This window comes from Petromyzon marinus, chromosome 71, assembly GCF_048934315.1.
Source record: "Petromyzon marinus isolate PM22_M1 ecotype Great Lakes invasive population chromosome 71, UKy_Petmar_22M1.pri1.0, whole genome shotgun sequence".
Lineage (NCBI taxonomy): Eukaryota > Metazoa > Chordata > Hyperoartia > Petromyzontiformes > Petromyzontidae > Petromyzon > Petromyzon marinus.
The window spans coordinates 3,343,707-4,491,490 of NC_133737.1; the positions used below are offsets into that span (position 1 = coordinate 3,343,707).

The following is a 1,147,784-nucleotide window of genomic DNA, read 5'->3' on the forward strand; positions in this document are numbered from 1 at the left end:
TAAGATCTGAATTCTGAGACCTGACAGAATTACACTAAAACAGAATCAGTAAAAGTTAAAGCTAGAATCATTGAATTATCACAACTGGTAATACAACCCTAGAAAACGAAGCTGAGCCTAAATTGCATAATTGCATACATTTACCGAATTCCATATATTTGCATAATTTTATTAAATTACACTTTCTATTGTATTTTCACGATTGGTAATACACCCTAGACAACGAAGCTGAGTAATTTGCATAGTTGTGTAGTGAGTCCAACTGGGTCACAGACGTCTTAGGAGCAACACTTTATTACATCAACTCAACACAACATAACGTAACCTACACTCGGGTGTTGAATGCCCATCTAACCACGCTACGGCAGAACTAGACACGGTTTGCTATCCCGGTCCGGAACACGAGCTGGTTCCCGGACCGCGTGGCTAGAGGCTTCTTCAACCCGACGTGGATCTTCTTCAACAACAACCCGAAGAACCCCGAGCCCCACACGGGGCCACCGTTATATCGTCTGGGGCTGGGGCTGGCTCTGCCCCTCGCCCCACCCACCTTCTAGATCTCTCGAGCTCCTTCTTGAAGGCTCCCGAGAGCTCTTTTAGACCAAGTGACTGCGCAGCGGCCCCCGTCCACCGGTGGCCCCCCTCCAATATCCAGTCACGTGACAGCAGGTCAACCAGCGTGTCATGCCCAACGTAACCCTGGCTAGCTGACACACTCTCGCTCCCTCACCGGGAGCCCGGTGAGGGAGCGTGGTGTTTCCGCGCTAACCAGCGCTCACCCAAGCCCCACTAGGGCTGGTGTTACGACCCGTAACTGGGCTGTACATAATGACACATCCGCTGTGACCTCGCAAGCCTGGCACCACAGTGGCATTCACAGTCACTACAATTGCATACATTTACAGATTTTCATAAATTTGCAAAATAGTTTTTTTTTAACTAGACATTTTTCGATTTAAAGCTTTCGTGACTGCAGTAATTCATATTCTTAGTTTTTTCGGTAAAGTCACGTTGAAGAGAAACAACAAAATAACAAAATATATATAAAACAATAAAAAATAAAAAATTCTCACGACGTTTCGACCATAACTCAAACGGTCATCATCAGGTGTGTCGGTTTGCATAAATTTATTTTGAAAACGGCATATTTATTTATATATAAAAAAAATAACGTTTGCGTCACGCACAACGATTGGCAGTTTGCCCAGGACTAGTCCATCTATTTTTTGAAAAGAGGAGGGGGGAGACGAAATTTGTTTTTATGTATGCTGTCTGAAAGCCACTGTAAGCGTGAACAATCAATCAAGAACTGAAATGATTTATCAAATCTTTCCAATGATTGCTAAGATAGAATCCATCTTCTCGGTTGAAATTGTCTCTGTGCTTGTATATGTGGATAGCCTCATGAACGAATCTCTCATGGAAGCCAGATGGCTTACAAAGAACCTCCGTCTTGGAAAAGTCAATGGCATGTGAGCCTACTGAATTAGAACAATGATCTGCTACGGCCGAGGTGTTGGTCCTACCGTGTTTAAGGTCTGCTTTATGTTCACGAATGCGGTCCGAGATATGGCGTTTGGTTTCTCCAATGTAACTACTACCACAGAGGCAACTTAGTTTGTAGACACCAGGGTATTGTATGTCCGGAATCACATCTTTTACAGACGGAACCAGATCACGGATTTTATGTAATGTGTTGAAATGGACCTGGATCTTGTGTTTATTCAAGATTTTGGAAATCTTTTTTGTGATCCCAGCAATGTAGGGTAAAGTGATGGTTTTGAAAGGCTCCTCAAGAGGGTTCTTCTTCATGGTTTGAGTGATAGCTTTGCAGATTGTATAGTCGGAGTAACCATTAGCCCTAAGAGCTTGGTGTACGTGCTTGAGTTCACTGCTTATGTGTTCCTGGTCGGATATGCATTGGGCTCTATGATACAGAGCTTTCCTGTAGACAGGAAAGCTACCCATACGGATGCTTATCTGAAACCGGATTCCCACCACCATCCATCACAGAAGAATTCTCTCATCAAGACTCTGTATCATAGAGCCCAATGCATATCCGACCAGGAACACATAAGCAGTGAACTCAAGCACGTACACCAAGCTCTTAGGGCTAATGGTTACTCCGACTATACAATCCGCAAAGCTATCACTCAAACCATGAAGAAGAACCCTCTTGAGGAGCCTTTCAAAACCATCACTTTACCCTACATTGCTGGGATCACAAAAAAGATCTCCAAAATCTTGAATAAGCACAAGATCCAGGTCCGTTTCAACACATTACATAAAATCCGTGATCTGGTTCCGTCTGTAAAAGATGTGATTCCGGACATACAATACCCTGGTGTCTACAAACTAAGTTGCCTCTGTCGTAGTAGTTACATTGGAGAAACCAAACGCCATATCTTGGACCGCATTCGTGAACATAAAGCAGACCTTAAACACGGTAGGACCAACACCTCGGCCGTAGCAGATCATTGTTCTAATTCAGTAGGCTCACATGCCATTGACTTTTCCAAGACGGAGGTTCTTTGTAAGCCATCTGGCTTCCATGAGAGATTCGTTCATGAGGCTATCCACATATACAAGCACAGAGACAATTTCAACCGAGAAGATGGATTCTATCTTAGCAATCATTGGAAAGATTTGATAAATCATTTCAGTTCTTGATTGATTGTTCACGCTTACAGTGGCTTTCAGACAGCATACATAAAAACAAATTTCGTCTCCCCCCTCCTCTTTTCAAAAAATAGATGGACTAGTCCTGGGCAAACTGCCAATCGTTGCGCGTGACGCAAACGTAATTTTTTTATATATATAAATAAATATGCCTTTTCAAAATAAATTTATGCAAACCGACACACCTGATGATGACCGTTTGAGTTATGGTCGAAACGTCGTGAGAATTTTTTATTGTTTTATATATATTTTGTTATTTTGTTGTTTCTCTTCAACGTGACTTTACCGAAAAAACTAAGAATATATATAGACATTTTTCATGATATTATCAGGAGGCAATACAACCCTAGACAACGAAGCTGAGGCTAATTTGCATAATTGCATACTTTTACAGATTTTCATAAAATTACACATTTTTCATTGTATTACGATTGGTAATACACCCCTACATAACAAAGCCGAGCCTAATTTGCATCATCGCATGTGAATATCTTTTTTCAGTTACCATAATTGAATACAAAAACATTTTTTAAAAATGTAAGACTGTTAAAGAAGCACCCCAAGTGGCAGCTGCCTCTGTGTGGCATAAGGTGGCCCTGCACCAGCCTGCATGTGGGCATGAGTCTGTCAGTGGGGGACGATAATTGATGTGTAATTTCAGTTGTGTAGTTTGGGTAATGTTTCGAATTTGCCAAATTTTAACAACGCCAGCATGCAATTGCCAACTCGATTTGAATGTTTTACAATCAACTGTTAAGCAGACTGAGCATATTTGTAGTTAATATTCCTGGACGAACCAGGGATGTCTGTCGGATTTGAACCTTGAACCTCTGCAAGAAAAAGAGAATGCACTCCCCCTTGGCTTCCCTCAATCTGAATGCTGCAGGTGTAGGCCTCATCCGACAAAGATCAACTTCTTGTAAATACGCTATTACATGATGAAGTACATTTCAGTGCAGTAATTACATTTTGGCTAGATGCCTATCGGTAATTTTGAATTATAATTTAATTAATAATTGTCTGATTTTGCGTGTACATGTAACATTTTGTCTATCAGGGTCAAACATGGAATACATCCATAATAAAGATGTTGACTCTAAATGTGGAGGGAAAAACCGGAGGATCCGGAGGAAATTCCACGCGACCATGGGGAGAGATTTCGATTTAAAGCTTTCGTGACTGCAAGGATTCATCTTCTTTGGTTCTTTCGGTAAAGTCACATAGAATGAGAATAAATTGATAAATTGATCAAATAAAATAACACAATAAAATTCTCACGACGTTTCTGCCACAACACAAGCGGCCTTCATCAGGTGAAGGGACGAGACTGTCTGGAGGACAGCGCTGTCCTCCAGATGCTTGTGTTGTGGCCGGAACGTCGTGATAATTTTATTGTTTTTTTATTTTATCAATTTATTATTTTATTCTCATTCTACGTGACTTTACCGAAAGAACCAAAGAACACGGGGAGAGAGACGCGAAAACTCCAAATATACATCCATAATGCAGGTTTGTTAGGGTTAGATAGTGTAAATATATAAAGGTGTCGTTAAACCCGCCACCACCTGACACAGCCAACTAGTAATGGTTGTCATAAACAACATGCGAATTCGTCACTAGTACAGCACACCGGAACACTTGATTGTTAGGAGAAAGTGTGTGTTTTGGAAGTAACCTGTACAGATAACTCACGTGAGAGCTGTTCTTGTGATACGGGTCAACTGGTATTTTTCGTCATTCAGGAAGCATCTGCTTCTGGAACAAGTCATTGTCTTTGAAATAAAGAACATTCGCATCATTCATCAGTTACAAGGCATGCCACTTACAAGTTACGTGTAGGAGATACATTCTCCACAACACAAATTATTTTGTATTACGTGTTTAAATAGATTCTGTCGAACTAGGACTAGAAATGCCCCTTGATGATTAACATCTGGATGTTCAGACATTGTACACCAATACCGGTCCACAGGGGGCTTGCAATGAATCAATGATGCACTCCCAGACGGCTGTACTATTTATAGTTTGTTTAAATGTATTTGTTTCGTGAAGAGACCGACAAATGAAAGAGACGTCGTGTCTGCTGATCCGTTTCATAGCAAGTAGGTAATTTTAAGAGCACATTTGAGATGCGTCATGGATTTTTGTTACCGATTTGTATTCTTGCCTAGGTTTTATTGCATTTTAATAACTGTTTAAATACAACTTAAATAACCGTGTCCATCAATATGCCACTGCTTACCACATGTTTACTTAAATATGTAAAAGCCTCCTGGAATTCATTTGCATGGTCATCAAATTTTGACCGACACCAGAGAACACGCACAGAAGAGGAGTCCATCAGGTGCACTTTGTGTGGTAAGACGTTTGCACGGTCATCAAATCTTCACAACCGCCAGGGAACACACATTAAAAACCCCATCAAGTACACTGTGTTTGAAGGCCTTTGAAATGTTTTTAAACTGAAACACGCATAAGGAGATCTATAATGAGCAGAGGTTGCATTAGAGGTGTGACATTCCAAGTGCCACAATAAACCCATAGCTTGTAACGCAAGAACCATTAGAAAATTATAGCTCGTGCAAAGACTGTCAGCAAGTCGACGTGAAGACAGCGTGTCGGCGAGGCTGGATGCAAAGACAAAGCGCCAGCAAGTCTGGAGGATCTTGGTTGGGAAATTCCCCAGAGGTCATATTCTTTGGTTCTTTCAGTAAAGTCACGTAGATACAAAATAATGATAAAAATAAAATAACAAAAACCACTCGCGTAAACTGTAGCCTGGTTCTTAATAGAAGTGAGTGTACTGGCAGTCTATAATGTAGACTGGAGCAATGGTTATTAAGCTGGGTGAGTACTGGCAGTCTATAACGTAGACTGTAGCCTGGTTCTTAATCGGAGTGATTGTACTGGCAGTCTATAATGTAGACTGTAGCCTGGTTATTAAGTTTGGTGAGTGTACTGGCAGTCTATAATGTAGACTGTAGCCTAGTTCTTAACCTGAGTGAACGTACTGGCAGTAAAAAATATAGGATAAAAACCACGACGTTTCGATCACAACACAAAGCGATCGTCTTCAGGAGGAAAGAGGGCGAAGGTCAGCGAAGGCAACTGTTTATAAGGTTTCAAAAATGGGCGTGGCGCAAGAGCTCTGCCGGCGCAGTGAAGTGGGCGGGGCCTATGTGCCCTGGGGTAAGAAAACGACACAAATCACGTTTACTTCATACTCTGGTTCTATTGGGTAAAGTCACGTAGGTGAAAATAAAATAACAAAAAATCACGACGTTTCGGCCACAACACAGCGCTGTCCTCCAGACAGTCTCGTCCCTTCGCCTGACGAAGGCCGCTTGTGTTGTGGCCGAAACGTCGTGATTTTTTGTTATTTTATTTTCACCTACGTGACTTTACCCAATAGAACCAAAGAGTATGGATCCTAGCAGTCACGAAAGCTTTAAATCTAGAACGTTTACTTCAGTTGATTTGAATGTCGGTTTAACTTTCGCCATTAATGTTATTATTTTTGTGTAAGCACAGTATCCTTTATTTTTTAGTATTTCCTCCGAACAATAAATAACCAGCGCTGTAATGACACTTTTCCCACCAACCAGCACTGACCAAAGCGGTGAAGTATGGTCGAACACCCCCCCCCCCCGTCACGCCCCCCTGTCCCCCATAACCAGCATGGACTTGGGGGAGACCCGACGGTCATCCAGCAATTGTTATTCTGTCTCTCACTGTTCAAATAAACCTACCATTAAAATTATAGACTGATCATTTCTTTGTCAAGTGGGCAAACGTATAAAATCAGCAGGGCATCAAATACTTTTTTTTCCCTCACTGTATGAACGGCCCTTTTCTGTCAATCCACTGCTAGATGAAGGCCTCCCCACGCCGTCGCAACTTCTCACGTGGGAGTCGTTTGGCCATTCCTCACCTCAGCCGGTCACTGTGGGTTGGTGAAGGTGGGGAGCATAGACTTTGCAGCATAGTACAGCACAACGATGATTTGTGTTTGTTCATATACATTACATTCAGCGATCGTTCCAATTACATTGCCGAGGCAGTGGTTTACATTCCACATTCCGATGACGGGGTCAAGTAGTTCAACATTGCAATCTATGCTCGTATAAAGTACTTTTGGCTCATAGATGGTGTTATGTGTTTTCAATATTTCTTATTACAGGTTAAGATAGATATATAAACAACAACCCTCTGTTCGCCACTAAGTGGCGGTGACGGAGCTTGTGCCAGGCTGGGCTTGTGCCAGGACTGGTGCACCTTGAAACGATGCATATATCAACTCATAAACGTACAGATACACATTTATACGACACACACAAAGTATATTCAACACAAACACGATTAACACGCATTCACACGGATTAACATTAAGACAACAATGAATCGATGCTTGCACTTAAAGCTGACCTATCTTTGTGTGTCTGTGTGTTTTTGTTTTGGTGTGTGTATGTACGTGTATGTGTGTCCCTGTTTATGTATGCGTATTTGTGTCTTTGTGTGTCTATTTATTTTTGTGTGTATGTGAATGTGGGTCTCTGTGTGTGTCTGTATTAACAGGAAGTGTATCTGTGTGTGTGTGTTCGTTCTGTGTGTGTCTGTCTTTGTATGGATGCATGTATGTATGCGTGTCTGTATGTCCGTTTGTCTTGTGTTGCTGTATGTATCTGAATGTATTGGTGTCTGTGCGTGTTGATGTATCTGTGGGCGTGTGTATGTATGTTGCTACATGTATGACTGTTTGTATGTGTATCTGTATGTAGTGGGGAGCGGTAGTGTAGCAGTTAGCGCGCTGCGCTATGAACCTGGCGACCCGGGTTCGATTCCCGCTCACGGCCAACACCAGTGACGATTATCTGAACCGGTCCCGGGCCTCCCCTAGGTCGACTCAGCCTCAAATGAGTACCTGGTGCGGTGTGTGTGTAAACATTGCCACTAGGGAGACAAAGGCGGTCGGGCGTGGTGCTGGCCACCCACCCCCTCGTGTACCGTTCTGGCCTTCATAGGTGCTCGCTAACAGCACTTGCCCCCTACAGTTTGTTAAGGCATATGGGGGATCTTTATCTTTATGTGTGTCCCCTAGTGGTACCCCTCTTTGCGAAGGGGGACCGCACAGACTGTAACAACTACATGGGCATCTCACTCCTCAGTGTGCCGGGAAAGGTCCTGGCAAGGATTATTCAACATCGCCTTGCCAGGCACGCTTAGGAGAGGCTTGCGGAGCCCCAATGCGGTTTCAGGAAAGGACGGTCCGTCTGCTACAGCAGAGGTGTAGGGAATTCCAGCAAGACCTACATCTCTGCTTTATTGACCTGGTCAAGGCCTATAATACCATCAATAGGCCTGGCCTCTGGGTTGTTCTTCGTGCTTTTGGAGTCCCTGACCCACTGCTCTCGATCATTAAGGACCTTCATGATGGTGAGCGGGCCTGGGTAAAACTACGTGGCCGGGAGTCAGAGCCATTCCCTGTACACCTCCAGGGATGTCCTCTGGCTCCCACATTATTTAACATCTATTTTGACCACGTCGTTCGTGCAGCCTTCAATAGCTGTACCAGGGGAATCTCCATATGGTACAGATATAATGGGAGGCTGATCGATGCCCGGGTGCGGTCAAGGGATGGCTCCCTATTGCTCAACCACGTTATGTATGCCGATGATTTGGTAGTAGCTGCTCATTCAGAGGAGGAGTTGGAGACACTGCTGCTGAGACTGGAGCGTGCCACTAAGAGGTGGGGCCTTACCATCAGCCCCATCAAAACTAAGCACCTGCCTGGGTATTTTGTACCATCGGACACTCCACACCCACAACTCCCAATCGGTGATGGGGCAGTTGTGGAGAGAGTGGAGAGTTTCCCATACCTGGGCAGTGTGCTTTTGACCGGTTCCAGTTTAACAGCAGAGGTCTCACTCCGAATCAGTCGAGCGGCAATATCTTTTCATCGGTTGCGTAACGCTGTGTGGAAGCTACCTGGTCTGTCGCTCCGCACTAAGCTTCAGGTCTTCTCGGGGACGGTCATTCCCTCCCTTCTCTACGCTTGCGAAACGTGGACCCCCCTAATGGAACATCTTCGCCGGTTAGAAACATTTAGACTAGTCGGCCTACGATCCATCTTGGGTTTAACCAGGCTGGATTGTGTGAGCTCACAAATCCTTGAAAGATCTGGGCAAGGTCCCATCAGTGAGCTCTTCCGGCAGGCAAGGCTGCGTTGGCTGGGTCATGTAGCCCGCATGCCCAGCCACCGCATGCCGAAACAGCTTTTGTTCGGCCGGTTTGAGGGGGTTAAACGGGCGCGGCAAGGGCTAGAGAAGAGAAGGAGTGATGTAGTACAGGAGGACGTGGAGCTAAGTGGACTTGCCGATGACTGGTACCAGCGGTGGAGGAGGCTCGTGAAGGATGCTACTGGGCAGTTGGAGGCAGTCACCCTCCAACAACAATGGAGGGTGGAGGAGCGATGCTCACAACAACGAGCGGAGCGCCAGGTGGCTAAAGCACAGCAGGTTGGCACAGTAGGGGGCACAGGTGGTGCATCAGCCAGTCATCTCAGTCGACCCGTGGCACCTGGGTCTGCCCCGTGACCTCCTGCCAGCGGGCGTTCGACACTTCACGTGGTCTCAAGGTGCACATGGCCTGGCACAAGCGTCGTGGTGACGTCACCGCCACTTAGTGGCGAATGGCGGTTGTGTGTGGTGGGTTGTGTGTGGTGTGTGTGGGTGCGTGCGTGGTGTGTGTTGTGTGTGGTGTGAGTGGTATGTGTGTGTGTGGTGTGTGTGTGGCCGTGAGGACAATGGATTGTGTAAACAAACACTTGGTAGATATATGACAAAGGCGTATTGTCTGCAACATCTATGCGGATTAGACGTCACTTGAAGGGGATCTCAAAGGTAGTTCTGTAGTATCTGCTTCCGCAATAACAATGCTCCGCCTAATTTGGAATAATCCCAGAACGTGTGCAGCGTGCGTAGCTATTGTGGATTAAGAGGGCCGATTTGAGGTGACCTCAGAAGTAGTTCTGCTATGTCAACTTTCTGTGGTGGGCGGGGGGGGGCGGTGTGGGGGAGGTCGGGGGTGACGGTAGGGGTTGAGGGGCAGGCGGGAAGGGTGGGTGGATGAGGAGGTTGGGGGGGTGGCTGGTTAAGGGAAGGGAGGGGGGTCACATATTCGTTAAGCTACAATTACCACTGGGTCTCAACTTTCCCCCCCCGTAAAATAAACCAAAGAGGGAGGAAAAAAACTTAGCAGCACCACCCCACCCCCCTAAAAATAACGGGACAGGAGCATATGTAGGAGTGATTTATCGCAGCGAGGAAAAAGGGAATTTTAATGAACAGAGGGCAAGGCGCCGGGTGTCAAGATCTCTCAGAGAAGAGGAGGAAAAGCACGGGGCTTGAATGACTTAGTGAGCCCCCGGGGAGATAAACAGAAAAAAAATCTCCTCCTTCAAATATGCCGGGGCAGGGCCAACACGGGCCACTTTTTATACATCTTATTCTGACATGACACGCTGCACATCGGCCCTAATCAGCCCAACGGACGCTGTAGGCTATAGGGGCATCTTTATCTTTCATGGTGGTGTGTGCTTGCTAATAGCACTTGCCCCAACAGACTGTGTAGGCTATGTGGGGGATCTTTTATCTTTGCTGCGGTGGTTAGGAATGTGTGCAGTGTGTGTGTGTACATATGTGTGTACGTCATGAGTTGAGACATTGGCGGCTCGGCCTTACATACACACACATATGAAACAGAAAACAGAGACATAGATCCCCTTATCGCCTTAACAGACTTTTGGGACAAGTGCGGTTAGCGAGTAGCACCTATGAAGGCCAGAACTGTGCAGTGGAGATGTTTAGGCAACGCACTGGTACTCAGTTGCGGCGGAGTCGACCTAGGGGAGGCCTAGAACCGGTTCAGATAATCGTCACTGGTGTTGGTGGCCGTGAACGAGAATCGAACTCGGGTCGCCGGGTTCGTAGCGCAGCGCGCTGACCGCTGCACTACCGTTCTCGGCACTAAAAAGACAACACACACACGCGAAAATAAATAAGCTTACCTAGCTGTTTACACGAGAAATGTTAAAAACAACAAATGTTTGCACTTTTGTGGACAGAAAATAAAGAGTATTCCAGAGTCGGAACACAAAGACACAGGAAGGTCTACATTTACGTAAACTCTCAACTCACTTGGAGGAATATGGATATACTAAAATCAAAACTAAACAATTTTTTTATTTACCAGGTAAGGTCCACCGAGCTATAGAGATATTTTTTTCAGAAGTGAACCAGCGACCAACGATAGCTCAACGAAGTGGCTTATCTCTCAAAGCATGTTTCTAAATTTGGAGGGGAAAACCGGAGGACCCGGAGAAAAATCGACGTGCCGACGGGGAAGAGAGAGAGAGACACGCAAACTCCAAATATATAACAGGGGTCAGGGTCGAGATAGAATCCACGACCTCCTCCATACCAGGCGAGGGAGTTCACATATCCTAGCCACAGTGGTGCATGTGTGCCGCTGCTGCTGCTGGATTGAAGGTGTGAGATGATGTGAAGATATGACATGTTTCCGAGCATTAACGATGGAAGAACACACTTTCGCAGAGAGTGGAAGCTTCCTTTTGGAGAGCGGAAAGAGAGCGGAGTGGAGCCGAGCGGAGCTGCACGCTGTGGTAATTAGAAATGATTGTAAATAACGGTAAAAAAGTGAATACATTAAAATTGTAATACCCCGTAGACGCAGTTTGATTAAAATATATAAATATATAATTGTGCGTACAAAAAGTCAGACAAGCGGAGAGTGTGTGTGTGTTTGTGTTTTAAGAAATCTGGCTTGTTTAAAATTAAATGGACATTCAGATTATTTTTGGAGGGGGGGAGGGGGGTGTGTGGAAATTAAGACGTCTTTTCATTAAATATATATTTTGTTGTTTCTCTTCAACGTGACTTTACCGAAAAAACTAAGAATATAATAATAAATTAACAGTTTATAATATCCAAGTATTAACGCATCGTAATACACGGATGCATCGGTGATTGTGTCAAGAATATGCGTATAAAAAAACGCGGTTTGATGGGGAATTTTATTAATTTATTAAATATATATACATTTGAAATGTATTCAGGTAGTGAAATATGCAGATTTTATTTAATTAACTACAGAGACCATTTCATCTGTACCCCTGTATTGCGAGATGATAGCATTATACTAATTCAATTGATTATAGTACAGATGTACTCTCTGATTAAATATATCAGGTTTCTTGCATGTGGTGCTAGGTTCATATTATTAGGATAGATATAGGTAACTGCTAGCCCTTTGTTTGTGATATTTCGTCTTCATCATAATCGTCATAATCATAATCATAGCCACAACCAACAACACCATCACCATTATGATCATCACCTCCACAATTATAATAAGCAATTCCAGGAATAACATCATCGGCCGCAACCACCAGACATCATCTTAATAATCGCCACTACCACCACCACCATCATCATTCAAATAGTTGCACCTGCAAGGCCACCACCATCATCATTGCCGCCAACATCACCACCTCCACATTAGCACCAAACAAAGACAAAGATCCCCCCCTCCTATAGCCTTAACAGACCGTTGTGGCAAACGCCGTGAGCGAGCACCTACGAAGGCCGGCACGGCACACAAAGGGGGGTGATGCCTGTGCCAGCGATGTTTGAGGCTGAGTCGACCTAAGGGAGGCCAAGGACTGAGAGTGGGAACCGAACGCGCTGACGCCCGTGCCCTCTGGCGAGCGCCGGTTATTTTTTTTTTGGAGAGTCACCGATCAATGTTGCATCGCCTCCCAAACAAAATGTCAAACATCTGCTTTTCGCCTCTCAACATTTGCTCGAGTGCGATATTCACATCAGGTGAATATACTGCCACTAAATATATAAAATATGCCCACGGGACATGTTATCAGCGGTCATATTTATTTCTCTCGAAGACAACTGAAAAAAGTGCCCGTGTCCTGCCGTTCTTATTTACCCCGAGGCTAAAAATCCAAGCGGCAAGTGGCGGCCGAGTCGAAATGTTGCTCGACGCACCCCGTGCCGCGCGTCAATGTTTGGCGAGCGGTGGCAAATTCCAGAGGGTAGAGGCGCAGGCCCTACAATTTCTCGCTCACGCCGTTGCAGGCGAAAGGTGGCCTTCAACTCGAGTGAGCTCTGTCTATCGACAGCCCCTCTCGAGACCCACAGACTAAAGCACACTTACAGAGACCCATAGAATAACGCACACTTACAGACTCATAGACTAACACACACTGACAGTGACCCATAGAATAACGCACACTTACAACGACTCATAGACTAACACACACAAAGACCAATAGACTAAGATAGACTTACAAAGGACACACTTACAGAGACACATGGACTATCACATACTTACATTGAGAACCATGGACTATCAGAGACTTAAATAGAGACCCATGGACTATCACAGACTTATATAGTAACCTATTGGGGATGGTCAACAAGCACAAATAATAATAATAAAACGTTAACACATTCATCAATAACGCACCTTAAAAAATAAATAAATCTTTATAATAGCAACTGTTTTGTTCCCGGCCCTTCTACCCAGGGTAACGAGATTCCAAAGATGCACACACAATGACAAAGATCCCCCCGTATAGCCTTTAACAGACTATTGGGCAAGTGCTGTTAGTGAAATCCTGCACGGCACACGAGCGGGCGCGTGGTCAACACCTCGCACGGCCGCCTTTGTCTCCCGAGCGGCGATGCTTACACGCTGCACCAGGTACTCATTTAAGGCTGAGTCAATATAGGGGTGACACAGGACCGGTTCAGACATTTGTCCCCAGTGTTGGCCGTGAGCGGGAATCGAACCCCGGTTTCTGGGTTCGCAGAATAGTGCACTAACCGCCGCTACACTATATGCTCTCACGCAAAGATCTCCCGTGTAGCCTTGACAGACTGTTGGGGCAAGTGCTGTTAGCGAGCACCTACGAAGGCCGGCAACGGCACACGAGGGGGTGCGTGGCCAGAACCACGCAATTGTACACCGCAATGAAGTCCCAGTGAGACACGGAGAGCCTCGGTCACCTTGAAGATCGCACGTGAGCGGCGCACGCACGGCTTTGCACAAAACGAAGTGCTGCTTGATCCAACATAATCGGTAGGTTCTGTCGGTGGGCACTTGGGCTCAGGCGAAGCGAACTGTAGGAGGATCGGGGTGTGGCTGTCGCAGACTCCAGGATTCAGTTTTCTACTCGTATCTAAAGAGCCTCGGCACCACACTCGACCAGGATATGTCGTTCGATCGCCAGGTGCAAAATGTAGTTAGGTCCTGCAGGTTTCATATCAGGGCTCTTTGACGCACTCGACCACGATTGAGTAGTGACGCAGCCGACACGGTGGCGTGTCGATTAGCATGGACAAATCTCGATTATTGCAACTCACTACTCTATGGGACGTCTGCCAAAAAATATTACCAAGCTGCAGCGTGTACAACATTCTTTAGCACGTGCCAGGACGGGTATTGCAAGATCTGACCATGTCCGTCCGGTGCTCGTCGAGCTGCATTGGCTTCCGGTTGCTGAACGAATACGCTGTAAGTTCGCGCTCATCACACACAAAGTGCTTGCCACTGTAGAGGTGTTAACTACGCGCTGTTGCGTAACCTGCATTGCCACCAGCAGGGCAGTGCAGCATTACCCCTGGGTACAACGGTTGGGGTCAGTCGAGGTGAAACGGACCTCGGGGAGTTCTCTCCCTGCACGAAGATAGAAGACTGGGCTGAAGCCTAGCTAGGACCCTGGACCAGCATTCCAGCCATTCTAAGGGCTAAGGCTCGGCATACCCAGTGGTCAGGACCCACCGGGCCAGCGGTGGGTCAGATAGCCTCCCCTAGGTCCTAGCCGGAGGACTAGGATAGCGGTAGACGTGTGAGTCCCGCCAGGTCTGAAGGCTGTGTACCTCCTTAGGTATCAAGGAGGTTAGCGGTAGACGTGTGAGTCCCGCCAGGTCCGGAGGCTGTACCTCCCTAGGGTATCGGGTGAGGGGACCGAATATCCCTCTGTCTGTGTTAAGCGTTGTATAAGGAAATAATACGATAAACAGAGTGTGCCTCCTAAAGAAGTCTGCTCGTCCTTACAACACTACACCACAAATGAACCACAATACCTTGGTGATCACGTGCAGGGACATAAATCATCACGCAAACTCCGGTCATCCTCGCGGCGGCTTTTGGCTAACCATCGAACAAAGACGGTCACTGCATCGCGCACTTTCAGATGTCACCTCCGCATCAAGGTACTCATTTGAGGCTGAATGGACCTAGGGGAGACCCAGGACTGGTTCAGATAATCGTCACTTGCGTTGGCAGCGAGCGGGAATTGAACTCGGGTCACCGGATTCGTAGCGCAGTGCGCTCATCGCTACACTACACACTCTCACACAAAAACAAAGACATAGATGCCCTGTGAAGCCTCAACAGACTGTTGGGGCAAGTGCTGTTAGCGAGTACTTACGAAGGCCGGCGCGACATACGAGAGGTCGGGCGGCCAACACCACGCCCGACCGCCTTTGTCTCCCCAGTGATGATGATCGTATACACTCGCATACTCTCAATCTCACACGCGCACTTCCTGTCTCCAAAGTGAGTGACTTCACAAACCATTTCCGACGATTGATTTTTTTTGCACCCCCCCCCCCCAGGCCTGTCTCTTTGTTTGAAACGTTGCCCCCCCCTCGCCTTCCACCGCCCCCCTCCACCCCCCCCCCCCCACCATCGACCCCCTTCCCCTCCCAAAAGACTTCCCCTTCCCAGCAACTACCTCCACCCCCACAGTCTCCCCCAAAAGCCACAGTAATCCTCCTTGCCCATTCACCCACCTCCACCTCCAAAACCTTTTTCTCTCTCTCCATCTCTCTCTCATCCCTCTCCATCTCTCCATCTCTCTCTCCCTCACCCTCCATCTTTCTCCATCTCTCTCTCTACCTCTCCATCTCTCTCATCCCTCTCCATCTCTCTCGCCATCTCTCTCTTTTTTACGATCAGAGGAAACAAGAAGATGCTCAGTGTATTCAGCACTTTGCTTCGTTCATCATTTCGGTTTTTATTTTTAATGCTTTGCTTTATGTAACCCCCCCCCCTTTTAAATAAAATATTTAACAAAAGATTTATCGCTCTGCTCTCCTTACCCCTTCCCTCTCTCTCTACCCCCCTCTCTGCCCCTCCTCTCTCTCTACCCCCTCTCTTCCTACTCCATGTCGCTATCTCGCTCTCACTCTCTCGCTCACTCTCTCGCTCGCTTTTTTGTTACTACAAGTGCTGCATCTGCACGCAGCCCTTCTCGCAGTCCAACGGCCTCCGACGGGTAGCTCATATCTGCATGCAGAGCTCTCCGTCATCTGCCACCGAGCACACGGCCTCCTCCAGCACCCACTGCTCCTTGAAGGCCGGCACGGCGTGGGTCAGCCGCGCGTGGCGGAACTCCAGCCACACCCTGGCTCCGACCAGAGCGCGGAAGATGCCCAGGCTGCTGGTCGGACGTTTCCCCTTCAGGGACAACTTCCTCGCCCTGTGTATGGCGAGCTTGGCGTGGCCGACGAGCACGTTGACCAGCCCCTGAAGATGTTGGGATTCGTCGCCCTTCGGGTAACCAAAGATGAGGACCGTCGGGGTGAAGTAGAGGCTGAAACTTTAGGAGGATGTTTCTCAGGACCTTGAACAGCGACCATCTCTCTCTCTCTCCATCTCTCATCCCTCTCCATCTCTTTCTCTCCATCTCTCTCCATCTCTCTCTCCATCTCTTTCTCCATCTCTCTCTCTCCATCTCTCTCTCACCCTCCATCTCTCTCTCTCCCCCTCCATCTCTATCACTCTGTCTTTGCAGGAGGCACGGATGGACAATGGCAACTCTGGCTGTCTCACTCCTGGGCTCACTCACAGACACGCACAACGCACACACTCTCAACCGGTTGCACACCCGCGGATTCACTCCAGGCGTCGTGTTTTAGAGGCACATTAGCCACTATCCCCACAGCGAGGTGAGGCGATGAGGCATGGCAGAGAGAAGGGGAGGGTGGGTGGTGGAGGAGGAGGTGAAAGAGGAGAGGTGGATTGCTTGGAGGTACATTTGTAGATAGGTGCTCGGTGTGTAGGTAGCCAGATGAGCTGCAGACGTAAACGTTTTGGGCAAATTTCGTATAATCTGCCGAACGTCCATTTTTTTGGGAAATCGGGCGGACGATCCACACTCATGAAGGTTTATACAACGCCGCCATGGATCCATTTTTCTATGCAGAAACTTTGGTTTACGGCGCATCTTCTGTCACGCCTGCTCCGACGTGACTTTTGGTGTGCAGCCTTTTGTTCCTCTCAAGTGGTTAATATGCGAATGATTGTTTTTTTTACCTCTTAAACGTGAGGTTAAATACAAAGGCGGCCGGGCGTGGTGAATCCAAGTCCCGGGCCAAGCCGGGTAGTGATAATAAATATTGTTCATTCTGAACGTGGGCCGGCCCTTCCCTCTCTCTGGCTCTTCTCTCCGTCGCCCATTAACGACATCCTTCACTCCACTCCCCTTGCCATGAGTAAACATCACTCCAGGATTAATAAATATTCAGATTCTGACTTGTCTTGAGAGTCACAATCGACGTCTGATGTGCCTTTGTTCTCGAATCAAAGTCTCCCTATTCCCGTCTTCTCGCTCCGATGCCCAACACGAGACCCACGCTACTTTGCGCACTTTATCTGAATATACAGAGAGAGAGATACGTGATAGTCGGAGTTGAGAGGGGTAGTGAAAGCACAGTCCAGAGGTAGTGTGAGAGTTGGACAGCGACACACGCGGAAAGACACTCGTGGAGACAGAAATCAGAGACAAAATGCACATTGATCGGGGTTTCAACGTGGATTTTGATGACGATCGCTTGTGTTGTGATCGAAACGTCGTAGTTTTTTGTTTGTTATTTTTCTTGTTTTCTTTGAACATATTTCTGTGACTTTACCGAAAGACCCAAATAATATAATTGATTAAGTTACACCGCCGCTCATTGGGGGAGGGGATTGTGTTTTGAAACCCCTCAAGTGACGTCATGTCACCTCCTGCTGCCTCGTGACGTCACGAGATACCAGGAAGCTGCCGATCCTCACGCGCGCTCACTGAGATCCGAGGTGAGAAGTTCACATTGTGGTGGTGGTTGTGGTGGTGGTGGTTGTTGTTGTTGTTTACCCAGGTAGAGCCTCGCTCCTTCTCTCTCTCTCTCGTAGGGATATCAATTGAGTAGCAGCGAGTATGGAATCGACGTCCAGGTTGGAACATTACAACGCGGGGCCTAGCCTTGCGGGGCCTTACCTCCTGCCCATCGCCTGATTGCATTTGCTTTAATTCTCTGCTTAACTACTCCTTTGTTTCTTTCGGTAAAGTCACGTAGAAAGGGATTTTTTAAATTAAATAATAGCATACGACGTTTCTATTGCAACACAAGCAATCATCATCAGGTACGAATGAATGAGGAAACAAACCTAGTAATCTTAGAAATATAAGGCAATACAACAGAGAGAGTCGGCTAACATAAGTCAACACCCTACCTGGTTGATTACGTTCTTTCAAAGATTGATACATTTGAGAGAGACAGACACATAAGCAGAGAGAGACACACAACATAGACACACAAGACAGACACAAGCAGAGAGAGAGACAACACAGAGGCACAGAGAGACACACACCATAGACACACAAGACAGACACAAGCAGAGAGAGACAACACAGAGGCACAGAGAGACACACAACATAGACACACAAGACAGACACAAGCAGAGAGAGACAACACAGAGACACACACATAAGGCACACGGAAAAATAACGCCTCTGTGTCGAGGCCTTAAATAGAGAGAGAAGGGGGGTAGTAGAGAAATTAACAAGTCAATGAGAGATTTGGAGCTTTCGTGACTGCAGGAAATACTAGAGCGACAACAGGACACACAGAGAGAAAACACACTTCATTAAACAAACTTAGTAAAAATTGGAAATGTCATGCAATGCAACACAGAGAGTCGGTCAACACATAATTAACGCATAGCCTGGTTGATTACGTTCTTCCAAAAATTGCTAAATTAGAAGTTAAGTGTGAAATTTTGAGAGAGAGCGACAAGACACAGACACGGAGACACAGACAGACACACAAGCAGAGAGAGACAACACAGAGACAGAGAGAGAAAACAAACTGCAATGATTAATCTTCTTTGGTTCTTTCGGTAAAGTCACCACGTAGAATGAGAATAAAATAATAAATTGATCAAATAAAATAACACAATCAAATTCTCACGACGTTTCGGCCACAACACAAGCGGCCTTCATCAGGTGAAGGGACGAGACTGTCTGGAGGACAGCCGCTTGTGTTGTGGCCGAAACGTCGTGAGAATTTTATTGTGTTATTTTATTTTATCAATTTATTTTATTCTCATTCTTCGTGACTTTACCGAAAGAACCAAAGAAGATGAGTCCTTGCAGTCACGAAAGCTTTAAATCGAAAATTAAACTGCAGGAAATACTAGAGACAACACAGACAGAGAGAGAGAGAAAACACACTTAATAAAAAATATACTTAGTAAAATTTGGAAATGCAATGCAACACAGTCAACACACAACTCATAGCCTGGTTGATTACGTTCTTCCAAAGATTGCTAAATTAGAAGTTAAGTTTCGATTTAAAGCTTTCGTGACTGCAAGGATTAATCTTCTTTGGTTCTTTCGGCAAAGTCTCGTAGAATGAGAATAAAATAATAAATTAATAAAATAAAATAACACAATAAAATTCTCACGACGTTTCGGCCACCACACAAGTGGCCTTCAGGTGAAAGGAACAGACCTGTCGGGACGACAGAGCTTCAATGAACGTTGTTAAGATTCGTAGCGTCTTTTAAGCTGGTTTAGAGAGGTGAGGCACCTTGACAAGTTAAGTGTGAAATTTGAGAGGGAGACAAGACACGGAGACACAAAGATAGACACACAAGCAGAGAGATACAACACGAAGACACAAAGAGAGAAAACAAACTTAAATCCTCCCCGTAGAGGTGGTTTAAACTTGATTTGGAGCTTTCGTGACTGCAGGAATTACTCTTTGGTTCTTTCAGTAAAGTCACGTAGAATTTGTATTTATTGATGAAATACAAATTTTCTCTGCTTAAGTTTATTTTGTCTTCACCTGGCTCACTACTTTGAAACTTTTTTATTTTAAATATTTCTACAGGTTTTTTTTATTTCACAAGGCATAGCCCATTTGAGATATACTGCTCTTTTTCAGAAGCGACTGCTCACACCAAAGTGGGCTTATCAACTTGTGGAAATGTATATCGGTCAAATACTCTAAACGCGTGAGATGTTGACTCTAAATCGGAATGGAAAAACCGGAGGATCCAGAGGAAATTCCACGCGACCACGGGGACAGAAACACGCAAACTCCAAATGATCATCCGTAATACAGGTTTGTTTGGGTTAGATTGCGTAAATATATAAAGATGTCGTTAAACCCGCCACCACCTGACACAGCCAACTAGTAAGGGTTGTCACATAAAGAGAACGTGGCCAATTCGTCACTGGTACAGCACACCGGTTGTGTGTTGGAGAACCAAGCCACAACATTTACAATCTGAGTATGACCTTCGCCAGTAATTACAACCAGCTTCATGAGGCGACAGCCAAATGTTGTGGCTTGGCTCTGTGGGAATATAAATCAGGTCGCTGGGTTTATAGCGCAGCACGCTAACCTTTGCACTACCGCTCCCCACTCATGCACAAACATTATTATCGGAAGTATAGTATTTATTCAGTAATAACTAAGTTACCCGGCTTCGCACAGGTCTCAGTATTCAAACATCAAGAGTAATGTCTTGCAATGCTGGCTTTATTAGAATTATTGAATCATGCCAATGAAGTCTGTGAATGTGTGTATATTGTCACGGTTTTTTGGTTGTGTTATACAATCGCACGGCTTGTTTGTTTCATAATGAGGACAGCTTTTAAATTTGTTGCCCTTGGAGAGCTTCAGGATAGACAATGTTGGATGTTTTGCCATCTGGTGGGTTTAATCGAATGAAGCTTCAATTTTGGCGTACATGTCGGCAGCAAATTGTGGAAGAGCTCTTTGGATCTCAAGAAGAGATTGAAGCTGCCGTTTCGCACCATGATCCTGAAGGCAAAGAAGTCCATGGCGGAAATCTTATTTTGTGTTAACAAGCCTGTTACTGGGTCAGTTTGGCAAAGTAGGAAATTGTCGCCATCATCACCTTGCCAGAAAATCTGTAGACATTGAAAAGCATCATAGGATCGGTGTTTCATTTCTGTGTAGGGTATTGTTCCTCAGTTGCAAGACGACGCCTTGAGTGACATGTTGTTCAGCAGTCGGAATGACAGCGACTTCAGATGTTGTGAGTGCATTTAAGCGGCACTCATGTTGACCATGTTGAGTTTAGTCAGCATGAATGACAACATTGTACTCTGAAGTCGTCTTCTTCATGGCACACTTGAAACTGTGAACATAGAGTTTTGCTTATGGAGCACGTCTTGCCACAGCAATATGACTTGCATCTTGGTGTTGATGACATTTTTTTCCAATGCTGTCTAGTATTGTTCAGACATGCAAGCAGTTCTATGGTAATGTAGGTAGGTCATTAGGTAGTGGCAGCAGACTGCCAATGCGATTATGTATCTGGCCCTGCACTTTAAATGTGGGCATGTAGCCAGATGTTGGGATGAATTGGTTGGTGCCAAAACGTGTAATTTTGAAGCATGAGTTCTATCTTCTATTTCATTGGACCTCCTTTGCCAGTACCAAAATATGAGAATAGGATTTTTCCCCTTTTTTCTGGCAACAAAAAAACCTTTTTTCAAGGAATGGTGTCTGCATTAACCACAATACTTGTCAGAATGCAAACAAAAACATACTCTTATAATATAATTATTGTCTTTGAAACTGATTGGTCTGTCTCTGGTGTGGACCAATCAGTTTCAAAGACAATGCATATATTATCAGAGTATATATTTTTTGGCATTTTGACCACAAGTATTGTGGTGAATGCAGACATGATTTCTTGTAAAAGTTGTTTTTGTTGCCAGAAAAAAGGGAAAAAAACTATTCTCTATGGTCTATTGTTGTTTTGGAATTGGCTTGCATAGGTAGTGTTGGCATGTATCAATACATGAATAGGCTTGGGATGGTCATTAATTGTAGGCAGCTGAACCATGCTATAGTTAAATCTTGTCTTAAAGCTTTCGTGACTGCAGGAATTCATATTCTTTGGGATGTGACCCCTGACATGCACTACCCCGGCGTCTACAAACTAAGCTGTGTCTGCGGCAGCAGTTACATTGGGGGAAAATAAGCGACATGTCTTTGACCGTGTTCATGATCATAAGGCAGATCTGGAACACGGTAGGACCAATACCTTTGCCATAGCTGATCATTGTTTTAATGCGGTGGGCTCACACGAAATTGATTTCTCCAAGACGAAGGTACTTTGCAAACCCACTGGCTATCAACAAAGATTAGTTCATGAAGCCATCCATTTTTTTCAGACACAGACCCAATTTCAACCGAGAAGAGGGGTACAAACTTAGCAATCCTTGGAAGGACGTTATCAACCAGTTTCAGTGATGTTCCCATCCTTCCACCATCCGATGTTAGCTGTTATTTTGGGCTCTCCGATTTTACATTAACAGGTAAAATATCTTAAACTAACACAGCCACCTTCGCCCGCCAATCTAGAGGTGGCAGCGGCTCTGTGATCTTTCATTAACATGCTAATCTCTCACGTTAACATAGCCACCTCAGCGCGCTTGACGTGGAGGCCGCTCACCGATCTTACATTAACATGCTGCATTGGCATTGCTGCTGCATTGACATTGCTGCCCCACCCATGCTGCTGATGCTGCTGACACACTTGGGCTATGCCCATCTCCAAACCTTTATAAACAGTTTGCCTTTAGAGGCTTACCTCTTTTCGTGATGACGACCGCTTGTGTTGCGATCTAAACGTCGGTAGTTTTGTTATTTTCTTTGAACCTATCTACGTGACTTTACCGAAAGACCCAAATAACATGGTACAGTTGCAGCATAGCCCTGGAGGGTCTCCTTTCCATGTCATTGCATGCCAGTATCTGCAAGAAGTAGACATGGAACCAATGGCAACTAATGAATCAGAAGAGTAAATGAAGTGAGGAATGTGTGGAAAAGACTTCTTTATGGCTGCAGGGTAGGCACCTGGTTGCAGCTATTGTTGTGCTGTTTGCAATCTGCCTTGCTTGTTGGTGGACTGGAGTTTTATTCGCTGTGGCAGCAGCCATTTGTGCTGTTGGTTTTCTGTGTAGCTCATTGCTGTTGAGGAGTTGCATTTTCTGTAGGTGCAGGCAAAGCAACACTGGCAGCATGCTGTCCTACTTCTTGCTCTACTGGAGTTTCATAAGCTGTAGGTGCAGCCATCGCAGCATTTGTACGAATGGCATAAATGATTGTTATCGCGTTTGGTGAAGAGAAACACACGTTTTCTGCAAGCCACATTATAGGTTGAGGTAAAAGTAAGCAGAAAAAAATAGTAAACAGTGAGTGTGTGAGTGAATGCTATATAGAGATTAAGGAAATTATATTTAAATTGGTAATCGTTGTAGGAATGTGAAGCCATAGCCACAAAGGAACACAGTATTTGTAGTGCTTGATGTGGGTTTTAATAGTATGTGTGTTGGTGTGTGTACATATATGATTATTTTAATGCTAGTGCGTGTATTTGCATGCTTTTTATTCCTTACCAGGCGATGTAGACTTGATGTATTTAGTCGTAGCTGTTATAGCATCTCTGTTGGTTTAGAAGGAGGTCGGTAGTGTTGGTACGTTGATGTAAATATTTTTGTATCGTACATTTTTTAAATATAAATATTGCAGTGTGTGTTAGAGGTGAGCCGTGCACGTGCAGAGAGGACAGTAGGAGCCGGAAGTGGATGAATTTGGCCGCAAAAACGCAGGGCTGATAATAGGGAAAGATAATGTGGTAAATATGAGAACAAATATAGCAGTGCAGTGGAGACACTTATGTTATGGTGAGTGCGTGGAATTGTAGGATATGAAATGTCATAATGTGTTTGCATGTGTGGCAAACCGGAAGTAGTGAGAATGCCCTGGGCTTTAACACATGGCAAGAGAAAGAGAGGGGGGGAGGTAAGGAGCAGGGGGGTGTGCAGGTGGTACAGGTGTTGAAGGTTAGCAGGTAAGCTAAAAATAGTGCGAAAAACACACTAACTCACCCGTGAGTGTGCGTGGAAAGTTTGGGGTGTATTGGCGCAATTTGGTTCACGAAAAAATTTACACAAGTGCAAAGTCTGCTTTATCTTTATAGATTTAGACTTTTCCATCTTGGAATATTGTTTTTGTATACGATTTGTCCATGTTCATTTCAATTGTTGAGTTTATTTGGAATATAATACAGTACTTATTTCAATTGTGATGTTGTAAATTTTAGTTAATGTTTACCTAACTCCATTACTCAGGTAAGGCTAAAGCTGCATGACCAGGAGTCAGAGCCATATCCTGTTAAACTTGGCTTGTGACAGAAATTAAATCTGGCCCCATGCATTACATTACATAGCATCTTCAATAACTATGTAGTTTGGGAAGTTCCCAATCGTCATGTAAAAACCATTGCATTTGTTACGGTGATAATGATACGCTAATCGATGCCTGGTTATAGTTAAAGGATCGTTCCCTGCTGGTCAACCATGTTACATCTGCTGATGATTTGGTAATGGCTACTCAATGAAATGGAATTAGGGAATCTTGTTCTGTGGCTTGACAATTCCATCATGAAATGGGGCCTTGCAAATGTTTCAAAAAAAATCACCTGCCTGGGAATTTCATGTCGTACAACACTGTACCTGCTCAACTCTCCATGAATAATACCTGGTTAATGTGTTCACGACCAGCTCTGGTTTGGCAGCCAGTCTCACTTAAAATTTGTCAAGCAGCATTTTTTCATTAGACTGTGTAACACTGTGTGGAAGGTGCCTGGACTTTTGCTCCATACAAAGCTGTGAGTGTCCATCGCCAAGGTCTAGTCCGCCTGAGACCATCCCTCTTCCTGCTATACTGGCATCGCACCCGCCTCTCACCCTTCATCCTGTGGATGTTTGGTGCACAGGATGGCACCATGTAGCCATTTTTAGCTGGCCCGACTGGGTTACATTGGTCACGTGGCCACGAGTCGCTTGTTGGCAAACACAACCCCTGGACCTGGCTCTAGGGTTGATATCAATATAGAATATATACAAGGATGCCCCCCAATAGACTCCCCCTGGAACTCTACCAGACACGTCCAACTGGGCGAAGACACCAGGGCTGGCTGCATGACACGCTGGTGGGCTATGTTGCTCGGCTGGCCTGGGAACACTTTGGAATTCCCCAGATTGAGCTAGAGTCTGTCGCCAGGGAAAGGGAGGCCTGGACCGCCCTACTCAGTGTGCTGCCACCGCGACTCTTGCCAGGACAAGCGTTTTTAGAATCGAATGAAACACAGCTGTGATTCTTCTTGGCCACAGATATTACTCTGTGGATGCAAAATATGATCCTTATTTAAATGACCATCTGTGCTGGCTTATACACTGAAGGCTGGCCTGCCTATGATTCATCCTTAATTCAACCTGACTCTTTTGTATAAAGCTTACAGATCCTTAAAATATCATCAATCTATATATATAAAAAAGTCAAAAATTGTCTGTCTGTGGGTTTGTTTGTGGGTTTGCGTGTGTTCGCGGTTTACGTAAAAAAAAGGCAGTTACCACACCGTAAGCCCCCGGTGAGCAAGCGCTATTCCTTTTCACATCCATCAACTTTAAATTTGTTTAATAAGCGATTTAGTGTGATTTTTGTGCGCTTACCTTTTATTTAATTAATTATGTCGCATGCACGACCATACCAACTCACGCGCCTTTGGTGGACGGGACGGCCCAGGCTAAGCCTTTGGTGGGAGTGAGGGGGACATTTTCTTTTGCGTTAAAAATGCTATAAAAATACACTAAACACTCACATTAATTCTTAATTGTGTGATGTCCCCCCCACCCCGATGCATGCAGTTATTACTATTATACAGTCGCTATATGCTACCACTATAGGCCGTAGATATTACTGCAGAGCGGCCATGGAGATCGTGGCTGGGGCGGGGGTCAGGGATAGCAGCCCAGCCCCAGCCTGCCAAGGTGCCACCTCGGCCGGCTGGACAATCTAGGCGAGGCCGGAGGCTCTGCACGGTGCTAGGCCTCACCACGCCACTCTGTCAGGTGAGTACTATGTGCTATACAGTCGATAAATACTGCTAAAGATTCGGCATTTAATACTTTAGTGATAGCAGGTACCACCACAGTTGGTATGCACTGCTGTAATAATAGGTACCACCACAGTTACTATGCACTGCTCTTAGATTTTTTAAAGTAGGTTTGACATTTTTTTGACCCGGGCAACGCCGGGTACTTCCCGCTAGTATAGAATATAATCATTAGTCTCTTTGACAGGCAAGGCTGCATTGGATTGGTCATGAATCCCGCATTCCCAGTTACCGCATGCTCAAGCAGCTTCTGTTAGTCCAGATATTAGGGGCTAAACAGGCATGGCATTGGCTAGAGAAGAGATTGGAGGATGTGGAGGTGATGGGAACTGCCGATGACTGGAATCAGTAGTATCAATATAGGCCTCTGGAGGAGGCCCGTGAGGTATGCTGCAGGGCAGTTAAGATATATTTGCTCTGCAACAATGATGAGGTCGGAGGAGTGACACATGAATGGGTGGAACACTGTGTTTCTAAAACCCAGCAAGACAGTGGGGAGCACAGCTGGTTCATCTGTAAGTCATCCCTTGACACCTGGATCATTCCCATTATCTGCTGACAAAGAATCCACACTTACATGACCTTAAATTGCACCTATCATGGCATTAGCATTGTGATAAGGTTACTTTCAATTCGTCATGAATGGTAGATGTTTTGTTTATATAATATGTTAATGATCCATGTGAAATGTACATGTATTTAACAGTTTATCTTTGTGGGAGCTTTAGTGCAGTTATTTCACTGCATTATGAACTCAACAAATAGTTTATGGCCAACAGCAAACATGATTGATAACACTAACAAAACAATTGTCCCTGGGTAGTGTTATTTTCTAATTTTTTATGCCTCAAAAGTACAGAAAATTGCTATTATTCAACAAAAAACTTTGCTTTTGTGACCAGGACAGTGATATATTTTTTTCAATGAGAAAACGTGTGCGTTTGTGTCATTCCTTCACTTAAAGTCCTGGTCACAAAAGCAAAGTTTGTGGGGAATACTTTTTAGGCATAACCAATTAAAAAATAACACTTGCTACCCAGGGACAAAAATTGTGTTTCATAGTGTAAGTGAAAGCTGAACTTATTGTGGGCCTCTGCTATGTTGATTGATCTTAAATTTATTACATGGTGAAGTGAAGAAGCATTAATACTGAGCAGATGAAGGTGCAAGGAATGGTTCTGGACACACCACCTTTTTACCATGCCAGTGTGTGACTGTCAAGTTTGTATTTCCAGTAATGTATATTAACTATTGAACATGGAGGTTAAATAAAAAAATGTGTTTATTTTAGTTTTCCTCTGGAACTTTTTTATGAGAATGGGAACAGTCAGAAAAACATCTAAAAACATATGCAGCTGGAGTTAGATCTATTCATCTGAGCATTCAAGCAAATCTGAGCCTGGCTTCACACCTTGAAGTTTCGATTGAACATTAATTTATGCATTTCTGCATAATACAAATAGTATTATTTTCAACACCCTTTGCTATGTTAGCTGAATTTTTCTTAAATAAATATCCCTTTTGTCGCTAGACAGCTGAAATTGTGTGCTTGGATTTTAGATAAACATTTTGAAGATACTAGGGCATCCATGAATATTTATGACCATTTGCCTTCTAATTGTGTGCCTTAACAGCCCATGTGATGAATTGGGGAATCTTTTTAACTTTCTCATGAATATATGAATAAGTATAGACGTGCATATCATGTGTGACTGTGTATATATTCATTCCTCTGTGCCTCGATACTGACGTAGATGGTGTGGATACGTTTTTCTGTCCGCAGCTGACGCTTCCTCTGACGCTTCCTCTGCAGAATTGGTCTCATGGAGCAAAGACACTCAGCGCAGCTCAGTACAAAAATGAAACAATGCGACCAGGATGCAAACAGCACGGATTGTACTGGAAATTTGACACAGCACCAGAGAACTCACACAGGAGAGAAACCATTCAGATGCCCTCTATGTGGGAAGGCATTTGCACAGTCATCAGATCTTCAGAGCCACCAGAGAACACACACGGGAGAGAAACCCTTCAAGTGCACTGTGTGTGAGAAGGCATTTGCATGGTCATCAAATCTTAAAAGACACCAGAGAACACACACAGGAGAGAAATCTTTCAAGTGCAATGTGTGTGAGAAGGCATTTGCACGGTCATCATATCTTACAATACACCAGAGAACACACACGGGAGATAATCCCTTCAGGTGCACTTTGTGCTCGAAAGCATTTGCAGATTCATCACATCTTAAACTACACCAGAGAACACACACAGGAGAGAAACCCTTCAAGTGCAGTGTGTGCGGCAAAGCGTTTGCACAGTCATCAGATCTTCATAGCCACCAGAGAACACACACAGGAGAAAAACCCTTCAGGTGCCCTCTGTGCGGGAAGGCATTTGCACAGTCATCAGATCTTCATATCCACCAGAGAACACACACGGGAGAGAAACCCTTCAAGTGCAGTGTGTGTGACAAGGCATTTGCAAAGTCATCAAATCTTAAAAAACACCAGAGAACACACACAGGAGAGAAACCGTTCAAGTGCACTGTGTGTGAGAAGGCATTTGCACAGTCATCAGTTCTTCAGGGCCACCAGAGAACACACACAGGAGAGAAACCCTTCAAGTGCACTGTGTGTGAGAAGGCATTTACAGAGTCATCACATCTTAAAAAACACCAGAGAACACACACAGGAGAGAAGCCCTTCAAGTGCAGTGTATGTGGGAAGGCATTTTCAAGTTCATATCATCTTAAAATACACCAGACAACACACACAGGAGAGAAACCCTTCCTGTGCACTGTGTGCGGGAAGGCCTTTACAGGGTCATCAAGTCTTCAAAAGCATCAGAGAAAACATACAGGAGAGAAACCCTTCAAGTGTACTGTGTGTGAGAAGGCATTTGCACGGTCATCAGTTCTTCAGAGCCACCAGAAAACACACACAGGAGAGAAACCCTTCAAGTGCACTGTGTGTGAGAAGGCATTTTCAGAGTCATCAAATCTTAAAATACACCAGAGAATACACACAGGAGATAAACCATTCAAGTGCACTCTGTGCGGGAAGGCGTTTTCACATTCACCACATCTTCATAGACACCAGAGAACACACAGGTATCAGAAGAGCCCTAAGGAGTGTAGTCTGAAATCGACTTGTGAAAGTCAAAGTGCTGCAATGAGCCCATCCCTCCTGATAAAAGAACCAGAAGTAAATTCCAGCTTGGACACTATGAAATGTATCAAGGTAAAATTTGAAGAGCCGAAGGTGAAATGTGAAGAAGTGATGGTGAGGAGCGATGAAGTTAAGATAAAATGTGAAGTGATGAAGAGCGATGAAGTGATGGTCAAATGTGAAGAAGTGATGGTGAAGAGCGATGAAGTGACGATAAAATGTGAAGATGAAGATGCAACTCCAAAATTGGACCTTCACATCGATGGAGGCAATGTGAAGCAGGAGGAGAATTCTGACTGTGAGGCAGAGCAAGGCAACTCCCAGCAGTTTGTGGAAGTGGAGGTGTGGGTGGACTTCTTAGACAATACAAAGTCAAATGGAGACCCTGTAGATGTGTAATCTTGACAATGAAGCTCCAATATATTCACGTTTGTCACAGGCCTTTCATGAAAATAACGTGAAGTTGAACTCTCAATTCCTAGGTTCAACCTGCAGAGTAAGAGCGGACAGTATTTGCGGACCTGTGGGTTGGGTAGATCTCTTACCAGGGGCCAGAGCTCCCAAGTATTCAACACGTAATACTAATAGCATTTATATGGTGCTTGGTTATTCGCCTCAGCAACTCGGAATTTTGTATATCTCATCACAAACACTCGAAGAGCATGTTGTCTATATACCTTTTCCAAAAATGTATATTAAGAGTGATTCTGCCTTTTTTTGTTAATTTTGATCGGGATGTAGTGCTGGTGCACGGAAAGGGTGAGTCACCCTCACCCCTCCCCCACTGCCTCCTGCCTTGCCACACAAAAGACAGCTGGAGGATAATTACTCACAAGCCTGTTTGGGAAGTCATAAATGGTAATAATAAACAGCAAACCCAATGGGGGGCTCATGAGATTCTGCGGGAATCCCCAGTTAACTTCAAGAGGAGGCCTCCGTGAAAGAAACTACCCACAATAAAACAAATGTAAGACTAAAACAGCAGGAGTCACGAACCTCCCGCGACAGCGAAATCCACCCAAGGGCAGTTAATCATTACGAGCTGACTAAGGTTTTAAAAATACAACAGTAAAGTTCGAAGCTTAGCTATAGCTTCAACCTCAGGATATCAAAATATAACTTGAGAATAAGAAGCACGGATCCTTGGCGATACAGATTGGGAACAAAGGTTAATAAACCCTCAGAATATCTTTGGTAACAACTATGGTATACCACAAATGTTGGTTAAGAATTAACCAAATAATAATTATGAAAGTATTAGACCTAGGGTCAGTCAGAAGAGATACAATGCGTAATGTCAATCACACACGACCAATTTAATGTATTCCACGGGATCAGAGCCTCACCAACCGCCTTCGTCTTCCAGGGGGGCATCTCCCCTGTATATCAAATATCACGCAAGAATTCCAAACCGTGACGTGAGTGCTTTGAACGCTGCTCAAAACGTACTTTGAGTCACTTGCTGAGTCAGTACTGGAAAGTGGTATGGTACCAAGCTATAAGAGGTGTAAAATATTTTTTTGTTTAACTTCAAACCTGTGATGAGAGGACGGAAAACATGGCGACAGCAAGAACGCAAGAACAAATAACATGACTACGAGTGGCAGGCTCCGGGGATTTTCTCGTGACTGGCAAATTGATAGGGAGCTCTGTATCGGCAGAAGCCACGCATCACGGAGAGTTTAAAAAAACAAGTGCGTCATTCAAAGAGGCTGCCAGCCAAGGCTGGTACTCGCAGTATGACAATACAAATGTGGGGAAGAGTGCTGTGGCATTACTATTCCCGGTGGCAAGGTCGCTGTGTACAACCAACACATACGATCAGGGTGACAATCGTTAAAATTGTGCTCCGATCAAAGTCAACCCTGCAAGCGAAAACTGGTGAAACCACTTCGTGAGAGTACCCCTTTAAATCGCAATCCGCAGGTGAAGTTTAGTTGAGGGTCAGATCAGAGACTAACATGGAACGATATAACTTGATTTGTAGCGTGTCCTCTGTGCAGCACGAGTCGTAGACAACTGGAAGAGGACTCTTGATGAGGGGGTGGGGGGGGAGACGACAGGCACTGTCTCACCATGTCACTCCACAGTCTACAAGGATTAAGAGTGTCTGGTGCCAAGGGGGGTGACGCTTGGCAACCAGCAGACGATCTGCGAGTGGTGTCTGGCGACGGGATCATCGACGCAGACGGAGCCGTACCCATCATCCCTGCCAGCACGGGCACCGCGACAGCGTGACCAGCGTGCCGACTCGGCAACCACCCCAGCAGTGGAGAGAGACTGGCCAAGCAGCCGAGAGCGCCGTCTGTTCGACACACGCCAACCCAGCGCCCCTGCTGGAGACCTGTGGCGTTTTCTGTACAAGGAACGCTGCACCTCGGAAGCCGCTAACTCAACAGTTGGCAAGAAGACAACACACACCCACACACAACGCGCATATTGGTACTGAGATTGTTCCAAAAAGTTATCTTGGTTTCGAAAAGGTTTGCCATCCCAAGATGGTGGGTTAACTATTAGCTGATCGTGAAAAGCATTGTTCTGTCCATTGACTTTCATGAATATGGTCGTTTCGAAGTATTTGTCATTATTTTTCATTGCATAACCTTACCAATAATTTAATTGATGACAATGAACATTTATAAGCATCTATGTTACGAATCTACACACAGGAACACTATTGTGTTGAGATGTTTCTTTTGATCACAGAATCTCGCCTGCAAACTCATTAGCCAATTGATAAGCATTTGTTAGCCAAACAGGCACACGAGCATGCACACTATTGTTTCAGGACATTTAGTTAATTGCATAATCTTACCAATTAATTCATTGATGTCTACTTTTGCCATTGGGCACATTTCTTTAGCATGTTGCATATGAATATATATTTTAAGGACTTTTCCTATCACAGTGTATGGTCGCGCTGCTCTGAAGAGTTAGCCGATTGTTCTGTTACTCAATTTTAACAAACGTAACCATTGAGGGTTAACTGTACGGATCAATGAGTAGGACATCTTCAGGAGTACGGTGTCTGATCATAAGTGTATTCGCATATTTGAGTGTTTTTAGATATTAAAGTTGCTTAACATAGAAGAATCTGAGTGGTTACTTCCTAGGTTCATGCATCCTGCAGTGAGATCTGAATTTTGAGACCTGACAGAATTCCAATTAAACAGAATCAGTAAAAGTTAAAGCTAGAATCATTGGATTATCACAATTGGCAATACAACCCTAGACAACGAAGCTGAGCCTAATTTGCATAATCGCATATATTTACATTCCATAAGTTTGCATCATTTTAACAGTTTACACTTTTCATTGTATTATCACGATTGGTAATACACTCCGAGATAATGAAGCTGAGCCTAATTTGCATACTTGCATTAATGTAAATATTTTATAAATTAGCATAATTTAATACAATTACATTTTTGGGCTTTTTTTCAAGACACTATTTTTAAGTAGCACCCCAAGTGGCAGCTGCCTCTGTGTGGCATGTTGCCCTGCACCAGCCTGAATGTGGGCATGAGTCTGTCAGTAGGGGGCGATGATTGTTGTGTAATCTCAGTTGTGTAATTTGTGGGTAATAGTAATAGGTTTTTACCCTTTTAGCTGGCACAAAAACTGACACCTTTATACAAGGGATCATGTTTGCAATATCCACAACACAAGCAGTCAAAAATGCAAACAAAAAGAGACAACTCTGATAATGATATGCACTGTCCTTGAATTTGATTGGTGCACACCCGAGACAGCTTTTCTTAGAGCCGTCTTTTTTTGTTTGCATTTTTGACTGCTTATGTTGTGGTTATTGCAAACATGATCCCTTGTATAAAGGTGTCACTTTTTGTGCCAGCTAGAAGGGTTAAAACCTATTACTATATCTTGTTACTGGCAAAGGAGGTCTCAATGTTTGTGGGTAATGTTTCGAATTTGCCAAATTTTAACCACAATGCCAGCATGCAATCGCCTCCTCGTATTGAATGACAATAGTATTTTTTACAATCATTTGCATATTGGTAATTAATGTTCCTGAACGAACCAGGGATGCCTGTCGGATTTGAACCTTGAACCTATGCAACAAAAATAGAATGCACTATCACTTGGCTTCCCTCAATCTGAGTGCTGCAGGTGTAGGCCTCATCTGACAGATCAACTTCTTGTAAATACGATATAAGATGATGAAGTACATTTCAGTGCAGTAATTATATATTGGCAATATGCCTATCGATAATTTAGAATTATCATTTAATTAATAATTGTCTGATTTTGTGCGTACATATAACATTTTGTCTATCAGGGTCAAACAAGGAATCCGTCCATAATATAGGTTTTGGGTTAGATCCCGTAAATATATGAATGTGTCGTTTAAACCCGCCACCACCCGACACAGCCAACTAGTAAGGGTTGTCACGTAAACAGAACGTAACCAATTCGTCACTAGTACAGCACACCTGAATACATGGTTAGGAGAAAGTGTGTTTTTTGGAAGTAACCTGTACAGATAACTCACGTGAGAGCTGTTGTTCTTGTGATATGGGTCGAGGGGTATATTTCGTGATTCAGGCAGCATCTGCCTCTGGAACAAGTCATTGTCTTTGAACATTCGCATCATTCATCAGTTACAAGACATACCACTTACAAGTTACGCATAGGAGTACATTCTCTACAACACGAATTCTAATTTTGTGTTACGTGTATTTTAGATTTTGTCGAACTAGGACTAGAAATGCTCCTTGCTGATTAACATCTGGATGTTCGTAACCATCGGTTGAAGCAAGCCCGACTGCTGTTGAGACACTGTACACCAATACCGGTCCACAGGTGGCTTGCACTGAATCAATGATGCAATCCCAGACGGCTGTGCTATTTATAGTTTGTTTAAATGTATTTGTTTCGTGGAGAGACCGATAAATGAAAGAGACGTCGTGTCTGCGGATCCGTTTCATAGCAAGGAGGTAATTTTAAGAACACATTTGAAATGCATCATGGATTTTTGTTACTGATTTGTATTCTAGCCTAGGTTTTATTGAATTTTAATAACTGTTTAAATACAACTTATGTAAGTGTCCATCGATATCCCACTGCTTACCACATGTTTACTTAAATATGTAAAAGCGCCCCCTCTGGAGACATCACCTCAAAGTGATGTCAGTGCCTCCCTATCTCTGGTTTGTGACCTCACCAAGAGCAGACCTCGCCTCGTCCACGGGACGTGACGACTGTGCACCGAGTCTTGGAATTAATTTTCACGGTCATCAAATCTTGACCGACACCAGAGAACACGCACAGATTAGGAGCCCCGTCAGGTGCAGTGTATGTGGTAAGACGTTTGTACAGTCATCACATCTTCACAACCGCCAAGGAACACATTAAAAAACTCCGTCAAGTACACTGTGTTTGAAGGCCTTTGAAGTGTTTTGAAACTGAAACACGCATAAGGAAATCCATAAAGAGCAGAGTCTGCATTAAAGGTGTGAAATTCCAAGTGCCACAATAAGCCCATAGCTTGTAACGCAAGAACCATTAGAAAATTCTAGCTTGTGCAAAGACTGTCAGCAAGTGTCGACGTGAAGACGGTGTCGGCGAGGCTGGATGCAAAGACAAAGCGCCAGCAAGTCTAGAGGATCTTGGTGGGGAAATTCCCCAGAATAAAAAAGTGAATAAAAATCTATTTTAAAAACACTAACGTAGACTGTAGCCTGGTTCTTAATCGGAGTGATTGTACTGGCAGTCTATAATGTAGACTGTAGCCTGGTTATGAAGTTTGGTGAGTGTACTGGCAGTCTATAATGTAGACTAGCCTGGTTCTTAACCTGAGTGAACGTTCTGGCAGTAAAAAATATAAAATAAAAACCAAGACGTTTCGATCACAACACAAGCGATCGTCTTCAGGAGGAAAGAGGGGGAAGGTCACCGAAGACAACCGTTTATAAGGTTTCAAAAATGGGCGTGGCACAAGAGCTCCGCCGGCGCAGTGAAGTGGGCGGGGACTATGTTCCCTGGGGTAAGAAAACAAGAAAACGACGCAAATCAAGTCATAACTTAACCTGTGCTCCTTTGACAAGAAAACAAATCAAATCATGACCCAAAGTGGTTGATGACATCTTTCCAATGTTGCTGAGTTTATAACCATTATTTCGGTTGAAATTGTGTCTGTATATATGGATGGCTTTATGAACAAATCTTTGTTGATAGCCAGTGCACTTGCAAAGTACCATCATCTTCGAGAAATGACTTTCGTGTGAACCAGCCACATTAAAATAATGATTAGCCACAGCAGAAGTATTGGTCCTACCGTGTTTCAAATCTGCCTTATGGTCATAAACACGGTCCTAGACATGTCGCTTAGTTTCCCCAATGTAACCGCTGCCGCAGATACAGCTTACTCTTTGGTTCTTTCGGTAAAGTCATGTAGAAAGAGAAAATAATAAATTTAAGAATGACTTTACCGAAAGAACCAAAAGCGCCAAATCAAGATACAGCTTAGTTTGTAGATGCTGGGATATTGGATGTCAGACATCTTGTCCTTCACAGATGGGATCAGATCACGAATATTTTTTACTGTATTAAATCGGACCTGGATCGTGTGTTCATTATTTTGGAAATCTTTTTGGTTACCCCTGCTATGTATGGCAAGGTGATCGTTTTGATTGGATCCTCAGATGGCTCCTTCCTCACGGTTGGGGTGATGGTTTTGCAGATTGCGTAGTCAGAATATCCATTCGCCTTGAGAGCTTGGTGCACGTGTTTGAGTCCACTGGTTGGGTGTTCATGGTCAGAGCGTAGTGGCGACGATGGAGCTGGTCTTGCAGAAGAAGAGCCACGTGGTCAAAGACGAAGAGATGACGAATAGCAACGACGCAGCCAGGACCCAGGCCCCACACTCCAGCCCCGAACCGCTGGTTCGGTGCTCCTTATATTTGCCTGGCGCGGCCAAGCTCCACCTCTGGCCACACCCCCTTTCTAGATCCCTCCGGATGGTTCCCAGAGCTTCGACCGACTCCGCCCTTCACCTTTACCCCAGATACACCCCTTCAGAATAAGGTATTATGTAATGCAGCTATAACCGTAATTACCCATTCAGGCCGGCAGGTGTCATCCTGTAATTACAGATGTAAAACATACTATTGTATCATTCACAACGCATGACCAGGTCATTGCATGTTGGTGCCATGGTCAATATTTGGGTAATTCCAAAGATCCAGAAATTACATAATGGAGATTCCACATCAATCATCGCCCCCTACTGACAGACTCATCTCCACATGCAGGCTGGTGCAGGGCCACCTGATGCCACACAGGGGGAGCTGCCACTTGGAGGTGCTCTTAGAGTGTGATTTTTGAGATATGATACAAAACTCCGAGCTGCTGAGGCGATTGAGCAAGCACCGTACAGTGAGGGAAAAAGTATTTGATCCCCTGCTGATTTTGTACGTTTGCCCACTGACGAAGAAATGATCAGTCTATAATTTTAATGGTAGGTTTATTTGAACAGTGAGAGACAGAATAACAAAAAAATCGAGAAAAACGCATGTCAAAAAAATGTAACATTAATTTGCATTTTAATGAGGGAAAAAAGTATTTGACCCCTCTGCAAAACCTGACTTAATACTTGGTGGCAAAACCCTTGTTGGCAATCACAGAGGTCAGACGTTTCTTGTAGTTGGCCACCAGGTTTGCACACATCTCAGGAGGGATTTTGTCCCACTCCTCTTTACAGATCTTCTCCAAGTCATTAAGGTTTCGAGGCTGACGTTTGGCAACTCGAACCTTCAGCTCCCTCCACAGATTTTCTATGGGATTAAGGTCTGGAGACTGGCTAGGCCACTCCAGGACCTTAATGTGCTTCTTCTTGAGCCACTCCTTTGTTGCCTTAGCCGCGTGTTTTGGGTCATTGTCATGCTGGAATACCCATCCACGACCCATTTTCAATGCCCTGGCTGAGGGAAGGAGGTTCTCACCCAAGATTTGATGGTACATGGCCCCGTCCATCGTCCCTTTGATGCGGTGAAGTTGTCCTGTCCCCTTAGCAGAAAAACACCCCCAAAGCATCATGTTTCCACCTCCATGTTTGACGGTGGGGATGGTGTTCTTGGGGTCATAGGCAGCATTCCTCCTCCAAACATGGCGAGTTGAGTTGATGCCAAAGAGCTCCATTTTGGTCTCATCTGACCACAACACTTTCACCCAGTTGTCCTCTGAATCATTCAGATGTTCATTGGCAAACTTCAGACGGGCATGTATATGTGCTTTCTTTAGCAGGGGGACCTTGCGGGCGCTGCAGGATTTCAGTCCTTCACGGCGTAGTGTGTTACCAATTGTTTTCTTGGTGACTATGGTCCCAGCTGCCTTGAGATCATTAACAATATCCTCCCGTGTAGTTCTGGGCTGATTGCTCACCGTGCTCATGATCATTGCAACTCCACGAGGTGAGATCTTGCATGGAGCCCCAGGCCGAGGGAGATTTATAATTATTTTGTGTTTCTTTCATTTACGAATAATCGCACCAACTGTTGTCACCTTCTCACCAAGCTGCTTGGCAATGGTCTTGTAGCCCATTCCAGCCTTGTGTAGGTCTACAATCGTGTCCCTGACATCCTTGGAGAGCTCTTTGGTCTTGGCCATGGTGGAGAGTTTGGAATCTTATTGATTGATTGCTTCTGTGGACAGGTGTCTTTTATACAGGTGTAGGGGTGCTATGGGGAATAAACACATGGCACGGGAAGGTGTGGTTCACCCACACCTTGGTGGCTACAACAACATCCGCTAAGGCTCCAGTGGGTATAAAGTGCGGGGAGCCAAGGAGCTCGGGGCAGAGTGTGGGGCCCGAGGCTGAAGCAACCAGTGAAGAAAGAAGGCCAGCTAGGTGAGACCCTGGAACTCCTGTGACCGCTGCCCTTTTCAGGGCCGGCACAGCAAGCCAGTGGTGCGGCCCCAGAGCCCCAGAGTCAGAGTCCTTCTAAGGGCCGGTCTGGTCGGCGGGGTGCCGAGATCTGTGCCTAACCAGGGCCGGATCTGATTGCCTCCCTTAGAGCCCTACCAGGAGGAACTGGGAGCCTAGAGCTTAGGCTAGAGAGCCTGGAGTGTGTTCCTGAGTTATACGGGTGGAGGGGCCGCTACCCCTTCTAGTGTAACCCTTGTTAAGGTTTAAATAAATAGTGCTGCTTCTATTCTGCCGTCTCCGTGTCCTGGAACCCACTACACAGGTAACAAGCTGAGATTAGGAGCACTCCCTTTAAGAGTGTGCTCCTAATCGCAGCTCGTTACCTGTATAAAAGACACTTGGGAGCCAGAAATATTTCTGATTGAGAGGGGGTCAAATACTTATTTCCCTCATTAAAATGAAAATCAATTTATAACATTTTCACATGCGTTTTTCTGGATTTGTTGTTGTTATTCTGTCTCTCACTGAACCTACCTACTCTCACTAAACCTACCATTAAAATTATAGACTGATCATTTCTTTGTCAGTGGGCAAACGTAAAAAATCAGCAGGGGATCAAATACTTTTTTCCCTCACTGTATAAATGCTAATATAACGTAGTGAATGATCGGGACCTTATTGGCTCTTGCTGCTGGGTAGACATCTACCCAACCCACAGGTCCACAAATACTGGCCCCTCTTACTCTGCAGGTTGAACCTAGCAATTGAGTGCTCAACTTTACATTATTTCATTAAGGGCCTGTGACAAAGGTGAATCTATTGGGGCTTCATAGTCTCAAGCTTACACATCTACCAGGTCTCCATTTGACTTTGTATTGTCTAAGAAGTCCACCCACAGCTCTACTTCCACATTGCTGGGAATTGTCTCGCTCTGCATCAGTCAGAATTCTCCCCCTGCTTCACGTTGCCTCCATCGATGTGAAGGTCTGATTTTGGAGTTGATTCTTCATCTTCACATTTTACCTTCACTTCTTCTCTTTTCACCATCACTTCTTCACTTTCACCTTTGTCTCTTCATATTTCACCTTGATACTTTTAAAGTGTCCAAGCTGGGATTTCTTTTGGTTCTTGTTTCATGAGGGATGATTGCAGCACTTTGATTTTCACTAGTCGATTTCAGACTCCAATCCTTGGGGATCTTCTGATGCCTGTGTTATCTGGTGTCTTTGAAGATGTGATCCTGAATGTGCAAACGCCTTCCTGTACAGAGTGCACTTGAAGGGTTTATCTCCTGTGTGTGTTTTCTGGTGTTTTTTAAGAGCAGATTCATATGAAAATGCCTTCCCACACACACTGTACTTGAAGGGCTTTTCTCCTGTGTGTGTTCTCTGGTGGCTCTGAAGAACTGATGACAATGCAAATGCCCTCTCACACACAGTGCACTTGAAGGGAGACAGAGAGAAAGACAGAGAGAGAGACAGAGAGATACACACAGAGACACAAAGAGACAATACAGAAAGACAGAGAGAGAGACACACATAGACAACCCCCACACAGAGAGAGACATAAAGAGAGACACAGAGAGAGACACACAGAGACACAAAGAGAGAGAGACACAAAGAGACATGTACAGAGAGAGATACACAGAGAGATGAACAGAGAGACACCAACACAGAGAGAGACACATACACAAAAACATCACAGCCAGTTATAGTCTGTTAAAAAACGAGAGCTCCCGCCACATCGAGGGAAACGGGCAATGGTAGCTGTGTTAGTGATGTACTCAGAAAGTCGGAAATAACAGCTGACATAGGCAGGTAGGATGGAAACATCACAGTCAGTTAAGACTTTACTTGGTTAATAACGTCCTTCCAATGATTGTTCAGTTTGTACCCATCTTCTCGTTTGAAGTTGTGTCTGTGTTTATATATTTGGATGGCTTCATGAACAAATCTCTGATGATAGCCGGTGGGTTTGCAGAGTACCTTCGTCTTGGAAAAATCAATTTCGTGTGAGCCCACAGCGTTAAAACAATGATTAGCAATGGCAGAGGTATTTCAGTTTCAGTTTTCAGTTTCATTTATTTGTTATAGCCCTGTGAGACATTCGGCTCTTGAATCGGGTGCAACCGCAACAAACAATAACATGAACAAGAAACCTCTTAAAGTGACTATGCGCAAACAGAAAAATCCAGGAAAAAACAGCAAAGTCTTCCAGAAAAAGCACCGTATATCAATGCTGTGTGCAAAAATCCCAGTGGGATGCAAGTCCGACAATAACAACCATAAGACAATTTAGATTAAAGTTATCAGTCTAACTCTGTACAACAACAAATATGGCTAAATCAAAACGTTTTCGAAATCACCAAAATAAAGCTATAAAAGCAATGTAACAGCAATCATAGGAACTGTGATTGAAATTTTACAATAAACGATATACATAACATGTACTACCAAACTTTGCAGCCATAGCCGGCTGCATGAGTCACTCCATAAAAGCAGGAGTATCAGTAGGAGTATAAATTTTTTTCAATGCACCTTTAAGATCAGCACACTAAATCAAAACACAAGATCATACTTTGCAGCGGTCATCCGGAGCGAAACATTTGATTTCAGGCCACTGAATAGCAGTGGCAGCTATAGGTGTGCAACTCCTCTAGAGCAGTTTTGAGTGAAGATCTCACAGGTCGTGATCCAAGTTGCAGTTTATTGGCGATAGCATTCCAGACCCTGGGGGCATCAATAGCAAAGGCCCTTCAGTATTTGTACGGCAATAAGGAATGTGAAGCTAGTAAATGAGCGAAGACCTTAGGTCACATTTGTTCTTCCAGCAGGTAGTCTGCGGATTTTTTTGTAAGTACATCGTGAATAAATGAGATCTGATGCACAAGCCATCGAACATTATGATATGTTAAGTTTTACCCACAGTGGTGGGTCCTATATGGGCAGTTATATGGGCAGTTCAATGCAAATCTTAAGGCCGAGTGATAAATTGAGTCAAGCTTCTTAAGTACAGTACTGGGGGCTGATTTATATATGATGTCACAGTAATCAAGTAGAGGCAGTATATGGTGATCTTCAAAATTCAGTTTTAAATCAAGGATGACCCCAAGATACTTATAGATCTTGACTTGCTGTATTTGAAAATTATTTAAGGAATGTAATTGGGGAAAAATAACTTCCTGCTTTAGTCCTTTAGTCCTGGTGAGAAGCATATCACCTTGGTTTTGGAGGTATTCAGGACTAGTTTAAGAGCAACTAGCTGATGTTGTAGTTTGTTGAAATGAACCTGAAACTTAGCAATCACTCTGGAGCTTATTGGTCCTATCGTGTTTCAGATCTGCCTTGCCTTGTGTTCACGAACACGGTCCGAGACATGTCGTTTCGTTTCATCAATGTAACTGCTGCCACAGCCACAACTTAGTTTGTAGACACCAGGATATTGCATGTCAGGAATCACATCCTTTACAGATGGGATAAAATCATGGATTGTGTGTACTGTGTGTGTCTCTGTGTGTGTGTGTATCACTCTGTGTGTGTGCCTCTCTCTGTGTCTTTCTGTGTTTATGTGTCTTTCTCTGTGTGGGGGTTGTCTCTCTGTGTGTCTCTCTCTCTCTCTTTGTGTCTCTCTATGTGTGTCTCTCTCTACAGTGAGGGAAAAAATATTTGATCCCCTGCTGATTTTGTACGTTTGCCCACTGACAAAAAAATGATCAGTCTATAATTTTAATGGTAGGTTTATTTGAACAGTGAGAGATAGAATAACTACAAAAAATCCAGAAAAACTCATGTCAAAAATGTTATAAATTAATTTGCATTTTAATGAGGGAAATAAGTATTTGATCCCCTCTCAATCAGAAAGATTTCTGGCTCCCAGGTGTCTTTTATACAAGTAACGAGCTGAGATTAGGAGCACACGCTCCTAATCTCAGCTTGTTACCTGTATAAAAGGCACCTGTCCACAGAAGCAATCAATCAGATTCCAAACTCTCCACCATGGCCAAGACCAAAGAGCTCTGCAAGGATATCAGGGACAAGATTGTAGACCTACACAAGGCTGGAATGGGCTACAAGACCATTGCCAAGCAGCTTGGTGAGAAGGTGACAAGTTGGTGTGATTATTCTCAAATGGAAGAAACACAAAAGAACTGTCAATCTCCCTCGGCCTGGGGCTCCATGCAAGATCTCACCTCGTGGAGATACAATGATCATGAGAACGGTAAGGTTACTTAGGTATAAAATAAATTAAATCACGACGTTTCGATTACAACACAAGTGACCATCATGTGGAACAGATACAGCAGGAGAACTGCTGACATAGGATAAAGAGCTGCTGCAACGAGTTTATATCGGATTTTGGTGGGCACAACCCAAGGGTAAGTGGGCGGAGCTATTGAAGGAATTTGTACGTAAATGGCAATGTAAGAGATTGGCATGTCAATGTGAGAAGGTCCTCAGCCACCAGAGGTGGAGGGGATTCTGTGCCTGGACTGCCTCACAGATATTTAGCATGGTGATGTACTCGGAGAGTCGAAAATAACAGCTGAAACAGGCAGGTAGGATGGAAATATCACAGTCAGTTAAGACTTTATTTGGTTAATAACGTTCTTCCAATGATTGTTCAGTTTGTACCCATCTTCTCGGTTGAAGTTATGTCTATGTTTATATATCTGGATGGCTTCGTGAACAAACCTTTGATAGTAGCCCAAAGGTTTGCAGAGCACCTTGGTCTCGGAAAAAACAATATCGTGAGAGCCCACAGCGTTATAGCAATGGTCAGCCACGGCGGAGGTATTAGTTCTGCCGTGTTTCAGATCTGCCTTGTGCTCGCGAACACGGTCCGAGACATGACGTTTCGTTTCCCCAATGTAACAATCACCACAGGTGCAACTTAATTTGTAGACTTCAAGATATTGCATGTCAGGAATGACATCCTTCACAGATATAAATTCTTGTTGCAGCAGCTCTTTCTCCTATGTCAGCAGTTCTCCTGCTGTATCTGTTCGACCTGATGACGGTCGCTTGTATTGCGATCGAAACGTCGTGATTTAATTTATTTTATTTTATACCTACGTGAATTTACCGAAAGAACCAAAGAGGATGTAAGTAATGGGCAAGTAATAAACCAAAAATATTTGTTGAGCGTTTTGTATGGTGTGTATGGCATAGTGACAAAAGCTAAATGTTTGTAGCTACGTGACGTAACCGAAACAGGCAAAGAATCAGAATTCCTGCAGTCAGGAAAGTTGTAAGTGAAGATAAGTAATGTAATAATAGTAAGGTGATATTTCCATAAAGAGGTTATTTGAACGTGAGTTGACAGAATAAAAAAGATTAAAGTAAAGGGCAAGTTATGAACATAATATGTTGTGAGCACAGAAACAAAAATAATATCATATTTCCAAGGTGATGAATATAACAACAGTTTTGTACATACGTGATTGTAGCGTGAGAAGCAAGGAAATGTGTACTTACCATAGGCGTGGTGAGGCCTAGTCCCGTGCAGAGCCCCCGTCCTGGCCTACATTGCCGAGGCAGGGGAGGTAGTACGTTGGCAGGCTGGGGGCTGGGCCGCTACTCCCACACCCATCCCCCCGCTTTTGAAGGAAAAATGCTGTCTAAGCACTATAATATTATTATCTGCGGACTCTGTAGTATTAACTGGATGCATCGTGTTGGGGGGAGGGGGCGAAGAGGACATCACACTGTGAAGAAATATCGGCAGCATTATGTGTATATTTATTGCATGTTAAATGTGTAAAAGAAAATGTCCGCCGTGAGCTTGAGCGAACGCGCATCACTTGGCATGGTCCGCCCCCCCACCCCCCCCCCCCCCCCTCAGGCAATTGTCGTCAGTTGGTACGGTCGATGTCGCGCAAAGAGTAAATAATAATAAAATAAATGGCACAAATTTGTTAATTAAACTACTTTAAAGTTTACGGATGAGAAAACAGAATAGCCTATTCCCAACGCGGGGCTTAGGGCGTGCTGGCTGGCAATTTTTTTTCGACGTAGAGCCCACCGTTCGAGAGCCAAATCCCTCGCAAGCGCACGCGGAGACATTTATAGGTAAGACTAGCGGTAAGTACCCGGCGTTGCCCGGGTAAAAAATATATTTCAAAACTTCTCCTAAAAACCTTACATATAGATACACAGATACTAAGGTATTGTGAAAGCCCGGTGGGCCGTTTGTCCATTTCTCCACCAACAAAATTATAAGAGGCTTGCACAAGTCCAAAAAAATAGAAAGTGGGGGTAAACAGTTGATCTAAAAGGTTTCCAAAAATCGTCGACCCCCCCCCCCTCAAAAAATATATTGACCCTCACGTAGGTATATATACCTACACACCATACATACAACAGAGTAAGTAGTATCTATTGACTCTGTAGTTGCATATACTGACTGTACAGTAGTATATACTGAGTCAGTAGTAGCTACTGACTGTTTAGTAGTATTTACTGACTGAAGTAACTACTGGCCGTAGTAGTATCTACTGGCCCTACAGTAGTATCTACCGACTCTATAGTAGTAACAACTAACTGTATCAAAGTATATGCTGACTCTATAGTAGTATCCACTGACTATAGTAGTATCTACTAACTCTATAGCAGTATCTACTCTTTAGTAGTATCTATTGACTCTAGTAGCTAATGACCGTAGTAGTATCTACTGACTGTATAGTAGTATCTACTTACTGTAGCAGTATTTACTGAATGTAGTGGTATATACTGACTGTTTTAGTATCTACTAACTCTATATAGCAGTATCTACTATCGCTACAGCAGTGCATACTGACTGGTGGTACCTGCTATCACTACAGCAGTGCATACCGACTGTGGTGGTACCTGCTATGATTACAGCAGTGGATACTGACTGTGGTGGTTCCTGATAGGATAACAGCAGTGCATACTGACTGCGGTGGTGCCTGCTTTCACTACAGCAGTGCATACTGACCGTGGTGGTACCTGCTATGATGACAGCAGTGCATAATGACTGGGTGGTACCTGCTATGATTACAGCAGTTCATACTAACTGTGGTGGTACCTGCTATGATTACAGCAGTGCATACTGACTGTGGTGGTACCTGCTATGATTACAGCAGTGCATACTGCTGTGGTGGTACCTGCTGTAATTACAGCAGTGCATACTGACTGTGGTGGTACCTGCTATGTTTACAGCAGTGCATACTGACTGTGGTGGTACCTGCTTTCACTACAGCAGTGGAAACTGCTGTGGTGGTACGTGCCATCATTACAGCAGTGCATACTGACTGGTGATACCTGCTATGATTACAGCAGTGGATACTGACTGTGGTGGTATCCTATGACTACAGCTGTGCATACTGAATGTGGTGGTACCTGCTATCACAGCAGTGCATACTGACTGTGGTGGTACCTGCTATGATTACAGCAGTGCATACTGCAGTGGTGGTACCTGCTTTCACTACAGCATTGCATACTGCTATGGTGGTACCTGCTATGACTACAGCATTGCATGCTGACTGTGGTGGTATCCTGCTATGACTACAGCATTGCATGCTGACTGTGGTGGTATCCTGCTATGACTACAGCATTGCATGCTGACTGTGGTCATATCCTGATATGACTGCAGCATTGCATGTTGACTGTGGTGGTATCCTGTTATCACTACAGCAGTGCATACCTACTTTTGGTGGGACATGCTTTCCCTAGACCAGTGCATACTCACTGCGGTGGTACCTGCTATGATTACAGCAGTGCATACTGACTGTGGTGGTACCTGCTATCGCTAAAGCAGTGCATACTGATTGTAGTGGTACCTGCTATGATTACAGCAGTGCATACTGACTGTGGTGGTATCCTGCTATGACTGCAGCATTGTATGACTGTGGTGGTATCCTTTCACTACAGCATTGCATGCTGACTGTGGTGGTATCCTTTCACTACAGCAGTGCATGCTGACTGTGGTGGTATCCTGCAATGACTACAGCAGTACATACCGACTATGGTTGTTCCTGCTATGATTACAGCTTTCACTACAGTAGTACATGCTGACTCTATCTATTTTATATATGAAAGGGAAATTTGTGAATGTGTGTCTGTTCGAAATGTTTAGCATACTTTCCGACATGCAACCAACTTATATTATCATACACTCACTCACACAACCACCGACCCATTCACTCATCATACGCTGACTCGCTCATCATACACTGACTCACTCACACATCATACACTCACACTACCACTGACTCACTCACACATCATACACTCACTCATCATACACTGACTCATCATACGCTGACTCACTCACACATCATACACTGGGAGTGTCATGCTGCCAGCTATGGCTGCTAGTTTGGTCGTACATATTATTGATATCGTTTGTTAAATGACAATCACAGTTCCTATGATAACCGTTGTTACATTGTTTTTTAAGCTTTTTTTTGGTGATTTAGAAAGCATGGTTATTCTATATTATGGTTGGTATTGTTTGACTTGCATCACACTGGGATTTGAGCACACAGCGTTGGAATACGTTTTTTTTTTAAGATTTGCTGGTTTATCCAGGATGTTTCTGTTGCGCGTCGCAAAGTAATCTACAACCTTCGATTCCTTTGCGCAATTTAAAGAATCGATTCTTGGCGCGCTCGAGTTTAAAATAGCTAGTAGCAGTATATATCGACTCTATAGCACAAAGTACTCACTTGACAGAGTGCCGTGACGAGGCCTAGTCCCTGGCAGAGCCTCCGGCCTTGTCTAGATTGCCCGGCCGGCCGAGGCTGTTGGCTGGGCCGCTACCCCCACCCCCCCCCCCCCCCCCCCGCGCTACAATAATCCTATTTAATCGCTATAATTTTAGTATCAATCGCTCTGGCCCCTCCCCCCCTCCAACCGTATTTCCTATTTAAGCTTCTGTTCATCCCCCTCCCTCTCTCTGCCTCCCTGTCCCTCTTTCCTCCCTCCTTACCTCTTGGTGGACTTGTATATGTATTTCTACTGACCGTGTACCTCGTATTTTTCATTCTATCTATGCTGGTATGTGCAATCCAAAGGTTGAACACGAAATTTAACACTCTTCTGAAATTCGTGGTCCGCCAGGAAGTGTCTAACTGTGTTGTTGGCCTGACTGGATGTGCTTCACATAATGTTTTTTCAAGTTTGTTGAATTCTCGTCTCTCATCTTTTTGTTGTATTTACCTCCGTGATTTGTTCTTGACACCTGATGAAGATCGCTTGCATTGTGATCGAAACGTCGTGATTGTTTTTTGTTTAAATATAATTTTATTGTATTTCTACATACGTGACTTTACCGAAAAAACCAATGAGTAATTTTATGCAGTCACGAAAGCTTTAATACTTTATTATCACACTTCTACAGGGAAGTTACCGTTGTAATTATGTGTAAGATGTGCCTTTTTTTGAGCTGCCGTTTTGTATTTACAAGAGGTGGTCATTTTTTGAGCTGCCGTTTTGTATTTATAAGAGGTGGTAATTTTTTGAGCTGCCGTTTTGTATTTACAAGAGGTGGTCCTTTTTTGAGCTGCCGTTTTGTATGTGTAAGATGTGCGTGTTTGAGCTGCCACTCTCGCTCTGGCCCCTCCCCCCCTCCAACCGTATTTCCTATTTAAGCTTTTGTTCATCCCTCCGCCCCCCCCCCCCTCTCTCTCTGCCTCCCTGTCCGTCTTTCCTCCCTCCTTACCTCTTGGTGGACTTGTATATGTATTTCTACTGACTGTGTACCTCATATTTTTCATTCTATGCTGGTATGTGCAATCCAAAGGTTGAACACCAAATTTAACACTCTTCTGAAATTCGAGGTCCGCCAGGAAGTGTCTAACTGTGTTGTTGGCCTGACTGGATGTGCTTCACATAATGTTTTTTCAGGTTTGTTGAATTCTCGTCTCTCATCTTTTTGTTGTATTTACCTCCGTGATTTGTTCTTGACACCTGATGAAGATCGCCTGCGTTGTGATCGAAACGTGGTGATTGTTTTTTGTTTTAATATAATTTTATTGTATTTCTACATACGTGACTTTACCGAAAAAAACAATGAGTAATTTTATGCAGTCACGAAAGCTTTAATACTTTATTATCACACTACTACGGGGAAGTTACCGTTGTAATTATATGTAAGATGGGCCCTTTTTTGAGCTGCCGTTTTGTATTTACAAGAGGTGGTCATTTTTTGAGCTGCCGTTTTGTATTTATAAGAGGTGGTCATTTTTTGAGCTGCCGTTTTGTATTTACAAGAGGCGGTCCTTTTTTGAGCTGCCGTTTTGTATGTGTAAGATGTGCGTATTTGAGCTGCTGCTCTCGCTCTGGCCCCTCCCCCCCTCCAACCGTATTTCCTATTTAAGCTTCTGTTCATCCCCCCCCCCCCCCCTCTCTCTGCCTCCCTGTCCGTCTTTCCTCCCTCCTTACCTCTTGGTGGACTTGTATATGCATTTCTACTGACCGTGTACCTTGTATTTTTCATTCTATCTATGCTGGTATGTGCAATCCAAAGGTTGAACACCAAATTTAACACTCTTCTGAAATTCGTAGTCCGCCAGGAAGTGTCTAGCTGTGTTGTTGGCCTGACTGGATGTGCTTCACATAATGTTTTTTCAGGTTTGTTGAATTCTCGTCTCTCATCTTTTTGTTGTATTTACCTCCGTGATTTGTTCTTGACACCTGATGAAGATCGCTTGCGTTGTGATCGAAACGTCGTGATTGTTTTTTGTTTAAATATAATTTGATTGTATTTCTACATACGTGACTTTACCGAAAAAAACAATGAGTAATTTTATGCAGTCACGAAAGCTTTAATAATTTATTATCACACTTCTACGGGGAAGTTACCATTGTAATTATGTGTAAGATGTGCCCTTTTTTGAGCTGCCGTTTTGTATTTACAAGAGGTGGTCATTTTTTGAGCTGCCGTTTTGTATTTATAAGAGGTGGTAATTTTTTGAGCTGCCGTTTTGTATTTACAAGAGGTGGTCCTTTTTTGAGCTGCCGTTTTGTATGTGTAAGATGTGCGTGTTTGAGCTGCCACTCTCGCTCTGGCCCCTCCCCCCCTCCAACCGTATTTCCTATTTAAGCTTCTGTTCATCCCTCCGCCCCCCCCCCCCCCCTCTCTCTCTGCCTCCCTGTCCGTCTTTCCTGCCTCCTTACCTCTTGGTGGACTTGTATATGTATTTCTACTGACCGTGTACCTCGTATTTTTCATTCTATCTATGCTGGTATGTGCAATCCAAAGGTTGAACACCAAATTTAACACTCTTCTGAAATTCGTGGTCCGCCAGGAAGTGTCTAACTGTGTTGTTGGCCTGACTGGATGTGCTTCACATAATGTTTTTTCAGGTTTGTTGAATTCTCGTCTCTCATCTTTTTGTTGTATTTACCTCTGTGATTTGTTCTTGACACCTGATGAAGATCGCCTGCGTTGTGATCGAAACGTCGTGATTGTTTTTTGTTTTAATATAATTTTATTGTATTTCTACATACGTGACTTTACCGAAAAAACCAATGAGTAATTTTATGCAGTCACGAAAGCTTTAATACTTTATTATCACACTTCTACGGGGAAGTTACCGTTGTAATTATGTGTAAGATGTGCCCTTTTTTGAGCTGCCGTTTGTATTTACAAGAGGTGGTCATTTTTTGAGCTGCCGTTTTGTATTTATAAGAGGTGGTCATTTTTTGAGCTGCCGTTTTGTATTTACAAGAGGCGGTCCTTTTTTGAGCTGCCGTTTAATATGTGTAAGATGTGCGTGTTTGAGCTGCTGCTCTCGCTCTGGCCCCTCCCCCCCTCCAACCGTATTTCCTCTTTAAGCTTCTGTTCATACCCCCCCCTCCCCTCTCTCTGCCTCCCTGTCCATCTTTCCTCCCTCCTTACCTCTTGGTGGACTTGTATATGTATTTCTACTGACCGTGTACCTCGTATTTTTCATTCTATCTATGCTGGTATGTGCAATCCAAAGGTTGAACACGAAATTTAACACTTCTGAAATTTGTGGTCCGCCAGGAAGTGTCTAACTGTGTTGATGGCCTGACTGGATGTGCTTCACATAAATGTTTTTTCAGGTTTGTCGAATTCTCGTCTCTCATCTTTTTGTTGTGTTTACCTCCGTGATTTGTTCTTGACACCTGATGAAGATCGCTTGTGTTGTGATCGAAACGTCGTGATTGTCTTTTGTTTTAATATAATTTTATTGTATTTCTACATACGTGACTTTACCGAAAAAACCAATGAGTAATTTTATGCAGTCACGAAAGCTTTATTACTTTATTATCACACTTCTACGGGGAAGTTACCGTTGTAATTACGTGTAAGATGTGCCCTTTTTTGAGCTGCCGTTTTGTATTTACAATAGGTGGTCATTTTTTGAGCTGCCGTTTTGTATTTACAAGAAGTGGTAATTTTTTGAGCTGCCGTTTTGTATGTGTAAGATGTGCGTGTTTGAGCTGCCGCTCTCGCTCTGGCCGCTCCCCACCTCCAACCGTATTTCCTATTTAAGCATCTGTTCATCCCTTCGCCCCCCCTCCCTCTCTCTCTGCCTCCCTGTCCGTCTTTCCTCCCTCCTTACCTCTTGGTGGACTTGTATATGTATTTCTACTGACTGTGTACCTCATATTTTTCATTCTATGCTGGTATGTGCAATCCAAAGGTTGAACACCAAATTTAACACTCTTCTGAAATTCGAGGTCCGCCAGGAAGTGTCTAACTGTGTTGTTGGCCTGACTGGATGTGCTTCACATAATGTTTTTTCAGGTTTGTTGAATTCTCGTCTCTCATCTTTTTGTTGTATTTACCTCCGTGATTTGTTCTTGACACCTGATGAAGATCGCCTGCGTTGTGATCGAAACGTCGTGATTGTTTTTTGTTTTAATATAATTTTATTGTATTTCTACATACGTGACTTTACCGAAAAAACCAATGAGTAATTTTATGCAGTCACGAAAGCTTTAATACTTTATTATCACACTACTACGGGGAAGTTACCGTTGTAATTATATGTAAGATGGGCCCTTTTTTGAGCTGCCGTTTTGTATTTACAAGAGGTGGTCATTTTTTGAGCTGCCGTTTTGTATTTATAAGAGGTGGTCATTTTTTGAGCTGCCGTTTTGTATTTACAAGAGGCGGTCCTTTTTTGAGCTGCCGTTTTGTATGTGTAAGATGTGCGTGTTTGAGCTGCTGCTCTCGCTCTGGCCCCTCCCCCCCTCCAACCGTATTTCCTATTTAAGCTTCTGTTCATCCCCCCCCCCTCTCTCTGCCTCCCTGTCCGTCTTTCCTCCCTCCTTACCTCTTGGTGGACTTGTATATGCATTTCTACTGACCGTGTACCTTGTATTTTTCATTCTATCTATGCTGGTATGTGCAATCCAAAGGTTGAACACCAAATTTAACACTCTTCTGAAATTCGTAGTCCGCCAGGAAGTGTCTAGCTGTGTTGTTGGCCTGACTGGATGTGCTTCACATAATGTTTTTTCAGGTTTGTTGAATTCTCGTCTCTCATCTTTTTGTTGTATTTACCTCCGTGATTTGTTCTTGACACCTGATGAAGATCGCTTGCGTTGTGATCGAAACGTCGTGATTGTTTTTTGTTTAAATATAATTTGATTGTATTTCTACATACGTGACTTTACCGAAAAAAACAATGAGTAATTTTATGCAGTCACGAAAGCTTTAATAATTTATTATCACACTTCTACGGGGAAGTTACCGTTGTAATTATGTGTAAGATGTGCCCTTTTTTGAGCTGCCGTTTTGTATTTACAAGAGGTGGTAATTTTTTGAGCTGCCGTTTTGTATTTATAAGAGGTGTTAATTTTTTGAGCTGCCGTTTTGTATTTACAAGAGGTGGTCCTTTTTTGAGCTGCCGTTTTGTATGTGTAAGATGTGCGTGTTTGAGCTGCCACTCTCGCTCTGGCCCCTCCCCCCCTCCAACCGTATTTCCTATTTAAGCTTCTGTTCATCCCTCCGCCCCCCCCCCCTCTCTCTGCCTCCCTGTCCGTCTTTCCTCCCTCCTTACCTCTTGGTGGACTTGTATATGTATTTCTACTGACCGTGTACCTCGTATTTTTCATTCTATCTATGCTGGTATGTGCAATCCAAAGGTTGAACACCAAATTTAACACTCTTCTGAAATTCGTGGTCCGCCAGGAAGTGTCTAACTGTGTTGTTGGCCTGACTGGATGTGCTTCACATAATGTTTTTTCAGGTTTGTTGAATTCTCGTCTCTCATCTTTTTGTTGTATTTACCTCTGTGATTTGTTCTTGACACCTGATGAAGATCGCCTGCGTTGTGATCGAAACGTCGTGATTGTTTTTTGTTTTAATATAATTTTATTGTATTTCTACATACGTGACTTTACCGAAAAAACCAATGAGTAATTTTATGCAGTCACGAAAGCTTTAATACTTTATTATCACACTTCTACGGGGAAGTTACCATTGTAATTATGTGTAAGATGTGCCCTTTTTTGAGCTGCCGTTTTGTATTTACAAGAGGTGGTCATTTTTTGAGCTGCCGTTTTGTATTTATAAGAGGTGGTAATTTTTTGAGCTGCCGTTTTGTATTTACAAGAGGTGGTCCTTTTTTGAGCTGCCGTTTTGTATGTGTAAGATGTGCGTGTTTGAGCTGCCACTCTCGCTCTGGCCCCTCCCCCCCTCCAACCGTATTTCCTATTTAAGCTTCTGTTCATCCCTCCGCCCCCCCCCCCCCCCTCTCTCTCTGCCTCCCTGTCCGTCTTTCCTGCCTCCTTACCTCTTGGTGGACTTGTATATGTATTTCTACTGACCGTGTACCTCGTATTTTTCATTCTATCTATGCTGGTATGTGCAATCCAAAGGTTGAACACCAAATTTAACACTCTTCTGAAATTCGTGGTCCGCCAGGAAGTGTCTAACTGTGTTGTTGGCCTGACTGGATGTGCTTCACATAATGTTTTTTCAGGTTTGTTGAATTCTCGTCTCTCATCTTTTTGTTGTATTTACCTCTGTGATTTGTTCTTGACACCTGATGAAGATCGCCTGCGTTGTGATCGAAACGTCGTGATTGTTTTTTGTTTTAATATAATGTTATTGTATTTCTACATACGTGACTTTACCGAAAAAACCAATGAGTAATTTTATGCAGTCACGAAAGCTTTAATACTTTATTATCACACTTCTACGGGGAAGTTACCGTTGTAATTATGTGTAAGATGTGCCCTTTTTTGAGCTGCCGTTTTGTATTTACAAGAGGTGGTCATTTTTTGAGCTGCCGTTTTGTATTTATAAGAGGTGGTCATTTTTTGAGCTGCCGTTTTGTATTTACAAGAGGCGGTCCTTTTTTGAGCTGCCGTTTAATATGTGTAAGATGTGCGTGTTTGAGCTGCTGCTCTCGCTCTGGCCCCTCCCCCCCTCCAACCGTATTTCCTCTTTAAGCTTCTGTTCATACCCCCCCCTCCCCTCTCTCTGCCTCCCTGTCCATCTTTCCTCCCTCCTTACCTCTTGGTGGACTTGTATATGTATTTCTACTGACCGTGTACCTCGTATTTTTCATTCTATCTATGCTGGTATGTGCAATCCAAAGGTTGAACACGAAATTTAACACTTCTGAAATTTGTGGTCCGCCAGGAAGTGTCTAACTGTGTTGATGGCCTGACTGGATGTGCTTCACATAAATGTTTTTTCAGGTTTGTCGAATTCTCGTCTCTCATCTTTTTGTTGTGTTTACCTCCGTGATTTGTTCTTGACACCTGATGAAGATCGCTTGTGTTGTGATCGAAACGTCGTGATTGTCTTTTGTTTTAATATAATTTTATTGTATTTCTACATACGTGACTTTACCGAAAAAACCAATGAGTAATTTTATGCAGTCACGAAAGCTTTATTACTTTATTATCACACTTCTACGGGGAAGTTACCGTTGTAATTACGTGTAAGATGTGCCCTTTTTTGAGCTGCCGTTTTGTATTTACAATAGGTGGTCATTTTTTGAGCTGCCGTTTTGTATTTACAAGAAGTGGTAATTTTTTGAGCTGCCGTTTTGTATGTGTAAGATGTGCGTGTTTGAGCTGCCGCTCTCGCTCTGGCCGCTCCCCACCTCCAACCGTATTTCCTATTTAAGCATCTGTTCATCCCTCCGCCCCCCCTCCCTCTCTCTCTGCCTCCCTGTCCGTCTTTCCTCCCTCCTTACCTCTTGGTGGACTTGTATATGTATTTCTACTGACTGTGTACCTCATATTTTTCATTCTATGCTGATATGTGCAATCCAAAGGTTGAACACCAAATTTAACACTCTTCTGAAATTCGAGGTCCGCCAGGAAGTGTCTAACTGTGTTGTTGGCCTGACTGGATGTGCTTCACATAATGTTTTTTCAGGTTTGTTGAATTCTCGTCTCTCATCTTTTTGTTGTATTTACCTCCGTGATTTGTTCTTGACACCTGATGAAGATCGCCTGCGTTGTGATCGAAACGTCGTGATTGTTTTTTGTTTTAATATAATTTTATTGTATTTCTACATACGTGACTTTACCGAAAAAACCAATGAGTAATTTTATGCAGTCACGAAAGCTTTAATACTTTATTATCACACTACTACGGGGAAGTTACCGTTGTAATTATATGTAAGATGGGCCCTTTTTTGAGCTGCCGTTTTGTATTTCCAAGAGGTGGTCATTTTTTGAGCTGCCGTTTTGTATTTATAAGAGGTGGTCATTTTTTGAGCTGCCGTTTTGTATTTACAAGAGGCGGTCCTTTTTTGAGCTGCCGTTTTGTATGTGTAAGATGTGCGTGTTTGAGCTGCTGCTCTCGCTCTGGCCCCTCCCCCCCTCCAACCGTATTTCCTATTTAAGCTTCTGTTCATCCCCCCCCCCTCTCTCTGCCTCCCTGTCCGTCTTTCCTCCCTCCTTACCTCTTGGTGGACTTGTATATGCATTTCTACTGACCGTGTACCTTGTATTTTTCATTCTATCTATGCTGGTATGTGCAATCCAAAGGTTGAACACCAAATTTAACACTCTTCTGAAATTCGTAGTCCGCCAGGAAGTGTCTAGCTGTGTTGTTGGCCTGACTGGATGTGCTTCACATAATGTTTTTTCAGGTTTGTTGAATTCTCGTCTCTCATCTTTTTGTTGTATTTACCTCCGTGATTTGTTCTTGACACCTGATGAAGATCGCTTGCGTTGTGATCGAAACGTCGTGATTGTTTTTTGTTTAAATATAATTTGATTGTATTTCTACATACGTGACTTTACCGAAAAAAACAATGAGTAATTTTATGCAGTCACGAAAGCTTTAATAATTTATTATCACACTTCTACGGGGAAGTTACCGTTGTAATTATGTGTAAGATGTGCCCTTTTTTGAGCTGCCGTTTTGTATTTACAAGAGGTGGTAATTTTTTGAGCTGCCGTTTTGTATTTATAAGAGGTGGTAATTTTTTGAGCTGCCGTTTTGTATTTACAAGAGGTGGTCCTTTTTTGAGCTGCCGTTTTGTATGTGTAAGATGTGCGTGTTTGAGCTGCCACTCTCGCTCTGGCCCCTCCCCCCCTCCAACCGTATTTCCTATTTAAGCTTCTGTTCATCCCTCCGCCCCCCCCCCCCCTCTCTCTGCCTCCCTGTCCGTCTTTCCTCCCTCCTTACCTCTTGGTGGACTTGTATATGTATTTCTACTGACCGTGTACCTCGTATTTTTCATTCTATCTATGCTGGTATGTGCAATCCAAAGGTTGAACACCAAATTTAACACTCTTCTGAAATTCGTGGTCCGCCAGGAAGTGTCTAACTGTGTTGTTGGCCTGACTGGATGTGCTTCACATAATGTTTTTTCAGGTTTGTTGAATTCTCGTCTCTCATCTTTTTGTTGTATTTACCTCTGTGATTTGTTCTTGACACCTGATGAAGATCGCCTGCGTTGTGATCGAAACGTCGTGATTGTTTTTTGTTTTAATATAATTTTATTGTATTTCTACATACGTGACTTTACCGAAAAAACCAATGAGTAATTTTATGCAGTCACGAAAGCTTTAATACTTTATTATCACACTTCTACGGGGAAGTTACCATTGTAATTATGTGTAAGATGTGCCCTTTTTTGAGCTGCCGTTTTGTATTTACAAGAGGTGGTCATTTTTTGAGCTGCCGTTTTGTATTTACAAGAGGTGGTCCTTTTTTGAGCTGCCGTTTTGTATGTGTAAGATGTGCGTGTTTGAGCTGCCACTCTCGCTCTGGCCCCTCCCCCCCTCCAACCGTATTTCCTATTTAAGCTTCTGTTCATCCCTCCGCCCCCCCCCCCCCCCCCCCTCTCTCTCTGCCTCCCTGTCCGTCTTTCCTGCCTCCTTACCTCTTGGTGGACTTGTATATGTATTTCTACTGACCGTGTACCTCGTATTTTTCATTCTATCTATGCTGGTATGTGCAATCCAAAGGTTGAACACCAAATTTAACACTCTTCTGAAATTCGTGGTCCGCCAGGAAGTGTCTAACTGTGTTGTTGGCCTGACTGGATGTGCTTCACATAATGTTTTTTCAGGTTTGTTGAATTCTCGTCTCTCATCTTTTTGTTGTATTTACCTCTGTGATTTGTTCTTGACACCTGATGAAGATCGCCTGCGTTGTGATCGAAACGTCGTGATTGTTTTTTGTTTTAATATAATTTTATTGTATTTCTACATACGTGACTTTACCGAAACAACCAATGAGTAATTTTATGCAGTCACGAAAGCTTTAATACTTTATTATCACACTTCTACGGGGAAGTTACCGTTGTAATTATGTGTAAGATGTGCCCTTTTTTGAGCTGCCGTTTTGTATTTACAAGAGGTGGTCATTTTTTGAGCTGCCGTTTTGTATTTATAAGAGGTGGTCATTTTTTGAGCTGCCGTTTTGTATTTACAAGAGGCGGTCCTTTTTTGAGCTGCCGTTTAATATGTGTAAGATGTGCGTGTTTGAGCTGCTGCTCTCGCTCTGGCCCCTCCCCCCCTCCAACCGTATTTCCTCTTTAAGCTTCTGTTCATACCCCCCCCTCCCCTCTCTCTGCCTCCCTGTCCATCTTTCCTCCCTCCTTACCTCTTGGTGGACTTGTATATGTATTTCTACTGACCGTGTACCTCGTATTTTTCATTCTATCTATGCTGGTATGTGCAATCCAAAGGTTGAACACGAAATTTAACACTTCTGAAATTTGTGGTCCGCCAGGAAGTGTCTAACTGTGTTGATGGCCTGACTGGATGTGCTTCACATAAATGTTTTTTCAGGTTTGTCGAATTCTCGTCTCTCATCTTTTTGTTGTGTTTACCTCCGTGATTTGTTCTTGACACCTGATGAAGATCGCTTGTGTTGTGATCGAAACGTCGTGATTGTCTTTTGTTTTAATATAATTTTATTGTATTTCTACATACGTGACTTTACCGAAAAAACCAATGAGTAATTTTATGCAGTCACGAAAGCTTTATTACTTTATTATCACACTTCTACGGGGAAGTTACCGTTGTAATTACGTGTAAGATGTGCCCTTTTTTGAGCTGCCGTTTGGTATTTACAAGAGGTGGTCATTTTTTGAGCTGCCGTTTTGTATTTACAAGAAGTGGTAATTTTTTGAGCTGCCGTTTTGTATGTGTAAGATGTGCGTGTTTGAGCTGCCGCTCTCGCTCTGGCCGCTCCCCACCTCCAACCGTATTTCCTATTTAAGCATCTGTTCATCCCTCCGCCCCCCCTCCCTCTCTCTCTGCCTCCCTGTCCGTCTTTCCTCCCTCCTTACCTCTTGGTGGACTTGTATATGTATTTCTACTGACTGTGTACCTCATATTTTTCATTCTATGCTGGTATGTGCAATCCAAAGGTTGAACACCAAATTTAACACTCTTCTGAAATTCGAGGTCCGCCAGGAAGTGTCTAACTGTGTTGTTGGCCTGACTGGATGTGCTTCACATAATGTTTTTTCAGGTTTGTTGAATTCTCGTCTCTCATCTTTTTGTTGTATTTACCTCCGTGATTTGTTCTTGACACCTGATGAAGATCGCCTGCGTTGTGATCGAAACGTCGTGATTGTTTTTTGTTTTAATATAATTTTATTGTATTTCTACATACGTGACTTTACCGAAAAAACCAATGAGTAATTTTATGCAGTCACGAAAGCTTTAATACTTTATTATCACACTACTACGGGGAAGTTACCGTTGTAATTATATGTAAGATGGGCCCTTTTTTGAGCTGCCGTTTTGTATTTACAAGAGGTGGTCATTTTTTGAGCTGCCGTTTTGTATTTATAAGAGGTGGTCATTTTTTGAGCTGCCGTTTTGTATTTACAAGAGGCGGTCCTTTTTTGAGCTGCCGTTTTGTATGTGTAAGATGTGCGTGTTTGAGCTGCTGCTCTCGCTCTGGCCCCTCCCCCCCTCCAACCGTATTTCCTATTTAAGCTTCTGTTCATCCCCCCCCCCCTCTCTCTGCCTCCCTGTCCGTCTTTCCTCCCTCCTTACCTCTTGGTGGACTTGTATATGCATTTCTACTGACCGTGTACCTTGTATTTTTCATTCTATCTATGCTGGTATGTGCAATCCAAAGGTTGAACACCAAATTTAACACTCTTCTGAAATTCGTAGTCCGCCAGGAAGTGTCTAGCTGTGTTGTTGGCCTGACTGGATGTGCTTCACATAATGTTTTTTCAGGTTTGTTGAATTCTCGTCTCTCATCTTTTTGTTGTATTTACCTCCGTGATTTGTTCTTGACACCTGATGAAGATCGCTTGCGTTGTGATCGAAACGTCGTGATTGTTTTTTGTTTAAATATAATTTGATTGTATTTCTACATACGTGACTTTACCGAAAAAAACAATGAGTAATTTTATGCAGTCACGAAAGCTTTAATAATTTATTATCACACTTCTACGGGGAAGTTACCGTTGTAATTATGTGTAAGATGTGCCCTTTTTTGAGCTGCCGTTTTGTATTTACAAGAGGTGGTCATTTTTTGAGCTGCCGTTTTGTATTTATAAGAGGTGGTAATTTTTTGAGCTGCCGTTTTGTATTTACAAGAGGTGGTCCTTTTTTGAGCTGCCGTTTTGTATGTGTAAGATGTGCGTGTTTGAGCTGCCACTCTCGCTCTGGCCCCTCCCCCCCTCCAACCGTATTTCCTATTTAAGCTTCTGTTCATCCCTCCGCCCCCCCCCCCCCTCTCTCTGCCTCCCTGTCCGTCTTTCCTCCCTCCTTACCTCTTGGTGGACTTGTATATGTATTTCTACTGACCGTGTACCTCGTATTTTTCATTCTATCTATGCTGGTATGTGCAATCCAAAGGTTGAACACCAAATTTAACACTCTTCTGAAATTCGTGGTCCGCCAGGAAGTGTCTAACTGTGTTGTTGGCCTGACTGGATGTGCTTCACATAATGTTTTTTCAGGTTTGTTGAATTCTCGTCTCTCATCTTTTTGTTGTATTTACCTCTGTGATTTGTTCTTGACACCTGATGAAGATCGCCTGCGTTGTGATCGAAACGTCGTGATTGTTTTTTGTTTTAATATAATTTTATTGTATTTCTACATACGTGACTTTACCGAAAAAACCAATGAGTAATTTTATGCAGTCACGAAAGCTTTAATACTTTATTATCACACTTCTACGGGGAAGTTACCATTGTAATTATGTGTAAGATGTGCCCTTTTTTGAGCTGCCGTTTTGTATTTACAAGAGGTGGTCATTTTTTGAGCTGCCGTTTTGTATTTATAAGAGGTGGTCATTTTTTGAGCTGCCGTTTTGTATTTACAAGAGGCGGTCCTTTTTTGAGCTGCCGTTTAATATGTGTAAGATGTGCGTGTTTGAGCTGCTGCTCTCGCTCTGGCCCCTCCCCCCCTCCAACCGTATTTCCTCTTTAAGCTTCTGTTCATACCCCCCCCCTCCCCTCTCTCTGCCTCCCTGTCCATCTTTCCTCCCTCTTTACCTCTTGGTGGACTTGTATATGTATTTCTACTGACCGTGTACCTCGTATTTTTCATTCTATCTATGCTGGTATGTGCAATCCAAAGGTTGAACACGAAATTTAACACTCTTCTGAAATTTGTGGTCCGCCAGGAAGTGTCTAACTGTGTTGATGGCCTGACTGGATGTGCTTCACATAAATGTTTTTTCAGGTTTGTCGAATTCTCGTCTCTCATCTTTTTGTTGTGTTTACCTCCGTGATTTGTTCTTGACACCTGATGAAGATCGCTTGTGTTGTGATCGAAACGTCGTGATTGTCTTTTGTTTTAATATAATTTTATTGTATTTCTACATACGTGACTTTACCGAAAAAACCAATGAGTAATTTTATGCAGTCACGAAAGCTTTATTACTTTATTATCACACTTCTACGGGGAAGTTACCGTTGTAATTACGTGTAAGATGTGCCCTTTTTTGAGCTGCCGTTTTGTATTTATAAGAGGTGGTCATTTTTTGAGCTGCCGTTTTGTATTTACAAGAGGCGGTCCTTTTTTGAGCTGCCGTTTTGTATGTGTAAGATGTGCGTGTTTGAGCTGCTGCTCTCGCTCTGGCCCCTCCCCCCCTCCAACCGTATTTCCTATTTAAGCTTCTGTTCATCCCCCCCCCCCTCTCTCTGCCTCCCTGTCCGTCTTTCCTCCCTCCTTACCTCTTGGTGGACTTGTATATGCATTTCTACTGACCGTGTACCTTGTATTTTTCATTCTATCTATGCTGGTATGTGCAATCCAAAGGTTGAACACCAAATTTAACACTCTTCTGAAATTCGTAGTCCGCCAGGAAGTGTCTAGCTGTGTTGTTGGCCTGACTGGATGTGCTTCACATAATGTTTTTTCAGGTTTGTTGAATTCTCGTCTCTCATCTTTTTGTTGTATTTACCTCCGTGATTTGTTCTTGACACCTGATGAAGATCGCTTGCGTTGTGATCGAAACGTCGTGATTGTTTTTTGTTTAAATATAATTTGATTGTATTTCTACATACGTGACTTTACCGAAAAAAACAATGAGTAATTTTATGCAGTCACGAAAGCTTTAATAATTTATTATCACACTTCTACGGGGAAGTTACCGTTGTAATTATGTGTAAGATGTGCCCTTTTTTGAGCTGCCGTTTTGTATTTACAAGAGGTGGTCATTTTTTGAGCTGCCGTTTTGTATTTATAAGAGGTGGTAATTTTTTGAGCTGCCGTTTTGTATTTACAAGAGGTGGTCCTTTTTTGAGCTGCCGTTTTGTATGTGTAAGATGTGCGTGTTTGAGCTGCCACTCTCGCTCTGGCCCCTCCCCCCCTCCAACCGTATTTCCTATTTAAGCTTCTGTTCATCCCTCCGCCCCCCCCCCTCTCTCTGCCTCCCTGTCCGTCTTTCCTCCCTCCTTACCTCTTGGTGGACTTGTATATGTATTTCTACTGACCGTGTACCTCGTATTTTTCATTCTATCTATGCTGGTATGTGCAATCCAAAGGTTGAACACCAAATTTAACACTCTTCTGAAATTCGTGGTCCGCCAGGAAGTGTCTAACTGTGTTGTTGGCCTGACTGGATGTGCTTCACATAATGTTTTTTCAGGTTTGTTGAATTCTTGTCTCTCATCTTTTTGTTGTATTTACCTCTGTGATTTGTTCTTGACACCTGATGAAGATCGCCTGCGTTGTGATCGAAACGTCGTGATTGTTTTTTGTTTTAATATAATTTTATTGTATTTCTACATACGTGACTTTACCGAAAAAACCAATGAGTAATTTTATGCAGTCACGAAAGCTTTAATACTTTATTATCACACTTCTACGGGGAAGTTACCATTGTAATTACGTGTAAGATGTGCCCTTTTTTGAGCTGCCGTTTTGTATTTACAAGAGGTGGTCATTTTTTGAGCTGCCGTTTTGTATTTATAAGAGGTGGTCATTTTTTGAGCTGCCGTTTTGTATTTACAAGAGGCGGTCCTTTTTTGAGCTGCCGTTTAATATGTGTAAGATGTGCGTGTTTGAGCTGCTGCTCTCGCTCTGGCCCCTCCCCCCCTCCAACCGTATTTCCTCTTTAAGCTTCTGTTCATACCCCCCCCCCCCTCCCCTCTCTCTGCCTCCCTGTCCATCTTTCCTCCCTCCTTACCTCTTGGTGGACTTGTATATGTATTTCTACTGACCGTGTACCTCGTATTTTTCATTCTATCTATGCTGGTATGTGCAATCCAAAGGTTGAACACGAAATTTAACACTCTTCTGAAATTTGTGGTCCGCCAGGAAGTGTCTAACTGTGTTGATGGCCTGACTGGATGTGCTTCACATAAATGTTTTTTCAGGTTTGTCGAATTCTCGTCTCTCATCTTTTTGTTGTGTTTACCTCCGTGATTTGTTCTTGACACCTGATGAAGATCGCTTGTGTTGTGATCGAAACGTCGTGATTGTCTTTTGTTTTAATATAATTTTATTGTATTTCTACATACGTGACTTTACCGAAAAAACCAATGAGTAATTTTATGCAGTCACGAAAGCTTTATTACTTTATTATCACACTTCTACGGGGAAGTTACCGTTGTAATTACGTGTAAGATGTGCCCTTTTTTGAGCTGCCGTTTTGTATTTACAAGAGGTGGTCATTTTTTGAGCTGCCGTTTTGTATTTACAAGAAGTGGTAATTTTTTGAGCTGCCGTTTTGTATGTGTAAGATGTGCGTGTTTGAGCTGCCGCTCTCGCTCTGGCCCCTCCCCACCTCCAACCGTATTTCCTATTTAAGCATCTGTTCATCCCTCCGCCCCCCCTCCCTCTCTCTCTGCCTCCCTGTCCGTCTTTCCTCCCTCCTTACCTCTTGGTGGACTTGTATATGTATTTCTACTGACCGTGTACCTCGTATTTTTCATTCTGTCTATGCTGGTATGTGCAATCCAAAGGTTGAACACGAAATTTTACACTCTTCTGAAATTTGTGGTCCGCCAGGAAGTGTCTAACTGTGTTGTTGGCCTGACTGGATGTGCTTCACATAATGTTTTTTCAGGTTTGTTGAATTCTCGTCTCTCATCTTTTTGTTGTATTTACCTCCGTGATGTGTTATTGACATCTGATGAAGATCGCTTGCATTGTGATCGAAACGTCGTGATTGTTTTTTGTTTTAATATAATTTTATTGTATTTCTACATACGTGACTTTACCGAAAAAAAAACAATGAGTAATTTTATGCAGTCACGAAAGCTTTAATACTTTATTGTCTATAAACTGTTTCATTTGCAGGTGTAGTGGAAAATCGAGCAACAAGTATGGACGCAAAGTAACGAGGGTAGTCATTTGTAGAGTTGAGTGTGGCACTAGATATGGTCGCATTTATAATTATGTGATCTAACCCAAAAAAACCCTATTATGGATGATTTTGGTTGCGACAGCCTACGTGTTAAACTTGCTTAATTGCCTAAGCAATTAGGAGTTTTGTATCATATCTCATCACAAACACTCGAAGAGCACCCCTAAGTGGCAGCTGCCTCTGTGTGGCATGAGGTGGCCCAGCACCAGCCGCAATATGGGCATGAGTCTTGTCAGTCAAGGGCGATAATTGATGTGTAATCTCAGTTGTGTAATTTCTGGATGTTTGGAATTACAATGACACCAAAATGCAAAGACCTTTTCGCTAAATCTGAGTGCAGCAAGGCCGTAGCCACGGAGTCAACATTGGGGGGGACCAAATCTTCCAGGGAGCATGGCGGTCCCCCTAGAACAAAAAAAATCGAAATTTTAAAACGAATTTCCTGCCTAAAATATTAAAAATTCACTAACACATAGGATGGACTTTCTATTTATTTCTTACAATCATGTCTAATAGTGTATTGTATTACATTGCTCTGTTTTTTTCTTTTTGACATTTTCTTGTTTCATTGTATGTAAAGAGATTAGGGGCCGTCCATAAATGACATCACGCACCTGGGGGGGGAGGGGGGTCAGACATTTGTGACAATGTGTGACGAGGCGGGGGGGGTTGAGAAATGTGACGTCACATCAAAATGCGCAACTTTAAATTAATATAGACACATTCTACTTAATTAAATAGACTTTTAATAAATGTTTTTCCTACATCAGAGTGCAGCGGCACATTAAATACGCACTACAATGACAATAGTTTAAAGAGATTTGAACCATGTTTGTATATTTTTGAGGGGGGCGCGGCAGAGCTTTGTGACGTCAAATTTGAGGGGGGGGTCTAACTTTTTGTGACGCCGTGTGACGATGGGGGGGGGGGGGGGGTTAAAAATCGTCCAAAATCGCGTGACGTCATTTAGGGATTAATAGTACAACCATAAGGGGCTGTAGCATACATGTATGCTGTCTGTGGCTTTCAGACAGCATACATTAATTTTTCGTCTCTCCGCTCCTCTTTTCCAAACATAGATGGACTCGTCCATATAAACAAACTGTCAAATCGCTATCCGTGGTGCTAACGTTTAAAAATAAATAAATACAAACCGCCACTTCTTTCAAATGTTCTTGCCGTTGGTTTTCACACCTGACGATGACTGCTTGTGTTGCAGTCGAAACGTCGTGAGAATTTTATTGTTTATATATTTTATTATTTTATTGTTTTCCCTTCAACGTGACTTTACCGAAAGAACCAAGAATATGAATCACTGCAGTCACGAAAGCTTTAAATAAAAAAATGCTTAAAATCGCTTTAAACTATTGTCATTGTAGTGCGTATTTAATGTGCCGCTGCACTCTGATGTTGTAGGAGAAAACATTGATTAAAAAGTATATTTAATTAAGTAGAACGTGTTGTCTACATTTATTTAAAGTTGCGCATTTTTATGTGATGTCACATTTCTCAAACCCCCCCCCCCCATCGTCACAAATGTCTGACCCCCCCCCCCCCCAGGTGCGTGACGTAATTTATGGACGGCCCCTAACCACAACCATATAAACAGAAATCTATTTAATAGCAATATATTGGGGGGGGGCATTTTGAGCATATTAGAATATTATTATTACGGCCTTGGAGTGTAGGCATGCCAGCCTGTGTTTCTAACCAGCGCAGATGTTCCATTTAGAGGGATCCACGTTTCACATGCCTAGAGAATGGAGGGCATTACTGTTGCCGAGAAGACCCGAAGCTTCATGCGGAGGGACAGACCAGGTAGCTTCCTGATGAAAAGATAATGCCGCCAGACTGATTCATACACACTTTTTAATATAATTTTATTGTATTTCTACATACGTGACTTTACCGAAAAAAACAATGAGTAATTTTATGCAGTCACGAAAGCTTTAATACTTTATTATCACACTTCTACGGGGAAGTTACCGCTGTAATTATGTGTAAGATGTGCCCTTTTTTGAGCTGCCGTTTTGTATTTACAAGAAGTGGTCATTTTTTGAGCTGCTGTTTTGTATTTACAAGAGGTGGTCCTTTTTTGAGCTGCCCCCTCTCTCTGCTTCCCTGTCCGTCTTTCCTCCCTCCTTACCTCTTGGTGGACTTGTATATGTATTTCTACTGACCGTGTACCTCGTATTTTTCATTCTATCTATGCTGGTATGTGCAATCCAAAGGTTGAACACGAAATTTAACACTCTTCTGAAATTCGTGGTCCACCAGGAAGTGTCTGTGTTGTTGGCCTGACTGGATGTGCGTCACATAATGTTTTTTCAGGTTTGTTGAATTCTCGTCTCTCATCTTTTTGTTGTATTTACCTCCGTGATTTGTTCTTGACACCTGATGAAGATTGCTTCCGTTGTGATCGAAACGTCGTGATTTTTTTTGTTTTAATATAATTTTATTGTATTTCTACATACGTGACTTAACCGAAAAAACCAATGAGTAATTTTATGCAGTCACGAAAGCTTTAATACTTTTTTTATGATTCATACACACTTACGCAGTGTAGATGTATTGTGTACACACAATGTACACACAGCGTGTACACACACAGTCTGCACATACACTGTATACACAAACACACTTTAACAAGAACAACGGCCGCCATAATCCACTAAGTGGCGGTGACGTCACCACGGCGCTTGTGCCAGGCTACGTGCACGTTAAGGCCACGTGAAGTGTCGAACGCCCGCCGGCAGGAGGTCACGGAGCAGACCCAGCAGGTGCCATGGGTCGACTGAGATGACTGGCCGATGCACCACCTATGCCCCCTACTGTGCCAACAGTGTACGCACACAGTGTACACACAGTTTGTACACACACACAATGTACACAGTTTGTACACACAGTTTGTACATACAGTACACACTGTGTACACACACACACAATAATGTTCACTTTTGATTTAAAGCTTTCGTGACTGCAGGGATTCATATTCTTGGTTCTTTCGGTAAAGTCACGTAGAAGGGAAACAATAAAATAAAAAAATATATTTTTAATTTTATTTGCTTAGCTCTTTCGGTAAAGTCACGTTAAAGGGAAACAATACAATAATAAAATATATATAACAATAAAAAAATTCTCACGACGTTTCGACCATACTTTTCACACCTGATGATGACCGTTTGTGTTATGGTCGAAACGTCGTGAGAATTTTTATTGTTTTATATATTTTTTATTATTTTATTGTTTCTCTTTAACGTGAGCTAAGAATATGAATTACTGCAGTAACGAAAGCTTTAAATCAAAATTTAATTTTATTGTTTCCCTTCTACGTGATTTTCCCGAAAGAACCAAGAATATGTTCACGTTGTTGTTGAGCTCACGCACACAAAGGGTCAATGTTCAAGAGAGGGATCAATGGAATAGGAATCTTAATAAACTTAAACTCTAACCTCGTTCGATGACGTCACCACTGCATTACCTCATCAGAGTGAGACGCGAGGGGGAGGTGTACACCGCAAAGGACGTCATGCCACCTCGTGCTGCCGCGTGACGTCACGAGATACCAGGAAGCTGCCGTTTTGCGCGCGCACTCACTGAGATCCGAGGTGAGAAGTTCACATCGTGGTTGTTGTGGTGGTGGTTGTTGTTGTTTACCCAGGTAGAGCCTCGCTCCTTCTCTCTCTCGTAGGGATATCAATTGAGTAGCAGCGAGTATGAAATCGATGTCCAGGTTGGAACATTACAACGCGGGGCCTTGCCTCCTGCGCTCGCCTGATTGCATTTGCTTTCATTCTCTGCTTAAGTTTAATTTGTCTTCACCTGGCTCACTAAGTTTGAAACTTTGTTTATTTTAAATATTTCTACAGTTTTATTTTACCATGCCGAGCCCACTTGAGCTGCTATACCGCTCTTTTTCAGAAGCGACCTGCCCACAACAAAGTGTCTTATCAACGTGTGGAAATGTTTGTCGGTCAAATACTCTAAACGCGTGGTGATGTTGACTCTAAATGTGGAGGGGAAAACCGGAAGATCCGGAGGAAATTCCACGCGACCACAGGGAAAGAGACACGCAAACTCCAAATATACATCCGTAATACAGGTTTGTTTGGGTTAGATCGCGTAAATATATAAAGGTATTAAACCCCCAACCCCCCGACACAGCCAACTTAAGGGTTGTCACATAAACAGAACGTGTCTAATTCGTCACTAGTACAGCACACCGGTTGTGTGTTGGAGAGCCAAGCCACAACATTTACAATCAGAATACAGCGTTCGCCAGTAATTACAACCAGCTTCATCAGGCGACAGCCAAATGTTGTGGCTTGGCTCTGTGGGAATATAAATTAGATCGCTGGGTTTATAGCGCAGCACGCTAACCATTGCACTACCGCTCTCCACTCATGCACAAGCATTATCATTGGAAGTATCGTATTCAGTAATAACTAAGTTACCTGGCTTCGCACAGGTCTGAATAGATAGATCATTTATTATTGTCACCAGTACATCGAAATTTTAAGTGCTCACCAGTCAGTGCATCATTCATAAATTTAAATAAATAAAACAAGAAATACAAATAAAATAAAAGATCATCAATACATTTTATATATTAAAACTGGCCAAGTATACCCACATAAAGGTGCATTTTGTCATTGGACATCCCTCTTTTAGAGTCAATTGTAAACAGTATTACTTAATAATTAATTATCAGTATTGAGTTTGATAATTGCTGTAGGATAAAAGCTGTGTTTGAATCTGTTTGTCCTTGTTTTGACTGATCTGAATCGTCTGCCTGATGGCAACAGCTCAAACAGAGAGTGTCCAGGGTGAGAAGAGTCTTTTATAATGTTCTGCGCTTTATTGATGCAACGGGAGCTGTGTAGTTCTTCCAGTGTGGGGAGAGGGCAGCCCGCGATTTTTTGTGCCGTGTTAATGACCCTCTGCAGCGCTTTCCTCTGAGTCACTGTGCAGCTGGTGTACCATACACAGATGCAGTATGTAAGAATGCTCTCGATGGAGGCTCGGTAGAAGGACACCAGCAGTTTCTGTGTAATGTTATTCTTCCTGAGTATTCTCAGGAAGTAAAGTCTCTGCTGGGCCTTTTTCAGTAGCTCAGAGGTGTTGGCGCTCCAGGTCAGGCCCTCCCCAATGTGGACTCCCAGGAAGCGGAAGTCTGCCACCCTCTCCACACAGTCCCCGTTGATGGTTAGTGGTGGAGTGTCCGTTTTCTTTCTCCTGTAGTCTATTATGAGCTCCTTGGTCTTTGCGGTGTTAAGGAGCAGGTTGTTGCCCCTGCACCATGCTGTCAGCCGCTCCACCTCGTCCCTGTAGGCAGACTCATCCCCCCCCCCACCCCCAGAGATGAGCCCCACCACTGTGGTGTCATCAGCAAACTTCACAATGGTGTTGCTATGGTGGACGGGGGTACAGTCATGTGTGTAGAGGGAGTAGAGCAGGGGGCTCAGTACACAGCCCTGGGGGGAGCCAGTACTGAGGCTCAGGGCTTTGGATGTATGACGGCCCACTCTGACCCTCTGTCTGCGGCCCGAGAGGAAGCTATGTATCCACATGCAGGTGGAATGTGGAAGCCCCTGGCGTCCCAGTTTTACCACCAGTTTGTGTGGGAGGATGGTGTTGAACGCAGAACTGTAATCCACGAAGAGCATCCGCACATAGCTCCCCTGCTGCTCCAGGTGTGACAGTGCAGCATGTAGTGCTGTGGCCACGGCGTCCTCCGTGGATCGGTTCGCTCTGTAGGGAAACTGGTGGGGGTCAAGGCTTCGGGGCATGTTGCAATGATGTGACTCCGGACCAGTTTTTCAAAGCACTTCATCAACACTGGCGTCAGTGCTACTGGCCGGTAGTCGTTGAGGTTGGAAATGTGGGGTTTTTTCGGCAGGGGGACTATGGTGGAGGACTTTAGGCAGGGTGGTACCGTAGACTGTTCCAGAGACAGGTTGAAAATCCTTGTGAAGACTCCAGACAGCTCGTCAGCACAGTCCCTCAGCACATGTCCCGGGACGCCATCAGGTCCCGCAGCCTTCCTCGGGTTGAAGGCCCACAGCGTGCGCCTCACCTCATGCTCCTCTACTGTGAGGTTCAAGCTGCTGTGGACTATGGGGTTTGGTGATGCTGTCCCTGGTGGTGTCACCTCAAAGCGGGCAAATAAGAGGTTCAACTCCTCTGTCAGAGCGGTGTCACCATCAGCAGCTCCGAGGTTGGCCCTGTAGTTGGTGAGGTGCTGGACTCCCTGCCACACCTGCCTGCTGTCGTTACTGTCCAGGCATTCCTCAATCCTCCTCCTGTAGTCTGCTTTGGCCTCACGGATGCCTCTCTTCAGGTTAGCTCGGGCTGTACTGTAGAGAGCTTTATCTCGGGATTTGAAGGCGATGTTCCTCTCCTTCAGCAGCTGCTGGACCTCCCGGGTCATCCAGGGCTTCTGGTTGGGGTAGACCCTAATGTGTTTGTCCACAGTGACAGTGCCTATGCAGTTGTTAATGTAGTACAATACACTATCTGTGAACACCTCCAGGTCCTGATGTTCGAAGACCCCCCAGTTGGTCCTATCAAAGCAGTCCTGCAGCTGCTGGGTGGCACCCTCAGGCCAGGTGGCGACAGTTTTTGTGATGGTAGGAGCCGTTTTCTTGATGGGGGCGTATGCAGGGATCAAAAGCAGGGACAAATGGTCAGACTGGCCCAGGTGTGGTAGTGGTCTAGCCCTGTAACCTAGTTTGATGTTGGTGTAGACCTTGTCCAGAGTCTTAGTTCCCCTAGTAGCACACTTAACATGCTGGTGGAATTTAGGGAGTGCTGCCTTTAAGTCTGTATGGTTGAAATCCCCTGCTATAATCTGCACAGCGTCAGGATACTTAATCTGCTGAATGCTAATGCTGCCATGTAAAAGTCCAATAGCTGAGTTAGGGATGTAAACAGCAGTTATCATGACCACAGTAAACTCTCTTGGGAGGTAAATGGGCCTGCATTTAACAGTCACATACTCCAGATCTGGTGAGCAGTGGCTGTCTACTGTCACTGTGTTAGTACACCAGCTGTTATTCACGTACACACAGAGCCCCCCTCCTCTGCTCTTACCGGAGTGTACTGTTCTGTCATGGCGCTGTGCTGTATAGCCTGCTAGCTCAATAGCAGAGTCCGGGATGGATGAATGAAGCCAGGTGTCTGTGAAAAGCAGAATGCAGCTGTCCTTCACTACATTGTTTTCTGTAGTCTGTAGCCTCAGTTCATCCATTTTGTTCGCGAGGGATCTGGCATTCGTGAGAAATAGGCTGGGTAGCGGTGGTTTGAGTGGCTGCCTCCGTAGCCTGGCTAGCGCACCGGCCCTGCAGCCTTGCTTCTGCCTTCTCTCTCTACGCCGCCTTCGCCTCCTCCCCGCCAGGATGATAATCCACGGAGAACCGGGGCTCCTCGTTAACTCCACCGGAATCTTGTGAAGACGGAGAAACTCGCTTGTAACACTCCGTTCATAACATAGTCCGATCTTAAGGAGATCGTGCCGGCTAAAGGTGTTACTCGTCTGACAATATGTACACAAAACAAGACATAATGCGTACATAAACAACCATACAAGGCACCGACCGGGTAGACACTGAGCTGCTGCAACTGTGTGCGCCGCCATCTTGCAGGAGTAGTCAAACATTAAGAGTAATGTCTTGCAATGCTGGCTTTATTAGAATCATTTAATTCTGCCAACGAAGTCTGTAAATTTGTGTATATTGTCACAGGTTCTTGGTTGTGTTATGCAATCGCAGGGCTTGTGTGTTTCATCATGAGTGCAGCTTTTTAATTCGTTGCACTTGGAGAGCTGAAGGATAGACAATGTTGGATCTTTTGCCATCTGGTGAGTTTAATCGAATGAACCTTAAATTTTGGCATACATGTCGACAGCAGGTTTGGCGAGGTAGGCAATTGTAGCCATCATCACCTTGTCAGAAAATCATTAGACATTGAAGAGCATCATACGATCGGTGTGTTTTATTTCTGTGTAGGGTATTGTTCCTCAGTTGCAAGGCGATGCCTCGAGTGCTATGTTGTTCAGCAGTCAGAAAGACAGCGACTTCAGATGTTGTGAATGCATTTAAGCGGTACTCATGTTGACCATGTGGAGTTTAGTCGGCATGAATGACAACATTGTACTCTGAAGTCATCTTCTCCATGGCACACTTGAAACTGTGAACATAAAGAGTTTTCCTTATGGAGCATGTCTTGCTACAGCAATAGGACTTGCATCTTGGTGTTGATGACATTTTTTCAGTGCTGGTGAGCCTGTCTAGTATTGTCAGACATGCAGTTAGATCTGTGGTAATGTAGGTAGGTCATTAGCTCGTGGCAGCAGACTGCCAATGCGATTATGTACCTGGCCCTGCACTTTAAATGTGGGCATGTAGCCAGATGTCGTGATGAGTTGGTTGGTGCCAAAACACAGAACGCATGCTTCGGAATTGGCTTGCATAGGTAGTGTTGGCAGGTATCAATACATGAATAGGCTCGGGATGGTCATTAATTGTAGGCAGCTGAACCATGGTACAGTTGCAGCATAGCCCTCTGGAGGGATTCCTTTCCATGTCATTGCATGGAAGTAGCTGCAAGAAGTAGATATGGAACCAATGACAGGAAATTATTTGGCTGTAGGTGCAGCCATCGTAGCACTAGCAACATGCTCTTCTTAGTGTTCAGGAGATTCATTATCTGTAGATGCAGCACAGGCAGCATGCTGTCTAACTTTGTGGTAAGGAGTTTCATTAGCTCTTGGTGCAGCCATTGCAGAACTTGCACGAATGGCATCATTTATTGTAATCGGCTTTGAAGAGAAGCACACGTTTTCCGCGAGGAACATTATAGGTGGAGGTTAAAGTTAGTAAGCATGAAGAGTAAATAGTGAGTGTGTGAGTGAATGCTATATAGAGATCGTTAAGGAAATTATAGTTGTAGGAATGTGAACACAGCCGCAAATGAACGAAGTAATTGTTTGTAGTGCTTGATGTGGGTATTAATAGTGTGTGTGTACATGTATTAATATTTTAACGTGGGTGCATGTATTTTCATGCTTTTTATTCCTTACCAGGCGATGTAGGCTTGATGTATTTAGTCGTAGCTGTTGTATAGCATCTTTGTTGTGCAGAAGGTCGGTAGTGTTGGTACGTAGATGTAAATATTTTAGAATAGTACATGTTTTTAAAATAAATATTGCAGTGTGTGTTAGAGGTGCACGTGCATAGAGAACAGTCAAGAGCCGGAAGTGGATGCATTTGGCGGCAAAAACGCAGGGCTGATAATAGGGAAGGATAATGTAGTAAATGAGAACAAATATAGCAGTGCAGTGGAGACACTTATGTTATGGTGAGTGTGTGGAATTGTAGTTCTGAAATGTCATAATGTGTTTGCATGTGTGGCAAACCGGAAGTAGTGAGAATGCCCCGGGCTTTAACACAGGGCAAGAGAAAGAGAGGGGGGGAGGTGAGGAACTGGGGGGGGGGGGTACAGGTGGTACAGGTGTTGAAGGTGAGCAGGTAAGATAAAAAATAGTGTGAAAACACACTAACTCACCCGTGAGTACGCATGGAAAGTTTGGGGTGTGTTGGCGCAATTTAGTTCATGAAAAAATCTACACAAGCGCAAAGTCTGCTTTATATTTATAGCTTTATACTATTTTTTGTCTTGGAATATTTTTTGGATATAGTTTCTCCGTGTGTATTTCAATTTAGTTTATTTGGAATACAGTACAGTACTTATTTCAATTGTGATGTGAATTTGAGTTGACGTTTACCTAACGCCATTACTCCGGTAAGGCTTAATTATAGAATATCGCGCTTTTAGCTTTCGCGCGGCAGTTTCCAAGAACGTGTAGTGTACTAATTCACAGACACTTGTAGGAGGTTCTCTCTCTTTTATTCCGGCCTTCACAGCCATAGGGGATAATTACATACCAGCTCGGGACAGTCAACATGCTTCCCGACCTACAGCTTGAAGAGGGTGAAGATCACGACGACGGTAGCACGACGATTTCACTCCAGATCGCAGCAGCCCCGACTGAGTTGGAGCTCGCCTTTTATCCTCCCCAGCGTGGCCGGGCGCCTCCCTCAGACCCGCACCGCTCTGGATCCCCCAGAAGGCTCCGTGCCTTACCCACAGGTCCAACTGGTAGTACGGGCTGCTACCCCAATCCCATTGTCTACCAATCTCCCAGCGGCACGCGCTACAGTGACTCATTCAATGTCACTACAAACGTAACTGCCGTGATATTCAAGGGGCTGCTGTATTTTCTGTCTATTGACTACAGCAGAGGCGTACGGATCTCTGCATTCTTAATTAAGACCTAGACTACCATAAAGAGGCTAGGGGCTTTGCATTGTTATTTGATTAAATAATCAATGCCTCTGCTCACATTATTTGAGGATTTGTATGATTTAGGGCAGCCCCGTCTAAAGCTGCGTGACCAGGAGTCGGAGCCATTTCCTGTTCAACTTGGCTTGTGACAGAAATTCACCCTGGCCCCATGCATTACATTACATAGCATCTTCAATAACTATGTAGTTTGAGAAGCTCCCAATGGTCATTTCAAAACCATTGCATCCGTTAGGGTTACAATGCTACGCGAATCGATGCCTGGTTATAGTTTAAGGATCGTTCCCTGCTGGTCAACCATGTTACATCTGCTGATGATTTGGTAATGGCTACTTAATGAGATGGAATTAGGGAATCTTGTTCTGTGGCTTGATAATTCCATCATGAAATGGGGCCTTGCAAATGTTCCACAAAAAAAAATCACCTGCCTTGGAATTGAATGTCATCAACACTGCACCTGCTCAACTCTCCATAATAATCATGCAGTTCTACAAGTGTTGGAGGAGCTCCCATACTTGGTTAATGTGTTCACGACCAGCTCTGGTTTGGCAGCCAAAGTCTCACTTAAAATTAGTTGAGCAACATTCTTTCATTAGACTGCATACCACTGTGTTTGGTACTGGCAAAGGAGGTCCCATGATGTAGATGCTCACCCCGAGCTCTCATTACTCTGATGGTGCGTTGTCTTTGTGCTGTACGCCTTTTGGCGTCCTCTGGTCTAACACCGTTTGAGACGAGGCTCAAAAGAAAGCTGTCTCTGGTGTGGACCAATCAGTTTAAAAGACAATGCATATATTATCAGTGTTTTTTTTGCATTCTGACCACAAGCATTGTGGTTAATGCAGACATGATTCCGTGTAAAAGGTTTCAGTTTGATTTTTTAACATCTTAACACCTATTCTTAGTTTTTTCGGTAAAGTCACGTTGAAGAGAAACAACAAAATAACAAAATATATATAAAACAATAAAAAATTCTCACGACGTTTCGACCATAACTCAAACGGTCATCAGTTATGGTCGAAACGTCGTGAGAATTTTTTATTGTTTTATATATATTTTGTTATTTTGTTGTTTCTCTTCAACGTGACTTTACCGAAAAAACTAAGAATATGAATTACTGCAGTCACGAAAGCTTTAAATCAAAATCTTAACACCTGTTTTGTTTCCAGAAAAAAGGGGACAAACCTATCATGTGTGGAAGGTGCCTAGACTTTTTCTCCATACAAAGCTGTGAGTCTCCATCTCCAAGGTCTAGTCCATATGAGACAAAATTGAAAGCCACTTACATGGCGTTAAATTGCACCTATGATGGTATTAGCACTGTGATAAGGTTACTTCCAATTCGTTATGAATACTGGATGTTTTTTCCTAATATGTTTATGATCCATGTGAAATGTACGTGTATTTAAGAATTTATATTTGTGGGGAGCGGTGGTGCAGTTATTTCACTGCATTATGAAGTCAACAAATAGATTGATTATCGCCAACAGCAAACACGATTGATAAGTGAAAGCTGAATTTTTGTGGGCCTCTGCTATATTGATTGATCTTAAATTATTATGAGACCTCCTTTTCCAGTAGCAAGATATAATAATAGGTTTTTACCCTTTTATCTGGCAACAAAACAACTCACCATCAGAGTATTGAGAGCTCAGGGTAAGCTTTTACATTATGAGACCTCCTTTGCCAGTAGCAAGATATAATAATAGGTTATACTCTGATGGTTCGTTGTCTTTGAATTGTGCACCTTTTGGCGTCATCCGGTCCAACACCATGTGAGACTGGGCTCTAAGAAAAGCTGTCTCGGGTGTGGACCAATCAATTTCAAGGACAGTGCATACATTCTAGATTTAAAGCTTTCGTAACTGCTAGGATCCATACTCTTTGGTTCTATTGGGTAAAGTCACGTAGGTGAAAATAAAATAATAAAAAATCACGACGTTTCGGCCACAACACAAGCGGGCTTCATCAGGTGAAGGGACGAGACTGTCTGGAGGACAGCGCTGGAGTGGGAGAAGCCACGCTTAGATCACGACCTTTTGGCTGTGTGAGAAGAATTAAAAAAAACAGAAGTGATATAGTCATCCTCTCAGCCGATAAAGGCAACGCAACTGTTATTATGGATAAATATTCATACAACAACAAAATCCAGAATCTGCTCAACGATGGAAGTTACTCAAAAAAATGACCCTACTAATAGCCTAGCGATAAAAACCAACAAGATCATCACAAGTTCGACCTCCCTAATCGACCCAACTAAACGTCCCTCCCTAAAACCTTCTGCTGCAAGACCCCCTAGATTCTATGGTGTTCCCAAGATTCATAAAGAAGGCACCCCACTTCGACCCATCGTATCCACGATCAACTCCCCTACCTATAGCTAGCCCGTTTTCTGTCAGATACCTTGCTGCCTTTCACTGGCAAGACCGCCTCAGCAGTACTTAACTCAGCCCAATTGGTCTCTATGGTCAAAGACGTACTGTCCCCTGACGATATCCTTGTCAGCTTCGATGTGGTCTCTTTGTTCACCAAGGTCCCAGTACCTGATACCATTGAAATAATTGAAAATTTGGTCCAACATGGACTAGACCCCGACACACCTTCACTGGTTAGGCACTGCCTCAACAATACCTACTTTACTTGGAATGGCTCCTTCTACAAACAAAATTAGGGTACCCCCATGGGATCCCCCTTATCACCAGTGATAGCCAATATTTTCATGGAGAAATTTGAATCAGACGCCATCCAGACTTCCACCCTCAGACCTTCCCTGTGGAAGAGATATGTGGATGACACTTTCGTCATTTGGCCACATGGCCTCCCAGCTCTGAATCTTTTCCTACACCACATCAATTCTAGACATCCCGCCATCAAATTCACCATGGAAGTGGAGAAAGATGGCAAGCTACCATTCTTAGATGTTCTGTTTGAGAGGAGACCTGATGGCTCATTGGGGCATTCTGTCTACAGGAAACCCACCCACACAGATTCCTACTTGAAACCTGATTCCCACCACCACCCAGCCCAAAAGAATTATCTCATCAAAACTTTATACCATAGGGCTCATTGCATTTCGGACCAACACCACCTGACCAGTGAATTAAAACATGTACACCTGGCCCTCAAAAGGAATGGTTACTCTGACCGTACCATCCGCCAAGCTGTCTCTCCCTCCATACAGAAACAACCACTTGATACTCCGGTCAAAACCATCACACTTCCATATATAGCAGGAGTTACTAAAAAATTTCCAAAATTCTAAACAAACACAAGATCCAGGTCTGGTTCAATACAGTACACAAAATTCGTGATCTGATCCCATCCGTGAAGGATGTCATTCCTGATTTACAGTACCCCCCGGGGTTTACAAATTGAGTTGTACCTGCGGTAATTGCTATGGTGGGACAAAGCGACATGTCTCTGACCGAATTCGCAAGCACAAATCAGATTTGAAACACGGCAAAACGAATTCTTCTGCCGTGGCTGATCACTGTTACAACGCTGTGGGGGATCACGATATAATTTTCTCCGATACCAAGGTTCTTTGCAAACCCACGGGCTTTTACCAGAGATTTGTTCACGAGGCAATTCAGATCTACAAACACAGACACAATTTCAACTGAAAGGATGGTTTCAAATTAAGCAACCTTTGGAAAGATGTTCTAAATCGAACTAAACATTAAACTAATTTCAATGGTACAGTATATTTTTTCAAGTAGTGGTACCCCAAACTTTTGCAGCTCTTATAAATTCCCCTTTTCACACCATCAATAGGTAAACTCCCCCTTCCCCCCCCCCCCCCCCCCCCGCGCCAAACGGCACGTACACCACCTCTTTCCTAAAATCCGCCAATCAAATGCTAATTTTTATGCTAATTTCTTTGTCAGAACACCTTGTTTGCTCGCACACAGTTTAAAGGTCCGCTGTCTGAGCGTGGTTGTGTTTCGCTAAATTCTTCTGTTTGATGAGTACTAGGTGCCTCGGTGAATGTATATGCTCTAACTTTAACATAGCTATTTCTGTGAACAGTTACAAGCTAATCGCTCAGCTATTTCAATGCTAAATTCTATGCTAATTCCTTTGTCAAGGGGTACCTCTGCGGATGTGTATACTTTAACTTAGCTATTTCAATGAGCCATTTCAATGCTAAATTATATGCTAATTCCTTTGTCAAGGCGCTTGGTGTTTTTCTTCTCACACAGCTTAAAGGTCATGATCTAAGCGTGGCTTCTCCCACTCCAGCGCTGTCCTCCAGATAGTCTCGTCCCTTCACCTGATGAATGCCGCTTGTGTTGTGGCCGAAACGTCGTGATTTTTTGTTATGTTATTTTCACCTACGTGACTTTACCCAATAGAACCAAAGAGTATAGTGCATACATTATTAGTGTTGTCTTTTTGTTTGCACTTTGACCGCAAGTGTTGTGGTTAATGCAAGCATGATCCCTTGTAAAACGGTATCAGTTTTGTTGCCAGATAAAAGGGTAAAAACGTATTATTATTAGATCTTAAATTAATTACATGGTGAAATGAGGAAGCATTAATACTGAGCAGATGAAGGTGGCCAGGCATGGTTCTAGACACACAACCACCTTTTTACCATGCCATTGTGTGACAGTGTCAAGTTTGTATTTGCAGTAAAGTATATTAACCATTGAACAAGGAGGTTAAATCAAAATAATAGTTTATTTTAGTTTTCCTCTGGAACTTTTTATGAGAATGGAAATGGTCAGGAAAATATCTCCGCACATGCAGCTGAAGTTAGATATGTTCATCCGAGCATTCAAGCAAATCTGAGCCTTACTTTACACCTGGAAGTTTCAATTGAACATTAATTTATGCACCTCCATGTGGCGATGTCCGAGCTCTCCCTAGCTTACATTTAAAAGCAAATTTCTTACATTGACATGCTAATCTCTCAGAATACAATGGCCACCCCCACAACTTCATTTATCAAGATTTCTCCTATCTTACATTTACATGCAAATTTCATCTCTAGCCCCGCCCACTGACCCTTGGGCTACACCAATCTCAAACCTTTATAAATCCCTGCCTTAGCAGTGCTTCCACCATATATTTTTTCATACCTCATTAGCTCTCACCTGATGACGATTGCTTGTGTTGCGATCGATACGTCCTGATATTGTTATGTTTATTTTATTATACTTTTTCTATCTACGTGGCTTTACCAAAAGACCCAAATAATTTTAATTTATGCATTTCTGCATAATACAAATAGTATTGTTTTCAACACCCTTCGCTATGTTACCTGAATTTTTCTTAAATAAATATTTATTTCATAGCTAGACAGCCTATATTGTGTGCTTGGAGTTTTGGGTAAACATTCATTTTGAAGATACTCGGCCTTCTGGGCAGGTTTCTGACAACTTGCCGTCTCATTGTGTGCCTTAACAGCCCGTGTGATGAATTGGGGAATATTGTGAATATATTAATAAGTCTAAGACGTGTTATTCATGTGTGACTGTGTATGTATTTATTCCTCTGTGCCTCGATACTGATGTAAATGGTGTGGATATGTTTTTCTGTCTGCAGCTGACGCTTCCTCTGATGCTTCCTCTGCAGAATTGGTCTGATGGAGCAAAGGCACTCAGCGCAGCTCGGTACAAAAAGGAAACAATGCGACCAGGATGCAAACAGCACGGATCGTCCTGGAAATTTGACACAGCACCAGAGAACTCACACAGGAGAGAAGCTCTTCAGGTGTAGTGTGTGTGGGAAGGCATTTTCAGATTCATCTACTCTTAAAAAACACCAGAGAACACACACAGGAGAGAAACCCTTCCGGTGCACTCTGTGCGGGAAGCTGTTTGCAGTGTCATCACATCTTCGAAGACACCAGAGAACGCACACAGGAGAGAAACCCTTCAAGTGCACTGTGTGCGGGAAGGCGTTTACACGGTCATCACATATTAAAAAACACCAGAGATCACACACAGGAGAGAAACCTTTCAAGTGCACTTTGTGTGAGAAGGCATTTTCAAGTTCATTTAATCTTAAAATACACCAGAGAACACACACAGGAGAGAAACCCTTCAAGTGCAATGTGTGTGGGAGGGAATTTTCAATTTCATTTTATCTTAAAATGCACCAGAGAACACACACAGGAGAGAAACCCTTCAGGTGCACTCTGTGCGGGAAGGCGTTTGCGCAGTCATCAGGTCTTCAGAGACACCAGAGAACACACACAGGAGAGAAACCTTTCAAGTGCACTGCGTGTGAGAAGGCATTTGCATGGCCATCAGGTCTTCATAGACACCAGAGGACACACAGGCATCAGAAGATCCCCAAGGAGTGTAGTCTGAAATCGACTTGTGAAAGTCAAAGTGCTGCAATAAGCCCATCCCTTCTGATAAAAGAACCAGAAGTAAATTCCAGCTTGGACACTATGAAATGTATCAAGGTGAAATTTGAAGAGACGAAGGTAAAATGTGGAGAAATGATGGTGACAAGCGAAGAAGTGAAGGTAAAATGTGAAGCAGTGATGGTGAAGAGCGATGAAGTGAAGGTGAAATGTGAAGAAGTGATGGTAAAGAGCGAAGAAGTGATGGTAAAATGTGAAAATGAAGATTCAACTCCAAAATCGGACCATCACATCGATGGAGGCAACGTGAAGCAGGAGGATAATTCTGACTTTGAGGCAGAGTATGGCAACTCCGAGCAGTTTGTGGAAGTGGAGGTGTGGGTAGACTTCTTAGACAATACAAAGTCAAATAGAGACCGGGTAGATGTGTAAGCTTGAGACAATGAAGCTCCAATAGATTCACCTTTGTCACAGGCCTTTAATGAAAAGAATGTGAAGTTGAACACTCTTTCTAGGTTCAAACTTGCAAAGGAAGAGCGGCCAGTATTTGAGGACCTGCGGGTTGGGTAGATCTCTATCCAGGAGCCAGAGCCAATAAGCTCCCAAGCATTCACAATGTTTTCATAATAATATTAGCATTGATGAGGTGCTTGCTTAATCGCCTCAGCAACTCGGAGTTTTGTATCGTGTCTCATCACAAACACTTGAACAGCATGTTGTATATATGGCTTTTCCAAAAATTTATGTTAAGAGTGATTTTGCCTATTTTTTGTAATAATTTTGATCCGGATGTAGCGCTGGGGCACGGAGAGTCCTCCCCCCCCTCCCTGCTGCCTCCTTCCTTGCCACACAAAAGACAGCGAGAGGATACTTACTCACACGCCTGCTGGGGAAGTCCTAAAATGTAATTAAAAAATGGCAAACCCAAGGGGGGCTATGAGATTCTGCGGGTAACCCCGGTTGACTTCAAAAGAAGGCCGCCATAAAGGAAACAACCCACAATAAAACAAACATAAAACGGAAATAGCAGGGGTCAAGAACCTTCCTTGGACAGCACAATCCACCCAAGGGCAGTTAATCATTATGAGCTGACTGGGGTTTTTAAAATACAACAGAAGGGTTGGAAGCTTAGCTATATCTTCAACCTCAGGATATCAAAATATAACTTGAGAATAAGTAGCACGGATCCCTGGTGATACAGACGGGGAAGAAAGGTTAACAAAACCCTCGGAATATCCTTGGTAACAACTATGGTATACCACAAATCTTGGTTAAGCATGAACCAAATCATAATTATGAAAGTATTAGACCTAGGGTCATTCAGAAGAGATACAATGCGAAATATGGCAATCACACATGACCAAGATAATATGTATTCCTATGGATCAGAGCCTCACCAACCACCTGGGTCTTCCAGTAGCTCACAGCACATGGTAGCAGTAAATTATGTATGCAGGGGGCACCTCCCCCTAATATATCAAATACCACGCAAGAATTCCAAACCGCGACGTGAGTGCTGTGAACTCTGCTCAAAACATACTCTGAGTCGCTTGCAGAGTAAAAACTGCAGAAAGTGGTACAGTTCTAAGCTATAAGGGGTGTACATTTTATTTTACTTCCAACCCGTGATGAGAGGACGGAAAACATGGCGACAGCAAGCACACCCGTGCACAATAGGTCACGACTTCAAAGTCACAGTGCCCCTTTTTGAGAGAGACCGCAAGTCTGTTGTGAAAAAATTGTAACACTTCCAACCTGTGATGGGAGTGTGGGGAATGCTGCCCAAAATGTGAATGGAAATAAAGACATCCGGATAACAAACAGCCCAAGCGACTTCAAAAGGAAAACAGCTGCCCATTTGTGAGAAGGAAAAGCCTGAGTTGGAAAAATTCAGATAAGCAAGAACGCAAGAACATAAATCAGTACTGCTCAACGAATCGCCCAACTGCGACTGGAGTAATCCAAACCATCAAGCACATCACCGATGAATGCTCCATCCATGCACATCCTGGCGGTATCGCTGAAATCCACACTGCGTCAACTACATCATTGGACTGGATGAGGAACATTTGCATTAATTTATGACGATCATTAAAAATGAAAACTGTTGCTTTTGACAATGCCATACGAAAGAAGAAGTACTGCGAGTGGCAAGCTCCGGTGATTTCCCTCGTGACTGGCAAATCCATAGGGAGCTCTGCATCGGCAGAAGCCACGCATCACGGAGAGGTTTTTTTGCATCATTGAGAGAGGCTGCCAGCCAAGGCTGGTGCTCGCAGTGTTACAACACAAACGTGGGGAAGAGTGCCGTAGCATTACTATTCCCGGTGGCGAGGTTGCTGTATACAGCCAACACGATCATAGAGTGACAATCGTTCCGATTGTGCTCCGATCAAAGTCAACCCTTCGAGGGAAAACTGGTGCAACCCACAGGCGAAGTTTAGTTGAGGGTAGAATCAGAGACTGACACGGAACGATATAACTTGATCTGAGCATGTCCTCTGTGCAGCACGAGTCATACAGACAACTGGAAGAGGACTCTCTTGAAGAGGGGGGGGGGGGGAGATGACAGGCGCTGTCTATCCAAGTCGCTCTACAGTCTTCAAGGATCAACAGTGTCTGGTGCCAAGGGGGGTGACGCACAGCAACCAGCGGACGAGCTGCGAGCGGTGTCTGGCGACAGGATGATCGCGCACATCGACGCAGACTGAGCCGGGCCCATCATCCCTGCCAGCATCGGCACCGCCGACATTGTGACCAGCGTGCCGACTCGACAACCACCCCAGCGATGGAGAGAGACTGACGAAGCAGCCGATAGTGCCTTGTGTTCGACACACACGCAGACCCAGCGCCCCTTCTGGGGACCTGAGGTCTTTTAAGAAACGCAGCACCTCGGAAGCTGCTAAGTCAACAGTTAGCAAGAAGACAACACACACCCACACACATAACGTGCATATTGGGACTAATAAGATTGCTCCAAAAAGTTATCTTTGTGTTTCTAAAAGGGTTGCGTTCTGAAGGTGGTGCGTTAACTATTAGCTGATCATGAAAAGCATTGTTCTGTCCCTTGAGTTATATGAATACGGTCGTTTAGAAGTATTTGTCATTCGTTCTCGTTAATTGCATAACCTTACCAATGAATGCATTGATGACACACTAAACACGTATAAGCATCTATATTACGAATCTACACACTCACAGGAATACTATTGTGTTTTGATCACAGAATCTTGCCCGCGAATTCATTGATGTCCCATTTGCCAATAGATAAGCATCTGTTAGCCAAACAGGCACACTAGCACTCACACTATTGTTTCAAGACATTTCGTTAATTGCATAATCCTACCAATGAATTAATTGATGTCTACTTTTGCCATTGGGCACATGTTTCTTTAGCACGTTTCGTATTAATATTGTTTTTTTTGTCAAGGACTTTTCCTATCGCCGTGTATGGTCGCGCTACTCTGAGGAATTAGCCGATTGTTCTGTTACTCAGTTTTAACAAATCTAAACATTGAGGGTTAATTGTATGGATCAATGAGTAGGACATCTTCAAAAGTACGGTGTTGACAATTACGATCATAAGTGTGTTCGCATAGAGTGTTTTTAGATATTAAAGTTGCTTAACATAGAAAAGTCTGAGTGGTTCCTTCCTAAGTTTATGCATAATAATCTTAATTATGGGAACTGTATCCTGCTGTGAGATCTGAATTCTGAGACCTGATAGAATTACACTAAAACATAATCGGTAAAAGTTAAAGCGAGAATCATTGTATTATCACGATTGGTAATACACCCTAGACAAATTACCCGTTTTATTCCATTATCACGATTGGTAATACACCCTAGGCAACGAAGCCGAGCCTTATTTGCATACATTTACATAATTCCATAAATTTGCATAATTTCATAAAATACACATTTTTTATTGTGTAGTGGGGTCAACTGTGTCGCAGACGTACTCTTTGGAGGCAACACATTTATCAATGATGTTAGTGTGAGGGATTAGCATGTAACTGGTCACGGAAGTATCTATGTTAAAGTCAAGAGTTTACATATCAACAGAGGCATTTAGTATATTGACGCTAAAGAACTGCAACTACCCAACTATCATACAATAAACCGATGTGAAAGAACTAAATATAAACTACATCAATATAATCAATGTACTCAATATATTCTCCACTAAGCTGAGCTACTAACAATAAGTCATGATACATTACATGTCGCAAAAATTATTATAATATGCTTCCAACTAATCTTTTTATTATAAACTGCCATAGACAGACCCCAACATTGAATTATACACTTCGTTACTATACACTACCCTATACCTTAGATTATAATACATATTACACTGTATTATTTTACCAACCCTACTGTATACCACACTGCTGTATATTCACTGTACAATTCCGATACTATATATTACCAAATAAATTATATTAAACATTACACTGTTATACTATTCATTATTATACAATATACTATAAACCATACCATTGACCGTCGCGTGAAAGGTACTGAGAGGCAATGCCAGTGAATGGACTGCGGTCTGAAAGTCACCGTAAAACACATTGGAGAAACCAAACGACATGTCTCGGACCGCATCCGTGAACATAAAGCAGACTTGAAACACGGTAGGATGAACACCTCAGCCGTGGCAGATCACTGTTATAATTCAGTGGGCTCACATGACATTGACTTCTCCAAGACAGAGGTTTTCTGCTAGCCATCCGGCTACTATGAGAGATTCGTTCATGAGGCCATCCACATATACAAACAGAGACAATTTCAACCGAGAAGATGGATTCTGGCCCAGTAATCATTGGAAAGACGTGATAAACCATTTCGGTTCTTGATTGATTGTGTTTTACGGTGACTTTCAGACCGCAGTCCATTCGCTGGCATTGCCTCTTAGTACCTTTCACGCGACGGTCAATGGTATGGTTTATAGTATATTGTATAATAATAAATAGTATAACAGTGTAATGTTTAATATAATTTATAAGGTAATATAGTTTCGTAATTGTATAGTGAATATACAGCAGTGTGGTATACAGTAGGGTTGGTAGAATAATATAGTTTAATATTACAAGTCTAATATTATTATAGCATAAAGTATAGGGTAGTGTATAGTAACGCAGTGTATAATTCAATGTTGGGGTCTGTCTATGGCAGTTTATAATACGGGGTATAGTCGTGAGATGTAAGAAAAAAGATTAGTTGGAGGCATATAATAATTTTTGCGACATAGAAGTGTAATGTATAATTACTTATTGTTCGTAGCTCAGATTATTGGAGAGTATATTGAGTATATTGATGTAGTTTATATTTTAATTTTGTATCGGTTCACTATATGGTAGTCATATAGTGTAGTGTATATCCAGTTACTTAATGTTAATAGCTCAACTTATTGGAGAATATATTGAGTACATTGATTATATTGATGTAGTTTATATTTAGTTATTTCACATCGGTTTATTGTATGATAGTTGGGTAGTTGCAGTTCTTTAGCGTTAATATAATAATTGCCTCTGTTGACATGTAAACTTTGACTTTAACATAGCCACTTCCGTGACCAATTACATGCTAATTCCTCACATTAACATCATGCTAATCTCCCAGTTACATGCTAATTTCTCACCTTAACATCCTGCTAATCTCTTAGTACCTTTCAGTGTAATGTTTGATAGAATGTATTTGGTAATATATAGTATCATAATTGTATAGTGAATATACAGCAGTGTGGTATACAGTAGGGTTGGTAAAATAATACATAGTGTAATATTACAAGTCTCATATTATAATCTAAGGTAGTGTATAGTAACGCAGTGTATAATTAAATGTTGGGGTCTGTCTATGGCAGTTTATAATAATAAAAAGATTAGTTGTGAGGCATATAATAATGTTTGCGACATAGAAGTGTAATGTATAATGACTTATTGTTAGTAGCTCAGCTTAGTGGAGAATATATTGAGTACATTGATTATATTGATGTAGTTTATATTTAGTTCTTTCACATCGGTTTATTGTATGATAGTTGGGTAGTTGCAGTTCTTTAGCATCAATATACTAAATGCCTCTGTTGATATGTAAACTCTGACTTTAACATAGCTACTTCCGTGACCGGTTACATGCTAATTCCTCCCACTAACATCATGCTAATCTTCCAGTTACATGCTCATTTCTGACTTTAACATCCTGCTAATCTCTCGCATAAACACAGCTACTTCAATGCTAAATTCTTCTGTTGATATGTAAACTCCTTTGTCAAGGCGCTCTGCTCCTCCCACCCAGCTTAAAATACGCTGCCAAGCTTAGCAGTGTTCATTGGAGCGCTGTCTTTCCGACAGTTCTGTTTCTTCACCTGAGGACGGCTACTTGTGTTGTGGCCAACACATCGTGAGAATATTTTTTCATGATTTATTTTTATTATTTTATTATTTCCCTTCTACGTGACTTTACCGACAAACAGATTATCAATGTATCTCTTCCACAAGGAAGGACATAGGGTGGATGCCTGAATAGTATCTGTCTCAAATTTCTCCATGAAAACGTTGGCTACAACTGGATAAGGGAAAACCCATAGGTTACCTTCCACTTGTTTGTAGAATGTTCCATTCCAGGGGAAGTAAGTGTTGGTGAAGCAGTGTCTAACCAGGGCTGGTGCATCAGCATTCAATCCTTGGACCAAATCTTCAATGATTGCAATGGTGTCAGGCACAGGAACTTTGGTAAACAAACTGACAAGCAAATCACTTGGAGATAGTGAGATGTCCTAAATTAATTATACCAAGTGAGCTGAGTTAAGTACATCTAAGGTGGTCTTACCAGTGAATGGTTGTAAGGTCTCAGGCATAAATCGGGCCAGTTTGTAGGTGGGTGAGCCAATGGTGGAGACGATAGGGCGGAGTGGTATGCCTTAATGGATTTTTGGTAAGCCATACAATTTGCGTGGCCTAGCAGCAGAGGGTTTTAAGGCAAGCCGCTTGGTTGGATCGACTAAAGATGTCGAATCAGTGATGATGTTGTTTTTTGTAGTATTTCTATTGATTTTGGTATAGCTGCCATCATTAAGTAGGTCCTGAATTTTGTTATTGTATGTGGATTTGTCCAAGATGACAGTGGCATTGCCCTCGTCGGCTGAGATGATGACTATAATCTCTCTTTTTTAGTTGAGAGAGTTCAAGGCACTCGTCGTTGCTGATGTTGCTAATAGGTGTCAGCGTTTGAGGATTGCAGCGATTTCCGATCTTGCTACGTCTGCAGGAATGTTTCCCAAACCCTTGAGGGCCTAGGTCGACCTGGGCAATGATATCAACTGGGATGTGTTTAGTGGTGACTGCGAAATTCAACCCTTTAGCTAGAACCGATTTTAGGCCATCGGAAATTGGGCTGTTGCTCTGATTGATAACAATCTTGTCACCATCTAACTTTTTAGTGTCTGGATCTGGCTTCTTCTTGGAGAGGAGGTTGAACTCGGGAATCAAGTTATCTTTGTATTTAGCTGACATTGAGGCGGCTGAAGAGGCTGCCATGTTATCTACATGGTCCCAATCAGATGTAGACATTTTTTCTGTCAATGTTATGTGTGATTGCAAGAGGGTCTTGTCTAAATTATCTCGTTCAAATCGGTGCAGTCTTATTCTCTCTGAGATCAGGGCGAGTCTGGCCCTGAACAAGATCCGTTTTGCATTAGAAGTGACAGCAACAGATGTGAGTGTAAAGGTGATCGGTATTACCGTAGTGTCACGGCATCTCTTCAGAAAAGTGAGTGACTATCAGAAGAGCCTTCTTGTCTCCAAGTTGAAAGATCTAATAGTTGTGTGGAAACCCTCCCCGTAGAAGTGGTTAAATCTTGACTTAAACATTTCGAGACTGCAGGAATTAATATTCTTTGAATCTTTCGGTAAAGCCATGTAGATAGAAAAAAATAATACAATATCACGACGTTTCGATCGCAACACAAGCAATCGTCTTCAGGTGAAAAAAGAGGGGGAAATCTGCTGAGGCAGGCTGTTTATTAAGGTTTAGAGATGGGCGGGGCAGCAAATGTTAATGTCTTGGAATTCATTTGCACGGTCATAAAATCTTCACCGACAACAGAACACAGAAGAGGAGCCCGTCAGGTGCACTGTGTATGGTAAGACGTTTGCACTGTCATAAAATCTTCACAACCGCCAGGAAACACACGAAGAAACCCTGTCAAGTACACTGTGTTTGAAGGCCTTTGAAGTGTTTTGAAACCGAAACATGCGTAAGGACATCTATAAGGAGCATAGTCTGCATTCGAGGTGTGAAATTCCAAGTGCCACAATAAGCCCATCGCTTGTAATGCAAGAACCATAAGACATTTCTAGCTTGGATAAATGGCCAGGAGGAAAGGTGACAGGGTTTGATCTCCAGGTCGTCGATAAAGGCACCTGAAAGTGCGACGAGAGGTTAGACTGAGGGAACCCGGGACATATCCCAGCCGATTGTGGATGTGTAAGTTTGGATGGAATTTTTGAATAATGTATAGTAGGAGCAGCCAGTATGTGACCATACGTGTTGGGTAGATCCTGTAACCAGGAGGCTGAGACATGCACCTTAGGATACTAATAATATTTGTATTCATATGGTGCTTGCTTAATTGCCTGAGCAACTCAACGTGGCTTGTATAATATCTCATCTTAAAGAGTCGACGGCCACTCCCATGGTGTAACTGTCCCCATGCCGCATGAGGTTACTCGGCAGCGGCCTGTAAGTGGACGCTCGTCTGCCAGTAGGGTGTGATTGATCTCAGGTGGGTAGCTTTTGGATAATTGTTCGAATTTGGTAATTTTTAACAATTACATTCGCGTGGAATGGCTTATTTATTTTGAATGCAATCGGAGGAATTTTAACATCCACTGTGAAGCAGATGGTGCATATTTTTTCAGGTTACTGCAGCCGCAGTAATAACCAGAGCTGCCGGCCGCATTTGAATCTTGAACCCCTTCAAAGGGAGATAACTTTAAGAATTAATTACCTGAAAAAAAACACTTCCCGAACAGATCCTCTGTCATCCTCATGTATTGTACCTTGCTCAACTACACTGGTTCCATGGACCTAATCATAATACATTTCTTCTCAACCTGTCCCAAACAAACTAAAGATGGCCACTCACTAAGAATCTCAATAAACCTTCACTTTCTCTTGATCATCCAGCTAAGCAGTAGAGTCCATGCCCAGGTTGTAAGATTAACATATTACAAAGCGGCGTCCAGCCATGCAGGACTTGCCTGCAACACTTACTGCTGTTATTGTATTTTGATTCTCGTGTAGTTTGTCTTGGTCTGATTACGTCACATCAAATGTGGGGCTTAATCTATGCAGGCGAAATATTCTGCACTGTTGTATATATAGGCCTTTTTCCAAAATTGAAATTAAGAATAATTCTGCCAATATATATTTTTTGTAATAATCAATTAAAAACATGAAACAAACACCCTCAACCCCGCTACCTCCCACAAGCCACACCAAGCATCTGAAGGTCATAAAGAGCCATTAAATAATAAACTCCGGGCAAAAGGAGGTTAACGACGATCTGGGAAATCTCCAGATTGTCAAAGGACTGCATGACATGACCTCCACGGACGTTTTGGACAGTTCACAAACAAATACCAAGACTCACTGGCACGGATGCAGAACACAGGGCAAACGGACATTACAATTGGCGTTTTTTTTTTAATACGGCAAAAGTTAGAAGCTTGGCTATAAGAATAAGTCGACGTTATAGACTGCAGTACTACTTATTTTATTTCTTATTGTATCTTTCTATCTACGTGACTTTACCAAGAGAACTAAGGAATATGAATTCCGGCAGTCAAGAAAGCTTAAGTGAAAACTTAGTTATATCTCCAACCTCAGGATATAAAAATATAACTCGAGAGAATAAAAAGCACGGATCCCTGGATACAGACAGGGAGCAAAGGTTAATAAAACTCTTGAAATAGCGGAGGTATCAACTAATGGTACATTACAAATCTTGGTTAAACATAAACCAAATATTCTACATTTGAAGCTTTCGTGACTGCAAGGATTCATACTCTTTGGTTTTTTCGGTAGTCACGTAGGTAAAAATAAAATAAACGAAAACAACTAAATTAAATCACGACGTTTCAGAGGCAACACAAGCTTCCGTCTTCAGGTGGAACAGACACAGCTCTGGGACACAGGATTATATACAGGTTAAGGGGGGGGGGAGAGGAGCCAGGAAGGGACATGGGTGGGGAGGGGGGGGGCTAAGTTAAGCCGCCTTTTGTTATTCTGCAGGGGGTTCTGGGGGAGGCGGTGGTGTACTTGCACGTAAAACCACCTTTTGTTATGCTGCATAGCACTCTGATAGTACATAGTACTCTGATAACAAAGTACTATGCAAACCTCCCGGTTATTACCAAAGATTTGTCCATGAAGCCATCCAGATATACAAACATAGACACAACTTCAACTGAGGATGGTTTTAAATTGAGCAACTTTTGGAAAGATGTCATCAACCAAGTCAAACTTTAGCTGGCTTATAATTATACAGCTATTTCCGTTTCTACCAGGATTGTACTCACTCTCGTGCAGCACGCCATCACCCTCCCCTCGAACCCCCTGCAGCATAACAAAAGGTGGTTTTACGTGCAAGTACACCACCGCCTCCCCCAGAACCCCCTGCAGGATAACAAAAGGCGGCTTAACTTAGCCCCCCCCTCCCCACCCACGTCCCTTCCTGGCTCCTCCCCCCCCCCCCCCTTAACCTGTATATAATCCCGTGTGTCCCAGAGCTGTTCAATTGATATAGCTAATTTTGCTGTGTCTGTTCCACCTGAAGACGGACGCTTGTGTTCTCACGACGTTTTGGCCACAACATAAGTAGCCTTCCTCAGGTGAAGAGACAGAACTGTTGGGAAGACCGCGCTTCAGTGAACACAGCCAGGCCTTGGCCGCATCTTTTAAGCTGGGTGGGAGGAGCAGAGCGCCTTGAACAAAGGAGTTTACATATCAACAGAACAATTTAGACAATTTCAACCGAGAAGATGGATTCTGGCTTAGCAATCATTGGAAGGATTTGATAAACCATTTCAGGTCTTAATTGATTGTTCACGCTTACGGTGGCTTTCAGACAGCATACATTAATTTTTCGTCTCCCCCCTCCTCTTTTCAAACATAGATGGACTCGTCCTTCTAAACAAACTGTCAAATCGCTGCCCGTGGTGCTAACGTTTTTTTTGTATTTATTTTTAAATAAATAAAACACCGTTTGAAAATAAATGCAAACCGCCACTTCTTTCAAATGTTTCTTGCCGTTGCTTTTCACACCTGATGATGACCGTTTGTGTTATGGTCGAAACGTCATGAGAATTTTTATTGTTTTATATATATTTTATTGTTTCCCTTCAACGTGACTTTACCGAAAGAGCTAAGAATATGAAGTAGCTATGTTAATGTGTTGGATTAGCATGATGTTAAAGTCAGAAATTAGCATGTAACTGGGGGATTAGCATGATGTTAGCGTGAGGGATTAGCATGTAACTATGTCGGAACTATGTCGGAAAAAGTAGCGGTTTCTTTTTTCTTTTCAACATTAGTACCACTACAGTAAGCACCACGAAAATCAAACAATAATCATGAGGTATTAGACCTAGGGTAACTCAAAAGAGATACAAGGAAAATAGGTCAAACACAAGACTAGATAATATGTATTCCATGGAATCAGAGCCTCCCGGCCGCCTTTGTCTTCTAACAATTTGACAACACATGGTAGCAATAAAATACGTATGAAGAGTGCCTCCCCTTTGAGATAGCAAACACCACGAAGGGGGGGGGGGGGTGCATACAAAAACATAAACATGCAGCCAGTCAAAAGGGGGGGGGGGAGGGGGGGCAACCAGGCGGCTGTGGCCATGGGAGGAGAACGAGACAGAGGGCATCTGTTTCTCTCGCAAGAGATGCAAAGGGGGGGAGAGAATTTCACGTATAAACAAGGACACAGATCATGCAACTTAGTACTGCGAGGGGCAGGCTCCGGGGCATGGCCTCGAGATCAACAATGGGTGTCGTGTCTCGCAGAGAAGAGGGGCGAGGTGATGCTAGGTGCTGAGTTCGGCATAGACCGACAGAGTATCGCTGAAAGTTTTATTCTACATTTATCTTGATGTTTTGAGTCGCTTGCAGAGTCAAGGATTGCGATAAGTTGTATTGTACATAGCTTTCAGAGTTGTGTAAGAGGTGTGCAAATACAATTTACAAGTTTTGAGAGTGAGTGAACCAGCCAGCGACGAGCAATTCACAGCAGGAGCCCTCTTGGAGGAAGGGCGGAGAGCACGAAAGTTGAGCAACGACAAGGCGAAGCCCTGAAGGAAGGTTGGGAAAGGCATTGCTGAATGCCAGCGCGAAGCTGGCAGCTGCACGCCAAAGAAAAGAGAATGGAGCAGTGGAAAGAGCCTGAGCCAGCACAGCCCTGAAGTAAGGGCGGGTGTCCGTGTGAAGCTGCCTGCTGCACGCCAAAGGAGAAAGACTGGAGCAGTGGAAAGAGCCTGAGCCAGCGCAGCCCTAAAGTGGGCGGGTGTCCGTGTGAAGCTGGCAGCTGCCCACCAAAGGAGAGAGAACGGAGCAGTGGAAAGAACCTGAGCCAGCGCAGCCCTGAAGTAAGGGCGGGTGTCCGTGTGAAGCTGGCAGCTCCACGATCAAGGAGAGAGCAAGAGAGAAAGAGTGACGAGCAACAACAAGCAATCAACCTGGAGAAAGGGCGGAAAGCGCCAAGCATCGACCAAGCGAGCATCAGAGGACGAGCTGCGAGCACAATTGTGTACCGCCAGAGAGCACGGAGCAGGAGAGAGCGCGCAACCATCGCAATCAGCTCCACCGAGCAAGGGTGTCTGCCACCAGCGAACGAGCTGCGAGCGCATTGTGCATCGCCAGAGAGCACGGGGCAGGAGAGAGCACGCAACCAGCGCCACCGTGCGGGGGTGTCAGCGGCCAGCGGCAAAGCTGCGAGCTCGGTCGAGCACCTTCAAAGACAAGCGTCGTGCTGACTCAGTTCATCCCGCAGTGAAAGGAGCCTGCAGCTGCCGCCGAGCGAGAAAGAGCGAGAGCGCCGTGTGTATGACACGCCCACACACACACACGACTCACCGCACAGCAGAGAACAAACAAATTTTGGGACAAGAAACGCCCAACATCGACGTCTGCAAGGAGATAATCCACCCACACGCACATAACGCACATTGGGACTAATAAGAGTACTCCAAAAGTTATCCTTGTGTTTCACCGATTGAGTTACGTGGATATAATTTCCTAACTGTACCATTGAATTCATTGATGAAACTAAAACTTTTATAAACATCTACGTTACGAATCTACACACTCACAGGGATACTATTGTGTTAAACTTTTTCTTTTGATTACAGAATCTGGCCCGCCAATTTATTGAAGCCTTAGCCAATTGAATTCATTGATGAAACTAAAACTTTTATAAACATCTACGTTACGAATCTACACACTCACAGGGATACTATTGTGTTAAACTCTTTCTTTTGATTACAGAATCTGGCCCGCCAATTTATTGAAGCCTTAGCCAATTGATAAGCATTTGCTAGACAGACAGGCACACTTCCACGCAACATTGTTCCAAGACATTTCGTTTATTGCATAATTTTACCAAATAATTCATTGAGGTCTACTTTTGCTTTCGGGACATGTTTCTTTATTGCTGTTTGCATGTAAATTGTCATTAATTTTTAAGGACTTTTTCCCATCGCCGTGAATGCTCGCTTTACTCTGAGGAATTAACCGATTGTTCTGTTACCCAGTTTAACAAACATAATCATTGAGGGTTAAAGGTACAGATCAATGAGGAGGACATCTCCAGGAGTACTGTGTTGACATTCCAATTATAATAGTTTGCATATTAGAGTGTTATGTTTTTGTTTAGAGATTAAAGTTGCTTAACGCAGAAGAGTCTGAGTGGTGCCTTCCTAAGTTCATGCATAATAATCTTAATTATAAGAACTGTATCCTGCGGTGAGATCTGAATCTTGAGACCTGACATAAAACACACGAAGACATAATCAGTAAAAGTTAAAGCGAGAATCATTGTATTATCCCGATTGATAATACAACCCTAGACTACAAAGCCAAGCTTAATCAGCATACTTGCAGAACTTCATTCAATTCATTGTATTATCCCGATAATACAACCCTCGACAACGAGGCATAGCCTAATTATCATAATTGTATACATTAGCATAATCACATACACCCACATAAGACAATTACACATCCATAATTAGCATAAACTATGTGCATAATTGCATACGTTACAATAATTTCGGATAATTACACATTTCTCCATTTCCTTTTTATTATTTTTATTAATTTTCAAAGACCCGACATATACAACTATGAATCGAAAACACTACATGTAATGTGTTAGTACAGCCAGCAGCTGGGATGTACAGTCGGCTTGCAGAGAAACCTGCCATTATCATGATGTAAAATTAATAAAGTAATGTCAGGCTAAGACCAATTACATCACCCTCAAATGGACTAAAAACAAACAAGTGCAACAGTCATTCCCGACATTTAACATGTTTTAAAATAATTTAAATTTAAAAGTATATAAAACATACTATTTGGTTCTTTTGGTAAAGCCACGTAGGTAGAAAAAATTATAGATCACGACGTTTTGACCGCTAAACAAGCAATCGTCTTCAGGTGAGAGAGAGAAACAGCCTGTTGAAACAAGTCCTTATATATAGAGAGCCGAGAGGGGGGAGGGGGTGTTGCCGCATCGGGAAAGTGGATGGGGGCTAGAGATTGTGCCTAAGTGAGCGGAAAATACAAAGCTGGGAACCGAGATGGGGGGAGGGGGAGAAAGGGGGGAGGGGAGTTTGTGGTTGATGCGCCTCCACGACGACAAAGAGCTGAGGAGGTGGCCATTGTATTGTGAGAGATTAGCATGTCAATGTAAATGAACCAACGCAACAGTGGCTGTGCTAGTGTAGTGGGCTTCCTTGATGACAGAGACGGTTGACTTGAGGCAACTCGTATTTATAATAAATAACGTCAATACAGTACGTAGCGAACCTGACACTTGAAGAGGTAACGGCCTCTCCACCCGTTCTACCCCGGGGGAAGTATTCCTCAAGTTAACACCCCAAACTCCTCTACTCCCCTTTATCCGACGATCCTCCTCTCAAGAAGACTAACTGACCTGGCCCAGCTTCGGCACAGGTCTCGACCACCAGCCATACGAATCCGGCCCTTAGAAGGACATCGGCCTTCGCGGCTCTGGGGTCGTACCACTGGCTTGCTCTGCCCGGCCCTTAGAAGGGCAGCGGGTCAGGGGAGTTCCAGGGTCTAGCTAGCTGGTCTTCGAACTTCAACTGGTTCTTCTTCTTGACCCGTTCACAACTGCCTCTCGCTCTCAAGATCCCGCCTTTTATACGATTTCCACCGAGGGGCGGGGGTTCTGTGGGATTCCAGCACCACATCCCCCTCCCCTCGAGAGAGGCCCCGGCTAGGGGTGTGTCACAACAGGTAAGCAATGGGAGTTAACCGGCATTGGTGTTTGCGTGTTCCAATACCACCACCACACTAGCGAGACATCCAGCTCGTTAGACGAGGAAAAACAAACGGATAACACCACATCGAGGGAAGGAGAAAGATACACCGAGAGGCACACCCACGCATAGAGAGAGACATACAGAGAGACAGAGGATCAATCAACAGCAGAGGCCCACAATAAGTTCAGTTTTCACCTATCAATCATGTTTGCTGTCGGCAATAATCAAACTCTAATTGTTGAGTTCATAATGTAGTGAAATAACTACGCCACCGCTCCCCATATAGATAAACTCTTACATACAAATATATTTCACATGGATCAGTAACATTTTATAAACAAAAGTCACCATTCATCACGAATTGAAAGACACCTTATTACAGTGCTCATGCATCAATAGGTGTTCATGCTATGATAGGTGCAATTTGAGGCCAGTAGGTCATGGGAATGGTCCAGGTGTCAAGAGATGACTGACAGATGCACCAGCTGTGCTCCCCACTGTCTTGCTGGGTTTTTAGGAACCCAGCGTTCCACCCAATCACGTGAGTGTCGCTCTTCTGACCTCGACGTTGCAGAGCAAATACTTCAAACTGCCCTGAAGCAAACCTCAAGGGCCTCCTCCACAGAGTCCGATCTTGATACTCCTGGTACCAGTCATCGGCAGGTCCAGTCACCTCCACATCCTCCAATCTCTTCTCTAGCAAATGCCATGCCTGTTTAATCCTAATATCTGGACTAACAGAACCTGCTTGAGCATGCGGTGTCTAGGAATATGGGATTCATGACCCAACCAATGCAGCCTTGCCTGCCAAAAAGACTCACTGATTATATTCTATATTGATGTTTTAAGGATCTGTAAGCTTTTAAAACAATATAGTCTGGTTCAAAAGAGGATGGACCACAGGCAGGCCATCCTTCATTGTATAAACCAGCACAGACTCTCATTGAAATAACTTCATATTTTGCATCCGCAGAGAAAGGAGTAATATCTGTAGCCAAGAAGACTCCCAGCAGCTTTGTTCATTCGTTTCTAAATCTGCTTGTCCTGGTGAAGGTTGTGGCAGCAGATTGAGTAGGGCGGCCCAGACCTTCCTTTCCCTGGCAACAGACTCTAGTTTTTCCTGGAGAATTTCCAGGCATTTCCAGACCAGCCGAGCGACATCGTCTCACCTGTGTGTCCTGGGCAGGCCCTGGCTTTTTCGTCCAGTGGGATGTGCCCAGTAGACTTCCAGGAGGAGTCTATTGGAGGGCATCCTTACAGATATTCTATATTGATATCAACCCTTTAGCCAGGCCTGGGGTTGGTGTTCGCCACGTAACCCGTTCGTGTCAAGCCCGAAATGGCGACGTGATGCCGTCTTGTGCGCCCACCATCCGCATGACGTAGGGTGAGAGGCGGCTGTGATGCCAGTGTGGCAGGGAGAGGGATGGTCACAGATGGACCAGACCTTGTTGATGGACACTCATCTTTGTATGGAGCGAAAGTCCAGGCAGCTTCCACATAGTGTTACAGAGTCTAATGAAAGAATGCTGCTTGACCAATTTGAAGTGAGACTTTGGATGCCAAACCAGAGCTGGTTGTGAACACATTAACCAGGTACCTGGAGAATTCCATCACGAAATGGGGTCTTGCATGTTATACAACACTGCACTTGCTCAGCTCTGCATGAATAATCAGCTAGTTCAGCTAGTTAGTTCAGCTAGTTAGTTCAGCTAGTTCTACAAGTGGTGAGTTCCCTCACCACTTGTAGAACTAGCTGATTATTCATGCAGAGCTGAGCAAGTGCAGTGTTGTATAACATGCAAGTCCCCATTTCGTGATGGAATTCTCCAGGTACAGAACAAGATTCCCAAACTCTATCTCATTGAGTAGCCATTACCAGAACATCAGCATACATGTAGAGTAGAGATGCACACCGTGCGTGCAGTTGAGCGGGTGCAATTGAGGACGAGCAGGTGTGCGCGTTGGGGTACAAGGTTGGCACCGTAGAGGCGGCAGTAATTAAGAGGAGAAGTGTAGATCGAGTGGGTGCAATCGAGAACGAGCAGGTGTGCATGCTGGGGCAGGAGGTTGATGGGAGATGGGGGCGATGATAAGTGTGACAGGTGCCGTGGAGGCGACAGCTCAAGTTTGGAGCACATGAGGACTTGGAATGAAGAGGGATATATAAGCTGGAGTGTGCGTGAGCGAAAGAGTTGTTGTTCGGGGACCAAGAGTGAAAGCATCTCAGTGCGAGTAATTTCATACACTACATTTGGTGTTGGAATTGCTGAAGATCCTTCACCGTCATGTCCAAGGCAGCGGTAAAGCACAGAAAACCATCTGTTGCGTCGCCCGATGATGACGCCGAGCAAGACGTCGTTCCTCCGACAGCTCCGGGTGCCGGGGCCCAGATCACCTGTTCCGACGACGCGCTGCCATCTGCCAAAGAGTGCGTGGCGACCCCAACCCAGCCGCTTCCTCCGCAAAACTGGCTGGATATCTCCGGCCACCTTAGAAAATTGCTTTCAGCTGCCGCTCATCTCTTCACGCGAATGACAGCTGCAATGTTCGTGGGATGCCAAGATACAATTCCCGCTTGCTGTCGCGCTCTGCTCGTCCGCCGTTTTCGAGTGATCTGCCTGTGCCTTAGCAGCCAACCGCCATCTAAGGTTGAAGCCACCTCATCGCTCTTGCTGGGTGCTTCCAAGTCTCGGCGGCTGCCACCGGAGATTGGACGGCTTCTCGTCATCGATTCGAGGCCGCCTACACCTCTGTGGAATGGACATCTCATGAGGCGCTCCAAGCTCTTCCCAGGGCCCTCGACTCGTTGGCCGCTGTTTTGCCATCCCCGAGTCAGATAGAGCGACCCTCGAGCGTGCCTGCGCCGAGATGGCTGCTGTTTTTGATCCAACGTCTAATGTTCAAAGAAGATTAATGCCGAGGCGACGGGGAGAGAACGAGACGCCACTGGCTTATCGCAGTTCACTCCTTGCCTTGGGGCACGCAGCCTACCCTCACATGGACAGGGTCCCCCTGGATTCCCTCGCCTTGGAGCGGCTTCTCTTCTTGGCTCATGAGTTGGGGGTTGCCCTCAGTGGTGGAGGAAGATGACCTGACCTCTGAGGGTGGCCCGCGACATCCAAGCACACCTCAACCTCAAGGACTGACCGGCGGTGATGGCCAGCGCAACGGAGCCGGCCGCGGATGAGCGAGCGTATGCCTCCCTTGCCTGGGGGCCAGAGAGAAGGAGCACTGGGCTACGTCCACCATCACTGGAGTGGTGCTCCAAGCTGGGCCGGCCGCTGGGGCGTTCTTCCCGGACCTGCTATAGGTGTGGCCGCCTGGGCCACATCGCCGGTGACTGCCGCTATGGGACCGTCAGTTTCTCGTTATCTCCATTATCCTCCGGCTTCAACACCTCTTCCCGCAGTATACAGGCGAGTCTGGACGCATCAGACACACAGTCGTTTTTGTCCCATCACCCATCTAGCTTAGGTCCGGTGCGGATTCAGCCTGTAAAAACTCATCCCGTCGCATCTCATACATTGAGTGCGGGGTTGGTAGCGTGTTGGTCACGTGGCGCCGAGCAGTGGAACACACTGGCTCATCGCGAAGTGGGCGCCATGGTGGGTTCCTCAACAATCATGGGGTTCATTCAGGGGATCCAAGTTCATCTGCTGGTAGACACAGGAGCATCGGCGACCATGGTTTCCGAGGCTGTGTTTCGCACGTTACCTTCATCGTTCGGTCGTCTTGCCCCCGTAGAGAGTGTTTGTGTGGCGGCTAATGGGGGGAGTCTGGGCATAATGGGTCAGATGTTGGCCTCCATGCAAATTGGGGAAGTCACTTTGGAAGGACCGGTGTTGGTTTTACGGACATTGGCCGTGCCCTGTTTGCTGAGCACCGATTTTTTTTTATGCAGGATGCCTTTGAAAATTCTCATCGACCAGGGATGCATTGAAATGCCATTCGGACAGCGATTGCTGTTTATGAACTTCCCCAGCCGGGAGCCATCGCAGAACGCTGTCATTCAAGCGATGGCTCGCCAAACTGTTACATTTCGTCCGGGGGCCCAGATGCTCGTTCCGCTGCAATTGCGCAAGGAATTGCCATTGATGGGCCCTGAGGAGGGTGTCCTGCTAGCCCCTTCAAACGCCGTGGCGCGATCTCCTTCCCTGGCAGGGGATGTGACTATTGTATCTGCCGAGCGTATGCTGTTCCTCCAAGTGCTTAATGCGGAGCATGCACCGGTTATAATTCAGGCGGGCACTGTCCTGGCACACGCCACGGCCGACCAGTGTTTTGACAAAACTGAGTCAGCTCCTGGTTTCGCGGGAAAAGTTGAAAAGAGTAATGAGCTGGACTCCGCATGGTTGGAAACTCTGTGCTCCGAGAACCTTGGATTGACGGAGGTTCAGCGAGCTCAGCTGCGCCGGCTCTTATGCGATTTTTCCGATGTCTTTAGCGCCAGCAAATTTGTTATCGGTCGCACTCCTCTCCTGCAGCATCATATCGACACGGGCGATTCGCCCCCCATTCGGTTGAATTTGCACAGACTAAGCCCCGCGGAGAAGGAACAGGTACGCCTGGCTGTGGATGAGTTGCAGGCAGCTGATATTATTTCCCCGTCCAACAACCCATGGGGGGTGCCCATAGTCCTAGTGAAAAAACGCGATGGTAACTTGCAATTTGCGTTGATTTCCACAAATTAAATAAGATATCGGTGGCAGATCCATATCCCTTGCTAGATGCGTTATCGGGCGCACAATTTTTTTCGACCCTCGATTTGCTGTCCGGGTTTTGGCAATTGCCCCTTGATGATTAATCTAAACCAAAAAACGCTTTTCGCACGCCCCAGGGCTCTACCAATTCAATTGCATTCCAATGGGACTTCATTTGGTGCCAGCCACCTTTCAGCAGTTAATGGAATTGGACCTAGATTGCAATGGGATTCTTGTCTAATTTATTTGGATGATGTCATCGTTTTTAGCCGTACCTTTGGCGAACATCTGCGGCGAAAATGAAATATTTGGGCCATATAGTCAGCACAGCCAGAGTTGCCATGGATCCCGAAAAACTGCGTGTGTGCACACACGGCAGGTGCCCAAGTCAGTGGCGAACGTCCACAGTTTCGTCGGATTTGCGTCATTACCGGTGTTTTGTCAGGGATTTTGCCACCATTGCTAAACCGCTCCACGCCCTCACGGCCAAGGGCCAGAAATTCTGCTGGGAAAAGGCTGAGGCGAATTCCTTCCTCATTCTCCAGGCTGCCCTTGCTGATGCCCCTCCGCTCATATATCCAGATTTTACCAGGCCCTTCATATTGGATATGAACGCCAGCGATACGGGCATTCGCCCGGTCCTTTCCCAGCTTGTCAAGGGAACAGAGAGGGTCGTGGCTTACGGCAGTCTTGTCTCCTGCTGAACAGCGCTATTGCGTCATGCACAGGGAGTTACTGGCCATGGTCCATTTCATTCAGCTCTATCATCCTTATTTGTACGGGCGGGACTGTCATCTGCATGGATCATGCGGCCCTCCAGTACTCCCTGTGCATCGACCAGCCGTCCAGGCAGCTGTCCCAATGGCTTGAAATCCTCCAGGGATTCTTATTTACTGTTGTGTACAGAAAAGGCACCCGGCACGTCAATGCTGATGCACTGTCCCGAATGCCGCCCAATATCGCATGCATGTGTGCCTCGGGTGCATTGCGATATAAACCCTCACAAGGGGGTACGCCCATGGTGCTTGCGGCGGCCAGGACAACGCGGATTGAGGGCACTCAAATACCACGATGCATGGGCCAACCTACAGGTTGATGGTTACACTGCCCTCAGGTACCCCTAGGCCTGTCCCCTAAATTGTACCGTCCCTGGCAGGGGCTGGTCGAGGTTGACGTTCGGCGGCCGCAGTGTGTACGTATTCGTTTAGGCCAGTGGTGCTGGTTCGTGCATTCATCGCAGCTAAAAAGATATGTCTCGCCTAGTCCTGTCGATTCATCCCCATATCCTATGTCACCAATGTCTGATGTGTCCGGCGAGCTGACCACCAAGCCTTGGGAAACGGGACGCGAGGAGGATTGTTCTGTTTCGCCTACAGGACTGAAGTGCTTAATATCCATGGACGGGCAGCAGGGACTCCCGAGGTGGACCACCCCGAGGGCAGTTGTACTGTTTCCCCTGTGGTGGGGCAGAGGCCTCGCTCTACTGACCCGTCGGACCATTCCTCAAACCTGAGCGCTCGCTCATGATGCTAATAGGAAGGACTGTTCCCGCCTTCACATTACTGTCATTACTGTTTCTTGTTGTTATTCCGATTGCCCCTTCCACGGTCACCGCTTATTATTACTTTATTAATTCACGGTTCGGTCACATACTTGTGCGCATGCTCACATAGAATTGACAGCCGGGACGGCTGGGTTTTTATTCACGGGGGGGGGGGGGGGGGGGATGATGTAGAGTAGAAATGTACGTAATGCATGCAGTTGAGCAGGTGCCATTGAGGATGAGCAAGTGTGCGTGTTGGGGCACGAGGTTTGCGCCGGAGGGGCGGCAGTAATTAAGGGGAGAAGACTAGATCGAGCGGGTGCAATCGAGAATGGTCCGGTTCAATACAGTACACAAAATCCATGACCTGATCCCATCCGTGAAGGATGTCGTTCCTAACTTACAGTACCCCGGGGTTTTCAAACGGAGCTGCACCTGTGGTGACTGCTATATCGGGGAGACGAAACGGCATGTCTCTGACCGAATTCGCGAGCACAAATCAGATTTGAAACACGGCAGAACAAATTCTTCTGCTATAGCTGATCACTGTTACAACGCTGTGGGTGATCACGATGTAGTTTTCTCCGATACCAAGGTTCTCTGCAAACCCACGGGTTTTTATCAGAGATTTGTCCACGAGGCAATTCAGATTTACAAACACAGACACAATTTCAACCGAGAGGATGGTTTCAAATTAAGCAACCATTGGAAAGATGTTCTGAATCAAACCAAACATTAAACTAATTTTCAATGGTACAGTATATTTTTTCAAGTAGTGGTATCCCAAACTTTCGCAGCTGCCTAAATTCCCTTTTCACACCATCAATATGTAAACTCCCCCTCCCCCCCTCGCCGGTCTGCACTTGTTCCCCCCCCCCATACATCGTTCATCATGCTAAGTCCGCCAATTAAATGCTAATTTTTATGCTAATTCCTTTGTCAAGGCACTCTGCTTCCTCTCACACAGCTTAAAGGTCGCGGTCTGAGCTTGGCTGTGTTCACTCCAGCGCTATCCTCTAGACAGTCTGCTCCCTTCACCTGATGAAGGCCACTTGTGTTGTGGCCGAAACGTCGTGAATTTTTTTACGTGACTTTACCGAATAGAACCAAAGAGTATACATTTATATAGTACGATACAATTTACATTCATAATAAAAACATGTAAATGTGACCATTTCTCAAGATGTTGCACAATAAGGCGAAACGCGGCCGTTCTGAGAGTTTTAAGAGGGGGTAGGGGTTAGAGAAGGAATTGAGTAGAATTCCATAGGAATTTTTACATAACAGAAGTGTGAATGAAGACACTTCATAGAGATTGACATATTTAGCAGAGAAATATTGAATTTAGACAAGTGGAAGACTCTCAGCAGTGTCGAATGGCCAGATGAAGGGAATTTCAAAAAGTGGGAGCAGCAGCAACAACAGAGAAAGCATTGCATCTCATTGAGCAAAAGTTGAATGAGACTTTTGATACGAGCCTTGGTGGCTCAAGTGGAGAGCACATCATGGGAGAGTTAGGCAAGGGCAAGTCAATGAGGGATCTTGAAGATGATAATGGCGATCTTGTAGTTGGGGCTAAATTATATTTGGAGCCAGAATAAGGATCTGCTTATTTGGGGCAAGGCCTTAATTATGGGTGCGGGTGAGAACACGTGTGGCCTTTTGGATCATTTGGAGTTTGTGGTGAGGAGTTTTGATATGGCCATAAAGGAGAGAGTTGCGGTCGAAGAGTTGACATGTGATGAAGGCATGGATAAGGGTTTGAGCAACGGATGGGATAAGGATGTGGAAGATGCAGGCACTGTTCTGCATAAATAGATAACGGTGGGGGGCGGTTCTGCAGAGCTGAGAGATGTTAGAGGCAAAACTCCTAGTTTTTGGACACATTGAACACAACTCCTTACATAGTTTGGTTCATCAAGTTAACTACCCCACCGTGCCGGTCCAGTACATCATTTTATGCTAATTCCTTTGTCAAGGCGTTTTTTGTTTCCTCCCACACAGCTTAAAGGACGCGACCTGGGCTTGCTGTCTTCACTCCAACGCTGTCCTCTGGACAGTCCGGTCCCTTCGCCTGATGAAGGCCACTTGTGTTGTGGCCGAAACGTCGTGATTTTTTGTTATTTTATTTTAATTTTTACCTACGTGACTTTACCGAATAGAACCAAAGAGTAATGATCAGGTGTCCGCGCTGGGGCAGGAGGTTGGCGCTGGAGAGATGGGAGATGGGGCGATGATAAGGGATTAATGGGTGCGACAGGTGCCGTGGAGGTGACAGCTTAAGTGGGGAGCATGCGAGTACTCAGAATGAGGAGGGGTATATAAGTGGGAGTGTGCATGAGAAAACGAGTTATTTTGATTTAAAGCTTTCGTGACTGCAGGGATTCATATTCTTGGTTCTTTCTTTCAGCAAGTGCATCCGACCGGCCGGAACGCGAACCGTATGAGACGCCAACGCTTGAACTGTGGTGAACGCAGTGCGCAAGTGAGTGGTTGAGGGCAAGAAAGCCATGCATTGGCCAGAGGGGAGCTCAATACCCTTGGTTGATGAGAATGTTGATGGCCATTCTTGCCAAAAAGTCCGTGCCCAAGAGGCATGGAACTGCGAGGGTTGACGAAATCAAAACAGGCCCTTCCAATTTAACATCGCCAATGCGGATCTGGGCATCGATCCTGCCAGTTATCTCCAATGAACCACCATTAGCAGCAAAGCACGGCACATCAACAGTCCGCAGGGGACGACACTTGTCGGGTAAGATGTTGTAAATGAGGTCCGAGATGATGGTTGCCGACACTCCCGTGTCGACCAACATCTGGACATCAACCCCCTCAATGGAAACAAAAACAACAGCAAATGATCCCGTGGCCGCAGCGACGACACTATGCGCCAACTCGGACCACTGACCCGGTCCGAACGCCCTGTCGCTTACCCACCCCTTCGGATCCCCCCCGACGACGCATGGCTACCCTGTGCAGTGTGAAGGTGAGTGCATGACGAGAGTGGGGGCCGAGAGCGTGAGGTGCCGCGACTTGCCTGGATCCGGCGTGGAGCCGAAGGTGAGCGAGGCGCCGGAGGAGGCGGCCCGGGGGTGTGGCGTCGGGCGGCACGATAGCCAGATGCCACGTGTCCCCGTAGGCCACAGTTGTAGTATGTGGTGGCCGCGCCGTCCTGGCGCGGGGCCGGTTGGTCGCACTGTTGGCAGTCCCTCCCCGCCGATGCAGAGAAGGCCTGGTCGTGGACCGCGTCATCCTCTGGGCCTCCGATGAAGCAACGCAGGTGGTGACGGTCGCCCCCCTCTGCAGCCGCAGGTGCGCCTAGACGCACCTTGCAGCCCGCAGGGGATTGAAGTCGTCTCCAGTGGCCACCAGCGTGACGATCCTGAGCTCCCGAGCCAGGCTCAGGAGCTTCTGGAGGACCAGCGAGTCGATCGCCTCCTGGTCCATGTGGGGGTAGGCGGCCCTGGCCAGGGCCAGCAAAGCGCTGCAGAATGCTAGCGCAGACTCGGCCTCCGCTCTCTTCCTGGTATCAAAGTAGTGGCAGGAGTCGGAAGGTGGCCCATAAATTGCCTGCATCTGATGAAGGGCGTCTAGCAGCGTGGACCGATCGGCCGTGGCATCCGATGGATGCTGCGCCATCTCTCCCAACGCCAAAGCAGCCTCTGCCTGGTGAATGCTGCCCAGGATGGCGGCTGCGGCTTGGAGGAAATCCGCGAGGCGAAAATACGCCTCCTGCAGCAGGCTCCGTGGTGGCAGGGAAGCGGCGGGCAGCAAAGCGGGCAGAGTTGCTGCCCCTGCCCCCGCACGGTTGCCACCATCGCTGTCCGGGCTGCTGGTACGTGTCTTCCGACGTGTCTCCATGTTCACTTCCGACACCAAATGTAGTGGGTTTTATGGAAGTCGGAGACGGACCTTGGAGGCATCACTTTATTCGATACAAATACTTGGCAGGACAGCCCAGACTCACTCAGGGCAACGGCCCTTCTAACCACTACCTGGGGAGGTACTGCCTCCAGGCTAACGTGCCCTGACACGGGACTACAACTCTGGGTCCTCCGGCTATGGGTGCCCTAAGGGAGGCTACTCTAACGCGACCTAGCCAAGGTGCGGGTTCCGACCACTGGCCCACTCGGACCCGGCCCTCACAAGAGCGTCGGGCCGGAGGTTCCCAGGGTCTCACCACTGGGCCACACAGAGTCCCGGCCCTTACAAGGGCAATGGGGCTAGGGGTCCCAGGGCCCTATCTAGCTGGTCTTCTGGTCTCTGTCTTGGACTGGCCCTGGACCCTTCCCGGGGTCCGACTTTTATACCCAGCATCCGTGCATCAGCCCTGGCTCTGCCCACCTTCCAGAGAGTTCCAGAGGGGGCTCCGGAGGATCCCAGGACACCCCGCAGCCCCCTCCTATCGGGAGGGGTCCCGGGGGATCCTGGAACACCCCGCAGCCCCCTCCTGCTTTTGGGCTAGGGATATAAACGACTGCCCCTGCTGGACCCTGACTGCCCCTGCAGGTAAGCGTACACAGCCCATCGACATCGCTACACATACAGGGAAGCTTGCAATCTTCGTGCAATTCTTGCGCATGATCACCATCTTCATATAGCTATGACACAAGCTACTGTTGGTCAGTCCCCTTTCCAACTGACATTGCTCTTCTGCATGAATCTTCAAGTTTGCAGCCCATCTAACCCCATAGGACTCTGCCAAAAATACAAAGAGCGCATGAGTGAGGACATCTTCCATGGAGCTCAATGACAAAATATAAACCTCGACGTCAACTTTTCTGATGTCATCTTCGAACAGGGCCTCATCCTCCTTCAGGACAAACTGCACTCCATTAGTGGAAAATACCTCACGTCTATGGGACTACCAACACCCTACAGGGACAACCTGCATGCCCTTGCTCAAGAGATCCTACGTGAAATATGCTATTATGCTTTACAGGTTCGCAAATTTAATTAGGAAAATTAACCAAAGCTGATGGATGCACAAATAGAAGCCTACACCAAAATCTTGGAAGACATTGAGACTACAAATCGAGTTTTTTTTCCTTCATGCACATGCCAGTACTGTGAAGACCTTTGTTTTCAAACTGCTCCTCGCTAAGGCTCGCCAGAGAAAATTGCATCATCGGGGATTGATGTGTTAGTCGATGTGTGTGAGTCGATGTGCCTGGCACAAGCGTCGTGGTGACGTCACCGCCACTTATTGGCGGTTGTTGTTGTGTGTTTGAGTCCATATGTGTGTGCCTTTAGGTCCCTGTGTGTGTGTAAGTCGATGTGTGTGTGTGTACGTCGATGTGTGAGTGTACGTCGATGTGTGTAAGTCCAAGTGTGCGTGTCAGTCCATGTGTGTGTCAGTCGCTGTGTGTGTTAGTCGTTGTGTGTGCATGGCTCCATGTGAGTGCGTCACTGTGTGTCTATGTGTGTCAGTCGATGTGTGTGTGTACGTTGATGTGGATGTGAGTCCATATGTGTGTTAGTCCATATGTGTAAGTCCATGTGTGTGTGTGTAAGTCAATGTGTTTCTGAGTCGATATGTGTGTGTAACTCCATGTGTGTGTATCTAAAGTCCATGTCTGTGTGTGTGAGTCCATATGTGTATGTGTGTGTAGGCCAATGTGTGTGTGAGTCTATGTATGTGTGTGTGCGAGTCCATGTGTGTGTCTGTGTGTAAGTCGATGTGTTTGTGTGTGTGGGTCGATGTCTGTGTGTGTGTCTAAGTCGATGTGTGTGTGTGTCTTTTTTGCCCGGGCAACGCCGGGTACTTCCCGCTCGTACCTAATAAATGAAACTGAAATGAAACTGAAACATGCTATGTAATCTTGACTTAATGCTTTTGTGACTGCAGGAATTTCGTTCGCAACACAAGCGATCGTCATCAGGTGGAGAAAAAAGGAGGTGAGCTTCCAAAGGCAAACTGTTTATAAGGGTTCAAAATGGGCGTTACCCAAGTGTCAGAACGGAGTGGGCACGGCACAAGAGCCCTGGGACAGGATGAGCGGAGAAGGTTATGTTAATGTGAGGGATTAAAAAACGGTGAGTCATGGAGAGTGCTAAAATGAAAACATCAGAGCCAGTTATGACCAAAAATGGTTGATGACGTCCTTCCAGTGATTGCTGAGTTTGTACCTATCCTATCGGTTGAAATTGCATCTTGAAGATTTGGTCCAACAAGGATTGGATGCTGATGTACTGGCCCAGGTGACACACTGGCTCACCAACACATATTTCACCTGAAAAGGAACATTCTTCAAACAAACTTAAGGCACCCCAATGGGTTCTCCCTTATCTCCGGTTGTGGCCAACGTTTTCATGGAAAATTTTGAGATAGACGCCATCCAGGCATCCAATCTACGCCCGTCCTTGTGGAACAGGTACATGGATGGACACGTTGTCATCTGGCCACATGGCCTACCGGCTCTGAACCAATTCCTCAACCACATCAATTCCATACAGCCAGCCATCAAATTCACAATGGAGGTAGAAAAGTATGGCAAGCTACCTTTCGTGGTTGTTCTCATCAAAAAGAGCCCAGATGGCTCAATGAGCCACTCTGTCTACAGGAAAGCAACCCATACTGACGCCTACATAAAACCTGACTCCCACCACCATCCATCCCAGAATAATTCCCTCATCAAAACTCTACATAATACAGCTCAATGTATCTCCAAACCATGATTACCTAGCCAATGAACTCAAACACGTGCACCAAGCTCTCAAGGCGAATGGAAATTCTGACCACACAATCCACAAAGCCATCACCCCAACCATGAGGAAAGAGCCATCTGCGGACCCAATCAAAACCATTACCTTGCCATACATAGCAGGGGTCACCAAAAAGATTTCCAAAATCATGAACAAACACAAGATCCATGTTCGATTTAACACAGTGCATAAAATGTATGATCTGATCCCATCTATGAAGGGCAAGATCCCCGACATGCAATATCCCGGCATCTACAAACTAAGCTGCGTCTGCGGCAGCAGTTAAATTGGGGAAACGAAGCGACATGTCTCAGACCGTATTCGTGAGCATAAGGCAGATTTGAAACACGGTAGGACCAACACTTCTGCCGTGGCTGATCATTATTTTTATGCGGTTGGCTCATGCGAAATTTATTTCTCTAAGACGATGATACTTTGCAAGCCCACTGGCTATCAACAAAGATTCGTTCACGAAGCCATACATATATAGACACAGACACAATTTCAACCGAGATGATGGGTACAAACTCAGCAATCACTGGAAGGACGTCATCCACCACTTTAAGTCATGACTGGTTGTGATGATTTCTCCTTGTAGGCTTTCGTCCCTTTCCTGTCACCTGTGGTTCACCTTGGTGGTTTCTGACCCCAGGGCACATATGCCCCGCCCACTTCGTTCTGTTACCAGGACGCTTGTGCCACGCCCTTTTTTAACCTTTAAAAGCAGCTTTCCTTCGGCGGCCTTCCCCCCTTTTTCCTCCTGATGACGATGGCTTTGTGTTGCGATTTAAACGTCTTAGTTTTTATTTTTTTACTTTTATTTTTTCTATCTACGTGACTTTACCGAAAGAACCAAGAATATGAATTCTTGCAGTCACGAAAGTCAGAATTTAATCTATATTGGAAACGCATATCTTTAGAACTGCTTTTGTGTTTAGTTTATTGTTTTTCCCCCGTACCTCCGATTTACACGGTTGGCTACGTACAGTGTGAAAGAAGTTTAACATACATATAACACGCTATATATACACACACCACACATACACTGTGCACTCACACAAAATACATATGGAGATTACACACACTCTTAAACATTTACGAGTTCACTTGCACACAAAGTACACTCACACAGTATACGTACGGATTACACTCAAATATCAAGTACACGACAAAATATGATGTCCGTGCAAGTGCTGTTAGCCTTTGCATATTAATAATACCATGGCACACAAAGATGTGGTGTGGGCAGCACCACACCTGGCTGTATTTGTCTCTGCAATGCTGATGTTTACAAACTTATCGAAATACTCATCTAAGGCAGATTAGACTTAGGGGAGGCCCAGGACCGGTTCAGATGTTGGCCGTGAGTGGGAATAAAACTCCATCCACAGAGTTGGTTGTAGAGTGCATTAATCACTGCTCCCTACATTCCACTCTCACATGCACAGGCACGTAAAGATACACTCACGGTCTATAGACGGCTAGAGACAAAGGTGGTCGAGCATGGTTCTGGCCACCCACCCTCTGTTGTAGAGTCCTGGCCTTCATTAGGTAGTTGCGCACAGCAGTTGCCCCAACAGTCTGTTAAGGGGGCATCTTTGTCTTCATTTCGAGTGTATGGGAGTGGCGTTTGTATGATAATAGGTTGTTCCCCTTTATTTCTGGCAACAAAACAGGTGTTAAGATTTCGATTTAAAGCTTTCGTGACTGCAAGGATTCATCTTCTTTGGTTCTTTCGGTAAAGTCACGTAGAATGAGAATAAAATAATAAATTGATAAAATAAAATAACACAATATTCTCACGACGTTTCGGCCACAACACAAGCGGCCTTCATCAGGTGAAGGGACGAGACTGTCTGGTAGGACAGCGCTGTCCTACCAGACAGTCTCGTCCTACCAGACAGTCTTGTCCCTTCACCTGATGAAGGCCGCTTGTGTTGTGGCCGAAACGTCGTGAGAATATTATTGTGTTATTTTATTTTATCAATTTATTATTTTATTCTCATTCTACGTGACTTTACCGAAAGGACCAAAGAAGGTGTTAAGATGTTAAAACACCAAACTGACACCTTTTACAAGAAATCATGTCTGCATTAACCATAATGCTTGTGGGTCAGAATGCAAAAAAAGGTTTAATTCCGGTGTTTTAACATCTTAACCCCTGTTTTGTTTCCAGAAAACAGGGGAAAACCCTATAAACATATTTTGGTACTGACAAAGGTGGTCCCATGATGTAGATGGCTTTTGTATGTTATTCCCCTTTGTTGAATGTGAATTGCCAGGTTTTCTAGGGTATTCTTATAGCTAAACCCACACATAACATAACTTGTTTTGCCAAAAATATCCCAATACTGAAAAAGTACAGTGAGGGAAAAAAGTATTTAATCCCCTGCTGATTTTGTACGTTTGCCCACTGACAAAGAAATGATCAGTCTATAATTTTAATGGTAGGTTTATTTGAACAGTGAGAGACAGAATAACAACAACAAAATCCGGAAAAACGCATGTCAAAATTTTTATAAATTGATTTGCATTTTAAAGAGTTAAATACGTATTTGACCCCTCTCAATCAGAAAGATTTCTGGCTCCCAGGTGTCTTTTATACAGGTAACGAGCTGAGATTAGGAGCTAACTCTTAAAGGGAGTGCTCCTAATCTCAGCTTGTTACCTGTATAAAAGACACCTGTCCACAGAAGCAATCAATCAGATTCCAAACTCTCCACCATGGCAAAGACCAAAGAGCTCTCCAAGGATGTCAGGGACAAGATTTTAGACCTACACAAGGCTGGAATGGGCTACAAGACCATTGCCAAGCAGCTTAGTGAGAAGGTGACAACAGTTGGTGCGATTATTCGCAAATGGAAGAAACACAAAGGAACTGTCAATCTCCCTCGGCCTGGGGCTCCACGCAAGTTCTCACCTCGTAGAGTTGCAATGATCATGAGAACGGTAAGGAATCCGCCCAGAACTACACGGGAGGATCTTGTCAATGATCTCAAGGCAGCTGGGACCATAGTCACCAAGAAAACAATTGGTAACACACTACGCCGTGAAGGACTGAAATCCTGCAGCGCCCGCAAGGCCCCCCTGCTCAAGAAAGCACATATACATGCCCATCTGAAGTTTGCCAATGAACATCTGATTCAGAGGACAACTGGATGAAAGTGTTGTGGTCAGATGAGACCAAAATGCAGCTCTTTGGCATCAACTCAACTCGCCGTGTTTGGAGGAGGACGAATGCTGCCTATGACCCCAAGAACACCATCCGCACCATCAAACATGGAGGTGGAAACATTATGCTTTGGGGGTGTTTTTCTGCTAAGGGGACAGGACAACTTCACCGCATCAAAGAGACGATGGACGGGGCCATGTACCGTCAAATCTTGGGTGAGAACCTCCTTCCCTCAGCCAGGGCATTGAAAATGGGTTGTGGATGGGTATTCCAGCATGACAATGACCCAAAACACACGGCCAAGGCAAAAAAGCAGTGGCTCAAGAAGAAGCACATTAAGGTCATGGAGTGGTCTAGCCAGTCTCCAGACCTTAATCCCATAGAAAATCTGTGGAGGGAGCTGAAGGTTCGAGTTGCCAAACGTCAGCCTCGAAACCTTAATGACTTGGAGAAGATCTGCAAAGAGGAGTGGGACAAAATCCCTCCTGAGATGTGTGCAAACCTGGTGGCCAACTACAAGAAACGTCTGACCTCTGTGATTGCCAACAAGGGTTTTGCCACGAAGTACTAAGTCATGTTTTGCAGAGGGGTCAAATACTTATTTCCCTCATTAAAATGCAAATACATTTATAACATTTTTGACATGCGTTTTTTGGGATTTTGTTGTTGTTATTCTGTCTCTCACTGTTTAAATAAACCTACCATTAAAATTATAGACTGATCATTTCTTTGTCAGTGGGCAAACGTACAAAATCAGCAGGGGATCAAATACTTTTTTCCCTCACTGTACCTGGATAATACTCAATTAGAAATGCATTCGGTAAAATCGCCTCTTACTTTGACAGATTTGACAAGACGCTCCTGAAAGTGTGCTAAAGCAATAAGCCAGGCAGACAAATTACATGGGAAACCAGACCAAAGCATGCAATGTTAGCAGGCTCACGCTACGTGGCTGGCCCCCCACGTTGGGATGTTTTAATATTACAACCTGGATATCGAGTCAGTTATTACTTAACTAGTTGTTCGGGAGCGCCTGTGGCGCCCCCTCACAAAAGCATCTCGCTGTACGGATACAGAATCGCTTACGTCATGGGATCCATGTTGGGACTCAAGATATCGAGGTTGATGAACTGCTGATTGGGATTCTGTAGATTCCTCGGGTAGATGCGAATGTCACGCTCGAACGGACTACAGTAGTATCATCTACCGACTCGATAGTAGTAACTGCACACATTGGGGTGGGGACATCACAGTGTGAAAATTTTACCTCTGTCCTGTGTATTGTTTTTCATTTTAAACGCAAATGAAAAATTCCCCCCTCCACCGATAGCGTGTACGCGTTGCTTGGGGCAACCGTCTCACGCATGCGCAGATGTGTGCTTTGGCGCACGCTCAGCATAGTTATATAATTAATAGTATTCAATTGTTAATTTAACTACTTAAAAGTTGACGAACGTGAAATAAGAATAGCGCTGACTCACCACGGGGCTTATCGCATGGTACCCGGGTACTTTTTTTTAAAACATAAAACCCACGGTTCTTGAGTCAAATCCATCACAAGTTTAATCCACACAGACAAAAAAAAATTGCTTATATAGGTAAGATGCAAATTCATGGAATTCTGTAAATGTATGCAATTATGCAAATTAGGGTCAGCTCCGTTGCCTAGGGTGTATTACCAATCGTGATAATACAATGATTCTCTCTTTAACTTTTACTGATTATGTATTAGTGTAATTCTATCAGGTCTCAAAATTCAGATCTCACCGCAGGATACAGTTCTCATAATTAAGATTATTATGCATGAACTTAGGAAGGAACCACCCAGAATCTTCTATGTTAAGCAACTTCAATATCTAAAAAGACTCTTATATGCGAACACATTTACGATCGGAATTGTCAACACCGTACCACTGAAGATGTCCTACTCATTGATCCGTACAATTAACCCTCAATAATTACGTTTGTGAAAACTGAGTAACAGAACAATCGGCTAACTCCTCAAGTAGCGCGACCATACACGGCAATAGGAAAAGTCCTTTAAAAAATGACAATATTCATACGAACCGTGCTAAAGAAACGTGCCCAATGGGAAAAGTAGACATCAATGAATTCATTGGTAAAATTATGCAATGAACGAAATGTCCTGAAACAAATGTGCGTGCTAGTGTGCCTTTTTGGCTAACAGATGCTTATCAATTGGCTAATGGGACATCAATGAATTTGCGGGCAAGATTATGTGATCAAAAGAAAAATCCCAACACAATAGTATTCCTGCAAGTGCGTAAAATCGTAACATAGATTAGTTCATATATGTTTAGTGTGTCATCAATTAATTCATTGGTAAGGTTATGCAATTAACGAAAACAATTACTAAAATACTTCTAAATGACTGTATTCATGGAACTCAAGGGACAACAATGCTTTTCACGATCAACTAATAGTTAACGCACCACCTTGGGATGGAAACCCTTTTAGAAACACAAAGATAACTTTTTGGAACAATGTTATTAGTACCAATATGCGCGTTGTGTGTGTGGGTGTGTGTTGTCTTCTTGCGGCAAAAACAACCCCCTCCGGACAGCAACGCTGTGGTGGGCAGTACCATGGGGGGGGGGGGGGCAATTTAGATTGGCCCTTTCCCCTCATGCCGTTTGAAACCACCACAGTGGCTGAATGGGGGGTCTGGATGGGTGCGAGGGGCTGGTAACCCCTCCACCCTCAATTAATTACCACAAAACCACGTATAAAATATCGAATTAATAAGCTTGTGCCGGAGGCCCTGGGGGACAGGCCTCTATGAAATCTCCTGCCAAACCCCATTTTTGCAGAGCCAGGAAACTGAATCGTTGCACTCGGGAATCCTCCAGAAAAAAACAAAAAGCCAATACGGATGGCCACCTGGAATGTTCGAAAGCTCACTGCAGAGGAGAGGCTGCCACTCTGTCAGGAGCTGGACCGGTACCACCTGGATCTGTGGTATTCAGGAGGTCTGGTGGACCGGCTCTGGCTCCTGCCACCATGAAGGGTGGACAGTCCTCTACTCCGGGCAGGAGACTACCAAACAACAGGGAGTGGCTCTTCTTCTGAACAAAAGAATGAAGGGGGCATGGGAGCGTGGCAGTGAAGTGTGGGAAGCGGTAAGCCCCAGACAACTTTGGGCTCGCCTTCCAATCAACCGGAGGCGAGGAGTGGTGGTCGTGGTTACTTATGCCCCCACCGAAGACGAACATCTGTGGAGGAATGTCACAGTGGCCCCTCCGGATAAAGTCATCCTGTTGGGCGACTTCAATGCCGGAGTTGGTCATGATGCTGGCACCAGGTCTGGAGTTATTGGAAGGCATGGGCCAGATCAGCTCAATAACAACGGTAGGAGGCTGTTAGATTTTTGTGCAGCCCATGGGCTTGTAATTACCAAAACGCTGTTCCAGCATCGGCGCATCCACACATCATGGATGCATGTCAGGTCCAAGCAAGAACACCTGCTGGACTACGTAGTGATGGAACAGTGGATGCGGGCTCATGTCCTTGACACCAGGACCTACCTTGGAGCTGATCTGCCCACTGACCATCGACTTGTCATCTGTAAGATGCGCCTGCCATTCTTCCACTCTGGTGGTGGGTGTACACCTAGGACCCCATTCAAACCTAAGGTGGCCTGGTCTTAGCTAGCTGATGAAAGTTGGGGGACGATGCAAACCCCAGCCGCAAGCGATGATTAAATTCTCGCTTGTGGCTGGGGTTGGCATCGTCCCCCACTCCTCCAGATGTCGAGGGTAAATGGGCGCGGTTTAGGACTGTGACTCATGCAGCTGCAATGGCTGATGTGGGTACACAGTCCAGATCTTCCCAGGGACCCTGGCTGACAGAGGAGGTGTCCAGGCTGGCTGAGAAAAAGCAACAGGCCCACTCTCATCATCTACAACATCCCACGTCAGAGATTGAGGCTTACCGCAGCCTTCGCTCGGAGGTTCGGAGAGCCGTGAGGCGCTGCATGGATGGGTGGTGGTCATGGGTTGCTGAGGAGATGGAGTCTGCCTCAATGGCCTGCGATCACAAATCACTATTTAACTCCATTAAAAAAGTTACCTGCAGCACCACACCTATTACCAACATTAGGGGAAAAAACGGTGATCCAATCTCCAACCCCCAGGAACAGGTTTGCAGATTTTCTGAGCATTTCTGTGAAGTCCTGGGGGAGGGGAAATCCCACCGTATGGAAACCATTGTGGGACGAAGTGGGGATGACCCTGTTGAGGCTGCGGTGTCTCAAATATTGGAAGAAGTCACCCCCTGTGAGTGGCTGGCTGAGGTGCCATTTTTTGAGGAAGTACTAAAAGCGATCCAGGGTCTGAGACCAGGAAAAGCACCGGGCAGAGATGATCTCCCAAGTGAAATGCTGACGGAGGATAGCGTTTGTGCACAGACTGCCCTACATGACATCATAACAGTCTGGACCACTGGACGGGTTTCGCAGGATTGGAAGGATGCCCTGGTGGTTCCAGGGTGGTCCCCCTTCTTAAAGAGGTGACCCCACAGACTGTAACTACAGGGGCATCTCATTCCTCAGTGCGCCGTGAAAGGTCCTTGCAAGGATTACTCAAGACAAAGCTTTCGTGACTGCAGGAATTCATATTCTTGGGTCTTTCGGTAAAGTCACGTAGATAGGTTCCAAGAAAATAACAAAAACATTACAAAAAACTATTAAGTTTCGATCATAACACCAGCGGATGTCTTGAGGAAATGGGGGTTAGCTTCCAAGGCAAACTGTTGAAAAGGGGTTTGAAATGGGCGTAGCCCAAATGTCAGCAGCCAATGATGATGTAAGTGGTGGGCAGCCCAACCCGACGGTGGTTGGTTTTCCACCAATCAAAGGGCTGCCAGGTGAAAATTTACATGTTACTGAGAGATTAGCATGTTATTGGCAGATCGCAGAGCCGCAACACACGGGTCGGTTCGCAAAGTGGCTGTGCTAGTGTGAACCCTGTGAAAGCGCAAGTTTAAAATGAGCGTAAAGCACAACTAACATCGGAAGGCGGTACGATGGGAACATCATAGCCAATTATGACTTAAACTGGTTGATAACGTCCTTCCAGCGATTGCTCAGTTTGTACCCATCTTCTTGGTTGAAAATTGTGTCCGTGTCTATATATATGGATGGCTTCATGAACAAATCTTTGTTCATAGCCAGTGGGCTTGCAAGTACCTTCGTCTTAGATAAATCAATTTTGTGCGAGCCCACCGCATTAAAACAATGATCAGCTACAGCAAAGGTATTGGTCCTACCGTGTTCCAGATCTGCCTTTATGTTCAAGAACACGGTCCGAGACTTATCGCTTAATTTCCCCGATGTAACTACTGCCACAGACACAGCTTAGTTTGTAGACGCCGGGGTACTGCATGTCAGGGATCACATCCTTCACAGATGGGATCAGATCACAAATTTAATGTATTGTGTTCAATCGAATCTGGATCTCGTGTTTGCTAATGATTTTTGAAATCTTTTTTTTGCGCTTTCACAGGGTTCACACTAGCACTGCCACTTCGCGTACCGACCCATGCGTTGCGGCTCTGCAATCTGCCATTAAGATGCTAATTTTCACCTGGCAGGCCTTTGATTGGTGGAAAACCAACCATCGGGTTGGGCTGCTAACCACTTACCTTATCATTGGCTGATGACATTTGGGCGACACCCATTTCAAACCCCTTATAAACAGTTTGTGTCGGAAGCAAACCCCCCTTTTCCTGAAAACGATCGCTTGTGTTGCGATCGAAATGTCGTAGTTTTTTGTTATTTTCTTTGAACCTATCTACGTGACTCTGAAAAACCCAAGAATAGAAGGATTATTCAACATCACCTTGCCAGCCACGCTGAGAGGCTTGCGGAGCCCCAATGCGGTTTCAGGAAAGGGCGGTCCTATACAGATGCCATATTTTCTATCTGTTTGCTGCAGCATAGGTGTAGGGAATTCCAACAAAACCTACATCTCTGCTTTATTGACCTATGATACCATCAGTAGGCCTAGGCTCTGACCCTCTCTCACAATCATTAAGGACCTTCATGATGGTGAGCGGGTCCGGGTAAAACTATGCTGCTGGGAGTCAGAGCCATTCCCTGTCACCTTGGGGTGCGACAGGGATGTCCTCTGGCTCCCACATTATTTAACATATTTTTCGACCACGTAGTTCATGAAGCCTTTGATGGCTGTACCAGAGGAATTTTCATCTGGTGCAGATACAATGGGAGGCTGATCGATGCCTGGGTGCGGTCAAGGGTTGGCTCCCTATTGATCAACCACATTATGTATGCCGATGATCTGGTAATTGCCGCTCACTCAGAGGAGTTGGAGGCGCTCCTGCTGAACCTGGAGCATGCCACGAAGAGGTGGGGCCTTACCATCAGCCTCACCAAAACTAAGCACCTGCCTGGGTATTTTGTACTATCGGGCACTCAACCCACACAACTCCCAATCGGTGATGGGGCAGTTGTGGAGAGAGTGGAGAGTTTCCCCATACCTGGGCAGCGTGCTCATGACCAGTTCCGGTTTGACAACGGAGGTCTCACTCCGAATCAGTTGAGCGGCATTATCTTTTCATCGGTTGCATAACGCTGTGTGGAGGGTTTTATGAACCTTTGTTCCCCATCTGTATCGCCAGGGATCTGTGCTTATTCTCAAGTTATATTTTGATATCCTGAGGTTGAAGACATAGCTAAGCTTCAAACTTTACTATTGCATTTTTAAAACCCTAGTCAGCTCATAATTATTAACCCTTGGGTGGATTTTGCTATCCAAGGGATGTTCGTGACCCCTGTTGTTTCCATCTTATGTTTGTTTTATTGTGGGTTGATTCCTTTATAGTGGCCTTCTCTCGAAGTCAACTGGGGATTTCCCGCAGAATCTCATTAGCCCCCACCCCCCCCCCCCCGGGTTTGGCATTTTATTTATTAAATTTTATGACTTCCCAAGCAGGCTTGTGAGTAATTATCTTTCAGCTGTCTTTTGTGTGGCAAGGCAGCGCTCCATCCCGATCAAAATTATAAAAAAGGCAGAATCACTCTTAAGTTACATTTTTGGAAAAGACAACATTCTCTTCGAGTGTTTGTGATGAGATATGATACAAAACTCGGAGTTGCTGAGGCAATTAAGCAAGCACCATATGAATGCTAATATTATTATAACAGTGAATGCTTGGGAGCTTATTGGCTCTCGCTGCGAGTTAGAAGTCTACCCAACCCACAGGTCCGCAAATACTGGCCGCTCTTACTCAATAAAGGCCTGTGACAAAGGTGAATCTATTGGAGCTTCATTGTCTCAAGCTTACACATCTACAGGGTCTCCATTTGACTTTGTATTGTCGAAGAAGTCCAGCCACACCTCCACTTCCACAAACTCCTGGGAGTTGCCTCGCTCTGCCTCACAGTCAGAATTCTCCTCCTGCTTCACGTTGCCTCCATCGATGTGAAGGTCCGATTTTGGAGTTGAATCTTCATCTTCACATTTTACCATCACATCTTCGCTCTTCACTGTCGCCTCTTCAAATTTCACCTTGATACATTTTATAGTGTCCAAGCTGGAATTCACTTCTGGTTCTTTTTTCAGGAGGGATAGGCTCATTGCAGCACTTTGATTTTCACAAGTCGATTTCAGACTACACTCCTTGGGAATCTTCTGATGCGAGTGTGTTCTCTGGTGTCTATAAAGCGGTGATGACTGTGCAAACGCCTTCCCGCACTCAGTGCACTTGAAGGGTTTATCTCCTGTGTGTATTCTCTGGTGTATTTTAAGACTTGATGACTCTGAAAATGCCTTCTCACACACAGTGCACTTGAAGGGTTTCTCTCCTGTGTGTGTTTTCTGGTGGCACTGAAGAACTGATGACCGTGTAAATGCCTTCCCGCACAGAGTGCACTTGAAGGGTTTATCTCCCGTGTGTGTTCTCTGGTGTGTTACAAGAGTAGATAAGTGTGCAAATGCCTTCTCACACACAGTGCACTTGAAGGGGGTCTCTCCTGTGTGCGTTCTCTGGTGCCTTTGAAGATCTGATGAATTTGAAAATGCTTTATTGCACAAAGTGCACCTGAAGGGTTTCTCTCCTGTGTGTGTTCTCTGGTGTATCTGAAGAACTGATGACTTTGCAAATTCCTTCTCACACACAGTGCACTTGAAGGGTTTCTCTCCTGTGTGTGTTCTCTGGTGTATCTGAAGAAATGATGACTTTGCAAATGCCTTCTCACACACAGTGCACTTGAAGGGTTTCTCTTCTGTGTGTGTTCTCTGGTGTTTTTTAAGATTTGATGAATGTGCAAATGCCTTCTCACACACAGTGCACTTGAAGGGTTTCTCTCCTGTGTGTGTTCTCTGGTGCTGTGTCAAACTTCCAGTATAATCCGTGCTGTATGCACACTGGTCGCATTGTTTCTTTTTTGTACCGAGCTGCGCTGAGTGCCTTTGCTCCATCAGACCAATTCTGCAGAGGAAGAGTCAGAAGCGTCAGCTGCAGACAGAAAAAAATATCCACACAATCTACGTCAGTATCGAGGTACAGAGGAATGAATATATATATACACAGTCACACATTAATTACACATCTATACTTATTCATATATTCAAGACTAGCGGGAAGTACCCGGCATTGCCCGGGGGAAAACTATATTTAAAAACTTCTCAAAACTTATAAACATAACATATACAAATGAAAATAAAACTTTGATCATTACCTCATTAATGAAAATAAAACCCAACGCACGGTGGAAAAAAAAAACTTACGCTCGCACGCCAATATTCAATTCTTTAAATCGCGCAAAGAAATCAAAGGTTTTAGATTTATTGAGAATCGGCCTATTCCCGTTTAATCGATACCACAAACGCTCACCAGATATCAATTCTCACCAGTTCTGTATGCGGGTTGACGCCAAACACTTCATGGTCATTCCCCCCCCCACCCCCCCCCAAAATACAAAAGTAAATTTTTATAATTTTTGCATTGTGTACAGTCTGGAAGCTATCCACATGCCAAATTTCAAGTTTGTTGCATGTTGGGAAGTATGCTAAACATTTACAACAGACACACATTCACAAATGTCCCTTTTATATATATAGATATCCATTATTGTGCCCCCCCCCAAAAAATATAAAAGTCAAAGTTTATACTTTGTGCATTGTGTACAGTCTGGAAACTACCGACATGCCAAATTACAAGTTTGTTACATGTTGGGAAGTAAGCTAAACATTTCGAACAGACACACATATTCACAAATTTCCCTTTTATATATATATTCCCCAATCCATGACAAAGATAAACTCTTAAATACACCTACATTTCACATGCATCATTGACATTATATAAACAAAACATCCACCATTCCTGACATGGCTCACTAACATCTTACTGTCTGTCTGTCTGTGGACGAAACTTGCGACAGATTTGACTCATGAACCGTGGGGTTTACGTTTTAAAAGTATGTGGGTAACACGCGATAAGCCCCGTGGTGAGCAGGCACTATTCGTATTTCGCATCCGTCAACTTTGAAGTAGTTAAATTCACATTTTTTATAAGAATAGGTTTTCCCCTTTTTTCTGGCAACAAAACAGGTGTTACGATGTTAAAACACCAAATTGAAACCTTTTGCAAGGAATGTCTGCATTTACCACATATACTTGATAGTCAAAATGCAAAGAGAAAATCATACTCTGATAGTATATGCAATGTCTTTGAAACTGATTGGTCCACACCAGAGACAGCTTTCTTTGGAGCCTAGTCTCAAACAAGTGTTAGTACTATTAATTATTATATTACTACGCTGAGCGCGCACCAAACCACGCATCTGCCATGCGCGAGACAGCTAACCTGTAGTTGCCCCTAGCAACGCACACACGCTATCGGTGGAGAAAATGTTTCATTCGCGTTCAAAATGAAAAAAAAAAACAGGACTGAGGTTAAATTTTCACACTGTGATGTCCCCACCCCAATGTGTGCAGTTACTACTATAGAGTCGGTTATACTACTATAGTCCATAGATAACTACTGTAGAGCGAGCGGGGGGATGGTGGGGGAGGAGGGGGCTGGGTTGCAGCCCAGCCCCAGCCTGCCAAGATGCCACCTCGGCCGGCTGGGAAATCTAAGCGAGGCCGGGGGCTCCGCACGGGACTAGGCCTCACCACGGAACTTTTAAGTACAGTAAAACCTTGGATTGCTAGCATAATTCGTTCCGGAAACGTGTTTGTAATCCAAAGCACTCGTATATCTAAGCATTCGTATATCAGTTGTGATCATGTGACGCTCGGCAGACAGAGCGTATACGTACTACTCATATTGCAATACCTTGCTCGTTTATGAAATTAATATTTAGTTAAAAATTTTGCTCGTCTTGTAAAACACTCGCAGACCAAGTTACTCGCAATCCAAGGTTTTACTGTAGTATATTTTTGTGATTTATTTATTTTAATATAATTTTATGGTATTTCTATATACGTGACTTTACCGAAAAAACCAATGAGTAATCTATGCAGTCACGAAAGCTTTAATTCTTTATTAACACACTTCTACGGGGAAGTTACCTTTACAATTCTGTCCTAAACGTATTGCACCCCTTGCTTTCTCCTACCCCTCCCACCACCTCTGCTGCCGTGCCCCCTTGTTCTACTTCTTATTTAAGGCCTATGTCTGTTCATCCCTCCGGCCCTTTTTCTTTTTCATTTCTCCTCTGTCCGTCTTTCCTTTCCTTGCCTCTTGGTGACCCTGTATATGTATTTCTGCTGACTTGTACCTCATATTTGTTAACTCTGTCTATGCTGGTATGTTTAATCCAGAGGATGAACACGAAATTTAGCACTCTTCTGAAATTTGTGGTCCGCCAGGCAAGTGTCTGTGTTGATGGCCTGACTGCTTTTGCATCACATAATTTTTTCTTAGGTTTGTTGAATTCTCGTCTCTCATCTTTTGTTGTATTTACCTCCGTGCAGTTTGGCGCTCTCTATGTGTTGCGTTGGTGTCGCCCTAAATGCTCCCTCGCTATATTTTTTTTACACCTGATGAAGATCGCTTGTGTTGCGGTCGAAAGGTCGCGATTGATTTATTTTAATATAATTTTATGGTATTTCTACATACGCGACTTTACCGAAAAAACCAATGAGTAATTTATGCAGTCACGAAAGCTTTAATTCTTTATTACCGAAAAAAACAATGAGTAATTTATGCAGTCACGAAAGCTTTAATTCTTTATTAACACACTTCTACGGGGAAGTTACCTTTACAATTCTGTCCTAAACGTATTGCACCCCTTGCTTTCTCCTACCCCTCCCCCCGCCTCTGCTGCCGTGCCCCCTTGCTCTCTTCGGCCCCTCCCCCCACCTCTACTTCTTATTTAAGGCCTCTGTCTGTTCATCCCTCCAGCCCTTTTTCTTTTTCCTTGCTTCTCTGTCCGTCTTTCCTCTCCTTGCCTCTTGGTGTCCCTGTATATGTGTTTCTGCTGACTTGTACCTCGTATTTGTTTACTCTGTCTATGCTGGTATGTTCAATCCAGAGGATGAACACGAAATTTAGCACTCTTCTGAAATTTGTGGTCTGCCAGGCAAGTGTCTAACTGTGTTGTTGGCCTGACTGGTTTTGCATCACGTAATTTTTTCTTAGGTTTGTTGAATTCTCGTCTCTCATCTTCTTGTTGTATTTACCTCTGTGCAGTTTGGCGCTCTCTATGTGTTGCGTTGGTGTCGCCCTATATGCTCCCTATTTTTTTTTTACACCTGATGAAGATCGCTTGTGTTGCGGTCGAAACGTCGTGATTGATTTATTTTAATATTTTATGGTATTTCTACATACGTGACTTTACCGAAAAAAACAATGAGTAATTTACGCAGTCACGAAAGCTTTAATTCTTTGTAGCATGGTTCTTAACCTCGGTGAGTGTACTGGCAGTGTATATTCTTGGTTCTTAATAACCATTTCTACAGTCTACATGAGAGACTGCCAGTACACTCACCTAATTTAAGAACCAGGCTAGAGTTTACATTAATGGTCATTTTTTATTCACGTTATTATTCACTTTATTTTTATTATATTTCCATCTACATGACTTTACCGAAAGAACAAAAGATTACTATTATATTTAGTATAGCTACTACTACATACAGTACACACTGCTATAGAGTTTGCATAGCTACTACTACATACAGTACACACTGCTATAGAGTTAGTATATCTACGACTACAGACGGTACACACTGCTATAGAGTGTGTATAGCTACTACTACAGCCAGTACACACTGCTATAGAGATAGAATAGCTACTACTACAGCCAGTACACACTGCTATCGAGTTTGTATAGCGACTACTTCAATCTTGATTTGAAGCTTTCGTGACTGCAGGAATGTATACTCCTTGGTTCTTTCGGTAAAGTCACGTAGCTACTACTCCAGCCAGTACGTACTGCTATAGTTAGTATAGCAACTACTACAGCCAGTACATAGACTTTAGTGATAGTAGCTACTACTGCAGCCAGTACATACTACTGTAGTGATAGCTACTACTACAGCCAGTACATACTACTGTAGTGATAGCTACTACTACAGCCAGTACATGCTAACAAAGTGATAGTAGATACTACAGCCAGTAAATACGAATTTAGTGATAGTAGCTACTGCTGCAGCCAGTAGATACTACTGTAGTGATAGTAGCTACTACTGCAGCCAGTAGATACTACTGTAGTGATAGTAGCTACTACTACAGCCAGTACATACTAATTTAGTGATAGTAGCTACTACTACAGCCAGTACATACTACTGTAGTAATAGTAGCTACTACTACAGCCAGTACATACTACTGTAGTAATAGTAGATACTGCTATCGAGTCAGTATAAACTACGATAGAGTTAGTAGATATTACTATAGTCAGTATATACTACTGAAGAGTTAGTAGCTTTTGAAAAAGAGTCGATATATACGATTAAAGAGTCAGTAGATACTACTGTAGTCAGTATAAACTACTGTAGAGTCACTAAATACCACTATAGAGTCAGTAGGTACGACTATAGAGTTGGAAGATACTACTGTAAAGTCGGGAGATACTACTGCAGTCGGTAGAGGCTACTGAAGAGTAAGTAGATACTGCTATAGAGTAAGCAGATACTACTATAGAGTTAATAGTTACTATTAGTCAGTGGATACTACTATAGATCATAGATACTCCTGTATAGTAAGTATATACTACTGTCACCAGATACTACTACAGTCAGTAAATACTACTAGTCAGTAGATACTTCTATAGTCAGTAGATACTACTGTAGAGTTAGTAGTTACTACTATAGTCAGTGTATACTACTATAGTCGGTCGATATTACTACAGAGTCGGAAGATAGTACCGTAGAGTCAGTATATACTACTATAGAGTCAGTGGATAATAGTACGGTCAGTAGACACCACTTTCGTCTACAGATGCCACCATAGAGTCAGTCTTTACTGCTATAGGGTTAGTAGTTACTACTATAGTAAGTGGATACTACTATAGTCAATAGATAAGACTATAGATTCAGTCGATACTATCGTCATTAGATACTACTGGACAGTCAGCATTTACAACTATAGAGTTGGTTGATATGACTATTAAGTCGGCAGATACTACTATAGCCGGAAGATACTACTGTAATAAAGGATTTCCACGACGATGGTTGTTGGGTGCTTCTTTAGTTCATGATGGTACAGCACGGCTTCACTTCCCTCTTCAGTGGTTTCCCTCTTCCAACCCTTGGACGAGGCGCCCCTCTCTCTCTCTCTCCGCGCCCCCACGAGGCTCACTCCGCTCTCCCGGCCTCGCCGCTGGCTGACGGCGCGCTGGAAGCAGTAGTGAGCTCCGAGGGAGGATCCGCCACATGGCCCGTGGAAAGGAGATGAGCAGCGACGCAGTCAGGAACCCAGGCTTCCCACACCGACCTCGAGCCTTGCCCCGATCTCCCTTGTATCCTCCTCAGCGGAGCGAAGCCCCGCCTCTGGCCACACCGCCTCGGGGAACCTTCTCGAGGGTTCCCGAACTTCTCTCAGCAACCCCGCCTGTCCTCTCTGGCTCGATCATATCCCTCCTTAGGATTGGATGCTGATGACATATGTTTGGAGTCAGATGTTAACCCTGGCTCTGAAGGTTTATTGAATGTGAGGTTAAGTACTCGGATAGTGGTGCAACAGCGCACAGCGAGGCCGAGACAGTTAAGAGACATTCTTCTTGGAGCTCTCAACCAGCCAGCTCCTTAGGCTTGGAGCTCTCAAGCAGCCAGCTCTGCAGCAAGTCTACATTCAACTTGTGTTGCAAGCATTGCAGCATGGAAAGCCACAGTTCAGCAGGGAGAGATGCTGAAGCAAGCGATTTAAGCAATCCAGGACCCCCATCCTGCCTCAAAGAGGACCAAGGGAGTTCAAGGCCCCAAAGAGAGATAAGGCTGACACAACGGGCCTTGGAAAGCTATGACGCTGAGAAGCAAGACCTTGATGCCAGGATACAAAAAGCATGGGAACGGGTTGAAGCAGATAGATCTGAAGCTCAAAACGTCTCAGACACAGTGGCCTCAATTCAGCAGGCCATACATCGAGTGAAGGTGACCAGTTCAAGATACAAGCTGCTGGAAAATAAATACATCTCCCTCCTGAAGGTGAAAACAGACGAGGGCATTGAGGGAGTGCGCATGCAAGAGCACTTGCTTAAACTGCTCAATGATAATGTGAAGGCAGTGATACAAGATGCAATGGACCGCGTGGAGGGCTTAGTAGAGACACGATCTTCTGATGGAGCTTGAATCAGCCCAGGCTGACCGTTACTTACCAGATCTCATTTTCTTGAATACCTACCATGGAGTGAACCCCATAATAGAGAAATTACCATTCGAAGTGCAGGAAAAATGGAGAACAGAGGGTTCAAGATACAAGTCAGAGCATCATTGTGGACTTCAGGAAGAATACAGCACCACTCACCCCCATCACCCTGTTAGACTCCCCAGTCAAAATTGTAGAGTCCTTCCGCTTCCTGGGCACTATTCTCTCCCGGGACCTCAAGTGGGAATTGAACATCAGCTCCCTCACCAAGAAAGCTCAACAGAGGATGTACTTTCTACGGCAGCTGAAGAAATTCAACCTGCCAAAGACAATGATGGTGCAATTCTATACAGCGATCATTGAATCCATCCTCACCTCCTCCATAACCGTCTGGTACGCTGCTGCCACTGCCAAGGACAAGCGCAGACTGCAGCGTATCATCCACACTGCTGAGAAGGTAATTGCCTGCAATCTACCAACCCTCGAGGACCTGCACACGACAAGGTCCATGAGGCGAGCGAGGAAGATTATGGCCGATTTCTCCCACCCTGGACACTCTGTTTCAGCTACTCCCCTCCGGCAGAAGGCTTCGGTCCATCAGGACCAAAACCTCACGCCATAAAAACAGTTTCTTCCCATCTGCTGCTGGCCTGTTAAACAAGGCCAAGGGCTAACACCGTTTTTAACATTTGATCTACATAACGGCACCTTGCCGATATTAACTATGTTACCCTATTTGTATTTTTTATTTTTAAATTATATCTTAAAGCTATTTTATATTCGATATTTATTTAATTTATATACTTCAGCCCCTTGGTGTTAGACTTTTAACCCTTATTATAGTAAGACTTGTTTAAAACTTATTTAAGATTTTAGATTCCTATATGTTGAATGTATGCACCATCCTGCCAAAGTAAATTCCGTGTCGGTGTGAACTTACATGGCGAATAAAACCCTTTCTGATTCTGATTTCTGATTCTTTCTGATCAGGTTGCATTGCCTCCATTCTCATTTTTCTTCAAGTTTATCCGCAACCTGGCTGGGACCAGAAATGACCCGAGTTTCATGTTTGGCACCACGGGGATCTCCAGTCCAAATCTCCCAAAAATAGATATAGCAACGGCGACACAAGGAACAGCGAGAGTGCCAATCTCTGTACATAAGACTGAGGTCTCTCCTACAACATTCGCAAACTCCGTCCATGTAACCATCAGAAAGAAGATGGAAGATCCAGAAAGGCAATGCCCATTGCATGATGAACCTCACTCCCTCCAGAAATGCCGCGAGTTCAGGAGGAAGCCATTGGACGAGCGGAAGAATATGCTGAAAGAGTTTGGAGTGTGCTTCAAATGCTGTGCTTCTACAAACCACCTCGCAAGGAATTGCAAGGCAGATATCAAGTGCGAGCAAAGTGGAAGCGACAAACACGCAACTGCTCTGCACACATTTTACTCCAAACCTAGTGGCACTAAAGCTTCTGATCCCGAAGCAGAGCACGGTGGGGAGCAAGGTGAGACCGCCGCATCCACTTTGTCAGTCAACAACAACAACCGCCATTCGCCACTAAGTGGCGGTGACATCACCACGATGCTTGTGCCAGGCTATGTGCACCTTGAGGCCACGTGAAGTGTCGAACGCCCGCTGGCAGGAGGTCACAGGGCAGGCCCAGGTGCAATGGGTCGACTAACTGAGATGACTGGCTGATGCACCACCTGTGCCCCCCACTGTGCAAACTTGCTGTGCTTTAGCTACCTGGCGCTCCGCTCGCTGTTGTGAGCGTCGCTCCTCTGCCCTCCGTTGTTGTTGGAGAGTGACTGCCTCCAACTGCCCAGTAGCGTCCTTCACGAGCCTCCTCCACAGAGGCCGATCTTGACACCACTGGTACTAGTTATCTGCAAGTCCAGTCAGCTCCACATCCTCCTGTACCACATCAATCCATCTTTTCTCTAGCCCGTGCCGCGCCTGTTTAGCCCCCTCAATCCTACCACACAAAAGCTGTTTAGGCATGCAGTGGCTGGGCATGCGGGTTACATGGCCCAGCCAACGCAGCCTTGCTTGCCGTAGGAGCTCACCGATGGGACTTTGTCCCCATCTTTCAAGGATTAGTGAGCTCCTCACACAATCCAGCCAAGTTAAACCCAGAATGGATCATAGGCAGGCCAGCCTAAATGTTTCTAAAAGGCAAAGTTGATACCCAGGCAGGTGCTTCGTTTTGGTGGGGCTGATGGTAAGACCCCACCTCTTAGTGGCACACTACAGTTTTAGCAGCAGCACCTCCAACTCCTCTTCTGAGTGAGCCGCAATTACCAGGGCCTCGGCATACATAACGTGGTTGACCAATAGGGAGCCATCCCTTGACCGCACCCGGGCATCGATTAGCCTCCCATTGTATCTGTACCAGATGGAAATTCCTCCGGTACAGCTACTGAAGGCTTCATGAACTACATGGTCAAAATAGATGTAAAATAATGTTGGAGCCAGAGGACATCCCTGTCGCACCCCAAGGTGTACAGGGAATGGCTCTGACTCTCGGCTACGTAGTTTTACCCGGGCCTGCTCACCATCATGAAGGTCCTTAATAAGGGTAAGCAGAGGGTCAGGGACTCCGAAAGCACGAAGAACAACCCAGAGCCCAGGCCTACTGATGGTATCATCGGCCTTGACCAGGTCAATGAAGCACAGATGTAGGTCTTGTTGGAATTCCTTATACCTCTGTTCTAGCAGACGGACATAAAAAAAATGGCATCTGTGCAGGACCACCCTTTCCTGAAACCGCATTGGGGCTCCGCAAGCCTCTACCTTGCCTAGCAAGGTGATGTTGAGTAATCCTTGCCAGGACCTTTCCCGGCACACTGAGGAGTGAGATGCCCCTGTAGTTGTTACAGTCTGTGCGTTCCCCCTTCTTAAAGAGTGGGACCACCAAGGCATCCATCCAATCCTGCGGAACCCATCCAGTGGTCCAGATTGTTGTTATGATGTCATGTAGGGCAGACTGTGCACATACACCACCGTCCCTCAGCATTTCGCTTGGGAGATCTTCTCTGTCCAGTGCCTTTCCTGGTCTCAGACTCCGGATCGCCTTCAGTACTTCCTCAACAGATGGCACCTCAGCCAGCCACTCACAGGGGTTGACTTCTTCCTCCAATATTTGAGGCACCGTAGCCTCGGCAGGGTCATCCCCACTTTGTCCCATGTTGTTTTCCTGGGTGAGGGATTTCCCCTCCCCCAAGACCTCACAGAAATGCTCAACAAATCTGCAAACCTGTTCCTGGGGGTCGGAGAGTGGATCACCGTTTTTTCCCCAAATGATGGTAATAGGTGTGGCGCTGGAGGTTACTTTTTTGATGGAGTTAAGTAGTGATTTGTGATCGCGAGCTATTGAGGCAGACTCCATCTCGTCAGCAACCCGCGACCACCACCCATCCTTGCAGCGCCTTACGGCTCTCCGGACCTCCGAGTGAAGGCTGCGGTAAGCCTCCTCATTCTCAGACGTGGGATGCTGTAGCCGATGAGAGTGAGCCTGTCGCTTTTTCTCAGCCAGCTTGGACACCTCCTGTCAGCCGGGGTCTCTGGGGAGGTCTGGACCGTGTACCCAAAGCAGCCATTGCAGCTGCATGAGCCACAGTCCTAAACATTGCCCATTTCCCCTCGACATCAGGAGGAGTGGGGGACAATGCGAACCCCAGCCGCAAGTGATGATGAAATTCTCACTTACAACTTTCATCAGCTAGCTGAGACCAGGCCACTATAGCTTTGAATGGGGTCCTGGGTGTACACCCACCACCGGAGTGGAAGAATTACAGGCGCATCTTACAGATGACAAGTCGATGGTCAGTGGGAAGATCAGCTCCACGGTAGGTCCTGGCGTCAAGGACATGGGCCCGCATCCTCTGTTCCATCACTATGTAATCCAGCAGATGTTCTTGCTTGGACCCGGCATGCATCCATGATGTAGTGTGGATGCGCTGATGCCAGAACAGCGTGTTGGTAATTACAAGCCCATGGGCTGCACAAAAATCTAGCAGCCTCCTGCTGTTGTTATTGAGCTGATCTGGCCCATACCTTCCAATTATTCCAGACAAGGTGCCAGCATCATGACCAACTCGGGCATTGAAGTCACCCAACAAGATGACTCTATCCCGAGGGGCCACTTTAGCTAGCACCTGTGATAGGAGGTCTTAGAAGGAATGTGACTCATCAGCCTTGCCTGCATCCCTCCACGCATGTTCGTCTTCGGTGGGGGCATAAGTAACCACTACCACCACTCCTCACCTCTGGTTGATTGGAAGGCGAGCCCAGAGTAGCCTGGGGCTTACAGCTTCCCACACCTCACCACCACGCTCCCACGCCCTATTCATCCTTTTATTCAGAAGAGCCACACCCTGTTGTTTGACAGTCTCCTGCCCCGAGTAGAGGACTGTCCATCCCTCATGGTGAGGTGGACAGTCCTCAGGAGCCAGAGCCGGTCCAGTTACAACCAAATGCACAGACATCTGTGAAGACTTCAAAGGAAAATCTTGCTCAAAGATATGCCTCGTCCGAGTGTATCCCAAAGGACATCCTGAAAGGGCAGTAAGGATGTACGCCATAATGGACGATCAGAGCAACAAGTCTTTGGCAAGGTCAGAGTTCTTTGATCAGCTAAGCGTAGGTGGGAATTCTTTTCTATACACGCTCAGAACATGCTCAGGACTGATGGAGACAGCGGGGAGAAGAGCGAGCGGCCTCAGTGGAAACCATGGATAGCACCATGAAGCTAGCCCTTCCCACGGTGACAGAGTGCAATGAGATACCGGATGACAGGAGCGAGATTCCCACGCCCGAAGTTGCACGTCACCACCCACATCTGAAGCCCATAGCAGAGTTCATCCAGCCATTAAATCACGGGGCACAGATTTTACTTCTGCTTGGCAGGGACATGCTGAGGGTCCACAAGGTTTGCGATCAACGCAATGAACCTCACTACGCTCCCTATGCCCAGAGACTTGACCTAGGATGGGTCATCGTAGGTGATGTCTGTCTCAATAGAACACACAAACCAGACGGCATTAGCACATTCAGAACAAGTCTGCTCACTAATGAATGCACGTCGCTCTTCAAGCCGTGCCCCAACCACTTCACGATGAAAGAGAAATAGGAAGAGATAAGTCAAGGTTGTACCATGCAGACTTACAAAGACACCTCCATGCTGGAAACAAGAAGATGATGCTGGACATACGGTGTTCATGACAATGAAGGACAACGACAAACCTGCTCCATCCCTAGAGGATAAATAATTCTTGAAAATAATGGACAGAGAATTCTTCCAAGATGAGTCAAACAGCTGGGTTGCCCCTCTGACATTTCACAATCCCAGATGCTGGTTACCCAAAAATAGAGAGCAAGCCCTCTCACGGCTCAACTCATTGCGCCGTACCTTGGAGAAGAAACCAGAGATGAAAACTAATTTTGTATCCTTCATGAAAAAGATATTTGACAGTGGTCACACTGAAGCAGCCTCTCCTCTAGAAGGAGAGGAATGCTGGTACTTACCAATGTTTGGTATTTATCACCCGAAGAAGCCAGATCAGATCAGAATAGTGGTGTTCGATTCCAGCGCTAAATTTAAGGGCATTTCCTTGAACAACGTAATGCTCACCGGACCGGACTTGACCAACAGTCTCCTAGGATTACTCATCCATTTCAGAAAGGAGTCAATCGCTGTAACAGCCAACATTCAACAAATGTTCCACTGCTTTATTGTCTATGACAACAAAAATTATCAGATTTGTGTGGTACCGCAATAACGTTGATGATCGAATTGTTGAATACAGAATGAAGGTGCATGTCTTCGGCAACAGCACATCACCAGCGGTAGCCACCTATAGACTTAGGAGGACCGCGCAAGCAGGAGAACAAGAATTTGGGGAAGATGCCAAGCGATTTGTAGAGTGAGATTTCTACGTTGACAATGCACTCAAATCAATGCCCACGGCCTCAGAAGCCATCAATCTGTTCCATAGGACGCAAGGAATGTTAGCTACTGCTAACCTGAGACTTCACAAGATAGCGTCCAGCAACGCAGAAGTCATTAAAGTGTTTCCTTCAGACGATCGTTCAAAGGAATTGAAAGACTTGGACCTTACCGTCGACACACCACCAATCCAACGCAACCTTGGACTGAGCTGTGACCTGAAAGCGGACACATTTACATTCCGAGCATCAATTGGAGAGAAGCCTTACACTCGAAGTGGCATCTTGTCGATGGCAAACAGCCTGTACGATCTACTAGGATTTTTAGCGTAGGTCACCATTCAAGGCCGTTGGATACTCAGGGATCTTTGTGCTGAAATACAAGACTGGGATAGCCCGTTGCCTAAGGAAAGGCAACAAGAATTGGAAGCTTGGAGAAATTCCTTACAGATTCCGCGTTCCTACATGCCCACATCCCTTTCCATAATCCAACATAAGGAGTTACATGTGTTTGCAGATGCTTCTATGGTGATCATAGCAGCCGTAGCTTACCTAAAAACCACAAGCACAGAAGGGACCCAGCACGTTGGGTTCATCTTAGGCAAGGCCAAATTGGCCCGACAACTAGAAGATACCATCCCAAGGCTTGGGCTGTGTGGAGCCGTTCTAGCTACAAAAGTGGCAGAACTGATCTCAGACGAATTGGACATTAAACTGGATGCAGTCAAGTTCTACACGGACAGCAAGGTCGTACTAGGCTACATAAACAACCAAACCAGAAGGTTCTACACCTACATCAGCAACAGGGTGGAACACATCAGGAGATCGACGCAGCTGGAGGAATGGAATTAAGTACCAACTGAACAGAATCCAGATCTCGCAACTAGGTCCGTCCCTGCATCTCTGCTGAAACAAACCATCTGGCTGACAGGTCCAGTGTTCCTCTTATGACGCGACGGTGGCCCATGTACTACCAAAGAGACTTTTGGACTCGTCGAGCCCGAGTAAGACAAGGAGATTCCTCCTCAAGTGAGAACTTTGGTCACAAATGTGCCACCAAGAAGACCACACCATTTTGAACATTTCTCAAAATGGACGACGCTCGTGCGAGCGATATGTTGTATATATAGGCTTTTTTCCAAAACTGAGATTAAGAATAATTCTCCCAATATTTTTTTTAAAATAATCAATCAGCAGCTGTCCTTCTCACTCGGAAACAGGCAGCCGGAAATAAGCCACAAAAGATAATAAAAACCCAAAACAAAAGAGAAGGGGGGGAATTGCTAATGAGATTCTGGGAAAATCCCTACACGGCTTCAAAGCCCGTATAAAACAGCAGGCTCATCAGCTTCCCGGGCGACGAAAACCGGACAGACAAGTTTTTTTTGGGTTATTTTAGTTTAACGGAAAAGTCCAAAAACTTAGCGACACAAATAAGTGGACATTATAGACTGCCAACACACTCACTCCGATTAAAAACCAGGCTACAATCTATATTAGTGGGTTATTACTTCTCATATATTATTTTAACACCAATGTTATTCAGCTTAAATTATATTATATCTTGCTATCTACGTGACTTTACCAAAAAAACAAGGAATATGAATTCCAGCAGTCAAGAAGCTTAACTGAAATTTAGTTATACCTCTAACCTCAGGACATCAAAATATAACGATTATAACAGCACGGATCCCTGGATACGGACGGGGGATCGAAAGTTAATAAAACCCTAGGAACATACATGGTAATAACAATGCTAAATCACGAATCTTGGGAAACATAAACCAAATAATAATTATGAAGTATTAAACCGAGGGTCATCCAGAAGAGATGAGGCGGAATAAGTCAATCACATGACCGGGCGGCGCGTTGCTGTCGGGATCACGAGTGGGCGGACTGAAAAATAATAATTCACCTGATTTTTGCGGGACCCCGGGGTCCCGCCAAATGATTCATATGTAAATTCTGACTTTAACATAGCCACTTCCGTGACCAGTTACATGCTAAATCCTCGCATTAACATCATGCTAATCTCCCAGTTACATGCTAATTTCTGACTTTAACATCCTGCTAATCTCTTAGTACCTTTCGGTGTAATGTTTAATATAATTTCCCAGTTACATGCTAATTTCTGACTTTAACATCCTGCTAATCTATCACATTAACTTAGCTACTTCAATGCTAAATTCTTCTGTTGATATGTAAACTCCTTTGTCAAGGCGCTCTGCTCCTCCCACCCAGCTTAAAAGACGCTGCCAAGCTTAGCAGTGTTCATTGGAACACTGTCTTCCCGACAGTTCTGTTTCTTCACCTGAAGACGGCTGATGTGTTGTGGCCGAAACGTCGTGATAATTTTATTTTATGTTTTATTTTTATTATTTTATTATTTCCCTTCTACATGGCTTTACCGAAAGAACCAAGAAGATGAATCCATGCAATCACGAAAGCTTTAAATCAAAATTGAATGGCGTTAGGTAAACGCAAACTAAAATTGAAATAAGTACTCTACTGTATGCCAAATAAACTAAACAATTTAAATAAACAAGGAGAAACCGTACACAAAAAAGTATTCCAAGACAAAAAAATAGTATAAATCTATAAGGATAAAGCAGACTTTGCCCTTGTGTAGATGTTTTTGTGAACCAAATTGCGCCAACACACCCCAAACTTCCATGTGTACTCACGGGTGAGTTGGCGTTTTTCGCACTATTTTTAGCTGACCTGCTCACCTTCAACACCTGTACCACCTGCACACCCCCCCCGCTCCTCACCCCTCTCTTTCTCTTGCCATGTGTTAAAGCTTGGGGCATTCTCACAACTTCCGGTTTACCACGCATGCAAACACATTATGACATTTCAGAAACTACAATTCCACACACTCACCATAACATAAGTGTCTCCACTGCACTGCTATATTTGTTCTCATATTTACCACGTTATCCTTCCCTATTATCAGCCCTGCGTTTTTGCCGCCAAATTCATCCACTTCTGGCTCCTTACTATTCTCTCTGCACGTGCACGGCTCACCTCTAACACAAACTGCAATATTTATTTAAAATACACGTACTATTCTAAAATATTTACATCTACGTACCAACACCACCAACCTCCTTCTACACAACATAGATACTATACAACAGCTACGATTAAATACATCAAGTCTACATCGCCTGGTAAGGAATAAAAAGCATGCAAATACACGCACTAGCATTAAAATAATTATATATGTACACACACCACCACACACATACTATTAATACCCACATCAAGCACTACAAACAATTACTTTGTTCATAATAAAGGTTTTTGGGTTAGATCGCGTTTATTTATAAATGTGTCGTAACCCTCCACCACCCGACACGGCCAATCAGCAAAAAAAGTGTCACGTTGACAAAAGACAAATAATTCACTACTTCAGCCCACCGGTGTGTTGAAGAGTTAATCCACATTTACAGTTTGAGTACTCTTCAACACACCGGTGGGCTGAAGTAGTGAATTATTTGTCTTTTGTCAACGTGACACTTTTTTTGCTGATTGGCCGTGTCGGGTGGTGGAGGGTTACGACACATTTATAAATAAACGCGATCTAACCCAAAAACCTTTATTATGAATAATATTGGTCGCGAAAGCCTACGTGTTAAACTAATTACTTTGTTCCTTTCCGGCTATGTCTTCACATTCCGACAACGATTACATATTCAATTATCATTTCCTTAATCTATAAATAGCATTCACTCACACACTCACTATTTACTCTTTTTAATGCTTATTAACTTTGACCTCCAACTATAATGTTCCTCGCGGAAAACGTGCGCTTCTCTTCACCAAAGCTGATTACAATAATTTATGCCATTCGCACAAGTGCTGCAATGAAACTCCTCAACACAAAGTTAGACAGCATGCTGCCTGTGCTGCACCTACAGCTAATGAATCTCCTGAACACTAAGAAGCAAGAGCATGTTGCCATGGCTGCGATGGCTGCACCTATTGATAATATGACACTCCTGAACACCAAGAAGCAAAACAGCATGCTGCCAGTGCTGCTATGCCTGCACCGACAGCGAATGCAACTCAACAGTATTGAGTTACACAGAAAACCAACAAAGCACAAATGGCTGCTGCCACAGCTAATACAATTCCAGTCCACCAACAAGCAAGGCATCTTGTAAACAGCACTACATTGGCTGCAACCAGGTGCCTACCCTGCTGCCAAAAGGAAAAGTGTTTTCCAAACATTCCTCATTTCATTTACACTTCTGATTCAGTAGTTGCCATTGGTTCCATGTCTACTTCTTGCCGCTAGTGCCATGCAATGACATGGAAAGGAGACCCTCCAGGGCTCTGCTGTAACTGTACCATGGTTCAACTCCCTACAATTAATGACCATCGAGCCTATTCATGTATTGATACCTGCCAATAGTACCTATGCAAGCCAATTCCAAAGCAACAATACAAGATATAACTCATGCTTCCAAATTACATGTTTTGGCACCAACCAACTCATCCCAACATCTGGCTACATGCCCACATTTAAAATGCAGGGCCAGGTACATAATCGCATCCGCAGTCTGCTGCCACTACCTAATGACCTCCCTACATTACCACAGATCTACTTGCATGTCTGACTGTTCTCGACAGGCTCACCAGCATCGCTAAAATGTCATCAACACCAAGATGCAAGTCCTATTGCTGTGGCAAAACATGCTCGAAAAGGAAAACTCTTATGTTCAGTTTCAAGTTTGCCATGGAGAAGATGACTTCAGAGTACAATGTTGTCATTCATGCCGACTAAACTCCACATGGTCAACATGAGTGCCACTTAAATGCACTCACAACATCTGAAGTCGCTGTCATTCTGACTGCTGAACGTCACTCGAGGCATTGTCTTGCAACTGAGGAACAATATCCTACACAGAAATGAAACACCGATCCTTTGATGCTCTTCAATGTCTACTGATTTTCTGGCAAGATGATGCTGGCTACAATTTCCAACTTTGCCAAACTGACCAAGCAACAGGCTTGTCAACACAAAAGAAGATTTCCGCCATGGACTTCTTTGCCTTTAGGATCATAGTGCGAAACGGCAGCTTCAATCTCTTCTTGAGATCCAAAGAGCTCTTCCCCCAATTTGCTGTCGACATGTATGCCAAAATTGAAGCTTCATTCGATTAAACCCACCAGATGGCAAAACATCCAACATTGTCTATCCTGAAGCTCTCCAAGGGCAACGAATTTAAAAGCTGTCCTCATTGAAACAAACAAGCCCTGCGATTGATAACACAACCAAAAAACCGTGACAATATACACACATTTACAGACTTCATTGGCAGGATTCAATAATTCTAATAAAGTCAGGATTGCTTAGACATTACTCTTGACGTTTGATTACTGAGAAATATGCAAAGCCAGGTAACTTAGCTAGTATTGAATAAATACTATCATTTCGATGTTTGCGCATGAGTGGAGAGCGGTAGTGCAACGGTTAGCATGCTGAGCTATAATCCCAGCGAGCCGATTTATATTCCCAGAGTCAGGGCACAACATTTGGCTGTCGCCTGATGAAGCTGGTTTGTAATTACTGGCGAAACGTCGTACTCCAGATTGTAAATGTTGTGGCTTGGCTCTCCAACACAAAACCGGTGTGCTGTACTCGTATACACTACACTATATACTACACTATACACTACACTATACACTAGTGCTGTACTAGTGACGAATTGACCACGTTCTGTTCATGTGACAACCCCTATTAGTTGGCTGTGTCGGGTTTAACGACACATTTATATATTTACGCGATCTAAACCAAACAAACCTGTATTACGGATGTATATTTGGAATTTGCGTGTCTCTCTCCCCGTGGTCGCGTGGATTTTCTTCTGGGTCCTCCGGTTTTCCCTCCACATTTAGAGTCAACATCACCACGCGTTTAGAGTATTTGACCGACAGACATTTCCACACGTTGTTAAGCCACTTTGTTGTGGGCAGGTCGCTTCTGGTAAAATTAAATAAAGCTGTAGAAATATTTAAAGGAAAGAAAGTTTCAAAGTAGTGAGCCAGGTGAAGACAAATTAAACTTACGCAGAGAATTTCGATTGAAAGCTTTCGTGACTGCAAGGATTCATCTTCTTTGGTTCTTTCGGTAAAGTCACGTAGAATGAGAATAAAATAATAAATTGATAAAATAAAATAACACAATAATATTCTCACGACGTTTCGGCTACAACACAAGCGGCCTTCATCAGGTGAAGGGGACGAGACTGTCTGGAGGACAGCGCTGGAGACTGTCAATTTATTATTTTGTCAATTTATTATTTTATTCTCATTCTACGTGACTTTACCGAAAGAACCAAAGAAGATTACGCAGAGAATTAAAGCAAATGCAATCAGGCGAGGGCAGGAGGCAAGGCCCCGCGTTGTAATGTTCCAACCTGGACATCGATTCCGTACTCGCTGCTACAAGAGAAAGGGCGAGGCTCTACCTGGGTAAACAACAACAACAACCACCACCACGACAACAACAACAACCACGACAACAACAACCACGATGTGAACTTCTCACCTCGGATCTGAGAGAGCGCGCTCGGTGCAGCTTCCTGGTATCTCGTGACGTCACGCGGCAGCAGACGGTGACATGACGTCACTTGCGGGGTTCACACACAATCCCCTCCCCCAACGAGCCGCGAACTGAATAAATTATGTTAATGACACGTGCCCATGTACAATGATGGGGCGTGGATGCTGAACCCGTCGCAATGAACTCGCGACGGTATTTATGAATAAATTATGTTAATGAACGGCCAGTGACTAGGCGTAGCCTTGCCCAAATAAGGATTTTTACTGGAACAGAAATCGGCCGTGACCAACCAGACGTGACGTTACGCTCAAACGCGCGGTGGAGGGGGCGTTGGGGGATGAATACCTTGGTGACATGACGTCACTAGCGAGGACACCTCCCTCAGGCGCCGCACACCGATGAGATATTGCGGAGTTGTGACGTAAAGATCGGGGGTTTGAGTTTATTTAGATTCCTTTTCCATTGCTCCCTCTCTTGAACATTGGCCCCTTGGATGCGTGAGCTCAACGTTAACAATGCGCGTATACACATGGTGCGTGCGTGTACACATGGTGCGTGCGTGTAATGTTTGCACAGTAGGGGGCACAGGTGGTGCATTGGGCAGTCATCTCAGTCAGTCGACCCATGGCACCTGCTGGGTCTGCCCCGTGGCCTCATGCCGGCGGGCGTTCAACACTTCACGTGGCCTTAACGTGCACGTAGCCTGGCACAAGCGCCGTGGTGACATCACCACCACTTAGTGGCGAATGGCGTTTGTTGTTCTTGTTACTGTGTGTATACACTGTGTATGTGCAGACTGTGGGTACACTGTGTGTGTGTACACAGTGTGTAGATTGTGTGTACACAGTGTGTACACAATACATGTCTACACTGAGTATGTGTGGACACTCTGGGTGGTCCGAATCAGTCAGGTGGCATTATCTTTTCATCAGCTGCGCACAGCTGTGTGGAAGCTACCTGGTCTGTCGCTCCGCATGAAGCTTCGGTTCTTCTCGGCCACAGTCATGCCCTCCTTTCAAAAGGAATGCGAGACGTGGACCCCTCTAAATGGAACATCTGCGTGAGTTAGAAACATTCAGGCTGGCATGCCTACACTCAGATTGAGGGAAGCCAAGTGGTAGCGCATTCTCTATTTATTGCAGAGGTTGAAGGTTCCAATCCGACAGGCATGCCTGACAACTCCAGTAATATTAACCAAAATATGCACCATCTGCTCAACAGTGGATGTAAAACATACTATTGTGTCATTCAAACCGCATAGGTCATTGCATGTTGGTGTCATTGTCAAAATGTGGGTAATTCCAAATATTATCCAGAAATTACATATAGATTACACAAATTATCGCCCCCTAGTGACAGACTCATGCCCACATGCAGGCTGGTGCAGGACCACCTTATGCCACACATGGCCAGCTGCCACTTGGGGGTGCTCTTCGAGTGTTTGTGATTATATATTATATAAAACTCCAAGTTGCTGAGGCGATAAAATAAGCACCATATAAATGCTAATATTATTATAACATAGTGAAGGATTGGGAGCTTATTGGCTCTTGCTGCTAGGTAGACATCTACCCAACCCACAGGTTAACAAATACTGGATGCTCTTACTATGCAGGTTAAACCCAGGAATTGAGGGTTCAACTTCACAGTCTTTCATTAAAGGCCTGTGACAAAGGTAAATCTATTGGAGCTTCATTATCTCAAGCTTACACATCTACAGGGTCTCCATTTGACTTTGTATTGTCTAAGAAGTCCAGCCACACCTCCACTTCCACAAACTCCTGGGAGTTGCCTCGCTTTGCCTCATAGTCAGAATTATCCTCCTGCTTTACGTTGCCTCCATCGATGTGAAGGTCCGACCTTGGAGTTGAATCTTCATCTTCACATTTTACCGTCACATCTTCGTTCTTCACTGTCACCTCTTCAAATTTCACCTTGATACATTTCATAGTGTCCAAGCTGGAATTTACTTCTGGTTCTTTTATCAGGAGGGATAGGCTCATTGCAGCACTTTGACTTTCACAAGTCGATTTCAGACTACACTCCTTGGGGATCTTCTGATGCCTGTGTGTCCTCTGGTGTCTATGAAGCTGTGGTGACTGTGCAAACACCTTCCCGCACAGAGTGCACTTGAAGGGTTTATCTCCTGTGTGTGGTGTCTGGTGTCTTTTAAGATCAGATGAACTTGAAAATGCCTTCCCACACACACTGCACTTGAAGGGTTTCTCTCCTGTGTGCATTCTCTGGTGTTTTTTAAGATGTGATGACTCTGTAAATGCCTTCTCACACATAGTGCACTTGAAGGGTTTCACTCCTGTGTGTGTCCTCTGGTGTCTTTGAAGAACCGATGACTTTGCAAATGCCTTCTCACACAAACTGCACTTGAAGGGTTTCTCTCCCGTGTGTGTTCTCTGGTGCATTTTGAGATAAAATGAACTTGAAAATGCCTTCCCACACAAACTGCACTTGAATAGTTTCTCTCCTGTGTGTGTTCTCTGGTGTCTTTGAAGACGTGATGACAGTGCAAACGCCTTCCCGCACAGAGTGCACTTGAAGGGTTTAGCTCCCGTGTGTATTTTCAGGTGGCTCTGAAGATTTGATGACTGTGTAAATGTCTTCTCACACACACTGCACTTGAAGGGTTTCTCTCCTGTGTGTGTTCTCTGGTGGCTCTGAAGAACTGATGACTGTGCAAATGCCTTCTCACACACACTGCACTTGAAGGGTTTCTCTCCTGTGTGTGTTCTTTGATGTTTTTGAAGATCTGATGACTTTATAAATGCTTTATCGCACAAAAGGCACCTGAAGGGTTTCTCTCCCCTGTGTGTTCTCTCGTGTCGTTTAAGAGGAGATGAACCTGAAAATACCTTCCCACACAAATTGCACTTGAAAGGTTTCTCTTCTGTGTGTGTTCTCTCGTGGTCGTGAAGACTTGTTGACCGTGTAAATGCGCTCCCACATACAGTGCACTTGAAAGGTTTTTCTCCTGTGTGTGTTCTCTGGTGGCTCTGAAGATTTGATAACTTTGCAAATGCCTTCTCACACAGAGTGCACTTGAAGGGTTTTTCTCCTGTGTGAGTTCTCTGGTGTTGTTTAAGATGTGATGACCGTGTAAACGCCTTCCCGCACACAGTGCACTTGAAGGATTTCTCTCCTGTGTGTGGTGTCTGGTGTCTTTTAAGATCAGATGAACTTGAAAATGCCTTCCCACACACACTGCACTTGAAGGGTTTCTCTCCTGTGTGTATTGTCTGGTGTTTTTTAAGATGTGATGACTCTGTAAATGCCTTCTCACACAAAGTGCACTTGAAGGGTTTCTCGCCTGTGTGTGTTCTCTGGTGTCTCTGAAGAACTGATGACTTTGCAAATGCCTTATCACACACACTGCACTTGAAGGGTTTCTCTCCTGTGTGTGTTCTCTGGTGGCTCTGAAGAACTGATGACCATGCAAATGCCTTCGCACACACAGTGCACTTGAAGGGGTTCTCTCCTGTGTGAGTTCTCTGGTGCTGTGTCAAACTTCCAGCACGATCCGTGCTGTTTGCATCCTGGTCACATCGTTTCCTTCTTGTACCGAGCTGCGCTGAGTGCATTTGCTCCATCAGACCAATTCTGCAGAGGAAGTGTCAGCTGCAATCAGAAAAACATATCCACATCATCTACGTCAGTATCAAGGCAAAGAGGAATGCATATATACACAGTCACACATGATTTACACGTCAAAACGTATTCATATATTCATGATATAGTGAAAGAGATTCCCCAATTCATCACACGGGCTGTTAAGGCACACAATGAGTGGGCCAATGGTCATAAATATGCCTGGATGCCCTAGTATCGTCAAAATGAATGTTTACCCAAAACTCCAAGCACAGAATTTCAGCTGTCTAGCTACGAAAGGAATATTTATATTTATTTAAGAAAAATTCAGCTAACATAGCAAAGGGTGTTGAAAATAATACTATTTGTATTATGCAGATATGCATAAATTAATGTTCAATCGAAACTTCGAGGTGTGACACCAGACTCAGATTTGCTTGAATGCTCGGATGAATAGATCTAACTTCAGTTGTATATGTGCTGAGATATTTACCTGTTTCCATTCTTACATAAAGTCCCAGAGGAAAACTAAAATAAACTATTGTTTTGATTTAACCTCCCTGTTCAATAGTTAATGTACAAGGTCTTTCAAAAAGATTGACCGAATTAAAATCACTATATCTCTGTAACCACAAACCGCCCATGAATGAAACTCTTACCACTTGAAAGGGCGGGGCATAGAGAGTTACGGGGCATAGAGTTTCAAATGCTTACCGCTAGATGCCTCTCCCAGTGCACAAACAGCCCCTAGCCTCAGTCATTCGCAAGATGGCGACCCCGCAACACAAGGCGTTTTGCGTTCTGCAGTTCAGCAGACTGAATCTGTAATTGCGGTGCAGTGTGCGTTTCAACGGCGTTTTAGCATTGATCCGCCATTGTCAAAGAGGATTCATTGTTGGTACCGACAATTTGAGGAAACAGGCTGTTAATGTAAGGGGGAGAACACAGGGCGACCACGCACCTCAGGGGAAACCATGAGAAGAATTCAAGAGAGTTTTCTGCGTAGCCCGCACAAGTCCACTCGTCGTGCCAGCCGAGAACTTGCGACTTGTCATACGACTGTCTGGCGTGTGTTAAGGCAACGCTTAATCATGAGGCCATACCGGTTGCAAATGGTACAGGCTCTTTGTGCAGGTGACAAAGGAAAGTGTGTAGAATTTTGTGATGCGATGTTACAGAACATGGAGGACGACAGCTTCTTACCGCGTTTGATTTTTAGTGAAGCAACGTTTCATCTCAGCGGTAAAGTTAACCGTCACAATGTGTATATATGGTGATTAGAAAATCCACACGAAACTGTAGAGCATGAGCGTAATTCCACGAAAATGAACGTGTTTTGTGCTGTTTCTCAAAGAAAGGTGTATGGCCATTTCTTTTTTGAGGGAAACACAATTACGGGGCAAGCGTATCTCGAAATGCTGCAGAAATAGCTCTTTCCACAATTTGATGAATATTCGGATGACTTCATGCATCAGCAAGACGGAGCACCGCCACATTGGCACCTGCAGGTTCGACGTTTTATGAATAACACACTGCCTCAACGTTGGATAGGTCACACGGGACCCCAAGACTTGGCGTGACACTCTTGGCCCCCAAGATCCCCAGACATCACACCCTGCGACTTTTTCTTGTGAGAATACGTCAAAGACCGTGTTTTTGTGCCACCATGAGCGACTAATCTGGATAACCTCAAAAGCAGAATCACATCAGCGGTGACTTCAGTGGAAGAAGACACTTTGAGAGGCGTTTGGGACGAATTCAACTATCGTTAGTAAAACTTGATAACTCATTAAACCGTTTGTAACTTTTTGTGTAATTGTAACATGTTGCCATCATGAAATATATTCATTTGAAATTGGGTCCCTCTTTTTGAAAAACCCTGTACATTACTGCAAATACAAACTTCACATTGTCACACACTGGCATGGTAAAAAGGTGGTTGTGTCCAGAACCATGCCTGGCTACCTTCATCTGCTCAGTATTAATGCTTTCTCACTTCACCATGTAATGAATTTAAGATCAATCAACAAAGCAGAGGCCCACAATAAGTTCAGCTTTCACTTACACTATGAAACACATGCTAATGCAACTCTGCCCACACAGCCTTAATAACTCGGTCCTGGCGTGACAGGGTCCACTCGGGCTCTGTCTCCTGGATAGACCTGTTTCTTCACCCGAGGAAGGCCGCTTGTGTTGTGGCCGAAACGTCGTGAGAATTGTATTGTCTTATTTTATTTCATTATTTTATTCTTATTCTACGTGACTTTACCGAAAGAACCAAAGAATATGTAACACGATTTTTGTCCCTGGGTAGTAAGTGTTATTTTGTAATTGCTTATGCCTAAAAAGTATTGCAAATGGCTATTATTCCCCACAAGCTTTCCTTTTGTGACCAGGACTTTACGTGAAGGAATGACACAAATGCACAAATTTTGTCATTGAAAATAGGTAAATTTCAAAATATCACTGTCCTGGTCACAAAAGCAGTTTGTTGGGAATAATAGCCATTTTCTGTACTTTTGAGGCATAAGCAATTAGAAAATAACACTTACTACGCAGGGACAATTTTTTTGTTTGTTACAGTGTTATAAATCATGTTTGCTGTCGGAGATAATCAAACTAATTGTTGAGTTAATAATGCAGTGAAATAACTGCACTACAGCTCCCCACAAAGATAAACTCTTAAATACACATGCATTTCACATGGATCATTAACATCTGACCTATAAACGTCATTATTTCTGTCTGTGTGTCTGTCTGTGTTCAAAACTTGCGAAGGATTTGGCTCGCAAACCTGTGGGGTTTACGTTTAAAAAAAGAACCCAGGTACCACGCCATAAGCCCTGTATTTGAGCCAGTGCTATTCCATTTTCGCACCCGTCAACTTTCAAGTAGTTAAATTAACAATTTAGTGCTAAATTTTGATTTAAAGCTTTCGTGACTGCAGTAATTCATATTCTTAGCTCTTTCGGTAAAGTCACGTTGAAGGGAAACAATAAAATAATAAAATATATATAAAACAAAAAAATTCTCACGACGTTTCGACCATAACACAAACGGTGTGATGACCGTTTGTGTTATGGTCGAAACGTCGTGATAATTTTTATTGTTTTATATATATTTTTTATTTTATTGTTTCCCTTCAACGTGACTTTACCGAAAGAGCTAAGAATATGAATTTAGTGCTAGTTATTATTTATTTCCTTACACCGCTCAGCGCACGCCACAGCACGCATTTGTGCATGCGCGACAAAGCTGACCGGGGGTTGCCCCGAACAATGCACATGCATTCGTTGGGAGGGGGGGGGGAATTATCTTTCACGTAAAAAATGCAAAAAAATACACACAACGCTGAGGTAAATTCTTCAAAATGTCACATCCTCTTTCCCCCCACCCCAATGTGTGCACTTACTAATACAGTGGTACCTCGGTATACAACTACTTTGGAATACGTCGAATTTGGAATACGACGTGTTTTGACGAGAAAAAAATGTCTTGGGATACGACGTCTTGCTTGAGATAGGACGCGCTTGCTAGAACTTGTATGGGTCGGGATGAGTCACCGCGTACCCGCGTACAGTATACCTTGTTCACGACTGAAACAAAGCGCCGCTCCACAGTCTGCCTGTAGATCTCGTTCAGTGCACAACCCTTGCTATAACTCTGAATTTTCACGTGTTTTTTTGTAATTTGTATCTGATTGTTTTGCGAATTAATTCAACTTCTCTCAGCAAGCTAAAGTGACGTTAAATTTTATTTAAATTTATTTTAATTTATTTATGCATTTATTTCAATTTATGTTTGCATTTTAGTAATAAGTAGTGTCTAAATAATTTTATACAACCTCATTAATGTATAATATGCAATATAAAATATAATTTCTTATACTCTAGAACGAATTAGTTCCCTTCCCTTGATTTATTATGGGAAAAATTCGTTTGGTGTTTAAATTGAGATTGGCGGGTGCAGGGGGGTTTAATCGAGACGCCATGCCCTGTGCGTTGTGCTGTGAGGAAGGCCCGTTTGCGGACACGTCGCCTCTATATATACAGTAAAACCTTGGAATGCGAGTAACTTGGTCTGCGAGTGTCTTGCAAGATGAGCAATTTTTTAAAATAAATATTAATTTGATAAACGAGCGAGGTCTTGCAATACGAGTAGTACGTATACGCTTTGTCTGGCGAGCATCACGTGATCACAACTGATATACGAGTGCTTTGATATACGAGTGCTTTGGATTACAAACACGCTTCCGGAACGAATTATGCTCGCAATCCAAGGTTTTACTGTATTGCCAAACGAGTTTGTGTTTTTGTTACTTGTGCACCACTGCCTAAGCAGCAGCATCATGCAACAGGTTGTTATGCGGCGTGTGTGGCTTACGGTTAAGCGGTGTGTGTGGCTTAACGAAAAGTGAGGGAGCGAGGCCTTGCCTAGATTGTGCCGAGGCCTCCCCCTTCAACCCCCCCCCCGCCCCGCCGATTGGAAGCAGTGGCGCAGCGTGGGGAAGGATAAACTCAACTTAAAGGGATACAGCTGAAGGATAAAGCCTACGTGTTCGACAAACGAAACTTGTTCTTTGTTCTAATGTTCACTGAGGCTGCTTGGTTGAAAATTCGAAACAACCGCCTCATTCCTCACCACGATCACTGTGGGGTATCGTGAGTACAGCAGCAACAACTACTGCAGCGTGGTGGAGGCAGCGGCGGCGGCTGCAATCCGTCAGGGCTGACACGTGGCGGTGTTCACTGCGTGGAGAGAGACGCCACCACCCACACGGAGATTGCGGCCCAGCTCGCGGCCTAGCTCGCGCCCTCACGCTCCTCCAAAAACTCTAGCACACGGGCGAGAAGCCGTGTATGTGTGACGAGTGCGGCAAGACATTTCTCGCGCTCGGCCTACAAGTAGATAGATTTTTTTTTATTTTCGCTTGTGTGTTAAACTATGTGTAACCATGATATTTTAAAGATGGAAATTCTCCTGCTGTGTATCCTACTGCTGTCCCCCCCGGCCATATCTAGTGCCACACTCAACTCTACAAACGGCTACCCGTGTAACTTCGCATCCATACTTGTTGCTCAATTTTCCACTACACCTGCAAATGAAACAGCTCATAGACACTTCTACACTCCATCATTGTATCATTTTAAACCCTATCTTTGTCCCATTACTTCACTAGCACTCCTTCCAAACTTCATTCTGCTCTTAAAAACATCACCATCTGCAAGCTGCTGCTATTCGTCCAAGGTTCGCCGCTCTTCATCCTTTCGCAGAAAATACCTGTGCAAACTATTCATTCTACTTTTCTTATTTCTGGGTGGTATTGAGCTTCATCCTGGCCCAAATGTAAAGAACTCGTATAATTCTGTAGATTTATCTGGCAAAAAAGGTGTCGGTGTTCTACATGTCAACATCAGAGGGCTTGTGATTAAATTAAGTCAAATAAAACTTAAAGTGGCAAATCTGGACCCGGACATTTTTTGCCTAAGAGAAACATTTCTCACTCCTGCCGTCAATGACTTGCATATTACGATTGGCAACTGCAACCTTTTTCGGCTTGACTGAGGATCTAAAGGAGGTGGAATTGCCATATTTGTTCGTAATACTATTGCATGTTCACCAGGTCACTCCTTGTTTAAAAAATGTTGGTTTGAAGGTCTGGCTCTCAGAATAACTCTCCCAAATAATCAACAGATATTGGTAGTGTGCTGCTATAGACCGACTAGTGGGAAGGATGTTGAAGCTGCGTCTGCACCGAGAGAGCTTCTTGGGGGCCTCCCTAAAGGTGAAATAGTTTTAGTGAGTGATCTAAATTGGAATTGGCTAAACCCGCCGGCCGTGGCCACAAATTTTGCAGATGAATTTAACCTGTTTCAATTAATAAATGTCCCCACAAGACCCAACCTAAAAAAATCCGGGACAGTCATCTCTGCTTGACGTCCTATTGACAAATGCCCCTCACAATTTCGCACTGACTGGTGTTCTGGCTAATAACCTTAGTGATCACTCCTTCATATTTGGGGTGAGATCATCAGCCAGACCCAAAGCCCCCCCTAAATTGGTTAAGCACTCCATGAGACACTTCAGCATTCAGGCATTTACTAATGATGTGCTTCACTCGGATATTGACAAGGTCTGTTATATCCCCAACCCGACTACCGCTTAGGAGACCTTCAGGTACACGTTTCTCCAAATTATTAACAAACATGCTGCGTTTGTATAGATTTAAAACCAAAGGCAACTGCCCACCATGGTTTGATCCTTTGATAACTAAGCACATGAAAACTAGGGACAAGGCTTGGGCATGTGCTCAGAAAAGTAATTTGGTCAATGACTGGCTAGAATGCAGGATTTTAAGGAATAGATGCATCAAAAAAATACGACATGCAAAAAAAAACTATTTTCCTCCACTCTCCTGGAATCACGTGGAAATGCCAGGATCTACAGGAAAACAATCAAATCTATCAAAAAGGCATCCAAAACAGGTAATCTGCCCATTGAGCTTAACCGAAATGGGGAATATTTTTCAGAGCCCAGAACCTTTTTGATAATGTATTGGGAGTCACCCCTGCTCATGCAAATTCCTACACCCCTGTCCAAACATTAAACGAATTTACTTTCCAGCTAATCCACAAAAGTAATGTTCTGAAACAATTGTCCTACCTCAAAGGGTCCTCCTCTACCGGAGCAGATAGTATTCCCGTATTTGCTCTGCTAACTGTTAGTCACCTAATATACAAACCTACAGCCCATATTTTCAACCTGTCCATCAAAGAAGCATCAGTACCACAAGAATGGAAACATTCCTACGTTCTAGATTTGAAGCTTTCGTGACTGCAAGGATTCATACTTTTTGGTTTTATTCGGTAAAGTCACGTAGATAAAATAAAACAAAATAAAAGAAAACAATTAAATCACGACGTTTCGGAGGCAACACAAGCTTCCGTCTTCAGGTGGAATAGTCAACGCAGAATATCTGTGTCAGGAGCACAGTTCAGAGATGATCGGGATTATATACAGGTTAAGGGGGGGGGGGGGAGTCGGTAAGGGGGGGTGGGTGGGAGGGCTGGGTTAAGCAGCCTTTTGATAGGCTGCGGGCAACAACCACTTCGCACTGCACGAGAGTGAGTAAAACCCACCTTGTGTTATGCTGCGTGGGGGGTCGGGAGGAGGAAGAGACCTGCTTCATGTGTATAGCTCCATTTTTTTTAAAGCGGCGGCAAACGGTTGTTCAATTATAAGGTAGTTAAAGTTTGATATACAACCACTGAGAAAAGGAAATGGCTGTACAAATTTTTTTTTGAAAGGCAGCTAACGTTTGACTTGATTTATAACATCTTTCCAGTGATTGCTCAATTTGAAACCATCCTCTCGGTTGAAGTTGTGTCTGTGTTTGTAAATCTGGATGGCCTCGTGGACAAATCTCTGGAAAGATGTTATATATCAAGTCAAACGTTAGCTGCCTTTCAAAAAATGTTTTTTCGTACAGCCATTTCCTTTTCTCAGTGGTTGTATATCAAACTTGAACTACCTTATAATTGAACAACCGTTTGCCGCCGCTTTAAAAAAATGGAGCTGTACACATGACGCAGGTCTCTTCCTCTCCCCGACCCCCCACGCAGCATAACACAAGGTGAGTTTTACTCACTCTCGTGCAGTGCGAAGTGGTTGTTGCCCGCAGTCTATCAAAAGGCTGCTTAACCCAGCCCTCCCACCCACCCACCCACCCCCCCTTACTGACTCCTCCCCCCCCCCCTTAACCTGTATATAATCCCGGTCATCTCTGAACTGTGCTCCTGAAACAGATATTCTGCGTTGACTATTCCACCTGAAGACGGAAGCTTGTGTTGCCTCCGAAACGTCGTGATTTAATTGTTTTCTTTTATTTTGTTTTATTTTATCTACGTGACTTTACCGAATACAACCAAGGAGTATGATTTTTACGTTCGTCCACTTCACAAAGGGGGCCCCCTAAAGATGATCCAAATAACTACCGACCTATCTCAATTTTATCCCCGTTGACGAAAATTTTAGAAAAATTATTGAACTACCAAATTAGCAGTTTCCTGTCCGACAACAATCTATTACATCTAAAAGAATTTGGGTTCCGAAAAAAATACAGCACCACATCTGCTGCATTAGACTCTCTAAATCACATTTACAGTAGCCTTGATAATATGCAGTACTGCGCCAGTCTTTTTCTTGACTTGTCCAAAGCCTTTGATACAGTCGACCACAACACCCTGCTTAGGAAACTAAGTTGCCTCGGTTTCTCCAAACACGCAGTAGAATGGTTAAAAATTTACCTCTTTTCTCACACCCAAACTGTATTGACAGATGGCTGGAGGTCAAACAGTGTTAAGATAACAAAAGGGATTCCACAGGGTTCCATCCTCGGCCCCCTCTTGTTCTCTCTTTATGTCAATGACTTGGGCACTGACCTGGATCATTCCAGGGTAAATCTTTTGCAGATGACACGATACTGATTACTGCTGGCTGCTCTCTGGATGACGTGACTGCTAAGCTCCAGGGTGATTTCAACAAACTACAACATCAGTGAGTTGCTCTTAAACTAGTCCTGAATACCTCCAAAACCAATGTCCTATGCATCTGACCAGGACTAAAGCAGGAAGTAATTTTTCCAAATGACATTCCTTAAATAATTATCAAATAGAGCAAGTCAAAATCTATAAGTATCTTGGGGTCATTCTGGATTCAAAACTGAATTTTGAAGATCACATTGATTATATTGGTAAAAAGACAAAAATAAAAATTGGTTTTCTGTATCGACACAAGCACTGCTTCCCCCCTATGTTCTGTTTGGAATTGATCAAAGCTAACATACTGCCTCTACTTGATTACTGACATCGTATATAAATCAGCCCCAAGTACTGTACTGAAGAAGCTTGACTCAATTTATCACTCGGCCTTAAGATTTGAATTGAACTGCCCATATAGGACTCACCACTGTGATCTCTACATTCGGTCAAACTTAACATCTCTTAATGTTCGACGACTTGTGCATCAGATCTCATTTATTCACGATGTACTTATAACAAAAATACCCAGACTACCTGCTGGATCTCCTCTATGTTTCTAAGAACAAATGTGACCTAAGGTCTTCGCTCATTTACCAGCTTAACATTCCTTATTGCCGTACAAATACTGGAGGAAGGGCCTTTGCTATTGATGCCCCGAGGGTCTGGAATGCTATTTCCAATAAACTGCCACTTGAATCACTACCTATGAGATCTTCACTCAAAACTGCTCTAGAGGAGTTGTATATCCCTAGCTGCCACTGATATTCAGTGGCCTAAAATCAAATGTTTCGCTCCAGATGACCGCTGCAAAGTATGATCTTGTGTTTTGATTTAGTGTGCTGATCTTTAAAGGTGCATTGAAAATTTTTGATACTCCTACTGATGCTCCTGCTGTTGTGAAATGACCCATGCAGCCAGCTATGGCAACAGGGTTTGGTGGTACATATTGTTTGCTGTTTATTGTGAAATTTTGGTCACAGTTCAGTATGATCACTGTTACATTGCTTTTATGGCTTTATTTTGTGATTTCGAAAACATTTTTTGGTTTGGCCATGTTTGTTTGTTGTAGTACGGAGTTAGACTGATGGCTTTAATCTAAGTTGTCTTGTGGTTGTTGTTTGACTTGCATCCCAATGGGATTTTTGCACACAGCGTTGGTGTACGGTGCATTTTCTGGAAGATTTTGCTGTTTTTTCCTGGATTTTTCTGTTTGCGCATAGTCACTTTAAGATGTTTTCTTGTTAATGTTTCTTGTTTGTTTGTTGCGGTTGCACTCGATTCAAGAGCTGAATGGCTCACAGGGTTATACCAAATAAATGAAACTGAAACTGACTTGTCATCTGTAAGATGCGGCTGCCATTCTTCCACTCCAGTGGTGGGTGTACACCCAGGACCCCATTCAAACCGTTAGTGGCATGGTCTCAGCTAGCTGATGAAAGTTGCAAGTGAGAATTTAATCTTCGCTTGCGGCTGGGATTGGCATCGTCCCCCACTTCTCCTGATGTCGAGGGGAAATGGGCGAGGTTTAGGACTGTGGCTCATGCAGCTGCAATGGCTGCTTTGGGCACACGGTCCAGACCTCCCCAGAGACCCTGGCTGACAGAGGAGGTGTTCAGGATGGTTGAGAAAAAGCGACAGGCCCACTGTCATAGGCTACAGAATCCCACGTCAGAGAATGAGGAGGCTTACTGCAGCCTTCGCTCGGAGGTTCGGAGAGCCGTGAGGCGCTGCAAGAATGGGTGGTGTTCGCAGGTTGCTGAGGAGATGGAGTCTGCCTCAGTGGCCCGCGATCACAAATCTCTATTTAACTCCATCAAAAAAGTGACCTGCAGCGCCACACCTATTATCATCATTAGGGGAAAAAATGGTGATCCAATCTCCGACCCCCAGGAACAGGTTTGCAGATTCGCTGAGCATTTCTGTGAGGTCCTGGGGGAGGGAAAATTCCTCAGCCAGGAAAATATCGTGGCACAAAGTGAGGATGACCCTGCTAAGGCTGCGGTGCCTCAAATATTGGAAGAAGTCACCCCCTGTGAGTGGCTGGCTGAAGTACCATCTGTTGAGGAAGTACTGAAGGCGATCCGGAGTCTGAGACCAGGAAAGGCAGCGGGCAGAGATGATCTCCCATTCGAAATGCTGAGGGAGGGTGGCATTTGTGCACAGATTGCCCTATATGACATCATAACAACAGTCTGGACCACTGGACGGGTTCCGCAGGATTGGAAGGATGCCCTGGTGGTCCCCCTCTTTAAGAAGGGGGACCGCACAGACTGTAACAACAACAGGGGCATCTCACTCCTCAGTGTGCCAGGAAAGGTCCTGGCAAGGATATTCAACATCACCTCGCCAGGCACGCTGAGGAGAGGCTTGTGGAGCCCCAATGCGGTTTCAGGAAAGGGCGGTCCTGCACAGATGCCATATTTTCTGTCCATCTGCTACAGCAGAGGTGTAGGGAATTCCAACAAGACCTACATCTCTGCTTTATTGACCTGGTCAAGGCCTATGATACCATCAGTAGGCCTGGGCTCTGGGTTGTTCTTTGTGCTTTTGGAGTCCCTGACCCTCTGCTCATGATCATTAAGGACCTTTATGATGGTGAGCGGGCCCGGGTAAAACTACGTGGCCAGGAGTCAGAGCCATTCCCTGTACACCTTGGGGTGCGACAGGGATGTCCTCTGGCTTCCACATTATTTAACATCTATTTTGACCACGTAGTTCGTGAAGCCTTCAATAGCTGTACCGGGGGAATCTCCATTTGGTACAGATATAATGGGAGGCTGATCGATGCCCGGGTGCGGTCAAGGGATGGCTCCCTATTGCTCAACCACGTTATGTATGCTGATGATTTGGTAATAGCTGCTCATTCAGAGGAGGAGTTGGAGACGCTGCTGCTGAGATTGGAGCGTGCCACGAAGAGATGGGGCCTTACCATCAGCCCCACCAAAACTAAGCACCTGCCTGGGTATTTTGTACCATCGGACACTCCACCCCCACAACTCCCAATCGGATATGAGGCAGTTGTGGAGTGGAGAGTTTCCCATACCTGGGCAGTGTGCTTATGACCGGCTCCAGTTTAACAGCAGAGGTCTCACTTCAAATCAGTCAAGCGGCAATATATTTTCATCGGTAGCGCAACGCTGTGTGGAAGCTACCTGGTGTGTCGCTCCGCACTAAGCTTCAGGTCTTCTCGGCCATGGTCATTCCCTCCATTCTCTACGCTTGCGAAACGTGGACCCCCTTAATGGAGCATCTTCGCCGGTTGGAAACATTTAGGCTGACCTGCCTACGATCCATCCTGGGTTTAACCAGGCTGGATTGTGTGAGGAGCTCAAAAATCCTTGAAACATCTGGGCAAGGTCCCATCGGTGAGCTCCTCCGGCAGGCAAGGCTGCATTGGCTGGGTCATGTAGCCCGCATGCCCAGCCACCGCATGCCGAAACAGCTTTTGTTCGGCCGGATCGAGGGGGCTAAATGGGCGCGGCACGGGCTAGAGAAGAGATGGAGTGATGTGGTACAGGAGGACGTGGAGCTGAGTGGACTTGCCGATGACTGGTACCAGCGGTGTCAAGATCGGCCTCTGTGGAGGAGGCTCGTGAAGGACGCTATTGGGCAGTTGGAGGCAGTCGCCCTCCAACAACAACGGAGGGCGGAGGAGCGACGCTCACAACAACTAGCAGAGCGCCGGGTGGCTAAAGCACAGCAGGTTGGCACAGTAGGGGGCACAGGTGCATCAGCCAGTCATATCAGTCAGTCGACCTGTGGCACCTGGGTCTGCCCCGTGACCTCCTGCCCGCGGGCGTTCGACACTTCACGTGGCCTCAAGGTGCACATGGCCTGGCACAAGCGTCGTGGTGACGTCACCGCCACTTAGTGGCGAATGGCGGTTGTTGTTGTGTCAGTCTATGTGTGTGTTTAAATCGATGTGTATGTCGATGTGTGTGTGTGGATCCATGTGTGTCAGTCGATGTTTGTGTGCGTGTACGCCGATGTGTGTGTGTGTGAGTCCATGTGTGTGTTAGTCAATGTGTGTTTGTGTAAACCCATCTGTGTGTGTAGGTCCATTTGTGTGTGACTCTATGTATATGATTTTAAGTCCATGTGTCCGTGTGTGAGTTGATGTATATGTGTGTGCGAGTCGATATGTGTGTGGGTCAGTCCATGTGTGTGTGTAGGTCGATGTGTGTGCGAGTCTGTATGTGTGCAAGTCGATGTGTGTGTATGTCCGTGTGTGTATAAATCAATGTGTGTGTGCAAGTCGCTGTGTGCATGATTCGATGTGTGTATCAGTCGATGTGCGTGTGTTAGTCAATGTGTGTGCGTCGTGTGTGTGTAGACAACCAATATTTAACTATTAATTTCGGAATTTTTACAATCATAATGTGTGTATCTAAGTCCATGTGTGTGTGTCAGTCTATGTGTGTATTTCGATATGTCCGCGTGTAAGTGGATGTGTGTGTGGCTCTATGTGCGTGTGTGAGTCAATGTGTGAGTGCAAGTCAGTGCATGTCTTTTTTGCCCGGGCAACGCCGGCTACTTCCCCCAAATACTATTTTAACAAAACATCGACTATTCATGATGAATTGGAAGTAATCTTATCAAAATGCTAATGCCATGATAGGTGCAATTTAATGCCATGTAAGTATGGATTCCTTGTCAGCAGGTAATGGGAATGATACAGGTGTCAAGGGATGACTGAGAGATGAACCAGCTGTGCTCGCCAGTCTTGCTGGGTTCCACCCATTAATGTGGGCGTCGCTCTTCCAACCTCATCATTGTTGCAGAGCAAATACCTCCAACTGCCCTGCAGCATACCTCACTGGCTTCCTCCAAAGGCCGATCTTCACTCCTGGCACCAGTCATCGGCAGGTCCGATCACCTCCACATCCTGCAATCTCTTCTGGAGCCAATGCCATGCCTGTTCAGCCCCTAATATCTGGACAAACAAAAGCTGCTTCAGCATGCAGTGTCTGAGAATGTGGGATTCATAACCGAACAAATGCAGCCTCGCCTGCTAAAGAGACTCAAGATTATATTCTATATTGATATCTTAAGGATCATTAAGCTTATAATACAATATAGTCTGGTTGAATAGAAGACGAATCATAGGCAAAGCCAGCCTTCATTGTATAAGCCAGCACAGATGGTCATTTAAATACGTTTATATTTTGCATCCACAGAGTAATAGCTGTGGCCAAGAAGAATCACAGCTGTGTTTCATTAGTTTCTGAAAACGCTTGTCCTGGTGAAGGTCGTGATGGCAGCATGCTGAGTAGGGTAGGGTGGTCCAGGTCTCCCTTTCCCTGGCAACAGACTCTAGCTCAAGTCCAGGCACCGCCCACACAGTGTTGCACAGTCTAATGAAAGAATTAGACTTTGGCTGCAAAACCAGAGCTGGTCGTGAACACATTAACCAGGTATGGGAGCTCTTGTAGAGTTGAGAAGGTGCAGTATTGTATGACATGAAATTTCCAGGCAGGTCATTTATTTTTGTGGAACATTTGCAAGGCCCCATTTCATGATGGAATTATCAAGGCACAGAACAAGATTCCCTAATTCCATCTCACTGAGTACCCATTACCAAATCATCAGCAGATGTAACATGATTGACCATCAGAGAATGATCATTTAACTATAACCAGGCATTGATTGGCTTATCATTGTAACCGTAACGAATGCAATGGTTTTTATATGACCATTGGGAGCTTCTCAAACTACAGTTATTGAAGATGCTATGTAATGTAATGAATGGGGCCAGAGTGAATTTCTGTCACAAGCCATGTTGAACAAGAAATGGCTCGGACTCATGGTCACACAACATTAGACCATCCTGCCCAAAATCATACAAATCCTCAAATAATGTGAGCAGAGGCATAAATATGAATACAAATAACAACCCAAAGCCCCGAGCCTCTTTATGGTTCTATAGGCCTTAATTAAATTAAGAATGCAGAGATCTAGTTTCTGTTGAAAATCCGTACGCCTCTGCTGTAGTCAAGACGAACTGGCCACGTTCTGTTTACGTGACAACCCCTACGAGTTGGCGGTGTCGGGTGGTGGGGGCTTTAACTACACATTTATATATTTACGAGATCAAACCCAAACTAACCTGTATTACGGATGTATATTTGGAATTTGCGTGCCGTTCTCCCCGTGGTCGCGTGGATTTTCCTCCTAATTCTCCGGTTTTTCCCTGCACATTTAGAGTCAACATCACCACGCGTTTAGAGTATTTGACAGATATACATTTCCACACGTTGATAAGCCACTTTGTTGTGGACAGGTCGCTTCTGAAAAAGAGCAGAAAAGCTCAAGTGGGCTTGGCATTGGAAAATAAAAAAAAACTGTAGAAATATTTAAAAGAAAAAAAGTGTCCAAGTAGCGAGCCAGGTGAAGACAAATTAAACTTTAGCAGAGAATTAAAGCAAATGCAATCAGGCGATGGGCAGGAGGCAAGGCCCCGCATGGCTAGGCCCCGCATGGCTAGGCCCCGCGTTGTAATGTTCCAACCTGGACATCGATTCCATACTCGCTGCTACTCAATTGATATCCCTACGAGAGAGAGCGAGAGAGAGGAGCGAGGCTCTACCTGGGTAAACAACAACAACCACCACAACAACCACCACCACGATGTGAACTTCTCACCTCGGATCTCAGAGAGCGCGCGCGCGGATCGGAAGCTTCCTGGTATATCGTGACGTCACGCGGCAGCAGGAGGTGACATGACGTCACTTGCGGGGTTCAACAATCAATCCCCTCCCCCCAATGGTCAGTGGTGACATGACGTCACTAGAGGGGTACACCTCCCGTTCGCGTCTCACGCCGTTGAGGTAATGCGGAGTAATGACGTCAGAGAGCGGGGTTAGAGTTTAAGTTTTTTTAGATTCCTTTTCCATTGCTCCCTCTCTTGAACAGGAGCAAGGCGTCAAGACCGGGTGCCTGACTTCAACAACAACGTCAACATTATTGTGTATAAAAACTTGATTTGACGCTTTCGTGACTGCAGGAATTACTCCTTAGTTCTCTCGGTAAAGTCACGTAGAAAGAAAATAAATTAAATAATAGAGTACGACGTTTCGATTGCAACACAAGCAACCGTCATCAGGGAGAACTAAATTTGAGAGAGCGACAAACCACAGACACGAAGACACACAGCCACACAAGCAGAGAGAGACAACACAGAGACACCCAGAGAGACACACAACATAGACACACAGACAGACACACAAGCAGAAATAGACAACACAGACACACAGACAGACACACAAGCAGAGAGAGACAACACAGAGACACAGACAGACACACAACATAGACACACAGAGACCCAATGCCTCTGTGTCGAGGCCTTAAATAGAGAGAGGTGAGTCTGCTGGAGCAGAAAACTTAGCATGACAATGAATCCACCCCGAAGCGACCGAGGGAAAGAAGATCGAATGGCCCTATGAGAGCCTGGTAAATTTGAGAGAGGTAAATTGTTGAAGAAACAAAATTTAGCAAATCTTTTGGAAATGTAATATAATGCAACACGGAGAGTCGGCTAACACACAGTTAACGCATAACCTGGTTGATTACGATCTCCAAATATTGCTAAAATTAGAAGTTAAGTATGAAATTTGACAAACAGAGACACAGAGAGGTGTGTGGAAATCCACCCCAAAGCGGCCGGGGGAAAGAAAGAGCTAATGGACCTATGAGAGCCTGGTACATTTTTGAGAGAGAAATAGGCCGTTTGAGAAAACAAACTTAGAAAAAATAGGAAATGTAATCCAATGCAACACAGAGAGACGGCTAACACACAGTTAACGCATAGGCCTGGTTGATTACGAGCTCCAAAGATTGCTAAATTTGAAGTGAAGTGTGAAATTTGACAGAGACACAGAGAGAGAGAAAACTTACATCCTCCCCATAAAGGTGGTTCAAACTTGATTTGAAGCTTTCGTGACTGCAAGAATTACTATTTGGTTATTTCGGTAAAGTCACATAGAAAGAAAATAAATTAAATTATAGAGTACGACGTTTCAATTGCAACAAGCAACCGTCATCAGGTAGAACTAAATATGAGAGAGAGACAAAACAGACAGGGAGACAAACACAGTGTACACAGATTAGACAAACACACTGTATACAGAGTAGACATACACAGTGCACATGTGATGCCGCAACAGCGAAGCTGTTCTGCCGATGCCGTGGCTGCGCCGCTGCCACCTCCAAGCGACGGGGCCGACGCTGCTCTTCCCTCACCACCCCCCACATGAACACACACACACCCCCGCATAGGGCCCCGAGGGGAGGTCACCTGGCCGACAGGTTTTCACCCAGAAGCCCTCTCATGGGACCAAACTTCACGGTTTCCTGCGGCCAGGGAATTGGGCGATCTCCCCTGAGGCTAACTCGCACTGCGGCGCCGTGACTTGGGTTGTAATTACATGGTCATGACGGGGCTGCTCAGCCACCGCGGGTAGAAAACACGGGTCAGCAGGCAGTTAGGGAGGCGGAGCCACACACGGCGGCAAAACAGGGCCGGCTATCTGATTGGTAGGACAAATGTGCTTGTGCACCAATGCGGCAGCCCCGCGGTCGTCCCTTTTGATGTAGAAGGTAACGTGCGGACATCTGAGAAAGCACAGGTCTGGGGAGAGTGGCGGGAAATCCAAGCCACCTGATTGGCCGGGAAGGCCAGCGGATCAGTGCCGAATTCTCTTTGATGTAGAGAACAATAAAAGGTGAGAGAAGGTAGGGATAAGGGGGTGGTGTTCTTCTCAACTCAGGGATCAGAGTAGTCACCTTGCCGGCCACTGGATCGTCCGTGAGACGAGTCTCTGCGCAGCCAGACCCCACTCCCAGCGACAACTTCGCGCAGCTTCGCCTCTCCACAGCTTCCCGCACATCCGAGCCGAACCGTGAATACGCAAGAGAGAGTTGGGATTTAGCGTAAGATCCTAGGAAATGTAATTCCAAGTAGACGAGGTAGATCGGGTTTAGACCATCGGGAGATAGGTTAGACCTGCCCTGCTGACTCAGACTGATTCGGGTAATAGTAGTTCGCAGACATGCCGGGAATAAATCGTTAGTGATCGATAACAGCCTCGTGTGGTTTCTACGAGTGTGAGGAAAGTGCATGGTGGTGTGTGTGCGCTCGCCATAATGCATGTGGTCGGTGCGCGGTGTCACGGTAGAAGAAACGCCGCACCTGAAGGATTCCGCGAGTGTGTGCTTCGTGCTGTGATCCCGGTCTCCCGCTCTGCATGTGGGCTAGCACCAATCCCGAATATCCGCCCCCACAGTCCTTTAAATCATCTCCAATACGACCCCCCAAACGGCTATGCGTGTGCGAAGGACGTCATTGCCCTATGACCCCTGACCCCCCGTTCAGCGCGTGTGAGTAGTGCGCGGGGTTGTGTGAGTGGAGACGTCGTGTTTGAGTGGCTGAGAAGCGACGGATTGATTCCAGGCAGCCGTGTGCCAGCCCCGAGCTATGCCCCACAAACAGGACTCGCGGACCCGAGGGGCTGTGGCGCGAGGAGAGGAGCCGGAGAGCGGCAGCCCTCTCCCCACGAGCGAGGAGTTGAGTAGAGGCGGCTCTCACATGAGCGGGGAGTCCGGAGCCCGCAGCTCTCCAAAAATAAGCCCTCCCCCGGGGGTGGGGGAGCTGGGGGCCCGCGTCCCCCACACACATATAGTAGCCATACACAGTGCGCACACAGTAGCACACACAGTAGTCATACACACAGTGTACACATAGTAGACATACACAGAGTAGACATACACACAGTAGTCATACACACAGTGTACACACAGTAGACAAACACAGTGTACACACAGTAGACATACACAAAGTAGACATACACACAGTGTACACAGTTAAACCTGTACTGCACATTTGGTTAATGTTATGTTGGTCAAACAGGACGAATGAGACTAAAAGAACATCAGAAAAATATTAAATTCTCCCAAATACAACTGTCAACAGTAGCAAAACACGCGTGGCAACAAGGACACTCAATTGATTTTCATAATGTGCAAAACTAGCTACTACTGGCCAAGACTAATTAGAGAATCTATTGAAATTGAAAGAAATCTAAATAACTTTAACCGTTCAGATAGTGACCGTCTTAGTGCTGCGTGGAAGAGAATAATAGAATAATACATTCTTTAAATGAATGCATACAAAGGGCAGCATACTTTAATAGGGATTACCATTGGTAGGGCTATTTTCATAAACACAATAGACAGGAAAGACAAGTTAAAAGGGCTCTCATAATGTACATGTGTTGTGGGCATAAACTTCGAGGAGACGTCTTCTTAGAGGAAACACGTTTATTTCAGATAAACAATAGCTGTAACACTAAGGGGTATGGCCCCTGTAATACGAAGGGGTACGGCCCCTTCACCCAATAACCTAAGGGAGGTACAGCCTCCCTTCTAGCCGGCCCTACAAACTCCGGGCTACGCTCTCACGGTTCCTCCGCTACGGGAGCTAGGGGAGGCTAGACTGACCCGACCTAGCCAAGGCACGGGTCTCACCGCTGATCTGCTGCAACCCAGCTCTTATAAGAGCCTCAGTTGAGGGTCCCAGGGTGCTGGTTTAGTCTTTCGATGTATTCGGGTCTTGAGTGGACGAACACTGCCGGTCCCGTTGAGAGGACCAGATTTTATACACACGTTGGGGCTTACCCCACCCCTAACCACGCCTCTTCTCTTTTTTATTTCCGATGTCCTGAGTTTAAGAGGTAAGTTTTTTGACTGTTGGAATTCATATCCCTTGGTTTATGTAAGGTCATGTAATGCCGAGATGTGATGTAATTTAAGGTGAATCACGTTAGTGTTAATATTATGTATGTGAAGTAATAACCCGCTATGTAGATTGTAGTTTGGCTTTCTGAGTGTGTGGATTCTTTATGATGTCGACTCATTGTTGCTAAGTTCTGAACTTTAACCGTTGTATTAATAGCAAAGAAGGGGAAATTGTTTAGACCTCGCCGTTGGCGTCTCATTGTCTAGGATTTCCAAGATGGAGCCCTTGGGCGCCTGGAATTCCCCTCGAGTAATTCCCCCCCCCCCCCCATCTCTTTTCTTCTTTGATTTGGTTTATTACTCTTTATGGTTTATCTCTGGGCGGCCTGTTGTGTGTGAGGGGAGGGGGGGTCCGTATCCCCCCTTTTGCCCCGGAATTTATTGTTTAATGGCCTTTTACAACCTCCAGCTGCCTGGTTCCTGGGTGTTGTTTTTTGTCGGTTTGCGCGTGTTTATTTATTTATTTAAAATGTATCAGCAAATATTATTATTGATATTAATTTTGGAAAAAGGCCTATATATCCAACATTGGCCATGTCCTGACACATTTCGTTTTTTCGGGATCCGTTGCAATGCCAGATTCGCGAACGATATGCCCGAGATAACGTACAGATTTTTGCAGGAGGTGCCATTTTTGTGGCTTAAATTTCAGATTGGCAGCCCGCATTTTCCCAAAAACAGCACGCAACCGTTCGAGGTGTTCGTCGAAGGTGCGGCTGAAGACGATGACGTCATCCAAGTAGATCAAACAGGAGTCCCACTGCAAACTGGCCAGAACGAGTTCCATTAACCTTTGGAATGTTGCTGGCACGGAATGGAGGCCCATTGGGAGCCGATTGAACTCAAACAGACCCTACGGCGTGCGGAAAGCCGTTTTAGGTCAAGACGCCTCGTCTAATGGCAATTGCCAGAATCCCGACAGGAGGTCAAGTGTGGAGAAGTACCGAGCGCCGGCCAAGGCGTCAAGTGAGTAGTCCATCCTTGGCAATGGGTATGCATCACCGACAGAAACTTTATTGAGCTTACGAAAATCGATGCAGAAGCGCAAGCTTCCATCGTGTTTTTTTAACGAGTACTATGGGCACACCCCATGGGCTAGTAGATGGTGAAATAATGTCGGCTGCCAGCATGTCATCAACGGCCAGCCGAACGTGTTCCTTCTTCGCAGGACTGAGCCTTTAGAGGTTCTGGCGTATGGGGGCAGCATTCCCCGTGTCAATGTGGTGACTGAGCAGGTTTGTGCGGCTAAGGTCGAATTTGCCGTTGCTAAAAATGTCCGAAAATTCCAAGATGAGTGACCGCAATTTTTGGCATTGTGACTCGGAAAGCTTAGTCGATTCCAAGCACAGCGAGTCGACCCATTGGACATTCTGTCTGGAATTCGGCGTCGGACCAGACCTAGCCTCAACACTACCGACGACATACGCATCGAGAAGCGCTGGTGAAGCATGGGCAAGAACCGTGCCCTGGGGCACTACGGATGTCATTAACCCGGCGTTAAGAACCTATAAAAACGGTTCTCTGTCAGCGGACACCAGGGTCTGTGCCCCCAGGAATTCCAATCCCCATACTGCCGTATTAGAAGGGCCCAACAGTATCCCTGCCGAATTTGCAGCTGCGTCGAGAGGCTTTCGGCAGGATCCAGACAGTTACGGCTGCAAGCACTTGCACCGTAGTGTTAGCTGAGCATAGACAGGTAGCGGGGGGCAGGAATGCCAATTGGCGACCCGAAGGTAACTCAATGCAAGCATGGTCAATGAATATTTTGATAGGCATGTTGGCCAGGAAATCGGTCCCCATCAAACACGGACCGGCCAGGGACGACGAGACCAGGATCGGCCCTGACAATTTAATATCCCGAATGGCAATTTGCACGTGAATTTGGCCTATTATACCCAGCGATCCCCCGTTTGCCACAATACACGGTTCCTCGAAAGGGCGCAGAGAATGACAGCTATCTGGCAGAATGTTAAAAATAAGCTCGGAAATAATGGTGGCGGACGCACCTGTGTCGATAAGCGTTCTGAACTCAATCCCTTCTATGGAGCCCATGACTACGGACGAACTGGTGGTCGCGGCAATCACCCCATGGGCCAGCTCTAACACTGACCCGGTCAGTGCGGCCAACTTTCACGAACGCGATCCGATGCCGCACAACTAGAAGCACAATCTGAACGGTCGTGGCAGGATGCATGAGGTGAAACTACGAGCCGTGTGTGTGAGGTGCCGCGACTCGCCTCTGGTTGATGCGACGAGGAGGGTGGCTTGTCAGACGACTCTGGGGGCCCGGAGTAGCGCCGTCGTGGAGCCCAGCAGCCCGAAGCAACATGGCCCTGCAGCCCGCAGTTGAAGCAAGTCCTCCTGCCCTGCTCCTGCCGCGGCGATGTCCTCTTCCGACTACAGTCCATCTCCCGACGGGCCCGATCACTCGACCTCCACCCCTTGTCAAGAACGGAGGTGACAATTTGCAGTGGGCTCGATTCCTCTGAAACGCCCCGTACTTCACTGGTAGAAGTCGCGCATATCGGCGCGCCCGCGTCGCGCCGGAGGAGCACATGTGCTTGAATGTTCCTAGCGACTTGCAGAGAGCAGAGGTCGGAGTCGTCGATGGTGCATGACGATGCGGAGTTCCCATACCAGCAGCTTGTGAATAACCAGGGCATTGATGCCCTCGTCATCCATCTTAGGATATGCCGCCCTCGCCAATGCTAGCAGTGAGCAGCGGTAAGCGAGGGGAGTATTCGAGTCCCCGCGCTTCCTGTCATCAAAGAGTTGGCGTGTATGTGATGGCGGTCCGTATATAGCGGCCATCTGCCTCAGCACTTGCTGGAGCGTAGCCCGGTCCGCTGGTGGTATGGAGATGAGCGCCACCAGCGAGTCGTCGTCGAGAGCCGCGAAGCATCCGGAGCGCCTCCTCATCCGACCAGCCCGCCATAGCTGCGTTGGAGATGAATCGGCGCTCGAAAGCAGCCCAATCGCCCCCCGCCGCTGAGAATTATTTCAGAGCGGGCAGGCGTTGTTGTGGGGTGGATTTCTTCCCCGACAGGTGCAGCGTTAATTCGGCTGCATCGCCGCATACAGTGGTAATGGTGGCTCCACTGTCCGGTCACAGTGCTAATGACACACCCCCCTTTGATTGGTCGGAGCTTTGGCGGGAATATTTGAATATTCTGCGGGAGCCGCGGCAGCGATGGTAGACGCCGCAACTCCGAGCGGCTCCGCCTGTCCATTCTCTGCCGCTGCCAACTCCCCCTGGTGTATTTCATCCAGCAGGCAGCATGCTGCACGGCCAGTGGCATCTGTCCCGCTCCTCCCTCCGGGCCACTCAGACCCGGGACTCTGACCTCCATGTTGAGCCATCAGGTCAGCGAGTCCCAACTTGACTGGGACTTGCATGTTCCTGGAGTCCTGGCTGCATATAGAATGGCCCCTCACACATCCACCGGCTACTCACCGTTTTTTTAATGTATGGGAGACAACACGACTCCCCGATTGATGTCCAGTTATGAGCCGTGCCAAACAAGGCTAAATCAAACATTTCTGATTCCGTGCACTTTACCCTTCAGAAACTTTCCGAAGTGCAGGAGGATTTCAGAGAAAATTCCAATTCACGCCAATTGGCAAATGAGAGGCTGAGGGGTTCCCATACTTCCGCACATGAGTGGGTGCCAGGGATCAGAGGCTGGTTGCACTGTCCACAGATACCGGTGGGTACATCACCCAAATTGTTTTAACCATGGAGGGGGCCGGTTGATGTGATCTGGGTTGTTCGACTACAGTGTGTTCAGATTCACTTGGGTCGGCGGAGTTGGCTCATCCATCCATCGCGCCTCAAGCCTTTGATCGCACCGCGTGAATTCATTACATCTCAACAATGCAGGGGCCAAGTGTCAGATGTGTCCGGCGAGCTTAGGCGTGTACCTGCTGAGGTTGGTCTTTGGCGGAGTCATGTGATCCCATCCTCAGGTGCCGTGCGTCTAACATCCCACAAGCAGCCGCCTGTGCCATCTCCACTGGATTCGGGAGAGGAAAGCCCGTCCGTCCGGTCGACTGCTCTTCGTGAGGAGCCGAGTTCGACAGGACATTTGCAAATTCCCCCCGGAACCTCCAGGGAGAGTGAGCCCACCACCCCTGGGGGCCCGGCCACTAAGACTCGATCACATACTCTCCAGTTTTCGTGATCCCCACACACACACGCTCCCACATCGTCAGTTGGTTGTCGCACACTCGGCAGGCCGTATCGGTTATTGGCTGAACCTAGCCTTTATTGTGCTTGTGGGTGTTGTTGCACGGTGAGGGTGGGAGATGTTGGTGATGGAGGGGGTCCCGAGCATTTGCGTTTTACTGTATCTTTTCTCTTTCTCTCCCCGTGCTTTGTTGTTCTGTACTTCCACCCACTTTTTCCCCATCCGTTACAATACATTTGTAATAAGCGTCTCCGACACGGGTTAACTTCAGTTGTATTTATTCTTAAGTTGCAGTACAGCACGCGTCTCCCTGTCTCTCCTTCACGGCCTGCTTCTCTCTTCTCTCGGGACGCGGCTCACACTTGCTGCACGCCGCTGTGGCACTCCCTCTCTCTCCGCCCCGCCACTGGCTGACCGCGTGTCGAAGAGAGGAGAGGCTCTGCTGGTGGAGCCCGCCACGTGGCTGATGGTGAGAGCGCAGGCAGTGACGATGTTCAGACCCAAGCTCTTCACACCGACGGCCTCGAGTCCTCTGCTGCTTCTCCTTATATCCCTCTCGGCGGGGCTAAGCCCCGCCTCTAGCCACACCCCTCTCGGAACCTTCCAGAGGGCTCTCGAGGCTTCCCGCTAGCTCTGCCCATTTTCCTTACACCCAGATGGGAACCCCCTTACTGATTGGATGTGAGACAACATAGCACGTATCTGCAACAACCCCCCTGGTCGTCCTGTAGGTGGCACACTCTCATTACACATTTGTAGATAGTATACATATTGTATATGTGGAATAGGGTATTTATTTGTTGAGGCACGCATAGGGGTTTAGCTCACTTTGTTAAATTTGTTCACCTTGTTCTTTGGTTAACGTGGAGTTGACAGCTGGGACAGCTGAGTGCTATGAAGGGGGTGGGGGGGGGGGGGGTTAGGGGTGATGTAGTGACATCGCGGGATGTCACTGTGTAATGCTGGCCCTAGAGAGCCACGGCGTGCGATGTATTGACATCGCGGACATCTCTTGGATGTGGGTGCAGTACCGGCCCTAGAGGGGCTTGGTGAACGCTGATCTGCAGCATTGCAGTGCCGGCCCCTACAGGATAGGGTGTGGGAGTGCCGGCCATGAAAATGGGGTTATTAAAGGCCGTGGCACTCTGGTTGTCACGTGTCAGGGTCGAGATACTGCTCGAGGATTCTCGAAGGTGGTCGTGGCTAAGGGTGGAGTCAGCCACGCCACAGATTATATAAGCCGGGTCCCCCAGAGTGACCGGCTGCTGTTGTTCATCCTGAAGAAATCTACGTTCTACGTTCTACGTCCTACAGAGTCTCCAACACGTGGACCGGAACCCGTGCTGTGGTCCGGTCTGTTGTAGCTTGTTATGCTGTAATGAATGCAGTTAGCCTGGTGGTCCACCACCTTAGGTGGTTATTATACTATGGGCCAGTTACCCCATGTGTTGGTATTAATAAATGTGTTGCCTCTAAAGAGTACGTCTGAGAATCAGTTGAACTAACTACACTTATTAGAGAGCGGGTGGGGGGATGGTGGGGGAGGGTAGCGGCCCAGCCCCAGCCTGCAAAGGTGCCACCTCGGCTGGCTGGGCAATCTAGGCGAGGCCTGGAGCTCTGCATAGGACTAGGACTCAAGATGGCACTCCATCAAGTTAGTATTTTGTGCTATAGAGTTGATTATATACTGCTATAGAGTCACCATGTACGATTGTAGTGAAATAAGGTACCACCACAGTTGGTATGTACTACTGTAGTTAAAGCAGGTACCACCAAAGTCGGTGTGCACTGCTGTAGTGATAGGAGGTCACCGTCACAGTCGGTATGCACTACTGTAGTGATAGCAGGTACCACCAAAGTCGGTATGCACTGCTGTAGTCATAGCAGGTAACCACCACAGTCAGTATGCACTGCTGTAGTGATAGGAGGTCACCGCCACAGTCGATATGCACTGCTGTAGTCATATAGGGTAACCGCCACAGTCGGTATGCACTGCTGTAGTCATGGGACACCACCACAGTCGGTATGCACTGCTGTAGTCATAGGACACCACCACAGTCGGTATGCACTGCTGTAGTGATAGCAGGTCACCACCACAGTCGGTATGCACTACTGTAGTGATAGCAGGTACCACCAAAGTCGGTATGCACTGCTGTAGTCATAGCAGGTAACCACCACAGTCGGTATGCACTGCTGTAGTGATAGGAGGTCACCGCCACAGTCGATATGCACTGCTGTAGTCATAGCAGGTAACCGCCACAGTCGGTATGCACTGCTGTAGTCATGGGACACCACCACAGTCGGTATGCACTGCTGTAGTAATAGGAGGTCACCGCCACAGTCGGTATACACTGCTGTAGTGATAGCAGGTCACCACCACAGTCGGTATGCACTACTGTAGTGATAGCAGGTACCACCAAAGTCGGTATGCACTGCTGTAGTCATAGCAGGTAACCACAACAGTCGGTATGCACTGCTGTAGTGATAGGAGGTCACCACCACAGTCGATATGCACTACTGTAGTCATAGCAGGTAACCGCCACAGTCGGTATGCACTGCTGTAGTCATGGGACACCACCACAGTCGGTATGCACTGCTGTAGTGATAGGAGGTCACCACCACAATCGGTATGCACTGATGTAGTGATAGGAGGTCACCACCACAGTCGGTATGCACTGCTGTAAGTAATAGCAAGTCATACCACAGTCAGTATCCACTGCTGTAGTGATAGCAGTAACCACCACAGTCAGTAGGCACTGCTCTCATGATAGCAGGAACCACCACAGTCGGTATGCACTGCTGTCGCTAAAGAAGGTACCACCACAGTCAGTATGCACTGCTATAGTCATAGCAGGATACCACCACAGTCAGTATGCACTGCTGTAGTGAAAGCAGGTACCACCAAAGTTGGTATGCACTGCTGTAGTCATAGCAGGTTCCACCACAGTCAGTATGCACTGCTATAGTAATAGCAGGATACCACCACAGTCAGTATGCACTGTCGTAGTGAAAGCAGGTACCACAAAAGTCGGTATGCACTGCTGCAGTCAAAGCAGGTTCTGCCACAGTTGGTATGCACTGCTTTAGTGATAGCAGGTACCACCACAGTCGGTATGCGCTGCACGTTGATGGCAGGATCATATTCCCGTCCATACATCAAAAAGAAGGGAGAGTAGCCGGTGGACATGTGAGGGGTCATCCTATATGTGGCGAGAACGGCAGGAATATGCAAGTCCCAATCGACCTGTGACTCGCTGACCAGGTGACTCAACATGGAGGTCAGAGTCCTGTGTAGGCGTTCGACCATGCCATCCGTTTGCGGGTGGCACGGTGACACGCGCACTTTCTTTGTCCCCAGCAAATCGCAAACCTCACGCAGCAGTTTGGAGTAAAATATTTTACCTTGATCTGTCAAGAGGCGCTCGGAGGCACCCTTATCCAGGACATAACCATTGAGGAACGCCTCGGTAATAGTAACAGCCAATTGATTCGGGAGCAGCCAGGCCATAGGCCAGCGTGAGAAATACTCAACGCCCATGAGCAAGTATCTGTTCCCTCGTGCGGAAGTTGGAAACGGCCCGAGAATGTCCAGAGCAACTATCTCGTTAATTTGCTACACCTGAATGGATTGCAGCAGGGGGCAACAAGATCTTGCTGGCGGCTTCCGTCATTTACATTGTACGCAGCCTTTAAGCAAATTTTCGACATCAGAAGCAATGGCCAGCCAGTAAAAATTTAATTTAAGCACGGCCAGCGTTTTTTGCACACCGAGATGTTACAGACGTTTGTGCACAGTCCACGCAACCTCGCCACACAGGGCAGTAGGGACAACAGTGGCGTAGCGGCGCAACCCTCCATCCCAGTGCATGAGCAGCCCGCCCCACAGGACAAATGAGGTGACTCGCCGTCGCAGCTTAAGTAGAGACACATCTTTTGCCTGCAGGCGTCCCCACACCTCATTGTCCAACGCAACTACCGCATCTCATGCGGCAGGGACGTCGCCTGACCCGCCCATCGTGTTCACGGCAGATGCAATGAGAGGGGAGGGGGAGGTCGGCTCGGCCGGTTTACAATGACCGGAACCCAAAAAGCATGCACACCCCCTGCCCACGAGCAATTGCGATAGGGCATTGGCGTTCGTATGGCGAGAACCCTTGCGATATGTTACTCGGAACGAAAAATCCTGCAGGATTTCAAGCCAGCGTGACAATTGACCTGAGGGCTGATCCACACGCAGCGTGTATTGGACCGCTGCATGATCGGAGCACACTTCGAAGTGTCTACCGTACAAATAGGGCCGATATTGCTGCACAAAGAACACTTTGGCCAATAACTCCCAGCACGTAACGCAGTACCGCTGCTCGGCCGTAGACAGCACCCTGCTACAATACGCGGCCATGTACTCCACGCCATTGACGACCTGCGATAATACTGCTCCAATGCCGGTATTACTGGCGTCTGTATCCAAAACGAACGGTAGTGAAAAATCGGGATAGCGTAGGGGAGGGGCATTAACCAGACCATCACGAATGGAGTGGAACACAGCTTCCTCCTCCTCCCCCCAATGAAGTTATTGGCCCTTGGCAGTCAAGGCGTGGAGAGGTTTAGCAATTGACGTGAATCCAGCGACAAATCTGTGATAATACAAAGCAAAGCCAATAAAACTGTGCACCTCGCTTGCCGAGGTGGGGGTCGGCCACGTCCGCATGCAAGCAGTTTTCTCCGGGTCCGTCGCAATACCCGATTCGCTAACTATATGGCCCAAGTATCAATCCGATGTTAGGAGTAGGTGGCATTTCTGTGGTTTAAATTTAAGGTCAGCCGAACACACCTTAAAAAAAACAGCCCACAGGCGATCCAAATTTTCGTAAAACGTACGACCGAAATTAACAAGGCACGAATCCCAATGGAGGCCCTCTAAAATCAGCTCCATCAGTCGCTGAAATGTGGCTGGCGTGGAGTGGAGCCCCATCGGGAGCCAGGTAAACTCAAACAACCCTTGCGGCATACGAAAGGCCGTCTTGGGTTTTGAAACCTCGTCAAGGGTGGAAAAGAACCGCGCTCCCGCCCAGGCGTCCAGTGAATCGTCCATACGAGGCAAGGGGTATGCATCTGCAATGGAAACCTTAGTAAGCTTGCGGAAATCAACACAAAACAGCAAGCTGCCATCGTGCTTCTTGACAAGCACGATCGAAGCACCCCATGGACTAGTGGATGGTGAGATGATGTCTGCGGCCATCATCTCATCAACCACCACACGAACATGTTCCTTTTCGGCCGGACTCAGGCGGCAGGGATTCTGCCAAATTGGGGCGGCATCGCCCGTATCAATGTGGTGGCTCATACGGGACGTGCGGCCAATGTCGGAGAATTCGCACGAGTGCTCTCGCCGCACTCAGAGCAAAGCTTGTCAATCCAGCCTTCATCCACATCCCGGGGTCCATGAGTACAAACGCCGACCCCTATACTCCCCACGACGTCCTTCCCCGGATACGCTGGTGATGCATGCGCAAGCACGGTACGCTCCTGAATGACCATTGTGTCCTGGGACACCCATGTCTGAGCCGGAAGGAGCGACATCCCTCGATAAAGCTTATTGGAGGGCCCCAACGTGATACCGTCTCCCGCAGCGCACACATCGAGCGGTTTTCACAATCGGAGAGGTACCAACATTTGCGTGCCGGGCGGAATCCGCACTGTTCAGCACGCAAGTGCTTGCACCATAGCATTAGCAGAACACATGTAGGTCGGAGACAGGAGAAATGCATACGCCGTCCTGACGGCAATTCCAAACAGCCCTGATCTACACAACAATCAGTAATTCTCTTTGGCAGATGAGGCTGCATTGGATGGGTCATGAATTTCGCATACCCAGGCACTGCATGCTCAAGCAGCTTTAGTTAGTCCCGATAATAGGGGCTAAATGGGCATGGCATGGGCTAGAGAAGAGATTGCAGGATGTAGAGGCGATCGAACCTGCCAATGACTGGTACCAGGAGTATACAAAATTGGCCTCTGTGGAGGAGGTCCATGACGGATGCTGCAGGACAGTTGGAGGCATTTGCTCTGCAACAACAATGAGGTCGGAGGAGCGACGTTCACATCAATGAGTGGAGCGCTGGATGGCTAAAACGCAGAAAGTTGGCACAATGGGGGGGCACAGCTGGTGCACCTGCCAGTCATCTGTCATCCCTTAACACCTGGATAATTCCCATGACCTGCTGACAAGTGATCCACACTCACATGGCATTAAATTACACCTATCATGGTATGAGCACCATGACAAGGTTACTTCAATTCGTGATGATTCGTGGCTGTTGTTTAAAATGTAATCTGTTAATGACCCATGTGAAATGTATGTGCATGTAAGAGTTTATCTATGTGGGGAGCGGTGGTGCAGTTATTTCACTGCATTATGAAGTCAACAATTACATTTTAATTATTGCTGACAGCAAACATGATTGATAAGTGAACTGAACTTATTGTGGCCCTCCGCTATGTTGATTGATCCTCAATTAATTACTTGGTGAAGTGAGGAAACATTAATATTGAGCAGATGAAGGTGGCCAGGTATGTTTCTGGATACACCACCACCTTTTTACCATGCCAGTGTGTGACAGTATATGCTTAGGTCTTTCGGTAGAGTCACGTAGATAGGTTCAAAGAAAATAACAAAAAATCACGACGTTTTGATCGCAACACAAGCAATCGTCATCAGGAGAAAAAAGAGTGGGAAAGCTGCTGAGGCAGGCTGTTTATAAAGGTTTGAAATGGGTGTAGCCCAAGGGTCATAAACGAAGTGGGCGGGGCTAGTGATGTTAAAGTGAGAAATTTTCATATAAATGTAAGGTCGGAGAGCTGCCTCCACGACGACGGCTCGGAGGTGGCCATTGTATTGTGAAAGATTAGCATGTCAATGTAAGATCGCAGAGCCACTGCCACAGCGAGCACACGAGCGAAGGTGGCTGTGTTAGTGTGAGACATTTAACCTGTTAATGTAAAACCAGAGAGTCGAAAATCACTACTAACATTGGAAGATAGGATGGAAACAACACAGCCAGTTATGACTTAAACTGGCTAATAACGTCTTTCCAATTATTTCTCAGTTTGTACCCATTTTCTCGGTTGAAATTGCATCTGTGTCTATATATATGGATGGCTTCATGAACGAATCGTTGTTGATAGCCAGTGGGCTTGCAAAGTACCTTCGCCTTAGAGAAATCAATTTCGTGTGAGCCCACCGCATTAAAGCAATGATCAGCCACGGCCGAGGTATTGGTCCTGCAGTGTTTCAGAACCGCTTTATATTCACGAACATGGTCTGGGACATGTCGCTTAGTTTCCCGAATGTAACTACAGCCGCAGGCACAGCTTAGTTTGTAGAGGCTGGGGTATTGCATGTCAGGGATCACATCCTTCACAGATGGGATCAGATCACGAATTTTATGTACTGTGTTAAATCGAACCTGGATCTTGTGTTTGCTCATGATTTTGGAAATATTTTTAGTGACCCCTGCTATGTATGGCAAGGTGATGGTTTTTCTCTGATGGTTCTTCCTAACAGTTGGGGGCATAGCCTTACGGATTGTGTAGTCTGAATATTCATTCCTCTTGAGAGCTTGGTGTACGTGTTCCAGTTCACTGGCGAGGTATTGACGGTCGGAAATACATCGAGCTTTATGGTGTAGAGTTTTGATGTGGAATTCTTCTGGGATGGATGGTGGTGAGAGCCAGGTTTTAGGTAGGCATACGTATGGGTGACTTTCCTGTCGACAGTGTCCCATTGAGCCATCTGGTCTCTTTTCAATGAAAAGATCCAAGAATGGTAACTTGCCATCCTTTTCCACCTCCATGGTGAATTTGATCGCTGGGTGTATGGAATTGATGTGGTTGAGGAATTGGTTCAGAGCTGGTTGGCCATGGGGCCAGATGACGAATGTGTCATCTACGTACCTCTTCCACAAGGACGGACATAGAATGGATTCCTGGATGGCATCTGTCTCAAAATTTTCCATGAAAACATTGGCTACAACTGGAGATAAGGGAGAACACATTGGGGTACCTTCAACTTGTTTGTTTCAGCGCAGCTCTGTACAAAAAGTAAACAATGTGACCATGATGCAAACAGCACGGATCGTACTGGAAACTTGACACAGCACCGGAGAACACACACTGGTGAAAAGCCCTTCAAGTGCACTGTGTGTTGGAAGGCGTTTACATAGTCGTCACATCTCCAGATCCACCAGAGAACACACACAGGAGATAAACCCCTCAGGTGCACTGTGTGATAAGGCGTTTGCACAGTCATCAGGTCTTAAGAAAAGCCAGAGAACACACACGGGAGAGAAACCCTTCAGGTGCCCTCTGTGTGGGAATGCATTTGTACGGTCATCAAATCTTCAAAGATACCAGAGAACACACAGTCATCAGAAGATCCCCAAGGAGTGTAGTCTGACATCGACTTGAGAAAGTCAAAGTGCTGCAATGAGCCCATCCCTCATGAAACAAGATTCAGAAGTAAATTCCAGCTTGGACACTTTAAAAGGTATCTAGTTGAAATATGAAGAGGCGAAGGTGAAATGTAAAGGAGTAACAGTGAAGATCGAAAACTCCCAGCAGTTTGTGGAAGTGGAGGTGTGGGTGGACTTCTTAGACAATACAAAGTTGAATGGAGACCTGGTAGATGTGTAAGCTTGAGACAATGAAGCCCCAATAGAGTTACCTTTGTCACAGGCCTTTAATTAAATAACATGAAGTTGAACACTCAATTCCTAGGTTCAACCTACAGATTAAGAGTGGTCAGTATTTGTGGACCTGTGGGTTTGGTAGATCTCTAACCAGGAGCAAGAGCCATTAGGATTCCAATCAATCACTCTGTTATAATAATTGCATTTATATAGCGCTTGCTTAATCGCCGCAACAACTCGGAGTTTTGTATCATATGTCATCACAAACACTCGAAGAGCACCCCCAAGTGCAAGGCTATGTGCACGTTAAGGCCACGTGAAGTGTCGAACGCTCGCCGGCAGGAGTTCACGTGGCAGACCCAGCAGGTGCCATGGGTCGACTGACAAGAAATGACTGGCCGATGAACCACCTATGCCCCCTACTGTGGCAACAAACAGTGTGTACACACACACAATGATCTACACGTTGTTGTTGTTGATCTCACGCAGCCAAGAGGTCCTCTGTTCAAGAGAGGGAGCAAAAGAAATGGAATCTAAGTAGACTTCAACTCTAACCCTGACCTCTCTCTCGCTCTCTGACGTCACCACTCATTAACTCGTCGGCGTGAGACGCGAGCGGGAGGTGTACCCCGCTAGTGACGTCATGTCACCAAGGTATTGACTTCCCTCAACCCCCAACCCCCCCCCTCTTCCGCTCTTTTGAGCGTGACGTCACGTCAGGTTGGTCAAAGCCAATTTTCATTCCAGTAGAATCTTTATTTGGGCAAAGCTACGCCCAGTCACTGGCGGTTCATTAACATAAAATATTCGTAAAATAATTGCGACGGGTTCACAGCAGCCAAGCCCAATCATCCGACATGGACCTGGCTCATTAACATAATTGATTCAGTGACACCTCCGCAAGTTTGAGGGGGATTTGGTGTTGAACCTTCCAAGTGACGTCATGTCACCTGCTGCCGCGTGACGTCACGAGACACCAGGAAGCTGCCGATCTACGCGCGCGCTCACTGGGATACGAGGTGAGAAGTTCACATCGTGGTTGTTGTTGTTGTGGTGGTTGTTGTTGTTGTTGTTGTTTACCCAGGTAGAGCCTCGCTCCTCTCTCTCTCTCAATTGAGTAGCAGCGAGTATGGAATCGATGTCCAGGTTGGAACATTACAACGCGGGGCCTTGCCTTGCGGGGCCTTGCCTCCTGCCCTCGCCTGATCGCGTTTGCTTTAATTCTCTGCTAAAGTTTAATTTGTCTTCACCTGGCTCACTACTTTGAAACTTTGTTTTCTTTAAAATATTTATACATTTTTTTTTATCTCACCAGGCCAAGCCCACTTCAGCTGCTATACCGCTCTTTTTCAGAAGCGACCTGCCCACAACAAAGTGGCTTATCAACGTGTGGAAATGTCTGTCGGTCAAATACTCTAAACGCGTGGTGATGTTGACTCTAAATGTGGAGGGGAAAACCGGAGGATCCGGAGGAAAATACACGCGACCACGGGGAGAGAGACACGCAAACTCTAAATATACAGCAGTAATACAGGTTTGTGTTAGATCGCGTAAATATATAAATGTATCATTAAACCCGCCACCACCCCACACTGTCAATTAGGAAGGGTTTGTCATGTAAACAGAACGTAGCCAAATTTCGATTTAAAGCTTTCCTGACTGCAAGGATTCATCTTCATTGGTTCTTTCGGTAAAGTCACGTAGAATGAGAATAAAATAATACATTGATAAAATAAAATAACACAATATTCTCACGACGTTTCGGCCACAACACAAGCGGCCTTCATCAGGTGAAGGGACGAGACTATTATTGTGTTATTTTATTTTATCAATTTATTATTTTATTCTCATTCTACGTGACTTTACCGAAAGAACCAAAGAAGAACGTAGCCAATTCGTCACTAGTACAGCACACCGGTTGTGCGTTGGAAAACCAAGCCACAACATTTACAATCTGAGTACGACGTTAAGCCAGTAATTACAACCAGCTTCAGGCGACAGCCAAATGTTGTGGCTTGGTTCTGTGGGAATATAAATCGGCTCGCTGGGATTATAGCTCACCATGATAACCGTTGCACTACCGCTCCCCACTCACGCACAAACATCATTGAAAGTATAGTATTTATTCAGTACTAGCTGAGTTACCTGGCTTCGCACAGGTCTCAGTAATCAAACATTAAGAGTAATGTCTTGCAATGTTGGCTTTATTAGAACATTTAATTCTGCCAATGAAGTCTGTAAATGTGTGTAATTGTCACGGTTTTTTGGTTGTGTTATACAATCGCACGGCTTGTTTCATAATGACAGCTTTAAAATTCGTTACCCTCGGAGAGCTTCAGGATAAACAATTTTGGACGTTTTGCCATCTCGTGGGTTTAATAATGAAGCCTCAATTTTGGCATACATACTCTTTGGTTCTATTGGGTAAAGTCACGTAGGTGAAAATAAAATAACAAAAAATCACGACGTTTCGGCCACAACACAAGCGGCCTTGTGTTGTGATGAAGGCCGCTTGTGTTGTGGCCGAAACGTCGTGATTTTTTGTTATTTTATTTTCACCTACGTGACTTTACCCAATAGAACCAAAGAGTATGGATCCTAGCAGTCACGAAAGCTTTAAATCTAGAATTTGGCATACATGTCGACAGCAAATTGGTGGAAGAGCTCTTTGCATCTCAAGAAGAGATTGAAGCTGCTGTTTCGCACCATGATCTGGAAAGCAAAGAAGTCCATGGCGGAAATCTTATTTTGTGCCGACAAGCCTGTTGCTGGGTCAGTTTGGCAAAGTGCGAAATTGTAGCCATCATCACCTTGCTAGAAAATCCGTGGACATTGAAGAGCATCATAGGGTCGGTGTGTTTCAATTCTGTGTAGGGTATTGTTTCTCAGTTCCAAGACGATGCCTCGAGTGCCATGTTACTCAGCAGTCAGAATGACAGCGACTTCAGATGTTGTGAATGCATTTAAGCGGCACGCATGTTGACCATGATGGAGTTTAGTCTGCATTAATGACAACATTGTACTATGAAGCACTCTTCTCTTATGCATGCTTGAAACTGTGAACATGAGAGTTTTGCTTTTTGAGCGTGTCTTACAACAGCAATAGGACTTGCATCTTGGTTTTGATGACATTTTTGCAATGCTGGTGAGCCTGTCTAGTATTGTCAAACATGCAAGTAGATCTGTGGTAATGTAGGTAGGGCATTAGGTTGTGGCAGCAGACTGCCAATGCGATTATGTACCTGGCCCTGCACATTAAATGTAGGCATGTATCCAGATGTTGGAATGAGTTGGTTGGTGCCAAAGCATGTAATTTCGAAGCATGATTTATACTATTGTTGGTTCGGAAATGGCTTGCACAGGCAGTTTTGGCAGGTATCAATACATGAATAGGCTCATGATGGTCATTAATTGTAGGGAACTGTTGCAGCATAGCCCTGGAGGGTCTCCTTTTCATGTCATTGCATGGCAGTAACTGCAAGAAGTTGACATGGAACCAATGGCAACTCATGGATCAGAAGTGTAAATGATGTGTGAAATGTATGGAAAAGAAGACTTTTCCTTTTTGATGCAGGGTAGACACCTGGTTGTAGCCATTTTAGTGGTGTTTTCAGGTTGCCTTGCTTGTGGACTGGAGTTTGATTAGCTGCGGCAGCACCCATTTATGCTGTGTTAGTTTTCTGTGTAGCTCATTGCTGTTGATGAGTTGCATTCGATGTAGGTGCAGGCATAGCAGCACTGGTCGCATACTGTCTTGCTTCTTGCTGTACTGGAGTTTCATAAGCTGTAGGTGCAGCCATCGCAGCACTGGCAGAATGCCGTCTTACTCCTTGTTGTTCAAGAGTATCATTAGCTCTAGGTGCAGCCATTGCAGCACTTGTACGAATCACGTAAATTATTGTAATCGCTTTTGGTGAAGAGAAGCGCACGTTTTCCGCAAGGAAAATTATACGTGGATGTAAAAGTTAATAAGCAAAAAAATAGTAAATAGTGAGTGTGTGACTGAATACTATATCGAGATAGTTAATTAAATGATATTCGAATTTGTAATCGTTGTATGAATGTGAAGACATAGCCACAAAGAATTGAGGTATAAGCCTATAAGTTGTTGGAAGAAGTAATTGTTTGTAGTGCTTGAAGTGGGTATGAATAGCATGTGTGTGGTGGTGTGTGCCCACATAATTTGTTTAAATTAGTATGTGTGTTTTGGCATACTTGTTATTCCTTAGCAGGCAATGTAGATTTGATGCATTTAGTCATAGCTGTTGTATAGCATCTATGTTGTGTAGAAGGAGGTCGGTAGTACTGACACGTAGATGTAGATATTTTAGAATAGTAAATGATTCATTAAATATTGCAGTGTGTTAGGTGAGCCATGTGTGGCAAACCGGAAGTAGTGAGAATGCCCTGAGCTTTATACCATGTGAATAGAAAGAAAGGGGGGAGGGTGAGGAGTGCGGGGGGAGTTGGAGTGTGCAGGTGTTACAGGTGTTGAAGTTGAGCAGGTAATCTAAATAAGTAATATTTTAAAAAATCACACTTTAATTGAATGTACTGTCCTAGCAATGGAAGAACTCCACGACTCCAGGAAGTGGCTCCGAAGCTTGCCATAACGTAAGGGACCGTGGTGATTTGCAGCGAACGTCAGTTGAGCGTGGACAATTAGACCCAAGCCGAAACATAACATTTAAAAAATAGTGTTTTAAAATATGTTTTTATGATAGAATATAGTATTGTCATCAGTATGACATAAGCATACCAAGTTTGCAGTCGATACCACATTGGGAAGTGGGTAAAAATTGAGTTAGAAGATTTGAGGATACAACAACAGAGTTAGTAAATAAAAAGCATGTAAAATAGTGCGAAAAATACACTGACTCACCAGTGAGTATGCATGGAAAGATTGGGGTGGGTTGGTGCAATTTTGTTAACAAAAACATCTACACAAATGCAAAGTCTGCTTTATATATACTTAGTTCTTTCGGTAAAGTCACGACACACCTGATGACGACCGTTTGTGTTATGGTCGAAACGTCGTGAGAATTTTTATTGTTTTATATATATTTTATTGTTTTCCCTTCAACGTGACTTTACCGAAAGAACTAAGAATATGAATTACTGCAGTCACGATAGCTTTAAATAAAAATGTGTCTGCTTTATATAGATTTATACTATTTTTCGTCTCGGGACATTTTTTTTGTATATGGTTTCTCCGTGTTTATTTCAATTGTTTAGTTTATTTGCAATATAGTACAGGACTTATTTCAATTGTGATGTTGTAAATTTTAGTTGACGTTTACCTAACGCCATTAATTAGGTAAGGCTTAAGTATTGAATATCGCACTTTTGAATATCGCGCTTTTAGCTTTCGCGCGGCACTTTTGAAGAACGTAACCTCCGCGATATGCAAGGGGCTGCTGTATTTTCTGTCCATCGACTACAGCAGAGTACTGGATTTTCAGTAGAAACTAGATCTCTGCATTCTTGATTTAATTAAGGCCTATTTTTTTTTCTTATATATAAAAGTCTCCGCGCGCGCTCGCGAGCTCTTGAACGGTGGGCTTTACGTAGAATTTTTTTTTGCCAGCCGGCACGCCCTAAGCCCCGCGGTGGGAATAGGCTATGCCTTTTTCACGTCTGTCACCTTTAAATTAGTTAAATTTGCGATTTAGTGGGATTTTGCTATATTTCTTTATTGCACGACATCCGCCGTACCAACTCACGCCAATTGCGTGGGGGGGGGGACGGACCCTGCCAAGTGATGCGCGTTCGGGCGAGCTCACGGGGGACATTTTTTTACGCGTTTTACATGCAATAAATATACACAATGCTGCGGCTATTTCTTCACAGTGTGATGTCCGCTTCGCCCCCCCCCCAACACGATGCGTGCAGTTACTGCTATGAAGTCTGTAGATATTAATATTATTACAGCGCTTAGATAGCATTATTGTAGTATTATTGTTTACTATTATTAAACAAGTACGTTGGCAGATATTACAATAATAATGTTTCTGTGCAGAAAACTTATTTCTCATTATTAGGTTGCTAATATTACCTTTTTTTGCTGTCTTTTTTTTCACTGCGACAGTGTACTGCCAGTTTAACACGTAGGCTTTCGCGACCAATATTATTCATAATAAAGGTTTTTGGGTTAGATCGCGTTTATTTATAAATGTGTCGTAACCCTCCACCACCCGACACGGCCAATCAGCAAAAAAAGCGTCACGTTGACAAAAGACAAATAATTCACTACTTTAGCCCACCGGTATGTTGAAGAGTGAATCCACATTTACAGTTTGAGTACGACGTTTCGCTGGTAAATACATCCAGCATCATCGGGCAATTCGCCACATTTATAAATAAACGCGATCTAACCCAAAAACCTTTATTATGAAGTGTACTGCCAGTCTGTGATGTGGCCTGCTGCCTGCTCATTAATTAACGTCAGTGCACTCGTATTCTATTATATACACTGCTAATTTGCCTTTTGACCATTATGAGTGTATGCCAGTCTATAATCTGGTGCCTGCTTCTTTACCTCGCTCAGTGTACTGCCAGCCTTTCATGTCGACTGTATCCTACTTTATCAGCTGCTGCCCGTATTGCCAGCTTTTAATCTCGACTGTAGCAATGCTTATGTCATTGAGTCGGCGTACTGGCAGTCTATAATGTAGACTGTAGCCTGCTTGATTTAAAGCTTTCGTGACTGCAGGGATTCATATTCTTGGTCCTTTCGGTAAAGTCACGTAGAAGGGATACAAAATAATAAAAATATAAAACAATAAAATTCTCACGGCGTTTCGACTGCAACACAAGCAATCATCATCAAGGGTGTGAAAACCACAGCAAGAAAAATTTGGAAAAAGTGACGTTTTTTTATATTTTTTTACGTTAATACGTAACTTTACCGAAAGAACCACGAATGTGTAGCCTGCTTCTCAACTTACCTGTGCGTACTGCTGCTCTTTAATTTACACTTATTTCAGCTTATTTCTTCTATGCATTTCCATTGTTTCCATTGCTCACGTCATGCTATTTATCGTATGTTCCCGCATATAGCCCGCATACGCATATACCCCGCAAAAATAGCGTTTTGTGTAAAAAAATAAATTCAGATAGCCCGCACCTCCATATACCCCGCAGGCATTCATATATTTAACGTCATTACCGCGGCTTCATTCCATCATATTCATACGAAGTTTACATTTGTAGTACATTCCACTATCAATTGTTAACATTAAAATCATAATGTGTACAAAGAAAACAAACTAACCGGAAACGAGTGAACTTAAAACAGTAAATAAGTAACAAAAGTAAATATCCAATAAATAAGTAACAACTGGTAGATAAGTAAGTACAGTTTTAGCACTGGTAGATTGCGCACTGACAGATAATAGCCGAACTAGGTGTCTCGCCCCCACCGCTCTCTCCCCCCAGCTGCCCCACCCCCCACCTCTCTCTCCCCCCAGCTCTCCCGTCGCAGGTAAACAGTGCATGCACTTCAAACATTTTCGTTTAATTATACAAACAATTAATTTAAAACTTGATAACATGTGCAATTTTAGTGTGTTTATTCAGCAGCGCTTTAGTCAAAGGTAAGTGTTGCATAGTGGATAGTGCTACCATGAACAAATTTAACGAGTTATGACATGTCACACGTGTAAAATATTTTTGGGATAGCCCGCACCTCCATATACCCCGCAGGGTCTTGTTTTGTTTGTAAAAAGTGGTATACCCCGTGGGTTATATGCGGGAAAATACGGTACTGATACGTTCTACTGCGATGCTGATAGCTGTGCCATCATCGGGGATTGCTGTGCACGTCTGTGTGTGTGTTCGAGTCCATATGTGTGTGCATGTTGGTCCATGCGTGTATTTAAGTCCATGTGTGTGTCTGTCTTTTTCGAACGGGCAACGCCCGATGTGTGTGTGTACGTCAAAGTGTTTGTGTGTCAGTCCAAGTGTGCGTGTCAGTCCATTTGTGTGCATATCAGTCACTGTGTGTGTGTTAGTCCATGTGTGTGTGTTAGTCCATGTGTGTGTGTTAGTCCATGTGTATGTGTGTGTCAGTCCATATGTGTGTAAGTCTATACATGTGTAGTGGCCTTATTGACGTCGGAGACTGTTGACTTGAGGCAACACGTATTTATTACAGATACTTCAATTACAGTAGCGACCCTGACACTCGAAGAGGTAAAGGCCTACTATACTCTTTGGTTTTTTCGGTAAAGTCACGTAGGTAAAATAAAATTTAAAAGAAAAGAAAACAACTAAATTAAAACCAAAGAGTGAATCCTTGCAGTCACGAAAGCTTCAAATCTAGGTAACGGCCTCTTCACCCGTGCTCTATAGAGGGAAGGTTCCCCGAGCTTAAGCCCACGCTAGCTCCCTACTTCCCTCTATCCTAGTCCTCTCTCGGGAGGCTATCTGACCTGGCCCAGCTTCGGCGCAGGTCTCGATCACCAGCCACACGAGTCCGGCCCTCAGAGGGACATTGGCCCTCACGGCTCTGGTGTCGCACCCTGGCTTGCTTTGCCCGGCCCTGAAAAGGGCAGCAAGTCAAAGGAGTTCCAGGGTCTGGCTAGTCGGTCTTCTTTCTTCACTGGCTCTTCATCTTGACTGGGTCGAACTGAACTCTCAGCTCTACAGGTCCCACCTTTTATACTGTTTCTCACTGAGGGGCGTGGCTGGGAGGGATCACAGCATCCCCCACATCCCCCCAGGGTGGTGGCCTTAACGGATGTGTTTGTGGCCACCGTTATATAACCGCGTGTCACCCTCCCGTAACACCCCTACACGTGTGTCTGTCACTCGATATGTGTGTGCAAGTCAATGCGTGTGTGTGTGTGTTAATCCGTGTGTGTATCTAAAGTAGATGTCTGTGTGTCACAGTCCATATGTGTATGTGTGTGTGTAGGGCAATGTGTGTGTCAGTCTATGTATGTGTGTATGTAAGTCCATGTGTTTGTGTGTGCGAGTCGATATGTTTGTGTGTCAGTCCATGGGCGTGTGTGTTAGTCGCTTTGTGTGCGTGGCCCCATGTGAGTCAGTGTAAGTCCATTTCTATCAGTAGGCCTGGCCTCTGGGTTGTTCTTCATGTTTTCGGAGTCCCTCACCCTTTGCTCACGATCCTTGAGGACCTTCATGATGGTGAGCGGCCGTCAGTCAGAGCCATTCCCTCTACACCTTGGGGTGTGACAGGGATGTCCTCTGGCTCCCACATTATTTAACATATCTTTTGGCCACGTAGTTCGTGAAGCCTTCAATGGCTGAGGAATTACCATAAGGTACAGATACAATGGGAGGCTGATCGATGCCCGGGTGCAGTCAAGGGATGGCTCCCTATTGCTCAACCAAGTTATGTATGCCGATGCTCTGCTGATTGCTGCTCACTCAGAGGAGGAGTTGGAGGCACTGCTGTTGAACCTGGAGACTGCCACTAAGATGTGGACCCTTACCATCAGCCCCACCAAAACTAAGCACCTGCCTGGGTATTTTGTACGATCGGACAATCTGCCCCCACAACTCACAATTGGTGATGCGGCAGTTGTATAGAGATTGGAGAGATTCCCATACCTGGCCAGTGTGCTCATGACCGGCTCCGGTTTAACAGCAGACGTCTCACTCCAAATCAGTCAAGCGCCATTATCTTTTCATCCGCTGCGTTACGCTGTGTGGAAGCTACCTGGTCTCTCGCTCCGCATGAAGCTCCAGGTCTTCTCGGCCACGGTAATTCCCTCCCTTCTCTACGCTTGCGAAACGTGCACCCCCCTAATGTAACATCTTCGCCGGTTCGAAACATTTAGGCTGGCCTGTGAACGATCCATCATGGGTTTAACCATATGTGTGTGTGTGTGCGCATCTAAGTCGATGTGTTTCTATGTGTGTGGGTCGATGTCTGTGTGTAAGTGCATGTGTGTGTCTGCCTTTTCCGCCCGGGCAATGCCGGGTACTTACCGCTAGTAGTACCATAAAGAGCCTTGGGGCTTTGGGTTATTTGTTTTTTAATTATCTGCCTCTGCTCACATTATTTGAAGATTTGTATGATTTTGGGCAGGATGGTTTGAAGCTGCATGACCAGGAGTCGGAGCCATTTCCGGTTCAACTTGGCTTGTGACAGAAATTCACTCTGGCCCCATGCATTACATTACATACCATCTTCAATAACTATGTAGTTTGAGAAACTCATAATGGTCATATGAAAAGGATTGCATTCGTTTACGTTTACAATGATACGCTAATCAATGCCTAGTTATAGTTAAAGGATTGTTTCCTACTGGCCAACCATGTTACATCTGCTGATGATTTGGTAATGGCTACTCAATGAGATGGAATTAGGTAATCCTGTTCTGTGCCTGGATAATTACATTATGAAATGGGGCATTGCATATGTTCCACAAAAATAAATCACCTGCTTTGGAATTTCATTTCATACAACACTGCACTTGCTAAACTCTCTATGAATAATCAGGCAGTTCTACAAGTGGTGGAGTAGATCCCATACCTGTTTAATGTGTTCACGACCAGCTCTGGTTTGGCAGCCAAAGTATCACTTCAAATTAGTCGAGCAGCATTCTTTCATTACACTGTGTAACACTGTGGAAGCTTCCTGGACTTTTGCTCCATACAAAACTGAGTGTGCATCACCAAGGTCTAGTCCATCTGAGACCATTCCTCTCTCTGCCATACTGACGTCCTGCGGATGGTCGGCGCACAGGACGGCGCTACGTAGCCATTCCAGACTGGGCCCGAATGGGTTATGTGGGTCACCAAGCTACCAGGCACTTTTTGGCGAACACCACCCCCAGGCCTCGTTCCAGGGGTGATATAAATATAGAATATCTGTAAGGATGCCCCCCAATAGACTCCCCCTTGAACTCTACCAGGCACGTCCCACTGGGGGCCGACCCACGACACGCTGGCGGGATTATGTCGCTCGGCTGGCCTGGAAATGCCTGGTAATTCCCCAGGAAGAGCTAGAGTCTATCGCCAGGAAAAGGGTGGTCTGGGCTGCCCTACTCAATGTGCTGCCACCACAACCATCACCAGGACAAGCGGATTTAGAAACGAACGAACAAAGCTGCGAGCCACAGATATTTCTCCTTTCTCTGTGGATGCAAAATATAAACTTAGTTTAAGGACCATGTGTGCTGGCTTATACAATTAAGGCTGGCCTGCCTATGACCCCTCTATTGAACTAGACAAGATTGTATTATAACCTTAGGGGCTAAACAGGCATGGCATTGGCTAGAGAATGGATTGGATGATGTGGAGGTGATCAGACCTGCTGATGACTGGTACCAGGAATGTCAAGTTCGGCCTCTGTGGAGGAGGCCGGTGACTTATGCTGCAGGGCAGTTGGAGGTATTTGCTCTGCAACAACAATTAGGTCAGAGGAGCAATGCTCACATGAATGGGTGGAATGCTGTGTGCCGAAAATGCAGCAAGACAGCGGGGAGCACAGCTGGTGCATCTGTAATGAGTGGCTTCGACACGATAAAAAGTTGAAAAGTTTCTTTAATAAATCTCAGGTTTGTTGTCTCCTGTTTCTTCACACACTCGCACTACGGATACACGCCGCCCAAGCGGCTTCGCTGCCCCACGCCATGTGGGGCTCACCCACTCCCTAGCACGTCGCTGGCTGACGGCGCGCTAGGAAGCGGCCGAAGATCGAGCCGCCAAGTGGCCGATGGAGATGGCGGGGCAGCAGTGACGGGGAGCTCCTCTTAATCTTCTGGCACCGACCTCACACCTTTCTCTGGCTCCTGCTTAAATATGCTCCCCGGCGACTAAACCCCGCCTTTGGCCAATCCTCTCATAGAATCTTCGGGAGCATTCCAGAGTGCTTTCCGGGTGGCACCGCCCTTTTACCTTTAGCCTAGATGTACTCCTTCCCCTAGACAACCCATAACTGTATATCACCCCACACCCTACATAATACAGGAGATGGCGCTCTCATTACATCACCCCCCCCCCCACCCATGATAAAAAAAAAACTAGCCATCCCGGCTAAGAAAGGGCAAGGCATAATGTAGAGTGCAATCAATTATGAGTGCAACACAATAAGAGTGGAGGGAACTGAACATGAAAAGAGTAATGGAATAAGTAGCGGAATACAATAAGGACACAAATGCTTCACGAAAAGCGAGATGTCATTGAACGTGAGTATCGCCGGCCCATCCACCAAAGGCAGAAGAAGAACAGGAACAGCGGCCGGTGGAAGCAGAGGTCCAACAGGGAGTGACACTGCCGGATTCAGCACAGGTGACCCAGATGGGATAGAGGTGTCCTCCCCTCCTGCATGTCCATCAGAGGCGCTGTGGGCGAAAAAGAAACAGACTTCGGAAGATCGCCCCGCACAGGAGCAACAGGCCTGTTGGCCACGTCAGGCACCGGGATTCCGGGATTTGGAGATGACGATGGCCTCCCAGGAGCAACAAATTGTTTCAATCGTGACGGGTGAATGTACCACTGCCGACGAGCATGACGAATCCGGACACACTGAGGGCGTAACACCTCAACGATTGTGACAGGCCCCTGCCACGGTTTGCGGAGCTTAGGAGAGGTGCCAACAGACACCTGTGGACAATGGAGCCACGCCCGATCTCCCACAGACCATGGCATGTCCACCTTAGACCTTCGTACACAACGCTCGTTCTGCACCTGGTTCTTAGAAGTGTTAACCCTGGCAGCCTCCCGAGCCTCAGAGACACGTCGAAGCGACTCTCGGATGTGATCTGGAAGAGTCGACTTAGGAGGCAGCACAGGGGAACCCAATTGGACATCAACAGGCGGCATGTTTTCCCTCCCATACATGAGGGAAAACGGCGAATAACCTGTGGAAGCATGAGGCGCCATCCAATAGGCAGAGAGGACGCTGGGTATCTGCAGATCCCAGTCGTCCTGTCGCTCATTGACGGTCGGGCACAACGTAGCGGACAAAGTCCGATTCAGACGCTCCACCATACCATCAGTTTGAGGATGGTAGGGAGACATCGACATTTTCTTGGTACCCAAAATAGTGCAGATGTCAAGCAACAATTTGGAAGTAAAATTTCTACCCTGATTGGTAAGCAACTTCGCTGGAGCTCCTTTATCCATCACATAGCCATTCACGAACGCATCCACGATGGATAAAGCAGATTGATCAGGCAGGGGCCAGGCCACTGGCCAACGAGAAAAGTATTCGACACCAACGAGAATAAATGTATTACCACGAGGCGTCACGGGGAACGGTCCCAACACATCCAAAGCAACCAACTCATTGATGCGAGTGACAGATGGACTGCAAAGGCGGAATGTAACGCTGTCGGGGCGACTTCCGCCGGGCACACTTCGTGCATGCGCGGAGCGCTGCAACAACGTTAGACGTCATACCCGGCCAATTGTAATCCCTCTTCTGAATACCAAGATGAAAAAGGCGTTCAGAGTGCAACGTGTGAATCAACCCTGCGCGTAAAGAATTTGGTACCACCAATCTCGGCCGGAACGCTATATCATCGTGCCACATTAACAATTCATCCAGAACAAAAAGACGGGCCCCCTTAACAACTTTTGAATCGCCTCCAATCGATAATGCCCGATCGCGCAAAAGAGTCAGGGATGCATCAGCAAATTGTTCGCGCATCCACACTGATCGCGAAAGGCGCAACACGTCATCAGCGGGGGGAACTGCTACATCGGCAGGAAGCGTATCAACTGAGGCCACGGCCAACGGCCGAGACGTGCTCAAGGGAGAACAGCGATTCGTGCCTGAACGATACACACACAGAGACACGTGAAGTAAGCGGCACAGCGCGTCAGCATGACGAGTCTCCTTCCGGTAAATGACCTCGAATTAAAACTCCTGCAAGCACTCCAACCAACGTGCTAACTGACCTCCCGGCTGCCCAATCAACGAATACTGGAGGGCAGCATGGTCAGTACGTATAACAAATTTCCTACCATATAAATAGGGCCGGAACAATTTAACAAAATGAACGGTCACGAGCAACTCCCGATGAGTGACGCAATAACGAGTCTCAGGCGGCGAAAGAACCCGACTACCGTACGCAACCACACGCTCAACACCCCCCTTCACCTGGGACACAACAGCCCCGATGCCCGTGTCACTGGCGTCAGTGTCCAGTATGAAGGGGGATGCAAAATCAGGGTAATCAAGCATAGGCACGTCGGACAAGCAATTCCGCAAGGCATTGAATGCAGCCTCCTCTTCCGGACCCCAACAGAACCTCTGATTTTTGCCCGTAAGCGCATGCAACGGCCTTGCAATAGGCGCAAATCACAGAATGAATCTACGATAATAGGCGAAGCCAATGAAGCTCCGAACATCCCATACACTCGCCGGGACGGGCCAATCGCGAATACACGCCGTTTTGTCAGGGTCGGTCGAGATCCCGTCGGCACTCACAACATGACCCAAAAATCGGACTGAAGTCTGCAAAAGATGATATTAGCAGAACGCATGTGCTCAAAAACAGTACGAAGTCGGAGGAGATGGTCCTCAAACATCCGACTGAACACGATGACATAGTCAAGATAAATGAGACAAGTTTCTCATTGGAGGCCGGCTAAGACAAGTTCCATAAGTCTCTGAAACGTGGCAGGAGCAGCATTCAATCCCATGGGCAAACAGTTAAACTCAAGAAGACCCTGCGGGGTACGGAATGCGGTCTTCTGCCTGGAGGGTTCATCAAAGGGCAGCTGCCAAAACCCCGAGATCCAAGGTAGAGAAAAATCGCATCCAACGAATCATCCATTCGCGGCAAGGGACACGCGTCAGCCATGAAGACCTTATTTAGGCGACGAAAATCAATTCAAAACCGGAGGTTACCATTCTTCTTCTTAACCAAGACAACCGGGGTGCCCCATGGGCTAGTGGATGGCGAAATGATTTCAGTGGCTAGCATGTCATCAACGGCGTGCCACACGCTCTTTTTTTCTGACGGTCCCATGCGATGTGGATTCAACCGAATGGGGCTAGCATCACCCGTATCAATGTGATGGGCCTGCAAGGATGTCCGACCCAAGTCGAAGTCGTTCTTGCTGAACACATCAGAAAATTCGGACAACAACATACGCAATCCCTCACGCTGAGCCGGAGACAAAGAAGCATTTTGCCGCACAAATCCGCGATCCATCGATCATCCACCGGACGTTTATTTCCGACTGAGCAAACAGCCTGCGCCACCGCGTGTTTAGCTCGGTCCAAAAATGTGGTGGTAGCGTGAGCAAGAACAGTACCGGCAGGCACAATCATATCCCCCGGACCCCCATTCAAAACTTGTAAAAACGGGGCAGGACCCACTCTGAGAATGGTTTGAGCACAAACCAATGTCAACCCTCGCGTGGCAGTATTCGACGGCATCAACAGAATGCCATTAACCCCGACATCTTCAGCGATTTTCTTACGATATCGGAGTGGAATCAACATTTGGGAGTCCGACGGAACCGTAACGGTGGCATCAAACAAAGCCTGAACCATAGCTGAAGAAATCGGTCGTGGAAGCGACTGACAAGAAGCGCAACGTATGACCTGACGGCAATTCCAGACATCCCTGATCCACAATAATTTGAATAGGCATTCTGGCCAAAAAGTGCCAAGCGAACATGGCACAGCCAACGTACGCGAAATCAGTATGGGCCCCGTCGCACGAACATCCCCAATGGCGATGCATGCTTCAACCTGGCCAATGATGGCCATACTACCCCCATTAGCGGCAATACACGTGACGCAAGAATCGATAACAGCTGGAAAACTGACGTCTGAAATGATAGTGGCAGAAGCCCCCATATCTACCAAAACACGAACATCACCCCCTGAACTGTGGCTGCCATCGTCGAAGATCCGACCGCCGCGGCAACAACACGTTGGGCCAATTTCTTCCACTGTTTGCGAAACTGGCCAACCTTAAGCAATAGAATACGAACAAGAACAATTTAACAACTCGTCCCGATGTGATGTACCCATCCCAGCGGCATGAGATGAATGAGATGACGAACATGCCCGGGTGCCCGACGTGTGCCAACTCGCCTGTGTGGAGGGACGTGATGGCAGACGGTCGAAAGGAGGAGACGTGGTCGGCGATCCGGACAGCAATGGAACACGAGCGCGGCACTCTCGTGAATAATGGCCTACCCGGCCACATCTGTAGCACGTGACCGGAGGCCGCTGATGGAGCAGATCGTCGTACGGTCGCGGCCGGTAGATGTTCTGGCAGCGACGACCATCGCGAGGGTGCCAATTCCAACAAGGGACAGCCGTTTCGACGTCGCCCATCGATGCCTCTTCATTGGGGATGACAACCACCTCCTTAGGAGAACAGCCGATGGGCTGACCATCATATTCTTGGTTCTTTCGGTAAAGTCACGTAGAAGGCTGTTTCCCTTCTTCGTGACTTTACCGAAAGAACCAAGAATATGAATCCCTGCAGTCGCGAAAGCTTTAAATCAAAGGGCTGACCATCCTTAGCTGGGTCCCCCGTCCACGCCGCCATCTGCGCCCAGCGCTTCAAATTCTCCGGTGCGTTAAGGCAACGCGCGTTCCAAAAGGACGTCTTCCCTTTGTGGCCGCACGTAGGAAGAACAACGTTAATTTCCCTAGCCAACGCCAACATATGTTCCATCACTACGGGATCCAACAGTTCCTGTTTAACATTCGGATATGCATCCAAAGCGCTTCTGTAGGCGAGAGGCGATTACGAGCTCCCCCGGCCTATGGTGCTGAAATTTCGTCGTTTTGTTGTCTGGCGGCTCGTAGACCTCCGCCATCTCTTGAAAAGCTTGTGCAAGCGACGCCTTGTTTGATGGAATGGAACGGAACACCGCCAACGTGTCGTCATCCAACATGGTGGGCAAGGTGATGAGCGCCTCCGACCATCGGACGGACTTGTAGGCGGCCTCGAAACGCCAGCGAAAATCACTCCAGTCGCATCCCGCTGCCACGAACTCGCGAACGTGAGGCAGGCGTCGACCCCGATCGGCGCTCTCCTTTGAAAGTAGGCATCGTTATGGACGGCGACACCTCGCGTGGCAGCGACGAACCAGCGGCCGATGCGCCGCTCTCCGCAGCGGTGGACAAAATGGCGTCAACTGGAAAATGGCGGCCGTGTTCACCAAGGGGGGACCATCACCAGCCCTCTGCACATCCACCCCCGGACGATCCACCATCGGACTTCCTCCAGCAGTGACGAGAGTGACAAAACGGAGAAGCGCCGTTGTCAGCGCGCCCAACTGGGTCTCGACTCTTTGCCACGGCTCGTCAAGGCGTAAATGTTGACTTGTCTCTGCCCTGCCATCCACCGCAGGTGCGAGCTCGGCACCTGTCGTGGGCTCCCATCACCGGGGCCACAGTCCCCAGGGTCGGCAGGAGCTGAGTCGCCGACTCGTCATCGTCAGAAGACACTGCAGGTGGGATCTTCTTTTTCTGATGTTTAGACATTGTGTCTCGCGTAGAATTCTATCAGAAAAGTCCACTTCCTGACACCACAGTAATGAGTGTCTCCGACAATAAAAAGTTGAAACGTTTCGTTAATAAATCTTCAGTACAGTTAGTTGTCGCCTGTCTCTTCACACACTCACACTACGGATAGACGCCGCCCAAGTGGGCTTCGCTGCCTCGCGGCACTCACCCACTCTCTTGCACGCTGCTGGCTGACAGTGCGCTAGGGAGCGGGTGAGCGGCTGAAGGTCGAGCCGCCACGTGGCTGATGGAGGTAGCGGGGCAGCAGCGACGGGGAGCTCCTCTTGATCTTCTGGCACCGACCTTATATACGCTCCCCAGCGACTAAACCCCGCCTCTGGCCGTGCCCCTCATAAAACCTTCGGGAGCGTTCCAGAGACTTCCCGGGTGACTCCGCCCTTTTACCTTTGGCCTAGATGCACTCCTTCCCCGAGACAACCCATGATTGTATATCACCCCACATAATACAGGAGATGGCGCTCTCATTACACACCTGTAAATCATCTCAGTCAGTCATCCCTTGACACCTGGATCATTCCCATGACCTGCTGACAAGTGATCCACACTTACATGGCATTAAATTACACCTATCATGGCATGAGCACTATGACAAGGTTACTTCAAATAGTGATGAATGGTGGCTGTTTTTTTTATATCTGTTACTGATTCATGTGCAATGTATGTGTATGTAAGAGTTATCTATGTTGGGAGTGGTGACGCAGTTATTTCACAGCATTATGAACTCAAGAATTAGATTTTGATTATCGCTGACAGCAAACATGATTAATAAGTTAAATCTGAACTTATTGTGGCCCTCCCCTATGTTGATTGATCCTCAATTAATTGGTGAAGTGAGAAAGCATTAATACTGAGCAGATGAAGGCGGCCAGGTATGTTTCTGGACACACCACCGTTTTACCATGCCAGTGTGTGACAAGTGTCAGTTTTGTATTTGCTGTAAAGTATATTAACTCTGTTGAACACAGAGGTAAAATCAAAACAATAGATTATTTTAGTTTTCCTCTGGAACTGTTTTATGAGCATGGCAACTGTCAAAATTAACACAGCACATGCAGCTGAAGTTATGTTCATCCGAGCATTCAAGCAAATCTAGCCTGGCTTCACCTAATTTGCATTTGAACATTAATTCATACATAAATGCATAATACAAGTAGTATTTTGAACATCCATTGCTATGTAAACTGAAATTTCCTTAAATAAATATTTATTTCATAGCCAGATAGCCTAAATTGTGTGCTTGGAGTTTTGGGTAAACGTTCATTTTGAAGATACTAGGGCTTCCAGCCATATTTCTGACCACTTGCCCTGCCATTTTGTGCCTTAACAGCCCGTGTGATGTTTTGGGGAATCTCTTTCACTATATCATGAATTTCGATTTAAAGCTTTCGTGACTGCAATGATTCATCTTCTTTGGTTCTTTCGGTAAAGTCACGTAGAATGAGAATAAAATAATGAATTGATAAAATAAAATAACAATATTCTCACGACGTTTCGGCCACAACACAAGCGGCCTTCATCAGGTGAAGGGACGAGACTGTCTGGTAGGACACCGAAAGAACCAAAGAAGATATATCATGAATATATGAATAAGTATAGACGTGTAAGTCATGTGTGACTGTATATATGCATTCGTCTGTGGCTTGACAATGACGTAGATGTTATCTGTCCGCAGCTGATGCTTCCTCTGCAGAATTGGTCTGATGAAGCAAAGGCATTCAGCCCAGCTTGGTGCAAAAAGTCAACAATGCGACCAGTATGCAAACAGCATGGATCATTCTGGAAATTTGACACAGCACCAGAGAACTCACACACGAGAGAAACCATTCAAGTGCACTGTGTGTGAGAAGACATTTGCATGGTCATCAGTTCTTCAGAGCCACCAGAGAACACACACGGGAGAGAAACCCTTCAAGTGCACTCTGTGCAGGAAGGCGTTTGCAGAGTCATCACATCTTAAAATACACCAGAGAACACACACGGGAGAGAAACCCTTCAAGTGTAGTGTGTGTGGGTATGCATTTTCAGATTCATCACATCTTAAAAGACACCAGAGAACACACACAGGAGAGAAACCCTTCAGGTGCACTCTGTGCGGGAAGCTGTTTGCAGTGTCATCATATCTTAAAGAACACCAGAGAACACACACAGGAGAGAAACCTTTCAAGTGCACTGTCTGTGAGAAGGCATTTGCATGGTCATCAGGTCTTCAAATCCACCAGAGATCACATGCGGGAGAGAAACCTTTCAAGTGCAGTGTTTGTGGGAAGTCATTTTCAAAGGCATTTACTCTTAAACGACACCAGAGAACACACACAGGAGATAAATCCTTCAGGTGCACTGTGTGTGATAAAGCGTTTGCAAAGTCATCACATCTTAAAAGACACCAGCGAACACATACAGGAGAGAAACCTTTTAAGTGCACTGTTTGTGAGAAGGCATTTTCACAGTCATCAAGCCTTCAGAACCACCAGAGAACACACACGGGAGAGAAACCTTTCAAGTGCAGTGTCTGTGGGAAGGCATTTTCAAAGGCGTTTACTCTAAAAATACACCTGAGAACACACACAGGAGAGAAACCCTTCAAGTGCACACTGTGTGAGAAGGCGTTTATACAGTCATCAGTTCTTCAGAGCCACGAGAGAACACACACAGGAGTGAAACCCTTCAAGTGCAGTGTGTGTGGGAAGGCATTTTCAGGTTCTACTGCTCTTCAAAATCACCAGAGAACACACACGGGAGTTAAACCCTTCAAGTGCACTCTGTGTGGGAAGGCATTTGTACGGTCATCAAATCTTCAAAGACACCAGAGAACACACAGTCATCAGAAGATCCCCAAGGAGAGGAGTCTGAAATCGGCTTGTCAAAGTACTGCAATGCTCCCATCCATGATAAAGGAACCACAAGAAAATCCCAGCTTGGACACTTTAAAAGGTATCAAGGTGAAATATGAAAATGCGAAGGTGAAATGTGAAGTGACAGTGAAGAGTGAAGAAGTGAAGGTGAAATGTGAAGATGAAGATTCAACTCCAAAATCAGACCTTCACATCGATGGATGCAACGTGAAGCAGGAGGAGAATTCTGACTGTGAGGCAGAGCGAGGCAACTCCCAGCAGTTTGTGGAAGTGGAGGTGTGGGTGGACTTCTTAGACAATACAAAGTTGAATGGAGACCTGGTAGATGTGTAAGCTTGAGACAATGAAGCCCCAATAGAGTTACCTTTGTCACAGGCCTTTAATTAAATAACATGAAGTTGAACACTCAATTCCTAGGTTCAACCTACAGATTAAGAGTGGCCAGTATTTGTAGACCTGTCGGTTGGGTAGATGTCTAACCAGGAGCGAGAGCCAATAAGCTCCCAAGCATTTGCTATGTTATGATAATATTTGGTGCTTAATTGCCCATGAGAGGTTTTTTTTGGGTTGGATCGTGTAAATATAAATATTTTGTGAAACCCGCCACCACACTATTTGTTCTCCAACACACCGGTGTGCTGTACTAGTGTTGTGTAATAACGCCGAATTTTGTCCAGCAACGGCAATTGCGGTGGAAAAATAGTACACACGCCAGTGCGCATATACATGGATGTGTCGGCAGGGCAGAGGAACTGGGGCAAGGGTTACGAAAGACACCATCTGGAAGCCCTTGGAACCTGCAAGTGGGTTCGAGAAGGAAGGCAAATGAGAGTGGGAGCTCAGGGCTGCCGGTTCTCGGAGTGGGCTCTTCTCGTCGTCACTGTCATCTTTGCCGCCTTCGTCGCTGCCGTCTTCGCTAGATATTGCACGGCCGGATAGTTGTTGGCTGTCTCGGTCAGCGCCATCAGTGTTACGTGGTCAGGGTTGTGGTTAGGCTAGGCTAGACGACTAGGGAGAATGCGATGACGAACCTGTGAAGGTGTTCACAAAGAAGGTGCCCTCTTAGAAACCTTGTCTCCCGTTACGATGACACTGAAATTGGTGTCAGGAGTGGGGTGAATAAAGAACCCACCTATAGTGTCATTGGAGGATGGGAACGGTGAAACATTCATCCCTCCGGCAGCTGCGGGACCCTGGTTACGAAGCCCATTGGTGGAGAGAGAGATTGGGGGGAGAGCGGCTGCGGATTGGAGGGAGAGCGGCTGAGGATCAGCAGCAGAGCGGCTGCGGATCGGCGGGAGAGCGGCTGTGCATCAGCGGGAGAGCAGCGGCGAATCAGCGGTCATGCGCTGAGCACGTGGCATGGCCGAGGACCGCCGTGTTGAGGGGAGGCGCACCACGGCCAGCGGCGCTGAAACGAGTCACGAGGGGACCCTGGCGGCGGTCCCCGTCAGTGCGGGAGAGTGGAGGAGACCGGGCCGGAGACCGTGCATGTGGTTGGCGCCATTTTGCCCGTGGAGAGCTTGGCATGGCCGGCGGGCGGGCGCTATTTTCCAGAGAGCACTGGACAGCGCTGGAGGGGTGCCGGAGTCGATGGCGCTACAAGGGGTCATATTTGGCCTACCGCGTGACGCCTGCACAAGATTCTCCAGCACAAGTGAGGGGAGGCCGAGACGCCCTTCGCTTTCCGGGAGGCGCTGCTGGGGCAGACCGCGTACCCACAGATGGGTGAGACGGCGCTCGACTCCTTGGTGGCGGAAAGGCTGTTGGCGCGGGAGTCGGGGATCGTCCTGCCCTTCGCCGAAGGCATGGGGATTACGTCTTTGAAGGTGGCCCACGAAATTCAGGGTCACGAGGCCCACCAGCATTGGGCCAAAGTGGCGGTTTGGCCGTGGCGTGAGGAGGACATGGTGGCTGTGGTGTGTGGCCTGGGGACATACGGGAGAAAGTCCCTGCGGGTGGGTTGGCAACCGGGGCAGCCCCCTCCGCCCTGGGGTCCCACGGCCGAGTGTTTCAGGTGTGGTCAGCCGGGCCACATCGCTATAGAATGCCGGGGTGTCAGCAGGGTGCTGGCAGCGCCACGGACGCACTCCGACCTGCCGGCAATGTCTTCCCAAGCTCTACCAGATCCGAGTCTCTGATGCTTTCCGAGACCGCCATGTGCGAAGTGTCAGGGGCTGGATCCGATTAGATGCTGCTGTGGATTTCAGGGAGGGGCCGTGCCCTTTAGTCTATTGTTATTTTGTTCCCGTACCTCGGAATCCCAAGGAATGCAAGACCCTGCCAAGGCAGGGGTGACCAGTGTCAAGGACCGGCTCTCGTGAGCTATGTTCTGGTTAAGGCGGACTCTCTCTTGTAAGGTGGGATTCGGGGGGGTTGTGTATGTTGTTTGGGTTGCGTTATCGGTTCTCGGGGGGGGGGGGGGGGGGTGTGTGTCGCAGTTGTGCGGTCCATGACAGGGTTCTTGCACATGCCGCGGTTGCGCTGCGTGTTGTCGGTTTGCGGGGGGGCACAGGGGATTGTCCTTTTTGTTGTTGGTCTGTTGGGGGGCGCCGTGGTTGCGCTATGTGGGTACGGTTCACGGGAGACACTGCGGTTGTACTGTATGGTCTCGGGAAGGGTTGCTCTGCCTGTCCATTGGTTGCAGTTGCTGGATGTCATCCACCTGTTGTCCAGCAACGGCAACTGCGGTGGACAAACGGTACACTAGCTGGTGACCATTTACACGGGTGTGTCGACAGGGCAGAGGAACTGGTGCAAGGGTCACGGAATACCCTATCTGGAAGCCCCTGGAGCCTGCTAGTGGTTTCGAGAAGGTACGCGTGACCAGGGCGGAGCCAGGCCATGCTGGGTAGCATAAAAGCAGCTGAGAGCACGAGCTCAGGGCTGCCGGTTCTGGGAGTGGGCTCATCTCGTCGTCGCTGTCATTTCGCCGCCTTCATCGCTGCCGTCTTCGCTAGATAATGCACGGCCAGATAGTTGTTGGCTGTTTCGGTCAGTGCCATCGGTGTTGCACGGTCAGGGTTGTGTTTAGGCTACGCTAGACGACTAGAGAGAGCGCATTTATATTTACACAACCTAACCCAAAAAACTTCATGGATATTGGTCGCGAAAGCCTACGTGTTCAACTTGCTTAATTGCCTCAGCAATTCGGAGTTTTGTATAATATCTCATCACAAATACTGGAAGAGCACCTCCAAGTGGCAGCTGCCTCTGTGTGGCATAAGGTGGCCCAGTATCAGCCTGCATGTGGGCATGAGTCTGTCAGTAGGGGGGCAATAATTGATGTGTAATCTGGATAATATTTGGATTGCCCAAATTTTGGCAATGACACCAAGATGCAATGACCTATGTGTTTTGAATGACACGATAGTATGTTTTACATCCACTGTTAAGCAGACGGTGCATATTTTGTTTAATGTTACTGTATTAGCCATGGGTGTGTACCTCTGCAATAAATAGAGAATGCCCTACCACTTCCATCATGGCATGCAAGTGTGAATGTTTCTAACTGGCACAGATGTTCCATTTAGAGGGGTCCACGTTTCACATCCCTAGAGAAGGGAGGGGATGACTGGCCGAGAAAACTCGAATCTTCATGCGGAGCTACAGACCAGGTAGCTTCCACACAGCATTGCGCAGCTGATGAAACAATAATGCCGCCCGACTGATTCGGACCACCCACACACTGTACACACATACGCAGTTTTGACGTATTGTGTACACACAGTGTATACACACAATAATGTTAACGTTGTTGAGCTCACGCACCCAAGGGTTCAATGTTCAAGAGAGGGAGCAATGGAATAGAAATATAAATAAACTTATACTCTAACCCCGCTCTGACGTCACGAGATACCAGGAAGCTTCCGCTCCGCGCGCTCACTGAGATCCGAGGTGAGGAGTTCACATCATGGTTGTGGTTGTGGTAGTTATTGTTTACCCAGGTAGAGCCTCGCTCTTTCTCGTAGGGATATAAATTGAGTAGCAGCAAGGATGGAATCGATGTCCAGGTTGGAACATTACAACGTGGGGCCTAGCCATATGGGCCCTTGCCTCCTGCCCTCGCCTGATTGCATTTGCTTTCATTCTCTGCTTAAGTTGAATTTGTCTTCACCTGGCTCACTACTTTTAAACTTTATTTCTTTTAAATATACAGTTTTTCTTATTTTACCAGGCATAGCCCACTTGAGCTATACCGCTATTTTTCAGGAGCGACTTGCCCACAACAACGTGGCTTATCAACGTGTGGAAATGTATATCGGTCAAATACTCTAACACGTGGTGATGTTGACTCTAAATGTGGAGTGAACAACCGGAGGATCCAGAGGAAAATCCACATGACCACGGGGAGAAAGATGCGCAAACTCCAAATATACATCCATAATACAGGTTTGTTTGGGTTAGATCGCGTAAATATAAAAAGTTGTCCTTTTACCCGCCACCACCCGACAGCCAATTAGTATGGTTTGTCACGTAAAAAGAACGTGGCCAATTCGTCACTAGTACAGCACACCGGTTGTGTGTTGGAGAGCCAAGCCACAACATTTTACAATCTGCGTACGACGCCAGTAATTACAACCAGCTTTGTCAGGCGACAGCCAAATGTGGCTTGGCTTTGTGCGAATATAAATCAGGTCGCTGGGTTTATAGCGCAGCATGCAAACCGTTGCACTACCGCTACCCACTCATGCACAAACATTTTCATTGGAAGTATAGCATTCAGTACTAGCTGAGTTACCTGGCTTTGCACAGGTCTCAGTAATCAAACATTAAGAGTAATGTCTTGCAATGCTGGCTTTATTATAATTATTGAATCCTGCCAATGAAGTGTTTAAATATGTGTATATTGTCACGGTTTATTGGTTGTTATACAATCGCAGGGCTTGTTTCATAATGAGGACGGCGTTTAAATGCGTTGCCCTTGGAGAGCTTCAGGATAGACAATGTTGAATGTTTTGCCATCTGGTGGGTTTAATCGAACGAAGCTTCAATTTTGGCATGCATGTCGACAGCAGTTTGGCAAAGTAGTAAATTGTAGACATCACCTTGCCAGAAAATCAGTAGACATTGAAGAGCATCATTGGATCGGTGTTTCATTTCTGTGTAGGGTATTATTCCTCAGTTGCAAGACGATGCCTAGAGTGACGTTCAGCAGTCAGAATGACAGCGACTTCACATGTGAGTGCATTTAAGCGGCACTCGTGTTGACCATGTGGAGTTTAGTCGGCATAAATGACAACATTGCATAGTGTCTTAAAAAATTACTCACCGACACGTGCTAACAAGTCACCTGCTTACACTTTATTCACCTATTGCACCAGTTGTAGGCACTCCTGTAACTATATGCATGGTTATTTATATTTATCTTCTCCCCACTCTTATCTATTTGCACCTCACTTATCCTACACTCGTCAGCTCTGCTCTCTGTGCCTCCGCACACAGCGTCTTCGCACAGCCACTCTGCACACAGCGTCTTTGCACTTAGCGTCTCCGTAGAGTGTCTTCGCACACAGCGACTCCGCACTCGGCAGCTTCGCACACAGCAACTCTACATCTCCCCTGCTGCCCTCACCTTCGCTCCCACAGACCCACTCACCCGTCTGTCCCGGGCAGGGTGATCAGCCAGCCTCCCACCCGGCGACGGCATGAGGGTTGAGGTCCCGTTGACGGCTGGAGCGACAGCGGCGAGATGCTTTCACTCTTCGTCCCCGGCAACAACAACCCCTCTTCGCTCACACACACACTCCCGCTTATATCTCCCAGCTGATCCCTGAGGCCTCACGTGCTTCCACTTGAGCTCCTGTCAGGCCGGTGCCAGTTGTCACAATCCCTTATCATCGCTCCCCATCTCCCGTTTCCCCGGTAACACCTCCAGTCTCAACGTGCACACCCGGTTGACCCCGTTTGCACCTTCTTCTCCCCTTAATTAGTGGCAGTCTGTCAGTGCAAACATCATGCTGCAACACCTGTTGCCCTCAGTTGCACCCGGTTAACTGTGCGCACCGCGTATTCTCTACAGCATCCCCCCCCCCCCCGAATAAAAACGCAGTCAAATCTTATGCAAGCATGCGCGTATGTGTGTGACCGACCCCTAACAATCGTTAGCAGTGACCGTGGAAGGCAACAATAGCAATGTGAAGGCGTGTATATCTACTTTGTGTGGACTGTGTATGACTCATGTGTGTGCACTGTGTGTATGTCTATTGTGTGTACACTGTATGACTACTGTGAATACACTGACTACTGTGTGTACACTGTGTCTACCGTGTGTGCACTGTCTATGTCTACTGTGTGTACGCTGTCTGTATGTCTACTGTGTGTACACTGTGTATGTTGACTATGCGTACGCTGTTTGTATGTCTACTGTGTGTGCACTGTGTGTATGTCTATTGTGTACGTTGTGTCTACCGTGTGTACTCTGTATGTCTACCGTGTGTACGCTGTGTGTGTCTACTGTGTGTGCACTGTGTGTGTCTACTGTGTGTGTCTACTGTGTGTGCACTGTGTGTGTCTACTGTGTGTGCACTGTGTGTGTCTACAGTGTGTGCACTGTATGACGACTGTGTGCACTGTGTGTGTCTACCGTATGTACACTTTGTGTGTCTACCGTGTGTACGCTGTGTGTATGTCCACTGTGTGTACGCTGTATGTCCACTGTGTGTACACTGTGTATGTCTACCGTGTGTACATTGTGTGTATGTCTACCGTGTGTACATTGTGTGTATGTCTACCGTGTGTACATTGTGTGTATGTCTACCGTGTGTACATTGTGTGTATGTCTACCGTGTGTACATTGTGTGTATGTCTACCGTGTGTACATTGTGTGTATGTCTACCGTGTGTACATTGTGTGTATGTCTACCGTGTGTACATTGTGTGTATGTCTACCGTGTGTGCGCTGTGTGTATGACTATTGTGTGTACACGGTATGTATATCTACTGTGTGTATGTGTAGTGTGTGTGTACACTGTGTATCAATAATGCGCTGGCTAACAGCACTTGCACGGACATAAATATTTCTGTCAGTGTACTTTGTGTTTAAGTGAACTCCGTTTGTCGATGGTTAGCCAAAAGCCGGTGCGAAGATGACCAGAGAATTGTGGTGGTTTGTGCTCCTTGACGAGATCAGCAAGGTATTGTGGTTAATTTGTGGCAAGCACTTCTGTGTAATGAGTGCGTCCTTAAAATGTACACGTTTAGCAACTGGAAGCCAATGCAACTCAGCGAATACTCCACGGACGTGGTCAGATCCTGCAGTACCCGACACGACATTTGCCTACGAAATTTGTTCACACCGCAGCTTGTAATGTTATATTTTTTTACCAGACGGTCCGTAGAGTAGTGAGTTTCAATAATCGAGCCGTGTTGAGTGAGTTTGTATTGTGTGTGTCCTGTATTTGTAATGCGATGGCCACCCCTTTGTGCACCATGTCCACCTTCAAAGGTACACTCAGCAGTCTCTGCTTCCCACTTCTCGCCATCGCTCTCTCACACAGTTATATTTTTCCGAAGAAGAGCCACTCACTGTTTGGTCTTATCCTGAGACTAGAGGACCGTACCCCCTCGTGGTGACTAAAGCCAGATCCAACCCATTAGACCCCCAGATATGACACAGATCTAGACGTGATCAGTCCAACTCCCAATATAGGAATGGCAGCCTCTCATCCAATATGACTGCTCAGAATTCCACGTGGCCAGCAACAATGGCTCTAATTTTTGGAAATCAAAAGACATCAAAACATGTCTCCTTGGAGCTGACGGTGCATGCTGGCTTGCCCCAGTGGCAAGATGTTAACTCGCTTGCCTGATATGCAGGATGTCGTGGGTTCGATTCTGACCTCCGTGGTCCCTGAGATTTTTTTCTGGATCATCGGTGTTTTCCCTCCACATTTAAAACATGCATTCATAGTATTTGGCTGCTTGAAATTTCCAAGTGATAAGCCACTTGATTGAGCTGTAATTGTTGGCCAGGTCTAGTTCTGGAAAAGCGCTACATAGCTCAGTGGGCCTTACCTGGTAAAACAACATAGTAGATAGAAGCTTACTTTGAAATATTTGGATTGACTTTTTTAATGAGGTTTCATGTGGAAATTATGGACGAGATTTATCAGCTTGCTGAGGAGGTGTTTCACCGTGTCCAACAATCTATGTCGTAGAGTGAGGAGGCTTAGGACAGCCGGGAGCCGTCCGACACTGCAAGGATGTGGAGTGGTCATGGTATGTTGTGGTGATGGAAGCTGCTACAGCAGCTCGCAATCGCCAATAACTTTTTAGTTTAATCAAAGTAACTTGCAATGCCAAAATTATTAGTAACATTAAGGGAAAGAACGGTGATTAATTATGTAGGCCGACAAAACAGGTTTGCAGATTTACAGAGTATTTGTGGGGTCTTCCATTTGGGAAAACCCTGTAGCCCAAGCAGCATCATGGGGCAAGATGAGGCTGCGCAGTCACGAATATTAGAATTCGTCACTCTTTACTTTCTGTTTTAAGTGTCACCTGTTGAGGTGTGAAGAGCCTTCCAGAGCTTGCGAGCAGTTATAGCGCCGTGCATAAATTACTTACAAATTAAACTGCTCAAGGAGGGTGGCAGTTTTTGCGCAGGCTGCAGTACAAAATATTATTGCAACTGGGTGGATTAAATGATGGGCTTTCTGGGATAGGAAGAATACCTTTAAAGACCACTGATTACCAGATGATAATTATTCATAATTGGCTTGCCAGACCTGCTGGAACGAGGCTTGCAGATCCTCATTGTGGCCAAGGCATTGGGTTCTTTATTTTTTCAAGGACCCTTCCCCTCTGCTCACTTGAATTCTTATTGTCATGGTGGTGGATAGGGCTGGCCACACCTTCGTGACCAGGAGTCTGGGCCATTTCCTGTTCAACTTGGGGTGTGATGGGTATGCTCATCATCATTCAATGGCACTATAAGAAGAATTCGCATTTTTGTATTCAAGGGACCGTTCCCTGCTGGTCCACTATGATATGTATGCTCATGATCTGGTAATGGCTACTCACTGGAGTGTGCTTCTAAGAGGTGGGACCTTTTATATATTCGACTAAAACAGAGCATCTGACTTGGTATTTCATGTCATTCAACACTCCACCACCTCAACTTTTCATGAGTAATCGAGCAGTTCTGCAGGTAGTGGAGAAGCTCCCATTCTTGGCTACTGTGCTCATTACCAGCTCTGACTTGGCCGCCAAAGACTCACTTCAAATTAGTTGTGGAATGTTATCGTTGAGTTGACTGCATCACACCATTTGGAAGATGCCTGGACTGTTGGTCCATACCAAGCTCTGAGTCGTCTTGGCCAGAGTTATTCAGCCGTGGTTTGTGAATGCGAAACATTGACTGCTTTACACGAGCGTTTGGTTTCACTTAGAAAATTAAGAGTGGCTTGCCTACAAATCACCATTGGTTGTACCAGACTGGTTTCTTTCAGGTGCTTACATATCACTAAGAGATCAAGACAGAGAACCATCAGCCTCTCTGACAAGTTTTGACTGAGTTCACTGGGTCATGAAACTTGCATGCCAAGATACCGCATGCTCAAGCAGAATATATTCATCTAGATAAGCAGGGGCTAAATGAGTGCAGCATTATCAAGATAATATCTGGGCTAATGCCATACAGGAGACTTTGTAGCAGAGTCTACATGCCGATGACTGGTAGCAAAAGTGTCAAGATTGGCCTCTGGTGGTGCCTAATGAAAGATATTCACCCTGCCGCAAACATCAGGTGGAGGAGCGATGTTCACATGAATTTGTCGAGCAACTGAGCTAAAGTGCAGTGAGGTGACAGTGGGGAGCACAAGTGGTGCATCAGTCTGTCAACCCATAACAACCAGGTCTGACAAATGACTGGCTGACAAGTGTTAAACACTTACATGGCCTCAATTTGCACCTAGCCTGACACAAGCGTTGTGATGTCACCACCAATTCTAGATTTGAAGCTTTCGTGACTGCAAGGATCCATACTCTTTGGTTCTATTCGGTAAAGTCACGTAGGTAAAAAAATAAAACAAAAATCACGTTTCGGCCACAACACAAGCGGCCTTCATCAGGTGAAGGGACCAGCTTGTCTCGAAGACTGCGCTGGAGTGAAACAGAGCCAAGCTCAGACTACGACCTTAAGGTCAGACTACGACCTTTTACTGACCCGTGTGAAATGTTTACATAAAAGTAGGTCTGTATGGGGAGCAGTGATGCAGTTAGTGGACTACATCATGAACCGAACAATGAGATAGAAAATTGACGTGATAGCTAAAATTGTGGGCCTTCGCTAGGTTAATTAATCCTCAACGAATTGGTGAAGCGCGGAAGCATCAGAAGTGAGCAGATGAAGGTGCCAGTGTGAGAATGTAAAGGTTTTTTTTTATTCCAACACAGAGGTTTAATCTAAACCATAGGGCTGTTTGTCTCCCTGGAACTTTTTTTTATCATCATTGAAACAGCATAGTTGCATGGCACATAACCAACTGAAGTTACATCTGTTCCTCCGAGCATTCAAGCAATTCTAAGCCTGTATTTTGCAAAATGTGTGCACAGTACAAATCGTTTAATTTCCAATACCCTTTGCTATGTTAGCTGAATTTGGTTTAAAGGAATATTCCTTTTGTAGCCAGACAGCTGAAATTATGTGTGTGGAGTTCTGGGTTGACATACATCTTGAAGATACCAAGGCTTCCAGGCATATTTCTTGCCACTTGCCCTCACATGGTGTGCCTGAACAGTCAGTGTAGTGAATTAGGGAAGCCTTTTCAATATATCATGAATTTATGAATACATATAGATGTAGAGGCCGACCGAAACTGAATTTCTGGTTTCGGACGAAACCGAAACCAGACCGAAAGTTAAAAATTAACTTTCGGCCAAAACTTAAAGTTTAACTTCACTTTCGGCCGAAAACGAAGCCAAAACCGAAAGTTTAACTCCACTTTCGACCGAGACCGAAACAGAAAGGTATATAACCGAAGTTACCGAACACAAGATTCATGAAATATGTCATGATGCAATGCTACTTTAATTAAAAATAAATCTAGAACTAATCATTCAGAGCCTGCAGTAAGAGTTGCTAAATATCAAATCTTTAGGTGTTACTTACTTAGTAATTATTTCCAAACAAACGAATGTTGTAGTTAAGAAACAACAGTTTTTCCGCCTTCAGCCAGACAGGCTGCCGTCTGTTGACCGGTCATATATACATTAGCAGACTATGGTTGTGGCTGTAACCTCGCTTCCAAGCTGCTGCTGACGTGTGTGTGTTTGCAGCCTATCGCATAGGATTGCCTAGCACCAACTGACCAGCCGATAGCAGAGTGATAGACGTAGCACTAGCGTTATATTCTAAAAATAGATCTTCGGTTGACGAATGACGACCGAAAGTCAATATCAATTTCGCCCGAAACCGAAACCAGACTCAAAGTAAAAAAATGACTTTCGGCCGAAACCGAAAGTATGCCGAAAGAGGCCATTTGCCAACTTTCGGCGCCGAAACCGAATTTCGGTCGGCATCTATATAGATGTGTAAGTCATGTGTGACTGTGTATAAATGCATGCCTGTGTGCCGCTATGCTGACTTAGATGGTGTGGATATTGAAATTATCTATGCAGTTGAATCTTCCTCTGCCACATTTCACCGCAGAATTGGTCTGATGGAGGAAAGACACTCAGCACAGCTCAGTACAAAAAAACACCAGTTGCCACCACTGTGTCCTTATTGCACGGATCACACGGGACACTTGAAGCAGCACCAGAGAAGATACACAGGAGAGAAACCCTTCAAGTGCACTCTGTATGGGAAAGCGTTTGCAAGTCCTCAAATTTGAGGTGAAGCTTTTGTGACTGCAGGAATTACTCGACGGTTCTTTCGGTAAAGTTACGTAGAAAGGAAATAAATGAAATAGAAAACAAACTTAAATCCTCCACGTAGAGGTGGTTTAAACTTTATTTGAAGCTTTCGTGACTGCAGGAATTAATAGTCTTGGTTCTTTCAGTAAAGTCACGTAGATCGAAAATAAAAAATGATGAAGACCGCTTGCGTTGCGATCGAAACGTCGTGGGTTTTTTGCTTTCATTATATTCAAAGTATTTTTAATTTTGTTAAATTTTATTATCTTTTATTTTATTTTCGATCTACGTGACTTTACCGAAAGAACCAAGAATATGAACTCCGTTGTGTCATTTCTGGATGTTTGAAATTACCCAAATTTTGACCGTGACACCAACATGCAATGACCTATGCGTTTTGAATGACACAATAGTACGTTTAACATCCGCTGTTAAGCAGACGGTGCATATGTTTGTTAATGTTACTCGAGTAGCCAGGGGTGCCTGTCGGATTTGTACTTTGAATCTCTGCAATAAATAGAGAATGCGCTACCACTTGGCTTCCCTCAATCTGAGTGTTGGCATGCCAGCCTGAATGTTTCTAACTCACGCAGATGTTCCATTTAGAGGGGTCCACGTCTCGCATTCCTATAAAGTGGAGGGCATGACTGTGGCTGAGAAGACCCGAAGCTCCGTGCGGAGCGACAGACCAGGTAGCTTCCACACAGCAATGCGCAGCTGATGAAAATATAATGCCGCCCGACTGATTCGGATCGCCCACATACAGTGTAGACATACGCAGTGTGGACATGTATTGTGTACACACAATGTACAGAGCGTACACACACCATGTACATACACACAGAGCGTACACAGACGCAGTGTACACAGTCTGTACATACGCAGACACTTTAACAAGAACAACGACCGCCATTCGCCACGACGTGCCGGTGACGTCACAACTGCGATTGTGCCAGGCTATGTGCATGTTTAGGCCACGTGAAGTGTCGAATGCCCGCAGGCAGGTCACAGGGCAGACTCAGGTGCCATGGGTCGACTGATATGACTGGCCGATGCACCACCTGTGCCTCCGACTCTGCCAACAGTGGACACACACATAGTGTACACACACACACAGTGTATATACACTGTGTGTGTGTGTACACACGTTCACGTTGTTGTCGTTGAGCTCACGCACCCAAGGAGTCAATGTTCAAGAGAAGGAGGAATGGAATAGGAATCTAAATCGACAAACTCTAACCCGCTCTATGACGTCACCACTCTGCATTAACACGTCAGCACTCTGCATTATCTCGTCGGCGTGAGACGCGAGGGGAAGGCGTAACCCTCAAGTGACGTCATGTCACTTTCCTGCTGCCGCGTGACGTCACAGGATACCAGGAAGCTTCCGCTCCGCGCGCGCTCTCGCTGAGGTCCGAGGTGAGAAGTTCAAATCGTTATTATTGTTGTTGTTCACCCAGGTAGAGCCTCGCTCCTTCTCTCTCGTAGGGACATCAATTGAGTAGCAGCGAGTATGGAATCGATGTCCAGGTTGGAACATTACAACGCGGGGCCTAGCCTTGCGGGGCCTAGCCACGTGGGGCCTTGCCTCCTGCCCTCGCCTTGTTGCATTTGCTTTAATTCTCTGCTTAAGTTTCAATTTGTCTTCACCTGGCTCGCTACTTTGAAACGTTTTTTTATTTCAAATATTTCTACAGTTTTTATTTTATTTTACCATGCCAAGCTCACTTGAGCTTATCAACGTGTGGGAATGTATATCGGTCAAATACTCTAAACGCGTTGTGAAGTTGACTCTAAATGTGGAGGGAAAAACCGGAGGATCCGGAGGAAAAATACTTCAAGTGAGTGAGTGTACACTGTGTGTTTATTACTCTGTGTGTTAGAGTACTCTATGTGTGAGTACTCTGTGGGTATACTCTCTGTGTGTGAGTGTGTACGCTGTGTGTTAGAGTACTCTGTGTGAGTACCGTGTGTGTGGTGTGCTGTGGTGGCGAGACGTTAACTCCCTCACATGGTATGAAGGATGTTGTGGATTCGATTCCAACCCTGACGCATTTATAATTGGACTTTACATTTTTTATTTTCTCTCTCTCCCCGTAGTGGCATTTATTTTCCTTCCACATTTAGAAACATGCAATTTGAGAATTTGTCTGCAATACATTTCCATATTATAAGCCACTAAGTTGAGCTATCATTTGTGTCCAGGCAGATTCTGAAAAGCTATGCAGCTCAAGTGGGCCTCACCTGGTAAATAAGTGTACTGTGTTTGAGGATTTTCCAATTAAATTTCTTATTTAGCAGTTAAAGATTATTTTCCGGAGGGTCCTGCATTGGACTGTTTGACCACCACCAAATATATTTTGAGTTTAGGTTTGGGAGAAAAACGGAAAACTCAGTGGAACACGAATGCCAACGGTGACGGCCGACGCCAGGATAGCGGCCACAGGCTCGAAGCGAGGGCAACCCGGCTCTTGTCCCAAGAAAGGAATCCGCTCCCCGCTGCCCTCCACGGTGGCGTATCGCTGGCGGGGCTGCACGTTGAACTCCAACTTTTCCAGGAGGTCGGTACCTGCATTACACTCGTGACACAATACGCTCGACACAAATAACTCCTGGTTACACACCTGGTGTCCGAGGCGACCCATAAGGGTGACCCTCCCCAGCAGTCCCATCCCAGTTCCACTTGCAGTGTGCAGCGCACGATTCTGGGCCTGTAGGCGGCCCACGTCAAGCCCGACCACGCTGCAGTGCGTTGCACTCACGAGTGATTTTACCGCCCCTATGTCCAGCAGAATGTGGGTACGCCGCCTGTTCACCTGCCCTTCCACGAGCGACGTGGCCCCCATTATTCCTGCCACTAGCTCCCGGAGCCAGTCACCCGTAGTCGCCGCATTCTGGGGTGGTGTTGTCGGCATCTGCGTGGGGGTCACTCGCTCACCATTATCATGACAGTTGATTTGTGTTGGGACCACGTCGATTGCACCCCCCGGCGGTCCCCTCTTTAGGGAGGCCTAGATGTTTAACCCCGGTGCTTCTCTCGCGCGGGTAATCTGGGGACAGTCTCTCACGAGATGCCACCATTGGTCGCATAGATAGCACGCATGGGGAAGGGCGGTGGCTCCATAAGAGGCCCTTTGCCCACTCCCCCTTCCCCTCCCAGTGCGCATTTCTTCAAGTTTTGCCTCTTATTGAGACACTCGCCCGGTTAGCCCCCCGACCATGGAGCGTAGCCGTCCCACTTGGGACTGGACTATCTCCGCTGTGGACTGCAGCTTGGTCACATTCCCGTGTACTTGGGTCACCTCCCCGCGTACTTTGGTTACCTCCTCGCGTACTTGGGTCACATGGCCTGCGATATCTCCTTTGCCAGTCTGTATCCCTTCCACCCACCCTGGGGTTGTCTCACGGGGTCCCGGAGGCTCCCTCGTCCCCCCCTTCACCGTCTTGGCGAGCTTCTCCTCTTCCCCTGGAAGAAGACTTGCGATGGTGCGCTCCCGTCCCAGCCGTCGGAACTGCGCACGCTCGCGAGCAAATCTCTCACACACACAAACACACACACGCGCGCGCTCGACAAGGGTATTATGTGGGGGATCCCGGCAGTTCGCATCTGGCTGCCACCACGCCGTGCTATTCAAGAAACTGCTGAACTTTCTCGGCGGCGAGGTCATCGATGATTTCGTCAGCATATCCCGGGCGTGCGCTCTGCGTTCAGCAAGCGCACGTCCTCGGCGTAGCTGCAGAGGTCCTAGCGGGGCTGGTGGCGGCGCGTATTTAATGCTGTCTTTGCCTCCTCCCGCTCGCACTCACCAAAGCGTTGGCCGCGGCGGTGCATTAACTCTCCCCAATGCGCTTGTTGCGCTTGCGAGTAGTGCTTCCACAAAGTCGGCTGCCCGCCCATCCAAATTAATGTTAAGCTGCTGCAGCTCTTGCGCGTCTGTCCAGCCATTAATGTTTCTTGCAGACGTGAGGTTCCGGGCAAACGATTTCCATGATGGTATTCCTTGCCCGGTGAACACGTACCTTACTGTCGCTTGGGGTGGGGCGCCTCTCTCCCTTGGAGGCGTGGGGAGTCGTCCCACTTCTGACACTATTCTGTGGGGACCGACATCCACCCCACTGCCCTCGCTGGGCAGGTGGGACGCAAAATTTCGCCCCTTCCGCTCCCTCCACCGCGTCGATTGGCTCCCGCCGGGCCCCCGCCGACCGGGTGATCGGCCCCCCTACGCGAGCGCCCTCTCTGAGGGACATGGCTAAACTGCTGGCTCACCGCCGTATGGGGTTAACCCACACTTGGCCGTGTACACGACCACTCGCGTCAATGCGGCGCACAGCTGTGCGACTGCCACCATACCTGTGAGCGATTCCTCTTAACACGCGCGCACACACTGCGGCTCCCGTGTTCACTCTTGCGCACACCACCACTCGCGCTAACGCGGCGCACAGCTGCACGACCGCACCCACACCTGCGAGCAATTATATCCTAACACGCGCACACACTACAGCTTACGCTAACGCGGCGGCGCTAACGTGCGCGCGCACCTGTGGACGATTATGTCCTAACACACGCTGCGGCTCCGTGTTCACTCCTCTCGCAATGTGTCGCTCCACACGCAGTCGCTCCACACACAAATCACCGACACCACACCGATGCTCTGTGCTAACTTTTATTCGTGGCGCAAATACCCACCACCTGGGGGAATATTTCGCGAGAAGACCCCTAACTCTGCCTACGTACCCAGGCACTCAAACGTCCTACCATGTACCTCGAAGCTCTACTCACTGCCATCCATTGTCCCTCGAGTGCCGTGGTGGCGGTGCCGGCCACCCATTGTCTCTCGCTGCGGGGTATCTGGAAGGGTGCCCAACTGGCGAACACACAGCCGACAAGTGTGCATTCATTATAAGAGCCGAGATGGGAGGCGGCAGTGGCGCTGCGATTCTCCTGACCTCATGCTCTTCTTGCTTAATATTCCACCCTCAGTTCCCCCCCTCCCCCCCCCCCCCCCAATGTCGTGAATAACTAAAGCGGTTGGCCAGGTGAACCTTTTCTTTCTGTGCCCATACAATGTTAGGTCAATTTAGGGGCACCGCAATGTGACTTGTCCTGCGAGGGTTGGCAAATCTCCTGGCACCAGGAAACCTAGGGACTTTCCCTCTAGGGGCCCTTCGGATTAAAACCCGATGTGCCAGGCAATCCAACGCCAGGACACTACGTGTGTGCGCTGTGTGTGTATACTCAGTGTAGGGGCCAGGGGGGAGTCGAGGCCCTTAGGCAGTTTCTCTGCGGCCATGGCACCACACACCACCTGTGCCCCCTACTGTGCCCACACAGTGTACAGACACAATAATGTTCACGTTGTAGAGCTCATGCACCCAAGGGGTCTCTGCTCAAGAGAGGGAGCAATGGAAAAGGAATCTAAATTAACTTAAACTCAAACCCCGCTCTCTCTCTCGCTCTCTGACGTCACAACTCCGCATTACCTCATCGGTGTGAGACACCTGAGGGAGGTGTACCCCGCTAGAAATGTCACGTTACCAAGGTATTCGCCCAACCCCCACTCCACCGTGCTTTTGAGCGTGAGGTCACGTCTGGTTGATCACTGCTGATTTCTGTTCCAGTAAAAATCCTTTTTTTGGCAAAGCTACGTCCAGTCATTGGCGGTTCATTAACATAATGTATTCATAAATACCGTCGCGAGTTCATTGCGACGGGTTCAGCATCCACTGCCAGGGGCGGAGCCAGGGGGGTGACAGGGTAGACAAATTGTCACCCCCGAAAAAAAATAAAAAATCGAAAATCTGAAACTTTCTGCGTGTAAGTGGACTACACTCGGTTTGGCGGACTCCGTGCAACTGCATTGTCAGAGTGTGTCGCCAACCGCAATCGTTTCGTCTGAACTCTAGTTCAACAGCCTGACTCTCTAATCATTCTTGAAATAAAAATTTGTTGAATGTCACTCCGGGCTGAAAATCCTGGCTCCGCCCCTGTCCATGCCCATCACCCAACATATGGGCCTGCTCATTAACATAATTTATTCATAATATGTTTTTTCCCCTTTTTTCTGGCAACAAAACTGAAACTTTTTGCAAGTGTAGTGCGAGCGTATGCTGGCGGTCTCTGAACGGTGGGGTGGGCTTGGCCGCCTCAGCCTCTAAGCCAATCGGATAACAGGAACTATCGGGGTTAAAGTTCAAGGGTGGAGCCCGAGGGTGCTAGTGGGGTACTATCTAGAGTTCGTGAAGGGGTGTGGCGAGAGGCGGGGTCTGGGTGACGCGGGAAGGGGTTATAAGGGAAAGCCGGAAGGGACTCAGGGTCAGTGAATAAGGTCTGGAAGCGGGTCCACGTCTCGGGTCTCCGCGAGCCATCGGCCACATGGCGGTGCATAGACAGGCTCCTAGCGCGCCGTCTGCCAGCGGCGCACACGCGCGGGACACTAGCTCACGCGGCGCCACGTGGGACGAAGGAACAGGGTGGAAGAACGCGGAGCTGTCGAGCACGAGAACAAATAAATAAAGAAGACAGTCAATTGTCGTCGAGCTGATTTATTACACAAGGAATCGTGTTTACATTAACCACAATACTTGCAGTCAGAATGCAAACAAAAAACAACACGGATCATTTATGCATTGTCCTTGAAACTGATTGGTCCACACCAGTTTCAAGGACAATGCCTCCTGCCCTCGCCTGATTGAATTTGGTTGAATTCTCTGCTTAAGTTTAATTTGTCTTCACCTGGCTCACTACTTTGAATCTTTTTTTTCTTTTAAAAATTTCTACAGTTTTTTTTTATTTTACCAGGCCAAGCACACATGATTCCTTGTGAAAGGTTTCAGTTTTGTGTTTTAACATCTTCTACGTGACTTTACCGAAAGAACCAAGAATATGAATATTTTAACACCTGTTTTGTTGCCAGAAAAAAGGGAAAACCTATTCTCATATTTTGGTACTGGCAAAAGGTCCCATGATGAAATATTGCAGTATATTAGAGGTGAGCCGTGTGTATGCAGAGAGGACAGTAAGGAGCCGGAAGTGAATTAGTTTTGTGGCAAAATTGCAGGCCTGATAATATGTAAGGATAATGTGGTAAATGAGAAAAAATATAGCAGCGGCGGGGTGTTGGAGTGTGCAGGTGTTACAGGTGTTGAAGGTGAACAGGTGTGTAGGTTTAATAGTGTTGGTGCAATTTGGTTCTCAAAAAAACACGAAGTTTTCTTTATTTATATAAATTTATACTCGTCTTGGAATGTTTTGTATACGGTTTCTGCACGTTTATTTCAGTGATTTAGTTTATTTGGAATACAGTACAGTAATTATTTCGATTGTGAGGTATATTTTAGTTGCCGTTTACCTAACCCCATTGTTTAGGTAAGGGTTAAGTATTGAATATCGCCATTTTAGCTTTCGCACAGCACTTTCCAAGAATGTAACCTGCGCTATTCAAGTGGCTGTTGTACTTTTTTGTCAATCAGCTATAGCACAGGAGTACGGATTTTCAGCAGAACCTAGATCTCTGCTTTCTTGGTGTAATTACGGCCTATAGTGCCATAAAGAGGCTTGGGTTTTTGGATTGTTTTTTGTTCGTTTTTGATGTCTCTGCCTCTGCTCACATTCGTTGAGGATTTTTATGATTTTAGGCAGGCCCATCTAAAGCTGCGTGACCAGGAGTCTGATCCCTTTCCTGTTCAGTTTGGCTTATGGCCGAAATTCCCTCTGGCCCCATGCATTACATTACGTAGCATTTTCAAATAATGATGTGTTTTGAGAAGCTCACAATGGCCCTATAATAAATTGTATTCCATACAGTAACAATGATATGCAAATCGATGCCTGGCTATAGTCAAGGGATCGTCCCCTGCTGTTCAACCATGTTACGCATGTTGATGATCTTGTCATGACTACTCAATGATATTGAGTTGGAGAATCTTATTCTGTACCTGGAGAATTCCATGATGAAATGGGGCCTTGCATATGTTCTACAAAAAGATCACCTCCCTGGAAAAATCTTGACTTAAAGCTTTCGTGACTGCAGGAATTCATATTCTTTGGGTCTTTCGGTAAAGTGACGTGACTTTACCGAAAGACCCAATAATCAGGTAGTTCTACACGTGTTGGAGGAGTTCCCATACCTGGTTAATATGTTCACGACCAGCTCTGGTTTGGCATCCAAAGTCTCACTTCAAATTAGTCGAGCAGCATTCTTTCATTAGGCTCTGTAACACTGTGGAAGCTGCCTGGACTTTTTCTCCATACAAAGCTGTGAGTGTCCATCGCCAAGGTCTAGTCCATTGCCAAGGTCTCGTCAAAAAACAGGCTATTGTCTACATTATAGACTGCCAGTACACTCACCGTGGTTAAGAACCAGGCTACAGTCTACATTATAGACTGCCAGTACGCTCACCGAGGTTAAGAACCAGGCAACAGTCTACATTAGTCGTTTTTATTTTATTTGTTATTTTTATTTGTATTATTATTTCCTATCTACGTGACTTTACTGAAATAACCAAAGAATATGAATTCCTGCAGTCACGGAAGTTTTAAGTCAAAATTTAACCACCTTTTTACAATGCAAGTGTATGAACGTGTGAAGTTTGTATTTGCTGTCAAGTATATTGACTCGATTGAACGTGGAGGTTAAATCATAATAATAGTTTATTTTAGTTTTGCTCTGAAAAATTTGTATAAGAATGGAAACAGTCAGGAAATTAACATTGCACATATGCAGCTGAAGTTAGATTTGTTCATCCTAGCATTCAAGTTAATATGAGCCTGGCTTCACACCTCTAAGTTCAAATGAACATTAATTTATACATTTCTGCATAATACAAATAGTATTCTTTTCAACAGCCTTTGCTATGTTAGCTAATTTTTCTTAAATAAATATTCCTGTCGTAGCTAGACAACCGAAATTGTGTTCTTGGAGTTTTGTTAAACATTCATTTTGAAGACACTAGGGTGTCCAGGCATATTCATGGCCATTTGCCCTCTCGTTGTGTGCCTTAACAGCCCATGTGATGAATTGGGGAATCTCTTTCACTATATCATGAAAATATGAAAATGTATAGACGTGTAAGTCATGTGTGACTGTGTATATATGCATTCCTCTGTGCCTCAATACTCAGGTAGATTTTGTGGATATGTTTTTCTGTCTGCAGCTGACTCTTCTTCTGACGCTTCCTCTGCAGAATTGATCTGATGGAGCAAAGGCACTCGGCGCAGCTCGGTACAAGAAGGAAACAATGTGACCAGTATGCAAAAAGCACGGATCGTACTGGAAATTTGACACAGCACCAGAGAACACACACAGGAGAGAACCCCTTCAAGTTCAGTGTGTGTGAGAAAGCATTTTCAGATTCATCTACTCTTAGACAACACCAGAGAACACACACAGGAGAGAGACCTTTCAAGTGCACTGTGTGTGAGAAGGCATTTGCACAGTCATCAGTTCTTCAGACCCACCAGAGAACACACACAGGATATAAACCCTTCAGTTGCAGTGTGTGTGGGAAGGCATTTTCAGATGCATCTACTCTTAAAAATCACCAGAGAACACACACAGGAGAGAAACCTTTTAAGTGCACTCTGTGTGGGAAGGCGTTTGCACAGTCATCAAATCTTCAGACCCACCAGAGAACACACACAGGAGAGAAACCTTTCAAGTGCACTGTGTGCAAGAAGGCATTTGCACAGTCACCACATCTTCAAAGACACCAGAGAACACACACGGGAGAGAAACCCTTCAAGTGCAGTTTGTGTGGTAAGGCATTTTCAGGTTCATCTACTCTTAAAAATCACCAGAGAACACACACAGGAGAGAAACCCTTCAAGTGCAGTGTGTGTGGGAAGGCATTTTCAGGTTCATCTACTCTTAAACAACACCAGAGAACACACACAGGAGAGAAACCCTTCAAGTGCACTCGGTGCGGGAAGGCGTTTGCACAGTCATCAATTCTTCAGACCCATCAGAGAACACACACAGGAGAGAAACCCTTCAAGTGCAGTGTGTGTGGGAAGGCATTTTCAGGTTCATCTACTTTTAAACAACACCAGAGAACACACACAGGAGAGAAACCCTTCAAGCGCACCGAGTGCGGGAAGGTGTTTGCACAGTCATCAAATCTTAATACACACCAGAGAACACACAAGCATCAGAAAATCCACAAGAAGTGTAATCTGAAATCAGCTTGTGAAAGTCAGAGTGCTGCAATGACCCCATTGTTCATGAAACAAGAACCAGAAGAAAATTCCAGCTTGGACACTTTGAAAGATATCAAGGTGAAATATGAAGAGGTGAAGGTGAAATGTGAAGAAGTAACGGTGAAGAGCGTAGATGTGAAGGTTAAATTTGAAGATGATTCAACTCCAAAATTGGACCTTCACATAGATGGAGGCAGCGTGAAGCAGGAGGAGAATTCTGACTGTGATGCAGAGCGAGGCAACTCCCAGCAGTTTGTGGATGTGGAGGTGTGGGTGGACTTCTTAGACAATACAAAGTCAAATAGAGACCCTGTAGATGTGTAATCTTGAGACAATTAAGCTCCAACGGATGCACCTTTGTCACAGGCCTTTCTAATGAAAATAATGTGACGTTGAACACTCAATTTCTAGGTTCAAACTGCAGTGTAAGAGTGGCCAGTATTTGTGGACCTGTGAGTTGGGTCGATTTCTAACCAGGAGCGACTCAAGTGTTTTGTATCATATATCATCTTGAACACTCGAAGGGTGCCCATAATGGGCATCTGCCCCTGTGTGCCGCAAGGTGATCGTTCACTGGCCTGCCTGTGGATATGAGTTTGTAAGTCGGGGGCGATGACTGATAAGCCAGTCGGATTTGAACCTTGAACCTCTGCAACAAATATAGAATGTACTACTACTTGGCTTCCCTCTATAAGAGGTCATAGTCTGAGCTTTGCTCTGTTTCACTCCAGCGCAGTCTTCGAGACAGGCTGGTCCCTTCACCTGATGAAGGCTGCTTGTGTTGTGGCCGAAACGTGATTTTTTTTTTTTACCTACGTGACTTTACCGAATAGAACCAAAGAGTATGGATCCTTGCAGTCACGAAAGCTTCAAATCTAGAAAAGATCAACTTTTAAATACGTTGCAACGTTATGCAGTACATTTCAGTATACAGGTAGTCCCCGACTTACGATGGAGATGCGTTACGACGACCCCATCGTAAGTTGAATATATCGTAAGTCGAAAATGGCCTAGCCTACCCAGGAGTCTTAAAGAATGGTAATAATTTAGCAAAACAGCAATTTACAGTTGTATATATAGGTGTTATGAAAATTGATGAAAATAATGAAAATTAAATGAAATTTGAGATTTGCATAATTTATCCGAAATTATGTTAATCAGTGTAATTATGCGCATAAATTATGCTGAATCGAGAGATAATTGTATTAATTTATGCGAGTGGGCGTGGTTATGATAATGCAGGTCGTTATGGATTATCAGGTCGAGCCTCGGTGACGAGGATTGTGTTATGAATTGGAATGACGCAATTAATCGTATGCAGTGACGCAGGCGTTGTGATCGTGAATGAGAGAGAGTCGATTCGACTCTGCTCTTTAATTCCGTATTATCGATAAGGATACGATTACTCTCGATTGAACATTACGAATTATGCGTGTTATGGATTATGTGTGGTGATAGTGTGCTTATGATAGGTCCCCAGGATTCAGATCTCATACGCAGAACAATATTATGCAGAATTTCAGGAAGAATCACACACAAACCTTCTGCTTTAATCAATTTTATTTCTAGCTAACTTTAATTTTTGGATAATATAAAAACACAATCTCGGGATTTTGGAATTTCAACACAGCGTTAACATGATACCATCACGATTGCGTTGTTTCACCTCGATAGCGGCACCTGTGGTTAATTCCCGACGCGTAACGCAATCGATCGGTTGTTGAGAGAGAGATTAAAAACATGCGAACTATTCTATCAAACCTTAACTTTATAATATGCAAACTCGTATGCTTGAATTGTTACACAACACGGCACTTGGTCTTTGATTCGTATCCAATCCTTAATACATCCTGATATGCGAAGTTATTATGCTTGAAATCGTCAGCACAGTACCACGTTGATGTTCGTTCATTGATTCATAACGATTATGAATTTAAAGCGTTCGACTGAAATACTTCGAATTGCCTTATCAACACCACTCGATGGCCACAATGCTTGGTTACTTGAATTGTCACACAACACAGCATTCGGTCATTGATCATGCGCGGCCCTTAATGCAATTATTGTCACGTTGTTCACAATAGGATGACTGATTATTATGCAACGCTACTCGTTGACAGGGCACTACAACCAGTATTATTCTTGGAGGCACAACTATGCGTTTCAATTCGTTATTTCATTCGTGGATACCAGCAAGATTATGCAGAAAGACAAATATTAACGAACGACTCAAGTATTTCTAATCAACTTCTCAACGCGACTCAATGGGTGGCGATGTTTCCTTTTGATATCCTTATCTCGGGCCAATCTTTTAATTAATTGTGGCCAGACCCCTGACAGGGAACCGGTTGAACACGCTCTCTATCCCCGCGAGCGGCGCTCCGTGGTGAGGTGTCAAGAATTAATCCTTGTTAATGGGTCAGTTGGTAATTTATGCGGTTAGAAGTACAGCCCCAGCACAATATTACAGAGAAAAATTATGAACACTCTTAAAAACGATGGATTATTCACTCGGTCGTTGCGATGTTTCCACAATCACGGATGGTTCAATGGCTTGAGGTTTTTTAGGCTTTGTTAATGACCCGTGTGTGTGTGTGTTGAATGGTATGAGTGGTGAAAGAGTAGGCCAATGTTCGGAATCGATTCTTTGCGTCAAGCAGACGTCTGGTTTGTCGTGTAGTGGGGGGCAGTGTATCATACGTATCAGTTGATTCTTCTTTCAGTAGTTGGTTCGGGCTCGACGGACGTTGGTGAACGAGTAGATGCGTTGTTGTAGCTGACATGACCGTCGGGTAGACGTCGTTAGAAGCACGCCCGCAGCGGTGAGGTTGTACGCGGACTCGGTAGGTAATGCGCGCAGTACGTCTGCGAGCAGCTGGCACGCTGGTGCTCCGTCGTCGGCGGTTGTAGATTGCAGGCTCACGATTCGCTCGTGGTGGCGCTGGCCGCTAACAGCGGCAGCGGGTCGCCAATCGGCGACACTCGCCAATTCGGCGAGTTGTAGAGACGTCTCCGGCGTCGGTGATGGCTGTTCTTCTGCTGAGATGAGTTGAGCGGGTCTTCTGCTGAGATGAGTAGAGATGAGTCTTCTTCTGTTGAGCTGAGTTGAGATGAGTCTTCTTCTGTTGAGCTGCCCCCGAGGGCTGATGAGTTGGCCCCGAGGGCTGATGAGCTGAGTTGGTGCTGAAACGGCTCCTTTTTATGCCAAAAATCTCTCTCCTTCTCGGCTCCCCCTCACGAGGTGGAGCTATCTTTGATCTGATCGTATGTCGGTGGGGGGGGTTCGTGTGTCGGTGGTGGGGGGGTTCGTGTGTCAGTGTGTATGTTTGTGTGTGTGTCATTTATGACATGGTCCTGTTCGGGTCTTTCCTCAAGCCATAAACATCAAGACAACAGACACCTCGATTCATCTTGGTGGCGTCTGGTTGTCTAATCCCTCCACCCAGAGAGAGGGGCGGGTTCCCCCCCCCCCCCTTTTCCGTACGCGTTCCGACGCACAAAGAAATGGTTAAGATTTTTTTTTAAGTTTAACATTTCTCATCACAGTTGGTATCTTATCATACACAGTTATGATCCTGCTTGTCATTCATAGTATTTGATTTATTTCCAAGTGAAGATGCTCTTCCGAGCGTATGCATTTTATCACGTGCTGCAGGGAAAGACAAAGGTGGCCGGGATCTTCCCATCTCTCTATACTTTGCAAATATCATTTCGACTCCACATTCTACCAGCCTAATCCACCCCGTTACCTTGGCTCTTACTTAGTTTATTAATTTTCGTCACTTTGTGCGTTTATAAATGTGTGACAGTTTAACTTAAAGCTCGCTCGCTCTTTTGCTGCCCGTGTGCAGGGTGGGGTGGGGGCTAATACTAAGTTCCGTGTGTGGCAGATGGTCCCCGCGATAACGATCTGGTTGCCCTGGCGTGAAATTCCTCTCTCGCGCTCTTCGGGAGAGACAAAGGTGGTCGGGAGAGACAAAGGTGGTCGGGAGCACCTCTTTATACTTTCGACTTATATTTCTCAAATACCATTTGGTCCCATGTTCGCCAAGACTCGTGTTTGTAACTACGTCCTCCCGACACCTCTCGGTTTTACCGAGGTTCGAATTGTTATGATGGAATTATTAAAAAGAAAAATAATTATCATCCTGAGTTTAAGAGGTCCATTTCTTGATTGTTGGAATCCATATCCCTTGGTTCTGTAAGGTTCTATAATGGAATGTCGTGTAAGGTTAACACGTTGTTATTAATATTATTTTGCAATTTTCTTTAAAACTTTCTTTGCCTGGTTGCCGTGTGTGGGGTGGGTGTGTCTCCTCATCAAACCCGGCTGGCTTTTCCAGATGGCCCCTTGTGATAAGGTGTAATTCCTGCTTCTCCGCGCTGTGAGAGAGACAAAGGTGGTCGGGGTTGCTTGGAATATTGTTTAAACTCTTTCGCAAGTTTGCTCGTTGTCTCATTCCTTCTCGATAACCTTTGATGTGACTCGGTATTCTTGCTCCAAGCTTTGTTTTAACAGTAAAAGTATTAAAGGTGAAAATCATTTGATAGTGAATTAATCATTGGATAATAATTCACTGATGTGTCTGGTGGCCTGTTCTTAATTGGAGTGAGCGTTAGGCTCGCTACTTTTATCTTATTCTTGTTGTTGCCTTTTAATTTTTTTTGTTGTTTTACTGGAAAATAAGGAAAAGAATATGTATACGATTTACCCTGTTGGCGTCTGGTGTCTGCTCTCTTGGTGTTCTGACCTCGGAGGGACCTTTCCTAAGGGGCCCATCAAACTCTTGTTCATCTGGAGATTTTCGCAGATAGCTGCTAACATCCTCGCCTCGAGAGTTTTATTATTTCTTTATTTATTAATGGCCTGTTTATGACCGACACCTGGTTTTGCGTGTGCCTGGCTTACGGGGTTTATTAATTATAAAAAAAATTCGTTTGTAAAAAAAAATATGATATATATAACGGCAAATATTATTGTTAATATCAATTTTGGAAAAGGCTCATATACAACACAGTACCGTACTGTATAAACTATATACTGTATTTATGCATTACAATACTGTATTGCACAGTAAAATTTAAAGTAAAAAACAAGGTAAATTCTTAGCCTACCTATATGAACTGCAATTTCATGTAAAGTTTTTTTCAGGAAACTATCCTATCTGCTATAAAAACGTTTAACATGCATTGAGAACCTCCTTCCCTCAGCCAGGGCATTGAAAATGGGTCATGGATGGGTGTTCCAGCATGACAATGACCCAAAACACACGGCCAAGGCAACAAAGGAGTGGCTCAAGAAGAAGCACATTAAGGTCCTAGAGTGGCCTAGCCAGTCTCCAGACCTTAATCCCATAGAAAATCTGTGGAGGGTGCTGAAGGTTTGAGTTGCCAAATGTCAGCCTCGAAACCTTAATGACTTGGAGAAGATCTGCAAAGAGAAGTGGAACAAAATCCCTCCTGAGATGTATGCAAACCTGGTGGCCAACTACAAGAAACGTCTGACCTCTGTGATTTCCAACAAGGGTTTTGCCACCAAGTACTAAGTCATGTTTTGCAGAGAGCTCAAATACTTATTTCCTTCATTAAAATGCAAATCAATTTATAACATTTTGACATGCGTTTTTTCTGGATTTTGTTGTTATTCTGTCTCTCACTGTTCAAATAAACCTACCATTAAAATTATAGACTGATCATTTCTTTGTCAGTGGGCAAACGTACAAAATCAGCAGGGGATCAAATACTTTTCCCTCACTGTATCGTATCGTGGTAATCGTAAAATGAAATCGCTAAAGCTATGTATCATACATGCATTTAACATATCGTAACGTATATTCTACTGTACTCACCAAGATTCTGTCCATCGTCTACATACTTGAACGATGTTAGGTTGTTGATGGCTACATTAACTTAGTTGTCGGAAGAGGATGATGGCGATGATGAAGTACAGTATCGTACCTCGTATGCTGCTGAATTTGCCTGCTGCGCGAAATTAAAAATATTTTACAATTTTTTCATATCGCCATTGTAAGATCGAAATATCGTAAGTCGGACCATCGTAAGTCGTGGGACTACCTGTAGTAATAAAATGTTGTTTATGTGCCTTTTGATTATTTTGAATCAATAGAAGAATACTTGTCTGATTATGAACGTACATGCAACATTTTGTGTATTAATGTTAAACATGGAATATGTGATGTCAGGACAAAGTATCTGTTTTGGTGGTAACCTGTACATATAACTCAAATGAGAGCTGTTTTGTGATACGGGTTAAAGGGTATTTTTGTGAATCAGGACGCATCTGACTCTGGGGCAACTCATTGTCTTTGAAATCGGGAGCATAGTCGGATTATTCATCAGTTATAAGGCATGCCACTTAAAAGTTATGTATAGGAGATACATTCTCCACAAGAACACTAATTATAATTTTGTATTACTTATGTACATTTTGTCGAACAGAGACTTGAAATGGACCTTGCTGATGAACATCAGTTGAAGCAAGCCCGACTGTTGAGACATTGTACTCCTGTAGTGAGTTCTTGGAGACACTCGTAGAGGCCACGTGTTTATTATATGCTAGCGGTAAGTACCCGGCGTTGCCCGGGCGAAAAAGGCAGACGCACACTTGGACTTACACACAGACATTGACCCACACGTAGAAACACATCGACTTAGATGCACCCACACACATATGGTTAAACCCAGGATGGATCGTTAGCAGGCCAGCCTAAATGTTTCTAACCGGCGAAGATTGTTCCATTAGGGGGGTGCACGTTTTGCAAGCGTAGAGAAGGGAGGGAATTACCATGGCCGAGAAGACCTGGAGCTTCATGCGGAGCAAGATGAAAAGAATGGCGCTCGACTGATTTGGAGTGAGACCTCTGCTGTTAAACCGGAGCCGGTCATGAGCATACTGGCCAGGTATGGGAATCTCTCCAATGTCTGCACAACTGCCGCATCACCAATTGTGAGTAGTGGGGGTGGATTGTCCGATGGTACAAAATACCCAAGCAGGTGCTTAGTTTTGGTGGGGCTGATGGTAAGGCCCCACCTCTTAGTGGAAAGCTCCAGGTTCAGCAGCAGTGCCTCCAACTCCTCCTCTCAGTGAGCAGCAATCACCAGAGCATCGGCATACATAACATGATTGAGCAATAAGGAGCCATCCCTTGACCGCACCCGGGCATCGATCAGCCTCCCATTGTATCTGTACCATATGGTAATTCCTCCGGTACAGCCATTGAAGGCTTCAAGAACTACGTGGTCAAAAGATATGTTAAATGTGGGAGCCAGAGGACATCCCTGTCACACCCCAAATTGTAGAGGGAATGGCTCTGATGGCCGCTCACCATCATGAAGTTCCTTAAGGATCGTGAGCAAAGGGTGAGGGACTCTGAAAGCATGAAGAACAACCCAGAGGCCAGGCCTACTGATGGTATCATAGGCGTTGACCAGGTCAATAAAGCACACACATTCACTCACACGCACACATGGACCTACAGACACGCAAAGAAATGGACTTACACTGACTCACATGGAGCCACGCACACAAAGCGACTAACATACGCCCATGGACTGACACACAGACATCGACTCACACACAAACACATGGACTTACACACATGGACTCACGCATAGACACACTTTAGATACACATGGGGTTACACACATATCGACGTACACACATACAGCGACTCGCACACAGACATACATGGACTCACACACACATTGACGTAAACACACGTACTTACACATCGACTAAGACACACACACATGGACTTACACACACATACATAGATTAACACACATTGCCCTACACACACATACACATATGGACTGTGACACAGACATCTACTTTAGATACACATGGATTAACACACATGGACTCGCATCGAGTGATAACCACACATGTATGGACTTACACACATATGTGGACTAACACACATACATGGACTGATACACATCGACGTACACACACATCGACTGACAGACACACAAACGCACATTGACTTACCTGCTGAGATGGAACCATGTACACATATCGACTAACACACAGCGACTGATACGCACACAAATGGACTGAGATGCACACTTGGACTCACACACGAACACTTCGACGTACACACACATCGGGCGTTGTTCGTTCGAAAAAGACAGAGAAACATGGACCTTAAACACACGCATGGACCTACACGCACACACATATGGACTCAAGCACACACACATCGACTCACGCACACACATGGACGTGCACAGCAATCCCCGATGATGGCACAGTTTTCAGTATCGCAGTACTACGTATGAGTAAATAGCGTGACGTGAGCAATCAAAACAATTGAAATGCATTGAAAAAATAAGCAGAAATAAGTGTAAATTAAAGAGCAGTACGCACAGGTAAGTTGAGAAGCAGGCTACAGTCTAGATGATAGACTGCCAGTACGCCGACTCAATGACATTAGCATTGCTACAGTCGACATAAAAAACTGGCAATACGGGCAGCAGCTGCAAAAGCAGAATACAGTCGACATGAAAGGCTGGCAGTACACTGAGTGAGGTAAAGAAGCAGGCAACAGATTATAGACTGGCATACACTCATAATGGTCAAAAGGAAAATTAGCAGTGTAGATAATAGAGTGGCAGTGCACTGACGTTAATTAATCAGCAGGCAGCAGGCCACATCAAAGACTGGCAGTAGAGCATCACAGCGTCATAAAATCAACACAGCAAAAAAAAGGGAATATTTATCAACCTAATAATGAAAAATTAGTTTTGTGCGCACAAACATTGTAATATCTGCCAACGTATTTGTTTAATAATAGTAAACAATACAACAATAATGCTATCAAAGCGCTGTAATAATATTAATATATAGGAACTTTATAGCAGTAACTGCACGCATCGTGTTGGGGGGAGGGGGGGGCAAAGAGGATATGACACTGTGAATAAATAGCCACAGCGTTATGTGTATTTATTGCATGTTAAGCACGTAAAACTCGCATCACTTGGCAGGGTCCGCCCCGCCCCCCCCACGCAATTGGCGTGAGTTGGTACGGTCGATGTCGCGCAATAAATACATAAATATAACAAAATCCCACAAAATCGCTAATTTAATTAATTTAAAGGTGACGGACATGAAAAAGGAATAGCCTATTCCCACCGCGGGGCTTAGGGTGTGCTGGCTGGCAAAAACATTTTGACGTAAAGCCCACCGTTCGAGAGCCAAATCTGTTGCAAGCACGCGCGGAGACGTTTATATATAAGACTAGCGGTAAGTACCCGGCGTTGCCCGGGTCAAAAAAATATTTTAGAACTACTCTTAAAAACCTTACATACACAGATACTAAGATATTGTGAAAGCCCGGTGGGCCATTTGTCCATTTCACCACAAACAATTATAAGAGGCTTGCAAAAGTCTAAAAAGTAATAGAAAGTGTGGGGTAAATAGTTGATCTAAAAGGTTTCCGAAAATTGTGGACACCCCCCACCCTCAAAAATATATTTACCCCCACGTAGGTATATATACCTACACACCCTACATAAAACAGAGTAAGTAGTATCTCTTGACTATGTAGTTGTATATACTGACTATACAGTAGTATCTACTGAGCCAGTAGTAGCTACTGACTGTGTAGTAGTATTTGCTGATTGTAGCAGTAACTACTGACCATAGTAGTATTTACTGGGCCTACAGTAGTATCTACCGAATCTATAGTAGTAACGACTAACTGTATAGTAGTATCTGCTGACTCTATAGTAGTATCCACTGACTATAGTAGTATCTACCAACTCTATAGCAGTATCTACTCACTCTATAGTAGTATATACTGACTGCAGTAGCTACTCACCGTAGAAGCATGTACTGACTGTATAGTAGTATATACTGACTGTAGCAGTATTGTCTGACTGTAGTGGTATATACTGACTGTTTTAGAATCTTCTAACTCTATATAACAGTATCCACCAACTCGATAGCAGTATCTACTATTACTACAGCAGTGCATACCGACAGAGGTGGTACTTGCTATCACTACAGCAGTACATATTGTGGTGGTACCTGCTTTCACTACAGCATTGCATACGGCTGTGGTGGAACCTGCTATTACAGCAGTGCATACTGCTGTGGTGGTACCTGTTAAGACTACAGCAGTACATATTGTGGTGGTACCTGCTTTCACTACAGCAGTGCATACTGACTGTGATGGTACCTGCTATGATTACAGCAGTGCATACTGACTGTGGTGGAACCTGCTATCATAACAGCAGTGCATACTGACTATGGTGGTACCTGCTTTCACGACAGCAGTGCATACTGACAGTGGTGGTACCTGCTATGATTACAGCAGTGCATATTGTGGTGGTACCTGCTATTACAGCAGTGCATGCTGCTGTGGTGGTACCTGCTATGATTAAAGCAGTGCATACTGTGGTGGTAGGTGCTATGATTACAGCAGTGCATACTGACTGGTGGTAACTGCTATGATTACAGCAGTGCATACCGACTGTGGTGGTACCTGCTATGATTACAGCAGTGCATACTGCTGTGGTGGTACCTGCTATGATTACAGCAGTGCATATTGTGGTGGAACCTGCTATGATTACAGCAGTGCATAATGACTGTGGTGGTACCTGCTATGATGACAGCAGTACATACTGTGGTGGTGGCACCTGCTATTATGAGAGCAGTACATACTGTGGTGGTACCTGCTATGATGACAGCAGTACATACCGTGGTGGTGGTACCTGCTATGATCACAGCAGTACATACTGTGGTGGAGGCACCTGCTATGATGACAGCAGTACATACTGTGGAGGTGGTACCTGCTATGATGACAGCAGTGCATACTGTGGTGGCACCTGCTATGATGACAACAGTACATACTGTGGTGGTGGTACCTGTTATGATGACATCAGTACATACTGTGGTGGTACCTGCTATGATGACAGCAGTACAAACTGTGGTGGAGGTACCTGCTATGACAGCAGTACATACTGTGGTGGCACCTGCTATGATGACAGCAGTACATACTGTGTGGCACCTGCTATGATGACAGCAGTACATACTGTGGTGTTACCTGCTATGACAGCAGTACATACTGTGGTTCCTGCTATGATGACAGCAGTACATACCGAGTGTGGTGGTACCTGCTATGATGACAGTACATACTGTGGTGGTGGAACCTGCTATGATGACAGCAGTACATACTGTGGTAGTGGTACCTGCTATGACAGCAGTACATACTGTAGTGGTGGTACCTGCTATGATGACAGCAGTACATAATGTGGTGGTACCTGCTTTGATGACAGCAGTACATACTGTGGTGTAACCTGCTATGATGAGAGCAGTACATACTGTGGTGGTGGTACCTGCTATGATGACAGCAGTGCATACTGACTGTGGTGGTACCTGCTATGATTATAGCAGTGCATATATTATGGTGGAACCTGCTATGATGAACAGTAGTGCATACTGACTGTGGTGGTACCTGCTATGATTACATCAGTGCATACTGCCGTGGTGGTACCTGCTATGATTACAGCAGTGCCTATAGTGGTGGTACATGCTATGATTACAGCAGTGCATACCGACTGCGGTGGTACATGCTATGATTACAGCAGTGCATACTGCTGTGGTTGGACCTGCTATGATTGCAGCAGTGCCTATAGTGGTGGTACATGCTATGATTACAGCAGTGCATACTGACTCTGGTAGTACCTGCTATGATTACAGCAGTACATACTGTGGTGGTACGTGCTATGATTACAGCAGTGCATACTGTGGTGGTGGTACCTGCTATGACAGCAGTACATACTGTGGTGGCACCTGCTATGATGACAGCAGTACATACTGTGGTACCTGCTATGATGACAGCAGTACATACCGAGTGTGTTGGTACCTGCTATGATGACAGTAGTACATACTGTGGTGGTGGTACCTGCTATGATGACAGCATTACATACTGTGGTGGTTGTACCTGCTATGACAGCAGTACATACTGTGGTACCTGCTATGAATACAGCAGTACATACCGAGTGTGGTGGTACCTGCTATGATGACAGCAGTACATTCTGTGGTGGTGGAACCTGCTATGATGATAGAAGTACATACTGTGGTAGTGGTACCTGCTATGACAGCAGTACATACTGTGGTGGTGGTGCCTGCTATGATGATAGCAGTACATACTATGGTGGTACCTGCTTTGATGACAGCAGTACATACTGTGGTGTAACCTGCTTTGATGACAGCAGTACACACTGTGGTGGAACCTGCTATTATTCCAGCAGTGCATACTGACTCTGGTGGTACCTGCTACGATTACAGTGGTGCATACTGTGGTGGTGGTACCTGCTATGATAAGAGCAGTACATACTGTGGTGGTACCTGCTATGATGACAGCAGTACATACTGTGGTGGTGGTACCTGCTATGATGAGTGCAGTACATACTGTGGTGGTGGTACCTGCTATGATGACACCAGTACATACTGTGGTGGTGGTACCTGCTATGATGACAGCAGTACATACTGGGGTGGTGGTACCTGCTATGATGACAGCAGTACATACTGTGGTGGTGGTACCTGCTATGACAGCAGTGCATACTGTGGTGGTGGTACCTGCTATGATGACAGCAGTACATACTGTGGAGGTGGTACCTGCTATGATGACAGCAGTGCATACTGTGGTGGCACCTACTATGATGACACACAGTACATACTGTTGTGGTGGTACCTGCTATGATGACATCAGTACATACTCTGGTGGTACCTGCTATGACAGCAGTACACACTGTGGTGGTGGTTCCTGCTATGATGACAGCAGTACATACTGTGGTGGCACTTGCTATGATGACAGCAGTACATACTGTGTGGCACCTGCTATGATGACAGCAGTACATACTGTGGTGTTACCTGCTGTGATGAGAGCAGTACATACTGTGGTGGTACCTGCTATGATGAGATCAGTACATACTGTGGTGGTGGTACCTGCTATGATGACAGCAGTACATACTGTGGTGGCACTTGCTATGATAACAGCAGTACATACTGTGGTACCTGCTATGATGACAGCAGTACATACTGTGGTGGTACCTGCTATGCTGAGAGCAGTACATACTGTGGTGGTACCTGCTATGACAGCAGTACATACTGTTGTGGTGGTACCTGCTATGATGACAGTAGTACATACTGTGGTGGTGGTTCCTGCTATGATGACAGCATTACATACTGTGGTGGTACCTGCTATGATGACAGCAGTACATACTGTGGTGGTGTTACCTGCTATGACAGCAGTACATACTGTGGTGGTACCTGCTATGATGACAGCAGTACATACCGAGTGGGGTGGTACCTGCTATGATGACAGCAGTACATACTGTGGAGGTGGTACCTGCTATGATGACAACAGTACATACTGTTGTGGTGGTACCTGCTATGATGACATCAGTACATACTCTGGTGGTACCTGCTATGACAGCAGTACATACTGTGGTGATGGTTCCTGCTATGATGACAGCAGTACATACTGTGGTGGCACTTGCTATGATGACAACAGTACATACTGTGTGGCACCTGCTATGATGACAGCAGTACATACTGTGGTGGTACCTGCTATGCTGAGAGCAGTACATACTGTGGTGGTGGTTCCTGCTATGACAGCAGTACATACTGTTGTGGTGGTACCTGCTATGATGACAGCAGTACATACTGTGGTGGTGTTACCTGCTATGACAGCAGTACATACTGTGGTGGTGGCACCTGCTATGATGACAGCAGTACATACTGTGGTACCTGCTATGAAAGCAGTACATACTGTGGTGGTTCCTGCTATGATGACAGCAGTACATACTGTGGTGGCACTTGCTATGATGACAGCAGTACATACTGTGTGGCACCTGCTATGATGACAGCAGTACATACTGTGGTGTAACCTGCTGTGATGAGAGCAGTACATACTGTGGTGGTACCTGCTATGATGAGATCAGTACATACTGTGGTGGTGGTACCTGCTATGATGACAGCAGTACATACTGTGGTGGCACTTGCTATGATGACAGCAGTACATACTGTGTGGTACCTGCTATGATGACAGCAGTACATACTGTGGTGGTACCTGCTATGCTGAGAGCAGTACATACTGTGGTGGTACCTGCTATGACAGCAGTACATACTGTTGTGGTGGTACCTACTATGATGGCAGCAGTACATACTGTGGTGGTGGTTCCTGCTATGATGACAGCAGTACATACTGTGGTGGTACCTGCTATGATGACAGCAGTACATACTGTGGTGGTGTTACCTGCTATGACAGCAGTACATATTGTGGTGGTACCTGCTATGATTGCAGCAGTACATACCGAGTGGGGTGGTACCTGCTATGATGACAGCAGTACATACTGTTGTGGTGGTACCTGCTATGATGACATCAGTACATACTCTGGTGGTTCCTGCTATGACAGCAGTACATACTGTGATGATGGTTCGTGCTATGATGACAGCAGTACATACTGTGGTGGCACTTGCTATGATGACAACAGTACATACTGTGTGGCACCTGCTATGATGACAGCAGTACATACTGTGGTGGTACCTGCTATGCTGAGAGCAGTACATACTATGGTGGTGGTTCCTGCTATGACAGCAGTACATACTGTTGTGGTGGTACCTGCTATGATGACAGCAGTACATACTGTGGTGGCACTTGCTATGATGACAGCAGTACATACTGTGTGGTACCTGCTATGATGACAGCAGTACATACTGTGGTGGTACCTGCTATGCTGAGAGCAGTACATACTGTGGTGGTACCTGCTATGACAGCAGTACATACTGTTGTGGTGGTACCTACTATGATGGCAGCAGTACATACTGTGGTGGTGGTTCCTGCTATGATGACAGCAGTACATACTGTGGTGGTACCTGCTATGATGACAGCAGTACATACTGTGGTGGTGTTACCTGCTATGACAGCAGTACATATTGTGGTGGTACCTGCTATGATTGCAGCAGTACATACCGAGTGGGGTGGTACCTGCTATGATGACAGCAGTACATACTGTTGTGGTGGTACCTGCTATGATGACATCAGTACATACTCTGGTGGTTCCTGCTATGACAGCAGTACATACTGTGATGATGGTTCGTGCTATGATGACAGCAGTACATACTGTGGTGGCACTTGCTATGATGACAACAGTACATACTGTGTGGCACCTGCTATGATGACAGCAGTACATACTGTGGTGGTACCTGCTATGCTGAGAGCAGTACATACTATGGTGGTGGTTCCTGCTATGACAGCAGTACATACTGTTGTGGTGGTACCTGCTATGATGACAGCAGTACATACTGTGGTGGTGTTACCTGCTATCACAGCAGTACATACTGTGGTGGTGGCACCTGCTATGATGATAGCAGTACATACTGTGGCACCTGCTATGACAGCAGTACATACTGTGGTGGTACCTGCTATGATGACAGCAGTACATACCGAGTGGGGTGGTACCTGCTATGATGACAGCAGTACATACCGTGTGTGGTGGTACCTGCTATGATGACAGCAGTGCATACTGACTGTGGTGGTACCTGCTATGACAGCAGTACATAATGTGGTGGTACCTGCTATCATCACAGCAGTACATACTGTGGAGGTTGTACCTGCTATGATGACAGCAGTTTATACTGTGGTGGTACCTGCTATGCTGAGAGCAGTACATACTGTGGTGGTGGTACCTGTTATGACAGCAGTACATACTGTTGTGGTGGTACCTGCTATGATGACAGCAGTACATACTGTGGTGGTGGTACCTGCTATGATGACAGCAGTACATACTGCGGTGGTACCTGCTATGATGACAGCAGTACATACTGTGGTGGTGATACCTGCTATGACAGCAGTACAAACTGTGGTGGTGGTACCTGCTATGATAACAGCAGTGTATACTGTGGTGTAACCTGCTATGATGAGATCAGTACACACTGTGGTGGAACCTGCTATTATTCCAGCAGTGCATACTGACTCTGGTGGTACCTGCTACGATTACAGTGGTGCATACTGTGGTGGTACCTGCTATGATGAGTGCAGTACATACTGTGGTGGTACCTGCTATGATGACACCAGTACATACTGTGGTGGTGGTACCTGCTATGATGACAGCAGTACATACTGGGGTGGTGGTACCTGCTATGATGACAGCAGTGCATACTGTGGTGGTGGTACCTGCTATGATGACAGCAGTGCATACTGTGGTGGTGGTACCTGCTATGATGACAGCAGTACATACTGTCGAGGTGGTACCTGCTATGATGACAGCAGTGCATACTGTGGTGGCACCTGCTATGATGACAACAGTACATACTGTTGTGGTGGTACCTGCTATGATGACATCAGTACATACTCTGGTGGTACCTGCTATGACAGCAGTACATACTGTGGTGGTGGTTCCTGCTATGATGACAGCAGTACATACTGTGGTGGCACTTGCTATGATGACAGCAGTACATACTGTGTGGCACCTGCTATGATGACAGCAGTACATACTGTGGTGTAACCTGCTGTGATGAGAGCAGTACATACTGTGGTGGTACCTGCTATGATGAGATCAGTACATACTGTGGTGGTGGTACCTGCTATGATGACAGCAGTACATACTGTGGTGGCACTTGCTATGATGACAGCAGTACATACTGTGTGGTACCTGCTATGATGACAGCAGTACATACTGTGGTGGTACCTGCTATGCTGAGAGCAGTACATACTGTGGTGGTACCTGCTATGACAGCAGTACATACTGTTGTGGTGGTTCCTGCTATGATGACAGCAGTACATACTGCGGTGGTACCTGCTATGATGACAGCAGTACATACTGTGGTGGTGATACCTATGACAGCAGTACAAACTGTGGTGGTGGTACCTTCTATGATAACAGCAGTGTATACTGTGGTGTAACCTGCTATGATGAGAGCAGTACACACTGTGGTGGAACCTGCTATTATTCCAGCAGTGCATACTGACTCTGGTGGTACCTGCTACGATTACAGTGGTGCATACTGTGGTGGTGGTACCTGCTATGATGAGAGCAGTACATACTGTGGTGGTACCTGCTATGATGAAAGCAGTACATACTGTGGTGGTGGTACCTGCAATGATGACAGCAGTACATACTGTGGTGGTACCTGCTATGATGAGTGCATTACATACTGTGGTGGTACCTGCTATGATGACACCAGTACATGCTGTGGTGGTAGTACCTGCTATGATGACAGCAGTACATACTATGGTGGTGGTACCTGCTATGATGACAGCAGTACATACTGTGGTACCTGCTTTGATGTAAGCAAGTTTTGAAAACGGGAATAGGGCAATTCTAAAGAAATCCACAACCTTCCATTCCTTTGCGCAATTCAAATAATCGATTCTTGGCGCGATCTGGTTTTATTTTATCCTAAATTAATGAGTTATCTTTTTATTTGTATGTTGTTTTTAAGTTTTCAGAATTTTTAAATATATTTCCTCGCTAGTAGCAGTATAGATATCGACTATATAGCACAAAGTACTCACTTGACAGAGTGCCGTGACGAGGCTAGTCCCGTGCAAAGCCTCCTGCCTCTGTCGTCCCGACAGATCTGTTCCTTTCACCTGAAGACGGCCGCTTGCGTTGTGGCTGAAACGTCGTGAGAATTTTATCGTGTTATTTTATTACTTTATTCTCATTCTACGTGACTTTACCGAAAGAACCAAAGAAGATGAATCCTTGCAGTGACGAAAGCTTTAAATCGAAATTTAACCGCCTCTACGGATAGGGATTTCACACAACCTTAAGATCATTCAACAGACTCCGGGACAAGAAAACTCAACTCATCGAGCCTCTCACCTTTCTGAAGAGATGCCGCGACTCTAAGGTAATACCAACCGCATTTACACTAACCTCTGTCCAACCAGCTTAAAAGTCGCTACGAATCTCAATATCGTTCATTGAAGCTCTGTCGTCCCGACAGGCCTGTTCCTTTCACCTGAAGACGGCCGATTGTGTTGTGGCCGAAACGTCGTGATAATTTTATCGTGTTATTTTATTGTTTTATTCTCATTCTACGTGACTTTACCGAAAGAACCAAAGAAGATGAATCCTTGCAGTCACGCTGGAGACGTCCCCACTCGTCCAACCCGAGGCCCAGCAACGCGTCCTGTGCGACCGGCGTGGAGGGTGCCTCATGCCCCTCGACCCCATCCCCGGCCGAGGCAGCAAGGGATGGGGGCGGTACCACGTCAGGCTGTCTACAATGCCCCGCACCAAGAAAGCAAGCACACCGGCCGTCGGTCGGCAGTCGCGACAACCCGTCGGCGTTCCCGTGTTGAATCCCCTACCGGTAAACGACGGTGAACGCAAAGTCCTGGAGGATCTCGAGCAAACGCAAGAGCTGTCCAGACGGTTGGTCCACTCGCAAAGCATACTGTAGTGCCGCGTGGTTGGAGCGTACCATGAAATGCCTGCCATGCAGGTGAGGGTCTAAATTGCTGCACAAAAAACGATAGCGAGTAACTCGCGGCACATCACGCAGTAACGCTGCTCTGCGGGTGACAGCACCCTGCTACCATAGGCAACGACGCGCTCCACTCCATTTACAATTTGTGACAGCACCCCCCCCCCCCCAAATTCCGGTTTTGCCAGTGACCGTATCCAGAATGCATGGAGCGATAAAGTCTGGATAGGACAAGGGAGGAGCATCAACCAGTGCTTGTCGGATAGCATCGAACGAGGCCTGTTCCAACTCCCCCGAATGGAATTTTACGCCTTTTGCCATTAATGAGTGGAGGGGCTTCGCAATGAATGTGAATCCCGTGACAAACCGCCGATAATACGAGGCGAAGCCGATAAAACTCCGCACCTCCCCAACAGAGGTGGGAGTCGGCCATGAGCGTATGCAATCGGTCTTCTCCGGGTCAGTGGCAATGCCCGAGCGGCTAACAACATGCCCCAAGTAACGAACAGAATCCCGAATCAGGTGGCACTTCTGCCGTTTGAATTTCAGGTTAGCCGCACACATTTGAAGGAAAACTGCCTTCAACCACTCGAGGTGTTCATCGAAAGTTCTGCTGAACACGATGAGATCGTCGAGGTAGATTAGGTAAGAATCCCACTGGAGCCCAGCGAGGACCAGCTCCATCAGGCGCTGGGACGTCGCCGGGGCCAAGTGGATACCCATAGGAAGCCTGTTGAATTCGAAAAGTCCCTGCGGTGTGCGAAAGGTTGGGACGCGTCATCAAGGGGCAGCTGCCAAAACCCCAAGAAGAGATCCAAGGTCAAGCAGTAGCATGCACCCGCTAAGACATCGAGCGACTCGCCCATTTTGGGAAGCGGGTACGCGTCGGCCACCAAAATTGTATAAAGTTTCCTGAAGTCCACACAAAACCGGAGGCTACTGTCGTGTTTCTTCACAAGAACGATCGGCGCACCCCATGGGCTATTCGATGTCGCAATGATATCGGCCACCAACATATTGTTGACGGCCACCCGCACATACTCCTTCTCGACCGGGCTCAACCGGAATGGGTTTTGACGAATTGGGGCGGCATCACCCGTGTCAATGTGGTGGCTAAGTAATTTTGTACAGCCAATGTCGAATTTCCTTTGACTGAAAACATCGGTGAAATTGCTCAGCAACGTACGCAACTTAGCACGCTGTAACTGTGATAATTCAGCACAACCGGAGCAAAGCGCGTTGAGCCACCCCTCGTCAGGACCTGGCTTGGTAGCGGGACGGGACACGTCCACCACGTGACCCACCATCAAATCCCCCGAAGGGGCCGGCGTCGCGTGAGCGAGCACTATCCCCTAAGGGATGACGGCTGTTTTCAACCCAGGGTTAAGGATCTGAATAAAGGGCTCGCGGTCGCCTCGCACGAGCGTTTGTGCACAAATGAGATCTGATGCCCGTGCCGCCGAACACGAAGGCCCGATCAAAACGCCCCCCACGAACGTGTCGAAGTCAAGAAGTTTCCGAAGCCGGAGGGGAACCAGCATCTGAGACCCAGGAGGAATGCGAACTGTATACGACACCAACGCCTCAATTCGCCCGTGGAACTGTAATGAAGGCGGTGAGGGCGTTGTCGTCCAGCATGGCCGGGAGGGCGCGGAGCGCCTCAGCCACCGACCAGCCGGACATCTCTTTGTGGGAGATGAACCGACGTTCGAATGCCGCCCAGTCGCCACCGGCCGCAGAGAACGCCTTCAGCTCCGGCAGACGTTGCTGGACATGAGGCGCGCGTTCGTTGGCCAGCGACGCGGATGTAGCTGGTCCCGCATCACCAGTGCTGGGCAAGATGTCGCTCGGCGGTGAGGGTCGCGGCGCCGATGACGTGGCGTCGCTTGGTTGGACCCCGCTTGGGCCGGAAATGACGTGGCTTCCAGCGGCTACTGCATGCCTGGCAGAAGTACCCCCCTGATATGGCGGGAAATTCAAAATGTATGGCGGGAGCGGTGGTCGCAGTGTCGGTTGGGCGCTGCGCCGCCTACCCCCGTCCCACAGCAGCCTCTGAGCACCGTATGTCGCCCAGGATGGAGGCAGTAGCGTGGAGCAGCTCCATGAGATGGAGAAGCACCTCTTGCAGCGGAGCTCCTGACGACGGAGGAGCGGCGGGCGGTGAAACGAATGACCGCTCATCCGGCAGTGCAGCGCCATTGTCGGCCGGAGTCGCCGGCCCCGCAGCTGCACGCTCGCCGAGGTCGCCGTCCGGGCTCTGGGTACGTGTTTTACCCCGCGTCTCCATAGCCACTTCTGACACCAAATATAGTGAGTTCTTAGAGACACTCGCAGAGGCCACGTGTTTATTATATATAACGCACAACAGTAACAGTCTCCTGTACAGCCTAGGAACACAGGCTCCGGCCAATGTGCCTAACACTGGCTATGCTCTCAGGTCCTCCGGCTACAAGTTACCAAGGAGAGGCTACTTGACCCGACCCAGCCAAGGTACGGGTCCTGACCACTAGCTTTCTCGGACCCGGCCCTTACAAGGACATCAGGCCGGGAGTCTCACCACTGGCCCACAGAGCCCCGGCCCTTACAAAGACAGAGGGGCTAGGGGTCCCAGGGTCCTAGGCTGGCTGGTCTTCTGGCTTCTCTCTTGGACTGGCCCTGAACCTCTGGAGAGGTCCGGCTTTTATACACCTTCCCAACGGAGAGGCAGGGTCCCGGGGCATCCTAGGACACCCCGCAGCCCCTTCCTGTTTTTGGGCTGGGGAATGCAGCGACCCCCTTGCCGATACGAGATACCGCCCCTGATGGGCCCTGTCTACCACTGCAGGTAAGTGCAGCCCATCTAAAGCGCTACACACCAAAACCAGTCCACAGGTGGCTTGCACTGAACACATGCATTCCTAGAAGGCCGTGGTATTTATAGTTTGTGTAAAACATTCCTTTGTTTCGTGTAGAGAACGATGAATGAAAGATGTCTGCTGATCTGTTTTATAGCAAGGAGGTAATTTTAAGACCACATTTGAAGGCATCACGGATTTTTGTTACAGATTTGTATTCTAGCCTAGGTTTTATTGAATTTTAACTTCCATTTAAATAAAACTTTACTTATATATGTGTCCATTGAAATCCCACCTCGTTTACCACATGTTTACTTAAATATGTAGAAGCTCCCTCTGAAGACGTCACCTCAAATTAACGAGTGGGTTACGTCAGGGCCTCCCGCTCTCTCTGGCTTGTGACGTCACCAAGAGCAGAACTCGCCTCCAAGGAATCTAACGACTGCACTGTCTTGGAATGCATTTACACGGTAATCAAATCTTCACAACTGCCAGGGAACACACATTAAAAACCACTTCAAGTATACTTGGAAGGCCTTATGAATTGTTTTGAAACTGAAACACGCGTAAGAAGGTCAACAGGAAGCAGAGTCTGAGATTGACGTGTGAAATTCGAAGTTCCATAAGCCCATATTTTGTGATGCAAGGACCAGAAGAAGATGGCCACTGGGAAACGTTACCATTCGTGAAGGTGACCTGTGAAGGCTCTCGGGTTTGACTTCCAGGTCGTTACTAGAGCCCGAGACAAATCCCAGCCATTTGTGGAGGTTTGGGAAGACTGTTAGGACAATGTAGAGTAGAAGCATACAGCATGTGTGACCATACGTTTTGGGGAGACCTGTAACCAGGAGCATGAGACACAGAAACGCCATAGCATGCACATTGGGATATAAAAAATATTTGTATTTATATGCTGCTTAATTACCAAATCAACTCAAAGTGGCTTGTATCATATCTCATCTCAAATATTCGATGGCCACCACCATGGTTTAACTGTCCCTGTGCTGCGCAAGTTGACTCAGCAACAGTCTGTCAGTGGACATTCGTCTATCAGTAGGGGTCGATGATTGGTGCGTAATCTCAGGTGGGTAGCTTTTGCATACTTTTTTCTAAATGTTAACAATTACACCAGCATGCAATGGCCTATTTTAAATGACATCGGAGGAATTTTAACATCCACTGTGAAGCAGATGGTGCATATTCTTATTAGGCTAATGTAGCCGCAGTCATAACCAGAGCTGCCTGCCGGATTGAACCTTGAACCTCATCAAAGGGAGATAACCTTTACAATTCATGACCTGAAAAAACACTTCCTGAACAAATCCTCTTTCAATCTTGTTTTGTACCTTGCTCAACTACACCGTTCCATAGCCCCCATCATAATAAAGACTGCCGCTTACTAAGATTCTTAATGAACCCTCACTTCCTCATGATAATCCAGCTAAGCTGTGAAATCCATGTCCAGATTTTTACATTACCATATTTCAACGTGGCAACTAGCCATGCAGGACTGACCTGCAACACCGCTGTTATTGTATGTCTTTCTTGTGTAGTTTGCCTTCGTCTGTCTGATGACTTCACCTCAATCTGGGGCTTAATCTATGCAGGCACAATACACTGCACTATGAATCAAAAACACTACACTACATATAATGTTTCTGTGTGTACAGCCAGCAGGTGGGATGTACAGTTAGCTTGCACAGAAACCTGCCATTATTTAAAATTAATAAAGTAATATATCAGACTCAAAAGGGATTGAAAACGAAAGTGCAGCAGGCACGCCCGACATTAAACATGTTTTTTATATTATGAAAATGCAATTGTAACAAGTATTAAACCTAATGGAAATATTAAATTCATTTAAAAAAGAAAGTGCGTGAAAAAAACTATTCTAAACACATCTTGGGAGCATCCAGAAAGGCGCCGTCACACCTGACAGCCACTGTCAAAGCAATGTCCAACAATATTTATACTATACTAGCGGTAAGTACCCGGCGTTGCCTGGGCGAAAAAGACAAACACACATCGACTTACACACACTTTCTATGTTCATGAGTTTAGTGGAAGAAGCAAGGATCAGAAATATTATTTGTCCGCGCACAAACATTATGATTGTAATATTTGCAAGGTGATTATTTATTAAATAGGTTTCTATCATAGTGACCCAAAAATATTTGTTGTGAGCACACACTATGGTGTGTATAGCATTGTGATAAATGAAACATTACTTGAAATGTTTGTAGCTATGTGGCGTAACAGAAAGAGGCAATGAATATGAAATCCTGCAGTCACAAAGGCTGTAAGTGAAGATAAGTAATGTAATAAAAGGAAGGTGATATTTGCATAAAGAGGTGTATTTGAATGTGAGTTGACACAATAATAAAGATGAAAGTAATGGCCAAGTTACGAACAAAAAATTTGTTGTGAGCACACAAAAAAATTCAAAATTTCCAAGGTGATGAACAAAACGACAGTTTTGGATGTACGTGATTGTAGCATAATAAGCAAGAAAATTGTACTCACCATAGCCGTGGTGAGGCCTAGTCCCGTGCGGAGCCCCCATCGTAGCCTAGATTGCCGAGCCGGCGGAGGTGGCATGTTGCCAGGCTGTGGGCTGGGCCGCTACCCCCGCACCCCCTCCGACCATCCCCCCGCCCGTGCAACAATAGCGCTATCTAGGCACTATAATATTATTATGAACCAAAATTATTTGTTGTGAGCACACAATCAAAAACAATAGAATATTCCCTTTGCATAAACGTTTGAACGTGAGTTGACACAATAATAAAGATGAAAGTAATGGGCAAGTTATGAACAAAATCAAATTGTTGTGAGCACACAAAAAAATTCAATATTTTCAAGGTGATGAATAAAAATAAACAGTTTTGTACGTACGTGAATGTAGCCCCCGTCCTGGCCTAGATTGCCGAGCCGGCGGAGGTGGCACATTGCCACGCTGGGAGCTGTATGTTGGTTATGAAAATTTTGATGAAAATAATACAAATTAAATGAAATTTGGAAAGATGCGTAAATATCCGAAATCATGTTAATTGTTGTAGTTATGCGCACAAATAATGCTAATTCGAGAGATAATCGTATTAATTTATGCGAGTGGGTGAGATTATGCTAATGATAGCCTTTATGATAATTAGGCCCCGCCTCGTTGACGAGGGGCGTATCATCAATTGGGATAAAACAATTAATCGTATGAAGTTATGCCAGTGTGATGCAAGTATACCAGCGTAAGCTCCGCTTCGTTGTTTAACTTCGTATTATCGATCGGTATAGAACAATTATTCTCACTTTAACATTTACTGACTGTATTAGTGTGTTTATGCCAGGTCTCCAAATTCAGATCTCAACGCAGAATACAGTTCTTATAAATAATATTATTATGCATGAAATTCAGGAAAGAAACACGCAACCACTTCTGCGTTAATCAATTTTATTTTCTAACGAAATCTTAACTCTAAAAGATGCAACTCTCAGCTTGGGATTATAAATACAGTACCATCGGGAAATCCCTCAGGTTGTAGTAAATTTAACCATCAATTGATTGCGTTGTTTCACTTTGGCAATGGCACATATGATTAATTCCACCGCGTAACGCGAGCTTAATTGGTGTTAGGAAGAGTCGTTAAAACATGCATGCACGCTATTCTAAACAAAAAACTTTAACACTATAATATGCAAATTCATATACTTGAAATTGGCCACACAGTACTGCACTCATTCATTGATCCATATGCAACCCTCAATACAATTCTTGTCACATTGTTAACAGGGTAGCAGAACCATTGATTATTATGCAGAGTAACCTGAGCTGGTACGGCAATTAGGAGCGAAAGGTCCTTAATATTATGCAACGATATTCATACGAAAAGGCATTCAAAACAATTACTATTCCCCAAAGGCACAAGTATACGTCAATAGATTCATCATGCTCATTCATTGATCCATCTGCAACCCTCAATGCGATTCTTGTCACATTGTTAACAGGGCAGCAGAACAATTGATTACTTCTCCTGGGTACCACGAGCATATGGAAAATACGAATAAGAGTCCTTAAAAGTTCATCCGACGATATTCATGCGAAAAGGCAGTCAAAACAATTATTATCTCAAAGGCATAAATATACGTCAATAGATTCATCGGCACAATTGTATAATTAAAGAAATGGCTTGGAGTAAGGGCGTGCGATGGTGTACGTTTCTCTCACAGGAGATTAATTAATTCGTGGACAAGATTGTATGATAAGGAAACCAGGTTAACACGATATTCTCCCCGTGAGCGTAGCTCCATGGCGAAGGTGTCAAGGATAAATTCGTATTGATGAATCTATTGGTAATTTATGCGATTAGAAGTACAATCCAAAACAAAGAATTAAGAAGGAAAAAAAATATTATCAATGTACTTATAAACGACGGATTGTTATCACTCGGTCTGCTGCGATGCCTTCATGGCCACTGATTGTTCACGTATTTGATGATCAGGCTTCTTGCTAATGATTCGTGTATGTATTGAGTGATATGGATTGGGTTGAGTTGGTCAGTGTTCAGAATCAATTCTTTGCATCAAGCAGATGCCAGGTGATGTGGTGGTAGTGTGGGGCAGTGTGGATATCATACGAACAGCGGTCGGCTGGAGTTCGGCTGATGCAGGTTGACAAGTTGACATGGTGCTGTAGTCACGATGATCCGTCGGTAGATGGCGTTAGTAGCTCGTCCGCTCGCAATGGGCGCGGTTGTACGCCGTCGGCGTGATGATCCGTCGGCAGGTGGCGTTCACCGCTCGTTTGCAAATAGCTGGCACGGTTGTTTGGTGGATCTCGGTTGCGCGCTCTCTGGCGATGAACGATGCACGTTCGTTGCGATACTTCTTCTGATGATGCTGCATTCGCACGGCGTAGCCTGTCGCTAAACAGGGAGTCTCGCCATTCTGGGCGAGTTGTAGGGTCTTCTTCTGCGTCGGTAGTGGTTGATCTTCAGGTTGGTCGCCGTTTTCTTCCGCTGGCCAATGCTGAACTGCTGGTCGCTGAGCTGGTCCGCTGGAGGCTCGCGGGCCTCCTTTTTATGTTAAAATTTCTCCTTCTGGTTCCGCCTTCTTACAAGGGGTGGAGCTCCCTTTGATCCTGCTTTGTGTCGTGGGACTGGGGCATACGTGTCTGTATGTGTGTGCATGTGTGTGTCATTTATGGGTTTTGTCACCTCCCTCAAAACATTCCGCCATCAAGAGAGTCCAGATGCTTCAAATCGTCCCGAAGGCGTCCCTCTGTCTGCATTATACAATCTGGAGGGAGGGGCGGGCCTCCTTCAGTCGAGCCCTCTCCCCCCGGCATGACCTTTTCCGACGCACAAAGGGTGGGTTAAGGCTTTTAAAGTTAACATTTATTCTATCATATTGGTACCGTATCACTCGCAGTTACGATTCTGTATGTGACTCAAGGTCTGTTGTGGTAGTTTTTCCATCGTGGTGTTTGATTTATTCTCAAGGGAAGATGCTCTTTTGAGCGTATGCATATTCTTATCACGTGCTGCGGGAAGACAAAGGCGGCCGGGAGGTTCTCTTTCTCTCTCTGGCTAGCCCTCGGTTTAACGTCGCTCAAATATCATTTGGTTTTATGTTTAACAAGGTTTGTGATTTACCCAGTCATCCTGACCCTTCCTCAGGATTTATTAATTTTCGTCATTCCGTGTGTATGCTTTATCATTGATATAATTTTATTTCCGATATCCTGAGCCAAGAGGTAAGCCTCTCGATGGTTGGAATTCGTACTCCTTGGTGTTTGCAAGGTCGGGTAGCGGGCAAGGTATATCTCAATTTAAGGTGAATAGCGTTAGCATTAATGTTATGTGTGACATTATGTATTGTAATTTTTTCTTTAACTAAATCTTATTGCTTGGTTTCACTGGCAGCTGCGGAGCTTTAAGGAGTTCCTTCCCGCCCCCTTCCCCTTTGATCCCTCTCTGCTTGTGCAGGGGTGTTGCCGTCTGTCTGGTGTGTGTGTGTGTTGTTTATTAAGTCATCGCTCTTCCGTGGGCGCAGATGGCCCCTGCAATAATTCCTTGGCTCTGGTGTTAACTCCTGCTCTCCTGCGCTGCAGGAAGACAAAGGCGGCCGGGGTCTCTCTGGAACACAGTTTATCCTGGTTTCGTAAGCTTGACCCGTTTGTCTCATCCCTTCTGGGTAACCCTGGATTTAACACTACATCATTATTGTTGTTAATGTTCCCCAAGATTTGTGATTTGACATTGTATTAACTTTTGCTCCGCCTGTATCCGGGGGGTCCTCGCTATCATGCCTGAGTCATCATTTACTTTATTTTATACCTGATGTCCTGAGGTTAGAGAATTCGCTTTGACTTAGGCATAACTCGGACTGCTAGGATTATTCTTGGCGCTTTGGTCAGGTCGTGTAGAAAATTATTAAAGGTGAAAATGACATTTAGTATCGAATTAATAAATGGGTAATGATTCACTGATGTAGATTGTGGCCTGGTTTTTAATTGGAGTGAGTGTGGGGGTCGATAATGTTAGCTTATTCTTGTTGTTGAATTTTGAACTTTAACCGTTGTTTTAATAGCAAATAAGAGGAAAACGGTTTAACTTGCTTGTATGCTGGCGTCACTATGTCTGCGGGTTGACGGAGGGGGGGGGGGGGTCCTTGAAGTCTCGAATTCCCCCTTCCCTCTTGGTGACCCCGGCGGCTGTGTTACATCAAGTAGGTTTGTTTGTGAAATCGTACTTTGGCAATCTGGAGATTCTGCAGATAGTCGCTAACCTTCCTTTGCCCCGGAGTTTATTATTTACTTAGTTTTAACGGCCTTGTTACGATCTCCAGCTGCTGTTTGCTGGTCCTTGTCGTAGCGGGTGTTATTTATTTATTTCGGTTACTATTAAAAAAACATATATCGGTAAATATTATTATTGATATTAATTATGGAAAAAGGGCCGTATACAACATCCCCCCCCCACCAGCCCCTGGCCGTGCAACAATAATGCTATATAAGCACTATATTTTAATTATCTACAGACTCTGTAGTATAAACTGCATGCATCGTGTTGCGGGGGGGGGGGGGCAAAAGAGGACATCACACTGTGAAGAAATACCCGCAGTGTTATGTGTATATTTATTGCATGAAAATGTCCCGCCCGCCCCAAGGAACGCATATCACTTGGCAGGGTCCGCCCCCCCCACCGAATGCACGTGACTGACTTATGGTGTGGTACCTGACAAAAAAATGTTTACGTAAACCCCACCGTTTGAGAGCCAAATCCCTCGCAAGCGCGTGAACACACACAGAGACAGGCAGACGAAAAATGACATTTATAAATAATAATAATAATAATTTCATATGTAACCATTAAAACACGATCCTAAATATACATTTGTAAAGGCAGCAAAATACTTTGCATTCCAACTATTACACTTCTGCACTCAAAATACTTAACATGTACAGCAAGCTCTTCTCTGATTGGATGATGCCAAGCCCGTATACATTCATGTAATGAGTGAAGCCTGTGAATAACCTGAATGCTATTCAACCGCATTGTCTCACACTCCTGAATACAAATCTGTCTAGACTCAATTTCACAAGTGCTGGTCCCTCGTATAGCCTTTTACAGTCCCTCCATGGGATCAACTGGCCAATGGGCACACACCACAAGTATCATCAAAGCCACCTGCTCAGCCTTTTAGACAATTTCACTCAGTAGAGTAATTGTGCTATTTTACTGAACGTATTTTGGAAGTTATATTTCCATGAATTAGACATGTGCCCGGGACTCGTGAAGAGAAGGCTCCGTACGAGTGTAGTGACACAAATACTGTCACGATAGTGTTAGCACCAGCCACTATTTTAGGAGTGTTTCTGAGTGCTAGGAACCTCCCTAGGAGGCTTGAGGGACACGTGACAGGGAGCCAAGAGCTCCTGACTTGATACAGCAGGGGGGTTGGCTGAGGGCGGAGCGAGACCACAGCCAGGGAAATAAGGGGGAGCCCCGACAGGAAATCGTGGTTCATTTTTCAGTTTCAGTTTTATTTATTTGGTATAGCCCTGTGCGCCATTCGGCTCTTGAATCAGGTGCAACCGCAACAAACAAAAACATGAACATTGTGGGGATCATCACAGTTTGTATACACACACACAGTACACACAGTGTATACACAGTTTGTACACAGTACACGCAGTGTATACACAGTGGACACACAATGTTCACGTTGTTGTTGAGCTCGCACCCAAGGGGTCCATGTCCAAGAGAGGGAGCAATGGAATAGGAACCCCGCTCTCTGACGTCACAACTCCGCATTACCTCATCGGCGTGAGACGCGAGGGGGAGGTGTAACCCGCTAGTTACGTCATGTCACCAAGGTTTTCACTCCCCCCCCCAACCCCCCTCCACCGCGAGTTCACTCACATGTGGGCCTAATTCATTAACATAATTTATTAAGCTACACCGCCGCACATTGGATAGGGGAGTGTGTTGCACCCTGCACGTGACGTCATGTCACCTCCTGCTGACGCGTGACGTCACGATATACCAGGAAGCTGCCGATCTGCGCGCCTGCGCTCACTGAGATCCGAGGTGAGAAGTTCACATCGTGGTGGTTGTGGTGGTTGTTGTTGTTTACCCAGGTAGAGCCTCGCGCCTTCTCTCTCTCGTAGGGACATCAATTGAGTAGCAGCGAGTATGGAATCGATGTCCAGGTTGGAACATTACAACGCGGGGCCTTGCCTTGCGGGGCCTTGCCTCCTGCCCTCGCCTGACTGCATTTGTCTTCTGTGGTTCTTTCGGTAAAGTCACGTAGAATGAGAATAAAATAAAATAAGGCGATAAAATTCTCACGACGTTTCGGCCACAACACAAGCGGCCTTCCTCAGGTGAAGAAACAGAGTCTATCCAGGAGACAAGAGCCCGAGTGGACCCCGTCACGCCACAGGACTGAGTCTTATTAAGGCTGTGTGGGTGGAGTTGGATTAGCATGTTACCAGCGGAGGAGGAAGGGAGAGAGCTGGTGGAAACAAACACTAATTAATACAAAATCAAGTTCCGCAGCCAAGGTGCGCCGCCGTGTACCGAGCTGCACCATGACATGCATAGGGACCTCTATGCAATAAAATACCATACCTTCAAATCCAAACTGCATGTTATAACGTAGACAAATTCACCTTTGAATTATACAATGCGTTACTTTATACTACCCTCTACTACCCTATACTTACTCATTGGTTCTATTCGAATAGAACCAAAGATTATGGATCCTTGCAGTCACGAAAGCTTTAAATCTAGAATACCCTATACATTAGACAATAAAAAAAATATTAGACATTGTAACATTTATTATGTCTTATCTATGAATCCAACTAAATGCCACACTAATGTATATTCACTATGCAATTACGATGCTACATCTTGCCTTATGAGTAAAGTTACACATTACAATGTTATACTACCAAGAGTCGTAGTGTAGGAATATGTTTTACCCTTTTAACTGGCACAAAAACTGACACCTTTATTCAAGGCATCATGTTTGCAATAACCACAACACAAGCAGTCAAAATGCAAACAAAAAAGACAACTCTGATAATAATATGCACTGTCCTTGAATTTGATTGGTCCACACCCGAGACGGCTTTTCTTAGAGCCTAGTCTCCATTGGTGTTGGACCAGAAGACGCCAAAAGGCGTACAACTCAAAAACAGCGCACTATCAGAGTATTGAGCCGGTTGGCTTGCAAAGAACCTCCGTCTTGGAGAAGTCAACCGGCGACCATGAGATATTCGTTCATGAGGCCATCCACATATACAAGCACAGAGACAATTTCAACCGAGAAGATGGATTCTGGCTTAGTAACCATTGGAAAGATGTTCTTAATTAATTGTATTTTACGGTGACCTTCAGACTGTATGATAGTTGGGTAGTGCAGCCCCTTTGGCGTCCATGTACTAGGTGCCTCTGTGGATGTGTAAACTTTGACTTTAACATAGCTATTTCTGTAACCAGTCACAAGCTAATCCCTCCGCTGTTTCAATGTTAAATTCTCCTGTTTGATTTGTGAACTCCTTTTTCAAGGTGCCTCACTTCTCTTACCCAGATTAAAAGACGCTACGAATCTTAGTAGTATAACATTGTAATGTGTAACTTAACTCATAAGGCAAGCTATAGCATCGTAATTGCATAGTGAATATACATTAGTGTGGTATATAGTTGGATTCATAGATAAGACATAGTATAATGTTACAATGTCTAATATTTTTTTATTGTCTAAAGTATAGGGTAGTATAAAGTAACGCATTCATAATAAAGGTTTTTGGGTTAGATCGCGTTTATTTATAAATGTGTCGTAACCCTCCACCACCCGACACGGCCAATCAGCATCATCGGGCAATTCGCCAGAATGGTAAAGCCCTCGCTTGCTCCCGGTTTTATATAGAGCAGAAGAGTGACGTCATCACTTAACTCATCAGGTGCAGTGATTAGAGGCGGAGGGGGGGGTAATGTAATTATATAATCGATTAGTAATCAAGACGCTCGTACATCGGGCAAAAACAGTGTCAGATGGTGAGAGTCTAGTGAGAGAGATTAAACACGTTAAAGACGCACTACGACAGAATGGCTACAATAATGCTCAAATTAACAGAGCACTGAATGCCAAATCACGATCGCAAAGCAATACTACTGAAAGCGACCAGATTGTTAAAACAATAAAAAATTCCATATATCTCAGGAGTAACTGACAAATTAGCCCGCGTTTTGCAAAAGCAAAACATTACAGTAAGATTTGGTACAGTACACAAAATTCAAAAACTAGTATCTTGCACTAAAGACGCATTACCTAAACTATCAACAGAAGGTGTATATCGGATTAATTGTTCATGTGGCAGCTGCTACATTGGGCAGACGGGACGTAACATCAGCGTAAGACTAAAAGAACATCAGAGAAATATTAAATTATCTCAAACACAACTGTCGGCAGTGGCAGAACATGCTTGTCAACAAGGACACTCAATTGATTTTGACAATGTTGCAGTGGTGTGTAAAACTAATTATTACTGGCAAAGACTAATTAGAGAATCCATTGAAATTGAGAGGAACAAGAATAACTTTAATCGCTCTGACAGCTACCGGCTTAGTGCGGCCTGGAAGCGTATTATTAAATAATACACATTACATTTTGATTTAAAGAATTACTAATCTACAACTCATTACTAATCATAACCAATGACTGATTACTAATCGATTATATAATTACATTACCCCCCCCTCCGCCTCTAATCACTGCACCTGATGAGTTAAGTGATGACGTCACTCTTCTGCTCTATATAAAACCGGGAGCAAGCGAGGGCTTTACCATTCTGGCGAATTGCCCGATGATGCTGGAAGTATTTACCAGCGAAACGTCGTACTCAAACTGTAAATGTGGATTAACTCTTCAACACACCGGTGGGCTGAAGTAGTGAATTATTTGTCTTTTGTCAACGTGACACTTTTCTTTGCTGATTGGCCGTGTCGGGTGGTGGAGGGTTACGACACATTTATAAATAAATGCGATCTAACCCAAAAACCTTTATTATGAATAATATTGGTCGCGAAAGCCTACGTGTTAAACTGACTAACCTCTATGGGGAGGATACTTTTCTTAAAACCAGAAAATTGGAGAAGCTTCGCATTAAGCGGATGAAATTGATATCTTCACTGGCGTTCCTCAAAAGGTGCAGAGATTCAAAGGTAATACCAAACGCAGTTAAAATAACACATCACATAAAGTCTTCTAAAGCTAACCAAATACTACACAAAGCTAGCGAATTATTATTAATAGAGAGAATACAGCACAATAGGAGTGAATTATCTTACATTTCGGAATCGCTAAAGCAGTTACACTTAGATATAAGCAATAGTGTATCTATGCATTATTGGAATATAATCGATAACATAACACAACAATCGGCTGATAATGTGTTTAAACTAACAAAAACTAACCAAATTAATAAATTTTCTAGACTACATAATAAACAAATCCCTACTGAAAACCAAAAATGTAAAAACAAAACTGTACTGAACTTGACCAACACTGTATTAACCGGTGACATGGTCTCTATCCTTTCTAAAGGCCTTAACTTTGCCGTTACCCCACGCACAATTCCAGTGGATGAGATAATTGCTGAGGTAGAATCAGCAGTTAGACTCCTTCCACATAATGAGGCAGAGATGACTAGACATGAGGTTGCTAAAATAATTGAGAATAGCAAAGTTCCAAAAGTAAATATTAGCTCTAACGAGGCAAAAGCCTTAAGAGAGCTGCGTGTAAATAAGGATATCCAAATCCTAGCAGCTGATAAAGGCCGCACTACTGTAGTGATGTCACGAGCCGATTATGATAATAAAATTAGAAATTTACTAGAGGAAAGTACCTACATTAAAATTAAACGAGATCCAACTAATACTTTAGAACGTAAGACCACTGCAATAATTGCAAATTAATTAATCCCTAAAAATGAGCAATACCTAATTAAGCCAAGGGCCTCAAAACCACCTAGACTCTATGGGCTACCAAAGATTCATAAAATCGGCATCCCATTACGACCCATAGTCAGTACAATTGGCTCTGCCACATATCAATTAGCAAAATATATAACCAAACAAATACAGCCCTACATCGGTAAGACATCTTCATTCATAAAAAATTCAGAACATCTTGTGAATGTGATTAAAGATATTAAACTTACTCCTGATGATATTCTGGTAAGCTTTGATGTGATTTCTCTATTCACTAAGGTTCCAGTGGACGAATCGCTTAAATTACTTGATACACTAGTAAAGAATACCGGTTTACAAAAAGATATTCCGAAACTTGCTGGCCATTGTTTAAATAACACTTACTTCTTATGGAGAGGGGATTTCTTTAAACAAAAGGAAGGAGCAGCAATGGGTTCTCCTTTATCCCCTGCTATAGCAAATTTGTACATGGAAAACTTTGAAATAAGAGCACTTGCCTCGAGCACATTAAAACCATCCTTTTAGTTTAGGTATGTGGATGACACTTTGGTTGTCTGGCCACATGGTAAAGATACACTTAATGATTTTCTAAATCATCTCAATGCACAAAACCCGGCCATCCAGTTCACCATGGAAATGGAGGTGAATAACACACTCCCATTCCTAGATATTTTGCTTGGACATGGCCTAAACGGTAAAATAACACACAGCGTTTACAGAAAGCAAACGCACACTGATGCCTATCTGAATGCAGAATCACATCATCATCCAGCTCAAAAATCCTCTCTTATCAAGACGCTCGTACATCGGGCGAAAACAGTGTCAGATGGTGAGAGTCTAGTGAGAGAGATTAAACACGTTAAAGATGCACTACGACAGAATGGCTACAATAATGCTCAAATTAACAGAGCACTGAATGCCAAATCACGATCGCAAAGCAATACTACTGAAAGCGACCAGATTGTTAAAACAATAAAAATTCCATATATCTCAGGAGTAACTGACAAATTAGCCCGCGTTTTGCAAAAGCAAAACATTACAGTAAGATTTGGTACAGTACACAAAATTCAAAAACTAGTATCTTGCACTAAAGACGCATTACCTAAACTATCAACAGAAGGTGTATATCGGATTAATTGATCATGTGGCAGCTGCTACATTGGGCAGACGGGACGTAACATCAGCGTAAGACTAAAAGAACATCAGAGAAATATTAAATTATCTCAAACACAACTGTCGGCAGTGGCAGAACATGCTTGTCAACAAGGACACTCAATTGATTTTGACAATGTTGCAGTGGTGTGTAAAACTAATTATTACTGGCAAAGACTAATTAGAGAATCCATTGAAATTGAGAGGAATAAGAATAACTTTAATCGCTCTGACAGCTACCGGCTTAGTGCGGCCTGGAAGCGTATTATTAAATAATACACATTACATTTTGATTTAAAGAATTACTAATCTACAACTCATTACTAATCATAACCAATGACTGATTACTAATCGATTATATAATTACATTACCCCCCCCTCCGCCTCTAATCACTGCACCTGATGAGTTAAGTGATGACGTCACTCTTCTGCTCTATATAAAACCGGGAGCAAGCGAGGGCTTTACCATTCTGGCGAATTGCCTGATGATGCTGGAAGTATTTACCAGCGAAACGTCGTACTCAAACTGTAAATGTGGATTAACTCTTCAACACACCGGTGGGCTGAAGTAGTGAATTATTTGTCTTTTGTCAACGTGACACTTTTCTTTGCTGATTGGCCGTGTCGGGTGGTGGAGGGTTACGACACATTTATAAATAAACGCGATCTAACCCAAAAACCTTTATTATGAATAATATTGGTCGCGAAAGCCTACGTGTTAAACCAAAGTAACGCATTGTATAATTCAAAGGTGAATTTGTCTGTGTTATAACATGTAGTTTGGATTTGAAGGTATGATATTGTATTGCATAGTGGTCCTTATGCATGTCATGGTGCAGCTCGGTACACGGCGGCGCGCCTTGGCTGCGGCACTTATTTTGGATTAATTAGTGTTTGTTTCCACCAGCCCCCCTTCCTCCTCCGCCCCGGGTGGGGGCTGGTAACATGCTAATCCAACTCCGCCCACACAGCCTTAATAAGACTCAGTTCTGGCGTGACGGGGTCCACTCGGACTCTGTCTCCTGGATAGACCTGTTTCTTCACCTGAGGAAGGCCGCTTGTGTTGTGGCCGAAACGTCGTGAGAATTTTATTGTCTTATTTTATTTTATTGTTTTATTCTCATTCTACGTGACTTTACCGAAAGAACCAAAGAAGATGAATCCTTGCAGTCACGAAAGCTTTAAATCGAAATGATTGCATTTGCTTTAATTATCTGCTTAAGTTTAATATGTCATCACCTATCTCACTACTTTGAAACTTTGTTTCTTTTAAATATTTCTAGAGTTTTTAATCTTACGAAGGCCAAGCCCACTTGAGCTATACCGCTCTTTTTCAGACGCGACCTGCCCACAACAAAGTGGCTTATCAACGTGTGGAAATGTATATTGGTCAAATACTCTAAACACGTGGTCATTTTGACACTGAATGTGGAGGGAAAAACAGGAGGATCCGGAGGCAAACCCTTGCTGCTGTAAAGCTCCTACCAACGACACACGAACTGGACAATATTCGAGCCTTGAAGGAACTTGGCAACGCCATCAACTCACTAGCCAGCGGCAAGTCCCCGGGAAAGGACGGCATCACACCTGAGGTACTGAAATGTGCGAAACCCGCCATCCTCACAAAACTCTATGAACTTATCTGCCAGTGCTGGGAAGAAGGCGCAATGCCTCAAGACATGAGAGACTCCAACATCACCCTATATAAAAACAAGGGTGACCGCGGGGACTGCAATAACTACCGCGGCATCTCCCTGCTGAGCATCGTGGGGAAAACCTTTGCCCGTGTGGTCAGCAAATTACAGATACTAGCTGAGAGGACGTATCCTGAGGCTCAGTGTCGTGTCAGAGCAGGAAGGTCCACAATTGACTTGCGCTTCTCCTTGCGTCAGCTACTTTAGAAATGTCAAGAACAGAGAATGCCCCTGTGCTTGGCATTCATTGATCTTACAAAAGCCTTTGATCTTGTCAGTAGGGGAGGCCTCTTCAAACTCCTCGAAGTGATCGGTTGCCAACTGAAGCTGCTGGCAGTCATCTTCTCTTTCCATGACAACATTAAAGGAACAATACAGCACAGCGGCACCACCTCAGAGGAATTTACCATACTCAGCGATGTAAAGCAGGGATGCGTGCTTGTCCCAACACTGGCATATTTTTCTCACTTATGCTCTCCCATGCCTTTGATGGCAAACTCTTCAACTTTGGCCGTCTCAGATCCAAAACCAAAGTCCGCAAAGTCCTCATCAGAGAACTCCTATTTGCTGATGATGGCGTGCTGACAACTCACACAGAACAAGGTCTGCAGACACTCATCGACCACCTTGCCAATGCCTGCAATAACTGTGGCCTGACAATCAGTCTGAAAAAGACCAATGTCATGGGCCAGGATGTCAGAGACACCCCTTCCATAAACATTGGCAGCTACACCCTGGAAGTCGTTCAGGATTTCACTTACTTGGGTTCCACCATCACCTGCAATTTGTCCCTTGTCACAGATTTTGACAAGCGTATTGGGAAGGCGTTTACAGCTATGTTCAAGTTAAATTTCGATTTAAAGCTTTCGTGACTGCAATGATTCATCTTCTTTGGTTCTTTCGGTAAAGTCACGTAGAATGAGAATAAAATAATAAATTGATAAAATAAAATAACACAATAATATTCTCACGACGTTTCGGCCACAACACAAGCGGCCTTCATCAGGTGAAGGGAGCGAGACTGTCTGGTAGGACAGCGCTGGACAGTCTCGCTCCCTTCACCTGATGAAGGCCGCTTGTGTTGTGGCCGAAACGTCGTGAGAATATTATTGTGTTATTTTATTTTATCAATTTATTATTTTATTCTCATTCTACGTATGTTCAAGTTGACCAAAAGAGTGTGGGAGAACAAATCCCTAATGCTCAACACCAAAGTACAGGTGTACCGGGCCTGTGTCCTAAGCACCCTCCTCTATGGGTCTGAGTCCTGGACAACATATGCCCATCAAGAACATCGACTAAACACATTCCACCTCCGATGTCTCGGGTGCATCCTCAGTATCAGATGGCAAGATCGCATTCCCAACACCTCAGTCCTCAACTTGGCCAACATTCCCAGCTTGTACTCTCTACTCAGTCATAGCTGCCTGAGATGGCTTGGACACGTGCGCCGCATACAGGAGGGAAGAATACCAAAGGATGTCTTGTACGGCGAGCTGGCGTCAGGCACACGGGCCACTGGTCGCCCAGTCCTGCGCTTCAAAGATGTCTGTAAACGGGACATGAAGAACCGCGACATCAACCCAAATGACTGGGAGAAAACTGCCGGCGACCGACACAGCTGGCAGCAGGCTGTGAAAACAGGCCTCAGCAGAGGCGAGGAGAAAATACACACTGCTTGGCAGACCAAGAGTGAGCGACGTAAAGAAAAAGCAGTAAATACCTCTGGAGCTGCCACCGCAGTCACTTGCAATTGCTGTGTCATGGACTGTAACTCAAGGATTTGCCTACTAAGTCATTCTAGGCGCTGCAAAGCCTACAGCTGACCTCGTAAGGCGCTAGAGAATTGTCTCTCAAGACAAACAGGCCTATATTTTGCTGTGTAGCTCATTGCTGTTGAGGATTTTCATTCGCTGTAGGTGCAGGCATAGCAGCACTGGCAGCATGCCATCCAACGTCTTGCTGTACTGGAGTTTCATAAGCTGTAGTTGCAAATATCACATTACTGGCAGCATGCTCCATTGCTTCTTAGTGTTCAGGAAATTAATTCGCTGTAGGTGCATCCCAGGCAGCATGCTGTCTCATTTTGTGTTAAGCAGTTTCATTCGCTCTAGGTGCAGCCATTGCAGCACTTGTACGAATGGCATAAATTATTGTAATCGGCTTTGGTGAAGAGAAGCACACTTTTTCTGTGAGGGACATTATCGATGGAGGTCAAAGTTAATAAGCATAATAAGAGTAAATATTGTGTGAGTGCTATATAGAGATTAAGGAAATGATAGTTGAATGTGTAATTGTAGGAATGTGAAGACATAGCCACAAAGGAACAAAGTAATTGTAGTGCTTGTTGTGGGTATTAATAGTATGTCTGTGGTGGTGTGTGTAAATATATAATTATTTTAACGCGAGTGCATGTATTTGCATACTTTTTATTTCTTACCAGGCGATGTAGACTTGACGTATTTAGTCGTAGCTGTTCTATAGCATCTATGTTGTGTAGAAGGAGAACGGTAGTCCTGGTACATAGATGTAAATATTTTAGAATAGTACATGTTTTTTTAAAATAAATATTGCAGTGTGTATTATAGGTGAGCCGTGCACATGCAGAGGATAGTAAGCCCGAAGTGGATGAATTTGGCGGCAAAAACGCAGGGCTGATAATAGGGAAGGATGTGGTAAATATGAGAACAAATATAGCAGTGCAGTGGAGACACTTATGTTATGGTGAGTGCGTGGAATTGTAGAAAATGAAATGTCATTATGTGCTTGCATGTGTGGCAAACCAGAAGTTGTGAGAATGCCCCAAGCTTTAACACATGGCAAGAGAGAGAGGGGGGTAGGTGATGCAGGTGGTACTACAGGTGTTGAAGGTGAGCAGGTAAGCTAAAAATAGTGTGAAAAAGACACGAACTCACCCGTGAGTATGCATGGAAAGTTTGAGGTGTGTTGGCGCAAAGTCTGCTTTATCATTTTAAGATTTATACTATTTTGTTTCTCCGTGTTTATTTAAATTGTTTAGTTTATTGGGAATACAGTACAGTACTTATTTCAATTGTGATGTGAATTTTAGTTGACGTTTGCCAAACGCCATTACTTAGGTAAGGCTTAAGTATTGAATATCGTGCTTTTAGCTTTTGCAATTTCCAAGAACGTATCTTCCGCGATATGCAAGGAACTGCTGTATTTTCTGTCCATCGATTACAGCAGAATATGGATTTTCAGCAGAAAATAGTTCTCTGCTTTCTTGATTTAATTAAGGCTTATGGTTCCACAAAGAGGCTTGGGGCATTGGGTTGTTATTTGTTTTCAAATATATGCCTCTGCTCTCATTTACTGAGGATTTGTACGATTTTGGGCAGCCCCGTCTAAAGCTGCGTGACCAGGAGTCAGAGCCATTGCCTGTTTAACTTGGCTTGTGACAGAAATTCATGCTGGCCCCATGCATTACATAGCATCTTCAATAACTATGTAGTTTGAGAAGCTCCCAATGGTCATATAAAAACAATTACATTCGTTACGGTTACAATTATACGCTAATCGATGCCTGGTTTTAGTTAAAGGATCGTTTCCTGCTGGTCAACCATGTTACATCTGATTATTTGCTAATGGCTACTCAATGAGATGGAATTAGGGAATCTTGTTCTGTGCCTTGATAATTCCATCATGGAATGGGACCTTGCAAATGTTCCACATAAATAAATCACCTGCCTGGGAATGTCATGTCATACAACACTGCACCTCCTCAACTCTTCATGAATAATCAGGCAGTTCTACAAGTGTTGGAGGAGCTCCCATACCTAGTTAATGTGTTCACGACCAGCCCTGGTTTGGCAGCCAAAGTCTCACTTCAAATTTGTCGAGCAGCATTCTTTCATTAGACTGTAACACTGTGTGGAAGATGCCTGTACTTTTGCTCCATACAAAGCTGTGAGTGTCCACCTCCAAGGTCTAGTCTGTCTTGAGACCATCCATCTCCCTGCCATACTGGCATGGCACCCGCCCCTCACCCTTCATCCTGCGGATGTTCGACGCACAGGATGGCACCACGTAGCCACTGAGTTACGTGGGCCACACAGCCACGAGGCGCTTGTTGGCGAACACAACCCCTGGGTCTGGCTCTAGGGGTGATATCAATATAGAATATATGTAAGGATGCCCCCCAATAGACTCCCCCTGGAACTCTACCAGACACGTCCCACTGGGTGATGACCCCGGGGCTGGCCCAGGACATGCTGGCATTACTATGTAGCTCAGCTGGCCTGGGAACACTTGGGAATTCCCGAGATTGAGCTAGAGTCTGTTGCCAGGGAAAGGGAGGCCTGGACCGCCCTACTCAGCATGCTGCCACCGCGACCCTCACCAGGACAAGCATTTTTTAGATACTAACGAACAAAGCTGTGATTCTTCTTGGCCACAGATATTACTCTGTGGATTCAGAATATGAACTTATTTAAATTACCATCTCTGCTGGCTTATACATTGAAGGCTAGCCTGCCTATGATTCATTCTCTATTTAACCAGACTATATTGTATTATAAGCTTACAGATCCTTAAGATATCAATTTAGAATATAATCTTGAGTCTCTTTGGCAGGCGAGGCTGCATTGGTTCGGTCATGAATCCCACATTCCCAGACACTGCATGCTCAAGCATCTTTTGTTTGTCCAGATAGTAGGGGCTGAACAGGCATGGCATTGGCTAAAGAAGAGATTAAAGGATGTGGAGGTGGTCAGACCTGCTGATGACTGGTGCCGGGAGTGTCAAGATTGGCCTCAGTGGAGGAGACCCGTGAGGTATGCTGCAGGGCAATTATTAGATATTTGCTCTGCAACAACGATGGGGTCGAAAGAGTGATGCCAAAATGAATAGGTAGACCGCTGGGTTCCTAAAACCCAGCAAGACAGTGGGGAGCACAGCTGGTTCATCTGTCAGTCTTCCCTTTACACTTGGATCATTACCTGCCGACAAGGAATCCACACTTACATGGACTTAAATTGCATCTATCATGGCATTAGCACTGGGATAAGTTTACTTGCAATTCGTCATGAATGGTGGATGTTTTGTTTATATATGTTAATGATGCATGTGAAATGTACGTGTATTTAAGAGTTTATCTTTGTTGGGAGCTGTGGTGCACTTATTTCACTGACTTATGAACTCAGCAATTAGTTTGATTATCGCTGACAGCAAACATGATGGATAAGTGAAAGCTGAACTTATTGTGGGCCTCTGCTATGTTGATTGATCTTAAATTAATTACATGGTGAAGTGAGGAAGCATTAATACTGAGCAGATGAAGCTGGCCAGGCATGGTTCTGGACACACCACCACCTTTGTGCAATGCCAGTGTGTCAATGTGTCAACTTTGTATTTGCAGTAAATGATATTAACTATTGAACATGGAGGTTAAATCAAAACAATAGTTTATTTTAGTTTTCCTCTGCAACTTTTTGTAAGAATGGAAACAGTCAGGAAATTAACACAGCATATATGCAGCTGAAGTTAGATCTGTTCATCCGAGCATTCAAGCAAATTGGAGCCTGGCTTCACACATCTAAGTTGTGATTGAACATTAATTTATGCATTTCTGCATAATACAAATAGTATTATTTTCAACAGCCTTTGCTATGTTAGCTGAATTTTGCTTTTATAAATACTACTTTTTCAGCCAGGCAGCCGAAATTGTGTGCTTGGTGTTTTGGGTTAACATTTATTTTGAAGATACTAGGGCTTCCAGGCATATTTCTAACCATTTGGCCTCTCATTGTGTGCCTTAACAGCCCGTGTGATGAATTGGGGAATATCTTGAATATATGAATAAATATAAACGTGTAAGTCATGTGTGACTGTGTATATATTCATTCCTCTGTGCCTCGATACTGACTTAGATGGTGTGTATATTTTTTTCTGTGTGCAGCTGACGCTTCTTCTGACGCTTCCTCTGCAGAATTGGTCTGATGGAGCAAAGGCACTCAGCGCAGCTCGGTAAAAAGCGACAAAAATGGGACCAGAATGCAAACAGCATGGATTGTACTGGAAGTGTGATACGGCACCAGAGAACTCAAAGAGGAGAGAAAACCTTCAAGTGCACTGTGTGTGAAAAGGCATTTGCATGGTCATCAGTTCTTCAAAAACACCAGAGAATACACACAGGAGAGAAACCCTTCAGGTGTAGTGCGTGTGGGAAGGCATTTTCAGATTCATCTGTTCTTAAAAGACACCAGAAAACACACACAGGAGAGAAACCTTTCAGGTGTAGTGTGTGTGAGAAGGCATATTCAGATTCATCTGCCCTTAAAAAACACAAGAGAACACACACAAGAGAGAAACCTTTCAAGTGCACTGTGTGTGAGAAGGCATTTACAGAGTCATCATGTCTTCAGAGGCACCAGAGAACACACACAGGAGAGAAACCCTTCAAGTGCACTGTGTGTGCGAAGGCATTTTCAGAGTCATCACATCTTAAAATACATCAGAGAACGCACACAGGAGAGAAAGCCTTCAAGTGCACTGTGTGTGAGAAGGCATTTTCAGAATCATCTGCCCTTAAAAGACACCAGAGAATCCACACAGGAGAGAAACCTTTCAGGTGTAATGTGTGTGGGAAGGCATATTCAGATTCATCTGCCCTTAAAAAACACGAGAGAACACACACTGGTGAGAAACCTTTCAAGTGCAGTGTGTGTGAGAAGATATTTTTGGGTTCATTGCTTCTTAAACGACACCAGAGAACACACATGGGAGAGAAACCCTTCAGGTGCCTTTTGTGCGATAAAGCGTTTGCAAAGTCATCAGTTCTTAAAGAACACCAGACAATACACACAGGAAAGAAAGCCTTCAAGTGCAGTGTGTGTGAGAAGGCATTTTCACTGTCGTCAAATCTTAAAAAACACCAGAGAACACACACAGGAGACAAACCCTTCAAGTGCAGTGTGTGTGAGAAGGCATTTGCACAGTCATCACATCTTCAAAAACACCAGAGAACACACACAGGAGAGAAACCTTTCAGGTGCACGCTGTGCGGGAAGGCGTGTTCACAGTTAGCACATCTTCATAGACACCAGAGAACACACAGGCATCAGAAGATCCCCAAGGAGTGTAGTCTGAAATTGACTTGTGAAAGTCAAAGTGCTGCAATGAGCCCATCCCTCCTGAAAAAAGAACCAGAAGTAAATTCCAGCTTGGACACTATGAAATGTATCAAGGTGAAATCTGAAGACGTGAAGGTGAAATGTGAAGAAGTGATGGTGAAGAGCGAAGAAGTGAAGGTAAAATGTGAAGATGAAGATTCAACTCCAAAATCAGACCTTCACATTCATGGAGTCAACGTGAAGCAGGAGGAGAATTCGGACTGTGAGGCAGAGCGAGGCAACGCCCAGCAGTTTGTGGAAGTGGAGGTATGGGTGGACTTCCTAGACAATATAAATTCAAATGGAGACGCTGTAGATGTGTAATCTTGAGACAATGAAGCTCCAATAGATTCACGTTTGTCACAGGCCTTTAATAAAAATAACGTGAAGTTGAATTGCATAACCTTACCAATGAATTAATTGATGAAACACTAAACATTTATAAGCATCTATGTTACGAATCTACACACTCACGGGAATACTATTGTGTTGAGATTATTCTTTTGATCACAGAATCTTGCCCGCAAATTCATTGATGTCTCAATCGCCAATTGATAAGCATCTCTTAGCCAAATAGGCACACTAGCACTCACACTATTGTTTCAGAACATTTCGTTACTTGCATAATCTTACCAATGAATTCATTGATGTCTACTTTTGCCATTGGGCACATGTTTCTTTAGCATGTTTCGTATGAGTATTATACATTTTTCCGGACTTTTCCGATCGCCGTGTATGGTCGCTGTACTCGGAGGAGTTAGCTGATTGTTGTGTTACTCAGTTTTAACAAACGTAACCATTGACGGTTAATTGTACGGATCAATGAGTAGGACATCTTCAGGAGTACGGTATTGGCGATTCAGATCATAAGTGTTAGAGTGTTTTTAGATATTAAAGTTGCTTAACATATAAGAGTCTGAGTGGTTCCTTCCTAAGTTCATGCATAATCTTAATTATAAGAACTGTATCCTGCGGTGAGATCTGAATTCTGAGACCTGATAGAATTACACTAAAACATAATCAGTAAAAATGAAAGTGAGAATCATTGTATTTTCACGATTGGTAATACACCCTAGACAACAAAGCTAAGCCTAGTTTGCAAAATGGCATACATTAACAGAATTTCATAAAATTACACATTTTCCATTGTATTATCGCGATTGGTAATACACCCCTAAATAACGAAGCCGAGCCTAATTTAAATTAGCATCATTTAATCAAATGTCTTTTTTTTCAAGACTATATACAACAAGCACCCCCAAGTGGCAGCAGCCCCTGTGTGGCATAAGGTGGTCCTGCACCAGCCTGCATGTGGGCATGAGTCTGTTAGTAGAGGGCAATGATTGATGTGTAATCTCAGTTGTGTAATTTGTGGGTAATGTTTAAAATTTCCCAAATTTTAACCACAACGCCAGCATGCAATCGCATACACGTTTTGAATGACAGTGTTTTAGAATCAGCTGTTAAGACGGTGCATATTTGTAATTCATCTTCCTGGACTAACCAGGCATGCCTGTTGGATTTGAACCTTGAACCTCTGCAACAAAAAGAGAATGCGCTATCACTTGGCTTCCCTCAATCTGAGTGCTGCATGTGTAGGCCTCATCCGACAGAGATCAACTTCTTGTGAATACGATATGATATGATGAAGTACATTTCATTGCAGTAATTACATGTCAATATGCCTATCGATAAGTTGGAATTATAATTTGTGCATACATGTGTAGAGGTGATAGCCACTCACCATTCAGTAACCTGCAGTACCACTGAGTGTCAACGGTGTGCAGCAGTGTTACCTCCCTGGGGAAATGCCCGGTGTCAAGCAGAGGTGAAAGCGGATCAGAACGACCGATTGGGAAGGACCAATCAGAAGGTTCCAAAAGGGGTGTGGCTTGGACGGAGCCAGCCGTGAACCTATATAAAAGCCAGAGTGCTGAGAGCTCTAGTTCAGTTCTCTCTCCACACGAAGTCCGGGCTGTAGATAGATAGGACTCTGTAACCAAGCCTTACAGCCCTTCTAAAGGTAGAGGCTCAGTGTAAGCAGTGGTCAGGGGAGAATAGGTCCTGGATAGACAGGACCCTGGAACCAAGCCTTGCAGCCCTTCTCAGGGCTGAGGCTCAGTGTAACCAGTGGTCGGGACCCACAGACCCAGTGGTCGGGTCAGTTAGCCTCCCCTAGGTCCCAGCCGGAGGACGTTAGGTTAGTGGGTAACCCGTGAGTTGGTCCCGCCAAGTCCGGAGGCCATACCTCCCTAGATATCGGGTAAAGGGGACCGTATACCCCTTGTATGTTAGGGACCGTGTCGAAAGAAAGACAAACAGTGTGCCTCATAAAAAGTCTTCGTCTGGAATTACAACACTACACATGTAACATTTTGTCTATAAGGGTCAAACATGGAATACGTGATTGTTAGGAGAAAGTGTGTGATTTGGAAGTAACCTGTACAGATAACTCACGTGAGAGCTGTTGTTCTTGTGATATGAGTCAACTGGTATTTTTCGTGATTCAGGAAACATCTGCCTCTGGAATAAGTCATTGTCTTTGAAATAAGGAACATTCACGTCCTCTTTGCTTCTTTCGGTAAAGTCACGTAGGTAAAGCATAACCTTCAAATCTAGATTAAAACTTCAAATCTAGATTGAACATTCACATCATTCATCAGTTACAAGGCATACCACTTAAATGTTATACGTGTGTGGCAGTCAGAGTGATAGCTTTGGGGAGCAGGGTGTTGTTTTGATTGGGGAGAAGCAGGGAGGGGGGGACTTTGTGTGAAAGTGGTTGCAGGTGTGTGGGATTGGATTGGCTCGTGGGCACGGGGGTTTGGACTCGTCGGCACGCCGTGGCGATCAAATGGGGGAAGGGCCCAATGGTGTGGTTCAATAAAACGCCCCGCCGTGGGGAACCGAGAGGAAGGGGCGGGGGATTTCATTCCGCTACTGATCATGCTCAAGGGTGCCTGCTGATCTGGCTCAAGGTGGTTGGGATTGGTCCACTGAGGTGGTGTTTGGAGGATTTTTGTTCGGTCTGTTCCAGAGCTGGGTGGTGCGTCATTGGTGCCTTCGGAGTTTTGCTCAACGGTTTTCTTCCACCAGCGTTCGTGGTGGAGGAAGTCGGTGAGGCCGTGGTTGTCAGGTTGCGTGACTGTGTTGGTTGTTGTGTTGTTGCGAGGGTCATTTGTGTTGGTATGGTGGCTTGTGATGCGTGCTCTCCCCTGGAGAAGTAGTAGGCCTGTTCCCCTATAACATTGTATGTTTTCTGTAGAGATTAAAATCTAAGTTGGCACCATACATTTGAAATATACCGGCAGTGGTGTTGGTTGTGTTTCGCGCACGGTAATTTGGGGCGTCGCGTGACATAGAGGCCCCACCGGAATTTAAACAACAGTGATGCTAGCTAGGGTTTCGGGTATACACCGAAACCCGCTAAAGCATGTCCCAAAAGGATGCACCATTGCAACGTGTTTTTTTATGTTGTCGAACTAGGACTAGAAATGCTCCTTGCTGATTAACATCTGGATGTTCGTAACCATCAGTTGAAGCAAGCCCGACTGCTGTTGAGACATTTTACAGCAATACTGGTCCACAGGTGGCTTGCACTGAATCAATGATGCACTCCCAGAAGACTGATATTTATAGTATGTGTAAAACACTTATTTGTGTCGTGGAGAGACCAATAAATGAAAGAGACGTGTTTGCTGATCTGTTTAATCGCAAGGACGTAATTTAAAGAGCACATTTGAAATGCATCATGGATTTTTGTTACATATTTGTCTTCTAGTCTAGGATTTATTTAATTGTAATTTGTTTAAATTAAGCTTAAATAACCGTGTTCATCAATATCCCACTGCTTACCAAATGTTTACTTAAATATGTAAAAGTCTCCTCTGGAGACATCACCTCAAAGTCACGAGTGGGTGATGTCAGCGCCTCCCTATCTCTGGTTTGTGACCTCACCAAGAGCAAAACTCCCCTCGTCCAAGGGACGTGACGACCGCACTTAGTCTTAGAATTCATTTGCACGGTCATCAAATCTTGACCGACAAGAGAACACGCACAGAAGAGGAGCCCATTAGGTGCACTTTGTGTGGTAAGACATTTGCACGGCCATCAAATCTTCACAACCGCCAGGGAACACATTAAAAACCCCGTCAAGTACACTGTGTTTGAAGGCCTTTGAAGTGTTTTGAAACTGAAACACGCGTAAGGAGCTCAAGGAGCAGAGTCGGCATTCGAGGTGTGAAATTCCCAGTTCCACAATAAGCCCATACCTTGCAACGCAAGAACCATTAGAAAATTCATGCTTGGATACATGGCAGGAGGAAAGGTGACATGAAGACTCCAGAGTTTGATCTCCAGGCCTTCAATGAAGACAGCTGAAAGCGGGAAGAGAGCTTGGACTGTGAGGGAACCTGGGAAAATTCCAGCCGACTTTCGATGTGGAGGTTTGGGTGGCATTTTTTTTTATAATGTCGAGTAAGAGCAGCCAGTATACGTGACCATACGTGTTGGGTAGATCCTGTAACCAGGAGGCTGAGACACGGAAGCTCAATAGCATGCACCTTGGGATACTAATACGAATATTTGTATTTATATGGCGCTTGCTTAATTGCCTCAGCAACTCAAAGTGGCTTGTATCAAATCTCATTTTAAAGAGTCGACGGCCACTCCCATGGTGTAACTGTCCCTGTGCCGCACGAGTTGACTGAGCAGCGGTCTAAGTGGATGTTCGTCTGCTAGTAGGGGGTGATGATTGATCTCAGGAGGGTAGCTTTTGGATACTTGTTCAAATTTGGTAAATGTTAACAATTACATTCGCATGGAATGGCTTATTTATTTTGAATGACAGGCATTTTAACATCCACTGTGAAGCAGATGGTGCATATTTTTTCATGTTACTGCAGCCGCAGTAATAACCAGAGCTGCCGGCCGCATTTGAATCTTGAACCCCTTCAAAGGGAGAGAACTGACAATTACCTGAAAAAAACACTTCCCGAACAGATCCTCTGTCATCCTCATGTATTTTACCTTGCTAAACTGCACTGGTTCCATGGACCTAATCATACATTTCTTCTCAATCTGTCCCAAATAAACTAAAGATGGCCGCTCACTTAGAATCTCAATAAACCTTCACTTGCTCCTGATAATCCAGCTAAGCAGTGGAATCCATGTCCAGGTTGTAACAATAAAATATTACAAAGTGGCGTCCAGCCATGCAGGACTGGCCTGCAACACTTACCGTTGTTATTGTATTTGATTATTGTGTAGTTTGTCTTCGTCTGATTACTTCACATCAAGTGTGGGGCTTAATCTATGCAGGCGAAATACACTGCACGATAAATAAAAACACCACGACATGTAATGTGTGTTAGTACAGCCAGCAGCTGGGATGTGCAGTCGGGTTGCAGAGAAACCTGCGCTGAGGATGACGCGGCTGCCGTGGAGGTTGTTGGCATGGTGGAACAGGGAGGCGAGTCGGACGACGCGTGAATTGAAAATTTATACACTGGAAATCCCGACTTGTCTCAGGAACAGCAAAAGGAACTGCGCTCCCTGTTACGGGATTTTGCGGACATCTTCAGTCAGGGTAAATTTTATATTGGCCGCACTTCGTTGCTGCAGCACCGCATCGACACGGGAAATTCGGCTCCTGTAATACAGAGCCCTAGGGAGAAGGACCATGTTCGCCAGGCAGTTGACCAGATGTTGGCCGCAGACATCATCTCTCCCTCCACCAGCCCATCGTTTTGCTTAAAAAGCAGGACAGCAGTCTACATTTCTGCCTAGATTACCGGAAACTAAATAAGGTTTCAGTGGCCGATGCGTATCCCCTTCCGTGGATGGACGACTCATTCAACGTGTTGTTGAGCACACGGTTCTTCTCGACCCTTGACTTGCTGTCAGGATTCTGGCAGCTGCCCCTAGATGAGAAATCCAGGCGTAAGACCGCGTTCCGAATGCCCCAGGGGTTATTCCAAATTAATTGTCTTCCCATGGGGCTGCACTCGTGCCTGGCAACGTTTCAGCTGCTAATGGAGTTGGTCTTGGCAGATCACCAATGGGACTCTTGCCTCATTTACTTGGACGACGTTATTGTGTTCGGATGTACATTTGAGGAACATCTGCGTCAATTGCAGTCGGTGTTAGAGTGCGGGTGGCCAATCTCATTCAAACCGCAAAAATGTCACCTTTTACAAACATCGGTACAGTATCTGGGCTATATTGTAAGCGTGTCCAGGCTACCCACGGATCCCGACAAAAATGCGTGTGTGCAGGTCGGTGGGTGAAGTTTGCAGTTTCGTCGGGTTTGTGTCCTACAATCGCCGGTTCATTCCGGGGTTCGCAACGATCGCCAAACTGCTCCACGCATTGACCGCTAAAGGGCAGAGATTTTGGTGGGGGAAGGAGGTCGCGTTTGTCGTGCTACGTCAAGGCCTCGCCAACGTACCCCTTGTCAGCTACCCCGATTTCTCTCTGCCCTTTATTTTGAACACGGACGCCAGCGATACTAGGATAGGCGCTGTACTGTCACAGGTCGTAAACGGTGCAGAGAGGGTCATAGCCTATGGTAGTCGGGTGTTATCTCCCGCAGAACAGCGCTACTGCGTAATGCACAGGGAGCTGTTGGCCATTTTTTATTTTGTCCAACAGTTTCGGCCCTACCTTTATGCACATTGACCAGCCTTCCGGGCAGCTGTCCCGCTGGCTCAAAGTGCTGCAGGAATACACATTCACTGTCGTTTACAGGAAAGGTGTAGGGCACTGCAACGCAGATGCACTGTCTCTCGCCTGCCACCAAATAACCAGTGCGCATGTTCTATGGGTGCGGGCCGGTGTAGACCTTCACTGGCTGGCCTGCCTCGGGTGGTGGCGGCGTGTGGGGATGCAGTGCCACTTGTGGTGGCTGAGCCCAGTGATGGTGCGCTAGGCTTCACGCTTGCAGAGTGGGGACGACTGCAGATGGAGGACGTTTCCTTGATTAAATTGCGGTGCCGTGTAGAAAATATGGGCAGTAGAGCCGTTCCGTCAGGGGCCTCCCTTGTAGTCCTTCGCAACAGCTCTTGATGCGATGGGATGAGGAGCTGCAGCGCTATTGTATGGTGTTCTTTGGTTCTTACAGTAAAGTCACAATGATAGAAAAAAAAGAAAAACTATGAAAAGAAAAACTAAGACGTTTCGATCACAACAGGCGATCGTCATCAGGAGGAAAAATGGTAAAAAGAAAAAAGCCCCTTTTTCATCCTGATGATGATCGCTTGTGTTGTGATCGAAACGTACGGTGGTTCCCACTGCCCTGCGGGGTAAACTCATCCGAGTTGGTACATGAGAAGCTAATGCACCTTGGAGTCCGTAAAATGCTGTTGATGCTGAAGCGGGACATCTATTCGCCTGGGTATGATGGGTGACTTATACCACCTGGTTAAAGGATGCGCCAACTGCGCACGCCGCAAACCACCGTCGAGGCAGTCCCAGCCTCCATGACAATTCAATCACGGTGTCTTGAATTAACGAGCTAGTCGCACTGGATATTTTTGGGCCATTCCCCGCTACTCAGAGGGAAAATACATTTCTCCTGGTCGGGGTGGAATATCTTTGCCGGTGGCCGATGGCATGGCCTTTGCCTGACCAGTCGGCCGCATCCATTTCGGACGCATTTTTGCATGGCTACATCATGGATAAGGGAGCCACTGAACAACTTCTCGCAGATCAGGGGCAGAATTTTTCTTCAAAATTGTTACGGGAGGTGTGCGACTTCCTAGGTACTAAAAAAAGAGGACTTCACCTTACCAACCTCAGACGGGATGGTGGAACGCCTGCACAGGACTGTAACATTGATGCTGTGCCAGGGGAGTCAATGAGGTGCAGTAGGACTGGGATTTGCACACCCGCCGTGTCTAATTTCATCTTCTGTATGGGAGGGAGAGCATCCAAGGGGAAATTCGGGCCAAGGCGCAGGCCGCGAATGAGAAGTTCCATTGGGGCACCGTGCGTCCGGGCTCCCGTGGAAAACTGGGGACAGGGCATGGCTGAAATGTCCACAGGTACCCCCTGGGTATGTCCCCCTAATTACACCGGCCTTGGGGCGGGGACCCTGTTGAGGTCGAGGTTGAGTTGGCCGCAGTGCGTGCGCTTTCAGGTCGGTCGCCGTCACTGGTTTGTGCACCCGTCAAGGTCGGAACTATATGTTAATTCCCAAATGGACAGCTCATTTCCATCTCCAGAGCAGCCGGTGTCTGATGTGTCCGAAAAGCCGGGGCAAAACGAGCCCCGAAAGCGGTACTTCAAAGGGATTGCGTTGTGCCGCCCTACAGAATCCCAGCATCTGCCGCCCGGTGATCCTCCTACATCTGCTCCGGAATGAAGGGCCGCGTGCGGAAGCCCGGTCGCCATCTATTTCTCCCACGGAGGGGCCGCGACCCTTCAGGCCATTTGTGTGAAGTTCCTGCGCTTCCCCACTGCGCAAGTCCCACTCGTGGTGGGGGGACCGGCGTCGATAACTTCCACAAACTGCCCAATTATCATGGAGAGTTCAGGATTTGGAAAGTTTCATATAAAATACCAAGGCAGTTGTTTTGTTTGAGTAGAAGAAATGCAAGGCCACACCTCTTCCTGACACACTCCAGTGAGTAGCCATTACCAGATCATTCACATGGTTGTCCAGCAGGCAATGATATCTTGACAACAATGCATCGATTAACCTCCCCATGTAACTGCACCTCATATGAATTCTTCTTTTCGCGGCATTGGAAGAGTCGAACAACATAAGCAATGATGATGCTACGTAAAATAATGTACGGGCTAGAGAGCATACCTGTCATACCCCAACTTGAACAGTAAATGGGCCTGATCAGGAAGCTGTAGCCGGTCCTGGCGAGCGGTGGACTGATGACGCCTGGATGTCTGTGGAATTTAGGATCCAGGATGTCTGCTGGGCTGGATCTGGCTCCAGTCATCACGAGGGGTAGACAGCCCTCTACTGAGCATAGCATAATGCCAAACAGGAAGAGGCCCTTGTTCTGAAAAATAAAACTACAGGTGTGTGGGAACGTGATGGTGAGAAGTGGAATGCAGAGACTGCTGCGAGTACCTTTTAAGTTGGGCACGGTGCACAAGGTGTATCAATCGCATTCCAAGTACTGTCCACGCATACACAACACAAACTCACTCGCGCCCATAATATATATACACACACACTGCACTCACAAAATACACGTGTACATTACACAAACTCTTCAACATTTAGGTGGTAAAGTAGAGCAGTAATAGCTCTCGCGCTTCACAGCAAGAAGGGTCCTGGGTTCGATGCCTAACTCGGTCTTTCTGTTTGGGTTTGTAATTTCCCCCCTGTTCTACATTGGTGTTCCACTGGATTTTCCGTGTTTCTCCCAAACCTATACTCATGAAATGTAGTTTGTGTTCACCAAATAGTCCAATACAGGACCCTCCTGAAAAATAAATGTTGGACTCTTGCAGCTAAATGAAACATTAAACTGGAAAATCCTCTCACACAGCACACAATTTTTATTTTACCAGTTAAGGTCCACCGAGCTATAGAGCTATTTTTCAAAAGCAACCTGATCACAATTATAGTTCAACCAAGTAACTAATTACGTGGACATTTATAGCTGCTAAATATTTCTAAATGTGGATGGGGAAAACTTGAGGACCCGGAGAAAAATCAGTGTGACCACATGGAGAACATGCAAACTCGATCTTGATTTGAAGCTTTCGTGACTGCAGGAATCCATACTCTTTGGTTCTTTCGGTAAAGTCACGTAGGTTTAAAATAAATCACGACGTTTCAGGTGCAACACAAGCGTCCATCATCAGGTGGAAAAGCATGGTCTGCTGCTGAGGCAGACTGTTTTAAAAGGTTTGAAATGGGTGTAGCTCAAGGGTTATAAAGAAGTGGCCGGGACTAGTGATGTTAATGTGAGAAATTAGCATGTAACTGTAAGATAGAAGAGCAGCCTCCTAAACGAGGGCACGGAAGTGGCTATGTTAATGTGAGAGATTAGCATGATGTTAATGTGAGAAATTAGCATGTAACTGTAGAAAAGAAGGAGAATAAGAGCAGCCTCCTCGACGAGGGAGTGCCTTTACCGAAAGAACCAAAGAGTATGAAACTAAATAAACTTAAACTCTAACCCCGCTCTCTGACGTCACAACTCAGCATTACCTCATCGGCGTGAGACGCGAGGGGGAGGTGTAATCCACCAGTGACGTCATGTCACCAAGGAACTCACCCCCCCCAGCCCCCCCTCCACCTCGAGTGCACTCACATATGGGCCTAGTTCATTAACATAATTTATTAAGTTACACCGCCGCACATTGGGTAGGGGAGTGTTTTGTTCCCCTCAGTGGCGTCATGTCTCCGCCTGCAGCCGCGTGACGTTGCGAGATTCCAGGAAGCTGCCGATCCACTCGCCTGCGCTCACTGGGATCCGAGGTGAGAAGTTGACATCGTGGTGGTGGTTGTTGTTGTGGTGGTGGTTGTTGTTGTTTACCCAGGTAGAGCCTCGCTCCTTCTCTCTCTCGTAGGGATATCAATTGAGTAGCAGCGAGTATGGAATCGATGTCCAGGTTGGAACATTACAACGCGGAGCCTAGCCATGCGGGGCTTTGCCTCCTGCCCTCGCCTGATCGCATTTACTTTAATTCTCTGCTTAAGTTTCATTTGTCTTCACCTGGCTCACTACTTTGAAACTTTGTTTCTTTTAAATATTTCTAGAGTTTTTTTTATCTTACCAAGGCAAAGCCCACTTGAGCTATACCGCTCTTTTTCAGAAGCGACCTGCCCACAACAAAGTGGCTTATCAACGTGTGGAAATGTATATCGGTCAAATACTCTAAACACGTGGTGATGTTGGCTCTTAATGTGGAGGGAAAAACAGGCGGATCCGGAGGAAAACCCTTGCTGCTGTAAAGCCCCTACCAACGATACACGAACTGGACAATGTTCGAGCCTTGAAGGAACTTGACACCGCCATCAACTCACTAGCCAGCGGCAAGTCCCCGGGAAAGGACGGCATCACACCTGAGGTACTGAAATGTGCGAAACCCGCCATCCTCACAAAACTCTATGAACGTATCTGCCAGTGCTGGGAGGAAGGAGCAATGCCACAAGACATGAGAGACTCCAACATCATCACCCTATATAAAAACAAGGGTGACCGCGGGGACTGCAATAACTACCGTGGCATCTCCCTGCTGAGCATCGTGGGGAAAACCTTTGCCCGTGTGGTCAGCAAATTACAGATACTAGCTGAGAGGACGTATCCTGAGGCTCAGTGTCGTGTCAGAGCAGGAAGGTCCACAATTGACTTGCGTTTCTCCTTGCGTCAGCTACTTTAGAAATGTCAAGAACAGAGAATGCCCCTGTGCTTGGCATTCATTGATCTTACAAAAGCCTTTGATCTTGTCAGTAGGGGAGGCCTCTTCAAACTCCTCGAAGTGATCGGTTGCCCACCGAAGCTGCTGGCAGTCATCTTCTCTTTCCATGACAACATTAAAGGAACAATACAGCACAGCGGCACCACCTCAGAGGAATTTACCATACTCAGCGATGTAAAGCAGGGATGCGTGCTTGTCCCAACACTGGCATATTTTTCTCACTTATGCTCACACATGCCTTTGATGGCAAACTCTTCAACCTTGGCCGTCTCAGATCCAAAACCAAAGTCCGCAAAGTCCTCATCAGAGAACTCCTATTTGCTGATGATGGCGTGCTGACAACTCACACAGAACAAGGTCTGCAGACACTCATCGACCACCTTGCCAATGCCTGCAATAACTGTGGCCTGACAATCAGTCTGAAAAAGACCAATGTCATGGGCCAGGATGTCAGAGACACCCCTTCCATAAACATTGGCAGCTACACCCTGGAAGTCGTTCAGGATTTCACTTACTTGGGTTCCACCATCACCTGCAATTTGTCCCTTGTCACAGATTTTGACAAGCGTATTGGGTAGGCGTTTACAGCTATGTTCAAGTTAAATTTCGATTTAAAGCTTTCGTGACTGCAATGATTCATCTTCTTTGGTTCTTTCGGTAAAGTCACGTAGAATGAGAATAAAATAATAAATTGATAAAATAAAATAACACAATAATATTCTCACGACGTTTCGGCCACAACACAAGCGGCCTTCATCAGGTGAAGGGAGCGAGACTGTCTGGTAGGACAGCGCTGGACAGTCTCGCTCCCTTCACCTGATGAAGGCCGCTTGTGTTGTGGCCGAAACGTCGTGAGAATATTATTGTGTTATTTTATTTTATCAATTTATTATTTTATTCTCATTCTACGTATGTTCAAGTTGACCAAAAGAGTGTGGGAGAACAAATCCCTAATGCTCAACACCAAAGTACAGGTGTACCGGGCCTGTGTCCTAAGCACCCTCCTCTATGGGTCTGAGTCCTGGACAACATATGCCCATCAAGAACATCGACTAAACACATTCCACCTCCGATGTCTCGGGTGCATCCTCAGTATCAGATGGCAAGATCGCATTCCCAACACCTCAGTCCTCAACTTGGCCAACATTCCCAGCTTGTACTCTCTACTCAGTCATAGCTGCCTGAGATGGCTTGGACACGTGCGCCGCATACAGGAGGGAAGAATACCAAAGGATGTCTTGTACGGCGAGCTGGCGTCAGGCACACGGGCCACTGGTCGCCCAGTCCTGCGCTTCAAAGATGTCTGTAAACGGGACGTGAAGAACCGCGACATCAACCCAAATGACTGGGAGAAAACTGCCGGCGACCGACACAGCTGGCAGCAGGCTGTGAAAACAGGCCTCAGCAGAGGCGAGGAGAAAATACACACTGCTTGGCAGACCAAGAGTGAGCGACGTAAAGAAAAAGCAGTAAATACCTCTGGAGCTGCCACCGCAGTCACTTGCAATTGCTGTGTCATGGACTGTAACTCAAGGATTTGCCTACTAAGTCATTCTAGGCGCTGCAAAGCCTACAGCTGACCTCGTAAGGCGCTAGAGAATTGTCTCTCAAGACAAACAGGCCTATATTTTGCTGTGTAGCTCATTGCTGTTGAGGATTTTCATTCGCTGTAGGTGCAGGCATAGCAGCACTGGCAGCATGCCATCCAACGTCTTGCTGTACTGGAGTTTCATAAGCTGTAGTTGCAAATATCACATTACTGGCAGCATGCTCCATTGCTTCTTAGTGTTCAGGAAATTAATTCGCTGTAGGTGCATCCCAGGCAGCATGCTGTCTCATTTTGTGTTAAGCAGTTTCATTCGCTCTAGGTGCAGCCATTGCAGCACTTGTACGAATGGCATAAATTATTGTAATCGGCTTTGGTGAAGAGAAGCACACTTTTTCTGTGAGGGACATTATCGATGGAGGTCAAAGTTAATAAGCATAATAAGAGTAAATATTGTGTGAGTGCTATATAGAGATTAAGGAAATGATAGTTGAATGTGTAATTGTAGGAATGTGAAGACATAGCCACAAAGGAACAAAGTAATTGTAGTGCTTGTTGTGGGTATTAATAGTATGTCTGTGGTGGTGTGTGTAAATATATAATTATTTTAACGCGAGTGCATGTATTTGCATACTTTTTATTTCTTACCAGGCGATGTAGACTTGACGTATTTAGTCGTAGCTGTTCTATAGCATCTATGTTGTGTAGAAGGAGAACGGTAGTCCTGGTACATAGATGTAAATATTTTAGAATAGTACATGTTTTTTTTAAATAAATATTGCAGTGTGTATTATAGGTGAGCCGTGCACATGCAGAGGATAGTAAGCCCGAAGTGGATGAATTTGGCGGCAAAAACGCAGGGCTGATAATAGGGAAGGATGTGGTAAATATGAGAACAAATATAGCAGTGCAGTGGAGACACTTATGTTATGGTGAGTGCGTGGAATTGTAGAAAATGAAATGTCATTATGTGCTTGCATGTGTGGCAAACCAGAAGTTGTGAGAATGCCCCAAGCTTTAACACATGGCAAGAGAGAGAGGGGGGTAGGTGATGCAGGTGGTACTACAGGTGTTGAAGGTGAGCAGGTAAGCTAAAAATAGTGTGAAAAAGACACGAACTCACCCGTGAGTATGCATGGAAAGTTTGAGGTGTATTGGCGCAAAGTCTGCTTTATCATTTTAAGATTTATACTATTTTGTTTCTCCGTGTTTATTTAAATTGTTTAGTTTATTGGGAATACAGTACAGTACTTATTTCAATTGTGATGTGAATTTTAGTTGACGTTTGCCAAACGCCATTACTTAGGTAAGGCTTAAGTATTGAATATCGTGCTTTTAGCTTTTGCAATTTCCAAGAACGTATCTTCCGCGATATGCAAGGAACTGCTGTATTTTCTGTCCATCGATTACAGCAGAATATGGATTTTCAGCAGAAAATAGTTCTCTGCTTTCTTGATTTAATTAAGGCTTATGGTTCCACAAAGAGGCTTGGGGCATTGGGTTGTTATTTGTTTTCAAATATATGCCTCTGCTCTCATTTACTGAGGATTTGTACGATTTTGGGCAGCCCCGTCTAAAGCTGCGTGACCAGGAGTCAGAGCCATTGCCTGTTTAACTTGGCTTGTGACAGAAATTCATGCTGGCCCCATGCATTACATAGCATCTTCAATAACTATGTAGTTTGAGAAGCTCCCAATGGTCATATAAAAACAATTACATTCGTTACGGTTACAATTATACGCTAATCGATGCCTGGTTTTAGTTAAAGGATCGTTTCCTGCTGGTCAACCATGTTACATCTGATTATTTGCTAATGGCTACTCAATGAGATGGAATTAGGGAATCTTGTTCTGTGCCTTGATAATTCCATCATGGAATGGGACCTTGCAAATGTTCCACATAAATAAATCACCTGCCTGGGAATGTCATGTCATACAACACTGCACCTCCTCAACTCTTCATGAATAATCAGGCAGTTCTACAAGTGTTGGAGGAGCTCCCATACCTAGTTAATGTGTTCACGACCAGCCCTGGTTTGGCAGCCAAAGTCTCACTTCAAATTTGTCGAGCAGCATTCTTTCATTAGACTGTAACACTGTGTGGAAGATGCCTGTACTTTTGCTCCATACAAAGCTGTGAGTGTCCACCTCCAAGGTCTAGTCTGTCTTGAGACCATCCATCTCCCTGCCATACTGGCATGGCACCCGCCCCTCACCCTTCATCCTGCGGATGTTCGACGCACAGGATGGCACCACGTAGCCACTGAGTTACGTGGGCCACACAGCCACGAGGCGCTTGTTGGCGAACACAACCCCTGGGTCTGGCTCTAGGGGTGATATCAATATAGAATATATGTAAGGATGCCCCCCAATAGACTCCCCCTGGAACTCTACCAGACACGTCCCACTGGGTGATGACCCCGGGGCTGGCCCAGGACATGCTGGCATTACTATGTAGCTCAGCTGGCCTGGGAACACTTGGGAATTCCCGAGATTGAGCTAGAGTCTGTTGCCAGGGAAAGGGAGGCCTGGACCGCCCTACTCAGCATGCTGCCACCGCGACCCTCACCAGGACAAGCATTTTTTAGATACTAACGAACAAAGCTGTGATTCTTCTTGGCCACAGATATTACTCTGTGGATTCAGAATATGAACTTATTTAAATTACCATCTCTGCTGGCTTATACATTGAAGGCTAGCCTGCCTATGATTCATTCTCTATTTAACCAGACTATATTGTATTATAAGCTTACAGATCCTTAAGATATCAATTTAGAATATAATCTTGAGTCTCTTTGGCAGGCGAGGCTGCATTGGTTCGGTCATGAATCCCACATTCCCAGACACTGCATGCTCAAGCATCTTTTGTTTGTCCAGATAGTAGGGGCTGAACAGGCATGGCATTGGCTAAAGAAGAGATTAAAGGATGTGGAGGTGGTCAGACCTGCTGATGACTGGTGCCGGGAGTGTCAAGATTGGCCTCAGTGGAGGAGACCCGTGAGGTATGCTGCAGGGCAATTATTAGATATTTGCTCTGCAACAACGATGGGGTCGAAAGAGTGATGCCAAAATGAATAGGTAGACCGCTGGGTTCCTAAAACCCAGCAAGACAGTGGGGAGCACAGCTGGTTCATCTGTCAGTCTTCCCTTTACACTTGGATCATTACCTGCCGACAAGGAATCCACACTTACATGGACTTAAATTGCATCTATCATGGCATTAGCACTGGGATAAGTTTACTTGCAATTCGTCATGAATGGTGGATGTTTTGTTTATATATGTTAATGATGCATGTGAAATGTACGTGTATTTAAGAGTGTATCTTTGTTGGGAGCTGTGGTGCACTTATTTCACTGACTTATGAACTCAGCAATTAGTTTGATTATCGCTGACAGCAAACATGATTGATAAGTGAAAGCTGAACTTATTGTGGGCCTCTGCTATGTTGATTGATCTTAAATTAATTACATGGTGAAGTGAGGAAGCATTAATACTGAGTAGATGAAGCTGGCCAGGCATGGTTCTGGACACACCACCACCTTTGTACAATGCCAGTGTGTCACTGTGTCACCTTTGTATTTGCAGTAAATTATATTAACTATTGAACATTGAGGTTAAATCAAAACAATAGTTTATTTTACTTTTCCTCTGCAACTTTTTGTAAGAATGGAAACAGTCAGGAAATTAACACAGCATATATGCAGCTGAAGTTAGATCTGTTCATCCAAGCATTCATGCAAATTGGAGCCTGGCTTCACACATCTAAGTTGCGATTGAACATTAATTTATGCATTTCTGCATAATACAAATAGTATTATTTTCAACAGCCTTTGCTATGTTAGCTGAATTTTGCTTTTATAAATACTACTTTTTCAGCCAGGCAGCCGAAATTGTGTGCTTGGTGTTTTGGGTTAACATTTATTTTGAAGATACTAGGGCTTCCAGGCATATTTCTAACCATTTGGCCTCTCATTGTGTGCCTTAACAGCCCGTGTGATGAATTGGGGAATATCTTGAATATATGAATAAATATAAACGTGTAAGTCATGTGTGACTGTTTATATATTCATTCCTCTGTGCCTCGATACTGACGTAGATGGTGTGTATATTTTTTTCTGTGTGCAGCTGACGCTTCCTCTGCAGAATTGGTCTGATGGAGCAAAGGCACTCAGCGCAGCTCCGTAAAAAGCGACAACAATGGGACCAGAATGCAAACAGCATGGATTGTACTGGAAGTGTGATACGGCACCAGAGAACTCAAAGAGGAGAGAAAACCTTCAAGTGCACTGTGTGTGAAAAGGCATTTGCATGGTCATCAGTTCTTCAAAAACACCAGAGAATACACACAGGAGAGAAACCCTTCAGGTGTAGTGCGTGTGGGAAGGCATTTTCAGATTCATCTGTTCTTAAAAGACACCAGAAAACACACACAGGAGAGAAACCTTTCAGGTGTAGTGTGTGTGAGAAGGCATATTCAGATTCATCTGCCCTTAAAAAACACAAGAGAACACACACAAGAGAGAAACCTTTCAAGTGCACTGTGTGTGAGAAGGCATTCACAGAGTCATCATGTCTTCAGAGGCACCAGAGAACACACACAGGAGAGAAACCCTTCAAGTGCACTGTGTGTGCGAAGGCATTTTCAGAGTCATCACATCTTAAAATACATCAGAGAACGCACACAGGAGAGAAAGCCTTCAAGTGCACTGTGTGTGAGAAGGCATTTTCAGAATCGTCTGCCCTTAAAAGACACCAGAGAATCCACACAGGAGAGAAACCTTTCAGGTGTAGTGTGTGTGGGAAGGCATATTCAGATTCATCTGCCCTTAAAAAACACGAGAGAACACACACTGGAGAGAAACCCTTCAAGTGCAGTGTGTGTGAGAAAATATTTTTGGGTTCATTGCTTCTTAAACGACACCAGAGAACACACATGGGAGAGAAACCCTTCAGGTGCCTTTTGTGCGATAAAGCGTTTGCAAAGTCATCAGTTCTTAAAGAACACCAGACAATACACACAGGAAAGAAAGCCTTCAAGTGCAGTGTGTGTGAGAAGGCATTTTCACTGTCGTCAAATCTTAAAAAACACCAGAGAACACACACAGGAGACAAACCCTTCAAGTGCAGTGTGTGTGAGAAGGCATTTGCACAGTCATCACATCTTCAAAAACACCAGAGAACACACACAGGAGAGAAACCTTTCAGGTGCACGCTGTGCGGGAAGGCGTGTTCACAGTTAGCACATCTTCATAGACACCAGAGAACACACAGGCATCAGAAGATCCCCAAGGAGTGTAGTCTGAAATCGACTTGTGAAAGTCAAAGTGCTGCAATGAGCCCATCCCTACTGAAAAAAGAACCAGAAGTAAATTCCAGCTTGGACACTATGAAATGTATCAAGGTGAAATTTGAAGACGTGAAGGTGAAATGTGAAGAAGTGATGGTGAAGAGCGAAGAAGTGAAGGTAAAATGTGAAGATGAAGATTCAACTCCAAAATCAGACCTTCACATTCATGGAGTCAACGTGAAGCAGGAGGAGAATTCGGACTGTGAGGCAGAGCAAGGCAACGCCCAGCAGTTTGTGGAAGTGGAGGTATGGGTGGACTTCCTAGACAATATAAATTCAAATGGAGACCCTGTAGATGTGTAATCTTGAAACAATGAAGCTTCAATAGATTCATGTTTGTCACAGGCCTTTAATAAAAATAACGTGAAGTTGAATTGCATAACCTTACCAATGAATTAATTGATGAAACACTAAACATTTATAAGCATCTATGTTACGAATCTACACACTCACAGGAATACTATTGTGTTGAGATTTTTCTTTTGATCACAGAATCTTGCCCGCAAATTCATTGATGTCTCAATCGCCAATTGATAAGCATCTGTTAGCCAAATAGGCACACTAGCACTCACACTATTGTTTCAGGACATTTCGATATTTGCATAATCTTACCAATGAATTAATTGGTGTCTACTTTTGCCATTGGGCACATGTTTCTTTAGCATGTTTCGTATGAGTATTATAAATTTTTACGGACTTTTCCTATCGCCGTGTATGGTCGCTCTACTCGGAGGAGTTAGCTGATTGTTGTGTTACTCAGTTTTAACAAACGTAACCATTGATGGTTAATTGTACGGATCAATGAGTAGGACATCTTCAGGAGTACGGTATTGGCGATTCTGATCATAAGTGTTAGAGTGTTTTTAGATATTAAAGTTGCTTAACATATAAGAGTCTGAGTGGTTCCTTCCTAAGTTCATGCATAATAATCTTAATTATAAGAACTGTATCCTGCGGTGAGATCTGAATTCTGAGAGCTGATAGAATTACACTAAAACATGATCAGTAAAAATGAAAGCGAGAATCATTGTATTTTCACGATTGGTAATACACCCTAGACAACAAAGCTGAGCCTAGTTTGCAAAATTGCATACATTAACAGAATTTCATAAAATTACTCATTTTCCATTGTATTATCGTGATTGGTAATACACCCCTAAATAACGAAGCCGAGCCTAATTTAAATTAGCATCATTTAAGCAAATGTCTTTTTTTTTCAAGACTATATACAACAAGCACCCCCAAGTGGCAGCAGCCCCTGTGTGGCATAAGGTGTTCCTGCACCAGCCTGCATGTGGTCATGAGTCTGTTAGTAGAGGGCGATGATTGATGTGTAATCTCAGTTGTGTAATTTGTGGGTAATGTTTCAAATTTCCCAAATTTTAACCACAATGCCAGCATGCAATCGCATACACGTTTTGAATGACAGTGTTTTAGAATCAGCTGTTAAGACGGTGCATATTTGTAATTCATCTTCCTGGACGAACCAGGCATACCTGTCGGATTTGAACCTTGAACCTCTGCAACAAAAAGAGAATGCACTATCACTTGGCTTCCCTCAATCTGAGTACTGCATGTGTAGGCCTCATCCGACAGAGATCAACTTCTTGTAAATACGATATAATGTGATGAAGTACATTTCAGTGCTGTAATTACATTTTTTCAATATGCCTATCGATAATTTGGAATTATAATTTGTGCATACATGTGTAGAGGTGATAGCCACTCACCATTCAGTAACATGCAGTACCACTGAGTGTCAACGGTGTGCAGCAGTGTTACCTCCCTGGGGAAATGCCCGGGGTCAAGCAGAGGTGAAAGCGGATCAGAACGACCGATTGGGAAGGACCAATCAGAAGGTTCCAAAAAGGGGTGTGGCTTGGACGGAGCCAGCCGTGAACCTATATAAAAGCCAGAGTGCTGAGAGCTCTAGTTCAGTTCTCTCTCCACACGAAGCCCGGGCTGAAGATAGATAGGACTCTGTAACCAAGCCTTACAGCCCTTCTAAAGGTAGAAGCTCAGTGTAAGCAGTGGTCAGGGGAGAATAGGTCCTGGATAGACAGGACCCTGGAACCAAGCCTTGCAGCCCTTCTCAGGGCTGAGGCTCAGTGTAACCAGTGGTCCGGACCCACAGACCCAGTGGCCGGGTCAGTTAGCCTCCCCTAGGTCCCAGCCGGAGGACGTTAGGTTAGCGGGTAACCCGTGAGTTGGTCCTGCCAAGTCCGGAGGCCATACCTCCCTAGATATCGGGTAAAGGGGACCGTATACCCCTTGTATGTTAGGGACCGTGTCGAAAGAAAGACAAACAGTGTGCCTCATAAAAAGTCTATTCGTCTGGAATTACAACACTACACATGTAACATTTTGTCTATAAGGGTCAAACATGGAATACGTGATTGTTAGGAGAAAGTGTGTGATTTGGAAGTAACCTGTACAGATAACTCACGTGAGAGCTGTTGTTCTTGTGATATGAGTCAACTGGTATTTTTCGTGATTCAGGAAACATCTGCCTCTGGAACAAGTCATTGTCTTTGAAATAAGGAACATTCACATCCTCTTTGCTTCTTTCGGTAAAGTCACGTAGGTATAAAATAACCTTCAAATCTAGATTAAAACTTCAAATCTAGATTTAACATTCACATCATTCATCAGTTACAAGGCATACCACTTAAATGTTATACGTGTGTGGCAGTCAGAGTGATAGCTTTGGGGAGCAGGGTGTTTTTTTGATTGGGGAGAAGCAGGGAGGGTGGGACTTTGTGTGAAAGTGGTTGCAGGTGTGTGGGATTGGATTGGCTCGTGGGCACGGGGGTTTGGACTCGTCGGCACGCCGTGGCGATCAAATGGAGGAATAAAACGCCCCGCCGTGGGGAACCGAGAGGAAGGGGCGGGGGATTTCATTCCGCTACTGATCCTGCTCAAGGTTGCCTACTGATCTGGCTCAAGGTGGTTGGGATTGGTCCACTGAGGTGGTGTTTGGAGGATTTTTGTTCGGTCTGTTCCAGAGCTGGGTGGTGCGTCATTGGTGCCTTCGGAGTTTTGCTCAGCGGTTTTCTTCCACCAGCGTTCGTGGTGGAGGAAGTCGGTGAGGCCGTGGTTGTCAGGTTGTGTGACTGTGTTGGTTGTTGTGTTGTTGCGAGGGTCATTTGTGTTGGTATGGTGGCTTGTGATGCGTGCTCTCCCCTGGAGAAGTAGTAGGCCTGTTCCCCTATAACATTGTATGTTTTCTGTAGAGATTAAATTCTAAGTTGGCACCATACATTTGAAATATACCGGCAGTGGTGTTGGTTGTGTTTCGCGCACGGTAATTTGGGGCGTCGCGTGACATAGAGGCCCCACCGGAATTTAAACAACAGTGATGCTAGCTAGGGTTTCGGGTATACACCGAAACCCGCTAAAGCATGTCCCAAAAGGATGCACCATTGCAACGTGTTTTTTTATGTTGTCGAACTAGGACTAGAAATGCTCCTTGCTGATTAACATCTGGATGTTCGTAACCATCAGTTGAAGCAAGCCCGACTGCTGTTGAGACATTTTACACCAATACTGGTCCACAGGTGGCTTGCACTGAATCATTGATGCACTCCCAGAAGACTGATATTTATAGTATGTGTAAAACACTTCTTTGTGTCGTGGAGAGACCAATAAATGAAAGAGACGTGTTTGCTGATCTGTTTTATCGCAAGGACGTAATTTAAAGAGCACATTTGAAATGCATCATGGATTTTTGTTACAGATTTGTCTTCTAGTCTAGGATTTATTTAATTGTAATATGTTTAAATTAAACTTAAATAACCGTGTTCATCAATATCCCACTGCTTACCAAATGTTTACTTAAATATGTAAAAGTCTCCTGGAGACATTACCTCAAAGTCACGAGTGGGTGATGTCAGCGCCTCCCTATCTCTGGTTTGTGACCTCACCAAGAGCAAAACTCCCCTCGTCCAAGGGACGTGACGACCGCACTGAGTCTTAGAATTCATTTGCACGGTCATCAAATCTTGACCGACAAGAGAACACGCACAGAAGAGGAGCCCATTAGGTGCACTTTGTGTGGTAAGACATTTGCACGGCCATCAAATCTTCACAACCGCCAGGGAACACATTAAAAACCCCGTCAAGCACACTGTGTTTGAAGGCCTTTGAAGTGTTTTGAAACTGAAACACGCGTAAGGAGCTCAAGGAGCAGTCGGCATTCGAGGTGTGAAATTCCCAGTTCCACAATAAGCCCATACCTTGCAATGCAAGAACCATTAGAAAATTCATGCTTGGATACATGGCAGGAGGAAAGATGACATGAAGACTCCAGGGTTTGATCTCCAGGTCTTCAATGAAGACAGCTGAAAGCGGGAAGAGAGCTTGGACTGTGAGGGAACCTGGGACAAATTCCAGCCGACTTTCGATGTGGAGGTTTGGGTGGCATTTTTTTTATAATGTAGAGTAGGAGCAGCCATTATACGTGACCATACGTGTTGGGTAGATCCTGTAACCAGGAGGCTGAGACACGGAAGCTCAATAGCATGCACCTTGGGATACTAATACGAATATTTGTATTTATATGGCGCTTGCTTAATTGCCTCAGCAACTCAAAGTGGCTTGTATCAAATCTCATTTTAAAGAGTCGACGGCCACTCCCATGGTGTAACTGTCCCTGTGCCGTACGAGTTGACTGAGCAGCGGTCTAAGTGGATGTTCGTCTGCTAGTAGGGGGTGATGATTGATCTCAGGTGGGTAGCTTTGGATACTTGTTCAAATTTGGTAAATGTTAACAATTACATTCGCATGGAATGGCTTATTTATTTTGAATGACAGGCATTTTAACATCCACTGTGAAGCAGATGGTGCATATTTTTTCATGTTACTGCAGCCGCAGTAATAACCAGAGCTGCCGGCCGCAGTTGAATCTTGAACCCCTTCAAAGGGAGAGAACTGACAATTACCTGAAAAAACACTTCCCGAACAGATCCTCTGTCATCCTCATGTATTTTACCTTGCTAAACTGCACTGGTTCCATGGACCTAATCATACATTTCTTCTCAATCTGTCCCAAATAAACTAAAGATGGCCGCTCACTTAGAATCTCAATAAACCTTCACTTGCTCCTGATAATCCAGCTAAGCAGTGGAATCCATGTCCAGGTTGTAACAATAAAATATTACAAAGCGGCGTCCAGCCATGCAGGACTGGCCTGCAACACTTACCGTTGTTATTGTATTTTATTATTGTGTAGTTTGTCTTCGTCTGATTACTTCACATCAAATGTGGGGCTTAATCTATGCAGGCGAAATACACTGCACGATAAATAAAAACACCACGACATGTAATGTGTGTTAGTACAGCCAGCAGCTGGGATGTGCAGTCGGCTTGCAGAGAAGCCTGCCATTATCATCATCATGTAAAATTAATAAAGTGATGTCAGGGTAAGACCAATTATATCACTCGCAAAGGAACTAAAAACAAGAGGAACAGTCACGCCCGACATTTTACATGTTTTTAAATTCTGAAAATGTAAACGTTTTTAAACCTAATTTAAGTATTACATTTCTCTAAAAAAATAACGTGCGGTAAAAAAACAATGATTAAAACACCTTGGGAGCATACAGAAAGGCACGGCACAACTGAAGGCCACTAATAGCAATGTTCAACAGTTAACATTTGTACTCTACCATTGCATTTTTAGTGACATCGTTGGATGTCACTGTGAAGCCGGCCTGGGAGAGGCACTGCCGCGATGTATTGACATCGCAGATGCCACTGAAGGTGGATGCAGTACCGGCCCTAGCGGGACTCGGGGAGCACGGACTGACAGCAATACATGGCACCACGCGCTGCGTGCAATGCCAGCACCTACAGGATAGGGTGCCAGGGCACTCTGTGACCCCGGAGGACACGTGACCGGAGGTGTCTACCCAGGGACCCCCAAAAGGGGTCTGGGGTGATCACGTGTCCAGTTGGAGATCCTCAAGGATTCTAGAATGTGGTTGTGGCTAGGGGCGGAGCAAGCCCCACCACATAGGATATAAGCCGGGCCCCCAGTGGGACCGGGGGCTGTTGTCCTGAAGAAACCGGTGTGCTACGTTCTACGTCCTGCGAGAGTCTCCAACACGTGGACCAGGACCCGAGCTGGGGTCCGGTCCGTTGTCGCTAGTTACGTGCAATTAGTGGAGATAGCCTGGTGGTCCACCACCATAGCCTATTTTCTGGTGAAGGGGCAGTTACTCCTTTTGTGTTAACGTGTTGGTGAAAATAAATGTGTTGCCTCCAAAGAGAACGACTGAGCCTCCGTTGAGCCCACTATACATGTAACCATTAAAACACGATCCTAAATATTTTCAGAAGGCACCAGAATACTTTGAATTTCAACTATTTAACGTCTGCACTCAATTACGTCTCATATATATAGCAAGCTCATCTCTGATTGGATGAGTGAAGCCTGTGACTAAGGCGAATGCTATGCAACCTCATTGTCTCACTCCTTATTACAAATCTGTTTAGACACCTTTTCACATGTGCTGGCCATGGGATCAACTGACCAATGGGCACACGCCACAAGTATAACTAAAGCCACCTGCTCAGTCTTATAGACAATTCCACTCAGGCATTAGGGTAATTGTGCTATTCTGCTGAACATATTTTGGAAGTGATATTTCAGTGCATTAGGCGTGCACCGGGCTCCTCAAGAGATTGCTCCATAAAAGTGCATATGTGTAGTGTAATAACTCTGGCTGCTGATGGGGAAGTCGTACTGGCAGCAGGGGGCAGTATACATTTCAGCAGAGCGAGATACAGGGGGAGGAGGTCTAAGGAGAAGCCCAGGAAGGGGTCGATCTGGAAGCCCGAGAACCTACTAGTAGGCTCTAGAAAGAGGGCGTGGCGAGAGCGGAGCGAGGCCAAGTCGGGATGATTAAAGGGGGCCTGGGGCAGGAGCTCGGGGCTGTTGCTGGAAGTGGATCCCCTCGCTGTGTCGCTGTTCATCACCTCCGTCGCCACCGTCTCAACTGTCTTAGACGCTGCTAGCTAGACAGCCTGCCAACTGTTCTAGCTAGGTAGTGCCGTTAAAAGATACGGATGTGTGATTAGTGTGTAAGCACGTGGGACACTTGTAGTTCCTTGATGTGTAGAATAAAAGGTGCCTTAAAAGCCCTGTCTCTGGAGTGACGTTTGGTTGTCAGATGTGTCGAGGAAGAAGTCTTCATGTCGAAGGCAGCGAAAAGAAAGAACCCCACCCCGTAGTGCTGTCGGAGGATGAGGACAGCGAGGATGTGATTCCCCTGACAGCCGCGTAGTTGGAGAGAACCCTGACGACGCTGCACAATGGCTCCCTGGTGGCATTCAAGGCCATTCCGGAGGCGGATTGAGTGACTCTACCTCTGGCGTACGCACAGATGACCGCGATCTTCAACCCGCTGTCCAACACCCCCAGGAGGTTTGTTTTGCAGCGGAGGCGGAGAGGAGGTCGAGACGCCTCTTCGCCTTCTGCAGTGCACTGCTGGCCCTGGGTCAAGCAGCGTACCCTCACATAGATCGGGCAGTGCTCGACTCCCTGGCGCTGGAAAGGTTGCTGTTGCTGGCGCAGGAATTGAGTGTCTCCCTCTGCATCATGGAGGAGGATGACCTCACGTCCTTGAGGGTGGCCCGCTGTATACAGCAGCAGTGGGCCACGGTGGCTGCTTACACGGAGAGCCTGCGGATCCAGATGGGCCCACACCGAAGGAGTTCGAGAAAGCCTGCACTTCCGTTCACCTGGAGCTTACGCGGGAGAGGAGTCGAGGAATGGCAGCCGGAGCAGGAGTGGCACGGGAGGGGCTCTCTGCCAGCCTGGGGATCCGCGACCACCTGCTTAAAATGCGGCCAACAGGGCCACATTGCTTAGGGATACCAAAACAGCGCTGGATCATACGCCTCACCATCTATGGCTTCTGCCCCGCCAGCATCAGCTCCCCCAGCCTCACAGGCAAGTCGCGACACAATCAGACACTCTTGCCGTGCCCTGTCTTCTGGGCACGAACTTTTTGGGGAGAATGGCTCACAAGATCCTAGCGGATCGGGGCTGTATAGAAATGCTGTCGGAGCAGCGGTTGACCTTCCTGAAGTCCCCTACTCGGCTGAAGGTGGCTAACGCTACGTTTCAGGTCCTGGCGAGGGATCTGGTCACAATCCCGCCAGGTGCGCATATGCTGGTGCCCTTAAGCTTTAGGGAGCACCAGGAATTGCCGAGTCCCGAGAAGGGGATCCTTGTAACCCCCTCTAATACAGCCACTCGGCATCTCACATTGGTGGGCACTCAGACCACACTAGAGGGTGGACCAGGAGCCCTTCTTACAGGTGGTTAATGTGGGGCAGGGACCCGCCATAGTGTAAGCCGGCATGGTTTTGGCCCAGGCAATGGCGGCACGCTGCGCTGAGGATGACGTGGCTGCCGCGGAGGTTGTTGGCATGGTGGAACAGGAAGGCGAGTCGGACGAAGCGTGGATTGAAAATTTATACTCTGGAAATCCCGACTTGTCTCAGGAACAGCAAAAGGAACTGCGCTCCCTGTTACGGGATTTTTCGGACATCTTCAGTCAGGGTAAATTTTATATTGGCCGCACTTCATTGCTGCAGCACTGCATCCACACGGGAAATTTGACTCCTGTAAGACAGAGCCCTAGGGAGAAGGACCATGTTCGCCAGGCAGTTGACCAGATGTTGGCCGCAGACATCATCTCTCCCTCCACCAGCCCATCGTTTTGCTTAAAAAGCGGGACGGCAGTCTACATTTCTGCCTAGATTACCAGAAACTGAATAAGGTTTCGGTGGCCGATGCTTATCCCCTTCCGTGGATGGACGACTCATTCAACGTGTTGTTGAGCACACGGTTCTTCTCGACCCTTGACTTGCTGTCAGGATTCTGGCAGCTGCCCCTAGATGAGAAATCCAGGCGTAAGACCGCGTTCCGAATGCCCCAGGGGTTATTCCAAATTAATTGTCTTCCCATGGGGCTGCACTCGTGCCTGGCAACGTTTCAGCTGCTAATGGAGTTGGTCTTGGCAGATCTCCAATGAGACTCTTGCCTCATTTACTTGGACGACGTTATTGTGTTCGGACGTACGTTTGAGGAACATCTGCATCGATTGCAGTCGGTGTTAGAGTGCGGGCGGCCAATCTCATTCAAACCGCAAAAAAGTCACCTTTTGCAAACCTCGGTACAGTATCTGGGCCATATTGTTAGCGCGTCCTGGCTACCCACGGATCTCGACAAAAATGCGTGTGTGCAGGTCGGTGGGTGAAGTTTGCAGTTTCGTCGGGTTTGTGTCCTACAATCGCCGGTTCATTCCAGGGTTCGCAACGATCGCCAAACTGCTCCACGCATTGACCGCTAAAGGGCAGAGATTTTGGTGGGGGAAGGAGGTCGCGTTTGTCGTGCTACGTCAAGGCCTCGCCAACGTACCCCCTGTCAGCTACCCCGATTTCTCTCTGCCCTTTATTTTGGACACGGACGCCAGCGATACTGGGATAGGCACTGTATTGTCACAGGTCGTAAACGGTGCAGAGAGGGTCATAGCCTATGGTAGTCGGGTGTTATCTCCCACAAAACAGCGCTCCTGCATAATGCACAGGGAGCTGTTGGCCATTTTTTATTTTGTCCAACAGTTTCGGCCCTACCTTTATGGACGGGACTTTGTGGTGCGCACGGTCCACGCGGCCCTTCAATACTCCCTCCACATTGACCAGCCTTCCGGGCAGCTGTCCCGCTGGCTCAAAGCACTGCAGGAATACATATTCACTGTCGTTTACAGGAAAGGCGTACGGCACTGCAACGCAGATGCACTGTCTCTCGCCTGCCACCAAATAACCAGTGCGCATGTTCTATTGGTGCGGGCCGGTGTAGACCTTCACTGGCTGGCCTGCCTCGGGTGGTGGCGGCTTGCGGGGATGCAGCGCCACTTGAGGTAGCTGAGCCCAGTGATGGTGCGCTCGGCTTCATGCTTGCAGAGTGGGGACGACTGCAGATGGAGGACGTTTCCTTGATTAAATTGCGGTGCCGTGTAGAAAATACGGGCAGTAGAGCCGTTCCGTCAGGGGTCTCCCTTGTAGTCCTTCGCAACAGCTCTTGATGCGATGGGATGAGGAGCTGCAGTGCTATTGTATGGTGTTCTTTGGTTCTTACAGTAAATTCACACTGATAGAAAAAAAGAAAAGAAAAAATGAAAAGAAAAACTAAGATGTTTCGATCACAACAGGCGATCGTCAATAGGAGGAAAAATGGTAAAAAGAAAAATGGAAAAATCCCCTTTTTCATCATTATGACGACCGCTTGTGTTGTGATCGAAACGTATTTTTTTCCTATCTATGTGACTTTACCGAAAAGAACCAAAGAATGTGAATTCCTGCAGTCACGAAAGTTGTAAGTCAAAATTAATTGTACGGTATTTCCCACTGCTCTGCGAGGTCAACTCACCTGAGTTGGTACATGAGAAGCTAATGCCCCTTGGAGTCCGTATATGCTGTTGATGCTGAAGCAGGACTTCTATTCGCCTGGCTATGATGGGTGACTTATACCACCTGGTTAAAGGGTGCGCCGACTGTGCATGCCGCAAACCACCGCCGAGGCAGTCCCAGCCTCCATTACAATTCAATCACGGTGTCTCGAATTAACGAGCTAGTCGCACTGGATATTTTTGGGCCATTCCCCGCTACTCAGCGGGGAAATACATTTCTCCTGGTCGGGGTGGAATATCTTTGCCGGTGGCCGATGGCATGGCCTCTGCCTGATCAGTCGGCTGCATCCATTTTGGACGCATTTTTGCATGGCTACATGGATAAGGGAGTCCCTGAACAACTTCTCGCAGATCAGGGGCAGAATTTTTCTTCTCAATTGTTACGGGAGGTGTGCGACTTCCTAGGTACTAAAAAAAGAGGACTTCACCCTACCAACCTCAGACGGGATGGTGGAACGCCTGCACAGGACTCTAACATTGATGCCGTGCCAGGGGGGTCAATGAGGTGCAGTAGGACTGGGATTTGCACACCCGCGGTGTCTAATTTCATCGTGTGTATGAAAGGGAGAGCGACCCCCCCCCCCCCCCCCCGTGCAAAGTTACGTTCAGGCGATTGACAAAGGCGCAGGAAGCGTCCAAGGGGAAATTCGGGCCAAGGGGCAGGCCGCGAATGAGAAGTTCCATCCATTGGGACACCGTGCGTCCGGGCTCCCGTGGAAAACTGGGGACAGGGCATGGCTGAAATGTCCACAGGTACCCCCTGGGTACGTCCCCCTAATTACACCGGCCTTGGGGCGGGGACCCTGTTGAGGTCGAGGTTGAGTTGGCCGCAGTGCGTGCGTTTTCAGGTCGGTCGCCGTCACTGGTTTGTGCACCCGTCAAGGTCAGAACCATATGTTAATTCCCAAATGGAAAACTCATTTCCATCTCCAGAGCAGCCGGTGTCTGATGTGTCCGAAAAGCCGGGGCAAAACGAGCCCCGAAAGCAGTACTTCAAAGGGATTGCGTTGTGCCGCCCTACAGAATCCCAGCATCTGCCGCCCGGTGATCCTCCTACATCTGCTCCGGAATGAAGGGCCGCGTGCGGAAGCCCGGTCGCCATCTATTTCTCCCACGGAGGGGCCGCGACCCTTCAGGCCATTTGTGTGAAGTTCCTGCGCTTCCCCACTGCGCAAGTCCCACTCGTGGTGGGGGGACCGGCGTCGATAACTTCCACAAACTGCCCAATTATCATGGAGAGTTCAGGATTTGGAAAGTTTCATATAAAATACCAAGGCAGTTGTTTTGTTTGAGTAGAAGAAATGCAAGGCCACACCTCTTCATGACACACTCCAGTGAGTAGCCATTACCAGATCATTCACATGGTTGTCCAGTAGGCAATGATATCTTGACAACAATGCATCGATTAACCTCCCCATGTAACTGCACCTCATATGAATTCTTCTTTTCGCGGCATTGGAAGAGTCGAACAACATAAGCAATGATGATGCTACGTAAAATAATGTACGGGCTAGAGAGCATACCTGTCATACCCCAACTTGAACAGTAAATGGGCCTGATCAGGAAGCTGTAGCCGGTCCTGGCGAGCGGTGGACTGATGACGCCTGGATGTCTGTGGAATTTAGGATCCAGGATGTCTGCTGGGCTGGATCTGGCTCCAGTCATCACGAGGGGTAGACAGCCCTCTACTGAGCACAGCATAATGCCAAACAGGAAGAGGCCCTTGTTCTGAAAAATAAAACTACAGGTGTGTGGGAACGTGATGGTGAGAAGTGGAATGCAGAGACTGCTGCGAGTACCTTTTAAGTTGGGCACGGTGCACAAGGTGTATCAATCGCATTCCAAGTACTATCCACGCATACACAACACAAACTCACTCGCGCCCATAATATATATACACACACACTGCACTCACAAAATACACGTGTACATTACACAAACTCTTCAACATTTAGGTGGTAAAGTAGACCAGTAATAGCTCTCGCGCTTCACAGCAAGAAGGGTCCTGGGTTCGATGCCTAACTCGGTCTTTCTGTTTGGGTTTGTAATTTCCCCCCTGTTCTACATTGGTGTTCCACTGGATTTTCCGTGTTTCTCCCAAACCTAAACTCATGAAATGTAGTTTGTGTTCACCAAATAGTCCAATACAGGACCCTCCTGAAAAATAAATGTTGGACTCTTGCAGCTAAATGAAACATTAAACTGGAAAATCCTCTCACACAGCACACAATTTTTATTTTACCAGTTAAGGTCCACCGAGCTATAGAGCTATTTTTCAAAAGCAACCTGATCACAATTATAGTTCAACCAAGTAACTAATTACGTGGACATTTATAGCTGCTAAATATTTCTAAATGTGGATGGGGAAAACTTGAGGACCCGGAGAAAAATCAGTGTGACCACATGGAGAACATGCAAACTCGATCTTGATTTGAAGCTTTCGTGACTGCAGGAATCCATACTCTTTGGTTCTTTCGGTAAAGTCACGTAGGTTTGAAATAAATCACGACGTTTCAGGTGCAACACAAGCGTCCATCATCAGGTGGAAAAGCATGGTCTGCTGCTGAGGCAGACTGTTTTAAAAGGTTTGAAATGGGTGTAGCTCAAGGGTTATAAAGAAGTGGCCGGGACTAGTGATGTTAATGTGAGAAATTAGCATGTAACTGTAAGATAGAAGAGCAGCCTCCTAAACGAGGGCACGGAAGTGGCTATGTTAATGTGAGAGATTAGCATGATGTTAATGTGAGAAATTAGCATGTAACTGTAGAAAAGAAGGAGAATAAGAGCAGCCTCCTCGACGAGGGAGTGCCTTTACCGAAAGAACCAAAGAGTATGAAACTAAATAAACTTAAACTCTAACCCCGCTCTCTGACGTCACAACTCAGCATTACCTCATCGGCGTGAGACACGAGGGGGAGGTGTAACCCACCAGTGACGTCATGTCACCAAGGAACTCACCCCCCCCAGCCCCCCCCTCCACCTCGAGTGCACTCACATATGGGCCTAGTTCATTAACATAATTTATTAAGTTACACCGCCGCACATTGGTTAGGGGAGTGTTTTGTTCCCCTCAGTGACGTCATGTCTCCGCCTGCAGCCGCGTGACGTTACGAGATTCCAGGAAGCTGCCGATCCACTCGCCTGCGCTCACTGGGATCCGAGGTGAGAAGTTCACATCGTGGTGGTGGTTGTTGTGGTGGTGGTTGTTGTTGTTTACCCAGGTAGAGCCTCGCTCCTTCTCTCTCTCGTAGGGATATCAATTGAGTAGCAGCGAGTATGGAATCGATGTCCAGGTTGGAACATTACAACGCGGAGCCTAGCCATGCGGGGCTTTGCCTCCTGCCCTCGCCTGATCGCATTTACTTTAATTCTCTGCTTAAGTTTCATTTGTCTTCACCTGGCTCACTACTTTGAAACTTTGTTTCTTTTAAATATTTCTAGAGTTTTTTTTATCTTACCAAGGCAAAGCCCACTTGAGCTATACCGCTCTTTTTCAGAAGCGACCTGCCCACAACAAAGTGGCTTATCAACGTGTGGAAATGTATATCGGTCAAATACTCTAAACACGTGGTGATGTTGGCTCTTAATGTGGAGGGAAAAACAGGCGGATCCGGAGGAAAACCCTTGCTGCTGTAAAGCCCCTACCAACGATACACGAACTGGACAATGTTCGAGCCTTGAAGGAACTTGACACCGCCATCAACTCACTAGCCAGCGGCAAGTCCCCGGGAAAGGACGGCATCACACCTGAGGTACTGAAATGTGCGAAACCCGCCATCCTCACAAAACTCTATGAACGTATCTGCCAGTGCTGGGAGGAAGGAGCAATGCCACAAGACATGAGAGACTCCAACATCATCACCCTATATAAAAACAAGGGTGACCGCGGGGACTGCAATAACTACCGTGGCATCTCCCTGCTGAGCATCGTGGGGAAAACCTTTGCCCGTGTGGTCAGCAAATTACAGATACTAGCTGAGAGGACGTATGCCTGCAATAACTGTGGCCTGACAATCAGTCTGAAAAAGACCAAAAAAAAGACCATTTTGTTTGTAGAAGGAGCCATTCCAAGTAAAGTAGGTATTGTTGAGGCAGTGCCTAACCAGTGCAGGTGTGTCGGGGTCTAGTCCATGTTGGACCAAATTTTCAATTATTTCAATGGTATCAGGTACTGGGACCTTGGTGAACAAAGAGATCACATTGAAGCTGACAAGGATATCGTCAGGGGACAGTACAACGTCTTTGACCATAGAGACCAATTGGGCTGAGTTAAGTACTGCTGAGGCGGTCTTGCCAGTGAAAGGCAGCAAGGTATCTGACAGAAAACAGGCTAGTCTATAGGTAGGGGAGTTGATAGTGGATACGATGGGTCGTAGTGGGGTGCCTTCTTTTTGAATCTTGGGAAGACCATAGCATCTAGGGGGTCTTGCAGCAGAAGGTTTTAGGGAGGAACGTTTAGTTGGGTCGATTAGGGAGGTCGAACTTGTGATGATCTTGTTGGTTTTTATCGCTAGGCTATTGGTAGGGTCATTTTTTATTTTTGAGTAACTTCCATCGTTGAGCAGATTCTGGATTTTGTTGTTGTATGAATCTTTATCCATAATAACAGTAGCGTTGCCTTTATCGGCTGAGAGGATGACTATATCAATTCTGTTTTTTAATTTCGCGAGTTCAGAGCGTTCATTTTTGCTGATGTTACTAATGGGTTTCTTGCTATATCGGGGAGACAAAGCGACATGTCTCTGACCGAATTCGCGAGCACAAATCAGATTTGAAACACGGCAAAACAAATTCTTCTGCCGTGGCTGATCACTGTTACAACGCTGTGGGTGATCACGATATAATTTTCTCCGATACCAAGGTTCTTTGCAAACCCACGGGTTTTTATCAGAGATTTGTTCACGAGGCAATTCAGATCTACAAACACAGACACAATTTCAACCGAGAAGATGGTTTCAAATTAAGCAACCATTGGAAAGATGTTCTAAATCGAACTAAACATTAAACTAATTTCAATGGTACAGTATATTTTTCAAGTAGTGGTACCCCAAACTTCCGCAGCTCTTATAAATTCCCTTTTCACACCATCAATAGGTAAACTGCCCCCCCCCCCCGCGCCAAACGGCAAGTCCACCGGCACGTACACCACCTCTTTTCTAAAATCGGCCAATCAAAAGCTAATTTTTATGCTAATTTCTTTGTCAGGACACCTTGTTTGCTCGCACACAGCTTAAAGGTCCGCGGTCTGAGCATGGTTGTGTTTCGCTAAATTCTCCTGTTTGATTTGTACTAGGTGCCTCGGTGAATGTATATGCTCTGACTTTAACATAGCTATTTCTGTGACCAGTTACAAGCTAATCACTCAGCTATTTCAATGCTAAATTCTATGCTAATTCCTTTGTCAAGGGGTGCCTCTGCGGATGTGTATACTTTAACTTAGCTATTTCAATGCTAAATTCTATGCTAATTCCTTTGTCAAGGGGTGCCTTTGCGGATGTGTATGCTTTAACTTTAACAGCCATTTCTGTGACCAGTCGCAAGCTAATCACTCAGCCATTTCAATGCTAAATTATATGCTAATTCCTTTGTCAAGGCGCTTTGTTTCTTCTCACACAGCTTAAAGGTCGTGATCTGAGCGTGGCTCTTTTTTTCACTCCAGCGCTGTCCTCCAGACAGTCTCGTCCCTTCACCTGATGAAGGCCGCTTGTGTTGTGGCCGAAACGTCGTGATTTTTGTTATTTTATTTTTTACCTACGTGACTTTACCCAATAGAACCAAAGAGTATGGATCCTTGCAGTCACGAAAGCTTTAAATCTAGAATAGACTTGACGTATTTAGTCGTAGCTGTTCTATCGCATCTATGTTGTGTAGAAGGAGGTCGGTAGTCTTGGTACATAGATGTAAATATTTTAGAATAGTACATGTTTTTTTAATAAATATTGCAGTGTGTATTATAGGTGAGCCGTGCACATGCAGAGAGGATAGTAAGGAGCTGGAAGTGGATGAATTTGGCGGCAAAAACGCAGGGCTGATAATAGGGAAGGATAATGTAAATATGAGAACAAATATAGCAGTGCAGTGGAGACACTTATGTCATGGTGAGTGCGTGGAATTGTAGAAAATGAAATGTCATAATGTGTTTGCATGTGTGGCAAACCGGAAGTAGTGAGAATGCGCTGGGCTTTAACACAGGGCAAGAGAAAGAGAGGGGGGGGGAGGTAAGGAGCAGGGGGGTGTGCAGGTGGTACAGGTGTTGAAGGTGAGCAGGTAAGCTAAAAATAGTGCGAGAAACACACGAATGGAAAGTTTGAGGTGTGTTGGCGCAGTTTGGTTCACAAAAAAATCTACACAAGCCAAAAGTCTGCTTTATCATTTAAAGATTTATACCATTTTGTTTGTTTCTCCGTGTTTATTTAAATTGTTTAGTTTATTTGGAATACAGTATAGTACTTATTTCAATTGTGATGTGAATTTTAGTTGACGTTTACCTAACACCATTACTTAGGTAAGGCGTTTGTATTGAATATCGCGCTTTTAGCTTTTGCAATTTCCAAAAACGTATCTTCCGCGATATGCAAGGAGCTGCTGTATTTTCTGTCCATCGACTACAGCAGAATATGGATTTTCAGCAGAAAATAGTTATCTGCTTTCTTGATTTAATTAAGGCTTATGGTTCCACAAAGAGGCTTGGGGCTTTGGGTTGTTATTTGTTTCCAAATATATGCCTCTGCTCTCATTTATTGAGGATTTGTACGATTTTTGGGAAGCCCCGTCTAAAGCTGCGTGACCAGGAGTCAGAGCCATTGCCTGTTTAACTTGGCTTGTGACAGAAATTCATGCTGGCCCCATGCATTACATTACATAGCATGTTCAATAACTATGTAGTTTGAGAAGCTCCCAATGGTCATATAAAAACCATTACATTCGTTACGGTTACAATTATACGCTAATCGATGCCTGGTTTTAGTTAAAGGATCGTTTCCTGCTGGTCAACCATGTTACATTTGATGATTTGGTAATGGCTACTCAATGAGATGGAATTAGGGAATCTTGTTCTGTGCCTAGATAATTCCATCATGGAATGGGGCCTTGAAAATGTTCCACGTAAATAAATCACCTGCCTGGGAATGTCATGTCATACAGCACTGCACCTCAACTCTCCATGAATAATCAGGCAGTTCTACAAGTGTTGGAGGAGCTCCCAAACCTGGTTAATGTGTTCACGACCAGCGCTGTTTTGGCAGCCAAAGTCTCACTTAAAATTTGTCGAGCAGCATTCTTTCATTAGACTGTAACACTGTGTGGAAGGTGCCTGGACTTTTTCCATACAAAGCTACGTATGAGTTTCCATCTCCAAGGTCTAGTCTGTCTTGAGACCATCCCTCTCCCTGCCATACTGGCATCGCACCCGCCCCTCACCCTTCATCCTGCGGATGTTCGACGCACAGGATGGCACCACGTAGCCACTGAGTTACGTGGGTCACACAGCCACGAGGCACTTGTTGGCGAACACAACCCCTGGGTCTGGCTCTAGGGGTGATATCAATATAGAATATATGTAAGGATGCCCCCCAATAGACTCCCCCTAGAACTCTACCAGACACGTCCCACTGGGTGATGACCCCGGGGCTGGCCCAGGACACGCTGGCATTACTATGTTGCTCAGCTAGCCAGGGAACGCTTGGGAATTCCCCAGATTGAGCTAGAGTCTGTTGCCAGGGAAAGCGAGGCCTGGACCGCCCTACTCAGCATGCTGTCACCGCGACCCTCACCAGGACAAGTGTTTTTAGATACTAACGAACAAAGCTGTCATTCTTCTTGGCCACAGATATTACTCTGTGGATTCAGAATATTAACTTATTTAAATTACCATCTCTGCTGGCTTATACATTGAAGGCTTGCCTGCCTATGATTCATTCTCTATTTAACCAGACTATATTGTATTATAAGCTTACAGATCCTTAAGATATCAATATAGAATATAATCTTGAGTCTCTTTGGCAGGGAAGGCTGCATTGGTTCGGTCATGAATCCCACATTCCCAGACACTGCATGCTCAAGCATCTTTTGTTTGTCCAGATATTAGGGGCTGAACAGGCATGGCATTGACTAAAGAAGAGATTGAAGGATGTGGAGGTGGTCGGACCTGCCGATGACTGGTGCCGAGAGTGTCAAGATTGGCCTCTGTGGAGGAGGTCCTTGAGGTATGCTGCAGGGCAGTTAATAGATATTTGCGCGTGAAAAGGTGGACTGCTGGGTTCCTAAAACCCAGCAAGACAGTGGGGAGCACAGCTGGTTCATCTGTCAGTCATCCCTTTACACCTGGATCATTCCCATTTACTGCCGACAAGGAATCCACACTTACATGGCCTTAAATTGCATCTATCATGGCATTAGCACTGGGATAAGGTTACTTGCAATTCGTCATGAATGGTGGATGTTTTGTTTATATATGTTAATGATGCATGTGAAATGTACGTGTATTTAAGAGTTTATCTTTGTGGGGAGCTGTGGTGCAGTTATTTCGCTGCATTATGAACTCAACAATTTGATTATCGCTGACAGCAAACATAATTGATAAGTGAAAGCTGAACTTATTGTGGGCCTCTGCTATGTTGATTGATCTTAAATTAATTACATGGTGAAGTGAGGAAGCATTAATACTGAGCAGATGAAGCTGCCCAGGCATGGTTCTGGACACACCAGCACCTTTGTACCATGCCAGTGTGTCACATTGTACACTTTGTATTTGCAGTAAATTCTATTAACTATTGAACATGAAGGTTAAATCAAAACAATAGTTTATTTTAGTTTTCCTCTGGAACTTTTTTGTAAGAATGGAAACAGTCAGAAAATTAACGCAGCATATATGCAGCTGAAGTTAGATCTGTTCATCCGAGCATTCAAGCAAATCGGAGCCTGGCTTCACACATCTAAGTTGCCATTTAACATTAATTTATGCATTTCTGCATAATACAAATAGTATTATTTTCAACAGCCTTTGCTATGTTAGCTGAATTTTGCTTTTACTTTTGCAGCCAGGCAGCCGAAATTGTGTGCTTGGTGTTTTGGGTTAACATTTATTTTGAAGATACTAGGGCTTCCAGGCATATTTCTAACCATTTGGCCTCTCATTGTGTGCCTTAACAGCCCGTGTGATGAATTGGGGAATATCTTGAATATATGAATAAACATAGACGTTGAAGTCGTGCGTGACTGTGTATATATTCATTCCTCTGTGCCTCGATACTGACGTAGATGGTGTGGATATTTTTTTCTGTTTGCAACTGTCACTTCTTCTGACGCTTCGTCTGCAGAATTGGTCTGATGGAGCAAAGGCACTCAGCGCAGCTCGGTAAAAAACGACAACAATCGGACCAGTATGCAAACAGCATGGATTGTACTGGAAGTGTGATACGGCACCAGAGAACTCAAAGAGGAGAGAAAACCTTCAAGTGCACTGTGTGTGAAAAGGCATTTGCATGGTCATCATTTCTTCAAAAACACCGGAGAACACACACAGGAGAGAAACCCTTCAGGTGTAGTGTGTGTGGGAAGGCATATTCAGATTCATCTGTTCTTAACAGACACCAGAGAACACACACAGGAGAGAAACCTTTCAGGTGTAGTGTGTGTGGGAAGGCATATTCAGATTCATCTGCTTTTAAAAAACACGAGAGAACACACACAAGAGAGAAACCTTTCAAGTGCACTGTGTGTGAGAAGGCATTTACAGAGTCATCAGATCTTCAGAGGCACCAGAGAACACACACAGGAGAGAAACCCTTCAAGTGCACTGTGTGTGCGAAGGCATTTTCAGAGTCATCACATCTTAAAATACATCATAGAACGCACACAGGAGAGAAAGCCTTCAAGTGCACTGTGTGTGAGAAGGCATTTTCAGAATCATCTGCCCTGAAAATACACCAGAGAAAACACACAGGAGAGAAACCTTTCAGATGCCTTTTGTGCAATAAAGCGTTTGCAAAGTCATCAGTTCTTAAAGAACACCAGACAATACACACAGGAGAGAAAGCCTTCAAGTGCAGTTTGTGTGAGAAGGCATTTTCACTGTCGTCAAATCTTAAGAAACACCAGAGAACACACACAGGAGACAAACCCTTCAAGTGCAGTGTGTGTGAGAAGGCATTTGCACAGTCACCATATCTTCAAAAACACCAGAGAACACACACAGGAGAGAAACCTTTCAGGTGTAACCTTTGCGGGAAGCCCTTTGCAGAGTCATCACATCTTAAAGAACACCAGAGAACACACACTGGAGAGAAACCCTTCAAGTGCACTCTGTGCGGGAAGGCGTGCTCACAGTTAGCACATCTTCATAGACACCAGAGAACACACAGGCATCAGAAGATCCCCAAGGAGTGTAGTCTTAAATCGACTTGTGAAAGTCAAAGTGCTGCAATGAGCCCATCCCTTCTGAAAAAAGAACCAGAAGTAAATTCAAGCTTGGACACTATGAAATGTATCAAGGTGAAATTTGAAGAGGCGAAGGTGAAATGTGAAGAGGTGATAGTGAAGAGCGAAGACGTGAAGGTAAAATGTAAAGATGAAGATTCAACTCCAAAATCGGACCTTCACAATCATGGAGGCAACGTGAAGCAGGAGGAGAATTTGGACTGTGAGGCAGAGCGAGGCAACGCCCAGCAGTTTGTGGAAGTGGAGGTATGGGTGGACTTCCTAGACAATACAAATTCAAATGAAGACACTGTAGATGTGTAATCTTGAGACAATGAAGCTCCAATAGATTCACCTTTGTCACAGGCCTTTAATAAAAATAACGTCAAGTTAAACACTCCATTCCTAGGTTTAACCTGCAGAGTAAGAGCGGTCAGTATTTGCGGACCTGTGGGTTGGGTAGATCTCTTACTCGGAGCGAGAGCCAATAAACTCCCAAGCATTCACTATGTTATAATAATACTAGCATTTATATGGTGCTTGCTTAATTGCCTCAACAACTCGGAGTTTTGTATCATATCTCATGACAAACACTCGAAGAGCACGCCTTTTTGGCGTCCTCTGGTCTAACACCTTTTGAGACTCAGTGTGGACCAATCAGTTTCACAGACAATATATTATCAGAGTAGATTTTTTGTTTGCATTCTGACCATGAGTATTGTGGTTAATGCAGACATGATTCCTTGTAAAAGGTTTCAGTTTGGTGTTTTAACATCTCAACACCTGTTTTGTTGGCAGAAAAAGGGGAAAACCATTTTCTCACTCGAAGAGCATGTTGTGATTCTGACTTTTTTTGTAATTTTGATAGGGATGTAGCGCTGGGGCATGGCAATGGTGAGTCCCCCCCCCCCGCCTCCTGCCTTGCCACACAAAAGACAGCTGGAGGATAATTACTCACAAGCCTGAGTGAACACTGCCAAGCATGGACAGCGTCTTTTAAGCTATGTGGGAGGGAACAGAGCACCTTGACAAAGGAGTTAACATATAAATTAGCATGTAACTGGGGGATCAGCATGATGTTGGTGTGAGGGATTAGCACCATGGAGAGCGACAAGCTATGTTCAGACGGACGAGGGGAGGGGGGAGAGGAGTTTACATATAAATTAGCATGTAACTGGGGGACTAGCATAATGTTGGTGTGAGGGATTAGCAGCAGTTTACATATCAACAGTAAATTAGCATGTAACTGGGGGATTAGCATGATGTTAGTATGAGGGATTAACACCACGGAGAACGACGAGCTTGTGTTCAGACGGACGAGTCCATCTATGTTCGGAACGGAGGAGGGGGGGGGGGGGAGGAGGAAACAGCCACGGTGCGCTGCTCTGTCCTGTGTTGCATTATAACTATGCTATAAACTGGACTACTATACAATACAATATACCTTCTAATATAAACTACATTGTATAATATCGTATCCATAGACAAATCCCACCCTTGAATTATACACTGCGTTACTATACACTACCCTTTTCTTTAGACTATAAAATATTAGACTTGTAGTATTACACTATGTATTATTCTATTAACCCTAATGTATACCACACTGCTGTATATTCACTATACAATTACGGTACTATATATTGCCTTATGAATTATCATAAACATTACACTGTTATACTATTTATTATTATACAAATGCTATAAACTATGCTATTGACCGTCGTGTGATAGGTACTAATAGGCAGTGCCAGCGAATGGACTGCCATCTGAAAGTCACCGTAAAATACAATCAATCAAGAACCGAAATGGTTTATAACGTCTTTCCAAATGGTTACTAAGCCAGAATCCATCTTCCCGGTTGAAATTGTCTCTGTGTTTGTATATGTGAATAGCCTCATGAACGAATCTCTCATGGTAGCCGGATGGCTTACAGAGAACCTCCGTCTTGGAGAAGTCTATGTCATGTTGGCCCACTGAATTATAACAGTGATCTGCCACGGCTGAGGTGTTCGTCCTACCGTGTTTCAAGCCTGCTTTATGTTCACGGATGCGGTCCGAGATATGTCGTTTGGTTTCTCCAATGTAGCTGCTACCACAGAGGCATTGTATGAAGTTATACAAGTGTGATGTAAGTATGCTACATTAAGCTCGGCTTCATTGTCTATGGTTGTATTATCAATCGGGATCATACCATTATTCTTGCTTTAACATTTACTGATTATATCTTAGTGTGGTTATGTCAGGTCTCCAAATTCAAATCTCACCGCAGGATACAGTTCTTATAATTAAGATTATTATGCATGAACTTAGGAATGCACCACTCAGACACTTCTGTGTTAAGCAACTTTAATTTCTAAACAAAAACATAACACTTATATGCAAACTCTTATGCTTGGAATTGTCAACACAGTACTCCTGGAGATGTTCTCATTGATCCGTACATTTAACCCTCAATGATTACGTTGTTAAACTGGGTAACAGAACAATCAATTAATTCCTCAGAGTAACGGGAGCATAGACGGCGATAGGAAAAAGTTCTTAAAAATGCATGCAACGATATTCATACGAATGGCAATAAAGAAACATGTCCTGAAGGCAAAAGTATACGTCAATGAATGCATTGGTAATATTACGCAATTAACGAAATGTCTTGGAACAATGGTGTGCGGCAGTGTGCGTATTTCAGCAAATGCTTATCAATTGGCTAAGGCTTCAATAAATTCGCGGGCAAGATTCTGTGATCAAAGAAAGATTTTAACACGATAGTCTCCCTGTGAGTGTGTAGATTCGTAACGTAGGTTTCTAAATGTTTAGTTTCATCAATTCATTGGTAATATCACAAAAAATAGCGACTATAATACTTCTAAACGACCGTATCCACATAACTCAATGGGCAGCAATGTTCTTTATAATCAGCTAATAGTTGACGCAGTCTTATCAATGGTCTTATTATTAGTTCCGATATGTGTGTTTTGGTGCTTTGTCTTCTAGTTCAATTCTTTGTTTTAGGCGGACGCCAAGGTTGGGCATCCCTTGTACCAAAAATATGTTTGTTCCCTGCCGAGCGGTGAGGGTGTGAGGGTGGACATGTCATACAAACGGCTTCGTTTGTATGAAAAGCATTGTTCTTCTTTCAAATCTTCTTGCCGTTGGGTTTCACACCTGATGATGACTGCTTGTGTTGCAGTCGAAACGTCGTGAGAATTTTATTGTTTTATATATATTTTTTCTTTTATTATTTCCCTTCAACGTGACTTTACTGAAAGAACCAAGAATATATTTGTCATTTGTTTTCATTAATTGCATAACCTTACCAATGAATTCATTGATGAAACACTAAAGATTTATAAGCATCTATGTTACGAATCTACACACACAGGAATACTATTGTGTTGAGATTTTTATTTTGATCACAGAATCTTGCCCGCAAATTCATTGATGTCTCAATCGCAAATTGATAAGCATTAAATTAAAATTTGATAAGCATCTGTTAGCCAAATATGCACACTAGCACTCACACTATTGTTTCAGGACATTTCGTTACTTGCATAATTTTACCAATGAATTCATTGATGTCTACTTTTGCCATTGGGTACATGTTTCTTTAGCATGTTTCGTATGAGTATTATAAATTTTTACAGACTTTTCTCATCGCCGTGTATGGTAGCTCTACTCGGAGCAGTTAGCCGATTGTTGTTACTCAGTTTTAACAAACGTAACCATTGACGGTTAATTATAGGGATCAATGAGTAGGACATCTTCAGGAGTACGGTATTGACGATTCCGATCATAAGTGTGTTCACATATTAGAGTGTTTTTAGATATTGAAGTTGCTTAACATAGAAGAGTCTGAGTGGTTCCATTCCTAAGTTCATGCATAATCTTAATTATAAGAACTGTATCCTGCGGTGAGATCTGAATTCTGAGACCTGATAGAATTATACTAAAACATAATCAGCAAAAATGAAAGTGAGAATCATTGTATTTTCACGATTGGTAATACACCCTAGACAACGAAGCTAAGCCTAGTTTGCATAATTGCATACATTTACAGAATTTCATAAAATTACACATTTGCCATTGTATTATCGCGATTGGTAATACACCCCTAGATAACGAAGCCGAGCCTAATTTAAATTGGCATAATTTTATCAAATGTCCTTTTTTTTTCAAGACTATATATAGAACAAGCACCCCCAAGTGGCAGCTGCCCCTGTGTGGCATAAGGTGATCCTGCACCAGCCTGCATGTGGGCATTAGTCTGTTAGTAGAGGGCGATGATTGATGTGTAATCTCAGTTGTGTAATTTGTGGGTAATGTTTAAAATTTCCCAAATTTTAACCACAACGCCAGCATGCAATCGCATACACGTTTTGAATGACAGTGTTTTAGAATCAGCTGTTAAGACGGTGCATATTTGTAATTCATGTTCCTGGACGAACCAGGCATACCTGTCGGATTTGAACCTTGAACCTCTGCAACAAATTGAGAATGCCCTATCACTTGGCTTCCCTCAATCTGAGTACTGCATGTGTAGGCCTCATCCGACAGAGATCAACTTCTTATAAATACGATATGATATGATGAAGTACATTTCGATGCTGTAATTACATTTTGTCAATATGCCTATCGATAATTTGGAATTATAATTTGTGCATACATGTGTAGAGGTGATAGCCACTCACCATTCAGTAACCTGCAGTACCACTGAGTGTCAACGGTGTGCAGCAGTGTTACTGATTGGCCGTGTCGGGTGGTGGAGGGTTACGACACATTTATAAATAACGCGATGTAACCCAAAAACCTTTATTATGAAGAATAAGAGCAGCCTCCTCGACGAGGGAGTGACTTTACCGAAAGAACCAAAGAGTATGAATCTAAATAAATTTAAACTCTAACCCCGCTCTCTGACGTCACAACTCAGCATTACTTCATCGGCGTGAGACGTGGGGGAGGTGTAACCCACTAGTGACGTCATGTCACCAAGGTATTCACCCCCCCAACCCCCCCTCCACCTCGAGTTCACTCACATATGGGCCTAGTTCATTAACATCATTTATTAAGTTACACCGCCGCGCATTAGGTAGGGGAGTGTTTTGTACCCCTCTAGTGACGTCATGTTACCTCCTGCTGCCGCGTGACGTCACGAGATTCCAGGAAGCTCCCGATCCACTCGCCTGCACTCACTGAGATCCGAGGTGAGAAGTTCACATCGTGGTTGTTGTGGTGGTGGTGATTATTGTTGTTAACCGAGGTAGAGCCTCGCTCCTCTCTCTTAGGAATATCAATTGAGTAGCAGCGAGTATGGAATCGATGTCCAGGTTGGAACATTACAATGCGGGGCCTTGCCTCCTGCCCTCGCCTGACTGCATTTGCTTTAATTCTCTGCTGAAGTTTAATTTGTCTTCACCTGGCTCACTACCTGGAAATTTTGTTTTCTTTTTAATAGTTCTACAGTTTTTAATCTTACCAAGGCCAAGCCCACTTGAGCTATACCGCTTTTTTCAGAAGCGACCTGCACACAACAAAGTGGCTTATCAACGTGTGGAAATGTCTGTCGGTCAAATACTCTAAACGCGTGGTGATGTTGACTCTAAATGTGGAGGGAAAAACCCTGAGGATCCGGAGGAAAATCCAAGCAAATACGGGGAGAGAGACGCGCAAACTCCAAATATACATCCATGATACAGGTTTGTTTGGGTTAAACTCGACACAGGCAACTAGTAGGGGTTGTCACGTAAACAGAACGTGGCCAATTCGTCACTCGTACAGCACTAGTGTATAGTATTGTATCGTGTAGTGTATAGTGTAGTGTATAGTGTAGTGTGTAGTGAGTAGTGTAGTGTATAGTGTAGTGTATAGTGTAGTGAGTAGTGTAGTGTATAGTGTAGTATATAGTGTAGTGAATAGTGTAGTGTATAGTGTAGTGAATAGTGTAGTGTGTAGTGAATAGTGTAGTGTGTAGTGTATAGTGTTGTGTAGTGTATAGTGTAGTGAATAGTGTAGTGAATAGTGTAGTGTATAGTGTAGTGTATAGTGTAGTGTATACTAGTACAGCACACCGGTTGTGTGTTGGAGAGCCAAGCCACAACATTTTACAATCTGAGTACGACATTTGCCAGTAATTACAACCAGCTTCATCAGGTGACAGCCAAATGTTATGGCTTGGCTCTGGGAATATCGGGTCGCTTGGTTCAAAGCGCAGCATGCTAACTGTTGCACTTCCACTCCCCACTCACGCACAAACATTTTCATCAGAAGTGTAGTACTTATTCAGTATTAGCTAAGTTTCTCGGCTTTGCACAGGTCTCAGTAATCAAACATTAAGGGTAATGTTTTGCCATGCTGCCTTTATTATAATTATTGAATTCTGCCAATGAAGTCTGTATATGTGTGTATATTGTCACGGTTTTTTGGTTGTGTTATACAATCACAGGGCTTGTTTGTTTCATAATGAGGACAGCTTTTAAATTCGTTACCCTTGGAGAGCTTCAGGATAAACAATTTTGGATGTTTTGCCATCTGGTGGGTTTAATCTAATGAAGCTTCAATTTTGGCATACATGTCGACAACAAATTGGTGGAAGAGCTCTTTGCAACTCAAGAAGAGATTGAAGCTACTGTTTCGCACCATGATCCTAAAGGCAAAGAAGTCGATGGCGAAAATCTTTTGTGTTGGCAAGCCTGTTGCTGGGTCAGTTTGGCGAAGTAGGACATGGTAGACATCATCACCTTGCCAGAAAATCAGCGGACATTGAAGAGCATCATAGGATCGTTTCAATTCTATGTAGGGTATTGTTCCTCGGTTGCAAGATGATGCCTCAAGTGCCATGTTGTTCAACAGTCAGAACGACAGCGACTTCAGATGTTACGAGTGCATTTAAGCGGCACTCATGTTGACCATGTGGAGTTTTAATACTGGTAGGAAACGTAGTGGACTGGAAGCCCAACCGGAATTAATTCACAGGAGGCAGGGGATTAATTCTGTATGTCTGTGGATGTCTGTCCACGTGGGAGGGGTGGGGCTGGGTGGAGAGGGGAGGGTAGGGAGGGGAGGGAGGGGAGGGTGGGGTAGGGCTGGGTGGGAGGGGTGGGGCTAGGTGGGGTGGGGCTAGGTGGGGAGGGGCTGGTCACCCCGTGGTGCCCTTATATGGACTGGAAGCTCAACCGGGATTTATTCACAGGAGGCAGGGGATTAATTGTGTATGTCTGTGGATGTCTGTCCACGTGTATCCGGACACCCTATATAACAAATGCGCTCCTAGTGGGCATTACTGGTAGGAAACGTAGTGGACTGGAAGCCCAACCGGGATTCATTCTCACAGGAGGCAGGGGATTGTGTATGTCTGTGGATGTCTGTCCACGTGTATCCGGACATTCGGATATAAAAAAAAATGGGAGGGGTGGGGCTGGGTGGAGAGGGGTGGAGAGGGGAGGGTAGGGAGGGGCTGGATGGGGAGGGGCTGGCCACCCCGTGGTGCCCTTATAAAACTCAACGTTTAACCTACTCACAACGGCTTGTGACCGCCCTCACAGTCGGGCATATTTGCGGAATACACCACGCCGCCGTTGACCCTGGCCACTGACCGAGCAACCAACGTTCCTACCAGCCCCCTCCGCAGGAATGTTCTGACAACATTGTACTCTAAAGTCATCTTCTCCATGGCACACTTGAAACTGTGAACGTGAGTTTTATTTATAGCGCATGTCTTGCCACAGCAATAGGACTTGCATCTTGGTGTTGATGACATTGTTGCAATGCTGGCGAGCCTGTCTAGTATTGTCAGACATGCAAGTAGATCTGTGGTAGTGTAGGTAGGTCATTGGGTAGTGGCAGCAGACTGCCAATGCGATTATGTATCTGGCCCTACACTTGAAATGTGGGCAGGTAACAAGATGTTGGAAAGAGTTGGTTGGTGCTAAAATATGTAATTTGGAAGAATGCGTTCTATCTTCTATTGTTTCGGAAATGGCTTGCATAGGTAGTGTTGGCAAGTATCAATACATTAATAGGCTCGGGATGGTCATTAATTGTAGGCAGCTGAACCATGGTACAGTTGCAGCATAGTCCTGGAGGGTCTTCTTTCCATGTCATTGCATGGCAGTACCTGCAAGAAGTAGACATGGCACCAATGGCATCTAATGAATCAGAAGTGTAAATGAAGTGAGAATGTGTGGAAAATACTTTTCCTTTTGGCTGCAGGGTAGGCACCTGGTTGCAGCCATTTTTGTGCTGTTTGCAAGCTGCCTTGCTTGTTGGTGGACTGGAGTTTGATTAGCTGTGGCTGTAGTAGTAGCTATACTCTCACTACAGTAGTATGTATGGACTGTAGTAGCAGCTATACTAACTCTATAGCAGTGTGTTCTGGCCGTAGTAGTAGCTATACTAACTCTATAGCAGTGTGTACTGTCTGGAGTAGTAGCTATACTAACTCGATAGCAGTGTGTACTGGCCATAGTAGTAGCTATACTAACTCTATAGCAGTGTGTACTGGTCATAGTAGTAGCTATACTAATGCTATAGCAGTGTGTATTGGCTGTAGTGGTAGCTATACTAACTATATTGCAGCGTGTACTGGCTGTATTAGTGGCTATACTAACTCTATAGCATTGTGTACTGGCCATAGTAGTAGCTATACTAACTCTATAGCAGTGTGTACTGGCCATAGTAGCTATACTAACTCTATAGCAGTGTGTACTGGCCATAGTAGCTATACTAACTCTATAGCAGTGTGTACTGGCCATAGTAGTAGCTATACTAACGCTATAGCAGTGTGTACTGGCTGTAGTGGTAGCTATACTAACTCTATAATAGTAATCTTTGGTTCTTTCGGTTAAGTCATTTAGATAGAAAAATAAAAATGAAGTGAATAATAACGTGAATAAAAAATCTAAAAATAACCATTAACGTTAACTGTAGCCTGGTTATTAAGTTTTGTGAGTGTACTAGCAGTCTATAATGTAGACTGTATAAATGGTAAAGAACAAATAATAAGTCTACATTATAGACTGCCAGTACACTCACCCAGCTTAATAACCATTGTTAAAAGAGCTCTCGGGAGCCTTTGAGAAAGAGCTCGAGAGACCTGGAAGGTGGACGGGGCGAAGGGTGGAGCCAGCCCCAGCCCAGGGGGATATAGCGGGCGCCCCGTGAGGGGCTCGGGGTTCTTCGCGTGCTGGTGTGAAGAAGATCCACGTCGTGGAGAAGAAGCTTCTAGCCACGCATTCCGGGACCCAGCTTGTGGTCCGGGCTGGGATAGCGATCCGTGTCTAGTTCTGTCATAGCGTGGCTAGATGAGCATTCAATACCCGAGTGTAGATTGTGTGATGTTATGTTGAAGTTGCTGGAACAAATAGTGTTGCTCCCCAAGACAACGTCTGCGACTCATTTGGACTCGCTACAAATATTCCTTTTGTAGCCAGGCTACCGAAATTGTGTTTGGGTTAACATTTATTTTGAAGATACTAGGGCCTCCAGGCATATTTATAACCATTTGCCCTCATTGTGTCCCTTAAGAGCCCGTGTGATGAATTGGGGAATATCTTGAATATATGAATACAGATGTGTAAGTCATGTGTGACTGTGTATATATTCATTCCTCTTTGCCTCGATACTGACGTAGATGGTGTGGATATTTTTTGTCTTCAGCTGACGCTTCTTCTGACGCTTCCTCAGCAGAATTGGCCTGATGGAGCAAAGGCACTCAGCGCAGCTCGGTACGAAAAGACAACAATGGGACCAGTATGCAAACAGCATGGATTGTACCGGAAGTGTGATACAGAACCAGATAACTCAAAGAGGAGAGAAAACCTTCAAGTGCACTGTGTGTGAGAAGGCATTTGCATGGTCATCAGTTCTTCAAAAACACCGGAGAACACACACAGGAGAGAAACCCTTCAGGTGTAGTGTGTGTGGGAAGGCATTTTCAGATTCATCTGTTCTTAAAAGACACCAGAGAACACACACAGGAGATAAACCCTTCAGGTGTAGTGCGTGTGGGAAGGCATTTTCATATTCATCTGCCCTTAAAAGACACCAGAGAACACACACGGGAGAGAAACCCTTCAGGTGCACTCTGTGCGGGAAGCCCTTTGCAGAGTCATCACATCTTAAAGAACACCAGAGAACACACACAGGAGAGAAACCTTTCAAGTGCACTGTCTGTGAGAAGGAATTTGCACAGTCATCACATCTTAAAATACATCAGAGAACACACACAGAAAATAAACATTTCAAGTGCACTGTGTGTGAGAAGGCATTTGCTCAGTCATCAGGTCTTCAGATCCACCAGAGAACACACACGGGAGAGAAACCTTTCAAGTGCAGTTTCTGTGAGAAGACATTTTCAAGTTCATTTTATCTTAAAATACACCAGAGAACACACACAGGAGAGAAACCCTTCAAGTGCACTGTCTGTGAGAAGGTATTTGCATGGTCATCAGGTCTTCAAATCCACCAGAGAACACACATGGGAGAGAAACCTTTCAAGTGCAGTTTGTGTTGGAAGGTATTTTCAGGTTCATCTCCTCTTAAACGGCACCAGAGAACACACACGGGAGAGAACCCCTTCAGGTGCCTTTTGTGCGATAAAGCGTTTGCAAAGTCATCAGATCTTCAAAAGCACCAAAGAACACACACAGGAGAGAAACCCTTCAAGTGCAGTGTGTGTGGGAAGGCATTTGCACAGTCACAACATCTTCATAGACACCAGAAGACACACAGGCATCAGAAGATCCCCAAGGAGTGTAGTCTGAAATCGACTTGTGAAAGTCAAAGTGCTGCAATGAGCCCATCCCTCCTGAAAAAAGAACCAGAAGTGAATTCCAGCTTGGAGACTATGAAATGTATCAAGGTGAAATTTGAAGAGGTGACAGTGAAGAGCGAAGAAGTGAAGGTGAAATGTGAAGATGAAGATTCAACTCCAAAATCGGACCTTCACATCGATGGAGGCAGCGTGAAGCAGGAACAGAATTCTGACTGTGAGGCAGAGCGAGGCAACTCCCAGCAGTTTGTGGAAGTGGAGGTGTGGGTGGACTTCTTAGACAATACAAAGTCAAATGGAGACCCTGTAGATGTGCAAGCTTGAGACATTGAAGCTCCATTAGATTCACCTTTGTCACAGGCCTTCAATGAAAGAATGTGAAGTTGAACAACTAATTCCTAGGTTCAACCTGCAGAGTAAGAGCAGCCAGTATTTGCGGACCTGTGGATTGGGTAGATCTCTAACTAGGAGCGAGAGCCAAAAACCTCCCAAGCATTCACTGTTATAATAATATTAGCATTCATATGATGCTTGCTTAATTGCCTCAGCAAAACGGAGTTTTGTATCATATCTCATCACAAATACTCGAAGAGCATGCCTTTTGGCGTCCTCTTGGCTAACACTGTTTGAGACTAGGCTCGAAAGAAAGCTGTCTCTGGTGTGGACCAATCAGTTTCAAAGACAACGCATATATTATCAGTGTTTTTGTTTCCATTCTGACCACAAGTATTGTGGTTAATGCAGACACGATTCTTTGTAAAAGATTTCAGTTTCCAGAAACAAGGAGAAAACCTATTCTCACTCGAAGAGCATGTTGTATATATGCCTTTTCCAAATATGTATATTAAGAGTGATTCGGCCTATTTTTTTGTAGTGCCCCCCCCCCCCCCCCGTTGGCTCCTGCCTTGCCACACAAAAGACAGCTGGAGGATAATTACTCGCACGCCTGCTTGAGAAGTCATAAAATTTAATATAAAAAACCGCAAACCCAAGGGGGGGCTAATGAGATTCAGCGGGAAATCCCTTGTTGACTTCAAGAGAAGGCTGCCATAAAAGAAACAACCGACAAAACAACATAAGACGGAAACAGCAGGGGTCACGAACCTTCCTTGGACAGAAAAATCCACCCAAGGGCAGTTAATCATTATGAGCTGACTGGGGTTTTAAAAATACAACAGTAAGGTTTGAAGCTTAGCTATATCTTCAACTTCAGGATATCAAAATATAACTTGAGAATAAGAAGAACGGATCTCTGGTGATACAGACAGGGAAAAAGTTTAATAGAACCCTCATAATATCCTTGGTAACTATTGTATACCACAAATCTTGGTTAAGCATGAACCAAATAATAATTATGAAAGTATTAGACCTAGAGTCATTCAGAAGAGATGCAATGCGAAATATATCACAGACAACCAAGATAATATGTATTCCAATGGATCAGAGCCTCACAAACCGCCTTTGTCTTCCAGTAGCTTACAGCACATGGTAGCAGTAAATTATATATGCAGGGGGACGCCTCCCCCTAATATATCAAATACCACGCAAGAATTCCCAACCACGACGTGAGTGCTGTGAACGCTGCTCAATACGTACTTCGAGTCACTTGCAGAGTCAAAACTGCAGAAAGTGGTACGGTACCAAGCTATAAGTGGTGTAAAATATATTTTGTTTACTTCCAACCCGTGATGAGAGGACAATACATGGCAACAGCAAGCACACCCAGGCACAATAGGTCACGACTTCAAACACCACAGCGCCCCTTTTTGAGAGAGACTGCAAGTCTGATGCGAAAAAAAGTAACACTTCCAGCCCGTGGTTGGACTGTGGGAATGCTGTCCAAAACTTGAACAGAAACATGGTGGTAATAAAGACATCCGGACAACAAACAGCCCAAGCGACTTCAAAAGGAAAACAGCTGAGGTGAAAAAATTCAGATTTAAGCAAGAACGCAAGAACAGAAATAAGTACTGCTCAAAGAATCGGCCAACTGCAACTGTGGAGAAGTCCAAACCATCAAGCACATCACCGATGAATGCTCCATGCACATTCTGGCGGTATCGCTGAAATCCACACTACGTCAAGCACATAATTTGACTGGATGAGGAATCTTTGTGTAGTGACATCGGGGATGTCACTGTGCGATGTCCCTACATCACGGACAGCACCGGGTGGGTTTGCTGTGACGCCAGGTCTAGCACAACACAGCGTGCGATGCACCGTTATCGCGTACACCCCGTAGGCGGGTGTAGTACCAGCCCTAACGGGGCTTCGTGAGCGCTGGGATAGCGTGGGCACCACACAGTGTGTAGTGCGGGTCCCCACAAGGGGGAGTGGGAGAGTGTCAGCCCAGGGGCAGGATTGCCCTGGGCTTTGGCACTCTGGTTGACCCCGTAGGCACGTGATCCGGTGTGTCCATAGAGAGGCCCCCAGGTGGGGAGGCTAGGGGGTGATCACGTGTCTGGGGAGAGCTCTCAAGGGGGATCGATAGGGAGCGAGAATGCTCGAGAAGGCAGGCAAGGCCGAGGGCGGAGCTGGCCCCGACCCAGGAAGATATAAGGCGGGTCCCTGAGAGGGACCTTGGTCGCTGCATTCTATAAGCTGCAACCTCCACGTCCTACAAGCTGAAAGCTCTACAGGCATCAACACGCGGTCAGAACCCGAGTGAGGGTAAGACCCTTCGTAGCTGTAACTCCTCCGTATAGGGTAGTTAGCTGGGTGGTCACCGCCCTAGGTGTATCTGGTAAAGGGGCAGTTACGCCTTAGTTACGTGTTGATGTTACAATAAATGTGTTGCCTATAAAGAACAACATCTGCGACTCAGTTGAACTCACTACATTTGCATTCCTTTATGACGATAATTAAAAATAAAAACTTGCTTTTCACAATGCCATACAAAAGAAGTAGTACTGCGAGTCAGGCTCCAGGGATTGCCCTCGGGACTTGCAAATTTATAGGGAGCTCTGCATCGGCAGAAGCCACGCATCACGGAGAGTTTTTTTGCGTCATTGAGAGGCTGCCAGCCAAGGCTGGTGCTCACAGTATTACAATAGAAACGTGGGGAGAGAGCCGGAGCATTACTATTCCCAGTGGTGAGGTCGCTGTGTACAGCCAATACGATCATAGTTACAATCGTTATGATTGTGCTCCAATCAAAGTCAAACCTTCGAGGGAAAACTGATGCAACCACTATTCGTGAGAGTGCCCCTTTAAATCGCAACCCACAGGCGAAGTTTAGTTGAGGGTCGGATCAGAGGTTGACACTGAACGATATAACTTGATCTGTAGCGTGCCCTCTGCAGACAACTGGAAGAGGACTCTCTTGAAGAGGGGGGGGGGGGGGGGGAGACGACAGGCACTGTCTCTCCAAGTCGCTCCTCAGTCTACAAGGATCAACAGTGTCTGGTGCCAAGGGGGGTGATGCGCGGCAACCAGCGGACGAGCTGCGAGCGGTGTCTGGCGACAGGATGATCGCGCACATCGACACAGACGGAGCCGGACCCATCATCCCTGCCAGCACGGGCACCGCCGACAGCGTGACCACCGTGCCAACTCGGCAACCAGCCCAGCTGTGGAGACTGACGAAGCAGCGGAGAGCACCTGAGGAATTTTCGGTACAAGGAACGCAGCACCTCAGAAACCGCTAACTCAACAGTTAGCAAGAAGACACAACAACTGGCATTCGCCACTAAGTGGCAGTGACGTCACCACGACGCTTGTGCCAGGCTATGTGCACCTTGAGGCCAAGTGAAGTGTCGAACGCCCGCTGGCAGGTCACGGGGCAGACCCAGGTGCTACGGGTCAACTGACTGAGATGACTGGCTGATGCACCACCTGTGCCCCCTACTGTGCCAATTTGCTGTGCTTTAGGCACCTGGCGCTTTTCTCGTTGTTATGAGCATCGCTCCTCCGCGACTGCCTCCAACTGCCCAGCAGCGTCTTTCACGAGCCTCCTCCACAGAGGCCGATCCTGACACCACTGGTACCAGTCATCAGCAAGACCACTCAGCTCCACATCCTCCTGTACAACATCACTCCATCTCTTCTCTAGCCTGTGCCACGCCCGTTTAGCCCCCTCGATCCGGCCGAATAAAAGTTGTTTAGGCATGCGGTGACTGGGCATGCGGGCTACACGACCCAGCCAACGCAGTCTTGCCTGCCAGAGGAGCTCACCGATGGGACTTTGTCCATATCTTTCAAGGATTTGTGAGCTCCTTGCACAAACCAACCTGGTTAAACCCAGGATGGATTGTAGGTAGGCCAGCCTAAATGTTTCCAACCGGCGAAGATGCTCCACGTTTCGCAAGCATAGAGAAGGGAGGGAATGACCGTGGCCGAGAAGACCTAAAGCTACGTGCCAAGCGACAGACCAGGCAGCTTCCACACAGCGTTACGCAACCGATGAAAATATAATGCCGCTCGACTGATTTTGAGTGAGGCCTCCACTGTCAAACCGGAGCCGGTCATGAGCACACTGCTCAGGTATGGGAAACTCCACTCTCTCCACAACTGCCCCATTACCGATTGGGAGTTGTGTGGGTTGAGTACCCAATGGTACAAAATACCCAGGCAAGTGCTTCGTTTTGGAGGGGCTGATGGTAAGTCCCCACCTCTTAGTGGCACGCTCCAATTTCAGCAGCAGCGCCTCCAACTCTTCCTCCTGAGTGAGCGGCAATTACCAGATCATCGGCATACATAGCGTGGTTGACCAATAGGGAGCCATCCCTTTACCGCACCCGGGCATTGATCAGCCGCCCATTGTATCTGTTCCAGAGGCTTCATGAACTATGTGGTCGAAAAAGATATTAAATAATGTGGGAGCCAGAGGACATCCCTGTCGCACGCCAAGGTGAACAGGGAATGGCTCCGACTCCCGGCCACGTAGTTTTACCCGGGCCCGCTCACCATCATGAAAGTCCTTAATGATCGTGAGTAGAGGGTCAGGGACTCCGAAGGCATGAAGAACAATCCTGAGCCCAGACCTGCTGATGGTATCATAGGCCTTGACCAAGTCAATAAAGCAGAAATGTTCGTTGGAATTTCCTACACCTCTGCTGTAGCAAACGGACAGAAAATATGGCATCTGTGCAGGACTGCCCTTTCCTGAAACCGCATTGGGGCTCCGCAAGCCTCTCCTCAGCGTGCCAGGCAAGGCGATGTTGAATAATCCTTGCCAGGACCTTTCCCGGCAAACTGAGGAGTGAGATGCCCCTATAGTTGTTACAGTCTGTGCGGTCCCCCTTCTTAACGAGGGGGGCCACCAGGGCATCCATCCAATCCTGCGGAACCCGTCCAGTGGTCCAGACTGTTATGATGTCATGTAGGGCAGTCTGTGCACAAACGCTACCCTCCCTCAGCATTTCGCTTGGGAGATCATCTCTGCCCGGTGCCTTTTCTTGGTCTCAAGACTCTGGATCGCCTTTAGGACTTCCTCAAAAGATGGCACTTCAGGCAGCCACTCACAGGGGGTTACTTCTTCCAATATTTGAGACACCGCAGCCTCAGCAGGGTCATCCCCACTTTGTCCCATGATGTTTTCCATGCCGAGAGATTTCCCCTCCCCCAGGACTTCACAGAAATTCTCAGCAAATCTGCAAGCCTGTTCCTGGAGGTCGGAGATTGGATCACCGTTTTTTTCCCCGAATGATGATAATAGGTGTGGCGCTGCAGGTTACTTTTTCGATGGAGTTAAATAGTGATTTGTGATCGCGGGCCATTGAGGCAGACTCCATCTCCTCAGCAAACCGCGACCACCACCCAATCCTTACAGCACCTCACGGCTCTCCGAACCTCTGAGCAAAGGCTGCGGTAAGCCTCCTCATTCTCTGACGTGGGATGCTGTAGACGCTGAGAGTGGGCCTGTCGCTTTTTCTCAGCCAGCCTGAACACCTCCTCTGTCAGCCAGGATCTCTGGGGAGGCCTGAACCGTGTACCCAAAGCAGCCATTGCAGCTGCATGAGACAGTCCTAAACTTCGCCCATTTACCCTCGACATCTGGAGGAGTGGGGGACGATGCCAACCCCAGCCGCAAGCGATTAAATTCTCGCTTGCAACTTTCATCAGCTAGCTGAGACCAGGCCACCTTAGGTTTGAATGGGGTCCTGGGTATCCACCTACCACCAGAGTGGAAGAATGGCAGGCACATCTTAAAGATGACAAGTCGATGGTCAGTGGGCAGATCTACTCCACGGTAGGTCCTGGTGTCAAGGACATGGGCCCGAATTCGCTGTTCCATCACTTCTCTTTGGTTCTTTCGGTAAAGTCACGTAGTTCGAAATAAAATAAAATGAAACAAATGACGACGTTCCGATCGCAACACAAGCGGTCGTCATCAGGCAAAGGAGTCAGCCTCTAAAGGCAAACTGTTTATAAGGGTTTGGGGATGGGCATAGCCCAAGTGTATCAACAACACCAGAAGCACAGGCGGTGCACGGGTGCCAATGCAGCAACAATGCCAATGCAGCAACAATGCCAATGCAGCCATTACCTGACTTTGTCGCCGAGTTCGCTTCCATCGCTAAACCTCTCCACATCTTGACGGAAAAGGGTCATAAATTCCATTGGGGTGAGGAGGCCGCATTTGTTGCCCTCCGGGATGGCTTAGGTGAACGTTCTTCCCCTCCGCTACCCAGATTTTTCCTTGCCGTTCGTCCTTGATACAGACGCTAGTTGTCAATGGCATCAAGAGTGTTGTCGCATATGGAAGCAGAGTGCTGTCTCCGGCCGAACGGTGCTGTGTCGCACGCAAGGAACTGCTAGCTGTTTTGTTTTTCGTGCAACAGTATCGCCCCTATTTGCATGGTAGACGCTTTGAGGTGCGCTCTGACCATGCAGCGCTACAGTACGCACTGCATATTGAACAGCCATCTGGCCAACTTTCACGTTGGTTGGAGGTCCTCCAGGACTATTCCTTTCATGTTACTTATCGCAAAGGCTCCCGACACACGAACGCGGACTACCCTGTCGCGATTGCCAACGAGCGATGGATGCGTGTGTTGTTCGGGCTCTGGGCGCTGTGAGCCACCCAACGGGCACTCGCCCCCCCCTCCCCTTGCGGCGTCGGCCAAGGTTGGAACCTCTGAGGTGGTCGAGGGTCAGGTGGCGCGTGACGCCGTCATTTGGTTGGACCACGAAGAATGGGGGCGGGTCGAGGCTGAGGACGCTTCCCTGCTTAAAATACGACGCCGTGTCAGGGAGACTGATGGGGGCGTGGGTCGACGGGGTGTTGCCTCTGTCATTCTCAGGGGTGGCTTGCTCATTCATTGGGACGGAGGGTTGTGCCGTTATAACATTGTTATGCCCACTGCCCTGCGGGGTAAGGTCATTTGGGCGGTACATGAATGATTGTTGCACCGGGGTGCGCATAAGACGTTGGCCACACTTAAGCTGGACTTCTTCTGGCCTGGCATGGCGGAAGGTGTCGCTAATTTGTTGAAAGGGTGTGTACAGTGCGCGTGGCTGAAACCGCCGTCGAAACCCTGTTGTCTACCGTTGCAGTCAATTCAGGTCTCCCGCGTAAATGAACTGGTTGCTCTGGACATCCTTGGGCCGTATCCCACTACTCGTCGTGGGAATAAGTATTTGCTAGTGGGAGTCATGATGGCCGGGGGCCTGGCCGCTCCCCAACCAGTCGGCGGCGACAATCACCGAGGTATTCCTCAATGGCTACATAATAGACAAAAGTGCTCCCGAACGTCTTTTGACCGATCAGGGCAACATTTTTTTTCGAAATTGCTGTGCGACGTGTGTGATTTGTTGGGAACAAATAAAGTACGCACATCACCATACCTACCCACAGACGGATGGCATGGTTGAGCGGCTGCACAGGAATCTGACCTTCACGTTGAGCCATCAGATCAGCGAGTCCCAACTAGACTGGGATTAGCATATTCCTGGAGTCCTGGATGCATGCAGGATGGCTCCTCACGCATCCACTGGTTACTCACCGTTTTTTTTAATGTACAGGAGAGATTGATGTCAAATTACAAGCCACTCCAAACAAGGCTAAATACAAAAAATTCTGACTCCGCTTTACCCTTCAGAAGCTTTCCGAAGCACGGGAGGCTTCCAGAGTAAATTCCAATTCGCGCCAATTGGCAATTGAGCGGCTGAGGGGTTCCCGTACTTCCGCACATGAGTGGGTGCCAGGGGACAGAGCCTGGTTGCACTGTCCACAGGTACCAGTGGGTATGTCGCCCAAATTGTTAAACCCTGGAGGGGGCTGGTTGATGTGATTCGGGTCGTTCGACCACTGTGTTCAGATTTGCTTGGGTCGCGGAGTTGGTTTGTACATCCCTCACGCCTCAAGCCTTTCATCGCTCTGCATGAGTTTGTTCCATCTCCACACCACAGGGGCCGCGTGTTAGATGTGTCGGCGAGCTGAGGCGTGTACCAACTGAGGTTGGTCCTCTGTGGAGTCATGTGACTCCGGCCTCAGGTGCCGCGCGTTTAACTTCCCCCGAGCCGCCACCTGCGCCGTCTTCACTGGATTCGGGAGAAGACAGCCCGTCCGCCCGGTCGACTGCTCTTCGTGAGGAGCCGGGTTCGATGGGACATTTCCATGTTGCCCCCGGGACCTCCAGGGAGAGCGAGTCCACCTCCCCTGGGGGCCCGGCCACAAGGACTCGATCAAAAACTCTTCGGTTTTCATGATCCCCATGCACGCACACTCCCACACCGTCGGTTGGTTGTCACACTTGGCAGGCCGTATCAGTTATTGGGTGAACCTGACCTTTGTTGTGCTTGCGGGTGTTGTTACACAGTGAGTGTGGGAGATGTTGGTGATGGGGAGGGGGTTCCGAGCGTTTGCGTGTTACTGCGTTGTTTGATTTCTCTCTCTCTTACCTTGTTGCCTATTCTGTACTTTCGTCCCCTTTCCCTGTTAGTTACTATATAATTGTATATACAGTACATATTGTATAGATTGGCTTGGGTATTTGGCGAGGCACGCTAAGGGTTTGTTCAATTGTTCATTGTTTAAGGGGGAGTTGACAGCCGGGACGGCCGAGTGCTACGAAGCGGGGGAAGGGGGGTGATGTAGTGACATCACAGATGTCACTGTGTAGTACCGGCCCTAGAGGGGCTCGGCGAGCGCTGGATGGCACCATGCGTAGCGTACAGTGCCGACACCTATAGGATGGGGTGTGAGAGTGCCGGCCACGAGAATGGGGTTACTTTGGGCCGTGGCACTGTGGTTGACCCCAGAGGACACGTGACCGGTTGAGTCTGCACAGGGGCCCCAAGTGGGGGCTAGGAGTGGTCAAGATCTTGCTCGAGGAGTCTGGAGGGTGGGCATGGCCAAGGGCGGAGCCGGCCATGCCGCAGAGCATATAAGCCGGGTCATCCTGAAATCTACGTTCTACGTCCCATGTCCTACAAAGTCTCCAACACGTGGTCCGGGACCCAAGCTGGGATCCGGTCCAGTGTAGCCAGTTACCGTGTAATGAGTGCAGTTAGCCTGGTGGTCCAACAACCATAGGTTGTTATCCTGTTAAGGGGCAGTTACCACGTGTTGGTATTATGCAAATTTACGGAATTATGTAAATGTATGCACTTATGCAAATTAGGCTCAGCTTCGTTGCCTAGGGTGCATTACCAATCGTGATAATACAATGATTCTCACTAACTTTTACTGATTATGTTTTAGTGTAATTCTATCAGGTCTCAGAATTCAGATCTCACCGCAGGATACAGTTCTTATTAAGATTATTATGCATGAACTTAGGAAGGAACGACTTTTCTAAGTTAAAAAAACTTTAATATCTAAAAACACTCTAATATGCGAACACACTTATGATCGGAATTGTCAACACCGTACTCTTGAAGATGTCCTACTCAGTGATCCGTACAATTAACCCTCAATGGTTACGTTTGTTAAAACTGAGTAACAGAACAATCGGCTAACTCCTCCGAGTAGAGCGACCATACACGGCGATAGGAAAAGTCCTTTAAAAAAATTACTATTCAGATGAAGCGTGCCAAAGAAACATGTGCCCAATGGCAAAGTAGACAAATTAATTCATTGGGAAGATTATGCAATTAACGAAATGTCTTGAAACAGTGTGAGTGCTCGTGTGCCTGTTTGGCTAACAGATGCTTATCAATTGGCTAATGAGACATCAATGAATTCGCGGGCAAGATTATGTGATCAAAAGAAAAATCTCAACACAAAATAATTCCTGAGTGTGTAGATTGATAAGACGCTTAATACGACCGTATTAATGTAACTCAATAGACAGCAATGCTTTCCACGATCAGCTAATAGTTGACGCACCACCTTAGGATGGCCACCCCTTTTGAAACACAAAATAACTTTGGAGTAATCTTATTAGTCCCGATATGTGCGTTATGTGTGTGTTGGTGTATTGTCTCCTTGCTCAAATCTTTGCTTTAAGCAGACGCCGAGGTGGGGCGTTTCTTGTACCAAAAATGTGTTGGTTCCCTGCTGAGCGATGAGTCGTGTGTGTGTGGGGGTGTCATACAGACGGCATCCTCGCTCTCTCTTGGCGGCAGCTGCAGGCCTCTCTGCTGCTGGATGAGCTGAGTCGGCACGACGCTTGTCTTTGAAGGTGCCCGATTGCGCTCGCAGCTCGTCCGCTGGTCGCTGGTGCCGACACTCTTGCTCGGTTGCGCTGGTCACGCTCTCTCACTTGCACCAGGCAAGGTTGGTCCTTGTAGACTTGACCTTTGCAGGAGTGTGATCGGCTTCAAAGTCCGCACACTCGTGGGTAGTCGTTAGCCGCTGCTGCTGGTCCTGTGCGATGCTCGCTTAATGGATGCTTGGCGCTTTTCCGCCCTTTCTCCAGGTTGATTGCTTGTCGTTGCTCGTCACTCTTTCTCTCTCTCTCTTGCTGCAGCTGCTGGGTGGGAGCTGGCACTCAATGTAGAATAAAACTTTTAGCTATACTTCATCTGCCAGCGCTGAACTCGTACTCAGTGACACATCGCTACTCTGCAAGCCTCACCATCCTTGGTCGATTGCGGGGCCTGCCCCCGGAGCTTTCCGCAGCAAGACTTATTTGCATGATCTATGTCCTTGCTTATATGTGAAATTCGCCCACCTCAGCTCGCCTTCTCACAACGGAACGGAATTCCTTTGATTTCACTCTCAGCCTGTGGGAACAGCTGTTTGTCTGTTGTGTGTGTGTTCTAATTTCATTGAAGTAATCTGTTGAGTCTCATCAAGGCCTGATTCTTGTCCCCTTCCTTAAGCCACCCTGCCATCAATGGAAATAGATGCTCCAAATTGCCCCCAAGTGCGTCCTTCCAGTCCTCCAACCCTCTGCAATAATTAATCTGGAAGGGGGGGGGGGTGGAGTTTCCCCTGTCCGGTTGCGTTCTCCCCCCTCTTCCTTCACGGTCGGGGTGTTACATTTTTGTCTCTCTCAAAGAGGGGCGCTGTGGTCTTTGAAGTCGTGTTCTCTCGTGCACCTGTTGGAAGTTAAAATATTATTTTACCTCTTATAGCTCGATACCGTACCCTTTTTGCGGTTTTTATTCTGTGACTCAAGGTATGTTTTGAGCAATGTTTACAGTACTTCTGTCGTGGTTTGGAAATCCTTCATGGTGTTTGATATCTCAAGGGGAGGCGCCCTCCCTGTGTATGCAATGTCGTGCTACCATGTGCTGCTGGGAGACAAAGGCAGTTTGGAGACTCTGGTCCTATAGAATACATATTATCTTGGTCGTGTGTGAATGACCTATTTTGCCTTGTTTTCTTTTGAATTACCCTAGATCTGATACTTAATAGTTATTATTTGGTTTATGTTTAACCAAGATTTGTGATGTACCATAGTTGTTACCTCAGGTATTCTGAGGGTTTTATTAAGCTTTGTTCTCCTTCCGTGTTGCTAGGGATCTGTGCTTCTTATTTTCGAGTTAAATTTTGGTATCATGAGGTTGGAGATAAAACTAGGTTTTGACTTAAGCTTTCGTGATTGCCGGAACTCATATTTGGTTCTTTCGGTAAAGTCACATAGATAGAAATATACAATAACAAAAAATGTGGTAAGTAATAAAAGCCACTAATGTAGACTGCAGTCTGGTTCTTAATCTTGAGTGTAGTGGCAGTCTATAATGTCAATTTATACTTGTCGCCCTGTGCTCTGCGTCCGTGGAGATCTGAATGGGGTGGTGCACGATCAACTAATAGTTAACGCACCACCTTGGGATGGCAACCCTTTTCGAAAAAACACAAAGATAACTTTTTGGAACAATCTTATTCGTTCTAATATGTGCGTTATGTGTGTGGGTGTGTGTCGTCTTCTTGCTAACTTGAATTAGCAGCTTCCGAGGTGCAGCGTTCCTTGTACCGAAAACACCTCAGGTCCCCAGGAGGGGTGCTGGGTCTGCGTGTGTCAAACACACGGTGCTCTCGGCTGCTTCCTCAGTCTCTTTCCACCGCTGGGGTGGTTGCAGAGTCGGCACGTTGGTCACGCTGTGGGTGGTGCCCGTGCTGGCAGGGATGATGGGCCCGGCTCCGTCTGCGTCGATGTGCGCGATCCTGTCGCCAGACAGCGCTCGCAGCTCGTCCGCTGGTTGCCACGCGTTACCCCCCTTGGCACCAGACACTGTTGATCCTTGTAGACTTTGGAGCGACTTGGAGAGACAGGGCCTGTCGTCTCCCCCCCCTTCCCCCCCTCTTCAAGAGTCCTCTTCCAGTTGCCTGTACGACTCATGCTGAACAGAGTACATGCTACTGATCAAGTTATATTGTTTGGTGTCAGTCTAAACTTCGCCTGTGGGTTGCGATGTAAAGGGGCACTCTCACGAATAGTGGTTGCACCAGCTTTCCCTCGAAGGGTTGACTTTGATCGGAGCACAATCGGAACGACTGCCACTCTATGATCGTGTTCGCTGTACACAGTGACCTCGTAACTGGGAATAGTAATGTTACGGCACCCTTCCCCACGTTTGTATTGTAATACTGAAAGTACCAGCCTTGGCTGGCAGCCTCTCTCAATGACGCAAAAAAATAAAAACCTCTACGTGATGTGTGGCTTCTGCCGATGCAGAGCTCCCTATTAATTTGCCAGTCACGAGGGCAATCCCCGGAGCCTACCACTCGCAGTTCTTCTTTGGTATGGCATTGTTAAAAGCAACAGTTTTCATTTTTAATGATCGCTCGCATTACTTTAGCATGGCATTGTGAAGAGCAACAGTTTTTATTTTTAATGATTGCCATAAATGAATGCAAAGGTTCCTCATCCAGTCCAATGATGTGGTTGACGTGTGGATTTCGGCGATACCACCAGGATGTGTATGGATGGAGCATTCATCGGTGATGTGCTTGATGGTTTGCATTTCTCCAGTCAGTTGGGCGATTCTTTGAGCAGTACTGATTTGTTCTTGCATTCTTGCTTATATCTGAATTTTTCCACCTCAGGCACTTTCTTCTCATAAAGGGGCAGCTGTTTTCCTTTTCAAGTCGCTTGGGCTGTTTGTTGTCCAGCTGTTTTTATTACCACCATGTTTCTGTTCACATTTTGGGCAGCGTTCCCCACGCTCCCATCACGGGTTGGAAGTGTTACATTTTTTTCGCATCAGACTTGTGGTCTCTCTCAAAAAGGGGCACTGTGACTTTGAAGTCGTGACCTATTGTGCATGGGTGTGCTTGCTGTCGACATGTTTTCCGTTATCTCATCACGGGTTGGAAGTAAAAAAAAATATTATTCACCTCATAGCTTGGTACCGTTACCACTTTCCGCAGTTTTGACTCCAATTGACTCAAAAGTACGTTTTGAGCAGCGTTCACAGCACTCACGTCGCAGTTTGGAATTACTGCGTGGTATTTGATATATTAGGGGGAGACGCCCCCCTGCATACATAATTTACTGCTACCATGTGCTGTTAGCTACTGGAAGACAAAAGCGGTTGGTGAGGCTCTGATCCCGTGGAATACATTATCTTGGTCATGTGTGATTGACATTTCGCATTGTATCTCTTCTGAATGACCCTAGATCTAATACTTTCATAATTATTATTTGGTTCATGTTTAACCAAGACATGGTATACCGTAGTTGTTACCGAGGATATTCCGAGGGTTTTATTAACCTTTGTTCCCCATCTGTATCGCCAGGGATCTGTGCTTATTCTCAAGTAATATTTTGATATCCTGAGGTTGAAGATATAGCTTCGAACTTTACTGTTGTATTATAAAAACTCCAGTCAGCTCATTATTAACTGCCCTTGGGTGGATTTCAAAGTCCAAGGGAGGTTCGTGACCCCTGCTGTTTCCGTCTTGTTTGCTTTATTGTGGGTTGTTTCCTTCATGGCAAACTTGTCTTGAAGTCAACTGGGGATTACCCGCATTATCTCGTTAGCCCCCCCCCACCCCGGGTTTGCCAATTTTAAATTACATTTTATGACTTCCCAAGCAGGCTTGTGAGTAATTATTCTCCAGCTGTCTGCGTGGCAAGGTAGGAGGCGGGGGGGGGGCAACTCACCCTTTCCGTGCCCCAGCGCCACATCCCGATCAAAATTACCAAAAAAGGCAGAATCACTTAATGAATTTTTTTGGAAAAGGCAAATGCACAACATGCTCTTTGAGTGTTTGTGATGAGATATGATACAAAACTCCGAGCTGCTGAGGCGATTAAGCAAGCATCATTATAATGCTAATATTATTATAACAGTGAATGCTTGGGAGTTTGTTTATATTAGATTTGAAGTTTTCATTACTGCAGGGATCCATACTCTTTGGTTCAATATCATGCGAGCCCACAGCGTTATAACAATGGTCAGCCATGGCGGAGGTATTAGTTCTGCCGTGTTTTAGATCTGCCTTGTGCTCGCGAACACGGTCCGACACGTGCCGTTTCGTTTCCCCAATGTAACAATCACCACAGGAGCAACCGAAAGAACCAAAGAGTATGAATGCCAATATTATAACATGAATGCTTGGGAGCGTAATGGCTCTGGCTCCTGGTTAGAGATGTACCCAACCCACAGGTCCACAAATACTGGCCACTCTTACTCTGCAGGTTGAACCTAAGAATTGAGTGTTCAACTTCACATTCTTTCATTAAAGGCCTGTGACAAAGGTGAATCTACTGGGGCTTCATTGTCTCAAGCTTTGTATTGTTTAAGAAGTCCACCCACACCTCCACTTCCACAAACTGCTGGGAGTTGCCTCGCTCTGCCTCGCAGTGAGAATTCTCCTGCTTCACGTTGCCTCCATCGAAGTGAAGGTCCGACTTTGGAGTTGAATCTTCACATTTCACCTTCACTTCTTCGCGCTTCATTGTCGCCTCTTCAAATTTCACCTTAATACATTTCATAGTGTCCAAGTTGGAATTCACTTCTGGTTCTTTTTTCAGGAGGGATGGGCTCATTGCAGCACTTTGACTTTCACAAGTCGATTTCAGACTACACTCCTTGGGGATCTTCTGATGCCTGTGTGTCCTCTGGTGTCTATGAAGATCTGATGACTGTGCAAATGCCTTCCTGCACAGAGTGCACTTGAAGGGTTTCTCTCCTGTGTGTGTTCTCTGGTGTCTATGAAGATCTGATGACTGCGCAAATGCCTTCTCACACACAGTGCACTTGAAATGTTTCTCTCCTGTGTGTGTTCTTTGGTGTTTTTTAAGAAAAGATGGCTGTGAAAATTCCTTCTCACACACACTGCACTTGAAGGGGTTATCTCCTGTGTGTATTCTCTGGTGTCTTTTAAAAGAAAATGAACTTGAAAATGACTTCCCACACACACTGCACTTGTTTGGTTTCTCCCCTGTGTGTGTTCTCTGGTGGATCTGAAGACCTGATGCCCATGCAAATGCCTTCTCACAGACAGTGCATTTGAAAGGGTTATCTCCTGTGTGTATTCTCTGGTGTATTTTAAAATAAAATGAACTTGAAAATGCCTTCCCACATACACTGCAATTGTTCAGTTTCTCTCCTTTGTGCGTTCTATGGTGTCTTTTAAGAGTTGATGACTGTGAAAATGCCTTCCCACACACACCGCACTTGAAGGGTTTCTCTCCTGTGTGTGTTCTCTGGTGGATCTGAAGACCTGCTGCCCATGCAAATGCCTTCTCACAGACAGTGCATTTGAAAGGTTTCTCTTTTGTGTGTATTCTTTGGTGTTTTTTAAGAGTCGATGAATCTGAAAATTCCTTCCCACACACACTACACCTGAAGGGTATCTCTCCTGTGTGTGTCCTCTGGTGGATCTGAAGACCTGCTGTCCATGCAAATGCCTTCTCACACACAGTGCATTTGAAAGGTTTCTCTCTTGTGTGTATTCTCTGGTGTTTTTTAAGAGTCGATGAATCTGAAAATTCCTTCCCACACACACTACACCTGAAGGGTTTCTCTCCTGTGTGAGTTCTCTGGTGTTGTGTCAAATTTCCAGTACGATCTGTGCTGTATGCACACTGGTCGCAATGTTTCCTTTTTGTACCGAGCTGCGCTGAGTGCCTTTGCTCCATCAGACCAATTCTGCAGAGGAAGCGTGAGAGGAAGCATCAGCTGCAGACAGAAAAATATATTCCATACCATGTACGTCAGTATCGAGATAGAGAGGAATTAATACAATATTTGATTTCAAGATTTCGTGACTACAGGAATTACTCTTTGGTTATTTCGGTAAAAGTCACGTAGAAATAAAATGAAAAATAAAATAAATAATAGAACGTTTCGACTGCAACACAAGCAACCGTCATCCGGTAAGGACTGTATCTAAATGCAAGCTCGGAGAGACACATAGATAAAACTCTTACATGCACATACATTTCACATGGATCATTAACATATCTAACCTATAAACGTCATTTTTTTGTCTGTCCGTCTGTCTGCGTACGCGCGCTTACGAGGGATTTGGCTCTCGAACCATGGGGTTTATGTCGAACAAAAATTTGCCAGGCAGCATGCCCTAAGGCCCGCGGTGGGAATAGGCTATTCTGTTTTCCCATCCGTAAACTTTAAAGTAGTTTAATCAACGATTTAGCGCGACACAGCAGGCATTTGCGCATGCGCGAACCGCTGACAGGAATTGCCCCTGGCAACGCACACACGACATAGCTGGAGGGTGGGGGCTGATTTTCCATTCGCGTTCAAAAGGCAAAAAAATGTACACGCAACGGCGGAGGTAAATTCATCAAAGTGTAATGTCCTCTTTCTCCCCCCCCACCCTAATGTCGGTAGATACTAAAATTACAGCACCTAGACAGTATTATTGTAGCGCGGGGTCGGGGGGGGGGGGGGTAGCGGCCCAGCCCCCAGCCTCGCCCGGCTGGGCAATCTAGGCGAGGCCGGGGGATCTGCACGGGACTAGGCCTCACCACGGCACTCTGTCAGGTGAGTACTTTGTGCTATGGAGTCGATATATGCTGCTATTAGCGGGAAGTACCTGGCGTAGCCCGGGGGAAAAATGTTTAAAAACGTCTCAAAACGTAAAAACATAACTTATACAAGTGAAAAGAAAAATGTGATCATTACCTCACTGATTAAAAATAAAATAAAACCCAACGCGCGGTGGGGGAAAAAACTAACGCTCGCGCGTCAAGATTCGATTCTTTAAATCGCGCAAAGGAATCGAAGGTTGTAGATTTCTTTAGAATTGGCCTATTCCCATAATAGGGTTTTCCCCTTTTTTTCTGGCAACAAAACTGAAACCTTTTTACGAGGATTCATGTCTGCATTAACCACAATACCTGCAGTCAAAATGCAAACAAAAAACATACTATGATAATATATGCATTGTCCTTGAAACTGATTGGTCCACACCAAGGGACGGCTTTCTTTTGAGCCTGGACCCAATTGGTGCTCGACCAGATGACGCCAAAAGGCGTACAGCTCAAAGACAATGCACTATCAAAGTAATGAGGGCTCGGGGTGAGCATCTACATCATTAGACCTCCTTTTGCCAGTACCAAAATATAATAGGGTTTTTCCCCTTTTTTCTGGCAACAAAACTGAAACCTTTTTACAAGGATTCATGTCTGCATTAACCAGCATGTACTACTGTAATCATACAGGTCCCACCACAGTCAGTATGCACTGCTGTAATAATAGCAGTGACCACCACAGTATGCACTGCTGTAGTGAAAGTAGGTGCCACCAAAGTTGGTATGCACTGCTGTCGTGATAGCAGGAACCACCACAGTCGGGATTGCACTGCTGTGGTGAAAGCATGTACGACCAGTCGGTATGCACTGCTGTAGTGAAAGCAGGTACCACTACAGTCGGTATGCACTGCTGTAGTGATAGCAGGTACCACCAGTCAGTATGCACTGCTATAGTGAAAGCAGGTACCACCACAGTATGCACTGCTGTAATCATAGCAGGTACCACCACAGTATTCACTGCTGTCATAGCAGGTACAGTGAGGGAAAAAAGTATTTGATCCCCTGCTGATTTTGTACGTTTGCCCACTGACAAAGAAATGATCAGTCTATAATTTTAATGGTAGGTTTATTTGAACAGTGAGAGACAGAATAACAACAACAAAAATCCAGAAAAACGCATGTCAAAAATGTTATAAATTGATTTTCATTTTAATGAGGGAAATAAGTATTTGATCCCTCTGCAAAACATGACTTAGTACTTGGTGGCAATACCCTTGTTGGCAATCACAGAGGTCAGACGTTCTTGTAGTTGGCCACCAGGTTTGCACACATCTCAGGAGGGATTTTGTCCCACTCCTCTTTGCATATCTTCTCCAAGTCATTAAGGTTTCGAGGCTGACGTCTGGCAACTCAAACCTTCAGCTCCCTCCACAGATCTTCTATGGGATTAAGGTCTGGAGACTGGCTAGGCCACTCCAGGACCTTAATGTGCTTCTTCTTGAGCCACTCCTTTGTTGTCTTGGCCGTGTGTTTTGGGTCATTGTCATGCTGGAATACCCATCCACAACCCATTTTCAATGCCGTGGCTGAGGGAAGGAGGTTTTCACTCAAGATTTGACGGTACATGGCCCCGTCCATCGTCCCTTTGATGCGATGAAGTTGTCCTGTCCCCTTAGCATAAAACACCCCCAAAGCATAATGTTTCCACCTCCATGTTTGACGGTGGGGATGGTGTTCTTGGGGTCATAGGCAGCATTCCTCCTCCAAACACGGCGAGTTGAGTTGATGCCAAAGAGCTCCATTTTGGTCTCATCTGACCACAACACTTTCACCCAGTTGTTCTCTGAATCATTCAGATGTTCATTGGCAAACTTCAGACGGGCATGTATATGTGCTTTCTTGAGCAGGGGAACCTTGCGGGTGCTGCAGGATTTCAGTCCTTCACGGCGTAGTGTGTTACCAATTGTTTTCTTGGTGACTATGGTCCAAGCTGCCTTGAGATCATTGACAAGATCCCCCCGTGTAGTTCTGGGCTGATTCCTCACCGTTCTCATGATCATTGCAACTCCGCGAGGTGAGATCTTGATTGGAGCCTCAGGCTGAGGGAGATTGACAGTTCTTTTGTGTTTCTTACATTTGCGAATAATCGCACCAACTGTTGTCACCTTCTCACCAAGCTGCTTGGCAATGGTTTTGTAGCCCATTCCAGCCTTGTGTAGGTCTACAATCTTGTCCCTGACATCCTTGGAGAGCTCTTTGGTCTTGGCCATGGTGGAGAGTTTGGAATCTGATTGATTGCTTCTGTGGACAGGTGTCTTTTATACAGGTAACGAGCTGAGATTAGGAGCACACTCTTAAAGGGAGTACTCCTAATCTCAGCTTGTTACCTGTATAAAAGACACCTGGGAGCCAGAAATCTTTCTGATTGAGAGGGGGTCAAATACTTATTTCCCTCATTAAAATGCAAATCAATTTATAACATTTTTGACATGCGTTTTTCTGGATTTTGTTGTTGTTCTGTCTCTCACTGTTCAAGTAAACCTATCATTAAAATTATAGACTGATCATTTCTTTGTCAGTGGGAAAATGTACAAAATTAGCAGGGGATCAAATACTTTTTTCCCTCACTGTACCACCACAGTCAGTATCCACTGCTGCAATCATAGCAGGTACCACCACAGTCAGTATGCACTGCTGTAGTGATAGCAGATGCCACCAGTCAGTAGGCACTGCTGTAGTGATAGCAGGTGCCACCACAGTAGGCACTGCTGTAGTCATAGCAGGAACCATCACAGTCGGTATGCACTGCTGTTATCATAGCAGGTACCACCACAGTATCCACTGCTGTAATCATAGCAGGTGCCACCACAGTCGGTATGTACTGCTGTCATTAAAGCAGGTACCACCTGACTAGCAAACTTCCCCCCTCCCCTCGCCAACCTGCACATGTTCATCCCCTCTACACCGTTCATCATGCTAAGTCCGCCAATTAAATGCTAATTTTTATGCTAATTCCTTTGTCAAGGCGCTGTTTCCTCTCACACAGCTTAAAGGTTGCGGTCTGAGCTTGGCTGTGTTCACTCCAGCGCTGTCCTCTAGACAGTCTGGTCCCTTCACCTGATGAAGGCCACTTGTGTTGTGGCCGAAACGTCGTGATTTTTGTTGTTTTATTTTTTACCTACGTGACTTTACCGAATTGAACCAAAGAGTATGGGCCATGGCACTTTGGTTGACCGTGGAGGACACGTGACCGGATATGATGATTGCTTGTGTTGCAATCGAAACGTCGTGATATTTTTTTATTCACTTTATTTTCATTTATTATTATTTTTCTATCCACGTGACTTTACCGAAAGACCCAAAGAGTATGAATTCCTGCAGCCTCGAAAGCTTAAAGTCAAGCTTTAACTGCTGTCGACATTTATGCCAAAATTGAAGCGTCATTCGATTAAACCCACCAGATGGCAAAACATCCAACATTGTCTATTCTGAAGCTCTCCAAGGGCAACGAATTTAAAAGCTGTCATGAAACAAACAAGCCCTGCGATTGTATAACACAACCAAGAAACCGTGACAATATACACATTCACAGACTTTATTGGCAGAATTCAATAATTCCAATAAAGCCAGCATTGCAAGACATTACTCTTAATATTTGATTACTGAGACCTGTGCGAAGCCGGGTAACTTAGTTATTACCGAATAAAAACTATACTTACGATGATCATGTTTGTGCCTGAGTGTGGAGCGGTAGTGCAATGGTTAGCGTGCTGCGCTATAAATAAAGCGACCTAATTTATATTCCCACAGAGCCAAGCCACAACATTTGGCTTTCGCCTGATGAAGCTGGTTGTAATTACTGGCAAAACGTCGTACTCAGATTGTAAATGTTGTGGCTTGGCTCTCCAACACACAACCGGTGTGCTGTACTCGTGACGAATTGGCCACGTTCTGTTTATGCGACAACCCTTAAAAGTTGGCTGTGTCGGGTGGTGGCGGGTTTAAGACAGATTTATATATTTACGCGATCTAACCCAAACAAACCTGTATTATGGATGTATATTTGGAGTTTGCCTGTCTCTCTCCCCGTGGTCGCGTGGAATTTCCCCCGGATCCTCCGGTTTTTCCCTGCACATTTAGAGTCAACATCACCACGCGTTTAGAGTATTTGACAGACAGACATTTCCACACGTTGATAAGCCACTTTGTTGTGGGCAGGTCGCTTCTGAAAAAGAGCGGTACAGCTCAAGTGGGCTTGGCCGTGGTAAGATTAAAAACTCTAGAAATATTGAAAAGAAACAAAGTTTCAAAGTAGTGAGCCAGGTGAAGACAAATTAAACTTAAGCAGAGAAGCTTTAAATCTAGAATTAAGCAGAGAATTCAAGCAAACGCAATCAGGCGATGGCAGGAGGCAAGGCCCCGCGTTGTAATGTTCCAACCTGGACATCGATTCCATACTCGCTGCTACTCAATTGATATGCCTACGAGAGAGAAAGAGCGAGGCTCTACCTGAGTAAACAACAACCACCACAACCACCACGATGTGAACTTCTCACCTCGGATCTCAGTGAACGCGCGCGCAGATCGCCAGCTTCCTGGTGTCTCGTGACGTCATGCGACAGCAGGAGGTGACATGACGTCGCTAGTGGGCCACACCTCCCCCTCGCGTCTCACGCCGATGACGCAATGCAGTGGTGACGTCAGAGAGCGGGTTTCGAGTTTAAGTTTATTTAAATCTTGACTCAAAGCTGTTGTGACTGCAGGAATATATTCTATGGGTCTTTCGGTAAAGCCACGGCCTCAGGGCGCCCTCCAATTTTACATTTGCATGCAAACACCATCTCTAGCCCCGCCCACTTACCCTTGAGGGCCGTCAATAAATGACGTCACGCGATTTTGGACGATTTTTGACCCCCCCCCTTCGTCACATAGCGTCACAAAAAGTCGAACCCACCCTCAAATATGACGTCACAAAGCTCTGCCCCCCCAAAAAACATGAAACATGCTTCAAATCGGTTTAAACTATTGTCATTGTAGTGCGTTTTTCGTGTGGCGCTGCACTCTGATGTTGTAGGAAAAACATTCATTAAAAAGTATATTTAATTAAGTAGAACGTGTTGTCTATATTTAAAATTGCGCATTTTGATGTGACGTCACATTTCTCACCCCCCCCTCGTCACACATCGTCACAAATGTCTGACCCCCCTCCCCCCACTAGGTGTGTGACGTCATTTATGGACGGCCCCTTGGGCTGCACCCATCCCAGGCCTATTTCACGTCCTGCTTCAGCAGCTCTCTCGCTGTATTTTTTTACACCTGAAGACGATCGCTTGTGTTGCCATCGAAACGTGATTTTTTTATTATTATTTTTCTATCTTCTTCGTGGCTTTACGGAGAGACCCATAGAGTATCATGCTCATACACACACACAATAGTGTTCACGTTGTTGTTGAGCTCACGCACCCAAGGGGTCAATGATCAAGAGAGAGGGAGCAATGGAAAAGGAATCTAAACTCAAACCTCCGCTCTTTGACGTCACAACTTCGCATTACCTCATCGGTGTGAGACGCCTGGGGAGGTGTGACTCGCTAGTGACGTCATGTCACCAAGGTATTCACTCCCCCCCCCTCCACCGCGCTTTTGAGTGTTACGTCACGTCTGGTTGGTGTCACTACCGATTTCCGTTCCAGTAAAAATCCTTATTTGGGCACAGCTACGCCCGGTCACCGGCGGTTCATTAACATAATCTATTCATAAATACCGTCGCGAGTTCATTGCGACGGGTTCAGCATCCACGCCTCATCACTGAACATGAGCCGTCTCATTAACATAATTTATTCAGTGACGCCGCCGCTCGTTGGGGGAGGGGATTGTGTGTTGAACCACGCAAGTGACGTCATGTCAGCGCTTTCCGCGTAACGTCACGATATATCCAGAATCTGCTGCATCGCGCGCGCTCTCACTGAGATCCGAGGTGAGAAGTTCACATCGTGGTTGTTGTTGTTGTGGTGGTTGTTGTTGTTTACCCAGGTAGAGCCTCGCTCCTTTTCTCTCTCGTAGGGATATCAATTGAGTAGCAGCGAGTATGGAATCGATGTCCAGGTTGGGACATTACAACGCGGGGCCTAGCTATGCGGGGCCTTGCCTCCTGCCCTCGCCTGATCGCATTTGCTTTAATTCTCTGTTTAAGTTTAATTTGTCTTCACCTGGCTCACTACTTTGACACTTTGTTTCTTTTAAATATTTCTACAGTTTTTTTTAATCTTACCAAGGCCAAGCCCACTTGAGCTGCTATACCGCTCTTTTTCAGAAGCGACCTGCCCACAACAAAGTGTCTTATCAACGTGTGGAAATGTTTGTCTGTCAAATACTCTAAACGCGTGGTGATGTTGACTCTAAATGTGCAGGGAAAAACCCGGAGGATCCGGAGGAAAATCCACGCAACCACGGGGAGAGAGACACGCAAACTCCAAATATACAGCAGGGGTCGGGATCGAACCCACCACCTCCTGTAAACCTGGAAAGGTAGTTAACATCTCCCAGCCACCATGGTGCTCACTGGAGTACATTACCACAATGAGTCTCAGCACTCGAATTCAGGAGCGTTCTGCCGAGTTGGTTTTGCTGATGCAGCCTTTAGACCGATGAACAACTTTTTATATTACCAACTAAGGCTCACTGAGCTATTATACATTTTCAGAAGCGACCTGTCCATAGATTATAGCTCAACGAAATGGCTTATCACGTGGAAGATTATAGCAGCCAAATAATCTAAATGCGTGTTTCTAAATGTGGAGGGGAAAATCGAAGGACCCGGAGAAAAAATACTCCGAGTGAGTGAGTGTACTCCTTTGTGCGAGTGTACTCCGTGTGTTAGAGAGTACTCTGTGTGAGTGTACTCTACTCTGTGTTTGTGTGAGTACCCCGTGTGTGAGTTTACTCTGTGTGTGTGTACTCTGTGTGTGTGTACTCCGTGTGAGTGTACTACTTTGTGTTAGAGTACTCTGTGTGTGAGTTTACTCTGTGTGCGAGTGTACTCTGTGTGTTAGAGTACTCTGTGTGTGAGGTTACCCCGTGTGTGTAATGTGGGGAGCGGTCGTGTCTCGCGGTGATGTCACCCTCAAAGTCGGCGCCTCCCCCTCTGTCTGGCGGGTTACGTCACCAAGAGCAGACCGGAGGAGTTGGGGACAGCAGCGAGAGGTGCGCGAGTGCTTGAGAGTGAGTCATGCGTGTAGAGTGTGTACAGAGAGAGGGAGTGAGTGTGATCATTGTAATTTGTGTGATATATTGTGCTGTGGTGGCGAGATGTTAACTCCCTCACATGGTATGAAGGATGTTGTGGGTTCGATTCCAACCCTGACGCATTTATAATTGGAGTTTACATTTTTTATTTTCTCTCTCTTCCCGTAGTGGCATTTATTTTTCTCCACATTTAGAAACATGCATTTTGAGAATTTGGTTGCAATACATTTCCATTTATAAATCACTAAGTTGAGCTCTCATTTGTGTCCAGGTCGATTCTGAAAAAGAGCTATGCAGCTCAGTGGGCTTCACCTGGTAAAATAATAATAGTTTGTGTTCTGTGTTTTAGGGTTTTCCAATTTAATTTCTTATTTAGCAGTTAAAGATTATGTTTCAGGAGGGTCCTGCATTAGACTGTTTGACTAACACCAAATATATTTTGAGTTTAGGTTTTGTAGAAAACGGAAAACCCAGTGGAACACCAATGCAGAAGAAGGGGAGAAATTAAAAACCTCATACAGCAAATAACCCCAGTCAAGAATCGAACCCAAGCACTATTTATCACTTCCATTTTACCACACGTTTAAAAACGTGTCATGTACACGTCTATTTTGTCCAAACTTCGTGGTGACTGGAGCCAGATTCAGGCCATCAGACCTCCTGTATTGCACAGAGATTCAGGCGTTATTAGTCCAACTCCAAACATAGGTTTGGCAGCCTCTTCTCCCCTATGACTTTATGCAATTCTATGTGGCGAGCAACATTGTCTCATATTCTTGGTTCTTTCGGTAAAGTCACGTATAAGGGAAACAATAAAATAATAAAAATATAAAACGATAAAATTCTCACGACGTTTCGACTGCAACACAAGCAATCATCATTTACGTTAAAAAACCGCCACTTTTTTCAAAATTTTTTGCTGTGGTTTTCACACCTGATGATGATTGCTTGTGTTGCAGTCGAAACGTCGTGATAATTTTATTGTTTTATATTTTTATTTTATTGTTCCCTTCTACGTGACTTTACCGAAAGAACCAAGAATATGAATCCCTGCAGTCACGAAAGCTTTAAATCAAAATTCAACATTGCCTCATTTCTCGAAACCAAGAGATCACAGACATGTCCCCTTGGGGCCGATGGCACATGCTTACTTTGAAATTCCTTTGATTGTTTTGGTAATTAGGTTCATGATGGACGAGGTTTATTGGCGATCTGAGGTGGTTCACGTCGTCAAACAATCCATGTCAGAATGAGGAGGCTTACAGCAGCCAAGAGCCATGCGGCACTGCAAGGATGAGGGGTGGTTGTGGGTTGTTACGGAGATGGACGCTGCTTCAGCAGCTCGCAATCACAAATTATCACTTAATTTAATCAAAAACTTAACTTGCAGGCCCAAATCGATTAGCATCATTAAGGAAATGAATGGTCATCAGATTTTCTGGCCCAAAAAACATTTGTAGATTTACAGAGTAATTGTGAGCTATAGTTGGGAAAACCCCTCAGCCCAGGCAGCATCATGGGGCAGGATGAGGCTGTGCAGTCCCAGATATCTGGATGGAGGAGCCATCCAGAGCCTGTGAGCAATTATAGCGCCTGGCATAAATGACTTAAAATATAAACTCCTCTAGGAGGGCAGCAGTTTTCGCAGGCTGCAATACAGAATATTATTAACACTGGGTAGATCAAATAATGGGATATCTGTAATATTTACGAAAAAATTGAGCAGAGTATAATTGTATCATGTGTAAATTTAATGACAGACTCTTGCACGAAAGTATGTCATCAAACACTTCACTGCATTTCAGTGTAGCACTATCAATGGCAGCGATTCTTGCACAAAACTACGTCATAAAACACCGCACTTCATGTCACTGTAGCACTGTATATAACTGACCTTGAATTTGTACAAATTCATTGCTCTGTTACTTTTTTTCTCTTCTGCTTTCAGTCGCTGGGGTTGAAATAATTTGGAATTCGATACAATATCTGGAAAATCACCCAGAAATGTCTATTTTACCATAATTTAGAAGTATAAATTACTTACCGTTTGTCTCCAGTGGTGAAGAAATAAAGACACCAAATCCACTGTTGATGCGTATAATTATTTATTAGATTCACTTTCAATAAAGAAACGTCAAACTTAAAGCGAATTTGCGAAAACAAATTTTATTTCCGCTCGACCTCCGTGTGTAAAAATCCACCCGCTCATGAATATTAATGACGGGGCAGGGGGCGTTGCGGGGTGTGGAGTGACTTCATGCACGTTACACACAAACAGACATTCTTGGCTCATAGTAGGAATTCGCTTGCCATACCTGCTGACAAGAAGCTTGCAGAGCCACATTGTGGTTTCAGGCCAGAGCAGTCCTACACAAATGCCATACTTTCTGTCCATGTGCGAGAGCACAGATATACGAATTTTCAGTAGACACTAGATTCCTGTTTTCTAGACCTAATCAAGGCATACAGGACCATCACAAGGCCGGGGCTTTGGGTTGTTTATGTTTTCAGGGGCCATTCCGCTGTACTCACTTTAATTAATGATTGTCATGATGGTGGGCAGGACTGGGTACTGCTTCATGATCAGGAGTCTGGATAATTTCCTGTTCAACTTCGGGTGTGACAGGTATGCTCTCTAACCCCTACATTACATTATTTGTGTATGTTGTCTGAGATGCGTTCAATGGCACTATGAGAAGAATTTGCATTAGGTGCAGTTACATTGAGAGGCTGATGGATGCCTGGTTGTAGTCAAGGGATTGTTCCCTACTGGTTTACCATGTTATGTATGCTCATGACCTGGTAATGGCCACTCACTGGCGTGTGCTATTAAGAGGTGGGGCCTTGCATATGTTCCACAAAAAAAAGCATCTGTCTTGGTATTTAACGTTATCCAACACTCCACCTCAACTCTCCATGAGTAATCCAGCAGTTCTGCAGCTATTGCAGGAGCTCCCATTCTAAGCTACTGTACTCATGACCAGATCTCACGTCGTTGCGAAAGACTCACTTCAAATTAGTCGAGCAACATTATCTTTAAGTCGACTGCATAATACCGTTTGGAAAATGCCTGGACTGTTCACTGGGTCATGTAGCCTGCATGTCAAGATACCGCATGCTCAAGTAGAATCTTTTCATCAAGATAAGCAGGAGCTAAATTAGTGCAGCATTTTCTAGAGAATATCTGGGCTAATGCAGTACAGGAGACTTTGTAGCAGTCTACTTGCTGATGACTGGTATCAGAAGTGTCAAGATTGGCCTCTGGTGGAGCCTAATGAAGGATACTACAGGAGAGTTGTAGATATTCACCCTGCCCCAACAATGAGGGTGGAGGAGCGACGTACACATCAATTAGTGGCGCAACTGAAACCCGCTCGGTCTGTCCAATGACCTGATGACTAGTGTTCCACAATTACATGGCCTCAATTTGCACCTAGCCTTGCATAAGCATTGTGACCATGTCACCACCAATTAGTGGAATGACTTGTATTTATATTATCTGTTACTGATCCATTTGAAATGTATATGTAAGAGTGTGTATAGGGAGCGGTGATTGCATTATGAAAAGACCAATTAGAGTTTCATTGCCAACAGCAAACATGACAACTAAACGTATTGTGAGCCTCCCCTGAGTTAATTAATCCTCAACTAATTGGTGAAGTGAGGAAGCATCAGTAGTGATCAGATGAAGGTGGCCTGGCACGGTTCTGCCCACACCACCACATTGTTCACCATGCCAGTGTGTGAGATTGTTACGTTTGTTTTAATTGCTGTGAAGTATTTTGATTCTAACATGGTGCTTTAATCAAAACCATAGGGATTTTTGTCTCCCTGGAACTTTTTTTTTATCAGCATGGAAATAGTCAGGATAAGAACATGGCACATTGAGCTGAAGTTACATCTGTTCCTCTGAGCATTCAAGCAATTAGAAGCCTGGCTTCACACCTATGTTACTATGCCGTCCAGGCATATTTCTTGAAACTTGCCACTCCCACTGTGTGCCTGAACAGCCAGCGTGGTGAAAATGTGTAGATGTGCAAATAATGTGTGACTGTGTATATATGCATGCCTGTGTGCCATGATGCTGACTTAGATGGTGTGTATATTGAAATTATCTATGGAGTTAACTCTTCCTCTGCCACTTTACTCTGCAGAATTGGTCTGATGGAGGAAAGACACTCAGCACAGCTCGGTACAAAAAAACACCAGTGCGACCAGTGTCCTTACAGCACGGATCACACTGGAAACTTGAAGCAGCACCAGAGAACACACACAGGAGAGAAACCCTTCCAGTGCACTGTGTGTGAGAAGGCATTTGTACGATCATCACTTCTTCAGACCCACCAGAGAACACACACAGGAGAGAAACCCTTCAAGTGCACTCTGTGCGGGAAGGCGTTTGCACAGTCATCAATTCTTCAGACCCACCAGAGAACACACACAGGAGAGAAACCCTTCAAGTGCACTCTGTGCGGGAGCGCGTTTTCACAGTCATCTGCTTTTGTAATACACCAGAGAACACACACAGGAGAGAAACCCTTCAAGTGCAATCTGTGCCGGAAGACATTTGCACAGTCATCAATTCTTCAGACCCACCAGAGAACACACACAGGAGAGAAACCCTTCAAGTGCACTCTGTGCGGGAAGGCGTTTTCACAGTCATCTGCACTTGTAATACACCAGAGAACACACACAGGAGAGAAACCCTTCAAGTGCACTCTGTGCCAGAAGGCATTTGGACAGTCATCAAATCTTAAAACACACCAGAGAACACACACGCAACAGAAAATCTACAAGAAGTGGAGTCTGAAATCAGCTTGTAAAAGTGCTGCAATGAGCCCATCCCTCATGAAACAAGAACCAGAAGAAAATCACCACTTTAACACTTTGAAAGGTATCAAGGTGAACTATGAAGAGGCAAAGGTGAAATGTGAAGAAGTGACAGTGAAGGTTAAATTTGAAGATGATTCAACTCCAAAATCGGGCCTTCACATCGATGGAGGCAGCGTGAAGCAGGAACAGAATTCTGACTGTGAGGCAGAGCGAGGCAACTCCCAGCAGTTTGTGGAAGTGGAGGTGTGGGTGGACTTCTTAGACAATACAAAGTCAAATGTAGACCAGGTAGATATGCAAGCTTGAGACAATGAAGCTCCAATATATTCACCTTTGTCACAGGCCTTTAATGAAAAATAATGTGAGGCTGAACACTCAATTCTTAGGTTCAACTTACAGAGTAAGAGCAGCCAGTATTTGTGGACTTGTGGGTTGGGTATATCTCTAACCAGGAGCGACTCAGTGTTTTGTATCATATCTCATCTTACACACTCGAAGGGCACCCCCAAGTGGCAGCTGCCACTGTGTGCCACAAGGTGACCCTGCACTGGCCTGCATGTGGACATGTAGTTTGTAAGTAGGGGGTAATGATTGATATACCAGTCGAATTTGGACCTTGAACCTCTGCAACAAAAATAGAGAATGTACAACCCCTTGGCTTCCCTCAATATAGGAATGCTGCAGATAGGACTCATCTAGCCAGAGATCAACTTGTAAATAAGATGCAAGGTGATGCAGTACATTTCAGTGTCGTAATGAAATGTTGTCAATGTACCTATCAGTAATGTAGAATCATAATCTAATTAATACTTGTCTGATTTAGTACGTACATGCAACATTGTATTAATGTCAAACATGGAATACATTATGTCAGGACAAAGTATCTGTTTTGGTAGTAACCTGTGCAGATAATTCGCATGAGAGCTGTTTTTTTGTGATTCAGGAAGAATTTGCCCCTGAGCCACTCAGTCTTTAAAATAGGGAACATAGTCGGATCATTCATCAGTTACAAGGCATACAAATTTAAAGTTACGTATAGGAGATACATTCTCCACAACAACACTAATTCTAATTTTGTATTACGTTTTTATAGATTTTGTCGAACTGAGACTTGAAATGCACCTTGCTGATTAATATTGGTTGAAGCAAGCCCGAATACTGTTGAGACTACACCAAAACCAGTCCACAGATGGCTTGCACTGAATCAGTGCAGCAGACATTATACACTCCCAGAAGGCCGTGGTATTTATATTGTGTAAAATATTCCTTTGTTTCGTTAGAGACCGATGAATGAAAGATGTCTGCTGATCTGTTTCTTAGCAAGGAGGTAATATTAAGAGCACATTTGAATGCACCACGGATTTTTGTTACAGATTTGTATTCTAGCCTCGGTTTTATTGAATTATAATCTGTTAAAATAAAAGTTGTATTAATATATCCATTGGAATCCCACCTTGTTTACCACATGTTTACTTAAATATGTAGAAGCTCCCTCTGAAGACATCACCTCAAATTAACGAGTGGGTTACGTCAGGGCCTCCCCCTCTCTCTGGCTTGTGACGTCACCAAGAGCAGAACTCACTTCCACGGAATCTAATGACTGAATTGTCTTGGAATGCATTTACAAGGTAATCAAATCTTAACTGCCTGGGAACACATTAAACAACACTTCAAGTACACTTGGAAGGCCTTTTGAATTGTTTTGAAACTGAAACACGTGTAAGGAGGTCTACAGGGAGCAGAATCTGAGATTGACGTGTGAAATTCGAAGTTCCATAAGCCCATCTTTTGTGATGCAAGGACCATAAGAAGATGGCAGCTGGGAATCGTTACCATTCGTGAAGGTGACCTGTGAAGGCTCTAGGGTTTGAGTTCCAGGTCGTTACTGGAGCCCGAGACAAATCCCAGCTATTTGTGGATGTGGAGGTTTAGGAGGACTTTTTGGACAATGTAGAGTAGAAGCAGATAGCATGTGTGACCATAAGTGTTGGGTAGATCTGTAACCAAGAGCATGAGACACGGACACTCCAGAGCAGGATATTAATATTAGTATTTATATGGCGCTTGCTTATTTGCCTAAGCAACAAAGTGGCTTGTATCATATCTCATGTCAAACAGTCGATGGCCACCTCCATGGTTTAACTGTCCTTGTGCTGCGCAAGTTGACTCCGCAACAGACTATAAGTGGACATTCGTCGACCAGGTAGGGGTCGATGATTGGTGCGTAATCTCAGGTGGGTAGCTTTTGGATACTTTTTTGAAATTTGGTAAATGTTAACAATTGCACCAGCACGCAATGTTTTAATGACATCGGATGAATTTTAACATCCACTGTGAAGCAGATGGTGCATATTCTATTTAGGCTAATGTAGCCGCAGTAATAACCAGAGCTGCCTGCCGGATTGAACCTTGAACTTCTTCAAAGGGAGATAAGTTTTACAATTCATGACCTGAAAAAATACTTCCTGAACAAATCCTATTTCATCCTCATGTTTTGTACCTTGCTCAACTACACCGCTTCCATATCCCCCATCATAAATTTCTTCTCAACCTGACCCAAATGAACTAAAGTCGGCCGCTTACTAAGATTCTGGCCTGCAACACTTACCGCTGTTATTGCATTTGTTTCTCGTATAGTTTGCCTTCGTCTGTCTGATGACTTCACCTCAATCTGGAGCTTAATCTATGCAGGCACAATACACTGCACTATTAATCAAAAACACTACACTACGTGTACTGTTTATGTGTGTACAGTCAGCAGGTGGGATGTACAGTAGGCTTGCACAGAAACCTGCCACGTAAAATTCAAAAAGTAATGTCAGGCTAAGACCAATTAAATCAGACTCAAAAGGGATTAAAAACAAAAGGGCAGTAGGTACGCCCAACATTAAACATGTTTTTGCATCATGAAAATTCAATTGTAACAAGTATTAAACCTAGTATAAATCTTAACTTAAAGCTTTCGTGACTGCAGGAATGATATTCTTTCGGTAAAGCCACGTAGATAGAACATAATAAAATCATCACGACGTTTCGATCGCAACACAAGCAATCTTCATCAAGTGAAAAAATATAGCGAGAGAGCTGCTGGTAAAACTTCCTCAGCTGTACTTAGCTCACCTGGTATCACTAATTAAGGACTTCTCAGTCTCCAGGTCATTTGCTTGTCAGTTTCGATGTAGTTTATTTGCTTACCAAAGTTCCTGTACCTGACACAATTGCAATCATTGAAGATTTGGTTCAACAAGGACTGAATGCTGTTGTACTGGCCCTGGATAGACACTGCCTCACCAACACTTCATCCAGAATGGAACATTCTACAAACAAGCTGAAGGTACCCCAATGGGTTCTCCCTTATCTCTAGTTGTAGCCAATGTTTTCATGGAAACATTTGAGACAGATGCCATCCAGGCATCCACCCTACGTCCTTCCTTGTGGAAGAGATACGTAGATGACATGCTCGTCATCTGGCCACATGGCCTACCAGCGCTGGGCCAATTTTTCCACCACATCAATTCCATACACCCAGCCATCAAATTCACCATGGAGGGGGAACAGGATGGCAAGTTACCATTCTTGGATCTGTTAATCGAAAAGAGACCAGATGGCTCAATGGGACATTCAGTCTACAGGAAAGCCACCCATACAGATGCCTACCTAAAACCTGACTCCCACCACCATCCATCCCAGAAGAATTCCCTCATCAAACTCTACACCATATAGCTCATTGTATTTCTGACCATCACCACCTAGCCAGTGAACTGGAGCACGTACATATGGTGAATTTTTTTCACAACGTACGCAGCCAATCCTTCTAATCGGTGTAGTGTATAATAGAGTATAGTATATAAGGGTAGTATATGTGTGGAACTTCTTTCGCACCGTTCGCAGCCAAATTTTATATTCGGAGTATTGTATCGTGTTGTGTATATTGATGGAGTGTGTTGTATCGTGTAGTATATATGTAACTGTTATTTGGCAAAGATGCGCCATTCCCATGCAGTTGCCGGCAGTAACGGCTACACGCCGATGCGGGGCAATCGAAGGGCTGAGCCCCAGTATGAGATACTATGGGCCATAGGACCCAACGGTTACCCTATGGATCGTTATGTTAAGGGACAGACCCCAGACCCCAGGAGGGGGGCTGGGGGATGACATCACGCCTCAGATCCTTTTCGAAGGTTCGGAAGGAAGGCGTGGCTAGGGCAAAGCGAGCCACTGGCCGAGGATAAAAGCCGGACACTGAACGGTCCGAGTCAGTCGTCGTCCAGCTGAAGACAAGAAGCTCCTGAAGATTGAAGAGCCCAAAGGCAGTGCCGTACCCCTGGCAAGGGACAGCTCAGCTTATATACCTGTGAAGATCCAAGCTTCACTCAAGGAGAACGTATAGATTAGCCAGAGGCGTATTAGTCTGGAGGGTACACTCTCCATAGTGTATCGGGGATGAGGGGCTGTACCCCTCTGTGTTAACTGTTAATTGTTAAAATAAACCTGTTGCCGCAGATAAGTTTCCTCTCGTTTTGAACCCACTACATATATGTAAAAATGTTTTCGCACCGTACATAGCCAATCGTGCAAATCGGAGGTGCACGGTAAGGCATTGGCACTCGTATGGAGCCTTCTCTTCACGAGTCCCGGGCACAGAAATATAACTTCCAAAATACTTTCAGTAGAATAGCACGATTACCCTCCTGAGTGAAATCGTCTAAAAGGCTGAGCATGTGGCTTTGGTGATACTTGTGGTGTGCGCCCATTGGCCAGTTGATCCCATGGAGGGACTGGAAAAGGCTATACGAGGGACCAGCACTTGTGAAATTTAGTCTAGACAGATTTGTATTCAGGAGTGTGAGACAATGCGGTTGAATAGCATTCAGGTTATTCACAGGCTTCACTCATGACATGAATGCATACGGTGTTGCCATCGTCCAATCAGGGACGAGCTTGCTATACATATGTAGTATTTGAGTGCAGAAGTGTAATAGTTGCAATGCAAAGTATTTTGCTGCCTTTACAAATATATATTTAGGATCGTGTTTTAATGGGGACATGAAATTACATCGTATAAATGTCAATTGTTGGACATTGCTATGACAGTGGTTGTCAGGTGTGACGGCGCCTTTCTGTATGCTCCCAATATGTTTTTAGAATGTTTTTTTGTAACGCACTTTTTAAAATCAATTGAACATTGATATTAGTCGGGGCTAGAGGTGGAATTTGCATGTAAATGTAAGATCGGTGATGTACCTCCACGACGACGACGCAGCTGTGGAGGTGGCCATTGTATTGTGAGAGATTAGCATGTCAATGTAAACGAACCAATGCAACGGTGGCTGTGCTAGTGAGACATCCAGCTCGTTAAGAAACGAGGGACAACACCTCATCGAGGAAAAGGAGCAACGGTGGCTGTGTTAGTGAGACATTTAGCGTGTATGTAACTCAGAGAGACGGAAATAATTGCTAGCATCGGCAGGTAGGATGGAAACATCACAGCCAGTTACGACTTAAACTGTTTAATAACATCCTTCCAATGATTTCTCAGTTTGTATCCATCTTCTCGATTGAAATTGTGTCCGTGTTTATATATCTGGATGGCTTCATGAACACATCTTATGTTGATAGCCAGTGGGCTTGCAGACTAACTTCGTCTTGGAAAGATCAATTTCGTGTGTGCCCACAGCGTTGAAACAATGATCAGTCACGGCTGAGGTATTGGTCCTACCATGTTTCAGATCTGCCTTATGTTCACGAACACGGTCTGAGACATGTCGCTTAGTTTCCCCAATGTAACTACTGCCACAGCCGAGTTTGTAGACACTGATGTATTGCATGTCAGAGATCACATCCTTCACACATTGGATCAGATTACGAATTTTATGTACTTTGTTGAATCGAGCCAGGATCTTGTTTGCTCATGATTTTTGAAATATTTTTGGTAACACCTGCTATGTATGGCAAGGTGATGGTTTTGATTGGGTCCTCAGATGTTTCTTTCCCAACGGTTGGGGTGATGGCTTTACGGATTGCGTAGTCCGAATATCCATTCATCTTGAGGACTTGGTGTGCATGCTCCAAACTAGATTTGAAGCTTTCGTGACTGCAGGAATTACTGTAAAGTCACGTAGAAATAAATAAAATAATAGAATATGACGTTTCGATTGCAACACAAGCAACCATCATCAGGTACAAATGAATGAGAAAACATAGTAAACTTGGAAATATGATAAAATACAACACAGAGAGTCGGTCAACAAAACAGTCAACACCCCACCTGGTTGATTACGTTCTTCCAAAGATAGATAAATTTGAGAGACAAAACATAGACACAAAAACACAGACAGACAAGCAGAGAGAGACACACACACACATAGGCACACAGAAAGACGTCTCTGTGTCGAGGCCTGAAATTACTGCCTATAGCGGCCAAAGGAGAGAATGGAACCATAAACAAGCACGGTAGAAAGCAAATTTAGTAAAATTAGGAAATGTAATGGAATGCAACACAGAGAGTCGGTTAGCACACAGTTAACACATAGTCTGGTTGATCTTAAAGTTTACTATGTTTTATCATTCATTTGTACCTGATGATGGTTACTTGTGTTGCAATCGAAACGTATTTTATTATTTTATTTTATTTATTTCTACGTGACTTTACAGTAATTCCTGCAGTCACGAAAGCTTCAAATCTAGTTTGGAGCATGACACCAAGTCCTCAAGATGAATGGATATTCGGACTACGCAATCCGTAAAGCCATCACCCCAACCGTTGGGAAAGAAACATCTGAGGACCCAATCAAAACCATCACCTTGCCATACATAGCAGGTGTTACCAAAAATATTTCCAAAATCATGAGCAAACACAAGATCCTGGCTCGATTCAACACAGTACGTAAAATTCGTAATCTGATCCAATGTGTGAAGGATGTGATCCCTGACATGCAATACCCCAGTGTCTACAAACTCGGCTGTGGCAGTAGTTACATTGGGGAAACTAAGCGACATGTCTCAGACCGTGTTCGTGAACATAAGGCAGATCTGAAACACGGTAGGACCAATACCTCAGCCGTGACTGATCAATGTTTCAATGCTGTGAGCACACACGAAATTGATCTTTCCAAGACGAAGTTACTCTGCAAGCCCACTGGCTATCAACATAAGATTTGTTCATGAAGCCATCCAGACATATATAAACACAGACACAATTTCAATCGAGAAGATGGATACAAACTGAGCAATCATTGGAAGGATGTTATTAACCAGTTTAAGTCGTAACTGGCTGTGATGTTTCCATCCTACCTGCCGATGCTAGCAATTATTTCCGTCTCTCTGAGTTACATACACGCTAAATGTCTCACTAACACAGCCACCGTTGCTCCTTTTCCTCGATGTGGTGTTGTCCCTCGTTTTTTTAACGAGCTGGATGTCTCACTAGCACAGCCACCGTTGCGTTGGTTCGTTTACATTGGCATGCTAATCTCTCACAATACAATGGCCACCTCCACAGCTGCGTCGTCGTCGTGGAGGTACATCACCGATCTTACATTTACATGCAAATTCCACCTCTAGCCCCGCCTAATATCAATGTTCAATTGATTTTAAAAAGAAAGTGCGTTACAAAAAACTATTCTAAAAACATATTGGGAGCATACAGAAAGGCACTGTCACACCTGACAGCCACTGTCATAGCAATGTCCAACAATTGACATTTATACTATGTAATTTCATGTCCCCATTAACACACGATCCTAAATATACATTTGTAAAGGCAGCAAAATGCTTTGCATTGCAACTATTACACTTCTGCACTCAAATACTACATATGTACAGCAAGCTCGTCTCTGATTGGATGATGGCAACCCCGTATGCATTCATGTCATGAGTGAAGCCTGTGAATAACCTGAATGATATTCAACCGCATTGTCTCACACTCCTGAATAGAAATCTGTCTAGACTAAATTTCACAAGTGCTGGTCCCTCGTATAGCCTTTTCCAGTCCCTCCATGGGATCAACTGGCCAATGAGCGCACACCACAAGTATTCACCAAAGCCACATGCTCAGCCTTTTAGACGATTTCACTCAGGAGGGTAATCGTGCTATTCTACTGAAAGTATTTTGGAAGTTATATTTCTGTGCCCGGGACTCGTGAAGAGAAGGCTCCATACGAGTGCCAATGCATTACCGTGCACCTCCGATTTGCACGATTGGCTATGTACGGTGCGAAAACATTTTTATATATATGTAGTGGGTTCAAAACGAGAGGAAACTTATCTGCGGCAACAGGTTTATTTTAATAATTAACAGTTAACACAGAGGGGTACAGCCCCTCACCCCCGATACACTATAGAGAGTATGCCCTCCAGACTAATACGCCTCTGGCTAATCTATACGTTCTCCTTGAGTGAAGCTTGGATCTTCACAGGTATATAAGCTGAGCTGTCCCTTGCCAGGGGTACGGCACTGCCTTTGGGCTCTTCAATCTTCAGGAGCTTCTTGTCTTCAGCTGGACGACGACTGACTCGGACCGTTCAGTGTCCGGCTTTTATCCTCGGCCCGTGGCTCGCTTTGCCCTAGCCACGCCTTCCTTCCGAACCTTCGAAAAGGATCTGAGGCGTGATGTCATCCCCCAGCCCCCCTCCTGGGGTCTGGGGTCTGTCCCTTAACATAACGATCCATAGGGTAACCGTTGGGTCCTATGGCCCATAGTATCTCATACTGGGGCTCAGCCCTTCGATTGCCCCGCATCGGCGTGTAGCCGTTACTGCCGGCAACTGCATGGGAATGGCGCATCTTTGCCAAATAACACTGTTACATATATACTACACGATACAACACACTCCATCAATATACACAACACGATACAATACTCCGAATATAAGATTTGGCTGCGAACGGTGCGAAAGAAGTTCCACATATATACTACCCTTATATACTATACTATATTATACACTACACAATACACTACACCGATTAGAAGGGTTGGCTGTGTACGTTGTGAAAAAAGTTCATATGTAGCGGATGTCTCATCCATCCTCATACAATCGCACGATACAAACAAAACGAATACCTTCCGCACTCGACATCACACTCGCCCCACACATCAATCACGACCACGGGGGATGCACCAGGGAATGGTCAAAGGACAGGTTACTAATGGCACACTCACATAGTATGCTCAGGCAGGGAATGAAGAGCATAGGTGTGAGCACTGATGTGCATAACACGCAATCCGATTGGTGAGTGGATGACACACTGATCGGATTGGTGCAGAGAAACGGATCGTAGAAAAGCCGGAAATTGGATGAGGGTGATTGGTGGAAAAGGGCGGAGAGGAGGTGTCAAAGGGACTGTGAAACGAGGAAACGGAGTTGGTGTGGTGACATCATTGCCCAGGTCGATGTAGCTCTTAAGGGTTTGGGACACATCGATGCAGACGTGACAAGATCTGAAATCGCTGCAACCCTCGAAAACGCTAAGATACCAGTCAGCAACATCAGTAAGGGTGAGCGTTTTGAGTTATCTCAATTGAAAAAGAAGGATGATATCGTCATCCTCCCAGCCGACAAGGACAATGCTATGGTCTTCATGGACAAAACCGTGTACAATAACAAAATTCAGGACCTACTTAATGATTGTAGCTGCACAAAAATTTAAAGAAATCCCACCAACAGCCTCATTACAAAAACGAACAGTATCATCACTGATTAAGTTTCATTAATTGAACAGACCAAACGGTTTTCGTTAAAACCTTCTGCTGCTAGAACACCCAGATTACCAAAAATCCATAAAGAAGGTACACCCCTTCGTCCCATCGTCTCCACCATTGGCTCACCCACCTACAAACTGGACCGATATCTGTCTGAGACCTTGCAGCCATTCACTGGTAAGACCACCTCTTCTGTACTTAACTGAGCTCACTTGGTATCGTCAATGAAAGACATCTCACTATCCCCAGGTGATTTACTCATCAGTTTTGATGTAGTTTCTTTGTTCACCAAAGTTAATGTGCCTGATACCATTGCGATCATTGAAGATTTGGTCCAACAAGGATTGAATACTGATGTACCTGCCCTGGTGAGACAATGCCTCACCAATACATGCTTCACCTGGAATGGAACATTCTACAAACAAACTGAAGGCACCATCCAAGCATCCAGTCTACGCCCGTCCTTGTGGAAGAGGTACGTGGAAGACACGTTTGTCATCTGACCACATAGCCGACCAGCTCTAAACCAATTCCTCAACCACATCAATTCCATACACCCAGCCATCAAATTCACCATGGAGGTTGAAAAGGATGGCATGCTACCTTTCTTGGATGTCCTAATCAAAGAGAGACCAGATGGCTCAATGAGCCATTCTGTCTTCATGAAAGTAAACCATACTGACACCTACCTAAAACCTGATTCCCACCACCATCAATCCCCTCATCAAAACGCTATACCATAGAGCTCAATGTATCTCCGACCATGAACACCTAACCAGTGAACTCAAACACGTACACCAAGCTCTCAAGGTGAATGGATATTCTCACTATATAATCCGTAAAGCCATCACCCCAACTATGAGGAAAGAGCCATCGGAGGATCCAATCAAAACCATCACCCTGCCATACATATTAGGGGTAACCTAAAACATTTCCAAAATCATGAACAAACACAAGATCCAGGTTTGATTTAACACAGGACATAAAATTCGTGATCTGATCCCATCTGTGAAGAACAAGATTTCTGACATGCAATACCCCGCGTCTACAAACTAAGCTGTATCCGCAGCAACAGTTACATTAGGAAAACTAAGCGACATGTCTCTGACCGTGTTCGTGAGCATAACGCCGTGGCTGATCATTATTTTAATGCGGCTGGCTCAACGAAATTTATTTCTCTAAGACGATGGTTACTTTGCAAGCCTACTGGCAATCAACAAAGATCCGTTCATGAAGCCATCCATATATACAGACACAATTTCAACCAAGAGAATGGTTATAGACTCAGCATTTATTGGAAAGATGTCATCAACCACTTTGGGTCATGACTTGACTTGTGTTTTCTTGTCAATCAACCTCCACCGTCAGCAGTGTGGTGTGTGCAGCGGGGTGCCGTGATTTCCTGGCGGCCCTTTGCTGCATTGGCATTGCTGCTGCGTTGGCGTTGCTGCTGCATTGGCATTACTGCCCCGCACATGCTGCTGGTGCTGCTGATACACTTGGGCTACACCCATCTCCAAACCTTTATAAACAGTTTGCCTTTAGAGGCTAACCCCTTTTCCTGATGACGACTGCTTGTGTTGCGATCGAAACGTCGTGGTATTTTTGATTAAATTTATTTTTATTAAATTTATTTTCATTATTCTTTTTTTATATCTACGTGATTTTACCGAAAGAACCAAAGAATATCTCTTCACATTCTTAAAGTCCTTCCCGGAAGATCAGCTCGTGTGGACTCTCTTTCATAATGATGGGTGCGGACATTCTGCTTGTGAATGTATATTAGATATGAGCACGTGTTGCACCTCATGTGTGGAGGATATGTGGGTGTGCTTGAGAGTGTGCAATTGTTTTATATGGGTGAGTGAGGTGTGCTGTTACTATGCTACTACTAGGCACTGTAATCCAAACATTATAACTCTCGAACACCCGAACCCCCTTAACTGAATCCCTTTGCACCATTGACTCAACACAACGACTCAGAATTCTAACCATGTCAGCCACAATTGTTTACAAGTCACAAGGACTGATTGACAACGATCAGAGCTGAAGTACTGTACAACTGCGTGTGTGGAAATAGACTTTTAATCTCAGATCCAGTTGGCAGTGTCTTTACAGGTACATTTGTTACCCAAAAGAGAGATCTTTTTGGGTTAGATCGCGTAAATATAAATGTGTCGTTAAACCCGCTACCACCCGACACAGCCAATTAGTAAGGTTTGTCACGTAAATAAAACATGCCAATTAGTTGCTAGTTGAACACTATTCGGTGTGTTTGAGAGTAAACAACAACAACATTTAAATTCGAGTACGATGTTTTGCCAGTAATTACAACCAGCCTCATCAGGCGACAGCCAGAATTGTGTAGAAATCCTCCTGATTAGGTCTTAATTAGAGGCAGTCAATGTGACTACGTCACTGTGAGCCAATTACTGCGAGAACCAGAGGTGGGCGGGTTAAAGTAGTTATATCAATCACTAGCAGGAAGTACCCGGCGTTGCCCGGGCGAAAACGATATTTCAAAACTCCTATTAAAAACATAACATACACAAATACAGAAAAGTGTAATGTATGTAAAAAGTATTAGTGTTTCAATTTCACGTGTTTAGGATAATACAGTATAGTGTAACAAAAATGTTTTTTTAGTCCCTGCTTGCGATGTTTACGACACATCGCAGCAGGTTCTCATTTAAAGCTGAGGGTCAGGGACTCCGAAAGCACGAAGAACAACTGATGGTATCATAGGCCTTGACCAGGACAATAAAGCAGAGATGTAGGTCTTGTTGTAATTCCCTACGCCTCTGCTGTAGCAGACAGACAGAAAATATGGCATCAATGCAGGACCACCCTTTCCTGAAACCGCATTGGGGCTCCGCAAGCCTCTCCTCAGCGTACCTAGCAAGGTGATGTTGAATAATCCTTGCCATGACTTTTCCCGGCGCACTGAGGAGTGAGATGCCCCTGTAGTTGTTACAGTCTGTGCGGTCCCATTCTTAAAGAAGGTGACCGCCAGAGCATCCTTCCAATCCTGTGGAACCCGTCCAGTGGTCCAGATGTTATGTAGGGCAGTCTGTGCACAAACGCCACCCTCCCTCAACATTTCGCTTGGGAGATCATCTCTGCCCGGTGCCTTTCCTGGTCTCAGACTCTGGATCGCCTTCAGTACTTCCTCAATAGATGGCACCTCAGCCAGCCACTCACAGGGGGTGATTTCTTTTTCCAAAATTTGAGGCACCGCAGCCTCGGCAGGGTCATCCCCTCAGCAAATCTGCAAACCTATTCCTGGGGTTCAGAGATTGGATCACTGTTCTTTCCCCTAATGATGGTAATAGGTGTAGCGGTGAAGGTAAATTTTTTGATGGAATTAAAGAGCAATTTGTGATTATGGGCCATTGAGGCAGACTCCATCTCCTCAGCAACCCGTGACCACCACCCATCCTTGCAGCGCCTCATGGCTCTCCGAACCTCCAAGCAAAGGCTGCGGTAAGCCTCCTCATTCTCCAACGTGGTATGCTGTAGCCGATGGGAGTGGGCCTGTCGCTTTTTCTCAGCCAGCTTGAAAACCTCCTCTGTCAGCCAAGTTCTCTGGGGATGTCAGGACCATGTGTAGAGGTTCACACGGCAGGAGGCAGAAACTTCTTTGGAGGCACCACGTTTATTGAAACATTACACCTTAACCACGAAGGGTTATGCCTGCCCCTTCACCAACTACCCTAGGGAGGTATCTCCTCCGGGCTCGCTAACCCTAGCTAACACGGGATTCTATCTCGTGCTGGACCCTGGCTGGGGTCTGGGTCCCGTAGTCGGGAAGGTCTTCTCCGGGTGACAGCTTCTGGCTTCGGTCTTGTAACAGCTGTCGGACCCGTTCAGGGGTCCGGCTTTTATTGCCAGTCCGGGGCATCCTCCGCCCCTGGCCACGCCTCCCTTCTCGAGCCTTCGAGAGGGACCTGGTCCTGGTCCCGTGGTCCCCCCAGCCACCTCCTTGGGGCCCCTTGACCGGTACCTCCAGTCACCAGGCCTCTGGGTTCACCTGGAGTTCCATGGCCCCCGTTGAACCCCTGTGCCATTCCTAGCGCTCTCGCCCTCTAACTGCCAGAGGCTGGCACTGCATGTGGCTGGTGTGAGCGGCACGCATCGTGCCTCACACAGGCCGGCTTATGCCCCATAACAACCCCCCTAAAATGAGCTGACCCCTAAGAGCAACTGAACGACGTGTGCCTCAACGAGAACAATAACAAGAACAATAACAACCCCAGCAATAAATACCCCAGCCCACCTATACAAATGTACACTACATACAATAATACATTGCGACCGGAAAGGGGCGGGAGCATGGGGCAATAATACGTGACAGAGGATAACAAGCGCACAAGCTCACTCCCCGCATCCCGACAACCACCGCCACCCACGCTGTGTATCACTCCACAAAAATGTAATGAAGGCAACAACAACGTCCCGACGAGTGAGACCTCAATAATGGTGTGGGGGTGTGAATCGTGACGTTTTGGAGCCAGTCTGCGTTGCCAATCCCCCGGGGGAGGGACTGAGAGGAACCTGCAAGAGTTCCAGAGCGGCTGATTCAGCACCGGGAGCCACCGGCTAGGCGGCGGGGCTTCCAGCGTCCGGAGCCGGAGGAGCAGCAGCTGAAGGGGCATCAATCGCGTGGCATCTGGGGACGAATCAACAGGCCCCTGCTGAGGATACCCTCGGCGGGCACGCCCCTCAACTCGCCGGACACATCACACACCCGGCCCCTGTATTCTGGAGGCGAGATGGAATCGTGCGAGGTGACGAAGGGCTTGAGGCGTGACGGATGGACAAACAAGCACTGGCGGCCCCACCGAATTTGTACACGTTGTGGGCAAACAACACGAACAATGTCGACTGGCCCTCTCCAAGGTTTACCGGCGGCCCCACCGAATTTGTACACGTTGTGGGCAAACAACACGAACAATGTTGACTGGCCCTCTCCAAGGTTTGAATAATTTTGGAGAAGTTCCCACCAGGACCTGAGGGCAATGAAGCCATGCCCTGTCGCCCACAACCCACTCATGGCGCGAAACTTGCCGATTCCGCAGGCGCTCGTGAGCCAACTGGCGTGCATTAGAATGCACCCTGGAAGCCTCGCGTGCTTCAGACAGCCGCTGAATGTTGAAGCGTGCCGCCTCGGAAATTTAGGATTTAGCGAGCAGGGGCGCTATGTGCAGTTGAACGTCGATCAGGGGGTCATGATCCCTGCTGCACATCAGATAGAACGGCGAATAGCTGGTAGAAGCATGAGGAGCCATGCGGTATGCGGCCAGCACACCCGGGACCCGCAAGTCCCAATCAAGCTGGACTCTCTGACCTGATGATTCAGCATTAAGTTGGGGATGGTATGGTGATGTACAAAAATTTTCTTCAAGCCCAATAGTTTGCACACCTCCCGCAGTAATTTGGAGGATAAGTTTTTACCCTGGTCAGTTAATAGACGCTCAGGTGCACCCTTATCCATAACATAGCCCTCCAAAAAGGTGTAAGTGATGGCAGCCGCCGACTGGTTAGGAAGCGGCCAAGCCATAGGCCAGCGTGATAAGTATTCCACCCCCACCAGTAGATATTTTTTACCCCGGGGGGCAGCAAAGCTGCATCCCCAACCATGGGTAGAGAACCATCTGAGGACCCAATCAAAACCATCACCTTATATATCAGGGGTTACCAAAAGGATTTCCAAAATCTTGAACAAACACAAGATTCAAGTTCGGTTCAATACAGTACACAAAATCCGTGATTTGATCCCATCGGTGAAGGATGCGATTCCGGACATGCAATGTCCTGGTGTCTATAAGCTGAGTTGTGTCTGCGGCAGCAGTTACGTTGGTGAAACAAAGCGACGTGTATCAGACCGGGTTCGCGAACACAAAGCGGATTTGAAACATGGCAGAACCAACACCTCGGCGGTGGCGGATCATTGTTTCAACGCTGTGGGCACACGTGACATTGTTTTCTCCAAGACCAAGTTGCTCTGCAAACCCTCGGGCTACCATCAGAGATTTGTTCATGAAGCCATCCAGATATACGGACAAAACTTTAATGGAGAAGATGGATTCAGATTGAGCAATCATTGGAAGGACGTGATACACCACGTCCAGTTTTAACTTCTATGATTATCACTCACCCATGTCGTCTTGGTTTCCGGTTACTAATTCAAGATCATTGCCATGCTAATTTGTCCAACCCCACTCGTCCCTGCACACTACAAACCCTCCCCCCTCTCCCCCTGTGCCAGCCCCCACCCGTCCCTGTGTGGTGCCACGACAGCGAAGCCGCTCCGTGGGAGCCATGCCAGCAGAGAAGCCACCCGGCCTCCCTCCGTCACAGCGCTTCCCCCACCACCCCCCACATGAACGCACACATGCACTCACGTAGGGCCTTGTGGGGGGGGGGGGGTCACCTGCCCCTGAGTTTTTACCCGAGGGCCCCCCTAGTGGGGGTGCTCCACGGTTACTCAGGGCTAGGGAATTGGCAGACCCCCCCCCCCCCCCAGGCCGAATGACATTGCGGCGCCGTGGATTAACTTAAAATTGTATGGCCATGGCGAACTCACTGAGAACCGCAATGAGAAAACACCCAAGGCACACACGGATCGGCAGGCAGGTGGGGAGTGGGGCAGAGTAGCGAGCGATAGGAAGGCAAGGGGGAGGGGGGAGGGCCCTCGTCTCCGGCACCACGTGTGCAGAGACCTCGCCGTGGCACAACGTGTGTTGGGGCGGTACAGCAGGACATCCAGTGTGCCGTGCACTTGGTTAAACAATAGGGGGCGGGCGTCGGAGAGGGGACTGACCCGATTGGCCAAGAGCGTTAGCTTTGATGTAAGAGGGTAAAAAGGGACAAAAATCAGGAGCAAAGCCTCTTTTGCCCGGGGTCTGTTGGAGTGAGGGACCGAGGAGTGATCGTCCCCTGCTACTCGAACGTCTGTGAGATGGGTCGAAGAGCAGCCAGATCCAGTTCCCAGCAAAAGCCACCTGCAGCCTCGTCTTTCCGCGACTTCCAACACCACGAGGTCGGATCATAAGTACGAAGAGAGGTAAGGCAAAGAGGAATATCTAATAGAGAGAGTGAGTAGAGAGAGGTCAGGCTAATTGAGTCTTAGACCGAAGAGAGTTAGGTTAGATCTGCCCTGCTGGTCCACACTGACACAGATAGGTCGGCTTCATTAATCGAGGAATAAATTGCCAGTAGACATTAAACTTTGTCGTGCTGTCTCTGTGAGTACAGAGGGGGGGTGCCTGGTGCGTTGTGGTGTCCTGTGTATTCTGCCCGCGTGGGTACTCTCACCGCTGCGCAGCTCGTGGTTGGCGGGAACCAGAAGGCCACCGCGGTGTATTTGCGAGGCGGTTAGTACAGCTATTTAAATCATGCCACGAGGAGCAGTAGCGAGGGGGAAGAGAAGAGGAGAGCGGGGGGCACAGGAGAACGGGGAGACGGGGGGCAGCCGCCCCAACACCTGCACGCCACAAACCTTCCCCCCCTGAGTAGACTTGCCGATGACTGGTACCAGCGGTATCAAGATCGGCCTCTGTGGAGGAGGCTCGTGAAGGACGCTACTGTGCAGTTGGAGGCAGTCGCCCTCCAACAACAACGGAAGGCTGAGGAGCGACGCTCACGAGCGGAGCACCGGGTGGCTAAAGCACAGAAAGTTGGCACAGTAGGGGGCACAGTTGGTGCATCAGCCAGCATCTCGGTCATCTCAGTCAGTCGACCCGTGGCACTTGCGTCTGCCCCGTGACCCCCTGCCAGCGGGCGTTCGACACTTCACGTGGCCTCAAGGTGCACATAGCCTGGCACAAGCGTCGTGGTGACGTCACCGCCACTTAGTGGCGAATGGCGGTTGTTGTTGTTGTCTGTGTGTCTGTGAGTGACTGTGTATATGAATGTGTCTATGAGTGACTGTGTATATCAGTCACTAACACACAAACTCACACTCACTAATACACACACTAATACATGCTCACTAATACATATGCACACACTCACATAAAGCTCACTTATACACACTCACTAATACACAACTAGAGTGGCGTAACTACCCTGGTTGCTGCTAATACTGTGGATGTATGTCATGTGGTGGTTTCACGTGGTTGCCTGGTAGTTTAGGGGGGCCCAGTGGTGTCTAGTTACACCTCTGGTCACGTCACGTGACCTCCCGGCGCTCAGGTCCCGTGACATGCGCGGAGACGCGGGGAGCATGGCTGCACGAAATAGAGAGTCTCAGAGGAACCCTGTCCTGTCCTGACTAGGAGAAGACATCAGGAGATGGTGGATGAAGTACAAATAAAGCATAGAAAAAGTGCAGCTGCATTTTTAAAGAAAAGTTATTAAAAAATGTGCTGGGAGCCTTGGCAGTCCTGGGATGCATTGGTAAGTCTGAGGGTCAGATTGGCAAGTCTGAGGGTCAGATTGGCAAGTCTGGGAATGCATTGACAAGTCTGAGGGTCATATTGATAAGTGGGAATGCATTGGTAAGTCTGGGGGTGATGGTTACATACCACGGCAGGTGGAGCGGTACACTTTGGATATACTGACCAATTCTACGTCACTTTACAGAGGTATAGGGACCATAAACTACGATCAAACAGTCCCAAAATGTCCAAGAATAGAAAAGTCGATGCAGAGGGAAGACAATTTAATGAGAGATGGGAAAGCAAATACATGTTTGTGCTTAATGAAGACAAGCCAGTATGTCTTCTTTGCTACGAGGCAGTGGCAGTGATGAAGGAATACAATTTACGTCGGCACTTTGAGACCAAACACGGAGCCAAGTATGCTAACCTTAACCACCAAGAAAAGCAACAAAAAGTCCAAGAATTAAAAGGCAGCCTGCATTCTCAACAGAATATTTTTGCAAAAATTACAGCAAAAAATGATGCAGCAGTGAAAGCCAGCTTTGTTGTGGCTGAAGAAATCGCCCGAGCTTCAAAGTACTTTCCAGGTGCATTTGTAAAACAGTGCATGCTGAAGGTATGCGAACTGGTGTGGCCTGAGCAGAGACAGGCTTTTAACAATATCAGCTTGTCAAGAAACACTATCGCAGACTGAGTCAGGGAACTAGCGGGTAATCTGACAACACAGCTGGCTGAAGAAGCCCGCAGTTATCTGGCGTTTACATTAGCTGTTGACGAAAGCACTGACAATACTGATACAGCTCATCTAGCCATTTTTGTAAGAGGTGTGAAGGCAGACTTGTCTGTCAGTGAGGAGCTCTTGGATGTGGTCGCCATGCACGGGACAACAACTGGGAGGGACATCTTCAATGCGGTGGAGGAGTCCGTAAGTAAAATAAAATTACCCTGGGAAAAGTTGGTGGGGCTTACTACTGATGGCGCACCTGCAATGTGTGAAGAGAGAACTGGCTGGGTTGGACTGTTGAAAAATAAAATGCAAAAACCGCTAAAAACTTACCGTTGCATTATCCACCAAGAAGCTCTGGGTGGCAAAATTCTGGAACTGGATAACATAATGGCCACAGTCACGAAAGCTGTGAACTTCCTTCGTGCACGGGGCCTGAATTATCGTCAGTTCCAACTATTTTTGAAGGAGGTGGACACAGAACATACGGTTGTGCCATACCATACAGTGGTTGAGTAGGAGCACTGTTCAGCGATTTTTTGAGCTTTTGGAAGAAATTGCTCTTTTCATGCAAAGGGAAGCCCTTGCCCGAACTGTCAGATCCAAACTGGCTGTGTGATTTTGCCATCTTGTGTGATATAACAGAGCATCTCGCCCAACTCAATCAGAGGTTGCAGGGCCGCCAACAAGTCATAACGGCAATGAACGACACAATCACAGCTTTTCAGGAGAAACTGCGCTTATGGAAGTCCCAGCTTGAACAAGACAGTCTTGCCCACTTTCCTCTGTCAGAGCATCTCAGCCTCATTCCCGGGTGCTTTTTCATGTGCTCGATTGGCTACCAAAGTGAATCGGCTGATTAATGAATTCGATCGGCGCTTCTCAGACTTTTAAGAACAGCATTTAACCTTTACCAACTTTGCCAATCCTTTCACTATTGATGTTGACAGTGGACCACATCACCTTCAGATGGAATTAATATAACTTTAGTGCAACAGTAGCCTGAGAGCAAAGTTCCAGGATACTGTAGTCGAGGACTTGTACCGTCTCATCCCCCCCTGCTTTGATGCCACAGCTCAGACTTCAAGCCGCCCGTGTTCTGTCCATGTTTGGAAGCAGCTACCTATGCGAACAGATGTTTTCAGTTATGAATCTGAACAAGACCAAGCGCAGATCACACACCACCGATGACAACCTCCACGCTGTTTTACGGATTGCTACTGCACAAGACCTAAAGTCAGACATTGACGGACTGACCTCAGGAAAACGGTATCCGCTATCCAACCAGAAAACAAACAAGCATTTTTTTTTTTAAACACAGGTATATTCAATATCACGAAATATATTTCAATCAAGAATATGTACACTGTAACAATATTTGCATTCTAATGATCACTTTCATTGTGTTTGTTTTGTGTTTGTCATATGCAGAAATTGATTAATGGATGAGGAAGGTGTTTGATATGGTGTCTCAAAGTGAGGTGGGATCTACTTGATATGTACAGGGCCAGACATCACCTTATCAACTTCATATGCTACAGATTGCACATTAGATCAGAGCACAATTATTTGTTTTGTCATAGTTCTGCCTGTCTCAACTGGGACCAAAAAGTTAAACAAAGTTAATGTAATAAACAGTGCTTGTTAATGTCTGTTGTTTAAAAGAAATAACTTTCTGTTACCAAAACTCATTTTTCAATAAATTGTACAATAGTTGTACACTTGAACATCTTTAAAGGTGTATTGAACATTTTTGATACTGCGACTGATACTCCTGCTGTTATGGAGTGACTCATGCAGCCAGCTATGGCTGCAAAGTTTGGTTGTACATGTTATGCATATCGTTTATTGTTAAATTTGAATCAGTTCCCATGACCACTGTTAAATAGTTTTTTTAGCTTTATTTTGGTGATTTTGAAAACGTTTTGGTTTCGCCATGTTTGTTTGTTGGAGTACAGAGTTAGCTCGATAACTTTAATCTAAATTGCATTATGGTTGTTATTGTTTGACTTGCATCCCACCGGGATTTTTTCACAGTGTTGATAAACGGTGTTTTTTCTGGAAGACTTTGCTGTTTTTTCCTGTATTTTTCTGTTGCGTGTAGTCACTTTAAGATGTTCCTTGTTCATGTTTTTGTTTGTTGCGGTTGCACCCGAGTCAAGAGCCGCATGGCTCACAGGGTTATACCTAATAAATGAAACTGAAAACTGAAATGAAAAAAATGAATATCTGCTTGCATTATTTTTCCTAGACTTCTACTTTCAGAGTTAGTTATTACTTAAGTTATTACTAAAACCAGTAATAATCAAATGCAGAGGCAATTATTTAATGATAAAGAGTAGACACATTTATATAGTCTTACAGATACAACCAGCCCTTTGAGGGCACCCATAATCATGATGCGGCCCAAGATTAAATTGAGTTCGACACCCCTGGCGAAGCGGGAGACAAGGTTTCTAAGGGGGGCACCTTCTTTCTTAACACCTTCACAGGTTCACAGGTTCGCCATTGCACTCTCCCAAGTCGTCTAGCCTAGCTTATACACAACCCTGACCATGTAACACCGATGACGCTGACCGAGACAGCCAACAACTATCTGGGCGCGCAATATCCAGCGAAGACTGCAGCGACGAAGGCGGCGAAGATGACAGCGATGACGAGACGAGCCCACTCCCAGAACCGGCAGCCCTGAGCTCCCACTCTGCTACTTTGATGCAATCCAGCACGGCCTGGCTCCGCCCTGGCCGCACCTCCCTTGTTGAACCCACTAGCAGGTTCCAGGAGCTTCCATATGGGGTCTTCAGTCAACCTTGCCCCAGTTCCTAAGCCCTGCCGACACACCCGTGTATATGCTCACTGGCGTGTGTCCTATTTGTCCACCGCAGTTGCCATTGCTGGACAACAGTCGCATTATTACACTACACGAGTACAGCACACCCATGTGTTGGAGAACAAATCGCGCAGTGGCGGATTTCACTAAACATTTATATTTAGAGCGATCGAACCCAAAAAAAACCTCTATTATGGGCAATTAAGCAAAATATGAATGCAAACATTATTATCATAACATAGTGAATGCTTGGGAGCTTATTGGGTCTCACTCCTGGTTAGACATCTACCCAACCCACAGGTCCACAAATACTGGCCGCTCTTACTCTGCAGGTTGAACCTAGGAATTGAGTGTTCAACTTTACATTATTTCATTAAAGGAATGTGACAAAGGTGAATCTATTGGAGCTTAATTGTCTCAAGCTTACACATCTACCAGGTCTCTATTTGACTTTGTATTGTCTAAAAAGTCCACCCACACCTCCACTTCCACGAACTGCTGGGAGTTGCCTCGCTCTGCCTCACAGTCAGAAATCTCCTCCTGCTTCACGTTGCATCCATCGATGTGAAGGTCTGATTTTGGAGTTGAAATTTCATCTTCACATTTTACCTTCACTTCTTCACTCTCCACTATCACTTCTTCAAATTTCACCTTCACCTCTTCATATTTCACCTTGATGCCTTTTAAAGTGTCCAAGCTGGGATTTTCTCGTGGTTCTTTTATCATTAAGGATGGGCACATTGCAGCACTTTGACTTTCACAAGCCGATTTCAGACTCCGCTCCTTGGGGATCTTCTGATGACTGTGTGTTCTCTGGTGTCTTTGAAGATTTGATGAATCTGAAAATGCATTCCCACACACACTGCACTTGAAGGGTCTCTCTCCTGTGTGTGTTCTCTGGTGGCTCTGAAGAACTGATGACTGTACAAACGCCTTCTCACACAGAGTGCACTTGAAGGGTTTCTCTCCTGTGTGTGTTCTCTGGTGTATTTTAAGAGTAAATGCCTTTGAAAATGACTTCCCACAAACACTGCACTTGAAAGGTTTCTCTCCCGTGTGTGTTCTCTGGTGGGTCTGAAGACTTGATGACTGTGCAAATGCCTTCTCACACACAGTGCATTTAAATGGTTTCTCTCCTGTATGTGTTCTCTGGTGTCTTTTAAGATGTGAGGACTTTGTAAACACTTTATCGCACACAGTGCACCTTAAGGATTTCTCTCCTGTGTGTGTTTTCTGGTGTCGTTTAAGAGTACATGCCTTTGAAAATGCCTTCCCACAGACAATGCACTTGAAAGGTTTCTCTCCTGTGTGTGTTCTCTGGTGTTCTTTAAGAGATGATGACACTGTAAACGGCTTCCCGCACAGAGTGCACCTGAAGGGTTTCTCTCCTGTGTGTGTTCTCTGGTGTCTTTTAAGATGTGATGAATCTGAAAATGCATTCCCACACACACTGCACTTGAAGGGTTTTTCTCCCGTGTGTGTTCTCTGGTGTAATTTAAGATGTGATGAATCTGAAAATGCGTTCCCACATACACTGTACTTGAAGGGTTTCTCTCCCGTGTGTGTTCTCTGGTGGGTCTGAAGACCTGATGACTGTACAAATGCCTTCTCACACACAGTGCACTTGAAAGGTTTCTCTTCTGTGTGTGTTCTCTGATGTCTTTTAAGTTGTGAGGACTTTGGAAACGCTTTATCGCACACACTGCACTTGAAGGGAATCTCCCCTGTGTGAGTTCTCTGGTGCTTTGTCAAATTTCCAGTACAATCCGTGCTGTTTGCATACTGGTCGAATTGTTTCCTTTCTGTACCGAGCTGCGCTGAGTGCCTTTGCTCCATCAGACCAATTCTGCAGAGGAAGCGTCAGAGGAAGCGTCAGAGGAAGCGTCAGCTGCAGACAGAAAAACATATCCACACCATCTACGTCAGTATCGAGGCACAAAGGAATGAATATATACACAGTCACACATGACTTACACGTCTATACTAATTCATATACTAGCGGGAAGTACCCGGCGTTGCCCGGGCAAAAAAGACACACACATCGACCCACATACATACATACATAGACTCACACACACATCGACATACACGCACACACATATGGACTTACACATACACACACATATTGACTAACAAACACATGGACTTACACACACAGACATCAACTTACACACACACACATTGTAACTTTTAGAGCAGGTTGGCAGCAAATGGGTAACTCTGGCACAAAACAAATAACGCCATCAGAGTGATATATTGTGGAGCCAGGGCGTGTTGTTGGTCATTTCCTTCGGTGACGTAGATGCGTTGACCTTTTGGAGTTGAATTGGCAAATGGACGACTGTGGGGGAACACTCATGGGGGAGGCAAGAATTATCAAAATGGCCTAATTGCTGCTGATGTATCTTCCTGGGACAAAAAGTGTAACCTCATCGACACTTCGCCGCTCTTTTTGAAAGGCAAAGACAGCCATGTCAGAGCCTTTGTTGACGTATTCGCAAACATTTGATGGCTTGCACAGAATTGCAGAATTCCACATGAATGTGGGGCTCGAAAATCTTGCACAGAAGAGGACAGTAGGGAATGACGCACTGGTTGTCAACCTTTATGTCAGAGTTAGTGGCAGGTCTGAGCGGTGTTTAAAATCCACCATGCTCAGTATTTCTGCGACGATATGGAGGATAGGCATCATGGCCTGACTGAGTGTCTTTCAATAAGATGCGTGGATACTTCTTGGTACATCTGCGGTCTTGCATACATGGCGAAATAGGACTGAACTGCCCACATGGGCCATGGACCATTTGCTTGCAGACCACATCAAATAGGGCAGGATCTTGATGGAGGTCAGGTATCTCAGCACTGACAATTGTGTCAATGTCACTTGCATGAATTATTTCCGTCATCAATAGCAAAATGTGAGAATGAGGAAGAGCACGTTTTTGCCACTCAATGGTGTGCAAGTTACATCTTGTCTTTCCAAAGACACCGCCTTCCTTAGTCGGAATAAGCCTCATGAGTTAATCAACTTTGAGTTTGAAGACCCTTGCAATGATGTTAGGTGTGTCTGTTGCCTTATGGTTTGGAGAAAGCATAACCTGGATCTCCTTCCATTTAGGATTGCAAGTGAAGGTGATAAAAAGATGGGGCCTGCAATATTGCCTGATGTGCTTCATGGCATCCTGAGTCTTCTCATGCATGTATCTTGGTCCACCTGTGAAGGATAAAGGCAAAATAACTAATCTGCCCACATTCTGAGCGTTTGCAAGTATGTCAGCATTGATAGTGTCCCTGGGATGAGTATATTAAGTTGCATGTAAAGAAGTCGCTCACTCTCGATTTTGGCATCTCATGGACAACATACAGTGAGGGAAAAAAGTATTTGATCCCCTGCTGATTTTGTACGTTTGCCCACTGATAAAGAAATTATCAGTCTATAATTTAATGGCAGGTTTATTTGAACAGTGAGAGACAGAATAACAACAAAATCCAGAAAAACGCATTTCAAAAATGTTATAAATTGATCTGCATTTTAATGAGGGAGATAAGTATTTAACCCCCTCTCAATCAGAAAGATTTCCGGCTCCCAGGTGTCTTTTATACAGGTAACGAGCTGAGATTAGGAGCACACTCTTAAAGGGAGTGCTCCTAATCTCAGCTTGTTACCTGTATAAAAGACACCTGTCCACAGAAGCAATCAATCAATCAGATTCCAAACTCTCCACCATGGCCAAGACCAAAGAGCTCTCCAAGGATGTCAGGGACAAGATTGTAGACCTACACAAGGCTGGAGTGGGCTACAAGACCATTGCCAAGAAGCTTGGTGAGAAGGTGACAACAGTTGGTGCGATTATTCGCAAATGGAAGAAACACAAAAGAACTGTCAATCTCCCTCGGCCTGGGGCTCCATGCAAGATCTCACCTCGTGGAGTTGCAATGATCATGAGAACGGTGAGGAATCAGCCCAGAACTACACGGGAGGATCCTGTTAATGATCTCAAGGCAGCTGGGACCATAGTCACCAAGAAAACAATTGGTAACATACTACGCCGTGAAGGACTGAAATCCTGCAGCGCCCGCAAGGTCCCCCTGCTCAAGAAAGCACATATACATGTCCGTCTGAAGTTTGCCAATGAACATCTGAATGATTCAGAGGACAACTGGGTGAAAGTGTTGTGGTCAGATGAGACCAAAATGGAGCTCTTTGGCATCAACTCAACTCGCCGTGTTTGGAGGAGGAGGAATGCTGCCTATGACCTCAAGAACACCATCCCCACCGTCAAACATGGAGGTGGAAACATTATGCTTTGGGGGTGTTTTTCTGCTAAGGGGATACGACAACTTCACCGCATCAAAGGGACGATGGACGGGGCCATGTACCGTCAAATCTTGGGTGAGAACCTCCTTCCCTCAGCCAGGGCATTGAAAATGGGTCGTGGATGGGTATTCCAGCATGACAATGACCCAAAACACACGGCCAAGGCAACAAAGGAGTAGCTCAAGAAGAAGCACATTAAGGTCCTGGAGTGGCCTAGCCAGTCTCCAGACCTTAATCCCATAGAAGATCTGTGGAGGGAGCTGAAGGTTCGAGTTGCCAAACGTCAGCCTCGAAACCTTTATGACTTGGAGAAGATCTGCAAAGAGGAGTGGGACAAAATCCCGCCTGAGATGTGTGCAAACCTGGTGGCCAACTACAAGAAACGTCTGACCTCTGTGATTGCCAACAAGGGTTTTGCCACCAAGTACTAAGTCATGTTTTGCAGAGGGGTCAAATACTTATTTCCCTTATTAAAATGAAAATCAATTTATAACATTTTGACATGCGTTTTTCTGGATTTTTGTTGTTGTTATTCTGTCTCTCACTGTTCAAATAAACCTACCATTAAAATTATAGACTGGTCATTTCTTTGTCAGTGGGCAAACGTACAAAATCAGCAGGGGATCAAATACTTTTTTCCCTCACTGTACTTAGTTGAAGTGGTTGACGCACCGTAATGTGGTTTCCTCCTTCTGTGTCCATGATCATGAAGGAATATAAGACTTCAGAGGAGACAGTTTTGTGAGGATGTCTTTGTCATGTAGCTGTGATAATTTGAGGAATCTGGACGTGGTACTCATCTTGGACTTGTCACAGTATAATGGGGTATTGTAGGGCATCATATGCTCTGCTTGTGTCAGGAAATCGTTTGATGGTGTTGTCTTGGTATCGAAGCACAACGTCTCATACCGATTGTGATGGTACCTGCTATGATTCAAGCAGTGCATACTGTGGTGGTACCTGGTTTCACTACAGCAGTGCATACTGAGTGTGGTGTTACCTGCTATTTACAGCAGTGCATACTGTGTTGGTACCTGCTATGATTACAGCACAGCATACTGAATATGCTGGTACCTGCTATGATAACAGCAGTGCATACTGACAATGGTGGTACCTGCTATGATTACAGCAGTGCAGGCTGTGGTGGGACCTGCTTTCAGTACAGCAGTGCATGCTGTGGTGGGACCTGCGTTCAGTACAGCAGTGCATACCGACTGTAGTGGTACCTGCTATCACTACAGTAGTACATGGTGACTCCATAGCAGTATTTATCGACTGTATAGCATAAAGTACTCACCTGACAGTGGCGTGGTGAGGCCTAGTCCCGTGCAGAGCCTCAGGCCTCGCCTAGATTGCCCAGCCGGCCGAGGTGGCACCATGGCAGGCTGGGACTGGGCTGCTACCCCTGAACCCCCCCCCCCCCCTCCCAGCCACGATCTTCCCCGCCCGCTCTGCTGTCATATCTACGGCTTATAGTGGTAGCATCTACCGACTGTATAGTAGTAACTGCACGCATCGGGGTGGGGGGGAACATCACACTGTGGACATTTTACCTCGGCGTTGTGGATTTTTATAGCACTTTTAACGCAAAAGAAAATGCCCCCCCTCACTCACACCGAAGGCGTGCGACTTGGTATGGGCCGTGCCCCCCACCAAAGGCGCGTGAGTCGGTATGGTCGAGCACTCGTCATAAATAAAGAAATAAAGAGAAAGCACACAAAAAAGCACGCTAAATCCCTAATTCAAAGTTGACAGATGGGAAAAACGAATAGTGCTTGCTCACCGCGGGGCTGACGGCGTGGTACCTGGCAATTATTTTTTACATGAACCCCACCGTTTGCAAGCCAAATCCCTCGCAAGTGCGCGTCCACATACACAGACAGACAAACAAAATGCCTTTTTATATATAAGATTCATGTTAGTGAAAAAGATTCCCCAATTCATCACATGGGCTGTTAAGGCACATAATGAGAAGGCAAATTTTTCAAAAATATATGCCTGGATTCCCGAGTATCCTAATAATGAATGTTTACCCGAAACTCCGAGCACACAATTTCGGCTGTCTAGTTACGAAGATAATATTTAGTTAAGAAAAATTAAGCTAACATAAGAAAGGGGTGTTGAAAATTATGCAGAAATGAATAAATTAATGTTCAATCGAAACTTGGGTGTGAAGCCAGGCTCAGATTTGCTTGAATGCTCGAATAAATAGATCTAACTTAAGCTGGATATGTGCCGAGATATTTTCCTGTTTCCATTCTTCTAGTTTATTTTAGTGTTCCAGAGAAAAACTAAAATAAACTATTGTTTTCATTTAACCTCCACATTCAATCTAACCTATAAAAGGCATTTTTTGTCTGTCTGTCCGTCTGTCTGTCTGCGTACGCTCGCGTGCGAAGGATTTGGCGCTCGGACCGTGGGGTTCACCTGGAAAAAATTTTGCCGGGCGGCACGCCCGAGGCCCCGCGGTAGGAATAGGCTATTTCGTTTTCCCATCCCTAAACTTTAAAGTGGTTTAATGAACGATTTAGTGCGATTCCTCTTTATTTATTTATGCCGACCGGCTCGCTGCTGCGCATGCGCGAAACGCCGACACGAGTTGCCCCTGGCAACGCACAGACGCCGTCGCCGGAGGGTGGGGACCATTTCTCATTCGCGTTTAAAATGCTGTAGTTGTAGCAGGATACCACCACAGTCAGCATGCAATGCTGTAGTCATAGCAGGATACCACCACAGTCAGTAAGCAATACTGCAGTCATAGCAGGATACCACCACGGTCAGCATGCAATGCTGTAGTCATAGCAGGATACCACCACAGTCAGCATGCAATGCTGTAGTCATAGCAGGATACCACCAGTCAGCATGCAATGCTGTAGTGAGATTAGGATACCACCACAGTCAGCATGCAATGCTGTAGTCATAGCAGGATATCACCAGTCAGCATGCAATGCGTAGTCATAGCAGGATACCACCACAGTCAGCATGCACTGCTGTAGTCAAAGCAGAATACCACCACAGTTATTATGCAATGCTGTAGTCATAGCAGGTACCACCACAGTCACTATGCACTGCTGTAATCATAGCAGGTACCACCACAGCCAGTATGCACTGCTGTAATCATAGTCGGTACCACCACAGTCATAATGCACTGCTGTCATCATAGCAGGTACCACCACGGTCAGTATGCACTGCTGTAGTGAAAGCAGGTACCACCGCAGTCAGTATGCACTGCTGTAATCATAGCAGGTATGACCACAGTCAGTATCCACTGTTGTAATCATAGCAGGTACCACCACAGTCAGTATGCACTGTAGTAATAGCAGGTACCACCACAGTCAGTATGCACTGTTGTAGTGAAAGCAGGAACCACCACAGTATGCACTGCTGTAATCATAGCAGGTCCCATCACAGTCAGTATGCACTGCTGTAGTGAAAGCAGGAACCACCACAGTATGCACTGCTGTAATCATAGCAGGTCCCACCACAGTCAGTATGCACTGCTGTAGTGATAGTAAATACTGCTATCCAGTTGGTAGATACTGCTATATAGATTTAGTAGATACTAAAACAGTCAGTATATACCACTACGGTCAGTAAATACTGCTACAGTCAGTACATACTACTACACAGTCAGTCGATACTTCTACGGTCAGTAGCTACTACTATAGAGTCAGTAGATACTACTATACAGTCAGTATATACTGTTATAGAGTTAGTAGTTACTACAATAGTCAGTGGATACTACTATAGAGTCAGCAGATACTACTATAGAGTTAGTTGTTACTACTATAGAGTTGGTAGATACTACTGTAGGGCCAGTAGATACTATTTCAGTCAGTAGTTACTACAGTCAGTAAATACTACTGAACAGTCAGTAGATATAACTACAGAGGCAATAGATACTACTTACTCTGTTGTATGTAGGGTGTGTAAGAATATATACCTACGTGAGGGTAAAGATTTTTTTCGAGGGGGGGGTTGACAATTTTCAGAAACATTTTATATCAACTATTTACCCCCCACTTTCTATAACTTTTTGGACTTGTGCAAGCCTCTTATAATTTTGTTGGTGGAGAAATGGGCAAACGGCCCACCGGGCTTTCACAATACTTTAGTATCTGTGTATGTATATGTTAGGTTTTTAATATAAGTTTTGAAATATATTGCTTACCCGGGCAACGCCGGGTATTTACCGCTAGTCTTATATATAAAAGTCTCCGCACGCGCGTGATTGCGGGGAATTTGGCTCACGGACAGTGGGGTTTTGGTACAAAAAAAATTGCCGAGTGGCACGCCCCAAGCCCCGCGGTGGGAATAAGCTATTCCGTTTTCCCATCCGTCAACTTAAAACTAGTTTATTTAGCGATTTAGTGCTATTCTTTTAATTATTTACTTATTGCGCGAGCTCGACCGTACCAACTGACAATTGCGGGGGGGGGGGGGGGGTGGACCATGCCAAGTCATGCGCGTTCGGTCCAGCTCACGGCCACACCACGGCACTCTGTCACCTGAGTACTTTGTGCTATAAAGTCACTACATATACTGCTATAGAGTCAAGATATACTACTGTAGAGTCGATATATATTGCTATAGAGTCAGTATGTACTACTGTAGAGTCGATTTATACTTCTATAGATTCAGCATGTACTAATGTAGAGTCAATATATACTGCTATAGAGTCAGCATGTACTACTGTACAGTCGAGAAATACTGCTATAGAGTCAGCATGTACTACTGTATAGTCGATATATACTGCTATAGTCAGCATGTACTACTGTACAGTCGATAAATACTGCTATAGAGTCAGCATGTACTACTGTAGAGTCGATAAATATTATAGAGTCAGCATGTACTACTGTAGAGTCGATATACTGCTATAGAGTCAGCATGTACTACTGTACAGTCGATAAATACTGCTATAGAGTCAGCATGTACTACTGTAGAGTCGATAAATACTATAGAGTCAGCATGTACTACTGTAGAGTCGATATACTGCTATAGAGTCAGCATGTACTACTGTACAGTCGATAAATACTGCTATAGAGTCAGCATGTACTACTGTAGAGTCGATATATACTGCTATAGAGTCAGCATGTACTACTGTAAAGTCGATATATACTGCTATAGAGTCAGCATGTACTACTGTAGAGTCCATAAATACTGCTATAGAGTCAGCATGTACTACTGTAAAGTCGGTAAATACTGCCATACAGTCAGCATGTACTGTAGAGTCGATATCTACTGCTATAGAGTCAGCATGTACTACTGTAGAGTCGATATACTGCTATAGAGTCAGCATGTACTACTGTACAGTCGATAAATACTGATAAGAGTCGGCATGTACTACTGTAGAGTCGATAAATACTGCTATACAGTCAGCATGTACTACTGTAGAGTCGATATCTACTGCTATAGAGCCAGCATGCACTACTGTACAGTCCATATATGCTGCTGTAGAGTCAGCATGTACTACTGTAGAGTCGATAAATAATGCTAAAGAGTCACCATGTACTACTGTATAGTCCATATATACTGCTATAGAGTCAGCATGTACTACTCTACTCATAGCAGGTACCACCACTGTTGCTTGCCCTGCTGTAATCATAGCAGCTTACACCACAGTATGCATGCACTGCTGCAGGGAAAGTAGGTACCACCACACTATGCACTGCTGCAATAATAGCACAGACCACCAGTCACTATGCACTGCTGTAGTGAAAGCAGGTACCAAAGTCCGTATGCACTGCAGTAGCTAAAGCAGGTACCATCACTGTATGCACTGCTGTAATCATACCAGGTCCCAGCACATTCAGTATGCTCTGCTGTTGTTGAACCATGTACCACCACAGCATGCACTGCTGTTATCATAGCAGCTACCACCACTGTCACTATGCACTGCCTTTGTGATACTAGGTTACAACATAGTCACTAGTCACTACTGTAGTGATACCACAAACCACCACAGTCGGTTTGTACTGCTGTAGTTCAACCAGGTACCACCACAGTCCGTGTGCACTCCTGCAGTGAAAGCAGGTACCACCACAGTCGGTATGCACTGCTGTAGTGAAAGTGCATACCGTCGATGTGTGTGTGCGTAAGTCCATGTGTGTGTGTAAGTCCATGTGTGTGCGTGGTTCGATGTGCATGTCTCTGGCCATGTGTGTAAGTCCATGTGTCTGTGTGTGAGTCAAAGTGTGTCTGTGTGTGAGTCTGTGTGTCAGAGTCGATGTGTTTGTGTGTGTCAGTCGATATGTCTGTGTGTTTGTGTCAGTCGGTGTGCGTGTGTGTTAGTCGCTGTGTGTGCGTCGCTCCATGTCAGTCAGTTTAAGTACATTTTTTTCTGTGTTTTGGTCCATGTGTGCGTGTGAGTCCGTGTGTGTGTCTGTACGTACATGTGTGTGTGTACGTCGATGTGTGTGTGTCAGTCCATGTGTGTGTGTCAGTCCATGTGTGTGTGCCTCTATGTGCATGTGTGAGTCCATATATGTTTGTGTGGGAGTCTATGTGTGTCAGTCGATGTGTGTCAGTCGATGTGTCTATGTGTGACAGTCCATGTGTGTGTGTGTCGATATGTGTGTGTAAGTTCATATGTTTGTGTTTGTGAGTCTATGTGTCTGTAAGTCGATGTGTGTGTGTGAGTTGATATGTGTGTGTGTCAGTCCATGTGCGTGTGTTAGTCGCTGTGTGTGCGTGGCTCCATGTTAGTCAGTGTAAGTCCATTTCTTTGCGTGCCTGTAGGTCCATGTGTGCGTGTTAGTCCATGTGTGTGCTTTATTGACCTGCTCAAGGCCTATGATACCATCAGTAGGCCTGGGCTCAGGTGTTGCTCTTCGTGCTTTCCGAGTCCCTGACCCTCTGCTCACGATCCTTAAGGACCTTCATGATGGTGAGCGGCCCCACGTCAAACTACGTTCCTGTGAGTCAGAGCCATTCCCACTACACCTTGGGGTGCGACAGGGATGTCCTCTGCCTCCCACATTATTTTATATATATTTGGACCACGTACTTCATTAAGCCTTTAATGCCTCTACCGGAAGAATTCACATCTGCTATAGATATAATGGGAGGCTGATCGATACCCGGGTGCGGTCAAGGGATGGCTCCCTATTGGTCAACCACGTTATGTATGCCGATGATCTGGTAATTAATGCTCACTCAGAAGAGGAGTTGGATGCGCTGCTGCTCAACATGGAGCTTGCCACTAAGAGGTGGGGCCTTACCATCAGCCCCACCAAAACTAAGCACCTGCCTGGGTATTTTGTACCATCGGACAATCCACCCCCACAACTCACAATTGGTGATGGGCCAGTTGTGGGGAGAGTGGATAGTTTCCCATACCTGCCCAGTGTGCTCATGACCGGCTCCGGTTTAACACCACAAGTCTCACTCCGAATCAGTCGAGCGGCATTATCTTTTCATCAACTGCGTAACACTGTGTGGAAGCTACCTGGTCTCTCGCTCCGCACGTAGTTCCACGTCTTCTCGCCCACGGTCATTCCCTCCCTTCTCTACGCTTGCAAAATTGGATCCTCCTAATGCAACATCTTCGCCGGTTAGAAACATTTAGGCTGGCCTGCCTACGATCCATCCTGGGCTTAACCAGGCTGGATTGTGTGATGACCTCACAAATCCTTGACAGGTCGGGAATAAGTCCCATTGGTGACCTCCAACACCAGGCAAGGCTGCGTTGGCTGGGCCATGTAGCCCGCATGGCCAGCCACCGCATGCCTAAACACCTTTTGTTCTGCCGGATTGAGGGGGCTAAACGGGGGCGGCACAGGCTAGAGAAGACATGGAGTGATGTGGTACAGGACGATGTGCAGCTGAGTGGACTTGTCGATGACTGGTACCAGCGGTGTCAAGATCGGCCTCTGTGGAGGAGCCTCATGAAGAACGCTACTGGCCAGTTGGAGGCAGTCGCCCTCCAACAACAACGGAGGGCGGAGGAGCGATGTTCATAACAACAAGCGGAGCGCCGGGTGGCTAAAGCACAGCAAGTTAGGACGGTACAAGGCACAGGTGGTGAATCAGCCAGTCATCTCAGTCGACCCATGGCACCTGGGTCTCCCCCGTGACCTCCTGCCAGCGGGCGTTCGACACTTCACGTGGCCTCAAGGTGCACATAGCCTGCCACAAGCGTCATGCTGATGTCAACGCCACTTAGTGGCGAATGGCGGTTGTTGTTGTTGTTGTTGAGTCTATGTATGTATTTGTGAGACGATATGTGTGTGTAAGTCTATGTGTGTGCGTGCGAGTCGATTTGTGTGTCTAACTACATGTGTGTCCCTATAGTCGATGTCTGTGTGGGTGAGTCCATATGTGTTTGCGTGCATGTAAGTCGATGGGTTTCTATGTGTTGTAGTATATATAGGCCTTTTTCCATTTTTGTTTTTGATATTAATAAGGATTTTGCCAATATATATTTTTTCAATCGTGGTGTTGCTTGGAGGCCGGGGGGGGGGGTGAGGTGAACAACCCCCTCCCCTCACAGCAGTCGCCATTCTCACACACAACAGGCCGCCGGAGATAGACTCCAAAAGCAGGAAGAACAACCCAGAGCCCAGGCCGACTGATGGTATCATAGGCCTTGACCAGGTCAATAAAGCAGAGATGTAGGTCTTGCTGGAATTCCCTATACCTCTGCAGTAGCAGACGGACAGAAAATATGGCATCTCTGCAGGACCGCCCTTTCCAGAAACCGCATTGGGGCTCCGCAAGCCTCTCCTCAGCATGCCTGGCAAGGCGATGTTGAATAATCCTTGCCAGGACCTTTCCCAGCACACTGAGGAGTGAGATGCCCCTGTAGTTGTTACAGTCTGTGCGGTCGCCCTTCTTAAAGAGGGGGACCACCAGGGCATCCTTCCAATCCTGTGGAACCCGTCCAGTGGTCCAGACTGTTGTTATGATGTCATATAGGGCAGTCTGTGCACAAACGCCACCCTCCCTCAGCATTTCGCTTGGGAGATCATCTCTACCCGGTGCCTTTCCTGGTCTCAGACTCCGGATCGCCCTCAGTACCTTCCTCAACAGATGGCACCTCAGCCAGCCACTCACAGGGGGTGACTTCTTCCAATATTTGAGGCACTGCAGCCTCAGCAGGGTCATCACCACTTTTGTGCCACGATGTTTTCCTGGCTGAGGGATTTCCCCTCCCCCAGGACCTCACAGAAATGCTCAGCAAATCTGCAAACCTGTTCCTGGGGGTCAGAGATGGGATCACCGTTATTTCTCCTAATGATGGTAATAGGTGTGGTGCTGCACACACATGGACACACGTACAGCCCCCCCCCCCCCCCCCACAACACAGAGCGAGATCAAAGTAAGTTCCGGTCCTTTGTGAGAGGGCGAGCGGAGTAAGGATTTTTTTTGGCATAAAAAGAGAGACATGGGCCATACACAGTATCACAGCTACCAGCGGCAGAAGACGGCGACCATCAGCTCGACAAGAAGACACACAGCAGCTCAGAAGAAGACGGCAAGTCAGCTCCGGGGTATGGCCTCGAGATCAACAATGCGTGTGGTGCATCGCAGAGAAGAGGGGCGAGGTGATGCCCTGTGCTGAGTTCGGCATGGACCGACAGAGTATCGCTGAAGTTATTCTCAGCGTCAAGCAATCAACCTCGAGAAAGGGCGGAGAGACGGAGCAAGAGTGAGCGCGCAGCAGCACCACCAGCGCCACCAAGCAAGGGTGCTAGCTGCCAGCGGACAAGCGTTGTGCCGACTCGGCTCATTCAGCAGGGGAAAGAGCCTGACCAGCCGCCCGTGAGCAAGAGTGTCAGCGCCAGCGAGCGCGCCGTGGGTTCGACCCACACGCACACCGACCAGCACCAGCTGGGAACCAAGACAAGAGTGAGGAACTGCAGCCAGCGGACGAGCTGTGGGCGCTATCTGACGACGGATCATCGCGCACCGACGGCGAGCGTCGTGCCGACTCTTCCACCCAGCTGTGGACAGAAACTGTGGCCGCCCCGAGCAAGAGAGAGAACGAAGTCGTTTGTATGCCCCTCCCCCACACTCACACCCTCACGACGCATCACCTGGCGTCTGCTTTACGTAAAGAATTGAACAAGTGGCAAAGAAGACACACAACACGCATATTGGGACAAATAAGATTGTTCCAAAAAGTTATCTTTGTGTTTCAAGAAGGGTTGCCATTCCAAGGTGGTGCATTAAATATCAACTGATCATGAAGAACATTGCTGCCCATTGAGTTACGGGGAAACGGTCGTTTAGAAGTATTTTAGTAGTTATGTTTCTTTTTGATTTGCATATTATCAATGAATTCATCGATGAAAACTAAACATTTAAAAACCTGAGTTACGAATCCACACTCACAGGGAGAATATTGTGTTGAAATCCTTCTTTTGATCACAGAATCTGCCCGTGAATTTATTGAAACCTCAGCCAATTAATGAGTATTTGCGGAAGCAGGCATACTGCTACACACCATGGTTTCAACATTTCGTTAAATTACGTAATCTTGCCTGTGGATTCATTGCCGTATACGTCTTGCCTTCGGGACAGGTTTCTTTATTGCCTTCGTATGAATGTCGTGGCATGAATTTTTAAGGACTTATGGTTCCTATCGCCGTGTATGCTCGCGTACTCTGAGGAAGTAATCAATTGTTCTGTTACCCAGTTAACAAACGTGATCATTGAGGGTTAAATGTATGGATCAATGAGGGGAACATCTCCTGGAGTACTGTGTTGACAATTTCAAGCATAAGAATTTGCATATTAGAGTGTTAAGGTTTTGTTTAGAAATTTAAATTGCTTAACACAGAAGTGTTTTAGTGTTTCTTTCCTAAGTTCATGCATAATAATCTTAATTATGAGAACTGTATCCTGCGGTGAGATTTGAATTTGGAGACCTGACATAACACACTAATACATAATCAGTAAATGTTAAAGCGAGAATAATTGTATTATACCGATCGATAATACGAACCTAGACAATGAAGCCGAGCTTAATCTGGCATACTTACAGCACACCTGCATAACTTCATACGATTAATTGTCTTATCCCGATTGGTGACACTACCCTCTACAACGAGGCAGGGCCTAATGATCATAACGTAGCGGTTCAGCGTAATCGCATACATTTGCATAATTTATTACAATAATCTCTCAAATTAGCATAATGTATGTGCATACTTACCCTAATTAACATAATTCCGGATACTTACGCGTTTCCTCCAAATTTCATTTAATTTTTATTATTTTCATTAAATTTTCAAGACCCGGCATATACAAGTGTGTGGGTCAATGTCTGTGTGTAAGTCCATGTGTGTGTCTGTGCGCGCTCTCGAACGGTGGGGTTTATGTAGAAAATGTTTTGGCAAGTAGCACACCTTAGGCCCTGCGGTGGGAATAGGCTATTTCTTTTTCACGTCTGTCACCTTTAAATAGTTAAATTAGCGATTTAGTGCTATTTTGATATGTATTTTTATTTATTGCGCGACATCGACCGTACCAACTCACGCCAATTGCGTGGGGAGGGTGGAGCCTACCAAGTGATGCGCGTTCGATCGACCTCACGGGGGACATTTTCTTTCACGCATTTAACATGCAATAAATATACACATAACGCTGCGGCTATTTCTTCAGTGTCATGTCCTCTTCGCCCCCTCCCATCACACACGATGCGTGCAGTTACTGCTATAAAGTCCGTAAGATATTAAAATGTTTACAGCATGTTTGTGTGCCAGTCTGTGCTGTGGACTGCTGCCTGCTGATTAATTAACGTCAGTGCACTGCCACTATTATGTACACTGTTCATTTTGCTTTTGCCCATTATGAGTGTATGGCAGTCTATAATCTGTTGCCTGGTTCTTTACCTCACTCAGTGTACTGCCAGCCTTTCATGTCGACTGTATTCTGCTTTTCCAGCTGCTGCCTGTATTTCCAGCTTTTTTCATCCACTGTAGCAATGCTTATGTCATTGAGTCAGCATACTGCCAGTCTATAATCTACACTGTAGCCTGCTTCTCAACTTACCTGTGCATGCTACTGCTATTTAATGTACACTTTTTTCAGCTTATTTCTTCTATACATTTCTATAGTTTCGATTGCTCACATCCTATTTACCGATACGTAGTAATGCGATGCTGATAGCTGTGCCATCATAGGGGATTGCTGTGCACGTCCATGTGTGTGTTTGAGTCCATATGTGTGTGCGCGTAGGTCCATGCGTCTGTAAGTCCATGTGTTTGTCTTTTTTAGAATGGACAACGCCCGATGTGTGTGTGTGTACGTCCATGGGTTTGTGTGTCAGTCGCTGTGTGTGTGTATCAGTCGCTGTGTGTATCAGTCGCTGTGTGTGTGTGTTAGTCGATGTGTGTGCATAGCTCCATGTCAGTGTGTAAGTCTATGTGCGTTTGTGTCTATCTGTGTCAGTCAATGTGTGTGTGTGTACGTCCATGTGTTTGTGTGTGTGAGTCGATATGTGTGTGTGTTAAGATAACAAAAGGGGTTCCACAGGGTTCCATCCTCGGCCCCCTCTTGTTCTCTCTTTATGTCAATGACTTGGCCACTGACCTGGATCATTCCAGGGTAAATCTTTTTGCAGATGACACGATACTGATTACTGCTGGCCGCTCTCCGGATGACGTGATTGCTAAGCTCCAGGGTGATTTCAACAAACTACAACATCAGCTAGTTGCTCTTAAACTAGTCCTAAATACCTCCAAAACCAAGGTGCTATGCTTCTCACCAGGACTAAAGCAGGAAGTTATTTTCCCAAATTACATTCCTTAAATAATTATCAAATAGAGCAAGTCAAGATCTATAAGTATCTTGGGGTCATCCTGGATTCAAAACTGAATTTTGAAGATCACATTGATATTGGTAAAAAGACAAAAATAAAAATTGCTTTTCTGTATCGACACAAGCACTGCTTCCCCCCTATGTTCCGTTTGGAATTGATAAAAGCTACCATACTGCCTCTACTTGATTACTGTGATATCGTGTATAAATCAGCCCCAAGTACTGTACTGAAGAAGCTTGATTCCATCTATCACTCGGCCTTAAGATTTGCATTGAACTGCCCATATAGGACTCACCACTGTGATCTCGACATTGGGTCAAACTTAACATCTCAATGTTCGATGGCTTGTACACCAGATCTTATTTATTCACGATGTACTTACAAAAAAATCCGCAGACTACCTGCTGGATCTCCTGTTTCAAAGAACAAATTTGACCTCAGGTCTTCGCTCATCTACCAGCTTCACATTCCCTATTGCCGTACAAAAACCGAAGGAAGGGCCTTTGCTATTGATGCCCCCAGGGTCTGGAATGCTATTGCCAATAAACTGCAACTTGAATCACTACCTATGAGATGTTCACTCAAAACTGCTCGAGGAGTTCTACACCCCTAGCTGCCACTGCTATTCAGTGACCTAAAATTAAATAAAATGTTTCGCTCTGGATGACCGCTGCAAAGTATTCTGTATTTTGATTTAGTGTGCTGATCTTAAAGGTGCATTGAAAAATGTAATACTCCGACTGATGCTCCTGTTGTTTGTGGAGTGACTCATGCAGCCAGCTGTGGCTCTAGGGTTTGGTGTTTATGTTATTTATGTAGTTTATTGTAAAAAATTCGGTCACAGTTCCTATGATCACTGTTACCTTGCATTTATGGATTTATTTTGGTGATTTCTAAAAGTTTTTTGGTTTGGCCATGTTGTTGTTTATTGTAGTACGGAGTTAGACTGATGGCCTTAATCTATTTTTTCTTGTTGTTGTTTGACTTGCATCCCACTGGGATTTTTGCACACAGCGTTGGTGTGCGGTGCTATTTCAGGAATATTTTGATGTTTTTTCCTGGATTTTCTGTTTGCACATGCACAAAGTCACTTTAAGATGTTTTCTTGTTCATGTTTTTGTTTTTTTGTTTGTTGCGGTTGCACCCGATTCAAGAGCCGAATGGCTTACAGGGCTAAACCAAATAAATGAAACTATGAAACTACGTGTGTGTGTGTCAGTCCATGTGCGTGTGTTAGTCGCTGTGTGTGCGTGGCTCCATGTTAGTCAGTGTAAGTCCATTTATTTGCGTGTCTGTAGGTCTATGTGTGCGTCTTAGTATGTGCTTTATTAACCTGGTCAAGGCCTATGATACCATCAGTAGGCCTGGCCTCGGGGTTGTTCTTCGTGCTTTCCGAGTCCCTGACCCACTGCTCACGATCCTTAAGGACCTTCATGATGGTGAGCGGCCCCGCGTCACACTACATGGCCGTGAGTCAGAGCCATTCCTTCTGCACCTTGGGGTGCGACAGCGATATCCTCTGGCTCCCACATTATTTTACATTTATTTGGACCACGTAGTTCGTTAAGCCTTCAATGGCTGTACCGCAAGAATTCCTATCTGGTACAGATACAATGGGAGGCTGATCGATGTCCGGGTGCAGTCAAGGGATGGCTCCCTATTGGTCAAGCATGTTACGTATGCCGATGATCTGCTAATTGATGCTCACTCAGAGGAGGAGTTGGACGCGCTGCTGCTGAACCTGGAGCTTGCCACTAAGAGGTGGAGCCTTACTATCAGCCCCACCAAACCGAAGCACCTGCCTGGCTATTTTGTACCATCGGCCAATCCACCCCCACAACTCACAATTGGTGATGGGGGCAGTTGTGGAGAGAGTGGAGAGTTTCCCATTCCTGGCCAGTGTGCTCATGACCGGCTCCGGTTTCACAGCAGAGGTCTCACTCCGAATCAGTCGAGCGGCATTATCTTTTCATTGGCTGCGTTACACTGTGTGGAAGCTACCTGCTCTCTCGCTCCGCACGAACCTCCAGGTCTTCTTGCGCACGGTCATTCCCTCCCTTCTCTATGCTTGCGAAACTTGGACCCCCCTAATGGAACATCTTTGCCGGTTACAAACATTTAGTCTGGCCTGCCTATGATCAATCCTAGGTTTAACCAGGCTGGATTGTGTCATGAGCTCACAAATCCTTGACAGGTCGGGAATAAGTCCCATTGGTGACCTCCCACGACAGGCAAGGCTGCGCTGGCTGCACCATGCAGACCGCATGCCCAGCCACCGCTGGATCGAGGGGGCTAATTGGGCGCGGCACAGGCTAGACAAGAGATGGAGTGATGTGGTACAGGAGGATGTGGAGCTCAGTGCATTTGTCGATGACTGGTGCCAGCGGTGTCAAGATCGGCCTCTGTGGAGGATGCTCATGAAGGACGCTACTGGGCAGTTGGAGGCAGTCGCCCTCCCACAACAACGGAGAGCGGAGGAGCGATGCTCAGAACAACGAGCAGAGCGCCGGGTGGCTAAAGCATAGCAAGTTGCCATAGTAGGGGCCACAGGTGGTGCATCAGCCAGTCATCTCAGTCAGTCGACCCCTGCCACCTGGGTCTACCCCGTGACCTCCTGCCAGCGGGCGCTCGACACTTCACGTGGCCTCAAGGTGCACATAGCCGGGCACAAGCGTCGTGGTGACGTCAACGCCACTTAGTGGTGAATGGCAGTTGTTGTTGTGTGTGTGTACGTACATATGTGTGTGTGTGTGCGTAGGGGAGCGATAGTGTAGTGGTTAGCGCGCTGCGCTATGAACCTGGAGACACGGCTTCGATTCCCGCTCACGGCCAACACCAGTGACAATTCTCTGAACTGGTCCGGGCCCTCCCCTAGGTCGACTCAGCCTCAAATGAGTACCTGGTGCGGTGTGTAAACATCGCCACTAAGGAGACAAACGCGGTCGGGCGTGCTGTTGGGCACCCACCCCCTCATGTACCGTTCCGGCCTTCATAGGTGCTCGCTAACAGCACTTGCCCCTACAGTCTGTTAAGGCTATATGGGGGACCTTTGGAAGTCCATGTGTGTGTGTCAGTCCATGTGTGTGTGCCTCTATGTGCGTGTGTGAATCGATGTGTGTTTGTGTGTGAGTCTGTGTGTGTCAGTCGATGTGTGTGTCAGTTGATGTGTGTACGGCAATGTGTGTGTGACAGTCCATGTTTGTGTGCATTGATATGTGCGTGTGTACGTCTATATGTGTGTGTGAGTCGATATGTGTGTGTAAGTCTATGTGTGCGAGTCGATGTGTGCGTGTCTAAAGTCGATGTCTGTGTGACTCCATATGTGTGTGTGTGCGTCGAAGTAGATGTGTTTCTATGTGTGTGGGTCGATGTCTGTGTGTAAGTCCATGTGTGTGTCTGCCTTTTTCGCCCGGGCAACGCCGGGTACTTACTGCTAGTAGTTAATATACTTCACTGCAAATACAAACTTGACACTGCCATCCACTGGCGTGGTAAAAAGGTGGTGGCGCGTTCAGAACCATGCCTGGCTGCCTTCATCTGCTCAGTATTAATGCTTCCTCACTTCACCGTGTAATTAATTTAAGATCAATCAACATAGCGGAGGCCCACAATAAGTTCAGCTTTCACTTATCAATCATGTTTTCTGTCGGCAATAATCAAACTAATTGTTGAGTTCATAATGCAGTGAAATAACTGCGCCACAGCTCCCCATAAAGAAAAACTCGTAAATACACGTACATTTCACATGGGTCATTAAGATATGATATAAATAAAACATCCACCATTCATGACGAAATGGAAGTAACCTTATCACAGTGCTAATGCCATGATAGGTGCAATTTAAGGCCATGTAAGTGTGGATTCCTTGTCAGCAGGTAATGGTAATGATCCAGGTGTCAAGGGATGACTGACAAGTGAACCAGCTGCGCTCCCAACTGTCTTGCTGGGTTTTAGGAACTCAGCATTCTACCCATTCATGTGGTTGTCGCTCCTCCGACCTCATCGTTGTTCCAGAGCAAATATCTCTTAACTGCCCTGCAGCATACTTGGGCCTCCTCCACAGAGGCCAATATTGACACTACTGATGCCAGTCATCGGCGGTTCCGATCACTGCCACATCCTCCAATCTCTTCTCTAGCCAATGCCATGCCTGTTTAACCCTAATATCTGGACTAACAGAAGCTGCTTGAGCTGGAACTGGGAATTCGGGATTCATGAATGAACCAATGCAGCCTTGCCTATCAAACAGACTCATGATTATATTATATATTGATATATTAAGAATCTGTAAGCTTTTAATACGTAAGTCTGGTTTAATTAAGGATGAATCATAGGCAGGCCAGTCTTCATTGTTTCAGCCAGCACAGATGGTAATTTAAATAAGTTCATATTTTACATCCACAGACTAATATCTGTGGCCAAGAAGATTCACAGCTTCGTTCGTTTCTAAAAACGCTTGTTCTGGTGAGGGTAGTGGTGGCAGCACACTGAGTAGGGCGGTCCAGGCCTCTCTTTCCCTGGCGACAGACTCTAGCTCAACTTGGGGAATTCCAAAGTGTTCCCAGGCCAGCCGAGCGACATAGTCCCACAAGCGTGTCCAGGCCAGCCCCAGGGTCTTCGCCCAGTGGGACGGGCCTGGTAGAGTTCCAGGGGGAGTCTATTCGGGGGCATCCGTATATATATTCTATATTGATATCACCGCTAGAGCCAGGTCCAGGGGTTGTGTTCGCCAACAAGCGACTTGTCGTGACCCAATTAACCCAGTCAGGCCAGCTCTAAATGGCTACATGGTGCCATCCTGTGCACCGAACATCCGTAGGATGAAGGGTGAGGGGCGGGTGCGATTCCAGTATGGCTGGGAGAGGGATGGTCTCATATGGACTAGACCTTGGCGATGGACACTCACAGCTTGTATGGAGCAGAAGTCCAGGCACCTTCTACACAGAGTTACACAGTACAATGAAAGAATGCTGCTCGACTAATTTTAAGTGAGACTTTGGCTGCCAAACCAGAACTGGTCGTGAACACATTAAGCAGATATGGGAGCTCCTCCACCACTTGTAGAACTGCCTGATTATTCATGGAGCGTTGAGCAGGTGCAGTGTTGTATGACATGAAATTCCCAGGCAGGTGATTTATTTTTGTGGAACATTTGCAAGGCCCCATTTCATGATGGAATTATCAAGGCACAGAACAATATTCCCTAATTCCATCTCATCAAGTAGCCATTACCAGGTCATGAGCAGATGTAATATAGTTGACCAGCAGGGAACGATCCTTAAACTATAACCAGGCATCGATAAGCGTATCATTGTAACCGTAACGAATACAATGATTTTTCTATGATCATTGGAGGCTTCTCAAACTATATAGCATGTCTGACGATACTAGACAGGCTCACCAGCATTGCAAAAATGTCATCAACACCAAGATGCAAGTCCTATTGCTGTGGCAAGCCATGCTCCATAAGAAACACTCTTTATGTTCACAGTTTCACGTTTCCCATGGACAAGATGACTTCAGAGTACAATGTTGTCATTCATGCCAACTAAACTCCACATGCCTCTTAAATGCAATAAACATCCGAAGTCACTGTCATTCTGACTGCTGAACAACATGGCACTCGAGGCATCGTCTTGCAACTGAGGAATAATACCCTATACAGAAATGAAACACACCGATCCTATGATGCTCTTCAATGACTACTGATTTTCTGGCAAACTGATGATAGCTACAATTTCCTACTTTGCCAAACTGATCCAGCAACAGGCTTGCCAACACAAAATATTTCTGCCATGGACTTCCTTGCCTTTAGGATCATGGTGCGAAACGGCAGCTTCAATCTTTTCTTGAGATGCAAAGAGCTCTTCCACCAATTTGCTGTCAACATGTATGCCAAAATTGAAGCTTCATTCGATTAAACCCACAAGATGGCAAAACATCCAACATTGTCTATCCTGAAGCTCTCCAAGGCCAACGAATTTAAAAGCTGTCCTCATTATGAAACAAACAAGCCCTGCGATTGTATACCTTCAACCAAAAAACCGTGACAATATATACACATATTCTTAGTTCTTTCGGTAAAGTCACGTTGAAGGGAAACAACAAAATAATAAAATATATATAAAACAATAAAAATTCTCACGACGTTTCGACCACAACACAAACGGTCGAAACGTCGTGAGATTTTTATTGTTTTATATATATTTTATTATTTTGTTGTTTCCCTTCAACGTGACTTTACCGAAAGAACTAAGAATATGAATTACTGCAGTCACGAAAGCTTTAAATCAAAATATATACACATTTACAGACTTCATTGGTATAAGTAAATCATTCTAATAAAGCCAACATTGCAAGACATTACTCATAATGTTTGATTACTGAGACCTGTGTGAAGCCGGGTAACTTAGTAATAACTGAATAAATACTGTACTTTCGATGACAATGTTTGTGCAAGAGTGGGGAGCGATAGTGCAAATGGTTAGCATGCTGCGCTATAAACCAAGCGACCCTATTTTTCTTCCCAAAGAGCAACATTTGGTTGTCGCATGATGAGGCTGATTGTAATTAGTGGCGAACATCCTACTCAGATTGTAAATGTTGTGGCTTGGCTCTCCAACAAACCGGTGTGCTGTACTGGTGACGAATTGGCCACGTTCTGTTTACGTGACAACCTTTAATAATTGGCTGTGTCGGGTGGTGGCGGGTTTTAACGACACATTTTATATTTACGCGATCTAAACCAAACAAAACTGTATTACGGACGTATATTTGTAGTTTGCGTGTCTCTCTCCCCGTGGTCGCGTGGATTTTCCTCCGGATCCTCCGGTTTTCCCCTCCACATTTAGAGTCAACATCACCACGCGTTTAGAGTATTTGACCGACAGACATTTCCACACGTTGATAAGCCACTTTGTTGTGGGCAGGTCGCTTCTGGAATAGAACGGTATAGCCCAAGTGGGATATGCCTGGTGAAATAAAAAAAACTGTATTTATATTTTAAAGAAACAAAGTTTCAAAGTAGTGAGCCAGGTGAAGACAAATTAAACTTAAGCAGATAATTAAATTTCGATTTAAAGCTTTCGTGACTGCAATGATTCATCTTCTTTGGTTCTTTCGGTAAAGTCACGTAGAATGATAATAAAATAATAAATTGATAAAATAAAATAACACAATAATATTCTCACGACGTTTCGGCCACAACACAAGCGGCCTTCATCAGGTGAAGGGGGCGAGACTGTCTGGTAGGACAGCGCTGTCCTAGTCTGGTAGGACAGCGCTGGTAGGACAGCGCTGTCCTACCAGACAGTCTCGCCCCCTTCACCTGATGAAGGCCGCTTGTGTTGTGGCCGAAACGTCGTGAGAATATTATTGTTATTTTATTTTATCAATTTATTATTTTATTATCATTCTACGTGACTTTACCGAAAGAACCAAAGAAGACAGATAATTAAAGCAAATGCAATCAGGCGAGGGCAGGAGGCAAGGTCCCTCATGGCTAGGCCCCGCGTTGTAATGTTCCAACCTGGACGTCGATTCCATACTCGCTGCTACTCAATTGATGTCCCTACGAGAGAGAGAAGGAGCGAGGCTCTACCTGGGTAAACAACAACAACAATCACCACCACGACAACAACCACGATGTGAACTTCTCACCTCGGATCTCAGTGAGCGCGCGCGAGGATCGGCAGCTTCCTGGTATCTCGTGACGTCACGAGGCAGCAGCAGGTGACATGACGTCACTTACAGGGGACAACACACTGCCCAACCCAATGAGGTGGTGTAACTGAATAAATTCTTCTTCTTCTTTGGTTCTTTCGGTAAAGTCACGTAGAATGGAAATAAAATAATGAAAATAAAACATAATAAAATAAAATTCTCACGACGTTTCGGCCACAACACAAGCGCTTCAATGAACGCTGCTAAGATTCGCGCATTATTATTTTACTTCCATTCTACGTGACTTTACCGAAAGAACCAAGAAGATGAATCCCTTCTAGATTTGAGGCTTTCGTGACTGCAAGGATCCATACTCTTTGGTTCTATTCGGCAAAGTCACGTAGGTAAAAATAAAATCACAACGTTTCGGCCACAACGCAAGTGGCCTTCATCCGGTGAAGGGACTGGACTGTGCAGAGGACAGCATTGGAGTGAAGACAGCAAGCCCAGGTCGCGTCCTTTAAGCTGTGTGGGAGGAAACAAAAAAAACGCCTTGACAAAGGAATTAGCATAAAATGATGTACTGGACCGGCACGGTGAAGGGGGGGGGAGTTTACATAATGCTGGTGTGAAGGGAAATAAGCTGCTGTGAAAGTTTGGGATACCACTACTTGAATAAATATACTGTACCATTGAAATTAGTTTAATGTTTGGTTTGATTTAGAACATCTTTCCAATGATTGCTTAATTTGAAACCATCCTCTCGGTTGAAATTGTGTCTGTGTTTGTAAATCTGAATTGCTTCGTGGACAAATCTCTGATAAAAACCCGTGGGTTTGCAGAGAACCTTGGTATCGGAGAACACTATATCGTGATCACCCACAGCGTTGTAACAGTGATCAGCAACGGCAGAAGAATTCGTTCTGCCGTGTTTCAAATCTGATTTGTGCTCGCGAATTCGGTCAGAGACATGTCGTTTCGTCTCCCCGATATAGCAGTCACCACAGGTGCAGCTCAATTTGTAAACCCCGGGGTACTGTAAGTCAGGAACGACATCCTTCACGGATGGGATCAGGTCACTGATTTTGTGTACTGTATTGAACCGGACCAGGATCTTGTGTTTGTTTAGAATTTTGGAGATATTTTTAGTAACGCCTGCTATATATGGTAGTGTGATGGTTTTGACCGGAGTATCAAGTGGTTGTTTCTGTATGGAGGGAGAAACAGCTTGGCGGATGGTACGGTCAGAGTATTCTCACCGGGTTGGCGGTGGCGTGCCTCTAAGGCGGCCCTTGCCTCCTCCTCATTACTCACGCCAAACCGCAGGTCAAGTTGGCGCATTAGCTCTGCTAGCTGGGTTTGTGTGCTCACAGGTAGGGCTTCCGTGAAGTTAGCCGCCCGTCCATCTGAGTGCATGGTCAGTTGCTCTAACGCCTGCGCGTCTGTCCAACCATTAATTTTTTTAGCCCCTAAAACGTTGCGGGTAAACGCTTTCCATGATAGAGTCCCCTGGCCGGTGAATATATGTCTTATGCGCTGTGGGTTCATGCCGCTTCCGACACTAAATTGTGGGGACCGCTGCTCCCCGATTCCCCACTCCCTTGTGATCCGAGGCTCTCCTCTTCTACACTCGGGGGAGGGTTGCTACCCTCCGCCTCTCCTACCTTCGCCGCTGCTGTGCGAGGCATGGTCCGCGGCTGGCGCTTAGCCCCCCCCCCCCCCCCCCCCGTTCGCACACACGCCCTACGTGCCCAGGCACTAACAAACCCGACGTCGCTACCTGCCCGGCTCCGTACACCAATCGCACACGAGGGACTCGGGGTCAGGGGTTAGAGGGCAGGGGCGTCCACCGCGCGCTCGCCGCCGATTGGAGGGGACACCTCTGAGCCGATTTAAAGGCCGTGTGAACAACCACGCGTGGTGCACGCGCACACAAGACACTCCACCCTCCTCTTCGCTGTAAACAGCCACGCATGCACGCGAACACAAGGCACTCCACCCTCTTCACACTCACAAAGACCACACGACACAGTTTATCCTCTACTGACGATTTATTCCCCGCGAATAACCCGCTAAACTACGCGTGTTTGTGTGGGTGAGCAGACACTAACCTACCCCTCGGTGATCTGGGGCTCAATTTATCCTGCCTGTCGCTCCACTTTCTACCCTCTGGTTAATTAGCCCAAACTCACCTCTCCCTTACTTATGCTTACTACTACTCTGATGCGCCGGAAGCTGTGGAAGGGCGATGCTGTACGTCGTCTCCGTGGAGAATTGGGCCTGGCTGCGTTGAACCTCGTCACACGGATGACTCGAATGGCTGGCTCCAACACCCCGCTGATCTCGATGCCTTGAAGAACACCACCTACTGCCTGAATCCTCCTCCTTTTATCCTACCCATAACAAATGCGTTCCGCTGTTTCGCCCCCTTGGCCTCCCGTCCAATCAGGGGTGTTTCCATCTGCGGTGGCTCAACAGCCCCTGCCGTGACCATGCGATTACAATCCCAGGTCACGGCGCCGCGGTGTACGTCAGCCTCGGGGGTAGGTCGTCCAATTCCCTGGCCGTAGGAAACCATGAAGCTTGATCCCATTAGGGGCTTCTGGACGAAAACCTGCCGGCCAGGTGACTTCCCCTCGGGCTCTATGTGGGGTATGCGTGCATTCATGTGGGGGGTGGTGAGGGGCGAGCAGCGTCGGTGCCGTCGCTTCTTGGTGGCGGCGTCACGGCGGTGGGTACGGCCCCGACGGAGCGGCTCCGTTGCGGCGGCACCACACAAGCACAGACAACTCACTCTTAAATGTGCTAGAGTTTAAAGCTCTAAATAAAGTACCAAAAATGTTACTTGAATTTCTTTATACAAATTTCATACCCAAGATTTGAACTTTTAAGTTTTAGATCGAAAGGTCAACACTCAAGCGATTTGTCCACTACAAACAGCTTAATTTTAAAATGTAAATGGATAAAACATCAATGCAAATGTTAAAAGTTAACTTGCAATGGTGTAAGTGCAAAAATGACATCACTGGACCCTATTCATGCATTGTCCCATTGGATGCACTACATCATATTAAACAACTTTTGAAAACACACCAAAGCATTTGATGTGACTATTTACCTTAAAGCAGGAAAAAAATCTAAAAATAGCACAAAAAGAATGTTCCAGGAAAGTTTACAAGTGTCGACTCCTACGTTGGTATTAATACATATTTTTAACAAAACCTGTTTGCAAAGCACTCGTGGAATAAGGCTTCCATACCAAATATTAATTGATTTAAACGAGCCAAGTAATTGATTAATTGATGGCGATTTTGGTTCAGGCATGCATTGTGCCCGGATGTCAGTATGTGTGCAAAATTTGGGATCGATTGGACAACGGTAACTGGACGACATTTTGATTATGAGATTTGACCACGACAAATGAAACTTTTTTTCACAACTTCGTTTAACTCACCGTCGAGAAGTACGTCAATGATGCGGTGCCTGCTCCCACATCAACGCTTACTTGAATAGGTTGTTTGATAAATTAATCTTCATTGTAAATTGTTTGTTTGTGTGGAGGGTGCTTGTAACTCGTTGACACGGAGCAGGCCCGCATGAGACACGTGGCGCCTGCTTTTCGGGCAAGCCGATTCCAAAGTTTAGGGACCGCGGCGTTTTTTACTGCGACAAATATACAATTAATAAGTCGTCCATACAAAAAGTGAATTGCTTTCAAGAAGCCAATTAATTGATTATTTTGATACAGGCATGCATTGTCACCGGATCCGAGTACGTGTGCAAAATTAGGGTTCGATTGGACAACGGGAAGTGGACGAATATTACATTACAAGATTTGACGATTTGACCACGACACAGGAGTCAAATTTTCTTGCTGTGGTTTTCAACCCTGATGACGATTGCTTGTGTTGCAGTCGAAACATCGTGATAATTTTATCGTTTTATATTATTTTATTGTTTCCCTTCTACGTGACTTTACCGAAAGAACCAAGAATATGAATCCCTGCAGTCACGAAAGCTTTAAATCAAAATCTAAGTAAAACCGTTTAAAAAAATCAGGCTTTGTGCATGTGTACTTTTTGTGAACCCAATTGTGCCATCACCATAAAACCAACACACCCCAAACTTTCCATGTGCACTCACTGGTGAGTTAGTTTTTTTTCGCTCTATTTTTAACTTACCTGCTCACTTTCAACACCTGTAACACCTGCACACACCCCCCCCCCCCCCTCTCTTTCTCTCATCATGCGTTAAGGCCCAGGGCATTCTGACTACTTCCGGTTTTCCACACACGCTAACACATTGTGACATTTCATATACAGTGGTACCTCGGTATACGTCGTTAATTCGTTCCAGAAGGTAGGACTGATACCGAAAATGACGTACGGGGATACAGACGGGCATAAGAGCTATAGCCGGCCAGGTGACCCAAGTAGGTGACAGGGTGACCCAAATACGTGAGGAAGCGAGCCGGAACATGAACAAACTACAGTCCACAGTGGAGACCATTCAGTCCGAAATGGGAGAACTGCGCTCCACGGTAGGGGGGCTAACTGGACGAGTGTCCCGATGAGAGGCCGAGCTTGGACAGACACATATCAGGGGAAGGAGAAGGGATGGGCAGGGGGCCTCCTATGGGGCTGCCCCCCGGGCACGTTACCTGTGTGACCGCCGAGGGCACCTCATGAGGGACTGCCCTCAGGTCGCCCGTGCTAGACATGCGTCGGGATTAAACTCCAATGCCCCCTAGAGAGTGGACCAACTAGGGGTGCAATCAACGTGGTCCCAATACAGAAAGATGATAATAATGGTGAGCGAGTGGCCTTCACACAGATTCCAGCAACAGCGCCTAAGAACGCGGTGACTCCGGGCGACTGGCTACACGAGTTAGTGGCGGGGATCACGGGAGCAACGTCGCTGGAAGAGGGACAGGTAAATGGACGGCGTAGCCGGATTCTACTGGACACGGGGGCGGTGGCCTCGCTCGTGAGCGCCACAGCGCTCGGGGTTGACGTGAGCCACCTGCAGGCCCCGGATTGCGCGCTGCACACGGCGAGTGGAGCCAGGATGGGGTTGCTGGGAAGAGTCTCCCTCGAGGTCCGTCTCGGACACCAGGTGTGCACCCAGGACTTCTATGTCTCGAGTGTGTTATGCCATGAGTGTATCGCAGGTACAGACCTCCTGGAGAAACTGGGGCTCAATGTGCAGCCCTGCCAGCGATGCGCCACGGTGGAAGGCAGCGGGGAGCGGATTCCGTTCCTGCGGCAAGAGCCGAATCGCCCCCGCTTCACACCCGTGGCCGCTACCCTGGTGTCGGCCGTCAACCTTCGGGCCGCTCCCCACACACCGACCATCGGGCGTGGTAATGCTAACTCCTCACCTGGAGTTGGCAGCACTGTTGTATACGACCCTTTTTCCACAATTAATATCAATAATGTTTGCCGATATATATTTTTTAATAGTAACCGGAATAATGAATGAAAAACACAAACCAGACTCTCAGCAAACAACAGATGTAGGTCGTGAAAAGGCCATTACAAAAGGCCATCCTCCCCACACACACAACGGGGCGCCAGGAGATGGATCATAAAAGGTAATAAACCAAATCAAAGGAGACAGGGGGGGGGGACACTCCAAGAAATTCCAGGGCTCCATCTTGGGAACCCGAGACATAGGGGCGCCAAGCGAGTATTTGCTATTAAACGACAGTTAAAGTTCAAAATTCCACAACAAGAATAAGCTAACATCATCGATCCTCACGCCCACTCCAATTAAAAACCGGACCATAATCTACATCAGTGAATCATTAACCATTTATTAATTCGATATAAAATGATTTTCACCTTTTAATACTTTTACCGTTAAATCACAAATCTTGGGGACAGAAAATACAGTCACATCAAGGGTTATCGAGAAGGAATGAGGCGAACGGGCAAACGTACGAAACGAGTTTAAACAATATTCCAAGAAACCCCGACCGCCTTTGTCTTCCCGCAGAGCGGGGGAGCAGGAATTACACCTTATCGCGAGGGCCATCTGTGCAGCGAACCGCGGGACTTAATGAGAAAACACACAAACACCACAACCCATAACACCCTTCGAGAACAAAGGGGGCGGGAAGGAATCTCTCGCCGAGCGGCGTCCAGGACGGTGGAAAACCAGACAGACAGCATTCGATTATTTTAATTAACGGAAAGTCCAAAGAAACTTGGCAACAAGAATAAGCTGACCTTATAGGAATAAGCTCGGGAAACATAAACCAAAAATGATAATGAGGGTTAAACCGAAAGCAGCCAGAGAGAGAGAGACTCCCGACCGTCTTTGTCTTCCCACAGCGCGAGAGAGAAAGGAATTTCACACCAGAGCAAGGAGATTATTATCGCGAGGGCCATCTGCATACCCGATGCGCGGGACTTAATAATGGCCCCCACCCCGCTACCGCGGGCGAACAAGTAATTAACAGCGAAGCCTGGCCACAATACATAATTTCATACATAACATTAATGTTAACGCTATTCACCGTAAACTATATTCCGTTTATATAACCTGCAAACACCAAGGAATACAAATTCCCAGGATCAAGAAACAAACCTCTTAACCCAGAATATCAGAAATTAAATGATATAATGATAAGCATACACACGGAATGACGAAATTAATAAAAAAAACTGAGGAAGGGCCAGGATAACGGGGTGAATCACAGCCTTGTTGAACAAAAACCACGTGTTAAACCGGGGGCCAGAGAAAAAGAGTCTCCCGGCTGCCTTTGTCTTCCTGCAGCACGTGATAAGAATATGCATACACTCAAGAGAGCATCATCTCCTCGTGGAAATAAAATCAAATACCTTGAGTAACAGACAGAATCATAGCTGCAAGTGGTACGATACCAAACCGTGATGGGATAAATGTTAACTTTAAAAACCTTTAACTCCTTTGTGCGCCGGAAAATGTCCTACAGGGGGGAGAATCTGGCCCCTCCCTCCAGATTGTATAACGCAGAGGGGCGCCTTCGGGACGATTTTGAATCATCTGTGTCCTTTGATGGCTTATGGCTCGAGGAAGCCAACAACGGAACTATATCATAAATGACACACACATGCACACACATACAGACACACACACACCAACCCCACGACACACAGCTAGATCAAAGGGGGCTCCGACCACGTAAGGAGGAGGAGCCAAGGGGAGAGATTTTCGCATAAAGATAGAGCGCTACAGCATTGAAATCAGCATCAGCCTGCGGACCAGCTCAACTCAGAAGAAGATCCACCATCAGAAGATCAACCACCACCGACGCAGAAGAAGTCTCTACAGCTCGCCAGAATGGCGAGACCCGCTGTTTAGCGACAGGCTACGCGGTGCGAGTCAGAAGGGAGCCTCGCAACGAACGTACATCGCCAGCGCCCGTGACTATCACGTCAACGACAACCGTGCCAGCGACCAGCAGACGAGCGCCATCTACCGATCATACAACTCGGCCCACTACGAGAGAGCTGTCAGCCAGCCGTCACGCCGACGGCGCACGACCGCGCCCGCTACGAGCGAGCTGTGATCGCCATCTACAAACCGAACGCCGCGACTACAGCACCGTGCCACTCCGTCAACCAGCGTGGGTCGAATCAACTACTGTGAAAGGAGGATCAACCATACGTATGATGCACTGCCCCCCCACCACACGACAAACCAGGCGTCTGCTACTCCACACATTCCATATCACTCAAAACACACACAAGGCATTAACTAAAGCCTATTCCTCAAGACGTGAACCAGCAGTGGCCATAAAAGCATCGCGACAGACCAAGTGATAATCATCCGTCGTTTATAAGTACAGTAATAATTTCAATACAAATTAATCCTTGACACCTCCGCCACGGAGCTCCGCTCAAAGGGGGGGGGGGGGGGAATAGCGTGTCCAACCGGTTTCCTTATCAGGCGATCTGGTCCACAATTAATTAAAAGTTGGCCCAAGATAAGGATCTCAGGGGAAAGCACGCACACCATCGCACGCCCTCACTCCAAGCCATTTCTGTAATCATATAATCTTGCCGATGGATCTATTGATATTTGTGCCTTTGAGAATAATAACTGTTTTTGATTGTCTTTTCGTATGAATATCGCCGTATGATCTTTAAGTACCTTTCATTCATAATTGCCACACGTGTTTGTGTTACGCTGCATAAGAATTAATTGCTCTGATATCCAAAGTGAAACAACGTGATAAGAATTGCATTGAAGGTTGCTTATGGATCTATAAATGAATGCAGGACGGTGTGGGCAATTTTCAAATATACGAATTTGCATATTATAAGGTTTTTGTATAGAATAGCATATGCATGTTTTTAATTCTCTCACCGACTGAGCTCGCGTTACGCGGGGGGAATGAATCAAAGTGAAACAACGCAGTCGCAATGATACTGTGATGATACTGTGTTGCAAATTCCAAGATTGAGAGTTCACATACTATATTAGAGTTAAGGTTTAATTAGAAAATAAATTGATTAATGCAGAAGTTGTTGCGTGTTTCTTTCCTGAAATTTATGCATAAGAACTGTATTCTGCGTGAGATCTGAGCTTGGAGACCTGGCATAAACACACTAATCTATACTCAATGAATGTTAAAGCGAGAATAATTGTATCATACTGATCGATAATACGAAGTTAACAGCGAAGCCGAGTTTAATCTGACATGCTCACAGCACCTGTATAACGTCATACGATCAATTGTCGCATTCCGATTGGATAACCGACCCTCGTCAACGAGGCAGGGCCTAATTGTCATAACGGCTCAAATTAGCATAAGCGCACACACTCGCATAAATTAATACAAGTATTTCTCGAATTAGCATAATTTATGCGCGTAATTACCTCCTTTAACATAATTCCGGAACATTATGCAAATTTTGAATTTCATTTATTTTTTATTATTTTCATCAAATATTTATAACCCACATATACAACAGCGCGGTACGGGGTTGTGGGATCAGCCACGCTGATCAACCCAGACGGGGGCCGACTGTTTATGCGGGTATTTAACCCAAACAGTACCCCGGCAATGCTACGATGACGCATCCCGGTAGCCACCATACACCCCCTGCACGCGCGCCACTCTAACGACTCGGTGTTTGCACTCTGGGCTGAGAACCCCGGTCGCCCCGAGGATAACCAGGACCTAGCCTGGCGAGTCGGCCCGACTCCCCGAGCCGAGGCCATCCCCCTGCTTGACGCGTTACACGTACCCTGGGCAGAGTTACCTAAGAGGGAGGCCGATCAGCTGCGCGGGTTACTGCGGGAGTACGCTGACGTGTTCAGTGAACACGACTCGGATGTGGGGCGGACAGACCTTGTGAAGCACCAAATTGACACCGGTGCCGCCCGAACCATTAAAATCCTCGCATATCGAGTGGTCGCACCTGAAAGGGGCCAGATTAAAGAGGCAGTCGTGGATATGCTCCGCGATAACATAATCCAGCCCTCAGCGAGCCCCTGGTCTGCCCCGGTGGTACTAGTGACGAAAAAGGATGGGTCGACCCGATTCTGTGTTGATTACCGAAAGTTGAACGCAGTCACCCTCGGCGACGCCTTTCCCATCCCACGCATCAATGACACCTTTTGACAGTCTCGCAGGAGTGCGGTATTTTTCCACCCTCGATCTGGCGTCCGGGTACTGGCAGGTGGAGATGGAGGAGGATCGGCCAAAAACCGCATTTACCACCCCGATGGGACTGTTTGAGTTTCGGGTGCTGCCATTCGGACTAACGCACCCGCGACATTCCAGTGGTTGATGGAGTTGGTGATGCGGGGCTTGCAGTGGGAACAGTGCCTAATTTACCTGGACGACGTGATAGTGTTTAGTAGATCTTTGTCTGAGCACTGGTCCAGGCTGTGGGAGGTATTCCAGTGACTGCGAGCAGCCCATCTCAAGCTCAAACCACGTAAGTGTTACATTGCACAGCACGAGGTGGGGTACCTTGAACACCGAGTCAGCGAGGCAGGGATGCGCACCGATCCGGAGAAGGTACGCACCGTAGTGGATTGGCCACGGCCAAGAAACCTGACGGAGATCAGGTCATTCCTGGGGCTTGCCACCTATTATCGTCGATTTGTAAAGGGATTCAGCGAGATTGCACGCTCCCTCACTCAACGCACATCCCCTAAGAACCCCTATCAGTGGACGGAGGCCTGCCAGACGGCCTTCACCACCCTCAAAGACCACCTCACCCACACCCCCACCCTGGCTTTCCCCGATTTCACCACCGATTTTATTTTGGACACCGACGCCTGCAGTGGGCTGGGCGTGGTGCTGTCACAGGTGCAGGGCGAGACGGAGCGGGTCATCGCATACGCCAGTCGGACCCTGAGCGGGGCTGAGCTGAACTATTGCATGACCCGTCAAGAACAGTATGCCATGATCTTCATGTGTAAACAGTTCCGGCCGTATTTGTACGGCAGGAAATGTCGGGTACGCACCGACCATTATGCCCTGCAGTTCCTCCTTACTTTCAAGGAACCGCGGGGGCAGATGGCCCGATGGTTGGCGCAGTTGCAGGAGTACAACCTGCAGATCGGGTACGCACGCAAACGCGGACGCCTTGTCGAGGCGGCCCGCGGTGTGCGCCGAGACGAGGGCGGAGGAAGCCTGCCTGTGCTTCACGGGGGGACATTGCCGACAGGCGACGGGCCCCTGGGAGCACGCTGAAACTAAACCCCCTCCCCCGAGAGAGAGTATGGTATGCGCCGCAGAGACCCCTGCAGAAGGAGCAGGGGACTCGACAGACCACCCCACCCTGACCGGGCGTATCCAAGGGGACATCGGCTACGCCTGGACGATGAGCAGCTGAGACAGACCCAGCAGTGGGACCCAGACCTGGCGGCGGTGGCAGCGGCCCTAAGAGAGAAGAAGAGTGGCCCACCGGCACCCTGGAGTGGTTTGTATACTCGGTTGTGCGTAAAAAACGGAGTGGTATGAGAGCTAACCAAAGCCGGCCAGCCAGGGTGCATCTGTGTTCCCGCCCAGGTGCGACTCCAGCTGCTGAGGCTGGTGCACGACCACCCGCTCGGGGGCCATGACGGGGAACGGCGCACTCGGGAGACCATGCGTCGCCAGTATCTCTGGCCCAAATTGGCACAAGACATGACCACCTGGGTACAGGGCTGCTGAGCGTGTCAGCAATATGGGCCGAAACCGGCGCGATATCAGGAACCCCTGAGACCGTTCCGCGTCAGTCGAATGAACCAGCTGGTTGGGATTGACCTGCAAGGGCCATTCCCACAATCCTACTGAGGCAACTGATATATTCTCGTAGCGGTAGAGTACTTCACACGCTATCCCGTAGCGGTGGCCATCCCCGATAAGACTGCCCTCGTGGTCGCCCGAGCGTTCATGGAGCACAACGTACTGAAGCAAATCAGCAGGACTGGGACAAACACCTCCCCTACGCCCTGTTCGCCTACACCACCACAGTACACACGTCAACGGGCCAGACCCTGTTCCTAATGATGTTTGGCCGTGAGTCTCGTCTACCCGCAGATCTGCTCTTCGGCGTCCCCCCGCCACAACGGGAGGAGGCGAGCCGCCCCGTGGAACACCTGATGGAGACTCTGCGAGGGGCCCGGGGCCGAGCCTACCCGCAAGGAGAGGCCGCGCGCCAGCGGCAAGAACAGAGCGCCCGACCCCATATGGAGCCCCCCTTCTACTCGGCGGGCTCTAAAGTGTGGCTGCACACTACTCGTGTCGGGGCCGGACAGGTGGGGAAACTGATCACCTACTGGCGGGGATCCTGACGGGACGGCAGATCTCCCCCTGGACGGTGCTGATTCAGGGAGGAGAGAAGGGCCGGGAGATGGTGGTCAATGTCCGCCGACTAAAACCATGGAGAGCAGCTCCAGCGGGAGGGAACCCTGCCGTTCGAGTACTCGAAATCCCGGGGTCCCCACACCCCCCATACTCGGGGGCCTCGCACGGTATATGGGCCCCACGGGGCCCCGTGCCCCGAGGGGTCCCGGCCCGGGCCGGGGGGGACGGGGACGACGACCCTTAAACCCTGCCGCCTCTGAGTTCGTCCCCCAGCCCGCAGGTGCCGAGGGCCAAGGAGGACCATTGGAGTGGAGGAGGAGACCGCCGCCGGAACCCCGGGAGACTGAGCCACCACCCCCGAGGCCGGCCACGAGGGCTGGGCGAGTCCCGCGGACCCCGCGACGCTTCCTCGTGGGGGCAACCCAGGAGAGGTGCTCCAGTCAACCCGGGACGGGGACTGGCACCTCGGGGGGCTATGTGGAGCCACGACAGCGAAGCCGCTCCGTGGGAGCCGTGCCTGCGGCGGGGGTGCTGCAGCAGAGAAGCCACCCGGCTTCCGACACAGCACTTCCCCCACCACCCCCCACATGAACACACACACATGCACTCACGTAGGGCCTCGTGGGGGGGTCACCTGCCCCTGAGTTTTTACTCGAGGGCCCCCCTCGTTGGGGTGCTCCACGGTTTCTCAGGGCCAGGGAATTGGCAGACCCCCCCCAGGCCGAATGACACTGCGGCGCCGTGGATTAACTTAAAATTGTATGGTCACGGCGAACTCACTGAGAACCGCAATGAGGAAACACCCAAGGCACACGCGGATCAGCAGGCAGGTGGGGATGCCCTTTAACATGCCCTGCACTTGGTTAAATGGAGGGGAGGGGCCCTCGCCTTCGCACGATGTGTGCAGTGACCTCGAACTTGCACACGTTGGGTAAACAATGAGGGGCGGGCGTCGGAGAGGGGGATAATCCGATTGGCCAAGAGCGGGAAATCCGAGGCTCTGGATTGGATGAGAGGCCAGTAGGATCGCAGCGCATTAGCTTTGAAGTAGGGAGATAAAAAGGGACGAAAATCAGAAGCAAGCTCTCTTTGTGCTCGGGGTCTACTGGAGTGAGGGACCAAGGAGTCATCGTCCCCTGCTACTCGAACGTCCGTGAGACGGGTCACAGAGCAGCCAGGTCCAGTTCCCAGCCAAAGCCACGTGCAGGCTCACCTCTCCGCGACTACCTATACCTCGAGAGCAGATCGTAAGTACGGAGGAGAGAGGTAAGGCCAAGAGGGAATATCCGTTAAGGAGAGGGAATAGGGAGAGACGGGACAAATTGGGTACTAGTCCGTAGAGAGATAGGTTAGATCTGCCCTGCTGGTCCACACTGACACAGGTAGGTTGACTTCATTGATCGAGGAATAAATCGCCAGTAGACATTAAACCTTGTCGTGTTGTCTCTGAGTTGGAGTGGGGTGCCTGCTGTTGTGAGCCTGTTTCGTTGTGGTTTTCTGCGTTTTCGCACGAGCGTATATTTTGCCCGCGCGTGCGTGCTCGCCGCGCACGTTAACTTGTGAGCCTGCGCGTTGTGGTGTCCTGTGTATTCTGCCCATGTGGGTGCTCTCGCCACTGCGCAGCTCGTGGTTAGCGTGTACGAGAAGGGCACAGCGGTGTATTTGCAAGGCGGTTAGTACAGCCATTTAAATCATGCCACGAGGGGCAGCCGCGAGGGGGGGAGAGTCGGAGAACGGTGGGTCACAGGAGAACGGGGATATGGGGGGCAGTCTCCCCAACAATTGGCACGGCGTGCCGACGAGTCCAAAGCCCCGTGCCCACGAGCCAATCCAATCCCACACACCTGCAACCACTTTCACACAAAGTCCCCCCCTCCCTGCCTCTCCCCAATCAAAGAAACACCATGCTCCCCAAAGCTATCACTCTGACTGCCACACACGTATAACATTTAAGTGGTATGCCTTGTAACTGATGAATGTGAATGTTCAATCTAGATTTGAAGTTTTAATCTAGATTTGAAGGTTATTTTATACCTACGTGACTTTACCGAAAGAACCAAAGAGGATGTGAATGTTCCTTATTTCAAAAACAATTACTTGTTCCAGAGACAGATGCTTCCTGAATCACGAAAAATACCAGTTGACCCATATCACAAGAACAGCTCTCACGTGAGTTATCTTTACAAGTTACTTCCAAATTACACACTTTCTCCTAACAATCACGTATTCCATGTTTGACCCTTATAGACAAAATGTTACATGTGTAGTGTTGTAATTACGGACGAAGACTTTTTTATGAGGCACACTGTTTGTCTTTCTTTCGACATGGTCCATGACGGACAAGGGGTATACGGTCCCCTTTACCCGATATCTAGGGAGGTATGGCCTCCGGACGTGGCGGGACCTACTCACGGGTTACCCGCTAACCTAACGTCCTCCGGCTGGGACCTAGGTGAGGCTAACTGACCCGACCACTGGGTCTGTGGGTCCCGACCACTGCTTACACTGAGCCTCACCCCTTATAAGGGCTGCAAGGCTTGGTTCCAGGGTCCTATCTATCTTCAGCCCGGGCTTCGTGTGGCGAGAGAACTGAACTAGAGCTCTCAGCACTCTGGCTTTTATACAGGTTCGTGGCTGGCTCTGCCCAAGCCACGCCCCCCTTTTGGAACCTTCTGATTGGTCCTTCCCAATTGGTCGTTCTGATCCGCTTTCACCTCTGCATGACCCCGGGCATTTCCCCAGAGAGGTAACACTGCTGCACACCGTTGATACTCAGTGGTACTGCAGGTTACTGAATGGTGAGTGGCTATCACCTCTACACATGTATGCACAAATTATAATTCAAAATTATCTATAAGCATATTGACAAAATGTAATTACTGCACTGAAATGTACTTCATCATATCATATCGTATTCACAAGAAGTTGATCTCTGTCGGATGAGGCCTAAAACTGCAGCACTCAGATTGAGGGAAGCCAAGTGATAGTGCATTCTCTTTTTGTTGCAGAGGTTCAAGGTTCAAATCCGACAGGCATGCCTGGTTAGTCCAGGAATATGAATTACAAATATGCACCGTCTTAACAGCTGATTCTAAAACACTGTCATTCAAAACGTGTATGCTATTGCATGCTGGCATTGTGGTTAAAATTTGGCAAATTTGAAACATTACCCACAAATTACACAACTGAGATTACACATCAATCATCGCCTTCTACTAACAGACTCATGCCCACATGCAGGCTGGTGCAGGACCACCTTATGCCACACAGGGGCAGCTGCCACTTGGGGGTGCTTGCTGTATATAGGCTTGAAAAAAAAAAGACATTTGATTAAATTATGCTAATTTAAATTAGGCTTGGCTTCATTATCTAGGGGTGTATTACCAATCGCGATAATACAATGGAAAATGTCTAATTTTATGACATTTTGTAAATGTATGCAATTATGCAAACTAGGCTTAGCTTCGTTGTCTAGGGTGTATTACCAATCGTGAAAATACAATGATTCTCGCTTTCATTTTTACTGATTATGTTTTAGTATAATTCTATCAGGTCTCAGAATTCAGATCTCACCGCAGGATACAGTTCTTATAATTAAGATTATTATGCATGCACTTATGAAGGAACCACTCAGACTCTTCTATGTTAAGCAAGTTTAATATCTAAAAACACTCTAATATGCGAACACACTTATGATCGGAATCGTCAATACCGTACTCCTGAAGATGTCCTACTCATTGATCCGTACAATTAACCGTCAATGGTTACGTTTGTTAAAACTGAGTAACAACAATCGGCTAACTGCTCCGAGTAGAGCTACCATACATGGCAATAGGAAAAGTCCATACAAATTTATAATACTCATACGAAACATGCTAAAGAAACATGTGCCCAATGGCAAAAGTAGACATCAATGAATTCATTGGTAAGATTATGCAAGTAACGAAATGTCCTGAAACAATAGTGTGAGTGCTAGTGTGCCTATTTGGCTAACAGATGCTTAACAATTGGCGATTGAGACATCAATGAATTTGCGGGCAAGATTCTGTGATCAAAAGAAAAATCTCAACACAATAGTATTCCTGTGAGTGTGTAGATTCGTAACATAGATGCTTATAAATGTTTAGTGTTTCATCAATTTATTCATTGGTAAGGTTATGCAATTCAACTTTACGTTCTTTTTATTAAAGGTCTGTGACAAAGGTGAATCTATTGAAGCTTCATTGTCTCAAGATTACACATCTACAGAGTCTCCATTTGAATTTGTATTGTCTAGGAAGTCCACCCATACCTCCACTTCCACAAACTGCTGGGAGTTGCCTCGCTCTGCCTCACAGTCCGAATTCTCCTCCTGCTTCACGTTGCCTCTATGAATGTGAAGGTCCGATTTTGGAGTTGAATCTTCATCTTCACATTTTACCTTCACTTCTTCATTCTTCACTATCGCCTCTTCACATTTCACCTTCGCCTCTTCAAATTTCACCTTGATACATTTCATAGTGTCCAAGCTGGAATTTACTTCTGGTTCTTTTTTCAGTAGGGATGGGCTCATTGCAGCACTTTGACTTTCACAAGTCGATTTCAGACAACACTCCTTGGGGATCTTCTGATGCCTGTGTGTTCTCTGGTGTCTATGAAGATGTGCTAACTGTGAACATACCTTCCCGCACAGAGTGCACTTGAAGGGTTTCTCTTCAGTGTGTGTTCTCTGGTGTTCCTTAAGATGTGATGACTCTGCAAAGGGCTTCCCGCAAAGGGTGCACCTGAAAGGTTTTTCTCCTGTGTGTGTTCTCTGGTGTTTTTGAAGATATTGTGACTGTGCAAATGCCTTCTCACACACACTGCATTTGAAGGGTTTGTCTCCTGTGTGTGTTCTCTGGTGTTTTTTAAGATTTGACGACAGTGAAAATGCCTTCTCACACACACTGCACTTGAAGGCTTTCTCTCCTGTGTGTATTGTCTGGTGTTGTTTAAGAACTGATGACTTTGCAAACGCTTTATCGCACAAAAGGCACCTGAAAGGTTTCTCTCCAGTGTGTGTTCTCTCGTGTTTTTTAAGGGCAGATGAATCTGAAAATGCCTTCCCACACACACTACATCTGAAAGGTTTCTCTCCTGTGTGTATTCTCTGGTGTCTTTTCAGGGCAGATGATTCTGAAAATGCCTTCTCACACACAGTGCACTTGAAGGCTCTCTCCCCTGTATGCGTTCTCTGATGCATTTTAAGATGTGATGACTCTGAAAATGCCTTCTCACACACAGTGCACTTGAAGGGTTTCTCTCCTGTGTGTGTTCTCTGGTGCCTCTGAAGATCTGATGACTCTGTAAATGCCTTCTCACACACAGTGCACTTGAAAGGTTTCTCTCTTGTGTGTGTTTTCTCATGTTTTTTAAAGGCAGATGAATCTGAATATGCCTTCCCACACACACTACACCTGAAAGGTTTCTCTCCTGTGTGTGTTCTCTGGTGTCGTTTAAGAGGCAATGAACCCGAAAATCTCTTCTCACACACACTGCACTTGAAAGGTTTTTCTCGTGTGTGTGTTCTCTCGTGTTTTTTAAAGGCAGATGAATCTGAATATGCCTTCCCACACACACTACACCTGAAAGGTTTCTCTCCTGTGTGTGTTCTCTGGTGTCTTTTAAGAACTGATGACTGTGCAAATGCCTTCTCACACACAATGCATTTGAATGGTTTCTCTCCTGTGTGTGTTCTCTGGTGTCTTTTCAGGGCAAATGAATTTGAAAATGCCTTCTCACACACAGTGCACTTGAAGAGTTTCTCCCCTGTTTGAGTTATCTGGTGCTGTGTCAATTTTCCAGTATAATCCATGCTGTTTGCATACTGGTCCAATTCTGCAGAGGAAGCGTCAGAAGAAGCGTCAGCTGCAAACAGAAAAAAACATCCACACCATCTACGTCAGTATCGAGGCACAGATAAATGAATATATACACAGTCACACATGACTTACACGTCTATATTTATTCATATATTCAAGATATTCCCCAATTCATCACACGGGCTGTTAAGGCACACAATGAGAGGCCAAATGGTTATAAATATGCCTGGAAGCCCTAGTATCTTCAAAATAAATGTTAACCCAAAACACCAAGCACACAATTTCGGCTGCCTGGCTGCAAAAGTAAAAGCAAAATTCAGCTAACATAGCAAAGGCTGTTGAAAATAATACTATTTGTATTATGCAGAAATGCATAAATTAATGTTCAATCGCAACTTAGATGTGTGAAGCCAGGCTCCGATTTGATTGAATGCTCGGATGAACAGATCTAACTTCAGCTGCATATATGCTGTGTTAATTTCCTGACTGTTTCCATTCTTACAAAAAGTTCCAGAGGAAAACTAAAATAAACGATTGTTTTGATTTAACCTCCATGTTCAATAGTTAAAATAATTTACTGCAAATACAAAGTTGACACTGTGACACACTGGCATGGTACAAAGGTGGTGGTGTGTCCAGAACCATGCCTGGCCAGCTTCATCTGCTCAGTATTAATGCTTCCTCACTTCACCATGTAATTAATTTAAGATCAATCAACATAGCAGAGGCCCACAATAAGTTCAGCTTTCACTTATCACTCATGTTTGCTGTTGGCGATAATCAAACTAATTCTTGAGTTCATAATGCAGTGAAATCACTGCACCACAGCTCCCCACAAAGATAAACTCTTAAATTCACATACATTTCACATGCATCATTAACATATATAAACAAAACATCCACCATTTATGACGAATTGGAAGTAACCTTATCCCAGTGCTAATGCCATGATAGATGCAATTTAAGGCCATGTAAGTGTGGATTGCTTGTCGGCAGGTAATGGGAATGATCCAGGTGTCAAGGGATGACGGACAGATGAACCAGCTGTGCTCCCCACTGTCTTGCTGGGTTTTAGGAACTCAGCGGTCCACCTATTCATGTGAGTGTCACTCTTCCGACCTCATAGTTGTTGAGGAGCAAATATCTATTAATTGCCCTGCAGCATACCTCACGGGCCTCCTCCACAGAGGCCAATCTTGACACTCCCGGCACCAGTCATCGGCAGGTCCGACCACCTCCACATCCTTCAAACTCTTCTTTAGCCAATGCCATGCCTGTTCAGCCCCTAATATCTGGACAAACAAAAGATGCTTGAGCATGCAGTGTCTGGGAATGCGGGATTCATGACCGAACCAATGCAGCCTCGCCTGCCAAAGAGACTCAAGATTATATTCTATATTGATATCTTAAGGATCTGTAAGCTTATAATACAATATAGTCTGGTTAAATAGAGAATGAATCATAGGCAGGCTAGCCTTCAATGTATAAGCCAGCAGAGATGGTAATTTAAATAAGTTCATATTCTGAATCCACAGAGTAATATCTGTGGCCAAGAAGAATCACAGCTTTGTTCGTTAGTATCTAAAAACGCTTGTCCTGGTGAGGGTCGTGGTGGCAGCATGCTGAGTAGGGCGGTCCAGGCCTCCCTTTCCCTGGCAACAGACTCTAGCTCAATCTGGGGAATTCCCAAGTGTTCCCAGGCCAGCTGAGCTACATAGTAATGCCAGCATGTCCTGGGCCAGCCCCGGGGTCATCACCCAGTGGGACGTGTCTGGTAGAGTTCCAGGGGGAGTCTATTGGGGGGCATCCTTACATATATTCTATATTGATATCACCCCTAGAGCCAGACCCATGGGTTGTGTTCGCCAACAAGCGCCTTGTGGCTGTGTGACCCACGTAACTCAGTGGCTACGTGGTGCCATCCTGTGTGTCGAACATCCGCAGAATTAAGGGTGAGGGGCGGGTGCGATGCCAGTATGGCAGGGAGAGGGATGGTCTCAAGACAGACTAGACCTTGGAGATGGACGCTCATACATAGCTTTGTATGGAAAAAGTGCAGGCACTTTCCAAACAGTGTTACAGTCTAATGAAAGAATGCTGCTCGACAAATTTGAAATGAGACTTTGGCTGCCAAACCAGGGCTGGTCGTGAACACATTAACCAGGTATGGGAGCTCCTCCAACACTTGTATAACTGCCTGATTATTTATGGAGAGTTTAGGAGGTGCAGTGTTGTATGACATGACATTCCCAGGCAGGTGATTTATTTGTGTAACATTTGCAAGGCCCCATTCCATGATGGAATTATCAAGGCACAGAACAAGATTCCCTAATTCCATCTCATTGAGTAGCCATTACCAAATCATCAGATGTAACATGGTTGACCAGCAGGAAACGATCCTTTAACTAAAACCAGGCATCGATTAGCATACAATTGTAACCGTAACGAATGTAATGGTTTTTATATGACCATTGGGAGCTTCTCAAACTACATAGTTATTGAAGATGCTATGTAATGTAATGCATGAGGCCAGCATGGATTTCTGTCACAAGCCAAGTTGAACAGGCAATGGTTCTGACTCCTGGTCACACAGCTTTAGACGGGGCTGCCCAAAATCGTACAAATCCTCAATAAATGAGAGCAGAGGCATATATTTGAAAACAAATAACAACCCAAAGCCCCAAGCCTCTTTGTGGTACCATAAGCCTTAATTAAATCAAGAAAGCCGAGAACTATTTTCTGCTGAAAATTAATATTCTGCTGTAGTCGATGACAAAAATACAGCAGCTCCTCGCATATCGCGGAAGATACGTTTTTGGAAATTGCAAAAGCTAAAAGCGCGATATTCAATACTTAAGCCTTACCTAAGCAATGGCATTAGGTAAACGTCAACTAAAGTTCACATCACAATTGAAATAAGTACTATACTGTATTCCAAATCAACTAAACAATTTAAATAAACACGGACAAACGAGTATAAATCTTTAAATGATAAAGCAGACGTTGCGTTTGTGTAGATTTTTTTGTGAACCAAATTGCGCCAACACACCTCAAACTTTCCATGCGTACTCACGGGTGAGTTCGTGTGTTTTTTGCACTATTTTTAGCTTACCTGCTCACCTTCAACACCTGTAGTACCACCTGCACACCCTCCCCCCGTTTCTCACCTCCCCCCCTCTCTCTCTTGCCATGTGTTAAAGCTCGGGGCATTCTCACAACTTCTGGTTTGCCACACATGCAAACACATTATGACATTTCATTTTCTACAATTCCACGCACTCACCATAACATAAGTGTCTCATATTTACCACATTATCCTTCCCTATTATCAGCCCTGCGTTTTTGCCGCCAAATTCATCCACTTCGGGCTTACTATCCTCTCTGCATGTGCACGGCTCACCTATAATACACACTGCAATATTTATTTAAAAAAACATGTACTATTCTAAAATATTTACATCTATGTACCAGGACTACCGTTCTCCTTCTACACAACAACATAGATGCTATAGAACAGCTAAGACTAAATACGTCAAGTCTACATCGCCTGGTAAGAAATAAAAAGCATGCAAATACATGCACTCGCGTTAAAATAATTATATATTTACACACCACCACAGACATACTATTAATATCCACATCAAGCACTACAATTACTTTGTTCCTTTGTGGCTATGTCTTCACATTCCTACGATTACACATTCAACTATCATTTCCGTAATCTCTATATAGCATTCACTCACGCAATATTTACTCTTATTATGCTTAATAACTTTGACCTCCACCGATAATGTCCCTCGCAGAAAACGTGTGCTTCTCTTCACCAAAGCCGATTACAATAATTTATGCCATCCGTACAAGTGCTGCAATGGCTGCACCTAGAGCGAATGAAACTGCTTAACACAAAGTGAGACAGCATGCTGCCTGGGCCGCACCTACAGCTAATTAATCTCCTGAACACTAAGAAGCAATGGAGCATGCTGCCAGTAATGTGATATTTGCAACTACAGCTTATGAAACTCCAGTACAGCAAGACGTTGGACGGCATGCTGCCAGTGCTGCTATTCCTGCACCTACAGCGAATGCAACTCCTCAACAGCAATGAGCTACACAGCAAAATATAGGCCTGTTTGTCTTGAGAGACAATGCTTTAGCGCCTTGCGAGGCCAGCTGTAGGTTTTGCAGCGCCTAGAATGACTTAGTAGGCCAATCCTTGAGTTACAGTCCATGACACAGCAATTGCAAGTGACTGCGGTGGCAGCTCCAGAGGTATTTATTGCTTTTTCTTTACGTCGCTCCTTCTTGGTCTGCCAAGCAGTGTGTAGTTTCTCCTCGCCTCTGCTGAAGCCTGTTTTCACAGCCTGCTGCCAGCTGAGTCAGTCGCCGGCAGTTTTCTCCCAATCATTTGGGTTGATGTCGCAGCTCTTCGTGTCCCGTTTACAGACATCTTTGAAGCGCAGGACTGGGCGACCAGTGGCCCGTGTGCCCGACGCCAGCTCGCCGTACAAGACATCCTTTGGTATTCTTCCCTCCTGTATGCGGCGCACGTGTCCAGGCCATCTCAGGCACCTATGACTGAGTAGGGAGTACAAGCTGGGAATGTTGGCAAAGTTGACGACTGAGGTGTTGGGAATGCGATCTTGCCATCTGATACCGAGGATGCACCCGAGACATCGGAGGTGGAATGTGTTTAGTCGATGTTCTTGATGGGCGTATATGTTGTCCAGGACTCAGACCCATAGAGGAGGGTGCTCAGGACACAGGCCCGGTACACCTGTACTTTGGTGTTGAGCATTTGGGATTTGATCTCCCGCACTCTTTTGGTCAACCTGGACATAGCTGTAGACGCCTTCCCAATGCGCTTGTCAATATTTGTGACAAGGGACAAATTGCAGGTGATGGTGGAACCCAAGTAGGTGAAGTCCTGAGCGACTTCCAGGGTGTAGCTGCCAATGTTTATGGAAGGGGTGTCTCTGACACCCTGGCCAATGACATTGGTGTTTTTCAGACTGATTGTCAGGCCAAAGTTGTTGCAAGGTGGTCGATGAGTGTCTGCAGACCTTGTTCTGTGTAAGCTGTCAGCACGGCATCATCAGCAAATAGGAGTTCTCTGATGAGGACTTTGCGGACTTTGGTTTTGGATCCGAGACGGCCAAGGTTGAAGAGTTTGCCATCAAAGGCATGTGTGAGCATAAGTGAGAAAAATATGCCAAACAGTGTTGGGACAAGCACGCACCCCTGCTTTACACCGCTGAGTATGGTAAATTCCTCTGAGGTGGTGCCGCTGTGCTGTATTGTTCCTTTTATGTTGTCATGGAAAGAGAAGACTGCCAGCAGCTTCAGTTGGCAGCCAATCGCTTTGAGGAGTTTGAAGAGGCTTCCCCTACTGATGAGATCAAAGGCTTTTGTAAGATCAAAGAATGCCAAGTACAGGGGCATTCTCTGTTCTCGACATTTCTCAAGTAGCTGATGCAAGGAGAAGAGCATGTCAATTGTGGACCTTCCTGCTCTGAAACCACACTGAGCCTCAGGATACATCCTCTCAGCTAGTATCTGTAATCTGCTGACCACACGGGCAAAGGTTTTCCCCATGATGCTCAGCAGGGAGATGCCGCGGTAGTTATTGCAGTCCCTGCGGTCACCCTTGTTTTTATATAGGGTGATGATGTTGGAGTCTCTCATGTCTTGAGGCATTGCTCCTTCCTCCCAGCACTGGCAGATAAATTCATAGAGTTTTGTGAGGATGGTGGGTATCGCACATTTCAGTACCTCAGGTGTGATGCCGTCCTTTCCCGGGGACTTGCCGCTGGCTAGTGAGTTGATGGCGATGCCAAGTTCCTTCAAGGCTCGAACATTGTCCAGTTCGTGTATCGTCGGTAGGGGCTTTACAGCAGCAAGGGTTTTCCTCCGGATCCTCCTGTTTTTCCCTCCACATTAAGAGCCAACATCACCACGTGTTTAGAGTATTTGACCGATATACATTTCCACACGTTGATAAGCCACTTTGTTGTGGGCAGGTCGCTTCTGAAAAAGAGCGGTATAGCAGCTCAAGTGGGCTTGGCCTTGGTAAGATTAAAAACTGTAGAAATATTTAAAAGAAACAAAGTTTCAAAGTAGTGAGCCAGGTGAAGACAAATTAAACTTTAGCAGAGAATTAAAGCAAATGCATTCAGGCGAGGGGAGGAGGCAAGGCCCCGCATGGCTAGGCCCCGCGTTGTAATGTTCCAACCTGGACATCGATTCCATCCTCGCTGCTACTCAATTGATATCCCTACGAGAGAGAGAAGGAGCGAGGCTCTACCTGGGTAAACAACAACAACCACCACAACAACAACAACCACGATGTGAACTTCTCACCTCGGATCCCAGTGAGTGCAGGCGAGTGGATCGGCAGCTTCCTGGAATCTCGTGACGTCACGCGGCTGCAGGCGGAGACATGACGTCACTAGAGGGGAACAAAACACTACCATACCCAATGTGCGGCGGTGTAACTTAATAAATTATGTTAATGAACTAGGCCCATATGTGAGTGAACTCGAGGTGGAGGGGGGGCTGGGGGGGGTGAGCTCCTTGGTGACATGACGTCACTAGTGGGTTACACCTCCCCCTCGCGTCCCACGGCCGATGAGGTAATGCTGAGTTGTGACGTCAGAGAGCGGGGTTAGATTTTAAGTTTATTTAGATTCATACTCTTTGGTTCTTTCGGTAAATGCACTCCCTCGTCGAGGAGGCTGCTCTTATTCTCCTTCTTTTCTACAGTTACATGCTAATTTCTCACATTAACATCATGCTAATCTCTCACATTAACATAGCCACTTCCGTGCCCTCGTTTAGGAGGCTGCTCTTCTATCTTACCGTTACATGCTAATTTCTCACATTAACATCACTAGTCCCGGCCACTTCTTTATAACCCTTGAGCTACACCCATTTCAAACTTTTTAAAACAGTCTGCCTCAGCAGCAGACCATGCTTTCCCACCTGATGATGGACGCTTGTGTTGCACCCGAAACGTCGTGATTTATTTCATTTTAAACCTACGTGACTTTACCGAAAGAACCAAAGAGTATGGATTCCTGCTGTCACGAAAGCTTCAAATCAAGATCGAGTTTGCTTGTTCTCCATGTGGTCACACTGATTTTTCTCCGGGTCCTCAAGTTATCCCCCTCCACATTTAGAAATATTTAGCAGCTATAAATGTCCACGTAATGAGTTACTTGGTTGCACTATAATTGTGATCAGGTTGCTTTTGAAAAATAGCTCTATAGCTCGGTGTACCTTAACTGGTAAAATAAAAATTGTGTGCTGTGTGAGAGGATTTTCCAGTTTAATGTCTCATTTAGCTGCAAGAGTCCAACATTTATTTTTCAGGAGGGTCCTGTATTGGACTATTTGGTGAACACAAACTACATTTCATGAGTTTAGGTTTGGGAGAAAAACGGACAATCCAGTGGAACACCAATGTAGAACAGGGGAAGAAATTACAAACCCAAACAGAAAAGACCGAGTTAGGCATCGAACCCAGGACCCTTATTGCTGTGAAGCGCGAGAGTTATTACTGCTCTACTTTACCACCTAAATGTTGAAGAGTTTGTGTAATATACACGTGTATTTTGTGAGTGCATTGTGTGTGTATATATTGTGGGCGCGAGTGAGTTTGTGTTGTGTATGCATGGACAGTACTTGGAATGCGATTGACACACCTTGTGCACCGTGCCCAACTTAAAAGGTACTCGCAGCAGTCTCTGCATTCCACTTCTCATCATCACGTTCCCACGCACCTGTAGTTTTATTTTTCAGAACAAGAGCATCTTCCTGCTTGGCATTATGCTGTGCTCAGTAGAGGGCTGTCTACCCCTCGTGAGACATCCTGGATCCTGAATTCCACAGACATCCAGGCGTCATCAGTCCACCGTTCGCCAGGACCGGCTACAGCTTCCTGATCAGGCCCATTTACTATTCAAGTTGGGGTATGACAGGTATGCTCTCTAGCCCGTACATTTTTTTACGTAGCATCATCATTGCTTATGTTGTTCGACTCTTCCAATGCCGCGAAAAGAAGAATTCATATGAGGTGCAGTTACATGGGGAGGTTAATCGATGCATTGTTGTCAAGATATCATTGCCTACTGGACAACCATGTGAATGATCTGGTAATGGCTACTCACTGGAGTGTGTCATGAAGAGGTGTGGCCTTGCATTTCTTCTACTCAAACAAAACAACTGCCTTGGTATTTTATATGAAACTTTCCAAATCCTGAACTCTCCATGATAATTGGGCAGTTTGTGGAAGTTATCGACGCCGGTCCCCCCACCACGAGTGGGACTTGCGCAGTGGGGAAGTGCAGGAACTTCACACAAATGGCCTGAAGGGTCGCGGCCCCTCCGTGGGAGAAATAGATGGCAACCGGGCTTCCGCACGCGGCCCTTCATTCCGGAGCAGATGTAGGAGGATCACCGGGCGGCAGATGCTGGGATTCTGTAGGGCGGCACAACGCAATCCCTTTGAAGTACCGCTTTTGGGGCTCGTTTTGCCCCGGCTTTTCGGACACATCAGACACCGGCTGCTCTGGAGATGGAAATGAGCTTTCCATTTGGGAATTAACATATGGTTCCGACCTTGACGGGTGCACAAACCAGTGACGGCGACCGACCTGAAAGCGCACGCACTGCGGCCAACTCAACCTCGACCTCAACAGGGTCCCCGCCCCAAGGCCGGTGTAATTAGGGGGACGTACCCAGGGGGTACCTGTGGACATTTCAGCCATGCCCTGTCCCCAGTTTTCCACGGGAGCCCGGACGCACGGTGTCCCAATGGATGGAACTTCTCATTCGCGGCCTGCCCCTTGGCCCGAATTTCCCCTTGGACGCTTCCTGTGTCTCTGTCAATCGCCTGAACGTAACTTTGCACGGGGGGGGGGGGGGGGGGGGTCGCTCTCCCTCCCATACACAAGATGAAATTAGACACCGCGGGTGTGCAAATCCCAGTCCTACTGCACTTCATTGACCCCCCTGGCACAGCATCAATGTTACAGTCCTGTGCAGGCGTTCCACCATCCCGTCTGAGGTTGGTAGGGTGAAGTCCTCTTTTTTTAGTACCTAGGAAGTCGCACACCTCCCGTAACAATTTAGAAGAAAAATTCTGCCCCTGATCTGCGAGAAGTTGTTCAGGGGCTCCCTTATCCATGATGTAGCCATGCAAAAATGCGTCCGAAATGGATGCGGCCGACTGGTCAGGCAGATGCCATGCCATCGGCCACCGGCAAAGATATTCCACTCCGACCAGGAGAAATGTATTTTCCCTCTGAGTAGCGGGGAATGGTCCAAAAATATCCAGTGCGACTAGCTCGTTAATTCGAGACACCGTGATTGAATTGTCATGGAGGCTGGGACTGCCTCGACGGTGGTTTGCGGCGTGCGCAGTTGGCGCACCCTTTAACCAGGTGATATAAGTCACCCATCATACCCAGGCGAATAGATGTCCCGCTTCAGCATCAACAGCATTTTACAGACTCCAAGGTGCATTAGCTTCTCATATACCAACTCGGATGAGTTTACCCCGCAGGGCGGTGGGAACCACTGTACGTTTCGATCACAACACAAGCGATCGTCATCAGGATGAAAAAGGGGCTTTTTCCATTTTTCTTTTTACCATTTTTCCTCCTGATGACGATCGCCTGTTGTGATCGAAACGTCTTAGTTTTTCTTTCATAGTTTTTCTTTTTTTTCTATCATTGTGACTTTACTGTAAGAACCAAATAACACCATACAATAGCGCTGCAGCTCCTCATCCCATCGCATCAAGAGCTGTTGCGAAGGACTACAAGGGAGGCCCCTGACGGAACGGCTCTACTCCCCATATTTTCTACACGGTACCGCAATTTAATCAAGGAAACGTCCTCCATCTGCAGTCGTCCCCACTCTGCAAGCGTGAAGCCTAGCGCACCATCACTGGGCTCAGCCACCACAAGTGGCACTGCATCCCCACACGCCGCCACCACCCGAGGCAGGCCAGCCAGTGAAGGTCTACACCGGCCCGCACCCATAGACCATGCGCACTGGTTATTTGGTGGCAGGCGAGAGACAGTGCATCTGCGTTGCAGTGCCCTACGCCTTTCCTGTAAACAACAGTGAATGTGTATTCCTGCAGTACTTTGAGCCAGCGGGACAGCTGCCCGGAAGGCTGGTCAATGTGCAGGGAGTATTGAAGGGCCGCGTGGGCCGTGCGCACCACAAAGTCCCATCCATAAAGGTAGGGCCGAAACTGTTGGACAAAATAAAAAATGGCCAACAACTCCCTGTGCATATTCTTAGTTTTTTCGGTAAAGTCACGTTGAAGAGAAACAACAAAATAACAAAATATATATAAAACAATAAAAAATTCTCACGACGTTTCGACCATAACTCAAACGGTCATCATCAGGTGTGTCGGTTTGCATAAATTTATTTTGAAAACGGCATATTTATTTATATATAAAAATAACGTTTGCGTCACGCGCAACGATGGCAGTTTGCCAGGACTAGTCCATCTATTTTTTGAAAAGAGGAGGGGGGAGACGAAATTTGTTTTTATGTAAGCTGTCTGAAAGGCACTGTAAGCGTGAACAATCAATCAAGAACTGAAATGATTTATCAAATCTTTCCAATGATTGCTAAGATAGAATCCATCTTCTCGGTTGAAATTGTCTCTGTGTTTGTATATGTGGATAGCCTCATGAACGAATCTCTCATGGAAGCCAGATGGCTTACAAAGAACCTCCGTCTTGGAAAAGTCAATGGCATGTGAGCCTACTGAATTAGAACAATGATCTGCTACGGCCGAGGTGTTGGTCCTACCGTGTTTAAGGTCTGCTTTATGTTCACGAATGCGGTCCGAGATATGGCGTTTGGTTTCTCCAATGTAACTACTACCACAGAGGCAACTTAGTTTGTAGACACCAGGGTATTGTATGTCCGGAATCACATCTTTTACAGACGGAACCAGATCACGGATTTTATGTAATGTGTTGAAACGGACCTGGATCTTGTGTTTATTCAAGATTTTGGAGATCTTTTTTGTGATCCCAGCAATGTAGGGTAAAGTGATGGTTTTGAAAGGCTCCTCAAGAGGGTTCTTCTTCATGGTTTGAGTGATAGCTTTGCGGATTGTATAGTCGGAGTAACCATTAGCCCTAAGAGCTTGGTGTACGTGCTTGAGTTCACTGCTTATGTGTTCCTGGTCGGATATGCATTGGGCTCTATGATACAGAGTCTTGATGAGAGAATTCTTCTGTGATGGATGGTGGTGGGAATCCGGTTTCAGATAAGCATCCGTATGGGTAGCTTTCCTGTAGACAGAGTGGCTCATTGAACCATCAGGTCTCTTTTTAATTAGGACATCCAAAAAAGGTATCTTGCCATCTATTTCGACTTCCATGGTAAATCTGATGGCTGGGTGTATGGAATTGATGTGGTCGAAGAATTTGTCTAGAGCAGGCCGGCCATGTGGCCAGATGACAAAAGTGTCATCCACGTACCTCTTCCATAAGGTTGGGCGCAGAGTGGCAGTCTGGATGGCGTCAGTCTCAAATTTCTCCATGAAAATGTTAGCTATAACTGGAGAAAGGGGGGAGCCCATTGGGGTGCCCTCAGTTTGTTTGTAGAAAGTTCCATTCCAAGTGAAGTATGTATTGGTTAAACAGTGTCTCACCAGGGGGGGTACCTCAGTGTTTAGTCCTTGATGAACCAAGTCTTCAATGATTGCAATGGTGTCAGGTACAGGAACCTTGGTGAATAAGGAAACTACATCAAAACTGACAAGCAGGTCGTCTGGGGACAGGGAAATACCCTTGATTGTTGATACCAGGTGAGTAGAATTTTGTACCGCAGAGGTGGTCTTTCCAGTGAAAGGACGCAGGATTTCAGACAAAAAACGAGCTAGTTTGTAGGTGGGGGAGCTGATAGTAGAGACTATGGGACGAAGAGGTGTATCAACTTTATGTATTTTTGGTAAGCCGTATAATCTTGGTGGCCTGGCAGCAGAAGGTTTCAACGAAAACTGTTTAGATTGATCAATTAATGTGGTTGAATCAGAAATTATTTTGTTGGTTTGTGTGACGAGGCTGTTGGTGGGATCTCTTTTTATTTTTGTATAACTACCATCGTCGAGTAATTCTTTAATTTTGTTGTTGTATTCTATTTTATCCATGATAACAGTAGCATTGCCTTTGTCAGCTGAGAGAACTACAATATCATTCCTCTTTTTTAATTTATATAATTCAAAACGCTCATCTTTGCTGAGGTTGCTAGCTGGCATCTTAGCGTTTTTGAGGGTTGCAGCGATTTCAGATCTTGCTACGTCTGCAGCGATGTGACCCAGGCCCCTGAGAGCAACGTCTACTTGGGCAATTATATCATTAACTGGTATGTGTTTAGGTGTGACTGCAAAGTTTAGACCTTTAGCTAAAACGGATTTCAGACCATCGGAAATAGAACTGTTACTGCGATTAATTACGACTTTATTAACGTCTAACTTTTTGGTGTGTGGGTCCGGTCTTTTGTTTAAGAGGAGGTTAAATTTGGAAATCAGGTTTTCCTTACATTTGGTCGACATCGTAGCAGCTGAAGAGGCAGTCATATTGTCTACATGTTCCCAATCCGATGTGGACATTATTGCCGTCAATGATAAGTGTGATTTGTAGAGTGTCTTGTCTAACTGATCTAGTTCTGTGCGTATAAGTCTGATTTTTTCTGAGATAAGAGCTAAACTAGTTTTGAAAAGAATTCGTTTCGCATTAGAAGAAGTTACAGTAGCAGAGGTGAGTGTAAATGCGATTGGTATTACCCCAGAGTCGCGGCATCTCTTCAGGAAGGTGAGAGACTCGATCAGCTGAGCTTTCTTATCCCGGAGTTTGTTGAAAGATCTTAAAGTTATGTGAAAACCCTCCCCGTAGAGGCGATTAAATTTTGATTTAAAGCTTTCGTGACTGCAGTAATTCATATTCTTAGTTTTTTCGGTAAAGTCACGTTGAAGAGAAACAACAAAATAACAAAATATATATAAAACAATAAAAAATTCTCACGACGTTTCGACCATAACTCAAACGGTCATCATCAGGTGTGTCGGTTTGCATAAATTTATTTTGAAAACGGCATATTTATTTATATATATAAAAATAACGTTTGCGTCACGCGCAACGATGGCAGTTTGCCAGGACTAGTCCATCTATTTTTTGAAAAGAGGAGGGGGGAGACGAAATTTGTTTTTATGTAAGCTGTCTGAAAGGCACTGTAAGCGTGAACAATCAATCAAGAACTGAAATGATTTATCAAATCTTTCCAATGATTGCTAAGATAGAATCCATCTTCTCGGTTGAAATTGTCTCTGTGTTTGTATATGTGGATAGCCTCATGAACGAATCTCTCATGGAAGCCAGATGGCTTACAAAGAACCTCCGTCTTGGAAAAGTCAATGGCATGTGAGCCTACTGAATTAGAACAATGATCTGCTACGGCCGAGGTGTTGGTCCTACCGTGTTTAAGGTCTGCTTTATGTTCACGAATGCGGTCCGAGATATGGCGTTTGGTTTCTCCAATGTAACTACTACCACAGAGGCAACTTAGTTTGTAGACACCAGGGTATTGTATGTCCGGAATCACATCTTTTACAGACGGAACCAGATCACGGATTTTATGTAATGTGTTGAAACGGACCTGGATCTTGTGTTTATTCAAGATTTTGGAGATCTTTTTTGTGATCCCAGCAATGTAGGGTAAAGTGATGGTTTTGAAAGGCTCCTCAAGAGGGTTCTTCTTCATGGTTTGAGTGATAGCTTTGCGGATTGTATAGTCGGAGTAACCATTAGCCCTAAGAGCTTGGTGTACGTGCTTGAGTTCACTGCTTATGTGTTCCTGGTCGGATATGCATTGGGCTCTATGATACAGAGTCTTGATGAGAGAATTCTTCTGTGATGGATGGTGGTGGGAATCCGGTTTCAGATAAGCATCCGTATGGGTAGCTTTCCTGTAGACAGAGTGGCTCATTGAACCATCAGGTCTCTTTTTAATTAGGACATCCAAAAAAGGTATCTTGCCATCTATTTCGACTTCCATGGTAAATCTGATGGCTGGGTGTATGGAATTGATGTGGTCGAAGAATTTGTCTAGAGCAGGCCGGCCATGTGGCCAGATGACAAAAGTGTCATCCACGTACCTCTTCCATAAGGTTGGGCGCAGAGTGGCAGTCTGGATGGCGTCAGTCTCAAATTTCTCCATGAAAATGTTAGCTATAACTGGAGAAAGGGGGGAGCCCATTGGGGTGCCCTCAGTTTGTTTGTAGAAAGTTCCATTCCAAGTGAAGTATGTATTGGTTAAACAGTGTCTCACCAGGGGGGGTACCTCAGTGTTTAGTCCTTGATGAACCAAGTCTTCAATGATTGCAATGGTGTCAGGTACAGGAACCTTGGTGAATAAGGAAACTACATCAAAACTGACAAGCAGGTCGTCTGGGGACAGGGAAATACCCTTGATTGTTGATACCAGGTGAGTAGAATTTTGTACCGCAGAGGTGGTCTTTCCAGTGAAAGGACGCAGGATTTCAGACAAAAAACGAGCTAGTTTGTAGGTGGGGGAGCTGATAGTAGAGACTATGGGACGAAGAGGTGTATCAACTTTATGTATTTTTGGTAAGCCGTATAATCTTGGTGGCCTGGCAGCAGAAGGTTTCAACGAAAACTGTTTAGATTGATCAATTAATGTGGTTGAATCAGAAATTATTTTGTTGGTTTGTGTGACGAGGCTGTTGGTGGGATCTCTTTTTATTTTTGTATAACTACCATCGTCGAGTAATTCTTTAATTTTGTTGTTGTATTCTATTTTATCCATGATAACAGTAGCATTGCCTTTGTCAGCTGAGAGAACTACAATATCATTCCTCTTTTTTAATTTATATAATTCAAAACGCTCATCTTTGCTGAGGTTGCTAGCTGGCATCTTAGCGTTTTTGAGGGTTGCAGCGATTTCAGATCTTGCTACGTCTGCAGCGATGTGACCCAGGCCCCTGAGAGCAACGTCTACTTGGGCAATTATATCATTAACTGGTATGTGTTTAGGTGTGACTGCAAAGTTTAGACCTTTAGCTAAAACGGATTTCAGACCATCGGAAATAGAACTGTTACTGCGATTAATTACGACTTTATTAACGTCTAACTTTTTGGTGTGTGGGTCCGGTCTTTTGTTTAAGAGGAGGTTAAATTTGGAAATCAGGTTTTCCTTACATTTGGTCGACATCGTAGCAACTGAAGAGGCAGTCATATTGTCTACATGTTCCCAATCCGATGTGGACATTATTGCCGTCAATGATAAGTGTGATTTGTAGAGTGTCTTGTCTAACTGATCTAGTTCTGTGCGTATAAGTCTGATTTTTTCTGAGATAAGAGCTAAACTAGTTTTGAAAAGAATTCGTTTCGCATTAGAAGAAGTTACAGTAGCAGAGGTGAGTGTAAATGCGATTGGTATTACCCCAGAGTCGCGGCATCTCTTCAGGAAGGTGAGAGACTCGATCAGCTGAGCTTTCTTATCCCGGAGTTTGTTGAAAGATCTTAAAGTTATGTGAAAACCCTCCCCGTAGAGGCGATTAAATTTTGATTTAAAGCTTTCGTGAACTCAAGCACGTACACCAAGCTCTTAGGGCTAATGGTTACTCCGACTATACAATCCGCAAAGCTATCACTCAAACCATGAAGAAGAACCCTCTTGAGGAGCCTTTCAAAACCATCACTTTACCCTACATTGCTGGGATCACAAAAAAGATCTCCAAAATCTTGAATAAACACAAGATCCAGGTCCGTTTCAACACATTACATAAAATCCGTGATCTGGTTCCGTCTGTAAAAGATGTGATTCCGGACATACAATACCCTGGTGTCTACAAACTAAGTTGCCTCTGTGGTAGTAGTTACATTGGAGAAACCAAACGCCATATCTCGGACCGCATTCGTGAACATAAAGCAGACCTTAAACACGGTAGGACCAACACCTCGGCCGTAGCAGATCATTGTTCTAATTCAGTAGGCTCACATGCCATTGACTTTTCCAAGACGGAGGTTCTTTGTAAGCCATCTGGCTTCCATGAGAGATTCGTTCATGAGGCTATCCACATATACAAACACAGAGACAATTTCAACCGAGAAGATGGATTCTATCTTAGCAATCATTGGAAAGATTTGATAAATCATTTCAGTTCTTGATTGATTGTTCACGCTTACAGTGCCTTTCAGACAGCTTACATAAAAACAAATTTCGTCTCCCCCCTCCTCTTTTCAAAAAATAGATGGACTAGTCCTGGCAAACTGCCATCGTTGCGCGTGACGCAAACGTTATTTTTATATATATAAATAAATATGCCGTTTTCAAAATAAATTTATGCAAACCGACACACCTGATGATGACCGTTTGAGTTATGGTCGAAACGTCGTGAGAATTTTTTATTGTTTTATATATATTTTGTTATTTTGTTGTTTCTCTTCAACGTGACTTTACCGAAAAAACTAAGAATATGAATTACTGCAGTCACGAAAGCTTTAAATCAAAATTTAATCGCCTCTACGGGGAGGGTTTTCACATAACTTTAAGATCTTTCAACAAACTCCGGGATAAGAAAGCTCAGCTGATCGAGTCTCTCACCTTCCTGAAGAGATGCCGCGACTCTGGGGTAATACCAATCGCATTTACACTCACCTCTGCTACTGTAACTTCTTCTAATGCGAAACGAATTCTTTTCAAAACTAGTTTAGCTCTTATCTCAGAAAAAATCAGACTTATACGCACAGAACTAGATCAGTTAGACAAGACACTCTACAAATCACACTTATCATTGACGGCAATAATGTCCACATCGGATTGGGAACATGTAGACAATATGACTGCCTCTTCAGCTGCTACGATGTCGACCAAATGTAAGGAAAACCTGATTTCCAAATTTAACCTCCTCTTAAACAAAAGACCGGACCCACACACCAAAAAGTTAGACGTTAATAAAGTCGTAATTAATCGCAGTAACAGTTCTATTTCCGATGGTCTGAAATCCGTTTTAGCTAAAGGTCTAAACTTTGCAGTCACACCTAAACACATACCAGTTAATGATATAATTGCCCAAGTAGACGTTGCTCTCAGGGGCCTGGGTCACATCGCTGCAGACGTAGCAAGATCTGAAATCGCTGCAACCCTCAAAAACGCTAAGATGCCAGCTAGCAACCTCAGCAAAGATGAGCGTTTTGAATTATATAAATTAAAAAAGAGGAATGATATTGTAGTTCTCTCAGCTGACAAAGGCAATGCTACTGTTATCATGGATAAAATAGAATACAACAACAAAATTAAAGAATTACTCGACGATGGTAGTTATACAAAAATAAAAAGAGATCCCACCAACAGCCTCGTCACACAAACCAACAAAATAATTTCTGATTCAACCACATTAATTGATCAATCTAAACAGTTTTCGTTGAAACCTTCTGCTGCCAGGCCACCAAGATTATACGGCTTACCAAAAATACATAAAGTTGATACACCTCTTCGTCCCATAGTCTCTACTATCAGCTCCCCCACCTACAAACTAGCTCGTTTTTTGTCTGAAATCCTGCGTCCTTTCACTGGAAAGACCACCTCTGCGGTACAAAATTCTACTCACCTGGTATCAACAATCAAGGGTATTTCCCTGTCCCCAGACGACCTGCTTGTCAGTTTTGATGTAGTTTCCTTATTCACCAAGGTTCCTGTACCTGACACCATTGCAATCATTGAAGACTTGGTTCATCAAGGACTAAACACTGAGGTACCCCCCCTGGTGAGACACTGTTTAACCAATACATACTTCACTTGGAATGGAACTTTCTACAAACAAACTGAGGGCACCCCAATGGGCTCCCCCCTTTCTCCAGTTATAGCTAACATTTTCATGGAGAAATTTGAGACTGACGCCATCCAGACTGCCACTCTGCGCCCAACCTTATGGAAGAGGTACGTGGATGACACTTTTGTCATCTGGCCACATGGCCGGCCTGCTCTAGACAAATTCTTCGACCACATCAATTCCATACACCCAGCCATCAGATTTACCATGGAAGTCGAAATAGATGGCAAGATACCTTTTTTGGATGTCCTAATTAAAAAGAGACCTGATGGTTCAATGAGCCACTCTGTCTACAGGAAAGCTACCCATACGGATGCTTATCTGAAACCGGATTCCCACCACCATCCATCACAGAAGAATTCTCTCATCAAGACTCTGTATCATAGAGCCCAATGCATATCCGACCAGGAACACATAAGCAGTGAACTCAAGCACGTACACCAAGCTCTTAGGGCTAATGGTTACTCCGACTATACAATCCGCAAAGCTATCACTCAAACCATGAAGAAGAACCCTCTTGAGGAGCCTTTCAAAACCATCACTTTACCCTACATTGCTGGGATCACAAAAAAGATCTCCAAAATCTTGAATAAACACAAGATCCAGGTCCGTTTCAACACATTACATAAAATCCGTGATCTGGTTCCGTCTGTAAAAGATGTGATTCCGGACATACAATACCCTGGTGTCTACAAACTAAGTTGCCTCTGTGGTAGTAGTTACATTGGAGAAACCAAACGCCATATCTCGGACCGCATTCGTGAACATAAAGCAGACCTTAAACACGGTAGGACCAACACCTCGGCCGTAGCAGATCATTGTTCTAATTCAGTAGGCTCACATGCCATTGACTTTTCCAAGACGGAGGTTCTTTGTAAGCCATCTGGCTTCCATGAGAGATTCGTTCATGAGGCTATCCACATATACAAACACAGAGACAATTTCAACCGAGAAGATGGATTCTATCTTAGCAATCATTGGAAAGATTTGATAAATCATTTCAGTTCTTGATTGATTGTTCACGCTTACAGTGCCTTTCAGACAGCTTACATAAAAACAAATTTCGTCTCCCCCCTCCTCTTTTCAAAAAATAGATGGACTAGTCCTGGCAAACTGCCATCGTTGCGCGTGACGCAAACGTTATTTTTATATATATAAATAAATATGCCGTTTTCAAAATAAATTTATGCAAACCGACACACCTGATGATGACCGTTTGAGTTATGGTCGAAACGTCGTGAGAATTTTTTATTGTTTTATATATATTTTGTTATTTTGTTGTTTCTCTTCAACGTGACTTTACCGAAAAAACTAAGAATATGAATTACTGCAGTCACGAAAGCTTTAAATCAAAATTTAAAACTCCCTGTGCATTACGCAGTAGCGCTGTTCTGCGGGAGATAACACCCGACTACCATAGGCTATGACCCTCTCCGCACCGTTTACGACCTGTGACAGTACAGCGCCTATCCCAGTATCGCTGGCGTCCGTGTCCAAAATAAAGGGCAGAGAGAAATCGGGGTAGCTGACAGGGGGTACGTTGGCGAGGCCTTGACGTAGCGCGACAGACGCGACCTGCTTCCCCCACCAAAATCTCTGCCCTTTAGTGGTCAATGCGTGGAGCAGTTTGGCGATCGTTGCGAACCCCAGAATGAACCGGCGATTGTAGGACACAAACCCGACGAAACTGCAAACTTCACCCACCGACCTGCACACACGCATTTTTGGCGGGATCCGTGGGTAGCCTGGACACGCTTACAATATGGCTCAGATACTGTACCGATGTTTGTAAAAGGTGACGTTTTTGCGGTTTGAATGAGATTGGCCACCCGCACTCTAACACCGACTGCAATTGATGCAGATGTTCCTCAAACGTACATCCGAACACAATAACGTCGTCCAAGTAAATGAGGCAAGAGTCCCATTGGTGATCTGCCAAGACCAACTCCATTAGCAGCTGAAACGTTGCCAGGCACGAGTGCAGCCCCATGGGAAGACAATTAATTTGGAATAACCCCTGGGGCATTCGAAACGCGGTCTTACACCTGGATTTCTCATCTAGGTGCAGCTGCCAGAATCCTGACAGCAAGTCAAGGGTCGAGAAGAACGGTGTGCTCAACAACACGTTGAATGAGTCGTCCATCCACGGAAGGGCATAAGCATCGGCCACCGAAACCTTATTTAGTTTCCGGTAATCTAGGCAGAAATGTAGACTGCTGTCCTGCTTTTTAAGCAAAACGATGGGCTGGTGGAGGGAGAGATGATGTCTGCGGCCAACATCTGGTCAACTGCCTGGCGAACATGGTCCTTCTCCCTAGGGCTCTGTATTACAGGAGCAGAATTTCCCGTGTCGATGCGGTGCTGCAGCAACGAAGTGCGGCCAATATCAAATTTACCGTGACTGAAGATGTCTGCAAAATCCCGTAACAGGGAGCGCAGTTCCTTTTGCTGTTCCTGAGACAAGTCGGGATTTCCAGAGTATAAATTTTCAATTCACGCGTCGTCCGACTCGCCTCCCTGTTCCACCATGCCAACAACCTCCGCGGCAGCCGCGTCATCCTCAGCGCAGGTTTCTCTGCAAGCCGACTGCACATCCCAGCTGCTGGTTGTACTAACACACATTACATGTCGTGGTGTTTTTATTTATGTATCGTGCAGTGTATTTCGCCTGCATAGATTAAGCCCCACATTTGATGTGAAGTAATCAGACGAAGACAAACTACACAATAATCAAATACAATAACAACGGTAGATGTTGCAGGCCAGTCCTGCATGGCTGGACGCCGCTTTGTAATATTTTATTGTTACAACCTGGACATGGATTCCACTGCTTAGCTGGATTATCAGGAGCAAGTGAAGGTTTATTGAGATTCTAAGTGAGCGGCCATCTTTAGTTTATTTGGGACAGGTTGAGAAGAAATGTATGATTAGGTCCATGGAACCAGTGCAGTTTAGCAAGGTAAAATACATGAGGATGACAGAGGATCTGTTCGGGAAGTGTTTTTTCAGGTAATTGTCAGTTCTCTCCCTTTGAAGGGGTTCAAGATTCAAATGCGGCCGGCAGCTCTGGTTATTACTGTGGCTGCAGTAACATGAAAAAATATGCACCATCTGCTTCACAGTGGATGTTAAAATGCCTTTCATTCAAAATAAATAAGCCATTCCATGCGAATATAATTGTTAACATTTACCAAATTTGAACAAGTATCCAAAAGCTACCCACCTGACATCAATCATCACCTCCTACTAGCAGACCAACATCCACTTAGACCGCTGCTCAGTCAACTCGTGCGGCACAGGGACAGTTACGCCTTATAAATACAAATATTGGTATTAGTATCCCAAGGTGCATGCTATTGAGCTTCCGTGTCTCAGCCTCCTGGTTACAGGATCTACCCAACACGTATGGTCACGTATATTGGCTGCTCCTACTCTACATTATAAAAAAAAATGCCACCCAAACCTCCACATCGAAAGTCGGCTGGAATTTGTCCCAGGTTCCCTCACAGTCCAAGCTCTCTTCCCGCTTTCAGCTGTCTTCATTGAAGACCTGGAGATCAAACCCTGGAGTCTTCATGTCACCTTTCCTCCTGCCATGTATCCAAGCAAGAATGTTCTAATGGTTCTTGCGTTGCAAGGTATGGGCTTATTGTGAAACTGGGAATTTCACACCTTGAATGCCGACTCTGCTCCTTGAGCTCCTTACGCATGTTTCAGTTTCAAAACACTTCAAAGGCCTTCAAACACAGTGTACTTGACGGGGTTTTTACTGTGTTCCCTGGCGGTTGTGAAGATTTGATGGCCGTGCAAATGTCTTACCACACAAAGTGCACCTAATGGGCTCCTCTTCTGTGCGTGTTCTCTTGTCGGTCAAGATTTGATGACCGTGCAAATGAATTCCAAGACTCAGTGCGGTCGTCACGTCCCTTGGACGAGGGGAGTTTTGCTCTTGGTGAGGTCACAAACCAGAGATAGGGAGGCGCTGACATCACCCACTCGTGACTTTGAGGTGATGTCTCCAGAGGAGACTTTTACATATTTAAGTTAACATTTGGTAAGCAGTGGGATATTGATGAACATTCGTGAACACAAAGCAGACCTTAAACACGGTAGGACCAACACCTCGGCCGTAGCAGATCATTGTTCTAATTCAGTAGGCTCACATGCCATTGACTTTTCCAAGACAGAGGTTCTTTGTAAGCCATCTGGTTTCCATGAGAGATTCGTTCATGAGGCTATCCACATATATAAGCACAGAGACAATTTCAACCGAGAAGATGGATTCTATCTTAGCAATCATTGGAAAGATTTGATAAACCATTTCAGTTCTTAATTGATTGTTCACGCTTACAGTGGCTTTCAGACAGCATACATTATAAAAAATGTCGTCTCCCCCCTCCTCTTTTCAAAATATAGATGGACTAGTCCTGGGCAAACTGCCAAATCGCTGCGCGTGACGCTAACGTTTTTTTTATAAATAAATAAATGCGCCGTTTAAAAATTAATTTATGCAAACCAACACACCTGAAGATGACCGTTTGAGTTATGGTCGAAACGTCGTGAGAATTTTTATTTTTTTATATATATTATATTATTTTGTTGTTTCTCTTCAACGTGACTTTACCGAAAAAACTAAGAATATGAATTACTGCAGTCACGAAAGCTTTAAATCAAAACGGTTATTTAAGTTAAATTTAAACAGATTACAATTAAATAAATCCTAGACTAGAAGACAAATCTGTAACAAAAATCCATGATGCATTTCAAATGTGCTCTTTAAATTACGTCCTTGCGATGAAAGAGATCAGCAAACACGTCTCTTTCATTTATTGGTCTCTCCACGACACAAAGAAGTGTTTTACACAAACTATAAATATCAGTCTTCTGGGAGTGCATCATTGATTCAGTGCAAGCCACCTGTGGACCAGTATTGGTGTAAAATGTCTCAACAGCAGTCGGGCTTGCTTCAACTGATGGTTACGAACATCCAGATGTTAATCAGCAAGGAGCATTTCTAGTCCTAGTTCGACAACATAAAAACCACATTTCAATGGTGCATCCTTTTGGGACATGCTTTAGCGGGTTTCGGTGTATACCCGAAACCCTAGCTAGCATCGCTGTTGTTTAAATTCCGGTGGGGCCTCTATGTCACGCGACGCACCAAATTACCGTGCGCGAAACACAGCCAACACCACTGCCGGTATATTTCAAATGTATGGTGCCAACTTAGAATTTAATCTCTACAGAAAACATACAATGTTATAGAAAAACAGGCCTACTACTTCTCTAGGGGAGAGCACGCATCACAAGCCACCATACCAACACAAATGACCCTCGCAACAACACAACAACCAACACAGTCACACAACCTGACAACCACGGCATCACCGACTTCCTCCACCACGGACGCTGGTGGAAGAAAACCGCTGAGCAAAACTCCGAAGGCACCAATGACGCACCACCCAGCTCTGGAACAGACCGAACAAAAATCCTCCAAACACCACCTCAGTGGACCAATCCCAACCACCTTGAGCCAGATCAGCAGGCAACCTTGAGCAGGATCAGTAACTGAATGAAATCCCCCGCCCCTTCCTCTCGGTTCCCCACGGCGGGGCGTTTTATTGAACCACACCATTGGGCCCTTCCCCCATTTGATCGCCACGGCGTGCCGACGAGTCCAAACCCCCGTGCCCACGAGCCAATGCAATCCCACACACCTGCAACCACTTTCACACAAAGTCCCCTCCTCCCTGCTTCTCACCAATCAAAGAAACACCCTGCTCCCCAAAGCTATCACTCTGACTGCCACACACATATAACATTTAAGTGGTATGCCTTGTAACTGATGAATGATGTGAATGTTCAATCTAGATTTGAAGTTTTAATCTAGATTCGAAGGTTATTTTATACCTACGTGACTTTACCGAAAGAAGCAAAGAGGATGTGAATGTTCCTTATTTCAAAGACAATGACTTGTTCCAGAGGCAGATGTTTCCTGAATCACGAAAAATACCAGTTGACCCATATCACAAGAACAACAGCTCTCACGTGAGTTATCTGTACAGGTTACTTCCAAATCACACACTTTCTCCTAACAATCACGTATTCCATGTTTGACCCTTATAGACAAAATGTTACATGTGTAGTGTTGTAATTCCAGACGAATAGACTTTTTATGAGGCACACTGTTTGTCTTTCTTTCGACACGGTCCCTAACATACAAGGGGTATACGGTCCCCTTTACCCGATATCTAGGGAGGTATGGCCTCCGGACTTGGCGGGACCAACTCACGGGTTACCCGCTAACCTAACGTCCTCCGGCTGGGACCTAGGGGAGGCTAACTGACCCGACCACTGGGTCTGTGGGTCCCGACCACTGGTTACACTGAGCCTCAGCCCTGAGAAGGGCTGCAAGGCTTGGTTCCAGGGTCCTGTCTATCCAGGACCTATTCTCCCCTGACCACTGCTTACACTGAGCCTCTACCTTTAGAAGGGCTGTAAGGCTTGGTTACAGAGTCCTATCTATCTTCAGCCCGGGCTTCGTGTGGAGAGAGAACTGAACTAGAGCTCTCAGCACTCTGGCTTTTATACAGGTTCACGGCTGGCTCCGCCCAAGCCACGCCTCCCCTTTTGGAACCTTCTGATTGGTCCTTCCCAATCGGTCGTTCTGATCCGCTTTCACCTCTGCTTGACCCCGGGCATTTCCCCAGGGAGGTAACACTGCTGCACACCGTTGACACTCAGTGGTACTGCAGGTTACTGAATGGTGAGTGGCTATCACCTCTACACATGTATGCACAAATTATAATTCCAACTTATCGATAGGCATATTGACATGTAATTACTGCACTGAAATGTACTTCATTATATCATATCGTATTCACAAGCAGTTGATCTCTGTCGGATGAGGCCTACACATGCAGCACTCAGATTGAGGGAAGCCAAGTGATAGTGCATTCTCTTTTTGTTGCAGAGGTTCAAGGTTCAAATCCGACAGGCATGCCTGGTTAGTCCAGGAAGATGAATTACAAATATGCACCGTCTTAACAGCTGATTCTAAAACACTGTCATTCAAAACGTGTATGCGATTGCATGCTGGCGTTGTGGTTAAAATTTGGGAAATTTGAAACATTACCCACAAATTACAGAACAGAGATTACACATCAATCATCGCCCTCTACTAACAGACTCATGCCCACATGCAGGCTGGTGCAGGACCACCTTATGCCACACAGGGGCTGCTGCCACTTGGGGGTGCTTGTTGTATATAGTCTTGAAAAAAAAAAGACATTTGATTAAATGATGCTAATTTAAATTAGGCTCGGCTTCGTTATTTAGGGGTGTATTACCAATCATGATAATACAATGGAAAATGTGTAATTTTATGAAATTCTGTTAATGTATGCAATTTTGCAAACTAGGCTTAGCTTTGTTGTCTAGGGTGTATTACCAATCGTGAAAATACAATGATTCTCGCTTTCATTTTTACTGATCATGTTTTAGTGTAATTCTATCAGGTCTCAGAATTCAGATCTCACCGCAGGATACAGTTCTTCTTCTTTGGTTCTTTCGGTAAAGTCACGTAGAATGAGAATAAAATAATAAATTGATAAAATAAAATAACACAATAATATTCTCACGACGTTTCGGCCACAACACAAGCGGCCTTCATCAGGTGAAGGGACGAGACTGTCTGGTAGGACAGCGCTGGAGTGAAAGAGCCACGTTCAGATCACGGCCTTTAAGCTGTGTGAGAGGAACAAAGCGCCTTGACAAAGGAATTAGCATATAATTTAGCATTGAAATGGCTGAATGATTAGCTTGTGACTGGTCACAGAAATAGTTATGTTAAAAGTTAAAGCATACACATCCGCAGAGGCACCCCTTGACAATGGAATTAGCATAGAATTTAGCATTGAAATAGCTAAGTTAAAGCATACACATCCGCAGAGGCACCCCTTGACAATGGAATTAGCATAGAATTTAGCATTGAAATAGCTGAGTGATTAGCTTGTAACTGCTCACAGAAATAGCTACGTTAAAGTCAGACCATACACATTCACCGAGGCACTTAGTACAAATCAAACAGGAGAATTTAGCATTGAAATAACTAGGCGAATTTAGCATTGAAATAACTGAGTGATTAGCTAGTGACTGGTCACAGAAATGACTATGTTGAAGTCAAGGCCTACACATCTGAGCTATTCACAGTACTATATAGTGAACCAATAAAAACTAAAATATAAATTACCTTCATGTTATCAATAAACTCTATATTCTCCAATCAGCTAAGCTACCAACAATAAGTCGTTATATATCACAATGCTATATGGCGAAAAAATGGGTGGATTCTTACCCTCAACTTCAGCACCACGGATAGCTACGGGCCCCGTTCAGACGGACGAGTTCGTCCATGGTCGGAACAGAGGAGGGGGAGAGAGACAGCTGCGAGGCCCTAGTATACTCCATGTTGTAAAACCATACCATTAACCGTGGTGTGAGAGGTATTAAGAGGCAATGCTGGCGAAAGAGCTGCGGTCTGAAGGTCATCGTAAAAATACAATTAATTAAGAACAGAAATGATTTAAAACATCTTTCCAGTGGTTACTAAGCCAGAATCCATCTTCTCGGTTGAAATTGTCTCTGTGCTTGTATATGTGAATGGCCTCATGAACGAATCTCTCATGGTAGCCGGTTGGTTTGCAAAGAACCTCCGTCTTGGAGAAGTCAATGTCATGTGAGCCCACTGAATTATAACAGTGATCTGCCACGGCAGAGGAGTTTGTCCTACCGTGTTTCAAGTCTGCTTTATGTTCGCGGATGCGGTCCGAGATATGTCTTTTGGTTTCTCCAATGTAGCTACTACCACAGAGGCACTTTAGTTTGTAAACGCCCGGGTACTGTATGTCTGGAACAGCATCTTTTACAGATGGAACTAAATCACGGATTTTATGTACTGTGTTGAATCGGACCTGGATCTTGTGTTTATTCAGGATTTTGGAGATCTTTTTAGTGACCCCTGCAATGTAGGGTAAGGTGATGGTTTTGAGTGGCTCCACAAGAGGATCCTTCTTCATGACTGGAGTGATGGCTTTGCGGATTGTGTAGTCGGAGTAGCCATTAGCCCTGAGAGCCTGGTGTACGTGCTTGAGTTCACTGGTAATGTGTTCCTGGTCGGAAATGCATTGGGCTCTATGGTATAGAGTCTTGATGAGGGAGTTCTTCTGGGATGGATGGTGGTGGGAATCCGGTTTCAAGTAAGCATCTGTATAGGTAGCTTTCCTGTAGACAGAGTGGCTCATTGAACCATCATGTCTCCTTTTAATTAAGACATCCAAAAAGGGTAGTTTGCCATCTTTTTCGACCTCCATGGTAAATCTGATGGCTGGGTGTATGGAATTGATGTGGTCGCGGAATTGGTCTAGAGCAGGCTGGCCATGTGGCCAGATGACAAAGGTGTCATCCACGTAACTCTTCCATAAGTTCGGGTGTAGAGTGGCAGTCTGGATGGCGTCAGTTTCAAATGTTTCCATGAATACGTTGGCTACAACCGGAGATAGGGGGGAGCCCATTGGGGTGCCCTCAGTTAGTTTGTAGAAAGTTCCATTCCAGGTGAAGTATGTGTTGGTTAAGCAATGTCTCACCAGGGGCGGTACATCAGTATGCAGTCCTTGATGAACCAGGTCATCAATGATAGCGATGGTGTCAGGTACCGGGACTTTGGTGAACAAGGACACCACATCAAAACTGACAAGCAGGTCGTTTGGGGACAGGGAAATGCCTTTGATTGTCGATACCAGGTGAGTAGAATTTAGTACCGCAGAGGTGTTTTTTCCCAGTGAAAGGTCGCAGTATATCAGCAAGAAAACGTGCCAGTTTGTAGGTGGGGGAGCTGATAGTAGAGACGATGGGACGAAGGGGTGTATCTTCTTTGTGTATCTTTGGAAGGCCATATAATCTTGGTGGTCTGGCAGCAGAGGGTTTCAACGAGAACTGTTTGATCTCATCAATTAATGCTGTTGAATCAGAGATGATTTTGTTCGTTTTGGTGACCAGGCTGTTGGTGGGATCTCTTTTTATTTTTGTATAGCTGCCTGGTCACCAAAACGAACAAAATCATCTCTGATTCAACAGCATTAATTGATGAGATCAAACAGTTCTCGTTGAAACCCTCTGCTGCCAGACCACCAAGATTATATGGCCTTCCAAAGATACACAAAGAAGATACACCCCTTCGTCCCATCGTCTCTACTATCAGCTCCCCCACCTACAAACTGGCACGTTTTCTTGCTGATATACTGCGACCTTTCACTGGAAAAACCACCTCTGCAGTACTAAATTCTACTCACCTGGTATCGACAATCAAAGGCATTTCCCTGTCCCCAAACGACCTGCTTGTCAGTTTTGATGTGGTGTCCTTGTTCATCAAAGTCCCGGTACCTGACACCATCACTATCATTGAAGACCTGGTTCATCAAGGACTGCATACTGATGTACCCCCCCTGGTGAGACATTGCTTAACCAACACATACTTGACCTGGAATGGAACTTTCTACAAACAAACTGAGGGCACCCCAATGGGCTCCCCCCTATCTCCGGTTGTAGCCAACGTATTCATGGAAAAATTTGAAACTGACGCCATCCAGACTGCCACTCTACGCCCGACCTTATGGAAAAAGTACGTGGATGACACCTTTGTCATCTGGCCACATGGCCAGCCTGCTCTAGACCAATTCCGCGACCACATCAATTCCATACACCCAGCCATCAGATTTACCATGGAGGTCGAAAAAGATGGCAAACTACCCTTTTTGGATGTCTTAATTAAAAGGAGACATGATGGTTCAATGAGCCACTCTGTCTACAGGAAAGCTACCCATACAGAAGCTTACTTGAAACCGGATTCCCACCACCATCCATCCCAGAAGAACTCCCTCATCAAGACTCTATACCATAGAGCCCAATGCATTTCCGACCAGGAACACATTACCAGTGAACTCAAGCACGTACACCAGGCTCTCAGGGCTAATGGCTACTCCGACTACACAATCCGCAAAGCCATCACTCCAGTCATGAAGAAGGATCCTCTTGTGGAGCCACTCAAAACCATCACCTTACCCTACATTGCAGGGGTCACTAAAAAGATCTCCAAAATCCTGAATAAACACAAGATCCAGGTCCGATTCAACACAGTACATAAAATCCGTGATTTAGTTCCATCTGTAAAAGATGCTGTTCCAGACATACAGTACCCGGGCGTTTACAAACTAAAGTGCCTCTGTGGTAGTAGCTACATTGGAGAAACCAAAAGACATATCTCGGACCGCATCCGCGAACATAAAGCAGACTTGAAACACGGTAGGACGAACTCCTCTGCCGTGGCAGATCACTGTTATAATTCAGTGGGCTCACATGACATTGACTTCTCCAAGACGGAGGTTCTTTGCAAACCAACCGGCTACCATGAGAGATTCGTTCATGAGGCCATTCACATATACAAGCACAGAGACAATTTCAACCGAGAAGATGGATTCTGGCTTAGTAACCACTGGAAAGATGTTTTAAATCATTTCTGTTCTTAATTAATTGTATTTTTACGATGACCTTCAGACCGCAGCTCTTTCGCCAGCATTGCCTCTTAATACCTCTCACACCACGGTTAATGGTATGGTTTTACAACATGGAGTATACTAGGGCCTCGCAGCTGTCTCTCTCCCCCTCCTCTGTTCCGACCATGGACGAACTCGTCCGTCTGAACGGGCCCGTAGCTATCCGTGGTGCTGAAGTTGAGGGTAAGAATCCACCCATTTTTTCGCCATATAGCATTGTGATATATAACGACTTATTGTTGGTAGCTTAGCTGATTGGAGAATATAGAGTTTATTGATAACATGAAGGTAATTTATATTTTAGTTTTTATTGGTTCACTATATAGTACTGTGAATAGCTCAGATGTGTAGGCCTTGACTTCAACATAGTCATTTCTGTGACCAGTCACTAGCTAATCACTCAGTTATTTCAATGCTAAATTCGCCTAGTTATTTCAATGCTAAATTCTCCTGTTTGATTTGTACTAAGTGCCTCGGTGAATGTGTATGGTCTGACTTTAACGTAGCTATTTCTGTGAGCAGTTACAAGCTAATCACTCAGCTATTTCAATGCTAAATTCTATGTTAATTCCATTGTCAAGGGGTGCCTCTGCAGATGTGTATGCTTTAACTTAGCTATTTCAATGCTAAATTCTATGCTAATTCCATTGTCAAGGGGTGCCTCTGCGGATGTGTATGCTTTAACTTTTAACATAACTATTTCTGTGAACAGTCACAAGCTAATCATTCAGCCATTTCAATGCTAAATTATATGCTAATTCCTTTGTCAAGGCGCTTGTTCCTCTCACACAGCTTAAAGGCCGTGATCCGAACGTGGCTCTTTCACTCCAGTGCTGTCCTACCAGACAGTCTCGTCCCTTCACCTGATGAAGGCCGCTTGTGTTGTGGCCGAAACGTCGTGAGAATATTATTGTGTTATTTTATTTGATCAATTTATTATTTTATTCTCATTCTACGTGACTTTACCGAAAGAACCAAAAAAGATGAATCATTGCAGTCACGAAAGCTTTAAATCGAAAGATACAGTTCTTATAATTAAGATTATTATGCATGAACTTAGGAAGGAACCACTCAGACTCTTATATGTTAAGCAACTTTAATATCTAAAAACACTAACACTTATGATCAGAATCGCCAATACCATACTCCTGAAGCTGTCCTACTCATTGATCCGTACAATTAACTGTCAATGGTTACGTTTGTTAAAACTGAGTAACACAACAATCAGCTAACTCCTCCGAGTAGAGCGACCATACACGGCGATAGGAAAAGTCCGTAAAAATGTATACTACTCATACGAAACATGCTAAAGAAACATGTGCCCAATGGCAAAAGTAGACACCAATGAATTAATTTGTAAGATTATGCAAATAACGAAATGTCCTGAAACAATAGTGTGAGTGCTAGTGTGCCTATTTGGCTAACAGATGCTTATCAATTGGCGATTGAGACATCAATGAATTTGCGGGCAAGATTCTGTGATCAAAAGAAAAATCTCAACACAATAGTATTCCTGTGAGTGTGTAGATTCGTAACATAGATGCTTATAAATGATTAGTGTTTCATCAATTAATTCATTGGTAAGTTTATGCAATTCAACGTCACGTTATTTTTATTAAAGGCCTGTGACAAACGTGAATCTATTGGAGCTTCATTGTCTCAAGAGTCCACATCTACAGGGTCTCCATTTGAATTTATATTGTCGAGGAAGTCCACCCATACCTCCACTTCCACAAACTGCTGGGCGTTGCCTCGCTCTGCCTCACAGTCCGAATTCTCCTCCTGCTTCACGTTGCCTCCATGAATGTGAAGGTCTGATTTTGGAGTTGAATCTTCATCTTCACATTTTACCTTCACTTCTTCGCTCTTCACCATCACTTCTTCACATTTCACCTTCATGTCTTCAAATTTCACCTCGATACATTTCATAGTGTCCAAGCTGGAATTTACTTCTGGTTCTTTTTTCAGTAGGGATGGGCTCATTGCAGCACTTTGACTTTCACAAGTCGATTTCAGACTACACTCCTTGGGGATGTTCTGATGCCTGTGTGTTCTCTGGTGTCTATGAAGATTTGATAACTGTGAACACGCCTTGCCGCACAGCGTGCACCTAAAAGGTTTCTCTCCTGTGTGTGTTCTATGGTGTTTTTGAAGATGTGATGACTGTGCAAATGCCTTCTCACACACACTGCACTTGAAGGCTTTCTTTCCTGTGTGTATTGTCTGGTGTTCTTTAAGAACTGATGACTTTGCAAACGCTTTATCGCACAAAAGGCACCTGAAGGGTTTCTCTCCCATGTGTGTTCTCTGGTGTCGTTTAAGAAGCAATAAACCCAAAAATATCTTCTCACACACACTGCACTTGAAGGGTTTATCTCCAGTGTGTGTTCTCTCGTGTTTTTTAAGGGCAGATGATTCTGAATATGCCTTCCCACACACACTACACCTGAAAGGTTTCTCTCCTGTGTGGATTCTCTGGTGTCTTTTAAGGGCAGATGATTCTGAAAATGCCTTCTCACACACAGTGCACTTGAAGGCTTTCTCTCCTGTGTGCGTTCTCTGATGTATTTTAAGATGTGTTGACTGTGAAAATGCTTTCGCACACACAGTGCACTTGAAGGGTTTCTCTCCAGTGTGTGTTCTCTTGTGTTTTTTAAGGCCAGATGAATCTGAATATGCCTTCTCACACACACTACACCTGAAAGGTTTCTCTCCTGTGTGTGTTTTCTGGTGTCTTTTAAGAACAGATGAATCTGAAAATGCCTTCCCACACGCACTACACCTGAAGGGTTTCTCTCCTGTGTGTATTCTCTGGTGTTTTTGAAGAACTGATGACCATGCAAATGCCTTTTCACACACAGTGCACTTGAAGGTTTTCTCTCCTCTTTGAGTTCTCTGGTGCCGTATCACACTTCCAGTACAATCCATGCTGTTTGCATTCTGGTCCCATTGTTTTTGCTTTTTACCGAGCTGCGCTGAGTGCCTTTGCTCCATCAGACCAATTCTGCAGAGGAAGCGTCAGAAGAAGCGTCAGCTGCAAACAGAAAAAAATATACACACCATCTACGTCAGTATCGAGGCACAGAGGAATGAATATATACACAGTCACACATGACTTACACGTTTATATTTATTCATATATTCAAGATATTCCCCAATTCATCACACGGGCTGTTAAGGCACACAATGAGAGGCCAAATGGTTAGAAATATGCCTGGAAGCCCTAGTATCTTCAAAATAAATGTTAACCCAAAACACCAAGCACACAATTTCGGCTGCCTGGCTGAAAAAGTAGTATTTATAAAAGCAAAATTCAGCTAACATAGCAAAGGCTGTTGAAAATAATACTATTTGTATTATGCAGAAATGCATAAATTAATGTTCAATCGCAACTTAGATGTGTGAAGCCAGGCTCCAATTTGCTTGAATGCTCGGATGAACAGATCTAACTTCAGCTGCATATATGCTGTGTTAATTTCCTGACTGTTTCCATTCTTACAAAAAGTTGCAGAGGAAAACTAAAATAAACTATTGTTTTGATTTAACCTCCATGTTCAATAGTTAATATCATTTACTGCAAATACAAAGTTGACACTGTGACACACTGGCATTGTACAAAGGTGGTGGTGTGTCCAGAACCATGCCTGGCCAGCTTCATCTGCTCAGTATTAATGCTTCCTCACTTCACCATGTAATTAATTTAAGATCAATCAACATAGCAGAGGCCCACAATAAGTTCAGCTTTCACTTATCAATCATGTTTGCTGTCAGCGATAATCAAACTAATTGCTGAGTTCATAATTCAGTGAAATAAGTGCACCACAGCTCCCAACAAAGATAAACTCTTAAATACACGTACATTTCACATGCATAATAAACATATATAAACACAACATCCACCATTCATGACGAATTGCAAGTAAACTTATCCCAGTGCTAATGCCATGATAGATGCAATTTAAGTCCATGTAAGTGTGGATTCCTTGTCGGCAGGTAATGATCCAGGTGTAAAGGGAAGACTGACAGATGAACCAGCTGTGCTCCCCACTGTCTTGCTGGGTTTTAGGAATCCAGCGGTCTACCTATTCATGTGGGCATCACTCTTTCGACCCCATCGTTGTTGCAGAGCAAATATCTATTAATTGCCCTGCAGCATACCTCACGGGCCTCCTCCACTGAGGCCAATCTTGACACTCCCGGTACCAGTCATCAGCAGGTCCGACCACCTCCACATCCTTCAATCTCTTCTTTAGCCAATGCCATGCCTGTTCAGCCCCTAATATCTGGACAAACAAAAGATGCTTGAGCATGCAGTGTCTGGGAATGTGGGATTCATGACCGAACCAATGTAGCCTCACCTGCCAAAGAGACTCAAGATTATATTCTAAATTGATATCTTAAGGATCTGTAAGCTTATAATACAATATAGTCTGGTTAAATAGAGAATGAATCATAGGCAGGCTAGCCTTCAATGTATAAGCCAGCAGAGATGGTAATTTAAATAAGTTAATATTCTGAATGCACACAGTAATATCTGTGGCCAAGAAGAATCACAGCTTTGTTCGTTAGTATCTAAAAAACGCTTGTCCTGGTGAGGGTCGCGGTGGCAGCATGCTGAGTAGGGTGGTCCAGGCCTCCCTTTCCCTGGCAACAGACTCTAGCTCAATCTCGGGAATTCCCAAGTGTTCCCAGGCCAGCTGAGCTACATAGTAATGCCAGCATGTCCTGGGCCAGCCCCGGGGTCATCACCCAGTGGGACGTGTCTGGTAGAGTTCCAGGGGGAGTCTATTGGGGGGCATCCTTACATATATTCTATATTGATATCACCCCTAGAGCCAGACCCATGGGTTGTGTTTGCCAACAAGCGCCTTGTGGCTGTGTGACCCACGTAACTCAGTGGCTACGTGGTGCCATCCTGTGCGTCGAACATCCGCAGGATGAAGGGTGAGGGGCGGGTGCCATGCCAGTATGGCAGGGAGATGGATGGTCTCAAGACAGACTAGACCTTGGAGATGGACACTCACAGCTTTGTATGGAGCAAAAGTCCAGGCACCTTCCACACAGTGTTACAGTCTAATGAAAGAATGCTGCTCGACAAATTTGAAATGAGACTTTGGCTGCCAAACCAGGGCTGGTCGTGAACACATTAACCAGGTATGGGAGCTCCTCCAACACTTGTATAACTGCCTGATTATTCATGGAGAGTTGAGGAGGTGCAGTGTTGTATGACATGATATTCCCAGGCAGGTGATTTATTTATGTGGAACATTTGCAAGGTCCCATTCCATGATGGAATTATCAAGGCACAGAACAAGATTCCCGAATTCCATCTCATTGAGTAGCCATTAGCAAATAATCAGATGTAACATGGTTGACCAGCAGGAAACGATCCTTTAACTAAAACCAGGCATCAATTAGCGTATAATTGTAACCATAACGAATGTAATTGTTTTTATATGACCATTGGGAGCTTCTCAAACTACATAGTTATTGAAGATGCTATGTAATGCATGGGGCCAGCATGAATTTCTGTCACAAGCCAATTTTAACAGGCAATGGCTCTGACTCCTGGTCACGCAGCTTTAGACGGGGCTGCCCAAAATCGTACAAATCCTCAGTAAATGAGAGCAGAGGCATATATTTGGAAACAAATAACAACCCAAAGCCCCAAGCCTCTTTGTGGTACCATAAGCCTTAATTAAATCAAGAAAGCCGAGAACTATTTTCTGCTGAAAATTGATAATTCTGCTGTAGTCGATGACAAAAATACAGCAGCTCCTCGCATATCGCGGAAGATACGTTTTTGGAAATTGCAAAAGCTAAAAGCGCGATATTCAATACTTAAGCCTTACCTAAGCAATGGCATTAGGTAAACGTCAACTAAAGTTCACATCACAATTGAAATAAGTACTATACTGTATTCCCCATAAACTAAACAATTTAAATAAACACGGAGAAACAAACAAAATAGTATAAATCTTTAAATGATAAAGCAGACTTTGCGCCAACACACCTCAAACTTTCCATGCGTACGCACGGGTGAGTTCGTGTGTTTTTCGCACTATTTTTAGCTTACCTGCTCACCTTCAACACCTGTAGTACCACCTGCACACCCTCCCCCCACGCTGCTCACCTCCCCCCCCCGCTCTCTCTCTTGCCATGTGTTAAAGCTTGGGGCATTCTCACAACTTCTGGTTTGCCACACATGCAAGCACATTATGACATTTCATTTTCTACAATTCCACGCACTCACCATAACATACGTGTCTCATATTTACCACATTATCCTTCCCTATTATCAGCCCTGCGTTTTTGCTGCCAAATTCATCCACTTCGGGCTTACTATCCTCTCTGCATGTGCACGGCTCACCTATAATACACACTGCAATATTTATTAAAAAAAACATGTACTATTCTAAAATATTTACATCTATGTACCAGGACTACCGTTCTCCTTCTACACAACATAGATGCTATAGAACAGCTACGACTAAATACGTCAAGTCTACATCGCCTGGTAAGAAATAAAAAGCATGCAAATACATGCACTCGCGTTAAAATAATTATATATTTACACACCACCACAGACATACTATTAATACCCACATCAAGCACTACAATTACTTTGTTCCTTTGTGGCTATGTCTTCACATTCCTACGATTACACATTCAACTATCATTTCCGTAATCTCTATATAGCATTCACTCACGCAATATTTACTCTTATTATGCTTAATAACTTTGACCTCCACCGATAATGTCCCTCGCAGAAAACGTGTGCGCTTGTCAATATCTGTGACAAGGGACAAATTGCAGGTGATGGTGGAACCCAAGTAGGTGAAGTCCTGAGCGACTTCCAGGGTGTAGCTGCCAATGTTTATGGAAGGGGTGTCTCTGACACCCTGGCCAATGACATTGGTGTTTTTCAGACTGATTGTCAGGCCAAAGTTGTTGCAAGGTGGTCGATGAGTGTCTGCAGACCTTGTTCTGTGTAAGCTGTCAGCACGGCATCATCAGCAAATAGGAGTTCTCTGATGAGGACTTTGCGGACTTTGGTTTTGGATCCGAGACGGCCAAGGTTGAAGAGTTTGCCATCAAAGGCATGTGTGAGCATAAGTGAGAAAAATATGCCAGTGTTGGGACAAGCACGCATCCCTGCTTTACACCGCTGAGTATGGTACATTCCTCTGAGGTGGTGCCGCTGTGCTGTAGTTCCTTTTATGTTGTCATGGAAAGAGAAGACTGCCAGCAGCTTCAGTTGGCAGCCAATCACTTTGAGGAGTTTGAAGAGGCTTCCCCTACTGATGAGATCAAAGGCTTTTGTAAGATCAAAGAATGCCAAGTACAGGGGCATTCTCTGTTCTCGACATTTCTCAAGTAGCTGATGCAAGGAGAAGAGCATGTCAATTGTGGACCTTCCTGCTCTGAAACCACACTGAGCCTCAGGATACATCCTCTCAGCTAGTATCTGTAATCTGCTGACCACACGGGCAAAGGTTTTCCCCATGATGCTCAGCAGGGAGATGCCGCGGTAGTTATTGCAGTCCCTGCGGTCACCCTTGTTTTTATATAGGGTGATGATGTTGGAGTCTCTCATGTCTTGAGGCATTGCTCCTTCCTCCCAGCACTGGCAGATAAGTTCATAGAGTTTCGTGAGGATGGCGGGTTTCGCACATTTCAGTATCTCAGGTGTGATGCCGTCCTTTCCCGGGGACTTGCCGCTGGCTAGTGAGTTGATGGCGGTGTCAAGTTCCTTCAAGGCTCGAACATTGTCCAGTTCGTGTATCGTCGGTAGGGGCTTTACAGCAGCAAGGGTTTTCCTCGGGATCCTCCTGTTTTTCCCTCCACATTAAGAGCCAACATCACCACGTGTTTAGAGTATTTGACCGATATACATTTCCACACGTTGATAAGCCACTTTGTTGTGGGCAGGTCGCTTCTGAAAAAGAGCGGTATAGCTCAAGTGGGCTTGGCCTTGGTAAGATTAAAAACTGTAGAAATATTTAAAAGAAACAAAGTTTCAAAGTAGTGAGCCAGGTGAAGACAAATTAAACTTAAGCAGAGAATTAAAGCAAATGCAACCAGGCGAGGGCAGGAGGCAAGGCCCCGCATGGCTAGGCCCCGCGTTGTAATGTTCCAACCTGGACATCGATTCCATCCTCGCTGCTACTCAATTGATATCCCTACGAGAGAGAGAGAAGGAGCGAGGCTCTACCTGGGTAAACAACAACAACAACCACGACAACAACCACCACGATGTGAACTTCTCACCTCGGATCTCAGTGAGCGCTGGCGCGCAGATCGGCAGCTTCCTGGTATATCGTGACGTCACGCGGCAGCAGGAGGTGACATGCCGTCACGTGCAGGGTGCAACACACTCCCCTCCCCAATGTTCGGCGGTGTAGCTTAATAAATTATGTTAATGAATTAGGCCCACATGTGAGTGAACTCGTGGTGGAGGGGGGTTGGGGGGGGGGAGTGAAAACCTTGGTGACATGACGTCACTAGCGGGTTCCACCTCCCCCTCGCGTCTCACGCCGATGAGGTAATGCGGAGTTGTGACGTCAGAGAGCGGGGTTATAGTTTAAGTGTATTTAGGTTCTTATTCCATTGCTCCCTCTTCTCTTGAACATGGACCCCTTGGGTGCGTGAGCTCAACAACAACGTGAACATTATTGTGTGTGTCCACTGTGTATACACTGCGTGTACTGTGTACAAACTGTGTATACACTGTGTGTACTGTGTGTGTATACAAACTGTGATGATCCCCACAATGTTCATGTTTTTGTTTGTTGCGGTTGCACCTGATTCAAGAGCCGAATGGCTCACAGGGCTATACCAAATAAATGAAACTGAAAAATGAACCACGATCCCTGTCGGGTCTCCCCCTTATTTCCCTGGCTGCGGTTTCGCTCCGCCCTCGGCCAACCCCCCTGCTGTATCAAGTCAGGAGCTCTTGGCTCCCTGTCACGTGTCCCTCAAGCCTCCTAGGGAGGTTCCTAGCGCTCAGAAACACTCCTAAAATAGTGGCTGGTTCTAACACTATCTTGACAGTATTTGTGTCACTACACTCATACGGAGCCTTCTCTTCACGAGTCCCGGGCACATGTCTAATTTACGGAAATATAACTTCCAAAATACATTCAGTAAAATAGCACAATTACCCTACTGAGTGAAATTGTCTAAAAGGCTGAGCAGGTGGCTTTGGTGATACTTGTGGTGTGCGCCCATTGACCAGTTGATCCCATGGAGGGACTGGAAAAGGCTATACGAGGGACCAGCACTTGTGAAATTGAGTCTAGACAGATTTGTATTCAGGAGTGTGAGACAATGTGGTTGTATAGCATTCAGGTTATTCACAGGCTTCACTCATTACATGAATGCATACGGGCTTGGCATCATCCAATCAGAGAAGAGCTTGCTGTACATCTGAAGTATTTTGAGTGCAGAAGTGTAATAGTTGGAATGCAAAGTATTTTGCTGCCTTTACAAATGTATATTTGAGATCGTGTTTTAACGGTTACATATGAAATTATTCTTATTTATAAATGTCATTTTTCGTCTGCCTGTCTGTGTTCACGCACTTGCGAGAGATTTGGCTCTCAAACGGTGGGGTTTACGTAAAAAAAAATTTTTTGCCAGGTACCACGCCGAAAGTCAGTCACGTGCATTCGGTGGGGGGGGGGCGGACCCTGCCAAGTGAAATGCGTTCCGTGGGGCTGGGGGGGACATTTTCTTTTATGCGTTTTACATGCAATAAATATACACAACGCTGCGGGTATTTCTTCACAGTGTAATATCCTCTTTGCCCCCCCGCCCCCAGCAACACGATGCATGCAGTTTATACTACAGACTCTTTAGATAATTAAATTATAGTGCTTAGATAGCCTTATTGTTGCACGGCCGGGGAGATGGTGGAGGGGGGTGTTGTATACGGCCCTTTTTCCACTATTAATATAAATATTTGCCGAAATATTTTTTAATAGTAACCGAAATAAATAAATAACACCCGCTACGACAAGGACCAGCAAACAGCAGCTGGAGATCGTAAAAAGCCCGTTAAAACTAAGTAAATAATAAACTCCGGGGCAAAGGAAGGTTCGCGACTATCTGCAGAACCTCCAGATTGTCAAAGGACGATTTCACAAACAAACCTACTTGATGTAACACGGCCGCCGGGGTCACCAAGAGGGAAGGGGCAATTCGAGACTTCAAGGACCCCCCCCCTCCGTCAGCCCGCAGACATAGTGACGCCAGCATACAAGCAAGTTAAATAGGTTTCCTCTTATTTGCTATTAAAACAACGGTTAAAGTTCAAAATTCAACAACAAGAATAAGCTAACATTATCGATCCTCACACTCACTCCAATTAAAAACCAGGCCACAATCTACATCAGTGAATCATTACCCATTTATTAATTCGATACTAAATGTCATTTGCACCTTTAATAATTTTCTACACAACCTGACCGAAGCGTCAAGAATAATCCTGGCAGTCCGAGTTATGCCTAAGTCAAAGCGAATTCTCTAACCTCAGGACATCAGGTATAAAATAAAGTAAATGACTCAGGCATGGTAGCGCGGACCCCCTGGATACAGGCGGAGCAAAAGTTAATACAATGTCAAATCACAAATCTTGGGGAACATTAACAACAATAATGATGCAGTGTTAAATCCAGGGTTATCCAGAAGGGATGAGATAAACGGGTCAAGCTCACGAAACCAGGATAAACTGTGTTCCAGAGACCCCGGCCGCATTTGCCTTCCCGCAGCGCGGGAGAGCAGGAGTTAACACCAGAGCCAAGGAATTATCGCAGGGGCCATCTGCGCCCAAGGAAGAGCGATGACTTAATAAACAACACACACACCCACACACACCAGAGAGACGGCAACACCCCCGCACAAGCAGAGAGGGATCAAAGGGGAAGGGGGCGAGAAGGAACTCCCTAAAGCTCCGCAGCTGCCAGCGAAACCAAGCAACAAGTTTTAGTTAAAGAAAAAATTACAATACATGTCACATAACATTAATGCTAACGCTATTCACCTTAAATTGCTATATACCTTGCCCGCTACCCGACCTTGCAAACACCAAGGAGTACGAATTCCAACCATCGAGAGGCTTACCTCTTGGCTCAGGATATCGGAAATAAAATATCAATGATAAAGCATAAACACGGAATGACGAAAATTAATCAATCCTGAGGGTCAGGATGACAGGGTAAATCACAAACCTTGTTAAACATAAAACCAAATATTTGAGCGACGTTAAACCTAGGGCTAGCCAGAGAAAGAGAACATCCCGGCCGCCTTTGTCTTCCCACAGCACGTGATAAGAATATGCATATGCTCAAAAGAGCATCTTCCCTTGAAAATAAATCAAACACCACGATGGAAAAACTACCACAACAGACCTTGAGTCACATACAGAATCGTAACTGCGAGTGATACGGTACCAATATGATAGAATAATTGTTAACTTTAAAAGCCTTAACCAACCCTTTGTGCGTCGGAAAAGGTCATGCCGGGGGGAGAGGGCTCGACCGAAGGAGGCCCGCCCCTCCCTCCAGATTGTATAATGCAGACAGAGGTACGCCTTCGGGACGATTTGAAGCATATGGACTCTCTTGATGGCGGGATGTCTTGAGGGAGGGGACGAAACCATGCTTTGACGACTCATTACACCCATAAATGACACACACATGCACACACATACAGACACGCACACCCCATACCAAACTAAATTTTCCCATAAGAAATAAAGGGAAAGGAAATAATCCGTTCCAGAGTATAAGAAATTATATTTTATATGGCATATTAAACATCAATGGGGTTGTATAACATAATTTAGACACTACTTATTACTAAAATGCAAACATACATTAAAATAAATATGCAAATAAATTTAAATAAATTGAAATAAAAATAACATGAAACGTCACTTTACCTTGCTGAGAGGAGTTGATAGCCTACGAGGATGGTGGTGAAGAAAGGGAGATGTTATTTTTTGGAAGGAGAGTCCCCTTCCAATTAAACTTCAGGAAGCTGAAATTCTGGGATTCTTTCTCTCTCTCTTTTCTGTCTTTTTATCTTGACTTAGACCTGGTTGAGGCTCACCAGGTTTGAGTTTCACTAAAAACCTGTCCATTGAAGTTTGTTTTGCCTTCTTCTAAGAATGTTCCTGAAGTGCGACATTGTCTGGTCATTCCACGCAATACTGTTACGGCTTGTTAAGAGCTTTATTGGGGGTGGGGTATACGCGGGTACTGTACGCGGTGACCCATACAAGTTCTAGCAAGCGCGTCGCATCCCAAGCAAGACGTCGCATCCCAAGGCATTTTTTTCTCGTCAAAACACGACGTATTCCAAAGCGGGTGTATACCGAGGTACCACTGTACTACAATTCCACGCACTCACCATAAGTGTCTGCACTGCACTGCCATATTTTTTCTCATTTACCACGTTATCCTTCCATATTATCAGGCCTGCATTTTTGCCACAAAATTCATCCACTTTCGGCTCCTGACTGTCCTCTCTGCACACCTCTAATATACTGCAATATTTATAAAAACCACGTACTATTCGGAAATATCTACATCTAAGTACCAGAACTACCAACGTCCTTCCACACAACAGACGCTATAAACAGCTACGACGAAATACATCAAGTCTGCATTGCCTGGTATGGAATAAAAACCATGAACATACACACACCCGCGTTTACATAATTATACATGTACAGTAAAACCTTGGATTGTGAGTAACTTGGTCTGCGAGTGTTTTGCAAGACGAGCATTTTTAAAAAATATTAGTTTGATAAACGAGCGAGGTCTTGCAATATGAGTAGTACGTATACGCTTTGTCTGCCGAGCGTCACGTGATCACAACTGATATACGAGTGCTTTGATATACAAGTGCTTTGGATTACAAACACGTTTCCGGAACGAATTATGCTCGCAATCCAAGGTTTTACTGTACACACACCACCACCACCACAGACATACTATGCATACCCACTTCAAGCACTACAAAAATTACTCCCTGCAACAACTTACATCCTTTATACTTCGTTCCTTTGTGGCTATGTCTTCACATTCCTACAATCCGACTATCATTTAATTAACAACCTCACCACATCATTCACTCGCACACTATTTACACATTTTTTCTGCTTACTAACTTTTACCTCCACCGAAAATGTGCCTTGCGGAAAACGCGCGTTTCTCTTCACCAAACGCGATAATAATTGATGCCATTCGTACAAGTGTTGCAATGGCTGCACCTACAGCTTATGAAACTCCAGTACAGCAAGAAGCAAGCGACCAGTGCTGCTTTGCCTGCATCTACATAGAATGCAATTCAACAGCAATGAGATACACAGAATACTAACACAGAACAAATGGATGCTGCCACAACTAATCAACTCCAGTCCACCATGAAGCTAGGCAGCTTGAAAACAGCACAATGGCTGCAAACAGGTGCCTACTCTGCAGCCAAAGGGGCCGTCCATAAATGACGTCACGCGATTTTGGACGATTGTTGACCCCCCCCCCTTTGTAACACGGCGTCACAAAAAGTCAGACCCCCCCTCAAATATGACGTCACAAAACTCTGCCCCCCCCCTCCCTCCCCAAAATATATAAAAACACACACATTCACAGACTTCTTTGGCAGAATTCAATAATTCTAATAAAACCGGCATGGCAGGACATTACTCTTAGTGTTTGATTAAAGAGACCCGTGTGAAGCCGGGTAACTTAGCTAGTATTGAATACATACTATACTTCCGATGATAATGTATGTGCATGAGTGGGGAGCGGTAGTGCAAAGGTTAATGTGCTGCGCTATGAACCAAGCGACCCAATTTATATTCCCACAGAGCCAAGCCACAACATTTGGTTGTCGCCTGATGAAGCTGGTTGTAATTACTGGTGAAACATCGTACTCAAGATTGTAAATGTTATGGCTTGACTCTCCAATACTCAACCGATGTGCTGTACTTGTGACGAATTGGCCACGTTCTGTTTACGTAACAAACCTAATTGGCTGTCGGTGGTAGCGGGTTTAACGAAACCTTCATATATTTACACCAAGGGTGTCGAACTCAATTTCATCTTGGGCCGCATCATGATTATGGGTGCCCTCAGAGGGCCGGTTGTATCTGTAAGACTAAATAAATGTATCTACTCTTTCATCATATTAAATAATTGCCTCTGCATTCGATTATTACTGGTTTTAGTAATAACTTAAGTAATAACTAACTCTGAATGTAGAAGTCTAGGAAAAATAATGGCAAGCAGATCTTCATTTTTTTCATGTCAGTTTTCAATTTCATTTATTAGGCATAACCCTGTGAGCCATGCGGCTCTTGACTCGGGTGCAACCGCAACAAAAACATGAACAAGGAACATCTTAAGGTGACTACATGCAACAGAAAAATACAGGAAAAAACAGTAAAGTCTTTCTGAAAAAACACCGTTTATCGACACTGTGCAAAAATCCCGGTGGGATGCAAGACAAAAAAAAGCAACCATAATTCATATTCTTAGTTTTTTTCGGTAAAGTCACGTTGAAGGGAAACAACAAAATAATAAAATATATATAAAACAATAAAAACATTCTCACGACGTTTCGACCATAACTCAAACGGTCGTCTTCAGGTGTGTTGGTTTGCATAAATTTATTTTTAAACGGCAAACCAACACACCTGAAGATGACCGTTTGAGTTATGGTCGAAACGTCGTGAGATTTTTTATTGTTTTATATATATTTTATTATTTTGTTGTTTCCCTTCAACGTGACTTTACCGAAAAAAACTAAGAATATGAATTACTGCAGTCACGAAAGCTTTAAATCAAAACCATAATACAATTTAGATTAAAGTTATCAGGCTAACTCTGTACTCCAACAAACATGGCTAAACCAAAACGTTTTCAAAATCACCAAAATAAATCTATAAAAACAATATAACAGTGGTCGTGGGAACTGTGATTAAAATTCAACAATAAACGATATATGTAACATGTACGACCAAACTTGCAGCCATAGCTGGCTGCATGAGTCACTCCATACCAGCAGGAGTATCAGTCGCAGTATATATAAAAATACACCTTTAAAGATATTCAAGTGTGCAACTATTGTACAATTTATTGAAAGATGAGTTTTGGTAACAGAAGGTTATTTATTTTAAATAACAGACAAATATGAACAAGCACTGTTTATTACATTAACTTTGTTTAACTTTTTGGTCCCAGTTGAGACAGGCAGAACTATGACAAAACAAATAATTGTGCTCTGATCTAATGTGCAATCTGTGGCATATGAAGTTGATAAGGTGATGTTGTCTGGCCCTGTACATATCAAGTAGATCACACCTCACCTTGAGACACCATATCAAAACACCTTCCCCATCCATTGATCAATTTCTGCATTTAACAAACACAAAACAAATGAAATGAAAGTGACCATTAGAATGAAAACATTGTTACATTGCACATATTCTTGATTGAAATATATTTCGTGATATTGAATATACCTGAATGTTTTTTTTTAAATACTTACTTATTTGATTTCTTGTAAGATAGCTGACACCGTTTTCCTGAGGTCAGTTCGTCGATATCTGGCTTTAGGTCTTGTGCAGTAGCAATCCGTAAAACAGCGTGGAGGTTGTCATCGGTGATGCGTGATCTGTGCTTGGTCTTGTTCAGATTCATAACTGAAAACACTTGTTCGCATAGGTAGGTGCTTCCAAACATGGACAGAACACGGGCAGCTTGAAGTCGGAGCTGTGGCATCAAAGCAGGGGGGATGAGACGGTAAAAGTCCTCGACTGCAGTATCCTGGAACTTTGCTCTCAGGCTACTGTTGCACTGAAGTTCTATTAATTCCATCTGAAGGTGATGTGGTGCACTGTCAACATCGATAGTGAAAGGATTGGCAAAGTTGGTAAAGGTTAAATGCTGTTCTTTAAAGTCAGAGAAGCGCCGATCGAATTCATTAATCAGCCGATTCACTTTGGTAGCCAATCGAGCACATGAAAAAGCACCCGGGAATGAGGCTGAGATGCTCTGACAGATAGGAAAGTGGGCAAGACTGTCTTGTTCAAGCTGGGACTTCCATAAGCGCAGTTTCTCCTGAAAAGCTGTGATTGCGTCGTACATTGCCGTTATGACTTGTTGGCGGCCCTGCAGCGTCTGATTCAGTTGGGCGAGATGCTCTGTTATATCACACAACATGGCAAAATCACACAGCCAGTTTGGATCTGACAGTTCGGGAAAGGGCTTCCCTTTACTTTGCATGAAAAGAGCAATTTCTTCCAAAAGCTCAAAAAATCGCTTGAGAACGGTGCTCCTACTCAGCCACCTTACTTCTGTATGGTATGGCACAACCGTATGTTCCGTGCCCACCTCCTTCAAAAATAGTTGGAACTGACGATAATTCAGACCCCGTGCACGAAGGAAGTTCACAGCTTTTGTGACTGTGGCCATTATGTTATCCAGTTCCAGAATCTTGCCACACAGAGCTTCTTGGTGGATAATGCAATGGTAAGTTATTAGCGGTTTTTGCATTTTATTTTTCAACAGTCCAACCAAGCCAGTTCTCTCTTCACACATTGCAGGTGCGCCATCAGTAGCAAGCCCCACCAACTTTTCCCAGGGTAATTTTATTTTACTTACGGACTCCTCCACCGCATTGAAGATGTCCCTCCCAGTTGTTGTCCCGTGCATGGCGACCACATCCAAGAGCTCCTCACTGACAGACAAGTCTGCCTTCACGCCTCTTACAAAAATGGCTAGATGAGCTGTATCAGTATTGTCAGTGCTTTCGTCAACAGCTAATGAAAACGCCAGATAACTGTGGGCTTCTTCAGCCAGCTGTGTTGTCAGATTACCCGCTAGTTCCCTGACTCGGTCTGCGATAGTGTTTCTTGACAAGCTGATATTGTTAAAAGCCTGTCTCTGCTCAGGGCACACCAGTTCGCATACCTTCAGCATGCACTGTTTTACAAATGCACCTTCTGAAAAGCACTTTGAAGCTCGGGCGATTTCTTCAGCCACAACAAAGCTGGCTTTCACTGCTGCATCATTTTTTGCTGTAATTTTTGCAGAAATATTCTGTTGAGAATGCAGGCTGCCTTTTAATTCTTGGACTTTTTGTTGCTTTTCTTGGTGGTTAAGGTTAGCATACTTGGCTCCGTGTTTGGTCTCAAAGTGCCGACGTAAATTGTATTCCTTCATCACTGCCACTGCCTCGTAGCAAAGAAGACATACTGGCTTGTCTTCATTAAGCACAAACATGTATTTGCTTTCCCATCTCTCATTAAATTGTCTTCCCTCTGCATCAACTTTTCTTTTCTTGGACATTTTGGTGCTGTTTGATCGTAGTTTATGGTCCCTATACCTCTGTAAAGTGACATAGAATTGGTCAGTATATCCAAAGTGTACCGCTCCACCTGCCATGGTATGTATCCATCACCCCCAGACTTGCCAATGCATTCCCACTTATCAATCTGACCCTCAGACTTGTCAATGCATTCCTAGACTTGCCAATCTGACCCTCAGACTTGCCAATCTGACCCGCAGACTTACCAATGCATCCCAGGACTGCCAAGGCTCCCAGCACATTTTTTTAATGAGTTTTTTTTAAATATGCAGCAGCACTTACTTTTTCTATGCTTTATTTGTACTTCATCCACCGTCTCCCGATGTCTTCTCCTAGTCAGGACAGGACAGGGTTCCTCTCAGACTCTCTATTTCGAGCAGCCATGCTCCCCGCGTCACCACGCATGTCACGGGACCTGAGCGTCGGGAGGTCACGTGACATGACGTGACCAGAAGTGTAACTAGACACCCCTGGGCCCCCCTAAACTACCAGTCAACCACATGAAACCACCACATGAAACCATACATCCACAGCACCAATAGCAACCATGGTAGTTACGCCACTGTATGTGTCTATTAGTGTGTGCATTAGTGTGTATTAGTGAGCATTATGTGAGTGTGTTTGTGCGTATGTATCAGTGAGCATTAGTGCATGTTATGTGAGTGTTCACGAGTATTATGTGAGTGTGTATTAGTGAGTATTATGTGAGCATGTATTAGTGTGTGTGTATTATGTGAGCGTGTATTAGTGTGTGTTTGTGTGTATTAGTGAGTGTGTATTAGTGTGAGTTTGTGTGTTAGTGACTGATATAACGTCACTCACAGACACACTCATACACAGTCACTCGCAGACACACTCATATACAAACTCAGAGATATACACAGTCACTCATAGACACACTCATATACACACTCACTCAAGAGATATACACTCACTCACAGACACACACTCATATACACACTCACTCAGAGATATACACAATATTGACAAAATATTGACAGGCAATGCAGCTCTTTAAACATACCACTATTTTGGTAGCAGATGAATCCAAACATTTTTCTGTTTGAATATGGTGAAGGCACGGCCCACACAAATCAGCAAAATTTTCATCTGTGTCCCGCGACGGTTTCACTTTGAGTGCCGGGACTCAGCGCAGTTTAAACAAAAAAAAAACATTCTAGGAGCCGGCTCTGGAGAGGCTCTGGAGAGGAGAGCCGGCAAGGGGGAGGGCAGGAGGAGTAGGCTGAGACACTTCACTGTTTATTTTTGAAACGGTGACAGTGATAGACGGGCCCCCTGTAGACGTGACCCCCGATGCTCCTAACTGCATGCAGCGCGAGAGGCGCGCCTGCTTGCTTGTAGGTATATAGAGCTGGTGCGGGGAGATCGAAAGATCTCCCCAGCCATCACCTCTGCGAGGGCCACATAAACTGGCCTGGCGGGCTGCATGCGGCCCGCGGGCCAAGTGTTTGACACATGTGATTTACGCGATCTAACCCAAACAAACCTGTATAACGGACGTATATTTGGAGTTTGCGTGTCTCTCTCTCTCTCCCCGTGGTCGCGTGGATTTTCCTCCGGATCCTCAGGAGTTTTTCCCTGCACATTTAGAGTCAACATCACCACGCGTTTAGAGTATTTGACAGATATACATTTCCACACGTTGATAAGACACTTTGTTGTGGGCAGGTCGCCTCTGAAAAAAGAGCGGTATAGCTCAAGTGGGCTTGGCCTTGGTAAGATAAAAAAAAACTGTAGAAATATTTCAAAGAAACAAAGTTTCAAAGTAGTGAGCCACGTGAAGACAAATTAAACTTTAGCAGAGAATTAAAGCAAATGCGATCAGGCGATGGGCAGGAGGCAAGGCCCCGCAAGGCTAGGCCCCTGCGTTGTAATGTTCCAACCTGGACATCGATTCCATACTCGCTGCTACTCAATTGATATCCCTACGAGAGAGAGAAGGAGCGAGGCTCTACCTGGGTAAACAACAACAACCACCACGACAACAACAATCACGATGTGAACTTCTCACCTCGGATCTGTGAGAGCGCGCGCGCGCGGAGTGGAAGCTTCCTGGTATCTCGTGACGTCACGCAGCAGCAGGAGGTTGCATGACGTCACTTGCGGGGTTCGACACAAACCCCTCCCCTAACGAGCGGCTTTGTAACTGATAAATTATATTTCGATTAAAAGCTTTCGTGACTGCAATGATTCATCTTCTTTGGTTCTTTCGGTAAAGTCACGTATAATGAGAATAAAATAATAAATTGATAAAATAAAATAACACAATAATATTCTCACGACGTTTCGGCCACAACACAAGCGGCCTTCATCAGGTGAAGGGACGAGACTGTCTGGTCGTGATCTGAACGTGGCTCTATCACTCCAGCGCTGTCCTACCAGACAGTCTCGTCCCTTCACCTGATGAAGGCCGCTTGTGTTGTGGCCGAAACGTCGTGAGAATATTATTGTGTTATTTTATTTTATCAATTTATTATTTTATTCTCATTCTACGTGACTTTACCGAAAGAACCAAAGAAGATGAATCATTGCAGTCACGAAAGCTTTAAATCGAAATTTAACCGCCTCTACGGGGAGGGATTCCACACATCCTTAAGATCATTCAACAGACTCCGGGATAAGAAGGCTCAACTAATCGAGTCTCTCACCTTTCTGAAGAGATGCCGCGACTCTAAGGTAATACCAACCGCATTTACACTAACCTTTGCTGTTGCAACTTCTCTCAATGCAAAACGAATTCTAGCTAGAACTAGCTTCGCTCTTATCTCGGAAAAAATCAGACTTACACGCACCGAACTCGATCAATTAGACAAGACACTCTACAAATCACACTTAAAATTGACAGCAACAATGTCTACATCGGATTGGGAACATGTAGACAATATGACTACCTCTTCGGCTGCCACTATGTCGACCAAATGTAGGGACAATTTGATTGCCAAATTCAATCACCTCTCCAGCAAAAAATCGGATCCACACACCGAAAAGATAGACGTCAACAAAGTCGTAATTAATCGCAGTAACAGTTCCATTTCTGATGGTCTGAAATCCGTTTTAGCTAAAGGTCTAAACTTTGCTGTCACACCGAGACACTTACCGGTTAATGATATCATTGCCCATGTCGACGTTGCACTCAAGGGCTTGAGTCACATCTCTGCAGACGTAGCAAGATCTGAAATCGCTGCAACCCTCAAAAACGCTAAGTTGCCACCCAGCAACATCAGCAAAGACGAACGTTTGGAGTTATCTCAATTAAAAAAGAGGGATGATATTGTCGTTCTCTCAGCCGACAAGGGCAATGCCACTGTCATCATGGAAAAAACAATATAACAACAAAATTCAAGAACTACTCAACGATGGCAGGTATACAAAAATAAAAAGAGATCCCACCAACAGCCTGGTCACCAAAACGAACAAAATCATCTCTGATTCAACAGCATTAATTGATGAGATCAAACAGTTCTCGTTGAAACCCTCTGCTGCCAGACCACCAAAATTATATGGCCTTCCAAAGATACACAAAGAAGATACACCCCTTCGTCCCATCGTCTCTACTATCAACTCCCCCACCTACAAACTGGCACGTTTTCTTGCTGATATACTGCGACTTTTCACTGGAAAAACCACCTCTGCGGTACTAAATTCTACTCACCTGGTATCGACAATCAAAGGCATTTCCCTGTCCCCAAACGACCTGCTTGTCAGTTTTGATGTGGTGTCCTTGTTCACCAAAGTCCCGGTACCTGACACCATCGCTATCATTGAAGACCTGGTTCATCAAGGACTACATACTGATGTACCCACCCTGGTGAGACATTGCTTAACCAACACATACTTCACCTGGAATGGAACTTTCTACAAACAAACTGAGGGCACCCCAATGGGCTCCCCCCTATCTCCGGTTGTAGCCAACGTATTCATGGAAAAATTTGAAACTGACGCCATCCAGACTGCCACTCTACGCCCGACCTTATGGAAGAGGTACGTTGATGACACCTTTGTCATCTGGCCACATGGCCAGCCTGCTCTAGACCAATTCCACGACCACATCAATTCCATACACCCAGCCATCAGATTTACCATGGAGGTCGAAAAAGATGGCAAACTACCCTTTTTGGATGTCTTAATTAAAAGGAGACATGATGGTTCAATGAGCCACTCTGTCTACAGGAAAGCTACCCATACAGATGCTTACTTGAAACCGGATTCCCACCACCATCCATCCCAGAAGAACTCCCTCATCAAGACTCTATACCATAGAGCCCAATGCATTTCCGACCAGGAACACATTACCAGTGAACTCAAGCACGTACACCAGGCTCTCAGGGCTAATGGTTACTCCGATTACACAATGCGCAAAGCCATCACTCCAGTCATGAAGAAGGATCCTCTTGTGGAGCCACTCAAAACCATCACCTTACCCTACATTGCAGGGCTCACTAAAAAGATCTCCAAAATCCTGAATAAACACAAGATCCAGGTCCGATTCAACACAGTACATAAAATCCGTGATTTAGTTCCATCTGTAAAAGATGCTGTTCCAGACATACAGTACCCGGGCGTTTACAAACTAAAGTGCCTCTGTGGTAGTAGCTACATTGGAGAAACCAAACGACATATCTTGGACCGCATCCGTGAACATAAAGCAGACTTGAAACACGGTAGGACGAACTCCTCTGCCGTGGCAGATTACTGTTATAATTCAGTGGGCTCACATGACATTGACTTCTCCAAGACGGAGGTTCTTTGCAAACCAACCGGCTACCATGAGAGATTCGTTCATGAGGCCATTCACATATACAAGCACAGAGACAATTTCAACCGAGAAGATGGATTCTGGCTTAGTAACCATTGGAAAGATGTTTTAAATCATTTCTGTTCTTAATTGTATTTTACGATGACCTTCAGACCGCAGCTCTTTCGCCAGCATTGACTCTTAATACCTCTCACACCACGGTTAATGGTATGGTTTACAACATGGAGTATAATAGCGCCTCGCAGCTGTCTCTCTCCCCCTCCTCTGTTCCGACCATGGATGAACTCGTCCGTCTGAACGGGGCCCGTAGCTATCCGTGGTGCTAAAGTTGAGGGCACTTTGTTTCCTCTCACACAGCTTAAAGGTCGTGATCTGAACGTGGCTCTTTCACTCCAGCGCTGTCCTACCAGACAGTCTCGTCCCTTCACCTGATGAAGGCCGCTTGTGTTGTGGCCGAAACGTCGTGAGAATTTTATTGTGTTATTTTATTTTATCAATTTATTATTTTATTCTCATTCTACGTGACTTTACCGAAAGAACCAAAGAAGATGAATAAATTATGTTCATGAGCCAGGCCTATGTCGGGGTGATGGGGCGTGGATGCTGAACCCGTCCCAATGAACTTGAGACGGTATTTATGCAATAATTATGTTAATAGTAGCTAGTGACTGGGCGTAGCTTTGCCCAAATAAGGATTTTTATTGGAACGGAAATCGGCAGACCTATCGGATGTGACGTCACACTCAAAGCGCAGTGGAGCAGCGGTTGGGCGAATACCTTGGTGACATGACGTCACTATAGGGGTACACCTCCCCCTGACGTCTCACACCGATGAGGCAATGCGGCGTGGTGACGCCAGAGAGCGAGAGAGCGGGATTTGAGTTTAAGTTTTATTTATATTCCATTTCCATTGCTCCCTCTCTTGAACAGACCCCTTGGGTGCGTGAGCTCAACAACAATGTGAACATTAGTGTGTGTGTACAACACTGTGTGTCTATGTACACTGTCTTGGCACAGTAGGGGGCACTGGTGGTGCATCGGCCAGTCATCTCAGTCAGTCAACCCATGGGCACCTGCTGGGTCTGGCCCCGTGACCTCCTGCCGGCGGGCGTTCGACACTTCACGTGGCCTTAACGTGCACGTAGCCTGGCACAAGCGCCGTGGTTGACGTCACCACCACTTAGTGGCGAATTGGCGGTTGTTGTTCTTGATTTAAAGCTTTCGTGACTGCAGTAATTCATATTCTTAGTTCTTTCGGTAAAGTAACGTTGAAGGGAAACAACAAAATAATAAAATATATATAATATATGTGTCATATAATATATGTGTTATGGTCGAAACGTCGTGAGAATTTTTATTGTTTTATATATATTTTATTATTTTGTTGTTTCCCTTCAACGTGACTTTACCAAAATAACTAAGCATATGGTTGTTGTTCTTGTTACTGTGTTTGTATACACTCTGTATGTGCACACTGCGGGTACACTATGTATGTACGCTGTGTGTACATTGTGTGTACACAATGCATGTGTAACGACTCTGGACTCGAGGTTTATCTTATTGCCCGTAATGTAGCTTAGGACCACGTCGTAACGAGATAACGTCGACGTGGAGATCGTATGACCGAGCAGACGGCGACAACGTGAAGACATCTTCTTTGGTTCTTTCGGTAAAGTCACCACCACGTAGAATGAGAATAAAATAATAAATTGATAAAATAAAATAACACAATAATATTCTCACGACGTTTCGGCCACAACACAAGCGGCCTTCATCAGGTGAAGGGACGAGACTGTCTGGTAGGACAGCGCTGGAGTGAAAAAAGCCACGTTCAGATCACGACCTTTAAGCTGTGTCAGAAGAAACAAAGCGCCTTGACAAAGGAATTAGCATATAATTTAGCATTGAAATGGCCGAGTGATTAGCTTGTGACTGGTCACAGCTATTTCAATGCTAAATTCTATGCTAATTCCTTTGTCAAGGGGTGCCTCTGCGGATGTGTATGCTTTAACTTAGCTATTTCAATGCTAAATTCTATGCTAATTCCTTTGTCAAGGCGCTTTGTTTCTTCTGACACAGCTTAAAGGTCGTGATCTGAGCGTGGCTTTTTTCACTCCAGCGCTGTCCTACCAGACAGTCTCGTCCCTTCGCCTGATGAAGGCCGCTTGTGTTGTGGCCGAAACGTCGTGAGAATATTGTGTTATTTTACTTTATCAATTTATTATTTTATTCTCATTCTACGTGGTGACTTTACAGAAAGAACCAAAGAAGATGAATCCTTGCAGTCACGAAAGCTTTCAATCGAAACTTAACGTGAAGACAGCGACGACGGCCCCGAGTCCCTCTCCGCGGGCCACGAACATCCCTTCTTGTCCTGCTTTTATCCTCGTGGATTCTCTGGGGGAATTTCCCCAGCTGTCTCTTTTGGACACTGGGGAATTTCCCAACGAAGATCCTCCAGACTTGCTGGCGCCTTCTCTTTGCGTCCAGCCTCGCTGGCATCGTGCCTTCACCTCCAGACTTGGTGACACAGTCTTTACACACGTCTACACTGCGTATGTGTACTCTGCATCCCACCGGGATTTTTTTTTGCACACAGCGTTAGTGTATGGTGCTTTTTTCAGGAATATTTTTGCTGTTTTTTTCCATGGATTTTTAAGATGTTTTTCTTGTTCGTGTTTTTGTTTGTTGTGGTTGCACCCGATTCAAGAGCCGAATGGCTCACAGGGCTATACCAAAATAAACTGAACTGAACTGTGTGGGTGGTCCGAATCAGTCGGGCAGCATTATCTTAACAGATGCGCAATGCTGTGTGGAAGCTACCTGATCTATCGGTCACACACGAAGCTTTGGTTCTTCTCGGCTCAAGTCATACCCTCCGTCTATAGGCATGTGAAACGTGGACATCTCTAAATGAAACATCCGCGCTGGTTAAAACATTCAGGCTGGCATGCCTACACTCAGATTTAGGGAAGCCAAGTGGTCGAGCATTCTTTATTTATTGCAGAGGTATCAAGGTTCAAATCTGACAGGCACCCCTGGCTACTCCAGTAACATTAAACAAAATAAGCACCGTCTGCTTAACAGTGGATGCAAAACATAGTATTGTTATTCAAAACACATAGGTCATTGCATGTTGGTATCATTGTCAACGTTTGGGTAATTCTAAATATTATCCAGAAATTACATAACGGATATTACACATCAATTATCGCCCCCTGCTGACAGACTCATGCCCACATGCAGGATGGTGCAGGGCCACCTTATGCCACACAGGGGCACCTCCCATTTGGGGGTGCTCTTCTAGTGTTTCTGATGAGATATGATACGAAACTAAGCGTTGCTGAGGCGATTAAGCAAGCACCATATGAATGCAATTATTATAACATGGTGAATGCTTTGGAGCTTATTGGCTCTCGCTCCTGGTTAGACATCTACCTAAGCAACAGGTTAACATACTTGCCACTCTTACTCTGCAGGTTGAACCTAGGAATTGAGTGTTCAACTTCACATTATTTTCATTAAAGGCCTGTGACAAAAGTGAATTTATTGGAGCTTCATTGTCTCAAGCTTACACATTTACCCGGGTCTCTATTTGACTTTGTATTGTCAAAGAAGTCCACCCACACCTCCACTTCCACAAACTGCCGGGAGTTGCCTCGCTCTCCCACACAGTCATAATTATCCTCCTGTTTCACGTTGCCTCCACCGATGTGAAGGTGCGATTTTGTAGTTGAATCCTCATCTCCACATTTTACCTTCACTTCTTCGCTCTCCACTGTTGCCTCTTCACATTTCACCTTGATACATTTCATAGTGTCCAAGCTGGAATTTACTTCTGGTTCTTTTTTCAGGAGGGATGGGCTCATTGCAGCACTTTGACTTCCACAAGTCGATTTCAGACAACACTCCTTGGGGATCTTCTGATGCCTGTGTGTTCTCTGGTGTCTATGAAGATGTGGTCACTGTGCAAACGCCTTCCCACACACAGTGTACTTGAAGGGTTTCTCTCCTGTGTGCGTTCTCTGGTGTATTTTAAGATGTGGTGACTGTGCAAATGCCTTCTCACACACATTGCACTTGAAGGGTTTCTCTCTCGTGTGTGTTCTCTGGTGGCTCTGAAGATCTGATGACTGTGCAAATGCCTTCCCGTACAGAGGGCACCTGAAGGGTTTCTCTCCCGTGTGTGTTCTCTGGTGGCTCTGAAGATCTGATGACTGTGCAAATGCATTCCCATACACACTGCACTTGAAGGGTTTCTCTCCCGTGTGTGTTCTCTGGTGTTTTTTAAGATGTGATGACTGTGCAAATGTCTTCTCACACACAGTGCACTTGAAAGGTTTCTCTCCTGTGTGCGTTCTCTGGTGCTGTGTCAAATTTCCAGGACGATCTGTGCTGTTTGCATACTGGTCGCATTGTTTCCTTTTTGTACCGAGGTGCGCTGAGTGCCTTTGCTCCATCAGACCAATTCTGCAGAGGAAGCGTCAGAGGGAGCATCAGCTGCAGACAGAAAAAACATATCCACACCATCTATGTCAGTATCGAGGCACCAAATAATAAATATATACAGTCACACATGACTTACACGTCGATACTTATTCATATATTCAAGATATAGTGAAAAAGATTCCCCAATTCAGCACATGGGCTGTTAAGGCACACAATGAGAGGGTAAATGTTCAAAAATATGCCTGGATTCCCTAGTATCTTCAAAATGAATGTTTAACCAAAACTCCAAGCACACAATTTCGGCTGTTGAGGTATGAAAGGAATATTTATTTCAGAAAAATTCAGCTAACATAGCAAAGGGTGTTGAATATAATATCTGTATTATGCAGAAATGCATAAATTAATGTTCAATCAAAAATTAGATACTCTTTGGTTCTTTCGGTAAAGTCTCGAAACGTGATTTATTGTATTTTATACCTTTGTGACTTTACCGAAGGAACCAAAGAGTATGGATTCCTGCAGTCACGAAAGCTTCAAATCAGTATCAAAACTTAGATGTGAAGCCAGGCTCAGATTTGCTTGAATGCTCGGATGAACAGATCTAACTTCAGCTGCATATGTGCTGATGTTTCCTTACTGTTTCTATTCTCATAAAAAGTTCCAGCAGACAATTAAAATAAACGATTGTTTTGATTTAACCTCCATGTTCAATAGTTAATATACTTTACTGCAAATACAAACATGACACTGTCACACACTGGCATGGTAAAAATGTGGTGGTGTGTCCAGAACCATGCCTGGCCGCCTTCATCTGCTCAGTATTAAGGCTTCCTCACTTCACCATATAATTAATTTAAGATCAATCAACATAGCAGAGGCCAACAATAAGTTCAGCTTTCACTTATCAATCATGTTTGCTGTCGGCAATAATCAAACTAATTGTTGAGTTCATAAGGCAGTGAAATAACTGCGCCACAGCTCCCTGCAAAGATAAACTCTTAAATACACATACATTTCACAAGGATCATTAATATTGTATAAACAAAACATCCACCATTCATGACGAATTGGAAGTAACCTTATCACAGTGGTAATGCCATTATAGCTGCAATTTCAGGCCATGTAAGTGTGGATTCCTTGTCAGCAGGTAATGGGAATGATCCAGGTGTCAAGGGATGACTCACAAATGAACCAGCTGTGCTCCCCACTGTCTTGTTGGGTTTTAGGAACCCACCGTTCCACCCATTCATGTGTCGCTCCTCCGACCTAATCGTTGTTCCAGAGCAAATATCTCTAAAATGTCCTGCAACAAACATCACGGGCCTCCTCCACAGAGGCCAATATTGACACGACTGATACCAGTTATCGGCGGTTCCGATCACCGCCACATCATACAATCTCTTCTCTCGCCAATGCCACGCCTGTTTAGCCCCCAATATCTGGACTAACAGAAGCTGCTTGAGCATGCGGTAACTGGGAATGCGGGATTCATGGACGAACCAATGCAGCCTCGCCTGTCAAAGAGACTCATTATTACATTCTATATTGATATCTTAAGGATCTATAAGCTTCGAATACAAAATAGTCTGCTTGAATTAAGGATGAATCATAGGCAGGCCAGCCTTCATTGTAGAAGCCAGCACAAATGGTCATTTAAATAAGTTAATATTTTGCATCCACAGAGTAATATCTGTGGCCCAGAAGAATCACAGCTTTGTTCGGTAGTTTCTAAAAACGCTTGTCCTGGTGAGGGTCGCAGTGGCAGGGAGGTCCAGGCTTCCCTCACCCTGGCGACAGACTAGCTTAACCTGGGGAATTCCAAAGCGTCCCCAGGCCAGCCGAGCGACATCGTGCCACCAGCGTGTCCTGGGCCAGCCCCGAGGTCTTCGCCCAGTGGGACGTGCATGGTAGAGTTCCATGGGGAGTCTATTGGGGGGCATCCTTGTATATATTCTATATTGATATCACCCCTAGAGCCAGGTTCAGGGGTTGTGTTTGCCAACAAGCGACTCGTGGCCGCGTGACCCATCTTCCACAGTGTAACGCAGTCTAATGAAAGAATGCTGCTCGACTAATTTTAAGTGAGATTTTGGCTGCCAAACCAGAGCTGGTCATGAACACATTAACCAGGTATGGGAGCGCCTCCACCACTTGTAGAACTGCCTGATTATTCATGGAGAGTTGAGCAGGTGCAGTGTTGTATGACATGAAATTCCCAGACAGGTGATTTATTTTTATGGTACATTTAAGGCCCAATTTCATGATGGAATTATCAAGACACAGAACAAGATTCCCTAATTCCATCTCATTAAGTAGCCATTACCAGATTATCAGCAGATGTAACATGGTTGACCAGCAGGGAACGATCCTTTAACTATAACCAGGCATCGATTAGTGTATCATTGTAACCGTAACGTATGCAATGGTTTTTACATGACCATTGGGAGCTTCTCAAACTACATAGTTATTGAAGATGCTATGTAATGTAATGCATGGGGCCAGAGTGAATTTCTGTCACAAGCCAAGTTGAACAGGAAATGACTCCGACTCCTGGTCACACAGCTTGAGATCATTCTGCCCAAAATCATACAAATCCTCAAATAATGTGAGCAGAGGCATAGATTTGAAAACAAATAACAACCGAAAGCCCCAAAGCCTCTTTATGGTACTATAGGCCTTAATTAAATCAAGAATGCCTCTGCTGTAGTCAATAGACAGAAAATACAGCAGCCCCTTGCTTATCGCGGAGGTTACGTTCTTGGAAATTGCCGCGCGAAAGCTAAAAGCGCGATATTCAATACTTAAGTCTTTCCTAAGTAATGGCATTAGGTAAACATCAACTAACATTTACAACATCACAATTGAAATAGCTACTGTACTGTATTCCAAATAAACTAAATTGAAATAAACATGGAGAAACCGGATACAAAAAATATTCTGAGACAAAAAATAGTATAAATCTATAAATATAAAGCAGACTTGGCGCTTGTGTATATTTTTTTGCGAACCAAATTGTGCCAACACACTCCAAACTTTCCATGCGTACTCACGGGTGAGTTAGTGTGTTGTTCACACTAATTTTTTGTATGTTAACTAAACACCTACAACATCTGTACCACCTGCACACCCCCCCACTCCTCACCTCCTTCCTTCTCTTTCTCTTGCCATGTGTTAAAGCCCAGGGCATTCTCACTACTTCCGGTTTGCCACATGCAAACACATTATGACATTTCATATCCTACAATTCCACGCATTCAGCATCACATAAGTGTCTCCACTGAACTGCTATGTTTGATCTCATATTTACCACGTTATCCTTCCCTATTATCAGCCCTGCGTTTATGCCGCCAAATTCATCCACTTCTGGCTCCGTATTGTCCTCTCTGCACGTGCAAGGCTCACCTCTAACACACTGCAATATTTATATAAAAAAACGTACTATTCTAAAATATTTATATCTATGTACCAACACTACCGACCTCCTTCGACACAACATAGATGCTATACAACAGCTACGACTAAATAATCAAATCTACATCGCCTGGTAAGGAATAAAAAGCATGAAAATACACGCACTCGCGTTAAAATGATTATATATGTACACACAGCACAACTCAAATACTATGAACACCTACATTAAGCGCTACAAACAATTACTTCGGTCATAATAGAGGTTTTTGGGTTAGATCGCGTAAAAATGCGTCGTTAAAACCCACCACCACCACCCGCACAGCCAACTAGTAAAGGTTTGTCACGTAAACAGAACGTGGCCAATTCGTCACGAGTACAGCACACCGGTTGTGTGTTGGAGAGCCAAGCCACAACATTTACAATCTGAGTACGACGTTTCGCCAGTAATTACAAACAGCTTCATCAGGCGACAGCCAAATGTTGTGGCTTGGCTCTGTGGGGTCGCTGGGTTTATAGGGCAGCACGCTAACCATCGCACGACCGCTCCTCACTCGCGCACTAAGTTACCCCGGCTTCGCACAGGTCTCAGTAATGAAACCTTACGAGTAATGTCTTGCAATGTTTTGTTAGAATTATTGTAATTCTAACAAAACATGCAAATGCATTCGTGAGCGGGAATTGAAGCCGGGTCGCCGGGTTCATAGCGCAGCGCGCTAACCCCTACACTTCCCCCACGCACACACACACACGCGTCCATAGGTACACATACTGCAGACACAACTTTTAGGGTGCGTACGACAGTAAACGACTGAAATAATAAAGCAATGCTGCGCGAAGAAAGCCTTAGACCTGCAACACATTTGCATTTCACTTTAGCCACTGAGGGTGTGGGGGGTGACGTCAGCAGGCACACTGCGGTATGCTTCCGCATGCGCGGGAGACATGACATTGATGTGACGTCACAGCTCACTTGCCGTGCAAAATATATACATTATTGCGCCCCCCCCCCGCCCCCCCCCAAAAAAAATAAACAAAAGTGTATTTTTATAATTTTTGCATGGTGTACAGTCTGGAAAGTACCCACATGCCAAATTTCAAGTTTGTTGCATGTCGGGAAGTACGCTAAACATTTTGAACAGACACACATTCACAATTTTGCCTTTTATATATACAGATAGCCCTGTGAGCCATGCGGCTCTTGAGTATTCACCAGCCGGACGCCCTTCCAGATTGAACAGGCTGGGTCAGGAATTAATGAGTACGGATGTAGAGACAATGGGTCGAAATCTTCTTGGTTCTTTCGGTAAAGTCACGTAGAATGGAAATAAAATAATAAAAATAAAACATAATCAAATAAAATTATCACGACGTTTCGGCCACAACACAAGTAGCCTTCTTCAGGTGAAGGAACAGAACTGTCGGGACGACAGCGCTTCAGTGAACGCTGCTAAGATTCGCAGCGTCTTTTAAGCTGGGTGGGAGAAGTAAAGCGCCTTGACAAAGGAGTTTACATATCAAACAGGAGAATTTAGCATTGAAATAGCTGTGTTAAAGTGTTGGATCAGCAGGGTGTTAAAGTCAGAAATTAGCATGTAACTGGGAGATTAGCATGATGTTAATGTGAGGGATTAGCATGTGACTGGTCACAGAAATAGCTATGTTAAAGTCAACGTTTACATATCAACAGAGGCATTTAGTATATGGACGCTGAAGGACTGCAACTACCCAACTATCATACAATAAACCGATGTGAAAAAACTAAGTATAAACTACATCAATATAATAAATGTACTCAATATATTCTTCAATAAGTTGAGCTATTAACATAAAGTAACTAGGTATACACTACACTATATAATGAATACCATATAATTAACTAATAAAAAAACTAAAATATAAACTACATCAATGTTATCAATAAACTCTATATACTCTCCAATCAGCTGAGCTACTAACAATAAGTCGTTATACATTACAATGCCATATGCCAAATTCAACCGCCTTTCCAACAAGAAATCGAACCCACACACCGAAAAGCTAGACGTTAACAAAGTCGTAATTAATCGTAGTAACAGTTCTATTTCTGATGATCTGAAAGCCGTTTTAGCTAAAGGGCTAAACTTTGCAGTCACACTTAGACACATACCAGTTAATGATACGATATTATACAATGTAGTTTAGATTGGAAGGTATAATATTGTAATGAATAGTAGTCTAGTTTATAGCATAGTTATAACGCAACACAGGACAGAGCAGCGCACCGTGGCCGTTTCCTCCTCTTGCCCCCCCCCCCCCCTCCTCCGTTCCGACACATAGATGGACTCTCCGTGGTGTTAATCCCTCATACTAACATCATGCTAATCCCCCAGTTACATGCTAATTTACTGTTGATATGTAAACGCCTCTCCCCCTCCTCCGGTCCGAGCTTGTCACTCTCCTTGGTGCTCATCCCTCACACCAACATCATGCTAATCCCCCAGTTACATGCTAATTTATATGTAAACTCCTTTGTCAATGCGCTCTGTTCCTCCCACATAGCTTAAAAGACGCTGTCAAGCTTGACAGGGTTCACTCAAGCGCTGTCTTCCGGACAGTCCTGTTTCTTCACCTGAGGAAGGCTACTTGTGTTGTGGCCGAAACGTCGTGAGAATTTTATTGTTATTATTTTTATTATTTTATCTCCATTCTACGTGACTTTACCGAAAGAACCCAGAAGATATATGAAAAATGTTGCGAGAATCTGTTACACATGGGTCATGGGTGAAATTTATTTTTGTAGGATGGTACAGAGGGGAAAAGAGTCATGAAGTTCGCTATCCAAATATTTTTGGCAGTAACCCACTGACCACTCAAGCAACTGATATGTCTGCATGTTGGACCCTTCCAAACGTCAGACTGGCAAGAATGCACTTGCTATCACATATCCAGACCTTCCTTCATCCATCGCCCTGGTGCCACACTGCCATGAGCTCCCTGAGGAAGACGTAGATCCAGATTAAAATTTCAGAGGTGGAGGTGAGGAGAGAAACCCATACTACCCCAACCAAAAATACCTCAACGACTTGATTAGAGATCTTGGTCTCACCAAGTCCAATGCCGAGTTTTACACGTCTAGGCTCAAGCAACCTTTTTGCAGCTTCTTCACCCGTCAAGATGGCCTCTGCTTCTGCCAGAATGTGACCAGTCTGTTCGAGGCAATCATAGCCTCAAAGCCGTGCTGCTCCATAATGGTAACAAGTACCCATCTCTTCCCATGGCTTACTCGGTGCACCTCAAAGATTACAACAGCATCATGACCTTGCTGGACGCCTTGAAGTATGATGAGTATGGCTGGTAGCTCATCGGAGACTTCAAAATGGTGGCATTCCGGATGGGTCTCCAAGGCGGTTTTACCAAGTTTCATGATCTTTTCCTTTGGGACAGCAGGGACACCAAGGTGCACTACCACAGGATGGACTGGCAACAGCAGATGGAGTTCTCTGTGGAGAGGAACAAAGTCAAGTGGGAGCCACTAGTGGACCCCCGGAAGGTGCTGATGCCACCACTGCACATCAAATTAGGCCTCATGAAACAATTTGTCACAGCTATAGATAAGGAGTTGGCAGCCTTCAAGTACCTTCAAGACTTTTTCCCTAAGCTGTCTGAGGCAAAGGTCAAACACGGTGTCTTCATCGGACCACAGATAAAGAAGACCCTGGAGTGCAATGAATTCCCCAAGAAGCTCACTAGTAAGGAGAAAGCGGCTTGGAACAGCTTTGTTGCAGTAGTTCGTGGCTTCCTGGGCAATCACAAGGTCGAAAACTACGTGGAGCTGGTTGAGACTCTGGTGAAGAACTACGGCACAATGGGCTGTAGGATGTCCCTCAAAGTCCATATCCTTGATGCTCATCTTGATAAATTCAAGGAGAACATGGGAGCGTACTCGGAGGAGGAAGAAGAGCGCTTCAACCAGGATATACTGGACTTTGAGCGCTGCTACCAAGGATAGTATAATGAGAACATGATGGGAGACTACATTTGGGGGCTGAGTCATAAAAGTGATTTACAGTATAATCGTAAGTCTCGAAAAACCAATCACTTATAAATCTTTCGTAGTAATTTTTGTAGTACTTTAGTATAAATACATGTTAATTTTCATTCATATGTTTTTTTCTGACTTTATGTGAACGAAAAGACACAAATTCGCTCGTTTTCTCATTGAAAATAGGTACATGAATAAATATCACTGTCCTGGTCACAAAAGCAAAGTTTGTGGGGAATAATAGCCATTTTCTATACTTTTTAGGCACAAGTATTTACGAAATAACACTTACTACCCAGGAACAAAAATTGTGTTACATCGTGTTATCTTTGCATTGTCTGCATCACACCATTTGGAATATTCCTAAACTGTTGGTCCATACCAAGCTCTGAGTCGTCTTGGCTAGTTATCCTACCTTGCTTTATGAATGCGAAAGTAGACTGCTTTACATTAACATTTGGGTTTACCTGGAAAATTAAGACTGGCTTGCCTACAATTTACCCTGGCTTTAACCAGGCTGGTTTGTATCGGGTGCTTACAGATCCCTAAAGAGATGAAGACAAAGACCCATCAGCCTCTCTGACAGGCGATACTGCGTTGACTGGGTCATGTAGCCTGCATACCAAGATACAGCATGCTCAAGCAGAATCTTTTCATTTAGATAAGCAGTGGCTAAATGAGCGCAGCATTATCAAGAGAATATCTGTGTAATAACTGGCAGCGTCACGACTGAATGTATACACACACGCACACGTGACGTCACTATGTGGGGGAGCGTCACTATCTCACGGGTCTACACACACACGAATGACGTCATCCCGTCTGAAGGTGGGGATCACGTCAGGGCTGGTTGAGGACTCGGGAGGTCGGGGGTGAGGCCATAGAGGGTGGTGTGAGGCCGTGGCACACTGTGTGATCCCGGCCGCACACGTGACCGAAACCCGGACCGAAACCCGGTGGGGGCCGGGGCCCGGGGGGCACCTGAGGGGGCACGTGATCAGCCAAGGGGCTTCGAGAGGGTTCTCGAAGGGAGGCGTGACCAGGGTGGAGCCTGGGCACGCCGAGGCCCATATAAGCAGCCTCATCTCTATGTTCAGGGCTGTTCGTGTCAAGAATGGAAGAGGCATCGTAAAGACATCTCAAAAGAAGTGTCAATCCCCCAGTCAGTGGACCAGCCAGTAGCCCTTCTGGCTGAGTTGCCCTAGTGTATCCGAGAGGCTGTGTGTAGAGAGTGATGGTGTGTGTTAGACAGAATAGGTCGGTGGTCTGACCAGCTAGTTGTGCCTCAGGCTTGTTCCATCTGAGCCGGCCCTCTAGCTGCTGCCGTAGGCGCACAACAGGCTCAACTTCCCTGGTGGGTCGGTACAGTCAGCAGCTGCCAACGCCGAACCCCGGGAGACGGTTAACTAACCCGGAAAACTCAGCTTATCTGAGCCGGGGCATGTGGAACCCCTGTTGGAGGAAATTCCACCAAAAGAGTATTTTGACCTTCCACTGTAACCAGGACCATCTCCAGTCGTCTTGACTACGTCTTGCCACTGGGTACAGATGTGGCTGGTTGAGAGAGTGAGGTTGATGCTGCGCAAATCACCCTCACTTAAATCCAAGTTCTCTGCGCAAGTCATGGCACTTTTTACCATCGTCATTATCCAAGTCCTGTGGCGATGGGTGAGCGATGAAGCAGCAGGCACGGATCTGCTAGAAGCCGTAGCCGCAACCCTGCATGCAAGCGGCTCAGGATATTGGTCGTTCCCTCACTGGACCGAAGCAGCAGTGAAGTCCGGCAGCACCCTGAGCGACTGAGCAGCCATATTCAGGATCACACTGCTCACCTCCATAGTGCGGAAAGGGTTAGAAAAGGTACCCTAAACATTGTCTGCTTCAAAACATCCCGGCCAGCCTACAGCAGCTGGCGGGATCCCATACCTGTGGTCGAAATACAAATAAAGTGAAAAAGGCCAAAGTGATACCACTCTCTGTTGGCACCTGGAATGTGCGCACTTTGATGGACACATCCAGATGAAAAAGACCTGAGAGACGCACCGCCCTCGTGGGCAGAGAGCTAGCCAGATACATGTTGCTGCCCTTAGTGGGACCCGACTGGCCAATACTGGACAGGTGACTGAAGTGAGTGCAGGTTACACATCCTTCTGGAGTGGACGAGGCCAGGAGGAGAGACGTCATACTGGTGTTGGTTTTGCAGTAAAAAAACACCTGGTCAACCAACTGGCAAGCCTACCCAAGGATATAAACGACCGTTTAATGACCCTAAAGCTCCACCTATTGGGTAAAAAGGAGGCCACCATCATTAGTGCCTATACCCCTACCATAACCAACTCTGACGAGATCAAAGCCAAGATTTGTAATGACCTGGAAGTCATTATTGTTGCCACAGCCAGCTCTGACAAACTCCTGATACTTGGTGACTTCAATGCCAGAGTTGGAAGTGACCATCAATCATGGAATGGAGTCATAGGCATTGGAAAATGTAACAGCAACGGCCTTCTGCTGCTGAAAACATGCTCTGAATTTGACCTGCTCATCACCAACACGATATTCCAATTACCAAAGTGCAAGAAAACTTCATGGATGCATCCACGTTCACACCACTGGCACTTGATTGACTACATCATCGTGAGGAGGAGCGACCGGCACGATGTCAGGGTGACCAAGGCAATGTGTGGTGCTGAATGTTGAACTGACCATCATCTCATCATTTTCAAACTTAACATCCGGATTAAGCCTCCGAGACGCCCACAAGGAAAAAGACGTATCAAGCGTCTTAACATCACTCGCCTACAACAGGAACATACCAGATTGGCCTTTGTTGAGGCCCTAGACCATCACCTGGAGTCTCTAAGCTTCGAGCATACAGACGCTGAGGCAGACTGGACTGCCCTCAAGACCGTGCTGCATTCTACAGCCCTTGAATCACGTGGTGTTCCCATACGTACACATCAAGATTGGTTTGATGAGAACGATGCAAAAATCCAAGCACTCCTTGACGAAAAACATCGCCTGCATAAAGCATACCTGAATGACAGCAGCTCAAGCTTAAAGAAAACTGCCTTCCTCAACATTCGCAGGGTTGTCCAGCGGAGACTCAGTCATGCAAGACACCTGCTGTGCGCAAAAGCTGAGGAGATTCAGTCCTACGCTGACAGTAACAACACCAAGTGCCTCTATAATGCACTCAAGCAGGTCTATGGTCCGCAACACTCAGGAACTTCACCTCACCTGAATGCAGATGGAACAACACTCCTCACAGAGAAGGACAAAATACTTGCAAGGTGGGCTAAACAATTCAGCGCAATCCTCAACCAGCCATCATGTATAAATGAGGAGGCATTTGCGAGACTGCCTCAAGTTGAAATAAACCAGTCCCTTGCTGTTCTACCATCCATTGAGGAAACCAGCAAAGCCATAAGCCTCCTCTCATCAGGCAAAGCTCCAGGGTACGATGCCATTCCAGCGGAAATCTACAAGGCTGGAGGGCCTCGCTTAGTCGAGAAACTGACTGACCTCTTCCCGTCTCTGTGGAAATTAGGAGTTTAAGGATGCCTCTATAACCCATCTCTATAAGATAGAAGGCAATCGGCAGGCCTGCGACAACCATAGAGGCATCTCCATACTATCAATCGCTGGCAAAATATTGGCAGTAATCATTCTGAACTGCCTAATTGTCCACCTAGACCAGGGTCTGCTACCTGAGAGTCAGTCTGGTTTCAGAAAAGACCGCGGAACCACTGACATGGTATTTACTGCCCGGCAGTTACAGGAGAAATGCCAAGAACAAAATGCTGATCTATATATGGCTTTCGTTGATCTAACAAAAGCATTTGACACAGTCAGCCGGGAGGGCCTATGGAAGATCATGGCCAAGTATGGGTGTCCAGACAAGTTCATTGGTATCGAGCGCAAACTCCATGATGGCATGATGACCAGCGTCAGAAACCAGCAAGAACTCTCTGATCCGTTCCCAATCACAAACGGGGTGAAGCAAGGCTGCGTTCTAGCACCAACGCTCTACAGCATGGTGTTTTCTGCCATTCTGCAGGACTCATTCCAGAACCACAACACTGGGATTAGCATCATCTACCGTTTTGACGGTGGTCTATTCAATCTGTGGAGGATGCAAGCCAAAACTAGAGTGGAGGAAGTCACTGTTGGAGAACTTTTGTTTGGTGATGACTGTGCTCTGGCTGCTGGCTCAAATAAAGATCAACAGGACAGTATGGACCACTTCTCCTCAGCTTGTAACTTCGGCCTAACAATCAGCACAAAGAAGACTGAAGTCCTGTACCAAGCTGCTCCTGGGAAAACCTACACCGAGCCCACCATCTATGTGAATGGGCAAAAGCTTTCAGCCGTTGACAAGTTTACTTACCTTGGTAGTACTCTGTCTCATGCTGTACACATAGATGATGAAGTTAACATCAGAATTGTCAAGGCCAGTGCAGCCTTTGGACGTCTACGTAACTCGGTATGGGAAAGGACTGGCATCAAGCAGGATACAAAACTGAAGGTCTCCCAGGCTGTTGTCTTACCAACTCTTCTGTATGGGTGCGAAGCCTGGACAGTCTACCAGCGCCGTGCCAAGAAATTGAACCATCTTCACTTGAGGAAACTACTGAGGATCAAGTGGCAAGACAGAATCCCTGACACGGAAGTCCTCACCAAGGCAAATATCCCCAGCATCCACACCTTACTTGCGAAGGAACAACTTAGATGGACTGGCCACGTGACCAGAATGCTTTGCGCGAAACTGCCAAAACAAGTCTTCTTTGGTGAGCTGAAGAATGGCAAACGAGGCAAGGTGGCCCCAAAAAGCGCTACAAGGACACTCTGAAAGCTTCCTTGAAGAGCTTTGGATTCGACCTGAAAAGCTGGGAACCCCTAGCTCAGGACCGACCTGCCTGGAGAAGAAAAGTACAGGACGGTGCAGTCATCTGTGAGAGTAGGAGAAGCTCCTGTGCTATCATGAAGAGGCAGCAGCGGAAATCGACCAAGGAAGGACTTGTGGCTGCACCTCAGAGCTCTACATCCTCCCTGACCTGTCCAGTGTGCCACAGAGAATTCCGGGCTCGGATTGGCCTGTTCAGCCATCTGCGCACTCATCAAAACCCAACAAAATGACAAACGTGCCATGGTCATCATCAACTATGATGGACGAACAAGAGAGAGAGAGAGGTCGGTGGTTACCACCATATGTTATACACTGTTGTGTCAATGAACAAATAGTGTTGCCTCCCCAGAAGTTGTGTGCGCCGAACTGAGCCCATTTCATGTGCTAATGCCGTACATGAAACTTTGTAGCAAAGTCTGCTTGCCGATGACTGGTATCAGAAGTGTCAAGATTTGCCTCTGATGGAGCCTAATGAAAGATGCTACAGGACAGTTGTAGATATTCACTCTGCGGCAACAATGAGGATGAAGGAGCGATGTTCACATCAATTAGTCGAGCGACTGAGCTAAAGTGCAGTGAGGTGGCACAGTAGGGAGCACAAGTGGTGCATCAGCCAGACATCTGGCTGATCCGTAACACCCAGGCCTGTCCAATGACTAGCTGACAAGTGTTAAACACTTACATGGCCTCAATTTGCACCTAGCCTGACACAAGCATTGTGATGTCACCACCAATTAGTAGAATGATGACTGTTATATTTGTTATGTTACTGACCCATGTGAAATGTCTATGTAACAATAAGTCTGTATGATGCACAAGCTGTCGATCATTAAGAGAAGTTAAGTTTGACCCAATGTAGAGATCGCAGTGGTGGGTCCTATATGGGCAGTACAATGCAAATCTTAAGGCCGAGCGATAAATTGAGTCAAGCTTCTTCAGTAAAGTACTGGGGGCTGATTTATATACGATGTCACAGTAATCAAGTAGAGGCAGTATGGTGAGCTTCAAAATTCAGTTTTAAATCGAGGATGACCCCAATATACTTATAGATCTTAACTTGCTCTATTTGATGATTATTTAAGGAATATAATTGGGGAAAATAACTTCCTGCTTTAGTCCTGATGAGAAGCATAGCACCTTGGTTTTGGAGGTATTCAGGACTAGTTTAAGAGCAACTAGCTGATGTTGTAATTTGTTGAAATCGATGGAGGCAACGTGAAGCAGGAGGAGAATTCTGACTGTGAGGCAGAGCAAGTAAACTCCCAGCACTCTGTGGATGTGGAGGTGTGGCTGAACAAAGTCAAGTGAAGACCAGGTAAATGTGTAAGCTTTATACAAGGAAGCTCCAATAGATTCATCTTTGTCACATGCCTTTAATGAAAGAATGTGAAGTTGAACACTCAATTCCTCGGTTCAACCTGCAGAGTAAGAGCGGCCAGTATTTGTGGACCTGTGGGATGGGTAGATCTCTAACCAGGAGCGAGAGCCATTAAGCTCCCAAGCATTCACTGTTATAATTGCATTTATATGGTGCTTGCTTAATTGCCTCAGCAACTCGGAGTTTTGTATCATATTGTGGTGCCACGACAATGAAGCCGCTCCGTGGGAGCCGTGCCTGCAACGGGGGTGCTGCAGCAGAGAAGCCACCCGGCTCCCGTCACAGCGCTTCCCCCACCACCCCCCACATGAACACACACATGCACTCACGTATGGCCTCGTGGGGGGTCACCTGCCCCTGAGTTTTCACCCGAGGGCCCCCCTCGTGGGGGTGCTCCACGGTTTCTCAGGGCCAGGGAATTGGCAGCCCCCCCCCCCCCAGGCCGAATGGTACTGCGGCACCGTGGATTGACTTAAAATTGCACGGCCATGGCGAACTACTGAGAAACGCAGTGAGGAAACAGCCAAAGGCACACGTGGACCTGCAGGCAGGTGAGGGGCGAGGCGGCACAGGTTGATCCCTATGATGCGGTGCACTCGGCCAAACAATAGGGGGCGGGGCGTCGGAGAGCGGGAAATCCAAGGCTCCTGATTGGATGAGAAGTCAGCGGATCGGCGGCGCGTGGGCTTTGAAGTAGGAGCATAAAAAGTGATGAAATTGGGAAGCAAGTTCTCTTTTGCCTGGGGTCTTGTGGAGTGAGAGACTGAGGTGTGATCGTCCCCTGCTACTCGAACGTCCGTGAGACGGGTCGCAGAGCAGCCAGCTCCCAGCAAAAGCCACGTGCAGCATCGTCTTTCCGCGACTTCCAATACCACGAGGTCGGATCGTAAGTACGAAGAGGAGAGGTAAGGCAAAGGGGGAAATTCTAATAGAGAGAGTGAGTAGAGAGAGGACAGGCTACTTGAGTATTAGACCGTAGAGAGATAGGTTAGACATTTAAATCATGCCACGAGGGGCAGCCGCGAGGGGAGGAGAGTCGGAGAATGGGGGTCACAGGAGAACGGGGAGGCGGGGGGCAGTCTCCCTAACAATATCTCATCACAAACACTCGAAGAGCACCCCCAAGTGGCAGCTGCCCCTGTGTGGCACAAGGTGGCCCTGCACCAGCCTGCATGTGGGCATGAGTCTGTCACTAGGGGGCGATAATTTGTGAAATCTCCATCATGTAATTTCTGGATATTTGGAATTGCCCAAATTTTTACAATGACACCAACATGCAATGACCTATGTGTTTTGAATGACACAATAGTACGTTTTGCATCCACTGTTAAGCATATGGTGCATATTTTGTTTAATGTTATTGGAATAGCCAGGGGTGCCTGTCGAATTTGAACCTTGAACCTCTGCAATATATAGAGAACTAGCCTGACTACCCAGCTTCGCCCGGGGCTTGGATTCTTGTCTTGGATTAATACACGGCCTACGCGGAGGGTTTGGGGGTGGGGGGGATGCGTGACGTCAGCAGGCACACTGCGTAGCGCTGCCGCATGCGGGTGACATCACAGATGTGACGTCACCGCTCACTCGCCTTGCAAAATCTATCCATTATTGCGCCCCCCCCCCCCCCCCAAAAATACAAAAGTCTATTTTTAATATTTTTTGCATGGTGTAGTCTGGAAAGAACCCACATGGCAAATTTCAAGTTTGTTGCATGTCGGGAAGTACGCTAAACTATTTGAACAGACACACATACTTCTAGATTTAAAGCTTTCGTGACTGCTAGGATCCATACTCTTTGGTTCTATTGGGTAAAGTCACGTAGGTGAAAATAAAATAACAAAAAATCACGACGTTTCGGCCACAACACAAGCGGCCTTCATCAGGTGTCCTCCAGACAGGCTCGTCCCTTCACCTGATGAAGGCCGCTTGTGTTGTGGCCGAAACGTCGTGATTTTTTGTTATTTTATTTTCACCTACGTGACTTTACCCAATAGAACCAAATAGTATAGACACACATAATCACAAATTTCCCTTTTATATATAGATAATAAAATAATACATGTGCTACCGCTTGGCTTCCTTCAATCCGAGTGTAGGCATGCCAGTCCGAATGCTTCTAACTGGCGCAAGATGTTCCATTTAGAAGGGTCCACGTTTCACATGCCTAGAGAAGGGAGGGCATGCCTGTGGCCGAGAGGAACCGAAGCTTCGTTCGGAGCATAGAGATCACGTAGCTTCCACACAGCATTGCGCAGCTGATGAAAAGATAATGCCGCCCGACTGATTCCGATCGCCTCCACGTTGTGGACACACAATGTACACACATATGCGGTGTCGACATTTACTATGTGCATACAAGGTCACACAGTGTACCACAAAGTGTACACACACAATAATGTGCACATTGTTGTTGACCCAAGGGGTCTCTGTTCAAGAGAGGGAGCAATGGAAAAGGAATAAAAATAAACTTCAACTCTAACCCCATCTCTCTCTCGCTCTTTGACGTCACCACTCAGCATTACCTCAACGGCGTGAGACGTCAGGGGGAGGTGTACCCCGCTAGTGACGTCATATCACCAAGGTATTCGCCACCCAACCCCCCCTCCACCGCGATTTTGAGCGTGACGTCACGTATGTTTGGTCACTGCCGATTTCCGTTACAGTAAAATCCTTTTGATTTAAAGCTTTCGTGACTGCAGTAATTCATATTCTTAGTTCTTTCGGTAAAGTCACGTTGAAGGGAAACAACAAAATAATAATATATATAAAACAATAAAAAATTCTCACGACGTTTCGACCATAACACACCTGAAGACGACCGTTTGTGTTATGGTCGAAACGTCGTGAGAATTTTTTAATTGTTTTATATATATTTTATTATTTTGTTGTTTCCCTTCAACGTGACTTTACCGAAAGAACTAAGATTATATATAGTAAAATCCTTATTTGGGCATAGCTACGCCCAGTCATTAGCGGTTCATTAACATAATTTTAACCATAAATACCGTCGCGATGGGTTCAGCAGCCAAGCCCAATTATTCGACATGGGCCTGGTTCATTAACATAATTAATTCGGTTACAACGCCGCTCTTTGGGGGAGGGGATTGTGCGTTTAACCCGGACGGTGACGTCATGTCACCACCTGCTGCCTCGTGACGTCACGTAAATACCAGGAAGCTGCCGCTCCGCGCGCGCGCTCACTGAGATCCGAGGTGAGAAGTTCACATGGTGGTGGTGGTTGTTGTTGTTGTTTACCCAGGTAGAGCCTCGCTCCTTCTCTCTCTCTCTCGTAGGGATATCAATTGAGTAGCAGCGAGCATGGAATCGACGTCCAGGTTGGAACATTACAACGCGGGGCCTAGCCATGCGGGGCCTTGCCTCCTGCCCATCGCCTGAATGCGTTTGCTTTCATTCTCTGCTTAAGTTTAATTTGTCTTCAACTGGCTCGCTACTTAGAAACTTTTTTATTTATTTACACAGTGTGTTTATTTATGTTTGCGGTCCAAGCCCGCTGAGCTATACCGCTCTTTTTCAGAAGCGACCTTGCCACGTTGGCATATCAACGTGTGGGAATTTTGTGAATGTCTGTTCAAGATGTTTAGCGTACTTCCCGACATGCAACAAATTTGAAATTTGCCACATGGGTACTTTCCAGACTGTACACCATGCAAAAATTAAAAAATAGACATTTGTGTTTTTTGGGGGGGTGGGGGTGGGGCGCAATAATGCATTTATTTTGCACGGCAAGTGAGCTGTGACGTCACATTTGTCATGTGACCCGTGTGCGGAAGCGTCACGGAGTGTGCCTGCTGACCGCGGGTAAAGTGAAATGCAAATGTGTTGCAGGTCTACGGCGTTCTTCGCGCAGCATTGCTTTATTATTTCAGTCGTTTACTGCCGTACGCACCCTGAAAGTTGTGTGCGTCTGCAGAAGGCGCGTGTACGTGTACCTCTGGACGCACGCGCGTTTGTGTGTGGGGAGCGGTAGTGTAGTGGATAGCGCGCTGCGCTACGAACCCGGCGACCCGAGTTCGATTCCCGCTCACGGCCACCACCGGTGACGATTATTTGAACCGATCCTAGGCTTCCCCTAGGTCGACTCAGCCTCAAACGAGTAACTGGTGTGGTGTGTGAACATCGCCACTGGGGAGACAAAGGCGGCCGGGCGTCGTGAATCCAAGTCCCGGGTGAAGCCGGGTAGTAAAGCTAGTTGGTCAAATACTCTAAACTCGTGGTGATGTTGAGGGAAAAACTGGAGGATCTGGAGGAAAATCTACGCAACCACGGGGAGAGAGAGAAACTCAAACTTCAAATATACATCCATAATACAGGTTATGGATGTATACAGGTTTATACTTTTTGATTGATGACAATCGCTGTGTTGCGATCGAAACATCGCGATTTGTTTTATTTTATTTCTAACTACGTGACTTTACCGAAAGAACCAAAGAGTATGGATTCCTCCAGTCACGAAAGCTTCAAATCAAGATTACTATTCATTTTTCATCACTGAGACCTGTGGGAGCCGGGTAATATGCTGGTATTGTTAGAATAATTTATTTCTGACAATGAAGTCAGTAAATGTGTTTTTTTGTGACAGTTTTTTCGTTGTGTTATTCAATCACAGGGCTTGTTTGTTTCATAATGAGGACAGCTTTTAAATACGTTGCCCTTGGAGAGCTTCAGGATAGACAATGTTGGATGTTTTGTCATCTGATGGGTTTAATCGAATGAAGCTTCAATTTTGGCATACATGTCGACAGAATTGGTGGAAGATCTCTGCATCTCAAGAAGAGATTGAAGCTACCGTTTCACACCATGATCCTGAAGGCAAAAAAGTCCATGGCAGAAATAGTATTTTGTGTTGGCAAGCCTGTTGCGGCGTCAGTTTGGCGAAGTAGGAAATGGTAGCCATCATCACCTTGCCAGAAAATCAGTAGACATTGAAGAGCATCGTAGGATCGGTGTGTTTAATTTCTGTGTAGGTTATTGTTCCCCAGTTGCAAGACGATGCTTCGTGTGACATGTTGTTCAGCAGTCAGAATAGCAGCGACTTCAGATGTGAGTGCATTAAAGCAGCACTCATGTTGACCATGTGAAGTTTAGTTGGCATGAATGACAACATTGTACTTTGAAGTTATCTTCTCCATGGCACACTTGAAACTGTGACTATAAGAGTTTTCCTTATGGAGCATATCTTGCCACAGCAATAGGACTTGCATCTTGGAGTTGATGACATTTTTGGAATGCTGGTGAGCCTTTCTAGTATTATCAGACATGTAAGTAGATATGTGTTAATGTTGGTAGGTCATTAGGTAGTGGCAGCAGACTGACAATGCGATTATGTACCTGACCCTGCACTTTAAATGTGGGCATGTAGCCAGATGTCGGGACGAGTTGGTTGGTGTCAAAACATGTTATTTGGAAACACGAGTTTTATCTTTTATTGTTCTTTCGAAATTGGCTTCCATAGGTAGTGTTGGCAGGTATCAATACATTAATATCCTCGGGATGGTCATTAATTGTAGGCAGCTTAACCATGGTACAGTTGCAGCATAGCCCTGGAGGGTCTCCTTTCAATGTCATTGCATGGCAGTAGCTGTAAGAAGTAGACGTGGAACGAATGGCAACCAATTGATAAGAAGTATAAATGAAGTGAGGAATGTATGGAAAAGAAGACTTTTCCTTTTGGCTGCAGGGTAGGCACCTGGTTGCTGCCATTGTAGTACTGTTTGCAATCTGCCTTGCTTGTTGGTGGACTGGAGTTTGATTAGCTGTGGCAGCAGCCATTTGTAGCTCATTGCTGTTGAGTTGCATTCGCTGTAGGTGCAGCCATCGCAGCACTGACAGCATGCTCTCTTAAGGCTTAGTGTTCAGGAGAATTATTAGCTGTAGGTGCAGCACATGCAGCATGCTGTCTCACTTTGTGTTAAGGAGTTTCATTAGCTCGAGGTGCAGCCATTGCAGAACTTATTTTATTCTTGGGTCTTTCGGTAAAGTCACGTAGATAGGTTCAAAGAAAATAAAAATAACAAAAAACTACGACGTTGCAACACAACCAGCCGTCTTCAGGAAAAGGGGGGTTAGCTTCCAAGGCAAACTCTTTATAAGGGTCTGAAATGGGCGTAGCCCAAATATCAGCAGCCAATGATAACCCATATGGATGCATATCTAAAACCTGACTCCCACCACCATCCAGCCCAAAAGAATTCCCTCATCAAAACTCTACACCATAGAGCTCGTTGTATTTCCGACCATCACCACCTAGCCAGTAAACTGGAACACGTACACCAAGCCCTCTAAATGAATGGATATTCAGACTACACAATCCATAAAGGTATCACCCCAACCATTGGGAAAGAACCATTTGAGGACCCAATCAAAACCATCACTTTGCCATACATAGGGATCACCAAAAATATTTCCAAAATCATGAGCAAACACAAGATCCAAGTTCGATTTAACACTACATAACATTTGTGATCTGATCCCATCTGCAAAGGATGTGTTTCCTGACATTCAATACCCCGGCGTCTACAAACTTAGCTGTGTCTGCGGCAGTAATTACATTGTGAAAACTAAGCGACATGTCTCGGACCGTGTTCGTGAACATAAGGCAGATCTGGTACATGGTGGGACCGATACCTCGGCCGTGGCTGATCACTGTTTTAATGCAGTGGGTTCACACAAAATTGATTTATCTAAGATGAAGGTACTTTGCAAACTCACTGGCTATCAACAAAGATTTGTTCATGAAGCCATCCATATATATAGACACAGACACAATTTAAACCGAGAAGATGGATACAAACTGATAAATCATTGGACGGACGTTATCAATCAGTTTAAGTCATAACTAGCTGTGATGTTCCCATCCTACCACCTTCTGATGTTAGTTGGGCTTTACGCCCATTTCAAACTTGTGCTTTCACAGTCACTTCGCGCGCCGACCCCTTGGTTACGGCTCTGCGATCTCCCATTCACATGCTAATCTCTCTTTAACATGCTAATTTTCACCTGTCAGCCCTTTGATTGGTGGAAAACCAACCACCGTCGGGTTGGCTGCCCACCACTTGCATTATCATTGGCTGCTGACATTTGGGCTACGCCCATTTCAAACCCTTATAAATAGTTTGCATTGGAAGCTAATCCCCCTTTTCTTGAAGATGACCGCTTGTGTTGCGATCGAAACGTCATAGTTTTTTGTTATTTTTTGTTATTTTCTTTGAACCTATCTACGTGTCACGAAAGCTTTAAGTCAAGACTCATTGCGGAACTTGTACGAATGGCATCAATGATTGTAATCAGCTTTGGTGAAGAGCAATGCACAATTTCCGCGAGAAACATTATAGGTGAAGGTCAAAGTTAATAAAAAAAGAGTAGTGAGGGTGTGAGTGAATGCTATATAGACATTATTAAGGAAATGATAGTTGAATGTGTAATCGTTGTAGGAATGTGAAGACATAGCCACAAAGGATTTAAGTACAGTGAGGGAAAAAAGCATTTGATCCCCTGCTGATTTTGTACGTTTGCCCACTGACAAAGAAATGATCAGTCTATCATTTTAATGGTAGGTTTATTTGAACAGTGAGAGACAGAATAACAACAAAAAAATCCGGAAAAACGCATGTCAAAAATGTTATAAATTGATTTGCATTTTAATGAGGGAAATAAGTATTTGACCCCCTCTCAATCAGAATTTTTTTTGGCTCCCAGGTGTCTTTTATATAGGTAACGAGCTGAAATTAGGAGCACCCTCTTAATGGGAGTGCTCCTAATCTCAGCTTGTTACCTGTATAAAAGACACCTGTCCACAGAAGCAATCAATCAATCAATCAGATTCCAAACTCTCCACCATGGCCAAGACCAAAGAGCTCTCCAAGGATGTCAGGGACAAGATTGTAGACCTACACAAGGCTGGAATGGGCTACAAGACCATTGCCAAGCAGCTTGGTGAGAAGGTGACAACAGTTGGTACGATTATTCGCAAATGGAAGAAACGCAAAATAACTGTCAATCTCCCATGGCCTGGGGCTCCATGCAAGATCTCACCTCGTGGAGTTGCAATGATCATGAGAACAGTGAGGAATCAGCCCAGAACTACACGGGAGGATCTTGTCAATGATCTCAAGGCAGCTGGGACCATAGTCACCAAGAAAAAATTGGTAACACACTACGCCGTGAAGGACTGAAATCCTGCAGCGCCCGCAAGGTGCCCCTGCTCAAGAAAGCACATATACATGCCCGTCTGAAGTTTGCCAATTAACATCTGAATGATTCAGAGGACAACTGGGTGAAAGTGTTGTGGTCAGATGAGACCAAAATGGAGCTCTTTGGCATCAACTCAACTCAACTCGCCGTGTTTGGAGGAGGAGGAATGCTGCCTATGACCCCAAGAACACCATCCCCACCGTCAAACATGGAGGTGGAAACATTATGCTTTGGGGGTGTTTTTTTGCTAAGGGGACAGGACAACTTCACCGCATCAAAGGGACGATGGACGGAGCCATGTACTGTCAAATCTTGGGTGAGAACCTCCTTCCCTCAGCCAGGGCATTGAAAATGGGTCGTGGATGGGTATTCCAGCATGACAATGACCCAAAACACACGGCCAAGGCAACACAGGAGTGGCTCAAGAAGAAGCACATTAAGGTCCTGGAGTGGCCTAGCCAGTCTCCAGACCTTAATCCCATAGAACATCTGTGGAGGGAGCTGAAGGTTCGAGTTGCCAAACGTCAGCCTCAAAACCTTAATGACTTGGAGAAGATCTGCAAAGAGGAGTGGGACAAAATCCCTCCTGATATGTGTGCAAAACTGGTGGCCAACTACAAGAAACGCCTGACCTCTGTGATTGCCAACAAGGGTTTTGCCACCAAGTACTAAGTCATGTTTTGCAGAGGGATCAAATACTTATTTCCCTCATTAAAATGCAAATCAATTTATAACATTTTTGACATGCGTTTTTCTGGATTTTTTGTTGTTATTCTGTCTGTTTAAATAAACCTACCATTAAAATTATAGACTGATCATTTCTTTGACAGTGAGCAAACGTACAAAATCAGCAGGGGATCAAATACTTTTTTCCCTCGCTGAATAAGGCTGTAAGTTGTTAGAGGAAGTAATTGTTTGTAGTGCTTGATCTGGGTATGAATAGTATGTGTGTTGTGTGTACAAAAAATATTTTAATGCTAGTGCGTGTATTTGCATGCTTTTTATACCTTACCAGGTGATGTAGACTTGACGTATTTAGTCGTAGCTGCTGTATAGCATCTATGTTGCATAGGAGGTCAGTAGTGTTGATGCATAGATGTAAATATTTTACAATAGTACATATAGTGAGTTGTTTTTCAACGGTTTTACTTAACTTGACTCCTATGTTTGTCGTGGTCAAATCTTATAATCAAAATTTTGTCTACTTCCTGTTGTCCAATCAATTCCAAATTTTGCACACCTACTCAGATCCGGTGACAATGCATGCCTGTATCAAATTCGGCAGCAATTAATCAACTAATTGGCTATATTAAAGCAATTAACATTTTGTATGGACGGCTTATATATTTATTTGAGTAGGTAAAAAAACACCGCGGTCCCTAAACTCTGGAATCGCCTCGCCCAAGAAGCAGGCACCACGTATCTCTTGTAATCTTGATGTCGTACACTTCCCCTTGTCCAATCGAATTATATACTTTTTAGTGCACTTGAACATAAAACCGTTGTTTTTAAAACTTTTTTTAAGGAGTTTATTTTTATAAATATTGCAGTGTGTTAGAGGTGAGCCGTGCACATGCAGAGAGGGCAGTAAGGAGGCGGAAGTTAATTAATTTGATGGCAAAAACGCAGGGCTGATAATAGGGAAGGATAACGTGGTAAATATGAGAACAAATTTTGCAGTGCAGTGGAGACAGTTATGTTATGGTGAGTGCGTGGAATTGTAGTATATGAAATGTCATAATGTGTTTGCATGTATGACAAACCGGAAGTACTGAGACTTCCCTGGGCTTTAACACATGGCAAGAGAAAGAAAGAGGGGGAGTGTTGAGGAGCGGGGGGGGGGGGGAGTTGGACGCTTTGGCGGGAGGGTTTGAGTGTGCAGGTGTTACAGGTGTTGAAGGTGAGCAGGTGAGATAAAAATAGAGCGAAAAACACACTAACTCACCCCGTAAGTATGCATGGAAAGCGTGTAATGTGTAGGTTTCATGGTGTTGGCACAATTTGGTTCCCAAAAAAACGTACGCGTGCAAAGTCTGCTTTAATTATATCGATGTTTCCTATTTTTTGTCTTGGAATATTTTTTTGTTTACGGTTTCCCAATGTTTACTTAAATTGTTTAATTTTTAGTTTATTTGGAATACAGTACGGTATTTATTTCAATTGTGATGTAAATTTTAGTTGACGTTTACCTAACGCCGTTACGTGGGGACAACAGCTGGTGCATCTGTCGGTCATCCCTTGACACCTGGACCATTCCCATGACCTACTGTGATCCATACTGACATGGCCTTAAATTGCACCTGTCATGGCATGAGCACTGATGAGGTTACTTCCAATTCGTCATGAATGGTGGTTGATTTTTTTTTATAGAAAACTAGCAGGAAGTACCCGGCGTTGCCCGGGTGAAAAAGACAGACACACACATTGACTTACACACACTTACAGACATTGACCCACACACACAAACACATCGACTTACACACAAATGGACTCGCACACACAGACATCGACTTTAGATACACACACACATGGAGTTACACATCGATGTACACACATAGCAACACACACATTGACTGACACACACATCAACCTACACGCACATATGGACTTACACACAAACATATCGACTAGGACACACACACGGACTTACACACACACATGGACCCACGCACACACATCGACTTATACACACAAACATCGACTCACACACATACATAGACTCACACACAACAACAACAACCGCCATTCGCCACTAAGTGGCGGTGACGTCACCACGACGCTTGTGCCAGGCTATGTTCACCCCGAGGCCACGTGAAGTGTCGAACGCCCGCTGGCAGGAGGTCACGGGGCAGACCCAGGTGCCACGGGTCGACTGACTGAGATGACTGGATGATGCACCACCTGTGCCCCCTACTGTGCCAACCCGCTGTGCTTCAGCCACCCGGCGCTCCGCTCGTTGTTGTGAGCGTCGCTCCTCTGCCCTCCGTTGTTGTTGGAGGGCGACTACCTCCAACTGCCCAGTAGCGTCCTTCACGAGCCTCCTCCACAGAGGCCGATCTTGACACCGCTCGTTCCAGTCATCAGCAAGTCCACTCAGCTCCACGTCCTGCTGTACCACATCACTCCATCTCTTCTCTAGCCCTTGCCACGCCTGTTTAGCCCCCTCGATCCCGCCGAACAAAAGCTGTTTAGGCATGCGGTGGCTGGGCATGCGGACTACATGACCCAACGCAGCCTTGCCTGCCGGAGGAGCTCACCGATGGGACTTTGTCCACATCTTTCAAGGATTTGTGAGCTCCTCACACAATCCAGCCTGGTTAAACCCAGGATGGATCATCGACAGGCCAGCCTAAATGTTTCTAACCGGCGAAGATGTTCCATTATGGGGGTCCACATTTCGCAAGCGTAGAGAAGGGAGGGAATGACCGTGGCCGAGAAGACTTGAAGCTTCGTGCGGAGTGATAGACCAGGTAGCTTCCACACAGCATTACGCAACCGATGAAAAGATAATGCCGCTCAACTGATTCGGAGTGAGACCTCTGCTACTAAACTGGGCACACTGCCCAGGTATGGGAAACTCTCCACTCTCCCAACAACTGCCCTATCACCAATTGGGAGTTGTGGGGGTGGAGTGTCCGATGGTACAAAATACCCAGGCAGGTGCTTAGTTTTGGTTGGGCTGATGGTAAGGTCCCACCTCTTGGTGGCAAGCTCCAGGTTCAGAGGCAGCGCTTCCAACTTCTCCTCTGAGTGAGCAATTACCAGATCATCGGCATACATAACATGGTTGAGCAATAGGGAGCCATCCCTTGACCGCACCTGGGCATAGATTAGCCTCCCATTGTATCTGTACCAAATGGAAATTCCTCCCGTAGAGTTATCGTAGACTTCACGAACTACGTGGTCAAAATAAATTATGTGGGAGCCAGAGGACATCCCTGTCGCACCCCAAGGTGTACAGGGAATGGCTCTGACTCCCGGCCACGTAATTTTACCCGGGCCTGCTCACCATCATGAAGGTCCTTAATGAGCGTGAGCAGAGGGTCGGGGATTCCGAAAGCACGAAGAACAACCCAGAGCCCAGGCCTACTGATGGTCTCATAGGCCTTGACCAGGTCAATAAAGCAGAGATGTAGGTCTTGTTGGAATTCCCTATATCTCTGCTGTAGCAGACGGACAGAAAATATGGCATCTGTGCAGGACTGCCCTTTCCTGAAACACACACATCGACTCACAAACACATGGACCTACACACACACGAAAAAATTGACTTATTCACATGGAGCCATGCACACGCATCGACTAACACACATCGACTGACACATATCGACTCACACGCAGACACATTGACTCGCACACATCGACGCAGACACGCACATCAAATCACACGGACACATGGACTCAGACGCACATAAATATAAAAGATGTACTAACTTAATTTTAAAATCTTCGTTGTCTACACGCACACACATATATCACGTACACATATTGACTAACACACACATTGACGAACTCGCACATATCGACTCGCATGCACTAATGGACTCACACACATGGACTTACACACACGCACATATCGACTTACAAAGACACAGCGACTCACACATACACATGGACTTACACACACATACATCGACTCGCACACACTTCGACGCAGACAGGCACATTGACTCACGTGCACACATGGACTTTGACACATAAATAATAGAAAATGTGCTAACTAAATAAATAAAAAAATAGTCTACACACACAGACCACGCGCACACATTAACTAACACACACATTGACTGGCACACACATATTGACTCACGCACACACTAATGGACTCGCACGCACACATGGACTTAGACGCACATTATTTTTAGAAAAAATAGTAACCGAAGTTACATATTAGTTGTGTACACACACCATGCACACTCATTGACTAACACACACACATCGATTGACACAGACATATCAACTCACGCACACACACATCGACTCGCGCGCACACACACACACGAACGTAGACACACACATGGTGGCAGACATGCACATGGGCTCTCACGCACACAAGGACTTAGATACAATATTAAATATATTAATATTGACCAAGTAAATTTCGAAATATTAGCACAAACAAAAAGATTTTAATATTTCCAAGGTGATTATTAAAATAATAGGTTTCTATGTACGTGAGTTTAGCGAAAGAAGCAAGAAAATTGTACTTAACATTGTCGTGGTGAGGCCAAGTCCCATGCAGAGCCCCCGGTCTCACCTAGATTGGCCAGCTGGCCGAGGTGGCACCTTGGCAGGCTGGGGGCTGGGCCGCTACCCCCCCCCCCCACCATCCCCCCGCCCGCGCTACAATAATACTAGATTTAAAGTTTTCGTGACTGCAAGGATCCATACTCTTTAGTTATTTCGGTAAAGTCAAGTGACTTTACCGAAAGTCAAGTGACTTTACCGAAAGAACCAAAGAGTACAATAATACTATCTAAGCGCTATAATATGAATATCTACAGGCTCTATAGTAGTAACTGCACGCATCGGGGTGGGGGGGGGGGGACATCATACTGTGAAGAATTAACCTTAAGCATTGTGTTTTTGATTGAATTTTTAACACGTAAAATATAATGTCCCCCTCACCCCCACCAAACGCGTGTCACTTGGTAGGGGCCGTCCTCCCCAGCGAAGGCATGTGAGTTGGTATGGTCGATCGCGCGCTATTTAATAAATATATAAACAGAAACTGCTTATTAAAGTGCTTTAAAGTTGACGGATGGGAAATAGGATAGCGCTTGCCCACGTGGGGGCTTACGGCATGGTACCTGCCTTTTTTTACATCAACTCCACCGTTTTAGACCCAAATCCCTCACAAGCGTGTGCACACACACAGACAAAAAATGACATAGGTAAGATGTTAATGATCCATGTGCAATGTATATGTATCTATGTGGGGAGTGTTGGCACAGTTATTTAATTGCATTATGAGCTCATCAATTAGAGTTTGATTATCACTGACAGCAAACACGATTGATAAGTGAAAGCTGAACTTATTGTGGGCCTCTGCTATGTTGATTGATCCTCAATTAATTACATGGTGAAGTGAGGAAGCATTAATACTGAGCAGATGAAGGCGGCCAGGATTGGTTCCAGACACACCGCCACATTTTTACCATGCCAGTGTGTGACTGTTAAGTTTGTAAACTGCTGTAAAATATAACTTTTGAACACGGAGGATAAATCATAACAATAGTTAATTTTGTTTTCCTCTGGAACTTTTTTCTAAGAATACATAGCAAATTATCACAGCATATATGCTGCTGAAGTTAGATCTGTTAATCCAAGCATTCAAGCAAATCTGAGCCTGGCTTCACACCTCTAAGTTGTGATTGAACATTAATTTATGCATTTCTGCATAATACAAGTAGTATTATTTTCAACACCCTTTGCTATGTTAGCTGAATTTTGCTTTTATAAATATTCATTTTATAGCCAGACAGCCGAAATTGTGTGCTTGGAATTTGGGTTAACATTCATTTTGAAGATACAAGGGCTTGCTGGCATATTTATGACCATTTGACCTCTCATTTGTGTGCCTTAACAGCCCGTTTGATGAATTGGGGTATCTCTTTCACTCTCATGAATATATGAATAAGTATAGATGTGTAAGTCATGTGTGACTGTGTATATATGCAATCTTCTGTGCCTCGATTCTGACGTAGATGTTGTGGATACTTTTTTTTCTGTCTGCAGCTGACGCTTGCTCTGCAGAATTGGTCTGATGGAGCAGAGGCACTCAGCGCAGCTCGGTACAAAAAGGCAACAATGCGACCAGTGTGCATACAGCACGGATCGTACTGGAAATTTGATGCAGCACCAGAGAACTCACACAGGAGAGAAACCCTTCAAGTGCACTGTGTGTGACAAGGCATTTTCACATTTATCGGTTCTTAAAAATCACCATAGAACACACACAGGAGAGAAACCCTTCAAGTGCACTGTGTGTGAGAAGTCATTTGCGCAGGCAACATATCTTCAAACACACCAGAGAACACACACGGGAGAGAAACCCTTCAAGTGCAGTGTGTGTGGGAAGGCGTTTTCACAGTCATCTCCTCTTGTATTACACCAGAGAACACACACGGGAGAGAAACCCTTCAAGTGCACTCTCTGTGAGAAGGTGTTTGCACGGTCAACATATCTTCAAATACACCAGAGAACACATACGGGAGAGAAACCCTTCAAGTGTACACTGTGCGGGAAGGCGTTTGCACAGTCACCACATCTTCAGACACACCTAAGAACACACAGGCATCAGAAGAGACCCAAGGAGTGGAGTCTGAAATCGGCTTGTGAAAGTCAAAGTGCTGCAATGAGCCCATCCCTTATAAAACAAGAACCACATGAAAATCCCAGCTTGGACACTTTGAAAGGTATCAAGGTGAAATATGAAGAGGTGAAGGTGAAATGTGAAGGAGTGAAAGTGAAGAATGAAGAAGTGAAGGTAAACTGTGAATATGAAGATTCAACAAAAAAATCGGACCTTCACATCTATGGAGGCAACGTGAAGCAGGAGGAGAATTCTGACTGTGAGGCAGAGCAAGGCAACTCCGAGCAGTTTGTGGAAGTGGAGGTGTGGGTGGACTTCTTAGACAATACAAAGTCAAATAGAGACCTGGTAGATATGTAAGCTTGAGACACTGAAACTCCAATAGATTTACCTTTGTCACAGGCGTTTAATGAAACAATGTGAAGTTGAACACTCAATTCCTAGGTTCAACCTGCAGAGTAAGAGCAGCAAGTATTTGTGGACCTGTGGGTTGGGTAGATCTCGAACAAGGAGCCAGAGCAAAATAAGCTCCCAAGCATTCACTATGTTTAATAATGGCATATATTTGGTGCTTGCTTAATTGCCTCAGCAACTCGGAGTTTTGTATAATATCTCATAAAAAACACTCGATGAGCACCCCCAAGTGGGAGCTGCCCCTGTGTGGCATAAGGTGGTCCTGCATCAGCCTGCATGTGGGCATGAGTCTGTCAGTCGGGGGCAATAACTGATGTGTAATCTCAGTTGTGCAATTTGTAGGTCATGTTTCGAATTTGACAAACTTTAGCCAAGACGTCAGCATGCAATGGCCTCGTTTTCAATGACACAATAGTACATTTTACATCCACTGTTAAGCAGGCGGTGCATAGTTGTAATGAAGGTTCCTGGACTAACCAGAGATGCCTGTCGGACTTGAACCTTGAACCTCTGCAACAAAAAGAGAATGCACTACCACTTGGTTGCCCTCAATCTGAGTGCTACAGGTGTTGGCCTCATCCAGACAGAGATCAACTTCTTGTACATACGATATAACATGAAGTACATTTCAGTGCAGTAATTACATTTTTTCAATATGCCTATCGATGATTTAGAATTATAATTTAATGAATACTTGTCTAATTTTGTGCATACAGGTAACATTTTGTCTAATGGTCAAACATGGAATATGTGATGACAAAAGTGTGTGCTTGGTAGAAATATGCACATATGACTCACATGAGAGCTGTTCTTGTGTACGGGTCCAAGGATATTTTTCGTGATTCAGGAAGCATCTGCCTCTGGAGCAGTCATTGTCTTTGAAATAAGGATCATTCGCATCATTCATCAGTTACGAGGAATACCACTTAAAAGTTATGGATAGGAGATATATTCCTACAACACAAATTATAATTTTGTTTTTATAGATTTTGTCGAACTAGGACTAAAAATGTTCCTTGCTGATTAACATTGCATATTTGTAACCATCTGTTGAAGCAAGCCCGAATGCTGTTGAGACACTACACCAAAACCGGTCCACAGTTGGCTTTCGCTGAATCATTGATGCACGTCCAGAAGGCGGTGCTATTTATAGTTTGCGTGAAATATTCCTTTGTTTCGTGGAGAGACCAATAAATGAAATAGATGTCGTGTCTGCTGATCTGTTTCATAGCAACGAGGTAATTTTAAGAGCACATTTGAAATGCATCATGGATTTTTGTTACAGATTTGTATACTAGCCTAGGTTTTGTTGAATTTTAATCTGCTTAAATACAACTTTTTTAAATCACTCTACATCGATATCACACATTGCTTACCCGTTTACTTAAATATGTAAAAACCCTCTCTGGAGACGTCACCTCAAAGTCATGAGTAAGTGATGTCAGCGCCTCCCTATCTCTGGTTTGTGACCTCACCAAGAGCAGAACTCACCCCATCGACGGGAGGTGACGACTGTGCACTGAGTTTTAGAATTAATTTGCACGATTATCAAATCTTGACCGAAACCTGAGAACACGCACAGAAGAGAAGCCCCTCACTTGCACTGCGTGTAGTAAGACGTTTACACGGTCATCAAATCTTGACAACCGCCAGAAAACACATTAAGAAAACCTGTACACTGTGTTTGAAGGCCTTTGAAGTGTTTTGAAACCGAAACGCGGATAAGTAGATCCATAAGGAGCAGAGTCTGCATTCGAGGTGTGAAATTCAAAGTGCCAAAATAAGCAAGAACCAAAATACATTTCTAGCTTGGATAAATGGCCAGAAGGAAAGGTGGCATGAAGACTCCAGGGTTTGACCTCCAGGTCGTCGATGAAGGCAGCTGAAAGCGGGAGGAGAGGTTTGACTGAGGGAGCCCAGGACAAATCAGACTGTTTTGGGATTTGGAGGTTTGGGTGAATTTTTTTATATAATGTAGAGTAGGAGCGGCCAGTATATGTGACCATACGTGTTGCGTAGAACCTGTATCCAGGAGCGTGAGGCACGCAAGCTCCATAGCATGCATCTTGGGATACTAATGTAGTGTCTTCAAAAATTACGACACGTAACAAGTCACCTGCTTACACTTTATTCGCCTATTCTTGCACCAGTTGTAGGCACTCCTATAACTATCTGTCCGGTCACTTATATCTAACTTATTCCACTCGTCTCTATGATATACCTCGCTTATCCTGCACTCGGCAGCTCTGCTCTCAGTGACTCCGCACACAGCGTCTCCGCACACAGCGTCTCCGCACACAGCGTCTCCGCACACAGCACCTCCGCACACAGCAGCTTCACCCACAGCAGCTCTACATCTCCACCACTGTCCTCACCTACGTTCCCTCAGACCCGCTCACCCGTCTGTCCCGGGCGCAGGGATTAGCCAACACCCACCCGGCGACGCGTGAAGGTTGAGGTCCGTTGACAGGTTGAGCAGCAGTGGCGAGATGTCTTCACTCTTGTTTCCAGTAACAACTCTCCGGTCCGCTCACGCCATCATATCCTGCCAATTATCTGAGACCTCTCATGTGTCTCTTTAAGCTCAGCCAGGCTGGCGCCTGTTTGCCCATCAATCATCCCTCATCTCCCGTCTCCCTGGCAACACCTCCGGTCTTGATATGCATCACCGGTCAAGCCCGTTTGCACCTGCTTTGCACCTTAACAACTGGCAGTTTTGATTTAAAGCTTTCGTGACTGCAGTAATTCATATTCTTAGTTTTTTTCGGTAAAGTCACGTTGAAGAGAAACAACAAAATAACAAAATATATATAAAAAATAAAAAATTCTCACGACGTTTCGACCATAACTCAAACGGTCATCATCAGGTGTGTCGGTTTGCATAAATGTATTTTGAAAACGGCATATTTATTTATATATATATATAAAATAACGTTTGCGTCACGCGCAACGATTGGCAGTTTGCCCAGGACTAGTCCATCTATTTTTTGAAAAGAGGAGGGGGGAGACGAAATTTGTTTTTATGTATGCTGTCTGAAAGCCACTGTAAGCGTGAACAATCAATCAAGAACTGAAATGATTTATCAAATCTTTCCAATGATTGCTAAGATAGAATCCATCTTCTCGGTTGAAATTGTCTCTGTGCTTGTATATGTGGATAGCCTCATGAACGAATCTCTCATGGAAGCCAGATGGCTTACAAAGAACCTCCGTCTTGGAAAAGTCAATGGCATGTGAGCCTACTGAATTAGAACAATGATCTGCTACGGCCGAGGTGTTGGTCCTACCGTGTTTAAGGTCTGCTTTATGTTCACGAATGCGGTCCGAGATATGGCGTTTGGTTTCTCCAATGTAACTACTACCACAGAGGCAACTTAGTTTGTAGACACCAGGGTATTGTATGTCCGGAATCACATCTTTTACAGACGGAACCAGATCACGGATTTTATGTAATGTGTTGAAACGGACCTGGATCTTGTGTTTATTCAAGATTTTGGAGATCTTTTTTTTGTGATCCCAGCAATGTAGGGTAAAGTGATGGTTTTGAAAGGCTCCTCAAGAGGGTTCTTCTTCATGGTTTGAGTGATAGCTTTGCGGATTGTATAGTCGGAGTAACCATTCGCCCTAAGAGCTTGGTGTACGTGCTTGAGTTCACTGCTTATGTGTTCCTGGTCGGATATGCATTGGGCTCTATGATACAGAGTCTTGATGAGAGAATTCTTCTGTGATGGATGGTGGTGGGAATCCGGTTTCAGATAAGCATCCGTATGGGTAGCTTTCCTGTAGACAGAGTGGCTCATTGAACCATCAGGTCTCTTTTTAATTAGGACATCCAAAAAAGGTATCTTGCCATCTATTTCGACTTCCATGGTAAATCTGATGGCTGGGTGTATGGAATTGATGTGGTCGAAGAATTGGTCTAGAGCAGGCCGGCCATGTGGCCAGATGACAAAAGTGTCATCCACGTACCTCTTCCATAAGGTTGGGCGCAGAGTGGCAGTCTGGATGGCGTCAGTCTCAAATTTCTCCATGAAAATGTTAGCTATAACTGGAGAAAGGGGGGAGCCCATTGGGGTGCCCTCAGTTTGTTTGTAGAAAGTTCCATTCCAAGTGAAGTATGTATTGGTTAAACAGTGTCTCACCAGGGGGGGTACCTCAGTGTTTAGTCCTTGATGAACCAAGTCTTCAATGATTGCAATGGTGTCAGGTACAGGAACCTTGGTGAATAAGGAAACTACATCAAAACTGACAAGCAGGTCGTCTGGGGACAGGGAAATACCCTTGATGATACTCACCTGGTATCAACAATCAAGGGTATTTCCCTGTCCCCAGACGACCTGCTTGTCAGTTTTGATGTAGTTTCCTTATTCACCAAGGTTCCTGTACCTGACACCATTGCAATCATTGAAGACTTGGTTCATCAAGGACTAAACACTGAGGTACCCCCCCTGGTGAGACACTGTTTAACCAATACATACTTCACTTGGAATGGAACTTTCTACAAACAAACTGAGGGCACCCCAATGGGCTCCCCCCTTTCTCCAGTTATAGCTAACATTTTCATGGAGAAATTTGAGACTGACGCCATCCAGACTGCCACTCTGCGCCCAACCTTATGGAAGAGGTACGTGGATGACACTTTTGTCATCTGGCCACATGGCCGGCCTGCTCTAGACCAATTCTTCGACCACATCAATTCCATACACCCAGCCATCAGATTTACCATGGAAGTCGAAATAGATGGCAAGATACCTTTTTTGGATGTCCTAATTAAAAAGAGACCTGATGGTTCAATGAGCCACTCTGTCTACAGGAAAGCTACCCATACGGATGCTTATCTGAAACCGGATTCCCACCACCATCCATCACAGAAGATTTCTCTCATCAAGACTCTGTATCATAGAGCCCAATGCATATCCGACCAGGAACACATAAGCAGTGAACTCAAGCACGTACACCAAGCTCTTAGGGCTAATGGTTACTCCGACTATACAATCCGCAAAGCTATCACTCAAACCATGAAGAAGAACCTTCTTGAGGAGCCTTTCAAAACCATCACTTTACCCTACATTGCTGGGATCACAAAAAAAAGATCTCCAAAATCTTGAATAAACACAAGATCCAGGTCCGTTTCAACACATTACATAAAATCCGTGATCTGGTTCCGTCTGTAAAAGATGTGATTCCGGACATACAATACCCTGGTGTCTACAAACTAAGTTGCCTCTGTGGTAGTAGTTACATTGGAGAAACCAAACGCCATATCTCGGACCGCATTCGTGAACATAAAGCAGACCTTAAACACGGTAGGACCAACACCTCGGCCGTAGCAGATCATTGTTCTAATTCAGTAGGCTCACATGCCATTGACTTTTCCAAGACGGAGGTTCTTTGTAAGCCATCTGGCTTCCATGAGAGATTCGTTCATGAGGCTATCCACATATACAAGCACAGAGACAATTTCAACCGAGAAGATGGATTCTATCTTAGCAATCATTGGAAAGATTTGATAAATCATTTCAGTTCTTGATTGATTGTTCACGCTTACAGTGGCTTTCAGACAGCATACATAAAAACAAATTTCGTCTCCCCCCTCCTCTTTTCAAAAAATAGATGGACTAGTCCTGGGCAAACTGCCAATCGTTGCGCGTGACGCAAACGTTATTGTTTTATATATATATAAATAAATAAATAAATATGCCGTTTTCAAAATAAATTTATGCAAACCGACACACCTGATGATGACCGTTTGAGTTATGGTCGAAACGTCGTGAGAATTTTTTATTGTTTTATATATATTTTGTTATTTTGTTGTTTCTCTTCAACGTGACTTTACCGAAAAAACTAAGAATATGAACTGGCAGTTTGTCCGTGCAAACCTAACGTTGGCACCCGCGCACCCGTTTGCTCTTTCTTGCCTTCGGCGAACTGTGCGCACCACGTATTTCATTCCTCTACACTAATAATATTTGTATTTATATGGCGCTTAATTGCCTAAGCAACTCAAGTGCGCTTGCATCATATCTCAAACAGTCGACGGCCACTTCCATGGTGTAACTGTCCCTGTGGCGCATGAGTTGACTCGGCAGCGGTCTGTAAGTGGACGTTTGTCTGCCAGTACTGGGCGATGATTGACCTCAGCTTTTGGATACTTGTTCACATTTCGTAAATGTTAATAATTAGATTTGCATGGAATCGCTTATATTTTTTTAATGACATCAGAGGCATTTTAACATCCACTGTGAAGCAGATGGTGCATATTTTACAGGTTACTGCAGCCACAGTAATAACCAGAGCTACCTTCCACATTTGAATCTTGAACCCCTTCATAGGGAGATACATTTTACAATTAATGACCTGAAAAAACACTTCCCGAACAAATCCTCTGTCCTCGTGTATTGTACCTTAGTAAACTACACTTGTTACATGGACCTAATCACACATTTCTTCTCAGCCTGTCCCAAATAAACTAAAGATGGCCGCTCACTAAGAATCTCAGTAAACCTTCACTTGCTCCTGATAATCCAGCTAAGCAATGGAATCCATGTCCAGATTGTGATATTACCAGCGTCCAGCCATGCAGGACTGGCCTGCAACACTTACCACTGTTATTGTATTTGATTCTTGTGTAGTTTGTCTTTGTCTGATTACTTCACATCAAATGTGGGGCATTATCTATGCAGGCAAAATACACTGCACTATAAATAAAAAATCACCTTCATGTAACGTGTGTTAGTACAGCCAGCAGCTGGGATGTGCAGTCGGCTTGCAGAGAAACCTTCCATTATCATCATGTAAGATTTATAAAGTAATGTCAGGCTAAGACCAATTATATCACACTCAAAGGGACAAAACAAGCAAGTGTCTGTGGTCGCGGAAGTATAAATGTGTCCAAACCCTCTACCACTCGACAAGGCCAATCAGAAAGGGATTTGTCACGTAAACAAAATGACAAATAGTTCACTACTTCAGCCTACCGGTGTGTTGAGTGAATCCACAACATTTACAATTTTTGAGTACGACCTTTCCCTAGTAATTATATCCAGCATCATTTGGCAATTTGCCAGAATAGTGAAGCCCTCCACCTGCTTCCGGCCTTAAATAGAGCAGTAGGGTGCCGTCATCATTTAACCCAATTAGGTGCAGAGATCAGAGGCGGAGGGGGGTATTGTCATTGTATAATAGATTAGTAATCAGTTAATTAGGATTCCTCTATAAGGAGTTGTAATGTATATTATTTAATAATTGAACCCAATCACTATACCCAATCTGGTGCAGAAATCAGAGGTGGAGGAGGGGGGGGTTATTGTAATTATATACTTGGTTAGTCAGTTAATTAGTATGTGTTTCCCCCTATAAGGAATTGTAATATGTATTATTTAATAATACACTTCCAGGCCGCACTTAGCCTGTAGCTGTCAGAGCGATTAAAATTATTTGTATTTCTCTCAATTTCAATTGATTCTCTTATTAGTCTTAGCCAGTAATAAATAGTTTTACATAACACTTAAACGTTATCAAAATCAATTGAGTGGCCTTGTTGGCAAGCATGTCCTGTCACTGTCGACAGTTGTGTTTGAGATTTCATATTTCTTTGGTGTTCTTTTATTCTTACGTTGATGTTAAATCCCGTCTGTCCAATATAGCATCTTCCGCGTAAGCAATTAATCCAATATACACCTGTTGATAATTGAGGTAATTCGTATTTAATACAAGATACTAGTTTTTATTTTTTTTATTTTGTGTACTCTACCGAATCTTACTTAATGTTTTGTTTTTGCAAAACACGGGCTAATTTGTCAGTTACGCCTGGGATATATGGTATTTTAATTGTTTAAATAATCTGATCACTTTCAGAAGTGTTGATGTGCAATCATGATTTGGCATTTAGTGCTCTGTTAATTGGAGCATTATTGTAGCCATTCTGTTGTAGTGCTTTAACATGTTTAATATCTCTCCCTTGACTTTCACCATCTGACACTGTTTTAGCCCGATGTATGAGCGTCTTGATAAGAGATGATTTCTGAGCTGGGTGATAATGCGAATCTGCATTCAGATAGGCATCAGTGTGCATTTTCTTTCGGTAAATGCTATGTTATTTTGCCTTTTAGGCCATGTCAAAACAAAATATCTAGGAAAGGGAGTGTGTTACTCACCTCCATTTCCATGGTGAACTGGATGGCCGGGTTTTGTGCATTGAGATTATTTAAAAATTAATTAAGTGTATCTTTACCATGTGGCCAGACAACCAAAGTGTCGTCCACATATCTAAACCAAAAATATGTTTTAACTTTGCCGTTACACCACGCACAATTCCAGTAGATGAGATAATTGCTGAGGTAGAATCAGCGGTAAGACATCTTCGACATAATGAGACAGATGACTAGACACGAGGTTGCCAAAATAATTGAGAATAGCAAAGTACCAAAAATTAATATTAGCTTTAAAGAAGCAAAAGCCTTAAGAGAACTTCAATTAAATACAGATATTCAAATTCCGACAGCTGATAAAGGCTGCACTATTGTAGTGATGTCACGAGCAGATTATGATAATAAAATTAAAGATTCACTAATCCCCAAGACTGAGCAATACCAAATTAAGCCAAGGGATTGGAAACCACCAAGACTGTATGGGCTACCAAAGATTCATAAAATCGGCATCCCATAACGACCCATAGTAAGGCTCTGCCATATATACATTAGCAAAATATATCTAAACAAATAGAGTCCTACATCGGTAGGAGATCTTCATTCATAAGAAATGTAGAACATCTTGTGAATGTGATTAAATATATTAAACTTAACCCTAATGATATTCTGGTGCGTTTTTATGTAATTTCTCTATTCACTAAGGTTCCAGTTAACGAGTCGCTTAAATTACTTGATATACTAGTAAAGAATACAGGTTTACCAAAACATTCCAAAACTAGCTGACCATTGTCTAAATAACACTTCTTATGAACAGGTGATTTCTTCAAACAAAAGAAAGATCAGCAATGGGCTCTTCTTTATTGCCTGCTATAGCAAATCTGTACATGGAAAACTTTGAAACAAGAGCACTTGCCTCAAGTACATTAGAACAATATTTTTGGTTTAGATATGTTCGTGACATATTCTTTGGTTCTTTCGGTAAAGTCACGTAGGTATAAAATAAATTAAATCACGACGTTTCGGGCGCAACACAAACGTCCGTCATCAGGTGGGACAACCACAGCAAGAAACAATTGCTGAAGTGGGCAAAAGGGCTGCCGTGATAAGAGGCTATATAGGTAAGAGAGGGGGGAGCAGCCAGGGAGGAGAGATAGAGAGTGGTGTGTGGGGTAGGGGAAAAAGTGGAGCGCTGCTAGAGGGATTAGGAGCAAGGCAAAATGCCGGGGGATCGGGGGGGGGGGGGGGAGTGGGCGGGGCTGGGAGTGGGAGGCTGAAGAACAAACTGGAGATGCAGATATGAAGTCAGTGAAGGTTTTACCTGGTTAATAGCATCCTTCCAATGATTGCTAAATTTGTATTCATCTTCTCGGTTTAAGTTATGTCTATGTTTATATATCTGGATGGCTTCATGAACAAACCTTTAATAGTCAGAGCACCTTGGTCTCGGAAAACACAATATCATGAGGGCCCACAGCGTTATAGCAATGGTCAGCCCCGGCGGAGGTATTAGTCCTGCCGTGTTTCAGATCTGCCTTGTGCTCGCGAACACGGTCCAAGACATGTCGTTTCGTTTCCCCAATGTAACAATCAACACAGGTGCAACTTAGTTTGTAGACTCCAGGATATTTCATGTCAGGAATGACATCCTTCACAAATGGGATTAGATCACGGATTTTGTGTATAGTATTGAATCGGACCTGGATCTTGTGTTTGTTTAAGATTTTAGAAACATTTTTGGTAACGCCTGCTATGTATGGTAACGTGATGGTTTTGATCGGCGTCTCAGGGGGTTGTTTCTCCATGGTTGGAGAAACAGCTTTGCGAATAATGCGGTCCAAGTACCCATTCATCTTGAGGGCCTGGTGTATGTGTTCCAGTTCACTGGCTAGGTGGTGTTGGTCAGAAATGCAGTGGGCCCTATGGTATAGTATTTTGATGAGGGAATTCTTCTGTGCCGGATGGTGGTGGGAATCAGGTTTCAGATAGGGATCTGTGTGGGTGGCTTTCCTGTAGACAGTGTCCCAACGAGCCATCAGGTCTCTTCTCAAACAAACATCCAGGAATGGTAGCTTACCATCCTCCACTTCCATGGTGAATTTGATGGATGGGTGTATGGAAGTAATGTGGTTGAGAAATTGGTTCAATGCTGGCAGGCCATGTGGCCAAAATGACAAAAGTGTCATCTACATATATCTTCCACAAGGAAGGACGTAGGGTGGATGTCTGGATGGCATCTGTTTCAAATTTCTCCATGATAACATTCGCTATCACTGGTGATAAGGGGGAACCCATAGGGGTACCTTCATGTTCATGACACTTTGGTTGTCTGGCCACATGGTAATATATGCAATATATGCATTGTCCTTGCATATATTATCAGATTGTTTTTTGTTTGCATTCTGACCACAAGTGTTGTGGTTAATGCAGACATGATTCCTTGTAAAAGGAATCATGTCTGCATGCCATAAAAATGGGAAAACCCTATGATCATATTTTGGTACTGGCAAAAGAGGTCCCATGAAGTTATCAGATTATTAAAAAAATAAAATACTATATATCTCATGAGTAACTGACGAATTAGCCCGTACAGTACACACAATTCAAAAACGAGTATCTTGTACGTTCTTTCGGTAAAGTCACGTAGAATGAGAATAAAATAATAAATTGATAAAATAAAATAACACAATAATATTCTCACGACGTTTCGGCCACAACACAAGCGGCCTTCGTCAGGTGAAGGGACGAGACTGTCTGGAGAACAGCGCTGGAGTGAAAAAGGCACGCTCAGATCGCGACCTTTAAGCTGTGTGAGAAGAAACAAAGCGCCTTGACAAAGGAATTAGCATAGATTTTAGCATTGAAATGGCTGAGTGATTTGCTTGTGACTGGTCACAGAAATGGCTATGTTAAAGTTAAAGCATACACATCCGCAGAGGCACCCCTTGACAAAGGAATTAGCATAGAATTTAGCATTGAATTAGCTAAGTTAAAGCATACACATCTGCAGAGGTACCCCTTGACAAAGGTATTAGCATAGAATTTAGCATTGAAATAGCTGAGTTATTAGCTTGTAACTGGTAACAGAAATAGCTATGTTAAAGTCAGAGCATATACATTCACAGAGGCCCCTAGTACAAATAAAACAGGAGAATTTAGCATTGAAATAACTAGGCAAATTTAGCATTGAAATAACTGAGTGATTAGCTTGTGACTGGTCACAGAAATGGCTATGTTGAAGTCAAGGCCTACACATCTGAGCTTTTCACAGTAACTGGGTATACACTACAATATATAATGAATACTATATAGTGAACCAATAAAAACTAAAATGTAAATTACCTCAATGTTATCAATAAACTCTATATATTCTCCAATCAGCTAAGCTACAAACAATAAGTCGTTATATATCACAATACTATATGGCGAAAAAAATGGGTGGATTCTTACCCTCAACTTTAGCAACACGGATAGCTACGGGCCCCGTTCAGACGGACGAGTTCACCCATGGTCGGAACAGAGGAGGGGGAGAGAGACAGCTGCAAGGCGCTGTTATACTCCATGTTGTAAACCATACCATTAACCGTGGTGTGAGAGGTATTAAGAGTCAACGCCAGCGAAAGAGCTGCCGTCTGAAGGTCATCGTAAAATACAATTAATTAAGAACGGAAATGGTTTAAAACATCTTTCCAATGGTTACTAAGCCAGAATCCATATTCTCGGTTGAAATTGTCTCTGTGCTTGTATATGTTAATGGACTCATGAACGAATCTCTCATGGTAGCCGGTTGGTTTGCAAAGAACCTCCGTCTTGGAGAAGTCAATGTCATGTGAGCCCACTGAATTATAACAGTGATCTGCCACGGCAGAGGAGTTCGTTCTACCGTGTTTCAAGTCTGCCTGATGTTCGCGGATGCGGTTCGAGATATGGCCATGTGGCCAGATGACAAAGGTGTCATCCACGTACCTCTTCCATAAGGTCGGGCATAGAGTGGCAGTCTGGATGGCGTCAGTTTCAAATTTTTCCATGAATACGTTGGCTACAACCGGAGATAGGGGGAGCCCATTGGGGTGCCCTCAGTTTGTTTGTAGAATGTTCCATTCCAGGTGAAGTATGTGTTGGTTAAGCAATGTCTCACCAGGGGGGGTTCATCAGTATGGAGTCCTTGATGAACCAGGTCTTCAATGATAGCGATGGTGTCAGGTACCAGGACTTTGGTGAACAAGGACACCACATCAAAACTGACAAGCATGTCGTCTGGGGACAGGGAAATGCCTTTGATTGTCGATACCAGGTGAGTAGAATTTAGTACCGCAGATGTGTTTTTTCCAGTGAAAGGTCGCAGTATATCAGCAAGAAATCCTGCCAGTTTATAGGTGGGGGAGTTGATAGAGACGATGGGACGAAGGGGTGTATCTTCTTTGTGTATCTTTGGAAGGCCATATAATCTTGGTGGTCTGGCAGCAGAGGGTTTCAACGAGAACTGTTTGGTCTCATCAATTAATGCTGTTGAATCAGAGATGATTTTGTTCGTTTTGGTAACCAGGCTGTTGGTGGGATCTCTTTTTATTTTTGTATAGCTGCCATCGTTGAGTAGTTCTTGAATTTTGTTGCTATATTCTGTTTTGTCCATGATGACAGTGGCATTGCCCTTGTCGGCTGAGAGGACGACAATATCATCTCTCTTTTTTAATTGAGATAATTCAAAAGTTCGTCTTTGCTGATGTTGCTGGGTGGCAACTTAGCGTTTTTGAGGGTTGCAGCGATTTCAGATCTTGCTACGTCTGCAGAGATGTGACTCAAGCCCTTGAGTGCAACGTCAACATGGGCAATGATATAATTAACCGGTAAGTGTCTCGGTGTGACAGCAAAGTTTAGACCTTTAGCTAAAACGGATTTCAGACCATCAGAAATGGAACTGTTACTGCGATTAATTACGACTTTGTTGACGTCTATCTTTTCGGTGTGTGGATCCGATTTTTTGTTGGAGAGGTGATTGAATTTGGAAATTAAATTGTCCTTACATTTGGTCGACAGTGGCAGCCGAAGAGGTAGTCATATTGTCTACATGTTCCCAATCCGATGTAGACATTGTTGCTGTCAATGTTAAGTGTGATTTGTAGAGTGTCTTGTCTAACTGATCGAGTTCGGTGCGTGTAAGTCTGATTTTTTCCGAGATAAGAGCGAAGCTAGTTCTAGCTAGAATTCGTTTTGCATTGAAAGTTGCAGCAGCAGAGGTTAGTGTAAATGCGGTTGGTATTACCTTAGAGTCGCGGCATCTCTTCAGAAAGGTGAGAGACTCGATTAGTTGAGCCTTCTTATCCCGGAGTCTGTTGAATGATCTTAAGGTTGTGTGGAATCCCTCCCCGTAGAGGCGGTTAAATTTCGATTTAAAGCTTTCGTGACTGCAAGGATTCATCTTCTTTGGTTCTTTCGGTAAAGTCACGTAGAATGAGAATAAAATAATAAATTTATAAAATAAAATAACACACTAATATTCTCACGACGTTTCGGCCACAACACAAGCTGCCTTCATCAGGTGAAGGGACGAGACTCTCTGGAGAACAGCGCGTGAAAAAGGCACGCTCAGATCGCGACCTTTAAGCTGTGTGAGAAGAAACAAAGCGCCTTGACAAAGGAATTAGCATAGAATTTAGCATTGAAATGGCTGAGTGATTAGCTTGTGACTGGTCACAGAAATGGCTATGTTAAAGTTAAAGCATACACATCCACAGAGGCACCCCTTGACAAAGGAATTAGCATAGAATTTGGCATTAAAATAGCTGAGTGATTAGCTTGTAACTGGTCACAGAAATAGCTATGTTAAAGTCAGAGCATATACATTCCGCGACCACATCAATTCCATACACCCAGCCATCAGATTTACCATGGAGGTCGAAAACGATGGGAAACTACCCTTTTTGGATGTCTTAATTAAAAGGAGACATGATGGTTCAATGAGCCACTCTGTATACAGGAAAGCTACCCATACAGGTGCTTACTTGAAACCGGATTCCCACCACCATCCATCCCAGAAGAACTCCCTCATCAAGACTCTATACCATAGAGCCCAATGCATTTCCGACCAGCAACACATTACCAGTGAACTCACGCACGTACACCAGGCTCTCAGGGCTAATGGTTACTCCGACTACACAATCCGCAAAGCCATCACTCCAGTCATGAAGAAGGATCCTCTTGTGGAGCCACTCAAAACCATCACCTTACCCTACATTGCAGGGGTCACTAAAAAGATCTCCAAAATCCTGAATAAACACAAGATCCAGGTCTGATTCAACACAGTACATAAAATCAGTGATCTAGTTCCATCTGTAAAATATGCTGTTCCAGACATACAGTACCCGGGCGTTTACAAACTAAAGTGCCTCTGTGGTAGTAGCTACATTGGAGAAACCAAACGACATATCTCGGACCGCATCCGCGAACATAAGGCAGACTTGAAACACGGTAGAACGAACTCCTCTGCCGTGGCAGATCACTGTTATAATTCAGTGGGCTCACATGACATTGACTTCTCCAAGACGGAGGTTCTTTGCAAACCAACCGGCTACCATGAGAGATTCGTTCATGAGTCCATTAACATATACAAGCACAGAGACAATTTCAACTGAGAATATGGATTCTGGCTTAGTAACCATTGGAAAGATGTTTTAAACCATTTCGTTCTTAATTAATTGTATTTTACGATGACCTTCAGACCGCAGCTCTTTCGCTGGCATTGACTCTTAATACCTCTCACACCACGGTTAATGGTATGGTTTACAACATGGAGTATAACAGCGCCTTGCAGCTGTCTCTCTCCCCCTCCTCTGTTCCGACCATGGGTGAACTCGTCCGTCTGAACGGGGCCCGTAGCTATCCGTGTTGCTAAAGTTGAGGGTAAGAATCCACCCATTTTTTTCGCCATATAGTATTGTGATATATAACGACTTATTGTTTGTAGCTTAGCTGATTGGAGAATATATAGAGTTTATTGATAACATTGAGGTAATTTACATTTTAGTTTTTATTGGTTCACTATATAGTATTCATTATATATTGTAGTGTATACCCAGTTACTGTGAAAAGCTCAGATGTGTAGGCCTTGACTTCAACATAGCCATTTCTGTGACCAGTCACAAGCTAATCACTCAGTTATTTCAATGCTAAATTCGCCTAGTTATTTCAATGATAAATTCTCCTGTTTGATTTGTACTAGGGGCCTCTGTGAATGTATATGCTCTGACTTTAACATAGCTATTTCTGTGACCAGTTACAAGTTAATTACTCAGCTATTTCAATGCTAAATTCTATGCTAATTCCTTTGTCAAGGGGTACCTCTGCAGATGTGTATGCTTTAACTTAGCTATTTCAATGCTAAATTCTATGCTAATTCTTTTGTCAAGGGGTGCCTCTGCGGATGTGTATGCTTTAACTTTAACATAGCCATTTCTGTGACCAGTCACAAGCTAATCACTCAGCCATTTCAATGCTAAATTTAATGCTAATTCCTTTGTCAAGGCGCTTTGTTTTTTCTCACACAGCTTAAAGGTCGCGAGCTGAGCGTGTCTTTTTCACTCCAGCGCTGTTCTCCAGACAGTCTAGTCCCTTCACCTGATGAAGGCCGCTTGTGTTGTGGCTGAAACGTCGTGAGAATATTATTGTGTTATTTTATTTTATCAATTTATTATTTTATTCGCATTCTACGTGACTTTACCGAAAGAACCAAAGAAGATGAATCCATGCAGTCACAAAAGCTTTAAATCGAAATTTAGTATCTTGTACAAAAGACGAATTTCCTAAATTGTCAACAGAAGGTGTATATTGGATTAATTGCTTACGCGACAGATGCTATCTTGGACAGACGGGACTTAACATCAGTGTAAGAATAAAAGAACACCAAGGAAATATGAGATCTCAAACACAACTGTCGACTGTGACAGGACATGCTTGCCAACAAGGCCACTCAATTGATTTTGATAACGTTGAAGTGTCATGTAAACTAGCCAAGGCTAACGCGGCGTGCAGCAGTCTGACCGCGCCTATACCTGTGAGCGATTATATCAACGAGCGCTCGTGCTGCGGCTCTGTCCTCACTCTCACCGCCCGTCTGCCCACACAGCCGCTTCGCACACAAATCACAGACACTGCACCGATGCTCTGTGCTAACGTTTATTCACGGTGCAAAAACCCTGCACCGCCCGGAGGGAATATTCTGCGAGCAGAGCCTATCCTACTACTATCCAATTCTCCAGATACTCTCACGCCCTATTATGTACCTCGCACCTGTACTCATGGCGTCGCACGGACGCTGTGAGAGTCGGAGGGAGAATGATGAAAAACCCTTGCCTATCACTGCCTCATAGCAGCACTCGCTGGCATCACACAGATGCTCCGAGCGGCTCAAGGAGGCAGGACGGCAGGGGGGGTCTTGGCGACCAGGTTGTTTAAGATGAGATCTCTCTAACCGTTTTTCACTCCCCTTTTTGCCCCCTTGACTTTTGAAATTCAGAGCTACGTCATCCTGGTGCAGCCAATCGTGCACCTACCTGTGATTTTCAACCGTTTCTCCGCCCTTACATGGAGCGTTACATTATGTTATTTTTCGGCCCATTGTCTCTGCACCCGTACTTATTTATGCCTGGAAGGGCGTCCGGCTGGCAAATGCATACCCGGCTAGTGTATACTTTGTCTGTGGCGCTGGGATCCCCTTATCGTTTGCACTGCTCGCTTAATATTTCACCCCAGCCCCCTTCCCCGATGTCGTGCGTGACTCATTGCGGCTGGCCCAGTAAACCTTTGTGCGCCCATACAATTTTAAGCCAATTTAGGGGCGCCGCAATGTGATTTGTCCTGGGAGGGTCGGCCAATCTCCTGGCACCGGGAAACCGCGGGACTTCCCACCTAGGGGCCCTTCGGATGAAAACCCGTTGTAGTAGTCAATCCCCCGCTGGGACACTACGTGTGTGTGCTGTGTGTGTCCGTGTGCTCAGGGTAGGGGGCAGGAGGGAGTAGCAGCATTTGCGGAGTTGCTCCATGGCCATGGCACCACAAGTGCAACAGTCACGTCCGACATTTAACATGTTTTTGAAATTGTGAAAATGTAAAAGTATATAAAACCTTACGTAACTATTAAATTGCATTAAAAAAAATAAAGTATGTAAAAAAACTGATAAAAACACCTTGGGAGCATACAGAAAGGCAAGGCCACACCTGACGGCCACTAACAGCAATGTTCGGCAGTTAACATTGACACTTTCATTGCATATGTAGCCATTAAAACACGATCCTAAATATGTTTTTAAAAGGCTCTAGAATACTTTGCATTTAAACTATTTCACTTCTGCACTCAATTACTTCATATGTACCTACCCCCAGATGCATACATGTAATGAGTGAAGCCTGTGAATAAGCTGAATTCTATGCAACCTCATCGTCTCACACTCCTGATTACAAATCTGTCTGGACTCCTTTTCACAAGTGCTGGCCCCTACAGTCTTTTATATTCCCACCATGGGATCAACTGGCCAATGGGCACACGCCACAAGTAAAACCAAATCCGCCTTATAGACAATTACACTCAATCATTAGGGTAATTGTGCTATTCTGCTGAACATATTTTGGAAGTGATGTTTCAGTGCATTAGGCATGTGCCCGGGGCTCCTGAAGAGAAGGCTCCCTAAAAGTGCGTATGCATTACAATGCACTTCCGGTTCGCACAATTGACTAAGTACGGTGATAAAGAACGTTTAAATACATATTACACTATACACTACACTATACTACACACTCTACCAATATACACAACACGAAACAATACTCCGATTAGAAAATTTGGCTATGTACAGTTCTAAAGAAGTTCAACATATACATCGTACACTATATACTATATTTATACACTATACTCTATTATACACTACACCACTATACACTATGATTAGAATGGTTGGCTGCGTACATTGTGAATAAAGTTAACCATACATATTTAGATGAGTATTGTGAGTGACCATGAGGGGTCGAACAGAAGAAGGTGTGAGCAGGTTTACAGTCAATGATGACGTCATATGGGTGGTGTAATAGGTACCTTCGGGAACAAAGGCGGGTCTGAGCTAGGGGGACCCCATCACATTGTGGGTAGCCAGGGTAAAGATCGGCTGCAGGGAGTCTCCCTCTTCTCATCGCGGATCGGTGTTGGATGAACCCCCGCTCCGGGCAGACGAGTGGGGGAGCCAAGGGGATAGCCAAGTGTAGGGTCCTGAGTATTAAGTAAGGGTCAGCTAGGAGAGGGTTCTTCTCTCCTCGTTGCGGAGCGGTGTTGGATGAACCCCCGCTCTGGTCAGATGAGTGAGAGAGCCCCGTCAGGATAGCCGAGGCAGGACCCAGATAGCATTCAGTGTCTGGGGTGAAGGACCGAGATAGAGAGCACCTACTTCTGGTGTGAGCATAGACTGTGAAGTGTAACAGTGGTTAATAAGTGGCAACAGCCCTTATAGTATTCCTTGTCTCCGCGTGGTTCTACTGCACAATAACTGGTGTCAGAGTGGCCATAAAACTTCGCTGCCATGTCTAAGTCAGCTGCAAAGTGAAAGAACCCAACCGTTGCGCAGTCGGAGGATGAAGACAGCACAGAGGAGTGATAGTCCGGGGCCCTGGAGATGTGCCCAACGGAGCTGCGGAAGCCAGTGCAGGAAGAGGAGGCTGCTGCTCCCGGCCGCGCACCATCGCCGGAGAGCTGGCACTGCATCACCAGCCAGCTCGGCCGGTTGCTGGAATCCGCCGTGCGCCTGGTCGCCTGGATGGTAGGGACAGGAGCCCAGCCGCGCACGCCCATCACAGAGTCGGAGCGGGCACTTCCCACCACTTTTTCTGGTGGCAGGTTCGAAGTTGGTGCCAATTTCTCAACAAGTGCGATGCAGCAACCGGGCGCCATTAACTCTGCTGCATCGCTGCCGCCAGGTCCATCTTGTACAGTGCCCGGATCGGACTTCAACTCCAGTCCTATCAAACTTTGGCGTCTGCCCCCCCGTTCGCCCTTTTACTGCAGCTGAGGGCAACTGGACGTCTTTCGAACGCCGCTTTGAAGCGGCTTACACCTTGGTGGGATGGCCAAGTGGCGAAGTTCTTAAAACACTTCCGACAGCATTGGACGATGATTCCCTGGCCGCCTTCAACTCCATTCCAGCTGCGGATCGGGTGACACTCCCTCTGGCGTGTGCTCGTATGGCCGCAATTTTTGAGCCGCCCTCCTGCGCTCGCCGGAAGTTCTTTCTGCGGAGGCGAGGGAAGGCTGAAACACCTCTCGCCTTCCGCAGCGCCTTGCTGGCACCTGGTCGGGCAGCCTACCCCTGGCATTGGAGCGGCTACTCTCACTGGCGCAGGAGCTAAGTGTCATCTTGGCCATTGCGGAAGAAGCTGACATATCTTCTCTGAAGGTGGCTCAAGGAATCCAGGCCCAACTCGGGCTGCGGCCGTGGCCCAGTGTGGCGGCGTGGGCCAGGGACCTGGGTCCAGCGGAGGTCGTCATGCCACACGATGGTGAACGTCTCGCCGCCTTCAATGCACGCGACCAGCGCGGGAGGGGCGCTAGTGGACATCGGCCGGAGCAGCGGTGGCATGTGAGAGCTCTTCTCTGGCATGGGCTGACACCCACCGCGTTTTTTCGCTTGGCCAGCCAAGCCACATTGCCTAGGGCTGCCGCAATGTCCATGCAGTCTTCAGCGGGACCCCATCGCCCTCCACATTGGCATCATCAGGAAAGCCATAGGCAAGTCGCGACGCATCAGCCACTCGGCCGCTCCCCTCACCACACACATCTAGCGGGGATAGGGTTCACGGTCACTGGGGCACCGCTAACATTCTTCAATCTCATTATGTGAGTTTGCATTCGGTCGCCAGGTGGTCAAAGGGGGTACATCAATGGGATGTGCTCGCACATCAAGTCGTGGCAGCCACGACAGGTTCCTCTGCGGTCGTTGGTTATATTCAAGGGGTAGAAGTCCGTGTTTTTGGTTGATACGGGTTCTTCAGCCACCATTATATCATAGATGATCTTCGGCATATTACCACACAGTGTTGGTCGGTTGAGCCATGTTAAGGGGGCTTGCGTTGCCACAAACAGAGGTAGTTTAGGTATTTTGGCACACATCGAAGTAGAGGGTCCTGTCTTTGCTTCAAAGACATTGGCCATGCCATGTCTCTTGGACACAGATTTTTTTAGCCAAAATGCCCCTTAAAATCTAGATCGACCAAGGTTGTATGGAGATGCTTTCGTGCCTTCGATTGAGCTATTCAAACTCTCCTACTTTGCTGACTCCTGATGCAGCCAGTGTGTGTGCTTTAGTTAAAAATTCGGCGAAGGTTCCACCGGCTTCCCAAATGCTGGTACCCCTGAGGTTGCGCAAACCCTGCATTTACAAATGCCTGAGGCGGGAGTCCTCTTAACTCCCTCTAACTACTCTCACGGACTTCTGGCTTGGTGGGTGCCCTGACGGTTGTGTTGAAGGACCAGAAACCCTTTTTTTCTGATTTTGAACATGGGTACTTCGCATGTAGTTATCCAGGCTGGTCCCGTGTGTACTGGCTAAAGCAGTCGCTATACTAACTCTATAGCAGCATGTACTGGCTGTAGTAGTAGCTATACGAACTCTATAGCAGTGTGTACTGGCCATAGTAGTAGCTATATTAACTCTATAGCAGAATGTATTGGCCATAGTAGTAGCTATACTAACTCTATAGCAGTGTGTATTGGCCTTAGTAGTAGCTATACTAACTCCATAGCAGTATGTACTGTCCGTAGTAGTAGCTATACTAACTCTATAGCAGTGTACTGGCTGCAGTAGTAGCTATACTAACTATAGCAGTGTGTACTAGCCATGGTAGTAGCTATACTAACTCTATAGTAGTGTGTACTGGCTGTAGTAGTAGCTATACTATCTCTATAGCAGTGTTTACTGGCTGTAGTAGTAGCTATACTTACTCTATATCAGTGTGCACTAGCCGTAGTAGTAGCTATATTAACTGGATAGCAGTGTGTACCGGCCATACTAGTAGCTATACTAACTCTATAGCAGTGTGTACTTGCTGCAGTAGTAGCTATACTAACTCTATAGCAGTGTACTGGCTGGAGTAGTAGCTATACTAACTCTATAGCAGTGTGTACTAGCCATAGTAGTAGCTATACTAACTCTATAGCAGTGTGTACTGGCTGTGGTAGGAGCTATACTAACTCTATAGCAGTGTGTACTTGATGTAGTAGTAGCTATACTAACTCTATAGCAGTGTGTACTGGATGTAGTAGTAGCTATACTATCTCTATAGCAGTGTGTACTGGCTGTAGTAGTAGCTACTCTAACTACAGTAGTGTGTACTGGATGTAGCAATAGCTATACTAACTCTATAGCAGTGTACTTGGCTGTAGTAGTAGCTATTCTAACTATATAGCAGTGTACTGGCTGTAGTAGTAGCTATACTAACTGTAGAGCAGTGTGTACCGGCTGTAGTAGTAGTGTGATGCCACAGCAGCGAAGCCGCTCTGTTGGCGCCGCGCCTGCGAGGCTACCACAACAAAGCAGCCTGGCTGACGCTGCTTTTCCCTCACCACCCCCCGCATGAGCACACACAAACAGACCCACGTAGGACCTCGTGGGGAAGTCACCTGGCCTCCAGGTTTTCACCCAGGAGCCCAACCCTAGTGGGAACATCCTCCACGGTTTCCTGGGGCCAGGGAATTGGCCGACTTCCCCCAGGTTGAATTGCACTGCGGCGCCGTGAATTGACGTGCAATTGCATGGTCACGAGTCTACTCAGCCACCGTGGTTAGGACACACACAGCGCGGCGGGTAGAGGGGGACGGGGCCACGCACGATGGGCGCGGGTACCCAGGAGGCAGATTCAGCCAGGTAAGCGTCTGATTGGCAGGATAAGTGTGCTCGTACGCCCCGGCCAATGCAACAGCCCAGCGGCGGCCCCTTTGATGTATAAAAAGGGATGCGGACGGCGCTGAGAGCACCAATGAGGGGCATCGATCCGATTGGCCGTGAGGGCCGCCGCATCAGCCGAGGGGTTCCTTTGATCTAGAGGATGATATAATGGTAGAGGAAAGCGCGAAGTTCAGTTCGTGTTCTCCTCAAGCCAGCGATTGGAGCCGTCGGCTTCCTAGCCACTCGTCCGTGTGACGAGTGGAAGTGCAGCGAGGATTCGCCCCAGAAGCTCCATACTCGTCGAACCGTGAGTACCAGAGAGTGAGATATTGAGACCAGTGGGAGAGTTCCTAGAGAGAGTAATTAGAAATAAGCGGGACAGATTGGGTCTTAAACCGTCGGGAACACATTCCTGCGGAGGGACCTGGTAGGAACGTTGGGTTGCTCGGTCAATGGCCAGGGTCAACAGCGACGTGGTGTATTCCGCAAATATGCCCGACTGTGAGGGTAGGCACAAGCCGGCGTGAGTAGGCTAAATGTTGAGTTTTATAAGGGCACCACGGGGTGACCAGCCCCTCCCCACCCAGCCCCACCCCTCCCACCCCCCACCCCTCCCACCCCCACCCAGCCCCACCCTCCCCACTCAGCCCCACCCTCCCCACCCAGCCCCTCCCCACCCTCCCTAGCCCCTCCCCACCCTCCCGTCCCGACCCAGCCCCTCCCCACCCTCCCCTCTCCATCCAGCCCCACCCCTCCCATTTTATCCGGGTGTCCGGATACACGTGGGCAGACATCCACAGACATACACAATTAATCCCCTGCCTCCTGTGAATTAATCCCAGTTGGGCTACCAGTCCACTACGTTTCCTACCAGTAATGCCCACTAGGAGCGCATTTGTTATATATCCGGGTGTCCGGATACACGTGGACAGACATCCACAGACATACACAATTAATCCCCTGCCTCCTGTGAATTAATCCCGGTTGGGCTTCCAGTCCACTACATTTTCTATCAGTAATAGGTTAGTTATTCTCCTAATATTGACTCCGGGCTGCGTAATATGTAGCCTCGGGCTCGCCGAGAATAAACTGCTTGTGAGCAATAACCTTGTCGTGTGGTTACTGAGAGTGTGGAAAGAGCATATGGTGGTGTGAGTCCGCTTGTCGTAAGATGGAGATTTGTGCGCGAATAACTCTATTGAGGTGGTCATTGTGTGGGAACCCGACCGAAGTTCCTGCGTCGTTGTGCCAAGTTTACGCGTGAATCCGGTCGCCAGTATCTATCATTGTGCAGAGGAGCCGGGGAACGATTAGAGCATTTCTTCAACCCCCTCAGTGTACCATAATACTCGTCCTAAAACCCATCCCGATTAACCACCCCGCAGCCCTTTAAATCCTCTCCATTGCGCACCTGCAACTGCAACATGCACGCGAGTGACATCACTGCCCTTTAACCCCTGACCCCACGTTCTGCGCGTACGATTGGTGCGCGACGCCGTGAGAGCAGCGGCGTCGGATTTTGGTGGCTGCGTGTCCGTGAGTGTGCGCAACGGCGTGCAGGGACCCTCCCACTAACGTTTGTAGGAGTGAACGCGGGGAGACGAGGAAATTAATTCTAGGTGGCCGAGCGCCTGCCCCAGGTGGGGTCGCGGACTCGAGGAGCCACGGCGCGGGGAGAGGAGTTGGGGAGCAGCAGCCCTCAACCGCACGATAAAGATGGGAGCAGCGGCTCCCACACGAGTGAGGAGTCAGGAGGCAGCCGCACCCCCGAGATCAACCTTCCTATGAGGGCGGAGACGGGGGTCACAGAGGCCAGCAGCCTTCACAGTAGCTATACTAACTCTATAGCAGTGTGTACTGGCTGTAGCAGTGTGCACTGGCTGTACTAGTAGCTATACTTACTCTATAGCATTGTGTACTGGCTGTAGTAGTAGCTATACTAACTCTATAATAGTAATCTTTGGTTCTTTCTGTAAAGTCAGGTAGATAGAAATATAAAAATAAAGTGAATAAAATAATAATAAACAAATAACCATTAATGTAGACTGTAGCCTGGTTTTTAATCGGAGTGATTGTACTGTAAGTCTATAATGTAGATTGTAGCCTGGTTATTAAGTTTGGTGAGTGTACTGGAGTCTATAATGTAGACTGTATCAATGGTTATTGAGAACCAAGCATAAGTCTACATAATACAGTCAGTACTCTCACTCAGGTTAAGAACCAGGCTACAGTATACATTATAGACTGCCAGTATGCTCGCTCAGTTTAATAACCATTTCTACAGTCTACATTAGAGACTGCCAATATGCTCACCAAGCTGATAAAGCAGGCTACAGTCTAGATTAAAGACTGCCAGTATCACTCACCCAGGTTAAGAACCAGGCAATAGTCTACGTTATAGACTGCCAGTATGTTCACCGAGGTGAAGAACCAGGCTACAGTCTACATTATAGACTGCCAGTACACTCACTCCGATTCAGAACCAGGCAACAGTCTTCATTCGTTTTTGTTTTATTTGTATCATTTGTAATCACTTTATTTTTTAAATTATATTACCATCTACGTGACTTTACCGAACGAACCAAAGAATATGAATTCCTGCAGTCACGAAAGTTTGAAGTCAAAATCTATAATAGTACCAACTTTACAAAGCGTTGTGGTGAGGCCTAGTCCCATGTAGAGCTCCCGACCTTGCATAGATTGCCCAGCCAGCCGAGGTGGCATCTTGGCAGGCTGGGGCTGGGCTGCTACCCCCCCCCCCCCATAATCCCCCCGCCCACTCTACAGTAGTATCTACAGCCTATAGTAGTAGCATCTAGCGACTCTATAGTAGTAACTGCACATATTGGGGTGGGGGGGGAGAAGAGGCCATGACACTGTGAATAAGTTACCTAAGTCTTGCATGTATTTATTTTTCATTTCTAACGCGAATGAAACATTCCCCATTCCATCGAACGGTTGCTAGGGGCAACCACGGCTTTGTCGCGCATGCGCAGATGCGTGCTGTGGCGCGCGGTGACCAGCGTAATATAATAAATAGCACTAAATTGTTTATTGAACTACTTGAAAGTTGACGGATGCGAAAATCGAATAATGCTGGCTCACCACGGGGCTTATCATGTGGTACCCAGGTACTTTTTTTTAAACGTAAACCCCATGGTTCGCGAGCCAAATCCTTAGCTATATTCGTCCACAGACAGACAGTGAGACAGACACACAGACAAAAAATGACTTTTATAGGTAAGATATTAGGTTTTATTAACTTTTTCATTTTCGTAATTTAAAAACATGTTAAATGTCGGGCGTGACTGTAGCACTTGTTTGTTTTTAGTTCCTTGCGTGTGGGATATAATTGGTCTTATCCTCCCATTACTTTATTAATCTTACATGATGATAATGGCAGGTTTCTCTGAAAGCCGACTGTATAATACAGCTGCTGGCTGTACTAACACAAGTTACATGTAGTGGTGTTTTTATTTATAGTCCAGTGTATTTTGCCTGCATAGGTTAGGCCCCACATTTGATGTGAAGTAATCAGACAAACTACACGAGAATCAAATACAATAACAGTGGTAAGTGTTGCAGGCCAGTCCTGCATGGCTGGACGCCGCTTTGTAATATTTTAATGTTACAAACTGAACATGGATTCCACTGCTTAGCTGGATTATCAGGAGCAAATGAAGGTTTATTGAGATTCTTAGTGAGCGGCCAACTTTAGTTTATTTGGGACAGGTTGAGAAGTAATTATGATTAGGTCCATGGAACCAATGTAGTTGAGCAAGGTACAATACATGAGGAATACTGAGGATCTGTTCAGGAAGTCTTTTTTTCTGGTCATGAATTGAACCTTAAGGTGGGACTCCGGGGTCTCGAATAAACTGAAGTCAAAATCGCAATTAATGAATTTATTTTTGGCAACTCCGTCCCACCGCGCATATAAACGCTGCGGCCCACCAGAAATCAATCCTCTCGTTCTTCACCAAGCACCCGTCGTTGCCAAAATTTCCGTAGTCATAAACAAAACTTTGATTAGCGCATCGTGTAGAGTTAATCGAGAGGAATAGATTGCCATGTTGTTCGCCTTCGACAGACATGAAATGACGTTGCAAAACAGTTGATGCGAGAGCCGGAGGCTTATGGGACCCCGGCGTCCCACCATAAGGTTCAATTGTCAAAGTTATCTCCCTTTGAAGGAGTTCAAGATTCAAATGCGGCAGGCAGCTCTGGTTATGGCGGCAGTAACCTGAAAAATTATGCACCATCTGCGTCACAGTGGATGTTACAATGCCTCCGATGTCATTCAAAATAAATAAGCCATTCCATGCGAATGTAATTGTTAACATTTACCAAATTTGAACAAGTATCCAAAAGCTTCCCACCCGAGATCATTCATCGTCCCGTACTGGCAGAAGAATGTCCACTTACAGACCGCTGCCGAGTCAACTCGTGTGGCACAGGAACAGTTACACCATGGGAGTGGCCCTCAACTGTTTGAGATTAGATATGATACAAGCCACTTTGAGTTGCTGAGGCCATTAAGCAAGAGTCATATGAATACAAATATTATTAGTATCCCAAGGTGCATGCTATTGAGCTTCCATGTCTCACGCTCCTGGTTACAGGATCTATCCCAGCACGTATGGTCACATATACTGGCTGCTCCTGCTCTACAAATGGCTGTGATTTGTACCGGACTCCCTCACAGTCCAACGTCTCCACCCGCTTTCAGATACTGTCGACGACCTGGAGGTAAAACCCTGGAGTCTTCATGTCACCTTTCCTCCTAGCCATGTATCCAAGCTAAAATTGTCTTATGGTTCTTGCATTACAAGCAATGGGCTTATTGTGGCACTTTGAATTTCACACCTCGAATGCAGACTCTGCTCCTTATGGATCTTGTATATATTCGGGCTTTAAAAATCAAAATAATATTTTTTTACAATTTATGCAATTATGCTAATTGTGTAGTATGCTAATTAGGAAGGTGTAATTGTATTAAGTTATACAAATGTAGTTATGCTAATTTATTACATTTTAATAATTAAGCTGGGATTCGTTGTCTAGGGTTGTATTTATCAATCGGGATAATACAATGATTCTCGCTTTAACTTTTACTGATTATGTTTTTAGTGTGTTTGTCAGGTCTCAAAATTCAGATTTTACCGCAGGAAACAGTTCTTATAATTAAGATTATTATGCATGAACTTAGGAAGGCACCACTCAGACTCTTCTGTGTTAAGCAACTTTAATATCTAAAAAAAACATAACACTAATATGCAAACTCTTATGCTCAGAATTTGCAACACAGTACTCCTTGAGATGTCCTACTCATTGATCCGTACATTTAACCCTCAATGGTTATGTTTGTTAAACTGGGTAACAGAACAATTGGCTAATTCCTCAGAGTAAAGCGAGCATACACGGTGATGGGAATAAGTCCTTCAAAAATTAATGTAACAATATTCATACGAACAGTAATAAAGAAACATGTGCCTAAAGCAAGAGTAGTTATCAATTAATTCATTGGTAAGATTACGCAATTAACAAAAGCAAATGACTAAAATACCTCTAAACAATCGTATTCATGTAACTCGACGGGCAGCAATGCTTTTCACGATCAGCTGATGTTTAAGGCACCACCTTGGAATGGCAACCCTTCTTGAAACACAAAAATAACTTTTTGGAACAATTTTATTAGTCCCGATATGCGCGTTATGTATGTGTCTTGTCACTTGTTGATTTAGCGGCTTAGGCAGTACAGCAATAAACGACTTCCATGACGATTCTGGACTGGTGTCTTTTATTTAACAGAATGTCTGCACAGCTCCGCGCTCTCTCTCTCTCTGGGTAGTTCTCTCGCTTTCTTGTCCGCTGCTGCTGTACGTCTCCCTCTCTCTCTCCGTTCACGCCGCTGCCTGGCGGCGTGCCCGGAGGAGAGGCGGCTTTGCTGGAGGTTTTCCACGTGGTCGTTGGCGAGGAGAGGTAGAGCAGCGATGCAGTCCGGACCCAAGGCTTCCCACACCGACCACCAGTTGTATTGTACTAAGCTATCAGAGTTGTGTAAGAAGTGTGCTAATACAATGTACGAGTTTTGAGAGTGAGTGATCCAGCCAGCGAAGCAGTGGAAAGAGCCGGAGCTGGCGCAGCCTGAAGTAAGGGCGGGAGAGGCACCACCGGGTGCATGTGCGAAGCTGGCAGCTGCACAATAAAGGTGAGAGCACGGAGAGGGTAAGGAGAGAGCATGGAGCAGGGAAAAGAGCCTGACCAGCCGCCCGTGAGGAAGTGTAAGCGCTGACGAAAGCGTCATGGGTTCGACCCACACACACACCGACAAGCACCAGCTGGGAACCAAGACAAGAGTGAGGAACAGCGACCAGCGGACGAGCTGCGGGCGCTATCCGACGACGGCATCATCGTGCCAACTCAACCAACCAGAAGTGGAGAGAGCTGGCAACGGCAAGAGGAAGAGTTTTGGCGCAGGCAAGTGCGGCATGTGTTCAATACACATACACCGTCCCAGTGGCTCTGCTGGAAACCCGAGGTATTTTCAGTACAAGTGTAATGAGAGAGCGTCACCTGGGGGGTTACAGGGGACATCTGCACGGCCACCGATGGGTAACCAGTATCCAATCTGGAGTAGGGATTCAATCTAGGCCAAAGGTAACGGGCGGAGCTACGAGGAATATTTGGGAACCATCTAGAGGGTTCCACGAGGGGGCGTGGCTGGAGGCGGAGCTTAGCTCCGCCGCCAGGCATGCAGCTACCAGCTTCACTCGGGCACCCGGTGGTGCCTCTCCCACCCTCCTTCAGGGCTGTGCTGGCTCAGGCTCTTTCTACTGCTCCGTTCTCTCTACTTTGGCGGGCAGCTGCCAGCTTCGCGTGGGCACCCGGTGGTGCCTCTTCAGGCTGCGCCAGCTCTGGCTCTTTCCACTGCTCTGTGCTCTCTCTCTTCACATGCAGCTGCCAGCTTCGCGCAGACACCTGGTGGTGCCTCTCCCGCCCTTACTTCAGGCTGCGCCAGCTGTCTCCATGCTCTTTCCACTCTTTCTCTCTTGCTGCAGCTGCTGGTGGGAGTTGGCACTCAGTGGTGCTTCTCCCACCCTTCCTGGTTCAGGCTCTTTCCACTGCTTTGCTGGCTGGATCACTCACTCTCAAAACTCGTAAATTGTATTAGCACACCTCTTACACAACTCTGATAGCTTAGTACAATACAACTTATCACAATCATTTATTCTGCGACTCAAAACATCACGATATATGTAGAATAAAACGTTTAGCAATACTCTGTCAGTCTATGCCGAACTCAGCTCTTAACAATACATCGTCCCTTTTCTCTGCGAGAAACGACACCCATGGTTGATCTAAAAGCCATGCCCCGGAGCCTGCCCCTCGCAGTACTAAGTTGCATGATCCGTTTCCCTGCTTATATGTGAAATGCTCTCCCCTCTGCGCGTCTCTTGCAACAAACAGATGCCCTGTCTCGTTCTCCTCCCGTGGGTGCAGTTGCTTGTTTTTTTGACCTTTCACTGGCTGCTTTCCATCACGTTTGTTTTTTGTTTGCGTCCCCCCCCCCCGCCTTCGTGGTGTCTGCTATCTCAAGGAGAGGCCCTCCCTTCATATGTATTTTATTGCTACCATGTGTTGTCAAATTGTTGGGAGACAAAGGCGGTTTGGAGGCTCTGGTCCTATCGAATACATATTATCTTGGTCGTGTCTATTTGACCTATTTCGCCTTGTACCTCTTTTGAATTACCCGAGGTCTTAATACTTCATAATTATTCGTTTTATGTTTAACCAAAATTTGTGATGTACCATACTTGTTACCACAGGTATTCCGAGGGTTTAATTAACTTGTTCTCCGTCTGTCACCAGGGATCCGTGCTTCTTATTCTCGAGTTATATTTTGATATCCTGAAGTTGGAGATAACTATGATGATTTAAGCTTTCGTGACTGCCAGAATTCATATTTTTTGGTTATTTCGGTAAAGTCACATAGATAGAAATATACAATAAGAAATATATAAGGTGAATAAGAGTAATATAAGTAACTAGCTCCTTTGCCTGCCCTAGTACAGAAGCTGTAATATTCGAGCAGAGTATAATTGTATCTTGTGTAAATTTAATGGCAGTGAATCTTGCACAAAAGTAGTCATCAAACACTTCACTGCAGTTCACTGTAGCACTGTATATAAACTGACCTTCAATTTGTTCATATTCACTGCTCTGATACTTTAATCTCTTCTGCTTTCGGTCGCTGGGGTTGAAATAAATTGGAAATCGATGCATTGTGGAAAATCACTGAGAAATGTCTATTTTACCATAATGTAGAAGCATAAATTAGACTTACCTTTTGTCTCAAGTGCTGAAGAAATAAAGACACCAAATCCACTTTGTTGCTGTGTAGAATTATTTATTACATTCACTAGCAATGAAGAAATGTCAAAACTTAAAGCGAATTTGCAAAAATAATTTCTGCTCGACCTGCGCGAGTGTAAAATCCACCCGCCCATGGTTATTGAGGTGGGGCATCTTTTGCAGCGACGTCACGTACAGACGTAGCACTGTGCTGCGTAGATTTATTTTTGACTTTCTGTAAAGAAACATCTCATTTGAAGCGACTTTCTTACGCGCGAGTGTAAAAATCCACCCGCGCGAGTGTAAAAATCCACCCGCGCATGTTTAATGTATTATTAAAGACGGGGGTGGGGGGGGCATGTGGAGTGACGTCACGCATGTTACACACATTTCTGGGCTATTATAGTAGTAATAATAAAAGCCACTAATGTAGACTGCAGTCCGGCTCTTAACCCGAGAGTGTACAGGCAGTCTATGTTGATTTATTCTTGTCGCTAAGTTTCGAGCTTTTAACGTTGTTAACAAAACGCCAGTTGCAATGTCCGATTGCCCCTGCTCTGCGTCCGTGGAGATCTGAATGGGGTGGTGCAACGACTGTTTCAGCAAGTTTCGATTTGAAACCAGGCTGTTCCTCCCGCGCCAGCGAGTCTGGAGATTTGTGAAACTGTCCAAAATGTCCGAGGTGTGTCCTATGGTCCCCCACATCGTGGAGATTTCCCAGATTGTCATTAACCTCCCTTTGTCCCAGGGTTTTATTATTTAATGGCCTCCAGCTGCTTGGTGTGGCTTGTGGGAGGGAGCGGGGTGAGAGGTGGGGGTGTGCCTCGCCGTTTTTCGTGCCCCATGCTACACCGATTATTATTTTAAAAAATATTGGCAGAATTATTCTTGATATTAATTTTTCGAAAAAGGCATATATACAACACTCCCCTTTAAATGTTTTTCAGTTTCAAAACACTTCAAAGGCTTTCAAACAGTGTACTTGATGGGCTTTTGAATGTGTGTTCCCTGGTGGTTGTGAAGATTTGATGACCGTGCAAAAATCTTACCACACAGTGCACCTGATGGGCTCCTCCTGTGCATGTTCTCTGGTGTCGGTCAAGATTTGACGAGGCGAGTTCTGCTCTTGTTGAGGTCACAAACCAGAGATAGGGAGGCGCTGATATCAACCATTCGTGACGTTGAGATGATGTCTCCAGAGGGGGCTTTTACATATTTAAGTGAAGATGTGGTAAGCAGTCGGATATTGATGGATACCGTTTTTTTCAAAAGTTGTATTTAAACAGATATTAAAATTCAATGAAACCTAGGTTAGAATACAAATCTGTAACAAAAATCCATGATGCATTTTAAATGTGCTCTTAAAATGACCTCCTTGCTATGAAACAGATCATTCATTGGTCTCTCCATGACACAAATATTTAACACAAACTATAAATATCAGTCTTCTGGGAATGCATAATTGATTCAGTACAAACCATTTGTGGACCGGTATTGGTGTACAATGTCTCAACAGCAGTTAGGCTTGCTTCAACCGATGGTTACGAACATCGCTTGATCTAAGGGGCGAGACTGTCTGGAGGACAGCGCTGGAGTGGAAGAAGCCACGCTTGATCTAAGCGTGGCTTCTTCCACTCCAGCGCTGTCCTCCAGACAGTCTCGTCCCTTCAACTGATGAAGGCCGCTTGTGTTGTGGCCGAAACGTCGTGAATATTTGTTATTTTATTTTCACCTACGTGACTTTACCCAATAGAACCAAAGAGTATCCAGATGTTAATCAGCAAGGAGCATTTCTAGGTCTTGTGTGACAAAATCTAAAATACACGTAACATCATACAAAATTATAAGTCGTGTTGTGGAGAATGTATCTCTTATACGTAACTTTTAAGTGGTATGCTTTGTAACTGATGAATGATGCGACTGTTCTTTATTTCAAAGACAATGACTTTCTCCAGAGGCATATGCTTCCTGAATCACGAAAAATACTCTGACCTGTATCAAAAGAACAACAGCTCGCACGTGAGTTATATATGTAGGTTACTACCATGCACACACTTTTGTCATCACGTATTCCATGTTTGAGCCTTATGGACAAAATGTTACCTGTATGCACAAAATCAGACAAGTGTACATTAAATTATAATTCTAAATGATCGATACATATTGAAAAAATTTAATTACTGCACTGAAATGTACTTCATCATGTTATATCGTATTTACAAGAAGTTGATCTGTCGGATGAGGCCGACACCTGCAGCACTAAGATTGAGGGAAGCCAAGTGGTAGTGTATTCTCTTTTTGTTGCAGTGGTTCAGGGTTCAAGTCCGACAGGCACCCATAGTTAGTCCAGGAACATTAATTAAAAATATGCACCGTCTGCATAACAGTGGATTTAAAACATTCTTGTGTCATTCAAAACGAGTAGGCCATTGCATGTTGGTGTCAGTCCAAATTTGGGTAATTCCAAATATTATCCAGAAATTACATGATGGCGATTACATATCAATTATCGCCCCCTGCTGATGCAGGCTGGTGCAGGGTCACCTTATGCCACACAGGGGCAGCTGCCACTTGGAGGTGCTCTTCGAGTGTTTGTGATGAGATATGATACAAAACTCCGTGTTGCTGAGGCCATTAAGCAACCACCCTATAAATGCAAATATTATCACATAGTGAATGCTTGGGAGCTTATTGGCTCTTGCTCCTGGTTAGAGATCTACCAAACACACAGGTCCACAAATACTGGCCGCTCTTTACTCTCCAGGTTGAACTGAGGAATTGAGTGTTCAACTTCTTTTCGTTAAAGGCCTGTGACCCAGGTGAATCTATTGGAGCTGCATTGGCTCAAGCTTACACATCTACCAGGTCTCCATTTCACTTTGCATTGACTTAGAAGTCCACTCACACCTCCACTTCCACAAACTGCTGGGAGTTGCCTTGCTCTGCCTCACAGTCAGAATTATCCTCCTGCTTCACATTGCCTCCATCGATGTGAAGGTTCGATTTTGGAGTTGAATCTTCATCCTCACATTTTACCTTCACTTCTTCGCTTGTCACTGTCAGTTCTTCACATTTCACCTTAGCGTCTTCATATTTCACCTTGATACCTTTCAAAGTGTCCAAACTGGGATTTCCTGCTGGTTCTGGTTTCATGAGGGATGGGCTCATTGCAGCACTTTGACTTTCAAAAGCTGATTTCAGACTCCCCTCCATGGGGATCTTCTGATGCCTGTGTGTTCTCTGGTGTCTTTGAAGATGTGATGAATGTGCAAATGCCTTTCCGCACAGAGTGCACTTAAAGGGTTTATCTCCCGTGTGTGTTCTCTGGTGCCTCCGAAGGTCTGATGACTGTGCAAACGCCTTATCACACACAGTGCACTTGAAAGATTTCTCTCCTGTGTGTGTTCTCTGGTGGCTCTGAAGAACTGATGACCATGCAAATACCTTCTCACAGACAGTGCACTTGAAAGGTTTCTCTCCTGTGTGTGTTCTCTGGTGGCTCTGAAGATCTGATGACTGTGTAAATGCATTCCCGCACAGAGTGCACCTGAAGGGTTTCTCTCCCGTGTGTGTTCTCTGGTGCCTCTGAAGGTCTGATGACTGTGCAAAAGCCTTATCACACACAGTGCACTTGAAGGATTTCTCTCCTGTGTGTGTTCTCTGGTGTCTTTGAAGATGTGTTGACTGTACAAACGCCTTCCCACACAGAGTGCATCTGAAGGGTTTCTCTCCCGTGTGTGTTCTCTGGTGGGTCTGAAGAACTGATGACTTGGCAAACGCCTTCTGGCACAGAGTGCACTTGAAGGGTTTCTCTCCTGTGTGTGTTCTCTGGTGGCTCTGAAGAACTGATGACCATGCAAATGCCTTCTCACAGACAGTGCACTTGAAGGGTTTCTCTCCTGTATGTGTTCTGTGGTGCCTCTGAAGGTCTGATGACTGTGCAAACACCTTATCACACACAGTGCACTTGAAGGGTTTCTCACCTGTGTGTGTTCTATGGGGCTGTATCAAATTTCCAGTATGTTCCTTACTGGTTGCATACTGGTCGCATTGTTTCATTTTTGTTCCGAGCTGCGCTGAGTGCGTTTGCTCCATCACACCAATTCTGCAGAGGAAGCGTCAAAGGAAGCGTCAGCTACAGACAGAAAAAAATATCCACACCATCTCCGCGAGTATCGAGGCACAGAGGAATGTATATATACAAATGGTCATAAATAAGGCTGGACGCCCTAGTATCTTCAAGATGAATGTTTACCAAAAACGCCAAGCACACAATTTCGGCTGTCTAGCTACAAAAGTAATATTTATTTAAGAAAAAGTCATCTAACATAGCAACAGGTGTTGAAAATAAAACTACTTGTGTTATGCAGATATACAGAACACCTCCATATCCTCTAATCACTTCTCTAGCAAATGCCATGCCTGTTTAACCCCTAATATTTGGACTAACAGAAACTGCTTACGCATGCGGGGTCTGGGAATGTGGCATTCATGACCGAACCAATGTAGTCTCGCCTGCCAAAGAGACTCACTGATTATATTCTATAATATCTTCAGGATCTGTAAGTTTCTAAAACAATATATGCTGGTTCAATAGAGGATGGATGATAGGCAGGCCAGCCTTCATTGTGTAAGCCAGCACAGACGTCATTGAAATAACTTCATATTTTGCATCCACAGAGAGGAGTAATATATGTGGCCAAGAAGAATCACAGCTTTGTTCGTTCATTCATTTCTAAATCAGCTTATCCTGGTGAGGGTTGTGGCAGCTGCACATTGAGTAGCGCCGTCCAAACCTCCCTTTCCCTAGCGACATCGACTCTAGCTTTTCCTGGGGAATTCCCAGGCGTTCCCAGGCCAGCCGAGCGACATAATCCCACCTGTGTGTCCTGGGCAGGCCCTGGCATTTTTGCCCAATGGGATGTGCCCAGTAGACTTCCAGGGGAAGTCTATTGGAGGGAATCCTTACAGATATTCTATATTGATACCACCCCTGGAGCCAGGCCTGCGGTTGGTTTTCGCCAACAAGCACCTGGTGGCCGGATGACCCACATATCCCGTTCGAGCCCAGCCCGAAATGGCTACGTAGCGCCGTCTTGTGCACCCACCATCCGCAGGACGAAGGATGAGAGGCAGCTGTGATGCCAGTATGGCAGGGAGAGGGATGGTCTCAGATGGACTAGACCTTGGCGATGGACACTCACAGCTTTGTATGGAGCAAAAGTCTAGGCAGCTTCCACAGTGTTACACAGTCTAATGAAAGAATGCTGCTCAACTAATTTTAACTGAGACTTTGGATGCCAAACCAGAGCTGGTTGTGAACACATTAACCAGGTAAAGGAGCTCCTCCACCACTTGTAGAACTGCCTCATTATTCATAAAGAGCTGAGCAGGTGCAGTATTTTATGACATGAAATTCCCAGGGAGGTGATTTATTTTTGTTTAACATATGCAAGAACCATTTCATAATGGAATTCTCCAGGTACAGAACAAGATTCCCCAACTCAATCTCATTGAGTAGCCATTACCAGATCATCAGCATACGTAACATGGTTGACCAGCAGGGGAGGATCCCTTAGCTATAGCCAGGTATTGATTAGCGTATCATTGTTACTGTATCGATTGCAATTTATTTATATGGCCATTGTGAGCTTCTCAAACTACATAATTATTGAAAATGCAAAGTAATGTAATGCAATGCATGGGGCCGGAGAGAAATTCTGCCACAAGCCAAGTTGAACATGAAAGGGCCCTGACTCCTGGTCACACAGCTTTAGATGGGCCTACCCAAAATCATAAAAATACTCAACAAATGTGAGCAGAGGCAGAGACATAGAAAACTAAGAACCCAAAGCCCCAAGCCTCTTTATGGTATTATAGGCCTTAATTACATCAAGCAGAGATCTAGTTTCTGCTGAAAATGCGTACACCTGTGCTATAGCCGATGGACAGAAAATACAGCAGCCCCTTGAATAGCATGGAGATTACATTCTTGGAAAGTGCCGTGTGAAAGCTAAAACAGTGATATTCAATACTTAAGCCTTACCTAAATAATTGAGTTAGGTAAATGGTAATTAAAATATTGATAACAGGTTTTTCCCCTTTTTTTCTGGCAACAAAACAGGTGTTAAGATGTTAAACAGCAAACTGAAACCTTTTACAAGGAATCATGCCTGCATCAACCACAATGCTTGTGGTCAGAATGCAAACAAAAAACACTGATAATATATGCATTGTCCTTGGAACTGATTGGTCCACACCAGAGACAGTGTTGGACCAGAGGACGCCAAAAGGGAATGCCAAAAGGAGTACGCCTTTCCACCAATTTTCTGTCGACATGTATGCCAAAAGTTGAAGCTTCATTCAATTAAACCCACCAGATGGCAAAACATCCAACATTGTTTATCTTGAAGCTCCCCAAGGGTAACGAATTTAAAAGCTGTCCTCATTATGAAACAAACAAGCCCTGCGATTGTATAACACAACCAAAAAACCGTGACAATATACACACATTTACAGACTTCATTGGCAGAATTCAATAATTATAATAAAGGCAGCATGGCAAAACATTACCCTTAATGTTCGATTACTGAGACCTGTGCAAAGCCAGGTAACTTAGTTATTACGGAATAAATACTATACTTCCGATGATGTTTGTGCATGAGTGGGGAGCGGTAGTGGACTGGTTAGCGTGCTGCGCTATAAACCCAGCGACCTGATTTATATTCCCAGAGCCAAGCCACAACATTTGGCTGTCGCCTGAAGCTGGTTGTAATTACTGGCAAACATCCTACTCAGATTGTAAATGTTGTGGCTTGGTTCTCCAACACACAACCGGTGTGCTGTACTGGTGAAGAATTGGCCACGTTCTGTTTACGTGACAAACCTTACTAATTGGCTGTGTCCGGGTGTGGCGGGTTTAACGACACATTTATATATTTACGCGATCTAACCCAAACAAAACTGTATTATGGATGTATATTTGGAGTTTGCGTGTGTTTCTCCCCGTGGTCGCGTGGATTTTCCTCCGGATCCTCCGGTTTTTTCCTCCACATTTAGAGTCAACATCACCACGCGTTTAGAGTATTTGACAGACAGACATTTCCACACGTTGATAAGCCACTTTGTTGTGGGCAGGTCGCTTCTGAAAAAAAGCGGTACAGCTCAAGTGGGCTTGGCCTGGTGAGATAAAAAAAAACTCTAGAAAAATTTAAAATAAAAAAGTTTCAAAGTAGTGAGCCAGTTGAAGACAAATTAAACTTAAGCAGAGATTTAAAGCAAATGCAGTCAGGCGAGGGCAGGAGGCAAGGCCCCGCACGGCTAGGCCCCGCGTTGTAATGTTCCAACCTGGACATCGATTCCATACTCGCTGCTACTCAATTGATATCCCTACGAGAGAGAGAAGGAGCGAGGCTCTACCTGGGTAAACAACAACAACCACAACCACCACAACAACCACCACGATGTGAACTTCTCACCTCGGACCTCAGCGAGCGCGAGCGCAGAGCTGCAGCTTCCTGGTATTGTCGTGACGTCACGCGGCAGCAGCAGGTGACATGACGTCACTTGCGGGGTTCAACACAATCCCCTCCCCCAACGAGCGGGGGTGTAACTGAATAGATTATGTTAATGAGCGAGGCCCATGCCGGGTGATTAGGCAATGCTGTTGAACCCGTCGCAATTATTTCGCGGCGGTATTTATGAGCACATTATGTTAATGAGTCTCCGGTGGCTGGGCGTAGCTTTGCTCAAATAAGGATTGTACTGGAACGGAAATGGACAGTGACCAACAAGACATGACGTCACGCTCAAAAGCGCTTTGGCGGGGGGTTGGGGGGGGCGAATACCTTGGTGACATGACGTCACTATCGGGGAACACCTCCCTCAGGCGTCTCACGCCGTCGAGGTTAATGAGGAATTGTGACGTCAGAGAGCGGGGTTAGAGTTTAAGTTGATTTAGATTCATTTTCCTTTGCTTCCTCTCTTGAACAGTCCCCTTGGGTGCGTCAGCTCAAAAACGTCAACATTTCGCTTTAAAGCTTTCGTGACTGCAAGGATTCATCTTCTTTGGTTCTTTCGGTAAAGTCACGTAGAATGAGAATAAAATAATAAATTGATAAAATAAAATAACACAATAATATTCTCACGACGTTTCGGCCACAACACAAGCGGCCTTCACCTGATGGTAAAGTCACGTAGAATGAGAATACAATAATAAATTGATAAAATAAAATAACACTAATATTCTCACGACGTTTCGGCCACAACACACGTGGCCTTCATCAGGCCGCTTGTTGCTTAACAGCTACCTGGTCTGTCGCTCCTTCATCAGGCCGCTTGTGTTGTGGCCGAAACGTCGTGAGAATATTATTGTGTTATTTTATTTTATCAATTTATTATTTCATGCTCATTCTACGTGACTTCACCGAAAGAACCAAAGAAAACGTCAACATTATTGTGTGTGTAGCAGTCACGAAAGCTTTAAATCTAGAATTGATAACCTCTATGGGGAGGGTTTTCACCTATCTGTTAGAGCTTTTAACAGACAACGGGACAAGAAGTCGCAACTCATCGAGACGCTGACCTTCCTCAAAAGATGCCGCGATCACAAGGCGCGTGGTCTTTTTCTCCTTACACAGCTTAAAGGTCAAGGTCGCGATCTAAGCGTGGCTTCTTCCACTCCAGCGCTGTCCTCCAGACAGTCTCGTCCCTTCACCTGATGAAGGCCGCTTGTGTTGTGGCCGAAACGTCGTGATTTTTTGTTATTTTATTTTCACCTACGTGACTTTACCCAATAGAACCAAAGAGTATGGATCCTAGCAGTCACGAAAGCTTTAAATCTAGAATTGTAGACTGTGTGTTGGCAGAGTAGGGTGCACAGGTGGTGCATCGGCCAGCCATCTAAGTCGACCCATGGCACCTGGGTCTGCCCGTGACCTCCTGCCGACAGGCGTTCGACACTTCACGTGGCCTTAACGTGCACATAGCCTGGCACAAGCGCCGTGGTGACATCAGCGCCACTTAGTCGCGAATGGCGATCATTGTTCTTGTTACTGTGTTTGTGTATATGTACACTGTTTATGTGTAGACTGTGCACGTACACTCTGCGGATACACCTTGTGGATACACTGTGTGTACATTGTGTGTACACAGTGTGTGGGTGGTCCGAATCAGTTGTGCGGCATTATCTTTTCATCAGCTGCGCAATGCTGAGTGGAAGCTACCTGGTCTGTCGCTCCAACACGGGCCTTCGGGTCTTCTCGGCCACAGTCATGCCCTCCCTTCGATAGGAATGTGCAACGTGGACCCCTCTAAATGGAACGAGTGGTCGCGCATTCTATTTTTATTGCAGAGGTTCTAGGTTCAAATCCGACAGGCACCTCTGCCTACTCCCGTAACATTAAACAAAACATGCACCGTCTGCTTAACAGTGAATGCAAAACAGGCTATTGTGTCATTCAAAACTGATAGGTCATTGCATGTTGGTGTCAGTCCAAATTTGGGTAATTCCAAATATCCAGAAATTACGTGATGGAGATTACACATAAATAATCGCCCCCTGCTGACAGACTCATGCCCAGATGCAGGCTGGTGCAGGGCCACCTGTTGCAACGCAGAGGCAGCTGCCACTTGGGGGTGCTCTTCAAGCGTTTGTGATGGGATATGCCGAGGCAATGAGGCGAGCACCATATGAATGCTAATATTATTATAACAGTGAATGCTTGGGAGCTTATTGGCTCTCGTTCTTGGTCAGAGATCTACCCAACCCACAGTTCCATAAATGCTGGCCGCTCTTACTCTGCAGGTTGAACCTACGAATTGAGTGTTCAACTTCACATTCTTTAACTAAAGGCCTGTGACAAAGGTAAATTTATTGGGGCGTCATTGTCTCAAGCTTACACATCTACCGGGTCTCCATTGAAATTTGTATAATCGAAGTCCACCCACACCTCCACTTCCACAAACTGCTGGGAGTTGCCTCGCTCTGCATCAGTCAGAATTCTCCTGCTTCACGTTGCCTTCATCGGCGTGAATATCTGATTTTGGAGCTGAATCTTCATCTTGACATTTTACCTTCATATTCCTTCCCCCCCTTTCCCCCTCCCCCTCCCGTGCCTATATAAAGCCACAAAAGCAGATCATTTTTCTCACCTGAAGACAGACGCTTGTGTTGCAACTGAAACGTCGTGTTTTCTTTTATAATTTTTTCTATCTACGTGACTTTACCGAAAGAACCAGAGAGTATGGATTCCTGCAGTCACAAAAGCTTCAAATACAGATTTTTCCCTTCACTTATTCACGCTTCACTGTCACTTCACATTTCACCTTCGCCTCTTCACATTTCAACTTCGCCTCTTCACATTTCACCTTCGCCTCTTCATATTTCACCGTGATACCTTTCAAAGTGTCCAAGCTGGGATTTTCTTCTGGTTCTTGATTCATAAGGGAAGGGGCTCATTGCAGCACTTTTACTTTCACAAGTCGAATTCAGACTCCACTCCTTGGGGATCTTCTGATGCTTTTGTGTTCTCTGGTGTCTTTGCAGATTTAATCAATGTGCAAACGCCATCCCGCACAGAGTACACTTGAAAGGTTTCTCTCCTGTGTGAGTTCTCTGGTGTATTTTAAGATGTGATGACTCTGCAAATGCCTTCCAGCACAGAGTGCACCTGAAGGGTTTCTCTCCTGTATGAGTTATCTGGTGCCGTGTCAAACTTCCCTTACGATCAGTGCTGTTTGCATACTGGTCGCATTATTGACTTCTTGTACCGAGCTGCGCTGAGTGCCTTTGCTCCATCAGACCAATTCTGCAGAGGAAGCATCAGAGGAAGCGTCAGCTGCAGAGCGAAAAATATCCACACCGTCTACGTCAGTATTAAGGCACAGAATAATGCATACATACACAGTCACACATGACTTACACATCTATACTTATTAATATATTCATGATAGTGAACGAGATACCCCAATTCATCACACGGGCTGTTAAGGCACACAATGAGAGGGCCAATGGTCATAAATATGCCTGGAAGCCCTAGTATCTTCAAAATGAATGTTAACCCAAAACTCCAAGCACACAATTTTGGCTGTCTAGCTACAAAAGGAATATTTATAAAAGCTAAATTCAGCTAACATAGCAAAGCCTGTTGAAAAGAATACTATTTGTATTATGCAGAAATGCATAAATTAACGTTCAATTGCAACTTAGAGGTGAGAGGCCTGGCTTAGATTTGCTTTAATGCTCAGATGAACAGATCTAACTTCAGCTGCATATGTGCTGTGTTTATGTTCTGACCGTTTCCACTCTTATAAAAAATTCCAAAGGAAACCAAAAAGAAACTATGATTATGATTTAACATCCATGTTCAATCGAGTCAATATACTTGACAGCAAATACACACTTTACACGGTCACACACTGGCATGGTAAAAAGGTGGTGTGTTCACCACCATGCCTTGCCACCTTCATCTGCTCAGTATAAATTCTTTCTCACTTCACTGTGTAATTGAGGATCAATCAACAAAGCAGAGGCCCACAATAATTTCAGTTTCACTTATCAATCATGTTTGCTGTCGGCTATAATCAAACTACATTTTTTTCATCTTGATTTAAATCTTTCGTGACTGCAGGAATTCATGTTCTTTGGGTCTTTTGGTAAAGCCACGTAGATAGGTTCAAATAAAATAACAAAAAATCTACGACGTTTTCAATTGCAACACAAGCGGTCGTCATCAAGAAAAGGGGGATTAGCTTCTAAAGGCAACTGTTTAAAAAGATTTGAAATAGGCGTAGCCCAAATGTCCGCAGCCAATTTTAATGTAAGTGGTGGGCAGTGACTGTGGAGGTGGTGGGTTTTCCACCAATCAAAGGGCTGTCAGGTAAAAATTAGCATGTTAATGTAAGATCGCCGAGTGGCCTCCATGGCGAGCGCGCCAAGGTGGCTATATTAATGTGAGAGATTAGCATGTTAATGGAAGATCGCCAAGCAGCAACCTCGAGGTTGGCGCGCGAGGTGGCTGTGTTAGTGTGAGAAATGTAACCTGTTAATGTAAAATCAGAGAGCCCAAAATAACAACGAACATCGGAAGGTGGTAAGATGGGAACATCACAGCCAGTTATGACTTAAACTGGTTAATAATGTCCTTCCAATAATTGTTCAGTTTGTACCCATCTTCTCAGTTGAAATTGTGCCTATGTCTGTAAATATGGATGGCTTCATGAACAAATCTTTGTTCATAGCCGGTGGGTTTGCAAAGTACGTTTGTCTTAGAGAAATACATTTCGTGTGAGCCCACCGCATTAAAACAATTATCAGCCACGGCAGAGGTATTGGTCCTACTATGTTTCAGATCTGCCTTATGTTCACAAACACGGTCCGAGACATGTTGCTTAGTTTCCCCAATGTAACTAATGCCGCAAGTTATCATTCTTGGATGTTTTAATCGAAAAGAGACCAGATGGCTCATTGGGACACTGTCTACAGGAAAGCCACTCACACGGATGCTTATCTAAAACCTGACTCCCACCACCATCCAGCCCAGAAGAATTCCCTCATCAAAACTCTACACCAAAGGGCTCGTTGCATTTCCGACCATCACCACCTAGCCAGTGAACTAGAGCACGCACAACAAGCCCTCAAGATGAATGGATATTCGGATTGCACAATCCGTAAAGCTGTCACCCCAACCGTGCGAGAGAACCACCTGACGACAGAATCAAAATCATCACTTTGCCATACATATGTAATGGATTATGGAGACACTTGTAGAGGCCACTCTTTATTATAATAAACCACGTTAACAGTCCTTACACAGCCTAGGGACACAGCCTACTTCTAGCCTGCCTGACACTGGCTACGCTCTCGGGTCCTCTGGCTATAATTACCCTAGGGGAGGCTACCTGAACCGACCCAGCCAAGGTGCGGGTCTAGACTCTGGCTTCCTCGGACCTCGCCCTTACAAGGGCGTGTAGCCGGGAGTCCCAGAGTCCCACCACTGACCCGCACAGCATCCCGGCCCTTACAAGGACAGCGGGGCGAGGGGGTCCAGGGTCCTAAGCTGGCTGGTCTTCATTCTACGGCTGCAACTGGCCCAAATCGGCTGGGGAGGTCCTCTTTTATACCCCTTGCCCATCGAGGGGTGGGGCTGCGTGAGATCAGAGAACCCCCACAGCTTCCCCCCCCCCCCTCGTTGGAGGCGCTGAGGGGCTTAGCTGTCTGGGGTCCTGAGCCCCCAGCAGCCCCTTCCATCTTGGGCTGGTACTGCAGCTCCTCCCCTGGCGGTACGAGGTACCCCTGCAGATGGGCCCCGTCTACCACTGGCGGTAAGTGCGGCCCATCTACGGCACTACAAATAGCATGGGTCACCAAAAAGATTTCCAAAATCATGAGCAAACACAAGATCCAGGTTCGATTCAACACAGTAAATACAATTCGTGATCTTATCCCATCTGTGAAGGATGTGATCCCTGAAATGTTATACCCCGGTGTCTACAAAATAAGTTGAGCCTGCAGCAGTAGTTACATTGGAGAAACCAAGCGACATGTTTCAGACCGTGTTCGTGAGCACAAGGCAGAGCTGAAACACGGAAGGACTAATACCTCTGCCGTGGCTGATCATTGTTTTAATGCTGTGGGCACACGTGAAATTGATTTCTCCAATACGAAGGTACAATATAAACCCACTGGCTATCAACAAAGATTTGTTCATGAAGCCATCCAGATATATAAACCCAGATACAATTTCAACCAAGATGATGGGTACAAACTGAACAATCATTGGAAGGATGTTATTAACCAGGTAAAGTAATAATTGGCTGTGATGCTTTCATTCTACCTGCCGATGTTAACAGTTATTTCCGTCTCTCTGAGTTACATTACCTTGTTAAATGTCTTTACATTAACAGGCTAAATGTCTCACTAACAAAGCCGCTGCTGCCCTTTTCCTCAATGTGGCTCTCGTTGTCTAATAGGCTGAATGTGTCTCATTAACACAGCCGCTGCTACGGCAGCCATCTCACATTGACATAATAATCTTTAGCAATGCAATGGCTTCTTCAGGACCATAGTTGTGGGGTTACATTAATAGATTGGCATGCTAATCTCTAGCAATACAATGGCTTTTTTACCACCGTAGTCGTGGGGTTACATTAACAGATTGACATGCTAATCTCTAGCAAATACAATGGCTTCTTCAGCACCGTAGTCGTGCGGTTACATTAACAGGTTGACATGCTAATCTCTAGCAATACAATTGTTTTCTTCAGCATCGTAGCCGTGGGGGTTACATTAACAGGTTGACATGCTAATCTCTAGCAATACAATGGCTGATGTATATTACTTGTAAATTCCATCTCTAGCCCCGTCCACTTACCCTTGGGTTGTACCCATCTCAAACCTATATAACCTCTTGCTGCAGTAGTTCTCTAGCTATACTTATCCTGCCTCAGCAGTTCGCCTGCTGTATTTTTTCACCTGAAGATGATTGCTTGTGTTGCGATCGAAACGTCTCTTTTTATTTTTGTAAAGCTGCCATCGTTGACTAATTCTTGAATTTTGTTGTTATATTCTATTTTATCCATGATGACAGTGGCATTGCCCTTGTCGGCTGAGAGGATGACAATATCATCCCTCTTTTTTAATTAATATAATTCAAAACGCTCATCTTTGCAGAGGTTGTTAGCTGGCATCTTAGCGTTTTTGATGGTTGCAGCGATTTCAGATCTTGCTATGTCTGCAGCTATGTGACCCAGGCCCTTGAGAGCCACGTCTACTTGGGGAATGATATCATTAAAGTCACATGACTTTACCGAATAGAACCAAATAGTATGGATCCTTGCAGTCATGAAAGCTTCAAATCTATAAATGATATAATTAACTGGTATGTGTTTAGGTGTGACTGCAAAGTTTAGACCTTTAGCTAAAACGGATTTCAGACCATCGGAAATAGAACTGTTACTGCGATTAATTACGACTTTGGTAACGTCTAACTTTTTGGTGTGTGGGTCCGGTCTTTTGTTAGAGAGGAGGTTAAATTTGGAAATCAGGTTGTCCTTAAATTTGGTCGACATAGTGACAGCTGAAGACGCAGTCATATTGTCTACATGTTTCCAATCTGATGTGGACATTGTTGCCGTCAATGATAAGTGTGATTTGTAGAGTATCTTGTCTAACTGGTCTAGTTCGGTGCGTATAAGTCTGATTTTCTCTGAGATAAGAGCTAAGCTAGTTCTGGAAAGAATTCGTTTCGCATTAGAAGAAGTTGCAGCAGCAGAGGCCAGTGTAAATGCGATTGGTATTACCCCAGAGTCACGGCATCTCTTCAGAAAGGTGAGAGACTCGATCAGCTGAGCCATCTTATCCCGGAGTCTGTTGAAGGATCTCAAAGTTACATGGAAACCCTACCCGTAGAGGCGGTTAATTTAAAAACATGTAAAATGTCAGGCTTGACTGTTGCACTTGTTTGTTTTTAGTCCCTTTGAGTGTGATTATTGGTCTTAGCCTAACATTACTTTATTATTTTTACATGATGGTAATGGCAGGTTTAACTGCAAGCCGACTGTACATCCCAGCTGCTGGCTGTACTAACACACATTACAAGTCGTGTAGTGTTTTTTTTTATTCATAGTGGTGTATTTCACCTGAAGTAACCAGATAAAGACAAACTACACAATAATCAAATACAATAACAGAGGTAAGTGTGGCAGGCCAGTCCTGCATGGCTGAACGCCACTTTGTAAAATGTTAATGTTACAACCTGGACATGGATTCCACTGCTTAGCTGGATTATCAGGAGCAAGTAAAGGCGTATTGAGATTCTTAGTGAGCGCCATCTTTAGTTTATTTGGGACAGGTTGAGAAGAAATGTATTATGATTAGGTCCATGGAACCAGTGCTGTTGAGCAAGGTACAATGCATGAGGATGACAGAGGATCTGTTTGGGAAGTGTTTTTTCAGGTAATTAGTTCTCTCCCTTTGAAGGGGTTCAAGATCCAAATGCAGCAGGCAGCTCTGGTTATTACTGCAACTGCAGAAACCTGAAAAAATATGCACCATCTGCTTCCCAGTGGATGTTAAAATTTCTCCGATGGCATTAAAAATAAATAAGCCATTCCATGCGAATGTAATTGTTAACATTTAGCAAATTTGACAAGTATCAAAAAGCTACCCACCTGAGATCAATCGCCCCCTACTGGCAGACGAACGTCCACTTACAGACTGCTGCCGATTCAACTCGTGAGGCACATGGACAGTTACACCATGGGAGTGGTCGTCGACTGTTTGAGATGCGATTTGATACAAGCCACTGAGTTGCTGAGGCAATTAAGCAAGTGCCATATAAATATAATTATTGATTTTTTAATTTAAAGCTTTCGTAACTGCAGGGATTCATATACTTGGTTCTTTCGGTAAAGTCATGTAGAAGGGAAACAATAAAATAATAAAAGTATAAAACAATAAAATTCTCACGACGTTTCAACTGCAACACAAGCAATCATCAGGTGTGAAAATCACAAATTTTCTTGCTGTGGTTTCCGAAAGAACCAAGAACACAATTATTGATTTGAAGCTTTCGTGACTGCAGGAATCCATACGCTTTGGTTCTTTCAGTAAAGTAACGTAGGTAGAAAAATATAAATAATATATCACGACGTTTCGATCGCAACACAAGCGGTCGTCCTCAGGCAGAAAAAATAATCCAGCAGTAGAACTGCTGAACCAGAAATAACACAGCGAGAGAGCCGTTTCAACAAGAGGTTATATATGTGGCGAAGGGCAAGCAAGCGGGGTCTGAGCAGGAAAGGAATTCCATCCCCGTACACAAGCGCGGCAGTTGTGTTAATGGGGGAGATTAGGGAGAGAGGGATTAGGAAGGGGGATTAGCATGAAATGAGCTTCCATTGCCGCATAAGAGTATCATCCCCGCAAATGCGCACAACAGCAGTATTAATGGGAGATTAGCACTATGTTGATGGGAGAGATTAGGCAGAGAGCTTAGGGAGATAAGGGAGATTAGCAAGTTAATGGCATGTCTATGTATAACACAAACTGCTGCGGCGCTGCCAGCTGCGCTGTGAGAGGCAAGCGCGTCCACGCAAGAGAACCACCACAACGGTGGTCGCGCCAGTGAGACGCACAGCCCATCACACAGCCAGAACCATCGATACATCGAGGCTAACGGAGCAGAGGTGGCCATGTTGGACCCCAGCCCGTTAATGCAGAGGCACCCAACGGGGCAATGCAACTTACAGAGTCGGAGATAACAGCCAAACGGCAGGGAAGAATGGAAGCACCACAGCAAGTTACGACTTTGCTTGGTTAATAACGTCCTTCCAATTATTATACCCATCTTCTCGGTTGAAATTGTGTTTGTGTTTATATATCTGGATGGTTTCATTGGAGGTTTGCAGAGTACCTTGGTCTCGAAAAAAAACAATATCGTTTTCCACACAATATGTTGTTTTTTTATTTAAAGCTTTCGTGACTGCAGTGATTCATATTCTTGGTTCTTTCGGAAAGTCACGTTGAAGGGAAACAATAAAATAATAAAATATATATAAAACAATAAAATTCTCACGACGTTTCGACTGCAACACAAGCAGTCATCATCAGGTATGAAAACCAATGGCAAGAACATTTGAAAGAAGTGGCGGTCTGTATTTATTTATTTATAAACGTTAGCACCACGGATAGCGATTTGACAGTTTGCTTAGATGGACGAGTCCATCTATGTTCGGAAAAGAGGAGGGGGGAGATGAAAAATGTATTCATGCTGTCTGAAAGCCACCGTAAGCGTGGACAATCAATTAAGACCCGAAATGGTTGATCAAATCCTTCCAATGATTGCTAAGCCAGAATCCATCTTCTCGGTTGACATTGAAAAAGATGGCAAGCTTCCTTTTTTGGATGTCTTAATAAAAAAGAGACCTGGTGGTTCAATGAGCCACTCTGTCTACAGGAAAGCTACCCATACGGATGCTTATCTGAAACCGGATTCCCACCACCATCCATCATAGAAGAATTCTCTCATCAAGACTCTGCACCATAGAGCCCAATGCATATCCGACCAGGAAAAACATAGGCAGTGAAATCAAGCACGTACACCACGCTCTTAAGGCTAATGGTTACTCCGACTATACAATCCGCAAAGCTATCACTCAAACCATGAAGAAGGACCCTCTTGAGGAGCCTTTCAAAACCATCACTTTACCCTACATTGCGGGGATGCTATAGTCTTCCACGTGATAAGCCATTTCGTTGAGCTATCATCTCTGGCCAGGTCGCTTCTCGACTGTAGCCTAGTTTTTAAGCTGGTGAGTGTATTGGCAGTCTATAATGTAGACTGTAGCAATGGTTATTAAACTAAGTGAGCATACTCGCAGTCTATAATTCAGACTGTAGCCTGGTTCTTAAGCTGGTGAGCGTATTGGCAGTCTATAATGTAGACTTATTCTGGTTCTTTCGGGAATAAAAAAATCTAATTAAAAATAAAAAAAGAATAAAAATTTAACTATCTCCGACCTCCGTGATTACAGGGATTTTTCTCCAGGTCGTCCTGGTTTTCTCTCCACATTTAGAAACATGCATTCATAGTATTTGGCTGCTCGAAATTTCTAAGTGAAAAGCCACTTGATTGAGCTATAATTGTTGGCCAGGTCGCTTCTGAAAAAAGCGCTACATAGCTCAGTGGGCCTTACCTGGTAAAACAGCATAGTAGTAGTAAATAGCTCACTTTTAAATATTTTCATTGTTTTTTTTTAATGACGTTTCATGTGGAAATGATGTACGATGTTTATCAGCTTGCTGAGGAGGTGTTTCACCGTGTCCAACAATCTATGCTGTAGAGTGAGGAGGATTAGGACATCCGGGAGCCATCCGACACTGCAAGGATGCAGAGTGGTCATGAGTTGTTGTGATGGAACCTGCTTCAGCAGCTCGCAATCACAAATAACTAATTTAATAAAAGTAACTCGCAATGCCAAATTTTATATTTCAGTTGACTGCAACACCATTTGGAAGATGCCTGGACTGTTGGTCCATGCCAAGCTCTGAGTCGTCTTGGCCAAAGTTATCCTGCCGTGTTTTGTGAATGCGAGACGTAGACTGCTTTACATGAGCATTTCAGTTTACTGGGAAAATTAAGGCTGGGTTGCCTACAATTAACCCTGGGTTGAACCAGACTGGTTTGTATCAGGTGCTTACAGATCCCTAAGAGATGACGACAGAGAACCATCAGCCTCTCTGACAGGCGATACTGTGTTGACTAGGTAATGTAGCCTGCATGCCAAGATACCGCATGCTCAAGCAGAATCTTTTCATCTAGATAAGCAGGGGCTAAATGAGCGCAGCGTTATTAAGAGAATATCTTTGCTAATGCCGTAAATGAGACTTTGTAGCAGAGTCTACTTGCCGATGACTGGTATCAGAAGTGTCAAGATTCGCCACTGGTAGAGCCTAATAAAAGATGCTACAGGACAGTTGGAGATATTAACCCTGCCGCAACAATGAGGATGGAGAAGCAATGCTCACGTAATTTAGTCGAACGACTGAGCTAAAGTGCAGTGAGGTGGTACAGTAGGGAGCACAAGTGGTGCATCAGCCAGACGTCTCAGTCATGGCCTCAATTTGCACCTATCCTGACACAAGTGTTATGATGATGTCTCCGATCTTACATTAACATGCAAATTTTTACCTGGCAGCCCTCCAATTGGTGGAAACCCACCACAAGCGCCTTGGTGGGCCATCACTTACATTAACATTCGCTGCCTCGTCCATACTTCTGACACTTATGCTACGCCCATTTTTAACCTTTATAAACAGTTTGCCGTTAGATGCTAGCTCGCTTTTCCTGATGATGACCGCTTGTGTTGCAATCGAAATGTCGTAGTTTTTTGTTATTTTCGTTGAACCTATCTACGTGACTTTACCGAAACACCCAAAGAATAAGCAGTGAAGCAGTTGTTAGTGGACTGCATCATGAACCGAACAATTCGTTTTATTATTGCCGACTGCAAACAAGAGGTTATTGCTAAAAATGTTGTGGGCCGTCACTGCGTTAATTAGTCAACGAATTGGTGAAGTGCAGAAGCATTAGTAGTAAGCAGATGAAGGTGCTAGTGTGTGAGAATCTAACATTTTTTCTATTCTAACATGGAGATGTTATCAAAACCGGAGCGCTTTTTGTCTCCCTGGAACTTTTTATCAGCATGGAAAGAGTCAGGATAGGAACATGGCACAGTTAAGTCACGTAGATAGAAAAATAACGAATAAATCACGACATTTCAATAGCAACACAAGCCATCGTCTTCAGGTGAAACAACACAGCAGGCGGACTGCTGAGGCAGGAGGAAATGTAGCAAGAGAGCCACCGCAACCAGAGGCCACATACGCCTGTGGTGGGCAAAACCCAAGGGCAAGTGGGCGGGGCTAGGGATGGAATTTGCAAGTAAATGCAAGATCGCAGAGTATGAATTCCAACAGTCACGAAAGCTTCAAATCAAGAGTGAACCACCTCTACGGGAAGGATTTCCACACAACTCAGACATGACTTCAACCGAAAAGATGGATGTAAAATGTAGCAATCATTTGAAGGACGTTGATCAACCAGGTATAGTGTTAACTGTTGTGTTGGCCGACTGAGTTGCATTACATTTTTTAGTTTGCTAAGTTTGATATATTTTTTCTTTTTTCTCTCTATCACCTTGTTCCCTCTGTAAATTTCACCCCCACCCTCTCGGATTGGCCGAGGTGTGCTAGCTCTGCGATTTGCATTTACTTGTAAATTCCATCCCTAGCCCCGCCCACTTGCCCTTGGGTTGTGCCCACCACAGGCGTATGTGGATTCTGGTTGCGGTGGCTCTCTCGCTACATTTCCTCCTGCCTCAGCAGTCCGCCTGCTGTATTGTTTCACCTGAAGACGATGGCTTGTGTTGCTATTGAAACGTCGTGATTTATTTGTTATTTTTCTATCTACGTGACTTTACCGAAAGAACCAAAGAGTATTAATTTGTACATTTCACAAAATGTATCCACAGTACATTTTTTTCAACACCCTTTGCAATGTTTGCTCAATTTGGCTTAAATTCATATTCATAATAAAGGTTTTTGGGTTAGATCGCGTTATTTATAAATGTGTGGTAACCCTCCACCACCCGACACGGCCAATCAGCAAAAAAAAGTGTCACGTTGACAAAAGACAAATAATTCACTACTTTAGCCCACCGGTGTGTTGAAGAGTGAATCCACAACATTTACAGTTTGAGTACGACGTTTCGCTGGTAATTACATCCAGCATCATCGGGCAATTCGCCAGAATAACGCGATCTAACCCAAAAAACCTTTATTATGAATAATATTGGTCGCGAAAGCCTACGTGTTAAACTTAAATTCATATTATTTTCGTAGCCAGACAGCCGAAATTATGTGCGTGGAGTTTTGGATTGACATAAATATTGAAGATATTAGGGCTTTCAGGCATATTTCTCGCCACTTGCCCTTCCATTGTGTGGCTGAACGGCAAGTGTGGTGAATTAGGGAAGCGTTTTCAATATACCATGAATGTATGAATACTTATATATATGTAAGTCATGTGTGACTGTGCATATAATCACTAGCTTTTTTTGCCCGTCCTAGAATGGAAGCTGGAATATTTGCGAAAAAATTGAGCAACGTATAATTGTATCTTACGTAAATTTAATGACAGTGATTCTTGCACAAAAGTACGTCATTAAACACTTCAATGCATTTCACTGTAGCACTATTAATGGCAGTGATTCTTGCACAAACTACATCATAAAACACCTGACTATATGTCACTGTAGCACTGTATATAACTGACTTTCAAATTGTTCAAATTCACTGCTGTGATACTTTATTCTCTTCTGCTTTCGGTCGTTGGGGTTGAAATAAATTGGAATTCGATACAATATCCAGAAAATCACCGAGAAATGTTTATTTTACCATAATGTAGAAGCATAAATTAGACTTACCGTTTGTCTCAAGTGCTGAAGAAATAGATAAAGACACCAAATCCACTTTGTTACTGTGTACAATTATTTACTGGATTCGCTTTCAATAAAGAAACGTGAAACTTAAAGCGAATTTGCGAAAAAAATATTTCCGCTCTTCCTTCTGCGTGAGTGTAAAAATTCACTGCTCATGAACATTAATGATGGGGGGGGGGGGTGTAATTGTATTAAGTTATGCAAATGCATGTGATTATGCTAATGCATGCCGTTATGATAATTTGGCTCTACCTCGTCTAGGGTCGTATTATCAATCAGGATAATGCAGTGAATTATATGAAGTTATGCAAGTGTGATGTAAGTATGCTAATTTAAGCTTGGCTTCGTTGTCTAGGGTTGTATTATCATTCGGGATAATACAATTATTTTCGCCTAACATTTACTGATTATGTCTTGGTGTGTTTATGTCAGGTCTCCAAATTCAAATCTCACCACAGGATACAGTTCTTATAATTAAAATTATTACGCATGAACTTAGGAAGGCACCACTCAGACACTTCTGTGTTAAGCAACTTTAATTTCTAAACAAAAACATAACACTCTAATATGCGAATTCTTATGCTTGGAATTGTCAACAGTAGTCCTGGAGATGTTCTCCTCATTGATCCGTACATTTAACCCTCAATGATTACGTTGTTCAACTGGGTAACAGAACAATCGATTAATTCCTCAGAGTACGTGAGCATATACGGCGATAGGAAAAAGTCCTTAATATTCATTCGACGATATTCATACGAATGGCAATAAAAAAACATGTCCCGAAGGTAAAAGTATACGGCAATGAATTCATTGGCAAGATTATGTAATTAACGAAATGTCTTGGAACAATGGTGTGCAGCAGTGTGCTGGCTTCAAAAAATGCTTATCAATTAGTTAAGGCTTCAATTAATTCCCGGGCAAGATTCTGTGATTAAAAGAAGGATTTCAACACAATATTCTCCCTGTGAGTGTGTATATTTGTAACGTCGGTTTCTAAACGTTTAGTTTCATCAATGAATTAATTGGTAATATTTATGCAGTTAAAAAGAAAAATAACGACTTAAATACTTCTAAACGACCGTATCCATGTAACTCAATGGGCAGCAATGTTCTTCGTTATCAGCTAATAGTTGACTACTTTATCAAAACTCTTCTTCTTATTATTTATCCGGGTATGTGTTTATGTGTGGGCGTGGTTTGTCTTTTTGATCAATTCTTTGCGTTAAGCAGACGCCGAGGTTGGGCATCCCTTGTATCAAAGCTTTGTTTGTTCCCTGCGGAGCGGTGAGGGTGTGATGTTGGGCGTGTCTTACAACTGTGGGCGTGTCTTACAACAGTGGGCGTGTCATACAAACGGCTTCGTTGCTCTCTCTTGCTCGGGGCGTCGGCTTAGCTGCTTGCCCGCTAATGAGCTGCGCCGGCACGATGCTTGTCCTTGAAGATGCTTGATCGCGCTAGCTGCTCGTCCGCTTGCAGCTGCAGGCTCTTTCCACTGCTGGAGGAGCTGCGTTGCATGCGCTCTCTCCTGCCCCGTGCTTCTGGTTCGCTGGTGGCAGACACCCTTGCTCGGTGGAGCTGGTTCTCTGCGATGCTGGCTTGGTCGATGCTTGGGCTTTCCACCCTGTCTCCCGGATGTTTGCTCATCGTTGCTCGTTATTCTATCACTCAGCTGTAGTTGCTTGTGGGAGCTGGCACTCAGTGTATAATGACTTTGAGCGATACTTCTTCTGTCAGCACTGAACTCGTACTCGGTGACCCGTCGCTACCCGGCGAGTCTCCTCATCCTTGGTTGATTGCAGAGTCTCACCCCGGAGCTTGCCGCTCGCCACCCTCTTCTGTCGCTCGCAGCACCGTCCCTTGCAGAGCTGTCCCTTGCAGAGCTCAACTCTTTGCGTTGACTTCGTAGACTCGTGGCTTCTGCTGGTGCAGCTCGTTGACGATGTGCCAGTCACGGGGGCAGGTTCCCGGAGCCTGCCGATCGCAGCTGCTCGTGGGAGCTGGCACTCGCTTTCAAAACTTGTAAATTGTATTCGCACACCTCTTACACAACTTGGATAGCTTAGTACAACACAACTTATCGCAATCCTTGACTCTGAAAGGGACTCAAAACATCAGGATAAATGTATAATAAGACTTTCAGCGATACTCTGTTGGTGCATACCAAACTCAGCGCCGAGCATCACCTCGCCCCTATTCTCTGCGAGACACAGGACCCATTGCTAATGTCGAGGCCATGCCCCAGAGCCTGCCCGTCGTAGTACTCTCAGTCATTCGCAGCACTCCACTTGCATGATCTGTGTCTGTTGGTTATATCTGAATTTAATTCTCTCCCCTCTCTCCGCGTCTCTTGCAAGAGAGAAAATAAACAGATGCCCTCTGTCACCGTCCTCCTCCCGTGGCAGCCAACTGGTTGCCCCCCCATTTTTGACCTTTGACTGGCTGTTTTCGATCACCATGTTTATCTTCCTTGGTTCTTTCGGTAAAGTCACGTAGAATGAGAATAAAATAATAAATTGATAAAATAAAATAACACAATAATATTCTCACGACGTTTCGGCCACAACACAAGCGGCCTTCATCAGGTGAAGGGAAGGGACGAGACTGTCTGGTAGGACAGTCTCGTCCCTTCACCTGATGAAGGCCGCTTGTGTTGTGGCCGAAACGTTGTGAGAATATTATTGTGTTATTTTATTTTATCAATTTATTATTTTATTCTCATTCTACGTGACTTTACCGAAAGAACCAAAGAAGATGAATCATTGCAGTCACGAAAGCTTTAAATCACCATGTTTATGTTTTTGTTTGCATTCCCCCCTTCGTGGTGTCTGCTAAATTGAGGGGAGGCAATCCCCCTTCATACGTATTTATTACTATCATGTGTTGTGTCACATTATTGGGAGACAAAGGCGGCCGGGGAGACTCTGATTCCATGAAATACATATTTTATCTGGTCTTGTGTGTTTGACCTATTTTCCTTGTATCTCTTTTGAGTTACCCTAGGTTTAATCTCTCGTGATTATTATTTGGTTTATGTTTAACCAAGATTTGTAATCTCATTCGATGTTACCTCCGGTATTTCAAGGGTTTTATTAACTTTTGCTCCCTGTCTGTATCCAGGGATCCGTGCTTTTTATTCTCGAGGTCAGAGATATAGCTAAATTGGACGTAAGCTTTCGTGATTGCAGGAACTCATGTACTTTGGTTCTCTTGGAAAATTCACGTAGATATAAAGATCCAATAAGGAATACTGCAGTCTATTATGTCGACTTATTCTTATAGCCTAGCTTCAAACTTTTCCCATATAAAAAATTATATATATATCAGTTATAATGTCTGTTTGCCCTGTGCTCTGTGTCCGTGCCAGTGATTCTGGATATTTGTTTGTGAACTATTCAAAACGTCATGGCATGCGTCCTTTGACAATCTGTGGATTTTGCAGATCGTGGTTAACCTCCCTTTGCCCCGGAGTTTATTATTTAATGGCTTTTTATGGTCTCCTCCCTCGAGTTGCTTTTAATGCAGTAAAGCAGCTGGGTGTGAGGGGTGGGGTGTGCCTCACCCTTTCATGCCCCATGCATGCCCCGATCAATTATTAAAAGAAAATTGGCAGAAATATTCTTAATATTAATTTTTGGAAAAAGGCCTTTATATACAACATTCCGCCCTTTTAAAAATGATCAGTGGTCGATTGGCCACGGGTTATTTTTAAACAAAAATACCTTTTTCCATCATGAACCATCAACTGTTCTCAAGTTTCGGCTGCAATTTTCCTTACAATGCGCGCGTACGTATCACAAACTTAGCATGGTTACATTTGAATAAGAAGAAAATTATCAAGGCAACATGTTACATAGGTTCTTATCAATTATTGTTACTGTGATTTTTGGTTTGTTTTGTTTTAGTCCCTGGGAAATGCCAGGCAGCGGTTTCGAACACGGTTGTGCATTGTCGTCCTCATGTTACCTCCTTGCCACATGTTTACCAAGTTATGAGTGTCTGCTGCTTTCCCACTTTTGGCTAAGAGTGTTGCCTGTTTGGAATCCTTATTTCCTTCCTCTGTGGTTTTAATTTGACATGCTTATTTCCACGCAATGTCTTTCAGACTTAGTTCGTTTATGGCATTTTCATGATCATTATCAATATTCTTCTGGCCAGGTATTTTAGAGTAACCTATTACCTTTTCATGCAACATCACAACATCATCCTCCTGGTTCATAGTTTTATGGCTTTGGTTAATTGAGCACGGTTTACTGGTTCGTTTTTGTATATTTTTTATGTCACTTTCTTTCCATTTGGGACTATGTGGCGTGAAGTTGTGTTGCACATAACCAGAATCAGCACACACCACGAGTTTCCGTGCTCGACTGTCGGTGGCAATTGCCTTCCCCGCAGCAATATGCACATTTGTTGACTCGGTGAGTCGATTCGATTCCGTACCGTGTTGGGTCTCCCTTTTTGTGCTTTTGAGTGTGCTGGATTTCAACACAATTCCCGATCCGTCATGGATCTTCATCTCCTCCATTTCAGCACTTCGATCTCCATCCATCCTCAGTGTGTCAAAACACAATTTTTTATCCAAAGGCTGATGCCTGCATTCCTCAGGGCGTGTCCCTGTAGCACATTTCTCTGCCCCATCCACAGTACAATCACGCAAATCCGCGACACAATGGGCGGCTTTTCCATTTACCTAGCGATCAGGTTTTACTCCCCCTCCCTGCGGTTTGTTATCATCTCCTGTCGGATCACACCTCAATGCAGTTATGTTTTTTTATGTTCGATAGGTGTGTCAATTACGGGAGCGATACTTGCGTTCTCTACCACATTATCAAAATTGGTACTCGACGTATTTAGAGTTTCCCAATCATTGCTACCCTTCTGGTTTTCCTTGCCCAGAGCAGCCTGCATGTATTTTGCAATGGGGCTGTGATTTTGCTGTAATTCAGCGGGTAGTGCTCTCACTGACAGCTCATTATCAATTAATGTGGGTGGTTCATCACGTGTTTGTGCCACATTTTGTATCTCAGTTGAGCCCATTTTTGTTTCCTTATTTCCTGTTTCTATACTCCCTCCTGGTAGAGCTGGTGGTGGTAAATAAACGTGTTGCCTCCAGTAAGTCTCGCTCTCCTTGATTACCCACTACATATTCACTGGCAAGACCACCTCAGCTGTACTGAATTCAGCTCACTTGGCATCTCTAATTAAAGACATCTCACTATCTCCAGGTGATTTGCTTGTCAGTTTCGATGTAGTTTATTTGTTTACCAAAATTCCTCTGCCTGACACCATTGCAATCATTTAAGATTTGGTGAGACACTGCCTCACCAACACTTACTTCACCTGGAATGGTACATTCTACAAAGTAGTTGAAGGTATCCCAATGGGTTCTCCATTATCTCCAGTGGTAGCCAATGTTTTCATGGAAACATTTGAGACAAATGCCATCCAGGCATCCATCCTACGTCCTTCCTTGTGGAAGAGATACATAGATGACACGTTTGTCATCTGGACACATGGCCTGCCAACTCTGAACCAATTCTTCAATCACATACATTCCATACACCCAGCCATCAAATTCACCATGGAGGTGTAAAAGGATGGCAAGTTACCATTCTTGGATGTTTTAATCGAAAAGAGACCAGATGGCTCATTGGGACACTGTCTACAGGAAAGCCACCCACACGGATGCCTATCTAATACCTGACTCCCACCACCATCCAGCCCAGAAGAATTCCTTCAAATACAACAGGGCTCGTTGTATTTCTGACGATCACCACCTAGCCAGTGAACTGGAGCACGTACACCAAGCCCTCAAGATGAATGGATATTCGGATTGCACAATTCGTAAAGCTGTCACCCCGCCCGTTGGGAGAGAATCACCTGAGGACCCAATCCAAACCATCACCTTTGCCATACATAGAAGGGCTCATCAAAAATATTTCCAAAATCAAGAACAAACACAAGATCCCTGTTCGATTAAACACAGTATATAAACTTCATGATCTGATCCTATCTGTGAAGGATGTGATCCCTGGCATGCAATACCTCGGTGTCTACAAACTGAGTTGCGCCTGCGGCAATAGTTACATTGCAGAAACCAAGCGACATTTCTCAGACTGTGTTCGTGAACACAAGGCAGATCTGAAACACGGTAGGACCAACACCTCTGCCGTGGCTGATTATTGTTTTAACGCTGTGGGCACACGTGAAATTAATTTCTCCAAGACGAAGGTACTATGCAAACCCACTGGCAATCAACAAAGATTTGCTCATGAAGCCATCCAGATATATAAACACAGACAATTTCAACCGAGAAGATGGGTACAAACTGAGCATCATTGGAAGGATGTTATTAACCAGGTAAAGTCATAACTGGCTGTGATGCTTCCATCCTACCTGCCGATGTTCACAGTTATTTCCGACTCTCTCAGTTACATTACCTTGTTAAATGTCTTTACATTAACAAGCTAAATGTCTCACTAACATAGCCACTGCTCCCCTTTTCCTCGATGTGGCGGAGGCTCTCGTTGTTTAATAGGCTGAATGTGTCTCATTAACATAGCCGCTGCTACGGGAGCCATCTCACATTGATATGCTAATCTCTGTCTGGCGATACAATGGCTTCTTCAGCACCTTAGTTGTGGGGTTACATTAACAGATTGACATGCTAATCTCTAGCAATACAATGGCCGAGGTATAGTAGTGTAAATTCCATCTATAGCCCCGCCCACTTACCCTTGGGTTGTACCCATCTCAAACCTATAAAACCTCTTGCTGGTGTAATTCTCTCGCTACATTTTTCCTGCCTCAGCAGTTCGCCTGCTGTATTATTTCACCTGAAGACGATTGCTTGTGTTGCGATCGAAACGTCGTGATTTATTTTTATTTTTCTATCTACGTGACTTTACGGAAAGACCCAAAGAGTATGTATTCTGTACCAAGGCCGTAGCCATGGAGTCAACATTGGGGGAGACCAAATCTTCCAGGGGGTATGGGGGACCCCCTCCAGAAAAAATAAATCTACATTTGAAAACGAATTACCTGCCTAAAATATTTAAAAATTCACTAACACATAGGATGGACTCTTTATATTTTTTTTACAATAATGTCTAATAGTGTATTGTATTACATTGCTCTGTTTTTTTCTTTTTTTACCTTTTCTTGTTTCATTGTATGTAATGGCAGATTATGGATTAATAAAGTACAACCATAACCACAATCATATAAACAGAAATCTATTTTATAGCAATATATTGGGGAGAACATTTTGAGCATATTTGAATATTGGGGGGGATGTGTCCCCAATATATATATTATTACGGCCTTGTTCTGTACACAGACAGTCTGCACATACAGAGTGCATACACACACACAATAACAAAAACAACAATCGCCCTTCGCCACAAAGCGACGGTGACGTCAGGCTGTGTGCACGGGGCAGACCCAGCAGATGCCATGGGTCGACTGACTGAGATGACTGGCCGATGCACCACCTGTGCCCCCTACTATGGCAACAGTGTACATCGACACACACAGTGTGTACACACACGCAATGTACACAGAGTGTGTATACACACAATAGTGTTCACGTTGTTGAGTTGACACATCCAAGGGGTCAATGTTCAAGAGAGGGAGTAATGGAATATTAATCTAAATAACCCCTAAACTCTAACCCCGCTCTCTGACGTCACCACTCTACATTACCTCATCGGCGTGAGACGGGAGGTGTCCCCCGCTAGTGACGTCATGTCACCAAGTTATTCTGTTTGGTCACTGCCGATTTCCGTACCAGTAAAATCCTTATTTGGGCAAAGCTACGCCCAGTCACTGGTTATACATTAACATAATTTATTCGTAAATACTGTCGCGACAGGTTCAGCAGCCAAGTCACATTACCCGACATGGGCATATCTCAATAACAATGTATTCAGATACACTGCCGTTCTTTGGGGGAGGGGATTGTGTGTGGAACCCCGCAAGTGACGTCATGTCACCTGCTGCTACCGCGTGACGTCACGAGATACCAGGAAGCTGCTTCTCCGCGCGTGCGCTCGCTAAGATCCGAGGTGAGAAGTTCACATCGTGGTTGTTGTTGTGATTGTTGTTGTTTACCCAGGTAGAGCCTCGCGCCTTCTCTCTCGTAGGCATATCAATTGAGTAGCAGCGAGTATGGAATCGATGTCCAGGTTGGGACATTACAACGCGGGGCCTAGCCATGCGGGGCCTTGCCTCCTGCCCTCGCCTGATTGCATTTGCTTTAATTCTCTGCTAAAGTTTAATTTGTCTTCACCTGGCTCATTACTTCGAAACTGTTTTTATTTCAAATATTTCTACAGATTGTTTATCTTACCAGGCCAAGCCCACTTGAGCTCTACCGGTCTTTTTCAGAAGCGACCTTCCCACAACAAAGTGGCTTATCAACGTGTGGAAATGTTTGTCGGTCAAATACTCTAAACGCGTGGTGATGTTGACTCTAAATGTTCAGGGAAAACCCGGAGGATGCGGAGGAAAATCCACGCGACCACGGAAAGAGAGACGCGCAAACTCCAAATATACATCCATAATACAGGTTTGTTTGGGTTAAACTCGACACAGGCAATTAGTAAGGGTTGTCACGTAAACAGAACGTGGCCAATTCGTCACTAGTACAGCACACCGATTGTGTGTTGGAGATCCAAAGCCACAACATTTACAATCTTGAGTACGACGTATCGCCAGTAATTACAACCAGCTTCATCAGGCGACAGCCAAATGTTGTGGCTTGGCTCTGTGGGAATATAAATCGGGTCGCTGGGTTCATTGCGCAACACGTTAAACATTGTACTACCGCTCTCCATTAATGCACAAACATCGGAAGTATAGTATTCAGTACTAGCTAAGTTACCCGGCTTTGCACAGGTCTCAGTAATCAAATATTAAGAGTAATGTCCTGCCATGCTGGCTTTATTATATTATTGAATTCTGCCAATGGAGTCTGTGAATGTGTGTATATTGTCACGGTTTTTTGGTTGTGTTATCAATCGCTGGGCGTTTTCATAATGAGAGCTTTTAAATTCGTTGCCCTTGGAGAGCTTCAGGATAGACAATGTTGGATGTTTTGCCATCAAGTGGGTTTAATCGAATGAAGCTATGTTGACAGCAAATTGGTGGAAGAGCTCTTTGCATCTCAAGAAGAGGTTGATGCTGCCGTTTCGCACCATTATCCTAAAGGCAAAGAAATCCATTGCTGAAATCTTCTTTTGTGTTGGCAAGCCTGTTGCTGGGTCAGTTTGGCGAAGTAGGAAATTGTCGCCATCATCACCGTGCCAGAAAATCAGTAGATGTTGAAGAACATCACAGGATCGGTGTTTCATTTCTGTGTAGGGTATTCCTCAGTTGCAAGACAATGCCTCAAGTGACATGTTCAGCAGTCAGAATGAGAGCGACTTAAGATGTTGTGAGTGCATTTAAGTGGCACTCATGTTGACCATGTGGAGTTTAGTCGGCATGAATGACAACATTGTACTCTGAAGTCATCTTCTCCATGGCACACTTGAAACTGTGAACATAAAGAGTTTTCCTTACGGAGCATGTCTTGCCACAGCAATAGAACTTGCATCTTGGTGTTGATGACATTTTTGTAATGCTGGTGAGCCTGTCTAGTATTGTCAGACATGCAATTAGATATGTGGTAATGTAGGTTGGTTATTAGGTAGTGGCAACAGACTGACAATGCGATTATGTACCTGGTCCTGCACCTTCAATGTGGGTATGTAGCCATATGTTGGGATGAGTTGGTTGGTGCCAAAACATGTAATTTGGAAGCATGAGTTCTATCATCTATTGTTCTTTCGGAATTGGCTTGCATAGGTAGTGTTGGCAGGTATCAATACATGAATAGTCTAGAGACGGTCATTAATTGTAGGCAGCTGAATGATGGTACAGTTGCAGCATCGTCCTCTGGAGGGTCTCCTTTCCATGTCATTGCATGGCAGCAGCTGCAAGAAGTAGACATGGATCCAATGGCAACTAATGAATCAGAAGTGTAAATGAAGTGAGGAATGTGTGGAAAAGAAATAATTTTCCTTTTGTCTGCAGGCAAGGCACATGGTTGCAGCCATTGTAGTGTTGTTTGCAAGTGGCCTTGCTTGTTGGTGGGTTGGAGTTTGATTCGATGTGGCAGCAGCCATTTGTGCTGTGTTGGTTTTCTGTGTAGCTCATTGCTGTTGAGTTGCATTCGCTCTAGGTGCAGGCATCGCAGCCCTGTTCGCATGCTGTCTTGCTTCTTGGTGTTCACGAGTTTCATTATCAATAGGCGCATCATTGGCTGCATTTAGGAGTATCATTAACTCTAGGTGCACCCATTGCAGCACTTGTACGAATGGCATAAATTATTGTAATCGGCTTTGGTGAGGAGAAGCACACGTTTTCCGCAAGGAACATAGGTGGAGGTAAAAGTTAATAAGCATAAAAAATAATAAATAGTGAGTGTGAGTGAATGCTGTGTAGAGATTGTTAATGAAATTATAAGAAGCATTCGTGACTGCAGGATGATGATGACCGCTTGTGTTTCGATTGAAACATCGTGATTTGTTTTATTTTATTTCTAACTACGTGACTTTACCAAAAGAACCAAAGAGTATGAATGAAATGATAGTTGAATGTGTAATCGTTGTAGGAATATTCTTGGTTCTTTCGGTAAAGTCACGTAGTTCTTGGTTATTTAATCCTTGCAGTCACGAAAGCTTTCAATTGTTGTAGGAATATGAAGACACAGCCACAAAGGAACGAAGTATAAGGCTGTAAGTTGTTCGAGGGAGTAATTGTTTGAAGTGTTTGAAGTGGGTATGAATAGTATGTGTGTGTGTACATATATAATTATTTTTACGTGTGTGTGTGTGCATGCTTTGTATTCCTTACCAGGCGATGTAGTCTTGATGTATTTAGTCGTAGCTGTTTTATAGTGTCTATTTTGTGTAGCAGGAGGTCGGTAATACTGGTACTTAAATGTAGATATTTTAGAACAGTACATGTGTTTAAAAAATAATAATATTGCAGTGTGTGTATGAGGTGAGCTGTGCACATGCAGAGAACAGTAAGGAGCCGGAAGTGGATGAATTTGTGGCAAAAACGCAGGCCTGATAATGGGGAAGGATAACGTGGTAAACATGTACAAATATAGCAGTGCAGTGGAGACACTTATGTTATGGTGCGTACGTGGAATTGTAGTATATCAAATTTCATAATGTCTTTGTGTGTATGGCAAACCGGAAGTAGTGAATGCCCCGGGCTTTAACACATGGCAAGAGAAAGAGAGGGTGAGACGTACCAGCGGGTGGTTGAAGTGTGCAGGTGTTGCAGGTGTTGAAGGTGAGTAGGTAAGCTAAAAATAGTACGAAAAACACACCCGTGATTATGTAGGTTTCATGGTGTTTGTGCAATTTTGTTCACAAAAATGTCACATGCGCAAAGTCTGCTTTATTTATATAGATTTGTACAATTTTTTGTCTTGGGATATTTTTTGTATGTGGCTTCTCCGTGTTTACTTCAATTGTTTAGTTTTAAGTCTATTTGGATTACAGTCCAGTACTTATTTCAATTGTGATGTCAATTTTTGCTGCCATTTACCTAACGCCATTACTCGGGTAAGGCTTAAGTGTTTAATAACGCTTTTAGCTTTCGCGCACCACTTTCCAAGAACGTAACCTTTGTGATATGCAAGGGGCTGCTGCATTTTTCTATGCAGCGACTACAGCAGAGGAGTATGGATTTTCAGCAGAAAATAGATCTCTGCTTTCTTGATTTAATAAAGACCATAAAGAGGCTTGAGGCTTTGGGTTGTTACTTGTTTTCTATTTCTCTGCCTCTGCTCACATTATTTGAGGATTTTTATGATTTTGGGCAGGGATGGTCTAAAGCTGCGTGACCAGGAGTTGGAACCATTTCCTGTTCAACTTGGCTTGTGACAGAAATTCACTCTGGCCCCATGCATTAGATTACATAGCATCTTAAATTACTATGTAGTTTTAGAAGCTCACAATGGACATATCAACCTTATGACAGTACCCCGGGGTACCATAGTACCCCGGGGTACCATAGTACCCCAGCTCTCGCATAATGTCCGTGATGCAGTCATTTTTAGTCTGTTGATGGTCGGCGATGCTGCAATCGACTCATCTCCACAAGCTGTACACGATACAGTATGGTACATACGAGCGTTCAGGGTTTCAGTGCAATCGTCCTCGCGTTTCGACATCGCGGAGTAGCACTGATTTCGGTTTGATTGGTACCCCTTCGCGGAGTTAAGTACACCCCTGGAAAAAATAGTATACAAGAAATAAAATATTTAATTTCCTTGGCCATTTTGTATTATTTGTTACCCTGGGGTACCACCATAAGGATCATATAAAAACCATTGCATTCGTTACGGTTACAATGATACGCTTATCGATGCCTGGTTATAGTTAAAGGATCCTTCCCTGCTGGTCAACCCTTTGCATCTGCTGATGATTTGGTAATGGCTACTCAGTGAGATGGAGTTAGGGAAACTTGTTCTGTGCCTTGATAATTCAATCTTGAAATGGGGCCTTGGATATGTTCCTCAAAAATAAATCACCTACCTGGGAATTTAATGGCATACAACACTGCACCTGCTCAACTCTCCATGAATAATCAATCTGGTTTGGCAGCCAAAGTCTTCAAATTAGTCAATCAGCATTCTTTCATTAGACTGTGTCACACCATGTGGAATCTGCCTGGACTTTTGCTTCATACAAACCTGTGAATGTCCATCGCCAAGGTCTAGTCCGTCTGAAACCATCCCTCACCCTGCGATACTGGCATCGCACCCGCCCGTCACCCTTCATCCTGCGGATGGTGGGCAGACAAGACGGCACCACATAGCCATTCCAGGCTGGGCCTGAATGGGTTACGTGGGTCACCTATCCATCAGGCGCTTGCTGGCGAACATCACTTTCAGGTCTCGTTCCAGGGGTGATATCAATATAGAATATCTGTAAGGATGCCTCCCAATAGACTCCCCCTCGAACTCTACCAGGCACGTCCCACTGGGGGAAGACCCCGGGGCCGACCCAGGACACGCTGGCGGGACTATGTTGCTCAGCTGGCCTGGAAATGCCTGGGAATTCCCCAGGAAGAGCTAGTCTGTCGCCAGGGAAAGGGAGGTCTGGACTGCCCCCTACTCAAATGTGCTGCCACCGCAACCCTCACCAGGACAACCGGATTTAGAAACGAACAAAAGAACAAAGCTGTGAGTCTTCTTGGCCACAGATATTACTCCTTTCTCTGTGGATGCAAAATATATTTATAGTGTAATGACATGATATTGGTCACTACGTAGCATAGTGCTGGTTGCTGGCAGAGAAGGGGATCTGCAGTTGCAGAAGCCCTGTCTAACAGCAGGTCACGTGATAAACCAGAGAGGGATGTCGGGGAAATGTTACAGAGAGGGGCACGTGAGGGAAGCCCGGGAACCCGCAAGTAGGTTCTAGAAGGGGGGCGTGGCCTGGGCAGAGCAAGGCCATGCTGGGAGGATAAAAGGGGACCTGGAGCGAGGGCTCGGGGCTGTTGCCTGCAGTGGGATCCCGTCGTGCTGCTGGAGTCTTCACTGCCGTCTTCACCTGCTAGGTGCTGTCAGGCAGTCTGCCAGCTGTCGTGACTGGGGTCTGTAGTTACTCTGTGTGGACCGTGAAGGCTGTTAATAGAGTGCCTCCTACTCTTAGTGTCTGAGTCAGTCACTACACAATTAAGACTGGCCTGCCTATGATCCCTCATCTATTGAACTAGACAAGATTGTATTAGATCCTTACAGCCCTAAAATATCAGTACAGAATATAATCAGTGAGCCTCTGCATTGGTTGGGTCATGAATCCTGTAATCCCAGACACAGCATGCTCAAGCAGTTTCTGTTAGTCCAGATATTAGGGGCTAAACAAGCATTGCATTACTCTTTGGTTCTTTCGGTGAAGTCACGTAGAAAGAAAATAAATTAAATAATAGAATACGACGTTTCGATTGCAACACAAGCAGTTGTCATCAGGTGGAACTAAATTTGAGAGAGAGACAAAACACAGATACGGAGACACAGAGAGAGACACAATATAGACACAGAGACACAATGCCTCTGTCGAGAGGGGGGTGGGGCAGAGAGAGAGAGAGGTGGGTTTGCTAGAGCAGAGAAATTAGCATGTCAATGAGAGAGCTGTGTAGAAATCAACCCTCCCCCCTCTCTCTCGATTTAAGACTGACACAGAGGCATTGGGTCTCTGTGTGTCTATGTTGTGTGGCTCTCTCTGTGTGTCTCTGTGTCTCTCTCTGCTTGTGTGTCTGTGTGTCTCCGTGTTTGTCTCTCAAATTGAGTTCTACCTGATTACGACTGCTTGTGTTGTAATCGAAACGTCGTATTCTATTATTTAATTTATTTTCTTTCTACGTGACTTTACCGAAAGCTTCAAATCAGGCATTGCATTGGCTAGAGAGGAGATTGGAGAATGTGGAGGTGATCGGACCTGCCGATGATTGGTACCAGGAGTGTCAAGATCGGCCTCTGTGGAGGAGGCCCGTGAGGTATGCTGCAGGGCAGTTGGAGGTATTTGCTCTGTAACAATGAGGTTGGAGGAGCGATGCTCACATGAATGGGTGGAATGCTAGATTCCTAAAACCCATAAATACAGTGGGGAGCACAGCTGGTACATCTGTCAATCATCCCTTGACACCTGGATCCTACCGATAACCTGCTGACAAGTAATCCACACTTACATGGCATTAAATTGCACCTATCATGGCATGCACACTGTAATAAGGTTACAATTCGTGAGGAATGGTGGCTGTTTTGTTTCTATTTGGTAATGATTCATGTGAAATGAACGTGTATGTAAGTGTATCTCTGTGGGGAGTGTGTACACAGTTATTTCACTGCATTTTGAACTCAACAATTAGAGTTTGAATATCGCCGACAGCAAACATGATTGACTAGCCTTTTGCCCGTCCAAGGGCGGGTGTATTGCAGTGAATCTGAAACTCGCAATCGAAAAGCAGATTGTGACGTGATATTTATTGCATTAATGCGTGTGCAATTTGTAAGGGCGCGGTGACACAGACCTATTAAATGTTATGGTTATAATCCCTCGTTCATCATGACGTTATTTTTACTTTGATGTCTCAATAGCGTTACAGAGATGGCGTGACGTGAGGGCTCTGCCTTTGTCGTGAGGGTTGTAAGTTGACGCCGAGGAGGGGGGAGGAGGTGCCTCGGCCCCCCATGTGGGGTGACGTCAGCCGCCAGTTATTATGAATGGTTATTAATGAGGGGGGGCTTGTCAACGTGGAGTGACGTCACGAGCGTTGCACACAGACATTCTTGTCTCATAGTAGGTAATAAGTGAAAAAATAACTTATTGTGGGCTATGTTGATTGATCCTCAATTAATTACATAGTGAAGTGACGAAGCATTAATGCTGAGCAGATGAAGGTGGCCAGGCATGGTTCTGGAGACACCACTACCTTTTTATCATGCCAGTGTGTGACAGTGTAATGTTTGCATTTTCTGTCAAGTAACTCTTTTGAACATGGAGGTTAAAGCAAAACAATAGATTATTTTAGTTTTCCTCTGAAACTTTTTATGGAAATGGAAAGAGTCAGGAAATTAACACAGCACATATGCAGCTGAAGTTAGATCTGTTCATTCGAGCATTCAAGCAAAGCTGAACCTGGCTTCACACCTCTAAGTTGCGATTGAACATTAATTTATGCATTTCTGCATAATATCAATAGTATTATTTTCAACATCCTTTGCTATGTTAACTGAATTTTTATTGTATAAATATTTTTTTTGTGCTTGGAGTTTTGGTTTAATATTCATTTTGGAGATACCCGGACTTCTAGGCATTTATCACCATTTGCCCTCATTGCGTGCCTTAACAGCACATGTGATGAATTGGGGAATATTTTTCATTATATCATGAATATATGAATAAGTATAGACATGTAAGTCACGTGTAATCGTGTGTATATGCACTCCTCTGTGCCTCTACTAACGTAGATTGTGTGGATTTTTTTTTCTGTCTGCAGCTGACGCTTCCTCTGCAGAATTGGACTGATGGAGCAAAGCCACTCAGCGCTGCTCGGTACAAAATGGAAACAATGCGACCAGTATGCAAACAGCACGGATCGTACTGGAAACTTGATACAGCACCAGAGAACACACACAGGAGAAAAACCATTCAAGTGCAATGTGTGTGGGAAGACGTTTCCACTTTCATCTACTCTTCAAAGACACCAGAAAACACACACAGGAGAGAAACCCTTCAAGTGCACTGTGTGTGAGAAGGCATTTGCACGGTCATCAGTTTTAATGAGCCACCAGAGAACACACACTGGAGAGAAACCATTCAAGTGCACTTCGTGTGGGAAGTCGTTTGCAGAGTCATCTAATCTTAGAACACATCAGAGAACACACACAGGAGAGAAACCGTTCAAGTGCACTGTGTGTGAAAAGGCATTTGCACAGTCATCAGGTTTTCAGGCCCACCAAAGAACGCATATGGGAGAGAAACACTTTAAATGCACTCTGTGCGTGAAGGCTTTTGCAGATTCATCAAATCTTAAAAGACACCAGAGAACACACACAGGAGAGAAACCTTTCAAGTGCACTTCGTGTGGGAAGGCATTTGCACAGTCATCAGTTCTTCAGAACCACCAGAGAACACACACAGGAGAGAAACCTTTCAAGTGCACTGTGTGTGGGAAGACATTTGCGCAGTCACCACATCTTCAAAGATGCCAGAGAACACACAGGCATCAGAAGATCCCCAAAGAGTGGAGTCTGACATCGACTTGTAAAAGTGCTGCAATGAGCCCATCCCTCATGAAACAAGAACCAGAAGAAAATCCCAGCTTGGACACTTTGAAAGGTATCAAGGTGAAAAATGAAGAGGTGAAATGTGAAGAAGTGACAGTGAAGAGCGAAAAAGTAAAGGTAAAATGTGAAAATGAAGATTCAACTCTAAAATCTGACCACATCGATGGAGGCAACGTGAAGCAAGAGGAGAATTCTGACTGTAAGGCAGAGCGAGGCAACTCCCAGCAGTTTGTGGAAGTGGAGGTGTGGCTGGACTTCTTAGACAGTACAAAGTCAAATAGAGACCCGGTAGATGTGGAAGCTTGAGACAATAAAGCTCTAATAGCTTCACCTTTGTCACAGGCCTTTAATTAAAATAACGTGAAGTTCAACACTCAATTCCTCGGTGTTCAACCTGCAGAGTAAGAGTGGCCAGTATTTGTGAACCTGTGGGTTTGGAAGATGTCTTACCAGGAGCGAGAGCCAAAAAGTTCCCAAGTATTCACTGTTATAATATTAGCGTTTATATGGTGCGTGCTTAATTGCATCAGCAACTTAGAGAATTGCATCATATCTCATCACAAACACTCGAAGAGCACCCCCAAGTGGCAGCTTCCGCTGTGTGGCATAAGGTGGCCCTGCACCAGCCTGCATGTAGGCATGAGTCTGTCAGTAGGGGGAGATGAGTGATGTGTAATATCATTTATGTAATTTCTGGATAATGTTTGGAATTACCCAAATTTTGACCATGAGGTCAACATGCAATGCAGACGGTGCATATTTTGGTTAATGTTATTGGACTAACCAAGGGTGCCTGTCAGATTTGAACCATGAATCTCTGCAATAAATATATATTGTGCTACCACTTGGCTTCCCTCAATCTGAGTGTAGGCATGCCAGCCTGAATGTTTGTAACCGGTGCAGATCTTCCATTTGGAGGGATCCACGTTTCACATGCGTAGAGAACAGAAGGCATGACTGTAGCAGAGACAACCCGAAGCTTCATGCGGAGAGACAGACCAGGAAGCTTCCACACAGCATTGGGCAGCTGATGAAAAGTTAATGCCGCCCGACTGATTCGGACCAATCGCACAGTGTACACACATACGAAGTGTAGACAGTATTGTACACACACTGTACCCACAAGGTGTACACACATGTGCATACACAGTGTACCTGCACAGTGTGTGTACACAGTAACAAGAACAACAACTATCATTCGCCACTAAGTGGCGTGTGAAGTGTCGAACACCCACCGGCAGGAGTTCATGGGTCGACTGACTGAGATGACTGGCCGAAGCACCACCTGTGCCCCCTACTGTGCCAACTGTGTACGCACACACAGTGTATATACACAATAATGTTCACGTTGTTGAGCTCGCGCACCTAAGTTATTTGTTCAAGAGAGGGAGCAATGGAAAAGGAATCTAAATAAACTTAAACTCAAACCCCGCTCTCTCTCGCTCTCTAATGGCACCACTCCGCATGACCTCAACGTCGTGAGACGTCAGGGGGAGGTGTACCCCGCTAGTGACGTCATGTCACCAAGGTATTAATCCCCTCCCCCAACACCCCCCTCTCCCGCGCTTTTGAGCGTAACGTCACGTCTGGTTGGTCACTGCCGATTTCTGTTCCATTAAAATCCTTACTCTTTGGTTCTTTCGGTAAAGTCATGTAGGTATAAATTAAATCACGATGTTTCGGGCACAACGCAAGCGTCCGTCATAAGATGGGACAACCACAGCAAGAAACAATTGCTGAAGTGGGCAAAAGGGCTGCTTGTAACAAGAGGCTATATAGGTAAGAGTGGGGGGAGGAGCCAGGGAGGAGAGAGAAAGAGGGTGGGGTGTGGGGTAAGGAGAGTGGAGTTCTTCAAGCGCCGACACGAGCACGACAATGCCGGGGCTGGGAATTGAGCGGGGCTGGGGGGTAGGAGGCTGAAGAAACTGGAGATGCAGATATGAAGGCAAACGATGAAGCAGGTTTTACCAGGTTAATAACATCCTTCCAATTATTGCTCAATTTGTATCCATCTTCTCGGTTGAAGTTATGCCTATGTTTATATATCTCGATGGCTTCTTGAATAAACCTTTGATAGTAGCCTGAAGGTTTGCAGAACACCTTGGTCTCGGAAAAAAACAATATCATGAGAGCCCACAGCATTATAGCAATGGTCATCCACGGTGGAGGTATTAGTCCTGCCGTGTTTCAGATCTAACTTGTGCTTGCAAACACGGTCTGAGACATGACGTTTCGTTTCCCCAATGTAACAATCACCACAGGAGCAACTTAGTTTGTAGGCTCCCGGATATTGCATGTCAGGAATTACGTCCTTCACAGATGGGTTTAGATCACGAATTTTGGGTACTGTACTGAATTGGACCTGGATCTTGTGTTTTTTTAAAGATTTTGGATTTTGTTTTGGTAACGCCTGCTATGTATGGTAACGTGATGGTTTTGATCGGCGTCTCAAGGGGTTGTTTCTCCATGGCTGGAGAAACAGCTTTGTGGATAATGCAGTCCGAATATCCATTCATCTTAAGGGCCTGGTGTACGTGTTCCAGTTCACTGGCTAGGTGGTGTTAGAAATACAGTGGGCCCTATGGTGTAGTGTTTTGATAAGGGAATTATGTGGCGGATGGTGGTGGGAATCAGGTTTCAGATAGGAATCTGTGTGGCTGGCTTTCCTGTAGACAGTGTCCCAAAGAGCCATCAGGTCTCTTCTAAAACAAAACATCCAGGAATGGTAGCTTTCCATCCTCCACTTCCATGGTGAATTTGATGTATTGGTGTGTGTAATTAATGTGGCTGAGAAATTGGTTCAGTGCTGGCAGGCCATGTGGCCAAATTTCTAAAGTGTCATCTACATATCTCTTCCACAAGGAAGGACGTAGGGTGGATGTCTGGATGGTATCTGTTTAAAATTTCTCCACGAAAACATTCGCTAATACTAGTGATAAGGGGGAACCCATGGGGGTGCCTTCATTTTGTTTGTAGAAAGTACCATTCCAGGTGAGGTAAGTTTTGGTAAGGCAGTGCCTAACCAGAGTAGGAACATCAGGGTTCAGTCCATGTTGGACTAAATCTTCAATGATTGCTAAGGTGTCAGGCACAGGAACCTTGGTGAACAGAGAAACCACATCAAAGCTGATGAGAAAATCTTCTGGGGACTGAAATGCCCTTGATTAGAGAGACCAAGTGAGCTGAGTTATGTACTGCTGAGGTAGTCTTGCCAGTGAATGGAAGCAAGGTATCAGAAAACGGGCAAGCTTGTAGGTAGGTGAGTTGGTAGTGGAAACGATGGGCCGAAGTGGAGTGCCTTCTTTATGGATCTTAGGAAGACCATATAATCTGAGTGGTCTAGCAGCAGTAGGTTTTAGGGAGAGCTGTTTGACTGGTTCGATTAGAGAAGTCGAACTGGTAATGATATTGTTGGTTTTTGTAGTCAGGCTATTAGTAGGATCTTTGTTGATTTTGGTGTAGCTGCCATCATTAATAAGGTCCTGAATTTTGTTGTATGTGGGTTTGTCCATGATGACAGTAGCATTTTCCTTGTCGGCCGAGAGGATGACTATGTCATTCTTCTTTTCCAATTTTGGAAGTTCAAAGCGCTCTTCTTTGCTGATGTTACTAATGGGTTTCTTAGCATTTTTAAGGATGGTGGCAATTTCAGCTCTAGCAACGTCTTTCGGGATGTGTCCCAAGCCTTTGAGGGCTACGTCGACCTGGGAGATTATATCATCCACTGGGATATGTTTAATGGTGACTGCGAAATTCAACCCTTTAGCAAGTACCGATTTTAGGCTGAGAAATTGGGATGTTACTCTGATGACAATCTTGTTAACATCTAACTTTTTAACATGTGGATCTGGCTTCTTTTTTGACAGGAGGTTAAATTTAGCGATCAAGTTAACTTTACATTTGGTTGACATTAAATTAGCAGAGGTAATTCATGGTATCTACATGGTCCCAATCAGAAGTGGACATTTTTTCTGTTAATCAAATGTGAGCAATCTTATTCTCTCTGAGATTAGTGATAGGCTGGCTTTAAACAAGATCCGTTTAGCGTTATGAGAAGTGACAGCAGCAGATGTGAGTGTATATGCGATAGATATTACCTTAAATTTTGATTTAAAGCTTTCGTGACTGCAGTAATTCATATTCTTAGTTTTTTCGGTAAAGTCACGTTGTTGTTTGTTGTTTCTCTTCAACGTGACTTTACCGAAAAAACTAAGAATATAGATATTACCTTGTTATCGCGGCATCTCTTGAGGAAGGTTAGCAACTCGATTAGTTGTGCTTTCTTGTCCCCTCTGTTAAAAGCTCTAACAAATGTAACCTGAAGACGACCGTTTGTGTTATGGTCGAAACGTCGTGAGAATTTTTATTGTTTTATATATATTTTATTATTTTGTTGTTTCCCTTTAACGTGACTTTACCGAAATAACTAAGAATACGAATTACTGCAGTCACGAAAGCTTTAAATCAAAAATGTAACTTGATCGCTAAATTCAAACTTCTGTCAAAAAAGAAGCCAGATCCACACGGTAAAACGTTAGATGTTAACAAGATTGTCATCAATCAGAGCAACATCCCAATTTCTGACAGCCTAAAATCGGTACTAGCTGTTGAAGGCAATGAAATCCATGGAGGAAAACTTTTCTGTTGACAAGCCTGTTGCTGGGTCAGCTTGACGGAGGAAATTGTAGCCATCATCAATTTGCTAGAAAATCAGTGGACATTGAAGAGCATCATGGGATCGTTGTTTCAATTCTGTGCAAGGTATTGTTCCTTAGTTGCAAGACGATGCCTCAAGTGCCATGTTGTTCAGCAGTCAGAATGAAAGCGACTTCAGATGTTGTGAGTGCATTTCAGTGGCACTCATGTTGACCATGTGAAGATTAGTCTGCAGGATTGACAACATTGTACTCCGAAGTCATCTTCTCCATGGCACACTTGAAACTGTGAATATGAGAGTTTTCCTTATGGAACGTCTTGCCACAGAAATGGGACTTGCATTTTTGGAATGCTGCTGAGCCTGTCTAGTATTGCCAGACATGCAATTAGATATGTGGTAATGTAGGTTGGTCATTAGGTAGTGGCAATATACTGACAATGCGATTATGTACCTGGTCCTGCACTTTCAATGTGGGCATGTAGGCAGATGTTGGGATGAGTTGGTTGGTGCCAAAACATTTGGAAGCATGAGTTCTATCTTCGATTGTTGTTTAGGAAATGGCTTGCATAGGTAGTGTTGGCAGGCATCAATACATGAATAGGCTCGGGATGGTCATTAATTGTAGGCAGCTGAACCATGGTATTGTTGCAGCATAGCCCTGGAGGGTCTCCTTTCCATATTGCATAACAGCAGCTGTAAGAAGTAGACATGGAACCAATAGCAACTAATGAATCACAAGTGTAAATGAAGTGAGGAATGTATGGAAAAGAAGACTTTTCCTTTTGGCTGCATGGTAGACACCTGGTTGCAGCCATTGTAGTGCTGTTTGCAAGCTGCCTTGCTTGTTGGTGGACTGGAGTTTGATTATCTGTAGCAGCAGCCATTTGTGCTGTTGGTTTTCTGTGTAGCGTATTGCTGTTGAGGAAATTCATTAGCTAGCCATCGCAGCACTATAAGCATGCTGTCTTGCTTCTTTATGTTCAGGAGTTTCATTAGCTGTCAGGTGCCGCCATTGCAGCACTTGCACGAATGGAATAAATTATTGTAATCGGCTTTGGTGAAGAAAAGCGCACGTTTTCCACGAGGAACATTATAGGTGGAGGTAAAAGTTGATAAGCAGAAAAAATAGTAAAGAGTGAGTGTGTGTGTGAATGCTATATAGAGATTGTTAAGGAAATGATAGTCGAATGTGTAATCGTTGTAGGAATATGAATACATAACCGCAAAGGAACTAAGTATTAGGCTGTAAGTTGTTGGAGGGAGTAATTGGGTAATAATAGTACGTGTGGTGGTGTGTACATATGTAGTGACATCGCGGATGTCACTGTATGGTGCCGGCCCTAAAGGGGCACGGCGTGTGATGTGCTCACATCGCGGACATGTATGTAGCAGCATTGTGAATGTCACCGAGCAATGCCGGCTCTAGCAAGGCACGGCGTGCGATGCGCCGTCATCATGGACACCCCGTAGGTGGGTGTAGTACCAGCCCTAGTGAGGGCTTGGTGAGCGCAGGGATAGCGCAGTGGCACCACGCGTGGCGTGAAGTGCTGTCTCCTGCCGTAGGGAGTGGGAGATCTACAGCCCAAGGGACAAGGTTACCCTGGGCCATGGCACTCTGGTTGACCCTGAAGGCACCTGACCGGTAAAGTCTACATGGGGCCCCCGGGTAGTGGTTCGGGGGTAGTCACGTGTCTGGGGAAAGTTGTCTCAAGAAGAGTCGAGAGAGAGCCAGAGCTCTCTCGAAGGTGGGCGCGGCCAAGGGCGAAGCCGACCCCGACTCGGGAGCATATAAGCAGGTCCCGAGAAGGGACCGGGGTTCAGCGTTGCTACCGTCATCTGAAGATCTACGTTCTACGTCGAAGAAGAGTCTCGAACACGAGGACCTGGACCCGAGTTGGGGTCTGGTCTGTTATAGCTAACTCCCCGTGTATTAGTGTAGTTAGCCGGGTGGTCTACCACCCTAGGCTGTTATCTGGTAAAGGGACAGCTACCCCTTTGTGTATTCGTGTTGGTGTAATAAATGTGTTGCCTCTAAGAAGTACGTCTGCGACTCAGTTGCATCCACGTTGGATCCACTACAACTGGCTTCAGAAGTGGCCAATACGCTATTTTATCTAGCTAGCCATAGAATATGTCTACGCGTCGCAGAATATGTACCAGTACATCGGATGACGAGGAGGAAGATCTCATCCCGCAAATTGCCCCGGAGGATGGAGGAGAGGCGCTGCTGGGGGAGCAGGGCACCGTCCGGGCTCGTGACACTTCACCGCTGGTGGGAACGGAGCTGCGGCGTCCATCCTTGCAGAGCTCCAACCAGCAGACTCGGCGGTGGTGGAGGGAGCAGTGGAGCCGCTCAAGGTCGACGGCTCCGCTGCCATTTCGCGCCAGGCGGAAACTTCCGTGGCGCAGCCCACGCTCGCTGCCGCCATTTTCTCGCTGGTGCGGAGCGTATAGCCCGCCAAATCTGAACCTGCATCAACATCACCGGTGGATATTCCGTCTGTTCGGCGTTGGCTTCCCTTCGTTAAAAATTTGCAGCCGCCAGAGGCGACTGAGTGGCCTTCAAGCGGCGGTTCCCAACAAACGCTGACTTGGCTGGGTGGACGGAGGCGGAGGCACTGAGAGCCCTGCCCGCCGCCCTTGACGGCGACGCCCTAGCGGCATTTCTTATCATTTCGCTGTCGGAGAGGTCCACTCTAACTCAGGCCTTCGAACAGATGGCGGCAATTTACAAGTTCTAGATTTGAAGCTTTCGTGACTGCAAGGATCCATACTCTTTGGTTCTATTAGGTAAAGTCACGTAGGTAAAAAATAAAAGAACAAAAAATCACGACGTTTCGGCCACAACACAAGTGGCCTTCATCAGGTGAAGGGACCAAATTGTCCAGAGGACAGCGTTGGAGTGAAGAAATCCAAGCCCAGGTCGCCTGTTTTAAGCTGTGAGGGGGTAAACAGAAAACGCCTTGACAAAAGAATTAGCATAAAATGTGCCACTGTGAAAGCTTGGAATTAGCATAAAATGCTGTACTACCGTGAGAGTTTGGGATGCCACTACTTGAATAAATATACTGTACCATTGAAAATTTGTTTAATGTTTGGTTCGATTTAGAACATCTTTCCAATTATTGCTTAATTTGAAACCATCCTCTCGGTTGAAATTGTGTCTGTGTTTGTAAATCTGAATTGCCTCGAGGACAAATCTCTGATAAAAAAAAAACTTGTGGGTGTGCAGAGAACCTTGGTATCCGATACCAAGGTTCTATAGTACCATAAACAGGCATCGGGCTTTGGAGTGTTCTTTGTTTTAGAGGTCTCTGCCTCTGCTCACATTTGTTGAGGATTTTTATGATTTTGGGCAGGCCCATATAAAGCTGCGTGACCAGAAATCGGATCCCTTTCCTGTTCATCTTGGCTTGTGGCGGAAATTACCTCTGGCCCCATGCATTACATTACATAGCATCTTCAATGACTATGTAGTTTGAGAAGCTCACAATGGACATAAAAAAAAAACATTGCATTAGTTACGGTTACAATGATATGCTATCTTCTTGGTTCTTTCGGTAAAGTCACGTAGAATGGGAATAAAATAATAAAATAAAATAAGACAATAAAATTCTCACGACGTTTCGGCCCCAAAACAAGTGGCCTTCTTCAGGTGAAGAGACAGGTCTGTCCGGAAGACAGAGCTTGAATGAACGCTGTAATGCAAGGACCGCGTCTATTAAGCTGTGTGGGCGGAGTTAAAATATGAATTTGCATGTTACCAGCATCACCTCCGGAGAGGAGGAGGGAGGGGGCTGGGAACACAGGCAGAGAGGAAAAAAGAAAAGGGGCAAGTGCAACAGTCAAGGTGCGCTGTTGTGTTCTGAGTTGCCTTATGACTATGCTGTAAACTGGACTACTATATAATACAATATTATACCTTCCAATATAAACTACATGGTATAACATCATATCATAGACAGATTCCACCTTTGAATTATACAATTCGTTACTTTACACTACCCTATACTTTAGATTATAAACTATTAGACTTGTGATATTACACTGTCTTATTCTATGAACCCAACTATATACCACACTGATGTATATTCATTATGCAATTACGATGCTATATATTGCCTTATGAGTTATGTTAAACATTACAATGTTATACTTTTAATTATTATACTACATGTTATAAACCATACCATTGACCGTGGTGTGAGAAGTATTAAGATGCAGTGCCAGCGAAAGGGCTGCGGTCTGAAAGTCACCGTAAAATACAATCAATTAAGAACCGAAATGGTTTAAAACATCTTTACAATGGTTACTAAGCCAGAATCCATCTTCTGGGTTGAAATTGTCTCTGTGCTTGTATATGTGGATGGCCTCATGAACGAATCTCTCATGGTAGCCGTTTGGCTTGCAAAGAACCTCCGTTTTGGAGAAGTCAATGTCATGTGAGCCCACTGAATTATAACAGTGATCTGCCACGGCAGAGGAGTTCGTCCTACCGTGTTTCAAGTCTGCTTTATATTCGCGGATGCGGTCCGAGATATGTCGTTTGGTTTCTCCAATGTAGCTGCTACCACAGAGGCACTTTAGTTTGTAAATGCCCGGGTACTGTATGTCTGGAACCGCATCCTTTACAGATGTAACCAGATCACGGATTTTATGTACTGTGTTGAATCGGACCTGGATGTTGTGTTTATTCAGGATTTTGGAGAACTTTTTTGTGACCCCCGCAATGTAGGGTAAGGTGATGGTAGTGAATGGCTCCTCAAGAGGATCCTTCTTCATGACTGGAGTGATGGCTTTGCGGATTGTGTAGTCGGAGTAACCATTAGCCTTGAGAGCTTGGTGTACATGTTTGAGTTCATTGGCAATGTGATCCTGGTCGGAAATGCATTGGGCTCTATGGTATAGAGTCTGGATGAGGGAGTTCTTCTGGGATGGATGGTGGTGGGAATCCGGTTTCAAGTAAGCATCTGTATGGGTAGCTTTCCTGTAGACAGAGTAGCTCATTGAACCATCAGGTCTCCTTTTAATTAAGACATCCAAAAAGGGTAGCTTGCCCTCTTTTTCGACCTCCACGGTAAATCTGATGGCTGGGTGTATGGAATTGATGTGGTCGAGGAATTGGTCTAGAGCAGGTCGGCCATGTGGCCAGATGACAAAGGTGTCATACACGTACCTCTCCCACAGGGTCGGGCGTAGAGTGGTAGTCTGGATGGCGTCAGTTTCAAATGTTTCCATGAACACGTTGGCTACAACTGGAGATGGGGGGGGGGCCCATTGGGGTGCCATCAGTCTGTTTGTAGAAAGTTCCATTCCAGGTGAAGTATGTGTTGGTTAAGCAATGTCTCACAAGGGTGGGTACATCCGTATGCAGTCCTTGATGAACCAAGTCTTCAATGATTGCGATGGTGTCAGGTACCGGAACTTTGGTGAACAAGGACACCACATCAAAACTGACAAGCAGGTCGTCTGGGGACAGGGAAATGCCTTTGATTGTCGATACCAGGTAAGTAGAGTTTAGTACCGCAGAGGTGTTTTTTTCCAGTCAAAGGTCGCAGGATATCAGACAGAAAACGCGCCAGTTTGTAGGTGGGGGAGTTGATAGTGGAGACGATAGGACGAACGGGCGTATCTTCTTTGTGTATCTTTGGAAGGCCATATAATTTTGGTGGTCTGGCCGCAGAAGGTTTCAACGAGAACTGTTTGGTCTGATCAATTAATGCTGTTGAATCAGATATGATTTTGTTTGTTTTGGTAACCAGGCTGTTGGTGGGATCTCTTCTTATTTTTGCATAGCTGCCATCGTTGAGTAGTTCCTGAATTTTGTTGTTATATTCTATTTTGTCCATGATGACAGTGGCATTGCCCTTGTCGGCTGAGAGGATGACAATGTCATCTCTCTTTTTAATTGAGATAATTCAAAGCGCTCATCTTTGCTGATGTTGCTAGGTGGCATCTTAGCTTTTTTGAGGGTTGCAGCGATTTCAGATATTGCTACGTCTGCAGCGATGTGACCCAGACCTTTGAATGCAACGTCGACATGGGCAATGATATCATTAACTGGTATGTTTCTCGGTGTGACAGCAAAGTTTAGCCCTTTAGCTAAAACAGATTTCAGACCATCAGAAATAGAACTTTTACTGCGATGAATTACGACTTTGTTAACGTCTATCTTTTCGGTGTGTGGATCCGATATTTTGTTTGAGCCTTCTTATCCCGGAGTTTGTTGAAGGATCTTAAGGTTGTATGGAATCCCTCCCCGTAGAGGTGGTTAAATTTCGATTTAAAGCTTTCGTGACTGCAAGGATTCATCTCATTGGTTCTTTCGGTAAAGTCACGTAGAATGGGAATAAAATAATAAAATAAAATAAGACAATAAAATTCTCACGACGTTTCCTCTCTGCCTGTGTTCCCACCCCCCTCCCTCCTCTCCGGAGGTAATGCTGGTAACATGCAAATTCATATTTTAACTCCGCCCACACAGCTTAATAGACACGGTCCTTGCATGGCAGCATTCATTCAAGCTCTGTCTTCCGGACAGACCTGTCTCTTCACCTGAAGAAGGCCACTTGTGTTGTGGCCGAAACGTCGTGAGAATTTTATTGTCTTATTTTATTTTATTATTTTATTCCCATTCTACGTGACTTTACCGAAAGAACCAAGAAGATGAATCCTTGCAGTCACAAAAGCTTTAAATCGAAATTTAATGATACGCTAATCGATGCCTGGTTATAGTTAAGGGATTGTCCCCTGCTAGTCAACCATGTTACATATCCTGATGACCTAATAATGGAGACTCAATGAGATTGAGCTGGGGATCATGTTCTGTACCTGGAGAATGCCATCACGTAAAGGGGCCTTGCACATGTTACACAGAAATGAATCACCTCCCTGGGAATTTAATGTCATACAATACTGCACCTGCTCAGCTCATCATGATTAATTAGGCAGTTCTACAAGTGGTGGAGGAGCTCCCATACCTGGTTAATGTGTTCACTGTGTAACTCTGTGTGGACGTTGCCTGGACTTTTTCTCCATACAAAGCTGTGAGTGTCCATCGCCAAGGTCTAGTCCATCTGAGACCATCCCTCTCCCTGCCATACTGGCATCACAGCTGCCTCTCACCCTTTGTCCTGTGGATGGTGGGTGCACAAGACGGCGCCACGTAGCCATTTCGGCCTGGGCCCGAACGGTTGATGTGGGTCACGCGGCCACCAGGCGCTTGTTGGCGAACTCCAACCCCAGGCCTAGCTCCAGGGGTGATATCAATATAGAATATCTGTAAGGATGCCTTCAATAGACGACCCCTGGAAGTCTGCTGGTCACGGCCCATTGGGCGAAAATGCCAGGGCCTGTGCAGGACACACTGGTGGGACTATGTCGCTCGGCTGGCCTGGGAACGCCTGGGAAAGGGAGGTCTGGACCGCCCTTGTCAATGTGCTGCTTCCACAACCCTCACCAGGACAAGCGCGTTTAGAAACGAATGAACGAACAAAGCTGTGATTCTTCTTGGCCACAGATATTACTCTTTGTGGATGCAAAATATAAAGTTATTTCAATGACCGTCTGTGTTAGATTATACAATGAAGGCTGGTCATCTTTATTGAACCAGAATATATTGTATTACTACTCTACATTATTCCAAAATTCCACCCAAACCTCCAAATCCACATACGGCTGGGATTTGTCCCGGGCTCCCTCATTTGACCCTCTCCTCCCGCTTTCAGCTGCCTTCATCGATGCCCTGGAGGTCAAACCCTGGAGTCTTCATGTCACCTTTCCTCCTGGCCATGTATCCCAGCAAGACATTTCTTATGGTTCTTGCATTACAAGCGATGAGCTTATTGTGGCACTTTGAATTTCACACCTCGAATGCAGACTCTGCTCTTTATGGATGTCCTTTCATGTGTTTCGGTTTCAAGACACTTGACAGAGTTTTTTTGCAGCCCTGTTTCCCACTTCAGCAATTGTTTCTTGCTGTGGTTGTCCCACCTGATGACGGATGCTTGCGTTGCACCCGAAACGTCGTGATTTAATTTATTAAATTTTATACCTACGTGACATTACCTAAAGAACCAAAGAGTATGGATCCCTGCAGTCACGAAAACTTCAAATCTAGATTGAGGGTTTTTTAACGTGTTCCCTGGCAGTTAAGATTGTAACCGTGCAAACGTCTTACAACACACAGTGCACCTGATGGGCTCCTCTTCTGTGCGTGTTCTATGGTGTCGGTCAAGATTTGATGACGGTGAAAATTAATTTCAAGACTCAGTGCACAGTTGTCAACTCCCATCGACGAGGCGAGTTCTGCTCTTAGTGAGGTCACAAACCAGAGATAGGTAGGCGTTTCACACTTAACTTCTAATTCCACACAACTTCTAATTTAGCAATCTTTGGAAGGACGTAATCAACCAGGCTATGCACTAAATGTGTGCTAACAGACTCTCTGTGTTGCATTGCATTACACTTCCTAATTTGACTAAATTTGCTTTCTACCATGCTTGTTTATAAGTCCATTCTCTCCTCCGGCCACCATGGGCAGCAATTCCACACAACGCCTCGTGCTTGTTTGTTCCGCAGTCCAGTGTCCAGCTCGTCCGTCCCCTATGGGCAGGAATTTGTGGTGCCACAAGCAATGGAACAACTCCGCCGGCGCTGCTATCCCCTCGCACCACTCCACACGAACGCACGCACACCCCCACTAAACACACACACTCACACACTCACGTAGGGTCTCGTGGGGGGGGTCACCTGGTAACATGGGTTTTTACCCGAGGGGCCCCTAGTGGGGATATCCCACGGTTTCCCAGTTCCAGGAGATGGGCCGACCCCCCCCCCCCAGGCCTGATTACATGACGGCCCCCCTAAAATCAACTTTAAAAGGTTGTAGGGGCGCTTAGAGCTTTACTGGCTGGCCGCGATGAAGCATACACGACACGGGAGATGAGGCCTCAAAGAAAACACTCTACAGGTAGTGCAAACAGTGGGGTGTTGGGGAAAACCCCTGGTCACATAGGAGGAGGATTTACGAGAGAGAGACCTAGGGAATTATCGGTGAATCAGAGATGAGGAACGCAGATATGGGGACAATGGAAAGGGGGGGGGGGGAAGAGGGGGGGAAGAGAGGGGGGGGATGACGTGATGCCCCCGTAACGGCCAGAGCATTCAAAACGGCCGGTAAAAAGCACTCGATTGGCCACGCAGGATGATATCATGTCACCCGGGGATTAACGGGCTCTGAGAGGAAAAGAGGGGAGGGAGAGAGAGAATTTAGATCAGAGTTCTCTTGCAACCCGTGGTGAATCCCAGCCGCCCTCAGCGTCCGCGTGACGCCTGCTGGGTGTAGCTGCGAACCATCGCCCAGGCAGAGTCTTCGCTGTCCAGCGTCCTCCCCAACTCCCACCGTGTCCGTGCAATGCCGTGAGTGTGTCTGCGAGTTGAGTGATCGTTCAGTTGGTCGATTCAGCCCAGTTCGCCTGTTAGACCTAGCCCGAGACAGTCGAACATCGCGAAGGGTGGGAAATAAGAGGCTAGGCGCTTCCCGTGGGGTGTTCGCTGGGGGCCATGAACAGGGGTTCACTATTTGCGCCGGGAATAAAACCTTGGTGCAGATGTATGTTTGACAAGTTGTGCGTGTGTGGGTGAAGAGTGATATAAATCAGTGGGTGGGTATTGCACGAGCACAGATTAATTAATATCCGGTTAGCTGCCGAGCTTCTGTGGCTGCCAGCGTGTTAATCAGTAACCACCGGTGGCCGTTCGCCATGTTAACACGACGGCTTAACTTCCCGCCCGCAGGGAGAGTGCGGACACACACATATTGCGCAATCAGCGCGGACAGGTGGAACGCCGTGAGTGCGTGCGTGTTGTGGGGTGAAGGGTGCCCATAGGGGCGCACGCGTAATAATCCCTAGACGGTGGTGAGCCAGCCAGTGAGCGATGTCGTCAGAGAGGGCACTGGCGCGGGGGCCGATCACTCAATTGGCGGGGGCCCGGGAGGCCTGGCAAGAAGCGGCCAGGGTGGAGGGGGTGGACGTCGCGCCCCGCCCGCTCACGGGGAGCGGGGAGGTGGGCGTCAGCCCCCACATAATGGTGTCAGAGGTGGTACGACCCCCCACACCTCCAAGGAAGAGAGGCGCCCCACCCCAAGCTAAGGTAAGATGAGTATTCACCGGCCAAGGGATTCCGTCATGGAAGTCGTTTGCCCACAACATCACATATGCTAAAGATATTAATGGCTGGACGGACGCGCAAGCGTTACAACAGCTAAACATGCATTTGGATAGGAGGGCAGCCGACTTTGTAGAAGCGTTACCTGCAAGCACGCAAACACAGTGGGAGGAACTAATGCGCCGACTCGACCAACCCTTCACCAGCCCGGCGAGGACCTCCGCAACTATGCCAAGGACGTGCGCTCGCTAACGCAGAGCGCACGCCCGGGGTACGCTGTGGAAATCTCTGAGGACCTCGCTGCCGAGAAGGTCCAGTGATACCTGGCCGGCTCCTCATGGTGGCAGCCCGATGTAAGCTGCGTGCGCCTCCCATTTAATGCCCTTGTTGAGCCCGCACGTGCATGTGATAGACTCGCTAATGAGCGCGCACAGTTCCGAGGGCTGGGACGGGAGCGCGCCATCGCGAGCCTTCTTGCAGAGGAGGAGCTCGCCAGGATGATAAGGGGGAGGGGGGGCGAGGGAGCCTCCAGGAACCCGTGAGACAGCCCCAGGATGGGTGGCAGGGCTACAGACCGGCATAGGGGATATAGCAGGCCGGGTGACCCACATAGGCGAAGAGGTGACCCAAGTATGCAGGCATATGACCAAGCTGCAGACTACAGTGGAGACAGTCTAGGCCGAGGTAGGGGGGCTAAACGGGCGCGTGTCCCAATTAGAGGCAGAGTTCGGGAAGATGCGTAGGGAGAGGGGGAGTGGGCAGGGGGCCTCCCACGGAGCCGCTACCTTCCCCCGGGCGTGTTATCTATGCGGGGGCATCTCATGAGAGACTGTCCCCAGATCGTCCGCGCCAGACACATGCCAGGGTTAAACGCCAATGCCCCCTAGAGAGTGGACCAATTAGGGGTGCAAACGACACTATCCCAATACAAATAGACGATCATAATAATGGTGAGCGAGTGACCTCCTCGCAGATGCCAACAACAACACCCAAGGACGCAGTGACTGTGGGCGACTAGCTGCGGGAGCTAGTGGCGGGAATCACGGGAGCCACGTTGCTGGTGGAAGGGCAGGCATACCCGGATTCTGTTGGACACGGGGGCGGGTACCCTCGCTCGTGAGTGCGGCACACCTCAACGTGGTCGGGGTTGACGTGGGCCGACTAGAGGCCCCGGACCGTGTGCTGCACACTGCGAGTGGAGCTGGGATGGCCTGCTGGGGAGGGTCACCCTGGAGGTCCGTCTCAGACACCAGATGTGTGACCAAGAATTATACGTGTCGAGTGTGTTGTGCCTCGAGTGTATTGCAGGTACTGACCTCCTGAACAGCCCCACCAGCGAAGCGCCACCGTGGAAGGCAGCGGGGAGCGGATTCTGTTCCTGGGACAGGGGCCGGATTGACACCACTTCAAGCCCGTGGCTGCTGTCGGCTGTCACCATTGGGCCCATCGTGGAGATGCTGGTACCGGTAGCGACTCCTGCCACCGACTCCTTCCACCAGCCATCGGGTGAGGTAATGTTGACCCCTCACTTAGAGTTGGTGGCACGGTACGCGGTGGTGGGGTCAACCACACTGGTAAACGCTGACGGGGGCCGACTGTTTATATGAGTGTTTAACCCCCACAGCACCCCGGCAACACTGCGGCGGCGCACCACTGTAGCCACAGTATACCCCCTGCATGCATGCCACTCTAGCAAGTCTGTGTTTGCCCTCTGGGCCGAGGACCCCAGCCACCCTGAGGACAACCAGGACCTGGCCTGGCGAGTTGGCCCGGCTCCCAGAGCCGAGGTTGTCCCCCTGCTTGACGCGCTACATGTACCCTGGGCAGATTTGCCCAAGGGGGAGGCCGATCAGCTACGAGGGTTACTGCGGGAGTACGCCGACGTGTTTAGTGAGCACGATTTGGATGTGGGCCGGATGGACCGCGTTAAGCACCGAATTGACACAGGTGCAGCCTGACCCATTAAACTCCCCGCATACTGAGTGGGCGCACCTGAACGGGCGCAGATTAAAGAGGTGGTCGTAGATATGTTCCACAATAGCATAATCCAGCCCCCAGCGACCCCTGGTCTACCCCGGTTGTACTGGTGACGAAAAAGGATGGGTCAACCCGGTTTTGCGTTGATTATTGAAAGTTGAACGTAGTTACCCTCGGTGACGCCTTTCTCATCCCCCACATCGATGACACTTTTGCCAGCCTCGCAGGGACGCGGTATTTTTCCACCCTCGATCTAGCGTCCGGGTACTGGCAGGTGGAGATGGCGGAGGAAGATCACCCAAAGACCGCATTTACCAACCCGATAGGACTGTTCGAGTTCCGAGTACTCCCATTCGGGCACACTAACGCACCTGCGACATTCCAGTGGTTGATGGAGTTGGTGATGCGGAGCTTGCAATGGGAACAGTGCTTAATTTACCTGGATGACGTGATAGTGTTCAGTAGGTCCCTGTCTGAGCACTGGTCCAGGTTACGGGAGGTGTTCCAATGACTGCCAGAAGCCCATCTCAAGCTCAAGCCACGTAAGCGTCATATTGCGCAGCGCGAGGTTGGGTACCTCAGACACCGCGTCAGTGAAGCAGGGGTGCGCACTGACCTGGAAAAGGTACGCGCCCAAGTGGAATGGCCACGGCCGAAGAACCTGACGGAGATCAGGTCATTTTTGTGGCTGGCCACTTACTATCGGCGATTTGTGAAGGGGTTCAGCGAGATTGCATGCCCCCTCACCCAACTCACTTCCCCGAAGAACCCCTATCAGTGGACGGAGGCCTGCCAGACGGCCTTTGCCACCCTCAAGGACCACCTCACCCATACCGCTACCCTGTCTTTCCCTGACTTTTCCACCGATTTTATTTTGGACACCGACGCCTGCAGCAGTGGGCTGGGCACGGTGTTGTAACAGGTGCAGGATGGGATGGAGCGGGCCATTGCATACGCCAGCCGGACCCTGAGCGGGGCCAAACTGAATTATTGTGTGACCCATCAGGAACTGTATGCCGTGATTTTCGCGTGTAAGCAGTTTCGACCGTATTTGTATGGCAGGAAATGTCGCGTGCGCACTGACCATTATGCTCTGCTGTTCCTCCTCACATTCAAGGAACTGCGGGGGCAGATGGCCCAGTGGCTGACGCAGCTGCAGAAGTATAACCTGCAGATCGAGTACAGGGCCGGACTGACACACGCAAACGCGGACGCATTGTCAAGGCGACCCACGGTGTGCCCCGAGACACGGGTTGAGGAGGCCTGCCCGTGCTTTACGGGGGGATGCTGCTGACAGGCAACGGCCCCCCTGGAACGCCCTGAGACTAACCATCCTTCGTTGAGAGAGAGTGCCGTGTTTGCCACAGAGATCCCTGTGGAAGGAGCCGGGGGCCCGGGGGGCCATCCGGCGGGAACGGAGCCTGTATCCAGGGTCCCGACAGGACGCTCTGCCCCACCCAATCGGATCCAAGAGGACGTCGGCTGTGCATTCCCTGGCCTGGACGACGAACAGCTCTGACAGGCCCAGCAGCGGGACCCGGATCTGGTGGCGGTGTAAGCGGCCCTGCAGGAGGAAATGGTCGCCATACAGGGATCCTGGAGTGGTTTGTACACCCGGTTGTTTGTAAAGAATGGGGTGTTTGCAGGAACTAACCGAAGCCGGGCAGCTGGGGTGCATCTGTGTTCCCACCCAGGTGCGGCCCTAGCTGCTACAGCTGGTGCATGACCACCTGCTCGGGTGCCATGATGGGGAACAGCACACTTGGGAGATCTGCGTCGCCAGTATCTCTGGCCCAAACCGCCGCAAGACGTTACCGCCTGGGTACAGGGCTGCTGCACTTGTCATGAGTGTGGGCAGAAACCGGCGTGGTATCAGGTGCCCCTGAGGCCGTTCCGCATCAGCCGGGCAAACTAATTAGTTTGGGTCGACCTACGGGGGCCATTTTCGCGATCCCACTGAGGCAACCAGTACATTCTCGTAGTGGTAGAGTATTTCACGCGCTATCCAGTGGCAGTGGCCATTCCTGATAAGACAGCTGTTGTGGTCACCCGGGAATTTGTGGAGCATTACGTGCTTAAACAATGAATGCCCGAACGAATCATTACTGACTAGGGTAGTGAGTTCGAAGCACAGCTATTTCAGGCGCTGTGCCGGGAGTTCGGAATTCAGAAGGACCGAACCACGGGATAACACCTGCAGGCAAATGGTATAGTGGAGCGCATGAACCAGACCTTAGCCAGGAAGCTCAAACGTATGGCGGGTCGCCAAGGATTGGGACGAACACCTCCCCTACGCTCTGTTCGCCTACACCACCACGGCGCACACCTCCACTGGGCAGACCCTCTTCTTAATGATGTTGGTCAGGAGTCTCGCCTACCGGCAGATCTATTGTTCAGCATTCCCCCACCACAACTGGAGGAAGGGAGCCAGCCCATGGAGCATCTGATGGGAACGCTGCAAGAGGCCCATGGCCAGGCCTACTAACAGGGGAGGCCGCACATAAGTGGCAAGAGCAGGGCGCCCGCCCCTGTGTGGAGCTCCCCTTCTACTCGGCGGGCTCTAAGCTATGGCAGCATACCCCGCGCCTAGGGGCTGGACAGATGGGGAAGCTGACTACTTACTGGCGTAGACCCTGGACCGTGGTGCGGCAGATCTCCCCCTGGACGGTACTGATCCAGGGCGGGGAGAGGGGGTGAGAGACAGTGGTTAATGTCCGCTGATTAAAACCATGGAGGGCGGCCCCGGCAGGGGAGGCACCCCCCCCTTGGGTGCCCCAAAACCCTGGAATCATCACACCCCCCATGCCCCCCATACCCGATGGCTTCACGCCATACATGGGCCCACTGGGCCCAAACTTCCAGCCGACCCCAGCCCGGCCAGCATGCGACGGGAGCGGTGGCCCCGAAACCCCTCTGCCCGTGAGTTTGTTCCCCAGCCAGTGGATGCCAGAGGACAGGAGGAGCCTCTGGAGAGGAGACGGACACCGCCACAGGAGCCTCGGAAAAAAGAGCCAACACCCACGAAACTGGCAAAAAGGGCCGGGCGAGTCTCACGGACTCCGCGTTGCTACCTGGTTCGAGCGGTCCATGCGAAGTGCTTTAGACAGCCCGGGATGGGGACGGGCACCTTGGGGGGCTATGTGGTTCCACGACCACGGAGAAACTCCACAAGCACCACAATTGTCCACTACCCCCCACCCTGAGCACATGCACACATGTAGCACATGCACCCAAATAGTGTCCTGGTAGGGGATTGCCTGGCATATCGGGTTTTAATCCGAAGGGCCCCTAGAGGGAAAGTCTCATGGTTTCCCAGCGCCAGGAGATTGGCCGACCTTCGCAGGACAGGTTACATTGCGATGCCACCAAAATTGGTTTTAAATTGTATGGGCACAGAAAGAAAAGGTTCCCTGGGCCAACCGCAATGAGTTACTCACTGCTGATGTACCATACACCCCACTACCCTACCACGCACACACACTCACCACTGCTATAACACACGCCCACCATTTCTGAACACACTGACCACTGGCATACCACAGATACACAGCACGCACACAGACGCCTGCTATGAAACGCACTGCATGGCTCCTTGCAGTGTTCTGGCTGAAACGCATCGCCTCTGAAGGAAGATAAAAGCAGCTGAACCATTTGAAGCGAATCTCTCGGCTGAGGGCAACATTTTGCTCACAATGGGGTTTCAGTGCACCACGTAGATCCGGTAACAGAGACAACATCGGAGACAACATCAGAGGCAACATCAGGGAACAATAGGTTTCACCCTTTCTGGCAAGAAAACAGGAGGTGTTAAGATCTTCAAACACCAAATAGATCCCTATTTCAAGGCATCAAGTTTACATTAACCACAAATATTTGTGGCAAAACATGAGAAGAAACAAGCTTTGAAACTGGTAAAAAGGTCCTATACAACCGGAAGAACAAAACCACTTCAGGGTCCCTGTACGGTGGCCTTCTCCTCCTGCAGAGGCCACTTTCACCGCTGCTAGATCCATGTCCCGCTGCTGGGCCTGTCGCAGCTATTCGTTGTCCAGGCCAGGGAATGCACAGCCGACATCCTCTTGCATCCGATCGGACAGGGTAGAGCATCCCGTCGGGCCCCTGGGTGCGGGCTCCGTGCCCGCAGGGTGGCCCCCCGGGCCCCCAGCCCTCTCCACAGGGATCTCTGTGGCACACACGGCACTCTCTCTCAACAGGGGGGTTTAGTCTCGGGGTGTTCCAGGGGGGCTGTTGCCTGTCAACAGCGCCCCCCGTGAAATACGGGCAGGCCTCCTCAGCCCGTGTCTCGGAGCACACCGTGGGTCACCTTGATAATGCGTCCGCATTTGTGTGCATCCATCTGGCCCTGTACTCGATCTGTAAGTTATACTTCTGCAGCTGCGTCAGCCACCGGACCATCTGACACTGCGGTTCCTTGAATGTGAGGAGGAACTGTAGAGCATAATGGTCAGTGCGCACACAACATTTCCTGCCTTACAAATACGGCCGGAACTGCTTTCACGCGAAAATCACGGCATACAGTTCCTGACGGGTCACACAATAATTCAGTTCGGCCCCGCTCAGGGTCCAGCTAGCGTATGTGTAGAGACGTAAATAGCATCTTTTCGGCAGGAAAGCAGGCCCTACAGAGCAGGGTCCCATCGCAGAGAGAGAGAGAGAGGGGACGTGCTGACATGGAGTAGTGAAGGGGGCCCGTAAACAAGGGCCCGGAGGACATGTGACACTGCCTCAGGTTCCGTCGGGAGAGACCGAGGATGGGGGGTGGCCGGAGGCAGAGCGAGGCCACGCTCAAGAGGATAAGAGGGATGCAGGCGGAGCGATCGTAGTGGTCTGGCGGGAAGAGGATACCGTTTGGCGTTGCTTTGGGGGTCTTGGAGCGTCGGTCTTCGGGGACTCAGTTTATTTTGAGACCCCTTTGGTGGTCTAGAATAACCCCGAGTATTTTTAACCCACAGCCCTGTTAAGTTGTTAATTAATTGTGGTGCCTCCAGACTTCTGCGTGTGCCTCGTGAGACACACACTCCATATGCGATGACCCACTCTGTTCCATCCTCCACCTGTGACAACACAGCGCCCAGCCCACTGCTGTAGGCGTCGGTGTCCAGGATAAAATATGTGGAAAAGTCAGAGAAAGATAGGCTGGGGGTATGGGTGAGGTGGTCCTTGAGGGTGGTGAAGGCCGTCTGGCAGGCCTACATATATTGGTAGAGGTTCTTATGGGAAGTGAGTTGGGTGAGGGGGCGTGCAATCTCGCTGAATCCCTTTACAAATCGACGATAATAAGTGGCTAGCCCCAAAAATGACCTGATCTCCGTCAGGTTCCTCGGCCGTGGCCATTCCACTATGGCGCGTGCCTTTTCCGGGTCAGTGTGCACCCCTGCCTCGCTGACGTGGTGTCCGAGGTATCCAACCTCGCACTGCGCAATATAGCACTTACACAGCTTGAGCTTGAGATGGGCTGCTAGCAGTCGTTGGAACACCTCCCATAACCTGGACCAGTGCTTAGACAGGGACCTCCTGAACACTATCACGTCATCCAGGTGAATTTGTGCACTGTTCCCATTGCAAGCCCCGCATCACCAACTCAATCAACCGCGAGAATGTCGCAGGCGTATTAATGAGTCTAACCAGAAGCACTCGAGCAGTCCCATCGGGATAGCAAATGCGGTCTTTGGCCGATCCTCCTCCACCATCTCCACCTGCCAGTACCCGGACGCTAGATCGAGAGTTGAAAAATAACGTGCCCCCGCGAGGCTGTCAAAGGTGTCATCGATGCGGGGGATGGGGAAGGCTTCGCCGAGGGTAACCGCGTTCAGCTTTTGATAATAAACACAAAACCGAGTCGACCCATCCTTTTTCATCACCAGTACAACCGGGGCAGAACAGGGGCTCGCTGAGGGCTGGACTATGTTAACGTGGAGCATATCCATGACGGTGAGGTGCCACAGCAACGGAGCAACTCCGCCGGCGCTGCTATCCCCTCGCAACCCCCCACACGAACGCATGCACACCCCCTTTAAACACACACACCCACGTCGGGCCTGGGTCACCTGGCACCCTGGGTTTTTACCCGAGGGCCCCCTCGTGGGGATGTCCCACAGTTTCCCAGTGCCAGGAGATTGGCCGCTCCCCCCCCCCTCCCTCCCAGGCCGAGTTACATCGCGGTCCCCGTGAATTGGCTTAGAATTGTATGGGCACGATGAAGCTCCCCGGGCAAACCGCAATGAGAACACACCGAACACAGGGGAATAAGGCCGTGGGGCGAGCAAAACACCTAGCGAGCTGGCTAAAACAACAAAGCATCAACCAAGAGTAGGGGAGGGAAGGACGGCCATGCAAACACTGGGTGAAGGCACGCTGGCGCAGCCGCAGTGGGTAGAAAGGCGGGGCATCAGTTGAGTATTGAAAGATAGGCACCCGATTGGCTGAGAGGGCAACACAGCGAGCTGGCTAAAACAACAAAGCATCAACCAAGAGTACGGGAGGGAAGGACGGGCATGCAAACACTGGGTGAAGGCACGCTGGCGCAGCCGCGGCGGGTAGAAGGGCGGGGCATCAGTTGAGTATTGAAAGATAGGCACCCGATTGGCTGGGAGGGCAACATAACTTAACCAGGGTCAGTTCTCCTCCAGTCGACATGCTACCCAGTTGGACTCCCAGCCGCTCGCAGCGTCCGAGAGACGCTGGCAAGTGCAGCCACAACTCTACCCGGGCAGAGACCTCTCGGACCTCGTCCCTCCGACTCCCATCGTGTCCGTGAGAATACCGTGAGTACATCCGAGGGGTGAGGAATAGCGTAAGGGTCCCCCTAGGGTTTGAATAGGGATAGGTGAGACGCTGCTCGCTGATAATTTTGTGCCGGGCCACGCAGGGCTTTTCTTCAGGGAGCCATTAATTAACTTTAGCACAGAGCAACGACGTCGCGTGATTTCTGTGTGTGTGGGAAAAACGTAGGGGTGGCGTGAGTACGTGCGTACGTGTGAAGCGCGCAGATATTTAATCATAAGACGATCGCTGACGTTCGCGTGCGCACGATCGCGTGCGTGTTTACCCAGCACATTTTACGCAGTGGGTGTACGTAGCGACGATCGCATGAAGGGTGTCGGCGTGGGGCGTAATTTGAGCGAGTGTCTGTGGGGGCCACGCGGGCAGTAATTCATTAACCACCCCGCGTCTGCACAGCGGCGCCGCGACAGCAATAGGGCGAGGGAGGGGTGGGTTAAACCCGTTCGGGTGCGTGTTTACTCAGCGTGTTTTACGCAGTGTGTTCACGTAGCGAAGATAACGCTCAGCGGTGCAACGCGCGAATATTGCCATCGATTCGATCATTGTGTGCCCGGTGCTTGCGCTCGCACGCGTGCCTACACTTTTGCCGCCAAGGCGGAGGGAAGCTGACTTGGCGGGAGGGGGGAGCGGCGCGTGCATATTCATACGGCTATTTTTTGCGCGAGCCATGGTCAGCAGCAGGTACGGTTGCGCGCGTGCACGCAGCCACCGCAGCGTAAGTGGTGGTTTACGCGGGGGAGGCAGGATAACGCGAGGCGGTGGGGAGCCAGCCACGAGTCATGCCCCACAGAGAGGATGCGGATGCAGGGAGGCCGATCACCCGATCGGCGGCAGCCCGGCGGGAAGCAGAGGAGGAAGAGGGGGGAGAGGAGGAGGGGAGCATTAGCCCTCACAACCGCCTCCTTAATCTGGACCCAATCAGGTGCGCACACTCGGTATGCGGGGAGTTTAATGGGTCGGGCTGCACCTGTGTCAATTTGGTGCTTAACGAGGTCTGTCCGGCCCACATCCGAATAGTGCTCACTAAACACGTCGGAGTACTCCCGCAGTAATCCTCGCAGTTGATTGGCCTCCACCTTGGATAAATCTGCCCAGGGTACATGAAGCGCATCAAGCAAGGGGACGACCTCTGCTCTGGGGGTCGAACCGACCCACCATACCAGGTCCTGGTTGTCCTCGGGGCAGCAGGGGTGCTCAGCCCAGAGGGCAAACACCAAGCTCCTAGAGTGGCGTGCGTGCTGGGGGTATACTGTGGCTACCGTGGTGCGCCGTCACAGTGTTGCTGGGGTACTGTGGGGGTTAAGCACTTGCAAAAACAATCGGCCCCCGTCAGCGTTTACCAGCGTGGCCGACCCCACAACCCCGTACCGTGCCGCCAACTCTGAGTGAAGAGTCAACATTACCTCACCCGACGGTCGGTGGGAGGGGTCAGTGGAGGGCGTTGTTACCGGCACCAGCATCTCCGCGAGGGGCCCAATGGTGACACCCGACACCAGGATGGCGGCCACGGGTTCGAAGCAGTGGTGATCCGGCTCCCGTCCCAGGAACAGAATCCGCTCCCCACTGCCCTCGACGGTGGCGCATCGCTGGCGGGGCTACATGTTGAGCCCCAGCTTTTCCAGGAGGTTGGTACCTGCATTACACTCGTGACACAACATGCTCGACAACATAGAATTCTTGGTCACACACCTGGTGTCCGAGGCGGACCTCCAGGGTGACCCTCCCCAGCAGTCCCATCCCAGCTCCACTCGCAGTGTGCAGTGCGCTATCCGGGGCCTGTAGGCAGCCAACGTCAATTACGACCGTGTTGCAGTGTGCTGCGTTCATGAGCGAGGCTACCGCCCCCGTGTCCAACAGAATCCGGGTACGCCACCCGTTCACCCGCCTTCCACCAGCAACGTGCCCCCCGTGATTCTTGCCACTAGCTCCCATAGCCAGTCGCCCGCAGTCGCCGTGTCCTTGGGTGTTGTTGTCGGGATCTGCGTGGGGGTCACTCGCTCACCATTATTATTGTCTATTTGATTGGCTAAAGGATTTCGTCTATAATTAGCAGAATTGGATATGTACGGTGAGAAATAAATAAATAAAACATACATCTATGCAAGCGCCATATAAAGGTAAAGATTATTATTGTAACAAGGTGAATGCTATGGATCTTATTTCGTCTCATGCTCTCGGATACAGATCTACCCAACCTGCAATACCACCGATGCTGGCCGCTCCCACTATGCATCATACAAAAAGTCTACCCACACCTCCACATCCACAAACTGCTGGGGTTCATCTCATGCTCTCTCAAGACTCCGAACTCTCCAGCTTCTTGCTGCCTCCATCGACGACTAGGAGGTTAAACCCTGGAGTTGAGTTTTCATTTCCACATTCTTGTAATAAGACCCGTGATTAAGGTGAATTGCTCAATGTTACACATCTACCTGGTTTCCATTTGACTCTGTATTGCCTAAAAAGTCCATCCACACCACCACATCCACAAACTGCTGCGAGTGGCATCGCTCTGCCTCACTCAGAATTCTCCTCCTTTATGCTGCCTCCATCAATGTGAAGGTCGGATTTTGGAGTTATTCATCCTCACATTTAAAATCCCTTGTTCATATTTCACCTTCACTCCTGGTCACATTTCAGATCTGGATTTTTTCTGGCTCTTGTTTCATGAGGGATGGTCTCATTGCAGCACTTTGGCTTTCACACGTCAATTTCAAACTATGCTCCTTGTGAATCTTCTGATGCCTGTTTCGGTTCTTTAAGTTTCTGTACACAGTGCACTTGAAGGGCTTCTCTCATGCGTGTGTTCTCTGGTGCCACTTCAAGTTTTCAGTGTTATCCGTGCTGTACGAAACACTGCTCGCACTGGTACTTTATAGCACTCAGTTGGGTGGAGGATTTCTCCTCCATGCGATTTATTATGCAGATAAACATACATATTACTCACAATATACACACCCATTACAATGACAAGGATTCCCTGTATATCCATAAAAGACTGTTGGGGCAAGTGCTGTTAGCAAGCACCTTTGGAGCCCTGCACAGCGCACGAGGGGGTTGGTGGCCATCGTCATGTCCGGGCGACTTTGTCTCCCAGGATCCGATGTTTACACATCATACCAGCTTCTCATTTTAGGCCGAGTCTACCTAGGGAAGGCCCAGGAACAGTTCAGATGAACATCACTGGTGTCGGTCGTGAGTGGGAATTGAACTCATGTCGATGGGTTTGTAGCACAGCATGCGAACCCTACGACAACAGCGCCCTACACACCAGCTTTGGATCATCATCGCAAGTAAGTACATTATCTACACTTTGTCTAGGAATTTTTATATGGGGCTTTTACATGTTTATTCGTATTTTTGTTAATTTGGCATCCAATAAAGTTCTTATGTAAAATTGTGATGCGTCTCTTTTTGCTTACTGTGAACCTAATACCATTATTTTGGTAAGAATTTAGTATTGAATATCCCAGTTTTGGCTTTGGTGGCACGTTCCAAGAACGTAACCCTTGTGATATGCAAATGTCTCCTGTAGGCTTAAAAACAGATAAGTGTTCATCAAATTATAATTCAACTTATCCAACAGTCATATGGACAACATTGAATAGTTGCATTTAAACCCACTGCATAATATTACATCGTATTTATTGCAAACTAATCTCCGACTGGATGATGCCTACACCTGCAGCCACTCAGAATGAGGTAAGTCAAGTGGTAGCACGTTTTATATTTGTTAAGGAGGCTCACAGTTCAAATCTGTCAAGCAGTCCTAATGATTACTTCAGTAACATTAACGAAAAATATGCATAATCTACTTAACAATTGATGATCAACATTTTCTGGCATCAAAGTCAAAACATGCCAAATTCGAAACATTTGCCACTTTACCCCCACTGGGATTACACATTCAATCATCGCTCCACCCTACTGGCATACTCATGTCCACTTGTAGGTCGGTACTGAGTTACCATTTACCACACATGGACAGCTGCCACTTGGGAGTGCCCTTCATGTCTTTGAGATGGGATATGACACAAACTGATTTGAGTTGCTGAAGCAATTAAGTAAGCAGCATGTAAATGGAAAAGCGTTTTACAATTACAAGGTGAATGCTATGGAGCTGTATTGTCTTACGCTCCTGGATACAGATCTACCTCTACATCCACAAACTGCCCGATTTCTCATAGAGAGTTCAGGAGTTGGAAAGTTTGATAACATGAAATACCAAGGCAGGTGTTTTGTTTTAGTGGAAGACATGCAAGGCCACACCCCTTCATGACACACTCCAGTGAGTAGCCATTACCAGATCATTCACATGGTTGTCCAGTTGGCAACGATATCTTGAAAACCTCCCAATGTAACTGCACCTCATGTGAATTCTTCTTTTAGCGCCATTGAAAGAGTCTCTAACAACATGAGCAATGATCAGTTTAACACGTAGGCTTTCGCGACCAATATTATTCATAATAAAGGTTTTTGAGTTCTGTAAATGTTGTGGATTCACTCTTCAACACACCCGTGGGCTAAAGTAGTGAATTATTTGTCTTTTTATATTCTAAGAATATAAAAGAATATGAATTACTGCAGTCACGAAAGCTTTAAATCAAAATTTATTTGTCTTTTGTCAACGTGACACTTTTTTTGCTGATTGGCCGTGTCGGGTGGTGGAGGGTTACGACACATTTATAAATAACGCGATCTAACTCAAAAACCTTTATTATGAATGAGCAATGATGATGTTAAGTAACATAATGTACGGGCTATAGAGCATACTTGTCATACCTCAACTTGAACAGCAAATGGGCACGTCTCCTGATCCGGAAGCTGTAGTCGGTCCTGGTTGACTAATAACGCCTTGATATCTGTTGAATGCGGATTCCAGGATGTCTGCTCGGCTGGATCTGGCTCCAGTCATCACGACGGGTAGACAGTCCTCTACTCAGCACAGGATAAGGCCAAAGAGGAAGAGGCTCTTGTTCTGAAAAATATAACTACAGTTGCGTGGGAACGTGATTGTGAGAAGTGTAATGCAGAGACTGTTGCGAGTACCTTTAAAGGTGGGTGCGGTGCACAAGGGGTGCCAATAGCATTCCAAGCACTGTGCACGCACACATAACACAAACTCACTCGCAAGCAATATATATACACATATACAGTGAGGGAAAAAAAGTATTTGATCCCCTGCTGATTTTGTACGTTTGCCCACTGACAAAGAAATGATCAGTCTATAATTTTAATGGTAGGTTTATTTGAACAGTGAAAGACAGAATAACAACAACAAAATCCAGAAAAACACGTGTCAAAAATGTTATAAATTGATTTGCATTTTAATGAGGGAAATAAGTATTTGACCCCCTCTCAATCAGAAAGATTTCTGGCTCCCAGGTGTCTTTTATACAGGTAACGAGCTGAGATTAGGAGCACACCCTTAAAGGGAGTGCTCCTAATCTCAGCTTGTTACCTGTATAAAAGACTGTGATGCCGCCGCCACGGAGCCGATCGGCGGGTGGCCCACCTGCGATCTCGCCGCTCCGAGCGGCGAGGCCGACATTGCTCCACCCCACCACCTCCCCACCCCCCCCCCCCCCCACCGGAACACACACGCACGCACTCCCCCCCACCATTAGAGCGCGTGGGGAGACACCCTGGCCGACAGGTTTTCACCCAGAAGCCCTCGTAAAGGGATAATCTTCACGGTTTCCTGCAGCCAGGGAATTGGACGGTCTCCCCCGACGCTAACACCCACCGCGGCGCCGTGACTTTGGTTGTAATTACATGGTCACCACGGGGCTGCCGAGCCACCGCGGGTAGACAGCACACACAACACACACGGGTCAGCAGGCAGGTAGGAGGGCAGAGCCACGAGCGGCGGGAAAGCAGGGTCGCCCTCTGGCTGGAGGGTCGCTGAGCAGGTAAATTTAGATGCGGACGTCGCTGAAAGCAACGGCCCGGGGGATGCTGGGATACAGATGGGCCTACCGATTGGCGGGTGATCCCAGCGAGCTGATTGGCCCGCGAGTCGGCACCAGGTAGCCCCTTTGATGTAGAAAGAATAAAGCGGGTCAGGGCGAAGGAAAAAGGCTCTCTGGCTACTCGAGCCGACCCCAGGTCCGTCAACTCCCGAGTCCAGCCGCGCGAACGTCCGTGGGACGTATCGACGCGCCGCGAGGACCAGACGGCAGTGACGACGAACCGTGAGTAAGAGAGAGAGAGAGGGAGTTGGGACTTAGCTTAAGAGCAAAACAGGAGAGGGTAAAGGGGAGGACAGGTAGAGTGTAGTGCCGACTATCGAGAGATAGATTGGTCCTGCCCCGCTGATCCCGACTGACTCGGTTAAATAAGGGCTCGCCGGCGCGGTGGAATAAATCGTCGGCGGTTACATAACGGACTGGTGTGGTTTTTGCGGAAGCGTGGGTGCGCTTACTGTCGCGGTGGTCGTTACATAACAGACTGGTGTGGTTTTTGCGCGGGTGTGGAAAGAGAGTGGAAGCGTGGGTGAGCTTGCTGTTTGCGGCGGTCGCCGCGTGTGTGGAGCGGCGCCGCGTGGAGTGTGTGCGCTACCAACCGTCGGCTGGGGACTCCCACGTTGCGAGCGGATACCCATCTCGCACGCATGCCCATCGCATAGCCCTTTAAACCCGTTTAATCCAATCCCCCCCAATCGTCGGAGTGAGCACGAACGACGTCGCTTACCCTCCGACCTTTAACCCCCCGGTTACCCGCGTGTGATTGGTGCGTGGGACTGCGCGGGCGGGGAGCGTCGCGTTTGGGTGCCGGCGAAGCGCTAGCGGGTCCCAGGGAGGTCGAGGGTGATGCCCCACCGGCAGGAGACCCGGACTCGGGGGGGGGACGGCACAGGGGGGGGAACAGGAGCGCGACGACCTTTCCCCACCCGGGGAGGAGTGCGGCGGCGGCAGCTCCCACACTAGTGGAGAGTCTGGGAGCGTCGGGACTTCGCGGACAGGGTCGCAGGCAGGGGAGGTCCCGGGGGCCGGCGACCCTAACATTATGGTGTCAGAAGCGGTACGAACCCCCGCGTTACCCCACGCGAAAATAAGGCATATATTCACTGGCCGGGGTACACCTTCGTGGAGAGCATTTGCCCGCAACGTCCTAGGGGCTAAGGAAATTAATGGGTGGACGGACGCGCAGACGCTACGTCAACTTAATATGAATCTGGATGGGCGGGCAGCCGATTTTGTGGAAGCCCTACCCGCAAGCGCGCAGACACAGCTAGAGGAGCTGATGCGCCGACTTGATCTGCGCTTCGGTACGCGCGATGAGGAGGAGGCAAAAGCGGCCTTAGAGGCACGCCGTCGCCAACCCGGCGAGGACCTGCGCGATTATGCCGAGGATGTGCGTGAGCTAACAAAGATCGCACGCCCGAGGCACACCACGGAAGCGATTGAGGAGCTGGCCACAGAGAAAATCCAGCGATACTTAATGCGCACGGCGTGGTGGCAGCCAGACGTGAACTGTACGCGCCTCTCCTTTGATGCCCTTGTCGAGCGCGCGCGCAAATGTGAAAGAATTTCTAGCGAACGCGCACAGCTCCGAGGACTGGGACGGGAGCGCACCATCGCAAGTCTGTCCACCGAGGAGGAAGAGGAGGAACAGGAGCTCACCAGGATGGTAGGGGGTCGGGAAAGGGGGCCTCCGGTATCCCGCGAGACCACCCCGGGATGGGTAGCGGGGATACAGGCGGGCATCGGGGGGATCGACAACAACGTAACCCAAGTACGGGCACATGTGACTACGCTGCAGACTACGGTAGAGACGATTCAGACCGAGTTGGGAGGGCTAGCTGGGAGGGTAGCCCGACTAGAAGCAGAGTCTGGGCAGCGGCGCACGGGGGGGAGAGGGAGCGGGCAGGGTGCCCACTATGGAGCCGCCACCCCCCCCCGGGCGTGTTATATGTGCGGCCGTCAGGGGCATCTCATGAGAGACTGCCCACAGATCGCCCGTGCTAGATATACCGAAGGGTTAAACGCCAACGCCCCCTAGAGAGTGGACCACCTAGGGGTGCAATCACCGAGGTCCCGAAACAAAACGACGATAATAATAATGGTAAGCAAGTGACACCCACACAGGTCACGGCCACAACACCCAAGGACGCGGTGAGGACGGGCGACTGGCTACGGGAGCTGGTGGCAGGAATCACGGGGGCCACGTCACTGGTGGAAGGACAGGTGAACGGGCAGCGCACCCGGATCCTACTGGACACGGGGGCCGTAGCCTCACTCGTGAGCGCCGCGCACTGCAGCGTGCTCGGGGTTGACGTGAGCCGCCTGCCGGCCCCGGATTGCGCGCTGCACACAGCGAGCGGAGCCGGGATGGGGTTGCTGGGAAGGATCTCCCTCGAGGTCCGTCTCGGAAACCAGGTGTGCACTCAGGAGTTCTACGTCTCGAGTGTGCTGTGCCACGAGTGTATCGCAGGTACCGACCTCCTGGAAAAGCTGGGGCTCAACGTGCAGCCCCGACAGCGGTGCGCCACCGTGGAAGGCAGCGGGGAACGGATTCCATTCCTGGGACGGGAGCCGAATCGCCCCCGCTTCACACCTGTGGCCGCTACCCTGACGACGGCCGTCACCATCGGGCCGCTCGCCGAGATGCTGGTACCTGTGGCGACACCCTCCACCGACCCCGCGCACCGACCATCGGGGGAGGTAATGCTAACTCCTCACCCGGAGTTGGCAAAACGATACGGGGTTGTGGGGTCAGCCACGTTGGTAAACGCCGATGGGGGCCGATTGTTCATGCGTGTGTTTAACCCCCACGGCACCCCAGCAATACTATGACGGCGCACCACAGTAGCCACCGTGCACCCCCTACACGCGCGCCACTCCAGCGACTCGGTATTCGCACTCTGGGCGGAGGACCCCGGTCGCCCCGAGGACCAACAAGACCTGGCCTGGCGAGTCGGCCCGACTCCCCACGCCGAGGTCGTCCCCCTTCTTGACGCGGTACACGTACCTTGGGCAGATTTACCCAAGGGAGAGGCCGATCATCTACGCGGGTAACTGCGGGAGTACGCCGACGTGTTCAGCGAACACGATTCAGACGTGGGTCGCACAGATCTCGTTAAGCACCAAATCGACACCGGGGCCGCCCGACCCATAAAACTCCCCGCGTACCGCGTGGGCGCACCCGAACGCGCCCAGATCAAAGAGGCGGTCAGGGACATGCTCCGCGATAACATAATTCAGCCCTCGGCGAGCCCCTGGTCTGCCCCGGTGGTGCTAGTAACAAAAAAGGACGGGTCAACCCGGTTTTGCGTCGATTACCGCAAACTAAACGCAGTCACCCTCGGCGACGCCTTCCCCATACCGCGCATCGACGACACCTTTGACAGCCTCGCCGGAGCGCGGTATTTTTCCACCCTCGATCTCGCGTCCGGGTACTGGCAGGTGGAGATGACGGAGGAGGATCGGCCAAAAACCGCATTCACCACCCCGATGGGGCTATTCGAGTTTCGAGTACTCCCGTTCGGGCTCACCAACGCGCCCGCGACGTTCCAGCGGCTGATGGAGTTGGTGATGCGGGGCTTGCAGTGGGAGCAATGCCTGATTTACCTGGATGATGTGATCGTGTTCAGTAGATCTCTGTCTGAGCACTGGTCCAGGTTACGGGAGGTGTTCCAGCGACTGCGAGCGGCTCATCTCAAGCTCAAGCCGCGTAAGTGTTACATCGCACAGCGCGAGGTGGGGTACCTCGGACATCGCGTCAGCGAGGCGGGGGTGCGCACCGATCCGGACAAGGTACGCGCCGTAGTGGATTGGCCACAGCCAAGAAACCTGTCGGAGATAAGGTCATTCTTGGGGCTCGCCACCTATTACCGTCGATTTGTAAAGGGATTCAGCGAGATTGCACGCCCCCTCACCCAACTCACTTCCCCCAAGAACCCCTATCAGTGGACGGAGGCCTGCCAGACGGCCTTCACCACCCTCAAAGACCACCTCACACACACCCCCACACTGGCTTTCCCCGATTTTACCACCGACTTTATTTTGGACACCGACGCCTGCAGCAGCGGGCTGGGTGCGGTGTTGTCGCAGGTGCAGGAAGGGGTGGAACGGGTGATTGCGTACGCCAGCCGGACCCTGAGCGGGGCCGAGCTGAACTACTGTGTGACCCGTCAGGAATTGTACGCTGTGATCTTCGCGTGTAAACAGTTTCGGCCGTATTTATACGGCAGGAAATGTCGAGTGCGCACGGACCATTATGCTCTGCAGTTCCTCCTCACCTTCAAGGAACCGCGGGGGCAGATGGCCCGATGGCTGGCGCAGCTGCAGGAGTACAACCTGCAGATCGAATACCGGGCGGGGCGGACGCATGCAAACGCGGACGCATTATCACGGCGACCCGCGGTGTGTGCCGAGACGAGGGCGGAGGAGGCCTGCCCGTGCTTCACGGGGGGACGTTGCCGACAGGCAACGGACCCCCGGGAACCCGCTGAACCTAACCCCCCCCCGGCGAGAGAGAGTGCGGTATGCGCCACAGAGACCCCCACAGGTGGAGGCGCGGACCCAGTCGGCCGCCCGGCGAGCGCAGGGCCCACGACTCGGGACCCCGTGGACCACCCCGCCCCGATCGGACGGATCCAGGAGGACGTCGGCTGCGCCTTCCCGGGCCTGAGCGACGAGCAGCTGAGGCAGACCCAGCAGCGGGATCCGGATCTGGCGGCGGTGGAAGCGGCCCTGCGGGAGGGGAAAAGCACCCTACCAGGGCCCTGGAGCGGTTTGTATGCCCGGTTGTGTGTGCAGAACGGGGTGGTACGGGAGTTAACCGAGGCCGGCCAGCCGGGGTGCATCTGTGTTCCCGCCCAGGTGCGACCCCAGCTGCTACGGCTGGTACACGACCACCCGCTCGGGGGCCATGACGGGGAACGGCGCACTCGGGAGACTCTGCGTCGCCAGTATCTCTGGCCCAAATTGACGCAAGATGTGGCCGCCTGGGTACAGGGCTGCCGCGCTTGTCAGCAGTGCGGGCCGAAACCGGCACGATACCAAGTACCCCTAAGGCCGTTCCGCGTCAGTCGGACTAACCAGCTGGTCGGCATCGATCTCCAGGGGCCATTCCCACGATCCCACCAGGGCAACCGCTATATCCTCGTAGCGGTGGAATACTTCACCCGCTACCCCGTGGCGGTGGCCATCCCCGATAAAACGGCCCTGGTAGTAGCCCGGGCGTTCGTGGAGCACTATGTACTTAAGCACGGGATCCCGGAGCGAGTCCTTACCGACCAGGGTAGCGAGTTCGAGGCCGAGTTGTTTCAGGCGCTGTGCCGGGAGTTCGGGATCCAGAAAGACCGAACCACGGCGTACCACCCCCAGGCGAACGGTATGGTTGAACGTATGAATCAGACTCTGGCCGGAAAGCTCAAGCGTATGGCGGCCGCAAACCAACGGGATTGGGACGAACACCTCCCCTACGCCCTGTTCGCCTACGCCACCACGGTGCACACATCGACGGGACAACCCCCGTTCCTAATGATGTTTGGTCGTGAGTCTCGTCTACCCGCAGACTTGCTGTTCGGCATTCCTCCACCCCAAACGGAGGAAGGGAGTCGCCCCGTGGAACATCTGATGGAGACCCTACGAGGGGTCCGGGACCGGGCCTACCCGCAAGGGGAGGCCGCGCATCGGCGACAGGAACAGAGCACCCGACCCCGCGTGGAGCCCCCCCTTTTCTTGACAGGTACCAAGGTGTGGCTACACACCCCTCGCGTCGGGGCCGGACAGGTGGGGAAGCTGACCACCTACTGGCGGGGACCCTGGACCGTGGTACGGCAGATCTCTCCTTGGACGGTACTAATCCAGGGTGGAGAGAGGGGCCGAGAAACGGTGGTTAACGTCCGCCGCTTAAAACCATGGAGGGCAGCCCCGGCGGGGGAGAACCTCGCTGCCCGAGTACCGCGAAATCCCGGTGCCCCTGCGCCACCCGTGCTCGGGGGCCTCGCGCACTACATGGGCCCCGCCGTGCCCCCAGCCCCGAGGCGTCCCGGCCCCGCCAGAGGACGGCGGGGACGCCGCCCCTTAAACCCCGCTGCCGCGGAGTTTGTCCCCCAGCCCCCAGGTGCCGAGGGATCGGAGGAGCCACTGGAGTGGAGAAGGAGACCGCTGCAGGAAACCCCGAGGACGGAGCCACCTCCCCCGAGGCCAGCCACGAGATCCGGGCGGATCCCCCGGACCCCGCAGCGCTACCTCGTGGGCGCGGCCCAGGCGAGGTGCTCCAGTCAACCCGGGACGGGGACTGGCACCTCGGGGGGCTATGTGATGCCGCCGCCAAGGAGCCGATCGGCGGGTGGCCCACCTGCGATCTCGCCGCTCCGAGCGGCGAGGCCGACATTGCTCCACCCCACCACCTCCCCACCCCCCCCCCCCCCACCGGAACACACACGCACGCACTCCCCCCCACCATTAGAGCGCGTGGGGAGACACCCTGGCCGACAGGTTTTCACCCAGAAGCCCTCGTAAAGGGATAATCTTCACGGTTTCCTGCAGCCAGGGAATTGGACGGTCTCCCCCGACGCTAACACCCACCGCGGCGCCGTGACTTTGGTTGTAATTACATGGTCACGACGGGGCTGCCGAGCCACCGCGGGTAGACAGCACACACAACACACACGGGTCAGCAGGCAGGTAGGAGGGCAGAGCCACGAGCGGCGGGAAAGCAGGGTCGCCCTCTGGCTGGAGGGTCGCTGAGCAGGTAAATTTAGATGCGGACGTCGCTGAAAGCAACGGCCCGGGGGATGCTGGGATACAGATGGGCCTACCGATTGGCGGGTGATCCCAGCAAGCTGATTGGCCCGCGAGTCGGCACCAGGTAGCCCCTTTGATGTAGAAAGAATAAAGCGGGTCAGGGCGAAGGAAAAAGGCTCTCTGGCTACTCGAGCCGACCCCAGGTCCGTCAACTCCCGAGTCCAGCCGCGCGAACGTCCGTGGGACGTATCGACGCGCCGCGAGGACCAGACGGCAGTGACGACGAACCGTGAGTAAGAGAGAGAGAGAGGGAGTTGGGACTTAGCTTAAGAGCAAAACAGGAGAGGGTAAAGGGGAGGACAGGTAGAGTGTAGTGCCGACTATCGAGAGATAGATTGGTCCTGCCCCGCTGATCCCGACTGACTCGGTTAAATAAGGGCTCGCCGACGCGGTGGAATAAATCGTCGGCGGTTACATAACGGACTGGTGTGGTTTTTGCGGAAGCGTGGGTGCGCTTACTGTCGCGGTGGTCGTTACATAACAGACTGGTGTGGTTTTTGCGCGGGTGTGGAAAGAGAGTGGAAGCGTGGGTGAGCTTGCTGTTTGCGGCGGTCGCCGCGTGTGTGGAGCGGCGCCGCGTGGAGTGTGTGCGCTACCAACCGTCGGCTGGGGACTCCCACGTTGCGAGCGGATACCCATCTCGCACGCATGCCCATCGCATAGCCCTTTAAACCCGTTTAATCCAATCCCCCCCAATCGTCGGAGTGAGCACGAACGACGTCGCTTACCCTCCGACCTTTAACCCCCCGGTTACCCGCGTGTGATTGGTGCGTGGGACTGCGCGGGCGGGGAGCGTCGCGTTTGGGTGCCGGCGAAGCGCTAGCGGGTCCCAGGGAGGTCGAGGGTGATGCCCCACCGGCAGGAGACCCGGACTCGGGGGGGGACGGCACAGGGGGGGGAACAGGAGCGCGACGACCTTTCCCCGCCCGGGGAGGAGTGCGGCGGCGGCAGCTCCCACACTAGTGGAGAGTCTGGGAGCGTCGGGACTTCGCGGACAGGGTCGCAGGCAGGGGAGGTCCCGGGGGCCGGCGACCCTAACAAGACACCCTTCCACAGAAGCATTCAATCAATCAGATTCCAAACTCTCCACCATGGCCAAGACCAAAGAGCTCTCCAAAGATGTCAGGGACAAGATTGTAGACCTACACAAGGCTGGAATGGGCTACAAGACCATTGCCAAGCAGCTTGGTGAGAAGGTGACAACAGTTAGTGCGATTATTCGCAAATGGAAGAAACACAAAAGAACTGTCAATCTCCCTCGGCCTGGGGCTCCATGCAAGATCTCACCTCGTGGAGTTGCAATGATCATGAGAAGGAATCACTCCATAACTACACGGGAGGATCTTGTCAATGATCTAAAGGCAGCTGTGACCATAGTCACCAAGAAAACAATTAGTAACACACTACGCCGTGAAGGACTGAAATCCTGTAGCGCCCGCAAAGGGCCCCCTGCTCAAGAAAGCACATATACATGCCCGTCTGAAGTCTGCCAATGAACATCTGAATGATTCAGAGGACAACTGGGTGAAAGTGTTGTGGTCAGATGAGACCAAAATGGAGCTCTTTGGCATCAACTCAACTCGCCGTGTTTGGAGGAAGAGGAATGCTGCCTATGACCCCAAGAACACCATCCCCACCATCAAACATGGAGGTGGAAACATTATGCTTTGGGGGTGTTTTTCTGCTAAGGGGACAGGACAACTTCATCGCATCAAATGGACGATGGACGGGGCCATGTACCGTCATATCTTGGGTGAGAACCTCCTTCCCTCAGCCATTGAAAATGGGTCGTGGATGGGTATTCCAGCATGACAATGACCCAAAACACACGGCCAAGGCAACAAAGGAGTGGCTCAAGAAGAAGCACATTAAGGTCCTGGAGTGGCCTAGCCAGTCTCCAGACCTTAATTCCATAGAAAATCTGTGGAGGGATCTGAAGGTTCGAGTTGCCAAACGTCAGCCTCGAAACCTTAATGACTTGAAGAAGATCTGCAAAGAGGAGTGGGACAAAATCCCTCCTGAGATGTGTGCAAACCTGGTGGCCAACTACAAGAAACGTCTGACCTCTGTGATTGCCAACAAGGGTTTTGCCACCAAGTACTAAGTCATGTTTTGCAGAGGGGTCAAATACTTATTTCCCTCATTAAAATGCAAATGAATTTATAACATTTTTGGCATGCGTTTTTCTGGATTTTGTTGTTGTTATTCTGTCTCTCACTGTTTAAATAAACCTACCATTACAATTATTGAGTGATCATTTCTTTGTCAGTGGGCAAACGTACAAAATCAGCAGGGGATCAAATACTTTTTTCCCTCACTGTACACACACAATGCGCTCACAAATACACGTGTACATTATACAAACTCTTTAACATTTAGGTGGTAAAGTAGAGCAGTGATAACTCTCGCACTTCACAGCAATAAGGATCCTGGGTTCGATGCCTAACTCGGTCTTTTCTGTTTGGGTTTGTCATTTCTTCTCCTGTTCTGCATTGGTGTTACACTGGGTTGTCCGTTTTTCTTCCAAACCTAACCTCATTAAATATAGTGTGTGTTTGCCAAACAGTCCAATTCAGCACCCTCGTTGCAGCTAGATTAAAAATTAGACCGGAAAACCCTCTCACACACAGCACAGAATTTATATTTTTCCAATTAATGCCCACTGAGCTATATAGCTATTTTTCAAAAGCAACCTAACCATAAATGATAGTGCAACCAAGTCGCTCATTACATGGACATTTATAGCTGCTAAATGTTTCTAAATGTGGAGCGGAAAAACTGTAGGACCCAGAGAAAAAGTCAGCGCGACCTCATGGAGAACATGCAAACTCCAAATATTCAGGCGCCAGGGTCGGGTTTGAAGCCACGACCTCGTGTTTCCCAGACGAGGTAGTGAACATCTCGCCACGCAGCATAATATATACATAAACACATGACAATGAACACACTCCCTCACTGTATACACTCCACACACGTTACTCAAGCACTCGCCCAGAAGGCGCTGTAGCCGGATAAAATGATGCCGTGACAGAATGAATGATTTATTGGGTTAATCTTTAGGACCATATATGCAGTAATTGGGCGTGGTTTGCCCATATAAGGAATACTGGAACAGGAATTGACATTTTTAACGATCCAATGCTCGATTAAACGGGAATCGACCATTTTTTTCCAATACAAAGCTTGGCTCATGCTCAAACAGACACAGGTATTCAAAATATCACAGCTTTATCCGTGTTTGATTGGATATTTTTAATACCTGTGTAGTGTGTTTCAGAGGGACGCACACACTATAACTTGGAGGCAACACGTTTAATAAACAGCTCCGTAACACACCGGGTTCTCTAACTAGGTGTGGCTATCGATCACTATTTGCGTGTGAGCTTAAGCTGTCCGAATGGGTCAGTAGCACACATGCTACCTGACCCACGGATCCCAGCTAAACTACACAACGAACGAGGAGCGGGCAGCGAAGAGAGAAGTCATTTCCAGTTGATGCCCATTACGAGCCCCGAATCCCCTCGGCGCTCCCCCTTTATTTTCCAAGCATCGGCCTCGCTCCGCCCTCAGCCCCGTTCCTGGCCCCGCCCCCTGCTGCATCAAGCCCGGGCTCCCAGCCTCTGGTCACGTGTCCCTTAAAAGCCTCCAATGGAGGCTCCCGACGCTCAACGGGACTCCAGAACCCGAGGCTGGCGCAACAGCACAGTGACCCTTATTTGTGTCACTACACTACCCCCCCCCCCCCCCCCCATTTATAAAGATCCAGCCGACCCGGCTGAGAAACCCCCGAAATTCCAAAGGGGAGAGGAGAAAAATTTTCCAAAAAAAAACTCCTCAAAGATACCCACAAACCAATCCGGCTGTTAAATACCCGAACTTCAAAGGGAGAAGAGAGAGAGAGGAGAAAAAAATCTCAATGCTTCACGCAGCCAATCCGGCTGATCATTGGTTCTGAGTTGCCAACGTGTGTGGCCCCCAATTTAAAACCTGAACAATAACAGTGAACGACGTTCAAAGAAACAAGCAACAATTAACAATAAACAACCCGCGGTGGGAAATGTAACTCCAACACCATACACCTTGTTCGCGAGGGGAAGAGAAGTAAAGGTTGAACCCGGCGTGGCACGGGCCGAACCGCCCTCCTGGCAGCCAGCACCCTCCCCACGAGGGCAGGAAGAATCTGGTTCCGCCAACGGCCCCACCGGCTCATGCGTGAGACCACAACCCAGACAGTGTGCAGCGAATGTCCGGCGTGCAGGCGAGAGTCATTTAATCCATTCAGTTTTTGCACGTGACCTCATCGCCGGGCCCCCAGATGGGGTGAGGGAGGCCTTTCCGGGAGTCCCTGGGCTGAATGACACTGGCTCAAGGGCCCCGGCCCCTCCCGTGGAGATGAAGAAGAAGACGAGGCCTGCTCCACTGACCTTAGGCGCTGGGCCCCTGTGGGAATAGAGGCAGAAATCCCCTGAGGCACCACATCCCTGGACCCCTGCCCCAGCGCGTCCGGCGTACCCGACACACAGCCCTTGGGTAGTGGCAATGAAGGGGCGCCGTCCGGCGGACATAAGGGTTTCAGACGCGACGCATGCATGAACCAGCGCCTGCGACCGAACTGGATGTGGACACTCTGAGGGATTTTAACTCCACAACTTCCATGGGACCCCGCCAAGGTTTATATAGTTTAGGGGACGTCCCCACCGGGACCTGGGGGCAATCGAGCCATGCCCTATCCCCTATTGGCCATTTGGTCCCTGTCTCTCAGAGCCCAGACCGGCACTCGTTCGCAGCTTGGCATATGGCGGAATACCCCCTGTAAGCTTCCCTAGCTTCAGCTAAGCGTTGGAGGGCCAGGCGCATGGGGGTGGGCATGGCCTTGCTTGCTAGACAGGGATTCAATTGACTATCAATTGGTGGATCCTGTTCCCTCCCATACATGACGAAAAACGGCGAATAGCCGGTGGAAGCATGAGGAGGCAATCGGTATGCAGCGAGAAGACCCGGGACTGGCAGGTCCCAGTCCGTCTGCTCCGCATTTACCTGCTGACACAGCATGGATGTCAGGGTCCTGTTGAGGCGTTCCACCATGCCGTCAGTTTGTGGGTGATAGAGCGAGGTACAGACCTTCTTTGTCCCCAACAGGGCACATACCTCTTTGAGCAGTGTAGATTACAATTTTTTGCCCTGATCTGTCAGAAGGTGTTCCGGGGCTCCCTTATTTAAGACATACCCGTGGAAATTTGTTGCAGCAAAATAATCGAAATAATCTAGATGTATGTTTACACATTGCACGACGTAAGCGTACAAGGGAGGCACATAACCGGTTCAGATATTCACTGCCACTGTTGATAGCCTTGAGAGTGAATTAAACTCTGTCCATAGAGCTAGTAATTGACTGTGATAACTACTGCACCACCACTCCCAACATTACACTTTCACACACACACAGAAACACAATCATACACTCAGGTCTAAAATAATAAGCTGAATACTATTCAAATGGGGTTACATTTGATAACATAATCAGACGACCAAGCATTACGCTAATTTGGGATAGGTTTGGTACTTTCCATTGTCCTGATAAAGTGAAGCCCTGCCCTATGATGTATACAACAATGCACGTGCTCCCCCATCACCTCCACATTCTGAATTATTCTCTGAATGAATCTCAGCACACGAGATTCCACCGCTCATGATTTAGTTAAAAGTGCATGCTGCACCACTGATGAACTTGCGAACTGAATGAGGCTCATCAATTAATGTAGCACCTTTCAATGTATATATATCATGGACATGTATGATGTATGGTGATTAACTGTGAATAACTCAATTAATAATAGATAACCATTATACTTTATAATATTACGTTAACTCCCCCACCTCTGGTCCTTGCACCTGATTTTACTCACAAGTGACGACATCACATTGACCCCCTCTAATTAATACCGAATCATAAGGATTTACTCCACAATTCTGGCTATCGCCTGATGAGGCTGGTTGTAATTACCGGCAAAACATCGTACTCAAATTGTAAATGTTGTTGCTGTTTACTCTACAACACACCGGTTAGTGCTTAACTACTCGTAACTAAATGGCATGTTTTGTTTACTTGACAAACCTTACTAATTGGCTGCGTTAATTGTGTGTTGACAGACTCTCTGTGTTGCATTGCACTACATTTCCAAATTTTACTAAGTTTTTTTTATTAAGTGTGTTTTCTCTCTCTGTGTGCCATTGTGTTGTCGCTCTAGTATTTCCTGCAGTCACGAAAGTTCCCAATCTCTCATTGACATGCTAATTTCTCTACCCCCCCCCCACTCTCTCTCTGCCCCGCTCTCTCTTTCTATTTCAGGCCTCGACACAGAGGCGTTGTTTATCCTGTGTGCCTAGACGCGGTGTCTTTCTGTTGTTTATGTGTGTCTCTCTCTCTGTGTGTCTCTGTGTTATCTTTCTCTGCTTATGTGTCTGTTTATGTGTCTCCGTGTCTGTTTTTTGTCTCTCTCTCAAATTTCTCAATCTTTGGAAGAACATAATCAACCAGGTAGGGTGTTGATGTGGTGCCGCCACAGCGGAGCAGCGCCGTCGGGGGCCGTACCCACCACCGTGACACCACCACCGGGGGATGACAACGCAGCCCCCCCCCCCACCCCGCACGAACGCACACACACCCCACGTAGAGCTGGCAGGGGAGGTCACCTGGCCGACAGGTTTTTATCCAGAAGCCCCTAATGGGATCAAGCTTCATGGTTTCCCGCGGCCGGGAAATTGGGCAATCTCCCCCCGTAGCTGACGTGCACCGTGGCGCTGTGACCTGATATTAAAATTACGTGGTCACGGCGGAGGCCGTAGAGCCACCGCGGATGAAATCACACACACACGGCACGGGGCGTGGGAACAGCGGTACGCCTTTGTCATAGGTAGAATTAGGGACCCCAATAACAACGAGACAGGAGCATTCCGACATCTGAATGGACAGGGCAGCCCGGGGCGTAGGAACAGCGGAACGCTTTTGTTACAGGTAAGATTACGGATCCGAATGTGAAAGAGACGAGAATAACTCGGCCTCTGAATGGACAGGGCAGGCATGGGTGCGGAAGCATGTGAATGCCTTTTGTTCTAGGTAAGGTCACGGATCCGAATATGAAATAGCACGGGTGGGCAAGCGCGAGAGCAACGGAATGCCTTTAGGGTGGATAAAAACGTGGAGGCTTAGGGTAGCGGGACCAGTGTTCTTCAAATCATCGCGGTCCACGGAGCAGGAGAGTCAGCCGTTCGAGACGTCCGTGTGACGAGCTCCAGCACAGCAAAGGCTCAACCCTCTATGGAGACGACCCACAGCCTCGTCCTTCTACAGCGTTCAGCGCAGCAGAGCGGAAGTAAGCGCGAGTGAAAGAGAAGTGAGCTTGAGTGATTTAATCGAGAGTGGAGAGCGGAGCGACAGGCAGAGTAAATTCAGTCTAGGATCCCAGGGGGAATAGGCTGGCATCCACTGACCCACACAATTAAGCGTAGCTTAACGGGTTACTCGCGGTAAATAAAATCACTAGTAGGGGGATAAACTGTGTCGTGTGGTCTTTGGGAGCGTGAAGAGGAGGGTAGAGCGTGATTGGTGTTCGCGTACCTGTACGATTGTTTACAGTAGTGTTTAGCGCCCGCGTGCCTACGCGACTATTTTCGGTGGTGTCCAGCGCTCGCGTACCTGTGCAATTGCTTACAATAGTGGTTAGTGCTCGCGTGCCTGTGTGACTGTGTTGCGGTCGCGCGCCTGCGCAATTGTCTATAGCGAGGTAGCGAGCTAAGCGCCTGGCGTGCGCGCATTCGCGCGGCTGTTTAAACGGCCCTTTAAATCGGAGCGAAGTGACCCCTTCAATCAGCAGCACGCGCACGGCAGACGCCTCTGGCCTCCCACCCCCGACCCCCCACTACCTCGCGTGTGATTGGTGCATGGGGCTCGGCAGGTGGTAGCGTCATGTTTGTTATTGCCTGAGCGCGTGGAGCGTGTGTGTGAGGGAATAACGCGCCGGCGCGCCGCATCTGTTTGTTCACGTACAGGACGGGGTTTTACTTTGCGAGCGCGCTCACCACGGCACGCCGCCACTGAACAGCGTAGCGCGTCGTAAGCGTAGAGCAGGCGGCCGCATCCAATTGAAACATGCCTACGTGGGCAGCCGCAAAGTCGGGGGCGCAAGGGGGCGAAGAATTGGGGGTTGGTAGCCCGGACCCCACAGAACAGCCGGGGGGTAGTGGGACGAATTTAACGGGGGAGTCGGGGAATAACGGCCCCGACAATTCGGTGATGGCGGGGGACGGTAGCCCCCACATTGACTGTTATGTTAGTCGACTCTCTGTGTTGTATTTCATTACATTTCTAAGTATACTAGGTTTGTTTTTATCTTTCATTCGTACCTGATAATTGCTTGTGTCGCAATCGAAACGTCGTATGCTATTATTTAATGTATTTGTCTTTCTACGTGACTTTACCGAAAGAACCAAAGAGCAAGTAGAACGTGTTATTTATATTTATGTAAAGTTGCGCATTTTGATGTGACGTCACATTTCTCAACCCTCCCCCCCCTCGTCACACATCGTCACAAATGTCTGACCCCCCTCCCCCCCCTAGATGTGTGACGTCATTCTTGGACGGTCCTGAAAGTTGCGCATTTTGATGTGACGTCACATTTCTCAAACCCCCCCCTCCCCACACATCGTCACAAATGTCTGACACCCCTACCCCCACTACGTGCGTGACGTCATTTATGGACGGCCCCTTGGTCACTGCCGATTTCCGTTCCAGTAAAAATCTTTATTTGGGCAAAGCTACGCCCAGTAACTGGTGAGTCTTTAACATAATTTATTCATTAATACCGTCGCGAGTTCATTGCGTCTGGTGCAGCAGCCAAGCCCCATCACCGGACATGGTCCATACTCATTAACATAATTTATTCAGTTATACCGTTGCTCGTTGGGGGATGGATTGTGTGTTGAACCCGTTAGTGACGTCATGTCACCTCCTACTGCCGCGTGACGTCACGATATACCAGGAAGCTTCTGCTCTGCGCGCGCGCTCACTGAGATCCGTGGTGAGAAGTTCACATCGTGGTGGTGGTTGTTGGCGTGGTTGTTGTTGTTGTTGTTTACCCAGGTAGAGCCTCGCTCCTTCTTTCTCTCTCGTAGGGATATCAATTGAGTAGCAGCGAGTATGGAATCGATGTCCAGGTTGGAACATTACAGCGCGGGGCCTAGCTATGCGGGGCCTTGCCTCCTGCCCTCGCCTGATTGCATTTGCTTTAATTCTCTGCTAAAGTTTAATTTGTCTTCACCTGGCTCACTACTTTGGCACTGTGTTTTCTTTTAAATATTTCTACAGTTTTTATTTTACCAGGCAGAGCCCACTTGAGCTACACCGCTCTTTTCCAGAAGCGACCTGACCACAACAAAGTGGCTTATCAACGTGTGGAAATGTCTGTCTGTCAAATACTCTAAACGCGTGGTGATGTTGACTCTAAATGTGGAGGGGAAAACCGGAGGGTCCGGAGGAAAATCCACGCGACCACGGGGAGAGAGACACGCAAACTCCAAATATACATCGTAATACAGGTTTGTTTGGGTTAGATTGCGTAAATATATAAATGTGTCGTGAAACCCGCCACCACCCGGACACAGCCAACTAGTAAGGGTTTGTCACGTTAACAGAGCGTGGCCAATTCGTCACGAGTACAGCACACCGGTTGTGCGTTGGAGAGCCAAGCCACAACATTTACAATCTGAGTACGACGTTTCGCCAGTAATTACAAACAGCTTCATCAGGTGACAGCCAAATGTTGTGGCTTGACTCTGTGGGACTATAAATCAGCTCGCTTGGTTTATAGCGCAGCACACGAACATTTGCACTACCGCTCCCCACTCTTGCACAAACATTGTTATCGAAAGTATAGTTTTTATTCAGTGATAACTAAGTTACCCGGCTTCGCACAGGTCTCAGTAATCAAATATTAAGAGTAATGCCTTGCAATGCTGGCTTTATTAGAATTATTGAATTCTGCCAATGAAGTCTGTAAATGTGTATATATTGTCACGGATTTTGTTTGTGTTATACAGTCGCAGCACTTTGTTTCTTTCATAATGAGGACAGCTTTTAAATTTGTTGCCCTTGTAGAGTGTCAGGATAAACAATGTTGGATGTTTTGCCATCTGGTGGGTTTAATCTATTTCGATTTAAAGCTTTCGTGACTGCAGGGATTCATCTTCTTGGTTATTTCGGTAAAGTCACGTAGAATGGAAATAAAATAATTTATTTTATTATGTTTTATTTTTATTATTTTATTTCCATTCTATGTGACGTTACCGAAAGAACCAATAAGGGTTTAATCTAATGAAGCTTCAATTGTGGAATACATGTCGACAGCAAATTGGTGGAAGAGCTCTTTGCATCTCAAGAAGAGATTGAAGCTGCCATTTCGCACCATGATCCTGAAGGCAAAGAAGACCATGGCGGAAAGCTTATTTTGTGTTGGCAAGCCTATTGCTGGGTCAGTTTGCCGAAGTAGGACATTGTAGCCATCATCACCTTGCCAGAAAATCATTAGACATTAAAGAGCATCATTGGATCGGTGTGTTTCATTTCTGTGGAGGGTATTTAGCCAGATGTCAGGATGAGTTGGTTGGTGCCAAAACATGTCATTTTGAAGCATGAGTACTATCTTCTATTGTTGTTTTGGAATTGGTGGCTTGCATTGGTATTGTTGGCAGGTATCAATACATGAATAGGCTCGGGATGGTCATTAATTGTAGGCAGCTGAACCATGGTACAGTTATATCTTGACTTAAAGCTTTCGTGACTGCAGGAATTAATATTCTTTGGGATGTGACATGCAATACCCCGGCATCTACAAACTAAGCTGTGTCTGCGGCAGTAGTTACATTGGGGAAACTAAGTGACATGTCTCGGACCGTGTTCGTGAACTTAAGGCATATCTGAAACACGGTAGGACCAATATCTCGGCCGTGGCTGATCATTGTTTTAATGCGGTGGGCTCATGCGAAATTGATTTCTCTAAGACAAAGGTACTTTGCAAACCCACTGGCTATCAACAAAGATTTGTTCATGAAGCCATCCATATATACAGACACACAATTTCAAGTGAGAAGATGGGTCCAAACGTAATCATTGGAAAGATGTTATCAACCAGTTTAAGTTTTAACTGGCTGTGATGTTCGCTGTTATTTTCAGCTCTCCGATTTTACATTAACAAGTAAAATTTGTCACACTAACACAGCCACCTTAGCGCGCTAACCTAGACGTGGCGGCGGCTCTGCGATCTTTCATTAACATGCTAATCTCTCACATTAACATAGCCACATCAGTGCGCTGGCCGTGGAGGCCGTTCACTGATCTTACATTAACATGCTGCATTGGCATTGCTGCTGCATTGGCGTTGTTGCCATGCCCTTGCTGCTGATACTGCTGATACACTTGGGCTACGCCCATCTCCCAACCTTTATAAACAGTTTGTCTTTAGAGGCGAACCCCTTTTCCTGATGACTGCTTGTGTTGCGATCGAAACGTCGGTTGTTTTTTGTTATTTTCTTTTAACCTATCTACATGACTTTACCGAAAGACCCAAAGAACATGGTACAGTTGCAGCATAGCCCTGGAGGGTCTCCTTTTCATGTCATTGCATTGCAGTAGCTGAACGAAGTAGACATGGAACCAATGGCAATTTATGGATCAGAAGTGTAAATGAAGTGAGGAACGTGTGGAAAAGAAATACTTTTCCTTTTGGCTGCAGGGTATGCACCTGGTGTTGTTTTTCTGTGTAGCTCATTGCTGTTGAGGAGTTGCATTTTCTGTAGGTGCAGCCATCACAGCACTGGCAACATGCCGTCTTGCTTCTTGGTGTTCAGGAGTGTCATATTATCAATAGGTGCAGCCATCGCAGCCATGGCAACATGCTCTTGCTTCTTAGTGTTCAGGATATTCATTAGCTGTAGGTGCAGCACAGGCAGCATGCTGTCTAACTTTGTGTTAAGGAGCTTCATTAGCTCTAGAAGCGCACGTTTTCTGCGAGGAACATTATTGGTGGAGGTCAAAGTTAATAAGCATAAAAAAGAGTAAGGGGCCGTCCATAAATGACTTCACGCACCTAGGGGGGAGGGTTTGAGAAATGGACGTCACATCAAAATGCGCAACTTTAAATAAATTTAGAATTGTTATAACAGCACTCCTACAACATCAGAGTGCAGCGCCACATTAAATACGCACTACAATGACAATAGTTTAAAGTGATTTGAAGCATGTTTTATTTTCAAAATGGAAATATGGTTTTGGGGGGGGGGGGGGGCAGAGCTTTGTGACGTCATATTTGAGGGGGGGTCTGACTTTTTGTGATGTCGTGTGATGAGGGGGGGGGGTCAAAAATCGTCCAAAATTGCGTGACGTCATGAGAGTGCCCCTTTAAATCGCAACCCACAGGCCGGATCAGAGACTGACACGGAACGATATAACTTGATCTGTAGCGTGTCCTCTGCAGCACGTGTCGTACAGACAACTGGAAGAGGACTCTCTTGAAGAGGGGTGGGGGGGGGGAGACGACAGGCATGTGAGTGAATGCTATATATATTTTTAAGGAAATGATAGTTGAGTGTGTAATCGTTGTAGGGATGTGAAGACATAGCCGCTAAGGAACGAATTGTTTTTGTTTGTAGTGCTTGATGTGGGTATTAATAGCATGTGTGTGGTGGTGTGTGTACATATAGAATTATTTTAACGCTTCTCCATGTATTTGCACGCTTTGTTTTCCTTACCAGGCGATGCAGACTTGATGTATTTAGTCGTAGCTGTGGTATAGCATCTCTATTGTGTAGAAGGAGGTCGGTAGTGTTGATACGAAGATGTAAATACCTTTTTTCATAAATATTGGAGTATGTTAGAGGTGAGCCGTGTGTTGCAGAGAGGACGGAAAAGGAGCCAGAAGTGGATGAATTTGGTGGCAAAAACAGGGCTGATAATAGGGAAGGATAACGTGGTAAATATGAGAACAAATATAGCAGTGCAGTAGAGACATGTTATGGTGCGTGCGTGGAATTGTAGTATATGAAATGTCATAATGTGTTTGCATGTGTGGCAAACCGGAAGTAGTGAGAATGCCCCGGGCTTTTTAACACATTGCAAGAGAAATAGAGGGGGCGAGGTGAGGAGCGGGGGGATGTGCAGGTAGTACACACTAATTCACCCGTGAGTACGCATGGAAAGTTTGTTGTGTTGGCGCAATTTGGTTCACCAAAATAGCTACACAAGTGCAAAGTCTGCTTTTTCTTTATAGATTTATACCATTTTTTGTCTTAGAATATTTTTTGTAAATGGTTTCTCCGTGTTTCAACCGTTTAGTTTATTTGGAGTACAGTACACTACTTATTTCAGTTGTGATGTTGTATATTTTAGTTAATGTTTACATAACGCCATGACTTAGGTAAGGCTTAAGTACTGAATTTCACACTTTTAGCTTTCACGCGGCAATTTCCAAGAACGTAACCTCCGTGATATGCAAGGGACTGCTGTATTTTCTGTCTATTGACTACAGCAGAGGTGTACGGATTTTTTTACAGAAACTAGATCTCTGCATTCTTGGTTTAATTAAGGCCTATAGTACCATAAAGAGGCTTGGGGCTTTGGGTTGTTATTTGCTTTCAAATCTATGCCTCTGCTCACATTATTTGAGGATTTGTATGATATTGGGCAGGACAACCTAAAGCTGCTTGATCAGGAGTCGGAGCCATTTCCTGTTCAACTTGGATTGTGACAGAAATTCACTCTGGCCCCATGCATTACATTACATAGCATCTACATCATGGGACCTCCTTTGTCAGTGCCAAAACATGAGAATAGTTTTTCCCCTTTTTTCTGGCAACAAAACAGGAGTAAAGATGTTAAAACACCAAACTGAAACCTTTTACAAGGAATCGTGTCTGCATTAACCACAATACTTTTGGTCAGAATGCAAACACAAAATGTACTCTGATAATATATGCATTAATCTTGATTTCAAGCTTTCGTGACTGCAGGAATCCATACTCTTTGGTTCTTTCGGTAAAGTCACGTAGGTAGAAATAAAATAAAAGAAATCGCGACGTTTCGAACGCAACACAAGCGCCCGTCTTCAGGTGAAAATCGCGACAGCTGCGATGTCTGCTGCGAGCAGCACGATGTCTGCTCCCTTGTGAAGAGAAGCTGTTACCAGCAAGAGTTTATATAAGTTTTGAGAACAAAGGCAGCCGAATTAGTGTTAATGGGGTATTAAAGGTAATAAATAGCGTGGCATGTTAAAGGAAATGAAGTTAGATTAGCATGTTGGATTATGGTGCAAATTTTATGAGCTTCCGTAGCGCATAAGAACTCAGATTGGCATGTAGGATTAGAATATGTATTTTAATGAGCAAGTTAATGTCAGTCTATGTGGAACAAAGAATGGCATGTTAAAGGTAATGAGAAAAGCATGTCAAAGTCAATGAGCGAAGTTAATGAGAATATGTTAAAGTCAATGAGAGATGAGTAAGTCGATGCAGTCATGCCGGTGGTTGCATGTCCGTATGTGATAAAAGCAGCCGTGTTAGCGATCCAAAAGATGACCATGCTAACGCATGAGGGTGCGGAGCATGCTCCTGCTACGGAGCTTCGCTGTTGCGAAGCTGGCTGCTTAAATAACACTTGTTACCCAGGGACAAAAATCGTGTTATATAGTTGAAGTGAAAGCTGAACTTATTGTGGGCCTCTGCTATGTTGATTGATCTTAAATTAATTACATGGTGAAGTGAGGAAGCATTAATACTGAGCAGATGAAGGTGGCCAGGCATGTTTTTGGACACACCACCACCTTTTTACCATGCCAATGTGTGACAGTATCAAGTTTGTATTTTCAGTAATGTATATTAACTATTGAACATGGAGGTTAAATCAAAATAATAGTTTATTTTAGTTTTCCTCTGGAACTTTTTCTAAGAATGGAAACAGGAAAATATCTCAGCACATATGCACCTGAAGTTAGATCTGTTCATCTGAGCATTCAAGCAAATCTGAACCTGGCTTCACACCTCGAAGTTTCGATTGAACATTAATTTATGCATTTCTGCATAATACAAATATCTTTTTCAACACCCTTTGCTATGTTAGCTGAATTTTTCTTAAATAAATATTACTTTTGTAGCTAGACAGCCAAAGTTGTGTGCTTGGAGTTTCGGGTTGACATTCATTTTGAAGATACTAGGGTATTCGGGCATATTTATGACCATTTGCCCTCTCATTGTGTGCCTTAACAGCCGGTGTGATGAATTGGGGAATCCTTTTCACTATATCATGAATCTCTGAATAAGTATGGACGTGTAAGTCATGTGTGACTGTGTTTATATTCATTCCTCGATACTGATGTAGATGGTGTGGATATGTTTTTCTGTCTGCAGCTGATGCTTCCTCTGGCGCTTCCTCTGCAGAATTGATCTGATGGAGCAAAGACACTCAGCACAGCTCGGTACAAGAAGGAAACAATGCGACCAGTATGCAAACAGCATGGATCGTACTGTAAATTTGACACGGCACCAGAGAACTCGCACAGGAGAGAAACCCTTCAAGTGCGCTGTGTGTGAGAAGGCATTTGCATGGTCATCAAAACTTAAAAGACACCAGAGAACACACACAGGAGAGAAACCTTTCAAGTGCACTGTGTGTAAGGAGGCATTTTCACAGTCAACACATCTTAAAATACACCAGAGAACACACATGGGAGATAAACCCTTCAGGTGCACTTCGTGCTCGAAAGCATTTGCACATTCATCACATCTTAAAATACACCAGAGAACGCACACAGGGGAGAAACCCTTCAAGTGCAGTGTGTGCGGGAAGGCATTTGCACTGTCAAAAGATCTTCAGAGCCACCAGAGAACACACACGGGAGAGAAACCCTTCAGGTGCCCTCTGTGCGGGAAGGCATTTGCACAGTCACAAGATCTTCGGAGCCACCAGAGAACACACACCGGAGAGAAACCTTTCAAATGCAGTGTGTGTGAGAAGGCATTTTCAGTGTCATCAAATCTTAAAAAACACCAGAGAACACACACAGGAGAGAAACCTTTCAAGTGTACTGTGTGTGAGAAGGCATTTTCAGAGTCATCATATCTTAAAAAACACCAGAGAACACACACAGGAGAGAAACCCTTCAAGTGCAGTGTGTGTGGGAAGGCATTTCCAATTTCATTTTATCTTAAAATACACCAGAGAACACACACAGGAGAGAAACCCTTCAAGTGCACTGTGTGCGGGAAGGCGTTTTCACGGTCTTCTGTTCTTCAGAGCCACCAGAGAACACACACAGGAGAGAAACCCTTCCAGTGCACTGTGTGTGACAAGGCATTTGCATGGTCATCAGTTCTTCAGAGCCATCAGAGAACACACACCGGAGAGAAACCCTTCAAGTGCACTCTGTGCGGGAAGGCGTTTTCACAGTCACCACATCTTCATAGACACCAGATAACACACAGCCATCAGAAGATCCCCATGGAGTGTGGTCTGAAATCGACTTGTGAAAGTCAAAGTGCTGCAATTAGCCCATCCCTCCTGAAACAAGAACCAGAAGAAAATCCCAATTTGGACAATTTAAAAGGTATCAAGGTGAAATGTGAAGAGGCGACAGTGAAGAGCGAAGAAGTGAAGGTAAAATGTGAATATGAAGATTCAACTCCAAAGTCGGACCTTCACATGAAGCAGGAGGAGATTTCTGACTGTGAGGCAGAGCGAGGGACCTCCCAGCAGTTTGTGGAAGTGGAGGTGTGGGTCGACTTCTTAGACAATACAAAGTCAGATGGAGACCCGGTAGATGTGTAAGCTTGAGACAATGAAGCTCCAATAAATTCACCTTTGTCACGGGCCTTTAATGAAAATAACGTGAAGTTCAACACTCAATTCCTCGGTGTTCAACCTGCAGAGTAAGAGTGGCCAGTATTTGTGAACCTATGGGTTTGGAAGATGTCTAACCAGGAGCGAGAGCCAATAAGCTCCCAAGCATTCACTATGTTATAATATTAGCATTTATATGGTGCTTGCTTAATTGCCTCAGCAACTCGGAGTTTTGTATCAAATCTCATCACAAACACTCGAAGAGCATGTTGTATATATGTCTTTTCCAAAATGTTATATTAAGAGTGATTCTCCCCTTTTTTTTGTAATTATTTTGATCGGGATGTAGCACTTGGGCACGGAAAGGGTGAGTCCCCCCCTGCCTCCTACCTTGCCACAAAATAGACAGCTGGAGGATAATTACTCACAAGCCTGCTTGGGAAGTAATACAGTGTAATTTAAAAAAACTGGCAAACCCAAGGGGGGGCTAATGAGATTCTGCGGGAAATCCCCAGTTGACTTCAAGAGAAGACTGCCATAAAGGAAACAACCCACAATAAAAAAAACACAAGATGGAAACATCAGGGGTCACGAGCCTCCCCGGACAGCGAAATCCACCCAAGGGCAGTTCATCATTATGAGCTGACTTGGGTTTTTAAAATACAACAGTAAAGTTGGAAGCTTAGCTATATCTTCAACCTCAGGATATCAAAATATAACTTGAGAATAAGAAGCACGGATCCCTGGCGATACAGACGGGGAACAAAGGTAAATAAAAACCTCGAAATATCCTTGGTAACAACTATGGTATACCACGAAACTTGGTTAAGCATGAACCAAATCATTATGAAAGTATTAGACCTAGGGTCATTCAGAAGAGATACAATGTGAAATTTGTCAATCACACATGACCAACATAATATGTATTCCATGGGATCAGAGCCTCACCAATCGCCTTTGTCTTCCAGTAGCTACCACGCACATGGTAGTAGTAAATTATGTATACAGGGGGCGCCTCCCCCTAATATATCAAATACCACGCAAGTATTCCAAACTACGATGTGAGTGCTGTGATCTCTGCTCAAAACATACTTTCAGTCCCTTGCAGAGTCAAAACTGCAGAAAGTGGTACGGTACCAAGAGGTCTAAAATTATTTTATGTTTTTCCAACACGTGATGAGAGGATGGAAACATGACAGCAAGCACACCTGTGCACAATAGGTCACGACTTCAAAGGCCACAGCGCCCCTTTTTGAGAGAGAGACTGCAAGTCTGAGGCAAAAATCTTTTTTAACCCTTCCAACCCGTGGTGGGAGCGTGGGGAACGCTGCCCAAAACGTGAACGAAAACATTGTGGTAATCAGGACAACAAACAGTCCAAGCGACTTAAAAAGGAAAACAGCTGCCCCTTTGTGAGAAGAAAGAGCCTGAGGTGGAAAAATTCAGATATAAGCAAGAACACAAGAACAGACATCAGTACTAGATTTGAAGCTTTCGTGACTGCAAGTATCCATACTCTTTGGTTCTATTCGGTAAAGTCACGTAGGTAAAAAATAAAACAACAAAAATCATGATGTTTCGGCCACAACACAAGTGGCCTTCATCAGGTGAAGGGACCAGACTGTCTCGAGGACAGCGCTGGAGTGAACATAGCCAAGCTCAGACCGCGACCTTTAAGCTGTGTGAGAGGAATTAAGGTGCCTTGACAAAGGAATTAGCATAAAAATTAGCATTTAATTGGCGGACTTAGCATGATGAACGGTGTAGAGGGGGTGAACATGTGCAGGCCGGCGAGGGGGGGAGGGGGAGTTTACATATTGATGGTGTGAAAAGGGAATTTTAAGAAGCTGCGAAAGTTTGGGGTACCACTACTTGAAAAAATATACTGCACCATTGAAATTTAGTTTGATGTTTGGTTCGATTTAGAACATCTTTCCAATGGTTGCTTAATTTGAAACCATCTTCTCGGTTGAAATTGTGTCTGTGTTTGTAAACCTGAATTGCCTCATGAACAAATCTCTGATAAAAACCCGTAGGTTTACAAAGAACCTTGGTATCGGAGAAAATTCTATCATGATCACCCACAGCGTTGTAGCAGTGATCAGCTACGGCAGAATAATTCGTTCTGCCGTGTTTCAAATTTTATTTGTGCTCACGAATTTGGTCAGAGACATGTCGCTTCGTCTCCCCGATATAGCAATCACCGCAGGTACAACTCAATTTGTAAACCCCGGGGTACTGTAAGTCAGGAATGACATCCTTCACGGATGGGATCAGATCACGAATTTTGAGTACTGTATTGAACCGGACCTGGATCTTGTGTTTGTTTAGAATTTTGGAAATCTTTTTAGTAACGCTTGCTATATATGGTAGTGTGATGGTTTTGACTGGAGTATCAAGTGGTTGTTTCTGTATGGAGGGAGAAACAGCTTGGCGGATGGTACGGTCAGAGTATCCATTCCTTTTGAGGGCCAGGTGTACATGTTTTAATTCACTGGTCAGGTGGTGTTGGTCCGAAATGCAATGAGCCCTATGGTATAAAGTTTTGATGAGCGATTTCTTTTGAGCTGGGTGGTGGTGGGAATCAGGTTTCAAGTAGGAATCTGTGTGGGTGGGTTTCCTGTAGACAATGCCCCAATGAGCCATCAGGTATCCTCTCAAACAGTATATTTTTTCAAGTAGTGGTACCCCAAACTTTCGCAGCTTCTTAAAATTCCATTTTCACACCATCAATATGTAAACTCCCCCTCCCCCCCTCGCCGGCCTGCACATGTTCACTCCCTCTACACCGTTCATCATGCTAAGTCCGCCAATTAAATGCTAATTTTTATGCTAATTCTTTTGTCAAGGCACCTTAATTCCTCTCACACAGCTTAAAGGTCGCGGTCTGAGCTTGGCTGTGTTCACTCCAGCGCTGTCCTTGAGACAGTCTGGTCCCTTCACCTGATGAAGGCCACTTGTGTTGTGGCCGAAACGTCGTGATTTTTTTTTTAACCTACGTGACTTTACCGAATAGAACCAGAGAGTATAGACATCAGTACTGCGAGTGGCAGGCTCCAGGGATTGTCCTCATGACTGGCAAAATTGGTAGGGAGCTCTGCATCGGCAGAAGCCACGCATCACGGAGAGTTTTTTTTTTATGTTTGCGTCATTCAGAGAGGCTGCCAGCCAAGGCTGGTACTCGCTGTATTTCAATACAAACGTGGGGAAGAGGGCTGTAGCATTACTATTCCCGGGGATGAGGTCGCTGTGTATAGCCAACACATGCGATCATAGAGTGACAATCGTTACGATTGTGCTCAAATCAAAGTCAACCCTTCGAGGGAAAACTGGTGCAACTACTATTCATAAGAGTGCCCCTTTAAATCGCAACCCACAGGCCGGATCAGAGAGTGACACGGAACGATATAACTTGATCTGTAGCGTGTCCTCTGCAGTACGAGTCGTACAGACAACTGGAAGAAGACTCTCTTGAAGAGAGGTGGGGGGGGCGGGGGGGGAGACGACAGGCGCTGTCTCTCCACAGTCTCTCCACAGTCTAAAAGAATCAACATTGTGGTGCCAAGGGGGGTGACGCGCGGCAACCAGCGGACGAGCTGCGAGTGGTGTTTGGCGACGGGATCATCGCGCACATCGACGCAGACGGAGCCCGGCCCATCATCCTTGCCAGCACGGGTACCTCCAACAGCGTGACCAGTGTGCAACCACCCCAGCGGTGGTTAGAGACTGACGAAGCAGCTGAGAGTGCCACGTGTTCGACACACACGTCAACCCAGTGCCCCTGCTGGGGACCTGAGGTGTTTTCGGTACAAGGAACGCTGCACCTCGGAAGCGGCTAACTGAACAGTTAGCAAGAAGACAATACACACCCACACACATAACGCGCATATTGGTACTAATAAGATTGTTCCAAAAAGTTATCTTTGTGTTTCAGAAAGGGTTACCATCCCAAGGTGGTGCGTTAACTATTAGCGGATCGTGAAAAGCATTGTTTTGTCCCTTGAGTTACATGAATACGGTCGTTTAGAAGTATTTTAGTCATTCGTTTTCGTTAATTGCGTAACCTTACCAATTAATGAATTAATGAAACACTAAACATTTATAAGCATCTATGTTACGAATCTACACACTCAAAGGAATACTATTGTTGAGATTTTTCTTTTGATCACAGAATCTTGCCCGCGAATTCATCTATGTCCCATTAGCCAATTGATAAGCATCTGTTAGCCAAACAGGCACAACTAGCACGCACACTGTTTTTTCAGGACATTTAGTTAATTGCGTAATTTTACCAATTAATTAATTGATGTCTACTTTTGCCATTGGGCACATTTCTTTAGCTCGTTTCGTATGAATATTGTAATTTTTAAGGACTTTTCCTAACGCAGTGTATGGTCGCGCTACTGTGCGGAGTTAGCCGATTGTTCTGTTACTCAGTTTTAACAAACGTAACCATTTAGGGTTAATTGTATGGATCAATGAGTAGGACATCTTCAGGAGTACGGTGTTGACAATTCCGATCATAAGTGTGTTCGCATACTAGAGTGTTTTTAGACATTAAAGTTACTTAACATAGAAAAGTCTGAGTGGTTCCTTCCTAATTTCATGCATAATCTTAATTATAAGAACTGTATCCTGCGGTGAGATCTGAATTCTGAGACCTGACAAAATTACACAATCAGTGAAAGTGAAAGCGAGAATGATTGTATTACAATTGTCAATACAAACCTAGAAAACAAAGCCGAGCTTAATTAGCTAAATTACATACACATGCATAACTTCATACAATTATCACGATTGGTAATACACCCTAGAGAACGATTTAATAATGTAATGTCAGGCTAAAACCATTTATATCAGACTCAGACTAAAAACAAACAAGTGCAGTTGGCACGCCCGATATTTAACATGTTTTTAAATGATGAAAATACAATTTTAAACATAAATATTACATTGCTTTAAAAAAAATTAAGTGCGTTAAAAAAACAATTCGAAAAAGACTGGGAGCATACAGAAAGGCATGGCCACACCTGACAGTCATTGTAATAGCAATGTTCAACAGTTACTCCCGCAATTTACGGTGTACATTGTGGGAGTAACTGATGAACTAGCCAACTGTTTGGAAAAACAAAACATCCTAGTCAGATTTGGCACGGTACATAAAATACAGAAATTATTATCTGGTACAAAAGATGTATTACAGAAGGTGTGTACATAATTAACTGCACTTGTGGTAAATGTTATGTTGGGCAATAGGGACAAATGAGACTAAAAGAACATCAGATAAATATTTAATTCTCCCAAATACAACTGTCAGCAGTAGTTTTGTGCAAAACTAGCTACTACTGTCCAAGACTAATTAGAGAATCTATCGAAATTGAAAGAAATATAAATAACTTTAACCGTTCTGACACCTACCGCCTTAGTGCTGCGTGGAAGCGAATCATCAAATAATACATTATTTAAATTCATGCCTACAAAGGGCAGCGTACTTCAATAGGGATTGCCGTTGTTAGAGCTATTTTAATAAACACAATAGACAGGAAGGACAAGTTCAAAGGGCTCCCATAATGCAAAAGCATAATTATGTTGCCTCAGTAATCCCACCCCCACCCCATATTGCAAAAGGGCGCAGAAGCGTGGTCACCACATCTACGCCCCTACAGTGAGGGAAAAAAGTATTTGATCCCCTGCTGATTTTATACGTTTGCCCACTGACAAAGAAATGATCAGTCTAAAATTTTAATGGTAGGTTTATTTGAACAGTGAGAGACTAACAAAAAAATCCAGAAAAACGCATGTCAAAAATGTTATGAATTGATTTGCATTTTAATGAGGGAAATAAGTATTTGACCCCTCTGCAAAACATGACTGGCCCTCAAGATGAACGGATACTCTGACCGTACCATCCGCCAAGCTGTTTCTCCCACCATACAGAAACAACCACTTGAGACTCCGATCAAAATCATCACGTTACCATACATGGCAGGCGTTACTAAAAATATTTCCAAAATTATTAACAAACACAAGATCCAGGTCCGGTTCAAAACAGTACACAAAATCCGTGATCTGATCCCATCCGTGAGGGATGTCATCCCTGACTTACAGTACCCCAGTGTTTACAAATTGAGTTGTACCTGTGGTGACTGCTATATCGAGGAGATGAAACGACATATTTCTGACCGAATCCGCGAGCACAAATCAGATTTGAAACACGGCAGAACGAATTCTACGGCCGTAGCTGATCATTGCTTCAACACAGCGGATTCTCATGACATTCTCTGATACCAAAGTTCTCTGCAAACCTCCCGGTTATTACCAAAGATTTGTCCATGAAGCGATCCAGATAAACAAACATAGACACAACTTGAACCGAGAGGATGGTTTCAAATTGAGCAACCACTGGAAAGATGTTATAAATCAAGTCAAACTTTAGCTGCCTTTTAATTGTACAGCCATTTCCACTTCTCAGTGGCTATATGTCAAACTTTAGCTACCTTATAATTGTACAGCCTTTTTCGTAGTTCTCATTTTAGTTTCCAAAAGATTGGTCATTTTAGTTTCCAAAAGGTTGGTCTGTACTTGATGCCTTGCATCGCCTCCCCCCGAACCCCCTGCAGTTTAACAAAAGGCAGCTTAATTCAGCCCTGCCACCCGCCCACGTTCCTTTCTGGCTCCCCCCCCCCCCCCCCCGGACCTATATATGATCCAAGTCGTCTCGGAATTGTGCACTTGACACATTCTGCTGTGACTGTTTTACCTGAAGACGGAAGCTTGTGTTGCCTCCGAAACGTGATTTAATTATTTTACGTGACTTTACCGAATAAAACCAAAGAGTATGACTTAGTACTTGGTGGCAAAACCCTTGTTGGCAATCACAGAGGTCAGACGTTTCTTGTAGTTGGCCACCATCTCAGGAGGGATTTTGTCCCACTCCTTTTTGCAGATCTTCTCCAAGTCATTAAGGTTTTGAGGCTGAAGTTTGGCAACTCGAACCTTCAGCTCCCTCCACAGATTTTCTATGAGATTAAGGTCTGGAGACTAGCTAGGCCTCTCCAGGACCTTAATGTGCCTCTTCTTGAGCCACTCCTTTGTTGCCTTGGACGTTTGTTTCGGGTCATTGTCATGCTGGAATACCCATCCACGACCCATTTTCAACGCCCTGGCTGAGGGAAGGAGGTTCTCACCCAATATTTGACGGTACATGGCCCCGTCCATTGTCCCTTTGATGTGGTGAAGTTGTCCTGTCCCCTTAGCAGAAAAACACCTCCATGTTTGATGGTGGGGATGGTGTTCTTGGGGTCATAGGCAGCATTCCCCCTCCTCCAAACACGGCGAGTTGAGTTGATGCCAAAGAGCTCAATTTTGGTCTCATCTAACCACAACACTTTCACCCAGTTGTCCTCTGAATCATGCAAATGTTCATTGGCAAACTTCAGACGGGCATGTATGTGCTTTCTTGAGCAGGGGGACCTTGCGGGCGCTGCAGGATTTCAGTTTTTCACGGCGTAGTGTTACCAATTGTTTTCTTGGTGACTATGGTCCCAGCTGCCTTGAGATCATTGACAAGATCCTCCCCTGTAGTTCTGGGCTGATTCCTCACCGTTCTCATGATCATTGCAACTCCACGAGGTGAGAGCTTGCATGGAGCCGCAGGCCGAGGGAGATTGACAGTTCTTTTGTGTTTCTTCCATTTGCGAATAATCACACCAACTGTTGTCACCTTATAGAAATAGGTTTTACCCTTTTAACTGGCAGAAAAACTGACACCTTTATTCAAGGCATCATGTTTGCAATGACCACAACACAAGCAGTCAAAATGCAAACAAAAAAGACAACTCTGATAATAATTTGCACTGTCGTTGAATTTGATTGGTCTCCACCCGAGACAGCTTTTCTTAGAGCCTAGTCTCCATTGGTGTTGGACCAGAAGACGCCAAAAGGCGTACAACTCAAAAACAGCGCACTATCAGAGTATTGAGGGCTCGGGGTGAGCATTAACATTATGAGACCTCCTTTGCCAGAAACAAGATATAGAAATAGGTTTTACCCTTTTAACTGGCAGAAAAACTGACACCTTTATTCAAGGCATCATGTTTGCAATGACCACAACACAAGCAGTCAAAATGCAAACAAAAAAGACAACTCTGATAATAATTTGCACTGTCGTTGAATTTGATTGGTCTCCACCCGAGACAGCTTTTCTTAGAGCCTAGTCTCCATTGGTGTTGGACCAGAAGACGCCAAAAGGCGTACAACTCAAAAACAGCGCACTATCAGAGTATTGAGGGCTCGGGGTGAGCATTAACATTATGAGGCCTCCTTTGCCAGAAACAAGATATAGAAATAGGTTTTACCCTTTTAACTGGCAGAAAAACTGACACCTTTATTCAAGGCATCATGTTTGCAATGACCACAACACAAGCAGTCAAAATGCAAACAAAAAAGACAACTCTGATAATAATTTGCACTGTCGTTGAATTTGATTGGTCTCCACCCGAGACAGCTTTTCTTAGAGCCTAGTCTCCATTGGTGTTGGACCAGAAGACGCCAAAAGGCGTACAACTCAAAAACAGCGCACTATCAGAGTATTGAGGGCTCGGGGTGAGCATTAACATTATGAGACCTCCTTTGCCAGAAACAAGATATAGAAATAGGTTTTACCCTTTTAACTGGCAGAAAAACTGACACCTTTATTCAAGGCATCATGTTTGCAATGACCACAACACAAGCAGTCAAAATGCAAACAAAAAAGACAACTCTGATAATAATTTGCACTGTCGTTGAATTTGATTGGTCTCCACCCGAGACAGCTTTTCTTAGAGCCTAGTCTCCATTGGTGTTGGACCAGAAGACGCCAAAAGGCGTACAACTCAAAAACAGCGCACTATCAGAGTATTGAGGGCTCGGGGTGAGCATTAACATTATGAGACCTCCTTTGCCAGAAACAAGATATAGAAATAGGTTTTACCCTTTTAACTGGCAGAAAAACTGACACCTTTATTCAAGGCATCATGTTTGCAATGACCACAACACAAGCAGTCAAAATGCAAACAAAAAAGACAACTCTGATAATAATTTGCACTGTCGTTGAATTTGATTGGTCTCCACCCGAGACAGCTTTTTAAAAGGGTAAAACCTATTTTTAAAAGGGTAAAACCTATTTCTATATCTTGTTTCTGGCAAAGGAGGTCTCATAATGTTAATGCTCACCCCGAGCCCTCAATACTCTGATAGTGCGCTGTTTTTGAGTTGTACGTCTTTTGGCGTCTTCTGGTCCAACACCAATGGAGACTAGGCTCTAAGAAAAGCTGTCTCGGGTGGAGACCAATCAAATTCAACGACAGTGCAAATTATTATCAGAGTTGTCTTTTTTGTTTGCATTTTGACTGCTTGTGTTGTGGTCATTGCAAACATGATGCCTTGAATAAAGGTGTCAGTTTTTCTGCCAGTTAAAAGGGTAAAACCTATTTCTATATCTTGTTTCTGGCAAAGGAGGTCTCATAATGTTGTCACCTTCTCACCAAGCTGCTTGGCAATGGTCTTGTAGCCCATTCCAGCCTTGTGTAGGTCTACAATCTTGTCCCTGACATCCTTGGAGAGCTCTTTGGTCTTGGCCATGGTGGAGAGTTTGGAATCTGATTGATTGATTGCTTCTGTGGATAGGTGTCTTTTATACAGGTAACAAGCTGAGATTAGGAGTACTCCCTTTAAGAGTGTGCTCTTAATCTCATCTCGTTACCTGTATAAAAGACACCTGGGAGCCAGAAATCTTTCGGATTGAGAGGGGGTCAAATACTTATTTCCCTTATTAAAATGAAAATCAATTTATAACATTTTTGACATGCGTTTTTCTGGATTTTTTTTGTTATTCTGTCTCTCACTGTTCAAATAAACCTACATTTAAATTATAGACTGATTATTTTTTTGTCAGTGGGCAAACGTACAAAATCAGCAGGGGATCAAATACTTTTTTTCCCTCACTGTACATAAGAAACGAAAGAGTAAGACTTTTCCACAAACAGCACACCGGTGTGTTGGAGAACCATGTTACAACATTTACAATCTGAGAACGACGTTTCGCCAGTAATTACAGCTAGCTTCATCAGGCGATAGCCAGATTCGTGGATAAGTCCACCTGTTTCGTTCCTTATTTAGAGGCGTAGATGTGGTGACTACACTTAAGCGCTCTTGCGCAAAGTGGGGGGGTGGGGGGGGAGATTAATGAGTCAAAGTACATTTTGCATGGGCATTATGTGAGCCCTTTGATCTTGTCCTTCCTGTACATTGTGTGTAATAAAATAGCCGTACCAACGGTAATCCCTATTGAAGAATAGTGGCCGGTGTGTTCGAGAGTAAATCCATAACATTTACAATTTGATTTCAACGTTTCGCTGATAATTACATCCAGCATCATCGGGCGATTTGCCAGAATGTGGGTATTTGTGGGTGTGCTTGAGAGTGTGCAATTGTTTTAAATAAAAGAGACCACGTGGGTATGTGGAGTGTGCTGTAATTATGCTACTACTGTGCACTGTAACCAATTCAAACAATTCTAGAACACCTGAACCCCCTTAACCGGACCCCCTTGCACCATTGACTGAACACAACCACTCAGAATTCTACCCACGTGAACCACAATTGTTTACGACTCACAAGGACCGATTGACCATGATCAGAGCTTAAGTACTGTACAACTGCGTTCGTGTGTGGAAACAGATCTCAGTTCAGATCCAGCTGGCATTGTCGGGGCTTGACAAGGTACATTTTCTTCTTTGGTTCTTTCGGTAAAGTCACGTAGAATGAGAATAAAATAATAAATTGATAAAATAAAATAACAATAATATTCTCACGACGTTTCGGCCACAACACAAGCGGCCTTAAATCGAAGGTACATTTGTTACCCATAATAGCGATGTTTTGGTTTAAATCGCGTAAATATAAATGTCCTGAAACGCGCCACCACCTGACAGCCAATTAGTAAGGTTTGTCACGTAAACAAAACATGCCATTTAGTTACTAGTTAAGCACTAACCGGTGTGTTGGAGAGTAAACCGCAACAACGTTTACGATTTGAGTACCATGTTTTGCCGGTAATTACAACCAGCCCCATCAGGCGACAGCCAGAATTGTGGAGAAAATATTTTTGATTCGGTATTAATTAGAGGGGGTCAATGTGATGTCGTCACTTGTGAGTAAAATAAGGTGCAAGGACCAGAGGTGGGGAGTTAACGTAATAATATTTATTATAATAGTTATCTATTATTAATTGAGTTATTCACAGTTAATCAACATGCATCATACATGTCCATGATATATATACATTGATAGGTGATAAATGAATTGATGAGCCTCATTCAGTTCATCAGCGAGGCATTATGCACTTTTAACGAAATGATGAGCCGTGGAATCTCGTGTGCTGAGATTCATTCAGAGAATAATTCAGAATGTGGAGGTGATGGGGGAGCACGTGCATTGTTGTATACAGCACAGGGCAGGGATTAATTTTATCAGGAAATTAAACAATGGAAAGTACCAAACCTATCCCAAATTAGCGTAATGCTTGGTCGTCTGATCGTGGGGCAGAGACAAGCGAGGACATTTCAGCAATAGGGGCGAGTGAATTTGCAAGGCTAGAATAGCGATATGTGAACTCCCACCACACCTCCCACCACCCAGGATTGATCGGAGAGCCTTGCTGAGTCACAAGACTCCTTAAAGTAAGTGGAGATGTTATCAAATGTAATCCCATTTTTGTAGTATTCAGGTTATTATTTCAGACCGTGAGTGTATGAATGTTTTTCTGTGTGCGTGTGAGAGTGTCATGTTGGGAGTGGTGGTGCAGTAGTTGTAACAGGAAGCTACTAACTCCATAGGCAGAGTTGAATTCCTTCTCACGTCTATCAACAATGGCAGAGAATATCTGAACCAGTCCTGTGCCTTGTACGATTATGTCGTGCAGTGTGTAAACACGCATAGAAAATATTTTCGATTATTTTGCTGCAATACATTTCCGTATAAGCCACTTCATTAAGCTACCATTTGTGGTCAGATCGCTTCTGAAAAATATACTTAGCTGAGTGGGTCGTTCCTGGTAAGAAAGTGATCGTTCAGTTTTTTTGGTATATGTATATTTTTAAGTGGTTTGTTTACCTTTGCTATACTTTGCAATCATATCGTGTTTTGTATTGTGTGTTGCAATGTTCTGATCCGCCTCTACTGGACATAGTTTTATCACCCGTCGAATTCTTCCAGTATAAATACATATTTTGATTCTGCTCAGCCGGGCGTGGTAATGCTGCCCATAACACATCATTGCGTGCCATGGCAAAATTAGTAAGTGCTGGCAAACGGCACTCACACAAATTGTCTATTTAGGGGCCGTCCATGAAGACGTGGGGCCACAGCAACGGAGCAACTCCGCCGGCGCCGCCATCCCCTCGCACCCCTCCACACGAATGCACGCACACCCCCACTAAACACAACAACAACCGCCATTCGCCACTAAGCGGCGGTGACGTCACCACGACGCTTGTGCCAGGCCACGTGAAGTGTCGAACGCCCGTTGGCAGGAGGTCGCTGGCAGGAGGTCACGGGCAGACCCAGCTGCCACGGGTCGACTGACTGAGATGACTGGCTGATGCAACACCTGTGACCCCTACTGTGCCAACTTGCTGTGCTTTAGCCACCCGGCACTCTGCTCGTTGTTGTGAGCGTCGCTCCTCCGCCCTCCGTTGTTGTTGGAGGGCGACTGCCTCCAACTACCCAGTAGCGTCCTTCACGAGCCTCCTCCACAGAGTGGCCAATCTTGACACCGCTGGTACCAGTCATCGGCAAGTCCACTCAACTCCACATCCTCCTGTACCACATCACTCCATCTCTTCTCTAACCCCTGCCGCGCCCATTTAGCCCCCTCGATCCGGCTGAACAAAAGCTGTTTGAGCATGCGGTGATTGGGCATGCGGGCTACATGGCCCAGCCAACGCAGCCTTGCCTGCCGGAGGAGCTCACCGATGGCACTTTGTCCAGATCTTTCAAGGATTTGTGAGCTCAGACAATCCAGCCTGGTTAAACCCAGGATTGATCATAGGCAGGCCAGCCTAAATGTTTCGAACTGGCAAAGATGTTCCATTAGGGGGGTCCACGTTTCGCAAGCATAGAGAAGGGAGGGGATGACTGTGGCCGAGAAGACCCAAAGATTCGTGCGGAGTGACAGACCAGGTAGCTTCCACACAGCGTTACACAACCGATTAAAAGATAATGCCGCTCGACTGATTCGGAGTGAGACCTCTGCTGTTAAACCAGAGCCGGTCATGAGCACACTGCCCAGGTATGGGAAACTCTCCACTCTCTCCACAACTGCCCCATCACCAATTGGAAGTTGTGGGGTGGAGTGCCCGATGGTACAAAATACCCAGGCAGGTGCTTCATTTTGGTGGGGCTGATAAGGCCCCACCTCTTAGTGGCACACTCGAGTTTCAGCAGCAGCACCTCCAACTTCTCTTGAATGAGCAGCAATTACCAGATCATCGGCATACATCACGTGGTTGACCAATAGGGAGCCATCCCTTGACCGCACCCGGGCATCGATCAGCCTCCCATTGTATCTGTATCTGTACCAGCTACTGAAGGCTTCACGATCTACGTGGTCGAAATATATGTTAAATAATGTGGGAGCCAGAGGACATCCCTGTCGCACCCCAAAGTGTACAGGGAATGGCTCTGACTCCCTGCCACGTAGTTTTACCCGGACCCGCTCACCATCATGAAGGTCCTTAATGAGCATGAGCAGAGGTTCAGGGACTCCGAAAGCATGAAGAACAGCCCAGAGCCCAGGCCTACTGATGGTATCATAGGCCTTGACCAGGTCAATAAAGCAGAGATGTAGTTCTTGTTGGAATTCCCTACACCTCTGTTGTAGCAGACGAACAGAAAGTATGGCATCTGTGCAGGACCGCCCTTTCCTGAAACCGCATTGGGGCTCTGCAAGCCTATCCTCAGCGTGCCAAGCAAGGCGATGTTGAATAATTTTTGCCAGGACCTTTCCCGGCACACTGAGGAGTGAGATGCCCCTGTAGTTGTTACAGTCTGTGCGGTCCCCCTTCTTAAAGAAGGGGACCACCAGGGCATTCTTCCAATTCTGTGAAACCTGTCCAGTGGCACAAACGCCACCCTCCCTCAGCATTTCGCTGAGGGAGAGAGGGTGGTCTCAGACTCTGGATCGCCTTCAGTACTTCCTCAACAGATGGCATCTCAGCCAGCCACTCACAGGGGTGACTTCCTCCAATTCTTGAGGCACCGTAACCTCAGCAGGGTCATGCCCACTTTGTCCCATGATATTTTCCAGGCTGATAGATTTCCTCTCCCCCAGGACCTCACGGAAATTCTCAGCAAATCTGCAACCTGTTCCTGGGGGTCGGAGATTAGATCACCGTTCTTTCCCCTAATGATGGTAATAGGTGTGGCGCTGCAGGTAACTTTTTTGATGGAGTTAAATAGGGATTTGTGATCGCGGGCCATTGAGGCAGACTCCATCTCCTCAGCAACCCGTGAACACCACCCATCCTTGTAGCGCCTCATGGCTCTCCGAACCTCCAAGCGAAGGCTGCGGTAAGCCTCCTCATTCTCTGACGTGGGATGCTGTAGACAAATAGAGTGGGTCTGTCGCTTTTTCTCAACTATTCTGAACACCTCCTCTGTCAGCCAGGGTCTCTGGGGAGGTCTGGACCACGTATCCAAAGCAGCCATTGCAGCTGCATGAGTCACAGTCCTAAACCTCACCCATTTACCCTCGACATCAGGAGGAGTGGGGGACGATGCCAACCCCAGCCGCAAGCGATGATGAAATTCTTGCTTGTAACTTCCATCAGGTAGCTGAGACCAGGCCACCTTAGGTTGGAATGGGGTCCTGGGTGTACACCCACCACCGGAGTGGAAGAATGGCAGGCGCATGTTACAGATGACAAGTCCATGGTCAGTGGGCAAATCAGCTCCACGGTAGATCTTGGTGTCAAGGACATGGGCCCTCATCCGCTGTTCCGTCACTATGTAGTCCAGCAGATGTTCTTGCTTGGACCTGGCATGCATCCATGATGTTGTGTGGATGCGCCGATGCCAGAACAGCATGTTGGTAATTACAAGCCCATGTGCTGCACAAAAATCTAGCAGCCTCCTACCGTTGTTATTGAGCTGATCTGGCCCATGCCTTCCAATCACTCCGGACCAGGTGGCAGCATCATGACCAACTCGGGCATTGAAGTCACCCGAGGGGCCACTTTAGCCAGCACCTGTGACAGGAGGTCATAGAAGGCATCTGACTCATTGGCCATGCCTGCATCCCTCCACGGATGTTCGTCTTCGGTTGGGGCATAAGTAACCACGACCACCACTCCTCGCCTCCGGTTGATGGGAAGGCGAACCCAAAGTAGCCTGGGGCTTACAGCTATCCACACCTCACCGCCATGCTCCTATGCCCCTTCACTCTTTTGTTCAGAAGAAGAGCCACACCCTGTTGTTTGGCAGTCTCGTGCCCCGAGTAGAGGACTGTCCACTCCTCATAGTGGCAAGAGCCAGAGCCAGTCCACTGGACCTCAATGGCACAGAGATCCAGGCGGTACCAGTCCAGCTCCCAACAGAGGAGTGGCAGCCTCTCTGCAGTGAGCATTCGAAAATTCTTTGTGGCCATCTGTAGTGGCTTTTTGTTGTTTCTGGAGGAGCCCTGAGGGTAAAGATTAAATCTCCTGGCTCCACCACATAGGGTTTGGCCAGGAGACGTCATAGACGCCTGTCTCCCCGGGGCCTTCGGCACAAGCTTATTAATTATATTATTTAGACGTGGTTTAATGGTTATTTATTGAAGGTAGAGTGGTTGCCAGCACTTTGCACCCGTCCAGAGCCCCCATTTAGCCACTGTGGTGGCTACAAACGCCCTGAGGGGAAATGCCAATTGGAATTGGCCCTCCCTCCATGGCACTGTCCATGACAACGTTGCCCATCCGGCACCACGAGCAGGTAAGGGGTTGTTTTGCCAGACACCCCACTAAACACACACGCACCCACGTAGGGTCTCGAAGGGGGGGTGCCTGGCCCACGGGTTTTCATCCGAAAGGCCCCTAGCAGGGATGTCCCCCGGTTTCCCGTTGCCAGGAGATTGGCCGACCCCCCCCAGGCCCGATTATACGGCAACCCCCCTAAAATCAACTTTTATAAGTCGTAGGGGCGCATAGAGCTTTACAGGCTGGCCGCGATGAAGCACACACAACATGGGAGATAGGGCCTCGAGGGCAAACACTTCGCGGGCAGCACAGATGAGGAGGTGGGAGGGAAGTTCCTAGCTAAGCTGCGGATGTGTATTCCGCGGCACGGCCATCCCGACCAAACTGGTTGTAGCCGGGGTGGGGAGGACGGGTGCATAGACAATGGGTCAAGGCGCAACGGAGAGTAACACTCCAGTTTAACACGTAGGCTTTCGCGACCAATATTATTCATAATAAAGGTTTTTGGGTTAGATTGCGTTATTTATAAATGTGTCGTAACCCTCCACCACCCGACACAGCCAATCAGCAAAAAAAAGTGTCACGTTGACAAAAGACAAGTAATTCACTACTTTAGCCCACCGGTGTGTTGAAGAGTGAATCCACAACATTTAAAGTTTGAGTACGACGTTTCGCTGGTAAATACATCCAGCATCATCGGGCAATTCGCCAGAATGGTAAAGCCCTTGCTTGCTCCCGGTTTTATCTAGAGCAGCAGGGTGACATCATCATTTAACTCATATCAGGTGCAGTGATTAGAGGCGGGGGGGGTATTGTAATTATATAATCGATTAGTAATCAGTCAAAGGTTATGATTAGTAATGAGTTGTAGATTAGTAATAAGTTGTAATGTGTGTTAGTGATTATATGCTGTTAGTAATCCGTTAATTAGTATGATTTTCCCCTATAAGGAATTGTAATGTGCATTCATATTCTTAGCTCCCTCGGCAAAGCCAGCCGTTCCTTTCCCGCTAGCATTAGGATCTGTTTGCACAGCGGATTAAGGTTTATCCACGGGGGGGGGGGGGGGGGGGGGGGTAGGTGCACGCAGCCACCTCCGCATTAGTGGTGGTGTACGTGGGAGTGTGTGGGATAACTCTGGGTGGTGGTGAGCCAGCCACTTAGCCATGTCCCTCAGAGAGGGCGCTGGTGTGGGGGGGGGGGCGATCATACGATCGGCGGGGGCCCGGTGAGAAGTGGCCAAGGAGGAGGGGTAAGTGGAGGGGGTGGACGTCGCGCCCCGCCCGCTCACGGGGAGCGGGGAGGTGGGCATCAGCCCCTAAAAGGTCACGCGATTTTGGACGATTTTGACCCCCCTCCCCCCCTCGTTACACGGCGTCACAAAAAGTCAGACCCCCGTCAAGCATGACATCACAAAGCTCTGCCCCCCCTTCAAAACCATATTTCCATTTTGAAAATGATACATGCTTCAAATCACTTGAAACTATTGTCATTGTAGCGCGTATTTAATGTGGCACTGCACTCTGATGTTGTAGGAGAAGACATGTATTAAAAAGGAGGCATTGGAAATCTGAAATTTTGCATAAAATTAACTTGAAAATATTCATCGTCTAATTAAAACTGAAGATGTTCAGAATATTATATTTAAATTATATTATAATTATTAAAGATTAGAAGTAATTATAATTATACAAAGATACTTTAAACTTTATAGTAGAACGAAGCAAAATCGAGAGTACAATTATAACAATCACATATTACTTCCACAGAATTTAAAAGCCCTGGTCGAATCATTAGAATCAAAATGTTTAATAACAATCATTCAAAACATTTACAAAATGTATGCTTCTACATTCTCCCATGGAGAAGAAAAATGCTCCTTCATAGAATGAATAGGAGAGCATGGATCTCTTCATCCTCTTCATCCTGTGGAATGGATATTCCATTAAGGTCAAGCTCTTCCTCATCTTTCCAATTTGCACTCTCTCCATTTTCTTCGTTCGCGATTACAACCATTAGTTCACGTTACCGACGTGCAGTGACTCTCTGTGGCCTGATGCGTTTGGGCGGAATAATAATTTATTCCTGCTTATGTGTTACAGAGTGGCTGCGCAGCATGACGAACGACGAGAAGTATCCAAGACATTTCTTGCAAATCCTATCGCTAAGCACGGATTGTATTGACGGATAATACAAGTCATATGGAATCGACCGATAAGGATTTGAAGAGCGAGGAAGGATGTCATCCACTTTCAAACTTTGTGCTGCAAACAGAGATGGGAATTTATGAGATGCTCCATTTGTTGTCCGTTCTGGAATTCGCTTGTTTGAACAGCTGGTAAAGGAGGAGGAATAAATATGTCTGTTACCACACTAAAACAGGAGCTTATTGGTTTCAAACAGCCACTTGTTGTCGGTTAATTTACAATCTGTGTTAAGTATTGGCTTGTTCGTACGTGGACGTCGTACCATTTCTGATCTCTGGACAAGAGGTCTTGTTCCTGGAGCTCAGACTCAGTTGGCTCCATGTATTCAGCCACTGTCGGAAAATTATCGACAATGAACTGTGACCAAATTTAGGCTAGAGTGTTTCCTGCAAACTTAAAATTCTTCTTCTCTAAATAAGCGTCGATGGTAATACCTCTTTCGTTCAAATGACTACCGTAGTGGTCACGTGGAAATATCAATTTTAGTAAGTTCCTTCTTGAGTGGTGTCATTTTTCTCTCGACCTTATTAAATGTGCTTCTTCCTGGAGCGTTTGTAGCGAGGAATAAAGCATCGAAATCGTACTGAAGAAAGTGGTGGACTGCAACCTTAATCGACATTAAAATTGGTTTGACCAATCGATCAATACCACTCCTTGTAATGACGTCAAATTCCTCGAGAGTGAGCAATTTTTCGAAATCAATTCCATGGCTGAATGTTGTTGATAACGAGTGTTTTCCAGATCTGATTGCTATGTAGGTCGGTCCAGAATAACCAACAGCTTCTCGTTTTCCTAGTCCATTAGACTGAATTTGGATTCCGGCATAGACCGAAGGAATTAGCTTGTGTCCTGTGGCCACAACCCAGTCATGGTCAGGCAGACTGACTCTGTACTCGATGTGCATCAGCAATGGACTTTGCTTGTTAGCAGCAGTCAACCCTATTGGAACACGAGCTTTGTCGTCTTGACTCACCAATCACACATCGTTCGGTCCTAGCATGGACGCCAACTCTTCCAAGTGCCTTATTGTTGCCGTACAAAACACATCGTCGATATGTTTGGCATGGTGATCGTTCTGCACTCTAATTAGTTTCACAGGGACCGTTGACAAATTACGCTGTCCTTCAAGAGATGAACTGCGCTTCAGCAAAAGACGAAGGTAGAGCCCACTTCTACTGATTGTAAAGCCATCCATCTTCAACTGTTCAGTCAGCTGATCTAATGTTTTTATGCTTTGTACACATTGCTCTGCCTTCTTTCATGCGATGCCGATCCATGCATAGCAATATCCACAATAGCTTCCAGTAATGAAGGCTGATCTTCCTCAATTTTCGGCCTACCAGGCTTGGCCATGACGTTCAGACATGTGCGTAGGACTGAATTATCTTCAAACAGAGCATTTAATTTTCTTTTCTTCTCATCTCTTGCTTTCTGTGCTCTTCTTTGATCACCATTGTTCTTCTTCAACTGGTTTTCCAATTCAGTTTTTTTCTTCTTCTTTGGCAGTTCCACATCATTTTGCTGTTTAAGCATTCCACGTTTTTGGCGTTCGAACAAGCCGACCAGATCAGAATTCAGAATGTCAATCTGCGTCTACCAAATGCAGCTGGGCTGTAGCAATTCTTGATGTTGCTGAATTGCTAGTACTAGGTGCTGAATCATCAGCCTGAGCATCGGTCACTTGTTCATCAGACTGCGATACAGAATTCTGAGGTATTTCGACAGGCACGTTTTTGGGGGTTTCTTTTCATTGGCAAATGATGCTTGTTTAGCCCAAAACGTAAGAAGTGATCCTTTTCTTGCTTTGGAAATTGCCTTTAACTCTTGCAACCAATGATCAACTTTAACTTGCAAATCTGTATAATTTTTTATGCCATTCCACTTTTGATCCAGTTCTTCTTGGCAAACTGTTCTGCTCTTTGTTGGATATGCCAGCACGTACACATAAAAAAGACACTGGTACATTTTATTTGTATCCATCGTAGCGTTCAATTTGCTTCAAAAAAATATTATTATTTAAGATTTTATTGGTGTAATATAAATTTTAATTATTAGATTTTCTAAATGTTGTATATTTTATTTATGATTTGAGTTGAAAGTAATGACCAGACTGAATATTTTAAATAGATAGCGTTAAATTCATGAATTGTTTCATTAGCTATTCTATCATTATTTGATTACTATTGTAGTGACATATGACGTCGCTACCATGTCGGGTCTGTACACACATGACGTCACTGCTATGTTGGGTATGTACGCTTTACGTCACTGCCGGGTCGGTATGGAGGCAGTTGACTAGTGCCACGGGGTCGTGTCAGGCCGTGGCACTCTGAGTGACCCCGACTGGACACGTGACCGGATCAATGTGGGGGCCAGGGGCCAAGGGGGGACCTTGGGGGTCACGTGGTCGGGGAGTGGAGCCTTCTCGAGGTTTCGAGAAGGGGGGCGTGGCCAGAGTGTGGCCGGCCACGCCAAGGGGCTTAAAAGCAAGCTCAGCACAGAGAGCTGGGCTGTTCGTGTCTGGGATGAAGACGCCTCATGAATAATCTGAAGAGAGAAGCCTCCAGTCATTATGGCCAAGAAGAAGCCTCCTGGCTTGGCCACGTCAAGTAGTACCCGAGTGTTAGTGAGATTAGGACAGTGGTCACCACCTTATGTATAGGGTGTGTTACAGTTGTGTTACAGTTGTGTTGCAGATGCGTTAATTAAATAGTGTTGCCTACACACGAGTGTGTGCGCCTCTGTCGAACCATTACATTTGGTGACAGAAGTGGCAATTATCAGGTTAGACTTACTTAGAGCGAGACAAGATGCTCACACGTCATAGGCAACCTACCAGAAACTCCTCGGGTGAAGAAGACGACGGAGATATGATCCCACCAACAGCCCTGGGGATGGCAACCCCAGAGGATCCTACCGAGGCTTCGACCGCCAGCGGAGCAGCGCTGCACGGTTCAGGCTGCAGACTCATCGCCGTCCGACGCTCGTCAGATGGTGAGCGCCCACCTTGCAGAGTTGCTGGGCACCGCAGCCAAGTTGGCCGCCAAGCTCGCCCCGGAGAGCTGTCGACGGAGAAGATTGCCCTGGTGCCACGTGGCGTCGTCATCGTTGCTGCCGCCATCCAAGTGCACCACTCTCCCGCCACGCCGCCCGATCGAGCAGCAAACATTTTGGCGGGAGCACGCGGCGGGGATGTCGCCATTTTCCCCCACTCACTGGCCATGCTTCGGGACATCTCAACGCTACATTGCCAACTCCCATTTGTTCGTGAATTCACAGCAGCTGGCGGGGTTTGGGAGGCGTTCAAATGCCGCTTCACCGCAAGCTGCACTTTAGCGGGTGGACTGAGGAAGAGGCATTGAAGGCGCTCCCCACCTCTCTCGACGACGACGCCTTGGCAGCATTTTACGCCATCCCACCAGCGCAGCGGTCCACACTATCACAAGCATTCAAGGCGATGGCCGCAGTTTATGACGGATAGGGGAAGCCGAGACGCCCCTCACCTTCCGAAGTGCTCTGCTGTTCCTGGCGCAGGCGGCGTTTCTGAAGATGGAGGCGGCGGGCATTGACTCATTAATCTTACAAAGATTGTTGGTGCTGGCGAGGGAGTTAAATGTTGCCCTACCTGCCTCGGAGGAGGATGATCCATCATTCCTTGTGATCGCCCACTGTATACAGACTCACCTGGGGTTGAAGAGACAAACGAGGCTGGTGGCATGCGCCACACCGACGACCTTGCACGAGAAGTTGGAAGAGGATGAGCACGCTCCAGTTTGTGCTGCTGTAGATGGTGGAGGAGGTCGGAGGCGCGATGTGGAGCGGCAAGGAAGACACGACCGTCCACAAGGAACCTTCCCTTGTCCGAGCTCCAGCTGCGCCGTCTGCTACAATTGCAGGCTGCCGGGACACGTCACCTCGGGGTGCCGCGCTGCACGTTGAGTATGCTTTGGGCCACCATCGTCGTCATCCCAGCCGCCATCGACTTCAAGGGGCCCCCAGCCAAGTTACAGTGCACCACACACTCGGCCCTCGTCCCCACCTCACCCATCTCATGTTCGTGTAGATCCGTGCATTGTTGCTGTTCGTCTTCGTCGGATCGCGGCGCGTAAGGGATCTTTTGCCTTTAGTGAGGGTTGACCGCTCGGGCTGGACCAGTGGTAGAAATTAGCCCATCGAGTTGTCGCTGCGACCGCCGGCTCATTGGCGGTCATCGGTACTATACAGGGCATAGAAGTGGGGGTTCTTATCGATATGGGGGCTTCCGCCAACATGATTTCTGAATTAATTTTCAACATTTTACCACGCAATTGTCGTTCATTGCACCCCGTTTCTGTTCCATACTTCGCCGCTAATGGGGGATCGTTGTGAATTTTGAGCCAGCTATCTGCGGAGGTGTCCATTGTAGACATATAATTGGAAGGTCCTGTATTGGTCTTTGATTATTTAGTGGTGCCGTGCTTTTTAGGGACAGACTTCCTCAGGAAGATGCCCCTCAAAATCTTAACGGACCAGAGATGTTTGCAATTGCCCTCGGGGAGGCGAATTGCGTTTTTATCGTCGCCCACCAAAATGCATCACATTAACGTGTCTGTTCAGGCGCTTGTTACCGACATGGTTACGATTCTCCTCAGGGCACAGATGCTCGTCCCCCGGCGGCTGCACAAGCCTCTTGATCGGGAGACCACCGCAGGGGGGATTGTATTGGGACCATCTAACAAAGCGGCCCGGGGAGTGGCACTTGTGGGTGCCCAGACACTAGTTTCAAGGGACCGTCAGCCCTTCATTCAAATGCTTAATGTGGGGCCTGTCGCGTCGGTCATTCAAGCGGGGACAGTGCTCGCTCACGCCTCGGCCGCGACCGTCCACGGGGATATGATTGGGGGTGTTGAAGTTTTGCAGACCTCAGGCCACGCGCATACAGATGATGCCAGGTGGGCGGATGCTCCGAGAATCAGAACCTGTCTAGCGCTCAGAGATCCGCATTGTGTGCACTGTTCCTTGAATTCGGCGGAGGACGCCTCCCTATTGCGGTTGCGGTGCTGCGTCAGAGAGTTGGGTGACAGCTCGGGCCAACGCAGGGTTGCCCCCGTCCTTCTAAAGGGGGGTCTGTTGATGTATTGGGATGGCGGGTTGCAATGTTATGGTATTTTTGTGCCTACGAGCCTCATGGGCAGGCTGATTGTGGCCATTCATGAGCGGCTGATGCATTTGGGGGTTCATAAGACCCTGGCCACCCTTAGGCTCGATTATTTTTGGCCCAGCATGGTGGCGGACGTTAAAAACGTTTTGAAGGGCTGTGTGCCATGTGCTCGCCGCAAGCCGCCGCCTGTCGAGTGCTACCCGCCCTTACAGTCGATGAAAGTGTCCCGCATCAACTAGCTTGTGGCTCTCGATATATTGGGACCCTTCCCCATTATGGGCCGGGGAAACAAATACTTACTTGTGGGCTTTGAATACTTTTCCCGCTGGCCTGTGGCTTGACCGCTCCCAAATCAATAGGCTAAAGGGCCCCCGGAGCGCCTCCTCACTGATCAGGGGAAACATTTTTCGGCTAAACTACTGAAGGAGGTGTGCGACCTTTTGGGGACATAAAAGGTTCGCATATCGCCCTATCATCCCCAAATGGATGGGATGGTAGAGCGGCTCAATAGGACTCTGACCTCAATGTTGAGTCAGCAGGTCGATGAGTCACAGAAGGATTGGGATTTGCGCATCCCTGAAGTGCTTGCAGCCTACAGAATGACCCCGCACGTTTCCACTGGCTACTCACCCTTCTTTGTGATGTATGGGCGGGAACCTAACCCCCCCCCCCCCCCCCCCATTTATGTCCAGCTTAAAACGGCTCCTGGGAAGCCGAAGGTACCTATCTCTGAAGCTATGCGGTTTACCCTCCAACGAGTTTCGGAGGGGAGCAAGACCTCTAGAGAAAATTCCGCCACCCGGCAATTTGCCAACGAGTGTTTGAGAGGTCGTTGCGAATCGGGCAAACAGTGGGCCCCGAGAGACAGGGCTTGGCTGCACTGTCCGCAAGTGCCTGTCGGTACGTCCCCCAAGCTGTATAGGCCCTGGCGGGGTCCGGTCGAAGTGCTATGGGCCGACCGGCCTCAGTGTGTTAAGATCCAGTTCGGCCGCCAGAATTGGTTCGTAAATCCGTCGTGACTTAAGCTGTTTGTTCATCCTCGTCACGTTCCCTCATCTCCAATTCCCGCGGGCCAAGTGGCAGGTGTACCGGGCGAGCTGGTGGCTCTGTGGTCCCGCCCACAGGATCAGAGCTCTTGAACCCCACGGCGCTGCTAGCTGCTGCTCCTCCGGACGCCCCACTGAGTGCGGAGCAGCTGGCAACCGACCGCCCCCCGTCGACGCTGCCGCCCGTGATGGAGCAGCCGCACCCAACCTTCTAGTGAGCTTAGGCCCACCTCGCCTGAGGGTCCGGCCATACGGGCCCGTCCCAAAACCGCATGCCTCAAAGGACTCTTTCCACGCATTGCAAGTTGTTACTCTGGTTGTTTATTGTTCTGTGTGTGCGTGATTTTACAGGGGTGCACTGGATGTGGAGGGAGGTCTTGCGAGTTAATCGGTTCATGCATGCTTATTGTTGTTGATCCTTTTTTTATAATATGTGTACATATGTTACTCGCGTAATTTATTGTCGGTCGCCAGTAGTATGTTACAAGGGGGGGGGGGGGGGGGGTGATGTAGTGACATATTACGTCACTTCCATGTCGGGTCTGTACACACATGACGTCACTGCAATGTTGGGTCTGTAATCGTGACGTCACTGCCGGGTCGGTATGGAGGCTGTTGACGAGTGCCATGGGGGTCGTGTCAGGTCGTGCCACTCTGAGTGACCCCGACTGGACACGTGACCGGATCAAGGTGGGGGTCAGGGGCCCAGGGGGGACCTTGGGGGTCACGTAGTTGGGGAGTGGAGCCTTCTCGAGGGGTTGAGAAGGGGGGCGTGGCCAGGGTGTGGCCGGCCACGCCAAGGAGCTTATAAGCGGGCTCAGCACAGAGAGCTGGGCTGTTTGTGCCTGGGATGAAGACGCCTCATGAAGACTCTGAAGAGAGAAGCCTCCAGTCATCATGGCCAAGCAGAAGCCTCCTGGCTTGGTCACACCAAGTAGTACCTGAGTGTTAGTGAGATTAGGACGGTGGTCACTACCTTATGTATAGGGTGTGTTACAATTGTGTTACAGTTGTGTTGCATATTCTTGGTTCTTTTGGTAAAAAAAAATATTGTTTCCCTTCTACGTGACTTTACCGAAAGAACCAAGAATATGAATCCCTGCAGTCACGAAAGCTTTAAATCAAAAGTTGTGTTGCAGTTGTGTTAAATAAATAGTGTTGCCTCCACACGAGTGTGTGCGCCTCTGTCGAATCATTACACTATTACTCAATTAACTCAAACTGAAACTGATACTAAGTATCTTTAAAAAAATGCGGTAGTACAAAGCACCTTTATAGAAACATGTAAAAAAAACCCTACATTTTAATTATATGCACAATTTATTTTACTTGTGCGAATGATTCGGTCTTGCGCACAATTTATTATTTTTTGCGCATAAAATACGAAATCGTGCATAGAATATACTGAATCGTGACCTGTTAAAAAATATATTCTTTGTAGCTTGCCATCTTTTTCCACTTCCATGGTAAATCTGATGGCTGGGTGTATGAAATTGATTTACCATGGAAGTCTAAAAAGATGGCAAGCTACCTTTTTTGGATGTCCTAATAAAAAAGAGACCTGATGGTTCAATGAGCCACTCTGTCTACAGGAAAGCTACCCATACGGATGCTTATCTGAAACCGGATTCCCACCACCATCCATCACAGAAGACTTCTCTCATCAAGACTCTGTACCATAGAGCCCAATGCATATCCGACCAGGAACACAGGCAGTGAACTCAAGCACGTACACCAAGCTCTTAAGGCTAATGGTTACTCCGACTATACAATCCGCAAAGCTATCACTCAAACCATGAAGAAGGACCCTCTTGAGGAGCCTTTCAAAACCATCACTTTACCTTACATTGCGGGGATCACAAAAAAGATCTCCAAAATCTTGATTAAACACAAGATCCAGGTCCGTTTCAACACATTACATAAAATCCGTGATCTGGTTCCATCTGTAAAAGATGTGATTCCGGACATACAGTACCCTGGTGTCTACAAACTAAGTTGCCTCTGTGGTAGTAGTTACATTGGAGAAACCAAACGACATGTCTCGGACCGAACACAAAGCAGACCTTAAACACGGTAGGACCAACACCTCGGCCGTGGCAGATCACTGTTATTATTCAGTAGGCTCACATGACATTGACTTCTCCAAGACAGAGGTTCTTTGCAAGCCATCGGGCTACCATGAGAGGTTCGTTCATGAGGCTATCCACATATACATATACAAACACAGAGACAATTTCAACCGAGAAGATGGATTCTGGCTTAGCAATCATTGGAAGGATTTGATAAACCATTTCGGGTCTTAATTGATCATGCTTACGGTGGCTTTCAGACAGCATACATAAAATTTTCGTCTCCCCCCCTCCTCTTTTCCGAACATAGATGGACTCGTCCTTCTAAAAAAAACTGTCAAATCGCTATCCGTGGAGCCAACGTGTAAAAATAAATAAATAAAATCTAAACGCCGTTTAAAAATAAATAAAAACACCGTTTGAAAAAAAAATACAAACCGCCACTTCTTTCAAATGCTTCTTGCCGTTGTTTTTTTCACACCTGATGATGACTGTTTGTGTTACAGTCGAAACGTCGTGATAATTTTATTGTTGTATATATATTTCATTATTTTATTGTTTCCCTTCAACGTGACTTTACCGAAAGAGCTAAGCATATAATTTATTCAGTTACACCGCTGCTCGTTGGCGGAGGGCTTGTGTTGAAGCCCGCAAGTGACGTCATGTCACCTCCTGCTGCCGCGTGACGTCACGAGATACCAGGAAGCTGCTGCACTGTGCGCGCGCTCACTGAGATCCGAGGTGAGAAGTTCACATCGTGGTTGTTGTTGTGGTGGTTGTTGTTGTTGTTTACCCAGGTAGAGCCTCGCTCCTTCTGTCTCTCGTAGGGATATCAAATGAGTAGCAGCGAGTATGGAATCGATGTCCAGGTTGGAACATTACAACGCGGGGCCAAGCCATGCGAGGCTTTGCCTCCTGCCCTCGCCTGGTTGCATTTGCTTTAATTCTCTGCTTAAGTTTAATTTGTCTTCACCTGGCTCGCTACTTTGAAACTTTGTTTCTTTTTAATATTTCTACAGTTTTTTTTATCTGACCAAGGCCAAGCCCACTTGAGCTGCTACACCGCTCTTTTTCAGAAGCGACCTGCCCACAACAAAGTGGCTTATCAACGTGTGGAAATATCTGTCTGTCAAAAACTATAAACGCGTGGTTTAGAGAATCCACGGGGAGAGAGACACGCAAACTCCAAATATACATCCATAATACAGGTTTGTTTGGGTTAGATCACGTAAATATATTAAGGTGTCGTGAAACCCGCCACCACCCAGACACAGCCAATTATTAGGGTTTGTCACCTAAACAGAACGTGGCCAATTTGTCACTAGTACAGCCCCAACATTTACAATCTTAAGTACGACGTTTCGCCAGTAATTACAACCAGCTTCATCAGGCGACAGCCAAATGTTGTGGCTTGGCTCTGTGGGACTATAAATCAGCTCGCTGGGTTTATAGCGCAGCACGCTAAACATTGTACTACCGCTCCCCACTCATGCACGAACTATCATCGGAAGTATAGTTTTAACTACTACTATAATCGCCCATAATGTGTTTAATGCGCCTGACGTCACTCCCCCACCGTCATTAAATAATCACGAGCGGGTGGATTTTTACACTCACGCGGGTAGAAGGTCGAGCGGAAAGATATTTTTTGTTCGCAAAGTCGCTTCAAATATGACGTTTCTTTACAGAAAGTGACGATAAAAAATAAATATACGCGGCACAGTGCTACATCCGTACGTGACGTCACTGTAAAAGAAGCCCCCCCCCCCCCACCGTCGTTACGATCATAAGCAAGGCATTTTTTAAATGCAAATTTGCTTTCAATTTATTGAAAGTTAATCAAATAAATAATTCTCCACAGCAACAAAGTGTATTTGGCGTCTTTATTTATTTAATCAAAAAAGGTAGGTAATTTTTGCTTCTAAATTATGATAAAATATTTAAATTTCTCTGTGATTTTCCAGACATTGTCTCGAATTCAAATGGATTAAAACCCCAGCGAGCGAAAGCAGAAGAAAATAAAGTATCAGAGCAGTGATTTTGAACTAACTGAAGGTGAGTTAAATGCAGTGCTACAGTGACATGAAGTGAGGTGTTTGATGACGTAGTTTTGTGCAAGAATCACTGCCATTAAGACAGTACAAGGGATTCACGCAAAATATCGTATACTGAGGTTTCATTTTTTAAGTTAAGAAACATTTATTTACGTGCAACAATTCCTAAAGAAATGTACAATCACAAGAAAACGTAAATATACATCTTTAATATTACAGCTTCCATCCTAGGACGGGTGAAAGGCTAATTGAAGGTCGGTTAAATACAGTTCTCCAGTGACATGAAGTTAGGTGTTTTATGACATAGTTTTTGCAAGGTTCACTGCCATAAATAGTGCTACATTGAAATGCAGTGTAGTGTTTGATGACATTCTTTCGTGCAAGATTCACTGCCATTAAATTTACACCGGGTACAATTATACTCGTAAATATTATAGCTTCCGTCCTAGGATGGGCAAAAGGCTAGTTCAGTAATAACTAAGTTACCCGGCTTCAGTAATCAAACATTAATAGTGATGCCTTGCAATGCTGGCTTTATTATAATTATTGAATTCTGCCAATGAAGTCTGTAAATGTGTGTATATTGTCACGGTTTTTTGTTTGTATTTTACAATCGCAGCGCTTTGTTTCATAATGAGGACAGCTTTTAAATTCGTTGCCCTTGGAGAGCTTCAGGATAAAGAATGTTGGATGTTTTGCCATCTGGTGGGTTTAATCTAATGAAGCTTAAATTTTAGCATATATGTCGACAGAAAATTGGTGGAAGAGCTCTTTGCATCTCAAGAAGAGATTGAAGCTGCCGTTTCGCACCATGATTTTGAAGGCAAAGAAGTCCATGGCGGAAATCTTATTTTGTGTTGACAAGCCTGTTGCTGGGTCAGTTTGGCGAAATAGGAAATTGTAGCCATCATCACCTTGCCAGAAAATCGTTAGACATTAAAGAGCATCATAGGATCGGTGTGTTTCATTTCTGTGTAGGGTATTGTTCCTCAGTTGCAAGACGATGCCTCGAGTGACATGCTGTTCAGCAGTCAGAATGACAGCGACTTCAGATGTTGTGAGTGCATTTAAGCGACACTCTTGCTGACCATGTGGAGTTTAGTCGGCATGAATGACAACATTGTACTCTGAAGTCATCTTCTCCATGGCACACTTGAAACTGTGAACAAAGGAGTTTTCTTATGGAGCATGTCTTGCAACAGCAATAGGACTTGCATATTGGTGTTGATGACATTTTTGCAATGCTGGTGAGCCTGTCTAGTATTGTCAGACATGAAAGTAGATCTGTAGAAATGTATGTAGGTCATTAGGTAGTGGCAGCAGACTGCCAATGCGATTATGTACCTGGCCCTGCACTTTAAATGTGCGCATTTAGCCAGATGTCGGGATGAGTTGGTTGGTGCCAAAACATATAATTTTGAAGCATGAGTTCTATCTTCTATTGTTGTTTTGGAATTTGCTTGCATACGTAGTGTTGGCAGGTATCAATACATGAATAGGCTCGGGATGGTCATTAATTGTAGGCAGGAATTCATATTTTTTGGGATGTGATCCCTGACATGCAATACTCTGGCATCTACAAACTAAGCTGTGTCTGCGTTACATTGGGGAAACTAAGCGACATGTCTCGGACCGTGTTCGTGAACATAAGGCAGATCTGAAACACGGTAGGACCAATACCTCGGCCGTGGCTGATCATTGGTTTAATGCTCATGCGAAATTGATTTCTATAAGATGAAGGTACTTTGCAAACCAACTGGCTATCAACAAAGATTCGTTCATGAAGCCATCCATATATACAGACACATTTTCAACCGAGAACATGGGTACAAAGTTAACAATGTTTGGAAGGACGTTATCAACCAGTTTAAGTAATAACTTGCTGTGATCTTCCCATCCTACCACCTTCCAATGTTAGCTGTTATTTTCGGCTCTCCGATTTTACATTAACAGGTTAAATTTCTCACACTAAACACAGCCACCTTCGTTCGCCAACCTAGACATGGCGGCGGCTCTGCGATCTTTCATGAACATGCTAATCTCTCAACATAGCCACCTCAGAGCGCTCGCCGTGGAGGCCATTCACCGATCTTACATACGCATGCTGCATTGGCATTGCTGCTGCATTGACATTGCTACCGCGCCCTTGCTGCTGATGCTGCTGATACACTTGGGCTACACCTATCTCCAAACCTTTGTAAACAGTGTGCCTTTAGAGGCTAACCCCTTTTCCTGATGACGACTGCTTGTGTTGCGATCGAAACGTCGGTAGTTTTTTTGTTGATTTCTTTTAACATATCTACGTGACTTTACCGAAAGACCCAAAGAACATGATACAGTTGCAGCCTAGCCCTGGAGGGTCTCCTTTCCATGTCATTGCATGGCAGTAGCTGCAAGAAGTAAACATGGAACCAATGGCAACTAATGAATCAGAAGTGTAAATGAAGTGAGGAATGTGTGGAAAAGAAAGACTTTTCCTTTTGGCTGAAGGGTAGGCACCTGGTTGCAGCCATTGTAGTGCTGTTTTCAATCTGCCTTGCTTGTTGGTGGCCAGGAGTTTGATTAGCTCTGGCAGCAGCCATTTGTACTGTGTTGTTTTTCTGTGTAGCTCATTGCTGTTGAGGAGTTGCATTCGCTGTAGGTCCAGGCATAGCACTGGCAGCATGCCACATTACTTGTTGCTGTACTTGAGTTTCATAAGCTGTAGGTGCAGCCATCGCAGCACTGGCAACATGCCGTCTTGCTTCTTGGTGTTCAGGAGTGTCATATCATTAGGTGCAGCCATCGCAGCCCTGGCAACATGATCCTGCTTCTTAGTGTTCAGGATATTCATTAGCTGTAGGTGCAGCACAGGCAGCATGCTGTCTAACTTTGTGTTAAGGAGTTTCATTAGTGTTCTTGGTTCTTTCGGTAAAGTCACGTAGAAGGGAAACAATAATGCAAACAAAGGAGGTCCCATGAATGTGATGCTCACCCCGAGTCCTTATTACTCTGATAATGCTTGTCTTTGTGCTGTACGCCTTTTGGCGTCCTCTGCTCTAACACCGTTTTGAGACTAGGCTCAAAAGAAAGCTGTCTGGTGTGGACCAATCAGTTTCAATGACAATGCATATATTATCAGAGTATGTATTTTGTTTGCATTCTGACCACAAGTATAGTGCTTAATGCAGACATGATTCCTTGTAAAAGGTTTCAGTTTGGTGTTGTAACATCTTAACACATGTTTTGTTGCCAGAAAAAAGGGGAAAATCTATTCTCATTTCATAGCATCTTCAATAACTATGTAGTTTGAGAAGCTCCCAATGGTCATATTAAAACCATTGTATTCGTTACGCTTACAATGATACACTAATCAATGCCTGGTTATAGATGATTTGGTAATGGCTACTTAATGATATGGAATTAGGGAATTATTGTTCTGTGACTTGATAATTCCATCATGAATTGGGGCTTTCAAATGTCCCACAAAAATAAATCACCTGCCTGGGAATTTCATGTCATTCAACACTGCACCTGCTCAACTCTCCATGGATAATCAGGCAGTTCTACAAGTGGGTGGAGGAGCTCCTATACCTGGTTAATGTGTTCACGACCAGCTCTGGTTTGGCAGCCAAAGTCTCACTAAAAATTAGTCAAGCAGCGTTATTTCATTAGACTGTGTAACACTGTGGAAGATGCCTGTACTTTTGCTCCATACAAAGCTTTGAGTGTCCATCGCCAAGGTCTAGTCCGTCTGAGACCATCCCTCTCCCTGCCATACTGGCATCGTACCTGTCACTCACCCTTCATCCTGCGGATGTTTGGTGCACAGGATGGCACCACGTAGCCATTTCGAGCTGGCCTGACTTGGTTGCATGGTCACACGGCCATGAGTCGCTTGTTGGCAAACACAACCCCTGGACCTGGCTCTAGCGGTAATATCAATATAGAATATATGTAAGGATGCCTCCCAATCGACTCCCCCTGGAACTCTACCAGACACGTCCCACTGGGCAAAGACCCCAGGGCTGGCCCAGGATACGCTGGTGGGACTATGTTGCTTGGCTGGCCTGGGAAGGCTTTGGAATTCCCCAAGTTGAGCTAGAGTTTGTCGCCAGGGAAAGAGAGGCCTGGACCGCCCTACTCAGTGTGCTGCCACCGCGACCATCACCAGGACAAGCGTTTTTAGAAACAAACGAACAAAGCTGTGATTCTTCTTGGACATAGATATTACTCTGTTGATGCAAAATATGAACTTATTTAAATGACCATCTGTGCTGGCTTTTACAGTGAAGGCTGGTCTGCCTGTGATTCATCCTTAATTCAACCAGACTATTTTTAGTAAGCTTCGAGATCCTTAATATATCAATTTAGAATATAATCATGAGTCTCTTCGATAGGCGAGGCAGCATTGGGCCGGTCATGAATCCCGCATTCCCAGTTACCGCGTGCTCAAGCAGCTTCTGTTAGTCCAGATATTAGGGGCTAAACAGGCATGGCATTGGCTAGAGAAGATTGGAGGATGTGATCGGAAACCGCCAATGACTGGTGTCAGTCGTGTCAATATTGGCCTCTGTGTAGAAGGCCCGTGAGGTATGCTGCAGGGCAGTTAAGATAAATTTGCTCTGCAACAACGATGAGGTCGGAGGAGTGACAGTTACATGAATGGGTAGAATGCTGAGTTCCTAAAACCCAGCAAGACAGTGGGGAGCGCAGCTGGTTCATCTGCCAGTCATCCCTTGACACCTGGATCATTCTCATTTTCTGCTGATAAGGGATCTACACTTACATTGCCTTAAATTGCACCTATCATGGCATTAGCACTGATAAGGTAACTTCCAATTCGTCATGCATGGTGGATGTTTTGTTTATATAATTTGTCAATAATACATGTGAAATGTATTCGTATTTAAGAGTTTATCTTTGTGGGGAGCTGTGGCGCAGTTATTTGACTGCATTATGAACTCAACAATTAGTTTGATTATTGCCGACAGTAAACACAATTGACAACACTCTGTAACAAAAAAATTAATTTGTCCCTGGGTAGTAAATGTTTTTTTTCTAATTGCTTATGCCTCAAAAGTATAGAAAATGGCTATTATTCCCCACAAACTTTGCTTTTGTGACCAGGACAGTGATATTTTGCAATTTACCTATTTTCAATTAAAAACGTGTGCATTTGTGTCATTCCTTCACGTACAGTCCTGGTCACAAAAGCAAAGTTTGTGGGGAATAATAGCCATTTTCTATACTTTTTAGGCATAACGAATTAAAAAATAACACTTGCTACCCAGGGACCACAATCGTGTTACGTAGTTTAAGTGAAAGCTGAAGTTATTGTGGGCCTCTGCTATGTTGATTGATCTTAAATTAATTGCATGGTGAAGTGAGGAAGCATTAATACTGAGCAGATGAAGGCGGCCAGGCATGGTTTTGGAGACAACACCACTTTTTACCATGCCAATGTGTGACAGTGTCAAGTTTGTATTTTCAGTAATGCATATTAACTATTGAACATGGAGGTTAAATCAAAACAATAGTTTATTTTAGTTTTCCTTTGGAACTTTTTTTATAAGAATGGAAACAGTCAGGAAAATATCTCAGCACATATGCAGCTGAAGTTAGATCTGTTCATCCGAGCATTCAAGAAAATCTGAGCCTGGCTTCACACCTCGAAGTTTCGATTGAACATGAATTTATGCATTTCTGCATAATACAAATAATATTATTTTCACCCTTTGTTATTTTTTCTAGATTTAAAGCTTTCGTGACTGCTAGGATCCATACTCTTTGGTTCTATTGGGTAAAGTCACGTAGGTGAAAATAAAATAACAAAAAATCACGACGTTTCGGCCACTACACAAGCGGCCTTCATCAGGTGAAGGGACGAGACTGTCTGGAGGACAGCGCTGGAGTGAGAGAAGCCACGCTTAGATCACGACCTTTAAGCTGTGTGAGAAGAAAAACACAAAGCGCCTTGCCGCGATCACAAGGCGCTTTGTGTTTTTCTTCTCACACAGCTTAAAGGTCGTGATCTAAGCGTGGCTTCTCTCACTCCAGCGCTGTCCTCCAGACAGTCTCGTCCCTTCACCTGATGAAGGCCGCTTGTGTTGTGGCCGAAACGTCGTGATTTTTTGTTATTTTATTTTCACCTACGTGACTTTACCCAATAGAACCAAAGAGTATGGACCGTTTGTTATGTTAGCTGAATTTTTCTTAAATAAATGCTTTCGTAGCTAGACAGCCGAAATTGTGTGCTTGGTGTTTTGGGTAAACATTCATTTTGAAGATACTAGGGCATCCAGGCATATTCATGACCATTTTCCCTCTCATTGTGTGCCTTAAGAGCCCTTGTGATGAATTGGAGAATCTTTTTCACTATATAATGAATCTCTGAATAAGTATAGATGTGTAAGTCATGTGTGACTGTGTATACATTCCTCTGACGCTCCCTCTGACGCTTCCTCTGCAGAATTGATCTAATGGAGCAAAGGCACTCAGCGCAGCTCGGTACAAGAAAGAAACAATGCGACCAGCATGCAAACAGCACGGATCGTACTGGAATTTTGACACAGCACCAGAGAACTCACACAGGAGAGAAACCCTTCAAGTGTACTGTGTGTGAGAAGGCATTTGGATGGTCATCACAACTTAAAAGACACCAGAGAACACACACAGGAGAGAAACCTTTCAAGTGCACTGTGTGTGAGGAGGCATTTTCACAGTCAACACATCTTAAAATACACCAGAGAACACACACAGGTGAAAAACCTTTCAAGTGCAGTGTGTGCGGGAATGCGTTTGTAAAGTCATCAGATCTTCAGAGCCACCAGAGAACACACACGGGAGAGAAACCCTTCAAGTGCCCTCTGTGTGGGAAGGCATTTGCACAGTCAAAAGATCTTCGGAACCACCAGAGAACACACACCGGAGAGAAACCCTTCAAATGCAGTGTGTGTGAGAAGGCATTTGCAGTGTCATCAAATCTTAAAAAACACCAGAGAACACACAGAGGAGAGAAACCATTCAAGTGCACTGTGTGTGAGAAGGCATTTACAGTGTCATCATATCTTAAAAAACACCAGAGAACGCACACAGGAGAGAAACCCTTCAAGTGCACTGTGTGTGAGAAGGCATTTACAGAGTCATCATATCTTACAATGCACAAGAGAACACACACAGGAGAGAAACCCTTCAAGTGCACTGTGTGCGGGAAGGCGTTTTCACGGTCATCAATTCTTCACAAGCACCAGAGAAAACATACAGGAGAGGAACCCTTCAAGTGTACCGTGTGTGAGAAGGTATTTGCACGGTCATCAGTTCTTCAGAGCCACCAGAGAACACACACAGGAGAGAAACCCTTCCAGTGCACTGTGTGTGACAAGGCATTTGCATGGTCATCAGTTTTTCAGAGCCATCAGAGAACACACACGGGAGAGAAACCCTTCAAGTGCACTCTGTGCGGGAAGGCGTTTTCCCAGTCATCACATCTTCATAGACACCAGATAACACACAGGCATCAGAAGAACCCCAAGGAGTGTGGTCTGAAATCGACTTGTGAAAGTCAAAGTGCTGCAATGAGCCCATCCCTCCTGAAACAAGAACCAGAAGAAAATCCAAGCTTGGACACTTTAAAAGGTATCAAAGTGAAATGTGAAGAGGCGAATGTGAAATGTGAAGAGGCGACAGTGAAGAGCGAAAAAGTAAAGGTAAAATGTGAATATGAAGATTCAACCTCAAAATCGGACCTTCACATTGATGGAGGGAATGTGAAGCAGGAGGAGAATTCTGACTGTGAAGCAGAGCGAGACAACTCCCAGCAGTTTGTGGAAGTGGAGGTGTGGGTGGACTTCTTAGACAATACAAAGTCAAATGGAGACCCTGTAGATGTGTAAGCTTGAGACAATGAAGCTCCATTAGATTCACCTTTGTCACAGGCCTTTAATGAAATAATGTGAAGTTGAACACCTAATTCCTCTGTTCAACCTGCAGAGTAAGAGCGGCCAGTATTTGCGGACTTGTGGGTTGGGTAGATCTCTAACCAGGAGCGAGAGCCAATACGCTCCCGAGCATTCACTGTTATAATATTAGCATTTATATGGTGCTTAATTGCCTCAGCAACTCGGAGGTTTGTATCAAATCTCATCACAAACACTCGAAGAGCATGTTGTATACATGCCTTCTCCAAAAATGTATATTAAGAGTGATTCTGCCCTTTTTAAAAATAATTTTGATCGGGATGTAGCGCTGTGGCATGGAAAGGGTGAGTCCCCCCTTGCCTCCTTCCTTGACGCAAAAAGACAGCTGGAAGATAATTATTAATAAGCCTGCTTGGGAAGTCAAGGGGGGCTAATGAGATTCTGCGGGAAATCCCCAGTTGACTTCAAGAGAAGACTGCCATAAAAGAGAAGACTGCCATAAAGGAAACAACCCACAATAAAACCAACAAGACGGAAACAGCAGGGGTCACAAACCTCCCCGGACAGCAAAATCCACCCAAGGGCAGTTCATCATTATAAGCTGACTGGGGTTTTTTAAATACAAAAGTAAAGTTGGAAGCTTAGCTATATTTTCAACCTCAGGATATCAAAATATTACGTGAGAATAAGCATGGATCCCTGGCGATACAGACAGGGAACAAAGGTTAATAAAAACCCTCGGAATATCCTTGGTAACAACTATGGTATACCACAAATCTTGGTTAAGCATGAACCAAATAATTATTAAAGTATTAGACCTAGGGTCATTCAGAAGAGATACAATGTGAAATGTCAATCACACACGAACAAGATAATATGTATTCCACGGGATCAGAGCCTCACCAACCGCCTTTTTCTTCCAGTAGCTAACAGCATATGGTAGCAGTAAATTATGTATGCAGGCGGCGCCTCCCCCTAACATATCAAATACCACGCGAGAATTCGAAACTGCGATGCGAGTGCTGTGAACGCTGCTCAGAACGTACTTTGAGTCTCTTGCAGAATCAAAACTGCGGAAAGTGGTACGGTACCAAGCTATGAGAGGTGTAAAATTATTTATTATTACTTCCTACCCATGATGAAAGGACAGAAAACATGGCAACAGCAAGCACACCTGTGCACAATAGGTCACGACTTCAAAGGCCACAGCGCCCCTTTTTGAGAGAGACTGCAAGTCTGAGGCGAAATGTTTTTTAACACTTCCAACCCGTGATGGGAGCATGGGGAACGCTGCTCAAAACGTGAACGGAAACATGGTGGTAATGAAGACATCCGGACAACAAAGAGCCCAAGCGACTTTAAAAGAAAAACAGCTGCCCCTTTGTGAGAAGAAAGAGCCTGAGGTGGAAAATTTCAGATATAAGCAAGAATGCAAGAACAGAAATCAATACTGCAAGTGGCAGGCTCCAGGGATTGCCCTCGTGACTGGCAAAATTGATATGGACTCTGCAATGGCAGAAGCCACGCATCACGGAGAGTTAAAAAAATGTTTTTGCGCCATTCAGAGAGGCTGCCAGCCAAGGCTGGTACTCGCAGTATTACAATACAAACGTGGGGAAGAGTGCTGTAGTTTTACTATTCCCGGGGGTGAGGTCACTGTGTATAGCCAACACATGGGATCATAGAGTGATAATCGTTACGATTGTGCTCAGATCAAAGGCACGATATAACTTGATCTGTAGCGTGTCCTTTCTGCAGCACCAGTCGTACAGACAACTGGAAGAGGACTCTTGAAGAGGGGGGGGGGGAGACGACAGGCGTTGTCCCTCCACAGTCTCTCCACAAGGATGAACAGTCTGGTGCCAAGGGGGGTGATGCGCGGCAACCAGCGGACGAGCTGCGAGCGGTGTCTGGCGATGGGAGCATCACGCACATCGACGCAGACGGAGCCGGGCCCAACATCCCTGCCAGCATGGGTACCGCCGACAGCATGACCAGCGTGCCGAATCGGCAACCACCCCAGCAGTGGAGAAAGACTGACGAAGCAGCCGAGAGCGCCGTGTGTTCGACACATGCCAACCCAGTGCCCCTGCTGGCGATCTGAGGTGTTTTTCGTACAAGGAATGTTGCACCTCAGAAGCCGCTAACTCAACAGTTAGCAAGAAGACAACACACCCAAACAACGTGCATATTGGTACTAATAAGATTGTTCCAAAAAGTTATCTTTGTGTTTCGAAAAGGGTTGCCATCCCAAGGTGGTGCGTTAACTATTTGCTGATCGTGAAAAGCATTGTTTTGTCCCTTGAGTTACAAGAATACGGTCGTTTAAAAGTATTTTAGTCATTCGTTTTCATTAAATGCATAACCTTACCAATCAATTCATTGATGACACACTAAACATTTATAAGCTTCTATGTTACGAATCTACATACAGGAATACTATTGTTGAGATTTTTATTTTGATCACAGAATCTTGCCCGCAAATTCATCGATGTCGCATTAGCCAATTGATAAGCATCTGTTAGCCAAATAGACACAACTAGCATGCACACTGTTTTTTCAGGACATTTCGTTAATTGCATAATCTTACCAATGAATTCATTAATGTACATTTTTGCCATTGGGCACATGCTTCTTTAGCACATTAAGGACTTTTCCTAACGCAGTGTATGGTTGCGCTACTCTGAGGAGTTAGCTGATTATTCTGTTACTCAGTTTTAACAAACGTAACCATTGAGGGTTAATTGTACGGATCAATGAGTAGGACATCTTCAGGAGTACGGTATTGACAATTCCGATCATAAGTGTGTTCGCGTATTAGAGTGTTTTTGAATATTAAAGTTGCTTAACATAGAAGAGTCCGAGTGGTTCCTTCCTAAGTTCATGCATAATCTTAATTTATAGAACTGTATCCTGCATTGAGATCTGAATTCTGAGACCTGACAAAATTACACTAAAACATAATCAGTGAAAGTGAAAGCGAGAATCATTGTATTTTCACGATTGGTAATACACCCTAGACAACGAAGCTGAGCCTAATTTGCATAATTGCATGTAATTGGATATATCCAATAATTAGCCTAATTTAATACAATTACAGTTTTGTCTTTTTCATTCTTTTTTAAGACAATATACAAGTGTAGTGTATGTCACTGAGGCGCACATACACCGTTCTTGGAGTCGTCACTTTTATTAACAACTTTACTCACGCCGAAACCGGCGACGAGGTTGGTGGCTCCCCAGACCTCAGCAGCTGGAACCCTGAGAGAGAAAAGGTGGAGCATCTCTGAAGCATTGTTCCCGTGGACGCATGCCCCGGATATAGCCCCCAGGAATTGAGATGAATGCGCGTCGTCCGGCGGACATAACAGTTTGAGGCGCGACGCTTGTTTAGTGGCAGTGTTGGCCATGATCGCCACTAGTCGTAGCCGGCAGTACTAGCTCAGTCCAGTAGAGAGCAGAAGGGAGGCCGGATTGGCTCAACAATAATGATGGGCAGTTGGCCCTGAGCAATCCCTGGGGGGAAGCATCGGGACCAACGGTTGGGACCCCAGGCCCCCGGAAGGGGACTGGAGTATGAGGTTCTGGAAGAGAGGCGTGGTCAGGGGTGGAGTGAGTCAGGACCCTGTATATAAGTCAGGGCTCTGAACGGTTCGAGTCAGTATCGTCCAACTGAAGACTGAAGATCGACCTGGAGTCCTGAAGAGCAGAGCCCTGTGGGCAAAGCCAAATCCCTGGCTAGGGTGAGGCTGGAGCTGTACCAGTGAAGCTCTGAGCTTATAACCAGTGAAGACGTCAGAGAAGATTCAAGCCCCGGCAGGGTAGCCGTAGAGATAGCCGAAGAGGCAAGCTAGCCGGCTACGTAGAGTATCGGGTGAAAGGGGCCATTACCCCTTTGTATTGTAGCTCGTGAGTTATTAATGTAATGAACGTATGGCCTCCAAAGGAAAGTTCCCTCGAGTTTATTACCCACTACAACTGGTCTCAGAAGTGGCCTTATATTAGTGACAATGGAAACGCGGAGGAAGATACGTACCAGGACTCCGAGCGAAGAAGAAAACGACACAGCTGCCGACATACCAGCCCCGGTTGCAGACGAGGAAGCCTCGCTGGCCGAGATGTTGCCTGCCCGGCCACCCGGCGGGACTTCACCACCGGGCAGAGTGCTGTGCATGGCGCACTCCTGTCTCGCCGAACTCCTGCACACCGTGGCCTCCATCCTGGATGAAATCCATCGCGTGGAGCCGGTGGCGGTGGCGGCCGTGGCCACTGCCAATTCCGGGGTTCCTGCACAAATTTTCGAAACTCCCTCCGAAAGTGGGGGAGCTTCTGCCGGAAGACAGATGCATCATGGGACTGACGTCACTTCCGACTTCAGGCCGCTCAAATCAGCGGTCGCCGCGTCAGCAGTGGTGCGACCGCCGCAACGAGCCGGCATTGTATGCACCAGCGACGGCGGAGTTCCTGCCAGAAGCAACAAAAATCTTCTGTCAGCGGGGCACGTGCCGACCATCCATCAGCGTCTGCCCGTCCTTAAAGAATTTTCAGTGGTGGGCGGTGACTTGGCGGCCTTTCAGCGCCGCTTCCTCTTGCACCGTGAAATGGGATGGACAGAGGAGGAGGCGCTGTGGGCGCTCCCGGCCGCGTTGAATGACGACGCCCTCGCCGCCTTCATCACTATCCATTTCGCAACAGGCGGGAAACTCAGTGGCGCAGCCCGCGCATTCGGCCGCCATTTTGTCGCTGGCGCGGAGCACGCAGCCCACCAAAATTGAAGATGCGCCGTCGGTGCCGAGGAACATCCCAGCTCTCCAGTGTCGGCCTCACTTTGCTGGAGAGTTTGCGGCTACCAGTGACGACTGGGTGGCCTTCAAGCAGCGGTTCATCACGAACGCCGGCTTGGCAGGGTGGACAGAGATGGAGGCGCTGCGGGCGCTACCTGCCGCCCTCGATGACGTCCTTGCGGCATTTCTCGCCGTCCCGCCGCCGGAGAGGTCCACCCTCACACAGGCTTTCGACTGGTTGGCATCTATCTACAAGCCTTCGGCGAACGCGTGCCACAAATTCGCCACGCAAAGGAAGGGGAAGGACGAGTTGGCCCTCGCCTTCTGTAGTGTGCTTTTGACGCTGGTGAAATACGCCTTCCCGGAGATGGACCACAATGGCATCGATGCGTTGGTCCTCAAGAGATTGCTGGTCTTGGCGGAAACCCTCCATATCATTCTTCCAGCTGAAGATGATTACATCTCGTCTGTCCAGGTCGCTAAGTACATCCGAGCCCAGCTACTTCTCCAACGGGACAGGGCGCAGGTCACGTGTGCCATGTCCCACACGGGGCTGGGGCCACCTGATCGAATGGAGCCCCTTTTGGCGTGTGTGGAGATGATCGGCGCGGTCATGGTGCGCGGCGGACAGACGAGCAGCGGCGGCCGAGGTTGTCTCGTTACGGTGGCGGCCGTGTTGTCTGCTACAATTGCGGCCTTCGGGGACACGTGTCATCGGGCTGCCGCGTACCTCGACGGCGCCTTCCAGCGTCACCGCCATCCTACGCTTCCCTACACCCTGAGGCGAGTCGCGACACACTCTACACTCACCTCACCCTCTACACTCACCTCACCCATCTAGGCATTTTGGTTCACAGCTCGATCGCGCATCGATACGGGGTAGTCCTACGCGCAATCGTGAAGTTCGTCAGCTCCGACCGGATCAGTGGTGGGAGCTGGCCCATCGAGTGGTGACTGCATCCATGGGTTGATCTACCTTGCTTGGGTCAATTGAGGGTGTAGAAATAAGGATGCTAGTCGACACGGGTGCGTCAGCAACTATAATTATGGAGCTAATTTTCAATATTTTGCCCCCCAAGTGTCGGGTTCTAGACCCTGTCGATGCGCCGTGCTTAGCTGTTGACGGCGGCTCATTGGGCATCATCAGTCGAATAACGGCCGAGGTGCGCATCGCTGACGTTAAATTATCAAGACACATTCTTGTATCCACGGCGCTGATTGTTCCATCTTTACTTGGAACCGATTTCATTGGTAAGATGCCATTGGAAATCTGCATTGACCGCTGCTGTTTGTAATTGCCATCCGGACGTCGTGTGGCATTTTTGCCTTCCCCTACCCAGTTGTGTGCGGCCAATGCTACGATGCAGATGTTTATTCCCCTCCGCGTGAGGAAGCCGCTCGATTTGGGTGCTACGGGGTACGCTATTATAGCTTATACGTTGGTGTCCAACTACCAGGAACCTTTTTATCAAGATCTTAATGCTGGGTTGGACACCACGGTCACCCAGGAGAGTGCGGAGTTTGCTCATGCGTCACTGGCACGTCCGGAAGGGGACGTCGTCGGGAATGCGGGTGCTGAACCTTGCACGCGACGATCCCGGGATATAGATCATCCCTTTCGCCTGGAACCGGTTATTGCGCCGCGCAAATTTGTTTCATCTTCACATCGCTGGGGCCGAGTGTCGAGTGTGTCTGGCGACCTAGGGTGTGTGCCCGCGCCGGTTAATCCCGGGCGAAGCGATTCTGTTCTGCTCCCAGGTGCTGTGCCACTGACATCCCCTGCGCGGCCGCACATGCCGGCTTCGTGGGCTTTGAGCGCGGAGGATCCATCGACCCGGCCTACTGCTCTCTGTGAGGAGCCGGGTTCGGTGGAACATTTGCACATTTCCCCCGGGACCTCCAGGGTGAGCGAGCCCACCTCCCCTGGGGGCCCGGCATCACGCACTCACTCAAAGACTCGTTTTTCGCGATTCCCTTGCACACACACTCCCACGCTGTCAGTTGCTTGTCGTGCTCGCTGTGTTGTGGCGGTCCTTGGCTGATCCTTGCTGCCATTGAGCTCACAAGCATTACACGGTGAAGGTGGGAGGTGTGATAGAGGGATCCCGAGGGTTTACGCGGTTTTTCATATTGCTTGTTGATGGGGTGTTGTTGTCGTTACGGGTTTGTTGGTTTACACCCTTCTCCCTGTTGGTTTGTACATTTGTAGATAGTGTAATTTTTGCACAGGAGGGTTGGGGTATTTATATATGTTCTGTTATTGTTGAGGCACACTATGTTTCTTGCATTTCTGTAAATTGTTCGTTTAAAAGGGGGAGTTGACGGCCGGGACGGCTGAATGCTACGAAGGGGGGTGGGGGGGGGGTGATGTAGTGACATCAGGGCTGTCACTGTATGGTGCCAGCCTGAGAGGGCCACGGCACGCGATGCACTGTCATTGCGTACACCCCATAGGCGGGTGTAGTACCAGCCTCAGCGTAGCTTGGTGTGCGCTGGAATAGCGTGGGCAGCACGCATAGCGTGTAGTCCGGGCTCCCACAGCGGGGAGTAGGAAAGTGTCAGCCTAGGGCAGGTTTTCCCCAGGCCATGGCACTCTGGTTGATCCCGCAGACGTGATCTGGAGTGTCCACAGAGAGGCCCCCAGGTGGGGGGACTAGGGGGTGATCACGTGTCCGGGGAGAGCTCTCGAGAGGGATCGAGAAGGAGCTAGAAGGCTTTAGAAGGTGGGCGGTGCCACGGGCTGAGCAGCCCTGACCCGTGGGGGGATATAACGCAGGTCCCTGAGAGGGACCGGGGTCACTGAATTCTACAAGCTGAAGCTCCACGTCCTTCAAGACATCAACACGTGGTCGGGAACCCGAGTGAGAGGGCCCGACCCTTTGTAGCCGTAACCCCTAGTATAGCATAGTTAGCTGGGTGGTCACCACCTTAGGCTGTATCTGGTGAAGGGGCAGTTACCACTTTGTGTTAGGTGCTGATGTTACAATAAAAATGTTGCCTCCAAAGAACGTCTGTGACTCAGTTGGACTCACTACATATGTGTGTGTGAGTCCATATATGTGTGTGTGTGTGGGTCGATGTCTGTGTGTGTGTAAGTCGATGTGTGTGCGTGTCTTTTTTGCCAGGGCAACGCCGGGTACTTCCCACTAGTTTGGTCTATATAAAAGTTATAGTGTGCGTGTGAGTCCATATATGTGTGTGCATTGTGTGAGTCTGTGAGTGTGTGCGTCAATGTGTGTGCGAGTCAATGTGTGTGACATTCGCTGTGTTTGTGTACGTCCATGTGTGTGTGTGCGGTGTGTTTAATTCGATGTGTGTGTTAGTGGATGTGTTCGTGTTAGTCGATATGTGTGTGTGTGTATGTCCATGTGTGTGCGTAGTTCCATGTGTGCGTGAGTCTATGTATGTGTATGTTTAAGTCGATGTGTTTGTGTGTGTTAGTCCATGTGTGTGTACGTCAAAATGTGTGTCTGCGTAAGTCCATGTGCATTTGTACGTTGACGTGTGTGTGTAAGTCGATGTGTTTGTGTGTGGGTCGATGTGTGTCAGTCAATGTGTATGTGTGTGTACGTCCATATGTGTGTGTGTAGGCCCATGTGTGTGTGACTAGATATGGCCCATGCCTTCCAATCCCTCTGTCCCAGGTGTCTGCGTCATGACCCACTCAGGCATAAAAATCACTCAACAGGATGACTATCTCAAAGGGAAACTTTAGCCACCACCTGGGATAGGAGGCTATGGAAGGTGTCTGGCTCATCGTCCTTGTCTGCATCCCTCCATTCATATTTTATGTATGTTGAACTTCTTTTGCACAATACTTAACAAAACATGATAATTGGGGGTTTGAGGGACAGACAACAAACGAAATACAAAAAGCAGTTGTAAAGAAATTAGTTTTCAATCACAACCACCACCATTCCTCGCCTGTTGGTGGAGAGGTGAGATAAGAGCAGCCTCGGTTCATCTCCCACCAGAGGAGTAGCAGCCTCTCTCCCGCAACGAGAGTCTAGCCAATTGCAGTAGTCTCCTGTTCCTGCAGGCACCGCAAGAGGGGGGTTCAATCTGGCACTGCCGAATGGAATTTAGCCAGCACGCGCTTAGTTCGGTATACACTGTAGTACACCACATACTATGCTATACATGCCACAGTACACCACACGTTACAGCATACCGCACGCTATAGTACACCACATGCTACAGTACACCACACGCTACAAGTACACCTCTGTCGACATTGCACTCCACACGACTTTGCATCACGTGCTACATTGCACCACAATTTACAGTACACCAGACACTACACTGTACATTGCACTACGCTACTGAACACTATACAGTAAGCCACACTACAATGTCTTGCATACAACTGTACATGGTACATTACAAAAAAATTTAACAATGCACACATATGTCAGGGCTGCTGCCCCTCAACGCATCTCCCCCTTCTCCTTTTCCCCCCTCCTCGTTGCTGCTCGTAGCTTCGACCTCGCTGCTTCCGCGTCCCCTTTGTGAGACATGACTCTTGGCTGTGCTCTCGGCCACCTTGGGTCATTCATACACACTCCCCCGTGCACTCCTCCAAACGTTAGTAGGAGGCACCCCGCACGCAGCCACGCACACTCACGTACACGCAGTCACCAAAAATCCCACGCCGCTACCCTCCCGGCGCCGCGCACCAATCGTACGCGCGGGACGGGGGGGGGGCAGGGGTCAAAGGACAGTGACGTCACTCGTACACGCGTAGCCGATTGGAGGGGGTGTCTCGATGATTTAAAGGGCGGTATGGACAATCTCACGGGTACGCCGCCCGTTCACCTCACGCACACGCTAAACAAAGGCCGCACAAATATTCTCGTGTGTACGCCGCCCGTTTACCTCACGCACACGTTAAACAAAAGGGCGTATGAGTAATCTTACGTGCCTCTGTACGAGTCCGCCACCGCTCACCACACGCACACGCTAACCACGAGCTACACGCATGGGCGAGCGCAAACACGTGGGTGAATACACACTCGCGCACAAACACAGGGTACAATGACGCACACCACCAGGCGCCCGTTCCAAACTCACAGAAACCACTCGACAAGGTTTATTTATCACTGACGATTTATTCCCGGTGTGTCTGCGCCCTACTATCACCCAAATGAGTATCAGTCAGCAGGGCAGGTGTAACCTATCTCCCGATGGTCTAAACCCAATCTACCTCGTCCCCTTAGAATCAAGCTCCCTAGGATCTTACCCTAAATCCCAACTCTCTCTTGCGTGCTCACGGTTTGCCTTGGATGTGCGGGAAGCCAAGGAGAGGCAAGGCTGCTCGACGTTCTCGTTGGGAGCGGGGCCGGGCTGCGCTGTGACTCGTCTCACGGACGATCCAGTGGCCGGTAAGGTGACTACCACGATCTCTGCCTCGAGAAGAACGTGACTACCATATCCCTACCTGCTCTCGCCTTTTATTGTTCCCTACATGAAAGATCATTCGGCACTGATCCGCTGGCCTTCCCGGCCAATCAGGTGGCTCGGATTTCCCGCCACTCTCCCCGGGCCGGTGCTCTCTCAGACGTTCGCTTTTTACCCTCTAAACAATCACATTTGTCCTACCAATCAGAGGACCGGCCCTGTTTTTCCCGCCGTTCGTGACTCCGTCATCCCCCCTACCTGCCTGCTGACCCGTGTGTGTTGTGTGCGTTTTCTACCCACGGCGGCTCAGCAGCCCCGTTGTGACCATGTAATTATGACCCAAGTCACGGCGCCGTGGTGCGAGTTAGCCTCGGGGGAGATCGCCCAATTCCCTGGTTGCAGGAAACTGTGAAGTTTGGTCCCATGAGAGGGCTTCCGGGTGAAAACCTGTCGACCAGGTGACCTCCCCTCGGGGCTCTATCTGGGTGTGTGTATGTGTTCATGTGGGGGGTGGTGAGGGAGGAGCAGCGTCGGCCTCGTCGCTCGGAGGTGGCGGTGTCGCGGCCACGGCGTCGGCCGGACGACTTCGCTGTTGTGGCACCACATAGCCCCCCGAGGTACCAGTCCCCGTCCCGGGTTGACTGGAGCACCTCGCCTAGGATTCCCCCACGAGGTAGCGCCGCGGGGTCCGCGGGACTCGCCCGGACCTCGTGGCCGGCCTCTGGGGTGGTGGCTCCGTCTCCTGGGGTTCCGGCGGCGATCTCCTCCTCCACTCCAACGGCTCTTCTCGTCCCTCGGCACCTGCGTGCTGGGGAGCAAACTCAGAGGCAGCAGGGTTTAGGGGCCATCCCTGCCTCCCCCCCCCCCGGCCCGGGCCGTGACCCCTCGGGGCCCGGGGCCCTATGGGGCCCATATACCGTGCGAGGCCCCCGAGCATGGGGGATGTGGGGACCCCGGGATTTCGGGGTACCTGAATGGCGAGGTTTTCCCTCGCCAGGGCTGCCCTCCATGGTTTCAATCGGTGGACGTTGACCACCATCTCTCGGCCCCTCTCTCCGCCCTGAATCAGCACCGTCCAGGGGGAGATCTGTCGCCCCTCGGTCCAAGGTCCGCGCCAGTAGGTGGTCAGTTTCCCCATCTGTCCGGCTCCGACGCGAGGGGTGTGTAGCCACACCTTAGAGCCCATCGAGTAGAAGCGGGGCTCCATACGGGGTCGGGCGCTCTGCTCTTGTCGCTGATGCGCGGCCTCTCCTTGCGGGTAGGCCCGGCCCCAGGCCCCTCGCAGGGTCTCCATCAGGTGCTCCACGGGGCGGCTCCGCTCCTCCCGTTGCGGTGGGGGAACGCCGAACATTAGATCTGCGGGTAGACGAGACTCACGGCCAAACATCATTAGGAACGGGGTCTGTCCCGTAGACGTGTGTACCATGGTGGCATAGGCGAACAGGGCATGGGGGAGGTGTTCGTCCCAGTCCTGCTGATTTGCGGCCGCCATGCATTTGAGCATTCCGGCTAGGGTCTTGTTCATACGCTCCACCATACCGTTCGCCTAGGGGTGGTACGCCGTGGTTCGGTCCTTCTAGATTCCGAACTCGCGGCACAGAGCCTGAAACAGCTCTGCCTAAAACTCACTACCCTGGTCAGTAATGACTCGTTGGGGGATCCCGTGCTTAAGTACGTAGTGCTCCACGAATGACCGGGCCACCACGAGGGCCGTCTTATCGGGGATGGCCACCGCCATGGGATAGCGTGTGAAATACTCCACCGCTACGAGAATATATCGGTTGCCCCAGTGGGAACGCGGGAATAGCCCCTGTAGGTTGATCCCAACCAGCTGGTCCGTCCGACTGACGCAGAACGGTCTCAGGGGTACCTGATATCACGCTGGTTTCGGCCCGCATTGCTGACATGCGCGGCAACCCTGTACCCAGGCGGCCACGTCTTGTGCCAATTTGGGCCAGAGATACTGGCGACGCAGGGTCTCCCGAGTGTGCCGTTCCCCGTCATGGTCCCCGAGCAGGTGGTCATGCACCAACCTCAGCAGCTGGGGTCGCACCTGGGTGGGAACACAGATGCACCATGGCTGGCCGGCTTCAGTTAGTTCCCGTACCACCCCGTTCTGCACACACAACCGGGCATACAAACCACTTCAGGGTCCCGGTAGGGCGCTCTTCTTCCCCCGTAGGGCCGCTTGCACCGCCGCCAGGTCTGGGTCCCGCTGCTGGGTCTATCTCAGCTGCTCGTTCAGGCCCGGGAAGGCGCAGCCGACATCCTCTTGGATCCATCCGGTCAGGGTGGGGTGGTCCGTCTGGTCCCTGGCTCCTTCTGCAGGGGTCTTTGTGGCGCATACTGCACTCTCTCTCGCGAGAGGGGGGTTAGCCTCAGCGCACTCCCGGGGGCCCGTTGCCTGTCAGCAGCGTCCCCCCGTAAAACAGGGCGGGCCTCCTCTGCCCTCGTCTCTGCGCACACCGCGGGCCGCCTTGACAAGGCATCCCCGTTTGCGTGCGTCCGCCCAGCCCGGTACTCGATCTGCAGGTTGTATTCCTGCAGCTGCGCCAGCCATCGGGCCATCTGCCCCCGCGGTTCCTTGAATGTGAGGAGGAACTGCAGGGCATAGTGGTCAGTGCGCACGCGGCACCTCCTGCCATAAAAATACAGTCGGAACTGTTTACACGCGAAAATCACGGCGTGCAGCTCCTGACGTGTCACGCAATAGTTCAGTTCGGCCCCGCTCAGGGTCTGGCTGGCGTATGCGATGACCCGCTCCGTCCCATCCTGCACCTGTGACAGCACCGCGCCCAGCCCACTGCTGCAGGCGTCGGTGTCCAAAATAAAATCGGTGGTAAAATTGGGGAACGCCAGGGTGGGGGTGGGGGTGAGGTGGTGTTTGAGGGTGGTGAAGGCCGTCTGGCAGGCCTCCGTCCACTGATAGGGGTTCTCAGGGGAAGTCAGTTGGGTGAAGGGGCGTGCAATCTTGCTGAACCCCTTCACAAATCGGCGATAATAGGTGGCGAGCCCCAAGAATGACCTGATCTTCGTCAGGTTCCTTGGCCGTGGCCATTCCACTACAGCGCGTACCTTCTCCGGATCAGTGCGCACCCCTGCCTCGCTGACGCGGTGTCCGAGGTACCCGACCTCACGCTGCGCGACACTTACGCGGCTTGAGCTTGAAATGGGCTGCTCGCAGTCGCTGGAACACCTCTCGCAGCCTGGACCAGTGCTCAGACAGAGATCTACTGAAGACTATCACGTCATCCAAGTAAATTAGGCACTTCCCACTGCAAGCCCCACATCACCAACTCCATCAACCGCTGGAACGTAGCAGGTGCGTTAGTGAGCCCGAACGGGAGTACCCGAAACTCAAACAGTCCCATCGGGGTGGTGAATTCGGTCTTTGGCAGATCCTCCTCCGCCATCTCCACCTGCCAGTACCCGGACGCTAGATCGAGGGTGAAAAAATATTGCGCCCCCGCGAGGCTGTCAAAAGTGTCGTCAATGCGGGATGGGGAAGGCGTCGCCGAGGGTGACTGCGTTCAACTTCAGTAATCAACGCAAAACCGGGTCGACCCATCATTTTTCGTCACCAGCACTACCGGGGCAGACCAGGGGCTCGCTGAGGGCTGGATGATGTTATCGTAGGACATATCCACGACTGCCTCTTTAATCTGGCCCCGTTCAGGTGCGCCCACTCGGTATGCAGGGAGTTTAATGGGTCGGGCGGCACCGGTGTCAATTTGGTGCTTAACAACGTCTGTCCGGCCCACGTCTGAATCGTGCTCACTGAACACATCGGCGTACTCCCGCAATAACCCGCGCAGCTGACCGACCTCCCTCTTAGGTAAATCTGCCCAGGGAACATGTAATGCGTCAAGCAGGGGGACGGCCTTGGCTCAGGGAGTCGGGCCGATCCGCCAGGCCAGGTCCTGGTTGTCCTCGGGGCGACCGGGGTCCTCCGCCCAGAGTGCAAACACCGAATCGTTAGAGTGGCGCGCGTGTAGGGGGTGCACGGTGGCTACCGTGGTGCGCCGTCGCAGTATTGCCAGGGTACTGTGAGGGTTAAACACCCGCATAACCAAATGGCCCCCATCTGCGTTTACCAGCGTGGCTGACCCCACAACCCCATATCGTTTTGCCAACTCCGGGTGAGGAGTTAGCATGGGGGGTGTTGCCCCCGGCACCAGCATCTCGGCGAGCAGCCCGATGGTGACGGCCGACACCAGGGTAGCGGCCACGGGTGCGAAGCGGGGATGATTCGGCTCTCGTCCCAGGAACAGAATTCGCTCCCCGCTGCCTTCCACGGTGGCGCATCGCTGGCGGGGCTGCACGTTGAGCCCCAGCTTTTCCAGGAGGTCTGTACCTGCGATACACTCATGGCACACCACACTCGAGGCATAGAATTCCTGGGTGCACATATGGTGTCCGAGACGGACCTCAAGGGTGACCCTCCCCAGCAGCCCAATCCCAGCTCCGCTTGCAGTGTGCAGTGCGCGATCCGGGGTCTGCAGGCGGTCCACGTCGACCCCGAGCACGCTGCAGTGTGTGGCGCTCATGAGTGAGGCCACTGCTCCCGTGTCCAACAGAATCCGGGTACGCCGCCCGTTTACCTGCCCTTCTAACAGCGACGTTGCTCCCGTGATTCCCGCCACTAACTCCCGTAGCCAGTGACCAGAAGTCCCCGCGTTCTTGGGTGTTGTTGCCGGAATCTGCGTGGGGATCACTCGCTCGCCATTATCATTACAGTTGATTTGTGTTGGGACCACGTCGAGTGCCCCCCTTGGTGGTCCTCTCTCTAGGGAAGCCTTGGTGTTTGACCCTGGCACATGTCTAGCGCGTGCAATCTGAGGAGAGTCTCTCATGAGATGCCCTCGACGGTCGCACAGGTAACATGCCCGGGGGGCGGCCCCATAGAAGGCCCCCTGCCCGTTCCTTCTCCTCTCCCTGATACGTGTCTGCCCAAGCTCTGCCTCCAATCGGGACACTCGTCCAGTTAGCCCCCCTACCGTGGAGCACAGGTCTCCCATTTCGGACTGAATTGCCTCAACTGTAGACTGTAGTTTGGTCATGTTCCGGTTCGCTTCCTCACGCATGTCCCTCATGCCCGTCTGTGTCCCCGCTACCCATCCCGGGGTTGTCTCGCGGGGTCCCGGGGGCTCCCTTGCCCGCTCCCTGACCGTCCTGGCGAGCTTCTCCTCTTCCTCCTCTAGGAGCAGGCTCGCGATGGCACACTCTCGTCCCGACCCTCGAAGTTGCGTACGCTCGCTGGAGAGCTCCTCGCACTCAAGCGGGCGCTCAGCAAGGGTATCAAAGGGGAGGCTTGCACTACCCACTTTGGGCCGCCACCACGCGGTGCGGGCTAAATACCGGAGGATTTTGTCGGCGGCCAGCTCGTCAATCACCTCTGTCGTGAACTCTGGACGTGCGATCCGTGTCAGCGATCGCACGTCTTTGGCATAGTCGCGAAAGTCCTCGCGGGTTGGCGGCGGCGCGCCTCTAAGGCCGTCTTTGCCTGTCTCACATTACGCGTGCCGAAGCGTAGATCGAGTGGGCGCATCAACTCTTCTAACTGGGTTTGCGCGCTTGCGGGTAGAGCCTCCACAAAGTCAGCTGCCCGCCCATCCAGATTAATAGTAAGTTGCCGTAACGCCTGCGCGTCCGTCCAGCCATTAAGCTCTTTAGCCCCTATGATGTTGCGGGCAAACGCTTTCCATGAAGGGGTCCCCTGGCTGGTAACCACATACCTTATTTTCGCGTGGAGTAACGCGCCTCTCTCCCAGGGCTGCTGCCCCCCGACTCCTCTCCCCCTTCTTCCTCCTCTTCCCCCCTCCTCGTTGCTGCTGCTCGTAGCTTCGACCTCGCTGCCTCCGCGTCCCCCTTGTGAGACATGACTCTTGGCTGGCTCTCGGCCACCTTGGGTCATTCATACACACTCCCCCGTGCACTCCTCCAAACGTTAGTAGGAGGCACCCCGCACGCAGCCACGCACACTCACGTACACGCAGTCACCAAAAATCCCACGCCGCTACCCTCCGGCGCCACGCACCAATCGTACGCGCGGGACGGGGGGGCAGGGGTCAAAGGACAGTGACGTCACTCGTACACGCGTAGCCAATTGGAGGGGGTGTCTCGGAGATGATTTAAAGGGCTGTATGGACAATCTCACCGGTACGCCGCCCGTTCACCTCACGCACACGCTAAACAAAGGCCGCACGAATAATCTCGCGTGTACGCCACCCATTTGCCTCAAGCACACGTTAAAAAAAGGGCGTATGAGTAATCTCACGTGCCTCTGTACGAGTCCGCCGCCGCTCACCACACGCACACGCTAACCACGAGCTACACGCATGGGCGAGCGCAAACACGTGGGTGAATACACACTCGCGCACAAACACTGTGGCACCACACATACACAGATAAGAACACTTAAACACCAATCCCACTCACTCCCTGACCAGCCACACACTCCCCCAATTCCGACACACGGTGTACACGCACAGTTTGCACATGCATTGTATACACATGGTGTACACACACATACTGTGTATACACACACACAATGTGCACATAAACAGTGCACTCACGCCACTAAGCGATGGTGACGTCACCACGGTGCCTGTGCCAGGCCAGGTAAATTTTGATGCCACGTGAAGTGTCGAAGGCTTGCTGACAGGAGGTCTCGGGACAGACCCAGGTGCCATGGGTTGGCTGACTGAGATGACTGGTAGATGTACTAGCTGTGCCCCCCAGCTGTGCCAACTTGCTTCATTTTAGCACCCAGCGCTCTGCTCATTGTTGCGATTGTCACTCCTCTGCCCTCCGCTGTTGCTGGAGGGCGACTGCCTCCAACCGCCCAGTAGCAGCGTCCTTCACGAGCCTCCTCCATTGAGGCCGATCTTGACACCGCTGGTACCAGTCGCTCCAGATCCTCCCATACCACATCAGTCCATCTGTTTTTCAGCCCATGTCGTGCCCGTTTAGCTCCCTCTATCCAGCCAAACAGAAGCTGCTTGGGCAAGTGGTGGCTGGGCATGCGGGCTACATGATCCAGCCAACGCAGCCTTGCCTGCCGGAGGAGCTCACTAATGTGAATGTGTCCAGATATTTCAAAGATTTGTGAGCTCCACACACAATCCAGCCTGGTTCAACCCAGGATGGATCGTCGGCATGCCAGCCTGAATGTTTCTAACCGGCGCAGATGTTCCATTAGAGGGGTCCACATTTCACATGCGTAAAGAAGGGAGGGCATGACTGTGGCCAAGAAGACCCGAAGCTTCGTGAGGAGCGACAGACCAGGTAGCTACCACACAGCATGGCGCAGCTGATGAAAAGATAATGCCGAACGACTGATTCGGAATGACACCTCTGCTGTCAAACCACCCACACAAAGTGTACACGCATACACAGTGTACACACGTAGTGTACACACACACACGTAGTGTACACACACACATATAGTGTACCCACATTGTACACACAGTGTACCCACAAAGTGTACACACTCACACAGAGCGTACACACACAGTGTGCCCGCACAGTGTACACACACAGTTTGTACAGATGTAGAGGAGTAACGCGCATGGGGGTTCGCAAACAGTGTGCACGCCGCATGTGACGTCACTGCGGACAGTGACGTCATGCCAGGGCGAACAGGTGCATAGAGGACAGCAACCAGTTTTCAGTTTCATTTATTTGGTATAGCCCTGTGAGCCATTCGGCTCTTGAATCGAGTGCAACCACAACAAACAAAAAACATGATCAAGAAAACATCTTAAAGTCACTATGTGACTGTGCAAACAGAAAATCCAGGAAAAAACAGCAAAATATTCCTGAAAAAGCACCATACACCAACGCTGTGTGCAGAAATCCCAGTGGGATGCAAGTCAAACAACAACAACCACAAGACAACTTGCATTAAGGCCATCAGTCCAACTCCGTACTACAACAAACATGGCCAAACCAAAAAACGTTGTCAACATCACCAAAATAAAGCCATAAAAGCAATGTAACAGTGATCATAGGAACTGTGACCGAATTTTCACAATAAACGACATAGACAACATGTAACACCAAACTCTAGAGCTATAGCTGGCTGCATGAGTCACTCCACAACAACAGAAGCATCAGTCTAAGTATCAAATTTTTCAATTCACCTTTAAGATCAGCACACTAAATCAAAATACAGATAATACTTTGCAGCGGTCATCCGGAGCGAAACATTTTATTTTATTTTAGGCCACTGAATAGCAGTGGCAGCTAGGGGTGTACAACTCCTCTAGAGCAGTTTTGAGTGAAGATCTCATAGGTAGTGATTCAAGTTGCAGTTTATTAGCAATAGCATTCCAGACCCTGGGGGCATCAATAGCAAAGGCCCTTCCTCCGGTTTTTGTACGGCAATAGGGAATGTGAAGCTGGTAAATGAGCGAAGACCTGAGGTAAAATTTGTTCTTTGAAACAGAGAGGAGATCCAGCAGGTAGTCTGCGGATCTGGTGCACAAGCCGTCGAACATTAAGAGATGTTAAGTTTGACCCAATGTAGAGATCACAGTGGTGAGTCCTATATGGGCAGTTCAATGCAAATCTTAAGGCCGAGTGATAGATGGAATCAAGCTTCTTCAGTACAGTACTTGAGGCTGATTTATACACAATGTAACAGTAATCAAGTAGAGGCAGTATGGTAGCTTTTATCTTTTCCAAACGGAACATGGGGGGGGGGGGGAAGCAGTGCTTGTGTCGATACAGAAAACCCATTTTTACCAATATAATCAATGTGATCTTCAAAATTCAGTTTTTAATCCAGAATGACCCCAATATACTTATAGATCTTGACTTGCTCTATTTGATAATTATTTAGGGAATGTAATTGGGGAAAATAACTTCCTGCTTTAGTCCTGGTGAGAAGCATAGCATCTTGGTTTTGGAGGTATTCAGGACTAGTTTAAGAACAACTAGCTGATGTTGTAGTTTGTTGAAATCACCCTGGAGCTTAGCAATCACGTCATCTGGAGAGCGGCCAGCAGTAATCAGTATCGTGCCATCTGCAAAAAGATTTACCCTGGAATGATCCAGGTCAGTGCCTAAGTCATTGACATATAGAGATAACAAGAGGGGGCCGAGGATGGAACCCTGTGGAACCCCTTTTGTTAGCTTAACACTGTTTGACCTCCAACCATCTGTGAATACGGTTTGGGTGCGAGAAAAGAGGTAATTTTTAATTCATTTTACTGCGTTTTCGGAAAAACCGAGGCAACTTACCAGAAAGGGGCGACCAATCAAGATGCATAGCGGTGATTGGCTGTCTGCAAATGCAGACGCGAGTAGGCGAGTGATAGTGGCGATAAGAGGGGAGAACACGCACGGGAGGCGTCGGGATGACGCCGGTTTAATGAGGGCCATTTGATGGCAATTAATGAGAGGATATATGCAGATGTGCGGGGAAACAGGAGTTGAGTTGGTTGGAGTGAAGACAAGGGAGAAGTCAAGAGAAGTCCACGACCCTGCTCTCCACACCAAGTCCTCTCCAGCGGTGTTGGCTGATCCCCCGCTGGATGCAAGGGCGAGGTTGGAGGAGTGAGGGTAGACAGGCTAGCAGTAGAGAGGCTAGCGGAATCCTAAGTGTGAGTGTGAGACAGGCTAGCAGTAGAGAAGCTAGCGGAATCCTAAATGTGACTGTGAGAAGGCTAGCAGTAGAGAAGCTAGCAGAGTGTATAGTAAGAGGCTAACAGTGGAGAGGCTAGCGGAATCCTAAGTGTGAGTGTGAGACAGGCTAGCAGTAGAGAAGCTAGCGGAATCCTAAATGTGGCTGTGAGAAGGCTAGCAGTAGAGAAGCTAGCAGAGTGTATAGTAAGAGGCTACCAGTAGAGAGGCTAGCGGAATCCTAAGTGTGAGTGTGAGACAGGCTAGCAGTAGAGAAGCTAGCGGAATCATAAATGTGGCTGTGAGAAGGCTAGCGGTAGAGAAGCTAGCAGAGTGTATAGTAAGAGGCTAGCAGTGGAAGAGCTAGCAGAGTGCAACATAGCAGGCTAGCGGAGCGAGAGAGAGCGAGTGACAGACGAGCAGTGCAAGCGAAAGAGGTGCGACAGATATGCGTTGTGCTGAACGCGAGGAGTTCTGTACGAATAATGTGACAGGAGAAAACCGTGTAAAATAACACCACTACACATATGAAGAGACTGGATGAGCACTTCTTTATTTTTCCAATGTACAGAAACACTTGTTCCAAAACCAACCCCGAACACGCGTCCCACAGCCCCTTTGAACCCCTCCATCTCCGCCCTTGTTCCCAATACACAATCTCGTCCCGCACGCCTGGTCCGTGATCTGGTCCCGTCAACAAACTAAGTTGCCTCTGTGGTAGCAGTTACATTGGAGAAACCAAACAACATGTCTCAGACCGCATCTGTGAACACAAAAACAGACCTAAAACACAGTAGGACCAACACCTCAGCCGTGGCAGACCACTGTTATAATTCAGTGGGCTCACATGACATTGACTTCTCCAAGACAGAGGTTCTCTGCAAGCCATCTGGCTACCATGAGAGATTCGTTCATGAGGCTATCCACATACACAAACACAGAGACAATTTCAACCGAGAAGATGGATTCTGGCTTAGCAATAATTGGAAGGATGTGATCAACCATTTCGGGTCTTAATTTATTGTGTTCACGCTTACAGTGACTTTCAGACCGCATTCAATTCTCTTTCTCTCTCCCCCTCCTCCGTTCCGAGCATAGATGGACTCGTCCGTCTGAACAACCGCCAGTTGCTGTCCATGGTGCTAACGTTAAGAAAAAATCGCCACTTTTTTCAAAATTTCTTGCTGTGGTTTTATCACCTGATGATGATTGCTTGTGTTGCAATCGAAACGTCGTGAGAATTTTATTTGCATTATTTTATTATTTCCCTTCTACGTGACTTTACCGAAAGAACCAAGAATATGAATCCCTGCAGTCACGAAAGCTTTATATCGAAATTTAATTTATTCAGTTACACCGCCGCTCGTTGGGGGAGGGGATTGTGTTAATAAAGAATTAAAGCTTTCGTGACTGCATAAATAACTCATTAGTTTTTTCACTAAAGTCACGTATGTAGGAATACCATAAAATTATATTAAAATAAATCAATCATAACGTTTTGACCGCAACACAAGCGACCTTCATCAGGTGTAAAAAACAAATAGCGAGGGAGCACATAAGTAGTAGAGGTGGGGGGAGGGGCCGAAGAAATCAAGGGGCGCAATACGTTTAGGACAGAATTGTAAAGGTAACTTCCCCGTAGAAGTGTGTTAATAAGTGTCTAACTGTGTTGTTGGCCTGACTGGTTTTGCATCACGTACATTTTTTCTTAGGTTTGTTGAATTCTCGTCTCTCATCTTCTTGTTGTATTTACCTCCGTGCAGTTTAACGCTCTCTATGTGTTGCGTTGATGTCACCCTATGTGCTCCCTCGCTATTTGTTTTTTTTTACACCTGATGAAGGTCGCTTGTGTTGCGGTCGAAACGTCGTGATTGATTTATTTTAATATAATTTTATGGTGTTTCTACATACGTGACTTTACCGAAAAAAAAAACAATGAGTAGACGGGGATTGTGTGTTGAACCCCGCAAGTGACGTCATGTCACCTCCTGCTTCCGCGTGACGTCACGAGATACCAGGAAGCCGCCGTTCGTCGCGCGCGCTCACTGAGATCCGAGGTGAGAAAGTTCACATCGTGGTTGTTGTTGTGGTGGTTGTTGTTGTTATCGTGGTGGTTTTTGTTGTTTTTGTTTACCCAGGTAGAGTCTCTCTCCTCTCTCTCGTAGGGATATCAATTTAGTAGCAGCGAGTATGGAATCGATGTCCAGGTCGGGACATTACAACGCGGGGCCTAGCCATGAGGGGCCTTGCCTCCTGCCCTCGCCTGATTGCATTTGCTTTAATTATCTTCTGTTGTAGGAATATGAAGACACAGCCACAAAGGAACGAAGTATAAGGATGTAAGTTGTTGTAGGGGGTGATTGTAGTGATTGAAGTGGGTATGAATGGTATGTGTATGGTAGTGTGTACATATATAATTGTGTAAACGCGAGTGTGTATGCGTGCTTTTTAGTCCTTACCAGGCGTTGTAGACTTAATGTATTTAGTCAAAGCTGTTGTGTAGAAGGAGTTCGGTAGTGCTGGTACGTAGATGTAGATATTTTAGAATAGTACTTTTTTTTTTAAAGTACATATTGCAGTGTGTGTTAGAAGTGAGTCGTGCACGTGCAGCGAGGATAGTAAGGAGCCAGAAGTGGATGAATTTTCCGGCAAGCCTGATAATAGGGAAGGATAACGTGGTTAATGAGAACAAATATAGCAGTTGCAGTGCAAACATTTGTGTTATGGTGAGTGCGTGGAATTGTAGTTTATTGTAGTATATGAGAGAGAGGGTGGTGGTGGGGGGGTGGACGCAGCGGTGGGGGGATTGAGTGTGCAGGTGTTACAGGTGTTGAAGGTGAGCAGGTAAGATGAAATAGTGCGGAAAACACACAAACTCACCTCGTAAGTACGCATGGAATGTTTGGGGTGTGTAGGTTTTATTGTGTTGGCACAATTTGGTTCCCAAAAAAAACTTACACATGTGCAAAGTCTGCTTTACTTACATAGATGGAAACTATTTTTTGTCTTGGAATATCTCTTGTATACGGTTTCCCAATGTTTACTTCAATTGTTAAGTTTGTAGTTCATTTGTAATACAGTACAGTACTTATTTCAATTGTGATGTCAATTTTAGTTGACGTTTACCTAACGCCATTACTTTAGTAAGTCTTAAGAATATCGCACTTTTAGCTGTCGCGCGGCACTTTCCGAGGACGTAACCTCCAATATTTAAGGGGCGGCTGTCTTTTCTGTCGATCTACTACAGCAGAGGAGTACGGATTTCACCAGAAACTAGATCTCTGCTTTCTTGATGTAATTAAGGCCTATAATACCGTAAAGAGGCTTGGTGCTTTGGGTTTTTTGTTTTCGATGTCTCTGCCTCTGCTCACATTCGTTGAGGATTTTTATGATTTTGGGCAGGCCCGTCCAAAGCTTTGTGACCAGGAGTCGGAGCCATTTCCTGTTCAACTAGGCTTGTGACAGAAATTCACTCTGGCCCCATGCATTACATTACATAGCATCTTCAAAAATTAGGTAGTTTGAGAAGCTCACAATGGCCATATAAATTGCATACGTTGCGGTTAAAATAACACGCTTATCGATGCCTGGTTATAGTTAAATGATTGTTCCCTGCTGGTCAACCATGTTACATCTGCTGATGATCTGGTAATGTCTACTCAATGAGATGGAGTTATGGAATTTTGTTCTGATGCCTGGATAATTCCATCATGAAATGGGGCCTTGCATATGTTCCACAAAAATAAATCACCTGCCTGGGAATTTCATGTTATACAACACTGCATCTGCTCAACTCTCCATGAATAATCATGCAGTTCTACAAGTGGTGGAGGAGCTCCCATACCTGCTTAATGTGTTCACGACCAGCTCCGGTTTGGCAGCCAAAGTTTCACTTCAAATTAGTTTAGCAGCATTCTTTCATTAGACTGTGTAACACTGTGTGGAAGATCAAGTCCATCTGAGACCATAACTCTCCCTGCCATACTGGTATCGCACCCGCCCCTCACCCTTTGTCCTGCGGATGGTGAGCGCACAGGATGGCGCCACGTAGCCATTTCAGGCTGGGCCCAACTGGGATACATAAATCACCCGGCCACAAGGTGCTTGTTGTCGAACACAACCCTTGGGCCTGGCTCCAGGAGTGATATCAGCATAGAATATATGTAAGGATGCCCCCTAATAGACTTCCCCTGGAACTCTACCAGGCACGTGCCACTGGGCTAAGACCCCGGGGCTGGCCCAGGACATGCTGGTGGGACTGTCACTCAGCTGGCCTGGGAACACTTTGGAATTCCCCAGGTTGAGCTAGAGTCTGTCGCCAGGGAAAGGGAGGCCTGGACCGCCCAACTTGGTGTGCTGCCACCACGAGCATCACCAGGACAAGCGTTTTTAGAAACGAACGAACAAAGCTGTGATTCTTCTTGACCACAGATATTACTCTGTGGATGCAAAATATGAACTTATTTAAATAACCATCTGTGCTGGCTTATACAATAAAGACTGGTCTGCCTATGATTCATCCTTAATTCAACCAGACTATTTTGTATTAGAAGCTTCCATATAATAATCGGGTTTTTCCCCTTTTTTCTGGCAACAAAACTGAAACCTTTTTGCAAGGATTCATGTCTTCATTAACCACAATACCTGCAGTCAAAATGCAAACAAAAAACATACTATGATAATGTAAAGGCGTAATGTAAAGGCGTCATCTGGTCGAGCACCAATTGGGTCGAGACTCAAAAGAAAGCTGTCCCTTGGTATGGACCAATCAGTTTCAAGAACAATGCACACATTATCATAGTATGTTTTTTTGTTTGCATTTTGACTGCAGGTATTGTGGTTAATGCAGACATGAATCCTCGTAAAAAGGTTTCAGTTTTGTTGCCAGAAAAAAAGGGAAAAACACTTATTATATTTTGGTACTGGCAAAGGAGGTCTAAGAAAGCTTACATATCCTTAATATATCAATATAGAATATAATCATGAGTCTCTTTGGCAGGCGAGGCTGCATTGGTTCGGTCATGAATCCCGCATTCCCAGACGCTGCATGCTCAAGCAGCTTCTGTTAGTCCATATATTAGGGGCTGAAAAGGCATGGCATTGGCTAGAGAAGAGATTGGAGGATGTGGAGGTGATCGGGACCCCCAATGACTGGTATCAGTAGTGTCAATATTGTCCTCTGTGGAGGAGGCCCGTGAGGTATGCTGCAGGGCAGTTAAGATAAATTTGCTCTGAAACAATGATGAGGTCGGAGGAGTGACACATGAATGGGTGGAACACTGTGTTTCTAAAACCCAGCAAAATATAGGGGAGCACAGCTGGTTCATCTGTGAGTCATCCCTTGACACCTGGATAATTCCCATTATCTGCTGACAAGGAATCCACACTTACATGGCCTTAAATTGCACCTATCATGGCATTAGCACTGTGATAAGGTAACTTACAACTCGTCATGAATGGTGGATGTTTTGTTTATATAATATGTTAATGATACATGAAATGTATGTGTATTTAAGAGTTTATCTTTGTGGGGAGCTGTAGCGCAGTTATTTCACTGCATTATGAACGCAACAATTAGTTTGATTATCGCCGACAGCAAACATGATTGATGACACTGTGTAACAAAAAAATGTTTTGTCCCTGGGTAGTAAATGTTATTTTCTAATTGCTTATGCCTCAAAAGTACAGAAAATGGCTATTATTCCCCACAAACTCTGCGTTTGTGACCAGGACAGTGTAATTTTGCAATTTAGCTTTTTACTTACACGTTTTTTATTAACTCACTTTGTTGTCGTTGTTGCATCCTCAAATCTTGTAACTCAATTTTTACCCACTTCCCAATGTGGTATCGACTGCAAACTTGGTATACTTATGTCATACTGATGACAATACTATATATTCTATCATAAAAAATTAAAATAAAACATGTTTCAAAACATTATTTTTTATATGTTATGTTTCAGCTTGACTCTAATTGTCCACGGTAAACAGACGGCTGTAAATGACCATGGTCCCTTACGTTATGGCAAGCTTCGGGGCCACTTCCTGGAGTCGGGGTGTTCTTCCATTACTAGTACGATACATTTCATTAAAGCGTGTTAAAAAAACAAGTTTTTTCAAATATTACTTATTTAAATGAGAAAACGTGTGCATTTGAGTCATTCCTTTGCGTAAAGTCCTGGTCACAAAAGCAAAGTTTATGGGGAATAATAGCCATTTTCTATACTTTTTAGGCATGACCAATTAAAAAATAACACTTGCTACCCAGGGACAAAAATCGTGTTACATAGTTTCAGTGAAAGCTGAACTTATTGTGGGCCTCTGCTATGTTGATTGATCTTAAATTAATTAGATGGTGAAGTGAGGAAGCATTAATACTGAGAATATGAAGGCGGCAAGGCATGGTTTTGGACACACCACCACCTTTTTACCATGCCAATGTGTGACAGTATCAAGTTTGTATTTTCAGTAATGTATATTAACTATTGAACATGGAGGTTAAATCAAAACAATAGTTTAATTTAGTTTTCCTCTGGAACTTTTTATAAGAATTGAAACAGCAAAATATCTCAGCACATATGCAGCTGAAGTTAGAGCTGTTCATCCGAGCATTCAAGCAAATCTGATCCTGTCTTCACACCTCGAAGTTTCGATTGAACATTAATTTATGCATATTACAAATAGTATTATTTTCAACACCCTTTGCTATGTTAGCTGAATTTTTCTTAAATAACTTTTACTTTCGTAGCTAGACATCTGAAATTGAGTGACCGGAGTTTTGAGTAAACATTCATTTTGAAGATACTAGGGAATCCAGGCATATTTATGACCATTTGCCCTCTCATTGTGTGCCTTAACTGCCCGTGTGATGAATTGGGGAATCTTTTTCACTATATAATGAATATATGAAGAAGTATTGATGTGTAAGTCATGTGTGAATGTGTATATATGCATTTCTCTGTGCCTCGATACTGACGTAGATGGTGTGGATGTGTTTTTCTGTCTGCAGCTGACACTTCCTCTGACGCTTCCTCTGCAGAATTGATCTGATGGAGCAGAGGCACTCAGCGCAGCTCGGTACAAGAAGGAAACAATGCGACCAGTATGCAAACAGCACGAATCATACTGGAAATTTGACACAGCACCAGAGAACACACACAGGAGAGAAACCTTTCAAGTGCACTGTGTGTGAGGAGACATTTTCACAGTTACCACATCTAACAATACACCAGAGAACACACATTGGAGATAAACCTTTCAGGTGCACTTCGTGCTCGAAAGCATTTGCACGTTCATCACATCTTAAAATACACCAGAGAACGCACACAGGAGAGAAACCCTTCAAGTGCAGTGTGTGCGGGAAGGCATTTGCAAAGGCATCATATCTTCAGGGCCACCAGAGAACACACACGGGAGAGAAACCCTTCAGGTGCCCTCTGTGCGGGAAGGCATTTGCACAGTCAAGAGATCTTCGGAGCCACCAGAGAACGCACACGGGAGAGAAACCCTTCAAATGCAGTGTGTGTGAGAAGGCATTTGCACTGTCATCAAATCTTAAAAACCATCAGAGAACACACACAGGAGAGAAACCTTTCAAGTGCACTGTGTGTGAGAAGTCATTTACAGAGTCATCATATCTTAAAAAACACCACAGAACGCACACAGGAGAGAAACCCTTCAAGTGCACTGTGTGTGAGAAGGCATTTGCACAGTCATCAATTCTTCAGAGCCACCAGAGAACACACACAGGAGAGAAACCCTACAATTGCACTCTGTGCGGCAAGGCGTTTACATGGCCATCTGTTCTTCAGAGCCACCAGAGAACACACACAGGAGAGAAACCCTTCAAGTGTACTCTGTGCGGGAAGGCGTTTTCACAGTTAGCACATCTTCAAAGACACCAGAGAACACACAGGCATCAGACGATCCCCAAGGAGTGTGGTCTGAAATCGACTTGTGAAAGTCAAAGTACTGCAATGAGCCCATCCCTCCTGAAACAAGAACCAGAAGAAAATCCCAGCTTGGACACTTCAAAAGGTATCAATGTGAAATGTGAAGAGGCGAATGTGAAATATGAAGAGACAACAGTGAAGAGCAAAGAAGTGAAGGTAAAATGTGAAGAAGTGATGGTGAAGAGCGAAGAAGTGATGGTGAAGAGTGAAGAAGTGAAGGTGAAATTTGAAGAAGTGATGGTAAAATGTGAAGATGAAGATTCAACTCCAAAATCGGACCTTCACATTGATGGAGGCAACATGAAGCAGGAGGAGAATTCTGACTGTGAGACAGAGCGAGGCAACTCCCAGCAGTTTGTGGAAGTGGAGGTGTGGGTGGACTTCCTAGACAATACAAACTCAAATGGTAGATATGCAAGCTTGAGACAATGAAGCTTTATATCGATTCACCTTTGTAACGGGCTTTTAATGAAAATAATGTGAAGTTGAACACTCAATTCCTCGGTTCATCCTGCATAGTAAGAGCGGCCAGTATTTGCGGACATGTGGGTTTGGTAGATCTCTAACCAGGAGCGAGAGCCAATAAGCTCCCAAGCATTCACTATGTTATAATATTAGCATTTATATGGTGCTTGCTTAATTGGCTCAGCAACTCAGAGTTTTGTATCAAATCTCATCACAAACACTCGAAGAGCATGTTGTATACATGCCTTTTCCAAAAAAATATATATTAAGATTCTGCCCTTTTTAAAAATAATTTTGATCGGGATGTAGCGCTGTGGCACGGAAAGGGTGAGTCCCCCCCCTGCCTCCTACCTTGACACACAAAAGACAGCTGGAGGATAATTACTCACAAGCCTGCTTGGGAAGTCATACAATTTAATAAAAAAAACTGGAAAACCAAAGGGGGGACTAATGAGATTCTGCGGGACATCCCCAGTTGACTTCAGGAGGAAGACTGCCATAAAGGAAACAACCCACAATAGAAAAAACATAAGACGGAAACAGCAGGGGTCACGAACCTCCCCGGACAGCAAAATTCACCCAAGGGCAGTTAATCATTGAGCTGACTGGGGTTTTTAAAATACAACAGTAAAGTTGGAAGCTTAGCTACATCTTCAACCTGAGGATATCAAAATATAACTTGAGAATAAGAAGCACGGATCCCTGGCGATACAGACAGGGAACAAAGGTTAATAAAAACCTCGGAATATCCTTGGTAACAACTATGGTATACCACAAATCTTGGTTAAGCATGAACCAAATAATTATTAAAGTATTAGACCTAGGGTCATTCAGAAGACATACAATGTGAAACATGTCAATCACACACGACCAAGATAATATGTATTCCACGGGATCAGAGCCTCACCAGCTGCCTTTGTATTCCAGTAGCTAACAGCACATGGTAGCAGTAAATTACGTATGCAGTGGGTGCCTCCCCCTAACATATCAAATACCACGCAATAATTCCAAACCGCGACGTGAGTACTGTGAACGCTGCTCAAAACATACTTTGAGTCTCTTGCAGAGTCAAAACTGCGGAAAGTGTTACGATACCAAGAGGTGTAAAAATACTTTTTGTTTTTACTTGCAACCCGTGATGAGAGGACGGAAAATATGACGACAGCAAGCACACCTGTGCACAATAGGTCGCGACTTTAAAGACTGCAAGTCTGAGGCGGAAAAAAATTAACACTTCCAAACTGTGATGGGAGCGTGGGGAACGCTGCCCAAAACGTGAACGGAAACATGGCGATAATTAAGACATCCGGACAACAAACAGCCCAAGCGACTTCAAAAGGAAAGCCGCTGCCCCTTTGTGCGAAGAAAGAACGCAAGAACAGAAATCAATACTGTGAGTAGCAACCTCCGGGGATTGCCCTCGTGCCTGGCAAAATTGATAGGGAGCTCTGCATCGGCAGAAGCCACGCGTCACGGAGAGTTTGCGTCATTCAGAGAGGCTGCCAGCCAAGGCTGGTACTCGCAGTATTACCATACAAACGTGGGGAAGAGTGCTGTCGCATTACTATTGCCAGGGGCGTGGTCGCTGTGTATAACCAACACATGCGATCATAGAGTGACAGTCCTTACGATTGTGCTCAGATCAAAGTCAACCCTTCGAGGGAAAACTGGTGCAATCACTATTCATGAGAGTCCCCTTTAAATCGCAACCCACAGGCGAAGTTTAGTTGAGGGTCGGATCAGATATTGACACAGAACGATATACAGTGGTACCTCGAAGATCAAACTTAATTCGTTCCAAAACCGTGTTCGAACACCGAATTGTTCGAACACTGAATTAATTTTTCCCATAAGAATGAATGGAAATAGCATTAATTGGTTCCCCACCCAAGGATGCTCCTATTGTGGGCCATTTTTACACAAATTTTACAATATTTAAATACAGTACAGTACATAAAAACATACAAAAAAAACAGTTATAATTAATAGAATAAATGAACATTGAACTTCACTTTACCTGTAGTAAGGAGAGTGGATGGCTTGAGTGGAAGGTGGTGAGGAGGGGAGGAGGAGGTGTCAGTGTTCCTTGGAAAGGGAGTCCCCCTCCATAACAACGTTGGGTAACTGCCCTTCTTGGGTTCTTTCTTCTCTTTGCCTTTTTTCGAGCACTAACTGTGATTCACTTGAGGGCCTTTGTACTAAAAACTGATCAAGAGAGGATTGTTTCTGCCTCTGTTTTAAGATGTTTCTGAAATGACTCAATGCATTAACATAAAAATCGCCTGCTCTGCTGGCTACTTCCTTATCTGGATGATGTTTTTTTACAAAATTGTGTAACTCAGCCCATTTTGCCATCATTTCCTTTATCAGTGAACTAGGTGCAGGATCCCATCCCTCCTCCTCCTCCTCTGAAGACATGTCCTCTTTTGCTATCTGTTGCTGCTCATTGTGAAGGTGTTGGAGTTCCTCTGTCGTCAGTGCTGTGTCATGGCCCTTCACCAACTCCTCAACATCTTCATCATCAACTTTCAAGCCCATGGACTTGCCTAAATACACAATATTCTGGACCATAGGCTCAGTTTCAGGCTCAGGTTCAAAGCATTCAAAGTCCCTCTCTGCTACACAGTCTGGCCACAACTTCCTCCAGGCAGAGTTCATTGTCCTGGAAGACACTTCCACCCAGGCTTTGTCAATGAGATTTAGAGCATGAAAAATGTTAAAGTGGTTCTTCCAGAACTCTCTAAGTGTTAACTGTGTATCAGAGGTGACCTCAAAACACCTTTGAAAAAGGGCTTTCGTGTAGAGTTTTTTTTTAAGTTGGAAATTACCTGTTGGTCCATGGGCTGGATGAGAGGAGTCGTATTGGGGAGCAGGAACTTTACAGTGATAAAGGAAAACTCCCCTGACAGGTGCATTGTCCATGACGAGGAGGGCCTTAAGTGGCACCTGTCTCCTGGAGGTATTTTCTCACACTAGGCCCAAACTCTTTATGTACCCACTCAATGAAGAACTGCCTAGTTACTAAGGCTTTATTGTTGGCCCTCCACATCACGTGTAACTTGTCCTTTATCACGTTCTTATTGAAAACCCTGGGGTTTTCGGAATGGTAAACAAGTAGGGGCTTCACCTTAAAGTCCCCGCTTGCATTCCCACACAGCAACAGAGTTAGCCTATTTTTCATAGGCTTATGCCCAGGCAAGGCCTTCTCTTCCTGGGTGATGTAAGTCCTCCTTGACATTTTCTTCCAAAAGAGCCCAGTTTCAACGCAGTTGAAAACTTGTTGAGGAATAAAGCCGTTCACGTCAACTAAGCGTTTAAATTCCCCAACATTTCTCAGCAGCTGCTTGGTCTGAACTGGCAGTCTCCCCATGCCTTACAACACTATGAATGCCACATCTCTTTTTAAATTTATCAAACCAGCCTCGGCTCGCCTTAAAAATTTCACTAGAATCTGCATCATCACTTGTTCCCGGGGTGTTTTTAATGAGGTCTAAATGTATTTGCTTTGCCTTTTCACATATAATGGCCTCTGAAATGCTATCACCCGCCAACTGTTTTTCATTTATCCAAATTAATAACAATTTCTCAACTTCCTCGTTGGTCTTCTTTGTTTAGATAGAGATGACACTCCTTTTGCTACATTAGCTTCTTTAATGGCTTATTTTTCAAAATCTTGCAGATTGTCGATTTTGGTATACCATACTCTTTGGAGATGTCAGTCACGCGGACACCTCTTTCTGCCTTTTCAATTCTCTTTTCTTAGTTCTATCGTGGTTCTCAAAACCTTCCTTTTTGGCTTATCACTGCTACTAACCTTTTTAGGAGCCATTGTGTACGGATAAACACAAAAAACACTAAAATTCATGAAATTAACGAAAAAGTTAATGGAACGATGTTTTGCGGGTCTGCACTGGGCGAGAGCTACACGTAAACTGGGTAATTCGCCTTTGTATCGGTCGCCCTAGCTACGCATCTCGGCCCAAACAGGTTCTTTCCAGTTGTTCGACCTCCAAATTTTTGTTCAATGTCCAGGGCAAAAAATGGTCGAAAATTTTGTTTGATAACCGAATTGTTCGAGTTCTGGGGCGTTCGATCTCTGAGGTACCACTGTAACTTGATCTGTGGCGTGCCCTTTCTGCACTCCGAGTCGTACAGACAACTGGAAGATGACTCTTGAAGCGGGTGGGGTGGGAGGGAGATGACAGGCGCTGTCTCTCCACAGTCTCTTCACAGTCGACAAGGGTCAACAGCGTCTGGTGCCAAGGGGGGCGATGCGCAGCAACCAGAGGACGAGCTGCGCCAGACACTGCTCGGTGTCTGGCGACAGGATCATCGCGCACATCGACGCAGGCGGAGCCGTCAGCGTGACCAGCGTGCCGACTCGGGAACCACCCCAGCGGTGGAGAGAGACTGACGAAGCAGCCTAGAACGCCGTCTGTTCGACACACACGCCAACCCAGCACCCCTGCTGGGGACCCGAGGTGTTTTTGGTACAAGGAACGCTGCACCTCGGAAGCTGCTAACTCAACAGTTAGCAAGAAGACAACACACACAATGCGCATATTGGAACTATTAAGATTGTTCCAAAAAGTTCTTTGTTTTGAAAAGGGTTGTCATTCCAAGGTGGTGTGTTAACTATTAGCTGATCTTGAAAGGCATTGTTTTGTCCCGTGAGTTACATGAATACGGTTGTTTAAAAATATTTGAGTCATTAGTTTTCGTTAATTGCATAACCTTACCAATGAATTCATTGATGACACAACATTTATAAGCATCTATGTTACGAATCTACACACAGGAATACTATTGTTTAGATTTTTAATTTGATCACAGAATCTCGTCCGCGAATTCATCCATGTCCCATTAGCCAATTGAGAAGCATATGTTAGCCAAACAGGTACAACTAGCATGCACACTTGTTTCAGGACATTTCGTTAATTGTGTAATCTTCCCAATGAATTCATTGATGTCTACTTCTGCCATTGGGCACATGTTTCTTTAGCACGTTTAGTATGAATATTGTCATTTTTAAGGACTCTTCCTAACGCAGTGTATTGTCGCGCTACTCTGAGGAGTTAGCCGATTGTTCTGTTACTCAGTTTTAACAAACGTAAACATTGAGGGTTAATTGTATGGATCAATGAGTCGGACATCTTCAGGAGTACGGTGTTGACAATTCCGATCACAAGTGTGTTCGCATATGAGTGTTTTTAGAGATTAAAGTTGCTTAACATAGAAGAGTCTGGGTGGTTCCTTCCTAAGTTAATACGTAATATTAATTCTAAGAACTGTATCCTGCGGTAAGATCTGAATTCTGAGACCTGACAAAATTACACAAAAACAATCAGTGAAAGTTAAAGCGAGAATCATTGTATTATCACGATTGGTAATACAAACCTAGACAACGAAGCCGAGCCTAATTAGCCAAATTGCATACACTTTCATAATTCTATACAATCACACGTTCTTATTGTATTATCACGATTGGTAATACACCCTAGACAACAAAGCTGGGCCTAATTTGCATAATTCCATTAAATTGCATATGTCCATAAATTAGCATTAAATAAAATTACATTTTGTATCCTTTATTTTTCAAGACTATATATAGGTAGCGGTCGACTTGACGCGGATAACTTGTTTTCACCGACACCACTTTTATTACAACTCTTCACATTATGTCTGTGACTCCGTCATTCCACTTAGCCGCAGCTCGCTCGCCGCGCTACGCCCGTCTCACTCCGCTTCCTCCCCTATCCCTCACTGTCCCTCTGTGTCGTCCCTGTCTCTCTTCATCATTCGCTGTCTCTGTCTCTCTCCATCGCTCGATGTCTCCATCTCTCTCCGTCGCTCACTTTATCTGTGTTTCTCTCCCGCTGTCTCTGTCCCTCTCTGTCTCTGTCCCATGCTGTATCTCTAGCTCTCCTGCTCTGTCTTACTCTCGCTGTCTCTGCTTCACTCCGTCTCTGTTTTTTTCTGCTCGTTTCTGCTTGTCCCTGTTTGTCTCTGCTTGTCTCTACTTCTCTCTGCTTGTCTCTCTGCTTGTCTCTCTGCTTGTCTCTCTGCTTGTCTCTCTGCTTGTCTCTCTGCTTGTCTCCTATGTCTTCGCTCCGGTTCTCCCCGACCTGCTTCGTTCCAGTCCCAGCGACAACTCAACTCGTTCTTCCCGTCTTCCGAATATATCCCCGTTCTCATTACCAACCAATTAATTAGGCCGCGTGCCACCGACGCCCCACTTTCCCCCCCCCCCCCCCGCACCTGTTACTTGCCCCTCTATTCCCAGACATTCCGGTGCCACTCCGCCCTTGACAACAACCCCGGCCAATCACAGCTGTATATCGCTTCAACTTAATTGGCCCGTCATTACTCCACAGTTTCCCGCCGCCACACCTGGCCGGCCCGACGTAACCCCACTGTCCATAACTCGCGCGTCTTTACCATCCCCTCTGTATGCGCGTGTTAATCCACTACATCACCCCCCCCCCCTCCGTGATGAAAGAATTATCCGTCCCGGCTACAACAACAATCCGACACCTGAACAGTGGTGAACAACAATAACATTGTACAACAATCAACAACAATGACGTCGCTTAACGACGTATGTACAGCAGCCATATGAGGCGCGTTGTCAATGGAAATTCCTTCCTCGGGAGCGGGTTCCAGCAGCCAGTCCATCACCCCTGAATGGGTCAACATGGGACAAGGGCGGGGAACGCTCCCTCGTTAACACGGGGCTGCATCCTGTCCTCGATGCGTGCCCCTCCTCGTCGCAGCGATCATCAGCTGGCATGATCGCATCCCGCTCCTGTGCATCCCGGGCCGCTTCCCGAGGTTGCGGCTGGCCAACCGGCCTACGGCCAGAGAATCTGCCAGAAAGCCTCCTCCGAGTTAATAGTGGCGGTGCTGCAGGCACACGGCAGACTGCTGAGGCGCGTTCACATGCGACCGTACCACAGGTTCGTCGGACACATCCAACACAGGCCGCTTTGGGATGGGAGATGACACGTCGTAGGGAGGTACAAATTTCTTAAGGCGCGATGGGTGAACATGCCATACGCGGTGACCAAAGCGAATCCGTACACTCTGGTCCCGACGAGTTTCCACAATCTCGACGGGGCCCTGCCAGGGTCGATAGAACTTTGGAGACGTGCCCACTGGCACCATGGGGCAGTGCAGCCAAGCCCTGTCCCCCACACGCCGGGGCTCCCGAGGAGACTGTGTGCCATGCAACCGTTCGTTGGCAGCTTGCTGTCGTGCAGTGTTATCCAACGAGGCCTCCCTCGCCTCCTTCAGACGGTCCAATGCCACCTGCATGGGAGCACGCGACCCTACATTAAATAGAAGGGCGAGTACCCCGTCGAGGCATGCGGGGCCAGCCTGTAAGTGGCTAGGGTTGCCGGAATGTATAGGTCCCAATCATTCTGCGCGGAGTTGACCTGTTGGCATAGCATAGACGTTAGCGTCCTATGCAGGCGTTTGACCATCCCGTCGGTTTGCGGGTGGTACAGGGACGTCTGAATCTTTTTAGTCCCTAGTGAATCACACACTTCTGTAAGTAACCGGGATGAGAAATGTTTGCCTTGATCGGTGAGCAGGTGCTCCGGGGCACCTTTATCAAGGACGTATCCTTGCAGGAAAGCTTCAGCGATCGACCCCGCCGATTGGTCCACCAGTGGCTATGCCATAGGCCAGCGAGTGAGGTACTCGACACCCACGAGCAAGTATTTGTGGCCCCTTGGGGTGACGGGAAACGGACCCAATATGTCTAGGGCAACAATTTCGTTGACACGGGAAACCCGTATCGATTGTAATGGCACGCGATAGGGTTGTGCCGGCGCTTTCCACCGTGTGCATTCGTGGCAGAACTTAATAAATCGTTGAACATCGTTATGCGTGCCCGGCCAGTAAAACTCCTTCCCCAAGTTCAGCGTGTTTTTTTTTTCACCCAAATGCATCAGTTTCTCGTGCGTATCATGAATGAGCTTTCCACGCAACTCCAACGGAACAACAGCAAAATTTTTGCAGTTCGACGTCCTAGCGCACGAGGAGACCGTCATCAAGCCAAAGGAAGGGGCGATCCTCCGATCCCCTCGAACGACAGGCCCGAAGCCTCATTCTGGCCAAGGAAGAATCCTCTGCCTTTAGGCACTTCCAATGGGCCAGCGTCGACCCCAATATGCCGGACCCCTCAGCGGGAACCCCCTCCGCTGTGAGTCGATGTGTGTGTGTGTGAGTCGCTGTATGTGTGTATGTCGATATATGTGGGTGTAACTCCATGCGTGTGTATTTAAAGTGGATGTCTATGCGTGTGTGAGTTTATATGTGTGTGTAAGTCCATGTGTTTGTGTGTGAGTCGATATGTCTGTTTGTGTAAGTCCATGGGCGCGTGTGTTAGTCGCTTTGTGTGCGTGGCTCCATGTGAGTCAGAGTAAGTCAATTTCTTTGCGTGTCTGTAGGTTCATGTGTGCGTGTGAGTGAATGTATGTGCTTTATTGACCTGGTCAAGGCCTATGATACCATCAGTAGGCCTGGCCTCTAGGTTGTTCTTCATGCTTTCGGAGTCCCTCACCCTTTACTCACGATCCTTAAGGACCTTCATGATGGTGAGCGGCCCCACGTCAAACTACGTGCCCATCAGTCAAAACCATTCCCTCTACACCTTAGGGTGCGACAGGAATGTCCTCTGGCTCCCACATTATTTAACATCTTTTGACCACGTAGTTCGTGAAGCCTTCAATGGCTGTGCTGGAGGAATTACCATATGGTACAGATACAATGGGATGCTCATCGATGCCCGGGTGCGGTCAAGGGATGGTTCCCTATTGCGCAACCATGTTATGTAGGCTGATGCTCTGGTGATTGCTGCTCACTCAGAGGAGGAGCTGGAGGCACTGCTGCTGAACCTGGAGCTTGGCACTAAGAGGTGGGGCCTTATCATCAGCCCCATCAAAACTAACCACCTGCCTGGGTATTTTGCACCATCGGACAATCCACCCCTACAACTCACAATTGGTGATGCGGCAGTTGTGGAGAGATTCCCATACCTGGCCAGTGTGCTCATGACCGGCTCCGGTTTAACAGCAGAGCTCTCACTCCAAATCAGTCGAGCGCCATTATCTTTTCATCGGCTACGTTACGCTGTGTGGAAGCTACCTGGTCTCTTGCTCCGTATGAAGCTACAGGTCTTCTCAGCCACGGTAATTCCCTCCCTTCTCTACGCTTGCGAAACGTGCACCTCCCTAATGGAACATCTTCGCCGGTTAGAAACATTTAGGCTGGCCTGCTAACGATCCATCCTGGGTTTAACCATATGTGTGTGTGTGTGCCTCTAAGTCGATGTGTTTCTATGTGTGTGGGTCGATGTCTGTGTGTAAGTCCATGTGTGTGTCTGCCTTTTTCGCCCGGGCAACGCCGGGTACTTAGCGCTAGTTCCAGATAAATGAAACTGGAATTTCAGTTTCAGTTTTCAAAGTAATTTGAGAATTATCTCGTCGAAGTCTATTTAAAATGTCTTCACACATGCAGTCTTTGTGGCTCTACCAAAGTGCTTTAGGATTTGATGGTTCACAAAACAACAGGATGACTGCGAAGAGAGTTCTGATTTTTGATGGTGAATCCGATTCCTTCGCTTCCTTCAATGTCTCATCCTATTGATTGTCGTTCACTAGTAGCCCCAATGCCAGGCAAGCTGCATGATATGAAGCAAGTTGGGCCTTTGACTTTGTGCAACAACATTCTCAAGTAGTAGCAATCGAAGTTTCTCATGTGGACTGTGTAAACATGGCAAAGAGCGTCGCCAGGTCGAATGCTGACATGTCCTTCAACAATTGCACCTTGTTTGCGTCGACTGAAGACTTATTTGACTTGTCCCATGTGTAATACTTCGGAACTTCGCAATAGAGCAGTGTTTTTGAAAAATCGTCAGTTTTGCATAGCTCAAAGAATCCTGTCAATGTTGTGTTTGGTGGATTGGCCAGGAGATTTTGCAAATTTCCTTGGTTAAGATAGATGCGCTGACCGTTTTCGAGGTGAACATGAAAATGCACGACTGTTGGGTATCGTTCGTGGATCGTAAATCTGAAAATGCGCCACGCCGCTTCATTACTGGAGATGTACCGGCCTGCTTGGTCCTCCGAGATCTCATCAATTTGGGCATTGTTACGTGTCGTAGTTAAAACTCCTTGATCGGATCCCTTGTGGACATACTTGAGGATGTATTTGATCGATTTCACTGAGTTACAGCACTCAACATTGATGTGGTCATCGGACATCTTTAGAAGCAAAAGGACTGTATGGAACGATCCAGCGATGATCAATTTCCACATCCTCCGACTTCATTTTGATGGTTGTCGTTTGTCCACCGTCTTCAGGTTCACGGCAACGATACAATAAGAAGCCATCTGTTAATGTTTGAGTTTCCTTGATGAATTGACGAGGAAATGTCTTGCTACACATCTTCTCCTTCATGCATAGAGACTGCCAATTCAAAGTGCCGCAAGGACCATGTACAATGTTTTTAATGACGATGTCGTGAAGCTTATCGGCGTCGAGATTGGGAATTTCAGCAGAGATGATGTCGATTGTATTTGTTTTGAGTCCATTCGTCAACCAAATAAAAATGTGTGCATGTGGAAGACCTCTCTTATGCCACTCAACGGAATAAAGCCAATATTTAACCGAGCCAAAAACTTCGCCTTTGATGAGAACATTCATGAATTTGATGAGCTTCTGCTGGAAAATTCTTGCCACCAAATCATGTCGGTCCGTTTTTGATTGTCCGTTAATCAAATTCGCTTCCATCTCTTTGCAATTCGGATTGAACGTGCACGTGATGAATAATGACGGCTTGCCTCCATGACGGACGTAGGTGATGGCGTCTTGTACATATTCATGCATGTTTCGTGGCCCTCCGGTATATGTTGATGGCAGAATCACTAACTTGCCATGATTTTCTGCATTGCCATCGTTCAAAATCGCATCTTTCAAGTGAATATAATCATCGACACGAAGCTTCGTTTGGTTCAATCGGATGAAGAGTAATCTTTCAGTCTCAATCTTGGCATACATGTCAACCAAATATTGATGCAGTAACGGTCGGTAATTTAGAAATTGGTTCCCATTTGATCGCATCATCAATCGATAGGCGTAGTACGACATTGTCGATACCATATTGTTGGCTTTATTTGACATTCCTGGCTGAACTTGATTGATGTTGATGGCATATCCGTCCTCGCCACGTGGAAACATCACCGGATATTGCAAGGCGTCATACGAAATGTGCGTCTGGGAAATACTCTTAAGGTCATTGTTACGCATAGTCAAAACAATATCGCGCTTTTCAAAATAATTTCCAGCAATGATGATGGCGACTTCATCGACTACGATTCATTAAAGACACGTGCATGGTCTTCTTTGGTTCTTTCGGTAAAGTCACGTAGAATGAGAATAAAATAATAAATTGATAAAATAAAATAACACAATAATATTCTCACGACGTTTCGGCCACAACACAAGCGGCCTTCATCAGGTGAAGGGAGCGAGACTGTCTGGTAGGACAGCGCTGGAGTGAGAGAGCCACGTTCAGATCACGGCTTTTAAGCTGTGTGAGAGGAACAAAGAGCCTTGACGAAGGAATTAGCATAAAATTTAGCATTGAAAAGGCTGAATGATTAACTTGTGACTGGTCACAGAAATAGCTATGTTAAAAGTTAAAGCATACACATCCGCAGAGGCACCCATTGTTAAAAGGAATTAGCATAGAATTTAGCATTGAAATAGCTAAATTAAGGCATTCGCTTAGTTCTAGCTAGAATTCGTTTTGCATTGAGAGAAGTTGCAACAGCAGAGGTTAGTGTAAATGCGGTTGGTATTACCTTAGAGTCGCGGCATCTCTTCAGAAAGGTGAGAGACTCGATTAGTTGAGCCTTCTTATCCCGAAGTCTGTTGAATGATCTTAAGGATGTGTGGAATCCCTCCCCGTAGAGGCGGTTAAATTTCGATTTAAAGCTTTCGTGACTGCAATGATTCATCTTCTTTGGTTCTTTCGGTAAAGTCACGTAGAATGAGAATAAAATAATAAATTGATAAAATAAAATAACACAATAATATTCTCACGACGTTTCGGCCACAACACAAGCGGCCTTCATCAGGTGAAGGGAGCGAGACTGTCTGGTAGGACAGCGCTGGAGTGAGAGAGCCACGTTCAGATCACGGCTTTTAAGCTGTGTGAGAGGAACAAAGAGCCTTGACGAAGGAATTAGCATAAAATTTAGCATTGAAAAGGCTGAATGATTAACTTGTGACTGGTCACAGAAATAGCTATGTTAAAAGTTAAAGCATACACATCCGCAGAGGCACCCATTGTTAAAAGGAATTAGCATAGAATTTAGCATTGAAATAGCTAAATTAAGGCATTCGCTTAGTTCTAGCTAGAATTCGTTTTGCATTGAGAGAAGTTGCAACAGCAGAGGTTAGTGTAAATGCGGTTGGTATTACCTTAGAGTCGCGGCATCTCTTCAGAAAGGTGAGAGACTCGATTAGTTGAGCCTTCTTATCCCGAAGTCTGTTGAATGATCTTAAGGATGTGTGGAATCCCTCCCCGTAGAGGCGGTTAAATTTCGATTTAAAGCTTTCGTGACTGCAATGATTCATCTTCTTTGGTTCTTTCGGTAAAGTCACGTAGAATGAGAATAAAATAATAAATTGATAAAATAAAATAACACAATAATATTCTCACGACGTTTCGGCCACAACACAAGCGGCCTTCATCAGGTGAAGGGAGCGAGACTGTCTGGTAGGACAGCGCTGGAGTGAGAGAGCCACGTTCATGGCCTTGTGCTGGTTTCTTGTTTGCCTTAATGACGATGTTTAGGTCTTCACTTGGATTATCGTCAAGTGCCATTCTGAATTGCTGAACGTAGTGATTGTTTTCATGCAGCATCTTTTGCAAGGAAGCGATCAACCTTTTGTTGGTGTCAGGAATCACAGCACAACGACGTTGCGCTTCAGTTTCTTCGTTGCCAAGAAAGTAAATTTGTAGGAACTTTGACTCTTCATTGGGCAGCGATAGGATAGAGCCAGCCTTGTGGAACACTTGACCTTGAATTTTTAAAGTTGGAGTGAATCCAGTTGACTAAGGCATAAGTATAGATGTTCCAAACGAAGTCATTTGAAAACTGCAACTGTATTTGCGGATCAGGCTTAGATATTCGTTCGACTATGGATGATCACCATTCATGAGGCTCTTCAATGGCTCTGGCAATTCCAGAAGCTCTGGCAACCTAATATTTCCACCGGAACAGCACAATCCTGGTGTCTCGCCTTCAAACTTCAGCGCATCGCAAAATGTGCACTTCAAAGTCATGCTACCAATGACAATCGGATGAAAGTTAAAATAATCAAATTCAGGATCATAATTGAATGCTTCGTCCTTCAAATACAGTGAGGGAAAAAAGTGTTTGATACCCTGCTGATTTTGTACGTTTGCCCACTGACAAAGAAATGAGCAGTCTATAATTTTAATGGTAGGTTTATTTGAACAGTGAGAGACAGAATAACAACAGAAAAATCCAGAAAAACGCATGTCAAAAATGTTATAAATTGATTTGCATTTTAATGAGGGAAATAAGTATTTGACCCCCTCTCAATCAGAAAGATTTCTGGCTTCCAGGTGTATTTTATACAGGTAACGAGCTGAGATTAGGAGCACACTCTTAAAGGGAGTGCTCCTAATCTCAGCTTGTTACCTGTATAAAAGTCCACAGAAGCAATCAATCAGATTCCAAACTCTCCACCATGGCCAAGACCAAAGAGCTCTCCAAGGATGTCAGGGACGAGATTGTAGACCTATACAAGGCTGGAATGGGCTACAAGACCATTGCCAAGCAGCTAGGTGAGAAGGTGACAACAGTTGGTGCGATTATTCGCAAATGGAAGAAACACAAAAGAACTGTCAATCTCCCTCGGCCTGGGGCTCCATGCAAGATCTCACCTCGTGGAGTTGCAATGATCATGAGAACGGTGAGGAATCAGCAAAGAGCTACACGGGAGGATCCTGTCAATGATCTCAAGGCAATTGGTAACACACTACTCCGTGAATGACTGAAATCCTGCAGCGCCCGCAAAGTCCCCCTGCTCAGGAAAGCACATATACATGTCCGTCTGAAGTTTGCCAATGAACATCTGAATTATTCAGACGACAACTGGGTAAAAGTGTTGTGGTCAGATTAGACCAAAATGGAGCTCTTTCGCATCAACTCAACTCGCCGTGTTTGGAGGAGGAGGAATGCTGCCTATGACCCCAAGAACACCATCCCCACCGTCAAACATGGAGGTGGAAACATTATGCTTTGGGGGTGTTTTTCTGCTAAGGGAACATGACAACTTCACCGCATCAAAGGGACGACGGACGGGGCCATGTACCGTCACATCTTGGGTGAAAACCTCCTTCCCTCAGCCAGGGCATTGAAAATGGGTCGTGGATGTGTAATCCAGCATGACAATGACCCAAAACACACGGCCAAGGCAACAAAGGAGTGGCTCAAGAAGAAGCACATTAAGGTCCTGGAGTGGCCTAGCCAGTCTCCAGACCTTAATCCCATAGAAAATCTGTGAAGGGAGCTGAAGGTTCGAGTTGTCAAACGTCAGCCTAGAAACCTTAATGACTTGGAGAAGATCTGCAAAGAGTGGGACAAAATCCCTCCTGAGATGTGTGCAAACCTGGTGGCCAACTACAAGAAACGTCTGACCTCTGTGATTGCAAACAAGGGTTTGCCACCAAGTACTACGTCATTTTTTGCAGAGGGGTCAAATACTTATTTCCCTCAAAATGCAAATCAATTTATAACATTTTTGACATGCGTTTTTCTGGATTTTGTTGTTGTTATTGTCTCTAACTGTTCAAATAAACCTACCATTAAAATTATAGACTGATCATTTCTTTGTCAGTGGGAAAACGTACAAAATCAGCAGGGGATCAAATCTTTTTTTTCCCTCACTGTATAGCCAGTTTCTTGCCCGTGAGGTGCCTTGTCGAATTCTCTTCTGCTGGAGTCGATCTCTGCGAGCTTCAACAGTTTCAGCAAAAATTTGGTTCTGGTGAGCAATTAAATCACTTTGAATTCGTTTCTGTCGCTCCTCGCTTTCAATAGCTCTCGAGTTTGAAACTCGTAGGCGTTGGGACATTCGACGCTCGTTCGTCTCTTCAGCAGTCTCATTGCTTGTAGCAGTTCGCAATCGTTGTTCAGCAAGTCGCGCCTCTGTTTCCTCAGAAGTTTCGTTGCTTCGTCGAACAGCTTGTTGAATTCTGCGTGCTTCACGTGCTTGTGATCTTTTCTCTTCAAATTGTTCGGCTCGTGACATCTTTTGACGTGTTGATTATAGTTTAATTAAAAATTGGTCTCTTCTTTTGGGCATTGCTGTGTTGTATATCCGGGTGTTGAAAATTTAATGAAAATAATAAAAATTGAAATTTGCAAATATGTGTAATTGTCTGAAATAATGCCAATTTTTATGCGCATCAAATATGCTAAATCAAGAGATACTTGTATTAATTTATGCGCATGTATGAGATTATGCTAATGCAAGCCGTTATGATAATTAGGCCCTGCCTTGCTGACGAGGGTAGTATCATCAATCGGGATCATACAATTCGTTGTATGAAGTTATGCAGGTGTGATGTAAGTTGCCTAGATTAAGCTCGGCTTCATTGTCTAGGTTGTATTATCAATCGGTATAATACAATTATTCTCGCTTAACATTTACTGATTATGTATTAGTGTGTTATGTCAGGTCTCCAAATTAAAATCTCACCGCAGGATACAGTTCTTATAATTAAGATTATTATGCACTCAAACACTTCTGTGTTAAGCAATTTAAATTTCTAAACAAAACCTTAACACTCTAATATGCAAATTCTTATGCTTGAAATTGTCCACACAGTACTCCAGGAGATGTTGCACTCATTGATCCATACATTTAACCCTCAATGATCACGTTTGTTAACTGGGTAATAGAACAATCGATTACTTCCTCAGAGTAACACGAGCATATACGGCGATAGGAACCAAAAGTCCTTAAAAAATCATGCGATGATATTCATACAAAGGTAATAAAGAAAATTATTATACCCCAAAGGCAAAAGTATACGTCAATAGAGTCATCGGCAAGATTATGCAATTAAAGAGAAAAAAACGATCGACTAAAATACTTCTAAATGACCGTATCCACGTAACTCAATGGGCAGCAATGTTCTTCACCGTCTCCAGACCTTTCATCATCTAGGACAGTACAGCGCCGATACCCGTGTTGCTATCATCGGTGTCCAAAATGAACGGCAAGGAAAAGTACGGATATCGGACGGGAGGGGCGCCCACCAAGCCATCAGAAAGGGCAACGAAAGCGGCCTCCTCCTCCGCTCCCCACCAAAATTATTGTCCCTTTGCCGTCAGGGCATGGAGGGCTTTGGCAACGGTGGCTAACCCGGGCACAAAGCGATGCTAATAGGAAGCAAAACTGATATTACTGCGTACCTCACCCACCGACTTGGGGTAGGCCACGTGCACATGCATGCAGTTTTTATCGGGATCAATCGCGATACCCGAATCGCTAACTATGTGTCCGAAATACTGTATGAATGTTTTCAACATATGGCACTTCTGTGGTTTAAACTTAAGATTAGCCTCTTGTATCTTTAAAAAAAAAAATGCATAGCTGGGTCAGGTGCTCATCAAACGTGCGGCTAAACACAATAATGTCGTCCAAATATATCAGGCAGGAGTCCCATTGGAGGACTAGCTCCATGAATCTCTGGAAAGTTGCCAGGGCCGAGTGGAGGCCCATCGGAAGCCTGTTAATTTCGAATACGCCATGCGGCGTTCATAAAGCAGTCTTAGGCTTTGAGCAATCATCGAGTGGCAATTGCCAGAACCCCGAAAGTAGGTCAAGCATTGAAAAGAAACGTGCATCAAGCGAATTGTACATATGGGACAGGGGGTACGCATCCTCTACAGACACTTTATTAAGCTTCCTCAAGTCTACGCAGAAGCACAGACTTCCGTCGTGTTTTTTCACTAGCATGATCGGAGCACCCCATGGGATTGTGAACAGGGAGATAACATCGGCGGCCAACATTTCGTTGACCGCTTGGTGTACATGTTATTTTTCAGCCAAGCTGAAATTGTAAGGGTTTTGCCGGATAGGGAGAGAGTCACCTGTATCAATATGGTGGCTCAGGAGGGTCATGCGACCGAGATCAAATTTACCCTGGCTGAAAATATCCCCGAATTCAAGTAAAAGTGCACACAATGCGGATCTCTGAGCGCTAGACAGGTTCCGATTCTCGGAGCAAAGTGCATCCGCCCACCTGGCATCATCTGTATGCGCGTGGCCTGAGGTCTGCGAAACTTCAACGACCCAATCATATCCCCGTGGAACGTCGTGGCAGACGCGTAAGCGAGCACTGTCCCCGCTTGAATGGCCGACGCGACAGGCCCCAAAATTAAGCATTTGAATAAAGGGCTGGCGGTCCCTTGAAACTAGTGTCTGGGCACCCACAAGCGCCATTCCCCGGGCCGCTTTGTTAGATGGTCCCAACACAATCCCCCCTGCGGTGGTCTCCCGATCAAGCGGCTTGTGCAGCCGCAGAGGGACGAGCATCTACGCCCCTGGGGGAATCGTAACCATGTCGGTCACAAGCGCCTGAACAGACGCGTTAACGTGATGCATTTTGGTGGGCGATGATAAAAACGCAATTCGCCTCCCGGAGGGCAATTCCAAACATCTCTGGTCCGTTAAGATTTTGAGGGACATCTTCCTGAGGAAGTCTGTCCCTAAAAAACACGGCACCGCTAAAGAATCAAAGACCAATACAGGCCCTTCCAATTTAATGTCTCCAATGGACACCTCCGCAGATATCTGGCCCAAAATTCACAACGATCCCCCGTTATAGGCAAAGTACAGAACAGAAACAGGGCGCAATGAACGACAATTGCATGGTAAAATCAATTCATAAATCATGGTGGCAGAAGCCCCCGTAATTGATTAGTACCCGCACTTCTATGCACTGAAAAGTACCGATGACCGCAGATGAGCCAGCGTCGCGGCGACAACTCGATGGGCTAATTGCTACCACTGGTCCGGCCCGAACGGCCAACCCTCACCCATTTGCAAAAGATCCCTTACGCGCCGCGACCTGACGAGGACGAACAGCAACAGTGCACGGATCTACACGAACATGAGATGGGTGAGGTGGGAACGAGGGCCGAGTGTGTAGTGCACCGCAACTCGCCTGGGGGCCCCTTGAAGTCGATGGCAGCTGGGATGACAACGATGGCGGCTCGAAGCGTAATCGATGTGCAGCGCGGCACCCTGAGGCGACGTGTCCTGGCAGCCTGCAATTGTAACAGACGGTGCGGCTGGAGCCCGGACAAGGGAAGGTTCCTTGTAGACGGTCGCATCTTCCTTGCTGCTCCACATCGCGCCTCCGACCTCGACAGCAGGACAAACTGGAGCATGCTCGTCCTCTTCCGGCTCCTCGTGCAAGGTCGCCGGTGTGGCGCAGCCCCGTTTGTCTCTTCAACCCCAGGTGAGTCTGTATACAGTGGGCGATCACAAGGGATGATGGATCATCCTCCTCCAAGGCAGGTAGGGCAACATTTAACTCCTTCGCCAACCTCAACAGTCTTTGTAAGACTAATGAGTCTTTGCCCGCCGCCTCCATCTTCGGAAATGCCACCTGCGCCAGGGACAGCAGAGTGCTTCGGAAGGCGAGGGGTGTCTCAGCTTCCCCTCACCGTCGTTCAGCAAATCTCTTGCATACACTGGATGGTGGGTCGTAAACTGCGGCCATTGCCTTGAATGCTTGTGATAGTGTGGACCGCTGCACTGGCAGGATGGCATAAAATGCCGCCAAGGCGTCGTCGTCGAGAGAGGTGGGGAGCGCCTTCAATGCCTCTTCCTCAGTCCACCCACCAAAGTGCAGCTTGCAGTGAAGCGGCATTTGAACGCCTCCCCAACCCCGTGAGCTGCTTTGAATTCACAAACAAATGGGAGTCGGCGATACAGCATAGGGATGTCCCACAGCGTGGCCGGCGGGTGGGGGGAAATGGCGACATCCCCGCCGCGTGCTTCCGCCAAAATGGTTGCCGCTCGATCGGGCGGCGTGGCGGGAGAGTCGTGCACTTGGACGGCGGCAGCAACGATGTCGAAGCCACGTGGCTCCGGGGCGATCTTCTCCGTCGACAGCTCTCCGGCGTCGAGCTTGGCGGCCAACTCGGCTGTGCCGCCCAGCAACTCTGCAAGGCGGGCGCTGGCCATCTGATGAGCGTTGGACGGCGATGAGTCTGCCGCCTGAACCACGCAGTGCTGCTCCACTGGCGGCGAAGACTCGGCGTTACCCTCCAGGGTTGCCATCCCCAGGGCTGTTGGTGGGATGATATCTCCGTCGTCTTCTTCACCCGAGGAATTTCTGGTAGGTTGCCTACGACGTGTGAGCATCTTGTCTCGCTCTAGGTAAGTCTAACCTGAAAATTGCCACTTCTGTCACCAAATGTAATGGTTCGACAGAGGCGCACACACTCGTGTGTAGGCAACACTATTTATTTAACACATCTGCAACACAACTGTAACACAACTGTAACACACCCTATACATAAGGTGGTGACCACTGTCCTAATCTCACTAACACTCGGGTACTACTTGGCATGGCCAAGCCAGGAGGCCTCTGCTTGGCCATGATGACTGGAGGCTTCTTTTTTCAGATTCTGCATGAGGCGTCTTCATCCTAGGCGCGTACAGCCCAGCTCTCTGTGCTGAGCCAGCTTAGCCCCTTGGCGTGCCCAGCCACACCCTGGCCACGCCCCCCTTCTCGAAACCTCGAGAAGGCTCCACTCCCCAACCACGTGATCCCCAAGGTCTCCCCTGGGCCTCTGACCCCTACCTTAATCCGGTCACGTGTCCAGTTGGGGTCACTCAGAGTGTCACGGCCTGACACCACCCCCGTGGCACTCGTCAATAGCATCCATACCAACCCGGCAGTGACGTCACACGTACATACCCAACATAGCAGTGACGTCATGTGTGTACAGACTCGACACGGTAGTGATGTCATATGTCACTACAATAGTAATCAAATAAATATCTTTAAACACCCAGGTCCGTCATTCTGTCATTCTGTGATTCTGTCATTGTGTGATGAACGTGGCATGGATTGGTTGAAGTGCGTCACGTGACCGCGAGCAAGCAGCCAACCGGAGGTGCGCCCCTCACAGGTGATGTTGCGCCGTAATAAGGCGCTGTGGGCAGCTGATCTGGCACCACGCTCACGGGCCGACAGGGGTGGGGGCTGAGGGGGAGGGGTCCCCCCCATCACTTTCTAAGACCTCTAAACATAAGACCTTGCAAATAATCCTAACAATTCTTTCAGTGATTAATAAGTCATAGCTCTTAGAAGTTAATGCAAATATCACAACTAAAGTTTAAATACATTTTCATTCATTAACATTAAAGTTGCATCGAGGGATCGTCAAAAAAGGTATGTAGAGTAAAAGTTTTAAGTGAAAGCCACGTAAAGTCGCTCTTATTCGACTTATTGAAAGTCCTGAAGTACAGCAAAGCCGTTCGCGTTCTTTTTACAGTACTCTACAATAATCCTTTTCAATAATACTTTTGACGGTAAAACACACGTGCACTACACACACATCTATTACGTACGGACATATATACACGGTTCTAATTACATTAGTTCTGTAGTTTTTTGGTGCTTAAATCCACTGCTGGGTGAAGGCCCACCGCATGCTGTGCGAGTGGATTGTAAGGATTTACTTGACCAGTCTAATGAAATAATTCATTAATTTAACAATATCTACTTAAAATATTTAAAATATTCAGGCTGGTCATTACTTTCAACTCAAATAATAATTAAAATATACAACATTTATAAAATTGAATAATAAAAGTTTATATTACACCAATAAAATCTCAAATAATATTTTTTGAAGCAAATTGAATGCTACGATGGATACAAATGAAATGTACCAGTGTCTTTTTGATGCGTACTTGCTGGCATATCCAACAAAGAGCAGAACGGTTTGCCAAGAAGAACTGGTTCAAAAGTGGAATGGCATAAAAAACGATGCAGATTTCCAAGTCAAAGTTGATCATTGGTTGCAAGAATTAAAGACGATTTCCAACACAAGAAAAGGATCACTTCTTACGTTTTGGGCTAAACAAGAATCATCTGCCGATAAAAAAAAGAACCCAAAAACGTGCCTGTCGAAATACCTCAAAATTCTGCATCGCAGTCTGATGGACAAGTGACCGATGCTCAGGCTGATGATTCAGCACCTAGTACTAGCAATTCAGCAACATCAAGAATTGCTACAGCCCAGCTGCATTTGGTAGACATTGACATTCTGAATTCTGATCTGGTCGGCTTGTACGAACGCCAGAAACGTGGAATGCTTACACAGCAAAATGATGTGGAACTGCCAGCGAAGAAGAAAAAAACTGAATTGGAAAACCAGTTGAAGAAGAAAAAGGGTGATCAAAAAAGAGCACAGAAAGCAAAAGATGAGAAGAAAAGAATATTAAATGCTCTGTTTGAAGATAATCCAGACCTACGCACATGTCTGAACGTCAGGGCCAAGCCTAGTAGGCCGAAAATTGAGGAAGATCAGCCTTCATTACTGGAAGCTATTGTGGATATTGCAATGCATGATGGGCATCACATGAAAGAAGGCAGAGCGATGTGTACAGAAGCATAAACACATTAAATCAGCTGACTGAACAGTTGAAGATGGATGGCTTTGCAATCAGTAGAAGTGGGCTCTACCTTCGTCTTTTGCCGAAGCGCAGTTCATCTCTTGAAGGGCAGCGTCATGTGTCAACAGTCCCTGTGAAACTAATTAGAGCACAGAACGATCACTTGCCAAACATATCGACTATTTGTTTTGTACGGCAACAATAAGGCACTTGGAAGAGTTGGCGTCCATGCTAGGACCGAACAATGTTTGCTTTGTGAGTCAAGACAACAAAGCTCGTGTTCCAATAGAGTTGACCGCTGCTAACAAGCAAAGGCTGATGCACGTCGAGTACACAGTCAGTCTGCCTGACCATGACTGGGTTGTGGCCGCAGGACACAAGCTAATTCCTTCGGTCTATGCCGGAATCCAAATTCAGTCTAATGGTCTAGGAAAGCGAGAAGCTGTTGGTTATTCGGGACCGACCTACATAGCAATCAGATCTGGAAAACACTCGTCATCAACAGCATTCAGCCATGGATTTGATTTCGAAAAATTGTTTACTCTGGAGGAGTTTGACGTCATTGACCGGTCAAACCAATTTTAGTGTCGACAGTTGATGGTGGCCCGGACGAGATACCAAAAAGTGATAAAGGTTGCAGTCCACCACTTTCTTCAGCACGATTTCGACGCTTTATTCCTCGCTACCAACGCTCCAGGAAGAAGCACATTTAATAGGGTCGAAACAAATTGCGCCACTCAGTAAGGAACTTACTAAAATTGATATTACCACGTGACCACTTCGGTAGTCATTTGAACGCAAGAGGTATTAGCATCGACGCTGATTTAGATAGCAAGATTTTTTAATTTGCAGGAAGCACTCTAGCCGAAATTTGGTCAGAGTTGAATGTCAATAATTTTCCGACAGTGACTGAATACATCGAGCCAACTGAGTCTGAGCTCCAGGAACAAGACCTCTTGTCCAGAGATCAGAAATGGCATGACGTCCACGTACGAACAAGCCAATACTTGACACATTGTAAAATGCACCGACAACAAGTGCTGTTTGAAACCAAAAAGCTCCCTTTTTAGCCTGGTAACAGACAGATTTCTTCCTCCTTTACCAAGCTAAGGTCTTAAAATTCCAGAACGGACAACAGAATTCCCATCTCTGTTTGCAGCACAAGGTTTTAAAGTGGATGATATCTTTCCTCGCTCTTCAAATTCTTATCGGTCGATTCCATATAATTTGTATTGTCCGTTAATAAAATCCGTGCTTAGCGATAGGATTTGCAAGAAATGTCTTGCATACTTCGCGTCGTTAGTCATGCTGCGCAGCCACTCTGTAACACACAAGCAGGAATAAATTATTATTCCGCCCAAACGCATCAGGCCACAGAGAGTCACTGCACGTCGGTAACGTGAACTAATGTTTGTAATCGCGAACGAAGAAAATGGAGAGAGTGCAAATTGGATAGACGAAGAAGAGCTTGACCTTAATGGAATATACATTCCACAGGATGAAGAGATCCATGCTCTCCCTATTTATTCCATGAATAAGCACTTTGCTTCTCCTTTTTTGCTTCTCCATGGGAGAATGGAGAAGCATACATTTTGTAATTTTTTTGAATGATTGTTACTAAACATTTTGATTCTAATGATTCGACCAGGGCTTTTCAATTCTGTGAAACGAATATGTGATTGTTATAATTGTACTCTCCATTTTGCTTCGTTCTCTACAAAGTTTCAAGTATTTTTTTTATAGTTATAATTACTTTTAATATTTTATAATTATAAGAGAATTTCAATATAATATTCTGAACATCTGCAGTTTTAGTTAGACGATGAATATTTCCAAGTGAATGTTATGCTAAATTTCAGCTTTCCAACGCCTCCTTTTAATTTTTTCTCCTACAACATCAGAGTGCAGTGCCACATTAAATACGCACTACAATGACAATAGTTTAAAGTCATTTGAAGCATGTTTTATTTTCAAAATGGAAATATGGTTTGGGGGGGGCAGAGCTTTGTGAAGTTATGTTTGACGGGGGTCTGACTTTTTTTTACGCCGTGTGACGAGGGGGGGAGGGGGTCAAAAATCGGCCAAAATCGCGTGACGTTTTGGGGGCTTATGCCTACCTCCCCCCTCCCCATGAGCAGGCGGGGCGCGACGTCCACCCCCTCCATTCACCCCTCCTCCTCGGCCACTTCTCACCGGGCCCCCGTCAATAGTGTGATCGCCCCCCCCCGCATCAGCGCCCTCTCTGAGGGACATGGCTAAGTGGCTAGCTCACCACCGCCCGGAGTTATCCCACACACTCCCCACGTACACCACCACTAATGCTTTGGTGGCTGCGTGCACGCGCACGCCCGTGCAGGTGCTCGTTGCACACAAAGGCTAACGCTAAAAATAGTTGTATGAATATGCACACCCCCCCCCCCCCCCCACTGTGGATAAACCTTAATCCGCTGTGCAAACAGATGCTAATGCTAGTGGGAAAGGAACGGCTGGGACAGGGCTAGGGGGCACGCCTCACCGTTAACGTGATTTCTACTGTGTAAACGCGCTGCGTAAAGCGCGCTGTGTAAACACGCATGCGAGCGCAAGCACGTGCACATGCCGGCAGCTCTGTGTGCTGCAGCACACGCGCCTCACCCGCATGCTCAAATCACTCGCAAGGCGCTGCAGATGCGCGTCTTACACCCACGCGAAACCCCGCATAAAGCGTAGCGGTCGTAGAGATGGTAATCTATGCGCAAACGGTGGGGAGTGGATTTAGCGCACCCCGACCCCCACCTTAATCACTCATGCGGCGCAGCAGGTGCGCGTTTTCTACACACCACGCAAAAACCCGCATAACCAGTGGCGGTCGTATAGATGGTAATAGATGCACATCTCACAGACCAACCCCGCGCCGACACCCTGCAGCCTCGTGCTCGCTCTCTCACGCACCCTGACCCCGCACGCAGTGGCTCCACTCAAAAATCACAGACACCACACCGAAGTTCACCCACACACTCATAAATCACACTACACCGATCTTTTGAACTGAAGTTTATTAATGGCGCGTCTAAAAAAAACCCTGTGCGGCCCGGAGTAAATATTCTACGAGCAGCACCTAGACTATCTCTATTCAATCCCTGGGTGTACCCCCACTCTACTTCTCACCTCGCAGACGCACTCATGCTGTCGCACGGACGCTGTGAGTCAGAGAGACGATGATCCGAGAGGTCTCTGCCTTGGGTCGAGTTGTTGCGGCACTCGCTAGCGTTTCTCGGATGCTGTGAGCGGCTGTGAGTCAGTTCGGGCGGCTGAACGGCTGGAGGATAACTCCCTCACGTTTTTCCGCTCCCTCCTTTTGTGTCCTCGGAATCCGAAGATCTAGGGTCACGTAGTATTATCCTGCGCGGCCAATTGGGCGCCTACCTTTCGATTTTAAACCGGTGCCCCGTCCTTACCTGGAGCGTTACTCTCCATTGCGCCTTGACCCATTGTCTATGCATCCGTCCTCCCCACCCCGGCTACAACATGTTTGGTCGGGGTGGCCGTCCCGCGGAACACACATCCGCGGCGTGGCTAGGAACTTCCCTCCCACCTCCTCGTCTGCGCTGCCCGCGGAGTGTTTGCCCTCGAGGCCCTATCTCCCGTGTTGTGTATGCTTCATTGCGGCCAGCCTGTAAAGCTCTTTGCGCCTTTATGACTTTTTAAAGTTGATTTTAGGGGTGCCGCCATGTAATCCAGCCTAGGGGGGGTCGGCCAATCTCCTGGCAATGGGGAACCGGGGGACATCCCTGCTATGGGCTTTTCGAATGAAAACCCGTGGGCCAGGCACCCCGCCCCCCCCTTCGAGACTATACGTGGGTGCGTGTGTGTGTTTAGTGGGGGTGTCTGGCAAAACAACCTCCTACCTGCTCATGGTGCCGGATGGGCAACGTTGTCGTGGACAGTGCCGTGGGGGGAGGGCCAATTCCGATTAGCATTTCCCCTCAGATCGTTTGTAGCTACCACAGCGGCAAAATGGTGGCTCTGGACGGGTGCGAGGGGCTGGTAACCCCTTTACCTTCAATAAATTACCACTAAACCACGTCTAAAATATCTAATCAATAAGCTTGTGCCGGAGGCCTCAGGGGGACAGGCGTCTATGACGTGTCCTGGCCAAACCCCATTTGACGGAGCCAGGAGACTGAATCTTTACCCTCGGGGCACCTCCAGAAACAACTAAAAGCCACTATGGATGGCCATATGGAATGTTCGAATGCTCACTGCGGAGGAGAGGCTGCCACTCCTCTGTCGGGAGCTGGACCGGTACCGCCTGGATCTCTGTGCCATTCAGGAGGTCCGGTGGACCGGCTCTGGCTCCTGCTACCAGTCCTCTACTCGGGACAGGAGACTGCCAAACAACAGGGTGTGGCTCTTCTTCTGAACAAAAGAATGAAGGGGGCGTGGGAGCTTGGTGGTGAGTTGTGAGAAGCTGTAAGCCTCAGGCTACTTTGGGCTCGCCTTACCATCAACTGGAGGTGAGGAGTGGTGGTCGTGGTTACTTATGCCCCCACTGAAGACTAACATCCGTGGAGGGATGTAGGCAAGGCCAATGAGTCAGATGCTTTCTATGACCTCCTGTCACAGGTGCTGGCTAAAGTGGCCCCTCGGGAAAGAGTCATCTTGTTGGGTGACTTAACTGCCCGAGTTGGTCATGATGCTGGCACCTGGTCTGGAGTGATTGGAGGGCATGGGCCAGATTAGCTCAATACTAACGGTAGGAGTCTGCTAGATTTTTCTGCAGCCCATGGGCTTGTAATTACCAACACGCTGTTCCGGCATTGGCGTATCCACACATCATGGATGCATGCCGGGTCCAAGCAAGAACATCTGCTGGACTACATAGTGACCGAACAGCGGATGAGGGCCCATGCCCTTAACACCAGGACCTACCGTGGAGCTGATCTGCCCACTGACCATCGACTTGTCATCTGTAAAATGCACCTGCCATTCTTCCACTCTGGTGGTGGGTGTACACCCAGGACCCCATTCCAACCTAAGGTGGCCTGGTCTCAGCTAGCTGATGGAAGTTACAAGTGAGAATGTCATCATCGCTTGCGGCTGGGGTTGGCATCGTCCCCCATTCCTCCTGATGTCGAGGGTAAATGGGCGAGTTTTAGGACTGTGACTCATGCAGCTGCAATGGCTGCTTTGGGTACGCGGTCCAGACCTCCCCAGAGACCCTGGCTGACAGAGGAGGTGTTCAGGATAGTTGAGAAAAAGCGACAGGCCCACTCTAATCGTCTACAGCATCCCACATCAGAGAATGAAGAGGTTTACCGCAGCCTTTGCTCGGAGGTTCGGAGAGCCGTGAGGCATTGCAAGGGTGGGTGGTGTTCGCAGTTGCTGAGGAGATAGAGTCTGCCTCAATGGCCCACGATCACAAATCCCTATTTAACTCCATCAAAAAAGTAACCTGCAGCGCCACACCTATTTCCATCATTAGGGGAAAGAACGGTGATCCAATCTCCGACCCCCAGGAAAAGGTTTGCATTTCTGTGAGGTCCTGGCGGAGGGGAAATCAATCAGCCTGGGGAACATCATGGGACAAAGTGGGGATGACCCTGCTAAGGCTGCGGTGCCTCAAACATTGGAGGATGAAGTCACCCCCTTTGAGTGGCTGGCCGAGGTGCCATCCATTGAGGAAGTACTGAAGGCGATCCAGAGTCCGAGACCAGGAAAGGCACCGGGCAGAGAAGATCTCCCAAGCAAAATGCTGTGGGAAGGTGGCGTTTGTGGGCAGACTGCCCTACATGACATCATAACAACAGTCTGGGCCACTGGACGGGTTCCACAGGATTGGAAGGATGCCCTGGTGGTCCCCCTGTTTAAAATAAAATTACACAATAAAATTCTCACGACGTTTCGGCCACAACATAAGTGGCCTTCTTCAGGTGAAAGGAACAGACCTGTCGGGACGACAGAGCTTCAAATCGTCGGGACGACAGAGCTTCAAATGATTTGAAAGGGGGACCACACAGACTATAACAACTACAGGGGCATCTCACTCCTCAGTGTGCTGGGAAAGGTCCTGGCAAGGATTATTCAACATCGCCTTGCTAGGCACGCTGAGGAGAGGCTTGTGGAGCCCCAATGTGGTTTCAGGAAAAGGCGGTCCTGCACAGATGCCATTTTTTCTGTCCGTCTGCTACAGCAGAGGTGTAGGGAATTCCAACAAGACCTACATCTCTGCTTTATTGATTTGGTCAAGTCCTATGATACCATCAGTAGGCCTGGGCTCTGAGTTGTTCTTCGTGCTTTCAGAGTCCCTGATCGTCTGCTCACGCTCATTAAGGACCATCATGATGGTGAGCAGGCCCAGGTAAAACTACATGGCCAGGAGGCTGAGCCATTCCCTGTACACCTTGGGGTGCGACAGGGATGTCCTCTGGCTCCCACATCATTTAACATCTATTTTGACCACGTAGTTCATGAAGCCTTCAATAGCTGTGCCAGAGGAATTTCCATCTGGTACAGATACAATGGGAGGCTGATCGATGCCCGGGTGTGTTCAAGGGATGGCTCCCTATTGGTCAACCACGTTATGTATTTTTCTATTTAAAGCTTTCGTGACTGCAAGGATTCATCTTCTTTGGTTCTTTCGGTAAAGTCACGTAGAATGAGAATAAAATAATAAATTTAAAAAATAAAATAACACAATAAAATTCTTACGACGTTTCGGCCACAACACAAGTGGCCTTCTTCAGGTGAAGGGAACAGACCTGTCGGGACGACAGAGCTTCAAATGATTTGAAGCTCTGTCGTCCCGACGATTTGAAGCTCTGTCGTCCCGACAGGTCTGTTCCTTTCACCTGAAGAAGGCCACTTATGTTGTGGCCGAAACGTCGTGAGAATTTTATTGTGTAATTTTATTTTATTAATTTATTAATTTATTCTCATTCTACGTGACTTTACCGAAGGAACCAAAGAACACGTTATGTATGCCGATGATCTGGTAATTGCAGCTCACTCAGAGGCATTGGATTGTGCTGCTGCTGAAACTGGAGTGTGCCACTCAGAGGTGGGGCCTTACTATCAGCCCCACCAAAACGAAGCACCTGCCTGTGTATTTTGTACCATCGGGAACTCCACCCCCACAACTTCCAATCGGTGATGGGGCAGTTGTGGAGAGAGTGGAGATGTTCCCATACCTGGGCAGTGTTCTCATGACCGGCTCCGGTTTAACAGCAGAGGTCTCACTCCGAATCAGTCGAGCGCCATTATCTTTTCATCCGTTGCGTAACGCTGAGTGCAAGCTACCTGGACTGTCACTCCGCACGAAGCTTTGGGTCTTCTCGGTCACAGTCATTCCCTCCCTTCTCTATGCTTGCGAAACGTGGACTCCCCTAATGGAATATATTCGCCGGTTATAAACATTTAGGCTGGCCTGCCTACGATCAATCCTGGGTTTAACCAGGCTGGATTGTGTGAAGAGCGCACAAATCCTAGAAAGATCTGGACAAAGTCCCATTGGTGCTAGGGGATGGCAGCGCCGGCGGAGTTGCGCCATTGCTGTGGCCCCACAACGTCTTTATGGACAGCCCTAAGTAGGCAGGTTGTGGAGTGCCGTTTGCCAGCACGCAATGATGTGTTATGGCCAGCAGCACCATGCCCGGCTGAGCAGAATTAGAATATGTATTTATACTGGAAGAATTCTACGAGCTATAAAACTATGACCAGTAGGGGTGGATCAGAACATTGCAACACACAATACAAAAACACGATATGATTGCAAAGTATAGCAAAGGTAAACAAACCACTTAAAAAATATATATGCCAAAAAAACTCAACAATCATTTTCTTCTTCTGGGTTCTTTTCTTACCAGATCATTTTCTTACCAGGAACGACCCACTCAGCTAAGTTTATTTTTCAGAAGCGATCTGGTAGCTTCATGAAGTGGCTTATGTGGAAATGTATTGCAGCAAAATAATCGAAATAATCTTAATGCATGTTTACACACTGCACGATGTAAGCGTACAAGGGAGGCACAGGACCGGTTCAGATATTCTCTGCCACTGTTGATAGCCATGAGAGGGAATTACAGTAAACTCTGTCCATAGCGTTAGTAGCAGACTGTGATAACTATTGCACCACCACTCCCAAAATTACACTCTCACACGCACACAGAAACACAATCATACACTCACGGTCTGATATAATAACCTGAATACTATAAAAATGGGATTACATTTGATAACATCTCCACTTACTGTAAGGAGTCTTGCGACTCAGCAAGGCTCTCTGATTAATCCTGGGTGGTGGGAGGTGTGGTGGGAGTTCACATATCGCTATTCTAGCCTTGCGAATGCACTCGCCCCTCGCTTGCCTCTGCTCCACAATCAGACGACCAAGCATTACGCTAATTTGGGATAGGTTTGGTACTTTTCATTGTTTAATTTCCTGATAAAGTTAAGCCCTGCCCTTTGCTGTATACAACAATGCACGCGCTCCCCCATCACCACCACATTCTAAATTATTCTCTGAATTAATCTCAACACACGAGATTCCACGGCTCATGATTTAGTTCAAAGTGCATGCTGCACAGCTGATGAACTGGCGAACTGAATGAGGCTCATCAATTCATGTATCACCTATCAATATATATATCATGGACATGTATGATGTATGTTTATTAACTGTGAATAACTCAATTAATAATAGGTAATCATTATACTTTATATTATTACGTTAACTCCCCACCTCTGGTCCTTGCATCTTATTATACTCACAAGTGACGACATCACATTGACCCCCTCTAATTAATACCGAATCAGAAGGATTTTCTCCACAATTCTGGCTGTCGCCTGATGAGGCTGGTTGTCATTACCGGCAAAACATGGTACTCAAATTGTAAACGTTGTTGCGGTTTACTCTCCAACACACCGGTTAGTGCTTAACTAGAACTAAATGTCATGTTTTGTTTACGTGACAAACCTTACGAATTGGCTGTGTCAGGTGGCGGCGCGTTTTAGGACATTTAAATTAAGGCGATCTAAACCAAAACATCTCTTTTTATGGGTAACAAATGTACCTTATCAAGACACGACAATGCCAGCTGGATCTGAGGTGAGATCTGTTTCTACACACGAACGCAGTTGTACAGTACTTAAGCTCTGATCATGGTCAATCGGTCCTTGAGTTGTAAACAATTGTGGTTCACGTGGTTAGAATTCTGAGTGGTTGTGCTCAGTCAATGGTGCAAGGGAATCCGGTTAAGGGGGTTCAGGTGTTCTAGAATTATGTTTGAATTGATTACAGTGCATAGTAGTAGCATAATATTGGTAAGAACCTCCTGGTTACACCAGCCCACACGGGATTATTGTCCGTCCGTCAAAAATGGGAGGGGTGGGGCTGGGTGGAGAGGGGAGGGTGGGGAGTTGCTGGGTGGGGAGGGTGGGGCTGGGTGGGGAGGATGGGGAGGGGCTGGGTAGGGAGGGTGGGGCTGGGTGGGGGGTGGAAGGGGTGGGGCTGGGTGAGGAGGGGCTGGTCACCCCGTGGTGCCCTTATAAAACTTTACATTTAACATACTCACGCCGGCTTGTGTCCGCCTTCACAGTCGGGCATATTTGCGGAATACACCATGCCGCCGTTGACCCTGGCCATTGACCGAGCAACCCAACGTTCCTACCAGCTCCCTCTGCAGGAATGTGTTGACAGCACACCCCACGTACCCACATGATGTCTTCAATTTAAAACAATTCCACACTCTCAAGCACACCCACATTCTGGCAAATTGCCCAATGATGCTGGATGTAATTATCAGCGAAACGTCGTAATCAAATTGTAAATGTTATGGATTTACTCTCGAACACACTGGCCACCATTCTTCAAAAGGGATTACCGTTGGTACGGATATTTTAATACACACAATGGACAGGAAGGAAAAGATCAAAAGGCTCACATAATGCCCATGCATAATGTACTTTGACTCATTAATCCCCCCCCCCCCCCATTTTGCGCAAAAGCGCTTAAGTGTGGTCACCACATCTACGCCTCTAAATAAGGAACGAAACAGGTGGACTTATCCACGAATCTGGCTGTCGCCTGATGAAGCTAGTTGTAATTACTGGCGAAACGTCGTACTCAGATTGTAAATGTTGTAACTTGGTTCTCCAACACACCGGTGTGCTGTACTAGTGACGAATTGGCATGTTCTGTTTACGTGACAACCCTTACTAGTTGGCTGTGTCGGGTGGTGGCGGGTTTTAACGACACATTTATATATTTACGCGCTCTAACCCAAAACACCTCTATTATAGATGATATTGGTCGCGAAAGCCTCCGTGTTAAACTCAACTAATAATATATACATTGCAATTTATATTACTACATTAACCCCCCTCCACCTCTTGTTTTCGCACCTGATTTTACTCACAAGTGACGACATCACATTGACCCTCTGTATTTAAGACCGAATCAGGATTTTCTCCATAATTCTGGCTGTCACCTAATGAGGGTGGTTGTAATTACTGGCACAACATCGTACTCCAATTGTAAATGTTGTTGTGGTTTACTCTCCAACACACCAGTTAGTGCTGATCTAGTAACCATTTGGCATGTCTTGTTTAAGTGACAAACCTTACTAATTGGCTATGTCGGGTGGTTAAAGATGCATTCAGATTACGTGATCGAACCCAAAAAACAAATGTACATGGTCAATCAGTCCTTGTGACTTTTAAACAATTGTGGCTGACGTGGTTATAATTTTGAGTGGTTGTGTTCACTGTCGAGGGTGCAAGGGGGTTCTCAGTTAAGGGGGTTCAGGTGTTCTAGAGTTGTATCGTTTAATTTATTACAGTGTGTAGTCGTAGCGTAGTGACAGCACACCACATGCAACCACACACTCTTATTTAAAACTAGCTTTCACCACGCCCGGTCGCCTTTGTCTCCCCAGTGGCGATGTTCAGACACCGCACCAGTTACTCGTTTGAGGCTGAGTCGACCTAAGGGAGGCCCAGGACCGGTTCAAATCATTGTTATCGGTCATGGCCGTGAGTGGGAATCGAACTCGGGTCGCCGGGTTCGTAGCGCAGCACGCTAACCATTACACTACCGCTCCAAAGACAAAGATCCCACATATAGCTTTAACAGACTGTAGGGGCAAGTGCTGTTAGCGAGCACCTATGAAGGCCGGCACGGCACACGAGGGAGTGGGTGACAGCAACACGCCTGGCCGCCTTTGTTTCTCCATTGGCAATATTCACACACCACAGCAGTTACTCGTATGAGGCTGAGTCGAACTCGGGTCACCAGGTTGCCGGGTTCGTAGCGCGGCGCGCTAACCACTACACTACAATGTGTTAGGCTTCCACATGCGCGGGTCATGTGACAGATTTGACGTCACAGCTCACTTGCCGTGCAAAAAAAATGCATTATTGAGCTCCCCTCCCGAAAAAAAAGTGTATTTTTATAATTTTTGCATGGTGTACAGTTTGGAAAGTACCTACATGGCAAATCTGCAGTTTGTTGCATGTCGGGAAGTACGATAAACATTTTGAACAGACACACATATTCACAACTTTGCCTTTTATATATATGGAGATAACAGGTAAAAAAAGTGAGAAGCTGCATTCTTTTTTTTATAAACTGGCTAAGGGCTGAAAGGGGGCAGAATTAATTGGAGTAGATACTGTGCAGTGGAAAAGAGCACGCTAAATAATACAAGTGAAAGAATGTAATGCACTGATGTGCTCCACCACAGCACGTGAGAAGCGGAGTGCAGAGGTAATACCTCGCAAAAGAATGCAGCATTAATGTAGCCTACCTGGGAGTTCACCATTTAGCCGGGTGCTGGTGGCCATGCACGTGGCCTGTAATCCAGCACTGTGGAGGCTCGGGTTGGTGGATCGCGCAAAAGTTTGTGACACTCCCTTCCTGCGAGCGTTGAGGAGGATCCACCATAACCCTCGCTCGCCAGGAGAAGGCAGTACAGCAAGTGGACCAATCATCATCCGTTTCCATCTGTACAGGAATAGGGTGTTTCCTCTTCATGAGCGTGTTTTTTCTCCCGGTGCTCAGGTTTCCTCCCATACGTATAATACACACAACTCATCATGAATTATCTGAACACATCTTAGAATACAAAGCCAAATGCAGGACTATTCTGAAAAAGAGTCCTATGACTCCTATCCTGGATAAGTAACTAAATAATTATATTACATCATTAGACCTCCTTTGCCAGTACCAAAATGTAATAATAGGGTTTTCCCCTTTTTTTCTAGCAACAAAACTGAAACCTTTTTACAAGGATTCATGTCTGTGTAGTGGAGTAAACGATACGCATAGGAATTGGCCACATACAGTACATACAGACATACAAGGAGAGTGGGTCACACGAGGTCAAACAAGTGGTCGAGTCACGGGTGGCGTAAACAAACCGACGTAATTAAAGGAGTCGTGGCACGAGGGCTGTGATTGGTCGAGAGGCTGTCAGCGTTAAGTGGCGGCGTCTCGAAGTCTGACCGTTGGACAGGTGCGAACTGGCGGGGAAATGCCAGCGAGCCACGTGGCAATTAATTAAGGCTAATTGGAAAGGGGATAAAAGGCTAGGTGATTGAACGGGGAGTTGGAGTTGTTGTTGGGCAGTTGTTGGCGAGAGATGGAGAGATACGAAGAGGACAGCTGGCAATGTTAGGGAAGAATAGATTGAGAGCCGAACCCAAAGGACAGTAAAAAGCGATAGGGAGAGTTAGCGGAGAGGTAGTTACGGGGAGATAGGTACAGGGAGAGTTAGGAGATAGGTACAGGGAGAGTTACAGATAGAGTCACTGTGTGTGCGGAGATAGAGTCACTGTGTGTGCGGAGATAGAAAGAGTCACTGTGTGTGAATAGACAGACAGGTCACTGTGTGTGCGGCGATAGAGGAAGTCACTGCGTGTGAAGAGATAGCGGAGGCACTGTGTGTGAGGAGATAGAGGAAGAACCACTGTGTGTGGAAGAGGATGCGCAGATGGTGCTGAGGGGAAGAACCACTGTGTGTGAAAGAGGATGCGCGGACGGTGCTGAGGTGAATCGGAGTGTCCGAGTTGGCGGAGCGCGAAGAGGAGAATTACTGTGTGGTACGGAACGATGGAATAAAAGTGACGGTGGAAGAAAGACGGTTGTCGTCCAAGTGAATTCACGGCACTACATCTGCATTAACCACAATACCTGCAGTCAAAATGCAAACAAAAACATACTACGATAATATATGCATTGTCCTTGAAACTGATTGGTCCACACCAAGGGACGGCTTTCTTTTGAGGCTGAACCCAATTGGTGCTCGACCAGATGATGCCAAAAGGCATACAGCTCAAAGACAATGCACTATCAAAGTAATGAGGGCTCGGGGTGAGCATCTATGCCTTTTGGCGTCATCTGGTCGAGCACCAATTGGGTCCAGGCTCAAAAGAAAGCCGTCCCTTGGTGTGGACCAATCAGTTTCAAGGACAATGCATATATTATCATAGTATGTTTTTTGTTTGCATTTTGACTGCAGGTACTGTGGTTAATGCAGACATGAATCCTCGTAAAAAGGTTTCAGTTTTGTTGCCAGAAAAAAGGGGAAAACCCTATTATTACATTTTGGTACTGGCAAAAGGAGGTCTAATGATGTAGATGCTCACCCCGAGCCCTCATTACTTTGATAGTGCATGGTCTTTGAGCAGGACGCATTTTGGCGTCATCTGGTCGAGCACCAATTGGGTCCAGGCTCAAAAGAAAGCCGTCCCTTGGTGTGGACCAATCAGTTTCAAGGACAATGCATATATTATCATAGTATGTTTTGTGTTTGCATTTTGACTGCAGGTATTGTGGTTAATGCAGACATGAATCCTCGTAAAAAGGGTGCAGTTTTGTTGCCAGAAAAAAGAGGAAAAACCCAATTATATTACAGTTAATTATTATTTGTCTTACCCACTGCATTGTCAAGGTGTTCACAGCCAGGCTGCACTATTTACACAATGCAGTCAAGGCTGTTTCATTGCTATTGGTGTGGTGTCTCCGCCTACATTTCAAGCCTTTTGCCCTTAATGCATATTCTGCATGCGAGGAGCAGTGCAAATCTCTGGACCTTTTGCCTGTGCTGCACGGCTGCACTCTACACCAGTGCTTCTCAGCCTCTTTCATTCCTCGGCACACGCTTTCGAACTTGCTCGATCTTGACGGGACACCGGATCAAAAATTCACGGTGCACCTGGGTGGGTGTGTGGGAAGGTTTTGTAGTTGCCAAAGAATTTGCCCTCCTGCGTGAGCGTATTTGTGTCTCTCTCCGTGTCTGTGTCTCTCCGTGTCTGTATCTCCGTGTGTGTGTGCGCTAGGAACCTGGCGACCCGAGTTTAATTCCTGCTCACAATCAATTACAGGTGGCGGGTATTTGAACTACTTGTGCGCCTCTCCTACATCGACTCAGACTCCAATGAGTACCTGGTGCGGTGTATAAACATCAGCACTGGGGAGACAAAGGTGGCTGGGCTTGGTCCTGGTCACCCATCCCTTCGTGTTTCGTGCCGGCCTTCATAAGTCCTCGCACACAGCAAAATAGGGAGATATTTTGTCCTTTGTCTCCGTGTCTGCGTGCGTCCTCGTGTGTCTCCGTGTCTGTTGTTTCCAATTGCGCAATGAGTGATTGGAGGAGTTCAGAGGGTCGGGGGAGTTTTTTTGCATTGCTCGCAGGTGAAATGAGGTGCCCAGGGTTTGTCGTGATCCCCGACAGGCATGCCAAAATATGCCTTGTAGGCCTCACACATCTTAGCAGATGTTTCCACAGAGTACTTTTTCGCTCTTGTCTTGATAATTTGGCCACAGACATAGAAAAATGCGTCTTCCAGATGCTTGCAGCCTCTAGATGCCATCTCGGAAAAATGCAGATATGTATCCACTTAGGCAGCTGGAACTAAACTGAACTGGTGGGCTTGGATGCACACACACATATATGGTTAAACCCAGTATGGATCGTTAGCAGGCCAGCCTAAATGTTTCTAACCGGCGAAGATATTCTATTAGGGAGATGCACGTTTCGCAAGCGTAGAGAAGGGAGGGAATTACCGTGGCTGAGAAGACCTGGAGCTTCATGCGAAGCAAGAGACCAGGTAATTTCTACACAGCGTAACACAGCCGATGAAAAGATAATGGCGCTCAACTGATTTGGAGTGAGAGCTCTGCTGTTAAACTGGAGCCGGTCATAAGCACACTGGCCAGGTATGGGACTCTCTGCAATCTCTCCACAACTGGCGCATCACCAATTGTGAGTTGTGGGGGTGGATTGTCCGATGGTACAAAATACCCAGGCAGGTGCGTAGTTTTGATGGGGCTGATGGTAAGGCCCCACCTCTTAGTGCCAAGCTCCAGGTTTAGCAGCAGTGCCTCCAACTCCTCCTCTGAGTGAGCAGCAATCACGAGAGCATCGGCATACATAACATGGTTGATCAATAGGGAGCCATCCCTTGGCCACACCCGGGCATCAATCAGCTTCCCATTGTATCTATACCATATGGTAATTCCTCTGGTACAGCCATTGAAGGCTTCACGAACTACGTGGTCAAAAGATATGTTAAAGGTGGGAGCCAGAGGACATCCCTGTCGCACCCCAAGGTGTAGAGGGAATGGCTCTGACTGACGGCCGCTCACCATCGTGAAGGTCCTTAAGGATCGTGAGCAAAGGGTGAGGGACTCCGAAAGTATGAAGAACAACCCAGAGGCCAGGCCTACTGATGGTATCATAGGCCTTGACCAGGTCAATAAAGCACATACATTCACTCACACGCACACATAGACCTACAGACACGCAAAGAAATTGACTTACACTGACTCACATGGTGCCACGCACACAAATCGACTAAGACAAACGCCCATGGACTGACACACACAGACATATCGACTCACACACACAAACACATGGACTTACACACACAAACATATGGACTCACACACGCATAGACATCCACTTGAGATAGACACACATATATCGATGTACACACATACAGCGACTTACACACACACACATCGACTCACATACAGACATACGTGGACTCACACACACATTGACGTAAACACACATGTATTTACACACACATATCGACTCACACACACACATTGACTTACACACACACATCGAGTGACACACACACATGGACTAACACACACACAGCGACTGATACGCACACAAATGGACTGACACGCACACTTGGACTGACACACAAACACTTGGACGTATACACTGTTGTATATATAGGCCTTTTTCCAAAATTGATATTAAGAATAATTCTGCCAATATTATTTTTAATCAATCGTGGTGTCGCGTGGGGGCAAAAGGGGGTGAGGTGAACCCCCCCTCCCCTCACAGCAGCTGCCACTCGCACTCGGAAACCAGGCAGCCGAAGATAACCCATAAAAGATAATAAAAACCCAAAACAAAGGAGAAGGGGGGGGTGCGAACAGGCGTCATCAGCCTCCAGGGCGGCGAAAACTGGACAGACAAATTTTTTTGGTTATATTAGTTAACGGAAAAGTCCAAAAACTCAGCAACAAGAAAAAGTGAGCATCATAGACCCACACACTCACTCCAATTAAGAACCAGGCTACACTCTACATTAGTGGGTTATTCACTCTCATATATGAGTCAATACTAAAGTTATTCACGAATATTGGAAAACATAATAATTATGAAGTGTTAAACCGGGGGCCATCCATTTTCATTTATTTTTTATTATTTTTTTAAATCAAATTTTCAATACCCGGCATATGCAACAACACACACATCGGACGTTGTCCAATCGAAAAAGACAGAGACACACACATAGACTTAAACACACGCATGGACCTACACGCACACACATATGGACTCAAACACACACACACATCGACTCACACACACACACATCGACGTGCACAGCAATCCCCGATGATGGCGCAGCTATCAGTATCGCAGTACTACGTATGAGTAAATAGCGTGACATGAGCGATGGAAACAATAGAAATGCATTGAAGAAATAAGCAGAAATAAGTGTAAATGAAAGAGCAGCAGTACACACAGGTAAGTTGAGAAGCAGGCTACAGTTTAGATTATAGACTGCCAGTACGCCGACTCAATGACATTAGCATTGCTACAGTCGACATAAAAAGCTGCCAATACGGGCAGCAGCTGAAAAAGCAGAAGACAGTCGACATGAAAGGCTGTCAGTACACTGAGTGAGGTAAAGAAGCAGGCAACAGATTATAGACTGGCATACACTCATAATGGTCAAACGGAAAATTAGCAGTGTAGATAATAGAGTGCCAGTGCACTGACGTTAATTAAACAAAATAATTGTAATATCTGGCAACTTATTAGTTTCCTCACCAGCATCCCACCAGGACATCACACTTAGAACGCAAGCCCTCGAGAGTGAAAGTGCGGTCGTGTTATTTTAGTCTTCCAGTAAACTGACCACTTTAGTTTCACAGAGCGGTGATGTTAAAGGTATATGTATTAACTTAGATAAATATATAAAATGTGAAGGAATTTATTAAACACAGTACTCGATATTTTTTTTTGTTGGGATAGTGGGGTGTGGGTGGGGGGTAGACACTCTGCAGAGCTTTAGTCGAGGGGGGAGGGGGGCAAGGTTACTTGCTTTATGGATGGCCGAATGGTAAGGAGTCATTGCCTTTTATGCTTGCTTGCTTGCTTACTCGCTTACCGACTCAACAATATATATAGATATAACAAAAACAACAGGGAAAAAAACACAACCTATAGGAATAGGTTTTACCCTTTTAACTGGCACAAAAACTGACACCTTTATTCAAGGCATCATGTTTGCAATAACCACAACACAAGCAGTCAAAATGCAAACAAAAAAGACAACTCTGATAATAATATGCACTGTCCTTGAATTTGATTGGTCCACACCCGAGACAGCTTTTCTTAGAGCCTAGTCTCCATTGGTGTTGGACCAGAAGACGCCAAAAGGCGTACAACTCAAAAACAGCGCACTATCAGAGTATTGAGGGCTCGGGGTGAGCATTTACATTATGAGACCTCCTTTGCCAGAAACAAGATATAGGAATAGGTTTTACCCTTTTAACTGGCACAAAAACTGACACCTTTATTCAAGGCATCATCAAAAAAAAACACAACCGTTATCTTCTTTGGTTCTTTCGGTAAAGTCACGTAGAATGAGAATAAAATAATAAATTGATAAAATAAAATAACACAATAATATTCTCACGACGTTTCGGCCACAACACAAGCGGCCTTCATCAGGTGAAGGGGGCGAGACTGTCTGGTAGGACAGCGCTGGAGTACGTATACACTGTTGTATATATAGGCCTTTTTCCAAAATTGATATTAAGAATAATTCTGCCAATATTATTTTTAATCAATCGTGGTGTCGCGTGGGGGCAAAAGGGGGTGAGGTGAACCCCCCCTCCCCTCACAGCAGCTGCCTCTCGCACTCGGAAACCAGGCAGCCGAAGATAACCCATAAAAGATAATAAAAACCCAAAACAAAGGAGAAGGGGGGGGGGGGTGCGAACAGGCGTCATCAGCCTCCAGGGCGGCGAAAACTGGACAGACAAATTTTTTTGGTTATATTAGTTAACGGAAAAGTCCAAAAACTCAGCAACAAGAAAAAGTGAGCATCATAGACCCACACACTCACTCCACACACCTCACCGCGTCGTTTTGGGTTGTGCGTCGGGTTGCACCACGCCGAGTCGTTTCAGTGATAGACTGCAGCTTCGACCGGGTCAGTGGTCGGAGCTGCTCCACAGGATGATTGCTGCGACCGCGGGGACGTCGGTCATCACGGGTTCCATTGACGGTATCAGGTTTAGAACACTCATTGACACGGGTGCGTCCGTCACTATCATTTCCCAGTTTTATTTATGACATGCTGCCCGAGAAATATCACACTCTGAGCGCCGTTGAAGTGCCTTGTTACGCAGCCAACGGCGGATCACTCGGTATTATAGGTCAGCTTCATGCTGAAATTTCTATCGGGGATGTTAAATTAGCAGGGACGATTTTCGTTTCAAAGTCGCTAGCCGTTGCATCGAGTTGCCTTCTGGTCGCCATGTTGCATTTTTACCTCCTGTCACACGGCTGTGCACTCCAGCACATGCCACTGTGCATGCACTCGTGGCAGTTTCGGTAAAAATCCCGCCGGGAGCGCAATTGTTAATGCCTCTCCGATTGCGCAAGCAGCTCGATCCTGCTACAACTACGGCTGGCATTTTGCTGGAACCATCTAAGAAAGCAACACATGGACTGGCACTTGTCGGGGCATGTAGTGTTGCTCCGGAGACACTTCGTAGGGGGGGCACGTCTTTGTTATCCACACGTACCCTAACAACTATACATCAATTCTTCATATGCGTGACTAACCCGACTATGCTCCAGGTCCTTCGGCTATAATATACTATGTGAGACTACCTGACCTGACCCAGCCAAGGTACAGGTCCAACACTGAACTCACAGAGTTTGGGCCTTAAAAGGACAGCGAAGCTAGGGGTTCAGAGTCCTACTCTAGCAGGCCTTCTTTCTTCAACTGGTTATCTTCAACTGCTCCGGTTTCCAACTGCTTCCGTCTCAAACTGCTTCGGTTTTTAAACTGCCTGGACCTCTCCAGAGGTTCGCCTTATATCCGTTTCTCAGCCGAGGTGCGGACCTCAGTGAGGGACGTGGGTGACCCCAAAGTCCCCCACTGAGGTCTGCACATCTGCCGTTGCAGGTCAGTGCAGCCGCAGCCCCCCAGCCTTTGGGAGTGTTTGCGAGGGATCGGAGAATCCCTCACAGCCCCCCAACTGCTTCAGGGCTGCCTGTAATTGCCTGCAAATGCAGCCCATCCATGGCGCTACATTACCCCCCCCCCCCTTCTTAGCATCCAGCCGTCTTGGCTGTCCATTAATAAATAAAAACTATAATTAACATTAGTTGTACAAAAAAATATCAAGGTAAGCCACTCCGAAAGGTAAGTGCTGCAACACATAACAATAACAATAAATGTCTAAAACCCATCAATAAAACAGCGATGCAAAAGGGACCCACTCAACTGTGTGTTGTCTTTAATTTGTGATGCGAGTGGTTTGGGGAGGAGTGGGGCAGTAAAGAGAAGTTCAGGAGAACCTGTGAGTTTTAGATCGTGTTCTTGTTGCTGGGCCCCCATTTGGTGGTGTTTCCTTGGATTCCTGCGGAGCAGGGGCAATGAAGGTAAGTGACGGGAGGCCCTCATCAGAGGCAGCGGCTCCTGGTGATGCCGGGTTGTCACCGCTGGGTGGAGATTCCTTGGCAGGTTTCGGCCTCAGCCTCAGTCGCGTTGCACCTGTTGTTGGAGGTACAGACGTAAGTTTTGGGGAATGTGTGTCAGGTTTGTCGGGCACATCACACTCTCGGCCATTCTAACATGCTGGAGATGAATGTGAATCATGTGCGCCGGAAAAAGGCTTAAGGCAAGACGGGTGCACGTACCACGTGTGACGACCCCACCGAATTTGCACACACTGTGGGCGAACGACGCGAATGATCTCAATCGGGCCCCTCCACAGTTGTGCCAACTTATGGAACTTGTGGGCAGTGGGGCCACGCCTTGTGACCCACGGTCTATTTGCGGTTTGAGGAATGTCGGCCCATCAATCGTTCAGTTGGAAACCGGAGCAGTTGAAGATAACCAGTTGAAGAAAGAAGACCTGCTAGAGTAGGACTTTGAACCCATGCTTCGCCGTCCTTTTAAGGGCTGAAGCTCTGTGAGGTCAGTGTTGGACCTGTACCTTGGCTGGGTCAGGTCAGGTAGTCTCACATAGTATATTATAGCCAGAGGACCTGGAGCGTAGTCAGGTTAGGCATGCTACACAGGAGGCGTATAATATACCAAGTGGAAGAGGTCCTCAAGATCAACTGTATGAAGAATTGATGTATAGTGGTTAGGGTACATGTGGACAATAAAGACGTGCCCCCCCCTACGAAGTGTCTCCGGAGCAACACTACATTGGTGCCAGAATTGTCTGCGAATTCACGCCACACAAAGTACTTGGAAGATGGATACAAGAAGCAGAGTGCAACGTACCGCGACGCCGAGAGATGAGGCAGGAGACGCAACAGCGGAAACCGCCATCACGCTCGCGCCACCAACTGTACAACCGGAAGATACAGCTTCTGCTGCTGTCACGATAAACCAATCGGTTTCGACTTCTGCGTCACTTTCTACGTGTTAGCCACAAACGGCCACCATTGCTACTGTACTGGCTCCTCCGACAACACCGGCTGCCGGCTTGTTTTTTAAACCACAATTATTACAACAGAGACTGCCGGCTCTGAAAGAATTATCTGCTTCAAAAGGCGACTGGGCTGCCTTCCAGCCCCGATTCACCACAATCGCCCAGATGTCTGGGTGGTCTACCATCGGCACTCGATGATGAACCGCTGGCGGCATTCCTTACTATACCACCTGCAGAGCGCGCCAACCTACAACAAGCTCTTCAACAGCTGGCAAATATCTATGCGCCACCATCTACCATCCGCCACCGCTTCGTGGAGAGAAGGTGCAATGATCAAGTAACTCCCCTCGCCTACAGAAGCTCCTTGCTCCGTTAACGAAGGCGGCGTACCCCAAGATGGGGGAGGAGGGCATTAATTGTGGCCTTTGGGCCACGTTGCTGTCGGCTGCAGAGCCCCTCGTCGCAGCACTTCGGACATCTATACTGCACCGAACCTTCCCTCCAACCGTCAACACCAGGCGAGTCGCGGCACCACACACTCTCGGCCACATTATCCACATCACCCATCTTGCTCTGATGCGTTGGGTCATGCGTCGGGTCTTGTTGTGTCTCCTCGTTCCCTGGATACCTGGCAGCTTCGACCTGTTCAGTGGTCGGAGCTGGCGAACCACGTTATTGCTGCGACCGCGGGAACATCGGTGGTCACAGGCTTGATCGACGGGGTCCAGTTCAGGAATCTCGTCGATACCGGTGCATCAGTCACGATCGTCTCAGAAAACATTTTTAGCCTTTTACCAGAAAAACACCACCCTCTGCGCCCCTTCAGGGTGCCTTGTGTAGCTGCTAATGGGGGTTCCCTAGGAATTATAGGGGAAATTGACGCGGAAATCTGCATCGGGGATATTAAATTGGCAGGTCCCGTGTTGGTTTCCTCTTTCCTCGCTGTACCCTGTCTCCTCGGTACTGATTTCCTTGCAAAAATGCCAATCAAAATTTTGGTTGATCAATGTTGTATTGAATTACCATCCGGTCGCCGTGTTGCCTTTTTGACACCCGTTACACAACCGCATTCCGCTTCATTCTCAGTACAAGCACTTGCTGCGGTTACTGTTAAAATACCAGCGGGTGCGCAAATATTGATTCCCCTGCGGTTGCGAAAATCTCTCGATCCAATGACTACTGCCAAGGGCATTTTGTTAGTTCCGTCAAGTAAAGTGGTTCAGAAATTGAACCTTGGTTATCTTCAACTGCTCCGGTTTCCAGCTGCTTCCGTCTCCAACTGCTTTGGTTTTAAACTGCCTGGACCTCTCCAGAGGTTCGCCTTATATCTGTTTCTCAGCCGAGGTGCGGACCTCAGTGAGGGACGTGGGTGACCCCAAAGTCCCCCACTGAGGTCTGCACGTCTGCCGTTGCAGGTCAGTGCAGCCGCAGCCCCCCAGCCTTTGGGAGTGTTTGCGAGGGATCGGAGAATCCCTCACAGCCCCCCAACTGCTTCAGGGCTGCCTGTAATTGCCTGCAAATGCAGCCCATCTATGGCGCTACATTACCCCCCCCCCCCCTTCTTAGCATCCAGCCGTCTTGGCTGTCCATTAATAAATAAAAACTATAATTAACATTAGTTGTACAAAAAAATATCAAGGTAAGCCACTCCGAAAGGTAAGTGCTGCAACACATAACAATAAATGTCTAAAACCCATCAATAAAACAGCGATGCAAAAGGGACCCACTCAACTGTGTGTTGTCTTTAATTTGTGATGCGAGTGGTTTGGGGAGGAGTGGGGTAGTAAAGAGAAGTTCAGGAGAACCTGTGAGTTTTAGATCGTGTTCTTGTTGCTGGGCCCCCATTTGGTGGTGTTTCCTTGGATTCCTGCGGAGCAGGGGCAATGAAGGTAAGTGACGGGAGGCCCTCATCAGAGGCAGCGGCTCCTGGTGATGCCGGGTTGTCACCGCTGGGTGGAGATTCCTTGGCAGGTTTCGGCCTCAGCCTCAGTCGCGTTGCACCTGTTGTTGGAGGTACAGACGTAAGTTTTGGGGAATGTGTGTCAGGTTTGTCGGGCACATCACACTCTCGGCCATTCTAATATGCTGGAGATGAATGTGAATCATGTGCGCCGGAAAAAGGCTTAAGGCAAGACGGGTGCACGTACCACGTGTGACAACCCCACCGAATTTGCACACACTGTGGGCGAACGACGCGAATGATCTCAATCGGGCCCCTCCACAGTTGTGCCAACTTATGGAACTTGTGGGCAGTGGGGCCACGCCTTGTGACCCACGGTCTATTTGCGGTTTGAGGAATGTCGGCCCATCAATCGTTCAGTTGGAAACCGGAGCAGTTGAAGATAACCAGTTGAAGAAAGAAGACCTGCTAGAGTAGGAATTTGAACCCATGCTTCGCCGTCCTTTTAAGGGCTGAAGCTCTGTGAGGTCAGTGTTGGACCTGTACCTTGGCTGGGTCAGGTCAGGTAGTCTCACATAGTATATTATAGCCAGAGGACCTGGAGCGTAGTCAGGTTAGGCATGCTACACAGGAGGCGTATAATATACCAAGTGGAAGAGGTCCTCAAGATCAACTGTATGAAGAATTGATGTATAGTGGTTAGGGTACATGTGGACAATAAAGACGTGCCCCCCCCCCTACGAAGTGTCTCCGGAGCAACACTACATTGGTGCCAGAATTGTCTGCGAATTCACGCCACACAAAGTACTTGGAAGATGGATACAAGAAGCAGAGTGCAACGTACCGCGACGCCGAGAGATGAGGCAGGAGACGCAACAGCGGAAACCGCCATCACGCTCGCGCCACCAACTGTACAACCGGAAGATACAGCTTCTGCTGCTGTCACGATAAACCAATCGGTTTCGACTTCTGCGTCACTTTCTACGTGTTAGCCACAAACGGCCACCATTGCTACTGTACTGGCTCCTCCGACAACACCGGCTGCCGGCTTGTTTTTTAAACCACAATTATTACAACAGAGACTGCCGGCTCTGAAAGAATTATCTGCTTCAAAAGGCGACTGGGCTGCCTTCCAGCCCCGATTCACCACAATCGCCCAGATGTCTGGGTGGTCTACCATCGGCACTCGATGATGAACCGCTGGCGGCATTCCTTACTATACCACCTGCAGAGCGCGCCAACCTACAACAAGCTCTTCAACAGCTGGCAAATATCTATGCGCCACCATCTACCATCCGCCACCGCTTCGTGGAGAGAAGGTGCAATGATCAAGTAACTCCCCTCGCCTACAGAAGCTCCTTGCTCCGTTAACGAAGGCGGCGTACCCCAAGATGGGGGAGGAGGGCATTAATTGTGGCCTTTGGGCCACGTTGCTGTCGGCTGCAGAGCCCCTCGTCGCAGCACTTCGGACATCTATACTGCACCGAACCTTCCCTCCAACCGTCAACACCAGGCGAGTCGCGGCACCACACACTCTCGGCCACATTATCCACATCACCCATCTTGCTCTGATGCGTCGGGTCATGCGTCGGGTCTTGTTGTGTCTCCTCGTTCCCTGGATACCTGGCAGCTTCGACCTGTTCAGTGGTCGGAGCTGGCGAACCACGTTATTGCTGCGACCGCGGGAACATCGGTGGTCACAGGCTTGATCGACGGGGTCCAGTTCAGGAATCTCGTCGATACCGGTGCATCAGTCACGATCGTCTCAGAAAACATTTTTAGCCTTTTACCAGAAAAACACCACCCTCTGCGCCCCTTCAGGGTGCCTTGTGTAGCTGCTAATGGGGGTTCCCTAGGAATTATAGGGGAAATTGACGCGGAAATCTGCATCGGGGATATTAAATTGGCAGGTCCCGTGTTGGTTTCCTCTTTCCTCGCTGTACCCTGTCTCCTCGGTACTGATTTCCTTGCAAAAATGCCAATCAAAATTTTGGTTGATCAATGTTGTATTGAATTACCATCCGGTCGCCGTGTTGCCTTTTTGACACCCGTTACACAACCGCATTCCGCTTCATTCTCAGTACAAGCACTTGCTGCGGTTACTGTTAAAATACCAGCGGGTGCGCAAATATTGATTCCCCTGCGGTTGCGAAAATCTCTCGATCCAATGACTACTGCCAAGGGCATTTTGTTAGTTCCGTCAAGTAAAGTGGTTCAGAAATTGAACCTTGTGGGTGCGCAGACGTTCGTGTCACAACATAGGGAGCCCTTTCTACAGGTAATAAACGCTGGTTTGGTTACCTCTGTGGTTCAGGAGGGCACGGTCTTAGCTCATGCGTCGGCCGCAATATTCGACGCACATGTGACTGCTAGCGCTGGGGTAGGTACATGTCCGACGCCAAAATCAAGCTTAGATGTTCTCTGGGCTGATTCTCCGTGCTCAGACTCGGCCGAGCTTTCGGATTCACAGCAACGTAAATTGCAATCGCTTTTGTTGGAATTCACAGATATTTTTTAGCAAAAGGTAAATTCGACTTGGGCCGAACTAACCTTTTGAGCCATCATATTAACACAAAGGATGCGGCTCACAATCGCCAGAATCCGTACAGGTTGAGTTCCACTGAGAAAGATCATGTTTGGCTGGCCGTTGATGACATGTTGGCAGCCGACATCATCTCACCATCCAACAGCCCCGTGGGGTGCGCCAATAGTCCTAGTTAAGAAGCACGATGGAAGCCATCGCTTCTGCGTTGACTTTCGTAAGTTGAATAAAATAACTGTTGCAGATGCGTACCCGCTGCCAAGAATGGATGATTCTCTAGATGCCTTGGCCGGCGCTAAGTATTTTTAACTTTGGACTTCCTTTCCGGATTCTGCAACTGCCACTTGACGAGGTGTCCAGACCCAAAACGGCCTTTCGAACACCTCAAGGTCTTTTCGAATTCAACCGCCTACCTATGGGTCTTCACTCCGCACCAGCAACGTTCCAGAGATTAATGGAATTGGTTCTGGCCGGTCTTCAATAGGATTCCTGCTTAATCTATCTTGACGATGTCATCGTCTTCAGCCGCACCTTCGACGAACACCTCGAATGGTTGCGAGCTGTATTCGTTAAAATGCGTGCCACAAATTTAAAATTTAAACCTCAAAAGTGCCATTTCTTGCAAAAGTCTGTCAGATACCTCGGCCACATCGTTAGTGAATCCGGTATTGCGACGGACCCCGAGAAAACGAAGTGCGAACGGACATGGGCCAGACCTACGTCGATGGGAGAAGTACGAAGCTTCATTGGGTTCGCGTCATATTATCGACGATTTGTTGCCAACTTTGCCACCGTGGCAAAACCACTCCATGCTCTGACAGCTAAAGGAACAAAATTTTACTGGGACAAGGAAGAAAAATCTTCATTCCTTGCATTTCGCATGGCATTGACTGATGCACCACCACTCTGCTACCCAGACTTTAACAAAACTTTCATTCTTGACACAGACGCTAGCGGCACAGGAATCGGCGCCGTTCCATCGCAAGTCATCGACGGTGTCGAACGTGTGGTCGCTTACGGGAGCAGGGTGCTCTCACTGACGGAGCAGCGTTATTGCGTCAGGCGCCGGGAGTTGCTTGCCATTGTCGTCTTCGTAAAAATGTATTGCCCCTACCTGTACGGACGTAAATTTCTGGTATGATCTGACCATGCGGCGCTACAATACGCCTTGTGTGTCGACCAACCTTCTGGACAACTGTCCAGATGGTTGGAAATTTTTACAAGATTTTTCCTTCGAAGTCACGTACAGGAAGGGAACGAAACACTCTAACGCAGACGCACTATCGCGGTTGCCGCAGGATAGCGAATGTACCTGCTTGTCAGGCTCGGGCCGTTGCAAGCTGCCTACGGGTCACACTATCCATCCACTCGCGGCCTCGGTTGGGATGGAAAAGCCATCCACAACTAATGATGGCTGCTCCATTCCTCGCGACACTGTCCTACACCTGGATTCTGCCAAGTGGGGACGCCTCTAAATGGAGGATGTCCCTACTTCCTATGCATCGTCGGGTAACCATGCAGAAAGGGTCACCTCCTGGACTTTCGTCGCCGGTATTTGTTTTCCGCCTTGGGTTGTTGATTCGCTGGGACGAAAGGGCCCAGAAACACCTTCTTGTGGTCCCAACGATACTCAGGGGAAAAATCGTTCGTCTCACACACGAAGATTGGCTCACTTGGGAGTTCACAAAACTCGCAACACAATCCAAAATGATTTATTTTGGCCAGGTATGTCTGCTGACGTCGAAAATATTTTGAAAGGATGTGTTCCGTGCGCCCGCCGGAACCAGCCGGCGCAACCCTGCCGACCCCCACTGCAATCCATCAACGTTACACGGGTTAATGAGATTGTCGCTTTGGACATTTTGGGCCCTTTCCCCACCACACCTCGGGGAAACAAATTTATTTTGGTTGGGGTCGAATACCTAACCCGATGGCCCGTAGCATGGGCCCTTCCAAACCAATCGGCACAGCCTTCGTCAACGGCTATGTTATGGACAAGGGGCCCCCAGAAAAATTACTAACTGACCAGGGGAAAAACTTTTCCTCAAAGCTTTTGAAGGAAGTGTGCCTTCTACTGGGGACGCAAAAGGTCAGGACTTCACCATATCATCCACAAATCTATGGTATGGTTGAACGCCTGAATCGGACCTTGACAGCAATGCTGAGCCATCGGGTTGATGAGACACACCTCTATTGGGATTTGCAAATTAACAGGGTCCTGGCAGCATATCGTATGGCCCTCCATGCATCAACGGGGTATTCACCTTTTTTTTCTAATGTATGGCTGCGACAGCGAACCCCCCATGGACGCACAATTGGGCTTGGTCCCCTCAAAAGATGCTAATAGAATTGAGGAATCGCTCCGGTTCAACCTCGATAGGCTCCGGGAAGCATGTGAGGCTGCATTGGCGAACACGACCAAGAGGCAATGAACGATTGACGGGCCGACATACCTCAAACGACAAATAGACCGTGGTTCACAAGGCGTGGCTCCACTGCCCATAAGTTCCTGTGGATACCTCGCCTAAGTTGGCACAACTGTGAAGGGGCCCGATTGAGATCGTTCGCGTCGTTCGCCCCCACAGTGTGTGCAAATCCGGTGGGGTCGTCGCATGTGGTACGTGCACCCGTCTCGCCTTAAGCCTTTTTCCGGCGCACATGATTCACATTCATCTCCAACATATCAGAATGGCCGAGAGTGTGATGTGCCCGACAGACCCGACACACATTCCCCAAAACTTACGTGTGTACCTACAACAGGTGCAACGCGACTGAGGCTGAGGCCGGAACCTGCCAAGAAATCTCCACCCAGCGGTGACAACCCGGCGTCACCAGCAGCCGCTGCCTCTGATGAGGGCCTCCCGTCACTTACCTTCATTGCCCCTGCTCCGCAGGAATCCAAGGAAACACCATCAAATGGGGGCCCAGCAACAAGAACGCATCTAAAACTCACAGGTTCTCCTGAACTTCTCGTTACTACCCCACTCCTTCCCAAACCACTCGCATCATAAATTAAAGACAACACACAGTTGGGTGGGTCCCTTTTGCATCGCTGTTTTATTGATGGGTTTTCGACATTTATTGTTGTTGTTATGTGTTGCAGCACTTACCTTTCGGAGTGGCTTTCCTTGATATTTTTTTACTACTTTTAATTGAAGTTTTTTTTATTTATGGACAGCCGAGACGGCTGGATGCTAAGAAGGGGGGGTGGGGGGAATATAGCGCCATGGATGGGCTGCACTTGCAGGCAATGACAGGCAGCCCTGAAGCAGTTGGGGGGCTGTGAGGGATTCTACGATCCCTCGCAAACACTCCCAAAGGCTGGGGGGCTGCGGCTGCACTGACCTGCAACGGAAGACATGTGGACCTCAGTGGGGTCACCCACGTCCCTCACTGTGGTCCGCACCTCGGCTGAGAAACGGATATAAGGCGAACCTCTGGAGAGGTCCAGGCAGTTTAAAAACCGAAGCAGTTGGAGACGGAAGCAGTTGGAAACCGGAGCAGTTGAAGATAACCAGTTGAAGAAAGAATACCTACTAGAGTAGGACTCTGAACCCCTAGCTTCGCCGTCCTTTTAAGGACCGAAGCTCTGTGAGGTCAGTGTTGGACCTGTACCTTGGCTGGGTCAGGTCAGGCAGTCTCACATAGTATATTATAGCCGGAGGACCTGGAGCGTAGTCGGGTTAGGCACGCTACACAGGAGGCGTATAATATACCAAGTAGAAGAGGTCCTCAAGATCAACTGTATGAAGAATTGATGTATAGTGGTTAGGGTACGTGTGGATAATAAAGACGTTCCCCCCCTACGAAGTGTCTCCGGAGCAACACTACATTTATACCAAATGGAGATTCCCCCAGTACAGCTATTGAAGGCTTCACGAACTACGTGGTAAAAATAGATGTTAAATAATGTGGGAGCCAGAGGACATCCCTGTTGCACCCTAAGGTGTGTAGGGAATGGCTCTGACTCCCAGCCACGTAGTTTTACCCGGGCCCGCTCACCATCATGAAGGTCCTTAATGATCGTGTGCAGAGGGTCAGGGACTCCAAAAGCACGAAGAACAACCCATAGCCCAGGCCTACTAATGGTATCATAGGCCTTGACCAGGTCAATAAAGCAGAGATGTAGGTCTTATTGGAATCCCTACACCTCTGCTGTAGCAGATGGACAGAAAATATGGCATGTGTGCAGGACCGCCCTTTCCTGAACCCGCATTGGGGCTCCGCAAGCCTCTCCTCAGCGTGCCTGGCAAGGCGATGTTGAATAATCCTTGCCAGGACCTTTCCCGGCACACTGAGGTGTGAGATGCCCCTGTAGTTGTTACAGTCTGTGCGGTCCGCCTTCTGAAAGAGGAGGACCACCAGGGCATCCTTCCAATCCTGCGGAACCCGTCCAGTGGTTCAGACTGTTGTTATGATTTCATATAGGGCAGTCTGTGCACAAACGCCACCCTCCCTCAGCATTTCCCTTGGGAGATCATCTCTGCCCGGTGCCTTTCCTGGTCTCAGACTCCGGATCGCCTTCAGTACTTCCTCAACAGATGGCACCTCAGCCAGCCACTCACAGGGGGTGACTTCTTCCAATATTTGAGGCACCGCAGCCTCAGCAGGGTCATCCCCACTTTGTGCCACGTTTTCCTGGCTGAGGGGTTTCCCCTCCCCCAGGACCTCACAGAAATGCTCAGCAAATCTGCAAAGCTGTTCCTGGGGGTCGGAGATTGGAACACCGTTCTTTCCCCTAATGATGGTAATAGGTGTGGCGCTGCAGGTTACTTTTTTGATGGAGTTAGAAATTTGTGATCGCGAGCCACTGAGGCAGACTCCATCTCCTCAGCAACCCGCGACCACCACCCATCCTTGCAGTGCCTCACGGCTCTACGAACCTCCGAGCGAAGGCTGCGGTAAGCCTCCTCATTCTCTGACGTGGGATTTTGTAGCCGATGACAGTGGGCCTGTCACTTTTTCTCAACTATCCTGAATACCTCCTCTGTCAGCCAGGGTCTCTGGGGAGGTCTGGACCGCGTACCCAAAGCAGCCATTGCAGCTGCATGAGTCACAGTCCTAAACCTCGCCCATTTCCCCTCAACATCAGGAGTGGGGGATGATGCCAACCCCAGCCGCAAGTGATGATGAAATTCTCGCTTGCAACTTACATCAGCTAGCTGAGACCATGCCACTAAGGGTTTGAATGGGGTCCTGGGTGTACACCCACCACCGGGGTGGAAGAATGGCAGGCGCATCTTGCAGATGACTAGTCAATGGTCAGAGGGCAGAAAAGCTCCACGGTAGGTCCTGGTGTCAAGGACATGGGCTCGTATCCGCTGGTCCGGCACTATGTAGTCCAGCAGATGTTCTTGCTTGGACCCGGCATGCATCCATGATGTTGTGTGGATGCGCCGATGCCGGAACAGCGTGTTGGTAATTACAAGCCCATGGGCTGCACAAAAATCTAGCAGCCTCCTACCGGTTATTGAGCTGATCTGGCCCATGCCCTCCAATCATTCCAGACCAGGTGCCAGCATAATGACCAACTCGGGCATGGAAGTCACCCAACAAGATGACTCAATCCTGGGGGCCACTTTAGCCAGCACCTGTGACAGGTCATAGAAGGCATCTGACTCATCGGCTTTGCCTGCATCCCTCCACGGATGTTCGTCTTCGGTGGTGGCATAAGTAACCACGACCACCACTCCTCGCCTCCGGTTGATGGGAAGGCGAGCCCAAAGTAGCCTGGGGTTTACAGCTTCCCACACCTCACCGCCACGCTCCCTTCATTCTTTTGTTCAAAAGAGCCACACCCTGTTGATTTGTAGTGCAGTGTATTGTGCCTGCATAGATTAGGCACCACATTTGAGGTGAAGTAATCAGACCACAAAATACAAGAGAATCAAATACAATAACAGCGGTAAGTGTTACAAGCCAGTCCTGTATGGCTAGATGCGACTTAATAATTTGTTAATGTTACAACCTACATATCGATCTAACATATTAAACTGGATCATCAGGAGCAATTTAGGGTTTAAGAATAAAGTGAAGCGGCTGTCTTTAGTTCATTTGGGATAGATTGAGAAGAAATGTATTATTAGGTCCATGGAACCGGTGTGGTTGAGCAAGGTACAACACATGAGGACATATGTTCGGGAAATGTTTTTTCAGGTTATTAAGTGTCAAAGTTCTCTCCTTTGAAAGATTCAAATGCGGCCGGCAGCTCTGGTTATTACTGCGGCTGCAGTAACCTGAAAAAATATGCACCATATGCTTCACAGTGGATGTTCAAATTCCTCCAATGTCATTCAAAGTAAAAAAGCCATTTCATTAAAATGTCATTAACATTTATCAAATTTTAACAAGTATCCAAAAGCTACCTACCTGAGATCAATCATCGCCCCCTACTGGCAGATGAACGTCCACTTACAGACCGCTGCCGAGTCAACTCATGCGGCACAGGGAGCGTTACACCATGGAAGTGGCCATCGACTGTTTGAGATGAGATATGATATAAGCCACTTTGAGTTGCTGTGTTGTATGAATATAAATACAAATATTATCCCAAGGTGCATGCTATGGAGCTTCCATGTGTCATGCTCCTGGTTACAGGCTCTACCCAAATCATATGGTCACATATACTGGCTGCTCCTCCTCTACATTAATTTAAAAAATTCCACCCAAACCTACGCATCCACAAACGGCTGATTTGTCACGGGCTCCCTCAAAGTCCAACCTCTCCTCCGGCTTAATGCTGCATTCATCGACGACATGGAGCTCAAACCCTGGAGTCTTCATATCACCTTTCCTCCTGGCCATGTATCTAAGCTAGAATTGTCTTATGGTTCTTGCGTTACAAGCGATGGGCGTATTGTGGCACTTGGAATTTCACACCTCGAATGCAGACTTTGCTCCTTATGGATCTCCTTATGCGTGTTTCAGTTTCAAACACTTCAAAGGCATTCAAACACACCGTACTTGACGGGGTTTTTTACGTGTTCCCTGGCGGTTGTTAAGATTTGATGACCGTGCAAACGTCTTACCACACAGAAAACCTGCTGGGCTCTTCTGTGCGTGTTCTTTGGTGTCGGTCAAGATTTGATGATTGTGCAAGTGAATTCCAAGACTCGGTGCACAGTTGTCACGTCCCGTGGACGAGGCGAGTTCTGCTCTTGGTGAGGTCACAAACCAGAGATAGGGAGGCGCTGACATCACCCACTCGTGACTTTGAGGTGACGTCTCCAGAGGGGTTTTAACATATTTCAGTAAACGGGGTAAACAATGTGGGATATCGATAGACACAATTATTTAAAAAAAGTTTTGTTTAAACAGAGATAAATAATTCAATAAAACCTAGACTAGAATACAAATCTGTAACAAAAATCCATGATGCATTTCAAATGTGCTCTTAAAATTACCTCCTTGCTATGAAACAAATCAGCAGACATGATGTCTCTTTCATTTATCAGTCTCTCCATGACACAAATAAATGTTTAACACATAAACTATAAATAGCAGCCTTCTGGGAGTGCATCATTGATTCATTGCAAGCCATCTGTGGACCAGTATTGGTGTACAATGTCTCAACAGCAGTCAGGATTGCTTCAACCGATGGTTACGAACATCCAGATCTTAATCAACAAGGAGCATTTATAGTCCTAGTTCTACAAAATCGAAAAAACATGTAATACAAAATTAATATTTAGTTTTGTGGAGAATGTATCTCCTATACCAGGGGTCGGGAACCTATGGCTCGCGAGCCAGATGTGGCTCTTTTGATGATTGCATATGGCTCACAGATAAAACAAAATATTCTCACTTGTTTTAATCCATCCATCGATTTTTCACTGCGCATGTCCTGTTCATGGCTGCAGGAGCAATTGTCCATTATTTTAATTGGATGATACTGGCCTACGTTTGCCGTTGCTGGGTAAAACAGGTAAACGCCCCCTTTTGAATCAGTCTGAGACTGCGTCTGCTCGGTCATTAGCTCAAAGCTAACCCTTCGACGAAGAAGATGGCGAAAAGAAAAAAAGACGACGAGTATCGTACATTTCAGGACGAATGGACCGAAGAATTCGCCTTTGTGGAGAGAGCGGGTTCTGCGGTGTGTCTAATTTGCAATGACAAAATTACATCGTTGAAACGGTCGAATGTAAAGCGGCACTTCGACACGCGCCACGCTACCTTTGCATCAAAATACCCTGCGGGAGACAGCAGAAAGAAAGCGTGCCAAGAGCTTCTGAGCAGGGTGCAAGCTAGCCAGCAGCAACTCCGCGTATGGACCCGGCAAGGTGACTATAATTCGGCTAGCTTTGCTGGTTCTTTAGCAATAGTGAGGAACGGAAAACTATTCACAGATGGCGAGTATGCTAAAACGTTCATGCTGGATGTAGCCAATGAACTTTTTGATGATCTTCCGAACAAAAACCAAAGAAGAAAGACAAGATAATCAAACGGATACAAGACATGCCTCTGTCGGCAAGAACTGTTCATGATCGTACCATCGTGATGGCAAACAAAGTGGAGGAAACGCAAGTGAAGGACATAAATGCAGCGCCGTTCTTTTCTCTGGCTTTGGATGAGTCAACAGACGTGAGCCATTTGTCGCAGTTCAGCGTGATTGCAAGATATGCTGTTGGTGACACACTGCGCGAAGAAAGTCTTGCTGTTCTGCCATTAAAAGGGTCCACAAGAGGTGAGGATTTATTCAAGTCTTTCATGGAGTTTGCTCAAGAAAAAAGTCTACCTATGGATAAACTTCTCTCAGTGTGTACTGATGGTGCTCCGTGTATGGTGGGGAAAAACAAAGGATTTGTGGCGCTTCTCCGTGAACATGAAAATAGACCCATCCTAAGTTTCCATTGCATTATACACCAGGAGGCACTTTGTGCTCAGATGTGTGACAGGCAGTTTGGCGAAGTGATGTCGCTGGTCATTCGTGTGATCAACTTTATTGTTGCCCGAGCCTTAAATGATCGCCAGTTTAAAACACTGCTGGATGAAGTTGTAAATAACTATCCTGGTCTGCTTTTGCACAGCAATGTGCGTTGGTTGTCAAGAGGGAAGGTGCTTAGCCGTTTTGCGGCTTGCCTGAACGAAATCCGGACTTTCCTTGAAATGAAAGGCGTCGGGCATCCTGAGCTAGCCGACACCGAGTGGCTCCTCAAGTTTTACTATCTCGTAGATCTGACTGAACATCTGAACCAGCTCAACGTGAAAATGCAAGGCATTGGAAATACAGTGTTATCCCTTCAACAAGCTGTATTTGCTTTTGAAAACAAGCTGGAGCTTTTCATCACGGATCTTGAAACAGGTCGTTTACTACATTTTGAAAAACTGAGCCAATTTAAAGATGCATGCACAGCAAGTGAGCCCATTCAAAACCTTGATCTCCACCAGCTAGCTGGCTGCACGTCCAGTCTCCTACAGTCCTTCAAAGCACGCTTTGGAGAATTTCGTGAGCACACTCGTCTTTTTAAGTTCATCACCCATCCAAACGAGTGTTCACTGAACACAGCCGACCTGAATTACATCCCTGGTGTCTCCGTCAGAGATTTTGAAGCAGAAGTGGCTGACCTGAAGGCCTCAGACATGTGGGTGAATAAGTTCAAGTCACTGAATGAAGATTTGGAAAGAATCACACGACAGAAAGCGGAGTTGGCGAGCAAGCACATGTGGACAGAAATGAAAAAACTCCAACCCGAAGACCAGCTGATTCTCAAAACTTGGAACGCGCTTCCTGTCACATACCACACACTGCAGCGTGTGACTATTGCTGTATTGACCATGTTTGGATCTACGTATGCATGTGAGCAGTCATTCTCACATCTTAAAAACATCAAGTCCAACCTACGATCACGTTTAACGGATGAAAGCCTCAACGCTTGCATGAAGCTTAACCTCACCAAGTACCAACCCGACTACAAAGACATCAGCAAATCCATGCAGCACCAGAAGTCGCATTAATGGTGAGTGTTATAACAACATTATTTAAAAGAATAAATTCAGAGGCTTATTATACTGACATTTAGTTGAATTCACTTTTAAAATATATTATATGGCTCTCACTGAAATAAATTTCCAAATTTTTTGCTTTCATGGCTCTCTTAGTCAAAAAGGTTCCCGACCCCTGTCCTATACGTAACTTTTAAGTGGTATGCTTGTAACTGATGAATTATGCGACTGTTCCTTATTTCAAAGACAATGGCTTGCGCCAGAGGCAGATGCTTCCTGAATCACGAAAAATACCAGTTGACCCACATCACAAGAACAGCTCTCACGTGAGTTATCTGTAAAGGTTACTTCCAAAACACACTTTCTCCGAACAATCACATATTCCATGTTTGACCCTTATAGACAAAATGTTACATGTACGCACAAAATCAGACAAATATTCTTTAAATAATAATTTCAAATTATTGATAGGCATATTGCCAAAATGTAATTACTGCACTGAAATGTACTTCATCATGTTATATCGTATTTACAAGTTGATCTCTGTCGGATGAGGCCTTCACCTGCAGCATTCAGATTGAGAGAAGCCAAGTGGTAGTGCATTCTTTTTGTTGCAGAGGTTCAAGATTCAATCCCGACAGGCATCCCTGGTTAGTCCAGGAACATTAATAATAAATATGCACCGTCTGTTTAACAGTGAATTTAAAACATACTATTGTCATTCAAAATGCATTGGTCATTGCATGTTGGTCTCATGGTCAAAATTTGGGAAATTCCAAACATTATTCAGCAATTACATTAATCGCCCCCTACTCAAGACTCATGCCCACATGCAGGCTGGTGCAGGGCCACTTTATGCCACACAGGGGCAGCTGCCACTTGGGTGTGCTTGTACATATTTTCTTGAAAAATAATTAAAAAGACAAAATGTTAATTGATTAAATTATGCAAATTTATTTAATTCTGCAAATGTATGCAATTATGCAAATTAGGCTCAGCTTCGTTGTCTCCGGTGTATTACCAATCGTGATAATACAATGATTCTCGCTTTCACTTTCACTGATTATGCTTTAGTATAATTTTGTCAGGTCTCAGAATTCAGATCTCACTGCAGGATACAGTTCTTATAGTTTAGATAATGCATGAACTTAGGAAGGAACCACTCGGACTCTTCTATGTTAAGCAACTTTAATATCTAAAAACACTCTAATATGCGAACACACTTATGATCGGAATTGTCAACACCATACTCCTGAAGATGTGTTACTCATTGCTCCATACAATTAACCCTCAAGGGTTACGTTGTTAAAACTGAGTAACAGAACAATCAGAGTAGCTCGACCATACACTGCGTTAGGAAAAGTACTTAAAAAATGACAATATTCATACGAAACGTGCTAAAGAAGCATTTGCCCAATGGCAAAAGTAGACAATTAATTGGTAAGATTATTATTTCAACAAAATGTCCTGAAACAAGTGTGCATGATAGTTGTGCCTGTTTGGCTAACAGATGCTTATTAATTGGCTAATAGGACATCAATGAATTTGGACAAGATTCTGTGGTCAAAAGAAAAATCTCCAAAAGTATTCCTGTGTGTAGATTCGTAACATAGATGCTCATAAAGGTTTAGTGTGTCATCAATTCATTCATTCGTAAGGTTATGCAATTAACGAAAACAAATGACTAAAATACTTTTAAACTACCGTATTTATGTAACTCAAGGGACAAAACAATAGTTAACACACCACCTTGGGATGGCAACCCTTTTCGAAACACAAAGATAACTTTTTGGAACAATCTTAAGAGTACCAATATGCGCGTTGTGTGTGTGGGCGTGTGTTGTCTTCTTGCTAACTGTTGCGTTAGCGGCTTCCGAGGTGCAGCACTGCCGAGTCAGCACGTTGGTCACGCTGTGGGTGGTGCCCGTGCTGGCAGGGATGTTGGGCCCGGCTCCGTCGGCGTCGATGTGCGCGATGATCCCGTCGCCAGACACCGCTCGCAGCTCATCCGCTGGTTGCCACGCGTTACCCCCCTTGGCACCAGACACTGTTGATCCTTGTAGACTGTGGAGAGACTGTGGAGAGACAGCGCCTGTCATCTCCCACCCCCCCCCCCCCCTCTTCAAGAGAGTCCTCTTCCAGTTGTCTGTACGACTCGTGCTGCAGAGAGGGCAAGCTACAGATCAAGTTATATCGTTCCGTGTCAGTCTCTGATTCGACCCTCAACGAAAATTCGCCAGTGGGTTGCGATTTAAAGGGGCACTCTCATGAATAGTCGTTGCACCAGTTTTCCTTCGAAGGGTTGACTTTGATCCGAGCACAATCGTAACGATTGTCACTCTATGATCGCATGTGTTGGCTATACACAGCGACCTCACCACCGGGAATAGTAATGCTACAGCACTCTTCCCCACGTTTGTATTGTAATACTGCAAGTACCAGCCTTGGCTGGCAGCCTCTCTCAATGATGTAAACGGTTTTTTTTAAACTCTCCGTGATGCGTGGCTTCTGCCGATGCAGAGCTCCCTATCAATCTTGCCAGTCACGAGGGCAATCCCCGGAGCCTGCCACTCGCAGTACTGATGAAGACCGCTTGTGTTGTAGCCGAAACGTCGTGAGAATTTTGTGTTATTTTATTTTATCAATTTATTATTTTATTCTCATTCTACGTGACTTTACCGAAAGAACCAAAGAAGTGCTGATTTATGTTCTTGCGTTCTTGCTTATATCTGAATTTTCCACCTCAGGCCCTTTCTTCTCACAAAGGGGCAGCTGTTTGGTCCCCTCAAAAGATGCTAATAGAATTGAGGAATCGCTCCGGTTCAACCTCGATAGGCTCCGGGAAGCATGTGAGGCTGCATTGGCGAACACGACCAAGAGGCAATGAACGATTGACGGGCCGACATACCTCAAACGACAAATAGACCGTGGTTCACAAGGCGTGGCTCCACTGCCCATAAGTTCCTGTGGATACCTCGCCTAAGTTGGCACAACTGTGAAGGGGCCCGATTGAGATCGTTCGCGTCGTTCGCCCCCACAGTGTGTGCAAATCCGGTGGGGTCGTCGCATGTGGTACGTGCACCCGTCTCGCCTTAAGCCTTTTTCCGGCGCACATGATTCACATTCATCTCCAACATATCAGAATGGCCGAGAGTGTGATGTGCCCGACAGACCCGACACACATTCCCCAAAACTTACGTGTGTACCTACAACAGGTGCAACGCGACTGAGGCTGAGGCCGGAACCTGCCAAGAAATCTCCACCCAGCGGTGACAACCCGGCGTCACCAGCAGCCGCTGCCTCTGATGAGGGCCTCCCGTCACTTACCTTCATTGCCCCTGCTCCGCAGGAATCCAAGGAAACACCATCAAATGGGGGCCCAGCAACAAGAACGCATCTAAAACTCACAGGTTCTCCTGAACTTCTCGTTACTACCCCACTCCTTCCCAAACCACTCGCATCATAAATTAAAGACAACACACAGTTGGGTGGGTCCCTTTTGCATCGCTGTTTTATTGATGGGTTTTCGACATTTATTGTTGTTGTTATGTGTTGCAGCACTTACCTTTCGGAGTGGCTTTCCTTGATATTTTTTTACTACTTTTAATTGAAGTTTTTTATTTATTTATGGACAGCCGAGACGGCTGGATGCTAAGAAGGGGGGGTGGGGGGAATATAGCGCCATGGATGGGCTGCACTTGCAGGCAATGACAGGCAGCCCTGAAGCAGTTGGGGGGCTGTGAGGGATTCTACGATCCCTCGCAAACACTCCCAAAGGCTGGGGGGCTGCGGCTGCACTGACCTGCAACGGAAGACATGTGGACCTCAGTGGGGTCACCCACGTCCCTCACTGTGGTCCGCACCTCGGCTGAGAAACGGATATAAGGCGAACCTCTGGAGAGGTCCAGGCAGTTTAAAAACCGAAGCAGTTGGAGACGGAAGCAGTTGGAAACCGGAGCAGTTGAAGATAACCAGTTGAAGAAAGAATACCTACTAGAGTAGGACTCTGAACCCCTAGCTTCGCCGTCCTTTTAAGGACCGAAGCTCTGTGAGGTCAGTGTTGGACCTGTACCTTGGCTGGGTCAGGTCAGGCAGTCTCACATAGTATATTATAGCCGGAGGACCTGGAGCGTAGTCGGGTTAGGCACGCTACACAGGAGGCGTATAATATACCAAGTAGAAGAGGTCCTCAAGATCAACTGTATGAAGAATTGATGTATAGTGGTTAGGGTACGTGTGGATAATAAAGACGTGCCCCCCCCTACGAAGTGTCTCCGGAGCAACACTACATTTATACCAAATGGAGATTCCCCCAGTACAGCTATTGAAGGCTTCACGAACTACGTGGTAAAAATAGATGTTAAATAATGTGGGAGCCAGAGGACATCCCTGTTGCACCCTAAGGTGTACAGGGAATGGCTCTGACTCCCAGCCACGTAGTTTTACCCGGGCCCGCTCACCATCATGAAGGTCCTTAATGATCGTGTGCAGAGGGTCAGGGACTCCAAAAGCACGAAGAACAACCCATAGCCCAGGCCTACTAATGGTATCATAGGCCTTGACCAGGTCAATAAAGCAGAGATGTAGGTCTTATTGGAATCCCTACACCTCTGCTGTAGCAGATGGACAGAAAATATGGCATGTGTACAGGACCGCCCTTTCCTGAACCCGCATTGGGGCTCCGCAAGCCTCTCCTCAGCGTGCCTGGCAAGGCGATGTTGAATAATCCTTGCCAGGACCTTTCCTGGCACACTGAGGTGTGAGATGCCCCTGTAGTTGTTACAGTCTGTGCGGTCCACCTTCTTAAAGAGGAGGACCACCAGGGCATCCTTCCAATCCTGCGGAACCCGTCCAGTGGTTCAGACTGTTGTTATGATTTCATATAGGGCAGTCTGTGCACAAACGCCACCCTCCCTCAGCATTTCCCTTGGGAGATCATCTCTGCCCGGTGCCTTTCCTGGTCTCAGACTCCGGATCACCTTCAGTACTTCCTCAACAGATGGCACCTCAGCCAGCCACTCACAGGGGGTGACTTCTTCCAATATTTGAGGCACCGCAGCCTCAGCAGGGTCATCCCCACTTTGTGCCACGTTTTCCTGGCTGAGGGGTTTCCCCTCCCCCAGGACCTCACAGAAATGCTCAGCAAATCTGCAAAGCTGTTCCTGGGGGTCGGAGATTGGAACACCGTTCTTTCCCCTAATGATGGTAATAGGTGTGGCGCTGCAGGTTACTTTTTTGATGGAGTTAGAAATTTGTGATCGCGAGCCACTGAGGCAGACTCCATCTCCTCAGCAACCCGCGACCACCACCCATCCTTGCAGTGCCTCACGGCTCTACGAACCTCCGAGCGAAGGCTGCGGTAAGCCTCCTCATTCTCTGACGTGGGATTTTGTAGCCGATGACAGTGGGCCTGTCACTTTTTCTCAACTATCCTGAATACCTCCTCTGTCAGCCAGGGTCTCTGGGGAGGTCTGGACCGCGTACCCAAAGCAGCCATTGCAGCTGCATGAGTCACAGTCCTAAACCTCGCCCATTTCCCCTCAACATCAGGAGTGGGGGATGATGCCAACCCCAGCCGCAAGTGATGATGAAATTCTCGCTTGCAACTTACATCAGCTAGCTGAGACCATGCCACTAAGGGTTTGAATGGGGTCCTGGGTGTACACCCACCACCGGGGTGGAAGAATGGCAGGCGCATCTTGCAGATGACTAGTCAATGGTCAGAGGGCAGAAAAGCTCCACGGTAGGTCCTGGTGTCAAGGACATGGGCTCGTATCCGCTGGTCCGGCACTATGTAGTCCAGCAGATGTTCTTGCTTGGACCCGGCATGCATCCATGATGTTGTGTGGATGCGCCGATGCCGGAACAGCGTGTTGGTAATTACAAGCCCATGGGCTGCACAAAAATCTAGCAGCCTCCTACCGGTTATTGAGCTGATCTGGCCCATGCCCTCCAATCATTCCAGACCAGGTGCCAGCATCATGACCAACTTGGGCATGGAAGTCACCCAACAAGATGACTCAATCCTGGGGGCCACTTTAGCCAGCACCTGTGACAGGTCATAGAAGGCATCTGACTCATCGGCTTTGCCTGCATCCCTCCACGGATGTTCGTCTTCGGTGGTGGCATAAGTAACCACGACCACCACTCCTCGCCTCCGGTTGATGGGAAGGCGAGCCCAAAGTAGCCTGGGGTTTACAGCTTCCCACACCTCACCGCCACGCTCCCTTCATTCTTTTGTTCAAAAGAGCCACACCCTGTTGATTTGTAGTGCAGTGTATTGTGCCTGCATAGATTAGGCACCACATTTGAGGTGAAGTAATCAGACCACAAAATACAAGAGAATCAAATACAATAACAGCGGTAAGTGTTACAAGCCAGTCCTGTATGGCTAGATGCGACTTAATAATTTGTTAATGTTACAACCTACATATCGATCTAACATATTAAACTGGATCATCAGGAGCAATTTAGGGTTTAAGAATAAAGTGAAGCGGCTGTCTTTAGTTCATTTGGGATAGATTGAGAAGAAATGTATTATTAGGTCCATGGAACCGGTGTGGTTGAGCAAGGTACAACACATGAGGACATATGTTCGGGAAATGTTTTTTCAGGTTATTAAGTGTCAAAGTTCTCTCCTTTGAAAGATTCAAATGCGGCCGGCAGCTCTGGTTATTACTGCGGCTGCAGTAACCTGAAAAAATATGCACCATCTGCTTCACAGTGGATGTTCAAATTCCTCCAATGTCATTCAAAGTAAAAAAGCCATTTCATTAAAATGTCATTAACATTTATCAAATTTTAACAAGTATCCAAAAGCTACCTACCTGAGATCAATCATCGCCCCCTACTGGCAGATGAACGTCCACTTACAGACCGCTGCCGAGTCAACTCATGCGGCACAGGGAGCGTTACACCATGGAAGTGGCCATCGACTGTTTGAGATGAGATATGATATAAGCCACTTTGAGTTGCTGTGTTGTATGAATATAAATACAAATATTATCCCAAGGTGCATGCTATGGAGCTTCCATGTGTCATGCTCCTGGTTACAGGCTCTACCCAAATCATATGGTCACATATACTGGCTGCTCCTCCTCTACATTAATTTAAAAAATTCCACCCAAACCTACGCATCCACAAACGGCTGATTTGTCACGGGCTCCCTCAAAGTCCAACCTCTCCTCCGGCTTAATGCTGCATTCATCGACGACATGGAGCTCAAACCCTGGAGTCTTCATATCACCTTTCCTCCTGGCCATGTATCTAAGCTAGAATTGTCTTATGGTTCTTGCGTTACAAGCGATGGGCGTATTGTGGCACTTGGATTTTCACACCTCGAATGCAGACTTTGCTCCTTATGGATCTCCTTATGCGTGTTTCAGTTTCAAACACTTCAAAGGCATTCAAACACACCGTACTTGACGGGGTTTTTTACGTGTTCCCTGGCGGTTGTTAAGATTTGATGACCGTGCAAACGTCTTACCACACAGAAAACCTGCTGGGCTCTTCTGTGCGTGTTCTTTGGTGTCGGTCAAGATTTGATGATTGTGCAAGTGAATTCCAAGACTCGGTGCACAGTTGTCACGTCCCGTGGACGAGGCGAGTTCTGCTCTTGGTGAGGTCACAAACCAGAGATAGGGAGGCGCTGACATCACCCACTCGTGACTTTGAGGTGACGTCTCCAGAGGGGTTTTAACATATTTCAGTAAACGGGGTAAACAATGTGGGATATCGATAGACACAATTATTTAAAAAAAGTTTTGTTTAAACAGAGATAAAAAATTCAATAAAACCTAGACTAGAATACAAATCTGTAACAAAAATCCATGATGCATTTCAAATGTGCTCTTAAAATTACCTCCTTGCTATGAAACAAATCAGCAGACATGATGTCTCTTTCATTTATCAGTCTCTCCATGACACAAATAAATGTTTAACACATAAACTATAAATAGCAGCCTTCTGGGAGTGCATCATTGATTCATTGCAAGCCATCTGTGGACCAGTATTGGTGTACAATGTCTCAACAGCAGTCAGGATTGCTTCAACCGATGGTTACGAACATCCAGATCTTAATCAACAAGGAGCATTTATAGTCCTAGTTCTACAAAATCGAAAAAACATGTAATACAAAATTAATATTTAGTTTTGTGGAGAATGTATCTCCTATACCAGGGGTCGGGAACCTATGGCTCGCGAGCCAGATGTGGCTCTTTTGATGATTGCATATGGCTCGCAGATAAAACAAAATATTCTCACTTGTTTTAATCCATCCATCGATTTTTCACTGCGCATGTCCTGTTCATGGCTGCAGGAGCAATTGTCCATTATTTTAATTGGATGATACTGGCCTACGTTTGCCGTTGCTGGGTAAAACAGGTAAACGCCCCCTTTTGAATCAGTCTGAGACTGCGTCTGCTCGGTCATTAGCTCAAAGCTAACCCTTCGACGAAGAAGATGGCGAAAAGAAAAAAAGACGACGAGTATCGTACATTTCAGGACGAATGGACCGAAGAATTCGCCTTTGTGGAGAGAGCGGGTTCTGCGGTGTGTCTAATTTGCAATGACAAAATTACATCGTTGAAACGGTCGAATGTAAAGCGGCACTTCGACACGCGCCACGCTACCTTTGCATCAAAATACCCTGCGGGAGACAGCAGAAAGAAAGCGTGCCAAGAGCTTCTGAGCAGGGTGCAAGCTAGCCAGCAGCAACTCCGCGTATGGACCCGGCAAGGTGACTATAATTCGGCTAGCTTTGCTGGTTCTTTAGCAATAGTGAGGAACGGAAAACCATTCACAGATGGCGAGTATGCTAAAACGTTCATGCTGGATGTAGCCAATGAACTTTTTGATGATCTTCCGAACAAAAACCAAAGAAGCAAGACAAGATAATCAAACGGATACAAGACATGCCTCTGTCGGCAAGAACTGTTCATGATCGTACCATCGTGATGGCAAACAAAGTGGAGGAAACGCAAGTGAAGGACATAAATGCAGCGCCGTTCTTTTCTCTGGCTTTGGATGAGTCAACAGACGTGAGCCATTTGTCGCAGTTCAGCGTGATTGCAAGATATGCTGTTGGTGACACACTGCGCGAAGAAAGTCTTGCTGTTCTGCCATTAAAAGGGTCCACAAGAGGTGAGGATTTATTCAAGTCTTTCATGGAGTTTGCTCAAGAAAAAAGTCTACCTATGGATAAACTTCTCTCAGTGTGTACTGATGGTGCTCCGTGTATGGTGGGGAAAAACAAAGGATTTGTGGCGCTTCTCCGTGAACATGAAAATAGACCCATCCTAAGTTTCCATTGCATTATACACCAGGAGGCACTTTGTGCTCAGATGTGTGACAGGCAGTTTGGCGAAGTGATGTCGCTGGTCATTCGTGTGATCAACTTTATTGTTGCCCGAGCCTTAAATGATCGCCAGTTTAAAACACTGCTGGATGAAGTTGTAAATAACTATCCTGGTCTGCTTTTGCACAGCAATGTGCGTTGGTTGTCAAGAGGGAAGGTGCTTAGCCGTTTTGCGGCTTGCCTGAACGAAATCCGGACTTTCCTTGAAATGAAAGGCGTCGGGCATCCTGAGCTAGCCGACACCGAGTGGCTCCTCAAGTTTTACTATCTCGTAGATCTGACTGAACATCTGAACCAGCTCAACGTGAAAATGCAAGGCATTGGAAATACAGTGTTATCCCTTCAACAAGCTGTATTTGCTTTTGAAAACAAGCTGGAGCTTTTCATCACGGATCTTGAAACAGGTCGTTTACTACATTTTGAAAAACTGAGCCAATTTAAAGATGCATGCACAGCAAGTGAGCCCATTCAAAACCTTGATCTCCACCAGCTAGCTGGCTGCACATCCAGTCTCCTACAGTCCTTCAAAGCACGCTTTGGAGAATTTCGTGAGCACACTCGTCTTTTTAAGTTCATCACCCATCCAAACGAGTGTTCACTGAACACAGCCGACCTGAATTACATCCCTGGTGTCTCCGTCAGAGATTTTGAAGCAGAAGTGGCTGACCTGAAGGCCTCAGACATGTGGGTGAATAAGTTCAAGTCACTGAATGAAGATTTGGAAAGAATCACACGACAGAAAGCGGAGTTGGCGAGCAAGCACATGTGGACAGAAATGAAAAAACTCCAACCCGAAGACCAGCTGATTCTCAAAACTTGGAACGCGCTTCCTGTCACATACCACACACTGCAGCGTGTGACTATTGCTGTATTGACCATGTTTGGATCTACGTATGCATGTGAGCAGTCATTCTCACATCTTAAAAACATCAAGTCCAACCTACGATCACGTTTAAAGGATGAAAGCCTCAACGCTTGCATGAAGCTTAACCTCACCAAGTACCAACCCGACTACAAAGACATCAGCAAATCCATGCAGCACCAGAAGTCGCATTAATGGTGAGTGTTATAACAACATTATTTAAAAGAATAAATTCAGAGGCTTATTATACTGACATTTAGTTGAATTCACTTTTAAAATATATTATATGGCTCTCACTGAAATAAATTTCCAATTTTTTTGCTTTCATGGCTCTCTTAGTCAAAAAGGTTCCCGACCCCTGTCCTATACGTAACTTTTAAGTGGTATGCTTGTAACTGATGAATTATGCGACTGTTCCTTATTTCAAAGACAATGGCTTGCGCCAGAGGCAGATGCTTCCTGAATCACGAAAAATACCAGTTGACCCACATCACAAGAACAGCTCTCACGTGAGTTATCTGTAAAGGTTACTTCCAAAACACACTTTCTCCGAACAATCACATATTCCATGTTTGACCCTTATAGACAAAATGTTACATGTACGCACAAAATCAGACAAATATTCTTTAAATAATAATTTCAAATTATTGATAGGCATATTGCCAAAATGTAATTACTGCACTGAAATGTACTTCATCATGTTATATCGTATTTACAAGTTGATCTCTGTCGGATGAGGCCTTCACCTGCAGCATTCAGATTGAGAGAAGCCAAGTGGTAGTGCATTCTTTTTGTTGCAGAGGTTCAAGATTCAATCCCGACAGGCATCCCTGGTTAGTCCAGGAACATTAATAATAAATATGCACCGTCTGTTTAACAGTGAATTTAAAACATACTATTGTCATTCAAAATGCATTGGTCATTGCATGTTGGTCTCATGGTCAAAATTTGGGAAATTCCAAACATTATTCAGCAATTACATTAATCGCCCCCTACTCAAGACTCATGCCCACATGCAGGCTGGTGCAGGGCCACTTTATGCCACACAGGGGCAGCTGCCACTTGGGTGTGCTTGTACATATTTTCTTGAAAAATAATTAAAAAGACAAAATGTTAATTGATTAAATTATGCAAATTTATTTAATTCTGCAAATGTATGCAATTATGCAAATTAGGCTCAGCTTCGTTGTCTCCGGTGTATTACCAATCGTGATAATACAATGATTCTCGCTTTCACTTTCACTGATTATGCTTTAGTATAATTTTGTCAGGTCTCAGAATTCAGATCTCACTGCAGGATACAGTTCTTATAGTTTAGATAATGCATGAACTTAGGAAGGAACCACTCGGACTCTTCTATGTTAAGCAACTTTAATATCTAAAAACACTCTAATATGCGAACACACTTATGATCGGAATTGTCAACACCATACTCCTGAAGATGTGTTACTCATTGCTCCATACAATTAACCCTCAAGGGTTACGTTGTTAAAACTGAGTAACAGAACAATCAGAGTAGCTCGACCATACACTGCGTTAGGAAAAGTACTTAAAAAATGACAATATTCATACGAAACGTGCTGAAGAAGCATTTGCCCAATGGCAAAAGTAGACAATTAATTGGTAAGATTATGATTTCAACAAAATGTCCTGAAACAAGTGTGCATGATAGTTGTGCCTGTTTGGCTAACAGATGCTTATTAATTGGCTAATAGGACATCAATGAATTTGGACAAGATTCTGTGGTCAAAAGAAAAATCTCCAAAAGTATTCCTGTGTGTAGATTCGTAACATAGATGCTCATAAAGGTTTAGTGTGTCATCAATTCATTCATTCGTAAGGTTATGCAATTAACGAAAACAAATGACTAAAATACTTTTAAACTACCGTATTTATGTAACTCAAGGGACAAAACAATAGTTAACACACCACCTTGGGATGGCAACCCTTTTCGAAACACAAAGATAACTTTTTGGAACAATCTTAAGAGTACCAATATGCGCGTTGTGTGTGTGGGCGTGTGTTGTCTTCTTGCTAACTGTTGCGTTAGCGGCTTCCGAGGTGCAGCACTGCCGAGTCAGCACGTTGGTCACGCTGTGGGTGGTGCCCGTGCTGGCAGGGATGTTGGGCCCGGCTCCGTCGGCGTCGATGTGCGCGATGATCCCGTCGCCAGACACCGCTCGCAGCTCATCCGCTGGTTGCCACGCGTTACCCCCCTTGGCACCAGACACTGTTGATCCTTGTAGACTGTGGAGAGACTGTGGAGAGACAGCGCCTGTCATCTCCCACCCCCCCCTCTTCAAGAGAGTCCTCTTCCAGTTGTCTGTACGACTCGTGCTGCAGAGAGGGCAAGCTACAGATCAAGTTATATCGTTCCGTGTCAGTCTCTGATTCGACCCTCAACGAAAATTCGCCAGTGGGTTGCGATTTAAAGGGGCACTCTCATGAATAGTCGTTGCACCAGTTTTCCTTCGAAGGGTTGACTTTGATCCGAGCACAATCGTAACGATTGTCACTCTATGATCGCATGTGTTGGCTATACACAGCGACCTCACCACCGGGAATAGTAATGCTACAGCACTCTTCCCCACGTTTGTATTGTAATACTGCAAGTACCAGCCTTGGCTGGCAGCCTCTCTCAATGATGTAAACGGTTTTTTTTAAACTCTCCGTGATGCGTGGCTTCTGCCGATGCAGAGCTCCCTATCAATCTTGCCAGTCACGAGGGCAATCCCCGGAGCCTGCCACTCGCAGTACTGATGAAGACCGCTTGTGTTGTAGCCGAAACGTCGTGAGAATTTTGTGTTATTTTATTTTATCAATTTATTATTTTATTCTCATTCTACGTGACTTTACCGAAAGAACCAAAGAAGTACTGATTTATGTTCTTGCGTTCTTGCTTATATCTGAATTTTCCACCTCAGGCCCTTTCTTCTCACAAAGGGGCAGCTGTTTTCCTTTTGAAGTCGCTTGGGCTGTTTGTTGTCCGGATGTCTTCATTACCACCATGTTTCCGTTCACGTTTTGGGCAGCGTTCCCCACGCTCCCATCACGGGTTGGAAGTGTTAAAAAAAATTCGCCTCAACACGTGCAGTCTCTCTCAAAAAGGGGGGCTGTAGCCTTTGAAGTCGTGACCTATTGTGCACGGGTGTGCTTGCTGTCGCCATGTTTTCTGTCCTCTCATCATGTGTTGGAAATAACAAAAAAAATACACCTCTTCCAGCTTGGTACCGTACCACTTTCCGCAGTTTGACTCTGCAAGCGACTCAGAGTACGTTTTGAGCAGCGTTCACAGCACTCACGTCGCGGTTTGGGATTCTTGCGTGGTATTTGATGTTAGGGGGAGGTGCCCCCTACATAATTTACTGCTACCATGTGCTGTGTTAGCTACTGGAAGACAAAGGCGGTTGGTGAGGCTCTGATCCCGTGGAATACATATTATCTTGGTCGTGTGTGATTGACATATTTCACATTGTATCTCTTCTGAATGATCCTCGGTCTAATACTTTCAGAATTATTTGGTTAATGCTTAACCAAGATTTGTGGACTACCATAGTTGTTACCTTTGTTCCCAGTCTGTATCGCCAGGGATCCGTGCTTCTTATTTTCAAGTTAGATTTTGATATCCTGAGGTTGAAGATATAGCTAAGCTTCCAACTTTACTGTTGTATTTTAAAAATCCCAGTCAACTCATAATGATTTACTGCCTTAAATGGATTTCGCTGTCCAGGGAGGTTTGTCACCCCTGCTGTTTCCGTCTTTTGTATGTTTTATTGAGTTGTTTCCTTTATGGCAGCCTTCTCTTGAAGTTTAAATTCTTACAAAAAAAAGGCGGAATCAGTATTAATATTTTTTTTTTGGAAAAGGCATATATACAACATGCTCTTCGAGTGTTTGTGATGAGATATGATACAAAACTCCGAGTTGCTGAGGCGATTAAGCAAGCACCATATGAATGCTAATATTATTATAACATAGTGAATGCTTGGCTCTCGCTCCTGGTTAGAGATCTACCCAACCCACAGGTCCGCAAATACTGGCCGCTCTTACTCTGCAGGTTGAACCTAGGAATTAGTATTCAACTTCACATTCTTTAATGAAAGGCGTGTTACAAAGGTGAATGTATTGGGAAATCATCGTCTCAAGCTTACACATCTACCGGGTCTCCATTTAACTTTCTATCATTTAAGAAGTCCACCCACACCTCCACTTCTACAAACTGCTGGGAGTTGCCTCGCTCTGCATCAGAGTCAGAATTCTCCTCCTGCTTCACGTTGCCTCCATCGACGTGAAGGTCTGATTTTGGAATTGAATCTTCATATTCACATTTTACCTTCACTTCTTCGCTCTTCAATGTCGCCTCTTCACATTTCACCTTTGCCGCTTCAAATATCACCTTGACACTTTTTACAGTGTCCAAGCTGGGATTTTCTTCTGGTTCTTGTTTCAGGAGGGATTGGCTCATTGCAGCACTTTGACTTTTACAAGCCGATTTCAGACTGCACTCCTTGGGGACCTTCTGATGCCTGTGTGTTCTCTGGTGCTTTTGAAGAATCGATGACCGTGAAAACACCTTCCTGCACACAGTGCACTTGAACGGTTTCTCTCCTGTGTGTGTTCTCTGGTGTATTTTAATGTAAAATGAACTTGAAAATGCCTTCCCACACACACTGCACTTGAAGGGTTTCTCTCCTGTGTGCGTTCTCTGGTGTTTTTTAAGAAGTGATGAATCTGTAAATGCCTTCTCACACGCAGTGCACTTGAAAGGTTTCTCTCCTGTGTGTGTTTTCTGGTGTTTTCTAAGATTAGATGACTGTGAAAATGCCTTCTCACACACACTGCATTTGAAGGGTTTCTCTCCCGTGTGTGTTCTCTGGTGGCTCTGAAGGTCTTTTGACTGTGCAAATGCCTTCCCACACACAGGACACCTGAAAGGTTTCTCTCCCGTGTGTGTTCTCTGGTGGCTCTTAAGATATGATGACTTTGCAAACGCATTCCCGCACACACTGCACTTGAAGGGTTTCTCTCCTGTGTGCGTACTCTGGTGTATTTTAAGATGTGATGAATGTGCAAACACTTTTGAGCACAAAGTGCACCTGAAGGGTTTATCTCCTATGTGTGTTGTCTGGTGTATTGTAAGATATGATGACTGTGCAAATGCCTTCTCACACACATTGCACTTGAAAGGTTTCTCTCCTGTGTGTGTTCTCTGGTGTCTTTTCAGTTTTGATGACCATCCAAATGCTTTCTCACACACAGTGCACTTGAAGGGTTTCTCTCCTGTGTGCGTTCTCTGGTGGCTCTGAAGATCTTTTGACTGTGCAAATGCCTTCCCGCACAGAGGGCACTTGAAGGGTTTCTCTTCCGTGTGTGTTCTCTGGTGGCTCTTAAGATATGATGACTTTGCAAATGCCTTCCCGCACACACTGCACTTGAAGGATTTCTCTCCTGTGTGCGTTCTCTGGTGTATTTTAAGATGTGACGAATGTGCAAACGCTTTCGAGCACAAAGTGCACCTGAAGGGTTTATCTGCCATGTGTGTTGTCTGGTGTATTGTAAGATATGATGACTGTGCAAATGCCTTTTCACACACAGTGCACTGGAAAGGTTTCTCTCCTGTGTGTGTTCTCTGGTGTCTTTTAAGTTTTGATGACCATCCAAACGCCTTCTCACACACAGTGCACTTGAAGGGTTTCTTTCCTGTTTGAGTTGTCTGGTGCTGTGTAAATTTTCCAGTACGATCCGTGCTGTTTGCATGCTGGTCGCATTGTTTCCTTCTACCGAGCTGCGCTGAGTGCCTTTGCTCCATCAGATCAATTCTGCAGAGGAAGCATCAGAAGAAGCGTCGGCTGCAGACAGAAAAACATATCCACACCATCTACGTCAGTATCGAGGCACAGAGGAATGAAAATATACACATTCACACGTGACTTACACATCTATACTTCTTCATATATTCATGATATAGTGAAAAAGGTTCCCCAATTCATCACATGGGCAGTTAAGGCACACAATGAGAGGGCAAATGGTCATAAATATGCCTGGATGCCCTAGTATCTTCAAAATGAATATTTACTCAAAACTCCAATCACACGATTTCGGATGTCTAGCTACAAAAGTAATAGTAATTTAAGAAACAATTCAGCTAACATAGCAAAGGGTGTTGAAAATAATCCGATTTGTATTATGCAGAAATGCATAAATTAATGTTCAATCGAAACTTCTAGGTGTGAAGCCAGGCTCAGATTTGCTCGAATGAACAGATCTAACTTCAGCTGCATATGTGCTGAGATATTTTCCTGTTTACATTATTATAACAAGTTCCAGAGGAAAACTAAAATAAACTATTGTTTTGATTTAACCTCCATGTTCAATAGTTAATATACATTACTGAAAATACAAACTTGACAATGTCGCATGGAAAAAGGTGGTGGTGTGTCCAAAACTATGCCTGGCCGCCTTCATCTGCTCAGTATTAATGCTTCCTCACTTCACCATGTAATTAATTTAAGCTCAATCAACATAGCAGAGGCCCACAATAAGTTCAGCTTTTACTTACACTATGTAACACGATTTTTGTCCCTGGGTAGCAAGTGTTATTTTTTAATTGGTCATGGCTAAAAAGTATAGAAAATGGATATTATTCCACAAAAACTTTGCTTTTGTGACTAGGACTTAACGTGAAGGAATGACACAAATGCACATGTTTTCTCATTGAAAATAGGTAATTTGCAAAATATCACTCTCCTGGTCACAAAAGCAAAATCTGTGGGGAATAATTGCCATTTTCTCTACTTTTCAGGCATAAGCAATTAGGAAAGAACACTTTCCTAATTGTCCCTGCTATCCAGGGACAATTTTTTTGATACAGTGTAATAAATTATGTTTGCTGTCAGAGATAATCTAAATAATTGTTTAGTCCATAATACAGTGAAATAACTGTGCAACAGCTCCCCACAAAGATAAACTCTTAAATACACATATATTTCACATGGATCATTAACATATTTATAAACAAAACATCCACCATTTATGACGAATTGGAAGTAACCTTATCACAGTGATAATGCCATGATGGGTGTCATTTAAGGCCATGTAAGTATGGATTCCTTGTCAGGAGATAATGGGAATGAACCAGGTGTCAAGGGATGACCGACAGATGAACCAGCTGTGCTCCGCTGTGTCTTGCTGGGTTTTAGGAATCCAGAGTTCCACCCATTCATGTGATTGGCACTCCTCCGACCTCATCGTTGTTGCAGAGCAAACATATCTTAACTGCCCTGCAGCATACCTCACGGGCCTCCCCCACAGAGGCCAATATTGACACTACTGATACCAGTCATTGGCAGTTCCGACCACCTCCACATCCTCCAATCTTTTCTCTAGCCAATGTCATGCCTGTTTAGCCCCTAATATCTGGACTAACAGAAGCTGTTTGAGCATGCGGTAACTGGGATTGCGGGATTCATGACCGAACCAATGCAGCCTCGTCTGTCAAAGAGACTCATGATTATATTCCATATTGATATATTAAGGATCTATAAGCTTAATACAAAATAGTCTGGTTGCATAGGCAGACCAGCTTTCATTGTATAATAAGCAAGCAGAGATGGTCAATTAAATAAGTTCATATTTTGCATCTACAGTGTAATATCTGGGGCCAAGAAGAATCACAGCTTTGTTCGTTCGTTTCTAAGAACGCTTGTCCTGGTGATGGTCGTGGTGGCAGCACACTGAGTAGGGCGGTTCAGGCCTCTCTTTCCCTGGCGACAGACTCTAGCTCAACCTGGGGAATTCCAAAGCGTTCCCTGGCCAGCCGAGTGACAGTCCCACCAGCATGTCCTGGGCCAGCCCTGGGGTCTTAGCCCAGTGGGACGTGTCTGGTAGAGTTCCAGGGGGAGTCTATTGGGGGGCATCCTTACATACATATTTTATATTTATATCACCGATAGAGCCAGGTCCAGGGGTTGTCTTCGCCAACAAGCGACTCGTGGCCGCGTGACCATGCAACCAAGTCGGGCCAGCTTGAAATGGCTATGTGGTGCCATCATGTGCACCAAACATCAGCAGGATATAAGGGCCAGGAGTGGGTGGAATGCCAGTATGGCAGGAAGAGGGATGGTCTCAGGCGATGGACATTCACAGCTTTCATGTTTGCAATAACCACAACACAAGCAGTCAAATGCAAACAAAAAAGACAACTCTGATAATATGCACTGTCCTTGAATTTGATTAGAGCCTAGAGACTAGGCTCTAAGTAAAGCCGTCTCGGGTGTGGACCAATAAAATTCAAGGATAGTGCATACTATCAGAGTTGTATTTTTTGTTTGCATTGACTGCTTATGTTGTGGTCATTGCAAACATGATGCCTTGAATAAAGGTGTCAGTTTTTTGTGCCAGTTAAAAGGGTAAAACCTATTCCAATATGCACACATTTACAGACTTCATTGGCAGAATTCAATAAATAAATTACAATAAAGCCAGCATTGCAAGGCATCACTCTTAATGTTTGATTACTGAGACTTGTGTTTAGCCGGGTAACTTAGTTACCACGGAATAAAAAGTATACTTCCTTTGATCATGTTTGTGCACGAGTGGGGAGTGGTAGTGCAAATGTTCGTGTGCTGCGCCATGAACCCAGTGACCTGATTTATAGTCCCACAGAGCCAGACCACAACAATTGGCTGTCGCATGATGAAGCTGGTTGTAATTACTGGCGAAACGTCGTACTCAAGATTGTAAATGTTGTGGCTTGGCTCTCCAACACACAACCTGTGTGCTGTACTCGTGACGAATTGGCCACGCTCTGTTAACGTGACAAACCCTTACTAGTTGGCTGTGTCCGGGTGGTGGCGGGTTTCACGACACATTTATATATTTACGCGATCTAACCCAAACAAACCTGTATTACTACTGTATATTTGGTGTTTACGTGTCTCTCTCCCCGTGGTCGCGTGGAATTTCCTCCGGACCCTCCGGTTTTCCCCTCCACATTTAGAGTCAACATCACCACGCGTTTAGAGTATTTGACCGACAGACATTTCCACACGTTGATAAGCCACTTTGTTGTGGCTCAAGTGGGCTTGGCCTGGTAAAAATAAAACTGTAGAAATATTTAAAATACAAAAAAAATTCCAAGTAGTGAGCCAGGTGAAGACAAATTAAACTTCAGCAGAGAATTCAAGCAAATGCAATCAGGCGAGGGCAGGAGGCAAGGCCCCGCGTTGTAATGTTCCAACCTGGACATCGATTCCATACTCGCTGCAACTCAATTGATATCCCTACGAGAGAGACGGAGCGAGGCTCTATCTGGGTAAACAACAACAACCACCACAACAACAATCACGATGTGAACTTCTCACCTCGGATCTCTGTGAACGCGCGCAGAGCAGCAGCTTCCTGGTATATCGGGACGTCACGCAGCAGCAGGTGACATGACGTCACTTGCAGGGTTCAACACACTCCGCCCCCCCAACGAGCAGCGGTGAATAAATTATATTAATGAGCCAGGCCCATGTCGGGTGATGAGGCTTGGCTGCTTATCCAGTCGCAATGAACTCGCGACGGGTTTTATGGATAAATTATGTTAATTACCCGACTGTGACTGGGCGTAGCTTTGCCCAAATAAGGATTTTTTACTGAAACCGTAATCGGCAGTGACCAAGCAGACGTGACGTCACGCTCAAAAGCGCGGAGTCGGGGGGGGGGTTGGGGGAGTGACTTACCTTGGTAACATGACGTCACTAGCAGGGTACACCTCCCCCAGGCGTCTCACGCTGATGAGGTAATGCGCAGTGGTGACGTCAGAGAGCGAGCAGGGTTCGAGGTAAAGTTTATTTAGATTCCGTTTCCATTGCTCCCTCCCTTGAACAGAGACCCCTTGAATGCGTAAGCTCAACAACAACAACGTGAACATCATTGTCTGTGAAAATGTTAAGGTGCAAATAACGACGCGGAGGCCGGTCTTCAGGTAAGGGCTTGCCGCCGGTTATTTATTCAGGGTTTGAGATAACTTTAACCCGAGGTAGGTGCCCTACACTGGGTCCTTCACGCGAACCTTCACTCTAGTCTGTTGCTAGCTCGGCTAGCTCCAGGGCTGTCTCCCTCGAGTCGGATCGGGGCTTCAGCCAACACCGACCGACCCGGGGAGAGCGGCACCTTCTACGGCTCCAGCCGGCTTCTCGCCAGACTCCCCGAGCTCTACCCCTGGCTGTCTCTTCAATCGCTCGCTATCCCGAGCTCCCACAACGACCTCGCTTTTGTCACGGGGTCCCCCCCCCCCCCTTAAGTACCCCGAGACATGACGTCATCGCACTGGACAGCGCGCGTGACGTCACGTCCCCATTTTACTCTTCTACATATACACTGTGTGTACACTTTTGATTTAAAGCTTTCGTGACTGCAGTAATTCATATTCTTAGTTCTTTCGGTAAAGTCACGTTGAAGGGAAACAATAAAATATATATAATATATAAATATATAATAAACTATATCAGTATATAGAGATATATATTTTATTATTTTGTTGTTTCCCTTCAACGTGACTTTACCGAAAGAACTAAGGATATGTGTGTACACTGTCTGTGTACACAGAGAATAGGGTTTCCCCTTTTTTTCTGGCAGCATAACAGGTGTTAAGATGTTAAAACACCAAACTGAAAACTTTTACAAGGCATCATATCTGCATTAACCACAATACTTGTGGTCAGAATGCAGACAAAAAAAAACCACTGTGATAATAAACTTGATTTGAAGCCTTCGTGACTGCAGGAATTACTTCTTTGGTTCTTTCGGTAAAGTCACGTAGAAAATGAAAAGAAAATAAATGATGGAATACACGACGTTTCGATTGCAACACAAGCAACCATCATCAGGTGTGAAAGAATGCTAAATTTGAAGTTAAGTCTTGAGAAATTGGAAGTTTGAATAAATAGTAAACGGAAGGGGGAGAGACATTGGAAGTTTGAATAAATAGTCAACGGAAGGGGGAGAGAAATTGGAAGTTTGAATAAATAGTAAACGGAAGGGGGAGAGAAATTGGAAGTTTGAATAAATAGTCAACGGAAGGGGGAGAGAAATTGGAAGTTTGAGAGAGACAAAACACAGACACGGAGAGACACAGAGACAGAACAACGCCTCTGTGGCGAGGCATTAGATAGAGGGGGAGGAGGGGTCATAGAAAGTTAATGGAAACGGCAGGGCGAAGAGCAATTTGAAGTTTGATAAAAACAAAGATAGTAAACTTCGAAATGTAATGCAATGAAAGATAGAGAGTCGGCTAACACAACAGTTAACACATTACCTGGTTTCATTTTCATTTATTTATTAGGTATAGCCCTGCGAGCCATACGGCTCTTGACTCGGTTGCAACCGCAACAAACAAACACGAAAAAAGAACATCTTAAAAGTGACGATGCACAATTTCCCCCCCCCCAAAAAAACCACCGTATATCAACGCTGTGTGCAAAAATCCCAGTGGGATGCAAGTCAAATTAATAACCATAAGACAATTAAGATTACAGCTAACTCTGTACTTCTGTAGTGGTTGCACTTTACACGAACAACTTTTTTTGTCTTTCTTCAAGCACTTGTTTGTTTCCATCGTTGAACACGTTCTCCACACTCCACCGTATCCTGGACACCGCGGCTCTCTCACCGTGCTTCGCCCGTCTCGCTCACCACCTTGGTTCACAGTATCACGTCGCTCTGCTCCGCACACACACACGTACGTCTTCAACTCCTCTTCCTACGCTCTCTCCACTGCTGGCTATCCTCCTCAGCTCCTCCGCCGCTCCTCCGCCATACAGCGTCGTCGCACACAGCGAAACCCAATCTCACTTCTCTGTCTCCGCACACCTCGTCTCCAGCTCCTCTATCACCATGCTCACTCCACTGCTAACTGCTCCGTCTTCTTCAGCTTCGCTCTCACTATGCTCTCTCCACTGCTAACTGCTTCATCTTTGCTATCACTATGCTCACTCCACTGCTAACTGCTTCGCCTTGCTTCAGCTTCGCTATCACTATGCTCTCTCCACTGCTAACTGCTCCGTCTTCTTCAGCTTCGCTCTCACTATGCTCTCTCCACTGCTAACTGCTTCATCTTTGCTATCACTATGCTCACTCCACTGCTAACTGCTTCGCCTTGCTTCAGCTTCGCTATCACTATGCTCACTCCACTGCTAACTGATCCGTCTCCAGCTCCTGTATTACTACGCTCTCTCCACTGCTAACTGCTCCGTCTTCTTCAGCTTCGCTATCACTATGCTCACTCCACTGCTAATTGCTTCGCCTTGCTTCAGCTTCGCTATCACCATGCTCACTCCACTGCCAACTGCTTCGTCTCGCTTCAGCTTCGCTATCACCATGCTCTCTCCACTGCCAACTGCTTCATCTTGCTTCAGCTTCGCTATCACTATGCTCACTCCACTGCCAACTGCTTCGCCTTGCTTCAGCTTCGCTATCACTATGCTCACTCCACTGCTAACTGCTTCGCCTTCGCTATCACTATGCTCACTCCACTGCCAACTGCTTCGGCTTCGCTATCACCATGCTCCAACTCTCTTCTCAACTCTGTTTCCGAACTCCGCGTCTTCACCGCACAGCTCCCAACTCCAATCTCCCCTTCTCTCTCTGTCCCCCCCCCCCCCCCCCCAATTTATCCCCATTCTCATTATCGCTAATTAATTGGTCCGCGTGCCTCCGCACGCCTCGCGTCTTCAACCACCTGCCCCTTTTCCAGACACCTCGACGCCTCCTCGGCCCCAGCAACAGCACAAACCAATCACAGCCCTTCTGGCTTAATTGGCCCGACCGTTACCTCATCACCCCAGCCTCTTCACCTGGCTGTCCTAACACGACCCCACTGTTTCCGCCGTCTCCTCAGGCTGACCCCAGATAAACTCCCCCACTGTCCGTGTGATCCATACAATAGCGCAGTTTCCCCAGCACACCTTCCTACTCCACTACACTTCAACAAACATTGCTTATCTTATAGAAATCGGTTTTACCCTTTTAACTGGCCCAAAAACTGACACCTTTATTCAAGGCATCATGTTTGCAATAACCACAACACAAGCAGTCAAAATGCAAACAAAAAATACAACTCTGATAATAATATGCACTGCCCTTGAATTTGATTGGTTCACACCCGAGACGGCTTTTCTTAGAGCCTAGTCTCCATTGGTGTTGAACCAGAAGACGCCAAAAGGCATACAAATCAAAAACAGCGCACTATCAGAGTACTGAGGGCTCGGGGTGAGCATTTATATTATGAGACCTCCTTTGCCAGTAACAAGATATAGAAATCGGTTTTACCCTTTTAACTGGCCCAAAAACTGACACCTTTATTCAAGGCATCATGTTTGCAATAACCACAACACAAGCAGTCAAAATGCAAACAAAAAATACAACTCTGATAATAATATGCACTGCCCTTGAATTTGATTGGTTCACACCCGAGACGGCTTTTCTTAGAGCCTAGTCTCCATTGGTGTTGAACCAGAAGACGCCAAAAGGCATACAAATCAAAAACAGCGCACTATCAGAGTACTGAGGGCTCGGGGTGAGCATTTATATTATGAGACCTCCTTTGCCAGTAACAAGATATAGAAATCGGTTTTACCCTTTTAACTGGCCCAAAAACTGACACCTTTATTCAAGGCATCATGTTTGCAATAACCACAACACAAGCAGTCAAAATGCAAACAAAAAATACAACTCTGATAATAATATGCACTGCCCTTGAATTTGATTGGTTCACACCCGAGACGGCTTTTCTTAGAGCCTAGTCTCCATTGGTGTTGAACCAGAAGACGCCAAAAGGCATACAAATCAAAAACAGCGCACTATCAGAGTACTGAGGGCTCGGGGTGAGCATTTATATTATGAGACCTCCTTTGCCAGTAACAAGATATAGAAATCGGTTTTACCCTTGAATAAAGGTGTCAGTTTTTGGGCCAGTTAAAAGGGTAAAACCGATTTCTATATCTTGTTACTGGCAAAGGAGGTCTCATAATATAAATGCTCACCCCGATCCCTCAGTACTCTGATAGTGCGCTGTTTTTGATTTGTATGCCTTTTGGCGTCTTCTGGTTCAACACCAATGGAGACTAGGCTCTAAGAAAAGCCGTCTCGGGTGTGAACCAATCAAATTCAAGGGCAGTGCATATTATTATCAGAGTTGTATTTTTTGTTTGCATTTTGACTGCTTGTGTTGTGGTTATTGCAAACATGATGCCTTGAATAAAGGTGTCAGTTTTTGGGCCAGTTAAAAGGGTAAAACCGATTTCTATATCTTGTTACTGGCAAAGGAGGTCTCATAATATAAATGCTCACCCCGAGCCCTCAGTACTCTGATAGTGCGCTGTTTTTGATTTGTATGCCTTTTGGCGTCTTCTGGTTCAACACCAATGGAGACTAGGCTCTAAGAAAAGCCGTCTCGGGTGTGAACCAATCAAATTCAAGGGCAGTGCATATTATTATCAGAGTTGTATTTTTTGTTTGCATTTTGACTGCTTGTGTTGTGGTTATTGCAAACATGATGCCTTGAATAAAGGTGTCAGTTTTTGGGCCAGTTAAAAGGGTAAAACCGATTTCTATATCTTGTTACTGGCAAAGGAGGTCTCATAATATAAATGCTCACCCCGAGCCCTCAGTACTCTGATAGTGCGCTGTTTTTGATTTGTATGCCTTTTGGCGTCTTCTGGTTCAACACCAATGGAGACTAGGCTCTAAGAAAAGCCGTCTCGGGTGTGAACCAATCAAATTCAAGGGCAGTGCATATTATTATCAGAGTTGTATTTTTTGTTTGCATTTTGACTGCTTGTGTTGTGGTTATTGCAAACATGATGCCTTGAATAAAGGTGTCAGTTTTTGGGCCAGTTAAAAGGGTAAAACCGATTTCTATATCTTGTTACTGGCAAAGGAGGTCTCATAATATTGCTTATCTTCTTTGGTTCTTTCGGTAAAGTCACGTAGAATGAGAATAAAATAATAAATTGATAAAATAAAATAACACAATAATATTCTCACGACGTTTCAGCCACAACACAAGCGGCCTTCATCATTGTGTTATTTTATTTGATCAATTTATTATTTTATTCTCATTCTACGTGACTTTACCGAAAGAACCAAAGAAGATGAATCCTTGCAGTCACGAAAGCTTTAAATCGAAATATTGCTTAACCATACGTTTTCGAAATCACCAAAATAAAGCGATAAAAACAATTTAACAGTGATAATAGGAACTGTGATTCAAATTTAACAATAAACTATATACATAACATGTACGACCAAACTTTGCAGCCATAGCTGGAAGCATGAGTCACTCCATAACAGCAGGAGTATCAGCAGGAGTATCCAAAGTTTTCAATGCACCTTTAAAGGTCAGCAAACTATAATCAAAGCTCAAGGTCATACTTTGCAGCGGACATCCGGAGTGATGCATTTGATTTCAGGCCACTCAGCATAGCAGTGGTAGCGGGGGGTGTACAGCTCCTCAAGAGCAGTTTTGAGTGGAGATCTCACAGGTAGTGATCCAAGTTGCAGTTTATTGGCGATAGCATTCCAGACCCTGGGGGCATCAACAGCAAAGGCCCTTCCTCCAGTATTTATACGGCAATAAGGAATGTAAAGCTGGTAAATGAGTGAGGACCTTAGGTCACATTTGTTCTTTGAAACAGTGAGGAGATCCAGCACGTAGTCTGCTGATTCTTTTGTAAGTACATCGTGAAAAAATAAGATCTGATGCACAAGCCGTCGATCATTAAGAGATGATAAGTTTGACCCAATGTAGAGATCGCAGTGGTGGGTCCTATATGGGCAGTTCAATGCAAATCTTAAGGCAGAGTGATAAATTGGGTCAAGCTTCTTCAGTACAGTATTTGGGGCTGATTTCTATACGTCACAGTAATCAAGTAGGGGAAGTAGGTGCTTTTATCAATTCCAAACGGAGCAGTGGGGAAGCAATGCTTGTGTCGATACAGAAAACCAATATTTTATTGTCTTTTTACCAATATAATCAATGTGATCTTGAAAATTAAGTTTTGAATCAAAGATGACCCCAAGATACTTATAGATCTTGACTTGCTCTATTTGATAATTATGTAAGAAATGTTATTGAGGAAAAATACTCTTTGGTTCTTTCGGTAAAGTCACATAGGTAGAAAAATTTAAAAAATTAAAATAATATATCACGACGTTTCGATTGCAACACAAGCAGTCGTCCTCAGGCGGAAAAAAATATCCAGCAGTGGAACTACTGAACCAGCGAGAGAGCTGTTACAAGGTTATATATGTGGAATGCGATCGGTATTACCTTATATTCTTAGTTTTTTTCGGTAAAGTCACGTTGAAGAGAAACAACAAAATAATATAATATATATAAAACAATAAAAATTCTCACGACGTTTCGACCATAACTCAAACGGTCATCTTCAGGTGTGTTGGTTTGCATACATTTATTTTTAAACGGCGCATTTATTTATTTATAAAAAACGTTAGCGTCACGCGCAGCGATTTGGCAGTTTGCCCAGGACTAGTCCATCTATATTTTGAAAAGAGGAGGGGGGAGACGAAATTTTTTATAATGTATGCTGTCTGAAAGCCACTGTAAGCGTGAACAATCAATTAAGAACTGAAATGGTTTATCAAATCTTTCCAATGATTGCTAAGATAGAATCCATCTTCTCGGTTGAAATTGTCTCTGTGCTTGTATATGTGGATAGCCTCATGAACGAATCTCTCATGGAAGCCAGATGGCTTACAAAGAACCTCTGTCTTGGAAAAGTCAATGGCATGTGAGCCTACTGAATTAGAACAATGATCTGCTACGGCCGAGGTGTTGGTCCTACCGTGTTTAAGGTCTGCTTTGTGTTCACGAATGCGGTCCGAGACATGGCGTTTGGTTTCTCCAATGTAACTACTACCACAGAGGCAACTTAGTTTATAGACACCAGGGTACCTTTTTACAAAAGCTTCAAATCAAGATTGAACCGTCTCTACGGGGAGGGTTTCCACACATCTGTTAGATCTTTTAACAGACTGCGAGACAAGGCTCACCTGATCGAGTCGCTCACCTTTCTGAAGAGATGCCGCGACAAGGTAATTACCGATCGCATTCCACATATATAACGTTGTTGTAACAGCTTTCTCGCTGGTTCAGCAGTTCCACTGCTGGATTATTTTTTTCCGCCTGAGGACGACCGCTTGTGTTGCGATCGAAACGTGATATTTTTTATTTTGTTTTCTTTTTCTGTCTACGTGACTTTAACGAAAGAATCAAAGAATATGGATTCCAGCAGCCACGAAAGCTTAAAATCAAAATTGAGGAAAAATAATTTTTTGCTTTAGTCCTGGTGAGAAGCGTAGTACCTTGGTTTTGGAGGTATTCAGGACTAGTTTAAGAGCAACTAGCTGATGTAGTTTGTTGAAATCACACTGGAGCTTAGCAATCACGTCATCTGGAGAGCAGCCAGCAGTAATCAGTATCGTGTCATCTGCAAACAGATTTAGCCTGGAATGACAGAGAGAACAAGAGGGGGCTGAGGATGGAACCCTGTGGATCCCCTTTTATTTTCACCCTGTTTGATCTTCAACCATCGATGAATATAGTTTGGGTGAAAGAAGAGAGATATTTTTTTTTACCATTCCACTGCGTGTTTGGAGAAACGGAGGCAACTTAGTTTACTAAGCAGGGTGTTGTGGTCGACTGTATGAAAGGCTTTGGAGAAGTCAAGAAAAAGACTGGCGCAGTACTGCTTATTATCAATGCAATTGTAAATGTGATTTAGAGAGTCTAATGCAGCAGCAGGAGTCGTGACCTATTGTGCACGGGTGTGCTTGCTGTCGCCATGTTTTCTGTCCTCTCATCAAGTGTTGGAAATTTAAAAAAAAGTTTACACCTCTTACAGCTTGGTACTGTACCACTTTCCGCAGTTTTGACTCTGCAAGCGACTCAAAATACGTTTTGAGCAGCGTTCACAGCACCCACGTCGCGGTTTAGAATTATTGCGTGGTATTTGATATGTTAGGGGGAGGCGCCCCCTGCATAGATAATTTGCTGCTACCATGTGCTGTTAGCTACTGGAAAACAAAGACGGTTGGTGAGGCTCTGATTACTGTGGAATACATTATCTTGGTCGTGTGACAAATTTTGCATTGTATCTCTTATGAATGATCCTGGGTCTAATACTTTCATAATTATTTGGTTCATGCTTAACCAAGATTTGTGGACTACCATAGTTGTTACCAAGGATATTCCGAGGGTTTTATTTACCTTTGTTCCCCGTCTGTATCGCCAGGGATCCGTGCTTCTTATTCTCAATTTAGATTTTGATGTCCTGAGGTTGAAGATAAAGCTAAGCTTCCAACTTCACTGTTGTATTTTTAAAATCCCAGTCAGCTCATAATGATTTACAAAACTCCGAGTTGCTGAGGCAATTAAGCAAGTGTAGAGGTGATAGCTACTCACAGATTCCCCGCCAAGCAAACGGCCAGGGGTCAGATAAGGGGAAACGGATCCAAACGATAGATTGGGAAGGACTAATCAGGAAGGTTCCACGAGGGAGCGTGGGATTGGGCAGAGCCAGCCCCAAAACAGTATAAAAGCGCGAGCGCTGGGAGCGCAAGCTCAGTTCTCCCCACACGAAGACCGGGCTGAAGAGAGATAGGACCCTGGACCAAGCCTTCCAGTCCTTTTAAGGACTGAGGCTCAGTGTAACCAGTAGTCGGGGGACTCACCGAGCTAGCGGTGGGTCAGCATAGGTCCTGGATAGGCAGGACTCTGGGTCCCAGCCTTCCAGTCCTTCTGAGGGCTAAGGCTCAGTGTGACCTGTGGTCGGGGACCCACCGAGCCAGCGGTGGGTCAGCTAGCCTCCCCTAGGTCCCAGCTGGAGGACGCTTAGGTTAGCAGGAACTCGTCAGTGTAGGTCCCGTCGAGTCCGGAGTTAGGGACTGACTGTGTTGAAGAAAGACAATAAACAGTGTGTGCTTCATCTTCTTGGTTCTTTCGGTAAAGTCACGTAGAAGGGAAATAATAAAATAATAAAACATAAAATAAAATACTCACAAATAATTTTATTCGTCCTTATATAACACTCCACAAGCACCATGTGAATGCTAATATTATTATAACAGTGAATGCTTGGGAGCTTATTGGCTCTCGCTCCTGGTTAAAGATCTACCCAACCCATAGGTCCGCAAATACTGTCCGCTCTTACTCTGCAAGTTGATTCTAGGAATTGAGTGTTCAATTTCACGTTATTATCATTAAAGGCCCGTGACAAAGGTGAATCTATTGGACCTTCATTGTCTCAAACTTAAACATCTACAGGGTCTCCTTATGACTTTGTATTGTCTAGGAAGTCCACCCACACCTCCACTTCTACAAACTGCTGGGAGTTGCCTCGCTCTGCATCAGAGTCAGAATTCTCCTCCTGCTTCACGTTGCCTCCATCGACGTGAAGGTCTGATTTTGGAGTTGAATCTTCATATTCACATTTTACCTTCACTTCTTCGCTCTTCAATGTCGCCTCTTCACATTTCACCTTTGCCGCTTCATATTTCACCTTGATACCTTTTAAAGTGTACAAACTGGGATTTTCTTCTGGTTCTTGTTTCAGGAGGGATTGGCTCATTGCTGCACCTTGACTTTCACAAGTCGATTTCAGACTACACTCCTTGGGGATCTTCTGATGCCTGTGTGTTCTCTGGTGCTTTTGAAGATGTGATGACTGTGCAAAGGCCTTCCCGCACAGAGTGCACCTGAAGGGTTTCTCCCCCGTGTGTGTTCTCTGGTGTATTTTAATATAAAATGAACTTGAAAATGCCTTCCCACACACACTGCACTTGAAGGGTTTCTCTCCTGTGTGCGTTCTCTGGTGTTTTTTGAGAACTGATGAATCTGTAAATGCCTTCTCACACACAGTGCACTTGAAAGGTTTCTCTCCTGAGTGTGTTTTCTGGTGTTTTCTAAGATTTGATGACTGTGAAAATGCCTTCTCACACACACTGCATTTGAAGGGTTTCTCTCCCGTGTGTGTTCTCTTGTGGCTCTGAAGATCTTTTGACTGTGCAAATGCCTTCCCACACAGAGGGCACCTGAATGGTTTCTCTCCCGTGTGTGTTCTCTGGTGGCTCTGAAGATATGATGACTGTGCAAACGCATTCCCGCACACACCGCACTTGAAGGGTTTCTCTCCTGTGTGCGTTCTCTGGTGGCTCTGAAGATATGATGACTTTGCAAACGCATTCCCGCACACACTGCACTTGAAGGGTTTCTCTCCTGTGTGTGTTCTCTGGTGCTGTGTCAAATTTCCAGTACGATCCATGCTGTTTGCATACTGGTCGCATTGTTTCCTTCTACCGAGCTGCGCTGAGTGCCTTTGCTCCATCAGATCAATTCTGCAGTAGAAGCGTCAGAGCAAGCGTGAGCTGCAGACAGAAAAACATCCACACCATCTACGTCAGTATCGAGGCAGAGGAATGAATATATACACAGTCACACATGACTTACACGTTTATACTTATTAATATATTCATGATATAGTGAAAAGGATTCCCCAATTCATAACATGGGCTGTTAAGGCACACAATGAAAGGGCAAATGGTCATAAATATGCCTGGATGCCCTCGTATCTTAAAAATGAATGTTTACACAAAACTCCAGTCTCACAATTTCGGCTGTCTAGCTACGAAAGTAATAATTATTTAAGAAAAATTCAGCTAACATAGCAAAGGGTGTTGAAAATAATACTATTCGTATTATGCAGAAATGCATAAATTAATGTTCAATCAAAACTTCGAGGTGTGAAGCCAGGCTCAGATTTGCTTGAATGCTCGGATGAACCTCCATGTTCAATAGTTAATATACATGACTGGAAATACAAACTTGACAATGTCACACAATGTAACACATTGGCATGGAAAAAGGTGGTGGTGTGTCCAAAACTATGCCTGGCTGCTTTCATCTGCTCAGTATTAATGCTTCCTCACTTCACCATGTAATTAATTTAAGATCAATAAACATAGCAGAGGCCCACAATAAGTTCAGCTTTCACTTACACTATGTAACATTATTTTTGTCCTTGGGTAGCAAGTGTTATTTTTTAATTGGTTATGCCTAAAAAGTATAGAAAATGGCTATTATTCCCCAAAAACTTTGTTTTTGTGACCAGGACTTTACGTGAAGGAATGATACAAATGCACATGTTTTCTCATTGTAAATAGGTAAATTGCAAAATATCACTCTCCTGGTCACAAAAAACAAAGTTTGTGGGGAATGATAGCCATATTCTGTACCTTTGAGGCATAAGCAATTAGAAAAGAACACTTACTACCCAGGGACAATTTATTTTTGTTAGACAGTGAAATCAATCATGTTTGCTGTCGAAGATAATCTAAATAATTGTTGAGTCCATAATGCAGTCAAATAACTGCGCAATTGCTCCCGACAAAGATAAACTCTTAAATACACATACATATCACATGGATCATTAACATATTATATAAACAAAACATCCACCATTCATGACGAATTGGAAGTAACCTTATCACAGTGCTAATGCCATGATAGGTGTCATTTAAGGCCATGTAAGTATGGATTCCTTGTCAGGAGATAATGGGAATGATCCAGGTGTCAAGGGATGACCGACAGATGAACCAGCTATGCTCCGCTCTGTCTTGCTGGGTTTTAGTAATCCACAGTTCCACCCATTCATGTGATTGGCAGTCCTCCGACCTCATCGTTGTTGCAGCAAATATATCTTAACTGCCCTGCAGCATACCTCACGGGCCTCCCCCACAGAGGCCAATATTGACACTACTGATACCAGTCATTGGCAGTTCCGACCACCTCCACATCCTCCAATATTTTCTCTAGCCAATGTCATGCCTGTTTAGCCCCTAATATCTGGACTAACAGAAGCTGCTTGAGCATGCGGTAACTGGGATTGTGGGATTCATGACCGAACCAATGCAGCCTCGTCTGTCAAAGAGACTCATGATTATATTCCATATTGATATATTAAGGATCTATAAGCTTAATACAAAATAGTCTGGTTGCATTAAGGATGAATCACAGGCAGACGAGCTTTAATTGTATATGCAAGCAGAGATGGTCAATTAAATAAGTTCATATTTTGCATCCACAGAGTAATATCTGTGGCCAAGAAGAATCACAGCTTTGTTCGTTCATTTCTAAAAACGCTTGTCCTGGTGATGGTCGTGGTGGCAGCACACTGAGTAGGGCGGTTCAGGCCTCTCTTTCCCTGGTGACAGACTCTAGCTCAACCTGGGGATTTCCAAAGTGTTCCATGGCCAGCCGAGCCACATAGTCCCACCAGCATGTCCTGGGCCAGCCCTGGGGTCTTAGCTCAGTGGGACGTGTCTGGTAGATTTGGTTAGAAGAACTCCCTCATCAAGACTCTATACCATAGAGCCCAATGCATTTCCGACCAGGAACACATTACCAGTGAACTCAAACACGTACACCAGGCTCTCAGGGCTAATGGTTACTCCGACTACACAATCCGCAAAGCCATCACTCCAGTCATGAAGAAGGATCCTCTTGTGGAGCCACTCAAAACCATCACCTTACCCTACATTGCAGGGGTCACTAAAAAGATCTCCAAAATCCTAAATAAACACAAGATCCAGGTCCGATTCAACACAGTACATAAAATCCGTGATCTGGTTCCATCTGTAAAAGATGCTGTTCCAGACATACAGTACCCGGGCGTTTACAAACTAAAGTGCCTCTGTGGTAGTAGCTACATTGGAGAAACCAAACGACATATCTCGGACCGCATCCGCGAACATAAAGCAGACTTGAAACACGGTAGAACGAACTCCTCCGCCGTGGCAGATCACTGTTATAATTCAGTGGGCTCACAGACGGAGGTTCTTTGCAAGCCAACCGGCTACCATGAGAGATTCGTTCATGAGGCTATCCACATATACAAGCACAGAGAAAATTTCAACTGAGAAGATGGATTCTGGCTTAGTAACCATTGGAAAGATGTTTTAAACCTTTTCGGTTCTTAATTAATAATTTTATGGTGACCTTCAGACCGCAGCTCTTTCGCTGGCATTGACTCTTAATACTTCTCACACCACGGTTAATGGTATGGTTTATAACATGATTATAACAGCGCCTCGCAGCTGTTTCTCTCCTCTGTTCCGACCATGATGGACTCGTCCGTCTTAACGGGGCTCGTAGTGGTCCGTGGTGCTGATGTGGAGGGTAAGAATCCACCCATTTTTTCGCCATATAGCATCGTGATATATAACGACTTATTGTTAGTAGCTCAGCTGATTGGAGAATATATAGAGTTTATTGATAACAATGAGGTAGTTTATATTTTAGTTTTTTATCTGTTTACTATATGGTATTCATTATATAGTGTAGTGCATACCCAGTTGCTGTTAATAGCTCTGCTTATTGAAGAATATATGGAATGGAACTTTCTACAAACAAACTGAGGGCACCCCAATGGGCTCCCCCCTATCTCCGGTTATAGCTAACATTTTCATGGAGAAATTTGAGACTGACGCCATCCAGACTGCCACTCTGCGCCCAACCTTATGGAAGAGGTACGTGGATGACACTTTTGTCATCTGGCCACATGGCTGGCCTGCTCTAGACCAATTCTTCAATTCCATACACCCAGCCATCAGATTTACCATGGAAGTCGAAAAGATGGCAAGCTACCTTTTTTGGATGTCCTAATAAAAAAGAGACCTGATGGTTCAATGAGCCACTCTGTCTACAGGAAAGCTACCCATACGGATGCTTATCTGAATCCGGATTCCCACCACCATCCATCACAAAAGAATTATCTCATCAAGACTGTACCATAGAGGCCAATGCATATCCGACCAGGAACACATAGGCAGTGAACTCAAGCACGTACACCAAGCTCTTAAGGCTAATGGTTACTCCGACTATACAATCCGCAAAGCTATCACTCAAACCATGAAGAAGGACCCTCTTGAGGAGCCTTTCAAAACCATCACTTTACCCTACATTGCGGGGATCACAAAAAATATCTCCAAAATCTTGAATAAACACAAGATCCAGGTCCGTTTCAACACATTACATAAAATCCGTGATCTGGTTTCGTCTGTACAAGATGTGATTCCGGACATACAGCACCCTGGTGTCTACAAACTAAGTTGCCTCTGTGGTAATAATTACATTGGAGAAAAACCAAACGCCATGTCTCGGACTGCATTCGTGAACACAAAGCAGACCTTAAACACGGTAGGACCAACACCTCGGCCGTGGCAGATCATTGTTATATTTCAGTAGGCTCACATGACATTTACTTTTTCAAGACAGAGGTTCTTTGTAAGCCATCTGGCTACCATGAGAGATTCATTCATGAGGCTATCCACATATACAAGCACAGAGACAATTTCAACCGAGAAGATGGATTCTGGCTTAGCAATCATTGGAAGGATTTGATAAACCATTTCAGGTCTTAATTGATTGTTCATGCTTACGGTGGCTTTCAGACAGCATACATTAATTTTTCGTCCCCCCCCCCTCCTCTTTTCAGAACATAGATGGACTCGTCCTTCTAAATAAACTGCCAAATCGCTGCGCGTGGCGCTGACGTTTTTTATAAATACACTGTTTAAAAATAAATAAATGCAAACCGACACTTCTTTCAAATGTTTCTTGCCGTTGTTTTTTTTTTCACACCCGATGACGACCGTTTGTGTTATGGTTGAAACGTCGTGAGAATTTTTATTGTTTTATATATTTTTTATTATTTGATTGTTTCCCTTCAACGTGACTTTACCGAAAGAGCTAAGAATATGAATTACTGCAGTCACGAAAGCTTTAAATCAAAATTTACATTTATTATATTGATGTAATTTAGACTTAGGTTTTTTTTTCACATCGGTTTACTGTATGATAGTTGAGTTGTTGCAGCCCCTTTGGCGTCCATGCACTAGGTGCCTCTGTGGATGTGTAGGCTTTGACTTTAACATAGCTATTTCTGTGACCAGTCACAAGCTAATCCCTCAACTGTTTCAATGCTAAATTCTCCTGTTTGATATGTAAACCCCTTTGTCAAGGTGCCTCACTTCTCTCAGCCAGCTTAAAAGACGATGCGAATCTTAGCAGCGTTCATTGTAGCTCTGTCGTCCCGACAGGTTGTTCCTTCCACCTGAAGGCCACTTGTGTTGTGGCCGAAACGTTGTGAGAATTTTGTTGTTTTATTTTATTCTTATTCTACGTGACTTTACCGAAAGAACCAAAGACGGTGTCTGGTAGAGTTCCAGGAGGAGTCTATTGGGGGGCATCCTTACATATGTTCTATATTTATATCACCACTAGAGCCAGGTCCAGGGGTTGTGTTTGCCAACAAGCGACTCGTGGCTGCGTGACCATGCAACCAAGTGGGGCCAGCTCGAAATGGCGACGTGGTGCCATCCTGTGCACCAAACATCCGCAGGATGAAGGGCCAGGGGTGGGTGGAATGCCAGTATGGCAGGAAGAGGGATGGTCTCAGGCGGACTAGACCTTGGCGATGGACTCTCACAGCTTTGTATGGAGCAAAAGTCCAGGCACCTTCCACACAGTGTTACACAATCTAATGAAAGAATGCTGCTCGACTAATTTTAAGTGAGACTTTGGCTGCCAAACCAGAGCTGGTTGTGAAAACAACCAGGTATAGGATCTCCTCCACCACTTGTAGAACTGCCTGAAAATTCATGGAGAGTTGAGCAGGTGCAGTGTTATATGACATGAAATTCCCAGGTAGGTGATTTATCTTTGTGGAACATTTGAAAGCCCCCATTTCAGGATGGAGTTATCAAGCCACAGAACAAGATTCCCTAATTCCATCTCATTGAGTATCCATTACCAGATCATCTATAACCAGGCATCAATTAGCGTATCATTGTAACCGTTAACGAATGCAATGTTTTTTATATGACCACTGGGAGCTTCTCAAACTACACAGTTATTGAAGATGCTATGTAATGTAATGCATGGGGCCAGAGTTAATTTCCGTCACAAGCCAAGTTGAATAGGAAATGGCTCCGACTCCTGGTCACACAGCTTTGGACCGTCCTGCCCAAAATCATACAAATCCTCAAATAATGTGAGCAAAGGCATAGATTTGAAAGCAAATAACAACCCGAAGCCCCAAGCCGCTTTATGGTACTATAGGCCTTACTTAAATCAAGAATGCAGAGATCTAGTTTCTGTAAAAAAAATCCGTACGCCTCTGCTGTAGTCAATAGAGAGAAAATACAGCAGCCCCTTGCATTTCGCGGAGGTTACGTTCTTGGAAATTGCCACGCGAAAGCTAAAAGAGTGATATTCACTACTTAAGCCTTAACTAAGTAATGGCGTTAGGTAAACTTCAATTATAAATCTATAAAGATAAAGCAGACTTTGCGCTTGCATAGATTTTTTTGTTAACTAAATTGCGCCAACACACCCCAAACTTTCCATGCGTACTCACGGGTGAGTTAATGTGTACCCCTCCCCGCTCCTCACTTCCCCCCTCTCTTTCTCTTGCCATGTGTTAAAGCCCAGAGCATTCTCACTACTTCCGGTTTGCCACATGCAAACACATTATGACATTTCATATACTACAATTCCACGCACTCACCATAACATAAGTGTCTCCACTGCACTATTACTTACCATGTTATCCTTACCTATTATCAGCCCTGTGTTTTTGCCGCCAAATTAATCCACTTCCGATTCCTTACTCCAGGCCTATGCTGCAACTGTACCATGTTCTTTGGGTCTTTCGGTAAAGTCACATAGATAGGTTCAAAGAAAATAACTAAAAACTACACGTTTCCATCGCAACACAAGCAGTCATCAGGCAAACTGTTTATAAAGGTTTGGAGATGGGCGTAGCCCAAGTGTATCAGCAGCATCAGCAGCAAGGGCAGTGCAGCAATGCCAATGCAGCAGCAATGCCAATGCAAAAGCAATGCCAATGCAGCATGTTAATGTAAGATCGGTGAACGGCCTCCACGGCGAGCGCACTGAGGTGGCTATGTTAAGGTGAGAGATTAGCATGTTAATGAAAGATCGCAGAGCCGCCGCCAAGTCTAGGTTGGCGCGTGGTGGCTGTGTTAGTGTGAGAAATTTAACCTGTTAATGTAAATTCGGAGAGACGAAAATAGCAGCTAACATCGGAAGGTGGTAGGATTGGAACATCACAGCCAGTTATGACTTAAACTGGTTGATAACGTCCTTCCAATGATTGTTAAGTTTGTACCCATCTTCTCGGTTGAAATTGTGTCTGTGTCTGTATATATGGATGGCTTCATGAACGATAGATAGCCAGTGGGTTTGCAAAGTACCTTTGTCTTAGAGAAATCAATTTCGGATGAGCCCACCGCATTAAAAGAATGATCAGCCACAGCCAAAGTATTGGTCCGACCGTGTTCCAGATCTGCTTCATGTTCAAGAAAACGGTCCGAGACATGTCGCTTAGTTTCCCCATTGTAACTACTGTCACAGACACAGCTTAGTTTGTAGACGTCGGGGTATTGCATGTCAGGGATCACATCCCAAAGAATATTAATTCCTGCAGTCACAAAAGCTTTAAGTCAAGATTGAACTGTACCATGGTTGAGCTGCCTACAATGACCATCTCGAGCCTATTCATGTAGATACCTGCCAACAATACCAATACAAGCCACCAATTACAAAACAACAATAGGAGATATAACTCATGCTTCAAAATGACATGTTTTGGCACCAACCAACTCATCCTGACATCTGGCTAAATGTCCACATCACAAGTGCAGGGCCAGGTACACAATCGCATTGGCAGTCTGCTGCCACTACCTAATGACCTACCTACATTACCACAGATCTACTTTCATGTTTGACAATACTAGACAGGCTCACCAGCATTGCAAAAATGTCATCAACACCAAGATGCAAGTCCTATTGCTGCGGCAAGACATGCTCCATAAGAAAACTCCTTTGTTCATAGTTTCAAGTGTGCCATGGAGAAGATGACTTCAGAGTACAATGTTGTCATTCATGCCGACTAAACTCCACATGGTCAACATGAGTGCCGCTTAAATGCACTCACAACATCTGAAGTCGCTGTCATTCTGACTGCTGAACAACATGTCACTCGAGGCATCGTCTTGCAATTGAGGAATATAATCCTACACAGAAATGAAACACACCGATCCTATGAGGCTCTTCAATGTCTACTGATTTTCTGGCAAGGTGAGGATGGCTACAATTTCCTAGTTCGCCAAACTGACCCAGCAACAGGCTTGCCAACAAAGGATTTCCGCCATGGACTTTTTTTGCCTTCAGGAACATAGTGCGAAACGGCAGCTTCAATCTCTTTTTGAGATGCAAAGAGCTCTTCCACCAATTTGCTGTCAACATGTATGCCAAAATTAAAGCTTCATTTGATTAAATCCACCAGATGGCAAAACATCCAACATTGTTTATCCTGAAGCTCTCCAAGGGTAACAAATTTAAAAGCTGCCCTCATTATGAAACAAAGCGTTGCGATTGTATAACACAAACAAAAAACCGTGACAATATACACACATTTACAGACTTCACTGGCAGAATTCAATAATTCCAATAAAGCCAGCATTGCAAGGCATTACTCTTAATGTTCGATTACTGAGACCTACGCGAACCCGGGTAACTTAGTTATCACTGAATACAAACTATACTTCCGATGATCATGTTTGTGCACGAGTGGGGAGCGGTAGTGCAAATGTTCGTGTGCTGCGCCATAAACCCAGCGACCTGATTTATTGTCCCCCAGAGCCAAGCCACATTTGGCTGTCGCATGATGAAGCTGGTTGTAATTACTGGCGAAACGTCGTACTCAAGATTGTAAATGTTGTGGCTTGGCTCTCCAACACACAACTGGTGTGCTGTACTCGTGACGAATTGGCCACGCTCTGTTAACGTGACAAACCCTTACTAGTTGGCTGTGTCCGGGTGGTGGCGGGTTTCACGACACATTTATATATTTACGCGATCTAACCCAAACAAACCTGTATTATTAATGTATATGTGGTGTTTACGTGTCTCTCTCTCCTCGTGGTCGCGTGGATTTTCCTCCGGATCCTCCGGTTTTCCCCTCCACATTTAGAGTCAACATCACCACGCGTTTAGAGTATTTGACCGACAGACATTTCCACACGTTGATAAGACACTTTGTTGTGGGCAGGTCGATTCTGAAAAAAGCGGTATAGCAGCTCAAGTGGGCTTGGCCTGGTGAGATAAAAAAAAAACCTCTAGAAATATTTAAAATAAAAAAGTCTCAAAGTAGTGAGCCAGGTGAAGACAAATTAAACTTCAGCAGAGAATTAAAGCAAATGCAATCAGGCGAGGGCAGGAGGCAAGGCCCCGCGTTGTAATGTTCCAACCTGGACATCGATTCCATACTCGCTGCTACTCAATTGATATCCCTACGAGAGAGAGAGAAGGAGCGAGGCTCTACCTGGGTAAACAACAACAACCACCACGACAACAACAACCACGATGTCAACTTCTCACCTCGGATCTCAGCGAGCGCGAGCGCAGAGCAGCATCTTCCTGGTATATCGTGACGTCACGCGGCAGCAGGAGGTGACATGACGTCACTTGCGGTGTTCAACAAATCCTCTCCTAACGAGCAGCGGTGTAACTTAAATTATGTTAATGAGCCCGGACCATGTCGGGTGATGGGGCTTGGCTGCTGAACCAGTCTTAATGAACTCGCGACGGTATAATTGAATATATTATGTTAATGAATCACCAGTGACTGGGCGTAGCTTTGCCCAAATAAGGATTTTTATTGGAACGGAAATCGACAGTTACCAAGTAGACGTGACGTCACGCTCAAAATCGCGGTGTCGGGGGGGGGTTGGGGAGTGAATACCTTGGTGACATGACGTCACTAGCAGGTTCACCTCCCCCAGGCGTCTCACGCTGATGAGGTAATGCAGAGTGGTGACGTCAGAGAGCGAGAGAGAGAGCAGGGTTCGAGTTTAAGTTTATTTAGATTCCTTTTCCATTGCTCCATCTCTTGAACAGAGACCCTTTGAGTGCGTGAGCTCAACAACAACGTGAACATCATTGTGTTTATACACTGTGTGTGTACACAGTGTGTACTGTGTACACAAACTGTTTGTACAAACTGTGTGTGTACACTGTGAGTGTGTACACAGTGTGTACTGTGTGTACAAACTGTGTGTGAACAAGCTGTGTCTCCACTGTGTGTGTCTATGTACACTGTTGGCACAGTAGGTGGCACAGGTGGTACATCGGCCAGTCATCTCAGTCAGTCGACCCATGGCACCTGCTGGGTCTGCCCAGTGAACTCATGCCGGCGGGCGTTCGACACTTCACGTGGCCTTAACGTGCACGTAGCCTGGCACAAGCCTCGTGGTGACATCACCGCCACTTAGGGGGCGTCCATAAATGACGTCACGCGATTTTGGACGATTTTTGACAACCCCCCCCCCTTCGTCACGCGGCATCACAAAAAGTCAGACCCCCCACAAATATGACGTCACAAAGCTCTGCCCCCCCCCCACCCAAATGCTTCAAGTCGCTTTAAACTATTGTCATTGTAGTGCGTGTTTAATGTGGCGCTGCACTCTGATGTTGTAGGAGAAAACATTTATTAAAAAGTCTATTTAATTGCGCATTTTTACGTGACGTCACAAATGTCTAACCCCCCCACTAGTGACGTCATTTATGGACGACACCCTTAGTGGCGAATGACGGTTGTTGTTCTTGTCAATGTGTGTTTATGTGTACACTGTGCGGGTACACTGCGTGTGTATGTGTGTGTATACTGTGTGTATGTACATTGTGTGCTGATGAAAGTTGCAAGCGAGAATTTCATCATCGCTTGCGACTGGGGTTGGCATCGTCCACCACTCCTGATGTCGAGGGTAAATGGGCGAGGTTTAGGACTGTGATTCATGCAGCTGCAATGGCTGCTTTGGGTACGCAGTCAAGACCTCCCCAGAGACCTTGGCTGACAGATATAACACAGAGACACAGAGAGAGAGACACACGCATGGGCACACAGAGAAACAACGTCTCTGTGTCGAGGCCTTAAATAGCTAGAGAGGGGGTACAGAAAGAGAGGGGGGTTAGAAAAATTAGCATGTCAATGGGAGATCCCGCATTGGTGGATCTCTCATTGCGGGATCTCCCATTGTTAACTCTTTCCGCTTGTGTGTCTGTGTATGTGTCTCCGGTTCTGTGTCTTGTCTCTCTCTTGGATGTAATCAACCAGGTAGGGTGTTGACTTGTGTCAGCTGACTTTCTGCGCTGTGTTGCATTATATTACTAAGTTTACTAGGTTTGTACCTGATGATGCTTGCTTGCTTTGCAAATGAAACGTCGTATGATATGTAATTTATTATTTTCTATTTATACGTGACTTTACCGAAAGAACCAAAGAATAAAAGATGTAATATAATTTAACGTGAATAACGTTAGTATTAATATGATATGTATGAGAAGTGGTAACCCACTAGGTAGATTATAGTCTGGTGTGTTTTTTATCGTAGTGAGTGTGTTGACAGTTTATGATGTCGACTCATTTGTCGCTAAGTTCTGAACTTTAACCATTGTATTAAGAGCAACGAAAGGGAAAATTATTTAAGAATTCGCCTGTGCTCGTGGTGCCTGGTTGTCTGTGCTCTTAAAAAGGGGGCCTTTGAAGTCATGTAGATTTCCCCCCGAGCCTCATTAGTAATCCCCCCCCTTTTCCTCTTTGTTTTGGGTTTTATTACCTTTTATGGCTTACCTCCGGTTGTCTGGTTGTGTGTGAGGGGAGGGGCTTTGCATCACCCCATTTTGCCCCAAGTGACACCACGATTGATAAAAAAAAATTGTCAAAATCATTCTTAATATCAAAAATGGAAAAAGGCCTATATATACATGCCATATTTTCTGTCCGTCTGCTACAGCAGAGGTGTAGGGAATTCCAACAAGACCTACATCTCTGCTTTATTGACCTGGTCAAGGCCTATGATACCATCAGTAGGCCTAGGCTCTGGGTTGTTCTTCGTGCTTTTGGAGTTCCTGACCCTCTGGTCACGATCATTAAGGACCTTCATGATGGTGAGCGGGCCCAGATAAAACTACGTGGCCGGGAGTCAGAGCCATTCCCTGTACACCTTGGGGTGCGACAGGGATGTCCTCTGGCTCCCACATTATTTAACATCTATTTTGACCACGTTGCTTGTGAAGCCTTCAATAGCTGCACCGGGAGAATCTTCATTTGGTACAGATATACAGTAATGGGAGGCTGATCGATGCCCGGGTGCGGTCAAGGATGGCTCCCTATTGCTCAACCACGTTATGTATGCCGATGATTTGGTAATAGCTGCTCATTCAGAGGAGGAGTTGGAGACGCTGCTGCTGAGATTGGAGCGTACCACTAAGAGATGGGGCCTTACCATCAGCCCCACCAAAACTAAGCACCTGCCTGGGTATTTTGTACCATCGGACACTCCACCCCCACAACTCCCAATTGGTGATGGGGCAGTTGTGGAGAGAGTGGAGAGTTTCCCATACCTGGGCAGTGTGCTTATGACCGGCTCCAGTTTAACAGCAGAGGTCTCACTCCAAATCAGTCGAGCGGCAATATCTTTTCATCGGTTACGTAACGCTGTATGGAAGCTACCTGGTATGTCGCTCCGCACTAAGCTTCAGGTCTTCTCGGCCACGGTCATTCCCTCCCTTCTCTGCGCTTCCGAAACGTGGGCCCCCCTAATGGAACATCCCCTGATGATGTCCTCGTCAGTTTTGATGTGGTCTCTCTGTTCACCAAGGTTCCAGTGCCTGACACCATAGCAATAATTGAAGACTTAGTCCAACATGGACTGAACCCTGATGTCCCTGCACTGGTTAGGCACTGCCTCACCAACACTTACTTCACTTGGAATGGTACCTTCTACAAGTAAAATGAGGGCACCCCTATGGGTTCCCCCTTGTCACCAGTGATAGCCAATGTTTTCATGGAGAAATTTGAAACAGATGCCATCCAGACATCCACTCTGTGTCCTTCCCTGTGGAAGAGATACATGGATGGTACTTACGTCATTTATCCACATGGCCTCCCAGCATTGAACCAATTTCTATATCACATCAACTCCATGCACCCATCCATCAAATTCACCATGAAAGTGGAGATGGATGGTAAGCTACCATTCCTGGATGTTTGTTTGAGAGGAAACCCAATAGCTCTTTGGGACATTCTGTCTACAGGAAGGCCACCCACACAGATTCCTACCTGAAACCTGATTCCCACCACCATCTGGCACAAAAGAATTCCCTCATCAAAACACTATATCATATGGCCCACTGCATCTCTGACCAACACCAACTGGCCAGTAAATTGGAACATGTACATCGTGCCCTCAAGATGAACGGATACTCGGACCGTGCTATCCGCCAGGCTGTTTCTCCCACCGTGGAGAAACAACCCCCGGAGACTCCGATCAAGACCATTACGTTGCCATACATAGCAGGCGTGACCAAAACGATTTCCAAAATTCTAAACAAACACAAGACCCAGGTCCGATTCAGTACAGTACACAAGATCCGTGATCTGATCCCATCAGGATGCCATTCCTGACTTACACTACCCTGGTGTCTACAAACTGAGTTGTACTTGTGGGGATTGTTATATTGGGGAAACGAAACGACATTTCTGATCGCATTCGCGAGCACAAGTCGGATTTGAAACATGGCAGAACGAATTATTTGGCCGTAGCTGACCACTGTTGTAATACTGCTGGCTCTCATGACATTGTGTTCTCCGATACCAAGTTGCTCTGTAAACCTCCAGGTTACTACCAAAGATTTGTCCATGAAGCCATACAGATATACAAACATAGACATGACTTCAACCGAGATGATGGATTCAGATTGAGCAATCATTGGAAGGATGTAATTAACCAAGTTAAACGTTAGCTGCCGTGCAGTTTACTGCTAGACAGACAGTTTAGATTTAATTGTCATAAACATATCCATATTCCCAGCCTGTTACCCCCAGCTTTACACACTTCCGTCACCATTACCACACGCTGTTTTTTTGGTCTTCTTTAGCTTAGCTTGTGCATCCATGAAGCCATACAGATATACAAACATAGACATAACTTCAACCGAGATGATGGATTCCAATTGAGCAATTAGTGGAATGATGTAATTAACCAAGTTAAACTTTAGCTGCATGCAGTTTACTGCTAGACAGCTAGTTTAGATTTAATTTTATAAACATATCCATACTCCCAGTCTGTTACCCCACATTACCACACGTTTTTTTACCCTTTACATTTCAGTTTGAACTCTATGCGTTACTTATTTACCCGGCAGCATAACAAAAGGCGGCTTATCTACTTCCACCATCTACATTACAAAGCCTAAGTTTGAACTCCAATCGTTGCTCGGGGTACACAACGCTACCTCCCAGCCCACACCCCGCCCCCACACTCACCATGCCCCCTCCCCCCATCCCCCCACGACTATATAATTATTCGTCACAGCCACCTCTGAGATACACTTCAGCGGTTTTCTTTCGCTAAGTTGTCCCCACCTGAAGATATACGCTTGTGTTGTGCCCGAAATGTCGTGGTTAAATTTATTTTAATTTTTTACCTACGTGACTTTACCGAAAAACCCCAAAGAGTATGAATCCTTGCAGTCACGAAAACTTCAAATCTAGAATTCATGCCCACACGCAGGCTGGTGCAAGGCCACCTGATGCCCTACAGGGGCAGCTGCCACTTGGGGATGCCCTTCAAAGGTTTGTGATGAGATACGATACAAAACTCCGAGTTGCTGAGGCAATTAAGCAAGCACCATATACATACAAATATTATTAATTTAAACATAGCAAATGTTTGGGAGTTTATTGGCTCTTGCTCCTGGTTAGGCATCTACCCAACCCACAGGTCCACAAATACTGGCCACTCTTACTCTGCAGGTTGAACCTAGCAATTCAGTTTTCAACTTCACATTCTTTTCATTAAAGGCCTGTGACAAAGGTCAATCTATTGGAGATTCATTGTCTTAAGCTTACACATCTACCAGGTCTCCACTTGACTTTGTATTGTCTTAAGAAGTCCACTCACACCTCCACATCTACAAACTGCTGGGAGTTGCCTCGCTCTGCCTCAGAGTAAGAATTATCATCCTGCTTCACGTTGCCTCCATTGATCTTCACATTTTACCTTCTCTTCTTCGCTATTCACTGTCACTTCACATTTCACCTTTGCCTCTTCATATTTTACCTTGATATTTTTCAAAGTGTCCAAGCTGAGATTTCCTTCTGGTTCTTGTTTCATGAGGGATGGGCTCATTGCAGCACTTTGACTTTCACAAGCCAATTTCCAACTCCGCTCCTTGGGGATCTTCTGATGCCTGTGTGTTATCTGGTGTCTTTGAAGATGTGATCATTAATGTGCAAACATCTTTCCGTACTGAGTGCACTTGAAGAGTTTCTCTCGTGTGTGTTCTCCTCTGTTGCCTTTTAAGAACTGATGACCATTCAAATCCCTTCTCACACACAGTGTACTTGAAAGGGTGTATCTCCTGTGTGTGTTCTCTGTTGTTGTTTAAGCATAGATGGAGTGGAAAATGACTTCCCACACACACTGCACTTGAAGGCTTTCTCTCCTGTGTGTATTATGTGGTGGGTCAGAAGAATTGATGACTGTGCAAATGCCTTCCCGGACAGAGTGCACTTGAAGGGTTTCTCTCCTGTGTGTGTTCTCTGGTGCTGCTTCAAGTTTCCAGTATGATCCGTGCTGTAAGGATACTGGTCGCACTGGTTGTTTTTTGTACTGAGCTGTACTGAGTGTATTTCTTAGATCAGACCAATTCTGCAGAGTAAAGTGTCACAGAAAGAATCAACTGCATAAATAATTTAAATATCCACACCATCTAGGTTAGCATAGCGGCACACATGCATGCATATATACACAGTCACACATGACTTACACGTCTATACGTATTCATACATGAATTATATATTTTTAAAATGACCTAATTCACCACACTTGCTGTTCTGACACAATGGGAGGATAAGTGGTGAGACATATGCCTGGAAGCCCTAGCTTCTTCAATGTTTATGTCAATCCAAAACTCCACGCACACAATTTCGTCTGTCTGTCTACGAAAGGAATATGAATTTAAGACAAATTCAGCTAACATAACAAAAGGTGTTGAAAATAAACTATTTGTACTGTGCACACATTTTTCGAAATGTACACATTAATGTTCAATCGCAACTTGGGTGTGAAGCCAGGCTTAGAATTATTTGAATGCTCGGAGGAACAGATTTAACTTCAGCTGGTTATGTGCCATGTTCCTATCCTGACTGTTTCCATGCTGATAAAAAGTTCCAGGGAGACAAAAAGAGCTATGGGTTTTGATCAAATCTCCGTGTTAGAATAAAAACAAACTTTTCATTCTCACACACTGGCACCTTCATCTGCTTACTACTGATGCTTCTGCACTTCACAAATTCGTTGAGTAATTAACCCAGCGAAGGCTCACAATATTTTAGCTATCACGTGTTGTTTGCTGTCGGCAATAATAAAACGAATTGTTCGGTTCATGATGCAGTCCAATAACAACTGCATCACTGCTCTCCATACAGACTTTCTCTTACATCCATATTTCACATGGGTCAGTAACAGATAACAAATATAACACCCATCATTCCACTAATTGCTGTTAATATCAAAACACTTGTGTCAGGCTAGGTGAAAATTGAGGCCATGCCAGTATTTAACACTTGTCAGCCTTGGTCAGACCTGGGTGTTACAGATTGACCGAGTTGTCTGGCTGATGCACCACTTGTGCTCCCTACTGTGCCACCTCACTGCACTTTAGCTCAGTCGCTCGACTAATTGATGTGAACATCGTTTCTCCATCATTGTTGCGGCAGGGTGAATATCTACAACTGTCCTTTTGCATCTTTTATTAGGCTCCACCAGAGGCCAATCTTGATACTTCTGATACCAGTCATCGGCAAGTAGACTCTGCTACAAAGTCTCATTTACGGCATTTGCAAAGACATTCTCTTGATAATGCTGCACTCATTTAGCCCCTGCTTATCTAGACGAAAAGAGTCTGCTTGAGCATGCGGTATCTTGGCATGCAGGCTACATGACCCAGTCAACGTAGTATCGCCTGTCAGAGAGGCTGATGGGTCTCTCTCTTCATCTCTGTAGGGATCTGTAAGCACCTGATACAAACCAGCCTGGTTCAACCCTGGGTGAATTGTAAGCAAGCCAGTCCAGTGAACCCAAATGTTCATGTAAAGCAGTCTACGTCTCACATTCATAAAGCAAGGCAAAATAACTCTGGCCAAGGAGACTCATGCAGAGCTTGGTATGGACCAACAGTCCAGGAATCTTCAAAATGGTGTGATGCAGTCAACTCAAAGATAATGTTCCTCGACTAATTTGAATTGAGTCTTTGGCGGCCAAGTCAGAGCTGGTCATGAACACAGCAGACAAGAATGGGAGCTTCTCCACTACCTGCAGAACTGCTCGATTACTCATGATAAGTTGAGGTGGTGGAGGGTTGAATGACATAAAATACCAAGTCACATGCTCTATTTTAGTAGAATATATAAAAGGTCTCACTTCTTAGTAGCACACTCCAGTGAGTAGCCATTACCAGATTATGAGCATAAATATCATAGTGGACCAGCAGGGAACGGTCCCTTGACTACAATAATGAAAATTCTTCTTATAGTGCCATTGAACATGTCTCAAACAACAATGATGATGTAAAATCAGACAATGTAGGGGCTAGAGAGCATACCTGTCACACCCCAAGTTGAACAGGAAATGGCCCAGACTCCTGGTCATGAAGCTGTGGCCAGCCCTACCCACCATCATGACAATCATTAATTCAAGTGAGCAGAGGGGAAGGGTCCCTGAAAAAATAAAGCTCAACCCAAAGCCCTGGCCCCAATGAGGATCTGCAAGCCTCGTCCCATCAGTTCTGCAAGCCAATGATGAATAATTCTCATCTGGTAATCAGTGGTCTTTAAAGATTTTCTTCCTATCCCAGAGAGCCCATTATTTGATCCACCCAGTTGCAATAATATTCTGTACTGCAGCCTGCGAAAAAACTGCCACCCTCCTTTAGAAGTTTGTTTTGTAAGTAATTTATGCACGGCGCTATAACTGCTCGCAGGCTCTGGATGGCTCCTCACATCTCAGGTGACACTTAAGACAGAAAGTAAAGAGGAGTGACTAATTCTAATATCTGGGGCTGCACAGCCTCATCTTGCCCCATGATGCTGCCTGGGCTGCAGGGTTGTCCCTGATGGAACACCCCACAAATACTCTGTAAATCTGCAAACCTGTTTTGTCAGGCGATATTTCATCACCGTTCTTTCCCTTAATGTTACTAATAGATTTGGAATTGCAAGTTACTTTTATTAAATTAAACAGTTATTGGTGATTGCGAGCTGTTGAAGCAGCTTCCATCACCACAACAACTCATAACCACTCCGCGTCCTCTTGAAGAAGGCATGCTACAGATCAAGTTATATCGTTCCATGTCAGTCTCTGATCCGACCCTCAACATAACTTCGCCTGTGGGTTGCGATTTGAAGGGACACTCTCATGAATAATGGTTGTGTGGGGGCTACCGTCCCCCGCCACCACCGAATTGTCGGGGCCGTTGCCCCCCGACTCCCCCGTTCCATTCATACCACTACCCCCCGGCTGTTCTGTGGGGTCCGGGCTACCAACCCCCAATTCTTCGCCCCCTTGCACCCTGACTTTGCAGCTGCCGCGTAGGCATGTTTCAATTGGTGGCTCGTATGCTTCGCGCTTGCGGCGCACTACGCGGGATCGGCGGCGTGCTGCGGTGAGCGTGCTCGCAAAGCAAGACTCTGTCCCGCACGGACACAGATGGGTATAACGCGCCGACGCGTGAATCTGCTCCAGTTTGAAGGGCCGTTTAAACCGCCGCGCATATACGCACACACCCGGCGCATAGCTCGCTACCTCGCTATAGACAACCACGCAGGTACGCGACTGCAAAACAGTCGCACAGGTACGCGAGCGCTACGCACTACCGTAAACAGCCGCGTAGGCACACGCACGCTAAGCACTCCGCCTCGTTGTAAACGCAAACACAAAGCACGCTTCACCCTCCTCTTCACACTCACAGAGACCACACGACGCAGTTTATCCCCCCGCTAGCTATTTTATTTACCGTGAGTCACCCGTTAAACTACGCGTGATTGTGTGGGTCAGTGGATGCCAGCCTATTCCCCTTGGGATCCTAGACTGAATTTAATCTGCCTATCGCCCCGCTTTCTACCCTCAGTAAAATAGCCCAAGCTTACCTCTCCTCTACTTACGCTTATTCCTACCCTGATGCGCTGGAAGCTGTTGAAGGGCGATGCGGTGGGTCGTCTCCATAGAGGATTGAGCCTGGCTGCGCTGAAGCTCATCACACGGACGACTCGACGGCTGACTCCAATGCTCCGTGGACCGCGATGATTTGAAGAATTCCTCTCCACTGCTCCCAGCCTCCGCATTTTATCCACCCTAAAGGCATTCCGTTGCTCTCGCGCTTGCCCACCCGTGCCCCTTTCATATTCGGGTCTATAATCGGCATTCAGATGTTTCCGCACCCGTGCCGTCATGTCCATTCAGAGGTCTGGCTATTCCTGTCCCTTTGTTATCTAGATCCCTAATCCTACCTATAACAAAGGCGTCTCGCTGTTCCCACACTCCGTGCCGTGTGTGTGTGATCTCATCCACGGTGGCTTTACAGCCCCTGCCGTGACTATGGTATTATAATATCAGGCCACGGTGCCGCGGTGCTGGTCAGCCTCGGAGGTAGGTCGCCCAATTCCCCGGCCGCAGGAAACCATGAAGCTCGATCCCATTAGGGGCTTCTGGACGAAAACCTGTTGGCCAGGTGTCCCACCCCACGGGCCCTATGTGGGGCATGCGTGTGCGGGGTGTGCGTGTATTCATGCGGGGGGGGGAGGGCGGCGAGGGCGTGCAGCGTCGGCGTCGTCACTCCCCGGTGGCGGCGTCACGGCGGTGGGTACGGCCCCGACGGAGCAGCTCCGCTGCGGTGGCACCACAGTTGCACCAATTTTCCCTCTAAGGGTTGACTTTTGACTTTGATCTGAGCACAATCGTAACGATTGTCACTCTATGATCGCATGTGTTGGCTATACACCGCGACCTCGTAACCGGGAAGAGTAATGCTACATCACTCTTCCTCACGTTTGTATTGTAATGCTGCGAAGTACCAGCCTTGACTGGCAGTCTCTCTGAATGACGCAAACATTTTTTTTAACTCTACATGATGCATGGCTTCTGCCGATGCAGAGCCTGCCACTCGCAGTACTGATTTCTGTTCTTGCCTTCTTGCTTATATCATAATTTACCACCTCAGGCTCTTTCTTCTCACAAAGGGGCAGCTGTTTTCCTTTTGAAGTTGCTTGGGCTGTTTTTTGTCTGGATGTCTTCATTACCGCCATTTTTCCGTTCACGTTTTGGGCAGCGTTCCCCATGCTCCCATCACGGGTTGGAAGTGTTAAAAAAAATTCGCCTCAGGCTTACAGTCTCTCTCAAAAACGGGCGCTGTGGCCTTTAAAGTCTTGACCTATTGTGCACGGGTGTGCTTGCTGTAGCCATGTTTTATGTCCTCTCATCACGGGTTGGAAGTACAATATAACAAAAACATTGTTTACACCTCTTATAGCTTGGTACCGTACCACTTTCCGCAGTTTTGACTCTGCAAGAGACTCAAAGTATGTTTTGAGTAGCGTTCACAGCACTCACGTCGCAGTTTGGAATTCTTGCATGGTATTTGATATATTAGGGGGAGGCGCCCCCTGCATACATAATTTACTGCTACCATGTGCTGTGTTAGCTACTGGATCACAAAGGCGGTTGGTGAGGCTCTGATCCCGTGGAATACATATTATCTTGTTCGTGTGAGATTGACATATTTCACATTGTATCTCTTCTGAATGACCCTAGGTCTAACACTTTCATATTTATTACTTGGTACACGCTTAACCAAGATTTGTGGTATACTATAGTTGTTACCAAGGATATTCCGAGGGTTTTGTTAACCTTTGTTCCCCGTCTGCATCGCCAGGGACCCGTGCTTCTTATTCCCAAGTTATATTTTGATATCCTGAGGTTGAAGATATAGCTAAGCTTCCAACTTTACTGTTGTATTTTAAAAACCCCAGTCAGCTCATAAACGCTTGGGTCGATATCGCTGTCCGGGTAGGTTTGTGACCCCTGCTGTTTCCGTCTTATGTCTGTTTAATTGAGTTGTTTACTTTATAACAGTCTTCTCTTGAAGTCAACCGGAGATTTCCTGCAGAATCTGTCGGGGAGGCTGACCTCTGACTCCTCGCTCCCTGGAGAGCCGTTGCTCTCCTCCAGCGTGCTCGGGGGAGGGATACTTCCCTCCGACCCCCCCCCTCACCACAGTCCCTCGGGGCATAATCCGCCACTGGCGCGTAGCCACCTGGGATCAATCCGCACACACTCCCCCTCGCGTGCTCCTCCAAACGTTATGCACGCCGTACGCAGTCGCGCACACTCATGCGTCCGCAGCCACCAAAATTCGACGTGGCTACCTGCCCGGCGCTGCGCACCAATCGCACGCGCGGGACCCGGGGTCGGGGGTCAGAAGGCAGGGGCGTCACTCGTACGCGCGCAGCCGATTGGAGGAGGTGCCCCGGAGCTGGTTTAAAGGGCTGTATGAACAATCTCGCGTGCACGCTGCCCGTCTACCTCGCGCACACGTTAAGCAGAGGTGGCACGGGTGATCTCGCGTGCACAATGCCCGTCTACCTCGCGTACACGTTAACTACGAGCTACACACAGTGGCGAGCGCACACACGCGGGTAAAACACACGCTTGTGCGCAAACACAGGATACCACAACGAGAAGGCTCACAGCACCATGCACTCCTCTCCGCACTCGCAGGGACGACACAACAAGGTTTATTGACTACTGGCGATTTATTCTCCGCGAATAACGAAGCTAAACTACCCATGTCAGTGTGGGCCAGCAGGGCAGGTCTAACCTATCTCCCGGTGGTCTAGGACTCAATCTGTCCCATCTCTCCCTAATCACTCTCCCTAAGGATATTCCCCTTAATCTCACCTCTCTCCTACATACTCATGGTTCGACTCGGAGGTGGAGGAAGCCGTGGAAAGGCGAGGCTCCATGTAGTCCTTGCTGGGAACGGGGCCTGGCTGCGCTGCGACTCGTCTCACGGTGCTCTCTCCGACGTCCGCTTTTTACTCTTTAAACAAGTGCATTCGTCCTGCCAATCAGAGGGCCGCCCTGTTTTCCCGCCACTCGTTACTCTGCCTCACTCTGTACCTGCTTGCTGACCCGTGTCGAGTGTGCCCCTCTATCCGCGGCGGCTGAGCAGCCCGGTCGTGACCATGCAACCACCATCCAGGTCACAGCGCCGCGGTGTGAGCTAGCCTCGGGGGAGGTCGCCCAATTCCCTGGTCGCAGGAAACCGTGAAGATTGGTCCCATGAGAGGGCTTCCGGGTGAAAACCTGTCGGCCAGGTGAACTCCCCTCGGGGCTCTATGTGGGGGGTGTGTGTGTGTGTTCATGTGGGGGGTGGTGGGGGAAGCGCTGCGACGGAAGCCGGGTGGCTTCGTTGCTGCAGCACCACCGCCGCAGGCACGGCTCCGACGGAGCGGCTTCATTGCTGTGGCACCACATAGCCCCCCGAGGTGCCAGTCCCCATCCCGAGTTGACTGGAGCACCTCGCCTGGGTTGCCCCCACGAGGTAGCGTCGCAGGGTCCGGGGGTGGTGGCTCCGTCTCCCGGGGTTCCGGCGGCGGTCTCCTCCTCCACTCCAACGGCCCCCCTCGTCCCTTGGCACCTGCGGGCTGGGGAACAAACTCAGAGGCCGCAGGGTTTAGGGGTCGTCGTCCCCGCCCCCCCCCCCCCCCCCCGGCCCGGGCCGTGACCTCTCGGGGCCCCGTGGGGCCCATATACCGTGCGAGGCCCCCGAGCATGGGGGATGTGGGGACCCCGGGATTTCGGGGTACACGAACGGCGGGGTTCTCCCTCGCCGGGGCTGCCCTCCAGGGTTTCAATCGGTGGATGTTGACCACCATCTCTCGGCCCCTCTCACCGCCTTGAATCAGCACTGTCCATGGGGAGATCTATCGCCCCACCATCCAGGGTCCGTGCCAGTAGGTGGTCAGTTTCCCCACCTGTCTGGCCCCGACGCGAGGGGTGTGTAGCCACACCTTAGAGCCCGCCGAGTAGAAGCGGGGCTCCATACGGGGTCGGGCGCCATGCTCTTGCCGCTGATGCGCAGCTTCTCCTTGCGGGTAGGTCCGGCCCCGGGCCCCTCGCAGAGTCTCCATCAGGTGCTCCACGGGGCGACTCCCCTCCTCCCGTTGTGATGGGGGAACGCCGAACAGCAGATCTGCAGGTAGACGAGACTCACGGCCAAACATCATTAGGAATGGGGTCTGTCCCGTAGACGTGTGTACCGTGGTGGCATAGGCGAACAGGGCATAGGGGAGGTGTTCATCCCAGTCTTGCTGATTTGCGGCCGCCATGCATTTGAACTTCCCAGCTAGGGTCTGGTTCATACGCTCCACCATACCGTTCACCTGGGGGTGGTACGCCGTGGTTCGGTACTTCTTGATTCCGAACTCGCGGCACAGCGCCTGAAACAACTCTGCCTCGAACTCACTACCTTGGTCGGTAGTGACCCACTCAGGGATCCCGTGCTTAAGTACGTAGTGCTCCATGAATGCCCGGGCCACCACAAGGGCCATCTTATCGGGGATGGCCACCGCCATGGGATACTGGGTGAAGTATTCCACCGCTATGAGGATATACCGGTTGCCCCGTGGGATCGCGGGAACGGTCCCTGTAGGTCGATCCTGACAAGCTGGTTCGTCCAACTGACATAGGACGGTCTCAGGGGCACCTGGTATCGCGCCGGTTGCGGCCCGCACTGCTGACAAGCGTGGCAGCCCTGTACCCAGGCGGCCACGTCTTGCGTCAATTTGGGCCAGAGATACTGGCGACGTAGGGTCTCCTGGGTGCGCCGTTCTCCATCATGGCCTCCGAGCAGGTGGTCGTGCACCAGACGTAGCAGCTGGGGTCACACCTGGGCGGGAACACAGATGCACCCCGGCTGGCCGGCCTCGGTTAGCTCCCGTACCACCCCGTTCTGTACACACAACCGGGCGTACAACCCACTCCAGGGTCCTGGTAGGGTGTCCTTCTTCTCCCGTAAGGCTGCTTCCACCGCCGCCAGATCCGGATCCCGCTGCTGGGTCCGTCTCAGCTGATCGTCGTCCAAGCCCGGGAAGGCGCAGCCGACGTCCTCTTGGATCCGCCCGGTCAGGGTGGGGTGGTCCGTCGAGTCCCTTGCTCCTCCTGCAGGGGTCTCTGTGGTGCATACTGCACTCTCTCTCGCGAGAGGGGGTTTAGTCTCAGCGTGCTCCCGGGGTCCCGTTGCCTGTCGGCAGTGCCCCCCCCCCCCCCCATGAAGCACGGGCAGGCCTCCTCCGCCCTCGTCTTGGCGCACACCACGGGCCGCCTCGACAAGGCGTCCGCGTTTGCATGCGTCCACCCAGCCCGGTACTCGATCTGCAGGTTGTATTCCTGCATCTGCGCCAGCCATCGGGCCATCTGCCTGCGCGGTTCCTTGAAGGTGAGGAGGAACTGCAGAGCATAATGGTCAGTGCGCACCCGACATTTCCTGCCGTACAAATACGGCCGGAACTGTTTACACACGAAGATCACGGCATACAGTTCTTGACGGGTCACGCAATAGTTCAGCTCCGCCCTGCTCAGGGTCCGGCTGGTGTATGCGATGACCCGCTCCGTCCCATCCTGCACCTGTGACAACACCGCGCCCAGCCCACTGCTGCAGGCGTCGGTGTCCAAAATAAAATCGGTGGTGAAATCGGGAAAAGCCAGGGTGCGGGTGTGGGTGAGGTGATCTTTGAGGGTGGTGAAGGCCGTCTGGCAGGCCTCCGTCCACTGATAGGGGTTCTTAGGGGAAGTGAGTTGGGTGAGGGGGGGGTGCAATCTCGCTGAATCCCTTTACAAATTGACGATAATAAGTGGCGAGCCCCAAGAATGACCTGATCTCCGTCAGGTTCCTTGGCCATGGCCAATCCACTACGGCGCATACCTTCTCTGGATCGGTGCGCACCTCTGCCTCGCTGACTCGGTGTCCGAGGTACCCTACCTCGTACTGTGCAATGTAACACTTACGTGGTTTGAGCTTGAGATGGGCTGCTCGCAGTCGCTGGAATACCTCTCGCAGCCTGGACCAGTGCTCAGACAGAGATCTACTGAACACTGTCACATCATCCAGGTAAATTAGGCACTGTTCCCACTGCAAGTCCCGCATCACCAACTCCATCAACCGCTGGAACGTCGCAGGCATGTTAGTGAGTCCGAACGGGAGCACCCGAAACTCAAACAGTCCCATCGGGGTGGCGAATGCGGTTTTTGGCCGATCCTCCTCCGCCATCTCCACCTGCCAGTACCCGGACGCCAGATCGAGGGTGGAAAAATACCGCGCTCCTGCGAGGCTGTCAAAGGTGTCATTGATGCGTGGGATGGGGAACGGTCGTCGAGGGTCACTGCGTTCAACTTTCGGTAATCAACACAAAACCGGGTCGACCCATCCTTTTTCGTCACTGGTACTACCGGGGCAGACCAGGGGCTCGCTGAGGGCTGGATTATGTTATCACGGAGCATATCCACAACTGCCTCTTTAATCTGGCCCCGTTCAGGTGCGCCCACTCGGTATGCAGGGAGTTTAATGGGTCGGGCGGCACCGGTGTCAATTTGGTGCTTCACTGGCAAGCTCCTCGCACTCAAGCGCGTGCTCGACAAGGGTATCAAAGGGGAGGCTTGCACTACCCAGTTTGGGCTGCCACCACGCGGTGCAGGCTAAATACTGGAGGTTTTTGTCGGCGGCCAGCTCGTCAATTACCTCTGTCGTGAACTCTGGACGGGCGATCCGTGTCAGTGATTACACGTCTTCGGCATAGTCGCGAAAGTCCTCGCGGGTTGGCGGCGGCGCGCCTCTAAGGCCGTCTTTGCCTGTCTCACATTACGCATGCCGAAGCGTAGGTCAAGTCGGCACATCAACTCTTCTAACTGGGTTTGGGCGCTTGCGGGTAGAGCCTCCACAAAGTCAGCTGCCCGCCCATCTAGATTAATAGTAAGTTGCCGTAACGCCTGCGCGTCTGTCCAGCCATTAAGCTCTTTAGCCCCTATGATGTTGCGGGCAAACGCTTTCCATGAAGGGGTCCCCTGGCCGGTAAACACATACCTTATTTTCGCGTGGAGTAACGCGCCTCTCTCCCGTGGGTAAAACACACGCTCGTGCGCAAACCCAGGATACCACAACGAGAAGGCTCACAGCACCATGCACTCCTCTCCGCACTCGCAGGGAAGACACGACAAGGTTTATTGACTCTGCGAATAACGAAGCTAAACTACCCGTGTCAGTGTGGGCCAGCAGGGCAGGTCTAACCTATCTCCCGGTGGTCTAGGACTCAATCTGTCCCGTCTCTCCCTAATCACTCTCCCTAAGGATATTCCCCTTAATCTCACCTCTCTCCTGCGTACTCGCGGTTCGACTCCGAGATGCAGGAAGCGTGGAAAGGCGAGGCTGCACGTAGTCCTTGCTGGGAACGGGCCTGGCTGCGCTCGACTCGTCTCATGGACGATCCAGTAGCAGGCACGATGACTCCTCCGATCCTTGACCCCAGAAGAACACGACTGACTGCCCCTACCTTCCCTGCCCTTTGTATTGTCCTTACATCAAAGATAACTTGCCGCTGATCCGCTGGCCTCTCGTCCAATCAGGAGCCTCGGATTTCCCACTCCTCCCTAATCGGATCGGTGCTCTCTCCGACGTCCGCTTTTTACTCTTTAAACAAGCGCATTCTTTCTGCCAATCAGAGGGCCGCCCTGTTTTCACGCCGCTCGTTACTCCGCCCCACCCTCTACCTGCCTGCTGACCCGTGTCGACTGTGCTCCCCTATCCGCGGTGGCTGAGCAGCCCTGTCGTGACCATGCAACCACCATCCAGGTCACGGCGCCGCGGTGTGAGCTAGCCTCGGGGGAGGTCGCCGTGAAGATTGGTCCCATGAGAGGGCTTCCGGGTGAAAACCTGGTGACCTCCCCTCGGGGCTCTATGTGGGGTGTGTGTGTGTGTGTGTTCATGTGGGGGGTGGTAGGGGAAGCGCCGCGACGGAAGCTGGGCGGTTTTGTTTCTGCAGCACCCCCGCCGCAGGCACGGCTCCGACGGAGCGGCTTCGCTGTTGCAGCACTACTGCCGCAGGCGCGGCTCCGACGGAGGGGCTTCGTTGCTGTGGCACCACAAATCTCATTAGCCGCCCCTTGGGTTTGCCAGTTTTTTAAATTAAATTTCATCACTTCCCAAGCAGGCTTGTGAGTAATTATCCTCCAGCTGTCTTTTGTGTGTTAAGGTAGGAGGCAGGGGGGTAATCACCTTTTCCGTGCCCCAGCGCTACATCCCGATCAAAATTTTTACAAAAAAAGGGCAGAATCACTCTAAATATATATTTGGAAAAGGCATATATACAACATGCTCTTCGAGTGTTTATGATGAGATTTTATACAACATCCGAGTTGCTGAGGCAATTAAGCAAGCACCATATGAATGCTAATATTATTATAACATAGTGAATGCTTCAGAGCTTATTGGCTCTCACTCCTGGTTAGAGATCTACCCAAACCACAGGTCCGCAAAATACTGGCCGCTCTTACTCTGCAGGTTGAACCTAGGAATTGAGTGTTCAACTTCACGTTATTTTCATTAAAAGCCCGTGACAGAGGTGAATCTACTGGAGCTTCATTGTCTCATGCTTACACATCTACTGGGTCTCCATTTGACTTTGTATTGTCTAGGAAGCCCACCCACACCTCCACTTCCACAAACTGTTGGGAGTTGAGACTTGATTCGAAGCTTTCGTGACTGCAGGAATTACTCTTTGTTTTTTTCGGTAAAGTCACGTATAAATAAGAAATAATAAAATAACATAATAGCGTACAACGTTTCGGTTGCAACACAAGCAGCCATCATCAGGTACAGAAGAGCTAAATTTACGAGAGAGAGGAAACACATAACCCCAGATGTATATACAGACACCCAAGTAGGGGGAACTAACACAGATACAACAGGGGACACAGAGAGAGAATCACACCAAACAAACAGGGTTTAGCAAAATTTGGAAACCATATAAAGCAACACAGACGGTCGGTCAAAACACAATTAACGCATAGGCTGGTTGATTACTCTATTTCAAAGATTGCTAAATTGCAAGTTAAGTATGAAATTTTAAAATACAGACCGCACACACACCCATAGACATCCAAGCAGAGCGAACCAGCACAGAATGAAGTCGCCTTAAACAGGCAGAGAAGGTAAGGCTGAGAGACAATGGGACAAATTATTTTATTTCCATTCTACGTGACTTTACCGAAAGAACCAACAAGAAGAGAGAAACCTTCAAGTGCACTTTGTGTGAGGAGGCATGTGTGGAAATGCTTTCGAGCATATATACACAGTCACACATGACTTACACGTTTATACTTATTCATATATTCATGATATAGTGAAAACGATTCCCCAATTCATCAAACGGGCTATTAAGGCACACAATGAAAGGGCAAATGGTCATAAATATGCCTGGATGCCCTAGTATTTTCAAAATGAATGTTTACCTAAAACTCCAAGCACACAATGTCGGCTGTCTAGCTACGAAAGTAATATTTATTTAAGAAAAATTCAGCTAACATAGCAAAGGGTGTTGAAAATAATACTATTTGTATTATGCAGAAATACATAAATTAATGTTCAAACGAAACTTCGAGGTGTGAAGCCAGGATAAGATTTGCTTGAATGCTCGGATGAACCTCCATGTTCAATAGTTACAGTGAGGGTAAAAGGTATTTGATCCCCTGCTGATTTTGTACGTTTGCCCACTGACAAAGAAATGATCAGTCTATAATTTGATGGTAGGTTTATCTGAACAGTGAGAGACAGAATAACAACAACAAAATCCAGAAAAACGCATGTCAAAAATGTTATAAATTGATTTGCATTTTTATGAGGGAAATACGTATATGACCCCTCTGCAAAACATGACTTAGTACTTGATGGCAAAACCCTTGTTGGCTATCACAGAGGTCAGACGTTTCTTGTAGTTGGCCACCAGGTTTGCACACATCTCAGGAGGGATTTTGTCCTACTCCTCTTTGCAGATCTTCTCCAAGTCATTAAGGTTTCGAGGCTGACGTTTGTTCAACTCGAACCTTCAGCTCCCTCTACAGATTTTCTATGGGATTAAGGTGTGGAGACTGGCTAGGCCACTCCAGGACCTTAATGTGCTTCTTCTTGAGCCACTTCTTTGTTGCCTTGGCCGTGTGTTTTGGGTCATTGTCATGCTGGCATACCCATCAACGACCCAGTTTCAATGCCCTGGCTGAGGCAAGGAGGTTCTCACCCAAGATTTGACGGTACATGGCCCCGTCCATCGTCCCTTTGATGTGGTGAAGTTGTCTTGTCCCCTTAGCAGAAAAACACTCCCAAAGCATGTTTCCACCTCCATGTTTGACGGTGGGGATGGTGTTCTTGGGGTCATAGACAGCATTCCTGCTCCTCCAAACACGGCGAGTTGAGTTGATGCCAAAGAGCTCCATTACTGGTCTCATCTGACCACAACACTTTCACCCAGTTGTCCTCTGAATCATTCAGATGTTAATTGGCAAACTTCAGACAGGCATGTATATGTGCTTTCTTGAGCAGGGGGACCTTGCGGGCGCTGCAGGATTTCAGTCCTTCACGGCGTAGTGTGTTACCAATTGTTTTCTTGGTGACTATGGTCCCAGCTGCTTTGAGATCATTGACAAGATCCTCCCGTGTAGTTCTGAGCTGATTCCTCACCGTTCTCATGATCATTGCCACTCCACGAGGTGAGATCTTGCATGGAGCCCCAGGCCGAGGGAGATTGATAGTTCTTTTGTGTTTCTTCCATTTGCGAATAGTCGCACCAACTGTTGTCACCTTCTCACCAAGCTGCTTGGCAATGGTCTTGTAGCCCATTCCAGCCTTGTTTAGGTCTACAATCTTGTCCCTGACATCCTTGGAGAGCTCTTTGGTCTTGGCCATGGTGGAGAGTTTGGAATCTTATTGATTGATTGCTTCTGTGGACAGGTGTCTTTTATATAGGTAACAAGCTGAGATTAGGAGCACTCCCTTTAAGAGTGTGCTCCTAATCTCAGATCGTTACCTGTATAAAAGACACATGGGAGCCAGAAATCTTTCTGATTGAGAGGGGGCCAAATACTTATTTCCCTCATTAAAATGCAAATCAATTTATAAAAATTTTGTAATGCGTTTTTCTGGATTTTGTTGTTGTTATTCTGTCTCTCACTGTTGAGATAAACCTACCATTACAATTATAGACTGATCATTTCTTTGTCAGTGGGCAAACGTACAAAATCAGCAGGGGATCAAATACTTTTTCCCCTCACTGTATATGAATAAGTATAGACGTGTAAGTCATGTGTGACTGTATTAATGCATTCCTCTGTGCCTTGATACTCACGTAGATGGTGTGGATATTTTTTTCTGTCTGCAGCTGACGCTTCCTCTGCAGAATTGATGTGATGGTGCAAAGGCAATCGGCGCAGCTCAGTACAAAAAGGAAGCAATGCGACCAGTATGCAAACAGCATGGATCGTACTGGAAACTTGACACAACACCAGATAATACACATAGGAGAGAAACCCTTCAAGTGCACTCTGTGCCGGAGGGTGTTTGCAAAGTCATCAGTTCTTCAGACCCACCAGAGAACACACACGGGAGAGAAACCGTTCAGGTGCACTCTGTGCGGGAAGGCATTTGCACAGTAATAACATCTTCAAAGACACCAGAGAACACACACAGGAGAGAAACTCTTCAAGTGCAGTGTGTGTGGGAAGGCATTTTCAACTTCATCTACTCTTAAACAACACCAGAGAAAGCACACGGGAGAGGAACCCTTCAGGTGCACTGTGTGCGGGAAGCCATTTGCAGAGTCATCAAATCTTAAAATACACCAGAGAACACACACAGGAGAGAAACCTTTCAAGTGCAGTGTGTGTGCGAAGGAATTTTCACATGCATCTACTCTTAAAATACACCAGAGAACACACACAGGAGAGAAACCTTTCAAGTGCACTGTGTGTCAAAAGGTATTTGCAGACTCATCAGTTCTTCAGAACCACCAGAGAACACACACAGGCGAGAAACCCTTCAAGTGCACTGTGTGCGATAAGGCATTTGCACAGTCATCAGTTTTTCAGATCCACCAGAGAACACACACGGGAGAGAAACCCTTCAGGTGCACTCTGTGCGGGAAGGCGTTTGCACAGTTAGCAAATCTTCAAGGCACCAGAGAACACACACAGGAGAGAAACCCTTCAAGTGCAGTGTGTGTAGGAAGGCATTTTCAGCTTCCTCTACTCTTAAAAATCACCAGAGAACAAACACAGGAGATAAACCCTTCAAGTGCACTCTGTACGGGAAGTTGTTTGCAGAGTCATCACACCTTCAAAGACACCAGAGAACACACAGGCATCAGAAGATCCCCAAGGAATGGAGTCTGAAATCGACTTGTGAAAGTCAAAGTGCTGCAATTAGCCCATCACTCATGAAACAAGAACCAGAACAAAATCCCCGCATGGACACTTTGAATGGTATCAAGGTTAAATATGAAGACGCAAAGGTGAAATGTGAAGAGGTGAAATTTGAAGAGGCGATGGTGAATGTGAAATGACAGTGAAGAGCGAAGAAGTGAAGGTAAAATGTGAAGATGAAGATTCAACTCCAAAATCAGACCTTCACATCGATGGAGGCAACGTGAAACAGGAGGAGAATTCTGACTCTGATGCAGAGCGAGGCAACTCCCAGCATTTTGTGGAAGTGGAGGTGTGGGTGGACTTCTTAGATGATACAAAGTTAAATGGAGACCCGGTAGATGTGTAAGCTTAAGACAATGATGCCCCAATACATTCACCTTTGTCACACGCCTTCATTAAAGAATGTGAAGTTGAACACTCAATTCCTAGGTTCAACCTGCAGAGTAAGAGCGGCCAGTATTAGTGGACCTGTGGGTTGGGTAGATGTCTAACCATGAGCGAGAGCTAATAAGTTCTAATTTTTATGCTAATTCCTTTGTCAAGGCGCTCTGTTTCTTCTCACACAGCTTAAAGGTCGCGGTCTGAGCTTGGCTGTGTTCGCTCCAGCGCTGTCCTCGAGACAGTCTCGTCCCTTCACCTGATGAAGACCACTTGTGTTGTGGCCGAAACGTCGTGAGAATATTATTGTGTTATTTTATTATATTAATTTATTATTTTATTCTTATTCTACGTGACTTTACCGAAAGAACCAAAAAAGAAGAAAAAGCTCCCAAGCATTCACTATGTTATGAGAATAATATTTGCATGCATACGGTGCTTAATTGCCCATAATAGAGCTTTCCTTTTTTTAGATCGCGTACATATAAAATTTTCATGAAACTAGCCACTACGTGATTTGTTCTCCAATGCACTGGTGTGCTATACTAGTGTAGTGACATCAGGGACGTCACTATATGGTGTTGGTCCGGGAGGGTCGTGGTGTGCGATGTTCCTATGTCGCGGACAGCACTGGGTGGTTTGCTGTATGATGCCGGCTTTACTATAGCACGGCGTGCGATGCACCGTCATCACATACACCCCGTAGATGGGTGTAGTACCATACCTAGCGGGGCTTGGTGAGCGCTGGGATAGTGTGGGCATAGCATGTAGTGCAGGCTCCCACAAGGTGGAGCGGGATAGTGTCAGCCCAGGGACCGGGTTGTCCCGGGCCATGGCACTCTAGTTGACCCCGTAGACACATGATCCGGAGTGTCCACAGAGAGGGCCCCAGGTGGGGGGGCTAGGGGGTGATCACTTGTCCGGGAAGAGCTCTTGAGAGGGATCGAGAGGGAGCTAGAACACTCGAAGGCGGGCGGGGCCTGGGCGGAGCCAGCCCTGACCCGGGAGCATATAAGATGGGTCCCGGAGAGGGACCGGGGTCGCTTCGTTCTACAAGCTGGAAGCTCCACGTCCTACAAGCTGGAAGCTCTACGTCCTACAAGGCATCAGCACGTGGCCGGGACCCGAGTGAGGGGTCCGACCCTTCGTAGTTGTAACTCCTCCGTATAGTGTAGTTAGCTGGGTGGTCACCACCCTAGGCTGTATCTGGTAAAGGGGCAGTTACCCCTTTGTGTAATACGTGTTGCTATAATAAATGTGTTGCCTCTAAAGAATAACGTCTGCAACTCAGTTGGACTCACTACACTAGTGTAGTGTAATAGCGCCGACTGTTGTCCAGGAATGGCAACTGCAGTAGACAAACAGTACACAAGCCGGGTGTGTTGGCAGGGCCAAGGAACTGGGGCAAGGGTCATGGAAGACCCTATCTGGAAGCTCCTGGAACCTGCTAGTGGGTTCGAGAAGAAAAGCGCAACCAGGGCAGAGCCTGGCCACGCTGGGTAGCATAAAAGCAGCTGAGTGCGGGAGCTCAGGGCTGCCAGTTCTAGGAGTGGGCTCATCTCTTCTTTGCTATCATCTTCGCCGCCTTCATCGCTGTCGTTTTCACTAGATTATGCGCGGCCGGATGAAGAAAGAACCCACCTATAGGGTCGTCGGAGGATGGGAAAGGCAAAATATTCATCCCTCCGACAGCCCGGGACCCAGGATCCCGGTTACGAAGCCCATTGGCAGAGAGAGAGCGGCAGTGAATCAGCGGGAGAGCGGCTGCGTATCAGCGGGAGAGCAGCGGCACATCGGCGGGAGAGCGGCCGTGGATCGGAGGGAGAGCGGTGGTGAATCAGCGAGAGAGGAGCCCGATCCTCCACGGTCATGCGCCAAGCATGCGGCATGGCCGCGGACCGCCGTGTTGAGGGGAGCGCGGGAGGCGCGCCACTACCAGCGGTGCAGAAAGGAGTCACAAGGGGACCCTGGCGGCAGTCCCTGTCGGTGCTGGAGCAGATGAGCCGGGGCAGAGACCGCACATGTGGTGGGTGCCATTTTGCCCTTGGAGGGCTTGGCATAGCCGGCGGGCATTATTTTGCGGAGAGCGCGGGACAGCGCTAGAGGGGCGCCGGAGTCGATGGCGATGCAATGGGCAATTTTTGGTCTACCGCAGGAGACGCGCATGAGATTTCTCCAGCGGAAGCAAGGGGAGGCTGAGACGCCCTTCGCTTTCCGGGAGGTGCTGCTGGCTCTGGGGCGGAAGGCGTTTACCCCCAGATGGGTGAGACGGTGCTCGACTCCTTGGTGGTGGAAAGGCTAGTGGTGCTGGCGTGGGAGTCGGGGATCGTCCTGCCCTTCACCGAAGGCATGGGGATCACGTCCTTGAAGGTGGCCGAGGAAATTCAGGGCGATGAGGCCCGCCAGCATTGGCCCAAGGTGGAGGCTTGGCCATGGCGGGAGGAGGACATGGTGGCTGTGGTGTGTGGCCTGGGAATGCGCAGGAGAATGCCCCCATGGGTGGGTTGACAACCGAGGCAGCCCCCTCCACCCTGGGGTCCTACGGCCGAGTGTTTCAGGTGTGGTCAGCCGTGCCACATCGCCAGAGAATGCCGGGGTGTCAGCAGGGTGCCGGCAGTGCCACCGACGCACTCTGACCCACCGGCAACGTCTTCCCAAGCTCCACCGGATCCGAGTCTCTGATGCTTTCCGAGACCGCCGTGTGCAAAGTGTCAGGGGCTGGATCCGATTCGGTGCTACTACGGAATTCAGCGAGTGGCCGTGCCCTTTAGGCCATTGTTTTTTTTGTTCCTGGTCCTCGGAATACCAAGGACTGCAAGACCCCCCCATTGCCAAGGACCGGCTCACGTGAGCTACGTTCCGGTAAAGGCAGACTCTCCGTTGGAAGGTGGAATTCCGGGGGGTTGTGCATGTTGTTTGGGTTGTGTTATCGGTTCACGGGGGGGGGGGGGGGGTTCTTGCCCACACCGCGGTTGGGCTGCGTGTTGTCAATTTGCGGAAGGCACCGCGGGTTGTCCTTTGTGTTAGCGGTTTGCGGGGGACGCCGGGGTTGCGCTGTGTGGTTACGGTTCGTGGAAGATGCTGCGGTTGTAATGTATGGTCGCGGTAAGTGTTGCAACCAAGGTTTTTTTTCGTTATGAATTATTTTTTGGTGTTGGTGGTGTTCCTCGGGATTGGGGATTGCTCTGGCTGTTCACTGGTTGCAGTTGCTGGATGTCAGTCGACTGTTGTCCAGCAACAGTCGGCTGACATCAGTTCACACGCCGGTGAGCATATACACGGGTGTGTTGGCAGGGCAGAGGAACTGGGGCAAGGGTCACGGAAGACCCTATCTGGAAGCCCCTGGAACCTGCTAGTGGGTTCGAGAAGAAAGGCGCGACCAGGGCGGAGCCAGGCCACGCTGGGTAGCATAACAGCAGCTGCGAGCGGGAGCTCAGGGCTGCCGGTTCTAGAAGTGGGTTCGTCTCGTCGTCGCTGTCATCTTCGCCGCCTTCGTCGCTGCCGTCTTCTAGATATTGCACGGCCGGATAGTTGTTGGCTGTCTCAGTCAGCGCCAATGGTGTTACACGGTCAGGGTTGTGTTTAGGCTAGGCTAGACGACTAGGGAAAGTACAAGGGTGAACCTGTGAACCTGTGAAGGTGTTAATAAAGAAGGTGGCCCCTGAGAAACCTTGTCTCCTGCTCTGATGATACTACACTAGTGTAGTGGATCCAATCAGGCGCACACTAGAACTTGAAGGCAACACGGTTTATTAACTAACATCATATAACCCTTAACGGAATAAAAACATGAGGTGGTAACCCACTGTTCCTACACTTAGCTATATACACTTGGAGTAGATGGCTGTACATACTTGATGGGCAACTACAAACCGGACCAGGTCAGCCAACGCGCTGCCTGGTCCACGTGTGCGACGCCTAGAGACCATAAGATCCGCCGCCGATGAAGGTTTCTTACAGCAGCATCGACCCCGCCCTCCCCCCCTCCCTCCGGGGCTCGGCTTTTATCCTTATTGCGTGGCCAGGCCCCGTCTTTGGCCACGCCTCATTTCCCGATCCTTCGTGAGGATTCAGGGCCTACCTCACGTGTTCCTCAACCCTGGCACCCCGCCATCCGCACCACCTCCGGTCACGTGCCCCTTCCTGTTTACCCATCCTCCCCTGGTATGCCCATCCGGTGTCCGGGGAGAGGCTCCGCCCCTACAGAACCACCCACATGGTACTGTCTTTACACAACGGTACTCATACCAACGACACTACACTAGTAACAAATTGGCATGTTCTGTTTACGTGACAAACCTTACTAATTGGCTGTGTCGGGTGGTGGCAGGCTTAATGACGCATTTATATTTACGCAATCTAACCCAAACAACCTCTTAAGGATGATATTGGTCGCGAAAGCCGACAAACACTCGAAGTTTCAAAACGTCGTGAGAATTTTATTGTGTTATTTTATTCTATTATTTTATTATTTTATTCTCATTTTACGTGACTTTACCGAAAGAACCAAAGAAGATGAAACATACGTGACTTTACCGAAAAAACCAATGAGTAATTTTATGCAGTCACGAAAGCTTTAATAATTTATCACACTTCTACGGGGAAGTTACCGTTGTAATTATGTGTAAGATGTGCCCTTTTTTGAGCTGCCGTTTTGTATTTACAAGAGGTGGTCATTTTTTGAGCTGCCGTTTTGTATTTACAAGAGGTGGTCCTTTTTTGAGCTGCCGTTTTGTATGTGTAAGATGTGCGTGTTTGAGCTGCCGCTCTCGCTCTGGCCCCTCCCCCCCTCCAACTGTATTTCCTATTTAAGCTTCTGTTCATCCCTCCGTCCCCCCCCCTCTCTCTGCCTCCCTGTCCGTCTTTCCTCCCTCCTTACCTCTTGGTGGACTTGTATATGTATTTCTACTGACCGTGTACCTCGTATTTTTCATTCTATCTATGCTGGTATGTGCAATCCAAAGGTTGAACACCAAATTTAACACTCTTCTGAAATTCGTGGTCCGCCAGGAAGTGTCTAACTGTGTTGTTGGCCTGACTGGATGTGCTTCACATAATGTTTTTTTCAGGTTTGTTGAATTCTCGTCTCTCATCTTTTTGTTGTATTTCCCTCCGTGATTTGTTCTTGACACCTGATGAAGATCGCTTGCGTTGTGATCGAAACGTCATGATTGTTTTTTGTTTTAATATAATTTTATTGCATTTCTACATACGTGACTTTACCGAAAAAAACAATGAGTAATTTTATGCAGTCACGAAAGCTTTAATACTTTATTTGAACTCTAACCCCGACCTCTGACGTCTGCACTCCGCATTACGTCTTCGGCGTGAGACGCGAGGGGAGGTGTAACCCGCTAGTGACGTCATGTCACCAAGGTGTTCACCCCCCTCCACCGCGCTTTTGAACGTGAAGTCACGTCTGGTTGGTCACTGCCGATTTCCATTCCAGTAAAATCACTGGCGTAATTTATTAACATAATTTATTCATTAATACCGTCGCGAGTTCACTCACGAATGGGCCTGTTTCGTTAACATAATTTATTAAGTTACACCCGCCGAACATTGGGATGGGAGGTGTTGTACCGCGCACGTGACGTCATGTCACCTGCTGCCGCGTGATGTCACGAGTAACCAGGAAGCTGCCGATCCGCGCGCGCGCTCACTGAGATACGAGGTGAGAAGTTCACATCGTGGTGGTTGTTGTCGTGGTGGTTCTTGTTGTTGTTTACCCAGGTAGAGCCTCGCTTTTCTCTCTCGTAGGGACATCAATTGAGTAGCAGCGGGTACGGAATCGATGTCCAGGTTGGAACATTACAACGCGGGGCCTAGCTATGCGGCGCCTTGCCCCCTGCCCTCGCCTGATTGCATTTGCTTTAATTCTCTGCTAAAGTTTAATTTGTCTTCACCTGGCTCACTACTTTTAAACTTTGTTTCTTTAAAATATTTCTACAGTTTTTTTTTTATCTCACCAAGCCAAGCCCACTTGAGCTGCTATACCGCTCTTTTTCAGAAGCGACCTGCCCACAACAAAGTGGCTTATCAACGTGTGGAAATGTCTGTCTGTCAAATACTCTAAACGCGTGGTGATGTTGACTCTAAATGTGCAGGGAAAACCGGAGGATCCGGAGGGAAATCTACGGGGAGAGAGACACGCAAACTCCAAATGTACATCCATAATCCAGGTTTGTTTGGGTTAGATCGCGTAAATATATAAACGTTAAACCCGCCACCACCCGGACACAGCCAATTAGTAAGGGTTTGTCACGTTAACAGAACGTGGCCAATTCGTCACTAGTACAGCACACCGGTTGTGTGTTGGAGAGCCAAGCCACAACATTTACAATCTGAGTACGACGTTTTGCCAGTAATTAGTACCAGCTTCATCAGGCGACAGCCAAATGTTATGGCTTGGCTCTGTGAGAATATTAATCAGGTCGTTGGGTTCATAGCGCAGCACGCTAAACATTGTACTACTGCTCCCCAGTCACGCACAAACATCATCTGAATTATAGTATTCATTCAGTAATAACTAAGTTACCCGGATTAGCTCAGGTATCAATAATCAAATATTAAGTATAATGTCTTGGCATGCTGGCTTTATTATAATTATTTAATTCTGCCAATGAAGTCTGTGAATGTGTGTATATTGTTACGGTTTTTTGTTTGTGGTATACAATCGCAGGGCTTGTTTGTTTCATAATGAGGGCAGCTTTTTAATTCATTACCCACGGAGAGCTTCAGGATAGACAATGTTGGATTTTTTGCCATCTAGTGGGTTTAATCGAATGAAGCTTGCGTACATGTCGACAGCAAATTGGCGGAACAGCTCTGCATCTCAAGAAGAGATTGAAACTGCCGCTTCGCACTATGATCCTGAAGGCAAAGAAGTCCATGTCGGAAATCTTTTGTGTTGGCAAGCCTGCTGCTGGATCAGCTTGGCGAAGTAGGAAATGTTAGCCATCATCACCCTGCTAGAACATCCGTGGACATTGAAGATCATCATAGGATTGGTTAGTTTCAATTCTGTGCAGGGTATTGTTTCTCAGTTTCAAGACGATTCCTCGAGTGCCATGTTGCTCAGCAGTCAGAATGACAGCGACTTCAGATGTTGTGAGTGCATTTAAGCAGGTGCAGCCCCGGGCTGACCCGGGCTGCACCTGTTTCCTTTCCAAATTAGGTGGTGGTTTGCGCGTGCAACCGAGTGTTGTGCAAGCGCTCGTGTTTGTCTTAGGTTGCACTCGGCCTACAGTGTGCCCCACTTGTTTAACTACACTACATCTATATTTTTATATTCTTTTATTGTCTTGGAATATTTTTTGTACGTGGTTTCTCAATGTTTATTTCAATTTTATTTGGGTCTTTTGGTAAAGTCGCATAGATGGTTCAAAGAAAATAACAAGGACCCAATCAAAACCATAACCTTGCCATACATAGCAGGAGTCGCCAATAAGATTTCCAAAAATCAAAATCATTAACAAACAAAAGATCCAGGTTCGATGTGATCCCTGACATGCAATACCCTGACATCTACAAATTAAGCTGTCTGCGGCAGTAGTTACTTTGCGGAAACTCAGCGACATGTCTCGGACCGTGTTCGTGAACATAAGGCAGATCTGAAACACGGGAGGACCAATACCTCGGCCGTGGCTGATCACTGTTTTAATGCAGTGGGCTCACGTGAAATGTATTTCTCTAAGACGAAGGTCCTTTGCAAACCCACTGGCTATCAACAAAGATTTGTTCATGAAGCCATCCATATATACACAGACACATTTTTAACCGAGAAGATGGGTACAAACTTAACAATCATTGGAAGGACGTTATCAACCAGTTTAAGTCAACTGGCTGTGATGTTCCCTTCCTGCCACCTTCCGATGTAAACATTTATATTTTTTCCCCGTGGCTTCGGCTCTCCGATTTCACATTAACAGGTTGAATTTCTCGCGCCAAGAGGGCCACCTACGGACGCCGACCTCTACGTCGTGGTGCTTCTGCGATCTTACATTAACATGCTAATCTCTCACATTAACATTGCCACACGCGCACTCGTTGCGGACGCCGCTCTCCGATCTTACATTAACATGCTAATTTCTCACATTAACATCACTAGCCTCGCCCACTTTGTTTATGACCATAGGACTACAACCTATGAAACAGTCTGCATGCAGCAGCTTTCCTCCTGATGACGATCACTGTTGTTGTGATCGAAACGTCGTAGTTGTTTGTTATTTTCTTTGAACTATCTACGCGACTTTACTGAAAGACCCAAATCATATGAAAGCTTTAAGTCAAGATTTATTTCAATTGTTTAGTTTATAGTTTGTTTGGAATACAATCATCTCAATCATCTCTTGACACCTGGATCATTCCCATGCGCTGCTGACAAGTGACCCACACATGGCATTAAATTGTACCTATCATAGCATGAGCACTGTGACAGGGTTTCTTCGAATTACTGATGAATGGTGGCTGTTTTATTGATATCTATACTCTTTGGTTTTTTCGGTAAAGTCACGTAGGTAAAATAAAATTAAAATAAAAGAAAACAACTCGAATCACAACGTTTTGGAGGCAAAACAAGCTTCCGTCTCAGAGCTCCCCACTTGATGCAGCTATCTTGCTGCGACTGTTCCACCTGAAGACGGTAGCTTGTGTTGCCTCCGAAACGTCGTGATTTGATTTAGTTGTTTTATTTTATTTTACCTACGTGACTTTACCGAAAAAAACAGAGTGAATCCTTGCAGTCACGAAAGCTTCAAATCTATAATTATTGATATCTGTTACTGATTCATGTGAAATGTATGTATGTAAGAGTTTATTTATTTGGGGAGCGGTGGCACAGTTATTTTACTGCAATATGAACTCGGCAAACATGATTGATAAGTGGTAGCTGAACTTTTTGTGGGCCTCTGCGATGTTGATTGATTTTTTATTACTTGGTGATGTGAGGAAGCATTAATACTGAGCAGATAAAGGCAGCCAGGCATGTTTTTGAACACACCACCACCTTTTTACCGTGCCACTGTGTGACAATATAAAGTTTGTTTTTGCTGTAAAGTACATTAACTCTTTTGAACACGATTGTTAAATCAAAACAATAATTTATTTTAGTGTTCCTCTGGAACTTTTTATAAGAATGGAAACAGGAAATTAACATGGCACATATGCAGCTGAGGTTAGATCTGTTCATCCAAGCATTCAATTCTAGGGCATCCAGGCATAATTATGACCATTTGTCCTGTCATTGTGTGCCTTAAAAGACTGCGTGATGAATTGGGAAATCTTTTTCACTATATCATGAATATATGAATAAGTATAGACGTGTACGTCATGTGTGACTGTGTACATATTCATTCCTCTGTCCCTCTATACTGACATAGATGGTGCGGACATTTTTTTTTCTGTCTGCAGCTCACGCTTCCTCTGACGCTTCCTCTCCAGAATTGGTGTGATGGAGCAAAGACACTCAGCGCAGCTCGGTACAAAAAGACAACAATGTGACCAGTATGCAAACAGCACAGATCATCCTGGAAACTTGACACAGCACCAAAGAACACACACAGGAGAGAACCCTTTCAAGTGCACTGTGTGTGAGAAGGCATTTGCACATCCATCACTTCTTCAGAGGCACCAGAGAACACACACGGGAGAGAAACCCTTCAAGTGCACTGTGTGTGAGAAGGCATTTGCACAGTCATCAGTTCTTCAGAGGCACCAGAGAACACACACAGGAGAGAAACCCTTCAGGTGCACTGTGTGTGATATGACATTCGCACATTCATCACATATTCAAAGACACCAGAGAACACACACAGGAGAGAAACCCTTCAGGTGCACTGTGTGTGATAAGGCATTTGCACAGTCACCACATCTTCAAAGACACCAGAGAATACACACAGGAGAGAAACCCTTCAGGTGCGCTGTGTGTGAGAAGGCATTTGCAGACTCATCAGTTCTTCGGAGCCACCAGAGAACACATAGGCATCGGGAGATTCCTAAGGAGTGGAGTTTGAAATCGACTTGTGAAAGCCCAAGTGGTGCAATTAGCCCTTCCCTCATGAAACAAGAAGCAGAAGAAAATCCCAGCTTGGACACTTGGAAAGGTATCAAGGTGAAATATGAAGATGCGAAGGTGAAATGTGAAAAAGTGACAGTGAAGAGCGAAGAAGTGAAGGTAATCTGTGAAGATGAAGATTCAACTACAAAATCAGACCTTCACATCGATGGAGGCAACGTGAAGCAAGAGGAGAATTCTGACTCTGAGGCAGAGCGAGGGAACTCCCCGAAGTTTGTGGAAGTGGAGGTGTGGCTGGACTTCTTAGACAATACAAAGTCAAATGGAGACCCTGTAGATGTGTAAGCTTGACACAATGAACTTCCTATAGATTCACCTTTGTCACAGGCCTTTAATGAAAAGAATGTGAAGTTGAACAGTCAATTCCTGGGTTCAACCTGCAGCGTAAGAGCGGGCCAGTATTTGTGGACCTGTCGGTTGGGTAGATGTCTAGCCAGGAACGAGAGCCAATAAGCTCCCAAGCCTTCACTATGTTATAATAATATTTGCATTTATATGGTATTTGCTTAATTGCCCATAATAGAGGTTTTTTGGATTAGATCACGTAAATATCAATGTTTAGTTGAACTCGCCACTACCCAATTGGTTCCTTACTAGTGTAGTGTAATAGCGCCGACTGTTGTCCAGCAACGGTAACTCCGGTGCACAAACAGTACACACGCGAGTAAGCATATACACGGGTGTGTCGGCAGGGCGGAGGAACTCTGGCAAGGGTTACGGAAGACCCCATCTGGAAGCCCCTGGAACCAAGGCGGAGCCAGGCTGCGCTGGGTAGCATAAAAGCAGCTGAGAGCGGGAGCTCAGGGCTGCCGGTTCTGGGAGTGGGCTCGTCTCGTCTTCACTGTCACCTTCGCTGCGTTTGTTGCTGCTGTTTTCGCTAGATATTGCGCGTCCGGATAGTTGTTGGCTGTCTCGATGTTACACGGTCAGGGTTGTGTTTAGGCTAGGCTAGCCAACTATGGAGAGTGCGATGGCAAACCTGTGAAGGTGTTAATAAAGAAGGTGCCCCCTGAGAAACCTTGTTTCCGGCTACAATGACACTACAACTGGTGTCAGGAGTGGGGTGAAGAAAGAACCCACCTATAGTGTCGTCGGAGGACGGGAACGGTGAAACATTCATCCTTCCGGCAGCCCCGGGACCCCGGTTATGAAGCCCGTTGGTAGAGATAGAGCGGCATCGCATCAGTGGGAGAGTGGCTGCGAATTAGCAGGAGAGCGGCGACGAATCCGCGAGAGAGGAGCCCCATCCTCTGCGGTCACGCGCCGAGCACGCGTTATAGCCGAGGACCGTCATTGAGGGGAGCGCAGGATGGCGTGGGAGGCGCGTCGTCGCTAGCGGCGCGGAAATGAGTCACGCGGGGACCCCGGCGGCCTGGGCCGGGGACCGCGCATCTGGTGGGCACCATTTTGCCCGTGGAGGGCCTGGCATGGCCGGCGGGGGCTATTTTCCGAAGAGCGCGGGACAGCGCTGGAGAGGCGCCGGAGTCGATGGCGCTGCAAGGGGTAATTTTTGGCCTACTGCGCGACGCCCGTACAAGGTTTCTCCAGCGGAAGCGAGGGGAGGCCGAGACGCACTTTGCTTTCCGGGAGGCGCTGCTGACGCTGGGGTGGAAGGTGTACCCCCAGATGGGTGAGACGGCGCTCGACTCTTTGGCGGCGGAAGGGCTGTTGGCGCTGGCGCGGGAGTCGGGGATCGTCCTGCTCTTCGCTGAAGGCATGGGGATCATGTCCTTGAAGGTGGCCCAGGAAATTCAGGGTCACAACACCCGCCACCATTGGCCCAAAGTGGAGGCTTGGCCATGGCGGGAGGAGGACATGGTGGCTGTGGTGTGTGGCCAGGGGACGCACGGGAGAAGGCCCCCGCAGGTGGTTTGTCAACCGCGGGGCAGCCCCCTCTGCCCTGGGGTCCTATGGCCGAGTGTTTCAGGTGTGGTTGGCCGGGCCACATCGCCATAGAATGCTGGGGTGTCAGCAGGGCACCGGCAGCGCCACCGACGCCCTCCAACCCGCCGGCAACCTCTTCCCAAGCTCCACCGGATCCGAGTCTCTGATGCTTTCCGAGACGGGCGTGTGCAAAGTGTCAAGGGCTGGATCTGATTAGATGCTACTGTGGAATTCAGAAGGGGCCGTGCCCTTTAGGCCATTGTCTTTTTTGTTCCCCTTCTTCGCAATCCCAAGGAAAGCAAGACCCTGCCAAGGCGGGGTGACCAGTGTCAAGGACCGGCTCACATTAGCTACGTTCTGGTAAATGTGGACTCTCCCTTGTAAGGCGGGATTCGGAGGGGTTGTGTATGTTGTTTGGGTTGCGTTATCGGTTCACGGGAGGGGGGGGGGGGGGTGTCGCGATTGTGCTGTCCCCGACGGGGTTCTTGCTCACACCGCAGTTGCGCTGCGTGTTGTCAGTTTGCGGGGGGGGCGCCGCAGGTTGTCCTTTATGTTGGCGGTCTGCGGGGGGCACCGGGGTTCCTCTATGTGGTTACGGTTCATGGGAGAAGCTGCGGTTGGACTTTATGGGAAGTGTTGCAACCAAGGTTTTTTTTGTGTTGGTGGTGTTCCTCGGGGTTGGGGGTTCCTCTGCCTATCCACCGGTTGCAGTTTCTGGATGTCAGCCGACTGTTGTCCAGCAACAGCAACTGGTGTGGAAAAACAGTACACACGCCGGTGAGCATATATATACGGGGGTGTCGGCAGGGCGGAGGAATTGGGGCAAGGGTCACGGAAGACCCTATCTGGAGCCCCTGGAACCTGCTCGTGGGTTCGAGAAGAAAGGCGCTACCAGGGCGGAGCCAGGCCATGCTGGGTAGCATAAAAGCAGCTGAGAGCGGGAGATCAGGGCTGCCGGTTCTGGAAGTGGGTTCGTTTCGTCATCGCTGTCATCTTTGTCGCCTTTGTCGCTGCCGTCGTCGCTAGATGTTGCGCGGCCGGATAGTTGTTGGCTGTCTCGGTCAGCGCCATCGGTCTTACACGGTCAGGGTTGTGTTTAGGCTAGGCTAGATGACTATGGAGATTGCGATGGCGAACCAGTGGTGTTAATAAAGAAGGTTCCCCCTGAGAAACCGTGTCTCCTGCTCCGATGACGAAATTAGTAACAAATTGGCATGTTCTGTTTACGTGACAAACCTTCCTAATTGGCTGTGTCGGGTTGTGGCGGGTTTAATGATGCATTTGTTTTATGCGATCTATCCCAAAATACCTCTTATGGATGATATTGATCACGGAAGCCTACGTGTTAAACTTGCTGAATTGCCTCAGCAATTCGGAGTTTTGTATCATATCTTATCACAAACACTTGAAGAGCACCCCACGTGGCAGCTGCCTCTGTATGGCATAAGGTGGCCCTGCACCAGCCTGCATGTGGGCATGAGTCTGTCAGTAGGGGGAAATAATTGATGTGTAATCTCCATTATGTTTTTTAATGGATAATATTTGTAATTACCCAAATTTTGACAATGACAGCAACATGCAATGACCCATGCGTTTTGAATGACACAATAGTATGTTTTACATCCACTGTTAAGCAGACAGTACATATTTTCGTTAATGTTACTGAGTAGCCAGAGGTGCCTGTCGGATTTGTACCTTAAACCTCTGCAATAAAAAGAGAATGCACTACCACTTGGCTTCCCTCAATCTGAGTGTAGGCATGCCAGCCCGAATGTTTCTAACCGGTACAGATGTTCCATTTAGAGGGTCCACGTTTCACATCCCTATAGAAGGGAGGACATTACTGGCCGAGAACACCCGAGGCTCCGTACGGACCGACAGACTAGGTAGCTTCCACGCAGCATTGCGCAGCTGATGAAAAGATAATGCGGCCCGACTGATTCGGACCATCCACACTGGATACACACACGCAGTGTATAAATAAGGTGTACACACACAGTCTGTTCATACACAGGGTGTATACACAGTGGAAATGGTGGTTCTTGTTACTAAGTAGCGGTGATGTCACCATGGCGCTTGTACCAGGCTATGTGCACGTTAAGGCCACGTGAAGTGTCGCCAGCCTGCAGGAGTTCACGGGCAGACCCATGTTCCATGAGTCAACTGACTGAGATCACTGTGTCCCCAACTGTGCCAACACAGTGTATACAGTTTAACACGTAGGCTTTTGTGACCAATATCCATAATAGAGGTTTGTGGGGTACATCGCGTAAATATATAAATGTGTCATTAAAACCCACCACCACCCGACACAGCCAACGAGTAAGGGTTGTCACGTAAACAGAACATGCCAATTGGTCACGAGTACAGCACACCGGTGTGTTGGAGAGCCAAGCCACAACAGTTACAAACAGAGTACGACGTTTCGCCTGGAATTACAACTAGCTTCATCAGGCGACAGCCAGGTTTGTGGAGAAGTCTTACTATTTTGTTCCTTATATAGAGGCGTAGATGTGTTGACCACCCTTCTGCACTCTTGCACAATGTGGGAGGGGGGGATTATTGAGGCAACGTACATTATGCATGTGCATTATGCGAGCCTTTTGAACTTGTCCTTCCTGTCTATTGTGTTTATTAAAATATTCCTACCAATAGTAATGCCTATGGAAGTACGCTGCCCTTTGTAGGCATGCATTTCAATAATGATCGAGAAGAAACCTGATGGCTTGTTGAGACATTCTGTCTACAGGAAAGCCACCCACACGGATTCCTATCTAAAGCCTGATTCCCACCACCATCCAGCCCAGAAGAACTCCCTCATCAAAACACTACACCATAGGGCACGTTGCATCTCCGACCAGCAACACCTAGCCAGTGAGCTGGAGCACGTACACCAAGACCTCAAGATGAATGGATATTCAAACAGCACAATCTGCAAAGCTGTATACCCAACCATGGGGAGAGAACCATCTGAGGACCCAATCAAAACCATCACCTAGCAGGTGTTACCAAAATATTTTAAAAATCTTGAACAAACAAGATCCAGATTCGATTCAACATAGTACACAAAATCCGTGATTTGATCTCATCTGTGAAGGATGTCATTCCTGACATCCTTCACAGATGGTGTCTACAGACTAAGTTGTGTCTGCGGTAGCAGTTACATTGGGGAAACGAAACGACATGTCTCGGACCGTGTTCGCGAACACAAGGCAGATTTGAAACACGGCAGAACCAATACCGCTGCCATGGCTGATCACTGTTTTAATGCGGTGGGTTCACACAATATTGTTTTTTCCGAGACCAAGGTACTCTGCAAACCTTCAAGCGACCATCAAAGATTTGTCCATGAAGCCATCCAGATGTATAAACACAGACATAACGTTAACCAATATGGATACAAATTAAGCAATCATTGGAAGGACTGGATGAACCAGGTAAAGTTTTAACTTATTTGATGTTTCCTTCCTACCTGCCAATATTAGCTGATTCTCAAATTTCCGGGCCCTCGCCGAGCTTATATTTACAAGCAAATTTATCTCTCCTACTCGCTCTCTCCTGCTTGCTCCGCAATTAACATTAGCTGTTCCGCGCATCTCTAAACCTTTATAAACAGCCTGCCTCAGCAGATTCCCCCTCTTTTTCACCTGAAGACGGTTGCTTGTTTTGTGATGATGCTGGTGTTGCAGTAAAAAAACATCTGGTCAACCAACTGGCAAGCCAACCCAAGGGTATAAACGACCGTTTAATGACCTTAAAGCTCCACCTATTGGGTAAAAAAGGACACCATCATCAGTGCCTATGCCCCTACCATGACCAAGTCTGACGAGATCAAACCAAGTTTTATAATGACCTGGAAGTCATTATTGCTGCCACAGCCAGCTCTGACAAACTCCTGATACTTGGTGACTTCAATGCCAGAGTTGGAAGTGACTATCAATCATGGAATGGAGTCATAGGTGCACATGGCATTAGAAAATGTAACAGCAACAGCTTTTTGCTGCTGAAAACATGCTCTGAATTTGACCTCATCACCAAAGCGCAAGAAAGCTTCATGGATGTATCCTCGTTCCCACCACTGGCACCTGGTTGACTATGTCATCATGAGGAGGAGCGACCGACACAATGTCACGGTGACCAAGGCAATGTGTGGTGCTGAATTTTGGACTGACCATCATCTCATCATCTCCAAACTTAACATCTGGATAAAGCCTCCCAGACGCCCACAAGGAAAAAGACGTGTCAAGCATCTTAACATCACTCGCCTACAACAGGAACACACCAGACTGGCCTTTGTTGAGGCTCTAGCCCATCACCTGGAGTCTCTAAGCTTTAAGCATACAGGCACTGAGGCAGACTGGATTGCCCTCAAGACCGTGCTGCATTCTACAGCCCTTGAATCACTTGGTGTTCCCATACGTATACATCAAGATTGTTTTGATGAGAACGACACAGAAATCCAAGCACTTCTTGACGAAAAACATCGCCTGCATAAAGCATATCTGAATGACAGCAGCTAAAGCTTAAAGAAAACTGCCTTCCTCAACATTCGCAGGGTTGTCCAGCGGAGACTCAGAGTCATGCAAGACACCTGGCTGTGTGCAAAAGCTGAGGAGATTCAGTCCTACGCTGACAGTAACAACATCAAGTGCCTCTGATACACTCAAGCAGGTCTATGGTCCGCAACACTCGGAAACTTCACCTCTCCTTAATGCAGATGGAACAACACTCCTCACAGAGAAGGACAAAATACTTGCAAGGTGGGCTGAACACTTCAGTGCAGTCCTCAACCAGCATAAATGAGGAGGCAATTACGAGTGCCTCAAGTTGAAATAAACCAGTCCCTTGCTGTTCTACCGTCCATTGAGGAAACCAGCAAAGCCATATGCCTCCTCTCATCAGACAAAGCTCCAGGATCCGATGCCATTCCAGCGGAAATCTACAAGGCTGGAGGGCCTCGCTTGGTCGAGAAATTGACCAACCTCTTCCAGTCTCTCTGGAAATTAGAAGCCGTTCCCCAGGAGTTCAAGGATGCCTCTATAATCCATCTCTATAAGAGGAAAGGCTATCAAGCCTACGACAACCATAGAGGCATCTCAATACTATTAATCGCTGGCAAAATCTTGGCAAGAATCATTCTGAACCGCCTATTTGTCCACCTCAACCAGGGTCTGCTACCTGAGAGTCAGTGTGGTTTCAGAAAAGACCGCGGAACCACTGACATGGTATTTACTGCCCAGCAGTTACAGGGGAAATACCAAGAACAAAATGCTGATCTATATATGGCTTTCATTGATCTAACAAAGCATTCGACATAGTCAGCCTGGAGGGCCTATGCTAGATCATGGCCAAGTATGTGTGTCCAGACAAGTTCATTGGTATCATAGTTTCATAGTTTCATTTATTTGGTATAGCCCTGTGAGCCATTCGGCTCTTGAATCGGGTGCAACCGCAACAAAGAAACAAAAACAAAAACATGAACAAGAAAACATCTTAAAGTGACTTTGTGCATGTGCAAACAGAAAATCCAGGAAAAAACATCAATATATTCCTGAAATAGCACCGTACACCAACGCTGTGTGCAAAAATCCCAGTGGGATGCAAGTCAAACAACAACAACAAGAAAACTTTGATTAAGGCCATCAGTCTAACTCCGTACTACAATAAACAAAAACATGGCCAAACCAAAAAACTTTTAGAAATTACCAAAATAAAGCCATAAATGCAATGTAACAGTGATCATAGGAACTGTGACCGAATTTTTAACAATAAACTACATAAATAACATGTAACACCAAACCCTAGAGCCACAGCTGGCTGCATGAGTCACTCCACAAACAACGGGAGCATCAGTCAGAGTATCACATTTTTCAATGCACCTTTAAGATCAGCACACTAAATCAAAATACAGATAATACTTTGCAGCGGTCATCCGGAGCGAAACATTTTATTTTATTTTAGGCCACTGAATAGCAGTGGCAGCTAGGGGTGTACAACTCCTCTAGAGCAGTTTTGAGTGAAGATCTCATAGGTAGTGATTCAAGTTGCAGTTTATTGGCAATAGCATTCCAGACCCTGGGGACATAAATAGCAAAGGCCCTTCCACCGGTTTTTGTACGGCAATAGGGAATGTGAAGCTGGTAGATGAGCGAAAACCTGAGGTCAAATTTGTTCTTTGAAACAGAGAGGAGATCCAGCAGGTAGTCTGCGTATTTTTTTGCAAGTACCTCGTGAATATATAAGATCTGGTGTACAAGCCGTCGAACATTAAGATATGTTAAGTTTGACCCAATGTAGAGATCACAGTGGTGAGTCCTATATGGGCAGTTCAATGCAAATCTTAAGGCCGAGTGATAGATGGAATCAAGCTTCTTCAGTACAGTACTTGGGGCTGATTTATACACGATATCACAGTAATCAAGTAGAGGCAGTATGGTAGCTTTTATCAATTCCAAACGGAACATAGGGGGGAAGCAGTGCTTGTGTCGATACAAAAAAACAATTTTTATTTTAGTCTTTTTACCAATATAATCAATGTGATCTTCAAAATTCAGTTTTGAATCCAGGATGACCCCAAGATACTTATAGAACTTGACTTGCTCTTTTTGATCATTATTTAAGGAATGTAATTTGGGAAAAATAACTTCCTGCTTTAGTCCCGGTGAGAAGCATAGCACCTTGGTTTTGGAGGTATTTAGGACTAGTTTAAGAGCAACTAGCTGATGTTGTAGTTTGTTGAAATCACCCTGGAGCTTAGCAATCACGTCATCTGGAGAGTGGCCAGCAGTAATCAGTATCGTGTCATGTGCAAAAAGATTTACCCAGGAATGATCCAGGTCAGTGCCCAAGTCATTGACATAAAGAGAGAACAAGAGGGGGCCAAGGATGGAACCCTGTGGAACCCCTTTTGTTATCTTTACACTGTTTGACCTCCAACCATCTGTGAATACAGTTTGGTTGCGAGAAAAGAGGTAATTTTTTAACCATTTTACTGTGTTTTTGGAAAAACCGAGGCAACTTAGTTTACCAAGCAGGGTGTTCTGGTCTACTGTATCAAAAGCTTTGGACAGGTCAAGAAAAAGACAGGCACAGTACTGCTTATTATCAAGGCTACTGTAAATTTTATTCAGAGAGTCTAATGCAGCAGATGTGGTGCTGTATTATTTTCGGAACACAGATTGTTTTAGATGTAGTAGATTGTTGGTGGACAGGAAACTGCTAATTTGGTAGTTCAATAATTTTTCAAAAAGTTTCATCAATGGGAACAAAATTGAGATAGGTCGGTAGTTATTGGGATCATCTTTAGGGCCCACTTTGTGAAGTGGACGGACATAGGAATGTTTCCATTCTAGAGGAACTGATGCTTCTTTGATGGACAGGTTGAAAATATGGGCTATAGGTTTGTATATTAGGTGACCAACAGTTAGTAGAGCAAAGACAGGAAAACTATCTGATCCGGTATAGGAGGACCCTTTGAGGTAGGACAGCTGTTTCAGAACATTACTTTCGTGGATTGGCTGTAAACTACATTCGTTTAATGTTTGGACAGGGGTGTAGGAATTTGCATAAGCAGGGGTGACTCCCAATACATTATCAAAAAGATTACCAGCTTCAGAAAAATGAAGGATAAAATTGTCAACTATTTTTTTGGGATCTGAAAAATATTCCCCATTTCGATTTATCTCAACAGGCAGATTGTCTGTTTTGGATGCCTTTTCGATACATTTGATTGTTTTCCAAAAAATCCTGGCATTTCCATGTGATTCCAGGAGAGTGGAGGAAAAGTAGGCATTTTTTGCATTCCGTATTTTTTTGACGCATCTATTCCTTAAAATCCTGTACTCTAGCCAGTCATTTACCAGATTACTTTTCTGAGCATATGCTCAAGCCTTGTCCCTAGTTTTCATGAGCTTTGTAATCAAAGGATCAAACCATGGTGGGCAGTTGCCTTTAGTTTTTAATCTAACCAACGGAGCATGTTTGTTAAGAATTTGGAGAAACGTGTACCTGAAAGTCTCCCAAGCCGTAGTCAAGTTGGGGATACAACAGACCTTGTCAATATCCGAGTGAAGCACAACATTAGTAAATGCCTGAGTGCTGAAGTGCATCAAAGAGTGCTTCTCAACAATTTTAGGGGGGGCTTTGGGTCTGGCTGATGATCTCACCCCAAAAATGAAGGAGTGATCACTAAGGTTGTTTCCCAGAACACCAGTCAGTGCGAAATTGTGAAGGACATTTGTCAATAGGACGTCAAGCAGAGTTGACTATCCCGGATTTTTTAGGTTGGGTCTTGTGGGGACATTTATTAATTGAAACAGGTTAAATTCATCTGTAAAATTTGTGGCCACGGCCGGCGGGTTTAGCCAATTCCAATTTAGATCACCCACTAAAACTATTTCACCTTTTGGGAGGCCCTCAAAAAGCGCTCTCAGTGCAGATGCAGCTTCAACATCCTTCCCACTAAGGGGTCTATAGCAGCACACTACCAATATCTGTTGATTATTTGGGAGAGTTATTCTGAGAGCTAAACCTTCAAAGCAACTTTTTTTAAACAAGGAGTGAGCTGGTGAACATGCAATAGTATTACGAACATAGATGGCAATTCCACCTCCTTTAGATCCTCGGTCAAGCCGAAAAAGGTTGTAGTTGTCAATCGTAATCTGCAAGTCATTAACGGCAGGAGTGAGAAATGTTTCTGTTCGGCAAAAAATGTCCTAGTCAAGATTTGCCACTTCTAGTTTTAGTTGACTTAATTTAGTCACAAGCCCTCTGATGTTGACATATAGAAGACCAACACCTTTTCTGCCAGAAAAATCTACAGAATTTTACGAGTTCTTTACGTTTGGGCCAGGATGAAGCTCAATACCACCCAGAAATAAGAAAAGTAGAATTAAAAGTTTGCACAAATATTTTCTGTGAAAGGATGAAGAGCGGCGAACCTTGGACGAATAGCAGCAGCTCGCAGATGGTGTTATTTTTAAGAGCAAAATGAAGTTTGGAAGGAGTGCTGGTGAAGTAATGGGACAAAGATAGGGTTTAAAAGGATACAAAGATGGAGTGTAGAAGTGTCTATGAGCTGTTTAATTTGCAGGTGTAGTGGCAAATCGAGCAAAAAGTATGGACGCAAAGTAATGAGGGTAGCTGTTTGTAGAGTTGAGTGTGGCACTAGATATGGCCGGGAGGGACAGCAGTAGGGTACACAGCAAGAGAATTGCCATCTCTAAAATATCCGGGGTAAACACAGATTAACACACAAGCGGAAAAGAAAAAATATCTATACTTGTAGCTGCTGTTGTAGAAGTTGCTGTAGCAGCTGCTGTAGCTGGATCCGTTGCTGCGACTGTAACTGTTTCTTCTGCAGCAGCAGCTGCTGCTGTAGCAGCTGCTGTAGTTGCTGCTGTAGTAGTTGCAGCTGCTGTTGTAGCAGCTGCTGCTGTAGCTGCATCCGTTGTTACTGTTGCTGCTGTAGCTGCTGTAGCTGCTGCTGTAGTAGTTGCAGCAGCTGCTGTAGCTGCCGTAGCTGCTGCTGTAGTAGTTGCAGCAGCTGCTGTAGCTGCCGTAGCTGCTGCTGTAGTAGTTGCAGCAGCCCCTTCAGCCGCCGCAACAGTCGCAGCAGCCGCTGCAGCTGCACCCGTTGTTGCTGTAGCTGCTGCTGCAGCTTCTGCAGCAGTCGCAGCAGCTGCTGCAGCTGCACCCGTTGTTGCTGTAGCTGCCGTAGTTGCTGCTGCAGCCGCTATAGCAGTCGCTGTAGTAGTTGCAGCAGCGGCTGTAGCTGCACCCGTTGTTGCTGTAGCTGCCGTAGTTGCTGCTGCAGCCGCTGTAGCAGTCGCTGTAGTAGTTGCAGCAGCTGCTGTAGCTGCACCCGTTGTTGCTGTAGCTGCTGCTACAACAGCCGTAGCAGCTGCTGTAGCTGCTGCAGCAGCTGCTGTAGCTGCACCGGTTGTTGCTGTAGCTGTTGTAGTTGCTGCTGCAGTAGTTGCAGCAGGAGCTATAGTTGTAGCTGCTGCTGTAGCAGTCGTTGCAACGGGAGCTGTAACTGCTGTAGTAGTTTCAGCAGGATATGTATCTGTAGTAGCTGCAGCAGGAGCTGTAGCTGCTGTAGTAGTTGCGCCAGGCGCACGACCAACCAGGCCTCACTCAGGCTGCGCCACGTGCACAACCAACCAGGCCTCACTCAGGCTGCGCCAGGTACACACACGAGCGCACATCACCACACCATCACACACGCACACGAGTGCACATCACCACACCATCACACACACGAGTGTACACCATCACATCATCACACACACACACGAGTGCACATCTCCACACTATCACACACATACAGAGTGTACACCACCACACTATCACACACACAGAGTGCACATCACCACTCCATCACACACACACAGAGTGCACACCATCACACCATCACAACACACAGAGTGCACATCACCACACCATCACACACACAGAGTGCACACCACCACACCATCACACAGAGTGCACACCATCACACCATCACACACACAGAGTGCACATCACCACACTATCACACACAGAGTGCACATCACCACACCATCACACACACGAACGCAGAAGTCCCTCTCGTCATGGCCACTCTCACACGGCTCACCCCCCTCACACGGCTCACTCACACACACGGCTCACTCACACACACTCACACGCAGCTTGTGGTGCCGCCGCAGCAGAGCCGCTCCGTCGGGGCCGTACCCACCGCCGTGACACCGCCACCGGGGAGTGACGGCACCGACGCGGCGCGCCCCTTGCCGCCCCCCCGCACAAATGCACGCACACCCCACGTAGAGCCGGGAGGGAAGGTCACCTGGCCGACAGGTTTTTATCCAGAAGCCCCTAATAGGATCAAGCTTCATGGTTTCCTGCAGCCGGGAAATTGGGCGACCTACCCCCGAGGCTGAAGAGCACCGCGGCGCCGTGACCTGGGATTGTAATGGCATGGTCACGGCAGGGGCTGTTTAGCCACCGCGAGTAGAACCACACACACACGAACACGAGTCAGTGGGTGGATAGCGGGAAGAATGCAAAGCAGACGTCCAAGAAACCACTGCGGTGACGTCACCAGAGCGGTGATCCGAGGGCGGGAAAATCCAGACCTCTGATTGGACAGGGGGGGCACAGGGTGCGGGAACAGCAGGACGCCTTTGTTATAGGTAGGATTAGGGATCCAAATAACAAAGGGACAGGAATATCCCGCCCTCTGATTGGACGGGGGCATGGGCGCAGGAGCAACTGAATGCCTTTTTGTTATAGGTGGGATTATAGATCCGAATTTCAAAGGGCACGGGTGCGCAGGTGCGGGCACCGTGGAATGCCTTTGTGATAGGTAGGATAAAAGGCAGGTGATTGAGGCAGTAAGGAGCAGAGTTCTTCAAGTCATCGAGGTCCACGGAGCATTGGAGCCTGCCGTTCGGATCGTCTGTGTGACGAGTTTCAACGCAGCCAGGCACGATCTTCCACGGAGACGACCCACATCATCGCCCTTCTACAACTTCCAGCGCATCAGAGTGGAAGTAAGTGTAAGTAAGAGAAAGAGATTAGCTTGGGCTATTTAATCGAGGGTAGAAAGCGGAGTGATAGGCAGGATAACTTGAATCTAGGATCCTCGAAGGATAGGCTAGCGTCTACTGACCCACGCAAACCCACGTAGTTTAACAGGATATTCGCGGAGAATAAAATAGCCAGTGGGGAGTAAACTGTGTCGTGTGGTCTCTTTGTGGGTGTGAAGAGAAAGGTGGAGTGTCTTGCGTTCGCGTGCATGCGCGGTTTATAGCGAAGCAGAGAGCTAAGCGCCTGGTGTGCGCATATACGCGCGGGTGTTTAAACGGCCTTTAAATCGGAGCGGAGTGACTCCCTCCAATCAGCGGCGCGCGCACAGCCGACATCCTTGCCCTCTCACCCCTGACCCCAACTCCCTCGAGTGTGATTGGTGTACGGGGCTGGGCAGGTAGCGGCGTCGGGTTTGTTATTGCCTGGGCGCGTAGAGCGTGTGTGTGAGGGAGTCACGCGTCGGCGCACCGTACCCATTTGTTTACGTACGGGAGTCACGCATCGGCGCGCCGTACCCGTTTGTTCACGTGCGGGACGGAGTCTTGCTTCGCGAGCGCGCTCACCGCAGCACACCGCCACTGAACCCGCGTAGCGCGCCGCAAGCGTAAAGTGTGCAAGCCCACTAATTGAGCCATGCCTACGCGGTCGGCAACAAAGTCAGGGGCCCCGGGGGGCGAGAAGTTAGAGGTCGCTAACCCGAACCCCACAGAACAGCCGGGGGGTAGTAGTACGATGTAACGGGGGAGTCGGGGGGCAACGGCCCCGACAATTCGGTGATGGCGGGGGACGGTAGCCCCCATAAGCTCGTATACAGCTAATTCACCGCTAATTCTCACTCACATTATCACACACTCACGCACAGTTTACACTCACGCAAAACAACTCACAAAAACAACTCGTGCAAACTCCATGATGGCATGGTGGCCAGCGTCAGAGACCAGCAAGAAGTCTTTGATCCATTCCCAATCACAAACGGGGTGAAGCAAGGCTGCGTTTTAGCGCCAACGCTCTTCAGCATGGTGTTTTCTGCCATGCTGCAAGACTCATTCCAGAACCACAACACTGGGATTAGCTTTATCTACCGTTTTGACGGTGGGCTATTCAATCTGCGGAGGATGCAAGCCAAAACTAGAGTGGAGGAAGTCACTTCGAGAACTTTTGTTTGCTGATGACTGTGCTCTGGCTGCTGGCTCAAATAAAGATCTACAGGAAAGTATGGACCACTTCTCCTTAGCTTGTAACAACTTCAGCCTAACAATCAGCACAAAGAAGACTGCTCTTGGGAAACCCTACACTGAGCCCACCATTTTTGTGAATGGGCAAAAGCTTTCAGCTGTTGACAAGTTTACTTACCTTGGTAGTACTCTGTCTCACGCTGTGCACATAGATGATGAAGTTAACATCAGGATTGTCAAGGCCAGTGCAGCTTTTGGACGTCTACGTAACTCGGTATGGGAAAGGACTGGCATCAAGCAGGAGACAAAACTGAAGGTCTACCAGGCTGTTGTCTTACCAACTCTTCTGTATAGGTGCGAAGCCTGGAAAGTCTACCAGCGCCATGCCAAGAAATTGATCCATTTCCACTTGAGCTGTCTGAGGAAACTGCTGAGGATCAAGTGGCAAGACAGAATCCCTGACACGGAAGTCCTCAGCAAGGCCAATATCCCCAGCATCCACACCTTGCTTGCGAAGGAACATCTTAGATGGACTGGCCACGTGACCAGAATGCCCTGTGTGAGACTGCCAAAACAAGTCTTCTTTGGCGAGCTGAAGAATTGCAAGCGAGCGCAAGGTGGTCCCAAAAAGCGCTACAAGGACACCCTTAAAGTTTCCTTGAAGAGCTTTGGATTCGACCTGAAAAGCTGGGAACCCCTAGCTCGGAACCGACCTGCCTGGAGAAGAAAAGTACAGGACGGTGCAGTCATCTGTGAGAGTGGGAGAAGCTCCTGTGCTATCATGAAGAGGCAGCAGCGGAAATCGACCAAGGAAGGACTTGTGGCTGCACCTCAGAGCTCTACATCCTCCCTGACCTGTCCAGTGTGCCACAGAGAATTCCGGGCTCGGATTGGCCTGTTCAGCCATCTGCGGACTCATCAAAACCCAACAAAATGACAAACGTGCCATAGTCATCATCAACTATGATGGACGAACAAGAGAGAGAGAGAGGTTGGTCACATCCGATTTCCGTTCCAGTAAAATCCTTGTTTGGAAAAAACTACGCCCAGTCTCTTGCGGGTAACATAATTTATTCATAAATATTGTCGCGAGTTGATTGCGACGGGTTAAAGAGCCAAATCATTTACCCCTAGCTGCCACTGCTATTCAGAATGGCCTGAAATCAAATGTATCATTCCGGATTACTGCTGCAAAGTATGATCTTGAGTTTTCATTATAGTGTGCTGATCTTTAAAGGTGTATATCTTTTATTCTGCTACTGATACTCCTGCTGTTATGGAGTGACTCATGCAGCCAGTTATGGTTGCAAAGTTTGGTCGTACATGTTGTGTATATCATTTATTAAATCTGAATCACAGTTCCTATGATCACTGTTACATTGTTCGTATAGCCTTATTTTGGTGATTTTTAAACGTTTTGGTTTATCCATGTTTGTCGTAGTACAGAGTTAGCCTGATAACTTTAATCTACATTGCCTTGAGTATGTCTTATGGTTGTTATTGTTTCACTTGCATCCCAATGGGATTTTTGCACACAGCATTGAAATACGGTGTTTTTTCTGGAAGACTTTGCTGTTTTTTCATGGATTTTTCTATTGCCTGTAGTCATGTTAAGATTTTGATTTAAAGCTTTGGTGACTGCAGGGATTCACATTCTTGGTTCTTTCGGTAAAGTCACGTAGAAGGGAAACAATAAAATAATAAAAAATATAAAACAATAAAATTATCACGACCTTTCGACTGCAACACAAGCAATCATCATCAGGTGCTTGTGTTGCAGTCGAAACGTCGTGAGAATTTTATTGTTTTATATTTTTATTATTTTATTGTTTCCCTTCTACGTGACTTTACCGAAAGAACCAAGAATGTCACTTTAAGATGTTACCTGTTCATGTTTTTGTTTGTTGCGGTTGCACCCGAGTCAAGAGCCGCTTGGCTCACAGGGTTATAACTAATAAATGAAATGAAAATGAAATGAAAATGACATTGTCCTGGCACATTAACATAATTTATTCAATTTTGATTTAAAGCTTTCGTGACTGCAGGGATTCATATTCTTGGTTCTTTCGGTAATGTCTCTCTCTAAGTTCACTAGGGTTTGTTTTCAACCTGATGACGATTGCTTGTGTTGCAATCGAAACGTCATATCCTGCTATTTAATTTATTTTCTTTCGACGTGACTTTACCGAAAGAACCAAGATTATAATTTATTCAGTTACATCGCCGCTCGTTGGGGGAGGGGATTGTGTTGAACCCCGCACATGACGTCACGTCACTTGCTGCCGCATGACGTCACGAGACACCAGGAAGCTGCCGATCCCCGCGCGCGCTCACTGAGATCCGAGGTGAGAAGTTCACATCGTGGTTGTTGTTGTGGTGGTGGTTGTTGTTGTTTACCCAGGTAGAGCCTCGCTCCGTCTCTCTCGTAGGGACTTTAATTGAGTAGCAGCGACTATGGAATCGATGTCCAGGTTGGAACATTACAACGCGGGGCCTAGCCGTGCGGGGCCTTGCCTCCTGCCCTCGCCAGATTGCATTTGCTTTAATTCTCTGTTTAACTCTTCGGTTCTTTCGGTAAAGTCACGTCGAAAGAAAATTAATTAAATAGGATATGACGTTTCAATTGCAACACAAGCAATCGTCATCAGGTTGAAAACAAACCCAAGTAAACTTAGAGAGAGACAAAACGCAGCGATGGAGACACAGACACACAAGCAGAGAGAGAACACAACATAGACTTTACCTTAAGAACCAAAGAGTAATTCCTGCAGTCATGAAAAATCAAATCAAGTTCTCTGCTTAAGTTTAATTTGTCTTCACCTGGCTCACTACTTTTAAACTTTTTTTTCCTTTTAAATATTTCTAGAGTTTTTGTTTTACCAAGGCCAAGGCCACTTGAGCTACACCGCTCTTTTTTCAGAAGCGAGCTGCCCACAACAAAGTGGCTTATCAACGTGTGGAAATGTCTGTCGGTCAAATACTCTAAACGCGTGGTGATGTTGACTCTAAATGTGCAGGGAAAAACCGGAGGATCCGGCGACCACGGGGAGAGGGACACGCAAACTCCAAATATACGTCCATAATACAGGTTTGGGTTAGATCGCGTAAATATGTAAATGTGTCGTTAAACCCGCCACCACCCGGACACAGCCAACTAGTAAGGTTTGTCACGTAAACAGAACGTGGCCAAGTCGTCACGAGTACAGCAGTAGTGTGTAGTGTAGTGTGTAGTGAATAGTGTAGTGTATAGTGTAGTGTATAGTGCAGTGTATAGTGTAGTGTATAGTGTAGTGTGTAGTGTAGTGAGTAGTGTAGTGTATAGTGTAGTGAATAGTATAGTGTAGTGTATAGTGTAGTGTATAGTGTAGTGTATAGTGAGTAGTGTAGTGTATAGTGTAGTGTAGTGTGTAGTGTAGTGTGTAGTGTAGTGAGTAGTGTAGTGTATAGTGTAGTGTATAGTATAGTGTAGTGTGTAGTGAGTAGTGTAGTGTATAGTGTAGTATAGTGTAGTGTATAGTGTATTATAGTGTAGTGTGTAGTGTATAGTGTAGTGTATAGTGTAGTGTATACTAGTACAGCACACAGGTTGTGTGTTGGAGAGCCAAGCCACAACATTTACAATCTGAGTACGACGTTTTGCCAGTAATTACAACCAGCTTCATCAGGCGACAGCCGAATGTTGTGGCTTGGCTCCGTGGGAATATAAATCAGGTCGCTGGGTTCATAGCACAGCACGCTAACCCTTGCACTACCGCTCCCCAATCACGCACAAACATCATTGGATGTACAGTAAAACCTTGGATTGCGAGTGTTTTGCAAAACGAGCAAAATGTTTTAATAAATATTAATTATAGGTAGCAGAAGCATGGTAGTAACTGAAAGAAATAGACATGGAGCCAATGGCAACTAATTGATCAGAAGTGTAAATGAAGTGAATAATGTTTGGAGAAGACTTTTCCTTTTGGCTGCAGAGTAGGCACCTGGGTCATTTTAAATCTTTAAAACAGTCTTCCTCAGCAGCTGTCCCCCGATTTTTTTCTTCCTGATGATGAACGCTTGTGTTGAGATCGAAACGTCGTAGTTTTTTTGTTATTTTCTTGGAACCTATCTACGTGACTTTACCGAAAGACCCAAATAATATTATTTAAAGGGCTGTCTGTGCTGGCTTATACAGTTAAGGCTGGCCTGCCTATGATCCCTCCTCTATTGAACCAGACAAGATTGTATTAGAACCTTACAGATCCCTAAAATATCAGTACAGAATATAATCCGTGAGACTCTTTGCCAGGCGAGGCTACATTGGTTGGGTCATCATTCCCGCATAACCAGACAACGCATGCTCAAGCAGCTTCTGTTAGTCCAGATATTAGGGGCTAAACAGGCATGGAATTGGCGAGAGAAGAGATCGGAGGTTTGGAGGTGATCAGACCTGCTGATGACTGGTACCAGGAGTGTCAAGATTGGCCTCTGTGAAGGAGGCTGGTGATGTATGCTGCAGGGCAGTTGGAGGTATTTACTCTGCAACAACAATGATGTCAGAGGAGCGATGCTCACGTGAATGGGTGGAATGCTGGGTGCTGAAAACGCAGCAAGACAGCGGGGAGCACAGCTGGTGCATCTGTCAATCATCTCAGTCATCCCTTGACACCTGGATCATTCCCATGACCTGCTAACAAGTGACCCACACTTACATGGCATTAAATTGCACCTATCATGGGATGAGCACTGACAAGGTTGCTTCGAATTATTGATGAACGGTGGCTGTTTTGTTTATCTGTTACTGATTCATGTGAAATGTATGTAAGAGTTTATTTATTTGGGGAGCGGTGGCACAGTTATTTTACTGCATTATGAACTCGGCAAACATGATTGATAAGTGGTAGCTGAACTTATTGTGGGCCTCTGCGATGTTGATTGATTTTTTATTACTTGGTGATGTGAGGAAGCATTAATACTGAGCAGATAGAGGCAGCCAGGCATGTTTTTGAACACACCACCACCTTTTTACCGTGCCACTGTGTGACAATATAAAGTTTGTATTTGCTGTAAAGTATATGAACTCTTTTGAACACGGAGGTTAAATCAAAACAATAGTTTATTTCAGTTTTCCTCTGGAACTTTTTATGAGAATGGAAACAGTCAGGAAATTAACACGGCACATATGCACCTGAAGTTAGATCTGTTCATCTGAGCATTCAATTATAGGGCGTCCAATCATTTATGACCATTTGTCCTGTCATTGTGTTCCTTAACAGATCGTGTGATGAATTGGGAAATCTTTTTCACTATATCATGAATATATGAATAGGTATAGATGTTAAGTCATGTGTGACTGTATATATGCATTCCTCGATACTGACATAGATGGTGTGGATTTTTTTTCTGTCTACAGCTGGCGCTTCCTCTACAGAATTGGTGTGATGGAGCAACGGCACTCAGCGCAGCTCTGTACAAAAAGGCAACAATGTGACCAGTATGTAAACAGCACGGATCGTACTGGAAACTTGACACAGCATCAGAGAACACACATAGAAGAGAAACCTTTCAAGTGCACTGTGTGTGAGAAGGCATTTGCACAGTCATCAGGTCTTCAGAGGCACCAGAGAACACACACAGGAGAGAAACCCTTCAGGTGCACTCTGTGTGGGAAGGCGTTTACAGACTCATCACATCTTAAATTACACCAGAGAACACACACAGGAGAGAAACCCTTCAAGTGCACTGTGTGTGAGAAGGCATTTGCACAGTCATCCGTTCTTCAGAGGCACCAGAGAACACACACGGGAGAGAAATCTTTCTGGTGCATACTGTGCGGGAAGGCGTTTGCATTGTCATCACATCTTCAAAGACACCAGAGAACACACACGGGAGAGAAACCCTTCAGGTGCACTGTGTGTGATAAGGCGTTTGCACAGTCATCAGATCTTCCAAGACACCAGAGAATACACACGGGAGAGAAATCTTTCTGGTGCATACTGTGCGGGAAGGCATTTGCATTGTCATCACATCTTAAATTACACCAGAGAACACATACAGGAGAGAAACCCTTCAAGTGCACTGTGTGTGAGAAGGCATTTGCACAGTCATCTGTTCTTCAGAGGCACCAGAGAACACACACGGGAGAGAAATCTTTCTGGTGCATACTGTGCGGGAAGGCGTTTGCATTGTCATCACATCTTCAAAGACACCAGAGAACACACACGGGAGAGAAACCCTTCAGGTGCACTGTGTGTGATATGGCGTTCGCACATTCATCACATATTCAAAGACACCAGAGAACACACAGGCATCAGAAGATCCTCAAGAAGTGGAGTCTGAAATCGACTTGTGAAAGTAAAAGTGCTGCAATGAGCCCATCCCTCATGAAACAAGAACCAGAAGAAAATCCCAGCTTGGACACTTTGAAAGGTATCAAGGTGAAATATGAAGAGGTGAAGGTGAAATGTGAAGAAGTGACAGTGAAGAGCGAAGAAGTGAAGGTAAAATGTGAAGATGAAGATTCAACTCCAAAATCAGACCTTCACATCGATGGAGGCAACGTAAAGCAGGAGGAGAATTCTGACTCTGAGGCAGAGCGAGGCAACTCCCCAAAGTTTGTGGAAGTGGAGGTGTGGCTGGACTTCATAGACGATACAAAGTCAAATGGAGACCCGGTAGATGTGTAAGCTTGAGACATGTAAGCTCAAATATTTTCACCTTCGTCACAGGCCTTAATGAAAATAATGTGAAGTTGAACACTCAATTCCTAGGTTCAACCTGCAGCCTAAGAGTGGCCAGAGTTTGTGGACCTGTCGGTTTGGTAGATCTCTAATCAGGAGCGAGAGCCAATAAGCTTCCAAGCATTCACTGTTATAATAATAATTGCATTTATATGGTGCTTGCTTAATTGCCTCAGCAACTCGGAGTTTTGTATCAAATCACAAACACTCGAAGGGCAGCTGCCTCTGCGTGGCATAAAGTGGCCCTGCACCAGCCTGCATGTGGGCATGAGTCTGTCAGTAGGGGGCGATGATTGATGTGTTATCTCCGTCATGTAATTTCTGGATAATATTTGGAATTACCCATATTTTGACAATGACAGCAACATGCAATGACCTATGTGTTTTGAATGACACAAGAGTATGTTTTACATCCACTGTTACGCAGACCGTGCATATTTTGGTTCATGTTACTGGAGTAGCCAGGGGTGCCTGTCGAATTTGAACCTTGAACCTCTGCAATAAATATAGAATGTGCTACCACTTGGCTTCCCTCAATCTGAGTGTAGGCATGCCAGACTGAATGTTTCTAACTGGCGCAGATGTTCCATTTAGGTCCACGTTTCACATGCCTATAAAGTGGAGGGCATGACTGGCCGAGAAGACCCGAAGCTTCGTGCGGATCGACAGACCAGGTAGCTTCCACACAGCATTGCGCAGCTGATGAAAAGACTGCTGCCCGACTGTTTTGGACCTCCCACACTGTGTGCACACATTTTCAGTGTAGACATGTTCTGTGCACACAATGTACACAACGTACACACGCACAGTGTACCTGCACTGTGTGCACAGTCTACACATACAGAGTCTATACACAAACACATTAACAAGAACAACAACCGCCATTCGCCACCAAGTGGTGCTGACGTCACTACGGCGCTTGTACCAGGCTACGTGCATGTTAAGGCCACGTGAAGTGTCGAACGCCCGCCGGCAGGAGATCACAGGGCAGACTCAGGTGCCATGGAATGACTACTGAGATGACTGACCGAAGCACTAACTGCCCCCTACTGTGCCAACAGTGTACATACAGTGTATACACAGTGTACACACAGTTTGTACACTGTGTACACAGTGTATATACACAATAATGTTCACTTTGTTGAGCTCACGCACCCAAGGGGTCAATGTTCAAGTGAGGGAGCAATGGGATAGGAATCTAAATAAACTAGACCTCGAAACCCTGCTCTCTGACGTCAACACTCCGCATTAACTCATCGGCGTAAAACGCGAGGGGGAGGTGTACCCCGCGAGTAACGGCATGTCACCTGCTGCCGCGTGACGTCACGAGATACCTGGAAGCTTCTCCACGCGCGCCCTCACCGAGATCCGAGGTGAGAAGTTCACATCGTGGTTGTTGTTTACCCAGGTAGAGCCTCGCTCCGTCTCTCGTAGGGATATCAATTGAGTAGCAGCGAGTATGGAATCGATGTCCAGGTTGGAACATTACAATGCGGGGCCTTGCCTCCTGCCCTCGCCTGATTGAAATTGCTTTAATTATCTGCTTAATATTCTTTCGGTAAAGTCACGTAGAGCAAACATTTTTACAAAAAAACTACGACGTTTTGATCGCAACACAATCGTCATCAGGAGCAAAAAGAGAGGGAAAGCTGCTTAGGCAGGCTGTTTTGAAGGTTTGGAATGGGTGTAGCCCAAGGGTCTTAAACGAAGTGGTTGGGGCTAATGATGTTAAAGTGGTAAATTTGCATGTAAATGTAAGATCGGAGAGCTACTTCCACAAGGAGGGTGCAGAGGTGTCCATTGTATTGTGAGAGATTAGCATGTCAATATAAGATCGCAGAGCCGCCACCACATCGAGGACACGAGCGACGGCCGTGTTAGTGTGAGACATTTAACCTGTTAATGTAAAATCGGAGAGACCATGTTATATCTTCTGATGATCTGGTAATGGCTACTCAATGAGATGGCGTTAGAGAATCTTGTTTCGTGCCTTGATAATTCCATCATGAAATAGGGCCTTAATACGTTCCACAAAAATGAATCGCCTGCCTGGGAATTTCATGTCATACAACACTACACCTGCTCAACTCTCCTTGAATAATCAGGCAGTTCTACAAGTGGTTGAGCTCCCATACCTCGTTAATGTGTTCAAGACCAGCTCTGGTTTGGCAGCCAAAGTCTCACTTAAAATTTGTCGAATAGTATTGTTTCATTAGACTTTGTAACACTGTGTAGAAGCTGCCTGGACTTTTGCTCCATACAAACCTGTGAGTGTGCATCGCCAAGGTCTAGTCCATCTGAGACCATCCCTCCCCCTGCCATACTGGCATCGCACCCGCCCCTCACCCTTTGTCCTGCGGATGGTGGGCGCACAGGACGCGCCACATAGCCATTCCAGGCTGGACCTGAATGGGTTGCGTGGTTCACCAAGCCACCAGGCACTTGTTAGCGAACACCACCACCAAGGCTCGTTCCATGCGTGATATCAATATAAAATATCTGTAAGGATGCCCCCCAATAGACTACCGTGGAAGTCAACTGGGCACGTCCCACTGGGCGAAGACCCCAGGGCCAGCTCAGGACACGCTGGCAGGACTACAGTGAGGGAAAAAAAGTATTTGATCCCCTGCTGATTTTGTACGTTTGCCCACTGACGAAAAAATGATCAGTCTATAATTTTAATGCTAGGTTTATTTGAACAGTGAGAGACAGAATAACAACAACAAAAATCCAGAAAAAAACGCATGTCAGAAATGTTATAAATTGATTTGCATTTTAATGAGGGAAATAAGTATTTGAGCCCTCTGTAAAACATGACTTGGTACTTGATGGCAAAACCCTTGTTGGCAATCACAGAGGTCAGACGTTTCTTGTAGTTGGCCACCAGGTTTGCACACATTTCAGGAGGGATTTTGTCCCACTCCTCTTTGCAGATCTTCTCCAAGTCATTAAGGTTTCGAGGCTGACGTTTAGCAACTCGAACCTTCAGCTCCCTCCATAGATTTTCTATGTGATTAAGGTCTGGATAATGGCTAGGCCACTCCAGGACCTTAATGTGCTTCTTCTTGAGCCACTCCTTTGTTGCCTTGGCCGTGTGTTTTGGGTCATTGTCATGCTGGAATACCCATCCACGACCCATTTTCAATGCCCTGGCTGAGGGAAGGAGGTTCTCACCCAAGATTTGACAGTACATGGCCCCGTCCATCGTCCCTTTGATGCGGTGAAGTTGTCCTGTCTCCTTAGCTGGAAAAAACACCCCCAAAGCATAATGTTTCCACCTCCATGTTTGACGGTGGGGATGGTGTTCTTGGTCATAGGCAGCATTCCTCCTCCTCCAAACACGGCGAGTTGAGATGATGCCAAAGAGCTCCATTTTGGTCTCATCTGACCGCAACACTTTCACCCAGTTGTCCTCTGAATCATTCAGATGTTCATTGGCAAACTTCAGACGGGCATGTATATGTGCTTTCTTGAGCAGGGGGACCTTGCGGGCGCTGCAGGATTTCAGTCCTTCACGGCGTAGTGTGTTACCAATTGTTTTCTTGGTCACTATGATCCCAGCTGCCTTGAAATCATTGACAAGATCCTCCCGTGTAGTTCTTGGCTGATTCCTCACCGTTCTCATGATCATTGCAACTCCACGAGGTGAGATCTTGCATGGAGCCGCAGGCCGAAGGAGATTGACAGTTCTTTTGTTTCTTCCATTTGTGAATAATCGCACCAACTGTTATCACCTTCTCACCAAGCTGCTTGGCAATGGTCTTGTAGCCCATTCCAGCCTTGTGTAGGTCTACAATCTTGTCCCTGACATCCTTGGAGAGCTCTTTCGTCTTGGCCATGGTGGAGAGTTTGGAAACTGATTGCTTCTGTGGACAAGTGTCTTTTATACAGGTACCAAGCTGAGATTAGGAGCACTCCCTTTAAGAGTGTGCTCCTAATGTCAGCTCGTTACCTGTATAAAAGACACCTGGGAGCCAGAAATCTTTCCCCTCATTAAAATGCAAATCAATTTATAACATTTTTGAGATGCGTTTTTCTGGATTTTTTTGTTATTCTGTCTCTCACTGTTCAAATAAACCTACCATTAAAATCATAGACTAATCATTTCTTCGTCAGTGGGCAAACGTACAAAATCAGCAGGGGATCAAATACTTTTTTCCCTCTGTATGATAGCAGTGCATACTGACTGGTGGTACCTGCTATCACTACAGCAGTGCATACTCATTGTGGTGAGCCCTGCTATGTTTACAGCTATGCATACTGCTGTGGTGGTACCTGCTATAATAACAGCAGTGCATACTGACTGTGGTGGCACCTGCTATGATTACAGCAGTGCATACTGTGGTGGTACCTGCTTTCACTACAGCAGTGCATACTGACTGGTGGTACCTGCTTTCACTACAGCAGTGCATACCAACTGTGGTGGTACCTGCTTTCACTACAGCAGTGCATACTGACTGGTGGTATCTGCTACGATTACAGTAGTACATATTGACTGTGGTGGTACCTGCTATGATAACAGCAGTGCATACTGACTGTGGTGGTACCTGCTATGATTACAGCAGTGCATACTGACTGTGGTGGTACCTGATTTCACTACAGCAATGCATACCGACTGTGGTGATACCTGCTATCACTACAGCAGTGCATACTCATTGTGGTGGGCCCTGCTATGTTTACATCTATGCATACTGCTGTAGTGATACCTGCTATCACTACAGCAGAGTGCATACTGACTGTGGTGGTACCTGCTTTCACTACAGCAGTGCATACTTACTGTGGTGGTACCTGCTATGATAACAGCAGTGCATACTGACTGTGGTGGCACCTGCTATGATTACAGCAGTGCATACTGTGGTGGTACCTGCTTTCACTACAGCACTGCATACCGACTGTGGTGGTACCTGCTTTCACTACAGCAATGCATACCGACTGTGGTGATACCTGCTATTACTATAGCAGTGCATACTGACTGTGGTGGTACCTGCTTTCACTACAGCAGTGCATACTGACTGTGGTGGTACCTGCTATGATAACAGCAGTGCATACTGACTGGTGGCACCTGCTATGATTACAGCAGTGCATACTGTGGTGGTACCTGCTTTCTCTACAGCACTGCATACCGACTGTGATGGTACCTGCTTTCACTACAGCAGTGCATACCGACTGAGGTGGTACCTGCTTTCACTACAGCAGTGCATACCGACTGAGGTGGTACCTGCTTTCACTACAGCAGTGTATACCGACTATGGTGTCACCTGCTTTATCTACAGCAGTGCATACTGACTGTGGTGGTTCCTGCTTTCACTACAGCAATGCATACCGACTTTAGTGGTTCCTGCTTTCACTACAGCAGTGTATACTGACTGTGGTGGTATTGCTTTCACTACAGCAGTGCATACTGTGGTGGTACACATGATTACAGCAGTGCATACTGTGGTGGTACCTATGATTATAGCAGTGCATACTGACTGGTGGTACCTGCTATGATAACAGCAGTACATACTGACTGTGGTGGTCCTGCTATCAATACAGTAGTACATGCTGACTGTCTTACCTATGAAAGGTAAATGTGTCAATGTGTGTCTGTTCGAAATGTTTAGCATACTTCCCGACATGCAACAAACTTGAAATTTGGCATGTGGTTAGCTTCCGAACAGTACACAATGTAAACACTATAAAAATAGACTTTATATTTTGGGGGGGCGGGGAATGATCATGAAGTGTGTGGCGTCAATCCGATATCTGGTGAGCGTTTGTGGTATCGATTAAATGGGAATAGGCCGATTCTAAATAAATCTATAACCTTCGATTCCTTTGTGCAATTTAAAGAATCCAATCTTGGCACGCGAGCTTAAGTTTTGTTTTTTTCCACCGCGCATTGGGTTTGTTCATTTTTAATTAATTAGGTAAGTTTTGAGAAGTTTTAAAATGTATTTTTCCCCCAGGCAATGCCGGGTATTTCCCGCTACAAGCAGTATATATCGACTCTATGGCACAAAGTACTCACCTGACAGAGTGCCATGATGAGGCCTAGTCTTGTGAAGAGCCCCCGGCCTTGCCTAGAGTACCCAGCCGATGAAGGCTGGGGGCTGGGCAGCTCCCCCCCCCCCCCCGTCCTACGATAATCCTGTCTAAGCGGAATAGCTTATCCCCACCGCGAGGCTTGGGGCGTGCCGCCCGGAAAAATTTTTTCGGCCTAAGCCCCACCGTCAGCGCGCCAAATGCCTCGCAAGCGCACGTACACAGAGGGACATACAGACGGACAGAGAATGACGTTTATAGGTAAGATATGCGATCTAACCCAAAAAACCTCTAATGGATGATGTTGGTTGCGAAATCCTACGTGTTAAACATTCATTTTAAAGATACTAGGCCTTCCAGGTATATTTCTGACCACTTTCCTCTCATTTTGTGCCTTAACAGCCCGTGCAATAAAATGGGGAATCTTTTTCACTACATAATGAATATTTGAATAAGTATAGACATGCAATTTATGTCTAACTATATATGCATTTTTCTGTACCTCGATGGTGAAGTAAATGATGTGGATATTTATCTTTTCTATTTTACAGCTGACGCTTCCTCTGCCACTTTGCTCTGCAAAATTGGTCTGATGGAGTATAGGCACTTAGCACAGCTCGGTACAAAAATGCAACAATGCAACCAGTGTGCATACAGCACGGATCATACTGGAAACTTGACAGCACCAGATAACTCACAGGAGAGAAACCATTCAAGTGCACTGTGTGTGAGAAGGCATTTGTTCTGTCAACACATCTTCACACCCACCAGAGAATACACACAGGAGAGAAACCCTTCAAGTGCAGTGTGTGTGGGAAGGCATTTTTAGATTCAACTAGTCTTCAAAGACACCAAAGAACACACACAGGAGAGAAACCTTTCAAGTGCACTGTGTGTGAGAAGGCATTTGCACGGTCATCATCTCTTAAGAGCCACAGGAGAACACACAAAGGAGAGAAATCCTTCAAGTGCACTGTGTGTGAGAAGGCATTTGCACAGTCTAAAGTTCTTCTGATCCACCATAGAATACACAGGGGAGAGAAACCCTTCAAATGCACTGTGTGTGGGAAGGCATTTTCAGATTCATCTACTCTTAAAAAACACCAGAGAACACACACAGGAGAGAAACTTTTCAAGTGCACTGTGTGCGGGAATGGGTTTGCAGAGTTCTCAAATCTTAAAAGACACCAGAGAACACACGGGCATCAGAAGATCCCCAAGGAGTGGTGTGAAATCGGATTGTGAAAGTCAAAGTGCTGCAATGAGCCCACCCCTCATAAAACAAGAACCACGTGAAAATCCCAACTTGGACACTTTGAAAGATAACAAGGTGATATATGAAGAGGCGAAGGTGAAATGTGAAGTAACAGTGAAGAGCGAAGAAGTGAAAGTAAAAAGTAAATATGAAGATTCAACTCCAAAATCGGATCTTCACATCGATGGAGGCAACGTGAAGCAAGAGGAAAATTCTGAGGCAGAGCGAGGCAACTCCCAGCAGTTTGTGGATGTGGAGGTGTGGGTGGACTTCTTCGACAATACAAAGTCAAATGGAGACCCGGTGGATGTGTTAGCTTGAGAAAATGAAGCTCCAATAGATGCAACTTTGTCACAGGCCTTTAATGAAAAAATATGGAGTTGAACACTCAATTCTTAGGTTCAACCTGCAGAGTAAGAGTGGCCAGTATTTGTGGATCTGTGGGATGGGTAGATCTCTAATCAGAAGTGAGAGCCAATAAGCTCCCATTTGCATTTATATGGTGCTTGCTTAATTGCCTCAGCAACTCGGAGTTGTGTATCATATTACAAACACTCGAAGAGCACCCCCAAGTGGAAGCCTCTGTGTGGAATAAGGTGACCCTGCACCAGCCTGCATGTGGGCACGAGTCTGTCAGTAGGGGGCGATAATTGTAATTTCTGGATGATGTTTGAAATTACCCACATTTTTACCATGACACCAACCTTTGCGTTTTGAGTGACAATAGTATGTTTTACATCTACTGTTAATCAGACAGTGCATATTTTGGTTAATGTTACTGGAGTAGCCAGGGGTGCCTGTCGGATTTGAACCTCTGCAATAAATGTTCATAACCAGCGCAGATGTTCCATTTAGAGGGGTCCACGTTTCACATGTTTGTAGAAGGGAGGGCATGACTGTGGCCGAGAAGACCCGAAGCTCCGTGCCGAGCGACAGAACAGGTAGCTTCTGCGGGGGCTGCTGCCCCCCGCCTCCTCCGTCGCAATCGTACTACTACCCCCCGACTGCTCTGTTGGGTTCGGGCTACCGACCTCCAACTCCTCGCCCCCCTGTGCCCCTGACTTTGTTGCTGCCCGCGTAGGCGTGATTCGATTGGTAGGGCCGATGGCTTTACGCTTACGACGCGCTTCGCGGGCTCAGTAGCGGGTGTGCTGCGGTGAGCGCGCTCGCGAAGCAAAACCCCGTCTCGTGCGCGAACGAAAGGGTACAGCGCGCCGACGCGTGACTCCGCGGCCGGCGCTTAGCCCCCCGGGATCCGTTCGCATACACGCCCTACGTGCCCAGGCGCTAACAAACCCGACTCCGCTACCTGCCCAACTCCGTACACCAATCACACGCGAGGGGCTTGGGGTCAGGGGTTAGAGGGCAGGGGTGTCCACCGTACGCGCGCCACTGATTGGAGGGTGTCACTCCGCCCCGATTTAAAGGCCGTTTAAACAGCCACGCGTGTACGCGAACACCAGATGCTACACCCTCCTATTCGCCGTAAACGGCCGCGTATGCACGCGAACACAAAGCACTCCACCCTCCTCTTCACACTCACAACGGCCACACGACACCATTTATCCTCTACTGGCAGTTTTATTCTCTGCGAATATCCCGCTAAACTGCGCGTGTTTATGTGGGTCAGCAGACTCTAGCTTATCCCTCGGGGATCCTGGACTCAATTTATCCTGCCTGCCTCTCCACTCTGTACCCTCTGATTAATTAGCCCACACTCACCTTACTCCCAATCTGATGCTACAGAAGCTGTGGACTGCGATGCCGTGCGTCGACTCCGTGGAGAGTTGGGCCTGGCTGCGTTGAACTTCGTCACACGGACGACTCGAACGGCTGGCTCCAACACCCCGCTGACTTTGATGCTTTGAAGGACTCTCCCTCTACTACCTGAATCCCCCTCCTTTTATCCTACCTATAACAAAGGCATTCTGCTGTTTTGCCCCCCCCTTGGCCTCCTGTCCAATCAGCGGCCTGGATTTTCCCACCCTTTTTATAGTCGGATCCTAGCTCTGGTGACGTCGCCGCAGTGGTCTCCTCGACGTCCACTTTCTGTTCTTCCCACTACTATCCTACTGACCTGTGTTGCGTGTGTGTGGTTCCACTCGCGGTGGCTAAACAGCCCCTGCCGTGACCATGCAATTTTAATATCAGGTCACGGCGCCGCAGTGCACGTCAGCCTCGGGGGTAGGTCGCCCAATTTCCCGGCCGCAGGAAACCATGAAGCTTGATCCCATTAGGGGCTTCTGGATGAAAACCTGTCGGCCAGGTGACCTTCCCTCCCGGCTCTACGTGGGGTATGTGTGCATTCATGTGGGGGGCGGCGAGGGGCGCGCAGCGTCGGCGTCGTCACTCTCCGGTGGCGGCGTCACGGCGGTGGGCACGGCCCCGACGGAGCGGCTCCGCTGCGGCGGCACCACACTTCCACTCAGCATTACGCAGCTGATGAAAAGATGCCACCCGACTGATTCGGACCACCCACACTGTGTACACACATACTCAGTGCAGACATTGTGTACATGGACACACACCATGTGTACATGGACACACAGTGTATACACACTGTTCACTTTGTTGTTGTGCTCACGCACCCAAAGGGTCTGTTAAAGAGAGGGAGCAATGGAAAAGGAATCTAAATAAACTTAAACTCTCACCTTGCTCTCTCAGTCTCTGACGTCATCACTCCACATAGCCTCGGCGTGAGATGCCAGGGGGAGGTGTCCCTCGCTAGTTACGTCATGTGACCAAAGTATTCACACCCTCCGCGTTCTTTAACGTGACGTCACGTCTAGTTGTTGACCGCCGATTTTCGATCCAGCAAAATCCTGCTCTGGGCAAATCTGCGCCAAGCCACTGCCGGCTCATTAACATAAGATATTCTGAAATAGTTCCGAGTTCATTGCAACGGGTTCAGCAGTTCTGCCTTATCACTCCGACATGGACATGGCTCATTAACATAATTTATTAAATTAAACCCCATTCTCATTGGGGGCAGTGTTGTTTCCCGCCAAGTGACGTCATGTCACCTGCTACCTCGTGACGTCACGAGATATCAGGAAACTGATGCTCCGCGCGGGCACTCGCATCCGTGGTGAGAAGTTCACATCGTGGTGGTTGTTGTCGTGGTTGTTGTTGTTTACCCAGGTAGAGCCTCGCTCCTTCTCTCTCTCGTAGGGATATCAATTGAGTAGCAGCGAGTACGGAATCGATGTCCAGGTTGGAACATTACAACGCGGGGCCTAGCCATGCGGGGCCTTGCCTCCTGCCCTCGCCTGATTTCATTTGCTTTAATTCTCTGTTTAAGTTTAATTTGTCTTCACCTGGCTCACTACTTTGAAACTTTTTTTATTTTAAATAGTTCTACAGTTTTTTTTTTATTTTTCTATGCCAAGCCCACTTGAGCTACACCGCTCTTTTTCAGAAGCGACCTGCCCACAACAAAGTGGCTTATCAACGTGTGGCAATGTATATCGGTCAAATACTCTAAACGCGTGGTGATGTTGACTCTAAATGTGCAGGGAAAAACCGGAGTATCCGGAGGAAAATCCACGCGAGAGACACGCAAACTCCAAATATACATGAAATGTAGACGTGTCGTTAAACCAGCTACCATCTGACAGCCAATTAGTAAGGGTTTGTCATGTAAACAGAACGTGGCCAATTCGTCACTAGTATAGCACACCGGTTGTGTGTTGGAGAGCCAAGCCACAGAATTTTCAATCTGAGTACGACGTTTCGTCAGTAATTACAACCAGCTTCATCAGGCGACAGCCAAATGTGCCTTGACTCTCTGGGAGTATAAATCAGGTCGCTGGGTTTATAGCGCAGCACGCTAACCATTGCACTACCGCTCCCCACTCATGCACAACATTATCATCAGAAGTATAGTTTTTATTCAGGACTAGCTAAGTTACCCGGCTTCGTACGGGCGTCGGTAATCAAACATGAAGGGTAATATCTAGCCATGCTGGGTTTATTATAATTATTGAATTCTGCCAATAAAGTCGATAAATGTGCGTATTTTTTTTATTTAAAGCTTTCGTGACTGCAGTAATGTCAGTAATGTCACGTTGAAGGGAAACAATAAAATAATAAAGTATATTTTATTTTATAAAATAATAAAATAAAATATACTTTATTGTTTTATTATTATTTTATTGTTTCCCTTCAACGTGACTTTACTGAAAGAGCTAAGTATATGTGTGTATTTTGTCACGGTGTTTTGGTTGTGTTATACATTGGCGGGGCTTGTTAGTTTCATGAGGACAACATTTACATTTGTTACCCTTGGTGAGCTTCAGGATAGACGGTGTTTGATGTTTTGCCATCTGGTGGGTTTATTCGAGTGAAGCTTAAATTTTGACATACATGACAGAAAATTGGTGGAAGAGCTCTTTGCATCTCAAGAAGAGATTGAAGCTGGCGTTTCACACCATGACCCTGAAGGCAAAGAAGTCCATTGCGAAAACCTTTTATGTTGGCAAGCCTGTTGCTGGGTCAGTTTGGCGAAGTAGGAAATGGTAACCATCATCAATTTGCCAGAAAATCGGTGTACATTGAAGAGCATAATATCTGTGTTTTTGCAATTCTGTGTAGGCTATTGTTCTTCAGTTGCATGACGATGCCTCGAGTTCCTTGTTGTTTAGCAGTCAGAATGACAGCGACTTCAGATGTTATGAGTGCATTTAAGTGGCACTCATGTTGACCGTGTTGAGTTTAATCGGCATGAATGACAACATTGTACTCTGAAGTCATCTTCTCCATGGCACATTTGAAACTGTGAACATAAAGAGTTTTCCTTATGGAGCATGTCTTGCAACAGCAATAGGACTTGAATCTTGGTGTTGATGACATTGTTGCAATGCTGGTGAGCCTGTCTAGTATTGTCAGACTTGAAAGATTTTGATTTAAAGCTTTCGTGACTGCAGGGATTCATATTCTTGGTTCTTTCCGTAAAGTCACATAGAAGGGAAAAAATAAAATAATAAAAATATTTTTATTATTTTATTGTTTCCCTTCTATGAAAGTAGATCTCCAGGAATGTAGGTGTAGGTCATTAGGTAGTGGCAGCAGACTGCCAATGCGATTATGTACCTGGCCTTGCACTTTAAATGTGGGCATGTAGCCAGATGTTGGGATGAGTTAGTTGGTTCCTTAAGATGTGATTTGGAAGCATTAGTTCTGTCTTGTATTGTTCTTTCGGAAATGACTTGCATAGGTAGTGTTGGCAGTTATCAATACAGTACATGAATCGGTTCGGGATGGTCATTAATTGGAGGCAGCTGAACCATTTAACAGTGCCAGCATGGTCCTGGAGGTCTCCTTTCCATGCCTTTGCGTGCAAATAGCTGCCTGCAAGCAGGAGACATGGAACCAATATAAACTAATAGATCAGAAGTGTTAAGTGAGGAATGTATGGAATAGAAGACTTTCGTCTTCACTGCAGGGTAGGCACCTGGTTGCAGTCATTGTAGTGCTGTTTACAAGCTGCCTTACTTCTTGTTGGACTGGAGTTTGATAATTAGCTGTGGCAGCAGCCATTTGTGCTGTTGAGTTGCATTCGCTGCAGGTGCAGGCATAGCATCACTGGTCGCATGCTGTCTTGCTTCTTTCTGTACTAGAGTTTCATAATCTGTAGGTGCAGCCATCGCAGCACTTGGAGCATGCCGTCTTGCTTCTTGGTGTTCAGGAGTGTCATCAATAGGTGCAGCACTGGCAGCATGCTGTCTTGCATCTTATGTATTCAGGAGATTCATAGCTGTAGGTGCAGCCATTGCAGCACTTGTACATATGGCATCAATTATTGTAATCGGCTTTGGTGAAGAGAAGTGCATGTTTTCCGCAAGGAACATTTTAGGTGGAGGTAAAAGTTAGTAAGCAGAAAAAAAGAGTAAATGAATGTGTGAATGAATGCTATATAGAGATTGTTAATGAAATGATAGTTGAATGTGTGATCGTTGTAGGAGTGTGAAGATATAGCCGCAAAGGAAGGAAGTATAAGTCTGTAAGTTGTTGGAGGAAGTAATGTTTTGTAGTGATTGAAGTGGGTAAGAATAGTATGTGTGTGGTGGTGTGTGTGCATACGTAATTAGGTAAACGCGAGTGTGTGTATGTGCATGCTTTTTATTCCTTACTAGGCGATGTAGCCTTGATGTATTTAGTCCTGCCTGTTGTATATGTTGTGTCGAAGTAGGTCGATAGTGCTTGTACGTAGATGTAGGTATTTTTGAATAGCACATGGTTTTCATAAACATTGCAGTATGTTAGAGGTGAGCCGTGCGCTTTCAGGGAGGACAGCAAGGAGTCGGGAGTGGATGAATTTGGTGGCAAATATGCAGGCCTAATAATATGGAAGGATAACGTGGTAAATGAGAAAAAATATAGCAGTGTAGTGCAGACACTTATGTTGTGTTGAGTGCATGGAAATGTAGTATATGAAATGTCATGTGTTTGTGTGGCAAACCGGAAGTCGTGATAATGCCCCAGGCTTTAACACATGGCGAGAGAGAGGGGGGTCGCAACGGCAGGGGGTTGGAGTTTCCAGGTGTTACATATGTTGAAGGTGAGCACGTTAGCTAAAAATAGTGCGAAAAACACACCAACTCACCCGTGAGTATGCATGGAAAGTTTGGGGTGTGTAGATTTCATGGTGTTGGCGCAATTTGGTTCACAAAAAACAAACATACACAAAGTCTGCTTCATTGATTTCGATTCATACTTCTATTTTTTTTGTCTTGGAATGTGTTTTTGTACACGGTTTCTCCACGTTAATTTCACTAATTTAGTTTATTTGGAATACAGTACAGTACTTGCTCTTTGGTTCTTTCGGTAAAGTCACGTAGGTAGAAATAAAATAAAACAAAGCTTCAAATCAAGATAATACAGTACTTATTTCAATTGTGATGTTTTATATTTTAGTTTGCCGTTTACATAACCCCGTTATTTAGGTAAGGCTTAAGTATTGAATATCGCCGTTTTTGCTTTCGCGCTGCACTTTCCAAGAATGTAATCTCCGCGCTATTCATGGTGCTCCTGTCTTTTCTGTCCATTGGGTACAGCACAGGAGTACGAATTATCAGCAGAAACTAAATCAATGCTTTCTTGATTTAATTAAGGCCGTCTGACCAACCGCCAATTGCTGTCCGTGGTGCTAACGTTTAAGAAAAACGCCACTTTTTTCAAATTTTCTTGCTGTGGTTTTCACGCCTGATGATGATATTGTTTTGTATTTTTATTATTTTAAAACTTGATTTGGCGCTTTCGTGACTGCAGGAATTATTTTTTTTGTTCTTTCGGTAAAGTCACGTAGAAATAGAAACTATGATATTATGGAATTTATTATGTAATTTATTATTTTTTATTTCTACGTGACTTTACCGAAGGAACCAAAGAATAAATTGTATTATTTTATTATTTCCATTCTACGTGACTTTGCCGAAAGAACCAAGAACATGCCTATGGTACCGTAAAGAGGCATGGGGCTTTGGGTTGTCTATGTTGTCAATGTCTCTGCCTCTGCTCACATTCGTTGAGGATGTTTATGATTTTTTGCTGGCCCGGCTAAAGCTGCATGACCAGGAGTTAGAGACATTTCCTGTTCAACTTGGCTTGTGACGGAAATTCGGTCTGGCCCCATGCATACATAGCATCTTCAATAATTATGTAGTTTGAGAATATCACAATGGCCCTAGAAAAAACAAAACTTGTTTTCTTTTTTAGGCTACAGTCTACATTATAGACTGGCAGTACACTCACCGAGGTTAAGAACCAGGCTACCGTCTACATTATACACTGCTAGTACGCTCACCAAGGTTTTTGTCTCCATTATAGACTGCCAGTACACTCACCCAGCTTAATAAACATTGCTACAGTCTACATTATAGACTGCCAGTACACTAACTCCGACTAAGAACCAGGCTACAGTATTTATATTATTAACTTTATTTTTATTATTTTTATATCTACTAACTTTACCAAAACAACAAAAGAGTATAGGCGTGCAATTCGCATATGACTGTGTAAATATGCATTCCTCTGTATCTTGATAGTGATGTAGATGGTGTGGATATTTTTTTTCTGTCTGCAGCTGACGCTTCCTCTGCCTCTTTGCTCTGCAGAATTGATCTGATGGAGCAAAGGCACTCACCGCAGCTCGGTACAAAAAGGCATCAATGCAACCAGTGTGCATATAGGACAGATCGTCCTAGAAACCTGACACAGCACCAGAGAACACACACTGGTGAGAAGCCCTTCAAGTGCATTGTGTGTTGGAAGTCATTTGCATGTTCAACACATCTTCGGATCCACCAGAGAACTCACACAGGAGAGAAACCATTCAAGTGCACTGTGTGTTGGAAGTCATTTGCACAGTCAACACATCTTCAGATCCACCAGAGAACGCACACAGGAGATAAACCCTTCAAGTGCATTGTGTGTGGGAAGGCGTTTGCACTTTCATCTGCTCTCAAAAATCACCAGAGAACACACACAGGAGAGAAACCTTTCAAGTGTGCAGTGTGTGAGAAGGCATTTGCACGGTCATCAGTTCTTCAGACCCACCAGAGAACACACACGGGAGAGAAACCCTTCAAGTGCACTGTGTGTGACATGGCGTTTTCACAGTCATCAGCTCTTCAGACCCACCAGAGAACACACACGGGAGAGAAACCCTTCAAGTGCACTGTGTGTGAGATGGCATTTTCACAGTCATCAGTTCTTCAGACCCACCAGAGAACACACACGGGAGAGAAACCCTTCAGATGCACTCTGTGCGAGAAGGCCTTTGCAGAATCATCTACTCTTAAAATACACCAGAGAACACACACAGGAGAGAAACCCTTCAAGTGCAGTGTGTGTGAGAAGGCATTTTCAGTTTCATCTAGTCTTAAACAACACCAGAGAACACACACAGGAGATAAACCTTTTAAGTGCACTGTGTGTGAGAAGGCATTTGCACGGTCATCAGCACTTCAGACCCACCAGAGAACACACACAGGAGAGAAACCCTTCAAGTGCACTGTTTGTGAGACTGCGTTTGCACGTTCATCAAATCTTCAAAGACACCAGAAAACACACATGCATTGGAAGACCCCCAAGGAGTGGAGTCTGAAATCGGCTTGTGAAAGTCAAAGTGCTGCAATTAGCCCATCCCTCATGAAACAAGAACCAGAAGTAAATCCCAGTTTGGACACTTGGAAAGATATCATAGTGAAATATGAAGAGGCGAAGGTGAAATGTGAAGTGACAGTGAAGAGCGAAGAAGTGAACGTAAAATGTGAATATGAAGATTCAACTCCAAATTTGGATATTCACATCGATGGAGGCAACGTGAAGCAGGAGCAGAATTCTGAGGCAGAGCGAGGCATCTCCCAGCAGTTTGTGGACGTGGAGGTGTGGTTGGACTTCTTAGATAATACAAAGTCAAATGGAGACCCGGTAGATGTGTAAGCTTGAGACAATGAAGCTCCAATAGATTTACCTTTGTCACAGGCCTTTAATGAAAATAATGTGAAGGTGAACACTCAATTCTTAGGTTCAACCTGCAGAGTAAGAGTGGCCAGTATTTGTGGATCTGTGGGATGGGTAGATCTCTAATCAGGAGTGAGAGCCAATAAGCTCCCATTTGCATTTATATGGTGCTTGCTTAATTGCCTCAGCAACTCGGAGTTGTGTATCATATTACAAACACTCGAAGAGCACCCCCAAGTGGAAGCCTCTGTGTGGAATAAGGTGACCCTGCACCAGCCTGCATATGGGCATGAGTCTGTCAGTAGGGGGCAATAATTAATGTGTAATCTCTGTTAAGTAATTTCTGGATGATGTTTGAAATTACCCAAATTTTTACCATGACACCAGCATGCAATTACCTTTGCGTTTTGAGTGAATAGTATACTCTTTGGTTCTTTCGGTAAAGTCAAGTAGGTAGAAAAATAATAGATCACAACGTTTCGATCGCAACACAAGCAATGATAACGATTGCTTGTATTAAGATTGAAACGTCGTGATCGATTATTTTTCCACCTATGTGACTTTCCCGAAAGAACCAAAGAGTTTGGACTCCTGCAGTCACGAAAGCTTCAAATAAAGATTGACAATAGTATGTTTTACATCCACTGTTAATCAGACAGTGCATATTTTGGTTACTGTTACTGGAGTCGCCAGGGGTGCCTGTCGGATTTGAACCTCTGCAATAAATGTTTCTAACTGGCGCAGATGTTCCATTTAGAGGGGTCCACGTTTCACATGCCAAGAGAAGGGAGGGCATGACTGTGGCCGAGAAGACCCGAGCGACAGACCAGGTAGCTTCTACTCAGCATTGCGCAGCTGATGAAAATATAATGCCGCCAGACTGATTTGGACCACCCACAAACTCTGTACACACAGTGAAGGAAAAAAAGTATTTGATCCCCTGCTGATTTTGTACGTTTGCCCACTGACAAAGAAATGATCAGTCTATAATTTTAATGGTAGGTTTATTTTAACAGTGAGAGACGGAATAACAACAAAATCCAGAAAAACGCATGTCAAAAATGTTATAAATTGATTTGCATTTTAATGAGGGAAATAAATATTTGACCCCTCTGCAAAACATGACTTAGTGCTTGGTGGCAAAACCCTTGTTGGAAATTGCAGAGGTCAGACGTTTCTTGTAGTTGGCCACCAGGTTTGCATACATCTCATGAGGGATTTTGTCTCACTTCTCTTTGCAGGTTTCGAGGCTGATGTTTGGCAACTCGAACCTTCAGCTCCCTCCACAGATTTTCTTTGGGATTAAGGTCTGGAGACTGGCTAGGCCACTCCAGGACCTTAATGTGCTTCTTCTTGAGCCACTCCTTTGTTGCCTTGGCCATGTGTTTTGGGTCATTGTCATGCTAGAATACCCATCCACGACCCATTTTCAATGCCCTGGCTGAGGGAAGGAGGTTCTCACCCAAGATTTGACGGTACATGGCCCCGTCCATCGTCCCTTTGATGCGGCATAAAAACACCCCCAAAGCATAATGTTTCCACCTCCATGTTTGACGGTGGGGATGGTGTTCTTGGTCATGGGCAGCATTCCTCCTCCAAACACGGCGAGTTGAGTTGATGCGAAAGAGCTCCATTTTGGTCTCATCTGACCACAACACTTTCACCCAGTTGTCCTCCGAATCATTCAGATGTTCATTGGCAAACTTCAGACGGGCATGTATATGTGCTTTCTTGAGCAAGGGGACCTTGCGGGCGCTGCAGGATTTTAGTCCTTCACGGCGTAGTGTGTTACCAATTGTTTTCTTGGTGACTATGGTCCCAGCTGCTTTGAGATCATTGACAAGATCCTCCCGTGTAGTTCTGGGCTGATTCCTCACCGTTCACATGATCATTGCAACTCCGCGAGGTGAGATCTTGATTGGAGCCCCAGGCTGAGGGAGATTGACAGTTCTTTTGTGTTTCTTCCATTTGCGAATAATCGCACCAACTGTTGTCACCTTCTCACCAAGCTGCTTGGCAATGGTCTTGTAGCCCATTCCAGCCTTGTTTAGGTCTACAATCTTGTCCCTGACATCCTTGGAGAGCTCTTTCGTCTTGGCCATGGTGGAGAGTTTGGAATCTGATTGATTTCTTCTGTGGACTGGTGTCTTTTATACAGGTAACAAGCTGAGATTAGGAGCACTCTCTTTAAGAGTGTGGGAGCCAGAAATCTTTCTGATTGAGAGGGGGTCAAATACTTATTTCCCTCATTAAAATGCAAATCAATTTATAACATTTTTGACATGCGTTTTTCTGGATTTTTTCTTATTCTCTCTCACTGTTCAAATAAACCTACAATTAAAATTATAGACTGATCATTTCTTTGTCAGTGGGCAAACGTACAAAATCAGCAGGGGATAAAATACGTTTTTTCCCTCACTGTACGCAGTGTAGGCATGTTGTGTGCACACTGTTCACGCACAGTGTGTGCACACAATGTATCCACAAGGTGTGCACAGCACCTGCACAGTGTACACACGTGAACAAGAACAACAACCGCCATTCACAACCAAGTGGTGGTGACGTCGCCACGGTACTTATGCCAGGCTGTGCACGTTCAGGCTACGTGAACTGTCGAACGCGCACCGGTAGGAGGTCACGGGGCAGACCCAGGTGCCATGGGTCAACTGATGGAGATGACGGCCGATGCACCACCTGTGCCTCCCCCTACTGTGCCAACACCGTGTACACACAGTGTACATAGACACACAGTGTATACACAATGTTAACATTGTTGTTGAGCTCACGCACCCAAAGGGTCTGTTAAAGAGAGGGAGCAATGGAAAAACAATCTAAGTGAACTTAAACTCAAACCTCCCTCGGTCTCTGACGTCATCACTCCACATGACCTCGGCATGAGATGCCAGGCGGTGGTGTTCCTCGCTAGTAACGTCATGTGACCAAGGTATTCACCCCCCCCCCCTCCACTGTGCTTTTAAGCGTGACATCACGTCTGGTTGGTGACCGCCGATTTTCGATCCAGCAAAATCCTGCTCTGGGCAAAGCTCCGCCAAGTCACTGCCGGCTCATTAACATAATTTATTCTGAAATAATTGCGAGTTCATTGCAACGGGTTCAGCAGTTATGCCCCATCACTCCGACATGGACCTGGCTCATTAAAATGTTTTATTAAGTTACTCTGCGGCTCATTGGGGAAGTGGTGTTTCCCTCCAAGTGATGTCATGTCACCTGCTGCCGCGTGGTGTCATGAGATCAGGAAACTGATGCTCCGTGCGGGCACTCGCATCGGAGGTGAGACGTTCACATCGTGGTTGTTGTGGTAGTTTTCCCAGGTAGAGCCTCCCTCCTTTCTCGTAGGGATATCAATTGAGTAGCAGCGAGTATGGAATAGATGTCCAGGTTGGAACATTACAACGCGCGGGCCTAGCCGTGCGGGGGCTTGCCTCTTGCCCTTGCCTGATTGCATTTGCTTTAAATCTCTGCTTAAGTTTAATTTGTCTTCACCAGGTTCACTACTTTGAAACTTTTTTTCTTCCAAATATTTCTACAGTTTTTAATTTTACCAGGCATAGCCCACGTGAGCTATACCGCTCTTTTTCAGAAGCAACCTGCCCACAACAAAGTGGCTTATCAACGTGTGGAAATGTATATCGGTCAAATACTTTAAACGCGTGGTGATGTTGACTCTAAATGTGGGGGGAAAAACCGGAGGATGTGGAGCGAAAATCGGAGGATCCGGAGGAAAATCCACGCGACCACTGTTGTATATGTCGGTTGTGAAAATTTTGATGAAAATAATAAAAATTTAATGAAATTTGAAATTCGTGTCATTTTCCGAAATTATGTAAATTGCACTTGCTTTATGCTAATTTGAGAGAAAACCGTATACATTTATGCGAGTGGGTGTGATTATGCAAATACAAGTCGTTACGATAATCAGGCTCCGCCTCGCTGACGAGAGTCGGATTATCAATCGGGATCATATAATTAATCGTATGAGGTTATGCCAGTGTGATGCAAGGATGCCAGAGTAACTCGCTCGTTTAACTTCATATTAATGCTCGGTAATATAATTATTCTCGCTTTAACATTTACTGAGTGTATTAGTGTGTTTATGTCAGGTCACCAAACTCGAATCTCAACGCAGAATACAGTTCTTATAAATAAGATTATTACGCATGAAATCAGGAAAGAACACGCAGACACTTTTGTGCTAAGCAATTTTAATTCTCAACAAAACCTTAATTCTATGATACTAGCGGTAAGTACCCGGTGTAGCCGGGGTAAAAAAATATATTTTAGAACTACTCTTAAAAACCTTACATATACTTACACAGATACTAAGATATTGTGAAAGCCCGGTGGGCCATTTGTCCATTTCACCAACATCTTTTTAAGAGGCTTGCAAAAGTCCAAAAAGTAAAAGAAAGTGTGGGGTAAATAGTTGATCTAAAAGGTTTCCGAAAATTGTGGACACCTCCCCCCTCTCAAAAATATATATTTACCCCCGCGTTGGTATCTATATCTACACACCCTACATACAACAGAGTAAGTAGTATCTCTTGACTATGTAGTTGTATATACTGACTGTACAGTAGTATCTACTGAGCCAGTAGTAGCTACTGACTGTAGTAGTATTTGCTGATTGGAGCAGTAACTACTGACCGTAGTAGTATTTACTGGGCCTACAGTAGTGTCTACCGACTATAGTAGTAACGACTAACTGTATAGTAGTATCTGCTGACTCTATAGTAGTATCCACTGACTATAGTAGTAGTTTTTTTGTTTTTACAGCTTTATTTTGGTGATTCGAAAACATATGGTTAATATAAATTGTCTTGTGATTGTTGTTGTTGGCTTGCACCACATTGATTTTTGCACACAGCGTTTTAATACGTTTTTTTGTGTGGAATATTTGCTGGTTTATTCCAGAATGTTTCTGTTACGCGTTGTTGCTTTAAGATGTTCTGTGTTCAAATTTTGTTTGTTGCGGTTGCACCCGACTTAAGAGCCGCATGGCTCACAGGGCAATACCTAATAAATGAAACTTGAATGAAACTTGAAACTACTAACTCTATAGCAGTATGTACTCTATAGTAGTATCTACTGACTCCAGTAGCTACTCACCGTAGTAGCGTGTACTGACTGTATAGTAGTATATACTGACTAGCAGTATTGACTGACTAGTGGTATATACTGACTGTTTTAGTATCTTCTAACTCTATATAGTAGTATCTACCAACTCGACAGCAGTATCTACTATCACTACAGCAGTGCATACTGTGGTGGAACCTGCTATGATTACAGCAGTGCATATTGTGGTGGTACCTGCTATTACAGCAGTGCATACTGCTGTGGTGGTACCTGCTATGATTACAGCAGTGCATAGTGTGGTGGTACCTGCTATCACTACAGCAGTGCATACCGACTGTGGTGGTACCTGCTATGATTACAGCAGTGCATACTGACTGTGGTAGTACCTGCTATGATTACAGCAGTGCATAGTGTGGTGGTACCTGCTATCACTACAGCAGTGCATACTGACTGTGGTGGTACCTGCTATGATTACAGCAATGTATACTGACTGTGATGGTTCCTGCTATGATGAGAGCAGTACATACTGTGGTGGCACCTGCTATGATGACAGCAGTACATACTGTGGTGGTACCTGCTATCATGAGAGCAGTACATACCGAGTGTGGTGGTACCTGCTATGATAGCAGTACATGCTGTGGTGGTACCTGCTATGATGACAGCAGTACATACTGTGGTGGTACCTGCTATGATAGCAGTACATACTGTGTGGCACCTGCTATGATGACAGCAGTACATACTGTGGTGGTACCTGCTATGATGAGAGCAGTACATACCGAGTGTGGTGGTACCTGCTATGATGACAGCAGTACATGCTGTGGTGGTGCCTGCTATGATGACAGCCGTACATACTGTGTGGCACCTGCTATGATGACAGCAGTACATACAGTGGTGGTACCTGCTATGATGAGAGCAGTACATACCGAGTGTGGTGGTCCCTACTATGATGACAGCAGTACATGCTGTGGTGGTACCTGCTATGATGACAGCAGTACATACTGTGGTGGTGGTACCTGCTATGACAGCAGTACATACTGTGGTGGTACCTGCTATGATGACAGCAGTACATACTGTTGTGGTGGTACCTGCTATGATGACAGCAGTACATACTGTGGTGGTGGTACCTGCTATGATGACAGCATTACATACTGTGGTGATGGTGGTACCTGCTATGACAGCAGTAGATACTGTGGTACCTGCTATGATGACAGCAGTACATAGCGAGTGTGGTGGTACCTGCTATGACAGCAGTACATACTGTGGTGGTACCTGCTATGATGACAAAAGTACATACTGTGGTGGTACCTGCTATGACAGCAGTACATACTGTGGTGGTACCTGCTATGATGACAGCAGTACATACTGTGGTGGTGGTACCTGCTATGATTACAGCAGTACATACTGTGGTGGCACCTGCTGTGATGACATCAGTACATACTGTGGTGGGACCTGCTATGAAGACAGCAGTACATACTGTGGTGGTACCTGCTATGATGACAGCAGTACATACTGTTGTGGTGGTACCTGCTATGATGACAGCAGTACATACTGTGGTGGTGGTACCTGCTATGATGACAGCATTACATACTGTGGTGATGGTGGTACCTGCTATGACAGCAGTAGATACTGTGGTACCTGCTATGAAGACAGCAGTACATACTGTGGTGGTACCTGCTATGAAGACAGCAGTACATACTGTGGTGGTGGTACCTGCTATGATGACAGCAGTACATACAGTGTTGGTACCTGCTATGATGAGAGCAGTACATACCGAGTGTGGTGGTACCTGCTATGATGACAGCAGTACATACAGTGTTGGTACCTGCTATGATGAGAGCAGTACATACCGAGTGTGGTGGTACCTACTATGATGGCAGCAGTACATGCTGTGGTGGTACCTGCTATGATGACAGCCGTACATACTGTGTGTGGTACCTGCTATTATGACGGCAGTACATACCGAGTGTGGTGGTGACTGCTATGATGACAGAATTACATACCGAGTGTGGTGGTACCTGCTATGATGACAGCAGTACATACTGTGGTGATGGTGGTACCTGCTATGATGACAGCAGTACATACTGTGGTGATGGTGGTACCTGCTATGATGACAGCAGTACATACTGTGGTGATGGTGGTACCTGCTATGATGACAGGAGTACATACTGTGGTGGTACCTGCTATGATGACAGCAGTACATACTGTGGTGGTACCTGCTATGAAGACAGCAGTACATGCTGACGTTATGTATCTTCAATGTGAAAGGTAAATTTGTGAGTATGTGTGTCTGTTCGAAATGTTAAGCATGCTTGGCGACATGCAAGCAAGTTTTGTAAACGGGAATAGGGCGATTCTAAAGAAATCTACAACCCTCGATTCCTTTGCACGATTGAAAGAATCGATTATTGGCGCGCTCAGGTTTTATTTTAATGTAAATTAATGATTTAAAGCTTTCGTGACTGCAGTAATTCATATGCTTAGCTCTTTCGGTAAAGTCACGTTGAAGGGAATCAATAAAATAATAACATATATAAAACAATAAAAATTCTCACGACGTTTCGACCATAACACAAACGGTCGTCATCAGATGTGTCGGTTTGCATTAATTTATTTATTTTTAAACGGTGTATTTATAAATAAAAGAGCTAAGAATATGTAAATTAATGAGTTATGTTTTCATTTGTATGTAGTATTTAAGTTTTCAGACGTTTTTAAATATATTTCCCCGCTAGTAGCAGTATATATCGACTCTATAGCACAAAGTACTCACCTGACAGATTGCCGTCGTGAGGCCTAGTCCCGTGCAAAGCCTCCGGCCTCGCCTAGATTGCCCGGCCGAGGCTGGGGGCTGGGCCGCTACCCCCCCCCCCCCGCGCTACAATAATCCTATTTAATCGGTATAATTTTAGTATCTACCGAGCCTATAATAGTTAGTGCACACATTGGTGTGGAGGGGGAGAGAAGAGGACGTGACACTTTGATGAATTTACCTCAGCGTTGCGTGTACATTTTTTGCATTTTGAACGCGAATGAAAAATGGCGTCCACCCTCCGGCGACGGCGTCTGTGCGTTGCCAGGGGCAACAACTCGCGCCTGTGCGTTGCCAGGGGCAACTCGTGTCGGCGTCTCGCGCATGCGCAGCAGCGAGCCGGTCGGCAAAAGTAAATAAATAAATAAAGAGGAATCGCGCCAAAACGTTAATTAAACCACTTTAAAGGCGACGGACGGCAAAACGGAATAGCCTATACCAAACGGGGGGCCCGGGGCGTGCCGCCCGGAAACATTTTTTCCACGCGAACCCCACGGTCCGAGAGCCAAATCCCTCGCAAGCACGCACGCGCGGAGACTTTTATATATAAGATTAATTATCAGGGTCGGAATTATCAACACAGTACCGACACAGTAACCATCAACGATAGCGTTGTTTCACTTTGGCAACTGCACATATGATTAATTCCACTGCGTAACGCGAACTCAGTTCTAAACCAAAAACCTTAACTTTATAATATGTTCATTTCATTGATCCAACTCTTCAATCCTCAATAATCACGTTAATTTGGTAACGGAACAATTGATTACTTCCTCTGGGTACCACGAGCATATGGAAAATATGAATAAATCCTTAATATTTCATCCGACGATATTCATGCGAAAAGGCAGTCAAACAATTATTATTCCCAAAGGCACAAATATACGTCAATGGATTAATCGGCAAGATTATGCCATTAAAAGAAAACAATAAAAAACGAACGACTCAAATACTTATAAGTGACCGTATCCACGTAACTCAATGGCAGCAATGTTCTTCACGATTAGTTGATATTTTAATGCACTTTATAATTAGTCTTAATATTGTGTGGGTGCGGTGGATTGTCTCTTTGGTAAATTCTGGTGTGAGCAGACGACGTAAGCGTCATGGGTTTGTGAACGTGGGGGAGGGGTATACGAACAACGGCTGGTTCCCTCTATTGCTCGGCGTTGGACGTTGACTGAAGATTATCTCCGCCGCTGGATGATGAGCTGCGCCGCACGCGCTCTCTCCGTGGAGATGCGCGAAATCACGCTCTTCGCTGGTTCACTGACTCTTTTGCTCACGGGCGGCTGGTCAGGCTCTTTCTCCTGCTGGATGAGCCAAGTCGGCACAACACTTGGTGCTGGCAGCTGGTACTCGATGTAGAATAAAAGTCTTTGAGCGATACTTCGTCTTTCAGCTCTGAACTCACATCGCTTACTCTGCCAGCCTCGCCATCCTAGGTTGATCGCGGGGCCCACCTCAGGGCCTGCCGCTCGCTTCCCTCTTCTGTAGCTCGCCGAACTGTGCCTTGTTGAACTGTCGAGAGCTTAATTGTCGCTCACTCTCAGAACTTGAAATTGTATTTGCACACCTCTTACACAACTCTGATAGCTTAGTACGATACAGCTTATCACGATCCTCGATTCTGCAAGCGACTCAAAACATCAGGATGAATGTAGAATAACTTTTAGCGATACTCTGTCGGTCCATGCCGAACTCAGCACCTAACATCCCCTCGCCCCTCTTCTCTGCGGGACACAGCAAACATTACTAATGTCTCGAGACCATGCCTCGGAGCTTGTTTGATGTCTTCTTCCGATCTGCTGTCTCGCTGTCCCTTGCCGAGCTTAAAAAGTGAAATTCTCTCTCCTCTCTCCGTGTCTCTTGCGAGAGAAAAAAAACATGCTCCCTCTGTGTTGTGGGGGGGGGGTGTAGTCCGTGTGTGTATCATTGAGTTTAGCGCAGTGTGTACAGATGGCCCCCGCGATAATAAATTTCCCTCGCTCTGGTGTTAAATTCCTGCTCTCTCGTGCTGCGGGAAGACAAAGGCGGCCAGGAGGCTCTCTCCTATGGAACACAGCCTATCTTGGCTGTGTAAGCCCCTCCCATTCCGCCTCCTTCCTTCTCAATAACCCTTGATGTAACACTGCATTCTGTCCCCAAGATTTGTGATTTAACAGTTCATCATTAGATGTTACCTCCGATATTCCAAGGGTTTTATACTTTTGCTCCCTGTCCGCATACATACACGATGTCGACCTATTTACTAAGTTCTAAACTTTAACCGTCGTATTAATAGCTAAGAAGGGTAATATGTTTAAATCTCTTTCTGTATGGCATCACTCTGCGGGGTGACGAAAGGGGGGGGGGGTCCTGAAGCCTGGAATTTCCCCTTCCCTTTTGGTGACCCCGGCGGCTGTGTTGCATCAACAGGTTTGTTTGTGAATTGTCCTTTGGCAATCTGGAGATTTTGCAGATGGTGGCTAACCTCTGTTTGCCCCGGAGTTTATTATTTATTTATTTTGTTAATGGCATTTTTACGATCTCCATCTGCTGTTTGCTGGTCCCTGTCGTAGCAGTGTTTATAATTTATTTCTGTTACTATTAAAAAAAACATCGACAAATATTATTATTGATATTGTGGAAAAAGGGCCGTATACAACACCACGGGGAGAGAGACACGCAAACTCCAAATATACATCCATAATCCAGGTTTGTTTGGGTTAGATCGCATAATAAATATATAAAGGTGTCGTTAAACCTGCCACCACCTGACACAGCCAATTAGTAAGGTTTGTCACTTGAACAGAACGTGGCCAATTCTAAGTATTGAATTCTGCTAATAAAGTCGATAAATGTGTGTATTTTGTCACGGTTTTTTGGTTGTGTTATTCATTTGCAGGGCTTGTTAGTTTCATGAGGACAACATTTACATTTGTTACCCGTGAAGAGCTTCAGGATAGACAGTATTTTATGTTTTTCTATCTAGTGGGTTTAATGGAATGAAGCTTCAATTTTGACATCCATGTCGACATCAAATTGGTGCAAGAGCTCTTAGCATCTCAAGAAGAGATTGAAGCTGGCGTTTCGCACCATGACCCTGAAGGCAAAGAAGTCCATGGCGGAAATCTTTTGTGTTGGCAAGCCTGTTGCTGGGTCAGTTTGGCGAAGTATGAAATGGTAACCATCATCACTTTGCCAGAAAATCAGTGGACATTGATGAGCATCATAAGATCTGTGTTTTTCAATTCTGTGTAGGGTATTTTTGGGTTGCAAGACGATCCCTCGAGTGCCATATTGTTCAGCAGTCAGAATAACAGCGACTTCAGATCTTGTGTGTGCATTTAAGCGGCACTCATGTTTACGTGTGAAGTTTATTCGGCACGAATGACAACATTTTACTCTGAAGTCATCTTCTCCATGGCACACTTGAAACTGTGAATATAAGAGTTTTCCTTATGGAGCATGTCTTGCAATAGCAATATTACTTGCATCTTGGTGTTGATGACATTGTTGCAATGCTGATGAGCCTGTATAGTAATGTCAGACATGAAAGTAGATCTCCAGTAATGTAGGTGTAGGTCATTAGGTAGTGGCAGCAGACTACCAATGCGATTATGTACCTGGTCCTGCACTTTAAATGTGTGCATGTAGCCAGATGTTGGGATGAGTTGGTTGGTTCCTTAAGATGTGATTTGGAAGCATTAGTTCTGTCTTGTATTGTTCTTTCGGAAATGGCTTGCATAGGTAGTGTTGGCAGTTATCAATACAGTACATGAATCGGTTCGGGATGGTCATTAATTGGAGGCAGCTGAACCATTGTACAGTTCCAGCATGGTCCTGAAGGTCTCCTTTCCATGCCATTGCGTGCAAATAGCTGCCTGCAAGCAGGAGACATGGAACCAATAGCAACTAATAGATCAAAAGTGTTAATTAAGTGAGGAATGTATGGAATAGAAGACTTTTCGTCTTGACTGCAGGGTAGGCACCTGGTTGCAGTAATTGTGCTATTTGCAAGCTGCCTTGCTTCTTCTTCTTCTTTGGTTCTTTCAGTAAAGTCACGTAGAATGAGAATAAAATAATAAATTGATAAAATAAAATAACAATAATATTCTCACGACGTGTCGGCAACAACACAAGTGGCCTTCATCAGGTGAAAGGACGAGACTGTCTGGAGGACAGCGCTGGAGTGAAAAAGCCACGCTCAGATCGCGACCTTTAAGCTGTGTGAGAAGAAACAAAGCGCCTTGACAAAGGAATTAGCATAGAATTTAGTATTGAAATGACTGAGTGATTAGCTTGTAACTGGTCACAGAAATAGCTATGTTAAAGTCAGAGCATACACATTCACAGAGGCACCTAGTACAAATCAAACAGGAGAATTTAGCATTGAAATTACTAGGCGAATTTAGCATTGAAATAACTGAGTGATTAGCTTGTGACTGGTCACAGAAATGTCTATGTTGAAGTCAAGGCCTACACATCTGAGCTATTCACAGTAACTGGGTATACACTACAATATATAATGAATACTATATAGTGAACCAATAAAAAAACTAAAATATAAATTACCTCAATGTTATCAATAAACTCTATATATTCTCCAATCAGCTAAGCTACCAACAATAAGTCGTTATATATAACAATGCTATATGGCGAAAAAAAATGGGTGGATTCTTACCCTCATCTTTAGCAACACGGATAGCTACGGGCCCCGTTCAGACGGACGAGTTCATCCATTATTTATTTTTTTTGTCTCGGAATTTGTTTTTGTACACGGTTTCTCCACGTTAATTTCACTAATAAGTTTATTTGGAATACAGTACAGTACTTGCTCTTTGGTTCTTTCGGTAAAGTCACGTAGGTAGAAATAAAATAAAACAAAGCTTCAAATAAAAAAAACTTATTTCAATTGTGATGTTTTATATTTTAGTTTGCAGTTTGCATAACCCCGTTATTTAGGTAAGGCTTAAGTATTGAATATCACCGTTTTTGTTTTCTCGCTGCACTTTCCAAGAATGTAATCTCCGCGCTATTCAAGGTGCTCCTGTATTTTCTGTCCATTGGGTACAGCACAGGAGTACGAAATATCAGCAGAAACTAAATCAATGCTTTCTTGATTTAATTAAGGCCATGGACTTGTCCGTCTGACCAACCGCCAATTGCTGTCCGTGGTGCTAACATTTAAAAAAACGCCACTTTTTTCAAATTTTCTTGGTGTGGTTTTCACGCCTGATGATGATTGCTTGTGTTGCAATTGAAACGCCGTGATAATTTTATTGTTTTATTTGTATTGTATTATTTCCATTCTACGTTACTTTACTGAAAGAACCAAGAATGTGCCTATGGTACCGTAAAGAGGCTTGGGGCTTTGGGTTGTCTTTGTTGTCAATGTCTCTGCCTCTGCTTACATTCGTTGAGGATTTTTATGATTTTTTGCCGACCCGGCTAAAGCTGCATGACCAGGAGTTAGAGCCTTTTCCTGTTCAACTTGGCTTGTAACGGAAATTCGGTCTGGCCCCATGCATACATAGCATCTTCAATAATTATGTAGTTTGAGAATATCACAATGGCCCTAGAAAAACAAAACTGGCAGTCTATAAAGTAGACTGTAGCCTAAAAAAGAAAAGTTTTTTTCAGGCTACAGTCTACATTATAGACTGGCAGTACACTCACCGAGGTTAAGAACCAGGCTACAGTCTACATTATACACTGCTAGTACCCTCACCAAGGTTTTTTCTCCATTATAGACTGCCAGTACACTCACCCAGCTTAATAAAACATTGCTACAGTCTACATTATAGACTGCCAGTACACTCACTCCGACTAAGAACCAGGCTACAGTATTTATATATATTTTATTCACTTTATTTTTATTATTTTTCTATCTACGTGACTTTACCAAAACAACAAAAGAGTATAGACGTGCAATTCGCATATAACTGTGTAAATATGCATTCCTCTGTATCTTGATAGTGATGTAGATGGTGCGGATATTTTTTTCTGCCTGCAGCTGGCGCTTCCTTTGCCTCTTTGCTTTGCAGAATTGATCTGATGGAGCAAAGGCACTCACCGCAGCTCGGTACAAAAAGGCATCAATGCGACCAGTGTCCATACAGGACGGATCGTCCTAGAAACCTGACACAGCACCAGAGAACACACACTGGTGAGAAGCCTTCAAGTGCATTGTGTGTTGGAAGTCATTTGCATGTTCAACACATCTTCGGATCCACCAGAGAACTCACACAGGAGAGAAACCATTCAAGTGCACTGTATGTTGGAAGTCATTTGCACTGTCAACACATCTTCAGATCCACCAGAGAACGCACACAGGAGATAAACCCTTCAAGTGCATTGTGCGTGGGAAGGCGTTCGCACTTTTATCTGCTCTTAAAAATCACCACAGAACACACACTGGAGAGAAACCTTTCAAGTGCGCAGTGTATGAGAAGGCATTTGCACGGTCATCAGTTCTTCAGACCCACCAGAGAACACACACGGGAGAGAAACCATTCAAGTGCACTGTGTGTGAGATGGCGTTTTCACAGTCATCAGCTCTTCAGACCCACCAGAGAACACACACGGGAGAGAAACCCTTCAAGTGCACTGTTTGTGAGATGGCGTTTTCACAGTCATCAGCTCTTCAGACCCACCAGAGAACACACACGGGTGAGAAAACCTTCAAGTGGACTGTGTGTGAGATGACATTTTCACAGTCATCAGTTCTTCAGACCCACCAGAGAACACGCACAGGAGAGAAACCCTTCAGATGCACTCTGTGCGGGAAGGCATTTTCAGTTTCATCTAGTCTTAAACAACACCAGAGAACACACACAGGAGAGAAACCCTTCAAGTGCGCTGTGTGTGAGAATGCGTTTGCACGTTCATCAAATCTTCAAGGATACCAGATAACACCCATGCATTGGAAGACCTCCAAGGAGTGGAGTCTGAAATCGGCTTGTGAAAGTCAAAGTGTTGCATTGAGCCCATCCCTCATGAAACAAGAACCAGAAGTAAATCCCAGTTTGGACACTTTGAAAGATATCATAGTGAAATATGAAGAGGCGAAGGTGAAATGTGAAGTGACAGTGAAGAGCGAAGAAGTGAAAGTAAAATGTGAATATGAAGATTCAACTCCAAAATCGGATTTTCACATCGATGGAGGCAACGTGAAGCAGGAGGAGAATTCTGAGGCAGAGCGAGACAACTTCCAGCAGTTTGTGGAACTCGAGGTTTGGCTGGACTTCTTAGACAATACGTAGTCAAATGGAGACCCGGTAGATGTGTAAGCTTGAGACAAAGAAGCTCCAATAGATTCACCTTTGTCACTTGCCTTGAATGAAAATAATGTGAAGTTGAACACTCAATTCCTACTTTCAACCTGCAGAGTAAGAGCGGCCAGTATTTGTGGTCCGGTGGGTTGAGTAGATATCTAACCAGGAGTGAGAGCCAATAAGCTATAACATTTACTATGTTATAATAATATTTGCATTTATATGGTGCTTGCTTAATTGCCTCAGCAACTCGGAGTTTCGTATCCTATCTCATCACAAACACTCAAAGAGCACCCCCAAGTGGCAGCTACCTCTTTGTGGCAAAAGGTGGCCCTGCACCAGCCTGCATGTGGGCATGCGTCTTTCAGTAGGGGGCGATAATTGATGTGTAATCTCCATTATTTAATTTCCTGATAATATTCATTGGGTCTTTCGCTAAAGCCACGTAGATAGAAAAACACAAGTAATCGTCATCAGGTGAAAAAATAGCGGGAGAGCTGCTGAGGCAGGATGTTATAAAGGTTTAAGATGGGTGTAGCCCAAGGGTCATAAGCGAAGTGGGCGGGGCTAGTGATGAAATTTGCATGTAAATGTAAGATCGAGTAAATCGGAGAGCTATCTCCACGACGCCGAAGCTGCGGAGGTAGCCATTGTATTGTGAGAGATTAGATTGTCAATGTAAGATCGTAGAGCCGCCGCCACATCGAGGAAAACGAGCAATGGTGGCTCTACAGTGGGTGGAAAAAAACGTCTCCACGCTGCCACCGCCGGGGAGAAAGTGCCACACACATAGCGCTGGCCCGCCGATTTCTTAAAATAAATTTTTGTTAGCGGTAGCTGCACTGCTCGCCGAGCTCGGAGCTAGAGGAGCCGGTCGAACGCGTCGGTGTGCCGGGGCCGCAGGGAGACGACTCCGGCGCTGCTGCTTCTCGCGCACGGAAAACCTTCGAAAGGCAGCGTGATCTGGTGGGACAGGGTTCCCGCCAAAATCATGCTTCCCGCCAAGAACGACGCCTGTGGAGGGGGACCTCCATTCATCCCAGGCGCACCCCCGCTGTCTGCTTTGAGTGTCGTGCTGAGAAGCAAGATTCCCTGGGATGCCGTCATCTTCCACCACGCTGTCCTTCGTTCCTCTGGGTCCTCAGGCAAGTAGTGACACATCCCACACCTGGCACTTGCAGACACATCATCGTTTTTAGTGCGCCGGGTAAGTTTTTTGGGTTGGGTTGGGTGACGGATGGCCGTGGCGTCCGTGTCAGTTGTGCGCATTATAACATCGTTTTTTTGAAGTTGCGGTGTCGGGATCTTCTATTTATGTGCAGACTGTATGGAGCATTGCTCGGGATTGTTGGAGCATTGCTCGGGATTGTTTATGATTGTGGAGACTGTCTACTGCATTGCCGTCGAGATCGTCGATTTTTGTGCGGACTGTATACTGCATTGCCGTAAAGTTCGGGTGCTCTAAGCCCCGAGGAAATCTTGTTTTTATTGTAATGGGGATATCCGAATGGCAGGTCCAGTGTTTCAAAGTCACTGGCTGTATCCTGTCCATTGCACAGATTTTTTCGTGCGAGAATGCCCCTTATGATCCTGGTGGATCTAGGGTGCGATGGGCTGCCATCTGGCAGTCAAATTGCGTTGATGTGTCCTCTCCATCTTGATTATGTACAGCCGAATGCTACAATGCGAGCCCTGGTGAGAGAGGCGGTTTAAATTCCCTCCCGATACGGCCAACATGTGCTACTGTTAAAGTGAAACTCCGCGTCGGGGGGGTGGTAACGGGTTTTTGCCGAGGTCCCAGTGTGCAAATGTGATGAGTACCGTGCATCATGTGTCGTTGTTACGGAATCAACTCACACAATGGTGGCATCGATGATTGACTGAACCCCCCGGTTGACGTGTACGATTTTGTAATTGAGATGCCATTTCGGAAAAGCGAGGGGTGCTAAAGGGTGACATGAAATGTCCATAATGGTCCTCAAAGTAGGGCTGCTGATGTGTGTGAAGGAGAGTTGTAACACTATAACTTTGGGGTGCCTACCGTTCTGTGGAGCAAAGTTGTACAGGCTGCGCGCTGTTTGATGGGATGGTTGCACGGTGGCAGGGGACACTGACGTCCTTGTTGTGTCGAGGGGTGTGTGCGTTTTTTTCTTTGCCGGGCGGGATCCCTTCATCTCCACTACCCAAGGGCTGGGTGGCTGATGTGTCCGACGAGTTGGGGCGTGTGTCCGCGGAGGTCGTGCCTTAGGAGTTTTCTGGTTTCCACCCACAGGATCCCAGCACCTGACACCCTTGGAGTTGCCAGTTGCGCCGGCCGGATGTGGATTGGGGAGAGTGAAGCGGCCGTCACCCACTCCTGCTCCTCCTGTTTTTCTTCCTGGGAGGGGCTGCATCCATTAGGCCTTCTTTAAGTCCGCTGTTGAAATGACCCTTCCACACCGTCTTATTTATCCCTACGCTGTTGGAGATCGCACACACGATCGCACACACGAGCCGGATTGTGCTGTCGGTTGGACTTGGTCCTTCATGTGCTCGTGGGTTGTGACATGTTGTGGGTGTTGGGGGTGTACATTGTCTGGGGGTTGTGTTGGTCATGCGCGGAAATTTTTTTTGGGTACTCCTCGGTTGATGTACACATTGTCTGGAGGTTGAGTCAGTCCTTGTACAAATTGCAAAGTTTTTTTCTGAGTGTGTGGGGGTTTTTTCACTTTCTCGGTAACTGTGTATATTTTTCTGCCGACTGTTGTTGGGTTTATTGTTGCACAGAAAAATTTGGGAGGCATTTTTGTTGTTACTGTTGGTAATTAAGGAATAGTGATCAGCCAGAACTGCTGTGTTTTATAAAGGGGGGGGGGGAGGGGGGGTGATGTAGTGACATAAATGGAGTCGCTATGGCTTTTAGCACCAGCTACCATCACAAGAGTGGAGCTTTGTGTATTGGATCTCTCTCTGGCACAAAGTGGGTATGCCACAGAAGCGGGCCCTAGGGAGCATAGTCCTGGTAACAGTGAGAGAGAAATCGAGTGAGAACATGGCAGTCTGGGTGACCTCGAGAGGGCACGTGACCGGCATTGGGTAGCAAGGGGGCCCAAAAGGGGGCTTGAGGGACATGTGATGCTGGCTCCAGATCCTTCTGGAAAGATCCAGAAGGGGAAGTGCCGGAGGCGGAGCAAGTCCACGCTCGTCAGCATAAGAGGGATGGCCTGAGAGCAATCGCGGCTGTCTTCTGGAATCAACACGTCGGTGCTATGTCTCTTCGATCCTCGGTCCTCGGTCTTCGATGTTTATGTTCGTGGGTCAGGCAGTATGTTACTGACTGACCCAGTTATGTAGTTTCCCCGTTGTGGTATAGTTACCCCGTTGTGGCCTAGTTAATCAAGTGTACGTTTATGCAGCTACCCTGTTGGGGTGTTATAATAAACGTGTTGCCTCCAAGCTTCTTGTGTGCATCTCCGTAGAACCCACTACACATCCACTGTTAAGCAGACGGTGCATGTTTTGGTTAATGTTTCTGGAGTAGCCAGGGGTGCCTGTCCCATTTGAACCTTGAACCTCTGCAATAAATAGAGAATGTGCTACCACTTCGCTTACTTCAATTTGAGTGTAGGCATACCAGCCTGAGAGTTTCTAACCTGCGCAGATGTTCCATTTAGAGGGGTCCATGTTTCACATGCCTAGAGAAGGGAGGGCATGACTGTGGCCGAGAAGACCCGAAGCTTCATGTGGAGCGACAAACCAGGTAGCTTCCACACAGCATTGCGCAGCTGATGAAAAGATAATGCCGCCCAACTGATTCGGACCACCCACACACGTACACAGTGTAGACATGTATTGTGTACACAATGTACACACACATTGTACACACACCATGTACATACAGAGTGTACACAGTGTACCTGCACAGGGTACACACAGTTTAATAACCATTGCTACAGTCTACATTATAGAATGCCAATACGCTCACCGAGGTTAAGAACCAGGCTACAGTCTACATTATAGACTGCCAGTACACGCACCAAACTTAATAACCAGGCTACATTTTTTTTTTTAATCTTTCGTGACTGCAGTAATTCATATTCTTAGCTCTTTCGGTAAAGTCACGTTGAAGGGAAACAACAAAATAATAAAATATATATAAAACAATAAAATTCTCACGACGTTTCGACCATAACACATCAGGTGTGTCGGTTTGCAAACCGACACCTGATGACGACCGTTTGTGTTATTGTCGAAACGTCGTGAGAATTTTTATTGTTTTATATATATTTTATTACTTTCTTGTTTCCCTTCAACCAGGCTACAGTCTATGGAAATGATGTGGTTGACGAATTGGTTCAGAGCTGGTAGGCCATGTGTCCAGATGATGAACGTGTCGTCTACGTACCTCTTCTACAAGGACGGACGTAGAGTGGATGCCTGGATGGCATCTGTCTCACTGTTTTCCATGAAAACATTGGCTACAACTGGAGATAAGGGAGAACCCATTGGGGTACTTTCAACTTGTTTGTAGAATGTTCCATTGCAGGTGAAGTAAGTGTTGGTGAGGCAGTGTCTAACCAGGGCCGGTACATCAGCATTCAGTCCTTTATGGACCAAATATTCAATGATTGCAATGGTGTCAGGCACAGGTACTTTGGTAAACAAAGAGACTACATCGAAACTAACGAGCACATCACCTGGAGATAGTGAGATGTCCTTAATTAACGATACCAAATGAGCTGAGTTAAGTACAGCTAAGGTGGTCTTACCAGTGAATGGTTGTATGGTCTCAGACATAAATCGGGCCAGTTTATAGGTGGGTGAGTCAATTGTGGAGACGATAGGACGAAATGTTGTACCTTCTTTATGGATTTTTGGTAAGCCATAAAATCTGGGTGGTCTAGCAGCAGAGGGTTTTAAGGAAAGCTGTTGAGTTGGTTCGATTAAAGATGTCGAATCAGTGATGATATTATTGGTTTTCGTAACCAGGCTGTTGGTGGGATCTCTATTGATTTTGGTATAGCTTCCATCATTAAGTAGGGCCTGAATTGTGTTATTGTATGTGGTTTTGTCCATGATGACAGTGGCATTGCCCTTGTCGGCTGAGAGGATGACGAGATGAAGGTACTCTGCAAACCCACTGGCTATCAGCAAAGATTCGATCATGAAGCCATCCAGATATATAAACACAAACACAATTTCAGCCGAGAAGATGGGTACACACTGAGCTATCATTAGAAGGACGGTATTAACCAGCTTATGTCTTAACTGGATGTGTTCCCTTCCTAGCTACCGATGTGAGCAGTTATTTTCGACTCTCTGAGTTACATTCACTAACAGAACCACCGTTAGCTGTGTTAGTAAATGGCGGCTTGCCATCCTTTTCCACCTCCATGTGGCGATGGCTCTCTCCGAGCTTATATTTCCAAGCAAATTTCTTACATTGACATGCTAATCTCTCACAATACAATGGCCACCCCCACAGCTTATTTTGTCAAAATTTACCCGATCTTACATTTACATGAAAATATAATCTCTAGCCCCGCCCACTGACCCTCAAATCTTTATAACTTCCTGCCTTAGCAGCGCTGCAAACATATATTCTTTCCTGCTTCAGCAGCTCTCCCGCTATATTTTTCACCTGATATGACGATTGCTTGTGTTGCGATCGAAACGTCGTGATATTCTTATTGTTTTTATTAATTTTATTATTTTTCTATCGACGTAGCTTTGGGGCCGTCCATAAATGACGCCACGTGATTTTGGACGATTTTTGATCCCCCCCCCCCACTCGTCACACGGCGTCACAAAAAGTCAGACGCCCCCTCAAATATGACATCACAAAGCTCTGCCCCCCCCCCAAACCATATTCCATTTTGAAAACAAAACATGCTTCAAATCGCTTTAAACTATTGTCATTGTCGTGCATATCTAATGTGGTGATGCACTCTGTTGTAGGAGTGTTGTTATAACAATTAGTGTTATAACAATTATATATTTATATTCTTGGTTCTTTCGGTAAAGTCACGAAAGAAACAAGAATATGAATCCCTGCAGTCACGAAAGTTTTCAATCAAAATTATATATTTATTTAAAGTTGCGCATTTTGATGTGACGTCACATTTCTCAACCTCCCCCCCCTCTCGTCACATATCGTCACAAATGTCTGACCCCCCCCCCCCCCCTAAATAGGCGTCGTTTATGGACAGCCGCTTTACCGAAAGACCCAAAGAATATGGTGAAATCCTTATTTGGGCAAAGCTAAGCCAAATCACAAACGAGTCATTGACGTAATTTATTCGTAAACAGCGTTTCGAGTTCATTGCGTTGTACCCCGACAGTGACGTCATGTCATCTCATACTGCAGCGTGACGTCACAAGATTACAGGAAGCTGCTCCTCGCGCGCGCTCTCTGAGGTCCGAGGTGAGAAATTCACATCGTGGTTGTTGTTGTCGTGGTGGTGGTTGTTGTTGTTGTTTACCCAGGTAGAGCCTCGCTCCTTCTCTCTCTCGTAGGGACATCAATTGAGTAGCAGCGAGTATGGAATCGATGTCCAGGTTGGAACATTACAACGCGGGGCCTAGGTATGCGGGGCCTTGCCTCCTGCCCTCGCCTGATTGCATTTGCTTTAATTCTCTGCTTAAGTTTAATTTGTCTTCACCTGGCTCACTACTTTGAAACTTGGTTTATTTTAAATATTTATACAGTTTTTTTTATTTTACCAGGCAGAGCCCACTTGAGCTGCTATACCGCTCTTTTTCAGAAGCGACCTGCCCACAACAAAGTGGCTTATTAACGTGTTTAAATGTATATCGGTCAAATACTCTAAACGCGTGGTGATGTTGACTCTAAATGTGCAGGGAAAACCTCCTGAGGATCCGGAGGAAAATCCACGCGACCACGGGGAGAGAGACGCGCAAACTTCAAATATACATCCATAATACAGGTTTGTTTGGGTTAGATCGCGTAAATATATACATGTGTCGTGAAACCCGCCACCAATTAGTAAGGGTTTGTCCTGTTAACAGAACGTGGCCAATTTGTCGCTAGTACAGCACACCGGTTGTGTGTTGGAGAGCTAAGCAAGCCTGTTGCTGGATCAGTTTGGCGAAGTAGGAAATACGAGGCATCATCACCTTACCATAAAATCAGTGGACATTGAAGAGCATCATAGGATCGGTGTATTTCAATTCCGTGTCGGGTATTGTTCCTCAGTTCCAAAACGATACCTCGAGTGTCATGTTGCTCAGCAGTCAAAATGACAGCGACTTCAGATGTTGTATATCGGTCGAATACTCTAAATGCGTGGTGATGTTGACTCTAAATGTGCGTTTTAAGTGGCATTCATGTTAACCACGTGGAGTTTAGTCGGCATGAATGACAACGTACTCTGAAGTCATCTTCAGAGTACAACGGTAGTGCTGGTACGAAGATGTAGATATGAAACTGAACATAAAGAGTTATCCTTATGGAGCATGTCTTGCAACAGCAGTTGGACTTGCATCTTGGTGTTGATGACATTGTTGCAATGCTGTTGAGCCTGTCACCTATTGTCAGACATGCAAGTAGATCTGTGGTCATGTAGGCAGGTCATTAGTGGCAGCAGACTGCCAATGCGATTATATACCTGGCCCTGCATTTTAAATGTGGGCATGTAGCCAGATGTTGGGATGAGTTAGTTGGTGCCAAAATATGTAATTTGGAAGCATGAGCTCTATCTTCTATTGTTGTTTCAGAATTGGCTCGCATAGGCAGTGTTGGCAGGTATCAATACATTAATAGGCTCGGGATGGTCATGAATTGTGGGCACCTGAACCATGGTACTGTTGCAGCATAGCCCTGGAGGGTCTCCTTTCCATATCATTGCATGGCAGTAGCTGCAAGAAGTATACATGCAACGAATGACAATGGATCAAAAGTGTAAATAAAGTGAGGAATGTATGGAAATGATTGATTTTCCTTTTGACTGCAGGGTAGACACCTGGTTGCAGCCATTGTAGTGCTGTTTTCAAGCTGTCTTGCTTGCTGGTGGACTGGAGTTTAATTAGCTGTGGCAGCAGCCATTTGTGCTGTGTTGTGTTTGTTTTCTCTGTAGCTTATTGCTGTTAAGGAGTTGCGTTCAACGTAGGTGCAGGCATCGCAGCACTGGTCGCATGCTGTCTTGCTTCTTGCTGTACTGGAGTTTCATAAGCTGTAGGTGCAGCCATCGCAGCACTAATGGCATGCAGTCTTCTTGTTTAGAAATGTCATCAATAGGTGCAGCCATGGCAGCACAGGCAGCATGCTTTCTCACTTCTTTGTGTTCAGGAGTTTCATTAGCTCTAGATACAGCCATTGCAGCTCTTGTATCAATTATTGTAATCGACTTTGGTGAAGAGAAGTGCACGTTTTCCACGAGGAACATTATAGGTGGAGTCAAAATAAGCAGAAAAAAGAGTAAATAGTGTGTGTGAGTGAATACTGTGTAGAGATTGTTAATGTAATGATAGTTGAATGTGCTATCGTTCTAAGAATGTGAAGACATCGCCGCAAGGGAACGAAGTATAAGTTGTTGGAGGGAGTAATTGTTTTTGTTTGAAGTGGGTATGAATAGTATGTGGTGGTGTGTGTACATATATAATTATTTTATAGTGTTTGTATGTACATGTTTTTATTCCTTAACATGTAATGTAGATAGTCTTTGGGTCTTTCTGTAAAGTCACGTAGATTGAAAAATAATAAATAATCACGACGTTTCGATCGCAACACAAGCAAACGTCGTGATTTTTTTAATTAGTTTTCTATCTACGTGACTTTACCGAAAGACCCAAAGAGTATGAATTCCTGAGTCACGAATGCTTTAATGCAATGTAGACTTGATGTATTTAATCGTAGGTGTTGTAAAGCGTCTTATGTTGTGTAGAAGGAGCTTGGTAGGGCTGGTACGTAGATGTAGATATTTTAGAATAGTACATGTTTTTTTTAAAATAAATATTGCAGTGTGTGTTAGAGATGAGTGGTGCACATGCAGCAGAGAGGATAGTAAGGAGCTGGACGTGGATGAATTTGGCAGCAAAAACGCAGGCCTGATAATTGGAAAGGATAACGTGGTAAATGAGAACTATAGCAGTGCAATGCAGACATTTATGTTATGGTGAGTGTGTGGAATTGTAGTATATGAAATGTCATGTGTTTGTGTGTGTGGCAAACCGGAAGTAGTGGGAATGCCCCGGGCTTTAACACATGGCAAGAGAAAGAGAGGGGGGGGGGAGCGCAGGGGTTGGATTCAGCGGCGGGGGGTTGGAATGTGCAGGTATAACAGGTGTTGAAGGTGAACAGGTAAGCTACAAATAGTACGAAAAACACCAACTCACCCGTGAATACGCATGGATAGTTTGGGGCGTGTAGGTTTCATGATGTCGCAATTTTGTTCGCGAAAAAAACATGCGCAAAGTCTGCTTTATTTACATAACTTCATACTATTTTTTGTCTTGGAATATTTTTTTTACATGGGTTCTCAATGTTTATTTCAACTATAATCTTAGCTCTTTCGGTAAAGTCACGTTGAAGGGGAACAATAAAATAATAAAATATATATAAAACAAAAAAAATTCTCACGGCGTTTCGACCTTAACGCAAACGGTCGTCATCAGGTGTGAAAAACCAACGGCAAGAAACATTTGAAAGAAGTGGCGGTTTGCATTTATTTATTTTTAAACGGTGCATTTATTTATTTAAAAAATACGTTGGCGCCACAGGCAGCGATTTGGCAGTTTATTTAGAAGGACGAGTCCATCTATGTTCTGAAAAGAGGAGGGGGGAGACGAAAAATTAATGTATGCTGTCTGAAAGCCACCCTAAGCGTGAACAATCAATTAAGACCTGAAATGGTTTATCAAATCCTTCCAATGATTGCTAAGCCAGAATCCATCTTCTCGGTTGAAATTGTCTCTGTGCTTGTATATGTGGATAGCCTCATGAACTAATCTCTCATGGTAGCCAGATGGCTTACAAATAACGTCTGTCTTGGAGAAGTCAATGTCATGTGAGCCTACTGAATTATAACAATGATCTGCCACGGCCGAGGTGTTAGTCCTACCGTGTTTAAGGTCTGCTTTGTGTTCACGAATACGGTCCGAGACATGGCGTTTGGTTTCTCCAATGTAACTACTACCACAGAGGCAAATTAGTTTGTAGACACCAGGGTACTGTATGTCCGGAATCACATCTTTTACAGACGGAACCAGATCACGGATTTTATGTAATGTGTTGAAACGGACCTGGATCTTATGTCTATTCAAGATTTTGGAGATATTTTTTGTGATCCCCGCAATGTAGGGTAAAGTGATGGTTTTGAAAGGCTCCTCAAGAGGGTCCTTCATGGTTTGAGTGATAGCTTTGCGGATTGTATAGTCGGAGTAACCATTAGCCTTAAGAGCTTGGTGTACGTGCTTGAGTTCACTACCTATGTGTTCCTGGTCGGATATGCATTGGGCTCTATGGTGCAGTCTTGATGAGAGAATTCTTCTGTGATGGATGGTGGTGGGAATCCGGTTTCAGATAAGCATCCGTATGGGTAGCTTTCCTGTAGACAGAGTGGCTCATTGAACCATCAGGTGTCTTTTTTATTAGGACATCCAAAAAAGGTAGCTTGCCATCAACCTTATGGAAGAGGTACGTGGATGACACTTTTGTCATCTGGCCACATGGCCGGCCTGCTCTAGACCAATTCTTCGACCACATAAATTCCATACACCCAGCCATCAGATTTACCATGGAAGTCGAAAAAGATGGAAAGCTACCGTTTTTGGATGTCCTAATAAAAACGAGACAGAGCCATTTCTTGTTCAACTTGGCTTGTGACAGAAATTCACTCTGTCCCCATGCATTACATTACATAGCATCTTCAATAATTATGTAGTTTGAGAAGCTCACAATGGCCATATAAATTAATAAGCATTTGTTACAGTTACAATTATATGTTAATCGATGCCTGGTTGTAGTTAAGTGATCGTTACCTGCTGGTCAACCATGTTACAGCTGCTGATGATCTGGTAATGACCACTCAATGAGATGGAGTTAGCGAATCTTGTTCTGTGCCCGGATAATTCCATCATGAAATGGGGCCTTGCATATGTTTCACAAACATAAATCACCTGCCAGGCAATTTCAAGTCCTAAAACACTGCACCTGCTCAACTCTCCATGAGTAATCAGGCAGTTCTACAAGTGGTGGAGGAGCTCCCATACCTGGTTAATGTGACACGACCTGCTCTGGTTTGGCAACCAGAGTCTCACTTCAAATTAGTCGAGCAGCATTATTTCATTAGCTTGTTTAACACTGTGTGGAAGCTGCCTGGACTTTTTCTCCATACAAATCTGTGAGTGTCCATCGCCAAGGACTCGTCAGTCTGAGAGCATCCCTCTCCCTGCCATACTGGCATTGCACCTGCTCCTCACCCTTTTTTGCTGCGAATTGTGGGCGCACAGGATGGTGCCACGTAGTCATTTCAGGTTGGGCCCGACCGGGTTACCTGGGTCCTCCGGCCACAGGGGGCTTTTGGCGAACACAATCCCCGGGCCTGGCTCCAGGAGTGATATCAATATAAAATATACGTAAGGATACCCCCCAATAGACTCCCTCTGGAATTCTACCAGGCACCGCCACTGGGCAAAGACCCCGGGGCTGGCCCAGGACATGCTGGCGAGACGATGTTACTTGGCTGACCTGGGAACGCTTGGGAATTCCCCACAAAGACCTAGAGTCTGTCGCCAGGGAAAGGAAGGCCTGGACCGCCATACTCAATGTGCTGCTACTGCGACCCCAACCAGGGCAAGCGGATTTAGAAACTAACAAACAAACAAAGCTGTGATTTTTCTTTGCCACATATATTACTCCTTTCTCTGTGAATGTAAAATATGAACTTATTTAATTGATCTGTGCTGGCATATACAATGAAGGCTGGCCTGCCTATGATCCTCTATTCAACCAGACTATATTGTATTAGAAGATTACAGATCCTTTACATATCAATATCAAATATAATCAGTGAGTCTGGCAGGCAAGGCAGCATTGGTTTGGTCATGAATCCCGCATTCCCAGACACCGCATGTTCAAGCAGCTTCTATTAGTCCAAATAATAGAGGCTGCACGGGCATGGCATTGGCTAGAGAAAGATTGGAGGATGTGGAGGTGATCAGACCTGCCAATGACTGGTGGAGGAGGCCCATTAGGTATGCTGCAGGGCAGTTAGAGGTATTTGCTCTGCAACAACGATGAGGTCGGAGTAGCGAGGGTTACATGAATGCGTGGAACGATTGGTTCCTAAAACCCAGCAAGACGGTGGGGAGCACAGCTGGTGCATCTGTCAGTCATCCCATGACACCTGGATCATTCCCATGACCTGCTGACAAGTAATCCACACTTACATGGACTTAAATTCCCCCTATCATGGCATGAGCACTGTGATAAGGTTATTTCCCATTCTTAATTAATGGTGGCTGTTTTCTTTATTTAATCTGTTAATGATTCATGTGAAATGTATGTGTATGAAAGAGTTATACTCTTTGGTTCTTTCGGTAAAGTCACGTAGGTAGAAATAAAATAAATCACGACGTTTCAATCGCAACACAAGCAAACTTCATCAGGTGGGACAACCACGGCAAGAAAATGCTGAAGTCGGCGGGAGAGCTGCCGTGGCAAGAGGTTATATAGGTAAGAGAGGGGGGAGGAGGCAAGGGGGGAGAGAGAGAGGGGGGGGGGGGGGTATGTGGTAGGGAGAGGCGGGCGCGTGAGCGCTAGGGGAAGAGGACGTGAGATTGGGGGGGGCAAAGTAGGCGGAGCTAGAAGTGGGAAGGTTGGAAGAACCGAAAGAGGACGTGAGGATGGGGGCGGACGTGGGCGGGGCTAGCAGTAAACCAGCAGGTACGATGGAAACAACAAGTTGAGGCATTACCTGGTTGATAACATCCTTCCAATGATTGTTTAATTTGTTTCCATCTTCTCGGTTGAAGCTTTGTTTATATATCTGGATGATTTCATGAACAAACCTTTAATAGTAGCCCGAAGGTTTGCAGAGTACCTTGGTCTCGGAAAAACCAATATCATGCGAGCCCACAATGTTATAACAATGGTCAGCTATGGCAGAGGTATTGGTTCTGCCATGTTTCAGATCTGCCTTGTGTTCGCAAACACGGTCCGAGACATGTCGTTTCGTTTCCTTCGGGCTACTTGTACAACTCAGTTTGTAGACTCCAGGGTATTGCATGTCAGGAATGACCTCCTTCACAGATGGGATTAGATTACGGATTTTGTGTACTGTATTGAATCGGACCTGGATCTTGTGTTTAAGATTTTGGAAATATTTTTGGTAACACCTGCTATGTATGGTAAAGTGATGGTTTTGATTGGATTCTCAGGAGATTGTTTCTCCATGGTTGGAGAAACAGCTTTGCGAATAATGCGGTCCGAGTACCCATTCATCTTGAGGGCTTGGTGTACGTGTTCCAGTTCACTGGCTAGGTGGTGTTGGTCGGAGATGCAGTGGGCCCTATGGTGTAGTGTTTTGATGAGGGAATTTTTCTGTGCCGGATGGTGGTGGTGGGAATCAGGTTTTAGATAGGAGTCTGTGTGGGTGGCTTTCCTGTGGACAGAGTGTCCTAACGAGCTGTCAGGCCTCTTCTCAAACAGAACATCCAGGAATGGTAGCTTACCATTCTTCTCCACTTCCATGGTGAATTTGATGGATGGGTGTATGGAATTGATGTGGTTGAGAAATTGGTTCAATGCTGGCAGGCCATGTGGCCAAATGACGAAAGTGTCATCTACGTATTTCTTCTACAAGGAAGGATGTAGGGTGGATGTCTGGATGGCATCAGTTTCACATTTCTCCATGAAAATATTTGCTATCACTGGTGATAAGGTGGAGCCCATGGGGGTACCTTCATTTTTTTTGTACAAAGTACCATTCCAGGTGAAGTAAGTGTTGGTAAGGCAGTGCCTAACCAAAGTTGGTACATCAGGATTCAGTCCATGTTGGACTAAGTCTTCAATTATTGCTAAGGTGTCAGGTACAGGAACCTTGGTGAACAGAGAGACTACATCAAAGCTGACAAGCAAATCATCTGGAGACAGATGCTGAGGTAGTCTTGCCCGTGAATGGAAGCAAGGTCTCAGTTTAAGAGATTATCTATGTGGGGAGCAGTGGCGCAGTTATTTCAATGCATTATGAACTCAACAATTATAGTTTGATTATTATCGTTGACAGCAAACTTGATTGATAAGTGAAAAAGTAACTTATTGTGCGCCTCTGATATGTTCATTAATCCTTTATTAATTACTTGAAGTGAGGAAGCATGAAGACTGAGCAGATGAAAGCGGCCAGGCATGTTTATGGACACACCCCCACCTTTTTACCATGCTATTGTGTGACAGTGTCAAGTTTGTATTTGCTGTAAAGTACATCAAAAATCAAAACAATAGTTTATTATTGTTTTTATAAGCGTGGAAATAGTCACGAAATTAACACAGCACATATCCAGCTGAGTTATTGGTAAATATTCATTTTGAAGCTGCTCGGGCGTCCACGCATATTTATGACCATTTGTGCTCTCATGGTGTGCCTTAACAGCCCGTGTGATGAATTGGGGAATCTTTTTCCCTATATCATGAATATTTGAATACTTATAGACGTGTAAGTCATGTGTGACTGTGTATACATGCATTCCTCTGTGCCTCGATACTGAAGCAGATGGTATTGATATTTTTTTTCTGTCTGCAGCTGACGCTCCCTCTGCAGAATTGGTCTGATGGAGCAACGGCACTCAGCGCAACTTGGTCCAAAAAGGCAACAATGTGACCAGTATGCAAACAACATGAATTGTACTAGAAACTTAATACAGCACCAGAGAACACACACTGGTGAGAAGCCGTTCAAGTGCACTGTGTGTTGGAAGTCGTTTTCATGGTCAACGCATCTTCGGATCCACCAGAGAACTCACACTGGAGAGAAACCATTCAAGTGCAGTGTGTGTGGGAAGGCGTTTGCATGGTCAACACATCTTCAGATCCACCACAGAACACACACCGGAGAGAAACCCTTCAAATGCAATGTATGTGGGAAGGCGTTTGCACTTTCATCAACTCTTAGAAAACACCAGAGAACACACACAGGAGAAAAACCTTTCAAGTGCACTGTGTGTGAGAAGGCATTTGCACGGTCATCAGTTCTTCAGACCCACAAGAGAACACACACAGGAGAAAAACCTTTCAAGTGCACTGTGTGTGAGAAGGCATTTGCACAGTCATCAGTTCTTCAGAGCCACCAGAGAACACACACAGGAGAGAAACCATTCAGGTGTACTCTGTGCGGGAAGGCGTTTGCACAGTCACCACATCTTCAAAGACACCAGAGAACACACACAGGAGAGAAACCCTTCAAGTGCAGTGTGTGTAGGAAGGCATTTTCAAGTTCATCTACTCTTAAACAACATCAGAAAACTCACACAGGAGAGAAACCTTTCAAGTGCTCTGTGTGTGAGAAGGCATTTGCACGGTCATCAGTTCTTCAGAGCCACCAGAGAACACACACAGGAGAGAAACCCTTCGGGTGCACTGTGTGCGGGAAGGTTTTTGCCGAGTCATCACATCTTACAATACACCAAAGAACACACACGGGAGAGAAACCCTTCAGGTGCACTCAGTGCGGGAAGGCATTTGCAGAGTCATCACATCTTAAAATACACCAGAGAACACACACAGGAGAGAAACCCTTCAAGTGCAGTGTGTGTGGGTTGACATTTTCAGATGCATCTACTCTTAAAAGACACCAGAGAACACACACAGGAGAGAAACCTTTCATGTGCACTGTGTGTGACAAGGCATTTGCACAGGCATCAGTTCTTCAGAGCCACCAGAGAACACACACAGGAGAGAAACCCTTCAAGTGCACTCTGTGTGGGAAGGCGTTTACACAGTCATCAAATCTTCAAAGACACCGGAGAACACACACGGGAGAGAAACCCTTCAAATGCAATCTGTGCGGAAAGGCGTTTGCACATTCATCACATCTCCAAAGACACCAAATGACACACAGGCATCAGACGATTCCCAAGGAGTGGAGTCTGAAATCTTCTTGTGAAAGTCAAAGTGCTGCAATGAGCCCATCCCTCATGAAACAAGAACCAGAAGAAAATCCCAACTTGGACACTTTTAAAGGTATCAAGGTGAAATATGAAGAGGCGAAAGTGAAATGTGAAGAAGTGACAGTGAAGAGTGAAGAAGTGAAGGTGAAATGTGAAGATTCAACTCCAAAATTGGACCTTCACATCGATGGAGGCAACGTGAAGCAGGATAATTGTGACTCTGAGGCAGAGCGAGGCAACTCCCAGCAGTTTGTGGAAGTGGAGGTGTGGCTGGACTTCTTAGACAATGCAAAGTCAAATGGAGACCCGGTAGATATGTAAGCTTGAGACGATGAAGCTCCAATAGATTCACCTTTGTCCCAGGCCTTTAATAAAAATGTGAAGTTGAACACTCAGTTCCTAGGTTGGGTAGATGTCTTACCAGAAGCGAGAGCCAGTACCCTTCCAAGTATTCACTATTTTATAATCATATTTGCATTTATATGGTGCTTGCTCTATTGCCTCAGCAACTCGTTGGAGTTTTGTATCATATCTCATCACAAACGCTCGAAGAGCACCCCGAAGTGGCAGCTGCCTCTGTCATTTTTTATGTTTGTAATTACCGCAAATTTTGACCATGACACCAACATGCAATGACCTATGCGTTTTGAATGACACAATAGTATGTTTTACATCCACTTTACATCCACTGTTAAACAGAAAGTGCAAATTTTGGTTAATGTTACTGGAGTAGCCAAGGGTGCTTGTCGGATTTGAACATTGAACCTCTGCAATAAAAAGAGAATGCGCTACCACTTGGCTTCCCTCAATCTGAGTGTAGGCATGCCAGCCTGAATGTTTCTACCCGGCGCAGATGTTCCATTTAGAGGCGTCCACGTTTCACATGCCTGTAGAAGGGAGGACATGACTGGCCGAGAAGACCCGAAGCTTCGCGCGGAGCAACAGACAAAGTGGCTTCCACTCAGCATTACGCAGCTGATGAAAATATAATGGCACCTGACTGATTCAGACCACCCGCACAGTGTTCACACACATGCAGTGTAGACATGTATTGTGTACACTGTACCCGCAGTGTACACACCGCCTGTACATACACAGTGTATACACACGGTAACAAGAATCGCCATTCATCACTAAGTGGCTGTGACGTCACCACGGCGCTTGTGCCAGGCTATGTGCACGTCAAGGCCACGTAAAGTGGCGAACGCCCGCCGGCAGGAATTCACGGGGCAGACCCCGGTACCATGGGTCAACTGATTGAGATGACTGGCCGATGCATCACCCGTGCTCCTTTCTGTGCCAACAGTGTACACACTGTTTGTAGCACACAGTGTAGACACAATAATGTTCACGTTGTTGTTGAGCTCATGCACCCAAGGGGTCTCTGTTCAAGAGAGGGAGCAATGTAAAAGGAATTAAATAAACTTAAACTCTAACCCCGCTCTCTCACTCTGACATCACCACTCTGCATTACCTCATCGGCGTGAGACACCTGGGGGAGGTGTACCCACTTGTGATGTCATGTCACCAATGTATTCCCCTCCAACCCCCCTCCGCGCTTTTGAGCATGACGTCACGTTTGGTTGGTCACTGCCAATTTCCTTTTCCACTAAGATCCTTATTTGGGCAAAGCTACGCCCAATCCCTGGTGACTCATTAACATATTGTAATCATAAACCTTGACTTAAAACTTTCGTGACTGCAGGAATTCATATTCTTTGGTTCTTTTGGTAAGGTCACGTAGATAGAAAATAAAAAAAATAAAACGTGAATGAAAAAAAATTGTGTCTTTTCATCATGATCTAGTTCACACTTAACATTGACGTAAAAATGTCTACATCTGATTGGGAACATGTAGATAACATGACTGCTTCATCAGCCGCTACAATGTCAGCTAAAATGTAAAGATAACCTGATTTCCAAGTTCAACCTTTCCAAGAAGAAAACAGATCCACACATTGAAAAGTTATATGTTGACAAGGTTATTAATCTGAGTAATAGCCCAATTTCTGATGGTCTAAAGTCGGTTTTGGCTAAAGGGTTGAACTTCTCAGTCACCTCCAAACACATAACAGTGGATGACATCATTGCCCAGGTCGATGTAGCTCTTAAGGGTTTGGGACACATCTCTGCAGACATGACAAGATCTGAAATTGCTACAACCCTCAAAAGCGCTTAGATACCAGCAACATCAGTAAGGATGAGCGTTTTGTGTGATCTCAATTGAAAAAGAGGGTTGATATCGTCATCCTCTCAGCCAACAAGGGCAATGCCATGGTCATAGACAAAACCGTGTACAATAATACAATTCAGGACCTACTTAATGATGGTAGCTACACGAAAATTAAAAGGGATCCCACCAACAGGCTCATTACAAAAACGGACAGTATCATCACTGATTCAGCTTCATTAATTGAAAAGACCAAACGGTTTTCCTTAAAACCTGCTGCGAGACCACCCAGATTATACGGCTTACCAAAAATGCATAAAGAAGGTACACCCCTTCTTCCCACAGTCTCCACCATTGGCTCACCCAACTACAAACTGGCCCGATATATTGACTTCAAGCTTTCGTGACTGCAGGAATTCATGTTCTCGGGTCTTTCGGTAAAGTCAAGTAGATAGGTTCAAAGAAAATTACAAAAAAACTACGGCGTTTCGAAACATAGTTTTTTTGTAATATTTTTGAAACCTTTCTACGTGACTTTACTGAAAGACCCAAGAACATGGCCCGATATCTGTCTGAGACCTTGCACCCATTCACTGGTAAGACCACCTCTTCTGTACTTAGCTCACCTGGTATGATGAATTAAGGACATCTCACTGTCCCCAGGTGATTTGCTCGTTTCGATGTTTCTTTGTTCACCAAAGTTCCTGTGCCCGATACCATTGCAATCATTGAAGATTTGGACCAACAAGAATTGCATGCTGATGTACCAGCCTTGGTGAGACACTGCCTCACCAATACATACTTCACCTGGAATGGAACATTCTAGAAACAAACTGAAGGCACCCCAATGGGTTCTCCCTTATCTCTGGTTGTAGCCAATATTTTCATGAATTTTTTTTAGATGATGCCATTCTGTCTACAGGAAAGTAACCCATACTGACGCCTACCTCAAACCTGATTCTCACCACCGTCCATCCCAGAAGAATTTCCTCATCAAAACGCTACACCATAGAGCTCAATGTATCTCCGACCAAGGCTTTGATTGGTGTAGACCGACTGCTGGTGTGGAGGTTTTCTTCTATAATAACATGAGCTGCTCCGTCCATGCTGCTGACACACTTAGGCTACGCCCATCTCTAAACCTTTATAAACAGTTTGCCTTTAGAGGCTAACCCCCTTTTTCCTGATGACGTCCACTTGTGTTGTGATCGAAACGTCGTGGTTTTTATTTTTATTCTGATTTTTATTTTATTTGTATTACTGAAAGAACCAGACAGTCTACATTATAGATTGCTAGTGCGCCCACTCAGGTTAAGAACCAGGCTACATTCTGCATTATAGACTGCCAGTACTCACCCAGCTTAACCATTGCTACAGTCTACATTATATACTGCAAATATGCTCACCAGCTTGAAAACCAGGCAACAGTCTACATGATAGATGGCCAGTACACTCACCAAGCATAAAAATCAGGCTACAGTCTACATTATAGACTGCCAGTATGCTCACCGAGGTTAAGAACCAGGCTACAGTCTACATTATAGACTGCCACTACACTCACCCAGCTTAACCATTGCTACGGTCTACATTATAGACTGCCAGTACACTCAACAAACTTAATAGCCAGGCTACAGTCCACATAGATTGCCAGTACACTCACTCCAATTAAGAACCAGGCTACAGTCTACGTTAGTGTTTTTTGTATTATTTCATTTTAATTATTTTTATTCGCTTTTTTTGGTATCTACGTGACTTTACCGAAAGAGCCAACAAATACAAAATATAATGTTTTAACTTAAAGCTTTCTTGACTGCAGGAATTCATTATCTTTGGGTCTTTCTGTAGAGCCACGTAGATAGAAAAAAAATAATACAAATATCACGACGTTTCGATTGCAACACAATAAATTGTCACCAGGTGAAAAATATATAGCGGGAGAGCTGCTGAGGCAGGGATGTTATATAGGTTTGAGATGGGTGTAGCCCAAGGGTCATAAGCGAAGTGGGCGGGACTAGTGATTACATTTGCATGTAAATGTAAGATCGTAGAGCTCAGCTACCTCCACGACAACGAAGCTGCGGAGGTGACCGTTGTATTGTGAGAGATTAGCTTGTCAATGTAAGATCGTGGAGCCACCGCCACATTGAGGAAAACGAGCAACGGTGGCTGTGTTAGTGAGACATTTAACCTGTTCATATAAATAAATTTAACCTGTTAATGTAACACCAGAGAGTCGAATATAACCACTGACATCGGCAGGTAGGATGGAAACATCACAGCCAGTTATGGCTTAAATTGGTTAATAGCGTCCTTCCAATGATTGCTGAGTTTGTACCCATCTTCTCGGTTGAAATTGTGTCTGTGTTGACATATCTGGATGGCTTTATGAACGAATCTTTGCTGATAGCCAGTGGGTTTGCAGAGAACCTTCGTCATGGAAAAATCTATTTCGTGTGTGCCCACAGCATTAAAACAATGATCAGCCATGGCTGAGGTATTGGTCCGTCCATGTTTCAGATCTGCCTTATGTTCATGAATACGGTCCGAGACATGATGCTTAGTTTCCCCAATGTAACTACTGCTGCAGACACAGCTTAGTTTGTAGATGCCGGGGTATTGCATGTCAGGGATCACATCCTTCACAGATGGGATTAGATCACTAATTTTATGTACTGTGTGTAATCGAACCTGGATCTTGTGTTTGCTCATGATTTTGCAATTATTATTTTTGGCCCCTGCCTATGTATGGCCAAGGTGATGGTTTTGATTGGGTCCCCAGATGATCCTTTCCCAACGGTTGGGGTGATAGCTTTACGGATTGTATAGTCTGAATATCCATTCATCTTGATGGCTTGGTGTACATGTTCCAGTTCACTGGCTAGGTGGTGTGTCTAACCAGGGCCGGTACATCAGCATTCAGTCCTTGTTGGACCAAATCTTAAATGAAATTTGTGAAATTCTGCAAATGTGTGAAATTATGCAATTAGCTAAAATTCATAACATAATGAAACGTGTATTTCATGTTAATTGAGTGCAAGTCTCATGTGATCACTCGTATGCGTGATTAAACTTGTAAAATATTAAGTGAAAAGGTATGTATATGGTCTATATGTGTTAGTTTGTATTATTGCACTGTGTGATGATAGGGTGACACCTGCCGGCCTGTAAGGGTAATTACGGTTATAACTGCATTACTTAATGCCTTATTATGAAGGGGCGTATCTGGGGTAAAGGTTAAGCGTGGTGTCAGTCGAAATGCTCCGGGAACCATCCCGAAGAGTCTCGTGGGTTCTAGGAGGGGGGCTTGGCCAGAGGTGGAGCTTGGCCACGCCAGGGAGATATAAGGAGCACTGAACCAGAGCTTCGGGGCTGTTAGTGTGGGTCTGGGTCCTGTGTGCATCGCTGCCGCCGTAACCTCTTCGTCTTCAACCACGTGGCTGTTCTTCTGTAAGATCAGCTCCATCGCCGCCGCTATGCTCGTCAACCAGCCAACGTAGCGCAGGAACGCAGATGGGCTGCATGTTAGGACAGCCTAGGTGTAGCCGCGTTACGAACTGTATCGCCCTGTGTGCTCTTAATAAATAAGAAGCCTTCTACTAGACGTGTCAGAAGTCGCTCACTACATTTGGTGTCAGAGTTGTAAAGTTTTCATTTTTTCCTCATCGAAAGAGGAATAGTGATAAAATTTTAACTATGTCGAAGTATCAGAAGTAGCGGAACCCACCTGTGGCGTCTTCTGACGATGACAAGACGCTGAATCCTTACAGCCCCAGGAACCGCGCTCCCGGTTACCCAAGTCGCGGCGGGAGAAGCTGCAGCGCCGGAGGCTGCGGGACCGGAGACAGCTTCTTCGTAGCAGAAACCCGAACTTGGATGGCACGTGGTGTCGGATCAGTTGGAGCTCCTGCGTGCGACCACGCGGCCGGAGGCCGCTATTACACGCAGCACGGGAGACGCGCGGCCGGGGGCCGCCAATTCACAGCACGGGCGTGATTCGCCGCAAGCGACGCCTGTTACCATTGACGCAGCAAGAGGATCGGAACGGACGCGTCGACTGCCTCCCATAAGATAATTAATCGCGGCAGGGGGCGATTGGAGCGCTTTCACGTGGCGCTTCGAGGCGGCTTACCGGTCGTTGATTTGGACCAAGGAGGAAGCACTATGAGCTCTGCCCACGGTGTTAGACGACGCGCTCCCCATTTTTCGAGCGATACCCCAGGGAAGAACGACACTCAAAGACGCATGCGCCGAGATGGCCGAAGTATACAAGCCACCTTCCGACACCCGTAATAATTTTTTGCAGCGGAGGCGAGGGAAGGCCGAGACGCCTTTCGCCTACTGCAGCATTTTGTTGGCGTTGGGAGAAGTGGCGTACCCCGCGGTCTTCCAGAAAGTCCTTGACTCCTTGGTGATGGAAAGAATGTTGGGGCTGGCCCGCGAGATGGGGGTCGTCTTGCCCTTCATCGATGAGGATAAGCAGACATCCCAATGGGCCGCCCAATGTCTGCAGGCCCATGAGAACTTGCGCCATTTATCCCAGAAGGTGGCCTGGATGGGCGACACTGGGATGATGAGCTGCTAGGGTGGGTGCCCCAGAACGTCATCAATCAGCCGACAGAGGACCTACTGATGGAGGGTGACGTTGCAGCTGTGGTCACGACAGGAAGTCGCACACGGGGAGAGGTGCCACAGCAGTCGCGGAACTGGAGGCTGCGCGAGGGTGTATCGTCTACAACGGAGGGCCACACTCACCTGCTTCCGTTGCGGCCAGCCGGGGCACTTCGCGCGAGGATGTCTGAGCCCGCGTCAACCTCCAACGTCTCCGGGCTCCATCGACGGCGGCGTCCCAACCCCAGCAGGCGAGTCGCAACACACCAGACACTCGGCCTATGTTACAATCTCATGCATCCACACTTGCAAATGACATCTCCACCCCGCATCACACTCACGTTGCCGCCGGGGAACAGGGATCAGTTATACAGGGATGGCCTAGCTTGGGAACACAGTGGAAAAAGTGAGCGCGTAGGGTTGTCGTGGCTGCTGCGGGGGCTTCGGTCGTGTCGGGTTCTATACAAGGAATTATGGTACGGGTGTTCGTTTATACGGGTGAATTCCGCCACCATCATTTCGGATGTGATTTTTGACCTGTTGCCTATCAGGGATCGGATTGTTAGGCCGGTGGAAAACGCGTGCGTCGCAGAAAACGGTGGTAGTATGGGGATTATAGGGCAAATTGAGGCCCGTGTCGAGATTGGCGAGATTTCAGTTGTTGGGCCTGTACTGATTTCGAAGACACTGGCAGTGTCTTGCCTTTTGGGCACGGATTTTTTTAGTCAAATGCCCCTTAAGAGCCTCACTGATCAGGGTTGTGTGGAGATGCCGTCGGGCCGTAGACTGTTCTTTTTGGAGTTCCCACCAGAGTACGGTTGCTAATTTTACAGTCCAGGCTCTTGCAAAGGACTCGGTGCATATTCCGCCGGGATCGGAGATGTTGGTGCCACTGCACTATCGAAAATAAATACAGGCAGCGCTTCCTAAATCAGGTGTCTTGTTGACTCGGAGTTTGGCGCTAGTTGGCGCACAGACAGTCGTCTGCCTCGACCAGGAGCCATTCTTGCAGGTGCTGAATTTAGGCCCGGAGACAGCTGTGGTTCAGGCAGGGACAGTGTTGGCTCATGCAACAGCCGCTTTCCATGAAGGGGACTGTGTTGCGTGCGGTGAGATTGTTGGCGCGGTAGGAAAGGACGTTGCGAAGGACGAGGCTTGGGTGGAGGTGTTATGTCGGGAGAATCCGAATTTGTCCCGGGCGCTGCAAGGGGATTTACGATCGCTGCTGCGCGAGTTTTCGGATGTGTTTAGTTAAAACAAGTTCGATCTTGGCCGTAGCTCCCTGTTGCAACATCACATTGATACGGGAGAGGCTTGGCCCATTCGTCAGAACCCATATTGGTTAAGTCCACTGGAGAAGGAACAGGTGCAAAAATCGGTGGATGAGATGTTGGCCCCCGATATTATTTCTCTTTCTACGAGCCCGTGGGGAGCGCCCATTGTGCTCGTTAACAAACATGATGGCAGTCTTCGATTTTGTGTGGACTTTCGGTTATTGAACAAGGTCTCGGTAGCCGACACATACCCGCTCCCCCACATGGACGATTCCCTGGACGCATTGTCCGGCGGGCGGCTCTTCTCTACTCTCGACTTCAATCTCGACTTGTTGACGGGGTTTTGGCAACTTCCCCTGGACGAATCGTCAAAACTGAAAACCGCGTTCTGCACTCCCCAGGCATTCTTCCAATTTAAATTCCTTCCGATATGATTGCACTCGGTCCCGGCCACTTTTCAGAGGCTTAAGGAGCTCGTTTTGGCTTGTCTGCAATGGGATTCCTGCCTCATCTACTTAGATGACATTGTATTTAGCAGGACTTTTGAGGAACACCTCCTGCGACTGCGAGCTGTCCTTGAGCATATGCGGTTGGCCAATCTGAAATTGAAGCCTGCTAAATGGCATTTGTTATGAACCTCTGTGCGATACTTGGGTCACATTGTCAGTGGGAACGGGGTGGCCACGGACCCCGAGAAGACGGCGTGTGTGCGTGACTGGCCATCCCCAAGTCAGTGGGGGAGGTCAGAAGTTTTGTCGGATTTGCTTCATATTATCGTAGATTTGTACCACAATTCGCTATGGTGACCAAACCGCTGCACGCTGTGACGGGTAAGAACCAGAGGTTTAAGTGGGGGTCGGAGGAGGAGGCTGCATTTACGGCTCTTCGAAAACACTTGGTCAATGTGCCCACGCTCGATTACTCAGACTTCGCCTTGCCCTTCATTCTCGATACGGATGCTCGTGACACGGCCATAGGTGCCATCCTTTCCCAGGTTAAAAATGGTGTGGAAAGAGTGGTCGCATACGGTAGTCACATTTTGACTACTGCTGAACAGCGTTACTGTGTCACCTGTAGGGAACTATTGGCTATTGTATATTTTGTACAACAGTACAGGCCTTATCTTTATGGCAGTGAATTTGTTGTTCACTGTAGTCATGTGGCCCTTGAGTACTCACTCAGAGTAGAGCAGCCCTCCGGGCAGCTCTCGTGGTGGATGTAAGTACTCCAAGAGTACTCGTTCCAGGTGATGTATCAAAAACGGGGGCGGCATTTGAACGCCGACGCATTGTCCCGATTGACTCTGGGGAATGGTTGTGAGTGTGAGTCGGGCGTGGGGCGTTGTGCACCTCCGGTGGCGAAGCACTCTTGTCATGACAGCGCTTGAGAGTGTGGAGCCCGATGAGGAGGTGGCACCACGGGATAGTGTATTGCACCTTACGCGCGCTGAATGGGGAGGCTTGCAGTTAAAGGATGTGTTCCTTATGACCTTACGGAGTCAAGCGGAAGCTGGACAGAAGGAGTCTGCTCCCTCTGACAGCCTACGACCGGTCCTAAGGGATGGTGTTTTAATGATGGGCAGGGACGGTTTACGTCGGCACCGGGTCATTGTGCCCACTGCCCCTGCACGTAAGCTGTTTCAGGGAGTGCATGAGGACAAGTTGTTACACCTTGGGGTGCGGAAAACGTTGCTGACGTTGCAACGCGATTATTATTGGCCGGGGATGTCGAGCGACATACACCACCTCACTCCGGGTTGCACGGAATGCGCGCGTAGAAAACCGCCATTGATAAAGTCGCAGCCTCCGTTGCAGTCTATTTAGGTTTGGCGCATCAATGAATTGGTCGCACTCGACATCCACGGGCCATTTCCTGCCACGCAGAGGGGGAACATATTTCTTTTGGTAGGGGTGGAATGTTTTTCATGATGGTCTATGGCCTGGCCGCTGCCCGACCAGTTGGCAGCCTCTATATCGGATGCGTTTGTGTATGGATATGTCTTGGCAAGGGTGCAGCCGAGCAGCTTCTCACGGATCAGGGCCGGAATTTTTCCTCTAAGCTGCTACGAGTAGTTTGCGATGTGTTATGCACTAAGAAGATTCGACCTTCCCCGTACCATCCCCAGATAGACGGGATGGTGGAACGGCTCCATAGAACTCTTGACAGCTATGCTTAGTCAAGTGGTCAGCACAACCCGGACGGATTGGGACCTGCATGTTCCGGGAGTGTTGGCTGCTTACAGAATGGTTCCCAACACTTCCACTGGATTTTCGCCTTTTTTCCTCATGTACGGGAGGGAGAGTGAACCTCCTTATGGAGATTCAATTAGGGTTGTTGGAAAAAAGGGCAAATTAAAAATTGCCTGCACCCGCAGTGTGTGCATATAAGAGTTGGTCATCGCCATTGGTTTGTTCATCCGACGCGGCTGAAGCCCTATATTCCTCCTCGGACTGACACCTCATCTCCAAATTGTGTACGGCCGGTGTCTGAGGTGTCCAACAAGCCGGGTGAAACGCAAAGAGACAGTGTGCGTCAGGACCATGTTGTGCCGCCCACAGCTTCAGAACCCCTAAACGGCGGGGCCCGTGATCCCGCCGAACGCGAGGCGTCGCTCACCGAGACTGGAGCCTCGACACCCGCGGAGCTGGGAGTAAAACCATCTTCCTTGGGGGTTCAGGCGGAGCCCACATCTTCTATTAGCGATGTGAAGATTGTCCCGATGGACAGACCGGCGGCGAGAACCCGGTCCAAATGTAAATTTAGATAAAAACCATTGGTTGTGGGGTTATGTGGGGATTAAGGTAGTTGTGTTTTGTGACTTAGAGAAGGAATATTTTCCTCTCCCTCTCTGTTCCTGTGGTTGTTATTCTGAATCCCTAAGATGTTGCTTGAATTCCCCCCTTTGTTGCAGATCGCTCTGATGTAATGACAGGGTGAGACCTGCCGGCCTGTAGGGGTAATTACAGTTATAGCTGCATTACATAATGCCTTATTATGAAGGGGCATATCTGGAGTAAAGGCTAAGGGCGGTGTCAGTCGAGAAGCTCCGGAAACTATCCTGAAGAGTCTCGTGGGTTCTGGAAGGGGGGCGTGGCCAGAGGTGGAGCTTGGTCACGCCAAACCAGAGCTTCGGGGATGGACTGCATGTTAGGACAGCCTAGGTGTAGCCGCGTTACGAAGTGTATCATCCATTGTACTCTTAATAAATACGCCTTCTACTAGACGTGTCAAAAGTTGCTCACTACATATGTAACACAATTTTTGTTCCTGGGTAGTGTTATTTTGTAATTGCTTATGCCTAAAAAGATAGAAAATAGCTATTATTCCCCACAAACTTTGATTGTGACCAGGACAGTGATTCTTGACTTAAAGCTTTCGTGACTGCAGGAATTAATATTCATTGGATCTTTCGGTAAAGTCATGTAGATATAAAATAATAATACAAATTTAAAGTAAATACAAATCAAAAACAAAAAACACTAATCTAGCCTGTAGCCTGGTTCTTAATCGGAGTGAGTACTGTAAATCTATAATGTGGACTGTAGCCTGATTATTAAGTTTGGTGAGTTTACTGGCATTCTATAATGTAGACTGTAGCAATGGTGATTAAGCTGGGTGAGTGTACTGGCAGTTTATAATGTAGACTGTTGCCTGGTTATTAAGCTGGGTGAGTGTACTGGCAGTCTATAATGTCGGACTGTAGCAAAGATTATTAAACTGAGTGAGCGTACTAGCAGCCTATAATGTAACTTATTATGCTCACAATTTTTTTAAAAAGATTTAGAAGCGAGTTTTTTTCGAGATTTACGATTATACTGTAAATCACTTTCACGAATCAGCCCCCAAATGTAGTCTCCCATCATGTTATCGTTATACTGTCCTTGGTAGTGGCGTTCAAAGTCCAGTATATCCTGGTGGAAGTACTCGCCTTGCTCCTCCGAGTACGCTCCCAAGTTCTCCATGAATTTATCATGATGAGCATCAAGGATATGGATTTTGAGGGACATCTTACAGCACATTGTGCCATAGTCCTTCACCAGAGTCTCAACCAGCTCCACACACTCTCTGGTTCTTTCGGTAGTCACATAGATAGAAAAAATTATAAAAGAAAACAAGTTTCGGTCGCAACACAAGCGTCCGTCTTCAGGGGAGAAAAATTATCTGCTGTTGTGGCTTTATATAGGCACCGGGTGGGAAGGGGGGGAAGGGGGGTAAGAAGTTTGGCTGTAGGAGTTCACAGGAGAGGGGGGGGGAGTTTGTGGCGTGCAGGGACGGGTGGGGTTGGAGGAATTAGCAAGTCTGAGATTTGGGCTAGGCTGGCCTTAAACAAGATCCGTTTAGCGTTAGGGGAAGCAACAGCAGCAGATGTGAGTGTGAAGGCGATAGGTATTACCTTGTCACGGCATCTCTTCAGGAAGGTGAGAGACTCGATCAGGTGTGCTTTCTTGTCTCGCAGTCTGTTAAAAGATCTCACAGTTGTGTGGAAGCCCTCCCCGTATAGGTGGTTCAATCTTTATTTGAAGCTTTCGTGACTGCAGGAATCCATATTGGCTGGTTCTTTCGGTGAAGTCACGTAGATAGAAAAAAATATGAAAGAAAACACGACGTTTCGGTCGCAACACAGCTCCAGATCGTTTTCGACCTTGTGATTGCCCAGGAAGCCACGAACCACTGCGACAAAGCTGTCCCAAGCCGCTTTCTCCTTACTAGTGAGCTTATTGGGGAATTCATTGCACTCCAGAATCTTCTTTATCTGTGGTCCGACGAAGACACCGGCTTTGACCTTTGCCTCAGACAGCTTATGGAAGAAGTCTTGAAGGTACTTGAAGGCTGCTGACTCCTTATCTACAACTCTAACAAATTGTTTCATAAGGTCCAATTTGATGTGCAGGGGTGGCATCAGCACCTTCCGGGGGTCCACCAGTGGCTCCCACTTGACATTGTTCCTCCCCACAGAACTCGGTCCACTGTAGCCAGTCCCGCCTGTGATAGTGCGCCTTGGTGTCTCTGCTGTCCCAAAGGCAAAGATAGCAGAGAAACTTGGTAAAACCGCCTTGGAGACCCATCAGGAATGCCACCATTTTGAAGTCTCCGATGACCTCCCAGCCATACTCATCATACTTCAAGGCATCCAGCAAGGTTTGATGCTATTGTAATCCTCTTTGAGGTGCACCGAGTGAGCCAGGGGAAGAGATGGGTACTTGTTACCATTATGGAGCAGCACGGCTTTGAGGCTTCTGGATGAGCTGTCAATGAAGAGGCGCCACTCATTCTGGTTACAGGCGATTCCGATTGCCTCAAACAGACTGGTCACATTGTGGCAGAAGCAGAGCCCATCTTGATGGGTGAAGAAGCTGCAAAAAGGTTGGTGATGCTTCCTCTGATCTGCGACTTGCACACTTTCATCCAAGTTCCACTGCTTGAGCCTCGACGTCAAAAGCTCAGCATTAGACTTGGTGAGACCAAGATCTCTGATAAAGTCGTTGAGTTATTTTTGGTTGGGGTAGTATGGGTTTCTCTCCTCAGCTCCATCTCTGAAAATTGCCATTGAATCTATGTCTCCCTCGCTCTCCGACTTGCTGCTCTCTTCTAAAGATGGCTGCTCTCTCTCCGGAGGAGTGGGTATGGGGAGCGCATGGCAGTGTGGCACCGGGGCGATGAAGGTCCGGATACGTGATAGCAGGTACATTCATGCCAGTCTGACGTTTGGAGGGGTTCACCATGCAGAAGTAGCAGTGGGTTCCCGCCAAATTCTTGGGAAAGTGAACTTCATGGCTCTCTTTCTAGATTTGAAGTTTTCGTAACTGCAATAATCCATACTCTTTGGTTCTTTCGGTAAAGTCACGTAGGTAAAAATAAAGTTAATCAGATCACGACGTTTCGGAGGCAACACAGGCTTCCATCATCAGGTGTAACTAGCACAGCAAAAGTACTGTAAAGAGAGCTATTTGTAATAAGAGACTATTATATAGGGTAAGGGGAGGGGGGGGGCCAGGGAGGATGGATGCAGGGTGGGGGGGGGGTTGTTGGGAGACGGGGATGGTAAAGCTTCGGATGCTGCTCCTGCACCACGGATGGGGGGGGGGCGGCGTGGGGTGGAGGGAGAGTGGGATGGGGGACAACTTATGTACGATTGAGGGTAAGAGGAAGGGTGGGGGGAGCCAGGGAGGACAGTGGCATTGCCCACAAGGGCAAAGCCACTGTCATTATGGATAAAACCACATACAACAACAAAATCCAAGACCTACTCAATGATGGCAGCTACTCCAAAATCAATAGAGATCCGACTAACAGCCTAACTACTAAAACCAATAAGATCATTACCAGTTCGACTTCCCTAATCAAACCAGTCAAACGGCTCTCCCTAACACCCTCGGCTGCTAGACCACCCAAATGCTATGGTCTTCCCAAGATCCATAAAGATGGTACCCCTCTGCGGCCCATCGTGTCCACGATTAACTCACCTACCTACAAACTAGCCCGTTTCCTATCTGATACTTTGCTTCCCTTTCCTGGCAAGACCACTTCAGCAGTTCTTAATTCAACTCATTTGGTCTCTCTAATCAAGGACATTTCACTGTCCCCTGATGATGTCCTCGTCAGCTTTTATGTGGTCTCTCTATACACCAAGGTTCCAATACCTGACATAGCAATAATTGAGACTTAGTCCAACATGGATTGAACCCTGATGTCCCTGCACTCGTTAGGCATTGCCTCACCAACACGTACCTCACCTGGAATAGTACTTTCTACAAACAAAATGAGGGCACTCCCATGGGTTCCCCTTGTCACCAGCGATAGCCGATGTTTTCATGGAGAAATTTGAAATAGACGCCATCCAAACATCCACCCTACGTCCCTCCCTGTGGAAGAGATATATGGATGATACTTTCATCATTTGGCCACATGGCCTACCAGCATTGAACCAATTTCTCGACCACATTAACTCCATACACCCATCCATCAAATTCACAATGAAAGTGGAGAAGGATGGCAAGCTACCATTCTTGGATGTTCTGTTTGAGAGGAGCTCCAATTGCTCTTTGGGACATTCTGTCTGCAGGAAGGCCACCCACACAGACTCGTATCTGAAGCCTGAGTCCCACCACCATCTGGCACAAGAATTCCCTCATCAAAACACTACACCATAGGGCCCACTGCATCTCTGACAAACACCACCTGGCCAGTGAATTGAAACACGTACGCCTGGCCCTTAAGATAGATGGATACTCAGACCGTATTATCCGCAAAGCTGTTTCTCCTACCATGGAAAAACGACATATTGAGACTCCTATCAAAACCATCATGTTACCAAAAAATTTCCAAAATTCTAAACAAACACAAGATCCAGATCCGATTCAGTACAGTACACAAAATCCGTGATCTGATCCCATCCGTAAAGGATGACATCCCTGACTTACAGTACCCTGGTGTCTATAAACTAAGTTGCATTTGTGGTGATTGTTACATTGGGGAAACGAAACAACATGTATCTGACCGCATTCGCGAGCACAAGTCAGATTTGAAACACGATAAGACGAATTCTTCTGCCGTGGCTGATCATTGCTATAACGCGGTGGGTTCTGATGATATTGTTTTCTCTGATACCAAGGTGCTCTGCAAGACATCTGGATACCACCAAAGATTTGTACATGAAGCCATACAGATATGCAAACATAGATATAACTTTAACCGAGAGGATGGATTCAAATTGAGCAATTATTGGAAATATGTTATTAACCATGTTAAACTTTAACTGCCTTAGGGTTTATATTCATATCTCCGGTATTTTACTCCCAGCCTTACACACTACCATCACTAGTATATTTGACTTGCAATGCTTCAATCGTGCAAAGTTGTCTCCTATCTCACTCTCCCCCACCCGGCGCCATCCCCCCCCCCCCCCCCCCATCTGTGGTGCAGGAGCAGGATCCGGAGTTTTCCCATCCCCGTCTCCCAACCCCCCCCACCCTGCATCCGTCCTCCCTGGCTCCCCCCCCTCCTCTTACCCTCAATCGTGCATAAGTTGTCTCCCATCCCACTCTCCCTCCACCCCGCGCCCCCCTCCCCCCCAACCGTGGTGCAGTGAGGAGCATCCTGAGCTTTGCCATCCCCGTCACCCAACACCCCCCCCCACCCTGCGTCCGTCCTCCCTGGCTCCTCCCCTCCTCCTCTTGCCCTCAGTCGTGCAGGAGGTTGTCCCCCGTCCCACTTTCCCCCACCCCGCGCCGCCCCCCGCCCCATCCGTAGTGCAGAGCAACATCCTGAACTTTGCCATCCCCGTCTCCCAACAACCGCCCCCCCACCCTGCATCCGTCCTCCCTGGCGCCTCCCCCCCTCCCCTCTCCCTCTCTCTTTACAGTAATTTTGCTGTGCTAGTTACACCTGATGACGGAAGCATATGTTGCCTCCGAAACGTTCTGATTTGATTAACTTTATTTTTATTCATGGCTCTTTCCCCCTCTGTACCATCCTACAAAAATACATTTCATCCATGACTAATGTGTAAGAGATTCTTGCAACATTTTTCATGCGTTAAATATTTTTTATAACATTGAAAATTGTAAAACATTTAAAAATGTAAAACTTTTACAATTAAATTTTTTTTATAACATTAAATTCCGAGCAACAATTGCCATCTTACCTTCCAGAGTTTTTTGCATTGCTCGCAGGTAAAATGAGGTGCCCAGGGTTTGCCTTGATCCCGGACAGGCATGCCGAAATATTCCTTGTAGGCCTCACACATCTTAGCAGATGCTTCCACAGAGTACTTTTTCGCTCGTCTTGATAAATTGGCCGCAGACATCGCAAAATGTGTCTGGCTGGATGCTTGCAGCCTCTTGATACCATTTCTGAAAAATGCAGAGATGTATCCACTTAGGCAGCTAGAACTAAACTGAACTGGTGGGCTTAAGGCCCCTGTATTTATACTATTTATATTACTGTAAAGTTCAAAAATGGTATAAAAGTTACTCCAAGTTTACTCAGCACTGAATCTATCTGGAATGTTCTGGAAAATAGGTACATTTCAAAATATCACTGTCCTGGTCACAAAAGCAAAGTTCGTGGCGAATAGTAGTCATTTTCTGTACTTTTGAGGCATAAGCAATTAGGAAATAACACTTCCTACCCAGGGACAAAAAATTTTTGTTACGTGTTATCAATAGGTGTGCGTGTAGTTATGTGTATTATTGGCTCTTTCGTTGTCTAGGGGCGTATCGTGTGTGTGATGTGATTGATATGTGAATGTGTGAGTGGGGTGCTTGGCTTCGTTGTCTCGGGGTGTATTGCCAATCGTCATGATACAATGATTCTCGCTTGAACTTTTACTGATTATGATTCAGTGTAATTATGTCCGGTCTCAGGATTTAGATTTCACCGCAGGATACAGTTCTTATAATTAAGATCATTTTGCATGAGCTTAGAAAGGAATCACTCAGACTCTATGTTAAGCAACTTTAATATCTAAAAACACTCTAATATGCTAACATACTTATGATCGGAATTTCCACAGTACTCCTGTAAATATCACTCATCGATCCGTACAATTAAAAACTCAATGGTTACATGGTTAAATTGAGCAATAGAATAGGCTAACTCCTCAAAGTAACATGCCAATACACGATAGGAAAGTCCTTAAAAATGACTTCATACGAAACCGTGCTAACAAAACATGTTCCCAATGGCAAAAGGGGGGATCAATTAATCCATTGGTAAGAGTGTGCAATTAAAGAAATATCCCAAAACAAGCGTACATGCGAGTGTTTAGATTCGTAACATAGATGTTTATCACTTGGCTAGTCGCACATCAATGAATTTGTGGGCAAGATTACGTGATTAAAATACATATCTCAAACAATAGTATTCATACGAGTGTGTAGATTCGGAAAATAGATGCTTATGAATCTTTAGTGTGATATCAATTAATCCTTTGGTACGATTGTGATGAAAAGAAAACGACTAAAATACTTCTAAACGACCGTATCCACGTAACTCAATGGGCGAAACACAAGGATAACTTTCGGAGTCCTGATATGTGCGTTATGTGTGTGTTGGTGTATTGCGTTAAGCAGACGCCGAGGAGGGGCGTTTCTTGTAACACAGATTAGAACAGGGGTCGGGAACCTTTTTGACTAAGAGAGCCATGAAAGCAAAAAATTTGGAAATTTATTTCAGTGAGAGCCATATAATATATTTTAAAAGTGAATTCAACTAAATGTCAGTATAATAAGCCTCTGAATTTATTCTTTTAAATAATGTTGTTATAACACTCACCATTAATGCGACTTCTGGTGCTGCATGGATTTGCTGATGTCTTTGTAGTCGGGTTGGTACTTGGTGAGGTTAAGCTTCATGCAAGCGTTGAGGCTTTCATCCATTAAACGTGATCGTAGGTTGGACTTGATGTTTTTAAGATGTGAGAATGACTGCTCACATGCATACGTAGATCCAAACATGGTCAATACAGCAATACTCACACGCTGCAGTGTGTGGTATGTGACAGGAAGCGTGTTCCAAGTTTTGAGAATCAGCTGGTCTTCGGGTTGGAGTTTTTTCATTTCTGTCCACATGTGCTTGCTCGCCAACTCCGCTTTCTGTCGTGTGATTCTTTCCAAATCTTCATTCAGTGACTTGAACTTATTCACCCACATGTCTGAGGCCTTCAGGTCAGCCACTTCTGCTTCAAAATCTCTGACGGAGACACCAGGAATGTCATTCAGGTCGGCTGTGTTCAGTGAACACTCGTTTGGATGGGTGATGAACTTAAAAAGACGAGTGTGCTCACGAAATTCTCCAAAGCGTGCTTTGAAGGACTGTAGGAGACTGGATGTGCAGCCAGCTAGCTGGTGGAGATCAAGGTTTTGAATGGGCTCACTTGCTGTGCATGCATCTTTAAATTGGCTCAGTTTTTCAAAATGTAGTAAACGACCTGTTTCAAGATCCGTGATGAAAAGCTCCAGCTTGTTTTCAAAAGCAAATACAGCTTGTTGAAGGGATAACACTGTATTTCCAATGCCTTGCATTTTCACGTTGAGCTGGTTCAGATGTTCAGTCAGATCTACGAGATAGTAAAACTTGAGGAGCCACTCGGTGTCGGCTAGCTCAGGATGCCCGACGCCTTTCATTTCAAGGAAAGTCCGGATTTCGTTCAGGCAAGCCGCAAAACGGCTAAGCACCTTCCCTCTTGACAACCAACGCACATTGCTGTGCAAAAGCAGACCAGGATAGTTATTTACAACTTCATCCAGCAGTGTTTTAAACTGGCGATCATTTAAGGCTCGGGCAACAATAAAGTTGATCACACGAATGACCAGCGACATCACTTTGCCAAACTGCCTGTCACACATCTGAGCACAAAGTGCCTCCTGGTGTATAATGCAATGGAAACTTAGGATGGGTCTATTTTCATGTTCACGGAGAAGCGCCACAAATCCTTTGTTTTTCCCCACCATACACGGAGCACCATCAGTACACACTGAGAGAAGTTTATCCATAGGTAGACTTTTTTCTTGAGCAAACTCCATGAAAGACTTGAATAAATCCTCACCTCTTGTGGACCCTTTTAATGGCAGAACAGCAAGACTTTCTTCGCGCAGTGTGTCACCAACAGCATATCTTGCAATCACGCTGAACTGCGACAAATGGCTCACGTCTGTTGACTCATCCAAAGCCAGAGAAAAGAACGGCGCTGCATTTATGTCCTTCACTTGCGTTTCCTCCACTTTGTTTGCCATCACGATGGTACGATCATGAACAGTTCTTGCCGACAGAGGCACGTCTTGTATCCGTTTGATTATCTTGTCTTTGTTCGGAAGATCATCAAAAAGTTCATTGGCTACATCCAGCATGAACGTTTTAGCATACTCGCCATCTGTGAATGGTTTTCTGTTCCTCACTATTGCTAAAGAACCAGCAAAGCTAGCCGAATTATAGTCACCTTGCCGGGTCCATACGCGGAGTTGCTGCTGGCTAGCTTGCACCCTGCTCAGAAGCTCTTGGCACGCTTTCTTTCTGCTGTCTCCCGCAGGGTATTTTGATGCAAAGGTAGCGTGGCGCGTGTCGAAGTGCCGCTTTACATTCGACCGTTTCAACGATGTAATTTTGTCATTGCAAATTAGACACACCGCAGAACCCGCTCTCTCCACAAAGGCGAATTCTTCGGTCCATTCGTCCTGAAATGTACGATACTCGTCGTCTTTTTTTCTTTTCGCCATCTTCTTTGTCGAAGGGTTAGCTTTGAGCTAATGACCGAGCAGACGCAGTCTCAGACTGATTCAAAAGGGGGCGTTTACCTGTTTTACCCAGCAACGGCAAACGTAAGCCAGTATCATCCAATTAAAATAATGGACAATTGCTCCTGCAGCCCTGAACAGGACATGCGCAGTGAAAAATCGATGGATGGATTAAAACAAGTGAGAATATTTTGTTTTATCTGCGAGCCATATGCAATCATCAAAAGAGCCACATCTGGCTCGCGAGCCATAGGTTCCCGACCCCTGGATTAGAATATTCCCTGCTGGGTGAAGCGTTGTGGGTGTGTGAGTGTGGGCGTGTCATACACACGGCTCTCCCTCTCTCTCTCGAGGCGGCAGCTGCTTGTCCACTGCTGGATGAGCTGAGTCGGCACGACGCTTGTGTCTTTGAAGGTGCTCGGTCGCGCTCGCAGCTCGTCCGCAAGGTCGCAGGGGCTGGCACTCTTGCTCGGTGCTCTCTGGCGAGACACGATTGCGCTCGCAGCGCGTCCGCAGATCGCCGGTGCCAGTCCTCTTGCTTGGTGCTCGCTGGCGAGACACGATTGCGCTCACAGCGCGTCCGCTGGTCAACGGTGCTGACTCTTGCTTGGTCGCGCTGGATATGCTCTCAATGGTGAAAGGAACAATAAAAAACGAACAACAAAAGACGAAGTCCGCAACTCGTGGCTTCTGCTGATGCCACTCCCTGTCAATGTGCCAGTCACGGGGGCAGGTTCCCGGAGCCTGCCGCTCGCAGCACTGAATTGTGTCGTGTCTCTGTTTATATCTGAAATTCTCTCCCCGCGGCTCACCTTCTCACAAAGAACCAACATTCCTTTGATTTCGCTCTTTGCTGTGGGGGCAGTTGTTTGTCCGGTGTACGCCCTATATCAGCTCTAGAAATCATGGTGTCGTGCTCTTATTTGTCAGTGTTTGATTTAGCAAAGGGACACATTTCTGTTTCGCCAAAGTGAGCAGAGATGCCTCGTATTTGTGAACAAAGCAGATAACTTCTGCTATGTTTGTGGTGAAGTGACTTTTCCATCACGAAATTACAGTATAACCACGATGGTTAACAAAGCCTATCACCTTTATTTCGGCTGCAAAATTGGAGATCAGGACAAGATGTGGGCCCCATACATTCTGCAACACGTGTGCAACAAATCTTTGCCAGTGGTTGAGCAGGAAAAGAAAATCTATTCCTTTTGCAGTGCCATTGATTTGGAGAGAGCCAACAGATCATATCAACAATTGTTACTTCTGCAAGGCGCCTCCAGTTGGAATAGGTGTGTCAAAGAAGAAAAAGTGGACTGTGCATTATCCAAACATTCCATCAGCGATACGCCCAGTACCCCACGGAGGACTGCCAGTTCCTGGTGCACCAGAATCATTCTCACTTGAGTCAGATGAGGAAGAGGATAAACATCTGGTCCTGAACCATCAAGGTCACATGACCCAGATTTTCTCTCATCCTCCTCTTCTGAACCACACCTCATAACACAAGGTAAACTGAAAGACCTTGTCAGGGATTTGGAACTACCCAAGAGTAAGGCAGAGCTGTTGGGCTCCAGACTGCAGCAGTGGAATCTCCTGGCAGGTGATGTTAGGGTTTCCATGTTCGCGACTGTCAAAAGGGACTTGTCCCATTCTTCATGGAAGGTGATCTTGTAGCCTGCAACAACATCGATGGTGTGATGGCAGCCCTCAAAATTGTTCATGATCCAGTTGAGTGGAGACTGTTCATTGATTCATCGAAGATGCGTCTTAAAGCTGTTTTTCTGCATAATGGCAATGTTTTGCCATCTATTTCAGTTGGTCATGCAGTCCATATGAAGGAAACCTATGACAACATTCAACAACTTTTGAGGTGCATAAACTATGCTCAACATCAGTGACAGCTTTGTGGCTATTTGAAGGTTGTTGCTCTCTTGTTTGGTCGACAGACTGGATACACAAAGTACTACTGTTTTCTCTGCGAATGGGACAGTCACGCGAGAGATTCCCACTACATTGGAGCCTGGGAGGAAAGGTGTTCAGCATCCACCACTTGTTGAATCAAAAAAGATTTGTTACCACCCGTACACATCAAGCTGGGTCTGATGAAGAACTTTGTCTAAGCCATGGACAAAAGACAAGCAGCTTTCAAGTACCTCCGTGGAACATTTCCAAGGTTAAGTGAAGCTAATATAAAGAAAAGTGCCTTTGTTGGTCCTCAGCTTCGTGAACTTCATCGAGATTATGCATTTGACAGTGTAGTGTGGCAAGGAAAAGATGGCATGGAAAGCCTTCCAGTTAGTGGCAACACATTCTCGGAAAAAACAAGGCAGACATCTACAAGGAGTTGGCAGAAAACCTCAAGGCATACATCCTTGGTTGCAACATGTCACTAAAGATACATTTTTTGCACTCATCTAGATTTTATCCCACCGAATTGCGGAGCAGTGAGTGATGAGAATGGCGAGCGATTTCACCAGGACATTACAACAATGGAGAAACGGTATCAGGGCAAATTGAGACCATCAATGCTTGCAGACTATTGCTGGACATTAACAAGAGATGCTCCATTTAATGAGACAAGTCAAGAAGTGCCGAGTAGACACTGAAAAAGGACTAAACTATGTACTTATAATCTTGATTTGAAGCTTTCGTGACTGCAGGAATCCACTCTTTGGGACAGCTTTCCCACCTGATGATGGGCGCTTGTGTTGCACCCGAAACGTCGTGATTTATTTTATACCTACGTGACTTTACCAAAAGAACCAAAGAGTATGTACTTATATATACATACTAGTTTTGTCTTTTGTTTAATAATTATATTTATATAACCCTTTTAATGATGTTTAAAGTGTTGCATTAACAAGACAGGTGGCATGTTATCATGTAAAGCAACCATACAAATATGAAAAGACCAAGGTTTACAATTTATTAGTAAAACTCTACGATCAACACAATATACAGACGTAAAATGTAAAAAACTATATCTTGAGAAGTTGTTTTAATTGGCATATTTGAATTCAGCACGTAAAAAATCATAATAAACAGCAAATTTCATCCCTCAAGCAGAGGATGTCTAAAAAATGTAATACCAGTGTTACACAACTGAGATAACACATCAATCATCGTTCCCTACTGACAGACTCATTCCCACATGCAGGCTGAAGGTCATCTAATGCCACACAGGGGCAGCTGCCACTTGGAGATGCCCTTCGAGTGTGTGATGAGATATTATACAAAACTCCGAGTTACTGAGGCAATTAAGCAAGCACCATATAAATGTAAATATTATTATAACATGGTGAATGCTTGGGAGCTTATTGGCTCTCGCTCCTGGTTAGAGATCTACCCAACCCACAGGCCCAACTTCACATTCTTTTCATGACAGGCCTGTGACAAGGTCAATCTATTGGAGCTTCATTGCCTATAGCTTGCACATCTACCTGGTCTCCATTTGACTTTGTATTGTCTAAGAAGTCCACCCACACCTCCACTTCCACAAACTTCTGGGAGTTGCCTTGCTCTGCCTCACAGTCAGAATTCTCCTCCTGCTTCACGTTACTTCCATCGATGTGAAGGTCCGATTTTGGAGTTGAATATTCATCTTCAGAGTTTACCTTCACTACTTCGCTCTTCACCTTCATCTCTTCATATTTCACCTTGATTTCTTTTAAAGTGTCCAAGCTGGGATTTTCTTCTGGTTCTTGTTTCATGAGGGATGGGCTCATTGCAGCACTTTTACAAGTCGATCTCAGACTCCACTCTTTGGGGATCTTCTGATGCCTGTGTCTTATCTGGTGTTTTTTAAGATAAGATGAATCGGAAAATGCATTCCCGCACAGAGTACACTTGAAGGGTTTATCTCCTGTATGTGTCCTCTGGTGTCGTTTAAGAGTAGATGAACGTGGAAATGCCTTCCCACACACACTGCACTTGAAGGGTTTCTCTCCCGTGTGTGTTCTCTGGTGTGTTATAAGACGTGATGAATGTGGAAACAACTTCCCACACACAGTGCACTTGAATGGTTTCTCTCCTGTGTGTGTTCTCTGGTGTATTTTAAGAGTAGATGCAGCTGAAAATGCATTCCCGCACAGAGTACACTTGAAGGGTTTCTCTCCTGTATGTGTCCTCTGGTGTCGTTTAAGCATAGATGAACGTGAAAATTCCTTCCCACATACACTGCACTTGAAGGGTTTCTCTCCCGTGTGTGTTCTCTGGTGTGTTAAAAGACGTGATGACTGTGGAAATGACTTCCCACACACAGTGCACTTGAATGGTTTCTCTCCTGTGTGTGTTCTCTGGTGTGTTTTAAGAGTAGATGCAACTGCAAATGCATTCCCGCACAGAGTACACTTGAAGGGTTTATCTCCTGTATGTGTCCTCTGGTGTTGTTTAAGAATATGTGAACGTGAAAATGCCCTCCCACATACACTGCACTTGAAGGGTTTCTCTCCCGTGTGTGTTCTCTGGTGGGTCTGAAGAACTGCTGACTGTGCAAATGCCTTCTCACACACAGTGCACTTGAATGGTTTCTCTCCTGTGTGAGTTCTCTGGTGGATCTGAAGATGTGATGAATGCGCAAACACCTTCCCGCATAGAGTGCACTTGAAGGATTTCTCTCCTGTATGTGTCCTCTGGTGCTGTTTAAGCATAGATGAACATGAATATGCCTTCCCACATATACTGCACTTGAAGGGTTTCTCTCCTGTGTGTGTTCTATGGTGGGTCTGAAGAACTGATGACTGTGCAAATGCCTTCTCACACACAGTGCACTTAAATGGTTTCTCGCCAGTGTGTGTTCTCTGGTGTCTTTGAAGATATGACGACTTTGCAAACACCTTACTGCACACAGTGCACCTGAAGGGTTTCTCCCCTGTCTGAGTTCTCTGGTACTGTGTCACATTTCCAGTACGATCCGTTGTGTTTGAATTCTGGTCGCATTGTTTTCTTTTTGTACCGAGCTGTGCTGAGCGCCTTTGCTCCATGAGATCAATGTTGCAGAGGAAGCATCAGAGGAAGCGTCAGCTGCAGACAGAAAAAAAATATCCACACCATCTCTGTCAGTATCGAGGCACAGAGGAATGCACATATACACAGTCACACATGACTTACACGTCTATACTTATTCATGTATTCATTATATAGTTAAAAAGATTCCCCAATTCATCACATTGGCTGTTAAGGCACATAATGAGAGGGCAAATGGTCATGAATGTCTGGAAGCCCTAGTAGCTTCAAAATTAATGTTAACCCAAAACTTAAAGCACACAATTTCGGATGTCTGGCTACAAAAGCAATATTTAGAAAAGCAAAATTCTGCTAACAAAGCAAAGTGTTATGAAAATAATACTCTTTGTGTTATGCAGAAGGCATAAATTAATGTTCAATTGCAACTTAGAGGTGTGAAGCCAGGCTCAGATTTGTTTAAATGCTCGGATGAAAAGATGTAACTTCAGCTGCATATGTGCTGTTATTTTCCTGTTTCCATTCTTATAAAAAGTTTCAGAGGAAAACAAAAAACTATTGTTTTGATTTAACCTCCGAGGAAAATCGAGTAAATAAACTTTACATCAAATACAAACCATACACTGTCACACACTGGCATGGTAAAAAGATGGTGGTGTGTTCAGAACCATGCCTGGCTGCCTTCATCTGCTCAATATTAATGCTTCCTCACTTCACCATGTAATTAACTGAGGATACATCAACATAGCAGAGGCCCACAATAAAGTTCAGCTTTCACTTATCAATCATGTTTGCTGTCAGCTATAATCAAACTATAATTGTTGAGTTCATAATACAGTGATATAACTGCGCCACTACGCCCCACATGTATATGTACATATACATTTCACATGGATCATTAACAGATTATATAAACAAATCAGCCACCATTTATCACGAATTGGAAGTAATCTTATCACAGTGCTCATGCCATGATTGGTGCAATTGAAGGCCATGTAAGTGTGGATCACTTGTCAGCAGGTACAGGGACTGATCCAGGTGTCAAGGGATGACAGACAGATGCACCAGCTGTGCTTCCCTGTCTTGCTGCGTTTTAGGCATCCAGCGTTCCACCCATTCATGTGAGCATCGCTCCTCTGACCTCATCGTTGTTGCAGAGCAAATATCTCTTAACTGCCATGCAGTATACCTCATGGGCCTCCTCCACAGAGGCCGCTCTTGACACTCCTGGTACCAGTCATTGGCAGGTCTGATCACCTCCACATCATCCAATCTCTTCTCTAGCCAATGCCATGCCTCTTTAGTCCTAATATCTGGACTAACAGAAGCAGCGTGAGCAATGGGGTGTCTGGGAATGCGGATTCATGACAGAACCAATGCAGCCTCGCCTGCCAAAAAGAATCACCGATTAAATTCTATTGATTTCTAAGCATCTGTAAGCTTCTAATACATATTCTGGATCAAAAGAGGATGGATCATAGGTAGGCCGGCCTTCATGGTATAAGCCAACAGACGGTCATTTAAATAAGTTCATATTTTGTATCCACAGAGAAAGGAGTAATATCTCTGGCCAAGAAAAATCACAGCTTTGTTCGTTCGTTCGTTCCATTCTAAATCCGGCTTGTCCTGGTAAGGATCGCAGTGGCAGCATGTTGAGTTTGGCGGTCCAGGCCTCCCTTTCCCTGGCAACAGACTTTAGCTCACCGTGGGGAATTCCCAAGCATTCCCAGGTCAGCCGAGTGACATAGTCCTGCCAGCGTTTCCTGGGCCAGCCCCGGGGTCTTCGCCCAGTGACACGTGCCTGGTAGAGTTCCAGGGGGAGTCTATTGTGGGCCATCCTTACATATATTCTATATTGATATCACCCCTGGAGCCAGGCCCGGGGGTTGTGTTCACCAACAAGCGCCTCGTGGCCGAGTGACCCACATAACACGGTCGGGCCCAGCCTGAAATGGCTACATGGTGCCATCCTGTGCGCCCACCATCCACAGGATGAAGGGTGAGGGGTGGGTGCGATTCCAGTATGGCAGGGATAGTGATGGTCTCAGACAGACTAGACCTTGGCGATGGACACTCACAGATTTGTATGAAGCAAAAGTGCAGGGAGCTTTTGTGAACTAAATTCCACCAACACCATGAAACCTACACACCCCAAACTTTCCATGTGTACTCACGGGTGAGTTGGTGTTTTTCGCACAATTTTTAGCTTACCTGCTCATCTTCAACACCTGTAACACTTGCACACTCCAACCCCCCGCCGATGCATCCCCCCCCCTCGCTCCTCACCACCCACCTCTCTGTTTCTCTTGCGATGAGTTAAAGCCAGGGGCATTTTCACGACTTCTGGTTTCCCACACACGCAAACACATTATGAAATTTCATATACTACAATTCTAAGCACTCACCATAACATAAGTGTCTGCACTGCACTGCTATATTTCTCATATTTACCACGTTATCCTTCCCGATTATCAGGCATGCGTTTTTGCCGCCAAATTCATCCACTTCTGGCTCCTTACTGCCCTCTCTGCACGTGCATGGCTCACCTCTAACACACACAGAATATTTATTTTTAAAATAACATATACTATTCTGAAATGTCTACATATCAATTCTACCGACCTACTCCTACAGAATATAGATGCTATACTACAGCTACGACTAAATACATCAAGTCTACATAGCCTGGTAAGGACTAAAAAGCATGCCCATACACACTTGCATTAAAATAATGATATACGTTCTAGATTTAAAGCTTTCGTGACTGCTAGGATCCATACTCTTTGGTTCTATTGGGTAAAGTCACGCAGGTGACTTTACCCAATAGAACCAATGATATACGTACCCACACCACCACACACATACTATTCATACCCACTTCAAGCACTACAAACAATTACTCCCTCCAACAACTAATAGCCTTATACTTCGTTCCTTTGCGCCTATGTCTCCACATTTCTACAATGATTACACAGAATAGGTTTTCCCCTTTTTTCTGGCAACAAAACAGGTGTTGAGATGTTAATACACTAAACTGAAACCTTTTACAAGGAATCATGTCTGCATTAACCACAATACTTGTGGTCAGAATGCAAAAAAACACTGATAATATATTGGCATTGTCTTTGAAACTGATTGGTCCACACCAGAGACAGCTTTCTTTTGAACAGCTTTCTTTTCAGCCTAGTCTCAAGACGGTTTTGAAACTAGGCTCAAAAGAAAGATGTCTCTGTTGTGGACCAATCAGTTTCAAAGACAATGCATATATTTTATCAGAGTATGTTTTTTGTTTGCATTCTGACCACAAGTATTGTGGTTAATGCAGACATGATTCCTTGTAAAATGATTCAGTTTGGTGTTTTAACATCTTAACACCTGTTTTGTTGCCAGAAAAAAAGGGGAAAACCTATTCTCATATTTTAGTAATGGAAAAGAAGGTTCCATGATGAAATGATTACACATTCAACTATCATTTCATTAACAATCTCACCAGAGCATTCAATCACGCAATCACTATTCACTCTTTTTTCTGCTTACTAACTTTTACCTCCACTTATAATGTTCCATGCGGAAAAGATGCGCTTCTCTTCACCAAAGCCGATTACAATAATTTATGCCATTCGTACAAGTGCTGTGATGGCTGCAGCTATTGATAATTACACTTTTGAACACCAAGAGAAAAGCCAGCATGCTGACAGTGCTGCGATGGCTGCACCTACAGCGAATGCATCTCAACAGCAATAAGCTACACAGAGAACTAACACAGCACAAATGGCTGCTGCCACAGCTAATCAAACTCCAGTGCACCACCAATCAAGGCAGCTTTCTAACATCACTACAGTGGCTGCAACCAGGTTCCAAAACTGCAGCCAAAAGGAAAAGTATTCTTTTCCATACATTCCTCACTTCATTTACACTTCTGATTCATTAGTTGCCTTTGGTTGCATGTCTACTTCTTGCAGCTACTGCCATGCAATGACATGGAAAGGAGACCCTCCAGGGCTATGCTGCAACAGCACCATGGTTCAGCTGCCTACAATTCATGACCATCCCGAGCACATTCATATATTGATACCTGCCAACACTGCCTATGCAAGCCAATTCTGAAACAACAATAAAAGATAGAACTCATGCTTCCACATTACATGGTTTGGCACCAACCAACTCATCCCGACATCTGGCTACATACCCACATTTAAAGTGCAGTGCCAGGTACATAATCGCATTGGAAGTCTGCTGCCACTACCTAATGACCAACCTACATTACCACAGATCTACTTGCATGTCTGAATAATACTAGACAGGCTCACCAGCATTGCAAAAATGTCATCAGCATCAACATCTGAAGTCGCTTTCATTCTGACTGCTGAATAACATGGCACTTGCGGCATCGTCTTACAACTGAGGAACAATACCCTAAACAGAATTGAAAAACAACGACCCCATGATGCTCTTCAATGTCCACTGATTTTCTGGCAAGGTGATGGCTACAATTTCCTACTTTGCCAAACTGACCCAGCAACAGGCTTGTCAACACAAAATACGATTTCCGTCATGGACTTCATTGCCTTCAGGATCATGGTGTGAAACGGCAGCTTCAATCTCTTGAGATGCAAAGAGCTCTGCCACCAATTTTCTGTCATTCGATTAAACCCACCAGATGGCAAAATATCAAACACCATCTATCCTGAAGCTCTCAAAGAGTAACGAATCTAAAAGCTGTCCTCATTATGAAGCAAACAAGCCCTACGATTGTATAACACAACCAGAAAACCGTGACAAAATACACACATATTCGGCTGTCGCCCGATGACGCTAGTTGTAATTACTGTAAATGTTGTGGCTTGGCTCTCCAACACACAACCGGTGTGCTATACGAGTGACCAATTGGCCACGTTCTGTTTACGTGACAACCCTTACTAGTTGGCCGTGTCGGGTGGTGGCGGGTTTAACAACACATTTATATATTTACGCGATCTAACCCAAACAAACCTGTATTATGGATGTAAATCAGGAGTTTGCGTGTCTCTCTCCCCGTGGACTTTCCTCCGGATCCTCCGGTTTTTCCCTGCACATTAAGAGTCAACATCACCACGTACATTTCCACACGTTGATAAGCCACTTTGTTGTGGGCAGGTCGCTTCTTAAAAAGAGCTCAGTGGGCTCTGCCTGGTAAAATAAAAAGGGTAGAAATATTTTTTTTAATGTGGTTCAAAGTAGTGAGCCAGGTGAAGACAAATTAAACTTTAGCAGATAATTAAAGCAAATGCGATCAGGCGAGGGCAGGAGGCAAGGCCTCGCACGGCTATGCCCCGCGTTGTAATGTTCCAACCCGGACATCGATTCCATACTCGCTGCTACTCAATTGATGTCCCTACGAGAGAGAGGAGCGACGCTCTACCTGGGTAAACAACAACAACCACCACAACAACAACCACCACAACAACAACCACCACAACAACAACCGCCACGACAACAACCACCACGATGTGAACTTCTCACCTCGGATCTCAGTGCGCGCGCAGAGAGAGGCACCCTCCTGGTATCTCGTGACGTCACGCCGCAAGAGGTGACATGACGTCATTTGCGGGGTATAACAAGCTCCCCCCATAAACGGCTGTGTAACTGAATAAATTATTTTATGAGACCTCCTTTGCCAGAAACAAGATATAGGAATAGGTTTAACCCTTTTAACTGGCACAAAAACTGACACCTTTATTCAAGGCATCATGTTTGCAAAAACCACAACACAAGCAGTCAGAATGCAAACAAAAAAGACAACTCTGATAATATGCACTTTCTGCAATATGCACTGTTTGCATTCTGACTGCTTGTGTTGTGGTTATTGCAAACATGATGCCTTGAATAAAGGTGTCAGTTTTTGTGCCAGTTAAAAGGGTAAAACCTATTCCTATATCTTGTTTCTGGCAAAGGAGGTCTCATAATGTAAATGCTCACCCCGAGCCCTCAATACTCTGATAGTGCGCTGTTTTTGAGTTGTACGCCTTTTGGCGTCTTCTGGTCCAACACCAATGGAGACTAGGCTCTAAGAAAAGCTGTCTCGGGTGTGGACCAATCAAAATCAAGGACAGTGCATATTATCAGAGTTGTCTTTTTTGTTTGCATTCTGACTGCTTGTGTTGTGGTTTTTGCAAACATGATGCCTTGAATAAAGGTGTCAGTTTTTGTGCCAGTTAAAAGGGTTAAACCTATTCCTATATGAATAAATTATATTCTTGGTTCTTTCGGTAAAGTCACGTAGAAGGGAAACAATAACACGTAGGCTTTCGCGACCAATATTATTCATAATAAAGGTTTTTGGGTTAGATCGCGTTATTTATAAATGTGTCGTAACCCTCCACCACCCGACACGGCCAATCAGCAAAAAAGTGTCACGTTGACAAAAGACAAATAAATTTCGATTTAAAGCTTTCGTGACTGCAATGATTCATCTTCTTTGATTCTTTCGGTAAAGTCACGTAGAATGAGAATAAAATAGAATGAGAATAAAAAATAATACATTGATTATTGTGTCATTTTATTTTATCAATTTATTATTTTATTCTCATTCTACGTGACTTTACCGAAAGAACCAAAGAAGAAAAAGACAAATAGTTCACTACTTTAGCCCACCGGTGTGTTGAAGAGTGAATCCACAACATTTACAGTTTGAGTACGACGTTTCGCTGGTAATTACATCCAGCATCATCGGACAATTCACCAGAATGGTAAAGCCCTCCCTTGCTCCCGGTCTTAAATAGAGCAGCAGGGTGACGTCACCATTTAACTCATTTCAGGTGCAGTGATTTGAGGCAGTTATTGTAATTATATAATCGATTGGTAATCAGTCAATGGTTATGATTAGTAATGAGTTCTAGATTAGTAATTAGTTGTAATGTGTGTTATTGTGATTATATGCTACGTTAGTAATCCGTTAATTAGTATGTGTTTTCCCTATAAGCAATTGTAATATGTATTATTTAATAATACCCTTCCAAGCCGCACTAAGCCTGTAGCTGTCAGAGCGATTAAAGTTATTTCTATTCCTCTCAATTTCAATGGATTTTCTAATTAGTCTTTGCCAGTAATAATTCGTTTTACACAACACTTCAACGTTATCAAAATCAATTGAGTGTCCTTGTTGACAAGCATGTTCTGCCACTGCCAACAGTTGTGTTTGAGATCATTTAATATTTCTTTGGTGTTCTTTTCGTCTTATGCTGATGTTACGTCCCGTCTGTCCAATATAGCATCTGCCACATAAACAATTGATCCGATATACACCTTCTGTTGATAATTTAGGTAATGCGTCTTTAGTGCAAGATACTAGTTTTTTAATTTTGTGTTCTGTACCAAATCTTACTGTAATGTTTTGCTTTTGCAAAACACGGGATAATTTGTCAGTTACTCCTGAGATATATGGAATTTTTATTGTTTTAACAATCTGATCGCTTTCAGCAGTATTGCTTTGCGATCGTGATTTGGCATTCAGTGCTCTGTTAATTTGAGCATTATTGTAGCCATTCTGTCGTAGTGCTTCTTTAACGTGTTTGATCTCTCTCACTAGACTTTCACCATCTGACACTGGCTTAGCCCGATGTATGAGCGTCTTGATAAGAGAGGATTTCTGAGCTGGATGATGATGCGAATCTGCATTCAGATAGGCATCAGTGTGCGTTTGCTTTCTGTAAACGCTGTGTTATTTTACCGTTCAGGCCATGTCCAAGCAAAATATCTAGGAACGGGAGTGTGTTATTCACCTCCATTTCCATGGTGAACTGGATGGCCGGGTTTTGTGCATTGAGATTATTTATAAAATCATTAAGTGTATCACTAAGGTTCCAGTGAACGAATCGCTTAAATTACTTGATACACTAGTAAAGAATACAGGTTTACCAAAAGATATTCCGAAACTTGCTGACCACTGTTTAAATAACACTTACTTTTTGATTTAAAGCTTTCGTGACTGCAGTAATTCATATTCTTAGCTCTTTCGGTAAAGTCACGTTGAAGGGAAACAATAAAATAATAAAAAATATATTTTATTAGCAGCAATGGGCTCTCCTTTATCCCCTGCTATAGTAAATTTGTACATGGAAAACTTTGAAATAAGAGCACTTGTCTCGAGCACATTAAAACCATCTTTTTGTTTTAGATATGTGGATGACACTTTGGTTGTCTGGCCACATGGTAAAGATACACTTAATGATTTTATAAATCATCTCAATGCACAAAACCCGGCCATCCAGTTCACCATGGAAATGGAGGTGAATAACACTCCCGTTCCTAGATATTTTGCTTGGACATGGCCTAAACGGTAAAATAACACACAGCGTTTACAGAAAGCAAACACACACTGATGCCTATCTGAATGCAGATTCGCATCATCATCCAGCTCAGAAATCCTCTCTTATCAAGACGCTCATACATCGGGCTAAAACAGTGTCAGATGGTGAAAGTCTAGTGAGAGAGATCAAACACGTTAAAGAAGCACTACGACAGAATGGCTACAATAATGCTCAAATTAACAGAGGACTGAATGCCAAATCACGATCGCAAAGCAATACTGCTGAAAGCGATTAGATTGTTAAAACAATAAAAATTTCATATATCTCAGGAGTAACTGACAAATTAGCCCGTGTTTTTCAAAAGCAAAACATTACAGTAAGATTTGGTACAGTACACAAAATTCAAAAACTAGTATCTTGCACTAAAGACGCATTACCTAAATTATCAACAGAAGGTGTATATCGGATTGTTTATGTGGCAGATGCTATATTGGACAGACGGGACGTAACATCAGCATAAGACTAAAATAACATCAAAGAAATATTAAATTATATCAAACACAACTGTCGGCAGTGGCAGAACATGCATGTCAACAAGGACACTCAATTGATTTTGATAACGTTGAAGTGTTGTGTAAAACTAATTATTACTGGCAAAGACTAATTAGAGAATCCATTGAAATTGAGAGGAATAGAAATAACATTAATCGCTCTGACAGCTACAGGCTTAGTGCGGCTTGGAAGCGTATTATTAAATAATACATATTACAATTCCTTATAGGGGAAACACATACTAATTAACGGATTACTAACGTAGCATATAATCACAATAACACACATTACAACTTATTACTAATCTACAACTCATTACTAATCTTAACTATTGACTGATTACCAATCGATTATATAATTACAATAACCCCCCCTCCGCCTCAAATCACTGCACCTGAAATGAGTTAAATGATGACGCCACCCTGCTGCTCTATTTAAGAGCGGGAGCAAGCGAGGGCTTTACCATTCTGGCGAATTGCCCGATGATGCTGGATGTAATTACCAGCGAAACGTCGTACTCAAACTGTAAATGTTGTGGATTCACTCTTCAAAACACACCGGTGGGCTAAAGTAGTGAATTATTTGTCTTTTGTCAACGTGACACTTTTTAGCTGATTCGCCGTGTTGGGTGGTGGAGCGTTACGACACATTTATAAATAACGCGATCTAACCGAAAAACCTTTTTGGGAAACAATAAAATAATAAAAATATAAAACAATAAAATTCTCACGACGTTTCGACTGCACCACAAGCAATCATCATCAGGTGTGAAAACCACAGCAAGAAAATTTGAAAAAAGTGGCGGTTTTTTGACGTTAGCACCACGGATAGCGATTTGACAGTTTGTTCAGATGGACGAGTCCATCTATGTTCGGAAAAGAGGAGGGAGACGAAAAATAATGGATAAGGTTGTTTTATATTTTTATTATTTCATTGTTTCCCTTCTACGTGACTTTACCAAAAGAGCCAAGAATATGAATCCCTGCAGTCACGAAAGCTTTAAATCAAAATTTAATCAATTATGTTAATAAGGTGAGCCCTTGTCGAGTAATGGGGAGTGGCTGTTTAACCCGTCGCAATGAACACGGGACGGTTTTTGTATAAATTATGTTAAGACAGGGCTAGTGACTTGGTGTAGCTTTGGCCAAATATGGATTTTACTGGAACGGAAATAAGCAGTGACTTACAAGACGTGACGTCACGCTAAAGAGCGCGGAGGGATGTTGGGGGCGACATGACGTCACTAGCGGGGTACACCTCGTCCCCACGTCTCACGCCGATGAGGTAATGTGGAGTGGTGACATCGCAGAGCGAGAGCAAGGTTAGAGTTGTAGTTTATTTAGATTCCTTTTCCATTGCTCCCTCTCTTGAGTGCGTGAGCTCAACAACGTGAACATTATTGTTTATACAGTGTGTGTGCGTGTACAATACATGTCTGCACTGAGTATGTGCGTACACTGTGGGTGGTCCGAATCAGTCGGGCGGCATTATCTTATCATCAGCTGCACAATGCTGAGTGGAAGCTACCTGGTCTGTCGCTCCGCACGGACCTTCGGGTCTTCTCGGCCACAGTCATGCCCTCCCTTCTACAGGCATGTGAAACGTAGACCCCTCTAAATGGAACATCTGCGCCAGTTAGAAACATTCAGGCTGGCATGCCAACACTCAGATTGAGGAAAGCCAAGTGGTAGCGCATTCTCTTTTTATTGCAGAGATTCAAGGTTCAAATCCGACAGGCACCCCTGGCTACTCCAGGAACATTAACCAAAATTTGCACCATCTGCTGAACAGTGGATGTAAAACATACTATTGTGTCATTCAAAACGCATAGGTCATTGCATGTCGTTGTCATGGTCAAGATTTGGGTAATTCCAAACATTATCCAGAAATTACACAATGGAGATTACACGTCAATTATCGCACCCTACTGAGGGAATTAAGCAAGCACCTTATGAATGCAATCATTATAACATGTGAAAGCTTGGGAGCTTATTGGCTCTCGCACCTGGTTAGACATCTACCCAACCCACAGGTCCACAAATACTGGCCGCTCTTAGGCTGCAGGTTGAACCTAAGAATTGAGTGTTCAACTTCACAATCTTTTCATTAAAGGCCTGTGACAAAGGTGAATCTATTGGGGTTTCATTGTCTCAAGCTTAAACATCTACCACGTCTCCACTTGACTTTGTATTGTCTAAAAAGTCCAGCCACACCTCCACTTCCACAAACTGCTGGGAGTTGCTTCGCTCTGCCTCAGAGTCAGAATTCTCCTGCTTTACGTTGCCTCCATCGATGTGAAGGTCAGATTTTGGAGTTGAATCTTCATATTTAACCTTTACTTCGTCGATCTTCACCATCATTGATTCACATTTCACCATTGTTTCACATTTAACCTTCACCTCTTCACATTTCACCTTAATACCTTTCAAAGTGTCCAAGCTGGGATTTCCTTCTGGTTTTTGTTTCACGAGGGATGGGCTCATTGCAGCACTTTGACTTTCACAAGCAGATTTCAGACTCCACTCTTTGTGGATCTTCTGATGCCTGTCTGTTCGTTGGTGTGTTACAAGATGTGCTGACTGTGTAAATGACTTCCGACACACAGTGCACTTGAATGGTTTCTCTCCTATGTGTGTTCTCTGGTGTGTTTTAAGAGTCGATGAATCTGAAAATGCCTTCCCACACACACTGCACTTGAAGGGTTTATCTCCTGTGTGTGTTCTCTGGTGTGTTATAAGATGTGGTGACTGTGCAAACGCCTTCCCACACACAGTGCATTTGAATGGTTTCTCTCCTGTGTGTGTTCTCTGGTGTGTTTTAAGAGTAGATGAATCTGAAAATGCCTTCCCACACACATTGCACTTGAAGGGTTTCTCTCCTGTATGTGTTCTCTTGTGTTTTTTAAGATGTGATGACTCTGCAAATGCCTTCCCACACAGAGTGCACCTGAAGGGTTTCTTTCCCGTGTGTGTTCTTTGGTGGCTCTGCAGAACTGATGACCGTGCAAATGTCTTCTCACACACAGTGCACTTGAAGGGTTTCTCTCCCGTGTGTATTCTCTGGTGGCTCTGAAGAACTGATGACCCTGCAAATGTCTTCTCACACACAGTGCACTTGAATGGTTTCTCTCCTGTGTGTGTTCTCTTGTGTGTTTTAAGAGTAGAGGAATCTAAAAATTCCTTCCCACACACACAGCACTTGAAGGGTTTCTCTCCTGTGTGAATTCTCTGGTGTTGTATCAAGCTTCCAGTACGATCCGTGCTGTTTGCATACTGGTCGCATTGTTGCCTTTTTGTAGCGAGCTGCGCTGAATGACTTTGCTCCATCAGACCAATTCTGCAGAGGAAGCATCAGAGGAACGTCAGCTGCAGACAATTTTTTTTTCATAACATCTATGTCAGTATCGAGGCACAGAGGAATGCATATATACACATTTACACATGACTTACACGTCTATACTTATTCATATATTCATGATATAGTGAAAAAGATTTCCCAATTCATCACACGGGCTGTTAAGGCACACACCGATAAGGGAAATCTTTATTTGAAGCTTTTGTGACTGCAGGAATGCATACTCTTTGGTTCTTTCGGTAAAGTCACGTAGATAGAAAACACAAGCAACCGTCATCAGGTGAAACAAACACAGCAGAAGAACTGCTGACATAGGAGATAGAGCTGCTGCAACAAAAGTTCATGTAGGATTTTGGTGGGGTCAACCCAAGGGTAAGTGGGCGGAGCTAGAGAAGGAATTTGTACGTAAATGTAAAAGATTAGCATGTGAATGTGAGACTGCTCCAGCAACTGGGGGTTGTGCCAATGAGAAGATTAGCATGTCAATGTCAGAGAGCCGGGCAACAGGAACAAAAAACCCACAAGAGCAAGATATACACATGGAGAGAGAGACACACATGGAGAGAGAGACACACACAGAGAGACACCGAGAGAGAGACACACACATAGGGAGACAACCCCCACACAGAGAGAGACACAAAGAAGAGAGACATGCGCAGAGAAACAAAGAGATATACACACAGAGACACACAGAGACAAACAGTTTGTCTCTCTGTATCTCTCTTTCTCTCTCTGTGTCTCTGTGTGTGTCTCTCTCGCTGAGAAGCTTGCGGAGCCGCAATGCGGTTTCAGGAAAGGGCGGTCCTGCACAGATGCCATATTTTCTGTCCATCTGCTACAGCAGAGGTGTAGGGAATTCCAACAAGGCCTATGATACCATCAGTAGGCCTGGCCTCTGGGTTGTTCTTCGTGCCTGACCCTCTGCTCACGATCATTAAGGACCTTCATGATGGTGAGCGGGCCCGGGTAAAGCTACGTGGCAAGGAGCCAGAGCCATTCCCTGTACACATTGGATTGCGACAGGGATGTCCTCTGGCTCCCACATTATTTAACATCTATTTTGACCACGTAGTTTGTGAAGCCTTCAAAAGCTGCACCGGAGGAATTTCCATCTGGTACAGATACAATGGGAGGCTGATCGATGCCTGGGTGCGGTCAAGGGATGGCTCCCTATTGTTCAACCACGTTTTGTATGCCGAAGATCTGGAAATTGCTGCTCGCTCAGAGGAGGAGTTGGAGGTGCTGCTGCTGAACCTGGAGCTTGCCACCAAGAGGTGGGGCCTTACCATCAGCCCCACCAAAACTAAGCACCTGCCTGGGTATTTTGTACCATCAGACACTCCACCCCCACAACTCTCATTTGGTGATAGAGCAGTTGTGGAGTGGAGAGTTTCCCATACCTTGGCAGTGTGCTCATGACCGGCTCTGGTTTAACAGCAGAGGTCTCACTCCGAATCAGTCGAGCGGCATTATCTTTTCACCGGTTGCGTAATACTGTGTGGACGCTACCTGGTCTCTCGCTCCACACGAAGCTTCGGGTCTTCTCGGCCACAGTCATTCCCTCTCTTCTCTATGCTTGTGAAACGTGGACCCCCTTAAATGGAACATCTTTGCCGGTTAGAAACATTTAAGCTGGCCTGCCTACGATCCATCCTGGGTTTAATCAGGCTGGATTGTATGAGGGGCTCACAAATCCTTGAAAGTTCTGGACAAAGTCCCATCGGTGAGCTCCTCCGGCAGGCAAGGCTCCGTTGGCTGGGTCATGTAGCCTGCATGCCCAGCCACCGCATGCCTAAACAGCTATTGTGCGGCCGGATCGAGGGGGCAGGGTGGGCGTGGTACGGCCTGGAGAAGAGATGGAGTGATATGGTACAGGAGGATGTGGAGCTGAGTGGACATGCCGATGACTGGTACCAGTGGTGTCAAGATCGGCCTCTGTGGAGGAGGCTCGAAAAGGACGCTACTGGGCAGTTAGAGGCAGTCGCCCTCCAACAACAACGGAGGGCAGAAGAGCGACGCTCACAACAACAAGCGGATCGCCGGGTGGCTAAAGCACAGCAAGTTGGCAGTAGGGGGCACAGATGGTGCATCAGCCAGTCGTCTCAGTCAGTCGACCTGTGGCATCTGCGTCTGCTCTGTGACTTTCTGCCAGCGGGCGTTCGACACTTCACATGGCCTCAAGGTGCACATAGCCTGGCACAAGTGACGTGGTGACGTCACCGCCACTTAGTGGCAAATGGCGGTTGTTGTTGACTCTCTGTGTGTCTATCTATGTGTCTTTCTCTCTGTGTGTCTCTCTGGGTGTGTCTCTCTCTCTCTGTGTCTCTCTCTATGTGCTTGTGTCTCTCTGTATGTGTCTGTTTCATACTCGCTTTGGGTCTCTGTGTCTCTCTCTCTGTGTCTGTGTCTCTCTAGGTTGTGTCTCTCTTTCTGTGTGTGTGTCTCTCTCTGTGGTTGTCTCTGTGTGTGTCTCTCTCTCTCTGTGGTTGTCTCTCTGTGTGTCTCTGTGTGTGTCTCTCTATGTGGATGTCCCTCTCTGTTTATGGGTTGTCCGTCTGTGTGTGTCACTCTCTGAGTGTCTTTCTCTCTGTGTGTCTCTCTCTCCCCATGTGTATCTCTTGCTCTTGCGGGCTCTTTTGGGCCAATTGCTCAGCTCTCTGACATTGACATGCTAATCTTCTCATTGGCACAACCCCGGTTGCTGGAGCAGTCTCACATTGACATGCTAATCTCTTAGATCTTACCTATAAAAGGCATTCTTTGTCTGTCTGTCCCTCTGTCCCTCTGCGTACGCACGCTTGCAAGGGATTTGGTTCTCGGACGGTGGGGTTTAAACCGAAAAAAAATAGCCGGGCTGCACGTCCAGAGCCCCCTGCTTAGCACAGGCTACTCCGTTTTCTCATCCGTCACCTTTAAAGTGATTAAAATCGCGTTTTTGTGCGATCTTTATTTATTTAATTACTTTCCCCACCCAAGCTGCAGGGGGGTTGCCCCTGGCAACGCACGTACGTCATCGGTGGAGGGTGGGGGGGAATTTCTCATTTCCGTTCAAAATGCACACAAATTTACACGCGACGCTGAGGTAAATTCATCACGGTCGGTAGATACTAAAATTATAGCGCTTATACAGGACGAGGGGGCGGGTGGCCAGTACCACGTCCCCCCAGTGGCGATGAGAAGTGGAACTGACTGTACAATTAAAAGGCAGCTAACGTTTGACTTGTTTATAACATCTTTCCAGTGGTTGCTCAATTTGAAACCATCCTCTCGGTTGAAGTTGTGTCTATGTTTGTATATCGGATGACCTAACTCAGCCCTCCCACCCACCCACGTCCCTTTCTGGCTCCCCCCCCCCGACCTATATATATAATCCAAGTTGTCTCGGAACTGGGCACTTGACACATATTCTGCTGTGACTCTTCCACCTGAATACGGAAGCTTGTGTTGCCTCCGAAACGTCGTGATTTAATTGTTCTATTTTATTTTACCTACGTGACTTTACCGAAAAAACCAAACCATAACATAGATTAACCATGTTTTCTAAATCACCAAAATAAAGCTTTAAAAACAATGTAACAGTAATCATAGGAACTGTGATTCTCATTTAACAATAAACGAAGTATATAACATGTACAACCAAACTTGCAGCCAAAGCTGACAGCATGACACTCCAAGTGTATGATGTGTGAGTGAGTCAGTGGTAGTGTGAGTGTATGATGTGTGAGTCATCATATGATGCGTGTATGATGACTGAATTAGTGTATGATTAGTGAATGGGTCAGTGGTTGTTTGAGTGTATGATGTGTGAGTCAGCGTACGATGAGTGAGTTAGCGTATGATGAGTGTATGATGTGTGAGTGAGTCGGCGTATGATGAGTGAGTCAGCGTATGATGAGTGAGTGTATGATGAGTGAATTAGTGTATGATGAGTGAATGGGTCAGTGGTTGTGTGTGTGAGTGAATGATGTGAGTGAGTCAGTGTATGATGTGTGAGTGAGTCAGTGAAAGATGAGTAAGCGTATCACGGGATCCTCCACGCCATCATGGCCTCCTCCCCTCCATCACGGTACGCTAAACATTTCGAACAGACATACATATTCACAAATTTGCCTTTTATATATAAGATAGAGTCAGCATGTACTACTGTAGTGTAAGCAGGTACCACCACAGTAGGTATCCACTGCTGTAATCATAGCAGGTACCACCACAATATGCACTGCTGTAATCATAGCAGGTACCACCACAGCAGTATGCACTGCTGTAATCATAGCAGGTACCACCACAATATGCACTGCTGTAATAGCAGGTACCACCACAACAGTATGTACTCCTGTAATCATAGCATACCACCACAGTCAGTATGCACTGCTGTAATCATAGCAGGTACCACCACAGTCAGTATGCACTGCTGTAATCATAGCAGGTACCATCACAGTCAGTATGCACTGCTGTAGTCATAGCAAGTACCATCACAGCCATTATGCACTGCTGTAGTGATAGTAGATACTGCTATCGAGTTGGTAGATACTGAAACCGTCAGTATATATCACTACAGTCAGTAAATACTGCTACAGTCAGTAAATACTACGATACACTCAGTAGATACTACAGTCATACCTCGGTATACACCCGCTTTGGAATACGTCGTGTTTTGACGAGAAAAAAATGTCCTGGGATACGACGTCTAGCTTGAGATACGACGCGCTTGCTAGAACTTGTATGGGTCACCGCGTACAGTACCCACGTATACTCCACCCCCAATAAAGCTCGAACAAGCCGTAACAGTATTGTGTGGAATGACCAGACAATGTCACACTTCAGGAACATTCTTAGAAGAAGGCAAAACAAACTTCAATGGACAGGTTTTTAGTAAAACTCAAACCTGGTGAGCCTCAACCAGGTCCAAGTCAAGATAAAAGACAGAAAAGAAAAAGAGAAAAACCCTCAGAATTTCAGCTTCCTGAAGTTTTCATGGAAGGGGACTCTCCTTCCAAAAAATAACATCTCCTCCTCTTCCTCACCACCATCCTCGTAGGCTATCAACTCCTCTCAGCAAGGTAAAGTGATGTTAAATTTTATTTTTATTTCAATGTATGTATTTATTTATGCATTCATTTTAATGTATGTTTGCATTTTAGTAATAAGTAGTGTCTAAATTATGTTGTACAACCCCATTAATGTTTAATATTCCATATAAAATATAATTTCTTATACTCTGGAACGGATTATTTCCTTTCCCTTTATTTCTTATGGGAAAAATTTGTTTGGCATACGTCACTTTCGGCATCAGTCCTACCTTCTGGAACGAATTAACGACGTATACCGAGGTACCACTGTACTATGGTGAGTAGCTACTAGAGTCAGTAGATACTACTATAGAGTGAGTAGATACTGCTATAGAGTTAGTAGATACTACTATAGTCAGTGGATACTACTATAGAGTTAGTTGTTACTACTATAGAGTCGGTACATACTACTGTAGGTCCAGTAAATACTACTACGGTCAGTAGTTACTACAGTCAGTAAATACGACTACACAGTCAGTTGCTACTACTGCCTCAGTAGATAAGTGTACAGTCAGTAGATACAACTACAGAGTGAATAGATACTACTTACTCTGTTGTATGTAGGGTGTGTAGGTATATATACCTATGTGGGGGTAAAGATATTTTTTGAGCGGGGGGGGGGGGGGTCGACAATTTTCAGAAACCTTTAAGATCAACTATTTACTCCACACTTTCTATAACTTTTTGGACTTGTGCAAGCATATTATAATTTTGTTGGTGGAGAAATGGACAAACGGCCCACCAGCCTTTCACAATAGCTTAGTATCTGTGTATGTATATAAGGTTTTTAAGAGAAGTTTTGAAATTAAATTTTCGCCCGGGCAACGCTGGGTACTTCCTGCTAGTCTTATATATAAAAGTCTCCGTGCGTGCGCTTGCGATGGATTTGGCTCTTGAACGGTGGGCTTTACGTCGAAAAAAATTGCCAGGCAGTACGCCCTAAGCCCCGCGGTGGGAATAGGCTATTCTGTTTTCCCATCTGTAAACTTTAAATTAGTAAAATGAGCGATTTAGTGCCATTCTTATTTAATTATTTACTTATTGCACGAGCTTGACCGTACCAACTGGCGACAATTGTGTGGTGGGGGTGGACCCTGCCAAGTGATGCGCGTTCGGTCAAGCTCACGGGGGACATTTTCTTTTACGTGTTTAACATGCAATTAATATACACATAACGCTGCGGCTGTTTCTTCACAGTGTGATGTCCTCAAAGCCCCCTCCCCCCAAACACGATGCGTGCAGTTACTGCTATGAAGTCCGTAGATATGGATATTATTACAGTGCTTATATACCATTATTGTAGTATTGTTTATTATTATTATTAAACAAGTACGTTGCCAGATATTACAATCATAATGTTTGTGTGCACAAAACAAATTTTTCATTATTACGTTGCTAAATATTCCCTTTTTTAGCTGTGCTTTTATGATGCTGCGACGCTCTACTGCCAGTCTGTGATGTGGCCTGCTGCCTGTTGATTAATTCACGTCAGTGCACTGGCACTCTATTATCTACACTGCTAATTTTCCTTTTGACCATTATGAGTGTATGCCAGTCTATAATTTGTTGCCTGCTTCTTTACCTCACTCAGTGTACTGCCAGCCTTTCATGTTGACTGTATTCTGCTTTTTCAACTGCTGCCCGTATTGCCAGCTTTTTATGTCGACTGTAGCGATGCTTGTCATTGAGTCGGCGTACTGACAGTCTATCATCTAGACTGTAGCCTGCTTCTCAACTTACCTCTGCGTACTGCTGCTCTTTAATTTACACTTATTTCTGCTTATTTCTTCAATGCATTTCTATTGTTTCGATTGCTCACGTCCCGCTATTTACTCATACGTAGTGCTGCGATACTGATAGCTGTGCCATCATCGGGGATTGCTGTGCACGTCGATGTGTGTGTGTTTGAGTCCATATGTGTGTGTGTGTAGGTCCATGCGTGTGTTTAAGTCCATGTGTGTGTCTGTCTTTTTCGATAACGCCCGACGTGTGTGTGTACGTCGAAGTGTTTGTGTGTCAGTCCAAGTGTGTTTGTTAGTCGATGTGTGTGCATGCCTCTATCTGAGTGTGTAAGTCAACGTGCGTTTGTGTGTCAGTTGATGTGTGTGTGTACGTCGATGTGTATGTGTGTGTCAGTCTATATATGTGTGTGTTAGTCCACGTGTGTGTAAGTCCATACATGTGTGTGTGTCACTCGATGTGTGTGTGTGTAAGTCAATGCGTGTGTGTCTTAGTCCATATGTGTGTAAGTACATATGTGTGTTTACATCAATGTGTGAGTCCACGTATGTCTGTGTGAGTCGATGTGTGTGTGTGAGTCGCTGTATGTGTGTACGTCGATAAATGTGGGTGTAACTCCATGCGTGTGTATTTAAAGTGGATGTCTATGCGTGTGAGTCCATATGTGTCTGTGTGTGTAAGTCCATGTGTTTGTGAGTCGATATGTCTGTGTGTGTCAGTCCATGGGCGTGTGTTAGTCGCTTTGTGTGCGTTGCTCCATGTGAGTCAGTGTAAGTCCATTTCTTTGCGTGTATGTAGGTCCATGTGTGCGTGTGAGTGAATGTATGTGCTTTATTGACCTGGTCAAGGCCTTGGATACCATCAGTAGGCCTGGCTTCTAGGTTGTTCTTCATGCTTTCGGAGTCCCTCACCCTTTGCTCATGATCCTTAAGGACCTTCATGATGGTCAACGGCCCCACGTCAAACTACGTGCCCGTCAGTCAGAGCCATTCCCTCTACACCTTGGGGTGCGACAGGGACGTCCTCTGGTTCCCACATTATTTAACATATCTATTGACCACGTAGTTCGTGAAGCCTTCAATGGCTGTACCAGAGGAATTACCATATGGTACAGATACAATGGGATGCTCATCGATGCCCGGGTGCGGTCAACGGATGGCTCCCTATTGCGCAACCATGTTATGTATGCCGATGCTCTGGTGATTGCTGCTCACTCAGAGGAGGAGTTGGAGGCACTGCTGCTGAACCTGGAGCTTGGCACTAAGAGGTGGGGCCTTACCATCAGCCCCATCAAAACTAACCACCTGCCTGGGTATTTTGTACCATCGGACAATCCACCCCCACAACTCACAATTGGTGATGCAGCAGTTGTGGAGAGATTCGCATACCTGGCCAGTGTGCTCATGACCGGCTCTGGTTTAACAGCAGAGGTCTCACTCCAAATCAGTCGAGCACTATTATCTTTTCATCGGCTGCGTTACGCAGTGTGGAAGCTACCTGGTCTCTCGCTCCGCATGAAGCTCCAGGTCTTCTCGGCCACAGTAATTCACTCCCTTCTATACGCTTGCGAAACGTGCACCCACCTAATGGAACATCTTTGCCGGTTAGAAACATTTAGGCTGGCCTGCTAACGATCCATCCTGGGTTTAACCATAGGTGTGTGTGTGCGTCTAAGTCGATGTGTTTCTATGTGTGTGTGGGTCGATGTCTGTGTGTAAGTCCATGTGTGCGTCTGCCTTTTTCGCCCGGGCAACGCCGGGTACTTACCGCTAGTTTAAATATAAATTCCTTCTCTAGCTCCACCCATTTACCCTTGGGTTGGGCCCACCAAAAGCTTGTATAACCTCTTGTTGCAGCAGCAGGTCTTTCTCCTATGTCAGCAGTTCTCCTGCTGTTTTTGTTTCACCTGATGACGGTTGCTTGTGTTGCGATCGAAATGTCGTGATCTATTAATTTTATATCTACATAACTTTACAGATAAGGGAAACGGTCATACATATGCCTGGGAACCCTAGTATCTTCAAAATTAATGTTAACTCAAAACTCCAAGCACACAATTTCGGCTGTCTGGCTACAAAATAATATTTATGAAAGCAAAATTCAGTTAACATAGCAAAGGGTGTTGAAAGTAATACTATTTGTTTCATTAGACCTCTTTTGCCAGTACCAAAATATAATAGGGTTTTTCCCCTTTTTTTTCTGGCAACAAAACTGAAACCTTTTTACAAGGATTCATGTCTGCATTAACCACAATACCTGCAGTTAAAATGCAAACAAAAAACATACTATGATAATATATGCATCGTCCTTAAAACTGATTGGTCCACACCAAGGGACAGCTTTCTTTAGAGCCCCCACCCAATTGGTGCTCGATCAGATGATGCCAAAAGGCCTTTGTTTGCATTTTGACTGCAGGTATTGTGGTTAATGCAGACATGAATCCTTGTAAAAAGGTTTCAGTTTTGTTGCCAGAAAAAAAGGGGAAAAACCCTATTATTATAATACTATGTGTTATACAGAAATGCGTAAATTAATGTTCAATCGCAACTTAGAGGTGTGAAGAAGCCAGGCTCAGATTTCCTTGAACACTCGGATGAACTGATCTAATTTCAGCTGCCTATGTGTATGTATATTTGAACGGAAAACAAAAATAAACGACTGTTTTGATTTAACCTCTGTGTTCAAAATAGTTAATATACTTTACAGCAAATACAAACTTTACACTGTCATACACTGCTAAAAAGGTGGTGTCCAGAACCATGCCTGGCCAACTTAATCTGCTCAGTGTTAATGCTTCCTCACTTCCCAATGTAATTAACTTATCAATCATGTTTGCTGCAGCCGATAATCAAACTCTAATTGTTGAGTTCATGACGCAGTGAAATAACTGCCCCACCGCTCCCCACATAGATACATTCTTACATACACATACATTTCACATGGATCATTAACAGATTATATAAACAAAATAGCCACCATTCATCACGAATTGTAAGTAACCTTATCACAGTGCTCATGCCATGATAGGTGAAATTTAAGGCCATGTAAGTGTGGATCACTTGTCAGCAGGTCAGTGTCAAGGAATGACTGACAGATGCACCAGCTGTGTTCCGCATGGTTTTGCTGGGTTTTAGGAACCCACCGTTCCACCCATTCATGTGAGCATCGCTCATTCGACCTCATTGTTGTTGCAGAGCAAATACCTCCAACTGCCCTGCAGCATACCTCACGGGACTCCTCCACAGAGGCCGATCTTGACACTCCTGGTACCAGTCAATGACAGGTCCGATCACCTCCACATCCTTAAATCTCTTCTCTAGCTAATGCCATCCCTGTTTAGCCCCTAATATCTAGACTAATAGATGCTGCTTGAGCATGCAGTGTCTTGGAATGCGGGATTCATGACCAAACCAATGCTGCCTTGCCTGCCAAAGAGACTCATGATTACATTCTATATCGTTATCTTAAGGATCTGTAAGCTTCTAATACAATATAGTCTGGTTGACTAGAGGATGAATCATAGGCAGGCCAACCTTCATTGTATAAGCCAGTACAAACGGTTATTTAAATACGTTCATATTCTGCATCCAGAGAGTAATAATATCTGTGGCCAAGAAGAATCAGAGCTTTGTTCGTTCCTTCTTTTCTAAATCCGCTTGTCATGGTGAGGATCGTGGTGGCAGCATGTTGAGTATGACAGCCCACATTTCCCTTTCCCTGGCGATAAACTTTAGCTCATCCTGGGGAATTCCCAAACGTTCCCAGGCCAGCTGAGCAACATAGTCCTGCCAGCGTGTCCTGGACCAGCCCCCGGGGTCTTCGCCCAGTGGGACGTGTCTGGCAGAATTTCAAGGGGAGTCTATTGGGGGGCTTCCTTACATAAATTATATTTTTATATCATCCCTAGAGCCAGACCCAGGGGTTGTGTTCGCCAACAAGCGCCTCGTGGCTGGGTGACCCACGTAACCCAGTCGGGCCCAGCTCAAAATGGCTACGCATCGATTAGCGTATCATTGCAACTGTAACGAATGCAATGTTTTTATATGACCATTGTCAGCTTCTCAAACTACATAGTTATTAAATATGCTATGTAATGTAATGCACCGTAGCTAAAAGTTAATTTGTCACAAGCCAAGTTGAACAGGAAATGGCTCCGACTCCTGGTCACGCAGCTTTAGAAGGGCCTGCCCAAAATCATAAAATCCTCAACAAATGTGAACAGAGACAGAGATATCGAAAACAAAGAACAACCCAAAGCCCCAAGCCTCTTTATGGTACTATAGGCCTTAATCACATTAAGAAAGCAGACCTAGTTTCTGCTGAAAATCCGTACTCATCTGCTGTAGTCGATCGACAGAAAATACAACTGCCCCTTGATTATCGCGAAGGTTATGTTCTTGGAAAGTGCCGGGTAAAAGCTAAAAGTGCGATATTCAAAACTTAAGCCTTACCTACGTAATTGCGAAAAAGCCCTGGGCATTCGCACTACTTCTGGTTTGCCACACACGCCAAGACATTATGACATTTCATATACTACAATTCCACGCACTCATCATAGCATAAGTGTCTGCACTGCACTGCTATATTTGTTCTCATATTTACCACGATATCCTTCCCGATTATCAGCCCTGCGTTTATGCCGCCAAATTCACCCACTTCCTTACTGCCCTCTCTGCACGTGCATGGCTCGCCTCTAACACACACTGCAATATTTGTATTAAAAAAATGGACTATTCTAAAATATCAACATCTACGTACCAACACTACCGACCTCCTTCTACACATAATAGAAGCTATACAACAGCTACGACTAAATACATCCAAGTCTACATCGCCTGGTAAGGAATAAAAAGCATGCACATACACACACTCACATTAAAATAATGATATGTACACACACCACCACACACATACTATTAATACCCACATCAAGCACTACTCTGTCCAACAACTTACAGCCTTATACTTTGTTCCTTTGCGGCTTTGTCTTCACATTCCGACAACAATTACACATTCAACTTTCATTTCAATAACAATCTCTATATCGCATTCACTCACACTCACTATTTACCCTTTTTTATGCTTATTAACTGTTACCTCCACCTATGTTCCTCGTGGAAAACGTGTGCTTCTTCTCACCAAAGCCCATCACAATAATTGATGCCATTTGTACAAGTGCTGCTATGCCTGCACCTACAGCGAATGCAACTCCTCAACAGCAATGAGCTACACAGAAAACTAACACAGCACAAATGGCTGCTGCCACAGCAAATTATCAAACTCCAGTCCACCATTAAGCAAGGCAGCTTGCAAACAGCACTAAATGACATCAACCAGGTGCCTACCCTGCAGCCAAAAGGAAACTTTTCTTTTCCATGCATTCCTCACTTCATTTACACTTCTGATCCATTAGTTGCCATTGGTTCCATGTCTACATCTTGCTGCTACTGCCATGCAATGACATGGAAAGAAGACCCTCCAGGGCTATGCTGCAACAGTACCATGGTTAAGTTGCCTATAATTAATGACCATCCTGAGCCTATTCATGCATTGATACCTGCCAACACTACACCTATGCAAGCCATTTCCTAAACAACAATACAAGATAGAACTCATGCTTCCAAATTACATCTTTTGGCACCAACCAACTCATCCCAACATCTGGCTACATACCCACATTTAAAGTGCAGGGCCAGGTACATAATCACATTGGCAGTCTGCTGCCACTACCTAATGCTCTACCTACATTACCACAGATCTACTTGCATGTCTGACAATACTAGACAGGCTCACCAGCATTGCAACAATGTCATCAACACCAAGATGTAAGCCCTACTGCAAGACATACAAAATAAAACTCTTAATGTTCACAGTATGAAGTGTGCCATGGAGATGACTTCAGAGTACAATGCCGTCATTCCTGCAGACTAAATTCCACATGGTCAGCAAGAGTGTCGCTTAAATGCACTCGCAACATCTGAAGTTGCTGTCATTCTGAATTCTGAACATGACACTCGAGGCATCGTCTTGCAAATGAGGAACAATACCCTACACAGAAATGAAACACACCGATCCTATGATGCTCTTCAATGTCCATTGATTTTCTGTCAAGTTGATGGCTACAATTTCCTACTTCGCTAAACTGAGCCAGCAACAGGCTTGTCAACACAAAATTATATTTCCACCATGGACTTCTTTTCCTTCATGGTGCGAAACGGCAGCTTCAATCTCCTCTTGAGATGCAAAGAGCTCTTCCACCAATTTGCTGTCGACATGCATGCCAAAATTGAAGCTTCATTCGATTAAACCCACCAGATTGCAAAACATCCAACTGTGTCTATCCTGAAGCTCTCCAAGGGTAACGAATTTAAAATCTGTCCTCATTATGAAACAAACAAGTCCGTGAAAAGAATACACATTTACCGACTTCATTGTAAGAATTTTAATAATTATAATAAAGCCAGCATGGTAGGACATTACTCTTAGTGTTTGATTACTGAGACCTGTGCGAAGCAGGGCAACTTACGTAGTACTGAATAAATACTATACTTACGATAATGTTTGTGCGTGAGTGGGGAGCGGTAGTACAATGTTTAGCGTGCTGCGCTATAAAACCAGCGACCCGATTTATATTCCCAGAGCCAAGGCACAACATTTGGCTGTCGCCTGATGAAGCTGGTTGTAATTACTCGCGAAACGTCGTACTCACATTGTAAATGTTGTGACTTTGGACCTCCAACACACAACCTGTGTGCTGTACTAGTGACGAATTGGCATGTTCTGTTTACGTGACAAACCTTACTAATCGGCTGTGTCAGGTGGTGGCGGGTTTAACGACACATTTATATATTTACGCGGTCTAACCCAAACAAACCTGTATTATGGATGTACATTTGTAGTTTGCGTGTCTCTCTCCCCGTGGTCGCGTGGATTTTCCTCCGGACCCTCCGGTTTTCCCCTACACATTTAGAGTCAACATCACCACGCGTTTAGAGTATTTGACAGACAGACATTTCCACACGTTGATAAGCCACTTTGTTGTGGGCAGGTCGCTTCTTAAAAAGAGCGGTATAGCAGCTCAAGTGGGCTTGGCATGGTGAGGTAAAAAACGTGGAAGTTTTTCAAATAAAATGAAATATCTAAAAAAGTTTCTAAGTAGTGAGCCAGGTGAAGACAAATTAAACTTAAGCAGAGAATTAAAAGCAAATGCAATCAGGCGAGGGCAAGGCCAAGCATGGCTAGGCCCCGCGTTGTAATGTTCCAACCAAGAAATCGATTTCATACTCGCTGTTACTCAATTGATATCCCTACGAGAGGGAGAGAGAGAAGTAGCGAGGCTCTACCTGGCTAATCAACAACAACAACAATCACCACAACAACCACCACCACGATGTGAACTTCTCACCTCCGATCTCAGTGACAGCGCGCGCGGAGCGGCAGCTTCCTGGTATCTCGTGACGTCACGCGGCAGCAGGTGACATGACGTCACTTGTGGGATACACTCTCTCCTCCCCCAATTAGTGGCGGTGTAACTGAATAAATTACGTTAATTAACCAGGCCCATGTCGAGGGATCGGGCATGGCTGCTGATTCGGTAGCAGTAAACTCCGGACGGTTTGTATGAATATATTATATTATGGTAATGATTCGCCAGTGATTTGGGGTAGCTTTGCCCAAATAAGGATTTTACCGTAACAGAAATCGGCAGTGGTCAGACGTGACGTCACGCTAAAGAGCGCGGTGCGGGGGGAGACCTTGGTGAGATGACGTCACAAGCGGGGTATGCATCCCTCTGGCGTCTCACGCCGATGAGGTAATGAGTGGTGACGTCATAGAGCGAGAGAGAGCGGGGTTAGAGTTCAAGTTTATTTAGATTCCTTTTCCATTGCTCCTCTTGAACAGAGACCCCTTGAGTGCGTGAGCTCAACAACAACAACGTGAACATTATTGTGTGTATAGTGTGTGTATACTGTGTGTATACATTGTGTGTGTATACTGTGTGTGTATACTGTGTGTATACACTGTGTTTACTCTGTGTGTATGTGTATTGGCCTTATTGACGTCGGAGACTGTTCACTTGAGGCAACACGTATTTATTACAGACGCTTCAATTGCAGTGGCGAATCTGATACTTGAAGAGGTAACGGCCTCTTCACCGGTACTCTATAGAGGGAAGGTTCCCCGAGCTTTAGCCCACGTTAGCTCCCTGGTTCCCTCTATCCTGGTCCTCTCTCAGGAGGCTATCTGACCTGGCCCAGCTTTGGCACAGGTCCCGACCACCACCCACACGAGTCCGGCCCTCAGAAGGACATCGGGCCTCGCGGCTCTGGTGTCACACCCTGGCTTGCTTTGCCCGGCCCTCAAAAGGACAGCGGGCCAAAGGAGTTCCAGGGTCTGGCTAGTCGATCTTCTTTCTTCAACTGGCTCTTCATCTTGCTTGAGTCGAACTAACTCTCAGCTCCCCGGGTCCTACCTTTTATACTGTCCCTCACTGAGGAGTGGGGTTGGGAGGGATCACAGCATCCCCCACAGCCCCCCAGGGTGGTGGCCGTAGCGGACGTGTTTGTGGCCACCGTTATACAACCACGTGTCACCCTGCCGTAACACCTCTACATATGTACATGGTGTGTGTACACCTTGTTGGTACACTGTGTGTGTATATATTGCGTGTCTAGTGAGTGTGTATACTGTGTGTGTGTACATTGTGTGTGTGCAGACTGTGCGTGTACACTGTGCGTGCACACTGTGTTTACGCTGTGTATGTACATGGTGTGTTTACACCTCGTGGGTACACTGTGTTTGTGTATATTGTGTGTATACTGTGTGTATAGTGTGTGTAAAGGAGAGCCGATACAAGGTTGCAGGGGGTTCGTCTTTTAATCCTTTCCTCCCATCCACACCTGTCCCCAGCCTTCTCAATCTCGTTCCCGCCAAGCTCCTCCTCTTCCTGCCCGTTCTCCCCTCATATCTCCTCGCTTACTCCTCCCTCTCCTGTCACCGTCCCACTAACCCTCCTATTGGTGGGAATCCTTCCCCTGACACCCCTACATCACTTCCCCCCCCACCCTCCCGGAGAAAAAAAAAAGTCCTCGGTTCTGCCTACCCCATGGACCATTTAAGTCTCCCCATGAGCCTCCCCCCCCTGACAGTGACGACCGTCCTTCACCCCCCACAACCATACATTTCAAGATTATCACAACAACATCAATTGAACGGTCTGCCCGGGTCTCCAGCCAAAGCCCCGAAACAGCCCGGACATCCACAGGCAGCAGACGACCGCGTCGGCCCCCTCCATCGGAGGCCCTCTCGTCACGGTCCCCGGTTCGGTGGTGCCGGTGTCGCCTTGTCTGGTGCTGCTGTCTCTCCAACCCCCGTGGCCCCCGGTCATGCCGCCTCTCCGTCAGGCCTCACATGGGGCGCTGTAGGTGACAAGGGAACACGGCACCGAACCCCCTGCCGGTCGGCGAGTGGTGGTCAGCGACCTTGGCCCGGGTTGGGGTGATGATGATGGCGGTGATGATGGCGGTGACGATGGTGGAGAGACGTATGGCTTAAGGTGGGTGGGGTGCACAAACCATCGTCGCTTACCCAGTTGGACCTGGACGCACTGCGGTCGGAGTGCTTTAATGACCTTTCCAGGGTCGGTGCAGCTTCGGTGAGAGGCCGACCGGCACCTGAGGACAGTGTAGCCATGCCTGGTCCCCGACTTTAAAGGGCTTGGCTGTCACTTTCCTCTCCCGTATCCGTACATTGCTCCCTTGGCTAGTGGCCGATGCGACCTCGGCTGCTTGGCGAGCCTCTCTAAAATAAATGTAGGCGGCCTTTAGTGCCATTGGCCACGCGTCGGCTCTCGCGGGAATGTCCGTCAGCTGCACCTCAATAGGCGGAATGAGATTTCGTCCGTACATCAGGAAAAATGGCGAGAACCCTGTTGCCGCGTGCGGGGCCACCCTGTACGCCGCCAAGACCGTTGGAATGTGGAGGTCCCAGTCGCTGTGGTTTTCGTCCACCCCTTGGGACAGCATAGCCGCGATGGTGCGGTTCAGCCGCTCCACCATCCCATTGGTCTGGGGATGATACGGAGATGTTCGAACCTTTTTAGTGCACAGGATAGAGCAGACGTCCTATAATAGCTGTGAGGAGAAATTCCTGCCTTGATCCGTGAGCAACCGCTCCGGTGCTCCCTTATGAAGAACATAGCCCCCCACGAAGGCATCAGTGATGGTCTGTGCCGTTTGGTCCCGGAGGGCCCACGCCATGTGTTGTGTATTACATAATAATACGCTTCAAGGCTGTGCTGAGTCTATAGCTATCACAGCGATTAATATTATTTGAATTCTTCTCAATTTCAATTGATTCTCTAATTAATCTTGGCCAGTAATAATTAGTTCTGCATAACACTTCAACGTTATCAACATCAATTAAATGTCCTTGTTGGCAAGCATGCTCTGCCACTGCTGACAGCTGTGTTTGGGAGAATTTAATGTTAATTTGGTGTTCTTTAAGTCTTACGCTAATGCTACGTCCCGTCTGTCCAATATAACACTTACCGCATAAGCAATTAATCCGATATACACCTTCAGTAATTCATCTTTAGTACAGGACACTAGTTTTTTTTTATTTTGTGTACCGTACCAAATATCACTTTACTGGTTTGCTTTTGCAAAACAGGGGCTAATTTGTCAGTAACTCCCGAGATGTATGGTATTTTTATTGTTTTGATAATCTCATCACTTTCAGTAGTATTGTTGTTCGATCTTGATTTGGCATTCAATGCTCTGTTAATTTGAGCATTATTGTAGCCATTCAGTCTTAGTGCTTCTTTAACATGTTTAATCTCTTTCCCTAAACTTTCACCATCTGACACGGTCTTTGCCTGATGTATGAGTGTCTTGATGAGAGAGGATTTCTGTGCTGGGTGATGATGCAAATCTGCATTCAGATAGGCATCTGTGTGTGTTCCCTTTCGGTAGACGCTGTTTAAGCCAATCAATACTATAACACAACAATCGGCTGATGATATATTTAATTTAAATACAACTAAGCAACTTAATAAATTCTCCAGTCCCAAATAATAACGAACAATTTAAAAAGCAAAACTGTAATGAACTTAACTAACACTGATTTAACCAGTGACATGATTTCTGTCCTTTCTAAAGGCCTTAACGTTGCTGTTGCCCCACGCACAATTCCAATAGATGAGATCATTGCCGAAGTGGAATCAGCGGTAAGACATCTTCCACAGAACGAGGCAGAGAAGATTAGACACGAGGTTTCCAAAATAATTGAGAATAGTAAAATACCTCAAATAAATATTAGCTTTCGTGAAGCAAAAGCCTTAAGAGAGCTTAGATTAAATAAATAAATTCGAATTCTGGCAGCTGATAAAGGCTGCACTACTGTAGTGATGTCCCGATCAGATTATGATAATGCAATTAAAAATTTACTGGAGGAAGATACATTTATTAAAATTAACCGAGATCCAACCAATACTTTAGAACGCAAGACTTCTGCAATCATTGCAAATTCATTAATCCCCAAGACTGAGCAATACCAAATTAAGCCACGGGCCTCAAAACCACAAAGATTATATGGGACTACCAAAAATCCATAAAATCGGTATCCCATTACGACCCATAGTAAGTATAATAGGCTCTGTCACATATAACTTAGCAAAATATGTAACTAAACAAATACAGCCCTACATCGGAAGGACATCTTAATTTATAAGAAATTCAGAACATCTTGTGAATGTGATAAAATTTCGATTTAAAGCTTTCGTGACTGCAAGGATTCATCTTCTTTGGTTCTTTCGGTAAAGTCACGTAGAATGAGAATAAAATAATAAATTTATAAACGCTGTCCTCCAGACAGTCTCGTCCCTTCACCTGATGAAGGCCGCTTGTGTAGTGGCCGAAACGTCGTGAGAATATTATTGTGTTATGTTATTTTATCAATTTATTATTTTATTCTCATTCTACGTGACTTTACCAAAAGAACCAAAGAAAATGTGATTAAAGATATTAAACTTAACCCTATTGATATTCTGGTAAGTTTTGATGTAATTTCTCTGTTCACTAAGGTTCCAGTTCACTTAAATTACTTGATACACTGGTAACGAAGATAGAAGATATTCCAAAACTAGCCAACCATTGTCTAAATAACACATTTCTTGTGGAGAGGTGACTTCTTTAGACCATGTGACCGCCCAGCGGCCCCCGTCCACCGGGGGCCGCTGGGCGGTCACACCCCACGTAGAGCCGGGATGGAAGGTCACCTTGCCGACGGGTTTTTATCCAGAAGCCCCTAATGGGATCAAGCTTCATAGTTTCCTGCGGCCGGGAAATTGGGCGACCTACCCCCGAGGCTGACGTGCACCGCGGCGCCGTGACCTGATATTAAAATTGCATGGTCACGGCAGGGGCTGTTTAGCTACTGCGAGTGGAACCACACACACACGAACACGAGTCAGCGGGCGGATAGCGGGAAGAAGGGAAAGCGGACGTCCAAGGAACCACCGCGGTGGTGACGTCACCAGAGTAGGATCCGAGCATCAAAAGGGTGGGAAAATCCTGGCCTCTGATTGGACAGGAGGCCCAGGGGGGGTAAAACAACGGAATGCCTTTGTTATATGCAGGATTAAAATGAGGTAGATTTCAGGTAGTGAGAGAGAGAGTTCTTCAAGACATCGAGAGCAGCGGGGTGTTGGAGTCAGCCGTTCGAGTCGTCCGTGTGACGAGCTGTCAGTGGGGGGAGGCTCATGGGTGGAGACTTAAATGGTCCATGGGGTTTGCAGAACCGATAACCTTTTTTTTCCAGGGAGGTGGGGGAGGGGGTAATGGAAGGGATGTCAGGGGAAGGATTCCCACCAAAAGGAGGGGGAGTGGGACGATGACAGGGGAAGGGGTTGGAGTAAGCGAGGAGATATGAGAGAGAACGGGCGGGAAGAGGGGAGATCTTGGTGGGAACGAGATTGAGAAGGCTGGGGACGAGTGTGGACTGAAGGAATGAATAAAAGACGAACCCCCTGCAACCTTGTGTCGGCTCTCCTTGACAATAAATGCTACACAGTGGCAGTGGGGGGGGTGCAAAATACCGATTTATTACTAATAAACCCCAATGATCCGATCGAAATTTAGGGATTTCGATCGGATCATTGGGGGGGAACGTGCCACCCCCCCCCCCCCACCACTGTCGTTAAAACCCGCCACCACCCGACACCGCCAACTAGTAGGATTGTCACGTAAACAGAACGTGGCCAATTCGTCACTAGTACAGCACACTGGTGTGTAGGAGAGCCAAGCCACAATATTTACAATCTGAGTATCACGTTTCGGCAGTAATTACAACTAGCTTCGGTATAGACATGTATTGTGTACACACAATGCACACACACAGTGTACCCACAAGGTGTACGCATACCATGTACATACACAGCGTAAACACACAGTGTACACACAGTGTACACGCAGTCTACACACACACACAATGTATACACACACAGTCTACACACTCACTATACACACAATATAAACACATTCTACACACTATACACACAATGTATACACACAGTGTACACAGACTATACACAATATATGCACACAATGTACACGCACAGTCTACACACACACAATGCATACAAACACAGTATACACACACAGTATATACACGCAGAGTCTACACACACACAATGTATACACAGTCTACACACTATACACACACAAAGTATATACACACAATACAGTGAGGGAAAACGTATTTGATCCCCTGCTGATTTTGTACGTTTTTCCCACTGACAAATAAATGATCAGTCTATAATTTTAATGGTAGGTTTATTTTAACAGTGAGAGACGGAATAACAACAAAAAATCCAGAAAAACGCATGTCAAAAATGTTATAAATTGATTTGCATTTTAATGAGGGAAATAAGTATTTGACCCCTCTGCAAAACATGACTTAGTACTTGGTGGCAAAACCCTTGTTGGCAATCACAGAGGTCAGGCTTTCTTTTAGTTGGCCAACATGTTTGGACACATCTCAGGAGGGAATTTGTCCCACTCCTCTTTGCAGATCTTCTCCAAGTCATTAAGGTTTCGAGGCTGACGTTTAGCAACTCGAACCTTCAGCTCCCTCCACAGATTTTCTATGGGATTAAGGTCTGGAGACTGGCTAGGCCACTCCAGGACCTTAATGTGCTTCTTCTTGAGCCACTCCTTTGTTGCCTTGGCCGTGTGTTTTGAGTCATTGTCATGCTGGAATACCCATCCACGACCCATTTTCAATGCCCTGGCTGAGGGAAGGAGGTTCTCACCCACGATTTGACGGTACATGGCCCCGTCCATCGTCCCTTTGATGTTTCCACCTCCATGTTTGACGGTGGGGATGGTGTTCTTGGGGTCATAGGCAGCATTCCTCCTCCAAAAAGACCCGAAATGGTTGATCAAATCATTCCAATGATTGCTAAGCAATTTCGGGTTTTAATTGATTGTTCACGCTTACGGTGGCTTTCAGACCGCATCCATTATTTTCATCTCCCCCTCCTCTTTTCCGAACATAGATGGACTCGTCCATCTGAACAAACTGCCAAATCGCTCTGCGTGGTGCTAACGTAAAAAAACCGCCACTTTTTCAAATTTTCTTGCTGTGGTTTTCACACCTGATGATGATTGCTTGTGTTGCAGTCGAAACGTCGTAAGAATTTTATTGTTTTATATTTTTATTAATTAATTGTTTCCTTTCTACGTGACTTTACCGAAAGAACCAATAATATGAATCCCTGCAGTCACGAAAGCTTTAAATAAAAATGTAAATAAAATAATAAAAATAAAACAATAAAAATAAATAAAAATGTAATTTATTCAGTTACACCGCACTAATTGTGGGAGGAGAGAGTGCATCCCACAAGTGACGTCATGTCCCCTGCTGCCGCGTGACGTCACGAGAAACCAGGAAGCTGCCGCTCCCGCGCCCGCTTGGAGGTGAGAAGTTCAAGTCGTGGTGGTTGTCATTGTGGTTGTTGTCATGGTTGTTGTTTTTGTTGTTGTCATGGTTGTTGTTGTTTACCCAGGTAGAGCATCGCTCCTTCTCTCTGGTAAGGATATCAATTTAGTAGCAGCGAGTATGGAATCAATGTCCAGGTTGGAACATTACAACACGGGGCCTAGCCTCCTGCCCTCGCCTGATTGCATTTGCTTGAATTCTCTGCTTAAGTTAAATTTGTCTTCACCTGGCTCGCTACTTGGAAACTTTTTTTTATTAAAATTAAATCCACCTTTTTTACCTCACCATGCCAAGCTCACTTGAGCTGCTACACCGCTCTTTTTCAGAAGCGACCTGCCCACAACAAAGTGGCTTATCAACGTGTGGAAATGTCTGTCGGTCAAAAACTCTAAACGCGTGGTGATGTTGACTCTAAATGTGCAGGGAAAAACCGGAGGATCCGGAGAAAAATCCATGCGACCACGGGGAGAGAAACACGCAATCTCCAAATATACATCCATGATACAGGTTTGTTTGGGTTAGATCGCGTAAATATATAAATGTGTCGTTACCACCTGACACAGCCGATTAGTAAGGTTTGTCACGTAAACAGAACGTGGCCAATTCGTCACTAGTACAGCACACCCGTTGTGTTAGAGATTCAAAGCCACACCATTGACAATCTGAGTATGACGTTTAGCCAGTAATTACAACCAGCTTCATCAGGCGACAGCCAAATGTGCCTTGGCTCTGTGGGAATATAAATCGGGTCGCTGGGTTTATAGCGCAGCACGCTAAACATTGTACTACCGCTCCCCACTCACGCACAAACATTATCGTAAGTATAGTATTTATTCAGTACTATCTAAGTTGCCCTGCTTCGCACAGGTCTCAGTAATCAAACACTAAGAGTAATGTCCTACCATGCTGGCTTTATTATAATTATTTAAATTCTTACAATGAAGTCGGTAAATGTGTATTCTTTTCACGGACTTGTTTGTTTCATAATGAGGACAGATTTTAAATTCGTTACCCTTGGAGAGCTTCAGGATAGACACAGTTGGATGTTTTGCAATCTGGTGGGTTTAATCGAATGAAGCTTAAATTTTGGCATACATGTCGACAGCAAATTGGTGGAAGAGCTCTTTGCATCTCAAGAGGAGATTGAAGCTGCCATTTCACACCATGAAGGCAAAGAAGTCCACGGTGGAATTCTTCTTTTGTGTTGACAAGCCTGTTGCTGGGTCAGTTTGGCGAAGTAGGAAATTGTAGCCATCAACTTGCCAGAAAATCAGTGGACATTGAAGAGCATCATAGAATCGGTGTGTTTCATTTCTGTGTAGGGTATTGTTCTTCAGTTGCAAGACGATGCTTCGAGTGTCATGTTGATTTGAAGCTTTCGTGACTGCAGGTATAAAATAAAATAAATCACGACGTTTCGGGCACAACACAAGCGTCCATTATCAGGTGGGAAAGCATGGTCTGCTGCTTAGGCAGACTGGTGTAAAGGGTTTGAAATAGGTGTAGCTCAAGGGTCATAAAGAAGTGGCCGGGGCTAGTGATGTTAATGTGAGAAATTAGCATGTAACTGTAAGATAGAAGAGCGGCCTCCTAGACGAGGGCACGGAAGTGGCTATGTTAAAAGTGAGGGATTAGCATGATGTTAATGTGAGAAATTAGAGGGCACGGAAGTGGCTATGTTAATGTGAGAGATTAGCATGTTGCTAATGTGAGAAATGAGCATGTAACTGTACAAAAGAAGGCGAAGAAGATGGCCTCCTCGACCTGGGAGTGCAACCCAACGGGTGTAATCCAAAGGGCCTGTGAGCATGAGAGTGCAATCTAAAGGCATGAGAGTGCAATGCAACGGACATGTGAGCATGATAGAGCTAAAAGAGAGGCATAGAGAGAGAGACAGAGAGTCTAAATAACAGCTGACATAGGCAGGATGGATGGAAACATCACAGTCAGTTAAGACTTTACCTGGTTAATAACATCCTTCCAATGATTGCTCGGTTTGTACCCATCCTTTCGGTTGAAGTGGTGTCTGTATTAACCAGGTAAAGTCTTAACTGACAGTGTTTCCAACCAACCTGCCTATGTCAGCTGTTATTTCGACTCTCTCTCTACCTCTCTTAGATCTCACATGCTCGCATGTCCGTTGCATTGCACTCTCATGCCTTTGGATTTCACTCTCATACTCACAGGCCCTTTGGATTACAGCCATTGGGTTGCACTCCCTTGTCGAGGAGGCCGCTCTTCTTCTTTTCTACAGTTACATGCTAATTTCTCACATGAACATCATGCTAATCTCTTACATTAACATAGCCACTTCTGTGACCTCAAATTTCTCACATTGACATCATGCTAATCCCTCACATTAACATAGCCACTTCCGTGCCCTCGTCGAGGAGGCCGCTCTCCTAGCTTACAGTTACATGCTAAATTCTCACATTAACATCACTAGCCCCGGCCACTTCTTTATGACCCTTGAGCTACACCCATTTCAAACCTTTTAAAACAGTCTGCCTCAGCAGCAGACCATGCTTTCCCACCTGATGATGGACGCTTGTGTTGCGCCCGACACGTCGTGATTTATTTTATACCTACGTGACTTTACCGAAAGAAACAAAGAGTATGAGTGTCATATTGTTCAGCAGTCAAAATGACAGCAACTTCAAATGTTGTGAGTGCATTTAAGCGGCACTCTTGCTGACCATGTGGAGTTTAGTCAACAGGAATGACAGCATTGCACTCTGAAGTCATCTCCATGGCACACTTCATACTGTGAACATAAAGAGTTTTCCTTATTTTGTATGTCTTGCAATAGGACTTACATCTTGGTGTTGATGACATTGTTGCAATGCTGGTGAGCCTGTCTAGTATTGTCAGACATGCAAGTAGATATGTGGTAATGTAGGTAGAGCATTAGGTAGTGACAGCAGACTGCCAATGCGATTATGTACCTGGCCCTGCACTTTAAATGTGGGCATTTAGCCAGATGTTGGGATGAGTTGGTTCGTGCCAAAATATGTAATTTGGAAGCATGAGTTCTATCTTCTATTGTTTTTTAGAAATGGCTTGCATAGGTAGTGTTGGCAGGTATCAATACATGAATAGTCTAGAGACGGTCATTAATTTTAGGCAGCTGAACCATGGTACAGTTGCAGCATAGCCCTTGAGGGTCTCCTTTCCATGTCATTGCATGGCAGCAGCTGCAAGAAGTAGACATGGAACCAATGGCAACTAATGGATCAGAAGTGTGCATGAAGTGAGGAATTTAGGGAAAATAAAAACTTTTCATTTTGGCTGCAGGGTAGGCACCTGGTTGCAGCCATTGTAGTGCTGTTTGCAAGCTGCCTTGCTTGTTGGTGGCCTGGAGTTTGATTAGCTGTGGTAGCAGCCATTTGTACTGTGTTTTCTGTGTAGCTCATTGCTGTTGAGTTGCATTCGCTGTATGTGCAGGCAAAGCAGCACTTGTACAAATGGCATCAATTATTGTAGTCGGCTTTGGTGAAGAGACGCGCACGTTTTCCGCGAGGAACAGAATAGGTGGAGGTAAACGTTAATAAGCAGAAAAAAGAGTAAATAGTGAGTGTGTGAATGCCATATGAAGATTGTTGATTAAATGAAAGTTGAATGTGTAATTTTTGTTGGAATGTGAAGACAGCCGCAAAGGAACGAAGTTTAAGGCTGAAAGTTGTTGGAGGGAGTAATTGTTTGTAGTGCTTGATGTGAGTATTAATAGTATGTGTGTTGTGGTGTGTGTATATATGTAGTGAGTCCAACTGAGTTGCAGACGTTCCTTTTGGAGGCAACACATTTATTTGTAACACCGTAACACAAAGGGGTAACTGCCCCTTTACCAGATACAACCTTGGGTGGTGACCACCCAACCAACTACTCTATACAGCGGAGCTACTGCCTCGAAGGGTCGGACCCTCACTCGGGTCTCTGACCACGTGGGCCCTCGTAGGATGAAGAGCTTCCAGCTTGAGATGCAGAGCTTCCAGCTTGTAGAACGAAGAGACCCCGGTCCCCCTCAGGGACCCGCTTTATATCCCTCTACTGTCAGATCCGCTCCGCCCTCGGCCCCACCCGCCTACTTGAACATTCTCGTTCCCTCTCGACCCCTCTCAAGAGCTCTCCCTGGACACGTGATTACCCACTAGTCGCTCCATCTGGGGCCCCCTGTGGACATTCCGGATCACGTGTCTCGGGGGTCAACCAGAGTGCCATGGCCCGGGGCAACCCTGCCCCTGGGCTGACACCCCTTCCCCCTCAGGGGAGCCCCCACCACACACTGTGCGTGGTGCCCGCACTATCCCAGTGCTCGCCAAGCCCCACTCGGGCTGGAATTACACACAGCCACCCACACGGTGCTGTCCACGATGTAGGAACATCGAACGGCACGACCCTTCCGGGCCGGCACCATCCAGTGACATCCCAGATGTCACTACACATATAATTATTTTAATGTGAGCGTGTGTATGTGCATGTTTTTTATTCCTTACCAGGCGATGTGGACTTGATGTATTTAGTCGTAGCTGTTGTATAGCGTCTCTGTTGTGTAGAAGGACAAGCGGATTTAGAAAGGAACGAACGAATGAAGCTGTGATTCTTCTTGGACACCGATATTACTCCTCTGTGGATGCAGAATATGAACTTATTTAAATGACCGTCTGTACTGGCTTCCGCATGCTCAAGCAGCATCTTTTAGTCCAGATATTAGGGGCTAAACAGGCATGGCATTAGCTAGAGAAGAGATTTAAGTATGTGGAGGTGATCGGACCTGCCTTTAACTGGTACCAGGAGTGTCAAGATCGGCCTCTGTGGAGGAGTCCCATGAGGTATGCTGCAGAGCAGTTGGAGGTATTTGCTCTGCAACAACAATGAGGTCGGATGAGCGATGCTCACATGAATGGGTGGAACGGTGGGTTCCTAAAACCCAGTAAGACCATGGGGAGCACAGCTGGTGCATCTGTCAAGTCATTCCTTGACACCTGGACCATTCCCATGACCTGTTGACAAGTGATCCACACTTACATGGCCTTAAATTTCACCTATCATGGCATGAGCACTGTGATGAATGGTTGCTGTTTTGTTTATATAATCTGTTAATGATCCATGTGAAATGTATGTATGTAATAGTGTGTCTATGTGACGCGCGGTTGCGCAGTTATATCACTGCTTTATGAACTCAATTAGAGTTTGATTATCGCCGACAGCAAACATGAATGATAAGTGAAAGCTGAACTTTATTGTGGGCCTCTGCAATGTTGATTGTTCAATTAATTACATGGTGAAGTGAGGAAGCATGAATACTGAGCAGAAGAAGGCGGCCAGCATGGTTCTGAACACACCACCATCTTTTTACCATGCCAGTGTGTGACACTGTCAAGTTTGTATTTGCTGTAAAGTATATTAACTCGATTGAACACGGAGGTTAAATCAAAAAAAATTTTTTTTCCTCTGGAACTTTTAAAGAATGCAAATAGGAAAATAACAGCGCATATGCAGCTAAAGTTACATCTGTTTATCCGAGCATTCAAAAAATCTGAGATTGGCTTCACACCTCTAAGTTAAAATTGAACATTTACGCATTTCTGCATAACACATTATTTTCAACACACTTTGCTTTGTTAGCTGAATTTAGCTCTTCTAATTATTGCTTTTGTAGCCAGACAGCCGAAATTGTGTGCTTTAAGTTTTGGGTTAACATTAATTTTGAAAATACTAGGGCTTCCAGACATATTCATGACCATTTGCCCTCTCATTGTGTGCCTTAACAGCCAGTGTGATGAATTGAATTGGGGAATCTTTTAACTATATCATGGATTTATGAATAAGTATATACGTGTAAGTCTTGTGTATAATATGCATTCCTCTGTGCCTCGATACTGACGTAGATGGTGTGGATATATTTTTTTCTGTCTGCAGCTGGCACTTCCTCTGCAAAATTGTTTTGATGGAGCAATGGGACTCAGTGCAGCTCGGTACAAAAATGCAACAATGCGACCAGTATGCAAACACAACGGATCGTACTGGAAATTTGACACAGCACCAAAGAACTCACGCAGGAGAGAAACCCTTCAAATGCACTGTCTGTGAGAAGGCATTTGCATGGTCATCATTTCTTAAGATCCACCAGAGAATACACACAGGAGAGAAACCCTTCAAGTGCACTGTGTGTGAGAAGGCATTTGCACAGTCATCAGCTCTTCAGAGCCACCAGAGAACTCACACAGGAGAGAAACCATTCAAGTGCACTGTGTGTGGGAAGTCCTTTCCACAGTCACCACATCTTATAACACACCAGAGAACACACACAGGAGAGAAACCCTTCAAGTGCAGTGTGTGTGGGAATGCATTTTCAGATTCATCTACTCTTAAAACACACCAGAGAACTCACACAGGAGAGAAACCATTCAAGTGCACTGTGTGTGGGAAGGCGTTTACACAGTCATCAAATCTTAAAACACACCAGAGAACACACAGTCATCAGAAGAAGGAGTGGCATCTGAAATCGGCTTGTGAACGTAAAAGTGCTGCAACGAGCCTATCCCTCATCAAACAAGAACCAGAAGCAAATCCCAGCTTGGATACTTTTAAAGGAATCAAGGTGAAATATGAAGAAGTGAATTTGAAATTTGAAAAAGTGATAGTGAAGAGCGAAAAAGTGAAAGTTAAATGTGAAGATGAAGATTCAACTCCAAAATCTGACTTTCACATCGATGGAGGCAACGTGAAGCAAGAGGATAATTCTGACTTTGATCCAGAGCGAGGCAACTCCCAGCAGTTTGTGGAAGTGGAGGTGTGGCTGGACTTCTTAGACAATGCAAGTCAAATGGAGACCCGGTAGATGTGTAAGCTTGAGACAATGATACTCCAATAGATTTACCTTTTGTCACAGGCCTTTAATGAAAAGAACGTGAAGGTGAAACTCTATTCCTAGGTTCAACCTGCAGGGTAAGAGAGGCCAGAGTTTGTGAAACTGTGGGTTGGGTAGATCTATAACCAGGAGTGAGAGCCAATAAGCTCCCAAGCTTTAACATGTTATAATAATGTTTGCATTCATAAGGTGCTTAATTCCCTCTAACTCGGTGTTTTGTATCAAATCTTATCACAAATGCTTGAAGAGCCACCCCCAGGTAGCAGCTGCCTCTGGCACAAGGTGACCCTGCATGTGGGCATCAATCTAGTAGGGGGCGATAATTAACGTGTAATCTTCGTTGTGTAATTTTTGGATGTTTGGAATTACCCAAATCTTGACCATGACATCAAACATGCAATGACCTATGCGTTTTGAATGACACAATAGTATGTTTTACATCCACTGTTCAGCAGAATGTGCAAATTTTGGTTAATGTTCCTGGAGTAGCCAGGGGTGCCTGTCGAATTTGAACCTTGAACCTCTGCAATAAAAAGAGAATGCGCTACCACTTGGCTTCCCTCAATCTGAGTGTCGGCATGCCAGCCTAAATGTTTCTAACTGGCGCAGATGTTCCATTTAGAGGGGTCTACATTTCGCATGCTTGTAGAAGGGAGGGCATGACTGGCCGAGAAGACCCAAGCTTCATGCGGAGCGACAGACCAGGTAGCTTCCACTCAGCATTGCGCAGCTGATGAAAAGAATGCCGCCCGACTGATTCAGACCACCCACACACAGTGTACGCACATACTCAGTGCAGACATGTATTGTACACACAGTGTATACACAATGTTCACGTGGTTGAGCTCACGCACTCAAGAGAGGGAGCAATGTAAAAGGAATCTAAATAAACTACAACTCTAACCCCGCTGACTCGCTCTGTGACGTCACAACTCCGCATTACTTCATCGGTGTGAGACGCGGGGACGACGTGTACCCCGATTAGTGACGTAATGTCACATATACTTAGTTCTTTCGGTAAAGTCACGTTGAAGGGAAACAATAAAATAATAACATATAAAACAATAAAAATTCTCACGACGTTTCGACCATAACACAATCGGTCGTCATCAGGTGTGTCGGTTTGCATAAATTTATTTTTAAACGGTGTATTTATGTATTCAAATAAATATTTAAATAAATAGATAAATACGGACCAACACCCCTGAAGACGACCGTTTGTGTTATGGTCGAAACGTGAGAATTTTTATTGTTTTATATATTTTATTATTTTGTTGTTTCCCTTCAACGTGACTTTACCGAAAGAACTAAGAATATGAATTACTGCAGTCACGAAAGCTTTAAATCAAAATGTAATGTCACATGTCACCCCCAATCTCTCCGCGCTCTTTAGCGTGACGTCACGTCTTCGTCACTGCTTATTTCCGTTCCAGTAAAATCCTTATTTGGGTAAAGCTACACCCAGTCTTCAGCAGCCACGCCGCATTACTCGACATAGGCTCGTCTCATTAACATAATTTATTCAATTTTGATTTAAAGCTTTCGTGACTGCAGTGATTCATATTCTTGGTTCTTTCGGTAAAGTCACGTTGAAGGGAAACAAAATAAAATATATAAAACAAAATTCTCACGACGTTTCGACTGTAACACAGTCATCATCAGGTGTGAAAACCAACGGCAAGAAACTTTTAAATGAAGTGGTGTTTATTTATTTATTTTTAAACGTTAGCACCACGAATAGCGATTTGACAGTATGTTTAGAAGGAAGAGTCCATCTATGTTCGGAAAGGAGGAGGGGGGAGACGATAAATTAATGTATGCTGTCTGAAAGCCACCGTAAGCGTGAACAGTCAATTAAGACCTGAAATGGTTTATCAAATCCTTCCAATGATTGCTAAGCTAGAATCATCTTCTCGGTTGAAATTGTCTCTGTGTTTGTATATGTGGATAGCCTCATGAACGAATCTCTCATGGTAGCCAGATGGCTTGCAAAGAACCTCTGTCTTGGAGAAGTCAACGTCATTTGAGCCTACTGAATAATAACAGTGATCTGCCACGGCCGAGGTGTTGGTCCTACCATGTTTAAGGTCTGCTTTGTGTTCACGAATGCGGTCCGAGACATGTCGTTTGGTTTCTCCAATGTAACTACTACCACAGAGGCAACTTAGTTTGTAGACACCAGGGTACTGTATGTCCGGAATCACATCTTTTACAGACGGAACCAGATCACGGATTTTATGTAATGTGTTGAAACGGACCTGGATCTTGTGTTTATTCAAGATTTTGGAGATCTTTTTTGTGATCCCCGCAATGTAGGGTAAAGTGATGTTTTTTAAAGGCTCCTCAAGACACCTTAAGGACTAAACACTGAGGTACCCCCCCTGGTGAGACACTGCTTACCCAATACATACTTCACTTGGAATGGAACTTTCTACAAACAAACTGAGGGCACCCCAATGGGCTCCCCCCTCTCACGGGTTATAGCCAACATTTTCAAGGAGAAATTTGAGACTGACGCCATCCAGACTGCCACTCTGCGCCGAACCTTATGGAAGAGGTACGTGGATGACACTTTCGTCATCTGGCCACATGGCCGGCCTGCTCTAGACCAATTCTTCGACCACATCAATTCCATACACCCAGCCATCAGATTTACCATGGAAGTCGAAAAAGATGGCAAGCTACCTTTTTTGGATGTCCTAATAAAAAAGAGACCTGATGGGTCAATGAGCCACTCTGTCTACAGGAAAGCTACCCATACGGATGCTTATCTGAAACCGGGATTCCCACCACCATCCATCACAGAAGAATTCTCTCATCAAGACTCTGCACCATAGAGCCCAATGCATATCCGACCAGGAACACATAGGCAGTGAACTCAAGCACGTACACCAAGCTCTTAAGGCTAATGGTTACTCCGACTATACAATCCGCAAAGCTATCACTCAAACCATGAAGGACCCTCTTGAGGAGCCTTTAAAGACCATCACTTTACCCTACATTGCGGGGATTACAAAAAAGATGTCCAAAGTCTTGAATAAACACAAGATCCAGGTCCGTTTCAACACATTACATAAAATCCTTGATCTGGTTCCGTCTGTAAAATATGTGATTCCGGACATACAGTACCCTGGTGTCTACAAACTAAGTTACCTCTGTGGTAGTAGTTACATTGGAGGAACCAAACGACATGTCTCGGACCGCATTCGTGAACACAAAGCAGACCTTAAACACGGTAGGACTAACACCTCGGCCGTGGCAGATCATTGTTATTATTCAGTAGGCTCAAATGACATTGACTTATCCAAGACAGAGGTTCTTTGCAAGCCATCTGGCTACCATGAGAGATTCGTTCATGAGGCTATCCACATATACAAACACAGAGACAATTTCAACCGAGAAGATGGATTCTGGCTTAGCAATCATTGGAAGTATTTGATAAACCATTTCGGGTCTTAATTGATTGTTCACGCTTACGGTGGCTTTCAGACAGCATACATTAATTTTTCGTCTCCCCCCTCCTCTTTTCCGAACGTGGATGGACTCTTCCTTCTAAACAAACTGTCAAATCGCTATCCGTAGTGCTAACGTTTAAAAATAAATAAATACAAACCGCCAATTCATTTAAAAGTTTCTTGCCGTTGATTTTCACACCTGATGATGACTGTTACAGTCGAAACGTCGTGAGAATTTTATTGTTTTATATATATTTTATTATTTTATTGTTTCCCTTCGGCGTGACTTTACCGAAAGAACCAAGAAAAATGAAACATATTTTATTATTTTAAAATATATCTTATATATGTTTTGTTATTTTTTGTTTTCCTTCAACGTGACTTTACCGAAAGAACCAAGAATATAATTTATTCAGTTACACAGCCGTTCATGGGGGGGGATCCTGTTGTTCCCCGCAATTGACGTCATGTCACCTCCTGCGGCGTGACGTCACGAGATACCAGGAGGGCGCCGCTCTTTGCGCGCGCACTGAGATCCGAGGTGAGAAGTTCACATCGTGGTGGTTGTTGTTGTGGTGGTTGTTGTTGTTTACCGAGGTAGAGCCTCGCTCCTTCTCTCTCGTAGGGACATCAATTGAGTAGCAGCGAGTATGGAATCGATGTCCAGGTTGGAACATTACAACGCGGGGCCAAGCCATGCGAGGCCTTGCCTCCTGCCCTCGCCTGATCGCATTTGCTTTTATTCTCTGCTAAAGTTTAATTTGTCTTCACCTGGCTCGCTACTTTGAACCACATTTAAAAAAAAATATTTCTACCCTTTTTATTTTACCAGGCAGAGCCCACTGAGCTCTTTTTAAGAAGCGACCTGCCCACAACAAAGTGGCTTATCAACGTGTGGAAATGTACGTGGTGATGTTGACTCTAAATGTGCAGGGAAAAACCGGAGGATCCGGAGGAAAGTCCACGGGGAGAGAGACACGCAAACTCCTGATTTACATCCATAATACAGGTTTGTTTGGGTTAGATCGCGTAAATATATAAACGTCGTTAAATCCGCCACCACCCGACATGGCGAACTAGTAAGGGTTGTCACGTTAACAGAACGTGCCAATTTGTTACTGTACAGCACACCAGTTGTGTATTGGAGAGCCAAGCCACAACATTTACAATCTGAGTACGACGTTTCGCCAGTAATTACAACTAGCTTCATCAGGCGACAGCCGAATGTGTGTATTTTGTCACGGTTTTTTGGTTATACAATCGTAGGGCTTCTTTGCTTCAAAATGAGGACAGCTTTTAGATTCGTTACCCTTAGAGAGCTTCAGGATAGACAATGTGGGGTGTTTTGCCATCTGGTGGGTTTAATCGAATGAAGCTTAAATTTTGCCAGAAAATCAGTGGACATTGAAGAGCATAATGGGGTCGCTGTGTTTCAATTCTGTGTCGGGTATTATTCCTCAGTTATAAGACGATGCCTCAAGTGACATGTTATTCAGCAGTCGGAATGAAAGCGACTTAAGATGTTGATGACATTTCTCTAATGCTGGTGATCTTGTCTAGTATTGTCAGACATGCAAGTAGATCTGTGGTAATGTAGGTGGGTCATTAGGTAGTGGAAGCAGACTTCCAATGCGATTACGTACCTGGCCCTGCACTTTAAATGTGGGTGTGTACCCAGATGTTGGGATGAGTTGGTTGGTGCCAAAACATGTAATTTGGAAGCATGAGTTATATCTTTTATTGTTTCAGAAATGGCTTGCATAGGTGTAGTGTTGCCAGGTATCAATACATGAATAGGCTCGGGATGGTCATTAATTGTAGGCAGCTAAACCATGGTACAGTTGCAGCATAGCCCTGGAGGGTCTCCTTTCCATGTCATTGCATGGCAGCAGCTGCAAGAAGTAGACATGGAACCAATGGCAACTAATGGATCAGAAGTGTGCATGAAGTGAGGAATGTATGGAAAATAATAATTTTCCTTTTGACTGCAGGTTAGGAACCTGGTTGCAGCCATTGTAGTGATGTTAGAAAGCTGCCTTGATTGGTGGTGTACTGGAGTTTGATTAGCTGTGGCAGGAGCCATTTGTGCTGTGTTAGTTTTCTGTGTAGCTTATTGCTGTTGAGATGCATTCGCTATAGGTGTGGGCATAGCACGGGTCACATGTTGTCTTGCTTATTGCTGTACTGGAGTTTAATAAGCTGGAGATGCAGTCATCGCAGCACTGGCAGTATGCTGTCTTTCCTTTTGGTGTTCAAGAGTGTCCTTATTAATAGGTGCAGCCATCACAGCACTAGCAGCATGCTGTCATGCTTCTAAGTGTTCAGGAGATTCATTATGAATAGCTGTTGCCATCGCAGCACTTGTACGAATGGCATCTATTATTGGTGAAGAGTAGCGCACGTTTTCCGTAAAGAACATAGGTGGTGGTAAAAGTTAGTAAGCAGAAAAAAGAGTAAATAGTGATTGTGTGAGTGAATGCTCTGGTGAGATTGTTAATAAAATGATAGTTGAATGTGTAATCATTTCATCATGGAACCATCTTTGCCATTACTAAAATATGAGAATAGGTTTTCCCCTTTTTTCTGGCAACAAAACAGGTGTTCAGATGTTAAAACACCAAACTGAAATCTTTTACGAGGAATCATGTCTGCATTAACCACAATACTTGTGGTCAGAATGCAAACAAAAAACGTACTTTGATAATATATGCATTGTCTTTGAAACTGATTGGTCCACAATAGGCAGCTTTCTTTTGAGCCTAGTCTCAAAATCGTTTTGAGACTAGCCATATAAATAAATTGCATTCATTACGGTTACAATGATATGCTAATCGATGCCTGGTTATAGTTAACGGATCGTTCCCTGCTGGTCAACCATGTTACATCTGCTGATAATCTGGTAATGGCTACTCAATGAGATGAAGTTAGGGAATCTTGTTTTGTGCCTGGATAATTCCATCATGAAATGGGGCCTTGTATATGTTCCACAAATAAATCACCTGTCTGGGAATTTCATGTCATAAAACATTGCACCTGCTCAACTCTCCGTGAATAATTAGGCAGTTCTACAAGTGGTGGAGGTGCTCCAATACCTGGTTAATGTGTTCAGGGCCAGCTTTGTTTTGGCAGCCAAAGTCACTTCAAATTATATTCTTGGTTCTTTCGGTAAAGTCACGTAGAATTTAAATAAAATAATGAAATAAAATAATAAAATTCTCACGACGTTTCGGTCACAACACAAGTGGCCTTCTTCAGGTGAAGAAACAGGTCAATCAAGAAAACAGAACTTGAATGAAACGCTGTCAAGCAAGGACCGCGTCTTTTGAAACTGTGTGGGCGGAGTTGAATTAGCATGTTACATGCATGTTACATCTGTGGGCGGAGTTGAATTAGCATGTTACATGCATGTTACATGCTAATTCAACTCCACCCACACAGTTTGAAAAGACGCGGTCCTTGCTTGACAGCGTTTCATTCAAGTTCTGTCTTCTTGATAGACCTGTTTCTTCACCTGAAGAAGGCCACTTGTGTTGTGGCCGAAACGTCGTGATAATTGTATTATTTTATTTCCATTCTACGTGACTTTACCGAAAGAACCAAGAAGATGAATATTGTTTCCCTTCTACGTGACTTTACCGAAAACCAAGAATATGAATCCTTGCAATCACGAAAGCTTTAAATCATATTCTTAGTTTTTTCGGTAAAGTCACGTTGAAGAGAAACAACAAAAATAACAAAATATATATAAAACAATAAAAAATTATCACGACGTGATAATTTTTAAATCACTTCAAATTCGTCGAGCAGCATTCTTTCATTAGACTGTGTAACACTGTGGAAGCCGCCTGCACTTTTGCTTCATACAAACCTGTGAGTGTCCATCGCCAAGGTCTCGTCCGTCTGAGACCATCCCTCTCCCTTCTATACTAGCATCGCACCCGCCCCTCACCCTTCGTCCTGCGGATGGTGGGCGCACAGGATGGCACTATGTAGCCATTTCAGGCTGGGCCCGACCGGGTTACGTGGGTCACTCCGCCACAAGGCGCTTGTTGGCGAACTCAACCTCCGGGCCTGGCTCCTGGGGTGATATCAATCTATATATATAAGTCAAAAGTTGTGTGTGGGTTTGTGGCGGGGTTTGTGTATGGGTTTGTGGCGGTGTTTGTGTGTGGTCGCGCACTTGGCTCTCCAACAGTGGGCTTTACGTTAAAAAAAAATAGCCAGGTACCACGCCGTTAGCCCCGCGTTGAGCAAGCGCTATTCCTTTTTCACACCCGTCAACTTTAAATTAGTTTAATTAGCGAATTAGTGCTATTTTTGTGCGCTTTGCTTTTATTCATGACGCGTGTACGACCATACCAACTCACACGCCTTTGGTGGGGGGGGATGGCCCAAGCCAAGTCGCACACCTTCGGTGGGAGTGAGGGGGACATTTTTTTTCGTGTTAAAATCCTATAAAAATACACTAAACCCTCAGGTAAATTCTTCACTGTCTCATGTCGATGCGTGTAGTTATTACTACTTTACAGTCGGTAGATGCTACCACTATAGGCCGTAGACATTACTGCAGAGCGGCCTGGGGGGGAGGAGTCAGAGGTAATAGCCCAGCCCCAGCCTGCCAAGGTGCCACCTCGGCAGGCTGGACAATCTAGGCGAGGCCGGAGGCTCTGCACGTGACTAGACCTCGCCACGCCACTCTGTCAGGTGAGTACTTTGTGCTATAGAGTCGATAAATACTGCTATAGAGTCAGCAAGTACTACTGTAGTGATAGCAGAGTGGAGAGTTTCCCATACCTCGGTAGTGTGCTTATGACCGGCTCCAATTTAACAGCAGAGATCTCACTCCGAATCAGTCGAGCGGCAATATCTTTTCATCGGTTGCGTAACGCTGTGTGGAAGCTACCTGGTCTGTCGCTCCGCACTAAGCTTAAGGTCTTCTCGGCCACGGTCATTCTCTCCCTTCTCTACGCTTGCGAAACGTGGACCCCCCTAATGGAACATCTTCGCCGGTTAGAAACATTTAGGCTGGCCTGCCTACGATCCATCCTGGGATTAACCAGACTGGATTGTGTGAGGAGCTCACAAATCCTTGAAAGATCTGGGCAAGGTCCCATCGGTGAGCTCCTCCGGCGGGCAAGGCTGCGTTGGCTGGATCATGTAGCCCGCATGCCCAGCCACCGCATGCCGAAACAGCTTTTGTTCGGCCGGATCGAGGGGGCTAAACGGGCGCGGCACGGGCTAGAGAAGAGATGGAGTGATGTGGTACAGGAGGACGTGGAGCTGAGTGGACTTGCCGATGACTGGTACAAGCGGTGTCAAGATCGGCCTCTGTGGAGGAGGCTCGTGAAGGACGCTACTGGGCAGTTGGAGGTAGTCGCCCTCCAACAACAACGGAGGGCGGAGGAGCGACGCTCACAACAACGAGCGGTGCGCCGGGTGGCTAAGGCACAGCAGGTTGACACAGTAGGGGGCACAGGTCGTGCATCAGCCAGTCATCTCGGTCATCTCAATCATTCGACCCGTGGCACCTGGGTCTGCCCCGTGATCTCCTGCCAGCGGGCGTTCAACACTTCACGTGGCCTCAAGGTGCACATGGCCTGGCACAAGCGTGGTGATGTCACCGCCACTTAGTGGCGAATGGCGGTTGTTGTTGATGTGGGGAGCGGTGGCGCAGTTATGTTACTGTGTTATGAACTCAACAATTATAGTTTGATTATCTCCGACAGCAAACATGATTTATAAGTGAAAGCTAAACTTTATTGTGGGCCTCTGCTATTTTGATTGATCCTCAGTTATTTACATGGTGAAGTGAGGAAGCATGAATACTGAGCAGATGAAGGCAGCCAGGCATGGTTCTGGACACACCACCTTTTTACCATGCCAGTGTGTGACAGTGTAAAGTTTGTTTTTTCTGTAAAGTATATTAACTCGATTGAACACGGAGGTTAAATCAAAACGATATATTTTTTTTCCTCTGGAACTTTTTAAAGAATTGAAACAGGAAAATAACAGCACATGCAGCTGAAGTTACATCTGTTCCTCAGAGCATTCAAACAAATCTGAGCCTGGCTTCACACCTCTAAGTTGCAATTGCACATCAATTTATGCATTTCTGCATTACACACATAGTATTATTTTCAACACACTTTGCTGTGTTAGCTGAATTTAGCTTTTCTAAATATTGTTTTGTAGCCAGACAGCCGAAATTGTGTGCTTTAAGTTTTGGGTTAACATTAATTTTGAAGATACTAGGGCTTCCAGACATATGACCATTTGCCCTCTCATTGTGTGCCTTAACAGCCAGTGTGATGAATTGGGGAATCTTTTTAACTATATCATGAATACATGAATAAGTATAGACGTGTAAGTCATGTGTGACTAAGTATATATGCATTCCTCTGTGCCTCGATACTGACATAGATGGTGTGGATATTTTTTTTCTGTCTGCAGCTGACGCTTCCTCTGACGCTTCCTCTGCAAAATTGATCTCATGGAGCAAAGGCGCTCGGCACAGCTCGGTACAAAAAGAAAACAATGTGACCAGAATTTGAACACAACGGATCGTACTGGAAATGTGACACAGTACCAGGGAACTCAGACACGAGAGAAAACTTTCAAGTGCACTGTGTGCGAGAAGGCGTTTGCACGGTCATCACATCTTCAAAGACACCAGAGAGCACACACCGGAGAGAACCCCTTCAAGTGCAGTATGTGTGGGAAGGCATTTTCATGTTCATTTACTCTTAAACAACACCAGATAACACACACTGGAGAAAAACCATTCAAGTGCACTGTGTGTGAGAAGGCATTTACACGGTCATCAAATCTTCAGAGCCACCAGAGAACTCACACAGGAGAGAAACCATTCAAATGCACTTTATGCGGGAAGGCGTTTACACGGTCATCAGTTCTTCAGAGCCACCAGAGAACTCACACAGGAGAGAAACCCTTCAAATGCACTGTCTGTGAGAAGGCATTTGCATGGTCATCATTTCTTCAGATCCACCAGAGAACTCACACAGGAGAGAAACCCTTCAAGTGCACTGTGTGTGAAAAGGCATTTGCACAGTCATCAGCTCTTCAGACCCACCAGAGAACACACACAGGGGAGAAACCCTTCAAGTGCAGTTTGTGTGGGAAGGCATTTTCATCTTTATTTATTCTTAAACAACACCAGAGAACACATACAGGAGAGAAACCCTTCAAGTGCAGTGTGTGTGGGAAGGCATTTTCAGTTTCATCTAGTCTTAAACAACACCAGAGAACACATACAGGAGAGAAACCCTTCAAGTGCAGTGTGTGTGGGAATGCATTTTCATCTTCATCTACTTTTAAACAACACCAGAGAACACATACAGGAGAGAAACCCTTCAAGTGCAGTGTTTGTGGGAATGCATTTTCAGATTCATCTTCTCTTAAAAAACACCAGAGAACACACACAGGAGATAAACCCTTCGAGTGCAGTGTGTGTAGGAATGCATTTTCAGATTCATCTACTCTTAAAACACACCAGAGAACACATAGTCATCAGAAGGAGTTGAGTCTGAAATCGGCTTGTGAAAGTGCTGCAATGAGCCCATCCCTCATGAAACAAGAACCAGAAGCAAATCCTAGCTTGGACACTTTTAAAGGAATCAAGGTGAAATGTGAAGAGGTGAATTTGAAATTTGAAGAGGTGATAGTGAAGAGTGAAAAAGTGAAGGTTAAATGTGAAGATGAAGATTCAACTCCAAAATCTGACCTTCACATCGATGGAAGTAACGTGAAGCAGGAGGAGAATTCTGACTCTGATGCAGAGCGAGGCAACTCCCAGCAGTTTGTGGAAGTGGAGGTGTGGCTGGACTTCTTAGACAATACAAAGTCAAATGGAGACCAGGCAGATGTGCAAGCTTGAGGCACATGCCTTTCATGAAAAGAATGTGAAGTTGAACACTCAATTCCTAGGTTCAACCTGCAGAGTAAGAGCGGCCAGTATTTGTGGACCTGTGGGTTGGGTAGATCTCTAACCAGGAGCAAGAGCCAATAAGCTCCCAAGCATTCACTATGTTATAATAATATTTACATTTATATGGTGCTTGCTTCATTGCCTCAGTTACTCGGAGTTTTGTATAATATCTCATCACACACTCGAAGGGCGTCTCCAAGTGGCAGCTGCCCCTGTGTGGCATAAGGTGGCCCTGCATCAGCCTGCATGTGGGCATGAGTCTGTCAGTAGGGGGCGATGATTGATCTGTTATCTCAGTTGTGTAACACTGGTCTACAATTTTTTTAGACGGCCTCTGCTTGAGAGATGAAATGTGCTGTTTATTATGGAGTTTTACGTGCTGATTCAAATGACAAAACAACTTATTGGCTACGGTTCCCAGGATATAGTTTTTACATTATACGTCTATGTATATTGTGTTGATTGTAGAGTTTTACTCATAAATTGTAAACCTGGGTCTTTTCATGTATTTATGGTTGCTTTATATGATCACATGCCACTTGTCTTGTTCATGTGACACTTAAAAAATCTGTAAAAAGGATATATGACTCTAATTATGAAACAACGCAAAACTATTATGTGTATAAAAGTACATAGTTTATTCTTCATTCAGTGTCTACTTGGCACTTCTTGGCTTGTCCCTTGTATTCATTAAATGGAGCATCTCTTGTCACTGTCCAGCAATAGTCTGCAAGCATTAATGGGCTCCATTTGCCCTGATACCGTTTCTCTATTGTTCCAATGTCCTTGTGAAATCGCTCGCCATTCTCATCGCTCACTGCTCCGCAATTTGGTGGGATAAAATCTAGATGAGTGCAAAAAATGTATCTTTAGTGACATGTTGCAACCAAGGATGTATGCCTTGAGGTTTTCTGCCAACTCCCTGTAGATGTCTGCCTTGTTTTTTCCGAGAATGTGTTGCCACTAACTGGAAGGCTTTTCATGCCTCTTTTCCTTGCCAAACAGTGCACTGTCAAATGCATCATCTCGAAGAAGTTCACGAATCTGAGGACCAACAAAGACACTTTCCTTTATCTTAGCTTCACTTAACCTTGGAAATTTTCCACGGAGGTACATGAAAGCTGCTTGCGTTTTATCCATGGCTTAGACAAAGTTCTTCATCAAATCCAGTTTGATGTGTACGGGTGGTAACAAAATCTTCCTTGATTCAACAAGTGTTGGATGCTGAACACTTCATCCCAGGCTCCAATGTAGTGGGAATCTCTCGCATGACTATGCCATTCACAGAGAAAACAGCAGTACTTTGTGTATCCAGTCTGTAGACCAAACAAGAGAGCAACAACCTTCAAATCGCCACAAAGCTGCCACTGATGTTGGTCATAGTTTATGGACCTCAAAAGTTGTTTCATGTTACAGGTTTCCTTCATATGGACTGCATGACCAACTGGAATTGATGGCAAAACATTGCCATTATGCAGCAAAATAGCTTTAAGACTCATCTTCGATTAATCAGTCTCCACTCAACTGGATCATGAACGATGTTGAGGGCTGCCATCACACCATCGATGTTGTTGCAGGCTACAAGGTCACCTTCCATGAAGAAGAATGGGGCAAGATCCTTTTGACGGTCGTGAACATGGAAACCCTAACATCACCTGCCAGGAGATTCCACTGCTGCAGTCTGGAGCCCAACAGCTCTGCCTTTTGGGTAGTTCCAAATCCCTGAAAAGGTCTTTCAGTTCACCTTGTGTTATGAGGTGTGGTTCAGAAGAGGAGGATGAGAGAAAATTTGGGCCATGTAACCTTGATTGTTCAGGACCAGAAGTTTCATCCTCTTTCTCATCTGACTCAAGTGAGTGATTCTGGTGCATCAGGAACTGGCAGTCCTCCGTGGGGTACTGGGCGTATAGCTGATGGAATATTTGGATAATGCACAGTTCACCGTTTATTCTTTGACACACCTGTCCCAACTGGAGGTTCAGATTGCATCATTCATTGTTTTGCTCAAAAAGCTCGAATAAGGCAGACACACACACATGGACAAACGCAGACATCGACCCACACACAGACATTGACCCACACATAGAAACACATGGACTTACACACACACATGGACTTTAGACACGCATGTAGTTACACACAAATCGACTGACAGTTACACATATCGACTCACAGACATCCCTGTTGCACCCGAAGGTGTAAAGGGAATGGCTTTGACTCACGGCCACGTAGTTTGACGCGGGGCCGCTCGCCATCATGAAGGTCCTTAAGGATCGTGATCAGAGGGTCAGGTACTCCGAAAGCACGAAGAACAACCCAGAGGCCAGGCCTACTGATGGTATCATAGGCCTTGACAAGGTCAATAACGCACACACATGGGCTCGGACAAACAGGGACCAACAGACACGCAAAGAAATGGACTTACACTAACTAACATGGAGCCACGCACACAGCAACTAACACACACATGGACTGACACACATCGACTCACAAACACATGGATTTACTCAAACACGCATAGACATACACTTGAGATACACACATGGAGTTACAAGAACAACCACTATTCGCCACTAAGTGGCTGTGACGTCACCACGACGCTTGTGCCAGGCCATGTGCACCTTGAGGCCACGTGCAGTGTCGAACGCCCGCTGGCAGGAGGTCACTGAGTAGACCCAAGTGCCACGGGTCTACTGACTGAGATGACTGAGATGACTGAGATGACTGGCTAATGCACCACCTGTGCCCCCTACGGTGCCAACCTGCTGTGCTTTAGCCACCCGGCGCTCCGCTGGTTGTGAGCGTCACTCCTCCGCCCTCCGTTGTTGGAGGGCGACTGCCTCCAACTGCCCCGTAGCGTCCTTCACGAGCCTCCTCCAGAGAGGCCGATCTTGACACCGCTGGTACCATTCATCGGCAAGTCCACTCAGCTCCACGTTCTCCTGTACCACATCACTCCATCTCTTCTCTAGCCCGTGACGCGCCCGTTTAGCCCCCTCGATCCGGCCGAACAAAAGCTGTTTCGGCATGTGGTGGCTGGGCATGCGGGCTACATGACCCAGCTAACACAGCCTTGCCTGCCGGAGGAGCTCACCGATGGGACCTTGCCCAGATCTTTCAAGGATTTGTGAGCTCACATAATCCAGCCTGGTTAAACCCAGGATGGATCGTAGGCAGGTTAGCCTAAATGTGTCTAACCGGCGAAGATGTTTCATTAAGGGGGTCCACATTTCGCAAGCGTAGAGAAGGGAGGGAATGACCGTGGCCAAGAAGACCTGAAGCTTAGTGCGGAGCGACAAACCAGGAAGCTTCCACACAGCGTTACGCAACCGATGAAAAGATATTGCCGCTCGACTTGTTCGGAGTGAGACCTCTGCTGTTAAACTGGAGCCGGTCATAAGCACACTGCCCAGGTATGGGAAACTCTCCACTCTCTCTACAACTGCCCCATCACCGATTGTGAGTTGTGGGGGTGAAGTGTCCGATGGTACAAAATACCCAAGCAGGTGCTTAGTTTCGGTGGGGCTGATAGTAAGGCCCCATCTCTAGTGGCATGCTCCAGTCTCAACAGCAGCGTCTTCAACTCCACTGAATGAGCAGCTTTACCAAATCATCGGCATGCATAACGTGGTTGAGTAATAGGGAGCCATCCCTTGACCGCACCCGGGCATCGATCAGCCTCCCATTATATCTGTACCAAATTGAGATTCCCCCGGTACAGCTATTGAAGGCTTCATGAACTATGTGGTCAAAATATATGTAAAATAATGTGGGAGCCAGAGGACATCCCTGTCGCACCCCAAGGTGTACAGGGAATGGCTCTGACTCCTGGCCACGTAGTTTTACCCGGGCCCGCTCACTGTCATGAAGGTCCTTAAAGATCGTGAGCAGAGGGTCAGGGACTCCAAAGCACGAAGAACAACCCAGAGCCCAGGCCTACTGATGGTATCGTAGGCCTTGACCAGGTCAATAAAGCAGAGATGTAGGTCTTGCTGGAATTCCCTACACCTCTGCTGTAGGAGACGGATAGAAAATATGGCATCTGTGCAGGACCGTGTTGTATATGGGCCTTTTTCCACAATTGATAATAAGATGTGCCGATATTTTTAAATATAAATAAATAAACATCCTCAAACCGACAGAACCAACACCCAGAATAAGCAGCTGAAAGTCGTAAAAGGCCATTAAATGAACTCCGGGGCAAAGGGGGGTTAACGGCTATCTGCAAAATCTCCAGATTGCCAAAGAACAATTCACAAACAAATACCCAGAATCACAGACATGGACACAGCACAGGGCAAACGAATCTTATAACTGATGTTTTTTTTTTGTACGGAAAAGTTGAGGCTTGGCTATAACAATAGGCGAACATTATAGACTGCAGTATTCCTTATATTATTTATTATTGTATCTTTCTATCTACGTGACTTTACCAAGAGAACCAAAGTACATGAGTTCCTGCAATCACGAAAGGTTACGTCCAAACTAAGCTATATATCCAACCTCCGGATATCGGAAATAACTCGCGAATAAACACCGACCCATGGCGACACAGACTGAGAGCAAAGCTTAGCAAAGCCCGGAATCATGGTGGTAACATCTAAAAGCACGGATCCCTGGATGCAGACAGGGAGAAAAAAGTAATAAAACCCTTGAAATACCGGAGGTAACATCTAATGACATTACAAATCTTGGTTAAACATAAATCAAATAATAATCACAAGAGATTAGGTACAAGAAATAGGTCAAACACAAAGACCAGATAAATGTATTCCATTAAATCAGAGCCTCCCCGGCCGCCTTTGTCTTCCAACGGTTTGACACAAACACATGGCAGCCATAAAATACGCATGAAGGGAGAGTGCCTCCCCTCCCTAATAGGAGAAACTACGAAGAGAGGGGTGGGGAATGCAAACAAACAAAATGTGATGGTAAAACAGTCAAAGGTCAAAAAGGGGGGAGGGCAGCCAGGCCGCTGCTGCCACGGGAGGAGGACGGTGACAGAGGGCATCTGTTTTTTTTCTGACTCGAGCAAGAATATCAGCTGCCAGAGCACATGCGCGATCGCGCATCTTCAAGGAGAGGGCATCGTGCCGACACAGCCCATCATCCAGCGGCGGAGAGAACCTTCAGCCAACGTCCGACGCCGAGCGATAGAGGGAACCAACCGTTGTTCATATACCTCTCCCCCACCCTCACAAACCCATGACGCTCCCGACGTCTGCTCACACGAGAATTTGCCAAAGACACAATCCACCGCACCCACACAATATTAAGACTAATTATAAAAGTGCATTAAATATCAACTGATAATGAAGAACATTGCTGCCCATTGAGTTACGTGGATAAGGTCATTTAGAAGCATCTTAGTTGTTAGTTTTTTTTCTATTCTTTTTAATTGCATAATCTTGCCAATGAATCTATTGACGTATACTTTGCCTTTGGGGTATAATAATTGCTTTTATCGCCTTTCGCATGAATATCGTCGGATGCATTTTTAAGGACTTTTATTCCTATTTGCCGTATATGCTCGTGGTAATCAGAGGAAGTAATCAATTGTTCTGTTACCCAATTAACGTGATTATTGAGGGTTGAGGATATGGATCAATGAGGGGAACATTGCCTGGAGTACTGTGTTGACAATTTCAAGTATAATAATTCGCATTAGAGTGTTAAGGTTTTTGTTTAGAATATCGTGCATGCCTGTTTTAAAGACTCTCCCTATCACTAACTAAGCTTGTGTTACGCGGTGGAATTAATCATATGTGCAGTTGCCAAAGTGAAACAACGCAATCATTGATGGTTACATGTACTGCTACCTGAGGGAAAATTCCCGATGGTACTGTTGATAATTCCAAGCATGAGAGTTCGCATACTATAGTGTTAAAGTTCGTTTAGAAATTAAAATTGGTTTAACACGTAGGCTTTCGCGACCAATATTATCATAAAGGTTTTTGGGTTAGATCGCATTATTTATAAATGTGTCATAACCCTCCACCACCCGACACGGCCAATCAGCAAAAAAAGTGTCACGTTGACAAAAGAGAATTAGTTCACTACTTTAGCCCACCGGTGTGTTGAAGAGTGAATCCACAACATTTACAGTTTGAATACGACGTTTCGTTGGTAATTACGGTTTTTAAAAATGTATTAAATGTCACGGCGGAGATACAAAACAAAGGAAATACCGAGGGGACGCTCCCTCCCTCGCACCGCGAAGGCCTCGCTCGGCCACCGACACGTCTGCAGGACCGGAATCGCTCCCGACACAGCATTTGCCACGTCTGTGCATGCAGGGGCTGCCCCCCCCCCTCCCGCCTCACACGCCCTCCCCCCCGGGTGCTAGAAAAGGGCCCCCACCCCCCGGCCGCCCTAACCCACCCTGGACAGCGGCCACTTCCATCTTTCCCTCGCGGCCTCGTGTCCCAGTCTCATCCTGTCCACCTCCACCACCCTCTCCAACAAAATGTATTGCCACATAGCATGCCTCCAATGGGAACATCTGGGACCCCTCCAGCTCCTTTTTGCGTGCTTTCCACAAGGCCTCCTTCGTTGCTCCTATTATGGCCCACGCCCGGTCCCTGTCCTTTCCCACACCCCGCAGTTCCCCCCACATGACGTCCCCCATCGTCACCCTCGACAGTGCGAACCGGGCCAACAACGGCATGCTCCTCTTCCATAGCTCCTGGGAAAAGGGGCATGCCACCATCACGTGCACTGCATTTTCGTCCCTGTTGCAGCCCCTCGGGCACTTGGGAGTGTGTGCCATTTGTCGACCGTAATAAAACCCCTCGTTTCCGGCTTGTCCCGGGCCGCCAGCCATGACAAGTCCCTCTGTTCCTTTGCGAGCGCCGCCGACAACACGTTTTTCCATTTTGTACCTCCCTCCTTGCGCCTGGCACCTCATCACAGGCTTCCTTTTTCTCCGCCTCGGCCCGCACTTCTCTGGGAGTCCACCGTCCCCCCCACCGGTTCAGGCCGTGTTGCCCAATGAAGTCCCCCACCACATCACCTATCCATCCCCCCGGCCAGTCCAAAGGTATATTCCTCTCTGCCTGGGCCATCCCAAGGCCCCGCAGGCGCCACTTCAGACGATACCGCATATAACACGCCGCCTTGCCCCGCGGCTCCGCGGAGAAGAACAGTCTCAGCGCGTTACATACGAAGGTCGAGTTCAGGGCGTACTCCACATTTGGGGCACCCCTCCCCCCGTTCCCAGCCTGCATACACAGCATGGCTCTCCTCACCCTCTCCATCCCTCCCCCCCAAATAAACCCGAAAAGCGCCGAGGTCAACACCTTGACCTCCCTCTTACCAGGCGGGAAAACCTGCGCCAGGTAGCTTAAGGTTGGCATTATCTCCATCTTTACCACCATAATCCTGCCAGCCATCGTGAGTCGCCTCCCTACCCACTCACCCAGACGACCCTTTGTCTTCCTTACCCTCTTCCAGTTATGTTCCCCAGACCTATCCCTACAAAAGGTCACCCCTAGTACCGTTATCTCTTCTGTCTGTAAGCTCAGTTCCGGCGGCCGACCCTCGAGCAGCCTCGAATCCCCAAAAGCCATTAACTCGCTCTTTCTCGCATTGACCTTCAGGCCGGAGGCCGCACAGAACCTTCCTGTCCCCTCCAGTGCTCTCCATACCGATGCAACATCTCTGCACATCACGGCCACATCATCCATATACAAGGTTACCTTCCCTTGCTCTTTGTTCCCCGGTATTGTCACCCCCCTAATCCTTTGGTCGTCTCTTATTACCTGCGCTAGGGGCTCCATACTCATAACGAATAGGACCGGGGACATCGGGCATCCCTGCCGTACCGCAGACCCTACTTGGATGACCCCTGAACGTTCCCCGTTTATCAAGATTCTAGCTCTAAGCCCACCATATAGTCGTGCCACCCACTCCACCAGGGGCCTACTCATTCCCATCCTCGCCATCACCGCCAGCATATATTCATGTGAAAGTCAGTCGAAAGCCTTGTCCAGATCCAAGCTCAGTATCCTTAGCGGGCACCCCCTTTCCCTTTCGCCTTCTATTGCCTCCCTCAGTACTACCACGGAATCTGCGATCCTCCTCCCTGGGACCGCGCACGTCTGGTTTGGCCCTACCACCTCCCCCACCACCTTCCCTAATCGCGCCGCGACTATCCTTGCCAGAATCTTATAATGCGCGTTTAGGAGAGTTATCGGCCGCCAGCTTCCCAAGTCCTTACGGTCCCCCTTCCCTTTATAGATCAGGGTAACCAACCCCTCCCGCATATCATCCGGCACCCGGCCCTCTAAAGTTTCCCTACAAATTTGTAGTATGTCCTCCTTCAGGAGCTCCCAGAATTTGACGTAGAAATCCGCTGGGATCCCGTCCGGGCCTGGGGTTCTGTTTCTATTCAATCCCTTTACCGCCTCTTCCACTTCTCCCTGCCGAATCTTTCCCTCTAGCGCCTCCGGGTTCCCAACCCTTTTTCCCAATGCCCCCAGCAGTTCCTCCCGCTTCCCCCCATCTATCCCTTTTCTCTCATACAACTCCCTATAGAAATCCTCCGCTACACTCATCATCACTACCGTCGTCGCCTGTCTACCCCTGGAAGGACTTACCAAATCCCTCATTGCATTATCTCCCTCCCTACCTGCTTTAAAGAAAAACCTTGTGCACCTTTCACCTTCCTCTGTTGCCCTGACCCTCGCTCTGTACACTAATTGCCTAGCCCTTCTTTCCAGAACTGAAGCTACTCTCCCTTTCAACTCCCCTATCTTTTCCCCCATCGGGAACCCTAGCTCTAGCAGCCTGTACATTTTCTCTAGCCTAGCATTCCACTGCCTCAATTCCCTACCCACTCCCTCCTACTATGATGCTGGAAGAACGTTTTTATCCTGTCCTTTATCTGGCCCCACCATTCCACCCTCGTGGGGAAACAATCTTGCAATGTCCTCCAGCTTTTGTATTTTTGTACGAAGTCCCCCACCACTTTCTGGTCCTCCAACAGGCCCACATTCCTTTTCCATACTCCCCCGTCCTCACCCCACCTGGGATCGCGAGCCCCACCACTACCATTTTGTGGTCAGAGAGGGGAAATGGCTCCACCCCCGCACTTCCCACTTCCACTTTGGCAGAGACGAAAATAAAGTCAATCCGTGACTGCGTTCCCCCGCTCTTATCTGACCACGTATACCCGGGCCGTGCACCATGCACCTTCCTGAATGCATCTACCATACCAAGGTCCTCCATCAACTCTTTCAGTTTTCTGGAGGAAGAGTCTAATTTCCTCCTCCTCCTCCCATTTATTGACACCAGGTCCGCCAAGTATATCGGGCAGTTGAAATCACCTCCCAAGATGACTTGTCTCCTGGTGGTCAATAGGGCCACCAAGCTCTCCCACACCTCTGTCCTTTCCATGCACCGTACCGGGCATACACGTTTACCAGTCGAAACTCCACGCCTTGGTAGGATACATCCACACAGAGGAGACGGCCCAGTATCACTTCCTAGGTCCCTTCCACCCTCATTTCCCTCCTGCCTAGGAGGGTAACCACGCCGGTACATCGGTTCCCATTGCTACCCGACCAAACGTAGTGGCCTTTCCAATCTTCCAGCAGGGCCTCTGAACCCAGGGTATATGGTAGGTGGCATTCTTGGAGGAAGATCACATCTCTTCTGGTGGTCTCCAACAAGTGCATGATTGCCCCTCTAATTCCCTTCCCGTTCATCCCTCTCACGTTTATAGACGCCACGGAAATGTCCATGCCGAAGTGTGCTTTATTCTGTTACCTATTCCGCTGCGCGCTCCCCCTATCCGCCCTTGTCCGCCTTCTCTCTCACTTTCTTCCTCCCCTTCAACCTCCGGGGCTTCCCCCGGTTCAAACGTCCCCGGAAGGGCCCGTGTCATGCTGGGGGCCAGCCACTTTCAGGGCTCTGTCCAGTTTCCTCTTCCAACCGTTTCCTCCCATGCTCCGTCCGCTCCTTCCTCCACCCGCTGCTCCTCCTCGGCCTCCTCCTCGCCCATTACCTCCGCCCAGTCCCCCACTGGGGTTCCCGGGTCTTCTTCTCCGTCTCCCCTCCCCTCCTCCCCCCCCCTCCCCCTCCAGTGGTGGTATTGCTTCCCTCCCCACAGGTCCCTCACCCTCCCCGGGGGGTCGTGGTTCCTCCGCCTCTCCTTCCTCTTCCCCACAAAGCTCCCAGCCCGATTACTGTCCGGCCGCCTCCTCCGCCACCTCCCCTGCTTGTCAATTCCGGTATGCCCGCACCCTGTCGGCATAAGATTCTGGGCAGGATCTATACAGGTGCCCTCTGCTACCGCAGAGGTTGCAACGGGCTGGCTCCCCGCATTCCTCCACCGTGTGGTCCGGCGCCTTGCACCTATAACAAATCCGTGCCTCGCACGCTGCCGCCAGGTGCCCCCTTCCCCCACACCTCCTACACAATTTGGGTTGGCCCGCGTATACAACGTAGCCCTTGTTCCCCCCAATGTTGAAAGCGCTCGGGATGTGCCTCAGAGCCCCCCCCCCCCCCTCCATCTTCAGGCGCACCCTCCACTGCCTGGCCCCTGTCCATATCTCCGCCGCGTCCTGCACCCTCTTGCAGCCAGACAACAACACGCAGTGCTGCCTCAGCCACACCTCCACATCCTGGTCGTGTAGCGCCTCGTTGTACAGGAAGACGGTTACAACCTTAGTTTCCAGGTCTGACAGCAGCCGCGTCCTCATGGAAGTCAGGGGCTTCTCCCCTGCCCTCTCCTCGAAACGGGTGAGGAAATTCTGCAGCAGAAGATTTGAATTAAAACTCACGTCAAACGCTCTCCCCCCCGACAGAGCAATCAGGCAGTAGAGATCCGCCATCTCCACCCGCAGCATCCCGAGCATCACCGTCCTCACGAAAGTTGTTCTATCCAGAGTCACCTCCTCTTCCACGTCGGGCCAGCGTTGGCAGTCCTCTCCCTCCACTGCCCCTCCCACGGCCCCTGGGTTGCTGGCACCCCTCCTGCTCCTTCCTCCATACTCTGCTAGGGGGCACTCCCAGCTCATCCACCTCTGCACACCCTTCCCACGTTGCACCTCACCCATCACCTCCCCCGCTCCAGACGGGCCCGCGCCGTCCCTCCGGTCGCTCTCAGCTCCCCGGGCACCCTACATAGTCCGTGGCGTACGCCGCGTCTCCTTCCCCGCCGTCTCCATGCGCTCGTTGCAGTGGGATCCCCCCTCCCGCAGTGCGTGTGGCTCCCCCACACTCCGGCAGCAAGGCAACCCTCGCAAACCCCAGGGTGGCTGGAGAGTCCACGGGATGCCGACGTATGCTGCAGTGGCACCTCAGGAAGAACGGGTTCCGCTGGTAATTACATCCAGCATCATCGGGCAATTCGCCAGAATGGTAAAGCCCTCACTTGCTCCCGGTCTTAAATAGAGCAGCAGGGTGACGTCATCATTTAACATTTCAGGTGCAGTGATTTGAGGCAGAGGGGGGGGGGCTATTGTAATTATATAATCGATTGGTAATCAGTCAATGGTTATGATTAGTAATGAGTTGTAGATTAGTAATTGGTTGTAATGTGTGTTATTGTGATTACATGCTACGTTAGTAATCCGTTGATTAATATGTGTTTCCCCTATAAGGAATTGTAATATGTATTATTTAATAATACGCTTCCAAGCCGCACTAAGCTTATAGCTATAAGAACGATTAAGTTTATTTCTGTTTCTCTCAATTTCAATGGATTCTCTAATTAGTCTTTGCCAGTAATAATTAGTTTTACACAACACTTCAACGTTATCAAAATCAATTGAGTGTCCTTGTTGACAAGCATGTTCTGCCACTGCTGACAGTTGTGTTTGAGATAATTTAATATTTCTTGGTGTTCTTTTAGTCTTATACTGATGTTACGTCCCGTCTGTTCAATATAACATTTGCCACATAAACAATCCGATATACACCTTCTGTTGATAATTTAGGCAATTCGTCTTTAGTGCAAGATGCTAGTTTTTGAATTTTGTGTACTGTACCAAATCTTACAGTAATGTTTTGCTTTTGCAAAACACGGGCTAATTTGTCAGTTACTCCTGAGATATATGGAATTTTATTTTTTAAAGAAACTGATCGCGTTCAGCAGTGTTGCTTACAGTAATGTTTTGCTTTTGCAAAACACGGGCTAATTTGTCAGTTACTCCTGAGATATATGGAATTTTATTTTTTAAAGAAACTGATCGCGTTCAGCAGTGTTGCTTTGCGATCATGATTTGGCATTCATTGCTCTGTTAATTTGTATTATTGTAGCCATTCTGTTGTAATGCTTCTTTAACGTGTTTGATCTCTCTCACTAGACTTTCACCATCTGACACTGTTTTAGCCCGATGTATGAGCGTCTTGATAAGAGAGGATTTCTGAGCTGGATGATGATGCGAATCTGCATTCAGATAGGCATCAGTGTGTAATTTTACCCTTTAGGCCATATGCAAGCAAAATATCTAGGAACGGGAGTGTGTTGTTCACCTCCATTTCCATGGTGAACTGGATGGCTGGGTTTTGTGTATTGAGATGATTTAGAAAATCATTAAGTGTATCTTTACCATGTGGCCAGACAACCAAAGTGTCATCCACATATCTAAACCAAAAAGATGGTTTTAATGTGCTCGAGGCAAGTGCTCTTATTTCGAAGTTTTCCATGTACAGATTTGCTATAGCAGGAGATAAAGAGAGCACATTGCTGCTCCTTCCTTTTGTTTAAAGAAATCCCCTCTCCATAAGAAGTAAGTGTTATTTAAACAATGGTCAGCAAGTTTCAGAATATATTTTGGTAAACCTGTATTCTTTACTAGTGTATCAAGTAATTTAAGCGATTCGTTCACGGGAACCTTAGTGAATAGAGAAATCACATCAAAACTTACCAGAATATCATTAGGATTAAGTTTAATATCTTTAATCACATTCACAAGATGTTCTGAATTTCTAATGAATGAAGATGTCCTACCGATGTAGGGTTGTATTTGTTTAGTTATATTTTTTGATAATTTATAAGTGGCAGAGCCAATTGTACTGACTATGGGTCGTAATGGGATGCCGATTTTAGTAATCTTTGGTAGCCCATACAGTCTAGGTGGTTTTGAGGCCCTTGGCTTAATTTGGTGTTGCTCATTCTTAGGGATTAATGAATTTGCAATTATTGCAGTAGTCTTACGTTCTAAAGCGTTAGTTGGATCTCGTTTAATTTTAATGTAGTTACTTTCTTCTAGTAAATTTCTAATTTTATTATCATAATCGGCTCGTGACATCACTACAGTAGTGCGGCCTTTATCAGCTGCCAGAATTTGGATATCTTTACCTAAATTATCAACAGAAGGTGTATATCAGATTAATTGTTTATGTGGCAAATGCTATATTGGACAGACGGGACGTAACATCAGTATAATACTAAAAGAACAAAGAAATATTAAATTATCTCAAACACAACTGTCGGCAGTGGTAGAACATGCTTGTCAACAAGGACACTCAATTGATTTTGATAACGTTGAAGTGTTGTGTAAAACTAATTATTACTGGGAAAGACTAATTAGAGAATCCATTGAAATTGAGAGAAACAGAAATAACTTTAATCGTTCTGATAGCTATAGGCTTAGTGCGGCTTGGAAGCATATTATTAAATAATACATATTACAATTCCTTATAGGGGAAACACATTCATTAACGGATTACTAACATAGCATATAATCACAATAACACACATTACAACTAATTACTAATCTACAACTCATTACTAATCATAACCATTGACTGATTACCAATCGATTATATAATTACAATACCCCCCCCTCCGCCTCAAATCACTGCACCTGAAATGTTAAATGATGACGTCACCCTGCTGCTCTATTTAAGACCGGGAGCAAGTGAGGGCTTTAACATTCTGGCGAATTGCCCGATGATGCTGGATGTAATTACCAGCGAAACGTCGTATTCAAACTGTAAATGTTGTGGATTCACTCTTCAACACACCGGTGGGCTAAAGTAGCAAACTAATTGTCTTTGTCAACGTGACACTTTTTTGCTGATTGGCCATGTCGGGTGGTGGAGGGTTACGACACATTTATAAATAATGCGATCTAATCCAAAAACATTTATTATAAATTAAAATTGCTTAAAACAGATGTGTTTGAGTCTTTCTTTCCTGAGTTCATGCTTAATAATCATATTTATAAGAACTGTATCCTGCGTTGAGATTTGAATTTGAAGACCTGACATAAAACACTAATACATAATCAGTAAATGTTAAAGCAAGAATAATTGTATTATACCGATCGATAATACGAACCTAGACAACGAAGCCGAGTTTAATCTGGCATAACTTCATACGATTAATTGTGTTATCCGGATTGATAATACTACCCTCGTCAGCGAGGTGGGGCCTAATTATTATAAAGGCTTACATTAGCATAATCACACACACTCGCTTAAATTAAAACGATTACCTCTCGAATTAGCATAATTTACGTGCATAATTACATAAATTAACATAATTTCGGATAATTACACATTTTTCAAAATTTCATTTAATTTTTATTATTTTCATCAAAATTTTCAATACCCTGATATACAACAACTGCCCTTTCCTGAAACCGCATTGGGGCTCCGCAAGCCTCTCAGCGTGCCTGGCAAGGCGATGTTGAATAATCCTTGCCAGGACCTTTCCCGGCACACTCAGGAGTGATATGCCCCTGTAGTTGTTACAGTCTGTGCGGTCCCCCTTCTTAAAGAGGGGGACCACCAGGGCATCCTTCCAATCCTGCGGAACCCGTCCAGTGATCCAGACTGGTATGATGTCATATAGGGCAGTCTGTGCACAAACGCCACTCTCCCTCAGCATTTCGCTTGGGAGATCATCTCTGCCCGGTGCCTTTCCTGGTCTCAGACTCCGGATCGCCTTCAGTACTTCATCAACAGATGGCACCTCAGCCAGCCACTCACATGGGGTGACTTCCAATATTTGAGGCACCGCAGCCTCAGCAGGGTCATCCCCACTTTGTGCCACGATGTTTTCCTGGCTGAAGGATTTCCGCTCCCCCAGGACCTCAGAAATGCTCAGCAAATCTGCAAACCTGTTCCTGGGGGTCGGAGATTGGATCACCGTTTTTTCACCTAACGTTGGTAATAGGTGTGGCGCTGCAGGTTACTTTTCTGATGGAGTTAAATAGAGATTTGTGATCGCGGGCCACTGAGGCAGACTCCATCTCCTCAGCAACCCGCGGCCACCACTCATCCTTGCAGTGCCTCACGGCTCTCCGAACCTCCGAGGGAAGGCTGCGGTAAGCCTCATTCCCTGATGTGGGATTCTGTAGCTGATGACAGTGGGCCTATCGCTTTTTCTCAACTATCCTGAACACCTCCTCTGTCAGCCAGGGTCTCTGGGGAGGTCTGGACCATGTACCCAAAGCGGCCAATGCAGCTGCATGAGTCAGTCTTAAACCTCGCCCATTTACCCTCAACATCAGGAGGAGTGGGGGACAATGCCAACCCCAGCCATAAGCGATGATGAAATTCTCGCTTGCAACTTTCATTAGATAACTGAGACCAGGCCACTTTAGGTTGGAATGGGGTCCTGGGTGTACACCCACCACCGGAGTGGAAGAATGGCAGGCGCATCTTGCAGATGACTAGTCGATGGTCAGAGGGCAGATCAAAGACATGGGCTTGCAACCGCTGGTCTGTCACTATGTAGTCCAGCAGATATTCTTGCTTGGACCCGGCATGCATCCATGATGTGTGGATGCGCCGATGCCGAAAGAGCGTGTTGGTAATTACAAGCCCATGAGCTGCACAAAAATCTAGCAGCCTCCTACCGTTGTTATTAAGCTGATCCGGCCCATGCCCTCCAATCACTCCAGACCAGGTGCCAGCATCATGACCAACTCGGGCATTGAAGTCACCCAACAAGATGACTCTATCCCGAGGGGCCATTTTAGCCAGCACCTGTGACAGGAGGTCATAGAAGGCATCTGAGTTAACGGCTTTGCCTGCATCCCTCCACAGATGTTCGTCTTCGGTGGGGGCATAAGTAACCATGACCACCACTCCTCGCCTCCGGTTGATGGGAAGGCGAGCCCAAAGTAGCCTGGGGCTTACAGCTTCCCACACCTCACCGCCACGCTCCACGCCCCTTTCATTATTTTGTTCAAAAGAAGAGCCACACCCTGTTGTTTGGCAGTCTGCTGCCCTTAGTAGAGGACTGTCCACCCCTCATGGTGGCAGGAGCCAAAACCGGTCCACCGGACCTCCTGAATGCCACAGAGATCCAAGCGGTACAGCTCCCGACAGAGGAGTGGCAGCCTCTCCTCTGCAGTGAGCTTTTGAACATTCCACGTGGCCACACGAAGCGGCTTTTCGTTGTTTCTGGAGGAGCCCCGAGGGTAGAGATTCAATCTCCTGGCTCCGCCAATTGGGTTTTGGCCAGGAGACGTCATAGACACCAGTCCCCCCGGGGCCTCCAGCACAAGCTTATTAGTTACATTTTTGATTCGTGGTAAATTTTTGAAGGTGGAGGGGTTACCAGCCCCTCGCACCCATCCAGAGCCCCCGTTTAGCCACTGTGGTGGTCACAGACGCCATGAGGGGAGGGGCCAATCGGAATTGGCCCTCCCCCCCAGCACTGTCCACGACAGAGTTGCCCGTCCGGCACTGCGAGGAGGTAGGGGGTTGTTTTGCCGGACATAACGTGGTTTAGCAATAGTTACACACACATATTGACGTACACACATACAGCGACTCACACACACACATAGACTCACATACACACATACACTGACACATTGCCATACACGCACATACACATATGGACTAACACACATACACATGTACGTACACACACACATTGACTGACACACAGACACACAAACGCACATTGACTTACACACTGCCATGGAGCCATACACACACATTGACTAACACACACACACATCGACTAACACACACAGCGACTGATACACACAAATGGACCGAGACGCACACTTGGACTGACACACAAACACATCGACGTAAACACACAAACACATTGGGCGTTGTCCGTTCGAAAAAGACAGACACACACATGGACTTACAGACACATGGAGCTACACGCACACACATATGGACTCAAACACACATTGACTCACACACACACATCGACGTGCACAGCAATCCCCGATGATGGAACAGCTATCAGCATGGCAGTACTACGTATCAGTAAATTGCGGGACATGAGCAATCGAAACAATAGAAATGCATAGAAATGCATAGAAGAAATAATCATAATAATTTTTTTGTTTGCATTTTGACTGCTTGTGTTGTGGTTATTGCAAACATGATGCCTTGAATAAAGGTGTCAGTTTTTGTGCCAGTTAAAAGGGTAAAACCTATTCCTATATCTTGTTTCTGGCAAAGGAGGTCTCATAATGTAAATGCTCACCCCGAGCCCTCAATACTCTGATAGTGCGCTGTTTTTGAGTTGTACGCCTTTTGGCGTCTTCTGGTCCAACACCAATGGAGACTAGGCTCTAAGAAAAGCTGTCTCGGGTGTGGACCAATCAAATTCAAGGACAGTGCATATTATTATCAGAGTTGTCTTTTTTGTTTGCATTTTGACTGCTTGTATTGTGGCTATTGCAAACATGATGCCTTAAATAAAGGTGTCAGTTTTTGTGCCAGTTAAAAGGGTAAAACCTATTCCTAAATCATAAATAAGTGTACATTAAATAGCAGCAGTACGCACAGGTAAGTTGAGAAGCAGGCACCAGTCTAGATTATAGACTGCCAGTACGCCGACTCAATGACATAAGCATTGCTCCAGTGGACATAAGCTGGCAATACAGGCAGCAGCTGAAAAAGCAGGATACAGTACAGTGAGCTCGATCGAACGCGCATCAATTGGCGTGAGTTGGTACGGCCGGTGGCACGCAATAAATAAATATATCGAAATACCACTAAATCGCTAATTGAACTAATTTAAAGGTGACGGACGTGAAAAACCCCACCGTTCGAGAGGCAAATCACTCGCAAGCGCGCACGTGCGGTGTCTTATATATATGAGATATTGTCAAAAATGTATTTTAGTCATTTCTGGTTTAAATTGAGGTCCCTTCCCTTTATAACTCACTTATCCTCCACCATTCCCAAGTCAAGGGTTGTATAAACTGACCCAGTAGCATCTCTTGAAACAAGAGCCAAACAACCATTGTAAGAATCATTTTCATTCTCAGCGACCCAGAATTAGTAAAGCTGGACTGCGTTTATTTTGGAAGCATTTTGGCTGTAGACCAGTGTAATTTGTGGGTAATGTTTCCAATTTTGCAAATTTTGACCACGATGCTAGAATGCAATGGCCTACTTGTTTTGAATGACAATAGTATGTTTTACATCCACTGCAAAGCAGAGGGTGCACATTTTTTATTCATGTTCCTGGACTAACTAGGGGTGCCTGTCAGATTGGAAACTTGAACCTCTGCAACAAAAAGAGAATGCACTACCACTTAGCTTCCCTCAATCTGAGTGCTGCTTATTGTACCTACGATATAACATGATTAAGTACATTTCAGTGCAGTATATAAATGTTGCCAATAAGCCTATTGATAATTTAGAATTATAATTTAATGAATACTTGTCTGATTTTCTGCAAACAAGTAAAACATTTTTCTACCAGTCAAACATGGAATACGTGATGATTGGACAAAAGTGTGTGCTTGGTAATAACCTGTACATATAATTCACGTGAGAGCTGTTGTTCCTGTGATATGGATCAAATGGTATTTATATGATTTAGGAAGTATCTGCCTCTGGAGCAAGTCATTGTCTTTGATATAATGAACATTCACATCATTCATCAGTTACAACGTATACCACCTAAATGTTACGAATATGAGATACATTCTCCACAACACGAATTATAATTTTGTATTACGTGTTTATATAGATTTTGTCAAACTAAAGACTTGAAATTATCCTTGCTGATTAACATCTGGATGTTCGTAATCATCGGTTGAAGGAAGCCCTACTGCTCTTGAGACATTGTACACCAATACCGGTCTACAGGTGGCTTGCACTGAATCAATGATGCACTCTTGGAAATATGCCTTTTCCAAAAATGTATATTAAGATTGATTTTGCATATTTTTTATGTAATAGTTTTTATTGATCTGGATTTAGCGAGCTGTCTCCCTCGAGACAATAAAAGGCCAAAAGAGCACCCCCACCCTCCTTTGCTGCCTCGCCCATACAAAAGACATCTGGAGGTGAATTATTCACAAGCTTGGCTTGGGAAAGTTGTAAAACTGGATTGACTACACTTAGGGGCAATTAAGAACATCTGCGTCCACAAGCCTTGAGGTGACTGGAGGAAGGGGAGAAGTTGCAGGCCTTGATGTGACTTCAATAAACTATAACAGACCCACAGATACGCACATCCGGACACAAACGATCACAATCAAAAGGACACCTGCTCCTTTGTGAGAGAAATCAAAGACCAAAAACAGACCGATAACGAGCCAAGGAGCGACGGTGGTGTGTTAATTATTAACTGGTCATGGAGAAGCATTGTTCTGTCCTGTAAGTTGCATGAATACAGTCATTTAGAAGTATTTTAGTCGTTTTCTTTTCATCACATAATCGTACCAATGGATTAATTGATATTACACTAAACATTGATAAGCATCTATTTTCTGAATCTACACACTCGCATAAATGCTATTGTTTGAGTTATTTTAATCACGTAATCTTGCCCACAAATTCATTGATGTGCGACTAGCCAAGTGATAAACATCTATGTTACGAATCTACACACTCGCATGTACAGTACACCTGTTTTGGGATATTTCTTTAATTGCATACTCTTACCAATGGATTCATTGATCCCTCCCTTTTACCTTTGGGCACATGTTTCATTGGCACGGTTCCGTATGAATATTGTAATTTTTAAGGACTTCCCTATCGTGTATTGTCATGTTACTTTGAGGAGTTAGCCTATTCTATTGCTCAATTTAACCACGTAACCATTGAGGTTTTAATTGTGCGGATCGATGAGTATGATATATACAGGAGTACTGTGGCAATTACGATCATAGGTATGTTCGCATATTAGAGTGTTTTTATATATTAAAGTTGCTTAACACAGAGTTTGAGTGATTCCTTCATGCATAAATTATCTTAAATATAAGAACTGTATCCTGCGGCGAGATCTGAATCCTGAGACCGGACATAATTACACTAAATCATAATCGGTAAAAGTTCAAGCGAGAATCATTGTATTATGACGATTGGTAATACACCTCTAGACAACGAAGCCAAGCACCTCACTCAAACATTCACACATCAATCACATCACACACATACAAACACGATACTCCCCTAGACAGCGAAAGAGCAAATAATACACGTAACTACACGCACGCCTATTAAAAACACTTTGCAACAAAAAAATTGTCCCTGGGTAGTAAGTGTTATTTCCTAATTGCTTATGCCTCAAAAGTACAGAAAATGACTTATTCCCCACAAACTTTTGTGACCAGGAGAGTGATATTTTGAAATGTACCTATTTTCCAGAACATTCCATATAGATTAATTGCTGAGTAAACTTGGAGTAACTTCTAGAACATTCTAGAACTTTACAGTAATATAAATAGTATAAATACAGGGGCCTTAAGCCCACCGGTTCAGCTTTCGTGACTGCAGGGATTAATATTCTTGGTTCTTTCGGTAAAGTCACGTAAAGGGAAACAATAAAATAATAAAAATATAAAACAATAAAATTCTCACAACGTTTCGACTGCAACACAAGCAATCATCATCAGGTGTGAAAACCACAACAAGGCATATTTCGGCATGCCTGTCCAGGATCAAGACAAACCCTGGGCACCTAATTTTACCTGCGAGCAATGCTAAAAAACTCTGGAAGGTAAGATGGACAATTGTTGCTCGGAATTTTTTTGTTTAAAAAAGGGTAAATTGAAAAAGTTTTTAATTTTAAAATGTTTGACAATTTTCAATGTTATTTAAAAAATATATCATGAAAAATGTTGCGAGAATCTCTTACACATTCGTCATGGGTGAAATGTATTTTTGTAGGATGGTACAGAGGGGAAAAGGGAGCCATGAGGTTAGCTATCCCAAGAATTTGTCAGGAACCCATTGACCACTCCAGCAACTGCTACTTCTGCATGGTAGACCCTTCCAAATGTCGGACTGGCAAGAATGCACCTGCTATCACGTATCCGGACCTTCATCGCCCCGGTGCCACTGCAATGAGCTCCCCGTACCCACTCCTCCGGAGAGAGCAGATGTCTTTAGAAGAGAGCTGCAAGTCAGAGAGCAAGGAAGACGTAGATCCAGATGACAATTTCAGACGTGGAGCTGAGGAGAGAAACCCAACCTTTTTGCAGCTTCACCCGTCAAGATGGGCTCTGCTTCTGCCACAATGTGACCAGTCTGTTCGAGGCAATGTGAATCACCTGTAACCATAATAAGTGGCGCCTCTTCATTAACAGCTCATCCAGGAGCCTTAAAGCCGTGCTGCTCCATAATGGTAACAAGTACCCGTCTCTTCCCCTGGCTCACTCGGTGCACCTCAAAGAGGATTACAACAGCATCAAGACCTTGCTGGACGCTTTGAAGTAAGAGTACGGCTGGGAGGTCATCGGAGACTTTAAAGTGATGGCATTCCTGATGGGTCTCCAAGGCACTTTTACCAAGTCTCCCTGCTATCTTTGCCTTTGGGACAGCAGGGACACCAAGGCGCACTACCACAGGCGGGACTGGCCACAGCAGACCGAGTTCTCTATATGGAGGAACAACGTCAAGTGGGAGCCACTGGTGGACCCTCGGAAGGTGCTGATGCCACAACTGCACATCAAATTGGGCCTTATGGAACAATTTATCAGAGCTGTAGATAAGGAGTCGGCAGCCTTCAAGTACTTTCAAGACTTCTTCCATAAGTTGTCTGAGGCAAAGGTCAAAGCCAGTGTCTTTGTCGGACCACAGATAAAGAAGATCCTGGAGTGCAATGAATTCCCCAAGAAGCTCACTAGTAAGGAGAAAGCAGCTTGGGAGAGCTTTGTCGCAGTGGTTCGTGGCTTCCTGGGCAATCACAAGGTCGAAGACTATGTGGAGCTGGTTGAGACTTAGGTGAAGAACTACGGCACAATGGACTGTAGGATGTCCCTCAAAGTCTATATCCTTGATGTTCATCATGATAAATTCAAGGAGAACATGGGAGCGTACTCGGCGGAGCAAGGTGAGTGCTTCCACTAGGATATACTGAACTTTGAACGCCGCAACCAAGGACAGTATAACGAGAACATGATGGTAGACTACATTTGGGGGCTGATTCATGAAAGTGATTTGCAGTATAATAGTAAATCTCGAAAAACTACTCGCTTCTAAATCTGTTGTAGTCAAAATTTTACTTGAAACTTTCGTGACTGCAGGAATTAATATTATTTGGTTCTTTCGGTAACGACACATAGAAAAAAAAAATAAAGTGAATAAAAATAAAATAAAACAAAACACTAATGTAGACTGTAGCCTGGTTCTGAAACGGAGTAAGTGTACTGGCAATCTATAATGTAGACTGTAGCGTGGTTATTAAGTGTTATGAGTGTATTGGTAGTCTGTAATGTAGACTGTAGAAATGGTTATTAAGCTGGTGAGTACTGGCAGTCTATAATGTAGACTGTAGCCTGGTTCTTAACCTGAGTGAGCATACTGGCAGTCTATAATGGAGACTAATCAATAATAAGTTACATTATAGACTGCCAGTATGCTCACTCAATTTAATAACCATTGCTACAGTCTACATTATAGACTGCCAATATGCTCAGCTTAAAAACCACAGCAGCGAAGCCGCTCCGTCGGAGCCGTGCCTGCAACGCCACCATGGGAGAGCATCCGAGCCGACGCTGCTTCTCCCTCACCACCCCCCAAATGAGCACACACAACACCCCCCCCCCCCCACGTAGGACCTCGTGGGGAAGTCACCTGGCCTCCAGATTTTCACCCAGGGGCCCTCTTCGTAGGGACATCCCCCACGGTTTCCTGGGGCCAGGGAATTGGCAGACTTCCCCCAGGTTGAATTACACCGCGGAGCCGTGAATTGATGTGCAATTGCATGGTCACGACAAGGCTACTCAGTCACCGCGGTTAGATCCACACAAGGATCAGGGGAAGCATCTGGATTGGCCGGAAAAGAATGCTTGCACGCCGTGGCCAATGGCAAAGGCCCAGTGGCGGCCCCTGTTGATGGGTAGAGAGGGAAGCGGATGTCTGTGAAGGCACCGAGGCGGGCACACCAATGGCGGTGGGGTATCGCAGGTTAACCGGGCAGACCTTTGATGTAGAGAGGGATAAAATGGGAGAGGAGAGCAACGATGGGCAGTTCGCGTTATCCTCAAGTCAGCCATCGGAGCAGTCAGCTTGCCGGCCACTGGGTCGTCCGTGTGACGAGTCTCAGCGAAGCCAGGCCCTGCTCCCAGCAAGAACCTCGTGCAGCCTCGTCTCTCCGCGACGGCCCGCACATCCGAGGCAAACCGTGAGTATGAAAGAGAGAGTTGGGATTTAAGCGTAAAAGCCTAGGGAGGTTAATTCAAAATAGACGGAACAGATTGGGTCTTAGACCATCGGGAATAGATTAGTTATTCTACTATTATTGACTCCGGGCTACATAATATTTAGCCTCGGACTCGCTGAGAATAAACTGCTGGTGATCAATAAACCTTGTCGTGTGGTTTCTGCGAGTGTGGAACGGGCGCATGGTGGTGTGAGTCCACTCGTCGTAGTATGGGGATTTGCGCGCGGGTAACTCTGTTGAGGTGGCCATTGTGTGCGTGCCCGACCGGGGCTCCTGCGTCGTTGTACCCTGTGTTTGGGCGCGAGTGTGTATTCACCCACGTGTTTGCACTCGCCCATGCGTGTAGCTCGTGGGTTAGCGTGTGCGTGTGGTGAGCGGCGGCGGACTCATACAGGGGCACGTGAGATTACTTATAAGCCCTTTTGTTGAACGTGTGCGTGAGGCAAACAGGCGGCGTATGCGCGAGATTATCCATACGGCCTTTGTTTAGCGTGTGCCCGCTGTGAGCGACGGTGGACTCGCCCAGGTACACGTGGGGTTATTTATACAGCCCCTGTAAATAATCTCCGAGACACCCCCTCCAATCGGCTACGCGTGTACGAGTGACGTCACTGCCCTTTGATCCCTGCCCCCCGTTCCGCGCGTGCGATTGGTGCGCGGCATGGGAGAGTAGTGGCGTCGGATTTTAGGTGGCTGCGTATTCATGAGTATACACAGATAGTGTGTGAATTGACCCCAGGTGGCTAAACGCCAGCCGTGAGTCATGCCCCATACAGAGGGCGTGGAGTCGGCGAAGCCATGGACTCGAGGGGCCGCGGCGAGAGGAGGGGAGTTGGGGAGCAGTAACCCTCCCCAGGAAGAGGAAAAGGGGAGCAGCGGTTCCCACACGAATGCGGAGCGGGGAGTCGGCCTCCCCTACACATTCAAACAAATAAGAATCGTGGGGGGGGTGAAATGAAGATTACAATTTCAGTAGGATAGTTCGCAGCCACTTACGGAGCAAGTCTGGGCCCTCTTCCACAGTGTATGCGCGTCATTATTGCTGTGGCCCCCCTTCCGCCGCACGAAGCTCACCGCGAAGACGCATTCGGGATTTTTTCTGTCTCTCTCTCTCTGTCTGTGCGCGTGAAGAGTGTCAGGAATGTGCTCACAGCCCCCCGTGGGAAACGCTCCCCAGCTCGGATCACTGACACGACGCTTTTACGGCTGTTGGAGGAAAATGGCTCCCGACGAGGCCTCGCACGATCACCGCAGGGCACCGCCAGCTACCCCCTCAAAGTGTGAAGCCTTTGCCATGACGTTATTATTCGTTTGATGGTGTAATTAATGACCATTTGGGCCACACAGCTTCCCTCCGCTATGCTGGTAATTCTCCTGAGGTGTGCGTACCCAGTGCTGGTGTGAAGAAGAGAGTTCAGCTTTTTGGTGGCACTGGGCCACCTGAGTGAGTGAGCACTTCCTTTCTGGGAACGACGTTTCATCGTTTTAAAGATAAAGTCTTAACTGACAGTGATGTTTCCATCCAACCTGCCTATGTCAGCTGTTATTTGGACTCTGTGTCTCTCTCTATGCCTCTCACAAAATCTCTCATGCTCGCATGTCCGTTGCATTGCACTCTCATGCCTTTGTATTGCACTCTCATACTCACAGGCCCTTTGGATTACAGCCATTGGGTTGCACTCCCTTGTCGAGGAGGCCACTCTTCTTCTCCTTTTCTACAGTTACATGCAAATTTCTCACATTAACATCATGCTTATCCCTCACATTAATATAGCCACTTCCGTGCCCTCGTTGAGGAGGCCGCTCTCCTAGCTTACAGTTACATGCTAATTTCTCACATTAACATCACTATCCCCGGCCACTTCTTTATTACCCTTGAGCTACACCCATTTCAAACCTTTTAAAACAGTCTGCCTCAGCAGCAGACCATGCTTTCCCACCTAATGATGGACGCTTGTGTTGCGCCCGACACATCGTGCTTTTTATACCTACGTGACTTTACCGAAAGAACCAAAGAGTATGCGTGTCATGTTGTTCAGCAGTCAGAATGACAGCAACTTCAAATGTTGTGAGTGCATTTAAGCGGCACTCTTGCTGACCATGTGGAGTTTAGTCTGCAAGAATGACAGCATTGTACTCTGAAGTCATCTCCATGGCACACTTCATACTGTGAACATAAGCGTTTTATTTTCTTTGTCTTGCAATAGGGCTTACATCTTGGTGTTGATGACATTGTTGCAATGCTGGTGAGCCTGTCTAGTATTGTCAGACATGCAAGTAGATCTGTGGTAATGTAGGTTGAGCATTAGGTAGTGACAGCAGACTGCCAATGCGATTATGTACCTGGCCCTGCACTTTAAATGTGCGCATTTAGCCAGATGTTGGGATGAGTTGGTTCGTGCCAAACATGTAATTTGGAAGCATGAGTTATATCTTCTATTGTTTTTTTCAGAAATGGCTTGCATACGTAGTGTTGGCAGGTATCAATGCATGAATAGTCTAGAGACGGTCATTAATTGTAAGCATCTGAACCATGGTACAGTTGCAGCATAGCCCTTGAGGGTCTCCTTTCCATGTCATTGCATGGCAGCAGCTGCAAGAAGTAGACATGGAACCAATGGCAACTAATGGATCAGAAGTGTGCATGAAGTGAGGAATGTAGGGAAAATAAAAACTTTTCCTTTTGGCTGCAGGGTAGGCACCTGGTTGCAGCCATTGTAGTGCTGTTTGCAAGCTGCCTTGCTTGTTGGTGGCCTGGAGTTTGATAAGCTGTGGTAGCAGCCATTTGTACTGCTTTCTGTGTAACTCATTGCTGTTGAGTTGCATTCGCTGTATGTGCAGGCAAAGGAGCACTTGTACAAATGGCATCAATTATTGTAATCGGCTTTGGTGAAGAGACGCGCACGTTTTCCGCGAGGAACAGTATAGGTGGAGGTAAACGTTAATAAGCAGAAAAAAGAGTAAATAGTGAGTGTGTGAATGCCATATGGAGATTGTTGATTAAATGAAAGTTGAATGTGTAATTTTTGTTGGAATGTGAAGACACAGCCGCAAAGGAACTAAGTTTAAGGCTGAAAGTTGTTGGAGGGAGTAATTGTTTGTAGTGCTTGATGTGAGTATTAATAGTATGTGTGTTGTGGTGTGTGTGTATATATGTAGTGAGTCCAACTGAGTTGCAGACGTTCCTTTTGGAGGCAACACATTTATTTGTAACACCGTAACACAAAGGGGTAACTGCCCCTTTACCAGATACAACCTCGGCTGGTGACCACCCAACCAACCACTCTATACAGGGGAGCTACTGCTACGAAGGGTCGGACCCTCACTCGGGTCTCTGACCACGTGGGCCCTCGTAGGATAAAGAGCTTCCAGCTTGAGATGCAGAGCTTCCAGCTTGTAGAACGAAGAGACCCCGGTCCCCCTCAGGGACCCGCTTTATATCCCTTTACTGTCGGATCCGCTCCGCCCTCGGCCCCACCCGCCTTCTTGAACATTCTCGTTCGCTCTCGACCCCTCTCAAGAGCTCTCCCTGGACACGTGATTACCCACTAGTCCCTCCATCTGGGGCCCCTTGTGTGGACATTCCGGATCACGTGTCTAGGGGGTCAACCAAAGGGCCATGGCCCGGGGCAACCCTGCCCCTGGGCTGACACCCCGTCCCACTCAGGGGAGCCCCCACCACACGCTGTGCGTGGTGCCTATACTATCCCAGTGCTCGCCAAACCCCGCTCGGGCTGGAATTACACACAGCCACCCACACGGTGCTGTCCACGATGTAAGAACATCGAACGGCACGACCCTTCTGGGCCGGCACCATCCAGTGACATCCCAGATGTCACTACACATATATAATTATTTCAAACTGAGAGTGTGCATGTGCATGTTTTTTATTCCTTACCAGGCGATGTAGACTTGATGTATTTAGTCGTAGCTGTTGTATAGCGTCTCTGTTGTGTAGAAGGACAAGCGGATTTAGAAAGGAATGAACGAATGAAGCTGTGATTCTTCTTGGCCACCGATATTACTCCTCTGTGGATGCAGAATATGAACTTATTTAAATGGCCGTCTGTACTGGCTTCTACAATTAAGGCATTCCCAGATACCGCAGGCTCAAGCAGCATCTGTTAGTCCAGATATTAGGGGCTAAACAGGCATGGCATTAGGTAGAGAAGAGATTTAAGTATGTGGAGGTGATCGGACCTGCCATTAACTGTTAACAGGAGTGTTGGGCTTTCCGCAATAGTGGCTCGGGAGATAATTCTGATGCTGACATGAAGGTGGGACCGTTTGTTCGTTCCAGACGTGCAGAAGAACGACCGAGGCTCTGAAGGACTACTTCTTGAAGAAGTGATGGAATCTGCGTGAGTGTGAAAACTCCCTCAGGGGGATCTCTGTAGGATTACTCCCTGTAGAAGCGGGAATCTGCGTGAGTGGGGAATAAACCCGGCCTCTGTAGGAACACTCCCTGGAGGAGTGGGAATCTGCGTGAATGGGGAATAACCCCCGGCCTCTGTAGGGACACTCCTGTAGAAGTGGGAATCTGCGTGAGTGGGGAATAACCCCGCCCTCTGTAGGGACACTCCCTGTAGAAGTGGGAAACTCTGTGAGTGGGGAATACCCCAGGCGTCTGTAGGGACACTCCCTGTAGAAGTGGGAATCTGCGTGAGTGGGGAATAACCCCGGCCTCTGTAGGGACACTCCCTGGAGAAGTGGGAATCTGCGTGAGTGGGGAATACCCCCGGCCTCTGTCGGAACACTCCCTGGACAAGTGAGAATCTGCGTGAGTGGGAATACCGCCGGCCTCTGTAGGAACACTCCCTGTAGAAGTGGGAATCTGCGTGAGTGGCGAATACCCCCGGTCTCTGTAGGAACACTGCCTGGAGAAGTGGGAATTTGCGTGAGTGGGGAATACCCCCGGTCTCTGTAGGAACACTGCCTGGAGAAGTGGGAATTTGCGTGAGTGGGGAATACCCCCGGTCTCTGTAGGAACACTCCGTGAAGAAGCGGGAATCTGTTTGTGTGTGGAATTCCCCCGGCCTCTATAGGAACACTCCCTGTAGAAGTGGAAATCTGCGTGAGTGGGGAATACCCCCGGCCTCTGTCGGAACACTCCCTGTAGAAGAGGGAATCTGCGTGAGTGGGGAATACCCCCGGCCTCTGTATGAACACTCCCAGTAGAAGTGGGAATCTGCGTTAGTGGGGAATACCCCCGGCCTCTGTAGGAACCCTCCCTGGAGAAGGGGGAATCTGCGTGAGTGGGGAATACCCCCGGCCTCTGTAGGATTACTCCCTGGAGAAGTGGGAATCTGCGTGAGTGGGGAATACCCCAGACCTCTGTAGGAACACTCCCTGTAGAAACGGGAATCTGCGTGAGTGGGGAATACCCCCGGCCTCTGTAGGAACACTCCCTGTAGAAATGGGAATCTGCGTGAGTGGGGAATACCCCCGGCCTCTGTAGGAACACTCCCTGTAGAAATGGGAATCTGCGTGAGTGGGGAATACCCCAGACCTCTGTAGGAACACTCCCTGTAGAAATGGGAATCTGCGGGAGTGGGGAATACCCCCGGCCTCTGTAGGAACACTCACTGTAGAAATGGGAATCTGCGTGAGTGGCGAATACCCCCGGTCGCTGTAGGAACACTCCGTGAAGAAGCGGGAATCTGCGTGAGTGGGGAATACCCCAGATCTCTGTAGGAACACTCCCTGTATAAGTGGGAATCTGCGTGAGTGGCGAATACGCCCGGTCTCTGCAGGAACACTCCGTGAAGAAGCGGGAATCTGCTTTTGTGGGGAAAACCCCCGGCATCTGTAGGAACACGCCCTGTAGAAGTGGGAATCTGCGTGAGAGGGGAATATCCCCGGCCTCTGTAGGAACACTCCCTGTAGAAGCGGGAATCTGCGTGTGTGAGGAATACCCCCGGTCTCTGTAGGAACACTCCCTGGAGAAATGGGAATCTGCGTGAGTGGGGAATACCCCCGGTCTCTGTAGGAACACTCCCTGGAGAAATGGGAATCTGTGTGAGTGGGGAATACCCCGGACCTCTGTAGTAACACTGCCTGGAGAAGTGGGAATCTGCGTGAGTGGGGAATACCCCCGGTCTCTGTAGGAACACTCCGTGAAGAAGCGGGAAACTGCGTGAGTGGGGAATACCCCAGACCTCTGTAGGAACACTACCTGGAGAAGTGGGAATCTGCGTGATTGGAAATACCCCCGGTCTCTGTAGGAACACTCCCTGGAGAATTCGGAATCTGCGTGAGTAGGGAATACCCCCGGCCTCTGCAGGAGCACTCCCTGGAGAAGTGTCAATCTGCGTGAGTGGGGAATACCCCCGGCCTCTGTAGAAACAGGTAGAAGTGGGAATCTGCTTGAGTGTGGGATACCCCTGGCCTCTGTGGGAACACTCCCTGGAGAAGCGGGAATCTGCGTGATTGGGGAAGTCCACCGGCCTCTGTGGGAACACTCCGTGAAGAAGCGGGAATCTGCGTGAGTGGGAATACCCCCAGCCTCTGTAGGAACACTCCCTGTAGAACTGGGAATGTGTGAGTGGGAATACCCCCGGTCTCTGTAGGAACACTCCCTGTAGAAATGGGAATCTGTGTGAGTGGGAATACCCCCGGCCTCTGTAGGAACACTCCCTGGAGAAGCGGGAATCTGCGTGATTGGGGAATACCCCCTCAGGGGGATATCTTTAAAACTACTTTCTGGAGAAGTGGGAATCTGTGTGTTGGAATACCCTGTGTTTGTGTAACTCTGTTTTGTTGTAACATTCTTACCCCCTACCAGACACATCTGAGCTGCATAGCTCCTCGGATTGGCCCGTCCAGTAAAAATAAATAAATATTCCGAATCTGGTTCCACCCACCCTACCCAAGGTGGCGACCTCTTCCTCTCTTCCCCTACCCAAGATGGAGACGGAAACATCGTTCTCTCTTCCCCTACCCAAGATGGAGACGTCTCCATCTTTATCTCCCTACCTACCCAAGATGGCGACGTATTCATCTCCCCACCTACCCAATATGGCAACGTCTTCTTCTCTCTCTCCCATCTTACCCAAGATGGCAGCTTCAGCGTTTTCCTTTCTCCCCTACCCATAATGGTGACATCTTCCTTTCTCTCCCTTACCCAAGATGGTGACATCTTCCTTTCTCTCCCATACCCAAGATGGCGACGTCTTATCCTCTCTCCCCTACCCAAAATGGCGACGCCTTCTCCTCTCCCTCCTACCCAAGATGGTTACGTCTTCCCCTCTCCCCCTCACCCAAGATGGCGACGTGTTCCCCTCTCCTCCCTACTCAAGATGACGACGTCCTCCCCTCTCCCGCCTCGCCCAAGATGGCGACGTCCTCCCCTCTTACCCAAAATGGCGACGTCCTCCCCCCTTACCCAAGATAGCGACGTCCTCCACTCTCTCCCCCCCTTACCCAAGATGGCGACGTCTTCCTCCCCCCCCCACCCAAGATGGCAGTTTCAGCATTTTCCTCTCTCCCCTACCCAAGATGGTGACTTCAGCAGCTTCCTCCCCCTACCCAAGATGGGGACATCTTCCTCTCTCTTCCCCACCCAAGATGGCGACGCGTCCCTCTCTCTCCCATCGAACATGGCGGCCTCAACATCTTCACCCCCCTATCAAAGATGGCTATGCTATGACGTCATTTCCGCTGGCCGAAACCGGACCTCGCCTCTCCATTGCGAACGTGGCCCGGAACTTACGCCAGACCTCAACCTTCTGCCATCTTGGTCAGGGGTACCCCACACCTTCCCTGACTACAATACGGTGGGTCGCCATATTACGTAGGGGGTGGGTAAACACCACGTGACCGGACCCCGACGTCACCAACTTGGATTAACACCGCCCCCATCCACACATCACTCTTGGTCACGTGTACCGGAAACTACGTCACAGGTCACCCTTCCGCCATCTTGGTCAGGGGTACCCCTCCACTCATTACAACACGGTGGGGGGCGGGGCGGGGCAGGGGGCGGGGCGCCATCTCCCCCCCCCTCACTTCCTGCCCCTCTTTCGGCGGCCATTGTTGTTTCCTTTGTGGCTGGCAGAGCGACAAGTGGGGCAGCGATCAGAACGAACGGACGCACGCAAGGAGAGGAAGGAGGAGGAAGGAAGGAAAGAACAAAAGCGGTAGCGGCGGTCGAAGGAGACGACAAGAGAGAGAGAGAGACGAAGAGAGAGAGACGGAGAGAGAGACGAAGAGAGAGAGAGAGACGTGTCAAAGTGAGACGCGGCTTGCTAACGGTGTTTTTTTGTGTTGTTGGGTCAGAAACTAAGCGTGATCACACATAATAGAGGTTTTTATTTTGGGGGGGTGGTTAGATCGCGTAAATATATAAATGTGTCGTTAAAACCCGCCACCACCCGACACAGCCAACTAGTAAGGGTTTGTCACGTAAACAGAACGTGGCCAATTCGTCACCAGTACAGCACTAGTGTGTAGTGTAGTGTATAGTGTAGTGTATAGTGTAGTGAATAGTGTAGTGTATAGTGTAGTGTATAGTGTAGTGTATAGTGTAGTGTATAGTGTAGTATGTAGTGTAGTGTATAGTGTAGTGTATAGTGTAGTGTATAGTGTAGTGTATAGTGTAGTGTATAGTGTAGTGAACAGTGTAGTGTATAGTGTAGTGAATAGTGTAGTGTATAGTGTAGTGTATAGTGTAGTGTATACTAGTACAGCACACCGGTTGTGTGTTGGAGAGCCAAGCCACAACATTTACAATCTTGAGTACGACGTTTCGCCAGTAATTACAACCAGCTTCATCAATGAAGATAGTTGTAATTACGTGACAACCCCTTACTAGTTAGCTGTGGCGGCGGGTTTTAACGACACATTCAAGCGATCTAACCCAAAACACCTCTTGTGGATATTGGTCGCGAAAGCCGACGTGTTCAAGGGGTAATCGCGTTAAAGCGCTCAAAGTCGACGCGTTTTGAACGTTCGCCGGACGTACACGTCTTGGACTGGATCGCGACGATCCAGTGCTAGGGACGTGGCTTCGATTCGCGTTTCCAGCGAGCGCGCTCCGACCGAGAAAGCCTCGCGTTCAAGTTCAAGTTTCATTTATTAGGTATAGCCCTGTGAGCCATGCGGCTCTTTAAGTCGGGTGCAACCGCAACAAACAAAATTTGAACACAGAACATCTTAAAGCGACAACGCGTAACAGAAACATTCTGGAATAAACCAGCAAATATTCCACACAAAAAAAAGTATTAAAACGCTGTGTGCAAAAATCAATGTGGTGCAAGCCAACAACAACAACCATAAGACAGTTGATCACCGGTGCGGCGTCTTTGTTGTTGTGCAAAAATAAACTTGGCAACGTAAACTCAGACATCGTCAACAATTTCTACTTAACAATTTCTACTTGGCGTGTCACCCCCGACGCGGATTCGTAATTCCACCACCGTTTCACTCGCTACGAAATTCAAATTAACCACTGTTATATACTCTTGGTTCTTTCGGTCAAGTCACGTAGACGGGAAACAATAAAATAATAAAAATATAAAACAATACAATTCTCACGACGTTTCGACTGCAACACAAGCAATCGTCATCAGGTGTGATAACCACAGCAAGAAAATTTGAAAAAATTAGGGTAATCGTCTTTTTTCAAATTTTCTTGCTGTGGTTTTCACACCTGATGATGATTGCTTGTGTTGCGGTCGAAACGTCGTGAGAATTTTATTGTTTAATATTTTTATTATTTTATTGTTTCCCTTCTACGTGACTTTACCGAAATAACCAAGAATATGAATCCCTGCAGTCACGAAAGCTTTAAATCAAAATTTGAACCACTGTTAATTAAAATTCGTCGCTGAAGCGTGTGCAGGTGCTTGTCAGAATTAGGGTAATCGTCTTAAACCCCCGAAAGGTGACTTATTTTAAATGCTCACCGAAGCGAGACGGGGCTCGACTTGTTCCTCGTCTTGTGCCGAATCTTAACGGGGTGCTGGGTCTCGATGATCCTGGGAATCGGCTTCGATTCGCGTTTCCAGCAAGCGCGCTCCGACCGTCTCGCGTTAATCCGACGGTGCGGTGCGTTTTTTTTGGCACGAAAAAGGGTAATCGCCTTTGACCGCTCTAACTTCGCAAACAAATCCCCGACGTCGTCGGGAATCGCCGTGCGGTGTTGCCCAGCCGCTGCCGAATTTCCACGGACAAGATACGACCCCTGAGGAATTGTTGTTCAACGCGAATCGCCGGCCTCGTGTTGACTCTCTCTATACGCCCGTCTGTCTTTTTTTGTGTTTGTCAGAATTAAAAGGAGCAAAGTCGACCCTCGGAACGTTGGGCGGACGTTGGAGCCGGCCGCACCTCTTTCTCGGTTTGTGTTGAATCCACGGCACAGTGCCACAGACTCAGCACTCACCCACAGATTCAGCACTCACCCACAGACTCAGCACTCACCCACAGACTCACCACTCACCCACAGACTCACCACTCACCCACAGACTCCGCACTCACCCACAGACTCCGCACTCACCCACAGACTCACCCACAGACTCAGCACTAACCAAAAGACTCAGCACTGACCCAGAGACTTAGCACTCACCCACAGACTCAGCACTCACCCACAGACTTAGCACTCACCCACAGACTCACCACTCACCCACAGACTCAGCACTCACCAAAAGACTCACCACTCACCCACAGACTCAGCACTCACCCAAAGACTCAGCACTAACCCACAGACTCGGCACTCACCCACAGACTCACCACTCACCCACAGACTCAGCACTCACCAAAAGACTCAGCACTCACCCACAGACTCACCACTCACCCACAGACTCGGCACTCACCCACAGACTCACCACTCACCCACAGACTCAGCACTCACCCACAGACTCAGCACTCACCCAAAGACTCAGCACTAACCCACAGACTCACCACTCACCCACAGACTCACCACTCGCCGACAGACTCATCACTCATCCACAGACTCAGCACTCAGCCACACTCATCACTACACAGAGACCCACAGACTCACCACTCACCCACAGACTCACCACTCACCCACAGACTCAGCACTCACCCACAGACTCAGCACTCACCCAAAGACTCAGCACTAACCCACAGACTCACCACTCACCCACAGACTCACCACTCGCCGACAGACTCATCACTCATCCACAGACTCAGCACTCAGCCACACTCATCACTACACAGAGACCCACAGACTCACCACTCACCCACAGACTCACCACTCACCCACAGGCTCACCACTCACCCACAGACTCACCACTTGCCCACAGACTCGGCACTCACCCACAGACTCGGCACTCACCCACAGACTCGGCACTCACCCACAGACTCGGCACTCACCCACAGACTCACCACTCACCCAGACTCAGCACTTACCAAAAGACTCAGCACTCACCCACAGACTCGGCACTCACCCACAGACGCGACACTCACCCACAGACTCGGCACTCACCCACAGACTCACCACTTGCCCACAGACTCAGCACTCACCCACAGACTCGGCACTCACCCACAGACTCACCACTCACCCACAGACTCGGCACTCACCCACAGACTCAGCACTCAAGCACAGACTCAGCACTCACCCACAGACCCAGCACTCACCCACAGACTCGGCACTCACCCACAGACTTAGCACTCACTCTCAGACTCACCACTCACCCACAGACTCGGCACTCACACACAGACTCGGCACTCACCCCCAGACTCACCACTCACCCACAGACTTAGCACTCACCCTCAGACTCACCACTCACCCACAGACTCGGCACTCACCCACAGACTCACCACTCACCCACAGACTCAGCACTCACCAAAAGACTCAGCACTCACCCACAGACTTAACACTCACCCACAGACTCACCACTCACCCACAGACTCACCACTCACCCACAGACTCAGCACTCACCCACAGACTCACCACTCACCCACAGACTCAGCACTCACCCACAGACTCACCACTCACCCACAGACTCACCACTCACCCACAGACTCACCACTCACCCACAGACTCGGCACTCACCCACATACTCGGCACTCACCCATAGACTCGGCACTCACCCACAGACTCACCACTCACCCACAGACTCAGCACTCACCAAAAGACTCAGCACTCACCCACAGACTCAGCACTCACCCACAGACTCAGCACTCACCCACAGACTTAGCACTCACCGACAGACTCACCACTCAACCACAGACTGAGCACTCGCCCACAGACTGAGCACTCACCCACAGACTCACCACTCACCCACACTCATCACTACACAGAGACCCACAGACGCGACACTCACCCACAGACTCGGCACTCACCCACAGACTCACCACTTGCCCACAGACTCAGCACTCACCCACAGACTCGGCACTCACCCACAGACTCACCACTCACCCACAGACTCGGCACTCACCCACAGACTCAGCACTCAAGCACAGACTCAGCACTCACCCACAGACCCAGCACTCACCCACAGACTCGGCACTCACCCACAGACTTAGCACTCACCCTCAGACTCACCACTCACCCACAGACTCGGCACTCACACACAGACTCGGCACTCACCCCCAGACTCACCACTCACCCACAGACTTAGCACTCACCCTCAGACTCACCACTCACCCACAGACTCGGCACTCACCCACAGACTCACCACTCACCCACAGACTCAGCACTCACCAAAAGACTCAGCACTCACCCACAGACTTAACACTCACCCACAGACTCACCACTCACCCACAGACTCACCACTCACCCACAGACTCAGCACTCACCCACAGACTCACCACTCACCCACAGACTCAGCACTCACCCACAGACTCACCACTCACCCACAGACTCACCACTCACCCACAGACTCACCACTCACCCACAGACTCGGCACTCACCCACATACTCGGCACTCACCCATAGACTCGGCACTCACCCACAGACTCACCACTCACCCACAGACTCAGCACTCACCAAAAGACTCAGCACTCACCCACAGACTCAGCACTCACCCACAGACTCAGCACTCACCCACAGACTTAGCACTCACCGACAGACTCACCACTCAACCACAGACTGAGCACTCGCCCACAGACTGAGCACTCACCCACAGACTCACCACTCACCCACACTCATCACTACACAGAGACCCACAGACTCACCACTCACCCACAGACTCACCACTCACCCACAGACTCGGCACTCACCCACAGACTCGGCACTCACCCACAGACTCGGCACTCACCCACAGACTGAGCACTCGCCCACAGACTGAGCACTCACCCACAGACTCACCACTCACCCACAGACTCACCACTCGCCCACAGACTCAGCACTCACCCACAGACTCACCACTCACCCACAGACTCGGCACTCACCCACAGACTCACCACTCACCCACAGACTCACCACTCACCCACAGACCCACCACTCACCCACAGACTCACCACTTACCAAAAGAATCAGCACTCACCCCCAGACTCACCACTCACCCACAGACTCACCACTCACCCACAGACTCACCACTCGCCCACAGACTCAGCACTCACCAAAAGACTCACCACTCACCCACAGACTCAGCACTCACCAAAAGACTCAGCACTCACCCACAGACTCAGCACTCACCAAAAGACTCACCACTCACCCCCAGACTCACCACACACCCACAGACTCACCACTCACCCACAGACTCGGCACTCACCCACAGACTCACCACTCACCCACAGACTCAGCACTCACCCACAGACCCAGCACTCACCCACAGACTCGGCACTCACCCACAGACTCAGCACTCACCCACATGCCACTCACCATTAAACGCATCACTCATGCATAGACTCACCACTACGCAGAGACCCATAGACTCACCATTGCACAGAGACCCATAGACTCACCACCACACAGAGAACCATTGACTCACCACTACACAAATATCAATAAACTCACCACTACACAAAAAGCCACAGATTGACCACTCACCCACATTCACCACTACACATACCCACAGACTCAGCACTCACCCACAGACTCACCACTCACCCACAGACTCACCACTCACCCACAGACTCACCACTCACCCACAGACTCACCACTCACCAAAAGGCTCAGCACTCACCCACAGACTTAGCACTCACCCACAGACTCAACACTCACCCACAGACTCACCACTCAACCGCAGACTGAGCACTCACCCACAGACTCACCACTCACCCACAGACTCACCACTCACCCACAGACTCACCACTCACCAAAAGACTCAGCACTCACCCACAGACTTAGCACTCACCCACAGACTCACCACTCACCCACAGACTCACCACTCACCCACAGACTTAGCACTCACCCACAGACTCACCACTCACCCACAGACTCACCACTCAACCGCAGACTGAGCACTCACCCACAGACTCACCACTCGCCCACAGACTGAGCACTCACCCACAGACTCACCACTCACCCACAGACTCAGCACTCACCCACAGAGTCAGCACACACCCACAGAGTCAGCACTCACCCACAGAGTCAGCACTCACCCACAGACTCACCACTCACCCACAGACTCACCACTCACCCCACATCACTCACCATTAAACTCATCACTCATGCAGAGACCCAAAGACTCACCATAACACAGAGAACCATAGACTCACCACCACACAGAGACCCATAGACTCAACCCTACACAGAGACCCATAAACTCACCACTACACAAATACCAATAAACTCACTACACAAAGAGCCACAGACTGACCACTCACCCACACTCACCTCCATACAAATACCAATAAACTCACCACTACACAGATGCACACAGACTCACCACTAACCCACAGACTCAGCACTCACTCACAGACTCACCACTCACCCACAGACTCGGCACTCACCCACAGACTCAGCACTCACCCACAGACTCGGCACTCACCCACAGACTCGGCACTCACCCACTGACTCAGCACTCACCCACTGACTCAGCACTTGCCCACAGACTCAGCACTCACCCACAGACTCAGCACTCACCCAAAACGTCTTTCTCAGATTGTAAATGTTGTGGCTTGGCTCTCCAACACACCAGTGTGCTGTACTAGTGACGAATTGGCATGTTCTGTTTACGTGACAACCCTTACTAGTTGGCTGTGTCGGGTGGTGGTGGGTTTTAACGACACATTTAGAAATTTACGCGATCTAACCCAAAAACCTCTATTATGAAGTGAGGAAAGTATGGAAAAGATAAATTTTCCTTTTGGCTGCAGGGTAAGCACCTGGTTGCAGCTATTGTGCTGTTTGCAAGCTGCCTTGGTTGTTGGTGGACTGGAGTTTTATTAGCTGTGGCAGCAGCCATGTGTGCTGTGTTAGTTTTTTGTGTAGCTTATTGATGTTGAGGAGTTGCATTCGCTCTAGGTGCAGGCATAGCAGCACTGGTCGCATGCTGCCTTGCTTCTTTGTGTTCAGTAGTGTCATTATGAATAGGTGCAGCCATCGCAGCACTGGCAGCATGCTGTCTTGGAGATTCATTAGCTGTATGTGCAGCACAGGTAGCATGCCGTCTCACTTCTTTGTGTTCAGGAGCTCTAATTGCAACCATTGCAGCACTTGTACGAATGGCATCAATTATTTTAATCGGCTTTGGTGAAGACAAGCGCACGTTTTCCGCAAGGAACATAGGTGGAGGTGAAAGTTAATAAGCAGAAAAGTGTAAATAGAACTGGTCTTTAGCAAAAATGTGTCTGAAATAAATGTAGTCCAACTTTACTTATTCTGGGTCATTGAGAATTAAAATGATTCTTAAAATTTTTGTTTGGCTCTAGTTTTCAAGATATGCGACTCGGTCCAGTATATTCAACTCTTGACTTTGGGAATGGCAGAGGATGTGTGAGTTATAAAGAGAAGGATATTCAATTTAAACTAGAAATGACTAAAATACATCTTTGGCTGGATCTATGAATACATCTATGACTCGGTTTGGACAGTACTTGCTTTTTGAGCAAAACAATGAATGATGCGATCTGAACCTGGTATTGCGTCATGCATGATATGAATTGCATCATGATATTCCTATAAGTCATGGGTGATGCAATCATAACTAGGCTTAAATCCCTCTGCTGAACAAATTACCCTATATCAGCTCTAGAAATCATGCAGTGTAGTGTTATCTTATTTGTCAATGTTTGATTTTGCAAAGGAACACATTTCTGTTTAGCCAAAGTGAGCAGAGATGCCTCATACTTGTGTAAACAAAGCAGATAACTTCTGCAATGTTTGTGGTGAAGTGACTTTTGCGTCACAAAATTGCAGTATAACCACTATAGTTAAGAAGGCCTATCACCTTTATTTCTGCTGCAAAATTGGAGATCAGGACAAGATGTGGGCCCCCACACATTCTGCAACACTTGTGCAACAAATCTTTGCCAATGATTGAACAGGAAATCTATGCCTTTTGCAGTGCAAATGATTTGGAGAGAGCCAACAGATCATATCAACATTTGTTACTTCTGCATGGTGCTTCCAGTTGGGAAAGGTGTGTCAAAGAATAAACGGTAAACTGTGCATTATCCAAACATTCCATCAGCTATACGCCCAGTACCCCACGGAGAAGGACTGCTGGTTCCTGACGCACCAGAATCATTCTCACTTGATTCAGATTAGGAAGGGGATGAAATTTCTGGTCCTGGACCATTAAGGTCACATGACCCAGATTTTCTCCCATCCTCCTCTGAACCACACCTCATAGCACAAGGTGAACTGAAAGACCTTTTCAGGGATTTGGAACTACCCAAAAGTAAGGCAGAGCTGTTGGGCTCCAGACTGCAGCAGTGGAATCTCCTGCCAAGTGATGTTAGGGTTTCCATGTTCGTGACTGTCAAAAGGATCTTGTCCCATTCTTCTTCATGAAAGGTGACCTTGTAACCTGCAACAACATCGATGGTGTGATGGCAGCCCTCAACATCGTTCATGATCCAGATGAGTGGAGACTAATCATTGATTCATCAAAGATGAGTCTTAGTTGGTTGAGTTAGTGGGTGAGTGTGTAAGTGGGTGATTGAGTGGGTGAGTGTGTGGGTGAGTGTGTAAGCGGTTGAGTGAGTGGGTGAGTTAGTGGGTGAGTTAGTGGGTGAGTGTGTAAGTGGATGAGTGAGTGGGTGAGTTAGTGGGTGAGTGTGTAAGCAGTTGAGTGAGTGGGTGAGTTAGTGGGTGAGTGTGTAAGTAGGTGAGTGAGTGGGTGAGTGTGTGGGTGAGTGTGCGGGTGAGTGTGTAAGTGGTTGAGTGAGTGGGTGAGTTAGTGGGTGAGTGTGTAAGTGGGTGAGTGAGTGTTTGCACAGTCACATAGTCACTTTAAGATGTTTTTCTTGTTCGTGTTTTTGTTTTTTTGTTTGTTGTGGTTGCACCCGATTCAAGAGCCGAATGGCTCACAGGGCTATACCAAAATAAACTGAACTGAACTAAAGCTATAATCTTAGTTCTTTCGGTAAAGTCACGTTGAAGGGAAACAACAAAATAATAAAATATATATAAAACAATAAAAATTATCACGACGTTTCGACCATAACACAAACGGTCGTCTTCAGGTGTGTTGGTTTGCATAAATGTATTTTTAAACGGTGCATTTATTTATTTATAAAAAACGTTAGCGCCACGCGCAGCGATTTGGCAGTTTATTTAGGACTAGTCCATCTATATTCTGAAAAGAGGAGGGGGGAGACGATTTTTTTTTTATAATGTATGCTGTCTGAAAGCCACTGTAAGCGTGAACAATCAATTAAGACCTGAAATGGTTTATCAAATCTTTCTAATGATTGCTAAGATAGAATCCATCTTCTCGGTTGAAATTGTCTCTGTGCTTGTATATGTGGATAGCCTCATGAACGAATCTCTCATGGTAGCCAGACGGCTACCATCTTAGCAATCATTGGAAAGATTTGATAAACCATTTCAGGTCTTAATTGATTGTTCACGCTTACAGTGGCTTTCAGACAGCATACATTATATATAAACAAAAAAATTCGTCTCCCCCCTCCTCTTTTCAGAATATAGATGGACTAGTCCTAAATAAACTGCCAAATCGCTGCGCGTGGCGCTAACGTTTTTTATAAATAAATAAATGCACCGTTTAAAAATACATTTATGCAAACCAACACACCTGAAGACGACCGTTTGTGTTATGGTCGAAACGTCGTGAGAATTTTTATTGTTTTATATATATTATTATTTTGTTGTTTCCCTTCAACGTGACTTTACCGAAAGAACTAAGATTATGAATTACTGCAGTCACGAAAGCTTTAAATCAAAATTGAACTAAAGCTGTTTTGCTGCATAATGGCAATGTTTTGCCATCAATTTCAGTTGGTCATGCAGTCCATATGAAGGAAACCTATGACAACATGAAACAACTTTTGAGGTGCATAAACTATGACCAACATCAGTGGCAGCTTTGTGGTGACTTGAAGGTTGTTGCTCTCTTGTTTGGTCTACATATTGGATACACAAAGTATTTCTGTTTTCTCTGCGAATGGGATAGGCATGCGAGAGATTCCCACTACATTGGAGCCTGGGAGGAAGTGTTCAGCATCCACCACTTGTTGAATCAAGGAATATTTTGTTACCACCCGTACACATCAAGTTGGGTCTTATGAAGAACTTTGTCAAAGCCATGGACAAAACACATCTAAAAAATTGAAGACCAGTGTAGTATGTGAGTAAATGCTTTGTAGGGATTGTTAATGAAATGTTAGTTAAATGTATAATCGTTGTAGGAATGTGAAGACATAGCCACAAAGGAACGAAGTGTAAAGCTGTAAGTTGTTGGAGGGAGTAATTGTTTGTAGTGCTTGAAGTGAGTATGAATAGTATGCATGTGGTGGTGTGTACATATATAATGAGTGTGTGCATGCTTTTTATTCGTTAATAGGCAATGTAGAATTTATGTATTTAGTCGTAGCTGTTGTATAGCGTCTATGTTGTGTAGAAGATCGGCAGTGCTGGGTTGTAGATATTTTAGAATAGTACGTGTTTTTTAAATAAATATTGCAGTGTGTGTTAGAGGTGAGCCGTGCACATGCAGAGAGGATGGTAAGGAGCCGGAAGTGGATGAATTTGGTAGCAAAAACGCAGGCCTGATAATATGAGTGCGTGGAATTGTAGTTTGTGAAATATAATGTGTTTGCGTGTGTGGCAAACCGGAAGTCGTGAGAATGCCCCGGGCTTTAACACATAGCAATACAGAGGGTGGGGGGGTTGGAGTTTGCAGGTGTTGAAGGTGAGCAGGTAAGCTAAAAATAGTGCGAAAAACACATTAAAACACACTCTCTCGCCCGTGAGAATGCATGAAAAGTTCAGGGTGTGTAGGTTTCATGGGAACAACGTACACGTGCAAAATCTGCTTTATTTATATAGATGTATACTATTTTTGATCTTGGAATATTTTTTGTATATGGTTTCTCTCAATGTTTATTTGAATTGCTTAGTTTTTAGTTCTTTGGAATACAGTACAGTACTTATTTCAATTATGATGTAAATTTTAGTTGCCGTTTACCGAACGCCATGACTTATGTAAGGCTTAAGTATTGAATATCGCGCTTTTAGCTTTTGCGTGGCACTTTCCAAGAACGTAACCTCCGTGCTATTCAAGGGGCTGCTGTATTTTCTGTCCATCGACTACAGCAGAGGAGTACTGCGGAAACTTGATCTCTGTTTTCTTGATGAAATTAAGGCCTATAGTTCCATAAAGAGTCTTTGGGCTTTGGGTTCTCTGTTTTCGATGTCTGCCTCTGCTCAGATTCGTTGATGATTTTTATTTTGGGCAGGCCCGTCTAAAGCTGCATGACCAGGAGTCGAAGCCTTTTCCTGTTCAACTTGGCTTGTGACAGGAATTCACTCTTGCCTCATGCATTACATAGCATTGTCAATAATTATGTAGTTTATGCGAAGTTCACGATGGCCATATAAATGCATTGCATTCATTACGGTTGCAATGATATGCTAATCGATGCATGGTTAAAGTTTAGGGATCAATCTCTGCTTGTCAACCATGTTAGATATACTGATTATTTGGTAATGGCTACACAATCAGATGGAGTTAGGGAATCTTGTTCTGTGCCTGGATAATTCCATAATGAAATGGGGCCTTGCATATGTTCCACAAAAATAAATCGCCTGCCTGGGAATTTCATGTCATACAACACTGCACCTGCTCAACTCTCCATGAATAATCAGGCAGTTCTGAAATTGTTGGAGGAGCTCCCATACCTGGTTAATGTGTTCACGACCAGCTCTTAAAATTAATCTAGCAGCATTGTTTCGTTAGACTGTGTAGCACTGTGGAAGCTGCCTGGACTTTTGCTCCATCCAAAGCTGTGAGTGTCCATAGCCAAGGTCTGGTCCGTCTGAAACCATCCCTCTCCCCGCCATACTGGCATTGCAGCCATCCCTCACCCTTCATCTTGCGGTTGGTGGGCGGACAGGATGGCGCCACGTAGCCATTCATGGCTGGGCCCGACTGGGTTACGTGGGTCACCTAGCCACCAGGTGCTTATTGGTGAACACCACCCCCAGGCCTCGTTCCAGGGGTGATATCAATATAGAATATCTGTAAGGATGCCCCCCAATAGACTCCCCCTCGCACTCTACCAGGCACATCCCACTCGGGGAAGACCGCGGTGGCGGCCCAGGACACGCTGGTGGGACTCTCTCGCTTGGCTGGCCTGGGAACGCCTGGGAATTCCCCAGGAAGAGCTAGAGTCTGTCACCAGGGAAAGGAAGGTCTGGACTGCCCTACTGAATGTGCTGCCGCCACAACCCTTACCAGGACAAGCGGATTTAGGAACGAACGAACAAAGCCGAGTCGTTTTGGCCACATTACCCCTTTCTCTGTGGATACAAAATATGAACTTATTTAAAGGCCTGCCTGTGATCCCTCTTATTGAACCAGACAAGATTGTATTAGTACCTTACAGATCCCTGAAATATGAGTACAGAATATAATCGGTAAGTCTTTTTGGCAAGCGAGCCTGCATTGGTTGGGTCATGAATCCTGCATACTCCGACAACGCATGGTCAAGCAGCTTCTGTTAGTGCAGATATTAGGGGCTAAACAGGCATGGCATTGGCAAAAGAAGAGATTGGAGGATGTAGAGGTGATTAGACCTGCTGATGACTTTACCAGGAGTGTCAAGATCAGCCTCTGTGGAGGAGGCCCATGAGGTATGTTGCAGGGCAGTTGGAGGTATTTGCTGTGCAACAACAATGAGGTCAGAGGAGCGACGCTCACATGGATGGGTGGAACTCTGGGTGCTTATAATGCAGAAAGACAGCGGGGAGCACAGCTGATGTATCTGTCAATTATCTCAGTCGGTTATCCCATGACATCTGGATCATTCCCATTACCTGCTGACAAGTGATCCACACTTACATGGCATTAAATTGCACCTATCATGGCATGAGCACTGTGACAGGTTACTTCAAAATAGTGATGAATGCTCACTGTTTTGTTTTTTTCTTATTGATCCATGTGAAATGTATGTGTAATAGTTATCTCTGTGGGGAGCGGTGGCGCAGTTATTTCACTGCATTATGAACTCAACAATTAGAGTTTAATTATCACCAACAGCAAACATGATTGATAAGTGAAAACAACTTATTGTGGGCCTCTGCTATGTTTATTGATCCTCAATTAATTACATGGTGAAGTGAGGAAGTATTAATACTGAACATCTTCTTTGGTTCTTTCGGTAAAGTCACGTAGAATGATAATAAAATAATAAATTGATAAAATAAAATAACACAATAATATTCTCACGACGTTTCTGCCACAACACAAGCGGCCTTCATCAGGTGAAGGGGGCGAGACTGGTAGGACAGCGCTGGAGTGAAAGAGCCACGTTCAGATACGGCCTTTAAGCTGTGTGAGAGGAACAAAGCGCCTTGACAAAGGAATTGGCATATAATTTAGCATTGAAATGGCTGAATGATTAGCTTGTGACTGGTCACAGAAATAGCTATGTTAAAAGTTAAAGCATACACACCCGCAGAGGCACCCATTGTTAAAGGGATTAGCATAGAATTTAGCATTGAAATAGCTAAGTTAAGGCATACACATCTTGACAATGGAATTAGCATAGAACAGAGGAGGGGGAGAGAGACAGCTGCGAGGCCCTAGTATGCTCCATATTGTAAAACTATACCATTAACCGTGGTGTGAGAGGTATTAAGAGGCAATGCTGGCGAAAGAGCTGCGGTCTGAAGGTCATTGTAAAAATACAATTAATTAAGCACAGAAATGGTTTAAAACATCTTTCCAGTGGTTACTAAGCCTGAATCCATCTTCTCGGTTGAAATTGTCTCTGTGCTTGTATATGTGGATGGCCTCATGAACGAATCTCTCATGGTAGCCGGTTGGTTTGCAAAGAACCTCCCGTCTTGGAGAAGTCAATGTCATGTGAGCCCACTGAATTATAACAGTGATCTGCCACGGCAGAGGAGTTCGTCCTACCGTGTTTCAAGTCTGCTTTGTGTTCGCGGATGCGGTCCGAGATATGTCTTTTGGTTTCTCCAATGTAGCTACTACCACAGAGGCACTTTAGTTTGTAAACGCCCGGGTACTGTATGTCTGGAACAGCATCTTTTACAGATGGAACTAAATCACGGATTTTATGTACTGTGTTGAATCGGACCTGGATCTTGTGTTTGTTCAGGATTTTGGAGATCTTTTTAGTGACCCCTGCAATGTAGGGTAAGGTGATGGTTTTGAGTGGCTCCACAAGAGAATCCTTCTTCATGACTGGAGTGATGGCTTTGCGGATTGTGTAGTCGGAGTAGCCATTAGCCCTGAGAGCCTGGTGTACGTGCTTGAGTTCACTGGTAATGTGTTCCTGGTCGGAAATGCATTGGGCTCTATGGTATAGAGTCTTGATGAGGGAGTTCTTCTGGGATGGATGGTGGTGGGAATCCGGTTTCAAGTAAGCATCTGTATGGGTAGCTTTCCTGTAGACAGAGTGGCTCATTGAACCATCATGTCTTCTTTTAATTAAGACATCCAAAAAGGGTAGTTTGCCATCTTTTTCGACCTCCATGGTAAATCTGATGGCTGGGTGTATGGAATTGATGTGGTCGCGGAATTGGTCTAGAGCAGGCTGGCCATGTGGCCAGATGACAAAGGTGTCATCAACGTACCTCTTCCATAAGGTTGGGCGTAGAGTGGCAGTCTGGATGGCGTCAGTTTCAAATTTTTCCATGAATATGTTGGCTACAACCGGAGATAAGGGGGAGCCCATTGGGGTGCCCTCAGTTTGTTTGTAGAAAGTTGCATTCCAGGTGAAGTAAGTGTTGGTTAAGCAATGTCTCACCAGGGGGGATACATCAGTATGAAGTCCTTGATGAACCAGGTCTTCAATGATAGCGATGGTGTCAGGTACCGGGACTTTGGTGAACAAGGACACCACATCAAAACTGACAAGCAGGTCGTTTGGGGACAGGGAAATGCCTTTGATTGTCGATACCAGGTGAGTAGAATTTAGTACCGCAGAGGTGGTTTTTCCAGTGAAAGGTCGCAGTATATCAGCAAGAAAACGTGCCAGTTTGTAGGTGGGGGAGCTGATAGTAGAGACGATGGGACGAAGGGGTGTATCTTCTTTGTGTATCTTTGGAAGGCCATATAATCTTGGTGGTCTGGCAGCAGAGGGCTTCAACGAGAACTGTTTGATCTCATCAATTAATGCTGTTGAATCAGAGATTATTTTGTTCGTTTTGGTGACCAGGCTGTTGGTGGGATCTCTTTTTATTTTTGTGTAGCTGCCATCGTTGAGTAGTTCTTGAATTTTGTTGTTATATTCTGTTTTGTCCATGATGACAGTGGCATTGCCTTTGTCGGCTGAGAGGACGACAATATCATCCCTATTTTTTAATTGAGATAATTCAAAACGTTCGTCTTTGCTGATGTTGCTAGGTGGCAACTTAGCGTTTTTGAGGGTTGCAGCGATTTCAGATCTTGCTACCTCTCACACCACGGTTAATGGTATAGTTTTACAATATGGAGCATACTAGGGCCTCGCAGCTGTCTCTCTCCCCCTCCTCTGTTCCGACCATGGACGAACTCGTCCGTCTGAACGGGACCCGTAGCTATCCGTGGTGCTGAAATTTGAGGGTAAGAATCCACCCATTTTTTCGCCATATAGCATTGTGATATATAACAACTTATTGTTGGTAGCTTAGCTGATTGGAGAATATAGAGTTTATTGATAACATGAAGGTAATTTATATTTTAGTTTTTATTGGTTCACTATATAGTACTGTGAATAGCTCAGATGTGTAGTCATTTCTGTGACCAGTCACTAGCTAATCACTCAGTTGTTTCAATGCTGGATTCGCCTAGTTATTTCAATGCTAAATTCTCCTGTTTGATTTGTACTAAGGGCCTCGGTGAATGTGTATGCTCTGACTTTAACGTAGCTATTTCTGCAGCAGGTACAAGCTCTATTTCTGCAGCAGGTACAAGCTAACCACTCAGCTATCTCAATGCTAAATTCTATGCTAATTCCATTGTCAAGATGTGTATGCCTTAACTTAGCTATTTCAATGCTAAATTCTATGCTAATCCCTTTAACAATGGGTGCCTCTGCGGGTGTGTATGCTTTAACTTTTAACATAGCTATTTCTGTGACCAGTCACAAGCTAATCATTCAGCCATTTCAATGCTAAATTATATGCTAATTCCTTTGTCAAGGCGTTTTGTTCCTCTCACACAGCTTAAAGGCCGTATCTGAACGTGGCTCTTTCACTCCAGCGCTGTCCTACCAGACAGTCTCGCCCCCTTCACCTGATGAAGGCCGCTTGTGTTGTGGCTGAAACGTCGTGAGAATATTATTGTGTTATTTTATTTTATCAATTTATTATTTTATTATCATTCTACGTGACTTTACCGAAAGAACCAAAGAAGATGAATCATTGCAGTCACGAAAGCTTTAAATCGAAATACTGAACATATGAAGGTGGCCAGGCATGGTTCTGTACATGCCACCACCTTTTTACCATGCCAGTGTGTGACACTGTCAAGTTTGTATTTGCAGTAAAGTATATTAACTCTATTGAACACGGAGGTTAAATCAAAACAATAGTTTATTTTTGTTTTCCTCTGGAATTTTTTTTATAAGAATGGAATTGGTCAGGAAATTAACATAGCACATGCAGCTGAAGTTAGATATGTTTATCCGAGCATTCAATCAAATATGAGCCTGGCTTCATACCTCTAAGTTACGATTGAACATTATGCATTTCTGCATAACACATAGTATTATTTTCAACATCCTTTACTATGTTAGCTGAATTTTGGTTTTATAAATATTCCTTTTGTAGGCAGACAGCCGAAATTGTGCTTGAAGTTTTGGGTTGACATTCATTTTGATGATACTAGGGCTTCCAAGCATATTTATGACCATTTGCCCTCTCATTTTGTGCCTTAACAGCCCATGTGATGAATTGGGGAATCGTTTTCACTCTATTATGAATATATGAATAAGTATAAACGTGTAAGTCATGAGTGACTGTGTAAATATGCATTCCTCAGTGCCTCGATACTGACGTAGATGTGGATATTTTTTTCTGTCTGCAGCTGACGCTTCCTCTGACGCTTCCTCTGCAGAATTGATCTGATGGAGCAAAGGGACTCAGCGCAGCTCGGTACAAAAAGCCAACAATGCGACCAGGATGCAAACAGCACGGATCATACTGGAAATTTGACACAGCACCAGAGGACACACACAGGAGAGAAACCCTTCAATTGCACTCTATGCCAGAAGGTGTTTGCAGGGTCATCAGCTCTTAAGATCCACCAGAGAACACACACAGGAGAGAAACCCTTCAAGTGCACTGTGTGTGGGAAGGCGTTTGCACAGTCACCACATTTTCAAAGACACCAGAGAACACACACAGGAGAGAAACCCTTCAAGTGCAGTCTGTGCGGGAAGGCGTTTGCACAGTCACCACATTTTCAAAGACATCAGAGAACACACACAGGAGAGAAACCCTTCAAATGCAGTGTGTGCGGGAAGGAATTTTCATGTTCATCTACTCTTAAAAAGCACCAGAGAACACACACAGGAGAGAAACCCTTTAAGTGCACTGTGTGTGGAAAAGCATTTTCAGGTTCATCTACTTTTAAAACTCACCAGAGAACACACACAGGAGAGAAACCCTTCAAGTGCACTGTGTGCGGGAAGGCGTTTTCTCAGTCATTTACTGTTGTAATACACCAAAGAAAGCACACAGGAGAGAAACCCTTCAAGTGCAGTGTTTGTGGGAAGGCATTTTCAGATTCATCTACTCTTAAAAGTCACCAGAGAACACACACAGGAGAGAAGCCCTACAAGTGCAGTGTGTGTGGGAATGCATTTTCAGATTCATCTACTCTTAAAAATCACCTGAGAACACACACAGGAGAGACACCCTTCAAGTGCAGTGTGTGTGGGAAGGCATTTTCTGGTTTATCTACTCTTAAAAATCACCAGAGAACACACACAGGAGAGAAACCCTTCAAGTGCACTCTGTGCGGGAAAGCGTTTTCACAGTCATTTACTGTTGTATTGCACCAGAGAAAACACACAGGAGAGAAACCGTTCAAGTGCAGTGTTTGTGGTAAGGCATTTTCAAATAAATTTTCTCTTAAAATACACCAGAGAACACACACAGGAGAGAAACCCTTTAAGTGCACTATGTGCGGGAAGACGTTTGCAACGTCATCAAATCTTCATAGACACCAGAGAACATACAGGCATCAGAAGATCCCCAAGGAGTTGAGTCTGAGTCAAAGTGCTGCGATGATCCCATCCCTTGTGAAAAAAGAACTGGAAGAAAATCCCAGCTTGGACACTTTGAAAGATATAAAGTTGAAATATGAAGAGGTGAATTATGATTTTGAAGAAGTGACAGTGAAGAGTGAAGAAGTGAAGGTTAAATATGAAGATTCAACTCCAAAATCGGACCTTCACATCGATGGAAGTAACGTGAAGCAGGAGGAGAATTCTGACTGTGAGGCAGAGCAAGGCAACTCCCAGCAGTTTGTGGAAGTGGAGGTGTGGCTGGACTTCTTAGACAATACAAAATCAAATAGAGACCCTGTAGGTGTGTAATCTTGAGACAATGAAGCTCCAATAGATTCACCTTTGTCACAGGCCTTTAATGAAAATGTGAAGTTGAACACAATTCCTAGGTTCAACCTGCAGAGTAAGAGCGGCCAGTATTTGTGGACCTGTGGATTTGGTAGATCTCTAACCAGGGGTGAGAGCCAATAAGCCCACAAGTATTCACTCTGTTATAATGCATTTTTATGGTGCTTGCTTAATCGCCTCAGCAGCTCGGAGTTTTGTATCATATCTAAACACAAACACTCGAAGGGCATCCCCAAGTGGCAACTGCCCGTGTGTGGCATAAGGTGGCCCTGCACCAGCCTGCATGTGGGCATGAGTCTGTCAGTAGGGGGCGATGATTGATGTGAAATCTTTTAATTTTTGGATATTTGGAATTACCCAAATTTTGACATTGACACCAACATATAATGACTTGTGTTTTGAATGATAATAGTGTGTTTTACATCCACTGTTAAGTAGAAAGTGCATATTTTGGTTAATGTTACTGGAGTAGCTGGGGGGGGGGGGGTGCCTGTCGGATTTGAACCTTGAACCTCTGCATTAAATAGAGAATGCGCTCCCACTTGGCTTCGCTCAATCTGAGTGTAGGTATGCCAGCCTTAATATTTCGAACGGACGCAGATATTCCATTGAGAGCGATCCACGTTTCACATGCCTACAGAAGGCAGGGCATGACTGTGGCCGACAAGATCCAAAGCTTTGTGCGAAGCGACAGACCAGGTAGCTTCCACACAGCATTGCGCAGTTGATGAAAAAAGAATGCTATCCGACTGATTCGGATCACCCACACACTGTAGACATGTATTGTGTACCCACAATGTACACATACAATGTACATACAGCATAAACAGTGTATACATATGTAGTGGCATAGCACTGGCTGCTGGCAGAAAAGGGGATTTGCGGCATATGGCAGTCCTGACGTCAGCAGGCCAGGATATATGAGAGGGGGATCTAGGGGAATGGTCACAGAAGGGGTACACCAGGAATCCGCGAGGAGGTTCCAGGAAGGGGGCGTGGCCGGGGCGGAACGAGGCCACGCTGACAGTATAAGAGGGGCCTCTTAGAGGAACCTCGGGCTGTTGTTGGAGTGAGATCCCCATTGTGTCCATCGTCACTATTCTTCTCGTCTTCGCCATTCTTCTCGTCATCGTCTCTGTCTCTACCATCTCGGGGAGCCGCTAGTCAGACAGCCTACCAACTGTCCTAGCTGAGTAGTGTCACCGATAATAGACGGACTAAATATTAAGTGTGTTAACCCCGATGGTGCTCGTTAATAAAGAAGTGCCTCCAAGTATTATTGTCTTCGAGTTAGTCACTACACATACACATTAACAAGAACAACAACCGTCATTCGCCACTAAGTGGCGGTGACGTCACCACGGCGCTTGTGCCAGGCTATGTGCACGTTAAGACCACATGAAGTGTCGAACACCCGCCGGCAGGAGGTCACAGGGTAGACCTAGGTGCCATGGGTCGACTGAGATGACTGGCTGATGCACTACCTGTGCCCCCTTCTGTGCCAACACTGTACACAGACACGGTGTGTATACACGCACATATTCTTTGGTTCTTTCGGTAAAGTCACGTAAATAGAAAAAAATAGAAAAATGAAATGAATAAAAAATATCACGACATTGCAATGGAAACACAAGCTGTCATCAGGAAAAAGGGGTTAGCCTCTAAAGGCAAACTGTACGGGTTTGGAGATGCACATAGCCCAAGTGTATCAGCAGCATGGGCGGGGCAGCAATGCCAATGCAGCAGCAATGCCAATGCAGAAAAGGACCGCCAGGAAATCACTGCAATGCCAATGCAGCAACAATGCCAATGTAACAAAGGGCTGCCAGGAAATCACTGCACCCCACTCCACACACCACACTGCTGACGGTGGAGGTTGATTGACAAGAAAACACAAGTCAAGGCATGACCCAAAGTGGTTGATGACATTTTTATAATGATTGCTGAGTTTTTAAACATTTGTGGTGTCACAGCAACGAAGCCGCTCCGTCGGAGCCGTGCCTGCAATTGTGATGCCGCAGCAGCGAATCCGTCCTGCCGACGCCGTGGCCGCGACGCCGCCACCTCCGAGCGACGGGGCCGACGCTGCTCTTCCCTCACCACCCCCCACATGAACACACACACACCCCCACATAGAGCCCCCGAGGGGAGGTCACCTGGCTGACAGGTTTTCACCCAGAAGCCCTCTCATGGGACCAATCTTCATGGTTTTCTGCGACCAGGGAATTGGGCGATCTCCCCCGAGGCCAACTCGCACCGCGGCGCCGTGACTTGGGTTGTAATTACGTGGTCACGACAGGGCTACTCAGACACCGCGGGTAGAAAACATGCACAACACACACGGGTCAGCAGGCAGGTGGGGGGGGGGGGGGTGGAGTCACGAACGGCGGGAAAACGGGGCCGGTCCTCTGATTGGTAGGACAAATGTGCTTGTGTAGAGGGTAAAATGCGGACGTCTGAGAGAGCACCGGCCTGGGGAGAGTGGCAGGAAATCCGAGCCACCTGATTGGCCGGGAAGGCCAGTGGGTCAGCGCCGAATGATTTTTGATGTAGGGAACAATAAAAGGTGAGAGAAGGTAGGGATTGAGAAGTCACGTTCTTCTCAAGTCAGGGATCGTGGTAGTCACCTTGCCAGCCATTGGATCGTCCGTGAGACGAGTCACAGCGCAGCCCGGCCCCGCTCCCAGCGAGAACTTCGAGCACCCTCACCTCTCCACGGCTTCCCGCACATCCAAGGCAAAACGTGAGTACGAAAGAGTTGGGATTTAGGGTAAGATCCTAGGGAGTTTGATTCTAAGAGGACGAGGTAGATCGGGTTAGGCCATCAGGAGATAGGTTAGACCTGCCCTGCTTGACTCAGACTGATTTGGGTGATAGCTCGCAGACATGCCTGGAATAAATCGTCAGTGATCAATAAACCTTGTGTGGTTTCTGTGAGTGTGGAACAGGCGCATGGTGGTGTGAGTCCGCTCGTCGTGGTACGGGGATTTGCGCGCGGGTAACTCTGTTGAGGCGGCCATTGTGTGCGCGCCCAACCGGGGTTCCTGCGTCGTGCCCTGTGTTTGGGCGCGAGTGTGTATTTACCCACGTGTTTGCGCTCGCCCATACGTGTAGCTCGTGGTTAGCGTGTGCGTGTGGTGAGCGACGGTGGACTCACCCGGGTACACGTGAGATTATTCATACAGCCTTTTAAATTTTCTTCGAGACACCCCCTCCAATCGGCAACGCGTGTGTGAAGGACGTCATTACCCTCTGACCCCTGACCCCCGTTCAGCGCGTGCGAGTGGTGCGCGGGGTTGTGTGAGCGGAGACGTCGCGTTTGAGTGGCTGAGAAGCAACGGATTGATTCCAGGCAGCTGTGCGCCAGCCCCGAGCTATGCCCCCCAAACAAGACCTGCGGACCCGAGGGGCTGCGAAGCAAGGAGAGGAGACGGAGGGCGGCAGCCCTCCCTCCACGAGCGAGGAGTCGAATAACGGCGGCTCTCACACGAGTGAGGGGTCCGGAGCCCTCAGCCCTACCGAGATCAGCCTTCCCCCAGAGGGGGAGCCGGGGGCCCGCGTCCCTCACACATTCTCTCGGTTGAAATTGTGTCTGTATATATGGGTGGCTTCATAAACAAATCTTTGTTAATAGCCAGTAGGCTTGACAAGTACCGTCATCTTAGAGAAATCAATTTCGTGTGAGCCAACCGCATTAAAATAATGATCAGCCACGGCAGAAGTATTGGTTCTACCATGTTTCAAATCTGCCTTATGTAACTGCGGCCACAAATACAGCAAAATACAGCTTATGATAATAGGGTTTCCCCTTTTTTCTGGCAACAAAACAGGTGTTAAGATGTTAAAACACCATAAATTATCAGAGTATTACTCTGGTTCTTTCAGTAAAGTCACGTAGAACATTTTTAAATTAAATAATAATGGAATACGACATTTAGATTGCAACACAAGCAACCATCATCAGGTACAAATGAATGAGAAAACAAACAGTCAACTTGGAAATATAATGCAATACAACACAGAGAGTCGGCCAACACAACAGTTAACACTCACCTGGTTTGGAACGTTCTTCCAAATGTAGAGTAGTAGTTAGTGACGTCATGTCACGCTCGCCCCCCCCGGTATGATGACGTCACGTATGGTGACGTCATGGACAGGGGGCGGGACGGTGACATCATGTCCCCCTGGGATATTTAGGTTGGGACCCGTGACGTGTTCGAGGTCGTTGCGGGGAGCCAGGAATCTGTGAAGTTGGGAGTTGGAACCCAGGGTAGGGGGAAATTAGCACCAGGCTCGAGGAGCCTGGGGGTGTGCTAGGGACCTCCCCAGTACCCTTCCCCTGGGGGAGCGATGGGACCAAGGGTAGGGGGAAATTAGCACCAGGCTAGGGTAGCCTGGGGGTGTGCTAGGGACTTCCCCAGTACCCTTCCCCTGGGGTGTGGAGTGTAGGCAGTGAGCGTGCAGTACACAGAGTCGTGTATGGAGAAAAGTCCTTAATAAAACAACTGGCGCAAGCCCCTACATGAAGATCTGCCTCCGAGTCGTCATTTACGCCTCAACACAAAGATTGCTAAATTTGAGAGAGAGACAAAACATAGACATGGAGACACACAGACAGACACACAAGCAGAGAGAGACTCAGAGAGAGAGAGAGAGAGACACACATAGGCACACAGAAAGACAACGTCTCTGTGTCGAGGCCTTAAATAGAGAGAGGGGGAGGGGGGGAGCAGTGGGGGAGTTGTGTGTAATTCCTGCCCATAGCGGCCGGAGGAGAGAATGGACTTATTAACAAGCACGGAACAAGCACAGTAGAAAGCAAATTGAGTAAAATTAGGAAGTAATGCAATGCAACACAGAGAGTCGACTAGCACACAGTTAATGCATAGCCTGGTTGATTATGTTCTTCCAAAGATTGCTAAATTAGAAGTTCAGCGTGAAGCAAACAAGCATGGCAAACCCTCCCCTTAGAGGTGGTTCAAACTACATTCGAAACTTTCGTGGCTGCAGGAATTACTCTTTGGTTCTTTCGGTAAAGTCACGTAGAAATAAATTAAATAACAATAGAATACGACGTTTCGATTGCAGCACACGCAACCATCATCAGGTTCAAATGAATGAGAAAACATAGTGAACTTGTTTGTGTGTCTGTCTATGTGTCTCCGTGTCTATGTTTTGTCTTTCTCAAATTTAGCAATCTTTGGAAGAATGTAATCAATCAGGTGAGGTGTTTACTGTTGTGTTGGCCGACTCTCTGTGTTGTATTGCATTATATTTCCAAGTTTACTATGTTTTCTCATTCATTTGTACCTGATGATGGTTGCAATCGAAACGTCGTATTCTATTATTATTTAATTTACTTCTACATGACTTTACCGAAAGGACCAAAGAGTAATTCCTGTAGTCACGAAAGCTTCGAATCTAGTTTATTATCAGAGTATGTATTTTGTTTGCATTCTTACCACAAGTATTGTGATTTATGCAGACATGATTCCTTGTAAAAGGTTTCAGTTTGGTGTTTTAGCATCTTAACACCTGTTTTGTTGACGGAAAAAAGGGGAAAATCTCTCATATTTTGGTACTGGCAAAGGAGATCCCATGATGTAGATACAGTTTAGTTTGTAGATGCCGGGATATTGCACGTCAGGAATCTTGTCCTTCACAGATGGGATCAGATCACGAAATTTATGTACGGTATTAAATCGGACCTGGATCTTGTGTTTGTTCATGATTTGGGAAATATTTTTTGTTACCCCTGCTCTGTATGGCAAGGTGATGGTTTTGATCGGATCCTCAGATAGCTCCTTCCTCACTGTTGGGGCGATGGCTTTGCGGTTTGTGTAGTCAGAATATCCATTCGCCTTGAGAGCTTGGTGTACTTGTTTGAGTTCACTGCTTAGGTGTTCATGGTCGGAGATACATTGAGCTCTATGGTGTAGCATTTGGATGAGGGAATTATTCTGGGATGGACGGTGGTAGGAATCAGGTTTTAGGTAGGCGTCTGTATGGGTTAACTTCCTGTAGACAGAATGGCTCATTGAGCCATCTGGTCTCTTTTTTATTAGGACATCCAAGAAAGGTAGCATGCCATCCTTTTCTACCTCGATGGTGAATTTGATGGCTGGGTGTATGGAATTGATGTGGTTGAGGAATTGGTTTAGAGCCGTTCGGCCATGTGGCCTGATGACATGTACAAGGACGGGCAAAGAGTGAATGCCTGGATGGCGTCCTTCTCAAATTTTTCCATGAAAATATTGGCTACAACGGAGATAAGGGAGAACCCATTGGGGTGCTTTCAGTTTGTAGAATGTTCCATTCCAAGTGAAGTATGTATTTGTGAGGCGGTGTCTCACCAGGGCTGGTACATCAGCATTCAATCCTTTTTGAACCAAATCTTCAATGATTGCAATGGTATCGGGCACAGGAACTTTGGTGAACAAAGAAACTACATCGAAACTGACGAGTAAATCACCTGGGGACAGTGAGATGTCTTTAATTGATACCAGCTGAGCTAAGTAGAGAGGAGATGGTCTTACCAAAAATGGCTGTAAGATCTCAGACAGATATCGAGCCAGCTCGTAGGTGGGTGAGCCAATGGTGCAGACGATGGGACGAAGGGATGTACCTTCTTCATGGATTTTTTGCAAGCCATATAATCTGGGTGGTCGAGCGGCAGAAGGTTTTAAGGAAAACCGTTTGGTCTGTTCAATTAATGAAGCTGATTCAGTGATGATACTGTTCGTTTTTGTAACGTGGATGTTGATGCGATCTCTTTACAATTTTGTGTAGCTACCATCATTAAGTAGGTCCTGAATTTTGTTATTCTACATGCTTTTGTCCATGATGACCGTGGCATTGCCCTTGTTGGCTCAGAGGATGACGATATCATCCCTCTTTTTCAATTGAGCTAACTCAAAACGCTCATCCTTACTGATGTTGCTGGCTGGTATCTGAGCGTTTTTGAGGGTTGCAGCGATTTCAGATCATGTCACATCGACTTTACACCATGGGAAATTGGGCTATTACTCAGATTAATAACAAGCTTGTCTACGTCTAACTTTTTAATGTGTGGGTATGGTTTCTTCTTGGAAAGGAGGTTGAACTTGGAAATCAGGTTATCTTTACATTTAGCTCACACTGTAGTGGCTGATGAAGCAGTCATGTTGCCTACATGTTCCCGATGTAGACATTTTTTTGTCAATGTTAAGTGTGATTTCAAGAGTGTTTTGTCTACATGATCTAGTTCAGTACAGAGCAGTCTAATTCTCTCTGAGATCAGGGCAAAGCTAGCCCTCAACAAGATTAGTTTGGCATTGGAAGATGTTACGGCAGCAGAAGTCAATGTAAATGAGATTGGTATTACCTTCGAGTCGCGGCATCTCTTCAGAAATGTGAGTGACTCGATCAGATGAGCTTTCTTGTCTCGGAGTTTGTTAAAAGATCTAATGGTTATATAGTGACATCGTTGGAGGTCACTGTGTATGTCACTGTGTGAAGCCGGCCTGGGAGAGGCACGGCGCGCAATGCATTGATATCGCAGACACCACTGAAGGTGGATGCAGTACCGGCCCTAACAGGGCTCGGTGAGCACTGACTGACAGTGACGGATGGCACTACGCTGTGTGTAGTGCCAGCCCCTACAGGATAGAAAGTACCCGACACAGTACAAGGTTACAAGGGGGCCATGGCACTCTGGTTGAATCCGGAGGACACGTGACCAGAGGTGTCTACCCGGGGGACCCCCAAAGGGGGGCTGGGGGATCACGTGTCCAGGTGGAGATTCTCGAGAGTTCTCGAGGATTGGTGTGGCTAGGGGCGGGGCAGCCCCGCCACACAGGTTATAAGCCGGAGCGAGGCCACGCTGACAGTATAAGAGGGGCCTCTTAGAGGAACCTCGGGCTGTTGTTGGAGTGAGATCCCCATTGTGTCCATCGTCACTATTCTTCTCGTCTTCGCCATTCTTCTCGTCATCGTCTCTGTCTCTACCATCTCGGGGAGCCGCTAGTCAGACAGCCTACCAACTGTCCTAGCTGAGTAGTGTCACCGATAATAGACAGACTAAATATTAAGTGTGTTAACCCCGATGGTGCTCGTTAATAAAGAAGTGCCTCCAAGTATTATTGTCTTCGAGTTAGTCACTACACATACACATTAACAAGAACAACAACCGTCATTCGCCACTAAGTGGCGGTGACGTCACCACGGCGCTTGTGCCAGGCTATGTGCACGTTAAGACCACATGAAGTGTCGAACACCCGCCGGCAGGAGGTCACAGGGTAGACCTAGGTGCCATGGGTCGACTGAGATGACTGGCTGATGCACCACCTGTGCCCCCTTCTGTGCCAACACTGTACACAGACACGGTGTGTATACACGCACATATTCTTTGGTTCTTTCGGTAAAGTCACGTAAATAGAAAAAAATAGAAAAATGAAATGAATAAAAAATATCACGACATTGCAATGGAAACACAAGCTGTCATCAGGAAAAAGGGGTTAGCCTCTAAAGGCAAACTGTAAGGGTTTGGAGATGCACATAGCCCAAGTGTATCAGCAGCATGGGCGGGGCAGCAATGCCAATGCAGCAGCAATGCCAATGCAGAAAAGGACCGCCAGGAAATCACTGCAATGCCAATGCAGCAACAATGCCAATGTAACAAAGGGCTGCCAGGAAATCACTGCACCCCACTCCACACACCACACTGCTGACGGTGGAGGTTGATTGACAAGAAAACACAAGTCAAGGCATGACCCAAAGTGGTTGATGACATTTTTATAATGATTGCTGAGTTTTTAAACATTTGTGGTGTCACAGCAACGAAGCCGCTCCGTCGGAGCCGTGCCTGCAATTGTGATGCCGCAGCAGCGAATCCGTCCTGCCGACGCCGTGGCCGCGACGCCGCCACCTCCGAGCGACGGGGCCGACGCTGCTCTTCCCTCACCACCCCCCACATGAACACACACACACCCCCACATAGAGCCCCCGAGGGGAGGTCACCTGGCTGACAGGTTTTCACCCAGAAGCCCTCTCATGGGACCAATCTTCATGGTTTTCTGCGACCAGGGAATTGGGTGATCTCCCCCGAGGCTAACTCGCACCGCGGCGCCGTGACTTGGGTTGTAATTACGTGGTCACGACAGGGCTACTCAGACACCGCGGGTAGAAAACATGCACAACACACACGGGTCAGCAGGCAGGTGGGGGGGGGGGGGGGGTGGAGTCACGAACGGTGGGAAAACGGGGCCGGTCCTCTGATTGGTAGGACAAATGTGCTTGTGTAGAGGGTAAAATGTGGACGTCTGAGAGAGCACCGGCCTGGGGAGAGTGGCAGGAAATCCGAGCCACCTGATTGGCCGGGAAGGCCAGCGGGTCAGCGCCGAATGATTTTTGATGTAGGGAACAATAAAAGGTGAGAGAAGGTAGGGATTGAGAAGTCACGTTCTTCTCAAGTCAGGGATCGTGGTAGTCACCTTGCCAGCCATTGGATCGTCCGTGAGACGAGTCACAGCGCAGCCCGGCCCCGCTCCCAGCGAGAACTTCGAGCACCCTCACCTCTCCACGGCTTCCCGCACATCCAAGGCAAAACGTGAGTACAAAAGAGTTGGGATTTAGGGTAAGATCCTAGGGAGTTTGATTCTAAGAGGACGAGGTAGATCGGGTTAGGCCATCAGGAGATAGGTTAGACCTGCCCTGCTTGACTCAGACTGATTTGGGTGATAGCTCGCAGACATGCCTGGAATAAATCGTCAGTGATCAATAAACCTTGTGTGGTTTCTGTGAGTGTGGAACAGGCGCATGGTGGTGTGAGTCCGCTCGTCGTGGTACGGGGATTTGCGCGCGGGTAACTCTGTTGAGGCGGCCATTGTGTGCGCGCCCAACCGGGGTTCCTGCGTCGTGCCCTGTGTTTGGGCGCGAGTGTGTATTTACCCACGTGTTTGCGCTCGCCCATACGTGTAGCTCGTGGTTAGCGTGTGCATGTGGTGAGCGACGGTGGACTCACCCGGGTACACGTGAGATTATTCATACAGCCTTTTAAATTTTCTTCGAGACACCCCCTCCAATCGGCAACGCGTGTGTGAAGGACGTCATTACCCTCTGACCCCTGACCCCCGTTCAGCGCGTGCGAGTGGTGCGCGGGGTTGTGTGAGCGGAGACGTCGCGTTTGAGTGGCTGAGAAGCAACGGATTGATTCCAGGCAGCTGTGCGCCAGCCCCGAGCTATGCCCCCCAAACAAGACCTGCGGACCCGAGGGGCTGCGAAGCAAGGAGAGGAGACGGAGGGCGGCAGCCCTCCCCCCACGAGCGAGGAGTCGAATAACGGCGGCTCTCACACGAGTGAGGGGTCTGGAGCCCTCAGCCCTACCGAGATCAGCCTTCCCCCAGAGGGGGAGCCGGGGGCCCGCGTCCCTCACACATTCTCTCGGTTGAAATTGTGTCTGTATATATGGGTGGCTTCATAAACAAATCTTTGTTAATAGCCAGTAGGCTTGACAAGTACTGTCATCTTAGAGAAATCAATTTCGTGTGAGCCAACCGCATTAAAATAATGATCAGCCACGGCAGAAGTATTGGTCCTACCATGTTTCAAATCTGCCTTATGTAACTGCGGCCACAAATACAGCAAAATACAGCTTATGATAATAGGGTTTCCCCTTTTTTCTGGCAACAAAACAGGTGTTAAGATGTTAAAACACCATAAATTATCAGAGTATTACTCTGGTTCTTTCAGTAAAGTCACGTAGAACATTTTTTAATTAAATAATAATGGAATACGACATTTAGATTGCAACACAAGCAACCATCATCAGGTACAAATGAATGAGAAAACAAACAGTCAACTTGGAAATATAATGCAATACAACACAGAGAGTCGGCCAACACAACAGTTAACACTCACCTGGTTTGGAACGTTCTTCCAAATGTAGAGTAGTAGTTAGTGACGTCATGTCACGCTCGCCCCCCCCGGTATGATGACGTCACGTATGGTGACGTCATGGACAGGGCGGGACGGTGACATCATGTCCCCCTGGGATATTTAGGTTGGGACCCGTGACGTGTTCGAGGTCGTTGCGGGGAGCCAGGAATCTGTGAAGTTGGGAGTTGGAACCCAGGGTAGGGGGAAATTAGCACCAGGCTCGAGGAGCCTGGGGGTGTGCTAGGGACCTCCCCAGTACCCTTCCCCTGGGGGAGCGATGGGACCAAGGGTAGGGGGAAATTAGCACCAGGCTAGGGTAGCCTGGGGGTGTGCTAGGGACTTCCCCAGTACCCTTCCCCTGGGGTGTGGAGTGTAGGCAGTGAGCGTGCAGTACACAGAGTCGTGTATGGAGAAAAGTCCTTAATAAAACAACTGGCGCAAGCCCCTACATGAAGATCTGCCTCCGAGTCGTCATTTACGCCTCAACACAAAGATTGCTAAATTTGAGAGAGAGACAAAACATAGACATGGAGACACACAGACAGACACACAAGCAGAGAGAGACTCAGAGAGAGAGAGAGAGACACACATAGGCACACAGAAAGACAACGTCTCTGTGTCGAGGCCTTAAATAGAGAGAGGGGGAGGGGGGGAGCAGTGGGGGAGTTGTGTGTAATTCCTGCCCATAGCGGCCGGAGGAGAGAATGGACTTATTAACAAGCACGGAACAAGCACAGTAGAAAGCAAATTGAGTAAAATTAGGAAGTAATGCAATGCAACACAGAGAGTCGACTAGCACACAGTTAATGCATAGCCTGGTTGATTATGTTCTTCCAAAGATTGCTAAATTAGAAGTTCAGCGTGAAACAAACAAGCATGGCAAACCCTCCCCTTAGAGGTGGTTCAAACTACATTCGAAACTTTCGTGGCTGCAGGAATTACTCTTTGGTTCTTTCGGTAAAGTCACGTAGAAATAAATTAAATAACAATAGAATACGACGTTTCGATTGCAGCACACGCAACCATCATCAGGTTCAAATGAATGAGAAAACATAGTGAACTTGTTTGTGTGTCTGTCTATGTGTCTCCGTGTCTATGTTTTGTCTTTCTCAAATTTAGCAATCTTTGGAAGAATGTAATCAATCAGGTGGGGTGTTTACTGTTGTGTTGGCCGACTCTCTGTGTTGTATTGCATTATATTTCCAAGTTTACTATGTTTTCTCATTCATTTGTACCTGATGATGGTTGCAATCGAAACGTCGTATTCTATTATTATTTAATTTACTTCTACATGACTTTACCGAAAGGACCAAAGAGTAATTCCTGTAGTCACGAAAGCTTCGAATCTAGTTTATTATCAGAGTATGTATTTTGTTTGCATTCTTACCACAAGTATTGTGATTTATGCAGACATGATTCCTTGTAAAAGGTTTCAGTTTGGTGTTTTAGCATCTTAACACCTGTTTTGTTGACGGAAAAAAGGGGAAAATCTATCATATTTTGGTACTGGCAAAGGAGATCCCATGATGTAGATACAGTTTAGTTTGTAGATGCCGGGATATTGCACGTCAGGAATCTTGTCCTTCACAGATGGGATCAGATCACGAAATTTATGTACGGTATTAAATCGGACCTGGATCTTGTGTTTGTTCATGATTTGGGAAATATTTTTTGTTACCCCTGCTCTGTATGGCAAGGTGATGGTTTTGATCGGATCCTCAGATAGCTCCTTCCTCACTGTTGGGGCGATGGCTTTGCGGTTTGTGTAGTCAGAATATCCATTCGCCTTGAGAGCTTGGTGTACTTGTTTGAGTTCACTGCTTAGGTGTTCATGGTCGGAGATACATTGAGCTCTATGGTGTAGCATTTGGATGAGGGAATTATTCTGGGATGGACGGTGGTAGGAATCAGGTTTTAGGTAGGCGTCTGTATGGGTTAACTTCCTGTAGACAGAATGGCTCATTGAGCCATCTGGTCTCTTTTTTATTAGGACATCCAAGAAAGGTAGCATGCCATCCTTTTCTACCTCGATGGTGAATTTGATGGCTGGGTGTATGGAATTGATGTGGTTGAGGAATTGGTTTAGAGCCGTTCGGCCATGTGGCCTGATGACATGTACAAGGACGGGCAAAGAGTGAATGCCTGGATGGCGTCCTTCTCAAATTTTTCCATGAAAATATTGGCTACAACGGAGATAAGGGAGAACCCATTGGGGTGCTTTCAGTTTGTAGAATGTTCCATTCCAAGTGAAGTATGTATTTGTGAGGCGGTGTCTCACCAGGGCTGGTACATCAGCATTCAATCCTTTTTGAACCAAATCTTCAATGATTGCAATGGTATCGGGCACAGGAACTTTGGTGAACAAAGAAACTACATCGAAACTGACGAGTAAATCACCTGGGGACAGTGAGATGTCTTTAATTGATACCAGCTGAGCTAAGTAGAGAGGAGATGGTCTTACCAAAAATGGCTGTAAGATCTCAGACAGATATCGAGCCAGCTCGTAGGTGGGTGAGCCAATGGTGCAGACGATGGGACGAAGGGATGTACCTTCTTCATGGATTTTTTGCAAGCCATATAATCTGGGTGGTCGAGCGGCAGAAGGTTTTAAGGAAAACCGTTTGGTCTGTTCAATTAATGAAGCTGATTCAGTGATGATACTGTTCGTTTTTGTAACGTGGATGTTGATGCGATCTCTTTACAATTTTGTGTAGCTACCATCATTAAGTAGGTCCTGAATTTTGTTATTCTACATGCTTTTGTCCATGATGACCGTGGCATTGCCCTTGTTGGCTCAGAGGATGACGATATCATCCCTCTTTTTCAATTGAGCTAACTCAAAACGCTCATCCTTACTGATGTTGCTGGCTGGTATCTGAGCGTTTTTGAGGGTTGCAGCGATTTCAGATCATGTCACATCGACTTTACACCATGGGAAATTGGGCTATTACTCAGATTAATAACAAGCTTGTCTACGTCTAACTTTTTAATGTGTGGGTCTGGTTTCTTCTTGGAAAGGAGGTTGAACTTGGAAATCAGGTTATCTTTACATTTAGCTCACACTGTAGTGGCTGATGAAGCAGTCATGTTGCCTACATGTTCCCGATGTAGACATTTTTTTTTCAATGTTAAGTGTGATTTCAAGAGTGTTTTGTCTACATGATCTAGTTCAGTACAGAGCAGTCTAATTCTCTCTGAGATCAGGGCAAAGCTAGCCCTCAACAAGATTAGTTTGGCATTGGAAGATGTTACGGCAGCAGAAGTCAATGTAAATGAGATTGGTATTACCGTCGAGTCGCGGCATCTCTTCAGAAATGTGAGTGACTCGATCAGATGAGCTTTCTTGTCTCGGAGTTTGTTAAAAGATCTAATGGTTATATAGTGACATCGTTGGAGGTCACTGTGTATGTCACTGTGTGAAGCCGGCCTGGGAGAGGCACGGCGCGCAATGCATTGATATCGCAGACACCACTGAAGGTGGATGCAGTACCGGCCCTAACAGGGCTCGGTGAGCACTGACTGACAGTGACGGATGGCACTACGCTGTGTGTAGTGCCAGCCCCTACAGGATAGAAAGTACCCGACACAGTACAAGGTTACAAGGGGGCCATGGCACTCTGGTTGAATCCGGAGGACACGTGACCAGAGGTGTCTACCCGGGGGACCCCCAAAGGGGGGCTGGGGGATCACGTGTCCAGGTGGAGATTCTCGAGAGTTCTCGAGGATTGGTGTGGCTAGGGGCGGGGCAGCCCCGCCACACAGGTTATAAGCCGGAGCGCTGAAAGGCACTGGCCTGCTGTTGTTATTCTGAAGAATCGACGTTCTACCATAATACATCCGTGGGGGAGGAAAGGGGGTGAAGGTACAGAACAACAAGCAAGAAGAGATAGAGGGGAAAAAATGCAGTAAACTGTGAATGCTCGGAACCCCCTCCATCACAACCATCTCCCACTCTCACCGTGCAACAACACCCACAAGCACATCAAGGGCCAGGTTCAGCCAAAAGCCGACATGGCCCGCCGAGTGCGGCAAACAACTGACTATGTGGGAGCGTGTGTGCATCAGGGACCTCCAGGGGAGGTGGGCACGCTCTCCCTAGAGGTCCTGGGGGAAACTTGAAAAAGGCCCAAAGGGCGTGGCCCCTCCTCAGGAGTCGAACAGGAGGAGCAGGAGTGGCTGCTGGGCGCTGCTCTCCCCCCCAAGTCCACATCCGTCAGTACAACTGGCGACTCCAAGGGTGCCAGGTGCTGGGATCCTGTGACAAGACAAACCATGAGGCACAACTCCGCGAACACGCGCCTCAGCTCGTTGGACATGTCAGCCACCTGGCTCTTGGGTATTGGAGATAAAGGGATCCTGCACAGAGACAATTTCAACCGAGAAGATGGATTCTGGCTTAGCAATCATTGGAAAGATTTGATTAACCATTTCAGGTCTTAATTGATTGTTCACGCTTACAGTGGCTTTCAGACAGCATACATTAAATTTTCGTCTCCCCCTCCTCTTTTCAGAACATAGACGGACTAGTCCTTCTAAGTAAACTGCCAAATCGCTGCGCGTGGCGCTGACGTTTTTTAAAATAAATAAATGAATACACCTTTAAAAATAAATAAATTGATGCAAACCGACACACCTGATGACGACCGTTTGTGATGTCCTACGCAACCAATTCGTTGACCCTGGTCATCGTGATGGGCTACAGGGGCGGTCGGGTTACCCGGGGTGGTGGCTTCCGCCGCGCACATTCGACGCAGGTAGCGACCCATTGGTGCACGTCAGCGGTCATGCCTGGCCAGAAGTACCAACTCTGTAATGTGGACAGTGTCTTCTGCCCCGCCAGGTGTAGCAGCTGGTGGCAGTGCACGTCCATGACCAATTGTCGACGCAGCGACTCCGGAACCACCAGGCATCGCTGGCGTCCTGCCGGGTCCAATCGCATGGGGAGGTCCTCCCATATGATGTACTCCTCCCCCCCTGCCTCCGCTGAGGCACGTAGCACTCGCAGGGGGACCTCCTGCTATAGATGTCTCCAATCGTCCAAGGTCAGGCCCAGGTCGTGGTCGGTCAGCTGAACATCACCCTGTGTGCCCTCTGCCGTGTGTACGGGAGTGATGACCGTACCCTCCGGCCTTGCCTCCTTGCAGCATGCCGCACCTGTGGTGCATCCACAAGGGCCCTGGGGCGCCAGCCAGGAAAATGCGTCCGCGTTGGCGTGTCTGGTCCCCTTGCGATGCACTTCTTGGTACCTGTACTCTTGCAGGCGCTCTATCCACCTGGCCAGCTGGCCCAAAGGCTGGTCGATGTGGAGCGAATACTGCAAGGCTGCGTGGACCGTAAATTTGTGACCATACAGGTAGCATCGAAATTGCTGCACGAAGTGGACGACCGCCAAGAGCTCCCTACGTGTGACGCAGTAGCGCTGCTCCGCTGATGACAGCATGCGACTACCATAGGCGATAACCACCTCCTTTATGACAAGACACTGCCGATGCCCACATCACTGGCGTTCGTGTCCAGGATAAAGGGGAGGCCAAAATCCGGAAAGGCCAATGGTGGTGCATCTGTCAGATGCAAGCGCAGCTGCTAGAATGCCTTCTTCTGAGGTCCCCAATAAAACCTCTGGTTCTTCACCGTCAACACATACAAGAGCTTCGCAATGGTTGCGAAGTTGGGTACGAACCGGCGGTAGTAGGACACGAAGCCCACAAACCTGCGTACGTCTGGAACCGTCGTGGGAACAGCCCAGGCCCTCACGCAAGCCACCTTTTCCGGGTGTATAGCCACTCCAGACTCGCTGACGACGTGGCCCAAGTAGCGTACCGACAACTGCGTAAGGTGGCACTTTGACGGCGTGAGCTTCAAGTTCACGTTCCGGAACGGCAGGAATACCTGACGCAATCGTCCAATGATCGGCTGAAGACAATGACGTCGTCCAGGTAGATTAGGCACATTTCCCATTGGAGGCCTGCTAAGGCCAACTCCATTAAGCGTTGGAACGTCGCCGGTGCAGTCTGGCGGCCCATAGGCAGGCAGTTGAACTCGAACAGGCCCTGCGGTGTCTGGAACGCTATTTTAGGCTGGGAGTTCACGTCTAGTGGGACCTGCCAAAAACCGGACAATAAATCCAGCGTACTGAAATTTTTTGCTTCTGCCAGTGCATCAAATGAGTCGTCGATATGTGGTACGGGATATGCGTCGGCAAGCGTGATGGCATTGAGGCAGCGGAAGTCCACGCAGAATCTCAGTGACCCGCCTGACTTCTTGACTAGGACCACCGGTGCCCCCCAGGGACTCGAGGATGGGGAAATGATGTCGGCTCACAGCATCTCCTGCACCGCTTGTTGAATGTGCCCTTTTTCCATTGGGCTCATTCAATATGTGTTTTGGTGCAGGGGTGTGGCCTCTCCCATGTTGATGTGGTGCGAAGTGCCCCCGTTTGTGACGTGGGATGGGACCCCCTTGTGGTGTGGGGCGGCCCCCCCATTGTAGTGGGGGGTGGGGATTGGGGGGTGGGCCTTCCCGTGAGCCCATCACTTCTCCCCTTCCTTTGTCGCGGGGGTGTGGGCCCCCCGGTCCTGTCTCGCTCCGCCGCATTACGAGGGTGAGGCGGTGTGCGAAACTGCTCCATGGCACACCGGCGATTGTGTGTGCTGCCTCAGCCCCTGGGCCGTTGCCCCTGGTGACTCGCCGGCGTTTCAGGTAAATAGTGACGTCACCCCCAGCCGCAACGTCACCCCCGACCGCGAGGCCATTTCTGTCCGCGACGTCACGTCCGTCCGTGACTCGATCCCTGGCCCCGTCGCAATCCCCCGCAGGGTTCTTGGCCCCGGCATGGTCCCCGGCCTCGTCGCAATCCCCGGCAGGGTCCTTGGCCCCGGCGCGATCGCGGGCAGTGTCCCCGGCCCCGGCGCGGTCCCCGGCCCCGGCGCGATCCCCGGCACTGGCGCGATCCCCTTCCCCCGACTAGGACGGTGGAGCCCAGGGCCCGACACCGATGGCGCCCACAACGAGGAGGCCCCCGGTGAGGTCGCGGGAGTGTGGATTTCTGGCCCAACTGGCCGGACAGGACGGTGTCACTCGCCTGGTTCCTGTCTGTGTTCGGCATCCGGCGGGTTCCAGGTGGAGTTGGCAGCCTCCGGCTCCATGCGGCACCCCCTCGCCACATGCCCCTCTCGACCACAACGGTGGCAGACCCACGGGGCATTTCGTCGGGGTGGCTCGGTGCGGTGTTGTAGAGGCGGCTGCCAGCAGCGCGGTGGCTGGTCTCGCCCCTGGTCTCTCTGCTCCGCCAGCCCCCGGATCGCCGCGTAGACCTCCCGTAGCGATGGCTCCGACTCAGACGCTGGAGGTCCGTTCCCAGCTGCCACGTAGGCAGCCTGTGGCGACAGTGCAGGTTCGGCGGTTGGCGACGCTGGTGCCGGTAGCTCGGCAGTAACGGCCCGGCTGCTCCCCCCCGCCATGCCAGCCACCTGGCCGACGGGTAGTGCCCGGCCAATGACCTGTTCATGGGCTTGTAGGATCCGGGCGGCCCACAGCGAGATACGTTCCTCTGGCATCACGACCGGCATTACAACGCCGGCGTGGCAAGCGTAGGCTATGAGGTGCTCGACCACGAGGTTTTTGAGCGCCTTGTCAGCCAGGCGAGGGAAAGCTCTCCTCGCCAACACGAGCAGCGCACTCCTGTAGGCTAAAGGGGACTCTATAGCCCCCCTGCTGGTGGTCCTGGAACCATCTAAAGGTGCCCTCAGCTGGGCAGTAGATCTCCCCCAAAGCCTCGTAGGCCGCCTGTAGCGTGGTCTTGCTGTGCGTGGGGAGGTGTAAGAGGCAAGCGCATCGTCGTCTAGAACGGATGGCAATGCTTGTAGCGCCTCTTCGTCTGACCATTCTAGAGCGTGGAAGGCAGCCTCGAATCGCCGGCGGACCCCCCATAGGGAGCCGCCACAGTAGCTCCTAAAGTGCCCTCTCCACGGGAGCCATGCGGTCCTCCATGGGGTCCTCCATGGGGTCCTCCATGGGGTCCGGGCCCCCTGCTGCTGCTCCTGGTAACAGGCCCCCTTGTTGCCCTGGACGTGGAGGATCCCCGGCCCCTGCTTCCTCTTCTGTTGGCTCTCTACTGCGGAGGTCCTTCTTTGTAGCCATTGTAAATCCCACCGCTACCACCAGATGTAAAGGAGAGCCGACACAAGGTTGCAGGGGGTTCGTCGTTTATTCCTTCCTTCAGTCCACACTCGTCCCCAGCCTTCTCAATCTCGTTCCCGCCAAGATCTCCCCTCTTCCCGCCCGTTCTCTCTCTCATATCTCCTCGCTTGCTCCTCCCCCTGTCCCGTCCCACTCCCCCTCCTTTTGGTGGGAATCCTTCCCCTAACATCCCTTAAAGTAGCTTCGCCGATAATAGACGGACTAAACATTAAGTGTGTTAACCCCGATGGTGCTCGTTAACAAAGAAGTGCCTCCAAGTCTTATCGTCTCCGAGTTAGTCACTACACATGCCATGATATATGCAGGTTAAGGCCATATGAAGTGTCAAACACCCGCCGGCAGGAGGTCATGGGGCAAACCCAGGTGCCATGGGTTGACTGATTGAGATGACTGGCTGATGCACCACCTGTGCCCCCCTACTATGCCAACATTGTACACGCACACAGTTTGTACACATGCACACAGTATACAAACATAGTGTATACAAACAGTGTATACCAGGGACGTGCGATCAGAGGAGGCAGGGGAGGCAGAGCCTCACCTGTCATACTCCAATGAAAATAGCTGTTACGAAAAATAAAAAAAATATAATCAAATAAAATAAATATTAAGATTTTCCACTGATCTGTGTTATAAATGTCATTTCTGTATGATTCCAATAATTTTTATAGTCAAAATCGCCAAATTTGTGGAGCTCCGCTGCAAATATAGGAAGACACGAGAGGTGAGGCAGAGATGAACTCAGCCTCCCCTCTGATTGCGCAACCCCTCAGTAACTGGATGGAGCGCGGGCAATTAGCGAGTGCCTGTTACTATCTCAGTATGTCACCAATGTAATGTTTGTAGACCCCTTCAATTCATGTCCTCGCCTTCCATACTCCAGGTAACTTTAACGTATGTGTATAAAGATATTTAGGCTCGCTGGTCTCGTCATGAAACTGCAATGAAAAAGCACCAGGGGAGGCAGCTATCACATCTGCCTCACTGAGGGGGACGTGTCTAACACGCCCCTCCGTGAGGCCACGCCCTCCTCTGTGTGAATCTGGCTCTGACACTAGCCAGTACCCCAGCCATTGACCTCACCGCACGTCACTGGTGTATACACAATAATGTCCGCGTTGTTGAGCTCATGCACCCAAGGAGTCTCTCTTCAAGAGTGGGAGCAAAGATACGCCCAATCACTGGCGGACCATTCACATAATTTATTCATATTGGTTCTTTCGGTAAAGTCACGTAGAAGGGAAACAAAAAAAATATGAAACAATAAAATTCTCACGACGTTTCGACTGCAACACAAGCAATCATCATCAGGTGTGAAACCCACAACAAGAAAATATTAAAATTTTGCTTGTGTTGCAGTAGAAACGTCGTGAGAATTTTGTTTTATATTTTTATTTTATTGTTTCCCTTCTACGTGACTTTACCGAAAGAACCAAGAATATTAATCCCTGCGGTCACGAAAGCTTTAAATAAAAAATAATTTATTCAGTTACACAGCCGTTCATTGTGGGGGGAGTGTGTTGTACCCCGCAAGTGACGTCATGTCACCTCCTGCTGTCGCGTGACGTCACGAGATACCAGGAAGCCGCCTGGACTCGCGCGCACTCACTGAGATCCGAGGTGAGAAGTTCACATCGTGGTTGTTGCCGTGGTGGTGGTTGTTGTTGCTGTTTACCCAGGTAGAGCCTCCTCTCGTAGGGATATCAATTCAGTAGCAGCGAGTATGGAATCGATGTCCAGGTTGGAACATTACAACGCGGGGCTTAGCCATGCGAGGCCTTGCCTCCTGCCCTCGCCTGATTGCATTTGCTTTAATTATCTGTTTAAGTTTAATTTGTCTTCACCTGGCTCACTACTTTGAAACTTTTTTCTTTTAAATATTTCTACAGTTTTTAATCTTACCAGGGCCAAGCCCACTTGAGCTGCTACACCGCTCTTTTTCAGAAGCGACCTGCCCACAACAAAGTGGCTTATCAACGTGTGGCAATGTCTGTCTGTCAAATACTCTAAACGCGTGGTGATGTTGACTCTAAATGTGGAGGGGAAAACCGGAGGATCCGGAGGAAAATCCACGCGACCACGGGAAGAGAGACACGTAAACACCACATACAATAATACAGGTTTGTTTGGGTTAGATCGCGTAAAATATAAATGTGTCGTTAAACCCGCCACCACCTGACAGCCAAAGAATAAGGTTTGTCATGTAAACAGAACGTGGCCAATTCGTCACGAGTACAGCACACAGGTTGTGTGTTGGAGATCCAAAGCCACAACATTTACAATGTGAGTACGACGTTTCACCAGTAATTACAACCAGCTTGGCTTTGTGGGAGTATAAATCGGGTCGCTGGGTTCATAGCGCAGCACGCTAATTGTTGCACTACCACTTCCCACTCACGCACAAACATCGTAAGTATAGTATTCAGTACTAGCTAAGTTACCCGGCTTCGCACAGGGGGTTCAGTAATCAAACACTAAGAGTAATGTCCTGCCATGCTGGCTTCATTAGAATTATTGAATTTTGCCAATGAAGTCTGTAAATGTGTGTATTTTATATTCTTAGCTCTTTCGGTAAAGTCACGTTGAAGGTAAATAATAAAATATATAAAACAATAAAAAAATTCTCACGACGTTTCGACCATAACACAAACGGTGTTATACAATTGCAGGGCTTGTTTCATAATGACAGCGTTTAAATTTGTTACCCTTGGAGAGCTTCAGGATAGACAATGTTGGATGTTTTGCCATCAAGTGGGTTTAAGTGAATGAAGCTTAAATTTCGGCATACACATTGACAGCAAATTGGCGGAAGAGCTCTTTGCATCTCAAGAAGAGATTGAAGCTGCCGTTTCGCACCATGATCTTGAAGGCAAAGACGTCCATGGCGGAAATCTTTTTTTGTGTTGGTAAGCCTGTTGCTGGGTCAGTTTGGCGGAGTAGGAAATGGTAGCCATCACCTTACAGGATTTGCATCTTGGTGTTGATGACATTTTTGCAGTGCTGTTGAGCCTGTCACCTATTGTCAGACATGCAAGTATATCTGTGGTAATGTAGGTAGAGTATTACGTAGTGACAGCAGACTGCCAATGCGATTATGTACCTGGCCCTGGACTTTAAATGTGGGCATGTAGACAGATGTCGGGATGAGTTGGTTGTTGCCACAACATGTAATTTGGAAGCATGAGTTATATCTTCTATTGTTTCAGAATTTGCTTGCATATAGGCAGTGTTGGCAGTTATCAATACCTAAATAGGCTTGGGATGGTCATTAATTGTAGGGAGCTGAACCATAGTGCTGTTGCAGCATAGCCCTGGAGAGTCTCCTTTCCATGTCAATGCATTGCAGTAACTGCAAAAAGTAGGCGTGAAACCAATGGCAACTAATGGATCAGAAGTGTAAATGAAGTGAGGAATGTATGGAAAAAAATACTTTTCCTTTTGACTGCAGGGTAGACACCTGGTTGCAGCCATTGTAGTGCTGTTTGCAAGCTGCCTTGCTTGTTGGTGGATTGGAGTTTGATTAGCTGTGGCAGCAGCCATTTGTGCTGTGTTAGTATTCTGTGTAGCTCACTGATGTTGAGGAGTTGCTTTCGATGTAGGTGCAGGCAAAGCAGCACTTTTCGCATGCTGTCTTGCTTCTTGCTGGACTGGAGATTCATAAGCTGTAGGTGCAGCCATTACAGCACTTGTACGAATGGCATCAATTATTGTTATCGCGTTTGGTGATGAGAAATGCAGGTTTTCCGCAAGGCACATGAAGGTAAAAGTTAATATGCAGAAAAAAGTAAATAATGAGTGTGTGAGTGAATGCTGTGGTGAAATTGTTAATGAAATGATAGTCGGATGTGTAATCGTAGCAATTCGAAGACATCCGCAAACGAACTAAATATAAGGATGTAAGTTGTTAGAGGTAGTAATTTTTACGTAGTGATTGAAGTGGGTATGAATAGTATGTGTGTGGTGGTGTGTGTACATATATAATTATGTAAATGCGAGTGTGTGTATGTTCATCCTTTTTATTCCTTACAAAGCGATATAGACTTGATGTATTTAGTCGTAGCTGTTTTATAGCGTCTGTTGTGTAGAAGGAGGTAGTGCTTGTACTTAGATGTAGATATTTACATGGTTTTTATAAATATTGCAGTATATTAGAGGTGAACCATGCAAGGACAGTAAGGAGCCGGAAGTGGATGAATTTTACGGCAAAAATGCAGGCCTGATAATATGGGAGTGTTGCGTCGGTTCGCGTATGCACACACCGCCGGTATCCACGTACCTGCCGTTCGCCTGTATCCACTTACCTGCAGTTGCAGCCAGAGGTCGGTAGGGTGTGCTAGCCAGTACAAGGGGATAGGGAGCCGGCCCCAGGGGAGGCTGGGTTCCCCTTCCCTACCCCAGGTGGGGGGCTGGGAGGGGGCCCTTTCAGGATCTTCTGGAAGGTTCCAGAAAGGGGGCGGTTCCAGGGGCGGACGGTCCCCTGGAGGTGTATAAAAGGGGCACCCCAAGCACAGCTCGAGGAAATTCTACGAAGATTAAAGACTGAAGACCAGCTAGACTAAGACCCTGGGACCTCGAGCCCACTGCCCTTGTAAGAGCCGGGTCGAGCTTGGACCAGTGGTTGGACCCGTACCTTGGCTGGGTCGGGTCAGGGTAGCCTCCCTAGTCAGGACCCTGGGACCTCGAGCCCAACGTCCTTCTAAGGGCCGGGTCGAGCTGGGACAAGTGGTCGAGACCTGTACCTTGGCTGGATCAGGTCAGATAGCCTCCTCTAGGGCACTGATAGCCGGAGGGCTTGAGAATTGGGTTGGCAGTGTATGAGTCACGATAGCCCGGAGGATAGGGGACATTAAGGGAGTTAACTGTTAGTTTATGAATAAACCGTGTTGCCTTTACGACAACGTCTCCGTCTCCATAAGAACTCACTACAGAAGGATAACGTGGTAAATGAGAAAAAATATAGCAGTGCAGTGCAGACACATTTCATGGTGAGTGCATGGAATTGTAGTATGGGGCTATCCATTTAGTACGTACGCATCGAGTGGGGAGGGGGATTAACCAAAATGCGTACGCTTGCTTATGGGGGGTCTACTGATAATGTACGTATGTTTAGGAAATGGGGCGGGGGGGGTGAAGCCTCGATAATAATTTGCCTACATTGGCCTTCAAATGAGCCACAGTTCAGTTTCTTCAGCTGTCAAACAAGTATTACCAGGAGAAGTAGGACTGTAGGAGAGGTGTCATTTGTATGCCACCATGCCCCTGACTGCTCGCTATCACGCAGCTCAGCAGTGAGTCTGACAGTCTAGCGGCCTGCCCCATGGATTACACATCCTTCAATCTGGCCTCATTGCAGACTGCCGCTGGCTCAAGATTTTAGCTGCCTCAGGCCAGTGTAAAACGACACCAGTGCATTCACACTACTGAGTCATCTGACAGTGAGAACAATCAAAAGCTGGATGATGACGTCAGCGATGCTGTAGATATTGAGACGGCGGCCAAGAAGACTGCAGCAAACGCTGCTGTGCTTCAGCCTGACATTGAGCGTGTTGACGAAATACGTAACCTGTTCGACTGGGTTCAGTCGGGCGTTTGAACCTAGCGGACACTAGACAAACTTTTTAACGGTACACAACTTAATTCTTTAATGCAGCCGGCGGTGGACTATCTGTTTGCTTAAACACGTTAATATTATTAACTAGCTTGTTTGCCCGTCCTAGGACGGAAGCTGTAATATTGAGGAATTTTTTTGGCAGAGTATAATTGTATCTTGTGTAAATTTAATGGCAGTGAATCTTGCGCAAAAGTATGTCATCAAACACTTCACTGTAGCACTGTGTTAATGGAAGTGAATCTGGAAGAAAACGAAGTCATAAAACACTTCACTGCAGTTCACTAGCACTATATTAATAGCAGTGATTCTTGCATGAAACTATGCCATAAAACACCTCACTTGACGTCACTAGCAATGTATATAACTGACCTTCAATTTGTTCAAATTAACTGCTCTGATACTTTATTCTCTTCTGCTTTCAGTCGCTGGGGTTGAAATCAATTGGAATTCGATACAATATCTGGAAAATCACTGAGAAATGTCTATTTTACCATAATGTAGAAGCATAAATTAGACTTACTATTGTCTAAAGTGCTGAAGAAATAAATAAAGACACCAAATCCACTTTGTTGCTGTGTATAAATATTTATTAGATGCATTTGCAATATAGAAACGTCAAACTTAAAGCGAATTTGTGAAAACAAATGTATTTCCGCTCGACCTTGTGCGTGAGTTAATGATGGGGGGGGAGGGGTGCAGCATTTAGAGTGACGTTACGCACGTTACACAAACAGACATTCTTGGTTCATTATAGTAGAAATCCTTGATCGTTTCTGCGTGGATTAAATATCGGCCATTCGGGGTGGGGGGGGGGGGCATCAAGCATACGTACGCAGGTGGGGTGGGGGGGGTAAAAAGTATGTGTGCATACAGGTAGGGGGGGAGAGGTCAAGTTTTGACAGATTTTTGCATATGTACTAAATGGATGGCCCCTATATGAAATGTCATAATGTGGTTTGCGTGGGTGGGAAACCGGAAGTAGTGACAATGCCCCGGGTTTTAACACATGACAAGAGAAAGAGAGGGGGGTAGGTGAGGAGCGGGGGGGTTGGAGTGTGCAGGTGTTACAGGTGTTGAAGGTGAGCAGGTAAGCTAAAAAATAGAGCAAAAACACACTATCTCACCCATGAGAGCACATGGAAAATTTGAGTTGTGTAGGTTTCATGGTGTTGGCGCAATTTGGTTCACAAAAAAGTACACATGCGCAAAGCCTGCTTTATTTATATAGATTTATACTATTTTTTGTCTTGTACATTTTTATGTTTACGGTTTCTCAATGTTTATTTCAATTGTTTAGTTTTTAGCTTATTTGGAATACAGTACAGTGCTTATTTCAATTGTGATGTAAATTTTAGTTTCCGTTTACCTAACGCCTTTATGTAGGTAAGCCTTAAGTATTGAATATTGCACTTTTACCTTTCGCGCGGCACTTTCCAAGAACTTAACCTCTGCGATATTCAAGGGGCTGCTATATGTTGCATCATTTGACTACAGCAGAGGAGTACCGATTTTTAGCAGGAACTAGACCTCTGCTTTCTTGATTTAATTAAGGCCTATAGTACCATAAAGAGGCTTGGGGCTTTGGGTTGTTTGTTTTAAATATTATTGCTGCTCTGCTCACATGTGTTGAGTATTTTTATGATTTTGGGCACGCCCATGTAAAGCTGTGTGACCAGGAGTCGGAGCCATTTCCTGTTCAAATTTGCTTGTGACAGAAATTAACTCTGGCCCGATGCATTAAATTACATAGCATCTTCAATAATTGTTGTTTGAGAAGCTCACAATGGCAATATTAATACATTAGTTTCGGTTACAATGATATGCTAATCAATACCTGGCTATAGTTAAGGGATTGTTCCCTACTGGTCAACCATGTTACATCTGCTGATGATCTGGTATTAGCTACTCAATCAGTTGGCATTAGGGAATCTTGTTCTGCACCTGGATAATTCCATCATGAAATGGGGCCTTGCATATGTTCCACAAAAATCACCTGCCTGGGAATTTCATGTCATACAACACTGTACTTGCTCAACTCCCCATAAATAATTAATCAGGCAGTTCTACAAGTGATGGAGGAGATCCCATACCTGGTTTATGTGTTCACGACCAGCTCTGGTTTGACAGCCAAAGTCTCACTTCATTCTTTCATTAGACTGTAACACTGTGGAAGCTGCCTGGACTTTTGCTCCATATAAAACTGTGAGTGCATCGCCAACATCTAGTCCATCTGAGACCATCCCTCTCCCAGCCATACTGGCATTGCACGTGCCCCTCACCCTTCATCCTGTGGATGGTTGGTGCACAGGACGGCGCCACGTAGCCATTCCAGACTGGGCTCCAATGGCTTACGTGGGTCACCAAGCTGCCAGGCGCTTGTTGGCGAACACCTCCCCCAGGCCCCGTTTCATTGTGATATCAATATAGAATATCTGTAAGGATGCCCCCCAATAGACTTCCCCTCACACTCTACCAGGCACGTCCCACTGGGGGAAGACCCCGCGGCCGACCCAGGACACTTTGGTGGGACTATGTCGTTCAGCTAGCCTGGAAATGCCTGGGAATTCCCCAGTAAGAGCTAGAGTCTGTTGCCAGGGAAAGGGAGGTCTGGGCTACCCTACTCAATGTGCTGCCGCCACAACCATCACCAGGACAAGCGGATTTAGAAACGAACAAAGCTGCGAGTCTTCTTGGCCACAGATATGACTCCTTTCTCTGTGGATGCAAAATATTAACTTATTTTAAGGACCGTCTGTGCTTCATACCATGAAGGCTGGCCTGCCTATGATCCCTCTATTGAACCAGCCAATATTGTATTAGAACCTTAGGGGCTAAACAGGCATAGCATTGGCTAGTTAATAGATTGGAGGATGTGGAGGTGATCAGACCTGCTGATGACTGGCACCAGGAGTGTGGAGGAGGCCTGTGACTTAGGCTACAGGGCAGTTTTTGAGGTATTTACTCTGCACCAACGATGAGGTCAGAGGAGCGATGCTCACGTGAATGGGTGGAATGCTGGGTGCTGAAAATGCAGCAAGACAGCGGGGAGTCCAGCTGGTGCATCTGTAAATCATCTCAGTCAGTCATCCCTTGACACCTGGAACATTCCCATGACCTGCTGACAAGTGATCCACACTTACATGGCATTAAATTACACCTATCATTGCATGAGCACTGTGACAAGTTTACTTCATGTGCAATGTGCGTGTAAGAGTTTATCTACGTGGGGAGCGGTGACACAGTTATTTCACTGCATTATGAACTCAACAATTAGAATTTGATTATCGCCGACAGCAAACACGATTGATAAGTGAAAACTGAACTTATTGTAGCACTCCACTATATTGATTGGTCATAAATTAATTACTTGGTGTTGTGAGATAGCATTGATACTGAGCAGATGAAGGCGGCCAAGCATGTTTTTGGACACACCACCACCGTTTTACCATGCCAGTGTGTGACAGTGTCAAGTTTGTATTTGCTGTAAAGTATATTAACTCTTTTGAACACAGAGGTAAGATCAAAACAATACTCTTTGGTTCTATTTGGTAAAGTCACGTAGGTAAAAAATAAAATAACAAAAAATCACGACGTTTTGGCCACAACACAAGTGGCCTTCATCAGGTGAAGGGATTGGACTGTCCAGAGGACAGCGTTGGAGTGAAGACAGCAAGCCCAGGTCGCGTCCTTTAAGCTGTGTGGGAGGAAACAAAAAACGCCTTGACAAAGGAATTAGCATAAAATTATTTACTGGACCGGCACGGTGGGGGGGGGGGGGAGTTTACATAATGTTGGTGTGAAGGGAAATAAGCTGCTGTGAAAGTTTGGAATACCAATACTTAAATAAATATACTGTACCATTGAAAATTAGTTTAATATTTGGTTTGATTTAGAACATCTTTCCAATGATTGCTTGATTTGAAACCATCCTCTCAGTTGAAATTGTGTCTGTGTTTGTAAATCTGAATTGCCTTGTGGACAAATCTCTGATAAAAACCCGTGGGTTTGCAGAGAACCTTGGTATCGGAGAAAACTATATCGTGATCACCCACAGCGTTGTAACAGTGATCAGCTACGGCAGAAGAATTCGTTCTGCCGTGTTTCAAATCTGATTTGTGCTCACTAATTCGGTCAGAGACATGTCGTTTCGTCTCCCCGATATAGCAGTCACCACAGGTGCAGCTCAGTTTGTAAACCCCGGGTACTGTAAGTCAGGAACAACATCCTTCACGGATGGGATCAGGTCACGGTTTTTGTGTCCTGTATTGAACCGGACCAGGATCTTGTGTTTGTTTATAATTTTGGAGATCTTTTTAGTAACGCCTGCTATATATGGTAGTGTGATGGTTTTGACCGGAGTATCAAGTGGTTGTTTCTGTATGGAGGGAGAAAAAGCTTGGCGGATGGTACGGTCAGAGTATCCGTTTCTCTTGAGGGCCAGGTGTACATGTTTTAATTCACTGGTCAGGTGGTGTTGTGGTATAACGTTTTGATGAGAGAATTATTTTGAGCTGGGTGGTGGTGGGATTCAGGTTTCAAGTAGGAATCTGTGTGGGTGGGTTTCCTGTAGACAGAATACCCCAGTGAGCCATCAGGTCTCCTCTCAAACAGAACATCCAAGAACGGCAACTTGCCATCTTTTTTCCACTTCCATGGTGAATTTGATGGTGGGATGTCTAGAATTGATGTGGTGTAAAATGGATCCTTGCAGTCACGAAAGCTTCAAATCTAGAATGAAAACAATAGTTTATTTTAGTTTTCCTCTGGAACTTTTATGAGCATGGTAACAGTCATATAATGAATACAGCACATATGCAGCTGAATTAAATCTGTTCATCCGAGCATTCAAGCAAATCTGAGCCTGGCTTCACCTAAGTTGCGATTGAACGTTAATTTATATATGAATGCAAAATACAAGTAGTATTTTCAACACCCTTTGCTATGTAAGCTGAAATTTGCTGAAATACATATTTCTTTCGTAGCCTAAATTGTGTGCTTTGAGTTTTGGGTAAACATTCATTTTGAAGATTACTAGAGCTTCTAGCCATATTTCTAACCACTTGCCCTCTCATTGTGTGCCTTAACAACCCGTGTGATGATTTGGGGGATCTCTTTCACTATATCATGAATATATGAATAAGTATAGAAATGAAAGTCATGTGTGACTGTGTATATTTGCATTCATCTGTGACTTGATACTGACGTAGGTGTTGATATTTATTTTTTCTGTCTGCAGCTGACGACGCGTCCTCTGCCACTTTGCTGTGCAGAATTGGTCTGATGCAGCAAAGGCACTCAGCTCAGCTTAGTCAACAATGCGACCAGTATGGAAACAGCACGGATCGTACCGGACATTTGACACATCACCAGAGAAATCGCACAGGAGAGAAACCCTTCAAGTGCACTGTGTGTGAGAAGACATTTGCACGGTCATCAATTCTTCAGAGCCACCAGAGAACACACACGGGAGAGAAACCCTTCAAGTGTACTCTGTGCAGGAAGGCGTTTGCAGAGTCATCACATCTTAAAATACACCAGAGAACACACACGGGAGAGAAACCCTTCAAGTGCAGTGTGTGTGGGAAGGCATTTTCAGATTCATCACATCTTAAAAGACACCAGAGAACACACACGGGAGAGAAACCCTTTAGGTGCACTCTGTGTGGGAAGGCGTTTACAACGTCATCACATCTTAAAATACACCAGAGAACACACACAGGAGAGAAATCTTTCAAGTGCACTGTCTGTGAGAAGGCATTTGCATGGTCATCAGTTCTTCAGATCCACCAGAGAACACACACAGGAGAGAAGCCCTTTAGGTGCACTCTGTGCGGGAAGGCGTTTGCACAGTCAACACATCTTAAAAGACACCAGAGAACACACAGGCATCAGAAGATCTCCAAGGAGTGTAGTCTGACATCGACTTGTGAAAGTCAAAGTGCTGCAATGAGCCCATCCCTCATGAAACAAGAACCAGAAGAAAATCCCAGCTTGGACACTTTAAAAGGTATCAAGGTGAAATATGAAGATGCGATTGTGAAATGTGAAGAAGTGACAGTGAAGAGCGAAGAAGTGAAGGTAAAATATGAACATGAATATTCAACTCCGAAATCAGACCTTCACATCGATGGAGGCAACGTGAAGCAGGAGGAGAATGCTTACTCTGATACAGAGCGAGGCAACTCCCAGGAGTTTGTGGAAGTGGAGGTGTGGGTGGACTTCTTAGACAATACAGAGTTAAATGGAGACCCGGTAGATGTGTAAGCTTGAGACAATGAAGCTCCAATAGATTCACCTTTGTCACAGGCCTGTAATGAAAGAATGTGAAGTTGAACATTCAAATCCAAGGTTCAGCCTGCAGAGGAAGAACAGCCAGTATTTGTGGACCTGTGGGTTGGGTAGGTCTCTAACCAGGAGTGAGAGCCAATAAGCTCCCAAGCATTCACTGTGATAAATATGGTGCTTGCTTAATTGCCCCAGCGACTTATATCATATCTCATCAGAAATACTCGGAAGAGCACCCTCAAGTAGCAACTGCCCCCGTGTGGCAACAGGTGGCCCTGCACCAGCCTGCATGTAGGCATGAGTTTGTGAGTAGGGGGCGATAATTGGTGTGTAATCTCCGTCATGTAATTTCTGGATAATATTTGCAATGACTTAAGCGTTTTGAATGACGCAATATTATGCTTTACATCCACTGTTAAGCAGACTGTGCATATTTTGGTTAATGTTACTGTAGTAGCCAGGTGTGCCTGTCAGATTTTAACCTTGAATTTCTGCAATAAATAAAGAATGCGCTATCACTTGGCTTCCCTCAATCTGAGTGTAGGCATGCCAACCTGAATGTTTCTAACCGGCGCAGATGTTCCATTTAGAGGGATCTACGTTTCACATGCCTGTAGAAGGGAGGGCATGACTGGCCGAGAAGACCCGAAGCTTCGTGCGGTCCGACAGACCAGGTAGCTTCCACTCAGCATTGCGCAGCTGATAAGATGCCGCCCGACTGATTCGGACCACCCATACAGAGCGTACACACACATACACAGTGTAGACATGTATTGTGTACACACAATGTACACACACAGCATACACACACACACACAGAGCGGACACACAGTCTGCACATACAGATTGTATAAACACATTAACAAGAACAACAAACGCCATTTGCCACTAAGTGGAGGTGACGTCACCACGGCGCTTGTGCCAGGCTATGTGCACGTTAAGGCTACTTGAAGTGTCGAACGCCCGCCAGCAGGAGGGGGCAGACTTAGGTGCCATTGGTCGACTGATTGAGATGACTGGCCGATGCACCACCTGTGCCCCATACTGTGCCAACTGTACGCACACTGTTAACACAGTTTGTACACACAGTACACACTGTTCACACACGCTGTATACACGCAATAATGTTCACGTTATAATAGGGGTTTTCCCCTTTTTTCTGGCAACAATACTGAAACCTTTTTACAATTATTCATGTCTGCATTAACCACAATACCTGCAGTCAAAATGCAAACAAAAGACATACTATGATAATATATGCATTGTCCATGAAACTGATTGGTCCACACCAAGGGACGGCTTTCTTTTGAGCCTCGACCCAATTGGTCCTCGACCAGATGATGCCAAAAGGCTCATCTTGTCGAACTCTTGTCGAACTCTTATTCTTGGAATTGTCAAAACAGTACTCCTGGAGATGTTCTCCTCATTGATCCGTCCATTTAACCCTCAATTATTACATTTGTTAAACTGGGTAACAGAGCAATCGATTAATTCTTCATTGTAAAGCGAGCATATACGGCGATAGGAAAAAGTCCTTAAAAATGAATGTAACAATATTAATACGAACAGCAATAAAGAAACATGTCCCGAAAGCAAATGTAGACCTCAATGAATTCATTGGTAAGATTATGCAATTAACGAAATGTCTTAGAACAATGGTGTGCGGCAGTGTGCCTACTTGTATAGCAAATTCTTATCAATTGGTTACGGCTTCAATAAATTCGCGGGCAAGATTCTGTGATCAAAAGAAACATTTCATCACGATAGTCTCCCTGTGAGTGTGTAGATTCGTAACGTGGGTTTCTAAATGTTTAGTTTCATCAATTAATTCATTGGTACAGTCATGCAATTAACAAAAACAATGACTAAAATACTTCTAAATGACCATATCCATGTAACTCAATGGGCAGCAATGCTTTTCATGATCAGCTAATAGTTGATGCACCACCTTAGGATGGCCACCCATTTTTTAAACACAAAGAGAACTTTGGAGTACTCTTATTAGTCCCGATATGTGCGTCATGTGTGTAGTGTTGACAAAGGAGGCAGAGGCTTCTTCGTAGGCAACACTGTTTATTTACTCTAACGTCAGAGAATGTCCCTACCACAGAGAGGTAACGACCTCTCCCACCCGATAGCCTAGAGGATGATACGTCTTCATACTTAGTGTGCCCTCACATTATACTCTGCTTAATGGGTACGGCCACTGGGCCGTTCGGACCTGGCACTGACAAGGGGCTGGAGGTCGGAAGTCCCAGGGCACTATCTCGATGGCTTGAGTCTTGAGGTGAGTGCGGACTGACTCATGCTGGGAGAGCTGCCCTTTATATCCTTCCCCTCCCAAGCGTCCTGTCTCTCGAGAGAGGGTCTGGGTCCAACCGTTGCCCCCCCCCCCAGCCCCCTCCCTCAGTGGGCTCTGGCCCCCTCACCCCTGGTCAACGGATATTGTAGTCGTGACTCGTACAATACTGCTATGCAGGTAAGTATACATCTGGCACGTAACAATGCCGCTACATCACCCCTCCCGTCGTAGCACACAGCCGTCTCGGCTGTAACAAATCTCAATAACAAGGTAACAGTAACAAACATACACAAAATAAAAAAAATGCTGCCTTTGAACAAGAACGCAAAAGCCGGTGAATCACCCCCATTAAATGCCCTAACCCACATATCCGATGTAAAATACAACGTTTTAATAAATGAATCAATGAACGACATGTTTGTGTGGTGTCGATTGCCACGCTGTGTGGGGGGGGGAGAGAGCGGGGTGTCAACGAAATCGCAGGGTCTTTGATCTTGTCCTTGTGGCTGGTGCAGCCTCTGGCTGTGCCTGTGGGGACTGGGCCGGTGGCGACGCTAGTTTGTTATATTCAATCCAGGACGTTAGTTAAAAATTGCTGCCACAAACTTTTATGATCATCAAAATGGTATAGCTTGTAAGCGTGTGTACGTACACTGCTGTGTATGTACACTCATGTGTGTATATATGTACTTCTGCATTTATGTATACCATAAACCATAACATAGAACACAACCACAGCAAGACGAGCAATCGTGTGTGTACTTACACGTATGTGTATATGTATGCAGGTACAATCGTGCGTGTTCGCGGTGGAACGCAATCCTTGTGTACGTACACTGCTGTGTTTGTACATTCACGTGTGTATGTACACTGCGTTGTATGTCTGTATGTATGTACACCCCTGTATATGCACACTCGTGTGTGAATGCGCACCGCTGTATATACATCGTGTTTGGATGCACACTCGTGTGCGCATGTCTACTCGTCCGTGTTTTTTTTAAGAAAGCATATGGTAGCAATAATGAACGATCAGTCAGCTTTTAAAACAAATCAGGTCTTTATTAATCTGCAACAATATTAACGTTAAAACTCGCATCAAAATCTTTATTAATTCACTTTTTCAAACAATTAACGAACCAGGAAAATTATTTCACTTTAATTAATTCAACAGTTATAAAATATTCTCAAAATCAAACACGTAAACGTCTTAATCATTCCCAATTGACGTCCTCATCGATTGAAGCCATTCGTCCTGAAGTCCAAGCCATCAAACACAGGAACAACGAACGTGCAATCCACGCACATTCTAGACCCGAAACGTTTAAGTAGTTCAACAAGACCACTTAACCACGAGAGTAAAATCAGGAATTGAACCACCTCACAACCACTGCGCATCACACCACATCAAAAAGTAATCCGATGGGACTACAAAGCACCACCTTAACGTGACGAAGTCTAGAATAAACTTCAACTCAACACAAAACATCACGACACAATGAATAAGAGGAATGGACAAATCCTACAACAAGACAGCACACCCACATCAGTAGCTGTGAGAAGATGACAACACATGGCACCTTCTACAACAAATAGCACACATTTAACAGCCCCGATGATCCAACGACGAGACGAAGCAATGTATCTATGAAAGTATAAAATGGTTGTCATTCTGAAATCAGTGAACACTTCTGGAACTTTAAAAGGAAGACATTCATCTGAACACATAGAGCATTCACAACATCACTAGAGCTCGGAGCACTGGAAATAACTGAAAAAATATAAAAGAGAAACGAATATGCCTCTCCAGCCACTCCACTACATCCAGCCATCTCTCAGAATCCAACTGTATGGGGTCGCATGAGGAATTTCGTTTAGGACTCATTACAACAGTTTCGATTTTACCCTTTGTATTATGATGCCTGTGAAGTGTTGCTGACCGTGAAAATGCTTCCAACACACAGCAATCAAACGGCTTTGTTCAAATAATTACACTAGGTTGGAGTAGTGCTGGAAATCACTGATATAATCAAATGTACCTAATAAATTGATCTAACAGAGACACAAGCATGCACATTCCAGGACTTCAACAGTTAAAAGAAGTGCTCAATACTCTCCAGCCACTCCAGCAGCAATTTCTCAGTATCCACCTGCATGGGGTCGAAAGAGGAATTGTTGTCAGGACTCATGACATCCAATACATCCAGCCATCTCTCAGGATCTACCTGTATAGGGTCAAAAGATGAATTTTTTTCAGGACTCATTGCAGCACTTTGCATTACATATTTTGATTTCACTGTCCTCTCCAATGGCGAATAATTGAACGGTTTCTCGCCTGTGTGCGTTTTCTGGTGACTGAAAATTTGATTTCCGTGAAAATGCCTTCCCACACACAGAGCAATTAAATGGCTTCTCGCCCGTGTGTGTTTTCCGGTGATTGCGTATATTTGATGAATCTGCAAAAGCCTTCCCACACACAGAGCAATTGAACGGCTTCTCGTCTGTGTGCGTTTTTTGGTGAATGTGAAGATTTGTTTTCCTTGAAAATGCCTTCCCACACACAGAGCAATTGAACGGCTTCTCACCTGAGTGTGTTTCTGGTGACTGTGAAGATGTGATTTCCTTGAAAATGCCTTCCCACACACAGAGCAATTGAATTTCTTCTCGCCCGTGTGTGTTTTCTGGTGCCTGTTAAGTTTTGATTTCTGTGCAAATGCCTTCCCACACACAGAGCAATTGAATGGCTTCTCACCCGTGTGTACGTGGCACTGTCGAGAGTTTATCTCCTCCATTTGACGGATTCATCAGAGCAGAGTAACAGTCGCGGGTGTTGTTGAGAGTTAAAGGCGCCCTCTAAGGTACGTGGATGTCTGGATCAAATCTCAAAAAAGCAAACTCTCACTAATGTCCAATCGAGACAGTAACGTCCAACCGAGACAGTAACGTCTCGTTAGTCGGACTACACGCGATTACCAGTTTATCCACTCAGAAAGACACTTACTTGTTGATGCACAGCGTATCGATGTCCCTGTAACCCGTCTGAAGAGATCGCCACGAACTCTCCCGAAGCAAAGTCGCCAACCAGTCGCCACGCAATCGTGCTCCCCGGGCTGGGTCTCGCTGGAGAAATGAAATTTGCATAGCGAGGAGTCGAGCGTTTATCCTCAAAAAAATCCCTCTCGAATGATCTTGAGGTCTGATTTTAAGCCCCTTATAACTCCCCTCTAGCATCCAAATCCTTTGTTCTCGACTTGGCCTACCATGGACGTTGCATTCAATTGTTAATTTTTACATTAACAATCCGCATTTCTAGCAACATAACTTAGCTAATCTGGTCATTGTAATTACACCTTAATACGTATGTACATCACACTGCATGATTGCACACTTCCGTTTGAATAAGGATGTACATCTCCCTACATAATTCTGTGCTTCGTGTTAATTTGCTAATTTTCACCCCGCAATGTCCTCTCTAAACTGCTGCAAATGTAGAGGATTTAATGGCGACATACAGTCTGAAGTATCAAAATTGATGTCGAGTTTAATTTGGACTAAGGTGCAAGTTTATACTGTGCTGTCCTTGCTATATAAATGTATTTACAGTGAGGGAAAAAAAGTATTTGATCCCCTGCTGATTTTGTACGTTTGCTCACGGACAAAGAAATGATCAGTCTATCATTTTAATGGTAGGTTTATTTGAACAGTGAGAGACAGAATAACAACAAAAGAATCCAGAAAAACGCATGTCAAAAATGTTATAAATTGATTTAGTACTTGGTGCCAAAAACCCTTGTTTGCAATCACAGAGGTCAGACGTTTCTTGTAGTTGGACACCAGGTTTGCACACATCTCAGGAGGGATTTTGTCCCACTCCTCTTTCCAGATCTTCTCCAAGTCATTAAGGTTTCGAGGCTGACGTTTGGCAACTCGAACCTTCAGCTCCCTCCACAGATTTTCTATGGGATTAAGGTCTGGAGACTGGCTAGGCCACTCAAGGACCTTAATGTGCTTCTTCTTGAGCCACTCCTTTGTTACCTTGGCCGTGTGTTTTGGGTCATTGTCATGCTGGAATACCCATCCACGACCCATTTTCAATGCCCTGGCTGAGGGAAGGAGGTTCTCATCCAAGATTTGACGGTACATGGCCCCGTCCATCGTCCCTTTGATGCGGTGAAGTTGTCCTGTCCCTTTAGAAGAAAAACACCCACAAAGCATGTTTCCACCTCCATGTTTGACGGTGGGGATGGTCTTCTTGCGGTCATAGGCAGCATTCCTCCTCCCCCAAACGCAGCGAGTTGAGTTGATGCCAAAGAGGTCCATTTTGGTCTCATCTGACCACAACACTTTCACCCAGTTGTCCTCTGAATCATTCAGATGTTCATTGGCAAACTTCAGACGGGCATGTATATGTGCTTTCTTGAGCAGAGGGACCTTGCGGGCACTGCAGGATTTCAGTCCACGACATCGTGTGTTACCAATTGTTTTCTTGGTGACTATGGTCCCAGCTGCCTTGAGATCATTGACAAGATCCTCCCGTGTAGTTCTGGGCTGATTCCTCACCATTCTCATGATCATTGCAACTCCACGAGGTGAGATCTTGCATGGAGCCCCAGGCCGAGGGAGATTGACAGTTCTTTTTTGTTTCTTCCATTTGCGAATAATCGCACCAAATGTTGTCACCTTCTCACCAAGCTGCTTGGCAATGGTCTTGTAGCCCATTCCAGCATTGTGTAGGTCTACAATCTTGTCCCTGACATCCTTGGAGAGCTCTGTGGTCTTGGCCATGGTGGAGAGTTTGGAATCTGATTGATTGATTGCTTCTGTGAACAGGTGTCTTTTATACAGGTAACAAGCTGAGATTAGGAGCATTCCCTTTAAGAGTGTGCTCCTAATCTCAGCTCGTTACCTGTATAAAAAACACTTGGGAGCCAGAAATCTTTCTGATTGAGAGGGGGTCAAATACTTATTTCCCTCATTAAAATGCAAATCAATTTATAACATTTTGACATGCGTTTTTCTGGATTTTCTTGTTATTCTGTCTCACTATTCAAATAAACCTACCATTAAAATTCTAGACTAATCATTTCTTTGTCAGTGGGCAAACGTACAAAATCATTAGGGGATCAAATACTTTTTTTCCTCACTGTAATGCTACTCGTGTTGAGTAGGGTGCGTCGAGAAAACGAGGATGTTATATTTCCAATTTCTCAGTTTAACACGTAGGCTTTCGCGTCCAATATTTATAATAAAAGTTTTTGGGTTAGATCGCATTATTTATAAATGTGTCGTAACCCTCCACCACCCGACACGGCCAATCAGCAAAAAAGTGTCACATTGACAAAAGACAAATAGTTCACTACTTTAGCCCACCGGTGTGTTGAAGAGTGAATCCACAACATTTACAGTTTGAGTACGACGTTTCGCTGGTAATTACATCCAGCATCATCGGGCAATTCGCCATAATGGTAATGCCCTCGCTTGCTCCCGGTCTTAAATAGAGCAGCAGGATGACGTCATCATTTAACTCATTTCAGGTGCAGTGATTTGAGGCGGAGGGGGGGGGATATTGTAATTATATAATCGATTGGTAATCAGTCAATGGTTATGATTAGTAATGAGTTGTAGATTAGTAAATAGTTATTGTGATTATATGATACGTTAGTAATCTGTTAATTAGTATGTGTTTCCCCTATAAGGAATTGTAATATGTATTATTTAATAATACGCTTCCAAGCCGCACTAAGCCTGTAGCTGTCAGAGCGATTAAAGTTATTTCTATTCCTCTCAATTTCAATGGATTCTCTAATTAGTCTTTTCCAGTAATAATTCGTTTTACACAACACTTCAACGTTATCAAAATCAATTGAGTGTCCTTGTTGACAAGCATGTTCTGCCACTGCCGACAGTTGTGTTTGAGATAATTTAATATTTCTTTGATGTTCTTTTAGTCTTATGCTGATGTTACGTCCCGTCTGTCCAATATAGCATCTGCCACATAAACAATTAATCCGATATACACCTTCTGTTGATAATTTAGGTAATGCGTCTTTAGTGCAAGATACTAGTTTTTGAATTTTGTGTACTGTACCAAATCTTACTGTAATATTTTGCTTTTGCAAAACATGGGCTATTTTGTCAGTTACTCCTGAGATATATGGAATTGTTATTGTTTTAACAATCTGATCCCTTTCAGCAGTATTGCTTTGCGATCCTGATTTGGCATTCAGTGCTCTATTAATTTGAGCATTATTGTAGCCATTCTGTCGTAGTGCTTCTTTAACGTGTTTGATCTCTCTCACTAGACTTTCAAATGACACTGTTTTAGCCCGATGTATGAGCGTCTTGATAAGAGAGGATTTCTGAGCTGCATGATGATGCGAATCTGCATTCAGATAGGCATCAGTGTGCGTTTGCTTTCTGTAAACGCTGTGTGTTATTTTACCGTTTAGGCCATGTCCAAGCAAAATATCTAGGAACGGGAGTGTGTTATTCACCTCCACTTCCATGGTGAACTGGATGGCCGGGTTTTGTGCATTGAGATGATTTAGAAAATCATTAAGTGTATCTTTACCATGTGGCCAGACAACTAAAGTCTCATCCACATATCTAAACCAAAAAGATGGTTAATGTGCTCGAGGCAAGTGCTCTTATTTCAAAGTTTTCCACATACAAATTTGCTATAGCAGGGGATAAAGGAGAGCCCATTGCTGCTCCTTCCTTTTGTTTAAAGAAATCCCCTCTCCATAAGAAGTAAGTGTTATTTAAACAATGGTCAGCAAGTTTCGGAATATCTTTTGGTAAACCTGTATTCTTTACTAGTGTATCAAGTAATTTAAGCGATTCGTTCACTGGAACCTTAGTGAATATAGAAATCACATCAAAACTTACCAGAATATCATTAGGATTAAGTTTAATATCTTTAATCACATTCACAAGATGTTCTGAATTTCTTATGAATGAAGATGTCCTACCAATGTAGGGCTGTATTTGTTTAGTTATATATTTTGCTAATTTATATGTGGCAGAGCCAATTGTACTGACTATGGGTCGCAATAGGATGCGGGGGTGGGGGCGAGGGCGCGCCGCATCGGCGTTGTCACTCCCCGGTGGTGGTGTCACGGTGGTGGGTACGGCCCCCGACGGAGCTGCTCCGCTGCGGCGGCACCACAAGGTGCAAGTTTAAACTGTCCTGACTTTGTTTTATAAATATATTTAAGGACACGTGTTGATATGGGCGCGTCAGAAAAAACAAGATGATTTGTTATATTTAATCCACGAAAATTATTACAATTACTGTCATACACTTGTAATGATCATCGAAATGGTAGAGCTTGTAAGCGTGTATTTACACTGCTGTGTATGTACACTTGTGTTTGACTCGTGTGTATGTACACGTGTTTGTTGTAAGCATTGTACAGTTAACGAACGAAAATAAAACTTTTTAAAATCAGATTTGTATTCATCTGCAAATAAATATTAATGTTAATGTTGCTGTGCATGCACACTCGCGTGTATGTATGTACACTGCTGTGTATGAACACTCATGTGTGTATATGTATATATACTTATGCGTTTATGTATACCATAAACCATAACATAGGAAACACCACAGCAAGACGAGCACTCGTGTGTGTACTTACACGTATGTTTGTGAATAAGGTATGTACAATCTATTATATAATTACAATACCCCCCCTCCGCACGTGAATGAGTTAAATGATGACGTCACCCTGCTGCTCTATTTAAGGCCGGGAGCAAGTGAGGGCTTCACCATTCTGGCGAATTGCCCGATGGTACTGGATGTAATTACCAGCGAAACGTCATACTCAAAAATTGAAAATGTTGTGGATTCACTCCTCAACACACCGGTGGGCTAAAGCACTGAACTATTTGTCTTTTGTCAACGTGACATTTTTTGCTGATTGGTCGTGTCGGGTGGTGGAGGGTTACGACACATTTATAAATAACGCGATCTAACCAAACAACGTTTATTATGAATAATATTGGTCACAAAGCCTACGTGTTAAACTAACCAATAATAAGTCTACATTATAGACTGCCAGTACACTCACTCCATTTAAGAACCAGGCTACAGTTTACATTAATGTTTTTTTGTTTTTATTTTTATTTATCATTTAAATTTGTATTCATTTATTTTTATTTTTCTATATATGTGACTTTACCGAAAGAACCAAAGAATATGAACCGCGTACCTCCTCCTTGGTGCCGGACGATAGCGCTTTGATGAGCAGTGCCTTGGTGGGAGGACCAATTTCAATTGGCCATTCCCCTCATGGCATTTGTAACCACCACAGTGGCCAAAGGGGGCTCTGGATGGTTTCGAGGGGCTGGTAACCCCTCCACCTTCAACATAAGTACCGGTTTTAATTGGTAGACTACTGCGGAAATCTTTGCAACTATTTCACGTGGCCCTGTCCAGGATGAATAACTTTTTGCATTTGTTTCTTCCTTTTTGTAGTTAAGGTATAACACATTGTTTCACATTAATGGCTGAAGCTCCTCCCACCGTTGCACATGTGGTGCATCCATCTGGTCAGCCTTAGTTCATCCCTGGTTTTGGCTCTGGAGACATCCTTGCACCTGATGTCATAACCCCTATCATACTCTCTTCCTCCAGAGGTCATCCTCATATTTGTGTGAACACAGACCCATTTAATTGCTCCCTTGTGATGTTTGTCGACTCATAAACATTTACCTCTAGATGTGGTGTTTCTGGAGCCATGTTTTAATTGGTTTGGCCTTTCTATTGAACCTGGTTTTGCGGAGATCGAGTTCCCACTCACAATCAACACAGTGGTGGTTCAATACTTCAACATGGTCTTCCATAATTCTGTTTTTGCCAAGTTTCACATGCTTAACCCGGACTGTCATAAGTAATTATGAAAAAGGACATGCAAATGATTCATATTCAAAACCTGCTGTGTTGGAATGTAACAATATATCCTATGATCAGATTACCATGTCGTACCAGAATGTTCAAGATTATTCATATGCGGTGGTTGCCTTTTTGGACCTTTCCATTTTCCAAACACCAGGCTTTGTTAATTCAGACAGTTAAAACAGCAAGGGCCATTTTTGACTTTGCCCTCTGGTAGGTTGAAATAAGGTGCATTCTTGTCTCTTTGCCCTGTATTTGCCCTCGGGTGGGCAGGGGTTTATGATGTTTTGCCATAGGTCCTCTCTTTCGCATCCTGTTCTATGCTGTCCTTTGGAGGTGCTGATGCCAGACCCCGTCCAGAACTTTCTTCTCGTTAATTTCTCAGAAATTTCCCTGGATCACTCCTTGTCGGTGCAAGGGTTATTTACTCTTTGACCTGCCATTAAGTTGTCCCCACTCTGCTACATGAGTTGGGTTAATTACTGGAAGGAAAAATATACTACGGCTTTACAAGACTAATCTCAGCTCTGATTCTTGTCACGCCCATCTGATCAAAGCATCTAGTATTCTGTTTTCTGCTTCCCAATCAGGTGCTGTTTTGCTTTGTCATCTGGTTTTCAAATTTCAGTATGCAGGGAACTGTAGTCTTCAAGGAGCTATGATATTCAAAATAGACAATATCACACTTAATATAATTTTTGGTAAAATGTGATAAGTGGCTCCGACACGGCAGAACTTCATTTATTAATTAAAGGTTATTCACAGCCACGACTCCTCTCGTTACGAACCTTCCGCTACCCCCTGCTTATATTCCCTTTTCCGAAGTTAAGTCCCGCCTCTGGCCACACCCCTCTAGGAACCTTCGAGAACGTTCCAGAGGCTTCCATGCTAGCTCCGCCCATTACCCTTTCCCCCAGATAGAATCCCACCACTGATAAGGCATGGACTGTCTGACAGTGTATAAAGTGTAACCACTCAATTATGCAGGAGATGGCGCTCACTTATTACATACTCGCGGTATGTACCCGGCGTAGCCCGGGCGAAAAAGGTAGACACACACAAGGACTTACACACAGACATCGACCCACACACATAGAAACACATGGACTTAGATGCACAGACACATATGGCTAAACCCAGGATGGATCGTAGGGGGGCCAGCCGAAATGTTTCTAACCGGTGAAGATGCTCTATTAGGCGGGTCCACGTTTTGCAAGCGTAGAGAAGGGAGGGAATGACTGTGGCCGAGAAGACCTGAAGCTTCGTGCGGAGCAACAAACCAGGTAGCTTCCACACAGCGTTACACAAACGATGAAAAGATAATGCCGCTCGACTGATTCGAAGTGAGACCTCTGCTGTTAAACCGGAGCCGGTCATGAGCACACTGCCCAGGTATGGGAAACTCTCCACTCTCTCCACAACTGCCCCATCACCGATTGGGAGTTGTGGGGGTGGAGTGTCCGATGGTACAAAATACCCAGGCAGGAGCTTAGTTTTGGTGGGGCTGATGGTAAGGCCCGACCTCTTAGTGGCACGCTTCAGTTTCAGCAGCAGCGTCTCCAACTCCTTCTTTGTAGAGCAGCAATTACCAAATCATCAGCATACATAACGTGGTTGACCAATAGGGAGCCATCCCTTGACCGTACCCGGGCATCGATCAGCCTCCCATTATATCTGTACCAAATGTAAATTCCTCCGGTACAAATATTGAAGGCTTCACGAACTACGTGGTCAAAATAGATGTTAAATAATGTGGGAGCCAGAGGACATCCCTGTCACACCCCAAGGTCCTTAATGATCGTGAGCAGAGGATCAGGGACTCCGAAAGCATGAAGAACAACCCAGAGCCCAGGCCTACTGATGGTATCATAGGCCTTGACCAGGCCAATAAAGCAGAGATGTAGGACTTGTTGGAATTCCCTACAGAAAATATGGCATCCGTGCAAGACCGCCCTTTCCTGAAACTGCATTGGGGCTCCGCAAGCCTCTCCTCAGTGTGCCTAACAAGGCGATGTTGAATAATCCTTGCCAGGACCTTTCCCGGCACACTGAGGAGTGAGATGCCCCTGTAGTTGTTACGGTCTGTGCGGTCCCCCTTCTTAAAGAGGGGGACCACCAGGGCATCCTTCCAATACTGTGGAACCCGTCCAGTGGTCCAGACTGTTGTTAAGATGTCATGTAGGGCAGTCTGTGCACAAACGCCACCCTCCCTCAGCATTTTTCTTGGGAGATCATCTCTGGTCTCAGACTCTGGATCGCCTTCAGTACTTCCTCAACAGATGGCAACTCAGTCAGCCACTCATAGGGGGTGACTTCTTCTTCCAATGTTTGAGGCACCGCAGCATCAGCAGGGCAATCCCCACTTTGTGCCACGATGTTTTCCTGGCTGAGGGATTTGCCCTCCCCCAGGACCTCACAGAAATGCTCAGCAAATCTGCAAACCTGTTCCTTGGGGGCAGGTATTGGATCACCGTTTTTTTCTCCTAATTATGGTAATAGGTGTGGTGCTGCAGGTTGCTTTTTTGATGGAGTTAAATAGGGATTTGTGATCGCGGGCCACTGAGGCAGACTCCATCTCCTCAGCAACCCGCGACCACCACCCATCCTTGCAGTGCCTCCCGGCTCTCCGAACCTCCGAGCAAATGCTGCGGTAAGCCTCCTCATTCTCTGACGTGGGATGCTGTAGCCGATGAGAGTGGGCCTGTCATTTTTTCTCAACCATCCTGAACACCTCTGTCAGCCAGGGTCTCTGGGGAGATCTGGACCGCATATACAAAGCAGCCATTGCAGCTGCATGAGTCATAGTCCTAAACCTCCCCCATTTATCCTCGACATCAGGAGTGGAGGACGATGCCAACCCCAGCTGCAAGCGATGATGAAATACTCGCTTGCAACTTTCATCAGCTAAGACCAGGCCACCTTAGGTTGGAATGGGGTCCTGGGTGTACACCCACCACCAGAGTGGAAGAATGGCAGGTGCATCTTACAGATCACAAGTCCATGGTCAGAGGGCAGATCAGCTCCACGGTAGGTCCTGGTGTCAAGGACATGGGCTCGCATCCGCTAATCCGTCACTATGTAGTCCAGCAGATGTTCTTGCTTGGACCCGGCATGCATCCATGATGTTGTGTGGATGCGCCGATGCCGGAACAGCGTGTTGGTAATTACAAGGCCATGGGCTGCACAAAAATCTAGCAGACTCCACCGTAATTATTGAGCTGATCTGGCCCATGCCTTCCAATCACTCCAGACCCATTGCCAGCATCAAGACCAACTCGGGCATTGAAGTCACCCAACAAGATTACTCTATCCTGAGGGGCCTCTTTAGCCAGCACCTGTGACAGGAGGTCATAGAAGACATCTGACTCATCGGCCTTGCCTGCATTCCTCCAAGGATGTTCGTCTTCGGTGGAGGCATAATTAACCATGATCACCACTCCTCGCCTCCGGTTGATGGGAAGGCGAGCCCAAAGTAGCCTGGGGCTTACAGATTCCCACACCTCACCATCACGCTCCCACGCCATCTTCATTCTTTTGTTCAGAAGAAGCGCCACACCCTGTTGTTTGGCAGTCTGCTACCCCGAGTAGAGGACTGTCCACCCCTCATGGTGACAGGAGCCAGAGCCGGTTCACCGGACCTCCTGAATGCCACAGAGATCCAGGCGGTACCGGTCCAGCTCCCGACAGAGGAGTGGCAGCCTCTCCTCCGCAGTGAGCGTTTGAACATTCCATGTGGCCATCCGTAGTGGCTTGTCGTTGTTTTTGGATGAGCCCCGAGGGTATAAATTCAATCTCCTGGCTCCGCCAGATGGGGTTTGGCCAGGAGACGTCATAGACGCCTGGCCCCCGGGGCCTCCGGCACAAGCTTATTAGTTAGATATTTTAGTCATGGTTTCGTGGTAATTTATTGAAGGTGGAGGGGTTACCAGCCCCTCGCACCCATCCAGAGCCCCCATTTAGCCGCTGTGGTGGTCACAGACGCCATGAGGGGAAAAAGGCCAATCGGAATTGGCCCTCTCCCCCACAGCACTGTCCACGACAGCGTTGCCCGTCCGGCACCGCTGTCACTCATCACACGCTGACTCACACATCATACGCTGACTCACTCACACATCATACACTCACTCACACTACCACTGACTCACTCACACATCATACACTGACTCACTCACACATTCACTCCTAATACACTAATTCACTCATCATACACTCACTCATCATACGCTGACTCACTCACACACCATACACTCACTCACACAACCACTGACCCATTCACTCATCATACACTAATTAACTCATCACACGCTGACTCACTCACACATCATACACTCATTCACACAACCACTGACCCATTCACTTATCATACACTAATTCACTCATACACTCACTCATCATACGCTGACTCACTCACACATCATACACTCACTCATACAACCACTGACCCATTCACTCACTCACACAACCACTGACCCATTCACTTATATACTAATTCACTCATCATACACTCACTCATCATACGCTGACTCACTCACACATCATACACTGACTCACACAACCACTGACCCATTCACTTATCATACACTAATTCACTCATCATACACTCACTCATCATACGCTGACTCACTCACACATCATACACTCACTCATACAATCACTGACCCATTCACTGACTCACACAACCAATTGACCCATTCACTCATAATACACTAATTCACTCATAATACGCTGACTCACTCACACATCATACATTGACTCACTCATCATATGCTGACTCACACAACCACTGACCCATTCACTCATCATACACTAATTTATTCATCATACACTCACTCATCATATGATGACTCACTCACACATATGCTGACTCACACATCACACAGTCACTCACACTAACACTGACTTACACATCATACACTGACTCACTCACACATCATACACTTACTCACACTACCACTGACTCACTCACACATCATACACTGGGAGTGTCATGCTGCCAGCTATGGCTGCAAGTTTGGTCGTACATGTAATGTATATCGTTTATTGTTACATGAGAAACACAGTTCTTATTACTGTCGTTACATTGTTTTTATAGCTCTATTTTTGTGATTTAGAAAACATATGGTTAATCTATCTTATGGTTTTGATTTAAAGCTTTCGTGACTGCAGGGATTCATATTCTTGGTGCTTTCGGTAAAGTCCCTTCTACGTGACTTTACAGAAAGAACCAAGAATATCTTATGGTTATTGTTTGACTTGCATCACACTGGTATTTGAGCACACAGCATTGTAATACTTTTTTTATTTGCTGGTTTATCCAGGATGTTTCTGTTGCATGTCGTCACTTCAAGACTATTCTAAAGTAATCTACAACCTTCGATTCCTTTGTGCAATTTAAAGAATCGATTCTTGGCGCGCTCAGGTTTTATTTTATTTTAAATTAATGAGTTATCTTTTGATTTGTATGTTATGTTTTTAAGTTTTCAGACGTTTTCAAATATATATCCCCGCTAGTAGTATATATCGACTTTATAGCACAAAGTCCTCACCTGACAGAGAGGCCGTGATGAGGCCTAGTCCCATGCAGAGCCCCCGCCACCCTCCCCCCCCCCGCGCTCAAATAATCCTGTCTAGGCGCTGTAATTTTAGTATCTACCGACCCTATAATAGTAAGTGCACACATTGGGGTGGGGGGGGGGGGAGAGAAGAGGACGTGACACTTTGATGAATTTACGCCAGCGTTGCGTGTAAATTTTGTTGCATTTAGAACGCGAATGAGAAATGGCGTCCAGCCTCCAGCAATGGCGTGTGCGCACGTTGCCGGAGGCAATTCCTGTCAGCGTTTCGCGCATGCGCAATAGCGTGCTTTGTCCCGGGCCGGGCAGCAAAAGTAAATAAATAAATAGAAATCGCACTAAATCGTTATTTTAACTAATTTAAAGTTCACGGATGGGAAAACGGAATAGCCTATTCCCACCATGGGGCTCGGGGCGTGCCGCCCGGCAAATTTTTTTCGACATAAACCCCACCGTCCGAGAGCCAAATCCCTCACAAGCAAGCGTATGCAGACAGATGGACAGACAAAAAAATGCCTTTTATAGGTTAGACTAGTGGGAAGTACCTGGCGTTGCCCGGGTGAAAACTATATTTCAAAACTTCTCTTAAAAACCTTACATATACATATGTAGTGGCCTTATTGACGTCGGAGACTGTTCACTTGAGGCAACACGTATTTATTACAGACGCTTCAATTACAGTGGCGAAACTGATACTTGAAGAAGTAACGGCCTCTTCACTGGTACTCTATAGAGGGAAGGTTCCCCGAGCTTTAGCCCACGCTAGCTCCCTGGTTCCCTCTATCCTGGTCCTCTCTCAGGAGGCTATCTGACCTGGCCCAGCTTCGGCGCAGGTCCCGATCACCACCCACACGAGTCCGGCCCTCAGAAGGACATCGGGCCTCGCGGCTCTGGTGTCGCACCCTGGCTTGCTTTGCCCGTAAAGTCACGTAGGTGAAAATAAAATAACAAAAAGTCACGACGTTTCGGCCACAACACAAGCGGCCTTCATCAGGTGAAGGGATGAGACTGTCTGGAGGACAGCGCTGGAGTGGAAGAAGCCACGCTTAGATCACGACCTTTAAGCTGTGTGAGAAGGTCGTGATCTAAGTGTGGCTTCTTCCACTCCAGCGCTGTCCTCCAGACAGTCTCGTCCCTTCACCTGATGAAGGCCGCTTGTGTTGTGGCCGAAACGTCGTGATTTTTTGTTATTTTATTTTCACCTACGTGACTTTACCCAATAGAACCAAAGAGTATGGATCCTAGCAGTCACGAAAGCTTTAAATCGAGAATTTCTTTGCCCGGCCCACAAAAAGACAGCGAGCCAAAGGAGTTCCAGGGTCTGGCTAGTCGATCTTCATTCTTCACTGGCTCTTCATCTTGCTTGAGTCGAACTAACTCTCAGCTCCCCGGGTCCCACCTTTTATACTATCTCTCACTGAGGGACAGGGCTGGGAGGGATCACAGCATCCCCCACAGCCCCCCAGGGTGGTGGCTGTAGCGGACGTGTTTGTGGCCACCGTTATACAACCCCGTGTCACCCTCCCGTAACACCTCTACACATACACAGATACTAAGGTATTGTGAAAGCCCGGTGGGCCGTTTGTCCATTTCTCTACCAACAAAATTATAAGAGGCTTGCAAAAGTCCAAAAAGCCATAGAAAGTGTGGGGTAAAGTTGATCTAAAAGGTTTCTGAAAATTGTGAACCCCCCCCTCAATAAATATCTTTACCCCCACGTAGGTATATATACCTACACACCCTACATACAACAGAGGAAATAGTATCTATTGACTCTGTAGTTGTATCTACTGACTGTACAGTAGTATCTACTGAGCCAGTAGTAGCTACTGACTGTGCAGTAGTATTTACTGATTGTAGCAGTAACGACTGACCATAATAGTAGTATTTACTCGGCCTACTAGGCCGTAAGGTGAAGAAGTTTTACGTTTAATCCCATTCCCATATATGGGGCACTAAATTATTTTCATTCTAATAAAAAGATATATTGTTTTTGGACGTGAAAATAAAAGTTCTCCATGTGTAATCCTGCAGTTTATTTTTTATTACTGTTTAAAGTCGGCAATAGTTCTTTCCTCGCGTAATCATATTTTGATCATCAGTTATGAGGCTTCGCGGAACAATCGTCACGTGCTTCCCGCTAGACCAATAAGGTGGCCGCTTTTTTGGGACAGGTAAACATTAGTCCAAGATGTCTGCGCCCTTGTTGTTAATATCGAGTAGTGAAGAAGAGGAAATTACGGCCAGACCTCCTTCAAAAGTCCGTAAAAAGTATTTTAAACAATGCCTCATGCATCTCACGTCCAGAAAGAAAGAAGAAACAAAGGCTTTTACACGCACACGGTGGGATACATTCAGAAACTGCGTCAAACGGTGGCTTTTTTTGCAAGGTGAGAATCAGAGAATAGCAGAAACATACAAACATTGTCTAGAAATCGAGTTTGACAATGTTCCCGAAGACGCTGGGTTTCACTCCACTTGCTACAGGCGTTTCATTGACAAAAAGCGCTTGGATGCGGCCAAGAAACAGGCCACACAGCGACCTGAAGCTCAAGATCAAGGCCAGTCTGTGCCATCGGGTAGTAACGTTAGTATCGCTACAGTTAATTGTCCGACAAAGAAACTTAGGTCCAGGACCAGCCTGCCAGTAGCTTGTGCTGGTCCTGTGCTTCCTGCCTTGTGCATAATTTGTAAGAAAACGGACAAGTACATTACTGTGGGAGGCAAACGCCAGAAGGACCATCTTTCACAGGCAGAAACGTTGTCAGCAGGTAGGTAAAAACAAAACACACACACAAACACACACACGTTTGAACTTTTATTCCCTTATGCTGGGTACCATGGCTAACTTTCAATTACAAAACATAATTTATGTAATGTTTTATTTTACAGTCAGAGACAGATTTGCATTGTTTTGCCTACAGCTACAGCCAGAACACTCAATATTGTTTAACTCTCAACACAGTTTTTTTTTATTAGTTAAATTAGTTTTTATTTATTTATTTACAGGCAAGTTGCTGAAAGCTGCTGAGATGAAGGAAGACACTAGCATTCTTGTGCATATTCGAGACAAAGACTGTGTGTCTCTGGAGGTGCGATACCACAAGTCCTGTTATAGACAGTACACCAGGTTCTTGACAAAGTCTAGTGCATCAGTTACTGTGACCTCAGAAGAACAGTGAGTTATGAATATTTTATATTATAAATAATAATTAATAATTCCCTCACATTTTCAAATTTCAAAAGTAAAGCATTGACCATCTATATTGTCGATTTGTCTGTAAACACAGTCTTGACTGCACAACTATTGCACCAGTAATTCAAAATGAAAAAAAAATGTTTAGTAAATTGTTAAGGTAGAAGAAACTAGAAATAATTTTCTTGCTGAAGAATAAAAATTATCTCAAATCACTTTGTCAGGTTTCGATTTGCTACTCTTTATACTACATTTAAAATTGAAGCCATTGTGCAATAGTTATGGCACATAAAGTAATACATCTTTTCTGTTTTTAATGTGTTTTCTTTTCAGAAATGAGCCAACCTTCGATGCCAGCTACAACATCTTCCGTGAGAGGATCATCCGCCATAGAATAATTGTAAACCAAGAGGTGTTGACAATGAAGCAGCTAAGAATGATCTTTTTTAAATCTGGTGAAAAAACATGAATATCTTGATGCTTCAAACTACAGGTAATTTGAATACCACAAATGCCTTTGGACTCTTTGGAAAGAACGTTTAAGCAACATTCTTTTTCTAACAAAAATGGAATTCATAATAATCATAATCATCATAATCATATTTTATAACGTGTAGAATCTGTTAACAGTGTATTTTAACCTTCTTTGGTTATTTCGGTAAAGTCACCACGTAGAATGAGAATAAAATAATAAATTGATAAAATAAAATAACGCGATAATATTCTCACGACGTTTCGGCCACAACACAAGCGGCCTTCATCAGGTGAAGGGACGAGACTGTCTGGTAGGACAGCGTTGGAGTGAAAAAAGCCACGTTCAGATCATGACCTTTAAGCTGTGTGAGAAGAAACAAAGCGCCTTGACAAAGGAATTAGCATATAATTTAGCATTGAAATGGCCGAGTGATTAGCTTGTGACTGGTCACAGAAATGGCTATGTTAAAAGTTAAAGCATACACATCCGCAGAGGCACCCCTTAACAAAGGAATTAGCATAGAATTTAGCATTGAAATAGCTAAGTTAAAGCATACACATCCGCCGAGGCACCCCTTGACAAAGGAATTAGCATAGAATTTAGCATTAAAAATGAATTCAGTGTGAATATATATAATTATTTATACCATTGTGATCATCTTTGACTCTATCTTTTGATTCAGGCAGGATAAATTGAAGAGGAGGTTGGCCCGTGATTTCCCCCAGCTGGTGTTTCACTCCCCCAAGAAGCACAACATAAGTGAGATGGTTTTCGTTGAGACATTGTCTGCAGATAAGCTGATAGACAGGCTACCTCATCCATCAGGTACAGAAACAACAGTCAACTGAGGTAACTAGCGAAAGTGACTGTGAAAACAGGGCTAGTGCAAAAGCTGGTCCACAAAGACCAAGTTCAATGGCCTCCATCAATACTGCAGAGGACACGAGGACACTTTACAGTGTGGCATTAATATTAAAGATGTTTCTGTGTGACTCTCCCGGTATGAAATGCCCGTGGCCACCCACATCAGATGACCTAAATGTGAGCGAGGCAAAATCTGTCGTTCCAATTGAATTGTACAATCTGATTTCCTGGATTATTGGTGCAACTGAGGAACCAACACTGGCCCATTATGTTGATATTCCAGATGATTTGAACCTAAAAGTGATATCTATCTGTCAAAACATTGTGTATCTTGCATCTAAGGGTCGGAAGCAGACTCCTAAATCATTGTGTCTTGGTCTAACGGTTCGCCATTTAACAGGTTCATCACAAATTGCGTCACTTCTAAATAGACTAGGACATTGTGCATCATGGGACACAGTTGTCAGTCTAGACACTAGCCTTGCCCAACTTCAACTAGTCGAGGGCAGAGACAAAATACCAAAGGGATTCTCAAAGAAGGTTCCTACAGTACTTGTGTGGGACAATATTGACTTTGGGGAGGAGACACTGTCAGGTCATGGAACTACCCACCACACAAATGGGATTATGCTGCAAAGTTCTGTAGTTGAACCTGTGTCAACAACAAACAGACAACCACTACAGAAGGGAGTTTCCTCATTGAAAGTACCCCCGAGCATCCCTGTCAAACAGTACCATAATTCTAAAAGACAAGGACCACAGCACTTGTTTCATCAGGAAAGTGTTCCATTACAGGCGACACATACAAATTGAACACGGTGTCTGCTGTACAAACTGAACTGGCATATGTTTTTGTAAAGTCCATAGATGCTGAAAGATGCACAATAACAAGCTGGACAGGTTTCCATACATTACTTCAAGGTGATGGCAGTCTGCAAAAGTCAGCACTGTATTATCTTCCAGTCATTGAGGCTTCACCGACAGAGATGTCAACAGTAAACATAATTCTGAAGCGAAGTGTTCAAATTGCTAATCAGCTAGAACTGGACCATACAGTGCTAGTTTTTGACCAAGCTATATATGCCAAAGCTCAGCAAATCCGCTGGAAAGATGATGACTTTACTCAGCGTATAGTGATTAGACTAGGTGAATTTCACACCTGCATGTCCTACCTCAGCATTCTAGGAAAAAGGTTTGGAGATGCAGGACTGCAAGACATACTCATTGAGTCCGAAGTTGTTGCCCCAGGATCCATCAATGGAGTGATCAGTGGTCATCATTACAACCGCAGCATGAGGTCACACAAACTTCTGTATGAGAGTCTGCAACGCATCAGACTTCTCACCTTCTTAGATTCTCTGCCACCAGAGGAGAGATATGAGTGTCTGGATGTCATCAATGAGATCAAATGTGCATTCCCGGACAGAACAATGGATGTTTTGTGTGCTAATGAGAAATTTGACAAAATGTGTTCGAAATATGAAGACGTTGTTAAAAGAGGAAGTGCAGAAAACCCAACGTTTGCCTTCTGGAGTTCATACATCGACATGGTACAGATACTCCTTCTATTTGTGAGAGCAACACGATAATCAGATTGGCAGCTTCACCTGTCAACAGTGCGCTTGATGATGGCATGGTTTTTTGCGTACGATCGTGTAAATTATGCTAGGTATTTACCTTCATACTGGCTGGAAATGGTCAATTTGCCCCTCACACATCCTTCTTGCCACAGTGAGCTCAGTGTTAAAGGCCAGTGGACTGTCCAACGTCAAAGTGTCCATGGATTTGCCTCGAATGCTTGTGACCAGGCCATTGAGCAAACATGCAACAGAGATTCCAAGACAAAGGGTGGTTGGACAGGGTTAACACAGAATCGGGCTGCAGTATATCGCTGGATATTGTCGCAACATGAAAGGGCTGCCATAGCAAGACAATGTGAGGCAATGGCAGGTAAATCTCCCGATATAAGGAAACGAAAAGACCTTGACAGCACACGAATTCATAATGATGAAAGGGCTGTGACCAGAATAATTTCCACCCTAGATTCCATGCTGAATCCTTTTGACACACACCAAGATGCCATTGTGTGTCTTAGCTCTGGGACAGTAGCAGCTGAATAAATCATGAGGGATTTGCTCGCAGCTCCGGAAAAGGGGGAAAATGCTGTCAAAGAGTTTATGGACCAAAGACTGTTATCACCATCAGTTGACATATTTACTCCCATCAAAACACAAAAACTGAAGACCTTTAGTGACCAAGCAAAGACAAAGAAGAAATCTGCAGCAGGCAAGGAAGTGATTCTACGTGCCGACAAGAAACTATTCTCCAGATTACTCGTCATAGGTCAAAGTAGAAAAATAGACCTGCGGGAAATTCTGTCTTACTCCTTGGGAACTGTGTCATATCCTTGAGCCAGTGCTGATGGTTCACTTGCTAAAACAAACAAATCAGCTCTTATGGATTTATTGGAAACCAAAGGTGGAGACTGTTTAGTTGACAAAGTTCCGACAGATGGAGCTATTCTCTTTGATGGCATGGCAGTCATTCAAGCCATTCGGTCAATACCAAGTACCTTTGGAGAGCTTGCAGAGACCATACTGCAGTACATAGTCAAGCTTGCTCTGAAACACAACTGTACACGGATTGACTTTGTGATTGACCAGTATCCGAAAATGAGTATTAAAAACCTAGAATGGTCACGTAGAGCTGGTGGTGGTACACAACTGGTGAAAATTTTTGGACGGGGTCAGAAGACACCAACACAATGGAAAAAGTTTCTATCAGATGGAACAAAGAAGCACTGGCAGAATTCCTCTATGTTGTGTGGCGAGAGGCTGATCTTACCACTGTGGGCAAGGACTTAAGCTTGTACATAGCACATGGAGACCTGTGTCAATGCGTGACTGTAATGGAGGGTTTACAAACTCTCAGTGCTGTTGAAGATCTGACATGTGATCATGAGGAATGTGACACCAGGGGGTATTAACATGCACATGCTGCACAGGGACATCAAACTGTAGTCATCAAGGGCCCTGATACTGATGTGGCAGTGATTGCTTTAAGTCTGCAGCCAGATTTACCATGTAGGTTGTATTTTTTCATGGGGGTTGGCAACAAAACAAGGCTCATTGACTTAGCTAAGGTGTCGTCAGCTCTTGGCACAAGTGTCTGTTTGGCACTTATTGGGATCCATACCTTCTCAGGTTGTGACTCTACAAGTGCCTTTTATGGAAAAGGCAAAAGGCATTTTCTGTTGCTTGTGAGAAAGAGGAATATCTGACTGCTTTTACAAATCTGGGTAGCAGTTTTAACCTAGACCAGTCTACCTTTGAGCTACTTTGCACATGTGTGCCACCTGTATGGCCAGTCATCTGCCGAAAATGTGAACGATGCAAGATACAAAGCGTTCTGTATGGCATCGTCAGCTTTGCCAGAACTATCCATGCCCCCGGGCAAACTACCAAGCAGCCATAATGAGACATTCTCTGAAAGATATAATGTGTGCCCCTTCACCCGTTGGCAATGGATGGCACCTCGAGGATGGTGAGTTAACAGTGACCTGGATGAATAGAAATCCTGCCCCTGAAAGTGTGTTGCAGGCAGTCCACTGCAGTTGCAAGCATAGCAAATGTAAGACTGGAAAATGTTCCTATATGTCTGCAAGACTGTCTTGTACTGATTTATGTCGGTGCCAAAATTGTGCAAATGTTTCACAGGAAACAGAAGAAAGACCTACATGGGATGATGGCTCTGACAGTGATGATACCGATGAGTAAATATGCGCTGTGTTATAATTTAAGGTGATTTTGAGCTGTAAAGAATCTGTTGTAGAATTGTAATTTTTTTGGCAGCATTCAAAAATAAGGGGACAGTGTAGCATTTCGAGTCATTTCAGCCAACTTGGGCCAAAGTGTGCTTATATTTGTATCTTTCTCTGTGATTACACAGTACCTACTGAAAATTTTGATGTATAAAACATCACAGTTTTGCTAAATTTATGTTTATGTTTAATTTTGCTTAGTGCCAATCCGTAAAGTTGAAGCATATTTTCTACAAATGTGCCATATTTCATGGTCTACATTCACACTTGAGTATATAATGCACCAAAACCTGTCTCAAGTGTTTAGGTACATGTATAAACGTCAGTTTGAGAGATATTTTGTGTTGCTAAAATGTATATAAATAAAGTTACAAACAAAACCAGCAGCATAAGATTTTCGTTTTTCTAATTCACAATAATATACATTTAAGAATTGTGACAAAAAACTGCAGGGTATTTTGCGGAGAACTTTTAACATAAAGTCGATAATGGTTTTGTCTATGAAAAAAATCATTTAAAAAGTAGTGCCCAGGTGTGGGAACGAAAATCATTTTATAGCCACTTTTTCCTAGTTCACCTTATGGCCTATACAGTAGTATCTACCGACTCTATAGTAGTAACGACTAACTGAATAGTAGTATCTGCTGACTCTATAGTATCCACTGACTATAGTAGTAACTACTAACGCTATAGCAGTATCTACTCACTCTGTAGTAGTATCTACTGACTCTAGTAGCTACTCACCATAGTAGTATGTATTGACTGTATAGTAGTATATACTGACTGTAGCAATATTGACTGACTGTAGTGGTATATACTGACTGGTTTAGTATCTACTTACTCTATAGCAGTATCTACCAACTCGATAGCAGTATCTACTATCACTACAGCAGTGCATACCGACTTCGGTGGTACCTGCTTTCACTACAGCAGTGCATACTGACAGTGGTGGCACCTGCTTTCACTACAGCAGTGCATACCGACTGTGGTGGTACCTGCTATCACTACAGCAGTGCATACCGACTGTGGCGGTACCTGCTTTCACTACAGCAGTGCATACTGACTGTGGTGGTACCTGCTATGATTACAGCAGTGCATACTGACTGGTGGAACCTGCTATGATTACAGCAGTGCATACTGATGTGGTGGTACCTATGATTACAGCAGTGCATATTGTGGTGGTACCTGCTATGATTACAGCAGTGGGTACCGACTGTGGTGGTACCTGCTTACACTACAGTAGTACATGCTGACTCTATCTTATATATAAAAAAAGTCAAATTTGTGAATGTGTCTGTTCGAAATGTTTAGCATACCGTGATGGCGGGGAGGAGGCCGTGATACACTCACTCATCTTACACTGACTCACTCACACAGCATACACTGACTCAACAACACATCATACACCGACTCACACATTGCACTGACTCACTCATCATACGCTGACTCACTCACACATCACTCACTCACATAACCACTGACCCATTCACTCATCATACGCTAATTCACTCATCATACACTCACTCATCATACACTGGCTCACTCACACAACCACTGACCCATTCATTCATCATACACTAACTCACTCATTATACACTCACTCATACACTCACACCACCAATGACACATACACTCATCATACACTAATTCACTCATCATACACTGACTCACACAACCACTGGCCCATTCACTTATCATACACTAATTCACTCCTACACTCACCCATCATATGATTCACTCACACATCATACGCTGACTCACTCACACATCACTCACACTACCACTGACTCACTTACTCATCATACACTAATTCACTCACCTATCATATGATGACTCACTCACACATCATACTCAAACAACCAGTGACCCATTCACTTATCATACACTAATTCACTCATACACTCACCCATCATATGATGACTCACTCACACATCATACACTCACTCACACAACCACTGACCCATTCACTTATCATACACTAACTCACTCATACACTCACTCATCATATGACTCACTCACACATCATACACTCACTCACACATAGTACACTGGGAGTGTCATGCTGCCAGCTATGGCTGCAAGTTTGGTCGTACATGTTATTTATATCGTTTATTGTTAAATGAGAATCACAGTTCCTATGATTACTATTGTTATTGTTTTTTAGGCTTTATTTTGGTGATTTAGAAAACATGGTTAATCTATCTTATGGTTGTTATTGGGATTTGAGCACACATTGTAATACTTTTTTTAAGATTTGCTCGTTTATCTAGGATGTTTCCATTGCGTGTCGTCGCTTCAAGACGATTCTAAAGTAATCTACAACCTTCGATTCCTTTGCGCGATTTTAATAATCGATTAGTGGTGCGCTAGGTTTTTAATTTTTATTAATGAGTTTTCTTTTAATTTGTATGTTATGTTTGTAAGTTTTTAAATATATTTTCCCCCGGGCAACGCTGGGTATTTGCCGCTAGTAGCATTATATATCGACTCTATAGCACAAAGTACTCACCTGGCAGAGAGGCCGTGATGAGGCCTAGTCCCGCGCAGAGCCCCCGGTCTCGCCTAGATTGCCCAGCCGGCCGAGGCTGGGGGCTGGGCCGCTAACCACCTCCCCCCCACGCTACAATAATCCTGTCTAAACACGATAATTTTAGTATCTACCGACGCTATAGTAGTAAGTGCACACATTGGGGTGGGGGGGAAGAGGACGTGACACTTTGATGAATTTACCTCAGCGTTGCGTGTATTTTTTTGGCATTTTGAACGCGAAGGAGAAATCCCCCTACCCTCCAGCAATGACGCGCGTGCGTTGCCAGGGGCAACCCCCGGCAGCTTGAGCGGCAAAAGTAAATAAATAAATAGAGATATTGCACAAAAACGCAATTTCAACTACTTTAAAGTTTAGGGATGGGAAAACGGAATAGCCTATTTCCACTGCGGGGCTCGGGGCGTACCGCCCAGCAATTTTTTTTCGGCGTCAACCCCACGGTCCGAGAGCCAAATCCCCCGCAAGCGAGCGTACGCAGAGGGACAGACAGACAGACAAAAATGCCTTTTATAGGTTAGAATACAACAACGGCCTGGAACAAAAGCAATAGAGCTTCATCGTTTCAAGCTTACACTTCTACTGAGACTCCATGTGACTCTGTATTGTCTACGAAGTCCACCCACACCTCCACATCCACAAACTGCTGGGAGTTGTCTCGATCTGCCTCCGAGTCAGAATTCTTCTCCTGCTTTACATTGTCTCCATCAATGCGAGGGTCCGATATTGGAGTTGAATCTTCATCTTCACATTTCACCGTCACTACTTCGCTCTTCACCATCACGTCACATTTCACCTTCACCTCTTTATATGTCACCTTGATTCCTTTCAAAGCGTTTAAACTGGGTTTTTCTTCTGGTTCTTTTTTCATGAGGGATGGGCTCATTGCAGCACTTTGACTTTCACAAGCCGATTTCACATTCATTTCCTTGTGCATCTTTTGATGCCTGTTTCGATGTGATAACTGTTGAAAACCCTTCTCACACACAGTACACTTGAATGATTTCTCGCCCGTGTGAGTTATCTGGTGGTTCTGAAGAGTTGGTAAATGAGCAAATGTCTTCCTGCATACAGTGCACTTGAATGGCTTGTCACCTATGTGTGTTTTATGGTGGTTTTTAAGGTGTGATAACTGTGCAAATGCCTTCCCGCACACAGTGCACTTGAAGGGTTTCTCTCCTGTGTGTGTTCTCCGGTGGCTCTGAAGATGTGATGGCTGTCCAAATGCCTTCTCACACACAGTACATTTGAATGGTTTCTCACCTGTGTGAGTTCTCTGGTGGGTCTGAAGAGTTGGTAAATGAGCAAATGTCTTCCTGCACACAGTGCACTTGAATGGCTTGTCACCCGTGTGTGTTTTATGGTGGTTTTGAAGGTGTGATAACTGTGCAAATGCCTTCCCGCACAGAGTGCACTTGAAGGGTTTCTCTCCTGTATGTGTTCTCTGGTGGTTTTGAAAAACTGATAAGTATGCAAATGCTTTCTCACACGCAGTGCACTTAAAAGGTTTCTCTCCTGTGTGTCTTCTCTGGTGTTGCTTCAAGTTTCCAGTTTGATCCGTGGTGTAAGGACACTGGTCGCACTGGTGTATTTTTTTACTCAACTTTGAGTGCCTTTGCTCCATTAGACCAATTCTGCAGAGCAAAGTGGCAGAGGAAGTGTCAGCTGCAGACAGGAAAACATCAATATCAACACTCTCTACCTCAGCATAGAGGCAAAAGAGGAATGCATATATATACAGTCACACATGACTTGCACGTCAATACGTATTCATATATTCATGATATAGTGAAAAAGCTTCCTCAATTCATCGCACTGGCTGCTAAGGCACACAATGGGGGGGGGGGCAACTGGTCAGAAATGTCCGGAAACCTAAGTATCTTCAAAATGAATGTTCACCTAAAACTCCACGGACACGCTTTTGGTTATCTGGCTACGAAAGGAATATTTAAGCTAAATTCAGATAACATAGTAAAGGGTGTTAAAAATAATACGTTGTAATATGCAAAGGTGGACCGTGTAATTTACACCCTAGGCGTTCTGTGCTATCCTCCCGCAATTAAACCGCCTTCAAATAAGCTCACCATGACACTAGGGCTATAGGCTAGTGTCGTTCTACGTAACCAACCCATATTCAGTGACAGTAACCTTTATCAAATGGAATAAAGTGATTTAACACGAGGCTCAACACCTATAAAAGTTAAAATACACTAATTGCAGAGAAATGAAATACATGGTCCCTGAAACCATCAAGGATGTACCACTGTTACGCAGAATGACAGGATGTTGCATCACAAATATACATCGTATAGCCCAAATAAATGTCATTACAAAGAAACAAGAACAAACTCACAACAACCAGTCACATTTACTCATGCGACCACCAAGCAAGCAAAAATTCCGTAAAACACAAATAACACAATCAGGATTCAACAGGCTTCCCCAAAGATTCCACCCAAGCTGCTGGGCCTAAATGCACATGCCACAGCGCACACTCAAAGGCACAGCCAGGCCACTGAATCTGAACATCATTCACACCAGGAGCAACGATCTAAAGCAAGCAATAATAATAAATAGCTTTGGTGTCTCGTTTGCTGCCTTGGTTAAGCAATTCAGATTTGCAAACCCAGCGTGGCACCAAACACCATTTCGATCAGTTGCAAATAAACAGGCATTCCCAGCAATACCATTTGCAATGTTCCTTCAACGCTATAAGCCAGGTGTACCTTTCGTTGTTGGTCGATTGAAAGTGCCGCACAAATCCTTTCTCTGGCTGGGACAGGGCTGCTAGCTGCGGGATTGGTTGACCCTTCCTCACACATTCCAGCTTTTCTTGAAAGGTCCTTCTCGAAAAGGGCTTTACCAGTAAATCCACCACCAAATCGATTTCGTCTCCTCCTTCAGCGTTTAAAACAGGGCAAAGTAAAAATCTAAACAAAAAATCTAAAGCACATCTAAAAATCTAAACGTCGCGAAAGAAAGTTTAAATAAATCTTAAATGATGCTACGTTACGTGATAGCTAGTTTTACTTCAAACTTGATTTGAAGCTTTTGTGACTGCAGGAATTACTCTGGTTCTTTCGGTAAAGTCACGGAGTCACGTATTTAATTTATTTTCTATGTGACTTTACTAAGAGTTTTACTTCAGTTAGCTAACTGGTCCTCTGATCACACACCACGAAAAATGCTAACATAGGTGGCTAGGCAAGCCAGAAGGCTACGGCGTGTCAAAGAATATGCCAAACATGGCAAACTCAATCTGATTGGTTAAAGAATATAACAATCAACAACATTGTCCCCATTTGCTTCAACAGCAGAGGGGATCACTCGAAATTCAGAAGGCCTAAGGGTAGATGTTTCACCCGGAGACAGCATAGGTGGAAAATCTGATTGTATAAAAGCTCAAATTTATGAGCTGCACTGGAAGCAGCACCACCGAGGGAGAGAGTAGCAATGAAATGACGTTAATAGACTAATGGGAACGAACTTTGTAAAATACATGTAGCATTTATGAAAACATATATTCATATTCTTAGCTCTTTCGGTAAAGTCACGTTGAAGGGAAACAATAAAATAATAAAATATATATAAAACAGTTAAAATTCTCACGACGTTTCGACCATAACACAAACGGTCGTCATCAGGTGTGAAAAAAACAACGGCAAGAAACATTTGAAAGAAGTGTCGGTTTTGCATTAATTAATTTATTTTTTAAAACGGTGTATTTATTTACAAAAAACGTCAGCGCCACGCGCAGCGATTTGGCAGTTTATTTAGAAGGACTAGTCCATTTATGTTCTGAAAAGAGGAGGGGGGAGAGAAAATATTAATGCATGCTGTCTGAAAGCCACCGTAAGCGTGAACAATCAATTAAGACCTGAAATGGTTTATCAAATCCTTACAATGATTGCTAAGCCAGAATCCATCTTCTTGGTTGAAATTGTCTCTGTGCGTGTATATGTGGATAGCCTCATGAACGAATCTCTCATGGCATTCATAATAAAGGTTTTTGTGTTAGATCGCGTTTATTTATAAATGTGTCGTAACCCTCCACCACCCGACACGGCCAATCAGCAAAAAAAGTGTCACGTTGACAAAAGACCAATAATTCACTACTTTAGCCCACCGGTGTGTTTTGAAGAGTGAATCCACAACATTTACAGTTTCAGTACGACGTTTCGCTGGTAAATACATCCAGCATCATCGGGCAATTCGCCAGAATGGTAAAGCCCTCGCTTGCTCCCGGTTTTATATAGAGCAGCAAGGTGACGTCATCACTTAACTCATATCAGGTGCAGTGATTAGAGGCGGGGGTTATGGTCGAAACGTCGTGAGAATTTTTATTGTTTTATATATATTTTATTGTTTCCCTTCAACGTGACTTTACCGAAAGAGCTAAGAATATGAATTACTGCAGTCACGAAAGCTTTAAATCAAAATTCAATCTGATTGGTTAAAGAATATAACAATCAACAACACTGTCCCCATTTGCTTCAACAGCAGAGGGGATCACTCGAAATTCTGAAGGCCTCAGGGTAGATGTTTCACCCGGAGACAACACAGGTGAAAAATCTGATTGTATAAAAGCTCAAATTTATATGAGCTGCACTGGAAGCAGCGCCACCGAGGGTGAGAGTAGCAATGAAATGACGTTAATAGACTAATGGGAACGAACTTTGTAAAATACATGTAGCATTTATGAAAATATATTACATTATAAAATATAATTTTCTGATTCTGACAATCTCTAGACCAGCAGAGAAGGCCTTGCTGGCCCTGACGGCCCACCTCTGGTATTATGCAGACATGTATACATTTAACTTCAACTAAGAGTATTGAAGCCACGCTCAGATTTACTTGAAAGCTCGGCTGAACAGATGGCGACTTCAGCTGCGTATGTGCTGTGTTAACATCCTGTTTCCATGCTTATAAAAGGTTTTGTAGGAAAACAAAAACAAACTAATATTTTAAACCCAAAGCCCCAAGTATCTGTCACCCTCTTCTCCCGCGAAGCCGCCGGAAAATCGATGATCGACTGCAGACATAAACACGGAAATTCTAACACAAAAACACGTGCGTGAGCTACCCAGCACACAAACACGCTCGGGTAGGCGAGCGCACGGGGGGTGACGAGTGCGATTGTAGAATTCTTTGTCTGCAGGCAGAGTCGTCCTTGAAAATAAGCTACTCTTAGCTCAATGGACTTCAGTCGTGAAACACACTTATTCTGCACTGGTATCATCCGTAAAAAAAAATACTCGAGTGGGCACCGTGATGGCAAGATGTTAACTACTCTCGCCTGGTATACAGGAGGTCGTGAGTTCGATCCCGACCCTGACGCCTGTCTCTTTCCCCGGGGTCGCACGGAATTTCCTCCGGGTCCTCCGGTTTTCCCCTCTACATTGAGAATCAACATCACCACGCGTTTAAGATTATTATTGGCTGCTCTACGTTTCCACATAAGCCACTTCGCTGTGGGCAGGTCGCTTCTGAAAAAGAGCTACATAGCTCAGTGGCCTTTTTGCCTGATGAAATAAATAAAAAGTTAATTTAAAAAAATTGTTTCAAAGTAGTGAGCCAGGTGAAGACAAATTAAACTTAAACAGAATTCAACCAAAAACAATCAGGCGAGGGCAGGAGGCTAGGCCCCGCATGGCCAGGCCCCGGGTTGTAATGTCCCAACCTGGACATCGATTCTCGCTGCTACCCAATTGATGTCCCTGCGAGAGAGAGGAGCAGGGAGGCTCTACCTGGGTAAACAACAACAACAAGAACCACGATTTGAACTTCTCACCTCGGATCTCAGTGAGAGGCGAGCAGAGCGGTAACGTCCTGGTATATCGTGACGTAACGATTAAATCGCGCGGCGGGGAGATGACATGACGTCGGTAGCGAGACACCTCTTCCCCGCCCCCCCCCCACTGAGCGGCGGCAACTGATTAAATTATGTTAATGCCCCAGGCCCATATATGGAGCGATTGGGCGTTGCTGCTGAGCCGAACGCATTGAACTCGCGACGGAATTAATGAAAACATTATGTTAATGACCCGCCAGTGATTGGACGTGACTTTGCCCAAATAAGGATTTAACTGGAACAGCGGCAGACGTGACGTCACGCGCACGAGCTCTGCGGAGGGTGGTGACATGCCGTCACTAGCGGGGTACACCTCCCCCTGGCGTCTCGCGCCGATGACATAACGTGGAGTAGTGACGTCAGAGAGCAGGAGTGGTTTTCGAGCAAGTGTATTTATTTATATTCCTTTAACATTGCTCCCTCGCGTGTACAGAGAGCCCTTGGGTGCTTGAGCTCGGCACCAACAACGTGAACATGATTGTATGTGTCTGTACACTGTGTGCATTTTGAACTTATTTTGCACCATATTTAGCCAACCGTGCTAATCGGAGGTGCGTGCGAAGGACTAACTAAACACAAAAACAAGTTTTAAAGAAATGTTTTTAAATTCATAATACCCATAATACGCATAATGCGCATGCATAATACACGTCGATTCATTAATCCCCCGCTCCCATTTCGCGCAAGAAGAGTGCACAAGTGTTGTCATCACATCCACGCTTCTATTTCCTATGATTATTGTTGTTACATTGTTTTTACAGCTTTATTTTGGTGATTCGAAAACATATGGTTAATATAAATTGTCTTGTGATTGTTGTTGTTGGCTTGCACCACATTGATTTTTGCACACAGCGTTTTAATACGTTTTTTGTGTGGAATATTTGCTGGTTTATTCCAGAATGTTTCTGTTACGCGTTGTCGCTTTAAGATGTTCTGTGTTCAAATTTTGTTTGTTGCGGTTGCACCCGACTTAAGAGCCGCATGGCTCACAGGACTATACCTAATAAATGAAAAAAAACTCGAAAACAGGTGGACTTTTCCAAATCTGGCTGTCGCCTGATGAAGCTAGTTGTAATTACTGGAGAAACGTGGTACTCCGATTGTAAATGTTGTGGCTTGGCTCTCCAACACACCGGTGTGCTGTACTAATAACGAATTGGCATGTTTTGTTTACGTGACAGGTGGTGGCGGGTTTAACGACATATGCAATCTAACCCAAAAACCGTGTTCTGGATATTGGTTGCGAAAGCCTACGTGTGAAACAAATTCGTTTTCAATCGAGATTTAAAAGTGCATCGCTCCAATAGCTTTCTAATATCAGAAGGAAGAGCAAATCCAGATGGTCGCAGAAGCACATCTGAAAGTGTGTGATATAGTGACCGTTCAATAACTAGCTAAAAGCCGCTGCGAGGATGTCTGGAGTTCGCATGATGGTTTATGTTTCTTGACGAGATCGGCAAGGTATTGTGGTTCATTTGTGGCAAGCACTTTGTGTGTAATTAGTGCAACCTTTATAATGTATTCGTTCAGCAGTTCTGCGAGCACTGGACATACATGGTCGAATTTTGCAGTATCCTTTCACGACACGTGCCAAAGAATTTAGTAAATACTAGAGCTTGGTAATGTTTTTGGCAGATGTCCTGTAGAGACAAGAGTTAATAATCGAGCCTTGTCGATATGCTGCATGCCACCATGTTGGCTACGTCACGACTCAATAGTAGTCGAATGTGTTGTAGAGCCCTGATATGTAAATTGCAGGACCTGACTATATTTTGCACGTGGTGAGCAAACGAGATTTTTAGTCGAGTATGGTGCCAATACTCTTTAGATGAGTAGAAAACTGAATCCTAGAGTCTGGGATTCCAGCACCACAATTTGTTTTGCCTGAGCCCAAGTGCCAACCAGCAGAACCTCTGTTTTTTTCTGGTTTAAGCAGCATTTCGTTTTGTGCAAACCACACATGATGCACAGACAACAACACAAATGATTAGTGAGCAGCGTGGCCAAGAGTGCACTTCATCTGTGGAGCATGATGCATAGATAATACTGCAAACGAGCAGTGAGCAGCGGTGACCACAAGCGCACTCCAGCTTTGGACCAAGCCTGTCGTTTTCTACACATTGTGCTGGGACTGGAGATTTTTTTTCTGGAAGAAAGAAGACGGACCTTTACACTCACTTGCCATTTAACTGCACCTTGTACAGGTTATGGACTAATAAGAACATGAGGTGTATTGTGAGGTAACTGTTGTATATATGCCTTTTAAAAAATTTATATTCAGAATGATTCTGCTTATTCTTTTAAAAATAAGTCTGATCTGGTTGCAGCGCTGGGGTGTGGAAGGGGGTTGTCACCTCACCCCTCACACCCCGCTGCCTCTCGCCTCACCACACAAGGGACAGCTGGAGGAGGTCATAAAAATGTAATATTTAAAAAAAACCCCGGTGCAAGGGGGGCTAATGAGATTCTGCGGGACATTCCAAACTGACTCCAAGAAAAGGCCAAAGGAATCCTCCCCCCCCCCCCCCCTTGTAGGCTGATTGCTGCAGATGGCGAGATGGCTGGAGGAAAGGGACAGGAACCAAGCTTTAATGTGACTTAACAAAATTACTTCCATAAATTAGAACAGCCATACACACACAAGCACACCGGACAAACAGCTGTTCCCACAGGCTGAGAGCGAAATTAAAAGGAATTCCGATCCATTGTGAGAAGGCGAGCCGAGGTGGAAGATTTTCTAATATAATGAAGGAGCTGAAACACGGAAGTCAGTACTGCAAGTGGCAGGCTCCGGGGTATGGCCTCGAAATCAACCATGGGTGTCGTGTCTCGCAGATGAGAGGGGGCGATGTATTAAGTGCTGAGTTCGGCACTGACCGACAGAGTATCGCTGAAAGTTTGTATTCTACATCTACCCTTATGTCTTGAGTCGCTTGTAGAGTCGAGGACTGCGATAAGTTGTACGATGCTAAGCTATAAGAAGTGTGAGAAGCTAAGAGGTGTGCTAATATAATTTACGACTTTTGGGAGTGAGTGATCCAGCCTAAACGCAACCCTCAAGCAGGAGCCCTCTTGGAAGAAGGGCGGAGAGCACGAAGAGACGGACGGTGCTGCACACCAGCAAAGGTCGAGTCTACAAGGATCAACGGAAACTGTCTTGCAAGCTCCGTGGGTGGGCCCCGCAATCAACCATGGATGGCGAGAACACCAAGGAGAGGAGCGATGCGTTGCCGAGTGTGAGTTCGGCGCTGACAGGCAAAGTATTGCTGAAAGTTATTCTACATTGAGTGCCAGCTCCCAGCAGCAGCTCAATCAGGAGCCCTTTTGGAAGAAAGGTGGGAGACACCCCAGGGTGCCCGTGCAAAGCTGGCAGCTGCAGCCAAGGGAGAGAGCACGGAGCAGTGGAGAGAGCCTGACCAGCGCAGCCGAGAGAAAGAGTGTAGGCGCTGGCAAGAGTGTTCAATATTCACACACACACGCCGTCCCAGCGGCCCTGCTGGGAACCTGAGGTATTTTCGGTACAAAGAACGCTATCGGCACTAATAAGATTGTTAAAAAAAGTTATATTTGTGTTTCGAAAAGGGTTGCCATTCCAAGATGGTGCGTTAACCATTAGCTGATCATGAAAAGCATTGTTCTGCCCCTTGGGTTACATGAATACGTACTCTTTGGGTCTTTCGGTAAAGTCACGTAGATCGAAAAATAATAAAGTAATACAAAATCATGACGTTTCAATCGCAACACAAGCAATCGTCTTCAGGTGAAAACATACAGCAGGCAGACTGCTGAGGCAGGAAGAAATATAGCGAGAGAGCTACTGCAGCCAAAGGTTATATAGGTTTGAGGTGGGTCCAACCCAAGGGTAAGTGGGCGGGGCTAGAGATGGAATTTGCAAGTAAATGTAAGATCGCAGAGCTAGGTAAACCTCGGCTATTGTATTGCTAGAGATTAGCATGTCAATGTGTTAATGTAACCCCATGGCTACGGTGCTGAAGAAGCCATTGTATTGCTCGAGATGAGAGATTAGCATGTCAATGTGAGACGGTTCCCGCAACAGCGGCTGTGTTAATGAGACACATTCAGCCTATTAAACAACAAGAGCCACCGCCCCATCAAGGTAAAGCGAAGCAGCAGCTATGTTAGTGAGACATTTAGTCCATTAATGTAAAGACATTTAACAAGGTAATGTAACTCACAGAGTCGGAAATAACTGTTACCATTGGCAGGTATAATGGAAGCATCACAGACAGTTATGACTTTACCTGGTTAATAAGATCCTCCCAATGATTGCTCAATGTGTACCCATCTTCTCGGTTGAAACTGTGTCTGTGTTTGTATATCTGGATGTCTTCATGAACAAATCTTTGTTGATAGCCAGTGGGTTTGCATAGTACCTTAGTCTTGGAGAAATAAATTTCATGTGTGCACACAGCGTTAAAACAATGATCAGCCACGGCAGATGTATTAGTCCTACCGTGCTTCAGATCCGCCTTGTGTTCACGAACACGGTCTGAAACATGTCGCTTGGTTTCTCCAATGTAACTACTGCCGCAGGCACAACTTAGTTTCTAGACAACGAGGTATTGCCTGTCAGGGATCACATCCTTCACAGATGGGATCAGATCACGAATTTTACGTGCTGTGTTGAATCGAACCTGGATCTTGTGTTTGCTCATGATTTTGAGAATATTTTTGGTGACTACTGCCATGTATGGCAAGGTGATGGTTTTAATTGGATCCTCAGGTGGTTCTCTCCCAACGGTTGGAATGACAGCTTTACAGATTGTGCAGTCCGAATATCCATTCATCTTGAGGACTTGGTGTACGTGTTCCAGTTCACTGGCTAGGTGGTGATGGTCGGAAATGCAATTAACCCTGCGGTGAAGAGTTTTGATGAGGGAATTCTTCTGAGCTGGATGGTAATGGGAGTCAGGTTTTAGATAGGCACCCTTGTGAGTGGCTTTCCTGTAGACAAGTGTCCCAATCAGTTTAACACGTAGGCTTTTGCGACCAATATTATTCATAATAAAGGTTTTTGGGTTAGATCGCGTTATTTATAAATGTGTCGTAACGCTCCACTACCCGACACGGCCAATCAGCAAAAAAAAGTGTCACGCTGACAAAAGACAAATAATTCACTACTTTAGCCCACCGGTGTGTTGAAGAGTGAATCCACAACATTTACAGTTTGAGTACGACGTCTCGCTGGTAATTACATCCAGCATCATCGGGCAATTCGCCAGAATGATAAAGCCCTCGCTTGCTCCCAGTTGCTCTATTTAAAACCGGGAGCAAGCGAGGAATTAGCATATAATTAAGCATTGAAATGGCTGAGTGATTAGCTTGTGACTCGTCACAGAAAAGGCTATGTTAAAGTTAAAGCATACACATCCGCAAAGGCACCCCTTGACAAAGGAATTAGCATAGAATTTAGCATTGAAATAGCTAAGTTAAAGTATACACATCCGCAGAGGCACTCGTTGACAAAGGAATTAGCATAGAATTTAGCATTGAAATAGCTGAGTGATTAGCTTGTAACTGGTCACAGAAATAGCTATGTTAAAGTCAGAGCATATACATTCACCGAGGCAACTAGTACAAATCAAACAGGAGAATTTAGCATTGAAATAACTAGGCGAATTTAGCATTGAAATAACTGAGTGATTAGCTTGTGACTGGTCACAGAAATGGCTTTGTTGAAGTTAAGGCCTATACATCTGAGCTATTCACAGTAACTGGGTATACAATACAATATATAATGAATACTATATAGTGAACCAATAAAAAATACTAAAATATAAATTACCTCAATATTATCAATAAACTCTATATTCTCCAATCAGCTAAGGTACCAACAATAAGTCGTTATATATCACAATGCTATATGGTGAAAAATGGGTGGATTCTTACCCTCAACTTTAGCAACACGGATAGCTACGGGTCCCGTTCAGACGGACGAGTTCATCCATGGTTGGAACAAAGGAGGGGGAGAGAGACAGCTGTGAGGCGCTGTTATACTCCATGTTGTAAACCATACCATTAACCGTGGTGTGAGAGGTATTAAGAGTCAATGACAGCGAAAGAGCTGCGGTCTGAAGGTCATCGTAAAATACAATTATTTAAGAACGGAAATGGTTTAAAACATCTTTCCAATGGTTACTAAGCCAGAATCCATCTTCTCGATTGAAATTGTCTCTGTGCTTGTATATGTGAATGGCCTCATGAACGAATCTCTCATGGTAGCCGGTTGGTTTGCAAAGAACCTCCGTCTTGGAGAAGTCAATGTCATGTGAGCCCACTGAATTATAACAGTGATCTGCCACGGCAGAGGAGTTCGTCCTACCGTGTTTCAAGTCTGCTTTATGTTCGCGGATGCGGTCCGAGATATGTCGTTTGGTTTCTGCAATGTAGCTACTACCATAGAGGCACTTTAGTTTGTAAACGCCCGGGTACGGTATGTCTGGAACAGCATCTTTTACAGATGGAACTAGATCACGGATTTTATGTACTTTGTTGAATCGGACCTGGATCTTGTGTTTATTCAGGATTTTGGAGATCTCTTTAGTGACCCCTGCAATGTAGGGTAAGGTGATGGTTTTGAGTGGCTCCACAAGAGGATCCTTCTTCATGACTGGAGTGATGGCTCTGCGGATTGTGTAGTCGGAGTAACCATTAGCCCTGAGAGCCTGGTGTACGTGCTTGAGTTCACTGGTAATGTGTTCCTGGTCGGAAATGCATTGGGCTCTATGGTATAGAGTCTTGATGAGGGAGTTCTTCTGGGATGGATGGTGGTGGGAATCCGGTTTCAAGTAAGCATCTGTATGGGTAGCTTTCCTGTAGACAGAGTGGCTCATTGAACCATCATGTCTCCTTTTAATTAAGACATCCAAAAAGGGTAGTTTGCCATCTTGGATGAACTCGTCCTTCTGAACGGGACCCGTTGATATCCCTGTTGCTAAAGTAGAGGGTAAGAATCCACCCATTTTTCGCCATATAGCATTGTGATATATAACGACTTATTGTTGGTAGCTTAGCTGATTGGAGAGTATAGAGTTTATTGATAATATTGAGGTAATTTATATTTTAGTATTTCTTATTGGTTCACTATATAGTATTCATTATATATTGTATTGTATACCCAGTTACTGTGAATAGCTCAGATGTGTAGGCCTTAACTTCAACATAGCCATTTCTGTGACCAGTCACAAGCTAATCACTCAGCAATTTCAATGCTAAATTATATGCTAATTCCTTTGTCAAGGTGCTTTGTTTCTTCTCACACAGCTTAAAGGTCGTGATCTCAGCGTGGCGTTCTCACTCCAGCGCTGTCCTCCAGACAGTCTCGTCCCCTTCACCTGATGAAGGCCGCTTGTGTTGTGGCCGAAACGTCGTGAGAATATTATTGTGTTATTTTATTTTATCAATTTATTATTTTATTCTCATTCTACGTGACTTTACCGAAAGAACCAAAGAAGATGAATCCTTGCAGTCACGAAAGCTTTAAATCGAAAGATTAAAGTTGCTTAACACAGAAATGGTGTCTTCCTAAGTTCATGCATACAATCTTAATTATAATAACTGTATCCTGCGGTGAGATTTGAATCTTGAGACCTGACATACAACACACTAAGACATGATCAGTAAAAGTTAAAGCAAGAATCATTGTATAATCCCGATTGATAATTTGACCCTAGACAACGAAGCCGAGCCAAATTATCATAAATGCCTACATTAGCATAATCGCATAGACTGCATTCCTTAATACAATTACACATCCCTAATTAGCATAACTTTTGTGCATAATTACATGAATTAACATAATTTCGTATAATTTTTCAAGATCCGACATATACAACACCCCATCCAAGTCACAATAATACTATGTAAGTGCTGTAATAATATTAATATCTAAGGACTTTATAGCAGTAACTGCACGCATCGTGTTGGGGGGGGGGGGCAAAGAGGACATCAGACTGTGAAGAAACAGCAGCAGCATTATGTGTATATTTATTGCATGTTAAAAGCGTAAAAGAAAATGTCCGGTGTGAGCTCGACTGAACGCGCATCACTTGGCAGGGTCCGCCCACCCAATTGGCGTGAGTTGGTATGGCCGATGTCGCGCAATAAATAAATATAACAAAATGCCTCTAAATCGCTAATTTAACTAATTTAAAGGTGACGGACGTGAAAAAGGAATAGCCTATTCCCACCGCGGGACTTAGGGCGTGCTGCCTGGCAATTTTCTTTGGACTTCAACCCCACTGTTTGAGAGCCAAATCCCTTGCAAGCGCGCGCGGAGACTTTTATATATAAGACTAGTGGTAAGCACCCGGCGTTGCCCAGGTGAAAAATGTATTTCAAAACTTTTCTTAAAAACCTTACATATACATACACAGATACTAAGGTATTGTGAAAGTTATAGAAAGTGTGGGGTAAATAGTTGATCTTAAAGGTTTCTGAAAATTGTCGACCCCCCCCCCCCCCCACTCAAAAAATATCTTTACCCCCGCGTAGGTATATATACCTACACACCCTACATACAACAGAGGAAGTAGTGTCTATTGACTCTGTAGTTGTATCTACTGACTGTACAGTAGTATTTACTGAGCCAGTAGTAGCTACTGACTGTGTAGTAGTATGTACTGACTGTAGCAGTAACGACTGACCATAGTCGTATCTACTGGCCCTACAGTAGTATCTACCGACTCTATAGTAGTAACAACTAACTCTATAGTAGTATCTGCTGACTCTATAATAGTATCCACTGACTATAGTAGTAACTTCTAACTCTATAACAGTATCTACTGACTGTACAGCAGTATCTACTGACTCTATAGCAGTAGCTACGGACCGTAGTAGTATCTAATGACTGTGTAGTCGTATTTGGTGACTGTAGCAGTATTTACTGAACGTAGTGGTATATACTGACTGTTTTAGTATCTACTAACTCTATATAGCATGGTCTATCAACTGAATATCAGTATCTGCTATGACTACAGCAGTGCATACTGACTGTGGTGGGACCTGCTATGATTACAGCAGTGCATATTGTGGTGGTACCTGCTATGATTACAGCAGTGCATACTGACTGTGATGGTACCTGCTATGATTGCAGCAGTGCATACTGACTGTGGTGGTACCTGCTATGACTACAGCAGTGCATAACTACTTTTGGTGGGACATGCTTTACCTAGACCAGTGCATACTAACTGTGGTGGTACCTGCTATGACTACAGCAGTGCATACTGTTTGTGGTGGTACCTGCTATGATTACAGCAGTGTATACTGACTGTGGTGGTACCTGCTCTCACTACAGCAGTGCATACTGATTGTGGTGGTACCTGCTATAATTACAGCAGTGCATACTGACTGTGGTGGTACCTGCTTTCACTACAGCAGTGGAAACTGCTGTGGTGGTACGTGCTATCATTACAGCAGTGCATACTGACTGGTGATACCTGCTATGATTACAGCAGTGGATACTGACTGTGGTGGTATCCTATGACTACAGCTGTGCATGCTGACTGTGGTGGTATCCTGCTATGACTACAGCAGTGCATACCGACTATGGTTGTCCCTGCTATGATTACAGCTTTCACTACAGTAGTACATGCTGACTCTATCTTATATATGAAAGGAAAATTTGTGAATATGTGTGTCTGTTCGAAATGTTTAGCATACTTGCCGACATGCAACCAACTTATATTATCATACACTCACTCACACAACCACTGACCCATTCACTCATCATACACTCGCTCATCATACGCTGACTCACTCATCATACGCTGACTCACTCACACATCATACACTGGGAGTGTCATGCTGCCAGCTATGGCTGCTAGTTTGGTCGTACATGTTATTTATTTCGTTGTCAAATGAGAATCACAGTTCCTATGATAACTGTTGTTACATTGTTCTTGAAGCTTTTATTGGTTATTTAGAAAACATATGGTTAACCTATCTTATGGTTGGTATTGTTTGACTTGCATCACACTGGGATTTGAGCACACAGCGTTGTAATACGTTTAAAAAAAACAGATTTGCTGGTTTATCTAGGATGTATACTCTTTGGTTCTATTGGGTAAAGTCATATGCTGACTCACTCGTGACTTTACCCAATAGAACCAAAGAGTATGGATCCTAGCAGTCACGAAAGCTTTAAATCTATAATTATCTAGGATTATGAGACCTCCTTTGCCAGAAACAAGATATAGGAATAGGTTTTACCCTTTTAACTGGCACAAAAACTGACACCTTTATTCAAGGCATCATGTTTGCAATAACCACAACACAAGCAGTCAAAATGCAAACAAAAAAGACAACTCTGAAAATCATATACACTGTCCTTGAATTTGATTGGTCCACACCCGAGACAGCTTTTCTTAGAGCCTAGTCTCCATTGGTGTTGGACCAGAAGACGCCAAAAGGCGTACAACTCAAAAACAGCGCACTATCAGAGTATTGAGGGCTCGGGGTGAGCATTTACATTATGAGACCTCCTTTGCCAGAAACAAGATATAGGAATAGGTTTTACCCTTTTAACTGGCACAAAAACTGACACCTTTATTCAAGACATCATGTTTGCAATAACCACAACACAAGCAGTCAAAATGCAAACAAAAAAGACAACTCTGATAATAATATGCACTGTCCTTGAATTTGATTGGTCCACACCCGAGACAGCTTTTCTTAGAGCCTAGTCTCCATTGGTGTTGCCTTGAATAAAGGTGTCAGTTTTTGTGCCAGTTAAAAGGGTAAAAACTATTCCTATATCTTGTTTCTGGCAAAGGAGGTCTCATAATGTTAATGCTCACCCCGAGCCCTCAATACTCTGATAGTGCGCTGTTTTTGAGTTGTACGCCTTTTGGCGTCTTCTGGTCCAACACCAGTGGAGACTAGGCTCTAAGAAAAGCCGTCTCGGGTGTGGACCAATCAAATTCAAGGACAGTGCATGTCATTATCAGAGTTGTCTCTTTTGTTTGCATTTTGACTGCTTGTGTTGTGGTTATTGCAAACATGATGCCTTGAATAAAGGTGTCAGTTTTTGTGCCAGTTAAAAGGGTAAAACCTATTCCTATATCTTGTTTCTGGCAAAGGAGGTCTCATAATGTAAATGCTCACCCCGAGCCCTCAATACTCTGATAGTGCGCTGTTTTTGAGTTGTACGCCTTTTGGCGTCTTCTGGTCCAACACCAATGGAGACTAGGCTCTAAGAAAAGCTGTCTCGGGTGTGAACCAATCAAATTCAAGGACAGTGCATATTATCAGAGTTGTCTTTTTTGTTTGCATTTTGACTGCTTGTGTTGTGGTTATTGCAAACATGATGCCTTGAATAAAGGTGTCAGTTTTTGTGCCAGTTAAAAGGGTAAAACCTATTCCTATATCTTGTTTCTGGCAAAGGAGGTCTCATAATGTTAATGCTCACCCCGAGCCCTCAATACTCTGATAGTGCGCTGTTTTTGAGTTGTACGCCTTTTGGGCGTCTTCTGGTCCAACACCAATGGAGACTAAAGGGCTCTAAGAAAAGCTGTCTCGGGTGTGGACCAATCAAATTCAAGGACAGTGCATATTATTATCAGAGTTGTCTTTTTTGTTTGCATTTTGACTGCTTGTGTTGTGGTTATTGCAAACATGATGCCTTGGATAAAGGTGTCAGTTTTTGTGCCAGTTAAAAGGGTAAAACCTATTCCTATAAATTATCTAGGATGTTTCTGTTGAGTGTCGTCGCTACAAGACGATTCTAAAGCAATCTACAACCTTCGATTCCTTTGGGCGATTTAAAGAATCGATTATTGGCGCGCTCGGGCTTCATTTTATTTTAAATTAATTTATCTTTTGATTTGTATGTTATGTTTTTAAGTTTTCAGACGTTTTCAAATATATATTTCCCCGCTAGTAGTAGTATATATCGACTCTATAGCACAAAGTACTCACCTGACAGATTGCCGTCGTGAGGCCTAGTCCCGTGCAGAGCCTCCGGCCTCGCCTAGATTGCCCGGCCGGCCGAGGCTGTTGGCTGGGCCGCTACCACCTCCCCCACCCCCACCGCGCCACAATAATCCTATTTAATCGCTATAATTTTAGTATCTACCGACCCTATAACAGTTAGTGCACACATTGGGGTGGAGGGGGAGAGAAGAGGACGTGACACTTTGATGAATTTACCTCAGCGTTGCGTGTACATTTGTTGCATTTTGAACGCGAATGAGAAATGGCGTCCACCCTCCGGCGACGGCGTCTGTGCGTTGCCAGGGGCAACAACTCGCGTCTGTGCGTTGCCAGGGGCAACTCGTGTCGGTGTTTCGCGCATGCGCAGCAGCGAGCCGGCCGGCAAAAGTAAATAAATAAATAAAGAGGGAATCGCACTAAATCGTTAATTAAACCACTTTAAAGTTTAGGGATGGGAAAACGAAATAGCCTATTCCCACCGCGAGGCCGGGGGAGTGCCGCCCGGCAATTTTTTTCCTACGCGAACCCCGCGGTCCGAGAGCCAAATCCATCGCAAGCGTGCGTACGCAGACGGACAGGAAAGCCGAGATCTAGTTTCCGCTGAAAATCCGTACTCCTGTGCTGTAGCCAATAGACAGAAAATGCAAAAGCTCGGAGGTTACATTCTCGGAAAGTGTCACGCGAAAGAAAAAATGGCGATATTCAATACTAAAGCATTACTACATAATGGGGCTAGGGGCCGTCCATAAATGACGTCACGCACCTAGGGGGGGGGGGTCAAACATTTGTGACGATGTGTGACGAGGGGGGGGGGGGGTTGAGAAATGTGACGTCACATCAAAATGCGCATCTTTAAATATAAACACGTTCTACTTAATTAAATATACTTTTTAATACGTTTTCTCCTACAACATCAGAGTGCATCGCAACATTACATACGCACTACAATGACAATAATTTAAAGCGATTTGAAGCATGTTTTATTTTTTTTGACGTCATATTTGAGAGGGGGGGGGGGGGAGTCTGAATTTTCTTGACGCCGTGTAACGAGGGGGGGGTCAAAAATCGTCCAAAATCGCGTGATATCATTTATTGACGGCCCCTTAGGTAAAATTCAGCGAAAATATACATCACAATTGAAATAAATACTGTAATGTATTCCAAATAAACTAAATTCTTTAAATAAACGTGGAGAAACCGTATGCAAAAACACATTCCAAGACGAAATAATAGGAGTATAAATATATATAAATAAAGCAGACTTTGCGCATGTGTACGTTTTTTGTGAACCAAATTGCACCAACACCATGAAAACTACATACCTCAAACTTTCCATGCGTGAGTCGGTGTGTTTTTCGCACTATTTTTAGCTTACCTGTTCACCTTCAACACCTGTAACACCTTCACACTCCAATCCCCCGCCGCTGCGTGCCCCCCATCGCTCCTCACCCCCCCACCCTCTCTCTATCGCCATGTGTTAAAGCTCGGGGCATTCTCACTACTTCCGGTTTGCCACACATGCAAACAAATTATGACATTTCACATACTACAATTCCACGCACTCAACATACCATAAGGGTCTCCACTGCACTGCCATATTTTCTCTTTTACCACGCTATCCTTCCATATTATCAGGCCTGCATTTTTGCGACAAAATTAATCCATTTCCAGCTCCTTACTGTCCTCTGCACGTGCACGGCTCACCTATAACATTCTGCAATATTTATAAAAACCATGCACTATTCGAAAACATATACATCTATGTACCAGCCCTACGGACCTCCTTCTACACAACATAGATGCAATACAATAGCTACAACTAAATACATCAAATCTACATCGCTTGATAAGGAATAAAAAGTAAGCAATATACACACACACTCGCGTTTACGTAAATATATATGTAAACACACCACCACACACATACTATTCATACCCACTTCAATCATTACAAACAATTACTCCCTCCAACAACTTAAAGTCTTATACTTCATACCTTTGCGGCTATGACTTCACATTCCTACAACGATTACACATTCGACTATCATGAACAATTAACAATCTCTACAAAGAATTCACTCACACTCACTATTTACCCTTTTTTCTGCTTATTACTTTTACCTCCACCCACAATGTTCCTCGTGGAAAACGCGCTTCTCTTCACCAAAGCCGTTTACAATCATTGATGTCATTCGTACAAGTGCTGCAATGGCTGCACCTAGAGCTAATGAAACTCCTGAACACAAAAAAGTGAGACAGCATTCTGCCTCTGCTGCACCTACAGCTAATGAATCTCCTGAACACTAAGAAGCAAGACAGCATGATGCCAGTGCTGCGATGGCTGCACGTACAGATTATGAAACTCCAGTACAGCAAGAAGCAAGACCGCATGCGACCAGTGCTATGCCTGCACCTACAGTGAATGGAACTCAACAGCAATAAGCTACACAGAAAACTAACACAGCACAAATGGCTGTTGCCCACAGCTAATCAAACTCCAGTCCACCAACAAGAGAGGCAGCTTGCAAACAGCACTACAATGGCTGCAACCAGGTGCCTACCCTGCAGCCAAAATGAAAAGTCTTCTTTTCCATAAATTCCTCACTTCATTTACACTTCTGATCCATGAGTTGCCATTGGTTCCATGTCTACTTCTTGCAGTTGCTGCCATGCAATGAGATGGAAAGGAGACCCTCAAGGGCTATGTGGAAAAGATATGTGGATGATGCTTTCGTCATTTGGCCACATGACCTCCCGGCTTTGAACCTTTTCCTACACCACATCAATTCCAGACATCCCGCCATCAAATTCACCATGGAAGTGGAGAAAGAGGGCAAGCTACCATTCTTAGATGTTCTGTTTGAGATGAGACCTGATGGCTCATTGGGACATTCTGTCTACAGGAAACCCACCCACACAGATTCCTACTTGAAACCTGATTCCCACCACCACCCAGCTCAAAATAATTCTCTCAACAAAACGTTATACCACAGGGCTCATTGCATTTCGGACCAACACCACCTGACCAGTGAATTAAAACATGTACACCTGGCCCTCAAGAGAAACGGATACTCTGACCGTACCATCCGCCAAGCTGTTTCTCCCTCCATACAGAAACAACCACTTGATACTCCGATCAAAACCATCACACTACCATACATAGCAGGCGTTACTAAAAATATTTCCATAATTCTAAACAAACACAAGATCCAAGTCCGGTTCAATATAGTGTAGAGGTGTTAACTACGCGCTGTTGCGTAACCTGCGTTGCCACCAGGGCGGTGCAGCATTACCCCTGGGTACAACGGTTGGGGTCAGTCGAGGTGAAACGGATCGTGGCCAGGGTTTGGTGCGAACCAATCAGACGGTTCCACGTGGGAATGTATGATTGGTTCTACCTGGCCACGAAGGGGTATAAGACGGGTGACCCAACGGACCTCGGAGAGTTCTCTCCCTGCACGAAGACAGAAGACTGGGCTGAAGCCTAGCTAGGACCTTGGACCAGCCTTTCAGCCCTTCTAAGGGCTAAGGCTCGGCATACCCAGTGGTCAGGACCCATCGGGCCAGCGGTGGGTCAGATAGCCTCCCCTAGGTCCTAGCCGGAGGACTAGGATAGCGGTAGACGTGTGAGTCCCGCCAAGTCCGGAGGTTGTACCTCCTTAAGTATCAAGGAGGTTAGCGGTAGACGTGTGAGTCCCGCCAGGTACGGAGGCTGTACCTCCCTAGGGTATCGGGTGAGGGGACCGAATATCCCTCTGTGTGTGTTAAGCGTTGCATAAGGAAATAATACAATAAACAGAGTGTGCCTCCTAAAGAAGTTTGCTCGTCCTTACAACACTACAATAGTACACAAAATTCGTGATCTGATCCCATCCGTAAAGAATGTCATCCCTGACTAACAGTACCCCGGAGTTTTCAAATTGAGTTGTACCTGCGGTGATTGCTATATCGAGGAAACGAAGCGACATATCTCTGACCGAATTCGCGAGCACAAATCATATCTGAAACACGGCAGAACGAATTCATCTGCTGTAGCTGATCATTGTTACAACGCTATGGGTGATCATGAGATTGTCTTCTCCCATACCAAGGTACTCTGGAAACCTACAGTTTATCACCAGAGATTTGTCCACGAAGCCATTCAGATATACAAACACAGGCATAACTTCAACCGAGAGGATGGTTTCAAATTAAGCAACCATTGGAAAGACGTTTTAAATCATATAAAACGTCAACTAATTTCTAACAGCAATTTCAAGTAGTGGTATACCAATCATATTCCTTCCGAACTTTCTATTAAACCCTTTTTGCTACTCCCCCCGTTACAGCACATTCTTGCCGATTTTTTATTTTTCTAAATTTTTCGTTTCTATTGCACACACACAGTGACCCATCCCCCGCACCCTCTGTACAACAAAAGCATGCTAATTCCCCAGTTACATGCTAGTTTTCTGACTTTAACACCCTGCTGTTTCAACACTTTAACACAGCTATTTCAATGCTAAATTTCAAGTAGTGGTATACCAATCATGTTCCTTCTGAACTTTATATTAAACCCTTTTTTGCTACTCCCCACTTACAGCACATTCTTGCCGATTTTTAATTTTTTCTATTTTCCGTTTCTATTGCACACACACAGTGATCCATCACCCTCTACACAACAAAAAAAAGACGGATTAACTCAGCCCCGCACCCCACCAAGGTCCCCTACATGGCTCCTCCCCCCCCCCTTAACCTGCATTTAAGCTTTTCTATTTCCTTTGTTTTCTACTCCCCCCGTTACAGCACATTCTTTCCGAACTTTAATTTTTTAATTTTTTCGTTTCTATTGCACACACACAGTGACCCATCCCCGCAACCTCTACACCACAAAAGCATGCTAATCCCCCAGTTACATGCTAGTTTTCTGACTTTAATACCTTGCTGCTTCAACACTTTAACACAGCTATTTCAATGCTAAATTCTCCTGTTGGATATGTAAACTCCTTTGTCAAGGCGCTCTGTTCCTCCCACCGAGCTTAAAAAACGCTGCGAATCTTAGCAGCGTTTATTGAAGTGCTGTCGTCCCGACAGTTCTGTTCCTTCACCTGAAGAAGGCCACTTGTGTTGTGGCCGAAACGTCGTGATTTTTTCTTTTATTTTTTGCCTACGTGACTTTACCGAATAGAACCAAAGATCCTTGCAGTCACGAAAGCTTCAAATCTAGAATTGTGTGTACCTGTTCGACTTTGGATCAATTCAGTGGGGGATCCTAATTCAAATTGTATGTGATGTGATGGTGTTAAATTGCGATTGTGTGGGGGATGACTGCCTTGGGTTCTGGCTCTGACGTCATTGGTATGGAGCATTTAAATTGCGATGGTGATATATGGTGCCAGTGATTTGGATTGTGGTGCTGGCTGTGGCTAATCTGGGCCAAAGATCCTGACCAGAATGCCCCTGTCATTGTTGCGTGTTGACACGAGTGTGGTCCCGTCATGGTGTGGCTGACGGCTTGACCTGACGGCCCGGAGATCGAGACACTCCGTGGCGTGTCTAGCCTAGTGGGCAGTTCGCTCACATGGCTCGGAGAGTGTGGTCTCGTCATGCTGTGGCTGATGGCTTGACCTGACGGCCCGGAGGTTGAGACACTCCGTGGTGCGTCTGGAGCTGTAGGCTCGCCCTGGCGGCCCGGAGATCGAGACACTCCGAGGCGCGTCTGAGACAGTGAGCCAGAGGCTCAGGGAGCGTATGGTGAGTTGCTGTCTCAGCTCGGTTGGTACAGCTAAATGCTGCAATGCGAGGCTTGGAGAGAGGGGTTGGCGTGTTCTCTCAGCTCGGTTGGTACAGCTAAATGCTGCAATGCGAGGCTTGGAGAAAGGGATTGGTGTGTTCTCTCAGCTCGGTTGGTACAGCTAAATGCTGCAATGCGAGGCTTGGAGAGAGGGGTTGGTATGTCCTCTCGGCTCAGTTGGGACAGCTGATTGCTGCAATGTGAGTCCTGGAGAGAGGTGTTCTTGTGTCTTCTCAGCTCAGTCGGTACAGCTATATGCTGCGATGCGAGTCTTGGAGAGAGACTGGGTTATAATTCCCCCGATATGGCCGACACGTGCGCGTCGGAAAGGCGGAGGGTGCTACCGAGTGGCATGAGATGTCTGGGTTGGCCTTCAAGGTAGGGCTTCTAAGTTGTGTGAGCGCGGGAAATCGCGCGTGGGGCCACCATTTTGTGTGAGCGCGGGAAACCGCAGGGGATGCAGATCGTGCATGCGGCCGCCATTTTGTATGTGCATGGGTATTTGTGTGAACCATTTCTGGGCAAGAGAAGGCATTTTTTTTGTGTCACGTCGATTTAACATATTTTTTTACGAAAAATGTAGATACTGAGGCAACCCTGAAGTGCGACTTCTTTGTCCAGTACATGGGTCAACCTGGAAGTATGACTTCCTTGACCCGGAATGTTGTACAACATCCAACGGTTGTACCTTTGGGTGCAGCATACTGGCTCGACCTTGAAGCATGACTTCCTTGAGCCAGTACATGGGTCGACCCTGAAGTGCGACTTTTCGACCTGGGACGTAGGGAGACGTCCAGAATGTTAAGTGGTGTTTGTAGGTGGGTGTTAGACTTTCAGTCTTCGCCCTATTGCCACCTGTGGGGTGGAACAGTAGCAAGGCGGTGTGAGACCCTGCCATCTATGGGGTGGTTGTGTGATTTTGGTTTGATTACAGGTGTTGGTTGTGCATCCAACGCGTCGGAATCTATGTCTTTTTGTTTTTCTTTCTTCCGCCGGGCGGAATACGATCATCTCCACTTCCCTGGGCCGGGTGGCTGTCGTGTCCGACGAGCTGAGGCGTGGGCTTGTGGTGCTGTGCCTCAGGAGGTGGTTTCTTCTTGTCACAGGATTCCTGCACCTGCCGCCCTTGGAGTCGCCGGTTGTGCTGACCGGATGTGGACTTGAAGGGCGGAGTGGAGCGCCCGTACGTCACTCCTGCTCATCCTGTTGCCCAACTCCTGGGGAGGGGCCGTGCCCTTTTTGGGCCTTTTTCAAGTTCCCCCAGGACCTCCAGGGCCAGCGTGCTCGTCTCCCCTGGGGGCTGCTCGGCCACGCGAACTCGTTTGAAGACTGGCCGCTGTCCATGACTCTCACACCTTGTTGATTGCCTACACCGTTGTCAAGCAGCCACATTCATATGTCGGTGCGTGTGTACAAATTCACACGGATGGGCTGTGCTGAGGGATAAGTGGGTTGACCAGTTCTTTTGGTGTACATGTGGTTGTTGTTGGTTCCCCTCGTTCCATACGTTCTTCCCTTCCCCCCTCTCTGTGTGTGTACATATGTTTCGGTCGCCGGTTGTTTGTTGACGTTGTTGTTGGAGGCACACTGTTTTTTTCTGTATTGTCACAGCCGAGATGGCTGGGTTTTTTTTTACATGGGAGAGGGTGATGTAGTGATGGTAGCATCACTACTGTGTACACACGCACAAGTGTGACATCACTATGTGGGGGAGCGTCATGACCACGCGGCTCTACACACACATGACGTCATCCCGGCTGGAGGCGGGAATGACGTCAGGGCCGGTTCTGGACTCGGGAGGCCACGAGGGTGGTGTGAGGCCGTGGCACTCTCTGTGACCCCGGCTGGACACGTGACTGGACCCCAGTGGGGGCCTGGGGCCTAGGGGGCACCTCAGGGGGCACGTGGACAGCAGGGGGGCTTTGAGAGGGTTCTCGAAGGGAGGCGTGGCCGGGGAGGGGCCAGGGCACGCCGAGGCCTATATAAGCAGTCTCCTCAAGAGGTTCGAGGCTGCCCGTATCAAGAACGAAGATGCATCGTGAAGACGCCAAGAAGAGTCAAGCCTCCAGTCAACGGACCTGCCAGTAGCCCACCTGTGTGTGAGCTAGAGTAGGTCGGTGGTCACCACCTTATGTACAGTGTTATATTACTTACCGTTCTAATAAATAAGTGTTGCCTCACAATGAGTTGTGTGTGCACCTAATTCGAATCCACTACACAACTATTAGCTCTTTTAACAGACTTCGAGACAAGAAGGCTCATCTGATCGATACTCTTTGGTTCTATTGGGTAAAGTCACGTAGGTGAAAATAAAATAACAAAAAATCACGACGTTTCAGCCACAACACAAGCGGCCTTCATCAGGTGAAGGGACGAGCCTGTCTGGAGGACAGCGCTGGAGTGGAAGAAGCCACGCTTAGATCACGACATTTAAGCTGTGTGAGAAGAAGAAGACCACGGGCTTTGACAAAGGAATTAGCATATAATTTAGCATTGAAATGGCTCATTGAAATAGCTAAGTTAAAGTATACACATCCGCAGAGGTGCCCCTTGACAAAGGAATTAGCATCGAATTTAGCATTTAAATAGCTGAGTGATTAGCTAGTAACTGGTCATAGAAATAGCTATGTTTAAGTCAGAGTATATACATTCACCGAGGCACCTAGTACTCATCAAATAGGAGAATTTAGCGAAACACAACCACGCTCAGACATCGGACCTGTGTGCGAGCAAAGAGGTGGTATACGTGCCGGTGGACTTGCAGTTTGGCGAGGGGGGGGGGGGGGAAAGGGGGGAGGGGGATTTTACTTATTGATGGTGTGAAAATGGGAATTTATAAGAGCTGCGAAAGTTTGGGGTACCACTACTCGAAAAATATACTGTACCATTGAAATTAGTTTAATGTTTAGTTCGATTTAGAACATCTTTCCAATTGTTGCTTAATTTGAAACCATCCTCTCGGTTGAAATTGTGTCTGTGTTTGTAGATCTGAATTGCTTCATGAACAAATCTCTGATAAAAGCCCGTGGGTTTGCAAAGAACCTTGGTATCGGAAAAAATTATATCGTGATCCCCCACAGCGTTGTAACAGTGATCAGCTACGGCAGAAGAATTCGTTTTGCCGTGTTTCAAATCTGATTTGTGCTTGCGAATTTGGTCAGAGACATGTCGCTTTGTCTCACCGATGTAGCAATAACCGCAGGTACAACTCAATTTGTAAACCCCTGGGTACTGTAAATCAGGAATGACATCCTTCACGGATGGGATCAGATCACGAATTTTGTGTACTGTATTGAACCGGACCTGGATCTTGTGTTTGTTTAGAATTTTGGAAATCTTTTTAGTAACGCCTGCTATATATGGAAGTGTGATGGTTTTGACCGGAGTATCAAGTGGTTGTTTCTGTATGGAGGGAGAGACAGCTTGGCGGATGGTACGGTCAGAGTAACCATTCCTTTTGAGGGCCAGGTGTACATGTTTTAATTCACTGGTCAGGTGGTGTTGGTCTGAAATGCAATGAGCCCTATGGTATAAAGTTTTGATGAGAGAATTATTTTGGGCTGGGTGGTGGTGGGAATCAGGTTTCAAGTAGGAATCTGTGTGGGTGGGTTTCCTGTAGACAGAATGCCCCAATGAGCCATCAGGTCTCCTCTCAAACAGAACATCTAAGAATGGTAGCTTGCCATCATTCTCCACTTCCATGGTGAATTTGATGGCGGGATGTCTGGAATTGATGTGGTGCAGGAAAAGGTTCAGAGCTGGGAGGCCATGTGGCCAAATGACGAAAGTGTCATCCACATATCTCTTCCACAGGGAAGGTCTGAGGGTGGAAGTCTGGATGGCGTCTGATTCAAATTTCTCCATGAAAATATTGGCTATCACTGGTGACAAGGGGGAACCCATGGGGGTACCCTCATTTTGTTTGTAGAAGGTGCCATTCCAAGTAAAGTAGGTATTGTTGAGGCAGTGCCTTACCAGTGCAGGTGTGTCGGGGTCTAGTCCATGTTGGACCAAATTTTCAATTATTTCAATGGTATCAGGTACTGGGACCTTGGTGAACAAAGAGACCACATCGAAGCTGACAAGGATATCGTCAGGGGACAGTACAACGTCTTTGACCATAGAGACCAATTGGGCTGAGTTAAGTACTGCTGAGGCGGTCTTGCCAGTGAAAGGCAGCAAGGTATCTGACAGAAAACGGGCTAGTCTATAGGTAGGGGAGTTGATCGTGGATACGATGGGTCGTAGTGGGGTGCCTTCTTTATGAATCTTGGGAAGACCATAGAATCTAGGGGGTCTTGCAGCAGAAGGTTTTAGGGAGGGACGTTTTGTTGGGTCGATTAGGGAGGTCGAACTTGTGATGATCTTGTTGGTTTTTATCGCTAGGCTATTAGTGGGGTCATTTTTTATATTTGAGTAACTTCCATCGTTGAGCAGATTCTGGATTTTGTTGTTGTATGAATCTTTATCCATAATAACAGTAGCGTTTCCTTTATCGGCTGAGAGGATGACTATATCACTTCTGTTTTTTCAATTCGCGAGTTCAGAGCGTTCATTTTTGCTGATGTTCCTAATGGGTTTCTTAGCATTCTTAAGAATAGTGGCTATTTCAGCTCTCGCAACGTCTGCTTGGATGTGTCCTACGCCTTTGAGGGCTACATCGACCTGAGAGATGATATCATCTATTGGTATGTGTTTTGGGGTGACAGCAAAATTTAGTCCCCTAGCCAGTACTGTTTTCAGATTGTCCGAAATCGGGGTGCTACTCTGATTAATGACGATTTTGTTAACATCTAGTTTTGTTATATGTGGAACTGGGTTCTTCTTTGATAGGTGGTTGAATTTATAAATCAGGTTAGCTTTACATTTGACTGACAGTGACTCAGCAGAAGAAGCAGTCATGTTGTCTACGTGATTCCAATCAGAAGGTGACATTTTTTGTTTTAACATTAAATCAGCTTGTAGGAGAGTCCTGTCTAAATTATCGAGTTCAAATCGGAGTAGCCTTATCCTCTCTGAGATTAAAGATAGTCTGGCCTTAAGCAGAATCTGTTTAGAATTCGGAGAAGATACAGCAGTAGAAGTGAGTGTGAAAGCGATGGGTATTACCTTGTGATCGCGGCATCTTTTGAGGAAGGTCAGCGTCTCGATGAGCTGTGACTTCTTGTCCCGTTGTCTGTTAAAAGCTCTAACAGATAGGTGAAATCCCTCCCCATAGAGGTTATCAATTCTAGATTTAAAGCTTTCGTGACTGCTAGGATCCATACTCTTTGGTTCTATTGGGTAAAGTCACGTAGGTGAAAATAAAATAACAAAAAATCACGACGTTTCGGCCACAACACAAGCGGCCTTCATCAGGTGAAGGGACGAGCCTGTCTGGAGGACAGCGCTGGAGTGGAAGAAGCCACGCTTAGATCACGACATTTAAGCTGTGTGAGAAGAAGAAGAAGTCCACGGGCTTTGACAAAGGAATAAGCATATAATTTAGCATTGAAATGGCTCATTGAAATAGCTAAGTTAAAGTATACAGGAATAGGTTTTACCCTTTTAACTGGCACAAAAACTGACACCTTTATTCAAGGCATCATGTTTGCAATTTAAAGTATACACATCCGCAGAGGTGCCCCTTGACAAAGGAATTAGCATCGAATTTAGCATTCAAATAGCTGAGTGATTAGCTAGTAACTGGTCACAGAAATAGCTATGTTAAAGTCAGAGTATATACATTCACCGAGGCACCTAGTACTCATCAAACAGGAGAATTTAGCGAAACACAACCACGCTCAGACATCGGACCTGTGTGCGAGCAAAGAGGTGGTGTACGTGCTGGTGGACTTGCAGTTTGGCGAGGGGGGGGGGGGGGAAAGGGGGGAGGGGGATTTTACCTATTGATGGTGTGAAAATTGGAATTTATAAGAGCTGCAAAAGTTTGGGGTACCACTACTCGAAAAATATACTGTACCATTGAAATTAGTTTTATGTTTAGTTCGATTTAGAACATCTTTCCAATGGTTGCTTAATTTGAAACCATCCTCTCGGTTGAAATTGTGTCTGTGTTTGTAGATCTGAATTGCTTCATGAACAAATCTCTGATAAAAGCCCGTGGGTTGGCAAAGAACCTTTGTATCGGAGAGAATAAGATTGCTCCAATTTGAACTAGATAATTTAGACAAGACGCTCTTACAATCACACTTAGCATTTACAGAAAAAATGTCTACCTCTGATTGGGACCATGTAGATAACATGACAGCCTCTTCAGCCACCTCGACGTCAGCTAAATGCAAGGAGAACCTAATTTCATCTTCTTGGTTCTTTCGGTTCAGCCTCTTGTCTAAGAAGAAGCCAGAGCCACACATTTAAAAGTAAGACTTTGATAAGATTGTTATCAAACAGAGTGACAGCCCAATTTCCGACAGCCCTAAATCGGTACTAGCTAAAGGGTTGAATTTCGCATTGACCCCTAAACACATCCCAGTTGATGAGATCATTGCCCAGGTCGACGTAGCCCTTAAGGATTTGGGACACATTCCTGCAGACGTGGCGAGATGGAAAATCGCTGCAATCCTAAAAAACGGTAAGAAACCCATTAACAACCTCAGCAAGGATGAACGCTTTGAGCTTGCTCAACTGAAAAAGAGAGATGACATAGTCATCATCTCAGCCGACAAGGGCAATGCCACTGTCATCATGGATAAAACCATATACAGTAATACAATTCAGAACCTACTTAATGATGGCAGCTATACCAAATCAATAGAGATCCCACCAACCGCCTGGTTATGAAAATCAACAAAATCATCACTGATTCGGCATCTTTAATCGAACCAACCAAGCGGCTCTCTATAAAACCCTCTGCTGCTAGACCACCCAGATTTTATGGCCTACCAAAAATACGTAAAGAGGTACACCACTCCATCCTATCGTCTCCACCATTTATTCACCCAATGACAAACTGGACCGATTTCTGTCTGAGACCTTGCTTTCATTCACTGGCAAGACCACCTCAGCTGTACTTAATACAGCTCACTTGGCATAACTATTTTAATACATCTCACTATCTCTAGGTGATTTTCTTGTCAGTTTTGATGTAATTTCTTTGTTTACCAAAGTTCCTGTGCCTGACACCATGGTAATCGTTGAAGATTTGTTCCAACAAGGACTGAATGCTGATGTACCGGCCCTGGTGAGACACTGCCTCACCAACACTTACTTCACCTGGAATGGTACATTCTACAAACAAGTTGAAGGTATCCCAATGGGTTCTCCCTTATCTCCAGTGGTAGCCAATGTTTTCATGGAAAAATTTGAGACAGATGCCATCCAGGCATCCATCCTACGTTCCTTCCTTGTGGAAGAGATAAGTAGATGACACGTTTGTCAACTGGCCACATGGCCTGCCAGTTCTGAACCAATTCTTCAACCACATAAATTCCATATTCCCAGCCATCAAATTCACCATGGAGGTGGAAAAGGATGGCAAGTTACCATTCTTTAATGTTTTAATCGAAAAGAGACCAGATGGCTCATTGGGACACTTTGTCTACAGGAAAGCCACCCACAAGGGTGCCTATCTAAAACCTGACTCCCATCACCATCCAGCTCAGAAGAATTCCCTCATCAAAACTCTTCACCACAGGGCTAATTGCATTTCCGACCATCACCACCTAGCCAGTGAACTGGAACACGTACGCCAAGTCCTCAAGCGGAATGGATATTCGGACTGCACAATCTCTAAAGCTGTCATTCCAACCATTGGGAGAGAACCACCTGAAGATCCAATCAAAACCATCACCTTGCCATACATGACAGTGGTCACCAAAAATATTCTCAAAATCATGAGCAAACACAAGATCCAGGTTCGATTCAACACAGCACATAAAATTCGTGATCTGATACCATCTGTGAAGGATGTGCATTCTGACAGGCAATACCTCCTTGTCTAGAAACTAAGTTGTGCCTGCGGCAGTAGTTACATTGGAGAAACCAAGCAACATGTTTCAGACCGTGTTCGTGAACACAAGGCGGATCTGAAGCACGGTAGGACTAATACATCTGCCGTGGCTGATCATTGTTTTAACGCTGTGTGCACACATGAAATTTATTTCTCTAAGACTAAGGTACTATGCAAACCCACTGGCTATCAACAAAGATTTGTTCATGAAGCCATCCAGATATACAAACACAGACACAATTTCAACCGAGAAGATGGGTACACACTGAGCAATCATTGGAAGAATCTTATTAACCAGGTAAAGTCATAACTGTCTGTGATGCTTCCATTATACCTGCCGATGTTAACGGTTATTTTCGACTCTGTGAGTTACGTTACCTTGTTAAATGTCTTTACATTAATGGACTAAATGTCTCACTAACATAGCTGCTGCTTCGCTTTTCCTTGATGGGGCGGTGGCTCTTGTTGTTTAATAGGCTGAATGTGTCTCATTAACACAGCCGCTGCTGCAGGAACCGTCTCACATTGACAAGCTAATCTTTAATCTCGAGCAATACAATGGCTACTTCAGCACCGTAGCCGTGGGGTTACATTAACAGATTGACATGCTAATCTCTAGCAATACAATAGCCCGAGGTTTGCCTAGCTCTGCGATCTTACATTTACTTGCAAATTCCATCTCTAACCCCGCCCACTTACCCTTGGGGTGGACCCATCTCAAACCTATATAACCTTTGGCTGCAGTAGCTCTCTCGCTATATTTCATCCTGCCTCAGCAGTCCGCCTGCTGTATTTTTTCACCTGAAGTTGATTGCTTGTGTTGCGATCGAAACGTCGTGATTTTGTATTACTTTATTATTTTTCTATCTACGTGACTTTACCGAAAGACCCAAAGAGTACGTATTCATGTAACTCAAGGGGCAGAACAATGCTTTTCATGATCAGCTAATGGTTAACGCACCACCTTGGAATGGCAACCCTTTTTTGAACAATCTTATTAATTCCGACAGCGTTCTTTGTACCGAAAATACCTCAGGTTCCCAACAGGGCCGCTGGGACGGCGTGTGTGTGTGTATATTGAACCCACAGCACTCTTGCCAGCGCCTACACTCTTTCTCTCGGCTGCGCTGGTCAGGCTCTCTCCACTGCTCCGTGCTCTCTCCCTTGGCTGCAGCTGCCAGCTTTGCACGGGCACCCTGGGGTGTCTCCCACCTTTCTTCCAGAAGGGCTCCTGATTGAGCTGCTGCTGGGAGCTGGCACTCAATGTAGAATAACTTTCAGCAATACTTCGTCTGTCAGCGCCGAACTCACACTCGGCAACGCATCGCTCCTCTCCTTGGTGTTCTCGCCATCCATGGTTGATTGCGGGGCCCACCCACGGAGCTTGCAAGACAGTTTCCGTTGATCCTTGTAGACTCGACCTTTGCTGGGGTGCAGCACCGTCCGTCTCTTCGTGCTCTCCGCCCTTCTTCCAAGAGGGCTCCTGCTTGAGGGTTGCGTTTAGGCTGGATCACTCACTCCCAAAACTCGTAAATTATATTAGCACACCTCTTACCTTCTCACACTTCTTATAGCTTAGCATCGTACAACTTATCGCAGTCCTCGACTCTACAAGCGACTCAAAACATAAGGGTAGATGTAGAATACAAACTTTCAGCGATACTCTGTCGGTCAGTGCCGAACTCAGCACTTAATACATCGCCCCCTCTCATCTGCGAGACACGACACCCATGGTTGATTTCGAGGCCATACTCCGGAGCCTGCCACTTGCAGTACTGACTTCCGTGTTTCGGCTCCTTCATTATATTCGAAAATCTTCCACCTCGGCTCGCCTTCTCACAAAGGACCGGAATTCCTTTTGGTTTCGCTCTCAGCCTGTGGGAACAGCTGTTTGTCCGGTGTGCTTGTGTGTGTATGGCTGTTCTAATTTATTGAAGTAATTTTGTTAAGTCACATCGAGGCCTGGTTCCGGTCCCTTTCCTCCAGCCATCTCGCCATCTGCAGCAATTAGCCTACAAGGAGGGGGGGGGAGGATTCCTTTGGCTTTTTCTTTGAGTCAGTTTGGAATGTCCCGAAGAATCTCATTAGCCCCCCTTGCACCGGGGTTTTTTAATATTACCTTTTTATGACCTCCTCCAGCTGTCCCTTGTGTAGTGAGGCGAGAGGCAGCGGGGTGTGAGGGATGAGGTGACAACCCCCTTCCTTCGCCCCAGCGCAACCCCCAGATCAGACTTATTTTTTAAAAAATAAGCATAATCATTCTGAATATAAATTTTTAAAAAGGCATATATACAACAGATGGTAACACAACAATACACCTCATGTTCTTATTAGTCCATAACCTGTACAAGGTGCAGTTAAATGGCAAGTGAGTGTAAAGGTCCGTCTTCTTTCTTCCAGAAAAAAAAAAATCTCCAGTCCCAGCACAATGTGGAGAAAACGACAGGCTTGGTCCAAAGCTGGAGTGCGCTTGTGGTCACCGCTGCTCACTGCTCGTTTGCAGTATTATCTATGCATCATGCTCCACAGAGGAAGTGCGCTCTTGGCCACGCTGCTCACTAATCATTTGTGTTGTTGTCTGTGCATCATGTGTGGTTTGCACAAAACGAAATGCTGCTTAAACCAGAAAAAAACAGAGGTTCTGCTGGTTGGCACTTGGGCTCAGGCAAAACAAATTGTGGTGCTGGAATCCCAGACTCTAGGATTCAGTTTTCTACTCATCTAAAGAGTATTGGCACCATACCCGACTAAAAATCTCGTTTGCTCACCACGTGCAAAATAGTCAGATCCTGCAATTTACATATCAGGGCTCTACAACACATTCGACCACTATTGAGTCGTGACGTAGCCAACATGGTGGCATGCAGCATATCGACAAGGCTCGATTATTAACTCTTGTCTCTACAGGACATCTGCCAAAAACATTACCAAGCTCTAGTATTTACTAAATTCTTTGGCACGTGTCGTGAAGGATACTGCAAAATTCGACCATGTATGTCCAGTGCTCGCAGAACTGCTGAACGAATACATTATAAAGGTTGCACTAATTACACACAAAGTGCTTGCCACAAATGAACCACAATACCTTGCTGATCTCGTCAAGAAACATAAACCATCATGCGAACTCCAGACATCCTCGCAGCGGCTTTTAGCCAGTTATTGAACGGTCACTATATCACACACTTTCAGATGTGCTTCTGCGACCATCTGGATTTGCTCTTCCTTCTGATATTAGAAAGCTATTGGAGCGATGCACTTTTAAATCTCGATTGAAAACGAATTTGTTTCACGCGTAGGCTTTCGCAACCAATATCCAGAACAGCGTTTTTGGGTTAGATTGCATATGTGTCGTTAAACCCGCCACCACCTGTCACGTAAACAAAACATGCCAATTCGTTATTAGTACAGCACACCGGTGTGTTGGAGAGCCAAGCCACAACATTTACAATCGGAGTACGACGTTTCTCCAGTAATTACAACTAGCTTCATCAGGCGACAGCCAGATTTGGAAAAGTCCACCTGTTTTCGAGTTTTTTTTTCATTTATTAGGTATACCCCTGTGAGCCATGCGGCTCTTAAGTCGGGTGCAACCGCAACAAACAAAATTTGAACACAGCACATCTTAAAGCGACAACGCGTAACAGAAACATTCTGGAATAAACCAGCAAATATTCCACACACAAAAAACGTATTAAAACGCTGTGTGCAAAAATCAATGTGGTGCAAGCCAACAACAACAATCACAAGACAAATTTATATTAACCATGTTTTCGAATCACCAAAATAAAGCTGTAAAAACAATGTAACAACAATAATCATAGGAAATAGAAGCGTGGATGTGATGACAACACTTGTGCACTCTTCTTGCGCGAAATGGGAGCGGGGGATTAATGAATCGACGTGTATTATGGATGCGCATTATGCGTATTATGGGTATTATGAATTTAAAAAACATTTCTTTAAAACTTATTTTTGTGTTTAGTTAGTCCTTCGCACGCACCTCCGATTAGCACGGTTGGCTAAATATGGTGCAAAATAAGTTCAAAATGCACACAGTGTACAGACACATACAATCATGTTCACGTTGTTGGTGCCGAGCTCAAGCACCCAAGGGCTCTCTGTACACGCGAGGGAGCAATGTTAAAGGAATATAAATAAATACACTTGCTCGAAAACCACTCCTGCTCTCTGACGTCACTACTCCACGTTATGTCATCGGCGCGAGACGCCAGGGGGAGGTGTACCCGGCTAGTGACGGCTCGTCACCGCCCTCCGCAGAGCTCGTGCGCGCGACGTCACGTCTGCCGCTGTTCCAGTTAAATCCTTATTTGGGCAAAGTCACGTCCAATCACTGGCGGTTCATTAACATAATGTTTTCATTAATTCCGTCGCGAGTTCAATGCGTTTGGTTCAACAGCAACGCCCAATCACTCCATATATGGGCCTGGAGCATTAACATAATTAATTCAGTTGCCTCCGCTCAGTGGGGGGGGGGGCGGGGAAGAGGTGTCTCGCTACCGACGTCATGTCATCTCCCCGCCGCGCGATGTAATCGTTACGTCACGATATACCAGGACGTTACCGCTCTGCTCGCCTCTCTCACTGAGATCCGAGGTGAGAAGTTCAAATCGTGGTTCTTGTTGTTGTTGTTTACCCAGGTAGAGCCTCGCTCCTCCTCTCTCTCGCAGGGACATCAATTGGGTAGCAGCGAGAATCGATGTCCAGGTTGGAACATTACAACCCGGAGCCTGGCCATGCGGGGCCTAGCCTCCTGCCCTCGCCTGATTGTTTTTGGTTGAATTCTGTTTAAGTTTAATTTGTCTTCATCTGGCTCACCACTTTGAAACAATTTTTTTAATTAACTTTTTATTTATTTCATCAGGCAAAAAGGCCACTGAGCTATGTAGCTCTTTTTCAGAAGCGACCTGCCCACAGCGACGTGGCTTATGTGGAAACGTATAGTAGCCAATAATAATCTAAACGCGTGGTGATGTTGATTCTCAATGTAGAGGGGAAAACCGGAGGACCCGGAGGAAATTCCGTGCGACCACGGGGAAAGAGACAGGCGTCAGGGTCGGGATCGAACTCACGACCTCCTGTATACCAGGCGAGAGTAGTTAACATCTTTCCATCACGGTGCCCACTCGAGTAATTTTGTTTACGGATGATACCAGTGCCGAATAAGTGTGTTTCACGACTGAAGTCCATTGAGCTAAGAGTAGCTTATTTTCAAGGACGACTCTGCCTGCAGACAAAGAATTCTACAATCGCACTCGCCACCCCCGTGCGCTCGCCTACCCGAGCGTGTTTGTGTGCTGGGTAGCTCACGCACGTGTTTTTGTGTTAGAATTTCCGTGTTTATGTCTGCAGTCGATCATCGATTTTCCGGCGGCTTCGCGGGAGAAGAGGGTGACAGATACTTGGGGCTTTGGGTTTAAAATATTAGTTTGTTTTTGTTTTCCTACAAAACCTTTTATAAGCATGGAAACAGGATGTTAACACAGCACTTACGCAGCTGAAGTCGCCATCTGTTCAGCCGAGCTTTCAAGTAAATCTGAGCCTGGCTTGACTACTCTTAGTTGAAGTTAAATGTATACATGTCTGCATAATACCAGAGGTGGGCCGTCAGGGCCAGCAAGGCCTTCTCTGCTGGTCTAGAGATTGTCAGAATCAGATAATTATATTTTATAATTGAATATATTTTCATAAATGCTACATGTATTTTACAAAGTTCGTTCCCATTAGTCTATCAACGTCATTTCATTGCTACTCTCTCCCTCGGTGGCGCTGCTTCCAGTGCAGCTCATATAAATTTGAGCTTTTATACAATCAGATTTTTCACCTGTGCTGTTTCCAGGTGAAACATCTACCCTGAGGCCTTCAGAATTTCGAGTGATCCCCTCTGCTGTTGAAGCAAATGAGGACAGTGTTGATTGTTATATTCTTTAACCAATCAGATTGAATTTTGATTTAAAGCTTTCGTGACCGCAGTCATTCATATTCTTAGTTCTTTCTGTAAAGTCACGTTGAAGGGAAACAATAAAATAATAAAATATATATAAAACAATAAAAATTCTCACGACGTTTCGACCATAACACAAACGGTCGTCATCAGGTGTGTCAGTTTGCATAAATTTATTTATTTTTAAAACGGTGTATTATAAAAAAACGTTAGCGCCACGCGCAGCGATTTGGCAGTTTATTTAGAAGGACTAGTCCATCTATGTTCTGAAAAGAGGAGGGGGGAGACGAAAAATGTAATGTATGCTGTCTGAAAGCCACTGTAAGCGTGAACAATCAATTAAGACCTGAAATGGTTTATCAAATCCTTCCAATGATTACTAAGCCAGAATCCATCTTCTCGGTTGAAATTGTCTCTGTGCTTGTATATGTGGATAGCCTCATGAACGAATCTCTCATGGTAGCCAGATGGCTTACAAAGAACCTCTGTCTTGGAAAAGTCAATGTCATGTGAGCCTACTGAATTATAACAATGATCTGCCACGGCCGAGGTGTTGGTCCTACCGTGTTTAAGGTCTGCTTTGTGTTCACGAATGCGGTCCGAGACATGGCGTTTGGTTTCTCCAATGTAACTACTACCACAGAGGCAACTTAGTTTGTCGACACCAGGGTATTGTTTGTCCGGAATCACATCTTTTACAGACGGAACCAGATCACGGATTTTATGTAATGTGTTGAAACGGACCTGGATCTTGTGTTTATTCAAGATTTTGGAGATCTTTTTTGTGATCCCCGCAATGTAGGGTAAAGTGATGGTTTTGAAAGGCTCCTCAAGAGGGTCCTTCATGGTTTGAGTGATAGCTTTGCGGATTGTATAGTCGGAGTAACCATTAGCCTTAAGAGCTTGGTGTACGTGCTTGAGTTCACTGCCTATGTGTTCCTGGTCGGATATGCATTGGGCTCTATGATACAGAGTCTTGATGAGAGAATTCTTCCGTGATGGATGGTGGTGAGAATCCGGTTTCAGATAAGCATCCGTATGGGTAGCTTTCCTGTAGACAGAGTGGCTCATTGAACCATCAGGTCTTTTTTTTAATTAGGACATCCAAAAAAGGTAGCTTGCCATCTTTTTCGACTTCCATGGTAAATCTGATGGCTGGGTGTATGGAATTGATGTGGTCGAAGAATTGGTCTAGAGCAGGCCGGCCATGTGGCCAGATGACAAAAGTGTCATCCACGTACCTCTTCCATAAGGTTGGGCGCAGAGTGGCAGTCTGGATGGCGTCAGTCTCAAATTTCTCCATGAAAATATTAGCTATAACCGGAGATAGGGGGGAGCCCATTGGGGTGCCCTCAGTTTTTTTGTAGAAAGTTCCATTCCAAGTTAAGTATGTATTGGTTAAACAGTGTCTCACCAGGGGGGGTACCTCAGTGTTTAGTCCTTGATGAACCAAGTCTTCAATGATTGCGATGGTGTCAGGTACAGGAACCTTGGTGAATAAGGAAACTACATCAAAACTGACAAGCAGGTCGTCTGGGGACAGGGAAATACCCTTGATTGTCGATACCAGGTGAGTAGAATATTGTACCGCAGAGGTGGTTTTCCACTGAAAGGACGCAGGATTTCAGACAAAAAATGAGCCAGTTTGTAGGTGGGGGAGTTGATAGTAGAGACGATGGGACGAAGGGGTGTATCTACTTTATGTATTTTTGGTAAGCCGTATAATCTTGGTGGCCTGGCAGCAGAAGGTTTCAATGAAAACTGTTTAGATTGATCAATTAATGCGGTTGAATCAGAAATTATTTTGTTGGTTTGTGTGACGAGGCTGTTGGTGGGATCTCTGTTTATTTTTGTATAACTACCATCGTCGAGTAATTCTTTAATTTTGTTGTTGTATTCTATTTTATCCATGATGACAGTAGCATTGCCCTTGTCAGCTGAGAGGACTACACTATCATCCCTCTTTTTTAATTTATATAATTCAAAACGCTCATCTTTGCTGAGGTTGCTAGCTGGCATCTTAGCGTTTTTGAGGGTTGCAGCGATTTCAGATCTTGCTACGTCTGCAGCGATGTGACCCAGGCCCCTGAGAGCAACACCTACTTGGGCAATTATATCATTAACTGGTATGTGTTTAGGTGTGACTGCAAAGTTTAGATCTTTAGCTAAAACGGATTTCAGACCATCTTAAATAGAACTGTTACTGCGATTAATTACGACTTTATTAACGTCTAACTTTTTGGTGTGTGGGTCCGGTCTTTTGTTGAAGAGGAGGTTAAATTTGGAAATCAGGTTGTCCTTACATTTGGTCGACATAGTAGCAGCTGAAGAGGCAGTCATATTGTCTACATGTTCCAATCCGATGTGGACATTGTTGCCGTCAATGATAAGTGTGATTTGTAGAGTGTCTTGTCTAACTGATCTAGTTCGGTGCGTATAAGTCTGATTTTTTCTGAGATAAGAACTAAGCTAGTTTTGAAAAGAATTCGTTTCGCATTAGAAGAAGTTACAGCAGCAGAGGTCAGTGTAAATGCGATTGGTATTACCCCAGAGTCACGGCATCTCTTCAGAAAGGTGAGAGACTCAATCAGCTGAGCCTTCTTATCCCGGACTTTGTTGAAGGATCTTAAAGTTATGTGAAAACCCTCCCCATAGAGGCGGTTAAATTTTGATTGAAAGCTTTCGTGACTGCAGTAATTCATATTCTTAGTTCTTTCGGTAAAGTCACGTTGAAGGGAAACAATAAAATAATAAAAATATATAAAACAATAAAAAATCTCACGACGTTTCGACCATAACGCAAACGGTCGTCATCAGGTGTGTCGGTTTGCATACATTTATTTATTTTTAAACGGTGTATTTATTTATTTATAAAAAACGTTAGCGCCACGTGCAGCGATTTGGCAGTTTATTTAGAAGGACTAGTCCATCTATGTTCTGAAAAGAGGAGGGAGGAGACGAAAAATGTAATGTATGCTGTCTGAAAGCCACTGTAAGCGTGAACAAATCAATTAAGACCTGAAATGGTTTATCAAATCTTTCCAATGATTGCTAAGCCAGAATCCATCTTCTCGGTTGAAATTGTCTCTGTGCTTGTATATGTGGATAGCCTCATGAACGAATCTCTCATGGTAGCCAGATGGCTTACAAAGAACCTCTGTCTTGGAAAAGTCAATGTCATGTGAGCCTACTGAATTATAACAATGATCTGCCACGGCCGAGGTGTTGGTCATACCGTGTTTAAGGTCTGCTTTGTGTTCACGAATGCGGTCCGAGACATGGCGTTTGGTTTCTCCAATGTATCTACTACCACAGAGGCAACTTAGTTTGTAGACACCAGGGTATTGTATGTCCGGAATCACATCTTTTACAGACGGAACCAGATCACGGATTTCATGTAATGTGTTGAAACGGACCTGGATCTTGTGTTTATTCAAGATTTTGGAGATCTTTTTTGTGATCCCTGCAATGTAGGGTAAAGTGATGGTTTTGAAAGGCTCCTCAAGAGGGTCCTTCTTCATGGTTTGAGTGGTAGCTTTGCGGATTGTATAGTCGGAGTAAGCATTAGCCTTAAGAGCTTGGTGTACGTGCTTGAGTTCACTGCCTATGTGTTCCTGGTCGGATATGCATTGGGCTCTATGATACAGAGTCTTGATGAGAGAATTCTTCTGTGATGGATGGTGGTGGGAATCCGGTTTCAGATAAGCATCCGTATGGGTAGCTTTCCTGTAGGCAGAGTGGCTCATTGAACCATCGGGTCTCTTTTTAATTAGGACATCCAAAAAAGGTAGCTTTCTATCTTTTTCGATTTCCATGGTAAAGCTGATGGCTAGGTGTATGGAATTGATGTGGTCGAAGAATTGGTCTAAGAGCAGGCCGGCCATGTGGCCAGATGACAAAAGTGTCATCCACGTACCTCTTCCATAAGGTTAGGCGCAGAGTGGCAGTCTGGATGGCGTCAGTCTCAAATTTCTCCATGAAAATGTTAGCTATAACCGTAGATAGGGGGGAGCCCATTGGGGTGCCCTCAGTTTGTTTGTAGAAAGTTCCATTCCAAGTTAAGTATGTATTGGTTAAACAGTGTCTCACCAGGGGGGGTACCTCAGTGTTTAGTCCTTGATGAACCAAGTCTTCAATGATTGCGATGGTGTCAGGTACAGGAACGTTGGTGAATAAGGAAACTACATCAAAACTTACAAGTAGGTCGTCTGGGGACAGGGAAATACCCTTGATTGTCGATACCAGGTGAGTAGAATATTGTACCGCAGAGGTGGTTTTCCAGTGAAAGGACGCAGGATTTCAGACAAAAAATGAGCCAGTTTGTAGGTGGGGGAGTTGATAGTAGAGACGATGGGACATAGGGGTGTATCTACTTTATGTATTTTTGGTAATCTGAATTTATGCAAACCGACACACCTGATGACGACTGTTTGTGTTATTGTCGAAACGTCGTGATAATTTTTATTGTTTTATATATATTTTATTATTTTATTGTTTCCCTTCAACGTGACTTTACCGAAAGAACTAAGAATAACAATCAGATTGAGTTTGCCATGTTGGGCATATTCTTTGACACGCCGGAGCCTTCTGGCTTGCCTAGCCACCTATGTTAGCATTTTTCGTGGTGTGTGATCAGAGAGCCAGTTAGCTAACTGAAGTAAAACTCTTTTAGTAAAGTCACATAGAAAGAAAATAAATTAAATACGTGACTTGTGACTTTACCGTGACTCCGTGACTTTACCGAAAGAACCAGAGTAATTCCTGCAGTCATGAAAGCTTCAAATCAAGTTTTAAGTAAAACTAGCTATCACGTAACGTAGCATCATTTAAGATTCATTTAAACTTTCTTTTCTCGACGTTTAGATTTTTAGATGTTGTGCTTGAGATGTTTTATTGAGATTTTTACTTTGCCCTGTTTTAAACCTTGAAGGAGGAAATGAAATCGATTTGGTGGTGGATTTACTGGTAAAGCCCTTTTCGACAAGGACTTTTCAAGAAAAGCTGGAATGTGTGAGGAAGGGTCGACGAACCCCGCAGCTAGCAGCCCTGTCCCAGCCAGGGAAAGGATTTGTGCGGCACTTTCAATCGATCAACTACGAAAGGTACACCTGGCTTATAGCGTTGAGGGAACATTGCAAATGGTGATTGCTGGGAATGCCTGTTTACTTGCAACCGATCGAAATGGTGTTTGGAGCCACGCTGGGATTGCAAATCTGAATTGCTTAACCAAGACAGCAAACGAGACACCAAAGCTATTTATTATTATTGCTTGCTTTAGATCGTTGCTGCTGGTGTGAATGATATTCAGATTCAGTGGCCTGGCTGTGCCTTTGAGTGTGCGCTGTGGCATGTGCATTTAGGCCCAGCAGCTTGGCTGGAATCTTTGGGGAAGCCTGTTGAATCCTGATTGTGTTATTGGTTTTTACGGAATTTTTGCTTGCTTGGTGGTCGCATGAGTAAATGTGACTCGTTGTTGTGAGTTTGTTCTTGATTCTTTGTAATGACATTTATTTGGGCTATACGATGTATATTTGTGATGCAACATCCTGTCATACTGCGTAATAGTGGTACATCCTTGGTGGTTTCAGTGACCATGTATTTCATTTCTCTGCAATTAGTGTATTTTAACTTTTATAGGTTTTGAGCCTCGTGTTAAATCACTTTATTCCACTCGATAAAGGTTACTGTCACCGAATATGGGTTGGTTACGTAGAACGACACTAGCCTATAGCCCTAGTGTCATGGTGAGGTTATTTGAAGGCGGTTTAATTGCGGGAGGATAGCACTGAAGGCCTAGGGTGTAAATTACACGGTCCACCACTGCATAATACAAAGTATTATTTTTAACACCCTTTACTATGTTATCTGCATTTAGCTTAAATATTCCTTTCGTAGCCAGATAACCAAAAGTTTGTCCGTGGAGTTTTAGGTGAACATTCATTTTGAAGATACTTAGGTTTCCAGACATTTCTGACCAGTTGCCCTCCCATTGTGTGCCTTAGCAGCCTGTGCGATGAATTGAGGAAGCTTTTTCACCATATCATGAATATATGAATACGTATTGACTTGCAAGTCATGTGTGACTATATATATATGCATTCCTCTTTTGCCTCTATGCTGAGGTAGATGGTGTGGATATTGATGTTTTCCTGTCTGCAGCTGACACTTTCTCTGCCACTTTGCTCTGCAGAATTGGTCTAATGGAGCAAAGGCACTCAAAGTTGAGTAAAAAAATACACCAGTGCGACCAGTGTCCTTACAGCACAGATCAAACTGGAAACTTGAAGCAACACCAGAGAAGACACACAGGAGAGAAACCTTTTAAGTGCACTGTGTGTGAGAAAGCATTTGCATACTTATCAGGTTTTCAAAACCACCAGAGAACACATACAGGAGAGAAACCCTTCAAGTGCACTCTGTGCGGGAAGGCATTTGCACAGTTATCACACCTTCAAAACCACCATAAAACACACACGGGTGACAAGCCATTCAAGTGCACTGTGTGCAGGAAGACATTTGCTCATTTACCAACTCTTCAGAACCACCAGAGAACTCACACAGGTGAGAAACCATTCAAATGTACTGTGTGTGAGAAGGCATTTGGACACCCATCACATCTTCAGAACCACCGGAGAACACACACAGGAGAGAAGCCCTTTAAGTGCACTGTGTGCGGGAAGGCATTTGCACGGGTATCATACCTTAAAAACCACCATAAAACACACATAGGTGCCAAGCCATTCAAGTGCACTGTATGCAGGAAGACATTTGCTCATTTACAAACTCTACAGAACCACCAGATAAATCACACAGGCGAGAAACCATTCAAGTGTACTGTGTGTGAGAAGGGTTTTCAACAGTTATCACATCGAAACAGGCATCAAAAGATGCACAAGGAAATGAATCTGAAATCGGCTTGTGAAAGTCACAGTGCTGCAATGAACCCATCCCTCGTGAAAAAAGAACCAGAAGAAAAACCCAGTTTAGATGCTTTGAAAGGAATCAAGGTGACATATAAAGAGGTGAAGGTGAAATGTGATGTGATGGTGAAGAGCGAAGTAGTGACGGTAAAGTGTGAAGACGAAGATTCAACTCCAAAATCGGACCTTCACATTGATGGAGACAACGTAAAGCAGGAGAAGAATTCTGACTCGGAGGCAGATCGAGACAACTCCCAGCAGTTTGTGGATGTGGAGGTGTGGGTGGACTTCGTAGACAATACAGAGTCACATGGAGTCTCGGTAGAAGTGTAAGCTTGAAACGATGAAGCTCCATTGCTTTTGTTCCAGACCGTTGTTGTATTCTAACCTATAAAAGGCATTTTTTGTCTGTCTGTCTGTCCCTCTGTCTGCATACGCTCGCTTGCGGGGGATTTGGCTCTCGGACCGTGGGGTTGACGGCGAAAAAAATTTGCTGGGCGACACGCCCCGAGCCCCGCAGTGGAAATAGGCTATTCTGTTTTCCCATCCCTAAACTTTAAAGTAGTTGAAATCGCTTTTTTGTGCGATATCTCTATTTACTTTTGCCGCTCAAGCTGCCGGAGTAAATTCATCAAAGTGTCACGTCCTCTTCCCCCCCCCCACCCCAATGTGTGCACTTACTACTATAGCGTCGGTAGATACTAAAATTATCGCGTTTAGACAGGATTATTGTAGCGGGGGGGGGGGGGGGGGAGTTAGCGGCCCAAAATATGTTTAAAAACTTCTGAAAACTTACAAACATAACATACAAATTAAAAAACGCATTAATAAAAATTAAAAACCTAGCGCACCACTAATTGATTATTTAAATCGCGCAAAGGAATCGAAGGTTGTAGATTACTTTAGAATCGTCTTGAAACAACGACATTCAACAGAAACATCCTAGATAAACCAGCAAATCTTAAAAAAAAGTATTACAATGTGTGCTCAAATCCCAATAATAACCATAAGATAGATTAACCATGTTTTCTAAATCACCAAAATAAAGCCTAAAACATAATGGAACAACAGTAATCATAGGAATTGTGATTCTCATTTAACAATAAACGATATAAATAACATGTACGACCAAACTGCAGCCATAGCTGGCAGCATGACACTCCCAGTGTACTATGTGTGAGTGAGTGTATGATGTGTGAGTGAGTCATATGATGAGTGAGTGTATGAGTGAGTTAGTGTATCATAAGTGAATGGGTCAGTGGTTGTGTGAGTGAGTGTATGATGTGTGAGTGAGTTATAATATGATGGGTGAGTGAATTAGTGGATGATGAGTAAGTGAGTCAGTGGTAGTGAGTGAGTGATGTGTGAGTGAGTCAGCGTATGATGAGTGAGTTGGCGTATGATGAGTGACTCAGTGGTAGTGTGAGTATGATGTGTGAGTCATGATGGGTGAGTGAGTTAATTAGTGTATGATAAGTGAATGGGCCAGTGGTTGTGTGAGTGAGTGTATGATGAGTGAGTGAGTCATCATATGATGGGTGAGTGAATTAGTGGATGATGAGTAAGTGAGTCAGTGGTAGTGAGTGAGTGATGTGTGAGTGAGTCAGCGTATGATGAGTGAGCCGGCGTATGATGAGTGACTCAGTGGTAGTGTGAGTATGATGTGTGAGTCATGATGGGTGAGTGAGTTAATTAGTGTATGATAAGTGAATGGGCCAGTGGTTGTGTGAGTGAGTGTATGATGAGTGAGTGAGTCATCATATGATGGGTGAGTGAATTAGTGTATGATGAGTAAGTGAGTCAGTGGTAGTGAGTGAGTGATGTGTGAGTGAGTCAGCGTATGATGAGTGAGTCAGCGTATGATGAGTGAGTCAGTGGTAGTGTGAGTGTATGATGTGTGAGTGAGTCATATGATGGGTGAGTGTATGAGTGAATTAGTGTATGATAAGTGAATGGGCCAGTGGTTGTGTGAGTCAGTGTATGATGAGTGAATTAGTGTATGATGAGTGCATGTGTCAGTGGTTGTGTGAGTGTATGATGAGTGAGTGTATGATGAGTGAATTAGTGTATGATGAGTGAATTGGGTCAGTGGTGTGAATTAGTGTATGATGAGTGAATTGGGTCAGTGGTTGTGTGAGTTGGTGTATGATGAGTGAATGGGTCAGTGGTAGTGTGAGTGAGTCAGTGGTAGTGTGAGTGATGTGTGAGTGAGTCATATGATGGGTGAGTATGAGTGAATTAGTGTATGATAAGTGAATGGGTCATTTCTTGTGTGAGTGAGCCAGTGTATGATGAGTGAGTGTATGATGAGTGTCAGTGTATGATGAGTGTATTAGTGTATGATCAGTGAATGGATCAGTGGTTATGTGAGTGTACGATGTGTGAGTCAGCGTATGATGAGTGAGTCAGTGTATGATGTGTTGTTGAGTCAGTGTATGATGTGTGAGTGAGTCGGTGTAAGATGAGTGAGTGTATCATGGCATCCTCCACACCATCACGGCCTCCTCCCCGCCATCACGGTATGCTAATCATTTCGAACAGACACATTCACAAATTTTCCTTTTTCATATATAAGATCGATATAGTCAGCATGTACTACTGTAGTGTAAGCAGGTACCACCACAGTGGGTATCCACTGCTGTAATCATAGGTACCACCACAGTATGCACTGCTGTTGTAGCAGGTACCACCACAATATGCACTGCTGTAATCATAACAGGTACCAACACAGTCGGTATCCACTGCTGTAATCATAGCAGGTACCACCACAATATGCACTGCTGTAATCATAGCAGGTACCACAGCATTATGCACTGCTGTAATCGTAGCAGGTACCACCACAGCAGTATGCACTGCTGTAATCATAGCAGGTACCACCACATCAGTATGCACTGCTGTAATCATAGCAGGTGCCACCAGTCAGTATGCACTACTGTAATCATAGTTACCGCAACAGTCAGTATGCACTGCTGTAGTGTAAGCAGGTACCACCACAGTATGCACTGCTGTAATCATAGCAGGTACCACCGCAATATGCACTGCTGTAATCATAGCCGGTACCACCACAGTCGGTATGCACTGCTGTAGTGAAAGCAGGTGCCACCACTGTCAGTATGCACTGCTGTAGTGAAAGCAGGTACCACTGAAGTCGGTATGCACTGCTGTAGTGATAGTGTATACTGCTATCGAGTTTGTAGATACTGCTATAGAGTAAGTAGATACTAAACTATATACCACTACAGTCAGTCAATACTGCTACAGTTAGTATATACTACTATACAGTCAATACATACTACTACGGTGAGTAGCTACTAGAGTCAGTAGATACTACTATAGAGTGAGTAGATACTGCTATAGAGTTAGTAGTTACTACTATAGTCAGTGGATACTATAGAGTCAGCAGATACTACTATTCAGTTAGTCGTTACTACTATAGAGTCGGTAGATACTACTGTAGGCCCAGTAAATACTACTACTATGGTCAGTCGTTACTGCTACAATCAGTAAATACTACTACACAGTCAGTAGCTACTGCTGGCTCAGTAGATACTACTGTACAGTCAGTAGATACAACTACAGGGTCAATAGATACTACTTCCTCTGTTGTACGTAGGGTGTGTAGGTATATATACCTACGTGGGGGTAAAGATATTTATTGAGGGGGTTGTCCACAATTTTCAGAAACCTTTTAGATCAACTATTTACCCCACACTTTCTATAGCTTTTTGGACTTTTGCAAGCCTCTTATAATTTTGTTCGTAGAGAAATGGACAAATTGCCCACTGGGCTTTCACAATACCTTAGTATCTGTGTATGTGTAGAGGTGTTACGGGAGGGTGACACGGGGTTGTATAACGGTGGCCACAAACACGTCCGCTACGGCCACTACCCAGGGGGGCTGTGGGGGATGCTGTGATCCCTCCCAGCCCTGCCCCTCAGTGAGAGACAGTATAAAAGGTGAGACCCGGGGAGCTGAGAGTTAATAAAGTATTAAAGCTTTCGTGACTGCATAAAATTACTCATTGTTTTTTTCGGTAAAGTCACGTATGTAGAAGTACAATAAAATTATATTAAAACAAAACAATCAGACGTTTCGATCACAATATAAGCGATCTTCATTAGGTGTCAAGAACAAATCATGGAGGTAAATACAACAAGATGAGAGACGAGAATTCAACAAACCTAAGAAACATTATGTGAAGCACACCCAGTCAGGCCAACAACACAGTTGGACACTTCCTGGCGGACCACGAATTTCAGAAGTGTTAAATTTCGTGTTCAACCTCTGGATTGCACATACCAGCATAGACAGAGTGAAAAAATACGAGGTGCACGGTCAGTAGAAATACATATACAAGCCCACCAAGAGGTAAGGAGGGAAGAAAGACAGACAAAGAAGCAAGGAGAGAGAGAGAGGGGGGCCGGAGGGATAAACAGAAGCCTTTAATAGGAAATAAGGTTGGGGGGAGGGGCCGGAGAGAGCGCGGCAGCTGAAACAAGCACATCTTTCACATCAACAAGTGAGGGGGGGGGGGTGGGAACAGGCTTGGGGTGCACATTTAGGACAGCACATCTTGGACATCAACAGAAGCGGGGGGAGAGGTATAAGCAGGATTGAAAGAGAAGAAGAGACCCCACCAACAGCCTAGTTACCAAAACCAACAAAATCATCGCTGATTCAACAGCATTAATTGATCAGACCAAACAGTTCTCGTTGAAACCTTCTGCGGCCAGACCACCAAGATTATATGGCCTTCCAAATATACACAAAGAAGATATACCCCTTCGTCCCATCGTCTCCACTATCAACTCCCCCACCTACAAACTGGCTCGTTTTTTGTCTGATATCCTACAACCTTTCACTGGAAAAGCCACCTCTGTGGTACTAAACTCCACTCACCTGGTATCGACAATCAATAGTATTTCCCTGTCCCAGACGACCTGCTTTTCAGCTTTGATGTGGTTTCCATATTTACCAAAGTTCCGGTACCTGATACCATCACAATCATTGAAGACTTGGTTCATCAAGGACTGCATACGGAGATACCCCCTCTGGTGAGACATTACTTAACCAACACATACTTAACCTGGAATGGAACTTTCTACAAACAGACTGAGGGCACCCCAATGGGTTCCCGCCTATCTCCAGTTGTAGCTAACGTGCTCCTGGAAAAATTTGAAACTGACGCTATCCAGACTACCACTCTATGCCCGACCTTATGGAAGAGGTACGTAGATGACACCTTTGTCATCTGGCCACATGGCCGACCTGCTCTAGACCAATTGCTCGACCACCTAAATTCCATACACCCAGCCATCAGATTTACCATGGAGGTCGAAAAAGAAGGCAAGCTACCCTTTTTGGATATCTTAATTAAAAGGAGACCTGATGGTTCAATGAGCCACTCTGTCTACAGGAACGCTACCCATACGGATGCTTACTTAAAACCAGATTCCCACCACCATCCATCCCAGAAGAACTCCCTCATCAAGACTCTATACCATAGAGCCCAATGCATTTCCGACCAGGATCACATTGCCAGTGAACTCAAACACGTACACCAAGCTCTGAAGGCTAATGGTTACTCCGATTACACAATCCGCAAAGCCATCACTCCAGTCATGAAGAAGGATCCTCTTGAGGAACCATTCAAAACCATCACCTTACCCTACGTTGCAGGGGTCACAAAAAAGATCTCCAAAATCCTGAATAAACACAAGATCCAGGTCTGATTCAACACAGTACAGAAAATCCGTGATCTGGTTCCATCTGTAAAAGATGTGGTCCCAGACATACAGTACCTGGGCGTTTACAAACTAAAGTGCCTCTGTGGTAGCAGCTACATTGGAGAAACCAAACGACATATCTCGGACCACATCCGTGAACATAAAGCAGACTTGAAACACGGTAGAACGAACTCCTCTGCCGTGGCAGATCACTGTTATAATTCAGTGGGCTCACATGACATTGACTTCTCCAAGACGGAGGTTCTTTGCAAGCCATCTGGCTACCATGAGAGATTCGTTCATGAGGCCATCCACATATACAAGCACAGAGACAATTTCAACCGAGAAGATGGATTCTGGCTTAGTAACCATTGGAAAGATGTTTTAAACCATTTCGGTTCTTAATTGATTGTATTTTACGGTGACCTTCAGACCGCAGCCCTTTCGCTGGCATTGCCTCTTAATACCTCTCACACCACGGTTAATGATATGGTTTATAGCATGGAGTATAATAATTAATAGTATAACATTGTAATGTTTAACATAACTCAAAAGGCAATATATTGCATCGTAATTGCATAGTGAATATACAGTAGTGTGGTGTATAGTCGGGTTCATAGAATAAGACATAGTGTAATGTTACAGGTCTAATATTTTGTGGTCTAAATTATAGGGTAGTGTAAAGTAACGCATTGTATAATTCAAAGGTGGAATTTTGTCTATGTTATACCATGTAGTTTAGATTGGAGGGTATAATATTGTATTATATAGTAGTCCAGTTTATAGCATAGTCATAATGCAACTCAGGACACAGCAGCGCACCGTGGCTGTTTCTATTGTTTTTCTTTTGGAATACATTTTTTGTCTGTGTTCCCAGCCCCCTCCCTCCTCCGCTCCGGAGGTAAGGCTAGTAACATGCTTATTCAACTCCACCCACACAGCTATAAAAAAGACTCGGTCCTTGCGTGACAGCGTTCATTCAAGCTCTGTCTTCTGGATAGACCTATTTCTTCACCTGAAGAAGGCCACTTGTGTTGTGGCCGAAACGTCGTGAGAAATGTATTATTTTATTTACTATTATTTTATTTCCATTCTACGTGACTTTACCGAAAGAACCAAGAAGACATACACCACTAGTTTATATACACACCGAAGGTCGCATGTTACAGACGAAAAGGTGACGATTTCTTTTTTTTGTGTTACATTATTATAAACCATGCTTACAAGCTAAACCATTCAGATGATTATTCAAAGTTTACGACAGAAATTGGAAATATAACACCCTCGTTTTCTCGACGCACCCTACTCAACACGAGTGGCCTTACAGTGAGGGAAAAAAGTATTTGATCCCCTGATGATTTTGTACGTTTGCCCACTGACAAAGAAATGATCAGTCTAGAATATTAATGGTAGGTTTATTTGAACAGTGAGAGACAGAACAATAACAAGAAAATCCAGAAAACACATGTCAAAATGTTATAAATTGATTTGCATTTTAATGAGGGAAATAAGTATTTGACCCCCTCTCAATCAGAAAGAGTTCTGGCTCCCAGGTGTCTTTTCTACAGGTAACGAGCTGAGATTAGGAGCACACTCTTAAAGGGAGTGCTCCTAATCTCAGCTTGTTACCTGTATAAAAGACACCTGTCCACAGAAGCAATCAATCAATCAGATTCCAAACTCTCCACCATGGCCAAGACCAAAGAGCGCTCCAAGGATGTCAGGGACAAGATTGTAGACCTACACAAGGCTGGATGGGCTACAAGACCATTGCCAAGTAGCTTGGTGAGAAGGTGAAATTTGGTGCGATTATTCGCAAATGGAAGAAACACAAAAGAAATGTTAATCTCCCTCGGCCTGGGACTCCATGCAAGATCTCACCTCGTGGAGTTGCAATGATCATGAGAACAGTGAGGAATCAGCCCAGAACTACACGGGAGGATCTTGTCAATGATTTTAAGGCAGCGGGGACCATAGTCACCAAGAAAACAATTGGTAACACACTATGCCGTGAAGGACTGAAATCCTGCAGCGCCCATAAGGTCCCTCTGCTCAAGAAAGCACATACATGCCCGTCTGCAGTTTGCCAATGAACATCTGAATGATTCAGAGGACAACTGGGTGAAAGTGTTGTGGTCAGATGAGACCAAAATGGAGTTCTTTGGCATCAACTCAACTCGCCGTGTTTGGAGGAGGAATGCTGCCTATGACCCCATACTGGATACTTTTGTTGTTATTCTGTCTCTCACTGTTCAAATAAACCTACCATTAAAATGATAGACTGATCATTTCTTTGTCCGTGGGCAAACGTACAAAATCAACAGGGGATCAAATACTTTTTTCCCTCACTGTAAATATATTCATATATCAAGGACAGCACAGTATAAACTTGCACCTTAGTCAAAATTAAACTCGACATCACCAATTTTGATTCTTCAGACTGTATGTCGCCATTAAATCCTCTACATTTGCAGCAGTTTAGAGAGGACATTGCGGGGTGAAAATTAGCAAATTAATACGAAGCACAGAATTATGCAGGGAGATGTACATCCTTATTCAAACGGAAGTGTGCAATCATGCAGTGTGATGTACATACGTATTAAGGTTTAATTACAATGACCAGATTAGCTAAGTTATGTTGCTAGAAATGCGGATTGTTAATGTAAAAATTAACAATTGAATGCAACATCCATGGTAGGCCAAGTCGAGAACAAAGGATTTGGATGCTAGAGGGGAGTTATAAGGGGCTTAAAATCAAACCTCAAGATCATTCGAGAGGGATTTTTTTGAGGATAAACGCTCGACTCCTCGCTCTGCAAATTTCCTTTCTCCAGCGAGACCCAGCCTGGCGAGCACGATTGCGTGGCAACTGGTTGGCGACTTTGCTTCGGGAGAGTTCGTGGCGATCTCTCCAGACGGGTTACAGCAGGGGTCGGGAACCTTTTTGACTAAGAGAGCCATGAAAGCAAAAAATTTGGAAATTTATTTCAGTGAGAGCCATATAATATATTTTAAAAGTGAATTCAACAAAATATCAGTATAATAAGCCTCTGAATTTATTCTTTTAAATAATGTTGTTATAACACTCACCATTAATGCGACTTCTGGTGCTGCATGGATTTGCTGATGTCTTTGTAGTCGGGTTGGTACTTGGTGAGGTTAAGCTTCATGCAAGCGTTGAGGCTTTCATCCGTTAAACGTGATCGTAGGTTGGACTTGATGTTTTTAAGATGTGAGAATGACTGCTCACATGCATACGTAGATCCAAACATGGTCAATACAGCAATACTCACACGCTGCAGTGTGTGGTATGTGACAGGAAGCGCGTTCCAAGTTTTGAGAATCAGCTGGTCTTCGGGTTGGAGTTTTTTCATTTCTGTCCACATGTGCTTGCTCGCCAACTCCGCTTTCTGTCGTGTGATTCTTTCCAAATCTTCATTCAGTGACTTGAACTTATTCACCCACATGTCTGAGGCCTTCAGGTCAGCCACTTCTGCTTCAAAATCTCTGACGGAGACACCAGGGATGTAATTCAGGTCGGCTGTGTTCAGTGAACACTCGTTTGGATGGGTGATGAACTTAAAAAGACGAGTGTGCTCACGAAATTATCCAAAGCGTGCTTTGAAGGACTGTAGGAGACTGGATGTGCAGCCAGCTAGCTGGTGGAGATCAAGGTTTTGAATGGGCTCACTTGCTGTGCATGCATCTTTAAATTGGCTCAGTTTTTCAAAATGTAGTAAACGACCTGTTTCAAGATCCGTGATGAAAAGCTCCAGCTTGTTTTCAAAAGCAAATACAGCTTGTTGAAGGGATAACACTGTATTTCCAATGCCTTGCATTTTCACGTTGAGCTGTTTCAGATGTTCAGTCAGATCTACGAGATAGTAAAACTTGAGGAGCCACTCGGTGTCGGCTAGCTCAGGATGCCCGACGCCTTTCATTTCAAGGAAAGTCCGGATTTCGTTCAGGCAAGCCGCAAAACGGCTAAGCACCTTCCCTCTTGACAACTAACGCACATTGCTGTGCAAAAGCAGACCAGGATAGTTATTTACAACTTCATCCAGCAGTGTTTTAAACTGGCGATCATTTAAGGCTCGGGCAACAATAAAGTTGATCACACGAATGACCAGCGACATCACTTCGCCAAACTGCCTGTCACACATCTGAGCACAAAGTGCCTCCTGGTGTATAATGCAATGGAAACTTAGGATGGGTCTATTTTCATGTTCACGGAGAAGCGCCACAAATGCTTTGTTTTTCCCCACCATACACGGAGCACCATCAGTACACACTGAGAGAAGTTTATCCATAGGTAGACTTTTTTCTTGAGCAAACTCCATGAAAGACTTGAATAAATCCTCACCTCTTGTGGACCCTTTTAATGGCAGAACAGCAAGACTTTCTTCGCGCAGTGTGTCACCAACAGCATATCTTGCAATCACGCTGAACTGCGACAAATGGCTCACGTCTGTTGACTCATCCAAAGCCAGAGAAAAGAACGGCGCTGCATTTATGTCCTTCACTTGCGTTTCCTCCACTTTGTTTGCCATCACGATGGTACGATCATGAACAGTTCTTGCCGACAGAGGCATGTCTTGTATCCGTTTGATTATCTTGTCTTTGTTCGGAAGATCATCAAAAAGTTCATTGGCTACATCCAGCATGAACGTTTTAGCATACTCGCCATCTGTGAATGGTTTTCCGTTCCTCACTATTGCTAAAGAACCAGCAAAGCTAGCCGAATTATAGTCACCTTGCCGGGTCCATACGCGGAGTTGCTGCTGGCTAGCTTGCACCCTGCTCAGAAGCTCTTGGCACGCTTTATTTCTGCTGTCTCCCGCAGGGTATTTTGATGCAAAGGTAGCGTGGCGCGTGTCGAAGTGCCGCTTTACATTCGACCGTTTCAACGATGTAATTTTGTCATTGCAAATTAGACACACCGCAGAACCCGCTCTCTCCACAAAGGCGAATTCTTTGGTCCATTCGTCCTGAAATGTACGATACTCGTCGTCTTTTTTTCGTTTCGCCATCTTCTTCGTCGAAGGGTTAGCTTTGAGCTAATGACCGAGCAGACGCAGTCTCAGACTGATTCAAAAGGGGGCGTTTACCTGTTTTACCCAGAAACGGCAAACGTAGGCCAGTATCATCCAATTAAAATAATGGACAATTGCTCCTGCAGCCCTGAACAGGACATGTGCAGTGAAAAATCGATGGATGGATTAAAACAAGTGAGAATATTTTGTTTTATCTGCGAGCCATATGCAATCATCAAAAGAGCCACATCTGGCTCGCGAGCCATAGGTTCCCGACCCCTGGGTTACAGGGACATCGATACCCCGTGCATCAACAAGTAAGTGTCTTTCTGAGTGGATAAACTGGTAATCGCGTGTAGTCCGACTAACGAGACGTTACTGTGTCTCGGCTGGACGTTAGTGAGAGTTTGCTTTTTCGAGATTTGATCCAGACATCCACGCACCTTAGAGGGCGCCTTTAACTCTCAACAACACCCGCGACTGTTACTCTGCTCTGATTAATCCGTCAAATGGAGGATATAAACTCTCGACAGTGCCACGTACACACGAGTGAGAAGCCATTCAATTGCTCTGTGTGTGGGAAGGCATTTTCAAGGAAATAATATCTTCACAGTCACCAAAAAACTCACACAGGCGAGAAGCCGTTCAATTGCTCTGTGTGTGGGAAGGCTTTTGCAGATTCATCAACTATACGCAATCACCGGAAAACACACACGGGCGAGAAGCCATTTAATTGCTCTTTGTGTGGGAAGGCATTTTCACGGAAATCAAATCTTCACAGTCACCAGAAAACGCACACAGGCGAGAAACCGTTCAATTATTCGCCATTGGAGAGGACAGTGAAATAAAAAGATGTAATGCAAAGTGCTGCAATGAGTCCTGAAAAAAATGCATCTTTCGACCCTATACAGGTAGATCCTGAGAGATGGCTGGATGTATTGGATGTCATGAGTCCTGACAACAATTCCTCTTTCGACCCCATGCAGGTGGATACTGAGAAATTGCTGCTGGAGTGGCTGGAGAGTATTGAGCACTTCTGTTAACTGTTGAAGTCCTGAAATGTGCATGCTTGTGTCTCTGTTAGATCAATTTATTAGGTACAATTGATAACATCAGTGATTTCCAGCACTACTCCAACTTAGTGTAATTATTTGAACAAAGCCGTTTGATTGCTGTGTGTTGGAAGCATTTTCACGGTCAGCAACACTTCACAGGCATCATAATACAAAGGGTAAAATCGAAACTGTTGTAATGAGTCCTAAACGAAATTCCTCTTTCGACCCCATACAGTTGGATTCTGAGAGATGGCTGGATGTAGTGGAGTGGCTGGAGAGACATTCGTTTCTCTTTTATATATTTTTTCAGTTATTTCCAGTGCTCCGAGCTCTAGTGATATTGTGAATGCTCTATAATGTGTTCAGATGAATGTCTTCCTTTTTAAGTTCCAGAAGTGTTCACTGATTTCAGAATGACAACCATTTTACACTTTGATAGATACATTGCTTCGTCTCGCCGTTGGATCATCGGGGCTGTTAAATGTGTGCTATTTGTTGTAAAAGGTGCCATGTGTTGTCATCTTCTCACAGCTACTGATGTGGATGTGCTGTCTTGTTGTAGGATTTGTCCATTCCTGTTATTCATTGTTTCGTGATGTTTTGTGTTGAGTTCCGTCTCTTGAGTGTTGAAGTTTATTCTAGACTTCGTCACGTTAAGGCGGTGCTTTGTAGTCCCATCGGATTACTTTTTGATGTGGTGTGATGCACAGTGTTTGTGTGGTGGTTCAATTCCTGATTTTACTCTCGTGGTTAAGTGGTCTTGTTGAACTACTTACAAGTTTCGGGTCTAGAATGTGCGTGGATTGCACGTTCGTTGTTCCTGTGTTTGATGGCTTGGACTTCAGGACGAATGGCTTCAATCGATGAGGACGTCAATTGGGAATGATTAAGACGTTTACGTGTTTGATTTTGAGAATATTTTATAACTGTTGAATTAATTAAAGTAAAATAATTTTCCTGGTTCCTTGATTGTTTGAAAAAGCGAATTAATAAAGATTTTGATGCGAGTTTAAACGTTAATATTGTTGCAGATTAATAAAGACCTGATTTGTTTTAAAAGCTGAGTGATCGTTCATTATTGCTACCATATGCTTTCTTAAAAAAACATGGACGAGTAGAGATGCGCACACGAGTGTGCATCCAAACACGATGTATGTACAGCGGTGCGCATTCACACACGAGTATGCATATACAGGGGTGTACATACAGACATACAACGCAGTGTCCATACACACGTGAATGTACGAACACAGCAGTGTACGTACACAAGGATTGCGTTCCATTGTGAACACGCACGATTGTACCTGCATACATATACACACATACGTGTAAGTACACACGATTGCTCGTCTTGCTGTGGTTGTTTTCTATCTTATGGTTTATGGTATACATAAATGCAGAAGTACATATATACACACATGAGTGTACATACACAGCAGTGTACATACACACGCTTACAAGCTATACCATTTTGATGAGTTGATAGTAGAGACGATGGGACGAAGGGGTGTATCTTCTTTGTGTATCTTTGGAAGGCCATATAATCTTGGTGGTCTGGCAGCAGATGGTTTCAACGAGAACTGTTTGGTCTCATCAATTAATGCTGTTGAATCAGAGATGATTTTGTTCGTTTTGGTAACCAGGCTGTTGGTGGGATCTCTTTTTATTTTTGTATAGCTGCCATCGTTGAGTAGTTCTTGAATTTTGTTGTTATATTCTGTTTTGTCCATGATGACAGTGGCATTGCCCTTGTCGGCTGAGAGGACGACAATATCATCTCTCTTTTTTAATTGAGATAATTCAAAACGTTCGTCTTTGCTGATGTTGCTGGGTGGCAACTTAGCGTTTTTGAGGGTTGCAGTGATTTCAGATCTTGCTACGTCTGCAGCGATGTGACTCAAGCCCTTGAGTGCAACGTCGACATGGGCAATGATATCATTAACCGGTAAGTGTCTCGGTGTGACAGCAAAGTTTAGACCTTTAGCTAAAACGGATTTCAAACCATCAGAAATGGAACTGTTACTGCGATTAATTACGACTTTGTTGACGTCTATCTTTTCGGTGTGTGGATCCGATTTTTTGCTGGAGAGGTGATTGAATTTGGAAATCAAATTGTCCCTACATAGCCGGTTGGTTTGCAAAGAACCTCCGTCTTGGAGAAGTCAATGTAATGTGAGCCCACTGAATTATAACAGTGATCTGCCACGGCAGAGGAGTTCGTTCTACCGTGTTTCAAGTCTGCTTTATGTTCGCGGATGCGGTCCGAGATATGTCGTTTGGTTTCTCCAATGTAGCTACTACCACAGAGGCACTTTAGTTTGTAAACGCCCGGGTACTGTATGTCTGGAATAGCATCTTGTACAGATGGAACTAGATCACGGATTTTATGTACTGTGTTGAATCGGACCTGGATCTTGTGTTTATTCAGGATTTTGGAGATCTTTTTAGTGACCCCTGCAATGTAGGGTAAGGTGATGGTTTTGAGTGGCCCCACAAGAGGATCCTTCTTCATGACTGGAGTGATGGCTTTGCGGATTGTGTAGTCGGAGTAACCATTAGCCCTGAGAGCCTGGTGTACGTGCTTGAGTTCACTGGTAATGTGTTCCTGGTCGGAAATGCATTGGGCTCAATGGTATAGAGTCTTGATGAGGGAGTTCTTATGGGATGGATGGTGGTGGGAATCCGGTTTCAAGTAAGCATCTGTATGGGTAGCTTTCCTGTAGACAGAGTGGCTCATTGAACCATCATGTCTCCTTTTAATTAAGACATCCAAAAAGGGTAGTTTGCCATCTTGGATGAACTCGTCCGTCTGAACGGGACCCGTAGCTATCCGTGTTGCTAAAGTTGAGGGTAATAATCCACCCATTTTTCGCCATATAGCATTGTGATATATAACGACTTATTGTTGGTAGCTTAGCTGATTGGAGAATATAGAGTTTATTGATAATATTGAGGTAATTTATATTTTAGTATTTTTTATTGGTTCACTATATAGTATTCATTATATATTGTATTGTATACCCAGTTACTGTGAATTGCTCAGATGTATAGGCCTTAACTTCAACAAAGCCATTTCTGTGACCAGTCACAAGCTAATCACTCAGTTATTTCAATGCTAAATTCGCCTAGTTATTTCAATGCTAAATTCTCCTGTTTGATTTGTACTAGTTGCCTCGGTGAATGTATATGCTCTGACTTTAACATAGTCTTTTCTGTGACCAGTCACAAGCTAATCACTCAGCCATTTCAATGATAAATTATATGCTAATTCCTTTGTCAAGGTGCTTTGTTTCTTCTCACACAGCTTAAAGGTCGTGATCTCAGCGTGGCTTTCTCACTCCAGAGCTGTCCTCCAGACAGTCTCGTCCCCTTCACCTGATGAAGGCCGCTTGTGTTGTGGCCAAAACGTCGTGAGAATATTATTGTGTTATTTTATTTTGTCAATTTATTATTTTATTCTCATTCTACGTGACTTTACCGAAAGAACCAAAGAAGATGAATCCTTGCAGTCACGAAAGCTTTAAATCGAAACCCAGGGGGTGGTTTGTGAAACAGCTAAACTGGTTTCATAGCAGCAGCCCTTTTTGCCCACTTCAGCATTTGTTTCTGGCTGTGGTTGTCCCACCTGATGACAGACGTCGTGATTTAATTTATTTAGTTTTATACCAACGTGACTTTACCGAAAGAACCAAAGAGCATGGATCCCTGCAGTCACGAAAACTTCAAATCTAGATTGGTTTCAAAGGTCCTCTTCAGAAGGGCAAATTTGGTATGTGCAATAGGTATCAGAGATACCCTCCACCTCACAACACCGTAGCTAAATTCCTTGGTCCAGAAGATAGTCCACATCTCTATTGGGGTGTGCCTCTTACTTTTGGGCTCGGGGTCCAACCTCTGATAATCTCTGCCATTGATCTTAAATAATCACAAAACATACCTGGCGACGCGTAGCTGTTAGCAGAGTGCACAAGTGAGTAATCGCAAATGAGCTCACACCGGCTACATCCGATAACGATAAAAAGAACATGAGTTGTGTTAAGATGTTCAAGCACTAAATAGATACCTTTTGAAAGGCACCAAGTTTGCATTAACCATAACCTTATCCTTGTGGCAAAACATGCAAACAAATCTGCTCTGATATATGCATTGGCTTTAAAACTCATTGGTCTACAGCAGAGATAGACTTCTGCATGACCATGTCTCTGCACCAGTGTTAGACCAGAGGATGCTAAAAGGTGAAGTACAAACATTTGAACATCAGTTCTATTGCAAGAAAGGGCAAAACCTATTCTTATTTTTTCACCATCTTGGGTCGTGGCAAAAATATCCCATAATGTCCGGTAAGCATCTCACTACGTGTTTAAAAAAAATAAAGATTATTTTGGTTAACTTAAATAAATTTTCTTTCTTTAAATAGGCTGATTACTCTAGATTTGAAGTTTTCGTGACTGCAGGGATCCATACTCTTTGGTTCTTTCGGTAAAGTTACTGTAGTATTATAAATGTGTGCTACTGTACCCAGTGAAATATGTAGGACATAAGAATGACAGACATGTCAACCCATACGGTTTACCCCGCATTCTTGTACAGGGAAATCGAGTTTCCAAGTCCATACGGCGTACAACCGTTTCAATCCGGGTAACAACAATCTTATTTTGTTTGTGCTTCTCCCTTGTGATGGGAATTTGTAGGATGAACGTTGAGAATTTACAAGTGCACGTGGTGACCAATACGGTCTGAATTGGTCTGAATAAGGTTGGGCACTGATTGGGGGATGAAATAGCAATGAGGTTCGATAGCGTGCTCTCCCTAACCCCAACCATTATCCATTATTTAGTCTGGGAACATTCTACCTTTAACTTTACGCGATTTTGAGTCGTTTGCACGCGCCGTTTTTAGTATTACACTTTCTATGAACTCACTCTGTCTGTTGTTGTCGTATCCTCAAATCTTGTAACTCAACTTTAACCCACTTTCCAATGTGGTATCGACTGCAAACTTGGTATACTTATGTCTTACTGATGACAATACTATATTCTATCATTAAAAATTGCAAAAAATGTTTTTACACGCTTTCTATGAACTCACTCTGTCTGTTGTTGTATCCTCAAATCTTGTAACTCAATTTTAACCCACTTCCCAATGTGATTATCGACTGGAAACTTGGTATACTTATGTCTTACTGATGACAATACTATATTAAATCATTAAAAATTGTAAACAATGTTTTCACACGCTTTCTATGAACTCACTCTGTCTGTTGTCATATCCTCAAATCTTGTAACTCAATTTTAACCCATTTCCCAATGTTGTATCGACTGGAAACTTGGTATACTTATATCATACTGATGACAATACTGCATTCTATCATTAAAAAAATATTTTTTTAAACATAATTTTTTATATGTTGTGTTTCGGCTTGGGTCTAATTGTCCACGCTCAACTCACGTTGGCTGTAAAATCACCACGGTCCCTTTACGTTATGGCAAGCTTCGGGGGGGCACTTCCTAGAGTCGTGGAGTTCTTCCATTAACAGTACATTTCATTAAAGCGTGTTTTAATTTTTTTGTTAAATATTTCTTTTCTAGATTTGAAGCTTTCGTGACTGCACGGATCCATACTCTTTGGTTCTATTCGGTAAAGTCACGTAGGTAAAAATTAAAGAAAAATCACGACGTTTCAGCCACAACACAAGTAGCCTTCATCAGGTGAAGAAACAGGACTGTCCAGAAGACAGCGCTTGAGTGAACACTGCCAAGCATGGGCCGCGTCTTTTAAGCTGTGTGGGAGGAACAGAGCGCCTTGACAAAGGAGTTTACATATAAATTAGCATGTAACTGGGGGATTGGCATGATGTTGGTGTGAGGGATTAGCACCACGGAGAGCGACGAGCATGTAACTGGGGGACTAGCATGATTTTGGTGTGAGGGATTAGCAGCAGTTTACATATCAACAGTAAATAAGCATGTAACTGGGGGATTAGCATGATGTTAGTATGAGGGATTAGCAGCAGTTTACATATCAACAGTAAATAAGCATGTAACTGGGGGATTAGCATGTTAGTATGAGGGATTAGCACGACGGAGAATGACGAGCTTGAAGAAAGCCAAGCGCAGGTCGCCTCCTTTCTTAAGCTGTGAGGGGGGTAAACAGAAAACGCCTTGGCAAAGGAAATTAGCCTAAAACACACCACTAACAACGCTTGGAATTAGCACAAGATGATAATACACGGAGGCCGTCCTTGGCATCCATCACCACTGCGCTGCATACCCAGCGGACCTGAGTTCAATTCAGTGGCGAACATTTGAACAAGTCGTGTGCCTCTCCTAAGGTGCTATTTCAGGAATATTTTTGATGTTTTTTTTTCCCCATGGCTTTTCTGTTTGCACAGTCACACATAATCACTTTAAGATGTTTTTCTTGTTCATGTTTTTTTTGTTTGTTGCGGTTGCACCCGATTCAAGAGCCGAATGGCCCACAGGACTATACCAAATAAATGAAACTATGATATTCTTAGCTCTTTCGGTAAAGTCACGTTGAAGGGAAATAATAAAATATATATAAAACAAAAAAAATTCTCACGACGTTTCGACCACACCTGATGACGACCGTTTGTGTTATGGTCAAAACGTCGTGAGAATTTTTTAATTGTTTTATATATATATTTTTTCATTTTATTGTTTCCCTTTAACGTGACTTTACCGAAAGAGCTAAGAATATGAATTACTGCGGTCACGAAAGCTTTAAATCTAAATTTATGAACTATGAACCACGCGCTACGAAAATAAGTCGGAGCAGGAAGAGAATCGATCCGCGAGTCACGGAATCGTAGGCGCTCAACCCGCATATGGAATCGATTCCCAGAGAGGCGTCTTGCGAGGGGGCCTTCGCTTTGCATTGAGAGTTTGGGGGCCCGGTGGTTGGTGGAGGTGGGTGGCTCTCGCTCGGTGTGCTTCTTCCGCCGTTTCCCCTCTGTCTGCCACCCTCGGGGGCTTTCTCCTTCGCGCTTCAACATCTCGCTGCCACGGCGGATCCATCTGTAGCTTCGCTCTCCGAATGTCCCCCGGGCTCCCCTCGGTTGTCGGGCTCTAAAGTAGACCGAGGGGAGCCCGGAGCCACTCAAAACCATCACCTTACCCTACATTGCAGGGGTCACTAAAAAGATCTCCAAAATCCTGAATAAACACAAGATCCAGGTCCGATTCAACACAGTACATAAAATCCGTGATTTAGTTCCATCTGTAAAATATGCTGTTCCAGACATACAGTACCCGGGCGTTTATAAACTAAAGTGCCTCTGTGGTAGTAGCTACATTGGAGAAACCAAACGACATATCTCGGACCGCATCCGCGAACATAAAGCAGACTTGAAACACGGGAGAACGAACTCCTCTGCCGTGGCAGATCACTGTTATAATTCATTGGGCTCACATGACATTGACTTCTCCAAGACGGAGGTTATTTGCAAACCAACCGGCTACCATGAGAGATTCGTTCATGAGGCCATTCACATATACAAGCACAGAGACAATTTCAACCGAGAAGATGGATTCTGGCTTAGTAACCATTGGAAAGATGTTTTAAACCATTTCCATTCTTAATTAATTGTATTTTACGATGACCTTCAGACCGCAGCTCTTTCGCCAGCATTGACTCTTAATACCTCTCACACCACGGTTAATGGTATGGTTTACAACATGGAGTATAATAGCGCCTCGCAGCTGTCTCTCTCCCCCTCCTCTGTTCCGACCATGGATGAACTCGTCCGTCTGAACGGGGCCCGTAGCTATCCGTGTTGCTAAAGTTGAGGGTAAGAATCCACCCATTTTTTCGCCATATAGCATTGTGATATATAACGACTTATTGTTGGTAGCTTAGCTGATTGGAGAATATAGAGTTTATTGATAACATTAAGGTAATTTATATTTTAGTTTTTTATTGGTTCACTATATAGTATTCATTATATATTGTATTGTATACCCAGTTACTGTGAATAGCTCAGATGTGTAGGCCTTGACTTCAACATAGCCATTTCTGTGACCAGTCACTAGCTAATCACTCAGTTATTTCAATGCTAAATTCGCCTAGTTATTTCAATGCTAAATTCTCCTGTTTGATTTGTACTAGGTGCCTCGGTGAATGTGTATGCTCTGACTTTAACATAGCTATTTCTGTGACCAGTTACAAGCTAATCACTCAGCTATTTCAATGCTAAATTCTATGCTAATTCCTTTGTCAAGGAGTGCCTCTGCGGATGTGTATGCTTTAACTTAGCTATTTCAATGCTAAATTCTATGCTAATTCCTTTGTCAAGGGGTGCCTCTGCGGATGTGTATGCTTTAACTTTAACATAGCCATTTCTGTGACCAGTCACATGCTAATCACTCAGCCATTTCAATGATAAATTCTATGCTAATTCCTTTGTCAAGGCGCTTTGTTTCTTCTCACACAGCTTAAAGGTCGTGATCTCAGCGTGGCTTTTTCACTCCAGCGCTGTCCTCCAGACAGTCTCGTCCCCTTCACCTGATGAAGGCCGCTTGTGTTGTGGCCGAAACGTCGTGAGAATATTATTGTGTTATTTTATTTTATCAATTTATTATTTTATTCTCATTCTACGTGACTTTACCGAAAGAACCAAAGAAGATGAATCCTTGCAGTCACGAAAGCTTTAAATCGAAATTTAGACCGAGGGGTTTAGGCCGAAGCCTCGGCCTTGTCTAGTGTACTCCCCGGCGGTGGGGCGCCTGAGCACGGCGGCATTGCGAATGCGGTTCGCAATCATCATAAGTATAAGCGATTGTAATTTATTACGTATATATGTTATAAATTACAAGTCTGATTTTAATAGGTAGACTAAATTAGAATGTGCAATTATAATGTATGGTTTGCTTTGGTACACGTAGCTTTAACGTAGTGCATATAAGTATAAGGGCTCAACGCAAGTGCCGAATTTAAATATCTAGTTAAGATAGACATTGCCACGCATTGTGTTTCGAATATGTAGTCGGTATAGGTATATGTGATTATAGGGCGTAGTGCGGATATGTTAGCAGCTTCCCCACTGTTTTCCTCCTGATGACGATCGCTTGTGTTATCCAAACGTAGTTTTTGTTTATTTTATTTTTATTAATTTGAACCTATCTACGTGACTTCACCGAAAGACCCAAAATAATATGAATTCCTGCAGTCGCGAAAGCTTTAAGTCAAGATTCAATCTGTATAGGTTTACGAGTCGTGAACACGACAGATTTGAGTGGGGGATTGGGTGAGTGGGCGGGTGGGTAGGTGAGTGAGTGGGTGAGTGAGTAGATGAGTGGGTGAGTGGATGAGTGAGTGTGTAAGTGGATGAGTGAGTGGGAAAATGGGTGAGCGAGTTCCTTGATTTTAGAGGAAGTAGCTATCTCTTGTTCATAGCTGACTGAGGTAACATCTGTTGGGGAAGTATGAAAGACCAACTCGATGTGTCGGGATGTTACCATCAACCCCACGAAAGTTAGCAAGCACCTGCGTGTTTATTTCGTGTCGTGAAACACTCAACTCCCTGTGAATGATGGGGCAGTTGTGGAGAGAGTGGAGAGGTTTCCATACCTGGGCAGTGTGCTCATGACCAATTCTGGTTTGACAGCAGAGGTGTCACTCCGGATCAGGAGCTCACAAATCCTTGAATGATCTGGACACATTTCCCATCAGCGAACTCCTCCGGCAGGTAAGGCTGCATTGGATGGGTCATGGAGCCTGCATGCCTAGCCACCATATGCCAAAGCAACCGGATTGAGGGGGCTAAGCATGCACGGCACGGGCTAGAAAATAGATGGGCTGATGTGGTACAAAACGATGTGGAGCTGAGTGGACTTGCCGATGACTGGTACCAGTCGTGTCAAGATCGGCCTCCATGTGTGGAGGAGGCTCGTGAAGGATGCTACTGGGCAGTGCCAGGCTAGGTGCACCTTGAGGCTACGGGTAAGTTGGAGGCAGTCACCATTCAGCAACAATGGAGGGCAGAGGAGTGATGCTCACAACAACGAGCGGAGCGCTGGGCGGCTAAAACGCAAACGGTTGGCACAGTCGGGAGCACAGATGGTGCATCTGCCAGTCATCTCAGTCAATCAACCCATGGCACCTGCAGGGTCTGTCCCGTGACCTATCAGTGAGGCTTCAACATTTCACGTGGCCTCAAAGTGCGCCTGGCGTGGCACAGGTGCTGTGTGGACGTCACTGTCACTTAGTGGTGAACGGCGGTTGTTTTTGTTGTATGAGGAGCAGTAGTGTAGTGGTTAGTGCACTAGAAATCTGGCGAGTTCAATTCCCGCTCATGGTTAATGCCATTGACGATTATCTGAACTGGTCATGGGTCTCTCCTAGGTTGACTCGGCCTCAAATGGGTACCTGGTGCGATGTGTAAACATCACCTTTACGGAGACAAAGGCGGCTGGGCATGGGTTTGGCCACCCACCCCCTCGTGTGCCTTGCTCGCTTTCATAGGTGCTCGCTAACAGCACTTGCCCCAACAGTCTGTTAAGGCTATATGGGGGATCTTTTGCGGGTGAGTGTATAAGTGAGTGAATGTGTAAGTGTATGAGTGAGAATGAGTGAGTGTGTGTATAAGTGAGAATGAGTGAGTGTGTGTATAAGTGAGTGAGTGAGTGAATGAGTGAGTGTGTATGAGTGAGTGAGTGTATGAGTGAGAATGAGTGAGTGTGTGTATGAGTGAATTAAAAATGTAACAAATAAGCTTGTGCCGGAGGCCCCGGGGGGGACAAGCGTCTATGACATCTTCTAGCCAAAGCCAATTGGCGGAGCCAGGAGATTGAATCCCTACCCTCGGGGCTCCTCCAGAAACAACTAAAAGCCACTTCATGTGGCCACGTGGAATGTTCGAACGCTCACTGCGGAGGAGAGGCTGCCACTCCTCTGACGGGAGCTGGACCGGTACCGCCTGAATCTCTGTGGCATTCAGGAGGTCCGGTGGACCGGTTCTGGCTCCTGCCACCATAAGGGGTGGACAGTCCTCTACTCGGGGCAGCAGACTGCCAAACAACAGGGTGTGGCTCAGCTTTTCAACAAAAGAATGAAGGGGGCGTGGGAGCGTGACGGTGAGGTGTGGGAAGCTGGAAGCCCCAGGCTACTTTGGGCTCGCCTTCCCATCAACCAGAGGCGAGGAGTGGTGGTCATGGTTACTTATGCCCCCACTGAAGATGAACATCCGTGGAGGGATGCAGGCAAAGCCGATGAGTCAGATGCCTTCTATGACCTCCTGTCACGGGTGCTGGCTAAAGTGGCCCCTCGGGATAGAGTCATCTTGTTGGGTGACTTCAATGCCCGAGTTGGCCATGATGCTGGCACTTGGTCTGGAGTGATTGGAGGGCATGGGCCAGATCAGCTCAATAACAACGGTAGGAGGCTGCTAGATTTTTGTGCAGCCCATGGGCTTGTAATTACCAACACGCTGTTCCGGCATCGGCGCATCCACACAACATCATGGATGCATGCCGGGTCCAAGCAGGAACATCTGCTGGACTACATAGTGACGGACCAGCGGATGCGAGCCCATGTTCTTGACACCAGGACCTACCGTGGAGCTGATCTGCCCTCTGACCATCGACTTGTCATCTGTAAGATGCGCCAGCCATTCTTCCACTCCGTTGGTGGGTGTACACCCAGGACCCCATTCCAACCTAAAGTGGTTTGGTCTCAGTTATCTGATGAAAGTTGCAAGCGAGTATTTCATCATCGCTTGCAGCTGGGGTTGGCATCGTCCCCCACTCCTCTTGATGTCGAGGGTAAATAGGCGAGGTTTAGGACTGTGACTCATGCAGCTGCATTGGCTGCTTTGGGTACGCGGTCCAGACCTCCCCAGAGACCCTGGCTGACAGGAGGTGTTCAGGATAGTTGAGAAAAAGCGACAGGCCCACTGTCATCAGCTACAGAATCCCACGTCAGAATGAGGAGGCTTACCGCAGCCTTCACTCAGAGGTTCGGAGAGCCATGAGGCGCTGCAAGGATGGGTGGTGGTCGCGGGTTGCTGAGGAGATGGAGTCTGCCTCAGTGGCCCGCGATCATAAATCTCTATTTAACTCCAAAAAAGTAACCTGCAGCGCCACACCTATTACCATCATTAGGGGAAAAAACGGTGATCCAATCTCCGACCCCCAGGAACAGGTTTGCAGATTTGCTGAGCATTTCTGTGAGGCCCTGGGGGAGGGGAAATCCCTCAGTCAGGAAAACATCGTGGCACAAAGTGGGGATGACCCTGCTGAGGCTGCGTTGCCTCAAATATTGGAAGAAGTCACCCCCTGTGAGTGGCTGGCTGAGGTGCCATCTGTTGTGGAAGTACTGAAGGCGATCCGGAGTCTGAGACCAGGAAAGGCACCGGGCAGAGATGATCTCCCAAGCGAAATGCTGAGGGAGGGTGGCGTTTGTGCACAGACTGCCCTATATGACATCATAACAACAGTCTGGACTACTGGACGGGTTCCGCAGGATTGGAAAGGATGCCCTGGTGGTCCCCCTCTTTAAGAAGGGGGACCGCACAGACTGTAACAACTACAGGGGCATCTCACTCCTCAGTGTGCCAGGAAAGGTCCTGGCAAGGATTATTCAAGATCGCCTTGCAAGGCACGCAGAGGAGAGGCTTGCAGAGCCCCAATGCGGTTTCAGGAAATGGCGGTCCTGCACAGATGCCATATTTTCTGTCCGTCTGCTACAGCAGAGGTGTAGGGAATTCCAGCAAGACCTACATCTCTGCGTTATTGACCTGGTCAAGGCCTATGATACCATCAGTAGGCCTGGGCTCTGGGTTGTTCTTCGTGCTTTTGGAGTCCCTGATCCTCTGCTCACGATCATTAAGGACCTTCATGATGGTGAGCGGGCCCAGTAAAACTACGTGGCCGGGAGTCAGAGCCATTCCCTGTACACCTTGGGGTGTGACAGGGATGTCCTCTGGCTCCCACATTATTTAACATCTATTTTGACCACGTAGTTCGTGAAGCCTTCAATAGCTGTACCGGGGGAATCTCCATTTGGTACAGATATAATGGGAGGCTGATCGATGCCCGGGTGCGGTCAAGGGATGGCTCCCTATTGCTCAACCACGTTATGTATGCCGATGATTTAGTAATAGCTGCTCATTCAGAGGAGGAGTTGGAGACGCTGCTGCTGAGACTGGAGCGTGTCACTAAGAGATGGGGCCTTACCATCAGCCCCACCAAAACTAAGCACCTGCCTGGGTATTTTGTGCCATCGGACACTCCACCCCCATAACTCCCAATCGGTGATGGGGCAGTTGTGGAGAGAGTGGAGAGTTTCCCATACTTGGCCAGTGTGCTTATGACCGGCTCCAGTTTAACAGCAGAGGTCTCACTCCGAATCAGTCGAGCGGCAATATCTTTTCATCGGTTGCGTAACGCTGTGGGGAAGCTACCTGGTCTGTCGCTCCGCACTAAGCTTCAGGTCTTTTCGGCCACAGTCATTCCCTCCCGTCTCTATGCTTGCAAAACGTGGACCCCCCTAATGGAACATCTTCGCCGGTTAGAAACATTTAGGCTAACCTGTGTTGTATACGGCCCCTTTTTCCACAATTAATATCCATAAGAATATTTACGGATGCATACACAGATTTATTTTTCCTTTCTTTCGTGACAAACAATATATATATTTTTAATAATGAATAAAACCCGTAAGCCAGAAACACGAAAAACCAGATGTCGGTCATAAACAGGCCATATATATATATCTATATATAAAGAAATAATAAAACTCTCAAGGCGAGGATGTAACAGCTATCGGCGAAAATCTCCAGATGAACAAGAGTTTGATGGGCCCCTTAGGAAAGGTCCCTCCGAGGTCAGAACACCAAGAGAGTAGACACGGAGACGCCAACAGGGTAAATCGTATACACTTTTTTTGTTTCTTATTTGTCGGTAAAACAAAAATATATATAATTAAAAGGCAACAACAAGAATAAGATAAAATTAGCGGTCCTAACGCTCACTCCAATTAAGACCAGGCCACCAGATACATCAGTGAATTATTATCCGATAATTAATTCGCTATCAAATGGTTTTCACCTTTAATACTTACTGTTAAAACAAAGCTTGGAGACAAATACCGAGTCACATCAAAGGTTTTCGAGAAGGAATGAGACAACGGGCAAACTTGCGAAAGAGTTTAAACAATATCCCAAGCAACCCCGACCACCTTTGTCTCTCGCAACGCGGAGAAGCAGGAATTACACCTTATCACAAGGGGCCATCTGGAAAAGCCAGCCGGGTTTGATGAGGAGACACACCCCACCCCACACACGGCAACCAGGCAAACACAGTTTTAAAGAAATTGCAATATAACATTAATAATAACGTGTTCACCTTACACGACATTCCATTATAGAACCTTACAGAACCAAGGGATATGGATTCCAACAATCAAGAAACGGACCTCTTAAACTCAGGATGATAATTATTTTTCTTTTTAATAATTCCGTCATAACAATTCGAACCTCGGTAAAACCGAGAGGTGTCGGGAGGACGTAGTTACAAACACGAGTCTTGGCGAACATGGGACCAAATGGTATTTGAGAAATATAAGTCGAAAGTATAAAGAGGTGCTCCCGACCACCTTTGTCTCTCCCGAAGAGCGCGAGAGAGGAATTTCACGCCAGGGCAAACAGATCGTTATCGCAGGAACCATCTGCCACACACGGGACTTAGTAGTGACCCCACCCCACCCTGCACACGGGCAGCAAAAGAGCGAGCGAGCTTTAAGTTAAATAAACTGTCACACATTTATAAACACAAAGTGACGAAAATTAAAAAAACTAAGTAAGAGCCAAGGTAACGGGGTGGATTAGGCTGGTAGAATGTGGAGTCGAAATGATATTTGCAAAGTATAGAGAGATGGGAAGATCCCGGCCACCTTTGTCTTTCCCTGCAGCACGTGATAAAATGCATACGCTCGGAAGATCAAAGATAGCTCCACCTCGTGAGGAGGAGCCGAGAAGGAGAGAGATTTTTGGCATAAAAAGGAGCCGTTTCAGCATGGAAATCAACTCATCAGCCCTCGGGGCCAGCTCAACAGAAGAAGACTCATCTCAACTCATCTCAGCAGAAGACCCGCTCAACTCATCTCAGCAGAAGACCAGCCATCACCGACGCCGGAGACGCCTCTACAACTCGCCAAATTGGCGAGTGTCGCCGATTGGCGACCTGCTGCCGCTGTTAGCGGCCAGCGCCACCACGAGCGAATCGTGAGCCTGCAATCTACAACCGCCGACGACGGAGCACCAGCGTGCCAGCTGCTCGCAGACGCACTGCGCGCATTACCTACCGTCCGCGTACAACCGCGCCGCTGCGGGCGTGCTTTTATCGCCATCTACCAGACGGTCATCGCAGCTACAACAACGTATCTACTCGTTCACCAACGTCCGTCGAGTCCGAACCAACTACTGAAAGAAGAATCAACTGATACGTATGATACACTGCCCCCCACTACACGACAAACCAGACGTCTGCTTGACGCAAAGAATCGATTCCGAACATTGGCCTACTCTTTCACCACTCATACCATTCAACACACACACACGGGTCATTAACAAAGCCTAAAACCTCAAGCCATTGAACCATCCGTGATTGTGGAAACATCGCAACGACCGAGTGAATAATCCATCGTTTTTAAGAGTGTTCATAATTTTCCTCTGTAATATTGTGCTGGGGCTGTACTTCTAACCGCATAAATTACCAACTGACCCATTAACAAGGATTAATTCTTGGCACCTCACCACGGAGCGCCGCTCGCGGGGGTGAAGAGCGTGTTCAACCGGTTCCCTGTCAAGGGTCTGGCCACAATTAATTAAAAGATTTGCCCGAGATAAGGATCTCAAAAGGAAACATCGCCACCCATTGAGTCGCGTTGAGAAGTCGATTAGAAATACTTGAGTCGTTCGTTAATATTTTTCTTTCTACATAATCTTGCTGGTATCCACGAATGAAATAACGAATTCAAACGCATATTTGTGCCTCCAAGAATAATACTGGTTGGAGTGCCCTTTCAACGAGTAGCGTTGCATAATAATCAGTCATCCTATTGTTAACAACGTGACAATAATTGCATTAAGGGCCGCGCATGATCAATGACCGAATGCTGTGTTGTGTGACAATTCAAGTAACGAAGCATTGCGGCCATCGAGTGGTGTTGATAAGGCAATCAGAAGTATTTCTGTCGAACGCTTTAAATTCATAATCGTTATGAATCAATGAACGAACATCAACGTGGTACTGTGCTGACGATTTCAAGCATAATAACTTCGCATATCAGAATGTATTAAGGATTGGATACGAATCAAAGACCAATTGCCGTGTTGTGTAACAATTCAAGTATACGAGTTTGCATATTATAAAGTTAAGGTTTGATAGAATAGTTCGCATGTTTTTAATCTCTCTCTCAACAACCGATCGATTGCGTTATGCGTCGGGAATTAACCACAGGTGCCGCTATCGAGGTGAACCAACGCAATCGTGATGGTATCATGTTAACGCTGTGTTGAAATTCCAAAATCCCGAGATTGAGTTTTCATATTATCCAAAAATTAAAGTTAGCTAGAAATAAAATTGATTAAAGCAGAAGGTTTGTGTGTGATTCTTCCTGAAATTCTGCATAATATTGTTCTGCGTATGAGATCTGAATCCTGGGGACCTATCATAAGTACACTATCACCACACATAATCCATAACACACATAATTCGTAATGTTCAATCGAGAGTAATCGTATCCTTATCAATAATACGGAATTAAAGAGCAGAGTCGAATCGACTCTCTCTCATTCACGCTCACAACGCCTGCGTCACTGCATACGATTAATTGCGTCATTCCAATTCATAACACAATCCTCGTCACCGAGGCTCGACCTGATAATCCATAATGACCTGCATTATCCTAACCACGCCCACTCGCATAAATTAATACGATAATCTATCGAATCAGCATAATTTATGCGCATGATTACACCAATTAACATACTTTCAGATAAATTATGCAAATCTCAAATTTCATTTAATTTTCATTATTTTCATCAATTTTAATAACACCTATATATAGAACATATTGGGGGCGTCGTCCGGGATCTCTCGCAGACAGTTTATGCTTGAATTAAGGAACAAATCACTGTTGTATTAACAAGGTTTTATGATCTAACGTTGCCCTGTGACTGTAACGGGTGTAAAACAAACACAAAAAAACGCACTCTGAAGGGAAATTCCAGAGTAGCAGGGTATAACAAAGACAGTTGAAGTAAGATTATTTGCTCGAGTCAAACTGACCATATCCTGTGATACAATTGTTTTATACGTGCTCTGAAGGGAATTTCCAGAGTAACTCACACCACACATGAAATGTCAGAATTAAGATACACTCTTAAGTCTATTAACTACACCACATAAGATAGATGGAACTGGATCTGCAACATTCGGAGGCTGACACCCCAACGCATACCACTGACTCAGAGGGGACCTCCCCGGAAGAGATGGAATCTATGGAAAAACAATATCGTGAACTTGTGTTAAAACGTACTGGCCGGACTGCTAAAGAGCAGGCAGAACAGAGAGACATATGGGAGGGGACACATATCGAGGACATTAAGGAACATCGGAAAAAAACTTCTTAAGGACGTGATAAAATGTAACAAAGCCGAACGTGATGTAAAAATTGCGGAAATAGCAAGGTTAGACTCAGACCTCCTCATACAGACAGACAGGGAAAGGGCATGGAATGCGGAAAAATTTGAAAGGGAATGAGAGGATAAACTGTCCCTGATGGGGGAGATAGAACGTCTGCGCGCCCTCGTGGGAGAGAAAGGATCAGAGCTAGCTGCACCAGTGAAACCCCCAGACGTTGATACACATAACACATACGGGAGTAGCAGTTTACCATACTCCGAGCCACGCGTACGTAGCCCAGGGCCAAAATCCCCCAAAAGTATGGCCACCAAAGAAAGCAATTTTGACAGAGAGACCCCCTTGCAATTCGAGAGGAAGGAAGGAGAAACAAGGATAAAAGTGGAAAAACATGCGGATGACAACCTCGAAATTAGAGAGACACAAAACCCAAAATAAAATTGCCAGGATACGCAGTACGAATAGCACCAAAAGGGGCGGAACCAGGGCGGAATGAGCGGCACAGAGACAATTCGCCAGAAAGACGCACGCTACGCAAAAATGACCGATATGATGCAGAGGACAGAGACAGCTCACTAGGAAGACACATTCCACACAAGCCCGACCGACGTGGAACCCACAGCTCTCCAGAGAGGCGGACAGCACGCAAAAATGACCAGTCAGACACAGACGGCTCACCAGAGGAACGCACCTCACGTAAACATGACCGACATGACACGGGTACCAGGGACAGCTCCCCAGAGAGACGCGCAACACATAAAACTCACCAACGCAAAACAACCCGCACCACAGAGGACAGACACAGGAATCCTGACAGTCACAAAATACGAGACCAACGTAAACACAGCACATCACCCAGCAGACACCACACACGTGATAGACGGCATGAAGGTCAAGGACAAAGACACTCACCACATAGACACAGCTCAAGGAGATCACACACACCAACCCACAAGCACGATTCACCAGACCCACATAGGAAAAACAAAGGACACAAGCCACGGGACAGATACAAATCCTCGGACAGAGGGAGACCACGGCACAGGCAAGGGAAACATCACAGTGATAGCGAAGACAGGGACAGCTCGAGTGAGCACTCCTCAGGAACAGACACCACTGACGACGAACAACACACTTTTAACAGTAAAACCCTCAAACGAATGGATAAAGCGCTCGTGAGAATTCCCTACTTCGATCCACACAACAAGAACAGGGATATCCACACTCACATAGCCACAGTAGGACAGGAGGCTAACATCCGGGGTCTGTGTAAATCAGCAGAAAAAGCATGTCTATTATCAAGGAGCTTGCATGAGTCAGCCAGACCATGGGTAACCTCCCTGCCCAATAGGGTCAGGAGCGATTTCAAGCAATTAAGCCGAGTAGTAGTTAAGGAGATTCGGGGAATACTCCACACTGTCTGAAGGATTGAACGCGGCAAAATTGATGACTCAGCGTGCAGACGAGGACCCACGGGATTATCTCCTACACCTCAAGAGAGCATATTATGCAGGCGACGTGGATAACGCCCAAGAAGAAGGGAACATATTAAAAGTTATGTTCTTCCAATCCCTAAGACCTGAAATAATGAAGATAGTAGGAATGATGTTGGATCCCGAGACTGCCTCCCTGCGCCAGATTGAAAGCAAGGCTCACACGGCCTGGGTGAACGGCTGAAGAACCACAAACATAGCCAAAACACACATCATCACCAAAGATAAAGAACGACTTGATCTGGAGGGAAGCGAATGTCCAAGAAATAATAACAACACCATACAGGACGGACATGAAACCCCCTGGAGAGGGCGCCTAATCTACTACAATCAACACCCATCAACGGCATGCTGAATAACACTCCACGTGGGGAGAGGAGCGAGGCAAGAGGGACTTGGCATCCACGGACAACACAGCCATGGAATACAGAAGGAGGCGGATCCTGGAACCATGGAGGAGGAAGAGCGAGTGATGAATCATACCTACACCACGGGGGCCGACGCCCACCGAATCAAACACCATATCGTCTTCCACTGCCACCTCCACTAGCAATCGAGCATAGACCACAGTCAGCCAACAGGAGTCGATACGCCCACCACATTCGGATGTAAAGAGGACACCAAGAGAGTATGAAGATTCCGATACCAACACCAAAGACAAGAAGACCAACAGAACACACACAGGAAGAGGGCACACCCAACGCCAAAGTAGCCCAAGTAAACATATGAAACTCAAGAAACACCAAAGCGGTCGCCGAGGTGATACCAGAGGGCAAAGGGTACCATCTGGGAGAATTAATTCCCGCAGGACCGGTCGGACGAGTCCACATGGAAGTAACACTGCAAGACACACTGACCAGCCAGGGCCTTTGTGATACTGGAGCAGAAATATCAATGATATCCAGGGACCTATTTGACGAACTCCAGACTGCCCTCCAGAGGAAGAATGAAGCACTGTAGATGATGCCAAGCAAGCTTACCTACTCTGGATGTGAAGGGACCCACATGCGACCATTGGGCAAGGTCACGATGAAGCTCAAGTTCAACGAAGTCAACATGAGCCATCCATTATATGTCGTACAGAACCCAGGAAAAGAGCTGATCATTGGGATCGAACTACTGAATCGCCTTAAACCCATTATGAACCTTGAATCCCGACAAATATGGGCACAGTCAATGCCGGAGCAGCATAGGGATCCAGAAGAGGAAGAAGTCGCAGAAGACTCTATGGGAATTCAAGTAACCACACCAGAACTCAACAACCTATCACAGACAACCAAGAACAGAACCAAGCGTCCAGCAGAAATACGAACCACTCAACTGCTGACAAATAAACTGGGAAAGGACCTTGAGAAAGCAGACCTACGACCAGCAGTTCCCAATGACTGTCCCCTCGTGGGGTATATACCGCCCACTAGTGGTCAAACAGGTGAACAGGGGACTTTTGAAGGACAACACAAGATCAAGAGCATATTCCACTCCAGTGAAGCAAAGGCAATTCAACCGATAACGCAAGGGAAACAACCCACTGAGCTACCAGGAATCACAGAAGCCTTAGACCCAGACCAAGGAAAAAGAGTCCCTTCAATAGAAGAACAAATTGAACAACAAATTGAAGCGGCAGACGCCCTTGAGAATGACACTCAATGAAACGAGCTCCGACAACTGCTCCAGAAATACCACTTCCTGTTCTCAGAAGACTCCTATGACTGCGGCAAAACCGACCTACATGTGGTATCTATTCCCACACTGGAGGGAGCACCAGCGGTATACGTGAAACAATACAAGATTCCACTGGCCGCCTACGAATCAATCCAAGAAACCTTGGGAAACCTACTCAAGAAGAATATCATTCGGGAATGCAATTCAACCTACAACTCACCAATTTGGCCTGTGCTAAAACCCACTGGCAAGTGGCGACTCACCATCGACTATAGGCAACTCAACAAAAACGGTTCCCCTATCTCGATGGCCCATGGCGGAAATCGACCAAAGTCTCAACTAAATAAAAGGCGCAAAAATACTCACCACAATGGACCTATCAAATGGTTTCTGGACCATGCCCGTGAAAGAAGCAGATCAATACAAGTTGGCCTTCACATTCAACGGGATACAGTATACTTGGAACCGATGCCCATTTGGATACTCAAATTCACCTGCAGACTTCAACATATTCCTACACAAGGCAATGGGTGACGCAAAAGAGCGAGGCACCATCGTCTATGTCGACGACATTCTGGTCAAGGACTCCTCATGGGAAGAACACCTCGAGAACCTCCAGCATACCCTCGAGCAGTTAAAAGAAGCAGGTGCAAAGATATCAATACAAAAGGGACAGTGGACACGTAAAAGGGTGGACTACCTCGGGTTCCAGATCGGCACTGAAGGAATGTTACCCCAAACAAAAAGACTTGAAGCCCTCCGCGCGCTCAAACCGCCCACCACAGTCACGACCCTTCGGAGCTTCTTAGGGATCTGCAACTACCTTCGACAGTTCGTGGATGACTACGCAGGGATCGCTCCACCCCTAGTCAAACTATTTCAAAAAGACGAACCATGGGAATGGGGACAAGAACAGGAATCTGCAGTGGAGGAAATAAAACGACAGATCACAGGGGCATCCTGCCTGGCATACCCAGAGAAATGAAAAGAATACCACCTAGAGACCGCATACTCAGATCATAGTATCAGCTCGGTACTGTACCAGATACAGGAAGCAGGGAAACGAATTATTGCCTATGCCAGCAAGGCCCTCCGTGGGGTATAGACAAAGTTCTCCGAGTGCGAGAAGGCAATATTCGGAAACATCTGGGCTATACAACATTTTCGGAACTTGTTGAACGGAGAGAATATCATCCTAGAAACGAATCATGAATCCTTGGCGTACCTCAACAGTAAGAAGATTCGAGAGGGCCGCGTAACCAGCAGCCGGATAGCCAATTGGGCACTGACACTCCAAGGCCTACCAATCACAGTAAAATACGCAAAAAACAAGAAAAGTCCAATGGCCCAAGGTCTGGCTGACTTACATGATTGCACCCTAAACAGCATAGAAGCATGTGCTGCAAAGGTACCTCCGGAGGACAACAGGCACCTGCCCTTCAAAAAGGAAACATGTGCCGACCTACCAATGGTGTACATCGATGGATGCTCCAAAATGAAGGAAAACAAACTCCACGCCAGATCAGGAATCGTTTGGGAAACTGGCCCACTCACAGGGATTCAAGTGGGATTTCAACTGGGACCAAAGTCCAACCAGTATGCAGAATTGGCCGGGGTACACATCGCCGTCCAAATGGCATCCAATAACCAATACAGACCATGGTGGTGTGTACTGCTTCCAACTACGTACAGCACAGCTTCCTACACCACTTACCCATATGGAAAAAGAATGGTATGAAGAACCACAGGAATAAACCAATTCACCATCAAGAACTGTTCGAGGCCATAGATACGATGGTTCATAACAAAGATATGAAGATATTTTGGAAGAAGGTCAAAGGGCACTCCAAGATACCTGGCCAAGAGAAAACTGGAAATGACCAGGCAGACGCCCTAGCAAAAGCGGGAAGCCTGGAAGGCACACCGTGGAAGCTAGAAAGCCAAACCGAAAGAGACGGACAACAAGAGTCGACGAACCAAGACCCCGCCGTAATAAGACTGATCACCAGAAGTGGGAAGAACCCTGCAGAAGCTGGAGTCAGAGCCCAATTGAACAGTGCACAGCCTTCCGGAGATCTAGTCAGAATGCAACAAGAGGACGAAACACTAAAAACACTGGCTGATCATATCCAGGATCCAACAGGAAAACCAATCACTACCGACAACCTGAACGACAACAAAGAGCTCGAGAACATGCATAACCAAATCAAAAGGTTCTCAATGCGAAAAGGGCTACTGGTATATATGAACGAAAAAGACGGTAAAACTAGATGGGTAGTCCCCTCACAATATCGAGAGATAATGTTACAACACGCCCACGACGAACCATGCAGCGGCCACCGATGCGAGATGAACACAGGACAGATGCTGCGGCAGGTGGCCCACTGGCCCAAAATGAGTCAAGACATACACGAACATGTGTCCAACTGCCTCGTGTGTTGCAAGTACCAGCCAACGACCTCACAGCATAGGGCACCCCTACAGAAGAGGGGAACAGACTATCCATGGTCCAACCTACAAATCGACTGGATAGGACCTGTCAACCGATCAACCAAAGGAAATAAGTACATGCTGACTGTGACCTGTGCATTCTCCAAATGGATAGAGTGTTTACCAGCACCCAACAACACCGCGGAAACGACAGCTATCCTACTGATCAACCAAATATTCAGTAGGTGGGGCCTACCGTCAACAATCGATTCAGACAAAGGAAGCCACTTCACAGCCGAAGTCATCACAGAAGTGTGGAAGATGTTGGGAGTAAGAAGACAACTACACATCGCCTACCATCCACAATCCTCAGGACAGGTGGAAAGAGCCAACAGGACCATCGTGAGCCTTCTAAAGAAATATGTGTCCACCACGGGACGCGACTGGGATACGAAACTACCCCTAGTATTGATGGCCATGCGAGCCACACCCAACCGAGCTACAGGCAGGACACCATTCGAGATCATGACAGGGAGACTAATGACCCTCCCAGTGCACCTGCTGTATGTCCCACTGGAGGACGAGACCCCGATGGCAATGACGCCCACTGAATACCTAGCGGGACTGAACAGTCACCTACAGAGCACATTCGCTATGGTCAGAGACCAGTTGCAAGCAGAGGCTCAGGGGAGCAAAGCATACTATGACCAAAAAGCCAGCCACGCAGAATACCAGCTCGGAGACAAGGTGTTGTACCTCAATTACGAAAAAAGAAAGCAGAAGTGCAGGAAATTCCTCCCTTCCTGGACAGGACCACACGAGATTGTTGACAAAATGTCCCCAGTTGTATATCAGCTAAAAATCACAAAGACAGGAAGAGAGCAGCAGTACAAGTGGGTACACATCAATCAAATCAAACCGTACCCTGTGCTGGGAGAACAAGAGGAATAAAAAAAAAATAATCAACAACTTCCCCTATAACATGTAGTCAGTAGAATACTTCCTTATCTTATTACAAAAAAAAAATCCCTTATTAATTCAAATATAATCATGCTAAGTTGTGACACGTACGCGCGCGTTGTATGGAAAATCACAAACTTGATGGTTCATGGTGGAAAAAGGCATTTTTCTTTAATATTAAAAATAGCCGGTGGCAGACCACCGATCATTTTTAAAAGGGCGGAATGTTGTATACGGCCCTTTTTCCACAATTAATATCCGTAAGAATATTTACGGATGCATACACCTAGATTTCTTTTTCCTTTCTTTCGTGACAAACAATATATATATTTTTAATAATGAATCAAACCCGTAAGCCAGAAACACGAAAAACCAGATGTCGGTCATAAACAGACCATTAAGAAATAAAGAAATAATAAAACTCTCGAGGCGAGGATGTAACAGCTATCGGCGAAAATCTCCAGATGAACAAGAGTTTGATGGGCCCCTTAGGAAAGGTCCCTCCGAGGTCAGAACACCAAGAGAGCAGACACCAGACGCCAACAGGGTAAATCGTATACATATTCTTTTCCTTATTTTCCAGTAAAACAACAACAAAAAAATTAAAAGGCAACAACAAGAATAAGATAAAAGTAGCGAGCCTAACGCTCACTCCAATTAAGAACAGGCCACCAGACACATCAGTGAATTATTATCCAATGATTAATTCGCTATCAAATGATTTTCACCTTTAATACTTTTACTGTTAAAACAAAGCTTGGAGCAAGAATACCGAGTCACATCAAAGGTTATCGAGAAGGAATGAGACGAGAAAACTTGCGAAAGAGTTTAAACAATATTCCAAGCAACCCCGACCACCTTTTGTCTCTCTCACAGCGCGGAGAAGCAGGAATTACACCTTATCACAAGGGGCCATCTGGAAAAGCCAGCCGGGTTTGATGAGGAGACGCACCCACCCCACACACGGCAACCAGGCAAAGAAAGTTTTAAAGAAAATTGCAAAATAATATTAATAATAACAACGTGTTAACCTTACACGACATTCCATTATAGAACCTTATAGAACCAAGGGATATGGATTCCAACAATCAAGAAATGGACCTCTTAAACTCAGGATGATAATTATTTTTCTTTTTAATAATTCCATCATAACAATTCGAACCTCGGTAAAACCGAGAGGTGTCGGGAAGACGTAGTTACAAACACGAGTCTTGGCGAACATGGGACCAAATGGTATTTCAGAAAAATAAGTCGAAAGTATAAAGAGGTGCTCCCGACCACCTTTGTCTCTCCCGACCACCTTTGTCTTTCCCTGCAGCACGTGATAAAATGCATACGCTCGGAAGAGCATCTTCACTTGGAAATAAATCAAATACTATGAATCACAAGCAGGATCATAACTGTGTATGATAAGATACCAACTGTGATGTGAAATGTTAAACTTAAAAAAAATCTTAACCATTTCTTTGTGCGTCGGAACGCGAACGGAAAAGGGGGGGGGGGAACCCGCCCCTCTCTCTGGGTGGAGGGATCAGACAACCAGACGCCACCGAGATGAATCGAGGTGTCTGTTGTCTTGATGTTTATGGCTTGAGGAAAGACCCGAACAGGACCGTGTCATAAATGACACACACACAAACACACACACTGACACACGAACCCCCCCACCACCGACACACGAACCCCCCCCCCCACCGACATACGATCAGATCAAAGATAGCTCCGCCTCGTGAGGGGGAGCCGAGAAGGAGAGAGATTTTTGGCATTTAAAGGAGCCGTTTCAGCATTGAATTCAACTCATCAGCCCTCGGGGGCAGCTCAACAGAAGAAGACTCATCTCTACTCATCTCAGCAGAAGACCCGCTCAACTCATCTCAGCAGAAGAGCAGCCATCACCGACGCCGGAGACGTCTCTACAACTCGCCGAATTGGCGAGTGTCGCCGATTGGCGACCCGCTGCCGCTGTTAGCGGCCAGCGCCACCACGAGCGAATCGTGAGCCTGCAATCTACAACCGCCGACGACGGAGCACCAGCGCGCCGCTGCGGGCGTGCTTCTAACGCCGTCTACCAGACGGTCATCTCAGCTACAACAACGCATCTACTCGTTCACCAACGTCCGTCGAGTCCGAACCAACTACTGAAAGAAGAATCAACTGATACGTATGATACACTGCCCCCCACTACACACAAACCAGACGTCTGCTTGACGCAAAGAATCGATTCCGAACATTGGCCTACTCTTTCACCACTCATACCATTCAACACACACACACGGGTCATTAACAAAGCCTAAAAACCTCAAGCCATTGAACCATCCGTGATGGTGGAACCATCGCAACGACCGAGTGAATAATCCATCGTTTTTAAGAGTGTTCATAATTTTTCTCTGTAATATTGTGCTGGGGCTGTACTTCTAACCGCATAAATTACCAACTGACCCATTAACAAGGATTAATTTTTGGCTCCTCACCACGGAGCGCCGCTCGCGGGGTTGAAGAGCGGGTTCAACCGGTTCCCTGTCAGGGGTCTGGCCACAATCAATTAAAAGATTGGCCCGAGATAAGGATCTCAAAAGGAAACATCGCCACCCATTGAGTCGCGTTGAGAAGTTGATTAGGAATACTTGAGTCGTTCGTTAATATTTGTCTTTCTGCATAATCTTGCCGGTATCCACGAATGAAATAACGAATTCAAACGCATATTTGTGCCTCCAAGAATAATACTGGTTGGAGTGCCCTGTCAACGAGTAGCATTGCATAATAATCAGTCATCCTATTGTTAACAACGTGACAATAATTGCATTAAGGGCCGCGCATGATCAGTGACCGAATGCTGTTTTGTGTGACAATTCAAGTAACGAAGCATTGTGGCCATCGAGTGGTGTTGATAAGGCAATTAGAAGTATTACAGTCGAACGCTTTAAATTCATAATCGTTATGAATCAATGAACGAACATCAACGTGGTACTGTGCTGACGATTTCAAGCATAATAACTTCGCATATCAGAATGTATTAAGGATTGGATACGAATCAAAGACCAAGTGCCGTGTTGCGTAACAATTCAAGCATACGAGTTTGCATATTATAAAGTTAAGGTTTGATAGAATAGTTCGCATGTTTTTAATCTCTCTCTCAACAACCGATCGATTACGTTACGCGTCGGGAATTAACCACAGGTGCCGCTATCGAGGTGAAACAACGCAATCGTGATGGTATCATGTTAACGCTGTGTTGAAATTCCAAAATCCCGAGATTGAGTTTTTCATATTATCCAAAAATTAAAGTTAGCTAGAAATAAAATTGATTAAAGCAGAAGGTTTGTGTGTGATTCTTCCTGAAATTCTGGGGGAGAGGGTGGGGGGGGGGGGGGGAGAGGGTAGGGTGGGGGGGGGGAGAGGGTGGGGGGGGGAGAGGGTGGGGGGGGGAGAGGGTGGGGGGGGGGGAGAGGGTGGGGGAGGAGGGGGGGGGGAGAGGGTGGGGGGGGGGAGAGGGTGGGGGGGGGGGAGAGGGTGGGGGGGAGAGGGTGGGGGGGGAGAGGGTGGGGGGGGGAGAGGGTGGGGGGGAGAGGGTGGGGGGGGGGGAGAGGGTGGGGGGGGGGAGAGGGGGGGGGGGGAGAGGGTGGGGGGGGGAGAGGGTGGGAGAGGGTGGGGGGGGAGAGGGTGGGGGGGAGAGGGTAGGGTGGGGGGGAGAGGGTGGGGGGGGGAGAGGGTGGGGGGGGGGGAGAGGGTGGGAGAGGGTGGGGGGGGAGAGGGTGGGGGGGGAGAGGGTGGGGGGGGAGAGGGTGGGGGGGGAGAGGGTGGGGGGGGGGGGAGAGGGTGGGGGGGGGGGAGAGGGGGGGGGGGAGAGGGTGGGGGGGGGAGAGGGTGGGGGGGGAGAGGGTGGGGGGGGAGAGGGTGGGGGGGGGAGAGGGGTGGGGGGGGGGAGAGGGTGGGGGGGGAGGGTGGGGGGGAGGGGTGGGGGGGGGAGAGGGTGGGGGGGGAGAGGGTGGGGGGGGGAGGGGGGGGGGGGGGGAGAGGGTGGGGGGGAGAGGGTGGGGGAGAGGTGGGGGGGAGAGGGTGGGGGGGGGGGAGAGGGTGGGGGGGGGGAGAGGGTGGGGGGATGGGGAGGGGGGGGGAGAGGGTGGGGGGGGGGAGGGTGGGGG

General features: G+C 45.9%; 27 protein-coding genes, 1 long non-coding RNA gene and 1 pseudogene across 90 annotated transcripts in view; 20 read left to right on the forward strand and 9 right to left on the reverse strand.

Moving 5' to 3' along the window:
- The first annotated feature begins 17,755 nt into the window (after positions 1-17,755).
- Positions 17,756-34,898, forward strand: LOC142906826 (uncharacterized). Of its 6 annotated transcripts, XM_076055420.1 has the most exons (4): positions 17,783-17,859; positions 19,992-20,171; positions 25,802-26,005; positions 27,833-34,898. In XM_076055420.1, the coding sequence occupies exon 4, from the start codon at positions 27,873-27,875 to the stop codon at positions 29,613-29,615; it is 1,743 nt and encodes a 580-aa protein (XP_075911535.1). In that variant the 5' UTR covers positions 17,783-17,859; positions 19,992-20,171; positions 25,802-26,005; positions 27,833-27,872; the 3' UTR covers positions 29,616-34,898. The 6 variants fall into 6 exon arrangements, with proteins under 6 accessions (XP_075911534.1, XP_075911537.1, XP_075911536.1 ...); XM_076055419.1 differs by lacking the exon at positions 19,992-20,171 and having other exon boundaries at positions 17,756-17,859; XM_076055422.1 differs by lacking the exon at positions 19,992-20,171 and having other exon boundaries at positions 17,756-17,859; positions 27,863-34,898.
- Positions 34,899-66,799: 31,901 nt separating this feature from the next.
- Positions 66,800-83,629, forward strand: LOC142906854 (uncharacterized). Of its 3 annotated transcripts, none has more exons than XM_076055529.1 (2): positions 66,800-66,920; positions 79,255-83,629. In XM_076055529.1, the coding sequence occupies exon 2, from the start codon at positions 79,265-79,267 to the stop codon at positions 80,423-80,425; it is 1,161 nt and encodes a 386-aa protein (XP_075911644.1). In that variant the 5' UTR covers positions 66,800-66,920; positions 79,255-79,264; the 3' UTR covers positions 80,426-83,629. The 3 variants fall into 3 exon arrangements, with proteins under 3 accessions (XP_075911644.1, XP_075911643.1, XP_075911645.1); XM_076055528.1 differs by having other exon boundaries at positions 66,820-66,920; positions 79,225-83,629; XM_076055530.1 differs by lacking the exon at positions 66,800-66,920 and adding an exon at positions 66,968-67,414.
- A 29,607-nt stretch (positions 83,630-113,236) lies between these two features.
- Positions 113,237-139,989, reverse strand: LOC116957265 (uncharacterized). Of its 4 annotated transcripts, XM_076055533.1 has the most exons (3): positions 138,999-139,989; positions 132,613-132,658; positions 113,237-120,160 (listed from the first exon to the last, which is right to left on the reverse strand). In XM_076055533.1, exon 3 carries the CDS (start codon positions 120,148-120,150, stop codon positions 119,011-119,013), a length of 1,140 nt encoding a protein of 379 aa, XP_075911648.1. In that variant the 5' UTR covers positions 120,151-120,160; positions 132,613-132,658; positions 138,999-139,989; the 3' UTR covers positions 113,237-119,010. The 4 variants fall into 4 exon arrangements, with proteins under 4 accessions (XP_075911648.1, XP_075911647.1, XP_075911649.1 ...); XM_076055532.1 differs by lacking the exon at positions 132,613-132,658; XM_076055534.1 differs by lacking the exon at positions 132,613-132,658 and having other exon boundaries at positions 113,237-120,187.
- A 139-nt stretch (positions 139,990-140,128) lies between these two features.
- On the reverse strand, positions 140,129-157,903 carry LOC116957226 (uncharacterized). 4 transcript variants are annotated; one of them, XM_076055394.1, is made up of 4 exons: positions 157,796-157,903; positions 157,260-157,343; positions 155,944-156,086; positions 140,129-142,643 (listed from the first exon to the last, which is right to left on the reverse strand). In XM_076055394.1, the coding sequence occupies exon 4, from the start codon at positions 142,613-142,615 to the stop codon at positions 140,720-140,722; it is 1,896 nt and encodes a 631-aa protein (XP_075911509.1). In that variant the 5' UTR covers positions 142,616-142,643; positions 155,944-156,086; positions 157,260-157,343; positions 157,796-157,903; the 3' UTR covers positions 140,129-140,719. The 4 variants fall into 4 exon arrangements, with proteins under 4 accessions (XP_075911509.1, XP_032835147.2, XP_075911510.1 ...); XM_032979256.2 differs by having other exon boundaries at positions 155,966-156,086; positions 157,796-157,902; XM_076055395.1 differs by lacking the exon at positions 155,944-156,086.
- A 17,794-nt stretch (positions 157,904-175,697) lies between these two features.
- Positions 175,698-198,634, forward strand: LOC116957225 (uncharacterized). 3 transcript variants are annotated; one of them, XM_076055465.1, is made up of 4 exons: positions 175,772-175,837; positions 176,134-176,352; positions 192,125-192,227; positions 193,973-198,634. In XM_076055465.1, exon 4 carries the CDS (start codon positions 194,001-194,003, stop codon positions 195,483-195,485), a length of 1,485 nt encoding a protein of 494 aa, XP_075911580.1. In that variant the 5' UTR covers positions 175,772-175,837; positions 176,134-176,352; positions 192,125-192,227; positions 193,973-194,000; the 3' UTR covers positions 195,486-198,634. The 3 variants fall into 3 exon arrangements, with proteins under 3 accessions (XP_032835146.2, XP_075911581.1, XP_075911580.1); XM_032979255.2 differs by lacking the exon at positions 176,134-176,352 and having other exon boundaries at positions 175,698-175,837; XM_076055466.1 differs by lacking the exons at positions 176,134-176,352; positions 192,125-192,227 and having other exon boundaries at positions 175,765-175,837.
- Positions 198,635-198,778: 144 nt separating this feature from the next.
- Positions 198,779-807,981, forward strand: LOC116957278 (uncharacterized). 6 transcript variants are annotated; one of them, XM_076055591.1, is made up of 4 exons: positions 198,779-199,049; positions 305,774-305,804; positions 803,026-803,071; positions 806,331-807,981. In XM_076055591.1, the coding sequence occupies exon 4, from the start codon at positions 806,341-806,343 to the stop codon at positions 807,247-807,249; it is 909 nt and encodes a 302-aa protein (XP_075911706.1). In that variant the 5' UTR covers positions 198,779-199,049; positions 305,774-305,804; positions 803,026-803,071; positions 806,331-806,340; the 3' UTR covers positions 807,250-807,981. The 6 variants fall into 6 exon arrangements, with proteins under 6 accessions (XP_075911706.1, XP_075911708.1, XP_075911707.1 ...); XM_076055593.1 differs by lacking the exon at positions 198,779-199,049 and having other exon boundaries at positions 305,786-305,804; positions 806,301-807,981; XM_076055592.1 differs by lacking the exons at positions 198,779-199,049; positions 305,774-305,804 and adding an exon at positions 802,465-802,563 and having other exon boundaries at positions 802,997-803,071; positions 806,301-807,981.
- On the forward strand, positions 208,364-218,079 carry LOC142906866 (uncharacterized). Its single transcript, XM_076055570.1, has 4 exons — positions 208,364-208,429; positions 209,216-209,257; positions 209,381-209,571; positions 216,194-218,079. The coding sequence occupies exons 3-4, from the start codon at positions 209,417-209,419 to the stop codon at positions 217,527-217,529; spliced, it is 1,491 nt and encodes a 496-aa protein (XP_075911685.1). The 5' UTR covers positions 208,364-208,429; positions 209,216-209,257; positions 209,381-209,416; the 3' UTR covers positions 217,530-218,079.
- LOC116957236 (uncharacterized) lies at positions 246,990-280,159 on the forward strand. Its single transcript, XM_076055356.1, has 7 exons — positions 246,990-247,093; positions 258,520-258,644; positions 259,769-261,302; positions 271,299-271,431; positions 271,867-272,024; positions 276,798-276,922; positions 278,065-280,159. The coding sequence occupies exons 3-7, from the start codon at positions 259,809-259,811 to the stop codon at positions 279,569-279,571; spliced, it is 3,417 nt and encodes a 1,138-aa protein (XP_075911471.1). The 5' UTR covers positions 246,990-247,093; positions 258,520-258,644; positions 259,769-259,808; the 3' UTR covers positions 279,572-280,159.
- LOC116957229 (uncharacterized) lies at positions 292,811-313,740 on the forward strand. The gene is made up of 5 exons (XM_076055610.1): positions 292,811-292,911; positions 293,344-293,501; positions 297,829-297,953; positions 299,067-300,063; positions 310,004-313,740. The coding sequence occupies exons 4-5, from the start codon at positions 299,077-299,079 to the stop codon at positions 311,252-311,254; spliced, it is 2,238 nt and encodes a 745-aa protein (XP_075911725.1). The 5' UTR covers positions 292,811-292,911; positions 293,344-293,501; positions 297,829-297,953; positions 299,067-299,076; the 3' UTR covers positions 311,255-313,740.
- Positions 322,430-332,887, reverse strand: LOC142906898 (uncharacterized). Its single transcript, XR_012930539.1, has 3 exons — positions 332,772-332,887; positions 332,260-332,343; positions 322,430-327,367 (listed from the first exon to the last, which is right to left on the reverse strand). It is a non-coding gene; the product is annotated as an uncharacterized LOC142906898 (long non-coding RNA).
- LOC142906848 (uncharacterized) lies at positions 333,554-341,727 on the forward strand. 4 transcript variants are annotated; one of them, XM_076055509.1, is made up of 5 exons: positions 333,554-333,825; positions 334,623-334,740; positions 335,342-335,415; positions 338,021-338,083; positions 339,612-341,727. In XM_076055509.1, exons 1-5 carry the CDS (start codon positions 333,815-333,817, stop codon positions 340,594-340,596), a joined length of 1,251 nt encoding a protein of 416 aa, XP_075911624.1. In that variant the 5' UTR covers positions 333,554-333,814; the 3' UTR covers positions 340,597-341,727. The 4 variants fall into 4 exon arrangements, with proteins under 4 accessions (XP_075911624.1, XP_075911627.1, XP_075911625.1 ...); XM_076055510.1 differs by lacking the exons at positions 333,554-333,825; positions 335,342-335,415 and adding an exon at positions 334,005-334,189; XM_076055512.1 differs by lacking the exons at positions 333,554-333,825; positions 334,623-334,740; positions 335,342-335,415 and adding an exon at positions 334,004-334,189.
- Positions 358,640-386,768, reverse strand: LOC116957238 (uncharacterized). Of its 6 annotated transcripts, XM_076055480.1 has the most exons (4): positions 386,670-386,692; positions 375,263-375,441; positions 365,025-365,140; positions 358,640-363,775 (listed from the first exon to the last, which is right to left on the reverse strand). In XM_076055480.1, the coding sequence occupies exon 4, from the start codon at positions 363,763-363,765 to the stop codon at positions 362,353-362,355; it is 1,413 nt and encodes a 470-aa protein (XP_075911595.1). In that variant the 5' UTR covers positions 363,766-363,775; positions 365,025-365,140; positions 375,263-375,441; positions 386,670-386,692; the 3' UTR covers positions 358,640-362,352. The 6 variants fall into 6 exon arrangements, with proteins under 6 accessions (XP_075911595.1, XP_075911592.1, XP_075911596.1 ...); XM_076055477.1 differs by lacking the exon at positions 375,263-375,441 and having other exon boundaries at positions 386,670-386,753; XM_076055481.1 differs by lacking the exons at positions 375,263-375,441; positions 386,670-386,692 and adding an exon at positions 367,542-367,631.
- Positions 402,108-410,775, reverse strand: LOC116957233 (uncharacterized). 3 transcript variants are annotated; one of them, XM_032979270.2, is made up of 4 exons: positions 410,667-410,773; positions 410,079-410,236; positions 405,477-405,601; positions 402,108-404,355 (listed from the first exon to the last, which is right to left on the reverse strand). In XM_032979270.2, exon 4 carries the CDS (start codon positions 404,300-404,302, stop codon positions 402,704-402,706), a length of 1,599 nt encoding a protein of 532 aa, XP_032835161.2. In that variant the 5' UTR covers positions 404,303-404,355; positions 405,477-405,601; positions 410,079-410,236; positions 410,667-410,773; the 3' UTR covers positions 402,108-402,703. The 3 variants fall into 3 exon arrangements, with proteins under 3 accessions (XP_032835161.2, XP_032835162.2, XP_032835160.2); XM_032979271.2 differs by having other exon boundaries at positions 410,079-410,226; positions 410,667-410,768; XM_032979269.2 differs by lacking the exon at positions 410,079-410,236 and having other exon boundaries at positions 410,667-410,775.
- On the reverse strand, positions 448,920-928,092 carry LOC116957235 (uncharacterized). Of its 9 annotated transcripts, none has more exons than XR_012930521.1 (5): positions 907,067-907,175; positions 452,692-452,783; positions 451,467-451,599; positions 449,364-451,204; positions 448,920-449,227 (listed from the first exon to the last, which is right to left on the reverse strand). XR_012930521.1 is itself a non-coding variant. In XM_032979277.2 (4 exons), the coding sequence occupies exons 3-4, from the start codon at positions 913,728-913,730 to the stop codon at positions 900,001-900,003; spliced, it is 2,172 nt and encodes a 723-aa protein (XP_032835168.2). In that variant the 5' UTR covers positions 913,731-913,740; positions 927,439-927,522; positions 927,970-928,092; the 3' UTR covers positions 899,508-900,000. The 9 variants fall into 9 exon arrangements, 7 of the variants coding, with proteins under 7 accessions (XP_032835168.2, XP_075911568.1, XP_032835163.2 ...); XR_012930520.1 differs by lacking the exon at positions 907,067-907,175 and adding an exon at positions 453,217-453,282 and having other exon boundaries at positions 451,467-451,516; XM_032979277.2 differs by lacking the exons at positions 448,920-449,227; positions 449,364-451,204; positions 451,467-451,599; positions 452,692-452,783; positions 907,067-907,175 and adding exons at positions 899,508-901,456; positions 913,015-913,740; positions 927,439-927,522; positions 927,970-928,092.
- Positions 477,152-491,275, forward strand: LOC142906877 (uncharacterized). Its single transcript, XM_076055589.1, has 2 exons — positions 477,152-477,338; positions 489,076-491,275. Exon 2 carries the CDS (start codon positions 489,104-489,106, stop codon positions 490,010-490,012), a length of 909 nt encoding a protein of 302 aa, XP_075911704.1. The 5' UTR covers positions 477,152-477,338; positions 489,076-489,103; the 3' UTR covers positions 490,013-491,275.
- On the reverse strand, positions 522,192-528,073 carry LOC116957242 (uncharacterized). The gene is made up of 2 exons (XM_032979305.2): positions 527,966-528,073; positions 522,192-524,592 (listed from the first exon to the last, which is right to left on the reverse strand). Exon 2 carries the CDS (start codon positions 524,580-524,582, stop codon positions 523,389-523,391), a length of 1,194 nt encoding a protein of 397 aa, XP_032835196.2. The 5' UTR covers positions 524,583-524,592; positions 527,966-528,073; the 3' UTR covers positions 522,192-523,388.
- Positions 550,265-834,905, forward strand: LOC142906859 (uncharacterized). Of its 4 annotated transcripts, none has more exons than XR_012930538.1 (3): positions 550,265-550,552; positions 550,972-551,055; positions 834,889-834,905. XR_012930538.1 is itself a non-coding variant. In XM_076055553.1 (3 exons), exon 3 carries the CDS (start codon positions 558,583-558,585, stop codon positions 559,648-559,650), a length of 1,068 nt encoding a protein of 355 aa, XP_075911668.1. In that variant the 5' UTR covers positions 550,400-550,552; positions 550,972-551,055; positions 558,555-558,582; the 3' UTR covers positions 559,651-560,775. The 4 variants fall into 4 exon arrangements, 3 of the variants coding, with proteins under 3 accessions (XP_075911669.1, XP_075911668.1, XP_075911670.1); XM_076055553.1 differs by lacking the exon at positions 834,889-834,905 and adding an exon at positions 558,555-560,775 and having other exon boundaries at positions 550,400-550,552; XM_076055554.1 differs by lacking the exons at positions 550,972-551,055; positions 834,889-834,905 and adding an exon at positions 558,555-560,775 and having other exon boundaries at positions 550,397-550,552.
- Positions 604,690-617,172, forward strand: LOC142906842 (uncharacterized). 4 transcript variants are annotated; one of them, XM_076055489.1, is made up of 2 exons: positions 604,690-604,790; positions 611,164-617,172. In XM_076055489.1, the coding sequence occupies exon 2, from the start codon at positions 611,204-611,206 to the stop codon at positions 612,578-612,580; it is 1,377 nt and encodes a 458-aa protein (XP_075911604.1). In that variant the 5' UTR covers positions 604,690-604,790; positions 611,164-611,203; the 3' UTR covers positions 612,581-617,172. The 4 variants fall into 4 exon arrangements, with proteins under 4 accessions (XP_075911604.1, XP_075911607.1, XP_075911605.1 ...); XM_076055492.1 differs by having other exon boundaries at positions 604,694-604,790; positions 611,194-617,172; XM_076055490.1 differs by lacking the exon at positions 604,690-604,790 and adding an exon at positions 604,814-605,307.
- LOC116957220 (uncharacterized) lies at positions 639,685-651,857 on the forward strand. Of its 7 annotated transcripts, none has more exons than XM_076055471.1 (4): positions 639,703-639,790; positions 641,014-641,104; positions 642,082-642,160; positions 647,555-651,857. In XM_076055471.1, the coding sequence occupies exons 3-4, from the start codon at positions 642,156-642,158 to the stop codon at positions 648,975-648,977; spliced, it is 1,428 nt and encodes a 475-aa protein (XP_075911586.1). In that variant the 5' UTR covers positions 639,703-639,790; positions 641,014-641,104; positions 642,082-642,155; the 3' UTR covers positions 648,978-651,857. The 7 variants fall into 7 exon arrangements, with proteins under 7 accessions (XP_075911589.1, XP_075911586.1, XP_075911590.1 ...); XM_076055470.1 differs by lacking the exon at positions 639,703-639,790 and adding an exon at positions 640,132-640,257; XM_076055475.1 differs by lacking the exon at positions 642,082-642,160.
- On the forward strand, positions 640,208-828,835 carry LOC142906843 (uncharacterized). 5 transcript variants are annotated; one of them, XM_076055498.1, is made up of 3 exons: positions 823,844-823,939; positions 824,612-824,682; positions 826,987-828,835. In XM_076055498.1, the coding sequence occupies exon 3, from the start codon at positions 827,015-827,017 to the stop codon at positions 828,257-828,259; it is 1,245 nt and encodes a 414-aa protein (XP_075911613.1). In that variant the 5' UTR covers positions 823,844-823,939; positions 824,612-824,682; positions 826,987-827,014; the 3' UTR covers positions 828,260-828,835. The 5 variants fall into 5 exon arrangements, with proteins under 5 accessions (XP_075911615.1, XP_075911612.1, XP_075911613.1 ...); XM_076055500.1 differs by lacking the exons at positions 823,844-823,939; positions 824,612-824,682 and adding an exon at positions 640,208-640,257; XM_076055497.1 differs by lacking the exon at positions 824,612-824,682 and having other exon boundaries at positions 823,830-823,939.
- LOC116957248 (uncharacterized) lies at positions 795,261-797,167 on the forward strand (annotated as a pseudogene).
- On the forward strand, positions 838,569-848,878 carry LOC142906840 (uncharacterized). 3 transcript variants are annotated; one of them, XM_076055486.1, is made up of 2 exons: positions 838,569-838,680; positions 843,707-848,878. In XM_076055486.1, the coding sequence occupies exon 2, from the start codon at positions 843,717-843,719 to the stop codon at positions 845,034-845,036; it is 1,320 nt and encodes a 439-aa protein (XP_075911601.1). In that variant the 5' UTR covers positions 838,569-838,680; positions 843,707-843,716; the 3' UTR covers positions 845,037-848,878. The 3 variants fall into 3 exon arrangements, with proteins under 3 accessions (XP_075911601.1, XP_075911600.1, XP_075911602.1); XM_076055485.1 differs by having other exon boundaries at positions 838,638-838,680; positions 843,676-848,878; XM_076055487.1 differs by having other exon boundaries at positions 838,643-838,733.
- LOC142906828 (uncharacterized) lies at positions 866,514-943,338 on the forward strand. Of its 4 annotated transcripts, none has more exons than XR_012930518.1 (3): positions 866,514-866,622; positions 867,060-867,145; positions 941,484-943,338. XR_012930518.1 is itself a non-coding variant. In XM_076055431.1 (3 exons), the coding sequence occupies exon 3, from the start codon at positions 874,986-874,988 to the stop codon at positions 876,639-876,641; it is 1,656 nt and encodes a 551-aa protein (XP_075911546.1). In that variant the 5' UTR covers positions 866,515-866,622; positions 867,060-867,145; positions 874,958-874,985; the 3' UTR covers positions 876,642-877,114. The 4 variants fall into 4 exon arrangements, 3 of the variants coding, with proteins under 3 accessions (XP_075911546.1, XP_075911547.1, XP_075911548.1); XM_076055431.1 differs by lacking the exon at positions 941,484-943,338 and adding an exon at positions 874,958-877,114 and having other exon boundaries at positions 866,515-866,622; XM_076055432.1 differs by lacking the exon at positions 941,484-943,338 and adding an exon at positions 874,958-877,114 and having other exon boundaries at positions 866,533-866,615.
- A 2,942-nt stretch (positions 943,339-946,280) lies between these two features.
- Positions 946,281-954,552, forward strand: LOC142906839 (uncharacterized). 2 transcript variants are annotated; one of them, XM_076055484.1, is made up of 3 exons: positions 946,281-946,431; positions 946,824-946,899; positions 952,341-954,552. In XM_076055484.1, exon 3 carries the CDS (start codon positions 952,381-952,383, stop codon positions 953,782-953,784), a length of 1,404 nt encoding a protein of 467 aa, XP_075911599.1. In that variant the 5' UTR covers positions 946,281-946,431; positions 946,824-946,899; positions 952,341-952,380; the 3' UTR covers positions 953,785-954,552. The 2 variants fall into 2 exon arrangements, with proteins under 2 accessions (XP_075911599.1, XP_075911598.1); XM_076055483.1 differs by lacking the exon at positions 946,824-946,899 and having other exon boundaries at positions 946,330-946,431.
- Positions 954,553-985,397: 30,845 nt separating this feature from the next.
- Positions 985,398-1,005,803, forward strand: LOC116957237 (uncharacterized). Of its 3 annotated transcripts, XM_032979283.2 has the most exons (4): positions 985,398-985,629; positions 987,666-987,734; positions 995,890-996,063; positions 1,003,003-1,005,803. In XM_032979283.2, exon 4 carries the CDS (start codon positions 1,003,013-1,003,015, stop codon positions 1,004,486-1,004,488), a length of 1,476 nt encoding a protein of 491 aa, XP_032835174.2. In that variant the 5' UTR covers positions 985,398-985,629; positions 987,666-987,734; positions 995,890-996,063; positions 1,003,003-1,003,012; the 3' UTR covers positions 1,004,489-1,005,803. The 3 variants fall into 3 exon arrangements, with proteins under 3 accessions (XP_032835174.2, XP_032835173.2, XP_032835172.2); XM_032979282.2 differs by lacking the exon at positions 995,890-996,063 and having other exon boundaries at positions 1,002,973-1,005,803; XM_032979281.2 differs by lacking the exon at positions 995,890-996,063.
- A 19,496-nt stretch (positions 1,005,804-1,025,299) lies between these two features.
- On the forward strand, positions 1,025,300-1,036,054 carry LOC142906874 (uncharacterized). The gene is made up of 2 exons (XM_076055587.1): positions 1,025,300-1,025,319; positions 1,034,488-1,036,054. The coding sequence occupies exon 2, from the start codon at positions 1,034,532-1,034,534 to the stop codon at positions 1,035,513-1,035,515; it is 984 nt and encodes a 327-aa protein (XP_075911702.1). The 5' UTR covers positions 1,025,300-1,025,319; positions 1,034,488-1,034,531; the 3' UTR covers positions 1,035,516-1,036,054.
- Positions 1,036,055-1,055,112: 19,058 nt separating this feature from the next.
- On the reverse strand, positions 1,055,113-1,069,104 carry LOC116957245 (uncharacterized). The gene is made up of 3 exons (XM_032979308.2): positions 1,069,002-1,069,104; positions 1,065,934-1,066,105; positions 1,055,113-1,064,841 (listed from the first exon to the last, which is right to left on the reverse strand). Exon 3 carries the CDS (start codon positions 1,064,829-1,064,831, stop codon positions 1,063,779-1,063,781), a length of 1,053 nt encoding a protein of 350 aa, XP_032835199.1. The 5' UTR covers positions 1,064,832-1,064,841; positions 1,065,934-1,066,105; positions 1,069,002-1,069,104; the 3' UTR covers positions 1,055,113-1,063,778.
- A 30,124-nt stretch (positions 1,069,105-1,099,228) lies between these two features.
- LOC116957244 (uncharacterized) lies at positions 1,099,229-1,108,032 on the forward strand. The gene is made up of 3 exons (XM_032979307.2): positions 1,099,229-1,099,351; positions 1,105,630-1,105,801; positions 1,106,890-1,108,032. Exon 3 carries the CDS (start codon positions 1,106,900-1,106,902, stop codon positions 1,107,950-1,107,952), a length of 1,053 nt encoding a protein of 350 aa, XP_032835198.2. The 5' UTR covers positions 1,099,229-1,099,351; positions 1,105,630-1,105,801; positions 1,106,890-1,106,899; the 3' UTR covers positions 1,107,953-1,108,032.
- Positions 1,108,033-1,126,442: 18,410 nt separating this feature from the next.
- LOC142906809 (uncharacterized) overlaps positions 1,126,443-1,147,784 on the reverse strand; it is a 54,778-nt gene continuing 33,436 nt past the window's right edge. The window contains exon 5 of the mRNA XM_076055357.1: positions 1,126,443-1,126,522. Within this exon, the coding sequence (XP_075911472.1) occupies positions 1,126,443-1,126,522 (80 nt within the window). The remainder of the gene's footprint in view (positions 1,126,523-1,147,784) is intronic.

Bases quoted from the DNA above. Each gene is read 5' to 3' on its own strand.
- LOC142906866 (XM_076055570.1), top strand. From the start codon at position 209,417: ATGCCAACGGTGACGGCCGACGCCAGGATAGCGGCCACAGGCTCGAAG. The intron at 209,572-216,193 runs GTCGGTACCTGC...CTTCCTCTGCAG, and splicing joins AACTCCAACTTTTCCAGGAG to AATTGATCTGATGGAGCAAA.
- LOC116957229 (XM_076055610.1), top strand. From the start codon at position 299,077: ATGGAGCAAAGGCACTCAGCGCAGCTCGGTAAAAAACGACAACAATCG. The intron at 300,064-310,003 runs GCGTGCTCACAG...GTGTGTGAGAAG, and splicing joins AGTGCACTCTGTGCGGGAAG to GCATTTGCATGGTCATCAGT.
- LOC142906826 (XM_076055419.1), top strand. From the start codon at position 27,873: ATGGAGCAAAGACACTCAGCGCAGCTCAGTACAAAAATGAAACAATGC.
- LOC142906843 (XM_076055496.1), top strand. From the start codon at position 826,919: ATGTGTGACTGTATATATGCATTCCTCGATACTGACATAGATGGTGTG. The intron at 828,032-828,073 runs GTGAAATGTGAA...GAAGAAGTGAAG, and splicing joins TGAAATATGAAGAGGTGAAG to GTAAAATGTGAAGATGAAGA.
- LOC142906828 (XM_076055431.1), top strand. From the start codon at position 874,986: ATGGAGCAACGGCACTCAGCGCAACTTGGTCCAAAAAGGCAACAATGT.
- LOC116957233 (XM_032979269.2), bottom strand. From the start codon at position 404,302: ATGGATTATACTGGAAAATTGACACAGCACCAGATAACTCAAACAGGG.
- LOC116957225 (XM_032979255.2), top strand. From the start codon at position 194,001: ATGAAGCAAAGGCATTCAGCCCAGCTTGGTGCAAAAAGTCAACAATGC.
- LOC116957236 (XM_076055356.1), top strand. From the start codon at position 259,809: ATGGAGCAAAGGCACTCAGCGCAGCTCGGTAAAAAGCGACAAAAATGG. The intron at 261,303-271,298 runs TAATCTTGAGAC...TAATTTATTAAG, and splicing joins ATGGAGACGCTGTAGATGTG to TTACACCGCCGCACATTGGG. The intron at 271,432-271,866 runs GTGAGAAGTTGA...CTTAATGTGGAG, and splicing joins TGCGCTCACTGGGATCCGAG to GGAAAAACAGGCGGATCCGG.
- LOC142906840 (XM_076055485.1), top strand. From the start codon at position 838,653: ATGCTCCGCGCGGGCACTCGCATCCGTG. The intron at 838,681-843,675 runs GTGAGAAGTTCA...TTCTGTCTGCAG, and splicing joins CGCGGGCACTCGCATCCGTG to CTGACGCTTCCTCTGCCTCT.
- LOC116957226 (XM_076055396.1), bottom strand. From the start codon at position 142,615: ATGGAGCAAATGCACTCAGCGCAGCTCGGTACAAGAAGGAAACGATGT.
- LOC142906874 (XM_076055587.1), top strand. From the start codon at position 1,034,532: ATGCAGCAAAGGCACTCAGCTCAGCTTAGTCAACAATGCGACCAGTAT.
- LOC142906854 (XM_076055529.1), top strand. From the start codon at position 79,265: ATGGAGCAAAGGCACTCAGCGCAGCTCGGTACAAAAAGGAAACAATGC.
- LOC116957244 (XM_032979307.2), top strand. From the start codon at position 1,106,900: ATGGAGCAAAGGCACTCAAAGTTGAGTAAAAAAATACACCAGTGCGAC.
- LOC142906839 (XM_076055484.1), top strand. From the start codon at position 952,381: ATGGAGCAAAGGCGCTCGGCACAGCTCGGTACAAAAAGAAAACAATGT.
- LOC116957238 (XM_076055478.1), bottom strand. From the start codon at position 363,765: ATGGAGCAAAGGCACTCAGCGCAGCTCGGTACAGAAAGGAAACAATTC.
- LOC116957245 (XM_032979308.2), bottom strand. From the start codon at position 1,064,831: ATGGAGCAAAGGCACTCAAAGTTGAGTAAAAAAATACACCAGTGCGAC.
- LOC116957235 (XM_032979277.2), bottom strand. From the start codon at position 913,730: ATGGAGCAAAGTCATTCAGCGCAGCTCGCTACAAAAAGGCAACAATGC. The intron at 901,457-913,014 runs GTGCACTGTGTG...GAAACCCTTCAG, and splicing joins ATAGGAGAGAAACCATTCAA to GTGCACTGTGTGCAGTAAGG.
- LOC142906848 (XM_076055509.1), top strand. The intron at 334,741-335,341 runs GTAGTTAACATC...TCACCCTCAAAG, and splicing joins CCTCCTGTAAACCTGGAAAG to TCGGCGCCTCCCCCTCTGTC. The intron at 338,084-339,611 runs GTATGCTCTCTA...TTTACTCTGCAG, and splicing joins TTCAACTTCGGGTGTGACAG to AATTGGTCTGATGGAGGAAA.
- LOC142906859 (XM_076055554.1), top strand. From the start codon at position 558,583: ATGGAGCAAAGCCACTCAGCGCTGCTCGGTACAAAATGGAAACAATGC.
- LOC142906877 (XM_076055589.1), top strand. From the start codon at position 489,104: ATGGAGCAGAGGCACTCAGCGCAGCTCGGTACAAAAAGGCAACAATGC.
- LOC116957265 (XM_076055532.1), bottom strand. From the start codon at position 120,150: ATGGAGCAAAGGCACTCAGCGCAGCTCGGTACAAAAAAGAAACAATGC.
- LOC116957237 (XM_032979283.2), top strand. From the start codon at position 1,003,013: ATGGAGCAAAGGGACTCAGCGCAGCTCGGTACAAAAAGCCAACAATGC.
- LOC116957278 (XM_076055591.1), top strand. From the start codon at position 806,341: ATGGAGCAAAGACACTCAGCGCAGCTCGGTACAAAAAGACAACAATGT.
- LOC142906842 (XM_076055489.1), top strand. From the start codon at position 611,204: ATGGAGCAAAGACACTCAGCACAGCTCGGTACAAGAAGGAAACAATGC.
- LOC116957242 (XM_032979305.2), bottom strand. From the start codon at position 524,582: ATGGAGCAAACGCACTCAGCGCAGCTCGGAACAAAAATGAAACAATGC.